This window comes from Corvus hawaiiensis, chromosome 3 (assembly GCF_020740725.1).
Source record: "Corvus hawaiiensis isolate bCorHaw1 chromosome 3, bCorHaw1.pri.cur, whole genome shotgun sequence".
Lineage (NCBI taxonomy): Eukaryota > Metazoa > Chordata > Aves > Passeriformes > Corvidae > Corvus > Corvus hawaiiensis.
The window spans coordinates 87,572,327-88,725,759 of NC_063215.1; the positions used below are offsets into that span (position 1 = coordinate 87,572,327).

General features: G+C 39.6%; 6 protein-coding genes and 2 long non-coding RNA genes across 43 annotated transcripts; 2 read left to right on the plus strand and 6 right to left on the minus strand.

Moving 5' to 3' along the window:
* Window positions 1-277: 277 nt before the first annotated feature.
* On the minus strand, window positions 278-26,340 carry LOC125323654 (potassium channel subfamily K member 17-like). Its single transcript, XM_048298809.1, has 5 exons — window positions 26,125-26,340; window positions 14,388-14,502; window positions 5,292-5,458; window positions 3,995-4,163; window positions 278-2,249 (listed from the first exon to the last, which is right to left on the minus strand). The coding sequence occupies exons 1-5, from the start codon at window positions 26,338-26,340 to the stop codon at window positions 1,954-1,956; spliced, it is 963 nt and encodes a 320-aa protein (XP_048154766.1). The 3' UTR covers window positions 278-1,953.
* Window positions 26,341-27,598: 1,258 nt separating this feature from the next.
* LOC125323655 (potassium channel subfamily K member 16-like) lies at window positions 27,599-46,047 on the minus strand. Its single transcript, XM_048298810.1, has 6 exons — window positions 39,719-46,047; window positions 35,767-35,881; window positions 35,060-35,226; window positions 32,542-32,707; window positions 31,018-31,246; window positions 27,599-30,738 (listed from the first exon to the last, which is right to left on the minus strand). The coding sequence occupies exons 1-5, from the start codon at window positions 39,929-39,931 to the stop codon at window positions 31,023-31,025; spliced, it is 885 nt and encodes a 294-aa protein (XP_048154767.1). The 5' UTR covers window positions 39,932-46,047; the 3' UTR covers window positions 27,599-30,738; window positions 31,018-31,022.
* An 83-nt stretch (window positions 46,048-46,130) lies between these two features.
* Window positions 46,131-203,864, minus strand: KIF6 (kinesin family member 6). Of its 5 annotated transcripts, none has more exons than XM_048298807.1 (22): window positions 203,769-203,864; window positions 202,783-202,889; window positions 199,157-199,231; window positions 186,209-186,356; window positions 183,559-183,668; window positions 174,737-174,866; window positions 166,328-166,534; window positions 161,965-162,108; window positions 157,665-157,751; window positions 154,258-154,361; window positions 139,105-139,210; window positions 138,095-138,233; window positions 135,851-136,063; window positions 106,356-106,458; window positions 98,231-98,286; window positions 76,399-76,449; window positions 62,140-62,200; window positions 61,003-61,138; window positions 59,411-59,499; window positions 52,366-52,455; window positions 50,314-50,420; window positions 46,131-47,502 (listed from the first exon to the last, which is right to left on the minus strand). In XM_048298807.1, the coding sequence occupies exons 1-22, from the start codon at window positions 203,832-203,834 to the stop codon at window positions 47,486-47,488; spliced, it is 2,346 nt and encodes a 781-aa protein (XP_048154764.1). In that variant the 5' UTR covers window positions 203,835-203,864; the 3' UTR covers window positions 46,131-47,485. The 5 variants fall into 5 exon arrangements, with proteins under 5 accessions (XP_048154764.1, XP_048154763.1, XP_048154762.1 ...); XM_048298806.1 differs by having other exon boundaries at window positions 59,411-59,496; window positions 62,140-62,221; XM_048298805.1 differs by having other exon boundaries at window positions 62,140-62,221.
* Window positions 203,865-222,679: 18,815 nt separating this feature from the next.
* DAAM2 (dishevelled associated activator of morphogenesis 2) lies at window positions 222,680-426,887 on the plus strand. 7 transcript variants are annotated; one of them, XM_048296264.1, is made up of 28 exons: window positions 222,680-222,788; window positions 222,909-222,960; window positions 241,310-241,446; window positions 304,810-305,012; window positions 328,420-328,509; window positions 348,180-348,254; window positions 354,560-354,654; window positions 360,923-361,256; window positions 369,314-369,424; window positions 370,488-370,591; window positions 371,758-371,824; window positions 372,735-372,852; window positions 374,362-374,500; window positions 375,927-375,985; window positions 376,376-376,560; window positions 377,490-377,807; window positions 384,569-384,676; window positions 387,339-387,371; window positions 390,610-390,716; window positions 399,521-399,605; window positions 401,157-401,263; window positions 401,963-402,051; window positions 402,790-402,958; window positions 404,737-404,844; window positions 406,248-406,308; window positions 409,896-410,027; window positions 418,739-418,909; window positions 420,790-426,887. In XM_048296264.1, the coding sequence occupies exons 4-28, from the start codon at window positions 304,839-304,841 to the stop codon at window positions 421,003-421,005; spliced, it is 3,255 nt and encodes a 1,084-aa protein (XP_048152221.1). In that variant the 5' UTR covers window positions 222,680-222,788; window positions 222,909-222,960; window positions 241,310-241,446; window positions 304,810-304,838; the 3' UTR covers window positions 421,006-426,887. The 7 variants fall into 7 exon arrangements, with proteins under 7 accessions (XP_048152221.1, XP_048152222.1, XP_048152219.1 ...); XM_048296265.1 differs by having other exon boundaries at window positions 222,913-222,960; XM_048296262.1 differs by lacking the exon at window positions 222,909-222,960 and having other exon boundaries at window positions 222,681-222,788.
* Window positions 426,888-436,595: 9,708 nt separating this feature from the next.
* Window positions 436,596-467,328, minus strand: MOCS1 (molybdenum cofactor synthesis 1). 3 transcript variants are annotated; one of them, XM_048297716.1, is made up of 11 exons: window positions 467,248-467,328; window positions 459,422-459,554; window positions 458,619-458,786; window positions 453,599-453,763; window positions 449,380-449,441; window positions 447,993-448,104; window positions 447,583-447,695; window positions 446,828-446,938; window positions 445,916-446,036; window positions 444,601-444,648; window positions 436,596-440,590 (listed from the first exon to the last, which is right to left on the minus strand). In XM_048297716.1, the coding sequence occupies exons 3-11, from the start codon at window positions 458,773-458,775 to the stop codon at window positions 439,722-439,724; spliced, it is 1,758 nt and encodes a 585-aa protein (XP_048153673.1). In that variant the 5' UTR covers window positions 458,776-458,786; window positions 459,422-459,554; window positions 467,248-467,328; the 3' UTR covers window positions 436,596-439,721. The 3 variants fall into 3 exon arrangements, with proteins under 3 accessions (XP_048153673.1, XP_048153671.1, XP_048153672.1); XM_048297714.1 differs by lacking the exons at window positions 444,601-444,648; window positions 467,248-467,328 and having other exon boundaries at window positions 459,422-459,523; XM_048297715.1 differs by lacking the exons at window positions 458,619-458,786; window positions 459,422-459,554; window positions 467,248-467,328 and adding an exon at window positions 451,874-451,993 and having other exon boundaries at window positions 453,599-453,686.
* A 206,466-nt stretch (window positions 467,329-673,794) lies between these two features.
* Window positions 673,795-699,838, plus strand: LOC125324112. 4 transcript variants are annotated; one of them, XR_007202815.1, is made up of 5 exons: window positions 673,795-673,972; window positions 692,964-693,095; window positions 695,207-695,297; window positions 698,417-698,522; window positions 698,740-699,838. It is a non-coding gene; the product is annotated as an uncharacterized LOC125324112 (long non-coding RNA). The 4 variants fall into 4 exon arrangements; XR_007202813.1 differs by lacking the exon at window positions 673,795-673,972 and adding an exon at window positions 696,036-696,091 and having other exon boundaries at window positions 689,707-693,095; XR_007202814.1 differs by lacking the exon at window positions 673,795-673,972 and adding an exon at window positions 689,707-691,853.
* Window positions 699,839-783,246: 83,408 nt separating this feature from the next.
* LRFN2 (leucine rich repeat and fibronectin type III domain containing 2) lies at window positions 783,247-936,971 on the minus strand. 12 transcript variants are annotated; one of them, XM_048297856.1, is made up of 7 exons: window positions 935,655-935,994; window positions 934,935-935,141; window positions 823,028-823,131; window positions 822,274-822,366; window positions 821,587-821,717; window positions 818,781-820,173; window positions 783,247-786,064 (listed from the first exon to the last, which is right to left on the minus strand). In XM_048297856.1, exons 6-7 carry the CDS (start codon window positions 820,151-820,153, stop codon window positions 785,146-785,148), a joined length of 2,292 nt encoding a protein of 763 aa, XP_048153813.1. In that variant the 5' UTR covers window positions 820,154-820,173; window positions 821,587-821,717; window positions 822,274-822,366; window positions 823,028-823,131; window positions 934,935-935,141; window positions 935,655-935,994; the 3' UTR covers window positions 783,247-785,145. The 12 variants fall into 12 exon arrangements, 10 of the variants coding, with proteins under 10 accessions (XP_048153813.1, XP_048153817.1, XP_048153811.1 ...); XM_048297860.1 differs by lacking the exons at window positions 821,587-821,717; window positions 822,274-822,366; window positions 823,028-823,131 and adding an exon at window positions 936,859-936,971 and having other exon boundaries at window positions 935,655-935,734; XM_048297854.1 differs by lacking the exons at window positions 821,587-821,717; window positions 822,274-822,366; window positions 823,028-823,131 and adding an exon at window positions 936,859-936,971 and having other exon boundaries at window positions 935,655-935,737.
* A 143,172-nt stretch (window positions 936,972-1,080,143) lies between these two features.
* LOC125323939 lies at window positions 1,080,144-1,141,991 on the minus strand. 10 transcript variants are annotated; one of them, XR_007202716.1, is made up of 9 exons: window positions 1,132,257-1,141,991; window positions 1,124,582-1,124,729; window positions 1,094,630-1,094,854; window positions 1,090,501-1,090,587; window positions 1,087,670-1,087,725; window positions 1,086,950-1,087,088; window positions 1,085,031-1,085,516; window positions 1,083,757-1,084,337; window positions 1,080,144-1,082,995 (listed from the first exon to the last, which is right to left on the minus strand). It is a non-coding gene; the product is annotated as an uncharacterized LOC125323939 (long non-coding RNA). The 10 variants fall into 10 exon arrangements; XR_007202715.1 differs by lacking the exon at window positions 1,132,257-1,141,991 and adding an exon at window positions 1,125,089-1,128,498; XR_007202714.1 differs by lacking the exon at window positions 1,132,257-1,141,991 and having other exon boundaries at window positions 1,083,757-1,083,838; window positions 1,084,212-1,084,337; window positions 1,124,582-1,128,498.
* Window positions 1,141,992-1,153,433: the final 11,442 nt, after the last annotated feature.

The following is a 1,153,433-nucleotide window of genomic DNA, read 5'->3' on the forward strand; positions in this document are numbered from 1 at the left end:
TAGTAGTAACTCCTGTTAACTCCTGGGCATCCAGATTTTACAATACATTTAATACTTACTAAGTTTTGCACATGAAAAAGGATGCAAAGGATATGCATTAAAGGGCATCACATTTTATGAAGTGGAACTGTAATTTACTCATGTTGAAAGAAACACACTTTGTTCTTCATGTAGGCCAGTAAAACCTACATGGTGTATCCATCAGCGAAAATAAGCAAGATGAAACATAGAAGAAACAGAAAAGTTTATGCTAAAGGCTGTTAAAGAAATCACCCAATTTTCAAAAATTTGAAATGTATTTATTTTGCATCAGTATGATCCAAGAGGTCCACTGTCTCCCTACCTGATCTCTGCTGCCCATTCAAACAGTATTTGAGAGAACATTTACTACTGTGCAATCAGAAGAAGGTCAACAAACTAAATTTCATTCAGCTTATCCCTTTCCTGCACTTTTCCTGTAATCAGTTCCACCAGATATCAACACTCAGACTGGCCTATTCTGGAAACACTTCTTTCACATTATATGTTTCAGAACTTGTGTTCATGAAGACTGGAAACTTTTCACTCACTCCATTTCTGTGAATATAGCTATGGATATTTCTAATACCTCAGTCCCATAATTCCAACAGACTCTGTTTTCAGTCTTTTCCCTACCAACCACATGGAATCTTGGTTCATTGCAAAAGCTGAAGGCTCAACCAAATACTTCATTCTGGTTTGCTGCTGTGGTCAAATTTTCAAAGTTAATGCTTAGGATGCAAGTAGCACAACAGGAATAAGAAAATGAGAAGAATAGATAATGAAAGACAAATGGCACCAGGAGTGACTCTGTTGCACCTTTATAAGTGACATAATGTATCAAAAGATTTTTGAGAATTTAATGGAACTAAAAAAACCCAACCAAGTTCTTTTTCATGACTGACACAAAGGCCAAATAAGCATGTCGGGCATTCCGCAGATCAAAGACAGTTGTGATTATATATAAGATGTTAGGTAGAACAGGTACCCTAATCATTTATGACATGAGAAGTTCATCAAAATAGCATCTCTTGATCATAGAAGTTGAAGAATATTCAGTCTGTTTCTAGATTAGAGTAGCCCTTGTTAATACTGGCCATAGGAAAATGGTGGAACCACTGACACTTAAAATTGCCTCTAGTCCTCCTTTTCTGACTTCCAAGATGTGGCAAAATACAAATCTAGCTAAACGAACTGTCACATTTAGCTGATGACATTTGGTCTACAAAATACTTTACAAAGGATGAACCCACAGACGTTCTGACGTAAGGAACACTTACTTACTTCTGAATACCACTTACTGCTGAAGTACTTAGTCTCTTTCTATTAGCAGACTTCTGACATAGAAATTACTTTAAAAAAATGGAATGGTCTGTTTCGACCAGGCACCTCTGCCTCATTGCCATCCCTGTACAAATGATCAGAGAGCAAAAGTTTGTTACCACCTTTCACAAGCACAAGTACATAGGCGATGTGGCACATTTGCCATGACTGCCAGATAGCTTTAAACAGTGCTTTTCATTTCTTTTGGCAACATGCTGTTTATTTCCCACATTAAATGCCACTGGCTTTTCTGGCTGTGGCATTTGCAAAGTGCCATATGTGCAACTAGAGGCTGCAAGAACCTTGCATGCAAAGAAAAAGACAACAGCTAGTGTTGCTCATGGATGTCAAAGTTTACCTCATAGATTGAGGTGGGAGGGCAGATAATATTCCCATAAATCTACTTTTGGCTTAGAGTCCTGTTGGTAATTCTTGGTGGTGCTGCAAACGAAATGTTCTGTTGTCATTACTCAATTCAGAACAGAAGCATTTCAAGCTCAATAAGCAAACTTTCACCCCATTCACAGGTCAGGGCAGCTCCACTTACACATTTCTAAATGGTTTGTCTCTGGTGCACTAAAACCCACAAGACACCAAGGGTATTTTTCTTCCCTAGAGGGCTTCTGTAGGAGCTGTGTAGGAGTGAGATTCAACCGGTCCTTTTGTTTTTGTGTCTTTGTCACTGCAGGTTTCCGCACTGTGAAGTCCAGTCATACTATTTTTGTTACCATCCATTAAGTCTTCTGCCATCTCCTTGTTCTTCTTGTTGCATTGACAGAAGTCACTGGAGCTCTCTAGAAGGTTGATGCAAAATTTGATAACCAGTGCTAGCCAGGCCATCCCAAAGAGGATCCACAGAGAGATTACATTCTTGTACCAGCCTGGATAGGTGCGATCTGGGTTCATCCCTATAACAGAATCACCCAAAACATTTCTACATTGGATCAAGAGTGCCTCAAAGAAGACATTACACATAAAGCAAAGACAGTTGAAATATCACTTAATACTAGTGATTTCTATATAAAACACAAGTATGCCATCTACTTAGCATGTGAACAGGTGTTGTAAGTATGTTTCACAACATGTCAGCATCTGCCTAGTACTCCTTAGGAATTGCAAATATTACCATAAGAAAGAAAACTAAATCCCAAATTACATCGATGTCAAAGTGAAATTATTCACATTCAAGCACACAGTTTAATTTCTCTACTTAGCACCACAATTTTGTATTAGCATGTAACAGGGGTCCCTGCAGGCAGAGAGGTAAGCAGGTTTTACGTATCAGTGTATGCATCTTGTTAAACCAGATATAAGTATGTGAGAGAGTCTCAGAGTGGGAGAAAAGAGGCCTGAGTAGTCCTAAATCCTCCAAGAACAACCAAACCTTGGAAGACAGATCGAAATTATCACTGGCCTTCTTGGCCACAAAGGCACTCTGTAGGATCGTGGACAGCTTGGTGCCCATCAGGACTGCCAGGTCCTTTTCTGCAGAGCTGCTTTCCAGCAGGTCGGTTATTCCTCCCAGCTCCGTATCATACTAGTGGGGAAAACAGTGTGATGGTCACTTGAACCTTAGTTTTGAGACATAAGCCACACACAGGATTGTAAGGCAAAATTGTTTAGCCTCTACATACCACAGCTGACATATTCAATTACTGCCATACCGAACCTAGCGTATCTATGGCAGTATTCCAGTTACAAAGGTACTACACAGGTGAAGGCACACCTGGAAGAGGAAGGAATGCCAAATGCATTACCAGAAACTGAGAGAAGTACAGCTGCTGTAACACAGAGATCAGCAACATGTGTAAAACCAATATAGGAAAATGCTGAGCTGACCCAGCTTTTGTTAAGTTCCATCTGGCTACTCCAAGCTAACTTTATGCCAGCTTATTTCCATATGCCTACACAAGCTCTAATCATAACTTTGATGTGTTACAGACAAGTCCTGAAGTAACTGCCACTACATTGACTAGCAAGTTGATAGCAAGTGCTATGAAGAAAATAGCAAATCCATAATAGGATGTTTCAGTCTTTCTGTCTCTCAGGAATTCAAGGGTGCATGTGTTTCCATAATCAATTTGTTTTTAACGAGAAAGTCTTTATCAAAAAGGTGTGTCCTGTGTTTCAGCAAATGCAATGGGTGGGGATCCAATCCCATTTCCTCTGGCAAAGAGTTTTGGCATCCAAAACTAGGTAGTGGCTGCTGCCTGACAGTCTACACCTAAGTGACTTAGGCTGCCTTTTAGAAAGCAGTTATCTAGGGTTTTGACAGAAGAAACAGTCCCTGTCTGTTAATAATGATGCAGTGGCATCTGCTTAAAACTAATGGCTGCTGATGCACTGGAGTGTGATAAGTGTGCAACTACAGTGATTAAACCATAGCACTCCTGCCTGGTGGTGTGGTCATTCAAGGGACAGGCCACTTCAACGCCACTCACTGACTGGGAAACAATGTCTTTGTTCTTCCACAGGTAGCATTGCTATGGCAGAAATCATGTCTTCTCCAACCTGTCAAATGCCCACCACAACATACTGATCATCACATCTGCGGATTGCTACTGGTGCCAAACTACCACGTGGGGAGCTTTGTATGTCATGGATTTGGCTATGCTGTTCAGGAGGTGAAAGCAATGAAATGTGAACTACTCACCTATCACATAGTCTCCAAACCCTATAGTGCTGAGGGTAATGAAGGAATAGTAGAAGCCTTCTTCATAAGACCAGCCTTCTTTGTCAGAGAATAACAAGGGAGGTAGCAGGAGGAACAGTAACAAGCCAGTTACCAGTGCACAGGTCTTCATCAGGAAGGAAGTTTTATTCTAGTAAAACAGGAGGGGGAAAAAAAAGATTGTCATAAGACACATAGCAAGGAAAGTCCAGCTTGGTTACCAGTTGAAGATGATGAGGGACTCCACAAAAACATACAAACATTCATTGAATTCCACTATAATAAATGGTGTGTCTGTCCCAGACGTGTGTGTTGGTTTTAGTTGGGATGGTTATTTTCTTCAGAGTGGTTAGTAGGGGGTTGTGCTTTAAATTTGTGTTGAAAACGGTGTTGATAATACAGAGGTGTTTTATTGTTGCTGAGCAGTGCCTGCACAGTGTCAAGGCCTTTTCTGCTTCTCACCCTACCCCACCAGTGAGTAGGCTGGGGGTACACAGGAATTTGGCAGGGGACACAGCCAGGACAGCTGGGCCCAAGTGACCAAAGGGGTATTCCATGCCATATGGCATCATGCTCAGCATATAGAGCTGGGGGAAGAGGTATGTTCACAGTGATGGCGTTTGTCTTCCCAAGTAAGTATCATGCATGATGGAGCCCTACTTCCCTGGGAATGGCTGAACACCTGCCTGCTGACAGAAAGTAGTGAACAAATTCCTTGTTTTGTTTTGCTTGCATGCACAGCTTTTGCTTTACTTATTAAACTGCCTTCACCTCAACCCATGAATTCTTTACTCTTCTGATTCTCTTCCCCATCCCACTGGGAAGGGGTGAGTAGCTACATGGTGCTTAGATGCCAGCCAAGGTTAAACACTGACACCCAGTTAACACAAATTGGGCATCACGTTTGTAAGTCTTAAATTCATGCCAGTTTAAAGCCTATTCCACAAATGTTCCCATGTAACTTACACATGCAATTCTAACTATAACTGATGATAAACAGACCAGATAGTCTAGGACTGTGCATAGCTCACATGCTTTATCACTTCTGTTGCTCTAGGGGAAGTCATTCATCACATAATTTCCCTCAATTAATAAACAACCTTATCTGACACCTCATAGGGCTGTCATAAACTAAATTTATTTGCTTCCAGTTATTCCTGAGCATTACTGCCTTTTTGGTCAAATAGTCAGCCAGGCTGTCCTTATTAGTCATAGGATCTCAAATACCAATGTCCTCAGTCTTTTATTTCCTTGAGATATACCTGTCCACACCGCTTACCTGCCAGTGAAACACTTCCTCTAGGCGACAAGCACAGTGCTGAACCCCAAGCAGCATCAGCTGCCCAATTTCGTTCAGGAGTACAAGGTTCAAGGGGATCCCAAAAAGTGCAAACACAATGCAGAAGATTCGACCAGCCACAGTGCTGGGGCTCAAGTTCCCATAGCCTAGAGAGGAGAGGAATGAAGCATTAACTCTAAACTATTCTCTGCTTGCCCTCTCCCCCTGGAGGGGTGAACCTCCATCGTCTACAGAAGTTAGGCGAGAAGGTCACTGCCCCAAAAGGACCTTTGTTATAAATAACTGTAAGTTACATCCATTGTTTGTCATATTCTATTGTGGGCTGGAAAATAACATTTCTTTCCCTGCCAATTTTGCTTAGTTCCTTTTCCATTTACCAGTGAATTTCCTCTCCCCTATCCACTGCCCTGGCTGGGATCTGACGTAAATGCAAACCTTCCGTTTAGTTCAATTTTTGTAAGCATTGTTGGCATGGGGTTTGCTGGTAAATGATCATGCATGGCTGTCAGATGGCCTCTGAATCACAACAGTGTTTTAATTATAACAACCACCATCTTCTACCTTTGTCCCACAGGACTAGTGAACTTAACACTGCATCCTTGCTTATACTCTTTTGCACCATAAGTACCAAATATATCTTAAATTATCAAAATTATTGCCCAGAGTCAATATACCTGGAGAACTTATATTTAACCTGTGTAAAATACATCAGTTTCAGACCCAAAGAAAAATAAAGTGTTTTAAGTTTTGCCTCCTTCTTCTAGTCATGGGAAGTGGTCTAATAAAAGGTCCTGCTCTGCAAGCACAGCCTTGCTTGTATCCTCAGATCATTCTGTCTTCAAAATCACTTGTCTTTGTTGCCCGCACCTTCTTTTTAAAATGTCCTGTAAAATTTGCAGACTTGCACTTGTAATTTCCAGTGTTTTATGCCACAAGAAAGTCAGATTTAACTAGGGTGTACTTCACAGGATGCTTTCAGAGATAGAAGTAGCAGCACACCACAAGCATTAAAACAGTGCCTTAGCCAGTCAGAGACCTACGGCCTTAACTACAATCCAAAATCACCTCGGTTCATTAGAGATTGGTGTATGTCCACATAAGAGGTTATCTTTTCACCGCAAATAAGTAAAGTTTATCTTTTCACCACAAATAATGCTATCCCCTCCCAGCGCCACCCAACCATCGGCACAGCAAGCACGGAGGCTCTTCCCCTACGGCTGCCTTTCTCAGCTATTGGGTGCTGTAGCCTCAGGGCAAGTGAGCAGTGCCCAGCAGGGAGAGGCCCCAGGGCTGGGCTCTGTATCCCAGATAAGTGAGAGTGCAAACATCTGTGGTTAACTCCAGAGTCCTGTTCCTTCACTAACCTCTGTCACATGCCAGCTGCAATAAGCCACTGACCAGCAGCGTAGAAATAACTGCAACTATGAGCTGGAGCTATCTACACGTTCTGTGCCAAGTTTTTGCTAACAAAAATATCTCACCACAGACAACTCTGCTGTTAACTGCACGGGTGCACCAGCAACCTATACCCAGGAAAAAAAAGGTCCGGGGGCAAACTATTCCTAAGTATGAACCCCCACAAACTCCAAATTTTATGATAGGGAGAACATCCCCTCCAATAATATACCTCCAAAGGAGCCCCAGAAGCCTGTCCCTGGGAAGAGAGGAGCACCCCCAGAAAGAATGGGATGCTGTTATGTAACTAGATGTTTTGAAATACAGTGAAACAAAAGGGACTAAATTAAGACTTCATTCCAGTGCTACTTTTTTGTGAGCAGCTTTTCAATGTTAATGCACTTTCCCAATGATCGCTAATTTCTGCCAGCTTTCACCATTTTTAGACTAAAAAGTGTGGTAAATGAGACATGTAGGCAAGTACATCTTGGTAGATGACCCCTTCTAAGTGAATTATTGAGAGATGTGTCTGGTGTGATGCATTTCACACTGGCTGTGACATTTCAGTGAACAAGTTCCAATTTTTCTTTTATGGGATTAGGGTGTTTTGTGGCCTAACCTGGCCCAGCAGATAGTGCTGGGGGGCATTTACTGTAGGGCTGGAGGCTGAGTCACATACATTATGGCTAGTTATTCCCATGGTTGTTTTCCCCCAAACCTTCCCCTTTCCTGTATCTAGTTTCAAAAGACTGTGTAATGTCTTGGGCAGCTCTTTTTACCACAGCTAAGTTTCTCTGCAGGAAAACATAAGTGAAGAAAGGCCCATGATCTCAGGTCACTGTGTGAAGCACAGCAGCCTTCAGAATTGTGGTGATGCCACACAGTGCTGACTGGAGAGCACCTAAAGTTAACCTGTATGTTACAAATTATTTAGAGTGAAAAATTGAACGATGTAGGGAGGTCTAATGTGCACAGTAAACCCAGCCCTTCAGATACCAGATCTGCTTTGCATTCAATTTCTCTGGCTCCCTTTTCCCTTAGACTCAGCAGCTTGAGATAATTTTCTGAAGACTTGGTACACAGTTGCTGTACATATGCCAAAAAGCCATGCCCCACCAGCTTTTTATACAGGATACAAAGTATAAGCAAACAGCACAGGAGACTTTAGATTATGCAAAATGGCCAGAAATTTACTCCTGGCTGGTTACATCCACTTGTCTTTGCACTAGACAAAGAGATGCCAACCTAATTGTATATAAACCTCAATTGTTACAAAACTCAAGCAGGAATGAGAAAATAGGACTTTCCCTCTTCAGTATTAACTGGTGTCTTATATCATCGTGGGCTATATATTAGAAGATCTGAACCAGATTCAGAAACTAAAACTACACTGCCATTTGTGTCACATCCCTCATGAGCCTGCTGCTGGGATGTCACCTGGCACATACCTGAGCAAAGCAGCACTGAAGAATGATGACTAGAAAACTGCAAAGACATCAAAGTATGTTTCCACTGAAGCAGCTGGATTAAGGGCATGTATAGCTCCTCTCATTTTGAAATAAGGCGTAATGTAAGTTAAGCTTCTTTAGAGGAAACAAAACAAGAGTGGTTTTATTTCTAAATGTTCATAACCATGTGCTTTAACTCATGTGCTTCTGTTACACACATTAAGTAATTCAGGATTTTTTTTCATGCTTTCCCATTCCTGTCCATAAAGGATTCAGAAGCCCTGTAGACTTGTTAAGAAGATGAAATTTATTAGCAAAAGATCTTTTAATTCACAGGACAACACTTGCAGTGCCCTCAGTTAACTGAGGCAGCTGCAAATTCCTGCTACCCACAATAAGAGGTTTGTTTCACTCCTTTTCTCACTGCCCAGATATAAAAGAGTATTTTCATCAAAAAGTGCTTAGAACAAAAAGCATCTATCATAGGCTGAAAAACATCTGAAAATTTACCTAAAAATTTCATCTGCAGAAAAAACCCCCAGAGTTAGCATTAAACCAAATCTCCCCAAAAATGCGTGTGAATGCTAAAACCACTGATAAAGCTACTGGTTAGAAAAGTAATTCTTGTTTTTTCAAATCGTTTCTCCTACCTGAAAGTATACAAACCATCACTTTCTACAGAAATAGTCTAATCCCAAATTTACAGATTGCTCTTGTTGACAGTATTTTGCTTTACAACCTGGCATCCATCTAAGCCTGTGGGCCAGGTGTCCACTGTGCAGTTCACTGAGGGGTGTCAATGCCAGAATTACTTTATTTTGCATTACACATTTAAATACTCAGATAAAAACTTCTCTGCTTGGCAGTTGGGGCGATGTTCAGTGAGCCACATTCCTGTCCTCCCAGGCACTGGAAGAAGTTAAACCCTTGAACTATCCAGCTCCTCCCACCACCAGCTCCTCCTCCAACACTCTTCAGGAAATCTAAACTTGTCTTTCCTTTGTGATCTTTACAAGTGATCCAGATGCTTTAATACAGGAGAAATTAAAGGTTTTTTTAATGAAAAATTCAAATGTTTCACTGAGGAAAAAAAAAAAGAAAATTCACTTTAGATTGAAAAAATGTCTTTGTGCAATTGAAAGTGGAAAAACCCCAAACACACCTACTGAACACTCACACAGCCTTATGGTAATGTTTGTCTGGTTCCTGAAAACATGAGCATGGTCCCAGCTTAGGTGGAAGGTGACCCTGACAAAGCCCTCATTAACCTGCTCTGACCTCATAGCTGACGGCTTTAAGCAGACAGTTGCACCAGAGACCTCCTGAGGTACCAGGAAGCCTGAATTACCCATGATCTTACAAGCATTAGGATTTTCAGAGGTCATTTGGTACCACCTACATTCACCTGAAGATCAGCAAGTCAGGGGTTCCTATCCTTCCTCATACTTTGAATGTCTCCATAAACTACATAACTACATAAAACAGATTAACCTGCTTGGCTTCTCAAGCTTTTTGTGAGATTTCACATTATACCCACCAAGTCTGCCCTAAGTTCAAGAACACTTACCAGCTGGACACAGCTAAGGACACCTGACATGGGAAGTCACAGTTATTTCCAATACACCCATCCAGGGGGGATGCTACAGGCTCCCAAATGTAGAGACAGAAACAGGACACAATGCCACAATGCTTGCATTGACTTCTCAGTTTTATGATTAGAACAAACAAAAACATTTGAAGAATTTGATTTTAAAAGCTAGTGGTTGCAGAATCTCAAGAACTGTGTCTTATATGGGGAAGCTCATTGGAACCCTGGCAGGTTGAACCAGGGCAGAATTATTAACACTTTTAGCCCTATGAAGTTCCAGGTGACAGTAAAATTTGGTTGCACACTCCTTCAGTGAGTGAAAAAAATGCTTCAGAGGAGTACTGCAGTCTTTTATTTGTGCTGTGTGTACACTGGAAGCTGTATAGTGGGCCTAGTCTCAGCTGGGTGAGATGGCATGCAGTCAGGAAAGCAGACCACATTTCCAGTGCTCAGGAGATAGCTTAGAGGATGCTGCTGTGAGTGGCTATCCCCACATCCACCTCTCACGGAATATTGTGCCACATCCTACTTGGCCAAGCCTGTAGAGCAGCTCTTCCAGCTGTCTCAGGGCAGGGAAAAGATCAATACATTAATAGTGGTGGCTTTTCAGCAGAGAACTCCCCTACACAAGAGGTTCTGAGGTTCACAGAGGATTCAAATATTAAAGTGGTCCCAAGCTGTTATTCCAGATTTTAACTGGTTTGAGCCATCAAGTTAGTTTAACTGAATTCCCCAATGGACTGTCAGCCAGCAATGGGCAGAAACCTGGCCATTTCTCAGGAGCTCCACCAGACACTGGGCAGCACTACAGAGGGTCCAGGTCTTCACAAAACTCTTGCTGGCCCAAAGCTTTACCCTACCAGGATTTCACAGCCCTGAAATTGCTACTGCTTTTTTCCCCCTGCACTGGAATCCTCTCTGGCAACTACTCAGTGTCTGTAACAGTGTGTTAATACCATCTCTCACTGAATAGCCTGATCCACATCTCTTTTGTTATCTCCCAGTCCTTTGGGGTATTGCTTTTAGGAGATATGTACTGTGCTAACCAGAGAAGGAAAGAACAGGAAGAAGGTATTTCCCTTCTTTTCTTCATGGTGAGATGTTTTACTTGTCCCTTTTTATATTTAAAAAAGAGCCCTTGAAATTCATACAACTGAATTCTGGTGGCTTTGCCACCAGAAAAAGGTCATACAGCACTAGGCAATGGCATCCATCCACCCAGTATTAAGTGGGACGTTCAGGCTAGAGTGGACAATATTCCTCCTACTCTCAGGCTTGCACAGACGAGTCAGCCTCATCACTGACTATGGAAAGAGCCTTTCCCTAGTACCTTTTCTGAAATTACACCACCCTGTGGTCGTTTGGCTTTAGGAACTTTCATTTTGTGCCCCATTCTGAACTTGCTTTGACCTGCTAGTCCAAACTAAGTAGGAGGAGAGTAAACACAGAAAAGAGAGACTTTGTGTCGGCAAGGGATAAAGAAGTCTGAGAGATAAAATCAGCAGCAAATTAGCTTCTCCTTCCCTAATCATTTTTAGTACTACAGCTCTACAGGAACTTTGAAGATGACCCTTCAAGGCATTGGAGAAAGGGTTCTTCTGGAAAAATCTGCAGAAAATGAGATAATATATAAAATCTGCCATGATATGATATGACAAAGCCAGCAAGGAAGAAAGCACAGAAGCATAACAGTGGGGAGAAGGAATCAGCAGGCAGACAGGGCTGCCCATCCCAAAAGTTACAAATGCAGTTCCATTCAAATGATGAGATTGGCCGAAAACTACATAGGCTTTGGGCACTTCTTTAAACAAGAGATTTTAGTTCATACCTATCTGTTCCTTAAACCTTTGGGATTGAGGTACCAACTAAGTCCAGCCTGCAGGTTAGAACTCGCTTGTTTTTAAGCAAAGTTCACATGCTGCTTTTAATCATTAGTAGGGAAAATAGATGAGGCTCTCATTTATATGGAAGAAGGACACCATGCAGAAGATACTGCAACAGGAGACATGGGGATTTAAAGCTTGTCACTGGAGAAAGAAGCTAATGCTGCTCAGTTGGTGTTAATGGGGAAAGAAGTTAACATCCCCTCCTGTACCCTGGTGAGAAATGTTCTGGTAAGGACTTGAGTAATGGACGAAGCCTTCTGAGGAGAGTTAAAGCACCTAAAGTAGAATACAGAAGCTGGCAGACCAGAAAGAGCATCTCAAAGGCAAGTGATGAAGGTAAAAGTGATAGTGGCTTTGGCAGTGCTGTTTGAGAAGACTAAGGGAAGGAGTCACAAAGATGTTTTATCGCATAAGAGGCCAGCAAGGCATGAATAGCGTTAATCACAAAGAAAAAATGTGGAAGAGAAACAGCCCAAAGGACTTGCAGCAGCTGGAACACATGGAATAGAGGCCACTCAGATTCTTCAAAATCTTTATATAGTAGCCCTAAATTCCTGAGAATCTCTCCTCTCCAGTATCATCTTAGCTCTACCCTTCCTGAACTCATTTGCCAGAATGCCTTGGATTTTAACTCCCATAGGCTAATCTTGTGCAGCTGGATTTGCTTTCATTGGTTCCATAATCACAGCCTGAGATAAACTCTTCCTTGCCATGTAAGAACACTAAAACCTCTACAAATCCTCAAGAAGCCTTCTCAATTGTCATTTATCTCATTGCCATACCTTATATATGAAGTTTCCTATTGTGACTCACCCCTTTAAACGTCATTGAATTCCTTGGAAAGGAGCTTGTCTCTTTACTTGACATCATCAATTATCCTTCCCAGTCACACTGTGGTATCCTCAGTGAGGCTGAACCCCTCACTATCTCAAGAATTTGCATAAAGAGAGATTATGATAACAGACTCTGGGTGAGGCTCTGTGAAACCATTTGTAGTTTTCTACAACACACTGTGATTGAAAGAGTGTTATGACACTAATCTGTATGCAACTAACAATTTAACTTGAAAAAGCAAAATGAAGGGTCCAGTTGTCTGCAGTTCTCTGCATAGAAATGCCTTGTATGGCATTCTCAAATCCACAACTGAAAAATCATGAACAAGTCCATAGAGTCATAGCATCAGCTTTAAAATTACAAGATGAAGAGCTGCAATACTCGGTTCTTTTCAATTTTCAATTGCCTCTGCTATCAGCTCGGCTGTGTCATGCCCCGTCCTGTCTTCCTCCCCTGCAGCCATCAGGGTGAGGAGTTTACTTAAAAAAAGAGGGGAGTGGGGGGCTGGGGGAGGGAGAGTAGCCTAGCAGCTACTCTTAGTAGAAGAGCAGAAATGGTTAGTCTAGATCTCTGCCAACATCACAAGATTCTCTTATATTTTAACATGATAAATTTGATTCTTCCTGAATATCACTAATTTAAACTGGCTGTGGTGAAACAGTCACTCTGATGGCTTAGAAACTCATCAGGATTCACTACTGCAGCAAGCAAAACATCTCTGAGCAGATGGTGCTTTCTACCAAAGGCGGGAAGGAACTGGCCAGGCTCTGCTGGAAACCCACAGCCTGTGTAACCCTGTCTGATGAGCCTCCACTGCCATCATCTGGTATAACCCTCGCCTAGCAGTACAACTGAAACACACAAAGTGTGGTCCCAACCAGGACAATGCATGTGCAAAAGAGCAGGACAGAAAGATGTACTGAGTCACAGGAAGATGACACACCACCACTCACTTGTCTCCACCCCCACAAAAAACCCACAAACCCTCTCTTTCGTTGAGCTCATGCTTGGGGGCTTAGTGTTCTGGAACCAGAGTATCTTCAGTAACAATCAGAAGTCAAAAGAAGGTTTCCATTTGGGTACAAAAAAGAAAATTCTTGATTTTAAAATATACTTAAAATTGAAGAGAGCTGACAAGTCAAGAAACCCATGAGGGATTTTTGATACTTAACAATCATGTCTCCACATACTCTCCCCTCCATGCTTTTTTTTTTTTTAAACACTAGGTCACACCACAAGAAAAAGACATCAGGGCAAGTTATTAATGGTTTTGGGGGCAGGGGATATAAACTGACAATAATTAATAGCATCTGCCTTAAGTAGCTCTGTACCTGTACATTTGTTTGTTTCCATTTCCTCTCCCCCTACTTATTTCCATCATTTCTTTGTGACTTTGCATTACCCCATTTGCTGAAACCCGAGTCAACTGAATTGTAATGTTTATCCAGCTATTTAACTTTCACTTGAACAAGCAGGTCCTCATCTAATACAGGCAGTAATAAGGAGGAAAAATTCATAAATTTAGTCTCTGAAGACACAATAGCCAGTATTAAGAATTTTCCAAAACCATTCTTGTCCTTGTGACAGGCAAAGCTCATTTCAATGCACAATTCACCTCAGACCTCTCAGAGTGCACACGGCTTGAGAAAGTCCAGGCAGTGCAGCACCATTAAGTTCAGGCCCCAGAAGCTGCATAACTTAGTAAGAATATGTCCTGAGCTAATTATCCCTGTGTCAAATCAGGTAGAGATCATTACTGTGCGGGCACTGACAAAGTATTCCTAGGGCTAGGTTCATGGGTGCTTCCCTACTTGGCTACTGCAAGCTTCAGGGAACTACATAGTGCTGGAGCAGCATCTGAGTGCAGGTCCTCATTCCCACTTTTCCTACCTATGAGGTGGTCCCATAAGCAGGGAACTCTTACCAATGGTTGTTATTGCAGAGATGGAGAAGAAGAAAGACCCACTGTAGTCCCACCTGCCCAGGCTAGTGGTGTTTCCCTGGAGGGTTATGCCACTCTTGTAGGCTTGGATGATACCCTGCAAAGAGACAATAACATGAGATCCCACAAACCCCTTTAAGGCAAGTTCACTTGACTGGCATTTCCACTTCTAGCTGGTAAAATACCAAACTACAACCACTTCTGATTCTGTTGTTTCCCTTTTAGGAGAGGAGATCTTGTGCCTTAGAGACCAAAGGGCTGCAAGGTCAGAAAAGCCAAAATCCAGCATATTGCTTCTAAGAAAAGGGCATCTACAGTAAGAAATGAAAGTTGCATGTGCACATGGTAGATTATAGAGATAAATGTGGAAGGGATTGGAGGGTAAGAGCTAGCTAGAGAAGGCCTAGACAGACAGTAATTAAGACCGCCTTACGACATATTCATTATGAAAATGAAATGTTTCCAGATGGGCTATTCCAATGGCAGCAGTCCCAGGGCAGCAAATAGACATGCATATGTAAATGATGTAAATATGTAAATGATACAGATCCCTTGCAGGGGATCCCCCTGGGGAGGAATACATCTGGTGTGTTATAGGAGACTGAGACTACTCAGGTTGGCCAAAATGACCCCACATCAGGACTACAAGTGTGAATGAACGGACCAGATTAGCATTATGCCCAATTCTGTTCAATCCTCCTGGGAAAGACCTAGAAATCACTAGCTGAAGTGTGCAGAGTTATGCCAAAATAAGACATCAGATGTCTTAAAAGTGCCCATGTCTGACTATGCCTTCCCATGCCAACAAAATTAATGACTGTTGTGTCCAAAACAACATTATTCACAGCATGTACACTAAACATTTCACACTGACACTTCCCCTGACAGTTGATTATCCTTGGATGCAAAAGTGTAGCCAAGAATACATAAAATTCATCATCTCTGAAAAAGACATGCAGATACTAAATAATACTGTCCCTATTCTAACAAAGGCTGCTAATAAAGCTTTTCACCACTGATAAAAGGAATCACACTCAGATTTTCATCGGTGGTTTTACAAATATGTTGCAGTTTATACATCCACCGAACAAACTGGCATGTCAAACCTGCAAAGCAAGGAAGTTTTTTCCCATTTTACTGATGTTATGTGCTCTACATAATTTATATGATTTATATAATATTATACAAGGCTGTGAATTAAAAACTGTTTCCAGGGTCCCAAGCAGCAGCTTAACTACAAGGATCATGATCTCTTTTCTCTAGAGCTACTAATTCTCACACTAAGACCAAGGAGCAGCTCAGAGATCAACACATTCTTCTAATCAATAAACACTGTTTGATAGTGCATTTGCAGAAATATCTTGATTTACTCATAACTGAAGGCAACTTAAACCCTTCAGGGCCACATTATAATCTATTAAATTCTACATTATGAGACAGAGCAGAGAGTCCATGCTCTGAGAAGGGCTAAGGACCACATTATGTTGTATTGCATTTTGCTTTCTTCTGTGAATTGTCGCTGTAACGTGAGTGGGCAACTCAAAAAACAAATTTGTATATAGCAATAGTGACACAAAAGAACCAAGCCCTGCTTCCCTTCCCCATGCAGCTACCCCTGGGGAAAAAAAAAAAAAAAAAAAAAAAAAAAAAAAAAAAGAGAGAGAAAAGGTTGTCTCAGGAAGCCCCCAGCAATATTTGTTTTGAACAGTTGTGTGTAATTCCCCCACCCGTTGCTCTTCTCCCAGGTCTGGTGTCTGCAGTGAGGTTTGTCAGGTTGCATGGGGTGCACGCTGACAACACTTGACCTTTGGTTTAAGAAGTGTTAAGAAACCGCAGACAATGGCCTAGACAGGAATCAGTTTGCACGAACATAAAATAACTCCCAAAGTAAGTCAAATGGCAAGAGACACTGGAAATTTATACAGATGACCTATTTTTTTCCTCTCCAGAAACTAGCAGTTAAAATTGAAATAAAAAAGCATTTTATTTTCCTCAAAATTTCCTTCTGTAAACTGTGATCTCTGCAGTCCTAAGTAGTTAGTCTTGAACAAATACATAGCTGCTGGAACAGCAACAGTCCAGTTCTCAGATTAATTTATTATCAGCTGGATCAGAGACACTTGAAAAACTTAAACATGAAGCATGTTTGTTGTCCATTCTCCTGCCTGATGTCCTGCTGATACAAGCTCAGCAATTGACAATATTACACACATCATGTTTTAAAAGTCAGAAACACTTAAGAACCAGAGAGGATTGCAAGAACCTGTGGCTGAACTGGCCCAAGAAAATGGAAAAATCTTCATGCAGAAAAGGGAAACAAAGAGCCTGCAAAAAACATTATGTGAACAAGCAGCAGTAGCCAAGCCTTTTAATGTTTAATTTCACATCTTCGTACCACTTCTGTTCTGCCTGGTTTAGAAGCAAGAGGCTGAGAAGTTGTAAGAACCCACACCAGCTGTGCAGTGACTTGCAACAACTCAGCATCCCAGGGTCACTGTTAACTTGCCCCAAGTGGTGATCCTCCTGCCAGGAAGCACAGGATGTGTCTTGAGGCTCTGCAGACAGGCCAGAATACTTGCCCTAGATGGCATGGTGACCTGCACTGCCGTTAGGGGGAAGGAAGTACCATGTAACCATCACTCACTGGCAAAGAGCGAGCCCTGAGACAGCTGTTTTCTGTTTCTGGTACAGAGGCACTTGCTATGCTTGCCGTAGGCTCCAAGACCCTTCAGCAATAAGCCTCTAGCATTTCTTTGTTAAATTGTGTTATCAAACACCCAGCTAATATCATTAACCATTAGGCCCACCCACCTGTCGAAGCCAGCCCAATGGGGACCACTGAATATTCACACAAATCAAAGCCACTTGAATAAATGAACACTCCCAGAAGAAACAATCAGTTCATTACTGATAGGAAGAAAGAGCTACTGATGTCACCCTTAAAAGGGAAGATTCACAGTGGGTGGAAATAAGAGTACAGGCTTTTGTTTTTTCTAAAGTAAAAAATGCTTTATTATACTATCTAAAATCAACCTTTGACATAGCAACAATGATGACAGAAAATTAAAGATTGACTCTCCTGAGAATGGCAGAACTAATGGAGCTTGCCTTCCTGCAGATGTGCCCATGGAGGCAGATTCATGAAAGAGAAATCTATAGATAGCTATTAATGCACAGAAATTACTTCTGGCACAGGAAGTCATTGGATTGCAAAGTCCTGAAAGCTGAGCAAGCATTCAGGGAGATATCAGTGAATACTCTCCTTAATTTACTATGTTCCTTTAGACTTTTGCTTTTGGCTATTGGTCTTTCTCATAGAAAAATTAAAAATGGTTTATAATTTTAGAGAGCACAGGAAAAAACCCAGCTGATAAACGCTCTAGCAGAACAGCTGAATTCTCCCTGCTTTTTCCATTGAAGAGGTGTTGATACGTCTCTGCTACTGATTTTCAAATAAACTTCAAGTACATTTTAGCCTGTGGATTCATGGTGTACTAAAGAGTACAGTGAATCACACATGTTGCATCGTAAGTGCTTATTCTCCTTAGCCAGCCTTTTTGAGAACCAGAAACTTAGTTTTACTTTATGATTATTTGAGGTGAAATCCCAGGGGTTTTCCTTTTTCTCTTAATTAGACTAGTGATTTATACAGTGTCTGCCTCAAAACCTAATGCATTGAAAGGCACTAGTAGAAGCAGTGTCTTAAATCCAGTGTTCAAAAGCAGTTATCTGCCTGGTCTAAGACCCCTCAATACCACCAACTGCTCAAACCAAATAAATACGGAACTTGCAGAGCTTGGGCTTGGTATTTTGGGAACTTTAAAGGTCATGTGGAACTTAAAGAGCAGAAAGGAAACAGGTGGGTGTTAAAATAATCAGAAAGAAACAGAATGCAGTGGTTCTTTGGTTTCTACTGGCAGACAAGCTGTATACCATAAAACCACAGTTTCACTTCTCTGTACTTATTTCCCCCTCTCTAAAGAGATAATTTACAGTTCACAGTGACGACGACATCTTTAGCTGACAATACTTACACAATTTTAAACTACAGATAGTAGTTTCATGGGAATTATTGTAATTCCTATAGGATTTATAAATTGAGATTTTAAATTCTTAGACCTTCACAGGTCAATGAAACCTCATTTGCAGGCTGCCACATTTTCTCATCAAGTAGGCTATTCTGGTTTTTGACCAAGTAGGCTCTGCATGGTGCTACTTAATACTGCCATGGCTGGTGATTAGAACACCAGCATGATTTCCTCCCAATAAGGTCTATTTAAAATGTAGATACCCGTCCTGTTACCTTTGTGATAAAAACATGCCTCAGAATAGTCCAACTTGGCTTCCAGCTCCACCTTTCTCACGTATAAGCTCTGAAGTTTCAGTTAGGAATGTCATAAGCTAATGCTTGCAAATGCATGCTTTGTTAGATTATATCCCAGTACAAAAGCCTGGTTTGTGCATATTTCTGCAAGGAATTCCCTCCTTGAATTCAAGCTAAGCAGTAACCCTGTGAGGAAGCTGCAGATTTCTGCTGACTCCCTTATCGCACTTATTTTAGGGTGGCAATACCTCATTCTTTCCTTGTCATTTATTAGCAATTGCTGGTTCTTTCTGCAGCAACATCCAAACACAGCACTATCAGCGTTTCCCTATTTGAGTCAAAAAAAAAAAAAAAAAAAAAAAAAAAAAAAAAAATTAAACCACTCTTACAGCCTGAATTTTAAGCCTTCACAGCTCTGGGGCTAGACTTCCACAGATGACTGATGACGAGTGACTAATCAATACTGGAGTTTTTCCACTCTACACAGCTTTGCAGCAATAAACCCAATGTAGTTACAGTTATACCAGCAAAAATTAAACCATACACTTTGAATTACACTCAAAAGATCTCTTCTGTTCATACTGTCTAGCTAAAAAAATCCAACCCCAAACCAAAAAAAACAAACCACAAAAACCTACCCCCAACACCTACAGTTTGGTTCCCACTTGACATTTGAGTATTACATCTTCCTCCCCACAAAATGTAGGTTTATTCTTTTCTATTTGCTGCAGAGCCACTCTATCCTTCAGCCATACCCATAAGTCTCATTTACCATGTTTGCTGTGTTATCGGCTCTGGGCAACTCCCAGCTTTCTCAGCTTACACACTTCCTCTCTTCCATGATTATCATTTCATGTGGGCCCCTCCACCACCAGACTGCAGCTGCAGTACAGCTTCTGATCACCACGTACTGCGAAAGGAAGGACGATTATTTAATCTGACCTCCTTCACACCAACTAAAAATCCCATCTATCACTTCTGCACTGAGACAAAACACCATGTGACAAGGATACAGCCTTCAAAAGATCAGCAGTAAAGAATAAATGAATGTGTATATGTAAACTGAGGCACTATGTTCCTCACAATCTCTTTCTTTGGAACACTATGCTTCTCTTTCCTCCCATAATCTTTACAGTAAAAAAAAAGCTTTATATAAATAATTAAACAGACTGATTCTAATCTGCCTGCTCTCCCCAAAACGAGCAAGTTAAGCAAAAACGACGAAAGCAAATCCCCAAAAGATTATGACCCTACCAAGTATATCCATAAGAATTCCTGACTTTTTTTCTCCTGGAGGAAACCCTCAGGGAAAGAGTCATACAAATGACCTTTTTATAAACTATGGCTCCTGTCACTGCTGTTGTCCCTTGCTTCTGAACTGTGGCATTCTGGCCAGAGGTCACGGTAATCTTGAGATACCTTTAAAGGCAAAAGCAGTATTTACTAAGTGTGTTTGAAAGCAGTTCTCAAGGAAGGCAAAAAAATGTGCAAGTGGACAGGTGTAAGAAACGTTATTCCCAAATTTAGTTGAAGTTTATATATTCTTATACAAAAATCAACTTTTCCAGGGCATACACGTCCTCCTGAAAATGGCTTACCTCATTTCAGACACTTTTCCTTGCCTTTGCAACATTATCAAGGAGGGAAAGAAGGTGTTCAAAAGGCAACAAGCTACCATTTAGGTTAATGAGAAAACAACGCACAAACTTTGTGCACCGGAAATTCTGTCCCATGTTGGCATATAAACATTCATTTATGCCTCACAGAATACCAGCTGTAAATCAGAAGAAAATGGTTAACCCTGACCTTGGTCTCAGATTGCAAGGACAAAAGTCAATTAATTCCCAAAAAATTGACAAATAGATTATTAATCACACCTTTCCCAGCTATGAGCTCTGATCCCTTTGCCTGGAGTGGAAACTTACCTTAATTCTGCCTGAAAGCATAACTGGCACACCCCCCAAAACAAAACCCAAAAACAAACCCCAAAAAACTAAAACACTCAGCTGAATTATTTTGAATTCATGGTCTGGGTGTTTTTTTTAACTTTACACCACTTGAATAACCTGAAAGCTGATCAAGCAACTGCTCCCCTGTCTCCCCAGAAATGTTTGCTAATGTAATTGGCACCAGTTCCTCAAAACCAAAGGAACCCTGATAGCAAAAGCACTTTTACTTCACGGCTGGGTCTCCACTACAGTTTCTAGAATTCATCTGGACTTACACACCAACAGGAAAGGAGTAAAAGATGTAGTCTAGTACAGTAATGTACCAATGCTACCCTAAGCCACTAGTACTTTTTCTGAAAATTAAGCTTTTATATCAAGGAAGAATCTGTGGCATGATTCATGAGACAAAGCGTTGCTGAATTCCAGTCACTTCCCAAACCCCAATGAGAACAGTAACTCGACAGCTGGGCTGCAAAAGAAGTAGGCAGGGCCTGTTGAAAGAAGCTGCCTGTATAATCTACAGAACACAGCAAGGTCACATTGTATTATCCTTGTAAAACAGAGATTTCTTTCCCTAGTTGTTTTTCTTTTAATTGCATTAAAAAAGATCAAGTATGAAGAACAAGTACATACAAAAATAACCCACATCTTCAACAACTGATAAGAACCATAATTACCATTTCTCTTTTTAGAGGGCACCCCCAGTCTTTAGCTATTCACTGCTAGTTGTGGGTTTCAAACCCTCCTGGTAGGAATAGGTTATTGAGACACTCACCAGTCAATGCCAACTGGCTACACTCCCTTGTTACTTCCCACCAAGCCTGACCAGCTGTAACAGGGAATTTGGTAATATCAAAAGGACACATTTCTTTAGGCAGAGGTATAATATAGTAGGCTGCTGTGCCTTTCCTTGCCTCTCTCTTTTTGAACACAGGTACTAGACACCACATTTACCAGAACACCAAGGGGTGAGTCAACTAACCACAAAGAGGTCATCAGTAGGTTTTCTCACCACCTTTCAGGAAGAGTAACAATGTAATGCCAGCCTACTGCCTTACAGAATAATGATTTTACCTTCCACAACTTCTGTCAAACGTATGCTAGATGATGGTATTATTAGCACAGAATACACATTCTTGGTAAGGTACCCACAGCTATTTAATCAACAGGTCTGGAGAATGATGAACCGGCTGTAACTTAAGCAAAGTAGTAGCACATTTTGATAGGCATGATGCTGGAAAGAAAAATTACAGGGCATCAACCCTATTACATCTGTGACAAGCTAATTTGACTAAATCAGGTTCTATAAAGACATTACAGCTCCACAGTACCAAGAGCCATTGCTGTTCCTTAAAGACCCTCACTGCTGGAAAGCGTTCTCTGATGCTCACCCCTTACTGTTGCATCATCTGAGTGCAAGATTATTTTAGTAAACTGTGTTTGCAGGGTTTTATTTCCTGACAGCTGCCACAATTTTCTGCTGGTTCAATGTCGGTACAAGCCAAGGTATTGATGAGGACCTTTCAGTCATGTGGGATCTCACTGCTCTTGTAAACATCTACTCAAACTCTCTGTGTACCTCTAGCTGTTGACTCTGGAGATAACAGTATCTAGATCCACCTGCAGCCATTTAGTTTATAACCTGCCCTTTAGCATTAGGTCCTTTTCACTACACCTTAAATCTTTCTAGGCCAAAAAAAAAAAAAAATTACCTCAGCTTTCATTTTCTTTCATTTTCTCATTTTATGAATGCAACTGTGTTTAAACAGCATTATATAGCTAATACGAGAAATCTAGTAGAAAACCGATAGAACAATGTAATAAATATAGGAAACATCTGTACTATGGAAATACGTATATAACAACAAAAGGTTTCTATCAAAAAAAGGAAGGATAGCATGAAAAGAATGCCATGGTAATAGGGTAACACACAAAAAATGCTGTTCCAAGCTTTGCCCTACAGCCAATAATCTGATTAAAGAGACACTGGTGAGTACAGCAGCTGAGTGCCTGTAACCATTCAAAAGGATGCAGGAAAAGAAGCAAGTTTGGAGGACAGCTTGGCTGGACCAGAGCTATATATATGATCACACTATGCAATAAATCTGAGGCACTTATGCACTAGAAGTGCATCACACTGAAGCATGTCTAAGAGCCCCCAACCCCAAAAGGTCAGAGCAGGTCTCAGCTCTAAGGAACATGACTGTACAAAAAGTGTCCTCTTTGTGTGCAGCCTCACTTTCTGGACACTTCCAGAATCTAGAACCAACATAATTTTTGCCTGGACAGAAACTCTTAGATATTTTTCTCCCCAGCTGAGTCCAGCTACTTTTCTTCATTGTATTCAGAGTATATCACCTGCAATCTGTCTTATCATTGCATCTGCTGCCATCTTCTGCAAGTCTTGTCACTGAGAACTTCCTTTGATGTCACCTCACACCCAGTAGTTCCAGCATGTAAAGACCACCACCATAATTATAATAAAAGGCCAGATACTGCCCTCTTTGCATGTTGCCTAGTGGCTCATGAGGATGGCCTGCTCCCAGTCTTGTTCCTCGTGAGCATGTGTTCGTGTCAGACTGTATACAACGGCAGAAAAATAGCCTGGGGCTAGATGGGTCAACGAAGAGAACTCCCATGTTGCTTGAGTAAATGTCACTGGATGCACTGTAGAGAGACTTGTGGCCACAGTGCCTCCACTGTGCCCCGCGTGCGTATAAACACAAGACCATGCATTGTTTATTCGCTTACATGTAAAGCATTTGCACGTGCTACCTTCAACTACTTGGGAAACGTGCAACTGTTCACACAGGGGAAGAGCCAGCCAATCCTTCCAGGCAAGAGAGCCCCAACAAAATCCAGCTATAGGAAGCAGGGACCCACCACCACAGATGTCACACACTTTCTAACACACTCTCCTCCACTGCTCTGTTTCTGCTGCCAGTCTGCTATTTTCAGCTCCTCCTGTCCTCTCCTTTGTTAACTAGAAAATGACTTCTTCCTTGGAAAAGACCCGAGTCACAGAAATTGCTCCTACAGCACAGTTCACTTGCTTTGCTTCTCTCCTGCCATCCTCACCCCGTGCTCTCCTGCTAGCTCCTCAAAGCTGCAGCTCTCTGTTGCTCTCCATCTGCGCAAGGGTTGGAACAGCGGATTTGCACTCCCAGCTGGTAACTAGGAACTAAGTGATAAACAGGTTGTAAAATTACGTTTCTACATTGCTTAGCAAACTAGGATTTTATTTCATATTGGCCCCTGTACACTTAAAATAAACACAGTTTAGGATTATCTGGAATGAAAGAGCTGTAAGAAAACAATGAGGAATTGCCAGTAATGTCATGCCAATCAAAATTCACACAGTGCTTTACGTTTTCACAAACACTCTTTATATGTCTTTCTTAATTAACAAATAATCAGCTGTGTATCTAGAATACAAGTTTCTTATCTGAAGAGAGCCAGTGATGACATTGCCTGATTATGTGCAATGTGCTGCAATAACAATTTACTGCACAGAAAAACATTTCTTTTTGAGCACACCTAGAGCATGCCAGTGATTGCTGCACAGGAAATTTGAATTTAAAGAATGTAGGAAAGGATCAGTTCTGTGGATTTTTTAGGATTAATTTTTCAGTGTTAAGGTTATTCGAAATAACACACAAAGTCATTCAAACTCAGAGTATGTTTTCTCAGATCACGAGGGCACACACAAATACTCCATAAGATGAAACAAAGCTTATTTGTAACTTTCCCATCAAGGGCTAGCTCAGTCACAATTAAGTACTCACACCGCATATTGTGATAGCCTCTGGTCTAAAGGGATTTCAGTGGCTGCCCTATTTCCCTATTCCAAGGGGGAAGGGTATCAAGAATGAGTAGAGGTCATGCTGCAGTAAAACAAACTATCAGAATGACATTCTTACCTATTTAGTTGTGATTATCTTCTCTCCACTACTAGCACCTTGTTACCATCCTTCATCAAATCCTCCTGCCCTCGTAACCTCTGGGCAAGTGCCATGCCAGGTGCTCACTACACAACGGGCCAGTGCTGAACGAAGCTTGGCTAAGACACAGCTTTATGAAATGCTAGACTAGTCTTTGCTATACTTCTCACATCTCTCTATTTAAATCCCACAGCTAGCACAGCACACACCATAAATAATAAAAGTGGTTACTACGGTAGCTTACAAAAGTCCAAATTTATAGCACATGATCACTGTACTACTGACTGCCAACAGAGGATATACCATCCAGAAAGTAAAGGGATGAGAGCGTGACATAGTCACACTCAGCATAATTTTGTCTGCCAGAGCCTTGCTGAAACACCTGACATGATTACTGTGTTTGGTGGTTTATGTATTCTTCTCTCTGCTGGGGGGGAAAAAAAAAAAAAAAAAAAAAAAAAAAGGAAGTATATATCCAAGTCGCTTTCAGATTCTTTAAACTGCAGTGATGGGTTTCAGTCACCATCATACACTGTTTTAACAAACAAAAACCCACCAAAACAAAACAAAAAAACCAGCCCCAGGTTTTCTTTGTGTTTGGCAACATCTGTTTGAGGGAGGCTGACCAAAGCAAGGAGTACATACTCAACTACCAGCACCTACAGAAATCAAAGGGTTTGGGTAAAGTACTCAAGACACTGCGATAACCTGTTTTTTTTCTATTTCAGGCAAAAAGTGAGCAAAGAGAGACCCATTTATGTCCCTTTACTCATATCTGTATCTAAAAACACAACCATCTGTACTTTAGTAAGACTGCTTCTGTTGTTGCTTTACGTTTTGCAACCATCCTGTAAATATATTCAGAAACATTTTCAAGGATAACTTAAGCGACTCAAGGACTTTCCCTTTAAACAACAAGCAGAACATGGAAAAAAGTTTGACACTAGTACAAACACCAATTAAATTTACCACGACAAAGCCTTCCCATTAGAATTTACCACTCGCAAGACGTCACAGACTGTAACTCATGCTTAGTAAGTGCAAGAGCAAACCTAAACCACCTGTAATTAACCGCAGGTAATTGTCACGTAAGCGGACACCGCCGCCGCCTGCCTTCGGTCAGGACGGCGGTACTTCAAAACCCGCGAACGCCACAGCTCAAGGGACGGCAGCGGAGAACGAAAGCATCTCGCTGTGAGCGGGGAGCACAGGCGGCCGCAGCCCGGGCCGCCCGCGGGCAGGGAGCAACGCGACCGAGGCGGCTGCCCGCAGAGAGCTTCTCCCACGCCGTGGGGGGCTTCTTCGGGCAGGATGATGTGTACGCATACGCTGATACAGGGAAAAAGTTTTGAGGTTTTTGTTGGTTTTTTTTTAAAGTTACTCTCGGGCTGGAGGCGCGGTTGCTGCCGCTCCCGCCCCACTCTCGCCCCCCGGGCCGGAGGCAGCGCCTACCCCGCAGCCCCAGCGGGGGCTGAACTCCGCTCCGCCGCCGCGCCCGGGCTCACCTCGATGAGCCGCTGCAGGGCGGGCCCCTGCAGGCAGGTGTGGTTGGCCAGCAGCTCCCAGTGCTCCCGGAGGAGTTGCTGGGCCGCCTGCACCTCGGCCGGCCGCTCCAGCGCCTGCAGCACGGCGGCGCCCAGCCCCACATAGCCCACGTAGGCCACAAGCAGCACCGGCACCCCCCAGCGCCGGCGCCGCCGCTGCTGCCGCGCCGCCACCATCGGCCCCGCTGCCGCCACGCCGCCCCCGGCGCTGAAGAAGCGGCTCGGCCGGGGGCGGGAGCGGGGCGGCCCGCGGGAGGAGGGCAGCGCCCGGCCCCCAGAACCTCCCCCGGCCTGCCCCTTCGCACTCTCCGCGGCGTGGAGGGGAGCCCGGAGCCGGGCTCTGCCGGGAAAGGGTGGTGGTCCAGCCGCTCGTCCCGCAGCAGCCCACCCCACCCCGCCACCCTCGTCCTTCTCATGCGCCGCTCCACTTCCCACCTGTCTGTCCCGAAGCGTGAGGTTGCCCCAGGGCTCCCTGCTCCGCGCCGCTTGTGCCTGAGTAGGAGCCAGCACCGAGTCACATTCGCCCGTCCGAGGGATGCTACCCAGTCCCTCTCCCGACAGAGCAGAGCCAAGTGCTTCCCTCCCCAGCTAGCACTACTTAGAGAGCAGTACACTAGCGTCCTACGCAAATCTGCGTTCCTCTTTCGCGTAGCTGCTAAACTAATGCAAAAGGCAGCAAACAGGTGTTAGTAACTTAACAAATCTTTGATAGGAACAAGTGAAAAGGTAGCAGCTTTTTCAGAGCCTTTTTATAGTTCGTGGTTTACCTGTGAAACATAGCACTACTTTCTTCATATAGGTAGTTCCTGAGACTTCTCTGTTTTCTTGTATAAGACTGCATCCAATATTCCCTTCTGTTCTCTCACCAATAGATAATCAAATTGCTTTAGGTGTGTAAGAACCTTTTAATTTATCTATTTTGTTACATAATATGAGATAAAGGGGAATAAACCCAGTAAATTTCTGCACAGGATGACTTTATACGCTGTTAGAGAGTAATGTCTTCTCACACTACCTTGTGATCATTTTTGCTAGGGGGGTGTACCTAGTATTACAAGTAAGGCAGCCTCCAAACATGGATTGCCACACTGGAACTGTTCCGGTAATGTGCTAGTTCATGGTTTTCTGGGATGTGCTTTAAACTGACTAGTATAAACACATGGTTTCACTGGCAAGATACAAAAATTAATATGCAAAGGCTAGACCAATTCCAGTGTAAAGATATCGTATGGAGTGCAGTCTTAGAAAAAAAAAAAATTACGCTGCTTTTTGCTCAGTCTTAATTCGGCCTTTCAGGGTGTTCAATACTCAATGATATTTAAAGAAAAAAATGGAATGATATATATATATAAAGAAAACCTTCTATAAAAATATACATGAGTAAGAAAAAATGCAAAGATAATAAAAAGTATTTATATACTCATTGCCTCTTTCATTGAAGATCAGAAAATAGACACATCTGAGCTACATTTTGACATTTTAGCTGCATTTAAACCCAGATAGTTTATACAAAGAGCTCTGAGTATAACTGTGATGAAACACTATGGACTAAACATATAGTATTTAATGTTTATACTAAAGATATATAAAACTAATTACAAGTGAGACTCAGGGTTTTTATCTACAAGACGTACTGTGAAAATGCAGGACATTCGGGCATGCGCTTACTAGAAGGACTCTGGGAAGAAAGAGATCAAGATTCACAACAAACCTTTACAGAATCATATAATATTTAAATGGCTGTTTCCTTGAGTATTCTCAGAAATGTCATTTGTCTGTCAGTCTTCTATTTACATTTCCCCAGAGAAAGGCTCAAATCTTAGCCAATGATACTTCGGTGTTGTCTGGAAGGACAACATGTATATCTGAGGATGAAGGAGGGCTTGTTGAGTAGGCTAAAAGGGTAAGTGTAAGCTTGGAAGGACATTTGCTTCATATCCTGTGCTGGACTGCAGGTGGTAGCTGCTCAAGACAAAGTGCTACTTTTCCACATCATAGTTGAGTGCTACCTGGGCCATTGCTTCTGCCACAGCCTGCAGAGCCACATTCAGAGGCTTCAGAAGTGCTGTTTTCCATGCCTGGAGCTGAGCATGTGTGTTCTCCATTGTGTGCGGAAATACACCACTGGTAAAATGAGTTATTAGACCAAAAGTGTCCCTTTCGTGTGCTCCTCTGGCTCATGGCAAGTCCTTGTGACTGCACAGTTCTTCCACATTACTTTTCTTAGCTGGTCAGTTGGTATTTGATGACTACATTTTTATTAGAGGAAGGCTGCCAGAAAGCACTTGGTCCACCATGGTCAAAAACTGGGCCAGTGCTCCCGGTATGTATCTCGAAGTAACCTTGATTATAGATGTGCATGACCTTTAGGAGCTTTTCAAGACCTTGAAAAATTGACAAGATGAGCAAGAAATTTCTATCACTTATGTAACACGGGAGAGGGCATCAGTATCCTTCTCATTTCTCTTCCAATATGGCCATATGCTTGATTTAAAGGCAGCTTTTTGAGTCTTCTGTTGGGCAGCTGCAGAACTGCTGCAGTTGCTGTCAGCTTTATTAAACACAGCAGTAGCAAAAAATCCAGGAGGTAGTCTCACCATTTGCTGCTACTTTGCAAAATCAGTATCAGATACAGGAGCAATTTTCTGGACTGCGGGAAAAACAATCCAGACTTCCTGCAGTCAGATGTCAAGTAAGGATAATTTTAAGAAACACTGCCAGTAAGTGCTTTCTATCACTGATCAACCTCTTTATCATTTTTATTATGGCATGCAGCATGGTGTAAAACACTGGATAGGATCACCTTTAGACTAGTGCATGTGTTGTGGCTGACTACGGCTTGATAAAGTACAGAAGGCATGGAAAGAGGCAAGGTGAAGAGAACAGGTTAGATAGAACAGTCAGCAGAACTTCAGTTTTGTCTTTTACATAAAGAGGCCAGAAGTGTCTTGTGGTGTTAACACAAGGCAGGTACAGAGTACAGTGATGGTGATGATGTTAACAAGTGCAAGTGCAAACATTCTGTCTGAAGAACAGAAAATACTGAGAGACAAAGTTTCCCATGAGATTTGCAAAGATACAAAAAGCCAGACAGGAGAGAGTTGGCTGCTCTCAGTGAAAGTCTACAGAGAAAGCCATTGCATAAATGTATGGGAATAGCTGAGGGCATAGAGGAAGATCAGTGCAAAAACCGAGGCGATAAAAATCTGTGAGGTAGGTAGTGGTAAGACATGAGGGAAATCTTGGACGGGATATGCATTTGAACATTCATTTTTTAAATTAGTTGGATAAACCATAACCAGCATTCTTTTATGCCAGCATTTCAGATTTGAGTAGCCACACTGCACTATGCAGGAGTCAGCAACTGGCAAAGAAAACATGCACCATGTCAGGTGTAAGAACAAACATATGTTGTGACCCTCCTCAGAAGTAAAAATCTAGCTCAGAAAGTATGCAGGAAAAGATTAGTGACCTACACAAGTCTCTACATGTTTTATGGACACTTCTCCAAAACGAAATATCAAAGCAGCTGCTGAAAGGCTGACATTTCATGTTCCTATAGTGTGTCAGAAATACGCTAGCTTGGGGCTAGTCTATGTACCCAGCCATATTGCACTCATGCTTTACACTAAAGTCCCACTTATAAATGACTTCAAAGGGATTAGTTGATGGTTACTATGAGATATAAACATACTGAATAAATAGCAGTGTGTATATAGTTATGAGCATACCCATGGAACATGTTAGTGATGATTGAGCATGGTACCCAATGAATGGATAATTGTTTTATCAAGTTTCTGGAGTTTACTTTGATAGAGAGTATGGCTACAGATCTGCATCTCAGTGACTAGTCTCTTATTAGGTGCTTTTATGTACTCCTTTGGTTTTTCAGCTCCTTTGGAGATGGCTGCTGCTGCTTTTGACTTACAACAACTGTGATAAATTCAATCTCCCTGCTTCATGGGTCACACAATGGGCCTGACTGAGGATAAGACTTAATGCAAGAGCCTATCATTGGCCTTATTTAGAGGTAAATGTACAGCATCAGTTCTGTGTGGTACATAATAGCTCTTCTATGAACTGGCCCAAAGCAAATGCCAGACTGTAATAATGCTTGTGATCTGACTGGAAATAAGGATGTCTCCTTGCTTTTAGATTTAGTTTAAAGTGCTGTTATCAAGTGGCTGTGAAATGAACCACGATAAGGACCTGCTTTGAGCTGGCAGTTCACTCTGAGATGAACTGTAACAGTCCAGGCAGTGCTGGACAGACACATAATTTCCTCACAATTGAAAGGCAAGCCCAGAAAATAAAGAAATGCTATCATTTGATATGAAAGCTGCTCATTCCAGACAATATCAACTGAATCTTAATTGGATGGATGTCATTAAGCAGGTGTTCATTACTGATGATATTCCTCTGTGGTTTTGTTTGTTTTCTGATTGGAAATGAAGAAAGATTTCTGTACCTGACTTTTTCCACTTGAGATTCTTGGTGACATGACTTCTTATTGAAGCTGGGAGGCAGTCACTCTGGATTTTTTTGAAAATGAGTGACCATTAGAACTGTATCCCACTAGAGAAAGAGAAAGGATAATAATTGGTTACTTCAGGGGAAGTTGCCTTACAGTGAGAAGTGTAAAATGAATCCTTGGACAGTTGTATAGCCATGTATGCTCCTTCCCTGGGGTTTTAATTGGCTGATGCCTACACAGGGTGTGGAAATTTCCATGTATCTGAAACATTTCCTCCTTAGGAAACAGTCCACAACCTGTGGTTTAGTCCTTTATCCACAGGGGTTGCTTAGTGTGAGATACAGATGAAAGATGCAGTTTCAAGACTGCTTTCTTTGTACCTTGCTCAGCTAGGGATATGGATTCTAGGCTGCTCAGGTTCATCTTCCAATTTGGTGGTGGCTCCTTCTGCCAAGCTTAAGTCAGACTTGTGCCACTTTAGCTGAAGGTATCTTTCCATCAAGTCAGCTCCCACGTTGAAGACCAGAGCAAGCCAGGCCAAGCCAAAAACAATCCATATTGCAGTTAGGCTCCTGTACACGGGGATATAATGCTTGTTGGGGTTTGTGCCTGAAAAATCCAGGAAAATCTGCATATTTATCTTGGCAGCTTTGGTCTGCTAACCATACATACTCATACACCCTCTCCACTCCTTGCAAAAGTGTGTGTGTTAATGAGCTTGTGTGATCTATCAGCAGATAGAATTTTTTTTTATTTTTAAATTTTTTTAATGCCAACTCTCAGGTGAAGCTTAGCACATTTAGCATCAAATCCCCAAAGGTGAGGCTATATAATAAAAATAGCCATATGTGATATTAATCAGGGATGCTCAAAGTCAATGGCTCCTATCCAACAACAAAGGAAAAACATCTTGGAAATTAAATGTTGAATCCATATTAACCATATTTTACTCAAGAGGCACACAGGGGATCTCAGATGATTTAGGAAGCTACAATTTAGTGATATAGTGATTGCTTTTTGGAGGCTGATACACCTGGGATTTGCAATCACTTGGATAATATGGGAAATGCAGCCATTTTAATTAAGTGGTTATGAGAATCTTAATCCCTGGTTTGATATTTCCACAACATGGACAAACAGTGCTGATACAGTCACAGGACAACACTCTAGCTATTCATTTAGTCTCTGTCATTCAGATCATCATGAAACTCCACAGTGTTTCAGCACTGGATTCTTTTTTATCTCCTTTTGGGACATAGTCATGAACTGTAGGAGAGGAGAGCTATCACTTGTGAAGTAAGAAACCCTAGTGGTTTTAACAAATAAACACATTAGACATAAACTGTTAAGATTATGCATTTGTTCAAATAAGTTTGTGGAAAAATAGCCCCTCACGTGTCTCTACCATGATGCTCTCAACCTAGAGGTCTAAAGACTATGTAATATCACTGGGTTTGTCTTCTTTCAGAGGCATCCTGTGGTTGTCAATAATGTCCTCCCCATTTGAAGTACTGCTTATTTAATATTTGATATGGTTTGTTGTTGGGAATGGTAGGCTCTTGCTAAAACAAATCACTGTTAGAAAAGGGTGGTTCAAAGGCTTAATAATGACAAATGAATTTTATTTATATTCCACCTGTCACTCTTGATAACATTTGTACCAGCCTGGATACAGACACCCTTGGATAAGTGTTCAGTGGCATGTGTGAAGGGAGTTGGGTGACTCTCAGGTTGGCTGTCAAGAGAAAAATGCTCATAACTTATAATACATTAGCTCATTATTACCAGTCTGGCTGATCTTGACCAGATCTATAGTGGAATGGATATCTATGCTCCCTGTATTTAGTTTTGTACTAGAGTAATGAATTTCAACAAAGCTCAATCCAGTTCATGTTCTTTTTTACCTACTACATAGTCCCCAAATCCAATGGTGCTCAGGGTGATGAAGGTGAAGTAAAAACCTTCTCCATAGCTCCAGCCTTCTACATAACTGAAGACTAACGGTGGGAACACCAGGAAAAGCAAGGTCCCAGTGGTCAGGAAGATGGCCACTGCCAATGTTTGAACCACCTGAAAGAGAAGAGGAAGATGGCAGCTAAACAGCATGGAGCAGTTGTCTTATCAAAATTGCTGGGTCTGTTTTACTTTTCAATCACAATCCCACTCCACCTGGGAGCAATGGCAAGACAAGGAAGGACAAGCCAATGCTTCCGTGTACCGCAGGCTGAGTTCACTGTTTGCATGTAGATATTATACTTAACCATGAAACAAAAAAAAATCTTAAAACTAGGAAAAAAAGAAGGATTTTTAAAAGCTTTTTGCAATGAGCCATATTTTCAGACTTACTATGACATCCATAGGAGTGAAATACTCATTTTACAATTTCAATTCAAGTGGAGATGCTCTTGTAGTCACCTAGCTTCTGTCTTTGAGGAAGATCACCAAGTACTGCATAACTCATGATACAAAGATTGGCAAGAACAAATTAGGGTTCTTTTCACTATGACTGCTTCCAAAGATTTATAAAGTGGCTTGCAAGAGCTCAGCCAAAAATATGTTTGGATGAAACCTAAGTTAAGTCAGTTTGCCTGCTTTCATTTTTAGCTTAGAAGTGCTCAGAGCAGAGCTGGTTTGTGTTAGCACAGGGCAGATCTGTGCCTCTCAGGACAAACATCTGCCTTCGGGGAGATAAGTTACCGTATATGTGACTGCAGTAGATAGGTACAAAGAATGGTCAGTGGATGGGTCCTGAAGGGATTTTAGGAGTTTAGGACTGATGATCAGGAACTCATGGGCTTCCAGGGAACACATTCTGGTGAACTTTTGACTAATGATGTGTGGGCTGATGCAAACTCATTGCAATTCTTTAAAAATGTCCTGCAGGGCAATCAAACTGGAGTATGATTTCTATTAATGAGTCTATTGTGACTGGATGAAAAGCCAAACCACTGTTTATAAAGTGGAAGGTCCAGATATCATGTTTTAATTTCTCTCTCTGAATTATTTCACATAAAAAATAATGCTCTGAGCTTGAGAAACTTGGCTTGAGATGACTGGGTGACTTTGACAAGTCATTTCTGTATTATGTGTCGTGTCTCTCTAGCTGTGTAATGATACTTGTCTCATTTGCAGAGCAGCTTGACAATTACTGATTGACATGATTATAGCTGATATATAATTCAGTTGTTCTCATTTACTTCATTCCAGTATTTTAATAGCATTTAATTATGTAATAAACTTTGCATAAAAATGTATATCAAAATGCACAGTTTTACTTTTTAACCTGTCTTTTAAGAACTTTCTTGTATAAACCTATGATGTAGGGAACGGTAAGTCAGGAATAACGAAGAACTGATTGCAATTAATTTCGCAGAGCATGACAAAATTGTAAGGAGATAAACAAACTTCCTTGAATAAGCTTTTCAGATCAAACAAGCAGATAGAGCTCCAAAGGTTTGTCTGATCATAGGAGTTCTGTCAGAAATGAGGTGTCAACTCAGGAGTGAAAAGGGAAAAAAAAAAGATCACATCCTTGAGGTGCTATTAGAAATCTCAGTAAAGATGCAGCTATACTAGAATGAAAATCCTTTTGGTGGTAGAGCTGCATGGGTTTGGGGAACAGACAGAGGTTATGCAGCTAAAGAATTTCTTGCTTATATAATCCAAGTCTGCATTTGACGGTACCTTTATAGCTTTCCCATTGTAGATAGAGAATGTACTGACTCAAGAGATTTTACAAATGTAAAAGAAAAAACTTGTGCCAGAACTCTGAAATGTTTCAACATATCTCACATATCTAATCTCCCTTTTCCCTAGCTGAAGGGGTCAATTCATTGACCCTTTTCTCAGAAACATGCACTAACTTTGTAATAAATGACCTTCGTGTATTTTCCATTATCAGTGCTTTTCTTATTTAAAAATGTCTGGACTAGTTCAACGACTCGCCAATAAACTGTAAGTAAGGAGAAGGAGTATTTGCATTTTAAGAAAAGAAAAGGAAGGAAGTGCTAAGTTGCTGGCACAACAGGAAAGCTAATTCCAGCCAGATCAGGAGGCCAATAAAAATAAATTGTCTTTTCACAGTGTCAAGCTCGACTCTGGAGAGATGTTGGCATAGGCTGGAGAATAAGAGCTTGATTTGGCAATGTGTGTACATGCACGTATTCTGCCAAGGTCACCAGGTCCATGGTTTTGCTGAGTAAGGTTTTAAAAAGGCAAATCTAGGGTCCCTCAAGCAAAAGCCTATAGCTTTAAAGCTATCGTAGGTAAACTGAGTGTATCAGGTTTCTGATAGAGAAGGCCACGTAACTGCTGTGGTTCACCCAAGGAAATCTAACCTAGCAGCAGCAGCAGCAGCTATCTGAGAAAAGAACTTTAACTAGTTTTAAAATCGTGAAAACAAATGGTAAATTGACACTGTACCTGGGCACGCCCTGGCTTTTGCACCCATCTTTCCAGGGTAAGCAGATGAGCATTGAGACCTTTTCCCAGCTGATTAAGGAAGGCCAGGTTGAGGGGCACTCCAAATAAGGCATAAAACACACAGAAGATCTGCCCTGCCACTGTGCTGGGGGACAAGTTACCATAACCTGGAAAAAAAGAAGGAAACAGCTACATGAAAAGGCTTTACTGTCAAGCTGCAGGCATCATGGAGCGTTCGTAAGCTTGGAAGCTCAACTACATTTAGCTTCAGGAACCTGTGTATCCATGATTTTCTGCAATGAAATCTGTCTGCGAATTGCCATTGCTTATGATGAAACCTTGTGCATTCACTACTACTAGCTGAAAATTAAACATGAAAAATATTACTCTTCCAGGTACTGTTGTAACTTTCTATAGGTCTCTGATTTTGTGGTGAGTGCAACTCAGTGCTTCAAAGCAATGTAAAGATGTGCTGTCCATGTACAAAATGATCTTGCATGTACCAAGTAGGCCCTCAGCTTTCTTTGCAAGTATAAAATACTGGATACAGAAAAATAACAGGCACAATTGGAAACCAATAGAAAACCATGACCCACAGTAGTTGATTGCAGGTGTATTCTGTCCTATTCTGTCCACCAATTACACATTTCTGGGGGCTTTACAGGACAGTTGGAGGAAACGGTTTTTAAGGAAAGAGAGTACCTCACCTATAGTGGTGACAACAGTTCCTGCAAAAAAGAAGGAGTTGCTGAAGTCCCAGTTACTGGGATTTGTAGAATTTCCTTCTGGGTTGACCCCTTTTTCCCATGCTTCCATGAGGACCTGAAGCGGAAAAGGTCAAAGGAGCAAAGATGAGGAAGAATGTCAGAAATAGAGATAAGTAAATACTGTTTTCCATCTTGAGCAAGCAGAGTGATAAACAGTGTAGATAACAGGGTAGAGTTGGACTAAAAAGAACTTATGCTGACATGGCAAAACTTGGAAAAAGAGCTGGCCAGGAACTTGAACTCTTGCTAAAGAAGAACAGATCATTGAAATACGATAGGTTCCCCAGCTAGATGAAATCTGAGGGGAAGGGAGGGGACAATTCCCCAAAGTCATCAAACCGGGAAAAAAAAGTTGTGCCATAAAAAATAAAGGTAGTCCTCTTCTCTCCTTCTGTAATCCATTCATCTCATTCAATTTTTTAATTTAGGCATGTGTAAATGTATATTTTTGTCTGTGGGCAGGGACATGGGGAACATGGTCATTTCTGTTTCCTCCATGTAAGTACTAGTAAGGATGAATTACTGGTTTTGGTTATGACTTCCATATAATTTTCAGTGACAATTAGGCTTCTCCTAGTCTGAAAGATTAACTAATAAAATATTCTCTGCTATTCCAGATAGATCTTACCATATGACCAAAACTACTGTGTGCCAAAAAATTACTGCTCCTGCATCAAATATCCTGTTAACTGCCTTAATGAAGATTGTGTTCCTTTGCTGTCCCCAATGATTTCTTTATGGGAGACTGGTTTCCCTCTACTCAGTGGTCAAGGTTTTAAGAATCCCCCCGTTTGTCACAAAGCAGCTTTGTAATTTTGCAAAATGCTTGAAGGAATTACTTGTTCATCACTTCTAAAGACTTTGTATGATGCAAGACATGAACAGGAGTCAATAGCAGCTCCAGCTTTAGCTGGTTCCAGGAGTATGAGACCAAAGAAGATACTCTTTTTTGATTCAAATGGTAGCCACTCCCAAAAAGATTGCTTTTTAAATGAACATACCCACTACAAGGTATCTGATTTTGGACAGGACTTGCAATATTCGCTGATCTATACTGGTGGACTGAATATCCTAAATTTATTAGCTAATCTTATTCCTTCAGTAAAAAATCCTACAGCATTGGTCAAATTTATCAGAGGGCTGCTGGATATCATCACATGTGACCTCATGACTGAAGTGTCAGCAGAGCTTATTTTCAATGACAAAGAACTTTACATTATCCATTAAAAGCCTTTTCTTAGAATGAGAAGAATTCAACACATCAAATTTTCGAGTCACTTATTTCATTTGCTGCTAAGAAGGAGGACACAGAAGCTACTGAGGTGTGAGTATTTTGAAATAATCACAGGTTTAATTTATTCCTGTAAGGAACCCTACACAGTTCTATGCATTTCAATGCACAGGAGTTCACAGGAGTTACATTCACATCATGAGAGCCAACACAGAAGAGTAAGGCAACTTTGAATGTGGAACCTTTCAGACACAGTCTGACAAGGCCACATTTCTTGGTATAATTGATGCTGTTAAGTACCAACCCTATGAAAGAACCCCATGAATGAAATGGCATCCTGGTGCCCAACAAACAGGTTCCTGTGGGACAGTTACAATGGCTCCTGGCTCCTTTCATCTACAGCTCAGATAAGGGTTATAGCAGCTGCTGAATGGCTGGTGAACATTAGCTGTTGCCTTTGGGAGAGAAGTTGTCAGTATGTAAAAGCGATGTGCTGTAATTTACAGTAAGAATATGAAACCTTCATTAAGCTATAGTAGGATGTGGAGAGAATAAAAACTGCCTGCTGTTTCTGCTCCTGTCTCCCTGCCAATGCACATTGCAGCCACTTGTGGTCATAAACAAGGATTTGGTCCTTTTGGGCTGTATTTATATCATGTCCTTTGAGACTGAAAAAGTATGGACATGATCAAAACAGGGACTCCTTACTCAATGCATTTGCTTCTCAGCTGTCAGATTGGCATAATTTCCTGACGAAAGTACACTTATCAGAGGTGCATTAGATCATTAGAGTTTGGATTTGCACTTTCCCAAAGCTCCAGGCTGCTCATGTTAGGAGCTGCAGCTCAGAGCCATCTCTCAGCTAGGCAGTTTTAGCCATGCAGAATCAATGCAGTTTATTGACATGAAATTGCAGGAATTTGTTTCATGCACAATGGAGTCAAAACTTAATGAATCTAGGTTGAATCTCACATTTCAGGATTTAGGTTTAAAGAATGGGCATTAAGACAAGACATCTTATAGCTGTTAGCTGAATAGACAGAGTCCAGGGGCTGTGTGTCACTGCAGTCTAACTACCATGGCTTTTCAGACTGGAACTTGTGACATGATGAACAGGCCTCCTTAACCATATAGTTAAAACATGCAGAGACACAACTGCTTCCCTGCATCAGAGATTTAATATGGGAAGACTAGTATTCGCTAATATTAGTAAGAGTTAGACAAATTTCCTAACAGGTCTTATAAGCAATGTATAGGTCAGAGAGCACCTGCACTTACGTGTACCTTGAGGACTACCAAGTCTCAGTACTTTGAAGCTTGGTGCATTATAGATGATTTGGTGCCCTCAGCCGGTTTTATCTGGAACAGCTTACAGGTGAAACTAATTCAGCAGAGACACGGCAGCAAAATGTGATTCTCTGAGTGGCACGGCAGGGCTAAGAAAACTCCACTGGAGTCAGAGAGAGAAGAATCTGGACACGTGTGACCTCCCCTAATATTTTGACGGTAGAGGAGTTTTAACTAAATCTTTCAATCCCTTAAGATATCACAGCTGGGTTTAGAATGAGAATCAGGTTTTCACTTCTGCAGTCACTATCGGAGAGGTAAGGGAAGGACATGTAATATCACCAAGTCATGAAGGTGAAAAAAAATAGACATGGTTTTAGGCATGTAAGTTCTTGAAAACTCTAGTAATTTTCTGGCCAATGCCCAATGTTCCACAAGTAATAGATCACAGTATTAGTAATCAGAACATTGGCTTTGTAGACAGAGGGTCAGGCACCTTTTCTACCCTTTCTAATCTGAACTTCACTGTAAGCTTAAATCCATATAAAAATCTGAGCTTTTTGTTGATCAGAATCATACACCTTCATGGAAGTCCTCGGACTTGGGCAGTACAAATTGTTTAGAGTTTTTATCAGTTTTAATGACATGGTAGAAAGAGTTCAAACTGTTTAGTCACCCAGCTCTGCAACTGGGTATGTTTTGAGCACAAAGAAACTGGTATTTTAAGGATTTGTGTCCAGTTCTTGCAACACTAGTATGAGAATATATCTATAATACCAGGAAAGGTCGAATAATTTATCTTTAGCCAGTTTTGAGGAAAAGATTAAAATGTAATTGAAGATGTCATTAATTGACAACCCATATTGAACAAGAGCCCTTTATCTCTTCTTATAAGTGATAGATAACACAGTTTGTGATGGTTGACTTTATCTTTTCTTTAGGCCTGAAGTGCAGGACCACCTTCAAAGGCAGTATACAAGTTCTAGTACAAAAGGGCAGAATTTGCACAGGTTTGGACTGGAGAACCCTGGAAGGGCAACCTACTTCTTTAGATTTGAGTCTTGTTTTTTGTTCCCATGCATAATTTCCAGTAATAATTAATGAGGGAGATGAGAACCATGAAGTTGAAATTATTGCAAGGTAGCGCAAGTGCATCACCACATTTACATATTTTGGGAGTTTGTGACTGGGGAAAGAAAGTAATTCCATAGATCAAGATAAGGAAGTATATGAATGGGCTTGAGTTATTTATAGAGTTAGATATTTAGTATTATGGTCAGCTGATCAGTTTATATCATGCTTGGTTGCAATAGTATAATTTCTTCTAATGAAAATAATGTGTGAGCCAAAATAATGGGAACCCTTTCCTCTTACCTGTACAAACTGCTCCAGGGCTTGTCTGTCCAAGCATGTGTAGTTCTGCAGGAACTTGAGCTTTTCCAGCTGGAACTGGTCCCGAAAATGTGTCTCTGCCTGCTTCTCCAGCAGCTGGAACACCATAGCACCCAGGAGGAGGTAAAAGAGATAACCCAGTACCAGCAGTGGAGTCCAGCTGATCTGCCGGCTGTGCATGCTGAGGAGAGGCATGCTGCTGATCCTGCTCAGTACTTCATAGGTTACTGTCCCAAGATGTGACCTACCCAAAACACCCAGGAATCACACACCCATGTTCCCAGCTATTGCCCTGGAGAATTTTTCAATAGAACATCAGGGTATCAGGGCTTACAAAATGAGACTAACAGAGAAATTTTACCCCTCCACATCTGTTCTCTATCTAAAATAAAGGGCTTGATAAGAATTGTGAATCAGAATGTTTTATCTAAAGATCTCAATCAAATGAATAAAGCCCTCTGAGGTTGGTATTGATTTCCAGGCTGGGAAGCTGAATCAAAACTGCGGTTATATGACTTACCCCAGGTCATATACATATGGAGTCACAGATAGACTCTTAAAGTCTTGACAAGTAAAGCCTTACTCTAAACACTAGACTTGTGTACAAGAAAATGCTCTAAACTCTCTAATTACAGCAGACTCCCCAGAAGAAAGAAGAGTATGGAGCTGAATAAATGGAAAAGTCAATAGCTGCTGTCTGTACCACACAAACATTGCTGGCACCAGTAAAACCAGCATGGTGAAGCTTACAAACATCCTGAATTCAACTTGGTCACACAACAGAACCTCTTTCTTTTCTAGTCCTAATAAGATCAATCCCCTCACTGCCTGGCCTACTGCTCCTGAACTCTGTCAGATGACTCCACCCTTTAGTCCATAGAGTTAGGGAATAAACTACTCATGCCTACTGCTTTCAGTCTCTGTATTGCCCTTTTAATCCAAATACATATGGGGGAAGGAGGGCTTAAGGTTAATCATTAGCTAAAATGTATCAGAGTTTCACTCATGGTAGCCTTAATAATTATCATGCACTCGAAATGAGCTGGGCTTGCATTTTTTTCTGTAGGAAGAGCTGTATGGCAAGTGTCATCTGTGTCACACTGCTTCTGAAAGAAAACAAACACACACTCACACACACATGCAGAGGAAGATGGCCAGGTGGCTAGGGCTGCAAATTTGTTATTACACTCTCTTACTGTTAAAATGTTCTGGATATAAATATCCCTACTTTGCTTAGCATTCAGATGGTTTTACATCCACCTTCAAACAAGAGGTAGTGCTCACAGAAAAAGACTGGAAAAAATGATTTAATTCATATCTGTATCTGGGAAAATCCCCGGACTTGCCATTTGTACTGTGCTCGTAACCTGTGGCCAGCCATTATCCAGAGGAGGATGACTGACTGGCAGCAGAAGGCCTCTTACCACTCTGAAAAGTGAAAACTTTTGTGGTTAATTCCCAGGAGACCATCCTGGACTTTTTCTGGGACCACTCTGTCAGTGTGAGTGGGGGGAATAGAAATATTTCAACAGGAAAGTGCAATGTGCAAGGACTCAGAGCCTTGATGCTCTGGTGTTTCTTTTCAACTGGAAAAGCGAAACATTTGGGAGATGGAAGTTACAGTAGCATTGATATTACTGAGTACTGCAACAACATTACGAAGCAACCTGATCTGAATCAGCTGAGACATCCAGCTTATAATCACTGATGGAAGGCCTTCTCTTGGTCTGTGCTAAGGATGACAATTCCTTACACAGTATCTATCAAGACCATCACTCTTGTTTCTGACTTCCATAACTAAAAGGTACAGCTTGTTATTCCATTCCTATGGAATGGATATGGGTAGAGAAGCATGGGGTGTTGCACTAGCAGGGCTGTCTCTGGTGGGAGATCCAGGTGTTTGCTGGGTTGTTGTTGATAGGACCTATGACTACCAGGCCGAGAGAATGCCAGCCTACTGGTTTTCTGCAATGGATGCAAACCATGGAGTTGTGCACAGCTGGGCTGGCACAAATTTCCTCCATTGAAGTACATTCCACAATTAAGGGTATGAAACTATAAGATATAAATGAACAAATACAGCACTTAATCAGTTTTTTGTCCTCTTCTATTCTTTCTAGTTCAGAGCAACAAAGCATTCCAGCTGACGAACTTGGCAGGGTAAATTATACCTTAAAAATTTCCACTCAGGCTTACTTTTGAGATCTACATTTTCTGAGGGTGTTGCAAACTGAGTCACTAATATCATCAAGGTGTGTTTATTTCTATACTATAGTTATTCCTACTGGTTTGGTTCTTTCCCCCTCTAGTGTCAAGGTGCAATATAGGAACCAAATAAAGCCAGATTCTGTGCAGCAGCCCAGAAGTTATGCCTTGCCACAGGAAAAAAGAAACCCAAATATGTGCATTTGGAAGCAAACTGAAGACTTATGATTTCTGTGTGAGTTCTGAATCTGGAAGAGGGAGTTCAGCATGGCTTACCACATTGGAAATTAAATTTGGCTTCCAGGTAAAAAGGCATAGTATACAATGTGCTGAAATAACAATACTAGCAAATCGCTTTTTATAACAGGATGACAAAGAACACTTTCTAGTCTTAACTTCTCTTGTTGCTTTTCTAATGCTCTTCTGATTAAAAAATAAACAAAATCTGAGTTCACAAACTTTAGAAATAAAAAGTATGGAATGCAGGAACTTTTTAAGAGTAGCTGAACACGGAAATTGACTGTTCTTCTGAGGTCCTGCTTTTTCAGTGCTCCCTGCCAATGTAGAACATAAGAGTGCATCTGGTCTCAAAGCTAGGGAATGACTTCTCACAAAGCATGTTTTGAATCCAGGACTGGACATGATCTCCTTGATTATTCCTTCACTTATCTTTCTTCCTCAGTGTGACTGACCCAATGGCATCCAGCTTTTCCCATAGAAAATCTGAGCTATTCTGGAAAGGACAGATACCTAAATGACATCCTGGTTTACAATCAACATAATAATCACTTTTCATGTATTACTTGGAGCAAATCAAAGGATTCAGTGTTCTCCAAATGCTTTACCTATTGTTTTTACAACCCCTAACAAATCTTGAACACAGATAGATGTGAAATAAAAGACAGGCCAAAAATAACTGACATGGTTTGCTCACTTTTCCTCACTGGTTCTCAAAAGCCAGAAAAATACCATTGTGATCAGAAGTATAATTTACATCAACACAAATAAGCATTTCTAAATTAAGTAACAAAACAGTTGAAAGATACCTTGGCTGATCCTGATCTCAAGCTTCTGATGGAGAATGATTTTTGGACTAGTTTTTCTGGTAGAAATGTCTCTGTATTAGTTGATAAAGTGGATGCAAAGATCCAGGGATTAATTCTTTCACAAGCTAAGCATTTCAGCCTGAACAGTTTGTACAAGGAAATACTGAATTATTTTAATTTGTTGTGCTCCTTGAATGACTTTTAAACTCTGCACTGCAGAGAAGAATTAAGGAAATTATTTTAGAACCATATTAAATATAAATACGAGAACCATTGCATTTCTTCAGGCATGACACTGCCATGTGGCAATTTTCAACTTCTGATTTTGTTCTCACTTCAAATTTAAACCAATCATTTTGACTTCCTGATTGGTGTCCACATAGGTGAAAACACGAAGTATTTTCAGATAAATATTATAAAGAATTTTAAGATTTCAACAGTATTTTTCTCAGACAGATTCCACAGGAAGAAAAAAAAGATTCCTTGAATTCTGTAATTGCTGTATTGGAGGTAGATCTTGTTTCTGTTCTTTATCTGTATAAATGCACTGGAGTAAATCCACTGTTGGTCCACAGATACAAGTATTTGTTTAGTTCACTATTTGTGTCAAATGAAGCACTGCAGCTGCCCCCTAAAATGAACAGAAGGTAACCTTTTGAAAATCTCAGGTGTCGCTCCTGAGCTTTTCCTCAAGGAAAAGGGAAAAGGAGTCTTCATTTTTATTGTGGTGGTGTCAAATCAAGGCATGAATAGTAACCATTATAAATAGTCAATTTACTTTGCTTGTCTTATAGGTGAGGTTTCAAAGCAAACATTGCAGGAAGTGAAAGATAGAAAAATAGAAAAAGATCATTTAACATTGATTAAAGCAACAATAAAAGTGATTCATATGAAATAAAATAAAACCAGAAGTTTGATTGTTGTGGTTATTAGAAATGCACTTTGAAAAGACAAACCAATTCTATATAGAGCTACCAAATATGCTATGTGTTACAAGGCATTCCCAGGTGTTCATCTTCTTGACATCCATATTCACCAGCTGCATGTTTGTACAGGCAATATTTACAAGATCTTAACATTTTATTATGTTGAAGCGCTCTCAGTTTATGCTACTGACATAAAATACTTGCATCCTGTGATTGATTAAACCAGGTAAGTATATATGACATTATACATTTACACCGTTACACATGTGAACCTCATTACCTCTTCTTTTAAAAACACAGGAGTGACAGAGGAAGATTGAATTAGGGCATGTCCATCTTCCAAGAAAGAGAAACTCAACATAAGGTTATGTCATTTTTTTCTTGGAGCTCTCTGGAAAGCTGCAGTGGCCAGGAAATAGTGAAATGCCCAAGCCAAAACCTGGTTAGCTCAAGGGTTTCATTAATGCAGGTCCAGACTGTGTACAGAGCCCTGGCAGATTCAACATCAATGATAACAGAGCCCTTGGCCTTTATTATAAGTCTGGGTCATATCCTGACCCTCCCAGAAACTACAGTGCTGTAACACACCAGAGGATGTGTATCTTCTTCTGAAATTAACTATATAGAAGATTGGAAATATGTTGAAATAAAAGATGAGATAATCCACAATGTCCAGCATCAATTAATCCCAGAAATACCTGTATGGAATCTACCGCTCTAGAGCTACTTCCTCAAGAAATCTCTACCAAAAAAAAAAAAGAAAAAAAAGAAACTTGGATTTATTCTTGTTGCAGATAATAAATAAATTGTATTTACCATATGAACATTGAACCAAACCCAACTAGGTATCATGTGAAGTGACTGGAGTGAGATGTGCGTGAGGATCTCCATGCTTAGCAATGCTGTTTTACAGGTAGCTTAGGGAGGATTCAAGACCAGGATAAATGTGGGCCTCCGGTTGTTTTTTCAATGTAGTAAATGCTTGGATTATTTCAAATTAATCTTGAAGTTATATGAAGAGAGACTATTAAAAGAAGGAACTTTTTTTATCTGTGGCCAACAAAAATTTCTTGAATCAATAAATGCTTTCACAAAGCCACATGGACGTTTAGAGAAGAGATCCAGAAGCCCTCCAGCACCTGAGAGAAGGCCATCAAAAGCTGGAGCCAGGCTTTTCACAGTGTGGCTTGTGAGAGGAAGAGAGATAATGACAAAAAGAAAAGTTCAGGAGGGACATAAGGGAAAACCTTTTCATCACGGGGATGGTGAAACATTGGAATGAATTGCTTAGAAAGGTTATGTGGCCTCCATTCTTGGAGGTTTTCAAGACCACACTGAACAAAGCCCTCAGCAGCTTGGTTTGATCTCGTAACTGATGTTCTTGTGAGGAAGAGGTGGGATTAAAGACCTGCTAAGATAATTTCCAACCTGAATTTTCCTGTGAATACAAAATGCAATTTTTGAAGACCGGAGGCAGTTTTTTAAAAATGAGAATGCTTTATATCTTAAGACTATTATTTACTAAATGAGCAATCTTTTCTTTCCCCATCATCTTATGAAAATTTTCAAAAGATGCAAGAAAGACTTTCTGTTTACATGGTTTTATATATTTATATGGGTTTCTATTACTGGATGCACTTTTGTCCAAGATCTTAAGTGTCTGATATAATCTTAATCTTAGACCATGTTGCCAATCAGGTACTACTTTGTTAACAGTGATTGAATTTCACACCAAATTTACAACAGTGTAAAGAAAAGGCTAGAGAATTTGGAAACAGGAGAGCAAGGAATTATTTTCTCTCTGTGAGTGAGATGTGTGGCAAACTGAGAACAGACCACTGAATCATCAAGTAGTAGCAGCATCACATAACTCATATGAAGATAGCAGAGATCCTTCTTTTAACCAGTTACTTAAAGCTATTGGAAATGCTTCAATGTCAAAAGGAAGGAGATGTTGGACCAGTGATTCCCTTTGAGCCACCTTCAAATAAATTCACCACAATGGGTATTTTACTGGAAACAAAAAAAGACAGTTGCTTCACCCAGCAACATTTTGGAACCTGAGTCTCTTCTCCAGCTATGAGGGCTGGATGGAAGCAGGAATGTGGCCCTGGTCTCCTCAGCAAAGCTGTATTAGCAATAATACATTGTATATTTAATACAGTGTTTATATATAACAGAATGAGAAGAAGAAAAATAATGACAGACAGATAAGAATTCTGGAAGAAGGACATTTTAATATAATCCACTTCTGACCAAATCCTTGAACTCTTCTCAAAGCAAGAATAGATCTTTTATCTCAGTTTGCACATATGAAATTCTCGTAAAGCTGACCAATTTATATGGTACCTGTGTTGACTTTTGCAGACAATTAAAATGCAAAAAAAGGTATAACTTTAATATTTTTAAATTGATTGCCTATTAGTTGTTAATTTGGCAAACATATATCTTCTGTAGGTTTGAACACAGCAATTCACCATGTACTTCTGTATAATTATGAATTTGACAAAGAATTAAGTATCAGCAATTTAAAGAAATATACATCCTTGAGAATATGTGACTTCTGTCAATATATTGTTTTATTTTTATGTGAACAACCCATATGCTTCTAAATGCATGACTGCAACATTATCACTAGTATGAAAAGTGACAGCTTCAGTATGACAGTATGTATATCTCAGAGAAATAGATTGTACTTTGCATTGCATTTTTTGATTTTAATTTGGCATGTAAAACAAATTGTTTCATAACTGGATATTATGCAATGAAATAGTACTGAGTTAATAGTGAACTTACATTGTATATGAGATATAAATGCATTTAAATTTTCACGTCTCGTTGGTGTTTCAGAAGTATTGGCCCTGTTCTATTTAAAGCCTATTAAGTGTACTTATTTCTTCTGAAACCTGTATATTCTGGGAGGGTGTGCATTTCACACAGCATTTAATCCATTCAAATAAAAAGAAAACAGTTGAGAAATTTTGAACTCTAGAATTACTTTCTAAAATAAATTTGTTTTTATATTACAATGCAATCCCAGTATTCTAATAAACAAATATGAAAATTGTTATTCCTTGGGGGGGGGAAAATCTCAAATGAAATTTTATGGAATTTTATAACCCAAATAAGTACTATTATTGAACAGATATCTCTTGATGCTCAATAGCTACAATTAATAAAGCCTTATGCAAATTGATGCAAAAAACCCCTATCAGTAGTAATAAGTGTTTTCCAGATTAAAGATGTAAAATAGCATTAATCCATTAGATAATTTTAACATTTAGAAATATACAATGAATTTTCATAAACAAACATATTTGGCAAACTCCTGATTAGTTGTTTCAGTTTTGTTAATCTTAATGCAAGATGAAGATACTGAGTGCAAATACTCAAATATCTATTGTCAGAGAAATGGATTTTGCTGTCAAAGACAAATAATTTCTATACCTTTACCAATTAAACCTGTACATCTGAAGTACTTACTTGTACCTGTTTCTAAACAAGAAGAGGAAGGGAAAGAATAAAGGTCTTTCATTGTTTCTAAAAGGAAAGAGTGGACTGTAGCAAGAATTTCATTTGTTCCCCAAGCCTGAAAGGAGATAAAGAAATACATTGGACTACATTTCAGGTTGCAGTCAGTTTTAAAAAAAACTTCAGAAACACAAAACAAAAGAACAAACAATCCTTTAAGACACAAAAATCATTCATCTCCTCTTTTGCATTTTCCTTTCTCTACCCCAAGACTGAACATGGCATCAGAAGCATGTTTGCAGAGTAGCCCTTTTCTAAAATGCTTTCCAGTGCAGTTATTACAATGCTTTAACAATCCCAGCAAGACCCTGTGAATGTACCTGCTTTAATTCCGCTCTGTTTAGAAAGCAAATGGTAATAACCTACAGTCCCTGAGGTAATCATTACTGAGACCTCTCATTCCCACCCCTGCATTACTGTCACTAAGGATAATCATGAGCATTCCCATGCTTTCTATTTATGAAACTTATTTTCCACTCTGTTGGCTTCTGCACACATTTATTCTTTTTTTTTTTTCCTTCCCATCTAATGTACAGTAGGGCCCCTCAGTTTGCTTCTAAGATACTGATATAACAGTTTGAAAGGGTCAGGATCAATAAAGAAAAGAGCGTTAAGGATGTTAACATTTTTTAAGCCCCACAGACTTTGGTTTGGCTGACCCTGTGCTTCCTCATATTGTTTCCTGCAGGGCACTGTGTGTGTAACAGTCACGCAGAGAGTGAATACATTTGCATGCAAATGTAGAAATGATTGCTGAACTTCTCAGCTGAAGAGAGTTGGTAAGGAAGCAACAGAGCACCGAACTGGGACTCAGCACACTTAGATTCTGTGTGAAAGTGTCTGACTCAGCTTAATGGCTCTGGGCAAATAATTTCTCTTTGGTTTATTTTGTATATGTTTGAAATTTCTTGAGGAAAAGTTATGTGACTGATAACACATAGTGTTTTTCCCCTGAAGTTTGAAGTGAGAGTACATTCTTCTTCTCTTCCGCTCTACCTAACTCTACATCTGAAAGTTTTTCTTTCTGGGAGCAGGAGTGGGGACATCATAGCCCCTATCCTTGTCCCCTAAAAGAAAACCCTCCAGTTCTGCTTCATCTTGCTAAATTAGAATTTACAACCTTTATTTGCTCAGTGGTTCCTGCTATCTGTGGCTCCATCCCTCATATCTGGAAGGTTTTCCCTTTCCTCACAAGGATGAAAGCCTTCTTTTAGCTTTAGCTAGGTTGACTCCAAATCCTTCTCAGAACTTGCTGCTGAGCTGTCTCTTGTCTATGACACATCAGGTCCCTACACGTTTGTTGAACTGACACAGCCTCTTTACTTTTTTGTTCTCCTGCCTATGCTTAGCAGTTGGTTGAGCCATCCAGCCCTGCACTGCCAGGATGATCAAATGCTACTCCATTCCTTTTTCATCTACTTAGGGCAGCTCATCTTGTCTAACTTCAGAGCAATTTTAGAAGTGTTGACTCTCCTTTGTTCTGCAAGAATACCTTTTATGACTTGGGGTCTAAATAGTTGTCAATGTTAATAATGTCTAGTCCCTGATAGATGATGAAACTGATGGATGATGCCAGGTAATAGCCTGTGGCTGAAAACAATCAGGATGGAAAAGGCATTTGAGAGGCAGACATTCTTGATACGGTGTGATCCAGGAGAGGATCATAGGATAAGATGTGCTCTTGTTAATTACATTACTCTACGTCACAGATTGAGTCATGTTTGGACCTTCTGAAGGCCCGAAAGTTTTGTTGTAAGACATTTATCTCTAACCTTCTTCTGATGAGCTGCCTATAAATCCAGCTTAATTTCATTTGCAGAAGAAACCTGACAACAGCTTTTCTAAATAAAGACAAAAGGGATCCCTTAGCCAAAGCGTGCTAAGTGTTTGCTTTGGATGAGTGTAGGGAGGCTGTTTTTTCAGCCAGTGTTTGTTTACCTGACAGTTTTCTGATAAGCAGTGTGATTCCAAAGCCCCACTTTGTGACAGTGCTAACACCATCTGCCAGGTGCTGATAGCTTGTTGAAAAATGCTGCCATCAGCACCAAAGTGCTGATGGAAAGTTCTTGCCTCAGTAATCACTAACACGCTCATATTCTGTCTAATTGGTTGCTGCCACTAAAAACTATTATTCAGGGGAAAAAAAAAGCACAGGTCATTTTTCTTTATCATGATAAATTACTTTTAGGCTACCTTGCACTGCCACTGTTGTTTATTTATTGCTTTCTTTTTCCTGCCAATTTTACTTATCTCTACTCTAGAGTGAACTTTATTACCTTCCTGTGATTGCTCTTGGTACCTGATTTGACGACAAATACTCATAGAAAGTTTCATCTGACCTTGATATAGTGAAATATCTGTTAAGGACATACTCTCTGCTAGGCACAGTGGGCCAGTCTACCTCCTGAGGCAGGGGTACAGTGCAATCATTTGAGTAATATTTATTTGGTGTCAGTTGCTACAATTAAATTTGTACCAGATGAAAACCAGGACAGATAGTTTAAAAGAAAATCTATACAGAAAAATTTGGAAATACTTTAATAATCTAGAAACCACATTCAAATTCATTTACTTAAGGGTAAAATAATATACTATGCTGGTTGCACAGCCATGCGTGCCCCAGACAGTTCGCTGATGGTGGCTGAGTAAAACAGAGATCCTTCACAGTTTTGCACTGCAGCATTGAGCTAATAAAGGAGAACATGTGAAGAACCTCAAGTGTTTAGAACAGCTGAGAACATAACGTAATATAACTGAAGCCAGAATCAGTTCTCACTTGTGTCAGTATAATGTGGACTAAAGCTATTTTGGCTTTAAAATGCTGTACTGGAGACTTTAGTCTGGCTTCCTATTTTTTGGCAGGATTTACCTTTCTTTTGCAGAATGTTCTGTCTTGCTTTAATGAAAGCTAGGATGTCAGCATCAGCCTGGCTGTCTCCAGTCAGAGGAATAGATGTACTTGAACTTGGTGGGGTCCTGAAATAAGAAAGTATACCCGTGGACTCAAGTGACTAAGAAGGTTTATTTTTCTGTCTCTTTTCACCAGGAAGGTTTTTGTTCTTTAGATGCATTGTTAGAAGTGGCACAGTTTAGTGGAGAATTGTCTTAGGACTTCTTAACGGTCTTATGTAGGTTCCTAAGATTAGCCACTATCTCTTTAGTGTGGGAAGGCTACATGCTTATCAGCTATAGACCTCTCACAAAGGGTTAAAAATATTGCACTGCTGAGTCAAAGACTTACTTCCAAGTGGAAAAGCTTAATGTAGTGAGTTTACCAGTGAAATGATGGATGTGACTACGCCATGTGTGTGCTTCCTTCAGGCTGCTGTACATTTGAACAGATCAATAGAAGTTTTGCCTGCTGTGGGGGAATTAAGTTTTCATACATACACAGAAGTAAACAATCACGTGGCATTCAGGACATTTCCTGACAGACACAAATCCTTTATGCTGCTGAGTCTCCACTCCCAGCTCTTGTATCTATGCAGTGAAATAATTGGCTTACCACTGCTTTTGATAGATCCTCTGGTGGTGTGAGATGATGTAATACAATGAAGCTGTTCTAATCAGCTGAGAAATGTAAGAATTTTCTCCTGCATCTTTAACCTTGTTTAAAGATTAAGCACTAATCGGGAGATTAGAAATACAGTGACAAAAAATTACAGTACAGAAGGACAAGTGGAACTGAAGGGAAAACCTTTTTTTAAACATATCCTATCTTCCTATCTCTGTAATTATATTTATTTTCACTGTTCCCTACTGACTGTAGCAGTAGAAGGTTTGTGGGACTGACATACACAGCAGTCTAATATCCTTGTCTTTGTGCTACTAATTAAGTTCTCAGTGGCTGAATCAGTGAACCAAAATGGAAAAAAAAAAGAAGAAATTACTCTGAACTTAAAACTCCCCTATTTTTATGTAATTTACAAGGTGATCGCAGAACACCAATAAAGGACTATTCTCAACTGATTTTCATTTATTTAGCAACAAAATAAAAAATAAAACCCCACAGTATATTTGAGAAGGTACTCTCTAAATTCCACTTTAGCTTCTATTTTTCTTCTGCTTTTCTTAAACCCAAATACAATTTAAAACATTAGGTTTTGGGGGATTAAATTTTCCATGACTTTTTTCTGTTCTAGAAGTGGATTGTTTTGGAAAATGAAAGAAAAAAAATGCCTTATGCTTTGTTCTTACTAATGCAGTAGGAAAAATAGTAACTTGACTGTATTTTCCTAAGGGTGTTAATAGCCAGAGCTGTTGAGCACAATAAGAATATAACTTCTGGAAGTAGAGTGACTTGGCATAATGTTTCAGTGGGAGAAAAGAATATGAAAATAAACACACTAGAAAAAAAAAGGAGGCTGAAAAAAACAGTGGTTTCTGTTAATCTGCTAAGCTAATTTTAACAAAGCAGCACCTCTTTTGAGAAAACATGACATAAAACCTTTTCCAAGCCTGAAGCTGCTGCCATTTTATTTTAATAGAATGATTTATGGGAGGGAGATTAAAAATATTTTAAGGACAAAATCACAGGTATGAAAAAAATCTCTGCCTAGTTCCTGCATTCTACAGTTCTGCAATACATACACACTCTGATTTCTCTTCTTTTCAAATGTTTTTTTTTGCTTTTTCAGACTTCTTTCTCTGAGAAGACACAGTCATGAAGATTCATAAGCTTGTAGAGAAAAAAGCCTCAGGCCAAATGTGAAACCACCTGTGTAATGCTGATGATGCAGCAGGTTGGTCTAAAGTTATTTGGCAGACTGCAGTTGTTTTGGAAGTTGGAGGAAAATCTGCAATTTTTTTAAATTTTTATGTTTCATGGAGACTGTTTTAAATAGAGTGATGAAGGATGGTCAAGGCATTACATTATTTTGTACTTTTTTTTCCCTCTGAGTACCCCAGGTACAGTTCTTACCTTGTTTTTAAAGTTGGGTTACCAAAAGTGATTGAATTGTTTTTCACAGCTGGATCTTCATAAGGGCTGTCTCTTGTGGTGTCTGAAAAACTGGAATGGGAAACGAAGAAATGAGAGAAAATGAAGGAAATAAAGAAAAGAATATAGCCCATGTGTAGGCAATATTAATACACTAATTAACTACAAAGAAGATTTTTTCAAGATTTTAAAAAGTCTATATAAAGCACTTGTTTACTAGAAGAAGATTTTCTGTTTAATCCATAAGATGATTATGTTTATGTCAAGAATGTGGCTATGAAAGAATGACAAATAACTTCATAAAAATTATACTTTTAGTATTTGCCTTCTAAGCCAGGCTTGTAAAGCACTTTGATGTATCTGATGTACACTTTGTAATGATATATTTAGTTCCTAAACTGACTATTAGCCAAGTGAGGCCTTAGCTCATTTTCCGTTCTTTCTTTAGTCAGGCAAAATTATTACCAAAATCAGTGAGAGACTGGATAAAAACTCAGTGAGGACTTTGGGATGGGGCTTGTTGATGATAGCCAAATACATTGCAAACAGCTGCTGTGCATTCCTGCTCCTGCAGATATTATTATCAAGGAAGCTGACTGTTAGGGAGGCAGCTTTGTGCCACTGGATATCTAGGAACTCTCTCATTTTCCTGGGGGTTGCATATACTGCCCGATCCGGTGCCAATCTTAGAGTGGAAAAACTGAATTACTCAGTGTAAGGATTTTTCCAGTAGATGGCAGGATTGGCAAATTCTTGCTTTTCTAACTCTGCAGTAGTTTGTTCATTGTTGGCTGACGAATTGATATTTCTGGCAAAGAACTTGAAAAGGGAAAGAAATTTATTACTAAAATTTTATTGTATTACACTGTGCCAGATTCAGTTTTGCAGAAGATATTGTGCCCAGGAGTATAAGTCATTTTCAGTCGAACAGCTCCAGGTTTCCTGAATGAGTCTCTTTAACTCCTCGAGTCCCACACCATTCACACCTGCCTAATTCAACTAAAGCAATATCGTATTTAATGTTAATAATATTCTGTACTTTATTACACCTACATATTACAAGAGCTAGAAAGGATGTGTGATGTTATTACCTACTATGTGGCTTAACAATATCTGGGAACCTCATATCGTTGTTCTGCTTTAGGATTTCCTGAACATTTTTTCCATTGATTTGGCAGTTCTTAAAAATGAAGTGATTTAGTGTTTTAAATTCAGTTTCCTAAAAGGCCTCTATGTCTCTGCCCTGAGATAGTGAGGCATCCAGGTCATATGACTGTGGTTTAATAAATCACTACACATCAGCTGAACCATAGCAACTATCCCTGACTCTATTCTTAGCCTACAACAAACATAATGTCACTTAATGTGATTCTTTTCCATTGCTTTCTTTTCATTGAAATAAGCATCTTTGCTTTCTCTTTGCCATGCACAAAATATATAATTTTATAAATACTGTGAGTCAGCTGAAGTATTTTATTTTTAAGCTGCAGTAGTTTATATGCTTGAACTACTTTTTTTTCCATTGAAATGAAAATAAAATTATTATCCAAAATTGTTAAATCCCCATTTGAAAGGGGATTTAGATTCTGATTGATTTAAAAAACTTATATACTACAGGTGTGGTGGGGTTGGAACTCTAGGGATGTCACTTTCAAGTGGATTCCTGGACCCAGGGACAATATGGCAAAACGTGCCTGAGGGTGCTCTGGGAGAATTTGGCACCCAAGGAAAGTGATATTAAAAAACCCACTTTAACTGAGATGATGCCCAGAATCAGGAAATTAACATTACAGTACTTAGAGATGGACCTTAACCTCCTATCTTGTGCGTGTGGGGTTGCAAGCAGACATTTTTATTGTGGGATGCAAACTGTTCTCCTGCAAGTTAAGGAAATTTATAAGCTTATAACTATGTTTTGAAGTGACTCAAAGACCTGTTTCCACATGAGAGGTTAACAATTAGGGTACTAATCTAACCAATGGGTCCCTCAGTTTGGCACAACTCAAATCCATGTTTTATATATCCTAGAGATTTCTCTAATTCCTAGGCTAGAGGGATGGTCTGTACGGGGATAACTTGCATCCTTCATACCGAAGTTCTGATAATGGCATTGCAAGATAAGTTGAATCATAAGAGGACAAAAGAGTGTAATTTTGATGTGCAGTGGTTTGTAAGCTCAGATGCAACTTGTTCCTAGCCCGTTTTTAGAAGTCAGGACTTTCCTTCATCCGAGTGTTAGATGCTGTTCCAGTGATGCAAAAAAAACGAGAAATGTTCTAGTAATTCTCTAAATTTAATGGAGATTTATTATGCCTGCATGGGGTGGGGTAATGATACCCCTCTTTGTGTGCCCAACCTGAAGGACTGGACATCTCAGGATGCTCAACAAAGCCAAACAAAACCATGCCTGACATGCTTTAGTGTGATGAAAGTCTTCTTCAAGCAAGGGGTTGGATCTAGAGATCCCTAGAGGTGCCATTCTACATTCCTGTAATGTGCAAACAGGCACTCACATTTTGGATTTGGGTGGATGTGCATGGTACGTAAGTCCTGTCTCTTTGTCTGTCTCCTAAGCTTTAACCTCTAACATTATTCAGCTTCTTTTGACAGTGTATAATTCCCATTTTCATTCTGAATCTATCTGATTTTTCCTTGAGTTGAGTTTAAGAAATCTCAAAGACTGTCTCCTGACAACTTCAGCAGAATCCCTTCTTTTTCTGGAGATTAAAGGTAGTCTGTCCACTTTATAGATCTGTTTGTTTTTATAACCTAGTACCTGAAGTTTCACTCAGTGGATAACTTGCTTTTTTTTAGGGGGAGGGGGGAATCCTCTGTTGGGGTGTATTTCTCAGTCAGGCATGGGGCAGTGGTCATACAGATGAACACAGTGTTGCAGCAGTGTTTCCCTTGCTGCAGGAACCCAAGGGCCAGAGACAATTGATCCATGGACTGATCAGCTCCATCAAGTACATGAGGTAGAGGAGCTGGAGCAATGATGGTATGAATGCTTAATTTGCCAGCTGAAAAATAGGGGAAAATCAGGTAGATTAAAATGAAAAGCGGAAAGTTTGAAAGTGTGCAATCTCTGTAATGTTTAAAAAACCTCAGCTGCAGTTCTCCAGTTATCTGAGCTTTGGACATGAGGGGAACAGATGTTCAGTGTACAGACAGGAAAGATTCAAGCTGCATAAAAGCTGAACATTTTAGTAGTTGGCTACGAAATTAAATTTGGCCTAACTTGGAAATTCATAGATAAATTGTTCCAGTTGTTGCCAAAGAATGTGAAAACCTTTGAAATGTCACTAATTGATGATGTTATTCCCAGATTATGTTTTATCATTATGTAACACTGCATAAAATTGGCAGGAATAAAAAATGATTAGACAGAAAATGCTGTAAAATATGTAAACATTGACCTTATTTCACATAGCCTTAATATAGGGGGTAAATTTTGCAATCCAGGACAATAATTGTTAAAAAAATCTGATGCTAAAAATCATCAGAGAACATGAAGAGTTATTTGAAAATATCTCCAAGGAAATTTAAAGTGCCAGGAAGATTCTGAATAAGAAACAGGACAGCCAAGGATTCTGAGATTGAACATACTGTGGGACTTGCTGGAATAGGACAAATGAGATTCAGTAAAAGGAAATGAGTGAGGTTAAGAAAGATTTGGCTGAGATAAAAAGGAATGCATTCCTTCTGAGAGAAGGAAAAAAATCCAAAATTTTTATAAGATTTGAATAACTATGTAACATTTATTTGATTCAAAGGGAATACCAGAACAGTTCAAAACTATTGAAACTAAATGTTCAGGGAGAGAATTAATTTGAAGAGACAAGGATCTGATAAATTCCTTAAATGAAAGCCATTGTGAGAGAGACTGTATGAGGAAGAACAAAAGTCTGTGCTTGAATTCTGAATGTGTGGAGTACACATGGAGTGCTGAGCCCAACATGCATTTTCAGACTTTTCACAGACTTGACAGGAATCCATTAAGAGACATAAACATGTACACAGTATGAGTTGCAGGTAGCACCACAAACTTCCAGATCTTCCTGACTGAGGCAGAAATGCTCACTATTAAACTCTTTTATTAACACAGACTCATTTTGACACTTTAACAATTTAGCCATTTCTTTCAATTGAAAAAGAGACATGTTTGGCCATGAATCAAGTGCCTTTTAGATGTGTGTATCCTTCTTAAGCTTCAACAGGATTACCAGCTTCCCTTCTCTGTTATTGCAGTTATAAGTTTACTTAGTATAAAATGCATTTGAACCTTCCCAAGGCTTAATTTTCACTGGTAACATGACTAAGGTGTGTCAAACAATAGCAATCCACACAAATCATGCATTAGAAGGTGATCAAAAGACTTTGTTCAAACACATACAAAGATCTCAAAGGTTAGGAATATACCTGTATCCTTTGCATGCTGAGATATGTAACTTACTATTTCTAGACTGAAAATTGTATTTACATCCATTCACATTCGGGAGTTTGTCTGAATGGTTTTACTGCATACTTACTCTGTCAACAGCAGTCTTAGATTTCTGACATAAAGCCTGCTAAGTTTTAGATCTTACATCTATTGAACACACCTGTTAACTGAATTCCATCTTGGAAACAGGTTTTATTTACACCACATTATAACAAATACGATTTATGTCAACTTTTGCTTTTGTGGCTGGTTGTTCTGCTGGGTGAAGATAGAAATATCATTCCAAAGAAAGAGACTGTTGATTTCTAGGTGAGTTAGAAAAAAGCCATTTGTGTCTCAGGACTGTGTAACCAAGAGAAGCGCCTGTAGCCTGGACTCATTCTACACAAAAGTTCCTGTGTCAGCTGGGGTCAAGGAAATCCTTGGGAAATAAATATTCTACTATTTTATTCTTTTAAAGTCTGTGAAATTTGAAACCTTTACTCTAAAATGTTATTGCCTCGGTAGGGGAAAAAGTAAACTTTCATGCACAGTGGGATGTTAAGCCTGTAACTCCTGCCTCAGAAAAAGCAGAAACAGTGTTTCTACTTCCATATACATCCCACTGGAAATGTACCTGACGAAAATATGTTTAAACAACCTAACATAAAATAAGATCAACTTTCTAGAACCATAGGAAGGAAAGAGTACTTGGCTTTTAAAGATGATTGCAAGAATATTGATAGAGATGGGAAAGTAAAACTACATTCATCCCAACTCCCTCTACAATTTTAGTTTCAGAAGATGAATATTCTGTGTCTGTGATGTGTATGTGAGGATGATCCGGTCAGTCTCAGTCAGTATGCCCATTACTTAGACACAGAGAAACTGTTCACTGTAAAGAACATCTGCTTTTTTGCAGGAAATCATGTGGGGCAGTACAGGACTCTGAAGTAAGCTTGGCAGCTGAAAGCAAGCAGGCACCTTTCCCCATTCTAGTCAAAATGCCAGATGGACTTTTCTTAGACCTGTCCTCCAGTAATAAACATGAATAGTAAGGGCATTGGATAGAAAAGCTTAAAAAAACATAAAGAAGCAAGTTATGCAATTTTCTTTCTGAGCTAGGGTAGGGGAAGGAGGATTCACCACTGCTGGAGGCCAATCTCCCAATGCACTGGAAAGTGCCTGGGCATTACCATATGTTCTTTTTAATTCTAGAATTTTTAATTAGTCTGAAAAAGCTATTGCTCTCCTGAGCAATGCATCAGCACACCAACTGAAATTTGTTGTTCCTAAGATCAGCAGAGCAGAGAGGTTGTGCAAGAGGTGCTTAGTTCAAAGGACAGTACAAAGTTAAAGAGAGTGACAGTCAGAGAGTGACAGTCATGGATTGCTTGCACTAATTTAGCTGACTTTGTCCTAAGCCAGACCAAAAATGCTTTCATGTTCTTTCCATCAGCTTTTCTCTGGGACAAGTAACCTTCAGCCTGAGACCAGAAATGAACAGCACAAACTAGGCCTAAAACCTGCCAACCATTGGCAAAGTGATTAATGCCTAAGTCTGAGAGGATACAGAATAAGAACCAAAGCAAAGTATAGAAGACTGGAGTTGGTTTTCGTCAGTTTGAGACATCTGAAAATGCCTTCTCAGACAACTTTAGAGGACTATGTCTATCATTTTCTGTACTGATTATGGAGCATTTACTGCAGATACATGAAAATTTAAAATAGAAGATATTTTGCAGTTTTACGAAAATTCAGTATTCATTATTTAATGGCATGTAGGAGATATGTTTGCTGAAAAGCAGGAAACATCATTTGTGCAGACTATTGTCATAAAATTTTAGGTAAAGACACTCAGAGAAATGGTAATTGTATAAGGAGAAGGAGGAGAGAGAAGGAGAAAGAGAGCAAGAGAAAGGTGAGGAGGGAAAGAGGAACAGGGAGGGAGAAAGGAAGAAGGAATTTATTGTCCTTGAGTATGGAAACCTGCACAGTCAGGTATGTGGTTTCTTGCACTCTACTTTCCCTGATTGTTATGAAAAACTTATTACTGCAAATTTAAATTAATGGTTTTGAAATCAGAGGTGACTGTTGATGAAACAACCAAGATGATTACATTTTTCTACTGTAGAAGATGCACCAGCATCTTGCAATATCAAATATAATATCATTGTGGAATAATATGCTGCATAAATGTAGCACCATGACATTTTTCAGTAGCAAATCTATCTAGGATATATATGAAATAATTTAAAAATCTTTTTGAAGTCCCCTGCATACAGCCCAGAAGAGATATAGTCTCCTCATACAGCAGAACTGACTGATAACAGCCTTGCCTTTCTTAGCTGTCATGGGGCCCCTAGAGAAAGGTTTCCAAGGTTCCAAGACCAGCAAGTCAAAAGAACTGAGGTAAAATAAGCTACCTTCAATAGGTCTTCCAAAAAACGGAATGATAAAATTTCGTTTTCTACACAATCATTTCCGTTGTAACTGAAAATACAGTGTTTCAGTGTGACACTTGCAGAAGCAGTCTGGAGAACTGCACTTTTACTAAAACTGCATTTTTTCCCATGTAAGGAAGGAAGAGAAAAATAAACAGTTTACCTGTTAGTTGATAGATGCAGTGAGGATCTGATAAACTGTGGATAAACAGTGGTAGTATTTGGTGAGGTAACCATCTCTGGCTTTTCCTGCTGGGTTTAGATTGAAAAACAAAATTATGAGGATAGGATTTTTTTAGAGTGCTTCATAATGGCCTATAAATTTCAGCAATAACAAGGTAAGCAATGACTCATTCAGAAAACACAGAGTCTGAATCACACAATATTTTCTCCACTTGCACAAACACTTCTGAACAAAGTATTTAGGATTGGTTCAAGTATTTTTAAGCTCAAGTTACAGGTTTTTAATATGTAACAGCATGTGTTCACTGATTTTAGTTTCTTAGGGAGCTCAGATGTATAGATAGGTCAAGATCTAAGAAATCAATCCCAATTACGTTTCCCAGTTTTCTAATCTTCTACTGATGAATCATGAGAGGTTGAATCCTGGACCTCTCCTGTTAAGGGATAGAGAAAAATGTGCTGCAGTGAATTCAAGAATATTACTTGCAGTGCTTTGAAAAGCCTAAATATTTAGACAGGAAAGTGACTAAAACATCATCCTCTTTGCCACTAATATGGTTAGGGATTCTAACTGGAAAAGTATTTGGCAATGATAACTAGCAGCTAAGCTACTTAGGTGGCACTGTATGGATAACTAAGTTCCCCATGTTAAGTTCTGTATTTATTTTAGGCTTTTTTCTTAAAAATAGTTTAAATTTATACTTTGAGAGAGTATTCTCTAATGAGAATTAACCAAAATACGGGCTAAACACTTCTTCGTTTATAACAACTTTTCCTCAAGGAGTAAATCTTCTCTTCCAGCTAATAATAAATGATACAGGATGGACTGCACTCAGCACTTTTTTTCATGAGGCTGATGTACGTTTCCTGGCAGTGCTTTGTTGTGAGATGCTATATCACTACTTGCAAGCCATTAAATAAGTGTCAAGAGGGGAGCATAAGAAAGCTATGTTGTTTCAGTAGAGTGCCATTTTCAGACTGGCTGTGCTATGAACTTCTAATACACTGGTTAAAATGACAGCTCTTTAGTTCATTTTACACAAGTCATTGCATTAGAGCACTCTGTGCTTAAACACTGGTGGCCCTCAGCTAGAGAGTGAGGAAACACACTCTGCTGGGAGCTGCTGACCCTCTGGGAGCCTAGGCAAGCTGAAAGGTTACTGGAGTCTTTGCAAACAAAGGAAGCTAAAAAGGAACGACTGGCTGCAAAAAACCTGATGAAACCTTAGTTTTGCTAGCAGTAAAAAAGATTATTTTTTGCAATCCGATAATGTTCCTTCAGAGTTGTTGGCATTTTGGGCCCATTCTTCCCTATCAATCAAGTTGTTTGGGAGAACATAAAAACCAGAAAATAGAGCAGCAAAAAATGGGTTTATTTGATTTTTTTAGCTTCACATAAGTATAATTCACATTACCTTTGTCCAACTGACACTGGCATAAGCACAGGTGAGCCAGACCCCGAATCCCATCCTTCATACTCCTTTCTATCTAGTCAATTAACTACTTATTTAAGAAATGATTGAAAATGTTATATTTACTTGAAAATGGAATAAATATAAAGTGATTTCATACCTGCAATTTTTTTGCTTCTTCAGACCACCAGACTTCAAAGTCTTTTTGCAGCTTCATCTTCACTTTTTTCATAAGAAGCTGCAGGTGCTCAATCTCTACCTTCAGCCCTTTGAAGTGGCTGTAGACTATTTTATAGCTAATACAAGAAGAAGTGTATTATAGATAATATTGTATTATAGATTTTACAACATATATCTGAACAAAGGTTTATCCTACCTAGAACAGTTAACAGAGTTTTAAACTATAAAATAATATGTAATAATCAGAGATGCAGAGGACACAGACAGATGGTAGAAGGAAACTTCTCATATTTTATGAAAGTTTTACTGGACAGTAAGTGCAAGAAACTTATTCCACAAACCTTTTATTTCATAAAGAAGTTAGTGAAATTCAAGTGGGATCAACATTGATTAACAATTAAAATACAGGTTCAATCAACTATGAAAATGATTTCTTTTGAATTCTCAGCATGTTACCATTAATAAATAACTGGTCATCTCGGATTCAGATAGGAGCTGAGACTGATTCCCCTTTCAGATGGAAGCTTCATTACTCTCTTGGCTATCAGACGCTTGGAGATTTATCAGGAGTATGAAACAGCCAGAAGTGTCCCCAGAGATTGTGAATAACATAAATGCTAGCAAAATACTTGGCACTGATATCCTTGTATCTATTTTTGTTATCCTCCTGGCTACAGTGACATTAGAGCAAGGATTGGTTAACCAAAGCGTATGCAGCATATTATTTACACTTAGTGAGTCCTGTATATCCTAAAGGTTTTCTTTAGGTCAAGAAAGGCAGGACTTTTCTGAATCAACCCAAAAGGCTCACAATACATTTGGATTCAAACAACAAGTTTCAAACACTAATCCTCAGGAAAGACATTAAGCTGTTTATATTTATTTTTAACCTTTAGCTCAAGCATAAATTTTCCTGTCTCATCTACTGTGGCATCTGACAGACAAACCAACAGCATATAAACAAACTTTAAAACTATTAGTGAACCACAAAGCTAATATTTTTTAAATGTCAGAGAAAACCTTGAGGGTATCTGTGTGTGCAGAATTGTAATGGGAATATCCTATCAGTATAATTTATCTTCTGAAGGATGGTAGAAATCTGAGGCAGAAATAATACCTTTTTTTTTCTTCTTCAATTTGCATTCGAAGATTCTCTTCTACTGGATCAAACGTTAGTTCTGCAGAAGGATTTGAAACAGCTATAGGAGAAATTATCAGATTTAAGCAATGACTAGATGATGTCCAAAGAAGCAACTTCTAACTAAAATAAAAACTAGCTTTTAAGAGGTAGTTAACAAAATGGGGGTCATTATCCATTTCTCTCTTCTGGAAATGCTTCTTCAAATTCCTTATTTAGGCCTTACTTAGTAGAGGACACAGTCAATAACTAGTGGTTTGAATTAAATTGCTTATAATTGGGCTTTTTCCTCATTAAGGACTGGAATATTAATTTTAGATATAAATAAAAGCCAGTTAAACATTCATATTTGGCATAAAACACTATCAAATGCATTCAACCAGTGTTGGCAACAGTTTTGACAACAAAAACAAGACCAGAAGTTGTTGCAAAAAGAAGAGACACCAGTAGCTCTTAAAAGAGAGATTAGCTTTGGTAAGCAATAAATTCAGATAATTAGTATAAATAAGGAAAATATCCTGAAACTATGTGAGAAAATTTTCAGGGTAAAGGAGAAGGAAATACCTTAAGAGTAGCCTAAGTTAGCCTAAGAAAGCAGTTTATGATTTCCCTATCCTGTAACAGAGCTATTTAACATGCAATAAACAATATGCTTATTCTGAGAGATGGTAAAACAGTCTTTGCATCGTAGTTTATATGTTCAGTGGTGAAAGGAAATGTAAAGTTACCTACTAATGTTACAACAGTTTCCGTTTCTAGGATGAATGAGAAGAGTTTTAGGTTCCCGAGAAAACATGTTTGACCTTTTTAACTCAAGAAAAGTGAAAGAAACAAAAGACTTGCTGTACAATATATGCAAGTTTCCATCCCAACTCTTATTTCTGCCAAGAAAATAAATTCTATGTCAGCTTGTCACAAGGCCTGAGGAGTGCACCCCTCTCTTCAAGGAGATGAATTCTGTCTGGAACAAGAGGGCAGCAATGACCCCTCTCTACCTGTCAGCACACCAGCTGAAACCATTAATCTTTTGTAGTAGCACCCTACAGCTTAACACAGATGAAGTTGAAGAGCATTTTATCTCATTACTTAGCTCAAGCATGTTAATACAGACAGCCAAGGTGGACAAAGCCCAGGCACAAGTCTCATTTCATACACTGAAAGGCTTTGCTGCATGTGACTGCAAAAGAAGAACAGGGTGAAGATATTTGTGGTGGGGAGGGTACTCTCAAAAGATAAAAATATAAACTGTTTGAAATGTTAAAGTGAACACACAAGGCAGGAGGCACAAACATCACAGCAGGAGATGCTACAACAGTGACATTGTAAAACAAGTTATACCCGAACACAACAGATAATAAAAAGGCCATCATAACCATGCCAGGACTTTAAGGAAAGCAATAAACCTTTCCATGATTACAAGGGACAAGTATTTTCTGATTTGTCACATTTCACCCCCAAGAGAAGGCATAATGTGGGAAAACACAGAGCTACAGAGGGAACTTGTGTGGAGACACTCATTGCAGAGCTCCCGAGGCTTCACGCTTTTCTGAACTCTATGAACACACAGCAGCCAGACCTGAGGGAAATGTGCTCTTGTGGAACAAACTGAAATAATTTAGGGAGTTACTGGCTCCCAAGTGAGCCATGCTCACAGACCGTGTGAGAATCCTTATTATGTTTCCATGAATATTCCAGCCAGACCTAGTGTGAGCCAATTTCAGGTCAAAGGGGACTCTCCTGAGCACACTGAAGTGCATTTGTCCTACTTGCACAGTCTGTGACAGTGTCTGAGTTCAGGAGGCAGCAGCTCCAGCCCCTTATAGAGAAGGGAAATAGTATAGGGTGGAAAAGAGTAACATCTTAGAATGTTAACGCTGTTTCTGAAGTGAGGACTTCCCTACACAAAAACATCACCAAATTCTGCTAGTTATTACACAGTCATACAAGACCAGAATATAGCTTTCCTTCCTTGCTTTGCTATGACATCTAGTACTTGGAAAAATATTTTTATGTTAGCTTTGAAAGGTCAGCCAAACTTAGGCAAAATTTTGTCACTTGTATATAAAAACAGCAAAAGAAAGGGGTTTTTTTCTGCTGATTACATGTTGTAGAATGGATTATTTGGTTGCACACTACCTTCAGAAATAATAATAAAGCCTTTTATATGAGATGAAAACCTTTATCATAAACAGGTCCCAGCATCCTCACCCATGAATACAGCTCTGCCCATTATTCCTAGCTGGTGAGGAAAGGCAGACACACAGCTGTGGACAGCAGCACAGTTTTGTGAACAGCAGCACAGTTTTGTGAACAGAAAGAGATGAGTATACTGCAAGCTGGTGTGGCCCTGGCAGCAAAAATAGCATTGGATAAATGGCTAAAACTTGCACATCCCTGTGCACATCACTGAGCTCAGGTGACAAAAGCAGAAGAGATCTGATCACAGTGTCAGGTGAAGCCCAGTAGTAAGTAAAGTCCAGAACATGCCTACTGGGCACTGCTCTGTAAGTTCTCCAGTGTCTTTTCCCAAGCTGTTGCAAGGTCCATTTCAGCTTTTTGCCATGCCTGCCCATTGTAGCAGTGTGTTTGGGAACTGAGTAACATTCTGCTCTAAAGACCAGACCTTTTGGAATACACCTGCTCTAACATATACAAAGGATTATGGCTCTTTCCTAATGTTCCAAGCAAAAAGACATCTAAGGTCTGGCGGACTGTATTTCAACACTTATGTTTCCTGCTACTTCTGCTTTTTCCTCATTCCCTGCTACTTCTTTTCTCCCCTCTCCTCCTCTTTACCTTTCCTGAATCCCTGAAGTGGCCTCTTTCTGCCCCTGGGCTTCTGCTGCCTCACACCCCTCTCCTCTTACCAGTCCAGGCAATCTCAGCTACAGCTGAAGCAAGGAAGCTAAGGCAGAGGGTACTGGCTCACTGTATCTCATATTTGATGTCAGTAGTCTTCAGTACATAGGATCAGTCATTTAAAAATAATGTTAGAGGGACACTGAATAAATAGACTGTAAAACAGAAAAAGCATAAAAATTTACTCACAAATTTAATTTAGGTACCTAAGAAAAAAATACTTCCTTGTGGCTACAGGTTTTTTTCCTCTAAAGAGTTTCTTTTTATTGTATATATCTTCCTTCCCATGTAGAAACAGAAAATGTATATTAACCACAGATATACAAAGTACGTGTAAATCATGAAGGACTGAAAAATCATGACATCAGCTTTTGCCCACTTACATGAAAAAATTTGCAGTACATTAAAAGATGTAGTAGAGATGCTACTGCTAAAATATTAACTATCAGATATCACTTCTGCAACTGCACAGAACTCAAAGTGGTATCTGCTTTGTTCAGTCAGGGTTGACTTTTAATTCATTGATTGACGGTTTGTCATATGAAGCTCAGCTGTACAGTTTAGCTCTATACTTTTAGTGCATCAGCTGAGATGATTTCATTCTGTTGGAGTGTAATACCCTATGCACTTTTCGTGCCCCAGTGACTTCTCCTGGGCAACAAATGCATTTGCTGCAATTTAATCCTGGATAATGCAGCCCCAGGCTTCAGGGGTGTGGGGAGGTATGACATGCATGTTTAGGAAAACATTGGCTCTGTGTATACTAGGAGTTTCTGTTGGCATATCTCCATCCAGTTCTGTACAACAGAAGTATTTTGGCAGCAGTCAGCAATCCACTGATAATGAGTATTAGTTTCTTTACATTAACATAACTGCGCATACAGCTGAGTGGCAAAAGTTATGAATCCTAAACTGTGAAGACTTTTTTAAGAGTACTGAGTCACAAGATGGAAAGAAGAGACTGACAGTGCTACACTGGGTAGGGAAATATCCAGCAAATTCTATGCTTACTTTCAGGTTAACTGTTTTTGCTTCATCTTCATATACAACCCATTTGGTGAAGGGAGGCACAGGATACAATTGATACCAGCTGCCTGCTTAGAGACGAAGGTGACCTCTGCATGAGTTGACAGTTCACATGACAAAAGTTTGTAATTTTTGGTGCTTTTTTGCCCATAAAGAAGATTGTAAGAAGCATTTCAAGATATAATTATTTTATTCTAATGAAAGGGCCAGTTTTGGAGTACAGGAAGTAGTAAATTTTACAACAGTCTACATGAACAAATCACACAGTACCAGAGAGAAATTGTAGCACCTGCTAACTGGATCACTATTTCAAAGCCGTGTGGAAAGCATGGATGAAATACACTATTTCTAGCATGAGATACCAAGTGTTATCACTGTAGTTTACTGCAAGCTGGCAACAACCTGAAATACTCTGGCAGATTCTTGTCTACCATCAGAAAATTCTGCAAGAAACTCTCTGTGACCCTGAACTTTATACTCTCTGGGGTGCTTATATATTTCTCAACCTGAGTGTATCCTGGAAGTCAAACTCCTAGGGATTTATTGTCTTGTGCCTCAAATAACATTGTGCCCTGCCCTCCAGCTGTACTTTTGCAGTCAAATATTTTCATTTTTTTCACTGGATAGTCTTGTGTTTATCTGGTTAAGTTTATAGTCTCTTGAAGTAACCAAAGTTAGAACTGACTTCAGTATCCCATTCACATATTGACTGCTTTATTTATCAGCTTTGCAGCTTTTGGCAAACTTGAGCTTTAGTGCTTTCAAACTGGAACATATTTGTAACTTTTTTTTTTTTTTTAAAAGAACTACCCATCTATCATTATTCAAGATAATCTTACAAGTAATTCTCCTCTTTTTCTTTCTTATGCTTCCCCTGGGCCATGTCAGTGTATGTTTGTCACTGGGTACCATATATGTACCTTATACAAAAGCAAACATGAGCAGGCACAATGTAACTCAGGGGAAGATGGAAATATCCTAATGTCTGGATGAGTTTATATTGTGGGTTTTAGAGCAATTTACTTAACCCTAATTTAAGAGATTTTTTAAAAATTTCAGCCAGTTTGTCATAGAATACATTGAAACAAACTGTCTTATTTTCATCATTTTACAAGTTAATGTAATGGATGCACAGGGGATTAAGGACATGTGTATTTTGTTGATTTTGATTTTTATTTTAATCCCTGAATTTAGTAAAAGAGTCCATTGCTATGTTGCCTTTTTTGTTGTTGTTTTTGTTTTGTTTAGTTTTTTGTAACATTGCATTGCTTATTGTTTTACTGGCTCAATACTGGCTCAAACTAACTAACTTCCAATGTACACCTGGAAAGTAGAGCTATTTTTCCCATCTCAGTGAGCTGTTTTGCCTAAATACAGACTCACACTTCAATTCCCTCAAGTTTCTTCTTTGAAACTAGTCATCTATACTTTCCTTCCTGAAAATAGATGGCATACAAAACAGAAGGCGTTACCTCCATGTCAGCTGCACTTAAGCCATGCAAGCTTCTGAAACCATCATGGCTAAAAATTCTCTGTTGCTTTCCAAATATACAAGTAAAATATACTGGGGGGGGGGGGGGGGGGGGGGGAGGAACCAAACCAAAAACCAATGCTTCAAGTTTAATATGTTCCATACATGCCAGTTAATCTAGTGGAACAATAAAATAGCTGGGTCTTAGCCAGGAACCCCCTACTAACTCAGATTCTTGCCTACACTTAATAAATACTTTTTACCATTTGATTACATGAGATTACTGTTGCATCATCTATCTTGTTCATATTAGATAAAATCATACCTGATATGTTTGAATGATCTTTTCCTGCCTCCCAAGAAGGGGTGTGGTTTGTCATGCATAAGCTTTGAGGCTTTGTAAGCATTCATTTCTACAAAATCCAAGGGCTTTCATGGAAAAAAAAAAATCAAATCTCTTTTCTAAGCTTTTTCATGCTCTTCTTGAAAGAAAAGGATGGAAAATTCTTCTGAAGTCTGTTGCTTATGACAAACGTGAGACATTAGGAGTAAACCACCACCAATATCCAGATTGCAGTTCAATAACCACCACAACTTTTGTAAAGTAATGCCTGGTCAAGAGAAGGACTTGACTGAGAATAATATAGCACAACTTTCCTAAGAATAAGACATACCTAAGGGTGCTAAAGGTGCATGGATGTCACAGATTACTGTGCATGAGCAACACACACAGGCATGGGCAGTAAAGTCTGTGCTTGCAGATCACATTTAGGAATGTAACGCACACAGCAGCTGTGGGATCAATTCAATAGGCCTAGTGGTTTCTAAAAATAAGAGGTGTATTACCTGCATTCTGCATAGAGCTGTCTGTGGTTGTCAGTACCAACGTTCATGACAATGCACAGAAGCATTTATTCTGGACTGTACACTAAATTTATAGCAATGTCATTTGAAAGAATATTAAGGAAAAATACATGCTTATCCTTAACTGCTTCTGTTTCAGCTGTGTACGGTATAGATGGGCCATGAAACTGATGTGTAGCTTCAAGTTAGACAATAAACAAGGTTTTCACCTTGATTCAAGAAGTGAATACTAACCAAACAAATGTACATGGAAGTACCAGTCTGAAAAACTTTGATCTTTCTGCTACAGGGTATTAGTAAAAGTCCTTTCATCTGCAAGAGACAAGTAGAGGAGATGGAAAGCACAAAGGAAAGACACACCATTATTGGTGAAATCAATATATTATGAGCATGGGGTTGCACTATCAATTATTTAGGTTAACAAATAAGACAAAAGGTGCTGGGTTGAAGCTCCTCTATCACAGATCTGATGGGTTTTTTCTATGCAAATAGAAGAGAGATGTACTAAGAACGCACCTCAGTTAAGTGTACAGTAAAGACAAAAGTACTACAGAAAGTTTTGTTTCCATTCTCCCACATGGCTACTCCACTCATCCTCTAAAACAGTTTCTTAAATGCTTTTTTAAATGTTGGTATGATGTATGAGTTTTCCAGAAAATTTCTGAAACCACAACTGTAGGATTTCATGTCACCAGGAATGTCATTCTTTGAGAAGATTCATTTTGATGTTGTTCAGAGATCTGGCACATGTGTTAGATTAGGGCCATGTGCAACTCGAGCAGTTGTAAGGACCAGATTATGGTTTTGGGACCCCCTATCCCTGCTGGTCACACTCATATCCCACATGGGGTGCCATGCTTTCGCTGGTCCTCCCATGCACATACCTGCTGGCTGCAGCTGCAGAACAGCTGGGCTGTCTGTGCTGGGCCACCAGCTCAAGAAGGTACAAAAAATACAGAGCTATTTGGGGAGTTCTCATATTTCAGTTCTTTCCTGTGACCTGTGAAGGAAAGGACACTGGGCTTGATGTTCTGGTGGCTGTTGGCTGAATTACAGTGTACTGTATACTGAGAAGAGTCAATCCTGACATATCCAGAAACAATTACAACTTATTGACAAGATTCTTATCTGGAGAAGTTATATCAAACCTCTGCACATTTGTGGGATATTATTAGCTACTTGTTCCAAGTCATTATTTTTTTTGGTCTCAAATATGCAAACATTTTTCAGCAAAGAAGGAATGAATTAATTTCCTTTAGCTATTTCAGCAAAAAATAAAATGGCAGAAGTTTTTCACCAGACCTGCAGGTTGTTCTGAAATGCTGGATATCACACTCACCATGGTATTTCTCATTCTTGTTCTGTCCTTTACATAGTTAGCTATAGAGAAATTACTATTCTAGGCCTGACCTTGAAAAACTCACAGAAACACAGATGTGGAAGAGCTCCATTTGTTGTTTACAGTTCATTAGATTACCAAATTTTTGTTTATTACAGAGAGCTTTCATGGAGGAAAGCTTGATTGAAACAGAACTAGTCAAGCTGCCCAACACACTCACTGGACATGGCCAGTAAAAAGAAGCTACAGAGCCTTAAACTCCATATTATTCTTTGTTAAACTTTCTACCAACCTTTTAGAGCCAAAAGAGAGAGGTACTCAAAGATATACTGAAGCTGAGCAAACAAGCTTAGGCCTAGAATCTGTAGCCTGTGTGCATAGAACCAGATTTATTTTTTGTTTGACTCCACCTCAAGTCCTGTTTTAGAATCACAGAATCATTCCGGTTGGAAGGGATCTTGGGAGCCTGTGTGGTTCAAACTGCTCAAGGTTGGGTGAAAACTGAACCAGATTATGTCCAGACATAGCACGAAAACTCCATGAACAGACATCCTGCAAACTTCTTTGGTGACTTTTTCAATGTGTAACTACCCCCACAGAATGTTAGTATCTTAATTTAAGAATCAAACTAGAGAATTGAAAACTTCATCTCCACATTCTGTCTTGCTCACTTCTTAGACACTAGAAGGAGTTCCTAAATAATAATGCAACTCACACTGAACTTTTCAGTATTTCAGAAGAAATACTTACTGCAAGAAAGCTTACAGAGACTGCAAGCTGTTCCAACAACAGTGAAATGCCGAAGTCAGTGTCAATAGAACTGAGTACTGGGTAGCTGCGCTACAAGTTCATGACTCCTAATAAAAATATCACTTGATCCAAAAATGTCTTTGCTCTTTTCTGAGATCTGATATCTGAATTAGAGTAGGTCATATGGGAAGCTTAATAGGAATGCACAAGTAATCTCAGAATTTTCTCTGACAGTTCAGGAGGGCACATTTGCAAAGACTTCCAGTAAATATCAGTATTCCCTTTCTTGAAGACAAACTGAAAGGGGAGACTCATGCCTAACTCTAGATTTTAACACTGCACATAGTAAAACCTGCTAAAAGGAGTAGTAGAAAAAATACGGCAAAAAATAAAACTATAAAATGCCCTAGAAGGACTGAAGAGAAACCCGTGGAAAGAAAGGTCTGTTTGAGGCCTGAAGGGACAGGTGTAACAAGTGTCTTCTTATTAGAACATATTCCTACAGTTTTAAACTTAATTCCTATGTAATACTGGGAAAACCCCAAAACATATTACATAAGAAGAAACCTCAAGTACTGTGGCAAGGGAATCACTGCAGCTTGTCCAGCTGCTGCTTTGAATCCATGGCTTTTTTCCGATTGTGATCATCTTCACAGAACAACTTGGGAGACACAAAAATAAAAAAAAGCTCTTCAAGAGCTTGTAGTTTCAGCCATAATCTATGCTGACTTGAAGCACAAAATAGTATTCAAAACCAAGAGAGTAAGTTTTTTATGGTGTGTGACTTCACAGTTACCACAGGATGTAGTCTAATAACTTGCAATGTTCTACACAACTACATATATATGTTTTCAAAATTAATCGTCCTTAACTGTTTCAAAAATTTAAAAACTTATTTGGTAAATATTTCTAAAAGTACCTAATATGTTACAATAATTGTACAAAGCAAATTCAAAAGTATCTCTATTTTGGCAGAGTAAAACTCTTTTAAAAAGGCAAAGAGGTACTGGTTTTGAATTTTCATCCGGTTGTGCTATTGGTATCTTTGTCTTAGAAACAATGAAAAATCAACATCCTTTTTAGCAAGCACAATCTTAACAGCTTTCTGGCACTCAGAATTCCTATTTCCTTTGAAATAGACTAAAGAAATTAAACTCATCCCTAAGGAAAACGGCCTTGATGCCACTAGAGGTCACCCTAGGAATAAAATCAGTATGCTGCATGCACAAGAACTTTCACAAAAACACCACTGTTGCTTGACATTTCAAGCACAAATGCATAGAAGAACATAGCTCACAGAAACATTGTGAATATCAAAATTTTGAATTCCTAAGAGAAATCTTTCCCTTATTCTGAGGCTACTGCAAACTGACTACACTGCTGTTTAGCATATTTTAGCCCTTGGATGCCTGGTAGCACTGGGGACATGTTGCCTTATCTCTTGCGAGAAAAAACCCCAACCAAACAAAAAAAATGCAACCAACCAACCAAAAAAAACCCAAAACCAAAACTCCTTGAAATTATGGACTTCAGATTATTTCTCTGAAGTGCTTTATTTAGCCCATACATAAGATATCATTTTTCAGCACCAAGAATGATAGTCTTAAAACAGGCCATCTATTACTCTCCATGGACTATGCTGGATTTGTGTGGGAAAACACAAACTGCCAGTTTCCTCAGCTTCTGTCATTTTGTGATTGAAAACACGTGTGTCTCTTCATTTCATGGCATTAGTACAGATCAAGACTCTTCTGCTTCATATGAAAAAAGTTAAATGTCATCTCAGTTATGGTTTGTAAAGCGGTGAAAGAAACCAAGCCCATTTTATTTAAATATGGATTTATTTAAATAATAGATTAACTCTGATGCAAACCAGCAGTTTGGAAGTGCTATGTGCTTTCCATTCACACAGATCACAGCAGATGAGTTCAAGACAATTATAATTATTAGACTAATTAATGTTATATATGTCGGTAAGAGGATGCAATGGCTGCAGAGAGGACTACCATACACTTCCTGAACCCACCTTATATCCAGAGCAGGTACAAACCGTGGTGGACCAGCATTTCTAGTGGCATGAGCCACATTGGAAGGGTTCAAGGACAGGAACTGGATGGAACTTTGAGCAACCTCATATAGAGAAAGATGTCCCTCCCCATGGCCAGAGGATTGAACTGGATGATCATTAAACCTCCTTTCCAACCCTAATCATTCTGTGATTCTGGGATTTAACACTCTGGACAACTGGGAACAGCAGTTCTCCATTTTAACTCTTCTGATACGCAGAAATGTGTTGGACAACATATTTGCATCCTGTCAGGTATCAGATATGTGGTAGTGACAGCATCACAAGCATCAGAAGAACCATTGCTTGAAATCTTTTCCTAAAACTGGCTGGAATACTCCTGCAGGAGTACCCTGATGCATTCATTATACAGCACTGTCTGTCCCTGCTGTACTCTGTGTTGATCATGTTTTTTCACTTCTAGTCAAGGAAAGGTAAGCAAGCAGAATGAAACCTGCTCTAAAGAAACACAGAGCAGAGAAAAAAGAAGGGCATAGACTGATACTAATATTTTCAGAACAGGCTTTTAGCTTTGAAAATGTAGGAAAAGATGGTACAGGCAAAGCTGCAGAGGAAAAAAAAAAAGGAAAAATATCCCTATTTTTTATTGAAACAAATATGCGTTACAAATCCAAATATAAAAATAACATGCCAAAACCTTTGCTCTTAGGCATCTGCCACACTAAGCCAAATGCTGGTATGCATTTTCAGGGACTCAAACATATCTATTGTTTCTGACGCACCTCTTAATTTTATTTTTCACGAGGAATCAACTTTTTCAAGGGAATTTTGCTTAACAAAGAACTCGGAAACAGCTCTTTGAATAACATCAGAAATACAGCATCTTATTTCTAAAATTCAAGTTGTAAAACCTGAAAAAACAAGCGATTTTTGTTTGGTTTGGTTGGGATTTTTTTAATAAAATATTGATAAAACTGTTCCTTAATACTGAAATCTGTACAAAGGATGCAAATTCCTTACAAAGACCCACATTTGTCCTATTTTTTTCATTTCAAGTAGCTCTACAGGGACAATGGAGTTGGACAGCAATTTACTCCCAACAAACCTCCTCAGAAGCAGAAAGGTTTTGCCATCAGGCTCTACATTTTACAGAAATACTACTTTAAAGCATCATAAGACAATGCTTCACTAGAATCAAATAAAACACCAACTTTTCTTCCACAACACTGCAAACCCCAGGAAAAGGTTTTCTTTCCACTCTTTTCTCCCATCTTTTCCACCCAGTTTTTGACACAGTGTTTTTGCTGTCAATACTTAAGCAGTGTGCACATTATTTCATTTTAAATACTGCCTCAAAGTGCAGTTAGGCATGCAAAAGGAACTTTGAATCCTGCCCAAAAATGCAGTTAAATGTGCTACCCTGGAAGATCTCAATCCAGATAACTAAAATAATTTATTTACATAATAAGGTATTTTTTGCAGTTAATAAAGATGAAAGGCACACTGAGATGAATCCTTGCAAATTTACATAAAGTATTCAATGTTTCTGGTGGTGCGCTGACAAACTTTGAGCATCCCTTGTCTCTGATGATACCTCCCATCCATTTATGTCCTTTTTTAACTCCCAGCATATGGTGTTTTAAAAGAGATCGCTAAGAGCAATGGGCTAAGTAGTGGTGTTTTCCTTCAAAAAGAAATCCACATCTTAAGTACAGCCATAAGGGAAACAGATCTGCACTTTAAGATCTGACTAGAATAGTTTCTTGAAGGGTTTTAACCATAAAATGCTTTAAGTTAAGGGGAAAAAAAAGGCAGCTGGAAGATGTTAACTTGGTTTTTAGTTGAAACAATGGTGTGTTTTATTTCATGTTGGGATTTCAACAGACTCTTAATTAGACTTTTAACCATGCAGTTTTCATTTAAAAATATCTTGATGACATTCTGATCATCAGGAAGTTCCTGGGAGACTTGACACCTGTTACTCTTTGAAAGAACATTCATCCAGAAGGGCAGGCAGGCAAATAATACTCCCCAACTCATAGAATAAATATTAAGTCTAAATATCCAGAGTATTTAAAAAAATAATGTAAATACTGGAAAATACTTTGTGCGGTCCAGACTTAGTGAGAATACACAGAGAGCAATGCTCAAAACAAAAGGCAAAAACACATGGGTTGCCTGCTGTGAGGAGAAATACTAACAGAATATTCACACTATGAATGTATAGCTGGTAAAGTCACTACTATGGCATTTCCTAAGGACATGAAAAAATCTTACTTACCTATGTTATGAAAAACAGCTTAGTTATCGAAAACAGCATTTGAAACACAATTTTTCTATGTAGTAAAAAAGTCAGTGTACAAGACCAGATATTATCATTCAGATTGAAACACACATTCAGAATATATTAGTTCATTTTTCAAAAGATTGAATAAAGAATTCTCATAAACAGCACCTCTATGATTCATCTTGATGTAATTTGTAAGAGTGGCAAAAAAATTACTAAATACATGGTATTCAAACCTGAAGTGAATTAAAGAAAACACTCCATGTTATTCTGAGGACAGCACCTTTAGATTGAACTTCAGAGGAGGAGAGGAGAGGGCAGGGGAGGGGAGGAGTTGGACAAGACTCACAACAATCATCTAGTCTTCTTCAGGGCTGACCAAAAGTGAAAGCATATTAAACCAGGGTGTTCAAATGCTGTCCAAACAGTCAGGTATGGGGCATTGATCACCAGTCTAGGAAGCTTGCTCTTGGTAAAGCAACTTTTCCTAATGTCAAGTCTGAACCTTCCCTGATGCAGCTTTGAACCTTTCACATATGTCCTGTCACTGGATAACAGGAAGATGAGATCGGCAAGTCCTTCACTTGCCCTTCTCACACCGATAAAAATCAACTGAGTTTGATTCCTGGGCTTTACTGACATGGACAAAATTATTTTTAGTGCTCATTTTTAAATCAAAATAAAAAATGATAAAGGTATGAAACAATAAAATCATCAGCACAGCTTGAGATGCATGGGTAAATTAGAAAGAGAAACTGTTTTGTTATTCTGCAGTAACTTACTTGCCTGACTTTTAGAAGAAAAGATAGTCCCCAAATTTTCTCTCTCTCATTAAGAGACAACTGTTCTCTGTGTTATGTATACATAGAAATACACATATCAGCTGCAATCTGGTCTGAGTTAGCTCCATCTTTTATGTGAAGTAGGTCCATGAAGGCACATTTTGGGATTCTTTTATGGATCTAAATGAGGGGGGGATCTAAACTATGATTGCCCCAGCAGTTTTCCGTCAAATTTTGGCTGAAATTTACTGTCCCAATAGTGGAATTATGTTATGAACACTCCTAGGCCGTTTCAGTACAAAGTCAGTGGAGTCAGCTTAAAGCATCTTAAACCAAATTTGGATGACTTTACACTTATGTGAACAACTTGCACAGACACTTTTAGCTTTACAGTGTCAACAGAAACTGCAAGAAATAACTTCTCAACTTCAATAACTAGATGTGAGACAAATGAGCTGTATATGCCTTCAGTCCCCCTTGGAATGAGAAAAATTAAGAAGAATGTTAGATTGTGGCAACATGGCTACTAGCTCAGCCTCAGGACAAATCAATGTCTGTTAATGGGAATTCAGATTAGACTCATCAGAAACCACACCCCCAGATCTGTAAGAATTGTGTATTATTTTTCTCACCACATATAAAATCAGATGCCTTTTGAGTCAATTTTCAGGCAAAGTTCACACAGTCCATGTTCTTTGGGGCATGGACCATTTTAGAAATACAGTGGCAAAAAACTGTCATAGGAATTACAACCTGCCTCCCAAGCAGATTCAGCCCCGGGAGAGCTCGTTGCCCCTGTTGTATCCTATTGTATCTGAAATGTTATGCTCTTACCGAGAGCTGCTCTCTGAATCTGCCTCTGGATCATCTTCCCTTTCAGATGGTCTGTAAAAGACACAAAATGTAAATAATTAGAATTCAGAATGTCAAAAATCAATGAAGTCATTGCCTATTTCCCATCATTTGCAACTCCCTGTGCTGCGGGCCAATTTTAGGGGTTTTTTGTGATCCAAAGGACAAGTAGATTTCTGAGTTCTCTCCTCTCTACTGGCAGTAAACAAGTAGGCACAATGTGACTCTACACATAGTGAGATTTACATATACTCTACATATACTGAGATTTGTCTGGTAAGAAAAACTGAAAATGAAGCATTTACTGTCAAGCACTTTCACAGGATATTGATCTCCTGCTGCTAGACACAGAAGAAGTCCAAGTGGGACCAGAAGATACACAGAATTCCAAGTATTTGTTCGAAATACTTAAAGGTGCTTATGAGATAGTAGGTCACTAGTCCACTCCTTTGCCAGTGAAAAACTAATTTCCCACCGACCATTTTTTCCTGTCTGTCCTGCTTAGTTTTAAGTATCCCATGCACTATAGCTTCTGCAAGTTCTACTACTGTCCTGGTTCTGGCCAGGGTGAATTTTTTCAGTTGCTGGGAGAGGACATGGCAAGGACCATGAGGTTATTCTGTACCACCTCACATCATTGCTGGGGGCAGGGGAAAGGGACACTCTTCTGGTGAGAAGGGTCGAGTAAAGGTGGCAGAGGGAGCCATCCTGTATTGTCTAATATTGGGGAGGTTTTCCATGTGAATGGCTTCTTTTCCTCTACTCTCTGTCATTAGCATGGTTGCTATTATTGTTTGTTTTCTCATCTCACTGCTGTTTCCAGTAAATTGTTCTTATCTCGACCTGTGATCTTTGCCTTTCTTACCTCCAACAGTCCTCTCCATCCCACCATAGCTGGGAAGGGGAGGGGAGAATGGGGCAGTGAGAGAGGGCAGTGTGTGGTCTGGAGAATCTTGGTGGGGGCACTGAGTTGGGGAGTAACATTCCTAAATCACGGCAACTGGATTCACTGTGTAGATGCCATTGGTTTTCAATCAAAAATTAACCAATTCCATTATCTTGACATTCCTAGTTAGGCTCCCATGCCTCATATAATTCACTTTTATCCTTCTTTTATCAATTTCCTCCCTGATCTATGACAATGGGCCAGTTTCCCAATTATTCCAAACAATAGATTACCACATGGGAAGCCATTATTCATAGATATTAATGGAACCAATAAAGGAGAAACATAACTCTAAATATGCAATTTCAGAAGGCTATGTATTCTGAAGAGGGATGGGATTATGCCTCTCAAGTTTTCAAATTAAAACAATTTCTAAGCAGAGACTTGTTCATAATCTTTACTAAGCTGTAAGTCTGGATACCAGGGAAAGAAAAAAAATCCATGCTGGATTCACCTTTTTTTCCCCCAGACCTGTGATTATCTATATCATATTAGCATGCATTTTGAATTAAGAATATAATTTTGCTTACAAGTGAAGTCTTACAGAGTAAGCTAATCAAAAGCAAATTAAGTCATTAAAAGCTGGCAAATACTTAACTAGAGAATATAAAAAAACATTTAAATTCACAGGTCATGAGAATTAGATTGTTCTGTGAGCACAAAAGAACCATAACAAATTAAATTTCTTTGGAAATTATGAGAATACTTGTTAAGCATTTAGTAGCATTGTAGTAAATGTATTATTTGCAATACATTACAGTATAACAGTCAAGTTTTGTTGTTTTGAATGTTTATAGAAAACAAACAAAAGAAAACACCCTACTTACTCCTTGACTATAAAATAGGCATAGAGTTGTATTTTTCTGCAGAGGAAGTTTTATTAATTATTTTTAATTAAATCAATTAATTTTTCTGTAATTAAAATTATCTGTAAAATTAGGAAAAACCTTCAGCTACTGAGAAACAGGTTAAGTGAAATAACTAACTTCATCTAACCCTGCTAAAAAACCAAATAAATCCTCCATCTCAGCTGTACTAACACTCGACCAAAAAACCACATTCAGTTAAATAAGCTGATTCCTGTAACTATAGAAAAATCCCCCTTGATTACTAAATTTTACCAATAAAAGCCCAGTTGAATGATCAACATTCATGCTATTTGTGCTTGGAAAGCTCTATAAAGCAACTCAGTTGATTTCAATACTCAATGAAATGTGATTAAACATGCTACTTTTTCCTCAGATTGCTTTTTGCTATACTGACTATTTAGATTCTTGTATTCTATCTCACTGTGTCACACGGTGTGATGTTACTCACTCAATATTGAGCCATGAGACAGTAATGAAGCAATTTGTAGTAGTCTTGAAACTCATCTCAATGGATTACCATTAACAGAGATGCCTCAGAAACTATCTATACATTTATCTTTGTGTAAGGGCTCAGAAACTCTCTTTCGTAAGCACTGTGAGCTGCAAAAGGCAACTGCCACTCTCATTTGAAAAAAATGGTTCTAGAAATAACAACAGGCTGTTCATCAAGAGCCACCTGAAAATAAAGGTGACATACAGTTCTCAATCCTGTCAATACATAGTGTTATTTGTCCTTCTTTAACCTTGCTAGGAACAGATCATCAGCAATCTAAATATTTTGCATTTCAAGTCGCAATGAGGTCAACCGAAAAAAAGCAGGCCAAACAAGTCAATGAGAGTAAGATCAAACAGATAGACAACAGCTTGCAATCAATACAAATAGGTGGAAACACAAGAACACTGAGACTGGGTTTTAAATGATTATAGCCAAGAGGCTTGACTATCAATTAGGTAGAATTTACTCTGAGCGCAGCTGGGATAGAAACCACAGAGGCTGCAGAAGTTCTACTTGTACTGCAAGCTTTGTCAGACCATTGTCAGAAACTGTCCCAAATGTTCCTCTCTCCCTTTGTACACTTCTGCACCATCCATGACATGGACCATAATGTTGCAAGAAAACTTCTTCTATTGGCAGCTTTGTGAAAGAATGAGAAGTTTGAATCAGACAACATGTAATCAGAGAGGAACCAAAGAAAACTTCTCCATTGGCTAGAAAAATAAAACTTCATCCTTACCATTCTTCTAGAAAAAGAGTTTTCTTTTTCTTCTTTAAATAAAAATAGAAAGGTGACATTTATCCAATTCACATAGTCCAAACTACCTTTTCAGGGCAGCAAAAACTGAACTTCATTTCCCAGAAAACTTCCTGAGGAGAAACTGAAATTGTATTATGGGAAAAGTAGGCCAAACATGAATTCTGATTCAGGGGACATGGTGGTATCATGAGGCACCTGACTATAATTCCATACCAAGACTTAGCCAGCCAGATATGATTTAATCTTTCATTTTGTTTTAATCCAATTTGAAATTGGACAGTTTGTTTAGATTTCATTTGGGAAAAAATTGTTTTCACATAGAAGCTCTTATTTTTGACAAACCCTTAAGATTTTCTGTGTATGTTTTTGATTAAAATAATCTTGTTTTGTTTTCACTATAAATACTTGTGGGGGAGAATGAATGTTTCTGACCTGCTCTTCTTTTCTGCTTCTGAGAACACCATTGCCCCAATGCTAGGCCTGAAGTTCGTAAGTGACAGAAGTAGGGGATGATTCCAGTACTGTTGCCTGCACAGATCTTCCCATATAAACAAAAGGAAGATTTTAGTCTTAAGTACTGCCAGTTCTACAATCTTCATAAACACAAATATTTACCCAAAGAAATATGAGGAATCACATTCTCATAAAAAACCCCACCATGTCTTCTGAGTCCAACAGTATAAAGCTGTGGACAAGGTAGGTCTTAAATGTGGTTTGCAAAAATTGAATTTAAGATGTGGAGAACATCTCTCAGCATATGGCTAATTATGTTTTCTGAAGTTTCACCAAAAAAGAAACTAAAAATAAGTCTATAGCTGATACCAAATAATTTTTTCCAGCAGAGTCATTCTTCATTTGGAGATAACGGTCCCAATAAAATGTTGACTGCTGCAACTCCACATGTTTTGGCAAGAAAAGTAGTTTTGGGGAATTTAAGAATTCACTCAGCATGCAGCCAGCTGTCATTAGGCTGTGATAAATCTGTTGGTTTTGGCCTGCACTTCTGGACACATGTGCCATCCTGAGATATGGAAAAGAGATGAACTGGTAACACAGAATTCGGCTTTGTGACAGGAGACAAAAGCAAGGAGAGAGATGGAGAAGACAAAATAGAATAGAGAAATCTAATTAAGAGTGATGAAAAGCAGAGGAAAGTATCCCATATGGTGACTAAATATGACACAATACATAACTTGAATAACATGGCTGTCCTTCAACTTCTTGTCTTTGTGTTGTTCCAGACTGTTTCAAGGATCTGAAATTATCTTCCAACGTATTACAGACAATGAATGCTTTGACCTGAAGCATATGCTTCAGGACAATACAAAAGTGAATATGTTACAATTAAAAAACCACTAATTTAAAAAAGTGTTTTTGTTTTGTTTGGGTCCATGTTACAGGTTTTAAAACTTCTCTTATGTTCTATTAGATTCTCAATATAATACTATTATAAGGTTTCAAAGACTGCTAACTCAAGCACTGACAGGCTAAAGCCTTTGTCAATGATTTCTCATCTCTTGTTATTTTTTAGTATTTCTCTATTATTTTACATTTTCCAAGCCTGCATTTATCTTAATACATCCTTTCATCATGGAGATCCTGAAACCTTCACACCTCAAATAGGATGCTGTATGTTTTACTTTCTTCATTGTTAAACCATTTTTGGTGTTACATAAAATATCTAGCAGAACATCCTCTTATGCATCCAGGGCATCTGATTCCTGGAATTCACGCTCCAGGGCATTTTGGGTCCCTAATCATGCTATGTGGTATTAGATGTTTCTTTTTTTTTCTGTTTCTCACACTGCCACACCAGTCTATAGGCTGGGGGTGCACAAGAAGCTGTGATGGAACTCAGCTGGGACAGCTGACCCCAGTGGACCAAAGGGATATTCCACACCATGTGGCATCATGTTTAGTTAAAAAAGGCTAGGGAAAACAAGAATGAAGCAGAGCCATTTGGAATGATGGTATTTGTCTTCCCAAGTCACTATTAGGAGTGAAGGAACCCTGCTTTCCTCGAGATGGCTGAACACCTGGCTGTTGACAGGGAGTGAAGGAATTCCTTATTTTGCTTTGCTTGCACACACAGGTTTTGCTTTACCCATTAAATTATCTTTATAACGACCTATGAGTTTTCTTACGTTTACCTTTCTGATTCTTTCCCCAGTCCCACCAGAGGGGAGCAAGCAAGTGGCTGTGTGGTGCTTTTTTGCCAGCTGGGCTTAAACTACGACAGGAAATAAGTGGGGCTTTTGTTTGTAATGCAATGCGCCTATATTTGCAGTTGGACCCAGCTACCACCCAACTATGAAGACCAACTCAAGACTCTCGATCTATCCAATCTGATTCATGAAGTTGCATGCGCCCACTTGAATCAGATAAGAAGTCCTGCTGAATGAGCAGAAATTAAAGATGTATATTCAGCAAATAATCACTCAGAGACAAAGAGGGGAACAATCAGATAACTTCCATGAGCCTTGTACAGATATATTTTTAACTGAGCTTGAGGTTAGAGTTATAACAGCTTACAAAGTATTCCTGCAAGTAGGAGATATTGAACCCAAGTGTAGATATTCAAATGGAACAATTTCTCAAATTGAGAAGATCTAACAGATATAGAAAATCTTACCAGATGTGTTAGAATATTTTTTTAAAATCTGGTGATAAAATTATATAAGAACACAGTCTATATAAAAAAGTATCTGACAAGAAAAGTAATGGAATAAAAAAAATATTCTGTTCTACTGCAAAATCTTGCAGCACTAAGAGCAAATAAACCATTCAGCCTTTCTCTGACCCAGAGAAATATTTGGGACAAATTCTCAATTTTCTTTTCAAACTTTGTCCTTCTCCAATGGCAAAAACATGTCAGTTGGCTCTATTAGGACAATGTGCAGAGACAAAGTAGTCTGCATTAGTAAACTGGCTCAACACTACGTCTGATGGAAATGCTTTATTTTGGAATATATGGTTGGCCAAATCCCCATGTAATTTGATAGCTTCTCATTTTCAGAAAGCCCTTGGTGGCATCAGGGAGGAAAGCATACTACTGCAGCACTCACGGCCTCCCTGAATGCACATGTACTTTTCCAGGTAAGAAATACAGCCCTCATCAGCATTAAAAATACATGGATGACAATACCTCAGGTAACATACTGTAGAGCATAACCTGCTGCAGCAAATTTCTGCCTTCTGCAGCGGTTTAAGATTTTAGTGGCCCTCCATTCTCCTCTTCCCTCTCCCTTCCCTCCATCCCAAATTTGCTGTCAAAGGTCACTGCCCCACAGCATAGGATGTAGAAGGAAATGTGTGCCTATGTTCTGGCTGCTCTAGCAGAGTTTGTCACATCAGCACAAGCATACCAGCAAATTTAAGCTGAGACACTATCATCAACTCAACTACAATGTCTGAAATACAAGTCAACACCCTCTTTTGTCAGCTGGGAAGATTGGAGAAAGTAACTGCCAGCAAAGACATGGGCCAGACCATTTGGAGCTAATGGGATTTAATAGAACTCATCAGCTGGAGGCCTCAGGAAAGACAACAGGTTCAGAATTTGAAGCACAATCCTAACTTCCACAAATTCACAGTTGCAAACCACAGCCTAAGCTCAGCACATTACCAAACACACAGGGAAATACACAATTTTCCCAACATAATCTCCTTCCTTGGAGTTTAAATATCCCGGACACCCTACTATGATGAAGAATACATCATAGGTAGCACATTTTGAGATTGCTATTTACAATATCTGACTGGGGCATGTTTCCTTCCTTGCCATACTCAGTTGAGACAATAACAGCTTTTATTGACACATTTAATACCTTCAAGTATGATCAAATTTACAGACAGAAAGCTTATGAGATAGCAGTCTCTGCTGCTCCTTGCTACAGGATGATAATGTACTTGACTTCTCAGGAAGAATTTCTTCACTGAAAAGGTGTTCAGGTATTGGGATGGACTGTCCGGGGAGGTGGTGGAGTCACCATCCCTGGGGGCATTCAAGAAACAACTGAACATGGCACTTAGTCGATAGTCTAGTTGAAGAGATGGTGATTGGTTAAAGGCTGGACTCAATCATCTTGTGGTTCATTGGTTATTCCTTGAGCTACTCAATATACAGTCCTCTAAACTCTCTATCCATTTCTGTGCATTTATTTCTAACCTCCATATTAAGTCTCCTCCCTTTTTTCTTCATGTTCTTGTTAATTCTGGACAGATTACTTTTTTTTCCTCACAAGATGATGACTTACGCTTTCTGACTGAAGGACATTCCTGTAACTGTTTATTGTTTGGCCTGAATTTCCACAGCATCCTTTATTGCACAAATTTTTTTTTCTAATACCCTTTCATACATTCTGGCTGCTAAAGAACAAAAGAATGCTTTGATAGGGTTAAATAGCAAAACTGTAGAGAAACTGATTTTCCTGCTGACATCATTCTGGACCTCTATCTTCCTCTAAGTACAGACTCTCATAGGCTACATAGGCCTTAATTGCTGAGGTGTTCCCAAAGATCCCGTTCATCTAAATGAGGGAAATGCCAGCATGTACCACAACTGCCATTCACCCAAAGGCACAGGACTTCTTTCCACAGGAAGCAGAATGTGGGAAGTGGTTGGTGCACATAAATTCCTAAACATCCAGATACTCAACACTGGGACATCTAGGATAACCAACATAAAACGCTAAGGGCTCTGGACTGCAGCTCAGCATCTCCTTGAAACTGGAAATCAGAACCTGGATGCTTTCTGAATTTAAAAACAAATGCTTGGACCTTTATTCTCATGTCCAAAGGTTGGCTGTCACTCCTTATTCCTGACCAGACGTTTTTAGCCAAGCGTGGATATATAGCAACAAGCACACTCCAAGGGACTTCAGCAGAAGGACACATCATGTCTGGATTCTCCATGAGGAGGGGATAGGCAGCTCAGTCAATAAAGTAGTACTTCTGGATGTACTGTAGCAATGGCAGTTTGTTGCATTCAGGAATTAAATCAACAGTTTTTTGGGGGGAATTTATTTGGTTTTGTTTATCCTGGATAGCTCTCTTGAATTTAGGTACCTAAATTTCACTTAAGCTATACCTTAGATGCCAGAGTGCTATTTTAGGTATTGTCCAAAGTGAACAAATATTCTGTTTATCTGTCTTCATATGCTAGGAAAGAAACAGAAATGGTGCACATCTGGAAACTGTTGTCCTGTTGTTTATCACATCTATTTGTTCATGAATTAAATATTAAGCTGGTCCAAAAAGCATGACTGAAAAGCAACGCCATATGGATAAGGAGCCATAATCTGTGAGTTTAGAGCTCTGGATGCTCATATGACTAAATGCAGCTTACCTCTTGATTATTTCCTAGAAATTAATGTGAAGAGAAAGAATAAGGAAAATAGAGAAATAGCTTTGTATACAGCTCCTATCCTTTTCACATTTTCAAATATCCAAATTTAAGAAGGATAAAAAATAAATAAAGGGTTCTTAAAAGCACAAACAAGCAAAGTCAAAACCAAAGGATTTTACCCCCAACAAATTTTCTGATAATAATACACTGGTGTCAGTTAATATTTTAAGCAGAGAGTGACTATATCCAAGTTTCAGATGAACATGGTTATTTTCTGTTACAATACCACCTTCATGGCCTTGTAATTTCTAGGCAACAATTTAATGTCCAGTTTCATTTTGTGACATTTCTTCTGGCCAGAGCTGTTCAACATAAAATTAAATATAGAGTTCCAGCGCGCACTACATACTTCAGTTTCAGGAACTTTTAAAATTTTGCTCCTACCCAAGGAATTTTCCTGGCATTGAGCACATACTGCTGTGTAACTTCTGGTCAGATGAGACAGACTGGTGTTAAGAATCTGACAGATATGACACAAAATTAAAAATGAAATAAATTAAAAAATTTACTATGCTGAAGCTGATAAGATACGCTACCATGTTTTGAGGCCATGCATATAGACATTTCAGGGTGATGGAAACAAGTCAGAGTAAGAATGAGTGTATGACACATTTTTTGATGCACATTTACTTGTAATATATGTACCAGACCTTCGAGAAGTGACTCCTGAATGTCAGACACATACTAGCAACCCAGTAAAATCTGTATATTCACTGTTGTGGATAAGCCTAAGTCTGCTTCTTGAATTGCTCAGCAATTTAAAACACAACCTGATTATATATAATTGGTATAATGATAACATCAGCTCAGAACAGACGTCTTCCCTCAGCCTTAAATAAAGTGCATGACAAAATCTTCATATTACAGCTATTTGCTGTTGACTGCATTCCTTCTGCAACATTCACAACCAGCTGTAGTGACATCACTAGTCCTACATGATTTAGGAACTAATTTGATTAGAAAAATCCAACTATTGTCTTTTAGTATGGACAGGTCTGTATGCTTATGCTACAAGTCTGCATGAATGCTGTCCAGATGTGTAAATGAACCACGAGATACTATGAGAAACAAATTTCTATTTCTGTGCTCAGGAAGGAATATCACTCTTGGACAGTACTCTGAATAATGTGAGGTCTACTGCTCTGAAATTTGAAGGTTTGATTTTTCACTGTTAAAATCTCTGGCCATCCAATACTAAAGACATACATGACTTGGATGCAGGACTGGAGGGAACATTAAGTTTACTGATGAAACTAAATTGGGATGAGCTGTTGACTCCCTTGAGGGCAGAGAGGCCCTGCAGAGAGACCTTGACAAATGAGAGAGATGGGCAATCACCCACTGGATGAAGTTCAACAAGGGAAAGTGCCAGATTCTGCACCTGGGGTGCGGCAAACCTGGTTGTCTGTATAGAGTAGGGAATGAGAGGCTGGAGAGCAGTGCTGCAGAAAGAGACCTTGGGTCTTTGTCTATGGTAACTTGAACATGAGTCAGCAGTGCCCTGGCAACCAGGAGGGCCAATCATGACCTGGGAGCATCAGGCACAGCATCGGGAGAGGGTTAGGTTGGATATCAGGAAAAGGTTTTTCATCCAGAGGGTGGTTGGGCACTGGAACAGGCTGCCCAGGGAAGTGGTCACAGCATCAAACCTCACAGAGGTCAAGAAGCGTTTGGACAATGCTCTCAGGCACATGGTGTCACTCTTGGGGTTGTCCTGTGCAGGGCCAGGAGCTGGACTCGATAATCCTGATAGGTGCCTTCCAAGTCAGTATATTATGTCATTCTATGATCAAGAAAAACTTTTTGTATAAAGGATTGTCGGATTTAACACACATACCTCATAATACAGCATCAAATCTCACCTAGCATCTTTTCTTTAAAAGAGCAAATTTAATAGACTGACAGAAGAACATACTAGCCTAATAAAACAGCAAAATGCAATGTAGCAATCTAGCAATGACTACCCATTTTCAGTCAAAAGAGCTTACAGGCAGAAAATCTGTTACTGAGTATTTTTCCAAGTTTATAGTCATGGCTTGATTAAATCCAATGAGCCTGGTCAATTTGTTTTAGTTATTCTAGTGAAACCTTAAGTAAAAAATGTTTACTTGGTTTCTTCCTGAGCGTAACTTTTTCCCCTGAAAATAGTTCTGTTTGTAAAGAACAGAACATCATTTGTAATAATTAGAAAATGAAAATGTTTCCTACATATGTACATTCCAACTCAGAGCCAAAGAAAACATTAAGATCTTAGGCATGGAGTGACTGTTACACTAATAAGGTTCTTCTGTTTAAAGAATAGCACACCAGGGGAGCATAATAGAGCTGTTCAAATGAATTCATTCAGTTTGGTATTTTCTGAGTAAGTCATTTGACAAATCATGTTTTCTCATTTTGAGGACCCATTCAGCCTATGCACTGTCACCCCGGGGCATTGCCTATTGTTTGAAAGTAAAAACAAACATATGCAAGCAACTCTGAAACAATGGACAATATTTAGCATTGCCATTAACATATGCATTGCCCCCTGAAGCCAAAAAACTTCTACCTTCCGAAATAAGTTTGCTGAGTGCTGCTGCACAGAATACTTTATATTACCAAAGATAGTATCCTCTTCTTGTAAGGAGGAGCAGAAAAAAGAAAAAGGCTGCAAAAAAGGTACTAGAGCTGCCTGGTTCTCTTGCCAGTCTCATTTCTACCAGATCAGGTAAGACAAATCCTACATCAGCTAAGGAATGATGAAGATAGAGCAATGACGTGTCCTTCTGTCTTCTCTGACAATGGCCAAAGCATGACCGTGCTGCAGCAGTAGCAGAACAGACAGCTCTGTCACAGCTGCCGTAAATCCAGGTGTACCTCTGAAGTGAGAGAGCCTGCACCACGCATGTGCTGGACATCTCAGCCTCAGCATAAGCCTGATTTTACTGTTCTGCTTAGGGTTAGGGTTGAGAAAACCACAAAGCCCAGAGCTCCAGGGACACTGACAATGCAAAAGGCATGCCAAGGGGAGCATGGCACTGCCCCAACATTGCTCCCTCCCCAACCTTGCCCCTTGGAAACACTCATGTGCTGGACACCTCTACCTATGAAAATGCTGATTTTTCTGCTCCAACCAGAGTTAGGCTTGAAAAAAACAAAAAGCCTTTTATCATATCTCCTTTCCAGAGCGTTTGTGACACTTTCTTCTCTGTTTTCAAGATTTCATTTCCTTTCCTGAAAGGAAATGAAATCTTGCACTTTCAATGAGGATCAGTTTGGCAAGGTTTGGTCTATTTTCCGACACTTCATGTCACCCCATGCCATTTTATTGTTTTCCCCTTGGTGCAGAATTTTTTTTTTCATTAAGCATTTCATTTCATCAATTTCTTCTCCTGTCCTTTTGTTAGACGTTGTTCCCTGATTTTGGTAAGTATAATTTTGGCAAGGTTTTGTCCTTTTCACTTCAAAAAGAGAAAACTGCACTGCCCAAACACCGCTTTCTTCACACCTTCTTGTTGCCACCACCCATGTGCTGGGCACCTCAGTAAAAGGCTGCTTTTACTGCTCTGGGTCAGGTTAGGCATGTGCCTTGGCTTAGGCATGAGAGAAGCACAAAGCCTAGAGTCCCAGGGACACTGCAAGTACAATGGCATGCCAAAAAGAGCATGCCACTGCCCCAACATTGCTCCCTCAACACCTTTCTCCTTGGCACCACCTGTCTGCTGGGCAGCTCAGCCTCGGCAAAAGGCTGCTTTTACTGCTCCACCTAGGGTTAGGGTTAGGGTTGAGAAAAGCACAAAGCCTAGAGCTCCAGGTTCACTGCAGCTGAAAATGGCAAGCCGAGGCTAGGGCGGTACTGACCTAAACATTGCTCCCTACACAGTTTTTTCCTTGGCGCCTGCCTTAATACCATGTGGCTTTTCATACTCAGCCTAGGGTTAGGGTTAGGGTTAGGATTAGGGTTAGGGTAAGGGTTGGGGTTGAGAAAACCACAAAGCCCAGAGCTCCAGGGACACTGCAGGTGCAAAAGGCAGGCCAAAGGGAGCACAGTACTGCCCCAACATTGCTCCCTCCACACCATGCTCCTTGGTACCACCCACAAGATGGGAAATACAGCTTGAAAAATTCTGATTTTTCTGTTCCACTTAGGGTTAGGCTTGATAAAACCACAAAGCCCAGAGCTCCAGGGACACTGCAACTACAAAAGGCATGCCAAGTGGAGCACGGGACTGCCCCAACATTGCTCCCTCACATCTTCCTCCTTGGCATCGCCCGAGTACCTTGAACCTCAACCTTCGAAAATGCTGATTTTACTGCTCTGAGTAGGGTTAGGACCTATAGCATGTACAATGCCTACAGTAAGTATAAAAGACTTTCTCTCTTGTTCTCAGAAAGGGATAGTAGTGCTTTACAGGCTTTTTAAATAGACTTAATAGTTTTGTCTGGTTTTCCTCCTTATTTGCACATCTTACTATCAGCTTTCTGGGGACTCTCATTCAGCTAAAAGTATTACTATACTATAAATTACATAATCATAGGTCGTTTAAAACTACACTCAGCAAACATAACTGCACTACTCTGAGAAAATTTAAGCCTTGCTCACTTGGCAGAGACTTAGGAGATTCTAAAAAAAGTTTTCATGTGAATCAAAATACGATCTGTTGATTACAAACAAGGTAGTTAATTAATTACTCTCACTATGAACACTGTGAAGAAACAAACAAACAGAAAATCATTAACATGAACCTTTCACCTAAGTGCTAGCAAGAAACAAAAATATATTCCCATCACTCTCCTTCATATTATGATCCAACTGGCTGCTCATAGGACAAGAAAATAGGTTGTGGAAACTTGCATCACAACATCGAGTCTGCCCCAAGGGGGTAGTAACCAGTTACCATGTTGTAGCTACCTGCCACGCCTGTGTCAAAGTCATGACATCTATTCTGCCTTCCAGCACCTTGAGAGAGACCTTCCAGAAGACAGTGTAAGACCACACCATTTTATATTATGCTCTACAGATCCCTGGCTAAACTAGGCCATAGAAATAATACCTGAAGTGGTAGAAAAAGAACCTTAACAGAATCAGGATGGAAGTAAGCTATATTTCATCATGGAAAGAAGGAAATATGTTAAAACGGAAGGATTTGTAACCAAACAGAAAAATAAGTTGTAGCATCCTGCAAAGCAAAGTAAATCACATTTCTAACAAGGAAGAAACTGCATATGGTGACAAAGTAGTTAGGAAAATAAGATCTGTAGAAACTCAGCTGTTTTTCTGTGTTTTCAATTCCTTGCTTCCAAAAATCAAAATGTAACATTTAAAAAATAGATTCCAAAACTGCCGTCATAATGGCATGATGCTTAGATATTTATCCAAAACAAACACACATAGGAATTTTGTTTTTTCAGCATTAGGTTGCCAAACAATTGGGCCAAGAAATTAAGGAGAAAGAATCTGAAGACTGTGTCAGCCATGCTGAATGGCTTCAGCTTTAACAGCTACTGCTATTTTTGGTGGACACATAAACATGCTCCATTTATTACAAAACTGCTTTGAAACTGACCTGCAGATCAGAAACAGACTGGGGCTTCTAGGCACTGGGCCACATTGAATAACATCCCAGCTGGGAAATTACATCTGGGGGACTGTTTGTCCCCAAGGTCTGTTTTCTCTTCTGTTTTTCTCACAGATGGCTGCAGGTTTTGCAGAGCTTTGTTATGTTACGCATAAGCGACATCCCTCAGGAGTAAACAACGTAGCTACACCTGGGAAGCATAGTTACACACCTGAGATAAAGTATGGAAGAAATAATATTTGTGTTCTATTTTCTGATACAACTTGTGTCCTGATACCAAGACCAACTCTGTTAAGTGACAGAGCACATCTGCAACATACAGGGAGTGTTCCAGGAGAAAAGAAATCACTGGAAACTAAGTGTATTGAGACTTTAATTTGCCATATATCCTAGTGCAGGACAGAAGTGGTGAAGCAGCAGACAGGCAACCTTTCTTGCTCAGAGAACTTCCAGTCTACACTGATGTTTTCTTGTCAAATCTCCTACTTCTCATGATAAACTACTGTTTCATCTTCTTCTAGATTGCTGATCTGGCTGTTCATCTGGAATTTCTCCAGTACTGAGCAATCCAGCTAGGGATTTTGGACACATAAATCATGGTACATACAGCATGCATGCAGCCTGACACTGAGCAGGTTTTGAAGAAGGCACACACAGCACTTCTGATACCTACTGAATGTGCTGGATGAGGTGCACAGCACGTGCTGCACCGAGTGTCCATTTGCACACAGCAATCTGTTCAAGTGGAAGGTGTCCCTGCCCATGGCAGGAGGGTTGGAACTGGATGATCTCTAAGGTCTCTTCCAACCCAAACCATTCAATGAATCTATGAATCTATAGCTAATGCTTGTTGCCTTTGATCAACTAAAACAACAATAAAGACAAATATGGAAATCTTTTCAGAATCTTCTTTTCAATCCATGCACAAGTCGAACTCAAACTGACCTCAGCTAGAGTTTTTCCTTAGTGAGGATTTCAAGATTTCAAATTCTATGGATTTTAAAGATTTCTGCTGAGAATACAAGCTACCTGAAGAATAAAATGCAGTGGAACGACATTATTGAGTTATCTGCTCATTGAATCTGCATACAGAGTTAATTTATTTATGAGATGTTTGCATCTCATATGAACCCTATTTTTTGTGGAATGTAACCTTTCTTCTTGAAGTTTCTCAATCCCTTTTTAAACCAAATCTTGTCATTTTTCTTCTACACTAGTAATTTCCAGTAAAATTTGCTGAGCACATATAAGTTTTTGTAACTACTTGATACTTTCAGGAATTAAACTAGAACAATGAATTAAATCAGCAACTAGGAAGTCACAATGCTTATTTCTATGAAACAAGAAGTATCTCAGAATATTACACTGAAGAATGGATGCATTTTGAAGCACAGTAATTTCTCTCTTATTGCAGCCTCACTTCATTCATGGCTGAAACAATGTCCAGTAAGTTCATGTCTGTAACTCAGAACATTTATATTACTGTAAAGAAATAGATAATAATACCAATATTACTGAGTTTTAAGAAACCAGTGCTTTGATTATGATGGATTTCCTTTTCGTATAGCAAATCATCACTGCATTTTCATTTCATTTAGGTTCCATGTAAAGCATGGAACGTTTGTTTAACAGAGAAATTCCATCCTTCCAAAGTACAGATACTTCTTCAGCAAAAGTTTTAAAAATGCTATTTGCTCATGCATGACTTCCCTCAATTCTTTCAGCTCATATAATCATGGCTCAAAATATGCATAGCATTCCTAATATCAGCCTTGGGATTCTAGTTCTTAACTAGCAGATCCTTCTTTTTCAAAGTAACTTACTGCCTGCATGAGAAGCTACAACAATGTAGATATACACCATAGACAATAGAGTGCTCTCAGACCACTTCTGCCTAAAAAAACTAACTTCATCTATCTTAATTATTTTCTTATCTGTGCAAAAATGTTGCTATCAGTTCCCTTCATAAAGTTGTGTAGGTGTAAAGAAAACCCTTGCATGAAATATTCTTTGGAGTTTACTGTAGGTCTGCTTGGCTCATCCACATGGGGAAGGAGAGTGACAGTAACAAGACTGATTTTTATGTGTACGTACATAGAATCTTGCACAAAGAGAAAAAAAGGTGAATAAAAAATCTGGGTTTATATTAATTAGGTTGGACTAGGTTTAACATCTACTGTGCATTCACAGAAATAACAGTGTGACATACAAGGTAGTGAATCAGAATCAATATTATCTTTGAGCACTGACATGTCTTGTTTTCACTCTCCTCCATCCTCACCATTTCAGTGTAGCATTCCACTAACTGTGGTACATATGAACATTATTTGAATAATTTGCAAGCAAATTAAATGAAGACTCTTCAGTAACCTTGCTTTGCAATACTAGAACATGCTGTCACTAAAGATAATAATTGGCTTTGGTATTCTATGATCTTGTGTGCAAAAATCAAAGCCTGAAATGAGGCAGAGCAGTGCAACAGCTCAGCATTCCTGTGGGTATAGATGCACCATCAACATCATGTGCACATAATCCACCCACCTACCCTTTTTCATTCCGAGAGTGCCTGTTTCCTCACACAGTTATTACTCCCACATGAGTTTGCCCTTCCTCTCCCAGCTTCAATCATAATGTTAGCTGATTTCTGGACAGACTAAAAACAACAGCTGCTTCCCTCTGGGCATTAAATACCATTTAGTATGCTTTTTTCCTCTAGGAAAAAACTAAATCTAATAGTGGTAAAAATAACCCAAAATAGTCAGACATTTATAGGAGTGAACTGGAAATCTTTACTACTCTTAAATGCTTCTAACACAGAGCACATTCTTGCCTATAGGAAACCTTTTTTAGTAGTGAAATTCTGAATGAATATATCAGTTTGATTTACACTGAAAATAGAAGGTGTAATTCCCCCAACTCACTGTGATCAGTGTAGTAGCAGTTGGGTCTTTTTTGTTATTTAATGCTTTACGGTTTGTTCAGATGTAGAGTAGTCCTTACTGTCAGAGTACTTTGACACAGAATGTTTCCAGTAATAGTGTATCAACCACCTTGTCGATAACAGCATCCTAGACAAAAAACCCTCCTGCTAACCCTGATAAGGAGAGAAGTTTTTACTTCAGAAGTTTTGTCATTGCTTCTCACCACACAGCTCTATTTTAATTGGCTATAAATTAAGCTAATTTTCTCCAATTTCAGTCTGTTTCACTTGGTAGTTGGCAAGTCATGTCCTCATCTTCATCTCAACCCACAACCTTTTTCTTCCTACTTTTTCTCCCTATTCGGTTGAAGAATAGGTTGAAGAGAGCTGCTCAATCATCAGCTGAGGTTGACTCACCACACTGTGCTAGGCACAATCACTCAAATTTTTGCAATGAGAAATTTTCCTCAGTATTCTGAAATAAAATCTTTGGCTTCAGCATCAAATTTCCTTCACTGTCTTCTTCAGCAATACCAAAAGGATCTATAGTTCTTGTTAGAGACCCTAACTCTCTGAAAATGATAAAATACAAAACATATGCTGTCACACAGCATTTTTTTTCCCTAAGAAAAGAAACATTTTTTTTTTTTTTAGCTAGTGAAACACACACTTTTAAAGTTCTTAATGTTGGACTAGAAAGGCAAAAATGTACTTTTTGTCAGTGCTGGCCCACTTTCCACTTCTCCTACGCTGGTTACAGAGTTCTCATTATTTCCTGACCTCCCAGTTATTTTTTTCCAGTTTCACTCATGTTGGTTTTTTTGTATTTGTCTTTTAAAGCCCAGTCCTTGGGTGCATTCTCCAGTCATATGTAAACAATTCTGAATAGTTCACTCAAACAAATCCAGACATGTCTACATGTTCAAAATCTATACCATTGCTCTGCCTTTTTATGGTGTATTTTTGCAATATTGAATTGCAAAAAGAATTGCCCATCAATACTTGCACCAAAGCCCTCTGCTCCTTTATTTGTGCCTATACAGAGTTTAGCGTGATAATGCAGCAAACAGGGTCACTAAAATGACCCTGACTTAGAAACACTTCCCTCCTTTTCTTCTTTTTTGTTTTTTTCTTTTTGTCCCCCAAGTATCAGAAAAAGACAATTTTCATCCTCAATAAAATTCATCCTCTTACATCTAGGAGGTCATTGTGAAAAGTAAGCATAATGACAAATCTAAGACACATATATTATTTTTCATTAAAAAAAAATCTCTGTAGTGCTATTAAACATAAAAGGAGATAGAATCCAGGACTAAGTGGTATAGTAGCAAAGAGGCATGCTGGCCACAATGTCTCATTTCTGACATTACAGTCACTCTACACTTGAAATCCACCTTACATATAGACATGGTTTGCCTTAATCTTTTTGTGCAAGCAGTAACATCAACAAAAGCCTACCAAGAAAATCCTACTGCAAATTTCTTTTTACAGCCCTAATTTCCTGATGTTTTTGAAATGCTATTGTAATTGAGAAGGGGTTGGAGTATTGTGTGTACTTTTCACTGCAAAACACGAATATTTCCAAAGTCAGAATGAAAGGGTATTTATGACAAAAGTTACAGCCAAATGCTGCTGTCACTATCTCAAAATATAATCAGACTGCATGAAATGGGCTAATATGGCCTCTGTGGTGCATAGTTTTATACTATTAAGAGTAACTTAGAAATAATGGAAACTGATATTGACAGGATCTGTTCTCGATTGTGCACAACAAGGCAGCCAGGAATGCTTAAGGAAGCCAAAACAACAATAAAAGTAAATGAAAGATCTAGTTGCAGGCCGCAGATGACTCTTATTTCGCCTACCACATTTTCAGTAAAAATTTGGCAGGTTAGTAAAATTACTTAGCATCTTTAATGGTCTTCTGAGTATGACTGCTATGATGAAACAGACTTAATGGAAAAAAAATTATTTCAGGCTGTTAAAATATATAAGGTAGTGTAATTCAATTGACTAAGCTGAACTGGATGCAAAATTTTAATACTTACTAGGAGGTGCTTATAGGTAGATACATTAACAAATATGGTCTAAACAAAGATGGACAGGACAAAAGGACAGAAGAATAAAATGGAGTATTTGTATTAGCCAGAGTGCTAATTTTCACGTGCTGCATAGTGTTACACAGAAAGAACTGAAGAAAGGAATGTATAGTATAATCACTTCTAAGCCTCAGACATCAGTGTATAAAAACCATCCACAAAGCAGTTACATCTCCATCAATCAGGATATAGATAGCTATAAATGGATACAACATGGATTGAGTTTCTTGCTTATACAGTAGAGTTACAGCAAACACTCAATTAAAAGACTATTTTCCCATTTTAATGCCAAAATAAACAAAAAAAAAATAGAGTAAGGAAATTAATTTTTAATTTGAAAACTCTTTACTTGTAGCTACACTTTATATACCAAAACAAGACCAAAATGTGTTTTGTACAATTTTTCTTAGAGCTTTGGAGGCATTTCTAGCTTGATTCTTAAAGGAGGTTTTCAACCTATTACAATTTCCTTCAAGAGGCATGTAAGCATTCTCAAGCTCAGTGCAACACTACTGATTTGTTACACAGCTGTTTGCTTTGTTCAAGGGATCAGTTTGGTTTTTTAGTTTACATATACTGTTGTTGTATTGCTCATGTTTCCCAGATATACTTGAGTGTTTCACTTTTAACACTGAAGAACTTAACCGAAAGCAAGTTTTAAACAGATGTTTTTAATTGCAGCAAAATCCATACTCTACTGCACTATAGCTAACAGAAGTTTTGCCTAACTTACTGAGGAAAAACCCACAGCAATTCAGTCCAAACCAAGCGTTTCTTCTAGATTTTGCAGCAATCCATGGAAACAGAGTCTTGAGAGATGACGTCTACATTGCATTGTTACATTATTTCTGAGAGATTCAAATCTCAAGGGATTTAGAGATTACACAAGTCTTGTCCCAGCACGACACTGCAAGTGGTACCTTCAGGACTGGCATGTGTCCCACTGCATCTTTTACTGCCTCCCATACCCTCCAAACATTTGTTCTCCCCCAGATAAGAGGTGCATTTAGGGTGGCTGCTAGGCTCCTGTCTTCAAGCAGCACAGTTGCAACCCCAGATACTGAGAAAGATGTGCTTGTGTGTAGCTACTTATTGCTGGTGTTCACAGTTCAGGCTCTAAAATGCATTTCAACTTCAACAAAAGAAAGAAGCTTGACAGTCAGTGCTGACTTTGGCTCTACCTTATTTAGGCTAAGAAATTTCTTGGGTATAACATAGATGAGCAAATCTAAGAGACAGAAGGAATGCAGGACAATGTGGACTTCTAGATCACAGCAGAGGAAAAAGAGTCCTGCACAGTACGTTTAACCTGCTTTTCCAAGTTTGCCACAGCAAAAAGCCTACTTGGCAGGAGTTAAGTGAGTTTATATGGACACTGCAGAGACCCATAGTTGCAAGGTAGATATTGAAATTCTTCTTGCATGGGTCAATCTATGAATATCCATGCACAGGTTCTGTACTGACATTTATGTTCTAGCCAGTCTGACACAGGCAAATTAACCTTCTGAAAGAAAGACAGGTGAATTCCAGTGTCATGTCTTATAGAAGTAACCAAGTATTCAGAAAATTTCTGCAGCAGGGCTCAGCACCTGATGTCTCTGCTTCTGGATCTATTCCAAACATCAGCTGTGCTGTGGTTTGAAAATGCATTGCCAACATGGCTGAGGCTTTCCGCATATCTGGCATAATTTAAATATACTGTATAATATCTCTGAGGGACTTGTGGTGTACCCAAAGGTGATTGGGAGGAGAATCTGGCAGTAGTTATCATTCATGACCACAGAGAATATAATCATGGCTATGGTGTAAGTGCAGAGCACTTGGCAGCTGTGTTGTGAGACATTTGTCCTTTCCCAGAAGTTAACTGCTGTTCTAAGACGTGACGATAATGACTTCATTGTCCATGTCTATTTTGGTGCCACCCAAAGAAGAAGGAGATAGAAAATAAGAGCAAGATCTACACCACTTGACCTGGATGCCAGATTACCTTTTAATCTGGTCCCTCACAGCCTGTATCTGCAAGGTTGAAGAGACATGGCTCACCTGAATATGTGCAAAATGGAGGACATGAACCTGATCTCCAAGAACTTCAGGGAAAGAAAAAAACCTGTTTAATATCTGACAGAAATCCTGGATAGCCTCCAGGTTTGGAATCAACAGAACTCAGAAATCAATTAGGAACATATCAAAGTCTGCTAGGAGCATCATATTAGACCTGCTGTAGGGCTGAATATATCTATGGGTGATTTTTGACATTGAACAATCTGAAACTGGATACCAAACATATGCTGTTGGAGCCTTAAAGGAAAAAATGATGAAACTCCCCACCAAACTGAGGCACTCCTCAAAATTGCTCTAATTAATCTGTACAAAGTGCAGAGTGGTAATCTTTTATCAGAAGTTATATAAATTTATGGATAAATACAATCCTTAATCCATAGATATGAAAGTTTCAAATGATGGTTCTGGATACTTTTATTCCAAAATAAAATTTAAAAATCTCATGCTAATACCATAACTTCTCTTTTTGGTAAATTCCAGACATCCTGTCAAAGAAAGAAGGGAGCTGTTTTTCACATTACAGTATTTGAAATAATCAAAATAAAATTATTACTGCTATCATCAGCTTACAGTTTACCTTATTGGAAGTCTTAGCCATGCACTGACTTTTTTCTTTTAGAAACTAGAATCTCCTCCCATACATTTGAATTCTGTGATTTCATCAGCTAAAAGGTAAAATGAACTTAAAATATACTCACTTATTTTATTTCTCACTTCATTCAATTTCTCTCCAAGGCATTTAGCTTCATCAAACCTGTCAATGCAGGAATAATGATACAGAATTATTCTAAAGAACAACAAGTTACAGAAGTTGATCACAATATAATACATAATTTCTTAGTACTACTTTTTCATTTATAAGTAGAACCAACTGGAAACAATTTTCCACAAGGAGAGATTGTCTGGTCTAAGAGAAACCATCTAGAAGAGTCTTGATCTAGACAAAGTAACTGAGGAAATCCACAAATTGTACTTCTGTCTAACTCAAAAAATGTCAAAACAGAGTAAACAAATATGGCTTCTCCCTACACAAGTGGGATTTGAAAAATTCCGTCTTCTCAATTAGTCCATTTCTTCATAAGACTGGAACAAGTTAGAATTTCAAGTGCCTTCATTGGTATCTGCTCACAAAAATTTGCTTTCAAGGCCGAATTCCACAAGGCTAAATGGCTGAAGCTGGAGGGTTCCTGAGCACTTACTCTTTCTTACGTATAAAAGGTGGAAGCCATGGAAGCTTCTGTTAGACTTTAGAAAAGCTTTTTCTACTGGGGTTAACTTAGAGCCCCAAGCATGCTTTGAGGATTGCATAAATACCAAAGGGAAGAAGCTCTGAAGTACCTCTCTCTTTCTTTCCCTCAGGTCCCATGAGCCAGATAGTAAGTTCATCAATTACTTATTAATTCCTGAGGCAAATCTCATGTTGGCTATTGACTCTGATTCATGTTCACAGAGAGATTTATCTGGAAAAGTCGAAGTCAGCTATCTATCCAGCCTTTATTCATAAAATACTGCCAATAGTTGAATAGGTCGTGCATCTGTTTTTTAAACACCATAGTTTATAAACCAGCACAATAACATAAACTGAAATTTGGCATTAATTTATAACATTTCAACAGATTCCATCTGTGACTATGAATCATAGTCAAACAAAATAAACCAGGTAAATACACAAGATTTGACTCTAATACTGAATGGGAAAAAGCTATTTCCAATACTTCTTTAACAAAAAAAAGGTGGTATTATCTAGCATTAAGGTGATGCTGCTATGAATAGTGGTGGGTGAACAGTTATATTGCTAGCTGAAAAAAATCATGTGTATCTTACGTGGAGACCACTTAACAGAAAAGCTGAAGTTGCCAAATCATGGCTTCTAGATAAATACTCCATGATGAAACCCCAGAGTGAATTTAGCCACTAATTTTAGTGGAAAAAGTATTTTTGGCAAAGATTTCATCCTTTGAATGCAAATGCCAGTAATTAAAATATAAACATCTTGGAAAACAAATCTCTAACTCATTATGTAAACCAAGACAAACTCAGAGGCTGTCTAACGAGAGAGTGGAGACATTCAGTGAATTAAATGAATATTCACTTGTTTTTAATTATTAGAAATTACAACAACAAGTGGCCCAAGTGAAACTCATCCTTTCCATGAAACTTGCCCATAGGTACTGAAAAAACAAGTTAGCTGTTAACCAGCTAAAACACAGAAAGCAAGGAAAGAAGAAAATGGAAAAAATTAATGTAGAACAACAAAATGGAAACTAGATCTGTATGCTCAGTAGAATTTTACTACTGGAAATATTGACTAAGATGGGATTTAGAAGCTTCGTGCAGTATGGAATATTACATTGGAGTGGCACAACTGGGAAGATTTCTTGGTACCGTATTTCATCAGAAAATGAGATGCATTTTTCTCCTCCTCAGAGAAACAGTCCTAAGACAACGAGGTTGCATTAAGAAATAGGACATTATTAAGCTCTCTGGAAGTCAGGTATAGAAAGTCCAAATTGCAGAAATCTGATTCTGTCTGGGTATAAACACAGGGTGGTTTCTTTTAAGCAGGGAAGCAGATATTAATGTATGGAAGAAAAATGAAAAAGAATTGCTGTAAAGCTGTAGAAGATCAATATTTCTGTCTTACAAAGGCACTTCCCATAGGCAACTGTCTTAACAGGATAGCTTGAACCTATTTTCTTTCACTTGAATTATCTTTGACTATATCAGTTTACCCACTTTTTAAATCCAGAGACATTACTGAGTTACAGCATAAGCTACTGCACCTGTGAAGAGCTCTGAAGTAGTATGAAAAGCTTTATTCAAAACCAGATTTTTTCTTGTATATATTTTTTTAACAAAACAAATGCTCTTCAGTATTTGATTTAATTAACTGATGCTTTTGATCATTTATACACAAGTAGTTACAGAAAAAAACACATGTATATTGTATATGTATGACTATGTATAGTCACGTCTATATGAAAAATTTCACAGCCCCAGCAACAGTTGCAACCTTCACAGTGAAACTTCCAAGTAGGTTCACTGACAATTCACCATTCAATTAATGTAAGAGTGATATAATGCACACTTGATGTTTTACTAAGATGTGCCAGGGGCTCCTGAGACAATAGGAGCCAACGGGGAAAGACTAGGGAAATACTTCAAAGCAGTTAAGGGGTGTTCTTCCAAGAAAATGGAGTGTCCAAGAGCTGAGGTGCCTTTACACCAATGCATGCAGCGTGGGCAACCGACAGAAGCAGCTGGAAGTCACTACACTGCTAAAGAACTGTGATCTAGTTGCCATTACTGAAACTTGGTGGGACAAATCCCATAACTTGAGTTTGCCTATCAATGGCCACGGGTTGTCAGAAAAGACACCACGTCAGAGAGGAGGAGGGGTGGAGAGGTTGCTCTCTAAACCAAGAGGCAGATTGAGCCTGAAAAGCTGTCTCTGAAGAACAGATATCTGCAGGCTGATAGCTGATGGGTAGGAATCAGAGACTGAGGGAACAAAGGGACCTGAGTGGTTGGCATCTACTGCAGGATCCCTGATCAAGGGGAGACTATTTACAAGGCCTTCTTGCTCCAGCTAATGGAGGCATTGTGCTTACCGGCTCTTGTCCATCTGGAGGACTTCAAACATGTCAACATCTCCTGAAAAAGTAATATGGCACGCAGTACGCAATCAAAGAGACTTCTGGAATGTATGTAGGATAACTTCTTAAGCAAGGTAATAGACAGCCTTACCAGAGGGATGCAGTACTGGACCAATTGGTCACCAAAGTAATGAGCTAATTGGAGACATCAAGATGGGAGGCAGCCTGGGCTGCTGTGGTCATGTGTTGGTGGAGTCCACAGTCCAGAGGGACATGGGTCAGGGGAAGTTAGGCCCCTGAGTTTTAGGAAAGCAAAATTCCAGCTCTCCAAGGAGTTAGTCAATAGGATCCCCTGGGAAATGGCCTTCAGGAACAAAGGAATATAACAAAACTGGCAGATCTTTTAGAAGGTTTTCCATTAAGTGCAAAAGCTCTCAATCCCCAAGAGAAAGAAATCAAGCAAGGAAGGAAAGAGACCAGCATAGCTGAGTTGAGATCTGCAAACCAATCTAAAATGCAAGCAGGAAATGCGCAGGCAGTAGAAGCACAGAGAGATAACCTAGGAAGAGTATAGTGATGCTGCCTGTGTAGGGATCAGGCCAGAAAGGCTGAGGTGCAGCTAGATCTGACCTTGGAAATGGATGGCAAGAACAATAAGGAGGACTTCTACAGGTATGTCAGCCAGAAAAAGAAGCTCAAAGAAAATGTACCTCTCCCTGATGATCAACAGTGGCAAACTGGTAACAGTAGATGAGGAGAAGGCTGAGGTACTTGACAACTTTTTGCTTCAGTCTTCAGTGGCAATCTCTCTTCCCACACCACTTCAGTGGATGGACTGCAAGACAGGAACTGGAGGGGAAAAGTCCCTACCACTGTAAGAGAAGATCAGGTTCATGACCACCTAAGGAGCCTGTACACAAGTCTATGGGACCTATGGCAACTACAACCTGTCCGACTCATCTCTGTGCCTGGGAAAATCATGGCAAAAATCCACCTAGAAGCTATGCTAAGGCACATGCAGGACACAGAGGTGATACAAAACAGCCAGCACAGCTTCACCGGGGGCAAGTCCTGTCTGACCAGCCTAGTGGCTTTCTATGATGGAGTGACTACATCATTGGACAAGAGAAGAACTACAGATGGCATCAATCTTGGCTTTGTAAGGCCCTTGACACAGCCCCCCACTCCTTTTTAAATTGGAGATATATGGATTTGATGGGTTGACTATTCAATGGATGAAGAATTGTTCGGATGGTTGCATCCAGAGGGTAGTGGTCAATGGCTCAATGTCCAGACAGAGACTGGTGACAAGTTGTGACCCTCAGGGGTCCATCTAAGACTGGTAATGTCTCAGAATGGACCCCTTCACTGAAGACAGAGACACTGGGAATGAGTGCACCCTCAGCACATTTCATACGACACCAAGCTGAGTGGTACAGTGGACATACCTGAGGGACAGGATGGACAGGCTCAGAAAGTGGGCCCAGGTGAACCTAATGAAGTCCACAAGACCAAGTGCAGGGTCCTGCACCTGGATTGGGGCAAATCCTGATAGAGGATTATCCCTCAATAGAGGTTGAGGGATAAAGAGATTGAGAGCATCCCTGAGAAGGACTTGGGGTTACTGGTGAATGAAAAGCTGGACATGACCCAACAATGTGCTCTTGCACCACAGGCATTGAACTTTGTCCTGGGCTGTATCAAAAGAAGGGAGGCTAGCAGGTTGAGGAGGTGATTTTTCTCCTCTACTCATCTTGTGAGATCCCACCTGGAGTATTTGTAAAGGACATTTTTCTGCCCAACCATCCAGGAGCCATTCTGGTGGCTGTTGTGGTTTAGGAATGTTATTCTCCAATGTAGGAGTCTCATTAAAAAAACCACACTTCCACTTGCTCCCTCTCCAATTGGAAGCACTAAAGGCAAAGGTCATGATTTGAGATAAGAACAATTTAATGGAAACAGCAATGAGATAAGAAAATGAACAATAACAGCAACAATAATGATAACAAAAGTGTGCAAAAGAGAAAGTTTGGAGCTTGACCCAGCCACTGCCATGCCACCCAAAGTGCTCCCTTCAGCTGGGACCACTGTTACCCCACCACTCTGTCTGCCACACTCGCCCCACTGGAAAAGGCTCTTTTCCTCTGCCCCTGGCAATGACATAGGATGGTATTGAATAACAACAGGGTCTTGGTTATGGCCACAAGGCTCCAGGCCCTGCCCCCTCATGGCTGCTACAAGAAATTAACCCTGTCCTTAGCCAAAATCAGTTACACTCACATCACCTGAGCTAGGACCTAAGCCCCTTTGCAGTGGGTGGCTCCAGTGAGCTGACAAGTGAACTGCTTGACTCCCTGCACCTACCACACACAGTCAGACAAGGTTTCCTTATGGCTCAACTCGAAGTTTCCCATAGCAGAGACTCAGATGTCTGGATCCTTAAAATAATTTAATTATGATGCAACAACAGGATAACAGCTCAAGCTGGCGCCTCTGAGGAGGGACCCTGAACAAAGGAAACCCTGGACTTTTACACCCTCACAGTCTAAGAGCGTGAAAATCTCTGCTCTTCCTCCAGAGGCACCGGCTCCTACTGTGTCTCTAAGTGTGTGTCCACCTGGCTGGCACCACAGGTCCCTGTGCCCTTTGTTATACAAAGGGTCAGTGCCAGATCAAGGCCTCTTGCCTCGGGCTCCTGCCAGCCAGAGCTCACAGTGCAGCTGCACACGGAGCTGAGCACTAAATGTATTCAACAGTACTGTGTCCAGTTCTGGAGCACAGGAAAGACATGGACCTGTTAGAGTGGGTCCAGAGCAGGGTCACAAAAATCATCAGAGGGCTGGAACATCTTTCTTAGGAAGACAGACTGGGGCAGTTGGGGTTGTTCAGCCTGGAGAAGAGAAAGCAGCAGGATGATCTTATTGCAGCCTATCAATATATACGGGGAATTATAAGGAAGATGGGGACAAATGTTTTAGCAGGGACTGTTGTGATAAGACAAGGGGTAATGCTTTAGGGTAGATTTAGACTAGGTATAAGAGAGAAATTTTTTACAATGAGTGTGGTAACACTGGAACAGGTTGCCCAGAGAAGTGGTGGATGTCCCATCCCTGGAAACATTCAAAGTCAGGCTCTTGACAGACTCTGAGCACCCTGATCTAGTTGAGGATGTCCCTGCTCATTGCAGCAGGGTTGGACTAGATGACTGTTAAAAATTCCTTCCAACTCAGCCTATTCTCTGACTCTATGATAATTAGCAAGCCAAGAAAATCTACCCAAAGTACCCAAAGGAAAAAATAAGATGGCTAAAAATAAGTAATTTGTGAACCAAACAGTTTGTGGTATGACAGAAGTGGTTATGCAACTATAAACAAAATTATTAACAAGAGAAGCCTACATATAAAGGGAAGCTATGGTAACCTTTAAACATGTGGTGTCCACACTCTTCTTCCTGTGCAATTTGAACACTGGCTGGGTAACAGAACTTTTGTGTAACTGGTAGTTCAGAGGCTGCATTCCAAATTACAGACTGGACTTGATATAAATCCATTCTAATGAACTCGGTAAACTTGGAGCTATAAGCATCTTTGCTAAAAATGACTGCAAATGGTAGGGGAAACTGCCTTTTCCAGAGTATCAAAATTCACATCAGCACTGATTTCAGAAATCAGCTGATGCCTATTAGAGAGGGGTTACACAAGGCATTAGTTTGAATTTCTTTGTCCTTTAAGGAAAGCAAATCTGTCATCAAACTTTGTAGATTCTGCTCATTTCTACTATATATTCTGAAACCAGAAGGAAATACTGGTTTGCTTCATAGTAATAACAAACAGAAAAAATATGGAAGAATTGTGATTAACTAGAGGAAGGGCAGGGCATGGCTCAGAACTGTATTGTTCTCATTATCATGCTGTAACTATATAAAGTGTTCTCCTGAACAGCAACACCAGAAATGTAATCATTTATGCAGTGATCATGCAGTGATGTGGCAGGATCTGATATATTGATCAGAAGAAAGGCATTACTAAACATCCAGTTTACATGGATAAATGCTTACATACATCTAATACCTTAGCAATTTGTGTTCCTGTGGCTGAGTTACAGATCCAGATAAAAAGTTAATCAGTTCAGAAAAGTGATAAATAGCAAGAACTTGAGTAAGTCACAAAGACGTGGAGATCATTTCTTGTCTCAATTTCACTGAATTAAATGAGTGTAAGACTTGGTGACCCTGAAAACAATGTCTTTCATGCCTATGAAGTGAGAAAATTGTGTTAAAGAAAGCAGAAGAAAGGAGGAGAAACCTGGAGAAGGAGAAAACCTCAGGACAAAAAACACCACAAAAACCAAACCAAACCACCACAACACCACATCACAAACAAACAAGCAAAGAAACAAGCAACCCCCCCAACCAAACAGAAAAAACCAAACCAAATACCCCAAGCAACTCTTAGGGGAAATGGTAGTTGCAAGTATAGATGGAGAGATCTGCTTTTGGCATTCTGCAACCTCAAAGCTGTGTATTTCTTTTGCAGTACTAGGAGGGTTAACACCTGAAAAGCTGACAAAGAAACACTACTGTTATCCCATCAGCATAGACAAGTGTTGGTGGTTTAATTTGTGAGGTTTAAAATCTGTATGAAAATTCATGTTCTCAATGTTCTGCCATTATCACTATTTTCACCAGACATAGTAAGTGTTTAGCCAACATTAACAACAAATGTGGAGGAAGAAAGTATTATTTCTGTTTGTGAATGCAAAACTGGCAGAGAGAAGCTAAAATCACTTGGCAAACAGGTTAGGAACACCAGACATGCATATGTTAAGCATCTCCCAGCTTACTATCTTATTCAGTGCTGAAGCCAGTAAAGCATTTTTGACAGTGGAAATTGCAGTAATTGATTCAGCCTCATGGATTTTATGTCCTCTAGAAAATTCTTGATTATGAATGCCATTGCCACATTGCTCCAACATGGCTGTGAAGATGAATAAAACCAGTGGAAATATGCACTAAAATTCCTCATGCTACTTTCATTTCTATCCAGACTGCTCTTCTATCACCACTCAGTGTCTTCTGAACATGCAATGTCCTAAGTAAGAAAAGGTGAAGTGCCTGTAACAAGCCCTCAACAGAGGCCTGGGATATCTGGTGTAAAATTGCCTGTTCCTGCCCTGCTAGTGAACTCTCAGATGTCTTCCCCCAGCTGTATTTTGCTGTGGCACTCACCTCTGTTTCAGAAGCTGTTTGTTGTCCTCAATGGTTATACTGTCAGCATGGTCCCGCTTGAAAACTTCAAAAGCTTCCTGACATCCAAGTGACATCTTTCCTCCTGCCTCGAGGTAAAAAATAAAAAAGAGAATTACTTCAGAGTCATCAAAAGATAGACATTTTACACTTATTTAAATCCTTTTTAGACAAATGCAGCAAGTCAGCCCAGGGATCTTAAAGCAAAGAGAAGACTAAGTTCGGTTTCCACTGATGGAAAAGCATTTTTGACGAAACATTTCTATTGTCTAACAAATTAATTATGTTTCACGCCACTTCTCTAAAGTCTGAATGCTTGAGGTATACAATTCCTCAAGATAATTTTAAACGTTCATAAGTAAAACTGAACTTTGAAAATTTAAAGTATGTGAAATATTCTTAAGTATGAGCCAGAGGTATTTTCACAACAGCAAATGCAATTTGCTTCTGTATTTCTTTCATCTGTTTCACATTGGACCCTAAATATACCTCGAATATTTTCAGTACTCTTGGAAGAAAAAAATTGGGCTTTTAATTACGTATTAGTAAATATTTTTCCATACCCTTTTAGGCAAAGCAAGAATTCTACCTACTGAAATGGTTGGAGCTTGCCTTTTTACATTTACAACATGGTGTTTCCTTTTGTGCACCAGAAGGTCAAGGCCTTCAAATCTTTAAAATCACTATAGAAAATTATTACAGTCTGAATTATTTTCAGTTCTCATTGCTAATGATCTATAGATCCAAGTAAGCTATCATGTATCTCTATTCTTATTAACAAAAAAAATCAAAGGCTTAAGGAGAATGAGAGCTTATGCCAGCATCTGTGTTATCACCAGTACATATATGTCAATAAATAAGCAAGAAGAAAGGATGATACTTGCACTTAAATAAATTACAGGAATGAAGATAGTTCAGGAGCAGAAAGGGGGAGGATTCTAACACTCAAACTGTGTGAAGGATACAAAATAGCTACACCTTTAATTCAACCTCCAAATTGCAACTTAAACTTTGAAAATAATATTCCTTAAACTGGAATTTGGTCCTCCTTGTTTTTTTTTCCCTCTTGAGTCTTTCTTTTGTCCTACCCGCAAATCTGCCTTCCTGCCTCAGAGCTATCAAGACCCCCAAATCCGTTGGGAACAGGAGCTATAAATCTTCCTAGGATATCCACTGTCCAAGTGTTTTCTCCATGTTTTATGCCAATGGACCAGCATTACCAATAACATATGCATGTATACCAGTTCTTTTTCAGGCTACCTGCTTTGCAATTTTGGCTTGAGGGTTTTCTCCTTCTCCAGGTTTCTCCTGCTTTCTTCTGCTTTCTTTAACACAATTTTCTCATTTCACAGGCATGAAATACATTGTTTTCATGGTTAGGGTCACCAAGTCATACTCATTTACATCAGTGAAACTGAGGCAAGAAATAGGCAAAACATGCCTAAAAAGGCTGGGATGTGCAATACTGGGATGTTACCCCTTACTGGGATCTATGTCCATAAGCTTCTAAATATATTCTTCTTCTAAATATATTCTGTGCTCCTCGTCATACTTATAACAGGATAAGTTCCCACTGACTGCAGCGAGATTTCTGTGATGTAGCATACTGTTTACAGAGAAGGCTGGTAACACGAAGTAGAACTCAGGGTTCAATGATGAAGTAAAAGTTTAAAAAGTTTATTTAAAATATAGAGAAAAATTTGCCCCCTGTTTCAGTTAAAAGAACCAGCACATCTGTTACTAATTCAAAAATATTGAGTTGAAAATAGAACCACCAGGAATGTTTGAATGGCAAAGCATGCAGAAATGCTCCACCCTTTCTGAATAAGAAAATCAAAGAAAGATACAGTGCAGTATTTTCTGCTGTGTGATCCAAAAGAGCAAGAGAATTCAGGAAAATATATTTTTCTGTGGTCCTGACCTGAGAGTATAATGTTCATGTTTCATACCTGCCTTGAAGAAAAACAGGCAGCTTTGCAAGAAGAATTTTATAGTACATTCATCCCATCTCTAGCACTAATTTTAACATGCAGCCTGAATTGACCCCCTAGAATTGCTTCTGTTGCAGAAAAAGCTTGTATTAAGAGCAGAAAGCCAGGACAAAATTTATCATCAAGCCTAAGATAAACAATGACATGCCCTTACTCATACATAACACTGCAATGTAAAGTATTTAACTCTTCTGGCTGTGTGCTGTGTTTGAGAGTACAAGTAAAAACACAAAAGTACGGTCAGAAAACAAAACTATTACAGTGATTATTGCTACTGCCCGGCAAAAATGCATCAACCAAAATTAAAGGTAACCTGATAATCATTTTCCAGCACTAGCTTGAAAAGGCAGCAAATCTGTACAGCCAAACAAAGCACACAAAAATAGATCCCCAGAACACTTGGGAAGGGGAAATTTTCTGGTTTATGTAGTTCATTTTAAGAAAACAGAGAAACATATGAAGTAGTAAACAAATCCATTCTGAAAATGGTATAAAGGGAAACAAACTTAGAAAGGACCATTGAGATTGTATTTCAGTATAATATGAGCATAAAACAGCTGTAGAAGGATGTTGCAGCCTATGAGTAATGACAGAGACGTTTAGGAAGACAATAAGGGAAGACAATGTTAGTAACAGTAAAAGACTGCAAGAGACACTGAAATCTTGATGGAGTAGTTGTGTCTTCATTCTGCTCAGTAGTGAAGATTATTTCTTTTCCATGGTTGATGTGGTATCTTCCATCATTATGTATACATTTCCTTAAATAATCTGTAATTTCATAGAATAGTCTCACCTTCCTTCAAATGACCTCCAAATGCCATGGTGCATTAACATTATTGGCATGCTGTTTCTCCCGGGCTTAATTCTAACGAATAAGCTATATGTTCATTTAAACATTTAAAAGGTGTTATTTGATTTGTTTTTCTCTAGCTTTGAAATTGAAATCTATGTCCAGCAATATTTACATTATATAAACAAAAACAGAATTAAGAGAAGAAACCAATGATAAGGACAAAGTTTTGGCAGGGTAGTGGAATAGTTCAGATAAAACTGCTAGAGAAAACAATTTCTTTCACTCTTAAAAGCCAAAAAATTCCTCCTCTCTTTCTTAATTACCATGGAATAGTGTTACAAAATAAATATTTGAAAATTCTTATCTAAGGAAGAACCATCATATCCTGCAGGATGAGAACCAGGGAACACATGTCATCAAGTCATTACAATGTGACCTGGAATAATCATTACCATAAAAATAACCCAGATCATTGGAAAAAGCATAAAATTTTCTTTCAATCACATTCAGGAAACCCCAGTTGACAGGTTTGCATAAAAACAGATAAAGTTTCTATCAACCTAATTTTACTTATACCTTTCCTCTTAGATTGTGCAACTTGGCTTGAATACTAAAACACAAATATGCCCAACTCACACAATGCAAAATTCACAGCAAACCCATCATCATTTAGAGCAAATTCACATAGCTGAAATTTTTGGTAAAATTCAGGTTCAATCCACAGTATGACTTTGAACGCTTAGGAATGTTCTCATCGAAGGTTTGATTTCAGTCTGTACTCTGATCCAGTGAACTCTGTCAGCTTTCATATTAAGCAAAAAAATTTGGTTCAATAGGCTCCTCTGCTGAAATGTGCAAATTACAGCTGTCCCACTGAACTTGAGTAAGTCAGCAGGGTGGCAGTGATGTCTCACAAGCTCTGAACTCGAGCAACAACATCTGACATGACCAAGAAATAGAAAGGTTGTAGTATTGATAATAGCCTAAACTCTTGGAATCAGTAATAATTCAAAACACAGTGAGCAAAAACATGATAAGGATTTTGGATGTTGCTGATTACTTTTTAAGGTAAGAAAAGCTCAGAGTGATTTAAGGACTCAGTTGTATGCTTACAGGAGGTAGAAGCCTGTATATCAGCAAAGACCCTGGAAGATACTGTGCATACTATTCTATCACTCACTAATTTAGAGATTTTAGCATTTATTCTATGCTGTTACATACACAAATGCTGTTTACAGCCATCTTAAACACCAAATGTTAATTTTAAAGAAACTTTAATGGAACATGTACAGTATAGTGTCGTGCTGGGTCTTCGACTGCCAACAGAGAAAGTATTTGGCTGAATGCTATTTTAAAATTAAATAGTATCCACTGCGATTACTCAAGGACTACACTGAGAAGGTAGGAACACGCAAGGGGATAACCATAGACCTTATTTTGTTGTCAAAAGTGATCAAAACCAGTTGCATATCTACATGACCATATTGATTTTTAAATATATCCAACACCGAAAGATCCTACAGCAGCTTGTACTAGTGACCAAAGTTTATAAATACTGGACAATTTTAAAGTACTTTATTTTAGTGGTTTGTTTTTGGGTTTTTTTCCCCATAAAAATTTTGAGACTGCTCAATCTGGAAGTGGCACTTCCAGTCTTGAGTCTGGCCACCTTCTGTTTTTCAGTTTGTTTGTTGAAAAAGGGTTATTGCTCAGAGGGAGAAGATCTTCATAAAGTTTAATGCATGAAACCTACAGAAAAAAATTTACATTGCTCTTCAGTTAGGTCTGGAAAAATCTGTCAAACAATAGCATGAAATTGATATCTTCTCTGTCTGAAAGCAGAACCACAGAGTCTCCTCACAACACCACTTGTAACCAGATTTTGGTCCTGGTATGAGAGCTCTGAGGGGGTTTCAGCAGCCCTCATGCCAGAGGCTGCCAGTTTAACCCACAAAAAAATTGGAAACAACTCTCCAGAAGAGAAGTATTAAGACTGCAAATTGATCTGTTCTGAGGGAGGAACATTAAGACTGTTGACAAACTCCTGGGAATAACTGTTCAGACAATGTATTCTGATGAGAAAGGCATCTGTTCTCATATCTGCCCATGTATCTGTTTTGCAGAAACTTCATTTTCTGCATGAAAGAAGGAGTAAAAGTCTTTCCATTTTCTTTCAATTTCTACTAAGTGGTCTTTTAGAAAAGAATTGTCAGCCCTTCCACTGAAATCAATAGAAGCAAAAAGTCCCCCTGGCTCAAGGAAAGCTCTCATTCGAGTGACAGTAGTCTGAAGAATTTCAGGATAGCAACTAGTGTGAACTGTGAGTCTTCATGCTTATGAGGATTGTCAGCCTGTTTGGGCTATTATGTATTTCCACGTATTATCAAATGGGAACAAAGGAACTGTGAAAACTTTCAAATGAAACTAATGACAAATTATTTGGTAAGTCTTTGCAATAGAACTAAGGTATTAGAGGTCATGTAAGCATAATTCGTTACATCTTTACCAGGATACATCAAGATATCATAGCCATCTGTTCAGAATGGAAAAAGATGTAACAGAGCTTGCAATAACGAGTCAATAAAGAATAAATACTTAAAAATAGGCAAGCAAATGGCAAAACAATATACAACAAATACTTCCCCACTGCAAAGCTCAGCTAAATTTCTCATGAAAAGCATGTGTGTTACATATGGCTACCTTCACTAGACTATGATTCAAAAATGGGAAAGACATAAAACAAGGTTGCTCACAGCACTCCTGCAGTGTTGAAATTTCTGGGGAAGTTAAAAGCCTTGAAGGAAAACCAGAATATTCAGATGCAATGAACTAAAAAAAACATGGGCATAAATTAATATCTTGTGCTCTGGAGTTTCTTTGTTTATTTACAGGGGAGGAAGAGGGTAAAATGAACAATTTATTGAGATTGTGAGCATGTTGAATGTGGTACTGAACATTAACCTAGGCAGGTCAGACTGCATGCCACAAGTGAAAATTCCCACCATGGAAACCTTGAGCTATTTGGTGCATGGGTAACTTACCTAGACCTTATTGCTTCCACACAAAATTAAGTGATTGATGAAACAACCTATTCCATATATGTTGAAATAATTTATAAATGGAATAGAAATCACCATTCAATGAAACCCTGAAAATAATGAACAGCAAAGAACAATCTTTTACAGGAGCATGTTGGACACAAATCAAAGACAAGCACCATTTCTAATGCAATTAATATCACTAGAAATGGGATTGCTTTAAGATGATTAAAATAAAACAAAATACCTAGGTATTACATATAATGTCAACTCTGCAAAAGTCAATTTTGTCTGATTATGTGGTTATGTTTTTATTTCTTACAGATTTCTCAGGTATAATTTGTTATATTTCTCAGAGATAATTTTTGTTATATTTCTCAGAGTACACGGCATGGAGTAAAGATGCTCTAGAATATCTGCACCAGCACCGATTATTTACAGCGTGCCAACTTTTGAGTTACCTGGTTATGTTAGTATATTCTCTTTAAAAAGCTACTGGGCACCAGAGTTATCAACGTCAAAGTTGGAGCATAGAGATGAGAATGCAGTTAGAGGCTATTTGGCATAACCAAAATGTTTGCAGATCTCAGCAGTGGGGAATGAAATAGTGTACCTGCTGATAGTCATGTTCTGACACAAATATTATCCGAGAAGTATTTTACATTTCATGTATGACACCTTGTAGGTTTCAAAGGAGAAAAAAATTCAGCTGCTATTTGCAACCATTTATTTCTTTAAAGCTGCCTGTGAGATCATATTTGATTGTATAATACATACACACATTGAAAGTCCTTAATTAGTAGGTACAAAGGGAAAGCCTGAAATGAAGCATGGTAGGCTTGGCAGAAGCTCAGTGGGTGGATATGAAGGAAAATATGAAGTCAAACCCACAAGAACTTTAGGAGACCCACCCAATGGTGCTGCCACTTCTAAATAAGTAAGATTCACTTCTGTATATGACAGAATCACACATTTCAGATAACTTCTCATAAAACAGGATATATATGCCATACTGCATTGTTCAGTTTACATCAAACACCAGATATTACAAAGAAACTGTGCATTTCCCTTCTTTTGTAGGAATCTAAATCTGTTCCCTTTATTGGTTGATGCAGTTGTAAAAGTTTCACTAAATACCAGAAAGGGCCTATATTTATGCATTTGAGTCAATTCAAATTAGAGTTGATTTTAAATCAAATTTAGACTACTGAGCTTAAAATGACGACTTCAATTAAGATTGAGTAATAGCAAATTAAATGTGTTTTGACATGCTTCATGTACTTGACATGCCGTAGCAGCAACATTTGCTGCTTGTCTTAGACCTGAAAAAGGGCTTTTAGGTTCAAAGACTTTTCTGCCTTTTTCAGCTAGACCAACACATCTATAAAAAATGGAACAGTCTCAACATTTGCCCAATTTACATGTTCTATGCTGTTTTGAGTGATAGATATGGTATTTAAATTCTCCTTTTTAATATATCTTTTTCAATTTTAGAAGAATTACTCTGAGCGGTGGATAAGAATATTTTAAGAGCTCTACAAAATGACAACCTACATCAATGGAGTCATGACAACTTGGACTAAATGCAAGTGAAGTTTTTTGTTAGGGACATCTGTAGACATCTGCATGTATTTTTGGTGTCTGGAGAATCATTTCTACCACCAGGCTTGCCAGTAACACCATAAACCACAAAAGAAGCATATTTCATTTTCAGAACAATTTAGCAGAGGGAAAAGAACTTGTTATAAACACCAATCTGGTTTTGGAAACTTAATGTATTTTTAATTTCATATTACATTTTAGCTTTTTCTTTATTAAGATACTGAGGTTTTCTGAAGTAGAAGCCTGTATGTACTACATCTTAGGTAGAAAAGAAAAAAATCCTCTGTAGTGGGTACACCATTAATTAGTACTATCTTGGGACTATCTTTTAATATTTCAGGCTGTAAACTACAGAAGTGCAGGGGTCACTTCATGAGAAATTGGTCTTTTTATTATTTTTTTTTTCCCAGCAGGAACCAGCATTGAATGGGGTATGCTGAGGTAGTGTTGAGAGAAGAAACCATGAGAAAAACTCCCTGGTAAGCTATTTCTTTTTGCCAGGCAGCAATCTAGATAACCTAATTTTAAAATTTACTATCTATTTATATTCAAGAGGAACAGCTTTACCACTTTCATCACTTAGCTCTTTTGGAAGCTGAACATCAGCAATTAAGAAATGAGTGGAATTTCTCTGTAAAAAAATGAAATTTGATTCTTGCTCTGTTGAAGCTGTACTGGGGTTTGCCTCCGAGAATGAACACAGGAGCCTGCTGTGTACCAGTGTCCAGATTTGAAAAAGTAATTAGACATGTTATATGTTATACCTCAGCAATGACCACAATAAATTTCAAGCACTTACCTAGTGAGGAAGCCTTTTATCCTTCTCTGAAGGAGTCCTGTACCTGCTACATTACAGACTGCATCAGTGTGTACTAACTGTACTCTAAATATACACACAAAATTAAGCCTTCAGAAGTTTCAAATAATCTCACAACTGAGGACGTCTAGGCACATGACAAGCTCCAGAAGTCCAGCAGAGCCAAAATGGGAGTCCTGCGCCCATAAATCAGCAGAAGTTTAGAGAACACTTGTGTAACTTGCATGCTCTTAAACACCTACCCTGACACAAGTTGTACAATTTGCTTTGGAATTTAGGGCATTGTGCCTCTTGTGTTACACAAAGAGTGCATTTTAGTAAGACTAAGTAAAGATTAGTGCATGTAGAAAGAGAGCAGTCATTGCCAGTCCAGACACATTCATATATTCCATTTTTATCTGTAGTGGTTTTGAAATAGCAGACAAAGCAGAAAAGGAGGAGATAACAATGGAGCCTGAACTTATACATAAAATCAAACTGGCTAATTTCTCTCCTGAACTTTCACTTCAGCTTGTCAAATTTTATCATATTGTTTTTACAAAACTCTCAGCTATCTTTAGGTGAAACTACTCATTATTTTAGACTTTCCTCAGCTCTTAAAGGCTTTTTACTGCTTTTAAGAACTCTTTTGACCATATTCTATTTTGAATGGGAAAAAAATCTTGAAGGATTGAATCGTAAAGGAAACACTAAATCTTTGTAGACTGTAGAAAAAAGAAAAACTATTCTGAATGCCATAGACATACTTTTTCAAAACCAGTTTTGCCAAACCCATCCAGTAAGTGTACTTGTCTTCTGAATCAGTGTTAACATAGTGTAAAAGGCTGAGCAGGTTTAAGTAAATCTGTAATTTGTATTTTTAATAAAACATTTTGAGCAGAGGCATTCATCAAAATAATTTATTAAAAATTCAAATTAGAGCTATATTTAAGTTAATTTTACCAAAATCCTGCTACTTACTAAAAATGGGACAAGGTGAAGAAATAGCTCAGAATTTAAAACAATTTTTTTTCTGACAATAATGACAAATAGCATGCACATCACATTTTTATGAACAAAATTATGCAACACATCAAGAGTATTCACTTTCAATATTCTAAGAATAAAACCTTCAGAAAGATTCCATGAGCAGAAATATAAATACCAACTTGAACATTCTTAATATATAATACAAAGTTTACTTAAGTTCACATGGTTTAGCTATTGTCATTAGCAGTTGTTGTTTGCAAAAAGAGAAATCCTGCCTCCATGGAAGTTTTGATAAATTAATCAAAATGGAAAAGTAATAGCTGTCCTTGTTACAAAAAAGTATATGAACAGCTGATTAAAATTTTAGGATATCAAATTGCACCTATAGCAAGACCTTTCGAAATGCAGCTTAAAACTGTTAAAAAGAAAGTTTAATTTCCATCCCTAGTACATTCATTCTGTAGAGAAAAGTAAAGAATGAGGTATCTTCCTTTTGTTTTTATGCCAAAACTGAAGCCATTGGTTGTTTCCAGTGCAACTGGATATTCATGTTGATTTTATGGGAGCTGTACAGTGAGTATACAGAACCACAGACTTACAGAATCAGCTTGGTTGGAAAAGGCCTTTGAGATCACCGAGTCCAGCCTGTGACCTAACATTACCTTATCAGCTAAAATAATATATGTACAGATGTTATGCTGTTTAACTGTTCCGTCCTTGTACTGGGCTACACAAAGTGTAACACGGAAAGAAATGGCTTAAAGACAACAAGGAGGACTTCATGCACAGGTGACGAAAGGAAGGCCAGGGAAAATGTGGGTTCCCTGCTGAATGAGGTGGGGGACCTAGTTACACAGGACATGGAAAGGCAGTGCTTCTGAATGCCTTCTTCACTTTAGTCATTACTAGCACCACCAGCCTTCAGTCAGCCCAGGTCCCAGAGACCAGTGGAAAACTCTGTATAAAGGCAGAGACATAAACTCTATTTGGATGCTTCTTTTACTGTTCTTCTAATACAGTCCATGCTTAAGAAATTCTAAGATAAATCTATAACTTTCTTTACTTAAGAGCTTACAGACAACTTTGAAATGTTGCATTTAAACAAAAATGCATTCAGACTCTACTAATATATCAACAATTGCAGGGAAAAATTCATGTATACTGAACAGAAATACTGCTTTTATCAATAAAAATATAACTGACAACAAACTCAGCTTGACAGGTGAGGTGACCCTTTTTGCTGCTTATAAATTTTTAAGACATTAATTATTATTACTGAATATCTGCTTACATGCTTTCAAGTTCCTAATGTGATGACAGCGCTCCTATCCTCTGTATCTGCTGATATCCCTCTTCAGTTAGTTTAGGTATGACAGTACTTCTGCTCTGGCAATTTCACCACAAAAAAGGTCAAAAATTGTCATTGTAAAACCACAGAACAACTGCAGAAGGTTAAGTATGTGGATGTATTCTTTTCTTAGGGTGGATATATACTAATGTGAATACTCAAAATGTGTAACTTGCTATTTCAGTGCAGTTCAAAAGAAACACCACCTAAATGCACATTTGAGTGAAGGAGGATGGAAGGAAGTTGGGTTAAAATGTTATCAGGGTCAGTGAAAGTTAGTATTGCCCTAGCCAATCCTATGTATCAGCTAAAAGCCTCTAAAACCTTGTATGTGGTAAATTTGGGACTTCTTATGTATGACAAAAGGATAAAAACAATAACCTCATTGCTTACATCAAGACTAAAAGTAGTAAGTGGTAATAAGTGTCTCTAGTTTAGATGGCTTGAAGGAATAAAAAATGCTTGAGAAATTTCATTAATACTACAGAAATATTTTTGGAATTCAAACAAATATCCCTGTTTATTCCTCTTGGCACAGACACTCCTCATAGAAGACTGAGAAACATTTTAAAAAACCCAACCCATAGGGTTCTAATAACCCATCTGATCTAGAAACAATGCTTAAAATCTCTATATTTTAAATTGAAAATGTAACTAAAAGCAGGAATGTTAAGTTCTCCAACTAGTACTATCATTCTGACCTGAAATACAATCCTTAATTCCCACTGTTATTGTGAAAATAGCCACTCAAATATATGAATATCTCTAGGTTTTGAATTAATAACACTGAATGTGAGAGTTCCCCACTGCCAGTTCTGCAATCTTGAAATAACTAAAAAAGGATTATTCTTTACTACATTGTATGTGTAGCCCTTTGCAGCCAGATTTCAAAGCCTCTTCCCTTCAATCTAGGGATTCACCTGGACCTTTTCCTCTTTGCACATTCATTTTTGGAGCATGGTACATGCACTCTAGGATGATGAATGAAGAGCACCTTTTATGCCTAACTACAGTACTGCTTCCAGAACCAAGAAGGAATATAAATGGGAACAGAGGAGGACGATATTCATTAAAGATTAATTCTCCACCTGACAGTCTCAGGCTTGCTACATGTTGGAAGCAGCAAGGGGGATCACACTGGCCATGAACAATGTTTACGCTACTGCTGCTGCAAAAAATTGGAGATTTTTTTGTTAAATATATCTTAATGCATTTTAATGAAGAACTACTACTTAATGACAAGAAACTTCTATTTTGAATTTAGAGTTATAAAACTATGAGCACTGTAAAATTACTGGACAACTAATTCCTACTCTCCCATACTCTCAAGGTGAAATCCCACCATATTGGGCCACTGAAGTGATTAAGGTACCATCTTTGAGGGCAGGATTGCTGCAGAGAATGAATTTCTATCATAACAAAGGCAAAATGAATAGCCAGAGACAACTGCCACTAAGTTGACCAAAAGATCTGTGCTATTCACTTTATTTTTTGTCTTCAAAGAAAACATTAGAAATAACCATGTTGGGGTTTACAAATATAATTTTGAAACAGAAGTGCACATATTAACTCTAAATTCAATCCCTGAAACCTCACTATGCTAAAATTAATTCAAATTTTGGATGAAACTTCCATCTTAAATTGTCCCTAAAGGCAGGAAGTGCCTTTTGCCCTGTAGTTGTGGGTTAGTGTGGCCTATCCCATTAAAAGTAAGTCCTGCTTCCATAACAACAAATAAGCACATTCAGCAAAATAATCATTCATTGTCTTCATGTACAGCAACCATTCCCCATGATATAAAAATCAGATGTGATACTGGTGTGTGGTAAAATAAACCTATGATTTGGCAACATCTACTTGCTTATAATAATTCACAAAATGTTTGTCTTTCAGAAATCTATCCGTAAATCTTTAGCAATTTCTTGACCATTTATCTTTTTGTCTTATTGGTGGGTGCCTATTTATAGAATTACATAAATTCCATGAGCCTTTGAAAAATGATGGTGATTCCAAATCACTTACTATTAGATGTATATTTACACTACATGATTACACATTTTTTTTTCCATCCTCAGCAGTGATGATGGAAAGCAAATTAATTTAGAAGCCAAATTCCTGATCCTGCCAATAAACAGGCACAGACATTTTTTCCCCCAGGTACATTCATGGCAATTGAAGAGACAGCCAACATATGTACACAATAATAACGGATAAGCAGAAAGACACAAAGCCTTACTTGCTCCTGAGAATAAACAAGTGAAAAAAAACCCCCTCAAATATTAGGACATCTTCATTATTCAAAATACAAATTGTTTTTCTTTTTTACAACATGTATACAATTGCACAGTAACATGGAACACACTTGACATAACCTAAATATGTTCTCTTCAGAGAACTGCTCCCACTAATTTATTGTCAGCTTTATCTATTCTGCCTATAGCCTCCACAGTAAATAAAAAGAGAAAAGGAGAACTTTATTGTTATGATGCCTAACATGTCTATTGTATTAAAACTGAGAATAATCATAATTAAAAATAAAGTAATCTGGGTTCTTCTGAATTTTAATTATTGCCTTTTATTTCCATGATTCAAAAAACTCTCATTTTAATCAAAAGTGATGACATTCTTGTACCAGAGATATTAAAGGCAAAATTGATTGCTCACAGAGGGAAGAATCCCCTGTTGTCTCCCTGGCTCATCATACCACAGAGTTTTTCTGGTGAAAATTCAATGGTCTCAGAAGCTATTTGAGGGAAATTCTCTTACCAAAAAAACAAAACAAAACAAAAAAGCCCAATCATGTAATAGAAAGTATTTGAGTGAAATTCCATTTCATATTGGCACAATTCCCACTGTGAATAGCAACTTCTTTCAATGCCTTTTTAACCAAAATTTGTAACCAACTGAACTATATAATTAATGTGCAACTAAGGATCAAAAGACAATTTTTGAACCAATAACCTCTATAGCTCTAAATCTGCTTATGTCAGGACATAGAATTAAAAGTGGTTTTGCCACTCAAAAATCTGTTGAAATAAGTGACAATCACTAGAAAAATAGCGTAATTCTTCCTGAAGGCCAAGTACACTATGTTTATTTGATGGCTTTAAACTGCTTGTTTTCCTGAAGATCAAAAGGGGACAGTAAATTATGGACATTCCTTGTCATTCAAGCTTACTACAATATTAAATGTGCTGTATCAGAGCCATGAGCTCTTGTATCAGCTTCAGTTAATTAAATAAACCTGCTGAAAATCAAAAGGATGTTTTCCCAGAAGTCTTTTTCTTCTAGTATTCCCTAACAGAAAGTTGTTTTAACACTTCTGATACAAAACTAAGACATTCTTCTGTTTCCAACCACTGGTCATTATTCAAACTGATGTCACTCTCTCTCTGTACACTTAAAGATTAAAGGAAATTTCTGAAATATTTAGAATTATTTCTCCCCAGAAATATAGCTAGATGTAAATGGCATAAATCAAGAGTGCTGATCAAAGTGGGGAGGTACTGCAGAAGAAAAGATTCATAATAAAATATTCAATAATTTTAACACAACTTTCCCAGCCTACTCTGAGTGCTTTTCTCTCTTTTACTGAGCAAGTAGAGACAGATTTGCATGAAATATACTTTTATGCAGCTTACTCTCAGAATTTGCAATAAATATCAAATATAGTGTATGTTTGCCCATGCTTGTATAGACTTTTAAGTAGCCAGCATAGCCCAGAGTTTCAGCAAAGCTTCCCAAACAAATTAGTTATCAATAAAGAGAAACAATGTCAAGAACTGGGTTGAACAGTTATGCTAAGAATGAAGAGTCAAGACTTCCAAGGCTTTATATTGGTTTCTGCTTCTAATTCACTGTCTTACTTTCACAAATCATTTCAACTGCTCCTCAGTGTTAGAAAAACAAGATTTTGCTCTTACAGATGGCCTTTGAACATGAAATCTCAAAGCGATCAAGAAAGATAAGCCACTCTTAATTTATTTCACAGTTGAAGAAACTGATTCAGAGAGATGAGGTCACTTGTGTAAGTTCACAAACTTAGTAAATAATAAGGATTGAAATAAAAAACAGATGCCCTGCACCTCGGTCTAGGATCTTATTCCATGCAATGTATTGCCTCTGTAATGCAGTGGAGAGCTGAGTCGTTTTCTTTATGACAAACAACAAGAATAAGCCAGCTAACAACCTCTGTTAGACAATGCACTTTACCACAAGCACTCAGTGAAAAATCAGAAACAAAGGCAAATGTTATCAGAACTTGTACATTATTCAGGAAATATTCTTACAAAAAAGTTTAATTTCTTTAGGAGTAATAAGAGTGGCACAAGTAGTCAATGGGCACAACTGCAAACAACACAACGGTCTGAAGTTTCTCTGGTCAAGTAATAAAAAAGTGAACATTACAAAACCAAAAGTAGGTGATTACATGAAGAGTAAAAGATAAAAAGAAGTAACAAAGATGAAAAGGGAAAGGTAAAGCTTTCACTCCCCTCAAAATTTACAGCAGCTGCTCTTTATGACTTAGCAAGCTCAACCTTTGCCACTTGGGAAAGGTATACAACATGTTTGCTTATCTTTACTTGTGTTCTAATTATTGCACTGAACTGCTTCCAAAACATTTTTTCCTGTCTCTTCATCCACTAATAGTACCTCTAATGACTGGATAAAGACTATATAAAACAATGGTTACGCTAAGTTGTTTCACATACTGTTATTCTGTAGTAAGCAACTTCCTCTATTACTAAATATATATATATATTCTGATTCCTTGATTATCTCTGAAATCTGCAGCTTTTTTCTGACATAAGATTTTTCCTAAGTATTTACTTTCCTCTCTAAAATTTGGGATTTTGCAATATTATTTATAAGAAAATGGACATTTTTCAAGATTCTTATCTGATGCATCACAGTATGACTCATTGCTACCACATTTCTCAATGTACCTTTTTCCCTCTTAGCAATTCTGAAATAGCCCCTCATTAGCAACAACCCTTTAAAAAATGATTTGATACAAACCAGCTTTTGACTACTGCTTTTCAAGCATCTGAAAAACACCCATGATTTGACCCTCAGATTAAGGGTTTAGGAAGATGAAGGCTGTGCTTATATTATTGGCAGCTATCCAGCACTAAGAGAAAGGCTGCAGACAGTTTTATTGAAATATTAAGGTTACTAACTTTAGGAGAGTAGGCAAAAAAACCCCAAAATCCCCCAAAACCCACGAAAAAAAAAACCCAGAGGAAAAAAATAAAGTGTGGTTCAAATCTAGCAAGTTAGACTAGAAAAAGATGAATTTGCAATAGCATGAAAAATAGCACCTGACCAGTCAGATAAAATGTCCATATTTTAGCAAATACGTTTACTATTACATCAACTCATGTCTCCTTTATATCTGAAAATTATACCTGCAACATTTATTCTCTTTTTAATTTTTTTTTAAAATGACAGTAAATGGAAGTTTTAGTAAACCTCAGGTTGCTAATAGGATCTTATAATGTAAGTCATACAACACATTCTCTTGTATCTCAACTACTTTGTGGCTGCCTTGCCCGTAAACACTAAACACCATCTCCTTTTTTTTCCAGACATAAAATAGACCATGGTGAAATGAACAGTAATAAACATAATGGTTTCACTAATTATGTGCTGTTAGGGTCAATAGATTTTTAATATTATTTTTACTATATAAAGAGAATATACATTTAAAAAAAGAAATTATTTAACACTGTTGTGACTATATCTAGAAAAAATGGAGTTTGATAATTTGTGCCTTCTTCTCAGAGGCTTTTAAGAGTGATCTTTCCTCTACTGCTTAACATCTCTCTTTACACTTTCTTTCCTAAAATCCACATTTTGCAAAAAAGCAGATTCCAGGAAATGAAGTTACTTGTTTGGATACAACTGCCAAAGCCACTTCCTGTACGCACTTGGCAGAAATGCTTGGGGAAAAAAAAGTCTTATGACATTTTTCAATCCAACCAAGCTGGGCATTCCATTCAGCCACACAAAACCTCAATTTAGCCCCAGATCTGTATGCCAGTATTATATATTTGACCACTCAAAGCATTACAGTCCAGTAATAACAAACTCATTTTTACATTTGTCAGGAAAAATAGTATCCAACAGGTTCCAAACAAAAAACACACTGACTACTTCATCCATGACCTAATACTATTCCATTTTTTCCATTTTGCTGTTTTTCCTCTCCTCTTTCTGTACAGCCTCACACGTGAATGCACTGTAAAGAGTAACGTATGAAAAGGCTGCTGAGAGACCACTCACTGGAACATGACATAACATAGTCATTGTTATTCTTGGCATTGACACTATTTATGGCTCATTCAGTGGCAGATAAAAAAGGAAATTTTAATGAGAAAGCCTCTTTAACAAACACTTAGGCTGCTGCAGTAGAGAATCGTGAAATACATGATACTCATCAGATGAACTGAGCAGACTGTCAATGACTGAATCATATTTTGTTGGACTTTGCTAACAGGTGTTTTACCAGACCTTGCCCTGCACAACGTCTATTATGACAAAATTAAGTCTTTGACTGCAAAAACACAGTTTTTCCAAACCAAGTGTTTAAAAGTACCAATAAAGAAAAAAAAATCTGCTATTAATCTGATTGCTTTGACTCCAGATCTCTTTATCTTAAAGACTAACAAATTTACCAAAGGGATCACAATTATATATGCATCAGTTTAAAACTGTACCTCTTCTTCCTACAGCACTCCTAATTTAATGAAGCTCTGTTAAATCTAAAATATTACTTCCCTGAGGACCCTGTTTGTGAACCTTCAGTTCTTTTTGGGTGTTACAGGTAAATTAAGGGTGACAAGAAGTCACTTCCCAACCATTGTTTCCATTTTATAGCATATGTAATTTCAGAACACCTATTACTGTCTTGTCTCTCTAGCCGTTTTCTATTCAATAACTCTCTTGGGTTCACTTTTCATTCCCTAGTAACTCAGCTCTTCCTTCCCTTGAATCTACAGTCTCTCTTATTCCTGATCTCATTCACAGCTTCATTAGGAACACATTCTAAGCCACAAATTTCTGCTCTTTTCTATCCTACATAAAAGAGAACTCCAATCCATACTGGCCCTTCCCTTTCTCCCCCTTCTGAATAAATTTTCTCATCCGAGAGTTTAGACAGACAAGTGTGAGGTACAATAACTATTGTAGTATCAATTGCTTCCACTGTCTACTCCATTTTCCTGGCAGCCACAGTATTTTCACAAGAAAGACAAAAAGTAGTATTCAGAAACACATTTGCTATTTGTAACCAGCACATGGTCTCTTAATGTGTTCCATTAAACAGATCAAAAAGATTCCTGACACTTGAATAATAAGAGCCCAGAAACAGAGCGTAAGAGAATAAAAGACCGATCGTCTTCAATTCTTTCCTTTTTTTTGAGTCCCTCTCCACTGTTTTAGACATTATCACAGAAATTTTCAACCCAGCATTAAAGTTATTTTACTCAAAAGTTCAAGACATGATTCAATTTACCCAAGCTTTCTTCCCCTAAATATAAGTTCAATGATTTATTATTAAAAACTACAGCTAACAGTATTTCAGTCATCAGAATATAAAACTTACATCTCCCCTCATGGCTGGCACCCTATTCTTTCTTTTTCTGGAGAAAATCAGACTTTTTACAGTGTCAAAAACAAGAAAACTCTGGAGTATTTCATGAGGAGGCCAACAGTGAAGACATTTCTGAAACAATGGCCTGACCACAGATCTTCCCTTTTGTAATAGATGCAACTTCTAGCAGTGTTTCTTAACAAGGCAGGTCCCAAATGACTGACATTTCTAGGCCAAAGGCTTAATTTGAGAAATATTGTAGAACTGTGCAATTACATATATGCAGAGATCATTTCTATTTAACAGACAAGCAGCTACTTTTATACCAAATTCAATTTCAAACCACTTTAAATTTGTAGCTCTACACAAAGTACACTGCAGGAATCAAACCTAGGGCAACAAATGCATGGAAGGGTGTAACAAAATAATTTATTTGGAGACAGCTCTATTAATCCAGTGCTTGTCAGTCAAAGATTAAAACATCCCTACTTACTGGAGTCTAAAATATGACAAAGTTGTATTACAAACTACAGGTAACCTTTCTCTTTAAGAATGATACTGTACATTCTGAGTAGTTCTTCTCATTGCCCCATAATGCTGCATAATACTTTTGTGGCTTGAACTGGATATGTTAATCCTCATTTATATCCCAATCTCAAAGAAGCATTTGTCAAAATTTTTAATCAAAATCAAACAGGCCACATTCCAAAATACAGTCATAACTGAAATCTATTCCAGACAATCATAAAGTTCAGAAATCCCTATCAGGGCTTTTTTTTTTTTTTTACTTTGAAAAAGATCTTAATTTTTATATCCAGTTTTATTTACCATTAAATCACTCAAAGTCATACCTATGAACAACACATGACAGCAACCTGCAATGATTTACAAGGGAAGTTACGCATGGGAAAGAAATTCTCTGGACTTAACCTTGCCTCTTCAAACAGTAAGGATAAATAGAAGAAAGTTCTAATTTAGAAAGTATCAAAACCTTACATGAATGTTCAACATATGATTAGGTCCAACTGACATCATAGGGAAATAACAACATGGCTATATGTACTTCTTCAGAGACCAAAACACCATTAGTTGTTTACAGAAGCCCTGGCAATAAATCCTGCTTGGTCATGTAATGATACAATGAACCTCCTGACTGCCTTGGACCTATTTTTCTAAGCACTTATCTTTTTTCTGATTAACTTCCTTAGTTTTACAGGCTATGTCCCCAAACTCAGGATTCCCCACAAGAGTGAGAAATTAGATAGCTTAAGCTATCCTCTTTCAGCCATGTGGATGTTTTGATCATCAGGCCTTGATGGGGCAGAAGTTGTTGTGCTCAGAAAACAAATGTGTAAAAGACTGAGCTATAAATGTCTAAGTACTTACTATTTTAAATATGCACATGGCACATCAGAAATCGGAAGGGAATTGGCCACATACATATACAGAATTATGATGGCAACTAAAAACTGTAAGAAATACTAATCTTGTGCTTTTGCATTCCATCTAAACACTAAGTAACAGACATCAAGAGAAAAACCAAACTGAACCACAAGTTATCAATCAGCAGTTTGTGCTGGGTTTTACCCTTCCTGTGAGTTATTTGGCTTTGGAACAGATGCAGGTATTTCCAGCACTTTTATGCCCAGAAAGTGCTGCTGCTGTCTGTTTTGGCAGTGACACAGGAACATGTCCTCTTTGTATTCTCTTTATTATTGAGACCTATATATGGAGAAACTGGTTTGATTTCTGTTGAGTAATAAGGAAAAAAAAGGCAGCACGTAAATAAAATAATGTGTAAATCATAGATACACAGAATTTTTAAGGTTGGAAAAGATCTCTAAGGTCATCTAAGTCCAAGGTCAAGATCTCTAAGACCAACTCTCAACCCAGCACCACCACCATGATCACAACTAAACCATGTCCAACTGCCATATTCACACAGTTTTTGAACACTTCCAGGGATGATGACTCCACCACTCCCCTGGTCAGCCTGTTCCTATGCTTGACAACCTTTTACGAGAAAAATTGTTTCCTAATAGCCCATCTAAACCTCTGCTGGAGCAACTTGAGGCCATTTCCCCTTGACCTGTCAATTGTTACCTGGGAGAAGAAAGGGACCTGCACCTCATTACAACCTCCTTTCAAGTAGCTGTAGAGCGATAAGGTCCACCCAAGAGCCTCTTTTTCTCCAGGCTAAACAACTCAGATCCCTCAGTCTCTCCCCATAAGACTTGTGCTTCAAATATATAGTATAAATATTAAAGAAGTTAATCTCTCCATGCAGATTTTTGGGAAGTTTATTGTGACTTCCAACATAATAAACTGATGTTCTTAAAGGCTTTTATATCTCGGTAGCAGAAAGCCTAAAATGGCAGCAGAAAGCCTAAAATGGCAGCAGAAAGCAATAGTGACAATTATAATAGGCATAATAAAATAAATTGCAGAAGCTTTTAAACATGGCATCCAATACTAACAGCACCAGATTTTCAGATTACATGTCTATGTTAGTTTTGCCTAGAGCTGAGCTTCAGAATGTTGCTTCTGAGATGATCTTTATTTTAAGGAATTACAGAATTACAATAAAGATTTCAATAACTAAGAGAGTAACCATAAGCAAGTTAAGTAACATGAGCATGCAGCAGCAGTTGAAGGGCCATGAGGTGACCAAAATAAAAAGGCTTGAGATTATTACACTCAAGACACAATAAAATAAAAGACTGAGAATACTGGGTATAGAAAATGATTGGAAATCAGTTTGATGATTAGGAAACAGTAAAAGATGAAATTTAATTTTATTTGAACGAAGGTCTAGTAAAAGTATGCTGAAAATCAGGTAGAGGGCTCACAGTGTGATAGGGCTATCTATACTAGTATTTAGCATGGTACCATTAACAACAGCAACAACAACAACAACAAAATCTTTCAGCAAATGTTTTGCTCAATCATCACCAAATGATTGATCTGTAGGAAGAATATTACCAGGAAAAATGGAAAACAGAAAAACTATTAAGGGAGAGAAGATTAAACATAAGCACATTGTAACAGAACACAAAAGTAGACAGAACTTTGTCATGCCCAACTCCACCATTCACTGCATCCAAGTCAAATAGAAGTGATTTGAAGAGCTGGAATTACTGCTAAATGCTTACAAATGTTAAGTAATTTCTTCAGTCACATCAACTGGTACAGGAGAAAGGCCATAATTACCTACATGTGAAGGATCTTTGATATGCACATGTTTAAGAAGAACAGCTTCAGCTCTTTGTATAACTGTGTAATCATTTCAAATGGCAAAATTGCCTTAACTTATGGAAGTCCTGGACCAGCTCCTACCTGACTCTATGAATAAAAAGATCAAAGACTGTTTTCAGTGTAGCTTGGTAGATGGTTACAGCAGAGCATCTCAACCATAGATTTGTAAGAGCAGCCCCTGCAAGGAAAATCAGTAAGAGCTTTTACCTGACCTAGAATTAAAACCTACTGAACTTACTGAATAAGTGTGGAAAACCAAATGTCACCACCGTATCTCTAGCTGTTAGCTCATTTCCACTTATGGGGTTATTCTTTGCTTTGACACAGATGTCAATAATTGTCTAATTTTTCTCAAATTAACCTAAATACAATATAACCAGCAAACATAATGTTATTCTTTCAAAAGTATCCTTCTGAACTTACAGCAGGGCTAAAAATTAATGAAACAAAGGCACAGTTACTAAATAGATATTTCAGAGTTAAAACTGTAAGAGACAAAAAGATGATGCACCAGAGGTAAGTGAACTGTGCAATGATTTTTTCAACAAAAGCATCCAAAACTTAAGAGCCAATTGTCACGGGCAAACAGGCATACAAAACTTCAACGGAAAATTTGTACAAGACCAGAAGCATGAAACTGGCCTGCAACATTTGTATGAAACTTAAGCTGCTTAAATGTATTGCAAGTATCAGAAAAAAAAAAGTAGGGATTTGTGGGATATTTCCAATAATTCCAACTTTGGTTTTATATTCAAATATGCTGAGACTAGAGTCTCAAGAAAAATATCTGCTTCTGCTAGGAACAGAATGAAAAAATGCATTTTTAGCTTAAATACATACAAAAAAAAAGAGAGACAGAACTCTAGACTATTATATTATTTAGCAGAATTAGCAATATCTGTACAGAAATATCTGAAGTTTACGCTAATAGAAGAACCGTCTACTATTTTGATGACCTGTATGCATACATAATGTGCATGTAGTGGCTCTGTTAAAAGGCACTGTAGTCTCTCGGGACTGATGTTCATAACAACAACAATACAGAAGAAGTTTTACAGAGGTATTTGCCAAACCTGACAGTCAATATATAAAGGAATTTGAGCAACCTTCAAGTACGCAAAAACTTTTGGAAGCATATTTTACCTCTAAAATATCAAGAGTTGAAGAGCTTCAGCCACCAAAAAAACCCCAGAACAACTTTAAGGAGTTAGTTTGAAGGATCCAATAGCAATTTTAGACAGCCAAAATACGGCTAATGAAACAGGAAGCCAAAAAGATTTGAAATAGTAGAGAACTTCCAAAGAACACTAAGTTACATTTAGCAGACTAATCTGGATAAGAGAACAGTAAACTAGCATAAAAATACTGGAAAGTTTCCCCATCTAAACAGACTCAAGAGCAAGGCAGTAAAAACTGCCAAAAGCATCTCTAGCAAGCTTCCAAACATACGTTCCACATCAGAAGAGATTCCCACTTGAGAAGTGGAAAGAACAACATGATGAGCATCTTAGAAAAAAAAGAAATGTTTTCTAAAACCAAATAAATGTGGAGAAAGAAAAAGCTGATGATGGAAGCAGTAAGTTGTTTTACATAACAACATTTTCAATATATAAGTAAGTTTCAGTGTCTCTGAAAAATTAGTGAAAGTACTGTAATGATCTGCTCCTCACTCTCATTAAATCCCAACAGGTTACAAAATTTGCCTTTGAAGTTACAAATGGGGACCAAGCTTCAAAAAGGAAAATCTGGGCTTCATCTCCTAAAAATAACCCTATGTTCATATTTATACATACTTAGTCAAGATGACAAAAGTTGTAACACACAGGGTTTTATCACTGAATACCAATTGCAAGAGCTCACTTTAAATCCTACAACATGTATTTATATTTCTTTGTCACAAAGAATGGTCATCTGTTGTTCCTTACAGAGGTGTTTCTTGAGTCTCGAACTTCTTAACATAGCTCTTTTTTTGCTGTTCACTAATCTCAGTGAGTTCAGTTCAAAGTCCTCAAACAACAGTCACAGTGGGCTCACTGTGGATTCTGTCAAAATAAAGCTCTCGGAAGCAGTACAAATAAAAGAATAGATTTTGAAAAAAAACCCCAAACAAACAAAAGAGCAAGCCCCAGAAGTTAGTTGAGTCTCCCATAACTCACAGAGTTAGTCTACTTGGTATTTATTGCAATCAGTGTGCATTTAAAGATGGTCATTCTGTTTTAGAAACTATTCTGAGTTTTAATTTTTACTTTTTGTTCATGTAATAAGATAAAAAGGGGCCTAAAACTGTGATTGTTAAGACAAACAGGGATACCAAAATGTATAACAGCACATGACAAAGTAAAAATTTCCACAACTACACACTACAAACATGTCTCACTGAAGATAGACTTCCATTCACATTTATGACATAAATTGGAGCCTTAGCAATACATGTTTTATCTGGTAACTTGAAATACCAGAATATAATTGTTTTAAGATTATCAGAAGCAAAGCTCAATAAAATCGTTCAAAAGCTTATGCTGACTGTTAACATTTGCTGAATTTATTTTGAGGCTTTTAAAAATATGTAAATCAAGCAGTGAAGTCTGACACTTTCTGCTTGATCCTTAAACTTGGCAATAAGGAAAAATATATTGTAGCAAATATCATTCTACATTATAGAAAACATCTAATGCTTAAGAAACTAGCAAAACAACACATCTTGTTTTAAATAGTTGTTACAAAGATTTAACAGTAGCAATGAAATATGCACTACATGTTACTAAGAGCTGGTAGAAGTTCATCTGGAGAGCAAATGGAATATATACTTTTTCCTGGATCTTTAATAGAAATGTAGAACAAACTTTCTTTTCTGACTAATGAGAAACATCAAGAGTAAGTCTGAACAGTGCCCTAAATGCACCACTGATCTCTTTTGCTGGCCAAATAGCAATAAAATGGCTACATCTGTTTGTTAACAAAAGTTCTGTCATGAGCACAGTGCCGAGACTCTGCCCCCAGATTCCCAAAGCACTACTGGACACAGAAAATATTCCAAGAAACATATAGGTTTGCTCGGCATTTAATTTTTCTGAAGACTTGAGACCTGCCTTTTTTTCTGAACTGAAAGACATAGAAGAGATTCTGATGGAAAAACTCAGTCAGTCCTTTCCCTTAGGGAACTTTCTGTGGGTCTTCAACAACAGGAGGAAGCATTTTCCCCAAATTATTATATAAACATATAAAACAGACAAGATAAATATTTTGAAAAGTCTTAATACAAGACAAAAATATTTAGCTTTCGGAAATGAGCAGTATGTGTGTTATCATCACTACTTTCATGCTATCCATAAGCATCATCTGTTTATAGAAACTATCTCTCACCTTACATTTTAAAGTCAGCTTGTCAGCTCTTCAGCAAGGAATGCTCTTTTATATAGGTGTTTGCAGAGTGTCAAGAAGTGATCTTAAATCATGAATGGGATACATAGGAGTAAATTCTTCACAGAACTCTCAAAAAACCTCACAACTTCTCAGTGAAAGATAAAAGAAATGGCTCAAAGTGGTCAAAATATGATCCTGATTTTTAACAAAATCTTTTGTGAGAGCAAAGTAATCCCACTCAAGTCCATCAGCACATACAACCATTTGACGCTCTTAATAAGATTTACTGTATTCTTTAAATGTCACAATAATTTTCTGTTAACCAAACTGTTTATATTTCAGGAGAAAAACAAATCCAGCAGGAGAAAAAACGGTATCATACGTCTTTTATGCAGACAGAATTATCCTAAGAAGCAAGCAGCAGTCTGAGACTGATTTCAAAATAAGACTTTGTACAGAAGGAGTGATATAATGCAATAAAAGTAAAATACAACACAATGTTTATCACTCCACTGTCTGATGAAGTCTGATTTTTTCTTGTTTTGCTAGATTCATTCATTCTTTGATTTATCCTGAAATTACTAATATTGACTTAATTCCTAAGAAAGATTATATGTAGTTCTACATTTATATCTCCAGCAGATAAGAATTATTAATACAATTAAAGCTGCAGTAGATGCTTTATGATGAACTAAATGATTATATTAAAAGTAAAATTGTTGAAGCAGTTGTGAAGCTCAGGTGATTATGCTTATCTTTTTATTTTCTGGAATGTTCATCTGACCTGTAATTTAAATTCATAGCCAGTTATGTCTGTTTCAGATTAATGAAAGATACTATGATGCAATAAGTAACAGCATCTACTATGTTAGACTATTTTGCTCCCTCCCCCTCATGTAGTTATGGATTTATAATTTAGAGAACTCTCTGATGAAGGATGGGTATTGAAAGGCAAGTTTTCCCCTTTCAGGGTACAACACTTGGACTAAGATAACAAGTTCTGGTCTGTTCACTCTAAGGTCCCTGTCTTACGCCATCAAACCTCCCTAGAGATGGGAGCTGACTTGCCAAAATGACAGCAGCAGACAGCCTTCCACTGCTTTCAGGCAGCCTGCCTACCTACGACTCCTTCCTAAAAGAAGTCTTCTGGGATCCAAGAAAAAGAAATCTGACAGCATGTAAACTGGCATCATTTTTAACGGAAGAATTCAATGCTGTATAACCCAATACCAGCAAAGAAACCTAGGGCATTACTAGGACACTGCACTTGCATCTTCCTCTGCTGCAGCTATCAAGAACATCCTAATCCAGACTCTGACACAAACTGAAAAAGCACAATACTAAACACAACAATGATCCACAAGTGCAATTTCAGTCATTCTTAGTTAGGTCTTCCACTGGTTTCAAACCTCATGTTCAACAATATTTTACTAGTGACTTTATTTCAAGTATGATATTCAAACAAGCAGCTAAAGACAGATCTGTTCAGAAAAAATACCTTTTAACATTGTATCAGACACCGACAGAGAGCTATGGTTGCTCAGCATGGAGAAGAGAAGACTCACGGGAGATCTCATTGTGTCTTTCCAGTACCTAAAGGGAGCTTATAAAAAGGATGGAGAGGGATTTTTATACAGACAGATAGTGACAGGATAAAGGGAAATGGTTTTAAACTGAAAGAGGCTGTGTTTAGAATAGACGTTGGGAAGAAATTCTTTACTCAGAGGGTGGTGAAGCACCAGAACAGGTTGCCCAGAGAAGTTGTGGGTGCCCCATCACTGGAAATGTTCATGGCCAGCTTGGATGGGGCCCTGAGCAACGTGGTCTAGTGAGTGGCATTCCTGTCCATGGCAGGGGGTTTGAAACTAGATGATTCTTAAAGATCCTTACACAACCCAAAACATGCTATGACTCTATGGAGTAAACTCTTTACGACTTAGTATTAGCAGTCGAAAATATTATAGAATGGTGCCCAAAAATCTACTCAGAAATCAAATCTGGGTGTTAGGCCTTGTCACTCCTTGAGTCTGTACTGCCATTAAAGGCTTCTGTTTAGAGTTTCAGGCAGACACATGGTGGGCAAAAGGCAGAATGTACAGGAAGGTAAATACTACCATATGTCAAACCTTTGAAGATATATTATGTTCACTCAGTTTCTTCTGAAAAACCATGAACATCCAATGTAGGATGGACGGAAAAAAAGATAAATTACAGCTGTACCTGTCAAACATGTACCATTGCAGAAGTCACTACTCATTCACCATCAAAGTCAGCCTGCTGTGGGTCAAATTTGGACCAGGAATTGTTTTACTGCTGTGATGAGATCAAGACATATTTCCTGTTATCACAGATTATTACATTAAGCTCATCAGTGAAAGAGTATGACTGCATTTCTCCTACTTAAGCAGTGTCTGGATAGGATAGACAAGAAACATGATTACACACATCTTTCAACATGCATATGGTCCTAGATCATGTGGAAAAACATGGTAAGAATATTATTCTATCTAATCACAGAGTGATAAAGATCTGTTTCTGGGCAAGCAAATGTTAAAGCTACACAATAAATCAACTGCAAAATAAATGAAAGGTTCTAAATAAAATTAATTATTTGTTTGTTTTTTACCAAATTATTAGACAGACTTTCCAACAACTATTTCATTAAACTAATTTTTTTTCCTATACCTTCTGTTGATTTCCTAATTTAATTGTTTCCAGGATAAGGAAATGAGATAGGAAAATGGAAAACACATCAGAGACACTAGAAATACTGTGTTATATTGAATTAAATCAGGCTGATGGCAGGTTTGAGAGTACACAACCAAATAAAGCAAGCTAGATTGTTAAAAAACTTAACATATCACAGTCTTTGTGCCGTAAATTGAAATTTTCATAAATAATGTAAAGTATGCAAAGTGTTTAAGTGATGAAGAATAGCTTTAATATTACACTAAAGCTTCTACCTGGGAGTTTGGCCTTGGCTCAGGCCCAAGCCCTTTCACAGTCTTTAGCGAATTCTTAAAGCCTATAGACAAAAGGCATATATATACAGTTCAGACAGATTTTGAAATTAATGGATAATTTTATAAGGATGAACATTATTTTCAGGCTTTCAATAGATGAAAAATGAGGATCTGTGCTCGAGTGAGAATGGTGCCTTGTCTAAACTTAGCAAAGGACCACAAAATAGTTTGGTTTGGAAGGGACCTTGAAGATGATTGAGTTCCAAAACCCCTGGCCATGGGCAGGGACACCTTCCACTAGACCAGGTTGCTCAGGGCCCCATCCAGCCTGGCCTTGCCACTGCAGAGTGCAGGAGATAAGGTTCCACAATCCAGACAACTTGAGCTGACATGCTGGTTCCTACTTTATGTTCAGAGAAAACTCATATGAACATACCTACACAAATGTTCGCAAAAAGAGAAAGCATTGATCAAAACAAAGAATTTGCTAATGTGAGGGTTTTTTAAAGACTGAAGTGTGTCACTATAAAAAAGATGCAATTATACTAGTCATTTGTTGATAAAATAAAACTATTATTTGCTAGCATATTTCTGAGGTAATGAAAAGCTTTGTGTTAGAAGGACATGATTACATTTAGTTAATACTATTGTGACACCAAATCCAATAAATTCTTCCTATAAAATGAGAAGAAGCATGGTAAATAGGGAAAGTAGAAGGCAAAGGGAATTCCTCAGTAGCTGAGCAACTGAAACAAAATAACAAGTGTGACAATTGACTAGTTCGATTACAATGCAATTTTAGAGGATAGTTGGCAACCTTAAATAGGTTAAGAACTCCATTCCCACTGGTACCCTAACAAAACCTAAGTTTCTACTTGCCACCTGCCATGTCTGAGTTTCAAGCTGAAAACTCTCTTTTCTTTCAGCTACCCCCCGCCAAATGCAGAAAAAGTATACAGAAATATAATCATTAATATGTAATAATTATATGTGATAATCTAGGATGAGGTATGTTCTTTATCAACAAAAACATAAGCACTTCTAGAACCTACCGACACCAAAAAATCTTTTTATTTGAACAATTCAACTAGAAAATGAAGAAAACATGAAACCATGCAAGAAAAATCTGTCTACAGTTACTGGAAGTTTTTTAATGTGGACTTTGAAATGAACAACTTGCAAGAATATTGTTACTTATTATCATAAATAACCAGCTTAAATGATGTAAGGAAAGAAAATTTCAATGCTCAACAGTCAACCCTTTTCAAATAACCACTCTAAAAACTGCCCTACTTATGTAATCCATGCTAAGTGGTCAATATTATTTCCATCATTTGAGTTGCTTCTACAACGATTTAAACATGAATTTAAATCCCGTAGTATCATTTATATGGATAAATGGAAATGGATCTTCCAAGGGAAAATAATTTCCTAATATTTTTAAGTGAATTATGCTCAAAGCCCCATTTTTTTCTGTGAATTTACTCAAAGAATCAAGGGCTTGCAACTGAAGTTATACTATGGTTCCACAGGGCTGTTCAAGAGGTATGCACATAAGTTTGTAAAAGACATCAGCACCTTTAGGGGGATTTAAATTTAAAACCCTGCATTTGTAGATACAGAATTAGAACAATATGACTGATACTGAAAACAAAGCTTCCTTGTTTTGGTTCACATTTGAATGATATGTTGTAAATCATATTGCAATAATCCAATAACTGCTCACTTAATTAATTGCACTAACCTGTTTCTCTGGAAAGAAAAGGTGGTCTGGGAACGGAAGAGCTGAAATCTTTTGCCTCTTTCAGACTAAAACATCTAGATGGACTCTGACTTTCTTCCAGGCTCATAGAAGGAGACTGCTCCAAGACTGTAGAACCAGCAGAGGTGGCGTTAAGCTGGGAAAGAGCATCTAGTGCTTTCTTTTTTTCTTTTTTTAGCATAGTTACCAGAATATCTCCAAGATATATTAAGGAAATAATTACTTTTTTTTTTTTAAAGCAACAATCATCATTGTTTATCCATAAGTATTTTTTTTTTTTTCAAAGTGGAACAATTCACATTATGGAAGCATATGTACGAATGTGAACTTAAAGTTGGACACATTCTTTGCAATTATTTTCATCCACCTCAGTTTTTCCAAACAGCAGATTAATTCTTACTAAAACAATAACCAAGTCACACATTGACCCCAATTGCTGATCCCATTCAATCAACTCCTGATAAAAGCATTTACAGACAAACAGGATCTCGTTGCTATCATGGTAGACTCTTTTTATTTTTTAAATTCTGCAATAAACAAGACTTCCAAACAAAAGAAAAAGCTCTTAACTTACAGGTAACCTTGCAAGTGCATTTCATCTGTAAGCTTTTCACAATAAGGTTTACTAAAATGCAAAAAAAGTCTTTAGGAAATTTCTTGCAATAACACTGAATTTACTGGAAGTGTATTAGATGTAAATACATTTTGCCTAAGAGCTTATGGAAGAAGTATAGTGGAAATCCTGCATGCATTCAATCATGAACGCTGAAGTCCCTGTGATATGTTTTTTTATATGCTATTCTTTTTAATCCTAATTAATCTTCTAAATGAACAGCAGAAAATCTAAGTAGTGTTTGGGGAATATTATTAACTGGACTAAGTAATAATAATAAAACACTTCCCAATTCAGGTTTTATGATAGCTTCTAGCTACTGTAGGCAAGAAGGAACTCATAGTTTATTCAAGACCTTCCATACTTCCCACCACTTCATCACATTAGACATCTTATTAATTTTCCAGTGATGATGTACTGTCACTTAGCCACTGCAGACTCCCTAAATCAGTCTTGTCTTCAAAGTCTAAATTCTTATATTCTTTCTATTTAATTCTTACATGGATTTACACAAGTTTCCTCGTTTTATTTCTGTGAGCAAAGCTGTATAAATCTGTTGAGCACAAGTGGATTTGATAGAGATATTTTGGTTTTTTTCTCATACTAATGAAAAAATTTATTTAGGAGGAAGTGTTTCTGGGAATTCAGATATTAAAATTCACATTAAAAAACTGAAGAATTTTTTGAAAGGAATGAGTCAGTGTTTTAGCTAAATTTATTTGAAACTGCACCTTGGAAAAACAAAATCTTATCATCTGTGACAGAACTGAAATAGGAAATCTCTCCTGCCACCTCAGTTCAGACGGGTAACATGCTACACCCCAGAGAAAAATGCCATTCTCATTTGACACCTAAAATTGAGCTGGAATTCTTAAGCACAAAGAATGAAACCGAGTTTGCTCTTTACTAATAACTGTGAAAGAACCCGTTACCTTTACATTCAACAACCCCACATTTTCATTTCTCTGCTGTATTACAAACATTCCTCACTGAGTAGCCACAAAGCTGGGGTCACAGTGGCTGCGGTTTGCCCACACATCTGTCAACCTGCTAAAAATATCTCCCACCCATTGCGCTGCAGTGCAGCTACTCGTGTTTCCTGTGAGGCAGTGAAATGGACAAAGCGCTTCTGAGCAGTTTAGCATTCTTATGTGCAAAAAGCTTTAAATTTAAGTGTAAAACGTGCAAGTTTTATATTTGTTCTAAGGGCAAATAGCCCAGCAGTCCCCAAAGCAACACTTCATTTGGCTAAAAATAACACATACAGGAAATTCTATTCTTTTTAAGGTAATAGATTGGTCTTTATACAGCATCGGAGTTTCCCCCTCTAAAAAGTAGCTTAATTTGCTTGAGGTGAATGTTTTAGGTGTGGCCTAATCCACAGTAATTGGCTACTGGCCAGACCATTCTAAACCTAAGTGTTGCTTGGATCCAGGGTTCTGATTTGGGTAAAAACTGAAAGAGAAGCAGGTGCAAAGCAGAATTCCTGTCACATAAAAGCTGGGAATTGAGTATTTGCTTTAACACAGTACAGACTCTCTCACACAAAGAAAAATGGTTGTAAGTCAGATCATCTCAAACCCAAACAATACTTTTTCCCTCAAAAAGGATACTGATTTCATTGTCTCTTTGTTGCAGAAGTCCTTTCAATTTTTCCAGTTCTTCTTCTGCTTCTTTGTTACTGTTTTTTTCTTCAGAGGTGTCTTGTGAGAGCAGTTTTTTTCCAGAAGTCGTTGGACGATTCATTATTTGCTATTAGGAGAAACAAAAAACCACACCCCTTTAAATTTGCCTCCATCTCTATATTCTATTCTGAGAGTCTAGCTATAGTAAGAAAGGTAACACCTTTCTAGACCCTTGACATAAAAAAAATCATGCCACAGTTGATTGTCACATTATATCCATTGTGTCAAGTATGAAACAAATTGTATTTTTTAATCTTCACTTGCAAGGGTACAGTTTATTTTACTCTTTCTACACATAGATTCCAGTGTTCTCTAGCATCAAAGGATTTTCAGTATTAAAAGTATAATTAAAAACTAATTACTTAAGGACAATAAATTAGGATCAGGGATGTATACACTATTATTTTGGAAAATCTATATCCCAAAATACAGAAAAGTATTATCTTCTATTGCTTTCCCCATTAATTTCACAATTATCAAGTGTATCTTTTTCGCTCAATGATTCAGAAGGGCTTGCAACACCTTCAGAAGAATTAGTGTAACACATAAAGGGATATACTGTTCTTAATCTACATTTTTACCACTTTCAACACAGTTTGTCCAAAATAAAGCCTCAGTAATGCTGGAAATACAGATGGGAATATCTATCCATATACAAATAACTTGTCTTGTTGATTCCAGTAGCTCCCAGTGCTCTCTTGCAATTTACTGCATGCTGGGGTCCTTGCTGATGTTTCTATAAAATGCTGCTGAATTTTTCCAGAGAAATTTAAGTTTTCCATGACTCCTCCACGCACTTTAAAGTTCAATTGTTTTTCAATTACTTTTCCAGTACCTCTCCACTGCATTTCATTTCTTCTAACACTTTTCAACCATGAATATCTCCAAGCTATTTTCAGAGTGCCAGCTACGCTTTCATCTCTGTTTAAAAAAAATACCTTCATGTGAGCAAAGCAATACTTGATCTTGCGTATGTCAGCACCAACATCCAGAGAGCTACCAGGATCATTATCTTCGAGAAATGTTTCAATTAACTCATCCAACCTGGAAATACATAGCGTTTTTTAAGGGAAGAAAAAAATATCACAAACAAGCAGACAACTCTGCAAAATGGTGCGTCAAATGCAATACAAAATGTACCAAGCTGCCTGATATTAGCAGGCTATTTTTCTTCCAGGCCCAAGCATTTGAAATGTACTTTTGTTCTGATTAATGAAAGCTGCATTTGATACTGAAGATTCTACAACTGCAAATCTGAACAGACTGGCACACGCTAAGGAACAGTTCTAGAACTAAAAGCATCTAAGAAGGAATATTTTCTTTTTCTCATTTATTGTATAAACTTTTGCTCTTCTGCTATCTCTTAATTGAAAAGACTTAAAACCTGCTGTCTCAGAAGACTAGATTTTAAGAGGTTTTGGGCATAGGGTTTGTTACTATATACGACTATTTGTGCAAAAGAAAAGTCTACTTTTTCTATTACAATAGTCAGCAGATAGCATAGCTTTCATGCATAAATTACCTGCTCCAATCACCAAGCAAGGCACACTATCTTTTAATGCAGATATTTATACATTTCTCAAGGACCTACTGCTCTTCCTCCGAGTAATGAAATGTAGTTAGCATTTTATTCTCTTGCAATGTGTTCTTTACAAACAACTAACAAAATCTTCCTCAGGGAGAAACAATTATTTCCGTAATTTGGTCTTCATAAGACAATCTGGCACAGAGAAGCACCTTCTTTATTTTGCAAAACTAAATTAAAATTATCAGACTGGAAACCTACATAGGCATAATATAGCATGTTCTAGGCTGGTTATCACATCTATACAGATAGAGTCAGACTTCCTTTTGCATGCTGTCACCCTCTTTCCAGGTCTCATATTTCAGGATGTATAGCAGCTAATTCTCAAAACAAAGGAAAGAGGATTTCTAAGCCCAAACTAGACCCTTAACCCACTTACTAAAGCACATTTCTGGAAAACTGCAAGTGCAAATCCAAACTCCATCAACTGGGTTTAGATTTATGGCTTCCTAGTTCCTGAAAAATGCTGTTTCAATTATTTAGTAGGCAAATGGTGAGCAACAATGACAGGCATATGCCCTGTAAAGCATAATTTTATCATTTAAATGTTTATTTAGGTTATCATCCTCAGAAGATGAACTTAAGTTCTGAGCCTGAGCCAGGGTATCTAAGGTAGCTGCATCAAGTGCCCAGCTGCCAAGAAGGGCAAGAGCTCATCTCTGCGCCTAGTGTTTCTTTTGGACTATTTTTGTTCAGCTCCCCACTTAATATGCAAGCCTTCTGAATGTAACTTCATAGCCATTTATCCTCTTCAGTTACAGGACTGGGAATCTTGTTGCCATTTTATTATTGGAATCACTTTTCTGTAACCACATACAAAAATTTTAGGCATTATAATATCACAGCATCCAAAGTTCACCCTTGAGTATGTTTTCTGGTGTTTCTCTGCTTCTGAAGATTTCTCTTACTGAAATTCCTCACATTACAGTAATAGGAAATCCCTGCTGGAGAGTGAAAAAATGAGATACACAACAATCATTAAAAAAAAATCATTATTTTCAGGACATAAATATCTGAAAATCAGTAGCTGCAAGACTGGAATGAAAATTGGAAAACATAACAGAAAGTTTTGGTATTTATCTCCTCTAGAGATAGGAAAGTGCCAATACTCAAAACAGAAGAAAAAGGAAACAAGAGGGTCAGTTTCAGACAAACTTTGCTTTCTCATTTTCTTTGTTTCAGTTAAATAACTAGAGCCATATATGTTGTCTATTCCACTCATTGAATGTCCAAAATTCACAACTTCTGAAATTGTAGGACACTCCCTGAAGTCAACGTGACCTGTACACGTGGAGAGCTTGAAGGAGAGGATATTTAAAGAGAAATATTAGCAACAGAAGAATTACTGGAAGTGACTTGCTTCTCAGCTTAAGAGACCACAAAATTTACTCAGTAAAAGAAACCAAAATTTTACTTATTGCTCCATGACTTTTTACTACATTAAGAGTACAACAGAACAGAAGCCAATAGTACAAAGTTACTCATGCTCTCTGCAGACACACTAAGCACAAAGGGCAGGAGAATTAGTCCTTCATCCATGGAGGTAGGCATTTGTGTAAGCACTGGGAAAAGAAAGGCATTTATACTAATAATGAGAAAATGTCTGTGATTACACAGACACAGAATAAGTCAGTATTTGTCACTATCTTAAGTACCTTATTGGTTTCAGTAAGAAAGAGGAAACAAGTAAAAAATATTTTTTGATAATTAGATTGTCTAGACTGACTATATGAAGTCATCTATAAAAATGGGCCTTTGATCTTGAAATAGAAATTATGAAGGAGATGTTTTAACCTTTCAAAGATTATCTGGTTGCCAGGGATTTACCCATACTCAGATTACAACAGATTTAGGCTACGGGAATCAATAAAAAAAATTGTACTAACTTGCACAATTATCATTACCATAATCTGAAAATATTTTAAGAGAAAGATAAAGAATATATAATTCCTGAAACATAATGCTCTATTTTTTGAAATTATTATTTTCCAGTCAAGAATCAAGGTTCATTTGTTAAGTATACCAAATTAGACAAGCTGTAGTTATAGATATAGGATGCTATTTCCTCTCTCTTACATTACCTTTAATGTGTTTTGAATTCTTGAAAAAACACAACAGTCCAATTCATTTTTTGATTTCCAAGAAGTATATAGAAGCGAAAAGAGATCTGAGCACCAAGTCAAGTCTGAAATAGCACAATGTAAATCAGAAGTTATAAACCAATTCAGCCTCTTTCCCAGTTGCAGGAAACACTACATTGTCAGTGTATTTTTAGATAAATTTTCAATATTTCATTGTTAAGAATGAGAACAAGAAAAGGAACAGACCATCCGAGTCTAAATGCTACGGATAGAACAAAAAGAAAAATAAATTAAAAAACAAAACCAGCCATGCAAATCCCCATGAATAACAGCAAAAGAAATCACTGCCTCCCTCATTCTTTTAGGTTTCCATGTAAAATACACCAGAACTCTTTCTAAAATAAACACACAGTCTGCCAACATGCTGGATATTCTGGGAGTTCTTCCAGAATATTGAAGCACTAAACAAAGGTACAAAATAAACCATACGATACAGAGGCAACTTGAAGATTCTCTTCTCAATGAGTATATCTTATTAAACTGAACCATCTTTTGTTTAAGTTATTTAGCAGCTCAAAAACTGTCAAAACAACATACGAATTTGTACAGTAACAAGATCTTCAGTTTTACAAATTGAAAAAAAGACAACAGTGCTACTTCATTTCCAGAAACATTCACAAGATTAAAACATTCACAAGATTAATCAAGGAGACAATGAAGAATCACAGGGCAAGGGAAAAAAACCACAGATGAGAATAAGCATAAAAAAAGAATACTGACTGTACATTTACTTTTTCCTAACATATATTAGACAAGGTATATCTGTTTGCTAGGTGGCACAAAAACAAATGACAATAAAACTTACAAGATGAATATCCTTTTACTTCTCATATTCCTGACTAAATCAGTTTATTATTTATCTCTAAATACATCCATAAAAATAAAATTAAATATATGGAATATATGAAAACTAGAGCACAGAATTACATAAAATAGGGCTCTAAAAAATTTATGAAATTCATATAGGGCACCTACAGTTACAAGTCCAACACATTATTTGTAGTCAAAACCATGCACAGGCTGTAGTCATCCTCCAATAGAGAGACAGTGAGAAAAACGTTTTTGGAAATAAAGGAGAACCAAAATAGCTTTTGTTTTTTATTCTGTAACTTTCGAGAGATGGATAATACCATTCTCCTCAGCAATAATAGCATCTTCTGATATAGCCACCTACGTTTGATCCTTAGTTCTCTACAAGGAGAATGCACATCAAACAGCTTTCCTCAAACAAAAGACTTTTGCAAGAATATATGTCAGCAAGAACTGAACCAGAAAAACACATTAAACACCCCAACACTGAACAAGGTAGGGTCTAGGTGTTTAAGAGGGGCAAGAAACTCACAGAGAACAAGAAATCCAGAGAACTTTCTAGCAAATCTTGCTTTACTGGCCAATGCAGAGGCATGGGTATGTATCAGAACAAAGGTAATATGAAATCATGAGGTAAAATAAAAGTGTTCTCTTTCTAAAGGACCTTCTTTCAACTCAGTCATAGTAAAACAACAAAAAGGCATAGGAAATAAAAGTATTTTTAGTCAGCTATTGTGGCTCAGCCCTGAGACCATACACCTAGACCTCTCTTAGTCTGTCAGTATGTCCTATTTTGTCTAAGAGTTGAGAATAGAGTTTCTTTCAAAAACACCTGAGCAATCAATCCTTATATTTACTTATGCTATTATGCCAAGGATAATGGCCAGCATTTTCACATCCTCTCAAAACAGAAATTAGGAAATAAAGCTGCTCAAACAAGGGCATTTTGTTAATGAACTTGCTAAAGGAAAGAACGTGCTTGGCACAGAATTTATACCTGAAAAATATATATGAAAATTTTCTAAGTACGTTAATGAGCTTTTCTTCTCCCAAAGCAACCCAGGCTGAACCTTAATTTCCCCATGGCACATATTGCCAAAATCAATGGGAAAATAATTTAGAAAAATCATGTACATAGGTTCTACAACATGACTGAGAGTGCCAAGGTAACTCATAAACCAGAGGGAAGGAAAAAAGCCCAAATGCTTTGGTTCAAGCATATAATGAAAACCAGTTAGAATTAAGAAGAAAAAAAAGCCAACTAACAAACACACTAAACCACTTTCCATAATATTGAATATATGTGAACTCTGCTCCTTATAGTATGATATTTTGTTTTCCTTTCTTGACTATCTTATGAAGACTAGCATTACAGCAGTGCTGGACCTTGTTATAAAAGAGATGGACTGCTGAAGAAATAAATTCCTGTTTTGACATTCTATTTCTCTGTATTAATGTACAAAATGAGCTTTGCAACATATAAATTGGTAGCAAAAAGAATAATCCCCTACTAAAATTAAAATTCAAGATAATCAAGCCAAAGACCTTGTAATGAAATGACACCAAAAACCAAGTAACAAATACCTGCCATTCACTGGAGCAGAAAACTGGATGAAGAGATGATCTCTGTACTAGCATCTGAAGATCAACACCAGGAATTTTATTTCACACTGGAGAGATCCTTATAAAAATATACTTAGCTCTAAGAATTCACACTGCTCTGTTTTTAAAGTCAACTTGATGGAAAAAAGCCATGATGGGAAGCTGATTAATTAACTGAAATTCAGTGGAAACCTAATTATTGAACTAGGTACAAGCACTGAATTGAAAATTACTGAATTGCTACTTGTCACACTTAACTGCTCAGTGGAAATATGCAGTATGTATATGTATTTCAGCATTTCGTATTCTTCTAACATAAGATGGTCAATTTAATTTCTTTAAATTTGAGGGAATTTTGTTATACTGGGGAGTTGCATCAGAAAAGGCTCCATTAACCTGAAATAGAAGTACCTAGGCACAAGATACTTGCACTGAAATATTAAACTAACATTAAAAAAACCCCCAAACCTAAAAGTATATTTTGGAAATCCTAAAAGCTCTATTTTTGTGTAGAAACAAATATTAAACTAATAGTCTTTTGTTTGTTGTAGTTAGTAACATTAGCAAACCAGCTGCTGCATTCTTTAGTTTTAGCTTAGTAAGGCTCTCAATAATGTTTCCATGCAGAATTTGTGCTAATCAAAACTGAGCATGGATGAACACAGTTAATGTCACACGACAGGAAAATCAGCGTCGTATGAAGATGTCTCTTATAACTCATGGAGATCCAAACTGGTTCCCTTTTTTTTTCCCTTTTCTCTTGTATTTTGTAAGGTAAAGTATAGAGCATTAAATATGGCTTTGTGGGATATGCCCAGCCCCTGCCCTGGAGGGAAGCCTGCTGATAAAGAGATTGCACAACCTCCCAGCAGAATCCCCTTAGAAAAGGCAGCACTGTTCAGTTACGGCGACAGAGGACACAGAACCATGATCCTCTGGGAGACCCTATGTAGATCCTTTGGCTTTTTGTAACCCGTTTGGCTTTGTAACCTATTGGCCTCTCACACCCACCTTTGTATCCCCATAAAAGAAGGCTGGATAGCTCAGTCGGTAGAGCAAGCCTGTCACTGGCCGCCTTTCACAGGTGCAGGACAATAAAGTCATCTATGTGGGAATGCCACACGGCCCTCTCGTCTCTCCTGGTCTGGCCTGGAGATTGTCTCGCAGAGCAAGAGCTGAAATCACTAGCTGAAAATCACCAAAGAGCTGTTAGCCTCTCTGCAAAGGCACTCCAGCAGCTGAGGGAATGCTGCACAGCCCCTGGAAGATGGTTCCTCGTGGGACCATCCCCCCCGACCGGTCACGGCTTCCTGGGTCTGAGCTACAGACCCCACACCAGCTGCCACATTGTTTAATGTTATTAAAGTAGATGAAGCCGCCAAAGGCAATTTTTCATAAATTTCCATTCTTTTAGTACTGCAAGGTTCTGCCCTGAGAACAGCAGGGCTAACTCACACTAATAAGAGCAAGGGTGTGCTGAAGCCTATTGCCAGAACCCTGCTGTATCAGAAAAAATAGTTTTCCCAATAGAAATTCTCTAAAGGAGCAAGAATAAGAAAGTATTAAACAAAGACCCATTTTCTGTGAAAAACAGCAGTAAACAAAGAACGGGGCTTTCTCTCCCAATGCTCGTAAGAAAAAAAAAGACAAAGCAACAAACAAACAAAAAAAGGAGCAAAATATTACACACAGACAGAAAAGTTTTTAAGTCAATATGAAGAGAAGACTATTAAGTGACTTAATAGTCAAGATTAATAGACAAGATTAATTTAAAACTAATTTTGATAGTGGCCTTTTACATACTAACTTAGTACAAAAAGAAAGGTAATAGAGTGCTGATCCAGGCAAGTTTGAATCATGATACCAGAATGTGAAACCACAAGCTGTGTCAAGCACAAGTCCTTAGGCTGATGCTTGGAAGAAAACTCACAGTAGATCAGTCATAAACAGTTGGGATGGAAATGTGTTAAACTAACAGTGCTCTTTCATTAGTGACTGTAAATCAGGCCCAAGTTCTTGGTTTAGCCTTTCCCTCTTTATATCTTTTTTTTTTTACAAATAATGTAAACACACACTGTACTGCAGCTTAGAGACGGGTTTTACATTATCAACTTTATTTCTCTTCTGTTACTTTCCACCCTTCAGAAATTCTTCCTTAATGAAGACTGCTTATTGTTTAGACCACACATACATCACAAAACTTCCCTATCCGCATTACTTCAGATTCTGTGCAATTTTTCTGATAGCAAAACTGCAGAATGATTAAATGAGCACTGTGCTACTTCACTTTTACCCATTCATTAAATAACACCCACCTACATTTTTTTAAAAATCTGCTTCTGAATCAGTCATTTGTTTGGATGAACCAGGATGCAAATTACACAGCTGAAATGCATCAGAAAAGCACTCCCAGCCAACAGAGAGTATGTTTTTAAAGTCTGGAGTTCTCAATAGTTTGCAGGATGCACAGTCTCAAAACGCAGATTTGGAAGGACTTGTTTTGACCTTGCTTTATGTGCCATGATTCATTTCTGAGAGAACTTGCCTTTTAACCCCTGATCACTGACACTGTATGTTATGTACCAAAATTAAGTTCACTTAAATAACAATTAATTTTGTGTGTCAGCTGTGAACTCTCTCACAAGCAAAAATCCAAGTTTATGAAAAGTAGGCTGCTAACAAGCCAGCTAATGAAGCCCTTGTGGTAATCAGAGAGGTTGTTTTAATTAAAGGAGTTTGTTTACCTTGACTTTACAATAGTTTTCCTATTGGTAACATAATTGATATCAATTTTTAATAAATATATTAATTCTGCAAATTAAGTTTAACAATGTCTATATTGTTTAAATAGGAACTCCGTATCTCTACAAATTTTAGGAATCCACTGATCTAAAAATGAGTGATAGTTGAAGAAGAAAGAGTATTACATATAAGGACATCTAACTTGAAGCTAAGTTAGCTTCAAGTGTGCATCAGTATGGGAAGACCATGGAGATTCAAAGTAGTGGATTTTATGAATAATGCTATGGAAGATAAAGGGAAAAGAGGAAGGTATTTCCAGGCATTGTTGCCAATCAAATGACAGAAGATAAAAGTACACAGAACAGATCCATATTGCCCTGAGATGATCTGTTATACATTACTGACTGACAGGTAGTGCACATGACAGCATAACTGACATATATAGAGAATAATGCTGTATTCTGTATCCAGAAATAACAGCTTAACTTGTCATTTAAAAAACGTGTGCTAACTCCTGGGTGAAATAATAATAATTAAGGTAACTGAACAGTGGAAGCAGTTACATAAGCCTTTGTGCAATCCCTTCAGTAGATATTTCATAGAATAGTGTTACTATCATAGCCCTGGTATAGTCTGCATTGATTTGGTGCAGTCTTAGAGCAGTGTAGTAAGAGCAGTAAGTCTTTGAGTGTCTTGCATTTCTACAGTCTGGAAGATTTTTACCTTTTAAAAGATAGCTATACAGTGCTATAACAACTACATACTACAGGAGATTCTTCTGAATTAGATGGCTACCATGTGGCAAGCAGATGTAAGAAGAGTTTCTACACAGTCGAAAATCATTAATCATATTTCAACGATGAAATGCACACAGCTCTAAATCTTTGTATCAGTAAGAAAAGGGGTGATTTGGACCGATAAAGACAATAAAAAGATCAAGACAGGCTTATGAGGGAAAAAGGTGCCTACTGCCTGTAATTCTACACACGCAATTTTTTTTTCAGAGAAGAAACATGTCAAGTAGCTTGCTGAGTAGACAATTTCCTTCTTCAACAGCACTTTATAAAAACAACCCAAAAGCGCATACATAAAGGAATGTTATTCACTGCCAGCTAATACTTGTGGCCATAACAACAGTTATGTTCTAATCACTGGAGTATATCCAAAAGTAGCAAGAGAAAACTAACCTTTAGTTTATCAAAATTTAAAAAATCAAAATGTCTGAAAGGTAAGAAGAACTTGAATTAAAATTAAAGAACATAGGAGAAGCATAACAGCTATTCAAAGAAGCCAAAAGTCCTCATATGGATGAACACCAAGATAATCCTACAGTAAAGAAGACAGAAGTAGTTTAAAAAAAATCTGCAAAGTATCACAGATTATTAATTACATGTATAAGCTCAAAAGAAAAAGATTTTCAAAAAGTATTTAAGTTCCAAAAGATGCAAACAGGTATTTAGTGGTACTTTCAGAAGAACTCAGCTGATCAAGTGTTCATGAATTTCAGGGAGATTCAAAATGCTTCTATGATCACTTTTTGGTCATATATATTTGAAAATTGGCCCCAAGATTTTTTCAATCTTAATAATCAACTGGAGCTATGTTATGTTATCTCCACATACTTCACTAATATGAGCTATACCATATTTCACTATTTTTCTTGAAACCATATGACACTAGATGACGGGTATAATTTTGAACAGTAGAAAACAGAACATAGTACATTGTCGACCTCCCTCCCACCCCCCCGCTGAAACAAACTCACTAGGCTTTGAAAAGAACTTTACAGTTTATTATCTCTCAATAGTTTCAATATTAAAGGTGATCAGTTTAAATAAGATTTTTTTTCCCTACTTTGAGGGGCCTTGGAACAAAAACCAGGAACACAGAGAAGTATTTACAATTTAAGCACGTAGCGCTGGTACCTGCATTAGGAATCTGAACTTTCTGTGCTGTTGCTAAAGATTTCATAACATGTAAGAGAAAAAATATCCTCTACAAAAAGACATTGATTTAAGAGCACTCTAAATCAGGCATCTAAGCAAGCAGTTAACGTGAGACATTTTAAGACTACTTTATAGGTAAGGTAGCCTGTTTTTTCTTGAATATTGCCTACACAGCTCATGTTCTTAAATCTGCTAACTTCTACACAGATCTATGGTCTGCAAAGCTGTGTTGACAAAAGGCAAGGTGATAGGCCTTTATTTCTTCCACCTTGCAAATGAAATTGAACACTGACATCAGCAAATAAGAACATTTGCTCTGTTTTGTAAAGGAGGCCATTTGTTCAACAGCTTAACTCTGAGTAACTGTTAAAGCTCTACATTGTACAACAGCGCAATATTGGTAATACTATGATAGCATACAGATGTCACAATGTTGAAACAGAAAAATGAAAGACAGAAAGAAGTAATGAGATCTCCAGGACTTGAGTAAGATGAACAGTATATGACTGTTGAAGTAAAAAATAGAAGCGTCTGTAATAACATATGTATCAGAAAGAAATAAGGTAAAGTTATTAATAAATTAAAGTGCTAAGCCAGTACTTCCGGTCCTGTTCTTAGAGATTTCCAACTGGCAAAAACTCTGGAAGTGTGGGTGCTCTGGAATGCAGGACCTTGATTTAAAATCCTGACTTTCTGGGCACACACTGTAAATTGCTAGTGAGCTCATTTATATTATTAAAAAAAAAAAAAAATCCCAAATGATTCAAACAAAAAGGACTCTCCCTTTTACTTCTGGCATGCAATTCACAAAAAAAAAAAAAATTGAAGGTAATTTAATTCTATTCTAAAGCATAATGCAGAAGCCTGAAAGAGTACAATTTCCTTGTATTTGGGACGTATGATGTTATTTTCTACTTTTTAAAAATAGTTCAAAGAGCTCCTTTTCTAATTTTTTTTTTCCTTAAATAAGAAACTAATTCTCCAGCTCAGAAATATTTAGATCAGCCCTTTACAGCTGAGGAAGTAGAAGGTAAGATCCAAAGCAAGCAATTCAGATTTTGGAAGCATTTTATGATCTACATTCTGAACCACTTATGTAATCTAGCTGCATTTTTTATGCTGTGTTATTTAGATAAACAAAATGAGAGCAGAAGAATTAATTTATGTTTAACATTTATGAGAACAAAATAATAAAATCAAAAATATGACACTAATGCAAAAGCTCACCATTTAACATGGAATTCTGAATTTCAGACAGCTGTAGCTTTAGTCACACGACTGGCAAGCTGCGTCATATTATAATTTACCATTCACAAGAAAAGTCAAGAGCATTTGTTTCCCATTTTGTTTTAAACTTAGTGAATGGTAATGTGACATTGTAGTGATGAGGAAAGCCTATTTGACAGGTTTTTGAAAAAAAAATTAAAATAAATCCCCAAAGATACTTCTTTGATTTAACCGAGGAAAAAACAATCAAGAAGGAAAATCAGCTTATTCATATGCTATCTGCAAATATTTAGCAATTTCAACTGCATTGAGTAGCCCACCAATTTCATTTGGAATGCTCTGAATGTAAACAAGTGGAATGAAGCTCATTATTGCAAGAAATGTTTGGAATTTCTTGACTTATTAAGTTGAGAAAAATACAAAATACAGTTTTCAGATATTATTAATACTTATTTCCTGGGCAATCACTAACAGTTAATTCCTGCAACATACGTAGAGAGCAAAAAAACCTACGCAATACCATAAGCATTTTGTTAGACTAAAAAATATTATTGGATCTACATATGTACCACTCAGTTTCATTTTGGCATCTGTCTTCTACTGAAAAATGCCTGAGATAAAGAGTTGTGTGGGGGAGAAAAAAAAAAATGTACTCAGTGCATGGAGTTTTTCACTGACATGTCTTGTACCTTTGACCACCTGTGGTCAGCATCAAAGAATAAAAAATATAACCCAGGCTCAGAATACTTTCAGCAGATTAATTTTGCTGTGACCTCTGCTAAAATATGTATGATGAATCAGAAAAAGAAGGATTAAAATGCATCCATTTTTTATAAGACTATCCTTTGTAGCACCTCTCCTTGCTAGTCATTATTTGCAATAAAATTAACCACAGTAAGACTTTGGTCAAAGTCTAAGAATTTGGAAAAGAACTAGATAAACTTGAATTATTTATATAGATATATGCATATATATATACACATGTTGAGATACAGTTTATTTAAATTTAAACAGAAGATATCCTAAGCAAAAATGTCTAAGTAGGATTTGAAATACATAATGACCTTCATTAGAATTTCCTCTCTGACATATTAAAAAAACCAGCAATAATAATAACAATAATAATAAAAGAACCCCCTACAACAGCAGTCCTTTATGAACCGTTCTTGGGTGGCCACTTGAAATAAAGCGCAACACAGTATGTTGCATTATCACCTATAATACATTTCTTTTCTTCTTCTGCCTGTCATAACTAACTGATCTGTATGGCTCCTCATAAATAATATTATTTAGGTTTCATTATAGATGCAAAACTAGATGCGAATCCCAACATAGACATTTGCCAGTAATAGTCAATCATGACTTTATCAGCCATCATCCAGGTCCATACTTCTGTTTGGACTACTCACTTGTATATTTATTCTTTAATGTGTACAAACTCTCCAGATAATGAGTAGCTCCAGACTCAGATGGCCAGTCCCAATAAACAGAAGTGTCACGAAGATTTGCTGTGTTATGTATTGATAGACTGTAACTGGAGACGGAACACTTCAGTGCTATCTGCTGATTGTCATAAATGCTCAGAACATTTATGGACCTCAGGCTCAGACATGTAAATCAGCATAGTCACAAATGTTATTGCCATATGAAAGCAAGCTCAAAAAGTATAAATGTTTAAAACCACAGAAACGTATTTTCATTGAAACAGTGGTTTTTTATACTATCATTTCATTATACTTTCATTTGGGTGTTTGAGCCACATCAGCTGTTTATCTGTGAGCACTCTGTTTGCATGAACACATACAAATGCAAAACTCATAAACCCTGACATTTGATATTTTCCTCCCCTTGAACTGTTCTAGAAAAGATTGACTTAGCTTTCAACATTCCATCCAACTGCAGCCCAAAGTATGAACAAGCCAGTCTGACTCATGTATGTGACAGTTATACTCTAGCACTCTGCCTGTTTGAAAAAGCTCTGTATATCCAAATCTTTCTTCTTTTTTTCACTTTAAATCATATTAAGAAAATGATCCCTGAAATTACATCACACTGATGACTGATAAGGTTAATTGTTTGAGGCCCTTCTTGTTTTGTATTGATCCTTAGGAAAATTATTATATCCCAGTCAGCAGTACTTAAGTGCTGTTCTATATTTTAATTACACAGCATTTGTTCCAAGAAAAAACTTATTTTTGGAACAATGAACACATGTGCTACATGACCCTGAGTAAATCTAAATAAATGACAGACTCAGAAACCTTAAAATTTTGCATTGACCTAATGTATCTAAGGTCCTTGGAAGTTATTTCTCACTATGTGACAGTACAGGTAGAAACACATTAAAGTCTCCACCCTGGTTCTTTCTGGAGAAATGGGATGAAAAATTCCTTGTTATGATCTCAGAAGAAACTTTTTGTGATGGTGTAATGCACCCTATACTCTGCTACATAGATGAAAAGGAGAAACATACAACTAACACACTTCTTAGTCACATTTCTGAAACCAAGCCTCCCAGATGGATGCTACAGTGCAATTGTATGCAGATGGTACATTCCTAGTTTTCCTTTGCATAATCATAGTGAAAAAATTAATCAACCATGAATCCATTACACTTATAACCCATTCCTATTTATAAGACTGCCATTCTCATGGCAAAAAGTCAGGTAAAAATCTTAGGAAATAAGATTTGTGAATGTGGTCTTAGAAAAACCAAATGATTTCCAAAATCCCAGTTTCTCTATACAAAGCAAGCAGCAAACAAGACCACAGTGGAAAATCCATGTGACAGATTTTTGAATAATGTTAGGAATGCACTTATTTAAACTAATATATAGTTTATTTAAGTATGTCTGAGTAAAATCACTGAAAGTCAGTTATCTTCTGAAGGGTGAAAAGAAGGGTTTCTTTTTATCCTTCTGCCAGGGCAAAAAGAAACTAACTAATAAGGGCATTTAATTCTGCATATAATGAAAAAGAAAGGTACTTTTCTTTCAATGGCTAGTCTTAGTCACATCTAGCGCTACTCTGTAATGTTATTTGTGCATTTGACTCTCATATGTTTGGGCAGATGATAAATATATATTAACCGAGTAGGAAATGCAGGGAGATTTCTGGTTAGGAGAATACACTGATAACTGCTGATTAACTGTAAATGATTAACAATGGCAACAATCTGCATGAGAAATTCAAGGTTCAAGGTAGCAGACTGTCATGTCTCCAGACTCTCCTATGCATCAGCGGAAATTGCTAGCACTGGTAGCTGTCTTCTGGACCAGTCCCGAGAGAAACTAAAGACCAAATATTCCCACAGCTTCAATTTGGTTACTGTTAATGTACTAATTAAACAAAATTAGGCAATTACTACTTTCTTTATAGAGATGAAGTACAGAGATTAAATAGGCCTATCTTACAGAATCAATTTTTCAAGCCTAGAAATTGAATTAAGTTATTGTGAACATTTAGACCTAAGTAAATACATCATATATAGAAAGTTCTTTTGTGCTGTACTGATCTACAGTACAGAATGTCACCATATTTACATGAATTAATACTGCATTTCAACAGCATGTTCAGTAAAAGTAAAAAGAATATTTGGCTTTTAAGACATTGATTAATTGCGGATCAGAAAGGTGAAATTTCTTTTGGTTTATGTCAAACTAACACTGCAGCAGGATACTTCTCAGCACAAGAACATTTCTTGAACTTTACTCAGATCGCATACCCAGTTTTGAGAGAGACTGTTTTTAATTCTGCCCTATTATATAACACTTCTTTCTGCCTGGCATTTGACAGGCATTCCCATCCTTTGCGTTTACTTTACTTCACTTCCTCAACGCTGAGGCTGCAAAAACACAGCCAGCAGCCTCATAGAGCTTTTCATGGAAATCTGCCATTCTAAACTGGCACCTAACTCCACTTTATTATTCACACAAGGAAGTTTAAAATTCTGAGACGAATTTAAATATTAATGCAAATAAGAAACTGATGAAAAGTATAATAATGAAAGAAGAAAATGAAAGCAATGTAAGACATTACTGAAGTAGCTCTTCTTGGGAAAGCTCTGATGTTCTTTGCTTGCCAGTCACCAGTGCCAACTCATACTTCAAATCCTGGATCTCCTTTTTCAGCTGGACAATCATCTACAAACAGCAAGGCATAAACCAAGCATCACCTACAAATTAATAGCTAGTTTATGATTTTTGAAGTAGAAGGCTGAGTTTAGGTAAATATGATACTTTAGTTTTCTCTTTTTTTAAACAAGGTCTCTTTTCTAAAAACTGTCAAAATGCCTTAAATACACCAAACACCTTTTTTTTCCTTCTTTTTCCATTTATAAACCCAAGAAAAGTCTCCCAAATTCAGTAAATTCTTGTGTTGGAAGATATGGTGGTACAGAAAGAGTTCAAAAGATTTTTTTCAAAAGAGAAATACAATTTGACAAAGGAGTAAAAAGAGCTTTTCTGACTCATTAGTTTTGCCTCTTAATAATGAAAACACATCTCAGAACCGATGCCTTTGTTAGAGAAAGGCAACTACACAACAAAAGTGGTATTTTTTCCTTCCCTTACAGAAACAGAACTTTCAAAATACTATCTTAATTTAAATCTTAAATTTTCTTCTTTTTCATGTAACATTTCATTATTATTAGAATTATAGCACACTATACTTGTAGGATGCATCAGTTGCTAGCAACAAACTGATAGCATAAAGCAACATAATGAAATTAAATCATATTAATAAGCAGCAATGTGAGAATATTACATGGAAAACTGAACTAGATTTTTAAATTCTAGGAAGTAATTTTTGGAAACTGTTCCTTGGGAATAAATGTCTGTATAAAACCAAATTTTACTAATCATTAACCTCTCAAAGCCAAATTCTACAAAGCAGGGCAATATGCAAATCCGTAAGTCTACAACACGAATGAGAGGGCTCTTGGATACTTTACGGTTCGTCATTTAATGAAGCCTCCCTTTGTATGGCCCTTTATATGATATTTTTAGACGGATATGCATACACTAATTCCATGGGCAAAAGAAGTTTCCAAGAGAGGAATGTTTTCAAGAAAAAATTAATCACTCTTGATTGCATGCACTTTCCAGAAATGAGATTGTTGAAACTGATGACACATATTTTCACCAGATGTTAAAACTCATTTCAAACATATTTCTTTTAATGAGTAAATTTAATAATAACTTCCTAAATTTTGAATTAGCATTTTTACTTTAAAAATCACAATATTCTAAACATGCATATCATTATTTCTTTTAACTCTAAACCTACAGTTGATATATTTTTTACAATAAAGATTGAAAGTCTAGCATAGTATTTTATTTAATAATCTATTAAAGTGATGACTGTTAATTAGAGAAGTTGCAAGAACACTTAGAAAAATTTGCAAGGCCAAACATTTTACCCTGATTTTAGATTGCCCCATTTTGCTGCCACATTCTGATGTAGTTTGTGCCAGTTACTGAGTCAAGAAAATAAAATTTGGGGCTGGAGTGTAAAATGGTAGACAGCTGAATGACAGTAGCCTCTGTGTTCAATGTTCAAATTTGTTAGCATGACTAACTTCAATCTGACAACAACAGAAATACCAATTTCAGGATATGGATAAAAGATTCATTTTCAAATATTATTAAAACAAACAAAAATCTACAGAAACAAAATTTCTATTTTTACATGAATGCCAGAAGAGATGAGGTTTAATTCAAGACTTTGATTTTCAGTTTAAACTATGTTCTTTGACCATGAGTGAGAGAGATTCAAAGAGGAGTCACTTAAAAGTACAACAGGTACAAATTCATCTTCTTAGTAAGGTAAAAAGTCAGGAAGTCTCCATCATGAAGACTAAAGTTTACGCAACAATCAGACTTAACTCAAATCCACCAAGAGGTATTGTGAACTCCCTTAATAAACCATGTGTTCAGCTCACAGATGATAGATACTGCCAATAAATTGTGTTCGATTTTTATGAAAAAAATCTTAAATCAAGCACTTTACCGAATAGTAAGGTTGCATCCTGGGAATATATTTAAGATGGGCAATGAGCACAGGGCCGTATAAACTCAAGATACCTGTGTTCCCCTGCCTTTTCCACAAGAGGGGATAGTTTTCTAACTCTCACGAGTCCACTTTTGCTTTACTTGCTAAATGATCCTGCAGAGTGAGACATACCAAACTCATGGAGTATAGGTCCACAGGATGTAGTAAATGTTCAGGAGCCTGCATGTGTTTTACCTCTATCAAAGGTTTCTGTGGCCATGGAAGAAATGTCTTGCATTATTTGCTACTAGACAGTCTATGTAGAGAAGAAAAAAAGAACAGACAGATAGAAATGAAGAAGTTGTTCAATGCCTGTTGGGTTTATTTTCTGGGTTGTTTTTATTTTTTTTTTTTTTTAAATCTGTGATGTTCTTGCTTTTAGAAATAGATTGGAAAGAAAAATAAAATAAATAATAATAAAGAAGAAAACCATCTGAAAACCTGACAAGGATCTTCTATTCCCTTTGAGCTTCAAGGACAAGAGACAATGAAAAATAAAAGCACAATCATTAACAGTAACTGAAATATGCTAATTACTATCAAGTAACAATGAATGAAATCATTAGCTACATAATCCCTGAGGTTTAGAGAACAAATGCTTCTGATGTTATATAATCTAGCATTCTGCAGGTTCTGGAAATCCTATTTCCGTCTCCTTTGCTTGTCTTCCTTTTTTCCCTAACTGTAACTACACGGAGTTCTTTCTTCCTAGCTAAAATGTTCCTTGAATCATTTTCAAGGAAGGACTCGGGATGGGTATGTTTCTTAGCTTTTTAATACACAAATTGTTTCAGTGCAGCCGTGTGCCTTCATCAAGTGACTAGCAATCTTAGTACATTTTAAAGAGTTTTAGAACCATCCAATTATCTGTGGGAATTATTTAGAAACTATCACTGAAACAAAACAACTCTGGCTTCTCCACTCACACCATCCCCAGCTCCGCCCCTTCACACCGCCCTAAGCTCTGCCTCTCATGCCACCCACCACCTTGAGCCGAGGGTTAGGGTTAGGGTTAGGGTTTGGGTTTGGTTAGGGTTAGAGTTAGGGTTTGGTTAGGGTTGGTGTTAGGGTTAGGGTTTGGTTAGGGTTAGAGTTGGTGTTTGGGTTAGGGTTGGCTTACGGTTAAGGTTAGGTTTGGCTTAGGGGTTAGGGTTTCTCAGCTTTAAGAGCTTAGAAAGTTTTTAGAGATTTATAAAGATCCACCTAATTACAATTATCCAAAACAAAAAAACCTAAAGGGGCAGTTATTTTATAGAAATAAAGGTGGAGCTTGCCTCTGAAAACAGTTTCACTGGATGTTGCAGTATAACATCCTCAACATCAATTTGACTGCTATTGTTTAATAAGACTTAAAGCAAGCAATCTCCTTCCCTCTGTCCCCAGACAACTCTCACCAATGCGGGGTCAATTTCTTCATTAAGAACTGCTTCATTCTTAATAAGAGCAACTCGCTGTGCAAATCTGCAGGTTGATATAGATTCCTGGAAAAAAAAAAAAAAAAAGAGAGAAAGGAGAGAATTCCAATTACCTTTGCACTAGGTAAGTAGACCAGACTGCTAATGAAGTCATTAAACTACTTTTCTGTTTTTTGACAATCTTACAGAAATAATCTATCATTTCATATTCCAAAATAATAATATTCAAGGGAAATAAGGTTAGCATATTCATGACAGGGGCATACAAAACTGTTAAATCATAGTACATATTTTATTGACCCAGTTTATCTCCTGACCAACTGTGTTTCAGGTAAGTCTGCAGCTGGAACTGTAGGATAACAAAGCCATGCTAATTAGAAGGTAATAACTTTTGAATGATGAGAAAAAGAGAAAACTAAGTAAAAGTTTTTCTTTTTTTTTTTGTAAAAAAGGGACTAGATAATTTTATATAAAAGAAGCTGGGAAAAGAGATTAAGGGAAGATGAGTGGAAGTCCATGACCACTGAGAAACAAGCCAGGAGACTTGGAACTAGGAGGCATACATGGGAACTATGATACCAGACAAAAATCTGTCAGCTGAGCTAAGATGGGGAGCAGCAGGAATGGAAGGTAGAAAAAAAGAAAGATACAAGACTGAGTTGGTTGGGGAAACTCTGTGACAGCCAGTGTGTACTTCCATCTAGGCACAGAAAGAAATCAAAGATCCTTATAAGTATTGTTCCCTCATTCGCAATCAGCTGACATTTAAATGCCAGACCCTCCTAAAAAACTTACATATTTAATGAAAAAAAACCCAGCAACTGCCTACAGTTAGGTCAAATAATAAAACATAGAATATTAGGCAGTAGTCTTAGAAATTCAAATGATGTTTGAGAAACTGTATGATAAAATTTTATGAGATGTGGCAGCCTGCATCTAAAAGAGAATTTATACATAGCCCCTAAATTAATTCACTACTGTTACAAAATTTATTTTCATAATCAAAGTAATTCTGTAGTTTTCAGTCCTCCAATGTAAGAAAATACCAGTTTAAATGTTATGTTCATACACTTCTTTTTCCACATGACTTCTGTCTCTTTAAGTGCATGGAGGTTCAGTATCTGAATAAGGGAAGATATTTCTTGCTAAAGACAGAATATATACAGAGAGGATCAAAGGAAAGGAAGACCTTAGAGTTAAGAGAGTTGCACACAGTATTAGTTGGGCTCTATGTCTGCCTCTGCTCCTCCTGTGCAATGACGATCAGCCAATGTGATTTTAATTAGGTTCTAAACATATAGTAAATACAGTTATATGTACAGTACACATACTGCATTTCCACTAGATCTCTTTGCCTTATTTAGTGTGCAGAATATGTTAAATTAATGAGTAGCTAATCAATCCAGTTCTCACTGTTCAATATGTTAGCTTACAATTTGTTTATTCTATGCCATCAAAATGGTAATCAAGTCAGACATCTAATTTCCTAATCATTTTTCTACCATGCTTACCATCACAGCACCTCAGGACTTTATAAGAATTAATCGATTAATACTCTTTGCTGCAAGTGTGTGGAATGATTATACTTAACAGAATGGAAACTGAAGTCAAAAGTACCAAAAAAATTATATTCATTTGTTGTCATTCTATGACCTGCTGTTCAAAACAGCTTCCATTCCGCTTCAGTTACAGCTATATTAACCTATCTACAATACAGAATCAACATCTTCATCCAAGCACTCCACAAAACTAGCAAAAAAAATGTGATGTAGTGATCCAAGAAAGTCTGTACAAACTCATTGGTAGAAGTAGGAATATAATCTAGTTCTCTAGGATAATCATCTATTTGTCTTCTTCATAGGAGTGCCCTTTCTTACTCTGAATTCTCTGCTTCGTTACAAGAAACAACACTAGGTCCCTAAGCAAGTGGCTTTTATTATACAACTTCAATTCATACTGGGGGTAGCTCTGTCTTGTGCATTGTTTGTGAATGAAATGTATAACCAATGGAAAAAACAAACCAACATGCAAATCTAACATAACTATGAATAATGACTCATGCAGCTATCCTGATTCTGGCATTTCTAATGATTAGTAATTGATTTATCATCCATTTATTTTACTCGGACATATTAGCTTATCATCCATCTATATTATTAGGATATATCAGATTTTGGGGAGCAAGAAAGGTATTTTGTTTTTTTCTAATTTTTGGGAGGACCGCAGAATAAGGTCTGTTGTGTAGATTGTGTACGTTAAAGCAAGAACATGAAAACTGTCAATAGCTTATTCTGGATAATTGCTTGGTCGAAATATTTCCAAAATAATATCTAGAACACAATGTGAGATACACACACCTGAGAATTGATATATGAAAGGGTTCTGATCTCACGGAGCTTAAAATAAAATTAACTAATGTACCCAGCCACATTTGTTACCAGACAATATGCTTGCATAATTACATGTTTGCAAGTCTAAACAATATGTTTTCATTTAACAGCAAAGTCCAGTTTCCTAAAGAAAAAATCTGTAACTAGATGAAGTATGGTTTGAGTATAATGCTTTCCACTGTATTTCAGAAAACAGTCTTAGATTAAATAGTTTTTCTTTTCTTGTTTATTCATATTAGAATGCTTTAATCTTAAGAAAATCAGGAAATAAATAGATTATAAATGGCTTTGAGCAGTGTTCTATGTATTCACATTGGTACATATTTTAGAATAAAATAGACGAAACTATTTCACTTGGAAGGGACCTACAATGATCAGCAAGTCCAACTGCCTGACCAAGTTAAAGCACAGTGTTAGGGGCATTGTCCAAACACCTCTTAAACACTGACAGGCTTGGGGCATCAACCACCTCTCCAGCCTGATCCAGTGTTTGACCATCCTCTCAAAGAAGTGCTTCCTAATGTCCAGCCTGAACCTCACCTGGTGCAGCTTTGAACTATTCCCATACATTCCATCACTGGATACCAGGGAGAAGAACTCAACATCTCCCTCTCTACTTTCCCCCAGGGAGAAGTAGAGAACAATGAGATCACCCTCAGCCTTCTTTGCTCCAAACTAGACAAACCCAAATTCCTCAGCTGCTCCTCACTGGACATTTTTTCCAGCCTCTCACCAGCTTTGTTTTCCTCCTCTGGCTGCACTCAAGGACGTTCACATCCTTCTTAACCTGTGAGGCCCAGAAATGCACAGTCAAAAAAGAACTGCACACTCACACAAAAGAGGTGATTATCCTGCTGTTTGCCATGCTCAAGGTCAGAATGGCAAACAGCAGGATAATCACCTCTTTTGATCTGGTTGTGCTGTGTTTGAATACCCCAGGATGCGGTGCCCTATTGGCTGCCAGGGCTCACTGCTCATCTGACCAGCACCCCTGGATCCATTTCTGCAGGACTACTTTCCAGCCACTCGTCTCCCAAATGATGCTCGTGTTGGGCAGTACTCCACTGTAAGTGCAGAACCCTTGTTAAATTTCATTTCAATAATCATAGCCTAATGCTCCGATCTATCTGAAAACCTCTGCAAGGCCTCCTGTCCCTCAAGAGAGTGAACAACACCTCCAAGTTTGGTATCATCGGCAAACTTGCTAATGGGACATTCAACTCATTGATGAATATATGGAACAGAACTGGCCCTAGAACTGAACCCTGAGGAACATCACTGCAGACCAGTCTCCAGCCAGATGTAGCCCCATTCACTACAACCCTTTGATAAAAACTACAGACCTGTTTGTAAACAAAAAGAAGAAAACATCACTACATATAATTCCAGTGCAGGAAACTGGTAAAAGGACACAAAAGTATTTGAAAAATTTCCATAAATCCCAAACTACTCCACCCAATTCCGTTTCTCTCCTAGTGAACTCTCCATTTGTCTACCATACTCTATGAAATCTTGACTCCAAAGAAGTCTAACAGAAGTTCTGCCAAGGTTTTCAGTGGAAATGCACTTCTATAACTCAAACATTTATTCATCAGGAAATCAGTAAATTGAAAAAAGGAGTAGTTCATTACTAGGTGCAAATAATTTCCCAACTGCTACTTGACTTGAGATTACTTAGAGAAAAGCATTATTTCCTAAAGGATTTGTCTATATCCTACAGCAATTTCCACTGATAAAATTATCTTCTGGAAATAAAATTAAAATGTTCTTTTAAAAAGATAAGAATAAAAGCTTACACACTAGAATTGTAATCTATACTAAAAATCAAAAGAGCAGTATCTATAGAGAAGGGACAAGATTTTTGTTCAAGATAGAGAGAAATGGCATACATCTATATTTCTTTTGTCCATAGCAAGTGTTGCTATCATGGTAGTCATGCAGTTTCCTCCTAGGCTGTCTCTTAGCACTGAGGTCATCATAGAGTTTCGGTAAGGAATGTGGGACCGGTTTTTCTCTGCAAGGGCAATTATTACCTGAAACAACAGCAAAAAAAAAAAGACTTTTACATTTATATGTCTATTAATGGTTGACACACAAACAGAAAAACCAATCTGCTCAGGAACTTCTGACACAACAAAACTATGCTTATGCACCCAGTTAGCTGTAAACCCACTGGCTTTATTGAAAGAATTCCAAGTTAAATTTCAGCATTTTTATATGTCTTTGTAGGAGCTGGACCTGAAAGACCAAATACATTAAATTTTATCATATCCTAACCTTATAGTCTCTCAGCAACATGGAAACTGAACACGATAAACTCAAACCCACAGGTTTTCCTAAGATGGAGGAACTCACTGAAAATCTTCCTCATAATTTTTTCTGCCATAACAATAAAATATGGACAGTATTAAAGTAAAAACTTCCTCAATATTTGCTAAAGCATGCTTTAAAAATTACACATTCTTGAAACACATGCTTCTTAGATAGGCCAATACATTTATTTCTGAGAAAATGTCTTGGAAAGCAAAGCACAAATAAAAGGGTGCATGATTACAATGTACTGCTGGAAAGAAATGACTCAGTTTAGAATATATATGCCTTGGCCAAAAAGGAAATTGTACACCTACTATTCTCAGTTTCCCTCCTCAGCTGTTTACATTATGGGATCTAATTATTATTAAATAAAAAGCTAGATTATCCCATGATGTCCTGTGATATAAAAGATTTGAACTCTTATGTGGCCAAGTACTGTACTGAAATACTGTAGCTATACATGTGCTAGCTCTCCTAAATGATTAGGAGTTGGTTTTTCTTTAATAAACGTTACATACCAGTGTATATTTTGTTCATACTACATTTACAAAAATTGCTATTTTAGAAAATTTAGTAGCAACTTTTTTGTGGCATTAGTTTCTCTTAATGGTCTTCAGAAAGTTAAAAGTTAAAACTATAAATCTTACACTGGCAGCCCTGAGAGACACAATACTTGTAGTTCTAAACTTAATAATATCACTAAAGCAGAAATTTTCATTTTGAGTGGGTCAAACAAACCACTTTAAGGCCTAGTTGCTGTCAGAACTCTTGGCACTTTTGGTAAAGTTGCATCCTATACGAAACATAATTGTGTAGAGCAGGTACATTCACTCTCAACTCCACTGACACATGTGGAAACACTGGTAAGCATAAAGGAAAGCGCAAGACTCACAAGTGGTTCTGACATGATCTGAAGTGCACCCAGGAGTCCCTGTTTCTATACACATCCTTTGTGCAAGGAACAGATTTGCACCAGTACCTCATGTCATCAGGCAGCCAAAACATGCTCTCAGAGAATCCTCAAGAGATGGGGATTTTGGGGTGCATCACTTGCAGAAACAGAGCTGTCAGGTACACCTATATCTTGCTATTTAGTGTATCACATGCTCTGAAGCCATACGCCTGCTTCAGAGGTTGTCTTTTATGTTTCTCATCCCACTTCCCATTTCTAGTAGAGTTTAGAAGCTTAAGCTCTGGTCCTTACAGAGAAAACCAACCAAACAACCAACCAACCAACCAACTCCCCCCAAAACCAAAAAAAACCAAACCCTTTTTGGTAAATATGGGCAGCAACCATTCAGTAATGGATCAAGTCTGTCAACATTCCCTAAATGGAACACATGTTAAATGACAGTAAACAAACATATTCATTAAAGCAGTGAGAACATTGTACTCTGTTATTTTGGGGAAATAATTCCATTATAGTGTCAAATCACAAGGCAGTTTAACTGTTAATTTGTGACTCAAAATTTGGTCCAGGATCCACTATGTTTGTATCATAAGGGAATATCTACATACGCACAGCTACATTGCAGCTGTAATTCCAGAACATGCTACTACATCTCTCAGACAAATAAAGCTACCTAGATATGGTAGTAGGGACTTTTAAGTTCCTGCTGTCATTTTAGATCAGCTGCATGAAACCATCCTCATTTTTCTCTAGACATAGAGGCCGCTTGGAGTAAAAGTGTAGTGGATTTATTTGAAGAGCTTTTTAACACACTGCGGATATTTAACAAGTAGACCAAGTGTGCTAACACAGAACTGTGTTCCCATTATCATCTTGACACAAATCATTTTTCGTGACTATTTTACTGTGAAAAGTATTTCAAAATGGCATAAATCAACACTAGACCACCAGTAGATAACTAAATAGTTGAGAATTTAAATAAGCTGATTTTGAGGGATTTGTGCACTTTAATGTTAGTCACTGCAAGGTCAGGATTGAATGGTTCAATTCCCACTGAATAAAAAGATATTTTTATTGTCTTTGGTGGTCTTTTATTCAATATTATCAAACATTTCTATTGATATACAATCCCAGACAGAATCCAAAAGGGTTATTTCCAACTGTATTTCTCTAAAATAGGCATTAAAGCTTGCATGACAAAATATTTTTCCCTTCTAAATACAAAGAAAAAAAATCATACAATAAATAAGAAGGGATCCTGAGTATAATTTCTAGATTCTGAAGATGTCAATTTTAGAGTCACTGATCCTTGTCACTCCCCTTGAGTACAACCCAAATACAGACATTTTTCTTCAAGGTAAAATTTAAACAAATAAGGGGTATGAAAAAAATTCAATGTGATAGTAAATGACTGACTGCCACCTGCTGTACCTCAGCTTCTTCTTTTGACACATGAAATATCTCTGATCATAAATTAAATGAAATCCAAGAGATCAGTTTTTGTTAACAGAAGAACACGACAAAAATGTAAAATATTCTTCCCAGCAAGTAGAACAGTTATATTTCCTAATCAGAATTTAAAAGAATTTTCATATACACACACCCACAAAATTTTCAGATTTAATGAATTCCTCAACTGTATATTTTACTAAATAGCACATATACTGTAATGTAAATTAAAAAGCACAGATTTTAATTTTAGAGTTAAGCCTTTTTTCTTCTCCCTAACCCCCTTATTTTTTCCCTAAATGACAACCTCACAGACATGCTATATTTGTACATAAAAATTTTTAAAGAAGCCTTAGGAAAAAAAGCTGTATCCTCCATCAGAATCCCCGAAGAAATTAATTTCTAGGAACAGGAACAGTGTTTGCTGTACTGTGAAAAAAACATTATATATTCAGTCTCAGGAAGAAATTAATTTCTCTTACAGGTGTGAGGTCTGAAAGGGACATTTGAAAATCTTCAGTGATTCCAACTTAATAGCACAGCATTCACGAAAGAGGTTTAATTCATTGCCAAGTGTTTCTTACCTTAACTTGGTAAGCATCATAAACATCAAACATATAAAACATCATGGTCGATAAGAGAGAGATATATATTAAAGCCATAATAATATTTTTAAAAATATAACACTAAAATAATTAATTTTACTAAATGAATCAATAATTATCTAATTATTTTAAAACACATATGAATAATAATAATTAACCAAATCCTTCTACTGGAAATCTTTATCTCCAAAGTTTCCATTCACTGCTGCTGTCTTAAGTAATTTTTTTTTTAAATAAATAAGATTAGTTAGGAGTAATCTATTTTCTCAATATTTGCCTTTTCCAAAGAGGAAAAATAAGAAGCAACAGTGAAAGGAGGTTAGGAATTTAGTATACCTTAAATAAAGACGCTAAATCTTTTTAGTAACAACAGCTGAATGACAAAGATTTCTGGACATTTATTATTATTATTATTTTTACTATTATTATTACTATTATTTCTATGAGTTCTATTGGTATAAATCCAATTATGGTTGTCACTCCATAAATACATTACCAAAGATAACTTCCGTCTCAAAAAGATCAAATATTTGAATTGGTAGAGGAATAAAACAACACATGACAGAGACCCTAATTATTTACCATATTACAATGCTTGAACCAAATAAAACCCAAATGCTTTCATTTTAGTGATACATCCTGATCCCAGCTATGGAAGGGGAAGAAGATAACGAAGAATATTTTTAGGAGAAATATAGCTGAAGTCTTGTAAATATCTTTAGTATTCCAAAGAAAACAAGAACACTATTTTGGAAATACTACCCTGTATATCGACTATAACTTTACTGCTTAATTATTAAGTTTTCCCTAAATTAAAATATTTTATTTTAAAGGAAGACCTATCAAGTCAATAATTAAAAAAACCCTGTGAAATATATCCTAAGTGAATATTGGAATCCAGTTTCCCAAAACATTGCACGTTGTTAATCAGGAATGTAGTAAAGGAAGAAATCTTTTACTCTATTTCAATTTTACCTGCTCCAAATAATGTAATGAGAGGTTGATATATTTGGCTTCTGTCAGTAAGTGACCTCCAATTCCAGTCTTTGCAACACGTTCTGAACCAGCAAGGTCCACTAAATGCAACTTGGAGTGTCGGATAGTTGCAGATCCAGGTTCCTTGCTGGAGATGTGAATAGTGAAAATGCAGTGAGATCGGCTTGAGGCTTGATTCATTGGTGTCTACAATGATAAGAAGAAAAAGAACTCTCACTGTTTAGTGGATAAATAAAATTAGCTTTTTATAGCTCAATAATCTGGCAACTGAAATCATCTATCCAATTTTTTATCTATTGGACATGTAATAAATACGCAAAAAACCCCCAAAAGGATTTCACCTGCCATTCACATTCTGGAAAAATATTTGGATAACTTTAATCTGGACAAATTGTACTGCAAGCAATCAAGGTTGTTCCAAAATACTGTAACATTGAGGACATCAGCAAAGCAAGTGGCCTTACTATGTGAGGAATACTGGAAAAGGGCACCTTGACTGGAGGGAAAGTTACTAACTCCTGATCCCCGAGAAGTTATTAATTTCCCCATTGGTGCACCAATTCTTCCTTGTTTTTTCCTGATAGGTAGATGCCAGTGTAACTAGGACTAGGACTTCCTATAAGGCTTTAAACTTTTCCATTTTTACTTTTATTAAAAAATTTTACTTGGCAAAATCAGTACCATATTTTTAGGTGGCATGACAGAGTTTTCATAAAATGTTTGGCTTTAAATATTTGTTGTTTGGGAATAACTACAGCCACACTTCCTTAACACATGGATATTCTTCGTCAGCTTTTAGAAATGCTCAGTCTTAGCATTATTTCAGAGGTTTTCTCAATGTATTTAAAATGTGGAACTGAAAATTTTAAACAGCTCTCAGTTATTTAACTTTAGATTTCAAATGACCATATGCCATCACACATGCATTTTTCTTAAAAAACATACAAAATATCTTTCAGCATCTAAAGCACCTTTTGTTTAGTTGTATCAAGCTATTGTTAGAAACTTAAATCAAAAATAATTCCTCATTACCCTCATTTCATAAATAGCTAAAGCTTTAGATTATATATGGAGATTAAAGGTTTAGCATAGAGATAGTATTTTTATTCATAAACTGTAACAAGTATGACTACATTGTTTTCATGACATAAATGCTTGACTGCAGAAATATAGACTAGTAAAATCATAAATCAATATTATTGAGTTAGCAACTAAATCTATATTTATTTGTAGCTGCTGAAAAAAAAGTAATTTAAAAATCCTGGTTACACTGTTTACATTAATCTCTTGGCTCTACTTCATTCCTCTGTTATTCTGGAGTAACTTTTAATGTAGGCATATCCTGTGATTCAGCCCAGCTATACCAAGATACTGCTTTTTTTCACACAGTCTGCTTTAGCATGCAACACTGTAGATGGTAAAATGGCCTGCCTATTGCAGGTATTGAAGATGTTGTCTTATTAATCCAGAAAGGACAGCTCTTAACAGAAAGACTGCAAGGTGAATGGTCCTTTAACAGGAATAATATGGACAGCTATACCACTTGGTTCAATTGTCTCCATTTCAGCTTCCTTTTTTTTTTTTTTTTCCAGCCTTAATAGTGCCAGCACAATGAAATTGGTTTTGGGAACTGATCCAGCTCAAGAAAAAAAAAAAAAAAAAAAAAAAAAAGACTGCAAACCATAGATATTTAACCTGGATCAGTTTCTTGATTCAGCCACAGCACAGCTGTAGAAAACAGTTGTGATAGAATACAGAAAACGGCAGCATACAGTATGAGAACAAGTAGGTAGTGTGCAGGAATAGCATACACTTGTATGGTGGTGAAAATTCTGTAAGGAAATTTCAGCCCTAGCACTATTTTCTTTTGGGCTGCTTTACCTAATAAAGGCAAGCTCAGAGGGAGAGGGAAAAGAATTTTGATTATTATTTTATACAGATGAAGAATTTTATAATTCATGATCCTGTGAAATGAGCATCAGAGTGCAGTCACATGCTATGCTGTCCTCAGAGGTGAGGCTGGGCAAATGAAGGGGAAGTGATTTGTAGTGCTGGAATGAAAATAAACAGGCTGAGGGAAAGGTGTCAAGCAAGAAAATACTCCGAAACTTACTTAAAATGCAGTTACACTAAGGAAAAGTTATATGCTGTGAAAATGTACTTTATTCAGCAATTCTGATTCCATGAATAGTCAGAGCCAACTTCACTTATTTTACTAGGACAGCTATGATTTTATTATTTGCAGCTCTGTGAAGCAGGACTGGATATTTTATTTCTTCCAGCTCAAAATCCACAACAGAATTCATTTTAAGGACATTCTCCTTGACAGAACTGATATTAAGGGATATTTTGCACTACAGACATGGCATCAGTCACACTATACTGCAGACAAGTCTAAGCCAGATCAAATATCAGTCAGGTCCAGCGGTGGAAGCACAAAGCAAACATTGCTATGAAAGAAGCTGAAGAAATCATCATACTTCTGAATAAGCATTCTTACGCAAACTTCAGTTTCACACTGCAGCAAAACCTCATGTATTTAAAAATGTGCTTTTAGTCAGACCCATTTAATGCCAACAGAGGCAAAAAAAAATTCAGATCATGAAAGAAAATAATTTCAGGGCTCTGAGTTCCAAAAGCACAGGGCAATATTTGCTCTAGGCTTTTACTGTCTATTGCAATACACCAGCCACGACCTTATTTTGTGTGTTCCAAGTAGATTTGGCTGGACTAGTCATTAGAAATTCCATTGCTTTTCTCTCCACAGTTTCTTTTACTCATGTAAATGAAAAAATGAATGTAGGTGATCTGGAAGTCGTTGGCTAGAATCCCAAACTGATATTTCTGTGAAGTCCTTCTTCAGAGTAGAACCATGGTTTAATCAAGATGCCAAGACTCCCTTTTCCAGTCTGATTCTCTCTCTGCTTTGCAGTTCCCATATATAGGAAGCTCTGCTAGAACTCTTGCAGAAAGCATAAAGCAATAAAAATTTAAACTGTTAAATGGGATGCAATAATGAATGTTAATTGCATAATCCCTCCATACTTTTCTACTTTTACCACACAAGTAGATGCAAAGCACACAACAGAAATGATGACTTGTTGGCATCTCCAGTCCAAAAACAAGCCCTTTTTCTGTTTGGTTATTGCTTATCTTACATATGCAGCTTCTGAGTATCACCATTCATCTGCTTAGAGAGTTTGAAAACAGAAACAAAATTTTCTGGACAGTGTCTCAGAGACTACTAAAATGCTCCTTTAGTGGTTTTCGGAGTTCATTTTGACTTTGTTAGCAGTATTCAAACCATATGTATATGAAATCATCCTCACACTAATTTGATGTGATGAAGAAAAAAAGAGAAAGAGGGGAGTGGCCTGGTTCTCACAGATGGTTGCTATTGTGAGAGTTATATATAGAACAACTGATGAGCTGCAGTTACTTACAAAGAAATAATTTTTTCCAGGAATTCTGTGACATCATGAACCACATAAGCAGACTTTAGATGCTTTGTAATATCATGTGAACACTACAAAGGACTTAATGCCAGGTCATCTGTTGCTGCCCATTTGTGGCATGGTAAAGGACAAATTCAATAACATTTAGGATCATGACTTGGTAAAGCATCAGTGTTTCATTTGATCATGGAAAATATGTACAAGGTGTATTTCAAGCCATACTAGCCAGGCTTGTTTTATTCCAGGACAAAAATATACCTGTGTTTGCTGAAATTAAATAAATTGTATAGAAGCTTTGTGACTTTAACTACTACATCTATTTATACAAAGGTTAAAAGAAGGAGGCTTCTACTTGAATGAGAATCTACAGCACAGTCATACTGGAAGAAGCCTCTGAGTTGAATGTTTCTTTCAAGGAATACAAGGTCAAGAAACATCCAAAAACTTGCTGGAACCTAAGTTGTCCATCTTAATCTAATTCTTACCTATCTTAAGTCAGCAAAACACTCCAGGAATTCTTCCCTATATAGGAATTTATGTATTTCCCAAACCTTTTATTTGTTGCAGCTTCTATTATAAATGTTTTGACTAATAATAGCCAGAAATGGATGCTACTGGTCTAAATGGAGTTCTTAATAGTTGAGGACCTGAGAAAGAGAAAGCTTCTTAAATGGGACAAAGACATATGAAAAGCTGTTTGAAAATCGGCTCTGGACTAACAGAAGCTGCTACTACCTGGAAGAATAATGTGTTGATTATGGCTGCCAAAACACTCTGACAGAGAAAATACATGAAAAGAGTTCAGGACCATGGGAACAAAACAATTTTGCCAGTGATAAATGGAGTTGTTCAGGCCATATTGCAAACCACCTCCACCTGGCAACTTATATCGTTCCAGTGGAATCTTTTCTTCCTTGAATCAAAATATTTAGACAGCAGAAGAACAGTTTTCCTTTACGAATGAATTAGTCACTAGCCAATGCATAAAGAAAAGCTGATTCAGAGTGTTCAGAGTTTTTTGAAAGAATGTCTCAGTGAAAAGGTACAAAATTTTCTTTTAAGGAGTGTTTCTTTTTCTTCTTAAGGTTTTTTTGCTTTTGAACTTTTCAAAGAAGAGCAAGGGGGAAAAAAAGTACTCATAGTATCCAACATTGATACCAAATCAATTTTCTCCGAACTCATGCTACAATCAGAGGGATATCTGCAGGGAGATGTTCTGACAGCTACAGTCATTCCACAGTTCAGAGGGATATCTCTGTCTAATTAATATAAACTCCACCAGTCCCAACAGAAAGATGCTATAAGGAAAAGCACATAAATTGAAGGAGGTACCTGTCTTTATATCTGGTAGATGAGAAAGACCTTAACATGTCTTTAGTTTACTTTCTAAATAATATGGTACAGGTGAAGGGGCTCCTCAGTTGCACTTAGGTACACTTGTCATAATTGAAATTGAAAAACTGTTGCTATGAAAACATAAGGATCAGAATAGGTGCAATCACTTCCTGAGAGCAATACTTTATCTTTCCATATTTACTACGACTTCACAGTTAGGCCATGGTAAGTTCTAAACTCAGGTAACTTTTAAAATAATTAATATTCCCTGGTGAAGATATTATTAAACCTTATTTTATATAGTGCCTTTTATCCATATAAATCCCAAAGCATTTTAAGGATGATTCAAAGTAGTACGCATGACCAGCGATTTTTTTACCACGCATGGAAATGAAAGCACCTGTACTGAAATGATGATGCCATTTGGTGCTAATATTACAATATAACAGGTCTGTTGGAGTGGAAATAAATTAGCAATTGACCAATGAAGAACCTAGGAAAGCAGAAAGTTTCAATTTCTTCTGGACAGCAGCACCATGCATTTTTGTCAAAAGTGACATTTAATCTCATATGCTCACACACTCAAATCCTATTTTTTCTATTTCACCCAATAAAAAAATCAGTCAAACACTATCAGTGACTTTCTAAATCATGAGAATACTAACGTACAATAAATACAAATAGATTTAGTTCAATTCAGAGGTCACAAGTCAGTCCCCACAACTATCCTTAAACCTTTAAGTTTAATTCTTTCTTGAAATAAACATATTTAAAATTGCCAAAAGCTTACTGATTGCCCCAAGTGTATTTCAAACATTTTAAATGATGGAACAAATTCTGTGTAGTATACACTGTATCTCAAATTTAAAAAATGGAGTGCTATAGGTATAAAACCATGCACTAAAATATTTCCTTCCTCATTAAATCAATGTACTTTTTCATTAGAGGAAAAATAAATTCTAACTCTACATTCAACTGCAGTGCTCAGATGTACTAATCCCAGAAAATGATTTTACAGTTTTGAAATTGCTGTGCATCCTTGGGAGGCTACCTTACTCTGCTGATTTAAGAGAAATACTAAAATCTCTAAGAATTCTCAAAATCACAGAGGTTTAGGCATGTTATTTCAGAAGACAGGGGTCATATGCGATTCCCATCACAAGAACTTAGAAAAGACCTCTTCAGCTGAAGATATATTAATAGTATACCAAAATAAAATTGTTTGAGTACACTGCCTAAATGGCCAAACACTTATTTCCACACAGGAGCTTTTTCAGATGTTGCTGCTACCAACTGCTTACATTGCAAAATAGATTTTCAAATCCTCAGCATGCATATCAGATACTGAAATCATAAAATTGTTTTAACAGATAAAAAAAATAAAAAACCAGTTCAGATTTTATAAGCTGTTGCTGCAGATTCTTATGTATTCAAATGTAACGAGAAACTGCTTTGTTGGAAAACAAACAAAAATCTACTCCTTACATTCAGCAGAGCTGCCAACAAAAGACTCAGCTTTTTTGGTTTTGATCTCTGCCTGTTTCTCTCTAGCAAAATATGAGACAAAAAATTCCTATTTGGATTTTTACATTATGAATTGTCTGTGCACAAATGTCTTCCAACTTACCATTTACACAACTTGTAGTACACATCAAAACTAGAGCAAAGGACCAGTCCTACACTGTCTATTAAAGCAATCCTGCACAAATTAGATTGGTTTCCTTTCTTTTCCTTGTCTTGGGCTATATAGTTAGTGTGGGAAAGAAGCATTCGGTTGTAAGTGTTCCCTTAGGTTCTGACATTTAATGAATGAATGAATGAATGTTGCCTATAAAGTACTTTTAATATTGTGATGACTTTTTTTTAGCACAATCAGTGATGAGGGAAAAATGCAGCCCTCAAAACACAAGTTAGACTGCATTAGCATAGGCAATGCAAAAATTAAATTGTAATTCTTATTTTCTAAATAGTCACTCTTCAAAGAAGAGTTATTCAGGGTTAAAGCATTAGATTGCAATTTTAGAGGCTACAGATCCCAAATGTGATCCATGACAGTCACCTGAGTTTTTCCACAGCCAAACTCTTCTTCATTAAAAAAGATGATTCAAGCATTTATTTTACTTTCTTTTCTATTTAGGTCCATTAATCTTGTGTCTTTTTCTTTAAAGTTTACTTAAGAGGGTTCTAATCTTCAGAGGTCAGAAAGTATTATCATAACTCAAGATTTAAAAATATGGATCTCCAGAGAAGTTATGCCATAAGTCCTGTTTTTTAGCTCTCTAGATTAACCCTTGTCTCCTCTATTATGCTTTGTCAAGTTCCTCTCCTTCACACGATACCAATTTTTCTATTTCAATATCATCAAGCAGTTCCTTGCCTCAATGCTCAGGTTTATGAGAAGCTCTTATGTTGATTATCTCTTGCCTTAACATATTCCCACCTCTCAAAATGTAACCATTGAAATAGTCATCCTTGAGAAAGAGAACAAACACTTTGGTTGCCTATTTATGTTTTGTAATCAAATGCTTCTTCCCCTGTGTCCAGGTGCACGTAGTCATCCAGCAGGAACACAGAACTACCTGACTATTCACATACTCTAAGTGTCTTTCTTGTTAATGATTTATGATATATCCCTTTGGAGCTACAAAGGAAGAAAACCCACAAAGTTCTAAAAGAGAGTTAACTGTATTGTAGTAAAGACACATTGATAGTGCTCACATTATACAATACACTTTTTATATTTACATTCCATATCCAAGCATGAGGAAAAAAAAGAACCTTACAGATGTTGGATACAGAAACATTTCATTTGAATTTTTCAGAATCAATAAAAACATGCTTATGTTTGAATATTGGCACATATTTATTTTGAATTTCCTTTGAACTACCATTTGGGGGTTTGATTTTTGGTGAGGATTTTTTATTTATTTGGTTGGTTTGGAGTTTTTTTGTTTGGTTTGGGGGGAAGGATTGTTTTGGTTTTTTTGTTTGTTGTTTTGTTACACATAACACCATGTGCTTATGCAATAAGCAGGAAAAAAAGAGGGGACTTATATTAAATACTTCAAAGGCAATTTAGTGCTTAATCATAGAATCATAGAATGGTTTGAGTTTGAAGGTACCTTAAAGATCATCTCATTCCAACCTCCCAACCCCATCACACTCCATGAGTAGAGACACCTTCCACTGGAACAGGTTGCTCAGGACCCCATTCTACCTGATGTTGAACACTTCCAGGGAAAAAACTTCAGTAGGAATGTTTGACAGTGCTTTGTAAGACCCTGTTTTCTTAATCTTTACATGTCTGATACATGCCACATTCAAAAGTCAGTCTGTAGTTTACAAGAATTTTTGTATTCTACTTGTTTGAATTTCAGTAGGTTATGACATCAAGAACCACCAATCAGCTCCACTAGGGAAAGCTATCATCAGAGAAACAGTTATTTAATTTCACTGTGGAAATATACTCAAAAAGAGGATACTAATCTATCTCCAAGAACTTCCAAAAATATACATCTTATTTGAGAGAGGAGGAAAGAGGTTTTTGACCATTTTAACTCTGGTGGTATTAAGAAAGATTTGAAACAGCAAATCTCACCTCAGCAATCATTCTATTGGTGTCCCCCAGGAAGAGTAGGTTTAAGGCTTCCTCTTCATTGGTTGCTTGCTGAAGAGACAAGTTTTTCAGATGAATGTTTTGATCAGAGTCTTCCATTATTGCAACTTTTCTACATGGAAAATAAAAACAACAAATGAAAACTAGAGTTTTAACGTGATGTTATTTCATACTTTCATTTTGATTGCACCTAAAAGGTGAAATCTAAAACCCAAATGCAATCATAATGAAAGAACTAAAAACATAAATGATACACATTAAAGCAAGTGTTAATTTCTTTTTTTACTGTCACCTCATTTTTATTATGAAATTCCTCCATTATTATGAAACTTCACATAGAAAAGGAATATAAGAAAACTGTAAGGTTTAGAGAAAGCTTTGGGATTTTTATTTCTTGAGATATAGTAAAATCTCAAGAGAGAGGTTAGATGCATCATCACAAGCAAATAATACATAGGGGTTTGTTTGCTGTTACCAAGTACAGATGATACATAAAGCATACCATAATTTTGATGTACAAATAGACATGGAATATTTCAGCATCAACACATCTGTAGTCAAGATGTTTCTAATAACTTTGCATTTATCAAGATTGTTTCTCTTTTCATTCTTCTTAAGTGGTAGTAACTACAACTGTAAATTATCCCTTTCTTAAATTAAAAGCAAGCAAACAGAATGATTTTATTTATTCCCACTGTTAGAAATATTCTTAGTTCCACTTCTATAGGACTTAAAGTTCCCAGAAAGAAATTGGATGCAAGTAGCAAGGATATGGCAAAAGGTCCAGAAGACCTGCTAAATATTACTGAAAATCCTTTTCGCTTCTTTAAATAGTCCTTTAAAATAAGAATCTTCTTCCTTTTGAAATGGTTAGTGAGAATGAAACTTTATTAGCATTACTGAGTAGCCATTAGGGTCTCCTCAATTGGGACATTCTATAGTATCCAACATGGAGGCCAAGTAGTTGCCTCACTGGATTTGGAAAACTCCCAGAGAAAAGAATCTATTAAAGCAGAAGTACACTACATCTGAGGATGAATAACATGTTCTTCAGGGTGAATTACATGTTCTGATACAATTTAAAACAAGCAAATTAGAACTTTTAAAAAACTTGGAAGATGTTTTTATTTAAGCTATACCTTTATTTTCTGTATAAATACAGATAACATTTTCTATCTATACATATACACCTATATGTGTACATAATGTATATAAATATTTTTTCATGTTCTTCAAGATAAACCACAAGAGGGAGTATGGGGCTTGAGTTTTTATCAGTAGGTAGTTCTTGCACGTTAATTACTTCAAGTTGCTTCAAAACCAGAGAGATTGGGTTTTGCTCTGCTTTGCTTGCCTTTTTTTCCCCCCAAAAAGCTGACAGAATCAAATCAAGCATCAAAGCAGCATTCCCTAGTATTACTCTTAGATACTGTGGGAGTAGTTCACAGTCTGATGGCCAAAACATTCAAATGGACATACAGAAATAATTTTAACACATTGCAATACACTCAATCTTTTCAAGAAAAATTGCATGTAAAAGTACACACAAAGCTTCTTTAGTACTCATAACAACTGCTTTTCCAAGTATGATTGCCTCCCACTGTTAGCCTTATTTTTGTGTGGTGGTGTAAGACGTTTCTAATACAATGAAAACTCAGCGTCCTCACTCAAAGCATAAACCCCAGAGTACAATTCTGCTCTTGCATGTCAAACTTTTAATAATGCCAAGTTGTATTCTGTCTGCAATTCCATCTCTGTGTGCATCACACATTAAAGCCCAGAGTGGTTCTCATTACAGTATGACACTCTGACTAGTTTTAATATTTTGAAATTGCATGGTAAGCATCCTCTACCTATGTTTATAATTTAGGAAAATGATATTGTTTTATTATGCACATTTGGCATAGTGTTTAAACTTTTAAGGATCTTTTCAGTCTACTCTTTGATCAATGATTATAAAAAATTCCCAGAAAATTAAGATATTAGTTTGGATACAAAACTCTGGAGGATTATTGTATTAGACAGGAAACAGTGGGGACATCACAAAATAGCAACAGCTTCCTATACAAGGGCCTTGCAACTATTAGGAATATTTCCAAATGGAAACCTAAATTTGCAAATCTAGAGGCATCTACCAAAACTTCCTCAGAAGGGTATGTTCCAAAATGACAACAAAATTATTTATTTTACAGTGCTATAAAGTTAATGTATAATATGATAATAATTTTGATAGAGCTTTCTCTATATTAGTGAAACTTTTAAATTTCATAGCCCTAATTTGGACCTTGTAGTGGAAAAACTCTGTGAAGTCTCCAAGGCTTAGAATTGAAGAAATCTAAAATAATCTCAAAAACTTTATAAACATTTAAAAATTAAACATAATGATGCAAACAAATAACATATGAAGATACACAACTTCTATGGCAATACATGAGCAGGATATAGTGATACTACTTCATTGTGAGGAGACTACACAGCCAATAATAAATTTAGGAAAAAGATAAAAAGAGAAAAGCAGCAAGTGTGCATCTTGGAGTCAGTCCAGAAGAACAGAATGAATTAATGGATACAAATAGGTAATGTTTTGTAAAACTGCAAGGAACTTTAGGTTTTAAGAAAGAATGGTCAGGATAATCATCCTCTGTATCATCCCAAAAATATGATCTTTTAGAAGTACAACTCCCCGAATACCACAACAGAGGACAAAGTCAATACTTATTCAAGAGGTAAGGTTACAAAGTTACTCAGCTACCAGCACAACTTTCAACAGCACACAGATTTGATTTTCCATTCAAGTGGAGACCTAGAGCATAATCTCCTTATGAGACATGGCAGAACTATGAGATGAGTAAGTGCTTGTGCAGACTTGCTTGACACGTCACATTGTGATAGGAAATCCTTCCCACTGTCTCCAATGGATTCTGTTTTGAGACAGCAAAAACAAATTTGGGCTGTTCTGGATGTTATAGACGTGACTGGGAGACTGTTACATATTTAGGAGTTAATGATTCATGTAACAGTGAACGTGAGCAGGCACAGCCTGTGAGGTGCTGCACGCACAGTGCGGCATTCAGGTCTGTGCTGTGCGGCACAGATCCCTTGGCTGCAGGATAAATTCACTAAGTTCCCAGGAGAGCACATTCTAGAATGAAGCTGTTTCCTTGTAAGAAAATTACACAAATACTCAAAAGAGCAAAAGGGAGACCTTCTCTCTGTGGCCAGGAGCTGTACTGCTCTGTGCAGTGTGCCATGGGGAAATCCATTCAAGCTCTGTTCAATGCTGCATGAATGCAGGGCACCCAGCACCTGATGGGATTTACTTGCCACCTGTATTCCTCCTCCTCTTATTCTATCTTGCCAAAGTGGTTACCCTATTAAGCCATTTGTTGTGGGGCCTTTCTTTCTGAGATCTGGAAAAAGCTGTGCACTGTCTCTCTCTCTCCCCTCACCCCACCATCCAACAAAGAATCAAAACTGAAACAATGAGATTGGTGGTTCATGTAAGAACAAAACATACAAATTCTGTTAGACTTTGCAGGCAACTTCAAGAATCTAACTCACAAGAAGATATTTGTTAAATAAGCTTTGACATTCATAAGAAAATTTGTCTTGAATTAATTTACTCATCAAATGCCTATAGAAAAGTTGCCTTAGAAAGGCTTCACTTACATTCTACTCTTTTTCAGGAAACAAATCAACATAAAATATGGATGTGAATAACCAATATATTATGTATGTGGAAGTTATTGTATACATTTAAAGTGCAATTTGCTTAAACTGTAATTTAAAAAAAATCATAATCTTAGAAGAAATGGTTCAAAACTGTTTTTAGCTGTCTCCTCATTAACAAAAAGAAAAGTCTAACCTTACAAAACTTTGTATTGTCTTAATCTTTGGTATTCAGTAGTAACACAATGAATATTCTTAATTTTTAAAGAACATATTTCATATAAAAAAAGCAAACTAATACTATTATTAACCGGAGAAGTTTTAAAATACTGGTAATTCTCAGAACCCTGAAAATATAGTTCTTGAAGGTGGTGAGTTCCCACATTACATAGTTGGTACAGCCATTCAAAGGGGCTGACTGTTGAGACTGGAGAGGAGCATCAGGTTTATTTGCATAAAAAAATCAGACTGAATAAAATATATTTCCTATGTGTTCAAAATTATTCCTTTAGCCTTTTTTATTTTTATCCTTCTTTGTTAAGGAAAACAGCAATTATTATACTAGTTGTTTTAGCTTCCATGTCAGCAATTTGGTAACTCTTAAAGCCCTTGGAGGGCAGTAGAGAAACAGAAGAGTATAAACTCACTTGAGGTAGCTAACCAATATCCAGTAACAGGTTTTGTTTTGAAGTGAAAGTATTTCACACTAACTCCATGGAACATAACAGTTCTACATGTTACTAACATATATTAAGATAGGTATTATTGTTGATGTTTGAAGTTAATTAGCTCACAGCTTAAAGTGTGGTTTTGTTAAAGTCAGCCAGCATCATACTAAAACTTACACACTTCTCTCTCAAAGAGGACTTTAAAGAATCTTCACACAAAAATGGGGAATCACTTTTTGCGGGCTTGAAATTTAGATTCTGTTTTCCCCTGGCTACAGCACTCCTGAGTAATGGTTGTCTGAGCTCCTTGAGAAGTAGCTCCTCAATTACTGCAGTTTAGACTGTAATTCTAAGGCAAAACAGCACGAAATGTACTTTGCCTTCACATGCAAGAGGGCCCCCTGCCACAGGACAGGTAAAGCAGTAACCTCTTGGTTATCTCTGACTTAATCCAGTCATTCTTGACTAACGGTTCTATAACCTCAACCTTTACTTTTGTGTTATATCTGGTGCCAAAAAAAAAAAAAAAAAAAAAAAAAAATCTGTACTTCTTAATAAATAACAACAAGTTAGGAAAAGTTTTTATGGGTAGGTTGTAACTAAAGTGAAATTGGTTAGATTCAGTAACATTGGGTTACATAAACTGCAAATAAACTACAACAGAGAACCTGTTGGAGATAAAAGGCTCTTTCACAAATGCACAGTAAATTAAGAGCTTCAGAAAAGTATTCCTAATTTAAACAGTCCTGCAAAACTTTTATGAAAACATGAGGTGGCAGTAAGTATTTAAATAGTCTTCTACCAGCCTTATTTTATAGCAATAATTTCATACTTTTTATGTGTTTGAAAAAAATCATAATTTCCTTGTATAAACATGGAATTCTACAGCTACAAATAGAATTAGACTGTCAAATTCAATTTTTTGCATTCTAGCAAGTAAGATTCTTCAAATATTTTTTGTATCTGCTGATGCTGGGTTTCAGCTACAATGTCACAAAATTAAAACTGTCAGATTTGTGTAATAAAACAAGTTACAATTGTACACTAAAGTATATTTCGTATAAAACATTAATGTATATCAAATGATATCTTTTTTGGGCTACATGTAATATCATTCCAACTAAACATCAAGAAAACTAGGTTTTTTCTGTTAAAATAGAAGTTTAATGGGATTTCAAAACCAACATTATTTGTTGTAGAAATATCTGTAGCTATTAGAAACAATATACCTATTTATGTATACATATTTAAAAATGTATATGTATACATACCTCTACATATGCATGCATATGTAAATAATTACATCATTCTGCATATGAACCTATATATGTATACATATAGATAGACATAGAGATGTGCAGATATATGGAGCCCATTCATGCATTTGTCAGGAATTTATTTCCAGAAGGGTGGTAACTGTTTTTCTGAGAGCTTCTTCCCTTCTGGCAGACTCAGATGAATTAAGTAAGGAGCGTTAAAATGAAAATTTCATAGTCTACAGAATATACAAAGTATGGCTACACACAAAACCTTGACTTCAGGAGCTGAGATTCCAAGTCTAATCATGAAATGATTAGATGCAATGGACAATTTTTAAAATGTTTATTATTCACTTTGCCTTAAGCCTCAAATACTATTTTAATATCTCATTTTTCAAGTACTATCAACAAGCCTGTGGTGTACCCACAAGATTTTCATAACTTCTATCACCTGAATGCAATCTGTGTTTATTCCTTACATTGAACTGGTAACATAAAGCCAATAATGCAGAGTTTGCAGGTCAGAAGTATGTATCTTTCATTCAAACTGTATCCCTTTCTTTTGCAGTAATATGGATAACAATACTGTTCCAGAACAATCTGCATACCATATGAGGTTAACTAATCTTTTTGCTTATTCTTCTAAAATGACACATTCCTTCAATACTCTTATTGTTTATCTTAAATACTTAGGAAAGTATCAGCACTGACTGCTAATATTTACCCAAGAATATTGGGTGAATAACCTGCCTTTGGCTTTTTATGGTGCTTAAAGCTCAGATGATCCACTGCGGAGTTCAACAGAAAATTATGCATAATATAACGCCTTTAAAGTACAAAAAACATTAGTTCTTTTTAATAGTCTCATTAAATACGACTTTCAAGCAAACTTGAGAAAGTTATTATTTTGTATTTTGCTTACTAACACTAAAATATTAAGAGCTCTTAAGTACATAAAATTCTCAGAAAAAGTAACTATATTTTAGGTAATAAACACCTGATAAATATTAAAATATGCAATTACTATTTACTTATATGTAACTACTACTTTATCATTTATGAAAATTAATCAAGTAATTGAAATATAGTAAATCACATAACTACCCATTCCTGCAATTTTTACTCCCTTTTTAGATCAGAATGACACTATATATTTTTAAGTTTTGAATCCCCAAACGACAATATTAAAAAATAAACAAAACATATTTATTAATTAAATACTTTTACACATGTTAAATATGAGTCATGTAGGTATAATTCTAGTGTACAGAACATATTTTATTGACAAATGATGTAGTGGAAATAATAATATCCATGTACAGTAAAACCTTAAAGCACATATTAATATTAGTTACTCTGCATAGAAAAATTTATTTTCTCACTAAAACTCATCCTGCAGTAGTGTACACTATGTAAGTTTATAGGTAATTATGATTATCTGAGTATGCTTTATCCCTAATTTACAACCAAATTATCTATCAACTTTTACTTTTAAAAATAACCTTATACACAACAAGGAGTTATTCCTTAGTTTAATTGATTTACCATACACAAACTAATTTGAGAATTCTAAAACTCACAGTTATTAGCAAATACTCAGTACCTAGTTTTAAAATCTGACATATTTTCCAGAGCACACAACCACCAAATATCTGTTTCAAAGTTGCAATTAAATTAATAAAATTCAGTTTCTTTGACTTGAATAAATTTGATTTTATAAAATGTTAAATGGAATGAGCTGAGATAAAATATTTCAAAAAACTTAATAAGTGAAATTAATAATGCAATAAATTTGAATAACTGAATAGCATTACCTTTAATAAGTTGAATAAAAGTGTAACACTATTTTTTACCTTCTGTAAAAATGGACACAAAAATTAAATTATTATCCAAATTAGCCTCTGATTAAAATTTTTGTCTGCATAGCACAGGAAGTAGGTAATAAATTAAATTAGAATCCTAAACTTTGCCATGAAAGACATTGGTAAATAGACAGTCTTTATAGCACCAATGTGTCATAAAGCGATAAATTTTACTTCAATTTTACAGGTGAATAAAGTGAAACAATGAGACCAATGCACAGCCCAGTCCCATACTTTGCATTTATCTGCTGTGTTCCTAATCTCTAGCTTCTTTTATAAAGATCAATCTTGAAACTTATTTCCTACATGCATGTCCTAGATACCCCGTACTGTGTGGAAAACTGTGTGGAAAAATAAAGCTCCATTTAAACACAATAAAATATTGTGTTGGAAGAATTTTTTAATAAAATGGTTTAATAATATGTGAATAACATAATTTGTTATTTCAATATAAAATCCTATTGATTTTGTGTGGTTGCCCCATTGAAAACTTTCAGTATGTTTCCTGCTCTTGTACCAGTGGTGATTTCATCACTATTTACATGCACCTGTTACCATCATGCTGAGTGATAAAATTCATGGTGCCCAGCATTATTTCAGGGCATTTGGAATTCCAGTCAGCAACTCAATTATTCACACCTATTTAGTGTTTGCTTAGCTATTTAAAGAATAAAACAGACTATAAACTATTATTTCGGACTTGGAGACTAGGATTTGGATTTCCTATAAATTAGAAACCTTTAATTTCAGCAGCTGGAGTGTTCATGACCTACAAACCTTTGTTTACTACCCTTCTCCAAGCATTAGTAGGTGCTAGTGCCTGATCAATGACAACTGTTAGAACAACCATCCATTCTGAAGGAAGCATACTGTTCTTTGGGGTTCCTTGTGGCCTATTTCCTAGCTGTTACTTACCTTATTTTGTAATTGCATATTCTAGAAAGATAATTATCCTCGAAGGAAAAGGTCCAAATAGAAGCAGGGAGCTTTTCTCATTGCTGTTGGAAGGAAATGCCACCTGTTACATGTCTCTGCCACACATAAGGAGACAGGCTGCCTTGAGAAAAACAATTGCACCTTCTCCTTGTCAGTGGCTGCAAGAGATCTCATCTGCATAATAGCAACAAATATTTTTAATCCTTTCACCTTCAGTTACTCCCATCTAGTCTCCCTAGCCCCCATACACACAAAATAACAGAAAATTTAGGGAATGCTGATAAAATTGTGAAAATAAAGTACTCTGAATAAATCAGTAGTGTAACTTCAAAAGTCCCCAAACAATGCAACAGGGTATATGAAAATGATTCCTCTTGGTTTTGATGATTTTCTGTAATCTTAGTACTTACGGCAAGTCTTCCATTTTGGAGGCCTCGTGTCTTGGGTCCAACAGATCATAACCACATTCATTGTAGATTTCTAAGTAGGAAACATGAGTTGTATACACTTTACTGCTGTCCTGGATAAGAAAAGAAAAAAAATAGTGCTATAAACAGAGGTAGATTAGAAGATAAATTTATTTCAATGGTTTCTAGGTTACTTTCTCACTTTGACTCTTTTCCTTTTGCTGGGTATGGTGTACATGTTCAATTTGTGATACTTTCATGTTTTCTGTTACTGTTATGCATAAGGACTCCAGAAGAAGAAAGGAAAAAAACACAACAAACCCAAAACAAAACTCACACACACACACACACACAGACACACAAAACCCACTAAAACACAAATCCCCAACAAAACCCTACCATGCCCATGAGTTTAGTCTGGGATCTTTAATTGATTCCTTACACCTAAAAAAGTCTGTTTATATTTAGAACATGGGAGCCTGCTTACAGAACTATGCAACATGACATTTTTCACTTCTACACCAAAAAAAAGAATATTGTGAAAAGATAAACCCTCATAATATGGATAGAAAGACTATGCTTAAAGAAAAAACAAAAAGAAAGTAAAAACAGCAACAAAAACAAGATTTACTCCATTCAGAAACATCAGTGACATACTGCTTTTCACTCTCTTCATCATAACATTAGAACACTGTACATGATGTCAGCTGCTCTCTGCAATCACAATTCTTTTGGCAAATTACATTGCCAAAAACTAATTTAAGACAACTGAGTTTTGCAGACAGAATTTTCCCCTGCCCCAATGCCAAATCCAAACAACATAAACCTCAAAATAGTGGGCTATGATTTCCAAAACTAAAAAAAAAAAAAGAATAAAAAATCAGTCACTTCTTTTCAGCAGACAAAGCCACTGTGAAAGCACTCATATTACAGTAGAAATTTAATAATCCAATCCATTACAATTTTTTTGCAAAATACTTTGAGATATAACTTGTCATTTTCATTTAATATTTTTTTTAATTGGTAATGACAGTTCACTATTTCAAGGGACATCATTTAAAAGATACACTACAGATGGATGGAAAAAATGTAGTAAGGAACAGTTCAAACAGGATGCTGTGGAAATAGGAGAATTTCTAAATTAAAAGGAGTTATTAAAAACAAAGGGCTTGATTTGGTTCTCATTTAGGGCAAAAAGTTTTGTTTCCTTGGTTTCAAATTGCACTGTCTTTGTCCAAGTAAGAGCTTCACAAGTCTTGTATTTTGTGTCCCTGATTTCACTTTCTCCTGTTTCATCCTACTTAGGGTTAGAAGGCAGATGATTCTTCTCCACCTTCCAAACCACACTTGTAGGTATAAAGAAATGAAACAGGGGAAAGATATTAAAAGAAAGGCAAGAGGAAAGATAAAAAATCAAGAAGAGATTCTTTAAAATGCACTAAGCAAAAAAATATATGAAACAATGATTTGAAAGCAGGAAAATTGAAATAGGTCTATAAGCATAACTAAGTATAGCTTTTGATCCAAAGCCCAGTCTGAAGAGGGAAATATTTTCAATTCTGTGCCGAGAAGGTGACAAACATACTAGTTATCTTTCATCCCATTTTGTTTTTATGACATAATTAACATTAGAAAAGAAAGCTGGTATGTTGATGTTTGTTGCTGGCAGCTGCACAATAAACCTGTTCACTTTCCACAACAAAAGTCCTCCGTGCGGGTTGTGTGAGTGCAGCAGAAGGTCTAAGGGAACACGACCATGTGGGTGTTTTTCCATGTCCATTCCCACAATGGCAAGTTTTTGTGCACCTGCAATACACTGTGTACATTTACCTGCCAAAGCCATCCTTCCAAAGAGCCAAAGTAATTACTTACTGCTGTTAACCCTTACTGAGACAGGGCATATTAATGTCATATTAATGAGACATATACCCTTATGTCTACAGATGGGTACTCTGTACTACATGAATGGCAGAGTATAAAAGCATAGTGGAATGATTTATGTTAATGTAAAATAATATTTAAATTGGCTTAATTAAATAGCTTTGCTAAAATGTGAAGATTAATGAGTCATAGGCCTGATGGAGCAAATGAAGAGACAAAACATAAATTACACTAGACTCCTCTCTTCACTTTTGCATCCTATAATTATGAAAGCACTGGAATAATTGACTGTATTCACTCATGTACGTATTTCAGACACTACAAGAAAATGAAATTTCTCACAAACATAATAAACATAATAAACAATCAGTGTGCTTACACATCCTTTCACTTATTGACTCATTTCATTGCATAGAATGTCAAAATGGAATGCAATGCATGCAATACAAAACCAGAGTGGAGCTGATACAAGGAGAACCACTTGTGTGATCTGAATGTATGCTGCACCAACTGAAAACAGCCTGGGTTTTCAAACTACAAACCCCCCTCCAATGATGCCCATTATTTTCAAACTATTGCAATAAACCAGGTAACCAAAACAATTACAAAATATTCTTGCAGACAGTAAGTACTGTGTCAAGTTAGATATTTTCATCAGCATTAGTTTTAGAGCTTCCTGTAACATTATTTTAAAAACAATATTTAACTATTTTGCAATAGTTAAATATTTGAAACCAGACATAAAAAATAAACAGAAAATAATGTCCCATACCTTCTGCAATTTATCAAAAATATAAGATAGAGTCCTGGGAATGATGCCTCGATCACTGTAACGTTCTGCTCCTCCTGTGATGGTGAAAGTTTTGCCACTGCCTGTCTGACCATAGGCAAAGATAGTACCATTATATCCAGCCAAAACACTATACAATTAAAAAAAGGAAGATAATTATTATTTGAGGCAGAACATAATTTCCATGATCAACTTTGTGCAAAACCGAAATACAATTAACAGTAATTCTTAATAATATAGCAACTATCTTTGGTAGTACAAGAACACACTTCAAGATAGGTACTCTAGATTCTAGAGAGTTTAAACTAGCTAGAATGGAAGGATTTCTTGATGCCTTGACTTAATCCATTATTAGCTGATCATATTTATTACTATTTACGCCACCTTTTCATACTTTTTAGTTTGGCAGATGATTTTTTGCAAGGATACTATTTAATCTCTTTAAAGACTGTAGATATCAGGAATTGTGCCATTGATACACTACAAGAATATAGAAATTTTTCACATATGGCTTCATTAAATGCAAACATAGAAAGGTATACTGTGGTTAGAAACTCATGTAAGGATACTGTTATACCAGGGGTCAGTTTTTATTCTGAGAATATGACTATACTGAACTATCAGACTATCCTTGGATAAGAGTATGCAGGAGAACCTGTGCTTAAATCAGTGTAACAAAATCTTCATTTACTATGAAAACACAGAAAACCACATTGTTAATAGCAAACTTTTCTGTTCTAACTATGACTGTACAAGAAGCTTCTGTGGAACAGCCATGACAGCTATGTAACAGTATAGCATGAAACGGCATTCAGACTCATCATCTTTTTCACACTTCTTACTTCTATTTGCAGAAGTGCCTAATAAAATTCCAGTTCAAATACCTTTCTCTAATTCACCACACTGTCACCATTGACTTCCACCTGATTTCCACCAAACAGTAGATAAGCTTAATTACCTTAAATTTTGGATTGGATTTACTATGCTTAAGGAACTACTAATTTTGTTAAACAAAATGAAAAGCAAAAATGATTCTTGTGCATTTTGTTTATTAAAAAAGCGATAAATAAACTAGGATTTTAATAAATGGAAAGGGGGAAAACAACCCTTGCATAAGAGGAAAAGAAACATGTATATAGATAGCTGCTGGTCTGGCGCCACGAGAAATGCAATGATTCTCCAACTTACTAAAGTTTATTTAAAGGCCTGAGTAGTTGCCAAATTGCTTATTTTAATCCATTACAGTAGGACGTCAAAGACAAAAACAGAAACATGTTGAAAGGAGCTACAGTGAACATCTGCTCCCAAAACGTGCAAAGACAGAATATATAGATCTTAGATTCCCGATGTTAAAAATCAAAACAATTATTATGATAAAACACCTCATTCATCTATCTTAGGAATTTCTAGTGCCCACTGTCACAATATCTGAATGCTGACGACAGTAATGAGTTGTCAGAAGGTAGGGGGTATCAACAGAAGTTCGGAGATGGCAGATTCAAACCTAGCAAGGGGAAACCATTCTTCAAGCAAACTGTAGTTAAGCTGTGCAATTATTTGCCACGCCATGTTTTCAAATGTCACACAGGCTTCAGCAGAGACTGGCCTAAATCACAAAAAAAAATTTCTTCAGGGCTACTAAACAGAGAATCAGAAAGTCCCTAAACTACAAATAACTAAAGACTAAGAGGATACATGGGGGAGGCAGCTCTACATACTTACTCAGTTTATTTTTTCCCTCTGAGCATTGTCTGTTAGTCCCTGTGAGAGACAACATAGTGCACCAGACAGAACCTTGCTCTGACACAGTACAGTTGCTCTTCAGCTCGTACAGAAGAGCTCTCTGGCTCTTCAGAGCTAGCATTTGGGGTTGTTAAATTTTCTTACTCCTTTGCTTCTTTAAAGGTGTGTCTTGCAATGTGTTAAAAGCTACTAAATGTGTGGCTGCAAACTATTAACGTGACATCCCCATACTTGAGGAAAAGCTGCTGATTCAAATCACCTCACATGTTAACACAAGATAAAATGTCACATATGTATGACATATGCTGTCAAAACAGCTAAAAAAGTCAGTGAGTTTTCTTTCTGCTATTTGATTCATATATTTCTTATATATTTTGCAGTGCGTCAGCACAGCTCTGGAAAGTTTTTCCAGAAAACCCTACAAATTCATAAAATGTGAGCATATCCATGTCAATAACGTATTCTCATAATCCAATGCAATAATAGGTAATCTTAATATTGCATTACATAGGTGATTTTGATTCCACAGTTATGTTCCTTAAATTCTGAGTAAAAGTTAATCTTATTTTCTAAAGTTGTGTGTGTGTATCTATATGTGTGTGTGTATAATTATATATATACAAATAATTGCATCCTGTCCATATTTACAGTACTCACTTCTTTCATTCAGAGTGCATTACAGCTACCACCAAGTCAATTTAAGGACAGCCTGCTTGAGGTGCTAAAGAAGCCTGTAAGGAAAGAAGACTACCAATAATACCAGTGAAACTGTTGGCAAAGCCTTCTAAGAGGAAGATGCAACTCCATCAGGACAGGATGGAGAACAAAATCCCTAAGTCTAAGAAGCAAAATATTTTTATAAGAGACAAGGGCCTAGGAATTCAGGCAGGACTGACAAAGTTCCTTTGGCTCAGAAGCAAGCTGGAGACTAAGATCTCGTCTCCTGAAAAGAGTAGAGTGGAAGATGCAGTGAAAAGGAAAAGCCTCCACCACATTGGCTTGTGGAGAAAGAATTAAACTTATGAACTACACAAAAATTGAGGTTTTATATATATATTATGTATATATATATTTATATAAGAACACATTTCAAAACTGAAGATGTATAACTACCATTCTAAATATAATATTGTGACTATTAGTCAATGTCAGTTTCGAAGGTCCGTATGTGATAAAGGCTACATGGATTAAGTCATGAAAATCCATGTCTTATGTGTCTTATCCACACTTTTAAGTAACTTCATTTGGAATCAATGGCAATACAGGATGTTTTAGCAATGAGGCTTGCGGACAAATTATCACCATAGGAAATACTTGTTGGAGATACACTTTGCTCTTTTCCACTTCTAAGTACTTCAAGTCAAAAAAACCCCAACCAAAACTCCACAAATCTAATCTTAGTTCATTGTTCCGAGGAGTTTAACACTGAAAGGCTAACTATATGTAGATGGACCAACACCACATCAATCAATAAATCAATTAAACCAGTATCTATTTATGAAATAGTCAGGAAGTTTAAGATTTGTACTTAGTATTTTCAACCCAAGATGCACAATTCCTTTCAGAAAATAAAAAACTCAAAAACTTTCATAAGCCTTTAGCCACCCATAAGATGCTGTTTAAGAAAACAACACCAAAATATACTACACAATTACCCTTGGCAAAGTGAAGGGTACTTCAGATGCTAGAAGTTAGTACAGTGAGCAGAAAATATACACATTGTCTCTTTCATCCTGAAATATAACTGCAGCAGGTACCAAAAAAGTTGGCAACTTTTGACATGATGTTGGCAACATTATGACATGAGTAGAGAAGAGCATATTTTCTAAGCAGCATCCACCAAAGGGATCCTTGAAGATTCTTATTTGCAAATTAAAGCTGTCCCCAACAGTAGTGGAAGTGATTGTTTGCTGGGAAAGGTGGTAGAGAATCAGCAGCTCTTTTCTGCCTTTTCAGCAAAACCCACTTTGCAAGATGTCAGTTTCCACAGGCAAAGTCTGCGTCTTTGCTCTTCAGAGTCTCTGAATAGAAGTCCCAAATTTTTGTTAAACTTAGTATTTGAAACTACACGAGTTGACATGGATAGTGATGGTAGTCATGCAAGGACTTATAAACGATGCATAAATAAAAATCATACACTAAAAGGGTATTTTCAGATGTGCCCCCTTGGTGTTATGAGAATACCCAGGAATTTACGTAATTTTTTTTCTCTCTGAAAGCTGTACTTTGGCATGGTTAAGAAGACATTTTGTTGAATAAGTAGTCTCTTAACTACTTCAAACAAAACACATCAAAGACCCATAATCCAAGGGGGAGGCTTTGCAGAAAAGATCTTTCATGCACTTATATAACATTGTATAGCACCCTGTTCAGAAGTTCATGGACGACTTCCAGACAGATTAGCTAGAATACTGCTGGAGAAATCTGTCTCTACCACATTTTACCAAAATTATGGTTGTCAGAATTACTGGAGGGTCTTGGTTTTTTTATCAGCACCAAGCTAGAACTAAAAATGCCTAGCACAGAGAAAAATAACTTTAAAATGATGGCTAAAATCTTCTCTAAATTTGTATATTTGTTTCATTCTATTACAGAATGAAATAGAATGAAACTATAATAATATTAGTGAATAATTTTAGTGAATAATTTTCATTATTCACTAAAACACGCAGGCATATATTTGTAACAATTTGAGCTAGATTTAGTTTTTATAAGAAGAGTAATAGATATAAAAAGGTCAGTTTCTAACAAATAATTTGTTGATTCGGCTTTGCTTGTACTACCTATAACCACATATTCCATGTTTCTATCTGAAAAATATAGACCAACTTAAATGTGTAAAGGAAAAACTTAAGTTGTCACGTGCATGAGCAGTAAGTCTGACTTGTTGAAGTTCATACCTGTGAACAAAAAGATGCCTTGAAAGGGGACAAATCTCATTGGCCTGAATTCCTGCATATAAGGAAATCTCAAAGAAACCTGCCTAAGACTTCAAATTCTGTCAAGGTAAGATTTCCACAAAAAACATGGCATTTCAGGGAAAACACGGGCATGCAATATGTCTGCAAAAAGTTATATTTCAATCTCATTTAATATACTGAGCTGTCTTCATGGCTTCTTATTAATGTATGGAAGATCTCAGTTTCGTTACTGCCAAGAAAGGCCCCAAAAAGTCAAAAGCTGCACATTCAAAGAGAGCAGAACTAATAAAATTAAATCTCAATATTTTAGATTTAACTCATGATGTCAGAATTTCCAGATTTTGTAGCATAAATGATAATTATGTCAACACCTGGTAAACATATATATTTAAATTGAATATTTTTTTTTGTGTTACAGTGAAAATACATGTGGTCAAGTCATATGAAGACTCACATATCACAAAACTGAATATAAGAAAAAATAATGTTTGCTTGATATATTAATTGGAAATGGAAACATGTACATACATCTATGTAGCCACATCTACGTATGTTTGCTGTATGTTAAGGTGGGTGGGATGATAAATGTTAGTCATACCTTTTTGATCACTTAAGAAAAGTCAATTTAAAGAAAAATATTGGTGAAGAAACAGCATGATTACCTGCTAAGTATTATGAACCCATCAAGAAGTATTTATGCAATAAACAAGTCTCTTTAGCAAAGTTGGTATCATTGAATAACACAAAATTGTGCAAAAAGATTTTGCTTGGTGGAAATCAGAATAAGACAGTGCAGGGAAAAAGAGAAAATAACAGCATTAATTGCAGGCAAGCAACTCCCAAAGTATGAATAATTATTGTTTATTATGTGCTTAAATCTTCTTTATCCTTTTATTGTGCATTATAATTTATCATCAAATTATATGTCCTCTTCAAGATGATTATAATTTAGAAAAGGATTAGATCTGTTCTTACATTTTACCCAAAGAATTGAATGCTTCTTTTTAGATCAAGCACTGAAAACTTACTGCTGGTTTTTAGAAACACAACAGCTTGTGCTTCACCTAACAGAGCTAAACAGCAACAAGTTTAAACAAAAAGAAAGCATTGAATATATCCTCTATGTTGCTTAGAATTTAAATCACACCTTTTCCAAGCAAAAGGTGGTTTGTGCACACAGCTGACTACGGAGACTGATTTGATCCCACTGCTAAATAAACCTAATCATATATTATGACAGCAACGTGATGGGATAAATTAAAAATGTTCAAGTTCTACCTCCAGCTATGACACAGACTATCAAAAACCCACCCACAACAACAGTGTTTGAGACAGCAATTGCAATACTTTTAGTATTTTTCTAACCAGAATACTAAAATATCCACTGGGAAAGAATTCTCCACCTGCAAAGCATCATTAAGTAAGACCATGGTGCACAGCTTATTCAATTCAATAACCACCTTTCCAATATGTCACAGAGTTTTAGGGGGGCAATTTGATGCAGAATTTTGCTGCTGTAAATGCTTGAACATACTACAGTATTTACACTTATCTGCCTGCATCAAAAGTACATCTAATGCCTTAGAAACTCCCAGCATACATTCTACAAATATTTTTCCAATTAACATGGAATACTCTTAATTTTAATACTTCTCTTGTTTTGAAAAAGAGACATGTAATAGAAAAACAGAAAGCTGAAGTAAATGTTCCTTATATATTCCACTTTCAGTACAACCTTAATACCACTTAATAACCCAAGTATTGTTACATAAAAAGCTTATGTAATGATGATTGCTCAAGAAAATCTGTTTTGGCTTTATGAAAAATGAATTATAACATGCTTTTTCTTCTGCCCTTTGGACTTTGAGAAACTATCCATTATCAGGCACAGGACAATTTTTACATTAATGTAAAGGAGAGCAACACCATATGCGTTTTTTCCCGTCAAATTTTCTTTCTCACTTATCAATTAACTTGCATGTTCTAACTTACTTGTAATTAGTGGTGATTTAAAAACATGCTCAGAGATATGAACTTCTCATTGGAAAATTCATCTCAGACCCCTCTCCAAATGAACACTGTTACAGAGTTACATACTGGCAGTTCCAGTCACTCCACTCCCTTGTGTCATTCCTGAAAGATGCCTAATTCATAGTGTGATACAGAAGTATAACTCATGGAAGCAATTCCACTTAAATTGATAGATATGTCATGTTTACAACCACCTAACATTCCTCAAGTGAGAAATTCCTCAAGTGAGAGCTAGACAATTTATGGCTAGTTACTACAGTCTAAAGTATCATTCAGTACTTTGTCCTTGAGTATCTGAGACAATGGTGGTAAAAGCCTAGTGACAGTAGACAGAGGTTGAAAGCAGACTGAGGTTGTTTTATTGTGGTTGGGTTTTCTGACTACATTTTGTTTTAATTTCCAGTGAAGATCATTTGTTCTATTTAAAGCCTAGGGACACAGAACTTTTCATTTGTTTCTGTGCTCATTGTTAATGAGACTTTAGGGAGGCTTTTTGCCCAAGCATAACCAAGAACTCTGCTTCCTCTGCTGCTGTACTCTTTTTGCTGAATCGAACAGAACAGTTACCTTCAAAAATTGCAAAAAATAAAAAAGGAAAAAGGAAAAGAAACTCTCTTTCTTTCCTGAGTTCTGTCCCCAGTTTTGGGCTCCCCAGTTGATGAAAAATGCTCTAAAGAAACTGGAGTGAGCCTGATAGAACCTGAGTTCAGGCTGCAGCACATCATGCACAAGAAGCCAAGTGAACAGTTTCCTATCGACCCGGCGAAGAGTAAGCCTTACATGTAGCTAATTACCACCTTCTGCAATGGATCATTAGAGATGGACTCGAACTCCTCCCAGAGGCTTACGGTGGTAGAACACAAAGCAGTGGTCACAAGTTGCAAGGGAAGAAATTCCAAGTGGGTATAAGGAAAATATTCTTCACAGTGAGAGTAGTTAAGCCTTGGAATAGGTTCCGAGATGGATTGTGGGATTCCCATCTTTGGGCATTTTTGAAGCTCTACTGAACAAGGACCTGAGAAACGTGATCTAGAAGCTAGACCTGCTTTCCTCAGAAGGTTGGTCCAGACGACCTAGAGAGATCTCTTCTTACCTAATTATTCAAATTTGTTGAAAATGTTAAAAGTGAAAGTTTTGTACAAAGTTTATAATATGAATAAATAAAACAAAGAGCCTTATTAAGTAAGACTAAATTCTGTAAGTGTTACTAAGTAGGTAAGAGAAAATCCTGAGAACAAGAAACAACTTTCATCTTAAGAACTTATTTACTTTTATTTTGTTAGCTTATTTCAGCTTCATATTATTACTTTTATCTGTGTTCTGCCATCTTCATTTTAAATGAGTAGAAACATAAAGGCATGTGGTTGAAACAAATATTCAATAACTATAAAATACTAGACTAATGAAAAAAGAACAAAACATCAGTATCTTTGATATTTGGATACTGTTGGCCCTTTCTTTATCTCAGTTCTTGCAGACCTGAAAAATTTTACCAATGTCCCTCACTTTCCTTCCTTCCTTTTATCTCAAAAAAACTCAATTCATCGATATTAAAAAAAATAAATTAACACAGTCCTAGAAAAACCAGGCCCCTCCAAATTACATTGAAGATAAAAAGAAGGAAGAACTTAATTTCAAGGATCTGGAAAATAAGTTTTCAGGAGAATTTGTCTTTACAGAGACTCAGTTTTCAGGTATCTTCTAACACTTGGAGGTCAGACTAAAGTTTCTTTTAATTAAAATTAACAAAGTATCTCTGTATGACATTTTTTCTTTATGTCTTTGCCAGATTTGTGCAACAAATACAAATTGGTAATGCCTCATCTTTAAAAACCAAAACTGGTTTCCAAATGTGCATGTAGCTGTTTTTGAGAGATTAGTGCAGGCAAGTTTCCTTAGAAATTTCAGAAGTTTTCCGACAGAAAAAAAAAGTAGTATATTTTCTCGTTTTGACTAAGATCTCTAAATATATTTAGAATTTAACCATAAACACTGCAACAGATAAGTGACACAAAGATATTCTGAATCAAAGCTGTCAAACTGTAACTTATAATAAGCAGTCCATTCTTGAACAATTCTAAATTGTGCAATTTAAGTCAAAAGAAACACAAGCAACTAATACTCATTTGAGAAGAAACATCAGTGACACTTTTCACTTTCTATTGCCTCATAGTTGCACTCCCTTTGAGAAAGAACAGCTAGCATTACTATCTAATTCCTCAATTAAGGGAAAGTTCAAGCTACATTTCTTTCAAGCTGACATCCAAAACGTGTCCTTTTGCTATACATAGATTCTACAGGTCATTGTGATGCAGATGAGCCAAATCACTACTTTCAACACTGTGTGACAAATATATCCAGGTACAAAATGGATAATTGTTAATAAAAATATTTTTACTACATTCTCTGTAAGAATACACAGCAGACAAAAAAAACCACAAAACCAGAAGAGACTAAACTGAAGTAGTATATTTTTTACAGATGCTAATTCTTCGGATAAACACAGCACATGAAAAGAAACCAGAACCTGCAGCAATGGGAGCATTATCCCCAAGGCCATCAGATTTTTCAAAAGATCACAGGTGATTGCCATTAGGTTTATAAACAGCTGAGCTATTTCTTATTTGCATGAGACATCTGAAGAGAAAATATTTTCAAATGTTATTCTTTAATAAATCAAGAAATACTATACTAAAACATTGGCCATATTAGAAATAAAACCACAACTAATTCAAAACAGTTAACATTTTCTACTTAATTTCTGATTGCATACATAATCATAATACTAATATTTGAAACATTTTAAGAGTAGCCTTGTTTAGCTGTGAGGCTAAAGCCATGCATAATAATTAGCAAACTGTTAAAGTATGATGTTATCTATTTTCTCTGGTTTTGGTAGATGTCTTGGGGTGACTTTATGACGTGTATCCCCTATCGCCGCTCTATGCCCAGACGTGATTCCTGTGCCTTTCTGTGCCTTTAAAACTGGGTGCAAGAGAAAGAAAAAAAAAAAAAGCCGGGCAAACTTTTCACAGCAGTTTGTGCTCCAAGGTCACTCTACCTTCTCTGCACGCTCCTGCGGCAGCAAGAGCGGAGGCAAGCACCTTCCTGCTTTTCCCAGCCCTTGGCTCTTTTGCTCAGGAGAGAGACAGAGAGTTAAAATTCTCTGCAGTTCAGCCAGCTCGCTAGCTGAGGCAAGAACTTTCCTTGGACTGTTCTGCTCCGGTCCGGATCACCATAGGAGGCCCACACCACAGCCTGGAGGGGTCACACCCCAGCTCCGGAGAGAGAACAGCCACACCTACAGAAGGACTTTGAATTTTACCAGGTTCTCTCCACACCAAGAGGTTTTATTATTGTGCATTGTGTCTGTTAAATAAACATTTTTTTAATTTCACTTTCTTCGGAGGAAAATTTTTTTTGCTGAACCTGGTGGGGGAGGGGTGGCTGAAACCTGCCTTCTATCACAGGATGTTCAAATTTGGACATTCCTCCGAATTTGTCTCAAACCGGGACAATAGAGTAACAGAATTAGGGCTGCTTCTTAAATATCCAGTTGACACTGCACAAAAACATTATCAAGAATATATATTTAAAATTAAAAGGAAAAGAAACAATGTAAGGACTCAAGGATAGCAGAAAAGTAATAAAGTTCCAGCAAATCACATGCTGGATTTGAATGGTTTGCAGAGGCTGGCACTTTTGGCTGAAGAAGCAAATTAAACAAACTAATGTCTGGTGCCTCTGAAACCACAGGCAAGATGACAGTGTAACTGGACTTACAGAAAAAGAAGTAGTGGCCCAACATCAAAGAAAAAACACTTAAAAAGGAAAAAAAATAAAAAAGAAAAAGAGAAAATAAAGTTGCATCCAATTTCCATCCATCCAAGAACAAACTAGAAAGATTTTAGAATCCTGACCATTGCATTTCTGGTTTTAGTTTAAACAATGCTCAAGATTTTTTTTTCTGAGCATTCAAGTCTCTTAACTGAATTTTCTCAGGACTGTAAGAATGCATGACAAAGAGCCTCAAAATGTTACTGAACTACTTAATTGATATTTTCCTGCTACTTTCTTTTCCCTGGCAATACACACACAAAACCCGTTCCCTCAGTCAAGCGACTCCAACAACAGAAATGTGTGTATTTACAACAGCTTTTTCATGCAAGAGAGTGTTGACTTCGAAAGAAACAAATAGTGAAGAACATTTTACTATGAAAAACTGTGGTCTTTAAGAGAAACAGGGCAATTCTTATTGTCCCATGATGGAAAGGAAAATGGTGTCATTAACCACAGAGTGAAATAAATTTCAGGCCCAGTTCAGGACTCCATTAGCCAAGGAACCTCATGACTCTGAAGACATTTTGAAATACATATTTTTGTCTAAAAAGAGGTAGAAAATCAAGGGAGTGGATAAAAACATGAACGAACTTCAGTTATTGTCTATTCTATTATAAAAACACAAGTAAAATTGTCCTTCAGTATTATCACTAACAGCACAAACATCATTTAGAATACAAGCTTTACCACATTATAATGCTCAGAGACAAAATCTTGATTTAATTAAGAATGGTTTTATAAGTCAATTTTAGCATTAAAGATAAAGACTCAGCTATTTGGGGATAATTGTATACCTAAACACCATTGATTTTAATAGCATTTAAGTACTTTCAAGTACTTAAAAATACCTAAACTCCGAAACTAAAGCCTACATAATGGAGAAAATTAATATATAAGAAAAGTCTTTTATCAGCTAACACTGAAATAAAGGAAAATAATACCCCTTCCTGTTTATTAGAGCACTGTATAGATGAACTATTCAACTGGAAAACATTTTCATATTCTAGAAAAACACTCCAAAGGGGAAAACAATTAGCCAGTCTCTTACTAGTTAATTTTGATACTCTGAGTTTTTGTTGAGGATAATTAAGTCCGTAGTATGTAACAATGAGACTTCTAACCCTCCTCTTTCCAAACACACTCATATAAGATAAAGATTTTTTTTCTGCAGTCAACATTAAACCCAGAAATATTTAAAGTTAAGTGTATGAGCTAATCTGAAGCTATTATGTGAAAATGTCAGATCAGCAAAGAAATATCTTTTGGATGAGGAAAAAACATAACAAGCATTATTTTTAAGTCTATTTAGCTTATTCTAATGAAGTTCCAAATTCAATGGCTCTTCTTTCAATGTCAATTACCTTTCTGCTTTATGTGGGACTTTAGAGAAGAAAACAGGAAGGATGGGAAGAAAGAAAATGAATTCATAAAGAGATAGATATATTTTTCATCCATGGAACAACATGAGAAAGGCTTAGTGTCCAGCTGAAGATGTTTGTTTTCCTACAGTGCTAAACACAGGACTGTGCAACAGCTTGAGGAATAATTTGCAGAATCATAGCTTAAACCAACAGATGGGTCAGACAATGAATGAGAAAGTTGGCACTTGAAGTAATACTTCCCAACTCACTACAAGTTTGGATTTTGAGCAGTAAGTTTGATAAACAAGCAAACACTATGCAGAAGTTCTGCTTCCTCCAGAATGGGATTTTCTCCCTCGCTAAAACCAGTACAAACTTCAGCAATGCAGACAGTAAACTGAGTAAAGAGAATGGCATATTAGAAAATCCACCAGTTTCAGAGTGGCATTCAATCCACACAATGAATGCAGAAGTCATCATCAGACTTAAATATTTGCCTTTGCAAACTGTCAAATATCAGCATTGTTTGATTATGAAAAGAGAGGAGAAAAAAAAATACCAGTGCCAAAAGCACTATATTACATGTTAAGACAAAAGTAATAAGGACAAGATTTAGGAATATCTCCACAGATATTAATGAGAGTTCCTAACAATGAAAACTATATGGAGGGTGATAAGATTTTCATTAGGTTTACCTCTCCATGAAACTATATAGGGAATTCTTTTCTAAGGCAATGAAGTTAGCTTATATTACAGACAAAAAAAAAAAAAAAGAATTGGGCATGGATTTCTATGGCTATACAACAAAAGAGGCAACAGTAGCATTGCTATATGAAGAGTCAAAAATGGAACCTTAGTATGCATAAAATTCTCAGGGGATTGTATATCTCCTGGATTCAGACATGTCAGTATTTAGAAAATTAGAATATCAATCCACTTTTACAATGAGACAAAGACTTGCCAGCTCTCCTCGGAGTGATACAACAAAAGCAGAAATAGCTTCTCCCTGGTTACTTGCAAGATCAACAACGTACCATTCTGCTACTGGTTTGGCAATGCTGTCAAAAATCACATCTTGTTTTGCCTCTTGACCAAAAATTTTCTGAAATCTGAAAATATTAAGCAAATAATAATTGCTTAGAATGTTAAAACACTACTTGATTCATACATTTTTGTTTGTGTTTGCAATAGTCAATGTTTACATCATTAGGCTTACATAACTTAGTACAATGTTTTCCCTGTAGTCTTAACCACAGCTTGCTGTTGTGCTATTGTACATAAATAGGCTGTACACAGAGCTGCTTTGACAAGATCTGTACAATAAAATCCTCTGATAAAATGATGTGGCTTAGAAAAAAATAAACCGTATTTTAAATCTATCAAGAGAATTAGTGTTTGTAACTGGCACTACATTGAATCCTGGATAAATAGATTACACTATAACCAAATACAGCATCCCACCAGTAAAGCCAGGCTCACATTTTTTCAAGCTATTTCCTTCATTCTGCTGCACGATTACTATAGGTCACAAGAAGATATTTAATTCAATATGTTTTGTCACCTTCTATAGAAAATATCTGCAGTTATTTTACAAAATCAGAATTCTTGAGGTTGGAAGGGACCATTTGCTCCAACCCCCCTGCTCAAAGCAAAGTCACCCAGAACAGGGTTCTGTCCAGTCAGATTTTGACTATTTCCACATATGAAGGCTGCACAACCTCTCTGGCCAACCTGTTCCAGTATTTGATCACTTCACAGTGGGATCACCAGCACAGGAAGGACATTGACCTGTGGGAGAGAGTCCACAAGAGACCACTAAGATGATTAGAGGGATGGAGCACCTTTCCTTTGAAGAAAAGCTAAGAGAACTGGGATTGTTCAGCCTGGAAAAGAGAAGGCCTTGGGGTGACCTAACTGTAGTCTTACAGTACCTGAAGGGAGCCTACAAGAAAGATGGAGAGGGACTTTTTACTAGGACATGTAGTGACAGTGCAGGGGGGAATGGCTTCAAACTGAGAGTAGGTTTAGATTACATATTAGGAAGAAATTATTTACTCTGAGAGCGTTGAGGCACTGGAACAGGTTGCCCAGAGAAGCTGTGGATGCTCCACCCCTGGGAGTGTTTAAGGCCGGGCTGCATGAAGCTCTTAGCAACCTGGTCTAGTGGCAGAGGGGGTTGGAACTAGATGATCTTTAAGGTTCCTTCCAACACAAGCCGTTCTATGATCCTGTGATATTTCCTGTATTTCAATTTGTGCCCATTAACTCTTGTCCTGCACATGGGCACCACTGAAAAGCATCTGGTTCCATCTTCTGTATCTCCCCTTTCCCCATCAAGTGTTAATAGACATTGATAAGATCGCCTTGAGCCTTCTCTGAGGTGAACAGTCTCAGGTCCCTCAGCCTCTCCTCACATGTTCAACTCTCCAGTCCCTTAATTATCTTTATGTCTCTTTGCTGGAGCCCAGAATTGGACATAGAATTCCAGATGTGATCTCACTGGTTTTAATGAGGGGAAGGATCAACTTCCCTGGTCTGCTGGCAATGCTCTTTTTAATGCAGCCCAGGGGTTGTTGACCTTTTTTACTGCAAATGGTGTATTGCTGACTGATGTTCAACTTTTGTCTACCAGTACACAAGGTATGCATATCTGCTTTCAGTCATCCTTGAGCCTGCCCTGGTTATTCCTCAATGGGAGCAGGACTCAGTATTTCATTTTGTCGAACTTTATTAGATTCCTATTGACTCATTTCTTCAGTCTCTTGAGGTCAGCAGGAATGGCTGGTGTATCAACCACCCCTCTCAGTTTCGTATGGTCTGTGAACTTGCTGAAGCTACACTCGGTCCCATCACCCAGGTCATCAATACTAAATAGGACTGGACCCTCCTATTGGCTATGGGAGTGACTGGCCTCAAGCTGGCCTGGCTGACAGCCCTCTGAGCCCCTGAGGCAACCCTCTGAGCCCAGCAGCTCAGGCTGTTTTCAGCACCCCTCACTGTGTCCTTATCTAGGCTTTCCTGATTCCATTCCTCACACAGCATTCCTGGGTCACCTGACAGTGCTCCCACCCATTCTACCCCTACTTTTAGTATTGCCATTTAGTTGGGAGATGTTTCCTCATCCAGTCAGGCCTCCTGCTGCCTTTGCATCATTTTCTGTTCATGTGGCTGGATTGTCCTTGAGCTTGGAGGTGATCCTTGAAAATCAGCCAGTTTTCCTGGACATATCTCCAGAAATGTGTCTCGGAGAATTCTTTCAAGCAGATCCATGAACAAGCCAAAGTCTGCATTCATGAAGTGCAGGGTTGCACTCCTACTTTTTGCCTTACTCCCTTCTCTCAGTACTCCGAATTTCACTATCTCATGGCCACTGCAGTCAAAGCTAGCTCCAGGCTTAATATCCCTCAACAGTTTGTCCACGTTCACAAATATCCTGATTGGCTTTTTAACTGTATGTTAGGAAGTTGTCATCCACATATTCCAGCAGCCTCCTGTACTGCTGGTGCCCTGCTATGTTGCCCCCCAGTTTGGAACTTTATACTGCCACAGAACCTCCCAGGGTGCGCAGAAAGGCCGTACAGACACTGGGTGTGTAGAAAGGCACCGTGCTGACCCATTCAGTGGGTACACTATCACAGACAAACAACATACACAAAACATAAATGCATATATTCTATCCTGCTAATGCTTAATCAGTCAAGTAACTCAAACAATTATTCTTGCATTGTCATAAGGATAAAAAGGCATTGGGCTTCTCAAAGTCCATCTCTACAGTGGTTTTAATAAATTCTAAAGTCAGACAAAAATATTAGCATTCATTAAGTCAGGCTTGGGCATCTGCAACCTAAGATAGTGTTGCATATTAATCTATTTGGAGAGGGCAGCTCCTCTCTTCCCAAGCAGATTACCTTAGCTGATGTAAAATGACATCAGTCTGAGCTGCGGTTGTTTATGTGGAGCTCTCTTTTTTAAGAGAAACAAATTACCTGTTGTTTATTATAAAAAATAAATCATATCCAAATTGGAAAAAGACAGTCTGGACCTCATCATTAGAGGTAATTATACATCTAGATTTATCCATCATCAAAATTTTAAACTGTTGCCTCACTTTTCTGTTGCAGTAATAAAAATATTTGATATTGCTGTACTGATTTTAAGCTCCTAAAAAATATTTACACTCTACAACCAAGGATTTGTTTCTTTCAACAATTTCTGGATTTCTTTACCTTGCTTTGGCTATGTCTAAAACACAGTTTCTAAACAGTGTTTTACATCAAACTTCTTTAGCCAGCCTGTGACAACTCATTAGATCACAAGAGAACACACAGTCCTGCTTCAGCCTTCATACACAAATTCAAAACAAGCTGCAAAAATAGAAGAACTGATAAATGAATCTCTGACATAAGACTTAGGAATGCATAATGACTTGCAATGGACAGACAATAGTATGACAATTTTATCCAGCACTATCAGACCCATTGTGCTGAAGAGCACGTGCTGAAGTATTCCTCTTTTTAAGGGAGTTGTATAAAAATAAACCTATCTATACCATAATTTAATTTTAAGATTAGACTTTTCCTGATTCTATACATCTGTATCACTAAACACAGTGTTGTCAATCACTAAAGGCAGAAGGTACAAATATAAGGCTTCTACTCACTTGAACTTGTAGCTTTCTCGTTTATTATTGATGAACCCATCTGCTAAGTCACGTGGCACAGTAATCTCCAGACTGGGCAGAGGTTCCTCATCATCAACTGAATAACTCTAATAAGGATGGATACGACACCACACAATAATTTCATCAATATAACATTTCATTACCTTTGGATATAACATTTACCTAAGCTTAGCACCTTTTCTGGAGATAAACCTTTTACAAATTGCACTGAATATGTGAGCAGATCTTCCTTAACTACTATACAACAAAACCAGCACATACCAGCACTATCCTGTCACCATGTAAACACTACAATATTTGAAAAAAAACCAAAACAAAAACAAAAGCATAGCCTCTTTGACATAATTTGCTTACTAAACCACTTTAATATCTGTGAAGTTATAAAAAACAAAGCATGGCCCCCAGTGCAAACCCTACCAAAAAATCTGGAAGAATACATTACGAAAGGCTACGACAAGACAAAGGCTACGATGAGAAGAGCTGGTTTAAAACGAGAAGGCAATTGAAAGACCTAAATGCACGGTTCCTAAAGAACACTTTCATTATCTTTATTATCCCTTGGGAGGGCAGCTGTACACTGGGAGCAACACATTCCCCTCCCTTGCACAGAGCCCTGTTGAACTGCACAAACCCAGTGACGCGTGTCAAGTGTTTTCCTGCGGAGCGTTTCTCCAATAACAGGCTGGAAGTAAGTTCCTCACCCACTTCCCCCAATAGTTACAACCTAAACACCTCTACTTCGTGGTTTCATAAACTTCGTAATGCTTCGGACCGCGGGAACTTTTCACCGCACACCCACCCCCGTATCAGCCTCTCCGCCCCCGCCAGCCGCCCGAGCCCCTTGAGGGGGAGGGGCCCCGCCCCGCCCCGCTCCCCCCACCGGCGCGGGGACCGCGGCTCCCCGGGCATCCCTTGGCTCTCCCCGGCCTCCCCAGAGCATCCCCGGGGCACAGCTCCCGGCCTACCCCCGCCTGCTGCCGCCTGCCCAGCGGCTTCACCCGCGCGTACACCCGGATCGTTTCCTTCACCATCGCCGCCGCCGGGCCCCGGCAACGGTAACCGGGCACGGCCGGCGGGCACGCGCTGCCGCGCGCCCCGCGGCGGGAGCGGCTCCCGGCCCTCGCACGCCCTCAGGGAGCGGGGAGCGGCCGGGCTCTGCCCGCCCGCCGCAGGTGCCCTCCCGCCCGCCGCAGGTGCCCTCCCGCCGCAGGTGCCCGCCCGCCTCAGGTGTCCTCCCACCCGCCTCAGGTGTCCTCCCACCCGCCGCAGGTGCCCGCCGCAGTGCCTCAGGTGTCCTCCCACCCGCCTCAGGTGCCCTCCCACCCGCCGCAGGTGCCCTCCCGCCGCAGGTGCCCTCCCGCCCGCCGCAGGTGCCCGCCCGCCGAGCCCTCCATACCGGCTCCCCGCCAGCTGTGCTCCCCGCGGCCGGAGCTTCACGGCTGCGAGCGAAGGGAGCTCGCACACGTTGCCCAGCCCAGAGGTGCGGTGCGTGGGGAGCGCTCCAGGCATTCCCCTCCCGATCTCTTGTGCCGCACCTGTTTGTCCGCAGGGATCTCCCGGCTCAGCCCACCCGTGTAAGGCTCAAGAGAAGAAGGTCTTTTGTCTTTATGCGGTTGGAGCACCGTGGAGGGAGATTGAGGGGAAAGACCAAGATTAAAGGCACTGAGGACATCAGTTCCTTAATTGTAATATAAAAATCGTTTTGAAAAAAAAACCTGCTTGTGGAAGAAGAGGCTGTTGTGTTGCTATGAGAGCTAAACTTAGCAGTAATAGCAGAACCCCATCATTCTGTGAAGTGGTTACTGAAGAGTTACACAAACAACATGATGGTATTTTGGCCTTAGTTTTGGTGGGAGATTGTGGTAGGGATCAGATTACAGTGATTGCAAGCACTGTATTTAAATGAAGTGAAAAATCAGGGACTTGATTATGGAGGAGGATAGAAATTTCTCTAACTCAGACATGGTAAAAATGTGTTGAACTTGTATTCCAAATAGGAAAAACAGTAGGGAAAAGGTTTTCTCTGTCAGCTAAGTGAACAACTGTCTCAAAAAGCATATGATGCGTAGGTAGTGAGCCTTCAGGGAATAAAATAGAAAAGGACTAATCACCATCTAAAGTCAAGTGCAAAAGGGTAAAAATGAAAACAAATGGAAAATATTACTTCGTGGTTAAACAAAGACTAAAGGAAAAATAGGACACTGGAATGGGATAATAGAATAAATAGTAATTATCTTTTCAGCATTGCTCCAAAACTACGAAAAAAGTTTGTCTCTTGTCAGTAGGGATAGGGATGTTGAAGGCGATGTTAGAGGCAGAAGTGACTGAAGGAAGAGAAACGACTGCAGCCAAGAGGGAAGCAGAACTCCCAGTGTTCAATTAATTTAGACTAGGAAATCAGGATTTGGAAGGGAAGCATAAATAATTTCAGCTCCAGAACTCTGAAAGAATCGGGATGTTTCATTGAAGCTTCGGGAACTGGGTTTGTTGGTTTGCTTGGCTTTGAATTGAAATGATACAGGACAGTACAATATTCTTTTAAAACTGCAAATGCAATAGCTGTGTTATTAGCAGTTTAGCTGGATTGTGAATTAGCTGGGCAGCAGACATTATAATATTGCAGTTAATTGTGAGGAAAGCCATTTTGTGTCTGCCAGTGTTCAGTAGCTGGAGTATGGAGCTGGGTGAATGCCACAATTGCTTCTGGTGCCAAGCCTGCTCTGCAAATGGTTTAGGTGCCTTTCTTCAGCCTGAAGCCTGAGCTGTAAACTCTGAGCCAGTGGCACAGTGAAGAGACACTGTTTTTTTATAGGATAGTCTGCATATGGAGAAACCAACGAGCCATCTTAGACTCAAGCTGCTTCCAGAATAAAGGCATTGGCTGAATTTCTGAAAGGGGAGAAGGAATCCTGGGCCACCTGCAGAATGATCACTTGCATAGCAAAGGAAGAACAAAAGATAACAGAAAGGACACAATTGTCTTCTGAAATACCCTTTCTATGACACAGCTGTCGTTGCAGAAATGCTGGAGTGTACTCCATAATATATTGTCTTCAAGAATGGTGTGTTAGCCAAGTAGCACCCAAATCAGAATTAGTACTCTAGGTTTACTCATCCTTTTGCAAAACAAAATCTGCATCATTAATTTGACCATCAAAATTATTCAGGTTTTCCTCTTGGCTATAGTATGTAGTACGCTGACTGCAAAAGATGGGAGATAAGTGAAAGGATTTTAAGAGGAGTAAGAACTTAGTTAAAGGTGATCTGTTATAGTTTTTAAGAAAAACTGTATTCTTGGACTGTAAAGAAATTTTTAGCAGGCTTTTGTGAGACAGAGCTTATGTGATATTTTAGTTAATAACTTTGTGCCAAAAAAGGGAGTGTGTGTTAATTAAACTCTGATGATGATGTGGCTGAGAGTTCCATGTGCTGAAAAGGATCAAGAGATACAGGAGAAGATGAATGACCATGAGAATTAGAGTAACAGATACGGATAACCATGAAATGTGTTATAAGTTGTGAAATGTTGAAGGCTATGAGGATTGAGGGCTAATGACAACACATTCTGCTACAATCTGGAATCCATTCAGCTAGAAATGTCAGAAGATTTTCTGATTGCGAAAGTCCAGAAGACAGCTGCCAATGAAAAATAACCTGTTGTTCTTCAGTGAACTGAGAGTGTGTGCTACAAAGGAAGGGAAGCATTCACACTGTTGTACAGAGTCCTGGCGAGACCTTCAGCATACATTCTCTGTGTGTTTACAGTCCGCTCCTTTTATTTCTGCAAGCTTTTGAATAGTTAGACTGACGGAGATTTTGACATAAAAGACCTGTAGAACTTAATTTATTTAGCAAAGGCTAAATATGAGAGGCTGTATGAGTGAATATGAATACACTGTGGGTAATTGATGTGAAAGTAAAAGAATCTTCTAAGACAGGCATAAGAAAAAAATGGAGATAATTTATAGTGAATAAATGCACACTGGGAAGTAGAGGAAAATGAATTGCATTTTCTCTATTCCATAAAGTCTTTTTCAAGACTATTGAAACATCTTTCTAGGACCATACTATGAACAAGAAGGCAAAGACAGTGTACATCTTTTTCCCCTAAGTCACCTGATGTGACTTAACTTCACCTTATTTTTTTATCCTAACCATGATAATATCTCCTTGCCTGGAGATATCTCTTTTCTTTCAAGATCACTGTCCACATGTAATCTTGAGTTCATTAAAAAAGCATCATGTTCTCAGTTTTAACTTTTAGGCCATAGGGAACCTTCAGTCAACTTCATAGTTTGAAAATCTGTAAGACATACACTGTCCTAATTAGATTGGTCAACAGTTGCACATTTTAAAGAAAATATAAAATAAATACCTTCAAGTCAAAGAACTTCCACAGCTTGATTATTTATCTTCTTGTCCATATTTAGGACTTCTTTTCATCTGTAGGAAATCAAACTTTCTCTCTTTACTGGCTCTCATTTTCTTAGTCTTTGTGTTCTGTGTCTACTTCAGCTTGTTCAGTACAGGAGATAGTAAGAAACTGAATATGGTTCTTCTAAGTCTCATCACTGTGGTTTTAATTTTCATATAGAACTCCTAAGGTATTTAAATCTTAAGTTCAGCATTTCATGTCATCCTTTTAGAAGAAATCCCCACACTCAGATATTGTCAAGAAAGAAAAGAAAAGATTAAACTGTTCCTCACTTGGTTCAATCATTCCAGCAATTTAAGAACAAAGTCAGGTGTGTTTTGCACTTATTTCAGTAGTTTGAATGCAGCTTCATTTGTCCTCAAGAGCAAGAAGTGCTGATAAATACTTTATGAGGTTGAAAGTGGTTTCAAAAAGTGCCCATTTTGTCCTTGAGAGAGATTCTAGTTCAATAAGAAATTATCCATTTGCTTTAGGAATTAATAGACAAAGTTTTATGTTGGCTCTTACACAAGAGGTCAGATTTTGCACCTTTTAAATTACTTCCAACTTCAAAATAGATAACCTCTAGGAGGTTATTTGTATCCTTGAGTTTGACTAGCTTATGTGTGAGTATTTTTGTATAGGGTTCTGAAAGCGTTAAGTAAAGGAAAATTTGTGCCATTGTGGAAGATAAAATTATAGCAGGCTCCCATTTTTGCAGCTGCCGTGAGACGTGCATTTAAGAATGGAGACATATGGACACCCAATCTCCCAGCATCTTGTAATAATACTGTCTCCTAGTATCTTATTTGCTGAAGTAATAAGGGTATTAATGCAACGGCTACATTTTCATGAGGAGGGCATCAGCCCTGGGGGAATTTTCCCTAAATTAGCATTCTTTTCCCAGAAGTTATATAAATGATCAAAGTAGTACATACAGCTACATATGAGGACAGAAACTATTAGGTAAACTTAGAAGCTAATTAAAGGGTTAATCAATCTATTGATTTTGTTTGAAGCAGTAAAAATAACACAAGTAACAAATTAATTACAAAACCCCACAAAATTATACAGAACTTTGATTAGCCAAGAGAGTTTAAGGCTTCTATTTCAATCTCTTCGCTATTTCACTCACTATTTTGTGTTATAACTTTATTTTCATAGGAACAGGGATTTGATTGGAGTCCCCACTGTGATGAGTCCACACACCATGTCCAGTCCTTGCTAAAATAAAGACATAAGAAAGAAAACAGCAGATTTCCAACCTTTAAGAGAATAAAAGGCAGAAGGATACAAGAGCAACATGATGAAAAAAAGCTACTTAATTTAAGTCAAAATTACAGTTGCTGATTAACAGAAGTTTCTCTTGAGGCCTAGGTTAAGAACTTTAAAAATTCTAAGCTTAAGGCTTCAAAAATTTTCCCAAGATTTCTGTTATTAGTAGTAAAGAGGTGATTACAAAGAGGCAGGAATTGCAGGACATTTTTTGTTACCAAACAAAAAGAACTATTTTCAGCATGTGTATTTCTTAGAACTTTGAAGAAAGTCTTGGAAAATGGAGCCTGAAGGTGATAGCTAACTAAAAATGTCCAGGTCTAGAGATTATATCTTATGCTGGAGGCATGAAAAGTTTTGGTTTGCTTTAAATTTACTGTTTGAGATCTTCTTTCTGTATTCCCTGGGAAATTGCTTTGTACTTGAGGAATTTTCAGCATTTACATTTATGTTAAACCTCAAAGATGTGTCAATTTTCTTCAGCTCCAGCATTTGAGGAAGGGCACCACACAATACAAGCAACCTATAGACTTGAAATAATTAGATGACTGTATGAGTAACAGGATCTGGCAATTCCATGTTTCAAAAAAGGTCAGCCATTGCATTCTGAAGTAATAGAGCATCACAACGAATCATCTGCCTTTACCATTGTAGTTTTCTTCCAATTAGAAAAATAACATGGGTCATAATATATACTGGACCTGGCAGTTCAAGGACTTGTGCTCCATTATGTCACCTAGCAACTTACTATGCTTCCAAATAAACAGCCTTGTAAGTTTTATAATAGCCCAAACTTTCAAGTCCTCTCTTTTTTTTTTCCCCCCAAAGTTTTACTTTTCATAGACTTTACTTATTCTTGGCAACTATCATGCCATTTGGCTGAGATAATGATTAGAAGTTAGAACATTAAAATCTTTCCACAGATCAACTGGGCAGGATGAAGGGCCAAAACTCTTGCCAAAGTCTGAGTTTGTCTCATCTTCCAATTCCTGAAAATATTAGTGCCAAATATGTATCTTCTGCATGACCAGAAACACTTCCTAAATGACCAGAACTTAAAGTCTGAAATGTGGCCTAAATTTAGGTACAATATCTGATGAGCTTGTTATGTGAGCACTGCCAGAAACAGTAAAACCTTTATAGTAAAAGGTGTGGAAATACAGAAACTTAGGTTTCTGTATTTGAATGGAATGTGAAAAAGTTGAGGCAGTATTTTTTGATATTTCAAGTATCATCCCAAAGCCCTATAACCCTTGTTTTCTTCTGCTTTGTATTCAGCGTTAAAATTCCTAATGCTGTCATGTAGACAAAGATGCCTTGTTCAGCTCTTAATAGTCCAGCCCTGTGAGAAGGGCAGAGATATTTTCCTCTTTTAGGCTACTGTTACAACCTGTTTCTTAGGAAACAGGCCTAAATCTTCATGTATGTAAGAAAAAAATTTGGAAAGTACCTTAAAATGTCACTGTTCTCACATTCTTACCCAGCAAATTTATATGTGCCCTAAAAATGTGTGTCTTGGTAGACTCAGTCAAACTAGAAAATCTGAAAACGTCCTCCTTAGGGCTTGTGTATATGCATACATTTGGTATTGCTTGACTCTTTTAGAGTAAACAAAAATTCCATGGAGCAATTTAGGGATACTTAGGACTCTGCAACAGACAACCAATCTTTTTTTTCAAGTGGGGCTTTTTGTTTCTGGTTTGGCGGCTTGGGGGAGGGTTTCATCTTCTAAATGTTAAACTGGATCCTTTGTTGCAAAGTACAGTGTGAGAAGTGTTAACAAGAGACATAAACATAATTCTAATCCATTGCAAATGTTATCTGCACATTTTTCTCTACCTCCTTCCCCCATTTATCTTTAGCATTATAGTTTTTCTTACTGTTATTTTGTTATGAAACTTTCCAAAGTCCATTGTTGATTTGTCTCTGACTAAGGAGAGATAAAATTCTAGGTGACCATGAGTAGAAAAGTCTGTGGGGTTTGGGCTTTTTTATCTGAAAACTGGTGAGAAATTTAGAATCTTATGTTGAATTCTGCTCAATGAATAATTTCTTTTATAGTCATTGCATAACTAATTTGCATATGCTCTTTTTTGAAGGGGATTGAAATTCCATCACCTGCAATAAAACATTATAAAATTCAATTAGATACCATTGATTTATAATAAATCTTAAGTTGAAGCCATGGATCAGAAGTTTTGTGGGCACTGTGTAAATTTAGAAGTGTACCAAACAGCTCTTGCTAAGTTCAGGACAGGTGGCAGTGCTGGAAAAGAGGAAAATAAACAGAAATAATGTGGGTGATATTAGCACAATAGTCAGAGGCTAGGATTTTCCTACCAAGCTGCTGCTGTTAAGAGAATTTAAAGAAAGAGAATTATATAATATTACAGATCTTTGTAGTGCTCTTTTTGGGATGAAAACTAGTGACACAGAAAGCAGGGAAAGGTATGTTTGAAACTGTAAAATGAAGTTGATACTGTTGATAGATCATAGAAACCTATTTACAAGTTGGTCATGAAAAAGGTGTTACAGTATGGACAAGGACCTTAAAGACAAACAAAGTAATGCAGTATAGACAGGAGAGTTGCTGGAGGAGGCACAGCTGCTGACAGCATAATCAGAGTGATAACTGAAAGGATGATATTAAGCAACAGCACTCTGAGAGTCTGTGTGTGGGACTGGGCAAGAGGGGAGGGTAGAGAAGATTTCATTCATTGAGGACAGATGTGAGGAAAATACAACAATGTGAAGGAAGGTGATTACAGCCGTGGAGTAAAGTTAAATTTTGTAGTTCAAAAGGGTAAGGATAGAGGTTGTGATCTCAGTTTCACAATCATTGTTAAGTGAAAATAGAGGGCATGATGCAGGGAGCTATAGTGAAGGAGTCTCTAGAATATAAGTATAAAGGAGAACTCTGGCCAGTAAAAATAAAGTTCATGGTTTAGGTAATGTAAAAATGAAAAGGAGAAAGTAAAATGAAGTGTTACTTTGGAGGCAAAGGGAAACAGTGGTAGCAGACCTCTTGAGGGCTTTTTGTTCAGCCTTTTTATTTGGATGGAATAGATGGAAGTGTGGAGCTAAGTATGAGGAAAGTGAATAGACACAGAAGAGTAATTAAGAAAAATAGAGAAGGAGAATAGCTGATCTCATAAGAAGATGGATTAGGATGGGGTGACCAGCACTTGAGTGGGTGAGCAGATGAGAAATGTTTTTACAGGATGACAAAAGGAGTTGTACAAGAAAAGATGGCCGTCTGTAAGGAAGCAAATGTTTGCATCATAATCTAAGTAGCATAGCATACCTAAAACTGAGGGAAATTGTACTGCCCAGGTTCACTGATCTCAGGAAACTGCCATAATGAGCATTCTTAAGTACTTGCACAGGCTCACAAGTGCTTCAACTTGGATGTAATAATATGCTCCAGCCAGGTGTGCCAGACTTTAACACATTTAGAGTTGGTACCTGACTTTTTCTTCAAGGAGAAAATTAAACCATGGAATAATTAAACGGTGTGTCCAATTTTGCAAGCACAACCTGCTTTGAAAATGGTTTTTGAGTAGTGAGGCACTAAATGCCTTAAAATACCAAGACCAGCCTTCCCACTAAAGTTTTTCATGTGGGTGTGCATTGTTGTAAACAGGACAACACTGGTTTTCCCCATACAATTCTGTGAATTAAGAAATTAAGATGTACTCTTGGACTGTTTGGAATCAAATAGAATAGCCCTCATGAAATCACATTGCAACAGTATTTTAAATCCTCCTTTTTACAGATATTTTCATGTAATAAAAGGGAAAAAAAGGATAAATTTCATTGTCCATGTTTGTTTTTTTTTTTAATATTCAGTTTTACTTTAAAATAAACCAACTACCATTGCTTATTCAACTAGTATTGCAAATTCAGCCTGTCTAGTGGACTATGGACTATGGTCTAGTGGACTATGTCCCTGCCCAGGGCAGGGAGGTTGAAACTAGATGATCTTTTAAAGTCCCTTCCAACCCAACCATTCTATGATTCTAAGCCTCAAATGCCAGATACTTCTAAGGCTGTGTGATTTTGTCACATGCTGATGTTGTGCATCTGCAGTTGAGAAATCTTATAAATGGGCAAGTGTTGGTATCCAGGGACTGCAGACATCAGTTATTTGCCAATGTGAAGAGGCAGACTTCCTGTCTGAGTAACTATATTAAAATACAAAATGTTCATTTATCCAGTGTTGGTCGTCTATATCTAGCTTGGTCACAGATTGTGTATTTAGTTGTTGTGTAGACTTCCCTGAAATCTTTCACTTAAGAATCCCCAAGAATGTAATGAACTAGTTGCAATTCTCTTGCATTTGGAATTAAATCCTCATCAAATTAAAGCTGTGGCTTGGACTCTGATATTACAAGCACAAGTGACAACATACATTTTACCTGTTTTTCACATGTGACTGAAGAGCACAGAGGAGATGTAAACCAGCCAAAGGTGAAAATATAATAAATCCCCTTTCAAATGCTAGTAACTGTACTGCACTTTATGTCCATTATTTCTTCTCCAAACTAAAGTCTTATTGTAAGCATTGTCAAGAGTTTTAATCTTTCGCAGGTTGTTTATAACCAGGATGGTGAGTTATAAATGCACATATTTAAATTCCATATAATGTGGATCTTCATTTCAGAAATTAACTTGCTAAAGTTCTTGGTTGTAATTTGACAGACAAATATATGCCAGCAGCAATTTTTTAGATTAAGTCATTATTAATCTTATAGTATATCTTTTACTGGAGAACTGTTGATAAAATCAGGGGCTATTCTCAGTTTTGCATTATTCTGTGCCCCATGGGAGAGGTCAATGATTTGCACACACTCCAGTCAGGTTTTTCCAGAGGTGATAAGCATGAAGTACTAGATATGATATTTGAAAACATAGGTCAATATGTATATCAGATCTTCAACATGAATAATGAATTTCAGTCAATAAATAAATTTATTTCTGAGACTTTTTTCAGAACATATTTTTTCTTGCAAATTGCTAGCACATAGACACTTTTAAAACAGATAAGATTGTTAACAATTACTGTCCTTGAAAAGGCAATGATTTTGTGAACTAAGAAAAAACACTTTGTGATGTATAAATCTAGTAAGATATGTAAGGACTCCATTAAATTTTCTGAGGTCAATTCTAATCCACTGGGATCCATAACAAGAAATGCTACTTGAAAAAAAAAAGTAACAACCCCAAATCTCTGTCTACTACCTACATTCAGGTAAATAATGTCTTTTTCACTGATGAACAGACATCCAGATAGATGGAGTAGGACCAACCTTTCTTAAGTGGGATAATCCAAAAGCCTTCCTTGAGATGCAACTGTCCTCCTGGGTGTGTCACATGGCTCGTTCAGCAACTAAATTGTTGCTGGTAGTGTAACACTTGCTTTTCAGTGGAGCTTATGTTATTTGCAGTTTCCATTGAATGGCTTATCAGGAAAGTCATATAAGTAACACATGCAGCCTCATGCAAATCACGAGCTACAAAAGGATGGAACATCTTACCTTTGAAAGGTGGTACTGTTATTTCAGCTCATATTTAACAGTTTAAGAACAGATATGAATTTAATCTAGAAGAGCAGTTTAAGTATTCTAATTTTTATCTGCTTTTGTTATTAGTTATCAACTGGTTTGAATTCTTGTTTTACAGTTTTGATATATTTGCATGCCCTCATAGGGCTTGCCTAGGCCCCAGTGTGTGCCAAAGCACCTCCAGAATTTTAATCCCACATTGCTGCAGTGAACATGGTTTGGATGCAGGCCAAAAGACGGCTGCAGAAGGAAAATGGGAAGAAGGATTGTATAACATCTCAGAAAACAGCTAGGTTATCTGATAAACAGTTCTTTAGATTATGTACTGGAGTTTCAGAATAGTGCTGAGTAAAACTGAATCATGTTGGATCAAGGGACGTAGAAATAATTGTTTTGCATCACAATTGTTAACCAATTTGTACAGTTACTGAAATATTTTTCTTAGCATTTTAAAGTCTCCAGATGCCAAGTGTGTATCATAATTTTATTCTGCTGCACATAAAATTACTTAATGAATATTGGCTTACAGGATTATTATCCTTCCAGCTAATTCCCAATCCAACTCAACTTGCCTTTTCCTGGGCTTCTTGCCACATTCCAGTTTTCCCTTTGCTGTTGATGTTATGTAGGACTGAAATGTGGAATTATATACAGCTCATAAAAGAATCAAGTACCTTAGGCTGTTGTGTTCATCTATTATTAATGGACAGTAAATGCAAACATGAGCTAACAAAAGGCAAAGGATAAACACATTTAAGTCAGAGCAGTTCCCAGAGAAATAATTTCAAAACTTGTCAAACAATTCTTGAAACATGGAAGAATAATGATTTCCCATAGATTCATTGTATATATTCTGGCACTGTAACTTTTCCTTTATATAATATTTTTATAAAACTTGAATAGTAATTTCCATTGAAAGCTCTCGAAGAGATTTACAGACATTAACACAATCTGACTGGTAACACTAGTGTGAAAAAAAGAAGCTGGTTTAGCTATTTGTTGCAAAAACCATGTCTCTGCCCCAGTTAGCTGCTTTGTGCTCTTCTGCCAGCACTAAGGTTCACAAAATACTTCATTCACCAATTTCTAATCATTCTCCTGCATTTGGATTCCTTTTACACTCCCTAATTTCTGGGGATGCTCATGGTTAACCTCTCAGATAAGCTAACTATCCTCAGAGGGCTTGATTCTATGTGGAGGAAGCCACTCACTTGTGATCGCCCCTGCTGCTTCCAAACATTACTGCACTCCAGTGATTCTGTGCTTTTGGAATGACTTCAGAGGGCTACTATGCCTGGTTGTAATATAGAGCTGTTTTCGTCATGTTTCAGAGATGGGGAAGAAGTAGAAGTGTCTTCATGTAGTTTTTTCAAGTAAACCAGGCATCGATGCCAGTCCTTTGTTGGTAACCTTGTAGTTGTGATTCACTGTTCGACAGTCCCCACACAACCCAATCTCTTCCTGCAGGTTCACAGGCCCTTCCATATCTTCCAGCCCTCAATTTATTTTTCACATTATTTAAGCCAGTATAATTTTTATCTAATATGTTTAAGTCTTTGGAAAGTGTCTCTTCCTCCAAACGTATACTATTATTATAATTTCATAATATTAGAATTCTTATATATAACATGATATTGCATGATTTTATGTTTCAGCTAGAGATCATTGAGTATTCAGAAGCTTGGAGAATTTCTCTTATAAGAAAATTATGTTTTCATGTCTTGACAAACTTGATCAAGGGCAATTAAATTGTTATACCTTCCTGGATCTGCCAAATTTGGGAGGGGGTGGTGGGGTGGTGGTGCTGGGAGGAAGGGGGGAGGAGAAGGAACAAAACTTTTAGGTTTTAGATAATTCCTGTACCTAACTGGGAAAGGAATCTCATAGTAACAACTTCTATTACATGAATTCTGTGAAATGAACAAAAGGTTATAAAAATATTTGTTTAAGCCTGTCACCTTTCTGTCTATATTTGAAATGATTGAAGGAAATGACAAATCAAAAGTACAGTAGCCTTTTCTTGTGAAACTGGTTAACACATTTTATCTTCATTGGTTCATCACTGATAAATTCACCAGTCTTCTTCTATAAATGCTTGGAAAAGAATGGACTAATTTAGGGCACATTTGACAATATATTGTACTTTGATCTTAGAATATGCTGAGCATCCCAGCTTTGTTTATTTCAAGATGCTTTGGGATCCTAAGGAACACACTCTGGGATTCGGGAGACAGTGGGTTTAGACATATGAAAATAGTTATTCTGATTTATTTTTCAAAATTTCCAGCTCATTTCCAGCTCACTGGGTTTTCATGAAGTGTTTTTGTTTGGTTGGTTTTTTTGAGGTAAGCACAATAGCCATCCCATTACCTAATGTAACACATACACACGCACACCCAGCATCACTGCCTGACTTCAGGCACAAAATCCTAGTGCTGTGGGATATTGAATATCTTGAACCATGTGTAAGTCAGCAGTGACTAAGACCCTGGAGAAGTCAGTAGGCTCTTAGTTTAAGTTTGTAAAGGAGTTACTCTTGCCTGTCTTTACTAGAAGACTGATTATACTTCTGTCATATTTCACTGCCTCCCCAAGACCAGCCTAAAACCTGTTTCTTCAAATGAGTATTCTGTCTTCAAACTTTCATTCATTTATAAGACTAGGTTTTATTCTGTCTGGGAAGAAAAAAATATAATCTGGAGTTCAGTGGCCTTCTGTTTAATCCTGTATATTGACTCATTTCTATAGACTACTGTGCAGGTAGAAACAGTGTTCACAATAAATGTAGGTGTCACATGAGAATGACTTCTTAGTTGTGGTATCTAATAGGTACAAAGGAAATACATATATGTTGTGGTTTTGTTTTTTCTGTTTACTTGTTTCATTTCTTATATTATAAAATATTAGGAAATGTATCTTGGCATTATCAGTCAACATCTTGTGATCTTATACTATAGAGAGGATGTCTTAATTTCTTCTCCTGCAGGTGGGGTAGCACACAAGGTCACTTTTGGCTGGTGTGGTAATAAAACTTGGGGCTGAAGCATAGCAGTCTCTACAGTTTGTATAAATTCCAAGAATACTTGTGCCAAGACTATTGGCCTATGTCCATAATACTGTACCATGTTTCAGAAGCAAAGCTCAAGAAATTTCTTATGTTTTCCTGCCTGAGAGGACACACGAATATGTCATGGCTATACTGCATTACTTCTTGAAATGGCAGCTTCACAAGAGGAGAGCAATATGGTATCATGACAGCAGTGAAGTCAAACTGTATTCAGCAGACTTTAGGGATTATGTTGATATCTCAAAAATTCAGTAGGATTACGTGGGCAAAAGTTTTGGAACTGTTGGGAGTTATTTTCTTTAATTAGCAAATAATACAGAAAGAACAACAGTAAAGAGCATAAGCATTGGTTAACCAAAACACCTAAAAGTGTACAAGCACCACAATTGCAGCTCTGACTGTGTGTTTGCATTTTTAGGTACTTGCTTCATCACTGAGCTTGCACCAGGCTCACATCAACTGTGGCAGGAGCTGCAAGGAGAGAGTTGTCTTGAGCTAAATGTCTTGAACTGAAGTGCAGGCAGCTGGATCCCATCTCACGTTCTGCCACAGCTGTTACACATGGGTAGTGGCTAAACGTATCCATATCATAATGTGTTTGCTATCTGTAATTTTTCAGCATTTGGTTTTCCAACCTTGACAATCTTTCAATGTTATTAAAAATATGATGTATCTAGCTGTAGATTATTACTCTTTTCAGGTTTACTGGTTCAGCTCTGTGGGTCACTGGTGTACTTTTGCATTTATGCACACAAAAGAGATTTTCTGAGTTGTTTTAAACCATTGTAGGAAGTGACTCAGGATAATTGCCAGTCTAATAGGCTATCTTGGCTTCCTGGATTCTTTTAAAAATAAATCTTTTGCAAGAAAAAGAGAATGTCTAGGAAAGAAAAGAAAAAAGTTATACCATTAAGAACACTTAAATTTGATACATTCCCCAGAACTGAGCTCTCCTTCCTACCTAGGCTCCCCTGTAACACATGATGATTGCTGTTAATATGGTGTATCATTGCTGGCATTTCTGTCTGCATCATTGTCTACTGTGTGCATATGTTTTTCTCTGGCTTGTTTGAAGCATCTCCACTTTAACAGTTGTCACTACAGTGTGTGAGTAAAAGAAGCCAAGAAACTGTTGTCCCACAAAGCTCTCAAAGGACCCTGGTTAACCTGAATTCACTATACAGTGTTTGGTGGAAAACAAAATGGATCTAAGATAGTGCTGGGAATAGCTAGTTGGGCTGTGATATATTACAAAATGTTGTTTAATTATGATATTATATGTCTGCAGAACAATTTTAGTTACCAACCGTCCAAATAGTCTTGCCTACTCAGTTCTCTTTGGTCTAATTGACTGCTGCAAAGGAGTCAGAGCCTAACCACAACTCCCTGTGTGGGATAAAGCTCACTCTTTCCTGCCTCCTCTTCTGCCGCTGGTGGAGGCAGGGTGTTCTCAGCTGTCTTCTGTCTACTCTCATGTATGAATACTGTCCATCTAAGTTGCTGATTTAGTTTGAGAAGTCCAGTCTGTGCCTCAGGCTCTGAGTTCAGTCACAATGTATTGCAGAGATGATGGCTTTGTAAGTCTTACTCAACACTGCATTACTTTTAATTTGAAGTGTTCCTTCTGTTGTGAGCCTTATTCTCCACTGATTCTTACTTTGTGTTGACTCTGATACTGCAGGAAACTGAGTCTAAAATGCTGTCAGTTCAGTGCTATATATTGGTTATGATACTCAGACACTTCCCATGCTCTGCATGATCCCATGTGGCTAAAGGGACATCTCAAGTACACACTGTACAGCTCCAGGAAGTGCTTTCTTCCCCCTTTCCTGATTAGAGTATGATCTCTTACACAGTTCAGATGTAGCTGTAGCAGTTTTTTAGAACAATCCTTCTTGCTGGCACGTGTTTATCTGCAACACATCACCAGCTTTCTTTCCAATCACTTACACTGTTTACCTTTGGTAAGCCATGGTGCTGCTTCAGGCCTTGGAAATGAAGACATCTACGAGACCTGTAGGTGGTTTCCCTCTGGCCAGTGCAATGGAGAATTAAATCAGTGTGCCAAGAGTATACATAGTGAATAGAATTCCATCACTCAAAATGAAAGGAAAATCACTGGGTGGATTTAAAAACTAGGGCCGAGGCTGTGTGCTTCTGAGGACAAAGATAGAGCTCTCTGCATGCTTTGGTGTATGCTATTCTTTGAACATATGCCATAACTTTGCATTTCCTGACTTCAGTGGATTGGAAAAAAACCTGGCAGGTTCCCAAACTGAAATATATGCAGAAATAACATAAATAGCAATACCAGTGCAAGGGAAAAAACCCCAGCATCTGAAATAACCTCATGCTTAAGGGTGTAAACTGATCAACTATGGGGCTCAAGAAAGAATTTATTTTCTCTCTTTAAGTCCTCATCCTTATGTAATATTCCAGCCCACAACTGGCTGGATATAGTGTGTTTTCCATTCTTCGTGCTCTGAATCATCAGGTATCTAACCACTGCTTGAGGCAGTGTACCAGACCAGTGAGCTGAATGGCCTGTTCCACTATGGCAGCAAGAATAGTATTTTAATAGGGTTTCATTTCCTTTGGTTTATTATTTTTTTATGTAGCACTAAGGGAGTGATAACTGGCTTGTGTAGTTGCTCATGTGAACATATATTAGACTGGTTTGGATCTGAGGAGCACCTGCTGTCATGTTTTGTCAGTCATGTGCAGGTGATGCAGAGGGTCTCACTTGGTTCTCTGTGTTTTCTCTGGTTTAGGGCTTGAGTAGTGCCTATGCTTGTGTTGGTCTAGTGCCCAAAGTTGATTCTCCTCACCCTCCAAAAGTGCCTGTCTCTAGTGTCTTTTGGGAGAACTACCGTTTTAAATAAATTCTGTTTAAAATGAAACGATTTTTGCTCTTGCATGCACATTCCCAGTCTAATGGATAGAGTCCTCAAGTATAGGAAACGGGAGCACAGATTGCTCACAGAGTGATTTCTTTGTACTCTTCATATCATGGTGTTGTGTTCCAGAATGGACTTCTATGGCATCCTGTGGGATTGACTCCTGTGGGATTCAGTGCAGAGGTTATGAATATGCAACCATACAACTGGCTATTCTACCTTTCATTTTTGTATAGAAATGCAACAGGTTCATAGAGATACTGTCCTAGTCCACGGTACCTGGAATGTTACAGCATTTCTGATGGGACGAATATTTCTACATTAACAACTACATGGGAAGGAGCATATCCCTTCAGGACAGAAATGGAATGTGCTACTGGACACAGGTTAGCTGTCACTGTCCATGTCATGTTTGGGTAAACAGAGCATTTCAGTCTCTTGGCATTTCAATCTTGTTGCAAAATCTTTTGAAAGAAATGAATACCATTTGTTCTTGGCTCACACTGTTAGACAGGCTGTGGATATTCATGCTTTACTTCTGTGTGATGGTCAGGATTTCCATGTTCCTCCTATTCCACTCTCCAGGGAGAAGATGTAATATAATCTTATAAACTAAACAGAGGAAATAGGAGTCATGGATAGCTATCTCATCTTTAGCAAATACCAGGAGCCTCTACTGTGCTTTAGAGAGGATGAGTAAATGAAATCTGGTGGGATGTGGAACTCCCCACAGGGAATAGCTCTGGTATCCTACAGAAAAGCCTTGAATCCCTCTGCCCTTCAGAGTTCCCTCTGGATGTCTATGGGACAAACTGCCAACAGGTAGCAACGTAACTCCAGGGTTGATCTTTAATAAGATTAGCATGGAGCATAGCAAGGCAGGGACTCATGCCCTGAGTGATCCTTGTTGATGCCAAGTAGACAAGTCTCACAAGCAAATCTCGTAGCCAAAGGGGACAACACCACTTGTTTGATGCTTGGATTGCACTGTCAAAACTGGGTTCATTTTTTTAGTTTTCTTTATGTATAAAAACATTTTACTTCCTTTGCTTGACTGAATACTGCTTTGGAACTGGGATAATTTTCTTGTTCCTCCATCTGCCAGATTCTTAGACCCATCTTGTAAGTATAAAAGTGGAAATCTCTTCAAAGAGATATCATTTTATTCTTGAATGTATCTCAAAGCTTTTGGTCATAGTGATGGTATTACAGCGCATGGGGATAGCTGCCATTAGAAAGTTATCAGAGAAAATTTGATTTTAAGCCTTTTGAAGTTGATCAGATGATTTTTATTGATTTCAAGGAGTCCTGGCTCATGCCCAAAGGTGATAACGGTAGAGCAGAAAAGAGAAAGTACATATATATGTATATACACATACGTATACGTATACATATACTTATGAAAAAAAACTAATTCACACAGCCCCAAATGGTAAATTTGCTCTGCTAGTAAGTTGCACAGAAAAGAACCTTGGCACATTTTGAAATAACAATTGCATCTCCAAAAGTGGTACCAAGACATATACTTCTTATAACTGCTTACAAATGGAAATGATGGGGTATAAAAAAAACCCCCAGTTGCTTATAATAGCAGCACATTTGTACACTCCTGCAGAAAATGTTGAATAAGTTTTGAACTTCTTGAAAAGCTCTGTCTGTAATCAAGCAAAGCTCACTCAAGGACTTTCACCATATATCACTTCACCTTCAGACCTGTTTCATCTCTTAGATGGGACTACTGATACTTATGGGCTTACAGCCAAGCTCAGCTTCTAAATACAAATTAAAGAGGTCTTAACAGTCCAAATTTATCATCACCTGCCTCAGCAGGATTGCACCACGAGAGCATTTCACTCTTCAAGTACTGACTAATGTTAATGCTAATACTGTTTCAGTTTTTGCTCTAGCATCTCTTCTCTTCTACATAACCCCTAAGTGGCTTTCGCAGCAGGTGAAAAGTATCATACTGTATAGTAGCAAAGGAATAATAGAAAAATGCAAATAGGCAGAGCATAATAGAGATCAAAGACTAAATTAATTTTTTTAGCTGGTATTTATCTGAGATGACACACTTCTGAAGAGGGTATTTTGAAGTTTGGGGGGAAGATGGCCAAAATGGCCCCCATGCTTGAGAAAACAATCCAGCTGGAAGGGGTTAGTGCCAAACTGAAAGACAGTGTGGATAAGATGCTTGGAAGGCCCATTTCAGTCCTGTTTTAGTTAAATCCAGTCAAAGCCTGGACACAGCAGAAAGCTGTGGGCTTCGAGTGTGTCTGTGAGAGACCTCTATGTCACACTTGATTCAAACCCTGTTTAAGCACAGCTGAGAGACTGGAAAACCACTTTCCAAATGGGGACTTACATGACAGATAGTTACATCCTGGGTGTGGATATAATATACCATGGATGGAAAAATACAGGGGTTGTCTTTTGCCGGGGACTTATACAACCACATCTGTAGTTCCCCACTGTTTCCTCCTTGACCCCCTTGGAGGGGTTTTCTATCCAAGAGTGTAAAAATTACAAATCCCCCCAAACTGCAGTTTGAAATCTACCTAGAGAAACTTTTAGATTGTTCATTCCATAAATATCTCTTGCAGGCTGTCTGACGTCAGAGGATTTGGAGGAGAGGCTGGTCTGAAAGTGAAAACAGCAGCAGTTCCAGTCTAACAGCAGTGCCAGTGAGAGGAGCAGCACAGGCATTCCTCTGTGTGGATTACGGGACTGCAGAACAGGGAGGATCCACGCAGAGACACGGCTACTACAATGTAAGTGCAGCTGCTGCAGCAAAGCTTCTCATGTTTTTGCTTGTTTTCAAGAACAAATCACTGCAAGTACTGATTGTCTTTCTTCTTTTTTTTTCTTTCCTGCTCTGAAATATCCTGAAGCCAGCTTGGCAGCACACACGATTCAGGTTTAGCTTGATTGCTTCTCCCAAAGGTATGCAGAGGGGCCGACAGTGCAGGCTTTTGCACTCTTCTGTATGTGGGGGGTGACAGGGGATGAGGGAGGTCTGAGGGAGAGCAAGGAGAGGAAGGTCATATCTTTGGAAGACTACAAAATTAACTGAAATTCAGCTAGTTCATGTTCTGGTAGCAGGAAAGGAAAATCCCAAATAAGCCTTAGGCAAAAATCAACTTCCTTAGGCAACTCCACAATGTAGGATTTCTTTTTTAAGTCTTTAATCCCATGTCATATTGTGCAGCAACCAGTTCCTCTTTCCTTATGAGGATGACAGGCAATTCATGGCCCTTGAAAATGGTCCTGTCCCGCTCTGCCGGTCTACTGGTGATAAAAATACTAATACAAGTAAGGGGAGTCACTTGGCTAAATCTGCCAAATTTAGCACCTTGAGCCTGTACTTGCTTGATACTAAGGGCTCTTCAAAGAACCCTCTGCTTCTGCAGAGAAGAGGTGTCTCACATCTAAAACCTAGATGTAACAGGGTCATACATGAACAAGTCAGCTACTACAAGGAGAATCTCCCTGTGAAAAACTTGCACAGATACTGGTACAGACAGCTGGTCTAAGTCCCAGCTAAAACTAGTGATTCTTAGTAATTTTTTTTATACCTCAGCAGTCCAGAAATTCCCAAGCCTACTCCATAAGAAAGTGATGTTTTCAGTGGGGCACAAAGCTGTATCTATTTGCAATTAAAATCCAATGCTGCATTTAATTAACCTTACCTCCCCAACCTCACACCTGAATATCTATTCATTCCCCAAGTGGAGAAGGCAGCAGTTCTGGTGACAGCTGTGTAGGCAGCTGTCCTCTTCATTGGCATCTTCTCTGATGAGACCCATCTGATGAGACAGAAGCAGCTTGCTTCCCCAGAACAGTTTGAGGCCTCCTGTGTGAAGATGACACACTTTGCAAGCACTTGTAACTGTAGAAAGCTCTTGGCCAGCAGGAGCGTTGTTGGCCTGCGCAGTTGCTGGAAGGAGAGACGATGCCCTTGAGCATAAACACAAAGCTGGGCTGAGGAGCAGAAGCCATGTGAATTGCACAATATGATGCCCCATGCTGTTAGCAATTGGCTTCAGCCAACAAGCAGTCACAAGAAAGGCTGTCTGTGCAAGTCAGCATTCCCTGCATCAGGCTGTTCTGGTAATGGAAAAGGTCTGCAAACACTCTTCCTATTGAGGGTGACAGAGTGGGTTATTGGGGCAGGGAGAAGGAAATAAAGGAGGAAAATTGAGGACTGGGAGGAGGGAGTTCTACTGGGATCTCCACTGCATTATGAAATTGAGCAAGTGTAGTTAGCTGTGCTGAAAACCACTGCAGGTTGATGTAACCACTGTGCTGGCTAATGTAATGGGGATAGCCTTTACTGGGCAGATGGTCAAGGTCTAATCCCCACTCCAAGGGATGCCATGCTATGCCATGCCATGCCATGCAAATCATGAGCTGGAGAATAGGCAACTGTACTGATGCATTTGTAAGGGAGCATGAGTTCTCAGAAGCAGATCCTGCAGGGATATACTTTGGAAGTGAACTCTCCAGACTTGGAAGGAATCATATTGGGATCTGAGCTACTTTGCTGTGACATATCAGATTTTTTTCCTCTGCCCCATTGATTTCTTACTAGATTTTTTTTCCAGTAGCCTAGTGGCTCCTTTTCCAAGAAGCTGCTTTTTTTCTTAACAACTGCCTAATCACATTGGCTGGCGATATAAAAGAAAAAAAATTCTTAAAAAATGTAGCAACTTGTTAGAAACCTTTATGCCCCAATAAAAACTTGAGAGCTGTCACAGCCGAGACAAGCGTCTGGGAGCCGCAAACACTTTTTACCTGCTGCAACAGTTAGTCTCTCTGAAGTACTTTAGGCAATACAGGACTAATATATTCAGAACTGCTGAAAGCTGAGAGGGTGAGAAGAGGAACTAAGGAGGAGATAATTCCATATTTGGGGTGTTTTAATCTGACTACTATTCATCTGTCTCATTATTCCTCTCTCTTTCCTTCAGCTCAGCATCCAATGGTGTGAGCAACATTACCTGCAGGGGTTTGCAAGTCTGGAAATTCCCTATGGGCTGTTAGTTGGGGTTCAACGGGAAAGTTGCACACTGAGTGGAAGGCTGGGAGGAAAAATGGATAGGGAGATACTGATCTGGCAGGACATAAATTTAGTTCTAACAAGAATGCATAGGTTTTAGCATCCTTGAATTTGAATGAGGTTATACCAGCCAAGAAAATGCTAGTTCATCTGTGGATTTAACCTGGAAGTAAGATAAAAAAACACAATATGGACAAGACAGACATCTTCTCAGTTTTGTTTTGTGGAACAGAAGGCTATTGCCTCTTGGAGTTTATGGCAGTCAGTGCGACCCTGAGGTTTTAAAAGTCTATATTATGTGTTACAAAGTGAGGTCTCATGGTTTCACAGAGCTGAGTAAGCAAATTCCCTGGATATCCTAGTGGCTTTACCACACCATATCACTTGTCTGCTGCTATCACTGCTGTTTTTTTAGTTGTGTTTCTTATGTGTAGTTCTGTTCATCTCAAAAATCAGTCACAAAAGTTTTTCTTACCAAGCCCAGACATGGGGTGAACGTACTGTACTTCATTGACAGGGAGGCTCATCAAGGGTTGAATTGCATCTTGAAGGCATCTCCAAAATTGTTTGGGTTTGCTCCATCTGCCTTAGTTGACAAGAAATTCCCCCAAGGTCCAATGGTATCCAAGAAACCCATCTAGTCCCTCCAGGCCAGCCATCTGACTTAGAGATTGAGCAATCAGGGGACACTATTTCCTGACACTTAGGGGAAGGATGTGTGGGAGGCTTGGCTTTCAGCACTTTAATTGCTGTGAATTTTCAAACTTGGGTCAGTCCTATGGAGAGCTGACCCTCTCTCCCTTCCCTGCCCTTGCAACCCTCAGGCAAGCACAGCATGTTCCTAAATTAAAAGAAAGCTGACTGCTCTTATTTTCATTGGATAAAAGAGTTTATGTGTATTTTCCCATGCTTATTGGTTTGTTGTTTATTGACAGTGGTGTCTCACGTGGTTTGTTCATTTGCCGGTTGTGATCCCTAATATCCCATTCCTTTGAACTCAGGCATGTGCAGAAAACTGGTAGTTTTCAGTGTATATACTGAAATATATATATATATTATATAATATAATAATATAATATATAATATTATATAATATATTATATAATAATATTATATAATATATAATAATATAATATATATAATTTCTCATATTTCTGCAATTCCACTGAACAATTAAGTTACTTCTGTTTGGCACAAGTCTGTGTCATTATCAGGATTGTTATCTTCTGACCTAAGCGACCTGAGACACAGAGACTGCAAGTCAGCTCTCATCTCAAGAAAGCTTTCTGTAGCTCTGTATTATTCAAGAAACTTATCCCATGCTTCAATTCTAACGAACTCCAAGTAACATCAGAACTTGGTACAGAGAAACTGAGGCCCAAGTTGTGCAAAGTAACCTGTAATTTTGGCTCTTTATTTTTAGTGTCCTTTAAGACACCAAGACACTCAAAAATTGAGGCAGCCAAAATTATAAGCTGTTTTTGAAATGCTGGCTGAGGGACTTGGGCAAATCTACAGAGTGCATTTGATTCTGCTCACATACTTCTTACAGCAGAGGAACTCTCTGAGGGTCCATGAAACTACTGCTGGTTTACAGCAGTGGAAGTCACAGACGGATATGTCCCATGTTGCCGGAAGATCCCATGAGCTTTGGTATGTCAGTCCTGTACTCATGGTCTATTTTTCTTGACAGGATGTACCCAGCTGTGATTTGCTGAGAACCACATAGGCACATGCACATGAACACATCACACCCTGAGCAGTGCTATTGGTAGTGTAGCCTCAAGGTATTTTATTGATGTGTGTTAAACTGGCACCTGGTGACAGTCAAACAAGCCCTTCCCTCCCTGAGGCTTTGTGTCTGGTTTGTATGTTGCTCAATGTTCATGCTCCCTGTTAGATTTATATTTTCAGTTCTCTACTTGGTGTTGGGGTTCCTCCCCCCTGCCATGGGGTCTGGGGGGAGGGGACCCTGGAGTGGAGGCATGACCTATGGGGTTTTCCTACTCCCCGGTCAATCCCATTCCCCATTGGTTATTTTGTGTTCCCCTGCCTGGGAAGGACCCTGCTGGTCCCATGGTTGCCAGAGTTCTTCAGCAGTCCCCCAGCCATGTGGCTGGAGAATAAAGATCTCTGAAACATCTACCAAGGATCGGTCCCTATTTCTTTCCACGGGCCTTGCTGTCTATACATGTTGCAGAAATCTCTGCTGCAACAACTTGGTATTTCAACACTTGAGATTTTGGCTTCTCTGGTGATCTCTATGGAGTCAGGTAATGTCTTCTAATAGTAGGAATTTACTAAACACAGGACAAAAATCTGTGGTGACCAGTGACAGGACCTGAGGGAATGGCCTGAAGTTGTGTCAGGGGAGGGTTAGGCTGGACATTAGAGAAAGGCTCTTCACCCAGAGTGTGTTTGGGCACTGGAACAGGCTTTCCAGGGAAGTGGTCACAGCACCAAGCCTGACAGAGTTCAAGAAGTATTTGGACAATGCTCTCAGGCACAGGGTGTGGCTCTTGGGATAGTGCTCTGCAGGGCCAGGAGTTGGACTCGGTGATCCTTGTGGGTCCCATCCAACTCGGGCTATTCTCTGATTCTGTGATTCTGTAACACGGAGTAACAAAACTGACCAGGAGAAACTCAGGGTTTTTTGATTTAGTAGAAAAATTATTTTGACAGTATGGCAGGCTTATACCAGTGATAAGGCTTTTCTGGAGTTAAAAATTAAGGACTTAAGGTAGAAAGAAGGAAGTAGATAAGAAAGGGATGAGATCAGAAGACTTGCTGGAATTCAAGGAATGGTAGCTGGAGATCAGAAGGATGTGTTTAGACTGTGTGAAAATGGAAATAGAGGGAACCTTGAGGAACTGAGAAAAACTTCGGCAGCAAGAAAGAAATAGGCTTCCTCCGTGAATAACAAGTGCTTGCTGACTTCCTAGTAGTAATGGCTGAAGTTGGTATTTCTGCTCATGAATTTCAAAGTTCATATTTGTTTTTGTTGGAGAGTATTTTTCTCTTCACTGTGTCCCAAAATGACTAAAATCCTGGCAATGTATGTGCCAGCCCAGCTCTTCTTTGAAATGGGGACGAAGCTGATTTGTGAGACCCAACAAGTCTATTCTGTCTCCTTGGTATATTACTTTTATTAAGGAGGCATAAACAAGGACTCATTTCTACTGTTTTATAGCTTTTATTATTCAAGGCAGTGAACAAGCCTGATTTGGGAGGCTTTGCATTTTGTTTGCTGTTTGGAGGGGCAATTTTTTTTAGCTGCTTAAAGAATTGAATTAATGAACTGTGAAATCTTAATAGATAGAAACTTGTACAGTCCCCTGTTCCTCTTTGAAGAATATGATCAGGTCCAATTTAACATTATAAGATCTGATGCAAAGATGTGTTCCCAGGACAGTTTCATAAAATAAATACACAAACACAGACACACAAAAGAGAAAGAACATTTCTGCCAAGGAGCACAATCCAGGTTGGATTTATTGTGAAGAAATCGTGCAAGAATACATTTCAAGGTTTAACAGCACATGGCAATATTCTCTTCTCCTAAGACACAGCTGTGGGAAGAGGTGAAAGATCTTGGAGGATGGGTCCACTGGTAGCTATTAAACATGATAATCTGGCTATATTCCCATCTGCAAGTCCTAAACAACTGAAAAGATTGAGCAGGGGTAGGATCAGACTATACATGGTATTTTTATATGCTTTCCCTAACCATCTGCAGCTGACCTTTACTTGGAGATATAGTACTGGTTTAGATGGACTTTTGACTCTGTGTAGTCAATTTTATATTCCTGTGGTCTTTGAGAGAGAAAACAATGTGAAGAGCCTCTGATGTTTCAGCCATTCTCCAGGGGAGAAGCAGTCATATCTGTAAGATGTTGATTGAGGAAGCTGACCAGGCACATCACAAACCTCCAGAAACTTATTCATATTTTGGAGTCCTTTAAGTGTCAAGAATGCATGTGAAGAAACTATACTTCATTTTTAATACTATCTGTGTTTTCTTGACATTGAAAAAAGGGATCAGCATCTCTGCTGGTTCCCGTGTTGAAAAGTGGATTATTACAAAGAGTGACAATTTTTTGCAGAAAATATTTAACTTGCTAGCCCTCCTCTAGTCATTTTTTAGAGATGTTTTGTATTTTCTTTTGAATTTAAATATTTCTTAAAACATTTCAAACAGGCATACTCATCAGTAGCATGATTGTTGCCGGTATTTTCATAGCTAACAAATATTTTGGGTTCTTCCATTTTCCAGGAAAGCTCAGTGCTTGAAAAATAAAAAATTAGGCTATTTTTAAGTATTTCATGCTGGTCTCTAAAAATCATTAATCTCTTTGCATGCTCTTGGTCCTGCACTGCCATCTGTTTTCCTTCAAATCTCCAGAAGGTTGTGACAGAAATACTTGGGAATTCCATGTTGTTCTGCATCAGCCTGCCAATTCTGCTCCTTTCCTTGTCAGGTCAAAGCAAACAAGCTTTTCAAGAAGGAATGAAACAACTGTGGAACTGTTTAGGCATCTTCGTCTCTGCTGAACCTTGCGTAGAAGTTTCCTGGACTCTTCTAGAGGTGTAACATGATTTTCCTCTAATGTAAAGTCATTGTTTTCCCCCAAGTGTTTTCCCTTCCCTCTGAAAACATGTAGTCAATAAATCATCAGCCGACAATACAGTAAGTTCTGTACTTTCCACTGGTTTAAGATCAAACCCTGAATGCTGTGGGTATTGTATAACCATTAGTTAGATTGTTTCTGATAGAGCTGGGTCATGTCAATGGGCTGCTCCTACTTGACCAGTAGAAGTTAAATGCTGAGAATATTTTCTTGTCTGTAATCATACACTGTATAAACATGTGAGGATAAGTCACACAGATATAGCAGATAAAGTTAGTAATTTATTCTTTGCATTCAGCACTTTTGTCTGGAAAATTTCCAAGCACTTTACAAATATTAGTGGATTTAGCATTTTGGGAAACAGAGGCACAGATTTCTCAGATGCCTGAAAACTGATGAGAGTCTGTACTATCACATAAGTACTCTCTCTGCAGGTAGGTTAGAGACCCATTTTTTTTCAGATACTTTTATGTCTTCTGAAGTGGTAGTGTATCAAAGCCATATCTATTAACTAAAATATTATATCATCATCTTAGTCATTATGTTGTATTTAGCCTCCTGCCCATAGACAAGCCATATATTCACCAAATCATACTTCTCCCAGAATGAAAGAATATCACCCTATTGCAGAGTGGGTACTTCTCTCCTTTTTTACTCCCTCCCTCATATCTTCCCACAGCTTTTAGTTACAATCTCCATTTCTTTCTACACTCCACACTTTATTGAGGTTTTTGCCTGTACTGAGAGTATGGAATTTAGGTACTCCTGATAATGGTTGTAAGAGAATTTCCCTACTAGGTGGGATGGGTTTATTGTTAGATAAAACAGCATAGATCTGTAGAGAAGGTTTGCCAGGATATCATTCTTCCTTACAAGTATTAGGAATGAATCCATCCACCAGTGCAGACAATCTTGGTTTTCTCACTGAGTCATTGACCACTAAGCTGGGATGCCTGGACTGTGAGTACCCTCCTTAAATCCATTTGGCACAATCCTGACCCCCTCTAGGCAGGTGACCCCCATCAGCATCTGCACAACAGATGAAAGAAAGCAAGATCTTGACCAAACATGGGGGGACTTCAGTCCTTTGCTACTTTTGCAGCCGTGTATACAGCGGGAACCAATTAAACTGTTTCTAACAGCTGAGTGCACAGAGAGACTGTTGGTTTTGTTCTCTCTTGTGCTCTGATCTGTCAGCATCCTCCTGCACTGTTATGCAGGGACAGGGTAATAACCATGCTAGGGCCCTGCCAATATGAACTGTCTTCCAACTGTGCCCTACTGAGATATGAACTTGCCCTCATTGCTTGTTTCATAGTTTTACTGCCCTATGGGTCAGGCATCCCAATGAGTGAATCTCTCTGGCTCTGTTGTAGAGGCCCTTAAATGTGTTGCCAATGCCAGAAGTACAAAGCTTGACCTTAGCCTTTCATCATCAGCAGGATTCAGGCAGTCTGTGTGAATGGTACAAAGTCTTTGGCACTCACCATTACTAAGTTATAGGGAGAAAAACAGATGCATTTTCTGACTGAAAATTTCTGAAATTTATCTTGGGGGACCCATGAATTGTTTTCCAGCTGTGTCTGGGCTTATCTAGAATAGCTTCATGTACCTGCTGTGGGACATGTGTTGAGCTATAAATGTCCTACTGCGCCCTTCATGACACATTTTCTGTTTAATCAGAGGCAAAATTTAGCAAGTGTCTCCTCACTGTCTCATCCCCTGTTTACTTTCAGTGGTGATGTTTAGTATGTTCACATCTATTGGGACATCTCCAGGGGCCCTTACTCTTTCTGATTTACACATCTGTTAGTGTAGCTAAGCTACTGTGGAATGGGAGCCTTATCTAAGGAAATACTGCAAATACAAGTCACAGTTGAACTATCATAATGTATTAACCTTTTCATATGGTGTCACTGTACTTTTATCAAAAAGCAGTATTATATTGCCACTTCATTAGTGTTGAGAATCAGTTTTTCAAATACTGGCTTTGATTTTTTCAATATAATTCAGCAATATATAATTTTGCAATACAATTCCGATTACACGCATATCAATATTTTGGGTGGTTTTTTCTAATTTTGACATTAATAAAAATTATCTCTAGCTTTATGTATTTTTATCCACAGAGTGGACTAAATGTTATGATCTCTTGACTCAGCTAACAGAGGTCAGGTAGATGATATTATACCCCTGTACAATGAAATACCTAATTTGTCATTGTCAGCTGCTTTAAGCTGAGAATGAAAATCGCTGCCTCACTTCAGACTGGAAAACTTATTTAATTGTTTCCCATTGGTCACTTGAAAAAGCTTATGTTAATGTGTGATAGTTCTGGAATAAATGTGCTGTGGAGACTGCTGGACTGACTATGTGTCTATTACACAGTTGTCTGTGATTGTAGGAAACAGGATGTGATGACCTTGTAGTCTTATACTGCCATGAATGCACATGACCCAGAATCCAACTGACCATCCTACAGACTCTGGTGACATGTGGGAGTGCAGCAAATTAAAATGGAAGCAGATGGCGAAAAAGTACCCTCTGTGTTTTACCTTGTCTTTTCTTTGAGGAATGTTGCCTTAAGTCTTTGATCCAAATAGCCTGCTGAGAGAACATGTCTCTGAGCTAGGCTGAAACAACACTAGGAACACTGTCTTCAGTTGTGGGTACTCACTGCTAACTGGTTACCCAGTGCAGGGGAGAGATAAGCAACTTTCATTTTTTCTTTGAGCCCTCTTTAGTTATGGTCTCTTGGGATTCTTGAGCTCCTTCAGGAATAAACCTAATTCACAAAGAAGCTAGAAGGAGCTGGACAGTTTGGTGCCAGCCGGGGGGCAAAGCCTCCAGAGAAATGGGAAAAACTCTTTGACTTCAATCAGGAATTCTTTCATTGTTAATCTTGGGCTTGCTTCTGCTGGCTGACCACTGTCATTAACTTGGGATACGTGCTTTTCAGTGTGTTATCTATCTCTTTGTTTGTTGCAATGGAACAACCAAGGCTGCACAGAAGTATAAATTTTATTTATTAGGTTTTCTGTACAGACTGTGTGAACTTAAATCCATGAGCTCTCTAGGTTCCTGTATTTGTTGCATTTGGAATTTTAAAGCTTCTCACCAGCATTTTGGAGGCTTGTTTCTAGGGCTGGATTTTGCCATTTGATGTGGATCATACACACTGCATCTTGTGATGCTATCAGGGTGGGAAATAATGGGCCCTGTAGCCTCAGTGAAGCTCACAGAGAAATTCACTCATGGGTGTCACAGAAGCAGTTTTCCCAGTTCTGTGATATTTAGTCTAGAAAATCTTCATGTAGAATAAGATGCTGTGCTGGATTTGTTTAGTAGCTCCAGGCTTTGGTTATCTCTGAGCATCCCACAAAGCTTTAGGTTCACAGCAAATGTTGTACTGCTCCTAGGCAAATGCAGCCAGAACTGGAGTTTGTTCAGCGGTCATTGTGCCTGGCTCTGAACACACCAAGCTCATTTTTACATATTCACTGAGACACACTAATCACTGCATTATAACAGCGTCTGTGTATCTGACACACCCAGTGATTTGTTTGCAGACTTTCCCACACCCTCAGAGTTGCCACTTCTTAGTTTGGGTCATTTTACCATGTCTGTGTCAGATGTCTTTTTCCCTCCAGATATTTTTGGGCGCAGCTGATTGCAGCAGGTTGAGAGGACAACACAAATCTGCCTTTTGCAGCTCACCTGTGTGGCACCATTAGAAAGCATTTAAGCAATCAGGCAGCTGGACTGATCATTGTAGGTGCCTTCCAACTGAACTGTTCTAATTCTACTTCTAGTCCTGCTTATGGAAAGTTTTTTGTTGTTAGGCTTGTTTTGCTTTTTTTTTTACTTTTTTTTTTACTATATACCTTCTTCCCATGTGTTTATCATTGTTCATTATTTTTGCCCTCCTTTCTTTATGAAGCAGAGGAATATCACAGCACTGAACATCTAATATAGGCCTAACTATACCTTGCCATGCTGAACCACTGGGCCATTACAGGCCTTTTATTTTCTTACTGTCATTTGGTATCAGTACAAGGATTGTTTTAGACTCCTACTTTAAATGGTCTTTCTGGTGTGTCAGAAGCCTATGTGGTTATGTTTATTAGTATTTTATGACTTTTTTTGCCTTGTTTGACATAGGAGTGTAGGGTCAGCTACTGAAGGTTCTCTGCTGTAAAATGTGTCAGAGGTGACTAAGTGGCTCCTTGTCCTGCCTGCTTTGCTAATTGTGCTGAGTCAAGTAGTATCTATTGGATATGCAAGCATGGAGGGTAAGGAAGGGCTTTGTCAACTCAAGGAAACTAATGAGTTGTAGGTAAGAGCTATGATGCTAGTTTGGTCAATAATTACAGGCTGCAGACTTCACAGGTCCTGAAAGCTAAGCAAACTCCATCTTGCTTAATACTTTGATGAAATACTGAAGGCTATACGAAGCAGTGCTGATCACTTAGAGGCATGTATCCATTTTGAATCAGGTTTAAGACCAAAATCTGGGGAATTTGATATTACAGGATATCAGAGTTTCTTGTCTGTGCTCTACAGTGTTTTTGAGCACTAAACTAGTAATCTCTGAGGAAAAAATACAACAGTTTAGACTATCAGAAAACATAACTTATGAAATAAAGTAACAATTTTGGTCAGTACTTTATTTGGTTCAGTAATATACATAGTTCTCAGATACTTATGATTAGGTACACTAAGAATGGGACACAGCCTAATATAGCTGTCTTTGATTTCTAGTTTCTCTCTGTCTTATGGTTGCTTGTTTCTGACTCAACACAGATTCTGAACAAACTGTCCTCTTCCAAAAATTGTTAACATAGATGGTCCCTTGGACTCCACTGCTCTGTGTCTTGGAGTTGGGTTCTACTGGTACAATTACATGACCACATTTACAGAAATATTTCTTATCTATTGATGCTTCAGTTTTTGTGTTAAGAATTTATGTAATTTGTGATGTGACTCAAAACACCTTGGCTGTAGCAGATCTCAGCTTTGGCCTGTAGGGCTTCAGTTTCTCCTCAGAACTGGTGAGCATACACATCACCAGTTGACTTCAAAAGAAGTTGTGGGTGCAGAGGCATTCAGTCACTTGCCCAAGGTCACAGTGATGGTCAGGATCAGAGGGTGGTTCCTGCCTCCAAGTAAATAAACACACATGCCAAACCGGTAGAAACTTCTGAGCTGTGCAGGGATCTTGTGTAGCTGCATCTTAAGAAGGGGGTCTAGTCTTTCATGATAAGATTTAAACAGCTACAGTTCTATAATGATAATAGCTATTGCCACCTGTGCAGTGACAGTGACTACCAGGTGAGTAGGAACTACTGTACACCATTGAAGGCACCTTTTCAACTTTAGTGATTGTTTTTAAAATATCACAGCACAGGGAATTGCTTAGAATGCTCCTTCTGTGTTGTCTTGGCACTGACCTACCTGGCTGCAAAGTGTGAGCCAGTGCTTCTTCATTTTCTATCTCACTTACCATGACTGACTTTGCACCAAAGATGTGAGTGAACAATGCAGCAAGTCCTGCTATTTTTTTTTTTTCTCTCCACATCCTCTGCAGTAAGTTTAAGGTTTGCTAGAAAATTTAACAGCTATAGAAAGCAGCATGTTGGAGTGGTATCACAGCCTCATTCTTCCTTATGGTGTCAGCTGAATTGGCTAGGGAATTCTGACTGCACCTCTTCACAAAATCCATGAGCTCTCATTAGCACACTCCAGTGACTGGGGTGCACCGTGCTGAGAAAAACCTCCACATACTTCAAGAATAATGTAATCTGTTTTTTTGTCTGAGGTCTAAACATGATTTATCTAATGATGATTTAGAACTTTAATAGAAGCAAGTCTGGAGAAGCGGGCTAAACATTTTTCTCATTTAGCTGAGTTGTCTAAACACTGGGGACTAAGATGAGCTTATGCAGAACCTTCTAACACTGAGTCTGAGTCAGGCGTGATTATCCCTCTTTTAGAGAGTACAGAGTCAGAAACATGAATTGGCTTGCCCATGCCCACACAGAAATGCACAGCTAATGTCAGCATTACAACTTGGTTACTCAGAAGTGCGCAGATGTGCAACATCTATCACACTTCTTCCCACCCTAAGTGCAGTAAGGACTGCTTGCAAGGGATCAGGTGCAGACTCTGTTATCTTGACAACTTTTATGAGTATGGGTTTTCTCTTTCATTGTGATTTCCTTTTTAGTATAAAAATAATTGTGACTAAGGTAAAGTATTTCAACATGCACATTTTCATCATCGTTGTAAAAATGCAGTTCCTTGGGTCTGAAAATATTTGTACCTGTAGAACTTTCTGTTGTTGGCTCTTCTGGGTAAACCAGTACACAGTGGTGAAAGGTGAAAGAGAACATGGAGATTTTCAGAAGTGATAGAAGGAAATTTTCCTGGCCCTAGCAAAGCACAACACTGAAAATGAGAGGGCAATCAATTTAAATGAAACCAGTAAATTCTAATGGTTTAGAAAGTTTCAGGTTGATGCTGAGGCTGAGACTTAGGTTTCCTGTCTCTTGACAATTTATGAATGCCTTTGTCTCTCCCTTGTTGTTGGGCATAACAGTTTGTGTCAACTTCCCTATGTCCCAGAGTAGAATCTGCAGGCCCTTTTCTTTAAAGCCTTTGGAATTTACATAACCCTGCAATTGTAGCAATGCAAATGTAGCTCTAGTTACAATAACAAGGGTTTAGGGAACCCAGGGAGAGATTGTAGCAGCAAAGGCATAAAAAGCAAAACAAAACAAAACAAAACTCTACATGCTGTTTTAATTTTCAGCAGCCACGTGAGAACTGTCCTGCAGTTCCTGGCTATAAATAAATCTCTGCCGTCATAGGAAGACAAAAACCAAAACAGTTCACATTCCTCACGAATTTTCTTAAGGTTATAAAAAATAAAGGAATGGTAAATATTTCAAAAGTAGAGTGTGTCTTTGCTAAGGAATGTCAAATTATTACTCAAGAGGGTTGATATTTGCAATAAGTAAAGAAATTTGGCATTAAACCTCTCTTTCCCTGCTCCTTCTCTGCCAGCTCTTTTAAGAAAACCACTTAGGGCTGCATATAGAAAACTTGCCAGGCTGTACTTCTTAGAACTCCACGCATTTACTGCCTTAGTGTCAGCTGAGGCAGGAACTTCCTTTGAGATGAATGAGCATTACACAGAAGTATGATTGCTGCTTCTTGTCAGATGCTACATCCTAGTTCTTTTACACAGTGTGTTAGGAAGGTAGAGACAAGGATCACGTCATTGCATAGTAAGATGCTGTGGCACTGATAGACGCAGATGTGAATACAGAATCAAACAATGCTCATACCAAAAGTAATACTATAAAAATAAGCAGGCCTGCTTGATAAACAAGATTAGAGTTATTACATGTGGCTGAACAAAATTTCGTCACCTGTTCAAATCCAGTTTGTTCATCAGAATGAAAAATTGGTGCAATTGCAAACGTTGTAGGATAAGCTACCTCACTTTTAGGGATGAGAAGAGGTAATGCCATGTGAATTGCATGACTAAGGACAGCTCTTTAGGGAATATAAGGACAGACTGAATCATGAAGTGGTAACAAGGGAATGAATGGAGATAATCTTTAGTAGAGAGCGTTAGAGTAATCAGGACCATGTGAGGGTTTCTGTACATTAATGAGACAAAAAGGTTTTGTTGAAACTTCTTTCTCAGAAGGTAGAAGTCCAAGTCTAGCATGTGTTAGTGTGGTGAAGTCCCAAGCAGCAAGACTGGAGACTAGGAAAGAAATATCAACACCAGCAAACTGGGAAAGAACTGTGCTATACAGGGAAACCGATTTAAATTGACCCTGAGCTGTGGTATTGATTTGAATGGGCATGAGGTCTCCCAGAACAGGATATATTTGAATTTCTGAGTGTTTCCTAAAAACATAGGAAGGAAAAAATGCAGCAGAGGAGGAGCCTTATGTTGCTGTGAAATGGTTCTCCAATGATAGCATCTGTTTGACACTACCTCATCATGGTGATGGACCATGAGCCAATTGAGAGCTTGTGGGAAATAAACCAGAGCAATGCTTTGGTGGATATCTGCTAAAGATCAAAAGAATGAGTAAAGGAGACCTTCTTCAGGCAACTGGAGGAGGCTCATGACCACCTCAATGTCTTCTGGAAGAGCAATACAACAGAGCACAAGAAATCCAGGAGGTTTTTGGAGTGATGACAACTTCCTAACACTGGTAATGGTTGAGCTGAAGAGAGAAGTCACTCTACTGAACCTGGCATTTACAAACAAGGAAGAATGGATTCAGGGTGAGAAAGTCAAGGGTAGCTTTGGCTGCAGTGACCATGGGATGGTAGAGTTAGGATTCTGAGAGGAGGGAACAGTACAAAGAACAGGATCACAACCTTAGACTTCAGGAGAGCAGACTGTGGCCTGATCAGGGACCTCTTTGAAAGAATTCCACAGGACATGCCCCTGGCAAGAAGAGACGTCCATGAGAGTCCAATGATTTTCAAGGATCACCTCTTCTAAACTCAAGTTTATCCTGATGACCATGAAAAGAAACAAAGGTGTCAGGAGGCCTGTCTAGGTAACCAAAGAGCTCCTAACTACACATAAAAGGAAGTCTACAAGAGGTAGGAGTATGGTCAGGCGACTTGGAAGGAATATAGAGACACTATCTGAATGTGTGGGGATGGGAAAAGGAAAACCAAGACCTACCTGGCCTTGAGTCTGCTAAGGACATGCAGGACAACAAAAAGGGTGTCTACAGAGAGATTGATTGCAAAAGAAAGAAGAGGGAAAAAATTGGCCCACTGTTGATTAGTCTAGGGAACCTGGTGGCAAAGAACACAAAAAAGAATGAGATGCTCAAGTCTTCTTCACTGTGATCTTCACTGGAAGTACTCACCTTGACAAATCCCATGCCTGTCAGACCAGGCACAATGTCTGGAGTAAGGCAGACTTACCCTTGATTAATGAGAATTGGGTAAGGGAATATTTAACTAAACTGTACAAATAAACAAGTAAGTCCCTGATGGGATACACCCACAAATGCTGAGGGAGCATAACGTCCATGTGAAGCGACTCTTGATTAGCTTTGAAAGGTTGTAGCCACTGGGGGAGATTCCTTGAGGACACGAAGAAAGCAGTTGTCATTTTTATCTTCAAGAGGTACAAGAAAGGTTATTTGGACAGGGTGGAGAGCCTCATCTCAATCCCTAGAAAGGTGAAGGAGTACACCATCCTAGAAACCAATTCCACACACATGAAGGACAAGAATGTGACCAGGAGTACTCAGCACAAATCCATAAGGAGAAATCATTCCTGACCATCCTAATAGCCTTCTGTGATGACATAGGGAGAGAACAGTAGATGCTGTTTATCTTGACTTTAGTAAGGCTTTTGACACTTTTGCATAATGTCCTCATTGACAAATTGATGAACCGTGGGCTAGATAAGTGATTAGTGACATGGCTTAGTAGCTAGCTGAGCTGCTGGGCTTGAAAGGTTGTGGTCAGCAGCAAACAGATCAGCTGCAGGCCACACAAATAGATTATCCCAGGTTTAGTTCTGGAATACAAAACTGTTTAACATCTTCATTAATGGCCTGGATGATGGGACTGACTGTACCTTCAGCAAGTTTGCTGACAACATAAAACTGGGAAGAAAATTGATAGACCAGATGGTCATACTGCTGTTTGGAGGCACCTCAATAGTAATCTCATAGAATTCAACAAAGGAAAATACAAAGTCCTTTTCCTGAGGAGAAAAAGCCTCATGCATAAGTACAGGCTGGGGCAAACCAGTTGGAAAACATCCTTGTGCAAAAGAACCTGGAGTTCTGGTAGGCAACAATTTGAATATCAATCTGAGCTGTACCACTGTGGCAAAGAAAGACAACAGCCTTGGACTGTATCAAGAAAAATGAAAAACAGCAAGTCAAAACAAATGATCCTTCCTTTCTGCTCAACATTGGTGGGACACATCTGGAGTGTTGTTTCCAGTTCTGGGGTTCTGCAGGGCAAGAAAGAGGTGGACACATTGGAGGGAGTGCAACAAGAGGCCACAAAGATGGTTAAAGGGCTGGTATATCTGAATATGAGGAGAGACTGAGAGAACTGGGACTGCTTATCAATATTTATGAATACTTGTTGATGTGGGGAGTAAAGAAGATGGAGCCAGATACTTCTCTGTGGTGCTCAGTGGGAAGGATGAGAGTTTATGGGCACAAACTGAAACACAGGAAATTCCATTTAAACATAAGAAAAAATGTTTAGAGTGTGTGTGATCAAAACACTGAAACAAGTTACTCAAAGACATGGTGGAGGCTTCATATGTGGAGATACTCAAAGCCTGACTGGATGGGGCTCCAGGCAACCTTCTCTAGTTGACCCCCCTTTGGAGATGAGGTTTGGAACAGATGATTGCCAGAGGTCTCCTCCAGCTTTAACTGTTCTGTGCTCTGTGATACCTGTTTTTTTCTTGTGGTTGAGTCAAAGCAGCTCGAGAACTGTGATCGTAGCTGGCACTTACTATTTTGATCCAAGTACTGTTTGGGATGTACTGTCCCACACCCTCTTAAAATAAGGGATGCCAGGACAAAAATCAGGAATTGTGGTGGAAGGTTTTTGGGGGGTGGGGAGCGGTGGAATTGCTCCCTATGCTATATACAGTTTGAGGTTGGGTAGAGGACTTCACTCTCTTGTGATTCTAATGTGGTGTCTTTCACTAGTATCAAATTCTTACAGGGGCGTGGGGGTAAGAGAGAGAGAGAGAGAGAGGCCTAAATTTCTCTGATGTTGATAGACCTGTGTTAAAGTTGATACTGTTACTTTAGTGGAAAATGTGGGTAATGAGGGAAAAACAAAGCCCTCTTTTTCTGTTATCCCCCAAAGACAGTTTCTATTAATAACCTTAAGACACACATGGAGAAATTGACAATTCTAATGATGTTTCTCTTAAAACAGTTTAGTTAAATACCATGGGAGGCAAACAAGGAAAAGGTCGCTTCAATGGTATTTCCTAAAGTGACAGTACAGCAGCATTTGTGGAATGTCCTGGAGCACACTCATTTGGCTTTAATAAAAAATAATGGGAAAAACCCAACAACAAGAAAATTAGCTGAATGATAAAAGCAAATAATTTATAACAGATTTCCTCCTAAGTCCTGGAAATCATCTGTCTAGAGCAGCTGGCAGAAAGAGCACAAAGCCAATAGTTCTGTACCAGTTGAAAACCGTCTTTTGTACGTTAATCACACTCTGTGCAGAAAAAAATTGTTTCTTTTTCTTTATCAATGATCACTTATGATCCCTATACTCAAAGTTAATGTATAGAGTATCAAATCAACAATTTGTTTGCAGTGCAGATGCAATCAGTGTTGAAGATATAGTGGTACGTGTGAGACATTCATATTGGATTTGATTGTAGAGTATCTTACGAGCACTGCTGAGTGCTTCAGCAAAGAATAGCGCTGCACTGAAATTAAGAGACCATATAGGAACCTTTGTACATATTTCTTCTGTAATTTCTTTTGAAAAAACATTGGAGATGCCTTTTATATTGAGAGGTAAGCTAAAAAGAACACAATTGTTTTTCCAGAAGACCATCTCTACAGTCAAAGTAGCTGTACTAATTCATCTGAAGAGAGCCTCTTCCTACACAGTGAGGACCTGAACTGAACAGAGATCTACAGAGAGGGAGAGAAGAGTGAGTCAGAAACTACACAGATCATCCAGGTTAGTTTGGATTTGCATGTGGGGAATGGGAGAGGAACAGAATAACAGGAAACAGAATTTAAGCTATCATTTTGTTTTCTTGAACATGTGTGTTACCTACATTCACCAGGCAAGAGGAATCTTCTGCATACAGCAAGGTGGTAAGATGGTTTTTCAACTTTAGAGCAAAGTTACAGCAAACAGGGCTTCACAAGCCCCAGTTATGGACAAACAAGGTATGTTTAAAAGCAGCACACACCCTAATGGCATAAAAATTGTAACCTCCAATCCCATCTGTGTCTTTACTCCATCACCATTTCAGCGGAACAGAATTTGTATCTAGGCTGTACTACAGATGTTAGTCACACCATTCAGTACTCTGTCTGAGGGCCAACATACTAACTTGGTTTTGATTATAATTATAGTCTAAACTGAAGGCATTTCTTGTAAGTTAGTAAATAGACTTAATGGCAATGATAATTTAGTAACATTCTTGATTTTATGCTCTATCCTTCCTTCCTTCCTTCCTTCCTTCCTTCCTTCCTTCCTTCCTTCCTTCCTTCCTTCCTTCCTTCCTTCTGCCAATTAGAAGAAAATTTAGTGTCAGAGTCTTCCTCCTTCATGCAATTCAGAATACTTCAGTGTTTTGGTCTATTAAGAACTTGTGCATCCAACTTATTCATGAGGCCTAATAACACCTAGTGCTTAATGATTTTCAGTGTCCTTTCTATTCTTCTTGTAGACTTGCAACAGTCATTTACAGAGACAAAATAATGTGAAACCTTTCCTTCCCATGGTATTTGCATGATGTGAAGCAGTGCTGTGCAGTCTCATGACCGAGTTCCCTACTGACACCAACTTTGCAGCAGCATTTACATGAGTGTAACATGAGTGTGGAGTGGGGCTGAGTTAAGAAGATGCCTGATGTGAATGAGCAGGGCAGTGGTAAATCAGTGGTCAGGACTCAAGCTCTGTCATGCTTCTTATGAACTGAGCAGTAAGTTTCCTGTGGCTGTCTCCATAGGCATGATACTGTCTCTCTGTCAAAATCATAGTTTCTGCAGCTGTTAGAACCTCACAGGCACCAATACAAAAAATACAGGTGCTAAACTTCAGATTCTGTCAAGTGAAACAAAATATGATGATTTGCTCACAGCTCAAATTTTCTATCTATGTATGGTTATGTATTCAAAAGGTACAGATTTATTCCCCATAATTTTAAAATATTATTATTTTACATCTTTGAAGTCTTCTGCAAAACTGACTCAATTCCTAATTAGCTACATCCCTCTAGATGACTAGTTTCTTCTCTGGCATGTGCAGTGGCCCAGGAGCAAACAACGGTTTTAGGGCCCCAGTCTCTGTGGATGAAAATCTTGCATAGAATCAGTGCCACGACCTAGTTAAATATGTGCTGCTCTCCTGGCATACACCAAGTTTCCCTCTGGCTCAGACTGCCAGGATGGAATTAAGGCTTGCAGAATCTGGGTGTGCCCCTCTGCACTCAACTGCTTCACAGAGAAAGCAATGTATTTTTTGTCTCCAGAGCAACTCTGCCTTCTGGTAATCACACATACTACTTAGCACCTCACTGGAGCATGGGTGCTCTGCATTCCCATACTGAACCCTCTTGCCAAGTACAACAAAGATGGCTTACATCTTTCTTCTCTCCTGCCCTCACCCTCACAGTCAAGCAGATTTCCAAGAAAGCAAGTCAGCATCCTTTGCCTAGAAGTAAGGAGCCACCTTTCCGTAGGAACATTGTCCCATTTCCAGGACTCATAAGCATACAGGAATTCCTGTAAAGAAGGTCAAGTATCCTCCAGGAAAGTGTGTGTCATAAAATAGGACAGATTTCATGTGATGAAAATTATGTCTAAGAAAAATCAGGGCAAGTTAAGAGTGGTGTAATAGAGGGAAGGCAAAAAACCGAAAGCAAAACAAACAAAAAACCCCCAAACAAGACTAAAACACCAAAGCCCCCAAAGCCAGAATAAAGAGCTTGGCTGTCAAATACTGAAACTAAATGTCATTTAAAAACTGAAACTAAATGTCACTTGCTGTAATAAGGTCAACGGCCTTCCTAACTGATTTCAGCTTCATACTAGGGGATCAGTGCAGCTGATTAGTTTGCACGTAAACTTCCGAGAACATGAATAACCAGAATTTAGCAAGCCACACCAACCAACCATAACTAATTCTTCTATGTCTTCTGCAAAGAATACACAGTAAGCAAATGCTGTCCCCTTCCCAGCATCACAGATAGAGCCAGGACTTCTTGCTCCAGCTACTTTTTTTACCACTGAGATGCTACAAAGCACTTAAAAGCATGCAGAACAGGCTATACTGAAATAATTTTCAAAGGAAGTGAGTTTTCTAGGTAGAATAGGCAGTGGGACAGCTCAGCCACCAATTCTACAAAAAGGAGGATATTTAGCTGGAGTTCCCTGCCTGTTCCCTGAACTGTTTCAGGATCCATTAATAGCCAAGTATCTTTTAAAAAATCCCACGGCTGTTCTATTGGCACTAGGGTCTTAACATACCTCTGTCAGCTTATAGACCACAGAGTTACAATGGCAGTTTAAAAACTTTGTCACTTTGGTTTTGTGTCAACCAGTAGTCAACCAGAATAAAGGATCTGGCCTAGATCCTGTATCAGAATAAGAAGTGGAAATAGCCTTTCCCTTTCCATTTCTTTGTTCCTTTGATAGACATCACTTTGATTTTCCTGGAAGTCACTGGGATCTCTGTCTTCATAGCTGGAGACTGACTTTACTTCTGACTGTATTAGTGCCCTATTCTTGGTTGGAACAAGACGTGTTGATCTAGATCATTGTTAATTAAATGATGGTCAATACAACATCAGGCATTCCCTAATCACTTCCAAAACTTAAAAAGGCCCCCAAGCCCCTCCCCTCTATGCAGCTAAACAAATCCACATGCTTACATCAGGGGAATAAAAAGGAAAAAAATCCCTGACCATTCAGAGCCCAAACTAATTTTTAAATTACTATTAGTGAAAGTTTATGTTGCAGTGCAGCTCAAGCTGGTCTTCGGATTCTTCTTAAAAAAGGCAAAAAAATCCTTCAAATGAAAAACATTGAGGAATGTCATTATGCAGACTATTATTGGAACAGCTGCCTAGGGACAAGCTCACTTCAGCCTCCTTAGTTCACATATTTACTAAATTTAGACAACAACATACGCATAGTAATATCTGTGATACAGATCACCTGTCTGCATACTGCATCGGTCTGTAAGGTGACCATTTGGTAGAACATAAATTTTTAAAATAAAATTATTCCCCTGGAAGATGGGAAAATATTTACAGAATAGAAGGAAACATTCAAAAGTGATGGGGAAAGCAGAGGAAGATTCCATTTTACAAATCAGTGCCCTCTACTCTGCTAACTGAAATTCAGCTGAACAACTGTTTTTTCTAAAGCTCTGGTCTGTGCAAAATATCATGAAGAAGTTCAAAATTGTCATAAGGTGTTAGGTGTGAACACAGCACAAGTTTCTTCAAGGGAGGCAAATGAAGCCATGATGAAGTTGCTGACTACAAATATTTACAGTTGTCAGGGACTGGTAACTACCCTTAATTGCTGACAGATGATCAGTGTTTTAGTGGCAGGAAATTTAATCTAATTCTGGCTAATTCTGTCTCCCTGGCCTTCAGGGATGTGGGTTTGAGTTGGGCTGTTATCTGAAAAAGGAGGTTCACTTTGAAGATGTTTGAGAAATACCAAGCAAAACTAAAGGGAGAAAAGAAACAATTCCTGTAGAAGTTTCATATTTTTTTTCTTTTTACTTCCAGCTGAGGTAAAGCTGACTCACTTTCTAAAAGCTCATAAGCTTCTTCTTTTTGAACAGTAAATGCCTTTCCTCTTTCCATAGCTGTTGACCAAGATGCAGCAAATGCTGATGTTCTCTTTCTTTCTTTCGTTCTTTCTCATTTTTTCATTCTTTCTTTCGTTCTTTCAGGCTGGCCTATTCCCCTGCCAGCAAACAACTTGTGCAGACCACTCACTAAATCTTAACCAATACAGGGGCGAGTATTATAATGGGCTTGAGAAGCCAATGAAAGACAAGGACCTGTTGACAACACAGGAAAAACACAGGGAAAAGGGTGAAAATTGAAATGTGCTGCCTCCAGGAATGTCCAAACCAACATCTTACATTTTACTATGATGAATACAGATTTGAACATAGTTTTAGTTGACCTAAGTTTTGTAGCGTGGGCCATTTTATGAAATGGAAACCAAATCTTTTCATTTAAGAACAATTGGTAAAATAGCTTGATAGCTAGTACATTGATTTCAGGCATTGTCATGAAATTATCTTCATGTTGAATGCCATAACTTTCATTAACTGCACACCTCTTACAGATCTGTTAAGGCTTAGCTTCTAGGAACAAATTATTTTCTCAATTAAAAAAATGGTTAGGAATAAATAAAACTCGCAAAAAATAAATGTTTGTGCTGGGTTTGTAGTGGCATCTAACAGAAACATATTCTTCTGCAGTGTAAAGAGTGCTGCAGAAAAATAACACCACCAGCAATAAATCAGATGCAAGCTATCCCTATCAGCAATAAGTTTTGTCATTATTTCACTCAAACATCTGCATGAATACTCATGTGTAAATGCATACATGCATGCACAAGTGTGTACATGCATTATGGTTCATCAAGTGCAAAACAATATTGTGGCATTACAAGTTATAAATTTTAAATTATGAGCTTTGTCCAGATCTTTATTTCTTAAAACTTCAAAGCAAGTTCTCAAAATGATGTATCAACAACGTTAAAGATACTGGTTAGGATTGAAAAACTTTAATCTGAAACTTACATATATAGACACACACATATATATATATACACATGTACCCCTGAATCGAAGTGTCCTTATTCATCTGGCAGTCACTGAGAGTGGAATCCAGCCTTTAGATCTGATGGCGCAGTTTCAGCTCAAAAATAATTTTAGGAGGATTATATTCACTAAATGAATGTACATGGATTTCTATTATATTGACTATATATGCCTCATTTCAGCCCCTCAGCAATAGGAGACAGAATTTTGTATGGTTCATTGATGAGTGAGGATAGTGATGGATCCACCACCACGTTACATCCAACGTAAGCGTATAGCAGTGATACTGCTCTGCATTTCAGACTGGAGGGATGCTCAAAACATTGTGTGGCACTTCAGAGACTGGGAGACATGCAGAAATGACCTCTGTTGGGAGGGTAGGAAAGTCCTGTTAGTCCTGTACCCTGTGGTGACTGAGCTGCTGGCCCTGTGGCTGCACTGGTTGGTGGTGTCAGGCAAGGCATGCAGCCAAGTGCACAGAGCCGTGGTGTTTACTCTCCCTGTCAGATGGAGCAGGCAGCCTGGCACTAGGTCTCCTCTCACAATGGACACTTTTGTTGTTAGATTAATATACCCGTGTCCTTTTGTTTTGATGAGGGATCTAACAAACACTTCATATCTCCAGAGGTGGAGCAACATCTCAGAGAAGCTTTTGCTTCTGTGTTCTGAAAGGAATACGGTTTTGAACAGCAAATAATCTATTTGATTTTGTATGTCCCTTTCCCCTTTTCACTCCTTACTATTCTGGGCCCTTATACACAAATAATAGTACAGCTTTTTTGGTTTTGACCTTAGTCTTCAGAACCTAAAAGTTCTTGTGGAAATAGACAGGTGATGTCTTTAATTGTTTTATTCCTAAATTCAGAAGGAGCTGCCTTTGTAGGTATGATTGTGCTGCCTTGCAAAGTAGACATTATGTGATACACTGTTCAGAGAGACAAACACACCTTTTTCTTTTTTGGCACCTTTGGCAGGACTTTTGGTTTTGCTGTCCCCTATAAGCTAAGACACCAAAATAGCTCCTATTAAATGTCACTTCTTGTGCAAGGGGAATGCTCCACCAAATCAAACACTTTTGCAAACTGCAACACCTTCCAGTTTTCTCTGAGGTATCTCCAGTTCAGTATTTCATAATAAAAACACTGGCTTCTCCATTAGCTTGCATCCCAAGCTGTTACTAATGCAAGTATTGAATTACATAACACCAGAGTTTAATATACCTTGTTGTAATTGAGGGAACAGAGTCACAGAAAGAATCAGTGATTACCTAGTTTCAGTTACTGGTGACTAAATATTGAAGCATGCAGCAGAATTCAAATTCTATGTCCTTGTTTAATATACCACACATTTCTCCTACAGCCAGTAATAGAAAACAGGAGTTGTGCTGCAGCCATGAGACAATGCTCTGTCAATGGAACATCCAGATGCTGCGGTGAGAGGGGGCCAGCTTTCACATGGGATTATGAGGAGAGTAAGGAGCAACATATGTGAGGAACTGCAGATATTCCTTTATTATCTTAACATTTATGGTGATTAGATCATTCTTCCAGTGGCACAAGCCAGTTTCCTGCTAGGCACTTTCTGGTGTTTTGCATGTTCTTGTTTTGTATGTGTGGAGCAGTGGAGTGTCACTTTAGCTTCCCCCCAGCCCCTAATTTCTCTCCATCATTGGTGTCCTTGCCACTAAACTCCCCATCCACTGAAGCACCTTACCCCATTGTCTTGTAGACAGATTCTGCCTGCTTTGAACATATCAGAATAACCTTAGCTAAGGCACCAAAGACCAGCTTTGTCTTAGAGATGGGTGTTTTGTTAACTTTTAACTAATGGACAAGGGCCATCTATCTTGGTTACACTGACCATAATAAATGGCTCCGTGTGGAATTGTGAGCAGGGAGATAGCCTTGGTAACGTGAGCATGCCTAACCCTTGTGCCTTGGCCTGCTGCTGCAGGTTAGTTTCTAGGGCTGGATACATACAGGTCTCTGGCTCCAGAACTTTGCTGTAGGAAGGAGAGGGATGCAAGAGAAGGAATTGGTTCATCACTCCTAGGTCTCCTTTCAGGTCTTCTTTCTGCTTCCAGTGAGAAACTGAGAGGTTAGAGGTAAGAAGGGGGACATCAAGACAGTTAGATGGAGCTCGAAAGGTGGAGATCAGCTACAGAAGTACGTGGCATGCAGAAGGGGGAAGAGGGAGTAAATGGGGAAGGACTTGGAGGAAGAGATGAAAAAAGTGGTAGCTAGAGGTGTGAGTGGAAAGTGAGGATTAATAGACCAATGCAAATGTGTGAGCAGAGGGGAGGATGGAATTTTAAGATCTCTTCTACCATGCATCACATGTAGTTTGCATGTGTAAATAATACAAAACTTTCCCAGGCTTTATGCTGAGAAAGGCAGGAGCATAGCACGGCTCATACTAGAGGAATGCTGATAGGTCTCTGTGGTTTCATACAAGGCTCATAGTGCTGAATATTGGAATTTAGTCATGTGGCCAAATGGCTACTTTGCTTACAGGGCAGAAGGTATACATGCCAGTAGTTAGCGGGCACCTACTGAGCCTGTTTGTGATGGGCCATTATCATTAAAAGGGCTGCATTCCATTTTGGATTTATACCCATGTTCTCCTCCATAGGACCGAAGAAACAGAAAGAAAGACATCATGGCTTGCAAACAGTTTGTACCTGTTCGGTGCTTATTGTGCATTGGTTTAAGTGAAGGCAGAGAGGACAGGACAGTGGTGACTTGGCCTCATCTTGTTTGGTTTGGCCTGCCAGTTTGAAGGCGGCATTTTTCCCTGTAACTGGCTTTCTCTGGATGCGTCATTAAAGATACACATCTTTGTGTGTATATATATGACTTTGCCTTGTGATATGTGTTGATTGGTATTGTCATCATGAGAGTTCAGTTATTGTAATGAAAACAAATGGCTTACACATACAAAGAGCAAACACGTATTTCCATGAGTTAAAAAAAAACCAAGAGAGATTTTGCAGATGGTGTAACTATCTCTGAATTTCAGTATTTCTGTTTAACAAAGCATGCGGTTTCTTACACTTGCAGACAGCAACACACACGAGGCAGACAACTCCTCCACATTAATCTAGCTACTAAAATCAGACACAGTTAAAAGTGAAGTCAGAAAACAGCAAACATGCTAGAAACAGTGGTTTACACGAGACTAAAGCTATCTGGAGAATGAGTGGAGAGGAAAAACTAGGAAATGAGGGCTTTTTATTTAGTTAAATCATATCCTCTCAATTACAGGGAATAAAATCTCTTAAGGTCAGACTGAGCTGAGTACCAGGGGAAATCCCACATCCCCGTGCTGCTGCAGACCATGGTTTGGGGACAGTGTGCCGCAGTGTCAGTCACGGAGCAGAGGCTGGCGTGGGCGCACTGCTCCCCGCGGGGGTCCCTGCCACAGACGGGATCCGGCGCCCACGGCCCAGGGAGCCGTGCGGACCCCGCCGCCTCCTGCCCCACCGGCCTTGCAGAGGGTGCGAAGGAAGCCAAAATTCAACCTCGCCACACCTGAAAGCCCTGAGTGGAAAGCTGCGTGGAAGAGTGAGTGTTCCTGTTCCCGGGGCACGTAGGAAAGCGTCTCTCAGGGCGATGGTTATCGCGGCGGTGCCCCCCCGCTTCCCCTGCTGCTCCCGCCCGCAGCGGCTCCCGGAGCCGGGCGCTCCCGCCAGGCCGGCGCTGGGCCCTTTAAGAAAGCGCAGCACAGTAGCAGGGGCCGGCCCTGCCTCCCGCAGCCCGCAGCGCTGGAGCGGGGCTGGGGAATGGGAAGCAGTTCCTGGTCTGGGTCCGAGAGAGCGCACGTAGCAGCAGCAGCAGCAGCCGCAGCAGGAGCAGCAGCAGGCACCCCAGCTCCGCTCACTCAGCAGCATCCAGCGTGGGGATCAGCGCTCTGCCTGGCTCCCTGACACGGGATGGACGTTCCTGAGCACTGAGCTCAGCCGCTGTAAAAAGCAAGTAGGAAAATATACATCTGGATAAAATTGGTAAGTCAAACTAGAGTCACATCCTCTTCCTTGCAGTTTTCCAGTCTCTTAATATGTAATGTTCTTTGCAAGCCTTTTTTTTTTTTTTTTTACTTTTAAGCAGAGCATGGGAAAACATGGAGGCAAAATAAAAGTGTAAAAAAAAACTTTGACAATTTGTCGGTGTTTGTGCTCCTATTCTTGAAATCCTCTTTCCAACATAGAAGCTTTGCTTCAGGAGTGAGGAAGGAGAAGCAAGCAAGTGCTTTTGTATGTGGGGGGACAGAAAGCTAGTAAGAGTTGTAATTGGCTTTTCCTTAGGACATGATTAAAGATTTCAAAAAACAAACAAACAACAAAAAAAAGCCAACAAAATAAACCCCAACTTTCAAGAAGCTTGAAATGACTTGTCATTGACTTGAGTAAAAACAAGTCTCGTCTTGAAGTCTTTAACGCACTGAGATTTGTGCAGCAAGAAGAAGGAGCTTCTAAAAACTGTGTTGTCGGTGTAGCTCTGGGTGCCAAAGTATTGCCGGGCAAATGTTGTATATATTTGTTTAAATTTAACTAAATCCATCGTCAGCCCTGGGGGGGCAGAGGCAGGAGATGCCATTTCCCCCGTGGCGGACAGAGGGCGCTGTTGCCGCACCCGGCGTCAGCCTCCCTGAGACGGGGAGCTGGTAACAATCCGCGGGGAAAGCCGAGCGGAGGCGAGGTCTTTTAAACCACCAAACTAGCAACTGTTCACACGAGCGCAAAGCTATGGTACGTAGCATCCAGTCGGAGCAGCTAATGTTTTTAATTGTCATTCCCTTCAGTTCTGGGGGCAGTCTTTTTGTTCGATTGTTTTTTGATGATCTGAATTACAAAGAGAAGTATATTAGAACCTGGTTATGACCATGTTATCTTTTCTGGAGGGTGTTGTGAGGTCATCCTGGATCAAGAAGCAGAGGGGAAAGTGTGGAATCGCTTGACAGAAATGTTACTTCAATAGTGGTGTGGGAGATGAGGAAGAACTGTCACTCAGTGTTGATCAAGTTGCTGGCTGGAGTTAGACATCTGACATGGGAACATAACCTTTGTATCCAGTACAGATGTATAGCAGAGGTCAGAGATCTGCAAGCTGGCTAAGACCTGTAAACCCTAATGACTGAACCACATATTGTAAAGTAGTTTGGGAAAAGGGGGAGGGTCATGTCCGGGTATACAGTTTCCTCCTAGAAATCCAAATACCTCTACAGGTACAAGAGGCTAACAGTTGCGCCGTATTTCATCCATACAAACAAAGAGTTAGAAAATGCAGCAATAATCTGTTCTTACCTTTGTGTGTGTATACTTGCTTTTGTGTCACCTGGGGTTTAAAATTTTCTTCTTTGTGGAGTAGGAATTTGGGTTTGCTTAAATCAAACGCTTTAAAAGGAATGAAGGTATTATTTTAACTAGTGCATCTCTCTTGTGAGTAGAGAATGATCAGAGTTGTCAATTTCCCCTCTGATCCAACCTCTGGTAGAACTTGATGTTTCTGTTGTGACCTGGGACTTTGGTTGTTCCTTGAACAAGACTTTTCTGTCTGGCTGTATTCCCGTTACTTACAAATCACTTGCAGTGGAGTGGAAAGATTTGCAGATTTTGAGTCCTTAATGTGAGACATGCTGGGCAAAGCAGATTAAAAGAGCTGAATGACCATATGGAACGCAGTCATTCTGACTTCGAATTATTATGCCTCATTGAAAAGTTTAGACTTCTACTACCTCTGCTGAATCAGTGGAATATGTGAACAGAAGACCCCCTTCTTACCTGCAAGAGACAGTAAAACACATACTGTGCAGCAGTGCATCCTTGTAATATTAGTAGATTTTCAAGAAAAAACCCAGCCATTTCTTTATACTCCTTCTGCTTCATTGGACATCCAGGTATGAATGGCCCTTCAAAATGATTTACTGGATCAGAGGAAAGATTTCCCTCCTCAGTTCCTCTCTGAACTAGCAGGCAGTAGTCAGGTGGTCTGACTACTGCCTCGGTAACTTACTGAGGAATCTCTTTCACTTCCCTTCAAGCAGATTGCAATTTCATTGTGAATTCTAGAGCTATCAGATATCCTGAGAAACATTTGAACCTAGAAGATGTTTGCCTTCATAGGAGGCTAATTTATGCATTCAAAATGTCTCCTCCATCATCACTGATGTCCAGCTAAGCTCTTAAAGGTTGCATCTCCCCACTATTTGTCTGCATTACATGTTTAATACAGTAGTAGTGGAGTTGTTTCTGTTTAATTCTTCTACTTCCCTATATTTCAAATTAAAATCTTTTCTTCACAAATGGAGAAGAGAGTGTGATGTGCCAGATCTGATTTTTGCTGTGTTGTTTAGAATTCACTTTAGTATTTGTTTTATTTTGCTCCCAAGTGTTTTGCTTTGAGTTACTTTGTACCTGGGAGTAAACACTCTGTCTGTGGCTCGTGCTGAGGTCATACAGTTAACTCCTGCAGAGTTCCCAAAACATTAGCTTAATATGACATATGTGTGTGATACTTAAAATGTAAAGGGATCCTCCACCTATATTTATGCAGAATTAAAGAAACGGAGCTTCCTTGAATAGCTTTTTTCACTAGAGACCACTAATCTTTTTACCTGCCAGTAGATACTGACAGTGTTGGTGGTGCTATAAATTCTGTGACTGCCATTGGAGCACTTGTCTACTGCTTGCTTACACTGACAGTAACTCTGCTAAGTGAGTTTAGCCAGAGCAAGACTCATGATTACTCAACAAATTACTGTCAGCTTGGTTTCTAATATAATTTTTTTGGTCATTGTTTTGCAGAGCTTCAGGTTAATTCATCTTTGAGCATCTTATAATAGCTTACTTGATGAAGCCTACTGCAAAATCCTTTCCCTGAGAATGTTGCTGGTGTCATGAAGTGCTGTATGTTACCACAGGTTATGAAGGCTTGTTGGTGCTCTCATAGCTGAGGTGAATCTGGCCTTATTCTTTGTTGTAGGTAAAGCCTCTTTCTGCTTTACAATGACAGAATCAGGATCCCAACTTACAACCCCAGTTTCATATTAAAGGCTCACTGTGCTGGTGACATAGTAACCTGCTTTTTTCTTTGATAAGAGATTTCATGGTTTTTTATACTGAACAGTGATAGGTGTGGTTTTATGTCTGATTTATTTGCCTGTCCCTACTTTAGCATTTGGAATGCCACATTTTTCATTACACATGGGACAAGTTTATTTGTATAAGTGGAGACCTCTCAAGATGTTGTCCTGTGCAAGATCAAAAAATGTTAACTTGCAGAGAATAAGAAGGAAAGTAAATAAGATTTAATAGCTCTGAAGGTGGATATGGAAAGGAATTAATGCAGGAATGTGTTCCCCAGAGAATATTTTCAGTGAAGTAGATACCTCAATGCTGCTAGTCCTGACTCTCACAGGGAGACTACATCAGATCTGTCAATACTCATGTGGATAAGCATCCTCCAAAGAATTAATTTATTTTCATCTTCACATATGTACATCTGTCATCTTGTGTCTGAGACAATTGACGACTGAGCTTTTCCTTTTTTACCTGTAATGCCAAAGTTCTTTTCTTCTTTGCCAGATTCACCAGAATCCTTGAAAACTTCAATCTCTCTTTAATCTAAATCTATTATTGAGAGTATTATTTCTTAAATGTAAAAATAATGAACAAGAAGTCTTAAAAAAAATTTTAGGTACTCTACCAGTTTAATGACATTACAAAAACATGGTAGTGACCTAATGTATCATTAAATTATCACATTTAAATACAGCATTGAACTTGCCAGCCAGTAAATCAAGCAATGGCGAAATCCCTTTTGTTCTTTTTGCTACACCCTGGAACCTGTGAAATAATCTTCGGAGCATTTGGCAAAAGTATGTATCAAGTTGATGTGTTTTGTAGCATGAACTGGGAAAAAGAGGTAGGAATTTTTGTTTTTCTAAGCAGTACCAAATAAGGTACTGCTGAGGTTCCCCCCTCCTCCTTTTTCATAAATTCAAGAGACCATGGATTGTAAAGGTTCCATATGAGAAAAAGAGAAAACCAAGGTGGCAGCTGGCAGTTCTGTTATTTAGTAAGGGCTGCACTTCTCAGTGCCTTCATTGGAAAGAACAGCTTTTATACTCAGGGCTGTTTCTTACCATCTTGTCAAATTTGGGGAGGGAGTGGGCTGGGGTGTGGCATGGAGCCGATTCACAGGGCAGCTTCTGGCTTTTGAAATGGAGCACAGATTCAAAGCGGTTCTGAAGCTTTCATCTGCATCACTTTTAGTTTCCATTTGAGAAATGTGACATGGTGAGAAATGTGTGTGGGCAGAAGGAGCATCAAATGATGAACTCTCTTTATGCCACGTTGTGTATAATGCAATATCCAGGGGCAGCAGGAAGGCTAATGGCACTTTGCAACTGCCCTTCCCAGTTCCTTTCCCTTGTGATTCACTTTTTATTTTTATCTGGGTGTTTTGTCATTTAGCCAATATGATGTGTTACCAGTGTGTGTCTAACTCTGCAGCCTCTTTCTAGGTGTGTATCAAGATGTACCTGTAACTTTACCTCCATCTTGTTATTAACTGGCATGACCATATACTTCTGTTTATTTTGAAATCCATGGAAAGTACATGAAGAAACACTGTAATTTTATTTCTCCAAGAGAATCTTTTTCAGCAGCTGATGAAATCCAAGTTCATGCCAGATGAAAAGCTCCCGTGTTATCATTTTCAGTTAATTAAAAAAATAAACGCCAAATCCCTTACAGCAGTGGTTTTATAAATACTATGTGTGTATGTGTCCATGTATGTGCATGCCTACACCAGTGCTTCACTCTCAGGTTGGCAGCTTGTGCAGCCCTGGAAATTATCATACACTTTCAGGTTCAGGACTTGATGAAAGGATACAGAGGTGGATGGAGCAGTTTGTTTTAGTACATCTTACAGTAGCTTAAACAGATCCAAAATAAAGCAAAAGCTTTAGTGTTTGCATTAAGATGGCAGCATTTTTGTTGTCTTCTTTTTTCTTTTTTTTTTTCTTTTTTTTTTTTTTCTTTCTTTTCTTTTTTTGAGAAAACATGCTAAAGGCTCAATTTTTATCTTCTGGTAGGCAAGCAAAATATTTTTACTGGCAATTTGATACTTTATTAAAATGAACACTTACTTGATTAAATGTGCCAAATTTGTGTGTGCTAAAGGGCAGGAAGCTGAGTTTGCTGGAATAGAAAGGTGCACTGGCAGCTGGGGCTGAACTAGCTCTTGGCACCTTATCTATTAAGTGCTGATCCCAATAAGCTGAAGGATTATTATCTTCAAAAAATCTTGGACAGCTTCACCAGTGAGTTAGATTTCTTTTGCTTTCATTTTAAGAAGGTAAAATTAATTTCTTCTGGGTGAAAGCAGTTAAACTGACAGACCTGGAAGACTGCAGTTCCCTTTTTCAGTCACAGAATAAGTGATGCCTTGAACCATGGCTGAGTGACCTTCCCCAGTGCTGCTCTCTAGCTGCTTGTCTTGGGTCAGTCAGGATCAAACCCGAAGTTTGGCATCTTTCTGTTAAACTTCTTTTTGGTTTTTTTTTTTCTGGCCAGCATTGTCAGATTCCTGACAATGGGCTGACTATTTAGGTAGATTTTGGGATGGCTTCTTCATCTCTTTAGGTTTTGCCCACACAAGTCCTTGTGATCTTTTTGTTTCAAGTGACAAACTTGCTCCCTTAGCAGGAGAGCCTTGATCAATTCATTTCACATGAGCAGTAATCGAATGGGAATGGTTTTTGGTTGTCATCCAGAATGGATCCAGCCTAGTGACCTGGTAGAAGGACATATTGTATTCCATTGCCAGTCCTGTGAATCATTCAATCTCCCAATTCAATGCGGTTTTTCAGTACTCTACTTGCATTACACAAGCCTTGTGTTTTTAGGCTCTGCGTTCTTTTCCTGATTCAGAGGCCCTTTGGAAAGTTTCAAGTGGGCTTTTGCATTAAGCTCATCTGGAAATCAAAGACTGCGAACTACTAATGCTTCCTTTCAGGGTGGGACAGAAGGACTGTGTGTCACAGTGGCACAGGGATTGTTGTAATGCCTGCAAGGATGTGTAATAACTGTAGTGTAGACTAAACCTTTTGGCAGGATATGGTATTTTAAAAAAAGACATACTGTTTTTAAATATTATGCAAACTTTGTATTTTTATGTTTGTGTATACGTCTGCTTCCTCTTTTCCCTGAGATTTAAACAATAACTGTCTTTTAATCATATTCTCTAGGAAAATAAAAAAATTTCTGTCTATGGAGAACTTGATCATAAAAGTATATATTTGTACTGGAAGCTGTTTTTCACTCTTTGTGCTGGTTATTTTTTAATGACACACTACTCAAGTTATAGAGTGAAACTTGGCCAGGTAGTTCCAACTTCCTGTTTCTTGTTCACTTCCCTAACAGTTCTTTCATCGTCTAATACTATACCGCATTTGGGTTGGAAGCCCTTCAGGGATTTATTTATATTGAACAACCTTTTCTTCTTTTTTTTTTTTTTTCACTTAAGAAAATACCCAAGAACAAGCAATGAGTTCTAGTGATGTTAGGTTTTAGGCAATAATGTTACGCTTTTGCCAACCATCCAATGTCATGTTTGAGGTGGCTGACTTGTAGGTGAAATTAAAATGGAAAAATGAAAACATACTCCAGGAAAGTTACTTTTTCCCTGTTTCACTTACCTTTTCAATGCAACTTAATTAGGTGGAGGAAATGAAGCTACTACAGTTCTTCAACTTTGAGCACAATAATGAGAACAAGAAGGTGACTGTGAAAGTCTGGAGACTTATGCTCACGCTTGTTACTTTGACTTCATGTCCCAAGGCCCAGTCAATCAAAATAGCTCAGAGAGAAATTTTCAATTTCTCAGCCTGAGAACAAAATGACATGAGTAGTCAGGCATCTAATGTGCAGAATTCTTTAGGAAAATATAGCATCTGGTACCTCAGAAATATTTGCTCTCTCTTCGAAGTCTTGTCTCTCATCCTTACTCAGTGATCAACAGAAGTCTTTTCATACTTCAGAAGAATTTTCTAATCTGCACAGGGTGCTGTAAGGTGTTTTAATAAGATAAACTCTTTTTAATGCTCTTGCGTGTTTTAACATGATTTCTTTGGGAACCAGAGCAAAGATCAACAGGAGTAGTTCTAGTACAGGGTACCTGCAATATGGCTGGTTTTCCAGTTCAGTCTTTAAGCTGTGGCTATTTTTTTTTCTTCTTAAATTTTACTTTAATTTACAAACCTCTTTGACACTAAAAATCTGCTAGACCAAGGGGTCTAGGGGACCAGTGCAGCATTCTCAGCCCTCGGAATTTCTTTTGGGACAGCAGTCACAGGGAGCTGGTGGGTTACCAAATACATACCAGGACTCTGCTTCTGAGGACCACTTTGTATGGAGTGCAGATGAAAAACCAGCAGCACAAACCAGCACCACCAAAAGAACTTCTGCATGAAACATTTCTGTTCTCTTCTTTTTTTTCCAAATGCAAGAGATCAGATATGGTAAACAGTGCTGATGTGTGTGGGCAGGATTAGATAGCTACTGCTGTACAACAGTATGTAATAAATGATGTGTATTTAAGAATATATATAGATGAATAATGGATGCATGCAGGTATGAGAGTGAGTGTTGCTTTGTAGTTGTACAGTTTGAAGGGCCTGAGGTGGATTTGATTCCACACATTGCTGCATGTGTGGGAGGGGTATACATGAAGTTATCATGCTACTTGCTTTATTGAGCCCCTTATCCCAATGTCTGAAACTGTGATTTGTTATGCTGTGATATGATCCGAAATAGAACCACAACTCACTGTAGAGGGTTCTTTCAATCCCCTGGGAATGTTTGTCTGGCTTAAATGCATGAAACTGAAATGTGTAATACAGAGCTGAAGCTTATCATGAAACTGAAATGTGTAATATTGTGCTGCAGCTTATAGATCAACACTGACTCCATTTGTGGGAATGAATGAATACCTCATGTTTGATGTGCTACAGGAGAGTTCACAGATGATTTCTTATGTTACAGTGCTATATTTTTCATGCTTTTTCATCTTCATGTGTTTAGCATTTTCCTGTGTATAGAATAGGGTGGTATTGTCCTGGGCTTTTCGATATAAAAATAGAATGTGAAGAGGTTCTCCCTGCTGACTCTTTTTAATGCTTTCAGAGACTTCTTTCCAGCAAAACTTCAGTCAAGTCTGAAAAAGACAGGTGATCATTTCTATACCCATCCACACACTTCTCAGCTGTAAAACTTCTTTGTTTCACTTGAATTCTTCCTGCGTGATTTTCTATGTAAATTTTCTCACTTATTTACGTCTTCTTACAGTTCCTTTGACAGCTTTGACCTCTGGATGCAGGTCAGTGAAGATAACTTCTAACAATGTAGTCGACTGATTGCATGGTAGGTGGGAGGGTTCACCTCCATACTGCTCCTTGCAGGTGATCATAGATATCATGGAACTTTATTCCTGTTTGAGTGTTCCCTTATGACCCAAATTTTTACCCAAAAAAATGTAAGTACATACAGGTGAATAAATGTCACTCAAAAACGTTCCATAAATTTACTTAATATAGAAAGCAGAATCACCCTTATCCTAGCTGCCCTGCTAATATTCCAGTTTTAATGTACCTTGTCTCTGGTTTCTATCTATTTATATATCCTGTCTTGGCTCAGCAGAGGATGAGGTGTGCAGGACTGAAAGAGACCTCCCGAGTCATGGAATACACCATTTCTGTAGTTGCAGGAAATTATGTTGCAGGATTCCCTTAGTTAATTAATCAATCTCCGTCTCGAATGGCTTTTGCTCCTGTTGCTTCCTATTGGGAAGCCATTCAAGAACCTCGCTCTTCTGATGTTTAGAAATCTGCTTCTAATTTCCAAACTAAATTTGTTCATAGCCAGTTCGTGCCCATTTGGTTTTATGCCAACACTTCTCTCTAACAGTTCTTCCCCTTTCTTACAATCCTCCTGTGATCTAAGAGGATTCTTGTCTTTCTCTCCTTCTGTTTTTCCCTAAGAGGGAAGATAATTAAAATTGTGCATCTCTTCATTATGTTCTTCATTATCAGTGTCATTGTGCCTTGGTTTGATAAATCCTTTAGACCTGAGAGCTTTTTGGCCTTTCCAGTCAGTTCTCAGACAGAAGCAGGAAAAGGTGGCTGTTTGTGTTTTCCTAGACAGACAGTATATGTAACTTTGTTAACTCTGAGGTGGGGAGGGTGAGATGGGAAGAGAGAGAAAGCGGCCTGCATGTAAGAACCTTTAACTGGGGACTTTGTGAAGAATGATCTGAGTTTGAGGATCTGTTCCCTGGGATAGGCAAAGGCATTGATCCAGTTCTTTCATCCAGTCCAGCTCTCCCATTGCTCTATAAAAACCTGCTTGAAATGAGCAGCTGATAAAACTTCTGGAGGGGATGCAGCTCACAAATGAGTTTTTGAGGGCAACTTTCCAGCTGTTTCCTCAGAAGGAATGAGGCAAGCAGCTCCCAGAGCCCCAGACAAATGCCTGGGATCTTTCTTCTTCAGAGTGCATGGAGAGTCCCTGAGAAGAACTGAGAGGCTGGAGGCTGATGGAGAGATGAAGCCAAAGGGCTGTAGTGGGAAACTCCTGCTGTCAGGATCCCACGCTTGGCTGCACTTGAGGGCGGGCATGGAGGGGAGAGAGAAAGCTGAGTAAGGTTTGCTGTGACCTCAGTATATTCCCATGCAGCTTCCTCTCTGGGTAGTACTTGATGGCATCATTTACAAGATTCTTCAAATGCCCTCGAACTCAGTTAAAAAAAAAAAAGTACAGTCCATTCAACATGCTGCTCTATACTGTCCTTACCATGATGCTACTGACCTTAAAGCGATATGATTTAGGATGGATGTCTCTTACAAGACAGCTTTTTATTTAGCAGAATGTATCAAAACCAGGACTTTTTGCAGGGAAGTACCAGTCTCAATCAAGATGTCTGAGGTTTAGTGGGAAATTTTGGGGCAGCAGGACAAAAGGCTGAGAGGAAGGAGAAAAACAAAACAAAAGGTCTGGGTCCCATATCAGAGCAAATGGTAGACAGTAGTTAGAGCAGATGGTGTGAGAGTAGTGGGATTTCTGTTCAGATCTATCACCTTAAGGAGAATATAGTGGTTATGAGCTCTTTTGAAGTTGTTGTCTGTATTTTTTCTGTGTATGTTGTGTTGTTTTGTTTGATTACCAAAGACATTTTTTCATTGGCATTTTTTCGTTAATTGTTCCCAGAGCAAGTTTTCAGATATACCCTCTTTTATTGTCTCTGCTGCTCCTACAGCTAAGAGGTATGCACACACAGCTTGCTGTATCCTGCACTCCTTGTGTTGCCCCACTGCTGGGATTTTACCAAGTAAGATAATAACTCTGGAATCCTCCTGGAATGAATGTGCCTGGGACTGGTGCAAAAGAATATTTGGGACTTGTTTGCTGATCACTAATTCAAAATAATTACTGTTCCTCTTCTCTAACAGATTTACTTAAACAGTCTTAATAATTCATTGCATGAGGTGCTTATGCTTTGAGGACCATAATTAGATACATTTTAAATTGACTTTGATTGCATTCAAAGAAGCTGAACCATCCTAATGAACTTCAGCAGGAAGAATCTAAATTTACAGGTGAAGAATGTTTCTGATCAGTGCCAGCATAGACTGAGTAGAGCTAGCTGGAGATGCCCTGTGCCTGGTAGATTTTTCAGAACCCAGCATACTCTTCTGTTTTACAACAAGACTTGTAGTCACTCACTGGTTCTTTGTTAGTTTATAAATAAGAATGGTAGTGATTGGCCCTACTTATATAAGAAGTTTGGTTGAAAATCTTTCCCTTTTTTAGCTCATATATCCTTATGCTTTGAGTGCATTTTTGATAGTCTCCTGAGATGAAGAAGTGACATTAACTGTACTATACGTGTACCTCTATTCTCTCATTGGAAATATGTGACAGAACTGGGAGAGGATGCCTGGCTATGCTCCCTGTGTTATCTGGGCACTCCTTCTCCCATGGAGGTAACGCAAGTTTTGTGCAGCTCCCGTGGCTCAGTTCAGGAGCCCTGTGTGCAGGCAGTAGATCCTGAAGGAGTTCTCAGGACACTAAAAAAGAGAAGGGTGATTGTGCTGTTGATGCTTGGTCAGTACTTGCAAGGGTTTAGGAGGCTGATGTTCAGCCATACACCAGGATGTGGCTTCCTGAGGACTCTAATCAAACATCAATCAACAGTCCCCCACTGTTCTCTCTTTTTGGCTCCTCACTTGTTGCACAGAAACTGAGGAAGACAGTCATGAGTCTGAGTTCTGCTGGTAATTCTTGTTAGAGCTCTTTGGTCAGGATTACTTTCTCATTCTGTAATCCTGAGGAGAAGGTTCGTACAGGACAGGCAGAGCCAGAAATAAATATGCTTTTAAAAGGCCATATAATGTCCATAGAAGGAAATAAATGGCTGCATTCAGCTTATAGGAATGACAAAATTCTTTGCTATTACCTTCCACCTGTCAACACCCTCCTGGCAAATGTGATATTGAATACATTTAACAGGTTCAAACTCTGAGGGCCTGATGATGAACATTCCTGCTGTGTTTTCTTTAATTTCTTAGGAAATGCGTACATTTGTGATACACTGAGCATACTGTGCTGTAAGCCTTGATTGCAAATGCAGCTCAGTTGTTTGTCTACATCTTGCAATTGCCATTCATTCATAAGGCCAAGGCAAATGACCAAAACAACCAATTTCCAATGAGTTATTTTGAGGAAGAAATGGACTGGGCACTGGTCTCTTATCTCTGATGACCAATGACAGGATCCAAGGGAATGGCCTGAAGTTGTGTCAAGGAGGGTTAGGTTGGATATTAGAAAAAGGTTTTTCGCCCGGAGGGTGTTTGGGCACTGGAACAGGCTCCCCAGGGAAGTGGACACAGCACCAGCCTGACAGAGCTCAGGAAGCATTTGGACAATGCTCTCAGGCGCAAGGTGTGACTCTTGGGGATGGTCCTGTGCAGGACCAGGAGCTGGACTTTGATCCCAGTGGGTCCCTTCCAACTCGGGATATTATATGATTTTAAGAAAAGACATGTGTGAAAGATTTAGCTCTCAGTATGTAAGCAGTGTGTAAGTGTACAGCAGCACTAATGCTGCTGAGAGTTTCTTTCAAAAAGTAATGCAATAGCTGGTTGCAGTGATGTGAGGGAAGAAGGGATAGCCTGGTCTTAGCAGCAAATAAATGCTAAATTAAATTCACATAATGAAAACATTCTGTTGTGTTTATTTTTGTTTTGGGGTTAGTTTATTTATTTATTTTTACCATCTTGCACTTCATACATAACCTGGACGTAGCCTGCACAACAAACCTGATGATTTGTTTTAAAAAAACAGCATTTCCCTTCATCGAATCAAGATACAGTGCTTTAAATTGAAAAGCTAGTTAAATTGTCAAAAGAGAGTATTGTGAAGGTTTCATTGCTAAAGAGGCTTTCAGTTACAATAATATTTTTAGTAGCACTGTTTTTAGACTAGTTTGGGGTTTTTTTGGCTCTCTGATATTAGAAACCTGCAATTTAGTTTCCAGGTGATTTGTGTCCTGGTGTTCAGTGGGAAATCTTTTCATTCTGAATAAGGACCTGCTGCTAAATGTTTTCGTCCATGCCCTTCTTGTTATCTTTTCCCATTGTGTGTTTGAGATACATTCATGGGAGCTTTGTGCACAGCTTACTGCTTGGTCACTTCTGACGTGCTTCCTGGTGACAACACCAAAGGCGTTTAATGTTTGTAAAAGGCAGGATTGCCCTTGACTTATTGACAGCAGTCAGTGCCAAGTATGGAGTTAGAATGGCCACACCTGTTATCAGGTGTGAAGGTAGGAAAAATCTCGTGGTGGATCTTATGCAGGACTATATTTAATGTGTGCTATGTAAAGATTATGCCTCTGAAACACAATTGAATTTCACAGTTTCATGGGAAATAAACCAGATCTATTATGGTGGTTAAGTAAAGAGTTAGCTGTCAAACAAAGCTGGCCCAAATCTGGTTCTACTGGTATAGTTTAGAGCTTTGTTCGGACTATTTGTTATGCAAGACAGAAGTTTAGCTGCTTCTAGATGATTATCTCCTTGATAAATTATGTGAGTATGTGCTGGGGTGACCCTGGCTGCAGGCCAGGTGCCCACCAAATCTGCTCTGTTGCTCTCCTCAGCTGGGCATGGGGGAGAAAATATAATGAAAGGCTTGTGGATTGAGATAAAGTCAGGGACAGATAACTGCTGTTCTTTGTGAACTGCTCCAGCATGGGTCCTGTGCAGGAACATAGGTCCTGCCAGCAAACTGTTCCGGTGTGTGCTCCTCTCTCCATGGGCCTACAGGTCCTTACAGGACCCTCTTCCCATGTGGGCTTCTCATGGCATCACAGCCTCTTCTGGGCAACCGCCTTCTCTGGCATGGGTTATTCTACAGGCTGCAGGCAGACATTTACTCCACCATGAACCTCCACAGGCTGCAGGTGGATTTCTGCTCCGTTGTGGACTGCCATGGGCTACAGGGGCACAGCTGCCTCATCATGGGGATGCAGGGGAATCTCTGATCCTGCACCTGAAGCACTTCTACACCCACTGCCTTTGGTGTCTTCATAGCTGTTTCATGTGCATATTCTCGTTCCTCTTTCCAGCTGAAGTTGCTGTTTCACAGTTTTTTTCCTCTTCTCCAATATGTTATCCCAGAGCCACGACCAACATCGCTCAGCCTTGGCCAGCAGTAGGTCTGACTTGGAGCCAGATGGCATTGGCTGTATCAGACACAGAGGAAGCTTCTGGCAGCTTCTGTGAGAAGTTGCCACTGTACTGCCGCCCTCCCCACCAGTGCTACCAAAACCTTGCCACAGAAACCCAATACAGAGTCTAACATGCAGACCTTGCTTTTGCTTGAAAATATTTCTACAAGGAACCTTCATCTTGCAATATGTGCTTCATGTTGAAAACAGAGACAAGGAATATATGTAGAGAGCACTGTTAGTTTATGAAAAATACTTTAACCTGGGCACTATTCTGATTCTTCTTGTGAAGTAGGAATATTAGTATTTCTGGAAATTAACATGTTGTCATTTCAACACTGCAGGTGGGTAGATGGGTACAATTTCCTTAATTGAGTTTTCTCACAATCAGCATGTAGTTCTGCCTCTGATCTTCTTTTACTCATTACCAGGTCTTAATTTGTAGAGAGTTTCCTTTTTAAGTGGTTTTAAATGGAGCTCAGCTTTCCTGAGGCTGGCTTCAGTGACACTTTCTGGGCACTCTTTACTGGATCTTCTCTTTATCAACACTAACTATGTCCTGTCCAACCTGTCTGAACACAGTCCGGTTCTGGGCTCTATAACCAGAGAAGTGAAAATTGATGGCACTTTACCCTTTTTTTCAAGTGAGTAAATATCTCTAAGTGGCATCTATGGACCCAACCTGAAAAAAAAATCTTTCTTATCCCAATTCCTTTGAACAGCCCAAAAGCAGGTCTTCTTCCTTGTCTCTTGTTTTAACTTCAAACATCATTATAATTTAATTAGGAGCATGTTCTCTTATGCAGACAGGGATAATGATGAGTAACTGATGGTACTCCAGTCTGCCTTTCCAACGGAACTTGCAGAAGAAGCTATGCACTACTGCACTCTTTAGTTATTCTTCTAGAGAATGGCAGAGGGCCTTGGGAATCCTGCCTTGCTGATTCTGTATTTGGCTTTGGGATAAGGTAGGAGGGAATATAGTTCACCAGTAGGTCAGAGGATGGGTTACTTGGATTTCTGGTTCACTAAGTATATCTTTTGTGTTTGTTGGTGCGGTGTGGAATAGCAGTGTGTGATTCTGAAGACTGACTTGGTGCCTAACTTTGAATCATCTATCTATTCTGGGTGGGATCCAGGCCTCATCAGAGTTGGTGCCAGCACTCTTAATTTGGCTTCTCTGAAAATCTATTCTGTCACAGTCCATGTGTTTGATTTCTGTGTAATCATCTTTTTGGGGCTAATTTTTTATATATTTTCCCTGTGTGTTGCAGATACAAGTGGCATTTTCCAAAATTTGACAATCTGTTACCTCCGAGTCTCTTCTTTCTCTCCCTGCAAGGGTGAGTAGCCTTAAACTGGCAGACTCCATTGAATTAGGGAGTTTTTATGATGAAAGAAATATAATACAGCAATAAAAGTGGTGAATTACTTTGAAAGCTCCCTTCCTAATTAAAAGAGATGAAATTCATCTCTCACATTCTTTTGCGTGAATGCAAGGTTCTTTGTTTAGGTTAGAAGATTCAAATTGTTCCATGAAAAACTTCCCCTCCTCCTCACTTTTATCTTGGGTGGATACACACGTGTGCATGCGCATATACACACAGAGGGATACACGAGCTCTGGACAGTTCATGTACAGTTACCCCACCTCTTCAAATCGTGCTGTACAGGAATGTTTTTCTCCTACCTTTTTTTGACCAACTTAGCTAGAACTTAGATGCCTGAGTTGTCCAAAATAAAAATTTAGGGTACTTAAAATATACTTCTTGGGTTTTGATACGTTTTATCAAAAAAGTCAGAAAAGCTTCCATAAACCCCAGATGTCTCAGTGTTATTTTTTCCTCCTTCACTTTTTTATTTTTACCTCTGTCATGTTGATGGAATTGGTGCATGGAGTATGTAAAGGTGACCCAGGCAGACTTTTCACATCTCCATTGTCTTCATATGTTCCCATTTCCATGGACTTAAGTTTCATTTAAAGGATCCTCACCTTCTCTGTTGCTTCCAAAAATCTTGAACTAAATTTTTCCATTGTCATGTAACAGATATTGTCTTGCTTCTATGACATTTTTGTCTTGAGCTATGCTCTGCTAAGTTTCGCAGGCATCAGATTCCTTGCCAAGTAGTGAGAAAAGGGTTTTTGAGAGCTCTGCCTCTGAACAGTACCACAGCCTTTCCAGATTACAGGCCTTGGCTGAATTTTACAGCCTTAAAATTCATATTCATCTCATGTAGTTTTTTTCCCATGGACTGTTATCTCCTGAGTTCCATATTTTTCTGGGCCTGAATGACTGTCTGTCATTGCCTCATGGTTTTTCTTCTGTCTCATTCTTTACTTTCAGCTGTCTGTTCTTTTCAGGGCTTGTCTTTCTTCTGAACTTGAACAGCTACTGGTTTTGCTTATCCACATTTAACCTTCTGATTGGGACCTCTTGAAATATTTCTCCTCCCAGAATTTTTGGCTCTGGTTAGTCTTCCATTATCACCTTTCTTCCTTTTCTTCTGCATTTGACATTTTTCCCAGATTATGCTTATCTCTGTGCATTCAGGCCTTCTATCTCAACCTTCCGTGTAAAGGAATAGTATAAACAGTACAGATTTGCCAGAAAATAACCCTTCACATGTCAGATTTTGAGACAATCTAAGACAGTCTGTGATAAAATAGCTGAGAAATATCACTGCTTTCGTGTCCAAATGATGCTTCACAGAGCATCATTTGAGTGGATGAATTTAAAAAGCTTGGTGTTTTAAACAGGTCCTTGCTCTAGAGAACATCATTATAACATAAAGAGTAAGCTTACTCTTGGCCAAGGACTCTTAATCCTGAAATACTTACAAATTGTTTTGGTGACCTGCCATGTCTCTGGGAAATGACATTGCTGCCACTGTACAGAGGCAGCACCAGTTGATTCTGTGCCACGAGAGGTATGGTACTGAGCACGTTTTATTCTCCTTTTCTTCTGTCTCTAACCATCAGTTTGCACGTTAGGTGATGCTGAAATGAAGTTAATGGAAAGCAACGGCGACTTACCAGTGCAGTATTTTGGCACCTTGTCTTAGGACGGGAAATGCAGGGTGCACACAGACAGATCTGAGCTAACTTTAGTCTGGGGAGCTTAGAGATCAGTTGCAGCAAACCTGTGGCGTCTTGAACTTGAAAACATGTTAGCCACCTGTATAAGTAACCTGACTTCTAAGCAGGCTTAGCTTTTACAAAAGGCTCTGCTGTGGTCCCTCAGTGCTGTTTTACCCAAGTAACCTAAATTAAAGTTAGAAGGCCATGACTTAATGCAGCACAATCAGACCTTTTGTTAAAGCCAGAAATAACCATAGTTTCTCTAATACCAAGTAGATTTAAAAATACCTCACTCTCTTATGTCTGTTTTCGTATTTCCCCATTTTTCCTCTCCAGGAAAAGTCTCTTGTTCTTCCTATGCTTCAGTTCCTCTGTGTGCCCATATCTGTGCACTTCTTTGTAACTTGAAGCATCAGAGATGTGATGGTCTGTGGCCAAACGTGTCATAACAGTTTTGATAGCCTCATTAGCATTCACCAACACTGACTCCTTCATCTAATGACTCCAGTTGTCTCAGCTTCTCTATGGACAGAGCAGGAAATGCATGGAGGAGAGTTGGAAGTAAGTCTCTAGAGGCTGGCAGAGCAAAGGGGTGTTCTGTGTAACCTTCAGTGGTCTAAACTTAGAGACCGGCAACTGGAAAGCAAAAGATGACAAACTCAGTCTGTCTGCTTGGCTCCAGATGCACAGTTAAAAATCACAGTAATGTGGATACTGTTGTACTGCAAGCAGAGAATCCAAAATCGATAGTAATAAAGCTGAAAACGCATGGACATGAGCACAAACGTAAATGGCCAAACAGGCCTATTGTCACTGAGGAGTAACTTTGGTGTTACCACTGGACAGATGATACATTGAAATCTTAACAATGGTACAGAATCGACTGAATTTTTTTGGCAATCTTGGTCCACATAGGTACTTCTTCAGGAAGCAGAATCTACTGTGCACTCAGCTGGATGTTAAAGCTAACATGGTTTAACCAAATCCTCAATTTAGTGGTCATAAGCTCATGAAAAATCGAGGGCTGAAAGTAACCTTGAAAAATTATCTGATCCAACCTTTTATGGGAAAAGAAGTCTAGATGAGATTATCTAGCTCCCTGTCCAATTGCATCTTCAAAACCTCCAGTGATAGGGTCTCTAGCATATCCATGTGGAGCTTGGTCCTGTGATTGACTGTTCTCACTGTAAAAAAATTCATTCTTACACCAGGATGAGCAGGTTTTTGTTTGTATTTTAATGGCTGATTCTGCTAAGCTTTAAGAATAACGCTGTGTAGATTTTTCCTTTTCCTTTCCTAAAAACTCTTTTCACCTTTACCAAACTCTTGGATGGTCAAAAGATTCAATTTTTCTCCTTTTTCTTCTCCCTCTTCCTTTCCTCTGCCTCCCATTGTAGCAAAGATCACGAGCAGTGTGTAACTGAACTGAGGGAAAGTGGAACAGTTTCACAGTGCAGGTTTCTTTTCCTGAAAGAGGAAGGGTACTTCTGGAGCTGGCTGGTCTGCAAACATTCCTTTGATCCTGAAACTTGGTGCCTTTCTGCAGGACTTCAAATTTTTGGATGTTTTCTTGTGTTGTTTGCCCATGATCCTTGCAGTGCTTAGCAGTAACAGTGAAAATTTTGACCATCACCTTTACATTATGACTCTAAACACAAAGGTCTTAAGAAAAAGATACAACTTTGCACTTTTCACAGTAAGAACATATTGATACATTTTTTTTTTTAATATGGCTTTCATATCTTCTGCACTGAAGCTGTTCCAAAGCTGTCATCCTCTGTAGAAGCGGCATAGAAGTGATGGCGTGGCAGAGAGACAGGCATTAAAACTAGCATGACCCAGGAATCATTTGCCTTCTCCTGTGGTGTCTGATCTTGGAAAAATTGTCTGGATTACTTGCAGTCTGCAGGCTTCAGAATAAAAGGGAGTTGTGCTCTTGAACTGAGCTTTGCTTAGAGGACAAAGCAAATGAAAGCACTGCTTGTGTGACTGAGACAAATGCAGCAAGTTGGAACATCTGAAAAAACTGTTCTATTTGGACTTGCTCTCAATCCCTTGATAAAGTGTTCTTTTCCTCTCAGTACATGTGGTTATATGTATTTAGGACAGAATATCTGTCCTCAGCTTTGTGTTTCGATCTGAACATTTTGGTGTCACTTTAACCCTGCTAATAAAGCAGGAGTTTCCAAAAGAAGATCTGCAAGACTGGCATAGATATTATTTGGTGCATTTTATTTCTCAGTGTTTTAAGCAATGCACAGTGTTTCTTTTTGCTTTCAGTCTAAACCCAAAAAACTCACCGAAAATAACCAATCCACCAGAGCTGCGTGACTGGAAACAGATTAATGAATAACTATCATCCTTTAACTGTTGTGACAATGAGACTTTGTAGCTTCAGAGAACCCTTTCTTCCCAGCTCCGTCAGGCCACTGGGCAATATTTGTCAGTGGTAGGTTTTGGTAACATTTGATTTCTGCTGGGAGTTTCTTGCCTCTTCAGAGTTTGTAGAGATGACCAAGTCATTGTCTCTTCCTGCTACAGAGCACTTTTTAGCTGGAATCACTTCTTGTCACTACAGAGCAAAACTGGCTTTTAATTCTATGCCTGGAATTCTGGTGGTGCCTGCTAAAGACTGCTTTAATGCCTGAGGCTCCTGTCATTCTGTTGGTGGGTTAGAAGTTGGAGGGACAGGATTAGGATCCTGTGGTACAGCTTTGGAAAACTGGAGATTAGGTTCTGTGGTTTTAGAGTCATTGAAAATCTTAGATTGGTAGCAGCAATCAGCAGGCAGAGTATATGTTCACATTTACAATCCTTTGTTTCATTAGAATGCTTTAGAAAATAATTAGTATCTGTGAAGGAAGACACGTCACAGAAAAGCACTGTGACTGGGCTCCAGCTGAAGCAGCAGTGGCTTAAAAGCATAGAAAGGCCATCCAAGACCCACAGTGTCACTTCAAAACCTCAATTGATGCTGTCATTTACAGCAAAATGTACATAATCCTCCACTGTTTCTATCAGAAATTATTGGATTGCTTTATGAATGTCAGAAATTCCAGTTTATTAATACAGTTGCAGACAAGCTGGTGAAGAGCCTGCAGAAGCCCCTGTTCTTCCACAGTCATCGACTGACCTCACTGTGGTTTTGACTCTGCTGGTGTTCAGAGGAACACAGATTCCCAAGATTTCTCTTGGGAGCTGGTTGTCCCATGATTAAAGCATCTACATATCTTTCAGGCTCTTGTTCTTCATGGTTTAAGCCAATTTTGGTAAACTTGCCACTTCTTAAAAAAAAAAAGAAAAAAAAGAAACAAAGGTGAAAAAAAGGCTAGTGCTGTTCCTGGAATATCCTATGACTTCATGTCGGCATGAAGTGCCAGCATGCCTGTGGAATGGAAGAGTAGCAAGAAAAATGACTTCTGCAACTTGGGTGGTATTTTCTACATGAGAAATATCTGATTGCCAAGTTGTTTCATTCAGGCTTTAAATCTGTTTTGTATACAGAGAAGGGTAAGAATTGCACATGTGTGAACTTGTGTTTCTGCCTCCGTCCTGCCTGATCAACACGTGTGTCCCTGAGTGTGTGAATCGGCACGCAGTCACTTCTGTCTCGGGATGTATGAGCACATGCTCATGCCCTTCATCATGGATCTGCAAGCTTCCTACTATGATGCTGTGCATGCACGTCACTGTACAAAGCCACAACCACATCCAATTCTCTCTTCCTTTAAACAGTGGGAACAGTTTTTATTTTGAGCAGAAATCGTGTAACTGGGACCTTAAACATGCTTTGATGTTGTTGCTGTTTTTAAAAGTCCTTACTCAGCTGGTGTGTTGTGAAATGTGGTTCTGTGAGAATCTCCTGACTGTGAAATATGAGGATTTTTTTTTTTTTTTTTTTTTGCTGGTCAGCAGTGGGATTTTGTGACCTCCAGCCTATATCTGTACAGTACATCTTGTATGTGTTCGTTAGTGAGACAGCACAGTGCCTCCAGGAAATGCATTCTTTTGCAGTGGACCATATGGGTAGCTTTGCATTTTTATGATGAAGATGGGAAGATAAGGTTTGTTGCTTACTCTTTTTTTCTTTCTTAAAACTCTTACTGTGTTTTGTTCCTACATATAACTGAGGCATCCTAAAAGATGCCTGAGATAAAGCAGAGTTTAGCCCCTCTAACAAGCATTTGCAACAGGCTATTAAATTTCTTTTTTCAAAGTTTGGAAGGACTATTTTAAATCTTGGCTGTTGCTGAAAAAAGAAAAATAATAGCAAACATACTAGCCTAACTGCAACAGGTAGGAAGTTGAAGACTGAAGTAGTTTTCAACCATATCAAGATGGGGTGAAAGCAAATATAAGAGAAACCCAAATAGTCTTCCATCCAAGTACATGCAAGCACTCATCCTATATTTCTGGTGTGCAGAGTTCCTAGGATATCAACATAAAAATTATGAGCTTCTATTGCTTTAGATATAAAGGAGTAATTTGGGTAGTTACTTCTTCCTACTCGAACACATCCAGGTTCTGGAGAGAGAGAAATGTTCACGTTCTAAGCCATTATGTTTCAATAGGAAATGGGGAATTTATGTGGAAACTTGGAGAGTCTTCCTCAATTCAGGGGTAGTAATTACTACTGTTGTGGTGCAGAAGGCTGTTTCTGGCTTGTATCTTACAGGTATTGCCAACTGTTGCTTAAAGATCAGCAAAAGGACTACTCCATAGCAGATGATAGAGAGGGGATCATGCTATGTGCCAACACTGAGAGGAAAAGATCTGAGTTCTTTACTTCTGTTCCTAACGTCTCTTGACTTAAAACCAGTTGCACACTTTAAGCATTCACCTGTGTAATTATTGGCTGTTTCATTCTTTGATCATTATTTCAGCTCTACTTCATTCTCCTTTCTTCGAATACAGTCTTTAACAGAGGAACTGCTGCCCCCAAACTAACAATCGGGCTCTCAGTCTCCCACTTAAATTTGACTGAATAAGAAGTAGATAAACCTCTTTATTTCTGTATCCCTGCTCTCCCATCCATGTTCCAAATGGTATTTTGCTGTCTTTCTCCCTACAGGGGCAGTGCTCAAATCTGTCTCTAGCTACCAGGAAAAATGAGCTTTCTGTGCCTGCATTCTCTCTCTCTGTGTCTCTATTTCTCCCTCTCTCTCTCTCTTTGTCCCTCTCCCCTCCCTCTCTCTTGCTGCTTTCTCTTTTCCCTCTCTCTGCTGCTCTCTCTCTCTCTGCCACTCTGTCCTCTCTCTCTCTCTTTGGAATGTTTTCAAACCATGCATGAAGCGAACACAGAAAACCAGAACTCATAGTTCTCCAGGACATCCCTGTTTTCCTCATTGAGAGAGTTTTATTACAGTTGATAATCCAGGACATTTCTCAAGATGTATTCATGAGTTACTTGTACAGCCAAGTACAATGTTCTTCTCTGTGTTTTCTTTAACCCATCCCTGGTTCCACTGGACATCTTTTTCCTTCTGACTGTGGTGGGGCCCCGTATTTCAAGACCTTGTATTGGCAGCAACTGCAACTGAAATCAATATTAAATTTGTATAGAAACAGTAAGGTTAAAAAATCCTGTTACAGTAGCAAAATGTAGCACTCTTTAACCGTGCCAAGGGGGACCAAGTAATCATTTTAGCTGGAATCTTGTCTTTAATGGAAGCCAATGCATATTCCCCTGCATTCCTTGCACAAGTTACTTGCCAGGGTCTCTGCTCTCAACTTCTGGTCTACTTGCATCTTGAAGAATAATGACTTTGGCAAGAAAAATAGAAAAGCATTATGCTGAGGAAAGGATGAGCTAAACTTCATGGTGTTACATCCTAGTCATCCTATACAAATCACAGTTTAGGATTCCCATATTTCATACTTACTGGTAGAGATAATGTTTTTTCTCCATTGTCCTGGAGCCATTTGACATAGTCCCAGTCTAAGGAAAACATCTCTCTTCTTTACCTTTTTTTTTTTTTTGTCCAAATTAAGAAGGTGGTGAAGAGGACATGTTTTTTCTGACTCCTCTTCGAGGTGCACTTACATCCTGAAGGTTACAAATACAGTTTTTCATAGCCCTTTTTTTGCTAGTTAAGGTGTCTGTCTTACATCTCTAGATATTTTTCTTATCCATGGTATACCCATAGTACATACAGGAATTCTTTGTTCCTGGAAATACTTGTCTATGGTGAAGATCACAAACAGTTTGTACCAGGCAAAATGGAGGAGCCTACTTGCTGTTTCTGAGGGAAGAAACTACATCATTACTATGTGGAACTTAATGGGATTCAGAAGAGTAGAACCAGAGTGCTTTATTTTTGCTCAAAAGCAAATTATAGGAAGAGACTGTATCTTTCTCAGAACGTTATGATCAGTCTGGGAAATGGGAAGAATTAGCTGAATAGGTCAGAAGGAAAGCCACTGAGTTCAAGTAGTGTTGATGGGAACAAACTAATGGCATCATAAAAATTACTGGGAATTGTACCTCATAGTTGAAACTTGAGGAGTAAGCAAATTTGGGTCAAGTTCTTAGCTTGTTTACACCTTGCATCCCGTTGGAGACCAAGGGCACCTTTGAAATGCTAAGAAAATCCTACTGAAGTCAGACATGTTTTTCTATGAGTAAGCAAAGAATTTGGCCAGAGGCAGCAAACTTGTAGCTATTTCTTAGCTTTGTGGTAGTGTAAATGTTTTCTGGTGGCCTCAGTCACAAATACATACTACACTGGAAAGAAAATGACATTTGAGCAGTATTCCTAAATGTTTTGCCTGCAATGTTTGAGAGTCAATGCTATCTGTACCTGATCAACTACAAATTGGTAATCTACCAGTGAGCTGGATCTACCAGTGGATGTTTGCTAAGCTGCAGGAAGAATTCTTGTGGTGAAACTTGCATCCTGCAGATTCAAGGTTGTGTTACAGTCACACAAAGAGGGAAGAGATTTAGAAGCACTGAAGTACAATGAATTTTGTTGTAGTCTGATGTGGTTTTTGTTGGGACATCTTTTGTTGCTGTTTTTCTTTTTTTTTTTTCTTTCAGCTCACTGCTTCACCCCAATCCTCTGCCCCTGAAAAAAAAAACCCACAAAGAACCAAAATCAACCCTGGCTTGACTTCTTGGATCTTGTTTCTCCATTTCCATTTGTAGTCTGTGGTGTCCCACACTGAAAGAATTGCTGCTTTCTCTATAACTGAGCAGTCCTACCACACCACTATACATATGAAATTCTGTAATGCTTTCATTGATGGAGAAATACTGGGTTTTGGAGAAGGACAGGAAAAAGCTCTTGGGGGTCAAACTTTCTTTGCTGCTGTTCAGTATAGTGGAAGTCACAGGATGTGATTATTATCCCTTCTGGAATCTCTCCTATGCAAGACAATGGAATGATGAAAATAAACCACTAATTTTCTTCATTACCTAGTTAATTTAAAGGAAACTATTGTTCAAAAAATTAAGCTGATCTTTAGAAATGAACGTTTAGATTCTGTTTGTAGCTCTTCAAATACTGCTCTGTATAGGTGTAGTTTTAAGGCTTCTAATTCTTTATCTGTGAATTAGCAGAAAGAGGACTCCTTTAATCATGACCTGAGACTAAATTCACTGATATTAGTAAAGCATTTACTGATCCTTGGTAAGGAGGGTAAAGGAGTAAGGTAATTTGAATGGTGTTCAAACATGAATTGATGAATGTCTGGCTGTTGAGACATCTCCTGCCTGTTGTAAATGGGAGTCAGAAAAAAAAATACCTTATGCCATGCAGTGACAACTCTGTTTCTGTCTCTATGAGAGAGAGTGAATAAGAAGTTATTAGGCGAGATTCTGCAGTTTGTGCTCTGTAAGAGGTCATTTTTGATGATCCCAATAGTCCATTCTGACCTTCATCTATCAGGAATATCTTCCTGTCAGGTGCTGGGTAGCATGGCCTGTGCCTTTATCCATAAAGCATGAAATTTAGAGCCAAATTTGTGTATGAAAGAGATCATCACCTGAACACTAAGAAGAGTACCACTTTCAGTAGGCCTTTAGTCCTGATGTGAGGAGGGAGAATGGCCTTTTGCAAGGGGGTCTAATGCAGAAGGGGGAAGCACAGCCATTTTTCTGTATCTGTTTTTTCTTTGCCATCTTTTTTAGTGCTTAGATTCTTGAAATGGATGACCTTATGGCATAAACTCCTGGCCGTATAGATATTGTAACTAATAAATAGCAGTGCTAATCTGATTTGGTGAATTCAGTGCCTTGTACTTTGTATGGTTTGAGATTGCTCATCCCATTATCCATTAGTTCATTCTGATACCATTCTGGGTGGTCCAGTATTAGCAATGTTTTGGGAGGGTGTTGCTATGACTATGTGATTGTAATCAATGGGTTCAAATGCAAACTCACCCCCTCTGAGGTGAATATGGTACAACTGAGAATGCAGAGCAAGCGTAGGAGAATGTATTTAAGGTCAGAGAATTTTTGATACTTTCTCTGGGCCTCATGCCTGGCCACAGAAGGTGTTGCCAATGCAGATTTGACTATTATTCTTTGTAGTTAATCTCCAGTGAGGAGCTAAGGGAGAAGCTGCCACTGCTCCAAGGAACTTTCAGTATAAACAAACTGAGGGTCTAATACAGAATTTGTGAGAACAGTACTAACTTAAGAAGTAAAATCAGGACTGGGGTTGTTTTCTGTGCATGAGATTTTACCACTGTTTTACTGCTTGGAGGGGAAAAGGTCTAGTGCTTGGAGCCTTGTCCAAGTGAGAATTCAGGCTGGACAATGCATTATTGGGAGTTCCCCAAACAATTCTTACCTAGGAAGGCTGTCCTGGTGTGTAACTGTTCCAGCGCACTGCTTTGGTGGAAGGGAGGGTTAAGCTCCAGTGTAAACATTTGAGCTTCATTTCTTGGGAAAAATGTTTTTCATTCACTACTGAATTGCAATTTACCCCTAAGATCAGTAGAAGGGTGCAAGTGAATGTTGTGTCCGTCTGTTTTCTCAGGGCTGAAGGGAGACAACGCCGCAAACAGATCCCTACCATATCTCCTCAAACACACAGCCCTCTCTCTGACTGTAGAAGCCAGGGACAAATTAAGTCTGAGTAGCAGGGCAATGGCATACACACATAAGCATGTCTCCATACAGGGACAAACTCAAAATATAATGTTGCCTCTGCTCTCTCTGAATGTTCTTTTAGAAGACTAATGTCCTTCCATCAGGCAAAGACAGTGGTCAGGGGTGCAGGATACAGGAAAGCAGGGAGATTTTCTGCTTGTCTTTGAAGCTGTACTTGTTCTGCTGGTGACATTATGTACTTGCTCTGTGCTTGCCTGGCAGTTTTAGGATGTCTGCAGCAATGAGCTTTTGAATTGTCTGTGTACCCGTCAATAGTGGTCAAGCCAGAACTTCAGTGGTTAACATGAAAGCATATGAAAGGCAATGAACTGCTGTAATAATTCAGTTTACACTCATGCAGAGGAATCCACCAGAGGAGTGTGTGTGGGATGCCTTGCGTAGGGCGGCTAGAAAGTAATTAAATAAAGCATGTTCCCATTTGAAAACTTAAAGAAATACAAGGAAGGGCACCAGATGTTGTTTCTGCTAACACATGCTGAACAACAGTGAATCCAACTGCAGCTTTGCTAAGGCCATCTGCCATTGCATTTTAAGAAATTAAAGGGTCCTGGACTACCTTATCTCTTCCAGCACATGTAATCAAACTGAGAGGAAAAATAATTCTTGTTTACTCAGTCAGTGCAGGGAGCCCTGGTGCACCTATCTTTGCCTGCGTCTCTACTCTTATACCATCATTTAGCACTGTTTTTTGGACAGCTTATTCTATTTGCTCTTCTCTGCAACATCTCAGTTCATAAAACAAGCTGAAGAATGTTAACAAGGGATGCTTCTCTGACAGCTGTGTGATATGCTGCTATCTTGCATGTGAAGAATATGCATGGTGTCCTCCAAAGTTTGTGTAGACACAATCCATGTGCCTTGTGAAGACACAAGGGAATTATGTTATAAGCCTCACTTTCCATGAAAAGTAGGATCTAAGTCCAGTCATAACTTCCGCTTTGCTGGCTTTGTGCTCCTCTCTGACTTACACTCTCATAATAACTGAAGGAGATCTTAATTGGAAGTCTAAGCAGCTCTGTGGTACCACTGAAGGAGCTGTAGACTGAGAAGAGAGGGAGGCAAATACGTGGTAGTATGGAAAAACATATTTTGGTTTTAACACACTGAGTCTGTTTTGAAATTCGACCAGAGTACCAATAGATGTGTTCTTGGATGTCCTCTGTTCAGACCCAGACAAACACGGCACTAATCAGAAAGCACGGGTAGGTGTTCTGTGTACTGTATAAAAATGCGTTAGAATAACTCTTCTATTTACTTTGCATGAACCTAGGAATCACAAAATTTTTCCCTTCCATCTTGCAGAAAGTTTGGGGTTGGATAGTACAGGATTACTTGTTTAGGCAGCTGGAGAGAAGTGCATGTGGCTTTGGCACATGCATGTAAGATGTATCTTACAGTGCTGCTGGCCACGGAAATTTCTGTGGGTAAATAAGATTTCTGTCTCAAGGGCTGTCCATATGGCCCCTTTCATCAGCACTAATTCCACTTAGATTAACTGCACAGCACGAATATGGGTCAAAGCCTGGATTGTTGGGAGAATGAGTTCCCACTTGCAAACTGCTTCCCACAGAAGTACTTGTTGGCAGCTGAGATCATAATGCTCACACTTCTCACAATAACCCACTTTGAAATGTATTTAGAGAGGGGTCTTGGCAGTCTGCTCACTGCTTTTTCATACAAAGTGCAGGCCTTGGTTTGTAATCCCACTCAGCACGTCAAGGCATTATCTGTGGGCCGTCATCTTCTCTGACTTTGTCCGGCACGAGGCAGGGCATCTGCACTTGGACTAGCAATACTAACCACTTCAGGTAATGTTTTTCCCCTCAGCCTTTAACTAGAGGAGAGGAACTCTCTTGGAAGTACTGCATTGTTTATTATAGAATTAAACCTGCTGGGTTATTCCTGTGAACACTATGTCCTGACTGCAAGTGGTGAAAGACCAAGAGACACGTGGGGAAGAAGGAACAGATCTCGTGGTGTCCCTAGCTCACGTGTCCATGGTTACACTGAAAGTTGCTTCTTGCTTTTCTTTCTCCTTTGTCTACTCTACTGGTGGCAAAGGTCATGTGTTGCTGTCAGTCACTTCTAAAGCTGTAGCTAGTTCTGTTGTTTCCTATTGTGTCAGCATACCTCATGGGGGAGTTATGAAACTTAGCCATAAATGGCCTGCATCATAAAGTCAGGATCAAACTTACCATGTGAATAAAGTTTGTTTTTTGCATCTGATCTTCAGCACTAAGTTCCTACTGATACATTATTAAGTTTTTCCCAAAAATACATTATTAAGTTTTTCACTTATTCACAAAGAGAAATGCCTTTCACCCCCACCTGGAAGTGCACTAAGCACAGGCTACCCTAAGCAATGAGAAATATAGGTTAGAGACCAGAGCCTGCCCACACTGGAGTGAGTACAAAAGATTATTTCAGTGCCGTTAGCCTTCCCATCTTTGTCACCACTGTCTTTCCTTCTGCTCTGGATAGACAATCTATTGACAATTGATTAGGAAATAAGTCATCACAACAGAGAAAACTGTCCCTTTAGAGGCTGATGGGGGACTGCAAGGACATGCAAGTAACATAAGCATAGTTTTGATGTCAAGAGACTTAGGTTGGTTAGGAGATTTGCATGCCTGTTTCTGGGGCTAATACTGCAGTACAGAAATAGGGGATGCAGTGAAACTTTATTCACTGGAGCTAAGGGCCTCATGGGTACAGAACACAAGGCAGGTGTTTGCTTCTTGCCTCTGCTACTGACCTGAGTTTTGACAACTTTTGCAATCACGTTCTGCATGCATGTATAGTGCCCCCCTCGTCCACCTTTGTAGATTAAAAACATTTTTTAAATTAAAGTATTTATCAAGCACCTTAAAATTAAAGTGGACGGAGCCAAGGTAGGTGCAGTTTTGAGTAGATGGTGAATCCCTCACCTTTTTCCTGGCCTTATGGTCTTATGCCAGTGTGAGGAGTCCTGCCATCCATTTGGTAACACAAGGCAGGGTGGTCACTATGAAAGTACACAGGCTTCAGTGTGCATCCTAACTTTAAGAAGTGCAGACAGAAATCAACATACCTGAGGAAATTTTGTTTAATTATTTTAGTACATGCATAAATGATGATAGCTGCTTGTGCTGCCCACAGTCATGCTTGCAAAGGCATTCTTGGCACTGGTAAGAAATTTGGTTCAGAGAGTTGTTCTAAAATTCTGAATGGTTTGCACGGCCTAGAAGATGAACAGTCTTATAAAATGATGTATTTCCTATGCATGGTTGTAAAACACTTTAGGATCATTAAATAACAGATATTTTTGGGCCAGATTGTTTTGCTTTCTTTATGAGAGTGTACTTTTCTGGAAGCCTTTAACTGCTGTTTTGAGACCACCATACTAGGAACTTTCTTTAGAATTTTCCCATTTCTTTCTCGTCTAAATGCAGGGAGCACAAAATATTCTTCTGGCATTTGAGCTGCAGTTATTTTGAGTGGCTACAAACAGAGGGAAATGTGTTTCTGTGGTAGTTACTGCAGAGAAAGAATTTTGCTGAAATGTCTCTCCCCCACCGCCCTTTGGTGGCTGCAGAAAAGAAGCCAGTGTTTGAGGCCCCAGCTCTGTGCATCTGCTGGATCAGTTTAAGGCCAATTTCCCCCCCTCCCCCTGCCCCTCTTTCCATTAGCAAACTAGATATAAAACAGAAGCCATTGGATAAATAGGAAAAATGTGTAGCAGAGGAAGCCCTTGTGATTAGGGAGCTGTTAACCAGTTATTTCATGTCCGGCTTTCAGTGTATTTATAAAAATGATGCTATTCAGCGACACGTCGAATTACTATAAATGGTATTGGCTCAGTTGCTTTCTCATGGAAGCCAACTTGCAATTTATTTTTAACTTGGGCCCACTGATTATTTTTAAAGTTAGTGTAGTATTTGTTAAAGATGCTAAAGTGGCAGGCAAAGCGTGGGCAATATACATCAAATTTGCTCACAGCCTGTCTTGCCAGTGCCTCCAGAGTCCTGTGGAACCTCATTAGGAGACAGCAGCTCGGTCAGTGTCTGTCCATTTGCTGCCTTGCTGTTCTGGGGAGAGGGCTGACTGATGTGATTTGTGGCAGCTGCAGTGCTTGGTTTTGTGATGTGGAAGTTTGTCCATTAGGAGATGGCCCAAGACCCAGTAAACCCCTCCTCCCTCTCTTTTTTTTGCATTGATTGCCAGCAGCCGTCACATCATTACATGCATTTATAATGTCCTTGTCGAGATTTCACTGTGTGCACATGGTTTAAATCAACAGCTTCCCAAATGGGGGGAGCAAAAGTACCAGAACTCTCTACCTGCCTCCAACAATGTGCTTGTAAACTTCGGGGACAGGGAGAAAGAAAAATACAGCTCATGGAAAAGTGCCAGGAGGTTCTGAGTCTGCAGTTCACGCTATGCTTTGGACAAAGACGTGAGTCTTGCATCATGGTCTAAATGTGGTGAGGCTTAGGCTTCCACATAATTCTTCTGGAACAAATTTCACAGAACAGAAAATCTTCTTCGCAGCAGTGGGACCTGAGGTAGATTCTCAAAGCTGTCATTGTAGTACTGACGTATTTGTCAGGTTTGGTCCACTTGATGAATGGTGGCTAAGAAGTGATACCTAGAAGTGTGGAAGGAGATCATGGCAAGCCTGGAACATGGGTCTTATCTCCCTTTCTTTATTTAGGCAGTAGATTGCAGCTCTCAGCACACTTTCTGGAGTTTCCAAATAGTCTTCAGGGCTATCAGTATTAGTAAATGAGGTATCTGTGGGACTAAAGCATTGTACAAAACTGTCTTAAAGACAGCTCTGGCCAGGGTTTTGACTTGAAGATGAGAATCTTACGCAAGTGTTAGGGAGCCATTTCCATGCTAATTCAATCCCAAAGAGCAAGCATTCATTCCAACAGCACAATCTTCTGGTTTCCAGTTATATTCCCCCAAGAATCAGTACCTAAACACTAACTCTACTCTGCATAAAATGGCAACACTTGAAATCTAGATTGAACTGACACTTCAACGAAATATTATTCAGCAGAGTTTTTTTATACTGGGACAAATAGAGTATACAGGCTTGGTATATCTTTCCCTTCTTTATTTTCTCTGATTCTGAGAGATCTGGTACATCATAGAAAACGTTGCTTTCAAAGCATTCAGCCTGTCCTTGGTAGTCATCCAGTATGTGTGTCTTGCGAGCTCCTTCTTCATAATATTTACATTTGATTTTCTAATTGGAATGGAGAGGACAGCATTTTTTTGTACACTGCTGGGGTGAGAAGTAGAGAGCTTTTAATCATGCCACAGGACAGCCGTTTTGCTAATAGGCTGTTTTCTAGTCTGGAAATTTTATAACCTACTTAGAAATAAGTGTCTCTTGGCTAAGGTTTAATAGCAGATGCATTTGCGATGTCTCCTCTGATTATTCAAGTATTGCTACTTAAGTAGGTGAAATATAATTAAGAATAATTGAAATTAATTAGTTTTGAGTCTTTGGTTTTACTGCTACCATAGTTGACAGCAGAATTTAGTCCTTGCAACCATCTAACCAGGAAAAGGCTTTGCCTTGTCCACGTCTCAATTTCATCATCTGGGAGATAGAGGGATGATTATGTTACTTTGAACTTCTGTTTGACAAAAAAATAAAATCCTTTTCTGTGATCCAGTACCCCTTCCCTGCTTGTTGTGTTTGTTTCCTTACTGTTTAATTCCTTTTTTAGCAACTTAACAATTGTAAAGATCCTTCCAGTGTGTTCACTGCTTGCAGGGACTGTCTCACTAGAAGGCGTCCTCTGGTAGGTAATGGAAGTATAAGGAAAAGGAAATAAGATAAAGTAAAAAGTCAGACCATACTTGGTTCAGCATCCTGGTCACAGCCCAGCATGGTTATGCTGGAATCCTGCTGATGGAATGTCCTGACATTATGGTGTTTATTTCTACCACAGCCCTGAAATGTAAACAGGACATCGTTGGATGCTAATTCAAGGGACTGGAAATCACTGAGAATCCTGGCCTATTGGGCTATTGGTAGGACACAAGGAAGTGAATTTTAGGGGATGATTGGCATATGGCACCAGCAGTGCATGGGACCACATGTCAGAGGAGGTGTTTTCAGGAAGGGGATTTGACATATGTTTGTAGGGAGGAACAAAATATAGCAGTAATATCAAGTGCATCAAAATATGCAGAAACTTTCAGGACATTTGGCATGTTAGGATGCTCTGTGCATCCCATACTAATGGGATGAAAGAGAGTTTGCCTTCAGCTTGAAATAGATACAGAATAAATGGCAGGTTATCATTGTGGGATTTATTTTCCTCTGTACCTTATTATGGAATGGTGAATTCACCTGAGGAACAGGAAAGTAGAAGAGAGGTGGCCATGTTACATCTCTTGCTCCAGCCCTAGAGCCCAGAGGGCATGGATGGGAAATAGCACAGTCAGGGAAATGTTGGTTTAAGTGGTTTAATGCACTAGAAAGTTGGCTGTGCTTCTCTTAGGCAGACCCAAATAAATGAATGGGTATTGAACTCCAGTCGTGGCTCCCTCCCCCATGAAATGGAAATGGGCACACACAACTTGTGTAGGGTGGTGCCTGCTGAGCTGTGTTTGGGGAAGAGGAAGAGGAGCCACAACAAAGCTATCACCATGTGAGGCAGTTGAGACTCACATTGCTGGAAAGAGGGTTGCACCCCACTTTTATCCTTTTAGAAGACTTTGACTCTTGCAAGGACCAGCTGCTAATGCCTCCTCTGTTGCACCCCTTGTAGCAGCGAAGACAGAACTGTGTTGTAATGAACATAAAGGGAGTTCTTTATTGAACTTGCTAAATGCATACAGACCCTGTAATTCATGCTGGCTCTCTGACTTCCAGACTGGCTGCCGGGTGTTGCCACACAAGGTCTCCGTAAGTCTTGGTCTGGCGACTGCAGCAGCAAAAGGACTGACTAAAGAGACACCCAAGTTTTCTGTGCTGTGAGTGTTGTTCACTGGGGTTTTTTTTGTCATAACTCTCCACACACTATTCTGGATGCATTTTGCAGCAAGGCATATTTTTATGCTAGTTATCTTCCGACTGTTTTAATGAGCATCTTGCTGGCACAGTTGCCAGTGTTGATACCTTTGTAGTGAAGTGCTTTGAGCCTCTGCTATGCTGTTTGGGCTGGGCTTCCATCCGGATCAGAAATTGGAAATTTATTACTTGGAATGGGTTTTTAAATGTGAAACTGACACCAGTTTCTTATTACTTACCAAGTCCTGAGGGCAGACTAACATTCCTGACGCTGCTGTAGGTGTTAATGGTTTCATCAACTCAAGAAGCACGGAGCCCTGAACTCTGCTCTTGGCAGCTAGTAAAGAAGGGAAACTGACTTTCAAATATTTTGTTTTTAAAGTTGTTGTGGTTTTTTTATGATGTTTACATTAGCAAACTGGAATTTGTGAGACAGACTTTTTTTTCTGTTGACTACTTAGTTCTTAGAAATCAAATTGATAGTAGAGCCTTGGTAGGCTGCTGGAACTGGTCTTGCCAAGCACCTCTGAAGATGCAAAAGAACAAGAATCTGTGAATGGGCCTACTGTGGGTGCAGGCCTATGAGTTTCATTTTCTTGGTATGTTTTCTCTGCCTCAAAGTTATCAGGAAGGATATTATTATGCAGATACCAGGATTTTTTTCTATATTGCTTTCAGTTGCATGCAAATAGCTCAAAAGCCTTGCTCCAAATCTGGAGAGATTCCAGGATGTGGTTTTTTGTTTTGTTTTTAGAATAGTTTTCTGTCTTGTGCTGTGCAGGAAGATGGCATTGTGAGCAAGGATGAAGATTTAAAATCTGAGTTAACTGGCATTACTCTGGGCTCTGCCATGTACTTGCCGAGTGATCTTAAGCATACCATCATCTTCTTCATACCTGTATTGTGATATCTTTGTATCCTGCCAGGTTGCCATGAGAAATAACTTCATTTTAAACTTGACTAACTCCTTTGATCCAAGAATGAACTGTATTTCAAGTGACCATTGTATATGTGACAGACTGCTGCAGTGGTCATAAATGGAACATTACGGAATTTCACGTTGATTAATCCCAGGTATAGATGGATGAGACTCAAAAGCTTATCCTGTAATTATTTATAGAGGTGCTTAAAAGGTGACTTGTTCATCACTATTTATAATTATCTATACAGAGAACATTTGGTGATAGCGTTTTCAATCTAGAAAAAGTAAGTCAGGGCCCAAACTCTGGGAATTGAAACTTGGCAGATGAAACAATTTCTAAAGTGAGAGGCAGTTTACTGAGAGTTGTGGTAGATTTTCTACTGCTGGAAATCTTTAAATCAAATGAGATTCCTACTGAAAAGTTACATTCTACTTCAGGCAGGAATTAATTTATAGCAATCTTGTGGCTTGTGCTATGCATGAGGTCAGACTAGCTGATTGGTACAACCCTTTCAGCTTTATAGTTCATAAGATTTTTTTTATCAGATTGGTGAGTGTAAGTCTCACTGAGGCCAATGGAAGCCAAATAAACCTGAGGCCAGGGTTTTACACTGTCGCCTTTCACATCCTTCGTGCTTCCAGCCTGTATTCACTTGTTGCCCAGCTAACATACAGAAATATCCTCTTGTGTTGCTTTTATCTCCTTAGTGCTGCATGGTTATCACTTTGCTACCATTCTGCAGTACTTCCCACACACATCTTAAAATTGTGGGATGTTTCTCTTTTTTGTTTTGTTTGTTCTCCTGAAATGGGATTTGAAAAGTGATAAAGTCTGAGCAGGTCTTAAAAGCAGCATATCAGTTTGTGGACACAACTGTACATTCCTGCTCTGCCATCTCTTTGGCAATCACTGATCTAGAGCATTCATTTGTATTTGTATTTACATTGTTTTATTTTTTTCTCCCCAAGCACTGTAGCATTCAAAACTGCTCAGTGAAAGAAAGGATCCTTGGCTACTGAGTTGCTCCCCATGTTATTTCAGGGAGAGAGAGATTTGCTTTTAATTTCCCACTTGTATGTTGTGGTACAAGGCAATGAGCCCAATGGGTCTTGTTTACTCTGTCTCCTGCTGTGTGCTGTGCTACGTGTTCAGAGTGGAGGACACAGCTCAGGGGTAAAGAACTTCCATGTCCTTGGCCAAACTAGCAGCTCAGTTATGGCTGTTGCTGAAGAACTGTGGCTGGTGGTAGCCTACAGGTGTTGGAAAGGACTTCGCTGTTTGAGCAACTGTTCTCAAAAGGCAGACTAGATCTTAGGAAGTGTTCACCTCCTTTACTGAGACCGGTGGTTAGACTTTCAAAAGAGCTCAGTATGTCTCATGCAAATTTTTTCCACTGGGATTTTCTCATTGAACACGTCTGTTCTCAGAATTACCAAATTTTGAAGAAAACACAGATTTTCCTGAATGTTTCCACATTCTTATGAGAGCTGGATATTTCAAAATATGTGATAAATCATGCCAGAAAGATGTATTTATTTGTTACTGTTTCTTTCTCCTTTTTTTATGCTGTTGAATGCTATGCAATCAATGTTGATAGATTCTTTCTAAATTCTTTTCTTTATTGTATTAATTTTTTTTTTGTTCAGTAGAAGGGGAAAATATTGGTGAAAATGGAAATGTCTTTGTTTTTACTTTTCTTTAAAAAAAATACCTCAAAAGGCATCCCTAACACTAGAATAGCTTGCACTTGCTTTCAAAATTACTCTTTTTTTCTTTTTCAAGACAATTCTTTTTCCTTTTAACCAGGTCTGTTCAGTAAGCTGCACTATTCTGGATATTTGCTTCCTGTTTTTCATTGAAATGAAAGCTGTGACAATAAATAATACATAAAAATAAAAATAAATAATTTTGTGAAAATCTGTTCTTGAGGCAAGAGACAAAGTTTCTTTAAATTCTAATTATTGAAATTCATGTATGTCTTGTGCACAAAGGGCAAGTGAAGTTTGCAGATTGTATGTATAATTCTCTTTTTGCAAGCAACAGTGGTGAAGAGTGCTAGGCTGCAGAGCAGACTGATAAGTGCATTTAGGAAAAGGATTTCCTGCATGTCCTCTAAATAGTAAAATGTTCGTTTTATGGCATACAGTTGAACGGAAAAAGTACCAACTAATTGAGATGTTCTTTTCAATTAATCCCCATTTTGAATGAATGCCTTGGAGGACCACACACTTCTTGAAGAGGTCAGGCTAGCTGTCTTTGCAGGCATCACTGCAGGCCAGCCTTTAGAACTGTTGTACTAAATTCTTCTTAATCCTCAAAGAGTAAATCTGTGAAACTTGGACGTGGCTGGATAAGCTCAGCTACTGCATGTGATAGGCCTGGCCCCAACGGATATTGGGCAATTTTGCTGGAAGTACTCTCACTCACAGCATCTCCTGGGTATAGTCTAGCAGGTGAGTGTCCTGAAGAGACCAAGCAGCTGTATGGTAAAGAGTGCCTGAAGAGAGAGAACACCTGGCTCATAGTCCTTGGGGGCTGCGTTGTTTTTCTGGTGTAGGGTTGCACACAGTTCCAGTTTAGGACAACCCAAAATGTAAGGGTTTCTTTTGGTTTTCCCCTGGGTTTTTCAGACTTCTGAGATAAAAATCAAGCTGTCTTGAGGGGAAACCCTTCTGATTTTGAAACAGTGTGAAAAAGACCTCACGCAAGGACTCTGCTGGAGGCTTATCTGATAGATAATGTGCGCAGTGCAGGAGGGTGGCAAGTCAGCTCCAAGTGTACTCTCACTTGGCACATGATATTTTGTTGAACAGGAGAGTGTGTTTGATTTCAGGATGCCATGGGAAGCAGCTTTATCTGTAGCACTGGTGGATCACTGTGGGAGTTAACCTTTCCTTCAGACGTCACTGGGAGGAGGTGTGTAGTACCTGGTGTGCTTTGGGAGAGCCACAGGCAAGAGAATGTCGTTGGAAAGTAGTGCAGGATGGGGAGTGTGAAAGAGGGAAGATGAGCTGCTGGCTACTGGATAATTCTTACTTTCAGCATCATGGCTTCTCTAGCCAGGTTTCTGTGGAGACAGTCCCTGGGACATAAACTGTCAGATATTTGGGGAGCTATATGCTGCAGAGCAGGAAATCATTCAAATTCCTTATCTTCCACACAACAGGCTCAGGAGAAGTCCTGCCAAGACAGCTTGCACCAAGGCCTCAGGGAACAGGGCTTGACCTCTGAAAAAGGGGTTTCCTGGGGCTTTGCTTGCAAAAAATTGAATTCAACTACTTTCTAAGCATTTGCTCTGAAAAGCTTCTGAAGGGCAAATACTAGGTGGTAGTGGTTAGCAGTCCTGCTGTGGCTAAAATCCCATGCCATTCCCACAGAAATCAGTGGTCAAACATCCGCTGACTTCATTGGAAGCAGCTGAGACATACAAAGGGAAAAATTCTGTAAAGCCCTAAGCTTCTGGAGAATTCAAATCAAACAGAAGAATTTTTTTGTTTTGTTTTGCTTGGATCATCACCAGTTACAAAGATTTATTCTCAAGTAGGGGAGTAATAAGATTGTAGACTAGAATGTCCAAGGAATGTCTTGAAGCAGGCCGGTGCAACAGCAATGGCTATTACCTTACCTGGTATGGGAACCAGTAGGTGTACAAGTCCACTGTGTTTGTCACTGCCACCGCCTGTGCTAATGCAGAGACAGGGTCTATGTTGTGGATAGGACTAGAACTGGGAAACAGTAGTTTGGTAAGTGTTACCAGTCAAGAGCTTTGCTTTAAGGCTGCTTCTACTTCTATTAAATTGTTTGGAGATTCACAACTTTTAATGTTAATGACAAAATTGTGCTGTCATTAATATCTCACTTTGAGAAAGGATGGGGCAGTGCAGTAACAATTTGTGAAGACCTTCTACAGATATGAGGAGTCTCTTTTTTGGCTGAATGACACCCTGTCTGTGAATTTTTGTGCTGTGAGAACATATAATGAGTTTGCCTATGGGAAAATGTGCTGGTATTTTTATTTTTAACACATCTCTTCTATGCATGGTTCTTTGTTCTGCAGCTTGTTCGTGTCTGTCATTAGCAGACATTGGCACAAGAGAGAATTTTTGCAATATTCTGTTGTCATGCACGCAGTCTAGATCTGTACACAGGGATAAATTCCCGAAACAATTATACAGAGCTGTAAATGTTGGTAAGAGGGCTTATCTGGTAAGAGGCCTTTTGAGAAATTTCACTCTTTGCTTCAGAAATGTGGACTCTTTTCAGCGGTGCCCAGTGACAGAATGAGGCAATGAGCATAAATCGAAGCCCTGGAAGCTCCATCTGAACACAGGGAACTTTTTTCCTGTGGGGGTGTCTGAACACTGGTCCCTAGCAATTTGCCCTAGCACCCTGCTTGAGCAAGGAGACTCGATCAGACACTCTTGAGAGGCTCCTTTCAACTGCTGAGATTGGTATTGCAGCATTTTCTTAAGAGCTGGCTACCTGCCTGGCCCAGCCTTATCTCAAAAGGAGCAGCAGGAGTCATGAGTATGTATTGTTACATCTAGACTGCAAACCACTTCCTAGTGCTTTCCCTTTCCTCAGCTTCACAAGGTGTGTGGTGTGTGTCTCTTGGCTTTTGACCATATGAAAGTTTTCAGCGTGTGGCTTCTGGAGCCAGGAAGTTGGGTCTTCCTTCAAAGGGATTCTTGGTAGTACACATTGGTTCTAAGTGTCCCCTTTAATCCCTCTTGCAGATGGCAACTTCATCTTTTTCTAAAAGGGGATATTTTGACTGGTTGCTTCACACTTTCTGTTTCTTCCTCTCCTTTTTTTTTTCCCTCTACCATTTGCTCAGAGCTCGTTTATCTGCTTCTGAATGAAAACTGGGTCATGGCTCACCCAGCTGCTACCCTGCTCCAAGAGTTGTTTGGTTTGCCTCTTAAAGAAAACCTGCCATCTTAAAGAAAGCTTGTCAGATCCTTACTGTTAATTTGGAAGTTGTTTGGTTTTAGTTTTGGAGTGTTTGCAAAGAAAAAACTCTCTATAAGTGTGTGAAAGAAGCACTGTTTTTTGAGAAGGACAGACACATAAATTTCCTTCAGTGAGGCTGAAGGCAATGTTTTAATTATTTATCTTCCCTTCAACCTTCCTCTTCCCTCCCCCAGCCCCATTTCTTCCATGTATTTCATAGAGGTTGGCTTCTACTACCTGGTAAAAGAATGTGGACTTGTAAATTTTGATACCTTTCAGACATGGACAGAATAAAATGTGTTGTTTGGGATTTTAATGTCCTGTTAATGGAAAAACATGGATTGAAGCATTGGAGCCTTGTGAGATGGGGCTCTGTGGGGGATGTAATACTTGAAAGAACCCTGACCTTTGTCTCATCTAACTCAGGCTTTGAGGACTCCAAGATGCTCCAGCTATTCTGCTGAACTTGTTTCAAAACTCTCAAGTTTCAATCCCACCAACTTTTGGATCTTATGAGCTAAAGCAGTTAGTCACCTTAGCAGCCTTGCATAGATCCCCTCCCCACTTGGGAGTACTTGGGAAACTGCACTGATGAAGGAAGGTGGAAAACGGCCAAGCAGGAGAGGATTCAGTAGAGAGGGATGTACATACACATCATTATTCTTTTCTGCACTGGATAAATTCTATTTTCTTTAAGGAGTGCTGAGATGCAGGTGGTGTGGAAAGGAAAAAAGAGGCCTGGACCTTTGAGATGGACTTGTTTAAGGAAAATTTTAGCACTGTGACCCTAGTGGGGTTGTGCATCCAAAATGCTGGAGGAGAGCCATGAAACAGACCAGCATAAAATAAACTTGCTGTACATGTTTTCATACTTACATCCCGAGCTACTTTTGGTGTGTTTCTCAAAACATTGTGGGCTTTTGGGTCTGCCTGATGGTGGGAACGAGAACAACTAAGTGAGAGAAATATATATATATATATATATATATATATATATATATATATATATATATATATATATATATGAACTATAATAAAGCTTTGTTTTAGGCCCTCTATCTTTAAATCTGCTTACTGAAGTGCTTCCTTGGCTAGAAGAAGATAGGAAATAAGTGTTGCAGAAACCTATGTTCTCAATGTTCTAATAAAACTAGTGGGAGAGAATTTCTTCTAACTGAATATTTCTGAGTTGCTTTATTTAGAAGGGACAGAGAGCTTGAACTAAGGTGGAAAATTTTGCTACAATGGCAGTCAGTGAGGTTTGAAAGAGGAAGACTTGCATGGAAATTGTGTATTTGACTCTTTTAGAACTGCATTGGGGGTGGTGTGTGTTTGGTTTTGAAAGCCTGAGTGCATTTACTGTGAAGAAATGCCTTGTACTGAAAACTAGGGATATGTTACCAAAAGAGTGGAAGAAGCTTAGAATTTTGACTCATATTTCGATAGTTGAAGATAAAGTATATGTTCTACTATCCAATAGTGCTATCTATTTTTAACATGGTTATTCATGAGTTACTTGTGAGACCTCAATCAACCAGTAGAATGGGAGGACATTGTTTAACTATTCACCAGTAGTCTGAGAGTGCCTTGGGTTAGGAATGCCTGCGTATTGTTTGTGGATGGCTGATGCTAAACATCTGATAAGGCTGTTGAGCAGCTCCTGAATGTTAGTGTGCTGGCATTATCTTACTTCCATGGGGTCGTCTCAGAAGTGATAGGCAGCTGAGAACCAAAGCTATAGCTAGTGAAGACAATCTATGAATAGAAGGAAGAAAATAACATAAATAACTGTTGGTTTCTTTGAAGCCAACTAAGAGGCATTCAGAACAGTGACATATCCCAACAACCCTTCCCTTCATGGAGGGGGAGGAAAGACTGTTTTCTCCTATGTGTCTTGTGTTAGTTATCCTCTCCAGAGCCGGTGCTGCTTATCTGCTACTGCTCTGTGATAGGCTGGAAACCCACGTCTAAGTCTTTGCTGGCAGTGGTGGTGGCAGTGCAGAATGCAGGGAGCTGAAGGTTGTTGCAGAGCAGTCCATGATGCTCAACTCTGCACTCTGGCACTGGCTGGTGCAGGTGCAGAAGCTCTGCTCAGGGCCAAGAGAGAAAAGCTTTGACTGCGCACATCTCTAGAGCAGCTTCTGCTTAGTGGTGCCAGAAGGAGTGACCAGCCTGCTCTCATTCTCCTTCTAATTTGGGGCAAACTAGTTGAGCTGTTACACAGAGCATGGAGAAGTACTCTTGGGTAAGGAAAATTTAAGGGAAAACATGGAAGTACAGCTGAAACATAAAACTACTACTGACATATAGAATACATTGCTTTTCTGAATCTCTAGTCAGGAGACTTTCAGAGTTAGGACTAAAGTTAAAAACTGGCCCCTATTGAAGTTTGTATATGACTTGGAATACATTCCTCAGGAGTCAGGAAATGATGATTTAGATGCTCTGGATGCTTCGGATTGACTTTGCTAAATTCAACTCAAAAGGCCTTTGGAGGAGAAAAAATATTTTGGGAGGCTAAAAAAAAATAAATCTCAGGTGCCTGTCTGGCACAATTTCAGTAAGAGCCATTTCACCAGAAATTAACTGAGTCTGAGTTCTGCTTGGAAGAGTCGATCTCTTGTTCTACGAGGTTATGTGTTTCCATCAGAATTAACAGGGATCTGTTACACCCATGAAGAGGAAATTATATAGGGGAGTGTATGTTCTTCACTCATCTGAGGAATGAAAGGCTCTTGTGAAGTCTCCATAACCTAATTTGAATAGTATATTCACCCTTTTTACTGCCTTGATAAGATGAAATTACTGCCTTGATAGGATGGACAGATTTTTGAGTATGCCTTTGAAAGTCCTTCTGAAGAGAAGGATAAAATGCTTCTCTTTTTTCTTTTTTTTTACCTTTTTCTTTCTATTTCTGCTGACTTTGCCTGCATAAATATGATTTTTGGGGGATTCCCTAGCAAAGAAATGTCTGAAATACTTTGTTTTATGCAATATAAACCCCTTAGTATCTGATAAAAAAAGAAAGAGATTTCCTCTGGAGTAACCTCAGCCTAAATATTTGAAGAACCGAGTACAAAGACATAAATTTATTTTCTTGACTGAACTGTTGGCTCGTTGACCCACTGGCATTACCTCCACACCAAGGTCCTTCCACAGCATGCAACTTGCTATAGTAAACCCACAGAGCACAGCATCCTTCCAGCTAGAAAGCTGATCTTTCCTCTTGCCTTTTGCTCTATATCCCCTGATAAGTGGTTTCCCCTCTCTTCAGTTATTTAGTAACTCAAGCTCAAATTTTGGTCCTTAGAGGCACTCCCTCCAACTTAGAGAAATGCTTTTTTTGGTCCGGAGCGTCGGTTAGAAGGCATAGAGAGAGCTCATTTCCAAGATACTCTAAGTGTTGGTTTCTCTCCATCAAATGAACAAGATAGAACTCCTCCTCTAGGTCAAGTCACAGCATTAAAGTGGGGTTTGGGGTTTTGTTTTGTTTTCATTTGGACATCCTCTTTCACACGGAGGTTTCTGAGGTGCTATGAAAATCACTCTTTAAAGGGCACTTCTACTGTGAACAGCTTTCAGGGAAATGGATGACTTGGTGGTCACGTGCTGGGATCTGATGATTGTGAAGTGTTCACCATGTCATCAGAATATTGCAATTTAACTGGAGGTGAACTCTTACTGTAGGAGTATTCTGGTAGATACAGGAAATGTGTCCCATAATATTGATATGGATGTGAAATGTGCTGTGGGAATTGAGAGTTAATGCTGCTATTAGTAGGCCCTGTAGGAGATGAATTGTTTCCTTATCATGCATGACCTCCTAAAAATGGAGAAAAAAACAAATGCTGTGTTTGAGATCTCAGCATGAACAGGATAGTGTAAGACCTTGTGGACTCACTCCTGTCTAAAGAACTGTTTTTATTCTTGCAAACAAAACAATGTTCCTTAAAATTACTTCCCACACCAACTCCCCTCTCTAGACATGCATTTCTTAATTTGTTTAATTCTGGATTATCCCAGTGGAGCTTTTTGTGATTAATAGCTGATGACACTGTAAACCCAGCAGTAAGAGCATTTCCTGGGCAGTAGCCATGCTTCTTACAGGCTGTGTTTGACATTAGGGTATGGACAGAACAAGCACTAGGGAAGAGTTCACCCAGAAGAGTATCTCATTGATATGGACTCAGTGTTTGCTTTATACATCTGCTGGTTTATCTTTTCAGAGATTTGGAGATGGATACACTTCTCTGTACAATTTTATCTGTTTTAAGCATTCACTACTGTAGTGTGAGAGACCCTTTGCTTGTAATATGAATGACTGGGAGAAGGGGAGGAAGTAAAACATGAGGATTCCATGGTATTAGTGCCATTTTCATCTTGCATTTACTGGTCCAACAGCCAATAGTTAAAATTTAGTGATAGGCTGTCAGCTTATGTGCAAATTGTTGGGTTACATATAAAGCTTTTCTTCTTGGATTTGCCACCCAGACCAAATATATAGTTTGTCTTGATGTTTCAGAGCTTCTGACATTTTGCAGTTCCCTCTTATTTTGCTGGCAAAGGTTTTATGAAAATTGAGTTTGTTTCCTTGTTCAGATGGGTTTCTGCGCAGGCGAAGGGGCAAGTGCTGCTGCTTCTTGTTACTGGAAAGATTTTGGTACTGGTTGGCTGTGGCTCTTGTTCAGTTAGTAGAAAATGGGGATAACAGCAATTTCAGCCTTTCTTGCAGTGGGACATGTTCTTGCATATGACCAGGGCAGCAGAGTCAAGATTTCAACTTTTACAAGCCAATGTATGACTGCTTACTGTCTTTATTTGTATGTATTTCATCCATAAATTTAAGCTATAAAATGAGCAAAAATGATTGATTTAAGTAAGTTTTAAATACACCCTTTCCAAAGGGTGAGGCAAAAAAACCTGCATCAGGTGATGATTCGGATAAAACCCTGTACAACCTATCAAATATGTCAGTGCTGTACAAAATTAGAGACAACAAGCAGTGATATTGGTACGTGTTCTGCAAAGATATGCATCACTGGACACAATAACATTTGCGGCCCTCAGGGGATAAACATGTTCCTTCTCTCATAGAGGGTAGATTTCTCTTCTATTTGTATACAATGGGCCTTCATTTTGAATCATGTCTGAGGACTATGAATCCAGATCAAGTGGTGGTTTAGAAGCAGGGTTGGTTGTTTTGTTGGATTTTTAGAGGTTTTTTTCCAGTTGTGTGCAGCTGTGGTGGGAGCTGAGGAAATCTTATACTGCAATCTGTTTTTTTGTGGAGCGTGCTCCAAGCTTTGCCAACAAGCTACAAGTAGGTTGGGCTCAGAAGCTGAAAGAACTTGCTGTATTTTCAGGCAGGCTGTTGACTTGTAGACACTTAGAAGTCTGGAGATGACTACCTGAACATTTGGTGGAGCTTCTCCACAGTTTTCTTCGGGTATCTGAGCATACATTTAAAAATGCCCTATCCTTGGGAAAGGACAGTGTGTTAAAGGTCAGTTACAATTCTAGGAAGTCTTCCCTAGACATGCTTCAGAACTTAAAATTTTCTTAATTATGAGCCTTAAAGGGCCTTGATGTGGACATGACCTCTTTCCATGAGAATCTGGGAGACTAGAACTAGCTATTGGCAGTTCAAGGATGGCAGGAGGGAGTGTTGGCAATCGGCACAGGCACCACACCCTTGTGTACCAAGTGCTCTAGACCACATGGATTGGCATGGCTTTGTAGAGAAGAACCTCACATTTGTGCTTTTTAGGTGGGGTCTCCCTGTCCCTCCTTTTACTGCACTCTTTTCTACATAGTGCTTTTGGCCAGAGCACCCACTGACCATGCAAAGAAGGTGGCTGGTTTTAGGTACTGCTTTCTTTTCAGACTCTAATAACTGATCACTACCTGTGTCACTCAAAGCATCAGATCTGTAAAATTTGACCAAAATATGGAGGAGGCCTTGTTCACTTTAATGCAATGAAACACTCAACAGCCCCAAAACCTAAAGCAGTACGTCACAGCTCTGAAACCAGCCTTCAGTGCTGGTGTAAAATCTCCTCCTGAAAATACTGCAGCAGCCAGAAAATATATTTTAGCTGGATGACACTTAAAAATACACACAGAAACAACACAAAATCTTTGAGCAAAACTCTTTCCAAATATCCATTCTTCATGAAGACTTGTTAGGTTAAAAGTTCAGCAGTTTCACCAAGCTTCTGGCTTGGAGTTCAAACCTACTTGCGTAATGTTGAGGTTTCAGGGCATTGAACCCAGAGTATCCCTGGTCAGAATGTTGAACAAAAATAAAAATGCTGGAATAAAATGCCGTATATGACCTTTTCTTAACTTGGTTTTCTACAAGGAATTTATTTATGGTGCCAAATTGACAACTCTGCAATCTGAGTACTTTAAAAAAATAGGTATTTAAAATCAATGACATTTTGATTCTGTCTGTGTCTTGGCCAATAGGAACCATCTCCAAGATGGAGTGAGCATAAAAACCCTGAGACCTGTTCCCTTAGTGAATGCATCTAGTGGCTGTTTCTTCCATTAGTGAATCACTAAAGAAGGCTTTTAACTCTTGTCCGCATCGGTCGCTCTTCAGTCTATGGAACTGAACTGAGAGCCATCATTTTTTTTTTTTATGTATGGGTTTGAAGGGACATGTAGAAGCACACTGTGCTTTGGCTGGGCCACTAAGCAGGAAAGTGGCAGCTCTGCAGCCTGGAACCTGGCTTTCCCAGGTGGCATTGATCAACACTAGTTTTGAAGAGATTCAGTGCCATCCACAAAAAACAGGTAAAAGTCCAAATGGTCTCTCTGTTGAGTTTTTTCCCATTTATACCCATTTGCTGTAAAGACAATTGCTTTTTCCAGAGTGTGAAGTTTAGGAAAATTTTACCAGTGCAGGTAATTGATTTACCTATCAATAGTGAAGACAGCACTTGTACACCTACATCTGTGGTTAGTTTCCAGTGGTTATAATCAAAGCATATTTCCAGTCAAGTTGAATTTTAATGTCCCATAGTGGCCCTGATCAGAGTGTTAGAATGGAAATCAATCTTTTTTATGCTATGATGACATCAGACAACAGATGAAATTTTATTCTACTAATTGTGTGAATAAGAAAACAGCATTTCACAGGGAAATAAGCAGGAGTTTGGGGGGGTGTAACTGGACCTTTACCATTTGTTGTTTTTCTTGGACTGCCCTGGCAGTTCTTACAGAGTATTTCTCTCTCAGTAGAGGCACTCTAATGCCCTCAGCTGCTTATTTTGTCTGGAAAATTCAAGCACCCAGGATAACGATGACAACAACGGTAACATTTTGACTCCCAAATCCCTTGGCAAAATAGTTACATCATGTCTGGAAATAATTGGGCAATGACAGAATGGAAAAATTACAATGACTCAAACAAGACAGGGACGCTCTTAGTAATAGGGTTTTGTGTGTTCATTCTTCTGAACATGGCAGTTATTAGTGCTACTGGGAAATTCTGGATTGACTTCCTTTGTAACTAAACCCCACTCTTCCCAATAGAAATATTGGAGAGATTTTAAGTTCCTAGACCCAGCTTTAGTACTAACCTAAAGTACTAATCTGCTTTACTAGTATTCCTGATCTTATGGCATAGAGGATAGAGTGGGACACCTAGTTCTACAGATCACTCAATCCTTGGCTTTTTTCCTGAGGTGATCAAAAACGTTGCTCTGGGGTATGGATGTTTCATCCTTGGGACCTGGTCTTATGGATAGAACTGACAGACATTACTGATTAGTCAGTGTCATACAATGATTTTAAAGATATTTCATACCGTAAGACCTGTAAAAGGCACAGGACTTCATCTTCCTGTAGAGGAAAATAGTCGTCTTCTGCATTGAAGCTGAAGAAGTGACGTGCTGGTTCTGGCTGTCAGTTCGTATGTCTGCTTAACCAATGTTACCATGATCTATTTAATATTCAGTCTATGATTTCTTATATTGAATAAAGGCTTCATCTTGCACTCCAACTCCCAAGGTACTTTTTCTGTGAAATTGCGTCACTGGATTCTACCCATCACCAAAAGAAAGTAGAGAAAATTGAGAGTCTAACTTGGGTTCTGCTCCCTAGATCTGTAGCTTCTAGAAAAGGAAGTTCAGACCCACTCTGTTGAGTAGCACACACACAAACTAGGATTATAGCCTGGTCCTGAAATCATGGCCCTAGAATTATAATATAATTTTGTCAAGCCTTAAAAATAATATTTTTAGGATCTGAATTATTTCAAAAGTAGAATCTGGGAATTGTAGAGACTGTTTGAAAGTACTTGCTGCTGCATGGTCTTATCCTTAGTCAGAACTGGGTTTTGGGGTGCCATCTGTGGGGTTTGTGAGATTTTTTTCGTATTTTTTTTATGCAGTGTATTTCCCATTGGCTCTTACAGCCACAGCAATTTGATGAGCAGTGACATAATAAACCAACCCATGTAGTGAAGCTAATGTTGTGGTGGAGGAAATCACTGAATAAATTCCATTATTTCATAAAGGACAAATTTATCCATGCTTGATTCATGGACACTGCTAAATGCTGTCTCTACAGCAGCATCATTACTGGGGGGTGAACCTGTTGTGTCCTGGCCAGATTCCAGCCAGGTGATTACCTTTTTGCTGGCCTACTTCTTTTATTTCTGTTTGTATAGTATCACAGTCTGTTTGGCACTGTAAAATGACTGGTTTAAGCAGGTGAGTAAGACCCTGCACTGAAGAACCTACAACCTCAGTGGCACAGCTAGGACAATAAAGTAAAATACAACAAAAATAAAACATAAACAAAGTGTGGCACAGTCTTTGCAGCTTGTGTCATGCAGTAGGTGTCTCTTAAGAAGTATTTTTCTCTTCAATATCTGCTTAAAAAAAAAAAGGTTTTACAGTGTGAGGCATAGGAAATGGCTACAGGAAGCCATTTCAATTCTAAGAGTTGTCATGGAAAAAAAGGAGATCTTGCAATGAAACAGTGAAAAACTAGAGAATAAAAATAAAACTGGTAGAAAAGAAGGAAAGAGAGAACTAAGACTACAAAGGAGCACCTTTTTTTTCTTAATAGAAGGGAATGGGTAATCTTTTGTGACATATATGAACACAACAAATGTGGGTCATGGTGAAGAAGGCAAGATAATTGATCTTGGTAGCAGTGACTTTCTGACTGAGAAGGAGAGGGAGGGTATCTGTAAATGCTACTGAGACTGCAGTGCTGCAACACCAGAGAACCAAGAAGTAACATTGAGGGGGGCAGGGAGAGAAGGACAGGACTCCAGACGACTCTACTCAAACCAGAAAGGGTGATTATATTTACGCAGTGTGCAATCCTGTTCATTCCACCACCATGGTGGTTTGAATTGCTGGCAAGCATGCCTAAGTGTGGAATTGACAAATTAGGATGCAAATTTGTGGTACAATCAGACACTGAGGAGATGAAGAACATGCTTACCTTGGATTAACAGTTAAGGTGTGAATTTTACTTGTTTTGTTTGCAGTCTAAGCTGTGGTTATCTCATAGCCATTTAGAAATGTTAAAGATCCATAGATTACTTGTGTATAAATGAGATGCAAGGATGTTATTAAGACTCAGCATTTGGTGTCTAGGAGGACGGATTAGTTTTGACTGTTCCCTTTTGTGTGTGAAGTCATAGTTATACGAAACTAATGCATTTGCAAACAAACAAACAAACAAACAAACAAAAAACTTTTTAGCAAGTAAAACAGTGAATGGATTATTGGGTCAGCTCAGTTAAGTGTAGAAAATTATTAATCTGTACTTCATTAAGGGGTGGAAAAAAGGTATAAAGAAGCATTTAACTATTACTAGCCAGATTCATGACACTGACTTTAACTGCTTTGTTGCTCTTTTCACTTTGTATTTTGAATCTTGTATTTTGTTATTTTTAATTTTTTTTCCTATGAATACAATTTAGATAGATTAATGATTAGGAGGAACACAAGGAACCTGCAGGCATATTTTTTCCTGTTTTCTTTTGTTTGGTTTTTGGTTTTGTTAGTTAATTTTTCTGTAGAGTTATTTTTTCCCTCATTCTTAGGTGAAGACAGAGAAAGTGTTACAAATTAGAATTTCAGAAGAGAAGTCTCTTACCGTTCTTTAGCTTTTTGTTGTTGTTGGGTGTTGATAAGTTGGTATCAGGTGAGATGTAGTGGATTTGTGGGCATTAGCAGACTAGCATTAGTGGTCATTAGTCACCCAGCACATCCTGAGCATCCTTAAAGTATTAAAGTAAAGAGATTTTTGACAGACACGTTGCAGTAAGTAAGTTCATAGATATAGTTACACCTGACAGCCTTCAAATAGTTCTTGCCTTTTCTCGTATCTCAGAACTTATTTCTGAGGCAAATAAATGAATAAAAATTAAATAAATATGAATATAATACTATGTATGTAATAACAGACAATCTTTAGGTCTGTGGAATGCTTTGAAATTATCAACCATCTCAGTTTTAATGGGCAGGTGTGTAAAACAAACCAGACATGACTTCCTGGACTGTCTTGCAAAGTCCTCATAAATACCAAGAGCTCTGCACTCTTGTTTTGATGTGTTGTGGAAAGAAAAATCTGTGAACTGGCTTCAAATGCACAGCATGATTTGACCTGCCCTCTCTCCTGTGGTGGAACTGTTAAGTGTGGGCCATGGCTAATTGGCATTGAGTAGCCACTGCTGCACAGGACCCTGCTTGTTTCCAGATCACTTCCAGTGATGTGTTGATCTATTTTGGGTCCGATGCCTTCCTGTCCAACATAGCAGGCAGGTGTGATCTTCAAGAAGCCTTACCTTCCCTGAAAAACAAGGTTTTAACTTTGTGGGTTTTAAATGTTTTTTTAATTGCTGTTTTGTGAGCTGGAGACCAGGAGGCTCCTTAGTACGGTGACAAATCCAAACCAAAGGAGCTGGGTTACTATTAAACATGCAACAAATGGATTGTTTGTCTGCTTCCTTTCCCCATCCCCCATGCAGCAATTGCCATATAGTGCACCTGACATCTGTCACATTACATGTGACAGCCATGGAAAATTCCCATGGTAATGGAACATGCCACGAAGATCATCATTCCACTGTCTGTGTACTGAAGAAGCAACGTGGTCCAGGGAACTGAGCATAGGATCAGTACAAAGCTCTTTCTCTGTATCCAGTGTGTATATTCAGACAGTTTTGAGCATGGTGCTTCTTTTCTTCATTTCATCATCAATAAGTGACGATGTAGGGAGCTGTTTTAATACCAGGAAGTTCTCATGGTTTATTATTTAATAGTTGAATAATATAGAGTTTTAACTTGGATTTGGGGGCTGTGGGTGAGTTGGTTTATATTCTAAACCAGTCTGAATTCAGATTTCTTTCTACATCAGTGATCACACATTACATCTACATGTTTTATCCTGCCACAGAGAAAGATAGATAACTTACAGGGAAATGCAAATTATTGACTTTGTTTCCTTTCCTGTTAGCATAAGATAGTGTGGGCAGTGATTCTTCATCATACATTTAGTCCCATGCATCCCACTCAGGTGAGAGCTGTGACTACATCCACTGATATTGTGTGTCTGTTGACGATCAGTGAAGATTCACCTCTGAAAGTGTTTACCATTAATGCTTCCTTATGTTGTGAACTGGTGTTGCATGACTGTGTGTGTTTAGTTGACCCACTGAGTTCTCTTTCTTCCCTTTTTCCAAAGGTGGTGATACAAAAGTAGTTTTCTCTATTTTAGTTACAGTTATGCTCCGGCTGCTAAGTGTGTTGAAGGACAGAACAGTGAGATAAAAACTACAATAATCAGCTCTCTTGTACAGGAGAGCTGCTGGCAGAGCAGTTGTTTCATGTGTCTTACTGTTTAGTGTATGTTGGCATGAAAATGACAATCTCTGAGATGAGAATGAAGAGAAGAGCGAGACTTAACGAAGCAATTTAGAAAGCAATTGAAAGAGGAACCTCGTAGGCAGTTAGCATGGATCTGATCCCATGTGGCTAAAACTTCTGATAAGGCTTGGAAAAATTGCATTAGCTAAATTATGTTTGGTCACTGGGCCAAATGGTTTAGAAATGAACACGTACGCCCTGTCAGAGGAAGAGGACATTGTTATAATTAGACCTTGGGCAAAGTTCCAGGCTGTGACTCCTGACCTGAGCCGAACCACAGATGGGGCTGGGGAGCAGAAGAGGGATTGCTATGAGGAGCGGGTGTGTGGTTAGCTGTTGAAATGACAACAACTTGTTTGTGTTGTGCAAAAGGGCAAAACAGTAGAACTGAGAAGAGCTGTGGGAGGGAGTTATGTGTAATAGTGGGATTCTCTCCAGAGAGAGATTTCCTATTGATTCTCACCGGGAGTGTATATATAGAAATACATAATTGCACATGTTTCATTTTTACTTGCCAGAAGTTGAGAGGCAATAGAGCTTAGATATTAGAAGAAAACCCCCTACCTTTTGTTGTTTTCATAAATTTTTAAGTCAGCTTTGCTATCAATTACCACTCAGAAAAATGAATGTTGCTCTTTTCTTCATTTTCTTTGTTGTCTCCCACCCTCTTCATTATTTGTAAGCACATTTTTCCCAGATTTGATTCTTGACAAAAGAAAGGCAAAAGAGAGAGAAAGGAAAGAAAAAATTTATTAACTTGGAGATAATTAGAAAATGTTTATTTTTTTGATCACCAACAAAAATCAAGAAGTTTTAATTAGTTATTAAATAGCATAAACCATGCAACTTACAGGATTCTGAAGGACTTCTACTTAACTGGCAGGCTTAATCTTTAGGGAGACAGTGCTCCAACTTAGAAATTTCATTCATTCATTAACTCATTCACTCACTCATTCATTCATTCAGTGATTCAATTCTAAAATACCTGTGCTGGATTCCTGTGTAACAGTCCTCATTTGCTCTTATTTTGACAGCATCTAGACACCTCACCTACGCACACAATTACAGTATTGAAGCAATACAGAAGTGTTATTTTACCCATCTATGTTAGTATGAATTTCTTGCCTGCTGCCTATAGAGGGATCTGGAAATTGCCAGTGTTAAGGGTACAAGTTGTGCGATGGAATGATGCTTTGCGAAAGCGAGCTTACTGTTCATGTGAGCTCTGCACGCTTTTGCAGAGTAGTAAAAACTAAGTAGCCTTGAGTTTCACAAGTGTGGATCCCAAGGAACTGCAGATTCTGTAAAAAAAAATCACAGTAAGAAACATTAGCTTGTGTGTTTCTCAGCATTATGGATGAAGAAAGCCTGGAGACCGACAACCCCTTAGATTAACCTGCTTAAGATGAAAGCCAAGTCATGAAATTTCAGTGCAGGACAACCTGTGGTAGCCAGACCAGGGCAGTACTCACCCTGTAGAAAATGCTGAGCTTCACATCCATTCACATAGTACTCATTTCCTGGTAAGGTACCTCTTTTGGCGAAGTTTATCAAAGTCTTGATCTGAGCTCATAAAGGAAAATGTTATGGTCCTATCACTTCAGTGGCTCAGCCAGTTTTTCCAAGGAGGATTCATTGTCCATGCCCTAGAGAATGCTGGTCCTTTGATGGTTGGTGGGGAAGCCTTTAGACAGTGGGCCAGAGCTTGCTTACAACTGAGTTGATGCAAATGTATTTGTGTTGCATGTAAATCAGGTTTGTCTCATTGAACTGAGTTCCTTCCAAAGGAAAGTTTTGTCAAAGTAATTGGTTCTAATCTCAGTCATGACCGGATTGCCGTAAAGGGCATTGCACTTGGAGTAATAACACTTGAGAAGATGGTCTGTAGTGTACAAGTTTAACTTCCGAGGCTCTCTTGTGAAATCTTTTAGCAACTGAATCTCTTAAGTGTCCACTACTGAGAGGAAACAGAAATTGCCATGCACTTCATTGTGATAGATTTGAGAGCATTTTGGTTTTGCTGACTGAAGCTGTGTCAAAGACCAGTTCAGTTTTAAGTTGACCTTTGGCATCTCCTAGTGAGAAGCCGATGTTTTTATGAATGGGCTTTTGAAGCCAGCAACATCCTGCCCTGGTGAATCCTGCTGGGATGTACCACCCCTTGCAGAGCTGGCATAGAGAGCAAAGCAAAGTGGGCATGCCAGAAGACAGTATTTTTTACCAGCTTGGTTTCCTTTCAGCTACGTGAGAGTTGCAGCTGATGCCCCTCCAGTACATAAGAGAATGTGCTAGATAAATTAAGCCCAGCACAGAATAGGGCAGGTGATTCCTGCCAAGCACATGGTGCCATAAGGGTGGAGGTTTGGATGGTCTGTGCATTTTTTTTGTTGTTTGTTGCTTAGGTTTTTCTTCAGTGAGCATGCCAATTTCTGCACAAAACGTCCCTGGAGACCTTCTAGCTGTGCTCTGTATGTGAAGTCCCACTATGCAACTGCTGTCCCGAAGGTGCTTTTCCTTGCACAGCTACTCAGTCTCTATGAAAGCTCAAAGCAGCCTTGTTCTGGCAAGCAAACAGACCAAAGCACTGTGGGGCAGGTTAGGGCAGCAGCTGCTCTGATGACAAAGCTCAGCTGTGTTGCTGCTGATACAGCATCCAGCATCCTGTGGTTTGGTTCACCTGCCACCTCCCTCCTGCTCCTCTGCCCTATGCCCAGGGAGACTGGCTTCACAACAAGCTTTAATTATTTACTGTCTAAGGATATGGCTTATTCTGCAGATTAAGTGAAAAAGTGAAGTCCTTAAAAATATAAAACAAATAAGCCCCTGAGCTGTCAAACAACAAGTCCCTTAAAAGGGCAAAATATGTGGCTCTCTGTGCACTGCACAGATCCCTCCTTTCAAACTGCTGGCAGGAGACTTCCTGTTTGGATGGGCCGTGCACAAACGGTGTTGTGTGGTACTGAATTCTGTCACTTCCCAGCTTCTCCTTCAGGCCTCCTTTTGCCTCCCTTTATACTCCTGATACCAAAGCCCCTCAAGCCTGGGTCCTGTCAAGATGGTATCTGGCAGCTCAAATGTAAATCTGAAAGCATGCATTAGCACTGTGCTGTTTCTTCCCTGAATACACAAAGCAGCCCAAACTAGTTATGTGTGTTTGAAAATGGGATGGACAAAATGGTCCTACTGTGATAGTCCTGGCCATGAAGGAATAAGTGAATGTTTGGTGGTCTGGCTCTGCAGTGGTGGAAAATTGATGTCTGCTTCATTGTTTCATTGTTTTTTAAATTTTGGTCCAACGGGATACCTTTGGAAGATTCTTCCACATGTTTGGGGTAAATTCTCCCATACATGCTTTTTTCCTTCTGATAGTTTCTTTCCTTTATTGTAGTAGTGAGAGAAAAGCCTATACCAGCATTCCATGGTAGCATTCAGTCTTGGCTACTGAGTACTGCTGATAAATCTACCTGCTGGGAAATTCCCCACTGAGTTTGTAAAACCTTTTCAGAAAAACTGGGTGAAGTGATTCTACACTGCCATGGAAGAACATGTTTATACCATATGAAGGCCTAGCTACCTTCTCGAGCTTGAGTGTTTATTTTGCTCTTTTGGGTATCAGATCCTTCTGTCCTCTTCCAGCTATTACTCCAGTGACAGCCATTGTAACTGCACAGAGCTGCACAGATTCAACAGTCTTGTTTATCATCTAATGTCTGTTGGTTTTGTTTTGGTTTTTTTCCTACAGAACATGATCAGAAGATAGCATCATACACCATGATCATGGCCCCCCGGAAGAGGAATCGTCACGCGTTGGGGTTTCTTTGTTGCTTTGGAGGTAGCGACCTCCCTGAAATCAACCTCAAGGACAATAACCCCCTCCAATTCCTTGAGTTTTCTGTCCCAATCCCACCAGCAGAAGAGCTCAATGCCAGATTCGCCGAACTTGTGGTAAGTTTCTGCTGACAGATTGATATATTTACAAAGTGGATGAACTCTTCCCTTTAAAGGAGGAGTAAGGGGACTTAAGGGATTTATTAGAGAGCTTCTATTGAAGCTTTTAAAAAACCCTTTTCATTCTTGTATGACTGGTTACTTAGTAGGAGAAAGGTGGCAAAAAACCACTTGATAGTGGCACTGGGTATAAATACAAAAAAATGTTTAAATGTGCTTATTTATTCCTATAGCACTAGGCAATTCTCCAGGTGTAGGATTGGGCATATTAGAAGAGACCTCTCAAGTTGTCTAGAGAGAGCTGACAGTCAATTTCTTGTTTACAACTTTGGCATAAAATCTGCTGTATAATATAATACAGTGCAAAATCTTAGGGTTTGCAGACATATAAAATAAGGACTATTTGGTTTTGTTGATGAGTAGTATTCTGCTGGTGAAGTATAAGAATCAGGTGACCATGCTAATTATGTTTCATCAAATAGCTGTCTTTGAACCATGAAATGGTGCTGTTGCAGCAACAGCCATAAACAGGAAGAGAAGGAATTATTTCAGATGAACTTCGTTGTTTGCTTTTGTGGTAAATGTTGCAGACTCCAGGAGCCAGACACTTGCTTTTCATGCCTGGCATCAAATGACTTCACTGTCTTTGTCTTCTTGTTCAGCCTGAATGCAAAACACAGGCAGAGGTCACAGGGCTGGGTTGTTTTGCAAACTGTGTCGTAAAGATGATGCCCATTTGATGCAGCTGATTAGATTTCTCATTGCCATTCTGAGATTAGAGTTTATGTAAAGCAAGACATCTGTAAGTGTATGTATGCCTGAGGAGTGCAACTGAAGTGAGGAATAGAACAGAAAATATTGGATCTCAGCATCAGAGGAGTTTGCCAATAGTCTTTCTAGCTTATACTTAACATTAGCCCAATAGATTCTTGTCCATGGCCATAGCCTTGAAATGCTATAGCAATGAAGATAACCATATAATTTGCATATTCAATTGGAGGTTAATATATGGCCAACTATAGTATGTCGTACCAAATACAGGGACAGCTGTAGTTTGTCAGATCGGTGGTCTGACAACCTAGCCCAGGCTCCAGTTTCAAGATGGGGTCTAAAGCAGATGGCTAGGGGAAAATATAAGGTGCTGGAGACTGTAAGGTGTGGCCATAGGGTGGTCTTTTCCAGGATACTCTCCAACCCTCTAACAGTTTTCAGCTCAAGAACTTCCTCAGTCAAAAGTTGTGTTCTGTGTACATAGTAAATTGGTATGGAATTCTTTTCCATTAACTGTATTCGCTTCCCCAGCACCCATTAGCATTGTCAGTATTCTGTGGCAGGGGCACAGAAAGGAGTCAATAGGATTTGCAGCTGTTTCAGGAAGAATAATGTGTGCAGCAGAAGAGAGCCTACTTGCTTCGAAGTAATTTGCAAATGGGGAATCTCCTCTTATGGAAATATTTCACAAAATTTGGGTCTATATTTAGGTCAGTTTGCTTTTTGTGTGAGACTGCTTGAGTTCCTCTTAGAAAATGCAGCTGTCTGACTGTGGAGAGTTCCATGTGGTGACAAGAGTAAGAGTGTAATCTGTAATCTGCTCTGCTGACGATTTATTTCTGGATGCTGCTTAACTATTGGTTTTCACATGCAAAGCTTGAACTGCTGTATCAAAGTTCATCTCTCTCCAATACCCAGATCTATTGAAGCATTCAAACCAGCCTTCCTGAAGACGTCACCAACAGATGTGCTTTGCTCCTGAACTTGGCTTGCTAAACCTTGAACTTGTTTACCTTCGGGTCACAGTGAAAGACCTGCTTGAGTTGCTGCTGGGTTTTGCTTATTGAGAAGGGTATCAGTTTTATGAGGAGTTTGAGAGTTTGTGGTGGTATGAATGATGCTTTTAACTTCTAGTTTTATGTCTGGCAAATACTGGTGTTCCATGTGCTTGCTTGTGGCAAAACAGCTCACAGCTGCCTCATGGAAGTCTATTAAACAGTATAATTTATAATGTTTCTGGTGCAAAATTTAATGACAAGTATATGTGATGATCTGTAAAAATTTTTGGCCACAGTAGTTTGAGAGTTGTTGGTTTATGCTATAACTTATTAAATGTGCTGACAGCTTGTAACTGGCATATGCATTTCAAACAAATGAAGCCATTGAAATGAAAACAGATCATATTCAGTTCTTATATTTAACGATAGCACCCCAGCCATCATTGCATGAGAAGTGAGCTGGGACAGAAAAGTGCTATTTTTCAGAAGGTTAATAGTGTACATCACACATTTTTATAAAGCAGCCAGATAGGATGGCAGTGCATGTCCATAGGAGTTCCTGATTAGACAGGTAACATGAGAGCAGTTAAGGGCTTTATGTGTGAGTAAGTTATTATTATATCTCACACTATTATGTGTGAGAGAACCTGGGCTGGAAACTGGGTTGGCAAAATGCAGAATTTGCCTAGAAGGGTTACTTTGTCCACAGGTCTGGATTAATGCATGTTCTATGAGACACTAAAATAAAACAGGCTACATCTGTATTGACAGCTCAGATGAGATTTTAATTGGATTAGAAAGATTCAGTCTGTAAATGCACCAGTGTAAATCAGCGACCTGGAAGTGCCTGAGAGAGCTCTGTGCTGTGTGCTAGCTCCCTGCTGCTTATCCTTTAAGGTCTAGTCTGGGTGCACTTGTACTATATAAAAACCAGATTTGAGTGTAAAGCCTTTTGACCCAAATCCCCGAGTGAAATGATGACACCAACATCATCTGAGATCTGTAGTGAGAAGAGCATTTGTGTTAGCTCCTTGAAGCAGGCCCAGGGGCTATAGCCTCATCTTGCCATCTGCTCTGCAAAGGGTATAATGAAACATTGGTGTGGTTGAATGACTTTTTAAAAGCCTTGTTTTTTCCCTTGTTGCAGTTAAAATGTGGGGCATTTTCCCATGTAAGAGTTAATGACAAGAAAACTAAGCATAGCTGTGCTGGAGAAGTCTCCCTTGTGACAAATTTTCCAATCCAGTAAATATTCAGTATGTTTCTACCTTGCTTTCTGAGGAAAACTGGCATTTTGAGGACCAGGAGCATGTCCTCTTCTCCTGTCCTTGTCCTTAAACTAGTATCAGGAAAAGCGAATTTTGAGATGTCCATTTTTCAAGGGGAAGAAATTAGGAACATGTCAGGATTCTTTATTTGTGATGGGCTTGATGCCTAGGTTTTAACTTTTCTATTTTCCTGATTCTGTACTGCTTAGAGTGTAACTCTGAGGTTTCTTGTAGCTTGATAATTTCTGCTTACTTGTTCTAGGTAGACATAACAAAGCCTCTCTGGGCCTGTTCTCCAAGGTCACCCAGACCATTCTAGGCCCAAAAAGTATAATCCAAAGAGCTTCTAAGGGAGCCAGCGGAGGGGAAATTACATCATTGAACTGAAGCTTTAATTGGAGAGTTAACCCTGATATGCAAATGGGCCACACCTATAAAGGTGTAAAGAACTCGTGACCTGTCGTCCATCTTGGGGTCCATTTTGGCAACAGCCTCTGGCTCCCAGGGTGTACCTTTGAAGGCCTTTCAAATAAATACCTATTTTATTCTTTTACTCCTGTCCAGTCTCTGTGTCTAGGAGGCCTCATGAGGCATCAGGCTCACATGACCCATTCCAGGCTTTCAAACTTGCTTGTGTAGTCTCCAGACTGAGGCAGATACGTGCGAGCTGCTCCGTTTGGGAGATACACCCAGACCATCCAACTGTGTAATGGCAGCTGCCTGACTGGACTCTGACCAAGGCAGTGACTGTGAGATGATAAGCTGATGCTGATTTCAGCTGAAATGCCTGCTCTTCTTGCCACTCAACCAGAAAAACAATTCTAGGATGGATCCTTGGCTTTTGTGTTACTTGAAGCTGGATGCTGTGTTTATGCCTTGTCTGATCAATTAGAAAATTTAAACAGAAAGAGTTACTGCTGATAGGTCCCAAATTCTATCTTGTTCTATTCCATTGGGAACATGTGCAGGGAATAGGTCTGAATGAAGACTGTGGCCTATAGTGATTTGGAATGATTTGGTTTGGGCTAAGACAGGAGATGATGTACCAGCTCTCAGGACATCTGCTGGCAGTGACTGCCTTGGGATTAGTGCGGTGGTAGCAGTACAGGTAAGTCCTTATCAAAGTCTAGATACACAAAATACAAAGAGAATAAAAATATTTGTGGCCACAAGTTTTGCCCCTCAAAGGCCGCTTTTGTGAAAGAGGACAGAACAGCTGGCGTTAGCATCTCCCCTTCAACGAACAGGCAGAGGGAGAAGCTCTAGGAAGCAGCGTGTGTGGGCTGGTCCTGTACCTCAAAAATTGTAAAACTGGCTGATGTGACCATCATCACTTCTGCTTCCATTCTGCCACGTGCAGCACTGTAAAGTGCTGCTGCAGATGGTGGTCTGTTGGCAGGCTCCAAAATGGTTTTGTGCCTGCTGGCAAAAATATCTATGGTAGGAAAATACGTTTTTCCTTGTACAGATTTATTGACTGATCAGGAACTACAGAAGAATCTGGAAGAACTATTGTAAGGCAAAGGGAAATAACTTTTTCATGGAATAGTTTTTCTGTGTCCTTGTTCATATTTGTTAGCAGCAGTGTATTCTTGTCACAGTGGATTCTGATGCTTTCTGCTCATTTTTAGAATCCTGGACTCTTCTTGATGATTAAAGATGGTGCACTGCTTGACACTAAAGATTTTGCCATCTAGATCTCTTATACCAGCAACCTGATCCCAGATTGGAACTCAGATCATACCAAGAAGGGCGACTTAAATGCTGGCAATTCAGAAAAAAACAGAAAAACATGGAGAATGCTAGCACAGAGGAAAGAGCAGTGTAAAGCACTTGTGCTTTTGTTGTTTTTCTTTTTATTTTGTTAGTGACTGTGAGAAGGTCATGGTATTTGAGAAGGTGGAGTGCAAGATTCTGTATTTTAAGATGCAAGGTCCTTGGGGGAAAAATGGAGTTGTCTTTTGAGTTTATGTTTTCAAAGTTGATTGTGTCATTATATCCTCCAAACTTGAATGGGTTACCTTCAGCACGTTAGATTCTTATACTGGGGAAGATGTGAAAAATGCTTACTGTTATACTTTTGTGGTCTTATCTGCCCTTGAAGCATTCTCACATTTAGCTCAGGTGGGATATTGACCGGAATTCCCTGTCATGGTTTGTTTCTCTTACGTTGCATTTGAACCCATTTAATTTTTAGTTTGGCTTTTTTTTCCTTTTTTTTTTTTTTTTTTTTTTAGTTTTTTTCTCTGAGTCCCTAAGGAAGGGGTTTTGTTGGCTTTATGGGTTCACAAAATCTTTTTGTCCATATTCCTATTTACCATCTTCACAGGCTTTTCCAGAAAAAAACTTAATAGGTACTTTTGGCATAAAATCTAAAGGTCAGGTTGCTGCACAGGTGAGGCAGCATATACTCTTCTCTCTCTAGATCTAGCATTCTGATCCTGTTGCAAACCCCCAGATTTTGTGGAGAAGATGCATATGGAACTGCTGTGTATTCCTGAACAATAAGACCACTGGAAATCAAGCCCATATTTTCCCCGTAATATTGCCTGAGTGCAATTAAATGAAGATTGAAGCGAGTGCTGAACAAAGGTTTCTGTCCTTCCCTCAGCCCATGCTGGGAACCATGACTGAAACTGTAACCATGGTTTCTGGCATCAGAGTTGGCTCACTTTCTGAGTTAAAGATGAACGAGCTCAGGAATCTAGCTGGAAAGAATGGCAGTGGTGTTAGTAAAGAGAAGAGAGAAAATAAGAGTAATGTTAATTCCTTCTCCTTCAATCTCCTTGAATAAGAGCTGTACAGAGGAACTCCCATGAAGATGAAAAATACGAGGTGGAGATGTGGCAGGAGAGTCCAAGCAGCAGAGGCAGCAACTCTGTATCCTCTGAACAGTCTGATAGCTTCTGTAACCATGACTAGAACTTTTCAATGCTTTGGGTCACCTGAGGAAGGAGGATATCTACAGCAAGATACCTGTTGCTTTACTGTACCTTTTGTTCTTGCCTTTTTACTTTGTCCTCTCCACCACATGGGTCTCTGTTGGTTTTTCTGCACTTTCTACTAATCCCTTCCTAAGTAAATCAGTGTCTTGGTCTTGCCCTGAAATAGAGCTGTGGAAGTAGTGCAATGTTTGCTGCTGTTCTGTATATTACTCTGCTCTCTTGGTTTCTCAACATACCAGGCTAGTATTTGTGAGCACTTTAGTGCCAGAATGCTGAAAGGAGTAGCTAGTGTTCTCTGCGTACATGAGCCATCCACATGACTGGGATCTATGCTTGGGCTCTCAGCACAGAGGCAAAAGAACAGTGGGGTCACCATAGACATATTTCTATTAGCATTGGATGACATCACCAGTAGCATAAAGTTTGGGAAAATTCTGCTCTTTGCTTACTCTCTGAAATCTCTCTACATCTGTTCCTTCTCTACTTTAAAAGAGAGTAAAATTCTGTGATTATTGTCTCGTTTCCCAGAGGAGAGAAAGTTGATGTGAAAAGGAAGAAAAAGAGTTTTATGTTGAAAGAGTAAAGCATGGAAATATCTGGGAATTTGTTTATTTATTTCATCAAAGGAAGCAAAACAATTTCTGAGCAAGGCATCAGTTTGGCACACGCTGGATAACATACCTTCAACAGCCACGGGGAGATGAGGTCCAAACCTAAATAACTGCAGTAGTGGTTTCCACTGCAAACAGCTGACTTAGAAGTAGCAACTTCCCTTCATGCCTCGTTCTCCCTTGCAGACCATTTAGTGTAATGGATACAACATAAACCTCAGATGAAAACTAGGCTTCACCACATTGAATAAGTACTCCCATATATCACCCGTCCCACTCAAGCTTGCCAAGTCCTAGCTGTGGCAGTGTTCGTGAGGCCCCTTTTTTGGCTCTTCAACCTGCAAGAGTATTTATGTGGTAAAAAGTACAAGAAATGCTTCCATTGTGATCTTTCATGTGAATATAGACAAAATATGTCAATGTGTGTAGGAACATTAGCTGACAGCATCAGCTGTGTTTCTCGGTTTTTGCTGATGAGCTGGAAGAACAAAGTTCCCCATTTCTCCTCCAGTTCTCTTGTAATATTTTTTGGGAAGCAGAGATGCAGAGTTGCCTATTCTGTCTCTGGGCTCTCTGTATGGAGCAACACCTTTCCAGAAAAGTATCCTCTATGTCTGAAGCTTATTTAAGTCTTATTTTCTCATTGAAAGATTGTGACTTAGAAAGACATGCATGTTAGGTCCTTGCTTCATCCCCCAAACATGTGTCGTGTATTGATAACTGTATTTACTCTCATTTAAATTCAGGCATGTTACCAAGATCTGAGTGTTCAGGTTCTTAGTTAGTCTTATTATTAGTCTTTTGAGTCATTCTATCCCAATGCTGGGTTCATTTGAATACAGGGATTTACTTTCTGTGTCCCTTGCCCTGCATGTAAGTCATAGGTTCAGACTATGCCTCTGACAGGCCTGCAGCTTTGAGTTGTTGCTCAATGCAAATTTCTATGCAACTACGATTTAAAAGTCCCTCTATTCTGTTTTGCCCATAGGAGGAAGTTATTTAATTGTGTGCCCATCCCTCATCCCTTCTGTGCTTCTCTATAGTTAATTAATCTACCTAATCTGTCAGGAAGTGTAATGCCAAACGCACTCGACAGCTGCAATCCCCACTCCAGTTATTACTTCCTTTCTTGCACTTAATGAGGATGCACCAGTGGAGGTTGTAAGAAAATGCTACTGATGAGACCAAGGCAGAATTTTCCTGACAAGAGGCTCATATCCAGAAAGAAGCCTTGGCATCACCCTCTGAGTAGAAGATGCTGTATCTGAAAACAGAGAAAAAGCAAAGCTTTGAGGCAGCAAATCACTTTCTTCACTGATGGCGTCCAGGCCACAAAAACTTTCCTTTCTCTTGGGTTAGTTTATAGTTGTCAGATGAATATTTTTCATGCACTCAGATGCACTTGTCTTCTGTTATAATAATGGCAGAAGAAGTGGGTGGTTTAAGATTTCTCAAGCAAAGGGTGCTGGGGCTTGGGAGGTAAAAGCTCTTCATGGTATCAAAATCTGTCTAGTTAGGGACAGAGTTTCTTTATGTCCAGCATAGTCCAAGATTGTAAATACTCAGGATACCTCTTTTCTTTTTTAATTTTCCACACAGGAAAATTACATTTCCATACCTTTCTTATTTTTCTTCCTGCTCGACAGAGAGGCTTTTTCATAGTGTTGGGTCTGCTTTACATGTGTCCCATATGCAATATATGTGCACAAGTCCCTGATTTTAATGCACATACCACTACAAGAAGCTTTCTGTAGTTATTTGAGTCCAAATCCACAAGAAGTATTGTATTTTAGGCTTTGTAGCAGAGACAGCTTCCCCTTTCAGGTATTCACCTACATATTGATTCCTATGATAGGGACAGGCTTATGGCACTGAGTGCAGCACCAGCACTTTCTCACTTTAGGCACCCTTCCAGTAGGTGCAGCTGGTTGGCAGCTCCCAGCTCCCTGACCATCTGTGTAAGAAGCAGCAGTCACTATGCTGCAAATGTGTGAGACACAGATGCTGTGAGAGGAGCATGAGATGGGAGCCAGGTCTCACACTCCATGTCTGAAATCAGTAGGGTTGTGTAAACAAATGTAAATCCAGACCTTGTCTTACGTGCGAGATTTTGGGTGTGAAGAAGCTGGGGGTGTTACCAAAGTAGCTGTGTAGTTTTAAGGATTTTGTACAGGCATACATTGTGTTTTAGATGTTGCTGCTTTACTATGGACAGATGTACCCAATGTAAACCAGTTCAGTTTCACTGAAGACAGTAGCAGAGTTACATCGTTCACCATTGACTCCATTGTGGCCTGTGTGATATTTTCTGCATCTGTGGTGGTTGTTGACTTCTGAATATCCCAAGGAGAGCATACTGACTGCCTTTCTGGAAAGTGGGAAGGGTCGTGGTCACGGTTGGAATACTTGAAGGGAATGTTTGAGTGTGCTCTGAGAATGATTTGCTTAACAGTAGACATGAAACACCTGAGAAAGATCTCACAGGTCTACATATTTTTAACAGGGTAATGCTATTGTTCCATGGGAACATGCAGGGAAATGCATGTACTGCATCCAGGGCAAAAGAGGAGAAGTACTGGATTTTGGGAGCACAACAGATACGTAGCTTGGGATGCAGGAGGGGAAAGAACAGATCTACCACTAGAGGATGGATGTGCTAAGTTGTCAATCTTATTTCTTTCCTCTATTGAATGCTTGGGAGCTGTCATGATATTCTAACCATGAAATCATGGATAAGGCTTGATGTTCAGAAATCTTGTGTCCACGCGTTTCTAACACCTGCATCACCTGATTTGATAATACTATCATGTTTTGGCATATCTGCAAGTGTTAAGCAGCGTAACATAAAAAGAAAAAAATAACATAAAGCTCTACTCTGGCCTATTTCCTTAGTATGGCATAATTAATATTTGAATGCTTTTGTGTTCCACTGTGGCTATAACAAAGAGTCAGCAACTTTCTGGTGAGCCTGAGGGCTGCTGAAGTGATAAAACACAGATGATATTGATAGCAGGAGTCATACTAGCTAGCTGGAAGGATCAAATTAACTTATCTTTATTTCAGCTTTCTGGAGCTTTTCCAGCTATGCTTGGATGGATATAGAATAGACAATTTTCTACCCTTTTCCTAGAATTGAACCACCATTTTCATATATTTCCTGCCACTTTGCCTGCTGACTTAGAGTGGGCTCTCTTCATTAGAAATAGCATAAACAGCAGCATTACAGGGATGTCCTATTGCCTCAACATTTTGGAATGGCTTCTCTGAGTATGATTCCTGCCCTTCTGTGGTTTCTATCCTTTAATTCTCTTTATTAGTGTTTTATGATTTTCAGAGTTGTATTTGATGGCTTAGAAATCTATTATTAAGACCTCATCCCTCACCTTCTGGAGAGAATATTTGAATCTAAATTTGGTCTGCTAAGGAAAGGTGAGAGATTGTTATAAATCAGATAAGAAAGGTAATATGGGATGAGAAGGTGCCACCTGGAAATGCATCTGTGAGAAATGACAAGAGGAAAGTACTATGTGTTGCAAGGACCATGTTGGCCAGATTGCAACTGGACAGGAGATTGTGATAAGGAGGAACAGTGTCTTCCAAAGTGTTGAAGAAAAAGACACAACAAATGAAATAACTGTGGTGCTGAAGGGAGAGTGAAGACCGATTGCAAAGATGGAGGTGATACGGGATGAATGCTAGGCCAAGATAATCTTTTGACTGTGTTTTTAAAGTGAATGAACATGCACGGTGAAGAAGGGAGGTTGACTGACAGATGTCTATTTCTTATGCAGCTCATAGAGGAAGGGCTGGATCTGAGATGTTGTAGGAGGTCTGTTTTGATACTTAGGCTGATGTCAGCAAGAAAGGGGAAGCCGGATCCAATATATAAAATTGCAGTAATTTGTAATAATTCCTCACCTGAAGCTGGGGAAGCAGTGAAATTTTGCAGTGAAATTTTCCAGTGAAGGGAAAAGGTTGAGAAACAGGATGGGATGTGTCTTGCTGGATAGTAGTTATCCTTATGGAGGTAGACTGTAGCTGGGGTTTAAGAGGAACTGTTAACAAAATAAGATAATTCAATGGAGAAGAAGATAACAATCATGAAGTATCATCTGTTTAATATGTTGACTAAGATTAGTTTCTGTCGTTGCTCACCTAGTAACAGTTTATATCAGATATAATCATTGCTCAGGTAGTGTATCATACAGCCTGAAGGAGAGTAGGGGAAAAGGGTTTGTAATTATGTCATGTCTTTGTGGATAGGTGGATTCTATCTTCAAACAGTACTCAAGGTTGTTTATTGTTCAGGGGGCTCTTTCAGTGTTGAAAGGAAATGACCTCTTCTTGTCATTTGCCTGGTGTGCAAGACTTCAAAGTGGGGAGCACAAGGTGCTACAGGTGAGGTGGATGGAGTAGCACCTTTTTAGGGTACAAGGTTTTCAGGTCAGCAGTTTCCTGGCACCTTCCTCCACACTAGGTAAGGGGAAGATTTTGGTGTCACTAAATACAGGAGAGGTCCTTCTGTTCATCCTTCAGCACCAAGTGGGAGCAGCACATGGAAAGCAAGTGTCAGAAGGTGCTTTTTCTGTCACTCATCACACCGGACTGCCTCCACAGCTGCTCTGGTTTGTGTTTTTTACTCTGAGGAAGTACAGACAGATGCCTTCCACCTGGCACTGAAACAGCATTAACCCCGAGCTTTTAACATTAGGTACCTTGTTGTCTCTAAGCTTGATGGGAGGAAAACCTTTCAAGAACATTGTATTTTCCTAGCTACCCCTGCAAGTTTACACTACTAAATTCATGCATTTGTGAGTTTGTTCCCTTGTGTGACACAGGGAATAGTAATGCTTCTTAAGCCAGTTTTGATACAGCATTGTAGCCAGATTGAAAAGGTGCTGAAAAGATGAAGCACATGTACATTATAGGCAGTACAGGAGTCTTCCAGTGGCAAATGTATTGTATTTGAAGAACTTGGCAGCAAATCTCTATCACTGCCTCCTGTCATAGACATTGCTCTGCTCTTATCTACTTGTTCTTTTTTTAGGGACAATCTGATGCAAGACTCTACTGCCTTCCTGTAGACGCAGTGGTGTATGCAAAGAGGCCCTAGTCAACCTTTGTATATTCTATGCACTTTTACATTAAAAACACTTAAGGGCGTCTTTTAATTTTGCAGTTTCCCATCATTTGTAGGCCACATAAAGGGCAAGACTGCCCACACTAACAGCCTTTGGAAAAGGTTAGCAGCGTGCACAACAGTGTTATGCGATGGTTTACTAGGTGGAGGCTTGAAGAATAACTTCTCCAAAGGAAATTACAAGGGGAAAGCAGATTGCAGTTTCTCAGTTTGGAAGGTGTCCAGGGAGATCCCTGAGTCATGGAAAATCCATTGGGAGTGCTTTAGTGGCTGTGTTTCAGCATTGCGTCTTGAATAGAGAGGAACAGCTGCACGAGTTTGTTGGTTGGTGTGAAGTTGTTGGCTTATACATTAATGATGTGGGAGAGCTTTGGGATTACAAATGCTTAACTAGATAGTAAATGCAATTATCATTTGTTGTTAGTAGACAATGCAAGGCACATGCTCATTCTTTTCTTATTCTTTTTGCTGTATCTTGTGAACATTTCTGATAATTTCTTTAGTTAGAAACATTGAGAGAAAAACATCTTAGCTGGTGTTTTCTTAAGCCCAGTGATGTCAGTGCAGTAGTTTCTGTTCTGATTATCAGAATACTTGAGCAATGAGACAGGACAGGGTGTGAGTGAATAACCAAATATAATGTCATGCCTTCAATTCACTGTTTGACATGGAAATACTCTGTTTATGTGAGGGAAGAGAATTGTGGAATTTTCCTCCACTTCGACCCTGAGGAGATAACAGAAGCCTCATATGTGGATGATATTCTAGCTGGTCTGGACTGATTAGTAGTAAATACAGATAATCTATTTATTGAAGTAGAAGTTAACAAATAGTGAAAAGGAGACTGATAAACTTCTCAGTCTATTTTGTGTCTGAAATCTGTGCTGTAGATTGTAGAGTGAGTCACTGTTAGAAGTGGTTAAGCTGAGAGGTTTAGTCTTTTACAATTTAAAAGAGGTTATTTAATTAATATTTTCCACTGGTGTAAGTCCACTCAATTTAATGGAGTTAGGGGCATTCTGATTTCTGGTTTGCACTACCAAATTTGGAATAATAACTCAGAGAGCAAGTGAAGAACTAAAGCTAGCTTCTGGTTTTGCTTTTATCTGTGTAAACCTGAACTTCTGCCAAAAATGATGTTGATTTACTGGAGTTCCTTTGAGTTTACCCTGCATATAAGCTTGAGCATGTGTTTCTAAGCTGCACAACCAAAGCTCAACAAGATGTTAATTTTGCTCATTAAATTCTTAACCAACCTCGCAGTTCCTCCTGCCCTTTTACGTAATATTTTATCAGAGATTTAAAGGTCAGCCAAGCTCTGACTTACCCTTGTTTTCCTCTATAGGGGCATATGGCAAATAGGATGCACACAAGAGGATAAAGGTGGGAGGGAGGAGTAGGTGGCACTGGCGCCCCTGGAAATTCAGCCTGCCTTTGGCACAGCAGCCATCAATCCCCAGCCCACATTTTGAAGGTTGAGCCAGCAGGACTGTGTTTGGGCAGGAAGTGATCAAAGAGGTGTGTGCCTGTGTGCTTTGGCACAGTCCAAACTGTGAATTGCTCCAGCCTAGGAACCTCCTCTGAACTCATTAGTATTAGAACAGAGAGGACTTTGTAGGGAAGGAGAGGGTTGGGAAGCCGGAAAAGTAGCAGTTTAGGTGGCAGTTTCCTAATAACCTTTCCCACAACTACCTTCCCATACGGGGTCTCAGCTAGAGGACCTTGGCATGAAAAACAAACCCTGGCACAGGGAGGGGGAAGGGAGGGAGGAAATGAGGGGAGGGGAAGGAAAGGAAATAAGGGTTGGAAAATGGGCACTGTGCTGAAACAGCAGATTTTATTTTTATTTAGTGTTATATCTACTGATACTATAGGCTCTGTTTGAGAGAAGTATTTATACCATGTATGTAATCACAATGTGGAGGTAAATTTGTCACTTGTACTAGAGGACTTGTAATCTGTCACAGTGAAAAAATTTATCAAGGAGTGGTATTACAGATGGAGTTCTGTTTGGTGTTTTCATTTAATTGACAGGATGGTGAAATACAGAGCACATCTATTAGGAAATTATCATCAGTGTAATCCAGGAAACTCTGGTATTTCTTATGCCCTGCTGTGTTGTCCCTCCAGCAGGTATCAGAGTGGTTGAAGTCCCCCAGGAGGATCAGGGTTTGTCGCTGCGAGGCTGCTCCTGTCTGGCCACAGAAGGGCTTCCTGCTCAGGCAGCCCATGAGAGACTCCCCCTATAATGTCACTTGTGCCTGTCCTCCCTTTAATCCTGACCCATAAGCTCCTAGTCAGCTCCTCATACATCCCCACTGGTAGGAGTGGATGGATTGAGGATCCCCTTCCCCAGCAACTTTAGTTTAAAGCCCTCTTCCCAGGCTTGGCAGCATGATAACTGAAGATGCTCTTCACCTTCTCTGACAGATGGACCCTGTCAGCCCCAGCAGACTAGGTTTCTCAAAATGAATCCCATGATCTGAGTAGCCAAACACATGGCTGTGGCACCAGTCCTGTAGCCATTAGTTGATTTACCAGATTGAACTGGTCTTTAAAATCCCTTCCCTTTGACCACGAGAATTGACAAAAAAGCTACCTGCCCTCCAGAGTCCCTTACCACAGCTTCCAGAGCTCTGTAGTCCTTCTGGATGCTCCTCAGACTGCTCCTGGTCATATCACTTGTGCCCACATGAAACAACAGCAGTGGATAATAGACCGTACGAGGCTTGGTAGTCTCACAGTGATATCCCCAGTATGAGCCCCCAGTAAGCAGCACATCTCTCTAGAGTGTGTCACTAGGCACATATCCATACTGCGGGTATGTTAAAAGATAAGCTTAAAATAAGGTGGAAAAATTGTGTGAAGAAATGATGGCATTCAATGCAGACAGTTAAAACTCCTTTTAATAGCAAGTCTGGTAATTCAGGATGGAAAGCAGCCAGGTACAATTTTTCAGAGAAAAATCTAGGGATTATAGTTGAGCATGAGTGAACATAAGTTATGTAGGTTTTGAGGGTTTTTGTAAGAAAAAAGAGGTCATTGACTATATGGAATATGTGGAGTATATAACCAGAAGTGCGGTCTGGAAGATGCATGAAATAAAATTTGCACTCAGCTTTGGTAAGGTCTCAGCTGGAACAGAGTCCCCACTTTTGAACTGTGCAATTCAAGAAAGATGTACTTTGACCGGGTGGAGGCCAGAAGTCAATTAGAAGAGGAACGAGAGATCCAGAGGACATAGCCTCTAAGAAAGATTGAAAGAGATGGGTTTGTTTAGCCTCAAGAAAGGCGACTGAGGAGGGACATTACAACAGTCTTTAACAGCCTCAAAAACTGTTATCAAGAGGAAGGAAAAAAATCTGCTTACCACATTAGTGGTTGATAGGGCCGGAAGTAATAGGCTTAAATTGCAGCAGCAGGGCTTTAGATTAGACATTAGCCTGACTATTCAGTCTTCATCCCTGTCCCACTCACTGGGCTCATTTAAATTCACTGACATGGACATGCAGCGCACCTTAACAGCAAAAGCAGTGATGATAGACAGCTGTTTTACATTACTGTCCTCATATGCCCCTCTGTATCCATGTAATGTCCCTCTTGCTCTACCTGTATTATAGCCCTGCATATGAGAGTGTGTGTCTGAGTCTGGATCTTTTTCTCTCTCTAAACAGCTGTGTGTGTTGTTGCATGAAGAGGTACTGGTTTTCCTCATTCTTTCTCTTTCTGTTTGGCCCAGCAGATTGTTGCCTCATGCATGTGGTTTGCCTGTGAAGGACAGAAAAATGAACAGCAGATGCTGTTTCAAGTGGCCTGTGAGAGGGGACTGCCACAATAGGCCTTGCTGGTTATGTGTATTTGTATGCTGTCAAGTCACAGAGAACTTTGAGGAGTAGGAGCGGGACAGGATTTAGCTCTTCTCCAGGGAACAAGGAAGCAATTAACCAATGATTAAGAAGGGAAAAAGAAAGCAGTATAATGAGGGGTGTGTTTGGGGGAGGCCTGTTAGTTGACTTTCTGTGTAAAGAATTTCTCCACCAAAAAACAGTGCCCTTGATGGATGTAAGTTTTATGCTGCTGCTAAGCCTTAAGAATGAGTAACTTCTGTGTTGGCAGGGTAGAGGAGAAACACATCTTTCAGTATGTAAACATCAGGTGCTTTCTGTCTTGTACTGTTATGACTGAGAATCAAGAGATTTGGGCCCCTAGTACTGAAGGCTTTTTAAAGCTGCAACTTTTTTGAAAAAGCAAGGAGGAAAAAAGAGTGTAATGGGAATCGCAGCCTTTTGTTTGTCTGCTTCTCTGCTTTACAGTCAGATCCGTGGCGGTAGCTGAAATGTAAACATTGCTTCCTCTGCCAACAGGCTGTGTTAGCAATTCGCGTGTGCGCAGTGGTTTCCTAATGCACAAATGTAGTGATACAACATTGTGGGCATGGGCAGATGTTATGTGATATGCCTTATGTGTGTAGTTCTTGTGTGTGCAAGGTGTGAGTGGCGTACATATCTGCACATACGCATACTATGTGTGTGCAAATACGTAAAAACTCAATGATGTTTTACTTCGATGCACCTAATTCTTATCATTTGTAAAACTGATCAAAATGTTACATGCTTCTCACAGTGTGGTGCTTCTGTGTGGTTTACAAAGGCTGCTTTTAATTCAAAGGGTTAGGATGAGACGGAAGAATTTGAGGGGAGGGACTGGCTTTTTTTGGGTTTCTTCTTGCTTTTTCTTCATGGGTTATCTGTGGAGTTAGCACATATATCAGGTGCCCAAGGGGGAGCTTTCAACCAGTGTGTTTCACCTGGAGATGTGCTGGCTGTGTGGGTGGTAATGCTGTTGACTGATCAAAGACTTTTGCACTGTTCACTGCTCCAGTTTGTACTGGAGTGTAGGTGGTTTGTACAGTCAAATGAACCTCACTCACAGGCCGTTCGGACAGGCAGTCTTTCAGAATGTCTCATCGACCTCCTCAGCATTGGAAATGAGCATCCTTCCAGCAGGCTACCTCTTACATGTCAGCCTGGAGAGCTGGAATGAACAAAGCAGTGGACGGAAAACTATAGGGGAACAATCCTATACTGTCCCCTGGAGGTAGGCACAGTGATTAAATAGGGAAGGTTTATCTCTTCTATTTGAAGGATTCCTAAGTTCTTTGCAAAGAGACTGAGATCTGAGTAAAGATTATTTTAGTTCATTACTTTATTCATTCACGGCACTTATCTCTGAAACAGCTTTTTGGAGAACTGCCTCTGGACTTATGAGGAGAGCATTTCTGCTACTCCCTTTTTGGTGGGCACAGCTTGATTGTGAGCCACCAGACTAAACTGCTTGTTATTTGCCCATGGAACCTGGCGCAGGCAGCATGAACAGAAATATAAATGTTCCTGGGGCTGTTGTTAATGTGAAAACGTAGCTTTCAGTCATGTGTTAGAAATGTGGCCCTACTCAGTCCATTTTTTAAATTTGTAGAAGTTATGCTGGATAGGATTCTCTATTCCAAAAGCTTGTAGTGTGCTGCTGACAACCTTGCCCCAATCTCTTTCCACTGCTTCTCTTTCTTCTAAAGTCCCAGGCATGTCAGTGCATTTTATTCCATGTTTGCTTGAGTTGCATTTCAGTATTGATTAACCCACCATCAACTATCCCCTCGAAGTGATTGCACATGAACATGTACCTTCTCTGTGGCCTGCCAGTGGATGCTGGATAGCATCCCATGGTGTGTCATAGTCATTGTTTACTTCGTACAAGATTTAAACAAATTCGTTCAGAGCACAAGGCTGTCAGCTGTGCTAAGCCACTTGGGAGCATTGGTGGAACTGGAATGTGGTCTCTTTGGGGACATGGTGATAGACATCTATATAAATGACCTTAAGGAACCTGAGGCAATAGCTATCATACTATATGGGGAATTTATACTGGCAGCAGTACATTATAATTAATTTTGTGAGTTGGGTGGATTTGACGCTGTTAAGAGACAGAGAGAGAATGATTGATGAGGTGGATGAGGGAGAGTGCATTTGTACTTGACAGGTGAAAAAGGTCAAGGAATGAGAAAAAGATTTGTGAAGGGAAAAAGAAAAGGTGGATGTGTACAAGAAAAAGAGAAAAATGGGATAGGAATATGAACAAGAAGCAAGGTAAGAGCAGTGTATTAAACTAGAATTCATACAGTGCAAGGTATAATGTGAAAATGAACATACCCTTGGAACCTACATTTTTGAAGTGAGCATTGCAAGCAAGTTATTAAAATAAGTAGTCTTCACATTGTGAAGCTCGTCATAGAGTGTGTAAAGGCATCCAGATACCCACTGTCTCAGTTTGCCCCATTGGATGAGTCACAAAGAACCATTAAGGATAATGCTGCTGTGATGGAGCAAACTGCACAAAAAATTATTGCAAATACCATTGTTCTCACCATCTTGAAAGGGATGTTAACTCACCTGGATCACAAAATCAGCCAGGTTGTTTGAGGAAGGGATTTGGGAAGCGTTTGACCGTCTACAGAGCCGTCTCTGTGGCTTTGTATTTTGTGGGGTTTCACACAGCCTTCTGTAAATTTTGGTGCTGGTCACAGATCAGGTAACTGCTGCTCTCATATGTTCTGGAAGTTCTTAAGTTTCCATTTTGAGTTTAACAAATGAGAGTAGAGTTTCTGGAGAGCTTTGCCAGTTTGTGCCATCTGAAGATCTGGTTCCCATGTAGCCTGTTAATGCCATGATTTAGCTGTCCTTTTGCTTGAGTACCCATCAAGTAAGTGAGTACCCATTGGTTAAATCAGTGCAACAGAGCTGTAATCAGACAGTCAAAATGGGCATCTCTGAACAGTGGAAGTGTTGAAGTCTATTTGCCTATGTATTATGTCTTAGTGTTGGATTCTGTGGTGATTTCATGTCAAAGCTATTCCATTTGAGGATGACAAAACATTTCATTTTTTAATAATGCTTTAATAATTGCCTGAATATGTTTGTAGGCAGAAATAAACTTAAAAATATCAGAATATGCTTTTATATGTCATTAATGTCTCTCAGTCATAAGAATAGCAATTAAATGTGAAACACAGGCCGGGGGGGGGGCGGGATTCTTATAGACAGGATATTTTCCCAAAAGCTCTGTAAGTAAGGGAAACCGTGACCTACAGGTAAAAATTAAAAGTGTAATGCAACTCTCTGTAGTTGAAATTATAAGAAATTGATAAAACAAGACAGTTATCCAACTGAACATAAGAAAATAAGCAAAACTCCTCTTCCTTCTGGCAAAATATTTGTTATGCCCATATTAATCAAGTTATTGCCTGCAGTAAACATATGAGGAGTCTGGGTTTCATAATGCTGGAAATGCTATGCATGACTCATTAAACATTCATGAACACAAAACAAAACATCAACAACAACAAAACAACCCACCAGACTGCAAAGGTTGGTTGGTTGGTTGTTTTGGTTTGTTGGTTTTTCCATTTTACAAAATGAAGCAGCTGTCTGACCTTAAGTCAGTGTGAAACTCCTCAATGATCAGTAAGTCCAGCAGCCAATGGACTTGGGACAACTAGAATGATACCTCCTCCCATGAGTGTCCGGATATCCCAAATATGGGGCTCTTGGCCTCCATGATCCTGACTTCAAATCAAGGGATGCTGGAGTCCAGAAGCTGTGATTCTCTGTGTACTTACAGCCTTGAGGTTTCTCCTACAGAGAGGCAGGCATGTTGGTAGGTGTTAAGGGTTCTCCTTTAACAGAGAGGTGGGTCTGTCTGCAAGTGAACCACTCTTCTACATTACCAAAATCTCACTTTTTCTCTTTATTAATTTCATTTTGTGTCACTAAAAAAAGTACTGCCCTGTCTAGGTGAGAAATGCTTTTCTGGAGCTTTGAGAATCATTACTGAGCTGGTGGCTGCCCAGCATCAAATCCAGCTTTCATGCTTTGATAAACGTTCCCAAAAACAAGGGACATAATGTGGTTTTAAATCCTGCAAAATACTGGATTTATGTTTCCTACCCATTCCTCCTTCTTGTTCCGTTTCTTTCTCTCTGTCTCTTATTTCCTTGGGCTGTAGCCATTTTGAATGGAGGCCATCTTCTCTTTTGGCCTGAGAAGTGGACTGGAAGTATTTGAACCTCAAATCCAATTCCAGTTCTTTTTAAATGTTTTATCATTGAAATTCAATCTATGTAAGTAAATAAAATGCTCACAAAAAAGTGAAATTAGCTGAATTAACTACCACTAAAACAAAATAGGAAATAAATAAAGGAGAGAAATGTAAGCAATATTAACTGGGAATACTTTACATCTTCCTCAGTGCAGCCTGGCAAATATCCTTTTAATCTGTGTTTCATGTAACTTCAAGTATTTTTAAGAGCCAGGTGGCTGAGCTCCATTGGGCAGGGTCACGCTGACATGAATTGCTGGAACCAAGCTGCCCATCCAAGGTGTAGAAGGGGACTTACTATGTTTCTGTTGGACAACTTGCACAGGTGCTGGAGGAGAGAGTTTTCCTTGCTTTGTTTTGACTGACCCTTTTTTTCTTGCCCTTTACATTTGCTCTCTGGGCATTCAGTCACATTGGCTTCCTTAGTCTGGCTCCAACCCCAGTCTTGATGACTGCATTCAGTTTGTCATTTTTCCACTTTCCTGCCAAATTTGGCAATTCCTTTCTTTTTTCAGTAGCCACTTGCCATCACTGAGCTAACTCTACAGTCCGAATTTCTGTATGCTGGCAGATCTGCTTCTGTCATTGGGTCAGAATGACAAATTTGGTTCATGAACCAAATTACCCTTCTGAAATTTATTTTTTCTGTTGTTCCTCCTGCTTCCCTCCAAGGCAGCAGGTTTCCTTATGTGCCAGGGTCTGTTAGGATCCTGGGTCAGACCAGAAAAACAGCCTGCCTAATTCAGGGTCTTCTTTCTTAGCTAGATCTATGGTTTTCCTGTGCAGTCACAGTGATCTTTTGTTCATCTTTTATAGAATGGGAATGGGAGAGGTAAAATGATTTGGAGAGTTCCAGAAGAAGGTCTCATGTCTCTTGTATTTTGCAGGGATTTATTGGGTTTTTTATAGGGTGGGTTTTGATTGATGGTGTGGGTAGATGAGGACATGCAGGCCTCTTCAGTTCTTCCCACTCCTTTCTTCTTCTCAGTGAAGGAGCATACTTGCTGAAAACTTCAGGAAAGGGAGTTGAGGAACCTGACTGCTGCTTTGCGTTCTAGAGATGTTTCATTCCCTGCTGAATACTCCTGTTTCCTACCTGCCCATCTGATCTGGGGGTTAGAACCCAGCATTTTACCTCCTAACAAAGACAAACACTAACTTTCAAAATTAAGGGTAAGCCTATTTCCGTGTGCTATTTTCCAGGCAGGTGTGTTTGGGTCTACCTCTGGTGTCCCCTTATCCCTGGAAACCCTGAACAGTTTCCTTGTTACTATGCTACCTGAGCTAATGTGATGACTTCTAAAGTTCTTTCAGCTTCCTCTAACCTCCTGAGTCACAGTAATGTGGGATGCACTATTTTCTCTCTAGATCTTCCGTCCTTTCAAACTAACTTTCTTGGCCTCTGTCCTGAAAAGCATGTCATGTTATCAGGATGCAAAATTATGTGACTGGAAGTTGCATATTTTTGTTGTCCCATTGAAAAGCAGGTTTATCTTTATATCCCTGATACTGCCAGTATCCAGGACAGTGTCTAGAAGCTGCAATGTCAGAATTCTGTCCTCAGGGTGGTTTTAGTCAATAGGTGCATTCTTTTGATGATATGGTTGTCTTGAACTGTATTGATTGAGATCTTCATTCAGTTTAGTGCACACCTTCTGTGCAGAGCTTCTGCTGCTTGTCTGATCTGCCAGCAGACTCCAGAAAGAGCACTAGGATTAGAAAGCCAAATAAACTGCACTGTATTTAAAAAAAAAAAAAAGTAAGATCATTTATTAAACAGGTCGATAAAACAATCATATTTTTTTATAAGAATTCGGCTGAGCCCAGACAGCTCATGTGTATTCTTGCCTCAATGGTGGTTCTTCCAAACCTGGCATTTCTGATTCCCTATCTGCCCCTCCTTTCCCTTCCACATGCTTGACCTCTAACAGCATTCCTTTGCTTGTCTTAAGGCCTTACATGTAGTTTCACTCTCCCTCTCCCCCCAAGAATGTGATCCTGGCCTGAGTTTTCTAATTGTGTATAGCAAGGATAAAACTCCTTGCCTTGCTTGGCTGCCCCCTTGTTTGGAAACTCACACTAAACATTTCCACATGGTTTGCACTCTTTTTGCACAGCTAATTTCTTTTTTTTCCCTTTAAACTTCTTCTTGTTTAAAATAACCCTCCAGCTTCTTCTACCTTGGGCTGCTGGCACTGACCTCGCCTTGTTACTGTTTGCATTTCTTTTGTACCTTTTTGCAGCTTAAATCTCAATGGGCTTTTAAATCTGTCAGCAGCCGCTACCAGGCTCAGTGTGCAATTTTGCTCACTGTTTTCACAAGTTTCCCAGCCCTGAACGCTTTCCAAATGAGCCATTGTTGGGCTGAGTTAAAGAGGTATTGTCTCTGCTTGGACAAGGTTAGTGTGGGTGCCAGAATCTGTGTGTGCAGCATTTTAGTGCCACAATGTCATCTTGATATTGGACCCCTGGACACTTCCTTCTCCAAATATTTCAAATATACAGGGAAAAAAACCAGATCCCTGCCAAAACAGATTCACTGAAACATTTATGGAAGATTTTCTTTATATTACTGAAACTCTAATTTAGACATCTTCCTCATGCAGTCTGCTTGCTCTGAAGACCATTCTGTTTTGTTTAATTCCCTTTATTAGCACCTAAAATTGGCAGCTTTGATTGGAGCCGTGTTCTGGTCAGTAGTGAATTTATACATAGGAAGTAGCAGTCTCTGGTTTGATAGTTTTAGAGACGTATAGAAAAAGAGTCTTTTGTTATACACCTTTTACAGAGGAATAACTGAAGCTGTGGAATTTGGCGGTCAGTTCCAGATCACAGCATTATCCTTCATTTTACTAATGTAAGCTTGGCTCACCTATAAGAGGGTGTGTTCTACTGAACTTACCCGGGACTTAATGTGCTGCTCTGATCAACCTGATGTGACACTATGGAGTTATGTCCTTTATGTCTGAAATGCTGGGTGTCTTTGATGGGGACTGTGTGGTTTAGAGGACAAACATCTGGAAAAACATTTCAACCTGTAGGTTGCTGATGAGGTCTTTGCCTGAAAGAGAGAGAAATTCAACTATTCCCTTTCTATGGAAGAGCAATTTGGTACTGCTGTCCAGGAAAAAAAGATGTATGAAACTTTTAGCCTTTCTCATAAGGAATAAGAAAGTGTCATAAAGAATGTCTGTGTCACATAATCTAGTGCTTTGAGGTTTTCACTTCATCCCTTTCATGTGATCCTTCCCATCCTTGACTGATCATTAGTAATGGGAGTTTGACATGGGAGTTGTTCAGGCTGCCTCTCTTTGTAGGCTATGCTCTGACAGGGAGAACTCAAGGTAGACAGGAAATCATCACAAAACCAATAATCTTTGGAGTCTTTGGGAGCCACTGCGTCCTCTTGATCGAAGGCTAGTCAAACATTCCAGAAACCTCTCAACTTATTAGAAGTTACCAATGCAGCTCTTGACTGTTTTTTTTTTTTTTTTCTGTTTTTCTTTTTCACAATCTCCAGGATGAATTGGATCTCACAGACAAGAACAGAGAGGCTATGTTTGCACTCCCTCCAGAGAAGAAATGGCAGATTTACTGCAGCAAAAAGAAGGTACTACTGTTGTCCTCAGCAATAAATTCTGTGTGCATGTTCATAATTGCATCTTGATTTGAGCTTTGTGTTTATCTACTGTTTACTCAAGAACATGAATAAGTGATGGAAGGATTTTTATCAGCATGGATATGGCACAATTTTCTGATAAGTAATGTACGCACATGTGATTTCTGAAGAGAACATTAACATCTTAAAATAGTACACTGTCCCATTTTGAATCTTTTACATGTTTGGTGTTTCTTTGTTTTATTGTTTGTTTGGGGCCTGCGGGGGTTTTGGGGGGCTTGTTTGTTCTTTGAGCTGAAAGAACAACTATCATGGAATTGCATTAAGGTTTTTAAAAACTTTTGTAGGTTGCTTAAAATAGAAAAAGTATTGCTGAAGTCTTTCAGGATGTCTTCCAATACCAATAACAGTACACAATAGTGATGTCTTAAAACTTGGTGGTTCATTATTCCAGAGTCTGTAGGAAATGTTCCACGTTGCACTGGAAAGCGAGGAGCACCTGCTCGTATCATTTTCCATGTAACACTTCTCCATTCAAGGTCTTCAAATTTCTGACAAACCAGTAAAGGAGAAATAAATCAGAGGCTGATGAATCACACTAATATTTTGTTGCTGGCAGAATGATGGCCAAGTTAATGGATAAGTTGTATCATTGCTGTGAAACTTCTAAACAAGGAACTTCTGCAGTAATGGTGCCTTGGAAAAGTTTTGCTGCTCTAGGAAACACACAGTTGGGAATGAGCATAAGACCAAGAGTATGTATTTACTGGCCACAAATGTTAGGAGGAAAAAGGTGTGGTGTGTTTGTTGGTTAGTTTTATTTCTCAAGTATGCTCTATGAGAGCATCAGTCTTTAAACATAAGTCTGCATAACAAAAGGTGGAAAAGGAGGTTTAGATTTCAATACTGAACCTGACAGACTAAAATCTTGCTCATGGTCCTTCTGGAGGCTGTGCTTGCTGCCTTTTTTCTTCCAAGGGGGGGCAGTGAGCTTTCTTACTGTGTAATTAAAGAAAACCAGTCCAATCAGGGTGTTTTACCTTCAGGGTTTTTTTGTTTGTTTGCTTGGTTGGGGTTTTTTAACTTCACAGGGGGGAATTAATAGAAATCAATTAATTACAGTGGCTCTGAGCTAGCAATAGCTCAAAGCTAGCAGTAGTGCACAAGAGCAGTCTAGGGCCAATTGCCTTCAATGCTGTCTCCATTCCTTTTTCCTGCTTGTACACAGAGCTTGCAAGTGGAAGGAAAGTGCAGGCTGCTGTGATTAATGTTTGCTTTACGTTTTTGCTGGCCAGCTCAGCTGGGTTTTTCAGCTCTGGTGGGAGAGGATCTATTTGTAGCTGTCTTAGAGACATCTCGCCTCCCGGACCAGTCAGCCTTGGCAGGAAGGTTTGTACTTTAATGTATTTAATATGTTGGTTGGATTCACTCATTACATTGGGGGTTTTGTTTCTGTTGGGGTTTTTTGTTTGTTTGTTTTCCCCTGTGTTCTACAGCAGTGAATTTGCTATAAGAATCTAAAAGACTTCCAAAGTTAAAGAAGCTGCATACTGGAAAGTCTTTATAATGCATTTGTAGTGCAACCTCAGTTAGCTGAACTCCAGCTATCCAAAATGATGTGCTAACTGGAATGGGATACCATTGCCACATGTCTATTCATTACATTGTAGATACTTTCAATTACTTGAAACCTTAACTGTCCAGTGTTATTCATTGTTTCCCTCACAGGCAGTCAGATGATTGGTGATGACATCTCTCTCTAGCCTACTACCTAATCCACCTATCATCATTGTTTTGCAGTGACAGAGAGGCTTGTTCCAGGATTCCTTTTAAAGCAAAGCCCCCTTTTCCCTGAAGAATTTGCAGTCTAATTTCAGCCACAAAGGGTCCAATTTCTCACTTGGCAGAACACTTCCAGCTACCCCGGGCAAGCCCCCCAGAGGGCTCTGTCTTGCTGATGTTGGGCTCTTTGAGTTTCCTGGGGAGCAGGGGCCCTATGCTTTGAGATGCGGGAGGTGGAAACACTATGAACTAGAAGGTCAAGAAGTGCAGACTGAGGGAACTGTTCACAATTGTTAATCACAGGTGCCTTTCCTAGTCTAAAAGTAATGGAAAGTCAGAGCTTCCTGATTTGCTCTAAAGGTGGTGAGATTAGTGGGCTGCCTTAAATAAACAAATGTCACTTGCAAAAATGAAGATTAGTCATTGTTGTAGACACACATTTATCTTGGCAGTCAGATGTTAGATGTAATCTTTTATGGTATTTGATTCCAATGTGGTGGCAGAAATTCACTATTGTATTAAAAAACTGATTCCACCTATTCCTGATATCAAGCCTTTCTGAAGAAAGGGAGGAAAGCAAGTAGGTCTGTGCACTGAAAGGGGCACAGCTTACCAGTCAACAATCCACAGTAATCAAAGGAGGCTGAATTCTGAACTGAAATTTCATGATTGTGAGTGATACCTACAGGATAGCATTCACACAGTATTACACAGCCATGCTTGCTTTGGTCACTTTTGGCTATTCTGGGTTCATATCTGAAATCAATAGTATTGAACAAAAATCACCAATTATTTGACCTAAAAGAGTAACTGTAGCTAGCAGCTCTAGTGAATGCTTTGCTCTCATTTGTGGAATAGCTATTTGCAAGGAATAATGGCTGCTCTGTTGGAAAATGTTAATGTCTTCTCAATCTCAGCTGTTCTCTACCTTGCCATTAATCAGTACAGGATGGACAATGAGAAATGCAGTTGTCTTGATTTGCATCAGAAGAATCATCGATTAGTCACCATGGATGGCACCCTGACACTCTACCCCAACCACCAGTACATGTTTTGGATTGCCTTCTCCTCTGTGGCAGGAGCTTCCACTGATATTATTAAGTAAAGCCATACGTAGAAAATACAAATTATAACATTCTCACTCAGTTCAGGTACTTTATTCTGGTTTTGTTTAGAATAATCTTCATGTCTCACCAGCTGAAATTTAGAATTACATAAGACACCTCTGTGACTCCTCTCTCTAGATTTCCTACCAAATATGTTTTTCAGGAATTAGATCAAGCACTAGACCAAGATTTCAGACATATTTATTTGCAAATTTCCGATGTCAAAGTTCAGAAAAACAGTGTTCTTCAGTGCTGTTTTACCAGGAGCTGATACTAACATACATAATTTCATTAAATACCAATCAAATAATTATATGGAAAGAAGCAGTTTTTTAGCTGAATTGCCTCATCTATAAATGAGCTCATATTGGGATCCCAAAAAGGGGAGGAAGTGCAGGTGTTGCACTGCTTCAGCACACGATGCTTTGGATGGAGCCTGTGTTTCTAAGAACGAGGCCTCACTGTGCGGGCCATCGCTTATTGCCTTCTGAGCAACCCTACAAGCTGCTAGACTCATTGCTGTTGGAAAGCAGGTCAAGTTGTTTTCTTTTTATGGCCTTTCCTGCTTCCAGAGACTAATTTGTAAGCCTTTGGCTGAACAGATTTTAGTAACAAGCACATACATTTTGCAGATTTAAACAAGTTAGGGTTTTTTTTCACTTCTGTCTTTCTTTGAGGAAAAACACTGGTAGCAAATTATTTTCCAAAGTAGAGTCAGACTGGACTAGCTGTATCATACACATTCTTTCCAATCAAACAAAAAAACCCAACAAAAATTTCAATCCTCATAATATGCTGAAATCTCCTAAATATCTCAGTGTTACCTTGTACTCTTGTGATTTTAGTGGTATCCTTGAATAGTTGCTTTGAGTTCATTGTTCTTTATCTACTCAAGTGAGATTATTTAAACTCAAGTAGTGAGGTAATAAGCAGCACACTGAAACTTTCTGGAACTAGGCATTCACGGCATCTGAAAAGAAGTACGTGCTTATAATCCGTAAATTTATTCTACTTTTTCCTATTATGGGAAAGAGATTCTCCACAATAGCAAAAGAGGATATAAAAATTCTGAGGAAAATTTACCTGAACCATAGTCTGTAATATGCAGAAAATAAGAGAATATCCTTCATGACACCATCCTCTGCAATTATTTTTCAAAATATCTATCAATTGTATTTTTCATCTACCTGAGGACTAAAAAAACATGTGAACTGAATATGAAAGTAGGAATCAGGAAACTCCTTGGTTCCAAAGGTCTTTGATTTAAATTGTTTTATCATTTCAAAGAACTGTCATTGTTATATTTATGCATAAATGTATTTCTCTCCACCTGAATGAAAGAATAGATAGGAAACTTTTTGGAAATATTTTGGCCATGCCATCCTCTCATACCTTTTCCCTGCACTATTTATACATGGCTTGGCTGCATAAAGCATTCATTTTGTTTTTCCTTTTCCCTTTCCCTTTCCCCTTTCATTTTCTTTTTTTTTTTAAGATACATTCTGAAATATCTGAATATATTTTCAGTTCAAGCACTGTTCATTCTTTTTCTTTACTGCACTTATGTGTCTTCTAAGATGTTCTTGTGGTGAAGTTTCTGGCGTTTGATGAGCTTGCTGCAAGGAACAGGAAGGACAGAGTAGAAGGCACTTTTGTGCATTACACAGTCATTAAGGAGTCCAAGTCCCCTGGACTGAGGTCACAGATCAGTGGTGAACCACTGAGGCTGCAGGCCAGGTGCAGAGTGCCCCAGTTGCCCTCCTAGAGGAGATTTACACCTCTCTCACAAAGAAGCAGCATCACTTTGCATTCAGTTCTCTTTTCCTAAGATCAGAGCTGCATCCTCATAGACTTTGAAATACTCTTGAGAATCCTAGCCTTAGTTGGACATTAACTTTTAGTGGTTTTACTACCATCTTTTTATACCATTTGCAGTTCATTTTCACAAACTCCCACTTTTGGTCCCATGCTGGCTGTCTAACATCAATGAAGATAAGGTCTACATGTCTGGTGTGGGTTTTTTATTTCTTTGAGAGTCTCTTTGAGTTTTGCCCTTGAGGTTTCAATTGTCAGCAAAATGTCACCATAAAAAGTATAGCTTGATATTGTGCAGCTGGATATAGAGTAAGATCCTTTGAAATCTGCTGGAGGGATCTAAGCTGCTTTTGCCGCTTTTTATAAAATTACCGTAGCTTACCAGGGATGAACGACAAGATGGATGCAAATATAAAACCTGGAGTCCTCCTTGCCTTTAGGGAAAGCTTTCAGAAGTGAGTGAAAATTTCTGCACCTACTGTTTGTTCTAGGGCTGCTGTGCATCTGTGGCTTTGCACTGTGTAGTTTCTGATTCATTAAGATGGAGAGACAGTTCTGTGAAGTATTTCTATGTTAAAGTGAACTGGCAGGGCTTTTATTCCAAACCCTGATGTCTTTTCTTTGCATTTAAGGCTTCATAGGGAGGTTCTAAGAGCAGGAGACTGCATTACACTTGATGTATTTAGATAGGAGTTCATTTCTTCAGGTTCCTGCTTTAAAGTAGGAGATACACATGGAGATCACAGAATCACAAAATGGGTAAGAGACCAGCAGTGGGATCATCTGTGGCAAGCAGGGTCATTCTAGGGCACATGGCACAGGATTGCATCTAGACCATTCTTGAATATCTCTGTTGAGGGAAACTTCACAACCTCTCTGGACAATCTGTTCCAGTGCTTGGTCACCCACACAGTAAAGAAGTTCTGCCTCACATTCAGGTGGAACTTTCTGTGCATCAGTTTCTGCCCATTGCCTCCCGTCCTATTGCTCAGCGCCACAAGGAGCCTGGATCCAGCCTCTTGGCATCCTCCCCTCAGATACTGATAGGCATTGATAAGATCCCCTCTCTGCTGCCCCTTCTCCAAGCTGAACAGGCCCAGCTCTCTCAGCCTTTCCTGGTAAGAGAGATACTCCAGTCCCTTAACCATCTTTGTTACTCTCCACTGGACCTGCTCCAGCAGCTCCATGTCTCTCTTGTGCCCAGAACTGGACACAGCGCTCCAGGTGTGCCTCACCAGGGCTGAACAGAGGGACAGGATCACCTCCCTGAACCTGCTGGCAGTGCTCATCCCAGTGCACCTCAGGACACCGCCGGCCTCCCTGGCCACAGGACACGCTGCTGGCTCACGGACACCTTGTCGCCCACCAGGACCCCAAGGTTGTTGTCTGCAGAGCTGCTTTCCAGCAGCTGAGCCCCCAGCCTGTGCTGGTCCATGGGGTTATTCTTCCCCAGCTGCAGGACCCTGCACTTCCCTTTGTTGAATTTCAGGAGGTTCCTCTCTGCCCATCTCTCCAGCCTGTTGAGGCCCTTCTGAAGGGTCACACAGCCCTCTGGGGTATCAGCCACTCCTCCCAGATTTGTATTATCTGTGAACTAGCTGAGGAGGCATCTGCCCCTTCATCCAAGTCATTGATGAATGAGTTAAACAATACTGGGTTCAGTATTGAATCTTGGGGGACACCACTAGTGAAAGGCCTCTAACTAGACCCTGGGTTACTAGATCCTTCTGTGATCTGCCATTCAGCCAGTTCTGAGGTATTCAGGGGATGATAGATATTCCCTAAAGAAGAGAGAGAATGGATCTTCATCTGGTCTCATTTAGTGATACAATATGCCAGATGAAGATCACACCATTGTGTTGTCTGAGTGTGGGTTTTTGGTTTTGTATTGTCTGTTCTGAGCTACGAAAGCCCTTTGGGGTTCATCTTTTCTGTACGAAGACTGCCAAGCACGTGGTTGTCCCATAATAAATGAAGTGGGTGGTTTGAAGTTGCATTGTTTTCTGTTTTATCTTCTTGCATTATTTTTTCCTCTTTGAAATACTCTTAGAGTCTGTTATTGATTTGGAATATTAAACTGTTTTGGTTATGGATTTATAGCTTTAAGGAGCATTTAATGTGTCCCTTATAAGTTCCTTTCTTTAGAGTTGTTGTTCCATATACTGTATCTGGGAGCAGCAGACGTGAACACACAAGATGGTTTGCTGCAGTATTTGAGAAGCCATTTGTAAGGAGTCACAGTTTGATGAGTCTTGGATGTGACTTCATGAGAGATTTTCTCGCTGCTCTGCATGAAGTGTTGAAGGGGAGCGTGGGTGGATGTGGGGATGGCTACTTTTGCTCTCTGTTCCCTGGGATGTCTGGAAAACACACAGTAACCCTCACAGCACGTGTGATAGCCTAACAGCAAAAGCAGTTGGTGTGCAGTAGGAGGCTGAAGAAGGTGTGTGGGATTTTGAGTGCTTAGTGTAAGCAATCCCACAATTAGCAGTATTGATGGCTAATCGATGAGGGTGTCTCATAACCACAGGGCAAAGGCCAGCAAAACCACACTGGATATGAAGAATTAAACTTTATGTGAAGTCTTTGGTACAACAGCAAATTGTTTCTCTTCCTACCAATGCTTTGGAAGTTTGTGGCTGAAGTTGAGTTTCAGTCAACATTTTAATTTAACTCAATATTCAAACCTTGACAATGACCTGAACAATCTGATTTAAATTTGAAATTAGCTCTGAGCAGGTCCCTTTTTCTCAAGGCCCCTTCCATCCTAAATTGATTTGTGATTCTCTAAACTATTCACAAACCAAACTAGGAAAGCAGCTGCATGGCCCTATAAAGAAAGGGAGCAACAGTAAGGCTTCGTGCAACCTCCTGTGTACTGTTCTGCATTATTGCTATGAGGCCAGCTCCTTGAAACAGGCTGTAGCAGATGCTATTTGGTTCCCTCCCAGTGCCTGGGATCCATGGTTGCTTTTTGTCTGGGAAGACTGCATGACTTCCTTAGCTCAGGAGGCTGCTAGTGAAACAGTCTGAAATGTGGAATCTCTCAAATTAATTCCCTGAAAATAGACTTGCTTTCAATTAGCCTAGGGCTCACTGGAAATCTCATAACACTGGGAAGTCACAGTGGGAGGACGTTGCCCTTCGCAAACCACGGCATTCCTTCAGCTGGATGTTTGGAAAATGCCAGCAATTGTGGAGTTAACTTCCTTTTTTCCCACCAGCATCTGTTCCTTTTTTCTGTTAGCAGAATGACTTCACGTTCAGATGTTTGGAATGATTTGTTAGCTTGATGCTGCCATTGGGTCATTTCAGTATCTTTAGCCTAGGTACGGAAGACAGGCCCATGACTTCAAAAATTACTTTGCTATAAATGCAAGTAGGCTTAAGAAAGTCAAATTCAGGAACTCTGGAAGTAACAGAAAACAGAAAAACGCTGCAAGAGTGTTACTAATACAGCAAATATGCACATTTCCTGATTAGTGATGTGCTTGGGTCTTTTCAGGGTGAAAGAGCTGTTTGGTTGATGGAACCTGTTAACGTGTGTCATAGGCTGAAGCAGTAGCTCCCAAATTTGGGCAGCACCATTAATACAGCGTAAAGTAAAGCCTAAAATCTCCTTCTACATCATTTAATGCAGAGAATGTGTTCTCACTGGAAAAATAAAACTTGAGATTCATGTAAGATACCATCTCATTCTTTTATAGTTCCATATAATGAATTTAGAAATTTTATCTTACATGATTATAATATAAATTTGTTGATGTTGCCCTATTATTTTTTAAGCAGGTCAGCATACTTCAGAAGAGTCATTGCCTGCTTTTTATGGTTTATCATGAAGCTCTTGTAATTGTTTCTTCTTTCTCATGTTTTTTCCATGTTATTTTGGCTTCTATAGCAAAGACCTCAAAGTGATTACTTGACGGAACAATATAGTAGGCTTAATGACGTTAGAGACTCTTCTTAACTTTTTTTTTCTTGAAGTCACTCCTGTAACAATTTAAAGTATAAGTTTAGTGTCAAGAAGGCAAAAATGCATGCACAATTCTAATGATACACCATTATTACAGCTTGGAATTGTGACACCTAAAAGACCACATTGTAGCAGACGTAAAAGGAGATAATAAGTGTTTCCAAGTTGTCTGCTATATTTGGTTTATGTTTTCCATGTTGCAATGCCAACAGTTGCAGACTCATTTATTTATCCTAGCCTAAGAGGTTACCTTTGGTCAGGGTCTTGAAATTATATATTTATTTATGTATAATTGAAAAGTATTTTCTTCCCCACCCCCCCATGGGAACAGCATGGAATATTTTTAGTTTCTTCCTCCCTCTCCTCTCTCTCTCCAAAAAAAAATTTAGTTGTTGCTTAAAAAATGCCTTCCTACCTTATTAGCTCAGAGTGCTGAAGACATAAAATGCCATAAACTTGCCATGGTATTTGCTATAGACATTCTGAATATGCAGAATTGGTGTGTCCATCTTGCAGGTCTGCATTTTTCAGGTGAGCTACTAGTGCTTCAGTTGAAGTTAGAACTCAACACTAATCAAAAATCAGGCCCCAAACAGTCCTGAGTTAGAAAATTGTTGATATCATCATGCCTAATGCTGTGTTTTGCATTTGGCTTGCCTTCTATGGGAGTTTGGGAGGACTCAGTGGAAGCAGATTTGACCCTAGTGTGAAAAAAAGAAAAGAAAAAAAAAGAAAACATTTATCCAGCTGTCGTCCTACTAGCATGGTGTAATTTGCTGTACTTAAGAACAAAAATAATGGTGAGCAATCCAACTCTGCTGCATGGGAAGTACATGTAAATGCTGATGCCATTGGATTATGTTCTGTCCTTGTCTGCTCTCTTGCAAAAGTTCTGGTTCTTCACAATTTGAATATGAGCCAGTCCGGCTGATGGCGTATAGTAATAATAATAACAACAACAACAACAACTGCAACATATACTCTGTACAATGCAGTCCTCACCATTCAGATTAGTCTTTGGTGGATAAGCAGGGGCAAAGAATATGTAAATAACTAACATGTTTGTCTGGTGTGTGAGAAGCAAATTCGGCAGAGACCAGGGCTTACTCTGAATTTCACAGAATGTTCACCAGGCTTAAAGAAGCCAGTGAATACTGAGCAGGAAGAGTTGCTGAATTCCTATCTTTTCAGTGAGAAGTTTAGAAACAGACACAGTAAAGAGTTGTCAGAATATAGTGACAGCTATGAAGAGAAAGAAAGAAATTTCCTTCTACTTTCTGGAGAGTTGTTTAGTTTCATTGCAGTCAGATGTGACAGTTTCAGATACGCACCTTAATTGAGGTGAAAATCACATTATCTTCCGCGATAATTCAGTCATCTGTTGAAAGGCACTTGGCATCCCAAACACTTTGCAGATGTGCTAAGTGAGAGAAATGAAGGCTGAGAGAAACAGTTTTACCTGAGTTTATGGAAAGGGCGGAGGTAGATAGAGTGATACACTCAAATACTGGGCTAGCAGCTTAAAAGCCATGGGCCTCTCAGACTGTATTTATTTCCTTTGTTCACCTGCCTCATAACTCCTAACTTTTTTTTCAATAGTGAAGGGTTAAATGATGGAGAAAAGGAACATACACTGGCTGCACTGACCATCTTACTGTCATCATGCTTATTAAAGGACCCAGAGCAGAAGTGAGCTAAAGCAAGCAGTAGTGTCACTGGAAAAACAGACAGCGGATGGGTTATGAACAGTGAAGAGAAACCTTTTAGAATTTGGTATTAAAAAAATCTCTGTGTGCTTCCAGAAGGACTTGTCCTAAATATCTCTGCTGGCTCTAAGTAGGTGTGTCCTAGGTAGTTCTGTGTATGTTTGAGCACAGTAAATGGCATTTCATGTCCATCATCAGGCAACATACAGAATGTTTGCCATGCATGGTAGGTGACTTCGTTTTATTTACAGAAGATTTTAAGTGATTGCTTGTTGGAGATAAACAGTAGGACAAAAAGATAAACTTGGAGGTTCAGTTACACGGTCTGGGCCCTTCTGTGGCTTTTCACATTGACTAAAGAATGCCAGGAGGAGGAGGAAAGGAAGTGAGGAAGGAGACAGTCCCAAGTGACAACATTCTGGTGTGGTAGAATACAGCTGAAAACAGTGCTGTTGGAAAGGAGAAAAGGTAAGCTGGTGGGGTAAGGAAAAAGTCCTTTTCCGTATCCATGGAATGTTGACCGTAAGCTGGATGGGGTTAAGGGAAATGTACACACAGTATCTGTACAAACACAGAGTAAAGAGTAGGAGGGACCGTGCAGAGTTTGGTTGTTAACGAAACAATAGAATATGTCCTGCTCCTGCTGCTTAGGGTTTGTTGGGACAGTGACAGATTGCTGGCTTCACCTGCTGCAGATCACAGACATTACTGCAGAACCTTGACCCTGACCTCAAGCTTGCTGCAGGCTTGTGGGAACAGAGCTGTGCTTCAGGAGTACAGCCTAAGTCCACAGCCACACACCCGCTGAGCAGGCCATGTCCATGAGAAACGTTTTGTCTTCTTCTGAAGACCCTCTGGGTAGAATGATCATGAATCAATCTTCTAACTGGTAGGATCCTCACTAGTGGACGTTTCCCTTCACCTCCAAAAGAAGTGGATGGGCTGAGGAAAGGTAGGCTCCTGAGTACTTTTTCATTGACAGTGCAGGGAATTCATGGATCACCTTATCTGGCAGCTCATTATTTAGATTACACACTTATCAACAGCAAAATAGCAGTTGGTTGGTTTGGGACTTGTGGAAAGTAGAGCATGTAAAAGGTATTAAACATGACTATGGACTTCAGGTAATAGCACAGAAGGATCTTTATGCAGCAACAGAGACAGGACAATTTAGTCAACAAGACACCAACTGCCATGGCAGAGGCTAAAGATTCAACAGAGGAACAATGTTTAATATTGGTGCACTTCAATTTGGCAAGAAAGCCTTGTCCTGAGGGCAGAAATTGATGGATAATTCAAGGTGACCTCAGCTGTACAATTAAGTAGTTCTGTAAACATAGGGGCAATTATTTTCCTGCTCACTTCACACACTATAATCGTAAATTAATGCATGGTGATGGTGGGATTCCCATCCTGTAGCAGGGCTCAATATGTTTGAAGAGGGGCAAGCGGGCTTGTATGATCCGTAAGTGATAAGAAGAGGCTGCTGCAGTCAGTGGTGGCAGCAAGTTCACATCTGTCTGTATCGAGGAGAATGGTAAAAAGACAAAAGAAGAGTAAAGAGAAGAGAAGACAGGTTCTTAAAACTGGAAGTATACTATGCAATCCTACTAAAATACAAAGTTCCTTAAAATGGGACTCTCTCCATCAGCAATCTATTGTAAGTCTTATGCCATAGACGTTTATTGTAAATGTAGGCTTGGTTTAAACACCACAGTTATACATTAAAATCAGTGGTTGAGGCTTCTGAGGTTTCAGACAGCACTAATTCTTTGGCTCAAAACAATGCACCAACCACCTTTCTGCCTGCCAGTTATGGCATTCTAGTCTATTTTCTGTGAGCAACTCTCCCTGTCCATATATGCAGTGGATCTCCTGTGTTTTCTGGAGGACAAGAAATAAAAGCATGGCCTTCATTACCCTTAGACTGATACCAATTAGGAATAATTAATTTGAAGTGTCTTTGAGTTTTAGAGGAGGTTGGAAATGGCACATCATGTGTGTATAAGGTACAACTGCTGGACATTCTGTATCTTTGAGTGCTTGGGAAGCAAAAAAAAGGTGAGAGATGGCATAATTAGTTAAAAAAAAAATCATATATTTAACTTGACTGGAAAGTTTTCAGCCCTGGTAGAGCCAACCATCTTTCAAAAATGACTGATAATCCATGCTGGTGAATTGCAGCCACACTGAAGCTTCTCTCAATATTAGGAAATGCTTTCTAAGCAGGAATCTGCATTGTTCATAAATGTATCCCTTTGTCACTTTTATACTTTATTGTAATTTTTACAGGAAGTTCCACAGTTTGACAGTATTAGGTATTTTGTAATATAAATAATAATCTGAAGCCTTTGATTCTTCCCCTGAAAGACCAGTTAGTAAGCAGCATCAGAGATCATAATTAGGTTTGTCAAGTTACTGGTAACAGGGCAGAGCTTGGGCTAAATGAAGCTAAAAAAGAAAAAAAAGAAAAAACCCACCCTGTGATCTGTTAAGGAAAATAACCCTGTGTCATAATGCAGTGAACTGTAAGTTTGTATGGATATACCTGACTTTTGTGAGAGGCAATTAGAACTCCTCAGTTGCATGCTCCAGCTGGTGATTAATGAATATTCTCTTTTAATAAGTTATACAGTAGACTGCTTTTGTGGCAGAAGGATTATTATCTGCACATCAATAGCTTAATTCCAGGGAGAGAAGTAATGTTTGTTTTTCTCAATCTGGGTAAATTGTGCTTAAAAGGCTTGGATATAGCTTCCTTCCCAAAACTCTGAGACTATTTGTGTAAATGCTAGTCATGAAGTCTGAGAAATGGAGCGGTGACCACATCTGTCTAGTGAATGGTTCAGTCCTATGGTCTGTGCTGTTTCAAAATTAGCATCTCTTGGGACATGGCTGGCTTTTTGGAGGCATAAACTGTCTGAAAAGCTTAGATGTATTTTAGCTCCACATCTGAATTAGCATTTTGTCCCACAGCAGATCAAACACATTTTGTGTCTTACAATGAAAGCACTTTTTATTTGTGAAACTTTGGCTGCTCTGAACTGAGACACAGCCAGTAGAATGGGCAATGTGTTAATAAACAAGTAAATGTTTCTTTGAAAGTTGAACTTCTTAAAGTGAAGAAAAGTCAGTAGGTCAGACATGAAAAAAGGGAGAACGGTGATTTGAATGAGAGTGCAGTACCACTTATGTGGATTGATTCTTGGCTGCACTACAGATTTCCTGTGTAACTGGGTACTGTGTAATTGTCTGCATCCCATTTTTCCTGTTTCTGCTGATCTCACTGATAGAGACACTGGAAAACCCAATATGTTAATTTCTTGAAGGGCCTTTGTCAGTGTGCAGTGCAAGGTGTTACAAGATTGGACTGTACTCAGCATTAATGGCAGATGCTGCGACGAGTTGAGTCTTTACGTCTCTGAAGGGAAAAGATTTGCACTCGTGGGAAATGGAGAACCAGTAATAACCATCTTCTACCTTTCAAGCAAACAAAAACCCCACCTTGTTTTTAGTGGCCAGAATATTCATGTCAAGGGTCATGCACTTCATGTTGAAACAGAATATGGACACAATTCTGAATCCTGCACGTCTCAGATGAACATTTTACCAGCTAGCTGTTACTGTGAAGAATGTGGGAGGGCTTCAACAAGAAATAGAGAATATTTATCCAGCAGAGCTTTGATCTTAATTGATGTAAATCATGTTAAAATTTCAGTCAACTGTCATTAAAGAAAAATCTGAACACCCCCCCAAAGAAATGGCCAGCTATTTGTAATCAGGATTCCAATTCCCATTGCTTTTCAAAGCAAAATTTGAAAAAAATAGCTACAGGGGCTAATTATATATATATATATATGTATATATATATATTTATAATATCAGATATTATAAATAATATATTACACTTTTTCTTAAACTATATAAGTTTCTTGTAATGACGTGAACTTCATGATTTATATTTTCTGAGCTATATGTGATGATGCTGACCTTTCAGACCAGGTAAAATAACCCATCTTCCAGCTCTGTGATGTACTCAAATGATGTGTGAAGGCTGTTGAGAAGAGGAACCACACAAACCTTAATGTGGCTTTTGCAAGGAAATGAACTTCCTTGTGACCCAAATAGAAACTTGAGCATGCAGTGTCTGGACATGATGCAGCGAGCGAGCTTGGACAGGAATTTATATTACAGTAGCCTCATTTTATATTCTTCATCTGTGTTTGCACATTGAGACAAGCTCAGTGAACAGTATCATGGCTTCCTGTCCAAGAAAGATTTTAAATCAGGTGTGTGGCTTGTTCCCATCCTGTTCTCAACTGTGCAAAACATTAAGATCAGCTGTCTGCCCTACTGAAGACATAGGTTTGAGGAGGAAGACATGTGATATCAATGAATAGAGGTCATTCCAAGAGTACCCATGCTTGTCCTGTGACATCTATAACAGATGATTCATTTCTTGATGCATCTGTTCAAGGAGGAAGTTTTATTTTATAGTTTGCCTGTTAGAAGGACTTCATGAGTCATCAGCAATTTATCGCAGGGGTGTGTGTGTGCAGGTAGTGGCAAAGTCCATGTAATGGTTGGACATCCAGGGATGGCCTCCTGACCCCAGGGAGTTAATATTTGTTGAAATTGCATAAAAACAACCTGGCATAAATAATAGTGGAAGTAAGGGAGTGCTGGATTTGGTGTCAAAGAGTGTCAGTCTGTTCCTAGCTCTGATAATGAGTTTTAATTGTCATGTCAGAATATATACCTCTCTGTCTCCATCTGTAGGAAAGAAGCCTTCTAAAGCTGCTAATTTTGTGGATGTATTTATTAATGCTTTGACATGATCATATTTTCAGGACATGCTCTGGAGAACTGTTCAATATTTTGGAATTGGCTTGGTGCAGAGTAAAATACCAATGTGTCATCACTGGAAACTGAAACGCAGTGCTTGCCCCAGAAAAGCTTCAATGCAGGCAGTTAATGTAAGGGCTTTCCCTGTGCTGTTTCTTTCAAGGCTGAAATCATTTTGGAAGAAACACCATGTAAACAGTGTCTTTCATTTTCATGATCTGCTCAGCTGTGAATATCTGCATTTCCGCATGATCTTTGTAACACTAGTGTTTAGCACTTCTTTTTAGAAAGTTTTGCAACAAGGGCAGTGGTCTATAATGACCACTAGTCTAGTATGAGTCTAATATGGCAGTCTTTGTATTGCAAATGCTTGTCTCACTGACATGGCATCCTGTAAAGTCTCTGGTCTCTAGAGAACAGCTTGCCCAATGGATCAGGTCTCCCAGGATTTGCAAAAAAGGGTTTCGGGATCAGCTGAGCTGTGCGCACAATTCTTTGCTTTATTTTCTTTCATTTTGATTGGTTCAGATGGTCCAAATATTTGCAGAACTCCATTAAGTCCTATTTGGGATGAAGTCATAAGTTCCACTTTCCACCAAGTCATGGAGCCTGTCCAAATTAGTGTCAAAGCCTATATAATACCTTGGCTATATTGCAGGCTTGTATAGTATCAAGATCCTGTTTTCACAGCAGTTACATAGTTGTTACTTCAGTGAAGAATGATATGGCCCCTTATAAAGTCCACAAGCTGACGCCTGTTTTTTAATGTAATATTTACACTATTCAAGGAGCTAAAAGAAGGCTTTGCTTTAATAGATTCCTTCAGCTAATGTTTTTCCTTATACAGATGGGTTATTGTTTCCAGCTTTTGATACCTATGCGGCTTTATGTATTAAAGCTGCATTTTTTTCCCTTCTCTATGTCTCCTGGAGCAAGGGAAAGGTTTTGCCATTATCATCAAGTTGCCTTGCAGTTTTCTGTGAATATATTAAAAACAAAACACAAAAAACCCCAGCACCCCGTTGTTGCACCCTACTCCACAGATTTGATTGCCTTTTATTTTCAACTTGTCTTCGCCTTTTTGAGAGAAAGCCTGGTACAGCAATCTCTTAGCATGAGCAGAACTCTACATAATTTAGGCAGTTAAATGTTTGGAGTTTTTTTCCCTAATTTCTCTGATGCTACAGGTGTGAACGTGACTCTTTTAAAAGTATCACTTAGGTAATTGCTGTAAATAAGTCTGTGCCACCTAATGATTTCATGGGGCTGGATAAAAATCCATATGCTCATCCTGAGTATAAATAGCTTTCTGGGACTTCATATTGAAATAGAGTGCCAGTTTTTAACTACATTTTCATTTGTTCTAGCGAAGTAAAACACACATTGACAGCCATAAAATTCTGGCGTGAGCAGTGAGTGTGGAAGACCACTGAGATTGAATGGACTCTTTTGCTGAATATGCTTCGAGACCAAAACAACTTCAGCAAGCAAGGATTGCTTAGTGGGGTATCTGCTAAAACTTTTTTAACCTCAGCAATGTACATCTTCTGTCTGGGCTTTAATTCAGGAAAAAATCTTACAGTCTGCGTTCCACTGGAACAAATTTTTTTCCCAGTTTTAATTCAAACAGTAAGACTTACAGACTAAGAGTTCAGGCTAATTTTAATGGGTGGAGAATGGTCTAAAGCGGGATATACCAAGGACCTTGCATCATTGTCAAGCTAATCATATATACAGGTATACTTTAGGATATCATTGTCTTCTTGTCATTGGTTCTGACAGTGAGATTTCTAGCGGTTTGGGTTCAGGTAGGAAATTGTTCAGAATTACGATTTTTTCTAGTTTATCTATCCTGATGGTTTTTGGCCTGCATGTTTAACAAAGACATCTAGAAGTGTTAGTGGTAGCATTCAAGCATTTATACTTATTTTTCACCCTAAATAATCTTAAAGACAAAAAATATTGTAGCTTATTTTGGAATATAAGTGATGAGTTCAGGCATTCCTTAATTTATGTGTGTTTGTTTCTTTACTTGGAATTCAGAATGGAGGCAGGAGAAATGTAGATAATACATGTATTGCCTGTTCTGACAGTGTTCTTGTCAGCTGTACTCTGCAAGCTATTACAGTTGTCACTAGGACTTTTATAATTTTCTGCAGAAAAAAAATTCAGAAGGGCACATGAGCACTCATTGTGCTTCAGATGGGTGGCTCAGCCTGGTTCCCTGCAGAATGACCTTACTTCATACTTCTAGATTAGCTCCCTATTTCTGTTGTTCTCTTTGAGGATGATAACATTATCATATAAAAATAATGCTGTACTTATCTGTTGTATTTTTAATTTTTTTTCCATCGTCAAGGTCGTATATTGGTTTTTGCATGGGAGGCTAAGGTCTGCCAAGTGTGAAACTGTTGTCAGGGTTGTGGTTACCACTAGGTATTATTCTGCACAGTAAAGGGCAGCAAAAGGCAGTCTACCAAAAACTGTGATGTGGCCATTCTAACTGGCTGTTGGTAGAGAGTTGCATACTTCTGTAATGGTCTATTTGACAGAGATATGGGTCTGTCAGATCCCTGCTTATTGTGGCCAGGAAAGGGAAGTAAGAAAAATCAGCAGAACTTCTCAATTAATTTGAGAAACATCACCTTGTTCTTAATTGCACCATCTATTATCATGAGGTGGTGGTACATGGTGTGTGCATAGCAATTGTGGATGTAGTTGGTATCTCTTACCACTTTGCCAACCTTTCATACTTTTAATACAGTGCTCTTCTTTATGATGCTTTAATTCTTCTACTCTTCTTAGTTGTTTGGTGGGGTGCAAGGGGTTAATAAAGGCTTATGACCTGTACTGTGCAACCTGACACTGACCTGACGTGTCTGCACTGCAGTCCTTCTCTAGATGAGGACAAAGCTGTTTTTTCAGTATCATTAATGGAGATGCTTCTTTAGTTTACATGTTGAAAATCCAGTGGAAGAAAGAGAGGGAAGGATCCGACTCTCAGTCATGACTTTGTTTTTAATTCAAAATAGGAAGATCTTGAGTTGTGCAGAATTGTCGTGTGTTGGTATGTACCCTGGCAGGAAATTGTCAGGTAACAAGGTGTTTTCTGAATGTGGCTCAACAGGAGGCACGTAGAGCTATTTCTCATTTCTAAACCAAACAGTGGTGGAATAGCTGAGGTACTCTGATAGACCTGTTCTTTTAATTTTTTTAAATATATCTTCCAGGGTAGCTTTTCTGGTGTGAGTAAGCTTTTGTCCACAGACAGCATTGTCAAGATCCACACGGTCTCCTTTGGTCATTGTTAGGATGAGTGGTTCAATCTCTTATCATATGCTAGGAGTGTTAATGTTAGTTATTTTTAGTTTATAATGGGAGATGAGGATCCTGGAAGGCAATCCTTATGTTACCAGGGACTCTTACACCTATCTAGAAATAAACAGATTCATTAGAAGGAAATCTAATTTCCTTTGAGCAGTCAAGGAACAAAAAATAATTGGTTCCTTCTTTTAGAAGGTTGATTGAGATTAGCCTACTGAAGATGATTTCAGGTGGATTACATGGGAGGTGAGGAGATAAGAATTACTACTGCTCCTACTGTAATTGAGGGGATGCTGTTGTGCTCCTTTGGATGTTCTGAGATTTTGCTTGTATTTACAGGATATGATAGGATTAGGACAGGATAGACTAGAATATCTCAGTTGGAGGGACCTACAACATTCACCTAGTACAGCTGCCTGACCAATTCAGGACTGATCAAATTAAAGCAGGTTGTTAAGGGCATTGTCCAAATGCCTCTCAAATAATCAACGGTCTTGGGGCATCAGCCACCTCTCTAGGGTGCCTTTTCCAGTGTCGGACCAACCTCTTGGTAAAGAAATGCTTCCTAATGTCCAGTCTGGACCCGTTTTCGTTTATCACATCAAAATTATGCAGTCTTTAGCTTCTTTTCAGGTTCCTGTTGTTTTTTTCTCCATAGCAGACGTTAAACCCCTTTGTTGGTGAATTCCACCATCACCATAACAGTAGAGAGACCAAATCATTTATAAGATCTGTCAGTATAAAGATACAAAATGTAAACCTGCTATCTGTAAATGGGCTATCCTTCTACTTCAAACATAATATGTTTAAGGGACTGAGGTTTGCTGCTTAGATGCCAAAGATAACTGTATCTCCATCAAGCTTTATTATTCTGTGTTTAATAATCTGAGCTGAAGGGGATTCTTTTTATCTGACACACCATAGTGACGGTGCTGACTTTACACTTTCAGAAATGTTTGTAATAAATGCCACACGTCTATGTGCATTGTACAAGGATATGGGGGAGATAATGCAATAAAGAGCAGAGCAGTGAAGAATCCCAGGTGGTTCTTGAGTACCTTTCATCCTGTAAAGTCATCTTGTGTAACCTTGCCTAACTTTCTGTTTCAGGAACAAGAAGATCCTAATAAGCTTGCTACCAGCTGGCCCGACTACTACATTGACCGCATCAATTCCATGGCAGCAGTAAGTTACCTCTCCTGCTACACAGAGAAGATTTCCTAGCATAGGGATGTGTTTCTTTAGGACAAAGTCCTCAAAGGAGAAGAATTTTAGCCCAAAGGCATAACTGATTTAAAATAGGACTTACAAAAGAAGAGTATGGGGATTAAAAAAGAGCTCTGCTCTAGCAGAACAGTAGATTAGAAAGCACTATAAGCATTTCCAGTTTTTATTTCTACAATACTGAGCACTGAAGGCAATCAAATTAGAGTCTGGAATGAAAATTCAAGAGAACATTTGATGATTCAGAAAAGCAGCTATTTAAAAACTAGGTAAAGTTTTATTTTGTTGTATGATTTCAAATTGAATTGTAACCAATCTACAAAAGAGCACTTGGGCTCTTAGTTTAGTAGAAGAGTTAAAGAAGAAGTGGTTGTTTATATAAGTTAATATCTGCTTATATAAGAGCATATAAATAAAAGAGTATAAGGCTGTAACACCTTAGGCATAAGATACAAGCCAAGAAGTTATTTGAAGAAAACTTTTTTTGATTGTCCTTGTTCAATAGCTGCATAATGTGTCTCTTCCTCTGGAACATCCAGTAGAGCTGGTCACCAGCAGAATCAGAATGTCTGCATATCATGTTCACTGATCTCCTTTGATATGGTAGATTTTACATTTTGAAATTTGATTATTTTTCTGAATTTGTAGTCAAATTTTTCCTCCAATTACTCATGTGCAGTGTCTACTCAGCTTTAGTTGACGGTTGTGCAAAAATGGTGTTAGAATTCTATCCCTAGTGTCTTAGGTAGCACACCTTGCTTGTTTACTTATGCTTTTATTTTATATTCTAAAGGCTTCTCTGCACCTTTTGTATTGTGGTTATGAGTTATAAAATAATTTCATAAAAATAATGTCTTAATGGATGCTAAATGTGGCAGTAATGGTGTATTTCTCATGGTGAATACGTCTCGCTGAGTAAAACAACCTAAGATTTACAAGCTATAATAACTCACTTAAGAGGATAAAAGAAAAGCTGCTTTCTACTAAGAGCCATGAATAAACAAAACTATCACCTTCCTTCATGCCATATTTTCATGGGGCAGAGTAAGGGAATAGAAAGAATATGGACTTATTTTTAGAAAAGACATTGAGCTTTAGTGACTGGCATGACACTGTGCTTTGATTTCCTGACTGAACAAATTTACTCTACAAGGACCATTAAGGAAAAAAAAAATTAGTATGAAACCTTGCAGTGTTACTGAGCCAAATACTTCTGGTAGGATTTGATCCAAGGCCTCTTGAATCTGCTGAAGTTTTTCCATTGATTTCAGTGACTTTTGGGTTAGTGTTTAAATGATCTTGATGTAAACTTGGAGTGAGTATGTATACACCACTGTTGTAAATCTGGAAAAGCTCCATGGAATGAGACTATGTTTTGGCCTATGTTTCTAATTTTAAACATGTTTTAAGAGAACCAATAAACACCAGCCCTGGTAATGCTGTTTGCATGCCTGAATGCCAATGTCTGAATTATTGATAACCTCTTATTTGGCTTCAAGACTTATGATTCAATCTTGTGCTTGAGGTGTTGAGAAGACACACTGGGGTTAAAAACCCTGCTTCTGATTTACCATTTGGTTGCTTCACTTTTCAGCAGGTGAAACTGAGTTGACTTGATTTTGCAGAAATCGTATCAGTGGAAAATGGGAGTAATCCAGCTAAGAACCAGCTCCAATACACTTTGAAAGACATGTTCTGTTCATTGTTATTTAGACCTCTGAGATTTCTAACTTCCAAACAGTTACTTTTTGGGTCCCATATAATTTCAGTTCTAAATTTAGTGGTGGGGTTTTTGAATTTGGTTTTTTTTAAACTGCATCCAAGTGGAGTTGACTTTGAAACCATGAAAGAAAAACATGTTTCATGTTGCTTCCTGACACTCTCTGGTCTATTTCAGTTTGTGTCCCTTGAGCACTATCAGGTATTGTAATATTTTAATTGAAATATAGCAAGAAGTATTGGAGTTGAAATGGTAGTAATAATCACAGAAGTGTTAGTTTAAAATGCCTTAAATCCTGCCTTTAATAAAATTTAATCTTTGCGTCTCCTGTGAATTCATTACTTATGAATTTTTTCACATTTGTACTTCACATCCTTTTTTATGTCCTGTTGTTTAATTATGAAGTTCTTTTCTTATATATATTAGCTTGGCAGATATGTTCCTCCTACTCACTGATTGAGTGGAATGGCACCTTTTTCATGCTGATATCATTAGGTATCTTTCTGTGGATTGCAGCAGTCCAAGGCTCCTGTGCTCAAGGATGACTTTCTCAGAAGCCCTGCTGCAGTGTTACCCACTGTATCTGCCCTTCACAGATTATGTTTGAGAGCAATGTGGTGATTCCTGACATGTTTGACGTTCCCTACTTGTAACCTTAGACCACTATGTTAGGAAGCACTTTAGGTCACAGATTCCTGATCCAGTTCAAAAACCCGTGCATTTTATGCACAGTTCTCTTCCCACAATTGTTTCTGTTGCTGTGACTTCTCAAATTTTTATAGATTTTAAACCAAATTCTCACAAGAGCGAATGTCTAAAGCTGTACCTCTTTACTAGTGTGGAGGTCACAGCACGTGGAGGCACTGTCTCAGACTCTAGGTAGCCTGACTGGGAGGAAGGCGCTGAGTAGAACATTGGTACACTCTCTTCTGGACCAGCCCTTGAGACAAAGGGACAGCTAATAATCATGTTTAATTTAGAAAGCAAAGCCTCCAAATTTGTCCAGTCCTCTGATATCGACATCTATAAATGATACTGGGGATGTGGACAGGGTGCATGCCCACAATAGAGACTGTTTCCATTATCAGTGTCATTGTCATCTGCTGATTCATCAAAACACAGAAGGTTTTATTCTTAAAAATAGAGCAGCTGCCGTGTTAATATCACATGTAAAGAAATGTCCCTGTGCTCCCCCTGCCCTCCTTGCCCCATGACACTGCTTGGCAGTACAAATGAACACAGCTTGCATTTTCCTGGGGAGGAAAGGTTCTGACAGCATTGTGTTGCTTTTATGATCTTGATTGTGTATGCATTTCCTCAGAGAGACTTTCAGGTGAGCAGTAGTTGAAGATCCAGCTTTTCTGGAGAGGTGGCTCAGTCAAGGGTGTGAGAGGAGTCAAGATTAATAAATACAACTGTAACCAGGCCCTTTTCCTTGACTCAGAAAGCATTTGTTCAAGGCAGAGCAGCTTCATAAGATGTTAAAAAAATAAATATATATCTTTCAGTAGAACTCAGCAGGTAGATGATAACTCTTTCCTCCAAGTTTGATGACATCTAGGTTACTTTAAACTTACTTGCATAAAAGTTTCAGGTTTTTTTTTTTTTAATTATTTCTATTCATAGTTTATGATTGGTAATTTATTCTAACAATAATTTATTCTGTTAGTTCAGCCTTAATGTAGTTAGAGATGTGGTGTGCCTTGAATTTCAGCTGACTACTATGAGACGTCAGAACATCCAAGTTGCTTTTTCACTGTTCATTCTTTTTGTTTCTTACCTTTTTCATTTCACATGTGTGAGGCTATTAAGTAAAATTAGGTCTGTCATATAGTGTATTGTTGATGCTGGTTTATGCCCTTTTTCTCTTTTTTTCTCTCTCTCTTTTCCCTACATGCTGTCTTCATGGTCCTTATATTTTCCTTCCCACCAGTTTTGGGGAATGATTAGCCATTAGGATAAGGTGTGGGAATAAATCTCTGCTTTTAAAAAACTAAAATATTTCATTTTAAGTGGAGCCAAAATTTCAAAATAATTTCTTACACTACTTGAAGTTTTACATATAAAATTCCACAGGAATGATTGTTTTTACAAATTCTTGAATTTTTTTAACTGGCGAATCAAGTAACTGGATGCTGTACTTTCCCAGGTGATACTCTTGATCTGGAAAACTTCAAATATACAAAATGTGCTTATAAAAAGAGCCCTATATATACACCACCTTTTAGGGACCACAAAAGGACCTGGCACTATTTCGCTTCCCCTTCCTAGTATTTTGGTTAACTGATGGTAACTGTCTGCCTCCTGAGCCCAGCAAACATTAGTCCTCAAGTGCAGTCTGTACTTCAGGGAAGCAATTCATCAGTCAGCCACATGAATGAAATCCAGCCTCAGATAATGACAGTTCCCTCCCCTCTGTCTCCCAGGGACAGTTATGTTTTTTATAACTCTTGCCGAGAAAGACATTTCACAATGCAAACCCAGTCTGTTCTTTAGCGAGGGCATGAGGATTTGAATTCCTGGCCATACACAGGAGTGAGAAATGAAGGGCTCTTGGCTGCCTGCAGCTTTAGAAAAGGGGTTTTCCATAATCACCCTCTGTTGTAAAGGCAGTATTATTTGTATGTGTTTCATTTGGAAATGGGCCTTTTTCACTCTGAACGAAATACTGTTGAGCACCTTCCTACCATCCATTTGCTTTCCCCCCACAACGGCTCAGAGGAGAAATTAAGCCATTGGAGGAATGGGAGCTTTTCAAAGGAGCATTTACGGGCCAAAGGAAAGATGACCAGATGGGCTGTCACCCAAGAAAATACAAATCAAGCCCCAAATCACACCCGAGGACTTTACCATCCATAATGCCTGCTCAGGATTTCTGTTTATTTTTCGAAGAGGGGGATCATATATGGCTTGGCTTAAGCATTTCAATTTACGTTTCTGGCTGTTGGGGGATGCTGGCAAAAGATAAAACATCATCAGCTCATTTTCCATCAGTAGCGCTCTGTCATTCCATTAGGGCAGGAAATAGCTTGCTCTGTTACTGAGTGAATTTGATTTTAGCGTGGATCAGAGAGAGGACCCCTAGAGTTAAACACATCTCCCTGTGCCAGCTGTTCGGCATAAGACAGCAACGGCGTGCAGCCAAATGACCACCCTCAGGATCTGACATGTGTTGGCATCACGTGACTTGCAAGAGTAAGCAGTGGGAGCCCTTCCAAGGGAAGTGAGGTGTTGGGCTGGTGGAGAGGATGGAGAAGGTTAAAGGAGGTTCCAGTGAGAGAAAGGTTTACTTTGGTGCTTGCTAAACAGTAAAATAAAGACTGAAATATTTTGCTGTAATGAGCCATAATTGTAGCTACTCAGATTCCACCACAGAGAGGTACAATATCAGATCCCTGATAGATGATACTAGTTTAATTGGTTTATTCAGTTGAGAAGGGGTTCAGAGCTGCTTTCCTGATACCACTGAGTGATATCCACAAGAAGTCCTGCCAAAAAGAGAGTAATTTATCCTCTCATTTTACAGTTTAAGCGACTAAGAAGACATAGCTATAGGCTAAGAATTTCCAGCATTAAATCTTGACTTTTTCAAAAGACACACATGGGACTTGTGAGCCTGAATGATATATGCAAAGGGCACTGAAGAATCTTGCTTCACATGACAAGGTTGCAGTGGTGCTGAGTGGAGATCTGGAACCCTAATTTTCTGATGCACCACTTTTTTGGTGGCTTTGTCTGACTTTGAGAAGCATAATTTTTTGTGTGTATTCTACTCATTGTCTCTCACCCTGATTTACAGTGACCCACAGCAGCTTCAGTTCCAGTTGACTGCAAGCTCTAGTAATTGCAAGCTGCATATGGGGAGGGGGGGGTTGGAAATCTAGGCTTCATGTGCTTCAGTTTACTTGAAAAAAAAAGGGATAGGGATTTTATGATACTCCAGCTTTTTGCAGTAAATGTTCCTAATTAGCAAGGGTGAAGTGTGTAGGGAACGCCAGTATCCTAAAACAGGTGATATACTTTGCATGGGGAAGAAAAGTCAAACTTGTACGTACAGAAAATCTAATTCAGGATACTTGCAGGCTTTCTAGTCACTTGAAGAAGATTTTATGCTTTGAAACCTGACACATAAATCTGGTTTGGTTTTCTTTTCCCCCTCCACCCCAAATCCCTCCAGTCATGTCACTCTAATAAAAGATATTGCCTCTCCCTACAAACTTTGCCTCACATATCCATAGATCACCACAGCCAATCGCTGTTCCAAATTAGGTACAGTTTTCTGCGGGCATACTGGCAACTGTGATTTTTGGGGGGTAATCTGAGAACCCGAGTTTAGCCAATGTGGCAAAGTGATATGCTGCTGCCAGTCCACATGAACAGCCTCATCTGGATTCAGTTTTGTAGCTGAGGCACTGCTTTCCTAGTGAGAGGTCAGCAGGCACCCCTGCATGTGTTGATGGGATAGTTGTTTTTCATAATTCCTGGCCTGTCTCTTAGCTTCCACGCAGCTCAGGCTTTCCTAATTGCCACCTTCTTTTCTGACCAGATGCAGACTCTGTATGCTTTCGATGAAGAAGAAACAGAAATGAAAAATAAAATAGTTGAAGACTTGAAGACAGCTCTGCGGACTCAGCCCATGAGGTAATGTTGTTCACCTTTCATCACAATTCACTGCCTCCCTATGGTCAGATGTGACACTGCTAAGAGTGGCAAGGACACCAACCTCATTGTCTCACCTCACACAAGCCTCTCTGAGGTTTCAGACAATCCTCAGAGAGCCCTATAGTCCCTGGTCTGAGCCTGCCCAGTTGGGAGGGCACACTAATGCTGAAACATGTAGTTTCATGAAAATAAAAGACAAAGTCTACTGTGAAAAATCTGTGGCAGATATTTGCAAACACAGGTAATGACTATGAAGATCAGATTTTAGTCTTCACAACCCCCTGAACATCCCATGTAATTTGATTCACTTTGGGCAAAGTCTCAGCGTCTACTCTGAACTTTGAATTTAAGCTTCCCCTTATCTTTAGTAATGTGAACTGTTTAGTACAAAGCAGCTAATCCATCTGACATCACCTGATTTGGCATTCTTCCCATTCTGTGTTGTAACTGTGGCATAGAAAAATGTAAAGAGACTTTATTGTGTACTGTCTTTGAAGGTAAGGTCATCTTTCTTTTTCTGGGAAAAAAGCTCTGAACAATAGCAAACTAACTAGCATAGAAACCTTTTCAATTTAACACTTAGAAGAGCAGTGTGGAGAAACAAAAACTTTAGTTGATATGATTTCAGGAAACAATAAAAAAAATTCTGGATGTCTTTTATATTGGCCAAATACTTTTGCACCCACTCTATGCTAAAGTCATAGTTTCAGAGAGCTTCAGTAATGCCTAACCAAATATGGTTCTTTTTTTGGGGGCGGGGGGGGGTGGATCCTAACCAAACCCAACAAATGAAATAAATAAATAAAAACAATCCAGAAAATCCTCTCAAAGAATTTGCATTGCAGTTACTTTGACTTGAAGTGAAGGTATTTGTGGGGCTTCTTGCAGAGCTAAGGGCTGATTGTGCTTCTCCCTTTCATAATCTTTAAAAAATTGATTGCATGCAGCTTCTCTGTTTTTACCTCCTGTTTATTTCCTGTTTGATGGGCTTTAAGAGAGCACAAAATCATATTCTGGTGGTCCTCAGGCATAAATTTATCAGGCTTTGATAATTTTATGTGGGGGTAGAGTGAGTGCTTTTAATGTGGAAACAGAGAAGTTGTAGCCTATACTGAGACCTAACCCAAGGGGCAAGTGACTGATCCTGTCTGTCACTGTCCTGTAGCAGAGAGCACAGTAAAGTGCAGCTGCACTCTATGTTAAAATGGAAGCTAAGGCAACTGTCAAGCTCCCAACTCTCATCAGGCTTTTAAACCGAAGTCCTGTGCTGTTGAGACTTGGTATAGCCAAGCTATTACATTAATGTGGAGCTGGTTTGATACTTACTCTGTGAAGGTAACAGCTTTCACTGAGTGTAGCCACAGCAGCAAGGCCTCTTTGCTTTGTCTAGCTGAAACACTTAGGTGGCCACTACTGGTTGTTCTGCTCTGTCCTTTTGAATAGACAGCTCAAATTCCTTGTTGAGGACAAGGCAATAGAGAAGAGGAAAGCGCAGTGAGCATTGGTGCAAATTCTTTTGCTCAAAGCCTTGCAAGGTTTTTCTTCTCCAACCTGTATTGCATCTGCTGGATCCCCTTGACAACAGCCTGTTGCTTCATCTGTTTGTAATAACCCTGACAAGCACAAGCATCTATGGGCTACCCTATAAAGTCTTCTCTTCTAAATCGCTGGCGATGGTTGTGGGGCTTTTTAAAAAAACAGTTAAGCCAAGCCAAATTTTGGGTTGAGTCCTGTGTCTCAACTAATTTCCAGCCTCTCAATTTGTTAGCTGCCAAATGGGCTGCATGCCAGTGCCTGATCAACAAGCCAATTTCTTCTTGATGGAAAGGTTGCAGGAGAGAGGCCCTCAGCTCCATCAAATCCCTCTCATAAGCAGTATGATACCTAAGCCTTCAAAATACTAGTCTTTCTAGTTTAATTTGGATATCAAATCCTATTTTCTTTGCCACTTCTGTTCATCAGGCCTCTGAAGAAAATAGAGACCTAAATTCACAGAGGATGAACTGTCTGGAATCCCTTTGTGATAGTAGGGTACATGGGGGCTCTGACAGCTTTCTGGTAGGCTCCTCTGCTTGAATTCTCTGATCCAGAGGAAGCAAAAGAAGAAAAATACATGCATTTGGCTCTCTGTTTTATTTTACTGTAAACTCTGTCTCTTCTAGTAGATAATGCAGAGTAATTACTAATCTCTGTCTCCATTCCAACCCACCAGTTCTAACTATAAAAAGTAAAGCAGCCCTACCCAAACTTGAGTTTATCTCCTCTTTGTAGAAAACGGGATAGGAGCATCCCTGGGGAAGTTCATGGTCCCCTTTGAGCAAGTGCACTTTGTTTGGTATTTAGGAGCTGCCCTGAAATAGTAAAGCCAGGTTATGTCCTAGCACAGAGGAACAATCGCAGCCACAGAGAACAAAAACGCCACATCTGCATCTTGTAAAGAAACACATTTTCTCTCAGGTTTGTAAAAACTTAGAACTATAAACAAGTGAGATGACAAACTGTTGGACAGAAGCAGTGAGAGAAGAGCTTTTCATTTGGTATTTTAGTGCCCCAAAAATGGAGGTTCAGAAGTGCAGCAAAAGCAAAAACTTAGAAGGGACTGGGAAAAAAATTGCTTTTTGGAGCCCTTGAAAAATACCTCCTGTAGTCCAAATCATCACTAACACCCTTTATTGTGTGTGTTCCTCCTTTTGTTTTATTCAGGTTTACCTCCTGCTGGTTTTTGTTTGATTTAACAATGTTGCATCCAGGTGCATACTGAAGAGGATCATTTATGCAACCAGCAAGCAAAATCCGTTATGCCAAACTTTTCATCTGTTCCGTAGTTATCAGGATTATGTGTGCCCCCTGGTTCAAAAACTAATGCTGCAGGGAAGTGTAGCCTTGCCTGTTAACAGGGTGGGAACATCCTGCTCTCTGCACACTCACAGCATATGATCTTTCTGTCTTTCCTGAGTTGGATCAAGTCTTACAGGGAGGCTGTACCCCCAACACTTGGAATCCATCAGTGGGTCAGTACCTCTTAGGCCACCACATCTGTATTTGGATGAAAGGTTTATTATTAGAGCTAGCTAACTCATTCTGATCAGCTCTCTCTAAAACTTGAAAGGCAAAGAGGTGCCCTGCCTTTTAAAATGTGCTAAACTGGTCAAGTGAGAGTCTGAGGTGAGGTTAGGCTTTAATTTGCTTGTTTAGCACCTATTAAAACACACTCTGCTTTATTTACATTTGAGTATTTGAATGTGCTAGCCAGAATGCATTGGCAAATATGTTTAACTTTACACCTCCCAGTCTAGAACAAGACCTTACTTAGCAGCATAGAGGCTGTGTAGGACGGGAGGTAGTTGCACATGTGTTGTATGCTGTGTGTGAGAAGGTTCTTTACTGGTTTAGGTTGACTTTGCTTTTGCACATACACACACAGGCATCTGCTTAGAGACAGACAGATGCACAAACACCAAACAGTGTGAGGATTGTGGCTCTCGGGCTGTCAGGTAAACTTCCACTTCTTTTTGTAGCCCCTACAGACATTTACTCACACACCTCCCCACACCAAGCAAATCCTCATACTGAGAGTATCTGTTGGGCCAGAAACTGCTTTTGCCTTTTCTTTACCTCCCCCAGCATGGTTTCTGGCTTTTCTAGAGAATAAGGAACTAAGTGTTTAGAAAAAGGAAGATGAAAATCATAATTTGATTCCTGCTTCTGATTGCAGCTGAAATAGAAAGGTACTTGGCTTTGCTTGCTATTGAGTAACACAGCTCACTGTTTGCTCTCTGGGCTAGGAATAGTACAGGAAAGTCCCAACATTGTTTTAAATTATGTCATTAATCAAGTTTTGTGACACACACCACTTTCCAGCGCATGCCCCTTTTTTGGAATGACCTCATCCTAACAGTCCTAGAAAAATTGCTCTGCCAGTGAATTTAGTGAGAGTTTGTATTTAATTGGGACAATGTGACTTTTGTGCGTTTACCATTTTTTTTCACATGGTCATCAGAGCAGGCTAAAATACATGAAGGTTGCAGTGCCTTGTTCGTTTTGTCATGTGTTTTATCCAAAAGTGCATTTAGGGGACCTTTGCTCTCCTGCTTCTTAGGATGTTTCCATCAGTATTGCTCTATAACTTCAGAAACATACTCATCTTAAGTCTTCCCTCAGCCCTCGAAGTTAAAGGAGTGGGAAAAAAAAATTGTCTCTTTCCCCCAGCCCCCAAAAGACAGAGGGAATAGATAAAGTAGAGAATGGAACTTTGAAGGTAAGGAGGAGAAGGAGAATTTAAAGTAGCCCCTCTATAGTGGAGACAGCAGCAACTCCCCCCTTTAGGCCTGGGGAATTGACCGGAATTCATTGGCATAATTGTTTAGTTACACGCTGAGTTTGTGCTTACTTTGTTTCCAAACAAATCCTTTGCAGCAACTCTTTTAGCTATGAATGCATTTGTTTAAGTCTTCTTTGTCAAGCTAGCAGCTAAATGCATCGCAGAGACTTAATTAAGTCTGAATCTTTCTGTAATCAGTTGGAATAACAAACTGCTTAGGGTGACTTACCAAATTCCTGGTGCACAATGCCAGTGATGCTCTTGGGCCAGGAGAAAGAGGGGCTTATGCTCCTGTGATTTGTTAGGGTAGAAAAAATGATGCATCCAAAGAATGTGCAATCAGACCTGTGTGAAACTTGGCAGATTGTCTTAGCAGGGTTCAGTTAAACCATGTTTTCATTTTTGGTGTGCACGTGTTCCTCTGTGTGCCCTTACTCCGATAGTCACTTTGAAATTCAATTTTGGACAAAACCCAAACCTCAGACTGAAACTTTGAATGCACCAGGCTCTTCCATATTTTTGGTCAAATTGCTGGCCCACATAAGCTGTAAGTTGGCAAATCTATCAGCATAGTGAGTGTAACTTTCAGGTAGACTCTGAAAATTCCTGTGTGGTGTGGAATGTAACCACCAAAAGACCATACATATGTCAAATCCATATTATCCAGAAAAATATAAATATGGCTTGGATTTGACTTGCTGGTACAGGGACATGAATAGAGACCAGTGAAATTTGGTCTTTCAGTATCGTGCTTCCATTATTACTGATTGTAAGTAGCAGCATCTCGTGGACAGAAAAAGAAATATGGTACATTAGGGAAGAGGAGGGGCTCAGTAAAAGCACAATGACACAGAATTTTGGTATTTTTAATTTGTTGCACGGGTGGCAATTCTTAGCAACATTTTCAATTGCTTGAAGTGTCTTTCTGTGTTATGCTGTTCAAAGTGTGGCCGTGGACAAATCATTGCTGGTGTACATTTTTACAGGCTGAAGATTCAAGTGCGATGCACATGGTTTTGCATTCAGACATTCCAAAAAAAGTGTACCTACCTGAGCAACATGCTAGAGGAGGCACGAAGTAAACAATGCAATGTAGAGAAATAATTTGCAGCCCTTTTCATGTCCTTGAATCCCCATTTTTAATCCTGGGAACTTCAAATGAAACATTGCTAGAATGAACTGAATTTGAACTGACTTGCCTAATTCCATCCTTTTCTACTGATTTGTCTAGAGGGCTGTTTGCATGGTCTAAATTGACGCATCTGGATTTTTTAACCCTGCTTTTCAACAAAAACAGAGGGGCTTTACCATTTACAGAAGAACATGTCCCTTTTAAATATAACATATTCCTATACATAAGTCATGGGATTGGAGTTTAAAGGCAGTGTGGCTAATGGAGAGAGTGGGAATGTGTTTGTCAGTGTGCCCAAATCCTGGAGGTGGAACCTACAAGCAGTATTGGCTGAAAGTTAGAGCTAAGCCTAAAAATGGTTTTCAAGATAGTCTGAACTCATAACTGAAAGTGTGGTGAGAAGTCTGTGTGTTGGGTGTGTTAGCACATGTGTAAGATGGAACAATTAGAAAGGATCCCTTCAGCCTTGAAAATGCAGCAGCTGGTGAGGTGAACCACAGCAGTGTTTGGTGGTAACTGCAACAAAGAACACAGAGACCAAACAGGAGTGTAAGGTGATAGCATATAATTACCCTGAAACTATGTAACACACCATTATTAGCTGGAATGTTTTCCCTCTTTGTTTGTTTGCTTTGTTTTTCTTGAAAACCTGGGAATTGTTCTGTGAATTTAGGCTAAGAACTAGCCAGCTTTTAAAGATCTAGGGTTGAATAATATGATATCTTTTGAATAAATTGCCTTTGGTCTGCTTTCCTTGTTCTTCCTACCTGTTTTTCTGGTTTTTCTCTTTTCAGGTTTGTAACCAGATTTATTGAGCTGGATGGCCTGAGCTGTTTGCTGAACTTCTTGAAGAGCATGGACTATGAGACCTCAGAGAGCCGCATCCACACATCCGTTATAGGGTGTATCAAGGCACTGATGAACAACTCCCAAGGACGGGCTCATGTCCTGGCCCATCCAGAAAGTATCAACATCATATCCCAGAGCTTACGGACTGAGAACATTAAGACCAAGATTGCCGTGCTGGAGATCCTAGGGGCTGTCTGCTTGGTACCAGATGGTCACAAAAAAGTCTTGCAGGCCATGCTTCACTACCAAGTCTATGCTGCAGAAAGGACAAGATTCCAGGTAAAAGGAGGATACTTTAACAGAAATACCCAGAATGAGGAATCTCTGCCATGAGTGATTTTTACAGTGCATATATTGCAAACTTGCTAAGTAGTAAAAAGGCAATATTTATCATTTTGTTTTAGGAAGGGAAATTCCTCAAATAGATTATCACTAGATATATTTATTTATTTATTTGTTTGTTTGTTTGTTTATTTATATTTCAAGACCTATTGCTTATCATTAATGCCAACTTAAAATCCTGTCTACTTTGCCTGAAAATGGAGCTTTGCTGGGCTAAATGAAAGATGATAATCTGCTCATACCTTAACTCGATGGCATTTCTGAGGTGGTAATGATTTTTTCTGTCCTAGAAGCTGAAGCCACAGAATTCCAGGAGCCTCTGTCCTGATTTTAAATCCTTAATTTAGTAATAAAACAATTGCGGGTTAAATAATGGAGACAATGAATTAAATGATGTATGTAAATGATGAGGCACTTCACTTGCCACTTAGCAATCAACTTGTGAATCATCATCACTTAGCAACTGTTGGCTCAAATAACTCCCATTCAGACAATAGAAGGGAAATTCATTCTCAGAGACCTTGAAGTAGGTCAGTGACAGGCTTTTATTGTGGATACTACTGGCTGTTTCTATAGCGTTCCTCTTCCCAGTGAACTGAGCACCTTTACAAAAACATATTACAGAATCTGTTGCTGTGTGTGAGGCTGTGGCTCCTTAACTTTGGGATAACCTCACCCATTTACTATTCTTTCATAGGTGAAATGATTAGAGTGGTGGTAAACCAACAGGCACTAGATCCCAATGCCTAACAGTCATTATCTCCTACCTCCTTCTCAGCTAATGGATTTTAGGCTGCAATTACTGTTAAAGTGAATGGGGAAACAGTCTGTGCTGATGGCCACTAGCTGCCAGTGCTTGTGTTAGAACCAAGTGCACTGTGGGATTCACTGATGTGACTCAGACCTGGGACAGGGATGCAGGAGATCTTGGTTTGGTATTAACCTATATTTGGCATTGGGAGGTCTGTGCCTCTATGTGCACTGCCCCATTTGCACTGCTTGTCTATTCAGACGTGATGCGTGTCTTCGATACGCAGGTGTGACACGTATGATGTATGGCTCCGGAAGTGAGGGCCTTTCAGCCTCAGTTGGAAGCTCTTGAGCCTATTTCAATAGAGATAATCATAATTACAGTAAAACTTGGTAGGTGAAGAGATTACAGCTGTAGTTGTAAGAATATGTTGCCATTCTTTAGTACAGGAGTAGGATAGGAATGAGCAGTGCAGATGCAGGAAGTAAGCCATGTACATGAGCTATGATGTGGAGGTTAATGGGTACTGCCTGTGGAGGAGAAGGAAAAAAATTAAAGTCAGCTTGTTCTCTAGTAATTAGCTGAAATAAAGAATCCTTCCTGAATTAATATGGCATTCTTTTATACCTGGGAGACAGGTGGGGATAACTTGAGCTGCTTAGCAAAAAGTAGTGGTGACTCACAAGCCTGACTACACTTGTCCTGTGTTAACTTGCCATTACTGGACCAATTGACTCTGCTTAATAAGCTCATGAGGGAGATAGATGCTGAGCTTACCCTAGTTGGATGTTCTCTCTCTCTCTCTCTGTTTCTGTGTTGATTTAAAAGTTACTGAATAACTGAGGTAAGTCATTGCAGGGTAAAATGTCGTAGCTTTTGATGAATCTGGTGGAATGATTTGTGGGTGCTTACCAGTCTCTTACATTCATGAAAAGTACTTTGCATAAATGCTGCTCTTGTCAAAATACTTTTCCATTGGGTTAAAAAAATGAACGATAAATGGATAGTCTCTCTCTTTTATTTCTTAAGTAAAAAAAAAAGCCTCACCCAATCCCCAAAATGATTTAGCAGAAGGAGTGTGTTCCTGTTTGCAATTACTATTGCTTGTGTTTAGAGACTGAAATTGGATTTTTCTACTACACTCAGCAATAGCTTGAGTTTAATTTTGAGGAGGTAAGGGTTCATCCAAAGACATTCCTCATGCATCCCCAGTTATTCTTCTAACAGAGAGACTGGGGATTTTTTTAAGTCCTGAAGAAACAAATGTGGTCGTGGTCTTTCTTACCATTTAGAGGAAGTTTCTCTGACACTGTAGCACTTAAAATTAAGAGTGTTACATCTCTTTGCCTCTTGCCCCCCTGCACCTCTGCCTCAGAATGGTCTTGCAGCTTACTGTCAAGAAAAGCATCAGCTGTAACTTGAATATGGGAAGCCATTTTGAAAGAAGGATGAGCTGGCAATGGTTTTTCTATACCTTTCCTGTAAGCATCGAAGATGTGGTGTACAAGGAAAGCCTTTTTTTATCCTTTTTTAATCCTAGTCCTAGTTTGCAAGTATCTGAAGATATCCTTTAGGGGTGAAACTGAACCCTTTGGGGTGAAACTGAATCCTTTGGGGGCTGTGTTTCCTGCAGCTCAAGCAGCTAGCAGCATCATTCAGTGTATTGAAGCGTCCAAAAATGTGGAGCTTGCAGCAAACTTTACACTTTGCAGCTTGACTTTGACCAGCCAGACCAAAACACTGTTATGTTAAAAACTATCCACCACAAGTGGGGAATCTGGCAGAACCAAGAAACAAGAATTCTTTCTGTGAAAGTAATAAAACTGTGAACTAAGCTGTAGGAACAGAAGAAACTATGCAGAGTAGAAATTTATTCCTTTGCCTCTATGGTCCATCATTGCAGACTGATTGTAGCTGGTGGGGGAAGGACAGCTGGGAACTGTAAAGGCACTGCTCAGTCTTTCTTTATATCTAGCTCTGCAAGACAGTGGCTAAAGTAGAGATATAATACAAAAAAAAAACAAACATAAAGAGGAAAATAATCTCAAATTTTGGAAATCAACTCAATTCTTGTGAAGTAAAAGTGCAGGGCTTTCTGGAAATTGTACTGAGCTCACTTTTATTGGAATGTCCAACAAAAAACTTACAGGTGATGCTGACCTCAGACAATATCAGTGCCAGTGTTGCTTTTACATAAGTTGCCTTCTAGACAACAGTGGTTGAAAATATTTGCCATCCCATTCAGCCATCTTGCTGTCAGTTTATTCCTCCTCATCTGTGAAAGCTGGCACTTTGTATACTATCTGTTTGAATTTATTTTCAGCTCTTGCAGGTAGCAGTAAACCTAAGTGTCCCACTCTCCCCCATGTCATTTGTAGTGACCAGCACTATGTCCCTTGGGGAATCAGGAGGTAAATGTAATAAATATTAATCCAGATCTATGTTTCCTCAAAACCATTTTTTTTCCCTTTTGAAGAGGAATATCATTGTGATGAATAATAATTTGGGGTACATGGTTCTCCTTCCACTCCTTTTTGTAAGAAGAGGGAGAATGATTTACTTACAGCTATCTAAAATTTGAACACCTGAATAACTTGGTGATGACAACTTTAGATTGGAACACTGATTATATCCAGTTTGCACAAGTGTGGTGGACTGTAAAGATCATGTATTTAGCACAGCAACATAAAACATGGCATATTTTGTTGAATGTAAGAAGTTATTACTGGTCAGTGTTCTAAACACAACTCCTGCTACCTGGTACAGTTGCCAAAATTTGTCAGAGGACTCAGAAACTAATGAATTAGTGGAGAAGGAAAGCTGTGAATTAAGAGACAGTTCTTACTAAACTTGCATTTACCCTGTCCTGCAATAGCTCCTATTACTTGAATAGAAAACTTACAGTTTTTTACTTGTGTATCTGAAGTCAAAATTCAAATTGCAGTGAGATTCCTGAGCATTATAAATGCTTTTAGTCCCAATTAACTAAATTGCACCAAGTAATACCAGCTGAAGACCATTAATCAAACTCTGCTGAAATATTTCAAAAAGGATGTCTTTGCTTCTTGATGTGTTCTTTCTTTTTTTATTTTTTTTTTGCTGAAGTTAATGGAAAATATATATAGAACTTATATGAATATGAAGAACTATTTCCTTAACAAAAAATTTCATGTTTTACCCTGAATTGAAACTGATGTAAAATATTATTTGTTTCTAAATTGCCAGCATTTTGTCTACTGACTGCAACTGTCAGTCCCTAACTTCAGTTGGGATTCACTTTAAAGCCCTGGGGACATTCTCCAGAACTTACTCTTTTTTGTTAAGGCTCCAGTATTCACCCAATTGCCTTTTTGTACTGCAACTTCACCCTGTCTTTGATATTCAGTGTGTTTATAGGTCTACCAAAATCATCTTTGTCTCAGTATTTCCAAGAAGATTCTATACTTTATGTTTATGTCTCAATTTATATAGTCATTATTCCTATTTTCTGACATTTTCCACATCATCTTGCCTGAGCTTATCCCTTTGCTTGCTTTAATTGTCAACCCTTTTATTATTCCCTTCTGCCTGGAATGATTCTCACTTTAATGTCCAACAGGGCAGTGTGTAGTTCATCTTAAGATATTCCTTGAAAATTATCCTCTTCAGAGTAATACTCCTTCTTTACTCAAATACCACAATAGCATAAGGCCATGCCTTCAATCTCCTCCCTGAGGCAATCTGGAAAACTCTGTCTTCATCCAATTGTTTGAAATATGCTACTTTGCCTACAAATCCTACTCTGTCCCTTAAAGAAGAGAGATGAAAGAAAACATTTGAAATCCAAGCAATAAATCCTCAGAGCAAAAATGTAGAATTAGGAAGATGAGGCCTTGTTGTCCTTGCTGGGATATTTTTCCATGTGATGTATTCAGAATCAGTACTAGTGTAATTCTGTCACTGGCTCACTGTGTGATCATAAAAATGTTCCTTTATCTTGTTGGGTTTTTTTTCTTGTGAAGATGGAGTTTTATAAAATGCTATGAAAACTGAGAAAGAAGAGTCTCTGATTTTAAAGTTTTTCATGTCTGAATTATCCATTTTATGACTGGTTTCCCTTGTGAAAGGGGCACAATCTGTCTCTTCCCTAAGCTGTTGCCTGTCTGATTATTGTTATGCTTGCTGCTTCCCCTCCTTTTTTCTGCGTCATGACATTGAAGCACATTATACTTTTTAACATGCCATGTTTTGAGACAAACTAGTATTGCAAATTCATAATGGTCTCTTGGCCCAAAAAGTTTATCAGGATGTTCCAGTGCTCTTCCAGCATAGCCTGCTATTTAAAACACTCATCTAGCTGTGGATCCCTGTGGGGAGAAAGAATTTCTCTTTTAGTCTTGAGAGAACCTAGGTTAGATACTGAAAGGAACTGATTTCACTTGCCAGTGGAAATATTAACTGGGCTGCTCTGGGCAGAAAACTCTTGTTTTCCTCCTTAATGCTGCTAGAAATTTTGAAGTTTGAGGTGAATGAATAAAGAAAGTTTGATATTGTCAGTTAAAAAGGTGGAGGTCAGGAGCATTCCTTCCAGAGCCCCCTTGCCTGGTTTGTGTTAAACACTGTCAGTACAGACCATAGTTTGTAAGGAGAAATCTGATCAATTTGGAGTTGTAGTAGAGGATCTAACAAGGAACAAGTTAAAAGGCTGTATTCCCCCTTGATTTCTTTCTTCCCTTGAGGGCTCAGCCAAAGCCTTTTGAGGTTTGCTGCAGATTGAATGAAACCCTACTGGTTGTCAGTGAGGAGGAATAATGGGATTAAGTGAGGAAAGTTTTGCTTAAATAGTAGGAAAAACCTTTGTAACCATAAGATCAATTGGGCCACAGAACTGGCTGCCAAGAGGTGTGGTGAAACCTTTTTTCACAGGAAATGTTCAAGTGAAGATTTGAACCTCAGCCATTTGCAAAGAGTTGGAGATACTGGAGTTTGGCCACAGTATGTGGGTGTAGACTCTGACGTTTAGGAATTACAAGAACTTACAGTGTTTCCTTGTCAAGCTGAACAATTACATGAAGATGTGCTGCTCTTCAATTAGATTAGTGCAACAAAGGGGTTTGGGTTATTTTGCCCTGAATTTGGTTTGCCTCCCATTGCATTCTGCTCGTAGTTCAGTGTTCTAAAATGGGGGATAGAAAACTTTCGTTTTTTTTCTCACAGACTTACGTCTGTGAGAAAATATGACAGGAATGAAGCCTCTGAAGAAAACCAGCAAAATCATCCTTGGTTTTGATGCTTCTGTAGTGATGGCTAATTCAATTCTTCTAAGAAAGCACATGTGCTTTGGATTTCAGTGTCAAAGCTGGTGGTAACAGAATAAAATTCCCTCATTTATTTCACTTCTGCTTGTTTGTCAAGTTGAGCAGTTAGTTTTGTTGGTGAATTTAAAGACTTCTCAAATAGTTTCTGGTTGTCACTGTTAGGATGCTGGATTGAGCTGACCACCAGCCTGGCTCAGTAGGGCATTTTATGTGCTTTTAGGTAAGACTGGTTCCCATTTCTAGCAAAATATTATTTGGTCATAGCACAGTTACTGGGATGTTGGATGAGATCAAAGCTCAAATGCCTGGAATAGGGAAATTTGAAAATTACAGTTGGGAAATGTAGAAGTAGCAAGAGAAAGGAGTTTATGAAATCAAGCTTGTTTGATAATGAACATACTATGCTCATATGTAAAAACAGCTGTCAGTAGCAGTGTATGATAGGTCAAAATATTTTTGCACAAAAACAAGCATGAAGCCAAGAGGTTATTCTTTCCCCTGAAGAATGCACAGGAGGATATTCCTCCTGTTTCTTGAGACGTATTTCCCTGGCTTTCTACAGGAGACAAGATAGACCTGTGAAACTGATGACTAGCAGAGGAAGGATTTTGCTATGAATGAACACTTTCAGTCCCCAGGGACAAAAGACTGACTAGAGGAAAATGAGCTTCCTTATTCAGCACCATAGCGTCAAAATGTTATTTAGATGGTCTGCTGAGCTGAACATTAAAAAGTTATTTTTGTCTTTGTTATCCCTCTATAAAAGGGATATAACATCTTATAACATCTTCCTGGGGAGACTAAACAGAATTCTCTCTTTTTTAGTGTGACAGCAAAACAAATATATGAGTGTGAGGCATTTATTGTTAACGCTGGAGTGAAACTCATACAGTTGAACTGGCAGATCTCAAGTGGAATTTGTTACTCTTTCAGTAAGGAAAATCATCCTTGGAATTATGAACTGATCAGAGAAGATCTTGAAGAGAAGATTAATGATGATCAGTACAAAGCTAAAAGTAGAGTTGCTTTCATGGCTAATCAGTTTCTGCATATAACTTCTTTGGTCAATATTCAAGTGGAATTAATCCTAAATAAGGCAAAACCTACCAACGTTATTTGTCTAGTCTTTTTCTCCTTTGTCTCCTGATGTTCACAAGATTATGGTAAAATACCAATATGTATGCAGAAATTAGACCAAAAGCATGCCTGTGCTGAGCACCCCCTGAATGCTAAGTACCTCTGTTAGTTGGTTAACAGGGGGACATGCAGCCTCTGGGGAGAACTTCCAGCAGCCTTTCAATGTATAAACAGAGCTTATAATAAAGATGGAGAAAGGCATTTTGCCAGGGCCTGTAGTGGCAGGACAAGGGCTAAAGGGTTTAAACTGTAATAGGCTAGACATAGGTTGGATAAATGGAAGAGGTTTTTTTTATGATCAGGGTGGAGATGGTTGGGAACAGGTTGGCCAGAAAAGTTGTAGATGCTTCATCCATGGAAGTTTTCAAGGCCAGGCTGGATGGGGCTTTGAGAAACCTGGTTTGGTGGAAAGATGTCCCTGCCCATGGCAAGGGGGTCAGGACTAGATGATCTTTAAAGGTCATTTTTAACCCAAACCATTCTATGAGTCTTTAACATGGAAAATGGAGCTTAACTGCACTTCCAGTGGAGATGTGTAATTCAACTTTGAGCTTTGGAGCTGTATGCACAGGGGATATTCCTGTGATTTGAAAATCCATAAAAGGAGCTTACCAAGAGGTAATAATTGTCTGCTTCATATTAAATGGTGGTAAGTGAAGGAACAAGGAGAAGTCTTTCAAGGTTCAGGCATAGGCTTTATTACTCAAAAGACAGCTCTTTACAATTATCTCCCCCTGTATACAGAAGTGCAATCTATCCTGCAAGGAACTGGCTTATGTCCTCTAACGCTGTTTGCTGTTCTGTTTCAGTCATTGTTAAATGAGCTCGACCGGAGCATGGGGCGATACCGAGATGAAGTAAACCTCAAAACAGCCATCATGTCTTTTATCAACGCTGTTCTGAATGCAGGCGCTGGTGAGGTGAGCCACTGCCCTGGAAATTCCTTCGAAAATGTTACGTTTAAATTAGTTTACCTTGGAAATAGTTAGTAGATTAAGTCACAAATCTTGTGGTAGTGAGTGGATATAGTTAGTGGAAAATAATGCTTAGTTGTTCAGATCAGTCTTACAGTGTGTTCCATATTATTTCATTTCAAGCTTCTTCAATATAACATAGACTATTTACACTGAAGTGCTTACTTTGGATTGTTTTTTGGTTGCTTGTTTGGTTTTTTGCTGTTTTGGTTATGGGGTTTTTTTTGTTTGTTTGTTTTAAGAACTGCAGAGCATTTACCTTTTTATTTCAGCCTCTTTGGAAAATATTTTGGTTTACCTTCAGAAATGTTTTGAAATATTAAGTTGTTTTGACTCAAAGCCAAACTCAAAACATTTTAATTTTAAAATATCAAAGGGAGACATTTCAGAAAAAAGCCCCGTTGTTTTACTTTTATTAACAAGGCTTCCTTTTGAGTCTGGAGGATAGTTTAAACTGATTTATTTCATAAAACGTGTTACTTTTGTGACGTGGGCTTTTTTGTCTTTTTTGGTTAAACCACAACAGACAACAAGCTCATGAGAGCTGTCTGACAATGTATTTGTCTTTGTCTCTGGGAATCCTGTAACATCCCAGTGAATAGATGTCAGAAGGTCAGAGTATGTGATTTTATGTATATGGTTTTATGACAAATAAACAGAAAAACCAGGAGGAAGACTGCAATACTGTTCATCTATAACCAGGAGGGGAACCTTTAATGGACTAGCAGGAAAAAAGCCAATAGCTTCTGTTCCTTATGGAACGACATGGACTGTGCTGTCCTTATGACTGCATATGTAAAATTCATAGTACATACCTGTACTTTTAGGTGAAATGGAGGCAAAGGCATTAATTTCTTTTTTACTTACTTTACTGGAATTAATCATCATGTGAATTTGGTGCCAGGATAGAGAATATTAAAAAGGGAAGAACTGAAGTTTTAAGTAATTTTTTTTAATGTGATTGACAGCTTTTGAAAACAAATAACTTGGTTTCCCCCCATTTTTTAAGGACAATTTGGAGTTCCGATTGCACCTCCGATATGAGTTCCTAATGCTGGGAATTCAACCTGTCATTGACAAGCTCAGAGGACACGAGAATGCCACACTGGACAGGTAAGACTTATTTTTGGACAACAGCTACTGATGAACAGAAAGACTTCTTAGAAACTCTTCTTTATTTGAGACAGCTGTCTCTGTCTCCTCCTGAAACTGACTCTCTAAAAAAAAAAAATTAAAAAAAATATTTGTCCTTAACATCAGCAGATGAGGTAGGAAATATACATACTAAGCTGGCAGAGGCTGTGGCAAAAGATTTCCTCCATTGCAATTCTAAAGCAATTCTAATTGCTTTCTCTTGAAGCAAATCTGGAACAAAAGCATGTCCTGGTTGGAGGGAGGGAAGCCTCCACTGAATTCATTGAGACTGAGTATGCATGGCCTAAGTGCAGGTTCTGAGTTTCCAAGTTGTATGTCTGCAGTTTGCTGCAGAGCTGGAACCAGAATGTTACTTTTGATCTGCAACATTATAAACAAGAATAAGAGAATCTGTCCTATAGGTAATCTGTATTCCTTTGGACAGCAACCAGGAGCGTTTAGGAGGGGCTTAGGGCACTTTTGGATTTTGCAAGTTAGTCAAGAGAATAACAGAGGTTTGCAAGGATCTCGGATGCCTGGATTACATAGACTCTTGTGTCAGATATATACAGTGCCACAGTCTTTCTCCACATCGTCTGCTGTGCTCCAGTCTCTGTGTAAACCAAGTCCAGATGTTCAAATGTGTCACTCACCAGGTCACCCAGATCCAAACATTGTCATGCTGCTGTGCTTATCAATAGGAATATCTAGAGACTGCTGTGAACTGGTCCGCTGAATGCACCTCTGCTCCACTGTTAAGAAGAATCAACTTGTTAATGATCTAATAGATGGCTAGCAAGTATGGTGTGGACTTTTCTGAAATGTGTGATCACTGCAGGCATTGCATTAATCAAAAACATAATGTCCCTTTCCTATTTTATTGGGGTTTTTTGAATCTTACCTCAACACAGTGACTTGGCACAGTTACAGAGCGTGTACACCTCTGCCAGCCTTTTCCTTTGGCCTGTCACTGACCCCCTTGCCTTGCATACCTATGACAGCACTTCATGTAGGAAAGGCTTGCCAACTTCCATATGTTCTAGCTGAACTGAGGTATTGCTGCTTCTATAGTGACACACTTAGTTTCTAAGTCTGAATCATGCAATGAACATTGGCAGATGTTTTGTTTTTCTGTTTCCTCTTAGACATTTAGATTTCTTTGAGATGGTCAGAAACGAAGATGACCTGGAGCTTGCCAAGCGGTTTGACCTGGTAAGTTTTTCTTTGGAGTACCTGAACTCGACAAAGCTGAACTTGCATCCACTCGGGACGCTTGGTGCAAATTTCCTTTGTGCTCCCTAAAACTAACGTTTGACTTTGATGCTGAGAGTAGCCAATGCTCTTGTTTTCACTGTTTCTCATTTAGCAAGTAGGAGATATGTGGTGTGTGAACAATGAAAACAGTGATCACACAAAGGACTTCTGATGAGTGTCTTTGATAAAAACTTCTTTCTTTTGTTTGCCTGAATGTTCAGGAGTGAAGGAGGTTCTCAATCCTGCTCTCAGTTTCTCAGTCCTGATGATCTGGATGCCTTCTAGTTTCACACATCCCCTTTACAGGACTATGGGTGAAGTTTAGGCTGTTTTCTGATACTCTTCCCAAGGTTACATGAAACTGATGAAGACTGTTGCCTTGGAGCCTGTGGAGAGGATCAGTATTTTAGAATATATGGATTTTAAAGATGAACATAAAACAAAGACAACCTCTGGCATCAATAAAAAGCTGTAGGGTCCCAAATGGTTTAGTCTCCTCTTTCTTTGTGAACACCTCTTGCTGCACACAGATACAGAACAACTGTCCCTTTCTTTCTTAGCTTCTACTGTTTGTGCCACCAGTTCCTAGGACCCAAATGTTTTGCTTGTTCCAGAACAGCTTCTTGGTGGCTTTGCATGCCTCCTGCCTTTCTAGCCCTTTACTTTGGGGATCTTTTCCATACTGGGTAGGGATGACAAGGTTGGTGTCAAGGACCCTTGTGTCTGTTACTGGAACCTGCAGCTGGACATGGCAGGAGATTTTGCAGAGGTCCAATTGCTGAAAACTTGCCTGTCTTTGTATTGACTGGATCTTTCACAGTTCAACAGGCTTTCACTGTGGATGGTTTTTCTTCTTCTCTCACTTCAGATCCACATTGATACAAAAAGTGCCTCTCAGATGTTTGAGTTGATCAAGAAGAGATTGAAGCACACAGACGCCTATCCCTATTTGTTATCCATCCTCCAGCACTGCTTGCAGATGCCATGTGAGTACATTTACAGGTTGCCAGAGCAAGGGGCACTGGAGAACTGGGTGAAGCTTTGGTGTATGTACAAGTTCACAGATAGCAGGGCACACACTGCCCTTGTCTCCCATTCAGTACTTGGCTGTGGCTGATGAACTTGGTATCTTACATTGACTCCATCCAGCAAAATTTTTGTCGCAATACTTAGGGCAGCAGTTTGACCTCTCTGCACTTGCAAATAAAATTAAGTGGCTGAGACATTTCAGCTAGTCACTGACAAAGCTTTTAATGATTTTAAATTTGAAGTTTTAAAAAAGACTCCTTGTGCTGTAGATCAAGGAATTCCCAGAAATAGATAGCATTTTGAATATTAAAAAAAGACACTGAGGATTTTTTCTGGTGAAACAGCACAGTACTGGAAGCTGTTCTGCCACTGGGAAATTCCACAATAAGTCTTCAGGCTGCTATCTCATGGCAATGCATCAATGGAGAGCTACTAAACTCAAAGTGAAAAATAATATTGGCATTTGTTTCCAAAGGAAGTGATAAGAATCTTCTTGTTAACTGCAATAAAAAAATCCAGTTGTGCATCCAGAATGTAACAGCAAGATCACTAAAGAACTGCCTGCCTTCATCCTGTTATGTGTGAGGTGCTGGTCTTCCATTACTTTCATCCATATTTGAGCAGTCAGATTGAGAAGGGAACATGAGGGAGATGTACTATGGTGTGCTTTTCAGAAAGTAATGTGATATGTTCTCAGGCTCTCATTAGATTCAAGTACTGCTGTGCACAAATTCAAACAACACTTTGTCTCAGTGGCCTCTTTGATATTACTCTTTAGAACAGCACTTGAGCTTTACATATTGACTGGGATTTTTGGTGGCAGAAGGACTAAATCCTGTTAGGCCAGGACAGGATTGTACTGGAGCAGTTATAAAGAATCTAAAGATATAGGTCATGTAACTTAGAGAGATGAGGTGAACTTTATGTTGCTCTGGCTCCTCTGTTTTGATATCCATGGGATCAGTCCCTTTCTGTCAGCCCCTTTCAGTCCCCAGTCAATTTCTGTTCTGTATCTCCACACTTTCTGGTCATGTTGTACGAATTTTTCATGCCACTTGAGTTTTACTGGCTTGCAGATAACCAAGCATGCAGATAGAACATCTCATTGTTTTTTCAGTGCCCTCAACATGAAGCCCCAGAAAGCACTGAGTATTAATTTTCACAAAGGAATCCTTTTTATAGACATTTAAAGTGCAAGTTATAGCTAGCCTGTCAAAAGGGTTGCATAGCCTGAATGTGCAAATCAGGCAGAAAGTTGCCCGTGCCTGTTATGTGCTGTTCCAGTATGCCAAGTGTTTGTCAATAATCTGCTAACAACTGTTCAGAGTTAGTCTTTGTGTTCTGTAATTCATTGCATACAGGACTGAGAGGAAAGGTGGGAAGGAAAGAATGCCAGTTTGTTGGCAGGTCTGTGCACTTTAGTGTGGAATTGGAAGTTCTCATGGGTTGGTCTTTTTTCCATACAGATAAGAGGAATGGAGGAAACTTCCAGCAGTGGCAGCTGTTGGACAGAATACTCCAACAAATTGTTCTTCAGGATGAACGAGGAGATGATCCAGATATAGCTCCATTGGAAAACTTCAATGTCAAAAATATCATTAAAATGTAAGCTGATTATTATTTATTGTTTCTGTTATGCAGGTATAAGGATATGATCAGTGTGCAGGTGCTTAGGAGATAAAATATCATATGTGAGGACTTTCTTATTTCAACTTACAGCTTCTCATTGTCTTGTTAAGCAGTTAAGTCTTCTAAGTAGTTTCCTTCTAATGACATCTTAGCTTGGCAGTATCTTCTAGCAAAGTCCTTGTCTTTGACTTCTAGTAAATGTTAATCTGGTTAGAAGAGCAGAAAAAATGCTCAGATTTTATAACAAGGCTTCCTCATGTGCCTTTTTATCATTCAGGATGCTCATGAAAGCTTTCCTTGATACTGAAAACAATAAAAATAATATCATCTCTATGTAGATCCCATTCCTCACTAATGAACACATGGTTTAAAAAGATTGCAAATAGGGGAAAGCAGTCCCCACTTGACACACAAAACCTCTTACCTCTTCATAAAATGTCTGTTTGCTCTCACCCACAGACTTGGTTGAGGGCATTACCATTATTTTTTCCCATAGGATGCATCATTTGAGAAGTCTAGCTACATGAGCTGGCTCTCATCTCAACTTCCCTGTTCTCAGTCCTTTTTTAGCCAAACTTTTGGATTCTTCATTTCATCCAACTGCCTCTGCAGGTAAATTCATGGCCCATTACCCTTCCGAATTATCCACTGAAAAGAACATTTATAGAACATAAGTCTTATATGAAACCAAATTCTCCTGTACTAAAAGTTTTACAGTTCCTCTTGTTACAGGCATGAGCCAAAATCGAAACTGATTTCTTGTCATGGAAAAATACAGTGGTGTTGGATACCAGACTTCATTGTAGATTTCATGCCTGATCTTCCCTTTCTACTTTCATAGCTACTCCTCATTCTGCATATCTAATCAATCCCCAGCATGCCCTGCATATTTTCTGTCAGTAATAGGAAATAGCTGTGCCAGTATGAGATATGAGAATTGCCTTGTTACTGATATATTACCCAATAGAGAAGTGTTCTTCCTCCTTGTAAGAAAAAAAATAGAACCTCAGAAAGTAGGAAAAACAATGGTAATCTGGTTTTATATTAAGGATGGGGTAATTTTTAACCCATACCAGCTGGGATTATATTGGTGATGTCTTCTCTCTTTCAAAATAAGTAGAGTTGGCACTTTGAGAGCATCACCTGAAGACAGGAATGTGTCAGGTCTTTCTTCCCCAGCCATTCCTTTATGCCTTTTATGACACTGAGTAACAAGGCATCATATTTGTATTAGCTGTAGGCTAGGGAGCAGAATCTGGATCCAGAAGGACCACTGGCATGATGCTGTATAAACTTGTACGCTCACCGGGTTTCCGTTTGCTGATCACTACACGTAATGGCCATTTGCCTTTCAACCTGGGTAGCTCAGAAAAAGTTTAAATTATCTCATTTCATCTTTCAGGCTGGTGAATGAAAATGAAGTCAAGCAGTGGAGGGATCAGGCAGAGAAGTTCCGGAAAGGTGAGTGCATCCTCTGTGCTTGGGTAGGCAGAAACGGAGGCAAGACTGATCCCAATTCATTCACAGAGCAGCAAGCAGCACAGCTGGGCACAACTTTTCCTTTTGCATACATTTTGTTCATGGTGAACAGTTTATGTGTTTCACAGGGTAGGGGTCCCCTCAGTCCTCACATGAAGTGATTTTACAGTCTAACCGAAACTTGGGCATTGCTGTCTTGATCACTGAAGGTCATTGTCAGGATGGTCAGACTCTATTTTCTTTTTCTTGCTCTTGTTATACATCCCTGCTTGAGCTGACAGATTTGTCAGCTTTATTTCAGCATAACCTACATCTCCTCAGGGGCTGTTCATGAGCTTTTTGTCATCTGTCCCACTTGCATGTTCCCCCTAGACCATGCTGAGCTGATGAGCAGGCTAGAGAAGAAGGAGCGGGAATGTGAAACAAAGACCCAGGAGAAGGATGAAATGATGAAGACACTGAACAAAATGAAGGACAAGCTGCAGAAAGAATCCTTGGAGCTGCGCCAGACCCGAGACCAGATGAATGATCTGGTGGCTCAACTTAATGAGTTCTCGGTATGAGACTGGGAGTTTTCCCCATCCTTTTTTAAAGGCTGCTAACTAGTGAATGGTGAACAAAAGCTTATTTTGAATGAAGCACATCTGTGGTCATAATAGAGAATATTTAGAAGCTGCTCATCTTTTAGCTGAGACCAAAATCCCTGAGCTGGTGGTATAGAATGGTTAATGCATGGGCTGCTTCATTCCTTCTCCTCAGCTGCGTTCCTTGCAGGAGCTGCTGAGGCACACGCGTCTTCTCCAGCCACAATTTTCACTGCTGAGTGGGGTAGCCCTGGTTGTTATTTAAGTGGAATAGAGAGAAACCTCCCTGATACAAAAGTATATTTAGGGAAGAAACATGATTCCTATTGTGCTGCAAGAGCATCTGAACTGCCTTGGAGTTCTGCAAAAGTGACATTTGCAGGTGCTCCCTCCTGTTTGGTGCTCCTTCTATCCCAGCAGTGTGCCTGAGCCACAACTCACCAGAACACAGCCCTGAGAAGTTAGACACTGCAGAGAGCAGATTCATTCCCTCCTCCCCTCTCCCAGTTTGCATTAGTGGGGCCTAATGACAGGTATTCAGTGTTTCAAACCCTTAGCTTTTAAACCCAGGAGTTCAAAAGTTCATAAGATTGAACTTTTCTCTTTTTTCATACATAAGGAGAAAATAATACATTTTGGCTTCTTTTACCAGCTTTCTGTTTTTCTGAGCCATTTATGGTTCTTTTTTTCAAGCTCTTCTCCACAACTCCAAGGGCTTGAAACTTTCTCTTAAATGAAAGCTGAGATTCCTCCCTTTATTGCATGGCTTTGAGTGCAGGAGGCTTTAAAGAAAACATCAAATATTTTGAAAGCCGTAATAAAATCACATCAGCTGGCAACATGGAGTTATTGTGCCTTTTAAAATGTTTGCTTTCTTTTTCTCTGTGTTTTTTATTTTCCAGCAAGGGGGCACCATTTCCTTCCCACCCCCACCACCCCCTCCTCCAGGTGGCCCATTAGCTTTGTCCACTTCTCACATGTCTGAGAATTTGCCACCGCTGCCACCTCCTCTGCCCTTCTCCAGCTGTCCCCCTCCTCCTGCTCCACCACCTCCTCCCGGAGGACCTCCTCCTCCGCCAGGAGCACCACCTTTCTTCAGCATGGGGGTGCCACCCCCTTCAACAACCACCTTCACCACTGGTGGCCCCAGTCTGAAGAAGAAATCTATCCCGCAGCCTTCACATCCACTGAAATCCTTCAACTGGGCTAAGCTGAGTGAGGTAAGAAACTGCATTACTCAATTAATTTACTTTCTGAGTGTTCCCCAGTGTTGATTAATGCCATGAAATGCAAAGTGATAGTGGCTTTCTGTGGGCTCTGGTCAGTAGGAGTCATTAATTGTCATGAGGGAGTCTCCCCAGTTCTCCAGCAGTGCAGCACATCCCCTGTGATGAGCAAGGCGCTGGATAGATTGAGCTGCACAGATCTGGGCATGCAAATGACCTGGTTAAGCAAAGCTGTAGTGGGGCTGAATATGTACATCAGAGCTGGACATCTGCAGGACTGATGAGCTGCCATCACTTGTGCACCAGGGAAAAGGATGAGCAGAGCCAATGTGGGCAAAACATGGTGAGAACCATCTAGAAGATCAGCCACCTCTACTGTGGCAGGAGGCATCACCAAGGAAAGAAAGGTGTCCTGATTCTCCTCCCTGTTAGTTCATGGCCATGAGGGAAGCTGCCTCTCTCCTTGAACAGTTAGATCTCTGTCTATTGGTGATAAAACTCCAGGCTGGCAAAAAAACCCCAGAGGACTTGGATTCTTCCTGTTGCACTCATTTTCTTCTACCTTGGTTGTGTCTCCTTCCCCTTCACTTCTCTCTCTTTCCTCTCTCTCTTTTTTCCCTTCTTCTTTTCCCTCCCCTTCTCTTCAGGTCTTAATTTTTTTAAATGATTTAGAAAGAAAAAAAGTGTCTGTGTTGAGTTTGGATTGCTGCCTAGAAACCCAGGTTCTCTTTTAGACTGAAACTCACCCAGGGCCCAACTCCGGCATTTGGAATGAGTGTCCAGGGACCTCTGGAATGCCACAAGAATTCTCTCTCCCCCTCTCCCCTTTTCTTTAAAATAAAGTGAAGTGAAATATTTGCTGCACTGTCTGTGCTTGTCTGTCAAGGCCACGTGGGGGGTGTGGGAGAGAATGTAAGGACAAGGATTTATTTTCCTTTGCAGAACATGGGACTTAGTGCTCTGAAGAAAAGAAATAATAACTAATATATATATATGAATTTATATGAAAAAGAGAGAGTCACAGGTGTTTCTGTTTAGTGTACAGTAACTCTAGGCTTATCCTGCCCTCTGGATAAGAGTGACGGCAGCTGTGCTAATAAAATTGAAGACCTGGGTGGTGAGAAGGCTAAAAGACACTATTTTGAGGAAGGCAAAATAGTTGGGAAAAGGGGCATAAGAGGGTGGGGCCTTTGTTTTGGGGTGTCTGCCAGTGTTAATGTTTTGAACCTGGTATGGTCTCTGCAAAATGGCAGAGGTTGTGGTGTCGATACAGGTGTCTCACATTGTCACTTGGGTTGCCCTTTGCTGTGCAATTATTTAATTTCACTGACTGCTGGAGAAGCAGATATGTTTTGGTCATCTTCCTCAGTTATCCTAGATTTCCTGCTTCAGTATCTTTCTATTCACATGGATATGAATCGTCTGAGCACAAAGTCATGAGTAGATTGGATGGGCCTTGTCATGCCTTGTGTGACCTTTGCTGTACTTATGTGGTGTTCTCCTGAACTGAGCTGTCAGAATAGCCAGACTTGAATGAATGAGGACTCACAACAAGCACCATGTCTGGGAGCAGCACATCTCAATTTTTTGAGCCTGGGAAACTGAGGCTTGGAAGTGTGCATAGTATTTTTGTGGTTTGTGGTAGGGGTTAACTTCCAGTTCATGTGAATACAATTTTTCCCCATGAAAACATATTGAGGAACAATACATGAAACACAGCAAGGTGAGAAAATGCGGTGTTGGCAACAGCTGTACATAAAGTTAGGGCCACAAGCAGGTCAGCTATTCAGCTTTTAGTTATCTCTGCATACTGTTTAGACCACCCTTCTCTAAGCAATTAGTACAGAGTCTCTCTCAGAAGGTTTTTCAAGTAAGTAGGAAGATGCTGCCAGGACTGAGGCAGCAGCCCACGTGAGAGCAAACTCCTCTCTGTCCATGCAGCCTGCCTTGAGGGAGTGAGGGAAAGCCAACAGAGGCCAAGAGGAGTGTGGACAGGGCCGGCTGAGAGGGATTTGTCTGCAGTATACTTTCTCAGTAGTGGAATCAAGGCTGTTCTCCAGGGCAATTCATATGACACCTTGTTTTCCAATGCTGATTTTGTATTTGGAAGGAAAGAACTGGGCTTTTGGGTGTTAGGAGAAATATCAAATGTAGTCAAGCTCTTAGCAGTTGACAATAACAGATTGTCCACAGTTCCCATGGGCACCACAAAAAAAGGTTTGACTGGAAAGGATCAGTGCTTCTAACAAGGAAACTCCAACAGCCCACTAATTTCCATTGAGAATTAGGGACTTTGTGCTAGCTTTGATGTGAGCTAATGATCAGTGGCAAAGACATTTAGATGCATGGATGGGCTGAGTTCTGATGAAGCCCTTCCACACCACAGCTCCATTCATACAGCACCGTAGCATTGTGAATTCCATTCATACAGCACTACAGTAGTGCTGGTGCCAAGGATCTCTGTTTTTTAAGAAAAAGATATTGCTATATAACCACTGTAATATCCTGGAAAGATTCCTTTCTTTGTTTCTGGGCAGCAATGCTCTCTCACTCTGAGTTTTACATAACACCAAAGGTCAATCAGGGACTAAACATTTATGGTTAATCCAAGCAATGAAGTGGTTTCAAGAATACTGGAAGTATGGATTAATAATTACCAATTTAATAAATATAAACATATTTATTTGAAGTTCTCAGAGTAAATCAAGTCAGCCTTCGACTGCTCTGCTTGTTATCTCATGGCTAGAGAAGCAGCTTCCCATCAAGTGTCCTGGTAATGACTCTCATCAGTGATGTCAGGAAGGCTTTTTTTATCCAGCCCCAAATAGATCTGACTGAAATAGCTTCATAAGAAAGGTATTTGTATATAGGAATTTTTTTAAAAACCCAAACCACACACACATAAAAACAAACCAAAACCACCAAACCCAAAATAGCCAGTCGCGTAAACAGGAAATGTTCATTTTGACACTAATTTTAAAAAAAATGTTTCTATAATGTTATCAATGATTAGGATTTCTGAAACTTTCTTCCTAAAAGCAGCCTGAGGTTTATGGCATAAAATGATGAAGGACTGCTGCTAGAGATTCAAAGTCAATGGAAAGAGTTTTCCAAATTCTCATTGTGAAGCTGCTCATAACAGCTGTGGTGGTACCTAGGCCTACAATGAAATAAAACAGACATTTTGATTAAAAAAATGGGCCAAAAATGCAGCTTCTGCCTGAAGTGGATTTTTCTCACACTGAAGAAAGCATCTAATATCAAGACAAAAGTTTGGAAAATGTGCTTTGTTTATATCACTTTTCAGATTCATAATGGAATTCTGAATTGAAATTTTAAGTTGCTTCTACTTTTCTGGTTAATACTCTACAAATATTAACCCACTAATAAGCAGGATTGCCTGCTCCAGTATTCACAGAAGACTTATTGTTTCCATGGTTTCTCTGGACCTTCAGGTCAAACAAAAGTACTGTAAGTTTTCACTCATGCTGTGCGGCTACTGAGGCATGATGGACTTTGATGCCTTCCAGAATACCATTATTTATCTATCGGGGTAAATAAAATCATCCTTTAGATGTAGCAGAGGACAGCTTGATACGATTTGTAGTGCCATGAAACACTCCTTTTCCAGTGTCTGTCAGCAAACTGGGATTCACTGTAAAGGTGGAATGATGCAACTGCTACAGCAACTGAATTGTTAAACGCAGCATCCCAAAAACTCATCTTGACAGGGCAAATGCGTTGTCAATACTTGTTCTCATAATAAGGTGTTTCTTGACCTGGTATCTGTCACCATTTTGTTAGAGGATGCTGGGAAGTTCACAGGATTTGCTTCTCAAAGTGGGCCAAGACTTCCCAAAGCAGAGGAACCACAGATCTTGGAAGAATTCATTGGAGAATGAATAAATGAATGACTAAGTAAATAAAAAAATAAAGATGGAGAGAAAAACACTACAGAAAAAATGACTGCTCTTTTCTTTTTATTTTCTTCTTTTTCTTTTTTTTCTTTCTCTTTTTAAAGACAGAGGAAAACAAAAGAAAAGGAATAAAGAATTTATTTTTAAATTGTTATTTAGGGACCATAAATATTTTTATGGTGCTGAGAGAATCATTTATCATAACAACCACATTATGCAAGTCTGTTTCTCTTAAAATGCTCTGTCTTCTCTGGCTGATGACAAGGAACTATCAGCCAGTTAATCCATAACTGTGTAAACTGTGTATCAAGAGTTCAGTCTAGGAAATTATCTGGCAGCAATATGAAAATTTTCAAGGACAGAGCTTATAGCAGAAATAGAAAGGACAGGCCCATTTCAAGTGTTACGTATAACAAAAATTGTTTATACCTCTGCTTGCCTTGATTTTTTCTTTGCCTGCATTAGCCCTAAAATTGGATTGCTTTGCTCAAAGTTCTGTTTGTGCACACCATTGCAATGGGTGCTGCTTTGGAATTTGTCTTTCTGCTACAAGTAGCATATAAACCATCCTGTACAGGACCAGATTCAACCTGGCTCTTAAAATGAATCTTAATTGAAGTCAGAATCATTTTCACTGGGTTGTTTTCCTGGGAAAGTAGGGGGAAAACTACTCTCTGCAGTCCCTTTCTGAGTCTCAGAACTTCCTGTTTTGGCACCTTTGCAGTTCATTCAGACGAGACTGTTCTGTAGGACATTTTTGCTGTTCTTGCCATTAGTGAGGAAACCTCACTCTTGTGAGATTTTTGCAGCTGGACAGGTAGATGGGCAAGACTCATGAGTAGCTGCCTCTTGAGTCACATCCAGCCTCTGCCAAACACAGCATACAGCTTTTTAGCATCCTCAGGGCTCTATCCCTGTGATGACTCTAAGGACTCCTGTCAAGAAATATTCTACCATTTCAGTGTTTGATTGGAGAGTCTGAAACAGTGAGGCACTCAGAGAACTGCTCTGCTGTTCAAATACATCCCTCAGGATTTATAATTCATGGTTTACAAAGCCAGCCTGGAAATTGAATGAGAATGATCACCCTGCCTGGATGCTTCTGGCTAAGATTGGCAGCAGACTTCAGGGCTAGGATAAAATGAAAATTAATTTTGTCTCCTATTGCTTTGGCTGAGATGAGCCTCCCAGACTTGTTTGCCATGTTACAGTCACATGTTCTTCCTGCTATGGAAAGAAGAGCCACACTGATTGCAAGGGATGATACGATGATATTGGTGAGCTTGCTCAGGGGTGGGTGCTGCTCCCATCTAGGATATGCTCTCACTGTAAATAGCACTGCAGACACCCCTCCTTACCCTCAGGCACTCACAGGCTGCCTCTGGAGAAAGGGTGTTGGTTTTCTTGCACAGTGTCTGCCCTGCCAGGAATTTCCTACAGAACACTTCACACTTTTATTTCCCCCTCATTTTATCCTCGTCAGGTTTTTTCCTTGCTCCTTGAGCCTTGTGGCTTAGCACATTTCCCTCATTCCTTTTGATGACTCTGAATGGGAAGTAGAGCCTGTTCCTAATTAGTTCTGATAATGAAGTGTTAACACACTTTGCTGTGTAGGTACAAGTCAGATACTTCAGAGCTGGAACCTGTGTGAGGGTTTCATTGCTATTGCTTGTGGTTCCTGGCTTTTTCTGCATCAGTGTTCTGCTGGCTCTTCATCTCCTGGGATTTCCTTAGGTCTTTTTGAACAACTCCTTTTGTCCATTTCTTTTTTCTCTTAATTAGGATTTTCATTATTTTTGCAGTTACTAAAGTTCAATAAATATACACTTCATAAACTAAATTAACTGAAGAATAGTGGTGTCAGGTGTGAAGAGCACCCAAATCTTGTCCCACAAAACATGCACCTTAAGTATCAGTAGGAAGGAGAAGGTAGTTCAATCTTTGTGTCCTCTTCCAGGAAGGATATCTGTCCTGAGAATGTCAGCAAGAGACCCAAGACCTTCACTTAGTTTAGGATGACTGCTGATTAGTTAATTCATGTGCCAAAGGAGCCTATTTGTTGTGGGGTTGGTGGACAGCAAGTAGAAGTCTGTGCCTGTCTCCCTCCATGCTAATCATCTGCCAAACAGCTAGGATTCCCTGCATTCAGGATAATGTATCATCACAAGGGTTGTGAACATTTGCACTTACTGTGAACGATGCTGTTTCAGGGACCTGGGTATAGTTTGTGTCTATCTGACTTGACAAAGCCCTCATGTAGACAAGAGAGTTCATGTAATAGGAAACAATCAGACTTCAAAGACTCATAGGCTTAAAAGTAAAATAAAATAAAATTTTAAACTACTTTCACAGACAGACAGAATGAAAACCACACACCCTTTAGGCTTTATAAAAGAACCTGGCAAAATTTGCAAAAGGGAAGATGTGTCTGGGGTTTGTCATGCATCAGTGCTTTTCCTAAGCTTTTGCCTCCTGATGGTAACACTCCTTTCAGCATGACCACAATGGTTGTATTAGACAGATGGCCATTCTTGAAAGGAAATATGCTGTGGGATCACGGATAATGCTTGAGATGTGGTCTGCTAGTCTTGGAATGTGCCTTTTCATTAGAGGCTAGCTGTGATGAAAAATACAAAATAGTATGTTTAAAAACAAAACCAAAAAAACCCCACGATTTTTTCTCCTTTGACTCTTGAAACAAAGTGTGTCCTCTAAAATGACAGCAGTAGCACATAGGAATGTGACCAGTGAGGAGAACAGAATGATCTATCCAAATGGGATTGGATGTTCTTAGCTAAAACTTTTGCTATCTTGTTAAAGTATGTCCTTTTGTTTTAGGAGAGGATCCATGGCACAATCTGGAATGAGATTGATGATTTAAAGGCATTCAAGGTGCTGGATCTAGAAGATTTTGAAAAGATGTTCTCCGCGTATCAGAGGCACCAGGTAGGAGTGAACTCTTCCATAGCTTTTCTGTCTCAAATTTCTGGAGGAGAAAAGAACACGTGACACCTGCAGGGTGGCAAGGCTGCATCATTTGATGCTCTGCCACTGTTCAAAAAGTCTGAAGACCAAAAGAAGTTGGGACAGGCACATGGGGCAGGGTCTAATCTGTTATGGACGTATTTCATACGAGTGGGCAGCTCTCACAGGCAACAATTACCAGCAGGTAATGCTCTAGTTAATGTCAGTGGCCACTGATTTCCAAAAGCTCCGGAGCTTTATGTTTATACTGGCATATCAATCTTTCTGTTTCTCCCATTCATCCAGAGAAAAAAGGCTGTAGTTCCCTGCGTATTGAGCAAGGTGACTGTATTAGCTGTCTTTCATTTTGTCTGTTGTTTCTTAAACAGCCAACTGCCTGAACTGGCTAGGTGATAGAAACTGTCTGAATTACAGATTATAGAACGAACAGCATACTTTAAAAGTGGCCATTTATTAGAATGTATTTTTCCCTCCTCTTTTTCTTGGAAAGCAAGTCACTTTCAATCTGTCTATCTCCGCTGAATGAGATTTAGCAGCAGACGAATTGTACTTTCACTTCTTGAACTACCCTAGCTTTCCTTTGCTTTTGGAATATTTTCAATGTTTTGTATGCTGCAGAACTGGATCATGACTCTGAAGTTTTAGGAAAAGACACAGATCCAACTGCCATAAATCATCTTTATGATTACTCCTTACAGTGATGATAACTACTTCATTAATTTACTCAGTACCTTAAAATTAACAATCCAGCCCCTTGTCTTTGGATTTTCCATCTGCTCCCTTCCCTCTTTTATTTTTCTATCTAATCTAGACACATAATAAATAACTTCTTATTTATTAGCTCACAGCCACATGGATAAGCTGTGAAGAATGCAGCGTTAACTGTTGCATGATGGGATTTCATTTCTCATTCTGTGTCTGCAAATAGCTGTTGCTGTTTCAGTGGTTCCCCCTCTCTCTTTCTGTAAATCCCACTCCTTGAAACAAGATCTTCATCCACAGAGGGGAAGAAAGGCACATGAACCTTCAGTGCTGTTACAAGATTGGATTTAGACCCTGTCCCAAGAGCTTCCATTCCAATGTTTCAGGTGCAAACATTGCAGCTTCCTCACTAGAAATTACCTTGCAAAGCCTTTCTTCCTTTTGTCCCCAAAATCCAAAACCAAAGCTGTCCTGGTCTCAGTAAGAATCGTAATGTTTATGGCTGTGTTACCAATCACTGGAAAGCAGCCTGAGCTATTCAGCCATAAACTAACCTGACCCTTACCCCTGTCTCTGTGGTTCTCTGGACAGTACTCTTCCACCCTCATTAAGCATGCTTTATGACAGTGGCTCCAGACACTACAGTAACACTTACGTAAGCTACTTGTATTTTTGTGCAGTGAGACATCTTGCTGCCCTTCCAGCATTTGTGGAGGCTTTTACGTTGTTTTGGGGTTTTTTTTCTCCTTAAATATTTTGTTGTTATTTATGTGATACTTTCTTTTTCATCCATACTTGCTCCAGTCGGAACTGGTTTCCAACCACCAAGTCCTCACCAATTTTCTTTTTTTTTTTTTTTAATGACCAGGCAACCAAAACTGCTTTTGAATTAAAAATTTATGAGAATTTTTTCATTTTACACTTAGTCTTTTCTCCTCTTTTACTTTTGAAAATATTTCACTCTGACCAAGTATGTGTTTACTCTGGGTTTGTGACTTTTAAACTTCATCCAAATGTCTGTAAAGAAAAGAGTCAATGAGAAGCCTTGCCCTTTTGCATCTGAAATGCTGAATGAGTAGAGATAAAGACATTTCTTTCTCTGCTGTTATTAACATGATCTTCATGTTTTTTCCAGTTTCATTTACATTAAACAATTTTTCTATTTTCCTAATTTTGTTAATGACAGAGGGTCTCTTCTCCTCTCTCAAGCCCAATGTGTCCTTTTTGGTGGCTATGAGGGAAAGCAAAATTGTCCAGTGTACAGAATGCTGGACCAAGTATTCTGACACTTGTCTTTTGACTTTGCTCCAATCTTACTGTGTAATACTGACCTTTTAATTCAGTATAGCTGGTGTTTTCCTGGAGTACAGAATATGTCATGAAATAGTTGGAGTCTGTCATCCAGAAGTGCTGTAAAGCCTCTTTGGCGGTTACAGAGCACTTTCAAAATACTTGGCTACAAGTTGTTAAAGGGTATAACATGCCATTGAAGCAAGTTGTTGCTTGTTACACTTGTTAATACCCACAAACTGCGCCGGTGCATCAGGAGAGGAGAACTGACCCTCAAGTTGTAACCTTGGCAGTTCTTTCAGTAAGGCTCTGGACTGGATTTGTAAAGGTATTTAAGCATTATCCTAGTTAATATTTAAAGACCTAGGAGATTTATGCTTTGGAGACCAAATTTATTATTTTCAGAAAAGACCTAGGACTCTTAGTTCCCTGACATCTGCTGATTCAAAATACGCAAAGAAATGCTGAAATACCTTTGAACCATCTGGGCCAGAATTACTTGCTAAACATTTTATGCTCTTAGAAAACAGTGTGTGTCTAAGTTCAGCTGCCTTGTTAAACTTGGTATCTTTCTCTGTGCTAATTTTTGGCATGTTTCCTTCTTTGTTATTTGCGACTGCTGCCTGCATAGGACCTGCTAACTAACCCCTCCTCCTATAAGCAGGTGAGTATCATTGTCTGCTTCCTGATCCTCTTGCCATGTGTTTAAGGTGAAATCCTGGAGCATGCCATTATGGGGTCACTGCTCATGCTATTCTTTCATATGTCCTTGCACTCTGCTTTCTTGATGGGAAAGGTGGTACAAAGAATTCTCTTAGCTGCATTATCTCTGTGATAGGAAGTAGTTCTTGTTCTTTCACTTGCTTATGTCTCACTGCTGGTGTCTGTAGTCCCTTTTTTATGATCCTGAGGGAAAAAAGACCAAGGACAAAGAAGAATGTCACTGTGAACTCTTCCTTAACCAAAGTCACAGTCTCTCCAGTGGAGAACAAAAGGGGCTCTCAGGGAGCCTTCGCTCCCACTGCTCCCATCTGTGGTCCATCTGCTTTGGACACTGCTGAAGTCTTCAGATGAACTTACTAGCCACAGAATTTCTGATAAAGGAAGTATTTCTTTGCATAGAACTGGGCACTTTGGCAGAAGGATTTGTGCCATCTGAGGAGCAGAAGGGTTCAAATGGACAACTGAAACCCTCGGAAAGTTCAGCAAAGGATTAAAATGGTGTTTAGAGAGGGATATTGGATCATGCACATGTCTTTAAACTGGCTACTTCTCTATTTATTTATCATCTTTAGCAAAATTCTTGGCAACAATTTTGGTAAGAGCAATGCTATTAGGAGAGGGTTGTTCAGATATGATCATAGGTGTGTCTGGTGGCTTCAGAAGGAAGTAGTTCTCACCATGAGTGCTCTGGGAACTGCATTTGGAAAGTCTAGTCAGGACTTTTGCCACATGGGGGAGGCTGACATGGCAGCGTACCAAAACAAGGCAATATGGTAGAAATAGTTCTCTGAAGTATTGGTAATTTCCAGAAGCTAGGGTGCTGCAGTGATATGAGTCTTCAGCTAATCAAAATCAAATTTTATTTGAAGCAAGGCACCAATATGATGAACACATTCCACATGTATAGTTATTTCAACACTGAAATTTTAGTTGACTTTTGAATTTGCAGCTAAAATATCAAATCTGAAATACTCTTTGAAGGACATAACATAGTGTTATCCCAGATGAGAAGCTGGTAAAGAATGATTGCATAAAACTTAGTCATCTTGTCTGTCAGGTTGACACCAGCTCCAACTGTTCTTGCTTTCAGGGCCTGGTCTCTCTCACAAAAGCTAGTCACCACCGCCCCCCTGCTCCTCCTTTTCTGTGTCTGAGAAAATGTGGATAGTCCATATGCAATCTGCTTTCCTTCAGCTAAGCTTGGAATCTGGCTTCAGTAAAACCTGGGGCTTCATCTGCTTTTGCTTACACATAACTCCAAGTAGCTATAAATACCTCTCTCCTCAATGTGAGTTGAAGAGGATGTATTTTTAGATGAGTCTAGCCCTTATGACCAAGGAGTGGGCCACGTCTGAATAGTTAGGTTATTCATCTGTGTTGAACCCTGTGGGTTGGGAAATTCGAAAAAGCATGGAGGCTATTATATCAGTTCCTGCTGGATGGCTTTAAGGAAAGCTGGCTAAACCCCCACCTCACATACACAGCCAAATGCCGAAACTTCTTTCCCTTGGGATGGGTGCTGGTTGTCACTATCCAGGTGTCTTTGTCTGCAAATATTTGCTAGTGAGGAACAGTGAAGCTTTTAAACCAAGAGCACAGACCAGCAAATATCTTTCTTCCTTTCAATAGCTTCCCATCTCCTTTTTCCCCTGTCATCCTCCCCACAAACTGAGAAACTCAGGAAAACTTTGAAATCTCTACATGCCAGATTATACTGGGGGCACTCCTCTTTTTGGTATTGTTCATTATTCTATCAGAAATAATAAGCTTAATGCCAATTTTGCCTTTTTTGGGAACACTATTTGATATAGTGAGTAACACTGCAATTTCCTTTCTGCCATGCTAGATGCTTTGGGCACATCTAGCAGAACTTACTGAATTCACATCTTCAGCTGGTTCATTTTACCTGCTTAAGAATGTCATTTGCTATTGCTGGTGGCTCACTGCAGCACTTTTGGACATGGCTGTGTGAGTCCTTTATATATCCAGGAGCAACACAGGTTTGTGGTAGCTGATTGTAACAATAACTGAAATGACAACCAGCAGTATGAACCTATGATTTACTTTGAACTCTCAAACGCTTGGGTGTCAAAATCTCTTTAGAGATTAGTCATGTTGATATAAGTGAGCCTTGAGTTTCAGAACCTTGAGTCCTGAGAGTGAGTTCTGGGAAGCACCCATTCTGTATGTTTGCCATGATCTGACATGTTTCCCTGGGTCTCTGCTATTGACCACTCCCAGGGACAGGATGCTGGGGTAGATGGACCTTTTGATCTGACTCAGCATGCTCGCTGTTATATGCTAAAAAAGAAGTCATGTTGCTTATTTGATGAGTGCATTCAGAGCTGTATTATACTGGTAAATCTCAAAATCTCAAGGCCTGACAATATGGGTATCATGAAAAGGCATTTTTTAAATGGTTCCAGCAGCAGTTAGCTGGGAAAATAAAAACTGGATGGTCAGATTGAGTTTGCAAATATTTTATCTCTGTGTGCTGTGACAAATGTTCTGGACTGGATTTTCTAGGGTTTTTTCAGGTGATGAATATGGCAGTGGGGATATACAGACAATTTTGGGAAAGAGTGATTTCTGTCTGATTAAATATATTAATTAGTTTTTAAAAAAGAAGATAGTTTAGATGTAGATTTTTACCATTTAGTAAGATATATTTAGTAAGATAAATGCCATGGTGCCCTGCTGTTTGCATCTCTCATATAATATGGATTGGTCAGGTCCAATGGCAGCCTTAAGACATAACAGAAGGATTTTTATTGCATGTGCTGCAGCCTTTCAAGAATGCTGTGTAACCCCTGGAGGAGGCATTTGCTGAAGGATATGCTGTGACACCAGTGGGCTTCATCGTAATGTGCCTGATTCTCCTATCATGCCAGTTTTTCACATTAACATAATGTAATTGCTGGTAGAGTGAGTCCAGTAGGTCAGAATCAGGTCTGGTATTTGGGATCAAAGTTGATGTTATAGGTGTTAATGAATGATTTCTGTTTGTCTAACAACACAGGATCTACCTACATACTTTCTGCCCTTGCCTTCTTTTCTTATCATGTGGGTGTATTTTTCTAGGTTGGGATGGGTTTGTTCATTACACTGAGCTAAGTCTATCAGTGTTGGGTGAGAAACATAATACTGATTGTTTTCTCTCCCTTTTGAAATACATGCAGAAAGAGATGGGCTCAACAGAAGACCTTTACCTCTCCACACGAAAGGTGAAAGAGCTCTCTGTGATTGATGGCCGGAGGGCCCAGAATTGTGTCATTCTCCTTTCCAAGTAAGTGTGCTAAGCCTTAGCCCACAGGGTGTGCCATGATCAGTGCAGAGGCAAGAGGGGATAAAATTAAACAAATGATGTGTTTCTTTTCCCAACTAGACCTGCTGTTTAATACCTGCAGAGCCTCAGATAAACCTCTCTTAATGTGTCATAAAAGCACATCTCTCATACGTGTGATCTCACTTAATAAAAATATCCACACACACACATTTTGTGTGTCAAGCAGGTGGGCACCAGCTTGTATCTGAAGACTCATCACCAGGAACTGATCACTACTCATTGGTAGATGAAAGCAGCTCTTTGGCAGTGCTTGCACTTCACTCTAAGTGATGTGTCCCCCATGTTCTGTATCTGTCATTTGTCCCGGTTCTGTCTCTTTCTAAATATTGCTCTCACCATCTCCCTGGAATACAGCAGAGCTGAATGTGATGTTCATTTTTGACTTGTGGTGAGAACAGTGGTAAACACAGGCATTCATATTCAAGACCCTGCAATGAGCTCAGCTGGTTATAGCATGGTGCTAATAACATCAAGGTTGTGGTTTAAATTCCTGTATGGGCCATTTACTAAAGAGTTGGGCTCCATGGTCCTTGTGGGTCCCTTCCAACTCAGAATATTCTGTGAAGAATTAAGTCTTCTATTTGTAAATAAGGTTTTTGAAGCCAAAAGTCGCCTATGTGTATTCCTGCAATGACTAATGCATTCAAATGCAGTGACATCAGGGCCCTCTATATTTTTTCATATCTTTCTACCAACATGAGTACTGGGTTGGAGGTCTGTCGCTGCCAGATTTGTGCAGATACTGATAAAAATGAGAAAGCTGCCTTTCCTACCAGAGGAGGGACAGCAAGGCTGGAGACAGAACCTGGCAAAGCTGTGGCAGTACTGAGCAGCAAAACTGTTTCATTGGGCAGTAGAAAATATGGGTTCATATGGATGTGATGCTTGTCTGCTCTAGCAAGCTAATAGTTAAAAAGCAAGGTTGCAGCCAGACCACCAGGGCTGGAGTAAGTTCTTTCCCTTGCTCAGTGAAACCCACAGAGGCTCTCATTATGCTACTTATGTGGCATTAGCCTGCATGTCAGCAGGACCCCCACCATCCAAACCTTCTTTGAGGGAAGGCTTACATTTCTCTCTCTGCAGCAGTTGCCAACACACGTCTTTGCTGGTGTTGGCAGCTGACTGAGGTTGGGGCAGGGGAAGGCATAAGGGCAACAGGATTTTCACACTGTTTGACGGACCTACTAAATTGTGTCTGGGCTTCAGATTAACTCTGCTAGCAGGTGGAACATTTCCTAGAAGTGGTAACACTGTGTTGCAGTTGGCTGGGCTGAGGAGGATCCAGGAAGCTGGTCCATGACTTGGTATGGCCCTAGGTATTTATTTGTAAAAATCTTCTGTCTCCAAAACAAAAGCACTGTGGACAGCAGCAATGCATGTTTTTCAACATTCACTTCCTCTGCTGTGCAAGTCTGGGCAATCTTACCTGAGAAGAATCCTCTCTATACAGCAAGACAGAAAGGATAGTTTCTGTGTTTTGTCTTTCTTTTTGTTGCCTCCAACAGCAGGGTCGTTGAAGCATGAACCTTGCGCTTCAAGATATATGGCATGTGTTCACTCCAGGTGTGCCATGAAGTTAGTGCACCTTGAACTGCTAGTCTGGACTCAAACCAGAGGTGAAAAGCTGTGTTTTGTGACTGTCAGCTTCTTCACTAGGAAATACCCTGCTCTTAATGTTAGCAGGTCTAATATGGATGATAGAGGTTTGGAGACTGAGGTGTCCCTATGGAGCCTGCAGATTTGCATTGTGCCCTGTTAACTTTGCTGCTGTGCTATTGGAAACAACAGCTGCCAGGGCTATCCCACTGGCTTAGATAATTTAATGTTTGTAATGAATAGTGTTACACCCAGAATATCAGAAATATCCTACAGATTGGCCCAGGATTGCTATTCCTCCCCAAAATTTCCTTTTAAATGCAACCAGAAAAGCAAAAATCTTTGGGAACTAAAATAGCACCTTTACATTCTTGCCTCTTTTTTTGTTGTTTGCCATTACGTGGTTCTAATATTAAAGACAGGAACTGGGAGGAATGGCTGCAGACAATAAGTGAAAGGGCTTTGTAACCCCTTGGCAGGTTTTTTAATTACCTTGCTGCTTCTTCCTTGAGGTTAGACCCTGAAGCAGAGACACTCCCAGCCAAATCACCCCTGCTTGCTGCCATGCACGTGCTGCTCCTGCAGCACACCTCACACACCTGCATGGGGCTGTGCACACACGTGTGGTGAGAGGGGCTTTAAAACTGGTGACAAACAAAAGGGGTTTGTGCAACCCAGAGCTGCAGCCCCAGATTTCAGGTTGCCACAGTATCTGCCAACAGCTGTTTCCAATTGACTCTTACTGTGCATATATCCCTGTAGTTTATTCCCCCTTTGTTTACACTAAACTGTCGTGTCCTTTAAAGTAAAATAGCTGCATGGGTTGGGTTTTCTTTCCCTCCCCTACTCAAATGTTTTTGTTTTACTAACACTGTGTTAGAAGGGGTCAGGCAGAGCTCATATTTCATATGATCCAACAAGCCAAAACCTAGCAAGAATGAGAAATAGATGTCTCTTGCTTTCTTTTGCAGACAGGCTGCAGCACAGTAGGCTGAAAAGAGATGAAAATTGAATTGCTAGTTGATTTTGCTGAAATTTAACAGATTCATAAACTTTCCTCCCCAATCTCATCTCTATTTCCATAAAAAACCCTATCTTTCAACTACTCGATAGTAGCATCTTTCAGTTTTCCTGTAGAGGAAGGATTAAATTGTCCTTGTTTAAGAGAGCCTGGCGGAGCTAAAACAGAGCTCTGTTCCATAGGCCGTCTTCAAAGGCTTGAAAAAGCATAAGTGAGTTTATCTCACAGTACTTCCAGTAGGCCATAGTTCAACCAGGACACAGAACCATCTGTTTGTGGTGAGTTCAGGCACCCACCAGCTTCAAATTTAGCTTTCTTAATGGGGTTTTGAACATACAGTTATTTGTCACACTGGAAATCTGCTATCTCTCATGAATTTCCTGATGTCTTCAGTTTCCACCAGGCTGGAGTTTTATTGTCAGACTTGTGTGGTCTGGAAGAGTCATCCCAGATCCCCATGTTTCCCTGCTTTCACCTGGAAATTTCTCTCACCATTATGGCTTCTCCCTGCCTCCATTACTTAAGTAATGGATAACGTTTCTGCTGCTCTGTTTTTCTTTAAATGTTCTTGCAGAACATGCCCAATATATGTATTGTCTTGCTCTGTGGACTGCTCTGGAGAGATTCAGTTCTATGAGACATCTTGCTTGAAAGAAGGCTGAATGTATACTTATGGAACTTCTTTGTGCACATTATTTTGCATGAATTCCAGCAAAATAATTATGTCAGTGTTCTTCTGACATAATGTGATGTGTTTGTTATTCCTGTGGCCCAGTGAGTCAGCAGTAACCTTCTCAAGAGGCTGGAAACAGTAGGAGTGCTAGCAAAATGTCATAAAACCAGTAGTAACAGAAGGCAGAATCTGACTACACAGATTAAATAGTTTTAAATGTGAGTGTGACAATAGACAGGTACTAGCAGGCAGCTTTACCAAATGTTTGTGGCTTTGTCAATTCAAACATCAGTAAGGGAGAAGAAAAAAGGCTTGGGCAGAATTTCCAATGATAATACAAAAGAGATCAAGTATTTTTCTCACATCACTGTACCACCTCAGTGCTTTTAAACTCTTTCAGTTGAGACATTAAGGAGACAAGCTACTCACCCAGTGTCAGTCTGCATGTACTGGCTTTGCATGCCCCAAGTCCCCATGTGCCTTTCTGCCATGTGACAATTCAGTGTTCACCCTTGTTTTAAGGTAATTTTGAAGCAGTATGATGTTCTGGGGTGCAGATCATATGAAACAGAACATATTGACACAGAAACAGCTGATTGGACTCAGCAATTCTGTTCCTCAATGTGCTGTATTGAAAAACACTGGGCAATAACCGGTGCCTGCTGGGTTCCTGGAGAGATGTTCTGGGTTTAAATAAAGGTCTGCAATAAACAGCTTTACCTTCTGTGCTGAGTATGATACTCCAAGGCAAACTGAACATGCTAGTCAATGCCATCCTGTCTGAGATTACAACTAGGAACCAGAAGGTAGGGTTGCAATAAAAGATGAACCACTGCCTCATCAATATCTCACTGTAATTTGGGGATTCCCAAGTTTGGTCCTGCTTCACTCCTCTTGGCTCAGAAAGATAGTCATTCCCAGATCCTTCTTGGAAGATAATTGAGAGTATTTGAATGCAAAGTTGCTTGGTTACTCATGAGCTTTTGCTGAAGGAGGACAAGAAAAGAAAAGCCGGTTTCTTTCAGCACTTGCCAGAATACTTTCACAGTACAGTGCTGAAAAGGCACTGGTGGATTTTTTTTCCCAACATGTTGATATAATGGTATAAGATGTACCTGGTAAAATATCCCAGATGTTGTCCCACAAACATTAGAGCACTGTTGTCTTCACTGATGAGATGAGTTGGCAACTGAGATAAGAGGATTTGGAAAGAGTTTTTTTTCTGTCTTCTGGCTGAATGTGCCATTAGACCAGCATGGCTCCTTAATGCTGCTTCTGAGAGGAAGCCTTTATGGGGCAGTGACAATGAGTATTTCCAAAATGTAGATATTGAACAGCCTGCAGCCTGGGAGTTATACAGAGCCTCGGGAGAGATCAGGAGTTAGAGAAGTTATGTCTCAGTCACAAAGTTTGGAAATGAATTAAGTAGTAGCCTGTGAGAAATGGCTTGTGGAGATAGGGAATTCTGCAGTCAATAAAAGCTAAGATTTGGGTGAGCTGTACAAACTGGCCATAGGACTAAGCTAAGTATCAATCAATGCCTCTGACTGTCACAGCTACTACTATTGGCATCTGTTGGAAGCACTGTAGTTCCGTAGGAGGCATAAAATGTCCTTGATACATGATAATCAGTCCTCTTCTCCAAGGTAGAAGGAACAGTGGGTCTGTGATCACTGTGGTACAGGAACTTAACAGAGCTGCAACAAAACTCCAGTTCTCTGTTAGTGGGAAAGCATGCTTCCTTCTCTAAAGCTAAGAAAGATCCAAGGAACAAGCCCATGAAGTAACTCACTTTTTCCTTGGAGGGGGAGATGGTTAATGAGTGACAAGCATTTTGCTTTGATTCATGGGAGGGAGAAATGCAGGGGGGAGGTTGCTGTGAGTTAAATCAATGGGTATATTTAAGGAGAATAAATGAGCGAGCACTGGATGTCTGTAAGGGAAGTTGATGTAAAACTGCAACATGTCTCCCAGGCATGTTCTGAGTCAGGCTGCCGGCGTTCTCCAAGAGTACGAAACAATAAACCACTTGATGTCTGCAAGTGAAGCTGGTGTTAAATCAATTGAGGTGTCCTGGGGAGATTAGTGATGAATTACTCTGCAGAGTCAATAGAGATTATTTATGAAGCCAGAGGGGATAGAGGGAGGTAGGCTAAGTACCATATCAGAAGTTATTTGGTACTTGTTGAGTTTTAACATTGCTTGAAGATGACTCAAGCAGTTGGACTTCCATATGCTGCCACCAGATGTACGGGTGAGGGAAGAAGGAGGGAGTATTCTCGGTAAAGATCCTTTTCCTTCCTCATCTGACCAGTGTCAGGCTCCTGTTGAACAAAAGCAGGCAGTATCTGTGTTATGAATGAATGTCCTGCAGCTGAGGAAAGGGGCACTGTATTTTCTTCTGGTCACATTTATTTCCTGTGTCATGATCCCAGGATACATGATTTAGAGAAGTGCAAGGCAGAGGGAATACAACTTGAATTGTGTGCTGTTCCAAATTGAGTTACCTCCAGCAGCTGGAGGAAGAGTGCCTGGATCTGCAAAGCTTGTAAGAAAGTCACTGCAGCTTTCTAATAGATACCAAAATGTAATTTCTGTAGTGTAAATTTTTGGGCCACAATTCCACTTTAATTTTGCTGTCTCTCTCATATGAGTTTTAGACTCTGAGGGAATGCCTCTTTTTCAGTTTTAAATGGAAAGATTTTACGCATCTGCTTTAGGTTCTTCTTTAATCAGTTCACCTGTTTCTGTTTAAAAGCAGCACATCTGTTCCACATTACTGCTGGCCATCTTTAAGATCTTCTGTATGGCTGGGAATGAGTCTTGAAAATAAAAGAAGAATCACTTGATTAACAATTCTTTGGCCAGTTATTCAGACAGTTTTTAAGTGGGAAGATCTGTGTTTTGTGTCATTGTTGCTTTTGAAATGTATCCTGTCCCAGAAGAAGAACAAGCCCATTTTGGAAGAGTAAGATTGGTCTGCTGTAAATCCTTCCATACTAGAAATTAGGTTGGCAATAATCTAAGATGCACACCTGCAGGCACCATGACCCTGTTGCAGTCCTGTAAGTGACCAAGTTAAACTGCTTCTCGGCAGGAGACTGGCAAGCTTTCTGCTTTTCTCTACTGTGGGCTAAACCATTCAAACCAGATGTTTTTCTGTTGATGGCTGGCAGGGCACAGAATCATCCGAGAAATGGAAGTGTGTGTGTAACTCTCTGTCCTTGGGACTCTCAGTTATTTTTGAACAGAAGACGTTTTCAAGTGTATTTATTGCTGATGCTTGGGCTTCTGGACAGAATAGCAAGATCAGTGGCAATATATGCTGTGTTGATGTACCTCAAACCTGTTTATTTGGTCCTGTTTACTGCATCCCCAAGCACACACAGAGGTACTTGCACTGTGTAATGGGTGGTCAGTGAGTAATTGCTCAAGTTATTTGCATGGGAAGCACATGAAACTCACCCTTATTCTTTTTAACCTCTGTAAAAGTAGCAACAAAACCTCTCCACCCTGGTGTTAATGGGTTGCTCTATTTCATTCCCTCTCACAGACTGTGTGCCTGTGTTACAAGGTAAATCTAATCTGCAGACTCCAGATTCTGGAAAATGCAAAGGTGCTCTCTAAAGGAAAAATAGTCAACAAAATGTAGCACTTTAAAAACTTCAGGCACCGAATTGTTTGGGCATGTGTATATGTGTCTCCTAGGGACCAGGCCCACAGCCACCAATTTCAGCCCTTATCTGGTCACAGTATTTGATCAGCTCAGGGTCACATAGCCATGAAATTTACAATTCACAGTTTAAGCCAAAAGTTCTGATGTTCTTTTCAATGTTTCTGATGTTCTGATCAAGGCTGTAAAGCTTTTTGCAGAACCTCATGTACAGAAGTTTGGTTTTTTTGGTCCACAGTCAAACTAATGACCTGAAGTAAAAAGTTTCCAACCTTTTCATTGTAAAAATTTTAATCCTTATCTCTCATCTGAGCATGGCCCAATTATGAAGCTTTTCTGGAAATTCGGTACTTTATCTTGCTTAGTAGGTATCAGTTTGCCCTCCTTGTGGAAAGATGACATGATGACCAACTAGGACCACAAAAAGGGCAATTAGTTCAGAGATATAATACGTACAACATTTCAAATGTCTGTTGAGTCATATTTTAGTTTCCAGCTGTTGGTTATATTGGGCAATGTTAAAATATTTTAAGTTTCTTAGATTTAGTAATATTTCCTGTCTCTAAAAATAAAGCTTTTTCTTTTGTTTTTACCTAGTTCCAAAAATATGATTCTATTCAAATGCCAATGGCAATGTGAAATTTCAACATAGAACTTCTTAGCACTGAAGACAAAAACATTTTGCCTCATGCATCAGCCTGTCTCTTATTTATATTTCCATTTTCTCTTTCTGCTGTTAATTAATTATATTGATTATAGAAGGTCCATGGAGACTGTTGACTTCACTCCTCAAATATTCACTCTACTGTTTCAGTCCCAAAACTGAGATTTTCTTGTGGATAGCCTTTCCTTTGTGGTTCACTTCAATTTTCCCTACTCTCCTGAAATGACTGAGGGTCATGGGTTGGAGTTGGTGGGGTAGAATTTCACACTTGTGCTTTACTTTGTTGACATCTGCTCTGAGACCCACAAGGTTCATTTCAAGTATCCTTGACACTTAGATAATCAACAAGCAACCTCTTGATAATCACAAATTTTGACTCCTCCTAATCTGCCCTGGATTTCAAGTGGAGACCTTGAGACTTCTTTTCTTTATTAATTCTATGCTCAGTTGTAGCTGCTGACCCCTACTCATTGCACACAAATGGACAAGAGTAGGTGGTAAGGAGAGTGTAATCTTAGTACCTCAGATAACATTAAAAAGCCTTGTTTTCAGAGCTCGTTTCACATTGGATATGAAACATGGATATGCAGATGCTCTCTGTTCCTTTGTCATCTCTCACTGCTGACAGAGTGAACTTACCGAGCACAAGCAGTTTTCTTGCAAGAAAACGCATTCTCAATAAGGGAGTTTTCAGTCCCATTGTTTTTTTTTTTCTGGGAGATACTTTAATATTCACAAGTCAGGGTGTTACATGAGCTCAAGGTCATAAATGGAGATAAAGGGTTTTACTATAGCAAAAGAACTTAATGAGGGAGATATCTGGTATGGGGGAACTTGGAAGCACGTTTGATCTATAACCTGACTGTTATTAATCACCATTGGATTTTTGATCTGTGTTTGATTAACTGAAGAGGACAAAAATATATTATCCATAAAACCTCTGTCTTTAGAACTGATATGTTCTTCTTACTGAATATTCTAGAATAGCAACTTCACAGTAGAGCTTGCCGTGCTTGTTTTGTGCCTGTTTAGTGCAGTGTTTCAGGCCTCCTACTTTCTCAATTGTCAGAGTCACTTAAACTTTGCACTGATGGTACAATGTCGATACTTTTGAAAGGCTGAAGCTGTCTAATGAAGAAATCAGACAAGCAATCTTGAAGATGGATGAACAAGAAGACCTAGCGAAAGATATGCTTGAGCAGGTGAGAAAGATTAAAGTCAGATACAACTTATTTTTAGGTCCTTCACTGCCTTTTCTCAAGTGGATGTATGTACTGGGGCTGCTGGTTTGTCTGAAGATCAGAACATGGCCCTGTCATGCCAGTGGAGCTGCACATGGGAGCCTGAGAAAAGTATTTTTCCCAGTGTTGTGGAGTATACCTCTGTTATGTAACTGTTTTTGTATCAGGTTGATTTCCTAAGTTTTCTCTTCTTCGTGCAAAATTTGTGTGATTACAGGTGGTTTCTTTTCATGTCCTCTTTATTTCCATGATTTTTCTCATCTCTACTTTTTCCTGCTGATTATTTGTTGTTGTTGTTGTTGTTTTCCTTTTCTCTTTTCTTTATTTTCCTTTTTCTTCATCTCCCTTCTCTGCCTGTAGCTTTTCTATTGGGAAGTGCCAGGAACCAGACCCTGTAGGTCGTTGGTTAGAGCCAGGACTAGAAGAGATCTCGTGGGAACACTATAAGGGAGTCAGGGAATTCCATCCCCAGCACTTGGTTGACTGTATAACTTGTGAGGAAAAAAACCCCACTGTTAAACCACCATTGCCCAAATTCCCTTTATAGAAGGTGGCAGATGATGCTTTGACTGAAGAGAGATGTGATAAAGTTCCTTAGGACTGTGCAAAACATTATAATTATGAACTGTCTAATAAATGTGATTCCTTCTTTCCATGCAGTCACAGTGTTTAATCATGCACAAAAAGCTTTTCCATTTTGGAAATTTATAGCCTACTTGTCATGTTATCTGAATGGCCACAGCTGCTCCAGAAGTCACTGCAAGCTTTTGATGCTCCACACCTTTGAATATCACATATTTGTGGAATGCAACGAAGTATTAACAAGCAGTAAAAGGCAAAGTGTTTGATATGCCTTGTGAGCAGTTCTTGTGGGTGTGAGCTGAGGATGTGTGCAGTGCAGTATTTATAACCATACTAAAGCACAGCTACCACCAGATATGTCAAAAATCTGTCAAAGTATGAGCTTTTAAGGTCAGCATATGAATAGCATCCAGTGTCAGACGCATATCCGTTATTGTTTATTGTTTCAGCAGTGTAGGGCATATCCGAGAGAGATAGATGAGGCTTTGTGTGTGCTCTACGATAGGCACGATGGGTACTTCACACTGTTTGGGACACATCCTGCTCTTGTTTGCACCAATCTAAACTCCAAGTAGGGCTGTGGGAATCGAGTTCTCTCTGTTCTTCCCCTTGGGTAAGTTGCAGTAGCACTTGGCCTTTAGGATTTTGAAATGGGAAATTCCCTGTAGAATTAAAAATTAATCTTAATGGGGTCAGTGAAGGATAAAGACAGAACAGCAAGCAAAGGTTTAGAAAAGGTCAGTTTTGTAGACACAGCTGCACTTTTTTGAAGTTATGGTCACATGGCTGAGTCAATGTAATGCTTCCCAGTGGTAGCAGAGAAATCTGAGGGCTCTCTCTCCCCACCTGGGTTTGTTTGTGCCCCTCTGTCCCCCTCTCATTTTCATTGGATCTCACACTTTAGTGTTTGGTTTGTGTCTCTCACTGTAGCTACTGAAGTTTGTTCCTGAAAAGAGCGATACTGACCTGTTGGAAGAGCACAAACACGAAATCGAGCGCATGGCCCGGGCGGATCGTTTCCTCTTTGAGATGAGCAGGTCTGTTTCATACATTATGGGAGAGTGCATGCAGGACTTCTTGGAAACAGCTGTAATTGTTACTGAAAATGGATCATCTGGCACTGGGGGGAAATGTGCAAGATTGTGGGCCAGCATTATACCCTGTGTTTGCCAGAAGTCCATGAATGTTACAAATATTTCTGTTCATGACACAAACTTTATGGACAAGAAGCACTCTCTGTGCATAAGGGCCTGTCCCCTGCCGACAAGCAGAAATCTGCCTCCTCTGACTAAATTTGTTCACAAAAAGAAATGCAGATCCAAGTATCACGTGTAGTATAGCCAGGGATCAGGATTTTATATAGATCCCTTCTTCTGTTCAGCTATCTCATGTCCTCATCCTCTGACACTCTTTCTTGTTTCAGCTTTGCTACCCCCCATGTGAGGATTCACATCTTGTTCTGCTAATTGAGGTGCAGCTGGGATCTCCCACGACTCTCCTATTTTGAAAGTAGTGGGAATTCTTCCAGCTCCTTTTCAGTTGAGATCCAAACATGACTTGAAATCCACCATTTTCATAACAAGGTTGATTATGTAGTGTTATGTGTTTGGACTATGTCCATGATCCCTTGGATTCATGGGACTGAACATGCAACCATTAGATTATGTGGGGAGCATACTAGCCCTGGACTTCAAGAGTTCCAGTTCAGTGTTGGCTTTCCTCTGCCCTTCATGCAGGATTGACCATTACCAGCAGCGGCTGCAAGCGTTATTCTTTAAGAAGAAGTTTCCAGAGAGGCTGGCAGAAGCAAAACCAAAAGTGGAAGGTATGGTTAATAAAGCTTTTGCTAAGAGCTGGGCAGAGGGGCTGGGAAGGTCAAGAGAGGCTTGTCTTCAAAGGAGATGCTGTTACATGCCTGCTATGCTTGTAGAGCCATTGAGCCCAAGGCATGTCATATCCTAAGAAATTAATTCTATCTGACACTCTTCTTTCACCGATTGAGTTAATAAAGTCAGTTTCATGATTGTTACAGTGTAAATATGACCCGACAGATATGACAGCATGTTATCAGGCTGTGCTGAGCTGCCAAAAACTTTCATGGCCTTTCTGTGCAGCTCACCCTCAAGTCCTTGCACTTTCCCTCTTCAAAGGGTGCTTAGAATAGATACCTCAGGACAGTGATACTCTGGGAATGTGTAACCTAGAAGCAGGGGAGGTGTATGGTTATTGCAGAGAAGAGGTGAGTGTATTCTACTCTGCATTTTCAGATGAGCTCAAGCCTTCCCTCTGGTCTCACTGGCTGTGCTTTTAGAGTGTGAAGTCCAGGAGAACAGCCTTGATCCTATGTTCAGAGGAGTTTCCTGCAAGCTAGATGTAGTGCATTTTCCTTCCGGTTGTCCTGATTGTGGTGGTGTGTGGGTGCAGGAAGGACAGTACACAGGCAGTGTTGCAGCATTTGTTGTGCAATAGTAGATGGGCATTTCACGGTATTTCAAATTATGGGCCCAAGCGTGTTAAAAACAGCCACTGTGCAATAACCTGTTCTTTTTTCTCTCTTTTCAAGCCATTCTTCTGGCATCCAAAGAACTCATCCGAAGCCAGCGTTTGAGGCAACTCCTGGAGGTAGTTCTTGCCTTTGGGAATTACATGAACAAGGGCCAAAGGGGAAGTGCTTATGGCTTCAAAGTCTCCAGCCTGAACAAAATTGCGGACACCAAATCCAGCATAGACAGGTGGGGTAAAAGGCCGTAAATACATTGGTTACTGTGCTGCTGCATCTCTTATCATAGTAATAAAAATGGATTTTTGTTTGATTTTAGCTCTGTAGACAATTGAAAATATTGTCTTATTTGGCACTTAAGTAATGCTTTTCACTCTAGAAAATTATACAGCAATTAAGACCAGCTATTAACACAGCAACCAAATTCTGCTGTTTCTCTGGAAAATGCACATCTGATGTTGGATTGTGTTTCTGCAACCCAATGCAAAGATGACAAAATGTAGTATTTCACAAATAACTGAAATAAGTTTGGGGAGAATGAGGATTCCTATGTAATTTGCCCTTTAAACCAAAGTTTTGTGGCCATGGTTTTGCAAAAAAAGAAAACACAAAAAAAATCTGAGCACAATTTTATGCCTCCTGTGAAACATGGCATATGTTTCTGATGAAGTACTGTCATAAACCTTCTCTCTACGTACACCACTAATGAAGCCAGAAGGCATAGCTCAGAGAGACTGATCCTCGTTGTATCTGTGGCAGATAAGGAAAACAGCTGGTTTGGGAATGTGGAGCTTACTGTTTATTGACATGGACTGCAGGTCTTATAGTGTCACCCTATGTTTTGCCCCATATCTGCATGCTGGTTCTGGAAATGAATCCACGTGAGACTGAGCAGAGAATATGACTTTTGGATTCCAGCAGCACTAAGGGTTTTCTTGGAGATCTGTTATGCTGGCTCTTACTAACTTGCACCTTCCTTGAATTTTGAGACCTGCTGAGACCATAACTGTGGTGAAATGACTTCAGGCTGTGACAGAATGCATAATGTCAGTAAAAAATCATAGGAAATTCATCCCTACCTAATAGAGTTTGAACTAACAGAGTACTGTTTTGACTACCAAAGTGTCCTTTCTGTATTCCAAGGCTAACACCTGAATGGCTAATGTTGAACTTTTTTTTGCCTTACTGTAGCTTGGCTTGATTTTTCTATAAATTAAATATCCTGCGCAGATTCTGTTCTCTCACCAGTTCCCAGCTCCCAGATTCCAGTCTGTGTGAAGCAGTGGCTGTCTATTATCTTCCCTGTCAGTTAACAACATAACACCCACCTAAAGTAGCTGTTATGGCTGTCTGTTCTCTTTACATGCAGAATTCCTTGTTTACTTTACAAATTTCCTTAAAGTTTCTCCTGCATCCCTCATCCATCTCAATCCTATCTGCTCCAACTTGGGCTGCAACTGGTTTTGTGTTAGTGAGCCTGATCACTGCTCATAAGTTGTTTCGTTACTGCAGTAGTTTTCTTTGCAGCTTCTCCAATCTCCAGGAACCTTTTTCTCTCCTTAGTTAACTCTCAGGTTTTGTTCCCACATTGCCTCTGAGGACAGCTTGCTTCTTCTCTCTTACAAGTTAATGTCCCTTTAGTACTAGTAGTTGTTTATTCTCTGAAGTATCTGGTGACAAATATTATACTGTGTTATGCAATTTTCTTTTCTGTTACACCCTCTACGCAGATGGATGGAAGCATGCTGGTGTTTCCAGAATAAATTAAGATACAGTATATTGCTTGGGGTTTTAGGAAGGATGTTCATAAAGGAATGATCTATTTTAGTCCCTTATACTTTTCCTTCAGTAGCAGAGCCGCTAACTGCTGATACATTGTTTATCTTGTTCAATCAAGCACATTTCCTGAATATTTTTCACTGATTTGTCACAATCCTTTCATCATCCTTTCCTTCTCATTACCACCTGCCTTCTCATTTCTACCTTCTGTTTTTATTTTGTTTTCTTTAGGAACATTACACTCTTGCACTACTTAATTATGATCTTCGAAAAGAATTATCCAGATATCCTAGACATCCAGTCTGAGTTGCAGCATCTTCCAGAAGCAGCAAAAGTCAAGTAAGTCCAGTGCTATTGCTTCTCAGAGCTGGAGTTCCCAGAGATTTTTGTTCACTTAATTATCATAATTTTTTTTCATTTCTGTCTTCTAAACCCATGGCCAGCCTTACAGATGTAATGCCTTTGTTGTAGATAACTAAATTGATAGCTTTACTCAGATATGCCTGTATCTATTTCCAAATCAGACATTGTAAGCAGGCTGGCTGTTGTTTGTAATTCACTCACCATATCCTATGGTTGTTCATCTAAGTGTGCTATTTTTTCTGGGTAATTGCAGGTTCGTTTCTAAGATGGGGTCAATTAGGCACAGAGGCTACAGTAAACCTTTTTCAGGAAGATTGTTCAAACTTTTGCACAAATCAGTCTTGCACAGAAATGTGGAAAGCATCATACTTTCTGCAAAAAATTCAATGGTCCATTTCTGGAAGCATTTGTGAAAAATGAATACAGAAGCCATCCCCCCAGATACTAACATTTTTTTTCTTTCCAAAGCACTCCTCAAAAAAAATTATGCATATTAATTACCCAGACATGATTCTTTGTATAAGGAACTAGTCCAACTAATGAAAGAGAAGTAAAAAATAAATGTCTTTTCACACTTAAAAGGCATTTATTAAAGCTTTAGTGGTGTTTTTGAGATGTAAGCTACTACTCTCCAAATATTTGGAGGGTATGCCTGCTGATTCCCAAACAGGTACTCACTAGTTATCAGGAAATTAAAGACTTATTTTGCTCACAAGTCCTAGAAAAAAAGAAATTCCTGTTTGTATATGATGAGCAGAAACTCAGTGTAACATTTGTGTCCAGGGAAGCATGTATGAGCATTAACAGCACGTTTCTATGCTCAGTTACAGTGTAAGCTGGCCAGGACTACCATATGGTAGAAGTGCAGACGGAAAAACAATGCTGGGACTGTGAGGGAGAAAAAAAGTCACACATAAATGTACTGCTAATGGGATTTAGTAGTTACATGGTGTAAGAATCATATCTAGAGATAATCTGAGACTCCAGTGATGTGAGTGCTAAAGCTGTGCTCCTTGCTTGTGTGTCAGCTGATCACTGCAAGCTGGCCGTGTGGCATATGCTCCCTGTTGAAGGGTCAGGCTCAGCTCACAGGGCACATGTTCTGAGGGCAACCCCCCCTTTTCTTCCCAGGAAAATCCCAGTCTTCAGTGTGACCACTGAGGCAAGCAGGGTCTGCCTCATCTTACATCTCATTCAAGAAGTAGCACAGAGCATTAACAGATCCCCTTCCCCTCGTTTCGAGTCATCTGGTGTGGCTGGTGCCAGAGGCTGGATACCAGACTTGATGGGCCAGTGGTCTGTGCTGCTGCACAGTTCCTGTAGCCCTGTGTAACACTGCTCTTTTTGTTTTATCTGCTCTGTGTCTGTCTCCTGTGCAGCCTGGTAGAGCTGGAGAAGGAAGTCAACAACATAAAGACTGGATTGAAAGCTGTTGAAACTGTAAGTATCTGAAGGCTTCCAAAGTGCCATACTTAAAATATCTCTCAGAATCAGGGGCACTATATATTTTATGATAAGATAAAGTGGGCTTTCTTTTTTCATTCCTTTCCATTCCGTTCCAGAATTCATTAACCAAGAAAAAACAAATAAAAGCTTCTCATGTGGAGCTCCTGCTGATGATCTTAGCAGAGTTAAGGCTAATGAAAAGCTTGTTTGATCTCAACCTGGAAAGTAAAAGGACAGTTTGACAAATGGCATGGACTGAAAGAAGAAATAAAATTCTTGCTCTTTCTTACTGAGGGATGGATGGCTGCTGAGCAAGTGTTTCACATGGCTCTTGGAGTAGTAGTAAGCAGGTAGTGCTCTGTTATATGCAACCCTAACCTCTATCCTAATCACTCCTTGGGAAGGCAAGGGGAAGAATAGAAACTAGTTAAAGATGAAGCAGCTGAGCTGGCAAGCAAAGCAACAGTGGTGGGGCTTTTCCTGCTACTAATGAAAGCCAGTTGTTGGGAATTGCATTGGGTGGTTTCTGTGCAAGGATTACCTGTTTACAAGGAAATAACACAGGACCCTCCAGTCCTCATTCACCATGAGACAGACAGTGATGAGTTCATTTTTCTTTCACATGACCTGAATTTGCTTTTGCCTCTGGGAGTAGAGGAAGGCGATCTTTGTCCTGTCAGCAGCCCCCAGGCTGTCTGGCTGTTGCCAGCAGTTCATTATGTAATTAACCAGTGATCCTCCTGTAAAAAAACCCCCAACTTTCCCAACCTTATTTCTGGATTATTGGGGTAAGAGAGAATGCAGCAATGGGAAGAAATACTGTTCCATACATGGAGTACAGTGTTTGGGAATTAAAAGCACCTGTAAAGGGAAGGCTGACATGGAGTTCAGGACATGAAGAGAGGCCCAGTTTTTGGCTGGGACAGACAATTCCCCCCCTTTGAAATGTGAGTAGCTAATTCTGTTTTGCTTCCTTTCATCAGATTATTTGTCCTTTTGCCTTTATAGATGATTTTTCTTCTCTTTTCTGTGCATGGGTTCCATGGGCAACCTCTCCTTCCCATACAATCACCATCTTCCTGCCTCAGTCCTTCAGTACCCTGCCATGGTATTTTTCTTCTGAGGCTGCCAGCACCTCCCAATCTGCTTGCTCAGTTCGTGGTTTTCTGGTGTGTAAAAAGCAGCACTATAGCAACAATAGAAGATCACTGTCAGGTGGAAGGGGGAGGAGGGGAAGGTGTGATTCTTGATTCTATTCCAGTGTGTTCTCACCACAGCCTTGGCTCCAGTGACTGGTGTTTCTTCAAGGCCCCTTAAGAATAGAAAGCTAAAAATAGTCTCACAGTCAGATGTTCTTAAAGGTACTACAGACCATTTGCCTTCCTGGACTTGCAGCTCACTTCTTTGTAAAAATAAGATACATTCCTTTTCAAGACATTCATGTAGCTGTTGCCTTTGTGTAGGACACTCCCAGGACAGATGAGTAGTGGAAGGGAATTCTGTCAGCAGAGCCCTTCTCTCACACAGCAAGGAGATTATAACCACCGCTTGAGAAATGACTACCATGCCTGAATCATTTCATCCCTCTAGAGAACCAGCAGCCCAGCCCACCAGGGCCAGTTCTGGCCTCTGTTGTGCTACCATGATTAGCAGAGACCATTTCTAGAAGATACAGAGGAATTTGTTATTTTGCAGTGTCGCTCTCCAGCTGATTACATAGTCATTCTGGTTACTTGTGTGGGTTTTAAGTTTTTTTTGTGTTTTGGGATAATTATTCTGCAGGGAAGAACTGAATTTGAAGAGCAGACCACCTAATCTTAATTTGACTTTGTAAAACAGTACTCTCCAGTAACAGTCCCAAATGCCATAGCTTTCAACAGTGAGTAAGATGACAGAATTGTTATACTCACCTTCCAGAGGAAGGGGGAAGGAGAGAGTGGAACAACTTTCAGCTAAAATAAGCTTAAAAATTAGAATGGAAGAGTGGCTGAAAAAAAAAAAAGCGTAATTCTTAGAAGCATGTGAAGTGACATTTCTTGTGTTTGTAAGGTCCATTTCAAAGTGATTGTAACACAGAAACAGTTCACTGCAAAGTGATGGACTGAGCAGTGCTCCCAGGACTGTCCCTTGTGATGTGTTAGGAAAACCAGTGGAGAAGAGGATGTAATATAAAGCAGGGAAAGTAGCACTTCTTTAATGTGGGCTTTCTCTGGCCACCTCCTCATTTCTTTTCCTGACCCTTTTCTGCTTTGTGGTCTTTCCTTGTGGTGGTTACATTCTCTTTCCAACTCACAGCAGACCAAAAGATATATATCATGTCGGATTTTAGATTGTTGATGGTCAAAGTAATTCTTGGCATTCAGCAGCACCACGTGGAGCAAGTCCCAAGATGTTTCTCAGCATAGATGCTTACAAATCTACCCATATATGCTTATAAACCTACCCATTTGGCTCTGTGAACTACTATTTTGACAACCAGAGAGCACCCAACATGCGTGAAACTAGAGTTGATATTTTTTTCCAAAGGGAACAGAGGGTCAGATCGTAACTTGACCTGCTGCTTCATGCTGCCTTCCCCACAGAGAAAATCAGGCTTTATCATTACCACTGATTATTCAGCTGAGAATAAAAATGAGGCCCAGATTATAGTTTCATTGTCCTCATGAGACTGTCAACGGCACACAAGCCAAGCACAGGCATGGGAGATTTCCAGTCTCACTATGAATTACTCAGTTTGAGGAGCTCTGTAGCTCTCTCTGTGTTTCAAGCATGGTGATTAAAGTAAGGGAAGAGATAGCTGTGGGTAATCTTGGCTTAAAACTAAAAAACTCGAGCCAGAAGGAAAGAATCTTAAAATCAGGTTTTTTCTTTTTGTAGGTAGCAGACAAATAGATCTTTGTTTCCTATGGTTTTATGTATTCTTTTTTTCTTTTACCATAACTCTTGACACAATAGCCCCAGTTTATAACTCTGTCACTTTTATGACATCCAAGCTAATGCTTAGCAGGGTGCTAAAAAATGTTGCACCTGGCATCTGTCTGCTTGTCCTTCAGTGGGAGAACCAATTTTGATGTCTTTTTGCTATTCACCTGGTGCTTTTCAGAGAAATAAAGAGGAGATCTGGAGCACATTTCCCCAAGTATACATCATTTTATTTCACCATGGGAAGACAGGATGGAGCAAAACTCACTATTAAAAATCCTAAAGTCACTTGCTACACAAAGCTCTTTATCATTTGTCATTTTGCATAGGAAAAAAAATGCACCACTTCATGTAGTTGGTGCTTAAATTATAAAGTTGCTTTAGAAACTTAGCAGGTTGATGGCTTTCTTGGGAGTGGTTTTAATTTGAGGATAAGTGAAACTGTAACCAGGACCTTCCTTTATCCTTTCTTGACCTCCCCTCTCTCGCCTAAAAACTTCTGACTTACTTAGAAAGCGGTTTCTAAGTTAGAGCTCTGGATGAATGTGGGAGCAGAGCATGCTCTGCAGTGAGTGAAACAGATGGACTTTCCTGCTCCCTTCCTCATCACTGAGGAATCTTTGACACTTGCCTGTCTCTATCTCTTACTTCTCTTTCAGGAACTGGATTATCAGAAGAGACGCATCCGAGAATCAGGGGACAGGTTTGTTCCTGTCATGAGCGATTTCATCACTGTGGCCAGTTTCAGCTTCTCAGAGTTAGAAGACCTTCTCAACGAGGCTAGAGACAAGGTAAGAATTCCTTTTGAAGTGTTTAGAGTTTCACCAGCTCAGTCAAAAGCTCAGTCAAAAGAATTAAAATGGAAACAGCAATTTAAGGTACTGGGACTGCAGTGAAAACTCAATAGACACTGAAAATTGTTAAGGCTGAAGTTTCTTATTTTTTCTAATGCGGTCCATATTCATTTAGAACATATTTTGTGATTAAAAGAAGGATCAGTTCTCTTGACCCACTTCTTTCTCATCTTCCTTAACATTATTCTTGTGCGGTATAGAATTGCAGTGGCAGTATCCATAGCAGGATACCACACCTTGCCACGGTGTGGAAGGGAATGCCTTTTAAGCCATTGCTGAAAAAGGGGTCCTTTCTTGGTGATGGTGACTTCATATATTTTTACCTTCTGCTTCTGACTGCATTCCAGTCCGCTGATTCAGCTGGGGACATCTGTGCTTTGTCTCTTTCCTTTAAAAATGTACCTCTGGGTAGTTTGGTGTCCTGGTTTTGGCTGGAATAGAGTTAATTTTCTTCTCAGTGGCTTGTACAGTGCTACACCAGCTATGCTTGATCTTTTCCACTTCTCTGTTACTGGGTGTATTTCAGTACAAAGATAGAAATCCCAAACGTGTGGTTTGTCTGAAGTTCTTGGATTCTTCTTACACACTCAGAACCATGCGCATGTTATTCTTCAGGTGCTGCTGCAATCATTTTGTCCTTTCCCTGTCTGCATCTCCATTACCAGATTGGTACACCTAAGGAAGTGCTTGTTCTTTCCTGATGGCTCAGGTCTGGCACTAATCCCTCTGCCTCTCAGATGAATGACGAAGAATTTATATGAAAAGATCATAAGCATATGAAAATGTTTAGAGAAGAGCAAGTTTTAAAGTAAATGATATGTAATGGCAAATCTGCCCTTGTTGGCTGGCATGTTAAAAGTGCTTGGCTGTATGAAGCAAATGTGTTATTTCTTTTGGATCAAATTGTTTCCACTCTGGTGTCAGTCCTTTTAGTGTTAAAGGACCTATTGCATTACTAATGAAAGCTGTGCTGTTGGGTCAGTAGGCCTTAGATTTTGAAAATATAGGCTGAGGATCTAGACAGTAAGACTTCTCACTTATCCAGTTCCTCTGCAGTAGTGCTATTTTGTGATTCAGAAACATTTCCTTGCTGTGGAGATAAACTGGGTAATAGTGACTCGCGTCTGCAAACACAGGAGCCTCTGGCTCTCAGTGAGGGCTGCCCTGGCAAACACCAGTGGGGCAGGGGCTGTTGCAACACTCAGAAGGCAAAGCTGGGCAGTCCAACACCACTGACGTTGTAAAAAAATTCTGGGGAGAATAACATGACTAATTTTTCATAGAATCATAGAATGGTTTGGATTGGAAGGGACCTTAAAGATCATCTAGTTCCAACCTTCTCCCCCCCTGCCATGGGCAGGGACACCTCCCACTAGACTGGGTTGCTCAGAGCCCCATCCAGCCTGGCCCTGAACACTTCCATTTTTCATTGTTGTCATGTTGCTCGAGAGGATTCAAACTACTTCCAGTATAAAAATGTTCACACCATACTGGCTTTTTCAGCACAAAAGAATATTTTACATTCTGTAACCCCACTAAATTTGCTGAGAAAAACTTGGTTTTCTATGATTTGGGGGCTTCTGTATTATGAATGGGTAAATTTTTCAACTTCATTATAGTTAGGCATCCATTTCTGGAAAGATACTCACTCTGTCCATGGCTTAGACTGCACACTTTTGGTTTGGTGTTAAAGATGGTGGTGCTCCTTTCTTTTTTTGGCACACCAGGATGAAAAGCCAATGCAGATTCTTTTTAAGTTCAATTGGGGGTTAAAAACCAGCAAGTGGTACATGTCCAGCACAGCAATGCAACTTTTCTTGATCAGGCACTTGCAGGAAAAATGCCATTCTTTTGCTTTAAAAATAACCAGAGAAACTCCCTGCAGACGGACCAGTATGTCTGGAAGTTGTTGCACGCTTTTTTAAACATAGCCAACATAAAGCACTCAACATAAAGAGATGTTTTATTTTAATGACTATAACATGCTTAGGAAACGTTACTCTACCTTCTCCTCACACACCCTTGCTATGTTTGCACACACACCATTCCAATTTTGCTCAACCTATGGCTTTGGTTCTTCCACTGGCAAAAAGCTGCTTTTGGACTCCTGTAAGGGAACTCTCTGTCCTTACCAGTGTTGAGCTATTTCTCATGTTTGCTTCATATTATTTTGGCCCTCTGTTCTTCCTCTTTTTCCTCTTTTTTTTTCCTTAAAAAAGAAAAAAAAAAAGGAAAAAGAAAGCTGGAAATTTTCAACAAACCAGATGTGCTTTGCAAAGCTTATAACATCTTCCAACCTCAATGGGCTCTCTGTGCTTGTTGAATCACAAGCTTTTTTCATACCATGGAAACCTAATGGAACTAGCCAATTAAAGGAAGAGAGGGACCAAGACATCTGATTATCCTGTTCTTTTTTTATTTCTCAAAGCAAAGCAAATTGAGCAAAAAAGGTAGTGGGGCAGGGAGGACTTTGAAAAATATCTGAATAAGCCTAGAAAGAACTGGCCTGACTCACGGATTTATTAATAATAATGAAGCCCTAGTTTTAACAGCTGGAGTTGGATATCCTAAATATAGATGTGGCTAATTGATTAGCATGAGTTAATCAGAGCCATGTTTCCTCAGCTGGGATTTAAAACAATACAACTTATCTTTTCAAACTGGGGAAGTTTTTATATTTCTTTTAACTTTTTCAGTATTAGCAAAAGTAATTTATTTAGTTATGGAAACAATCCATTACCAAGGTGTGGTGCTGACCTTCTCAGCAGACAATATTTTTCACAGTCCCATGCAGTACCTTTTTGGCCTTTTTGCTTAAACAGAGCCATTTGAAGCCAGTGGCCATGGGGAGGAAGTGATACCTTAAATTTAAAGGGCCAGGTTGCCAGATGCAGGCATCCATGTTTGCAGAGGAAGCCTTGTAACTGTACTTATCTTCATGCAGTAAACAGATGGCTTGGTTAAGAACTGATTGAAAACTTAGACCAACTCTCTAAACAGGCTTTCTAGCACAGCTGGTTCTTGTTCTTTTTGTGTTTTTCTCACTTCCAATACCACTTTATAAGGGAGAATATAGATTAGATCAAGGGATAATGTTTTCTGCCATTTCCCATAAACTGGAAGGTGGAGGCAGGAGAAAGTGAAACTCTGCCCTGGAATCCTTCATCCATTTTTATGTGTTTGAACAGATGAAAAATGGAATTTTTTTTACGTAAGAAAGAAGAGGTTGAATTTTATTCATGAAAATTTTTCTCTATGTTTCCTGTGGGGAAGCAATGAAAATGCCCAAGCAGAGGAAGAGTAACCTCCCATGGTATGAATTTTATTTTTTTTCTTGAAAAAGGTTGACATTTGCCCTATATGAAGCGTTACTATGTACTTAAATATTGACAGGTATGAACTCAGATCACTAGGCTTCCTCAGAACTGTTCTGCTTTGTTCTTGGTTTATAGCAAACCTGTTTTTAAGACACTTTGGATCTTGTTAGGAGTACAAAGTCTGCTTGGTCAGATATTGCCATTCCTCTGCTGAATGTCAAACTTAAGCCTCTCTATAGAGACACTGTGGAGGCTATGGCCTGGGCAAGCTGGGTAGGAAAAGTGTCCATTCCCAGTCTTTCTGATGACAGTTCCTCTCAAGCAAGGTATTTCTCATGATGGAGAAAGGAGTTCAGAGTCTGCACACACATTTAATAAGCTTAGCACCTACAGTAACTGTTTGGAAGAACAGCAAGGCAGTGAAAGCCAGCTGAGTGAAACCCATTTAAGAAAATAGTCATTAATGGCAGAATGCTATGAAGCACAAAGAAATGCTGTAGCCCAAGTGCCAGTTATAGGCTGTGCACTTCAGTTGTGCATTTTGGAGACTGGTGTTTTCTGTCAGCCACTGGGGGAAATGAATAGGGAATGTATCAGGACAGAGACTGAGGAAGTCAAGATGAGGTATCCCACAAAAGGCACCACCAGCCATTTGGTAAATAAATCACATAGCTGTTGTACAGTAACTTAGAACTTCAGGGGCTGCAGTGCAGGTTGGCATCTAACATATGAGAAATGTTTAGAGCACCTGTAACTCGATTTTGGGGCTGCCGGCATCACTGTTAAACTCCTGGGAGAATCCCTTAAGAGCATTTAGGCACAAGAAGAGCTGGGCCCAGCCCTGCCTGGAATTGTCAGGGCTCTTTCCATTAGCTGATCTGAATTTGTCCCATAGAGAGAAAAGACATTTATTTGACTTGCCTCAGTACTGAATTGGTGTTTTCATAAGAGCAAACTCAAGATTGCTTGTCTGGGGAATACAGTTCATGTTCCATGGCTACATGGTATAATTCATTTGTGTATTGGCTCCTCCCGCAACAGCAGACAGCACAGACAGCAGGAAATTTTTATCATGGCTGTTTTTCCTCCTCCTCACAGAGCCCCATTCCTGCCGTTTCCAGAGGTCTTCTGCCACTGTTTAACATTTCGTTGGCAAGCACAGCAGAGTTTGTGTGTGCTGCTGTCCCGCTTTCCCTCTCCTTGCTAAAATGGCTTTTTAAAATAAACAACTGTCTAAACGATTTGCTTTGGCAAGAGGATAAATTCAGTGGAAAGTTTGGCAGAGGAAGCAGAACTGGCACTGAGCTCGTGGACCTGTTATATCATGGAGCTTGGGGGCACTTATGGTGTGGAAATGAATTTTTTAATGAAAAAAAGATATACCATTCTGTGTTACAGTGGAAAACCTGCTGAAACACAGTTTTCCATTTTGCTTTTGCCCATGTCATCTGTCCCCAAATGACTTCAGGAATAAGCAAGTTTTCAGCCCTTGTTCCACAATATTACAGCACATCACAAAATTCTGGGAAGCGTTTTGCGTGTATGAGGGCTTAGCTACAGATTTCACAACTGTGCACAAGAGCTGGTGTTGTTTGGGAGGAAATCTGCCCATGGAGCAGTCAAGCAATTTGTACAGGGTGACACAAGTCCTGTGACAGAGAGCAGAAGAGAGGGCTGGGATCCAGAGCACCTTGGTCTGTGCCACGCTACCTCTTAACGCCCTGAGGGAGGCAGGCAGTGTGATTTTAGCCACTGTGGGCAGGTAGAAGCCTGGGCTTTGTAACAGCATTGGGGAGGCTGTCTGCAGCAGCTCACTGCCCCTCAACCCAGCACCAGTGCTTTGGAAAAGCACACGTGGTTGCAGAACCAGAATTACAGAGAAGTAGAAGAAGTAGTAAAGCCAGAGGGGTCTGTTGCAGTTTAAACAGTGAAAAGACAGCATGTCTCTCTTTACAATAGTGCATTACATTGATGCAGTGTCCCACAGATGTGAACAACTGATTCTTTGCCATTTGCTATAACACATTAGTGGGGCGACATTTTCTGTTCTGTAATGAATGGAGAGCACAAGGCTGAGAAAGGAAGCATGAGCTCCCAAGCCACATCATGGGCAGAGCTGGCAGCAGAAGCTGGATCTCCTGACTTGCCTGCCTCTGCTCAGTCAGCTTTTTTTCCAGAGGGGGTAGAGAAAGAAGGAGAATGTTTATTTCAGTGAACTCCAAATTTTTCCTTTTGTAGTTTTTTTAGGTCATCCAGCTCACAGATCTTTTGCTTTTTGTCTTTCACTGCTTTACAGTAAGTGATTGTGACCTCCTAAGCCCTGTGTTACAGGGCACCAAAGACAGGCTGCTCTCAGACTCTTTGCTGCTGCTTAGAGACCACAACACCTCAGATTCATGAGTGTCTCTGGAAGGCTCCCAGGCTGCTGGGTCTTTCCAGCACAGCAACACTGTTCCTCCTCTGAGTGGCACTGGGGAGGCAGCAGCAAAAGCCCCTCTTTGCCAGTGACACGAACTAGCCGGTGCTAGCTGGTGACAGGCCTTGTGCAGAACATTTGCAGACAACACCACCCTCTAAAGGAGACTTCCATGTATGTAGGATCCAAGAGCCCCAGGCAAGGACCCCCTGCCTTTTCAACCTCCAGCTTCCTTAAGTGATTAGGAAACCCCTGTGGACATTCATGGTGTCAACCAGCTCATTTCTGTGCGCCCACTCACTCACCTTTGCTGAGCACAGGAGGAACATGGGATGGAGGCAGTGCATTGCAAGGTGCAAAAGCCATCTCCTGTGGGCTTCCCTTCCACTTCAGGCTTCACAGCTATTGGACAAGCCTTACTTCCAGCTGGCAGCCCTAGTCACTGCTCTTAATTTGTGCCTTACTTTCAATTTTCACAGGAGTTAATGACAAATTAAGTGGGAAGAGATTCCAGGTGATGCCTTTTCCTGGTCTTAAAATCAAGAATCAAACACGGTTAGAAGGGAAAAAGGGGTTTTACCTTGGTATTTATTTTAAGGATCCTTAGGTGCACACGTCCAGGCGGAATGCATCCAAATGCACACTGCAATGCACACCCATCAAAGATCTGGTATAACATTATAGGTCTTACTAATTAGCATATCTATCAAAGATTCCCCAGTGAGGGGCTCCAGAGAGCCCCTTCCCCAAGGAACCTTCCCCTGGATGGTTCTATCTTAGTTGGGGTCTGGGGCTTTATGATCCCTAACTATAAAGCTTCTAAGATGTTTAGTCTCCTAGCTTGACAAATAAGTCTAAGAATGTAGGCTAAAAACCACTGAGAATACAAAACCTATAAAAGGGTATAAAAGGGGTATAAAAGAAAAGGCAAAAAATCATCATAGCATCACAGGTAGCACATCCCCTGTGAGCAACGAGCTTCAGGTGCTCTGAGTGTTCAAGCAGTGGTGGCAATGCCTGTGCTGAAGTCTTTCTTTGACACTTCCCTGCCTCCCTGGCTGATTGTCACACTGCGGCAAGCAAGACAAGAAAATAGAGCATATGGAGATGCTTTATCTCCCTCTGTGGTATTTACAGCCTGTATTCTCTCTGCCAAAGAGCTGGTGCTGGTTCAGTGTGGGTTACTATAGACTGCTGCATTTCCCTAATATTCAAAGAGCCTATGTGTACATTATATAGAGATAAAATTACAGAGAGGGGTGGGGAGAGGGTGTAGGTGTGTATGCTTGTATGTATGTCTTCAGAGGCTCCAGAGAAAAGGAGTCAAACAGAGAAGTAATCTGTTGCTGTTTCTATGTGTTTCCTTCAACTCCTGCCATGTTTGGTAGCTCAAAGCAACTTGCATTTCTTCCAACACTTTTTTTTCTAAGATTCTTTGGGTTTCTTTGTTTGTTTCTGGCTGAGAACACAGCCTTTTTAAAGAAAAAAAGAGTCTATTGCTTCAAACTGCTTTGTGGGCCTGGCAGGGACAGCAGAGAAGGGGAGATGCTGAATCTCTCAGGCTGTGCCAGAAGGAAGTTGCTTTCCTTGGAGATTTCTTCCCCCTGCAGTTGACTGGGAGACATTGTTTATGCTTTACCTGGTACAGGGCCAGAGGGGTTTATAAGACCTGCTTCCAAACTCATTTTGTGCTGGGATCAGAGCCTGAACTGTTCTTACTGTCTTTTCCATTCTGCAACAGCACCCACATAAGGAAGGAAAGGGAAACTGGGCTGTGTTAGTATGAGCTGAATACATGCCTGAGAGAACTTGAAGACAGTCCATAGCCTGGTTTGGTAAACGTTGAGGTCTGTAAGGATGCTCTGCTGCTCTCTGGTTGTGTGCTAAAGTGCAAGCAGGGAATTCTAGGGAAGCTGTGCATCAGGGCACAAGTACTGTCAGGAGTGTGCCTCTGGGGCTGCCTGTTGCAGCACAGAGGTGTGTGAGTGAGGGCAGCTGGCAATGGATGTGTGTCCTTACACAGCACTTACTGCACGTGCTGCTGCTGACAGACTGTATGTGCTTGATTTGAGTGCATTTTGGTGAGCATGCTTGGGAGTGTGAGAGTGCAAAGGAGAGAGTACAACTACTGCAGCACTGATGTCCAAGAGCCAGGAGTTGCTGTGAATTTACCATATCCCCATCAGGACTGCCCTGTGACTGAAGTCCTGCCAGTTGGCTGCCTCCATATGTGTCCTGCACCCTCAACATTTGCCTTTTAAAATAAAAACCACTTGTGATGTATTCACTCTCTTTTAAGTCTGCCCGGGAGCCCTGGCTGCTTTCCTTGCCCCTCTCTCATGCCTTGTCTGTCTATAGTCTCCTCTCTCCCGGGCAACACCCTGACTCAGAGGACTCCAGAGAGATGGATGACATGGCAAAAGGTTTCTGAGAGGACGGACTGTAGCTTTATTGCAAAAAACTTTTACCTCCAGGCATTTTAAAAGTTGATTTGAAGGGAAGATGGAAGGGGAAAGTATGGACTAAAACTCCTTGTTTCCCCAGCTAGCTCACTGTCTTCTCTGCCCTGGCTGTCCTGCAGCTGCAGCTGAGATGTGGCCACAGTGTCATCCTCTGAAATTACTCCATTGCCCTCAGGAACTAAACACGTTTGTTTGTATCAGTGGACAGTTAGTACTCTCCAGCACTATAGCTGCATGTTGCCCAAAGGATATCCAGGAGAGCAGACTCCTCAGGGATAGAGGCACCTGCCTTAAGGAGAAGCACTTCTGTTGCTGGGGGTAGTTTCTGCTCTTGCCGCATGAATTCTCAGAGGGTATTGAATTACATGGTGTGGTTACTCTTAAGCTATCCTTGCTGTCTTCACCAAACTGCCTGCCTAATTATGGCTCTTGTGTTTTCTGCCCCCTTGACAGTATGCCAAGGCACTGAAGCATTTTGGAGAGACCGAGGGCAAGATGCAGCCAGATGAATTTTTTGGCATCTTCGACACTTTCTTACAGTCATTTGCAGAGGCCAAGCAAGATCTGGAGAATATGAGAAAGAAAAAGGAAGAGGAGGAGCGCAGGGCACGCATGGAGGCCATGGTGAGGATCTGGGGGCAGGAAGATGTTTCCTTCCCTCACCTTTTTGTGTCTTGAGAGAAATTCCAATGATCATGTCCTGTCACTGTTTTATGTTCTTCTCCCTGACACCTCTCTTTGGCATCATTCTCTTCTCAAATGATGACATTTTTCCTGCTGTCTGTCTTGCTCTCAAGGATGGCTCCCAAATTACCCTCTTAGGGATTCAGATACCAAATCTAGCCCAGGCATTTTTGCCCTGGCACTTTGCAGCATGGGGTTGCCACCACCCCATGCCAAACTATCCTGCTTTTAGGCTGCAAACAAAGAAGCCACATTTCCCTCAGTCCCGCCAAGCTGGTCAGCTTCCAGTCAGACTCCATCATCATCTGCTGCATGCCTGTCATCTGCACAGTGACATAGCAAATGCCCTGGCACCTGCTGCAGCCCACACCGGCAGTATTTCTCTCTGGCCAGCCTTAATGCCTGGATTACTGGGGCTGTGTCTGGCCTTGACGTGGCAGGAGACCTCTCTGTGGATTTTGCTGCTGGGAGACAGACGTATGTGTCCCCAGGGGTTCATGTGAACCAGCATCCCCCTGTAACCTCAGCTCTGTGCTGCCTGAGAACTCGGCAGTCCCCTGCCTCCTTCCCCCCTGCCGGTGCTGTAGCCCTGGCTGCTGCCATGGCCCCAGGCCACGCTGCAGGGAGTTGCTGATTTTAATGTTTGCTGAGCCAAAAGCATTGGCTTGTGCCTTTCAAAAGAGGAGAGAGGTAAAACACCAGGATGCCAGCAGCCTTACTGTTAGACAGAAGGATAAAATGCCAGGACACAGGCTCAAGTTTCCTCTCAGCCAGCCTGGAAAGTTAAAAGGAGCCCACTGTAGGATGGTTTCATAGGCCTAATATGTCATGAAAGAGGCCTTATGGAAAGAGTCTTCCTGCAATGTGGGGCTAGCATTTGCAGAGTGACTGACCTGCTTCCTGATAGCCACTACCATCCCCTGCCAGTTCTACTAATTCTGGAGCTGAGCAGTGGAAAGAGATAGCCGAGCTCCTTGGAGCTACCCTAGGGAGGCTGAGGGCATCACATTGACAGGTGGACCTATCCAACAATTTGTAAAATTAGCAATTTTGTTTCATTGCTCTTTGTGTTTATAACCAGTTTCTCTTTCCATAGTCAAGGCAATGTGTCTTCATCCTCCCAGCACTGCAACACTGTCTCCATGCAAACATGAGCTGTTTTGTGCATAGGGATTCTACCGATGTTTTGATGCCTCACACAATTTTCATGCTTCACTATGTTGTGGCTTTCTGGATTTTTCCTTTCTTCTTTTCCTCCTTCTGCTTCAGGACTTCAGCCTTTCTGCATGTAAATTTAGCTAGCTATGGCCCAAGTGCAAAGTTGTTTGTGACTGTACTAGTGACTGTGGTTTGTACCGACACATCCAAACTCACTAAGTCAGGTGCTGTCAGCATGGTAGGTGCTGCTGCACTAAGGTCACTGCAAGCCAGCTCCCAGAAGCTGGGAAATGACCTGAGCCAGCATCACTTGTAAACTGGCCTTTGACACAGCTACTGTGCTGTCACTATCCTGCTGTAAAATTAGTGCAAAACAGCAGTAGCATGGACAGATCTCATGTGTCCTCTTGCTGCAGGCTGATAGTGCTTTGTGAGGCAAACACACACTGCTACTCATTCCTCATTTCTTCTGCTTGCCTGTGTAGAAGAGAAGCCCAGCATGGCCTCTTGTTGCTCTTGGCACAGGTAATGGCCTTGTGGATAAGCTCCTACTCTTGTTTTCCCTAATCTGTATTGATGCATTCTGGCTGCTTCTTGGGAGTGTACCTAGTGATCTGGCATCTTGGTCAGCTAATCCTAAAACTCTGTGTCCTTCTCCACAGCTAAAAGAACAGAGGGAAAAAGAGAGGCGACAAAAGAAAGCAAAAGCTGGAAGCATCTCTGAAGAGAGTGGGGAGTTTGATGACCTGGTGTCAGCATTAAGGTCGGGTGAAGTCTTTGACAAAGACTTATCCAAGCTCAAGCGTAACCGCAAGCGTTCGGGGAACCAAGGCTTAGAGACAAGCCGTGAGCGGGTGGTGACAAAGCTAAATTATTAATTACAAGAGGAAGAAAAATAATCAACCAAAAGAAGGAGATGAAAAAGTGCAAAACAAGGAAGATGAATGCGTGTAATGGCGCTTGGCTGACAGCTGCCCCAAAGGATTTCTTTGGTCTGTAGCTAAAGACGTTACCTTTCCATGATCAGCTTTCCTCTCATCCCTCTTCTGTGCTCCTAATTTGAACCATTATAAAAGTGCCTCTGTGGATCCAGCAGGGCCTGTGACTGGGCCATGCAGAGCTGACGGATTTGCTTCTGGGAGTTTGTTGTGTCATCAAAGGCCTCATGGTGATGACGGAAAGTACTTAGGCCTTGCAGATGGCCTCACAGCTGGAACAAGATAATTTTCTGTGTGCCAAAGTAAAAACTAGTCATGATCTCCATCTTGCTGATAACAAGGAAGACTAATTTCAGAGCAACTCTGCAAACAGCTATCACTTCTTCTGGATCTAGACTGGCCTTCAGGGGTTTGTTGAGATGTGGTTCTCAAGTTTCCAATTCCCTCCTAGAATTGGATTTTATAAGCCATTGATTAGCACCTGAAGAATGCATTTAAGCTTATGTGCTGTATAGTATTTTTTTGTGGCCTACACTGTCCAAAGCAAGTGAATCTTAGAAAGAAGTCTCCAGTTTCTGTAACAAAATGAAATTCAAGAATCAGGATCAACATACAATAATTTGAAAAAGTCTTTTGGATTCTGCTTTGCTAGAAGGAGTTTTCTGGAATTTCTTGGTGATTGAGTCTCAAAGCTATGAAATGCATCTTCTTGGAAAGAAACTCTGGCTTTCCTTTAGAAAACTAAGTCACTGCCAGGTTGGGATTACGAGTAGATGACTGTAGAGCCTGTTGTCATTGCTGGAGGCTGGGAGGGAATCAGTGGAAAATTTCTTATCTGTGCAAGATTGGAACTTGGGATCTCCCTAGTATCATCCACAGGTCTCCAGTAGCAAACAGCAAACAGGTTCACTGCCTGCCAGATGTGAGATCTCTTTTCCACTTGATGCTAGCTGTGATTGCTGTTGGCATGAACTAGTCTTTCTGTCTAACAGCCTGACCTCCACTGCACACACCCCACTCCTGCCAAGGGGAACCATGTCACTCAGTAAGATATGAATGGTGTCAAAAGAGAGCCTTGGAGCACGCAGACTTTTTCATTTTGAAGAAATCACTTGGGATGAACCAAGGGAGAGCCCCATAATTAAAACTGAGAATTTATCGAGGAGGACACAATTGTGTAAACCAAGAAGGCTTTGGAGTTGGGTTAATTCAGAAGAAACAAATAAATTTGTAGTTAAGTTACATGAATGAAATACATAAGCAGAAAAGCAAGCAACCCAAGAAGAGGCTTGAATTCTGTGTGTCTTCATGGTTCTAGGAAAGGGATTGGATTGTGTGGGCTATCATGGCCTTTTTTTTAACCTTTTTTTTTCAAACTTCTTCTTTTTTTATTATCTTCCCTGGAGAAGGAAAAGAGGAAAAGAAAGAGTGGTGATGGATTCTTCCTCCTAGACAGGAAGAGAGAACGTTTGAGAAGAGAGACCATCTACAAATTGCTGCATTAGTCAACAGCACAAAATGTCAAGGAATCCCAGGGAAATGAAAAAGCTCTATTTGTCACTTTAATCATTTGGTTTGATTTTTCTCTGAATGTCACTTAACCTCAGGCTCTGCACTGAGTCTGCAGAACAGAACTTCCTCTGCAATGCATGCTGCCTGATCAGTATTACACACTACAATATTGGAGAAGCAAACTGTGGTGGTCTTCCGAACACTTTGAGAGTTAAATAATTATGTAAACTTTGGAGAGAAGCAAAAAAAGTCAGAATTGTCAAACTCTGATGTTTCATTGTTTACTGAATTTTGAGTCTCCCACCCCAGAATTTCCCTATTTAGGACATTCCAGACTGCCGCGCCTCTGTATAATACTCATCGTAAAGAGCTGGTATCTTACAAGAGCTGGGTGCATTCTCCTCCCTTACTATCCCACTCCCCTTCTGGGATTAGCTATTAACAGCAATGCCTGTTGCAGTGGACACAAGCACCTTGTAGAAGAAAGACTATTTCATAAAGGTTTTTGAAAGTTTAAGAAAAAATCTCACTTTTTTAAGCATTTTTATTTTAAATTACAAATGGATTTTTAGAAATGTCTCTTGTAAATTATATTAACAAGCTCCTTGCTGCTCCCTGAAGTAGACTTGCTATATATCCCAGCCCTTTTGTTTGTCTTGTTTTAAAGCATGCCATGTAACCTAAGCCATGTAAGCCATATGAGAGGTGGTAATATGTGCCAAATTGGTATACAGTTGAGTTTAGATTTGAATAATCCCTGAATTCCAAAGATTATGCTTTTAGGGATTAGAACATTGTAGGGTTTTTTCCCTCCCTCTTTGTTCTCCCTGGGTTTAGGACTCACCCAGAACTTCAGGTGTAGTGCCAAGGTCAGTCCTGGTGCAAGATGATGTGCAAGTGCTGCTTGCTTGCTCCCCAGGTGCTTGCTTGATAAGGCAGGCTGTCAGCATGGCAGCTGTCAGAGAAGAAACACCTCAGGGCAAACCCTTTGAATATAAATACAGCATTTCCCCTGCCCCAGTATTTGTCAAACCAGGTTTGTGCTGTGCTTTCTGAAACTGAAGTCACTTTGCCAGGCCACAAATGTAGCAAAAGCAGAGAGGGTGGTAAGTCTTCTGTCCTCTGTATACACAGTTCAGCTCTAGTTTAAAGAGATCCTATCTGATGGTACGCGACAACACTCCAGCCACACTGAGAGTCAAAGAAAGCTGCTGTAGTTTTGCCACCTCTTTGACTCATACATTAATAATGAGAGATTGTGCAACTCCTGTAAATCAGCTGTGGGATCCTTAAGGGGATGGACAGAAAGCTCAGAGTCATGCCCCTGATTCAATGCTGCTCGACTTTCTCAGCATTGCAGTGCCTCAGGCTCCTCCTGTTTGGAATCAGTGGTGATGGCCAAAAGCTTCATTCAGTGTGAAGGACAGTCTCCCTGGCTCTTGACTCCGTGGTGAAAGTTCATAAAGAAGGTTTTGGAAAAGCTCAGTTTCACACTGAGGCAAGCAGTGTTTTCATACAAGTGGTGACAAGCAGAGAGGCCCATTAACTTATCTACTGTATGAGATGAGGTTACCCACACAGAAGATAAGGAAAAAGTTGGCTCTGCTGTAGGGCCTGGAATCAGATTCTTGCTGAAGCCAGGTTTGTCCATGTTTCTCATATTTTGGGTACTGTGAGTGCATCTAATACTCTCTTCTTCTTCAGAAGTTGTGGTTGAGTTGCCAGGTGCTGAAGGAGAAAGGAAAATCTTATCCTTGAGTAGGTTTAGGAAACCGTCTGTGGTCTAACATCATTGGAGAAGCTGGAGATGAGCTAGGGTCTGCTGTTGTCCTTGCGCCTGTGCAGTCACTCTGCCTTTGGAAAAAAGTGGAGAAGAAGGAGATGTGAGAAAGAAGGGCATCATTGAAAGAGGGCTGTTCTGCTTCCTGCAGAAATACAGTAATTGCTAACTTCATGATGAAGTTCCTCACACCTAGAAGAGGTACTTTCTAACTCTCCAGAATTTGTCCCTAGAGGTCTAGTGCTCACTCACCTCTGTGTCTCTGCATTGTTGCTACATAGGTTGCATTAGGATGGTCCCAGAAAAGACTGAAGAAGACTCCCTCCTCCTTCCACTTACTTTGAACTCAGTCACTCTTCTCAGTCGATCATGTCTCTAGAAATGCTACAAGGTAAAGTGACTTCAGGGCAGCAGTACCTTTCTGTGCTCTGTAGCACAGCCATTGTCCAGGCACCAGTTCCCTACAAGAGCAGAACTACTGTTCAGGGCTGAGAGACTTCCTCACTATGGAAACGACCTGGATGTCCTTCAGAAGTATTTCTGTAATGTGTTCACAATGTCTGATGAAGGGAAAGGAATTGCAAAGGATCCTGGTGGGAGACCGTGGGGCAGGTGTTTCCATAATGATCAGCCCCACTGGCTAAATCTTTCCGTTTCTTTAGGAAAGATCACACTTTGAGCTGGGTTGCACGGGAGAAGCTTGTGTCAGGAGTTTCCGTGAGGGGAAAGGAGATCTGTTGTACAGTAGATGATGTACATGATATATGCAGTTTCGTTTCTAGGTTGGTTGTCTTGGGTTTTGTTTGTCTGTTTGTTTGGGGGTTAAATGATTTTTAAAAAAATGGTTTTAGGAATCTCTAAGGGGAACCTGTAAATCTGACACCTCTATTTATTTTGCCTTATTTTAGTTTGCTATGTTTGTATGTATACACTGCATTACAGCAAAGACTATTGAGACCGTGCCAGGGCATTACACCGGCTGGACAGCTGGCTTGGCTCCTGTGCCAGCTGAGCCAGGCCAGGGGATGCAGGTGAGCAGTCTTGGTGTGGAAAGGGAGGAAAGAAAAAAACCCTTTTGGCTTTTGTCATAATTACTCTGCCTCTGGTGATCCTGGTTCTGGGAAAGCACACATTTTAAAGCTTGAGGTGAACTGATGGAGGTTGTTATTTCAGAACACTTTCTACAAAATGGGTTTTTCATCATGAGTCACAGTGAGGAGTTTGAGCAGAGTAAAGGTGCACAGTTGCTCACTCAAACTTCACTCTTCCACACAAATTCTGTCCATAATGTCAGAGAAGCTTGGCTAGATGGCCGAAAGTGGTTCATGCCCTGTAACTTCTCACCAGAGTTAACACACTAGTGAGATAAACTGGGACAGCTCTCCTTCCTCAGAGCTAACATTCCTTCCTATCACCATGGCCAAAGAAAGATTTCATCTACTTTCCCTCTTTCCTCCTCCTCCCCACCTCCCCAGATTACCCCAGGTAAGCAAAATCTTTCTACTGGTCAGTTTGTTACCCATGGAGTCTCTGGCAATCACCAGGTGTTAGGCCATGGCTCCTTGGCTTCTGTAGTTGACACAGGAGATTTCTGATTGCCTACCATCCAAATGGGTAGTCTCCATTGGCCACCCCAGTTTCTCTTATAAAGGTAGGAGGGGCCAACATGGATAATACAATTTGGCCAACTGAAAATATAGAATTTATATATTTATTTACATAATGTATAAAAAACCTATCTACTAATCCAAGTAGTAGTTCTGATGACCAGTATTCCCCGAAGTTGGCCAGATTTCCTCACTGTGCCAAATGAGAAGGATACCATGAGTTTAGCATGGTGTTTTGGCGCTTCATTTAATGAAAGAGTCTGGATGGTTCCAAACCGGAGTCTTCTGTTATGGGTGGTAATGTAGAATTGATCCACAGTAACCAGTTCAAGCTGCTCGGGTTTTACATCAACATAATTCAAAGTAGGATCTGGATTAAAACTTTCCTTTAGACAGGTTTGTCAATTTACAAGATGTTCTACACAGCTCATGTAGGTCTTGGTCATTTCAGCTTCCCCCACTAGGAGCTCGGAGCCAAGTGATCTAGAAAAGCCTCTCTGACAGGTCATTTGCCCCCTTCCTGCTCACCTTCAAACAGACTCTTTAATGCTCTTTGCAGTTTTTAGAATTGCGAGGGAATTTTCGGTACTTGAGCCGCTCTGTGCTCAACGCCTCCCTTCCAAGCCATCCCCACCTGCAGTCATTCTGCTCCCCTGCAGGCCTGCTCAGCTTGAAACTTGCAGGTCACTTTGGGAGGTGGCCCTGCCTGCCAAGCTAGAAAGTACAGTGCTGCTTACTGAAGTGGGAGGTTGTGTGCTGCTGCTGTAATGCCTTGGCCTATCCTCATTTCTTAGTCAGTTTAAGACTATAGGTGAATTAAATGTACAAATCCTGTAGTGTCCTTTTTATCTATATCTTTTTATAAGAATATACTGTAATACTAAAAAACAAAAGCAAAAAAAATTAAAGATATATTGCCCCCACTGTGTCTCCGTACATTTCTTTGTAGTTTCATTTTCTGCACATTTTGCTGCAAAGTCTGATAGGTGAGTCAGGGTCTGGGTGAAGATTTTTGTTAAGATCTGGGTTTTTGATCAAGAGCATGGAGCTCTTTAAGTGACACAGTCACTGCAGAGCTGGTGAGAAACTCCACAGGTTGTTCTGGGGGAACAAGCAACACCGTGGAACACAAGCACATCCTCCCCATGCCATGCAATGGGGAAGAGCTGATCATGGAGCCACCAGGTCACCATATCCAAGGCTCCTCTTAAAAAGCTCTCTCTTGTTCCTCTTTCAGAATAACATCCAAGGGTACACAGGAGTTCACTTAAAAATAAAAAGGATAAAGTAAGATGGTCCTGATATCTAGGAGTTCATAATCCCTGGCTGGACATGACTATTCCAAGCAAGGAAGGGAGTGCAGGGTGGCAGTGCTCGCCCTAAGCTTGCTTACGTAACAGAGCAACATCCCGACAGCAAGAGCGCCGACTCAGAGGACGAGTGGGCAGGAGAGCATTGCTGCCAAGGAATCCAGAGTTAAATAAGGCCAGCTGAAAAGGAACCAGGAAAGCCAGCATCAGGAGTGAAGACTTCAGAAAAGCAGGGTGGAGAGTCCGGAGTGAAGTTAGACACAGGTCAGTGGGGTGAGCAAGATGCGCACAAGGGCTAGGGCTGACTTGTGGCTGAATTGAAGGATGTGCTGAGGAATTCCTTGGAGCTCAAGGGCAGAACCTTGTCCTCACCATAGGTGCATTGTGTACAGCTGTTTCACTTATACACAGATCTCCTCCTTTCTGTTGATGGAAAGAGCCCTCTGACAAAATTATCCTTAAGCCACAACATTTTGTGCTCATCTTCAACCCACCAAAGGGCAGTGCTTTAATCTTGAGCTCCTGAGTAGTTCATTCCTAGCTTCCAGTGGGAGCCTTGCTGGCTGTGCAGCACATTCCTGCAGCGCTGAACTTCCCAAGGATCCCAGACAAAGCCCCGGCTGTTGTCTCTGGCTCCCAGGTGGGAAGAACTGTGGAAATGAGTGAAAGTAATCAGGGTGTAATTGTTTGCACAGGCTGACAATCAACAGGCAGCAAATGGGAGTCTGAGCGCTCTGTGGGAAGGTTCTTGGCTTTTAGTTGTTAGAAAGGCTCTCCGTTTCTCTGTTTTGATCTATTTGGTTCACACGTTGCTAAAATTCTGACTTTTAGGTTCTTGCTGTACAGATGCAAGGGCAGAGGCAAAGGGATGTTTCTGAAACATCTGCACTGTGTGAGTGGTGGAGGCAGGATGAAAATGCAGGGACCTCCCTGAATTCTCTTCCCTGACAGCTGGGGTTTGGTAGAGGGAGTCAAACCATTGCTTTTCCTCTTGTTAGAGGTGGAACCCAGTGGCATTTGAATTACCTGCTTTGAACAAGACAGACATCCTGCCTGGATTCAAAGAAGACTTTAATATTTTGTTTGGGGTTGGAGCACACAGTGAGGAGCTGGTGTTCTGCCCTGCAGCATGGGTCCATCACAGAAGCCTCCTTCCATCTTCCTGGTTGACACCTTTCCCATGATCACAGACCTCCCTGTCCTTGTCATCGCTGCACAGAAGCAAGGTAAGTGCCTCATGGCTTTTTCTGAGCAAAGTTAGGGTTGGGGTTCAGCTGCCCTGAATGACTGGGAGCGAGGAGGAGTGTAAGGGAAGCTCTCTGCTCTTGCTGGGAAGGGCTGAGTCTCTATCATTTATTGGTTTTCTCTTTGTTTAACTTTTGGCTTCTGCTTAAACAAAGGTGACTTTTATGTCTGCCATAGTGGATATGGAGCTTTCTGGGAGAAATCTGCTTGGCTCTAGACTTCTACCACTAGAATTAAAGTTTGGAGTTTTTTCCCCCCTCTCAAGGCCCAAAAGTTTTGGTTTTCAACATTGTTGAGATAGATTTTGTTTGTTTGATGTTCCTGTAGTTAATGGGCTTCTTGCTGTTTTCTCTGAGGCATAGTTGCTATTTATCTCTACTTTGCTTAGACTCACCGGGAGGTAAGGTCCTTTTTTTCCTTTTTGTCTTTTCCCCCCTTTTGCTGTGTTTTCATCCCTTTTGCCTTTTTTGCCATTTTCCCCCTAATTCTCCCCACCCCAGACTCAGCAGGGTTTGCAGTGAGATGGAGGCTTGCCTTGAATGAGCTGCTGCATGTTTCCTACCATGTGACAGCACTGAACCGCAGCGGTCCAGAAGGGTCTGAAATGCTCTGAATAATTTAATGTGGGAATCCAGGAATTGTTCTTTGCCCACCTTGTTTTAGATGTGGGGCACAGTTGTGCTGAGCCAATTTCCTGCAGTGCTCACAGAAGGAGAACACGTCTCTAATTACATTAACTAAAAAAAGGAATCAGAAAATGGGAGGGGGGGGAGATTAGCTCAGTTGGTCAGAGCACAGTGCTGATAGCACCAAGATTGTGAGTTCAATGCCTGTATGGGCCATTCACTTTAGAGTTGGACTTGATGATCCTTGTGGGTCCCTTCCAACTCAGAATATTCTGTGATCTGGGAAAAGACTTTCATAATTTATGGGTGTGAGATGTGGAAAAAGGCTTTTTTTTGCTGGAAGTGTCTGTGACCAGTAGTGGTTGGGTCTGTCATGTTCTAGCAAGACCTTTGCCACACTCTGCCTTCATGGAAGGGCTATTCAGAGCAGTTTCAGCAAGGACTGAGGCTTCTCTGTAAGTGGAGGGGAGGCCCTTTCCACAGCTGGAGAGCTGGAGCTGCCTCTGGAGTCACGGGGATGGGCAGCCTTTCACTGCAGAAGCATCTCCAGCACTGAGGCAATGTGACATTGGGACCAGAGCTAAGTTGTGGCCCTGGGGGTGCTGATCTTGTGCCAGCTCCTGGGGTGTCAGTGCTGGGATGCACCAGCAAGCATGTCTTGGACTTGTACCAGGGTCAAAGCAAGAGTTTCCAAATTGCAGCTTGTTCCATAGCTGAGATCTTGTCCTTGTCAGGCAGCTGCCAGCTCTCTGTCTGTTCCTGATTAATCCTCTCCCTGGGGGATGCTGACCAGCACATCCCAAATCAAGATGGAAGGAAGAAAGGGGATAAATCAGATACTGAGGCAATCTTACTCTCTAATTTTTAACCCATGCTGGCGCCCTAATACAAACAGGAAGGCAGCAGGAGTTTGGACAGGGATCAGTAGACCTGATTTAGTGCTGTGCAGAGCAGAACCAGTATAATTATGGGAAAATGGGCATAGTCACAGAAATAGCTGAGCTTTGAAAGAGGAAGGCTCTTTCCTGATATCTTTTCTGGTGGCTAGCTCCCTTCTCTTATTCCTCCTCATCCTTTCCTTCAGCTCTGCAATGAACCCTGAAAGTCTGTACCTCTCACTCTGATTAGAACAGGGTCTGGGCTGTCACCAACATATGCGAAGGTTTTCCCTTGGGAGGCAGCAAGAAGAAATCTTCCTCTAGTATTTAGGAGAAACCAAGGGACAAAAGTCCATCTGCTAAAAACAGACTTGTCAATCTGGTGGCAAACATAATTTTCTCCAATTGCACATCAGGCACGAGGAGCACTCAGACTTGGAAATCTGTCTCCAGGTACTCACTGCAGAGTGCACAGAGCAATGGGAATGCCAGGTTAGTGTCCACATCTGCAAACAATAATCTGAGTGACTTACCAAGTGTGACATGTTGGTCTGGCCCACATCCCTGTGGTCAGGCTTTCTTGGATCACAGTCCAGGCCAGTAGTGGTGGGACTGTCCTTTCTGCCTTGCTTGAAACAAGCTTCATGTGATACCAGGGGCTGTCTCTTTGCTCACAGGTGAAGGAGCAGTAGCTCCTACCTGTGTTTAGGACAGAACATGGCCCTGAGGCCCTGGGAGAGCTGGCACATGAGCCTGGAGGCAGCAGCTGCACAGGCACCCTGACCTCGCCACTGTTTTCACCATTTTCCCTGTTGCTCAGCCATTCCCATCAGCCATCATCCTTGTTTCTTTTCTTGTTCATTCTGGGTCTGGCTCAGACTACTTTGCCAGCTTTTCTTGTCCCACATTTGTGTGGGCCTTCTGGCGCAGAGCAGCAAGGTCTGGGGCTGTACCTCACTTTCCTTCCCATGGTCCTTGCAGAGCCACCTCTGCCATCGCTGGAGCTTTGCTTCCCAAGAGCCTCCAAGGCACTCCCAGCCCTGATGGGTGCAGGGGGCTCCACGAGTGCCCAACCTGTCCTTTGGAGAGCTTCAGCTGTGTGTGTGAGGAGACATTTTGTCTGAGGGATGAAGCTAAATGCAGGCCATGGTAAAGCCCCTGAGCGGCAGCTCTGGCACAGCTGCTCCGATGCGCTGATGTGCTCATTTCTGAGCAGAGCCACTTGTGGATGTAGAAGCGGCCCCTGTGCTCGTGTGGACAGGGGAACAGGTGCTGAGAGTGTGTCTGGGAGGGATTTCTTGCTGGTGCCATGTGAGGTTGGAGGAATACTTGGGTTTTCCCCTACCCTTCTATAAATGGCTTTTGTGAGAATAGGTTTCTTAACTTAGATTACAACAGCGAGGGCTAGTTGAGCTTTACTGTGAGTAGGATGCTATCAATAATACATAAACTAGATGAAAATGTTGGCTAGGTTAGGTTGGAGATGAGCCTCAGGAATGCAGCCTTCCTCACAAATTCTGTTAAAGCACTTCTGGCCACACTCAAACCTGTGTCAGGCACATGGTGAGGTGTCTGCTGTCCTGCAGAGCTGCTGGGGCAGGAAGAGCCACCAGTGCTCTTAAACCCTGATCCCCTGCCATGGGAAGCAGTGGCACTCCTGCTGTTGAGTAAGGCACTTGGTCTGACTTCCCAGAGAGCTGCCTCCCTCATGGCTGAGGACACGGGGCATTTTGCCAGGCTCTCCTGCTGCTCCGTGGGGATGAGAGAGTCCAGGACACGGGGAACCCTGTTCCCGCTGCTGGTGGGAGTGCAGGAGTGCTCAGTTGCTTGCTCCCCACTCCATCCAGCTGGGTTTAATTTTAGAAACACAGTGCTATCTTGGGGCATCTTTTTCCATGGAATGCAAGTCTTTAAGTAAATAAATAACAGCTTTGTGGAGGCGGAACGGCAGCCTGTAACCGCACTGCAAACCACGCACCGAGTGTGTTGAGCCCCGTTTTGCTTGCATGTGGAAATACTTTGTACAGAAACAGTGGCTGCACTGCCTCCCTCTCCTCGTTCAGCCCCCTCCGGAGCTGGCCATGTGCATTGATTAAAAAGAAATAAAAACACCTTGAAATACCAGCCTTGGAGAAGTGGAAATGAAAACACCTCCAGCTGCTGGGGTTCAGCTGGAGTTCTCTGGCACAGGTTTGCAAAAGCTATGGTTTACTGGTGATGAGCTGTTACTGACCATGCCTCTCTGCTGAATCTGGGACATCCCAGAGGGATGTGCTCTGAGGCATCCTCAGCAACCCGGGAGAGAAATAGCAGGCTATAAACATGAAGGCAAGAAACTTGTGTTTAAATACCCCTCCCAGTCTGGCTGGCCAAGAGCCTTCTGCATGCAGTCGTGTTGCTGATGGCTGAATGTCCTGGGTGTGTCCCTCAAAGCATGTTTGCTGGCTGGAAAATCCCGTTAAAGCCATTTTACCAGAGCAAGAGCCCATTGTCATTGCTCAGGTCCAGCAGCTCTGACACGGCATCTGCTGCATAAGCTCCTGCCCCCCTGAATCAGCAAGGGAAGCTCTTCTAAAGCTCCCAGTCTGAGCAAGACTTGCCACGGTGGCCTTCTTCTGAGGTAGGGACTTGGAGATGCACCAAAATATGCCAGGTGCAACAAATGGTGTAAAAATAACCCGGGCTGATGGCTACTTGCTCTGCTCTGCTCCTGCTGCACATTGGTGCTGCTGGGACAAGACAGTGCTGAGATGACAGGATTCTGTGCTTGTAAGGAAATTGGGTCAGGAGCACCCATCTTGGGTGCATTAGGAGTTGGCAGTGTTGATTCTGATTGCCTCCACAAAGCCAAAGGGGTGGCTAGACTGTGCCTAATCACAGAGGTATGAGTGAGCTCTGCCAGGGTCTTTGAAGCAAGTGGGCTTGAAGTCAGCAGCTGTGGCTTGGAAAAAGCATCATGCAGCATCCTGGTGCCACGTGCACATGGGATGCCTGAAGAGGTTTTGCTCTAGTCTTTCTCTTCTAAGATGAAAAACTTACCTTGTCCTTCTTCCTGTAGCTCTTGGCAAGAGCAATTCTGGGCATGACTGTGACAGTTTTGTGTGTTGGTTCAGAGATGGTTACAGTATTTGTATTCACTGCAGGGCCTGGGGATTACTAGCTGTACCTCAGCCTTTGCTGGTGGCTTCCCTTCCCAGCAGGCTACAGGGACAGGAGGATTTTCCATGTGGTGTGGATCTACCTGCTCTTCCTCTGCAAACTCCATGGCTAAGCCATGTCCTCTCCTTGGCCTCGGCCTGCTGCTTCCACTGATACTCTGGAGGGAATTTTATTTTTTGTAAACCGTAGTGAAGGCCTTCTCTTGTGGGTCTGGGCAAGCTCTGCCCATGTTCTCGATGAGCCCAGGATCAGGGCGGCCCTGGCAGCAGCTTGTCTTTTCCACTGATCCCAATTAAGATTCAGTCTTGGCAGGATGGAGCCTTTTGAGCTGCCAGCTGCAATAGGAGAGATGAGGCTTCAGGGGCAGCAGAAATAATTCCCTTCCCTGAGCTCAGCTCATTTCTTGGATCTAAGCTGAGGATGGCCCCAAGGGTTGATCTGCAGAAGCCAAATGAGCCACACAGAGCTAAAACATTTCCATTCAATGTCAGGCCCAGGGTGGGGAAGTGCAGCTCTCTGAAGCACAGAGACTGTGGGTGGCAGCTGGAGAGGGGATGGAGGGAGAGAGGGATGGACGAGTGATGTAACTCCAGGCCCTGCCTCACACAGCAGCAATTCCAGCCTTGCTGCAACTGTGCACATGGGGAGCCTTCAGTGCCGAAATTACCCCAATAAGGAAGCCTGAGTTCATTAAGGCTGCAGTAGTGGCAGGTCAGAGCTGTGCAGCTGAACCCCCCTCTCCCAGCTCCCAGCAGCAGGTGCTGCCTGGTGTGACACTGCACAGCTCTGCTGGTGTTGACAGAGTTTTGCCACAACCTGCACCAGCAGGTAACTGGCCTAGGGCACTACCTGTGGAGCAGCCGCGTATCTGATAGCCTGTGTTATCTTCCAAGCATAATATTAACACAACTTTACAGCTGCATGGCCCTCCTGCTATCTCCTCCTCTTCCTCCCCTACCTCCTGTCCCGCTGCAGCCAAGCTACCCTTGACTTTGCAAACACAAACCCTGCTTCTGCTGGCCTCACATCCTTTCAGATGCACACCCTGAAAGTACCATGGGTATAGAAGAGAGTGTTTCTGTTAAACTTAATTTTAATGCTAGAGTCATGCAGGAAGAGCTTAGTAGCACGGAATTTCTGGTTGTGAGTGGGCTGTGCAGAATTTGAGATTATGCCCTCTCTGTTGATGGAGTCATTGATAAAGCAATTTTGTCTGCTGCTAATTTGGGGTTCTGGAAGCAAACCTTAAGCAATTGTGAAGTGTGAATCTTTGTTCCATGGAGCAAGTGTGGTGTGGATGGCACCTTGGAGAGCCATGGGCAGTAGGCAGCTTGCCTGATGGCCACAGCCATGCCACTGCAGTTGGGTTGCGTACACGCAGCTGAGCAATGCCTGGTTTGTTGTGCTTCTCTTGGAGGAAAGCTCAGCAGTCTCTCAGGGCATCTGTCCCATCCTGTCCCATGAACTTGCACTCAGCTGCACTTTACTGCTACTATTTTGAGTACCCTTTACTCCCCAAAGGAGAAAACAGGGTAAGTACAAAGATAGAGATGCTAAACTGGAAGCTTTCTAAACATGGCACTGGCAGCATGGAGGGACAGGGGAAGGTAGAGAGAGCGGGATTTGTGTCTCAGCCACCCAGTGTTTAAGATTGCTGTGCCCAAAATGAGAATCTGCTCTTATGACAGAGTGCACTGAGTTCACCCAAAGCCCTTCAGGCCTAGCCTGTGACAAAGAATTCAGCTCTTCATCCTGTGCCTTTCTGGCACCATGCCAGGGTGTTGCCTGCCATCCTCATGACTTTGCAGTGCTCCTCACATCCACTGGTTTTGAGACCTAGGTTGAGGCTTTTACCTGACACCTCAAAAACCTGAAAACCTGGTCAGCCCACTGCAACCAGCAATTCCTCCAATTTTAGATTTCCTGAAATGCTGAGCTGCTCTTGGAGCAAGGCTTGGTGCATGGAGGGAAGTGAACTGTGTTTCCACTTAACCAATTAGCAGCTCCGTCTTGGCCAAAGCACACACGATGCACCAGCCATTTTTCAGCTGTTGCAAGCCTGCCTGACTGCTGAGGCAGCCAGAGGGAGCTGAGAACCAGCAAAGCACCAAGGCAGGGGCAGGACCAAGGGCCAGATTCTGTTCAGTCAAATCCCATGTAAAGCTGAGTAACAGGGAATTTACAGGGAATCACTGCAGGTCACCAGGGGCTGAGAATAGCTAAAAAAATTCATTGCTCTTTTTACTGCTCAGCTGTTGTTGCTTTTAGAATCTGGTTTTGAGCAGTTTCCATTCAGAAAAAGAGGTCTCTCCCTGAGGTATTTCAAGTTGTATCTTCTCCCCACGACCCATTCTCCTTCCCCCAGCACTTCCTGAAATCACTACTCTTTTGATGTAGATTTAATCTCTTTGAAAATTCTTAATGACCAGCTTCTGCCAGCTTCTCCTTTTATATGCTGCATCCAGTGCTCCACCACACAGGACAGTGTGAGGGTGGAGTAACTAGTGTCAGGATGTGGGCACGAAGGAAAGCCAGGCCAAGATGCCCCAAAGGATTCAGCCTGGATTAGCAGTGAAGAGACTGTTACACACAAATGTGCCACGAGCTGGGGCAACTTGAGTTTCTAGCAGGCCAAAGCTCTACCGTGTGTGCATTGTGAGGGCTGCCATGATCTGCAGTACCTGTGTTTGAATTGTGTTTGACATGCACAGAAATACAACTTGTACTCTTACGGCACCCTTCAAGAGAAGGAGGTGGTGGGCTTGGTGCTTTTCTCTGTTTCTGCTCCTAGAAAAATGATGTGAAGCTTTGTGCTTATTTCAGGATTGACAGCATTTGAAACCTTAGAATCATTTAGCTTGGAAAAGACCTCTAAGATCATTGATGTCGTCTTGGTTGCAGGAAACTAGAGAGCTTTCCTGGAAGCTTGGATGGATCAGAAGGGGAATTTCCCTTAAGGCTTATTCATGATACAGGAGAGATGGACTTTTATACAGGCACTTCCCCGAGCCTTGGTTTCAGTTGTGGTTACTCAGACTAGGAGGAAGAGCTCTGGAGGCCCCAGTTCTGCAACGAAGTGCAGTGATGTTATATACAGCCACTGGCTCAGAACAGGCATGTGGGGGAAGCTGGGATAATGACAAGAGATGATACATTACAATGTTAAACCCAAAGGATTACACAGTTTAAGAACAGCCAGATTAAAATGATTTTTACTCAACAACAGCAGAAAAAAATAAGATTCTTTATAGTACTAAGTTATTATGACTGATCCCTTGCTAATTGCTGACTAATCATGCAACTTGCAAAGCCTGTCTTGTTGCTTGTCCCGAGGTAACGTATTCATAGAAGCTTTTGGGTTAAAACATAGAAAAATTAACTAAAAAGGATATTCAGAGTAATGCAAACCACACTCCATTGCAACTAGTATTTATTAAAAATACAGTGGACCAAAAAAAGCAAGCCTCCAAAAAATAGTCAGTTCATCAACATATATTACACCATGGCCCACCCAGCACCACAGAAACACAGAGTGCTCTCAACCCATTTCTCTCACAAAATGTTGACTCGTGTTTGGTTCATTACCTATACATGTGCATAGTTTAAAGACCTGATAATGTAACATGAGCATAAAATGGCACCAAAGTCAGTTTGCCCTGCACTTCCAGCCACTCTCAAACCAAGGAAGTAGTGAAATGTGCGTACGTAACGGGATGTGCGTGGTGGTCATGCGTGTGCTCAGTAGTCCCTGGTGTGGCCCTGAGTCCTTTGTGTGGGCTTTACAGCATGACAGCAAACTTCTCAGAAGCCAAAGAATTATATGCCCAAAGCACTGTTTTATTACTACTGAGTATCTCGAGTTTCCTTTCCATTTTCAAAATTAGCTAGAGCCTGGGAGCAGGCCAGGGGGGCACGGTGCGTTGTGCGTGGTGCGGAGAGGTAAGTGCTTGTGTCAGTCAGCTGCCTTAGCAGGTTACACGTGTGCTTCCTTTTCCTGGCACTTTGTTTCCATGCTGAGCTAAGGAAACATCTGTGTTATGGGCGCAGCAGTTCCACACATGCACAGAGTCTCTTGTATTTGCAGGACTGGGTGGGATTGTTGGTGCTCAGTACAGCAGTGCTAGCTACACTCCTGGCAATGACAGGGAGTCAAGACTGTAACAATGAATGTAGATTTTCCTGGTTCTGGCCAGGACATGGGTAGTTCTTGCAGGAGCCAGGAGGGGGAATAGCTAACAGCATGGGGGGTTATTACGGGGACCAGGTATGGGGTCTCTTCCAGTAAGGGAGAAGTCATATAGTGCCTGTTCCCTCTGTTACTGAAGCCGTTACTGCTCATTTTCTTATTCCACTGCTGTTTCCAGTACATTGTTCCTATGTGAACCCATGATCTTTACCTACTGTGCCTCCAATTCTCCTCTCCAGCCCGCCACAGGAATGGAGGAGCAAGAGAGTGGCGGAACACTGAAGAGGGGAATAGCATTCCTAAACCACACCATCAATGTACCAAGGCTTCTGGAGTCTGGGCACCAAGCTTTCCAGACTCCCTTCCCTTTCAGCTATAGCTGCTATGTCTGTCACTGGATGTACCTTATCTCACCGTGACAACAAATAAAAGAATCAAATCAATTCACCTGCAATGGAAAGAGTGCCTTTTGCTGTAGCTGGTGTATGAGATTTGTGAAGGATCTGTAGTAAAACCTATTGCCTCCTCCTCTGAGCCCTGTGCTTACTTTAAATGAGCAGGATGCGTGTGGCAGTGTGGTGCGCTCACAGTAACCTCTTAGGCTTAAGATGATTTTTTTGTAGCATCTTTGACCTTACTAGAGTTGTCTTCAACCCTGTGCATATGGAGGGAGCACCCTGAATCATGTGCAGCTTCACATTAGCCATAAGCAACCAGTAACACCCTGTTTAGAGCACTTAAATTAACATTTGAAAAGCAGCCATCAATATTAACAATAATGTTGAGTAATTTCTTATCTAGGACAGTTAACTACCAAAAAAAGCTAATTAATGCTACATGACTGTGGCCACTGCTACATTTATGGGGACACTTAAGTGCTCCAAGGCCAGACGACTTAATGAAAACCAAATTAGAGAAACATGCAGGAAGACACTCTGGCAGAGGCAACGGTAACTACCTTAATTTTCCAAGTGACCACTGGTATTAAAGTCTGTTTGATCTGTCAGGACTATGCAGGTTGCTGGTTACTAGGAGTTGCACTGTAGCATAAAAAATTTGGAGTCTTCTAGAGCTTGGTGTGACATCTCTTTCTAAAGTCAGGGAGAACTTAACACTTACTTCTGTGCTTGGCAAAATTAATCCCTCAAGCATGCAGACAGGGCATCCATGTATTTCAGTGCTAAGGTCAAAATGCTGGAACATGCTTCTAACATTGTAAAACCTATCTTTCAGATCAGAAAAATAATTCTTCCAAATCCAGAAATCCCATTTCTGCATGATGTTTTACAGAGCACTCAAGGCAGAAAACTGGGCAGCTGCCATTTTTTTTTCTTCTGAAACTATGTGAATTATTTCCCACTTGCAGGTGTCTCTCTTATGAGGAAAGGCTGAGGGAGCTGGGCCTGTTCAGCATCCAAAAGAGATGACTGATGTTGCAATATGCCAGTGTCTAAGAGGGAGATGGCAAGAATATGGAGCCAGCCTCTTCTTGGTGGTGCTGAGCAATAGGACAAGAGGCAACGGGCAGAAACTGATAGACAGGAAGTTCCACCTGAACTTCTTCACTCTGCAGGTGACTGAGCACTGGAACAGATTGCCCAGAGAAGTTGTGGAGGCTCCCTCGCAGGAGATATTCCAGTCTGGACACAACCCTGTGCTCTGGGAGCCTTAGCAGGGAGGTTGGACCAGGTAACCCACTGTTGTCCTTTCCAACCTTACCCATTCCGGGATTCTTTGATTCTGTGAAGGGAAGCAGTAGCACTGCAAAGGGATGGGAGCTGCCCCTTGACCCTGACTGTTCCATGTTTATAATCTCTGCTGTACAGTGAGGTTCCCCAGCTGTGTTCTTCTCATTGTCACCCTCTAAATTCAACGGAAGAGGTCAGGGGGAAAAGATGGACAGACACAATTCTGAAATCTTAATCCTTGACTTAGAAATTGTTGCCAAATAACAGCATTTTCAGCAGTTGCTTCATTTCCAGAGCTCACAGTTGCAAGGTATGATGACAGCAGGTGTATTTCACAAAGGCAAAAAAAACCAAAAACCCAGAAACCTCTGTGGTATAAGCAGGAATCTTTTCTCAATCTCAGCACGAGGACACTGAAATGGAGGTATTGGCAGAGTGGAGAAGTCTGTCCTCAAGAAAACACACATGGTTTTCAACAGGGCTAAGTGGCTCCACTGTTCACCCAGCAGTGAGCTGACAGACTAAGGCAATGCTGGAGGCATGGGGTTGCTGTACAGTACACACCCGCTGAGGTCTCCAAGCCCACCAGCTGAGCACAAGGACTTCTGTAAGAGGCTGAACAGGAGCAGTGGTCACTTGGAGGGCTGGAGGTATCTGGATATTATCTAGACCCTTGAGAAGTCTCCTCTCTGCCCACCTGTCTTACTAAGCAACTTGAGCTCTTGGATGACAATGTCATGAGTGACTGCTTTGCACATGTCGTACACGGTCAGCGCAGCCAGGCTGGCAGCTGTGAGAGCCTCCATCTCCACACCTGTCCTTCCCCAGGTGTGACAGGAGCTGCGGATCACCACTGCGTGTCTGGCCTCATCCAGGCTCAGAGACACCTCAACATGGTACAGGGGGATGTTGTGACACAATGGGATCAACTGGCTGGTCAGCTTGGCTCCCTGAATTCCTGCAATTTGGGCTACTGCCAGCACATCCCCTTTCTTCACCTGGTTTTGCCTGACCATCCTGAATGCCTTCTCACCCAGGAGAACCACGGCACCAGCAACAGCAGTTCTTCTGGAATCTGGCTTCCCTCCAACATCAACCATTGTGGCCCGTCCTTCCTCGTCAGTGTGAGTCAAGTTGTCAGAGGCACGAGGTACCTTGGTGCAAGATCCCAAATCCCTGGTATGGAATTCAGATCCTGAACATGTATCTTTGAACTGACGGTCCACAGAAACTTGGCCCACAGAAGTATCAAGGCACTTTGTATCCAATGTGGAGCTTGGGTTCTTCTGGAAGACACAGTAGCCTCGGAGCTGGGTTTGTAGAATTCCTGTTGCCATATGCCACTGTTTCTCTGAGTGAGATCTTGGGAGGAAAAGTTGTCCTGTAAGTGTGTTTTTCATTGATGTTTTTCCCTTTTGTTTGGGTAAACTTACTCTCAAAGTCAGCCAATGGCTAAATGTGTGGCCCCACTGCTTTGAATTTGGGGGATTCTGTAGGGCATCTTGGCATAGTAGGAATGACATCAATGCAGGCTCTGGGGAAAAAACAAAAAGTAACATGAGAAGAACATCTTACTAACTGGAAAGCTAAGCTGCCGGTAGCAACTGAGAACCCTGTCACAGCACTGCTTGGGACTTCCCATGTTGCAAAAACCTCAATAAGTCTGCAAATACCCACTTTTTTCCTCAAGCTCTTTCTCTTCTCTCATCAGTTCCTTGCATTTCCTTGTTTGCTATTACAAACCTCAAGACTCAGAACACTCATTTCGAGGTCCCTGACAAAAAGAAACAACTTACTTTCTAAAAGCATCAACACTTTTTGAGAAACAGCAGCCAAGAAAGCTTATAGGAACATCACTTCTGAAGAAAAGTGAGTCACAGCATCTCAGCATCCATTTGGGACCATCCCAGCACCAGCCTTCTTTCAAAAGCTTGGCAGGGTTAATAGGAAATTCTTACACTCAGATTCTCAACTCTGCCTTTCCAAACACCTCCCTCCCAGCACAGGCGGCTGCACTTCCTCCTTTCACCTCCTTCTGCAGGGAAGGGTTATGCCAGCACTTGAGGACAGCAGGGACCAGAAGCACTGCAACTGCACTGTCTACAAGCTCAGAGGGTGATGGGAACCTCTCATATTATTGTCAGCTCTTAACACATTAATGACAGCTGAAGTTTAAGCACTGGAAAAACCACAGTCCCCTCAATGACAGATAGATTTTAAATCTACTCAGAAGCATGTTCCAAGTCAAGCTGGCAGAGCTCCCAGCTGGCAGAGAGGTAGTAGGCCCTCCTGCCCCTTTTCACCATTTAATCCTTTGGTTTTGGCATTTGTACTGGGCTAGATGCCAAGTGTGAAGACAGGAGGAGTCTCTTTCACATAAAAGTGAATGTTTTGTAAGTAAAGAGGTAAGCAGCAAAGCCCTGGTTTAACAGCACCATTGATAAGTATGTTTCTCTTTTTCTGAAGCTCCTTCTCTTTCTGCTCTGAGAAAGGTGGAATTAGGTTGTGCTCAATAATCTCCCTTTGGTAGCTCTGGTATTCAAGGACGCCCTTTTCAGCCTATCCATGGGTGCATCAAAACAGCTTCCTGCCCCACATTGCTGGGCTACCTCTGCTGCCCAGGGACTGTCCACATGACAATAACAGACACAGTGTGGACAAAGGTCTCGTTGTGCTCCTCCCTCTTTTTTTAAAAACAAACCCACCAAACTCTTCCTTGCTAGTCCCAACCTCTGCTGAAACAAGACTGATGCACTTAGCACCATTTTCATCCAGAGTACCCTCCAAACATTGGTCTGGAAGTACCCATTCCTGAAGATTAAGTCAACCATAGATTTCATGATTTTAATCACTGCAATAACCTAAATTCAGGCAAAGGCCTTTTTTCATCTACAGCTGATGGTCTATCCACTAAAGTTAAGATTCCTGCAAATTTGAAGCCATGTGTTTACCTCTGAGGAATGGGATTAAATGGACATAAATGTACTGAATGCAACACTGCTGTGCTTTAGAAGAGCACAGAAAATTATTTTTCTTATTCCTCTTCTCTTGCTCTTTCTTTTCATAGTGGGGCCTAACCTGAATATTCCTTTTAAAATCCAGGAACTCAAAGCACTCAGTTCTTTTGGATTCCTTGATTAGTATTAAAGCTGAAGCTAAACCCTTGTAAAAGAGTCTTGTTTTCAGGAGAAGCCAGACTGCAAAGGCAGACAAGTACTTCCTTCCACAGGGTAAACACTCGTGGGTGGGAGACGGGAGAGAAGTTTGCTCAAGCAGAGTGGGAAGTAAACAGACAGCAAGAGACAGTCATGAGTGCAAAGCATCTTTGCTTTTCTGAACAACCTACACTTCTTGAAGTTGTACCTAGTCATCTCTATTTGCACCCAAATTGCTCATATACCTACAAAAAAAAAAAGATAATGGTTTTCTACTGCACCGTATAGTGAAACCATCTGACAAATTCCATCTCCTTATATCCTATTACTGCACCTCAAGTTTAATTATGTCAGTTTCCAACTAGCACAATCTCAGGGGGAGAAAAGAAGGCAGGAGATACTTAAATTAATGAGGAAATTCCCATAACTGAAGTGAACCCCGGAGAAGAAGAACCTGCCAAAAGGAATATTTTGATTAAGGGAAATAAGACACAAACCACATAGCAAAGGACTGGACAACAGCAGTGCAGGGAAGATGCCAGGTTTGGCTTACTGGGTCTAGCAAAACCAATTAGTGATTTCCACAGCATTAAATTAATTAAATTTCATTAAATTAATTCCATACACACACTCCCCCACTGACTGCTTGCACGCCAGCATTATTTGAAGTTTGTAAGTAATTCAAAATACAATTAGGAAATCTCCTAATGATTCCCCATGTGTCACAGTGGGATACTCTCCACTCATCTCCAGTCTCTCTATTGATGCGGTGACTGCCAGGAGTCAGTCTCAAAGGGAGATGGAACAGCTGAAGGAGGAAGACCTGGACAGGCTGCCTCTTTCACTGCCCTGTCAGACAATGTTAAAGCACTTTTCAAAAGGAAATTGGATTGATCTGATCTGTAGCCATCCAAACATTGCTATGAATGCTAACTTTGGAGTGTGGGAATTCTTTCAAAGGCAACGTGAAAAATTACGTAGGTCCCAGTGAGCTGTCAAGAGTTTACTATAGTATTTTTCATCTTACCAAAAAAAAAAAAAAAAACCAAACCAAAAAACCCCAACAAAATTATTTCCTCATGCAGCAAGTCAATACACACTTTAAACAAAGGATCCTCCTTACCCTTTTTCTGGAACACAATGTAGCAGTGGCCAAATACAAGAGAGCAAAAGCAAACTCAAAAAGACAATCTTGCACCAGTCAACATGGGAAATGATGGCCCTTTAAAGTGGGGCACCAAGTGAAAAACATTCCCAGTGAAGACCTATCCTAAAGACCTCTGTGGATCCTACTGCGTAATAAAGGCAACAAAAGTACAAGCCCTAGGGGCTTTGTTTAAAAATAGAGTAGTTGTTATTGTATCACCTGTTGCAAAGACCTGCAGATTAATGCATGTTCCCCTCCCCAATGGTACCTGTTTTAAAACCTGTGTTTTAAGCTGCCCAACAGCTAACCTGCTCCAAAACATCAATGGGAGGATGAGAGTTGGGATTTAAAACATGTTCAGGTCTTTCACCATTGTTTTGGTTTTTTTTTTCCCCCCACATCTTGTTGATAAGGAACAACAAAACATCTTGCAATTAATCTCACAAAGCTAACTCTTGTAACCATTTATTAAGGTCTTTGGAAAGATAGCTATCTTACAGAACAGGGAAACACAGGTATGGAAGGAGGTAAAAATCACACTGAAGGAGATGTTAAAAATCAGTAAGAGAACCCCAGCAGTGCTACATCTCTCATGAACTGAGCTTCAGGCAGAACTGAGAGTTAGCAAACAGCTTCAATGGACACTAGAAGGAAAGGCTCTTGGCTCATAGGGCTTTCATGGATATGTTCTGAGACTTTGCAGCAATAAGTGGCAATTTCAAAAAAACGAAGCCCTACATCTCAAATTCTGAAGTAGTAGTGAGGTAGGAACACTTGCATTTCTTTCAGCTTGCTGGCTCTATATACATTATAAACAAAGTTTAATTTCTTAATACATGGATAAAACTCCATTCTGCATCCTTTATATTTATATGGCAATATGGTCAAAATTCACCCCAAACTGTCTTATAAATAACTATACTGTTCTTCTTAAGCTGATAGGAAATAAGGTAGGAAAGTTGATTATCCCTTTGGAAAATGTAATGAACTGTCATAATTAGAGAAAACAAAACCAGGGCTGTCACTTGGAAAATGGGGTAAAGCTTGGTAGGGACATTAAACCTTTCCTCCTCTTCCACTTCAGTGTGTTAAATATAACTGCTTAATTAAAAGCCCATTTCTTTGCCTAAACCTAAGGCAGAACCAAAAGCTAGACTTAGAAGCCCAATCTACTCTGCTCCCCCAAAGACAGAAACCGAACAAAATCACTGTATGTTTTTTACGTACTGATTTGTCACCCACCAATCAGGACCATTGGCCGGTTTTTCATCTGGGAAATGTTAAACATGCCTAGAAATAAAATAAGGAACACATAAAAATCCTGGCTTTTTAGGCTTTAAGTCATGCATCTGGTTTACATATTTAGTTTTCTGCTCTTCACAGTGCAACCTGTATGCTAGGAAAAACAAAGCTCAGTAAAGACCAAGGGAACTGGAGGAGGGGGAATCCAGCGTGGCATTATCTAAAACTATAGCTGCCCAAGTCTCCAGGCACCCAGCTGCTATGGGTCTATCACACTGCAGAACCCTTTCCCAGAAAGCTTGCCATAATGTGAATTACAGTCTACCTACTACAGAATTCAATCAATTTGAGACTATCTTGTCTCTAACAACGGTATTTGACTGTTCTAGTTCTATAGATAAGCTGTGAATAAGTGTTCCAGTTCAAAGAAGATTAAAACAAACTGTGAGATTAACACAAACTGGGAGAAGACAGACAATGTCAGGTAAATGCTGCTGATGGCAAAACGCCTTTAGTAGACTCTTCCCCATCCACCCCCTGCTTTCCCAAATCAGAATTCATAAATAAATGGTCTACAAATAAAGGAACCAAACCCTCCACCCCTTCCCTTAGGTTTACAAGGCACTATTTTATCTGAGTCAGACCAATGTACTTTGCAAATTAGTCTACGTGTAGATTTAAAGGCTACCTTTAAATTCGTTTCACATGTTAGGAAAAAAGGGAAAAACCTACTGTTGTTAATCTGTCAGAATCTGCAAGAAAACAAAAGGGCCAAAGCACATTTTAGTGTATAGGGGACTAAGCCATGACCATAAAGCCAGTTCATGTACAAGAATTCAGCATTCCCAGCTGGAGCCAGATTACAAAACTACAGTAAGGTTCAGATATGAATGTTAATATCAACATAAATTCAGGAAAGATGAATACAGCCTGAGGATGTGACTGCATCAGCATGGACCTTGTGTCATGACCTTGTGCAGAGCACTAGATGAGTGCCCACAAACTCCTGCACAGTGAAGAAGAGATTTGTCACTTCTAGAAACATGTTAATGCAGTACTTGGACTGACAGCTCCATTTAGTCTTAGTACTTCTTTTACAGCAAGCTAATCTAAAAAAAAGGGGATCCAGTGCAACTACTTAGCTTTACACTTTGCTGTTGTTGTCGTGAGCAGTGGCATTTGTATCTATTTGAGAACAAAAGTCAGTTTGGAAGTCTTTCAGACAGTCTGGATTCTAACTCTCATGGAAGGTTACAGGTACCAGGACATTATTTTCCCTAGCACTGCTGTTATTTCTCAAGTACAAGGAACATACCGGCATGCTGTTTCTTTTTTCTGCCCACTGCTGCTCCAATGATTTGAATCAACTGTTCCTCTGAGGCACCTGACCGTAGGTGATCCCTCAAGGACACTTCTGAATTCCCAAAAAGGCACACCTGCAGCCAACCCAGGGAAGAAGAAGAGGATAAATGAGAAAGAATAAAATAAATTACTTTTACAAATATTTTGTACTAACCACAGAGTGAAGAGCTTTGAAGAGGCCTACCCTATTGAAGGGAACATTTATGGAGATTGTTTTCTTTACCTCTCCTCATGTACACACAGACAGCCTGGGATTTTAAGCAGCCTAAGCTCATTGGGCCTTCAGGCTGCCTTGGTCATCTGACACTAGGCAGCAGCACAGCTGTTGTCAATATCAGGTGACAATGAATAAGTGCCAATTTTTAATTGAAAACTTTAATTTTCCCCCAGAAACTGCCAGTTTCAACGTGGCAGGAAATGGCTATCCCTCCTTGTTCTACAGTCATTGAGCAAATGTACAGGCTGCTCTTGAAGAAGAAGAGTTACAAGTTGTTTGGGAAACAAGAAGAATCCTTGTGGAATGCAAAAGCCAAGCCCTCACAGCTGCTTGGGCCCTTTTTTAATGGGAAATCATCTGTTTTTCACATGTTTAAGATGATTTTGAATCAAAGATTAGAATAAATATTTATACTTACTGGCCTTGCAACCATGTTTTACAACTGAAGTTAACTATGGTAACTGAAAAAAAGGTGATGTAACATCCCCCTAACAGCCTGACAAGATGGAACAAGAATACATACAGGATAAATAAACAGGAGCTAGCTGGTAATAATTATGCATCTTTACATCCCAGCTACTTTTAGGGAATGAATTTCAACACTATTTTCACTGCATGAAATCAAGAGAATCCTGTTTCACTACCAACCTTTAGGTTCCCATCTGCTGTTATCCTCAGCCGATTGCAGGATCCACAGAAGTGCTCTGACATGGAGGTGATAAAGCTGATTTGTCCCTGGAAATGTGGCACCTTGTAACTCTAAAGAAATGCACAGGAGAAAAAAAAAAAAAAGAGTCAAATACAGACTCCTAACTTTTATAGTTTCACTTGCCTGAAGACCAGAAAATCTATTTTAACATAGATTTTCTTCAGCCCTAAAACCATATCAAAGAAAAAAAAAAAAAGCAAAATCAGTTTTGTCAGGTGTTCCAGTCTATTCTGCCCTGTTTCTGGAAATTCCCAAACTTGTTAACTGCTTGCTCTAGTAGTTATCTGTAACTAACAGGTGATGCCTGTAGGGAGCATGAGCTCGAAAGTCCCCATTTGACACTGTACAGTCTAAACCAATAGTTTTTTCACTGAACAACTGTTCCATCAGGATTGTTAATGTGCAGCCATAGAATGACAAAAGTTTCAAAAGCTGTAAATACAGGCCTGGCATTCTTTATACCTGGCTGAAAATACATCTAGAAAACACATTGTATTTCTAAAGGTAAAGACTATGACTAGCACTTAATAAGCACCAAGTCTCATGCAGGCAGCTTGACCGAAACCCAAGAGTTACTACATTAAGTGTTTATTACTTTGGTTGTCAAATATCAATGCTGAACTTGTGAGCATTTGGGGATTTGGGGCAGGGAAGGAATGGGGGCATGTTTCACATGTTCTCTGCTCAACCCCACCTTGGCTGTGCTGGAAGTCTCACAGGGTAATTTCTCCAATTCCGGCCATCGCTGTTTAATTGTATCAAGCATTTCTTTGTAGCTCACCATCTTCTTGAAGTTCCATTTATTGCCTAGAATTAACAAAACCAGCCTAACTTTAGACTGTGGATTTTATTTTCTTAATTAGCAGAGAACCACTTTTACATTCTCCATGTCTCATTTTAGCTGTAGGTGTCCCAGCCCCAACTAGTCCTTCTACAGCTTATCGAGGGAGGAAGATAAGCTGCAAAAGATACAACATAAAACTTCAGGCAATTCCTAATTCTCTAAAAGAGCTTATCAAAACCTCCAGAGACAAGTCTATGGGGTGAATATTCACCAAGCAGCCCACTTCTGTCCAAGAAGAATCTCAAAGCAGCAGTACTTACCATCAAAGGGCATGTATTCTATGAACCGCACATCAAGGGGCAGATCCTTTGTGAAATCCACAAAGTCCAGCACTTCATCCTCATTGAAGCCTCGCATCACCACACAGTTCACCTGCAGGTAAAGCAGACACCTGAAATTAGTGAGCAGAGTATGACTTTCTTTCCACTTACACAAGGTTTCACAGTCCTTGCGGAAGGCAACATGGCTAGAAATAACTTCTTTTTTGGAAAGAAAAAATGTTGAGAGAAGCTGGCAGGACTGCAGTGGTATGGATGATCATTTCTGCCTAACTCAACCAAGTTTTTACATCCAACCTAACCAAAGTTGTTCAAGTTGTCTTGCTACATGGAAAACTAATACAAAAGCCAGGTAACACAAACATCATCTTACCCACCAAAGGTATGGCTGCTTTTATTGTTTAAAATGACAACTCCACTCCCCAGTTCTACACTGTGGCTTCTGTAAAAGTACTGGCAAGCTACCTTCCACAGCACTCTCTATGGCAGATGATAGGCAAATTCCCTGGACCAGGAAGTGTTCACAGCACACTCCATAACCATAGGCTACTGGATAACTAGCCCCGCCTTCCTCCAAAAGAGAGGTTAACACTGAGTTTTACCCCACATTCCTCATAAACAATATTTACATTGGAGCCTTAGGTCCTCTGTGCTATATCTGAAGAACAACTGAGAGCTGTGGACTTGCTAAAATACTTCAGTTAGCAAGGCAGCCTTGTATGTCCAAACATCACCTATCACAGTTCTTAAGAGCTTTTAGGAAAGCCTAAAACCTAGTTTAATTTCAAATGTTTTTCACTTCTGTATAGCCTAAGCCACTTACACATAATAGAACTTTCAAAGCACTCGTGAAACTGAAGGGAACCACAGCTGCAGAACTGCCAACACCTGAGTTAGGGTGAAGTTTCATGCTGCACTGAAGCTGGTCTACCTGCACCCTCAAACTTGCTTTTCCTCTCACACTGGCACTGGAAATAGTCTGCTATAAGAAGCTAAAGGAGACATAACAGGAGAAAATGAATGTCTTTTTGCAGGGTAGTTCCTGCCAGTTAACTGCCTTGGCCAGATGCAGAGCTGAGTGAGACAAATGCCAATTCAAGAGAGAGGGCAGGAGGAGGCAAGTACAGAGCAGGGCCATCCTGTGATGATGTAATCAGTAGGCTGAGGCAGTATGAACCTGCACCCCCAGCTGCACAAGATTTCTCCTTGTTACTTCTTGATGTGATCTTCAAGTCTTTCCCCAGCATCACTAAAAGTTATTCATGGGGTAGGGTGGGAGGTGAGATGGAATATAATAAATTCCTTTTCAGGTGAACTGTACATATGGTAAAACACAACAGTTTTCAGAGTAAATAAACACTGTATCTACCTTAACAGGATGGTAGCCAAGTTCAGCGGCTTTGTGGATTCCTTCCATTACCTTGTGAAAGCCTAAGATACAAAAAGAGTGACAAAGAATTTTTATTGTTTCAAAGCAGAATGCAAAAGGTGGTTATTAAGTACAAGACAAATAAAAACCAATCTGATTCAGTAGGCACAGCTGCAAGTAAAAAGACCTGCAAATAAAGAGACTTTAATTATACCCCCCCCCCCCCCCCCAACCCACAAAGACTACCAGTGTTACTGTGCTCAAGTCATTGATATCAATATTTAACTGGTATATGAGTAATCAACAATACTGGTATGGTTTTTTACATCTTTGGATATCCATATATTATTAGCATATGATTCTCCACTTCCCTGTAAGTCAGCTTTCCTTGTGTTACATTCTTCTTAAAGGGAGTGGAAAGAATTTATCAACTGCCTCCAGATGCAATGAAGAAAAAATAACAAATTAATGTTTATTTTATAGTAATGACTTGTGTCTTTTCTAAAATGGCAGAATTTCACTGTTCGGAATCAGACAGCAATGTTGCTAAGTGAATTTTAAAAGGATTTTTCTAAAGTACATTTTGGGTGGAGTGGGTTTAGGACCAAACAAAAGCCCCTTGATTCCCTGTTCAACCCTGGCTACAGATGTAATTGGCTTCCCAAAGCTACTGACTATGCATTAGTCAGAAGATCAGAGGCAGCATTTTTCAGGATCATCATTTTTATGACTAAACATGGGAAATCAGTGAACAAAATGAACAAAATGTGGCACGGATTAGAGCATTTAGGAAAGCAATTCAGCTGGCCTTAGACCCTTGAAAACAAATGAAAGATGTCAAAAACTACTTCAAGGAATGAAGTGGCCGGTTTCATTCTACCATTTAGTGTGGCCTACACCCGCCAGCTGCTCTCAAACACAGGGATACAGTTAATTCAGGGCAAGTATCTTTGCCCCTACACATACCTCTTAAAGCTGGAAGAAAAAAAAAAAAAACAACCATGCAGTTTTAGAATTCCAAAGTCATTTAGGAAAGCCTCTTAATGATCTCATCCAAACCACCCCTTCCGTCAACTTTGTTTAAAGTTAAGACCTTTCATCAAGACATCAATTTCATACTTTGCATATTATTCCCTCCCTGCCATACTCAGCAGCTGGCAGAGAACAGAGGTGAGCAGGAACGAGACAGCAAACTCCCGAGCTCTGGGCACACATTTCTACTGAGCGCTCAGCTGCTCGCCCCGTGTTTGTGAATGCCTCTTCTACCCTGGCAGGTCCATCGCCCTCCTTTCCCTATCTATGATCTACTGGAACCTCAGATTCTCTAGTGAACAGATCATACCTTCACTACTCTGTAGGTGTCTTAGCAGAAAAAAGCAGTAACTCAATAGTACTCTGTACATACTTAATATTGGATGCACTCAAAATCAGAAAAAAAGAAAAGGAAAGAGACAAAAATTTCACTTCACTGCTCTCTGGCTAGTAAAGGCATCATAAAGCATGGGCACAGGAAAGCAGAAGACACAATTATTTAATAAGCTAGTTCTAATGCTAATCCTGGGTGCAAAAAGAGTGGTGAAGAGCAAAGTTATTTCACACAGTGAAATAACTCTTGCAAGCAAGTATTTGAAGTTATGGCTTGTCACCTTTCTCAATCACTACCTACTTTTGCATGTGCCTAGGAAGTTTCCAGCACCTGTGGTAGATCTCCTTCCAATTAAGCAAGATTGCAGGCAGATTGTGGCAAGAGATAATGACAGTGCTGTAAGCACAACCCAGAGCCATGAATGGGATCAAAAATCTCTGTAAGTGCTCAGAAAATCTCATGTGTGACCTCAGGATTACAGAAAGGAGGAACTCAATGTAACTCAAGAGGCCAGGAAGCAACCACTTCTCCTCTTTCACCCAATGAAAAATTTCAGTATTTTCATCATATTTGATCTCTTCTGAAGTCAGAACTTTAGCCAGCTTTATAGTACAGAGAACCTCAGAGCCATCCAGAAAAATGCTATGTTGTACAAAACCTCTCAGCATTTAATCCTTACAGGAAAAAAGGCTTCAGGCCTACATTTAATGATAAAATTACAGTACATCATTACCTCATTTCTCCTTGTATGAAACACACACACACACACACAAAAGGGACAGGCCACAAAACAGGTTAGACTGGCTACCTGCATGAAAACATTTTTCATTTGTTCATCCCTCAGAATGTGGTAGATTGGGAGAGGTAGAAATATGGTACTCTAAAGTGCTTTCACACATCAGGATCTCACAGTCATTTTTGTCTATCCCAACCATTTGCAAGTAGGGGCAGATGTGATGCAGGGCACACATTTTCTATGTCTTCTTAAAACCCTAGATTGACTTTCCAGCAAAACAGAAATTATTCCAAGTTTCTCAAGTTCCTGCTAAGCTCCATAAACAGATGCCACCTTTACTTCCCACAGAAGTTATCAGCCTGTAGGAGTCCAAGACCAGGAATCCCTCTCACCTTAATAGAGCTATATCTTGTTGCCTCTGGAACTGCCACAGGAGACAGGGTAGCTCAGTAGGGCAGGCACTCTATTCTCTGCTCATTCCATACTTGGAAATCTCCTATTAAATAAAAACCCTCAAAAAAAAAAAGTATTTGACATAATTTCAGTCTTTAACCTTAACAAAAAAAGAGAAAAAAAATCCAAACCAACAGAACTCAATGTTACTATTTTAAACTGATCTCTCTGCTTAGAAAAAAATCTATGATTTGGAGACTTTTTTCTCCTCTTTAAAAATACGGAGTAATAGAAATTTCCCTGTTCATTGTCTATGCCGTTCAGTTGAGCAATTTCTCTCTTTGTTGGTAAAAGATCTTTTTTTCTTTAGAGAGGGAAGAGAACATTTATATAATAAAAATTACCCTCATCCCTAATAACTTTCAGTTTACCTTATAAGCAGCACACTCCTAACAGCTTCTAATCATATATGAAGATCTCTGGCCTTATAATTCAGGAAGCTGGAGGCTCACATTTGCCCCTTCAGTGGCAAAAGAAAGGCATGTTCCTAATGAATGTCACAAACCAGGTAATACTCAAACACAGAGAGCAGAAGGAAAGAGCATAGCCAACACCTGTTTGTGATTAGATACTCCCAGATACCACTCTGGGAGCCAACTGTGCCATGACACAACCAGATTAATGTAATAGCCTACCCTGGAAGGATAAGGCTCCAGTCAGATTTATGACAGGAACTGATTTCTGCACCATGACACAGAAACCTGAAGTAGTGCTCCCATAGAGACTGTTGACAAGGACACCTTTCTGCACCTGCCAGCAGAACTTTAGTTTGACAGCAGTGATTCAAATGCAGACATTACTTCTCACAGCATTTCAGATTTCTACACTCCTCTTCCTACCTCTATCCGAGGCTGTTGCCCCATCTGGTGGCTACTCAGAGGTTTTGTCAGAATTAGATGTTCACAGACTGCTGAAGTTACATTGCTGGACAAGAAGGAGACTGATACAACATCAAACCAACCTTAGTTTGGAAGGAAGCCCAACCATGAAGCTGAGCTCTACGATCAGCTTTAGGATTCATTTAAACAAGAATCTGTAACGCTGGGCATATCCAAGCATTTTTGAAATTTTATTTGGAATTACTTGCTGAGTAGGAGAGGTTACAGAGCCAACAGCCCTCCTCAAATTACCTCAAGCAAATTACAGCCCTCCTCAAATTACCTCCTGTTAAAAAGTAGTGGATACAGAACATCACTAGCCACAAGTGAGACCACTGCTACCACACCCCAAATATAACTTCCAGAAATTGCCACTATTCATGACAAGAAGTTAAGTTCTTGTGGCATCTTTGACCCCAGATGGTATAGCAGAAACATTTGGTTTTTTTGAACAGTATTAAAGAAGAGCAGCACACACGACCAACACAAGATTTGGAGAGCCCTCTTAAGATCTGTGACTAGCCAGTTATAGATTATATGACTAGCCACATGACTAACTGTGGTGAGCTGAGCATCTTCTACTTCACCAACTTCAATGAAAGGGGCTCTTCCTAAGCATTACAGGAAGAAGGAAAAAGAGTCACTATTGAACAAGCTAGTACAGACGACTTTTCCTAGTCTCAGTCTCACTCCCCTACCAAAGTAACTGACTGTGAAAGATACAGTAAACAATTCACAACATTCCTGCAAGTATTAACACCGTTGCCTTAGAAGACAAGCTTGTACCTTTCCTCCGGACAATGAACTCAAATTTAGCTGGCACCAAAGTATCCAGGCTAATGTTAATGGCATTCAGTCCTGCCTCCTTCAGCCGAGGCAGCAGTCTGGTTAAGTTGATCCCATTGGTTGTGACAGCAATGGTTTTCAGCCCCTCTAGCTTGTACAGTTGACCTAGGAAATAAAAAGTAAAAAGAACACTTCAAATAAGTAGTTAAACTATAAGTTACACAGAAAACACAAAGCATTTGTGAAACAAAGGAAAAAGTATCACTGAAGGTGTGAAGAAAATGTGGACACTTCAGTGCTTTGGCTTTCTTCCAGCTGTATTGGTTTAAGAGACCAATTTTAGCACAAATCCATTTCAAAAGGTATGAGAGAGCAGTTTATTGCAAGTGAAATTGGTGATACAGTTCTGTTTTATTAAAATGCACACTACTTTTGTTCTTCATTTCTTAGAGTAAATACCTACTTTATTGTTGGAAGGCAGCCTCTGATTTTGTGTACTTTCTTATCCTCATCGACCTTTGCAAGCTGAATTTTATGTTCTGCAATAATAATAAGCAGCAAGCCATCCCTTTCACAACTGACACCTGACCTAACTGTTTATTTAGCAACACTTATCCTACAATGCTTTACCAGAAACCAGTTCTAACCCAGAGGTAGCTGCCAGCAGTAGTGACTTTAAACTTCTGAAAAAAATACCATATGCAGTCCCAACTAAACAGGAAAAGGTCAACATACTGGACTACTACAGAGAATCCAAGGCAACAACATCCAAAGGGACAAAACATTTGCACTTGACAACTGAGATATTTCCATTACCAGTGGTAGCCCGGCCAACCGGAGAGTGCTTACGCAAGACACTAAAAAATGGCTAACAAAAGAAAACAGCATAAGAAACAGTTAATATAATGAGATTAAGATTTAAAAAAGAGCTGCCTCCTCATAAGCCAAATGCAGAAATCCTCAGCATACCAGATCTCCAGAGATCAAGCCTTCAAACCTCCAGTTATCAGTACAATAACAAATAAGAACAAAACCCTCATAAACAACTTGCAGAAGCAGAGCCACAGCAAAGTAATTTACTTTGGTTTTTCCTCCCTCCCTCATAGCCTCCACCCTAATTATTTAAGAAATATTTGAAGAACCCGTACTCTTGAGGCAGCTGTAATTACAGCACAACTATTTCATAGTCCCTTCTTCCCTTGCTATTTTACCTCTATTTGTTCATGTTGATAAGAGCTTTATTTCTGATTTATCTCATTTCCCAGCTCTTTTCAAAATATTCACCCTAAACTGAGTCCAGAATGCTGGAATGGGTCAAGCTAGGTCACAGCAAAGATGCTGAAGTTTACAGCAGCAGCATTTTGCAACATGATTAAGAGCTCCATAAAGACATGAGGTTGTAGGGAAAGAGCAATCTTTACTAAGAGAGGTTTTTTCCTGGCCTTCACCTCTCAAAATCCTCCTAAATGACTAAGAAAAACCTCTTTCTAGAGGATAAGTGCTACTGGCTCAATTTTACCAAAGATTACTTAACACTAACTATCACTAGAGGTCTAATCTTCGTGAGAATAAAGGATACACACTGCAGCCAGAGGATACTTTAGGAACATCACTACTTTTATTTACAGCCTCAGAACACACAAAATGCTGAACACCTCAGAACAACTGAGAAAAAGAGTCTAGGTGCCATACAGGCTTCATTGCTAGAAATGTAAAATGAATAAAGGTATTGAATAAAACTAATGTCATTCTGCAGCCCAAAATGGAAAAATTTTTAAAAAGTAGCACCAGATATTAGGTCAGTACAGGTAGCAGATGATGTCCATACATATTTTTCCTCATGAGACAGAGCAAGATACAGGATGAGGCACTGGAAATACACTAATACATGGAATCACCTGTAGTAACAAATTGGACAGTAGACAACTGAGAAGAGATGGAGGCTTAACACTAACACCAACAAGCTAAAAAGGACCAGTCAGAATACTCTACCAAGTGTAACCTTCACAGTGTCTTGGTTTCTTGGCTTGTTGACGTCTAAATCCAAAAGGGATTAAAGAGACTTCATAACTTTGTAACTCTCCTTGTACCTGCATTAAATCTGTTTGCTTTAGCACCAATCAGCACAAGCAAAGGCAACTGACAAAAACTATCAAGTAAAAAAGGAAACACAACAGATGTTGTAAGTCCATAGCATGAAGCTAAAACTTGTATGTCAAACTTGAGCCATGAAGTGAACCATTTCACATGTACCTTTTCCTTTAGGATCAGGAGCATCTTCTTAAATAGACAATTTTCTTACATATTCTCCTCCAATCATTTCCTTAACTGTATTTCTCCCGACTGAGTCCAGAAAAGGTGTGTATATTTCCTAACACATCAACTAACAAGTCTACCCTACACCACTTCTCTCTTGAAATGGGTATGTTGCTACAAAAAGTCATCCAATAGTCCATCCTCCACCCCTTGGGAAATGATCTTGTCAGTGCAGATGTGTACTCCTCAGACTACTAATAATAAACAGCTATCACAGAGTTTATATCCGGTGCTTATTTAAACTTTGAGTATCTCAAAGGAGATGGATTCTACATTCCACTATCAGCTGCTTCAGAAAAGTCTCAAACATATGTTTTCAGCAGTACCCAGGACATAATTTAGCTTTCAGCAAGTGTTAGATGCTGACTCATAGTTTATGTACGTGCATCTGTTAAAAGATTTAAAATAATCTAAAAACCTGTAGAAGGTCTCTGAATAGCATGGTCTCCTACAGTAGCTTCAAATCACATTTGTTCATTGAAACAACTAAAAAACTTGAATTTGAGTATTAAAAAAATTTGGTAACAGAAATCTAGCATTAACATCTTTGAGCTTTACTGGCATTTCACAGATCATTTATGGTTTGGAGAAAGGGTGGCTAAGAATAAACCTAGCTTAAACCTCAACCCATTTCAGCACCTGAGATATTGTAGCCGGCTTCTCTAAAACCATCTAGATAACCAGACTAACTATCCCAGACCAAACCAGTACATTATGCTAAGACAGCTTCAATAAAGGTGCTTTACTCAAATTCTGCAGAAGACATTTTTGGGCTTGATTTTCCTTCAGTGAGTTTTCCCATAGCTATTACACTGAGCTATTTAGTTTTGAGTCTCTTATCTTGATCCCAGACTGGGGCACTGTAGAGTAATACCAAAGTCTGAGAAAACAGGAAGTGCTTGTAGACCTAATTCAACAATTTTCAACATACCTTAAAAAAACCCAGCCAGACTAATACAAATCCACAACAGAATGAACTAATACAACAGGACAAACATCTGAACATCCCTTACCTTCACCCCAAGATCACTATTGTTATCCATTAATACGATCACTATGAATCTGTCAAAGCTCAGCTGTCAACAGGAACACGGGCAGAATAATGAAAACCCAGTGGTTCAAAAAGATCCATTTCTCTCTTTCAGGCACAAAAATAAACCTTTGAGAATTCTATCGTTGGAGTAAAGCAAAACAAAAAGATGTCTATCCTTCTAGTACCAATACTTCTGGATTGCAGCAATACGATAATGCAAATTGCCATGACCTGACTACTCCACTTAGACTATCAACATCAGAACGGCTGTGTTGAGTATAAGCCATCAGCAGCTACCACTGACAAATAAAAAAGGTGCCTACAATACTCCAGAAAAGAAAGTTCTGCACTGAACTGATGGTTGATTTCAACTCGTTTTCATGCCAATACTATATGCTGAACTGCAAAGCTTTATTGTATTTTAAATTGCAACCTAATTTATAAATCTAGTTCCCTTTTATAGGAGCCAATAATTATACCTATTACCATTGGAAAGAATCTAATACCTTGAAAGAAATGTGTCTCTTGAAAGGCATATAGCTCCCTCAATACTAAAACAACCCCAAACCCATCATGCATGGGCAAAATGTTGTAGATAATGATATTTCAGAGTACCAAAATGTTAGTGCCATTTCAGAACTCTTCACAATCAAAGTTTGAGGTGACACACCCCAGCTCAGTCCAGTCACAGCTTTTCCAGCTATAAACAGGTCAGTTGTACAAACTACAACAGCTCCTCTGCTTCCTTTGGAAGGTCGTCTTCTTTGGAAAAGTTCTTCCAAATCCTGAACAAAACAGAGCAGAGGCAGAGACCAACTGTTTTCTACACAAAAGCTCACTGCATTGGTAGGCAACCTCCCTTCTTTCAAGACCTTCATCTTCCACATAAACCCCTTCTTATCTTCAGTACTTAGAAGAGTGTATGTCCAGAAACAGACAAGTCCAATTGTCTACAATACACCAAAGTGCACCCCCCTACACAGCCTTAATCTATACATTGACACTACACAGATCTACCGCAATTTTCTTAACATATGAGACTTTGGACAGAGGAAAAAAAGCACCTGACTCAAGAGAAAAGACCCAGGCAGAGTAATTTAACACAATACCTATCAAAGCAGATAGACCTCTAAAATTTACCCAGTAATTTACCTTCCATTGAAGTAATAGTCTTCATCAATAACTGTAAAAACACAGGTTTTTTCACCATTCCTTATTAAACACAAGCAAGTGACATCTGTTATCAAGGTAGCAAAACAAAACCACAAAAAAAACCTCACACTCCTAAAACATCAAAGAGAAAATTTGTTTTGTTTGTAAGCACATATCACTTGTTCTTCCCCAGTGAGGACCTGGTCATGTAAGTTCTTGATTTTTCACCCTCAGGCTGCATTATTGCAAGTTACTGTAGCCAGATGTTGAATATGAAAACAATGCTAAGTTCAGCTGGTATAATATAAAGACACGGAAGTTCCATCCAAGCAACAGAGTAGAACTGGAAATTTTCTGAAAGGTATCTTGCATTTCACAATGTTGGGAAAAAACACCACGATTAAATGTGTAACTATTCTTCTGGTTGCCAGACTGTGTCAGTAGGTATCTGTAAGTGCCGTTCTTGGATCGACGTGTACCAAGTCATTCTGAAACACTCTGTACTGATTTGGAACTCACCCACAATATCCACCACATCGGGACGGATAAGCGGCTCTCCACCTGTCAGTCGGATCTTCTCCACACCTTCTTTCACAAACAGTCTGGCTAAGGTGATTATCTCCTGGGCAGTCAGTAGCTCTGATTTTGGAGTCAGCTGAACACCTTCCTCAGGCATACAGTACTGACCTGAAACAAAGATTACACAAATACATGGGGCAAAAAATAACCAGCAGCAATTAATCTAATATTGATGGGGAAAATGCACCAAGGGCAGCTGTCTTTAATGAATGTCAAATGACACCAATTGTGCAAAAATTTTACAAACAATCTCCTAACAATTTCCTGGTTTCCTTCAGAGAAAAACCCAAGACTAATTTGATGTGCCTCAAAATTACAATGGATCCACTTTGAAGAAAAAGAGGATCTTACTTCTGTCTAACCTGCATTCAAACAGAGACACCAAGTTCAACCAGCAAGCCCTGGGACATCAGCACAGACTTTGCAGACGTAATTGTGGGAATGCCCAGGTATGAGCTCTCCTGCTTAGAGAGACCTTGGGCACACAAGCACCATTATCCAAACCACATCAAGTCTGATAAAAGATCTGTCACTTCCTGTCTCTGGCAGGTCCCTAGGCTTGCTCTTTGCTCCCCATCCCATCAGTAGCTTAGCTCTAATTAGTCTCTATCTGTCCTTTATCGTTACTTTGTGAAGACAAGAAACAGCACAGCACCAGCACAGCAATAACACCCTAACCCACACCTTGGCATTTGCCAAGAATGTGCAGAGGAGTCTTGTGCAAGGAACCAGCAGACACTTACACCTGAGGTTGCATTTCTCAGTCAATGAAATTCGCAAGTAATTGTGCTGCCGCCCAAAGCTGTCTGTCAAAAAAGCAGAGAATGGAGCAGCATGTTCCAGTACAAAACGTTCTCTTCCTGAGCTTTGTAATTCCTGTAACAAAAACAAGCAAGTGTCAAATATTTGAATAGTTACCCTGTCAACTTGCTGTATAAATATCAACTTTGAACTGAACTGATAATTATTATTCCATTCCTCCCCACATAGACAGCTGCCCAAGGAAAACCATCATCAAAACTGGCCATTTATTGATTAAGTTTCATACCCTACACAATTCCATTTCTACAATTCTCCCTGTGCATTTTAAGATACCTGTCTTTGCCACACGTGCTTCAGGCTTTTTGTGCAGAATAGAAGGTGTTTTTGCTCAACTGTCTGTCTCTTCCCAGAATCAATGATCCAGGATCACCTACGCTCACTACAGCCCTTGGGTAAATGAAATTACAGAGAAGGGGCCCTTCCTCCACTTCAGCACAAGCGAACCAGTTGATGAAACACTGCATCTCTGCTTATGTTCCTACCATATTCCATGTGCAATATTAACATCTTCTTAATAGCAAAACTGAATTATTGCTACATACAATTATGTTTCATGATGTGTATTCCAAAAAGATTTCCAACAAAGTCTTCCTGCCTAAACCCATATAAGAGAATACTTCCAAAAGGCTTATCTCAGTTAAAAGATGACAAATAATGCAGAGCAGACGACAAATAACACAGGATGGAACTGGAAGAGAAATGTGTGATTCTGAACACCTGTTCAAACTGAATAAAAAAGATCAGAATTTTAAAAATTTCTTTATTAACTGTAATGAAGTGAGTATTACAAGTGATTTCTACTTACAATTTTGGGGTTTTTTTAAAGCACAATGTATGAATATTTGCCCTCTAGAATGAGGGCATAAGAAGGATGAGGACCTCCTGGAGCAAGACCAGATGGGGCCACAAAGCTGCTCAGATGGCTGGAGCACCTCTCCTAAGAATACAGGCTGAGAGAATTGGATTTTTTCAGCCTGGGGAGGAGATGGCTTTGGGGAGACATTATAACACTTTCCAGTACCTAAATGGGACTACAGGAGGGCTGGAGAGGGACTTCTTACAAGGGCCTGTAGTGATAGGACAAAGGGGAATGGTTTTAAACTGAAAAACAGTAGATTTAGATATTAGGAAGAAATTCTTTACAGTGAGGGTGGTGAGGCACTGGAACAGGCTTCCCAGAGAAGTTGTGGATGCCCCATCCCTGGAAGCGTTGGATGGGCTTTGAGCAAGCTGGTCTAGCACAAGGTGTCCCTGCCCATGACACGGGGTTTGAACTAGATGATATCTAAAGGCCCCTTCCAACCCAAACCATTCTATGCGTCTATGATCACACTACGTATCAAAATAAATACCCCAAATAGTAGCTGCAAACGAATACAGTTCAAGCTTATACCACGTAACTTAAAAATATCAGTACCATCAGTGCCAGAACTGTTGATTATAGCAAGGTCTAAATGCAGGGAGTCCCACTGCCTTTAGCCCATGAATTTCAAATTACAATGTTATAGCTCTATTTTTCTATACCTGTAAAGCATAGCTGAAACCACTCTGCTGCTTTTGGAAAATATTTTGATACCTCAAGTGAAACTTACAGTAACTGAATCAACTCTTATCACAGTACTGCAGAAAAGCAAGAGTTTACCAACATACTTTTATCAGCTGGTGGATACTTGGTTCAGGCACTACGTACAAACATCCACAAACAACATAATTCAAACTCTTTTAAGTATTTTCATCTATTATATCAGACTTAAATTAACATTTTATAGGAGGTCAATTTGGTAACTCATGAATGAGGCCAGCTGCCTAGCATCACAAAATAAACCAGAGAAAACAAAATAATTAAGGGAACCACCTTCACTGAGGACTTGTTTGTTAACCACATACAGATATTTAACAGACAGCCATGGAAACCAGGACAAAACTAAAGGATTCCTGGACACGCAGTGAATTTCATATCTAGTGAAAAGTAAAAACCATTTCTGTATACATGGTGTTCACAAAGTTCAAGTGTGTGTGTGTGAATCAGCTGCAGAAGTGTGCCTCAAGTTGAAATTGTGCTGACTAGTCTTCATAGGCTGCAGCAGGCAAAGGATTAAATAAAGTTTTGACATAAATTTAAGATGTAGAATGAGGAACCAGACAAAATGACACATCAGTGGGGATTTAAACTGCTTACCTAAGCAAAAGCCATGACTCACATCTAGTGAAAACCAGATCTGTGAAGTCTCTGGACATACTAAAATCAGCATGTATGGGACGATGCCAAGGGACTGGGCAGGAACACACATAGCCACAGCCATCAGCTCCCTGGATCTGGTCATCACTAGTAACCAAAGGAGCTAATCCTGCACAGGATTTCCATAGAGCCCTTGCAAGAAATCTAGAAACGATCAGCTAGAGTGTTGAACCACCCAGGTATGCTTCCTCAAAACGTTTTATTCTGAAAACATTTGTAAGAAACATTTGTGGGTGGGTGGAAGCCACAGAGGACCCTCAGTGATCAAATCAGCCCGACAGCAAAGGTTATCTGGGGAGAGACACAACTTCAGCCACCAGCAGCCGCAGCAATTTTGTTTCCAGCTGTGCTAACACTATGCTGGCTGCTGAACTTAAAAGCAGGAGCAGACGTTCTTGGCAGCACAGTCTTTTCACTAACCTTTAAACAATCCACTGCACTTGATCCGAACAGCTCTGTGGTAAGATAAGAACATCTCTAAGAACATTCATAGCAGTGAGGAGCTAGAGAAGATAAAGGACATACAAAGAGGCTGTTTCAAAGCCCAGAAAACATCTGTTTACCCCTGATAAAACTGCAGTAGTAGTTTTCACGGAATTGTTTTTCTGCCTGGAGAAAGCAATCCCTTTCAGTTTCAGGGGCCACAACAGCAGAGGCATATGGGTGCAAGGCCAGCCCTCCCGAGACCTGGCCTTCCCTTCCAGCGGCACCAAAAGAGTCTCTGGCAACCACTCTGCAGCCACACCTGCTGCTCACACACGTTCTTCCACCTCCACTTTCTCCAGCACGCAGAACAAGTCATCTGGTTTTAAACACCCCGGGAAAATGCTCCAGCCTAGGGCTGTGCGGGTTGCTGTTGATCTCTGCACAGCTTTAGTTTCCCAAAAAAATCCCAAGTTGGGCATTCCTTGCTTTGATAGAAATGCTGGCTCTGTTCCACTTATTCTAAGTGTTTCTCCAAATACAAGCCAGGTTAACTCAAAGAGCCCAGGTAAATAACCAGACTTCATTTCTGCTTCTTCCCCAGTTAGAAAACTCACCCCTGAACAGACTAAATCTAAGGATATTTTAAATCTGCCAAACTCAGAAAAAACACAACACAATAGTGTTTTTTCTTGAAAGCCATGCTGCCTTCTGACCTGGTTGGATACCTGATTTTCTCCTTCCTATTATTTTGGAAATGTGTTCACATTTGAGAGGGAAAGCACTCCCAGGTTCATTAAAATTATCTGAGGCTCTCTTGTGGGAGCCCTCCTCTCCTGTTTCTTTCTCAGTAACTCTTTTTTGCATCTTTTTCAGGATCAGGCTTCCTTACCACTCCACTTAAAAACAGAACAGTGCAAACCTCCTGCCTCCTGGTTTTAGAGTGTGCATTACAGGGAAAGAAAGAAGGGAAAAGTTGTCCTCCCTGAAAGAAAGGTGGGGGCAAGTGAGGGAGACTTTAATGCTTTTATGCAATGCAGGACAAAACTGCATACTTTCAAAGACAGCAATATCCTGTTTTCAGGAAGGAGCCACCACTGGAGCGGGACACAGGAGACCAGTTCTGTTGCTGGTCTGTCATCCATCTACATGGCTGGTACAGGTAATGTAGCTAAAGTAAGGGGAATAACACTGCCCTTCATTAATTACTCTTAAGTGAACTGTCAAGAAGCAGCATTACAAGACCAGGCACTCAGCAAGAAATTGTTGTCAATAAACTTTAAAGTTTCTACTGGAAACAACTAATTCTTGCTGCAAAGTAGTGGGTTTTAGAACAGGGAAAAGAAAAATGTTTCACACAGCCACTAGAACTTCTTCCAATCATTTTCTTTTTGTGTACAGAAATGGGTTTTTCTGGGAGGGAAGAATGACGGGAGACGGAATTTTTAAGCTATTCAGTTTCTGACCAATTAGATTTCAGCACAGAGGAATTAGGAAATACCCATCAGTACCATCAGCTTGAACTCCAGCAGAAGGGGATCCTGTACTACCAAAACTGCCACTGCACCCAGCACCAACTCATATTTTTATCAATACCACAGGAAAGGCCAATTATCAGAGATGAAAACTCAGCTGCCTTCCTGGTAACTCAGGGCAAGGATGAAGCACTCTCTCAGATTGCTGTGTAAGAAGGATTTTCTCAAGGGGAAGAATAGGTTGAGGTTGAACCGCATCACTTTGTGAGAACTATTGGAACAGAAAGACAGCAAAAGCCTGCTACAGTTCCCAGGCTACAGGGAAAGGGTTATTAGTTCCCTGAAGTGGGAAAAGGTGAATGGTTGCTGGTATTTTAACATATCAATGCCCAATCCCAAGACTTTTTCACTCAAAAGGGATGGCTATAACCCACAAGTCCCCACTCCCCACTCTCCATAGTTGACAGGAGACACTTCTGCACATTGGAGGGGTATGCCCTGTCACACAGTGTGCTTTATCTGATCCGTGAAAAAAACAGGTTCATCCTCTGGGCTGTCAATCACATGTTCTATACTAGTACTGAAAGAATGAGAGCTTAGATGACTGCACCTAGCAGCTACATTTTGACAAGCTGTCAACCCTTCAGACCTGACAATTCACCTGTGATTTCCAGGAGAACTCGTCTAACAATGCAGCAAAATTGGAAGCTGTCAGCAGAGGTATCAATAACCACCCCACAAACTGACAGATACTAGAAAAGCTCAGTTAAACACAAGGGGGCAGACGACAGAACTCTTACCTACTAATCAAGCTGAAGATCAAGTACTATTCTTGCTGTACTCTTCCACCTTCACTTCATCCCCTGTGATACTTGTGCACTAGGAAACAGTAAAGCTTGCAGACACTTCTGCACAGACCTGTGCACCCATGACACTGTTAGTGCTGCTCCTGCACCCACTGGCTCATCAAGCTCCTGCAGTCTTGCTGGGTTTGTGCACAGCGCTGCTGTCTCAGTGTAGTACCTAACACTGCTGCAGCATCACAGACACAACTCAGCAAAAGCTCTTCTCTTTCATGCCTCACCTTTAGTGTCTGAGTCTGTAGGGAAGTGGTGACATAATGTCCTTGGTTCAACCTGGAAATCAGACAACCGCAGAGGCTGAAATGGGCCTAAGTAGGCCAAGTGCCAGAATGAGGTCTGAGCTGAGAAGTCCAACACAAATGTTTTTGTGAGGGCTCAGCAGCTGCTGCCCAACAGCTGACCCCAAACAGCAGGCTACACTTGTGGGTACTGGCACAGAGAGCACTGCCCAGGGACTGCTACCGGCCACCCACAAAACAGAGAGGCAGCACACAGAGAGCTTCAGACACGACTGGCTGAGAATTAGGGCCATATGAGGTCTTTCTGGGAAAACTGGGCTCTCCACTTTATCCCAGCACTGAAGGCTTCACTGTGGCCATAGAAATTTTCAGGAGGTTGCGTTCGGATTACAGGATCTACAAGAGCACACGGAGAAAGATGAAGTGAAACTTTGTATCAAGACCCTTACTGGACATGATACATCTAGAGCAGAATTTTAAAAAATATACTGATTTCCAGTTTTTTAGTAGAAATAGGTCATCCTACATGATCGCTTTAATTCAAGAATACAATCTGGACATATATTATCATGGATACAAGATGGTAGGATGGCATCAAACTGTTAACTCTTAATTAGTAAAAAAAAAAATCCAAATAAGTGCTTGGAAACAACCAAACAAATGTGAAAATGCTGCTTTCAGAGTGCCTGTTGCTACGTGCCCTGTTCTAGTCTTAGAAAAAGGAACTCCACTCTGTGCACATCTCCGAGACTGACAACTGTATCTTAAAAACCAAGATATAAACAAGTAAATTGTTCACCACACACTGCCAGTACAGCAGCTGTACTGACCCCACTGTCTGCAACCTAACCTAAAGACTTACAATGGATGGCTTTGGACACAGCCTCCTAGTTGTCTCTTGAAGCTCCTGAGTTACAGAGTTCTTCCTTCCATAGCTATAATGACCATTTTAAAGGGGACTGAAATATAGCCTAGTGCTCTCTTCTCCCCTTTGCACACACCCCCTCCCCGAATTCTCAGGAAACTAATTAGAACCCATGATTACTTGCAGCTCCAGCACAGAAGACAGTCAAGCAGTATTCACAACTGTTTTGAATGTTTGAATGTTCTCTCATTTGAAAGCACATTTCACTGTCCCCTATGGCTGTTAACGCTAATTGCTCCTCTCTACACATCAATCCCAGGAGACTGAGAACAGAAAGGAGCAACGAGTATATTACCACTGTATAGTTGCTAAGTTTGCAGTGCCTTTGTTTTTACACTACCTTGCTTCTCAAGCCCCACGGGATATGAGCCGTGCCCTGGCACACTTCTCATGTTTACTATTTACTATGCCACAAATGCATACTTCCCATCCCATTCTTCCAGCTACCGTGGTGTTTTGCCCCTTAGGGAGGTAGGGCTTTCAGACGGATGTTGTAATCAAGCTCTCTCAAAAGTATTCCTGAATGTTTGTTCAAGGTACCCAACGTATAGAAAATAGTGAAAAGTAATTCTGATCAGAATTTAAAAAAATGTTCATGGCCTAGGAAAACAAACAAACAATACAAATTCAATAACCTTTCTATTTTTCTGAGTCAAGTAAACATTCAATAAAGCAACGCACAAATCCATTTGGTTTCCTCTGAATAAGTAAGTGGCAGTGAATGCATTCAATTCTGGTGACATGGAGTCTGTAACTAGTAGCTTTAGCTTATTTTCTCTTTGTTAAAGCCAGCCGTGCAATTGCAAGTAACTCAATAAATCATGTCCCAGCTGGGATTGCTCGGTGTGCCATGCCCTCCTTCTGCCACAGTTACAGAACCTTTGCCTTTCCACGCCGCTTTTTCGCCTGCATTTGGACACCAAGAGCCCGAATCCACCCGAGGGACCGAAAGTTAAACCGGGAGAAGCCGTATCAGGGCAACACCTGTGTTCACTTCGCGCCAGCACCAGAACAGGTTCAGTGCGAAGCTCGCTTGACCATCGGAGCACAACCACCGAAAGCTGCCAAACCACTCGGGTTTTGACCCAGGCTGATCAAAGAGCATTGTGTAATCTCTCTTTGGCTGGGCAGGAGCACAGGACCGGCTCGGTCCATGATACGGAGTGTCCCACGTACCACCAAAGTAAGGGTGACATTTCAACAAAGGGAGGACAAAGAATTGTGTATTACTACATGTTTTGTTGACTCTTTCCCCTATATAGAACGAGGTCATGTGCCCAGGTCATGGGCACAAACCACCGGTCCGTCCAGGACAGGTTGCAAAATTCTACGGACAGGTTGCATTTCTGTGGAACGCGCTGGCAGCCCCCGCCCGCGGCGCCCAAGCCCCCCGGTCACCCCGCCAGGCGCTGCCACCGCTACCAGAGCGCCCCTCCACGAAATACATCTTCTTATGGACGAGGCACCGGCCCGGCACTCGAACTCCCAAACGCGACCTCCGGCGGCCCCGCGCCCTCAGCTCCCAGCGCCCGCCGCCAGCCCCGCGCCCTCCCCGCCCCGCGGCCCCGCCGGCGCCCCCTCACCTGCGCCGCGGCCCTGGCGCGCGCCCCGGAGCTGCAGGCGCGGCGCGAGGCCGCCCCGCGCGCCCCCCGCAAGAGCCGCCCCCACGCCGCCGCCGCCGCCATGCGGCTGCCCTGCCCCGGCGCGCGGGGGGCGCTGCAGCCGGCCCCGCGCCGTCACGCGGGGAGGGCGGAGGGGGCCGGCCAATCGGAGCGGCGGCCGGCGGCCGGCGCCGCGCTGCACGCCGGGAGTTGTAGTCCGCTCCGCTCAGGGGAGCGGGCCGAAGGACGGAGGGACGTTTCCCAAAGGTCCTTCACCACCGCTGTATGCTGCCGGGGCAGCGGTCTCGGGCAGTTCACAGAGTCGCGGAATATCCTGAGTTGAAAGGGACCCACAGGGATCATCGAGTCTACCTCTTAGCCATGCGTAGGACCATCCCCAAGAGTCACCCCATGTGCCCAAGAGTATTGTCCAAACGCTTCTTGAGTTCAGACAGGCTTGGTGCCATGACCACTTATCTTGGGAGCCTTTTCCAGTGCCCAGCCACCCTCTGTGTGAAGGACCTTTTTCTGATATCCAGCCTAAACCTCCCCTGACACAGTTTAATGCCATTCCCTTGGATCCTGTCACTGGTCACCAGAGCAGAGATCAGTGCCTGCCCCACTGCTTCTCTGCTTCCCCTCACGAGGAAGGTGTAGACTGTGATGAGGTCGCCCCTCAGTCTCCTCCAGGCTGATCAGACCAAGTGACTTCAGCCGTGATGCCCGAAAGATAGGCTAGAAATAAACCCCCATAGACCGGTGCATATAGAGCAGCTATTTGTTTATTGCAGTGCTGGTGGTGAGGGGGGTTTTTCCTCCTAACTCACCTGCCTTTGTCAAGCGCTGTGGTGTGTTTATACAGTAAATTTTGCTTAATGTTGCTATGTCATTACAACATCATCACATATGCGCAGGAACTAATTTACGTAGCATGATCTCATGGTTATTAGATAATTCTTTGCACTGTGCTTGCGCTTCCCCAATTCAGGGGTCTTTGATGAAGGCTTCTAAAGTCTTCTTCACGCTTGATCTTTTCAACTTTGTCTTCGAGGCATGTGTAGTTATGGTGCTCCTTGGTCCATCTGGTCTTAACTGGCCTAAATTCTTTGTTTTGTGTCGAAATGGCTTTGCACTTGCCAATTTCTCATTAGTACTACACTTATCTACCTCTAAAACTATATACCTGGCAAGCTGGTTTTCTTTTCTCTCTCTCTTTTTGTCTATTTTGCATTTAAGCAACTAGTTAACTATATACTAGCCATTACATTGTATAATAAAAGTTATTCATATCAGGTTATATGGGTATCAAAAGTTATGATTCAGGTTATAAAAGCATCAGGTTATATAGGTATAGAAGTTATGATCCAGGCTATATAAGTATAGAAGGCTATGATTCAGGTTATATTGATAGTCTTCAGGTTATATTGATAAAAAGTCATGATTTAGGTTATATTGCTATTAGGTTACATAGGTAGCTTATAACCGAAGCTATATGAGCTTTTTGTAACTTTGACCTAAGTTATATAGACATCAGCCACTCCTCATACGGCTTCCCCTCAAGGCCTTTCACTCTCTTCGTTGGTGACAAGCCCCACAGCCCTCAGCAGCAAGGGCAAAACCTGCGCTGACAGTCTTTGCTCTCTGCCTTTCCCCACCCCCACCTCAGCCCTTTAAAAGCCAAGTGTAGAGCCTGAGCTCTCGCTGCCAGTTGCCTTCAAGGGAAACATGGGCATCGAAGGACTCACATGCAGGGTACATATCCCAGCAAGGCTGCCAGAGGACTGGGAATAAGGAATATCATTAGTTGGGCAACATTTCTGGTGGAAACAACAACTCTAGCCCAGCACCAGTCTCAAGTAAAATCTGTACAACCTTGTCAGAAGATAGGCACAGGGACTGAATGAGGCATAGTGGATCTTATGAGGCATAAGAAAGCAGTATTTCAGTTTTCCTGCCTAATATAGTTTCCCCCATGCTCTCAGTGTTTCACAGATAAGGGGCTCATGATGAAAAGTCCAGTATCCTGGTGTCCACCTCCAGGTGAGGGTCTGCAGACCATGGTCACCCATTGCCAAACTGAACTGGAGGCACTTGTTCTGAACCTGATCTACACATGAAAGGAGTGCTTGGCTGGGTGCCCAAATTTTCCCTGGATCTCCTTCCCTGAATCATGTCAGCTGTTCTTCCAAAACCCATGTGATTCCCTAAATGACTTTTATTGCTCTTAGACTTAGAACTGTGCAGGTCTTAAGAGTAAAACTCACAATTTTATACACCATGCTACTCTATGATCAGACTTCCATTCTAAAAGAATTCTGTTTTCCGTTACAAAATTGCTGTCAGGGGTATTTAATTTGCAACTACTGGTTGAAAACAGATTAGCAATTCTTTGCACAGTCTTAATCCTTTAGTGTTTGACCTGTGCGTTACTTGTTGATGTTTGAGTAACTAGGCTTTACAATTGCTTGTGTCAGCCATTATTTCCAGACAAAGTTTTATGTGCTGGTACAGATTCAATTGTTTAGTCAGGTTATACTTAAATCTTTGCTCTGTAGCAAAATCCCTTTTTCTGTCCAATTCACTCTAGACTTTAGACTTTTTTCAGTCTTTAGACTGGTTACAGACTAACAGGAAAACTTAAGGCCATGTTGCTATTTTTTTCCCCCCAAAGCTTAAGCCATTTGAAAAGAAATACAGGCTTGAGTGACCTACAGTGTGGCTAAATATCCAGTCTGAAGCCATGTCCACCAGTGTGATGTCAAGGTAACATATACACGGACCAAAATACTGGTTTAAATTACAATTTTCAAAAGTTGTGGAAGCAAGTTTGCTGTTGACATTTATAGTAGCTTTATGAAGCATTGCTTCTCCCTGTAGAACTGGAATAACTGTAATTAAAGGATTTTCTGGATTTATTTGAAGAGCAAGTGATAATGACAGTTGAAATACAGAAGGCACTTTAGCTTCATATTAAATGTAATAATTGTTCAATTCAGTGAAATTCTCAGTTGCAAAAGAGGTTTGATTAGATGTGCAATGAATAAAGATGAAAATTTGTTATAAACTCATCAAGAAACAAAAACTTAATCCTTGCTTCATCAGCATCTGCAGTCTAGTTGAATGCTGTGGTGCTCAGCATATCTGGAAAGGTAAGTAATGAATTGTCTTTGTATACTTGAAGCCTTATAATCTTTTTTAGTTTTCAGATTGTACAAATATAAGCATGTTTCATTAAACCCGTATAAAATCAGCTTTTACACCTCCAAAGGCAACCTTTTACTCTCAGAAATATCTACTGCTGATTTTCAGAAACACTTGCCCACCATTAAACGAAGCCATGAAATATATGTAACGAAATAGGAGCATCTGCATAAGAGATGATTCCATTTAACTTCGCTGGGGTACTGTCATGTTGTGTCACGTTGTGTTGTGTCATGGCATGTCACAGGTCATGAAGAATAAGCACCTGAGACAGCAGCTGGAGGTTTGATTTCTTTGCTTTTTTCAGCAGCTATCCAAAGGACTAGTACTCAGAAAATAATTAAGGGTTTGGGGTTTGTGTATCTACTCCAAGATGCTGTGCAGTGTCACACCCTTGCATTGTAACCAAAGTTGGGCATGACATTCTACCCTGGCCAAATAACACCTATCTCAATACTCAAAGCAGTTTTAGGATTCACAGAAACTCTTGCCACTGGTATTTCAATTGTCTTCTAGACATCGTGAAGACATTCACTTGTCTTTGGCGCAGGGTAATTATTTAGCCCAGATTCCAAAGAAAGACATTTTCTGCCCTTCCTGCTGCTGCCTTCCTTTCTGGCTTCCAGGGACCCTAGATTAGCCCTGTCTTATTTACCTGTTTATTTGTTTCAAGATTTTGCTGAATTCACACTTAATGCCTTAGGGGTGGGTCTTTCTCAGCACTTGTACACATCCAGGGATTAGCTAACTTTCCCCGAAGGACTCCGCACTGTGCCATTTGTAAAGGTCTGTGTGCCTGCCAAGGGCTGTTAAACCCACATGGGCAATTGAAGGGCAGAGTCCAGTCCACATCCTGTGGGAGCATATGCTAAAACAATATAAAAATGCAAAGTATTGGGCTGCTTCCAGTGTTATTCATGCTTCAAATAAGCACGGAACAAAGTTTTAGAGATATGTTACTAATAAAATAGTAATGACTTAAAAGTCTCAAGGGAGAATTCAGGCTGTGAGCTGGATGCATCTGCCACACTGAATCACAGTTGCCTCATTGTCAAAACTAGGCATCCATCAAGAGTTACTCAACACCTTTCTGAAACTTTGGGCTACATGCCTGAACAGAAACCGGGACAAAGTGGAAGACCTAATCCTGTCCTCACGTGGAGCTGGAACACAGTCAGGACTCGTGCTGGGACTGCTGAAAGACTGTACTGAAAGTGCTGAAAGACTGCATGAGTGCACGCCAAGGGAAAGCCTCCATGTCCAGCTTCCTGCAAACTGAGCATGAAATAACAAAACTTGCAAGACATACTCACTGTTTTGTCTATCTGTTGCAAGAGCAGAACAGCAGAACATATCCCTCTCCACATTTGTTACTCGTGAACAACATAGGCCCTTCTTAAAAGAAACTATTACGAAAAGATTCACTGTCTAACTTCAGGGCACATGTGAGGTACGAATGACTACCATAGAATGTCTTACAGTTCCTCAGGAGCATCATGGCATTTTTCAGTTCAAAGCACACTCCTGCATAATGATTCTTGTCTACACTTGAGAAATCCTAGGGAGTTGATACAGCAGAGGCTTCTGCTATACTTTGCTTTCCTCATTACAAAGAGGCATGAGAGCCTTCCTGTGTTTCCTCCTGGTAGCTGACACAAAATAACATTTGCCATTCTCTAGAACATGCTGCTTCCATGGAATTAAAAAACATGTGTCACAAACCACACAGACTTACAAGCAGGGATTTGGTAAATTCCTGTGCCAAGGCTGCCACAGAAACAGATGCACTCTCACAGATGCAGAAGAAATCAGAAAAAAATTGGGCTGAAAATAATTGGTATGGAAGCAGCCAGGCTGGTTAGAAAATATGTGTCAATGCTGTCTTGTGCTTTCCCTCCTTACCTTCAGTGTGATGGAGAAACCCGCTCCTCACTCATCTTATTACCCTCCTCCTTTGCTGCATTTCCTTTGATGTCATTCAGCTTTTCTGCTGGCAACCATGAAAAAAACCTCATTTTAAAATTTTATTTTAATATTTATTTTATTTTATTTAATATTTGTGAACTCACAGTGTTGAAATTGTTTGCACTCGCTGTTTGAGCAGTATCTAGCAGTATCCAGAGTAAAGGGCTGTATAATATTGAGAAATCCAACTGATCCTACACATTAAAGCAAAGAATATGTTTACTCCTCCATGCTTTTGCAAAGCCACACAACAAAGGGATTAAGAGAATCAAGAAATGCATAAAAAGCAGAGGTTGATATAATTAGAAAAGAGGACAAAATTAAGGAAAAAAGAAGGAAAAAAAGAAGTGGGATGGAGGGAAAGATTTTTGAGAGAGAGAGGGAGGGAGGGAAAGAGAGAGAAAGTGAGAGAGGGAGGAAGGGAGGGAGGAAAGGATTTTTAATGTGTTTGACCTCATCATTTATGCACGACCATACCCTTCTTTCTTGGCTTCCTTCCTTTACATGAAATATCATCATCCCACCTTGAGTGTTACACAATGTAGCACTTTGTGTGCTCCTTTTTTTTTTCTTTTTTCTTCTTTCTTTTTTTTTTTTTTTTTTAATCTGGGAGTTCTGTGCAGGCCAGCTCCAAAACTTCTGTTTATCTGAAGCAGGATTGCACAGTTCCACCCTTACACAACATTCCCTACAAACAGTCCATTCATGGGCTAATAACACTTTTGCTGGTCTGACTGTGTGCTTATTGCACTTAATGCCTGAGAACTGTGAGAAGAATTAATGTAGTGTCACATAACACTCCCATCTGATCAGGTGGACATAGGTGTAACCAAAGGAAAGTTTGGACAAAGTCATACATTGTCTTAGCCTAACTCTATGTGGGCTTTTTCTGCCCCAGGCAGCTCCAGGTATAGGATTGGGGTTAATCTGTTAGCATGCTTACATTTTTTGTATTTGACTGAATTTAAGGGCATGGTAAAAGGAGATACCTGAATGTTAGAAAACACCAGGAGACTTCTTTTTCCTCTCCTTTGTGTGACCCTTAGTCCTGATGCTCTACCCTATCATCGTGTGGGTGACTCCCATTGCTCCCTTCCACATTAAAGAAATCTTGCTTAACTTTATGGACTGAAGTTAACTCTACTGGTTGTCTGTGATGGTCCCTCATGTAGCAGCACAACTGACACTCCAGGAGTCAGGCACAGGGTCAGAGAGATGATTCTCAATACTGAGAATTCTGCTGTATTTTGGACAAAACAAATCATGGTCCTCCATTTCCCTTGAAGTGCAGATCCAACTTTTGGTCTTCATCTACTCTAAGAGAAGGAATTATGCCTTCACTGCTCCAAGAGAAACATACTGGTCTTTAAGCATTATGGAAAAAAAGAAAAAAAAATCTTTTCCAATACTGGTACTGTCTTGCTCTCTTGCTCCCTGTATTTGGAACAGCAATTAATTTAGTTAAACAGCTGGACATATGATCTGATGAAATGTGGTTAGCATTTCTCATTTAATTTGCATCAAAGCAAGAAGTTTTATCAATAACAACAAAAACCCTTCTCCAAATCCCAACAAAACAATAAGCAAGATCACAGACCTTCAAGACTTTTTTGTGCTGGAAGAGTTTTATGTGACTTGGAAATCAATTAAATTCCATTAAGGAACTTAATTGTTCCTTATCTGAAGTATATCTGCTTTGTATTTTGCCTTTCAAAACGATGTTGTGGTGTTCCTAGCCAGGTCTTTAGTTTACCTGGGAGAGGACTTTTTTCTGCAACCAAGAAGGTTTATACTGCTGCAAAAAAGCAAATTTCCGGTCTGCTAAGCATCTGGTTAAGGTAAGTGAATCTGCAACAAAAATCACTCTGAGAAAGTTAATTTTTATCCAAAGAGATTTACCATGTTGAAAAATCAAAAGGCAGAAAACTGGAACAAAACAAAATTAAACAAAACAAAACCCCAACAAAACAAAAAAAATCAGGGCATCTCTGGAGGCTGTTGGCATTTTTTCCCAATGCTTATATCAAACACTTTATTTTTCCAGATGCTGTTAAGTCACTTCCAGATTTAGCATTGCACTGTTATTTCTCTTTGTCATTTCAGATTCCTTAAGCTCTTCAGTTCTTTTGAGTTCTTGCAAATCACAATAAAGAATTGTGATTCCATAAAACTAATCTCACTGAATATTTCCATCTTTTGCATCTTTGGCTATGATATTGTAAGAGAAAGATAGAAAGAAGCTGTTTGGTTATGCACTCTGTTCTCTGATCTCCTCTTCCCAATGTTTTCAGTATTGCCAGTTTCTAAGTAGTGTTTCAAAAAAAAAAGGTAAAAATGTGACAATGCCTTGGAAGAATTTAATTTGAGTTTTTGGAGAGAGGATCATTACTTTGTTATGGAGTGTTTAGTTACTTAGAGGGTGGAAAAGTGGGCCTAGTGAAGAAGAGAATTCTGCTCTCCTGATTCCTGCTGCTCACTTTCACATCGGTGATTATACGTAACCTCTAAGATAACAGAAAATCAAGCCCTTGAGAGGTAGCTGTAGCTGTCTGAATAGTGCCACTCGAACTAACCTCAGAGAGCCATCAGGCAGGAGGTTTCAAAGGTTATGACAGCTATGCCCACAGCACTGGAGAGGGGTAGGCTTTATTTTCTGTAGTAGTTGTTCTTCTAAAGCCTTTCTCTCACTACAGTGCTAATTGCTCAGCCCTTGTGGCTGGCTGACCACTGGGCCTCTGAAATACTCTGTTGTGGGGAAATGAGAATGGGTTATTTATTTCGTAGGAAAAAGGCATGTAGGACACTGTATTTGCCTTATATTTCCTCATGGATAGTGAAGTATTCATTGCAATCTCAGCCTTGGAAATCTGGTCTCCTGACCCAGTTATTTCAACTTCAAATGCTGTGTGCTTAAAGAAGATTAATTATAAAACAAAGCATAAAACTGGAACAGGCTGACTTGATGCTGACCTGAATGGGGTCTTTTTTGCTGAAAAGTGTTTCTATCTTAGCCAGTGGAATACCTTCACTTTTTTTTTAAGCTTGACACTTAGAGTCAAGGGGTTTTGTGTTGCTGTTTTTAGCAACTTTGTTTCTTCCTCTAAAAGAAGAAATAAGAAAACAGCTTTATCTTGATGAAATCTTCCTGTTCCAAAAAGCATCCAACAAGGTTTGGCAGCACTGACCTGACAGTCCGCATCTTGCTGTCGTGCAAGTCCTTCATCTCCAGATGCAGAACTCATGTGACACCCATGAGGAAAGATAAACACTCTAATTAAACACAGAATGGCAGAAAAAGAAGAGAAAAAGGAGAAAACAAGACCAAGGCAGAGAAGTGGGATTGAGATATCTGATTTCCATATTTACTCTAAATTTCAGGTATAGCTGAGAAAGACAACCACAGTCAAGAAGCCTGGACCCAAACACTCCTAAACCTGACCTTTAAGTTTCTAAAATGATTTCGCACCTTTTCAATTAATTGTAATTGTTTTGTTAAACTTCCAGTGCGTTTTAACAAGAGATTGATTTCTCCACGTTTACTTCAGCTGTCTCTGCAGTGCAACATAGTACCTTCTGAAAAGCAGTGAGAGTACTTATGATAGGAAGGAGAGGGGTGCAAGAAAGACCATCAGTCCCAAGGTACAGAGGGAATTAGCTGAAATTCCCAACACTGGACATCTGAGTCTACCCTCTTGGATAATAGTATTCCCCTTTATTTTATTTTTAATAACAGAGTTATAGGGTATTCCCCTTAACAGCCAATCCCTAGGTTGAAGTTGCAAAATCAAGTACTTAGAGACAAAACAAATAGCACGAGTTTTGGCATCCATCTCTGCACACTTAAATCATTCCCTTACATACATGTCTTTCTCAATGTTTATGTGTCTTCTTATCTTTTCCATTCTCTTAAATTCCTCTCAGGACTTCTTACCCACCTGTCCTGCTGTCCATCTCCTTTTCTAGCCTCCTTATTTCTAATTTTCTATTTCCCTCCCTTTAAATTCCTTCCCTCATATCTACTTGCTTTGCATCTGAGATGGGGGAATGACAGAAACGAGTTATCATGTGAGGATCTATTAGTGAGCAGAAACAGATAGTCATAGTCACAGAAAATATTTAAAACCCACTGCAAATACCTGCAGGACAGCCTTGCTGTCTGAAAGAGTAATGCATTTCACTGGTTAGGAACTCTGATTGCAATCCTGTGGTGTTCCACTACTGCCACCTGAAAAAGTGATGTCTTTTCTAACTGGGTTTTTCCGTTGTGTACAACCCTGCCTCTGGCAAAAGGGATTGTTTATAACCACATTACCTGTAATTTCAGAAGACCACACTTGGAACTTTAATTCCAGTCTGGAAATTTGACTCTCCCTGTCATGTCTTTTGTTAGAATATGTACACCAGTCCCAATGACAGTTGATAACAGCAACAAGGACTTATTAAACAAAATGTCTTCCTTACTGTTTCTTTTCTTTACCCTAAATTTTCTAAGGTGTTGTGATTTAAACAGTCTAATCAAATTCTCACATTTCCTTATGGGAACCTAATTTCTTTTACATTCCCTCACTTGTATGAGTTTCATTACATTTTTTGTGATATTTGACAAAGTTATGGAGAACATGAAACCTACTTAGTTCAGATTACTCTTCCAGTACTGAATTTTTAGCAATGCATGTCTTTGAGACAAATATAAAAGCAACTCATTTCTCATCAGTCCAGAGAAACTTCTTTTTCAGTTTACACATCTTAAGAAAGATAACTGTCTTGAAAAGCAGCTTGTGGTGTCAGCAAGGTTTCCAAGGAGTAACTCTACTCTTTACAAGCTAGAGAACTATCTACACTGCACAACACAGCAGGGCCAGGACCCTGCTAAGCTGAAGCTAATGGAGAAGATACAATCACAGGGTACACTGCCTGGATCTGCAGAGCTACCAGATCAGATCAGATCAAGAGAAGCACAGAATTAATGCCACAGCACCTGCATCCTAACAAAGATAATTTGTGTGCATGCAGCAAAACACTGATTAAATTGTTCTGCTTCTGGAGCTACCACTTGACTGCTAGCCCAGGAATCTTTGAATTGTGCTCATGTGCTGCTATCATAGTTTTGGAAGGAGTGACAAGATATCTTAACATAGACCAAACAGTCCTCATTAAGGACGTGAACTAGGAATACTTGCTTAATTTTACTGCTTGTGCTTGCTGCTGCCTTCTCTCATCATTATGACCCAGCATGTGGGATCCTCCAGTCCCTGTCCCACTTGTTAATCATGCCATTCATTTATTTATCTCCTAGGGATGATGAATAAGTAATGTTGAAGAGAAACTGCCAAAGCACTGTCACAGAGCCAAGGTGAATCCTAACGCTTCACTGCTCCAGCAGCTGGATGTGTGAGAGTCCAGGGTAGGGAACAGAATGTCTATGTCTGAATCCTTCACTTTCTGCATTAGGAAAGTGACCTGATGACCTTGCAGTCTAGACCAACTACGGCACATCAACCTGCAGGACCTTAGTCTGTGGGCTTGTACTTTAGGTAGCTATCTGGACATATTCTGGGAAAGCAGAAAGAGACTGACTTCCTTGGTTGGTTGTAGCATCACACAGAACTCCCACAGAGCAGAAGGATCCAAGCAAGAGCAAAACAAGTCCTGCTAAAACCCTGTCACAGGGAAAGGCATACCGAATTCTTTTTGCTAATGCACTCTATGCCCATATCAGAGGACTCGGTACCTGTCCTGAAGAGTGTAGTTATGATTTAGCAAGATTTGTGATGAGAAAAGGGCAAGGGAGGTGGGGGAGAGACATAAATGCAAACCAAAAAAAAAAAAAAAAAAAGAAAAAAAAGAGTGACCTCCAAACCTGCAGGATCTGGTGATAGTCCCTGTATTTCCACCCAACTGGATTGGCACCACCTTCTCTAATCACTGCCTAATAGTGAGTCATGACTATTACTTCCATGTAGTGTGTTTGTGCTATCAAAACACTTGACTGGCATAGAAAATTCTAATCTAGAACAAATCCTTAATAAAGCACTCCCTTTAAGGTAATTAATAGGCAAGCAAAATCAAAACCAAATAAATCCTCTGTTACTTTAACAGGGTAAAACAGAACTGTAGGATTGAATGAAACATTCTGATCTTTGTCCCATTCTAATATGGTATCTTTGGTCTGTAAACTTGGGTGCCTTGAGAGAGTATTTGGTCTGTTCACTTTTGTAGTGACACTTTAAATGTTGTGAGTGTTTGCAGTTTTTCCTACCATGTATTTCCTCTTCTTTTTTTTTTTTCTTTCATACTGTTGACAGTGATGCCTGGAGGCTCGGCTGCAGAGCAGGGCTGTAAGCTCCCAGCGCCATTAGACATGGCACATATTTTGATCAACTTTCTACATGACCCGGTAATTTTCTTGCACATTTTCCAGTATTAAGAAAGAAGAAAATCCTCTTATTCACCTTGGTAACTGGTTAGAGCTACTTTCTAAGATACCTCCTTCCAAAAGCTTAAGTCCAAACTTTGCCTTGTGTATTAAAAATCATTCTTTCTCAATACACTGGCTGCTGGAAGTATCTTTTCTGATATGATCCCAAAAGGTATTTTCTCTTTTGAAGACCGTATCAAGTTGCTAGTATTAGACAGGCTATGACTAACTAGTTAACACAGGATCTTCTGTCATTTCATCACTAAAGAATGTGTGATGATGTATGATATTAAAGTATGACCTACTGTTTTCTGTGATTTAATTTAATCTAATCTCACTTCTAGTACTTAGGGCCCCGTGCTAATCCAGTTTTTCCTCTTTCTTATCTATTATTCAATATATCCTATGATTTGTTAATTACTGCAAAGTGTATGCAACAAATTTCATCAGAGCACCAGATCACAGAGCCAATATTCTTGGTGAAAATATTTAACCAGAGAAGTCAGAAGGCAGATCGAGGAAAATTCCACTAGCCATCTCTTTCTATGCCTTTTCTTTCAGCAAAATGTTCTTTGGTGTTTTTGCATAGTGCTTAATGAGCTGAGATCAAACTAATAGATCAGTTGTCAGAATGACGCCACTACTTCCTTTTTACATAGAAAATATAATAACCTACTCTCAAATCTCATGGAACCATTTAAGACTAGAAGGGATAGCTTTTTAAATAACTTTGCCACCAGCCTGGGGTCACCTATTTCCCTTTTGAATATGCACTTTTATCTATGCTCTCATCCATATTAATAGTCTTTCCCTTACTGCACTTTCTGTAAGAATATGTATGTAGAACAGAGAACAACATATTACTTACTGTTTGCTCATATATCAGTTATCTTTAGTCCATACCATCTTTATACATAGCAGCAGCACCACCTGTTTCATGTATTAGTTTCTATTTATAAAAATAAGCAACATTTTACCATTTATTTTTGTAAACACTGCACATTAATGTTTTCCAACTAATTTTGTACTTTCATTTTTTGGATTTCCAAAGCATTGCTTTCTTTTCTGGCCAAAGCTTTTCTCCTCGCAAAATTCTTATTCCCAATATTCTTGCGACTCTTATCTTCAAAGGTCATCCTTATGGGTTTTTTCCCTTGACTGGGATGTAAATGACCCTGTTTGGATAAGGGCTATCCAAACTCATCGGAAGCAACTGTATCATGTAAAGTACTGCAGGAGTAGGTACAGAAGGCAAATAACAGTTATCTTACTTCCATGAGTAAATCACTTTTCATTTTTTAAAATAGGAAAAAATTCTTTCTATTCAATATCTTACATGCCTGTGCTTCAGCAAAATTATCTCTTAAAATCTGTCCTATTAAAATAAATAATTAAGGACTTTAATTTTAAATAATTCCACTAATGATCAGTATAATCAGTTATTTGATTCTTTTATAATATCCATACCAAAACAAAGTCTAACCAGAAGCAAATGTTATTTGTTTAGGGACTTGGGGTAAAAAAAAAAAAAAAAAAATCCCTTGTTCATCAGATTAAGAATTCTAGAACAAACTAATATTTATGTCCTGTTGCTCTTTTCCATGGGGAGTTCACTCTGATGTTTTGGGCAGTGTGTACCTCTAACCAAGATTCAAAATTACAGAATCTCTTCTCATCTCTCATGGCCAAATATCTATTTTGTATGCTCTTCCTTTTGTGTTCTTGGGTTGTTTTTGTTTCTTTGGGGTTTTTTTTTGTTTTTGTTTTTTTTTTTTTAATTAAAGGAGATTCTGGTAAAGCAGTGTGAAAGAAATGAAATATCAAAGTACTTTCTGACTGTAACAGAGTACAAGAAAAAGGAAGGAGGGACATGATATGCTTCCCCTTCCCCTTTTCCTGGACTATAATGTTTTTTAGGGCGCTCTGGCACATCGGTTCTCCTGCCTGAGGAGGCAGGAGTCCACCTCTCTGGCCGTGTTGCCCAGAGCTGTCAGGATGCAATCCTGCACCAAGAAGGATGCAGTAACTTCACTTAAGCTTTGGAAAAGCCTTTGTGTACAGTACAGTTCAGGGAAATCAGCACCTAAGTTTCCAATTCATTGGAAACAATGAAATGCAGAGTAGTGTTACCTCTCTGGTTCAAACAGCTCACCTTGCTATACTGCAAAAACATCAGTGTGCTTGATAAAAATGTTATAGCATTCTGGTTAATTGTTAATATAAAACTTTCTGGGGGAGAAAGTTTGCATCTTGTTCATGTCTGTGGTAGCATTCTTTGAGATCTGGAGCATGAGATTGACGGTGCTGATACTACCTGCTTTTCCTTCCTTCAGCTTCTAAAATAAATCTTCTGAAGTGCCGACCAGAGGATATGTGAAGGAGATAAGCTGCATGCTGAGAAAGCATGTCTGACTGTGCTATTTCTGTCATTTTGACTTTTCTACAAGACTTTTGATAATGGCACAGAAAGAATCATCTGTACAGTTTATAAGGCTAAGTAATTCTGTGCAATGACATAAGCAAATCTTCTGTGTGTATTGCAAAGAAACAAGGAAGCTAACATGTCTAAAATGCCATCTCTAAGGAAAAAAGACACACCCAAGCTCTTCTGTGCTCTCTAAAGCATGTACTGCATTTTCCTCAAAGGCATTTTTCTGAGCTCTGCTTGAGATGAACATCAGCAAAGAAAAACGTCAGCCTGCTGTTCTTTCACCAAATATAACTATTAATGCTATAATGATCACTCAGTCATCAAGACCTTTCTGCTACAATGCAAGCATCTTTTCTGAATGTAAGTGTATCAAAGGCCACCAAGTTCATAAAAGATCCATTTTATAAGTGTCAAGTTCTACTTCTTTTATGCCAAGGTTTCTGGGAAACATAAAGAAATGAAGATATTAATATATGTATTGTATCTCCAGCCTGCTCTGTGGAGCTGACCAAATTACAGGGTATTTGATTTTGTTTAATGGTTGCAAGAAACATCATAGGAAACAAAACAAAGACATAATTGGCTTAGATTAACATAGAAATGTCTATATTTTTAAGGAAAATAGACAAAATACCCTTCTGTATAGAGTAAGAATGTTCCTTTTGACACCTATATTGAGGATATTGTGTAATTTTTGTGTTTAAGTTTTCATATAAACTTGAAAAAAAGGATGTTTGTTTATATTGAAAAATATATATTTCATGTTTTTGAGAAGCTGAAAGAAGAGACGGTTACACTAATTTGTCAACTTTTTTCCAAAGTACATCTGAAATTCCTACTTTAATTCCTGTAAAGTCCTGTAAATTCTGTAATTCCTGTAAAATAAGTATCTTTTTTTGGTAGTTAGATTCCTATTTGTTTTCTGTTTAGGGTTATAACACAACTTTGCGATTTACAGACAAATAACTTCAGGAAGTGTTCTGGTTCAGAAGGAGGAAATACCAGTTAGCATCTTAGCTTAGATTTGTACTTAGACATGAGCCTGAGACAAATGAGTTCTTTCCACTGAGTCAGTGCCTGTAGATAACCATTAAGGCACCATCCTGTAACAAACCAGTGACATAATCCAGAACATGCAGAACACTTGGAACACATCTGGGGAACCATAGAACAGTTGATAAGTACATTTGTAGTAAATACTTATCCTACTTCTTAATTAAATGCTAGTGAAATTAAAATGGTGGGTTTGAAATGAAAAAATAATAAACCCAAAGTGTTTGCAGCTAGGTGGTGCCATAGGCCTATGCAATCCCAGTCAAATTAGGGATGCATTACAAGAGGACTTCCATTCTACACGATGGTGTATGAAAGCAGGCTGTGATCTAGGAGTCAGAAACTGCTTCAGAGAATGGGTTTTGCTGTCTCTAGTACTGCAAGAAAAATAGTCACTTCAGAATTGTTTCCTGTCCCCTGATACCACTAAGTCAAATAGAAATTACAAGACCCTCTTGTGAAGCACCAGAATTTAGGTAGTAATGTGTTCCTGACATATACTGAAATTACATATGAGCTTTTCATCAAACTCATGCATACAGGTGCTAAATATGAAATAATATATACCAAAACCACATGGTTCTTAGACTGGAGTTGAATAATGCAAAATTCTAGGAGAAATTACAGACACGGATAATTCAATTTTCTGCTTGATGTCTTAAGCTAGTAGTGCACATGGAAGTACATGCTCTAGTGATCCCCTCCTGAATACTATATGCAAATTTTATTATTTACCCTCAAATAGTAATCCAGTTGTTTCCTTTACTTTTCCTTGACTCGCCTAAACATCTCAAAAATAGCAAGTATTTTGTTATGAAACTCCCACAGAAACCTTACATAGCTGGAGGAAACAGCAAGCTAAGTATATTTCTAAGACTTATTTTCCAGATGACATAATTTTAGACCACTCTTGAGTTTCATGGAACTAATTTAGATGAATCTTTCCTGTGCTTCCTAACAATGTAGATTTTGAGGTCAACTTCTAATTTTTACATTACTATGTGGCACAGTATAAATAATACAGATTACAAATGCATTATCACTACATGAATGCTTTTAACAGAGCATCAGAACTGTGTGCTCACTAGCTTGAACCCAACAGCACACAATTACTGCAATGTAGCATTCAGTTGAAGTAGGTGATGTGGTTTTCTTGAATCCCTTTCCATAACACATGCATCTATTTAGAAATCTGGTTCCTTTTGCCCATTGCTCCAGTGCTTACTGCAGTTCACATGGTCACAGTGCCTTTGGAAGTAGTGCATTAACAGACTAGGAAAAGGGACTTCATCTGAACTTAGACTTGTCTGCAATTTAGGTGCCAAAAGGTTCAGTGAGCTATTGAGACCATCTGACTTCAAGTTCTATCTGAAAATTATGCCCCTGTTCTGTGCCACAAGGACCTTTATAGTGTCTCACCTTGAAATCACTGAATGGATTAAAATCTTTGAGTTTCCCCTGCACTTGAAATGGGAAACCATCACTCACAACTGAATTTCTTAGAGATGCCTTTCCTCTAGTTTATGCATTTCATTCTCTTCTTATGATGCAGAGCTGTGGTCTTTCCTCCTCTTTCTACTTCTTTTACGATCCTCTTTCTCCTTGAATCACCACACCATGTGGAACTGTATCATCAGCAGAAAAACAATTTAGCTTACTGTAGGTGATCCATTCTTTAGTATTCAGTACACTCTTCACAGTTCAATAAGTACAAGTTGTATAAGTTACAGTAAGAAGGCTGTTCTATTTATTCTGTGCTCTTTGCTTATTTGTGCCTTGATTATATAGTTCTTACAGTGACATTTTCAGTTAAAGTATGTACAGAGGAATTGTATGGAAAATTGTTACCTGCTGCTTATCTGTATTGTGTCTTGTTTATTTTTATGCCTATACCTGTCAAAACTCACCAAATGTAAAGAAATTACTAATGCCATTAGAAACTGCATTATTATTTTTATCATCACAGGGGACCTTAGCCAGACAGGTTAGCAATAGGAATGAGGAAGGTTTCCATTAATACCTCTCCTGATCACACTTGCAAGCTAATGTGTGACAATCAGGTGCCCTGATGCCTTACTCTGTGAAGGCTCAATCCAGTGGCTTTTACCTCTGGAGATGTGGTACATACAAACCTGGGAATGCAGCCCTTCATGAGTCTCAGTGGGATGTGATATGCATCTGTGGGCTGTGACAGGCTGCCCTGCCTCTCTTTTCTGTAGCAACTCTGCAAAAATGATCTCAGCCACAGCCAGAACACGGAGTTCAGTGCTGTGCTAGCGTTCTGCTGAGCACTCTTATACAAACATCCATCTTTGAGGTGGCAGGCTGATGAAGTGTCAAGCAGAGCATGTATTGAGCCCTTCTTGGAGCCTCTTTGTCACTGTGTAGTCATCACAGGATGATGCTCTTTTTGTCAGCAGCACTATTTTTCACTGTCATCTCACAACCAGGCTGGTCAGATGGCTGGGTCATTGGTTATGCCAGGTATTTCACAAGGCAGTGCTTTCCATGAGCTTTTGACAACTGATATGAAGAAGATAATTGTACGTGTAAGGCTGTCAGTACAGAGTAAGTCAGTTCAAGGTGCTCAAGAACAAATGGACTATAAGGGCCATGTTATTTTGTTTGTTCTTGCAAAGAAAAGAAAGGAAAAAGAAGAAAAGACTTTCAGAGAAGTTTGCTGGCAATATGTCCTGTAAATAACCTTCCTTGCTTCTCTAAGTATGATACTAGATTAATTTTAACTCATCTTAATGAACCTGGCCAAATGCATTGAACCATTTCAGCATAAAAGTAGGCAATTTCCCTACTGTAGTGCAAATGTCTAGGATATCATAAGTGTTAGTAAGCCTTCAGAGCCAACTTGCAGATACCTAACAGTACATACACTGTTGCTATAAATAATAATCCAAAGACTGGTAGGAAAGTACATCCCTTAAACAAATCAAAAGCAGTCCATATATCTGAATGCCAGATACTGTTTTTCCCTAGCATTAAAACTTCAAGGCATGACAAACATAACTTGCCTTACTCTATGCAGCATTTGGGAGTATCACACTCTGCACAGCATAAGCAGAATTCAGACTCAAGAGTTCCTTTGTATCACATCTTGCCCACAACACAGAAGTGTCTGTCAAGATGACCAAGGCACTTTTATGAAAAGGTAAACTAACTGAGGGCAGAACTCCACAGCCTGTAGCATAGGCTGCAGGAATACATGTGTTGCGCATGATGTCATGAACCTCTTGTGTCCTCCTTGGCCCACAAGGACAAGTATTTTAAGTCAGCAGTAATGGAGTCATTGAAAGACTTTCAGGGAATGACTGCTAAGAAAGTAGAATCAATTTCACATCTATAGTTCTTCAGAAGACCAACAAAACTCTGCAAAAGGCAGTTCTTGCTTGAAGGAGGGTATACAAACTCACAAAAACAAACCAGAAAAACTACCCCAAAGAAACAGGTATGGAAAAACTAACCATTGCTTCCATTATAGGATTCATTTAAAAACTGACAACTGTTTAATTTGTACAGAGAGCCAGTTTTTCTGCCTTCTCTGAAATATTTCTGGAGCAGCAGCAAAAGTTCTTTTGCCTTTCTGGCACGCCTATTGAGCAGCTATGAAGTTATTTCTCTTAAAAAATCTTTTGTATTTTCCCTCCTACTAAAGCTCTGGGTTTCCAACGGACTGTGCAAAAACTTCAGGGAATTTTAAACACATATTTTATTAATGCATTCAGAAGTTTCCTCCATATATATTTTATTAATTTTGACTTTCTATCTGCTACCTCAGTGCAAGAATTTTCTCTACCATCATGTGAGAGCTGAAAATTGGTTTTTGTCTTTCCACCTTGTCAGGTGAAAAAAATTCTCCTAATTTCCTTGTCTTCCTGGCTTCAACCTCTGCATCCTTCCAACCAATTTAAATTCTATAAAGTGCTTGAAATCACATTTACAACAAATACACTCTACAGGATACCTCTGTATTGTGTTCGTGTTCTGTTCATTCATCAAATACTCGCCCACTCCATTTGGAACATACACTATTGAGTTTCTCCTTCCTTTCAAAACATTAGGAGTTAGAGAACTTGCTTTTTAAAGTCCAAATGTTTGTGTGTTTTCAGCAAGACACTTCACATTACTTGAACCGTTTCTCCTGTTTATGAGGAAGGTTTGCATCAACTGGAAATGAAAAGAACATCATGCTCCAATGGATTGAGATGGTGACAAAAATTGAAAGAGATACAGAAGCTTTTCAAAGACAGTAATAAATGGATTCTTCCACCTCTAAAATTTGAATGACTCTGTTAGAAGGCTAACATATTTTCTGTGCCCAAGCTCTGATTAGAATTTTGTTTTAAAGGGTAAAACAATAATCAGTGTTTGAATGGTCCTTGCTCTTTCTATTTCCTTTCCTCCCCCTCTACAGACTCCATGAATGTAATTTTCAGCATCACATATTTGTATATGGCCTTCCCTTCTGCCCCCACATTTACATCATGCTATGTTAAATTCCCTGGGATCTGGACACCCTGTTTTATTTATAAGTGTGGCAAATACCATTCTATTGCATATACCATTCTATTATCTCAGCTGGGCTAGTTCATTTCCTTTTACCTCATTTCCTATGTAACTCTGAAGTTTTATTTCCATCTACCCTCCAATTTTAGCAGCTGCATCTAATCATATTCTCTTTTGCTCTAAATTTCCTGTGGATACATAGGAGTCCCTAAGAAGCTTATCAGAAGCAGTTGTTTGTGTTCCTATTACCATTCATCTTTTGATTGTGTTTTACTTTTTAAAAAAGAGGACTGGTCAGTGTGGCTTCAGCTTTCTACTGCATGGGAGTTTGCAAGTTACCTTACAGTACATCTTCCATCCTTTTCTTGCAGTACTTCATTATTCGAGTTCAGGGACTTCTCTCTGCCTCAGCTGTCATTTGCATTTTTCTGTTACTTATGCAGTACTTTTATAACTGCTGTCATCTGACTGAAACAGTCCATAAACTGTTTTAACCTTCCCCTCCTGTAGACTACCATTTTCATCTCCATTTTAGAGGTGGAGAATATCAGCAGAGTGGAGAGCAGAGGGTTGTCCCTGTAAACGCTTGGGAGGAGGCTCATGTGACAAAATGCATTGACTGTGATCCTGTTTTCTTCCTAATGGAAACATGGACCACCAAGAAGACAGTACATAGAATTTGCTGACTTTTAAAGAAAATATTTTCAGTGAACTGCTCTCAGTAATGAGATGATCAACAAAAGAAGCAGCAGAAATGAAAACTGCAAGTAAGGGAAAGGGAAAGCCTGCTAATAGACGGGCTTATTTTAGTTTAATAGAAGAATGGCACAAGAAATGACTAGCTGACATGACAGAATAGGATGAGAGTATTCCAGGTTTAGACAGAAAACAAGAAGTGCAAAGCAGAGTACAATACTTTAAGTATGTAAAAGCAATCTGTAAGTTAATAATCAAAAGGAAGAGAAAATACTCATCTTTGGTGGTCAGAAATTGTACATATGATAGCATCATACGTAAATTTGTAAATTCAGAGTTATTTCCTTATTTCTATGTTAATACACCTGACCTTTTCCTTGTTGTTTGTCTCTAGTTAAATGGCTGACACTTACAAAAATATACAAGAGAGAATGTATTTCACTGTTGAGTATTCTAGGACTCACCATTATCTGACTTAAAGTTCCCCTGTCAAAGCAGATCCTCGCCCAACACAACTTGAAATGAGTTTCTGTTGAGTCACTTGTTGCATATTAAACTTTCACTGTTCTCTGTTACCACAATATTCAGGCTGGAAATGTATGATGAAATATATCAGTCTGGTGCCCCTAATCCATGTAATTCAAGGAAAAAAATACATTGAAAGAAGGGAGCAGGGAAAAATATTTTTAGCTGAGTACCATTTATTCTGTTCTATACTAATCACTCCCAGCCTTTGTTAAGTGACTCATTTTTAACACTGTGCTGTTACAGTCATGCTGCTTAATGCTGTATGTGGCCAGGATCCTGCTTGTGTTAGTCATGGAATCCCACAAAGTGCAAGTGACTGAAATCCAGCCATGTTCTCCCCCTGTCTTGGGGTGACTTTATGATGCTGTATCCCCTATTGCCTGCTTATTGCCCAGCCATGAATCCTGTGCCTTTCTGTGCCTTTAAGCCAGACTCGAGAGAGGGGGCGGAAAGGCGGTGGAGTTCCTTTGGTGGCTGTGTTCAAAAGCACAGATAACTCGCTCTCTCCCCAGCTCTCAGCTCTGCAGCAGGCAGGAGAGTTGCATTCTCTTGCTTTTTAGCTAGCTTCTTGTTCATTAGCTGAAGCAAGGATTTTCCTGGGACTGTGGCTTCTTCTTCTTTTCCTGGAACTGTTCAGCTTTGCTCCGGTCCAGAACACCATCACTGAGAGGCCCCACACCATGGACCAGAGGGCCCCATGCTGCACCCCAGATCCAGAGAGAGCAGAGCCACACCTACAGAAAGGACTCTGAATCTACCTGGTTTTTCTCCACCGCAAGAAGGTTTATTATCTAACATTATTCATTTTGGGCCTGTGTGCACTTTGCTTTTGTTAAATAAACAGCTTTTTTTTCACCTTCCTCCAAGAAATTTCTTTCCAAACCTGGGTGGGGGAGGAGCTGCTGAAACCTGCCTTCTATTAGAGGACACATTCATTTCAGAGGTTTTCTCCCAATTTGTCTCAAACTGAAACACTCTCTAAAATAAACATTTATTAATGTATCCAAATATGCAGTGAGAGAGGAAACAAGCTTGATTCTGATGCAAATTCAATGAAGTCAAGAAGTGACTCCTGTGCAAAACCAGCATGCAGCCAGAACAGGACCTCAGAGTGCTAACTGATTATTTCCTCATCAGAGCAGCATCCCAGAGTACACTGCACTGCTATATGGTGACCTCTTGGGTCAGATTCCAGTTCAGGGTAAGTTTGGGGATGTCAGTAGGATTTCACACAAGTTGCAATGATAGGAATGCAGATTTATTGACTAATACACATCCTACATCATGTTGTACTGCTTATTGATGTTGAGAAGGACCCATAGGACTCTTTGTAATCTATCACGTGAGTGAGTGGGTGCGTGTGTAACAAACCAAAAGCATTCCAACCATCAACTCTCATACAAGTCCAACTAGCTGGAAACCATCCTAAGATTGTTTGGCTTCTCTTTTAAGTTACTGGTGGAGCAGATTTCACATTTCTAGACTGCCTATCATGTAGTGTATCATGTAGAGTCTCATGTAGAGTCTGCATCATAGTATGCAACTCCTTATAGTCAATCTAAACCTTCGCTAAAATTAAAGAAACCTTTTCTCATTTTCCTCTGGTATATAGAGAGAATATTTAATTCATTAGAAAGCTAATGTCCCTCTTTATATTTCTCTAAAGGATGAAAACAAATGCAAACTTTTAAAGATTTCCTCATAGTTGTTATTTTTTCAGCCTGAAATTGTTTTATTTTGCCTCCTTTATTCTCTTAATCACAACAATTTTATTTAAGATTAGCAGTGTTTTTGTGATTGTATGTAACATGTTGGATGAATATCATATTTGTTATGAACAACAAAAAAAGGACTTGATTCACTTCCTATGCCTGTGGTCAGCAGGATTACAAAGAGAATGGTGCAATTTTTGTAAGAAAGGAAGAAGGCGGCAGAAGAATTAGAACAGGGATGAAAGCAGTTTAGTATACTTAAAAGCTGTGTGCCAGAATTGTGTATTATGAAGCGTCACAAGACACATGTAAAGAATAACCTGGTTTTAATCTCAGTGGCTTTCACTTCCCTCAAAGTGTGGGGAATGCATAAATTGGTATGGTCTGACAATGCAGTACCCACCTCTTTTTGCTGTTGTGTGATCTGATGTGTGCTGAAGACCTCGGCTGTGCTGTTTATATATTTGACCTGTTAGGTAATCGCCATTACATACCGGAGAGATTTTATGAAGGAAGGCCTCTCCTTCACAGACAAACTTGCTACAAAACCAACATACAAACAAAAAACTAGAATTAAACCTTTTTTCCATTATCTCCAAAGTGTACAAGCTCTTGGTGTTAGAACTAAGAGACGACTTTAATAGCCAAAGTTAAAAGCTATCTTGGTGCCAGGGACTAGGAGGGGGCATCACTTGTAGTTAGAAAGATTGATATCATCCCACAGCCATGGGAAGAAAGACTGATAAAGATTTTTTTCTCTTAGCTTGTTCACTGCCTGAAGGAAAAACACATATTTGTTCTAGATTCTGACCAGGATATGCTTTTTTTCCAACACCAATCATGGAATTTAAAAAAACCCCCATGCATTTCTGTCATAGGTACCAGTTACTCTTACATGCACAGGGTCTTTCAGGCTAATATGTAAGCAGATGATATTGAAGACAGGATGATATTATTACAGGCACAGGCAAGCCATCTGGCTTTGCTTTATCTGAATTATGATGATGTATTTACCCTCACAGTTTGTTGTCTTTCACATAAAGTAGGATTGGCCTTGAGAAACACCTGTTTATTCCACAAGATAACAATGCTTTGAATTTCCATACAGACCCACATCTGAGGCTTTCAAAGAGCTTTACAAATGTTAATCCATTAAGTATCAATGTAAGGCATTCCCTGAGGCAGGTGTTAATTACCTCCATTTCACAGAGCTCAAGCAAGAGAGGCAAGGGGGGATCCAACCACCTTATTTTTAAGGTAGCTCAGCAAATCAGAGCACAATCAGGGAGAGAATAAAAGAGTTCTGGCACTCGTGTCTGCTGCAAAGCTCTCTCCCTTTCACCAGTTTTTATGTTTTTTGTCTTAAAAAAGATGAAGGGGATGAACTGGTTAGATTTTGGCATGAGATTACAGCGGAGAAGAACTGGACAGGATGTTGCCCCATGGATTAAGTCAGACAGCTACCCAGAATATCATAAAGGCTGTGGGGGTAAAATAAAAAAAGGAAGGAAAAAAAAAATTATTATCTCCATGATTGCCCTAATAGATGATGTAGGAGCAAGTCTCCATTCTTCACTTCTGCTGTGGGGACCTTCTAAAACAATCTCTTTTGATGCAGTTGTAGAACAATGTTATGATCCCTTTCCTACAATTCCACTTTCCCCATGCTATTATCAGGAATTTCATGTACTCCAGAGGAAGAAAAAATATCAGAAGCTGACACATAATGCAGTTTATGCTTTTAAAAGAAAGAAGACAGAACAGTTCTAATGAAGAAATGGGTCTTGATTATCTTTTCCTAGTAGAGCTGTTGTAGGATTCTTTTTCGCCAGTGTCCGTTTCCATAATCTTATGGAAAAAGTAGATACACACGTGTGGAAACAACTTTCTTTTTTCATCCAAGAAATTGCCCTACAGAGAAGCTATTTGAACTTTCACTGACACATTTTTCAGAATTCCTCACACAGCTCTGACAGGGATAAAAAGATGCTGCTTCTTATCTGAATTTATTGGAAACTGATTAGCAGAGTACTCAAGTTGCAGTTCCAAGAAGAGGACAATAAAATATATCAATATTAAGGATATGTACAAGTCTTCCACACATAACTTCTAAGGAGCCATGAGTAGTTGTGGATAGGATAGGTAGGAGTACTCATACATGAGTGTTCTTGTTCCGTGATCTTATAAGGGTTTTTTTTAAAAAAATTTTGCTAAGTATTCTGGAGCAAAGACACAAACTTTTTTCAGAGTTTTCATCCTGGCAGGGACATTCAGCATTAAAACACATCTCTTCATAGTGCTGTTCTTCATAATAATTCTGAATGATCTTACTCTTTATTATATCTAACACTATTTTAAATCTCCTTGTTTTCCTCAAGTAGCTTTCCTGTAATTGAATCACTAAACACTGTGCAGCTATAGTAACTTTTTTCTTTTAGGTCAATGTCTGGATGTATCTTTCTCCATCCTTTTAAGCATTCCTACTGCCCAGAATACTTTCACTTCGAAATTAATCAGGCACTCTGGGTCACACTGAATTGTGTCTCTTTGAGGTATTTGCTGTCATCAGTATCATTATTTGCCATCAACCCGGACTCTGTAGCCTGAATGAGATAGATGTGTTCCCTCCCTCATGTGCTGCTTTTTGACATGGCAAAGATCAATCTACTGAGAGAGATATTTAAATTGGAGTAACATTTGTTAAAATTACCTGCTGAAAATGCAAATCTACGATCACTTGGGAATTCAAGGACCTCTGTCTTGTTGTGTATTTTTCACAGAAAGATCACATCACTGACTTATCTGCTCCAAGAACAAATTGCTCTTGAGAGAAGTTGTACTAATTGCTTTTAATAAAGTTCCTCTGGCAGAATTAGCCATCACTACTTTAATCTGCTTACCTTTTCCAGGCCTTTTGTCTTTGATATACCTTGTTCCAGAACCACCTCTTACATATTTTCACTTTGGCATGAAAATGGCAACCAGCAAATAGCACAGTATTTGTATGTTGGTGGAAAAGCAATGGTCAGCAGCATTCTATCTGGTAGCTGGAGCCCAAAGTGCACCAACCATGACTTCCTTTACATGGAAACATGTTCTGTCACTGCATGATACATTTGCTAAGGGGCTCCAAACATATTTACATATTAAGTTATTCACTGTCTGATAAGCACATTGATCATATACTTGCCTTTCCTGATAATTTTAGAGGACTTCTGATACATGAGAGCAGTTTTGGAAAATTCTGCATGGATTATACACATATAGTGCATATATATGGACTAGAACTCTAACCTTGTTCAGGCGAACTACAGGCATCTCATTTTTGCTGGTTTTACTGAATTCATTTTAAATTTCTCCAGTAGCTGACAGCTTCCCTGCTAGTTGCTATGCATTATTTTGATGATCAGTTCAGCCCAGGTCTGCAATATATGTCAGAAGGCTGCTGAGAAAAATAGCGTATAATCAAGAAATTGAAGTGGGCTGTAATAGAGACACAAGAGGACTGAACCAAGATTCTGTCTACTGCAACTATTTTGCCACTTTCTAATTTTGCACTGTGAAGTTGAAATTTTAGTAAAATACTTTTCACTTCTTATAGTGTGGAGATCTAAATTACAATCAAGAGAGAAGTGTACCTGTTGCTTTCTTGGCTATGGCATTTAAATCAGTGCTTTATTTTATACTACATTAAAACATAAGGCAACATTTCAAGGGGCAGGAGAGGCCTTTAGGGGAGGTGATGGACATAGAAGCGACAATTGGTTTCTATTTATTTGTCCTCCCTGCTCATCTCTGTCATGTTTTATTTCCTTGCACTAAAATGTCTGTTTCTACACATGAATTGCCTTTCCTTTCACTTCAGTTTCTTTCAGAATTTTAATTTGTACCCGGGGCTCTCTTTTGTATATTTACTCAATGCTTGGCACAAAGCTCTGATCTCAGCTGGGCCCTCTGGAAATTTGAATTTTAACTGTGGCCTGCAAGATGCAGAGTTTAGAAATAAGCCCCTTGTAGTCTAGCTCTAGGCCATACAAACAATACCCTTTAAAAAATGGATAATAGTGTGCAAAATGATCATGGTTAGCCAAGCTATTTGCACTTACATGGACAAAAATAAGGATTTGAAGGATATGTGTGTGGCTGTGGCAGCTAGACTTGATCTCCTGTGCTGCTGTACTCAGAGGGACAGTTCTTGTGGGAGTGAGCAGCATTCTCATATTGTAAACACTCAATTTTTAATATGTGCCATTAATAATACAAGGAAAATGGAGGCATGTCTTTGTATCCCATTCATGGCTTTGCATTCCATTAATCACAAGGGTAGTCCTCAATTTTACTGCTCCATTAGGAAGGGTCTGACTTATCAGTCTGTGAATGGTTGCAGAGACCAAACGATCACATCCCTGCATTCCCCAGCCTGCCTAGTTCCTATCACCGTCATTTAATGGTGATAATGAGGGTTGGGCAGCGACACATGCAGAGATACTGAACTTTTGTGCCTGAGTCCCAAGGTTCGCCGCTGGCCGAGCTCGGAACAGGTGGCAGTGTTCCCCTACAATATTCCTCATCGCCTTCTCCCTTGCTCTTCGTTGGTCCCCGAACCGCTGAGATGCAGATGCAGTTTTCCCGGTGAACCACTAGATGCCCGGAGATCTCTTTGGTTCAACACTTCTTTCAACAACCAAAGCTGTTACCAGGGCGAAGAAAGGAACAGCATCCCATCTAAGCATCAGAACAAGAGCATGTTCACTGGTGGGGAATATTTTCCAGATTAAAGTAATATCTGCCTTATAAATCTATTCAGTTCAAGCACTGAAAAGGAAAGTACTATACGTCTTAGGGAATTTATCAATATCTCAGTTGAAAGAAGTTAGATGGTTCCCTAGGGCTGTGCTGAAAGAAGCCAAGAAATTAATACAGAGATGGAAATCTCTCAACTGCCCCAAATAACAGAGAGTTCAGCAGAAATATATCATTTCTGGCAAAGGTATCCTTAGAAGAGCTGAGCACAGTAAGAAAGAGTTAATACAGTCAAATTCTGGAATCGTTGCACAGCAGTATAAACTAAAGTAATGCCACTAATCTCAGTGAAGTTATTCATGCTTACATCAGTGTTAAAGGAAAGCAGAGTATGACTCTTGAAGTACTAGACTTGCGCTGGATACGAGCTTAAGCCCTCAAGGCATGGAGCACTTAAGTACATGGTGCCCTTTAATTCTGCGCAGGGAGACCCTCGCTGACTAAGGCAGGGCACCCTTCTCCTTAAGCATGGATAAGCTTCGCTGCGGCACGGCCAAGCCCTTCATCACACCGCAGCACAGAGAGCGGAGGGGCTGTGATTCAGTGAGCCTGCCTTGCCAAACCGAGGTGATCAGTAGCTACCATGCAGCTTGCCTATCCTGCTGCTGAGACATAACTGAGCTATATATCTACTTTTTTAAAGCATTAACTCATCCTCAGTCTACACAATGGGCCCTTTGGGATAGATTTTAGTGAGGTAAGGATCTGGCCTGTGCAGTTTCTCAAGAGATTTAAAGATAGTAGATGAGTATTTGTCACATGCATCCTCATCCTAGGTTAGAGGGTTCTGTCTGAAGTAGTGTAAACTGACAGAGCTCCCTTGACTTCCCTCAGCTTTCTCATGATCTGGGCACTCTGTTTAATGAGGGGGCATTTACCTTTCATAATATAGGTGCTTCTACCCAACCCTTTTCAGCAGTTTTCACATAGTAAGAGAACATTGAGTGACCCATTTTTTTAAAAGTGGGCCTTGCAGTGATCAATTCTGCTGCCCAAAGATACCCAGCAAATTAATACTAGAGGTGGAAAACCAGCAAAACTCTCAGGACTCCTTTTGCTTTGAGTGCTACATGACCCCACTAAATTAGTAGTCCTGCAAAAGACTGACTCATTTTATTCTCTGAGTTCTCTGAAGAGCTCTGTGGAACAGCTTGGGCGATCTTTACTACACAAAATTCTTCTGATAAAATAGGTAAAACTGTTCTTAACAGAACAGTTGTTCCTCATTTCGACAAAAGCAATAATCATATTATAGGAAGAAACTTTTTCTCCTATTTCAAACAAGAATGTTGAAATAGGCTTATGTGTGCCAAGCATTAAGGCACCACCTCTCCTCCTCTGCCTTTTTTTCTGATATTAGAATGCATTTGCTCCAGGCTGCAGCTTCAGGAGCTTGTAACACCTCACTTTTCTAGGAAACTTCAACAACAAATCCCAAGTGGTTTTCAGAATTAGCTAAAAGAGAAGAAAATCAGCTAGGTACAACATTGTATAATCACTGTAATCAGGCTTATATTGTGAGTTTATACATTAGGCTTGCACCCGCCTGGATTCCTCTCAAAGTCAGACCTTTGTGAGGGTGAAAGCAGCTTAGTGACCTGAAGAGTGTGGTTTTTCTGTCAGAATGTACTGTCTCTTTGAGAAGTGTTACATTGGAATTGATCTTCTCAGAGAGTGATTAGCTAATTTAGAAGTTGCTTTGAGTGCACAGATATTATCTATTTCCTAAAGAATTCTTCATTCGTCATTTTGAGTAGGAATGCACTGAAAATCTGGCTAAGCTGAGGCCTTAAACTTGTAATGTACAGAGACTGGATAAACTCTATTTCATAGAATTGTTTAGGTTGGAAGAGACCCTCAAGATTATTGAGTCTAACCACAAACTTAACACTGCCAAGACCACCTCTCAGGTAGTTGTAGACTGTGACTAGGTGTCGCCTGAACCTTCTTATCTCCAGACTAAACCACCCCAGTTCTCTCAGCTATTTCTCATAAATCCTGTTTTCTAGACCATTCACTGACTTTGCTCCTCTTTGGACCTGCTCATTTCCTCACACTCACTCAGGGATTTAGACCTAACTGTTCACAACCCTTCCTCTCAACCCTCCCCACTTTTCCCCCCAGCTCTACTGATCTGCCCTTTTTTTTGTTTGTTTTCTTTCTTTCTAAATTACTTGCCTCCCACAGAAGTTTAAGAGAGCTAAAGGCAGAGTAACTTTATGCTCAAATATCAGCACCCTATAGAAGACACTGTTCTGTAAGAGGAACAATCAGCAAGAGCCAAAAATAGTCTAAAGTCCCAGACTCCTGCTACCTTTTATCTAAAGGATTACCTCTGATTAGAATCACTGCAGTAAAATCTCAGCAGTTCTAACCAAGAAAATCAAATAAAGAGTCACGTTTTCCTGCCCCCTTCACCCACATGGCACTGCAGAAAATCATACTGCCATTCTCAAATAAACCACTTTGTAAAGCCTGTTGCTGCTTGTGGAGGACCTCATAGACTATCTAATGGCTCTGATGAGCAGAGACCCTGTTAACTGAGGTCTTCCTTCTTTGGGATTTCATTTGACTACGGACACCTCATTTTATAAGAGCAAAAGCAAAATGGGGGGTTATTTCAGAGACAGAGTGTTCCTCCTGCATCAAAAAGCAAAGCTACTAGAAGCAAAAGAGAGGCAAATTTGGTTTTATACTCTTTACCACTAGGAAGGAAAAGTTTGGTTTTTTATTATAGCTCTTTCCTTGTGAAATGAGTGGTCAATATTTATAGATTTTCATTTTCAGAGAAGAAGATGAATCCTTAGAGGCTCATAGGTATTAATACCAGAATGAGCCATAATAGTTACCCTGTGTGGCTTTCTGTGCCCCAGAAGGTTTGGGCTTCTGCTCCAATGTGAGGCAATGCTGGGATTAGAGTAAGCTGTCATCCTGTGATCTGATTTTCTTTTTATAGGCTTCACTTAGGCTTCAGCCATTGGCATTTAGCTCATCCCAGAGTGTGTTGCACTGTGTTCCCTGATTGAGGTCTGGTCAGGCAGAAGCCTTTCTCAGCTGCACATTTTACACACATCTATGCTTCCTTAAGGATGCCTTGGTAAGTCTGATATCAGTAAATATGAGGACAGAGTCCAAGCTTTTATCTTGGTTGGGAATAACTGAGCAGGACTCCTTACCTGGAAAAAGGTTGGAGTAGGCACTGCTCTTATGCACGTTTAATGTCCACAGTAACATACCTGCATAAAGCATCTTATCCATGCCTGTTCCTTAGCCAAGCACAGCACAGCCATGATCCCTTCTCTATGCAAAAGGCACAAAGGAGAGAGCATTGCTGCCTCTCTTTCCTACAAAAGGGAAACAACTAATCTTTAAACAAGTGTAGGAAAAGCAATCTTGGAGTATCTAGAAGTGCAGGCCCCAAATAGTCTCACAAAGTGACTTTAAAGTGAGGACAAGAGAGTAGAATGAGGATAAATATATTAAGAGGGAACACTTTAGCAGAACAGCAAGGAAAGAGAGCTGTTAGGTTATGTGATAGGTACCAAGGGCTGTGATGGAGGCTCTGTTACAAATGCCCTCTGAAAAAGCAGACTGGACAGAGTGTTACTGAGTATATCCCAAGGAGCCACGCTGTCTCTGGAGGGAGCCTGGCTGTTACCTGGTTTATGGTCTGGTTTCCTAAATGCATCACATGGCTATTCCTAACATTGACTTTAGCAAGACTTCTTGGTGTTAAATTCTTTGAGAAAATAATGGGTTATTGCTCATCAATGATCTCATTCCCATTTTTGTGTCCATGAAAAATCTGTTGGATTTTATTAGCCTTGCAACATGCAGGAGATTCATGACTTTACCTGGCTGTAGCAGACCACGGCACTCTTTGTGAAGGGCTGATGTCCCACTGGCTTTTGCTGATATCTGATATAAAGTGCACCAACAGAAACACCTGGTACCTCCTGGCTCATCTGTGTGGCATTGGAACCACCCCCTGCAGCTGCCTGGGGACAGCAGAGCTGCCATGAATGGAAGAGGTGGGTGCACTGCAGAGCCAAGCAGCCCCGTGGAGCAGAGAGCAGCAGGGCTGCTTTAGGTCTGCAACATTTGTTCTGCCTCTCCTGGGGAGGGGACAGCACATGCTGCAGGCACTGTGATGCCAGTACTCTGGTTAAATATTTACAGTTCATTTACTAGAGAAACAAGGGAAACTGCAATTATGGTTTATAGGGAAAATTATTTTCCAGCATGCAGGTTAATTTTTAATTGGTCAGATTTCTTCCACCCTTTTTTTCTTCCCCTAGCTATCGTCCATCTTGAACCTCAATTTTTAATTCCCTTTTAATCTACTTTTCTGACAGAGATGAGAGATGGAGTTAAAAACAATCTCACTAAACACTTCTTGTTTCTCTGTGGCAGGTTTGGTTTTACATAAACCCTCTGCACCAGACCCCGTATCTTTAAGGACTCCCAGTGTTTACACATACCCACTCTGCCACAGAACTCCTCTAAGTTCCAGGCCCCTTGTGGACTGAGCAGCATTACTTCCTACCTACATGGTAACAAAAAAATAAATAAATCTGCGATACAGTCAATAAATAAAAAACATTACAAATAGGCCAATTTTGGAGCTATTTAAAATATGGGCTACTGGTGCCTTGCATGACAATATATATATACACAGAGAGCAGGATTTATGATGGTTTGCTATGTACTTTAAATATCGTGAAAACAGTCAATTTCACTTTGTTACAGCCTAAATCTATCTTGGCAGTTCCTGCTACAGCCTCGTTCCTGTTGCAATGCGAGTCACTGAAAATGGTACAAGCTGTTTTCTAAATGGATTTAATAAGAGCTTCTGGTATGGACAGTGGTCTTTAGGTATGTTTGGCCTTTTTTTTTTTTTCCCCAGAATGTCAGTAGATGATACAGAGCTTTAGAACTCAGGCATTGTAAGTTAGCCCATCCATTTTGCATGGGCTAAATGGATGTTCTCATCTCTCTGTCTATGTATCCTAATATGTATGACCTCACTTCTTCCTTCGCAATGGTGTCTGAGCAGTTCTGTGGAGAAATGAGCCCACTATACAATGTGTAGTATGTGCTGATCCTGCCTGAGACTAAATTAATTTTACCTCATCTTTCCTTTCTTGCTCCCTCTACCTCCCCTGAGATAATGCTGCAAAGCAGATCTGCAGGCGGCAGCATGCAGTAGGCAAAAAGGAAAGGCGCTGTTTGGGTGGTGCCCAGGAAACATCTTGATAAAGAATATTTAGTCCGACCACCAGAAATATCTTCTGTCTGGTGAATTGTGGATTCAGCAGATCCTCCAAGCACACATCTTGGGGCCTAAAACTGCAGTCTACTGAATGTCTTAACTCTGTGCTGCCCTCATAATATCATTGCCAATAGATGAGCAGAAATATTGGCTACTACTTTTTTGCCTTTTTGAGAACTTCACAAAAGTGAGTCCTGTGCCAAAGTGATGCATACGAGGGGCTTTACTCTAGTGTTTAGAGACTGCACTCACAACAGTTTTCCTGACAGTGATAATTACACAGCAATCCTTCCAGAAAGTCACTGTCAGAGAGATGTAGGGCTCTGCAGAGTAAACCTCTAGGAAGTAGCTTCTGGTGGGTTAGTTGCACTGATCCCCCTGGAAGCTTTAAACCACTTGTTGAGTAGACAAGAGTAGATTTCTGGATTAACCAGAGGAGTCAGCCAGGAGAAAGCTTGTGAATCTACTCTCTGCAGCAGGGTGGACCCATGCTGCAGTGCAGAGAGGCATATTGCAAGTCAGCATGCCTTAATTGAAGTGACTTATCTGTCTTCATCATAGATGGTTTCTAGATGTCTTTTCTTTAATGTCCCATTTGGTACCAGGAAGAGAAGAGGGCAGCCGTGGATGTGAGAAATTTCCAGGAAAGCATGGCAATCTTTCTAGCCACTCTCTGCTACCTGACATTACAGAGTCTGGTGTTCATAAACAGACCTCATTACCTAGCAGTCATTTGTTAGGTAAATCTACAGAGAGACCAAAGCTACCCATTAGGAAAATCCCCACATACCCAATGAGAGGCATGCCAGCCAGATCTCTCTGCATGGAGGATGACCATGGCCCGATCATTTTGGCAGTCCATTTAACACTGCTATCTGTTCTCTAACGGGATTCTGCAATGAGTAACATAAGTGTCTGAAGGATGGGCGTTTATAAACAACACATCTGCCAGGACAGCACCATCCCTATTCAGAACCAGTAATAAAGACATAAAGGTTTCTGTGTCTCTTAATTTATGTAGGTTATCAAGTCAGCATACAAATGTCCTTATCATCTATGTAAATATCCAGTTCCTTCTTCAGTGATTATAAAATCTTAGGTTTCACAGGTTTTCACAGTACAGCAGATTTCATAGATTCACTTTAGTTTCCTTTAAAATGTTCTTCTACAAGAAGTTATGGCCTTTAATGCATTGTGTGTCATTTTTTGATAAGATAGTTTCCCTGTATTAATCAAAACTCCAGAGCATCTTCCAAGAGCTACCAAGCTTCCAATTTGCCACAAAAGCAAATTTTCAAAATGGGTCTCCATCGTAGATTCTCAGTTTAGGCCAGTGGAGTGCTGAAATTCAGATCTAATGCCTGTGCAATTATTCTGTGAAATGAGTTTCTGGGAGGCACTTAGTCAAGGCAAGAGAGCTCCAAGCAAAAATCAGGGCTTCAGTCCTGTACTAAATTCCTGCATTCCTTGTGTTACTGAATTTATAAAAGTGAAATACTCAGCTTTTCCACATGACCAAAACTTCATTGCATTTTTAATTCAGATGTAGCCTAGTGTTTTATTTTCAGCTCTCTCTAGGAACAAGAATCCTCAACATTTCTAAATCCGAACACTTTGTTGCAATGACTCAAGTGTGTCTTTCATTAAATTGTATTTCCTTTTCGTGCTGTAGTGATGAAGATATTTTCTGGAGTGGGAGGAGAATGTATGTCTTGCACATGTGTTTGCTCTCATCAGCTACACACACTGCAGTTTTCTCAATACTGCTTTTTTTGGTTGCCAAATAATGTTGATTGAAAATTTCTTCTCAGATCTTCTAGTGTGGTGGCCGAGTGACCTGTGGTACAAGAGACAGAGAGAGCTCTTGGTAAGACAGTCTCTGGTGCCAAAGACTTACCGGTTATGGTGAGGGAAAGAAGCTTCTCCCCAGAATGCCATGTTCAGTTATGGCAATGTACCCCAGTGCTGTTTCCCTGGTTGGCTCCTGGTGTTAGCCACCCACTGTACTTAAGCCTGAGCTGTCACACGCTCGGGGTCATTTGCCTCTAGAACCCTTCACAAGTTGTAGCAATAAACTGCTTTCTGTGGAACTCTATGCAAGGACCCTTCTCAACTCCTTGCCGTCGGCTTAATATTACTGAAGCCATCCCTGCTTCTGTGTGTTCATGCATGTGAGCCACAGAACTGTAGGGGACTCAGTAATATTCTAGATACTCTTTTTTTCCAATCAGGTCTCCATTGCAATTCATGCTAATTGTCACCTCTGTGGTCAGTTTCAGCAACGAAGGTGATGATTAAGTGGTCAAGAAAGATCAACTCTCAGCTTTTGTGAGGATCACAGTGGGTTTGGGCTCAGGGGGACAGGTACATCTGAGTGGTCAAACTGAATCGTGATTTGAGAGCCTGAGATTTAAGTGGCTTGTCAGGAAGAAAGAAGTGCAGAAAGAAGTAAAAAAATGAGTTAAGCAGGGAATTACTAGTAGGATAAAAACAATAACAAAAACCCCAGCCCATAAATATGGTTCAAGGATTGAGGGATGAGACACAGGGAGCTACATTTATATGGCCTCAGAAAGAAATAATACAGCTAAAAGACAACAGTCTATATATACCTTTATCAGATCCATGAATATTTGCACTATCAAATCATTAAGGAGAGGTTAATAGGTTTAATGGAAAACATGTCAGCTGCTGGGAAATACTACAGAGGAATGTCTGTATAAGCTTGATCATGGAAAGCATTAAATCTAATATCCTCAAATGTTTTTACCTGTGCCCCTTCCACCCCCATCTCCCCTTCCCCAATTCTGTGAAAACGTGAAGTGCTGATACAACTGCTTTATAATGCTGTTGTCCTCTTCTGAACTTCCTGGCTTTATTGTTTAAATACACAAGCCTGGCTTATACTGTCTAGATCAAATACAAACAGATGCTAACCAGAGATGCAATTTTGTCCTTCAAAACCCTTTCCTGCTGCTTTCCCTTAAGACCAGAGATGTAGTGCAGGATCATTTGCCCCATGTAAACTAAGTTTGAAGTTACCTTTTTCCCTCTGGAAATTTTTATTTACCATTAGAAATATTTGTGATTTAAACTTCCCTGTGTTTATGATTTACCTAAACAGATTGAAGTACCATTTTTAAGCTGTTAATAGCATCAACAGAAAGGAGTTGAAGAATGGACAGCCCTGACACCTACAGGATTCAGGGAGGTGAAAATCTTCTGATCTTTCCTACCCATGCCCAAAGAAGTGTAAAGACAATTTGAGAAACCTAAGCACTCAGTGTAAAGTCTGAATCTGCAGGTGTACTTTACATAAGTTCTTTTAAGATTCAGGGTTCATACAACAAAGGGATAATACTCCTCAATTCTGCAAGACCGCATAACTTGTGGTTTTTAAAATCAGTACATCAGGAGACTGAACCGGGATCACGGCCACCACATAAAATTGACTTCACTTGCCTATTTTAAGACAGAACGGCTGGAGAAGCTGATCTATACAGACTAAGGGATATTAAAGCTGGAAGGGATTGTTGCTAAGTCCATCTGACTTGACTTTTTGCACAGTACAAACCATATGGTTCACTTGTTAAATTCTGTATCAATTCCTTAACTCCTACTTGAGATAAAAAATATTTCAATAACAAAATATAATTTTAGAAATATCACTGAGTGTGGGGACAGGATTCATCCATGACTCAGAAGTTGGGGCTGTCATCAGAAATGAGGGACAGATGGATTTCTGGCTAAAGCAATGATGTGCAGTATCGTTGTCAGGCCTGTCCCACCTCTCAGTTCTTACAGCTTTTCTCCTGACTCATAATTTCTCCTTTTGTGCAGACATTTTCCTAGTTATGCACAAATGTACTGCTTTGTTTTTGCTATTTACATTATTCTTCCACTGGTTACATTCTCCATGGTTTGGGTTAATTCTATTGCTTAAAGTCTCATGACAAAGATGATGCTTTTGAAGGACTTCTCTGTTTTCCTTTCTGATTTCCCTTGTTTCCAATATTCACAAACTTCCTGTATTTTATGTTTTAACAATTTGGTAACGACTCACTAATTACTAACTAGACTTTATTGCAAAATGGATCAGAGTATTGATTCCTCTATGGATTAAACTTTAGCCAAAACCCAGCATAAACCCTGCCATTTGCATATCCATGCAACAGTTTGTTGTTTTGTGCTAAGTGAGAACTGACAGCTCGTAATGAGAAGCAGGAAATGAGTATCCCTTGCATTGTCTGACTTGGCTTTTATGGGTAAAAGCTTTTCAGACTTGGATTGTCTCCATGTTCTCAAGGTGAGGTTTCTTCAGAAATAGTTACCTTTTATTTGGTGAGCAATTAAGTTTTTTCCTCTAAGTGCATGCTTAAAAATTATTTCTAAGTCTCTGTCAGCATTTTTGTTGCACCTGGATACCCTCAACACAGGCATCAGAGGTGTTAAAGGTACCACCCTTCAACAGCTCCTCTGGTTAGACTGAGATATTACTTTTGGAAGGGAAATGCAAATTTTTAGATTTTAAGAATCTTTGATGGAGTGACATTTCTTTGGCTTTTAATTTTGTCTGAAGACTCAGCACCAAGGATCAGCACATCAGGTGCCAATTGCAAAAGATCTTACATGGTTTGATAGGAAGCAGGATAAATGCCCAAGCTGCCTAGAATAGAAAAATATTCTGTACTAATTTTAAATGAAAAAGAAAGAAATTGCACTTTGGTTTGTGTCAGTTTTCCTCCTCTTCCTACCTGATAGAGCTTTATCTGGCAATGGTCTTCAGCCTCAAAGTTTGCCTTTTCACTGTTGGATTGCTGCATTATGCTAAGTTTCCAAGTTTTGAAGTACTCCTATTCCATCTCCAATATGTTAATTTTGCACAACTTGAATCTGGTAAAAATGACATCTTCAGCCCTCATGTCAAAGCTTCAGATGATACAGTGTTTATCTCACACTAACCTTTTCTATATTACTATTGAACATTTGATCTTGGATTTATGGGGCTTTTTTTTCCTAAAATACTTATCTTAACTCTGCTGACCAAGCATGGTGCTTTATGTTTATAAACCATAGGATTCAGTATTTCTGCTTCTTGATCAGATAGCCTTGCAGAACAATGTGTATGGCAGCTCCTCCTTCTCTGGCCCAGAGCTGGAGAGGTATGTCAGTGCTCTGCCTCATTGTAATTATTGTCTTCCAAGTAACTTTGGTTTCACTACATCTCAAGTACTTCAGCTGTGGCTCTAAAATGTGGTGGAAGAGCACTGACCGCAAGAGTTTTTTCTTTTATTCCTTTTAGTTTATGCTCTCATGGAATCTCCATCTGCAATTTTGGAAAAGATTTCCATGCAAATTTTAAGCATGCCTTTGAACTTTCTACATTAAAAAGAAGGACTCTGCTACTTTATCGCAAGAAATAAAATCTGGAACTGTTGACAGAAATTTCTTTCTTTTTCATTCAAACCCACTGCTGCAGTGGAATGTGGGACACTTAGCCAGGAAGTTATAAAAAATTTAGTGTTTTTCTCCTTCATGGCTTTCTCAGCAAATTATGAAGTTTAAGACATTTGTCTTAAAAACACATGTCAAGTTTCTTGGATTTTGGAATAACTAAATTTTGGTCTCCAACCTTGATGGTAGTGAGGTAAAGATGCTGTATCAAGTCCAGGTGTAGTCAATGGGAAATCTGCTGAGTTGTAGTACAAAACCAGAAGCTGGACTAGGGGTTTCTGTGTGAGAAAGGTTAAGCACGGTAGGGTTTTCAGCTTGCAGAACAGATGTTCAAAGAGGGTTTGTTAGAGCTCTACACATTCTCCAATAGTGTAGAGGAAGTAGTGTGAAGTGAAAGAATCAGGTGGATGTTTATAAATTAAGAAATTAAAAGGAGAGTATTTTTCATACAATGAAACTGAAAAATATACTACTCATTGTGGGGGCCCAAATTATAAGTTGCTTCAGAAAAAAATAGACATATTCATGGAAGACAAGTCCACTGAAGTCTACAAAGTTCAAGGATGCGTGTACAATCTCTGTCTCAGGAATTTCTAAACTAGAGATTGCTAAAATCTTGGATGTTATAGTAAGGAACTGTCACTGTAGACTAATCTTATATATTTTTGCAAGTTTGTAATATTGGCCAGTGATTTGTCATGGTTTATTATGGTCATATTGATTTTCTGAAAAAATATGAGAAGGGTGATTTTTTACCGGCTGATTCAGTGTAGCTGGGGTAATGCTCTGCTGTACTGTTTTATTTCCTGAATCATGAGCAGATTGACAAGATTGCCTACAAAATAAAACTAGTGAAAACTTTTTTTTCTAAAGAAACATGTTGAAAAAAAACCCCCAAAAACAGAAAGCAAGAAAGCAAGAAAGAATAAAATAAAGAAAAAAACACGAGTGAAATTCAGCACCAGAAGCAGCAGTAAGTCCAGCATGTTACCAGGGAAGCTTCATGATGTGAATAATAAATCCAGAATACAGAATGAGAGAGATACAGGGGAAGTGCTGTATTGAACAGTCTGACTGCTGATGCTCTAAAAAACATAAAAGTCTGCTCAGCAGTGGCTTTGGCAGTCTGTTGCCAAAATTTAGAATCAGATAGGACAGGAGATCACATCCATTTGATGTGTGATTTTAACCCTTCTCTGCTTGCCCCTTAAACACTGATTTCTCTAAAGTTTAAAAAAAAAAAATCTTGCTTATGGTTTAGAGGCATGGACGTGCAAGACACTTATGATTTTAACTGATTGTAGTTGAGAATTACCTCAAGGTATCTTGCTTGGTATTAAGGGTTGTCTAATAGTTTAGATGTATGAACAAAGTAACACAGCTAACAGGTTATTGTGTACCAACTACTGCAGTAATTGCTTCTATGCTCCCTTTTAGCCTAGAGTGGATGAAAAATAGTTCAACTTAGCTGAGATTCTGGTGAAATAAAGTTAAAATAGCTCTTAACCCAACACTAGAAGATAACATCACGCAAAAAGCCTGTTCCATATTCCACCCATAGCACCCACGTGTTCCAGTCACAGCCTGGAGATGGGCAGCAGGTCTCAAAAGAACAGAGACACAGCTATTGAAAGCTCTACCATTCCCATCAATTTGATGGCCAAGGAATGGGATTCAGTTATCCTGATTACGTATCTACTCATATAATAAAGTCTTACTCATAAGATCTATAGGACCAGGGTTCTAAGATAAGGAGGGAGGGTATTCTGGAAAAGAAGTCTATCTCTGCAATTAGCTTCTATCAGAAATACTTTAGAGTATATTTGGGAGTTCTCAAGGACTGTAATTGCACTTTTGTAGGCTGATCTGAAGCAACAAGCTTCTGCTTTTCAATCTGGCTGACCAAAAGCACCCCCTTTGCCTTTCAGCTGCAAAGGTTCTGGGGTACTGCAGAGCAGGATGGTGCATTTTTTTCTTCTCTCTTTTTAGCTATTAATGACTTAATACAAACTATAAAAAGTGCATCCAGATATCAGGGTGATAAGTGCCTTAAAAGCTCCTGTAGTGATAAATAATTCAGATCATGATGTTTTTCATGAAGCCTTTAAAGTATATTAACTAGAAGCTTACATAAGCAATGAAACCTACATTACACATGCATATGCATATGCAAAAAGTAATGACTAGATGAAGAAACACATCTGCAAGAACAGAAAAAAAATTAACTTCTACATTCTCCATATTCCGTCATTTGTTCACCACCCTCCACTCCCCTCACCCCAACCAAAGCCTGTCAAATCAAAGCTCCAATTCAGTTTAGCAAACAAGTTTTCATGTATGGTAATAGTACATAATAGCAATGTTTGGTGGTAAATGCTGCTTATGGCTGAGGATATTCCATTTAGCAGATTTTTAGACAAACTGGCCATTTTTAAGGGTCAAGAACATGTATGTTGTAACAGAGTGCTTATATTAAAAAAAAACCAAAACCAAAACAACCAAAAACACAAGCTGAAACCCAAATCTCAACCAATCAAACAAAACCCCAAAAAAACCCCATCCCAAAACCCCCAAAAACGCAACCCAAATCTCTTGTGTTCTTTGGATGTAGTGCTCATCTGAGGGAATCAGAGCTCTTGGACAGTGAAAGGAGTTGCCATTCCAAGGGGCTTTGTAATCTTCAGCTGGATTGGGTAAGAGAAACATCCCTAATTGATGTACTACTGAAGTCCCGTGCCTACCTACAAAGTGTTTAAATTACAGAACTCTTTGGTTAAAATTAGGCTCCTAAACTCACATCCTGGCCATTAGGAATGGATTACTGACTATTACTTTGTGCTCATCTCTTTCTGTGTCCATTTAGACACATGAACATTTCTGTATGTCTCCACATGTATGGAAAAACTGCACTTTGCATAAATCATTAAATATTCACTAAGCCTGAAAGCAACAACACTTAATTCCACAGATAGAAATCTGTGTGATTTATGAGAGTACAGATGTTCAGGTCCTGGATCTAGTGATTTTCTTTCTATGCTGTACTGGGAAAATAGAGTGTATATGGATGAGGGTTTTCCAAAGAACACAAAACATCCTTTGAGAATGCTTTTCCTTTCTGTGTGCCTCTGTTCACTATCTATGTATCAAGCTCATTCCTACAAACTCTTTACATCTATTATCTCTAAGCAACATATTTTTCTGACTGCCAACTAGTAAATGTATATTTGCAGCAGCTTGAAAATATGTCCCCTCTCAGCCTTAATACAGTTAATTCTGATTAAAAAGATTGTACATGCTATGCAGGGAAGAAAGATACCCCTATATGCACATGCAAACTCACTCCTTTTTGAGTTGCTGGAATTCCGCAGGGACTGAGTTTTGAATTTGTGGAGGAGTCTGTGACACACCTTCAGCCTACGATGAAGTGGAAGTGAGACCATCTCCTGCCAGAGCCTGGTAAATAGCTGCAGATGCCTTTACAACTATGCTGTGTCTCCATTGCAGATTACAAGTAGGAATGAACAAGAAGTACTCCAGGCATCCTTCACCATCACCTTGCAGGTTTCTGGACATCCTGTATTGCTTGAAAGATGGCTGATGTGATTCTTACTCATGTTTTGGTTTGTTTGGGTTTTTTTATTTTTTTATTTTTACATTGCTTGGAAAATTTACACTGCAGAAAGCCCTCAAAGAGTTTGGCAGCTATTCAACACAAAGGCTGGGATACAACCTCTGTCTCAGGAGGTCTTTAAACTGTGGTGCTGGGATGGAAAGATGTAACAGGGGAATGTTTAACATAGGCATGGTCTTGAGGGCTTGAGGAACATGTGATAGTCCTTGTATTCTAAAGAGGTTTAAATTGCACTTACACTCACTTGAAATCTCCATCAGACATGTGGAGCTGTGAAACAGACAACACCTTTAAACATGAAATAGGTTACAGAGTTACTTGCTGCATTGTCTGAGTTTCCAGGAACTAACTGATGAAAATGGACAACAAAACCCCCGTTGTAAACAGTTGCTGTGCTGACTGGCACTGTACATCAGGCTGAAACAGTTAGTCTGCAAAAGAAGTTGAGTAGTTCCTAGTGCTGTACATAGTTCTGACTCTCCTGGTAATTCATATGACTTTTTCCCCTATGTTAAGTGTGTTTCTCTTTTATCATATTATGAGCAGACTGTAAGAAGTAATAAAAGTCCAGATGGTGACTTAGATATCTTGTATGCATGAAGAAACTTTGGAATAATCCTAAACATATACCTGCAGCTTGAAGTACCTGAATTCCAACGAACATATGGCCTCAGCACACTAATGTTCATCAGTTTCCCAGAACAGACATTTTGTTAACATGCTACAAAAAGGATGCCTGTCACTAGAACAGCTTTTTGTGGAAATAAAAGTAGCAGAGAAAGGATGGGTGCAGTGAGAGGGTGGAAGATGTGACGTACACCCAGGCCTGGGTGCGTGGGGCCCCAGCTCTGGACTAAACCCAGCATTCACAGGGCAGCAGACACTTCTCTTGCTCTATTCTTGTGCTGTGTCTAACACGGGGGATTATGGTTGGTGGCTGTGTTCTTACATGAAATGGTAATACACACATTTAAAGGGAAGAGCAACAACAATAATAGAGCCTGTTCTGACCCTTTGAAGCACTTTTTCTCAGACCCTAATTTTTCTGTCTTGATGCGCTTTGCTTTCAACAGTGAAGTTTGAATAAATTAGGACTATTTTCCTCATTCAGGTTTTCTTCCTTTTTCCTCTAGAAAACTACTCCTCCTGCAGTTACTTAGTTTTTTCTTCCTTATTCCTTCCTCCACCATTCTCTTGTTTGTTGTTGGGGGCAGTTGGTCTGTTTGTTTGGGGTTTTTTTGGTTCTGGTGGGTTTTTTTTTTTTGGTAGTGAATGGATTAATTCAGAATTTTTATGTGCAGAGTTCACAGAGTTCCTAGGTCGTTGCACAAGAATATTTCCTGCTCATGCAGTAGTCACTGTATGCACAGAGATGCTGGTATCGTGGCTGTCCTCCTGGGGATATATTTTCTGTAGGAATACTTACTAAACGTAAATTTACTTTTGCTTCACATACTCCCTTGCAGTGTTCCCCAGCATTTATGATTTTAATCAAGATTTTTAGTTTAATAAAAAATAATGATACAATGGGAGACTAAGGGTTTGTTTCAGCACATGAACTTCCAAATCTAAGCAGTTTTGCTCTTCAGAGCTTATGATTTGATAATTTCTTAGAAGCATCTCTTAGATTCATATTGTCTTCTTGCAGATCATGTCTTAGTCTTTTAGCTTAAATGTTTGTCTGGTGCATCTGTTTTGCACAAGGACTCTTTATAGCTCTTAGAATCTAAGCTATAAAAGGATGTTCTTCTTGAGTAGTTATGTGGACCAATAAATGGAACATTACACAACACAGCATTTATCCCTTGTATGAAATAAGTTTAAATTTTTCCTCTTTTTGTTATTTAAAATTTTTACAGCAATTATCTTGCAGCCCAGGAAAGACCTGGACCTGTTGGAGAGAGTCCAGAGGAGGGCCACAAGAATTCTCTGAGCATTTTCTGAGCAAGCTTCAGTGGAAGACTTCAGCAGGCTGTAATTTAATGAGTCAAATCTATGTTTTACCTTTTTGTAAGATTCATCTTTTCACAGCGGTGTGGTCAGAGACACATTTGTTCCAAAAGCATCAGGGCAAAGATCTGACTCATGCTGTTCATGCAGATGCATGACAGAAGAAACCAGCTCAGAGATCTGACAGAAAATGCTAGATGCAGTGTGTTGTGACCATTTCACTTGCACTGCATGATCTGCATGTAGGATCAGTCATGCCGTTCACTTCCCATTTCTTTTTCCCTGAAACCTTCTCAAGATTCATTCTTTTCCTGAAAGAAAAAAGGTATTTAATAATTATTCAGTTCTCCTCCTAGAGTTTATTTCTAGCTTTTTATTAGGAAATTTATTAGTCCCCAGGATCACTGTCCAGTATTCTAGGCACGTTCTCCCTCAGCTGAGTAAAAGCTTGTGGGGTCAATTCACTTAAGAGCATTAACATGACAATTTGAATCCTTCTTCAAGCCACAATCAAAACTAATGTAAGAATTTTTCTGTTGTTAAATGGGGACAAGTAGAGCTTCCCTGCTGACATTAAATTGTGAAATGTTTTGTGATCAGTGTGTGAGTGTGGATTATGTGTCAAGTCCTGTTTTAATAAAAAGTTGTAGAAACCATATTTCAGGCTGTGTAAAGGACTCCTGTAAGGTCACATCAAACTTACTCAAACCAACAGGGATAAGGACAGGTATTTGGAGATGAAGTGACCCTAGACAAATGTGTCTGTGGGTATTTTTTATTGCAGATGGTGCAGTCCTCCAACTGTAGAATAAGAATAATGGACTCAAACCAAGATTAAAATAATATTGCCTGTGTTCAAAACATTAGGATTTTACAGAGAACCATATGATAATATAATACTGCCCTCAGGTCACATTCTGGGGGGAAGGGAATGTGCAAAAAACAAACACAGACTAGATAGCTGTTTTTAGTCACGAGATTCATCTAGTTTAATTTAAATCTCCTAAAAGTTCTGTGTCTAGGCTAGTCATCCAAGGCAGGACTCAACTAAGCAGCTGCTAACTCCTACACTCTGCTATAAAGGGAACATGGGCTGACTAGCTCAGAAATGAACACCTACACTGTAGACTTCCAAAGGTAGGCAAGGTAAATCTTAATGCTAGTCTTTCTATGAAATCAGTGGAAAGAGAGAAGCACATTTTCAGGTAGCTTTCTTGGTAACTTCTAACTTTTTCCCACCACTTCACTTTGAGAAGAGATTTACAAAGTTTTCTGTCTTGAATGTGTTTCAATGGAACAGCAAAAGGAACATCCTCAACACAGAGTTTTCTTGGGAATGAATGAAGTCTCCTGACAGAAACTTTAAAAAATGAGTTTATCATGGAATTCAGGTTAGAAGGAACTTCAGGAGATCTTTACTCTAACCTCCTGCTTCAAGGAAAGTCAGCCATTAGATCAGGCTGGTTTACTCAGGGTTTTTTCAATCAATGTGAGATTGCATAACCTCTTCTCTGGTCGGTTGTCCTCATTTTGGAAAAGTTTACTTACATCCAATTTGGATTTCCCGTGTTTAAATTTGTACCTATTGTCTGTCATCCTCTCACCATCCACCACTGTGGAAAAGTTATATATATATGTTGATATCTCCTACTCATAGGTAATAGGGGGCTGCTGCCACCTGCCCACAAAGTCTTCTCTTCTGCACACTGAACAAGTGCCCCCACAGGATGACCACTCCCACTCCTGAACCTCTTGGTGGCCCCAGTGAACTTCCTTCAGTTTCTTGGTATCTGTCCTGTACTGGGGGTCCAAAGTTTGATGCAGTAGCATAGATACAATATTTTGACAAGTAAGGAAAAAAAATTGCATCCTCAACCCCCTGGCTGTGCTGTTAATACAGCCCAGGGTCCTACTGGCCTTCTTTGCTGCCAAGGCACACTGCAGGCTCCTACCCAGCTCATTCTCTGTCTGAATAGCCTGATCAGCAGAGCTGATCCCCAGCCTGTCAGTCCCTAGCCTGTACCACTACAGGTGTCTTTCCTTCCCTGCTGCAAGACTTTGCATTTGTCCTTACTGAATTTCCTGTGTGGCCGTTCCTCCAGACTCTCTATGTCCCTCTGAATGGAAGTCCTGCCCTCATTCTCTTAAACTGTTCCCACCAACCTTATGTCACTTAAAAATCCCATGACTGTTATCCCCTTCACTTCCTCCAAGACACTGATAAAGCTTGGGGCAAATGTTCAGGATAACAAATTACAGTCTTGACTGTCAAAGTTCACAGTGAGAAACTGGGTCTCAGCATCAAGCAAATCTAATTTTTTAAGATATGTCCAGACATCCCTATTTTTGCTTAATGCCTATTTTTACTTCATGCCTCCACCCAAGATTTTCATTGCAGGCACGTGAAAGCATAGCATCCTTCAAAACAATATAACTTCCCAAAGAAGAAATTGGATTTTTTCTGTGGAAGACAAAAATCTAATATGAATTATGGCAGTTAATAACATAGAATGGTATAGGAGATACAAAGGGTGTACAAATACATAGGAACAATTGATGACTAGCACACCTAATAGAAAATAAAAGAATAATATTATATATAGAAGAAATTTCCTTCTTCTTATACAGGGTTATTTTTCCTGTTGAGGAAATATGTTTGCTTTGGTCAACACTTTGGTGTTTTAATGACAAGTAATCAGTCACAGCCTTCCCCTTGCTGGCTTAGAGCCCTGGTGCATTAGGCAGTGTTCCACTGCTCTCTCCGTGTTGGACACTTCTACCTGCAAGTGCTAGTGCTACTTCCTTCCCTAGGCTGTCTTCAGGGATTTGTCAGCCAAACCATAAACAAGCTTAACACCATTTGTTTGGTAAGTTATTGTATGGAATCACAGTGCTGTGTACTGATACATCACTAACAAACCTTTTAAAGCATGCGTTTTTGGAAGGAAACGTTGCTAACGGGTCGAAAAGGTCCCAGACTATGGATCTGTCCACTGAAGAGATGAAAATCCTGTCAGAGTTTGACAGTAACACCAAGGAGTTACCAAGAAGCCAAATTTGGTGCAATAAGTAGGTATTGGAAAGATAAGAGACATAATGCATATATAGCCCTAGACAAAATCTATTAAGATTTCTCCTTTTATTCTTATTTTCTCCTAGTACTCAGGCTGTCAGTACCAACTAAAGACTGATTGCCATGACTCTTCTCCATCCATCCTTCTCTCTGTCTAGTCAGAGAGGTAAGGCATCTGTGACCTAGTTAACTTTCTCAGGGCAAAAGATTTGCATCACTATCCTTGCTCTGAAATCAAGTCCTTGGGTATGTCAGGTCACTTTCTTGGTACCTCTCAGATGAGTATTGGCTTACTGGGAATCAAATAATCTCCCTTCTTATTAAAATGAATTCTCTGAGAATTCATTTTATGCTTTCCCTCCAAACAAAATATCAGAGCAGAGCAGGTGATTTTATCATACACAAGTTGCTTGTTTCCTAGGAGACCTTCAGTCTAAAGGACAGAAAAGAAGATCAAGGCTGCCTGGCCTGGGTGGCACTTGCCTTTTGTGCTACAGAGACTGTAGATCCAACAGGATTGACCAGAGGTTTGCTATGGCTGTTCTGCTGCAGATCCTACCCTCTATCTTGAAGACTCAAGGCTGAGAAGCTACATGAGCCACATCAGTATTGTGCCTGGGACCACTGAGTGCTGAGGACCCCTTTCTCCTGAAATGAGACCCTCTGCTGGAAAATGACAAAGGTCTCAGCATGGACTAGGACACAATTGCTTTGCTTAGTTCTTTTGTATGTCTTGGGGCAGACAAGATGATCTGGGGCAGGCCAGGCATGTTAGGGAGCATGCCAGGTTGCATTTAACCATGTGGAGTCAGGCTTGGGAACTTTCATATTTTAGATTGACCCTTGGTACACCAGTAGCTATGGTTATTCTCAGAAAAATATTTCAATGATTGAAAATTACTTGGATTTCTTGTCTTCTATGCTTTATTATTATGGAGCAGACCAAAGGAGAGGACGTAGCAGAAAGGTAGGGCTTGCAAATACTCGGATATTATATCCTGCAATTTAGCTTAAATTGGCAATTTACCAATGTGAATACCCCCAAGTGGGCCTTAATGCTGGAGTGGGTGGTTTAATTAGCACTATGCTCCCATTTAAAATTAGATTTCTGTTAGCTCAGTTTGAAGCATGATTTCATAATACAAAATTATTTTTAAAAATCCTGTGGGGATATTCCTGGTAAATTAATACTGTGGACTTTGATGAACTGATGCTTTTAATAGACTGTGGTATTTGCAAAGAATCTAAATCAAAGCAATAATACTACCATCCTATAAAAGTCACTTCCACAGGATAATAAATCCACATGCAAGAGGGAAGAAAAGTCATAGGATTATCCAAGGAGAATCTGGACTGTGTGCTTCTTTATTTCAATTTGGAAAACTTGAAAAATTTAAATCTGGTCAGTAATTTTATTTTTTTAATAGAGTAGTGTTAACCTCAAAACAAAATTTTGTGTTCACATTCTTCAAATAAATTTTTAATACCAAATTAAGATATGTCTGTGAATTTAAAACATAGAAACTAGGACTAAAAATGAGAAGTGGGCTAAATTCTATACATTTTAACATACTGTTTATCTTCAACAAACTGATTGTGGTTAAAACCTTCTTAATCTGTTCTATACAATTGGAATATTTTCCTTTTTATTTTCATCTGATTTTATCACCGTTGCAGGACAAGGGTAAACTATAGAATGATAAATCTTTGCAGAAGGACCACAGAAAAGCGAACCATGATTTTACTAGAGTGCAAGGGCAAATTCATCCTTGTGCAAGGGGCAGTGATGGAGTGAACCCCTCTCAGATAAAATGAGCTGAAGAAGAAGCAATAGCCGCAGTATGCACCAGTGAATGTTTGATGGGAGGTCTGTGCTCAGTTTGAGGTGCTGCATCTGGAGGAGATACTGCCTTACTTTACTTGTAAACACATGGATCTGGGCCAGGAATGATACAGCCAGTTGCTTTGCTTCAAGAGGAAAAGGAAGTGACTTGCAGCTTTCCTCTGCACCCCAAGGACAAACTGAAGACTTAGGAATCTCATGAAGAGAAGTTGGGGCTTAACCTTTTCTTCCAGAAAGAACCCAGGTCAGAGGTGAGGTCTAATGGGAAAAGCTCAAAGACGGACAAGTCTTGAGTCTACTTTACTCCACTTTTCCCAGAAAAAGGACTGTTGAAAGCCATCTTCTCTGTAGATTGGATTCCTTCTCCAAAGCAAGAAAACTTAAAAGCACAGCCAGGTTCCTGTCATCCAGGCACTCTCCACCTGGTCATCCTTGCTAACATCACCACCATGGACAGGCAAGCATTACCTGTAGCTCTGTGTCAATCTGAAAGCGAGACAAACATGTTTTTGGTAGGAAAAGCAGTCATTAAGATTTTATTTTTGGTTGCTTTCAGCCTTGAGTAGATTTAGCAGTATGAACGATCACATGGCATTTCATGAGGTAAATTAGTCTGTATTTCATTTTTTGGAGAGAGAAAAGAAGAAAATGTCAAGGAGAAGAGAAAGTATAGAAGAGAAATCTCTATTGTGTATTTTTATCACCTATTAACTGTTTACCTGACTTTTTTTAAAGCTTTTGTAGACACTCAATGAGAAAAACAGACACAGCCAAGACAATGGGAGACTGAACATTTTCTATCGCTTGGTTTTTTTATTAAAATAATCTTAGTTTAAAGGAGCAGTGGGAGCCATTTCTTACTCTAGCATGAAAAAAAAGAGGACTGAGTAGCCCTTGGAGATTAGATGGTCACAAATAGTAATATAAATGCTAACTAGTTATTTAAGAAATAGTAAAACAAATGTTGAATTATTCTCCGTGCTCTTTATCCTCCAGAAGAAAAACCTTACCCCTTGTTTCTTCCCTTCTTACTGAATGGTTAGATTAAATATGTATTCCCAGTGCCATCATACATATTTGAGCCATTGCTGCTAAACTGATGATGTTTTAATGAACATAGCCATTTCGAAGACCATCACTACTTTCTGCAGCCACACTGGGGCTATGACGTGGTCCAAAAGACTTAGACAAACATTAGAGAGCACTTCAGACTTGCAGAAGCTATTCTTAATTATGTTACAACCTCTGTCATATTAATGACAACAGAAGATACTGGCCAATACAGGCTTGAACTGAGTGGCAGATGCTCAGCTGGCATAAATTCTGACTCATACCTGCAAAAGTGTCTGCATCAGAGCTGTTTTATTACTTCAGCCTTTTGCTGACCTGACTGCTGGGTCACTAACATATATTTAAAACTCAAAGTGCAATTTCATGTACAGCTGGTACAATAAGTCCATGCAGACCAGGTAAATTAAGCTTTCATCTCAGTGCCTTGGAGCAATCAAATCCCCACTTACATGGGCCTAATTAATAGATAAATAAATTACAAGACCTGAAAGGATATTATGATTATTTCACCTCATCTTCTGTCTGTAAGAGGCCTGGTGGATTTCTAGAGTTAATTGTTTATTTCCCAGATGTTTTGAAATTTTAACTCCCTGTTTGATCATCTGTTTTCATGCAAAACCCTATGGTAATTTCTTAACCTTAGAATTTCTTAACCTTAAATACTTCATAAGACTTTGCCGCCATTTATTTCTTAAACGTCTCTCCCAGTTTTCTACAAGAAAGTTAGCCAATTCTAAATTACTGTAGTGGATGCCTCCTTGATATTTTATAGCAGTAATTTGATTTCAAAAGTTCAATGTCATATCATACCTTTTGAATCAAATTGAAATACATCTTATGTACTGTGCTTATGAGCTTTTAAAATTTTGTAAGTTCTGATGAACAAAATGTGTCATTTTGTTTAAGTACCCTCTCTAAATCTGCCAGTTTCCCAGGATTCATTAAAAATCAACAAAGAGAAAACTTCTTAATTTTCAAATCCTGTGCATAAAAATTATATAGGTGTGCTGATTTAAATATATTTAGTAGTAGTAGCTCTCTATATCCTCTTGCATTGCTGGGAGAAAGGAAGGTACTGAAGGACCACCAGGTGCAGAGAACAGAATACATTATCTGTTTTTTCCAAGTAGAGGATAGAGAAATATCTATTGAACTTAAATGTCCCTTTCATCTTTTTATCAGTGGTCCTACTTTTATTGGGTAGGAATAAGCCAGGGCTACATTCATGTTCTTTTTGTTGTTAAAAGCTCTTTCTGATCTGCTAAATTTCTCCGTCTAGAAATTATTCCCTTGATATCCTTTTCCTCCCCCTATCATTTTTCTGTAATTGCTAGTATCTATCTGAGTTACATTCATTGTTATCAACTTTTATTCTTTCTGTATTCATTTCATCCTTGTAGCCCCTTCCTCTAAGTCAGATTTGCATTAATTTCTTTTAAGCTATGGTCAATAGAAACATCACTGTGACAGAGACTAATAGTTCAGGAAAACTGTTGGATTAGATTTTGGTTAAAATTAGCTGTACAAATGTGGATTCTGCTGAAATCGCAACAAAACAGTAACATTTCATTCTTTTCTCCCTATGATTCATTCTTGTGTTTTAAGCTTTTAACTACCAGGGCACACATGGAACAGTGCACCCAGGAAATCGTTATTTTGTGGTGTTTTCCAAAGACATGGCTTGCTAATTCAAAGCATACCACAGTGAGCTTTTTCAGCTCCCTGCTATAAGTTCATTTGCTTAGAATTCAATGGATTAATATTTTCTGAAAACTAATTAATATTTTGCCACCTGACCAAACAGGTCAATTCCACTAGGACACCTTCACTTCTAGTGACAAGGTAGAAGAAGAAATTAAATGGTGTTCTACTGTGTGACCTTATGAAAAATAAATAAATATTGAAACTGCTGGCATTAAGACCATACACTTAATACATATTTCACCATCGTGTTTACTGCTCTGTGGCAATGTAAACTTTATTTAAATATCCCCCTGAATTGCTGGTGAAATATTGGCATTCTGTTTGTGGGAAGGAGCTGCTTGCTTTATTCCACAGATGTTTTCATGTATGGAATTCACAACTGAAGTTTCTGATTCAGTTTGTCACTCTCATTCAGACTGTACTCATAGGCAGAGGCTGTGTTTCCTACACATTGCCATAATGGGCTTTGTTTCTGTTGAACATTTGAATGGTAGTTATCAATGAATAACTATTGCAATATCCTTTAACATGTCTCACAAGTGACAAAATTGGGAAGGTTCCAAGTTTCAAATAGTAATAATAACAATAAAAATAAAAATGAAAAATAATAATAATAATAATAATAATAATGTGCCTAGGTATGAAGCAGAGATGTTGTCTATCAGTTTTAAAATGGTGAATAATGATGGTGAGAGTTTTTAGGTGAGTGGACATCCAAGCTGTGGCATTCAGAACCACACTGTAGGTCTGAAGAGGTTCCAGGGATAGAAAGAATCTCTCTACAGATACTGTGTAGATGGTGTACTTAAATTTAGCTACTCCAAATGTCAGATGTTTATCTGGTAAAAAATAATCATATCTTCTGGAAAGATGTAATCCTTTCTGGAGACAGCAATTCAAAATGTTGACAAAAATGTCAGTGATGTTTTAAGTGTTTTTTGACAGATTATTTTCATCTGGGTTTTTTATGCATCTTTAGCCTAATGCAGTTCTTCCCAGCAGAGTTTCTCTCTGTATATTTGCAAATTAAACCTGAAAATATTGAGACTGTGCTCAAGTTGAGTGCAATGAAAGACTGTGGGGGAAACAGCTAATGCAAAGTAACTTAGTGCAAAGTAATTTGGGGAGCAAAGCTTTGCTGGCTAAGAAAAAGATAAAAGGAAAAAGCAAGAAATCTTATTTCAGCCAAGCTCATTTCTCTGTCCATAATTTAAATCCAGCATAATGTTAGAGAATCATAATAGATAACCAATACCTGCACTGCACTCCCTCAGTACTCGTAAATGGCTCACACATTATTCCATGTCCTGAAACCTAAATCTGAAATTCAGACGGTGAATGACTCAGGCTTTGGGGATTGACTATTGGTGGGGGAAGAAAGGAGATTCGGTGGGGATATAAGTGCATGGTTGTAGAACCAGTATGCCTTTTCCTCAAGGATTAGTACTTACAAAAGTAAAGTAAAATAATGCAATATAGCCAGAAATGGAACCAGAATCTCTCCATGTGCTTGGTTTAGTTCAGACACTTCCCAAATAATTCTAAAAGACTTCCTGTGAACAGTGGACTGCTCTTTGTCTTGCCATCCCATTGGAAAGATGTATGATGCAGAGGCTACTATGAAGCATGCAGTTTTAAGGAGGGTAAGTGATCTGTGTCAGGGTTGAAGATCATGTTTTCTGTCCATTTTTAACACTTTCTGCATGAGGCTTGTTCAAGTAGAGAATAGATTTTATGAGTAAAAGCTAACACTTTTTCCTTCTTGAAATTCCTGTTATCACCATTGTATTTCTCCGGGTGTGGATGCAAGTCATGTCTTCATCTTGTGTAGTCAATGGCTGAGGACAATCTCACTGATGTAATGGGAAAAGAACAAGGTCCTCTGTTTGTAGAAAAAGTATTTATTTGCATTCATTCATTCTTTTAAGGCTGGTAGGAGTCTTTATTCTCTTAGCAACTGGCACTGGGCTGGGATGTAGCAATAGGGCAGCAAAGTAACTCATTATTTCTACAACATATGGAGTTATCCCTTTAGAAAAAAAATACTACAGTAGGACAGAAAACTACATTCCTGTTCTTCACAAATTTTGCATTATCTGAAACATTTTCATCTTCAGAAAGAGAGACCAAAATTTAAAGATGTATGTCAAAATGAAATTCCAGAGTACACAATTTCAGAAATGCTGTAAATTGATATTCCTAAAAAAAAATCTGCTTCTCCAAATTCTTGAAACCTACTGACTCAAAGTGGGGCTTTTTTCTGACCAACTTCATGGTGCTCAGCCATGAAGTTACAGGGGCGAATGACTGTTGTTACCTTCAGAGTAATTATCTCCCCATGCTGCAGTGGTCCCATAGCCAGGGCCATGTGAGGCAACTAGTGCCTGGCCAGTAGGCAGGCTGAAGAATGGAAACACAGAGTTCCTTGTACTTTGTTCTGGATGGTGGCTTGCAGGGTGACCAGGAGCCCATCCCCAGGGCTCTGAACACAGTGGCAGCAAGACTGGCAACCCTGTACAATAAACTCATCTCACTGCTGATGAAAACATATTTCCTGAGCATAAAAGGTGTGCAGCAGTTCTGGGAGGCAGATATCCTAGAAGTTTAAAAGCCCTGGACATCTGAGCTGTGCTGCAGTCCTTCAGGGAGCATCTCAGCAGCTGGGTGGATGAGTGAAGGAGAGGCAGAGAGCTGGTGAGTTTTGCTGGTAGAGTTGTTCAACTTGGCACATTTCTGCAGGACACTTCACTTTCAGTACACTTCACTTTCAATGGACTGTCATTTTTCTGACTGAAGTTGATTTTTTTGAAACATTTCTGACCATCACCAGTCAAATCATCATGAAACTCCAGTCAAATCATGAAACCCCAGGAGACTCAAAAGCGTGGCTTTTTGCTTTGTGGGAGAGGTTTATGCATCTTGCTTGAATCAGAATGACCTTTCTTACTTGAACTTGCTATGCTGCCAATCCTCTGGGTCCTATTTGTACCTTCCTGGGACTGCTCTGCCACATGCTATTTTTCACAGAACTTTGTACTAGAGCTTGTATCTGCTTTGGGGATTTATGAACCATCTTGCAGCTCTGACCACACAGCTGTGCAGAGAAGTTGATGCTTTGAACAGTTGCCCCCAGACAGAAAGCAGCTCTTTCAATGGCTGGTGATCGCAGAATAAAAGAGAAGAAAGCTGAGAGAGGGCCAGCAGAGGGAGAAGTATTAAAGCAATGAGGAGAAAGTAGAATTTTGCTTTCAACACATCCACATTACTATTCACTTAAGAGAAAAAACAAAACAGAAGAAAACAAAAAAACCAAAATCCAATCATTAATTCATCCTTTGGTAATTTGGATGTCTTACACCACAACTCAAAACTGATCTCTGAAAGAAGACAGTGTTCTTCTAGCCCCAAAGCACACATTATACTAGTGCCAAAAGGGTAAACACATTCCTTTTGAGCTTTCTGCTTTTGTTTTCAGTAAAAGAAGACCCGCAGAGTGACCTACAGTGTAAGTTTTCTTCCCTTCTCAGCTATTTCTGAAGTTGCATTTCCACTGTGAAGCCAAATAACAAGATCTTTTGCCCTGTTTTAGGACATAAAAAGAATAAGCAAAAAAAAGAGAAATGAAAATTTTCTCTGAAAATAATGAATTTTCATTCTGTCTGATCCAGATCCATCACTCTGAAAACAACAAGTAGATTTTGTCTGTGTTTTACAGAGCTCCCAAACATGTGACTCCTCCAGAACCCTTTAGAAAATGCCATATATCTTTCTTAATTAGGGAATGGAAACTGCAATACCGTAGTTCCTGGGTACTCTGCTTGAGTAGAGGGTCTGGTTGGCCTCATATTCTGCTTTCTCTTGAATAAATTTCAATCAAATAAATCTAATTAAAAGCTGAATTTCCTGCTCTGCATCTGGCAGCTAAAAATATAAGATACCAGGGACTCAGTTTCAAATATTAGCTAGATTTAGTGTTGCTTTTAATCTGAAAGAAGATCTGGAACTGGTCTCATCCTCATCAGAGTGTGTTAACTACTAAGTGACCCATGTCTGGACATTTTGGCCACTCTTCTCACATCAGACCTGAAGCTTTCTGTTTGGAACTAGAAACTTTTCTGCAACTGCTCTGTTTTTAAAAAGTTGACAATAACCACTCATTTATGAAAGGATTTATTTTTGTTTCAGGTATGAACAGGGACACACTCTGAAAGATTTTCACAAATGAGAATTCTCAGCCACAGCTCTGTCACAGCATAGAGAGGCCACTTGATCTAAAGTACCACTCAGACCAGCTTTATGCAGTATAAAAGTACCACAGACAATGATGAAACAACAAGGCACAGTTAGCAAGGAGGATGCTAAAAGGGTTGAACTGAAAGAAATAAGCCACCCTGCTGCAATCACATTTCTATTCCTGGATTAGAGAGGGGGTAAAGAAACAATAATTCACCCTGACTGGTTGTGTAACCTACCTGAGATGATTTCAGGGATCTTCACAAAGTTGTATGGGCATTGCTTGTAACCGTCTTTAAGTATAGGACACACTACAGCACAGAGTATATGTTAGACTAACAAGCACTCAATATCACTGAATGATGCCAATTTCAGTGTCATAAGTTAACATCAAAGTTTCATCTGTGAAATAATAAAAGTTGCACTGCTTATTTCTTTTAGTGCAATAAAAAATACTTATGAAAACTCTGAAAAAAGAAGTGAATTCCAGTAAAATAAAATAATATTTCAAGTGAGTTTGATCAGCTAGTCCATTTGGAATTGTTTTCCTCTTAAAAATATGTAGCTGAGAAGATGGAATATTTCTGAAGACCGTATTAGTTAAATAAACATTAATGAGATCAGTGTTGTTTCCAACACTGGTATTCATTCAGCTCAAGAACAAATACATGATGTGGGATACATGCAAAGAACATAAAGGAGCAGTAATTTTAAATGAACAACATACTCAAGAAAATAGTGATTTCCTCACAGATAATGCCCAAACAGAGAAAGGGAAATTGAAAATACATTACTGAAATCACTCAGCCACTTCACTCTTTAAATTATTTAGAAGTTCTATAGATTTGTTTTTCAATTACCTTTTGCAATCCTGAAAAGCACACATAAAGGTATATTTATCCCCTTCTTTTTAGTCAAGAGTAGATTTTATTCTGCAAGTCTCTTTTGTATTGGTTTATTTATTTATTTATTTGGGTGGCTGGTTATTTACCTATAGGTAACAGTGGAAACCCGTGCTGAAGAGCTAGTTTTGCAGTTTTGAAGATGTTTATATATATTAGTCATTTATGCATCCTTTACACCCAAGCTCCATATTTATCAAGTAGCTGCTAAAGTGACTATACCCCCTTCACAGAGATTACCTGCATCTCTTTCTCTGGATGTTGCTCATGCCACTATAACATCCTAAGACCCAGAGATAGATTTCTTAGGTCCTCTGGCAGGACTTCAGGTACTTACTTTCTTCCTTCCCATAGCACAATGAATGAGTAAGGCTATCAGATAGACTGTAAGACAATTGCCATGGCATTAAACAGTCCCTGGGGTTCAGGATCCAAAAAATACTGATCATTTCCAGGTATCCTGGGCCAGACTTCTGAAAAGCTGTGAGAAGGATGAAAAGATTTTAAACACTTTGTGAAGATGCTGACATGAATGAACATAAACACATTTAAAGATTCACAGCGCCCTTTGTAAAGTGGATGCTGCTTTTGGAAAATGAAAGAAGACACAGATATTTACAAACATAGATGGAGTATTATCTGAAAACAGTATCTTTGTTACTGGCACCTTTGGCTTCCTGAAGTCATACCCCTGTGTGTCATTCATCGTATCTAATTCCAAGGCCACTTCTGTGCTGCCTAGAAAAAGTGAAAAGAAATCCCTTACTTTGTAATTAATGTGTGAAAATGCATTGGAAAATATTATAAATGCCAGTCAGATCTCCTTTATAATAAAAAAGATCTACAGGTTAGAACATGGGCAGAAAACAACATGTAAACTAAATTATCTGGAGAATAACACTTCAAATCCGCACCATTCAAGTGAAGACCAAAAAGTGAAAGAGAAGCAAGACTGAAAGACTCCTAGAGATGGCCACAGAGAATAAATTAAATTACTTTGTATTGAAACAAAATGGCATTTAGAATCCATGTGTTTGGAGGGAAAGGAAGAAGGAAAGCATAAGCTGAATTTGCAGATTAATCCTTGCCTGCTCTTTGCTGCACAGCATTTGTGGAACAATTAAGTCCCACCTTGTTTTCAACTCTAAACCTGAGAATATCAGAAAAAGATCAGCAGACTGGGCAAAGAATAAGAAAAATAAGCAGAGACATTTAATCACTTCAAGTTTGTTAATCCTCTTCTGCTTTATTCACTCTGAAATCTATGCTTTAATTAAGTTCTTCCTATGCACAGATTTCCAGGCAGCCTGACTTTAAGTACTTAACAAGGCACGAAAGAGAGGGTCAGTGCAAGGAGGCTGCATCACCCTTGGTACTGAGGGTATTCTTGTGCAGTAATTTCTTCGTTGTTCGCTGTCTGTTTTACCACGGATGGTGTTTGTAAGCCCTCATGTGTTGGGGTCCCTCCCCCGCCGTGTAGCCCTGGGAGAGGGGCCCTGAGGGCACAGACACGGGGCTTCCCTGTCCCTGCTCAGCCTCGTTCCCATTGGTTGGTTTGTGTTCCCTGCGCGGGCAGAAGGACCCTTGGTCCCGTGACTGGAACAGTTCCTCGGCAGAGCTCCGGCCATGCGGCTGGAGGAATAAACATCTCTGAAACATCTAGCAAGAATCTGTCTGTCCATATATATTTCCTTTCCACGGGACTCCTGGTTTGATATATGTGTGTTGCAGGATCCCCACTGCAACAAATGGTGGAGATTTGTGAGCAGAACGATCCCCGATCCCTAAGCGACTGATTTGTGTGAGTAAACCCTGGAAACTTTGGATTCCTCTTCTTGGTTTTGCTTTGCTATTCCATATCTAAACTATGGAGGAACCGTGGGAAGACTCTTGGCTCTCAGAGCCGCATATGGACATTTATCTTAAACTTAAAATGATTCTTGAACAACGATTTGTAAATTTTAGCTTGATTCAAGCTCAAAAAGAACTGAAACACTTCCTGGCATGGTTGTTTAAGAACTTTTTCTATGTTTCTTGGGATTTAATTCTTACCAAGGGCTTTTGGAAAACCGTTTGGACACAGTTAATACTGGAGTCAAAATATATGCCGATGGAAGAATATTTTCGTGAATATTATTTAGTTACCAAGAGTGTTGAGCAATGTCAGCTGTGTCCTGGCGAAGGGAAGCCTGGCGCAGGGACCGTGCGGCCCAGGCCACGTGCACCGAGCGCTCTGCGAGCAGCAGCGAGGCAGTTCCCGCGCGCGGGCGGAGCCACGCGAGCCGCAGTGTCGGTGGCGGAGCGGGGAGCGGCGGGACCCGGCGGTGCCCGAATGGCCCCGTGCAGCGCGTGGTGGAGCGAGCCCCGGGAACGCCCGACCGAGAGAGACGGCACGCGGGCGGTGGCTGGCGGCGGTGGCGGTGGAGCGGAGCCGCGCCCAGCCGAGACGCGCGCTGGAGCAGGGCGCGGGGGGGTCATCGCTCGGGGGCCCGGCCGAGACGTGGGTGCAGCGCCCGGCAGCGGCAGCGAAGCTGCGACCAGAGGAGGCGACGCACGGAGAACTGAGCGGCGCGGCCCGGCCCGGCCCGCGCGGCCCCGAACGCGACCCCGGGAAGAGCGCGCAGGCACAAGCAGCCCCGACAATTCCAACACGGGAGCGACCGAAGGAGAGAGCAAAGACGCAGCGAGACAGAAAACAGCAGCCACTCGGAAAAAGGAAAAAATCATAGTAACTAAGATCTTAGGGATAGTAAAATGGTACAATGTTAAGCAAAATTATGGTTTTATAACAAGGTGTGACAACCAGCAAGACATATTCGTGCATAGAACTGCTATTAAAAAGAATAACCCTGAAAAATGGATCCCAAGCTTGGGAGATGGAGAGGTGGTGGAATTTAATATTGTACTAGGGAGAAAAGGGTTACAAGCATCGCAGGTCACTGGGCCTGATGGTGTTCCTGTAAAAGGCAGTATATATGCAAAAAACCGTAGTCATGTTAGACAATATCTCCATTGTAAGCCCCCCCTACAGTTTCCCTTTCCTAATCCCACCTTTCCCTTTTACCCTATGTCCTATTACCCCCAGTGTATTCCCAATCCGTTTTTTCATCCATGGTTTCCCTCACAAAACCATGCTTTTGCCAATTGTTTCCCCAAAAATCCCTTTCCAATGCCGAGTGGGGGATGAAAAGGGGGAGGGAAGAAGTTAAACCCTCTCCTGCCTCAGTTTCCCCACAAAGCATGCTCAGAGAATTCTGTCTCCCTTCTGTCAGCCCTAAGATGTTCCACAGAATCTGTTTGGACATTTAAAGACTCAGGAGGGTGGCTTGTTTTGTTTTGAAACTGTTCTTGTTATGTTTATCCAGTTGTTTTCATTCTCCTTTTATTAAAATAAAACGGGTGAGGTGTTGGGGTCCCTCCCCTGCCGTGTAGCCCTGGGAGAGGGGCCCTGAGGGCACAGACACGGGGCTTCCCTGTCCCTGCTCAGCCTCGTTCCCATTGGTTGGTTTGTGTTCCCTGCGCGGGCAGAAGGACCCTTGGTCCCGTGACTGGAACAGTTCCTGGGCAGAGCTCCGGCCATGCGGCTGGAGGAATAAACATCTCTGAAACACCTAGCAAGAATCTGTCTGTCCATATATATTTCCTTTCCACGGGACTCCTGGTTTGATATATGCGTGTTGCAGGATCCCCACTGCAACACTCATTCACACTGCTTGGAAAGGAAGACCTCTTGCCAGAGGAGGCAGTGCAGGGGTTTATTGCTGCTGTCACAGCTCCTTCACCCCTGGTAGGATCTCCATCTTCCCTGTGGACCATAGCCTTCTTTTGGGGGAGGAATTATATCAATATGGAAGCTCTGTGGACCTGTACAAAATGATCCCTTTATTTTTAGAGCCTCCTATGATGCTTAATTTTTTGTGTATCTGAGTATTTGCGAAGCATTCTGAGCCCCTTGGGTTGAGATTTTTGCTGGAAGTAATAAAGAATTTTCCATGCTGTCTCTATCTCACAGTGTGCCAAAAAATCCTCTGTGGTTTCCTGTGGTCTGCAACACAGATTTTGAGATAGGCACATTACCCAGAGTGGGGTAAGGTGGAGGCACAGTGGCATCATACCAGTAGAGTGGGAAAGTGCAAGAGAAAGCCTTTGGCACTGTGGTTAAAAAGGTCATGTTAAGTAACCCCAGGAGACAGATGCACAGCACCATGTCAAGAAAATTACAGCCAATGGTGCCCGCTGGTGTTACCTTTATTGTTTATAAGGACACTGTCAGTTTGTGTTTATGTTCTTGTCTCTCAGTTTTGTTCCAGCATATGGGTCCCATTTTAAAACTAACATTAAAGAAGCCCAGAAACGAGAGGTGACACTCCCATACACGTGTACACACACACACGAAATAAAACCTGGCAGATCATGACACATGGAGTGTCAGCTCTTAGTTATCAGTTTTCCGGCTTTTTATTGGTTGTAATAAGACCTTCAGATAACTTAAAATGTGAACTTCTAATCTTCCTTTATGTGTGTCTCTGTTTTCATGCTTGCATAAATAAGATTCAGACTAAAAAGCAACACATTATGTATGGCAGTGATAAATAAACACAGATACATCTTTTCCACAATAAGGATTCAAAATCAGTTGGCTTCCTAAAATATCAGATACATGTGACTTTTAAATAAGAAGTTGTTAGTTGCATGTGGACATCTTCACTTTCTCTGTGTCACTGATGGAATTACTCACGCTAAGGAAGGGACACACACATGTAAAGCACATGTTAATGTGTCATAAGTTAAATTATACTAGAAAACAGAACAGCTAATGTCTGTTTAAATCCGTCCTTGGTCATAGATACAGATGGTGGGAGCTAAATAGCTTTGACCAACATATAATGAACTCAAAATGTCATTTTCCTAGCTATTCATAGTCTTTTTGTGTGGGCTTAGAGTGCTGGGCAGTCTTGCTGTCAGCTTTGTGACACAGAAGCTGACTTAGGAGTAGTGATGAGAAGGGCTAAGGAACGAGCATAAATCTCATAGGGTAAAATAGTGGCAAAATGTAGTATGAAATTCAAGTCTTAACTTGTAGGATTAGTGTCAGATCTTATCTTGTGTTCACTTTACAAACAAAAAATATGTGCCATGGGAATAAAAACAAGGGTTTGATAGCTGAAGCAGGGGTTCCTGCCTGTGGAGTACTTGGAAGTTACAGCCCAGGGTGCTATAGCTCAGTGTGTGATAAGATCATAAGACCCACCAAGAGAGTAAAGTGTGTTTCTCCAAGCAGATTAAATAGAGCAGATGTGCAGCTTGAGAAAGAAGGTAGCAGCTGCTTTGCATTCTCTCACTTCTTCAGAGAAGACACTATGTTAGCTCTTTCTGTTTAATTGATTAAGTGGTCAACACTGGAGTTTTGGGGAGAGAAATCCTCAGAGGCTCACCTGTGTTGATCATGAATTACCTGTTCCTGTGTCTTCATTGGCATCTCTGCAAATGGACTCCACGGGTTCCAGGGGAACTCTGCATTCTGGCACAATCCATTACTTCTGCCAAAACAGTGATCTGTGATTTAGAATAGATGCAGTCCTAGGATGGCAAAAATGCTGAGGGATGATGTAGGAGCAGAGCACCTGCTGTTCTTCATGTAAGTTCTGAAAATCTCATCTCTTCCACCTTGTGAAAGGCAGAATGTACAGTTTCTGTGGGATGTTTCTCTGACCAGGAAGAACAAATATTTCCTAAAGCTTCTAAACATTGAAGGAACCATGAAGATCCAAATTTTGTCCCTCAGAGCAGGCATGGTTAATTCTACATTAAATCTGAATCTTTGGCACAAAACCTGGGTGTGTTCAGGGCCCAGTGTGAATGCCTCAGCAGAGCTTGCATGGTTTTTTTCTTGGTTCAGTGCACGGGATTTTTTGTTTTCCGGAGGCTGGCCTAGTGAATCAGAAAAGCCTTCTCTTAGTGCATCTAGTAGATTTGCTCTGTTGGGTCAAATGGTGAGGATTTATGCCTTTCATGCCAGATTTTGCATCTCATTGATGACCTTGCTGTCCCTGTATAGGTATCATACACACTCTAATGTAACTATGAGGAGCAGGAGTAACACTGAACTTTATTTCTTATTCCAAACCATACAATCCTGGTTAGAGCTTTTTGTCAAAACTGGCTGATGACTCACTGCTGGGTTTGCTATTACATGTCAAACGGGCTTAGACAGCTTACATCTCAACTATGGGATACAGGAATATTTCCCAGATCATAGGTTCAGGACCTCTGTTTTCACACCTTTTGGAAAAATAATACTTTGTGTGTTCAGGAGGACAGTAAGGATGCTCCTGCAGGTCTCCCCATCTGTGTTGTCAGAGGACGTTCTGGATGAAGGATTTTTTTAATGAAATATAATCAGCTCAATCCTATAAACTTTGCCTTGAAAGATCTTGGAGGCTTTACCTCCAAATGGCACACAGCATGGTAACTTTCAAAGCTGTAGCAGTTTTCAGTCACCCCAAGCTCAGTCAGGAATTATTGAATAGGAATTCATAATAAATGGAAATAATCTGTTCATTTCACACCCTTTAATTAGCTCATGAGATCAGGAGACAGCTGATCTGAAATGCAAGTTGTGGTGTAACAGGAAAATCAGTCTGGTATTTGCATGTTGTAATAACTTTGGGAGGGAGCTAAAATATCCAAAGGATTAAAAGATCTTATAATAGTTTAGTCAAATACAAGAGATGGTACCTGGAAATTGATGCAGCCAGTTATTATAGTGAGAGATAGGGAGGCGGGGAGATGAAAAAGAGCTTTCAATTCCTGTTATTAACTTTTGCTCAGAGTTAATAATTATTTGAAAAGAAACTGCCTTGAATCAGTGCATTCTGCACTGCTGGCTCTGGAGCTTTTAAAGTCTGGCATTTGGCATCACTGGTACAAAGCTCTATAACATTTAGCCAAAGGATTAAAAAAAACCCTCAAACACTCAGAGAAGTGAGGAGAAGGAGTATGCCTTCCATTGGACAGTATTAACCAGAAAGACTCTTCACATATGGCAGAGAGGAGTCTAATTGAACTCCAAAGATTTTGATGGATTTTACAACATTTTTATAAATCAAGATTATGAGACAACACTCATAGACAGACCAGATAAAGTATTCTGTTATGAGGTTTTGCCCTGTCCTTTTCTTTGGCCAGTAGTACAAACTTAAACACCTCTTGTTTTTAAAGAAGAAAAAAAGGTTTGTAAAGTGAAATGTCAACCATAGGTATATCTCCAAATATTTCACTCCAAGAAGAAAGTCAGTATTAGAGGATAGAAATGTCCATTGATTTTACTGTGCAAAGTCCAACTTAGTTATGTGGGAGAGGGTGTGGGAATATTACTAAAACATGGATTAAATCCTTCAGCAACCAGCAGTGCATGGAGTTTACATCTTTATCACTTAGATGCTTCATTTCAAAAGCAATATAAGATCATAGAATGGTTTGGGTTGGAAGCGACCTGGAAGATCATAAAGATCCAAACTCCCTGCCATGGACAGGGACAACTTTGACTAGGGTTGTTCAAAGCCCCACCCAACCCAGCCTTGAACACTTCCAGAGATGGAGCATCTACAAATTCTCTGGGCAACCTGTTCCTGTGTCTCACCATACTCTCAGTAAAAAATTTCTTCCTAAAATCAAATTTCTTCATCAAAGCAAAATAATTGGTGTCCAGCATCTTTTAAATTTATGGGTTGAGTTACAAGCTTCATCAGAGTAATCTGAAAAATAGTCTGACCCTGTGTTTCTTCTGCTTGTTCCATGTTTGCAGGATAGGCTCTACCTCCTTTCATCAGGGTTGAATTCTTTCCCTCGCTACATCTTTCTTTGCATGAATCAATTACAGTCTTCTCAATGGATGGTCAGTCATTCCAATTTATCTTTGAAAGAGATGATTATTACGTTTTTTTGAGGATAAAAATAAATACTAGGCATCCATTTATATCTAGCATCTTCATCTCATTATTCACACTGTCTTGAAACAACACATTGTAAGTTATGAATTTAGTGCAAGGGAATTCGGCATTGATGAAAGATACTAAAGTGACATCTTAATTTCTTTCTCCAGGAGACATTCATGTCAGGACAGGTTTTTCTTATAACTTTTGCTGATATATTTCTCATTTGGATATCTACAAGACTTGAAGCCTCTTCCCATTTATATAGGCGTTAAGAGGCTACAAGAGGAACGCCATTGTGCTTGGGGCTCTCTGATGTGAACAGATAGTGAAAGACAATCCTACAAGAGATAATGACAAGTAAAGGATGGCAAGAACATCTTATACTGAATCCTTATAATCTACTCTGTGTTCATGTGCCCTACTCCTGCTCCTGGGTCAGTGTTTTAACCACTCCATGTTTACCTCTCCATCTCTGGAACTTGAATGCTTTCAGGTTGATAGCACTGCTCCCTCATTGCACACATTAACTGCCTCTTTCATTCCTCTTAGTTATTACTTTTATTTTATCACTGAGTACTATTTACTTGGACATGTTCAAAAATGCTGGTGATGCCATCAGTTTTCAGTGACTGTCATCAGCTGCATCAGCTGAATGTAGGGAAGAAATCCATGGAAAAAAGTAGAGCTGTACCTCCTTTCTCATTGTACATACAGTCCTCTGTAACCGTAAACTGTCTTCCTTCCTTCCTTCCCTCCTTCCAGTGAACTGAATTTACCTTATATGTTATAGGTCAAGGCCAACCTTGCAAAAAATGAATGTGATTATGGATTTGCATCATGAATTGGTCTTGCAGCCCTGCACATTTGAAACTATGATAGAAGGTTATATAAATCTGGGGATATGGGGAAAAGGAGGGTTGCAATTTCTCTGATACAGGTGACAAAATAAGAACATAGAGCGGCAAGCTATGTCACGAGGGTTTTCCTCTCTGCTTTTGGATTAGTTCTCAAACAATATTAGCTGTGTAGCACATTAGATTGATATGGAGTGACATTCTCTCCATGGGCATAATGTTAGGTTTCAGGAATTATTAATAATAATTGTGACAGAAACATGAAAGCAACCAATCCACTTATTTATAATCTGGTTGCTTATAGCTTCCTCTGTCCCGATCTCTTTGATCAGTCTTTTGCTGTATCATGGAATTGACTCTGTTCCTTGAGGCAGGGGTTACAAACCAAAGCCAATGTTGGCATGACTGTACTGGGCCTGATGATATTGTATGATCTGAGAATCTGATGGAAGGAGTTATTTATAAACTGCCTGGAATACTTTGCAGTACTTCAAGCTGGATGATTAATTTATCATTGAAAAGGTTGAGCATTGATGTGAAATCAGCAAGGGTATAGGCTTAGTAATATATTATAAATATTGATGTGGAAGCCAATGCATTCCTGACAATGGGATTCCTTATCACATTATGCTGTCTGCCTCAAACTTCCATTAACATTCTAAAAAAAAAAAAAAAAAAGGGAATTCTAAGAAGCACCCGGAACCTCTCTACTTTCCTTTTCCAGAATTGGCCATGTTTTCAGCAGTGTCCTGAATGAGAGAAAACTAACTCAGATTTTAATTGTTATTTATGTTTATTTATGCTCTCTATGTTTATTTCTGTAGTTTGTGAGGTGAAGTGAAGATTTGGCTGAAAGTCAGTTTGCTTTTGATGAAATGCTGCACTTTTGCCGATATTAGGTATTATTATTTAGACTCTCTTCATTACCTCTCAGAGATGTAGCCTTCCAGAATCCATGTCTCATTGATCTCTTGGTCTTACAGAAGTGGAAACAAAACCACAGGGTAACTAGGAGGTTTGTGGAAAATCTCAAAGTGAAGATTGAGTGGAAAGAACTCCTTCCTTATTTAGACCCTTGTCTTCCAGCACTTCGACTTGGTCAAAACTTATTGTTTAGGCACTCTCAGGATACTGCCCAGTTTGTTGTTGGTTTGATTGATTTATTTTTATAGTTTCAGCAGTGTGAAGTACTTTTCCTTTTTTCAGCAGCTTTTGTTAGAACTCCAGATGTTTGAAGAACTTAGTGCACAGACCTTTTGCCATTTTGTCATGATGACTAGTCATTCCTTTCCCAGAACCCTAATGAATACCAGTGTAGTTTATAGGGGTTAAAGTCATCTCTCAGTTTCCTACACAATATCATCATTCATTTCTTTCAACTGTAAGCAACTCTGATTTTTAAAGAGGCATTAAGAAATGCCTTGATCTCCTGTGTTAGACTGCAAACTAATCTGCTACCTAGGTTATTTACACCTGGGGGTACAAGAAGTTACCTTTCTCTGTTGCCACCCTTTTAGAATCTACTTATTCCTCTAGATTCCTCCAACCAGCTTCTTAGTCTGAGATTTATTTTCCATTTTGTTGACTTCTACTGGAGCTTAGGACAGGAAGAGAATTTAGCGGAATTCCTGGTTTTCTTCTTGCCTGTTACTAACCTGGGGAATGATCCTGGTTAAGACTGAATTAGGTCCCTCGCTGTGCAAACCTTAGAGATCCTGATTAATTAATTTGTTTGTTGTACAGCTTCTGGTTGGATGGTTGGTATCTGAAAGTAGAGTCCAGCTGCAGCATTTCCCCCAGCAGTTGTTAGAGGCTACAACTCAGTGTTTTAGCACTAGAAACTCCACAGATTTCAGTGTGTCAGAATGAGGTGAATCAGCAGGAAAGGCAAATGTGGGAAAATGAGGTGTTGATTGTTATTTCCAACTCGAGATGAAACTGTCTTGGTCAAACAAAGCATAGGTGGAGAGGAATATTCATTAAGAGAAAGAGACAGCAGGCAGACCACAGACCTGATTTATTTTGACCTTATGCATTTTGAAGTCAAACAGCAGGAAATCCACTGATGTGAGGAATCTCTTTTAGCATCAAATCAGTTTATGGGGCCAAGAGCATGCAGGACAAAAGTAAATATATAAATTCTCTTTCTGTTGAGTAAGTCTCAGTACATTCAGCCTTTTCGAGGATTTCTCAGGTCTTTGGAGAACCAGATGTTAAATATAGAGTAATTTAAAACTTCCAAACAATGCCAACCAGTTTGTGTCATGATTTAGTTAAAGGGATAATGTACGGCTACTTGACCTGTCAGCTAAGCATCTGTGATGTGTTCACACTGTTGCAAAAATTGGGATATGTAAAATTTTCTTAAGAAAGGATGTTCTGTAACATTTGATCTTTGTGTAATCAACAAGAACAGAGATTTAATCTGTGAAACAGATAGCAGCTAACAAGCTCTAAGTGATGTGCATGTGTTAGAAAAGCAAATTGCTTGTTGGCAGTATTGCCTTGTTAAGGTTTAGGCCTGGATGTGCTTCAATGATCTGGGACCTAGGGAGAGGTAAAGAAAGCTTGGGAAGAAGGATGCCCACTGATTGTGGACACAAAGAATGCAGAATTTACAGGTTGCAAGGACATCTGGCAGAACTCACAAGATAAGAAAGAAACTCATAAAGCAAACTCAGCAATTGTGCTGGAATCAGCTCCAACTGGGTAAAAGGTAATTCCAGCAGGGGCAGATTGTGACTACCCACTCACAGACAACCAGTCCAAGAAACCCCCTGACCCAAAAGAAGAGAAAAACTGAGCATGTGGATTAATTAGCATGAGAAGTGAGAGAATCATTAACCAATAGAAGAGAGAATACTAATTAATAAGAGAACTATCTATGTAATTTGTAGCCAATGAGCACTAATTCCTAAAGTGTCTAAATAGTAAAAATTTTGAGAGTTGGCATGCTTGATTTATGGAATACCACCAAGCACCCAGGACTGCACAACTCTGAAATAAATAATCAGTGTCACTCTTGAGTGTGTAATTATTGTCTTGTTGCACACTGGGTAATAAATTCAATTCTTGAGAACAACAACACTACCCACAGGAATGATACCAAGCATGAGATAATTCTCCAAAGGACTTATTTCAGAAACAAGCCAAGTTCCTGACAATCACAACAGACAGTCACTGAGGATGCCTGGGAGAGTTTGAGCCTAAGTGCAAACTCACTAGTCTCATTAGTGCAGAATACAGACAGTACCTGTCTTTTGAGGCACCTGGTCTGAATCTTTGTAAAGTGGGTGTCCTGGAAAGAATTAATGATAGGTGAAATAGTAAAAGATTTATTATGTTCCCATTAATTTTTGGGTCTTAGCACCTATTTAAAACCTGGCCAATTATTAGCTAATTTGCATGCACAAATGCCTATTTTCTAGGACACACACAGGTGAATTTTTTTAAAGCATAATCACTTTATTAATGAAAGCACAGAACTCACAAGGTGCTTAGAAAGCTTAAAGTTGGAACAGGCAAAGAAGAAACTGATGACTAGCTCAGACATGAGAGTAGCTCTGAGGGAGAGGGATTTCGTTGTATAATTTATGGGCAGCAAAATGAAGAGGGGTTAAAAAAGCAGTGAGAACTTTTGGCTCAATTCCTGCGGAAAACTTAGAAACTATACTCCCCATCTTATTATGGCAAAACAAAACCAACCTAACCATTTAATAGATGATCCCCTTGCTATAAAAAAGCTGCCAGCTTGTATCATTTTGGCTCATGTATTTGGCTTGGAGATAGGAGCAGCTGGAGCAAAACTAAAGGAAAAACCCCAAAGCTCTTTTTTCTTCTTTTTGCTCATGGACACTGAGTTTAATTAACTTCATCATCCTCTTATTAAAATCAAGCTCTTCTAATGGGGCTTCTCCTCTTCCCTAGACCTTTTATTCATGCTGTGTTGATACCAAGGAATTTTTCTTTTGGAGGCTGAAGTTATCTGGATATCTCTCAAAGCACTCAGCTTAAGATTGCCTCTGAGAAAGCTAATACTAAGATCCCATAGAGAAAGAAGCAAAGTCTTAAAAATGATCTTGAATGGAAAAGCTATTTTTCACCTTTAGGTAATCTTCCTCTGTTAATTATATGGAAACACTATTAACAGTGTCGACAGGCCAAGGAATAGCATTTTGGGAGTGCACAAGAGCTCAGGAGGCAAAAAGAAACCAGTGGTTTATCTCCACCATCCAAAGCATTATACCCTGCAAGGGGGAGCACCTCTCCTTGCAGCCTGTGTTAGTGACCTGCTCCCAAAGACCTTGGGCATACCTGTGGGTAATGTGTGCTGCCATTCCATGCTTTATTGCTCCCAAAGTGAGGTCACCCAGAAGACACCCTCAGATATCCACGTGACTGCCCCAATATCTGAACAAAACCTGCAAAATATCAACGGGCACTATGAGCAGCACTGAGTATTTGCACAGGGAATTGTATGGACAGTATAAGCTCTCAAATTCTAAATTGGCATTTAAGCTACCAATCATCCTGTAGGGTGATGAGCTCAGTGGATATGCCTATTTCAGTGTCACAGGATTACACAAAAAGGAAATAGTCAAGTTGTTTTCTTATTTATTGTTTAGAAATTCTTCTATTCCTTTTTACTCCCCGAAAACAAATCTTCTATTTGTGGTCTTCTACCTGCAAATGAACATGGTTTATTCTTCTTGCTTGCTTGCTTGCTTTTTTTTTCAGACTTTGCTTTATTTGGGAAAAACAGTGTTTCAGCACTAAAATGAGTCTTACATTGGGCCATAAATTCTGTCAAGACTGTGCACTTTTATTGCTTCTGCTCCTCTCTACCTGAGCATTAGCTGGTCTCTAACTGGGATTAATGACATGTCAGGGTCAAGATTAAAATAGAAATCTTCACCTTTCCTAAGTTTTGCTACCTCTATGGATACCTCATGTCTGACTGTGTGCACATGATGCTAATCTGATAAACCATGACCTTTAAAAATTAGCTTTTCAATGATTCCAAAGTGAATAAAAATTTAAATGAGAAAAGGCTGTTCTGACTTTAAAGTCATTGATGTAAAAGGGAATTAACCCTGGGAAGGTTGACTGTAGAAAAAGTGGAGCTGGGCAAAAAATCTCTGACTTACTCTCATACTCAAATCTTTTTAGGTATCTGCAAGGGAGTACCTCGTGCATTTTTTCTATTCCAAATATGTCAGCAGAAGTATTCGAGATATTTTTAGAGAACTGGCATGCACTCCTATGCCTGTAAAAGCAGGTGCCTTCACTATCTGGTCCAAGTTTTTAAACATTATCAAGTCTCAGGACATTTGTGAGTATTTAGCACTTTGTGAAAAAATCACACCATTTAGGTTTGCATTCAGTCTTCCCACACATATCTGTACCTGCTGTATTTCGATGCACTCTGCATCATGCAACTGTTAAAAATCAGTGTGTCAGTTCCAGTCACACTGTGATCCCTGGTGAACATGGGAGGTACTGTGAAGCTCATCTTTTGATTATAAATACCTCACACTTAAGACTGTTCCCATATGTTTTGGTGATGTCTGACCTACTTGCTTCCAGAAATGTCTCAACTGGCTGACATGTCTGTTTATTTTCATATTTTCTAGTCACATTCTTGAGCTATTTTCTTTTTTAAATAAGTGTGCCCTGATGTTCCTTCACTTATTTTTGACTGAGCAAACCTGCTATGCTTTTTCTGTACCAATCAACCCATTATAATTCAATATGAAATCGAAGTAAACGCCCTTCTTTTTAAGAATTTGTATTTTGGCACAGTCTTTGACACAGTAATCAAGATTTCAGTTTTGTAGGAATTATAAGAGAATGAACTAACATAACTCCCACTTAAGGGAGGAAAAGTTTTGGAGATTGAACATTTTGCCAGATGGGACCCCATTTCAATATTTTTTTGGCACCTCTAAACTAGGGTTAGACCTGTTGGTTCATTGCATATACTTTAACTTTACTAAAATCATGTGCATTTGACAAATCTCTATAAAACCGAACACTGTCATCCAGAAACTGTAGAAATATTTCTACTATAGAATTAATGCTATTAGAAGTTTATATCCATATTTTGAAAGAAAATGAACTGAAAGTTTAAAAATACATAGAAAGAAACTTTTTCTTTATAGCAGCTAAGAGAGTTTTAGCATACGCCAATGGAAACGTCATAGCTGTATGTGAACTACATTCTGTAGTGGTTCTCCCTCAAGATCACATACCATCCAGTGTATATCATTGGGAAATCCTTACTTGGTCTGGAGCAGACAAGTCAGTTGTTTCATTAACTTGGAATATAAAAAATGTACACTTTAATTTTTGTCTTCCATCACTTCCCATCCTGTCTCTACTCCTTTTGTGTTAGGGACGCCACCAAAGCGATTCAGACGCTGTTTGGAAATGGAGACAGCGTGTAAATGTGTTTAGATTCAAAACAGACATAGCACATACAAGCTTGTTATAGGACCTGACTAGAAGACTCTTGAAATGAAATGAGTACATGGTCTTCACTAAAGTAGAATTTGTATTTTAAAGGACATGCCAATTCTGCCATGATATTTTCCCGCTTTGCATAAATTACAAATTTTGAAGTGAAGAATTCCCAAGCAGATTAATACTGAAACGTTAGAAGGTCTGTATTAAAACCAGATGTCTGACTACTAAATCTTAATAATTGATTTTTCTGAGGTAACATCTATTCTAAATATGTTCACTTTTCTCTAAAAATAAAAAAAGACAGCAGAGAACCAAGTGAGAAAATCAATATGAAATACCTAATATTTTCATCAAATCACTGCAAAATTCTTTTAGAGGAAGAATGAAGTCAAAATCAAAACATTCTAGAACAGACAAGACAGCATTTTCCCAGTGAAATACTACTGAACATTTTCTGATTAGCGCTTGTATGCAGCCTCACTTCAGTTACAAGAACAGCAGAAGTGATTTAGCTCAGTTTTGTTCCTCTGTAGCACAATGTGTCTTATACCTTTAGAAAACCCAACCAACAACCCAAACAAAAAACCCCTCGAAACTAGGCTTTCTTTTGTTTAAGAGATCAATTGTCCTGGGAGTGATTTCATCAGTTTTCATTTCCAGGCTCTGTAAGTAACTTTCTTAAGTCCTAAAATAATACTTGACTTTTGGAAATAGAATGGACTGAGTTTGTTAATGTTTGCAAAGCAGATTGAGACTTCAAACCAAAATCACTTTCTAAGCACTAAGTATTATATTTGACCGGAGTCAAAGTTAGAGCTGAGGTTAGATCAAGTGGAAAGTGAATAAGCAAAGCTGAGAATACAATTTTCAGAGAAAATGCAGGGTTTATTTTTAGGATAAGTAAGTGGAGAAGATTGAAATAAACTGCAGGATTAAGTAGTTACTGAAGGAATTCTCTTTGTGCTATGACTGCTTTTGATCTCTTCTCATTTTAACATGGACAAAAAAAATGACAATTCTTTTTAGCCATCTACTGTAACAATCCTTTACCTTCTGAACCAGCTGCTTGGAAAAGGCAAAACACATCACAGGCTGGAAGCTTTTGCAGAAGCACCCAATGAAACTGAGAAAGTTGCTTTGGACACAGCCATGATTGACTGTGGTTGGAGACTTATCCAGAGGCTTCCTTTTGGCACTTTGCTCCTTGATATCCAAGTATCAGTGCCACACATACTGACTGCTGAAAATTACCATACTCAGTCTGAACACACCTGAGCTAGGCTGATCCTAATTTACTCATTGGCACAACTGGGTGGAGGAGATTATGTTACATTTTACATTTCCCCTACTCCTGAGCTAATCCAGGAAGGGAAATTGACATTCAAAGAAACTGATTTCTGATTTTGGTATCAGCTAGAGCAGTCTCTGCACGGAATATCACAGAATCTTCATTTCTGACCCCTTCCCAATTTTGTTAATTGCCTCAACTCAGATGGTTACTCAAGTTCTCTACCAGAATTTGTTAATATTGGGAATCTTCCATCAGCTCTTTTCTGTTGTACCTAGTGCCTTTGTGTAGTGTTGGAATTGTAGACCTTAGAATATTGACAGGTATGGATATGAAACTCAGTCTATGCCTATACTGCGAGTGAAGGTGTGGTTATGCAGTGGGTGGGAGTTTCCCGTTCATTTTACCATGACTTTGAAAATCTGTATGTCATCTAACCATCAGTCTATTTAATAATTTCATTTACAGATGCATCAGTTAGCAACTGTTTGTTTTTATTTCTTTAACAATACAGTTTGAATGCCTTTATAGTCTGACTCCTTCTCAATGAACAAAATAAATGCTCTAGAGCTTTAAAAGTCATGGGGCCAACGATTTTCCTTTTTTTTTAATATGTGTGGATATATGAGTGTATTACAGAAACCAATTCATTCTTTGGATTTGGCATACAGTGAGATGATTTGATTTGTTTTTATTGCCACACGCTACAGGCAAAAAAAAAAAATTAAAAAAAAAAGGAATGTATTGTTCCTGGGATAGGAGAATGCATTTAAGTAACAGGTAGACCATTTGATCAGGGCTGGCATAATTCCAAGCAGGTGTTATCTCAAAAATTGAACGTTTTCATGTTTGCTGCTTGTTACTCTCCTCAAAACAAAACAAAAAAAACAAAATAGAAAAATTAATTTCATTACCTCAATGCATTTTTTTGTTTGCTCGTGGTTTTGGGTTTTTTGCTTGCACTCCAGGGCTGCCAAAGTACAGTTGCCTAGGAAATGTCAGTTGAATTTAAGTTATAAGTCTAAAACTATCAAGATCTGTTGGAGAGATATTTCTAGAAGACACACACAACAACCAGTAGTGATTCTTGCCCGATGCTGTAAGACTCAATGATACTGGACTCTGGTGGATATTATGGTACCTTCCCCTTGCCCAACTGAATCCTGTGATTTTTTAGCAGCTCTAAGGCCTCAGGATCTGAAATTGTGAAAGGGACAAAGGGGCTTGAAAAATGAAAATTACTTTCTTGGCTGAATTTTAAAAAAACATTCTTAGAGTTGTGTTTAAGACAAGATACCTTGTCAGAGATCTAAAACCAGTGAAACAAATATGTTGACAGGTGGGATTATTAGAGAACCACTGTGAGTACCAACCTGAAATCTTTGAGGCATGAAGAGGCCTGAAAGCTGCCTTTTTTGGGGGGGCTTTATGGCTTTGACTGACACTGTTGAAAGGTTTTTCTTAACCCATTTAATCATCCATTATTCCTAAAACTCTTATTATGACAGTAGTTTCTCAAGTGTGGACAAGGCATGCAGGAACAGATGGTGTGCATGTCAAAATGCTTATAACCTAAGTGTGAATATGCTGTTGTGAATCATCTCAATAATAAGCCACTGTCTTTTTAGAGCTGTGACTATCACCTGTTATTGAGTGTGCAGCTGATTTCTGCCTGGGCTACTTAATTTATTATCACAATAACAGTGGGAAGATTAACACTAGAGCAAAATCCACAGTTTTCCAGAGGCTTAGAAGCTGGAGTCAAACCTTCCCCTACTACCACTCCAGAACACAAGCAAAATTTTGTCACTAGTATTTGATGTATTGGGATAGTGAAGGCTTCAGAAATTTCAGAGCAAACCCATCAAATCCACAGCCAAGCTTCAACAACATGAACTCCAAAAGAATACAACTCATGCCAGAGTTCCAGAGCCTGTCTATGACTGGGTCTTTGGAAGATGATGAATTGTTCCATGAAGTACAACCCCTTCTGCTCCTTCAACTTCCTTTACATTACATACTTCCTTCTCTGCATTTTTTTTTTAATCCAAAGCATCATAAAGATATTGAACATTTTTGAAGGCAGTCTTCTCTGCATTCATCTCACCTCTGAATAATTTATTAGACTCTGATAAAAAGACAGGCAGTTACAGTGCCATTTTACATGCATTAGTGACACACAAATAGTAAAAAGATAATGAATCTAGAGACTCTTCACTGAGTTTGATGATACCCTTTCTCATCTGTTTCAACCTTGCCAGATGTTTTTCCTTTCCTTACACTTGAAAAATAGGAAGTACTTGCAAGTCTGTGTGTTTTCCAGTTTAGACTCCAGTTATTCTTTGTTTTTGTCTTCTTTCAGCCAACAGAACAGAACCATTTTAGGGTTTCTTATGCTGAAAACAAATAATTTGAAACTAATTTTGAAAATCCATTATAATTGTTTCTACCAAAATATGCACAAAGTACACAAAGGCACACAAGCTGTACTCTGAAGATGTGCTCAGACCCAGAAGAGACCTCTAAAAAGCAGCACTGTGAAGAATGCAAATGTGCAGATAAAAATATTAGGCAAGTGCCTTAACAAAGCAGATTCAGTGTTTCAGAGGTTGCCTTATTTCCCAGCTGAAGGACTGCAATCAATGAGCTTCGACAACAGAGTTAAGACTCAGAACATCAATACTGATCAAAACATGTGAAAGGATAAAAGTTCTTTTGAAGCTACTTTTCAATTGATTTTAATCTAGACTGCAAGAGAACAGAATGAACAGCTGATGGCATGTGTAGGAGACTTCTCTGAGCTATGGTGACTTCTTTACTGCAGCATATGGCTTATTTAGCCATTTTTGTTTGGTTAGTTATACTTACTGAATGCACATCCATATTATTTCACCCAATGCAGGTGTCAATCCTATGTGTTTAATAACAGGTCAGGACACAAACAACATCCAGTATATTTTGTGGCAATTGAACGTGAAAAAAAAAAGACAGCCTGCTTCATTTAAGCCTTTGATCTATTCCCAACTTCCATATCTCTTTTGATTTTTTCAGGAAAGATTTAATACACTTATCTTTGAAAAAATATGAGGCTCCAAGAGAAAGGAAACAGACAAATGACCTACTATACAGACTCACTGAAAAACACTCAGTCTGCATCTACTTTATATTGAAATGCAAACAGAACCCAAGATAACACTATTCCAACCGATAAAATCTTTGCACCACAAAAGTGCAGTTTGAATCTTGAGTTAACTGAGAGTTTTCAGCACCCCAGCTCATTTTCTTGCTGTCCATCCTGATCTTTGGTCACCACAGTGGCCTTTCACCATTTTCACTTTCCTAAGATCTGAAGGATTTCTTGAAGCTCCCTGAAATGAATGGGTCTGACATCCCTAATAACTTGACTGAGTTACTGTTATCTAAGTTTTAGACCTTTGTAAGTTTGATGCCTCTGCAGGAAAATTGTTCTATAGAGAAAAGAAAGACAGGTATAAGGGCTAAGCAGGGCTGGCTTTAATCTCATTGACTGAATTCACAGTGAGTGCATTAAGATCAAGATAAATCAGACGTAGCCCTCCCCTTGTAATACCCAAGACAATTGTGGCATTAAGGGTGAACACAAATCTCAAATCCTGACTATTTTGGCACAAAGTATCTAGGAATCAATCAAATAGCAAAGTAGCTGGAGACTGATAAGAACTGCAGCCCTGACTCCAAGCCTCTTGCTTAGAGTGGCATTTAACTTGATGAAGTGTTCCATAGATCAGCTTTGGACAATTTAATTTCCCTGTATGATTTTCTTCTTCCTGAGTGGAAGAAAAAGTTTCTTTGGTTATTTGAGCAGAATTTGGTTGTGAAACCTACTCTTTTCCATTCACAATACTCAGGAGGACTGTGGATGCATCTAGCCGTGCTAGCAGCTAGATGTGAATTACAGAAATGTAGTGTTTGGGCTGTAACTTGGCTTTTGAAATAGCACCCACATTCAAATGAGGGTTTTATGAAATCTCTGACTTCAGTGATGGTGGGGATTTTTTTATATTGCACCTAATAGGTGGAGTGAATTATCTCCAATCTACTATTGATTTCCAACGTGAAGCAGCCAGGCAAATCAGATGAGAGCAATTTGCCAGCTGCTGTTGAGCACTAAATATTAGTCCCAAAATGTCATGTTTCTTTGCATGTTTCTCTGGAAGAAGCTGTCAATATTTTCAGCAGGAGGCTGGTTCTAAGTTCACTTCAGTGGCCAGGGTTTCCTTGGGGCATTTGGCACCTGTGAATTAGCAATTAAGTTGCCCCTCGAGAACGCACACCCAGCGATTTCCAGCCATTCCTTTCTACCTTGTAAGTGAGAAATTTCCTTGGCTTGTTAGCCAGTGTTCAAACAGCTGAGGGAGAATACTCTAGGTAGAAATGAAGCAATGGAGGAAGACTCAGTGCCATATGAGAATCAAGACATTTGTTTTTCCTGACATGAGCCAGCGATTTAAACAGTATGCTAGGCACACATATTGAATTATGGTGCTAGAGGTGTGACAGAAGCTTTGTAATTGTTTATCAGTCATTTAAAAAATGCAGCTCAGTGTCTGATGAAGGTTTTTGGAAGGTTTGTTCTTAATTTATTGCAGTTCTCAGCTTGGATTGAGAGAATGCTGTAATGCAGGGGCACATTTTCCCTTGCCTACCACCTTTTCTCAATTTGAATTTTGTCTTACAAGTAATCTTTTCGTTTTAAGTAATCTGAGCATACTGCCTCATAAACATCCTCTCTTGTATACATGTTTTATCACCACCTATCTTGCTGTTCCTCACTTATGAATTTATACCCACAAAAATGAGTATTTTCCATGCAGCTGTCCACTATATGAGAGCATGTTTTCTTTGGCGAACTCTGAGATAGCAAGGGGAAGTGACCATAGGAAAGAGCACATCACTGAGGGAACATCAATGAATCTTAGCCCTTCTCTTAACCCAACAAGGGGCTATAGAAAACAGGAATTTAAACATAATTTTAAAAATTATCCTTTTTTCTTAAGTCTCTCCCTACTCTCAGCCTATCCCAGCCTTTTCTCTTTCTCAGAAAACTCTTGCAGCTTGAACACGAGAACAGGTGCCTCTCAAAGGAGTTCTTGAAAAGACATCTGGGCCAAATTAACCTAACTAGGAGGAAAGCAGCAGCACAGTAAGCAGGCTATCTGTTTCCAAGGTTGTGTCCCTTGTCAACTACTGGCATTAAAAGTTGCTAATTGTGTAGTGGAGGAAAGAGGGATAATGTTTGTTGCCCCAGAAAAACCAAGCTTTTCAAGATATTTCAATATCAGTAAGATTTTCAGAAATATATCTTTATTTTCCACTGGAAATAGAAGTGATGCATGGAGGTGTAAATATTGCAACTGTAGATACCAAAATATAGTTTCAAAATATGACCATTTGCTCTGTAGGAGTGTTAGGAAGCTGTTTTCCAATGTGAAATGCATCATCAATTGGATCAATATTTCATGTAAAGGTAATCTTGTTAAACTTCATCTATTTTCCAAGCACCACTCAGACATAAGGGTGTCTGAGAAATAGAATCATGGAATCATAGACTGGTTTGGGTTGGAAAGAACCTTTAGAAGTCATCTATTCCAAAGTCTCTGCAATGAGCAGAGACATCTTCAACTTGATCAGGTTGCTCAGAGCCCTGTCCAGCCTGGCCCTGAATATTTCCAGGGATGAAATATCTACCACTTCTCTGGACAACCCGTTAGTGTTTTCATCTTCATCATAGAAAATTTCTTCCTTACATTTAGTCTAAATCTACCCTCTTTTAATTTTAAACCATTACTCCTTGTCCTATCACAACAGCCTCCGCTGGAAAGTCAGTTCCCATCTTTCTTATAAGACCCCTTAAGTATTGATAGGCAGCAAATAGAGGGGCATCAACTAAGGTATCAAGGGAAACAGTAGAATAAGCTCTCATTTTGCAGTCACTTGGGTAGGGAGGCAAGGTAGAGCATTACTCTGTCTATCTTTTACTGCTGCTTGGTTTCCTATGCCTCAGAGCCAGTCTCATGGATGCCAGGGCTGAGCTGAGCATGAAGATCAAGCAGATGCCGTATGTTTACAAGTTACATGAACTTTTACATTTATATCGCTACATAGGAATTACAGTTTCTCCTTGTCTCCTCCAAAATGCACATGAGGAAGGCCATATGAGTAGCAATGTAGGTCTTATGTGATTGTGAACAGGATCCAGAAAGTTTGAGGAGCTAAAGACCTGTTTCTGCTGCCCAGTTCAAGGTCTGGCCACCTGGTTCTGATGGTCATCTGGTTGAATATCCATTATGGCAGACCCCAGCTCTCTGTTATTGAGTTGTCTTACTGTCTGGCTAGAATCAGCAAGAGGCTTTGAAGCAATTGGTTAAGCCTAAATCTATACACAGGGATTCCAGGGATAGGAAGGTAGGCAATGTTTTGATGGTGTTGTCGTGTTCATATGCATTGACAGTCTCTGCTCCCAAAAGTCAAATTGGTTCATAGCCTGAGAGCATTTCTGGGCTCCTTTGCTTCTTGATACACAAATTTATTCCAAAACCAAGAAGGGATTTTTCCATCTGTGGTTGGAAAAGGGACTGTGTACCTCATTCTCTGGCCATTTTACTGATCCAATTACCTCATGTATTAGAAAACATACATGAATAATAAAAATCCAACTGGGCCAGAACAGACTAGATGTCTCCTGGAGCTGTATCACTGGGTGGAGGTGCATTTGCTGAGCACTCCATGCATAGCATTTGCTAAACACACAAGTTGATCTGCAGACATTAATCTTCTTCATGGCATCATATTACTATAGAACTGTGGTGGTGTCAGGGACTGCAGGGCCAGGCTCCTTCTACATGTCAAGCTTTTAAAACAGTATCAAGCCTATAATCAGGCTGGCAAAAGTCCAGTAGCTCTGTGTTTTCCCTTAACACTCTTCTGTCCTGCAAATTCTATCTCTGTTAGGGGGTCCCTGGGTGATCCATAAACAATGGGAGTACAGTATTATCTCCTCCTCCTTCTCGCCACATGTATTACTACTTTCAAGAAGGGTTTCTAGAGGCCCTCTAGAAGAAGAGGGAGAACCACACTTGTGTTTCTGATTTACTTCTGATTCATCTCTGCATTTTCATTTCATTGAAATAACAGTGAGGAGGAATGCCTTGCAGAGAACTTAATATTAAAAAATTATTGCAAGATTAGAAAAGGTTTGTCAGTTGAAAAGCTAATATGTGCACTCAGTCTGAATTCTGTAGAATAACCTTTTTCTCATTAAGTGTAGCATTTTAATGAATTAAATTTATATCTGGCACTGCCTTGGACTTTACTGATGATAATTTGCTTAGAAGTCAGACCTTCGAGCTATAGGAACCACACATTGTAGTTAATTAAAGCACATTAGTAACACTGTTATTAATCAGAAATTATAGTATTACCCTTGAAGCCTCTTGCTCAATATTTACATATCAGCATTTCAACTAGTAATGAATTGACCTTCCAAATAAATATAGCCTAAGACAATACCATTAATACATTGTGTGTTAATATTCAGTGCATTGACTCCTTTCTTGTAACTGATCTACATCTTCAGAAATATATTTTTAGAAAAAATGGAAAAAATGTTATCTTGAAATATTTGGTCCCAAGTAAAGAATGATTCCAAAATAACTCCTTACCACATTTTAACTTCAGCTTCAGAGGCTCTTCTGTAGCCAAGTGAACCCAACAACATCTCTATGTTCTCACAATGAACCACATCTGTTAGCATGATAGCTCTTGGTCATGCAGCCTTGGGAAATAAAAGGCAAGGAACTTCTCTAAAATGGAAAGCCTTTTGTGTTAAGAAAGTAGCTTAACAATCTATTAGGCAAGAATTAAAATAACTGAAAATAAATTCTTCTTTTCCAAAGTTTTCTTCCAAAACCTGCATACAAACTTGGAAAATCATCTGAAAACATCACAAAATTTTCATTTGAGAAAGATCAAACCTGAGATCCCAAGACATCCTCTTTTAGACACTTTAAACACAACAATAGTTAAGCATCCAGCTGTAGAGGGGAGGAGAAGCATACCACTAAAGGGTAAAGACTCTCTGACTTGCTGAGTTTTAAAGTTAAAATATTGGATTTTCTAGAATGTTAAAATGGAATGTGTCTCCTCTTTATCATGTTTTCTGCTCTTGAATCTAATTTTTTCCTTTTTTTATTTTTTCCCAGAATGTTTTGGTCTCATATCTTTCAACTTAAGCATTAAACAAACATGAAATGCACTTCTTAAGAAGGTATCGTCTTAAACATCTTTATCCCCAGTAAACAAGATATCATCATCTAAAGGGGTCCTAAGTTCACACATTAACTCTATTCATTTCCCAAGTGATTCAAATAACATTTCTGTTTATTTCATATGACTATTTCTTAGTGCAACAGCCTGTATTTTCAATAGACCCTCTGATCTATTTCTACTGCTAGCTCCAGCTGTTTTGCTGAGATCACTACTGTCATATGAAAAATAATGAGGATTCTTTAAACACAAATTCAAGCAGTCTTATCCTAATGGCCAATACTATATCAAACTTACTTTGGTCAGAATAGCTGCTCCTGCCGATTGCAGGAATGGTGAACTTCCCAGTTCAAGAACTGGGCTCTCTTGTGAAACTCCATAAAATCTGATTGAGGTTTGTAATACACAACTCTCAATTTTAAAACAGTCTGTCTTTTCTTCATCTTTAATATCTCTTTCTTTATGTGCCCTCTGCTTTTACGTAGTTTATTCAGTATATCTGTCCATGTCCCCTCCACTTAATTCTATTTCTTTGTAATTTATTGTTTGTATTTTGTTTATTTTATTTATTTAGGGTTTGGTTCATTCAGTTTCTATTAAGCATTTGTCACTGCTTGAGTCTTTGCTTTAAAAGACCAAACGTGATTTACAAAAATGATTTCAGGCTTTGTCTTGTCCTCCTTCCTCCCTCTTTTCCTTATCACTGAGCAGAAGTATGCAAGGATATATTGCAACTAGTTCATCATCATTTCTGGGTCTACTTGATAAGAACATAGAAAGCAAAGTGAATTTTTACCATCACTCTGTATTTTTTAAAAAAAGAAGGCCAAAATTCTCTTATCTCACTGTTCTAGATTCAGGTAAAAAAGTTCAAAAGTGTCCATAGCCCATTTTTTCCTTTTATCAATTCCTGTCTGTTAATATTCTGAGCATCTTCAGCTAACAAAACTTAGCTGAACATATGTTAAAAATTTAGAGTGTTTGTGTCTTATAAAATCCAGGCCTGTAGAGAACTCCAAGTATACACAAATCTAAATTTTCTGTAAAGGCAAGAGTAACATATTTGAGGCATCAGGGACATGATTCAAGAGAAGGGAAGGAGAAAAGTACAAAAGGAGTTTTCACTGTTGGGTCATTGAGAAGCTATCTCATATTCCAGGTCACCTTTTAAGGAAAGCTTCAAATACATTCAGATTCTCTGGTATTGTTCTTTTTGGATCTTACATATGCTTTCAGCATATGTACCTTCTTCATTGAAGACAAAAGAACTTGAGATACAAAGAAATATTTGATTTTTCAAGAGATTTTCTGTATGTTTCAGAAATTATGTCGGCCGTATTTTCTTCTCAAGTCTTTCAATGCACAGTTTTTTGAGTCACTAATGCCTTTTCTTCCTTCTTCCTTACTTCAAAAGTAACCTACAAGATTTTTAAGAACAAATATATTCTCCTCTTGAGGTCCTGCCGCTGTTGCTCTGCAGGGTCACCCAGCCCTGTGCTGTGTGGTTCAATACAAGGTACAGGAGAAGACCAGGAATGCTCAGAGGATGAGGGTCAGGTCCAACTGCAGTCCATGGAGAATACCCATTCAAAGTTTGATTTCAATAGGTCTGAGCTACTTTCAATAGCCTGAGCTACAGGCATTACTGCCTGTTTGTATGCTCTCCTTAGACACACCACTCATACCACAGCAAAGTGAAAAAACCCACATGAATGTTTATTAATCTTATTTCAGGTATCTCTACAAAAGACATTAAGAGAAATCAGAGCAATTGTTCTGGTGCCCAGGTGTCAGCTCTTTCTGTTTCGTCACAATTTTCTTCCTGAGCAGCCACCTCTGCTGCTGATGGAACAGTTTGGTACCTGGAAGCTATTGCCCACACCGAGCAGGCATTATTGATTTCAAAAGTAAATAGAGGGAAAACCAAAATTCAAGCACAGCTGTGGGTGATATCTGTGTCCCTCCTAGCCACACTTTCTTTATGGCAAGGGATTTACATTTCGTTCCCTGATATTAAAGTCTCCCTTGTCACCAAGTTTCAGTGGTGCTCAAAGTACATTTTTATACTTTAGGGATCTTTCAGTCATGTTTATATAAGGTTTTATTGTAAACCTTTTCCTCTATTTCTTCTATCCCTATTCCTAGTTTATGTGAACAACATACTACCAGCTATTGAGTCACTGACATTTAACTTTTCTTCTTAAGGCTGCTGCCTGCTCCTGGAAACATGCAATATAAGCAAATAACTGACAAATCAATCTTTCCCTTGAGATACTAGTGTAGAGGAGTTTCTCATTTAGAGAAGCTGAAGACTTGCCTATAAGGACTCAGACTCAGACTGTGAGCTGGTGTACTTAAAATATAAACAAATTTCATGATTTTTAAACCTTTTTTGTGTAATTATCCTGGATTCTGGTTCCTAATGCTGAGCACCTGATGTTTAACAGTAAATTGTCAGAAAGGTTATGTGGAAATTTGTTTACTTCTACCTCAAGATCCAGTCTTGAGAGGAGAGGTATCTCAAAGGTGCATGTTCCTCAGTTTTTTGAGTATTATTTTATTCAGACTCAGGCATCTATTACCCTAAGTCCTTATTCTTAAACTGCAGACAACCTGTAAACCTCTAGGCTTCTGCTTACAACTTTCCTTGGCAACGCACCTAACAGAGAAGAAAGCATTCCTTTTCATAAAACACATATTTCAGCCAAAAGTCTCATTACCATGTTGTATGAGCACTTCAGCATTTTCAATTCTTGTACTTCTGCCCAGGAGGAGCACAGAAGAAGTAGTGGGGCAGGCTCCTGGCAAAACCCAATTAATTTTGTCCCAAGGATAATTTCACTCTTTAAAAATTCATGTTGAAAGATGAGCATCATAATATATAACAAATGAATGCAAATAGAAATACATTTAAAATCCTGTTTGATTGGACAATGTTCTTGACTGTCCCGTGTTTTTCTGCAGTTCAACCATTTGGCTTATGCCAGTTTGCAATTCAGAAGGATACATACCACTTTCTGATCATAACAGTCATATTATAGAGCTTTCACTTTATGATTGGCTGACTGTAATTCATTTCAGATGTAAATGCTTGCAGAGAATGCATTGTAATCTTTCCTTTTGTATGAGCCTTCAAATATGCAGGCTAATACATGTATTCTGCATGAGTATTAATTTCAGAGGAATTCAATCATTGTGCTTATGGGAAATGATCTCAGAAGTGCATTGATATGAACATGCAGGCACTATCTTGAAAATGATGATTTGATAAAGACCTTCTCATTTACAACCTAAAATCCTTAAGCACCTCAGCTTTTGCCAGAATAATTTTCTGACAAAAGGCTTTCTTTTTTAGAATGGATAATAGACTTAGGTTTCCTATTCTTATCTTCAGTTTCTGACTAGTCTCCTAAGCTTCATAATTTATCTTATCTTTCTCTGTCTGACCCAACCATTTTATGCAGAATGGCGTAGCTTCAGCTAGAGATACTGAGATGTCACGGCTTTCTTTACCTCCTTTCCCCATCCTCAGACACGTTACCCAACTTCAGAAATGAATGGTTGGGAAGGACCTAACTTCATAAACCTTAGCCAGGGAACAGCTGTGTTTAGGCATTCAGGAACACCTAAAATAGCAACCAAGACTATTGTTCTGCTCACTCATTTTCATGCTACCATTGACACAAACTTTAATATTGTTGGTATGAAATGGGAAGGTTTCAGTGGGGGCAGGGTGAAAGCTGTACTTTATACTCTCACCAAGGCATAGAGGGGACTTCCCTGTATGGTGGATGTTGTTGATTTCTTGTTTAAAATTAAATACTGACTGTGTCTAGGCCCTAGGTCTACAAGAAAGTTCACAGCTGTTGAACACAGGTCAGGGGAAGCACTGCCTTTCAGCTGCTAAAGCCTTTCAGATGTTAAAATCTCTCTGAGATGCACTCTAAGTAACTTCTTCCCTAATCATTTTCCTCAGCTGAGTTCTGCCTTTCTTCATCTGACTTATCACCTTCCTTGAATTAAATTTCAGGTATCTTTATTTCCCTATGTGTTATTTAGGTCGTTTTGCTCTGATTTGCTCCTGGAAGTCAAGCCATCTACAAACTGTTGGAGGGGTAAATAGTGCTTCATGGAAATTCTCCTGTGGAAATCTGGACTCTTGAGGTGCTTCTGCTGGTGACTGTAATATGATCCCTTCCCTGTGATTAGATTTCCCTGGGAAGTCTTCCATTGGTTTTAGCTTCAGCAGTCCCATGAGATACAGCAGAATGGAAAGGTTCGTTGGAAAATGTGGGAGGTAATGTTCCATCACCTCCATATTTCCCAATTGTTTTACAATAAAGGATAAAGCATTACAGTGCATCATGCTATTACATTGTCATGTTTTCTCTGGTGCTACCACTGCACGGTCCATAAATTCTTGCAATGAAAAAGGACTACTAAACTCTCTGTACAGACAATGTTAAATTCAATGTGTTGCCTTCCATTTCATCTCAATTATCAACAGCTAAATGGCTGCAACCAATTCTGCATCTTCGTTTGCACTATCCAATAGCCTGATTTACATCAGTAGCACCAGCACAGAATTTTAGTTAATTGGCACTTCAGTAGCTAAATGGCATTTCATTGTCCTAGCAAAACAAACATGTGTTTATGAGTTTTTAACTAAAACTGTAAGAGCTCGAAATGGTACTTAGTTTATCAAGCAACAAAATGGTTTTCTATTACAATTCACCTTCCATAATGTTACACAAAACACTGCTGTATTCTTTGGGGGAGGGAATAGCCTGTAGTCACAATAGTGACAGGAAAGTTGTAGACACCTCAAAGAATCTTACCCTGTAAAACTGTTCCTTAGATAATTCTGCTGTACAGTGGATGTGAAAACTTCTCCCTGTGAGTAGAATTAATTCCTCTGAAGCTGTGCTGTTTTATCATAAATACTTAGATGCATTGTGAAATTCACTTCTTTTTATGCTCTGTTTAAGTCCTGCTGACACCCAGAGGGACCTAGAAATAGCTTCTTAGCAGTAAGATAGTGTTTGTTTTATTGCTACAGTGTTGCCTAAGGGCTTATGCTATGATGGAGCCTTGTTTTTACTGTCACTTGGTATTGTTAATTCCAAGCATCCTAGGATGATGAGTTATGCCCTTGAAAATCATAAGATAGTCTTTAAAATAATGAGTTTAAAAACCATAATAGTAACATGCCTCAGGGATCCATTTTTTGAAATTAGAGTGGATGAGAGTCCAGAGTTATTCTCCCATAAAAAAACCCAAAGCTTACGTTATCAAGATACAAGTGTGATATATTCCTCTGATTTTGGGAGATGTGTATTTTGAAGAAAATATCAAACTCAGTGAGGCCTTTTTGCTAGTAGATGTATAAGCATATCCTTACCCTGCTGCCTGGTGGAAGGAAGATTGAGAATGCAGTGTCTAAGGTGTGGTTGAAGCATGTGAGCAGTCAGGGTGAGGAGGGGGGACAGTGGAGCAAGTGGGCCAAACTCTGGGCCTGTGTAGGTGAGGAAGTTCCCACTGGAACTACCAGAGACAGAGCAGTCAGCGTGCACTGAAGCCTGGCCAGCTCTGTGTACAGCTCCAGCACGTTGGATGCGACACTCACCTTGTGCAACAGCTACCTGCTGCTTGCCTCCAGAAACCAGCCTTGGCAGCATGTCACAAAGCTCAGTCCTGCCCTCAGCCTAGGGCAATGGAACAACTTAGCCAGTGTTCTTCCCTGCTCATTTCTGTGATTACAAAGAAAAAACAGGCACATGCAAGGAGCAGAGGGTGGTCCATATAAGAGAGATGCATGAGAAGGTGAAAACCCGCTAAGAAACAGTGGATGTGTTCTATAAAGAATTTTGATAAGTTTAAAGAGTTAATGAAGAGAAAGGGTATATGTAAAGATGGAGAAGTGGGGAGAAATGAACATGCAGCAATTAAAAAAAAAGAAAAAAAGCAGAAAAAGACATTAGAAACCCTGATTAGAATTCAGCACAGACTTAAATGTTCTGCAAGAGGCAGTTGCATAAACTGTATAAAAACCTCCTCAAGGCATAGCTCAGCATTAAGTGACTGATAACTGTAATAATGACCATTATTTCAGTTTTCCATGTCAGCATTCAGAACTGAAAAAACAGTCCTGCTTAGAGCTACGGAGTACTTTAATGAACTCGCAAAAGACAGAGTCAAGAATCTCATTTTAACTTTGGGGAGAGGCAGTTTAATATCCTTCACTTTTCAGAAATGATAGAATTTCACTGAACTGATGACAATTTCTCAAGCTGGTGACAACTTCAATGAAAATCAAAGAAAGCAGATAAAATTTTTCATGAGAAAACAACTAAAACCCCAACACTCATGGAAGATTTTGGTGCCAAAAAAAAAATAACACTGAATTCTCTCTGAATCTCAAGGGAACACTTAATCAGCCTTCCATAAGCACTACTGAAAGATGCATAGTAAAAATCTAGTACAACTTTTTAAAATCTGTGCATGTCAATGCCGGGTCAAGGAAAAATGATCATGAAATTTTGATCCAGAAATTTTTCAACTTAAAATAATATTTGTCTAATTGGTTTTCTTCTGCATTTATGTCTTTGTTTTGTTTACAGTGGAATGTAAAAAAGTTAAAATTGAAAGGAAATGCCTCAGATTTTCCATCTTGAAAATGAACATAATGTGAAGGAGTGTTACACTTGTAGGCTGGGAGAGCAACAGCTTTGAGTGATTTATAGTACATCCAGGGTTGCATCCATCTATCCACCACTGTGGGCCTTAGTTTGATGTTGGGAAGGTCCCTGTTGTTAGGCCATTCTTTCACCAACACACCATGCTTCACCAGCAAGAGCATGATGGCAGTGTCAGGGTTTTTGAATCTACTTGCATGGGGTGGGTTCAGTAAAGCTGTTTCCCAAGATTTTAAGGTGGTACCCAATGCTAGTACAGTTTCCATTAAAAGATATTCAAATGCTGTTATGTTGTGGTATCCCTTTCTGCCTCATAGGCTTCCTCTCCTGCAGTAGTGGGCTAACAACTGCATTAGAATTTTTTATCAGTTCCTTTCTGTCATGCAAAATCAGGAAACATTTACTTTACGGGTGCATTTGTTAGCAGTCCACATGTCTCTGAGGCACTAAAATGGCCCATGTAGATATCTCATGCTGCTATTCCCCTCTGACAAGGCTCCAGATCCTATAATAAAGTGTTTCCTCTAGCTGAACTTCTGTGAGGCTTTGCTGTAGTCTCACGACTCCGGTAGTCACCATCCTTCCAGCTAACCTTCAAGAACAAAATTTTGTTCAGAAGCAAAGGAGTAAAAATGCAAATGATATCTGGAGACAGTTTTTAAATGATGAGACTGCTTTCCCAAGAATAAATTATGCCATAATTCAATAAAGACAAACATGGGGGAAAAACCCCCAAACAATAGTATTGACACTAAATTAAAATGAAAAGATGACACTAAAGCTCCAGAGAGAAATATGTAAATTCACTGATATCTGCTTTATGGCTTCTACAAGTGTAAATCAGTAGTATCTATGTCAGTATCGCTGAAGTCAGTCTGTGGACCTGGAGTGAGAGTAGAAATTTTCTCCATAACACTTCAAATTGGTTATATTGAAACATTTCTGCAGATGTTAAATTTATTTCCTTCCAATTACCCGTGGGTAGGAATCCACGGGAATCTCAAAGGATTGATTGGAAATCCAGTCACTACATTAACTAAATTTATCCACAGGTATGTCTCAGAACAAAGCTGTAGTTTCAGTTTTCTGTGACTTGTCCAAATAACAGTAGTGTAACAATTAAACTCTATAGGAAGTAGAGAAGTAGAGAATTGGAGCTGTGTGTCTCTCTCTTAGTTCTAGCTTTTATTTATTTATGCACTTATTTAAGGAATTAATTGATTTGACCTTCAGTTGAATACAACAAGATTTCTCTTAAATCTTAGTGGGCAAACAGAGGGGATTTTGATTAAATTTTTCTCAAGACATAACTTCATTCTGTTTTAAAAACTCTACATATCTTCTCAGTTTACTCTGACATTTCTACTTAGATTGAGTCAGAGAAGCTAACACTTCACAGAGTTGCTGCCACCACTGGCAAGCAGCCATCTGGCTGTATTGAAATCACTGCAATTCATGATGGAGATGTGATTAATTCATTCCTCTTGTCCATCCTGACTCATGGAAGGCCTTCAATGATTTACACTACTAGAAATGTTTGGATAGATAGATACAATTTAAAGTGCTTGGCACACTGCTTTGCCTAAAAGTTGGAGCTCAGAGCAGGGTGGGAAAAAAGTCTGTAAATTGTTCATTAGAGAATAAACCAACTTTTAGTTGGCTGAAGACAATTTTTTCTCTATTTTGTTTCCCATAAACATTTTCATGTGTAAGCTTTTGTTCTCATACCCACACAAAAGGAAACTCAGAGGCGTCCAAACAAATGTGATGGCATGACAAGGCTCAACCACTTGAAAGAGGCTGCTTCTGCTGTCTTGGGTTTTCAGTGGGAAGTGAGAAAGGGTTTTATCCCTTTTTCTTCACAGATAGGATGAATGCGGGGTAGAAATTTTTACAGTGGGCTTTTTGCTCTTCCCCAAGAATAAAGAATTCTGAAGAACTTCTGCTTCTAGTCAGCCTCTGTCATAAAACAGACTGAGCCCTTCTGCTGAGGGACTGCTGAGGGTTGAAGAACAGCAGGTACCGATCACTATCACAACAATGCACTGTTGACAATATTGCACCAACACGGACTCTGAGACTCCCATCCAGGAGATGATTCAGCAACTGAAAAGCCACGGAGTGGTCAGCAAGGCTCACAGTTTTCTGCCCCCAATCAACAAAGCTCCAAAGTGGGAAAAGTATTATTCCATTCACAAAATCTACTGATATTCCCTTTCCATGTTGTTGGTCAGTACTACCAGTTTCAGCTGGAAACATTCCAATTCTCTACCCGTGTGTTGAATATTTGTTGTGGCAGCTCTTCTCTCTTGACTGCTGCTTTAGAGCTCCAAAAGTAATTCTGCTATGACTGAGGCCTTACAAGCAGGACAGAAAGAACAGGAATACTGCAAGGTGATTAACTGAAGACATACTCAGATCAGTAGTTACTGATGGAGAGACTCTTATTAAGTAAATTCAGTCCCTATTAGCACAAGTTATATTCACTGACTGGAATATTATTTCTACCAATACAATTCCCATTATTTTCTGTTTATAAAATATACCTGCAACTGAAAATTATGATGTCAAGGTGCTATGAACACCTTCCTTTTAAAGTAAGAGAGACAAAGCAAGATGTGAAGTTTACATCAGAAAAGGTACGAAGTCTATGCATTGAGCTAATATGCTAAAATGTGCAAAAAATATTCTGAAAAAATGTGCACTTTTAGGCTACAGAGGTGTGAGCTCTACTTGCAACTGCCTCCAGTGACAGACCAGCTATATGACATCTCTCAGTTCTAGAGGCCTTAAATACTGGTGCTCTTTTGAGTGAAAGACCAACTCTGAGAAATAGAAGTAATCTAATCTCAGTTGCTGTGCAGTTTTACGGGTTTTATACATGCTCTTCTGCTTCAGCATTCCATGTGTCACATGCAGCTGGACAGTGGGTAGTTGCTCCAGGAGCTGGAGTTTTCACATTTAGATTTCAGGCATATCCTGAAGAATCATGAGGTTCTGCACACAAAAGCCATGCTTGCAGCCCAATCCCATTGCAGTCTCAGCTCTGGCTGTGCAGCCATAAGGAGACAGGAACACAGGCGCCCTCAGCCTACAGCTTAAAACTTTATTGTGTGCAATCCCAAAGTGTGCAAGAGAAAGAGCTCACAGCTTTGTGCTGTAAAAATATAACGTGTGAAGTGAGACCTTCGAGGTACAACTCAGTAGACAGTGTCTGAATCTAGGTGTGATTGTCTTGGACTCTCTCCTTGCTTCATTTCACAGAGCTGTTGAAGGGGGAGAACAACAACAATTGGCACTTGTTCTGGTAGCTGTGACAGGTACAAAGAGCTGGATTTGAAGAGAATATTATCTAATGATGTGAGAGGAATACATAGTAACACGAGTTGTGACTCTGTGAGGTTTCAAGTTTTTAGTTACACAGTGAATAGTTAATGGTATTTATAAAATCAGGATAATTTTTTCAGCTGAAACGTATTATGCACTGTAGATTTACACTAGAAAGCAATGAAGGCATTATAGATGAGCTTGTTTTAAAGCATTACCTTGGGCTGAAATGGAATAGAAGGATAAATACAAAGGAGCACTTAGCACTTGTTAAGTGAATGTGAGGTTTCTCTTGTCTGTCATCACTTGCCTGTTGCAAAAACTGTGTTCTGAGTTTCTGGAACTTTGAAACTGTTTTCAGAAAAAGACTTCTGCCATTTGGCAAGAACACTTTAATCTCTGCTTGTTATTTGACCATCTTGTAATCAAATTTTGGATATTTCGTACAATTCACAGACTTTAATATATGCTTAATTACACAAATTACATCTTCAAATGCATACTTTAAAATTTCTAGTTACCATTTTTCTTTTCATATTACAGTCTGATACATTAATTTACAAAAACATAAATATTTTATTTGTGACTGTCTATCTATCACCAGCTTTTTATTTTTGTTTTTTTTTCCTTTTGCTTTTTACTGATCTTCATCTGTATTGCCTGATTGTGCCTTTGGGATCTTCCAGGATGTGAAACAGTTCCCTGTCATTCTCTGTGTAATTTCTTTCTTTCATTAGATTTAGCTTGGTGAGTTACAGGTTTTCACTGTATGAAACTGAGCCTTCAAAAAGTCGATGCATTCCTTTTTGGTATTTAATTCTGTGTGCAAGTATTGAATAAAATGCAACCTCTTCCTAAACAGATGTATACTTTGTGCCCTTATCTTGGCCCCCTTTTGTATCTTGTACTTTGTTTAAGCTTGTTGAAAGAGAGACAAAACAAAACATGCAAACACAAGGTATTAGGAAGTGTAGATGCATGGTTTGCAGGCCAGGATTGATTTTTTGCTGGTTTTTCAGCTTGTTTTTCTTTTTCTCCCCTTGGTTTTTTTTTTCCCTGAGTATGTAATAAAATCCTTAATGATGAATTAAGTAATTGACCATTTATTGTAAGACATACTACCACTAGAATACAGATTGCTGCTTACCATGTCTATTTTATTCATCCAAGTAAAAGACAGAGCACTGCCTCCTCTGTGTAGTCTTCTACTTTTCCAAGCTATTGTACTTCAAGTTTTTTGAACTACAGTTACAAAGGATATCAAGTTATCAAGGATATTGACCAGCTCTCATGTGAAAAAAAAAACTTCTAATGCCAAAATAGTTTGTGCTAGTATATAATAATAGTGTCTTTTGGAGCTAAAAGATTATGATTTTCAGGATAATCCATCAGTGTTAGTGTTATCAAGGCTGTCATGAGAATTGTTTTAGAAGTAGGATCTTTACATTTAGAGAAAAAAAAGTACCATTGATTAAAACCAGAATAATTATATTGGCTTTGATTGTATACATTTTATTAATGGCAGGTTCCCTTTGTAAATGAAAGCCCACACATGCATAAATAGATGCAGAAATAACCAAGGAAATTAATTTTGCCTAGTATTAATGACCAGTCTGACACAATCCCAATTCCAACACAGACAGCTTTACAAGGATCAGTTTCTATCCTGAATTTTGAAGACATCTTTTCTACTCTCAGTGTTCCATCAAAGGAAATGTGTATCATAGACTGGGAAAATGCAAAATTCTTGGAGATAAATAGATAAATCTGATAACTTGTTTGGAAAATATGATCTATGCCAGTCCCATAGGAATACATTAGTGGTTGATAAAGTTCTTACTTTTTGTACTCCTGACAAACTTTCAAATAATTGCACTAGAACATGAGTTTGTGATGCATAAAACCTGCACATAAACATTAATAGTAGAAAAGCTTCTCGGCTCAGAAAAATCCACGTTGAGTAGTCCACTTCTGGAATATGTCACTTCTTGCCTTTTTTCTTTCTTGCACTTAATCTGAATGTGCATATGTGGACATAAATAAGTATGAAGGGTGGGGCAGGTTCAGAAACACAGAGTTTGGAGTTGGTAGATGGAATTATAAAGTTTGTAACAGTAACATTACCATGGATCTTCTCTCTGTAAGAGCTTCTATAAGAGACACTGACAATGACTTTTTCTGAATTCCTTCTTGTTTCAATCATTGTCTAAATTTTGTAATGTACTAACAGTGCCTAAAACTGAATACTTGTCAGCTGAAGATCACAGAACATTTGACTCAGATTGCAAAATCCCCAGACAAAAGTCACTTTAGCTTCCATTTAATCCCTTTTATAAAACATATAAATTTGTATCACATGCTAGTCCTTCATACTAGCTTAGTTTGAGGAGAATACAATGTATTCAATTCAGATGTCATGTCTATTTAACCAAACCTGCAAATGAAATTTTAGGAGTAAATTTGAGTTAGAAGATAGAATGTATGGAGACATTGTCATGTTCTAGCAACTCAGTGTAGCACAAACCTTGGCTTCCTATCACATCTGGGAAAGAACACCTCCAACAAATACAACACCTACCAGCACTGAAAGCTCTGGATATTTCCTGACTTAGAGCCCTGAGTGGTATAATAATCTATGGCACCTGAACATTCCTGATGGCAGCACTGTGATCAGGAAGCTAATTAGCTAGGAAAGGGAAATATTAACTCATCAGTTACTGATTGCTATCCCATTATGTAAGGAAGCAATCATGCGATGGAAATGTACAAGCCTGGAGGATAGAAAAGCCCAAAGCAATTTTGTGAGCATAAATTGGTCCAAATACAGGACAAAAAGAACAAATAAGAGGTCAAGTCCTAGCACTGAGGGGCATGCTGCACTCATGAATAACCTACGTGTTGGAAGTCAGTGCCTGCTAGTGAGAGAGGAACCACTGCATTAGTAAATCAGTGACCCATCTGTAATGGAGAAAGCTGCAACAAAAGTGAGTGGGTAAATTGGAGCCTCTCAGGTCAGCAGCAGCAGGTTTCCCTCCCCAGTGTTCAATAATAGCAAACAGAGAAAGTGCTTCTGGGAAGTTCTCTGGCTGGTGTGAAATTAAAAATGAAATATTTCTTTTTGCATCTGTTTTTTGTTTGTTTTGTTTTGTGGTTTTTTTTTTTTATTATTTTTATTTTTCACTTGTGCAGACCATAGGTGGAGAGAAGCCTTGCAAATATATTCTTCCTTAAGAGGTACTTTGTGTTACATCAGCTGCAAATTTAGCCTACTGATATCAATGGAAATGTGACTTACTTTGGAGTTCTGCTCTGTGGTGCTGACTCTAGTAAGAATTTATGGCTTGTGAGAACTGTATTTAGAATTAGTTCTTTACTTCAGAGAGACATTCTCTTTCAGTTGCACGTTATTTATATATACTTTAGAAGTGAACAAATAACATCTGTAGTATTTTTGGTATTTGTAAGCCTTAGAAAAACATGTAATGATATAACTTTCCATAGGCCAACAACTGTAGATTTTTATCTCTCAATGAGATTTAAGTCAACCCTCTAAAAACATTCTGCAAGAGTTACCTAAAGCTTTAATCTATCAAAATCACATACTGAAATCAACCAATATGAAAAACTAAATACGTTAAGGGTTGAAAGAGGTCTGTTTACTATGCTCACTGTTTGCAAACCAGTTTGTATTTACCTTCAGATTGAAACACTGCTCCGGATTTGTATATAGTGATCTATATTCTTACTTTCTATGATTTTTTAAATGGCCATTAATATTTACTCTGATAAATATTAGTCCGATTTTGCTGGTTTTGATGATGATAGCACTTCCTTGCTTGAACATACAATAATAATACTGATGTGGAAAATATCATTTAGTGAGAGTGAGCTATATTGATAGAATATGAAGAATATTTGCAATTTTACAAAAGCATGCAAGACATACTCTTCATGTTTAAACGGTATTACTTTATATGAAGCTGCACATAAAATTACTCTTCAGAAAACTGGGAGAAGACGATTTTCTTTCAAGAGCACGTAACTGATTTCAGAATAGCATTGAATGTTACCATAGAAACCAAGCACTTCAATTACCTTCTGAAACTGATAAACAAAACAGGTTGGTTGAATGATAAAACCCAAAATATCAGAGTTAAATAATAAAAGATAAGTTAAAAAATAAAAGATTTATTCCAAAACAAATTGTTTGCTATGGGAAGATGCCACTTAATCTGTCACAAACCTTTATTTGGGAACACAGCGTATACAGTCCCACCTGTGCACTTCTGTAGGCTGGACTCGTGGCCTACACTGTCTGGAGGGCCACAAAAAGCCATTCTGCCTTAGCATGAGAGCCCTTGGCTGATAAATCCTCTCTGCTAAGCATGAAATCATAAAGGACTGGATGAGATTTATGGTGTTTAGGGCTAAGAATAGCCCTTTGTGCCACATCATATATGAATTCCTTGAAGAACATTAGGACCACTTTTGATAGGTTTCCATTGTGGAAATTAACCACTTATAGATACTTCTTCTTACCCATTTTTACTCAGTCTCCTGAGAAGGAAGGACTTTTCTTGTGCCCTGTGGTAATGTATCTGCCAACAAACAGTTGGATAAACTGTTCTGGAAAGCAGACCAGCTGGAACTGAATGGTGCAAATGAGAGACTGCCACATGCTTTTTGGTTTTTCAGAAAGCTGAGAATCTGCACCAGTAACCTATAATAAATCAGAAGCAAAAAAGCGCTTCAGCAATAACATCACACACAGCAGAGGGAAAATAGAGATGTGAAAGTCCATCAACACTGCAGAAGGATTCAGAACAAGATGGTAAAACAACACAAAGGAGTTTCAGGCAAGGATTTCAAGGGAAAAAATATTGTCATCATTAATAAAATGAGAAAAAATGCACTTGATTTTTTAAATACTTTATTTGCATTTTAGAGAAAGTAAATTCTGTATTGTGCCCTGTCTACAGGTAGCAGGACTTGAGAAGAAACTTGAAAAGATGGTTTCAATGTGTTGGATGCCATGAATAAAGTAATTAATACAACCCACTCACAACTGCAACTTTTCTTGAATGCTTTTGGGACTAGGATAGGGACTGAAACACAAGAACAGTCTATTTCTGGGAGGTCTTTTACCTCTTAGTCCACTCAGTCTTTCTTGCATTGTATGGCCATGCAGGAATTAATGTCCTGTAGTAAAGGTACTTGGGGGGAAGCTGGCCTCTTGCCTTTGGAAAAATCCACCCTCCTTTGCAAACTGCTGCTGGCTCAGACAGACCTCTGAAAGGGAATCCAGAAGCTGGCTGCAGCATGAGTTAAGTGTCACATAAGGCTGCAGATGGCTTGTGGGCTGAAACACAGAGTGCTGTTCCATTGTTAAGTGCTTAATTGATTTGCAGGGTAATTTTGGAATGATAGTTTGAACCAGTCACTTGAAATATTTTCATTTTTCCTTAAGCAAGGAAAATTTTGTCAGCATTTAGATTTTTGTCTTTTAAAGGTCACTGATGAGTGGTTGACCTGTAAGTGGAAAAAAATGCATATCTTCAGGTCACTAGCTTTCAGATGAGGCCATCTGCTTCAAATTGTTGGGGAAAATAGGGCAGAGTCTCTTGCTGGAAATTAATAAATTTACTGAGACGTACTCAGGAAAGTTTATTTTGCTAGAGGGAATAAAAACATTTATGATCTCATCTGGAGATCACCTTCTGCCTCAACCTGGAAAGACTCTAGAAGCAGGCTGGACAAAGATATTGGAGAATAGATTCCATGGGAAATCCTGCATTGGATGGACTGGATGATCTAAACATCTGTATCTCTAATTTTGAAGTATCTATGATTTTCTCATTAAGATCTCATTCTAGCTAGTGCCACTACAGAAGTAAAACTTACTCTTATGTGTGTCTAATCTTCCTTTAGAACTGTGAATGCTCTCTGCTTTGATCTTATAAAATAGATCAAGTGAAAGGATGGGTCAGTATGTTTGTCTACAATTTACCAATCTGTTAGATGCTTTTGTGGCCCTTGTTGCAATTGTACTCGAGAGTCCCATATCATCTCTGTGAGACCAGAATGTTCTCGCTTTCTTCATTTCATCTGTGACAATGAAAGGTCACACAGGACTTCTATGACTGCACAAATCTCAGCCTTGGGCTCTTGAGCTCCTTGACCACTTGCCCATCACACTATTTGCAGGTCCTGGAAGAACTGCACACAAGTGTTGGACTAAGAAAGGAAATTTATTTTGTTTATAATTCCAAATCCCCTACAAAAAAACTAAGTACAAACATTTTTCAATGTGTTTCTGTTCATGCCTTTATTATATTTTATTATTTTGGGGTGCAGGGAAGTAAATAAAACATGCCTAATTAAGTTATCCATTGCGTTTGCAGAGATGAATGTATGACTAATGAAAATTAATGTTATTTTTTGTTAGTAAACCAGATGCATGTTTTTTTTAGTAGCAATGGTAAGCAAACATGGTGCTTTGAATCAGAGTTCTGACATAGCATAAAACCAATTTCAGGACTAGAAAAATCATGCCAGCATTTTCTTAAATAGAAAATCTGTCTTCTGGACTAAAAAGTTGTGAATGAAATTGAGCAGAGGTGCATCATGAGAGCATCCACACCCTAGGAAAATAAGCTGAGGAAAGGGCAGAGAATTTGGGTGTGTAAGAGAAGTACCAGATGTGTGAGAGGTCTGCAAAGCCTGAGAGTAAGAAGGGTAACTACATAAACTGGAGGAAAGACATGAAGACCATTGAAAAACAGGGTGGCTTGCTAGTTGCAGTAGTTAAAATAAAATGTAATTTGGTAACTGCACTGTGGGAAGAGGGACTTGAGGAAAGAAATAGTCTGGGGCTAGAAGGGTCAGACAGCAATATCTCGGGTATCAGTCTGTAGACAAAAATTCCCAAATGGATGGAGACCGGTCCGTGCAAGGCTACTCTCTGACACAATACCTGAGTATTCACACTGAAAGAGACATTAACAAGCTCTTGGCTCAGGAGCGGGCAGGTTTTGGGTGTTGCTCTTGCTGTCTCTCCTACAGAGAACTGATCCTCATGTTAACGTTAGGCCTCAGATGGAACAGGACTGGGAATTCTTCCTAGGTGGTACCAGTCCCTTTTCAACTGTGTTCCTCGTGTTGCCAAGGGATTTCCCTTTCTTAAACCCCTCATTTTTACCTGAATCTGGAAAAGAATCAGGGATTCAGGTCTAACTGTCTTCAAGTGCCTGGACAATGTATAGATGGGACGAATGTCTAAGACCCAAATATCATCTTCATTGACCTCTTGAACTCTACTTTTACTCTCTCTCTTGTTTAGGTGTTTTTCAGCACCCCAATTCCTTGTCTGAGAGTGAGGTGTACAAATGTTTAATGTATTACCTGGAGAGAATGATGCTAGGAGGAGAACTGAAAACCACAGTCAAGTTTTCTGTTACTGCAGGTCCTGCTTGTCTTCACAGAAGCATAGTCCTAAACTAAACTAATATGTAAGAAACGGCAATATCCCCAAAATCCTTCAAAGTACTGTGCTGCAGAGAATTGTGGCATCAGAACTCTACTAATGGAGAAGCTGTCTCCTCTAGCTTTCACTTCTGCTGAATGTTAAATCTAGTCTAGACCTCGCCTTACACCTGGGAAGCCATTAAATGGTGGAGGTGTTTGGCAGGAGTCCTGAGCTATGTCTCAGTTCATAGGAACATTGAAAGTAACAGTGGGGGTTCTGACAAGGAAAAGCCTGGAGCTATAGTGAGAGTTCAATCTGTCACAGCAAGCTAGCGGCTACTGCTAGGTTTCTTAGCCAGGGGAAAACAAAATAGCCCAGAGGCTCTGAAAGGTTCTTGCTTAGGTTTTATTCTTTTTGGCTATTCAAACCCTGTTGCTGGCTTTCTCATTCTCCAAATTCTAACCCTTACTGGAGACATAATGCCCAGCTGCTACTGAGGCTATAGGCATTCCCAGATAATTAGTGGGATAATTCTAGTGACCTCCCCGCATTTAGTTTCAAAAAACCTTTTAAGCCCTCTGTTCCTCTGCCTTGTTTTCCCTTCAACTAACCCTTTCCCCTAAAACAAACCCTACCCCTAGGTTCTGCCTCTGTATCCATACTCTACATTGTTGGAAGAGGAATTCTAACTGCATTCTTTAGTTTATTCTAGAAGAGATTTTGCATGCAGCATGAAAGTCTTTCCCAGCTATCTTAATGCTCTTAATTCTAACCTCTCTTGGAGGCAGCAATATTTGACCATGTAAGGTAGAAATTCAGCCCCTGCAGTAGCTTTTCAAAACTGTCTGGAAGATATTTAGTGAGTTAAAATGTTAGGGAATATTTGTATTTTAACAGTGTCAAAATGCTTGCCCTGCTACCTCTGGTAGAGTATCTACAGGCAGGTAAAAGCAGTCTCTGGCCCAAACAGCTTAATTTGAGTAGACGAGAAGAGCACGGATGGTGTGATTGATCTTATCTGTCAACACTGACAAGAGAACAGCCTGGAGAAGAAATGACTGCAGATGTTCCCTGTTCACCACCTATCACAGGATGAAGAGCAAAGGCATGTATAAGGGGCAGCTGCACTTGTTCCTTCCTCACACTCATCCTTCTCCACATAGACATTTCTCCCAGTTGTACGTTTGTATTGGGAATCAGTCTCTCCAGCACCAAGCAGATTTTGGCAGTAATGGAAAAAACCCCAGATATTAAAATGCACCCAGAAAAAGACAGGCAGTCTATGCAGAAATAAGTAACAGCAGAATTATCTGGGCATGAATTACAACCTCTCTTGGCAGCAACACTGGGGAGTGGAGCATCAATCAAAACAAGATCAGCCATACCCCTTGGATCTGGAATTCCTGACAGGACTGACTGGTGCCAGACACAGCTAGGCAGACAACCATTCTCCTAGTAATGTAGCCCTTTTGAATAAAGCCTGTATCTGTAGGCTAATGGCTTGAAATTGCTCAGAGATTCAGTAAAAGCTCTGAGGAGAAAGAGAAAATAATAGTAATTTAGATAAATGATAGGAGTCTCCCCAGAACAAAGGCACTTTAATACAAATGTGTTGCCATCAATGGTGATGTGTGTACTCTGCTGTAATTAGACATTTTCTACTAAGGCAACGCAAAGCCAGCTGTTTGGCCCATTGTGTGGGCCTCCATTTGCTAAGTCTCAGTTGCACATATGAGGCATCAGGCCCAAAAAACTGGCTTGATATTGAAAATATGAAATCATTCAAAAAACCATACAAGAAAATGGCAGAGGGACAGACTGGCAATCACACAATGAGCTGATTATAGAGTGCTAATAATAAAAGCATCATTGTTAAATTGCTGCCAGATGGACTAGGTACAGTTACTCGTGAGACACCTGGTTTACTGGGACATGAAGCAGCTCCAATCAGACAGAATACAGCTGCAGGATGGATGAATCCAGGCAGTCACTGCGGGAAAACACACATACTATGTGGATTAATTACCAGACAAGTGTGGCATGAACCAAGTCTGCTTTACCAAGGTAAAAAAAGTGTTGTAACTTGCATATTCTGTGCTGGGTTACTTCTACTGGCTCATGTTGAGTTCCTGTAAAAAGCAAAATCTGCAGAGATCTGGAGGTTTGCTGCATAGATTATATAATACACTTTGACCTGGGTTATACTCTGGTGTAATCTGTCAAAGCTAATCTTATTTCTACCACATAAGGATATATCTCTGTATAACTCTGGGTGTTATAGAACAACGCTGATAAGAGCAAGGTCTATCTAAATGCAAAAACCTTAACTACACTCCTGAATACTTAGTTATACCAGTAGATTGCATCTACTACTGGCTGTGTACAGACGTTCTGTAAACAGCATTGCTGAACTCTTGTATATAGCAGAGCAACTGCAGAGGAAAACACCTGCTGAGTCCTTGGGTATATCATGCTCATCCTCTGAATCCACCGATCTAATATCAATCTTCGTGTAAAGGGAAACACAGAGGATGCAGTGGAGAAAAGTCATGCCAAGGTGAAAGTACTTTCAGCAAATTCTCTTCTCAAAATATATGCACGGCTTTAAAGTTATTTCCTCTCAGATGCACTGAAAGATGTCCGTACTTATTGCATTGATTTATACTGTTTCAACCTTCCTATCCTCAGAAGAGCAAATCCTGATTATGTCTGGTACAAGAAATAAGAGTCAGATTTTCCTTTCTTCTATGTGTTTTGTTTTCTTTGGGTTTGAGCAATAAAGGAGGTATGCAATTATTATTACCATGTATAATGAAATGATACTGTGAATGTCATTCCCTCAAATATCTTTTGGGAGGAAGAGGGAACCAAAGCAGAATAGTAATTTATGCTCTTTGCCATTTAACAAATGGTTCTTTGGAAGGATCATATAGTAGCACTAATGGACTTTGTTGTCAGTTTGCACAGTACGGGTGAATGTCATGCATTCAAATCAGGAAGTCACGGCACACTTTTCTGAATTTCATTATTTTGCATTCTATCCATGTTGCATCTAATCACTATTAATTTTTCTTAAGAAAATAATGAGAAGTTAAGGTTACTATTTAGAAAAACATTCTGCAGATAAACCTTTTTTTTTTGTCATGAACACCACTTCATCTCAGCTCAGCATGACCCAGTACCAAACAGGTAATGCGAAACTAGCCCATGAGGACCTTGGAGCCTGTGTATTTAGACCATGTGTTCTACATTTCCAAACTTGCTGAGAACTACACTAGGAGTGACCTTGACTTCTTGCTCTAAAGTGAAAATTTTCTCTTAAATGATGTCTTGGTAAAACTCACCAATGTAAGATAGAAGCTGTACTTGTTAAGCAATGGGAAACTGTCAACTGTGAGATTAAAGATCAGAAATCAAAGAAGTACAGGAGAACTGTACTGACATGCAAACAACAGGTTGCAGTGAATTTTGGACTTCAGCTACTGAGCTTCTGTGAAAGTCTTACAGCTGATTTGGAATAGAACCTGAAATGGAAGTAGAATGGAACAAGCTGAGCTGGGTGGCTATTTAAAAAAAAAAAATACTTTGAAAGTGTACAAGGTTAAAATGACCCAGGAGCTGGCAGTCAAACAGCATTCAAGTGAATTGTGGTTACTTAGAATCAGGGCTTATATTGATGTTTTCAGGCACATTTACTCTTCTCATCTGGCCATCTGTTGAGAGGCCATTGATCTCTGAAGGAGATCAAAAGAGATCATCCAGTTCTGACTTATGTAAGCGGAAGATCAACTGCCATGCTTTTTGAAAGTAAGGATGAACAAAAATGCCAAAACGCCAACTCTCTGTATTTCATGTTCTGAACTGTTTTTATGCTTCTACTGTGAGAAAGAAAAGAAAAAGCAAAGAAACTGATATAACAAAAATTTTAACAAACTAGAACAATATCTATTGTCGTAGACAATGGTTTGGTTGGCATATAAACTTATCTTACTATTAGCTGCAATTTATTTTTCCTCCTGTTGCAGCCATCTCGTAAGCCTGCAGGTAAATTCTTATGATGGATCTCTGATTCTACTGTGATATTATATTGCTTTTTGAGTGCGAAAAACAAAAAAAGCCCTGTGTTATGCAAAACCAAGAAATAAAAGAGCAATAAATTACATATGCATATCTCACACTAGTAGCTTTACTGGCTGTGTATCATGATTTTGTAATGATCACACAGCAGTAGACATTCTTATTATAATATTATCCTAAACCCTCTGTGACTAGCAAAGTTTTAAAACCCTTTCCTCACATGAGAAGAAGAAAGAGGATGGGGGAAGTTATGTTCCTAATTGAACCATATGCTAAAATCTAACCACTTTTGGCAGTTAGCTGTAACACTGTGGTCTCCAGATGCCCACATTTCTGTCATTTCCTCTATGCATCCAGCTATTCACACCTTTACTCTTAACATTTATGATTTCAACAAGTACTTGAGTATCCTCTTGACCTTATCTTCTCAGACTGACTTTGTGGATGTTCTTTGAGCCTGCTGAAGGAACTATCAGCAGGAAGAAATGTCTTCCTGTCTCCTTTACCAGAGTCTAACTGTTACAGCACTTGTAATTTGTGAGATATGGGTTCATATACCACTTCAGTATATTTTGTGATAAGGATTTTAACACATAGCCCTCCAGAGGTGCTGTAGAAGCCTGTTGCGTGGTGTATCCTGAGTCCTGATTCTTCCACACAGTTCTTCCTCTTTGTGCAAAGCAGGGTCTGAGTTTGGGAATTTTGTTTCTGATGGACCTCATATAGTACCATTTAGAAACTTGAGGAGTGGGCCCCCAGAATCTCATGTGCAAGGTGCTGCACCTGGGTCGGGGCAATCCCAGATATGAGTTCAGGCTGGGAGAAGAACTCACTGTGAGCAGTCCTGTGGAGAAGGTTTTGAGGGCTCTGGTGGACAAAAAGCTGGAATTGAGCCAGCAGTAGGCACTTGGAGCCCAAAAGGCTGACTGTATCCTGGACTACATTAAAAGGGGAGTAGCCATCAGGTGGAAAGAGGTGATTTGTCTCCTCTACTCTGTCCTCATGAGAGACCCAAGCTGGAGTGTTGCATCCAGGGCTGGGGTCCTCAGTGCAAGAAAGACTGAGCCTTTTGGAGTGGATCCAGAGGAGGGCCATGAAGATAAGCAGAGGACTGGAGCACCTCTCCTATGAGGACAAACTGAATTGGTGTTGTTCAGCCTGGAGAAGAGAATGCTGCAGGGACATCCCATTGAGGCCTTCCAGACCCTAAAGGGAATTTATAAAGAGGACAGACAGGGAGTTTTTACAAGGGCAGATAATAATAGGACAAGAGGGAACTATTTTAAACCAAAAGAGGAGAGATTTAGATTAGGTATTAGGAAGAAAATCTTTACTGGGGGGATGGTAAGACACTGGAGCAGGTTGCCCAGAGAAATTGTGGATGCCCCATCATCTCTAGAAGTGTTCAAGGCCATGTTGGACGGGGCCCTGAGCAATCCAATCTAGTGGGTGGCTTCTGAGCCCATGGAATGGGGCTTGGAACTAGATGATATTTCAAGTCCCATCCAACCCAATCCATTACGTAATTATGTGATTTTATGATATCATGCTGAATACTAACATCCCTAATCCTCCCTCCTGTGACACTAGTTCCAAGTGTCTGGTGGATTGAAATCTGGTGGATTGAAATGGATGTAGAGATTTTTTTTACAATAGACAAGACTTACCTCAACGATGAAGTTGGAAAGTGCTTTGAAGTAAGTTGGTCTCCTTAAACATGGCCTAATAACCTCTGAGTAATCAGCAAGAAGAGTGGGAGAGAAGTGAGACACCTTTCTTTGAAGGAACCTTGACACAATATAAACCAAATACCAAAGAAGTCAAGCTTATAAAAAAATATTTCCACATTGGATTTTAGGATTTTTTCTCAGAAAAGATGCATTCCTTACAGTTATGTGTCTAAAAAGACACATGGCTGAGGACTAAATTCTGGTCTCTTGGCAAAATCATGGATTTAGCACAACATATCCGTTATACCCACCTAATTTTGACCAGCAGTTTCAGCTGTGAATTCCATGTTTGTATTTACCCTAAATGGGCATGTAGTGTCCCAGAGCTGACTGCATTTTCGAGGAGAAATCCATGTGGTTTCACACATAACTAGATTCTGCAATTAAGCACTTTCAGGGCTTAGTGTAAGGTGCATGTAAATGGGAGAAAGCAAGGGACCTCTGTGACCAGAATAAACTGCCTCAACTCATCCTTTGTCTTTTGTGTAGCAGGTACATGGGTGAGGAGAGACAAGAGTTTGGGATTCTGGTCAGTCTCAACACAGACGAGAGAGAGGCACCTTGTTGACCTTCTGACATTGCACCTGGAGCCTGGTGCGTCTTTGCTGGCTTGGAATCCAACCCTTGCTTTGTAAATCAGCTCAAGCCTGCTAAAATTTGTGAAGCTGAAAAAAAAGACAAGACAGCTGATATCTCTATGTGTTATTTACTACTTATTGGTAGCATGGGGAAGAAGCATCAGTGAGTTTCTGCTTGTTAGTTTCTCCACTGTCAGCTTGTGTCAAGGATCTCAAGTGACTGAATCTTTCAGCAGAGAGCTTTGGGCTTCATTTGCCACTGACTGCTGGTCTAATTGCCTTCCAGCCCTGGACACAGGGAAAGCAGCTTAGCACAAGGATCCCAGGGCTTAAAAAACTGAAGATGATGATGACAGCCACACTGGCACAGAAAACAGGAACTCCCAGATGTCATTAAGAGCTCTAGATTTCAATTTGATTCCAGACACAGCCTTCCTCAAAGGTGATGCAGTTGTCTTTATCTGGACAAAGAATATTTCTCCTTATGACAGAAACAACATCCACCTCAACATGTCTTATAAAGCACAAAGCTTCCAGCCTGAGAAGACATGCCTTTGTGAAGGGGAGTTGTCATGCCTCTGTGTACATTGCCTAGAAATCAGAATTATTGAGAATTTATTGTAGATGAAAGGGACAAAAACATGCATGCTCCCTCATTACTTCTTGTCACCAAGTCAGCCTGGGGTTGCAGATTGAAGGAGCAGAAATTTCACTTAGAAACCTAGAGCTATTAATGAAATTTGCCATGTGATTCTTGTACAAGACAAGCACTTGTGGCATGAAAAATCAGAGAAGAGATAGAAAAATTGCGAGTTCTTGGGCAGTGGTTTGATCTTGAGAGGAGTCACGACAACGCCACTACTGACACCAAAGCACATCCTGACAACATCTCCTCCAGCCCTGGGGCTTGTTGAGGCAGGCACAGGCAGCAGTTGCAGCAAGCAAAGCTGTCAGCCAGTCTCTCTCTCCCAGTCTGGGCTGGACCTAGTGGCTGGAAAAAGGTTTAGCCTCCCTCAGTGGGAAAGCACACACTTGTAGATGTTCAACTGGGCTCCAGGATGCTCAGCTGCCATGGGATCTCTGTGGGATCGTATAAACTATAAACCAGAGGTGCCACAAGTGAGCCTGCTCCAGTGCTGCTACCAGAAGCAGCTGGAGCACTGAACAGGGGCCCCTCTAAGCTGAAAGAGAAGTGGGGTTGACAGGATATGTCCAGGGAATGGAAAATGTGGGTGCTTGCCTGAGTGTTTTTAAAAGTTGACATCAGAAATTAAAAAAAAAAAAAAAATTTGAAAATTTGGTATCAGGAAGTTTGGGGTTTGTATCAGAGCAATAGCATTTTATTATAATAGAGCAATGTGGTTAGTTTTAGTTATTGTCTATATTTTTAATCTTACACTTCATGTTTTCATGGTTTGGGGAAGGAGGCACATAACAGTGTTGATCAACAATGATGACTAGATTTTTTTTTTCACATGCTTAAATGTTGTGATTATCAGAAAATTTATGATGCTGGTCTGTAGGGAAAAGTATGAATTTTTAGTGTTTTAAGGAAATGCTGATTTCCAAAAGAAATTGTAGTGAAATTTTTTCATCTGGCCAAACTTAATGTGGAAGAAGACAAAGTTTGGATATTGAATAGATATCCAGAGTTGATAAGAGCTAAAGGACAGGAGGATGGTCTTTAAACACCTGAGGAAAAACACTGTGGAGGAAAACAGAGATGTAGTCCTACAGCTGTCAGAATTTTAGGGAGAAATGATTAGGCCGAGAAACATTTAAATCACAGAAGAAAAATTATTGTGATGGAAAAATAATGAAGAATTCCTGTGCTGGAGATCCGGGCTTCCAAAGTGTTTTTGATGAGCATAGGAAGAACTGACTAAAACATGGAGAGATCCTGGAGCTTGTTTTGTCACTAAAATGAGCAATACGACTATTGCATTACTGTACACAAGTGGTTTCCTAGTGATTACCTTTCGTGGCTGATCTTGCCAACATTGCACTTATATGTCATCTGCAGCTCTAAAACCCCTAAAGAATGTTAGAATGACATTTGGTGCAGAGTTTTAGTCACTGGGGAGTTACATCTCACTACCTGCCCCTTTTTTTTGAAATGATATTGGGATTACATGTTGGCTGATCTAAGCAAGTGCTGTTCCCAGATGGATTTCTGCCCAAAGTTTGCAGGAGTTTGAAAGAAACAAGACATAAAGGTCATTCTGTTCTTGCTTTTTTCCCTTGGGTGGCAGATCATTGAGATCATTCACCTGCACTGATTCCAGATAAACAAACAGTAGAGACATAATTGTAATGAGTAAATACCTGACTTGTGTTGCAAAGGACTGCAAATTTTTACTCCAAGTTTTACTGCAAATCAGTAACCGGGAAAAATCTTTGATTGCTTTCTCCCTTCAGCTACTAATAAAGGGGTTGGAAGAAGATATAGGGCTAAAGGACTGAATGAAAATTTAAAATTACTGATTTTTGAAAAAATGTGACAGATTTTTTTGAGGAATTTAGTAATACACAAGTTTTATTGAGAGGAAGACTGACAGACTGGTTTTTGTATGTCTGCATATATAACAGTTTTATTCTTCCTTGTCTTTTTACTTGAAATTTGCATAAAGTTCTGTGTGGGATTTAGATAAAATTCTTGAGGGATCTTTTTTTAGCAAACTACACAATATACACATAAAATTCCATTTCTAGCTACTTTTGAGTGCTTCCCTGAATTTACCAGCTATGATCATGTGGTGTGTGAGTATCATCAGTTGTTTCTTATTTTTTTAAAAATAAACTGAATTGAAATTGATCAAAATTAGCAAAAACTGAGATTAGCAGAGCATTCCAAACTGAATTCTTACTATTTCCTGTAAGTGTCCTGGGGGTTCTTTTTTTAATAAAAAAAAAATTAACTACTTTTCAAGTAGTCTGTGGTGCTAATTTTATTACAAAGGTAAGAACAATTCAACATAGGGCAGTGAAGCAAGAGTTTTAAATAGAACTAACTGCGAAACTTCCAGTTTGCTGACATAAATCTTGGATGAGAATTCCTCACAATGCTGTTCAAAATTCCATGGGAGAGCTTCAGTTTGTCCACAAGACTTCTTTCTTGATAGGGAAAGCAGTGAAACAGCTCCCTGCCTGCTTGTCTGCCAGGTGTGAAGTTTCTTGGTTTGCCTTCATTCTTTAGGGCTGGGGTAGGTCAATCTGCTTTTCTATAAGTGGACAGTAAGGGAATAGAGAGAGACAGAAAAAGAACTGGACAGTGAAAGAAATGGGGAATTAAGGTGCTGGAAGGGAAGACTAAAAAGACATTCTGCTTTTACTCCCCAAGTGAGGGAAAAAACTTCACATTTTCTGTCTTATTTTGTAAAATGTTGGTCTGTGAAAAATGTGTGCTTGTTTGTTTTGGTTTCTTGGGGTTTTTTTGGTTGGTTGGCTTTTTTGATTATTTTTGTTTGGGTTTTTTTTTTTTTCTTTCCATTCCAATTCCTGAAGATTCACTTTGAATTATAGATTACTTAGGTCTAATGATTGATAATGAGATTACCTTTGTCTAATGATTGATAGGGGTGGGATGTGAGAAGTGAAAGCTGTTGCTTTGGATGACTTGTGCTTAAGAAGTCTGATGCCATTAAATGTGTAAATAAGTGCCAGCTGTGTTCAAAGCTTTCTGTAGGTGCTCTTTGTATCAGACTGGAGTCTGAGAAAGCATAAATAAGAACACTAGAAATTATAATTGATAGGGAAGCCAAAAAAAAAAAAGAGTTATTTCATTTGCTTTTATAAAAGAAGTTTTAAAACCTGTGGAAAAAGTAGACTCGTTTTCCACTCGATTAACCGGAACAGAGATGAAAGTGGGAGGGGAAACTGGGAGCTCTAAGACAATGTGCAAAACTTGCTCATAGCAGTAAATATTAAGAGACCTGTGTGTGTGCATCCTTCTCATCCCCAGGATTGATTCATCTGGCAGTTTGTCATATGCCGGCATGCTACAGGCTAAGATGAATAGAAACAGGAGTGTGCTCTCCCCTGTAAATTTTCCTGAGGGTAAATAGTTCTGTTTAAGAGAGATGAGGTTTGCAAGGATCCAAGGGGAATAGGCTTTATTATGCTGTGGCCATCATATTGCTTGGGTTGGAAGGGACCTTTACACATCATCTAGTCCAACCCTTTGGTCATGTGCAGGTCCATCTTTCTTTAGACCACGTCGCTCAAAGACTCGTTCAGCTTGACCCTGAACACTTCCTTTGATGTATAGATGGCTTTTATTGTTATGACAGCAGCTGTGGCTCCTATGTCTAGTAGTTCTCAAACCTAATCCTGGAAAACCAGCAAGGTCAGAGCCTTGGTTGCATATTCAGTTTAGGATTGATAATAATTCTGTGTGAATTGTAATGCCTTCTGAATGGTGAGTTTTCCCCATAGCAAAAATGCTTTTAAAATTGTTGCGCTAACATTCTGTAATTATAAAGGCAAATGATACAGATGCAGAACATACCTGGCCAGGAGAAAAGGGAAATTGTTGTGAAGTTAAATGGGTAAGAGGAACATTTGAGTCCAAACTTGATGCCTTGGGTCTCTGTGAGTTCTTCAAAGCAAGTTCAAAATTTGAGTTGGTGGTGAGGAGGAAAATAAAGTAAAAGGAACAATCTGTGATTGTATCACAGAATTAGTATTCAGGAGATTTGGTTTCTTTTTACACGCTAGTAAAAAATATGCAATTTAAAAATAGGCAAATAATTCCTCCTGGTACTAATGTCAAGAATAAGACTTTAGAGAGGTGCTGAGAGTCTTAAGAAATTGCTTTTCATAAAGAATATCAGTGCCACAAATGGGAATCTCACTTTATGATATAAAGATATGATCATTGGAATTAAAGCAGAGTGCTGGAACTGGAAATTTTTTTTGCACTGATAATCAGATTTAGCCAAGGAAGAGATAGAAGGAATATTAAGCATTGAGAAAAAGCGCTGAGCATTAGTCACAGGACATTCTGATGAATTGTCCCTAGATTCCAGTATTGAGATTAACAATTGCTGAGAAGGAATTAACAGCTCGCTTTAGCATATAATTATTTACTATTTTATTGGTAACAGGTCAACTAGTCCAAGGTTCCCATGATCCCTCTCACTTATAAAGTACCTTGGGATTCCTGCTGATCCAAGAGATCTCTTAAATACCCATCAGTGCAGTGAAATCATATCAATGAAGTAATGAGTAAGTCACCACTGCCCCTGTTTCAAATGCAGAAGACAAAATAATCATGCAGATTTCTTCCCAGATAGGTTGTCCATTCTGATAAAACATTTCCTCTCTGGGCCTTTGCTCTTTCTAGTAATTGAGAAGGGCAATTAGTCTTGTAGGTACTATTGCTGAAACCCAGAAGTTGTATATTATGTCCCCTGAATTTCAAACATACAACTAAGATTTGTCTGTCTAAAACCCCAAATGTCTTTTAACTTTAAACAGACAATGCGTTCTCTGCTCTGCTTGTTGTGCCTTTCCTTGAAGTGACAATTGTTAGTTAAAATTATGTCTTTCATTCTGTGTTTTTCATCCTTTGAATTTAGGCTTGTGGTTTAATCTAAGATTCTAGTGATATCTTAGGCAATTTTGTAAAATCTCTTGGTTTTAATTTCTTTGCTGAGAGTGAAGCTGAGCAAATGTTTTCTTGTGTGCTTGCTTTTTCATTTTTTCCTCAGGGGAAAAAGCAATAAGAGTGGGAGAAAAAAAGATTAATCAAATACATTCTGTTGAGAAACTTGACCCTTTGGTATACAATTAGAAATATCCATTTCAGGAAAAACCCAAAGGTATTTGGCTAAACCCTGCAATTTTTAATTATAAACTTTGGGATTAAAATTGAAAGACTGTTTATATCAATAATATTTATCAAATGCTGTACATTTTCCATTGTTTTTTGAAGTAATCTAGTGTTTGAAGTGCAGATGTCATGGTGCTGCAATCTTCTGTCTTAACAGGACAGAGATCTTTCGATGTAGAATTCATTAGATGTGTCGCATGGCTGGCGAGTCTGACATATAAAAGAGTATTGAGCCTGAAGAGAAAAAAAACAAGTCTTTTCTCTGTTTCAGCTCTAATTTTCCCATCCTTTGAAAATGTTGCTTTCAACATTTATCATTTTTATCCAGCACTGACTGAAAATATTTCCTTTCTCCTAGATGTTTTATGGCTTTTCTACTTAGATTGCAGAATGTACCAAGCTCTTGATCTCTGGCCTCTGTGTCTGGTGGTCAAGTAAAGAAAAACAACAAGCACACTGTAACTGGTTGCCAGAATGGAGCATCAGGAATGATGTATTTTGTTAGGATGCCCCAGCCTGCACCAGAAAACAGATGCCTTGACTTGTGCATTTGGTTCATTTCCTGGTGCATCCCATGCCGGGGAGCAGGTATTCCCTGACAGCCCCGCGCATGCGGTGTTGATTTACGTAAATGAGTGAGAGAATTAGAAGATAAAAATTAGTCCCTTTAAGAAATCTCATTCTGTATTTCAGGATTGACTTGGGAAATAAGCCCATTGATCGGATCTTGTGCTTTTCTAAGCTTAGAAGTATCAAAATGATAGAGGACACTCTGTTACTTTCAGACTCTGCCTGTTTCTTATCTGTTATATCTTTGCCATTAGTTTAAGATAGATGGCTAGCACAGGAAATCTTCATGGGCCAATTTCACACATCATCTATTTTAAATGATAGAAATTGTTAATTTCTTCCCTATATGCCTATACAATGGACATGAATAATTTCTCTGGATATATGTATATATGTACTTAAAATAATACTAGTAAAAAGGCAAAGCATTTCTAAAAATTATTTTAAAAAATACATTTAAAAAACACAGCATAATTTTTATTTCTAAACCACTTGAGATATTGCTGCTTTCCCTTGAAATATTCCAAATTCTTCCCCTGAATGGAAGCATGATAGCACTAAATTAACATCTTTTTAATTCCAAGTCTTCTCAGAGGGGACAGTGTAGGCCCAGGATACTCTCTCTTCTGCCTGTTGTTTGTCTGTCTTCATGTTCATAACATGTCTACAATACCCTCTAAATGGAGTGAATGCATATTGCATCTCTGTGCCCAATCACCATGTTACACACATATTTATTTTCACCTCTGTGTTAAACTCATTTCTGTATTAACAAAATCCAAATTTATGCTGAAATTCATTCTTGCACTGTTTTTCCTCAGAAAATGGCCATTCTAATAACCTCTAGTGGGTCTGAAAATTTTGAAACATACTTCTCTAAAAACTGTACTTCTGATACATTCTGACATTTTAACACAAACTAGAGTCATTCAGAATATCCCTTCCCTTTTCTTGCTAACATAAAAACATTAAATTAATCACATTCAGTTACAGCTGGTATTAACCTTCCAGAAGTGTTCTTTTTAAAGGGGAGAGAGAGAGACATGAGTGACTTCTACTAAATGTTTTCTTCTGTATGTCAAAATCTTCTTTTGAAAATTAGAAGTGCTAAATTAGCAATTTTGCCTGTTTTCTCTTAATTTTAATGTTTCCATTTCTTCATCAGAGGGCTGAATTTTCCTGTAGTCTGGTTTTTATAACCCGCTCTAAAATAAATAATTCTGTGTCCTGTGAAAATACTTTTTTTTTTCATTTTTGTGGTATGACATTCTTTGAGCTGTTCAGTGAAAGGACTTTGACTTGGCAACAGATCTATCTTGTAAAGTAAAAGCAAATAAAATATATATATGAAAGTACTAGTGTCTGTGATCAGAAGGTAATCTCTCTGGAAACCTTTAGGCTAACACTAACTAGAGGAAGTTGTGTCAGACCATTTAGTGGCCCCAGATAAAAGAGCTCAGACACAGGAGGAAATGGGATAACTTTCTATCAGAAAGATGAACATTTTCCTGTTCATTGAAATTGTTTGAGAATTAATTTCTTTTTCATTTGTTTGTTTGCACTGGTTTTAGACAGAATTACATTATGTAGCTCTGTGGTTGCCAATGAAGATATATTGCCTTGTCCAGAGAATTTGACTCTCAAGGTCTGAGAAGCACTCATAGTAATATTTTCCTCTGTTGAGAATCCTTGTCTTGCTCCACTCTTCCATAGACTAAGTTTTGATAGTGTTTAGTAAACATCACTGGTGCTTGTTTGGGGTATGTATAGCTTATTCACAGTGGGATGGTGCTAAACAGATTTTTTCAGAAGCAAATGACATAGGAATGATCCAGGAAAAACAACTCTTCCGTCTGGATCCAAATGTTGTTATGTACAACAACTCACGAAGGTAAAGACTTTAAACTTTGGATTCTTGAAAAAATCAACTCAGAGTCCTTTTCTAATGAGACAAGACATGATTGAAATTCAACAACAGTACTTACTTGTAAATCTCACTCCAAAATGTCATGCAAACAGCTTTGTGTCCTCATGCTGCAGTTTTAATTTAGTATCTGTTCTCATGGCAAACTGTTAATTCAGATTACTCTTCCTCATATCTTACAGCACCTTCTACTCCTTCACTGGTCTTTTAACCCTTCAAAATGAGATCTTTGCGAATTGGCAAATTCTTGTTATCCATCCAGGAAATCATTCCCACAGCCAGTAAATATTTGTTCCTGGAGAACATTTGGTGTTTTGCTGCCACTGATATGCTGTGTGTACTTTGCAGCAAATGACACCTGATTTACAAGCAGCTGGAGTGGAGCCCAGGTGAGGCACCCTCAGGGAGCACTTCTGTGGAATGGAGCCAGTGTGCAGTGGCAGGGTGGCAGAGCGACCTTTCTTCCAGGGCCCCTGGTGCCTGCTGACAGTGTGAGTGATGCCCTCTCCAACCATCCCTTGCGACTCACAAAAAAAACGCTGGCAGAGGCACAGCTAATCCATCCATCACAGCTCCAAAAACATGACCTTGGCTGCTGAGTAAAAGGTGTTCTTAGATATGGGTTTGCAGCTGCTAATGCTCCATTGGGGACTGCGGATTATAGCTCTGCGACTGGCTAATTTGCAGTACAATTGTTTACTTTGTGTTCAACACCACAGTGCTTCCAATTCCTGAAATTCTATGACAGTTCTAATATTTGGAGTATACCTTAAAAGTATAGACATTAAAAAAATGAGGAAAATTCATGTTAATATGGAGGCAGGAGGAGAACTCCTAGCTGTCATGGAAATTGAAAATATCCCAAGAGTGTCAGGAGGGATTAGAACTCAGAAGCAAACAAACTTATTTATAAGACATTATCACAACCAGTCTTTCGGTGGGGATTGCTAAATGTTATATAGATTGATTCTGGCTGAGTGCTCCACACTATGAAAAACAGCAAAACTAGGTGAGTCCAGTTATAAAGATTTTACAGTCTTGTAAATGCTGAAAAACAATTTAAAAATCTGGGAATTAAAAGTCTGTTGTCTGATTGTCTCTGTGGCAAAGCAATTTATTGTGTTATGTGTCTTGTACTGATTAACTTTTATTCAATGGGAAGTAAAAAACACTAAAAGCTTTTTGAGCGACAGTATGAGCACAGTGATTAACTTTGAAAGACTGTCTCAGCTGACTCAAAATGGCAGCTCCCACCCAACTGAAGAACAAGATTTGTCTCCCTGTTTAAAGGCATTGCAAAGATAATAGAAAGGTAATGTTTTCTTTTGGTCTTCTTCCCATTTCACAGTTACATCTTGTGAAAGGCTCGGGATATGATGTGAATAAGCAACTAATGTTCAGAAATTTCTCAAATCTCTTTGATGTGGATATTCAATTGCAGTTATCTCCTGAGACATCTTTTTTCTTCAGGTGTTAGCACAGCTGGAAGTACTTTAAGACCCTCTTTCTTTGTAGGAATTTTACAGCTACAGCCACAGAATTTAGAGACAAAAGGAAAATTAAAGGGAAGAACTCAGGGAACATTATCAAGGTTTACTCCATGGAGTTTCATGGGTAAAACTTACTTTGTTGATACTGCCTCAGATACCTGCACATTCCCTTTTAGATCCTACAGATATTACCCTGAGTTTCGTCTAGACAACTCCAAAGGTATTCTTAATGGATGCTATATCATATCAGCACCTTCCACTAATACAGTACAGGAGTCACTCTGTGATCACTGCCTTTCTGCCCCTCAACAGGGAGAATGACCAAAATTTTGAATTCTGCAGTCCTAAGGTCAAAGGATCTCAAAAATATCTCCTACCCCTACAGTGTGAGACACAGGGTTTTTTTAAGAAACATTTCTTTCTTGATATCTCACAGCTCTCATGCAGAATCTCAGCTGCAGATGAAAGTGCAGTTAAAAACAGTTTCAGGTAGTCTATCACAGGCTGCCTAGCCAGAGGAGGAGAGTTTGAGTCTAGGGGCTAGGGGATGGTTCAGGGAACATGATTAAAGGAGATGCCCTCCTGCCAAGCAAAGGCAGACAGTCTTCCCAGGATGGGGAGGCAAAGGAAACACATATCTCTTTTCCCTGAGGCGTCTCTACAGACCTTGACAAAGCATGAGGCAGCCTCTTCATCACTCCTTGGGAATAGCTGTAGGTCTCTGTCATGTTTGAAGCAATAAAGTTGCAAGAGAAAAGATGTGAATAGCAGAACTAGCATGGAAATGGCCAGCAGCTCTTTGAGAGTCATTTTACACATTCCACAGAAAAAAAAAAAAAATTGTAAAGGCAGATAAGAAATGTCATAATTAAGAAACTTTCAAAGCAAAACCACAAATCCAAACACCACTACCCGAGTACTCAAATTAAATATACTTACTATGCAAATAAAGCTTATAAGCAACATGGTTAAAGGGACATTCAGGTTTCATGACTTTGCAGGACTTATTACATTTATTGGGTTTTTATTTAGTAGCTACTAAGACTAGTTCTTTTGGCTTATCTTGGCAGAAATATCCTTTATTCCCTCTGGCTTGATCTCAGGAAGGTTCTTGTGAAATCACTCTTTGATTGTTTGCCTCTCAAAAGTGGCAGTCTTGCTTCCCATGAAAGACATGTACCATTTTTTAATGTGAACAGCTCTGGTATTTCTGCTGAGAAGAGGATGGTGGTGTCTCATTGAGAAGCTCCCCATGGATTTTGGTAGACTTGTAGGCAGTATATCTGCATATTTAACCACTTGTTTTTCTCCTTTCCCTTTAACATCTAGATATTCATGGAATCATAGAATAGCCTGGATAGGAAGGGACCTTAAAGATAATTTATTTCCAACCCCCCTCCCATGGGCACGGTCAGTTCCACCAGACCTGGTTGCTGAGAGCCACGCCCAACCTGGCCTTGAACACTAATGGGACATCCATGGCTTCTCTGGGCAACCTGTTCCAGTGTTTCACCACCCTCACAGCAAAGAATTCCTTCCAAACATCTGATGTAAGCCTACCCTCTTTCAGTTTGGACATGTCTTCTTGTCATACTCCGTAGGCTTGTGAGTTACTCTGTCATATATCACTGTGAAATACTGAAAATCCCAGAAGCGGCAGTACTGGGGGTGCTTCTGGTTGTATCACATCTGTATAAGTAAAGTTTAGGAATCCAACCAGTAATAATTTTTAAACATCTTGGCCAATTTAACAGTAGGCTTTACCATTAAAAAGTGGATTAAAAATCCTTCAAAATGTAGTCACCCAATGTAATTTTTAAACATGATTTTGTCTGCACAATGAAAAAGTATGCTGGGTTCATACTGGAATGATGTTAGAAAGCCTGATTATTATTATTATTATTATTTTCATTCAATTACTATGAACAATGAAAGATTACTTTCAATTTTGTTTATAGCAAATTTTCTTTTTTGGTTGTTACAAATTCTCCAAATGCAGCAATGTTATTTTCCAGGGAAGAAGAATGTTGGTCTTTAAAAATTAAATTGCTTCCACAGAAATTTTGCAACACATTTCATGGTAGCTTTTCCATTGATGTTGGATGTTGTAATTGCTCTTTCAGTGTTTAGGCTCTTAGCATCATTGCATTAAAGTTATTTGACTACACTGCCTAATCAGAAAGAGAGCACAGAATGACATGTTCATGAACTTGTGATTTTTTTTTTTTTTACTACAGCCCTTTTGTGATATGGAACCACCTAGGGCCTTTATTCTCTCTTTTCTTTTTTTCTTTACCTATTTTAAATATTTTTATTTCGTTAGAGTAAAAATCTCTTGAAATTCTGTGTATTCTATATACGCACCTGTACTTATATATCCACCTGTACTTATATATCTGCATTAGATAAATTCATTAAAATTATTTAACAGGCTTGACAATATTTGACAATACCTATGAGTTGTGAAAGTTGAGTGTGATTAACTATTCTGTCTGGAGTTGAATGCATCACAAATTGTTTTTATCAGTCTAGAAGGAGAAAAAAACCCCCTGCATTGTTTTAGGGTTCAGTTTTCCCTTGTCTAACATTGACTTCTTCTGCCTTTTGGGGATCTTTCTGCTTCTGTGGTATTTTGAGATAGCATCTGATGAAGACTGACATAATTTCTGACTCAGTGAGAGTCATCTAATGCCACAGAGCTTGTGACTTTGTGTCATATCAATTTCCAGGTAAGTGGCATAGATCACCCCTTCCTCTACTATGCTGTTATTAGGACAGTTATCCAATAAGAGTTCTGACTACCAGGAGGACAGAAGGTCAACAAGTCAGCCCATGTGCTATTTCATATACATCCTCTCTACAATCTGATTTTTCACTGGAGAACTTGACATTTATTTTAACAGCAGTAAAGTTTTCTTAAGTGAAACTGCTGTTTGACGTTAAAGGAAATAAACCTTTTTAGCAAGGTAAAATGCTATTCTGAAAACAATTTTCATCTACTCAAATGCTTTTCTTCTCTGTTTTTGACACACTTATCACCAGAGGGGTGTTCAACAGGGTTAGTTCTAAATATCCTCTAAGTATCTTTTAGAAATCCCATATTACCAGCTTGTTTTTGTCATGTGAGACCAGCTTTCTGAAATGCAATATAACAAACCCTAAGGACTAGAATTTTCCCCCAGAAAAAAAAACCCAAACCCTCACAATTTCAATTTTCAATGTAACATTTGACCGCAATTTTGGTAAAGGAAATAACAGCCTTTACATGTCTAATGGACTAAATGTTCCCACCTTTTTCAACAGAAGAGCGTTTTCCTGGCCTCTATGATTTTCTGTTGGTCTATTCTATTATGAAAAAAATATTTTAAGTGATCCTCTTTATGGTAAAAAACTCATTCCCTTCTGATTTTTATATTGGAAGATGTTCTAAGGTTGATGTTAACATCTGTAACAAGTCTAAAAGTGTGATGGGAAACCAAGAAATCAAGCACTGGAAAGGAGACCAGCTTTCTTGAAAGAGAAAAAGCTCTGATTGTGCAGTACGAGAAGGACCTATGAGCCACCACCTCCACCACAAGTCTGTGAACACCTGCTGTTTGTTTTTTCATATTTATTTATTAATTCTGATTTGGTCTCATGTTAGTTTTGCACTGACTAGCTGTATGAACCTTGCCTTTTCTGTCAAGATAAAAAGACATATATTTAACAAAGATACATGTAGGAAGTCAAGTGTGAAGGAAATTAGGAATTCTCTTGGATTTCCCCTTAAACAGGAAGTATTTGCAGAGCAGTGTATCTTCTTTGCTACAGATGATGATCAAAAAGCAGTAAGATCAAATTCACTCTAATGAAATCCTGCTACTTCAGTAGTCAATTTGTTCAGAATTAATCAGGTATAATAATAGCATATTCATTATATCTCATCATGGTAATTATATTTAGGTGTTTAGTTTAGCACTAACTTGCCTACAATGAGGGATATAGTCTTGATTTGGCCAGAGAAGTGCCTGCTCCCTGGTCCTGGGGCTGCCTCATGGGTGCCCCTGAGCTGCTCTGCTCCCTCCCTACCATCCTGGGGATCTCCCACAACTCCCCCAGCTCCAGGATACCACTGGCCCACACAGTGCCCTCACCCATCGGAGGAAGTTATGCTCTATGGTGACAGAAAAAAAAATATTGATGAAAGAAAGGTAAGATAACCCCATTAAAATGTACTGTTCTGTGAAGATTGTTTCCAAAACAGAATGTCTTTGAAAGTTTTTTTTGTGTCTGACCCTTTCAAGAAATTCACAAAATAGTGCCTTTGTCTTGCTGTCATTTTGAAATGTTTTGTTCCCTGTATAACATTAATTTTCTTTCAAAATGTCCATTCTTTTAGCAAATAATTTAACTGTAAGTGGTCAATTAGAATAAGAGCTCGTTTACAGACATTTCACTAGCTTACCAGTTGGACTGTGCATTAATTTTTTACAAAAATGCAGGGGAATCATCTGCAAATATTTGTATGCAATGTATGAATATTAGGGAAAAAGGCATTTAGTTCGTTGTCAAGGCACTGTAATCATGCTGAGAAAATGTGATCTTTTTTCACCAGTAGTTTTGAAAAAGTGTCACTTTGGTTGCAAAAGGTTAGAAAAGCCTCACAAAGTGATCATGGAGGGCTCTACAGTAAGTACATAAGGAAATATTCACAAAACCTGTATTCAACCTATGTTGCACAATTTAGTTTTGCATGTTGTTAAATGCTACTTCTGGTGAGGTTGTAGATAACGCCAAAGAGTAACCCTCGGTCTGTAGGATGAATCTGTCTGCTGTGTGCTCTGACTGCAGAGTCCCAGATCCATCTCCATGCTACATGATCCTGCTCAGGCTGTCTGTTCAGAGATAAGGAATAGTTCCTCGGCCAGTTGTAAGCCCTATCAGCTAATATCTGACAAACCACTGAGTGGTTTTGGTGGGTGAAATTCCTTCCTGTGTACTGAGTCAGGATGAAGTCTGAGTGCAGGTCAAGATTTACCTGCATAAAATAATTTCTGTTTATATAAGTACTGGCTAGCTGACATGACAGTAAAATTCAATACTTATATAATATCCTATAACAGCAATAAATATCTGCATAAAATTGTTTGTCCAATGGCTTCAGACTGCGAAATCAATAAGGCAGCAGGAAAATGGTGAGTTAATTTACCTAATAAATAGCTTTGCAACCTTTATTTCTAATGACCACTCCTAATTTAATAAACTGTAATCACAGAAAGACAGTGTGATAAAGCATCAGAGGAGAACATTATAGATGCACTTATCTGGTAATTTTAGCCAGTATGAAAATCTGCAAGTAATCAAGCTACAGTGTTTCAATCTAGATGGCAGGGTTTGTTATTCAGAAGCATAACTACAAGCACTGTTTCTGTTCCTTGGGGGATGAAACAAAGATCCCTGAATGCTTCCTACTCTGAAGTGTTTGTGTATTGTAAATGAAACACCTGTAGGATTAGACAGTTTCTGCTTGCTTATATCTATGAAGCAAAGCTGGGCATCCATAACAAGATTTTAAAAACTGGCCAAAGAAAAGCATATTTGAGTTTTTTCCTTTAAATGCTCTGGAGATAGGAACCTGACAACTTGAGCAATTTTCAGTTCAAATGCTGAAAGAAGAGTTCATGTTTCACAAAGATTAGTAAGAAGTTGTGTCCTCTCTGTGTGGCACATTTAAATTAAGGAACACAAGATTGCTTTCTCATTCTAAGGTGTTGGTCCTTGAAACACTTGACTCCATGCTCAAGTTCTCATCATTTCCTCTCGTGTTCTTTTCCACAAAAAGAAAATTGTTGATTTGTTTTAAAGGGACTGTGTTGTGCTCAAGTAGATCATTGCCTGATGCTCTGGTGTCCTGATATGGCCACATCAGCAGCTGAATTTAAATGTAGCCACAAGTAACCTCATAAATGTCCATTTCCAATGCACCTCTCCTATCTGGACCCCAGTTACACCACTCTGAGCATGAAAGTATCACAGAAGTGGCAGGGCTTTTTTTCTTTTTCCCTGTATCCTCCTTAGTAGAACCATTTACAGTAAAGAAATGGACGAATATCAGTGCCAGAATAAGACAGTTTGAATATAACTGATGTTATAAAGAGAGTGGTAGTGAAAGTACATGCTATCAATGAATCAAAATTGGTAGTACTTTCATGCCAGGTACGAAGGAAGAAGAATTCATGAGCATGAATGGGTCATGGTAAATTTAAAGGACAAAGTAAAAATAAAAGTGCAACTGTCAATAAAACTTCCGGATAAGCAGCTCTCAATCTTCTTAGGAGAGTTTGTCCCAACAAATCAGTAAAGATTTCCCTTTAAAACCAACTTAATTAATGTACAAAAATTTTAGGAAGTTTTTCCCTTTTGAAAGAGCCTTTTTGTTGTCTCTGTGTGACTGTAAGGTCTATGAGTGGCACTGAGACTGTGAAATCTCTGGTGCAAATGAAGTGGCACACTGTTAAACACAACTATTAAATTATTTTCTTGGGAGTTGTTTTTGATTCATGTGGAATAGATTAAAAGTCTGTTTCAAATCCCACAAGATTTCCCATGGAGTATAATTATACATGAAACAGAATAAGAAATGCAGTCCAACAATTACTTTAATTAGATGGTAGTTACTGAAGCTGTCAGTGTGCCTAGTCCTACAAAGAACTTAGAAGGAAAAGTTAGGTAATGGAATTGTTGATAAATGTTTGCACTTCAGAGGAATTAATTATCTGTGTAAATAAATAATGGGCCAGAAAACTGCAGTCAGCTGATGGGATCCTGCCCTTCATCGTCACTGATGGCATAATACCTATCTCAAAGACCAATTTTCTGCCTTAATAAAGCAGCCCTCAAGGGCCTGCACTGCTCCCTTTGAACAACACAGCTTTCTGCAGTTTTATGGGGTCTGAAACTTGTAATAGGTCTGAGCTCTAGTAACATTATGAGCTTGGCATCGGTGACACTTGAGATTTCTTTTTTGTCTGCTAGCCATTTTGTCAACAAAATGAGTTTGACTACTACTGAATGCAATAGAAAAGGTAAAGATATTAATTTTCTTTGACCAGCCAACATTAGTTCTACCACAGATACCCTGTGGAGCTTCTGCCATTGCTCTGAAGCATCTGCTGGAAGAGGAGGTCAGTGTGGGTACAAATATTGCTGCTAGCAAGAGTTTTCCTTGCTTCTTTCCAGTCCTGTGAGATATTTTTCTCTCTCAGGGAAGATATTAATCGAGTTCTTTAACTATGAACAGCTGCAACCTTGCAAAGCCTTTGTTTATAATACAGTAGAAAAACATTTTGACAGTGGATGTTTTAGGATTTTAGCCAATCACCCCGAGGGGTGGCTGATCCTTTGAGCATTTAGACCATGAAGAAAATAGTCTATAAAAGAGTTGTAAAATAATTAAATAAATCAATCTTGCTGCACAATTCCTGACTGTTGGATCTCTCTTCTCCTCCCTACCACTGCGGGATGCCGTGATAGGTCAGGTGGGAGGGACCAATTTAGTTCTGGACTGGAAGTTTTTATGTTCCTACATAAACCTACATGTATTGGTACAGTGGTACACAAAGAAGCTCATAAAACAGGAGGTCAGAGCTGTGTAGCTGGGGGCTTGCAGAAACACCGCAGCACTTCAGAACAGAATATGCATGCTTCTCGCCTCCAGGTCAAGTTTTAAACTCATTTTAGGTCAAAAAAGTATTAAAATTCTCTTAGCTGATGATGCAGTTTGTTTGCCCTGTTGTGTGTATGTTCTCCATGGATGCCTTTGTGACATTTTAGTGGACAGTCCTGGCTGAGAGAATGGCCAAAAGCTTACTGAACCATGAAGGTCTTCCATATTATTCCCACAAGAGGACAACCAAAACATTGTCCTTCCATCACCAGAAACAAAGCACACTGAAGGTACAGGACAGGAGCAGTACTACTGTCCCTGCTCCTACACACCTGCAAATAAGCTGTGTTGTGTGTGAGGTGTAGCAATGGAGACAGGAATGGACAGGAACTGTGCTTTTGATGGGGAGAAGGTATTGATTTCCAGCTCTAGGAAGGGCAGAGAAAGATACTTGAGCGTGCTCTCTTCACTTTCCAGGTTGTTAGATGCTATCATCTCGCCACATTCCTAAAAACACCCCAATGCCATGCCTCAGATTGATCTATCTGTCAATCATCTAGATATAGATACAGATATAGAAGCTTTAGATTTGCATGCTGCGGATCCAGCTATTTTCACTCTGCTGTTCAATCAAAGCCCAACAAATAATGCACTATAAGCTTAAGGAAGCAGTTGTCAGGCGATGATGCTTAGGCATGACAACATTTCAGTGGATTTTAGCTGTGAAATCCAAGTTACTAGTGTTGAGTTTGTACAAAAACAGAGGAGGGAAGAGTGCCATAAGAGCAAATATTCCTTGGAGAATACATTTGATTCTCAGCTGTAAGCATTTTGGAGAGATATGTAGTTGAGGAACTCTTCTTGACAGAGACAATAAAGCAATTCCCAGTTCTCTGAACAAATACCCAAGATTCAATTCCACAGATTGCAGAATCTTCCTATTTTCCTCTCAACTTAACTGAATTAATTATGGTTCACAGTTTTAGTGGATGAAGAAGAAATACCAGAGTAAAACCAAAACTCTCACTGCTTGCTTAATTACACATTACATCTTCGTAGACAAGAAAATCTGATTCTCTTCAGGGAGGCTTTAAGGCATGTAGAAGTGTGTGGTTAAAGAGAAGGAAATGTACTGGCCCCCTGAGCAAATGATGAACAAGTGAGTATCACTCACAGATTTCTTTTCCACGTATCTCTTCCTTCCTCCCTCACACCCCATCCTGATTAGGGACTTGATTCAGGCAATAAATATATACATACAATTTGCATTTTTTTTCCCAAGAGTTTTAGTTTGCAACATTAACAGTGTTCTCTTCCATGGTAACACAAGGAGAATTTCAGAAGTGGGGTTTAAAAATGGTATTTAGGCCTCTGATTTAAGTTACAGATTTTTAAGGATACTCTGACGCGTAAGTGAACTCAAATATGATATTAAAGCTTTACAGATAGTTCTTTTCATCTGTGGGGCAGGAGGTACACCCTGCACTGCAGTGTTATTCTCAAAGTCTATTATCTTAGCACATGACTGGAAGGGCTCCAGGGTTCCAGCTGACTGCTGGGTTCTGAACTCCTGCTCTGAGTATTTAGCCAGCACATCATCAACTAGTGCCTATTCTTGCCTTAAATCCCAAGTGCATTTTTACGTACTCATTTCTCAACTTTTTTTTCTCAGTTTCTATAAAGTTTCTTGGAGCTGTCCTGGGTGCAAAAGGTTTGCCAGATTAAGATTTGAGGTGATTGTCTTCATATTCCAGTGCATCGTCATAGCTGGTCATTTGAGATCTAGGCATGAAATATAGTATCCATGCCCAAAACCCCAGTGCAGCCATTTGAACACTTCTAGCTTCACTGTGTCACCAGGGGTCAATCACCTGAGAAAATGCAACTGCAGAGTTCACTGTGAAGCCTCCCCACTTTTATGTACTGACTGCCCACACATAATATATGGAAGTCCGAATGCGGAACAGGAGGAGAGGAGACAAGGAAGGAAGGGCTCAGAACAACCTTCTGTTGCAACAGTGATGCCAGGAAAGAATAATGGGTGTTAGGCAAGTTGAAAATAAGCGTTCATAAATATTAGACAAAGCAAAGAAGGAAATAAGACCTCTATTTGGGGAAAAATCTTTTGTCTTGTGTTGTTGAAAAGCCTGTGTTGAGATCATCAGGAATTGGTGAATGGATAGGATGAATTGTCCAAACTGATGAATGGGTAGGATAGAACAGGCTTCACTTCCAGCCAGATGTCTCAGTAAGTTCTTTATCTCTGTTCCCTCTATTTCTCCAGGGCCATTTAACTCCATTCTCCTGGAGGGCACTTCCTGCTGTGGGATGTGAGCTTCAGTGAATGGCAATGAGCCCGCATAGTTAATACCCTTGTTCTCTGCAAGACAGGTGGGATTTTTCTGACCATTGGATGGAGTCTGAGGGAAGGCAAAGGTTACTCCAATTACTTGGAAGCCATGTGTTGCCTGCAGATATTTTATTTCCTCTGAAGATCTTTACATTTTTAAGTTTGGGTGTCTTTTTTCATTTGTCTTCCAACGAACAATAACTGGTGATTTGTGGAGACGTTCAAACAGACCCAACTCTGGCTTTCATGAATTTTTCAGCAGATAAGTTCAGGAAGAGTTCTAAATCCTACTTTTTTCTTTTGTAGTTAGTGGGTTTTTCTACAGGTTGGAGGGTGAGGAATGCTTCCTTTGCATTCTCCAGACTTTTAAGAAACTGTTTTCCTCTTTGCTGTGCAATCTCTGCTTTTTATTTCTGCCTCTTATCTGTCATTTCACAGCCATTCAATAGGTGCAATATGCCTACCCTTGCTTCTAAAACAGTCAGCTTCCAAGGCAGGACAATACGTTGAAGAACAAAATCAAAAGCTTACTATTTGGAGTAGACTGTCAAGGGAGAAGTTGCTTCACTTAGCCCAGCCAGGAGTCAGCAAATTCTGAAGGCAAAATGAAGTCCCACCATTAACAAGTTGTGAAATGTGCAGGCACACCCAGGAAGGTTCTCTGTCCTACCACTGCTGAAAGCTGAGGGGAAGTGTAGAGGAAAGGCATACTGGATCAAAGGAGTCAGGAGCATAAGCACTGAAACTCCCATCTCTTTGTAAACTTTATCAGCCACTTAAGACCTAGAGCAGGATTGTCTGAGTGTTCCATCTGTTGTGAATTGCACATTTTCATGGTTTAGGAATGGAATTTCCCATTTTAGCACTTCCATTAAAAGGCCAGGATGCAAGGCACAAAAGACAGAGATCACAGGCTGAGATAAGAACAATTTACTGGAGAGCGCAATGAGATAACAAAACCAACAGCAACAGCAACAATATTAATGATAAGAATATACAAAAGAGGGGATGGCTCACCTGTAAAAATGCTCACCACAGACCCTGGACGACAATGAACAAACACAGATGGCTTTCCCCCTCTCCCCCTCCCACCATGCTTTTTTGGACTGGAAGCCACAATGTTTTTCTTGGAAGTCAGAGAGTCCCTTACACTGACAGTGATATACATGGTCTAAAATAACTTCCTAGTCGTGCTCCACGACTCCAGGTTCTGCCTTGTCACGGTTCACTGAAAAAAACTGACTGTCCTGGATGGAACAAGGGCACACATCATAAGAGCTGCACGAGTCATGGGCTCGTGCATGAGACAAGCAGAGTTTCATGTGCACTGTCCTTGGTGGAAGGGAAACACCATTGTCTTTCTGTTCTCATCTGAGAGTAACATCTAGAGTTATGGCCAGTCACAATGTCATAACCAGAATTATGCTCTGGTGTTGGGCATACAAGGGGAGATGTGGAAAATGGCTATTCTATCGGTCAGTTGAATTGGAAACATTCTCTCAACGTGTGTATGTTTGAGAGAGTGGATCTAAATGTGAATATAAGCTCTGTTAAAGGAACAGCTTTCTCAAGAAAACCCTTGAATTCTTAGCTTCTAGGAGTTCACCCCCTTCTTTAAGTAAAATGGGAAGATTTTTTTGCCTAAGAAGTATGCAGCATTATGAGTACCCTTGAAAACCTCTAATCAGTATGTTCTCTGGCTGTAGAAATCTTTTCAACAGTTCTTCCTACAATAAAGTGGCCTTTCTCTCTCCTTCCTTCCCTGCTTTTTTTATAATGACTTAATAGCAGTAGGTATGAATCAAAGTTTTTCAAAGAGGTGCCTTAATTTTGGTTAAAGTGGTTCCCTCAATAAGACATTGAGTAGCATTATTTGAAAATCAGTTTTATATACTATAGTGTAGGTTCCCATGTCAACTTCTTAAATGAGCTGTTCCTATCCTTTTCTTCCCAAGGATGGCCAAATAGCCATGAGGTCAAGTGAGCTGCCTGCTATGCCACAACCTTTGATGTTGGGCATTGGAGAAAGAACTTCTACCTTGCTGGGTGCTTTTGGAAAGTGAGACCTGGAATAATATGTAAACCAGCTAATTACCAAGGTGCTGTGGATTACACAATCTTCAAAACATGTAGGTATAGCATCATAAGTTTTCCTACTCTCTCCCTCAGTTGTTGATCAATTCCAACATGAATTTCAGCAAGCTTCTGCTGTGCAGAAAATAAGATGGAAAAGGACCTCACAAAGTCAATTGATCCTTCCTCTGAGTCCAGTGCTGGACCAGCTAAACTGCTGGAGGCTCTGTATTTGCCAAGGCAATCTGAATCAGTGACTTGGCTAGCTTGGGTTTCATAGATCGAATGAAAAATGCTGTTACTCCACCTCCTCTTCTGGATACCCTTAGATGCGTGTCAGCCCTCCCCTTTCTCAGCTACTTGGAAACTACTGTCTAGAAGGAAATAGGGTGCCTGTGACACCAGAGATGGAGAAGTGCAGAAAACACCCCATACTGGGATGTGGCATTTGTTGTCTTCCTGGAGATGTAGCTGACAGTGTAAGGAAATAAAGATTATATTAATGGAATTCTCTATTTTTCTATGGATTGTTTTGGCTTTGGGGCTTTTGTTTTGTTTTATATTTTTTCTTCTTCTCATCTCTCCTGACTTGCCTGTGAAGCTCTGCCCATTCTGCAGATCTCACTATGCATGTGTTTCTGAGCAGAAATGGAAGTGAATGAAAGGAGTCATGACATTATGTGTTTACAACTTCACTGTTAAATGCCAGGCAAGCACACGACAGAGCGAGTGCCTTGTAGGCAGATGCATTCACTTGAACTGCATCTTCCTGTCACTACAGTTATCAGAGCTTTGTGATATGGAAATGTGAGAAAAACAACCAAAAAAAAGGATCTTAGGGATGCACTAGAGTGATTTAAATGTTGATAGAGACAGAACTGGTTTTGTGTTTATATGAAGTCCCCAGAGTAAATAGAAATGTGACTCAATTCTACCATATTCCTTGCATGAATAACATTTGTCTCTTTGTTAATAAGTCTGACATTAAATTGTGTGCTCTTTCTTTCTCTCTCTCTTTATTCCTCGGAACTAATAATACTGCCCCTGGAAGTTCATTAATGCTGGCATGTCTCTTTGCTTCACTTTTGTAATGCATGAGAACACAAGCTTTAAATAAAATCTTTGTGAAGCACTTGCACTTGTCTGAAGATAAAAAGCATGTTCCTACATTTGCATTACAAAGAAGCCCATATAAGCATCTTCTTTCTCTGGCACCCTCCTTCCTCTGGGCTTGTATCTGACGGAAAAGGCAATTTCCAGCTAATCATTCTGAAAGCTTGTCATTTGTGTCTGTAATGAGGGAAAAGAGTTTTTACTGTTGATTTTCAGTGGGCATTAGGCAGTGGTATTTGTTGCAGTTCTATGAGATAGTTCAATACACAGAGACACTACCAGGACCTCTAAATCCTCTATGCTCTGTACACAGAGGATTTCTGTTCCAGTGGATGACAATAGCTCAGAATTTTTAGGAGGGGGAAAACTGGTCTCAGAAAGGGGGTGATTTTACATAACCTGTTTCTAATGTCAAAGTTTATTTCTAGTTATGTTAGTAGAAAACTGAGATTGTCCTCCTTATGACAGGGGAGTGACTTTAGATCAGCCAGATGTAACTGCTCACCTGGACGTGATGCTGGGTAGCCTAATGTAGGTGATCCTGCTTGAGCAGGGGGGCCAGACAAGATAAGCTCCAGAAATCCCTTCCAACCTCAGGTGTTCTGTGAAACATATCAGAGTTGTCTGGAGCAATTCATGTTCCTGGCAGCAGGCATTTAGTGACATTTCAAACTGTGTGCATTAACAAGTCTGGGATCAGCTATTCATTTCTTAAAAGCAGAATTTTTTCCTTTGATCCTGGGTCAAATCTTTGTCTGTTGTGCCAACACATACTTTTATAGTCTAAAATGGGACTGTAATATCTCCTAAATATCAGGAAATCAGGCAGGAGTCTTGTGCTAGTACACACACAGGTATTACCATCAATACTGTTTTATTTTGGCACCAAACCTCTGAGAACAACCTCTGTAAGAGGATGGTGTTTATAGCCTTGGGAACAATTAAGATTTGCAAAGTGACTTTAGTCCTTCAGAAAAGAACTATTATGATGAAAAGGATCTTGACTCATAGCCTTAGGAGAGGGACAGATGATAAAGACTACAGGTTTGGGTGGGAGGAGTGAGAAAAGCATCCTAGAGCTTACCTGTCCAGTACAGAATAATGTGCACTCTGGTGTACATGAAGAGCATCCACCTGGCATATCCTAAATTGGAGATACCCTTTGGAACACTGAATCTGCCCTCATCTGCTTGTACTTTTAAAGGGACTGCCAAGAGGATCAGCTGTGCTTTGAGATATGAGATTTTCAGGATTAAGAGAGATTTTGATCTCCACAGAACAGAGGAACACAGTTTAGCTGGGATAAGAGCTGTCAAGGTCATAGCATTTCCCAAGATTGCAGCACAATCTGGCTGTGTTTGTTTTAGATCATTCAATTTACCAAAACAGCAGTCGCTTAGTTTAGTCCTCCTGGCTGCAGAAAACCCTGCAGTGCCCAGAGGCTGCAACCAGCAGTAGTAATAAAGCTTCCTGAATGCATCTTTCAAGGTGTGCAGCCAGCTAGTCCTTGAAAGGTGCCCATGTGTAGCATCATGGCACAGCTCATGCTTTTCATATTTAATCATTTCATGACTAATTAATATGGTCATTACCACAGTGTGACGGGAAAAGATGATTATTAAAGGTTAATGTCATTGCTGCTTATACCGTGCCTTGAATTGTTACAGTTTTTTCCTAGGTAGTTAATTGTACTGATAAGTAACAACACAGTTACATTCAATAATGTATGTGTAACTGTGCTTATTTGTCCCTCTGTGGGGCCAGCCACTGCTACAACAATTAGAGAGAGAGAGAGAGATATTAAATCCACAGTGGTTTTTCCGTTTTGCATGCTCATCTGCTTTCTGCTTCTCTCATGCTGGGTCAGCCTAGAAGTGAAGCTCCAAAGACACATGAACAAGACAAAAAGCCTGTGATATATTTATGGGTCAAAAATACTGTTTACGTGTACTGACAACCTTTCTTAGGGACTGGGAAAGTTCCTTTCATGTATTTTTCCCCAACTATATTAACTATAGAGTGAATTTCAGTCAGGATTTCAAAATATTTGAATCTTATGAAAACCTATGGAATCAATTGTAAAGCAAGGGGCTGCTGTGCTTTTTCTGCCTTGACAAGATCAACTATTACTGAACTGACAAGAAGTAAAATGTCACAAGTAAATGCACTCTTCCTTCTCTGTTCTCTATGGCTGCAGACTGCACTCTGTGCTTGGTGAGGCCTAAACAAAAAAAACTAGTTGATTGGCTGCCAATCACTCTTAGGCATAGCTGAGGTCTAGATTAAAGATGGAAAATGTTAGTCATTAGCCCAGATTCAAGTATTCCTACTAGTAATGCAGCCAGGTCACAGATGGCAGACCTAAATAACTGTTTGCAGCACCACCTTGAGACCTAATGCCTAAAGCAATGTCATGGGACCTGTGCTGAAAAAACAAGCCAGGTTCAGTCTCCTGACAAGAGAGGAGAGATGCCACGTGTAACTCTGATGCCTGACCTGGAGGTATTATGAGAATTTTGCAGATGATAGTGAAACACAGACCTCATAATATCAACAACATGTATGTGGAAAGAATGGCAGGCTCTAACCTACATGAGCCAAAATTTCACATCCAGACACAGGTACTCTGCAGTGCAAGTACTAAAAGCATACTAAAGTTTGAGCTGGGTAACAAAAAAATAGCAATGCTGGTATGTATGTGCATGTTCAATATGGGGTTTTTTTGAGTGTGGAATCAGGATTACACAAGAGGGTCATATTGCTAAAACTGTGAGCAGTGTTGGAAGTTCAATGACTGGAAAATTGTTTTGGACAGATAATAGCAAAAATTACACCACAGCTGGCCAAAGAATAGTTAACAAGATTTTAATTGAATATTTATGCTAGTAATTTGTATCTAGAGGAGTTAATTCATATGAGTAGAGATCACAGGTTGTGATTTTCTCTGGTTTTGTGTGTTAAAGTGTAAGGATTCTGTATAGTACATGCAGTAAAGAATTGAGACACGTACAAGACCTGAGCAGAAGTCACAGAAGCTGATGGAAATACCTTGATGATTTACACAGAACTGTGGATCAAATTGTATAGCATGAAGCCACTTTCCCTGTAGGAAGCTCCTCTTAGGACAAATTAGTGATGGAAGAAGCTTTGGAGAGTAAGGGTAGCGTACATACAGTGGAACTGTACATACAGCAGTCTCCAAGCAAACCCTTGGGAAAGTTTGTGGAGAGTGATTGTAGTCCCAGAAGATTGGAAATGGGCAAAGATAGATCCTTCTTTAAAAAGGGTAGGAAGAAATGACTGGGGTGTTTAAGTATTAATGCCTGGAGATCAAATACTGGAAGATCAATCTACTGGCAAACCTTTAAGGGCTGAAGAATATGCAGCAAGTCTTTGCCATGAGGAAGTCATATAAAAACTACGTTGTGTGATGGGTAACAGGGCTTTTTCAGAGAAGTAGATACTGTATATCTTCAGGTTACTGACATTTTCTTCAACAACAGTCACATAAACAAGGTTAGAGAAAATAGCTGCACAAGTGGGAGTAATAATCAGTGGGTCACAAGTAAACTGAAAGATCAGTGGTATACTCTGTGGTTTTTTATGTCTGAAACACTGGATACAGTGTTTCCATGAACTAATAGGACAATGAAAAAGACAATCATGCTACTGCACTTGTATTTAACTTCTGTCTAGAGAGAGGACATGGTGGAAGTACACTGAAAGATGGATTTAGAATTCAGAAAAAATTGTGGTAATTTGCATTAATGAATTAAAATAATAGAGTACTGCTTCATAAGGACAAGAATGAGGCAATATCCTTCAGTAAGTATTCCTAGCTACACAGAAGTGAACTGGGGAATAACTGCCATTGAGGCAAGGGGAATGGTAAACTGAAAGTAATCTGGCATAGTTTACTGAGGTGCAAGTAACATATTCAATATAAGGATGTATAATCATAAATGTCATCTACAAAATGTTCAAAGTAACCCTCCCAATGTGCTCCATTCGAGGCTGGACTACACTGTGTTCACTTTTATCCATAATGTTTTAGGGGAAATGTGGACTGTTTGAAGAAGATCTAGGAGGGAGTAAGAGTCATCTGAGAGTCATGATCTTGGAGGAGAAGTCATAAACATTGAATTAGGAACAGAATGGGTCAGCATCTGTCTGGGATTGTGTTTGTATTTTCATCCTACTTTGGGGAATGTTTTCAAGTAGAAGACTTCATGACTGGCATCTGTATTTTCTATGACCTTAAATCTGTGACAGATTGTATGTAGGATTTACAGAGTTGGATACAACCATACTTGCGTGTCTGTGTGTCTTGTGACATTGGAGAATCTTCATACTACTACAAAAAATTCGTCAGTGACAATTCCATCCATTTTACTATCTCACTTCTATTAAGTTTCTTATAGCAACACAAACACCTATAGAAACAAATAATAAGCAAAAAGAAAATAAGAGAAGGAAGGCAGGAAATCTCTTCCTTTTCTTCTGAGAAACTCAAGTTCATGCAACAAAAAGCAGGGAAATTTTGTTTTCACTAACATGTCATGATGAAAAATAATCTTTCATCAGAACTGATCACCCAATCTTGTTTTGCATTGGCAGGTAGAGGATGGAATGAACCTTAACGATAAATGTATTCCATGACTGTAGACCATAATTAAAAAGAAAATTAACAAAAACCCTGCAAGCCAAATTACAGGAGGCAAATTGATTAGAGGTTCCTTTCCAGGGGATTTTAATTTTCTGATTCCCGCTGAGAGAGATGAGGAATCATGAAGGGCTAGCTGTACTGAATGCTTCTTTTAGCTGACTGAGTTGTAAAAAGGTTAGGAATACAGACCATGTGACAATTTTGAAATAATTTCGTTACGAGGTTGCCCTTGCTGGAGTTATTCCAGGGAGCCCTGTGGCTTTTCATGATCAGCAGAGAGAGGAGAGGGAGATCTCCAGGCTGAACTAGAGTGAGCAGATGCCTTCCCTCTGGTGTTTAACTTAATTAATTGATGTTTGTTGAAATAAAGCCAATTAACCTGGCTTATCTCTTTATCAATCATGCTTCTACTTCCATTATTCAGTTGGAAAAATGGCATAATGTATTTTATGGCAGACAGCAGGAACAATTAAACCCAACGTGTGCTGCTTTGCCTGCAGCAGGCTTTTCAAGGGAAGAGGAAAAACAGATGTTGTGGTGTAAGATAAAGCCATCAGGCTTTTTACTTCAACTATTTTCTGCCTCTGAATTCCTCTAATTCTTTTTCATTCAAGGGTGAAGAGTAGTGGGGTCATCATACAGTCAACAGTTTTTGCTTACGGTCACAGTGAGCTAACCCTGATTTCTGGACTCCTTGGTCTCAAACACCCGTTGTAAATAGAAGAAAGCAGACCATAATCCAGTGACAGGGGTCATCAAAGGTGATGTACTCTGAAATCAGCTGCACTACCCATCTGCAACCATCAAAGAAGTGATTGGTCATGTTTATCACAAACAAATGCAAACGAAGTCCACACTGCTGGTCACGGAACCTGGTATAAGATACTCTGCTCTTATCTTCTGTTAGTTATTTCCTACAGAAGTTTTTACTTTCCTGTTCCTATTTAGACACGCTGATCGAATGTAGATTCAGAAAAAAAGTATTTCCACTATATAGAAGCACAATTACGATTATTTAAATCTAGTTTCACCTTAATTTAACATTATTATGGGTACTTAGGTGTCTTATGCTTCTCTACATGTGTACTGGGACTGAAAACCTTTAGGTCTGGTTTGCATCTGGGGTTTTTACTGTTTGTCGTCAATCACTCATTCACTCCCCTTACCCCCATATCAGGAAGGAGAATCAGAAAGAAAAGATAGACCTCGTGGCCTGAGATGAGAATGAGTTAATAATTGAAAATATTATTATTAATAATAATGATAACAATAACAATGTAATAGTAATGTACTAATAATAATGATAAAGAGAGGAACAGAACCCAAGAGAACCAAGTGATGGACAATGCAATTGCTCACCACCAAACCCAATACCCAGCCCATACCCAAACCATGACCAGCCCCCTTCTGAGTAACTGCCTCAGTTATGGGGCATGGCATTCTATGGTGCGGAATCTCCCTTGGCCATTATATCTGAAGGAGAGGTGGGAAGAGGAGCACACCACTTTCTTTCCTGTATTTAAAGCAACTGTAATTCTCCTGGGATGAAACTTTCTATATTTGTGGATTTAGGACATATTTTGGTGACTTTGTGCTTACTGGTCCAGGTAGCAGCTACTTGCTCTGGGAACTTCAGTGGATGTTTGTTATTGTTGATTCACAGTTATCCCAAAATGCACTCAAAAATTGCACAATAATATTCTTACCTAGAGAGTAACCATTGACTAAATATTGAAACAGCCACTAAAACCTGCTGAAAAAAATTGTTCTGTTCAAAACCTATCACCAAACATCTGCTTTCTGGTCATGAATCTCATACATGGATATCTGTGCCTCTCCAGAATGGTCCTTTAGCAAAACTTGAACTTCTTCATAGCAGGATTTCTTTTTTTTTCACTTATAGGTAATTCAACCCTTTCATTTTGATTTGTTAAGGTATTTCTGGATTAGTCAACTGTTTTGCACTTGTCACTCTGATTGGACACCTTGAACTTTCTGTAAAAGAATACCAAGAATAATAAGAAAGCAACAAAAAGCAACAAAGAAAAAATAGCTTCTTTCAATGCAATTTTAGATGATATAAGATTGCTTTTCATCATATCAGCAACATTCAGTGTTTTTGGTTTCATTCTCATGCTAATTTTCATATAAAAAGATGAAACAGAGTGGGGTTTTATGTGTTTGATTTTTTTTTAATTTACCATTTCTAGGGATGTGTTTATGAGTAGCCCACAACTTGTGCAATTTCCATGAAGCACTCACTACACATAGATTAAAAGCATAAATCAGTTAGTCCCTTTTGCAAAAATTCATTGCTAGCATATCAAATATGTCAGTTACATTAAAGCTGATCTTCTAGGTTTCCTGAGAAAAATTGTTGAGGGATTTAAAATATTGCTATCATTTCCTGCTGTTTCTCATATTAGTTATAGAAGCTTTGTTTGAAATGACCATTTTGAAACTTTTCTAGGTTGCTTTTTTTAAAGTTTTTAAATAAAAATTTGTAAGGGCAAAAATTATATGACTGAATAGCACAAAGCCATGAATAATTAATACTCTGTTACATAGCTAATTAAATATATTGAGGACTGTCAAAACTCAGTGCAAAGAAGGGTATCTTAGAGTCATAGCCTCCCCTCATCAATCCCAGTCTGTGAAGCCAGACATTGCTCAGGAGCATGTTTCACAGTGTCAGCTGGCTGTCCCTGTTCATCTAGGCTTTTGTGGAAGGGTTTCAAAGACCTGAAAACGCAATATTACATGGTTTTCCTCAAGGTTTTGCACACAGAAGCTCAGATACAGATATTTTGACATGTTCTCATGGGGTGCAGCAGCCACACGCACATTAAATCACTTGTCCCACTCCTTTTCTAAACCTTGTGTTACGGTTAAAATACGTGTGTGTTAAGAAGACTCAGAGCATAGCGAGGTAGGCTGTGGTCATCCATATACTTGGTTGTGATTATCCAGTGAAACACAAGCAGAAGAATTTAGCAGCCAATCTGTGTGCAATGCCTGTGTCTAACAAAGCGTGTTTCAGGCAGCACAGAGAGCATCAAGAATGAGAACAGCCCACAGGAGCTGGAGATGTCCTGGTGGAAAATACGAAGTGCTAGGGGGTACAAGGATGATGAGGGTTTGACACTGTATTAACCTGCTGGTGCTGGAGAGACTGCCCAGAAGGTGACACTCATTCACCTGTGACCCTGTCATTGCTTTTCCCAAATGGAAATAAGGAGAGATGGTTTGTTGATCTTAGCTATGGAAGAGTCTTTTGTTTCTTTCTCTCCTCCCAATTTTTTTTACCACTAAAGTAATTTTGATAGTAAGGTATGGCATCAACTACGGACCCCACTAACAAAGCTTTGTTAGCTTTGTTATATAATCCTGTCCCTACCCTCATTAACAAAGTGTCTTAAGAAGATATGGTCCACTATAAAGTATATTTAACAAAAGAAATGGTTTTGTTTTCACTATCAAAGAGGAACTGGTATTGAATAAAATGTTCACAATGATGATCACTTCTATGTCATGATAGTTTGGTCTGTTGAGTTAAAAGGGATTAAAAGCTCAGAATATCCTTCCTAGTGACTGGGATAAGTAAGTGCATTTTCCACGTGGAGCAAATAGTCAGAACTGGTTCAATTTGAAAGCAGGACACTGCAGACAATTCAAAATACCTGGTCAGCTGTAAGAATTTTCACCTTATACTCATCTAGTAGGTGTCCACTATGTAGGCATAGTACACTAGGCTTTTTAATCAGCTGAGGTCCAGAAGCAGAAGAAATAAAACAGTGATGGCTTTTGTTTTACTGATAGTTTATTCTTTTTATACTGTAACCTAAGCATCTGAGACAAAAATTAAGTAATTGTTAATACTGGTAGTGTCTGAATCCCCCAAAAGGGCTTGAAGACCACCATAGAGAAATCATCAAAGAAATAACAACCTAGAATGAGACGTTTGGAAACTGATATGTAATAGAAATGCCCTGAAATACCACATCATATAATATATGATAAGCATATTGTTGGAAAGATAAAACTGTTCAAAGTCTACATTTGCCTTATCTTCATCATCCATTCCTTTAAGTCTACAGAAATCATAAATGGGGATAAATCCACTTTTTGTCCATATCTATAATGGAATCTGTGACACAGCTAAGCTCAAGGGCTTTGTGAAGCCTGAGGAGGAGGAAGTTTTGGCTCAGACAGAGCTTTAGTTAGGCTGTCTGAGATCTACTTCAGATGTGTAGTAATTCTCTTAGGAAAGTTGTGCAAGCCCAAACACTCAAAACTTAATTGCTTCTCAGGAGAATCAGTGAGAACACGATGCAAAAGGGTCTTAGCCTCTCTCCTTCTCAGTAGGACTGGATTTTCTTCAAGGCATTTTGGGGAAGAGTCTAAAGTACTTGAGAAATGTGCACACAATACATTAAAGAAGTCTGTGATAGTTGATACCATCACCCATGGGCATCTTCACAAAAGTTAACAATTCATGTCCAGAAGGTGTTTTGTCTGTTTTTTCTCTGGGCATGCATCTAAGAGGAAGTGAAAATAGTGTAAAAGTGTTGGTTGTTTTGGTTTTTTTTTTGTTTGGAGGAGGGCTCTTGTGTAAAATCAACAGACTTCAGAAGTAATAGGATTATATTAGATCCTCCCTTTGGCAGGCTGCAGCTTAGGATGTGGATACAACAATGGGACAAGCTGCTGCATGAATCCTACCGAAAAAGTTGTTGAGATTATTTATTCATGCCTACTAATACAATTTGCTAATACATCTTGCTATGCATGTGCAACATTGTTTTTCATCTATTTTATAAAGCAGAGATGTGTTTCAGTCATAGGAATGTTATCATAACTTTCATAAAAATGCAACGAAAGTATTTCAAGTTTTTCACTACAAGTTCCTGGGAGAATGTGATGATACCTTTGACTTCAGAAAGGTAAAAATCAAATGAACATGTACAGTCATCCAGTAAAGGGAACATTTTGTGACTACATCTTGTTTTTTGATACATTTCATATAAGGGAAAAAGACTTATACAGAGCCACAAATCTACCCTGAAGAGATTTGAAATATAAGTTGCATAAAAAGTGATTTCACAGATTTCAGAAATTGTGGCAAGAGATTAGCAGTGCACGGTACAATGGAATGATTATGTATCTCACAAAAGAGGGAAGTGAATGAGTTTGATAGATAGAATGGCAGAATGTGGAGCCGAAGTATTGAATAGAGAATCTATACCATCCCCCAGCCCGACACAACTGTGAGATTATCCTCTGTGTGGAGGTGTTTTATCTTAAATCCACTGGGTGATGATGGGGTTTCAACATCCACCATTAGAAAATCACTGTATTTTTCCACTTGCAAAATATGGAGATTCTCTTCTCATTTCTCTTGTTAACATCACCTCCGGAAACCTATGGTTTTTTCCTACTGATAATTATATCTCTGTCTCTCTTACACTTTTGCACACATATCTTGTTCTCGTTTCTTTCATATTCTGGTCTCCATTCTTTAAATCAAGTATTAGATGTTAAAAATAGTGCTTTGGTTACTTACTTTTTAATACTGACTTGTTGATAGATTGAGGTCTCACTGCAGTTGGAGCTAAGGTTCCAGCTGACTGTGAAAGTAGAAGCCTTCTAAATGACTTATAATCAGATTGATTTAAAGACCAATTTTCAGCAGTCTAAGGTCCCTAGCTGAACCATATTTTCATGAAGTGAAAGCACAGTACAGCACAGTGCTGTACATTTTTAGATTTTAATATCAAGTGTTACAAATTGCTGGACCTTGTGCATTTTGTAGGATATGACCATCCCTGTACCGCATTAATGGTATCTGATTTATTCCAAAAGAATATCTGAAAAGTCTGGCTGCTGATCATATAAATAGGTAAACTTGCCTTTTATTTTTGGTGAATTGAATATGTTGCTGAGAGAAAATTTTTAGGAGACTGTTAGAGTATTACCATGTCAGTGTGAGGATATTGTCAGAGTGTGAAAAGACACATGTAAGTACACCACTGACAGCATATAATACATGATGCAGAAAATGACCAGAACTTTATTCTTTGATATCTTAGTTAAGATCAAGGTTGATCATTTAATTTCTAAGTATCTTCCTAACTTGATTTTTCTTTCTCTGTCATGTCTCCATGTTTTCAAGTCCAAAGTAAATCAAAAGAAAATGGCCAAAGAAATACCTGGTTTTTATGTCCAACATTTTTTTTAGCTATCATTGAAATAACATCTCTTATCAAAAGAGTAGCTTTTAAAGTCCTTAAAGCTCTTGAAGGAAAAGGTTTCTGCTAGCCACTAGAGTATTTCTCAAAGCGGTTTGTACAGAAGCAGGCACCTGTCACAATAGTTTTAGAATGAATGTCCAAAGGTATCAGATGTAGCACTGAAGCAATCAAAGCAGAGTGCAACAGAGCAATGAATCCACAGGGAGAATGGGGAGGGATTATCACTGCTCTTGCCTCTGCACTGTCTTCTCAATCAGGATTGCACAGAAGGCTCATGATGTCTTACTATAACAGTATTGGCTTCCATTCCAGGTGTGAGTAACCTTGGATGTTATCTCTTGAAGATAAGCATGGTAGTTTAACTGTCAGAAAGTCCTCAGAATAGAAAAATTCCCAGATCACCAAATCTGGCTTTCAATGATTATGGGTAACTTCATTGCGTAGCCTTTCAAGAACACGATTTAACTGCTTAAAATTATTACTTTTGTCCTATTATTGCTATGGAAAGACTGTTTCAGAATTTTGCTGGAAACCTGATTTTTGGCTTAGCCAGTTTACATCCATTTTTTGTGCTTTAACTTAAAAGTTAACTTGTTGCTTTAACAGAAATAGCTTCTCTCTTTCATGAATATTTACCTTGTGTATTTTCAGCTTTCCTCAGACTCTCAAACAGAGGAAACCAAGGCTAGAAGATGCTGTGGCAGGTTGTTCAATTCACCCTCATGTTTAGTGAAGCTAAAGGAGATAAGCCCATCTTGTCAGTCTCAATTTGTCCTCGTAGCTCTTTTCAGACTGGCCTTTAATTTCAGCTTCCTTGGATATATTCCAAAGACTGTATCTGTCTCCCATGTCCACACTGTGATGATGTCTTGTAGTCCTGTTATAAATGACTAACACATCCACTTCTTGACCTTTTCCTTTATGCACACTGACACCTTGTTTACAGCAGAAGTTCTGTTACTCCGAGGGCATGGCATGCAGTGAGGGCTGCTTCATCTTCTACCTGAAACCACCAGTTAACCTAACTCCTGCTATTTCTCACCTCCTCTGTGACTGGAGTGCCTTTCAAATACAGCCCAGTAAGAGTGGCTCAACCTAGAGGCTAGGGACAAAGACTTCCAAGATCTGGGCTCAGCTTTATTGTTACTTCCAAGATCTGGGCTCAGCTTTACTGTTATTTCAGTGAATGTTTTCAGGCAAAAGGGTGATGGTCTACTGTAAATCACATTCATTTGCTACTCTTTCTAAAGTGTTTCTGACAATTGACACGAACCTCTTAAACATGAAGTGTTGTTGAAGAAACACCAACTTGATCATGGAGGTGTTATTTTCTTCAACTAGGTATAACAATGACTGAAACTACTGCAAGAGTTTTGTCACAGGAAGCTCAAGAGGCAGATAATATCAAAATGCTATATAAGAAACTAGACAGATTCATGGAACCTGTATTCACAAACAAGACACTGGAGGGGTTTAACAGGGTTATGACTTCTATTTTTCTTAATAAATCAAGTGTGGATACTGGGAAATACAAAGAGAATGGATTAAATGAAAAGCTCAGGCTCCCTTGATCTCTTAAAGAGTATTTAGCTAGATGCACCGGTGGTCTGATCCAGAAGAGCTGTTCTTATACTCTCAGAATGACTTGCAAAACTACACATTAATAATAACTGTCAATACAGCTATTCTTAGATAGTTGTTAACAGTTGTCTGTCATGCCCATTTTTTTCAGTAAAGAACCAAGATTAAAAATTTTCCTTACTAAAATGATGAAAAATAGAAATGGAGATGTGACATATTGAATGTAGGGACATGGATATGTAGGGTTAACATATGGAAAGTTGCATGTGGAAAGAGAAACCTGTGCCAAATCTCATATTGAGTACACTGACCTGTGAGGTTTTTTTGGATTTTGGTTTGGTTTGTTGTTTGGATTTTTTTTAAATTACTTGTCCTCCTACGGATTTTTCAGTGGCAATTTATCACCATCTCTGGTGACCAGAACATAGACTTTTCTGTCTTGAATTGCAACTTTAGTTACAGATGGAAATCTGGTTTTAGGAGCTGCCAAAATCTTTATGTTTCTGAAGATAATGAGTCAGTCGTACTCCTTGGAAGCAATATGCTTATGCAAAACTCTATTAGTGTTTTTATTATCCATAAAATTGCCTGTTCCTGCATAATTCAACAATATTTGACTGGATGACCTCCAGCAGCCAAGGTAGGTCTGATGCACGTGTTATAACTGTGTTCCATCATACAAATCAAAGATGCTCTGGCTTAATTCACATCTTCCTGTTCTATTATTTAATACTGTATTGCCTTTCCCCTGATGTAATTAACCTTTCATCTCCAAGAGCTAGAGAAGACTGCTGCTTCCAGCTAAGTGCACAAGTCTACTTCACCCATGTATTTTTTAATATAGATATATAAAAATAGTCTAAACACTAAGGCAAGAAATACTAAAATAAATTTCACTTAATATGAGGAATAAGGTGAGATGTTATAACTGGGCAATTGTAGACATTTAATAACATCAAAAACATCAGTTCTAGTACCAAGAGAAAAAGTCATGGGTAATGGATTTAAGTAAAGGGTTTACAAAGCAGTACTTAATTTAAAATAAAGCAAAACAATTGTGAGTTAAACACTGATCATGAAAAGACGCTAATTAAGATGTACTAATGATATGAAACTTAATTCTCATGCAATTTATGCACAATTACTCCTGAACAAATATTTAATTACATTCCCTTTAATACCCTAAAACAATCTTCCCTCCTCTCACACTGTGTCTCTCTATTTCTAGTTGTTAGGTAGGAATATGTAAGCTCTTAATTGGCACGGAGTAAGAATGACAGGCATTAAGGGAATTGAACACAGTTATATTTTTAGTTCTTAGAAGGGAAATGCTTTACAAGTGGATGACTTGAGGAGTGTGTAGTGTTTTTACAGACTAATTGTATTAATTAATTGAATTAATTAGTAGATATTTTCAAAGAGCTTTTCAGACAGAGATTGCAATGTAAGCACTATGTTGATATTATTATTATTGAGTGTGGCAGATGCTACACTCCAGAAGCTGGGCTGCCAAAACCTTCAGCAGAAATGGTAATGATTCAAGAGAAACTCAGAGAGAAATGCAAGTTTCTTACTTCAAGTCCCATTTCTAAAGAAAAACAAATGAAAATTATTGTCTTTGTGTTTGTGTGTAAAATCCAGTGACCTGATAAGTGAGGCTGTCACAGCTCCACACTCCCTAGCTGGGCATGGATTCCCAGTAGGCACACACACAGAAATGCACATATAGAACCCATGTATAGACAACTGGACACACAGATCAGCACAGACAGACTAATCAGCACTGACACAAGCATAAGCAGCCTCAGCAGTCTCATCTTTTCTCCTGTCTGGCTGATCAGGAGGAAGGTCCATGAGTAGGAGATATTTGTACCATGTGTGTCTGTCCAGCAGCTGGCCTTCGGCAGTACCTGCGCCCTGGATCCCAGTCTCCCCAGATCCCAGCACCTGGACATAGGAATCCTGGAGGTCCAGAGCCCCTCTCCAGCTGCTGGTATAGCCCCATTTCTCACAGAAACACACATACACAAATGCACATGTCCATACAGAGAGGTCACCAATGACTGGGCTGGGACTTCCCTGGCCCCTCTGATAGCCAGCTCCTTGCATGGCTTCCCCCTCAGAAACACAAGCACATCTGATTGACAGGCCATTTCACCAGCAAGCCTGGCTCAATATTTGCTAAAGCTCACATACTCACTCATACATTTGTATTCCCTCCAGCTGCTTGCACCACAGACACCTGGGCCTCTGACCCTGGATCCCACTCCAGCTGTTGGCATTCAGACCCCCACACACATATGCACACATAAGAGAAAAATCCTTAGAAAGGGAATTTAATAACATAAACCAGACTCTGCTGAGAACCATGCGCAGTCATAAAAGTGCACTAAACAGCTATCTGTGTACTGGCAATCAGCCCCTTTTATACACATTTTCCTCTGTTTTCCCATGCATATTCCCAGACCACCTAGATCCATCCCTTTCCTCACCCTGGGTTCTTCACCTAAGCATCCCATAACGAGTCTTGTGGAGTCCTGAAATGCTTTTCCCCTGCATCCCACAATGTGTCCCATACTTCTGACCAGTGACCCCCACAATCTGAAGGGTGATCCAGAGAGATGGGAGAGCACATGGACAGATGGGAGAGAACCTGGAGAGAAGGGAGAGCACCCATTAACTCACCTTGATGGGTGTCACCCCTGGACCACAGAGTGGAGCAGCATCTGGGGCCACTCTGACAAGGGTCTGAATGGGTGCCTTTTCCTCTGAATGTGTAATCTGGGTTCTCTAGGCAACCCTGCAATGTACCAAAATTCCTGTGGTTTAGGGTTTAGAAAAAAACATTTTTTATTAAGAGTGTTGGAGAATGCCTTTAACCCAGAGGTTTGTGAAATTTTCAGATGAACTTTCTGAAGGACATCCAAATTATTAATCTATATGCAGTGTGCCTGAACTCAGCTGGGCATTTCTCATTCTGTATCCAAGAGATTTTTCTTTCATGTTTTTTTATGCATCAGTGTTAATGCATAAAGAATCCAAACGATGCACTTTGGTTACAAAACTTTTTCACTTTCAAGGTCAGCAGATTGTTTGGATTTCTCAGACGTATCTACCACATCCTTGCATTTCAGCTCAGTGATTGAAGTCTCAGATCATTTATTGCCAAAACCTGCTGTAAAATTTGTAACCTGAGAGATAAGATGGAGAAGTGGAGGCAGTCTTTGCTTGGACACATGTACCTATTGGTAACTTAGCTGTCACACATAAAAAAGAACTCAGAGTTACAGAAATGTCCTTCAGGAGAAGACTGAAAATTGAACTTCATGGTAGAGACATTCAGGCTGACCTTTAGGAATGAGGCATGCACAACATGTAGTGGGACCCACTGCACAAACATGAATTGCAGTTTTGGACAATACCAATATGAAATATCAATACAATTTTATACAGTGAAAACAAAAATTTTAGAATTTGTTCCCTAATAGTTTTTTTTCCTTTCAGTGCTACTGTAAAGTTAATTCCCAGAAAAATTGAATAACACTTTTATTCATATATTTTTATATATGCATACATATATACATATATATGCATATATGGATAAACAGAGAGGAATGAAGGGTTTTATTTCTTCCAAAAGCAAGAGAATAGCTTTGATCTGTAACTATGACTTAAAAATAAAAAAATGAATAAATGAAAGAGAAAGGAGGAAAAGTCTCCTTTTCATGTGGGAGGAAGTGTTTGCATATGGCAAAGCAAATCAGAAAGGGCAGTAGAAGCAGCAGACTTTGGGAGTCTGCTCATCCCAGCAGGGGAATTCAAATAGGTGGTGTATGATCTCAGAAACCAAGATAATTTTTTTCCTCTGAGACAGTGTTTCACATTGTTAATACATTTATTTCTCTGCAGACCCAAGATTTGCCCAGTTATCCCTGGAGAAATAATTATAAAGGTTGGTCCTACAATTTTAATATTCCACCTGTCCTGAAGAAGCTCAGTGGAGGCCTTGGAGGGGACTTGATATAATTCAAAAGAATTAATCCTGCAGTGCAACAAATGCCCTGCAGAAATAATTTAAATGGAATTTTTGAAGGTCTAAGTGTCCTACAGATAGCTTTGAAAATCTCCACCCCATCACCTCTGGTGCTGGAGAGACAACGGTCCTTGTAGCACACATGCTTTTCTGGGACAATAGGAGACTTGTATCTGGTAAAAAGTAAATAGTGGGATTTTTGCTATCATATTAGCTATTTTGCAAAACAATTACATTTGAGAAAGTATTGCATTAAATCAAATTGCAGTGAAATACTTCAGATGGATTTTTGCATCTCAGCTTCTGAATATGATGCATTCAACAAGGGAAAAGGAAAAGTTGTTTGGTTTTAACTTCGGTTTGGTTTGAACTCAAGCCGGAGCTCACGTGTGGTGTAAGCGGCAAACCATTCAGTGGTTTTGTACTTTGGTGTCCTGCCAGGAAGATGGGAGGTCCTTTTGTCTGTGAAAAGGCTGCTCATGAAAATGTATCATTGACCTCTGTTCCAGGACGTGCCCAGGCCCTACAGAATGTGATGGCTAAGTGTGTCCACAAAAGGTAGGAGAGTGGGAAACAGAGAGTGGGAGAAGAAAGTTGCTTCCATTGACAACAAGGGGGAAAGAAATAGACATGGAAATTGTGTTTAACAAGAAAAGAATCAAAGATAGATTTTTCCCTGGGGATAGGATTTATCTGGACAAATGCTAACATTCGCAGTATAGATATCCATAGCTGAGCTGGATGTTGTAATTAATCTTCACTGTCACTTGTGTCCAGTGACTGAGGAGACTGTAGGGAAACTGTCCTCAGTGCAGCCATCTGTACTGCAGATGCTGAACATTACATGAGTTGAATACTGCTGTAATTTAAGTCTGTTTTTGCAAAACTCAGATGCCATGTGCCAGAGCAGAGATACTGCACACAGAATCTCAAAATAACAAAGCACAGAGTAAAGCCCACAGAAGTAAGTGGGGCTATCTAGAGAGGCATAAGAGGGCCATGGACTGAGGTTGAGTTAAGACAAGCTTTTTAATGAGCAGAAAGGAGACCTGCTTGTGTTCCTTGTTCAGCTTCAGGACTTTGTGTTCACTTTTGCTTCTCTTGCTCTTTAAGTGCAGAGCTTTATTAAGCTCCCTGACAGACCGGCACACAAACTGACTAAATAGAGCCCAGAAGTAATTTCAATCTAGATTCAGCTAGTTTGGGAAAAACTTCTGTACTCTGCTCACAGTAAAGTTCTTCTCAGTCTGGGAGGTGACAGAGAACCAGAACTAAAAACTGAAAGCCATAAAAAACTGAAAATATTAAAGTCTTTCTATCAGTTGTTCTAATCAACAAACAGTCAGTATAATCAACAAAATTATTTTCCGAGTTGTTTTGTTCTGTGTTTACTTTGAAAGGGGAAGAAGAGGATGAGGTGCCCTCACTAAAAAGGATCCTGAATAAAACAATTTCAGCTGCTTGAATTAATGATGCATTTTGAAAATAAAATATGTGGCAAAAGAAGCCTCATAATCTTAATTATTGTAAAGCAGTGTTTTGGGCTTTGGAACAATTATTTTATCTTTTCACATCTCAAAAATTCACAGAATACTTTTATCTTTCTACATGCAGCTCTTTTAAAATCTTTACCGCAAGTCCTTTGAAGTGCACTCCAAATATTTTACCACTTAGTTTGAGAAGGAAATGTTTTCTTGGTAGCAAGACATCTGCTTTCCATCATATTGCAAGCAGCTGATGCTAAAACACGAGAGAGAACATTTCTGCAGTAGAACTTGCTTGTTCTTATGAAAATACACCCTTTGGTAAATGCAATGCCCTCGGATGATGCAGTTTTTGTAGCTACATTAACTTGAATTATTTGGGATTTGATTCAGTGCTGTATCATTCTGTGTACAAACTGCAAAAATGTAACACTGAAATCACAGTTAAGTACAAGGGCAAAATGAGCAACACAAAAGAAAAAGAGACTTTGAAAGGACGCTTTTCGTAAATTGAAGAGAATCACTGGATATTCCTGATATTCTTTATAGACTTTGCCCCATCAACATGACAAATCCCAATTATAACTTACTTTCTGAGCAAGAGCTTGTAACTATGCTTATTTTTTTCTACAAGCTTCAGAGAGTGTGGAAACCTTTACAGTGCTAGAAATCCACATATTCAGATATGTGGTATAGCTAAAAAACTCATCTGGTTATAAGGATTGATGGAATCAACGAAGTCCCTGATTAAAAAAAAAATTTAAAAAGTGAAGTAATTCTTCAGAGGTCAGCATAGGACTGACATAGCAACCATGAGTAAATTTAGCTGTAGAAGGGTAAGTCTGACCAGCTGTCAAACCACAAGATTCTATTGATACTACAAATGCATATGGCCAGTTAACGCTGTATTTATATGAGATGTTAACTTCCACTGTGGAATCACTTCAGAAGAAATCTGCATTACATGGCATTAAAACAAAGCCAGCTCTGTGTGGAGCACTGCACTGGTGCAGTATAAATGGTGGCAGGCACTGGTTGAGTGCTGAAACTGAGTGAGTAACAGCAAATCACAGGTCTTAAAAAACCTTGGTGATAATATTTTCAAAGAAGATGCTTACTGTTGTAGCTACTTTTCACAAAGCACATTTTAAAATAAGGAGATCTCAGAAGAAACCTGCAAAAATTCATTTCTAATAAAGCTCAAAATAAAAGGAGGAAGTTCCCCAATAACAGTGATAGTAATGCCACATATTTTTTTAAATGCAGCGTGTTTGCTGCATTTTAAAGATCAATGAGTTTTGTGGGAGGAATATGGCTCTTTATTGATTGTGTCCACACAACTGAGACAATTGTATTTAATTATGAGAAATCACTGACCCTTTTCCAGGAAAAGCCTAAAGGGAGATGGAGTTGTTCTGTTTTATGTAGGCAAGAAATAGCTTTTCAGACAGAAACTCTTGCTGTGTTTGTTAATAGCTTTTTTACTTGCTCCAGAAATGAGAGATTGACTATGTTCCTTGCGCACTCTGCATGTATGATGTCCACCTGTCTTTGACCACCTAGGAGGTTTTCTGTCTGGATTTAAAACTTGTGTGAGGTTCTCCTCATGGGAAGGATGTTTGCCATGCCAGGAAAGAAGGATGTGGTGTTCTGATAGTCTGGCTTTTCCTGGGCTTGTTGTATAAAAAGAACCTGTACAGGTTTTTTTTCTTTTGGTTTCTAACTGAGTGCTTGGCATGGCCCTGTGCCCAGTGTGAATTGTCAGGTTCACCCCTCAGTGTCCAGAATTCTTTGGGACCTATCATAGGCACTAGGGAAGGAAAATTCTGACTGGAACAGGAAAGGGAGGGAAGGGATGGCAGGTGCAAAAGGCAGAATTAGAAAATCAGGCTTCTCTGCTTAACTCTTCCATTACTTGTAGTAAATAAGCATGAATGACTTTTTCAGTTTCCATTTCGGTTTCCAGTGTGAAAACAGGATCAATAATATTCTATCATAGGGAAGGTGCACTGTGGTGCTCCATCCATTTTTTTTTCCTAAGGGCTCATATTTTGCTACTAAGAAGGCAGCCTGAATTGTCTGTTGCTGCCATGCAGTCACCAGGCAGCTATGCAGGCATCTCTGAGCACAGAATTTCAGGAATTTCAGAGGGAAAAGTACAGTGTGTGCAGACAGTGGGCAGACCTGCTGATGCTCTTGAGTGTGATCAGTGTGGGAGATTACTGTTTTTCCTGATAGAGACAATGCAAGCAGTGAGGCAATGGTCCAAAAAAAATGGTTCCCTAGTCTAACAGGATCCCAGCGCCTGTGCACAGATGCACCAGCTTCACAAGGAAGGGAAGAGGAAAAACTGGACAATATCAAATCAGCAGCAGTAGCTGCGTCAGAGACCTTACCAGTGAAACATGGGAATGACTGCTCTGGGGCATAGTTCCTCAGTGGATGGGGATGATCAGGGAAGCTGTCAAAAAACATTTTCTGAAAGGCAGTGCAGTTGATTTCCTGGAGGCCAAGCAATTTGAGTCAACACAGCTGCAGTTGAGCTTATTTTCTGTCTCTCTATCCACTTCATATGGATCCAGATGAAAGTGGGCTACAACTGCTCTGTTTAGAAAGTATTGCTGCTTTGGAAGGTCGAACTCACAGCATTTTCACAGAGAAACTACAAAAATCCAGGGAAGGTCATTATGAGTTCCTGACTGAATTTCTCATTTGGGTAAGACAAACTGAACACAAATTAGGAGTGTTGGAAGCATGCCTCACAGCCTGAGTCACACAAAAGATTCCCAGCATACAAAAACTGGCCTTCTCAGTTATAAGCAGGGATGGGTTTATTGTCTGAAGTAAAGAACGTTGAACCTGTTTGACAAAGAAATAGGGTGGAAAGTATTATGGAAACTGCCTAAATCATGATTGTGGACTGTGCTCTCCTCTGCCCCAAATGATCCAAACAGCCTTTCTTTTCAAAATCAGATTTTTCATGCCACACACATCTGCGGATGGTTTAATCTAGGCCATCTGCCACATCTACATTTCACTGTTGTTATAGTCAGTGGTAGAATACTGTCATCTCCAGGTAAGGGTTTTGAAGTTGGAGCTGGAGTGAGATCTGACTGTGGCCAAAGTTGGGTCATGTAGTCTGAGCTGATGGTTGGAAAAATTTCTGTTTAATGGGAGAAGCTGGTGGTACTGTAAGTGTAATGGCACTGACAGAGTAGAACAACACAAAGTATTCTGAAGTGTCTTCTTCACTGTGAATATACTTTGTTCTTAACATGGTCCCATCTTCCTCTTTGTTTGAAAATCAGAAATTAATTTCACACTTTAATGCTCATTTAGTTCAGTGCCACAGTGTCTTTCTGTGCAAGGAAGAAGTAATCAAATAAGAAAAAGGCACTTTTTAGCTTTCCCTGAGATGGGACTATTTGTCACTTCCACGCACTGTCATCTTCCGAGTGTGTGGAGGTGACAGTCCAGACCCCAACAGTGTGTTGATAGGAGCTGAAGGTAATGCATATGTGCCATGACTACAAAGTAGATCTGTAATCTAGAAATCAGTATTATCTAAATAATAAGAGAAAATTCATTTAACCTTGGTGTAGTGCTGTCCACCACACCACTCCACATGTCTCTGTATAAATGATGGATTTTCCTTTGCTCTTTAGTGGAATGGATAGGACACTGAAGATTATAGGACCACGTGTTTAACTGTTTGGGTTTTATTTTTCCCTTGAAGACCTGGATTCTTTTCAGTGATATGTATTTGAAATGCCAGCAGTCAAAAGATACCTTTTCCTACTGCAGTGGAGGATAAACAACACAGCCCAGCTTGGAAATGCTTTGGAGCAAACAGTTACTAATTCCTGTTACTCTTAGGACTAGAAGCCCTTACACCAGCTCAAACTATGGGCAAACCACACTAAAACTCTCTATGGAGAAAGAAAGCAGCAGCTGTCTAGCAGCAGAAAGAGGAAGCCAGAATATTACGTTTGGCATTTTCAGAGCTGGTGAGGGTAAGGATGTTTAGTACTGAATCTAGGAACTACAGCCCGCAAGCACAACTGTGCTGGGTCAGATCTACACATATTTTAAGTCCGTATCCCATCTCTAGGAGCTGATGCAGATCAGAATAGTGTTGGTATGGGTCACTTCCTGGAAAACACCCACCCAAGTGTCAATAAACTTTAAGACTTGCTGAGTTGAAGTCTGTATCTAGACCATGAGGGTTAATAGACCCAGAATGACCTAGTTGGATAAATGTGTTTCACTGCTTTTGAACGAACCTTTCTTTGATCCCTACAACATCTTACAACACAATGTTCTGCAGGTTTATTTTGAGGTATGTAGTAAGTTTATTCTTTTGTTTGTAGTAAAACTTATGTTTGGGTATTTTATTGCTACAAAAATTATTGAATTATTCCTTAATTCATCACTTTACAATTAATCACTTTATTGTTATGGACTTACTCATTAAGACATTTGCTGATACCTGCTCTTGTAGGTCTTAGAAATGGCAAGGCTAAATTCTGTCCAAGGTGGCTCCTGTGCATCCAACTGGCCAGCAGTGAATGCGTGCATTGCACAAGCATGGAGAGTGGACTAAGGCTTGGAAGCACCTCACATTAGGCATTCAGAGATTAGAGTGACTCGTATCCTCAGGAACAAACAGCACAGCTTTGCTTTCAAGTGACAAGTCTTTCTGCTTCCCTAAAGTTGTTCTGAGCTGGAGGGGGCAGTTGCTGAGGCAGTCATTAAAAATTACCTTACAGAAGGGTTGAAATGCTGGCAATGTCCTACTGTCCCAGGGGCAGAATTAGAGCTAGGACGCAGAAGTAAATTCACATGCCTAGAAAAGGAAATCAAACACCAACAATGGTTTAACACTTACAAGTTATAGGCAGTTATGTCTATATTCTCTTCTTGCCACCTTCCCTTCCTTTCTTACCATTATAGCCTCAGAACAGATTTGCTCCCATTTGCCTCAACTCCTGGTTTAAAACCACAAGATACTTCTCAAAATCTTTTCAAACCTGGCTAAAATATCCAGGCTAAAAAAAAAGCCTGGATTTCTCCATTTTTCTTTGCAAAAATTAACAGGAGAAAATATTACTTCCATACATCCAAAGGAGGATCTCTCTCCTTTGATCCAGGAAAAAGTCAGTGACTGGGAGGCATTTGCAATAAAAATGGACATTTTCCCCCTCCCTTACTAAGCAGAAAAGATATCCTCAGCAAGCCCTGTAGGATAGGCTTTCAGGTAAGCATTCTCTGTGTATCCTGCCAATGCTCTTATTTCTAAATACGGTCCGTGTTACCTGCTTCCTGTTTCCATGGAAGACAAAACCCGTATCCTGCTGACTTCAAAATTGCTCCTTCCAATCATGTGCAATGAGAACCACTCTCAAGCCCACGATTTTGCTGACAGTCCATTATGCACTTGGTGGCTTTTTGATCTGCTCTACAGATCATATGAAGCCATGAAGCTATATGGAAGTATAAGAATAAGCAGGATAAATTCAGCATAGTTTCTCATGCTTGCAGCAAACGCCATTGTATGAACAATCATTTCCACTACAGCAGCAGCACACTTCCCAGGGGAAACCTGCAAAGTGTGAAAGACCTCCCACTCATCCTGTTATCCATGCCCTTGTATTGATTTCTTCATCAGTACTGCAGCTCTGAGCTACTTCAAATGCAGCACAAAGCTGAATCTTCTCTTCAGCTGTATTTCTCTGACAAAGGACCCTATTCCAGACTGGCAGATTTAGACGCTAATGAAAGCTGAAAGAAAGTGTAAAGAAGGAGCTCTGCTCTTTGTTAAGGCTGGTATTTATCTCCACAAAGTAAAGCTGTTATCCAAACACTCCCTGTATACAGACTTAGGTCTGGATTTTCTAATGGTATTATTTTGGTCTCATAGCATCCTAGAAAGACAACAAACCTCTTCCACAAAAGACGTGTGATTGAGAATATCTCTTGAGGAACCATAACAAATGGTGAAGTTTGTAACCGCTAGCCTGTAAGCTGTGAAAGCAGCTCATCTCTCTAACTCAGGGAATGTAAACCAGGTGTTATGGTATTTTAAATTACAGCCAATTATTTGGGCACATATAATAGCAAGAATGGAGGAGAGCTAACTGTTTCACTGCAGCTGCACTGGTTCCCTTATGCTTTAAAACATCAGACTGAATTCTATATAGATCCCCTCCTACTTGTGCTACTGTTTTGATAGTGTCTCAAGCATTTTAAGACTCATTGTTTATGCATCATAGAGGATTAATTCTTCATTAATTTGTTGAACTGTAAATACACATACCCATTTCTTCCAGTTCAAAAACATTAAGCTGTCCATTTTTCAAGCACCATTTTGTTAAGAGAGGACAACACAGAAAGTGAGCTTAGGTTAGTTTTCAGTAGATCATGTTCCTTCTTAGTACAACTGTTCCCTAGCCAAACCTAGTTTTCCATTTTTGGGTGTATCACTTGTCCTGCTCATAGAATTTTGAGTCCTGTTCTCAGCTTATGTCCCTCTGTACAGCCCTGTTGGCCCAAACCTATCAATTAAGCAGATCCCTGCTTAGGCTGCAGAAACCTCCTGTGGTCTGTAGCCCTGAGCAGCAATTCCTGGGCTGTGTGAAAGCAGGGCCAGGCAAACCTTTCATTTGTGGTAATAACAAACCGTGTGAGAGGAGCCAGCACTCCCAGTGATTCATGGGGCAGCACTAATTGTACTGGCTACTCACTAATGAGTTACACCCTTGGTGAGAGATTAGCCCATAAATCACTGTGGGGAGGTCACTTTTTGATGTTAGTCCTGCCCTTTTTGCCAGCCTACCCCTCCCTTTCTATTCTTTTTTTTTGGTCCCCTTTTTTAGATAAACATCACCAAAGGGAACAACCGCAGTTGTTGGTCTTCTCTCATTCCTTGCTCTTTCTTGTCTCTTGCCCAGCTTCCAGAAATTTCCACTTCACATCTTCTCAAGTGTTAGCTTCCAGTGAGTGTTCCCTTCAGCTGCGTCTTTCACCCATGGTGTTCAAAGCCATTTACAAATACACAGGAGTTCAGGATCTAAACCCTTCTACCTGCCTCATTTTGTAGGTGGAGAAGATAGGATATAGGTGACTAAGGAAAAAATTTGCCCAAGCTCAGGACAGTGGCAACATTTTGCACCACAGCCAATGATGTGCTGGTAATTTGTACAGACTAAACTAAACTGTACAGATGCTTTGGATGCTGATTATCACACATTTGTAGGAGAGTAAATCTTGCAGTCCTTAATAGGCCAGCCTGTACTTATTTGCCTGCTCATTGTATTTGTTTATGTAGTGCCCAGAGGCTGGAGAGGAAAAGCTGTTTCACACTAGCACATAAAGGCAGATGCAATTCACTTGATGCAGTTCAAGAGCCTTCTCTGAGCTGGGAGGTGCTCCTCCTGGGCTCTTTATCCAGGCTGGAAGCAGAGACTGAATGTACTCACAGGCAGTGCAATCTCTTCTCTGACTGCCCTAGTGGCCTGGCTCCCTGTGTGAGGCCACCATGACCAGACCTGCTCTGTTCTTCTTCAGATACTATGGGGCTGTGTCCTGGCCAGTGAGGGCACTGCCTTGCTAGCTCTGCTGTCATCCTCACAAAGAAATCTGCTCTTGCTGCTCCTTCGGAGGTCGTGTTATCAATCAGTTCCAACCTGTCATGGAATGGATGCAACAGGAGCAACCTCCTTTAGAACAATGAAGACAAAAGAATAGAGAATTTCTAATACTCAAAGAGCCTGTGGAGTCAAGACAAGTCGTGGGTTATATGACTTCTGACAAGCTATTTCCGGATTGTTTTATATCTTTCTAGTCTTCACTTGAAAACTTTACAGAACATCACTTAAACCTTGCAAGACCCTGATTAAAGGCTCAAAAGCCACACATCATTATCACAGGAGCTTAGCAGAGATTCTAAGCAGCTGTGATCTCTAGAGCTGTGGCTACACGAATTCATTGAGACATTGATAAATGATTTCTTCTGTGTCAAAACAAGTCTGTCTACCTGATGAACCCAGATTTTCTGTACTTTGAGTGGTTCATAGTGTAACCACAATGGCTTGATTGAAAACTGGCAAGACTCAGATAATCATGCAGATGCATTTTGCATTTTCCTATTTGTGAATCTTTCAAATGTGAAAATGAGCAAAATCACAGCAAGAGTCTAACATAAATATTTCTAATATTACAAGGGCTAATGAAAATTTTGTTTTGTTTTGCTAGTTGTTTTTAAATAAAAGCTTAAATTTTGTGAATAATAAAGGACCCCAAAGTAAACAGCTGTGTGGTCTACTACCAACTCTCTGCTCAGTCAAATTCGTGTTTGCCAAGCAACTCAACTTTTCCAAGGGAAAAATATAAGCATTGCCTCCCAACAGAAATTACATGTATGATAATTCTGCATGTAAAACCTTGTCTGTGAAAAAAAGGTACTTGCAGATGTAATAATACTTTTGCACATAAAAATGTATGTGTAACTAAGTATGCACAAAAGTTTCATTTAATTAGCTATTTGGGTAGGTCAGCATTAGTTTATTACTGGTAACCCTCTATGTTATTCTGATATTACACATGAGAACAGAACCACTATTAGTCTATCTCTGTTTCCACATAAACACTTATAAATAACAAATAGAATTTCAATTCTGCTATTAAAAAATACCAAGGAAAATAAGATAGTAATTATATTAATTAAAGCTAGTAATTCACTTCATTAGCATGGCAAAGAGACTTAGTATGAGATAAAAATCACTCATACAAACAGAAGATGTATACTTCTAGAGAACCATTAACACTTCATAACAAAATGAACAGCAAGGGACCAAAATGAAGGTTTAAATATAAACTGAAAGATAGCTAGAAGGAATATGAATTAAAAATGCTCTGAATAACCTCAGAAATGTATCCTCATTCCTGAAGCACTCCCATCCCACCTTCCCTGCAATACTGTGGGGTTAGAAACAGCTCCAGTGAGAAAGAGACCTCTTCTATTGATTGGCTCCCATGAAAAGGCTTTTGGAAATTGTCACAAATATTGTTTAAAAAATCAAATAAACAAAAACCCCACCAAAAAGCCAATGAAAGAAGCCAGCTACCGGACAGCCCAATAAAGGACAAAGTGAAAAGACACTGTATAACCAGCTTGTCTTCGTCACATCAGATCCCAGTCCAAGCAAATGTTGGCTGTACTGGGAGCCAGAGCCTAAACATCAGGACAGCATTGTTTTCCCCTGGAGTTTTCCACATCAGTCTTAAGTTGAAAAGTCCCCAATTTAAGCTGGAGTCCTGGATCTATGTTGAACTATGGTCTCTGAAACTTACTACTCCATTACACTGGCAAAGGGCATTAGTAGGCTTCTGTGTGTTGAAAACTTTGGGAGTACATCACTAATTTTGTTTCTAGGAGACCTTTTAGCTTTGATTAGCGATGGTCAACTGCTTCACATATATCACTGTAATTAAAAGCTACTGCTGCCGGTAGTGGTGGATATGGAGAGCAAGCTGCACAGACGTGCTTTTCTCTTACCCGGTCTGTGAAAAAAGCTGCAGAAAAGAGGTCGACAATGTCACTTTGACTCTCTCGGACCTTATGGAAATACAGTTCATGGCATTGGTATCATTCCTCAACAAATATTCTTGTTGCACAGACAAAAGTTAGTTGTCTCATCAAATCAAGGTGTGGAAAGCTCTACAGGCTATAATATCCTCATGATTAATAAATCTGTCAAAGTCATCCAGAGCCACAAGCAGATCCCAACACAACCTATTCAATCCACAGCTCATTCTTTAGGGAACAGTCAATAAGCTTATATTCCACTCGATGTTTCTAAGATACACTAGGGAGAATTTGACCCTAAAAATCACATCTAAGCTTTCAAAAAATCAAGTAGTTCAAAATCAAATACAATTCCCTGGTGCTGTAGGAACATGGTTTGTCTTGTAATACATTGTTCTAACATACATCCGCTTTACTTTTTAGCACAGGAAGAAAATATAATATACTGATTAGGCAAATACACTACAAAAAAAAAAAGATCCTGTCCATGATAGCTTTTTTACTCCTAAAAATGCACAAAGACATCATTTTCCATGCAGATGTGCACTGGGGATTCTGTTCACTATTGACATGCCTTTAATAGTTGGCAATGAGGAAAACTACCTTGTAAATTGCCTCCCAGTCTTATTGAAATAGCCTGATACAAACTGCACCCTAATTGCTAAATTAGGACTATGTGCTTTGCTGAGCTAATTTTCTTGTTAAATGGGCACATGGTGTGGTAGTTAAGGGCTTTTTATCAGGTTATTACAATGAAGGATTGTACAGTTTCAATGTAATTGAATTTTAACGAGGACAACTCTTAAGCAAATACACCTCCAGAAATGATGCAACACTGACGTTATGCTGAGAAACTGAAGATGACAATTCAGTGGAGCCTGCTGGACCTAGGGGCCTCTTTAGGGCTTTAATTAGAAGAAGTGAGGAGTCCTCTTATTTTTATATATATATATTTTTAAGCACGTTATTCTTAGCCCTGTCTCTGTTCGTGGCCCAGCCAGAAAGTCCAGTGGAGCAGAAGAAGGTTCCTGCTTTCACTCCCAGTTATCTCAGAACTGCTGAATGGGACTCTCTGCTCTAAAGTCTGACTTGATTTTCATTCATTCTCTCTTAGATGCACTCAGGTAATAAATTCAGCAATTAATCAATTCACATTCAGCAGTCTTATTGGCAGAAACAGGCAAAGGAGCACATAGAATGCATTGCATAAGTCTTGCCCATGTGTGATGAGAATTGGCTGAATTCAGTGCAGTCTGAATTCTAGTGGTGGGTTTCAGGTGCTAAAGCTTTCCTGGAGGAGCACTAGGTGTGTTTTCTGTACCTAGCAGCAGAAGATGTCTGACTTCTCCCAAAGACACAATTTCTTGCTGAGGACTGAGGCTGTGGGAAATTACTAGGACTATGGAAGAGAAAAATATCAGCCTTGAAGTATGTTCTGATTAAGAATAAAATAAACCTCTCTCAGCTCTGATGATTGTTCATCAGGGGGAGGAAGATACACGTGGTATTACACAACATCTGTGATGGGATGTCAAAAAGACAAACCAACCCAGACATATACACTTCACTGCCAGAAAAGGAAACCCTAGAAGGCTGGGCTTACAATAGCATTACTTAGCTACTCTGTACTTGTACTAGATAGCATCAGTGTGGGGCAGAAAAGTGGCATATGACTCATTTCTGACAAGCAAAATAATTTCCAAAATGCTGTGAAATGTAACGCAAATGGACAGAGATTGGGAAGTTCAAAAACCCTCGAGATGTAAAGTAATCAGTGCATTAGGTGAGGTGTCCATGTTTGTCAACAGGGTTTGCAGCTATTTCCACTTATAATTTGGAAACAAACCAAGCAATACCGCAAAGAGAAAATGTCTTTATAAGCTCTACAGTTATTGTGTTTTAATTGCTGGTAAATGCCAGCTCAGATAATGGCATTTGCTGTGTACCTGTGCAATCACAGTGTGCTGGAATGGGCTAATGATTCCAGAGCAGAAGGCTGGCCTGAAGCCACTGCACGTGTACACCTTAATGAGGGTCTCGTGGGGAGAGGGAGGCATTGAGCAACAGACTTCTGAGACTGTAGAAGCTGTTGGAGTGGAGAAGGGATCCGTGTGGGCTCATTTTATGCACTGGAAAGATGCATACACTTGAAGGATGTTTGCTTGGCAGCTGTCTGCCTGATGTGCACACAGACATAAAACTGGCTGCGGTGTCATGATATGCTCAGATGCAGAAATAAGTGTGATAACAGTTACCATAATGAACATATTGGACACTGCTCATTACATCCTTGAAAAGCAACCAGACCCAGCTCTCTCTGAACCACAATGAACTCAACATCAAAGTGCTGATATGGAAGAAAACATGCTGATGGCAGCTGCTTTTATCTTTACATTTTCCATTGCTAGACTACATGCTTTCTGAGAATAAGGGATTAACCCTGTCCTGGCCCATCCCTAACCACATGGCTCTAGAGACTCCTCAAAGGAGTGGAGCTCAATGATAAGAGAGGTCCTGGGGAGGAAGTAAGAATATACTCAGAATTGATAAAGTGATCTGACTACCTCAGGATTACTTCAAATATTAAGACACTTTCAAACACCTAAACATTAAACTAAAGGTGGTCCCAAATCACAAAGCATCACCACCACTTAGTGATGAGGACACCAGGGAGCCCAAATACTTTCCGTGCTACTGATGGATCGTGCACCCTAAAAGAAGTCCTTTCACCACTCACTGTCCCTCTTTTCTTCCTGCTTAACTGTTCAGGCACATGCTAAGGTTCAAGCTATTTGCCTATGTGACCAAGGTGCAAGTGACACTCTGTTCAGGTTTAGAGAGGAATGAGGGCCTTCTGTTCTCCAAGTGTGCTATTTACATGCCACTTGCTATAACAGGAAAGTTTTTATAAATCTGCCCAGTCAATCTGTCATCTTATATTCTGGTAATAAAACCTCCCTAGGTCCTTACCAGCTTTCTTAGGCTCCTTCCCCCCTCCTCCCTTTGCTTCTCATGGCCCTTCATGATCCACCACTCTTGTCGGGTCCTTTTCCCAACTGTGTTAATCCTCATCTACTCCTAATATTTGAAATAGTGAGTACTGTATATGCTAGTGAAGCTCTTTCTAGCTTTCTGGATCAATAACTTTCATTCTTAAACTTCCCAAGAGAATAGGATGTGTAGGTAGATATGGTATGTCTGATCTGCCTTGAACCTGTTTCTGTTTAGGTTCCCAGTGCTTGATATGTCTACTGACTCCTAAAAATGAACATTGAGCACATGCATAAGCAAGAAGCAAAAACCAACTCAGCAGATGGTGCTGAGTGTTCCTTTGGAGCAGAGTTTCCGATCTAGACGATGTTTGCAGGAAGCATCATCATCGCCATGTGAAGGCTTTTTGGTGGAGTGAATTGAAACTACAGTGTCTAGAAGGTATAATCTCTAACGAACCTACCATATGGCAGAATTTGAGCCTGAGCCCTGCACCATAAGTCACTGCTGCCAAACATCATGTTAGCACAATATCCTTTCTTTCTGTCAGCTGTAGAGTATAAAGTTTCTACTGATGCAGTGACTAAAAGAGAACACCCTGTTGACATTTACTCTGATTTGCCACAGATAATTTAATCAGAGAAACAAATGAATATATAAGGAGACTAAACTAGCCTCTTAACCCTGAGAGTGCTCTTTCCAAGAGGAAGAATTAGACGTGTCAATTCAAGGCTCTGTGCTAAGTTTGTACTTCACTTACTTTGTTGGTATTTCTAAGTGACACTCTAAAACCGGAGATACAACAAGCAGTTAACCATAACAACACAGCAAAGGCCTGCAGAGCCGTTCAGTCTATAAACTCATTTCCCAAAGCACACACACCTTTTGCCTTCTTTCCTGTCCTGTGCAAGTGCCATTGCATCAAACATGTTGTCTGTATTATGTTGTTGTAGAAATGAACTTTGTTCTGTTTTGGCAGTTTGGTTACACACACGCATTTATCCTGTGTGTAATTCTGGATTCTCACTCCGGCTCAGTTAGAGTAGGAGTTGATCTGTTGTGCTGCAGAGAGGGACTGGGGGGAACAGCTGAACCTCACAGCTCCTCACAACCTTGTTCTTCTCATTGAGCTCGGTCTTTGGGGGTCTGCTCCACTCTCATATGAGGCAGGAGTGCTAATCAATAACAGCATCTTTGCTGCACATAACAGCATATGCAATTCTTTGACCTCTCCTTGCCCAGCTAAATAAGAATAGACATGTCTACCAATTCATTTGGTGTCAGTTTTTAATCTGTTGTATGTGTCTGGGGACAGATACTTAGTACTGAAGAATTAAAGTTGGCAAAAAGCTTTTGCCACTATGCCACCTCCTTGGTGGGTCTAACCCTACAGGTATTTGACAATTAACGTCTTGCTGCTGGCCTAGTTTAGGGTCATTACCACCTATCATTACTTCCCACCTGTGTGGGATAGATTCAGTTGATGGTTTGGGGGGTTTTTTTGTGGGGTTTTTGTGTGTTTTTGTTTTAAATTTTTACTTTGACTTGTACTTGTTAGAAGATGAACCTAAACCTTCAGTGCTGTCTCCAGTATCTCAGAGGTGTTGGCCAAAGTAAATACTACAAGGTTTTTAAAGTCCTCTTTGCACAGGGTTATATCATTCCTCTGTGAAAGGCACCAATAGTGTATGAAAGACTGATTTCAGACTAATTGAAAGAGAAAGGAACATGAAAGCTGAAGTTTTAGTCTGAAAGGATGTTTATTGCAAGTATTTCTAAAAGGCTTGGGTTCAGGCTGGTATGAAGGTTCAGCTTAAGCTCAGATCTAAAAACCTTTGCTCAGTTCCAAATATTTCATTAAGATAACTTCAAGAGGTCTCTGGTATGTTTAATACAAATCTGTTTGCATTTTGACTAGCTAGATGTCTGGGTATTTGAATGGGACTAATATTTGTGAAGAACACCAGAACGGGTCCATTTAACTTAAATAACAGTTTTGGTACACTGAAGGTCCCTGTCTCAGTGAAGAAAAATTTGTCTCTCTACCAGAGGGCCAGTGTCTTCAAGCATCTGCAATGTAGCCTGAAGTTGAGTCCTTCTACAAGGTTGCTGGATACTTCCTCCTTTTGGCACAAAAAGTGATCCTCAAGTGTATTCAAAATTTAACTTTGTGTTGTGAAGAAAACTCAGACAGCCTGTTCAACTTCTGATAGAAGGCCGATTGATGTGTTTGGAGACATTACTTTCCTGGTCAGGAAAGTATTTATATATTATAAATCCTGCTTTATCCAGTACCATTTATCTGAGAAATGAAAGCAAATATGATCAGTGTGGTCAGTAGAGATGAAGTTGCCCTGCGTTTGTTTTAGTGTAATGATGGGTGTACACAGAACTCGGACCTAAAGTGGGTTGGGTTTACTTTCAGAGACAGCTCTTTCTCCTCATCAGGAAGGACACTCCAAACTGGGAATGTGCTTTGTTTAGTTTAGTTTTAAAGCTGAATGGGGTGAAGACTGTTTTTGGTGCTTCAATCATTTGAAAAATAGGTGCTCTATAAAATGCTAGGCCAGGTTGTCACATTCATAACGTTAGTAATTTGAGAGGAAAAGCACAGATCATGCCTTTCTTGAGAGTTTTACCTTCATACAAGGAAAAATTTGATAATTTGGACCAGTGTCATTTATTATAAAGCATTAGCAAAGCCTTGTGTACTATTGATGATAAGGAGAAAGAAAAGGTACTTCAGACAAGATTCTGAATGACCTCTCATGAAAGAAAAATCCAACCCCCCTCTTATCTGTTTTCTCACTTTGTTTTAATATTTTTCACCTGAATATCCCAAGTATATTCTGCCAAGATAGAAAAAAAATCTTCCTAGTAAAAGGGAAAAATAGCATGCTGTCTTTCCAGTTTTTGGTTCAAGCACCCCAGACGAGCAGCATTAGTCACAAGCCATTTGAATGGATAGCCTGAACAGCTCTCTGGCTGCAACTGAGCAGGTGCTAAGCACTAGAGGCAGAATCGTGCAGTGCAAAGAACAGCAATCCTGGCAAAAGCAGAATAAATCCCCTAGCCCCCAGTAAATATTGTTTGCATATATAGCTCACCATGGTTGACTAGCAGGAGGAACAAAACATGTGGAAGACTGTGCTCTTAACTGAGGGTACACAGCTTGACTTAGATAATAAAGGATGATGCTACAGGATTTGGAGCAATAAACACCATATTTTAATGAATAATTTTTTGAAATAACAGAACACAAAGTCACTATAAGGGTTATCTGTTTCCATCAGCAATCTGTTGTGTTTGTGGCAGTAACCTTGGCCTGTATTTGTTCCCATTATCTTTATGCCAGGAGATTTTAGAGGGGTTGCTATGGCTTGTGATTACAATACGCTTGGAAAACGGATGCCTGCTAGCACCTTTGCACCTAAAAGGTATAAAATGATTAATTAGGAAGGTAATATATGGAAGCAGGCAGTCAGAACTCATTTCCTTTAGTCCTCCATGGGTGATCGATGGGAGGGTTCTTCAGGAGCTCCAGTAATCTGTCTGTAGTCTGAAGCTCCTTCTGAGTTTAAGAATTTCAGAAAATTCAGTGGAAGTTCACTGTAATATGGTGAGTAGTTCTCACTTCTTCTTTGACCTAGTTTAAGGATTTCTAAATTTTTTTATTTGATGTTGTCTTGGTGGGATTTAATTTGGGATCTTTGCGTGTTACTGAAAGGTTTGCTGTTTTGTCCAGTTAGATTAGAAAGCTTGGTTGCCTTCCTGATGTCAGGAAAATTTATCCACTAACAGCAGAGGTTTATGTCCAAAAAGGAGACAGAGGAGTCCTGTAACTTTTCTCGAAAAAAGGGAGAGGTCATGGGTATTTTGCATGGGGTCTCTCAAATTGTTAAGAGGACTCAGCCTCCTTCTTATCCCAATTTCCCAGCCGCATTTCCCTCTCTCTTTCCCCATTGGCTGAGGTACTTGAGAGGTACAGACTCCCTGAATCGCTTAATACAGACCCCTTTCTAATGTATACCCCCCCTTTTTCTTTTCCTATGGAATTTATGGTTCTTCCCATTGCTTCTTTCATCTCTCAGTATCTATCCATCAGCAGGCCCACAGTTCGTTTGTAAAGACAAATCCCTCTCACTCCTTTCATCAATCAGTGGAATTCCTCCCATTGTTTCTTTCACCTCTCAGTATCTAGCTTTTACCTATCAGCAGCCCCACAGCTTGTTTGTAAAGACAAATCTATCTTGTTCCTTTTGCTGAGAGGGTGTCCCCGTTCTTTGTAGCTACTAAGTTCCACGATGTGTTGTCAAGTGTGCAACATGTGCTGTCTTTTCATTCCTTTGGCCAGAAATTCTTACTGTTGACTCAGGAAGAAGGAAGTTTTAAATGCAGGAATTCGCTGTGGATAGCTTCCTTCTCCAGAGCATATGGTCTGCTCTTCCTCCAACATCCCCAGTTTGGGGAGGGGCAAGCAAAGAGGTGCTGCTGTAATCTGTTGTCTAGGCTCACAACAGGTCTTAACGGAGAGAGGATGATGTATTTGCTCAATAAGGGCCTCATTTTTCTGTTGTCTTTGTGCAAGTTGTCTCTGACATAGGGCTGAGCTGTCGTGTGGAGTGGGAAGAAAGGGAAGGTGGTCCTTGCCTTAAACTAGATGTTAGGGTGAGTAGTTACAGAGGGCATATGAGCTTAATATCTCCTGCACATAGACCCTTGCAATTTGAAACAGAGTGAATGTGTGTGATGAGGAAACAGTATTTTGCCCAGACCAGCTTCAGTGGTAAGCAAAATAAAAAGTCTGGTCTATTTACAGAACAGGAACTTTGTTATTTTATTTTTCTTCTCAAGGCTCACACAAACTGAAAACTGTGGGAGTAAGCATTGAGAGGGCTGGTAAGGGAAAAGCTTTCCCCTATTGCCACCTGGGAAGGAGGGAAGGAGATTTGGGATAGGTTTCTTTTTTTTTTTTTTTAACTGTTTCTGAGGGTGAGGAAAGAGGACAAGTGAGGGGTTTGGTTTTTTTGTGGTTGAAGGGCAATCTATTCTTCTTTTCCTTCAGGCCCTGCTAGTTCTGAATCCAACCTGAGCCCGGAGATGATAATAGAGAGCTTTCACATGCAAATGTGTCAATTTACTTCCACAATAGCAAACCACAAACCACTGAGGGCTGAAAGGGAAACCATTGCAACCCTGACAGTTCCATTGTTCCAAAACCACTCTGCTCCTCAAATTCAGGGAAGGAAGTCTAATCAAAGGCCATTCAAGTCACAACCACAGGACTTGCCTTCCTCATCTCCTTGATGCTTCTCATCTTTCTCAAATCTTCCTTCATAGTAAAATCACTGACACGCTCACCTGGACAGCTCCATTTTACCATGTTACATCAAACTGACAGAGCTGAGGATGTTTTTTCCATGGCCTGAGAAATGACTTTAACCTTCTCACTCAGTGGTGTCACTGGAGCAAAGAGAAATGGAGGGCAGGGACATGCATTTATCTCCATGCCTTCCTTGTGTCTCCGACTGTAGGAAGATGCATTTCAAGAAGACAGGCAAGGTCCAGAACTGAATGCTTTACTTTTAGGTGTTATTTACAAACTAAATGCAATACTTTCTCCACACACATTTAAATAGAAATGAATAGAATGCTCTTCATAGACTATGACAATAAAATCTTTGAATCCTTTCCTGAAAATAATTTTGCTCTTTAATGGGCTTGCAAATATAAAGTAGAAAACAGAAGTTCCTCTTTTAGACCGTTCAGTTTGACCCCCTCAGACAAGCTGAGGTGAAATGACAATTTTCTCTGATGCAGTGAGAGCTCATCACATCATAGAGTCTTTCTCAACTCTAGAAGCAGACTGGCAGCATGAATGTGGCAACCAAGCTAGACACTCATGGCTGGTAGTGTGGAAGTGTTTCTAGGTCTAACATATGTTGGGCCAAGACAGCAGAAAGCGGCTGTGCTCAACATATCTGTGTCGGTGATTAGCAGGGCTGGAGCAGGCCTGTGCCCATCCAATCCCCTCCACAGGTGAACTGCTCAGGAAAGGGCAGGAATGGAGGAAAGAGGAAAAAGAACTTCTGGGAACTCTACAATGTCCGGTGTTGCAATGCAAGTTCTAAAGCAGACAGTCCTTAATGCTCTTAGAGGGATTTGTGTGTTTCCAAGATCTTTGCTTGTGTGAGGAGACCTCTTGCCCAAAGTAAACTTTAGAGTTAAGGAAGACGCAAAGAAGAAGGTGCCTTTACTGTTACTCTGAAGCCAGTGCTCAAAATAACGTGCACAATAATAAGCAAAATACGAAGTCAGCCTTAGTTTCCCACAGTGTAAGTAAACCCTGCTGATGGAGGATTTTACAGCAATGCCTGTGGGTATCCGTTCTGCCTGTGCATTGCACATGTCTTTGTGGATGAACCTTGAAGTGAGGTCAGCAGCCAGTCTTCTTCTGGGAGGTTTGGTTAACATGCCACAATAAAAACACAAGAGAACCCATCTGGATCTCAGCTGTGGTCTTTTGTTACTGCATCTTGAAAACAAAGCTAAAGCTTTCAAAGTCTTGAGTTAAGTCCTCGGGGAATTTTTCTCAATTGCTGCAATAGGAGAGCATGAACACCTCTCAGATCAGTGTCCCTCTGGGGTCTGTGCACCAGAGAATTGTAAAAGGGGGAAAGTAGCTTCAAGCTACCTTTTTAGCGTCCAAGTACCCACCAAAACCAGGAGGCTGTTTTGTTATGTCAGACGTTGACAAGCAGGAGTATGACTTGTAATTTTTAAAAAGGCAGCTAGTGAACAGGGGTGGATTTCAACTGCATGAAAAAATCTCACCTTTATTCACGCAGGAGCAGACTTATTGTCATCAGTGAATGTCTTATTTCCTCCTACTGGAAGAGTCTTTATGAGAGAGAAAATATTTGAGAGTCAAAGTGGTTTAGAAGGTGATTTCCTGGTGGGCAGCTCTAACACTTTCAAATCACCCATCATATATGATTACATTTTCCTTTATTGCAGTATATTTATTTGAAAGTTTCTTTATGCTGAATTTTTGAATAGAATGGCCTTTTTTAATGTAGATCATAGTGTACCTACAATCTATGTATAGGAAATCTTCAGTATGATAAGTAGTTTATAACTGTTCCTCATCTAAGGAAATTCTATTTCTAACAATCTAAAATACCTTTAAGGCACAAACTTTTTCAAATCCAAATTTTCTGCCATTTTCCTCTGGCCTGAGATCTGCAAAATATTTGTAGAGTCTTAGTTTTATGTGTAAGGGAACTAGTAGCAGTTTGCCTGAGTCTGAATTAACATAAGCAAACTTACCACAATGCTTGAAAGCATCCTCTACTTCTGGAGGATTTCTTCTGTCTTAGTTGGTATGGATTGTGGAATTTCTACAAATTCTTTTTTTTAATTAAAAAAAGTGAGTTACTTAAAAAAAAAAAAAGATTTGCTGCCAGTTAATTACCAGGAAATGGAGAAGCATGTGCTACCTGCCACAATTAATTAGTCTACTGGTGACTCCCTAGCTCACATAAGCCTGTATTCTAATTATGTGGAGACAGTGTCTGCCATGTACCATTAGCACCCAACCACTGAGGTGTACATGCAGTGCCACAGATTTCGTCTGCTGGGTCAGCTGTCAGAAACACAGATGGTGAAGACCCATGAAATGATCTTGTCCCATCCTCCTGGTTAGCACTGATTTTCTCACCTTTAAGGACTCTGTCCAGCCTGCACTTAACCAATTAAGGAAGGGAAAAAGAATGTTTCACAGTTTCAGAGGGAAGAAGTGCATTTTAATTTTTGGGCCATGACCTTGCAGCTATGCAGTTCATGGGCAGTTTATCAGTGCTGAAAACAGTGTAATAATCCTACAGCAAGGAAAATAGTGTTCCACATAGAATCCAGGAGAGGCAAAGCTTTCCAAATATGAGATGAAATGTGGTGGTGGTTACTACAGCCAGACATATTGCTGCCATGTTAAATATTTGTGTGTTGGCTCAAGGAGCAGAAAGCAGAAATCTAAAGTAAATACATTTTGATTTATTTTTCAGATCTCACAGATTTTAAATTAGCATTATGATTTCAAAACAGGTAAGGAGCAGACATAAGTCTTGGGTCTAGGGGACTGATGGTAATCAAAGCAAAATGTAATCAAGTGTTAGACTCCCAAAGTTAAATAAGCAAATTGAAAGTTTAAAAATATTTAAGTTTTGCTTTTTGATAGAGGCTGGATTATGCTGTTTTCCCCCCCTCACATTTAACTTTTCAGCTAATGCTGACAACAGGACTCAGTATTCATATTCTAAGCTGACATCATTATGTCAATCAGATAAACAGCACACTTCTAGCATTTTGGGAAGCAGAGGGGAAGAATCCTTGTAAATACAAGACCCACACTGTTTTCCAAAGCCAGTATATTTTGTCCCACATGGTAAACAAGCCAAAACAAACCACCCAAAACAAATGAAAAAAGCTCGCCTTGCTCAAATGCCACTAGTCTGTAGAGTTACTGGCTGCAATGGTAATCGCTCCTGCCTGGCAACTGGAAAAGTATGGAAGGACAGGAGCTGAATAAAACTGAAATTTATTTTTCATTGCCTTTCAACTAGAATGAGTGTCTGTGCCTTTATTGGATGCTGGGTACTCTTACTCTGGCTGTATCAGTTCCAAAGAAAAGCTGAAGCTGGTGCAACAAATAAAAGCAGCCCTTTTACGTCAGCTGCTGTCAGTCCTTTGAGTGTCACAGAGCGTTTTCTTTCATATGTTCTTATTGATGTTGTATTTAACCTCTTAAGTGTCTATAATGAGTACCTCTTGGTCATTTAACTGGAGAATAGAATCAGCTTCTGTCTTGATACTGACCCCTAAGAGCCTTTAACTGATGCCTGGGCTGTTCACAGAATCACAGAATATTTTGGGTTGGAAGGCACATTAGAGGTCTTCTAGTTCCAACCCCCTGCCATGACAGGGACACCTTCCATTAGACGAGGTTGCTCCAAATCCTGTCCAGCCTGGTCTTGAGCATTTCCAAGGATGGGGCATCAACTACTCCACTGAGCAAGCTGTTCCAGTGCCTCATCACCCTTGTAATGAAGAATTTCTTCCTAATGTCTAATCTAAACTTAACCCCTTGTTCTATCACCCCATGCCCTTGTAAAAAGTCCCTCTCCAGCTTTGTTGTAGCCTCCATTAGTTACCAGAAGGTTCTATAAAATCTCCACTGAGCCTTCTCTTCTCCAGGGTGAACAGCCCCAGCTCTCCCAGCCTCTCTTCATAGTAGATATGCTCCAGTCCTCTGAGAATCTTCATGGCCCTCCCCTGGACTCAGTCCAACAGGCCCATGACCTTATGTTGGGGGGCCCATATCTCTATCTTTCTTCATTTTTGGCTATTTCAGTCCTACTGTCTTCTTCAGCCGTGACTTCATTTCCATCCCTAATCTATTATACCTTTTATGGTATTGGATTCTAGCCTTATTCCCCATTGTCTTCTATTTAACTCTTGACATGTGGCTTGTTCTCTGATTCCTATATATCTTTATGGTTGCCTTTGGTCTTTATACCTTTCCATTCTTCACATTTTTCTAAATTTAGAAGGGAATGTAGAAGTGTTCTGTTCTGAAGCCTCAGTTGCATTGCGACTGTAGGGATTGGCATTTTCCTCTCCCTGCTTTGCTGGGTAGTCTTCTTTTCTTTGTGCATTTGAGAATAATCCAGGAGTATACAGCTGATAGCCCAAATCTACTGTCAGCTGTGTCAGGAAAACAAAGATGAGCAGTGAATGAAAAATAAACCCCTTGAAGCCTCTGGGGTTGCCTTTACTTTTATTCTGAAGATTTTAAAGGAGAAGAAATAAAGCAGAGATTTCAAGGAGAGCTCAGAAAGGCAGTTTTAAATCAGAGAAGGAAATACAGGCTTAGTGATGTGGTGTTCTGCTAAAGGCCTTAGCAGTGGCTGGTAGTTTTCTTGGAGAAACTTGGCCGGACAATAGTCAGATTTGACTAAAGCATGGATAGATTGATCTGTTTCATTCATAATATTTCTGAAGTACTTAAGGGAATTGTATCTGACATGTTTAGTCCTTCAGAGATAGTTCAAATAGCCCTAAAATTAGTCAAATCTACTTCTACCACTGTGAGCAATAAAACATCTGAATATTTGTGTGTAACTGCTGTGTATGTAATGTGTCTGTTTAAATAATGTGGTTGCTGTTTAAATTTTGTCAGTGGGTCTGAATATTTAGTCAAGTGTCCTCATACTAAGGAGGTTGGAATTGGAAGTCTCTATAACTTTTTAGGCCAGTATATGTGAGCAGATTTTCATTCCTAAAAAGTGTCCAGTCAGAAGTGAAATTAAAGGTAATTTTCAGGGATTTAATTAGACAAGAGCAGGGCCAGAAATCATTCCTTTGGGGACCACACACCAGTGGGAGGGAAACATAGGTTCTTTGACATCAAAGCTCTGTATTTTTGTTAGCATATCATTCTACTTCATAGTGAAAAGTTGATATGCAAGTACCCTGTGGGATCTTAAGCATAGTGCTGGGTAGGCATAATGGTGCTTTGTCGGCGTTAGTTGGAATTTTCATGTTGGAGGAGCAGAGGTCTTGCTCACAGTCAGCTTCACTATGCTGACCCATCTGCTTTTAAGCAGGCAAGTAATTTCAACAGAAATATCAGTTTAGAAGGCCATCCTTTCCTGAATCTCCCAGGCTTTCTATTACTGCTTCCCTAGTTCAGTTAATGGGAGCTCTCCAGAACTTCTCCCATGCAAGGTCAGGAAGGTTAAGTTACTCCTCATTTGCCTCAGGAGCAAACCCTACCTAGCTGCATGCACGCTAATAAATTCAGTGTGCTTGGACAAGTTTGTAGGCATGGAATTCATCTGTCAGGGAATGACTTTTATCCTCATAATTGTGTGCTCTTGCAGCCTCTGCACGTTGCCTGTGCAGGGGTGTATGTGGGGAGTGATGCCTCAGATGCTGAAGAGGCTGATCAAAACTTGGGCCCCATATATGAAAGAGCTAATTAGCAAGGGGCAGCAGTGTGGAAGGGACTGTTCCCATTGATGAATAAAAAATGAATTCTATAACTGTATTTGTCTTGGAAAAGTCAGCTGGATCGTGGAGGGGTTTTTGCTATAGATATATCCCTTACGTGCTATAAACCTGAGGCTATCATTCATGGAACAATTTTCATTTATTGCAGCATTTATACAAAGCTTACCCATGTTCACATGCTAAACTCCCACTAAATTACTGAATTTTGAATGAGATTCAGTTACTTATAATCCCATGACTGTAACACAAAGTTGAGTTTGTAAATATTCTCTCTACAGCATATGCACATCACAGTGGAAATGATTGAAGCAGAACCTCTCGAGACACTTGCTCTCAGGCTTTTGGCCACTTGGAATTGCTTTTAAAACAGGTTATTTATCATTAGCATCCTCTTTTCTCATCCTTCCTTACCCATCTTTACTTTTCCTTTTTTCTTTTGTTTAGTCCTTAGGCATTGGAACAGGCTGCCAGGGCTAATTAGAAACATGCAGGCAAGAAATTTACCTGCCATTCAGAGCTCTTTCATGCCCACTTGGAACAGGCTCACTAGCCAGAAATAGGCACTGCCATTGCAAGGATGCAACATTACTCAGGTGTCACTACATAAAGGAGAAAACAGTACCTGCTGTAAATAAAACAGCATGAAAGATGAATACTGTTAGGTCAGTTATTCTGGCCCCTAGGAAGTTTTTGTACGTTGCTCTGCTGAACTCTACGTTTTTGAACTCTACTAGATTTTAAAGATTGAATTTACTTTAAGTTATCCAAGCTGTCCCTAGGGGGAAGATTAAGATTATTCCTGTAATATTCTTAAATCCCACCCACTATTTTTTGAGAGATCCAGGCTCCCAAAAGGAGCTGAAGCACAAACAAATACTTCAATAATAATTGTAGGAAGTGCTACGCACAGTTTCATTCAGGTTTATCTATTTATGTTGCTGGTGCCTTTGGACAGAGAGCTTGTCATGGTTTTAAAATAAATAAAGCTGTCCTGTTTGTGATATGAGCTTCCCTGCTGAGCAGGAATGCATGAGTCAGCTGATGACCAACTCAGTACTTTTCTGCAGAAAGGTGGTCTGCTGCTGGAAACTGTCATGATACTAGTGGATTAATTTCAGTGAAGTTTCCTGAATGAATGCTTTACTGGAACTGTCACTAGGGAGACATGAAAGATGAAAAAATCAAAGGGAACTGGATATGGGGAAGCAGTGGAACTAAAAGAAGAAACAGCACAGCTGTGTAGAGCTTCTTTCAAATTCTGTACTTTCTCAAAGGTTAGACCTATTTGTGCCTGTCAGTTGGATTCAGTCCCATACATACAATTATTTTTGAAGTTGTTTTCAAGGAAATATTAAGGTTCTAGTTAGCTGAAATGACCTCAAAATAGAAACACAATGCTTCTAATTTTATGTCCTAGAGTTTACTGAAGAGGTATTTGTAGACACAGCCAAATACATATGTGCCAAGGATCTAGACTTCCTCATTTGAACTATCCAGGGGACAGTAGTTTTCAAAATGCTAATACTGCCTTGAATTGTATCATTAGAATATATTCTATTCTAACAGATCAAACAGTATTTAACAAGTAACTTTTATTAAGTTTCATTATCTTTCATTAACATGCACTTGAACTTAGATTGAGTACAGTCTAAGTACAGTCTATGTGCATGTACTCTTGCTCCACTCCAACAGGAAAAAATATTTCTTTAGAATGAAAGAAGAGATGGGCAGCATAATGTGTAGTCCTATTCAGGAAAGAAAATAGTCTATTGTTTCAAGATTTCATACTCTATCAACCCAGTGTACAAGTTTATAAGCTCTTTCAGCTGCATTTTGCATCCCTTCATCCAGGTACAACTAGAAATGCAACTGTCTTGTCACCTGTTGGTGTTATCATCACAGTTCTGCAAGGAGAACATCCATCATGCTACCGCTATATGTGTAGATATTGTATGTATCTGCACCTCATAAGACTAAAATGCAGGCTGATATTTGAACTACTGATGTTAATATGCTCTTAAAATTTTGCAGCTTGCCTTGTTGTTCAGATTTGCCCATGGTAGTTTAATGATACCATTGTAGCTATCTTTAAGGAAAAACAAGCAAAGCCCTTGGATGTGTGATTTCTTTCTACAAGTGTTATGACTGTTAGGTTTTTCTCCCTTAAGGAACTGCTTTAAGTCAAAATTTAAAAATTAGTCTTCTGAGGCAGTAGGGCTCAAGAGGGTGGTAATACCACATGGTGGTTTATTGCACGGGGTCAGCAGTTCAAGTTCACCCAGCCCAGCTCATTGTCTAAACACATTAAAGAAAATGGAGTGTCTCTGCTCTGCCAGTTAACTCATAAAATATGCATCCACCTCACCACAGCTACTAATTGTCTCCCTCCTGGTTGTCAAACTCAGTAGAGAGGTTGAGAGGTGAGGGAGGCCATGAAAAATGAATTACACTCCCCTGCTTGTAACAATCTCATTAAAGCATGTTATCCAGAATTTAGGTGTATGCAGGGAAGGCAAATCCTTCACCATTGTTGCCCTTACACCAACAGTCAATATTGCTCTCTTGATTTGTTAGACTAGTTTGCCTGTAGGTGTACTATGTTAAATAAATATAAAGATCAAATAAATCAAATAAATATCAAATAAATATAAAGATACAAATATGAGATCAAGCATAAATGATGTGTTTGTCCACATGACTGAACAGTGGCGCAGGTCCTGGAATCTTGTGGTCAGTGTGGGTGAGGAAACCACTCAGAGGCAAATATTCAGGTTAACGGTGTGAGGTCTCAGTGTTCTGCCCTGCAACGGAAGAAATGCTTTTCTAATTTGGTTTCAGACCAGACCAACAGGGTTCATCCTATTATGGCAAAACTAAGTATTTGTGAGCAGTTTGTGGCAGGCCTGAGTAGAAAGAATTTGGTGTAAGAATGGAACAGAATATTGCTACACTGGTCAAATAAGATTTATCTAATCAGTACTCTCTTTTTAGGTGTAGCAGTACAAGGTGGTTACAAATCAGCAAGAACAGGGCGAACATTTAGTACTTCTTACCTCATTACTTTCCAGACCTCTGATTTCTTTTAGAACATGACTCCCATTTTTCAGTGCATCTCCTAATCCCTAAGGATTTTTTTTGGAACAGTTCTTTATTTGGCACACGTCCAGTTTGTCTTCTTTTGTCCAAGAGTTTCACAGGTCTGCTACCTGTAGTAAACCACACTTTTCTTTGCTTTGGACATGGCTTCTAGGACCCCAGTTTGGTTCCTGTTCGTTCTTGTGGTGGAAGAGACAAGGAGCACTCAGTCTTAATGTCTTCTTTGTATATCACTCCTGATTTATGTATTAAACCCCTCTCAGGCCATTTTGTTTTTCAGACTGACAGTCCTTTAAAGAGAGGTCTTGACAGATGCAAGCAGATCTCAGATCCTGTTTAGTTTCTCTCATGCACTCTTTGCTGCACGCTCTCTGTGTTTCTCTGCCCCTCTGCAAGTGCATCCTGTGAGATGAGGTGAGATGGTTTGAAGCACATGCATCAAATATGAAGCCTTGACTTTTGCTTCACCACTGAGGGTTAAAACTATTTATTATCTACTAAGCAGCCTTTACTTGAACTATTTTCTCCCTGGGCAGATGGGTTATTCCACTAGTATTTCAGACAGGCTAGGATTTTTTCTTAACTGGACCTCTGCATGCATTTCCATAATCAAATAGATGCAAGCACTGGTTTGGAAGGCAGAGCCTTCAGATCCTGATGTGACTGCTAAGCTAAGCAGAAGTGAGCTGACACTGAAATTCCTGAGCTTTCAGTCACAAGCAGGTTTCTGTCACTTGGCACTGGGGCAAGCAATGAGAAGAGTGCCAAATGTTTGGGGGCACTGGCGGCAGTCGAGGCTTCTGCCTACCGCAGTATGAAATGGCCGAGACAAAGCCATGTCTTTGGCAGGAGTTTGCAGACAGATACAGCTTATAGTTTTTGCCTGAATGATGAAGAAAAGAAGGAGAATTGGAGTTAAGTTCTTCATTTCTTCCGTGACTTTTTGCCGTTCACTTGAGTAACTCAGGACAGATCATTTCCCTCTCCTCTCTACCTTATTTTCTGAGTCCAGTTGATGCATATTTATAATGTACAGAGTTTTTACAGCAGTCCAGTGATAGGCAAGCAGAAAACCACAGATACTACATTGCTAAGCAAAAGGAGAAAATTCTATAGTTAGGTGTAGAGCACCTATGTGTGCAGTATCCTGTCCTTGGTATTTCATGGCTGCTATATAGGCTTATTTTTTGTCTTAAAAGGAAAGAAAGAATATATCATGTCAGGGACTAGACAAGCTTCTCTTTATTTCAAAGAAATTAAAATTGCTGGTTATTCCCTCCTCAGACATCAGGACTTCATGGGCTAGGTCAAGATGCAGAGGGATGAAGATGGTACAATTCAGCTTAGTTTGTATCCTGATAGTTTGTGAATTTACATTTATGAGAAGAAATAGGAGAAGAGGGAACTGAGACTCGTCAGAGCTATGTTCAAACAAAGCAAGAAATTAATAACAGGAATCAATCTCCTCATGCAAAACATCTGCAACCTATTTTGAATTGACATTTTGAAGGCTGACTTTCTGAATAAAACTGTCACAGTGGTTCTTCAGGGAAACTGGAGGTTTGGAAAGTAGTCAGGATTCAGGCTTTAAGAATGGAGAGAAAATTGCCCAGAATGTGGGATAGTTTTTGTCACGTCCCATTTCTGTCCTAATTCACACTGATCACGAAGGTCTTCAGGGGATTTATACCCCACCAATCTAAAAACATCCTACCTGAAAGAATCTTGTCTTTGTTGTTATTGTGGGACAATGATCTGACTAAAAAAAAAAAAAAAAAAAAAGTTTTTAATTCTCTGCTGTTTTTTATTGAGGAAAGATCAGGTGCTGCTTAGCTTTCAGTGTTTATTTAAGAGTTGTGGCAAAATAGCCTTTTAATTTAACTGTGAAATGCCAAATCTTTGCTTGCTCAAGGAAGAAAGAATCTCTGGCATTAATGTTTGAATTCATAATAATGCTTCATCTTATGTTTTTTTGTCTCTCAGCCACTCGAGACGACCTCTTATGCTGCAGTCTGGTGCTTTTCTAGACAGAAAAAGTGGTTTCCTCCCCAGATCCTTAGATGTAAATTGAAGTGAAGAACTTAAAAACTCTTTGAATAACACTAGTCTTGCAGAGGCATCTCTGCTTCATGACAGGCATCAGCAGTGAGGTGGGTGGAAACACCTCTATTTTTTTTTAATTCAAGTTAAGTGGAGAAAGATGCTGCCCCCAGCCCCCTCTTCCCAATCTAGAAGTGAGCAGCACAGTGAGTGAAACTTAGGGAAGCTGCTACACTCTGCCAACTGGCAGCAGACCCAGAAGACTTATGCAATTAGTGAAGTTTCTTCTGAGTCATCTCCTCTGCTCTCACATACTCAGCACCTGGTGTCTCTGTTTTGCAAGTTACTGCAGCCACAAGGACAGTCTGGGATAATTTGCTGAACTGCACAGGCTGAGGAGCAGGCAAAGTTTGAAGCCAGTAAGATTTAGGCATTCTTCCCATTTCTACCTGTGCACCCAATCTCTGTGATTGCAAAGATAGGTGGGGTACCTTGTGCATACAAAAACTTGGCAGCTGCATGCCCTGTTGCAGCAGCTGGACTGGTAAATCCTTGGACACCTGAAACATTAGAAAATGCACACAGCAGAGAAACTCCGTCCCTCAGCCATTCACAATGTGTTGATGACAGCGGATTTGTATTTTCTAGGTGTGACAACTGTAGCACATTAATAGACTAGGAAGTAAAATAGCTTCCTGAATATATTGTTGTGGAAACTCCTGGTTCATTTTCATCCAATTTCTCCGTTAGAATATAGAATTTTCCTGTAATTTGCACTAAGATATGCCTTTTTTGGATCCAACAGCAGTCATCAAAAGTTTTCTTTAATTAGCTTTCTAGACCAATTACCTACATTTTTTGTGTCATTTGCTCAAGTGTATTGCCTAAGGCTATGTTACCTTGCCTGGAAAGGATTTGTAAGAAATGGGACATAAGAAAGAATGCTAAAAAAAGCCTAGAAGTGTTGAATAAGGCAGGGGGAGTAAAATGAAAGTGCACTTCAAGGGCACGCAAGGATATATTTGGCAGCGTGTCCATTAACCAGGCACTTCACAAGTAACACCAAACAAGGAATGGATCAGAAGACAATATTGTCCAGGCCAATAAGGACTGGTTTTTACAAGGATGAGTTGTTTGCAGGGAGGTGCCAAATGGCTTGCTTATTCAAATTGGATTAAATGGCTCAAATGCCCATGACTACTGAATTTCCCTTGAAAAACTGAAGGAACCACTTGGAATCTCCTCAAGGGCTGTCCTTGGCCTGAGTAAATTTGCTTTCAATCCATGTCCAGTCAGTCCTTTGGCAGTATAGAGCAAAATAAAACAATGTGGCTGCTGTAAACCATAAATGTTGAATGCTTCAGGCTTTTGAGAGGTGTCTGTGTTTGAATGTTTGAGATATCTTCTAATAAAGTCTTGATCCCTTGGAAAGAGGAGAATCTGGTCATGGTCCAAAATTTGAGTTTAGGTGCCATTATCCAGACATTTTGGGGTGTAAGAAGAACCAGAAAGGCCTTGGCAGCTGTTCTGCATGGCTGTATGAAAAATCACTTTATAAGCAACTGATTATATTAGGAGAGGGCTGCACACAAAATCAAATTCACCTTTTGTTTTTTAATGTTTTTATCTAGTATTACCTTGATTCTCCAGAACCAGTTTAGCTACTAATGGACTTTTTTGCTTTTCATTTCCTTTCAGAGTTTTTTTTGACTGATTGAGGTTTAATATCTCCATATTTCTACATAAAATGTGCCATAAAATATTTATATATCTGTACCAACTACATATGCAGTTCAAGTTCTTCTTTCATAACTTCCACTGTAAGTAACCCCTAGGCAGAGCAGTGCCTGCAAGCTATAGCTATGAAACTGGAAGAAATGTTATTTGGCTGCACCTCTCATCTCTTATCAAAGCAGTAGGAATTTAAAGGCCATCTCATTACTGTTTTCAAGGTTCAGCAGACATTTAGCAAGAATAAAGATCAGTTTTTTTAAAACAATCTAATTCTCCACCTGATTGCTCTTTGTGCTTGATTTGTGCACACAGCATAATAATTTCATTAAGGGTAATCAGTAGTGCCATTGTTACTCAGGCAAAGAAAGGCTACTGCACTATGGAGAAGCTCTTCCATAGGAGTCATGGGAAATAATATAGCCCATAGAATATTCCTGTGCTGTTACAAATACCGATGAAAAGCTCAGGTTAAAACTGCTAGGATGTGCCAGAACACATAATTATTAATTATAAGGTATGGTGAATATAGCCGTGGTCAACACCTTTATTAGAAATCAGTGCCTTGTGTCAGGATCTAATTTGCCAGTAATTGGTACTGTGTGTCACTGATACATGCCAATACACATATTGATTTAACATGTAAAAGTGAGATGAAATAGCAAAGTAAATCTCTTGGGAATGAAGGACCATGTGAAAAATCTGTAATTGATGTAATTTACTTGTCAATATGGTGCTTTCTATCTGCATTGTTAACACTAGGACATGTACTAGAGGCAATGTAGGCAAATAACACTAACAGAATAGGTAAAAATGCCCACTTTTCGTTTGACAAGGTTTTTATTGTTCAAATTGACTATTATTATAATATTAAATTTCAGAAAGAAACCCAGGAAATTGTAGAGAGAAAAATGAGGTTTTCTTCTGAAGAGTTCCATTTTCTCTGTATTTTAATCAAGCTTTTTTTATTAATTTTAATTTTTTGTCTCGCAGAAAAAATCCAGTGGAATTGAAAAACCATTCTAAATTTTAAAAATGTTTTGGTAAAAGGTAGTCATTACCAGTACTGTATATAAACTGAGGGACGAAAAAATAGCAAAGTAAACAGAAATATGACATTTGCCCAAATATAGGCTTCTCATCTGTTTTGTAGCTTGTGATAAGAGTTTAGATGTATGATGCAAGCTGTAGCAATCTAGCAAAGCTTGTCTAGATAATAATGCCCAGCCTTTTTTATTTGCTGGTGTTACTAAAGTAGCGAAGATCAAGGGTGGTATTCAGGCCTCCTTATTACTGGTATTTGACATAGCAAAGACATTTAGAACTATTTAATTTGGTAATTCTAAACTTTGTTTTAAGGTAAACTTTTTTCACACATTCTAATTGTGAAAAGAGGCTAAAATTCATACAAAATGTGAGTGAGAACACATTGTTATGGGCAGGTTACTGCAGGTAATGCAGTCCTGTGTTCACTTTAAACTGAGGAGTATTAGGCAGGTAACCATCAAAGACTACTTTCCCCACCATTAGAAGTGTCTGCTTTAAGAAAACCTTTCTGCTGGTGAGCTGTGCAGTCTTTTCTGGCTCTGCAGGGTTGCTACAGCTGAATGCACTCATGCATGTGCTCTTGTTCCCAGATCTTCACAAAGTGAAATAACAGCCCCTAAACCCACTACCTTGTTATTCATACTTGTCTTTGCAGTGATCGTGCCTAGCCCATACCTCATATTCAGCAGATCCCAAAGATCTGTCTGGAGAAGCAGCTGCCTATCTGAGCACCTGGAGACCTTTCATCCCTCCCTGATCTCCCAGCTGTGGTGGGACCAATGTGGGGCAAGAAGGGTGCCTTACTGGGATACTGGGTCAAAATGCAGATATTTGGCAGCTGCCATGGAGAACCCTGCTGGAAGTGCTCTGCAGAGTTGACAGTGGACAGCAGAGCATGTTAGCACTGTTAGTCTTATAGAGGTTATCTCTCATAACCACGGGTCAAATGTAAACCCTAAAATAACAAATTTATGAACAATACCATGGTAGTTGTTCATAAATAAAATACTTCTCTTTATTATAGATTGCAAGGTCAGACCAAAGTGCATTTCCTCAGTGAGGGACACACAAGAAATTTGGGTCTGTGTGAAAGAAGGCTTGGTGGGAGTTATTATGCTGAGGTCATGTTCATTTCCTGAAGATAAATGTAGTCAGACTGTTCATGTGAACAATCTAGAAACTCTCTCTGAAATGGCAGAGTACAACTGACAGACCATTACATGATAAGTGTGCCAGAAATCCTGCCTGATAAGTCTGGATCTTTATATATGCCCTCCTGCGTAAGCATTAAAGAAAATGCACTGATACTGGCATCTGCAGTGCTAGGATGGATTTAAAAAAAAAAAGAAAATACATAAAAAAAAACAAACCCAAAGAAAACAAACAAAAACCCCTCAAACCAAACCAAAAACGAGTACTATTCCTAACAAGCTACAGTTTCTCTGCATGAAACAAAAATCAATATGCACTTTAAACAGGCATGAGCTTAGTGGTACTACTAAAGGAAGTAGGAAAAAGAGTCCCCAATTTCTTATTTTGCTATTACTGAATAAGACATTTCATCAGGAAACTGTCTCCACAAGCAGAGAGGCTGCAATGTCATTTCAGTCTGTGCCATGTTTGCTGCTCAGCTGTGTCTGATAATTTAGGGCAATAAAGTTGTCAGATCTCACAGTCTTAGCTCAGCTGCTGTGTCCACAATCATTCCTCCTCTGAACTCAGCTTGTGGGAATGCCACTGGGGGCCCAGCACGGATATTTCTGCCAGGCTGTTTCTTCTCGATTTAGGGGCCAGAGTGTCAAAAGCTTGCTGCCATGAAGGTGTTTAAATTTCTTCTCAGGAAAAAAGCTAGGACTCCACATCATTTCTCTCTGGGCTCTTCAGATGACGGGTTTCTCCCAGACCTGAGTCTTGGATCATCCAGGTTGAGCCTAGATTTCTCACAAGTCCGCAAGTTTGATTCTGTTAAGTGTTGGGAAAGCTATACCTTATTGTCTGAGGGATCTGCCTTGTGCAAGCACACAGAGCCATCAGCTGTTTTTAAGTTGGCCATTTGGCTCTACTCTTCCCAGGGAATGATGTGAGCATTCATGTGTTGCATACCTGGAAACAGGATTACACTAACACAAAGCACCAGCCTAACGAGGTCCCTACAGTACTATGTGTAGTGTAAACGTGGTAAGAAACTTCTTGTTCCTGCGGTGGTTACAACCTGCATAGCAAGAAAACAAATGATGGAAAATGAGGGACAGATACAAAAAAATTACTTGACTTTACAGAGAAGGTCTCTCTCTGGCAGTAGAAATTTTCAATGTCAGAGTCCAGTGGGTTGGTTTCAAGAGTACAATTCACAGAATCACAGAATATGCTGAGCTGGAAGGGACCCATCAGGATCATTGAGTCCAACTCCTGGCCCTGCACAGGACAGCTCCAAGAGTCACACCATATGCCTGAGAGCATTGTGCAAATGCTTCTGGAAGTCAGACAGCTTTAGTCCTGTGACTACTTCCCTGGGCAGCCTGTTCCAGTGCCCAGCCACCCTCTGTGGGAAAAAGTTTTTCCTGATATCCAACTTAAACATACCCTCACTCAGCTTCATGCCATTTCGTTGAGTCCTGTCACTGGTCACAAGAGTGAAGAGATCAGTACCACCTCTCTGTTTCTCCTCATGATGATGTTAAAGACCCCAAAGAGGTCTCCCCTCCTTCTCCTCTTCTTCAAGCTGAATAAACCAGTTGTTCCCACTGAATTTGTGCATCATTCTTTAGAGAGCCACTGCTCCTAAAGCATGTGTTGGAACAAACAGGAAATTTTCTGATAGCAGCCTGAGCTCAAATTCCAAGTGTTTTTTGGGGAAGGCACTGTTCGGGGCCATGGCTGTCTTTTCCTTTTCTTCTCTTGTAAAGAATAGTAGCATCATCCTTCTACCTTCTTCTTCCTGCTCCGCATTGCCAAAACCTGTCATTAATACCTTAGTTTATCAAAGTGGTAATGCCCAGAGAATTCCTCCCATCAGAAATAGGTTCCAAGCTCTCTCTGCACTGTATTTTGCTTGTCACAGCACAGTTTAGAATCCATTTTTAGTATTTCTGTCCAAAGTAAAAGAGTTGAAGGGTGGAGGTGGGTGGGTCCATGAAAGAGCAAAAAAGAACAGGTTGAAATACGAATAAAATAGGAAACAGCACTTTTCAGAGGCAATCACAAGGTAGTGTTATAGGAGTCTGAAGTGATGTGCCCAGTGGGAGCAATCTGAACTTATTTGTTCGAGTTCAAACTATTCTATTTGGACATTAGCTGTCTTTAATGGAAAGCTCACCAACTGATTATCTGGTATAAATCTGCATAATTTGCCATTATACATAATGTATTTAATCTACTTCAGGCTAAAACTTTCAGTCTATTCACATTAACACATTTTACAAGAAGCAGGAGGAGGGCACTTGGGCAATATGTGTGCACATCTCTTCCACACCTCTGGGTTCCTGTGCCTCTGGGTAGCAACTCTGAGCATGCAAAATGTCCTGGGGGCGTGGGGAAGTATTTAACATCCAGCCAAAACGTCTGCTGCTGCTGCTGCTTTGGAGGTTGCAGGTAGAATCCTGCTACTGCAGGCAATGTTTGAACTTCTGGGTTGTGTGTGAACTCAGACAGGATTTTAGCACAAGAATTAGCAGGATGTATCCATCTACAGTCCTGTCTAGGCTGGGCAACACATAGAGACTCCCCTAAGTGTGCTACTAAGGGTGCTGAAGAGGAAGATGAAGAGGAGTACAAGTATCGAAGAAGTGTCCTTGAAAACACATTGGTCACTCTTCATAGCATTCATCAGAAGGTATTGATACCTTCTGTAGGCTGAGTTTGTCATGAGAGATCACAGTAGCTGTGAAAGCAATGAAAAATGTGGTTTTGGGGTACAGTATGAGATTAATAGCTCTTGTCCAGCTCTGATTTCTGAACTGCTTCTGGTGGCAAACTACTGGGAAATGTCTCCATTTTAAGATTATTCATGTTTAGATCACTTTTATGGAAGCTGTGGCTTTGATACATTTTTTCTGTTTTCATTTCTGTGATAATTTTATGTATACTGTTCTGATCATCTCATGTATCTGACATATTTTAGATTTTAGTTTCAAATTGAATCTCTACACATACTCATGTATGATTACTCAGTCTTATGAAAGTATGAGTGAGAAAAAAATCCTGTCTCTGGATCAACAGCAGTCATTATATATGTTAGCAAAGATAGATAAAATATTATAATGGATGAAGAAAACCAAAATTCAGTCAGGTGTTCACAACAAGAGCAGAGACAAAAAAAAGTGCTTGCCTACCCACAGAATTTCTTCCCCTCTTTTAGCAGAAATACACCAGGACTTTTCCAGCAGTGTTTTTTGGAGGAGGGAGAAGGAAAAATGGAAACAAAATTTAAAAATGTCAGGAAAAAACCTATTGAAATAAACATACTTATAAATGCCTGTGTGCATATATACATATATATATATTATATATATATATATGCACGCAGGCATCTGTATGTAGTCAACACCAGTCAAAGACATTCCCTTTTGATTAAAGGTTTGCCTGAGCATAAGGAATTACAAACTCAGGATTGTTTCTCTGCTTGATGCTAGTCCATGGATCTCTTCAAGAAGCTGACATGAGTTTATTTTTCAAGAAATTCAATATTGGATCCGGAGGTGTAGGGAAGAGAAAACAGAACCAAACCTTTTTTTTCCTAAAGTTTCCGTTTTGACTATCTACTTCTGTGAGGGAAGAAAAAAATACTGGAAAAAATATTCAAACTTACTGTTGTTCCAACAGCTCTATTCAATACATGTTTGGTACTCTTCCACAATATAATGCAATTGGGATTTTTATTTGAAATATCTTTCACACATATTTTTGTTTTTCACTGATTTCTCATGGTCCCCAGTGTTTTTCATAGGTGACACATTAGAATTGAGGACATCTGTAAATTCTGATACAGCTGTGATGCTGACAATACACAGAGTTGAAGAACAGTGAGGTCTGGTCATATTTTCTGTTGCTGAGAATATGCTTCATAGTCCACATCAATTAGGTAACGATTGCAAAACATAGGAGCTAAGCCAAACGTCTAGATCCTCATTTTAAATCAGCAACTAAAGCTGTGGTATTGGGACTGCCATCAAAAAACCCATGTTTAATTCACAGGACCATATAGGATAGAAGCCAAGTTCAAGCTCCAGTGTGAAGGAAATTGCATTAATTATGGTGAAGATATTGACAGTCACCATGATGGAAGTGTTATGTAGCCTAATTTTTCAAGTTCAGAAAAATTAACTTGGCAGCTAAATTAGATTTGCCTTCAACAATAGCCAGGTGGAATAGAATACTGCAGGAAGAAGGAAAGACTTGAAAGTGACCTACAGCACAGGCAGGACCAGCAGTGCAACATACCAGATTAGAAAAAATTAAGACTGAAATTGGAAGACTGTGACATGATAAATATCTTCTGTAAAGCATGTGTTTTCTTCCCTCTAGAACCATGGTCTGGTTTTCATTCTTCTGCTTTCATTTTTGTTTTCTTGGCATTATTGCTTCGTGTGGATTGTTGGCCCATCAGGGATATAAGTAGGGCTCAGGGGACATTGGTTGAATTCCTGGTCTTGAACTTTCAGTGTGCATTTTAGAGTGTGATTTTTGTATCTCCAATTCTTGAATGTAATAAAAATGAAATTTCTCTACTTCATCATGACATTGAGGTTAAAATACATCTAATATCTTTGGGATGCTCAGATAGTCGGGTGGTAATACCTATAGCAGTGGCTACCACAGAGAACTACACAAATATCAGCTACCTCAGTTCAGCCCCCCTCCCCCCCCCACCCCCCTGCCCCGATATTTGATTCAGCTGGCTGAGTTTTGGAATTTTATTATGCCATGATGCATTAAAGTAATAATTGATCACTTGCCCTCTTTTACTCATGGATATTCCTGCTTAATAAATTAATCTACCATTCATGAGTCTTACCAGTTTCAGAAATTTCTAAAACAGAAATATTGTTTCAATCAGTGCAAAATAAAGCAGATCTCCCTATGCTTTTTACTGTATCATCTTGGAGATGGAAAGGCAATTTGCATTTTAATATTCTTTTTTCACAACCCTTTGATTTGGGATCAACATTAGTCATTAGACATAACCTGGCTCGTACTGTCAAATATCTCTGGTCTAGGATTAAATCCAACAAAGTCACATAATAAGATGGGGGAAAAATACCCCAAACCCTCAAATAATTTAAACTCATTACTCTACTAATCCTTCCATTCTCTTAGGCTCCCTGGAGGTATATTAGGAGGTAATTGAAAACACTTTAATACACTGAAAAGACATTTGAGACTAATGTAGGCAGCCCCTGGTAACTCTCTACTTCTTTGGTTGTTTAGTAATAAGGAAGATCATCTCAGTAAAAGGCAAAACCCCCTAACATATTAAAACAAAATAAAAACACCCAGAGATAATAATGTGCATTTACTGTCAGTAAGCACTAAAGCCACTTCACGGTGTCTTTGTTGTAATGAGAATTTGCTGAGCTTTAAGAGCATGTGTAGGGTGAGGGAGTGAAGTATCCAATGCTTAATGCAGGGCATAGACATGGGGATGCCCCAGGGATCCAGTCTCCAGCTCTGTTGCCCTGTGCACAGCCCTGTATGACACCTCTGGGAGTCTGTCTGATTTACCCTGTGGAAAGTGCTGTCATTATGTCTTTAACTCAGGGAGCTTTAATTAATTATTGCTCTTAAATTACTCAGAAAACCTTGGGTAAAGTTGCCATAGAAGCTGAAAGTGTTTTTATTGCTTCAAAATTCTACACTAGGAAAGCTGTTTAAATATCGATTCTGATAGGTAGTGCATTAGTACTGGATTGCACTGTGCCTGTTAAGCACTTTGTATTAAGGACAGTATAAAGGTTCAGTTCCCCAAGGAGAATCTAGGGAGAAATTATTTTAGTTTTTACTTCTAGTTAATAATGTATTTGACACTTGGCAGGCTGTGCTTGGGAATGGGTGTTCTTTAGAGAATCACTGGACAATGTAGTGTGTGAGAACTGTGATTTTCTGTTTGCAGTCAATTTATGTTTCAAAGAGACAGCTTCATCCTGCCTATAAATTTATTCCCATGGTTGTGCTGCCTCTGCCAATTCGCTAATGAAGTCTGTTCCGAGACAGTTGAGCTCTTCTTGTTTTGAAAGCAATACTTGAGTAAATAAAGCTTTCCTATTTTTTATAAAATTCTCAGCCAAGGCACTGGACAGACCAAGGAGTCAGTGTTGGGTTAGAGAGGCTTTGGCTTCTAGATCATATGATTTTAAACCTTGCCTTGGAGATTAGCACTTAAAAATTGTTCTTATGGGAACACTGGCCAGTGGCTTACTGAAAAAAGAGTGTGGCTTGGCTTCAGTCCTGGGACATTTGTGCACCCAGGTTCCATGGGCTGTCTTTGCAAACCTGCAAGGACTACAAGATTTTACAGGCGCAGGTCTTGCTTCTCATCCGAAAGCAGCCAGTTAGTACGGCAGGCCAGCAAAGAGCAGGGAGTAATTTATCTCCTTTTACATCCTTATATCATCACCACTAACTAACTCTGACGGCTTTAAAACTCTGCCACTTAATGTTGCATAAGGTAAAGCAGCTGAGTTATATACAGTGACAGGCTTAGAAATTTATTTATGTAGGGTCTCTCTCGTGTCACTTGTTGTTTACACAATAACATCTGTTATTTACAGATGCTAATACATTAAGATATTACTACATATTCAAGCAGGATTATTGTGAGCATTCACAAAGACTGAACATCTCCCTAAAATGAACTAATGCTCCTAAATCGTGGCTTGGATTTTGGGAAAAATCTGAATTCCTTATTATGTGGATATATAGGGAAAAGAGAAGTCAAGTTCCATTGTTCAAATACATTCAGAGACAGGAGTGGCTCCCAATTCACCGCCCCTGTATTCTCATGTAAAAGCCTAGAAAAATGGAGCCAACACTGTTTTCGTGCTCTGTGCCCATTGATTCTCACTCAGTTTACTTCTACTTCACCCACATTGTTCCTTGTAGCAAGGGAAGGAAAATGCAAACCTGATAGACTTGGTTCTGCCCTGGCCCTTGCAGTGCTGCTTCTTACTGCAAGGAGAGAACCAGTACCCGCCTTTGTCAACTAGATAGGCACAAATATCTATGAGGAAGAAGTAAACAAGATTTACATATCGTTTGCCAGTGACCAGAAAATAGGAGCCAATAGGTGATTTCCATTGACTTTCCATGATGATTAATTTCCTTTATATTCATAGTCATGAAATTGTTTTCCTGAAACCCTTTGGTGTGTTTAGAGCCTCATTCATGCACCTTTCCATTGCAAGGAAGAGCATACAGCACAGCATAGGTCCCCAGCATGTCACAACTCTGTGTAACATCTCTGGGGGAATCACAGCAATATGTTTTGAAAAGTATTTAAACACTATTTATTTTGAAACGTTATTTAATAGCTGTTAGGTAGGTAAGATCTGTCTTTGCAATTCATTTACTCTGTTAAGTTCCCCATCTCCTATTAAAATTACCCACTATGACAATTAAGGATCTCTCATTTCGTAAGTATAGGCTCTCACATAAGATAATGGTTTTATTCCTGTTTTGATTTCAGCAGCATTAACAAGTTTTATGCCACGTGAGGACCTACCCTCCACATTGTAATGCTGATGAAGGCTGATCATATTTCTCTACTGCAATTTCAACGACTGTAAAAAAGAGAAAGTGATAATAATAATAATAATAATAATAATAATAATAATATTGACTTGTGTGCCTTGGAAGGATTTTGAGGGGATTAGTAGTGTTTATAATATGCTCTGAAATTGATACTCTGAGGGCTATTAGGAAGCTGCCTTCCTGACAGCTTGATGTATTTTCAGACAGTAGCAGAGCAGATGTATTAAGCCATTGAGCAAACAATCCCACATAAAACATCTAAGTAATAGAATTTACCAAAAAAACCCCATCAAAACCCCCTCTCCTTTCTGTGATGCACTGGGATCCATTTCACATGTCTAATACATCATTCATTGGTCTGGACTTCCAGCTGGAATGCACTGGTGAAGAGCTGAGATATTGGCCTCCCTGCTGTATCAATGCTGAGCACTGTTGCTATGCACAGTAAGGGCAGTGCTGAGACCCTGGCAGGTATTCCTCTGCAGAAAATGCTCAGCCCAATCCAGCTCTTTCTTGTCTCTGTGTAAATCTACAGTAGCATTGTGAAAATGAAGAAAGATAGTGTGCTTTGCATAGTGTGACTGGGATACGACCCAGATGCATAAATAAGCTTGCAGAAATTTGATAATAATTTAGCCGTCCTCTTCTGTGGCTAGTGAGGAATTGCCTTGTCGTGACAGGGGGAATGGCAGGGAGGTGGAAATTCATGACTTCTAATCGGTGTACCAGATGACTGAGTTTGCAGTTACCAAGAAAGAGCTATTCTATGCCATAGCTTAGCAGCCTCAACATTCCACCACCCCTGTAGTTGTGATATTGTTTCATTTCAAAATTTGCACGTATTCCCATCAAAGAAATAAAAAAGCTGAAGTTCTACTTTAATTATCTGAAGTTTAGACGACAGCATGAAGACTGCAGTTTTTTGAGACTGAGTTTAAGAAGTCACTTCACCTCCACTACTTTTAAATTTTTATAATTCTAAAATGCAGTCAAAATTGTAGATGCAATATTAATCTGAATTTAAAAATGCAATAGAAAAATGAAAATTAAAAACCAGATAATTTTTTACAATTTTGCTTCTAGTTACTCTTGAGTTGATGCATCAAGTAAGAAATAACACAAATTTATGAACTAGTCAATTGTTGAAATACACAGTATTTAGGCATTGTCATCCCCTCTTTTTAGCCCTCTTAAGCTAAAAACCAATTATTTCAGATCTACTGTAGGAATTTTATAACCTCAGATACTCTAATTTCCACTTGGGCTAGACCCCCCAAGAACAAAGAGATGTAGTTGGCTAATGTTAGTCCCTCAGTGTCTTGTTTCTTCCTCACACTAAGCTGGCATCTGATGCTGGGGAATGTGTACATACATATAGATATATATAAAACATTTTGCTGTGAAAGTCTGAATTTTTTCACCTCTTCATTTATTTCATTAGACCTGCTTCAGAGAAGACTGCCAAACTCTTAAAGTGATATATTTCTATCGTGGAGAACTGTGCTCCTCGTAGCATTTCTTTGCAGAAAGAAGCTGGCTAGAAGCCACTGTTTCACAGGCCTTGTGAGCTTGTGAGCTGTTCTGTGGGGGGTACAGAACAGTGTAGGTGGACTCTGATAATGGACGTTTTGGCAAGATGTGTGAGGTGCTTTACTTATTCAATTAGGGATTTTTTGCTTTAATAATATACTGCTATTCCCTAGCACTCATGCTGCAGGATGCTCACGAAGCTACCATGCAAAAATATTAGCTGGTGCAGGGAATAGCTGTAACCTCCTGCTCAGTTTCATGTCCCATGGAGAATGTAGTATAAGTCAATTCTATGCACTGCATTACCTGCCAACCAGTTTCTGAAAGTGCATCTGGGACCTGAGTAATATCTATGAGAAGCTGAGACTTGGCTGCCTTGGAAGTGGCTTTTTTTATCCCCATTTCCATCAGGATAGTCATGCAGGATGTTCTTTTTGGCTAGTTCAAGAGCTGAAATTTGAAGTACCTTGGAACAAATTTTTTTTGTCAATGCACCATGCTACTTCAGATTTTCACTTGAGCAGAATCTTGTGTCTTGCTTCCAGGACTGGTCTCTCAGAAACAGTCGTGTTTGTCCAGGCATCTTGCAAAAATTGCAAGGATTTTATTGAGATTTATGACAAGGTCAGAAAATACTATTTTTATCTTTTGAAGTATAAATGTAAAAGGCAGATTCTAGTTGTCTGGAAGAATGCATCAAAATAAATGACCAAGTAGGCAAATGAAGATACAGCTGGGTAAAAGGTATGTATGAACAAGTTTATCAGGAAAGCTTGAGTGCATTCAATGTTTTTTGAACTTCACAGAAGTTGCCAATGTGTTTTTGGTTTTTTTTAATAACTGCTAATAAATATATTATTCTAATGTAATGTCAATGGTCATTAAAAATGTAATGAGGACCTTTACCTGTGGGGTTAAAAGGAACTTTTAGGCTACTGTACAAATTATCAGTCTACTATACATGGCTTTTCTGAAAACTGATTTATCTCTCCAAAATCTTAAAGAATTTTATTAGCTGTTCTTTTGCCAGTTAAAGAGTTAGAATTTTGTTTTGCTGTAGGTTTTACAGAATCCTCAGTTGACATCAGTGCATTTAATCTTTTCCTGTAAATAGAGGGATTGTATGTACTAAAAATTTATTTGTGCTGTTTGAAATGCAAAATCTTTTTTGTAATAATATTGTATAACTTTCAAGACTAAAGATAAAATGCACACACTAGTATTGTCATCCTATTTGTTGAGAATCTGATCATGCAACTTCTCTTATCCAAAGGGAGCTAAAGTAGGAGTAATTAAGAACATAACTGATGAAAAGAAAAAATTAGATTAATTAACACTGTTTGAAAACCTGAACTAAGGATGTTATCGCTATTTTAAATAGAAGTATTATGGGGATAAAATCCTATGATACTGAAGTAGAGTATGTGGTTATGTACTTCAGGAAACAATTGTGATTTGGCAACAGCAATGGACCAGATGAGTTTTATTAATAGGTTTCACACAGTAATGATTGAAATAAAGAGCATCCCAATTAATGTCTCCTGTATGGAGTAAAAATTTAAAAAAAACCCAACCCCTTTCCCACCACAGAAGTTTTCCATTATTTTTTAATCTTCTGGTTCCAAGCTCATAACTACTAAATTATAGCCTTTGATGTAAAGCCACAGAAAATCTGGAATTATGTTGTGTAACAGCTGAGGTTGCCTGCAAATGAAGAAAAAACTTCTGCCTCCACAAGTGCCCATTCCCTTGCATTTTCTCATATAGCTCTGTAGACGAATATGAGGTCAGTGTATTCTGCAAGAACATCTGCCTTTCTTGGGATGTTATGCCAGATGTTGTTGGGTAGTATGAGTGAAATGTCCCAGTGAATACACTGACAGAGCTGCTTTTGGCTTTAGCAGCATTCATCCGTCAGTAGGGATCATTGAATCCTGTTTTGGTTGTCTATTTTGATATTGTGGGATAAAAGCCTGGGCATTAATACTTCGTGCTAGTAATAATACTACTAGCCAGTGTGTACAAAGACTTTTAGATCATACAGGAGACTCCTGATAGGCAGTATCCAAGCTCAGAGGTCTGAATGAAGCACCTAGGCACAACAAATGCGATTATAATAGTAATATCCCACCTGTCCCCTAACTTTGTGTTTTATATGTTGGTTCTAACTTTGCATTACAAAGGAGTATGTGTACTGGGACTTTGTTTAGGTACTTGTTTATACAATTCTCTTCAAAGTTCCATGCACAGATAAATGAAAATGAAGATATCTTGTTAACATTCCCTCCCTGTACTTCATGGGCTGTAAAATCCCAGCGACCCATTGCCTCTCATTACTATGTTGAGAAATTTGATGCAACAGGGCCAGTTTAGTGGATTGAAGGATCTGCTGCTGAAGATCTATCATTTATATAATGTGAAGTTTAGGGCGTGCAGGTCCAACTACAATTAATCTTGTACATTCTTGCTGTGCCAAGGGTTTGGAGCTGTTTTGATTCACTGTTTCTGTCCATATCAGATGTGGAACACATCTGGTATAGGTCAGAATCTGACGTTCTGGTTCGATTTCTTCTGGAAGAATCTCACTTGTTTGCACCAAGTAAGCTCTGTGAATGTGATCTGTGCATGGTGAATGGGTACACCGAGATGAGTCACCAAAGAGTCACCAAATGCCCTGAACCCTAATGCTAATACTAATGTAGGTACAGCTTATGATTCATTTTCTCACCTATATGGGGTCTAAACTGACAGGAGGAAACAGTAACTTCACACCAGTTTGAGCCTTTTAATTAATTCTCTGTAGATGCCAAAAAGCCAGAGGGCGACTTGTGCTAATAACCATTCATAAGAGCTAAGGTGGTTCTGATCTCTACTGGTAATACAGAGGAAAATAGCTGTGTTACTCTTCACTAGTTCAGTGAGCCACTCAGCCCTCTGTTCAGCTGGGTTCCAAAAGAAGAATAATTAAGAAATAAAAGTAAGTTGTTACTACAGGTTTAATTAAAGTTCTGAGATAATTCACAGTGCAACTTTGGGTCCTAATAACAACAGATCTAGAGTCTAATTACTGTCATACCAGGTGGCCTGCTTTACATCTAATTGCTTCCCTTGAGCCTGACATATGCCTGGAAAGTCAACTCTGTTTCCAGTAGAATATGACTTTATTTTAGGTAGGAAGAGAAGGACAGAAATAAAGACTGCTTGCAGCTTACCTGGCTTTTGTGCCTTGATCGTGCTCTGAACCTTCCTGCTGGAATTTTGAATGACAAAATATATTGACAGCTTTTCAAACTCACTCCTTCCAAAGTTACACACAAGTTTTATGGGAAGAGGACCTGGGTAGATAGTTCAAAAATAGATAATGAGAGTAGTGTTTAAATTAAGACAGTAGGAAGATGGAGGATAGATGATGCTAAATTTAATAGTGGTTCCAAAATAAATGCTCGTATTTGTTACCCAGGACAAAACACAAATATTCTTGGCTGAAAGCATAAAAGGAAGGCTTTCAGCAATGCATAAATTAGGTTCAGCATCTTCAGTGCTGGTTTCTTCTGTTAAACAAGCAGCATGGAGTTGTCTCCTGCTTGAATGTGTGGAAAGCTTTAATGCACACATATATATGGGGTTGAAGGGTTATTCTGCAAAAGAGTCTGGGCCCGTAGGAAAGAGTGTTAGAGCAGAGAACAAAGCTTTGGCACTGATCAGTAGTACTTGGAAGCACAAGGATATGTAAGAGCTGAAGGCAACTGCTTATTTTCCCCATTATCTAGGATGTTGGGCTTGTATAAAGAACATTAATTTAGTGTTTGAGAGTAAGTGTCAGCAATGAGGCAGAGTAGGGCTGGACACAAAACATAGTTGTATCAAAGGACACAGTCACATCAAAAGAAAAAAAAAGCATTACTTTAAAGGGCCTTGGATCAAGTCCAAGAGTCCACTGGGCCAGTGGACCTGCAACGTAAGATTTTGCAATAAATGATTAATTATTAGACCTCAAAGAGGTATATTGTGTGAACTAAAAAAACTCTTACTACTTCACTGGCATCTGTGGCATAATTTTGCTGTGGGTAAATCAGAGAAATTCCTTTTTTCTTGTCTTTCTTTGGTAGTGCTATTAACGGGGCTTCATAACCTACTCAGTGCTCTGCTCAAGGCAAATGCAATTGTGAACAATTGTTGGCTTGGGATACAGTAAATTTAAGCAGCAAGCTAGATATTAATTTTCAAAGAGTCAAAAGATTTCTAATGGTGTATTTTGAAAGAGGGTTTAAAAAAAAGACTAAAAGAAGTCAATTGTAATCTTAGAGCTGCCACTAAAATGTGACTATTTAAACTTCTTTTGCCTTATGGCTAACTAGTAAACAATTATTCCTCGAGATGCAAAGTCTGAGGGCAGACCGTATTTATACCACTTGAAAATCAATGGCAATATATTGAGTTCCTGTTAGGCTATCTGAACACAAACATCTTTGTAATAAACCCACTTCTCTTCCTCCCAACCATATCCTTTCAGATCACACACAGGTTTTAAAACTGTTACTTTTTTAGCTTTGAGGAAGAAAACTGCACATGTGCTAAAAATGAAGTGGGGAAAATAGCTGAATAATTACACAAAGAAAAGTTTTTCTTGGCACTTTCCAAAGTTTATTATTCAGTGCTTTATACAGATGAAATAAAAAAATAACACGGCATTGCCTAAGAACATATGTGTTCATAGACTATGCTCATATGGAGATGGAAAAGCTTGGATTCACCGAAAGAAACCCAGTTTGGATCATGTTGTCTCAGAGGAGCATCCAGTGAGAACACTGCTTCCTAGGACTGGGAGCCAGGATGTCTCACCACAGCAGCCTGGGGGTAGCCCAAGCCCCACACATCGAAGACCTCCCTGGAATCAGGCTGAGGCAGGGCTGGGAATGGAAGAGGCTGAGACCCACCTGGCTACACCCACCCTCCTTTCAGGCAGTTGTAGAGAGCAATAAGGTCACCCCTGAGCCTCCCGTTCTCCAGACTAAACACCCCCTCTCCCTCAGCCATTCCTCACAGCACTTGTGCTCCAGACCCTTCCCCAGCTCCGTTGCCCTTCTCTGGACACACTCCAGCACCTCGAGGTCTTTCTTGCAGTGAGGGGGCTCAAACTGGACGCAACACTCAAGATGCTTCCTCATGAGTACAGGGGAAAATCATTTCCCTGGTCCTGCTGGCTACACTACTGTGCATACAAGCCAGGATGCCATTGGTCTTCTTGGCCACCTGGGCACACTGCTGCTTCATGTTCAGCTGGCTACTGACCAGCACCCAGCTTTTCTGCTGGGATACATACTCTAATCATGCTAAATAGTTTTCCAAGTGGCCTATTCCAGGGAATAGTTTTTGGTTTTTTTTTTTTTTAAATTTTGCTATGGCTTTGTAGAAAAGATGGATTGGCAACCTCTAAAACAATCTAAAAGAAGGGTAAATTAACATGAAGTCTAAGGAGCGGATCTTAAGGCAAAATAGGTGGGGATGATGACTAAACTTTTTATCCTAGCATTAGTACAAAGAGAACAAATTTCAGAAATGCTTGTGGATCTCTCTCATGGTGAGCCTCTGGCTTTTAGGTCAGGTTGCAAGATAAAACAGTGCATCTAAAGCACTGAAGTCAGTTGCAGGAAAAAAAGCTCTTTTTGGTCCTAGAAGTGAAATCACTTCTTCCTGTTAGCTTCTTGCCTTGGAGTTAGTTTTGAGAAGCACATCTTTCAGAGTTCTGAAAAGCTGGAAAAAAAACCCAAGCCTTAGAAGCTGAATTAGTGTCACCACAGACAGACTGCCTGAAATATGACCGTCGCTGATGTCAGTGGCTAAATGTGTAGGGCTGGATGTTCAGACAGGGAGTACAGCACTGGGTGAGGGATACCAGAAATATGTGTTCCCTTTCCAGCTCTGGATTTTCTGGGAGCTGTTAAGCAGGTCACTTGGCTGCCTTCTGGTGTGCATTTTTCATGGTTTTTGATTTATTCCTTTATTGTCACCGCCTATTGTTATAGATGATTCACTGAGTCATTTTTGTGATGGGTTTTCCTTTGATTCATCACATTTTGATTCCTTTATCTGACTACAAACTAATTAAAATAAACAGATATTCTTGCTTGTATCTGTTCAATAACCCTGAATTCATAAATGGGAGTGAATCAGTAATGATTTTGTTAGTAATACAGTATCTGACAGGGCTGAAATGATGAAAGAAATGATAATGCAAACAGAAATGCAGGTTAATATACTTACTAGCAGGCAATGATTACAAATATTTCTTGCTTGAAATGAAGACAGGTCCCTGATTAGGAATACGGGAATACACTTTCCTTTTAGATGGGAAATTTCAGCTTAGCACTGGTATAATAACTAGCTAAAAACACCCTTGGGTAGGAAAAGAAAAAAAAAAAGAAATATTATCTTAATGATTTATTTTTATGTGGGTTTTTTTTCCCCTTTTTGTAAAATGCAGCCCCTGGGGCATATGTGGTAACTAGAGAAGGTTAGAGAGGAGCCTGTACCAGGTTTTGGACTGTCTACACAGATATTTCAATGCTTTCCTTTATCATTACATGAGAAATTACTTGTCTACATCAAGAGCCCTATTCTGAGGGTTGAATATAGAAGAATGAAGATTAAGATTAGAAATAATCCCTTGTGGAAACTGAACAGTAAAAGTAAACAAAAAACCCCAAATGGTAAAATTGTGTTCTTGGAGCAACTCCTTGAAGGCAGCAGTGGCAGTCAATCACTAATGTGTGGGCAGGATTTCCAGGCTATATAGTACTAGTTTCTAGGACCTTCCAGCTGTCATCAGACAACTAGTGGAGAGCCACCAATTCTTTTAATCTTATGTGTGTCTTTTTTTAACAGAAAGCATGCCATTGTTATATTACCAGACCTGTCTTGCTGTATAATACATCACAGAATAACTGAAAATAAAATATTTGCAGGCATATGCAATATTAAGGAAAGGTGGTCTGTGAAGCCAGACACTGTGATACTGGTGTAATGTGTCTGCCCCTGTGCCAGGCACATACATTTCTAAATGTACCAGTAGCAGTTGAGGGCTTTGCATCATACAAAAAACCCCAATAGTTTTATAACTTTTCAGGCATATAATTCACCAGCATAAAAATTGTTCTTATTTTTTCTTCTTGGATGATTATTCCAAGAGATTTCCTCTAAATTCATTGTCTTTGACATTTGGGTCATATTCTCCATTCTGACTCTTTTTTTTCTGAGTGTGCATTGCAAGAACATTCCATGTTCTACATTTTTTCATATATTCCTTTTAGGTCATTCTCTTATTGTCATCAGCAATGCTGAACTGCTCTAGAATAGGGATAGAAAAATTTGTGGTGAGAGGACATTGGAGTCTGTACCATGGACTTCTGTGCCTATACAAAGACCTTTGACATATAGGGGAGTACTGATGTCTTTAGACTTATTGCAAAAGTTTGCATTGGTCAGCTGATCATTTTTTCCTGGCAATATTTTTATATCATGCCATACCTCAGATCAAGTACCACACCTGTAAAAATCCCTACATGTATCTATTTTGTCCAACATGAATTTAAGATAACAGTTTCTGTATGAAGTTAGCATTTAGTTCTAATGTTAATGAAGATTTATCTGTGATGCACACAGATGAATGCTTTCTATAAATTGGAACTTTAGCAGGTGTGTATGAACATACCTTCTTGAAATCAATGTACTTATCCAGATTTAAACTAGTCCGGGGCTATCTATCTCTTCTGATACCTGCCAGCAATCTTTGAAGACTGCTTATTTTAACAGATGTATTTTCAAAGGTGTGAAGATCTTAAGACTGACATTTAGTACAGCTCGCTTTTGAATATATGGGCAAATAAAGGAACATGTCATGTAAGGAGATAGTTTAGTATTTTTAAAGAAATGTAGACAATGTAGATACAGAGTTTTACAGGAGAAGGCTGTCATCAGAATAAAGGTACTTCCCTCATTTTGATTGGGTCAGAAAGAAAAAATTCCTAAAGTCTTTTCACCTGATGTCATGAAGAAACTTCAGTGAAATTGAAAATGAATGACAGCGAGGGTGTTCATGACACTCACTGATATAGATTTCTTTGAATGACACACTTAACCTCCAAACCCATTGGCTCTCAGGAGGTTCTTCTGGAATCCTGTCACTCAAGATGGCTTTGCAATGTGTCAAATTGGCTATCACTGCTGGACACCAAAATCTTTACAGGAAAAGAGAATTTTTCTGCTGAAGATTGCATGCAAATACTTGATGAGGATTTGAAAGTGTATGCTGAGTTAATACACTGTCCATGTTGTAAAATTCTGACAGCTATAAATTGTCTAAAGCAGGGTAGAAAAATACGGTTGTCCCTGACTCCCCATTACCAAACCCGTGTATTTAAGAAGCTCTGGCATGCTTTGTATTGCTTCAAAGGCACGGGAAGTGAAAATGGAGTTCTTATCACATTGTTGCCAGGGGCATATGCTTTGCACACAAACTGAACAAAAAAACCTCCAGTGTGTGTAAACTGCAGAAGTCTTGTCTTCTGAACAATGGGATGTACAGGCAGGTAGAGGAAAGGCAGTGGAGCTCTAGCTTCTAGCCCTGCCACTGGTATTTTGTGTCATGTGGTAAAAGTCAGTTAATCACTCTTAACTCTGTTATATGACCCAGACATGGCCAAGAAAATATGCTAGAATTTTTCTAAAGCCATGTATTTCATCCTTTTCTTCAATTTCCCATCAGTGAAATACAGACCATATTGCATGCAGAACAAAGCATAGCTCAGAGGTTCTGTTAAATGACGAATTTGGTAGCTCTGCTAAAATGAACTGTGATATTATCTGAGTTTTCATAATATGCCTCAAATTTCACATTCCAATGAAATGTAGTTGGAATTGTAACTGAATTAGAGCAGCATGGTGTCTATAAGACAATGTAAACTATGTAAAAAAATTTACAGGAGGAAAAACTCAAGAGAGGAACTGTTCTTAACATCAAGGGCCTGCTTTTTCACTGCATTTCAGGATGTAGCTAGTTTTAATTGCACACCTACTTGTCCTTCAGAATCCTCTGGGAATACTGGCAGGAATCCACGTCTCAGTAAATACTGAAATAAAACTGATGGCTTTTGTCACCTCTCATTAAAGCTGCAGACTTACCACTGTCATCAAAACCACATGGGAAACAAATGGTTTTTTTCTTAAAATATCTAGGCTTTTGTAGTCCTGGTCAGCCATTAAATGAATCACCGATCTCTGAAGATGTTAGACTTGATTCATGACTCTATACATTTTACACCATTCTGGTTGTTGAGGGGGGAGCTAAAATTAAGCAAGAGTTGCTGTTGAAACTTTTGATATCCCTTTATGTGCTCAGGACCAAATGAGTCCTAGCATTAAAGAGACATAACTTTTTAACCTTTACCTGCAGTAGGAATCCAACTGATGCCCATGGAATCACTGGACAGAGGATCATCCTCTTCAGCAATAGCTGTATCAGGATAGAAGGGAAAACAAACACGTATTTTTAGCTTTTTGAAATATAAACATGTTAGATGCTTTGTGCTGAGATTTAGCTTCCTTTGGAGTAAAGGTTGGATTTTGCAATTTTAAAATTATCACCATTTTCATGTCATCAATGTGTCTTAACTTTTTTCTTAACTTCCTACTCCTGGCAGCCAACACCAATTCTACTATGCAAGCTGGGACAAGGGGACACTGGATCATTTTGAAGGCTGGGTCAGTCAAAGATGAAATATAAACTCAATCTTCACAGTTTGGATGATTATCAAATCACAATTTGATTTTTCTTGCAAGAGTAGTAACCTCTCCATCTTAGTCCAGCTCAAACACAGACTATTACATTTGATGTAGCAAAAGTCTTCTGCATGTGTCTGGCAGCCTTTGTCACTTCCTGAGCATGAAAACAAGTGTTTGGGATGACTTTAACTGTTGGGAGGGAAGAAATTCTTAAGTACGGTATGTACCATGTGGATTGCTATAGTAGCAAAGGTAGAGATAGTTACCACATTTATAATTGACGAGATAAGGCTCAATTTATTTACTGGCAATTAGTGTGGCTGGCAAAGCATTCTTACAAAAGGTTGAAAACTCCCTTGTCCTTATAATAAGGGGCAGAAAGGCCAATGTATTTTATAGCTGCTGTAGCTTTCTTCCATATCAGGTACACAATTTTCTTTCCTGTAATTGCAAGCAGTAGCAAATGATGACCATAACATGTTCTGAAGTACACAGACAAGAATAAATCTGAGTAGACAAAAACTCACCAGGAGTTCTTTAATGTTTGTAGAAAATATGAAGGGTAATTTTTAACTGAGATGAAAGTGAGCACGTGAAAAAAATGTTTCTAGTAAAACAGCATTCCTGTCTGCTGTGCCTGGGAGCTGCTTCCACATGGGAGGGGGAGGAAGAAAATGTCACCTATTACATAATTAGAAAAACAGTTGTGAAACAACGATGATGATGGCATTTCCCTAGGGAATTCTTTACTGCCTTAAAGGACTTGTAGAAAGTAAATTTCAGTGAGACACAATAAATCAAATCAAGATAAAATGCAGTTTTTCCTTTTTCCTGGAACTGCAGCAGCAATTTAGTGTACTGGAGGTGATAACTTCAAGGCTGGCTGGGTGTGAAAGGGCTGCAAATGCAACAAACAACTGTCCTCTCAAATTTACAAGTTTTTATTCTTCAGCCTAGGGCTTGCCAGTCTGGGTTTTCAGTAGTAACCTGGCTATGAATGCCCACATCTGTTACAACATTCCCTTGAGTTATCCTTAATTAGCAACAGTCCAACGATGAACTGGGAGTTTTTGCGTGGCACTGAGGGTGTCCTGGGAATGTGTATGGAGCATTAAAAGATGAAAAATGAGTAATGGGGAGGAAAACTATAGTGTTGCTTATAGCATGTTTTTTCTTTGCTCTTGTTGACCTTGCACCAGTGAAGCAAAGTACATTCCCATAATCTCTCTGGATGCCCCAAAAGCTGTACTTGGAGAGGTGACCAGGAAATGTTCTGCTGGGAAAACAATCTGAAGCCATACCAAGATTTATAAATCTGATTTCTAGACCAATTCAAAATACTATTGTCTTTGATCACCAGCAGTCTGGCTTGAAACATCCTGGATGAAGATTTCCTAAGCCGTCTATTTTTACTTTCTTTGGTGTTTATTCTATTTATGATGGATTGCTAGGATTTCTCGGGCCAGTAAAGAAAGGATAGGTATTTTATTGTATTTTTGCCCCTGCTCTTCATTATTTATCTTTAATTTTGGACACACTGACTTTTCCTGGAAGGTCAGAGGTGGGGAAAAAGAGAGATGAGCATGGGACAGATAAGCTGTCCTAAAGTGGTCAGGAAACTCTTACATGACTGCTAATACCCCTGGAGCATGCAGGATCTGTGGTTACAGCAAATCTCTTTGGTGGTTAATTGAAAAAAATCCTCCCTCCATATGAAATTAAATGGACATGAATGATTGCTTTCTGAGATGGCCCACTCTAGACCGTCAGGAGCATCTGTCAAATGTGAGGGCATTCAGTCTCTCTCATCTATTGGTACCTTACTCCATCTGCTCATGTTTCATTTTGGGGCAACTAGAGAGGAGCCGTTATGTGATATGGACAGCATTCATTTAACACCTGCTTTTTTCCATGAGATTTTCCTTTTGCTGATAGACTGATTAGTGGTGACTTTGAGCAGGTTCCAGGTGGCAGAAAGCATCTTTTTTGCTGCACAGAGACATTGCTGTACAGCGGCATAGTAGCCACATGAGGTATTGATTGAGGATGTCAGAAACAGCCTCTCTGAAGAGCTTTAATGATGCCAGATGCAAGGGTAATTCCCACTTATCCTGAAGATTGACAGCTTGCACATGACACCAGCCAAACATCACTGAATCACCAGGAGAGCAGACTTCTGAATGATTGCTCCTAGATGTGTTTTCCTTTGGGGTTTCTTATCCAGAAACCGACTTCAGATCTGTTAAACTATAAGAAGGATGTGGCTGTTGTGTGAAGTGATAGCACTCCAGTTTGGAGTATATCTTCTCTCTCTTTCATGGCCACATGTGTTAAAGAGCTTTTAAGAGAATTGTCATTCCTTTTCACTGGATTTTTATCAGTGTCTTTAACAAAACAAGTATGTGCTAGTAGCTTCTAATGGGTCCCAGAGGAAGATTTATGGGAGGAACTTTAACCTAGAAAAAAGGTAAAATCCAGGGCAATGTTTAGTCATTGCATGCACTAGGATTGTTTGACTATTCTGCCTAGTCAAGAGGACATACGTGGGAGCCTTTTATTATGTCTCTATGTATTATATGTAAATGTGATATTATTTTTAAACAGATATATACAAATTATCTTTCTTTATCTCTAAAAAAGTGTTATATTCTGCCCAGCTTTGCTCATTGTTTTTCTTATGTTATGACTCTGTCCTTCCCTACCTCTCTTTCTCTCCTTCCTAATTCTATTCTACTTTCTTTGAAAAGGCTTATTCCTGACAGGTCTGGTTGTATGAGAGCCTGGAAAAGGTTCTTCAAACTCTTCCTAATGCAGGTGGTTTGGAACCATTTATTGGAAGCAAAATCACATATAGCAGTTGGTCACCAGCTATTAGACTCTACATGTGATACTACCTGTGATACACCAGAGTCTGGGCTGGCTCACTTGATAGTCTTTAAAAGGAATAAGGATGAATGATTACACAAATATTTTGTTGCATTCCATAATATTACTTTAGTGCAAGATGGAAATTTTCCTGCTTAATGATTGTATAAGTATCTCTCTTCCAGTATTGGTAGGGGCTGAGATAGAGAATGATGAACATTTAATAGGAAAAAAAATGACTGTTACCCACATCCTCCCTTTTTAGAAAAAGCACCTTAGAAAAAAAGCAGTTGATTAATTTTCAGTTTACCTTTTCTTTAACGTAGCAAACTTCCATTTGAGGTTTAATTGGGACTGTTCTAGTATGCAACAAAAAGCTGGTGGAAGATAAAAGGACATAGCAAGAAAAAATATTCAAAGTGAATAATTTAAGATCACATCCATAATTAATGGCATTTGGAAAGCTTCCTCTAGTGCTCTAATCATATCTCAAAATGTGCTAATTAGAGCAGTTTCATACAAAACAGTGTATGCAGGTGTTGAACAGCTTTTTTCTGTTCTTTTTTTCAGAAATGTAGCAGTAACTGGTTCTCCTGGCATTAGCACTCGCATTTAATAAATGTTTCACCATTTAACATATATTTGACAGCTGAAGAGTGTGCACATAACTATTACCTTGTTAGAATAGATTTGATCAAGAATGCAGAACAAAATCAGATATTTTTAGTACAGCGACTTAAGCTTCTAGTAAACAGTGAAGCTTCCTATAAGGATTCTTTGAGGCTGTAACTAGCAAAGACTGGAAGCTGAAAGGAAAAAAATTGTCTTGAAAGGACAAAGTATCTACATTCATCTACTTGAAATTAATGTTGTCTCAAAGCAGTTCTGATACTTCAGAAAAGCTAATCATTTGCTTACTGCTTGCATTGTATTTCAGTGTTGTTATCTTTTGGCTGAGAAGGATTTTGCTGCTCAGTTCTTAATTTATCTTGGAAATCAATGACAACTGACATCACAGGTCCCTCTCTCTAACCCCTCTCCAAAATTAATCAATATGATCCAGAAAGAAATGAACTGTGCGTTCAGGTCTTTGCGTGTATACATTTTGAATTGTGTTACTTCTCTGCCAGAATGAAACAGGAAAACCTGAGGAGAGGCTTAATGCCCAATTTACTCAGAATGCTCCTGACAGCTCTGCATTACTGAAACAGGAGCTGGTTGTTCAGGCCTGTAGTGTCCAACAAGCAGGTGTGACAACACTGTCAAATGAGTAAGTCTGAAGCGCACAGATAGTATTTGAAATGAATGTGTCATGACTCTGCAGGATTTGTTTTATGCAATTATTCTAATAAAACATTTTATTTTATTGAGGTTCTACAAAATTTTACAGAATGAAACAAATAGTTCCATAACCATGTATTATCAGTAACTTATTTCCCTTAAAGTTGAGAGCAGAGCTATTCTATTACACGTTGCAGATTCATAAGATACTTTATTGGAGAGCCTGCAGTCTGAAATATTAATCTTGTGAAATTGAACACATGGGTTTAAACCTAAGATACGTCCTATTTTTCAAGAGGCTCAGCAGTACATAGTTCCATTTTTCCCAAGCAATCTGTAGAGTTACTGCTGTGTGTGAATTGGCTCTATTTCTGTTCTGTGTTCTCCTTGTTCCTACCCATTAGCATTCAACCCTCTTCTGTCTTCTGCAGATAGATGAATTATTCCCTGAGAACAATTCATTTGACAGTGAAATTTGCCCTTTCTGCATTTGTTATTTCTCCATGAACACACCACAATTTGCATTAATTAGTTTATTATTTGAAATTGTTTGATGAATAGTTTGTTTCAACCCATTTCACTCATGTAGCTAATATTAATTTGAGTGTTTCATCCCAGTGATTTACCATTCAAACTGTGTCCTATTATATCATATGGTGATTGTTCCTGCTCCTTCTCTGGATGACACAACTGGAGTCAATCAAAAACAGAAATATGGTTCATGAAAAGTTTTCAAAGAAAAGTTTAGCTCTATACTCTTACTATTTTCCACAATTACTGTTATTCCTGAATAAACTCTCTACATTTTTACTTTTGTATTTTTCTTTTTTTCCCAGTTTCAAAACTGAAAAAAAGGGATTTAAAGTCTAAAAGTCTCTTTTTTATTTCTTTTTTTTTTTTAATTCCATGTTCAAGGAGATTGAGTAAAATAAATTGGTTGTTTATTCTCTTTGATAAGAAAACATTTTTTCAGTTGAAGACAATTTTTCCTGAAAACATGCTCTTTGCAAAAAATATATTTTTTGAGTGGTCCAAGTTATACATTTTGTAAACATCTTTTGCTTTTCCATGAGGTATGATTCACCAATTAAAAAACATACTTTGCCATATTAAGTAAAATTTTAATGGCTTTCAAATGTCCTTCCACTTCCTCCTTTGTCTGAGAAAAAGAAAAAAATATATATACCATTAGGAAAACTGGGAATATGTGCACAAGAAAGTAAAATAAATTTTCAGCATCTCCAAGAACGATGAATGCTTTCTTTCTGCTCTTTGGGGAGCTCTGATCTCTTGCTCCAAACTTCAGGTAAACTTTGGAGTAGAATGACCTTGTTTCTGCTAAAATAGGTTTTACATCTCTGTACAGATGCAGTCTGAAAAACATCATCTCAGAATGCACAGAAAGCTGTGGTGTTCATCTATACTCACAAATACATAGTACCCCGAAAGAAGCAGAATGATGTAGTAATATATTGGGGATTAGAGTAATAATGAAATCCCCCACATTTTAATGTTCATAAAAGGTGTTAGAAAACAGAAGTTGAGTACAGTTCTTTGAAAAAAGGAAAAGATTGGGTAAAGGACTTCCTTAGACGTAGATTATTTTTTTAAACAAATCTCGGAAAAAATGGGAATGTTCCAGCATATAATTATATGTATTCTCATCCTAATCACTTAAAGGGTTCAGCAAATTTGACCAAGAAACCATGGAGTGTTTATTCATGGCAAAATCAAGGAAAGGCAATGATGGGACACAAAGGCAAAAGCGGAAGGAAATGGCAGTATAATTAATGCCATCAGCATGTTTTTATAGAAGATAGATTCTTTCAAGCAGAGAGTTCAGTTTTTGAGATCTCTGATGTGTTCAGTGAATGTTTCTCTGTGATATAATACATCCAAGGCATTTTTGAGACAGGTAATATACTGACACAGTGTTCTGATGAGAAAATTACCACTAAACAAAATGAAGAGAGCCCACAGAAGCAGGGTAGAGACTGAGAGGAAATTTAAAGTTCGAGTCACAGCTCTAAAATTTGTTTCTGGGAACATGCTGCCATTGTTTATTCTCGACTAGGTCTAATCTAGGAGGACTGGACTTGTAAATACCACATTTATATTTCTGATGACACAGAATTAGTAAATGAATAACAATGGTAAATTGCACATGGGAAATAAAAGCTGCTCTGGATCATTTACAGAAGTAAACAAGCACATACTTTAACACAAATGTGTTTGTGTCCTTATCCTACAATACAGCTGTATTGCCAGGTATCCAGAAAGTCTGTCAGTCTTAGGAAATGGAGCTTCATCCTTGGAATTAATAACTGAGGAGCCCCAGACCAGTGAAACAACATCAGAGCGTTGAACATAAGTGGCCATTTTGATGTAGCTAAAGCTCAATACAACTTCTGAAGAACTGACTGGGGAATATCACATATGAACAAGGAAGTACTACTTTTTCAGTTGTCATAGCATGAAGAAGGCCTAGCATGTTTCTTTCTAGCTGTTTCAATTGCTTAAGTGAGAGTTATAACTGCAGTTATGAGTCACGAACCTCTGGCATTAATGATACGCTCTTGTTTTGAGTTCTAATAGTCATCCTTCAAAAAAAGTTATGAAGGATTGAAAAGGATTGAGAAAAGAATAATAGAAAAATAAATTATTCTAGGGAAAAACTGAGAAAATTGTATCTGTTTAGTGCATCAAAGAGAAAATTAAGAGGTGATCGTGGGAAGAGATGGCTTATTGTAGGTGGTATTTCTGTCAGAAAGATGAATCCATGAGATTCAGGATCTTGAAGCTAGACTTAGGTAAATTAGAAGAGAGAAATTAATCAGTGGAACAACTTTCCTCCAGTTATGATGGGTTCTCTGTCACTGACAACTTCTAAATCAAGCCTCAGTGTCTTTATAAAAGATATCTAAATGTTCAAAATAAGATAAAACTCCCAAGAAGTCATTTACATGAGATTTTTGGCCCCCTGTATAAAGGGAGGAGAGGAAAAAGATCTCCATTCTTAAAACAGGTCCACGGGACTTTCATTTGTAGTTTACAAATGCTATTGGTATTGAAGTCTTCAAATCCCTTTGGCATATGTGTACAAAATGCACTACTGTCCATGTTACTACAGGGAATTTGAATTGAATCTCAGAAAATTATAAATGTGATCATGTCTCTAAGCACTTAAGATGGAGATCTGTTGGCAAGGCACTTACATCAAGTCTTCTGGAGCATCAACAAGTCAAAGAACCTGAGTGATGACAGCCACAATCTAAACAGTTTTATCAGTGTATGCAATATTGTCAGAGAACTGTGGACCTCATGGAAAGCTTTTCTTGTCAGCAGTGAGCCAGGCAGCTTGCTGAAGAAATTCTGTCTTCATGGTGGATATTTCTGTGCTGAAATGCCACAGTGGGATATTGTTTGTATGGATGAGAAAATGCAGTTATTTCTGATAAAAGTAATGGCTCAGCACTGCATGCTGCTTTGTCATAAACCTCTTTGGCTAATGTATTTTTCTCCTGGTCTGGGGTTTAACATTTTAACATGTTTCTGAAATTAGGTGCATTGAAAATGTTGATAAAAAACAAGAAGTCCAGCATCCAAGCACAAGAGTATTTAGGGGTGACTGGAAAATACCCAGGAACATTCCCTGAGGTGTCTCTTTTGTAATTCAGAGTAGAAATCTGTCCATGTTCAGAAAAAAGAGAATGGGCAAGCCTATCTGTGCCAGCAGGCATCAGAAATGCTTGCATCACCTCCATTTCTCAGACCTGTCAGAACCAGCCAAAAAAGGAGGCAAGGGGTATTACCAGCTAACATGGCTTTCTGGAGTATCATTGTATATGAGGTATCTATTTGTATATGAGATATCTATTCTATTTGCTTTTGTAATTGTAGAAATGGGCTGGAAACAAGCAGCACAATAAGTGAGGTAAAGTCATATAGTGCAACTACTTCTCATGGCAGAAAAAACCAGAACTACTTTTATCCAATATCTGCCTTGACTGTGGTGTCTACAGCTACAATACTCTTTTTTTTTCATTGCTTCCTTTAATTAAAAAAAACCTCCCTGACTCTCTGGGCCACATCTGTGAGGAGAGATTGGTTTTGGATGAGGAGCATATTTTGCTCTTTCATCCTTTTCAAAAACCAGAGTTTATTTTCTTTCTGTTTGCCAATCAGCATGAAAAAGCTTTTGTAGCTCTTAGTGCACCGGAAACAAATAGAAAAAAAACCCAGAAAGCTTCAGGCAGTTTAAATGTGGGGGAATGCAATGCTGATGTAAAGCTGCAGCAGATGTACAGCTTAATTAGATGTTAATGAATAGACAGATGTGTAGAAGTGAGCAGCTCTGAGGGTGTGGAAGGAAGCAGAAATACGGGGCAGTAAACACTTTGATGTTGCCTGGGTAAAGGTACATTTCAAAATTCCTCTGCTTGCTGCTATTTCTTGTATCCAGACTGGATTTTCCTATCACTGTGTGGCAGCAAATCATTTTGTTTCTTGCTGGTACAGTGAGGGAAACTGAAACATGAACTTTCCTTCTCACAGCCGTGCTTTGGGTTGCTTCAGTTCTCCCACTCCTGGGGAGAGTTTGCAAACCTGAGGTGGCAGAGACCCATGTGGGAAAATTTTTGGCAAGTCTTTGGTGTCAGAATTGTGAAGAAATTTAAGGGGTCCAGTCTCGGATGGGGATTGCAGGAAGATAGATGGCTCCTCATCCTGTACTTCTAGAGATGCATGCTGATCATGTAAGAGTATTCTTTGTACAATGATTTCTTTGGAAATATATGCGGATTAACTTCTGTGGAAGTATAATCTAATTGAGCTCTAAGTATTTGGATTAATGGTCTGACTATTCTTCTCTGTGTCTGCCTGCCTCTCTATCTGCCTTTTGATCTATCTACAGTATTTTTAGTTTCTCTGCTGAAGTGGGACTCCTTAGCAGCTCCTCTGTTTGAAACCACTATAACTTCACTATGACAAAGTAGTATTATTCCTGATAATAACTTTTTTTGTACTTCACAGTGCTTGAATGCCTCAGCGCCCTTTTTGAAACCCATTATCTCCAATGCACCTTTCCTTGACCCTTTCATTTCATTAGCACCTGCCTGTGGTACCAGTAATTCTTTGCTAATTTTGGAGCAGGGAGTACCTCTGCATATTCTGAGGCAAATTTTGAGGCTTTCACAGGGCAGAGGAAGATCCTGGATTTGGTGTGAGATATTTATACGTGGTATACACACACCTGTCTTCCTCACCCCTGCCTGCCCATGGTGCAGATGCTCATACCCTACCTCTCACAAATACTGGCTTGCTGCAGGGCTGGCTCAGTGTGGAAGCTGAAGGGCAGAGTCAGGTGATGGAGGGATGAGGATGTGCAAGACGCCGATTGAAGGCCTAAACTGGAGCTACACAGGATTTTGAGGCACATTAGTGTTTTGCTGAAGTAAAAAATATCAGGTTGGATGGTCTATCAGATGGATCATTCTTGGACATGACAAGTATGTCACAGTAAATAGATTGCATACAAGAGGAGCGTAGCTGATGTGCTTAGCTAAAATATTTAATAAAATAATAAATGTTGTATATGTTTTCATACCTAACCTTGTTCATGTACAACATCCTAAGAATTATTAATGAGTCAAAAAAGTTTACTAGAGCCTACATTTCTACATTACAACGTTCTTCTTTGTAAACTCTACTTTTTTTTTTTTAAAAAATCATCTGTTTATGCCTGCTACTTGGTATCCTTTTTATTGGTTTGTTAGACATATCAAAGACTGCCAGTTCATAGAAATGATCTGGCAAAAGCAAGTCCTTTGAGGAGTAGGTGAGGGAGTGGGGGTTCTTTAACCTGGAGAAGAGAGAGAAGAGGAGGCTCTGCATTATCTACAACTACCTAGAATGAGGCTGTAGCCAGGTGGGGATCAGCCTCTTCCCCCAGACAACCAGTTGATAAGACAAGAGGACACAGCCTCAGGCTGCACCAGAAGAGTTTCAGGTTGGACATGAGGAAGAATTTCTTCACAGAAAGGATAGTTAAACATTGGAACTGCCTGCCCTGGGACCTGCTGGAGTCACTGTCCCTGCAGATGTTTAAGAAAAGACTGGACGTGGCAAGTAGTGCCCTGTTCTAGTAGACAAGGTGGTAATCAATCAAAAGCTGGACTCGATCTCAAAGGTCTTTTCCAACCTAATTAATTCCGTGACTGTGATTCAGTGTAAAGGGCAGGAATTCCAATGTATTGGTTACTGCCAAGCAAGTTGAGTCATTCATGTTTATTAATTCTCCTAATTCTGTTATTATCACTCATTTTTCAGCAGAGTATGGAAAAAAATAATCTGCTGTACGAAGTAGGTAATATGTTACAAAAAGACACTGTTTAAAAAAAATCTTTCCCATCTTTTTTATCCCTTGGTCTTTTATCAGATGTGTAGGCAAGAAACCAAGAGATAAGCATCAAGTTAATTTATTGCTGTATCATTTTTCCTCCTCTCTTCTCTCCAGACTTCGCACAGCTGATTCATGCCTGATGCTAAGGAGGTATTGTTATTGTCTTTTGGGAGAAGCAGAGTGAGAACCGTAGAAGTAATGCATTTTGTCTGTAAGGGAAATAAAATCCATAACGATTTAAAGAATCCAACAGAGAAAAAGAACAAGCTGGGATCCTTCTAGGAACCTCATATTCAGCCAGGAGCATTTGTGTTCTATTTAAAAATGCAGAAGGAGCATTGACATCTAGTGTTTGTTGCAGTATTTTACTAGAGAGATTTAATGGTCCACAATTCAATTTGAAGTGAAAGTATCCCCCCCAAATGACTCTTTATAAAGTCTTTTGGAGACTGAAGTCAATATCTATGGGCCTTTGGAGATGCAGCAATTGATTACCTGTCCAAGTCAATGAGCATTAAAACCCAAAGAGATTCAGAAATGCACTTCACTGTTGCAAAACCTCACCTCTGATGTCTCTGATGCACAATGACTGGTCTATGCTGAAGTTCAGTATATAAATAAAACAGCTTGTTCTAAGACCTAACTGAAGTTTTGTAACATGCAGAAAACTATGTCAACATCTTCTGCTGTAATGTTGGTATGCCTGGATGTATGCCTTGAGGACATTCTTGGTGCAGGATGAACATAAAGTAGACCAGATTTTGGAGCCACTTCTTCCTTTGTCTGCCAACACTGTCACCCTTTGTCCCCTCAGCTTGTGGAATAACATCACCTGATCTTCTCAAAGCTCCTTTCAACCCAAAGACCTCTTCCAGCAGTACATAAGAATCTCTTCATCCCATCTAAAATCAAGTGAATTGAGCAATTACTTTGTGATTCTTAGAAAGGCAGGAGCTCTTTAAGAGAGCCAACAGTTTGTGACTGAAAAGGAGGGAGAACTGAGTTTCCAACTGTAGCTGCATATGACAAGTAAACTGTGAGTGACAGAAACTGAGACTCAGTAGGGGAAGTAGTTGATTCAAGCTTTTGGGAAATAAAAACACTTCTCTGGGGAAACTCCTAACTTCCTGAGTTTAAGATCTAGGTTTTACAACTTACCTGAAACACATCATCTATCAACACTAAATTGGGGATTACTGAGCTAAGTGAACTGGAAGTGGATAATTTCTTGGAAATCTGATGTCATGACTTTAATTTCATTCCCTTTTCTGCTGAATCTCATGACTGAATTCTGATGATAAGAAAGATTTCACTGAAGGGGAAGTCAAGAGGTCTTTTAATTATGAACTTTCATTCGGTATCTGTTGTACCTTACGTGAATGTACTTACCATTCCCAAGAGGAATTTGTCTGACAGTTTTCTATTAAAATCCCATAGATGATGGAGTTTCCACAGACCTGGATGACAATATTTTAGATGTTCAAACAAAATTTTCCTATCATGTTTCCTACTGTAATTTCATATCTGCAATGTGTATGAACTGTGTGGCATGTGCTAATGAACGTCACACCTATAGTATGTCCTGTGTGTAAAAGCATGTGAGCTGCACTGTTTCTCAAATCACACTTTCAGAGCTCTGTGTTTCAGAGAGGTGTCAGGCTTTCTGCACAGTACTGGCTCATATTAAATTGCTTCTTGTTTATACTTAGCTCTTAAGCTAAATATAAACATAAGTGTATGCCAGAAACTGCTCTTGTTTCTTGGGAGACCTAGCCGAGTTATGGTTGTTTCTGTAAGAGGCTTAATGATACAATGAAATAGGTATTGAAAAGGCTAACTTCAATATAAAAACATAAAGTATTTTGTTTTAGTGAGAGAAAAACCTAGGTAACTTTGTAGTACACCAGCGTGAGTTTGGAAATGTTCTAAAGTGTGTAGCTGAGATCTTGCCCATCTTTTAAGAAAGGTAGCAAGTACAGTCTGGGTTATAGGCTAATCAGCTGGCCTTTGGCCTCCAAAAAGCTGTTGACCATATCCTGATGGGAGCTCTTTCTGAGCACATAAAGTACCAGAAAGTAATTTTAAGAAGACAGCATGGATTTACCAGGCTCAAATTTGTGCCTTCTAGGGTGGAATGACTGATGTGGATGAAGGGAGAGGATTTTGTCGTTTGCAGAATGTGTCATTTATCACAGCCTTCTACACACTGCTCCATAGCATCCTGATAGCCAAACTGGAGATACATAGACTAGGAGGTATTCTACAAGGCAGTTGATGAGATATGATTTAGAAATGCATGTGGAAATGTGCATGAAATACACATGAAAGTATTAAATGTGACACACTGCCTTTCTCACAAGTGGTTAGTAACATTTGTCCTTTGCTTTCTGTCTGCTGTGTCAGAGAAATTTAGGGACAAATAAGGGCTTTGTTTTATTAGAATAATCACTTGATTACTAGTATGAAAGTGAGTTAAAGAAGAATATATGTTGATTTTATTCTTGGAATATATGATATTCCTATTGGATTTGTTACATTTCTTGCATCCAGAGAGCTGTTTATTGCTTTTCTTTTTAGTTACTTTTTGATGAGGTAATCAACAAATATGTCGTAAGTGGACTTACACTATGATTTGAGATATTAAATAGCAGCAGCAATCCAGCTTCAGAAGACCCTTTTTTATGAAGATAAAATCATAGATAAAGAAGACATTTTCTTTCTTCACTTAAATATATGAATTTTAAAAATGCTGAAAAATGACAGTGAGAGAAGAAAATGCAGTACTTCAGAAATATATTTTGAGGATTTTATTTCTTGGATTGTTGTTTCTTATCTTTCCCGGACAGTTCATGCATGAACTCTGTTTTATTCCAGAGTGAGTTCTACTTGAAGGTTTCAAGAGCTAAGCCAGCCAGCCCTTTCATGCTGATTTCTCCATCTTTTTTAAACTAAGAAAATAAAAAAAATATCCAGATCCATTTTTGCACATGTCCTGATCCAGTGGGTAGTTAACTAATTCAGTTAAATACACATTGAACTTTAAATGCAGTTATAATCACACTGATTCATTATTATTATTCATATGCCTAAAAGAGAGATAAACAGGACTAAACATATTGCTAAATCAGATGTGTCATCTGTCTCAAAGTTTTAAGCTGCTGTTTCAGTTGGGAGAACTTTGGGAATCGCAGTGTCCCAGAAATACTTGATATTGCTGTACACACAGATCTGGGTTGGCCTGCTGGAATTTTACTGATTCAACAACAGCTGAAAGCTTTTATAAGGCAAAGGAAGGAGGTCAACCATCTCCAAACGCTTTGGTTGTTCATCACTTCTTACAGCTCAATGAAAAGTGTATGTTGTATTTTAGTTTTGGCAGTTGGACTAGCACAAAGAAATTTTTTGTTTTTTAGAGTAGAAATAAGTTCAAAAATATTTTTACTTATTTAGTATTTTGATGTGGAACATGGAAAGTTCATTATCAAATCAGGCCCTCAGTCTTATAATCTGATGACATTTATCTTCTCTAGACACAGTCAGAATTTTTAACATGAAACTATTTGTTCATGGTGGGGAGATAGCAGGTGGCAGTGAAAATGAAATGAGGTTTACTTTGGGTAATATTTCAAGTACAAAAGAGGAAATTCAACTGAAGAATAAAAACTTTAACTTATAATCTGTCCACCATGGACAGGTGTTTTCCTCTGTTCTGTTTTGTTTGTTGAGGAAAAGGAGTGCTAAATACTTGTCATTACATTTATGGTTTATCAGCCAAATCTTTGTCTTTGGGAAGCACCTAGAGAAAGCAAGATTAACTGATTTCTAAGGGCAAAATAAAAACATAGATATGAGGTATGATATGTCATTGAAATTTCCTGGGAATGCAGGTAGCTGATCAGGGAATTCCACATAGTATTCTTTCCTGAAAGTAAATCAAGAAAGTCAATGAAATTGAATTTAGCAGATAATTTTTGACCTCTGGAGATGGAAAAGACTCAAGAAATTGTTGTCTTTTCCAAACGGACATAATTGGTCCTCAACCCAGGAAATAAAAAAGATTAACTAAAGAGCCAAATGTGCTAGATATGTGACAGCTGCATAGCTGAATGTTCCCAGCCAAATCCTCTTTCTTTTCTTTGGACAAAATGTGATTTTGGCTATGTGGGACTTTGGAAAGCTTGATGTTGAAGAGGCATAGCAGCTCTGACAGAGAGCTGGATTTCTGCAATAGTGAAAGGCTACACAGGTGACCCTTAGGTGTTCTCTAACTTTTTGGTCCTAGAGGCACTGTTGCTCCTGCAGAGGTGGTAGGTCTAGTGAGAAGCTGAGTAGACAGCTCAATTCATTTTTTTTCCATGAAAGTTTTTTGGGTTGCACAAGCAACAGAAGTGACTATTCCTCCTGCCATGCTTAAAAAGCTCTGAATCTTCATACACACATCAGTCATGAACTGACAGCAAAGAGTCCAAAGGATGAAGGGGAGGATGCTAGAGCATTTAGTCACTTGTATCTTTGCTGTCAGCGGAAGAGGAAAAGCTGGAAATACTCATAAGTGATTCTTTCTAAAAAGAAACCTGGTTTAACTTCTTGGAGAGACAGGCACACCAGGTATGCCTGTGCACCTCAAGAAACCTCATATTTTTTTGTCACTACCCATCCCAGAAGTAAGGAACTCTTATTTATCCTTGTTTCACTGACCTAAGACAAAAAAGTCTCAGTGATTTGACCAGTGATGCCCAAGGAAATTTATGATAGAGTGAACAGTTAAACCCAGCATCCATATCCCAGACTATCTTGTTTACCTGTAAACAATTGTTTCTTAGTGAATTGATTAACAGGCAGAGTTCTGTTTAGCAGCCATAAAGCTGCGAGCTTAAACAAGTTAATTACAGGGACAGAGCTCCACCGGCTTTTTTCATGCCAGACATTACAAACTCTAGTAAGCAGAATAAACATGTATATCTACAATTACATCCACTGATAGTGTTTTGCAAAGAGATCCAGTTCAATTTGTCTTGAGTAGGGAATGTATCTGCTTGTTAGAGGACTTGCTCTTCACCACACCCTGTTTGCTACTGTCATAAATGTGTGACACACAAGAACAAGGTGAGAATGAGCTGAATTTCCTCTCTCTGACCTCCTAACATCATCTAACATGGGATAAAGGTTAATTAAAATCACTGCCACTTGACTGAAGTCAGTATGTAGCAGCTTCTCTAGTTAATGTTAAAACCATCAGATAAAAAAACAAACAACATTGGAGATCGGAGTTAGTAATCCACATGTGGTGGGGGTACATTTTACTTCTGAGAAAAGAAAGTAAAAAACCAAAGGACAGGAAGAAAGATTCTGTTAATTTCAAGTCTGTGACAGTGGTTGTAAAATCTCTGTGTATGTATCAGCTGAACTGTGGGGTGACCAGTGGGAAGCTGATGTGAGGTTTGCTTGTGTAGTATCCCAGTACTTTGAGCACTGGGATCTTGCTTGAAGAAGTACACAAACATCCCAGTTCTTATTAAAATCAATTGTCCAGGAGGCGAAGATGGCACCTTGTAACAAAATGCCAAAGCTGGAGAAAGATGAGGAAGGAATAGCTAATGCAAACCAAAAACCAAACCGATGGCTGTTGGCTACAGGGAGAGAATTTCCCATTCAAATCACTGCAGATAATTTTACCTCAGCTCTGAGCTGTTGATAGTTAAGTAGAACAAAGTGACTTCAGTAGAAGATTAAATATCAGATTACGTCTTGATATGAAAATTATTGCAATGTTATCAGGATCACTGTGTACATTAACTCATGCTGCTGGCGAATGTTTGCACAGTAGTCAGACTTCTCCCTCACCGGCTTCACAGATTTAAACCTCTCTTATTCTTAGCCTTCCTCACAATTCCTACTGAAATATATAACATATAATTCTGGAAAGCATTTTGAAATACAAAATTAAGCCTAAATTATGCAAATCAATTAAAATTAAAGACCCCTGTCATTTTGCAAAGCTAGTAATTAAGGCTCTTTCTTCTTTTTTCTCCTCCAGACTTTGAAAACTGTGCAAAAGTTTCAGTCAGTGGGGATCCAAGGGCTTTCAGGCAAACAGAAATCCTTAGGAAGAAGCACTTCATGTAGTTTCTTCTCCATCCTCCTTTCCCATCCCAGAAGAGACAGACCCATTCAGAACTGCATTCATCAGCTCTGGAATGAAACTGGTGGTGGTAGTTAACTGTTCTAGAGCTGTAAGAGAGGAATGGTACTGTTCTCCTTGCTGCAGGATGTGGCTATGTTTCACTCACCTGAGATATTGAGACCCTGGGAGTTTTATGAAAGCCGAAGATATTTTGCTATGATGACAACTTCTGAAAAAAGAAAATGTTCTCACAGATATGTCAAAACCAGTTTGCATGTCTCCAAGAAGAGTTAAGGAGTGATTTCAGGTTTATGTATGCTTGTTTACTCACGCTCTTTCTCTGAAGAGATCAATTCAGACTTTTAACAAGGTGGACTTTGAATTAGAAATCACAAGATTATTTTCTATAGTGCTTCAGAAAGGAAAAAAAAAGAAACTCCAACATGTATGGAGAAATGACAAGTTGAAGTTGTCTAAAGCCTTAGGAGTTTGAGGGCTAAGTCTAGTTTGCATGTGAAAAGTTGTGACAAACATATGGTTAAAGAACTACAAATTATTTAAGGTGGCAAGAATGTCAGCACCATTATAGTCTTGAGAGGTAAATGGCTGCATATCCATTTTGGGATATAGTCAACGTGCAAATTCTTCTGAACAGAATCAAGAATTTAACAAAGGTACTGATTCAGGATGGGGCTTAACTTACAGGTTTGGTAGCTTTTCCATCTCTGTTTCCACAATTTGTTGCTTATTCAAAAATCTCTCTATATTCACATTATGTCCTTTCCACTGCAAAGTCTGAGTGTTTCATAAGAGTGTGTCAGTCTCAGTTTATTCTTCTTAATGTCCAATCACATCCGCTGAATTCTCTTGTATTTGTTTCTTCTCTTCTTTGACAGTCCAATAGATATTTTTTTTCTCCCTCTCTTTGTCAGCTTCTATGTTTGGGATTATTCTGATCTTATAGTGCCTTAGTCCAAGATTCTTTACAGGCATGCATTGAGATTTTTATTCGTAATGTGTTCTTAGCCTTTCTGGTCCCTCTTCATGAGGCCAGACCTGGGTGTTGACACCTTCACAGTAAATTAAATCTATTAAAGTTGGGTATTGATGCTCTGTCAAAAGAACAATTGTTTCCTGGAAAGGAATTTATCCTGAACTACAGCATTTGAAGGTTTTGGGAGGGCTTCCTGTAATACTTTTTATCATAAATCACCTTTTTTTTTTTTCCTAGTTCTCCTTTTTTACCTCTGGTCAATAGGTATTTATTTAAATGGAAATTAAATCAGATTCTGCCTCCTCTCTGTTGGCTGCCTCACAAAAGCAACTCTGTCAAAATTCATTTGGCAACCCAAACTATCCCCTATGTGGTCATCATCAGAACTACTCAAATTTGCTTTTAAGCCTGCAAAATGAAAACATGGAATATATTACTTTAAAAAAAAAAAACCCCAAACATTATCTTGGATCTGGTTTCTACTCTTAAATCCTGCCTTATTCACATACATAGAAAACATGTTGTTCCAATGAAAACTCATGTACTTAGTGCACCATATGTGCTGCATAGGTAACCAGATTTAAATGGAAAACATAAATTACTTGATCAACCACAGAAGACTTTAATAAATCTGGGTTCAACTCTGACTTGGCAATAGATTTCGTTTTGTGGCCTTGGATGACTCCCTTGCTTTGTCAACTTCTACTCCTCTGCAAGAGACAGTTTTGTTGCCAAAGGTTTGCTACCTTCCCACAGCATTGTAAATAAAAAGCACCACTGAAAAAGAGACTTTGAGGTATTTCTGTGAGCAGTGACTATCTAATTAGGCAGATAGGTGAAGTTAATATTAATTTGTCATTAATCAATGGCATACTGATACTTCTAGAAATCTCAGTGCCTGTAATCCAGCATAGCTCATAAAAAAAAGATTAAAGTCCCACAGTGAATCATGGAGAGCCTGTGCTTCTTTATCCTGCTTATTTCTAAGAGTCATCCTTCTCATCACTGCATGATTTAAAAGAAAAATTGGCACACATGGTGGTTGGTTCAGATAAAGGTATGCTAATCACTGACTGGTTTCAGTTTGTAAAAGCTGTTAGAAATTTCATCCCTGGTATGTGGCTTTGGAAATGAGGATGATTTAATTGCAGGTGGGGCACAGAAACTCTAATGAAAGCAAACCACATTCTTAGGTAACAAAGGACAAATTACAAAGGATTTTTTTTTCTTTTTTCCAGTGGAAGATGAGGTCATAGTTAGGAGAAAAATGGCTCTCAGAGATAGATGTCTGCAGTAATAGACTGGGGGCTTATCAGAGTGCCAAGCTGCAGCAATGGGGATTTTTGAAGTAAGTGTATGGTTGAGATGCTTGTCCAAATGCTGAGTGAGAAAGCAACCTCTTGTTGAATAACGTCAGTACAATTTTAAGTGAAATAAATCTAGCTCTGGTTAGAAGCTAGAACTTCAGGTTTTCCCTATGAAAACAGTTCTCCAGTTCTTTTGATGAGGACTACGACAGGAGCATCTAAAAATAGTGGAGTAAGATGAGAAGTAAAAGGGCAAAACATCCCTTGAGTACAGAACTTCTAATATGTCTTGGGTTTCTGTCCTTTTAAGATGGGGATGGTTTCTTACACTCTTTAAAGCACACTGTCAACAGAAATGAACCACTATCACTTTTATGATTAATCCTATAAAGATCCATTAAGAAACAGGCTAAAGTGACAATCTTAGTCTCCTATTTAAAATTTGCGTGCAAATGCTATTGTGCCTGTACATGTGCATATAAATATTATTATTCTTGGGCTGATTTGCAGTTTATTGCATGGAAAAAGCTAACACACAAATGTTACTGACATTTACTAAACTTTCTTCACAGAGATAAGGAAGTTCTTATTTCACCCTTGACTGAGAGAAGCTCTTTATTCCATCAGCCTCACTGATTTTATGCTGAAATTCCACAGGCCAGTTGTATCCTCAGCAGACATCAGCCTGACCTGCTCCATTGCATCCCCAAAGCGCTGTCAAACTGATGGCTGTTACTGAGTTTCTGAAAAATTCAAAAATATGCTCCTGGAGATTATTGTAATTTATGTGGGCTGCACTTTCTAATCCCTGTCTAATCCCAGATGAGAAGTTGCTCTTTCCAAGGTACATCCCTTACATCACACTGTGCCTGGGAGCCATCTGCTGTTGATGGCTGGGATGCCCAGTTGACACCTTTACATTTCCACTTTAAAGAGACAGCATTAGCCTGCGATTTCACCTGAGTTTTCTTTCCTGTTTGTCATGTCAGCTGTGGCCTTCCCCATTTCATCTCCACATGCCTTTGTCTTTAGCTACTTCTAAATGGGCATAAAATACTGGCTTTGCTCGTAAAACGCACTCAGTGCTACAGATGAAAATATTTTGTTGCTTTCTACATGGTTATTTTGCAATTGGTTGCTTTTTGTTTAATATTTTTGTCTCTATTAAGTGAACATGATTTCTGATATTATCTTTGTATCTTCCTTTTGATTCTGGAGAACCTCTTTCACTCAGTATATTATTTCCTGCTCTTCAAGGAGGTGTTAGTGTACCAGAGACTAAATGCACATTTGGGCGTGCATGCATCTGAAAAAAGGCTGTGAGTGCTTACTGCACCAGACTTGAAGCAATAAGCTTCAAACCTCTTCTCCAAACCAAACCAAATTCAAGGAAGAGAGAGAGAGGAAGGGTGATACCTTATTTTAAGGTGACATTCTTTATGTGTGCGCCTGTAAAGACATCTGAACATGGAACTGCTCAGAAGCCATTTCTGTAACTGTACAAGCTTTGCTTAACTTGTAACCAGGAAGATCAACACTTGAACTTTAATTTATGATACTCTTTGAGTTAGTGTCACTAGTGAGGTCTTAATTTTAAGGTAATTTAGAAAATTTTTCTAAAATGTTGTGATTTCTGGATGCATTTACAGTCTTTAAAATAACTACATTGCAGGAAAGAAAAAGACAAAGCCTTTACAAAAGGACAAGCTGCTAAATCAGTCACTTCAACAATTAGGAGATTATAAAATTTAACTTTTTCAAAGGTGTCTAACTTACCCAGTGCCAGATGAATTTTCTTGGGGGCGACAAAAACCCCATTCTGTAGTAATTCAAAACTGTAAATTTTAAAGTTTTATTCCAAATCAAGGGGTAGGAATGGAACTTCTTCTGAAATCTTATGAGAAATTACCAACATATTTTAACCTGTGTTTTAGAATAATTCTCGGCTGAAATAATTAAAGTGTAAACTGTGATCCACATAGGAAGTGAAACATAGATTTAGAAGAAACATAAAGATTTTAGTTATAGGCTAGCTGTGTTGAAATTAGTTAGAATAGGAAGGAATTTGGGCCCAGGTAGAGTTAATTAAAATAGTTAGGAGAGCTGGACCTCAAATGGGTTTTAAGATGTTAGTAACTGATTACCAAATAACTGATGATCTGTCATTTGTATGTTTGTTTAGCTGTGCTTAGAACGAGGAACAGAAACATTGATAAGCTGGTGTAGGGAACAAGGACAATTACCAATTTCCTCCCTTGGTGGGAACCTGTTCAAAAGTCACGCAAGAGGAAACTTAGAGGTCACTAAAGTAATTAGGATTGTTAAAGTTCAGAGAGGCGAAAATGTCAAAATGAGGAAGATGAGTTACTTCATCTTTTTAGGACCACTGACCCAATTCAAGACCACCGACTCCATTCAGGACACACACTACGCATGCTTAATGACATTTAAGCTCATTTCCATACGAAGTGGAGAATGGGAGGTGTTAATGTTATGAATATGCATTTGTATGTTGGATATTCATAATTTTTGTTAATAAAAAGCTTTGTGTTTGCTTGGATTGGGGCCCTGCATCTTAGGGAGCTATCCTGCACAGTGCCTGGTGCCAAATAAAACATACACTTTCTAACTCTAAACTGTTAGAGAGTCTTTGTCCGTCTCAGTTGGATATCGATATTAGATCGATATTCAGATTTTTGGTAAATCAGAAGTTCAGACCATAGTCAAAGTAAAAAATTAATATTCAAACCCTGGAAATTTCTTTCCTGGGAAATTATTCAATTTTGAAATTCCATCTTCTCTCCCAGTGATAGTAAATGTTTCTACTCTAAGGTTCAGATTAAAAGCAAATTATAAAATATTTTGTTTTAGAAATATTTAGATGATGTTACTGAAACCTTAATTTTGATAACATTCAAGTTGTCCCTTTCCATTTTATCATTGAAAATGTTGTGTATTTCTATTTCTCTTGACACTAATCCATCCCCGCACAGGGAAGATATGTTAGCTTTCTTATGCTCACAGACATAGCTGATATCCCTTTAGAAGCTCTTATTGTTGTCCTTCATGTTCCTCATCAGATTAAATCCTAGTTGTGCTTTGGCTTTCCTGATCCCAACCATCCCTGCATGCTCTGACAGAGCCATGACATTCCTGTCAGGGCATCTGACTCTGCTTCCACCTTCTGTACCTTTCCATTTTATGTTTCAGTTTAGTCAGGAGCTGCTTGCTCATCCGTGGAGGTCTCCAGCCACCTGTGCTCCATTTGCTGCTCATTGGGATGGACCATTCTTGAGCTTGGAGGAACTGATCCTTGAAGACCATCCAGCACTCCTGGACCTTTCTTCTCTCTAGGACAGTCTCCATGGTATTCTTCCCGCAGGACCCTGAATAGGCCAAAGTCTGCTCTCCTGAGGAGAACCAGCATATAGTTAGATTTTTGCTATTAACACTGTTTTTAAACATAAAGTCTTGTCTGGAATGTATTCTTTATAGTCAATCAAACAATACATTTCCCTATTCAAAAAATGTTAATTTGCCCATTATGTTGGGGAAATGTTTTTGTTTTGCATATCATTATAATTATAAAAATAAATTTGGCAAGGTAAAATTGCAGGTGTTAGATTATGTGGTTCAGGTGAAACAACCCAGTAGTTTCCATCAAATATGGACTGAGAAATATTTTTATTTATCTAGAAACTCTTTTTGACTTATAAAAATTTCAGTTAAATTTTATTGCCTGTATCTGTTAGCTACATCTTTTTCTTCACATAAATATATTTCTTTGGCATCTGATGGAATGGAATCCAGTTATAGGTGGATGGAATTTGAATGGATTTGGATGGAATTCCACAGCAACTGTCAGGTTAGATGATTCTGTAACAAATATCTGAGCCAATTTTTTTTTCAATTGTGGCGATCTGTTTACCCATTCCTTTTCTAATCCCACATTGTTCCCACCCCGTTCCTTGCCCTTATCCCTGGCCACTCCCTCGGGCTCTCCCTATTGTTTCCTGTACCCCAACTCCACCCACGTACCGCCCCTGAGCCCCTGAGAAAAAGCCCCTGCACCTGGATCACGAGGTCTCTCTGCCTCTGGGGGTTGCCGGGATGAGATGTGATTAAAAGTCTTCTTAAACCCTCATGCGAGACCCTTCTCACCTCCTTTGCCATCACTGGTGGTAAGGGTGACAACTGCTGGAGCAAATCCACGGAGCCATCTGAAATGGACTGTGGGAGGGCGACAATGGTCATGCTGTCCTAAGCAGCTCTGCTGAGCTCTCAGGGAAAGCTGCAGCTTGCTAAACCAAACCTAGCACTACAACATTCAACCTCTCCAAACTTGGAAGCCTGGGAAACAAGGTTCAGAAAGGTTTTGTATCAAAAATCTTTTATCATTATGGCTGCCATCTTTCCCAGTGCCTCTTGTCATTTGCAGAGAGATTATGTCTGATGTGGAATCTCCTGCAGAAGTCAAACAAAAAGTCAGGCTGCAAGGTATGTGAGGAAAGGTAAGAAATTCAAAAAATCAAAGGGAAGGTGAGCATGGGGCCAGGCATGAAAGAGAATGGAAATACCACTAGATGTGTGTATTGAGGTGGTCGAAGGTAACTAAGCAAATTAATTGGAATATACCATCAGTGGGCTATGTATTTTCTTAGAAATGCTGCTATTTTACCCTTTTGCCCCTTTAGACTGATTAAGTGATAATCACATTTCTGGTTCTTATGCTGGAAACTGGGAATAGAAGAAAATGTGTCAGAAATGAGTATAGAAAGAAAGGAAGTGGAGATAAAGACTCCTTATGAAGGCTAAACTTTGAGGAAAAGCAGAGTCAATAATTCTGTAGACATTAAAAAAATATATATATATTTGAGGCATTTCTTTTTATACAGTTTTTGTTACATTGTTGTGTCCCTGCCTTTTTTTTTTAAATTAGCCTATTTAACATGATAAATACAACTTGGAGGTATCTATAAAAACTCTTCTGTTATGAGGTATTATTTCTTCTTGAAAAATTGTATGAGATCTTGGACTCAGAAGAGGAGATCGTGTTCAGTGGCGGAATTATCTGAACTGTCTTTATTAAAGCACGGCCAGCAGGACCAGGGCAGCGATTATCCCCCTGTGCTCACCATTGTTGAGGCCACACCTCAAGTTCTCTGTCCAGTTCTGGGTCCTTCACTTTAAAAAGGATGAGCATGCCCAGTGAAGGACAACAAGGCTTGTGAAAGGTCTCAAAAACATGTCATGTGAGGAAGAGCTCAGGGAGCTGGGTTTACTTAGTCATGAGGAGAGGAGGCTCGGGGGGGACCTCATCACTCTCTACAACTCCCTGGAATGAGGGTGTAGTGAGGTGGGGGCTGGTCTCTTCTATTGTGCCTGCAGTAAGAGAACCAGAGGAAATGGCCTTAAACTGAGACAAGGGAGACTCAGATCAGATACTAGGAGAAAAAAATTTCACAATTAGGGTGGTCAGGCATTGGAAAGGGTTGCTCAGGGAGGTGGTGGTGTCACCATCCCTAGAGGTGCCTAAGAGGCCCCTGGATCTGGCACCGGATGATGTGGTTTTAGAGATTTGGGGGTTACAGGGGTAGAGCTGGGTTGATGGTTGGACTGGATGATCTTAAAGGTCTCTTCCAACCTTGATGATTCTATGATCTATGATGCTGCCAGGGTGGGGCATCCACAACATCCTGGGCAACCTATTCCACTGTCTCACCACCCTCAATCACCTCTCTCAACCTTATGTGAGACATTATCCTTACTCAGCTGTGTCTATGACTATAGGTCAAATACTGACATCGCAAACCAACACAATAACTCAACATGTCCTATTCCTTGATAATCTCTGGATGATAATGTAATAATTTTGGTTTCCAAGAGATGTCTTACTTTATTTACTCCTTTCCACTTTGTGATGTATACTTAGCCAAAGTCAATATCTATGATCAGGAGATGACTGGATATTTGACATCCCTTTGTCTACAGAATTGTCTTTCTACTGCTTAATATATCCAGTGGCACATTTCATATATGGCATATTTCTTCCACAGATACAGTGGTTTATGCATGTGTCTGGGAATTGTGTTTCCCTTTGATTTATTAACTAAGCGCAAAGGCTTTGTCCTGTTATTGCTATCTTTATTCACACAAGGCACGTTTCAGCAATTCCAGCTACAGCTCATTTAGGGCTGCTTTCTTTTGAGCCTTGTTTGTTTCACCTAATTACTTTTGCAATAACTATTTTTAGGTTTTTGACGTTCATTTGTACTGGGGTAGTTTATTCTTTATGTGTTTTTATATCCTGGGTTGGTCTCCTAAGTGCATCTCCTCAGCTGTGCATTTAGTTTGTTCTTGAGTAGTTACAGGAGACCTTCCTGAGAGGAATGAAAACATAAACATATGGGTGGCATGTGAGTGGCATCTGAATGATGTGAGTGACTAGAATATACCTGTAAGGGTGGTAAACCCAGGTGAACATCTGTATGTTCAGATCTTGCTGCTATAATTCTCACTCCTGCATCATATCAAGAGATTGGACTGGAGGATACCTTGAGTTTTATTGTAAGCCTACTTTTTGTCACTGTCAATAATTTGCCAAAATTTAAGACAAACAACCATAATGAAAAGCTGATTTCACAGCTTGCTTTCCTAATGGCCATATAAAATGAATTCTTCTACTGGCTCTTAGATCCATCACTGTTGATTTTCAGTTCTCCGAACTCCTCACATGTGTCTCTAGTTAAGAGAATAAAGCAACTAGGGAGCCAATTAATGATATTCACAGCCAGCCAAAGCCCAGAACTGTTTTCTCACAGCTCCGTTGAAGTGCCAGTGATGGCACCACACTTAGATTGTGTAGGTTTTGTTTGTTAATGTCAGTAAAGCCCTCCAAGAATCCTGTGCAATGAATGACAGATATGATATCTGAAGGCAGATATAAAACATTTTATGCCTTAGCAACATGACATGGGATCTGGATTCTGAGCCCAGCTTACTCCAATAAAGTTCAGGGTTGCCATAGTCAGGCATAGATTCAGGCTTGTCTTTCTCATCAAGAGAATACCAGGGAAATACCATTTACTATGCGTGGGCCTTGTTTCTCCTGCAAACCCACAGTCACTTCAAAGTTTGCTGCCTTTTGGTGGAAAAGTTAGGTAATTAAAACATTAATGAACCCTTAGACAGTGCTTTTGTGTGTTTGTGTATTTTGTACACAGTCACAAAGAGCATCAACATACTGTCTTGAGAACATGATACTCCAGATAGCCAAGCACACAGCTCTTATCAGCTCAATTGTTGGTTTGAACCTGCATCCCACTAAATGCTATTTGTATATTGACTGTACTTCTTAGAGGACTATTTCTTTTGTATTTGCTGTAGCTTCCACTATCTCTTAGACATTTTTCAAATATGAAAGATGTTCCCCTAAAGAACATCTAGTATAAAGGATGAAATTGTCAATAAGTAGAGCCTGGTGGCTGCCAATATCCCTGAGTGCTCAAGAGGGAGAATGACTTTGGTGCTGCAATGGACAGATGCAGAGAGCAGCAAAGCCCCCATGCGGAAACAGCATCATTTGTCTGTCTGCTTGTCAGCTTTCTGGTAAGTAGAAATCAAATGCTTTTATCACCTGAATGTACATGTGAAGTTGGTAATGTTTGCAACTAATTAAAAATATTCTCAACAATTTTCTAGTGGTAGCTCAGACTGACAATTATGGCCAGAGGCCTCTTACACAATGTGCCAGGCAAAGAGAAAAATGGAATAGTCAGAGAAAGAAGCTGCTAGAAAAGGATTTCTGCAGGTGATTAACCTAATGAGCATGAGGATTTTCATATAAACTGTCATCTTATTCTGGTGCTAGTACTTGGAGCTCATGACTCTGATTCTTGCAATTCTGCTCCTGGCTTTCATATGTGTGGTTGTATTTCTTTAATGTTGGGCAGCATTTTTGGTTTTGTTTGATTTTTTTTTTTTGGCTTGGCTGACTTCTTTGCAAATTACAGTAGTATTCACTTACCTTACAGAGTTACTGTAAACCTTAATTAAGCTCCCCCTGAGCAGCTTGGAGAGGGCTGGACAAAAGCTGCTGTCGAGGTGACAGCAATTTTCTGGGACCAAGCAGTGTTGAGCAGCATGGGGTCTTTAATATCCCAGCTCTTACCTGCTGCTGTGTCAGACAAAAGGATGAGGTATTAGTCTGGTAGATTAAGAGGTAGCTAGAAAAACTAGACACTTTTTCAGATTTTTTTTTTTATAAATAGGAACCTGACAAAATTGATTTGTTGAGTTGTAACTATGCATGCATTTGGCTATAGCTGGAAGATTCAAGCTTCATTAAAAGAATAATTAAAGAGAAAGAGTCCATTCAAAAACTAATGAGAGCATTTCCCTTTGTCCTTTCTAGAAGTGAACTATTTTCTTTTGTGAATGCCAGCCTGTTTTGTTACAACAAACTAAAAAGTATGCCTTCACTTTTCAGTTTGAACCAACATTTTTCATTTTAACATTAACATTGTACACCACAAACATAAGTCAAAACTATCAGTTGCAAGTCTACAAGGACTTTAAATGAATGTCAGACCCTTGTGATCTCAGAGCGTAGGAGAGGCTTCACTCCAAGATTTATACACCCTTCCCAGCAGGTGGAAATAAAACTAACCTCACAAGGGGTAGTTTTAGTACCCTAAATGAACTTGAGATAAGCAGCAGTTGAGGGAAGCTAAATCAGTGGTTACATGTCCATGTTAATCTTCAGCAGCTCCAAAACAAGCAGACTCTGCTTCATCCCCATCCCCACTGCCAGTGCTGGGTGTCACTGTCACCTTTGCTCTTGTGCCTCAGTTAGCAACGTTCAGCCTCGTGGTGATCAGAGTGGGGAAGAGCTTCACTGACCTTTGTTTTTCATTTGCAGGTTTGGATTTCACTTGAATCCACTGCTTTGTGTGGTTTTCTATCTGGCTGGATGAAGAGAGGAGGTTGGATCAGTTGGCAACAGTCACATTCTCCTTTTCAGCAAATCCCTGAAGCAGTTATGGCCTAAAAGGTCAGTAAAACCATCAAGTAAAATACTTCCAAATTGAGTTTTACATCAAAGACATTCAGGAACAAAGATTGGAATGTCATGGGGCACAGTAGATTTGGGTTATATTTTGGGTGTGGTAATTCATAAATAACATGCTATCCCCTGCAAGCTCTGCAAGTTAATTCAGGATTGCTAACATGGGTTTCTGTATAGAAGACACTCTTCCCTAATGCTTAGCATTGGCCATGGCATATAACTCTGGAGGGAGCCCAAAGAAGGCTCACAAAGATGGTGAGAGGGATGGTACCTTGCTCAGAGGGTGGTGAAGCCCTGGAACAGGTTCCTCAGGGGGGCTGTGGATACTCCATCCCTGGAAGTGTTCAAGGCCAGGGTGGATGGGGCCCTGAACAGCCTGGGCTGGTGGGAGGTGTCCCTGCTCATGGCATGGGGTAGGGACAAGATGATCTTTGGGTCCCTTCCAACCCAAAAAATTCTATGATTCTGTGATAACAATGGAAAAAGGATATGGATGCTGAGGATCTCCAACAGAGGTATAAAAGGTACATTAAAAATAAGATCATTAAATTATTATCAATTAATGTATATATAATAGCTTGATAACATTACTCATTTCAACCATTAATTTTATTTTAAAAATAAATAAATAAATGAATTTTATTTATTTGTTGTGGACTCCTCATCCTTCAAGATTTCAAGGCCAGGTTGGATGGGGAATGGAGTAACCATGGGGATCTGAATAAATCCATGGCAGGGTGTTTGGAACAAAATGATCTTTAAGGTCCCTTCCAAACCTAACCATTCTAGGGTTCTATGATTCTATTTACAATTGGGCTGGAGAAAAAAAAAATGGTACATTTTAGCATTCAGTTTTAAACAAAAATTAAAGATTTCAGAAATAAGCAATACTATGTCAGTCCTTCCAGCTCAACTGCCAAAGTATGTGATGTTGAGGAAAACAACCAAAGTTATAAGATTCTAAGCAATCATCCAAGGTTTTTTTTTCCTAAGTTGTGTTATGTCCAGTCCAGTCACAATCTTGCAAAGTCACACTGTTTCTGGAGGAAATAATAAAACCTTCACCTTGCTTTTCAGAAAACTGTAATTGTGAGGATTTAGTATTATTTAGGATCAGTAGCAAAGCAAAGGAACAAAGTAATTGAATGTTTTGCTTGAAAACAGAGATTTAAATTCCTCTGTCCTTTATCTTGAGCCCTGTAAAGCTTATTGAATCATTGAGATACAAACTCTGGGTTTTTTGTTTTGTTAGATGCAGGTCTTTTGATTCTGCTGTGACAGGACAGTTTGTCCTAAAGTGAGAGGCAAATGTAGAAAGAGGAAAGACAAAATAGAAGCAATATATCATTAAGTGAACGATTCCATAAAATTTAATGGAGATGTCAGAAAAGACAGAAAATATGGAGAAAATTAGTCATTGTCTAGCTAGATAATCAAAGTATCTCTTACTAAAGTAAAACACTTACTTTTCTGAAGTGAAATTGGCTTCCAAATACTGAGAGCACCAAACACTCCTCTAATCAATTTAGAAGCCAACAAATAAGAATGACTGTATTATGAAAATCCAGTTGAAGCTGTAGAAATTGAATTATTAGAAATGTTTGTAGTTTAAAACTAGATTTTGAAAGGACCTCAAGCTTAAGTCAGCCTTCAGTTCATATCCCTTTTAGTAGGAGAACAGCATTTTGAAAAAGGCACACATCAGGTGTCTTTAATAGCTGTGAGGTGCTCTTTATGTGTGGTCTGTCCTTCACGGTAAGGGGTTATACAAAGAACCACTTCCCAAAGAGATGCTGGAAGGCACTGATACTTAGAGATGTGATTATGTCTTGCACAGCAAATTGTTCTTATTGGTCTTCCTGCTTGCACTGGGGGTGAAGCAGGCAGTGTTTAGCATCATTTGGAGGATGCAGAATATTTTCTTCTCTCTCTTCATATAGGCAGATGCCCTACGTGTGGAGTAAACCAAACTCTCCTTCTATCTACTTATCACTCCTGCACTTACTGACCTAGCTCCTGACATGGTGTTAGTCACACCATCCTACAGCTTTCCCAAATACCAGGCAGCAATTCTGATCACCTTCCTGTATCCACAGTGTGCTAAAGACAAAAAACCCAAAGCATGAAAGTGTTCAGCATTGATGTCTGGAAGCCCTCCTCATCCCTTCTTATTGTCTGAGCAGCAAGGTAAGAATACAGCACACTGTAGCACCAGTAACTCAGGTAATTCTTTTTATAAGACTTGAGCACATGAAAAAGATTACATTCCTCATGTAAAAATACAGAAGTTAGTGAAGCCATCACAGAAAACAGGTTTATTGAGCTGCATCAATTTTGCAAGACTAGGTCCAAAAAGCAAAAATATGGATAGACACAGATATTCTCAGCAGGAAGGGACTAGAAACTCTGGAGCAATATAAATTAAAATAACTTCTGCTTTAGCAGTCAGCTAGCCAGGTGTCACTACTAACACAGAATGGAGAACTCCCATAAAGAAATTATATTGAAGAGAAAGAAACTCTGAAATAAAACTGCTGCAGAGTCTTTACAAAGAAAGGGCTTTCTGACAGCTTTGCACTCTCTGGCTTCATTATGAAATATATAATTGGTGTGATAGGAATAATTTATTTGTTTGCATCTTAGGTTTAATGAGTGGCACAGGGTTAATAAAGACAAGAAAAGCAAGACACCAAACCCCAAGCTGCTGCAGATGATGTGTCCTGTACAGCTCCTGGTGGGTCTGCAACTTGTCAGGAGCAGTGGGAAAAGAGGATTTTATTAGTGAACACGAAGTCAATATTGCTCTCTTTTCATCCAATTATAGTCAGTAAAATTGTCAGGGTTATGGATGTTTGAAGACACATCTGGTGCTTTGACTTCTTCAAGGAGAAAATTTTTCCTGACTTACACTTCCATTCTTGTCAGGTCATCTGAATTATTCTGCACTGGCAGTGATATGAGTGGAGCAGGACTCAGAGCCTGTGAGTGACATTTTTGGAATATTCAACCTGTATTAATGTCTGAACAGTTTCATGCTTGGGAGCAGTCTTATTCCAGCTTGCTCCAGTAGTACAGGTCAAAAAGCATAAATTGTCCTCTTTGCTAGTGTAGTACATTTTGTTTGAGGTTCTCAAACAGCTCTGCAAATCTTAAGAAGTTTCACAACCCTTCTTAATTCCTGAGAAAGCTGTGAGGAAAAAAATAGAAGCCAACATACTCAGACGTTTCTACTAGTTTTGATTACAGTTTTTAGGGTATTTTGGGGGGGTCTTTGTTTGTTTGTTTGTTGAGGAATTTTTTTTTGTATGCCAAATAGAGCTGAGGCTTGGTTACTCTTCTGTGCCGCAGGATCACCGGGGGGCCTCAGCATGTGCCCAATTCCGCATGCTCTGGCCTTGAGTGCAGAGTCTGTGCTGCACACAGACTGGTTGTCCTGACATGCTTAATCATCTCAATGGGGTTTAAGAGCGGCTCAGGCTGCTACACAAACAGATGAACAAGTAGTTTGTAACCGCTTCAAGGTGGTACCCTGGAGAGCTCTTGCATTTGTGTTTGAGATTCCTTGAAGGAAAAGGTTGAGAGCTTATTAAGCCAACAGAGCAAGCTGGAAACACATAGGATTAACCTGACGGTAATGCATGAAGTAATACAGAACGCTGCAAGATTTGTTCTAATCAAATTCCTGGAAAATCAACCGTGATCTGAAGCCCACAGCGTGGGGACTTCTGGGAACAGTTTGGTATGGGTCACTATGATGTCGTCCTAAATGGAAAAAGTTTCCTGGACTGCAGCAATATCTGTTCTGGCTCCCCATTCCTAACCCCCAACTGAAAAATGACTTATTGGCCAGCTTCGCTTGTGAGTAGAAATTTCTTTTCGTGATGTAATCTCATTCTCATACCCCCGTGACTGACTTTTGAATCTCTTTTATGGGTAATTAACATTATCCTCTATCGTCCAAATACTGATAGTTTTCATTGATCCACCACCTTTGGGCAGTGTGATAATTTTATGGTCCTGGTTGCCAGGCCAGACTTAAAAAAAGAAATTGAAAAAAAATCCCTTGGTCTGTTTTATTCAAGGACATGTTCTCATTGCAGGACTAATTTGAACAGACTGAGATAAGAATTACACTTTTTTTAAGGAGTCAGTGAGAAATTGCCATTTGCAGCTCATGCTTTCCTGATATCTGAATCTCATTGTGCCTGTGGATATCATGCTCTGATACTCACAGATCCTGCTGAGTAGCAGAGTCTGACTACATGACTACATGTGATTGAATCACTGTTGAGATGTGGTTTCATATCAGTCTAGACTTAGTTTGGCTGGGGTTTCTCCATTATTTATTTATTTATATATCTGCTCCTTTTCTGTAAATGGTCATCATATTCTGTTATTACTGGTTAATATAAAATATGAAAATATATTTGAATTTCTTGATGGGAGAAATACAATTGCTATATGTGATTTCACTTTCATTAAATGATGCCAAACCCCTGGTATTAGGAAGAAGTTCACTGGAAGACAGACTAATGGCTGCAAAACAGTTCTTCTTTAGGCAATATTGTCATAGCTGGAATAAATTGGTACCTTCATATGGTCACAGTGCCCACTGCGACCATTTGAAAGGAGCTTACTGAAGATTTCTTGTTCTTCAGACTGTGCCAGTACTACCAGAACCGCTTGTGTTCGCTCGCCATCTAACTAAATTTATGAAGTTTGGGTAAAAAGACAAGCAGTCATTTTTGCTGTGTTATGGCCACGCAGTCTGTTTCACTTGTCTAAGACTGTTGCCTAAGGTAGGGCATTGAATCAATTGTGTATTTTGTTGATACAAAGGATTCATAAGATTTTGATGACTTTATGCTAACTGTGTTGTCGCTCTTTCTTCGCCCATTTGATACATACTGGGTTACTTGTAGAAGAATGCGTCTTATCTCAGGTGGCAGCTAGTAGCAATTAGCTTTCCCTTGGCTGAGATCACTGCCCTCAGAAATGGAGAAGTGCATTTCACTGAGCAGGGGAAATTGAGTTTTTTGACAGCCAGTTTTGGTTGTGATAACCACAGACCAGACCGAGATGCCTCAGTGCAATTACAAGGTAATTTGCTTCAGGCCTTATAGCTTGCTGAGTTTTTCAAATGTCAAAGAAAAGTGAGTAAAAAACAATGTGTTAGTCTTAAAAGCATTAAGTTATTGGGATTGTTAGTGTTGCTACTGCTGTATGCTGTTACTTACGTAGATGAAGGTGCACATTTGCGACTTACGCCATGTAGTCTCATCACAATCAATCTGCATCTCTTACAGCATTCACTCAGGAATTTCTGCATCACTGTGGAAAATGAAGTCACCTCTTTCTTGATAAATGTACTCTGAAGACATGCCAGGGGATACTGCTGGTACAACGTCAAGAGTAAGTGCTTTTCCATGTAACAAATCCGTGGGACTCCGACCAATGAATACTGCAGGTACAAGGAGTTTACATGGGCTCAATGAAAGATGGGAGAGGAGCTTGGCAGAGATATTCATTGGTGTTGCCACATAAACAAAATACAAAATGGAAGAAATCCATTCACAAGTATTAGAGTAGAAAATATTATACTTGCTCATCCTGTTCTTGCTTCTCCTAGGTTTCCACTAGTGACCACTGTTGAAGACAGAAGTCTGGGCCAAGAGTGCTCTGAATCCAGGATATAGCCTTATGTTCCTTCTAGCTCCAGTCTTCCCTGTCCTGTCCTGTTCAATACATACCCAATCTTGCTCCACCCAGCCTACATTTTAGAATTCTTCAATTTTTCCAGCACAGGAATTTTGCTAAGCTCTTCCTGTAACTTGAGTGTCAGTTGGGGCTCTCCATATCAATATTATCTTGCACTTTGTTTAACGATGGGACCTTTCTTTTACTTTTTACTCCTGTTTCAACCATTCTTACCAACATGCCACTGTTTTGTGCTTTATCCATCCATGTAGTGTCTACTCTTTAGTCATTTTTTTTTCCCTTTTTCGGGAATTCTCTAAGAACTTGCTTGTTGAACACCAAAGATTATTTTCTTTCCCATAGTTATGACTTCTGAATTTTGTCTTGAACCTGCTAGTAACTCATATATTTTTTTAATTATTTTGTGAAAAAAAAATTTGGTAAATTACTCTGTCATCAAAATACATTTTATGAGTTTGGGCACTTGTAAATCACTGATCTGCATCCACATTGCATGCACACTGCTAGAGCTGCAGCATCTAGAAGTTAATGTTCTAGACAGACTTTGTACAGGAGAGTAGGATTACGTCGGTCACGTTCAGATTGAGGCCCATGAGCAAGTTACAAGAATAAGGTTGGTATTACAGAACCATTTAGGTTGGAAAAGGCCTCTGATATTGAGTCCAGTCTTTGATCATCACCTTGTCAACTAGACCATAGGACTAAGTGCCATGTCCAGTTGTTTCCTGAGCACCTCCAGGAATGATGACTCCACTGCCTCACAGGACAGTCAGTCCCAATCCTTGACAACCCTTTCATCCTCCTGATGTCCAACCTGAACCTCCCCTGGTGCACCTTGAAGCTGTGTCCTCTCATCCCCTTGCTGGTTGCATGGGAGAAGAAGTCAATCCCCAGCTGGCTGCAGCCTCCTTTCAGGGAGGTGTAGAGAGTGACAAGGTCTTCCCTGAGCCTCCTCTTCTCCAGACTAAACACCCCAGCTCCCTCAGCCATTCCTCACAGGACTTGTGCTCCAGACCTTTCACCAGCTCCACTGCCCCTCTCTGGACACACTCCAGCACCTCAAGGTCTTTCTTGCAGTGAGGAGTCCAGAACTGGACACAGCACTCGAGGTGTGGCCTCGCCAGTGCCAAGTAGAGAGGCATAATAGTTTCCCTGGTCCTGCTGGTCACACTATTTTTTATATAAACCAGGATGCCATTGGCCTTCTTGGCCACCTGGGCGCATGCTGGCTCATGCTCAGCTGCTGTCAAGCAGCACCCCGGGTTCTTTTCTGATGGGCAGCTTTCCAGCCACTCTTCCCCCAGACTCTAGCATGGGGTGATGTGGTTCCTGTGCAGGACCTGGCACTTGGCCTTGTTGAACCTCATACCATTGGTCTCGGCTCATAAATCCAGGTCCCTCTGCAGAGCTCTCCTGTACTCCTGCAGAAAAACACTCCCATCCCACTTGGTGTCAGCCACAAATATACTGAGGGAACATTTGGTCTCCTCCTCCAGATCATCAATAAATATATTAAACAGGACTGGTCCCAGTAATCAGTGGTCTTAAAACTCAAGTACTGGATCAGCCCACAGAAGTGACTGGGCCAGTTTGATGCTATAGGAATATAAAATCTGACAGTTTTATTTATCAGGAAAAACATTTTTACAGAGTGGAACTGGTTTAGGTCAGAGCAATTCTCAGCAAAAGTAAGAGGGACAATGAGGTCTCTCTTCAGGTCTAGAATGTGCAGCCATAACATTGGTGAATATTTGGACAATGCAAGTGATCTCACAGGTGCCAGTAGCCCTTGAAAATGAAAAAGGTTGTACAGATCAGTTCTTAGACTCGTAACAGCCTCCCAGTGTGCCGCTCACATCCTCTATACTTAAAACATCACCTTTGCCTGTGGCCTGCTGGGTCGATCAAAGTAGTGAATTGAAGCAAATACTGCTGAAGCCAAAGGGCTGGAAGAGAGAAGACTGAGAACAAAAGCATTTGAAGACAAGGGAGGAGGTTAGTCCTACCTCCTGAAGAGTTCATCCTAGCTTGATGAGTCCAGCTTGCGTTAAAGAGTATAAGATCTAAGGTCCCATTTGCAGCCTACTGAGCATGGTCTGAGGAATCAGTCGGTGGCTGCATGGTGCTTCTCCTGTCACCTCCAAATTGGGTCTTCATACTCATCTTATACACATATTCATATATGCAACAGTTTTGCTACCTACACAGACCTTTATTTATAAAGACATCGCTGAGCCATGTGTTTGGGTGCAGGGGCTCCTTAAAAATATCCTGGGTGAAGTGCAGGTTCCATCACTTAGTGGCAGGATAGAGATGAGGGGAGACTACTGCTGGGCTGTTGGGGAAGAAGAATTTGTGGTAACTTGAGCTGTTAACTATAAATATGTATGCACCATTTTTATTTATTATAGCTATATTTTAGACATAAATACACTTACACAGGAAAAAATGAAAGAAAAAGAAAGCTATACATGAGATGGCACAAGAGAATTACAAATTACGGATGTGGCTGGGCTTTATAAAACACTGTATTTAGGTTGCTGTTGGAGGACAGAAATCATTGCCCAGAGCCAATAAATAGCAGGTAGCAAGGATCACATCTGTTTTGCATTCTAATTAAAATTTCAAACAAGCAGCTGAGATGCATGTTCTCTGTAACAAACTGGCTGTGGTGTCTTGAGAGCTCTCTGATGAGATGAAAACTGTAAGGATGTAAGGGAGATCATCTGAATTATACCATCAGCAGCCTGTCCTATCAGCCATTGGTATTATCAATTATTTGTGTGGAGGTACCACATTAAACCCGTAATTTTAATAGGAGCTCAGTAGGTATTACTGACTACACAAGACAACCTTTGCCCCAAAGAGTTTACAGTGTGAATGAACAGTTGGAAAAAAAAGATGAGAGAGGAAATGAGCACAAGGAGTTACAATTATCTGAGGCAATGATAATTTTTCATGCCAGTCAGAGAGATATGAATGGAATCCAAAAGTTTAAATTCCTAGTCCTATGCCTTAGGCATAAGAGAACACATCATGCTGGCCCACAGTGCATGCTTATGATACCGTTACTTTTGTGAAAGTGTTTTCACAAGCAGTGATGACTTAAAAGACAATAGAGAAAACCCCAAATATGCTCCCTGGCTTCCACTGGGAAGTTTCAGAATTACATCCATCATTTACATGCATAATTTCAGTGCTGATTTTTGCTCTTGTCTAGTAAGATTTATATGGAGGCAGCGAAATTTACCTGGCTTATACAATAATGGAGATAGGCAATAAGGCTCATCCTCCACAGGAAAGGGCAGTATTTAACAGTATGTGTTGAAAATTAACATTTTAAAATCAACAGGCAAATTTCTGCAAGAGTAGTAAATAAGCTATGGAGTTTTGTAAATGGCTTGTGTTAATATCTAATATCTCTTGAAAAAAAGAAAAAAACCTAAATTACAATCTGTATTGCTGGAGGACTGCCATTTATATAATTTATGTATGTTAAAATAGAAAAATGAAATAACCAGTGAACAGCAGGCCAGTTAGGCTAATTCTTTGATGGAACAATTAATCTGGGATTTCATTAATCAAACATTAAAAAGTAAAAATATAAACAATATCAGGCAACTAAGTTTTGTGGAAAGTAGGCCTTTTCAAATAAACCTTTAATCTTTTCTGGCAAGATTACAAGTCTGGTTAATTACAACTTCGCTGATAAAATGAGTTTGCTGGATTTCTCCTGTGAATTCGATTTAGTACAATAAAGTACCTAGAAAGGAACAAAATAAAATTTATGGAATAGACAGGGCACATTTTAGGTGGATTACAACTCTTTCAATAGCAGAGATGAAAATGCAATAGTAAATACAGATTATCAGCAAGCCAAATCTTTACTAGAAAGATAACTTATAGTTGGGACTCTACTCCTTCTGGTTGCTTATTCTGGGATATCTTCCTGGTAAAATTCACCACTGGTATAGGATCTGCATAATAAGCAACATTCTAAGGATTCTTCTGAATGACACAGAGGGTGAGATTCAATTACTAAGAAAAAAATATAAAGAGGTGCCATTTTAAGTGTCCTAAGGAATTGGATTCATCTGCCTGGCAGATATGACACAGGACATAAGAGAAACCCAAACCTTTCAAAAGAGCAGCTGAGGCCATGTGGGATATTTCCTAACAATGTGAACAGGACTACACCCCCATGTTTAGCCAAGCAAATCCTACCACAGCTAACATCGTCAGCTGGAGGCTTCTCTCCTCAACCACGGCTTCTACCTACAGCTTCTGATACGGCACTTGCAGTCTAACAGGAGGCAGTCACCAGCATCCAGGAATGACTGAGCAGGACTCTTGAAATTTTCCATGCACCCTGGGTTAAATTTACTACTTGCTAGGAAGAGGTTACCCAGTGTTTGCCAGCCCCTTTGAAATAACTTTTAGCTACACAACTAACATTTAAAGAGTAGTTAAAAAAAAAGTAGGACTGGGGAAACTCTTCCCATATGAACACCAAGAATTAATCTATTCAGTTTATCAAAGAAAAGATTGAAGGATTACCCGATTATTTTACTGAAGTTCTTAGACATGGAAAGCTATGATAATGAGAAGATTTGAAGTCTTGCAGACAGAGATATAATGAAATCCAATTTGTTGGAAGTCAGACAAATTCAAGCTTGAAATAAAACACATTTTTGAACACTAAGGTTAATTAAAAATCGGAAGAATTTCTATAGAGGCGACAGATTTGCCATTGTCAAGAGTCTTTCAGGCAAAACATTTCTTCTGACAATCCTTTAGTCCAGTTTCTAGGAACAAAAATGCCATGGTTTCTCTGTGGAAATTTTCAAACAAGATGATCACAATGATCTTTTCTGACTACAGAGCACACAAATTTATAAACACGAGGAAATGAGCCCTAACCTTCCAAAAGAGGCTATGATATTGAAAAATTTGTCCCATCTGAGAAATGAGTAATATTGGAACCAGTACAAAAAAATCCTTCCTTGGAAGAATGTATGACTATTTTCTCAGAAGACTTTTTTTGAGGTTGTCTCAGTAAGTGCCAGCTTGGCACACCACTCCTCTTTTGACAAGCATAAACTTGGGGAGAATTACAGATAAGGCCATTTGAATAACAATCTCAGGCAATGGAGTACACACCTTTTGTGGCTGTATTCTATTGCATGCTCAAGCATCAGCTTTTACTGACTGTTGTTATTATTATAAGGGAAGAATAATAATATTATTATTATTCCCTACATTCTTATCATTATCAACATTGCTGTCCAGAAAATGCCTTTTCCCTCTTGGACAATTATCTTCATTACCAGGCTTTTCTGCTTCTTCGAGAAATAAAAACATTTAGTTGAATATTTTGGTGACCTTTCATTCTTGAACAGCAGTCAGGGAAATATCTTTCACCCCAGCAATTAGGCTGGTGTGAAGACTGTCCATGTAAGGGGGTGGGTCTGAGGGAGAGGCACCAGTTGTAAAGAAGGGGACTTGAGAGGAGATTCTGAATTGATGCCTGTGAAAAGCAATAGGTAGACTAGCTATGAAAAGTGCAGTAGAAGATAATGATGGGCATAGTAAATACATAAATACAGAAAGAGAAAGGAATTTTTGTGTTGGAGCACTGTCTTTGTTTATCTTCTTACCAGTTGTCTCATTCTTGCTCCTTGGGCAGTAAGAAGACGAGATGTGCAAGCTACACACCTGCATCTCGATTTGGATTTCAGATTAGAGTTTGTTTTTCAAGTACTTTCCAGAGCTATGGGCATTCAGCTGTGATGGTACAGTTCCCTGTGTTGTATCACAAGGATGATTTATGACTGAAATTTAGATTTAAATTTGGATTTCGTGTAACTTCTGCAGCAAATATGAAGCACATTTGATTTTGCATTTTAAATACCCTCCTTCTCACCACATGCATTTGACTGAAAACAGGGATTTATGAATATATGTATATAGCTTTAAATGTGTTGAAAGAAATTGATAGCAAAGGGCTGGAAAGCCTGCTAGGTAGACAATGGACAGTACAACAGAGATTGATAAAGTGCAGTTCTGGGAATTATATTGTTTAGATTTGATCTAAGTAACAGATTGATTCAATTTAGGGGAAATAGTTCTTCATTACATTCACAGAAGTGTGTTTCTGGAGCAGCACCGAGATTTTAGCTGCTTTTACATTTAAATGCTATATCCAAAAGTGTTCACTGCACTGCTTTAGGTCCTTTGTCAGGATCTGTTAGCTCTGTGTTGGTCTGGTGATCCTCTAAAAGAGTACTCCACCAAAAGAGGCTCCTTTTCCTCAACATTTCTGCATTTGATGTTAGCCAGCTGCCCATCACCAGTACCACTCTTTCCAAGTGATTGCCCTTGAATCCTAACTAGCTGTCTTCAAGCAGAGATCTGCATGCTTCTTAGCTCTGTGTCCTAGGTCTTAGCTTCCATCCTTTTTGCTATCAACAGCTCTCTACTAGCCCTGTGACACCTCACTTAGCAAATCAATATTAGGAAAACTTTTAACATCACTGAGTTTCCAAATGGAAACAGAAAGATCAGCCTGAAGCTGATTCTCACATTGCACAGTATCTGGCTTGGTATTACCTAATGCATGAAATTTTAACCCTTAGACCTCAGCCAAACTGGCCTGGTATTCAAGCTTTCTATGGCAGTGAATATAAGAGAGGAAATACTGTCAGAACTTTCAGCATGGGAAGGCACTTTGGTTTCTTATGATGAATGCCTCTTTACATGAATAAATGGAATAACATAGTAGATGTGTAGGTGAATGGATGGATGGATAGCTAAAAGAATGATGTGAATCAATGGATGAATAAATGGATATATACTGCTGCACGTACTGAGAGAAAATGAAGGCTACAAAACTATGTCAGGAAAAACTGGGAAGTTTTTCATGCAGTGATCTGAGGTTCTGTCCTTTGTGTCAGCTTAAAAAAACCAAAATACATAAAGGAGATACCTCAGTTAAAGGCCACAGCAGCTTTAAAGGAAATGTGCTGATTACAGTAAAAGCATCTGAAATATCTCCAAATGTGGAGGAGGGTTTTGACATGAATCCTTCAAGCTGTGGGTAGCAATTTCCAGCCAACTTTGCATCTGCAGAGAAAGATAAAGTGTAGTTTAAGCATTTTAAAAATGTATTGTACTTCTTATGTTTTATGCTTAAAGAGAGTGCTGACAAGTATGGAGCATCACAGAGAAAAGTCTTACCAGCACAATCAGTGCTAAGTGGTTGTGCTTTTTATTTGCATTTCCTTCATTCTGCTCCTTCTTTCCCTTGCAAAAGACTAAATTGATTACCAACTTTGTATCAATGAGTTCCATTTTTCCTTACAAAATTAAGGTAGTAGTTCATGCCATGATTTTAAAATAAATTTTTGCTGCAAGTGTGTAGTCATCACTCTTCTTTAACAAGGCTTTCAATTTTTACTTTAATGACATATGTCATGCTATTTCAGAGGTGAAGAAAAATCAGTCCTAATTTTAGCCAGGCATGCTGGGCCCACAGCTGAAAAATAAGAGCTTTGGCCAGACTTGTGAATTCCACTGAAAACTTGCTAACTTGTATATTCTGTGTCACATTCAATTTTTAGTGTAAAATTTCTGCCTTCTGTCCTGAGTTTTGTACTTGAAAACTTTTATTTTGGTTTGTCTTTGATAAACATCATTATTTCTACTACAGTGTCTAGGAAGTTAATTTATTTTGCATGTAAGAAGGCAATATCTTGTGTTTTCAGGTAATTCAATCCCGGTAAAAGTTTCATAGAATCACAGAATCACAGGCTGAGGATGGAAAGGATGTCTGGAGATCATCTTGTACAACATACCTGCTCAAGCACAGCCACCTCATGCAGGTTGCCTTGCACAGTGTCCAAATGGCTTTTGAATATCTCTAAGGACTGTGACTCCACCACCTCCCTGGGCAACTTGTGCCAGTGCTTTATCATCCTCACAGTGAGAGTGTGTTTCCTGATGTTGAGAAGGGGCCTCCTGAGTTTCTATTTGTGCCCATTTCCCCCCTGATACTTCTATTCTCCATGCAAAGCAGTCCCATCTCTCTCAGCCTCTCCCCACAAGAGAGGTGCTCCAGTCCCTTAATCACCTTTGTGATCCTTAGCTGGACAGAAGTTTGGGCCCCTCCACACTAGACTTGGCTCTTTAAATTGCACACAGAGTCTTTCCTGTGAGCATCACCACTCTAGGACTTGTATCCCCGAGTTCCCATGCTGCTTCCATCTCACATCTCACACCTGCTTGACACCATGGTATAAAGACCCCAAACATTTGGTGTGCGATGATGTTTCAGGCACCTTGGATTGATAAATCACACATGTAGATAGTCATTATCCCAAGGGTACCTATAGAGTACCCTTGAATATATGGGTGGTAAAAGCAAGCTTAAGTTTCTCCAGAAGCTGGCAGTGTGGATACAAGCCACTCTATGGTACCATGCCTGGCTGATCAAGAGAGTTTCCTGAGACAGATGAAGGAATAGCTTGAATGGTAAAAGCAATCCTCAGGGATGTTAAATCAGAGCACAACCTTTCAGCAGATGGCACATTTTATAGCTGAGCTCTGGGTCACAAAGGGGTAGGGAAACTCAGCTATTCCTTGTGCTGAGAACTGCTGAAGCTCCAACATCAGAGAGACCCTTCCATGGCAGCACACATGAAGGTCAGACTTCTGTTTTCCATCAGCTCTGGAACAAGGTCACTGTTATCACAGTTACATACCTGTGTTGCTGAATTTTCCATGGCTCAGCAGCAATATTTGGAAATCCTTCATAAGCCAACCTGAAATAGACTCACAGAAGTTGAAGTGTATATTAAAATGTAAATAGGAAGAGAGAACAGTTTGTGTAAGATTAGGGTGAGAAATATAAATATATGATGATTATAAAACCTGATGTAATGGAACATGGCAGGGTGGGGCCCTAGGGCTGAAATAAACTAGATTGCACTCTTTAAACTACATTATGCAAGAGTGAAGATATATAAATTGGGAAAAGTAATGCAGTAATAAAAATGTTTTGGAAAGTGAGACAGGGTGAACCAACACAGTTTTTAACCCCATAGGAATCTCCTGCCAATATCTTTTATGAATATGAGTTTTATTTTGTCCTTGTTTATTTCAAGAGTATTTAAATTTTGAAAGGATTTGTGGTTTTTTTTTCTTTCAACTGAGTTGAATATGCAAATAACCCCAACAAGAAGAAATTATCATTAGCTGAAGCACAGATGGAGAATTTGTACTACAATGTGATCTAAGTGCTTATGCTCTCCTCAAGTCCTTTTGCAATCAGCCCATGGGAGAGTGTGCACCCCCATGCACAGTTATGCTGGCATCTTTCTGCTTAGATGTTTCAGGGACAGATTGCAGCAGCAATGTGATAGCAAGGAAAGAAATGCAGAGTTGTGCCCTCACATGGGACAAGGACATGTGCACTACTACTAACAGGGCTTATTTCCACCAAAAAGGGTCCAGTCCGTCCACCTCACTGCTCCTTCTGCTTCACTCTATGAACTTAAGTTTTTGTGATCACAGATGTGTTGTATTTATGATGGATCTGCATAGAGGCATGGCTGTGTTTATTATACAGTCAAAATTTGCTGCACTGTAAGGGGACTTAAAAGCTGCTCTGGCCTACAGCCCAGTTATGAGCTGCATCAATCAGTTTCAATAACACTCTGGAATTGAATACACAGATCTCAGCATGCAGGGCCAGCATTAGTGTATTTATATGCCCATGAAAGAGGTACAGGCCTTTCCAATTTATTGACTGGGAAACTAAGTCAAAAGACATCAGCAGCCTGGTTCTGTTGCCATGGAAGTTGATAGCAAAAAATCCCTTTTACAATCACAGAAAATGAAAGGCTGAGTGAGAATTGATACATCTCAATAGAAATGCCAAATCTGTTGGCTCCTAAGCTTTTACAATTAAGCCCATCTTTTGTTTTGGTCCATGTTAAGCACCAGGGGTCTATCATGATCAGTACTTTCTCTCTGCTGCACGTCTGTGATGCCTCAGAAGAAAGCGACTCTTTCATCTGTAATGAACCAGTATAGATTTCCAACCATGTACCGGAGGAAAGGAGATAGAAGTGGTCTTCTTTAGTCAACAGTATTTATCCTGGAGGGAGAATTTGCATTCCCTTAGTATGTGCAGGTATTATTTGATATGTGTTACATACAGGTGGGAGAAGTATTAAACCTCCAAAATCACACATGGTGTATTGGATGTGTCTTCAGTCACTAATATTTAGCACAGGAGGTCAGACAACACTCTGCGGAAAAAACGTGCCTTCCTTAGACTAGAGTACTGTTCTTTAATGCCATAAAATCACACATTCTTCATAAATTATAGGTAAAATCAAGGGAGTGAGAAGTTATCATTTGGCAGTATCTCTTCATCAACAAGTTGCCTTCTGAGCATAAAAGGACGCTGCTGTGTCAGAACAGATTAAATCCTTTGCTCTTTTTCCTCTCTGTTTGGAATATGGCATCAGTACCGTGCATCCAGCTGTTTGAACAGAGAGGATTAACCTCCTCCTGGGGCCAATTATGCTGCCCAGCCGTCTGCTGCCATTGCTGAGCTGCCAAGGAGCCCAGCCAGGAATACACGTGGCAGGGTCCTGCTGTAAGGAGAGTCCATGTTTCAGATGAGGGCTCCTGGCCTTTCCCAGTACATGGATTCCTATATCTCAGAGAACTGGCTGTTCTCTCATGGGGATTTCCGGTTGCTGAGGCTCACGTTTGATCACTGTGCACAGGCAGCCCATATGAGTGGGCCACAGCTCAAATATGGTGAGGTCAGCTTGTATTTCACTGGGCTGTGTGAATCAACCTCATTATGGGTCAAGAGATGCGCATGTGAACTCTGCTAATTGGGATGCTACCAAAATCCTGGGCATTGCTGGGGTCTTCGATCATCAACCTCAGCACTTTGAGATCTTGAACATTGGTGCTCTAAAGCTCTCCAAACACCAGTGGTCTGAGCCCCAGCTTGAGCATGACAATTATCCACACCACACCTCCTATGTCAGTGGTAAAACAGGGTAACAGTAAAGAAAGAGCAATTACAGTCACAGCTGTAATCTCTGTATTTCTGATCCAAATTCTTCCTATTTGTGCAAGGTACTAAGATACTGTAATATAGAAAATCTGAAAGAATGTTTACTAGATTAGCCACAGGTAAAAGAAAAAAATTTTGAGCTGTTTGGGGAGCCATCCCCACATGAAAAATACATGGACAGGAGGACTACAGGTTGGTTGCCTGGAAGGGATCTCCCAAGTGCATAAAGAGTGGAGAAAAAACAGTCAGAGGCTGTGAATAAAGTTTTCCCTTCTCCACAACCCTCCCACTGAGCACACCAGGACCATGAGTCATAAGTTAGCACAAAAATCAAAGTAGTTTTCTTTCTGTTGGCTGCAGATGGACATTTTTTAAATCAAACATCTATTCCTTCTTTCTTTCTTTTTTTTTTTTTTGAGTGCTGAGGGAGGGTGGACAGTAGAGAGAAGGGCAAAGTAAATGATGCACTGAAAAGTGTCTATTTAACTGTAGGAAGAAGTCCTTGAAAATTAGAAGGCAAATTTGAAAGTGGTTGATTTTAGGAAAATGATCTTTTAACCTCAGAAATATTTTCCAGCTAAGTTTCATATTGTATCAGCATATGGTGAGGCGTGACTACAATACAAGTTTTCCAATAATACCTTGAATTACAGCCACAGCTGTAACAGTGCACACTAACACATTTTGAAAATGACATTAAACTTTAAGCTTACTTGTTACCATTAGAGAGCAAGCTGAAACATAATAGAAGACTGTTCCCAAATCTGTTTGCAGTGAACTGCTTCTATAGCTTCCACAGATTCCTCTGTTAGGAGGAAGATTTGGGTCAGATTTGGTTCTTTTCATCTTCGTAATTAGGGCAATGATTGGAAAAATCAATTTAAGATATTAGGAGTGATATCCATGCTTACATTTGAAGCTCAAGGGACTGTTTTTCCATGTGCACAAGCCTTGATGACCCAGATTTCCATCTTTTCAGTGCTTTCCCAATGCATAGAATAACAGGATATTTATGTTTGTTTCTGATATGTTTGAAAACTGTGAGATTCTGGTTCATAGTCTAAACACAAAGGAGCTGTCAACTGGGTTTTTGCAGTCATTTGTTTTAACGTTGTGAGATAGAATACGAAATGTCCCACCAAGAATCTGGAGATTATACGTATCAGTGTCCCATAAAGTATGATGATTATTTTCCCACTGAAGAAGTTTCAGTAAAAAAAAAAAATAAATCTTTCATGTAGAAACTGCACTAGAGGATTATAAAGGCATCCTGTCTCAGTTTCTTTGCAATCACAAATTAAGAGTACGGATACCATGGAACGTTAAAGCAATTTGTTGACCAAAGGTAGTTGATACAAAGTGTGGGGATAACTATTATTTGTTCAGAGCTGAAAGCTGTTACATATCTAGTGATGAGAGCAAGGTGATGTAAAAGGAAAGGCACAGAGGAAAAAAAGGAGATGAAGGCAAAGGGAAGAACGTATGATCAGTCTTCTGAAACTGATGGGAATATTGCATTTCCAATACTTGAATTATGCATTATGAATACTTCATCTGATGCATTTAGCCCACACTCCCATTTTTAATCTGTGAATCCCTTGCAAAACAGTCTCAGATTTAACATTATTCATCAATAACCTAAAAACAAAGTATTAAAGTTGTGTTAGAAACTCCTAAATTTCTGGATCTTTCCACAGCTAGTAACTGCACTACCAGCATACATAACCAGAATGAAAAAGACGATCTTTTCTTATTGTGCCAGGCATCCAAGCAATTACATTCACTAAGGTTTATCTCACATGCAACCACTTTCCTGTGGAACATGACTGAGAAAGAGCTTTCGCATGAAACACTTGTCCATGGTTTTGTCAGACTGCTTATGAACTGCGCTAGACAACTACCTGACTTTCTATGGCCTATCTCCTCTACTCTTTCATTACCTAAATAAAATTGTGACAACAGAAAAATACTCCCAGCTGTTACAAAAGTGTTCTCCATGGCTTGAAAATTGAATTTGTTGCATGAAAACTAGGTACATCCCTCTGCCAAGCTCTGGTCAAGAAGAAGTAATGAATCATGCCAGTGACACAGATGGGGCTGGACAAATTCAGAATGTGAATGGATGGTGCTTTGTAACTCAGAATCGTTTAATGCCAGTATCACATGAATAGGCACACAGATCAGAATAGAATTATCACATCCCACATTTGTGAGGACTGACTCCACGCTTTCATAAACATGGCATAAAGTAAGGTTTATTGAAATTTTTACATGGAGTTCCCAAATACTTTCCTGGAATATGGCTGTCATGTTACTGTTTCACTTTTCTCTTAAGGTTCTTTGCTGTATATTGGATCAGTACCAGGTAGATAATGCTTCTCTGGCAATGCCACATTTCAAAAGAAAAAATCAGACTAAAGGATTCAAATGTTCAACCTGACCATGTTTTTCCTCTGCAGTTTCTGAGTAAACCAAATATCATGGCAGAATCCTTCTTATAGAAGTCATACTTACAATAGCAACCAGAAGCTCTCACAGCTGCTCATGGGGAATAGGACATTTCCATAGCCCATTGTCATTGCGCTTGCTGACACTGCTGCCTTAGTCTATCAGACCTGAGAAGGCAAAGGATCCAAATGTACCCTTAAAGTACCAAAGAAGGCAGCAGAATATAAATGTATACCTGCAGTTTTGTGTGGATGTATGTGCTCTGCTGAGCTTAATTTTTCTGTAAAATGGAGTCCCTATTCCTCTTGTGCTTTTGTTGTACTCAGTAGGATTACAGATAAGTGTCTATTGAATATGTTTTAAAATCACCATGATATTGTCGAGAGAAAATAATAAGATGGGGTAATAATCATAATAAAAATCCAGTTTTTCCTTAAGTTAGTTCCATTTAAATTCAGTGGAGCTACGCAGATCTCATTTGGGACTATTATTTTCTATTAAGCTTTGTTGTAGATCTAGGATTTCATACAAATACTTAAAAATTGAAGAGAACACAATTAGTACATGCCAATTCTGTGTTCTAGAAACAGTTGGGCCAATTACTCTGATTTGAGTTTGCAACTAAGCACAGTAAAAGCAAAATAACTTCATTGAAGACCTAGCTGTTCATTTACTTTGTAGAGGTAAAAAACAGCCATCAGATTTACTGCAAACCAAAGATGACGTGTACTGTGGTGGACCAAACTGATAGCGAAGAACACTGTCTGGACTTGCAGAGGACATGTGGTGTCTTCTCCCAGGTAAAAAGTAGCAAGATGAGAAAAAAAGGGCCTCAAGCTGCACCGGGGGAGGCTTAGATTGGATGTTAGGAAATATTTCTTCACTGCAAAGGTAGTCAGGCATTGGAACAGGCTGCATAGGGACATGATGGAATCACCACCCCCGGAAATGTTCAAAAGACATGGATGTGGCACTAGGTGATATAGTTTACTGGTCAACATGGTGGTGCTGGGTTAACGTTTTGACTCAATGATCCTAGAGGTCTTTGGCAACCTTAATGATTCTGTGTGTGTTGAACAGATATTTGAGTGTAGATGCCAGCAGAAATCCCCTTTGTACACATACATTTTTGGATGTTATGCAGGTGTTTGTTTACAAGTTATGCATATCTTTACCTATATATAAACATGCAAATATTTATAGGTGTATACATTGCATTCTATGTCTTCAAGGATTTTATACCCTCCTGACTTACTCCAATGAATTCACAAGCTATGAAAGCAGAAGCGGGGCAGGAAGAAGCAGTTTTATTTCAATGGCCTCTGATTTCTGTGCAGTTTCTTTTGCCTGCAAATACAGTCATCAGAACTTAAGTCTGCCTGAATTCATGACACCCATTGCTGCTGACTACAGCAAGAAGCAGCCCTTGAGTGACTGCCAACCAGACAAACACAGGATGAGCTTCCTGCCCGTACCTATGCATGCTCTCGAAAGATGTTAAAAGGTTTCTGCATGAAATGTCTTCAGTTAATTAAAAAAAGGGCAGAGAGGAAAACATCTAACTAGCAGAGTAGCTGCATCCCCTGTGCTTCCAGCAAGCCCAGCTGCTTGTACAGACATGCATAAACTCTAAACCAATTTTTCATTAACGAAATTTTCCGTTCCAGCTCCACTGATGCAGAGGTTTCCGCTTTCAGGCTCCTTGCTGTGTTGCAGAGCTTGTTATTAGTCATTATTCATCTGTCCTCAATTCAGTGATCAGATCTATCTGCTGCTGCTTTAGGAGGCAGAGAATCTAGCCAAACTTATTGAGAGAAAAATATAAAGCAGGAAAACATAACCATTGCATGAAGTGCTTTTCCTGTGGGCTGCCAATCTCACCCTGACATAATGTAGATAAAAAATAATTTTCAATCAATAAAGACAGGGCCACTGCAGATGAAGCCTGAGACAAAGAGAACAAAAAGTCACGCTGTCCTCATCCTCAGCAGAGCTGATCCTGAACACTTCTCAGAGATACGGGTGACTGCAAAGTACCATGTCATCAGAATTCCCACTAACATCCTTCATCATTTTTCCTCTCAGAATGCAAGCAGCTAAGGTGCAAATAGGAATATTAATCTCTCTTGTTGAGGGACAGTTCCCCTCTGGAACTGCTACTTCCTGGTGTGGAAAAGCTAGTGGCTGCTGATTACACTGAGAAAGAAGGAAAAAACAGAGGCACGGGTCAGTCTTGCATCTTTATATGTACTGCTTCCAGCTGAGTGTGGTTCACAGTGAATAGGAAAGCTCATTCCTCATACAGGGAATTTCTGTGCAGCTTTGTAGGGCTTGAGCAAGCCTGAGTCTATATGTCTGTTGCTTCTACTACAAGGATTACCTTTTGTAGAAATCAAAAGAACCAGGCTGAGGCACAAATGGTGACAGAATTGTGACACACAGCCACCTTTGGGAGGATGATTCCAAGGGTTCTGCCTGGCCTTGGGAACACGGTTGCCTCTGTTCCCCTTTGTCTCTCCCTGGAAAGCTGTGCAAAACATGTCACGTGAAACAGCATGACTTCCAAAACAGACAGCTGGAAAACTGGGTAGCAATTTGATATAGAAGCCATCTGCAGGTGATAAGGTCCTCTTGATAGTGTGGCTCATCTGGCAGTGCCTATGCAAAGTGGAAATGTGCCCTGCATGAGCTACCTCTATCTGTTTGCATTGTGACCCAGAAGTGCAGAGATCTGGCATCAATAACAGTAGAATCTGAGTATCGATTTATGTCTGGCTAAAAAAGAGAGACAGATGAGTAAAAGTATTCTCATGTAATTAGACGATTAGATTCATGAAATGGAATATTGCAATGCAATGCAATATGGCATTTCATGTCCCAGCCCAGGTTCAGGGAGGCCTGACTTCACCCAGCCCAACCCTGCCAGAGACTGGCCTATGCCAGCCAAGGGGGGATTCTGGGGTGTGGTGGCAGGGCCAGCACAGGTGTTCCTGGGATGGAGTCTTCATTACTCGCCTCGGCCCCAGGGCACTGGGTCTGTTTCTGTTCTCAGTCCTGAGCAGTGCCTGGCAGTACGAGGTAAACTGCCCTGGGGAAAGGCCAGGAGGGAGGCTTGGACTTGCTCATGCCTTTCCTTCCAGAACCACTGAGGCCCTTTTCAGGCAGTTGCTAAGAGCAGAGATTTGTATTAAATATCAAAAGTAAAATTAATCAGAGGTAACCATACCAGTATAGTCTGGGGGCTGACCTGCTGGAAAGCAGCTCTGTGGAGAAGGACCCGGGGGATCCTGGTGGACAACAAGTCATCCATGAGCCAGCAGTGTGGCCAAGAAGGCCTGTGGGGTGCATTAGGAAGAGCATTGCCAGCAGGTTCAGGGAGGTGATCCTGTCCCTCTGTTCAGCCCTGGTGAGGCACACCTGGAGCGCTGTGTCCAGTTCTGGGCTCCCCAGTACAAGAGAGACATGGAGCTGCTGGAGCACGTCCAGTGGAGAGTAACAAAGATGGTTAAGGGACTGGAATATCTCTCTTACCAGGAAAGGCTGATGCAGCTGGGCCTGTTCAGCTTGGAGAGGACACAACTGGGAAGGGACCTCATCCCTGTCTATCAGTATCTGAAGGGGGGGGTATCAAGAGGACGTTTCCAGGCTCTGGTCAGTGGTGCCCAGCAATAGGACAGGAGGCAATGAGCAGAAACTGATGCACAGAAAGTTCCACCTGAACACAAGGAAAAACTTGTTTACTGCGTGGGTAACCACACACTGGCACAGGTTGCCCAGAGACGTTGTGGAGTCTCCCTCAACAGAGATATTCAAGAACTGCCTGGACACAATCCTGTGCCATGTGCTCTAGGACTACCCTGCCTGAGCAGGGAGGTTGGACCAGGTGACTCACTGTGGTCCCTTCCAACCTGACCCATTCTGAGATTCTGTAAAAAGTAGTTCTGAGCAAGTAATAGACATAATAATGTGCATTTTGCATTATTTTGCCTCACCAAGAGCTGCCCAAACCAGACAAAGACAGCTATTTGAGGACACTGGTAAGTTTTGGTGTGTCAGACGCAGATCAGTGATCACAGACATGTTGATCTGTGTTGGCTCACACATCAACATTAATCTATCTTACTATTTATTTATTGGACTATAAGATAACTTATAAACTTAAATACTTTTTATTTCCACATCTTGAAAAACTGTTCATTTCTGGAACTCTTAGCTAGAAATGGTAATTAGCAAAGCCAGGATATGTTCAAAGGACAATAGGAATGACTGAGGGGATGGCATGGCTGCATTAATGAAAAATACTAACAATTGAACCTGAAAATAGTGAGCACAAACCTCCAGAGCAACCCCTCATCGTATTTGACAACACGTATCTGTGTCTAAGTTCTACAGAAAGCCTTAGTGCTTGGCTCAGCACCCCTCATTTTAAATGTATAAAGAAACTTCCAACAAAGTTCAAAAGCAGAGCCTGAAATGCCTTGTCATGAGGAACTGGGCAGGAAAACCAAGGCAAAACTCCTGTACGTGGGAGGTAGATATGAAAGTAAATCTCTGCTGTTTTCAGCCAAGGGAGAGCTGGGTACCTGCCACTTTGCAAACCCACAGATTTCTGAGATTATCCTCTGATGAGCAGACGTTTTCTTTAAATAGCATGCTGCAAATTAACAGTTCTCAGAGAACTCCTCTGACAAGTCCCTGACAAAGTTTCTTCCTTAACCCTTAAGGTGCAGACTTAATGGAGTGATAGAAAAGGTAGGGCCTTATACAATGGTTGCCACTAAGGCTAATAACCTCATATGGCAATGTAAGAGTAGGAGATGCCATTCTTGCCGTGTGAGAGAGAGTTGATAGATTTTGAGCTCAGAGACATCTGATTATAGCAATTTTCTCTGTTTCAAGGCAATTTTCAAGATGTTTTACTTTTTTTTTGTTGTTGTTCCAAGTGATGATAAATACAAATATGTCTGTGAAATAAAAAGCAGGGCAAACTCTTGGGTTTTTGTCACAATGAATTCATTGAAATGTTAAGACAAAAAGAACATTTAGTTATACAATTCATAGAATCTCACATAAGTTGACAAGTTTGTTTTCACTACCTGTTTAAAAATTTTAAATTTTTCAGAATGGACTTTTTCTGACAAACAAGATTTAGTATTTCCATATCAAAAATACTTCATTGGAAACTGGCTGATATCATACAATGGAGAAGAGGCTAAAACTGCATTTTTTTTTAATGGAAACATTTTGTATTTTTGCAAACCAAAACACACTAGTGTCTTCCAGAGAAAGAAGCAAGACCTCTACAGGTAAATCAGTGTAATTCCATGTGTTTCAAAGAAGCAGTGTGAATAATGCCAGCAGCAAATCTTGTCCTTTGTGCCTAAAGCAGAATTTCCTGTCACAAATAGGTTGAAGCCTGGCTCTGTTAATACAACTTTCATGTCTCATTACACTTTTCCCTCATCAACCACTGTTACTTGGAACTTGAAACTGTTGTCTTGAACTGTAATGATCATGTACTCCATCACAACATTGCTGCTGATTCTTCTCAATGTGCTGTATAACAATGCCACTTTCTTTAATCAAAATGCCATTTAGCTTTTCAAAAAAATTCCATGGGCACTTACTCTGTCTGAGGAAGATCCCTGCATCACATTTTATAGTGTTGTCACAATGCTTTTCATTTACAAATAAGTACAAATTAAGCTAAGATTTGCTCTTTTATTCTTTTCACTTCCTCCCATTTTGGTTGCTCACTTATGTGTCCGTAGGCGGGAGTGCCTTTGTTACTTTCCTCTGCAATGATCTCATGGACCACTTTCCAATGTCCATGTCTCACAGACTGCCACCAGTCCATAACCTACAAGACGAGTCACTGTTGTGCAACACTGCCGTGCTGTTAGTCCTATTCCCTGTGGAGTTTATTTTCTGTATTTTCTCTTTCATCAGGTTTTTCTTCATAACAGTAAAGCACCTAAGTCCAAGGTATTTTGCCAGTGCTGTTCCACTGAGTTTTGGAGCATCTTACTGGCACAAGTAGCAGTGGAATGTTGACCCTAATTGCAAGAGATATGTAAGTCTACCTATTCTCATAGAAAGGAAAAGAGATTAAAAACTGCTATCAAATACTGTGTATTTTCAAAAGTCTGAGCTGTGGCAATAAAATCTGTTCTTCCAAAGCTGTTTCCTTGATTGTTGTTTCCCATGTTCAAACACATATGTTATCAACTGAAAAATAATGCAACAATAGCAATTATTATAAGAAGAAAATACTTTGGCAAAGGAATGCCTTCTTGTAGCATGGTTGTAGCATATTGCAAAGAACAATAGGACAGGATTTTCTGAAAGGTTTCTTTGACAGCTGGATTGTTACAAGCTCTGAGGACCTCTTGAGCCTGCAGGCTTCAAGATGTCCTTGAGGCATGTGCAGGTGGAGTTATTCAGGGCTGTAGGCTGTGAAGGTAGAATGGAGCAGAGGTGGGAGCAGTCATTTGCCCAGGTGCATTTCAGCCCAGGTACCAAAGACTGCCCTAACTATACTATCCTGCTTCTTGGAATATCAGTCCCTAAATAGGAAAATAGGAACTGAGGACTTCTGAGAACCTTGTGAATCTTTTGTTTTAGTACTTACTAGGATGTTGGTGGAATCGAGAGCCTTTGTTTCTCTGGATATGTGATGGATATGGATATGGATCTGGCTCCATTCTTCATAACACTATTGGATCTCAACTCAGTCTTGGTCTCTTTTGTGCTAGATTTTGTCTTCTTAAGTATCTCCTGCTGTGGGAATCACTATCTTCTGGCATTTTTCCACCATATTCCCTAGTAGGAAGCTTTCTTCATGTTACTTTCTGTGCCTTTTAAATGTAAGAGCTGGGATGAGAAAATTCAGTTTGCAATAGGTGTACACTGGGGAGCTCTGGGACAGTCATAGTTAGCATCTGAAATAAAAAGAATCTGAAGGAGAAAACCAGGCAAAAAAAAATGGAAAACAAAAATTCTGTTCTTACTGTATTTAACATCAGTGGTATTGCAGCTGCAATTATCCTCAAGAGTACATTAGAAATCTCGGGACATTGAATTACAAACGCATAATTCAGGCCCATTCTTGTAAATGGGCCTCACTGTAATATTTGCATGTTAATGCTCCTGAATCTCATCACAACTCTAGTTTATTGAAAATGGCTAGCTCTCTAGAAGAAAAACTAGATGATATTTCTATGTAAATACTTATTCCAAGATGTATATCCTTTATATAGAAACAACCAGAAAAAGACAGCATTTAGTGAATTCACTAATAAAAACCAGTAGAGGCAAAGAGTTTGTCTTTTCCTCTGAAATCAGAGTCCCAAGAGCAGAACCTTTACTTGGTATACCTCTCCAATATCCAGTGTTACTGGTTGTTAACAGCAAAGTGTACATTGATATCATCCTGTTCTTGCTCAAAACCCCCCTCTCATTCAACACAACATATGGAAAATATCCTGCAGTTCAATGGTGCCGAGGTATACCTTTGTCAAAAACTTTTTAAAATATGCATCGTCCGGGTTTCAAAGACCCACTTGACTGAACAATCCTACAGTACCTAAAGAAAAACATGGACCCTTGCTCCCACCTCTATGGGAATGCAAGGTAATGATGCTCTTGAAGGTGATGACACAGTGGTTGTCAATTTGTCCTTAAGCCCAGGCTTCAGCTGCCTCTTTACCTTGGTGAGGCCGGAGCAAATAAGACTCAATCAGTTCCAGCATTAGCCTCAACCAGAGCTCTTGTAAATTATCTTTCAAACTAGCATAGCGAAATAGGATCATCTATCATAATGTACCTTAGTTTGAACAAAGAAGACTTTAGAAAATTAATTTACTAAGGTACTGAAGATAGAACAGAGAAACTTTAGGTAGCACTAAGTTTTATTTTAATTAGTAGCACAAACTCAACTCAGTAATGAGACACTGTCTGAGCTCATTTCTTTGCCTGCTGATCTTCATTGAGCTCCCAAATGAGTGAGGTCAATAGGAACAGGCACCGTATAAGTATTTTTTGATATAAAGTCCCTGTTTTATTTATTATTTTCATGACTCAAGGATAGGTTGGATGAGGCTTTGAGCAACCTGGGCTAGTAGCAGGTGTCTCTGCCCATGGCAGGGGTTTTGGAACTAGATGTTAAGAAGACCTTGAGACATTTTGTTGTGAAGATCTTATTCTTGGATGACAGTCACAACAGACAAATTCAAAACTCCTTTACTTGCTTGTAGTGTGTAATCTCCCATTTTTTCTTAGACTTTTACCTATCCAACACAATAGGCCCTTCTTTTGAAGGCTGATTTTTTATTACAAAGGACTGTACAAACTGAACAATAAATTGTCTAAAACATTTTGCAAGCAATTGAAAAGCACTGCTGCCAGCTACTATAGTTGTAAGCTCAGAACATCAAAGATCTTAAATTCAAGTTCACTTGAAATCTGTATCCTTTGTCTTCAGTAGTTTCAGCTCTTTGGCTCTAATTATGCAGCTTTTTACTTTAAAAATACTTCATTGTTTTATTTGTGTATACCACTTTGTGTTGTATTAAACAGGAGAAAGCCAAGTTACACAGCCAATCTACAGTGATTAGTTTTAGACTTGAGACACATGTTCACAAAGTGCACACAGCTGTAATAACAGCATGTATTTTATTCTTTCACTTCCATGGGCAGCTGCCTCAGAAGCCTGAAATTCGTGCCCCATTTCTCCCATTTAGTATGATATTTTGATGGTTTTGATGCATCTTTTTCGCAGGCTGGCCACAGCAAACCAATAAAGCAAATTTTATTCCTCTTTACATGCTTAAGAGCATTCCAGATGAATAAAACACAGAGCAGTCGCCATACTTCAGTCTCTGTACTCCATTAAATTAACAAACATGTTTATCTGTGGGGGAAAAGAAAAGAGAGAGACTAGAGAAAGAGTCAGGCAAAGGAAAAGAGAAAAATGTTGCCATAGAATCTTAACACACCAACATTTTCAGGGAAAAGTCACCTTGCTTTAGCCTCTCTAGCTTACTTTTCCCCTTTCTTGCTCTAAAATTAGACACATCCATTTCAAAGGAGCCATCTGGGCAATCCTAAGGAAAGCAAGAGAGACCAGACCTGACATTCTGTGAAACTCAGTCAGCCAGAGGAAAAGTACTTTCTCCTTCTCTTTCTGATTTGAGGAATAAAGCAAAGAGAGTAAAGAGAAACTCCTATTGTGAAGCATAATAGGGAATGTCATTGCAGCTTTTCCTGAGATGATTCAAGGAGCTTTTTCTACCAGCATGCATCTGCATTTGCTTTATAACAAAGAGTGGCAGCCAGTAGGTTAAATGCTTAACATAAGTCTGTGATTCAGCAAGCAACCTCCATTCAGAAAATATACTGAAGCTCAAACTCTGCTATGTTTATGGTTTCTCTGTTAGGCTCTCTGTTACTATCACCCCTAGTACTGGGAGCAGTTTTGGGCATGGCAATATAAGAAAGCTTTTAGAAAGCATCTAAAGAAGGGCCACAAAGATGTTGAAGGGTCTCTTGAGGGAAAGCCGTATGAGTTGCTGCTGAGGTCACTTGGTCTGTTCACCCTGGAGAAAGGGAGACTAAGGGGAGACCTCATTGCTGTCAACAACTTCCCCTTGAGGGGAAGTGCAGAGGCACACACACTGATCTCTTCTCTGTGGTCACCAGTGACAGAACTCAAGGGAGTGTCAGGGAGCTGTGTCAGGGGAGATTTAGGTTGGATATCAGGAAAAGGTTCTACAGCCAGAGGGTGGTTGGGCACTGGAACAGGCTCCCCAGGGAAGTGGTAACAGCAGCAAGCCCAACAGAGTTCAGAAAGTGGTTGGACAATGCTCTCAGGCACATGGTGTGACTCTTGGGGCTGTCCTGTGCAGGGCCGGGACAGGTGATGCCATGAAGATTTTTTGCCTTTTCTTTTATATCCCTGTTATACCTTTTTACAACTTCTGTATTCTTAGTGCTTTTTGCCTACATTCTTGGACTTGTTTTTCAAGCTAAGAGACTAAACATTTTAGAAGCTTCACAGCTAGGGATCAGTGTGCCCCAGACCCCAAGGTCCTCTCCAGAACATATTCTGTAAACCAAGATAGAACCATCCAGGGGAAGGTTCCTTGGGGAGGAGGGCTCACTTGAGCCTCTCATTGGGGAATCTTTGATAGATCAGTAATTAGTAAGACCTATAATGTTATACCAGATCTTTTGGGGTGTGCATTGTGGTGTGTATTTGGGTGCATTTGACCTGGACGTGTGCACCTAAAGATCCTTAAAATAAATACCAAGGTAAAATCCCTTTTCCCCTTCTAACCGTGTGTGACTCTTGATTTTAAGACCAGGAAAAAGCATCACAGGTACTTTGGTGATCCTTGAGGATCCCTTCCAACTCAAGATATTCCATGATTCTATCTCTCTATGTGTATTTGCTCTCCCGAACAGGAATCCTAGAGCCCAAAATACTGAGTTTATTTTACATCTTACACATAAGTACAGGAATGACTTAAGTGTAGGTATCATGAGGTGAAAGGAACAGTGAGGTAAAGTATTCCATGTATTTCTGACATTGACAGATTTGAGCATATTTTTTTTTTACCAGGACAATCTTCTGCCCTCTTGGACCAAAAAGCCATGATAATTTTTCATGTTCACTCTTGCTTTTCCTATTTGTATTAAAGAATAACTTTCTGTGATGAGTGCATTTAATTTCAGTGAGCAAACTCTGTAATAAAATATCACTCCAACTGAATCAAAGAAAATGAACCAAACCTTCTAGAAAGACATAACCAAAGAGTTGACTAGAGGATGACAGGCAGCTGCTGTGGAAAGCAATATGTAGGCTGGACATCAGAGGCCATTTGTAGCCTAGAAACCTGTCAGACTTCTTCCACAGGCACAGACAGAATAAGAAGGGAAGGGTTTTGCTAGGATTTTCTATAGCCACTTGGTCAAACTAATTGAGAAGAGAGTTTACAATGCTTGAGAGAGGGAATAAAATCAGAATGCACAGAAAGTATCCCAGTTGCTTTTTGTCCACCAAATACTGGTCCTCATTGAATGGTTCATTGGTTGGTTTAACTGGCATTGTGAAATATAGGATTCAATTGCCTTTATACCTAACTACAAAGGTAGCTAATGGTTAACAGCTTGTCTGGTCCTTTTTTTAAAACAAATCACATTAATTGTCTTAACTTAAGTGGCATTTCTACAGTTCTTCCCTGCTTTGCAAGTTCTGGGTTTGCTTAGGTTTATATTTTTCTCAATCCCTCCTTTTTTTTGCCTCTCAGCTGTTCATATTAAGAAGAAAGTATTTTTCTTTGAATCATTAACATTTTTAAATATTTCCTATAAATCTTCCTACAATGTTTCAAGAAGTTCCCTTCCGTCATCAATAATCATCATTAGCCATGAATCCCAGGCCCCTAATTCTGTCCCTCCCCTTCCCCTTCCCCTTCCTCGCTTTACTTTGAGTATCATTCCTCATGCTATGTCTAACCCAAGTAATTTTAGCTGTGCTCATCCTCTGGCTCTGATCTGCTTTTGCTGGCTCCTCCATTTCTTTCTCCACTAGAGCAGCTGCTGGGCTTAGAGACTTGTCAGTGACTTTGATTTTTGTATTGTGTCAATGTACAATATTTCCTGCTTATCCAAGATAAATTTAATCTGCCACCATGCTGCCTAGAGCTATAATGACTTTAAGTACATAGGGGAAATTTACCAATCCTCTGCAGACTGTTATTAGTTGAAATAACTTAATCTTTATCAGTTCTCAATAACTTGCTGTCTATTTCTTTTATGGGCTTAGTTACGCGTTAAAAAATTTTGGTCCCAATATTGACCTCTAGGACACTTCTCTACTGACCATCTTCCAAGCTCAGAAATATTCATTTTGTAGGTTCTTAAACTTTAACATACTACCTAGTTTCCAATATTATGTAGCCTTCTGAGACTAGTGGTATTTTTATTTTAAATCTATACCATTATTTCTTTTAGGAATGATCATACTAATTTTCTGAAAAGTCCCGAGCCAGTGCTATTTGTATGTAGTTTTTTAATTAGTTAAAGAAAAAACAATAAAATGTATGGTATAGAACAAAATACTGTCTTTACTAGCAGGATTACATATTTTTTTTTCCCTACTGCTTAGGAGTTTGAATTGTAAGATCAGTAAGTATTTTAAGAAGGAAATAAAATAAAAGCCATTCCAATTCACTGATGTGGAAACTGGAACACGCTTTACTTAAAGTTGCAGAGTTAGAGGTAGAGCTGGAGGCTTCCAAATTCTCGTTGCATCTCCAGCAAGGTGTGCTGCCTCTCATGCTGGCACATCACCTCTCTCCCTGTTACAGAACCCTGGCTGATGCTAGGTATAATTTCTCGTGAATGCCTCTGACCTTGTATTAGTGAGTACCCAAAGGTGGTATCAAGAAATGGAGTGATGCACCCAAAGAAAAGGTAACTGATGTGTTGACTTAGAAGGCACTCAGCTCCCGAGAGAAGTGGCTTACTTTTTTTTTCCTTAGGAAAAAAAAAAAGGTATCAAAAGTAATGAAGTAATTTTATTTAACTCTGGGTAATAGTTTGATTCTGTATAACTGGGAAAGAAAGTGAAATTAGCTGGACTGTTAGAATGGATTTGTAAATGAATGAATGACCTTTGGAAGCAAAATTGTGATTCATACAAAATGAATGTTTCCATTTTCTTTTATTTCAAAATATTTCTCATGATGGAATGTTTTGCAGGGAACAATTGCATTCAAGAAAATCTGCGTGTCTTCAAAAAAAAAGTGTGCAGAAAACGAGTGAAAGAAAAGAAAGGGTTCACAGGAATGGAACATATTCAGCTATATAAGAAGCAACATACATAAGATTTTTTAGACACATAGATAACTCCCCAGGGCCATTTAGTATCCCACATGCATACTTGTATCACCCTGACTAGAGGAGGAGTGATTGGTACTAGCTATAGGCAATGTGACATACATTTAGGAAGTACTGATTCCAGGAGAGGGGTGTGATTTCTGTTCAGGGATCAATGTTTTTTCCTCAGTGATGTATGAGCATATACTTCATTTGCTTCTTAGGTGCAAATTGTGTTCCAAACTCCTAATTAATTCTGTAGGATGTTTTTGGTTTGTTTCCTTTTTCTCGCCCCCTCCTGCCAGCTGACACTGCACGTTGAGAACCAGGATATTTTTCCAGAGATGAGGGTGATGCTCATTGTTTTGGAAACTGGCCAGGATCCATGGTGCCTAAGAGACACAGGATCATTCCATTGGCTTTTAAAGCCTTATTTTAGAGACAGGAATCACAAGACTTCCTGTTTATCTTGCTTTTTGTATTTTCATGCAAAATGAGTCACTGCCAGCTCTACCAGCTAAAACAGAGTGCAAGATGCCCTCTGAACTTGTTGAAGAAAAAGATACTTGTTTTCCCCTGCAAACAACATGGGGGATATATGAGAACAGTGAAAAGATGGTAGCCTAAACTTGCTATCATATCTGCACTGTTGTGGTCTAGCAAATATGGTAACTATATCTGCAAAGATAGAGCAATAGGGGCATCAAGGTGTGTCAACAGGCAGCATATGAATGCTTTGGAGTTAAAGGCTGTGCTATACCTTGGGCTGACTTACATTTGGGACTATAGGACAGTAAATATTTTTATACAAGTGTGCTATTGTGTGCTATTGTAAATCTACCCTCACTGGACTTTTGAGCAAACACACTGTTCTTGATTTCTCTATATTTAGACATCAACAGACAGATGTTCACTTGTGAGCAAGTTACTCTGAGTATGTGGTTAGTCTGACCCATTTTAGCCAAATAGGGAGGGAATTAATGACAAGGGTACCAGGCTGCTTCTTTCAAGAAGACTGTACCTGGCTAGCTCATGCATAAACATCTGTGTGGGTGACATCTGCATTTACTCAGACAATTCTCACCTAAGCTCTCTCTTTAAAGATACTGCTTTGTATAACAGTGAAAGTACTTTTTATATGAACATACTTTTTAATCTTGATTTCTAATTTTATCTGAATTCTCAGCATAGACTGAACCAGACAAAGGTACCAGGAGAAACTCAGGCCAGAAGCAGTGCTCTCAGAACTTATCTTCTGTATCTTATCTATCTGACAATAGTGCTGTCACCCCCTTAAATGTTAAGTCTAATCTATGTTGAATCTCCATATTGTCTGCCGAGTCTTTGAAAAAAGGATGTCATGAACATTTGAAGAGGAATTATCCTTTTATCTGTTCTTGCAGTAACTCGAAGCTTTTCCTTCTCTTCTACCTCTTTTCTTTTGCAAAGACACACAAACCCCAATTTATTGTTCCTAGAGCAGAATGTTTCATTTTGGTGTGTCTGTGCTAAATGTTGAATTGAAAACTTTACTGGTATTCCTGTGCTTGTGAACACTATTCCAGACACATTTCACTACTGTGGATCTGTACTTGGTGCTTTCTGGGGTTCCCAGCAGATGCTTGCAATTAAAGATCAGGCATGAGGGACCCAGATTTCACAAACAAGGGGAGACTGCCTGGGCTCTTCATGAGAATAAACTTGCCTCCAAGATGAAAGTGGCCAAGGTGGGCAGGGTGCTCAAATGAACTAATGAAATAATTAAGGCCTCATGGTGGTAGTAAGACACCACCTGTAAGTGGGTTAAGCACAGTGTGCACCAGTCCAATTCAGTAGGGTTGCAGGTCTGATGGCGTGGCACAAGAATCTGGGTGCACAGAACATCATGCCTTCTGAGATGCTAAAAGAGTAAAATTGCTTGTGTGTAAGCTGCTCCGATCACTGACTTCTTGCTGCTCCTGAATTCTTCAACTCTTGGCTTTTAAATTTAACAATGAGCCTTTGTGATATATTTCTTTCCTGCTCAACATATCTGTGTGGCAAATCATGTAAGTATGATCCGTCTTTTACACCACAAACATCTAACTGGTTTTATAAGTTATAGGATTCTGCACTGGAATTAGAAAACCCTATGGGTTTCCTAACCTTAGGAAACACGTAGACCTGGGAAATATTGTCTCTTGGCACCTAAGACCAGAAAGGAGTGATTAACAGAACTTTCATTTTAATGATGCTAGCTTTGCTTGGTCTTCTGTGCTACTCCCATTCTTCTCAAGCTATTTTTCAAACCTTTTCTCCAGGCAAAGAGAATAAATTGTACTTCAAAAATAATTTATAGATTAATGGGAAAGATCATTTGTGTTCCGGGACTTTCCTGTTGTCACATTATCCATCACAACTTTCAGTTCAAGGCTCTGATCTGCTTTGATTTCATTGCTAGAGTAAAGCATGCATCAGGTGAGCTTTCACACGTCCATTACTCCTGTGCAGTGTGAAGATCAGTTCCTGAATGGGCAGTGAAGAGCTGAAAAACTGTCATGTGGGAATGACAGAAGACAGGCAGTGTCAGAGATCTTGCTGGTTATCCTCTGCTTTCAGGAGAGGAAGACTCTGCCAAGTCATGTGAATTACTACATCAAAAATGCTGTCTGTTTTACTTATTATATCTCCTGTGAATTTGGGAGACAAGTGAATTTACAGGCAAAGGGAAGGAGTGAATGGCCAAAATATTACATATCCACATAGTTTCTTTGTAGCTCTGTGAGAAAAACATGGAGGAAGGAGGCTATCTGAGATGTCTAAAGCCCACTTGTTTTGCCACTTATTGAATGCCTGTGTAAGAAAGTGAAGTTTAGCCCATTTGTAAAGCAATTAGATGTTAAGACTCTGGGCTGAGGCTGCCTATTAAAGTAGATTTGCATACTAATAATGTGATGGTAGTAGCGTCTGGTTTTGAGTGCAGGATCAGAAGTGTGGTTAATTTGACATCGCCTAGGAGACCTGTTCCATTGAAGCAGAGATGATGTGCATTAGCATGAAGCTGTAGGGTGAATCAGTGTTAGAGACATGCCTAAAACTCCTGCCTGTTCCTGGTCTGACTTTGAACAGCTTCCCATATTTTCATTTTCTTATTTCTTATTTTCATTTTTCCCCCTGCCTGAAAGAAAGTGGTGAGGGGAGGAAGGCAGCTGAAGATTGCTAAAAGGTAATTGCATGAAACCCCATTATCAGTGTGAGATTCCACTCTAGGCAAAGGCACATCTCAATTTTATTTCTAACCTTCCCAGCAGATACTTTCTCTTTTACCTGAAAACCACCTGAGAGAGCTTCTTGCTCTCAATCTAAATAATGCATGCATCCAACAAGAGAACAGTAGTTGGAGAAAGACATCCCAGTGCTGCCAACATTATTAAGAAAAATGTCACCACAAATCATCTAACACGTTCCTTGAATTACAAAAGCTAAATGTACACACCATCTATAATGAATGAACCATTTCCTATGTAAATGCTAGGAAATCCAAGGGAGATTAGCCTGGGTAATGGAGTTAAAATCAAGCTAATTTGTTTGTGAGGTTATTGGCAAGTCAAAAATCTCCTTCACAGTTTTGTTAGGCAGAGGGGTGGAGAAAGTGTATGTGTTAGGCTCAGAGGCAATCAATGTAAATTTGTTTTTACCAATGAAGCTGGTTCTGCTGAGCAAAATGAGTTGTATTCCCAGCTGTGTGGCTGAATCTGAGTCCAGTGCAACCAAAGGTCTGCAACAAAATTGTTTGGATCTGTGGAAGTATAAGATGAGAAAGGGTAAGGAGGGCTGCAAACAGTTCTGGAGCTGAATGAGGATACACTAAATATAGAGGGAAAAGCAGGATTCATTGCGCTTCTTTACTGTGTCTGACGTGTGCCTGGCAACCTAGGAAATTATGATCAGAACTGTGAGAAAACAATCCTCATTTTGGAGTTTTTTAACTTCATGCAAAATGTTAATATCTCTAGAGCTGCTTTTTTTCAGCTACTCATTCTGTCCTTTCTTACATTTGCCTTCCCTGCAGACACTATTGCCCCTTCCTGTTTTCAGCCACTTTTAAAAACATCTATTTCTTCATGATCTGTCCACCCACTGCATGCTTCCCATAACCAGTCAGTCCCACCTGTCCCCATCTCTTCTCTCTGCTATCCTAGCTGTTTTGTTCCTGTCCCTTTCCTTCATGGTAGCTTAGATTGGAGACCAAAATCATTGAATCCTCCATCCCACAGAACCTCCTTGTTGCTTTTCTGTTGACTTCAGTAGTTGTGAGTGGAAATACTTTGACAAGATGTGAGACTCAGGACTGAGAAAACCTGTGTTTTTTCATCCTTCTTGCCTGCTAAAATGTGCCTTATATAATTTCAGCTTCACACATAGCTAATAGGGTTTTCCACTTTAAATTCTGAATTCACTTGAAAAGAAATTTATTCTTCAAAAGAAAATTCTGAAGCAACATGCAGCCTTTTATTTCAACTGAAAATATATTATTAGTTATGATTTTCACTGTTAAAAAGCTGAAAAGTAAGTTAATGTAATGGAGAATTAGACAACTGGGAGAGGAGTCATTTGAGCAGTAGAAGGTGTCTCTGGTGGATCTCCATTTGAGATCTCTGTAGACTCATACCATAGTCAGTGGAGGGAGACAGTAATTTTAAGATCATTATTGAACTTAAAATAGATATTTAAAATAGATCAGATGAGTCACACCTTAAATATACCTGTTTCTTTCCATTGACTATAAAGGAAACCTGGACTGACTGGCTCCGAGGTTGATGCCTACAGTGTGGATGTCTAAAGTTAGGCAAAATGAATCCCACCCTAACTGTCATGTTAAACACTCATCATAACATGTAATTTCTTTTCCTTTATTTTTTTAAATAGAATTCCAAAGCAGAACAACATTTTGAGGTAAAATGAAAACATATTTCAGCTTGAAACTTCCAACAAAAAGATCATGTTGAAATTTTATAATTGTGTCAAATTTTTGTGTTGAATTTTATAAAGTTCAGTCTTGACAAAACTACGTTTTATGAAGAAAGCTTTTTAAATGAAGAATGTGACTTGATTCTCCCTCTCACAAAGTAGAGTGTTCCACCCTGCTTGTCCCTGGGCGTTGGTGTTAACACAGCTTCAGTGGGTCCAATTTGTGTCAGAAGGGGTGGTAATTTCATGACCAAGTCACAAGGACATGGGCTGAGAACTGCCAATCAATTTCACATGGATTTCGTTCTGTTGTCAGGTGACAATAACTTCTGGTCGCTATTGAACTGGACTTAGTTTGCACCAGGGGCCTAGAAGAGAAAACAGAATTTATTACCAGTTCTTTAATCCATCCAATTCAGCAAAATAGCCTTGTATTAAAATATGTCATTTATTTCCTTATACCTACCTGGCAGGAGGGTAACTGTAACAAACCACCTTCAACAGCAGTAGGATGTAGTAATATGGAGCAATTTAAGCATAATGGAGCTCAGAGCTTTTCAATACTGTGTGACGACAGGTTTTGGAAGGTAAGATATAAGGTGAGGAACAATTGTGTGTCTTATCCCCATCTAGCAGTCACTGTCTGTAAACATCCTACCTATTCATGTTTGCTGGCTCAGGGGGAATTTTCACTGCACTTTGAAACCTGCATTAAAACTGTCTTAGACTTTGAAGAGGCCTAAGGTAATTTTCTTCTGCCTGCTGTGACTTTCTTTTCCATGTCATAAAATTACATGACTGATAGAAGGGTAATTTCTGAATTTCAACCTACATTCTTCATCTTCGCCTGTAGTAAACCTGAAAAGTGTATTCTGGTATGGGGAGCAACTGTAACTCTATACATTAGCCTACATGCTCCTTTTACATTTGTCCATTAACACCTTCACCGTTTGTCTTTCCCAGGTCAGACTGAATGAGCTGAAAGAAATCAATATCTCTTTGTAAGTGATGAATATTTTTTCCCCAGTAAAGTACGTCTCTAAAAAGTGGTTATGTTGAACAACAGGGAAGTCGAGATTTGTCGTCACTAAGGTCAATAACAAATTCTCCAATGTATCGGTCATTCACTTTCTGTCACTTCACATAGTACCAGCCCAGGTGGTTTTCCATTCATCTCTTTCATATGATTTTTCTCAACCATTTGTCTCTGACAAAATTTTGGCTTGCAGTCCTTTATGACCAAATGGAAATTCCAAACCATATGTCATTCTAGCAAATTCTGTTTTGTTAGAGGGGTTCAATCTCTCCCATGAGCAACTGAAATAAGCACCTTAAACTCTCTTACTGCCCAGAGACAACAAAAATTCATCCAGCTCCTGTGGAACACCTAAATGTGTGAAACATGGCAAAAAGTGAAACGCACTCACCAGGCTGTTTAGTCCTGGGGAAGTATTCAATGGTAAGTTTTGTACAAGGTGCTTATGGCTACCTAAGAACCATATTTTAATTTCAGAGACTTCTGTGTCACTTCATACTCTCTATACTATTCTGTTCTTCCAGAAAAGCTGACACCAACAAATCAGGATTTTCTTTGATGGATATTATTTTGTCTGCATAGTTAAAAGAAAATCTGGATATTTCTTCATGCCTCTTGGATGCTCTATTGCAGTTGACTCAGGTTGTTCAATGCCCTAAGTTCAGAAATATTTTCAAAACTGAAAGCACATACTTGGGGAGTCAGGCATTGTATTAATTTTCTCTTGTTTTGGACATTTGAGATGCAGCTCAAAATGGCCAGACTTGTGCAGTGTGAAAGGCTTCAGAGCCAGTGGGCAGAATTTTTCTTTGAGGAGGCAGCTCATTATCCCACTCACTGACACTCAGAAGATTAGCAATGTACTCAACAATGCATAGAAATGTGAACAGCTTTTAGACCCTTTGAAAAACAGGTTCACTACCCCATGCCATTGTCTCATAACTGGAAGAGGATTCACAAAGAATCAAAGTGTATTTTGAGTCCATCTCACAGAAGCACAGTATCCAGATCAGAGCAGCTATCTGTTAATCTCTCTGAGAAATAGCTTGTTCATAGGTCCTAAGTGACTGGGGATGGCTCTAGGAAGTGATTTTAGGAAGCTCTGCATAGTTTCAGTATGTTCAACAGCACCTCATCCACTGTATGCAAAAATGTCAGGAACCCATCCTTCAAAAGTAGCAGGAGTTGCTAGCACGTGTGGCCTTTGCATAAAAATGCCACATTTCAGTTCCTCTTTCCACAGGTGTTGATGGTCACAGACATTTTAAAAACTCCCTCCCTTGCTCGTTTCCTCTTGTCAAAATTTTTCAACTCTTGAGCTCTGCTAGGTGGATTGATCTTTGGAGATGAAGATAATATTGCAGAAATACCACTGATCTTGCTCACAGTCACATTGGCTTTTCCCCCTTATTTTCCTGTCAAAGGTTAGTTGTCCTACTTAGATCCTCCTTTTATTTATTTCCTTAGTTTATTTATTTGCTTCTGGCCCTGAGCTGTTATTGAAATTAGACTCATTGTAACAACATAATGTGTAGACTGTTTGCTGACTGTGTCAGATCAAGCTTTATAATATTTTATGTGTGCTGACAGGGCACACACACTGCCAGTAAAAGTATGTACCACTCTTTGGCCCAGCTCCTGCTATGTATTACAAATCTCAGAAATGTGGTCATTACTCTGTCTTAGCTGCAAAATTACTTTTATTGAATTGCAGTTTAGGTATCCTGTTATTTGCAGTTGTTTTTTTAGGGTTTTTCCATGTTCTTTCCCCTTTTCTCCTACATTTGTGGAAACATAATAATGCCATTTGATCCCCACAATGCTCTGTAGCTGAATTTTCAATGAAGGTTCACAATCTGTTTAACACCATGCAATCTGTGAAAATGAAGAATTATACTTGCCCAACTATGTTTTATGATTTTTGCCGATGTCTGGGTTAATACATCATTCATGAACTTATGTACTCTTGTTTCTATTGTGTTTGTAATTTGCAGTTTTTCATTATTTAGTGTGAATTTGTAGCCCATACATAGATTGGTGGTGCATTTCTTATAAAGATTTTTTGAATCACATATTACATGATTGAATATATTACATATTGCTGTAGTATTGTTCATACTTCATTATTGGCTATTTCTTGGGATTTAAATAAAAAATTGCCAGATCCAAGATGATTAGTCTTCCAATAAGAAATACTGACTCATGTGTTTTTCATTTTGTTCCTTATGTTCACTACAAAAATGTAAAGAACATGTGGGATTCAAATACTGCTACTTTGTATGGTCATGACCAATGCAAGCAAATGTGTCATAAAGGGAAAAAGAATACAAAACAAAACAACCCTCAACAACCCTTAGGCAGCAGTTCATGGGAATGTTTTCAAAACTCTTCCCACACCCAAGATTGCCCATGGAGCAGATAGTTGCTTACAGTATGGGAGAAATGCATTATTGAAAGTGGATACGTAAAGATCCTTTTGTCTGCGTGTGTCTGGTAAAATTCCTTCGTACTTAGAAGATAAGCCCAGAGCTGTTTCTTGTGGACTGAACTTTAAGTGATGGAAAAGTCTGTACATAGAGCTTACAGATTAATATGAATTTCATCTATAAAAAGAGGCATTGATGCAAACCTTCACTTGAAAAGAAATCCTTTCAGCATGGTAAATCCTATCTTGAGAACTTTCTAGCATTGTGTTTTGCGTGTGGCATCTTGTTTGAACAATTATTCTAGCTTATTGCTCTGTCCACTATATGGCTGTTTTTAATTGTATCTTTAAAAAGATTGATTCCCATAATAAAACTGAGTTGGAATACTGAGATAGCACTCAGTAATTTTTCCAAGCCAGCACTTTGTTTCTAAATTTGACCCAAGAGAGTTATAGCTTAATTATGATATAAATAATCCATCTTTCAACAGGCAAACTGCTTTTTTAATTTTCTCATTTGACAAATGAAACAAAATAGGTGAAAAACAGGTCCTACTGTTAAAATAGAAATGGTGAAATTTCAAATCACAGGAGAAAGAGTTAGAAGGAGTCTTGAGAGGACATATCACCCATGCTCTTGCTTCGGTGACATCAGCTGTAATTATCTGAGGCAAGTTTGTCCTTCTTGTTTTTAACAGAGTCTCATGATGCATATTCCTTACCCACTTTGGTGATTCATGAGCTCTACCACTAGAAGGGTATTTTAATGCCTTACCTGTATCTTGCTTGTTGCATTTTAAATCCCTTTACTCCCTGTCTTGCTCTCGTGAATGAGGAAGAGAGATAATACCCTCGGTCTTTGGAGCATCCTTCTGAATATTTACAGGCTGTTTCCAAATTTCCTCTCATTATTCCCTTACCTAGATGATCTTTCTGCTCAATCTTTCCTTGTATGTTATTATTTCTCTGACAATTCCTGTTGCTTTCTCTGTCTCTCCAATATGTCTAAAAAGCTCTTAAGGGGGGTCCTGTAAGCATTTTTGTCTCGAGAACTTCTTTAATATCAATTATAAAATTCATAAATCTGTGTTTCTTAATGACTGCAGCATAAGGCAGCTGCTGCTAATAATATATCAAAGATCATAGTTTTTCAGACTACTGTAGTAATAAATAAATAATGCTTATGTTTGTGGCACTGTTGAATTCATGGGCCTTCAAAGAGTTTCCTGGATTATAAATTTATTGCCTGAAACAAAATCCAAATAACCAGAAGAGATTTTTTCACTGAGTTAATGCATAGGACTTTGATTATGATATAATTTATGTGAGATTTAGGGTTGCATGACACTAGTAATGTCATTACAGTTTTTCAGTGGTTTGAAATGAATCTGAACCTCTGTTAATTTTAAGAACATCTCACCTGCTGTCTCACAGAACCCAGCAGTAAAAGATGCTTGTGTCAGTCTAAATAACCAGGAGAACCTACGTGTATTTTAGCATTTTTCTGTATTTTCTGGTGCTAGATTAGCAGCAGAAATTTGTCCTTTTTACAAAGGAAAAAGAAATCAAGAAAACTATTTATGATGGAAAAATAAAAGTTCTTTCCATTCACCTCTTCATTTGAAATCTTCATCTCTAGTTCTCTGCTGGTGCATTTTGTGGGTTTTTTCCTGCTTGTCACCTTGACAGTGGCTTTTGACCAGTCCAAGGTCATAGCTTGGAATTGAATATACAGATTATAATGACAAGAGGAGCTTTAGGCCCTCTTGTCATTATAATCTGTATATATTCCTTTTAATGAGGCATACACAGTACCTGTGATTGTAAAGAAAGGCTGCTGTACTTTGACCTCTTTTTTCATGTGACTGTGAATTTCAATTTGTTTGCAATTCCGCTCCCTTTCCTCAGTATTTATGGGCCTTTGTTAGCTATTGAAAGCAAGAAGGGAGCATGAAAGTCAGCCAGTTAAATGTCTAATACTTTAGTTGAACAGTATTTTTATTGTATTCAGCAGAACAGATTTTTTGGACTGCACCATCCTAGTTCATATAGGACCCACTTGCCTAGGTTACAATATAAAGTTCATTGTCTTTTCCTCCTGAAGCTGAAGAGGCTGAGACTTTCTGGGAGCATTGTTAATGGGATGTGTGGAGATCTCGTGAATAAAGGGTGTACTGAACACTGGTCATATGGCATGCCCTGTTGCGTCCTTCTGCTTACTGGCAACAGACTCTCTCAGCCAGCTCTGCTTTTTCTGTGTTGCTTTTCCCACAGTTTGCCCCCATCTAAGGTTTCCTCTTGTAAATAAAACAAAACAGTATTGATAGAATCCATTCTGTTCATATTCCAGGTAGCTAAAATGGACTGGTTCCTAAAGCCCAAAGGTGAGGTCATGCTTTGTCGTGACCTTGTCAGATTAGGCATCATAAGCTCATTAGAGGTGCACAAGAGATATTTCTGCACTCTAACTTATGACTGCTTTTGTGGGCAGGTTGCTTTCACCTAGGTGTGTTATCCTGGACTAACTGCTGTGTCAATAAGATGCTGAGCCAGGCCTGCCATCTGTGTCTTTTTCTTTGCTTCTGGCAGTATGAAATAGTATGGCAAAGAATTATGGCTTCAATTCCACAGAATTATGAGAAATTCTAACATTAAATTTAATGCATTTCTGCAGGAAATAAGAACTGCTGTATGGATCCCCATGGGGGTAATTCTCTCCTTCCCAGCTGTGGGGTAAGTGGAAATCTAACAATCCAAGTGGAGGAGACAGCCACTACAACAGTGGTTACTTAACAAATGCAGTTTTCCTTTCTGATCCACAAATTGTCTGTGGGCACACCAGACTAAAAATAAAAGTAAAAACAAAGTAATTTTGAATGTTCTCATTTAATGAATTTTAAAGAAGGTTTAACCAGCCCCCCTCCCCCCCCAGTGAATGCCAACACTGCACCGGGCAGAGTTGTTACCTTTATGTGGAATCCTGGAGCACACTGGAAGCCAAGGTCAGAGCCCTTACTTTAAACACCTTTACTTCTTGTCTAGCTGATAATCTCTGCACTGGGGTGTGTCTCAGACCCATAAAATGCTGTGTGCACAATCTCTCACACTCACACCCACACACTCTTCCTCCTTCTCCTCCTTCTCCTGTTTTCACACTTTTGTCTGGATAGTGGGAAAGCCCCTTCCTGTCACTCCACATAACCCCTCAGTTGGAGACAATATTGCTTAATTGTTAAAAAACAAAAAAACCCACCTTGTTCTACAGCATTTGTTTGGAAGGGAGGGCTTCTCAGTTCTCCACAGCTCCTTTACCATATGCTGTGGAGTTAAAATGTTCATACTTTTAAAAAGCTTTCTCATTAGCAGTTGTTTTAATCTCCTGCCAGAAGGACTGCAAGAGTTTTTCTCTGCTTAGGGTCATGCTTAATCTGCTGCTGTTACCCTCATTAGAGCTGACCCAAGGCTCCTATATTAAAATGACTTCAGTGAAACTTACACATATATCAGCTTTGCATGTCATGCAATGAGGAATTGTGTGCCTTCATTTTTCTTTACCACCCTTATTTCATGTGATCCAGTTATTTTGCACAGATCTTGTGTATATGATTTTCTAGGATGCTATTATGGCTTTCTGTCCTTACCTGTGGCATATGGAAGGGAGGAATTGGAGTAGAAAAGGGATGAGGCAGGCAAGCCATGAGTGAATGGGTGGGAATAAAAGAGTTACAGGATGGAAAAATGATATCTACTTCCAAGAATTAGAACTACATTTTTACACCTTGGAGTCGCTCTCTCTCCAAGACTCTGTGAGTAAAAAAGTGTTTCCTCCCACTTTGTTTGAAGGAAGTAGAAAAACAAGGAGCATATTTTCACATCTATATGAAACAAAGCTGAGTGCTTGGCTAATACATTGGCACCCCGATTGTTTTATGGTTATGATGAACTGTATAGTGAACATCATGTAGATGATAGTTTAGCTCAAATTCTCAAAAGTCCTAATCCAAGTGTCCCCGTCTTCTTTCCAGAAGTAAATAGGAAAATTCTTACATAGCTGGACTGTTAATCACTGTGCAGCACCTTTACATTTTTTTTCCTTAGTGAAAAGCTCTTGAAATGGGCCTGAACATGACTTAACCCAATTTCATTGTCTATATATGCTCCCAAAGATGTTCTAAGGGGTATTAGTATTTCTTAATCAAAATCATTCAAATCTACTGCCACGAATAGGAGAAAGTCTGAGGATCCTTTTCATGAAAATGTGTTTTTCCTATTTCTGTAAAGTGTGTGAAAAGGATTTAACACCTTGTCATAGGTTAGCAAGCATAGTCCCGGAAGGGATGTCCTTGCTAAGGGGTGCTTACAGCTTCCTCTGGGAACTGAAAGAACCTATCAGCTGGCCAGTTTGAATATGGACAATTCTCTAAGCCACTTAAAGTTGTGACCGCCTCTGTGATCCACATTTAAGAATAGGCAAACTCCCCCTCCAAGCTCTCTCTCGTTTCCGGCGCTGGGACAGGTGGCTGCAGGCCCCGTGTGGGGGCCAGCGGGCCCGGCCAGGCCCTGCTTGGGCCAGGCCGGGCCGGGCCACGGCCATCCTGAAGCCATGGACCTGTTCCAGCCGTGGAACCCCCCCCACTGCCTTGCCGTGGGCAGCCGGAGCGGCTCGGCTCTCCCCCCTCTCCACTGCGATAAGAAAAATTCAACATTCCAGCTGCAAAGCTGCAAGGCCGAGGTGAGATTAACCCTTTTATTGCTGTGAAGAGCTGAAAACCGGAGGGAAGAGAGAGAGGAGATGCTTAAAGCTGAAATTCTGTTGTGAAGCTATGATATATCAGAGTATCCTGTTGTAATTTCATGAAGATATGGGGGGTGGAGTGTTCAACTCGTAAGCAAAAGCACCTGTGCTGAGATAGGCAGATGCTGACGCAGCTGTAATTTCATGAGAAGTTTGGACAGGGAGAGATGGACCAGATGAGGACTTTTGCTCCAAACGGGAAAGGAGAAAACCTCAGTCCCTAGAGATGAACCAGATGAGGACTTTGCTCCAAATGGGAAAGGAGAAAACCTCAGTCCCTAGAGATGCTCCCAGAGATAGTCCTAAAGATGAAGATGATGAAGACCCTTTGCTCCCAGGGAAGGAGAAGGGCCTCTGTTTTTGTTTCTGAATGGCTCAACCTTAAAATTGTACCCCAAAAAACTTCAAGAGTGGACCCTCGAAAGCAGTTGCGGGAAAAGCTGCAAGTCGGGGGAAAGGACTCACACGCAGGCAGAGAGACTCCTCTTCCTAAATGGACTGAACAATATTTGGAAGTGGGCGGCTGTCTCGTTGTGATAATGTTTTCATAGCATGAGCAAGAAGAGACTTCTCTTTCTAAATGGACTGAACAAGGTTATTATGGAAGTGGTAAACAGACTGAACATCTTAAGGGTTGTCTTTTCACATTGTCAGTGGGAGAAGGGAGGAAGGTGGGGGGAGGAGGAGAGTTCTGAAGGTGGTATAATTTTTTTTTTCCCTTCTTTTAGGTCTGTTAATAAACTTCTTTATATTCTTTCAAGTTTGGTGCCTGTTTTGCATTTCTCCTAATTCTTATCTCACAGCAGATAAACAGTAATGAGTATTTTGGACCAAACCACTACACACCTCCATCCCCCCGGAGCACTAATAGACTTTGCTTTCAGCCAGATCAAGTTTGTTGTTATTTTTCAGTTTCTCCTCCTCTTTTTTCCTGCTAAAAGATAAGGCTCAGAATACTGCAGTGAGATAGGAGAGGGACCACCCTTTGAGCAAGAAAGGCCTACCTCAAATGAAAAAGCCTCAGAAATATAATTCTGAAACAATTAGGTAGCTGACTTCATTATCTAATAGCTCTTTGCCCTCTTCCCTAGTTTACATGAAGAGAAAGAGAATAACCAGACTTTGGTCTTGGTTTTCTTTTTTTTCTTTTTTTTTTTTTGTTTTTAATGTTAAAAGACAGTTTAGCTGGAATGTTGAACCCAGTTTCATTTGCGGTTCTTTTCTCCAGATGGATTCATCTAACACATACTGACAGCCTGTAATTTTATGCAGCCAGTGATGGGTAATAAGCTCTAGGTGTTTCTTGCATTAAATAGGATCTTTGTTAGAACTAAATGGTCGTGGCTGCAGGCAACAACCATGTGAAGGACAGGGCCATCATCTCTGAAACAATGTGTTGGATAAAATAAAGGGGAGCTTCAATAGAACTGAAAACAACCACCATAATTTCTCTGATTTGTCACAAATTTAGTGTTCTATGTACATTCCGGGTGGGCACTAGAGAATGTAGCTTTGAGAAAGAGAAGCATGAAATTCTACCCATCAGTGTATCAGTGTTCAGTGCATCTCTGACTGCTTTGGACCACTCTTGCACCTTCCATTGCCCTTTTCCCAGCTAGCACTTGCATATGCAATGCAGCAGTAATCACAACAAAAAGGAAGGCCTATGAAGCTGAGCTAAAGGGCATCTATGATTAGTGAGGAGCTGCAAACATAATAAAATTTTTGAATTCTGTATTTAACCCACGCTTTACCAGGGTGGCAGCCAGCACATAGCTACCACAAGTGTAAGAAATTCAGTTACTTAGACAAATTATTTACTGCCTGAAAGTTTTGCTTGGCTTTCAGCCCAGGTGTCAGAGCAGTTTGTTACAGACACATTTTTCATTTTTTTTTTTTCTTTTCATGGTGCTACTCCTCAACTAGCATGTGGGTGGCAGGAACACTTCATTCAATACTTCCCTCTTCTGTATTGTACCACTGGGTTCCTCTCATTAGCAAATATTTTATCTGTTCCTTTTTTTTGCACTCATCCTTCACAAACGCTACTCACTTCATTGCAGCCCATGGACTGAGAAATAGTCCCTTGATATAGCTGGGGGAGATTTATAAATAATTTCATTAACACCTTGTCATTCTTGAGGAGAATCTCAGCAGACCATCCAGAGCCCAAGTTAAGAACAGGAGAGCTGATTCCAAATTACCAGGTGATCTTGGAGTTTGTATCATAGGACTAGGGGGTGGTATAGCCCTACACAGTGAGAGCAAGATAAGGTCTTGAAGATATTCTTCCATTCCCTTTATGCTGAATAGCTTATATCGTCAGTCTACATCAGCTTGAATCATATCAGCTCCTCCGTGGGTATTTTCATGAATTTCAGTTATTTGGGATAAGTGTGGACGAGTAAGATCATAACTGGTTGACGTGTAAGTTCTCCACTCCAAGCAGCTTTATTGCTGATGTCTCATCATTTGTCACTGACATAGGGGTGTATCATTAACCAGTGGCATAATCTGACAGGGAGACTAATCCTAACGCTTAATTAATCATTATAAATTGTCACTTCATGCAGGAGCCTGTTCAGTGGATTCGTCCAAATGACATCTTTCCTTTAGACCTTGGAAAAATAAGAAGCTGTGGCAAGGTAGTCATTAAGGAAGAAAGCACAAAGGATCCTGTTAATGTTATTTAAAACTTATAGGTGGGCAAGGAGAGAGAACAGAGGGACAGAGAAAGAGAGAGAGAGGGTTAGCTTGAGGAGGATGAGTTAATTTGTTCCCCAGCTCCAAAGTAGATTTTGGTTCCTGAAAGGCAGTACCACTCACTAGCTAACAAAGGAAATCTTGGCTGATAATATCTCCTGTATGGTAGGTACATATGCTGCTCCTCAGTTGGACAACATCAAATACACATTCTTGTGCTGCTTGTTCCACAGTAATTTTAGACAGGGTAAGTATACGTACATAGACAAACACAATAATATATGTATATACTGTGTACATTTCTTTCCAAGAAATTGATAAAATATCTCAATCCACACATTGTTGGTAGACAAATAAAGTCTGGCTGTGGTGCTTCTAGGAGGTTCTTTGTAAGTATGCCAAAACACACAGATGCATAATTTAAGATGCTTAATTACCTTGCTAAATGGGAACTCTGATGCTTGAAGAAGTTGGGGGGGGGGGGGCTTTAAAAATGACTGACTGTAGTATCCTGTGCTTCTGACCATATTAATTTAAGTTGCTTTTATGGTCATCATCCAAACTCAAATCCTATTGTAGTGACTCACTAGAAGAAAAATTCTGTCTCATACCTTTTGCCGTGGGTGAGCATGGATGCTCTTTCAAAAAGAAAAAAAGAGGAATGTTCATTTGAGATAATCATCAACTACATGTCTGAATATTTTTAAAGGGACATTAAGTTTTGGATGCCTAAAGTTTTGAATGTCTGAAATTTTGGATGTCTGGCTTGAAAAGTAATAGAGGGAATTCATTTTCCATAAAATTCATAGAATCATTAAGGTTGGAAAAGACCTCCAAGATCATAGAGTCCAACATTTCACCGCACACCACCTTGTCAGCTAGACCAAAGCACTGAGTCCCATGCCCAGTCATTTCTTGAACACCTTCAGGGATGGTGACTCCACAACTTCCCTGGGCAGCCCATTCCAGTGCTTGACAACCCTCAAGTTGTCAAGAAATTCAGTTAAGAAATTCTTCCTGATCTCCAACCTGAACATCCCCTGGTGCAGCTTGAGGATATGTTCTCTTGTCCTGTTGCTGGTTGTCTGGGAGAAAAGGCCGATCCCCACCTGGCTGCAGCCTCCTTTCAAGGAGTTGAAGAGTCTGGTAAGGTCCTCCCTGAGCCTCCTTTTCTCCAGGAAAAACACCTCCAGCTCCTTCAGCTGCTTCTTGTCTGACTTACACTCTGTACCTTCTATCATCTCCGTTGCCCTTCTCTGGACATGCTCCAGCACCTCAATGTCTTTCTTGTAGCGAAGAGTCAGAAGTGAACACAGCATTTGAGGTGTGGCTTCACCAGTGACAAGTACACAGGGAAAATCACTGCCCTGGTTGTCCTGCTGGCCACACTGTTGCTGGTAAAGGCCAGGATGCCTTTATCAGCCAGTTTGGCCACCTGGACACACTGGCTTATGTTCAGTTGCTGTTGACCGGCACTCCCATATCCTTTTGTGTTGGGAAGATTTCAAACCACTCTGCCCCCAGACTGTAGCGCTGCCTGGTGTTGTTGTGACCAAAGTGCAGGAGCCAGCACTTGGCCTTGCTGAATCTCAAAGGGTCTGAGCCATCCTTTTGAAAATGAGCCTTCTGAAAGTGCCTCATCTGGCTCTTTTACAGGAAAAAAACACAAGCCCACAGATATTTTTATAACCACTAGTTACTTCAAGTCTATAATTAGAGAAACAATAAGTTGTTTCGGGCAATTGTCAGAGGCTCAAAATTAGAATGAAAGCTGATTACAGATATCATAGATGTAGACACTGAGATTCACATCACATCCTCTTTAGTGCTGTCTGCCAGAGCTAGACTTACACAAATACGTTTGCAAGCCCATTTGCAACCTAACTTTTGTCACATGGTTTCATGTGTTAGACAGATTTACTGTGTTAGTGGCAGAAATGGCAGTGCTACTTAATAGTGGTCAATGACTTAAACATCCACCATCTGAAAAACCCTTCAGCTGCTATCTTGTACCAGGTTTCATGCTGCTCCCTGTCACATCTGTGACAAGCAGGTAGAGCTCACTTCATAAGCTGTAAATTAAGGTTTCTGTAAAGACCAGGAGAACAAAACAATAAAGAGTTGCTTGTGTAGGGAGGTATTTGTGGGACATTGGCATGTAGGTATTGTGTTGTGACATGATAGGAGTCTCTGCTTGCCATTTGTAGTGAAAGACAAATGAACACTTGCAATGAACACTGGTGTGTCAGAATGCCTTGGGGATACATTTCCTTTTTCTAAAATAAAGCTGAAGACAGTGAGCAGTTTTACTCAGAGCTGCAATGTCTTGGATTGCGTAGAATTGTTCTGGCTATCTCCGTTCTTTCTGTGCTAGACAAGCTGTGGAGATAATGATTTAAAAGTTAAAATATGCTCTTATTAATTGATTTTCAACAAATGAACATAGGGATCCAGCAGAGCCACACAGAATGTTATTTGGTCCATAAGGAGCAATACACTTCATAATTAGTTTCATTTACATGTGTTCAGTGGCCACTGTAAAAGTAATTTATTTTTATGCCTAGGTCCAGAAATCATTCTCAAATAATTATCTGTATAGATGCAACACTGATGAAAATGGAATAATATGCAGCCAACAACCTAATAAGTTATTCCATCCCCTGGAAGTCATCAACACAAACAAGGAGATTGCAGAGGCTGATAGGTCATTGTGATTATTTTCTTCTTTGTAATTGAATATCCAGACTACTTAGAGATTCAAGGAAATAAAGGGTTTTATAAGACAGTGTTTTAATTTTGAAAACTAAAGCTATTTCCTAAACCATTCCCACGCTGTCAGCGGAAAGGGATGTGTTGATGAAACTGGAGACTTTTGTGCCCCATGTGGCGATCAGGACTCTGCAGACCTACCACTGGTTTAATCAAGTTACCCACGAGTAGAGACAGGAAACAAAAACTAGAGTTATAAAAGCCTGTAGAGAAATTAAGTTCACTATAATATTGCAATAAAGCTACAGAAAGCTTATCCTTTTTCTCTCTCACACACGCATATACTTGATTTGCCTCTCTTCTACAGCCTTCTTCCTTCGAAAAGCCCCTGGGTGGAAAAATGCTTGACCGGCCCATGGGTCCTTGGCTATGTTTGTCCTTCGGATCCCAGAAAGAATGGAGGAATTTCCATGTCTTGCTGAAGTCACTGAATGTATCCTACCACAGCACAGGATTAGCCCTCTGAGGACAGACATTGTCATTCCTTGTATGCTTTACAGTCTGAAACACAAAATGACCCACTTCTCAGATGCCGTTTAAGCATTACTGAAGTAAATGAGAAAAGCACAACAATGAAATATTTTAATAAACCAGAGCCAGTTACTTTTATTCATTTATTTTCTTACTATGGTAGTGAATCAAGACTTCCATTATTTGCATATCATTAGAAGTCTTTTTCTGAAGCTGGAACAACTGGCATTAACATTGATTTCTGGCATTACTGTTTGCTAAAGCATAAACCTTTTGAATTACTACTCCCAGGACTGAGCTTGAGTGACAAGAGACATGTTCTGTTCTTGTAAAGATAGAATCCAGGCAAATCCAGACAGAGAGAAAGATTTCAAAAGGCATCCTTCCCTCAAAATACTTTAAGTAGGATTTGATGCATATTTTAAAGTATTGTTCAGTAGTCTGTGCACTCTAAAAAGGAAAATACATTCTAAAAATTGCCATCAGGGTGTAAATGGAGAAAATTGGTCAAATGGTAAAAAGAATAGCTGAAAGCTCAGGACTCTTCCAATTTGTACATGAAATGGCAGTGGGAAGAGGTCATTGGACAAAAAATTTGAAGTATGACTCATGATATATATGAAGACAAAGAGAAGATAGTTAATGGGAATGACAAACTAAAATGAAAATGTTGAAAAGTCTCAAGTGAAAGGGAGTAGATCATATATCCAGCCCAGAACCCTGAAAGAACTGGCAAATGAAATCTTCATTCAGAAAGGAAAGATTTAAAGGCTGTACTTGAAGTTTGCAATGGCATGAAACTGGAAAGAGGAAAATGCAATGCCTTTATGTAGAAAGAGAAGTGTAATGGAAAATAAGAAATCCATGGATCAAACCTTGGAAATATGTTAAGAATTCATAAGAAAATAGGAATTGGAGAGACTGAAGAATAGGGTATTACAGGGGTTTATGACAGGATAATCTGATTTCTTTCTGTGTTTTTGTTTGTTTGGCTGTTTTTTGTTTGACTGATTGTTTTGTTGTTGTTGTTGTTGTTTTTCTTATAAAAAGGAAGTGCATCTGATCTTATCTAGCCAGAGTTATGTGATTTCAGTTATGAATCTGTGTGAAGAGTTGAGGAATTACTAGCTCTGTGTAGGAAGATGTAGATTAGCAAAAGCATGACATAGTTAAGAAGGAGATTAAAGTCAGATTAAAAAAAAAAGAAGGAGATGTTAGAAGAAGAATTTTTGGACTTTAAAACAATTAGTGGTGGATTTTCTGAAAAATTGATGTTAGGAGCAATATGGTATGTTGTTATTATGAATGATGCTGGTCCTGGAACAGAAAAAGAGGAGCTGATGACACAAACACAAGAGACAGCATTTATAGAAATCATCTTAGTAATATTACCCATGAAGAACAAAATGTCAGAAGAGTCAGGGCAACAGAAAAAGGGCAAAATAAACTACTGTTTAACATCTTGCACTAGGGATAACTGAAAATAATTTCTGCAGTGCCCTGAGATCTTACTGTCCAAAGCAGAAAGAGCAGACAAACTATTTGCATTTATCTGTCAGTCCCCAAATGACTGTGAGCCACTGATATGATACCATCATCAAAAAGTCAAGTGTTCTCTTTGGATATATCAGGAGACATGGGAGTGTTAATATCATAGTTGTGGGGAGGTGTTGTTTGGAATACTGTGAGTCTCACCACCTGCAAAAGACAAATTCAGATGAGAGCAAAGGAAAAGGAAGATTGCTAAAATGATTAAGAAAGTGGATATCTACTTGTGAAAGAAGAGAGTGTAGGCTGCCCAGCCTAACAAAATACAAGCTGAGGAGTCAGATGATTGATACCAGGAATAAAATAGAAGGATAAACACCACAGAAGGAAGAGAGCTATTTAAACTACAGGACACTGTTGACAAAAAGATAAAATGGATATTCATTTCCCACAATTAAATATATTCCAGATGTGTGAAACTTTCAAATTATGCCAGTAATAATATTTTACAACACTGAAGATACTGTAAAGCCATAGTCAAGAAAGATTAAATCAACCTGAAGTAGGTGCAAAAAGGAACTACTAGATGAATAGTGGAATGTTTAATTTATTGCTCAAGACACACTAGAAGAAAACTTATCTTCCCTAGCCCAGCAAAATAAAGATGGAGAGGGAATATTGCTGAAATGTGCTAAGGGAATAAATATCAGGGAAGAAGAGCCGTTTTAAGCTAAAAGGAAAAATTGTATGAAAATAAATGGATATGAACTGTCTATGAATAACTTAAATCTTCAAATGAGAGAAGGGTTCCTAAAAATTGGAGTAGCAGTGATAAAAACAGCAAAAGGAGTGAATTTTTTAGTGAAATATAATGAGATTATTGGGGGACACAAAAATTAATGCTGTTTGGTAGTTATAAGAGATTGCTGTTTCTAACAGTGTGGAGTCACTGGCCTAGGTGATCTGAATGGACAGCTTCAATCAATAAATTTTCAATATGTTCAGACACAAAGGTCAAGGAGAAGAAAGTGGCATCCATTTGATATTCTTCCATACATTGCATTTCCTTGATCTTCACTTGCCCTAAGTTCCTCTTTTAATTTTATTCCTTATGCAGTCAGTAAAGAATCAGAATTCCCCCAGCTCATTCGCAGAGCAGATAATGGTTTTGTACACAGGGCAGGTATGTAGGTCTTACACAAACTTCACAGCCCCATCACATCTATTAGAAACTACATTGAAGGTCCAAAGCAAATGTCTTTCCTTACTTTTCTAAGTAATAAATAACAGGTCACTTCTAGTGCTTTCTCTGTATCGTCTACTTTGGACATGAAAGAGGTTAGAATAGGGGAGAAAGAAGGATAAGTGAAGAAACCAGCTTATGTTTTACAACTTTCTGCTCTTCCAATGGTTTATGACACAGAATGATGAAACAAATTTAACAAATTCTTAGGTCTTGATGCTGGCATAATATCCACAGTCTAACTATGAACTTTTAAAAGTTAGGAAATAACTATGAATCTCTCTTTTACATCATTGTCATATTTGCATGGCAGGAACTTTTCATATCAAGTCTAATCCAGCAAAGAATTCAATGTTGAGATTGGATAAATGTACAGAAGTGGAGTGTTTCCATTCATTTGTTGTATCTCTCTGGAAATACTCCCAAAGTTGTCTTTTTCTGAGATTTCCAGACCCTTGTGAGTAAACTCAAAGTAATAATAGAAATTTTTCTTCTGGTGTTTGAGCACTTTATCTTTGAGGAACCCAGAACAACACATTAAAAATAAGTGTGAAAAGAAAGAAACAAAAGTTTTCAATACATTAAAATGAAATGTTTTGATGCCATACTGGGTTTTCAGATAGAGTTTCATGCAGATCTCATTCTTGGCACTGATTTTCTCTCTATAGGCACAGTGGACATGATGATAAATATATCTTTCAGTTGCTTCCAACTGCTATAGTTTATTTACCTTAAGAAGCAAGGGAAAAAGGCTGCCTCATGAAAACACAGGCCATAACTCTATTATTGCCAGCTGCTGGATGTGTAGAAAGAGACTTAAAGAGAAATCAAATTATTGAGTCAGTGGCAGGATGATACACTGGGATCCAGTGTTTTTTAAAGGTCAGGCACCAGCCTGATTTATTTCCCTTTTCTTGAGTGATAAAACAGAGTGAATAAACTGAATAGAAAAGTATTGCTCTAATTGCTGTATGGGGATATATAGTTCATTTGGACCAAACTTTGGGCATATTTCTTTCTCTGGTTGACCTTTTCCTGTGTCTTTTTCTTTCTCCCCTCTGGTTTATTCTTCAGTCATGGTAACAAATTATAATTATCCCATTCAGGTCATCTGCTTTTTCCCCTGTGAATTATCAAAAATTTCTATTGTTCTTCATCTTTTTGTTTGTTTGTTTGTTTCAACAGGAATTTTGATTACTTTGCTAGTTCTTAGTTATATATGGGGGTACGGCCCAAGAGATACCTTTCACTCTGAAAACCCCACAAATCCAAGGAATCATTCTATCTATTACCAAATTCAATCATTTCTGAAATGTCACGTACTCTTCAGACATGCTTGGTGGTCTTCCTCCCCCTATGGGAAGGAATGAAAGGAAAGTATCCACCCTACCTTCTGCTGAAGGTTTATCTAGAATTGCTTTTTCTTCTGTTTTAAAATTCAACAGTGTTTTTTGTTTTGTTTTTCCTTTCACAAACTTGAATTGATCTTCATGCTACTTTTTGTCCTTTTCAGATTATTTCAGGGTGTTTCTTTCAAAACTCAAGCTTTACATGTCCATATCCTATTAGTCAAGCGTACACTGAACAAGAGCTGTCTCACTCCAGACTTTTATTTGGACTTTCTCATAAGAGAACCTAGTGAATTTTGTCAAGTTTGCTACAGTTCATAGGTTTGCAATAGAAATAAAATACACAAATTAGGATTTGTGATGCAATGTCCTGCAAAATTGCTCCTAACCTTTTCTTGCAGGAAATAAAGGAGACTGTAGTGAAACAAAAATTGCATTCATCACTTGATTAAAACCTTTCACAGCTCATGTGTCCTAAATGGTTTTATGAATTACTGCCATTGGGACTGAAGTTTGGAGGAGAGATTGATCAACAGTTAAAAAAAAGAGAGAAAGAAGAAAATAAAGGGGAATCAATGGTAAATATAATGCTTACCAAAAAAAAAAAAAAAAAGAATTCAAGTTATCATTGCACTTAGAGACAGTTGTGTTTAGAAAAAAAATTCTACTCTGTGGTTCAAAATCTCCCCATTTCTACCTCCTGGGTGACTTTGTTCTGGCACCTTCACATATCTTGTCTTTGTCCACACTGCTTTACTGAGATATCAAATCTTCAGAGAAAAGACTGGATGTTTTCCCAATGTGTAATTCGTACCTATTACCAGGATGCCTAGTTAGGAATTAAGGAAAGGAAGAGATTGAAAAATATACAAGGTCACAGAAAAAAATATTTAGTGAGATCAGGGTCAGGGTTCTGAGCCCATGGAGCTCAATCTTGTCCTGCAAGTGTGACACTATTTCCTGTTCTGTGCTCCCCAGCGCTAAAAAAATTTAGGAAATGCAAAAAATTATTTTAAATGAGATTTGTGAAACAAACCAGAAACTCAATGCCACTATGCCTAAATTCTACAGATTGGCCTTGGTTCATATGTATTGATGGTTTATTTCTTCTGATGCAGAGCATTTGCAGAGCAGGTATATTTCATCCCTTTCATGTTTCCAACTGTATGTATAATATCATTTGCATTACAGAGATTTCTTTCTTCCTTCCCAAAATTTATCACCTGTCATGAAATGCTATTTAGCCTCCACACCAAAGAGATGCTTTCATCTGTTGGTGCATTTCTAAGTCAAGCACAACCATCATCAGGTACTGATTGTTAGCCAACTTTGATATGATTTTGGCTATAAGCATATGGTACCTAACAAGGCCTATTTTTTTAATGTGAGATCTAAGCCATGTTTTGAACCTTGTTGGTGTCCAATGACTCATGTCTTTTCATCCAGTGCTACACAGACTCTTGGCTACTCATTTAAAAGTGAGCAGCAGTTAGATTACTTCTTTATATTTAAGTAGTGTCTTAAATCTTCAAGCTTAAGTGAATTAACACTTGATAATGGGAATAGACTTCAGTTTTCTTTTTGCAACATACTAGGTTTTCCTCAAAGTGTACTTAGAGAATCAACAATTCTGAAAAGATGGTTGCTAAGGATTATTATGTACAGTGTATTTTATTTTTAATAATGATCCTCAGCTAGGAGATTCTCTCCAGATGCCATGACCATAGTTAAATAGCACAATACAATAAAGATAAAAACTTCTTTAATTATTTTTTAATAGGGCTTTGGGTGGATTACAGAATGCCACTGAAATAATAATAACATGAAATAAAATATTTTTTTCTCTTTGTAATTTTCCAAAGCCAATGATCTGTAACTGCCTGTTAGCTTTTACACTGTTGTGTCTCTAGGTATGCATTTAATACTTTTAATATGCCCTTGATTATATGAAAGCTTGATTATTCCAACATCTTTCAGGTTCTGCATGATAATCAAGGCTGTGTTAGAAGGAGCTGATCTAATCCCAGCTGATATCAAAGCCAAACCCAGCACTAAATACGGAAGGCAATATTGCAGGTCTCCTAAGTCAGTGTTTCCTGAAGGGGAGCTGTGCAGCTCCAAATTGGACAGCACTGGGCCTCTGTCACAGTTTTCCTCTGATGTTTTCCATGATGTTGTAAAGAAGAATTTCCTCACCTTTTTGGTTACAATGACCTATTTGGAAAATTTAATTCTAACTGGCCTCATGATAGAAACAATCTGTTGAAGCTTCCCCTTTGATCATTCCCTTTGTTTAACCTCTCAATAATCACCTTGTCTTCTTGTGGTTCACTTATCATGTGGTCTGCAGGACAGAATCACAGGAGTTAGCACATGTACTCAGACTCAAGGTGACTGATAACCTGAGATATTCCTTAAAAATTCTCTTCATAGAGGAATTTATCAGTCAGCAAATACTAGAGAAATAGATAAATAACTAGACAGTGGATGAATACATAAATAGGCAAACAGTGGGAAAGATCTATTATGCCATCCTTAATTCCCTGGCAATGCAAAATAACTTTTATTTAAGATTCTTGCTACTATTCCTGCCATTATTAATTTAAAGTGCCAAGCAGAAGAATCTGGATGACAATAGTCATCAAGCACTATGTATTACCACCAATGGTTACAAAAATCCTTCTCATTTCTTCCCTACCCTAAAAAGCCTGAATGATCATGGGGGTTTTTTTTCCTGTTGTATCTGTCCAGCACTTGATTCAGTTGTATTTTTATTGCATGCAATAAAAATGACCTGAACAGACATGTGGAGAACTTGGGAAGGGGATAGGATGATGTTATCATAATACAAATATAAATCAGAGCATTTTGCTTAGAGTTTGATTATCATTTTCCACTCATCTCATGGACATCTGCAGAATGAATGTCTGAGCTAACATTTGAACTAATGCTGCCAGGCTCCTTTTGTGGGCAATGAGAGAACATCAGTTTTCTCACCTGACCTAAACACTTGCTTTAGCACAAGTTGAATCACATCTTAGGAGTTACTATTTTTCCACATTTGTTATAAAGCTGGAGCACAAGAGCAATCATTGAAATGGTCACACTGTAGACACATGCAGTCAGATGAGAGAAATTCCATCCTCATATGTTCCAGCTTTCAGTAGGGCTTCAAGGAAAGCTCAGTTTTACTAAGCCTGGATGGAAAACAAGGGTTATAGTACCTAATCCAATACTGGCCAACACTAAGATGTCTTATTCCTGGTTCTTTGTTTTTCAAATCTGATTTTGTAGTCAAGGACCTATGGCAGGATCCTATATCCCCTTCCTCTACAATAGATGCTTTCAGTTAGTCATTAGTGTCCTAGGTAATTTTGGAGTGTCAACTATTCCAGTCTCTTCCTTTAAAACAGGGATAATACTTTCCTTCTTTTGTACTGCTGTTGGGTGAAGACCATCCATCAGTGTGAGGCACCAAACTGTGAAGGAGATGTTATTAGCTCTGTTTGACGTCTTGTGCTGCAGCATGATCTTAGAGACAATTTCTAATCACATCTACAACAAATTGATTTGAACTGTAAGCATTTTGGAGTATTTCATATTGTAAATGGAAATCCTCCTATAGTGCCAAGCTCTAAAAGCTAGTTGCATAAAAAATTCTATTTGAAGCGGGGATTTTTCCTCAAATAATGTGAATCTGACATTGCTGCTGATTACTTCTCATCAAAGGCTCATCTTCATCTGAGGCCTCTGCTCCAGTTCCTTATTTTCTCCCCTTCTTCCTCTGTCTCTGCATACATTTTAAAGTCTAATTTAGGTTTCCAATACCATACTAAATGTTATCTGTTCCTTTGGATCCTTATTTAACTGTTCTTGTCTTAATTTCATCTCTTGCAATTGTTAACTCATTATTCAGGTTATTTCTCACAAGATTGATTTGAGTATCAGGGGATCATTTACTTTTCCATTATAACAGCCACTTCAGGTTATAAATTCTGACTGTAAGGAGAAAATGTGCTTATCAGTTTTGTCAGCATTTGTGTGAAACAGGACTGGGCTTGTGCTGCAGAGACTTTCATGACTGATACAATTTCTATCTTTGTATTTTCTGTGGCTAATCCTGCTGTTGCATCTCCTGCATGTTGAAATGCAGAGGAAAACACTTGATCTTTGTTGCCATTTTTCTGGTGTGAGCTGAGTATGTGCCTGAAGTGAGAGGATCTTTCTATCTCATGCCTGTGTTAAGAGCTGCTTCTTGGGGGAGCAGATGGTTCAGGTGATAACTAGCTATGGCTTATGCTGCTATTGTTGGAAGCAATTATGGCTTAATTTTCTGTGTGTTGCATCTTTAAATTTCCTAGTGTTTGCTGGAGGCTACTAGCATTTTGTGTTCATTTTAGACAGCATATGTTGCAGAAGGTCCTCTGCTCTCCACCATTGGGACTTTTTTCCTTCCTTTTTGTTTGGCTTTGCCTTCATACAAATTAAATTTTTGATGGAATGAAGCAGGAACTGATCTTTGGGCATGTAATGTCTTTGGAGATTCCCAAGCTGTGTTTCTGGCTTGAAACAAGCTAGATTCATAGGAATCAGTAGCAAACACTATAGCTCCTTCCCAGTTTGGAGGTACAAACTTAGAAAATGATGATCTGAATTGCTTCCCAGCCCTTGATGTCCTACCAGTTATTTTAGGAATCTATTCAAACAACGCAGTGAGTATTCTTTGTTTGATACTCAGTCTTCCAGGTCAGGCATTTTTTCCAAGCATTAGCAGAAAGGGTTTGTAGGGGTTAATTTTGATATTAGCTGGATTTCAGGGGAGAGTCCCCAAATAAAAGAATGGAGCCAGCTTTGACTCCAAAATTGCTATAATTGTAGCTGTTATTTGGTTGCCCCCTTTGGCTGGATTCAGGATGGTTTCAATAATTTTCATTACCAAGGAAACACAGACTTTGGCCAAGCCTCTACCATATGTCATGGACTTGTCACAGCTTTGTGGCAGCACTGAGATACTCACCCATCTGAGTTGCTTAAAGTCAGGGTCTTCCTCATTATAAAAGTCCTCCACTCCGTTTCTGTCTATCTGCCAAGTCCGAGGGGGCACCACCAGCCCTGCCTACCCTTGTCCAGTCCTCCAGGGCTGCTCCCACACTGCCTGCCCATGGCCCAGGACCCTGTGGCAGTCTCCTAGGGACACCAGCGCCAGCCCCAGCAACACCCAACAGGGCTGGGCTGCAGCTCTCCACAGCCCTGCCCTGCTTAGACCCACCAGCCCTTGTCTCAGCCTTGCCTTGGTCTCCCCCATCCTCAGGAGACATGCCCAAAATGTCCCGGGCTGGGGCTGCCCCGGTGCCCCTCAGGCTGTCAGGGTCCCTCCCTGCCAGCCCAGGGATCCCCAGCAGCTCCCAGCATTCCCGGTCCTGGGGAGCTGCTGGCCCACATGGTGCCATGGCACCATCCACTCTATCCGTAACTGGAAAGCTGCTCAGTGCTCGTGTGGTCTGCTCTCACATGCCACAACAGTCAGGTTTTAGTGCTGGTTTTATATGAGTGATTGCTGGGGAACAGCTGGCACTCATAAAATGAAACACAGAATATCTTGTTAATGACTTGTCATCATTTTTCTTCTTTGCTTTATGGGTCAGGGGAAAGCAAACAGCTTCACAGGTCTGTGCAGAAGAGCCCGGGAGCCCTTCCCAGCATCCAGATGCTGAAATGACAGTGATTAACCACAGTGCCTGAAACTGAAACTGTGCAGAGTGCGCTTGCACTGCGGGGGCACGTGGAGATCTACTGAGTAAGAGATATGACATATCTGGAGGGGAATGGCAAAGTGGCAGGAAAGTTTGCCAGCAAACGTCTCTCTTGCCAGTTATTTACCCGGCTAATCCTGCTTGGAGCAAGCCCTGTCTGTGCAGCCCTCAAAATGCCAGTCGCAGCACACTGGCTCGAAGGGCTCCCTGTACTGCAGCCACTGCAAAGCTTGGGCTGGTGTTAGCCCTGGGGATAAATGCTTCAAAGTGCCCCTGAGGCAGACAGCCCCAAAAACCGGGCAGTTCTGAAGCCACAGGTTTTCTCATACAGGCTTCAGATCAGCTCATTTGGTACTAAGCTGCTGTTTTCCCAGAGAAAGCTCCTGACTATGCTAAACCCCCTGGTGTTGCACTGGAAATGCCATCTGCTTTAAAACACAAACTGAACATAATTCTCAAAATAAAAGTCCCTTACACCTATGTCATGTGAAAGGAAAAGCAGGAAGAACCCACAGGCAGCTGTGGATAAAAAGACTGGAGTAGGAGTGGACCAGGTGTGACAGACAGAAATCTGAACATTTTCTCAGCCCAATTTGAATATTAAGAGATTGCAAGATTGTTGGATTTGCATCTCAAGGGGACAGAAGTCTATTTTTTTAGCAAGTGGGGAAAAAGGAGAGTGTAAAGATCACTTCCTTGGCTCACCAGGAGTAGGCTGCTGCACTGCAAGACACACCACTGCCTTGAGTCAAATGAGCTTAACTAGTCCCTCATTTGGGAGGAACAGGAACATTCTGTGCTTCTCTTCAAATCAGTTATTCAAGTCAGTGGAGGAAAAAAGGGATGTGTGTTATGCCATCTCCTCTCTCCACCATCAAAAGTCTCTCTTTAGAGATATATCTGTCTTTGATCATTAGAAAATCTCCCCAAATTAGTGATGTAGGAGAGAAATCCTCTGGCCTGAGCTCAGAAGAGCAGTTTACGTCCTAATTCGCCCATTCAAAAATCTAATGGGAGCCAATTGCCTAGGGGCATTAAGTACTTAAATGCATTTGCAGATCTGAGCTCTTCTTCCTTTTATTAGTACACTGTCTTTATAGTTATCTAGTTTATTAAGAAACAACATGTTTTACAAGGAATTTTATAAAACTAGTGTACTGTTTAAATAACAGATTAGAAAAGCACCTGAGGAGCCATGTTTTTTCCTTGGGTGTAAAGAAGTACTCAGGCAGTTACTTAAAGCCCTATCATGTGCTCGGTTCAGAGCTGTTCCAAGCTATCAGCTTCATCTGCATCTGCATATACAGCATATGGCATCTAACCGCTGCATTTGAACTGCTGCAGCAATTTTATGGAGATACGTTCCTGAGATTGTTTCCACCCTGTGGCAAATGGGGGATGTGCAGGTTTCTGAGCATAACTCCATCCTAGATTGAGAGATGTCTCCTGTTAAGCCAGTCTCTCTTACTCATCAGTTATCACTTACCCCATTTGTACTGAGCCATAAGCTAATAAATGCATGAGCCTTGTTTGGTGCAGCAAATGCACTGATGAGCAGGAGAATAAAGTGCCTTTAAAACTGAGAATATTCAAGTAAACTGACACACAAATCTGTGCATGCTAAGCTGCGTCACAAAGCCAAATGGGCTCATTCAATGCTCTGTCAGCTGAGAGGAACATTAAAGACCAATACCTAATTCCCGTCACCACCGGTGGGATTTTGCTCCCTAAAAAGAGATGCCTATTATTGTTTTAGATACCCATCTGTATTCAAATTAACTGCACAGCTGAAGGGAATGGGAGTTAAAATAGGCTTACTTTGCCTTCCAGTTGCCAATTCATGAAGGCATGTCATCTCACAGGTCTCACATTCTGCCAGCCCCATTCAAACACTTGATATGCAGCTGGGCATCCAGAAGAGAGTTAAATATCCCTATTATCTAACTCCAAATTTTGGAAAATGCTATTGCTGCACAAGGAAGGAAAGAAAAAACAATTTTAATACCAACCCTAACAATGTTCCCTGAATCCTCCATTTTCTTTCTGGTCCCATGAACAGGGAATAAATGTTAAATATTTAATGGGGGAAGAGCAGGGAAGCAGAGGTGATGTGAATGATGCTTGCCATTTCAGAATAACTAGTTGTCTAAAAGTGGAGAGTTACTTTCCAAAAACTTCGTGTCAGATGCTGAAATGCAGGGGAAGACTAGAATGTAAATCTTTTCTCAGAGCTTCTCAATTGTTAGCTACAAAGAGATTTTTAATCCTCAAGACACCTGATGTTCTCCATCTACCCCATAGACAGAATCATTGCCGTATGTGGAGGAGAGCCAGACATCTGCTTCAGCATGAGCTCTAAAACATTTGACTTCTAGGTTTTTAACTATTTGATTCCCAGTTTCATGTTTGTTGAAATATTATTGAGTAGTGAATATACATGTATGTTACATACCTAGAGTGTATATTTTATGGTTTTATCTTTTCAGTGTGTATCTAAAAATAAGTTGCATATAACTGTATGTATAAAGAGAAAAAAGAGAAAGCTATGTAGAATTGATTGCATATGTACTCATGATTGGGTTATTGCTCACTTTATTTTGTATTTGTTGCCATATTTCTTATAAATCAATTTTAACTTCCTTAGACTCCACAAGCAACATCCCCAAGTCACAGAGCAAGGATTTGGAAGTCAAAACATCATCTTAAGTGCAGCTGTCTCTAAAGCTCAGACCAGATTTCCATATACTGCCATGTACCTATCCTGAGAGAAGGAATTCTTTTTAGCACCGAGCTCATTATTTCTTCATGATTTTCACATGATCACAATTGTTCTTCTCACTTCCCATTTCTAGACAGTCCTGAATGGGAACGATGTCAAAAGTTCAAGAACTTTGATGATACAGGCTCTCCTCAGATAATCTTCTGGGTCTTCTTCTGATCTCAGAGCTTCATATTAGGCTCTCTGAGGTGGCTGGATTGCTTTCCCAAATGGAAAGCAATATATAAGTTCATATATTTTGGTCTGTCTGTGAAATTATATTGCAGTTATCACTGCAATATGTGAGGTTTTAGCCACCAATAGCTAATGGCTAGGGCAATAAATTGCCAGAGTACGACTTCAATATTGCTTTTAATGAGGACATCTGATATTGACTGTGTAAACCAAACAATACTGGCCCACACAAGACTCGAGTTACTCTGTTCCTGCATGTAAAACATTAGTCAGCATCTTATTGCAGTGCTCAATCTGTAGGATTATCCTTGAATTGAAACTAGTAAGCAAAACAATGAAAATGTCCAACAGGAGATTTGTGTTTGTAAAATTTATGATAATTACTATTACTGTCTCTAGCAAAATCTGATTTTGCTTGCATAACTTTAAAAAACATAGTCTTGTGTTTAAAAACTAAGATGATTTGGTCATACAAAGACCTCTTATTTTCAGTCTTTCAGATATTTACTTTGCAACAGCCTTAAGGTGTTGCAGTGGGGATTCCTGCAACACATGTATCAAACAACGAGGCCCATGGAAAAGAATATAAGGACCGATTCTTGGTAGATATTTTCAGAGATGTTTATTTTTCCAGCCACCTGGTCGGCGACTTGGCCAAGAACTGAACAATCACGGGACCCGAGGGTCCTTCCTGGGAAGGGGAACACAAAACAACCAATGGGGAACGAGGCTGACCAGGGAGTAGGGAAACCCCCTGCCTCCACCCTGGGGCCCCTCTCCCAGGACCCCACGTCAGGGGGGAGGAACCCCAACATTAAGAGTATCAATACACTTGAAATCTACAGTGACACAATCATGGACAACCATTGGTTTCATTTTTTGGAAGCATCTGTGGACAGTAACCTCTGGTTGTGAGTAAGGGGCCTGTGATGTGGACCAAGAAATGTGCAGAGAAATCTACAAAGCTTCTATCAAACTTGTTTGGAGGAAATATTTTTGTCATGGATTTTCAATGCATGGAATATAACACTTTCACCAGATTAGTCCTAAAGGTGTTAGTGTGCTGACTCAGGTGGTGAGGCTGGGATTCCATCTGGTTAACCAGATTGGTTTCTCTAACCAATTGGTTTCAGATTGGATGTAGAATCCATTAAAATGAAACCTCTGACAGGTTTGAGTGTTTGTGCACATGTGTTTGTGTGTCTTTTGGTTTGTTTGGTTTTTTGTTTTTTTTTTTTTGGGTTTTTTTGGCTTTGTTTCTTTTGTGGGATTGTGGGATTTTTTAGCAGATCAGATTAGATACACTCTGATGTTTCCTTTTGTCCTTAAAAGTGTTTTCCTTCCTCTCTTTTTGGAAGAAATTTGTAATGTTTGCCTTTCTTCCCTCAACTGCCACAACTCTTTAAAGATGTTGGAGAGTGTCCTTGCACTGCCAGCTCCTTCAGCGCTCTAATGATGTTCATTAGTAACAAGTCAATGAGAAGAATTCGTGTCAGAGTAGCAAGGGTGTGTGATTGGATACTTCAACTTAGAGATACCTCTTGGATGTTGAATGTCTTTACTACACAGTTTGTGAGGACCTGTGGTTGAAATGCTTTCTCAGAATGTAAACCTCAGTAAATGGATGTTAACATTAACCATAAATTAATATTTGAATTAAAAAAGATTGAAGGGTTTTGTGGCTTGCAAATCTCACAGAGCTGATGTCAACGCACTTGATATGGTGTGTTGTCCACAGCAAACGCCAGCCTGGCTTAAAGAGGTATGGAGGTGTGCATTGGAGAGGACTACTTAGGGAAAGGTTGGCTCCCTAGCCCAGGACCTGTGATGAGGATTAGCTAAAACTGAGATAGATTTTAGCTGTCTGGGGGAAAGCTGTCCAGTGTTGCTGGATTAATATACATGGATGTGACCAGGTGTTTTCTCAGTGTGCTGAAGATATGAATCACTCGTCTAGGCAACAGTATGGCCCAAAGTGAGAAATCGGGTGGCATTCAACACATCCCATTTTACACATACCATGAGTGAGATAAAGCTGATCTTAGAGGAGCCAGTCTCAGTTGCATTCTGGATGTATCTTTCTCTCCCCATCTCCTTCCCCTTCCCTTACTGACAGTTTCCACTTAGCTTTCTTAGTTATTTCTGAAAATTAAATGGGGCAAGTCCAGACTTGTGTCATTATGGGAAGTTATCAAGGCAGTGTTCTCTTCTCAGCTGCTGTGTGTCTCTGGCTGCTCTGTTTTCCCATCTGTGAAATGAAAGTAGTACTTGCACAGCTTCTGATGTATTTGATGCTCTGCAGGTGAAAAGTGCAGTGCTGTGAAATGTTGTGACTGTAGAGCAACATTTATGTTCGGGGAACGATGGCTACATAAAAGTTTAGAGCCCCACCACCACCCTGCAAGGTAATATGTATGGAGCACTATGAATATAAACCACTTGTTTGGCTGCCTGATAGAACCCTTGCTAATGTAACAGCTTAGATAATCTAAATTCTCCCTTTGGGCTGGTACCAAGGATATTTAGTTTATCACTCTTCTGCAGAAATGAACACTGGACCATTAAATAATTGATTTTTAATGAAATCTGATGGAATTTATGTTGTTTTGGGGTATTTTTTTTATTTCAGGAAAGAATGAAGGAATAAACATGTGTTCTACTGTTTTCTAGTATTTCTTCTTATCTTCATAGTTTAAGGGACAAAAGGAAAGAACCAAAATGTTACCGTGTAAACAAATTATGGTCTGAGAAGCTTTCAGTCTTAGCAGGACTCAGTGAATCAATTACACCTGTTTCCTCTGCCTGAAAAGTAACCAGTATTTGACTATTTCATATGTATATTGGAAAATTAAACATTTTTTTAATATTTCAAAAGCTTTATGAAATTTCTCAATTAGAACACTTAAAATTGAACAGCTTTATACTATCATAGTCATTATTTATGGTGAAGGAATTATTCAGTTTCGGATGTTCTTGTTCCTGTGCATCTTTTCTAGTTTTGGTTGTCTCTAAATTTCCTGAATACAAAGGGGCTGGTATGTGAATGTTTTATGAATACCAATAGTTCCTCAACTGTTTTGGTGCAAATAAATCTCATGTTATTGTGATGTCATACATGCAACCACTTTTCTGTGGTCTGCACTTTTGCATTTCAAGGAGCTTGCTATCAATTGGAGGAGGTGACATTTTATGTTGATTTTGAGACATAGGATGGTCCAGAGGAGAGGCATGTGCTATCCCTTTTCCTAACAGAATTGTTTTCTTGCCTCCTCTTTTTATTTTTCTTTTTTTTTGCCTTGCCTCATTAGAATCATTGAGGATATGAAAAGAAAAACATAATTCTTTGTTTACAGCAAATACAGCATTAATGTCTATCTTTCTCTTTGCATTTTCTTTCTGATCTTCTAGTGTGCAGAGCAATTTGCCTGCTAATTCATTTACAGCTGCTTTTGTGGGCCTGTCTGAACACCCAGTAGAATAGGAAAATTTGCAAGCATAAACATGTAGAAATGTTTCCTGCGCTAGCCATTTGGAATGATATAGCATCATCTCCAGCAGAAGGATTACAAGCATGTGTAGCACTTTGACAGTGGCTGAGCAAAGGGCTCAGGGGATCCTTTGGCTGCTCAGGGGTGAACTCTAAGGCAAGATCACATCTCCCCTTTTGGATGGACCAGATCACCTGGAGACATCCTTTCTCCATCTTAGAACCTTTCCTTCTTCCCTTCATCTCTTACATCACATGAGTTACCGGGTGCTAATTTCTGGCCTCTTCTAGTCGGAGTGACTATTTCTGTGGCTGGCCTTTGCTGGTCTTCATGGTTTTGCCTTACAGAATGTACTAGTTTGAAAACAAACCAGTGGGAGGCACCAAGTCAGAATAACAATTTAATGGAAATTAAAGAAAAGGGGAAAAAAAGGTAAAAGAAAACACTGTCAAACTGACAGAGTCAAGGTACAACCTGACACCCTGTTAGGCAGGGTGGTGGTAGCAGTCTGGTAGAACGGTGGCTGCAGTCCTCTGAAGCAGTGATCCTGTAGTAAAACAGTCTGCTCTTCCTCAGGAAGTCCAGTGGTGGCTGTGTAGCTCCTGTCCTCTGGAAATCCAGTGGGAAGCCACTGTCTCTGGTGTTCAGCCTCAGATTATATCCACGATGGGATGCTTGGTTCCTCCCTCTGCGTGGAGCATCTCACAATGGGGTAATGAGTCATGAGGCAAAGTGTTGATTAGGCTCATTAACAGAAGATAGTCCAGAGGGAGTTATCTCTGAGTCAGGCGGCAGGACAATGATGGGCAATTAACAGCAAGATAGTCTGGGGGGAGGAGGCAAGGAAACACTGCCCCACCTGATTTCAACAGCTGATGGGGATGGTAATAGAATACACTGCAACCCAGGACACAGAAGTAGGTGAGCCAGCCTAGCTGGCGATGGTCCCTGGGATGAAATCTATTAATCTAATATACCTGTGAGTGAGGAGAAAGACCAAGAAAGCTGCTGCCATGGCGCAGAGACTCACCACAGAAACTGATCCTGAGCCCTCAGCATGGCCATGACCTAAATTGTGATGCCACACCCTGCAGCATGCCAAGCATCCACTAAGAGGCACCATTTTGCACTGCATTTTCTGGGATGTAGCACACCTATGTACCATCAGCATAAAACAGTAACTTTACACATGAATAGGGCTTCCCTGTTGCCATACTGTGGGTGGAGAGATAAATTCTGCTTAGTTTGGTACTCGTATTCTTGCAGGCACTTGTCATTCACTTGCTCTCTTGATGGTTTCTCCGCAGTTTTATTTTGCCTCTTTCTCCAGGCAGGGATGATTGATTCATAAAACAGAGTTGTGCTTTACAAGGTCGGCATTGGCAACATTATCACTGTGTGCATGGTTTATAACCTCAATCAACTTATTTTAAACACTGAGCATAGAGGAATACAGAGGATGTTAATTGGAAATTGCTATCTCTTTTTTTTTAACGTATTATTGAAAAGGAAGCATTCTTTCTTGTATAAAGGCAGAGGCAGGTTTTATTTGCATTGTGTCTTCACAGTGGGTTATGACTGATGATGACTGAGTGTTTTTTGTAGGAGTAGAAACACAGTTAAGGTCTTCTCCTCATACTCAGAGCCCAGCAAAAGAAATTGGAAATACATGGTTGAAAGGCCAGAATATTTGAGAAGAAACATGAAAGGAGGGCTGTTCCAGAAATGTGTGATCTTGGGTCTGAGACAGGGGTCAGTTTTTGACTCTCTGTGAACAGGATTTGACTGACAAAGTGTACATGTCATGTAATTTGTGCAAACACCAGGATACTAACCAGGACTTTAGGCTCCCTCACCGGACAAAGTGGAATTTCTCTTTCTGTGAAGTGTCCAAGAACTTAATGATCTATTCAAGGTCAGAATAATTTTATTCAGTTATGATTGTCTGACTTACTAACCAATGGCCATCTCTCTCTCCTCTATCTAGGACATTCAAGGGAGAAAATCTGAAATGTTCAGGGGAAGAAGAGCACACCTTTGCCACTTAGTTTCTAAAGGAAGACAGTGGATCTGGCCACCTTGGTTCTGTGCTGAATGAGAAGGAAGAATTTTATTCTTCCAAAGGGTTGCACTGGGGAGCATAGGCCTCAAGGGGAGTAGAGAACCTGCTTGGATTTCTCATGGCAATTACAAAGTCTTGAAAGATGCCTATCTCCACAACACATGTAGGTAGCTTTTTTGAAATTTTTATTCCAGGTTTTCCCTTGGATGTGTTGCAAAAGAGAAGAAGAGAGTGAGAGCACAACAAAGAAGGGGAAGAGAACTTGACAAGAAGGTAGAGAATCAAAGAAAGAGGACATTGTAGGAAGAAAAAGAATATCATAGTAAAAACCGGGATGTGTATATGCAAGTTTCTGTAATGCAGGTGGTTAAGGGGAAGTGTGAGCTGAAAAACATACTAGTGGGAAAGACAAAAGGCTATGTAGAACATGGTTCAAAGAGATGCTTTAATATTTTCACATTATACCAACCCTCTCTACAGAAAAAGTTGTTTCATTAAAGCTGATTCCAGTTCAATGATTTGATTTTTAAGTGAAGAAGTGAAAGCGGCAAATATTTTTCCATGTTTCATTTTACTTTAAACAAATAGAATGTGTTATAAAAATAGACTTAAAATTTGATATTGAGGGAAAGAAAATATGACACTTTTTTCAATTTAATTTAATTGGAAATACAAACACTTGTTGTTTGGAAACTTTGTAAGCCAGGCTGCAGCATTTTTCAGAATTGTGCAACAAAATGTGTTTTTAGTACAGTGGGGTGGGGTTTTTTGCCTTAAGGAAAAGTAATTCTAGAATATAGAAATCTACAACCAAAAGACATTCTCTTCTTGCACAGTGCCTTAGGTGCTTCAATCACTGTGAAACTGAACACTTTCCATTTGCTGTCTTTGCTCAAAACAAAGTGTAACTGCTCACCTGGGCTCCCGTGGAAGGGCTTTGTCTGAGCTGTCAGGGCAGTATTTTCCCTTGTTTTGTTCTGTTGCTCTCATATGGTTTGCCTCATTTTCTTATACCTTCAAGCTTATATACTGATAATAGACAGTTCTTACAGGATGCAATTGCCATTGGCATGGAGAATTGCCCTTCCTGCACCTTTCCTACAGCTCGTCTTACGACTTTTAGTTAATATGACAGAAACACTAAGCTTAGAGCATAGCAAAATAGGCAGTTGTACATAAAAAAATGCTGCTAGCAAGGATTTTCTTGCTGTTTTCTAAGTCCGTGAGAGACTTTTCTCTCTCACAGAAGAGGTACCAGAGTTATGTAAACAACCAAACACCTGCAGCCTTGTAAAGTATTGTTTATGGTATAGTAGAAAAATATTTTGACAATGGATGTTTTAGGATTTTAGCCAATCACCCCAAGGGGTGGCTGATCTTTTGTCCAATTAGACTATGAAGAAAAAAGTCTATAAAAGAGTTTGCAAAATTAAATAAATCAATCTTGCTGCACAATTCCTGCCTGCTGGATCTTCTCTCCTCCTCGCTACAGCTGCGGGACACGGTAATATACCCTAGGGTTGCAGTAATAGGCAGTGGCCACCTATATGCCTGGTCAGGATTATCCAGTGAAACACATGCACCAAAGCTTTGTGCCAATCTGTGTGCAATGCCTGTGTCCAGCTAAGTGTGCCAGAGTCAGCATGAAAAGCATCACGAGTGGGAACAGCCCACTAGGATCTGGCACAGGTCCTGATGTAGGCATGAAATGCTGGGGGGCAGGGATGAGGATGGCTGCTATCACTATTATAACCCACTGTTTTGAGGGAGAGTGCAGAGGGGAATGCTTGCCTGGTGATGACTCCCAGCTAGTCACAGGGAGAAGCTTTCCTTTGGCTTTTCCCCCCACCTCTGTCTTTCTGTTCCCATTGCTTTTAATACCTTCAGTAACTTTGAAGCTGGCATATATATATCTTCACCTCCAGACCCCACTAATAAAACTTTGTGCATTAAGCCTGTCTTAATATCCTTCATGCAACACTTATTCAAACTCAGTGCTACTCAGTAAAGGTTAGCATGGTAAATGTGATTTATTGCAAGGTTGGCTTACTTGGAACATGTCAAATATACCCTTGTCAAACTCTTCCAGGATTGATCAAAACCAGGGGTTTTGTCTCATAAGATATAATAGGCACCCAAGAATTTATCTGTGTCTTATGTGGATTCTGTGTCATTCATCCCTGTTGTTTTCTCCCTACACATACAGAATTTCAGCTTGAGAGGAGGATTGGGCAAGCCTGTACTGTCACAGCAACAAGTGCCAATAGGTAGATTGCCAGGAAAGATCAAGGCTGAAATGGACAGCCAAAAAAGCAAGATATTTCTTAGTCTCATCTCTGCTTGGTTGGCCCCATACATTTCCACAGTACCTTAGGTTTAAACATTTTTTTGCATAAAGTAGTGCACCCAGGTCCTCTGAGAGTATTAATTTATTCCTTGGCTACTATGGACTAATATATATCCAGGTAAAGGTAGTGGAAAGAGGATTGTGCTTATTAACTAGAGTCAGATTTTGGGTCATCCCCAAAGGATTTAGCTATCTTTGCTGCTGGTGGCCATTCAGAGACTTTATGTGACCTGCTTATGGGAGACTACATCATCCTAATTCTGTAAAAGACACCACTGTATACTGCTGGTGGAGCAGAAAGGACTGATCAGCCTCTTGAAGTGCATCCCTCCCTCCGCAGAGGGAGTTTAAATGACTAATATATGTTAGGTACTAAAGTTTTAGATGGCTAAAAGTAGGTAAAATTAATCCCAGCCTAAGTGCTCTGCTCCTCTTTATTGTCTGTTTTTCTTAACAGTGCTCTTGCTCTAGCCTTATCTAAAGAGCATGCAGCAGCACTATGTCCTTGCAAAGCACATGCTTCTGCTCCCCCTGAAGTCAGTGGGAGGTTTTGATTGCTTTTCAGACCTGCAGAAACAGGCCTAATGCCCTTTCTTGTTTGCTACAAATGAGAGTATTAAATAGCAAAGACAGATGCTGCTATTACAGCAGCAGAACGTGTTCAATGACTCGGACTGTGGATCTCCCAGTGCTTCTCATGGCTACCCAATTCTCTCCCCACCCTGGCTGTGCAGGAGATCACGCTGGGTAATTATGCACTTATGTTTATTTCCACTTGCCAAGGTAACCAAGAATGGATCACTCTTACAAAGTAGTTATCACCCAGGGCATAGAAATGGAGCCCCATTTTGCTCCTGATTGGGTACAGCTCATTAGGTCCACAGCCTTTGGCTCAGGTCCTGCCAGGGTAATTGGAAGTGACAATGGTATTGTTTTGCCACATAGCAGTCAGCATTGGCAGGAACAGCCAGATCAGAGGGACACACAGGAGGAGTGCATCAGAAAGATTACAGAGATGCCATGAGATTAGTAATTAAGTAAGACCTCCATAAGGGTGTGTCTTAATTTTATTAAGAGCCGTTGAGGACAATCATCTATCTTAAATAACAGATGTCTGAGCATGTAATTATGAAGTGCCAGCTAAAAGAATTAGCAGCAAACCACAGAAACTTCCAATATCGGTAGTAAACAGAGCTAAATGGAAGAGACAAACTGATCTTCCCTTCAATTATGTTCTGTATATCCGCCAGAAAGACTTGCATGTGTGGACTTTTTTTTAACATTTTAAATAAACTTCAGTGAGCTGTTCACTGGTGTGTGAAGGGGTCACCCTGGCTGAACACCAGCTGCCCACTAAAGCTGCTCTATCACTTCCCTCCTCAGCTGGACAGAGGAGAGAAAATACAAATTTTAGGCTTGTGGGTTGAAATAAGAGCAGGGAGAGATCATTCACCAGTTACTGTCACAGGCAGAAGAGACATGACTGGGGGAAAATTTATTACCAACCAAATCAGAGAAAGGTGACAGTAAATAAAACCAAATCTTATAGCACCTTCCTCCCACCCCTCTCTTCTTCCAGGTCTTAATTTTACTCCCGATCTTCTCTACCTCCTCCCCCTACAGCTGCACAGGGTGACAGGGAATGGGGGCTGTGGTCAGTTCATCATACATTGTCTCCGATGCTGCTTCCTCCTCGGGGGGAGGACTCCTCACACTCTTCCCCTGCCCCACCATGTGGTTGCACCCATTGGAGACAATCCTCCATAAACTTCTCCAAACATCAGACCTTTTTACAGGCTACAGTTCTTCATGAACTGCCCCAGAGCGGGTCCTTTCCACATGGTTCGGTCCTTTGGGAACAGGCTGCTCCTGCGTGGGTCCCTCACAGAGTCACAAGTTCTATCAGCAGACCTGTTCTAGTGTGGGCTCCTTTCCCACAGGTCCTGCCAGTGGCCTGCTCCAGTGTGGGCTTCCCACAGGGTCTCGCTGCATTTGCACAGTTTTTTTCACCCCTTCTTAAATCTGTTGTCCCAGAGGCACTACTACTGATGCTGATGGGCTTGGCCTTGGCCAGAGGTGATTCCGTCTTGGAGTAGGCTGGCATTGGCTCTGTCAGAGATGGGAGAATCTTCTGGGAGCATCTCACAGAAGCTGTCCATGAAGCCCCCCTTGCCAAAACCTTGTCACAAGAACCCAGTACATGGAGACTTCAGTCAGGCTTGTTGGATAGAATTTATTGTCAAACTAAAGAAGGGGTTATATTTAGCTTACAATCACAGAGCACCTGTGAACCTGCTGCTAAAATTGTCAGAGATAATACAGCAAGCCAGGCTGACATTTCTGTAATTCAGTGGGATGTCTGCTGTATCCTGTAAGCAATCTCATTTGACCTTACTTGTGCCACTTAACATATGATCTTGGGGCCATTTGGCAATTAAAGTATCACAACAGGCAAATAGTTCACTTCTTCCCTAAAATACAGAAAATTATTTGAAAAATTTTATAGTTTGGTTTATAAGTAAAGTGGTCAAGTGTGAACAGCATCCAGGAATATTTTGATCATATTTACCAGAATTATTCTAAGAATTTTTCTGGAATTTGACAACAGCATTTTCTCCAAATTTCATCGAGTAATACAGCTAACTAAGATATATTCCAGTAATATGCAGGAAAACCTGTGTTGTACAACTACTGGATCCCATTCAGAAGTAAGACATAAGACTATGCCTGTCACAAGGACCATAAAATCTGAATATCATGCCTAAGGTATTTGCCTGCAAAATTTGTTACTAGTTTAATTCTATTGTATACAGAACTGTTTAACCAATGTGTGGACCAACCAAAACATATGCTGAATATGATGCTTCTGTTAAGTTTTGCAGCATAATCAAATGACATAGCACAGCACACTTCCAGAACTGTCATGTGGCTAATATAGTCTTAAGGGACATATAAAATTAGAGCTTTTGGAAGTATAGCATTTCTTTATGTCAAAGTTAGTCATATGGATGTCTTTATTAATACTTCATAGGAAATAGATTTCTCGTTCTGTGAAAATTTAATACTGAAAAAAAGCAATCATTTCCAACCGGGATACAAAGGAGAACCATTCTTTAATTTAGTTTTCATTGTTGAGTTGTATTTTTTTCATTTCATAATAGAAGAAAAAACATTTCCAATGGAAAACTATGGTTTTTATTTGTGAAAAGGAGCTGAAATGTCCTTTCTTGACAGTTCTGCTATATTTTCCTGAAATATTGTGCAAAAAAATACACCTCATGAGAAATGGCCTACTCATGTATTTTTTTTTTTTTTTCTTTATTAATCAGTCATTTCTGACTAGAGATGACAAAAAAACCCCCTCTTTCATTCCTAGACAATATAATGTATATAGGTCTGGGATAATTCCATTGGTTTTAATTGATTCTAATTTTTATTATTGTAAAAGAGCTCAGTAACGTCTCAAAATTTGCTTGAAACTGTGTTAATCTTTCCAGTTTCCTGATATAACAGTGATGTAAACTGTCTGATGAAGGTCTATTTTTGCACAGGATCTGGAAAGAAAAGGCATTTTTCCTTCTTCTTATGACATTTTCTGAACCTTTAGTCTCTGCCTTTACTATAGTGTTTCTCTTCTCCCTTTTTATTTGCTTTTTTTCCAACCTTGCTTCAGTCTCTTGCATGGTGATGCCTTGAGGTGGCCACCTGAAAAGAGAGACTAGACAAGAGTAAGGGACTAAATGTAGGTATTTATTTGAATGGCCTTCCAAGGTACACCTGGGCTGCCTAGTCAATAGGGTACACCCAAGATGGATCCTGGGTCATGGGTTCTTCATACTTTTATAAGTTTGGTTCATTTGCATATCAGGGTTAATTGTCCAATTATAATTTTAGTTAATGATGTAATTACCCCAAGTTCGCCCCCCCCCTCACCCCCGCATGAAACTTCAGAGTTACACACTAGGCAGTACAGGATTTGAAAAATATAAAAGTTAAAACCTAAGGCATCAATGGCACTGGGCTCACTGCTTCCCCCTTCTTTGCTTCCAAACATTGTAAAGGCAAGGAGAACTTTCATTTTACAGAAGTTGAACTGTGGGTGCAAGTAACATGGAAAAGTGAACCCTACTCTGTATTTTATTTAGGGAGGCAGGTACAGGGCCTGACTTCATTTGGAACTGTATTTTTTTTTTTTACTTTCTCTGAGCTAAACATAGAGACCAGCACCTTTGCTTCATTGTTCCCTTATGTTTTCCAGTGTGCTTCATTCACAAGGAAAAGTGGGCATTTGTAAGGCAGAACCAGCAGCTCTTAAGAAAAGAAAGAAGCAAAGATTAACTCTGCCAAAGGGCCATTACATAGGTGGAGAAAGCGTAAGTAAGCACAATGAGTGCCTCACAAACCTGAGGGCTACACAGCCGTGGTGGGTCATGACAACTGGGTTCAGGAAAGCCTCTCAGGGAGCAGAATGTATGCAGAAAGTAAGCAAAATAATTATGAACTGGATACAAAGCAAAGACTCCTGAAATACAAACAGCAGACTTGTTCTGCAGCTCTTTTTTGTTTGTTTTGTTGCTTCCATGGCAAGACAACCACCTAGGAAAGTCAAAAATGAAATAGATTTTTTCTTCTTTGAAGTGGTGATGTAAATGCTGCTTAAGGACGTTGTGCCTCAGATTTGTCCATTCCTATTATGTACCCTTCCTCTCTGTAAAACGATTATGAATCCAGGGCTATTCGTACTGACTTCTTTGCTTATCTGTGTTTTTTCTTGCCTTCAGAAAATCCTGCATGGAGCTCTTGGTACCTGTCCTGATATTTTTTTACTTTGTGCTGGAGCTATCAAAACAAAGACTGCCTGCCAAAGTGTTGTCTCTCATTTAGGGCTGTTGCTTATTTTACCTGGCTGTAGAAGCTCTCCTTGTTCATTGCCTTTCCCTAACAAGTGAGAGAGGCAGCCCTTTCCTCTAAGCCATTTCACATGGGTTAAATCTATCTCACACAAGCAGCAAGGGATTTGCCTATGCTGTGTCTCTAATCCAGTCTAATTCAGAGCAGATGGCTCAGGGAGCTGTACATGTGGCCACCTGCAATACTGGCCTGACTGTCCCCATGCCAGTGCCTGCTCCCTGTCAGCCTGGCAATCCCCACCCACTCGTGCAACCAGAGGGGCAGGAGGCCCCCATGCTGTGTCCCCCTGCAGGCATCCACAGCATCTTTTCACATGCCTGCCTTACTTAATTACTTATAATCTCCCAGAAGAAGTAAGTTAACCTTAAACCTTGTTCTGTCCCTTAAAATCCTGTGACCTGGAGGAGGGCTGCTATCCAGTTAGAGGCTTAGCGTGCACAGGGGCTGGAGCCCTCAGGGACACTGGGAGCTGCAGGCACAATGTGTGATGCTCAGCTGAGAGACATGGAATTGACAGTGAAAAATTAAATTGCTACTTTCCTCTTGAAGAAATGGGTTAAACACACGCTTGGAATAGCTGACAATGGGTTTCCTTAGCAGACCTTGAGAAGGACTGAGTGCTCCAGTGGGTCTCGTAAAATCTCCAGTTTAAGTGTCCTATAGCTGGCTGTCTACTCTGCCAGGTGCTGTGAAAGACAAAGTCAACAGGCTGCATGTAAAGTGGCTTTATTCTGAAGGGAGAAAGGATGTGGTTTCCTTCTGACCCAGTCTGACACACAGGATGGATGGCCTTAAGTTTTCAAAAATAATGAGCAAGGCTCACTGCAACCCAATCACAAGATATCATGGTGTTAAAAAAATAAATTTGGCATTTGAATTACCTTCTGATTTTCAAATTTAGTCAAGAGGTTTTTTGCCATAGTCTGGAGGGCTAAAAACTTCTTTTTTTTTAATGGAAACTGACAATCTGTCAAAATAATTTAAGTATAGGACCTTTATGAAAGACACCAAATATAGAAGTGTCATGATAAAAATCCTGACTTTGGATCCATTCTTTTGCCTTGAAGGACACAGAATGACAGACCCCAGAATTTTCATGCCAGCAAGAATAGTTGCAGATCCTATCATTATTTATCTAAATGAAACATATAACCCTTTTACTGAAATGTTTTCAGCTAGAAATCAGTCTAATAATTTAGTGGGTTCAGCCCAGGTACTTATACTGTCCCCATCAATCCAGTATCTGAATGGCTGATAAAATTAAAATATACTAGAAATTTCAAGGTCACTGTCTGTTGGCAGTAATTAAAGTAGTCTCTCTTTTCTATGAAGAACTGATTGCTCTTTTATTTTTTTTTTTTTACATATGATTCTCCACTTGGTTTTGCATGTGATCTGTCAGTGCAAGAAGATTATTGGGGTGATGGTGTTTAAGAGAGATAAGATTTGAACCTGAAATCAGGGTAGTTTGTGATTTTGGTCATCAATTGTTCAGTATAAGGTCAGCTATTCCAAAACATTTAAGTGTGTTTATAATCTCTGTCTTGGAGGGAAAAAAAGTCTCTTTCTCCAACAGAACAAGAATGCTAACAGTGGCCAAAGACTAGGGATGCAAGACAAGGTTTTAAGTCTCTTATTCCTCCAGTGTTGAAGACACTACAGATGAGACCAGGAGACAGACACACACGAGCAATGAGAGGTCTTAAGTGTTAAATAAATACTTCATGGGTCACCTCCTGGATTTGGAGATTGAAAACCAATCAGACTCAATAATCTAGATGCTTTTGTAAATTTTATTATTTGCTATTAGGTGGCCTAGATACTTTTGTAGGCCTTCTCTCTCCTAAGAAGGACATGAACACAATGCAAATTTGAAAAAAACATGACAAGGTTTGATTAGAGAGTCCCCCCCTATTTGGAGGCACTATTCTTGGTTCATACACCAGGTCCAGCTTTTCAGATAGGTCTAAATAGGCTGGATTCAGTACTATGGGAAAACAAATATGACATGATAATATAGTCATTAATCCAAAGGACAGGGGACCGTTTTCCAGGTAAGAAGTGTTTTTTGATATTCTGGAGAAATAAATCTTCATTTTTGTGCATGAAAGGCCACTTCTGCATTAAATACAAGCTATAAATGTATACTGTCTGTCACCAGCATGCTGCAGTGCTGGACATGGGCTGTCACACTGTCTTTCTCCTCTTTCTTCCATGAGATAATCACTCTGATGATGCTGTAGACTGAAGCAGGGAAACTAACTGCATCTTCTGCCCCCTCTACCAGATTCTACTCCCTGTGGGTAACCCAAATCTCACTGTGTTCAACTGCTGACCCAGCAATGGCACAGGGATTTTGTGCCTTAACATGTTAACAAGAAAACACATTCGAATTCCCGGAGATTTGGCAAATCCATCTTTCTCCATTCTAGGATTCAATCCCCACTGATAACCTGGGAGGCAATTTGCAAGTGATTGTGTTGTGCAAATCTGCTTTGTTTCCCTTGATTCAGAGATCAAAGTTGGGAGTACAATTCTTTGGCATTTAATACATAAATCCCTCCTGCTTCAGAAGTATCTGCTTAAAAGAACACATTGGCAGTATACGGGTATGAGTATATACACATTTCCCAAAATCAGGCAGAATGAAGATCAGAATATCACGTTAAAAGGTGTATCTGACAAAAGGAAAAACTCAGGAATTAAATATTTGAATTCCAATGCACCAGGTGGGGATGAGCTTAGAGACCCAGCATCAATGCAATATATTTCTTGCTACTGAGTTTGATTTCACTTTTCTACTCCACAGTGTGGAAGGGAAGAAAATCATGGGAAAGCTTGCTTGTCCTGGCCCATCTTGCTGTATTCTCATTTTCCTGTCTCATATTGACCTGATTCACACTGGTCTTGAAGCAAAACTTGAACCCTAATTTCTGATGCTTTTTATGCATCCAGTCATCACAGAAATGAAGAAGGAAAACATACCTTAAGGGGCAGTGTCTGAAGTTCTTCTCTTTTGAAAAGAGGTATGCATCAGGGCAGAATGAAGTGTGGTGAATAGAGCCCCTGCTATTTAGTAAGGAGTGCTTAGAGAGATCAGCACTAGAGACAGACAGCTGTTAGTACAGTCTTTGCATCCAGCCTCTCCTCTTGGACACCATTCCTTTCTGTGACCTTGGCCATTTCTCTTTTCTTTGGTGAGAAAAAAGAAAATTCCATGGAAATACTTTAACAGTCTGTCACTGAATTCTGACAGAATTATTATGTGTGTGCATGTATGGATATATGTACAAGCTTCTTTGGGCAACCTGCTTCTGTGTCTCACCAACTTCACAGTAAAATATTGTTCAGGACTTTTTTTTTCCCAGAAATTTCCAAATTGCCTGTGTATTTTCATAGGCTTAGTGAAAGACAGCAATCAAAACCCTGCATGAACATTTTATTTCACACCAAACCTACAAAAAATATATACTAAAAGGAAAGGAGCGGTTTGAAATCTCCCTTGGAAGAAGTAGAATAGCTGCACTGCCAACACCTGGATCAATGATGACCTATGTGGTGTCTGAGCTTTCAGTTTCAGACAGAGAATATATTATAGTCATATAAACATATCTACCAGAGATAAGAAGCACAATAAATTGAAACAGAAAATTTGTATGTGTGTGAAAGAAAAGGGAAGAAAGATCAATGAAGAGGCAAGGACATGCTTCATTTCTGTCAGTTCTTACTGTAAATTTGAGGAAATCACCTGTTGCCTCCAGTGATCAGAGAACTAGGTGTAAATCCAGTTTTCAGACAGCTTCAGAACTGTGCAGAAATGGAGACAGTGGTGCTTTGTGCTTTTAGTGCCTGAGATTTATACAGTCAGTCAGCCACCGACTGATGTGCTAAATGGAAGTCATATATGAAAACTATTGAAAAAACATATCTGCATAGAAGTTAAAAATCTTGTGCCATGCAGTAGTGGACTGCAAAGAACCAGGTTATGTTTTTGCCTGCTTCTTATCCCCCACACATGGACAGATTTCCACATGCTCTCCAAGGTTTCCTTCAAGCCCATCACTGCCAGGTCATTGGCACCCTGCTATCATGGTTACAGGGAGCTCTAAGAATTCAGGAGAATTGTAAAAATTGCAGATTATCTCCTATAAATCTGGGTGACCTCTTCCTTCTGAGACAAGAAGAAGGTCTTCACAAAATTTTTGGAGTATTAATTCACTCAAAAAGCTCCCATTTGAGTCATATTTCTCTAAGTGTTGTAGGAGGTCTGCAACTTAAGATAAGTCAAAATTTAGTGAATAAGAGACCAGGTCAATATATCTAGTGATTTGGTTTTTTATTTGCTTACTGGAGCAAATGAGTGTTTCTAGGCTAGCAATTTTATTCAGAGGCACAGATTCTTCATTTCAAATAAATTGAGATAAGTGTTCTTCAGATTCTACCCTTACATTCAAACTGAGAAGTGTCACCGATTCCTCTAGCATTTCTCCTCAATGTTTTAAAAGAACTCTGCCTTTGAAGGAGGGGTCAATACAGCCAGAGAAAAAGTGTGAGTGAAGTAAAACTTGAATACAAACTAATTTAGATGTTTTTATAAAGTCTTGCAGACTTCTCTCCACAAACCATTAAGTCCTAATTGCCACACTAATGTTATTTTATGTTGTAAGTGCAGCTCCTGAGTCCTGATATTATGGCACCCAGCGGAATTAAAGCAGGCACTTAGCTTTACCACCTTCTCTGCTGTAACCTTTTCAATCTGTGATTATTATTCTGTCAACGCACACTTGTTCATAATTACTTAAAGGTGTTGTCCCTTCCTCCAGGAAGACACACTGCTGTGTAAATTAGGACCATAACTAACCACGTTCAGTGCTGAAGCAAGAGTCTTTCTTCTGACAAGCCATGAATTAAGGGCTTCTTTCCTCCCAGTGGAAGAAGCCTCTCTCCTTCATTTCTAATAAGGGCGTTGCTGAGGTGGATTTAAAAGGCTCTTTTCGGTTAAAGGGCTTTGATCTGTGATAATCTCCTATAATCTGCGTACTAGGAGTACTAGGTTGGGATCACAAATCCACTCTCAGCCTTTTTAAAAATAATTTATTTATTTCAAAACTCATTTGAATACATTACCTTCCTTTTCCATTCCATAAAGGACATTAAGGAAATGCCTTTCAAATTAGGATTCAAATTTGATTAACTAATATTAGTTAATTCCAGTTCTGGTAATTGCATTCCTCCTTCAGGAATTTCACAGCCCTTTTAGTAATTGTACATTCTTGGGTTGCGTGCTATAACTCCATGTCAGCCTCTCAGCTCATTTTCTTGCTCTGAGTGTATATGGAGTACATGCAGCACAGTTCAGGAAACATTATCATTTTCATTTTAACTCATCATTAAAGCTCTTAGAGTTACATTTTCCAAATAAACCATCTAATGAATTTTGGTTTGTTTCTGTTGTGTTTTCATTTGTAAATAGTTTCTGATCCACTCTAATGTTAGCAAATCTTAGCCTCATTTGCACATATTTTTGCAGAAAGAGGTTTTATTCTAGGATTTGTGATTATATTGCTAATTTCAGCTGTTACGTTCCCTATATAGCTATTTGTGGTAAAACAAATGCTATTACTTCTAGTCCCTTACTGGACCAGAAAAACTTTTTCTATGGCCAAGTGATGAAGAGGACATGATGAGCAGCAAATAGTGAGTGGAGTACGTGGGAGCACCATACTCTAATACAGACAGTGGTAGAAAGACCATTCCTCATGCAGTCATATGAATGAAAAAATAACTGACATAAATATTTATGAGTTGAAGATAACATGAGGTGAGCAAACCACGCCATTACCGCACACTTTTGGAGTTTGTCTGGGTTTTCACCAACAGAGCTGGTAAAGAGAGTACCATTCCTTCATCAGCTGCTTTATATCAGGTAAAAAATAGCGGGACAAACCATCCAAGGGAAACTATTTTCATTGTGGGAATATATCCCCCAGCTCTTTTGGGAAGGACTGCTAAATAAATCCTGCTATGAGAGACAGAGACGATAGAAAAGGAGACAAAAATTTAGACCTGTAGAACTGCTGTAATTCATACAGGTTTCTAGCACAGATTAGGTTATAGTGGGGGCTGTGAGGGAGTTTAAGACCAGAAGAATTCTGATCTACCTCTGTTCAGAATATTGGGGTTGAAGTTTTGGGCAGAAAGCATACATGGAGATTTCTGTCAATAGTTATTTCATATTTAGCTCTTATTTTCCCACTCTGGTTTCTACTAAGGGAATAAATTCTTGAAGACTGGATATATATTCTGGTGGATTTTGAAATATATATGGTATCTGTACAGGATTTCATTCTGAACAACAGCGTAGCCTATCTTTATATACCACAAATAGTATGGATAATGGGAATATGCCACACTGCATTCTACATTTATGGGAATAAAGTTATATAACTATATAAAATAAATATTTACAGTAATTTATATAAAATAAATATTTACAGTAATTATTAAACATATACAGCAGATACTCAAAAATATTCAGGAGAAGATAAGACACCTGAAGGGTAGGATGTCCTTTCTTCACTAAAATGAGATCCAGGTCACCTGTCCTAGAGATTAATTCTGAAGCTCTTCATCTGGTATCATCCATATTAATGCCAGATGCAACTTAAACATTGTGACATTAATAGCAAATCTAACATATCTGACATAGTAATCCCTTTTAGCTCTTTAAAAACTGTGTCACCAGTTTGATATTCCTAATGTCTATGCTTTGTATCCTGCTGGAACAATAGTAAACCTAGAGGGTCTCTTTAGACAGTGTATTTATGGTCAATTGTTTGGTCTATGATTTTTCTGGAGAAATCATCCTGAAATGGCCACCCCCAAATTACTAAGTAGGAGCGAAAATATATCAAGGCCCCCAGTATTGAACTGAGTTCATACTTGCATTGAGAGAGCACTAAAGGATGATACCTCTCCGGAAATATGGATCCTCAGTTTGTGAGTGATGAAGGATCTCATTTCACCTGGTTGTCTTGTTACACTGAATAATTCAAACAACTGTAATTGTAATCATCAGTCAGTGCAGTCAGCAGCAAAGTTCCAGCAGAGTATCTGAGAAAGGAGCATGGCCAGAGAGCACACCAGCCATGTTCATTCTCCTATTGTGTGCAGTTACTTCATAACGCTAACTGGGCTGGTGTGTATGGTAGATGAAAAATAACCTCTTGCCTGAAATCGAATGATAAATCAGTAAAGAAAGGAAACAGAGAAGGAATGAAATCTCATGGGGGGGATGGCAAGTTGGGTGGAGGGGTAGGAGAGGGGGGGGGAAGGGGATGAGTCCCAGGAGGCCAGGCTAGAGATGTATGTTCCTTCTGTCTCAAATGAACTCAAGATTTTACAGGCTGATTTAAATGGCAGAAGTGGGGTTCCCCTTCTGGACTGAGGTCCTGCAGGGCTCTGAAACCTAAATTCCCCAAGGAAGGAAATGTTCCTTAACCTTATTCAAGACTGTGCTTGGTGGTCTTTATAAAGCAAATACAACCCAGGTGGCTTCGCCCCTCAAATTCTGGTGGCCCAGGCCAACAATAACGCAGTGATTTGGGCACCCAGCAGGTATAGAAAACTGTAGCCCAGAAGCTGCTGCCAAAACTGTATTGCTCTCATCTGCATTCATGACTTCTAACAAGTGCTACCCATTAGTCAACACTCAGCATATCATGGGCAGCTACATTTCAATCATTTGGGTCTGTGCAGTCATTTTGGATGTGTTTGTGTAGCAGCCCAGCCATATAGCAAGCTGAGGCTCTCTGGCAGCTGTTAAAAGCATTTGTGCTAATGGCCTCAGGCCTGTTTGCATTTTCATGCACCTGCTGAGCTTGGAATTGGCCTCCCAACTTGATTTTAAAGGTCCACAATGCCACTAGGGTTTCTTCAGTAGAAAGCCATCATTTATGGCCTTGTATTAAGCAAGAAAAAAAAAAAAAAGGGCAGATATTTTCTACTGGCCTTGAATTCAGGAACACCAGTTTCTTAGGATCAAATTGGTGCTGTATTGAGTGTTTCTTATCTCATCTCCAAATATTGTTACACAACCTGGTAGTATGCAATGATCTCTTAGAAGATGAATCTTTTTTTCTATATAGGTTTTGTATTATATGCACGTCCAGAGGTGTATTTGAAAGCAAAAATATCTGGTCTTTTTTTCCTCAAAATTATGTAAGAAAGTCACTGTTTGAGGTGATGGTGGTTTTGTTTGTTTGTTTGAGGTTTTTTGCATTATGGCCCAAAGTTTCATATTTTATAAAGTTGCTATATGTTTTAATGTTGCTGTTGCCTTTGCCTTACGTTTTGGTCTGCATTTAGTGACAGTGAGTCATACAGAAAGTGCACTCTATCCTTCTTACAAATGAACAATATTCTCATCTTCTCTGCAAATACTCACCTGTCCATTTCCAAGTGCCTCAGGCAACCGAGTTTCAGATGACAAGAACTATCTCGTTTTAAAGTCAGGCTTGACAGAGTCAAAGACAGGAACTCTAAAAGAAGAAGAATCATTCAGAGCTCTTTTTTTTTGTTTTTGTCCTACTGTTAATTCTGCTGTGCTTTAATTTTCAGGGTGTGGATTTTGGAAGAAATTCTTTGCTTCTTTATGGAGAATGGGATAAGGATGTGGAGCCCATCAGGCTTTGGGACAGAACGCTCTGAAGTTTTCCTAAAGATACTTTCTCTGAAAGAACTAGTGTCGTGTCACAGGATACTAGGATAGAATGTTTTATTAGACCTGGACTAGCTGGGTCTAGCATGTTCCTACATCTCCATGCCTCCTGCCTCTGCTGTGAGCTGTGCAGTGATCCTCTCCTGGGGATCCTGCTTCACCAGCCTTTGTGCATGACAGTCCCACCAATGACCAGCACGCAACTCTGCTGCAGCAACACCTTGGATCACGTCTGTCTGATGAGCACCATTATTTTGTATACAGCACATCACATTTATTAGCCTCATTATTTGAAGTTTCCCATCTCTGAGTCATGTTCAAAGGAAGGAAGACTAACACATCCACTGCTTGGATTTTTCTTTAAGTCCATCAGGAATCAGGGTATCAAGTAGGCATTTCATCATGCCTGTGCCTTCTCACATCCTGCTTTTCATGCCTGTGAACCAACAACACTGTCAAAGAGGAGAGCTTCCCTGAAACAACAGTCTCTTTTTCTGTTGTGTTCAGTGAATCTTGTGATTTTACTCATAAATGGTACAGGTGGTGTTTAACAGCCCAGTATTAAACTAGTCCTGCATTGTTCATTGCAGAGAAGACAATAGGAGTATTAATACTTTTAAAATAGGTTAGTCCCACAGAAGGAACCTGGAAAGTGTCATCAAAGACATCCATTCAATTTCTCATTGCATGAAAAATATTATGGGCAAACTTCAGCCATAAGTTGATGCCCACCTCTGTAACTCTACAGGTAACTAATGGAGCATTTTCCTCTCCTATTTACAAACTAAGATTTATGGATTTAAAAGTTAGGATTTACTTTCTTCTTGTACAGGCCACTGATTTTCAATGTTTCTGTTTCCCACCAGTTTCTCTAGCTTTGTGCCTGGGCTCCTCACGTGACTGAGTACAACAGCTGATGCTGCCCTCTCCCAAGAAACAAACTAACTAACTAGAGCACAACAAGCACAGTGTCATCTGAGCACATTTAAGAGCCCAAACAGGGACAGTGAATGCAGAACAGTAGCTCCCCATGACTGCTTGCCTCCCTGCAGAACACAAGTACTCATCAACAGGAGACATATCTGCAGCATGTGGTGGGAGCAGCTGAGTGAATGCCCTAATGGAGGAGTAAAGCCTTCACTGTGGTCACAGGAAATACATGAACACTTTCTCCACCAATTAAGTCCATTTGAAGCACTGATCTCTCCCATCTGGGATGAGATGCAGATTATCAACTAATCTTCTTCTTATAAAGAGGAGGTTTCTGTTCTCTCTCTCCCTTTCTTCCATTAGTATTTCTCGAAAAATGTAAATGTTCCTTTATTACCAAGCTAAGAAACCTGTACATCATAAACCATACAGACAAAGAGCGCAACATGTGCACGTGTGCAAGGGAACGTATATGCATGAATACAAATGCCTGCAGTTGCTGATATATCTGTGTCTGGATGTATATTTATATCTCTGACATTTGCCATCTGCTGAAAGTGTAATATCGGGAATAAGCATCTGGCACTGTTTCGTATAGTAGGGCCTTTTGTCAGCTGATGCTAAGGAATGCTGTACCTTTGGGGATTAAGGAGAAATTAATTAGGACAAGGAAAACATCCTGCAGAATATAAAATTCCCATATTGAAAGCAAGGGCTTCAAGGCACTCTTTGATTTGGTTTTCATCTGGCCCACAGCCTAAAACCAATCCTAATTTAATGTTTTCAGAGGGATCCCATCATCATGTTTAGGGAAATTTAAAGGTGAAATATGCAAGATATTAATAACGTCTCTTGGTAATTCCACATCCAGAATACTATTACACATCCAGAATTGTCCAATTACAAACACTGAACACAGAGACTCACTGAGAACAGGTTCCAGAGAAATAGGTTGCAAGGGGTAGAAGGGCGTGCTGTGAGCACCATATGATGTACTGTGGGTTACCCGCGGGTTAATGGGTGCAAAAGATTGCAAGCAGATGTGACGTTCAAGATGTTCAAAGACTAAAATGTTTTCTTAGCTATCACGTGGAATTATTCATTGCCCTCCTGGTTAGAAAGTGCTTAAATTTGCTGTATTAAAATTGCTGCATTTATTGCACTCATTCAGAAACCTCAAAGGACTGCCTTTGGTCATCTGTCTTTGCAACCCTTTTCTGGGTGAAGAGTGACAAATGAAACAAGCAGGCTTTTGGAATATTATTTTCTTCTGTTTCCAGAGCAGATCAATCCCATGGTTTGGGATATAAACAAGTTTAGCAAAGGAAAATCTACCACCCTTTCAATCTCACATCATGTTGGGCAGAGGCACCTCTCATTGCTTATTATGAATTGCTTTACAAGTGAATTAATCCAAATTATAGTCAAGTACAGCATGTAGTTTGGAGATATATAAAATGGGTTGCCCTCCTGTAAGGAAAGCGGGAAAGTTTGCTGCTCTCTAGAGTTGGCAAACTCAGAAAGAACATTTGAAACCAGAAATATATTCCAATTCATGGATATAAATGTAAGGAAATAGTCTGGTCTGCTTTGCTGTGCATGTGTACATACACAGGTACACACACACACACACGTTTATTTTCATTTCATACAACCAATGGTTCCTAGCAGACATCAAATGAAATCCACATAATCACTACTTTCAGAAATTTCCATTTTGTCATCTTTTTTAATATTCTCCAGGATGATAGGATGATATTTTGGGGATCTGGGTTGGGTTTTCAGCAGAACTAACTGTGGGTGGAATTTCACAGTGGAATCATATCTTCTTCTTTCAAGTCAATGGCATATATTTTTGGGGAAAAAGCTAGTTCCACTATTATAAAACATGTCAAAAAGTTAACTTACAGGAGTTACATATGCATATGCAGATGTCTTTAATTATTCCCACAGGCTTCACTTTAAATTCTCTAGCACCCTTAATTTCTCAGGCTTCTCTTTTCAGAAGGCTCCTGTTCATCTCTTGTTTTCCTTACTATCTGCACTACCTGAACTTTGCCTCTAAAGCACAGCTGGTGCAGCTGCACAGCAGGCTACCCCGTACTAACTTGTGAGACACTATATAAACTTCTCAGTGTAGGCTTCTGAGATGAGAGGACTAACCTTTGGAGCTAGCTCAGCTCCTCAATGGTGTGTGAAAATACTTATTGCACCAAGTAAGTGGGCATCTATGTACCATTTCAGGAACCACTGATGTGCACTTGTGCACAGAAGTGAGGAAAGAAAGAATCCCTACCACACAGCAGCACTACAGAAGAATAATCAAATCCAGAGGTGCTGAGTGAGGTACACACAGGAGAACAGAGGCAAGGTAGAGATCGGTCAGATTGAGTGTGGAGGACCCTGGGGCCTTAGCTGCACCTTAGCAATTAGGGCATGGATTCAGAATGTAACCCAAACCACAGAGCTGTCTTCAGCAGTTCTCAAAGGGGTGAAGGGGAAGCCATGGGATAATTCCAAAGGCCTGCTTTGTTGTCTGGGGAAGTAGGGCAGTGGCTGGTGGCACCTGAAGGATGATCACAACCAAGAAGTGGCTCCAACCCTCTCTGAGGGTTGGCCACTTGCTGATTCGACATGAGGCTCCCTGACTCACCTGTGAGTCCCTGAATCCTCTTCCTATCAAGTACTGTGAGCACCAAAGGTAGTTGCTTGGCACCTGTTTAATTTTGCTCAGTATTTTCAAATCAGCTGATGTGGATGTAGCCTCATTCATTAAAGCTAAATGAATTAATATTATGATTAACAGTAATAAATGCAGCTCCTAGAATGTGGAATTTTTTACCTTGGTTCTTTGGCAGCTATCCATTATTTTAAAATTGCATCTGTTGGCTCACTTCCTTTAATTTTATATGAGAATGAGAAAGAGAAGTATTCCTCTTTAAGAGGGAAAAGAGTATGTGATATACTTTGAAAATTCATGGCTGAATATGCTACTAACATTGAAGATGAACTCAATGTCTAAATTAAAAACAACCCAGATGTCATGTTCAGAGCAAAGCAGCAGCATAATAAAAAACTCCAACTGCACCACAGTGGAACAAGGAAAAGAAAAATACTAACTCACTACATGAACGTCTTTAAGAGTTTTCAGTGCAACGTAAATAAAAATGTCATTAATGGTTAATATGAACTGCCATCTGGACAGTTGGATTATGTAGATTCTGGCACTGGAGCTGTCATTCGTCTCAGAAAGCATTAGAAAAACAGAGAGTTTGAAAAATGTTCCAAACAAAGTTTGATTGGATCTCTCTTGAATCTATTAATGTTGTTGGTGAGCAACAATCTGAGCAAAATCCTACAGAAAGTCAGGTCCTAAGTTTAAAATTGTTTAAACCTGTCTGCAGATTTTGGATCAGGGTTTAGAGTACTCTAGTAATATAGATCTGCATAAATGTAACAACAGAAAAAGAGGTGAAATGCCTTTTACGGGATCTTTTCTTATGAATTCCAAAAAAGTATATATTTCTTGATTCCTACTTTATACCTAAAATCCTGAAGTCAAAGACAGTTTGTGGGAAAGAAAAAGCAAATGTCTAAATTTTCAACATAATTTAAGAAATAATTATTTCTTAGGTTTCAAAGCAGACCACAGAATAATGAATAAATGAAAAGCAGGTCCTTTTTTTTTCCCCAAGGATGTTTTTTTACTGTACATTTTGTAGCAAAAAAAAAAGAGAAAGAAAATAAAGGAAAAAATATTCTGATCACAGGGATGTCATTATCTAAAACTCCAAGTAGGAAACATGACAGATACAAGATCAAGTACACAGCCATGTCACAATATATCTCTGAACCTTTTAAAAAAAATATACATAGAGTTTTTTCATGTGTAATTTTCTCTGTGCATTGCACACTTTCTCCACATCTTTTACAAAATCATAGTAACAATGCGCAATTTCAGAATGGTTCCCAACAGCTGATCAAACAATAAATAAACAAATGACAGGACAGTCGCAGTAGCCAGCAGAATGCTAGAAATCGCAGTAAAATTGGTAAGGACAATAAATTCTGCTGGATGGGCCATGTGTATTTTTTACAACCACAGCAATGCTCACCGAAAACCAATGTGAGAATCTGTTTACAAACCCTGATGAGCTCCTGTTATAAGTATCTTCCTGAGGATGAGAGACAGGGGAATAGGAGTGCACCAGACTGGGGAAGGGATGCATGTAATGCAGGGGATACATGGGACACCCCCTGCTCTGAGACACCCAAATTTAACTCAACTTTTGTGGCTAATTTGAAACATAACCAATCCCCTGAAATATACAAAAACTTAATTTTCCTGATGTTACTGGTACAGTCAAGACATGTCATGGGACTGTACAGACAAGGAGCTTTTGTCACAGTAGGGTGCAAGTGTGTCATTTTAGCAGAGTGAGGAATGTGACCTCTACCAGAAGCCACGTATTCATAATGTGGAGAGTTCCCAGGAGCTACTTCTGTTTTCCCTTTCTTTGTCCTTTGTTAGGGTATCCTGATAACTATTTTTCCCATCTTTGATAGCAGCATCCCTACAGATCTCAATATCTGCTCCAATATGCCTTGAGCATTGACAAGCAGAGGCTATGAAGGAGATGGAAGAAAGAGGATGATATTTTTTTTAATTTGTCCCTAGATTCAATTTTTCCTAGGACAAAAAGGGATGGTATTAGAGGTGGGTTATACAGTACATCAGATATTTGACCTTTGTACATATCCTCCTTTCCATCTGGGGTATCTGATGAGGCTGACAACAAAACCAAAATATGCATAGAAATGTACCTTCTGTTGTGGGAAAAAAGCAACTCAAAAGCAGTAACAAATCAAAGCAGAACAGAAATAATTAAATCCCAACCAAAAGTCCATTCAACAACAAATATTGTTTGCCCAGATATCACAGTTAACACCATGAGATTATGCTGAACAATTTACTCTTATCTGTCCCTGTGGGTGCCCTGCCTGCACTTTTGAGAAAATCACTTGCAATGACAACCAGATATAGCCTAGCACCAGTCATATCCACAGAAGTGTATTTCTGTGGTTAAAAAAAAAAAAATAGTGGTGCCATTAAAAAAAAAGAAAGAAAATAAAAAGAAACCCTGTAAAATTAAATTTCTGCTGTTAAACCCCTTTTCATCCTCCTTGTTTAATCTTGTGTGAAGGTTCACCAAGAGTCTGAGTAACTTTTGGAAAGCAATGCTAAATACAACTAGCAAATTCTTTGAAACATTCCCACATGGTTTAGTTGGGGCCAGACAGGAATGGTACCATACGTGCCTATTCACATTTCATGACCCTCTTTCTCTTTTACTATCCCTGTTACTTACTTGCTTACCTATTTTTTTGGCCAGTACAACTGAAAACGTTTCCTCCCCTCTTTTTCCAATTGCATGGCCCTGAAGCAAACCACGCTTTATAACACGAGGGGAGAAGAGAAGGGAGGAGACACTGATATTTACACTGTGCTTTCCATTACCCACTCTGAGCTCCCAAATGTCCCTTTTGCTCCTGTTAGGTCATTGTCATCATACTGCAAAAGCATGCCATTGACTGAGAGGCTCCTCTTTGTCCAAATGTTTGTTATCTTTTTTGGATAGGTGCAACACTGAGATGTGGCAAAGTCTCCCATGTCAAAAGAATGGCTACGTTTAGTTTTGCCCTCCAGAGGCAACATGAGGAAGCTGCGGAATTTGGACTCCGACTGGCCCAGCAGTGGCTCTTTGTCCGAGTGGCGGGCCACTGTGGAAGTTCTGGAGTCTGTCATTTCCTCCTTTTTCTGACATTTCAGTTCCAGGGAGGCAAAAGCTCCCATTAGCCGGTCAATATTGTGTTTTGACCGGGAAGGAGGCCTCCATTTACTGGACAATGTACCCTGTTCACTTTGGAGGCTGTAGTTGTCACAGTCACGGCTATTTGCAGAGCTGGAGGAAGAGGAGATGCTGCTCCGTGCAGACTGACAGTTAAACTCCATAAGTTCATTTCTCACCACCACTTTGGGATTGACTTGGGGCAAGACTCCATTCTGAACTGGTTGTGCTCCATTTGTCTGTGAGTAGACGTTGCTGACATTAGACATCTTCCCCTGGGAATTGTTGCAGACCTTATAGCGGACCATGAGAATTACAATGAATACCAACAGAGTTGCCACAATGATGCCTCCAATGATCAGAATCATGGTCCCACCCAGGAACTGGCTGTGCATTGACTGGCACTGAGGGTAGTCTTCTTTGGTGAAGAACTGGGCACATCCCACAATATTGGTGGCAGTAAGGGTTGTGGCCGTGTCATCCCACATTGCCAGGACACAGAGGTCATAGCCTGTTCCAGAAACAAGGTTGGTTACAACAAAGGCCTTGTTTGTAGCTGGTATCATCCTTAAAAAAAAAAAGAAAAAGAAAAAGAAAAAAGAATTGATTACTCTTGACACAAAGGTAAGAGAGAACAGACATAAGAACAACATAGTGTTAACTGTTCCGAGCACTGGCAGAGAAGAGCCATAAAATTCAGAGCCATAAAATTCCAACAAGCATTCAAGCTTCCCAGCTCCTGCGAGTTCAACATCCCAGCATTCAGTAACACCCAAGTTTTGAGGGCCAGCTCTCAACTGTGTAATAAAGGAAATAAGAAAAAGCAGACCAGACTAGACTGGGGATTTTTTTTCTCCTCACCTGCATCTGTCCTAATCTGAAATATATTCAAACCTGAACAAATAACTCAGAATAAAAACATACAAAGAGCCGTTCTTTCTAGTATGCAAATGACCCTTGTGCTTGCTGAGTCTCAACATGGCAGTTGTCACATCACTTCACAGGTGCCTGAACATTTACTGTCTAACATCAGCAGATTACTTACCTTGTGAAGACAAGGCTCTATGCTTAGTTTTCTCATTGACTGAGAATGCAAGGCAGGCAACCATGTCTCTCTTTTTCTCCACTCTCCCACTTACTTTCCCCATCCTCCTACTCCCCACTCTGGAAAATATCTCCTAAAAATGCAGCTACCATCATCATCTTTGCCAGAAATTTATCCCTGCAACCACCTTCCCCTGTGTGAGTGAAAAAGACACACTGGCATTGGCAGTATGGGCTGTGGAAGCGTGAGGAGAGGTAGGAATATACAGGGATGGAAATAAGAAGGATTATTTACAACAAAAAATTCTGCTCATGTATAATTCCATGTCCAAAAACCAAATAGCTAGGCCCAAGCTGTGCTCCAAGTTGGGACATTTATGGACATTATTCTTTGCTGCCACAGAACTTAAGCAGTCATTTGAACTCATGCAATATTAGAGCATGACTCGCATTCAAAATTAGCAGATGGGAATGAACATGGTCTACCCCCATTTCAGACTGGTGAAAATTGCAGCACATTAGTGGGACACAGTGGAGAATCCCAGATTTGGTGCCTGGTGGGTAGCCAAGAATAACACCAAAGAGATACCCCATGTATGTTTCTCATTACTGCCTCATTACAGGCTTGAGTGAGAGAAAAAAAGCTGAAATTAAAACAGCCCATTATGACTTAGATCTGCAGGTCTTTTGCACCAGCAAAAAGGGAGTCCTACAGGCACTTAGAACACACAGTGAGCTGGTGTGACTATCTGGGATGGTAAGGCCTGGGCACAGGAGCAAGGCAGACTCCTTGTGGGAGTGCCAGGCTTCCTCAGCCTCAAATCATTGCCACAGCTAGCACAAACTGCAGCTCTGCCGAGCACCTTCTGTGCAGTGGGAGGGAACAGACCTGCACAGAGAAGCAGCAACGTCAAGGCACTGCAAAGATGATTTTCTGATCATCTTTGTATTTATGCATTCACGCCACTTACTCAACCCTTCAGTCTGGCCACAGGCGAGGTTGTGGCTCCTTTTTAAAAAGCAAACAAACACAGAAAAAAATTCTGTAAGGAAAAGAAAGATCAGTGAGAGACGCTTGGAATATAATCATCTGGCAGGTTTACTCAATGTGTATTTGGGATTCTAGGCACATTTGTCATCCTAATGGAGCTGTTTGACACAGATATAGATGAGCTATTCAGAATGAGCCGAGAGGTCATAAAGCAGCCCTCATGAAACACTCCAGATAATGTTGCTAAAATTGTTTCCAAAAGTTGAAATATTTGGTCTCAAGCTATTTCTAATTATTCTACTCTCCTTGTGGCTCTGTGAACAAAACCCCACCGCCCACAGCAGACTGCACTCTGTTGAATTGTTCAAGGAAGTATATATGTACAAACTAAGGATGATATATGGAATAACAGAATACTATTGATCGTCAAACATTTGATTTTAAACTCTGGAATAGTTTCACCAATTGCTTCCAATCTCCTTCTGTAGTGCTATACTCCACTTTTCACCATCACTACCAGCCCAAAGCTTAAAAACATTCTGCCATGTGTAAAGTCATTCAGAAGTTATTTCACTGTAAAACCTCATTACAAACAAGTTGCACTGTTAGCAGAAAGAGTAGTCAGCCCTACAAATTGGGTCTTGGACTTGGGTCATAACTCTTGGAAAAACAGGACTGTAATACCATCTGTTAGAGTGGTTCCTTTGGCTTTGCACTGATGAAACACAGAGGCAAGAGAGACCACTGTGTCCAAGCAAGCAGCAAACACCCGGGTTTACACGCTTCATAGCTTTGCACATGTCTGGTCGTCTCTGTGTTTATGCTTTCTCTCTACTGACACAGCCCTTCAGTCTGGCCTCAGGTGAGGATGTGGCTCTTTTCAAACATACAAAAGCAAACAAACATACAAAAATAGAAATACAGTTGTTCAGGCTCACACACTAATGCCCAATTTCAGTGGACACTGATAGCCCAAATCATTTACAATTTGCTTTCTTCAAACACAATTACACACAAGCTTCCAAGGAAATGTAACTGCCTAGAATATTTCAAGGACTGGCAGATAGTGAATAGTGGAAGAAATGTAAAGCCAATCTATTTTTAAATGTACAGAAGTGAGGCCATAACTAGTCCTAAAGCATGGACAGGTTAACTGTGTTGAAATGTACTATAATAAAAACCTCATCTTAACCTTTAAAAGAAACTGAGTCATTCATAAATTCAATCAATCCTGGAAGCTACAGCTGCGATAATATTGGGACTTATAATAGGTTTATATAAAATCACAGTTGTAATCTCAATTAAGGAAAAAGCAAACAACTCTCCATATACATCTAAAATGAAGAATTTTGGTTGTTTCTGTAAATAAACTTTAAATGTTCTTGTAAAATATTCTAATTATTCTGCCAAGGAACAGCTGAGCATAGGAATAAGTAACAATTTCAGGAGTACTAGGAGTTAAGTAATTAATTTCAGACTTAGTTTTCTATCTTACAGGGAAGGTGATCATCTTTTCTTGAACTTGCCAAATTTTAAGAGCATTTTGGCACTCCTCCACGCTTTGGTCTACCCTCCCCAAACATACTGCCAGTCAGATATGATGGATGACATCTCTTAACGCTCCCCACATCTAAAATCAATGCAGACACATTTTCATTCTGGGATATTGATGACTCTTTCTTTGATTTTCCCCAACACAGGTAGCTGCAAAATGCCACTTCAATCTTTGCTTTGCTGCCTAAGAGGGGGTGTCTCTTCATGGCTCCTCCATACGTGCCGTGCCATTAATCATGGACCACCATGCCCTGGTTCTGGGACTCAATGGCTCAGAGCTGCAGTAAAACTAAGAGGGGCCAGTAAAACTGGATCTAGGCAGACATCTTGCAGGGCTTGTTCAGTCCACTCATCAGCTAAACACAGAAAGCTGGTTTCAGATAGCAAGGATGTGCTGCATTAGAGGTCAAAATAAGCTTTTGAAAGTCGTTAGCTTTTAGAACTCAGAAGATCCTGGTGTTCACTCGCTAGCCCTCAGATAGCAAACACACTTAACTGTTGAGGTATCTTGAAGAAACAAGCTCGATATTGTCTGCCTGCTCTTCAGGGCAGGGTGATCTTGCAGAGATGCTTCTTATCACAGAAGAGAAATAGAGATCTAAACCTGATACTAGCTTTTCTTCAGGAAAAATAAAGCGACAGTTGACTAACTGCAGGAGGAGATCAACTAAGAAAAGATTTGCTTATAGATTATAGCTTATGAAAGGTTTTAATGTATTTTAGTTTAAGGAATCCAGGAGAAGTGAGGACTGGGAAAGCAAGAAAATACACAAATACATCAATGGGGAAAGTGTAAATTTAGTCCCAGCTAGGTCAAGACAAAATTTGAAAATCTCACAGAAATGTCACTGTCCAAACACATAAAACACAGTAATGTCTGCCTTCCTCATTTGGTTCATTCTCTTTGGAGTAGGAGGAGCAGGCAAATCTCCACATTCCTGCCAGGGTTTTGTTTTCTGATTCTTAATCTAGCTTCTGAATCCTATCTGAAGGTCAAAATACCCCAAAGAAAACTATTCCTATATTAACAAGTTTCTGACCTCTCTGAAAATCCTGCCTCTATAAGGAAAAAAAGAGGATTAGGGGTCTTACAAATGACCTTCTTAATTTACAAGAAAAAGCCCCCTTCTCTCACACTTTGGTACAATTGCTGGAAGAGGAGGAGACCTATGGCCAGGATTGGGGCATGGCATAAGCATGTGAACTAGAACAGCAGTAGGCAGATGCTCCTAGGAGAGTTAATGTGTGATGAAGAGCTATGAAGCCAAGATGAAAGTTTGCAGGGCTTTTTCAAGAAATGCATGGTCTTCAATCCATGGAGATTCATGTCTCATTTTGTGAAAGCACCAAAATGAGTCCATGAGACACTTTCTAAAAACAGGGAAGGAGAGTGCTAGAACTCTTATTTGAAGTCAACCTTATTTTGTACCACCACCAAATGTCCTTGTTATGTCCTTGTGGACACAACATACAGAAAGCAAGCAATTTTGTAATTATTCACTTCAGAGTGTGGTGATATTAAGGAAATTAGAAAATAAATTAGTTAGAAATACAAGGGAAAAAGGTTTGCTGCAGACTTCAGTAGTAATCCCAGATGTAAGTGAGCACTGAAGCTTGCAGAAAGTGAACTGTGCTGAGAATTTAGGATAACTGAGTTTTATTCTTCCTTTATCAGCTACATTGATATCAGGCTCCACTTTATCAGTAACTCTCAGTTCCCAAGAAATCATTTTGCTGTACTGTAAATCTCCTCATTTATAAAATGGGGATAATGCCAGCAATCTTCTTTCAAAGGAGGCCTGTATTGTATCGGAGGAAATTAGCAGATATTGTGATTACACTGTAATATACAAACGATTCTTTTCTTCTATGTAGCACTGGGGATTAGCAGGACTGAACTGCTGGTTAATACTGTGGTTATGCAAAACAGACAAATTAGACAAAACCCAGATTAGGTTAATTGGCTAGGCAATTCTGTTCCTTTTCTCCATCAAAGGAAGGATATGATACCATCTAGCTTTAGCCCAAAACTGCTTTAATCACAGAACTTGTAGGGACCTGTCAAGGCAATTCCTTTGGGAAGGTACTTGCAACTTCCAAGAATCAGTTTTATACTAACATGCTAGACTATGTTGCTTTTCTCATAGTCTTTTTTCTTTTTTTTTTATATTACCCAGTACTATATACTATCTATGCACAATTTTTGATTTATTATCTGGGTCTATACACTACCTGTATACAATTTCTCCATCTGAAATAAATGCCAGGAGCTCAAAATAGAGTCATGCTAATTTATTAAATGCTGTATCAGAAAAAGGAGAAGTAAAAAAAAAAAAGGTAAAAAAACCTTAATTCCTAGGGTGTGAATTTTGTAGCTGTTGTAGACTATACACTAATTACGGAGCAACTGCTAGCTGGTGGTGTCATTATGCACTGTAACTTACAATGAGGAGGGGAAAAGAAAGAGAGGTGCCAGGGCAAAATAGCGATTGCTTTGTAAAATTATATCCCATTTAGTTAGCACACTAAATTCTCTGTATAGTAATGCCTTACTGTGAAAATATCAGTCTCACTGTACACTCCTAAACTTCCTCTTATATTAAGTTGCTTTCACTTAAGTGCAAAACATTACTCTCAGAACTAGAAATCAATCCAGAAAAGTTAAACACTGGAATATGAACAATTCTCATTTTTCAGTGATCCTTTATTTCATTTATAAGTTAGTTCCCTGTTTTAAGATACTTGTTGGTTTGGTTTTTTTTTTTTTTTCCTTCAGCCCAGTTTCATATGTTTTTCTGGAAAAAAAAAAAAATCCAGGTAATCTGCCATTGAGTATTGTAGAAGGGTCTAATAGAGTCCTACATTTCAGGTGGAGTGTCCACCTTCAACCACAGTAGGATTAAAGTAGGATGGTAGAGGAGAGGAAAAGTATCAATGGGAGATAGAAAGTATCAGCATACCGGAGAAAGACTGACTAAAAATCTTGTAAAAAAAGGTGAAGATCTTTCAGCAAAGCCAAGACAATTGTAAAGAAAGTGAAGTGAATCTAGGCAGTGGGAAAAGCCCAGATGGTGGACAGAGATTAAGAACTCTGGAGAAAAGGGCAGAAAAATATAGAGGAAGACTAGAAGGATCTAAATTGAAGTGAAAATGTCACACATGATGTACTGCCTGGGAGCAAGAGCATGCAATTGACAAATTTGGGCTGCACACTTAGCATTCTTGGCTTCCAACCTTTGTGATTTGCTTGAAAGTTTTATGGTATATACTCATGTAATTTTTTTCTGTATTTTTATCCTGGAAAGCCCCAGTTTCTGTAGTGATGGAATGAAAATAAAATCTAAAACATTATTACAAATTAAGTAAGCTAACAATGGAGATTAATTTCTGATCCTTCAGATTTCAAAAGAATTCTTTGAATACGTGTCTTCAGATTATGCTAAGGCCTCAGGAATTTAAAAAAAAAAAAAAAAAACAGGTAAAAATTACCAAGTATATTTTGTGTGTGATCTCTCTTTTGGCATCTGATTCACAATTTTTTAATTTAGGATCTGGGAAAGACAGAGACCTATTGTGACCTGCAACTTGAAAAAATGACAGTTGTATTTCTGGTGTTCTGGGAAAAGAGATATTTGTTAGTATTAGCAACAGGGCATAATTCCTCTGTCAGTCACGTCAACATAAGGAAATGTCAGATAATACCAGGAGGTAGCCAGACTTGTTCAGTAAACACTAAATCAACCCAGCATGAATAATTTCCTGCATTTTTATTTTATTAGTTTTGGGGGGTTTTATGATATGTGATCATAATTTTGCCTTCAGATGGAATATTTATTATTAAACACAAATCCCTTCTTGCTTTTCTAAAACTTGTGTTCTTATTGCTCATACATCCAGCTGCCCTTCAGAGAATCTGTCTTGTCAAATAAAACATATAGTACATATCATTTCATTATTATTTCCTAATTTGCTTATGTTCTTTTCTGCTTTTTTGTAAAAGTGGGGTTGGAGGTGGGGAAAAGAAGGCAGAGACAAAAGCAATTGATATGCCTGTCAGAAGATGGTGAGCCAGAGAGATACTGATAATGAATATATGCCTTGTGTTACAAAGGAAAGTAAAAAAACCACAAAACATCCCAAACTTTAAACTATTGGTTCAGAGAATATAAAATTTTTTGATAGGCTGCTGAATAATGTCCCCTGGGAGTGCTCTGAAGTAATTTAGCAGGTGACAGAGGAAAGTGTAGGCTTCTAGGGGACATTACTTCACAAGGCTGAGAAAGGGGAACCATGGTACAAGGTATTCTGCTCCACTCCATTGCCATTGCTCTAAGGGAAAACCCTCTTCTCCTTACAATTCTCAACAAGATTCTTGCAAACCACAGGGAGCTGCAGTTGGGCACAATGGGTGAGGTGCTTGGATGAATGAAGATCACCAGAACCATCTTCTGATGCTTTGAATCAGTCAAGGTTCTTACTTCATCTGTCCAGGGGCAAGCTACTGCTCTGGGACAATCTCATTTTCGTTCATGTTGGTTTGACAACACAAAATTAGACTTTCAGGCTCCCTGATCTGTGCTATAAGTTATTTCATGTGGACATGACAGCAGCAGACATTTAGTGCCCTGAGCTTTCAATTTTATCTTTAGAGGGAAAGCAGGTACACTCTAGGAAGCCTTGTCAGCACTAAAGATTAATCCAGTCACACCCAAGCTATTCAGCGACACAGAGAACACCTTTCACCTCATTATACTAACTGCCTCAGAAAAAAAATTCCTCACACTAATTCAAATCCAACTAAAACATATTTAAGCTCATTAGCAGAGTAATTGAAAGCCCACACAATATTTCTGTTAGTAAATGTGAAGCTGAAGTATTTATGGAAACAATGCAGAGCCACACTAATGAATTCACTCTGTATCTACATGTAAATGTAGAGTTAGAAAGCTATCATAACTCACAGCAACATTTCAAAGAGCCAGCCAGTATATTTCAGATTACTCAACAGCGTGTAAAGTCAGCAACTGATAATGCAGCAACACATTATAACCACCCTGTTTCTAAAGATGGGAAGAGGTAAAACTTTTCCATGAAAGGGGTGTTCGAGTCATTAAGCAGAGTTTGGGACCTGGGACACACTGTTCTCAGTTTTTTATAGACAAATGGCTCATACACTTGGCTGAAGGGTCATGATTATTCTCTCTAACTCAAGTAATTCCGAATTCTTTTTTGCAGTGTTGGACAGTTACATCAGAAAAGGTCATCCTACCATACCAGCAGAGGTCACCAGAAGGGAGCAGCATTAGAAGTAATGAGCACATTTCAGAACTCAAATGAAACTAATTTGAAGAAGGGAATTTGCTATTTTCCTGGCAGAACACAGCTGTCAGATTCATCTATATGCTGTCCTTTCTTGAGATTTACAAGTGGGGTTTTCCGCTTATTTCCAGGCAGTGAAATCTGTGCAAATTATAATGATGGGATCCTATGGTGGTTAACAGATGTCCACCTCCTTTTTCTGTAAGAGCTCATGTGAGCTGAAATGAAGGGGATCCTCAGTTATACTAGCAATTTTCTTCATGCTTGCAGCTCAGAGCACTTACACTAGGTTGAAACCCACATGTCCTGCAGAAACTTGGTGTCCTACCACATAGGATAATTTTACGTCCAGAAGGTCATGCTGGAATGACAGAAACTCCAGGCACTGCTTGAAGTTAGGTTTTTTTGCCCGTATTTTGTAATTGGCTGGCCAAAGCAAACTCCAACATGCTGTTTCAAGTTCTTCTGTTAAAAAAATCTTTGTGCACTGGAAAGAGAAGTGTGGAGTCAGCTAACAGCTGACAAGACTATTCTAATTATTCCAACCAAAACCAAGAATCTTGAAATGAAATGAAATGAAATGGGCATCACTACCCATAGAAACTGTGTATACTCCAATATATCAGTTTGTACAGAAGAATGTCTCAGCATCAGTTTAAGACACAATTTATGCATTATTAAAAAGTTTAAACACATATCATTCAAGTGTTTCTCCATCCCAGTGACTGAACCTGTAGATAGTCTCAAGCAATAAGGAATGGTTATCTACCAGAATCTCAAGCATCTCTCTTATCATGAAGGTTAAAAAAATAGTTCAATTCCCAGGGGAGAGAAAGGAAGAACTGCATTTACCAATTCTTGAAAAATGAGGCAAATAAATATCTATCAACTCACCAAAGACACAGCCATAGTTTATGTATGTTTAGAGAACCTCTCTGGCAAACCCTCTACCCAATTAGCAAACTGGAAATACCTTTTACTATGTAAAAGGGATACAGAAGAATTGCTTGCTTCTTGTAAACTGAGGAAACTTTTTCAAAAACATATAAGCAAAGTAATCATCAAGCTTCTCGATTCTGAGCTAGAAGAGCAAGAAAACCTTTTGGAACAAAATTTCCATGAAACATGCATAAGGTAAAGAAAACCAGAATTATTCAAGGTGACTTTTGCAATAACACTAGGGAAAAATTGTTTTTTCATATGCAGAATGAGAACAAGGGGTGCAAAAATCACTAATGGTCAAAAATATGGTCTCCTAAGGGGAGAAAAACAGCAGAAAACAAAAAAGAAAAAAGAAACATAGATGTGTAATGAAGGCATTTCCTAAAGCAGAAGTTTGACATTTTGCCACTTTCTGGTTATTGCACATAAAGCAAAGGAAAAGGCAGGCTAGAAGGACTGGATAGGCTAGAAAGATGTGGAGATGTTGAATTTTGGAATGCTTTATGAAAGGATAAAACACAGTTATATCCTTTCAGTTTGTGATACCAAAATTAGACAAAAGCATTGCTCACCAACCAGAGACACCCTGCTTCTTTCAAAGCTGAGCCTGGACCGAAAGCATACTGTGTGAAGAGTGACAAATCCATTACTGAAAAGGAAAGTAAAACCCATCCAGCAAGAAAACAAGCTTTAGTTTATAATGACCCCAGGAGAAAGAAAATGAGAAGTCAGTTATAGTTTCCAACAGTAGCATGATTTTATTGTCTAGAAGTATGTTTTGTCATTTAGCAATACATTTCTCTGATGAAGGATCTTAGACATGTGCCACAGATTTCTGGTACATGAACAAAATTTAGTAACAAGTAGTCTACTATTTATTTACACGTTACAAACTCTCCACAATTAGGAGTCTAAAAGCAGACAACTAGCAGCCTAGCAAATATCCGCAGTCCAGAATCCAGGCTATGCATCCCATTAGTGAACTCATTGGAAAGAGGAAAGTTTGAGCAGTGTTTATTGGATTTTGGTCTCTTCCAGCTACCAGCTATATACTTTGCAAATATATATTTGGCCATCCTCAAATTAGTTCTCTCTCACAGAAAATATGCAGAAGATTTGTAAGTACCAGAAAAGAACAGAAACCCTACTCTTTAGCAAAGTTGCATATTAAATGAGTTTACAGATATAGGACTGCTCAAATTTGGTATCTCCCTTTTATTTCAGAGAACCCCAATTGTTCTCTTTAGGTTTGATGGTGTAACATTAAGAAGAGAGCAGAATTTCTTCTTATGTTTGAACTTCACCAATTGATTAAAGTTTTACCTGACTCCTGAGATTTACCCACTTATGGCTTAAATTACACAGTTTTGCTGAATAGGGTTTTAAGATGAAATGGACTCAGACAGCGAGCAGGTGACCAACAAGTTAATTAGCTTGCACAGAAAACCCCAAGTACAACAAATGGTAGGTATGGCATCATGTCTGTTGATACAGCTACACCCAGATCTTCCAGGTTTATTATTCCTTTACCATGATTAATTGCTAGTCATCATTCCTAGAGGCTTTTGCAGGCATGGATATTTCATTTTTCACCAGGAGAACAAAAGCTTTTACTTGTTATAGGCATCCATATGAGGTCATTACAAACAATGAAAAGCAGCTTATGAATAATTTTACTGAAAAACTCTGTAAATTCTGTGGAATAACATGTGTAAGAGTGCTTTGTACTGTTGAAAGGGAAATGAAAGAATGGATTTTTCTTTATCTTTGCTCAAAAAGCTTTCAAAGAATAATGAAGGAAGAGACTGACAGATTGCTCTGCTTTGGAGAGCTTCAAGGGTAAAGCCTGAAAAACTCAAAATTCTTCACTCTGTAAAATCTTCTCTGAGCTTTCCTGCTGTAACTCCAGATAGCTTAAGTAAGTAGAACATGCAAAAATTACCCCAAGAGCTAAAAAAGAGCAAGGAATAAAATGCAAATCAAATGCACAACGGTACTAAATGTACAGCTTTTGCTTGCTTGAAGAATACAGAAACATTAGTCACCTCTACTATCAGACAAGGGACTGCTGTCCTCATCCTGTCAAAATGAGCAGTAGTAGAAATTTGCCAAGTGTTCCTTGATATTTAGCAACAAAAAGATTGAGCTGAACATTGATTCATTACACCAAGCAGCATCAAAACCTTAGTGTGATCCCTTCAAAAAGACTAAGAAGTCAAAAGTCAGACTCATTCCTAGAAAAGGAGTGCAATAAACATTTAAAAAATCACTACATAGAAATACAAGATTTCAGGCTTCTTTGGAGAGCACAGCCAGCACTGCATTCTAGGGTGCTAGGGTGCATTAGTTATATGACTCTGTTTTCCCATACATATATTCGTCATGAGTATAATCAGTATACTAATCAGCATTTGACTCAACTTTTGTAATACCTAATGTAAACTTAAAGAGGAAATTTAAGCATGACCCTCCATAACCACTATATGGGTTGGGAGATTTCTTAGATCTGCAATGATGAAAGAACAAAATGTGTTGCACTTGGGAAAGCATTTTCCCTTCTTTTCTCCATAAATGATTGCCTTAGAAGTACCAGAGTGCAGCTCAGAGTGCATGAGCATGAGAATAAGGAACTTTTACTCCCTTATTGAGTACTGTCAAGTTGTGCTTCATTAGCAGAACTACTATTTTGGCTTGTTTGCAGCGGGTTGGGTTAGAGGGAGTCCTAAACTTGCCTCTGTACCACTTGATACACAGATGCTGGGCTCTGAGTTCACCTCTCTGAATGTTGTTTCAATCCCCTTCCTAGGTGACACCAAGACAGTGCCAATCCCATGACGTGTGGAATTAGGATAAGCAGAACCATCAGTCTGTGGCAGGACTCCAGCAAGGCACAGTGTCTTTCTTCGGCATGAAGAGAGAATAAGGGCCAGATGAGCACCTTGACTGATGAGATGGCTTTTCCTACTTTCTTGCTGGGGAAGTCAGTCAGCTTTACAGAGAAGAGGTTTTCATTTTTTTTAGAAGTTTAATTTCCTTCCTTTTTTCTGTCTCACCAAAGCAAGAGAAGGACAGTCACCAGCAGAAGAAATGAAGCTGCAAACCTACTGAATAGCAACTCTGATTGTACAAGATAGGAGGATGTAGCCTGTACCCAACTATCTGTTAAAGGAACTCCCACATTTCCCTCATGAATGTAGTAAAAGAAAAAAAGTGGGAGTGGTCTAATAAGAACTGTCCTTGGTTCTGAAAATCTGCTTGAGAGCTGCGTTTGTTTCCACAGTTGCGGGAGACATCTCAAGCAGAACACACTCCTGCTTCATCCCTTGTGCCTCTCTCAGGAGAGAGTAGAGATGTGAAAAATCCTGTGTCCAAGCACCTCGAGGGCTTTTTATTCACTTTAAGATTGCTTTCAAGCCCGACATTTAGGGTGCAGTCATTTCCCAGCCACGTGCACTCTGTCTTTGCAGGTGTGTATTTGTACCATCCCCCATGTTCAGCGTGCATCTTTTATTGAGAAATATTTGCCCTACTGTGACAGTGCCAAAAATAATTTCTTCGTTGTTGGAAACGGCTGCATTCAGGGATGAAGTGGAGATAAATGTGGCACTGCAGAAAACTTCTGTGAGCTACTGGCTTTTACATAACTCTTAGAATTTACTATCTAATGTGCCTCATAGGTAGACTAAAATTAACTTACCTCAGACAACAGAAACTCCAAACAGAGCCAAATGATTTGTCACAATGTGTGCATTTCTCTCTTCCACAATAGCCTGACTATAAGCCACAAGTCAAAAATCAGTCTGGTCCTAAATTCATGTGGCTATGCACCTAATGAAGATAAAACTCTGACTCATAGTGATTAAATTTCAATGAAATATTAAAGAATGCTTAATTGGTTTCAATACTTCAGCAGTAGAAAAGAATTTATTCTGTCATGACTAAAATTCATAACCATGTTTCAGAAGATGAGTAGGTCTTTAATGACCATGCTGGCAACATTTTGCAGTGCCATAGAAAAGGTGAATGAACAGAAAAGTTTCTATAAACACTTGTGTAATTTCTCACTCCGTATGTAAATATATGGTAGCCTGCAACAGATTTCACTCAGGTCTTTTTTCCTCCTGTGCACTCTGGGTTTGTTGGCAGACACTGGCCTCTTTATTCTCTAAAGTGTCCCAGAACTTTCATAGTCATATTTCTGACGCCACTGCTATGTGGATTTTTTTTTACCTTGCTACGGAATGAATCACTCCACCCTCCCTCCAGCACGAAGACAAATGTGATTGCTGCTCCTGAACATATGGTAGAGCCTAAAAAAAGGGTTATCTTGTAGGAGTGTATCTGTATGCATCACTTATCACACCGTCCCCAATGGAGAATTTAAGAGATGATAGCTTCTCTTTTTCTTTCTCAAACTGCTCATGTTGAGCTTTTTTCTGTCTACTGGTTTCCAACATGCTCATGATTCCTCGAGAGAGAAAAGCCCACTCCCAGTACAACTGGCCTTTTACATATTGCTCAGCAAACTTGGATTTGCTCTACTTTCAGGGACAAGTTTTATAAGGTTCAAAAGCAAACGTACAGAAGTTTTCCTCCTTTCTGTGTTCATAATTTCTATGTGACATTATAGAACACTTTTTTGTCTCTGAAGAGAGTAACCTGTAATCATATGAAGAGATAGATTTTCAAAGTTACAAATTTCTACGCTGGTCTCAGTTTGAGAGAGAAGGTGTTAGCATAATATCACAAAGCAATCTTCTCATATTCCAAAGTCTGTCTTCGTCATGAAGCTGTGGACATCTTCAGAGTGACCCATGAGATGACAGCAAAGGGTAATTTTTCTGTGAACATCCTCTAGTGTCAGGCAAATACTTTGAGGACTTCAGAATGCTTTAACCACTATTCAAAAGTATTTAACTAGAATAGTCTCTAATGGAAATGCTTTCTGTAACTCAAGAGACAGTTACCCTGAGTTGAAGGAACACCCTGGCTCTATTTTTGTCTATAAGACAATCCTATACAGGTGGAGATGGCTCTGCAATGGTTCTGTGCATTGTCTAGAATAGATTTAAAGCTTGTTAGAGAAATGGCTGCTGTAGTTGCCCACACAAAAGTTTACTAAGGCATGAAAAAAGCAGACCTAGCTAAGAAAACTGAATGAAACACAACCCCCTTAACTAAGCAGAAATTACAATTTGATGCCAGATATGTACACTTCTAAGGATGGCAAGAAGAAAATTTTGCCATGGATGCGGGATAAAGGTGAATTTTAAGTATATGGGTCAATATGACCATTAAAACAAATACAGAAAACATGCAAAGGCATCAGCATTTTCGTCTTGATTTAAATCAGAGTAGAGTCATGGGTGTGTGCACAGGGGCCCTAGTGAGCTATCTGGTACTCAGACTTCTCCCCCAGCCACAAGCACAGTGTCTTAACAATTCCTTCAGTAAGGACAAGCAAGCGTTTTCAGGCTGAGCTTGCGCTCACTAAACCTGGCCTAATCTGTACCACTGCTCTGAGCCTGTGATTATTTCTTAAAAGAAATCTGCTCTTGCAATCTCTCACCTGCAGCTCTGCTGACTTTGCAGTGCTTGAGGCCTTCTCACAGACATACCAAAAACAGCAGGAGAAGCAGCAAAGAGGGTGACAATGATGAATGGCTGCAGGGACCACCGACCATCCCAGACAGCAATACACCCCAAAAGACACATCTGGACCAAACCTCTTCCCCAATGACTCACAGCACAGAAGGCAGCCTGAAAGTCAGAGAGAGATGTGTCTACAGTGCTCAAAATATCCTTGGATGCAAAAATCCAAGGGACTGGTTAGTGAACAACATCCCTGCAGTGAAGCAAGAAAGAAGTATACATTTTTATATTTTTCCATCTCAGCTGCAGCCCAATGCAACGTGTCATGACATCATCTTAGTTTACTCAAGTACAAGTGTTTTTTGCAAGCTGTATATTGCTGAGATAAAATCAATTCACGAGATTCCAGTGGAATAGGATAGGAGGCACTTCATGGATCATAGCTTAATTTTGTATCCAGGGAATAAACAAAGGTAGAGACTTTGATCCTGCCATATGCTTTCTGCACCTGTGGACACTGATTAAGGTTTGATAGGGTCTTTCCTACCAGACTTCCAGACAACCAGAAGTCTCTGAAATGGTCACTACCTGTTGTTTCCATCAGCCTTACTTTCAGTAATGTTCAGGGAGGGTTGGTGCTTGGAGACAAGTACTGACTGAAAGCTTGACAGCCCCTGCCATGTCAGTTATAAAGGCTCTGCTTAGCTCTCAAGGAAGAGGAAGCCATGTAATACCATTTTTTGTTACAGCCTAAGATCCATATGACTGCTGTGACATGACTGCCAGTTAAAGTAATGAGTATTCACTCACAAAAGTTAAGGCAATTGGAACCTTAATGCATACAATTGTAGCATTAGCTTACAGAGGGATGTTTGGTTTTATTGAACCTGCTGACTTCACCACAAGACTTTGATTGACAGTTTGACTGCTTTTACATTCTTGCCTTTGTAGGGGGTGGTTCCCAAATGTAAAAAGCAGTATGGGTAGTCACGATGATCTAGTCTGACCTTCTGTTCAGCAGAGTCCAGCACAGGCTGAGGACTTTATCCAGTGATCCTTCCACTGACGCACAGCACCCTGGTTTACTGGGCATGGGGACTTAAGGATTTCTCAGGGGATGAAAAGTTGCTAACTCCACCTCTGTCTACTGGTTCATACCACAAGGTAAAAATGTCACAGCTCATTTCCACTTTTAATGTACAGGTCCTCACTTCAGCCTGAGAAAGATAAAGAGTGGTTTACACATCTGCACACAAAGAAAAAAAAACAAGCAAAGAACAGACTTTGAGGCAGGATGGAGACATAGTCTATTTAAAGCTGTTGTGAATTATTAAAGTTCTAAATTTTGCTTTTGGAGGAGTCAGAGGATGGTATGAACTTCTATACTTGTGGAGAGGAGGCAAGGTGTTGTGGAGATTTGGAATATAAAAAATAATCTCATGGGTGATGGATGGATGGTCTGTCTGACTAGCTAAATAGTCAATTTTTTTATAAAATCATTTTTATAAAATGATTGAAGGACAGACTTGACAGAGCCCAGGTGGTCACAGACAACCTGTCCAAGGCCATGATAAACGTGAAGTATCAACAGTTTAACTATGGGAAAACACCTAGGATAACTGGTTGAAATTGAAGGGGATACAAAGACAACATGTAAAATGAAGTCCATGTTATTTCATGCATAAAGGGTATTTAAATCCAGCTCTAGAGTATCCAAAGACAAGTTGCTTTTTTGTATCCAATCACTTCTACTTGAAGCCTGCCTGTGACTGTGAGGTACTTCTCTGTGTTTTTATCACTATTAAAAGTGACATAGAAAAAGTCCCCAAACATTTAGCAGCTTTTTCTGAAGGTCACAGGACCACATGAACACTGAAGAATGTAAAACCAGTACCTTTTCAGCTTAGCCATGTTAATTTCTGCAGTACTACTCAGTTCTAAAGTGATTCTACTATCACACGTGTCGGGGAAGCCAGCATCATTCAGCCCCAGGGTTTTGCGCAGCAGATCTTTAATGCTTTCATGACAAGCCATTTTCAAAACTTTTGTTGTGTAGTTGAAACAAAGATGACCTTTATCTTTTGCTTTTCTCCTTTTAAGGTCAGCAGCAGCTCTCTGATCTATTGACAATGGCACATGATGCCATTGAGGATGGCATTGCATGGAGGATATCCCATTGCTACCAATGATTAATAGTAGCATTGCACCTCCCTCAGGGTCACAGGTACTTAAAGCCTGAGAATTTGAAAATGATGGAACATCCCGGGTACAGATAAACTCATAAATCCTTCCAAGCCAACAAAAATTACCAGCTCTCTAGGAGTTTCTTCGCAAGTCAGGGTATCATTTTCAGATTAACATGTGCATGTAACAAGAGTGGGCAAAGCAGATCACTGATAGGAGGTACCAGAGAAGTAGTTTAAGACTGATTATTGTCACTTTTTAAACTCTGGTCACTGTTGTTCACTTCACAGAAAGAAAATGGCAGAAAGACAATCATTTATTGTCCACTCTATCTGCATCTGTGGCAGACATTTCATTTGCAGGTGTGCTGGGAAGTGCATTCTGAAGCACATGACATCCCAAAAACAGCAGCATAATAACATCACGAACCAGCTTCCAAAAGGGCTGCCTGTGGGAGTAGTGTATCAGTCATGTCATTCAGAGATATAGCTGCCGATTTTAGCCACCAAAAGCTTTTATTTCTGGTAGCTCTGTAGAAAAAATTTCATGCATCAAAGAGAGCTGGACTATGTTTAGGCTAGTGGATCGTCTAGAAATGGCTCAGCCACGAAAGCTCCACCTTCCTGGCTGTTCAGAGCTCCAAATCACTATGAAGAGACAGAGTCTTGCCTCCATCCTGGCAAGATGAGGGGCTATCCCTGTGGTGAGTCCATCTCTTGGGTCCACCTGAGATGTGGCCCCTAGAAATGTGAGAGCGGCTCTCACCCCACTCCAGCTGGGTGTGGGAGCTGGCAGGAGGAGGAAAGGCAACCCTCTTTCAACCCTCCTTGAGCTGCCTCTACAGCCATTCTGAGCTAAATACTGGAACCTGGGGGTACAGAAACCTCTCCAGGGGAGCCAGGCAGTCTGTTTGTGTAGGCTGACAACTATACTCAACTTTTTCATAAACAAAACAGAAGGCATGTGAAATTGCAAAATGCTAACACTCTGCTACACACTGTAATTTTCATCTGTGAAGTTGAACAGAGCTTTTCTGGATCCATAACAGAAAAGTCTCCTATAGTTCTCAGAAGCTGCAGTTTACTAAATTAAAAGTTAAAATGAAGTAGTTTTGTTTGCATCTTTTGTTTTTAATAAGAGTATAGGTTTTTAATAAGAGTACAACAAAAAAAGTTAGCCTGTTAGATACCCATTTTCAAAAACAGAACTTAGGAAGCTTGCTTTTCAGTGAAAACCTATAAATATTAATGGAATAGAATATTATTTCCTACGTATTTTTCATATGCCTTCTATAATTTCACTTTTCATTTTGGGGGAACTAGATCTACAAATTTCTGAGTTGTTCTACCTATAGATATTTATAATTAACAATGGCCCAATTAAGAAAAGCTTGAATATTTCATTGAATAGTCAGTCTCTGCGAAGTTTTGGTGCCTATCCAGATCTGATTGAGCAGCAGTTAAATTTCCATAGCTTCTGAGGATGAAAAATAGGACTGAAACCCACAGAAAAGTCTGTTCTGCTTCCATTCCTGGCCTGGTCTACAGCAAAAGAAAGTACCTCATTTTACCTCTGTGGTGGAGTAGAGAATATAGTGGATTTTTAGGGAACTGTATGTGTTAACCCATCCTTGGAAGTAGCATTGAATTTCTAGTCTCTGAGTCCTCACAGAAGGTTGTTCCAGTTGAGATTTATCAAGACTGTAGTTACCATTATGTTTGTGACAGACACATGTATAAGGAGCATCCTATTATTGGCTCACGAAACTGTGTCCTGAGTATATATTCATCTATCTGTGCTCAGCAAAATAATGGTTATCAAAAGAGCTATCTAAAAATAGTGGGGCAAAAAGAAACAGCAGAAGGATTAACAGGCAGTCCAATCATAAAACAGAGGCTCAAATGATTTATCTAGCAGAAACATTTAAAAAAAAATCTTATGACAGAAAAGTCAACAGTCATAGGTCCCATAGTTTGCTAGTTAGCAAAAAGTCTCACAAACCCTCAAGCTTAATAATTCTGAATAGAAAATAAAAGCGAAGAAATTTCAGTGTGGCCATGAACTAAATCACAAGTGGAAAAGAGGATCCAGTCCTGACAAGAGGTCTGTTGTGACTTAATTCTACCAAGCTCTTGATTTGTAGAAAAATCTGAAGGGGAACAAAATGAAAAGAAGGAACACATTAAGCAAAGTTACATGCAATTCTTATTTGGAAATGGATAGGGGGAGTGAAGCTAAGAAATATTTTTTCCCCCAAATTGATTCCTCTACCTTCATGTACTTTTCTGTGTTCACGTCACAGATGTTATCTTCCACCTTCATTCCTCTGCCTTTAGCTAAATGTTGTGAAGAACTCTGCCTTTTTGAACTGTCATTAAAACAAGGTAAAAGAGACAGCACTGCAGATAAACATCATTGTGTGTCACCTGCTGAGCTGTGCTGCCACTGCCAGCAAAAACACAAAACATCACACACTCAAAATTGGGCAAAATATCTGAGAATGTATAAGGAGGCCTTTTTGTTTCACCTAAGTGGTTTTTTGTTTCACCTGTAGCAGAGAGGATGCAGTTGGGATGGGACAAGTGTGGTATCTATTGCTCCTGTCAGAGAAGAGCTGACAAATGTGATGACTCCCAGGAGAGGAACTTCAGCTGGAGATTTTTAGCTCCTGCAGCTGTGACAGTGTGAGGCAGAGCTGCTTGGTTTTGTCTGGCAGATGGACTCATTACCTGTGCCAAACAATCCCCTCCCTGAAGGAGCTTGAGTAAAATATTTTGCATTAGTTGGATGTCTCCTGGACCACGTGTTCAAAGATCCTACAGGCACTAACATTGGATACTAGTAAACCCAGGGTACATTTTAACTCTAAAGTTGACTGGATATTTCAAATTGAACATAATTTTGGTGTTAAAATAGGGGTTTCTGCTAGATCCATTTTTTTCTTGCCTCTTGTAAGAAAAATGAAAACGAAAACTATAGCTGAGGGGTCCACAATGTTCTTCCTCTCCCTGGCACCTGTGAGTGGTGCTCTGCTCCCAGCCCTTGCCCTGCCCCTCCACCATGTTATCTGCTCCTTTCCCACTCATCCATGAGCAGCTGCCTCTTCTCCCTGCACACTTCAATCATCCCTTTGCCACTGAAGGAGCTGAAGTCAGGGACAAAATGGGCTGGAAGGAGGAACTCTGTGGTGAGGTGGGAGAGAGCAAAGCAAATGTGATGAATTTAGGGAGCCTCACATCCAGGAGGAGAGTAATTCCTCAAGGGGCATGATGCATGGTGGAGATGGGACTGTCATTCCGACAGCTGTAGCATCCACAAAGAGATTTATAGCAACACTTCCACTTTCAAAAAGAAATACTTTTTTTTTTTTTCCCATAAGCAAACAGAACAACTGTTATGGAGAATTTTCAGTCTGATTCTTGACAGAAACAGATGTTGCAATATTGGAATTTCCCATGGGAGAGATATTCCTGTGTTTGTTCCATTTTAAACAGGGCTAGAAAATAAAACTGAGTTGGTACAGTGTTTGTTTCTTCATAGCTATTGCAGAGGCAGGTGTTTGGAGGATGTGTTAGACAGATGTTGCACACTGCTGCACTGACTGTAAGATCAATTACCGTTGATCTGGGTATTTTTAATCAGTTTTCAAATCTGCTCCTTGTTCGAAGTCAAGAACAGTCAATTACATTGTGGTTCTGTCCCATTATATGCCAGATTAAGGTTTGCTTTGGCTAAACTGAAGTACTAGCTTCAAAATTTCCTCAAGATAACATCTTTTGTTTGTGAAAGAGTAAATGTGATCTGATTTGAAAAACAGCTTGCAGCACTTTTGAGTATATGCCTCCCTGTCATCAGCAAGCTTAACTGAGGTTAAGCAGAGGGGAGGAAAATGGCAGGAGCCAGGAAAACACTTGTAGATCATGCCCTCAGGAACTTTTAAGTAGGAAGAAGGACTCCTGTAAGCTTCTGTGGCTTTTCTTGGACTCCCTTTGCTACCTTAAAACCATTGAAAATTTCTGGACTGAAATCACATAAGGAGGGTAGAAAACAGGTTTTAACCTAGTGCAGACATACGTGGTTTCACTAACTGATGGGCATGAAGCCCAGCAAGCATGTTAACCCAGCCTTAACTGGGGAGGTACAGGGACCAGCAAACTGTCAAGATCCAGGTCAGAATGGAAGCTATTTAAGAACAATGAAATAAAAGGATTTACTCTGAAAAATACTCCTGCTGTGGCATAATTGACAAATTAAACCACAGCCAACACAATCATCGATCATGAAAGAGCCCAAATAGGGAAAAAAGAGGAAAGGTGAACCAAAAACCATTATGTTTTAGTGAGGAAAAAACCCACCTCCCTAAAAAACAAACAGCTAAAACCTCATGTGCTTTCACTAGGCAGAGTTTGCGTAGCACAAAGTCTTCACCCCACACCAACCTGGTGTTGTACAAAAGTGCAGTACCGTGCCCTGAAATGGGACTGCTGCAGTCCCTCAGGCTTTAGTTAATACTCTTCACAAGTGGGAATCCTGCTCCCAGTGTTTATATCATCTTTCCCCTTGCAAAGAGTTCTTCACCTCACAAAATTTGCTAGTGTCCCCAGAGAAACAAAACTACAATTTAAACTACTAGCCATACGGATAGCCTTGTGCCCTCAATGGGGGTCATCCCCCTAAGCAAATCATATGAGAGACAGACGTACTTCTGCATTGTTTTTCTTTTCTAGCAAAGAGATTGCAGCATTTCTAGTGCCACTGAGAATGCAGGAGGTTTGTCTGACACCACCCAGAGAAGATAGAGCTGTCCCTGTCCTCTCTTCTGCCAGCAGCAGCCTGCGACAACAGCCAGCCTGGGCTCTATGAGGTCCTGGGCTGGAGGAGCCAGGTTCTGAAGGTAACTCCTGGTGGCTATTCCTTCTTCTTCTTGCTCAGGGGCTGCCACATCATTGACTGAAACAGCAACCAGAGGAGGCTGCAAGGACCAAGGGATGGAGGAGAGAAGCAGGGGTCCTGTTGGCTCTATTGCCTGCTCAGCTTACAAGAACGTTTGGCCCCCTTTCAGGTCTAGAAGAGAAGAGGCACAGAGAGACAGGACAGTTCCAAGCCAATTTGTTTTCTCCTCTCCTCTCCCACTGCCCAAGCTTGGCAGTGCTCTTAAATTCCTCCTCCCCATGGCACTTCCAAGCTGCGAAACTCCACACCGCAGCAGAGAGAAGAGCAGGCATCAAGCTAATGACACATCCTTGCCCCAGAGTGACCAAGCTGGAACTCCGCCTCTACACACCCAAATTAGCAAGATTCTAGTTCTTTTGGACACTGGCAGCCATCCCAAGCCTGCAGTTCAACGAGCGTGGAGGCTGTGCATCTTTCTCATTCTGCACCAGCCTTCTGGAGCAGAGGCGTCCCCCACGCTCCCAGCCCCAGCAGAAGGACTGATTCATCAAGCCTGACTCTCTGAGGCAATCTGCCAGACGACAGAGCTGCTGGTGGTGTGTCTTGATGCTGTCAGCTGCCCATATGTCTATTGGGCAGCTACTGCCTGTGCAATCCCCACTCTGAGAAAAATTCAGAGCACGGTTTGGGATATCTACTTAAGAGCCAATTCCACAATCTAAACCAATTAAATAAATGCATAATTAAAAAAAAAAAGTATTGGGTTGAGTAAATAGCACTTTTATTTGTTTTCTAGTCAAAATGAAGTAAATTATGAGATAATAAATATATTACAAAGCTCAGACAAATTCAAAGTGATGCAACAGGAAGGGGAGGGAGGACAGATGGGCAAATACAGCATGAATTCACACCTAATTCTGGCTGTCTCAAACTGTTCATCTCTGCAAATAAACTAATCTGTAAACCAGGAGCAGCTGAACAAAAGAGGCTTGGGGTATAGCCTTACCTTGCTGTCTCCAGGGATTTTTCAGCCACCCTAAAGCACATCTGTAGCCATGTAGTGGATGGACTTTTTTCCCACCCAAGGATACCAGACTAACACCTCTCTTGCCCAGCACAAGTGCCTCCATCTCTGCTGTTGTGGCACATGGGTGATTTTGCTTCCACTCTGCAGTGCCCTCTGCCAAAAGCCAAAGCCTGTTTCCTTTCTGGACAGAGCCACTTTATTGGATTCTTGTCAAATGTTCTAGGATATCATATTAGGATATGATCATGCTGTGACTCTGGGAGACCACTAGGGCTGTGACAATAGGGCAGATCAGCCTGCTGGCCAGGCTGCTTTTCTCTGCTATGAAAATCAGAATATTTCATGTTAAACATATACAATTCTCAATGGCATTATAGTTTCAAGGTTTCTTTGGATAAAAGCAGTAGCCTGCTATCCTCAGCTAGGGCTGGATTACCATTTTGCTTGGCTCTATAATGGATTATTATGGATTTCTGGGTATGTGTCTGTACTGTGTTCATATTAGACCGCAGAACAAGACACATTTGGGGGAAAAGGGTAGTATGACAATGAAATAACCCATATCTTGTTTTCAAAGACATCCATTACCTCATATTTTCTTTCTTTACTACTGAAAATTTGAGCTACATTTCTCCTGCACCCTTTTAAGAACAAAGAAAAGATAAATGACTTCCTTGTAGTACAAGCCTTCATTGAAAACCTAAAAGTACAGCACTTAAAAAATTACACAGAGCATGAATCTGATTTCTGCCTCAAATTTTAAGTTCCTCAGCTTGTCTGAATCCTCTTCTTTCATCCTTCCCTAATAAAAGCATTAACACAAAGACTATTCACCATCAACATCCCAACTGAGGCCCCAAAACAGGTTGAAATGTTGCATTCAGCTTGTACTGTATCACCTGAAAAGAGACTTTTGCTCACTCTGAGTGCAAATGTTTTGCTCAGAAAATCTGCCTTTTATAGGAAAATCCAAAAATAACCAGACTTGTAAGAGCTAAAGATAATACTTTATAATATAATTTATTTAGTCCAGTGAATTCTTCTCTTTTTTTTTTTTTTTTTTCCCAGTGCTGTGCCTTTTCCAGTTCTATATTTTTAAGTCATTTCTCTAGGAAAACAAGCTGTATAATTGCTATTATGTGTTAGGGTTAACCAGTTCCATCATTGTACATAAAAAGTACATTTTCTTCAGAAAACAGCCTGAGCATACAAGCAGAAAGCCTGGTGTGAAAGAGAAAGGGTATAATAGGAAATTCAGAGCAAGCAATTAGGGAGGTAGGTAGGTCTGCAGCTACACCAGTGAAATAAGGCACTATGTTCTGGCTGCATTTGTAATTTTGACTTATTCTTGCCCTGCCATCTTCCTTGTCCTGTCTCATGTACTTGATAGATAAAATAGTCCTACATAACTAAATAAATATAATTACATGCACAACCCTCAAAACAATAGACTCACAGCAAAAGCTCAACTGTTCAGCACTGGAAAGACAAGGAGTAATAGGAACCTGCTGCAGGAGGAGTGGGTGCCCTCCTCCAAGACCCTTCTACCAAGAATCTAAAACAACATCAGCTTGGAAATGGGTAGAAAAGGCCTTCCCATGACTTCAGATGGGAGCTGTATGGGGTGAGGTGTCAGAAAGCTGGGGAGGTAGGAGCTGTCAAGGCACTCGCTTTCACCTGCCTACAGCCTGGAACCTGCACGTGAGCAAGTGGGAGCTCAGCTAAGCAGAATGATCTCAAACTGGCAAGGCAAATTTTAGTAATATAGTGTTTTAGAGCACAATAAGCTTTTAAGCCTTTTTTAATTTATCACTGTATTGTAAAACACTTGTGGATAAAAATAAATTATCCTCTCCCTCAAGCAGGTATTTTTCATCCATTACTTTTACTATTGGTTCAACACACTTGAAGGGGATTTCTTAGTAGTCTGAATTTGCAGTGACCCAGTTGAAATGAAGGTTGAAGTGAGGGGAGGGAGGAAGTTCTCAGCTACAGATTTAGAAAGACTAGGAGTAGTTGTCACACTCTGTGGTTACTGATACCTTCTCCATTCCTCCTAAAAGGACACAGATATCAGTAGATGTGACGCAAAATGAGGAAAAGATTAGAGTGGATCTCTGACACCAATTAGAATTCAATGGATGAACAGTAGAGAGAAAAGGAGTATTGGGAACTTGCTGTAGGCACTGAAATGAAAATTTGGAGATCGTGGGGCATCTTGGGTGGTTAAATGTGCATTACATATACAAATTATGGATATTTTAAAGCTTTTCATTTAGGGATAAAATTGTTGATTCACCTGAAGCTAAATAAAATCTTATTTCAATAGTTAATTTTGGCACCAGATGCAAAATTTTTTATTGAAATAAAGGGTGGGGACAGATATTGGCACTTAGGTTCAGAGCATCTGAGAGAGGGGATGTGTCAGATGTTATGGACGAGAACCAGCTCATCCTGAATTCCCCTCAAGTGAAAATGCTCAGCCTTTAATGAGCTGAATTAATAATTGGTAGCAGAGATAAAACAGGAGTAGTGCTGTCTTATGCTGAATCACAGAATTACAGAATATTCTGAGTTGGAAGCGACCCACAAGGATCATCAAAGTCCAATTCCTGGCCATGCACAGGACTGCCCTGAGAATCACATCATGTGCCTGAGAGCATTGTCGAAAGTGATTCTGATTTCCTCTCCACCTTGTACAACACCCCTAGATATGGAGTGGGATGAGAAACAGGCTGTTTGCCTTCATAGTCATCTTCTGAGGCTGAGCTTGGGGGTAGAACTGTAGCATCCAACTTCTCCACAGACCTCAGTAAATGTTATTTGGCAGGAGCTAAGCTTTGAAGGAGATGGGAATGCCTCCAAGGCGGCAGCAGGTGCTGTCCTGCCCTGCCCTGCTCTGCTGGGGCACTGCAGCATGGTGGGCAGCAGTGCAAGCACCCTCTCACAAGAACTCACATACATCTCACATGCTCGTGTCAGGGGACAAAGCTCCTTTAGGGATAAGGGGCCATTTAGTATTTCTGTGTCAGCGATCAACCAAGAAAATGGTCTGGGCAGCATCCACATGGTCTGCCTCTGCTCATCATGAACTGGATTGCTCTGACCATTGGATTCCTCATCAGTTTCTCTACAAGCACCAAGTGGATGATAGTTTGTCACAACAATCTAGGATGACTTTAGGAACATTACTGAGATGTACATTTACTTTTCTTGCATATATTAATTTTTTATATATTTATTTCCTATTTTATATTTCTATTTTCCACTTCATTTTCTGGTAACACATGTAATTTTTCTCATTTTCACTACATTTTCTTTTTTATTCTTTAAAGATTTCTCATGTTGCAAGTGGGGTGGTGGAGAAAAAAACAAGTACAAACAAAAGCCAAACAAAAACCAAAAACCAACCCAAAAAAACCCTGTGCCTGTACTTCCCCCAGCAAAAGAAAGAAAACAAAAATAAAAGACTAGATAAAAATGTTTTCATCAGACACAAATAAAACCCCACAGTCCCAGAATACAGGCTTCTATGAAGCAGCTTCTTCATTATGACTGATGCCTTTCAGCAAGCTTGCTCTTGCTGAGGGTACTCTAGAAGCCAATATACACTACTGCTGCAAACCACTCTCAAATGATCTGAAGTACCAAATGTCCATGTCAAACTTCTCTCTGCACTGATTATATAAATTTTGCTTCCCTTTAGGACTGTGACTTCATGTTTCTCTTTTTACAAAGTGGCTCTCTCTACCTATCAAATACACAAGTTTAATACCTGGTGATTAATGTCTTCATGTGATGTCCTTCCTCCCAGTTGTTGTTTTATTTAATGTTTAAATATGCAAATGCTTTGGCCAAATCAAGGTTTGTATCCTGCATACAATGCAACTGGAATAGCTCAGCTCATGTGTTGAGGCTGAGTAGGGAATTTTGCCCTGGGTGTGAGCCATGGAGGAAAGTCAGTGCTTAGTGAGGTTGGAGACAGGGGGAACTGAAAATTGGGTAGAAGTGTGGCAGGAATTTATCTGCAAGTCTTCATTTGTCTGAACCCAGTGACCGATTCACAGTAAAGACTGATATTCAGGTCTTTCAGAATAAATTAATCCTCTGTCTTTTCCAAAGTTAACTGGTACTCTGTATTTCTAACTTTCCTCAGAGAGAAAATGACATAAACACACTTTGCTGCAGCATCAGGCTGTTGAGAAAATGTGCTCTACCAGCAACAGGACAGGGCTTCCTCTGTTTTCAGTCTTTAGCTGGAAGATCTCTACACAATAGTCTTTCCTAGCAAGAAGCATTAGACAATGGCACCCTCTCTGATGTTCAGTGTAGCACTGCTGTTTTGAGAGAACATCCTCACACAAATTAGATATTCCTGAAGTTTGCAGCACTTAGTCATGAAGCACTTTCTTATTGACACGCACTTGACTAGAAGAGTGCATGGGTATATTTATACCACCATGCGGTGGGAAATTCAAGCTCAGTTAATTACTTCCTCCCTAGGTTAAAGTATCCATAAGTGCAAATGCTGAAGCTATTTTTTGCTCATGAAAAGGAACTGCACAATCACCTGATTGCTAAACTGCAGCCAGTATATAACTGAGAGGTGACAGGATAGTGGGGATCTCTGTTCAGCCACCCTGTAAAGCACTTGCAGTAAAAGGAGCTGTGTAAATATAAATCATTATTATATTGTTTAAGTAATCAAATCCATGGCACCGTTGTTTAAATAAACTGGAGATGTGGAGCCATTTAATCATATTTTAATGCTTAGACTGCCTGCTACATAAAATATACATTTAAAAAATAAGCTTTCAGAAACATATAAAATACTTTTTTTTTTCCCAGTGCTGAAGTTAGGGAGACTATAGTGCTACAGTAACTCTTAATTTGTACAGCTGTTTTCATCAATTTTTGGTATGAAATACCACAAAATAAAACAGACCTAAATCTCTCATAAATCTAATGGCAGTGTCATACTTCAGATGCACATTTTTAAATGGCTGCATCTTTAATTCAAAATGCAGCCAGAAGGCTCAGTATGACCTGGGAAGTTCTACAAAACACTTGCAGATTTATTCACTTTTGAAAAAGTAATGATTGTATATATTACACCAATGCCTGCTGGCCAAAACTGAGATTTGGTCTTCCATAATGTAGGGTGCTCTACACGTGAAAAAACCACAACCTCTCTCCCCAGATGCCTTACTTGAATTCAAGTGTTGCAGTTATGTAATGCTCCATCTTAATCATTCATGACTATCCCTGTTGCTGCAGACCACATAATGACTTCAAAGCAAGTCTCCCTATTTATTTATGTAGGCTCCTGGCTCCATAATATTTTCTAATGCATTTATCCTTGTGAGGCAAGGTGGTGCTATCACCCAGGTTACAGATGGGAAAATGAGGCTCAAAGATATTATTTTCTAAATTTTCATATTTCATTTCAATTCCTTATTCAAAATGAATTAAGCTTACCAGTGCCTAAGTTGCACTGATCATGTCTGATGCTTTTACACATCTAAAACACTTTGGAGTCTAGACTGAGAGGAGTAGGTAAGATTTCTATGCCAGAGGAGGTTTCCTAGTGTTCACTCCTTTAACCCTAAATCCAAGGACAGATATTGCTTTGTAGACCTTGGTCTTCTTCCATCCCTTTCTCTATTGGACAGTGGTTACTCTTTCTGCATGTTTTTCCTTCAAACAAGGCATGATTTTCAGTTCTGCAATTTGTAACAAACTTCTGGTCTCAGCTAAAAGAGATGGGTACAATACACAGTTACTGGCACTGGTGTTGGTATTACAGAAAAGTAGAAAAAATGGAAAGACTACTGCATTAAAACCCGCAGAGTGCAGATCCAGGACCTACTCATTAGATCAGAACAGAATATACACCCTGAATGCATTGAAAGAGATAAAAACCTGCTATGAGTTTGAGCAAAGGCCCTGAGATAGCAAATACAAGGGAAGGTCAGATGGAAAAGCACACAAACAGTGCTCCTCCTGCTAATCCTCATTATAATGGCACTGTTATATATAAGCCAAAGTCCAGATTCTGGTACCATTTCAGCTCAGAGCAACCAGGAGGCCCAGCAGACAACACTTGCCACTACCTCCCAAACCATGAATTTTCATGGAGCCATTGAACTCCATTGTAGTTCTTTTTTGCACCATCCTGCCAGTGGAAGACCACAGCCGGAATGGAAGGGGGAATGGAACTGGTGTCCTGGGTGATGATCAAGGGAGATGTTGACATCAGTGGGGAGATGAGAACTTCTGCTTTCACTCTCTCACAATGAGTACAATGTTTGTGAAAAATTCTTAGCAGAGAACGCAGCAGATTTCTGTCTTTTTTGCATACATTTCTTCCTAGAGAAGCAGGATTCCTAAAAGCTGAGCACAGCTGATGTGTCTCAGTCCTGGAATACCGACTGTCTTAGCGTATATTAAGTGCCCATCATTTTAGCAGCTAAGCAGTATCACATCCCATTTAGCACATACACAGCATTTTATAGAACAGAGCTCTGTAGAAATCCTTTTCCCTTAGGTTTTTCTACACACTCATTGCAGTGATATGCATCTGACCAATTAAAGCAAAACAGCTTTAGTTAATTAACTCTAAGGGACTGAGTGGTTCCCTGACTGGAAGTTGTAAGAACTGGTTTTGATATTATGAGTACCATTGATTAACTCTCAGACGCTGGACAATCACTTCATCTTTCTGTGCTTCATTTTTCCCTTGTGCAAAATGTAGAGAAATAAAATTTGCTTTCTTTGGTGAAGTGCTTTTGAGAGCTGTGAATGAAAAGAGCTATGCATCATCAGTGACTCCTCAAAAAAGGCCTGATGGGAGATTTGTCAAAATAGCACTGTCCTCACTGAGCTTCTGAAAAACTGAGCCATAACCAAGTAAAGCAGCAAAGGGCCAAAACTTCACCGAGAGGTGAAAGTGGGAACATGATAAAAAATTTAGGGGCTGCCTAACATCTTGACAGCAGCTTGTTCTTCCATATCAGGCTGGCAAGATGGCATCTTTCTTCATTTCTGCCCGTGGCACACAATTCGTACCCAACCAACTCCTAGGATGCATGCGAGTGCTTTTGGATTGTTTGGTTTTTTACCCACCCCACTGCGGGGCTGGGGCAGCGTGATGCCAATCAATCCCAGCCCCTCCCCTGGATCGAGTTTCCTGAAGAGGCAGACTCAGAGGGTGGGTCGATGGGTGGCTCAGAAGCCTAAGCTGCACCCTCTGGGCAGTGCCCGGGTCCAAGCCACCTCCCCTGGTTCAGGAAAATTCCTGGTTACTCGGTTGTTCATTGGTTCTCTGTTAGAACTCCCGCCTCTCGGTTTACCCCAGTGGTTCTTGTTAAATTGTATCCTCCCCCTGGCCTGTAACTCATTGGTTGTTTTCCCCCTTCTCCGCCGTTTTCAAATTCCCTATAAAACTGAGGACAAGCCTCGGGGGAGGATCCCATCGCATTCCATCCCTTCCGAGCTTGTTCGGGTTGTGAAACTTCTGACAATAAACCTGTTAGGAGCCAGACCAGAACAGCCTCTCTCTTCCTCTGTCTCCGAGCTAACGTGAGCCGGTCCCATCGGCTCCTGCCGTGTTCCCTCTGCAAAGAAGCCAGCTAGCTAGCCCAGCCAGCAGCACCCATCCTGATGCCAAAGTCGCTTCAGCGACGCACAGAAGAACGCAGCTGGACTCTCTCTGACTGGGGGCACGCCAGAGCTCGTGCCTTGAGCACAAGAACTGTGTTACTGGCCATCCACCTCCCTAGAAAATTGACACATCCAACCACTTCCAACATCTGACAACCCCTGCAAACTTCCCTTTTTGACTGGAGGGATATTCCTTTTCACTAGGGCAAATTCACTGTACAATGAATATATGACTTACACATCCTTCAGAGTGTTTTTCAGCCTTACATTGTGCTTAAGATCTTAATTACTGCTGAGTTTTTGCGAAAAGCATTGCCTTGGGGAAAAAAATGGCCTTAGCATGTTTTCTTTCATTTTATTCCTAATACTCTATCATTACTTAACTTTATCTTATCCTTTCATTCTACTTAACTCTGCACAGTTGCAAGTCCCGAAGCTAACACACTGGTTCCACATTAGCCAGAGCAAAACAAATAATTTTCACTTTCAAATTGATGTGATTATTTCAAGATATTTTTATAATTGAGGAATGGACGTGGACAGAACTGAATTTCCTCAGATTAATTTAGTATTTGAATAAATAACCTTTAAAAAAGGTTCTTTGGACTTGCTGGTCAATATTCCAGCTTTTGGCAATGAATGAGTGAATTTAGAGTAGCTAGGGAGATCACTTTATTCTTTCTGTTCTACAACTGATTCAGATAAAGGTATTGCTGGCACAAAATTTTGTCCACGTCAGCTAAGCATTCTGGAGAACTTTCATTTAGATTTAATTGCAGGAGAAGGGTGAGTGAAAAATGTCACATGAACGTTTACTACCTCTCCTTTTGACTTCCTCATGCTAAAGAAAACCACCCTGTGGTAAAGAAGAAAATAATAATGCCTGGTGTGGGATCTGGAGGCTGAGTACCATGACTTGATGAGTGCCTCAGCTCTCCCTGCAGGCAGCAAGAGAAGAACAGAGTAGCCAGCAGGTAATAACACCAAACCTACCATGAAAAGCAATGGCTTTGACTATATTTTGGCCACAGTTTATTCTCAAATTAGAGTCAAACCCCAAATTCCATTATACCAGGTCCAATTTTTCTCCAGTGCTTCAGGATGCTTAAAAAGGTATAAGAGTCTATATGTTTGGTTCTACTTTTCCATGAGATTCTGACTTATGCTGGTAGATCATATACAGCCAAAGAGACAATTCAATTCAATACAATCTTTGCAATAAAAAGGAAGGGAAGAGTGGTTTCTAGGGATTCATCACTAGCATGAAGATAATATGTCAATCATTCTTCCAATACAGAAGAAGAAAACAGTACTACTGTTTTCCTGTACTGCTCCTACATATTTTTAGCCCCTAAAATTTATTGCTGCTTCCCTGCAAGAGCGACTCCTGCTTTACGTCATTAAAAGTCAGAGGTGGTATAGAACTGGAGGAACATAAGGATTATTCAGGGTTTGCTTCTGAAATTATATCTACCTCTTCTTGCATTTAATATGGTATGAAAAATTAAATGCACCAAAGTTGTCAGTCATTATGGTTGTGTAAGACAGATGTTAGTGAAATAAGAAATGAGCTCTTTCATATACGTGCAAAATGTCTTGTTAGCAACCCCAAATCTTGAATCACAGAATAATTAGAGCCTGTGTTATGGGTAGACAGCATAAACTTCCTCCCACATCGCTTCCTCTCTAAGTAGTCTGTTTCAATCCCACCTACAGGAGGTGGAAAGGGAAATTTCTGACTTCTAGCCTTCAAGTTTTCCTTTCTTTGTTAAGCCTACTAAGGAGGCTATCAACTCCAGTACTATTTTTTCCCAAATTGAAAATGTCACTGAAAACAGCTGTTGGAAAATAAGTACTGCAGAGATTTGCAATGTGTGACTTGGACAGAAAAGTCATGAACAGACCAACAGGAAAACCGACAGAGAGAATACAAATTTATCAGACACCACTAATGCTACCAGTGGCAGTGACATCTCAGTTCAGAGTCAAATCAATAAAAAGTCAAAAAGATTTTTTTTATGCTGATTTCCGCCCCCTGCCATCATCAGAGAAACAAACAACAACTCTGCATTTACCTGTAGATCAGAACTTCATCATCTGAGCAGTTATACTGCAGCTGATACATTTTTACCCGAGGGGCCGACTTGCTGACTGTCCACTTGACCAAAGCTGAGGTAGTGGTCACATCTGACACCAGGACAGCCCTTTCTGGTGGGCCTTTTGTTTCTCCGCGATTGGACTTGGTGGAGCTGGTGATGTCCGAGAGCCTGGATTTCGGTGGAGCTGCTTTGCCTGTGCCATTGCTGAGATGGGGAAGCTGAACAATTGAGAGTTCAATTGTTGCAGTGGACTCTCCTGCAGCATTGGCTGCTATGCATGTGAAAGTTCCATAGTCCTTGGAGGTGGTGATGTGTATATCTAAAGTGCCATTGTCGTAGACAGCTGTCCTCGAGGAGTTTCCAATGAGACGGTCATCAGGGGCCACCCAGTGAATGATGGGAGTGGGATCCCCAATGGCTTTGCACTTCAGTGTGGCAGTTTGCCCTTCTAAAACCAGCAGCTTGTGAGTATGTTGTGTAATAAGAGGAGGCTCGCAAACAAATTCCTCTTCCCGTACGTACCAGAAGTACCTTCCCTTTAGACTTGGAGGAGAAGCACAAGTTTCCATATCGTCGTCTCTGTCAAGTCGCCTTAACCACAGTAGCTCACAGTTGCAATGCAGTGGATTGCCCCCAAAACTGAGGGACAGAGGTGGAGAAAACGGGGTAACAATCAATGGAATTACTTGTGATCTGGCAAATATAGGGTCAGGAGGGAGTTTCTGAAGCCTGTTGGACGTTAGATCCAATCTGGCCAATTTCTGAAGATCTGCAAATGTCCCCTCTGTTATATAATCTATTAGGTTGTGATCTAAACTGAGCTGGTGCAAGTTTATCATCTTTCTTATAGATTCCCAGGGAATGCTTCGGAGGTTATTGTAGGAAAGGTCTAAGTCCTCCAGTGTCAGCAAAAAATCCTCAAAGGCTTCATCAGAAATGCTGCTTAGCTGGTTGTTGTTTAAAATCAAATGCTGAAGGTTAATTAAACCTCTTAAAGTATCCTCTTCAATCTCAGGCAACCTGTTGCTGTCCAGATGTAAAGACCGAAGGCTCTCCAAGTCGGTGAAAGAGTAGGGCTGTATGTAACTAATGGTGTTTCTGGACAAAGTAAGGTCAACAAGTCCAGACATATTGGCAAAATCTTGTCTGCTGATATTAATAATAAAGTTGCCCCCAAGACGGAGTTCAACTGTCCTTCGATCTATGTCCAGAGGTACAAAAAGGAGACCCTTGGAGGGACACAAAGTCCCCAGTGACTCAGACAGGTTCTGACAGACACAATATTTGGGACAAGCGTTGACTGTGACAGCCATTCCAAACACCAGGATGCCGCAGAGCAATTTTTCCATTGTAAATCACGCAACAGTACCTGAAAGAAATGAAAAGAGTTAAAAGAAACATCAGCAATTATGATATGAATCTCTCCTCTTATGTTTTGCCTAACATCTACCTCCAGAGAGACTTTGTGATGCCTTCTCTCAGGAGTAACACCTAAAGGCATCAGGCCTCCATGATGTGAAGTTTAAGTGTTATAAAAACACTATAAAATCTTTCTTTCTTTTTTCCTTTTTCTTTCTTTCTTCCTTTCTTTCTGCACAAATCCTACCATCAGATTGCATGGCTTACTAAAAATCCTGAAAGATTTCATTTCAAATAGTGTCTGCTTCTTTGGGGGTAGAATCAGTATCTATAATTACTTTCTGCTGCATAATAATGTGGAATTATTAGGGTTGAAGCAGCTGACTTTATGGATAAAAATAACTGCATTTTTACCCTTCAGTAATGCGGTTAATAATGACTGTGTAATTATCTGGCCAGTTCTGGGGCAAGACACTTGCTCACTCATAACAAAATTAATGATAGACAGCATTGGGAGCAGAAATCACTTGTGTAATTGCCACCTGGTTTCACCCTGTGCTCAGCCAAACTATGGAAAGGGTGACAGCCTCTAGCTCCAAAGAGAAGGGATCCAGGGGAGGACTGTGCTACCTTAAGCCCCTGGCAAGCTTTTTGATAACAACGTGCTCTCACACTGTAACCCCTAATGTTGTAGTGACAGTGAAGCTCTTGCCTGTCTCCATGGCCCTCCCTTGCACCCTGCCAATTCCTCTTTGCACCATTATCTCCCTTTTTTCCAATCTCTCACACGCTTTTCCAGCTTAAACTGCAAGGATGTGTCTCTGAAGAGTAAACAAAACTCATTAACAGGCTGGCTTGGAGAGGCAATTGTGGCTGGGAGGAGTTGAAGCCCTGCTTCAGGTTTGGGAATATTTACTTACTTCAGGTTTGCTGACATTCCTACCACACATGCAGGGCATAGGTAAACTTGCTTTCCTTCTGTTTCTCCCTTTCCCAGATCCTGCTATCCAGCAGGGCTGAAGAACAGGTAGATCATTCGTTTCTAGCCCTCGTTCTCTTTCTGAGGAAAGGGGCAGGTAGACAAAGAGCTGTATTTTTTAAGGGATCTCCCAGGGTTTTTGATAGATTGGTGTGCTCTAGTCTCCAAGACCCTCCCCTGCGGCACTAGCTACAGGCACAATTCAGGTTCCAATTTTCATCGTGGCCATTTTGCCTCTCTTTAATGTACATCCACCATACAAACTTGTATCACTGTTTGGTACATGCCATAGCCCTTCTCAATCATGCAGGTGCTCATACACTTAGCAGTTTTTTGGCACTTGTGCTTCGAGGTATTAACCCCCCTGTAACACACATCAAACACAAAACAAAAACTATCACTTCAGCAATTTTTAAAAAGCTCTTTAAGCAGGTCTTGCTTTACCTTCTTGTGAAAGGAATGAAAACTAAGGGCCTGTGTTTGGGACTCTGCCCAAAGGTTCCTGATTCCTCCCCTGGATAAAGTGGCTTGGTATCTCCTCTCTAGGATATGTGAGATGAGTCAGAAAGAAGGAGCTGTAGAAATACAAGATGCTATGAGTGCTGAACTATGTAGAGTGTGTTCTTCACAGCAAGGTTTTCTGCATGGTGTGATGATAGTAATTATATACTGTTATTACTATTTCATAGGAGAGAAAATGACTGAAGCATCTGTGTTTGCTGAGCTTTACAAACAAGATGAAAGCGAGACACTTTTAGAAAGGATGGCTTGAGAAGAGTAATCTTACCTTCAATAGTAAATAAACGGCTACTGAAAAAAATGTTGGGAGATAAGCAAGTGTGTTATTGATGCAAATCTGTGGCATACATACCAAAGAGCTATAAATATCCCTTACAATATTATCAATTGGTATTTTAGTAACAGGCAATTGGCTTTTTCAATCTTAATTATAAATGTATTCTGCAGCTTTAATTTAGTGTATTACCCTACCAGCTGAAATGATAAACAAAAAGCAGTTTAAAAGGGGGAGAAATAGATACAGTTAATTAGTAATAAGCCCTTTCATAGCTTCTCCCTCATCTACATTCCCACCCTCTGAATATCTATTCAAAAACGTGAATGCACACTTACGACAGCAGTGTCTCCTTTAAGTGTCTCAATTCTCTAACCACATTTTTTCCGGATGCTGGTAAATATCACAGTGCTTTGGGGAGATGGTTGACTCTAAGCATCAGAGTAAAGAGCATTCATGGGAAAAAAGAATAAAAATGGGGGGAGGAACAGAAGTTAATTACATAAAATAGGGACTGAAGCACCGAGAAGAGGATGTGAAGCAGGAGGCCTAAATGGCAAAGCAAACCCTGATGGGGAAACCATCTGTGGATGGCTTGAAAGCGCATCATCTGCCTGTGTGTGCTTGCACGTGTGCATGAAAGTCACAGAGAGTGCAGCATGTGCTTTTGCCAGCAAGAGGGCAAATCGGTGACAGCCACTGTCATTCCAGTTATCGCATGCGCTTGAAGGTACTAATGTAAATATTGTTAGTTTACAGAGGAAATTTCTAGGCTTTGTGATCATTTGCTAACATTGTTATTTCACGCATCTGAGCCCTGGGTTTCTCTACAATGTAATCCTGAAGTGACCAATTCACAATGCAACAAAGAGAGTACAAACCCAAAGGACTTCCTATAGGGCGTTGGAGACAACAGAAGTGAACGGGACTCCTTAAGGAGAAAATCTGGGTCTTCAATAGGGTAAATGGTTTTCCTTTCTCTGGACAGAAAAAGCACTTGGGTCAAAGATAGGGTAAGAATTCACAGACTAATAGAATCATAGAACAGTTTTGGTTGGAAGGGACCTTAATGATCATCTAGTTCCAACCCACCTGCCAAGGGACACCTTTCACTAGACCAGGCTGCTCACAGCCCCATCCAGCCTGGCCTTGAGCACTTCCAGGGATGATTCCAGGTAATACTGCAGTTCTTGAGTCTGCAAAATTATAATAATATCCTTTAAAATCTAGACCCTCCCACAAAGTCATGGTAATTGCTAGTTGCCAAGGAGATGGATGTATAATAAAAGTTGTTTTGATTTCATTTCTTGTAATTTTCTTGTAAGACAGAAAATAAAGTGTCAAGTTTAGAGTCTGTTTTTGCTGACCAGCATGCTCACCTTAGTCTTAAAATCTCTTGTTACCTGCAACACCAAGAATTTTATGAGCTGCTAATGGCAGTCTTGTGATAAGTTCACCATTCTGATTTACATTTTAAAGATATCTATCAGCCTGATAAAGCATATTTCTCACAGCAAGTCAGTAAATCTGGAAGAATTCCTGTCTCAGCCCAAGATGAAAAATAGCCCCTTTAGTCCTCTTAGAACATGCATTGGTATAAATTAATATGTGCAAGAGCCATAAACCTTGGTGTTTTGTATTCAAATTTTCCTCATAAAGATACAAATTCTGGGATTTGGCATCTCATTTCAGCAGTGTCTCCAAGGCATTTTTAAATTCTATATTCACTGAACTTTGCATTTAAATTCCAATAACCTTTGCCTACCACAGCGCCAAGTGCAAGGCAACTGTCAGAAAAATAATATGCAGCATACAGGCTGGGAAAAAGAGAGGGAACGAAAAAATAAAAAAAAGGAGAGGTGGGTGGGTAGTAGCTCTGATTCTACAGTCTCCAAGTGCCCTGGGACCCAGGCTCCAGGGAGTGTATGGGTGAGCTAAGATGCCTTCTTTCAGTTTCACAGGTGCTGTGGAGGAATTGAGTTTTCCTTCCTGAGAGCTGCCCTTTTTTCTTGTTCTAGATCTTCTCTTATCTCCGTTTTAAGTGAACTTATGTTCACTAGGAAATCTGCATCCACAGATGCAGAGCTTGAAGGATTGCAGTGGTGGGTGAAGTTTCATACATATTTTTGTAAGCAATTTAATCAACAAGGCATAAAACAGGATGGGACTACGTCAGGACAAAAATTACTCCTTAATCCCTTGCATTGGAAAAAACTGTGTGGAAAGGTAGGTTTTGTGTTCTCCCTGATCCATACTTCACTCAGCAAGCAATTGCAATGCCCATAAGGAAAGTAAATCTCTGCATCTGGATCTGTCCTTAGTAGTACATCCACGGAAACACAGGCTGGGTGTTAGGCCACAGCTGGCTTTGTGAGCACCTGTGAGATTCTTCAGATGTTTAAAGTCAGTTTACACCTAGGAACTTACAGGCTCAGATTCAGGATAACCAACAGTGCTTTTGTTGAGCTTTTGTCTTTTTTGCTTGCCTAGGCTCCTGCACTCTGGTGGTAAAGCTGATCTTCATCAGGTGCATACAGACAATGCAAATGAGATTTTGGCTAGGCCTTTTAAGGAGCTGGGTTTATTGAAAAAAATTAATAGCTCTAACATGTGAAATGCTTGCTTTCTCCAGCCACCTTACATTTCACACATCATAAAGGGGGAATGTTTACAAGTACACATTTCTCCAGGTACTTGTGGCTGTCTACACGAAGCTCCACCCATACTAATTTGACTGATATTGTTTCCACCATAACAGAAAAAAGGGAACTCTGGGTAAAGCGTAGCAAATATTTTGCCCTTTGTACAACTTTTTTTTCTTGAATATTGCAGCCATAGCAAGGTTGCAACTAAAAATATTTTATCACCCCTGTACCATCATGAGGTTTATTTATATGGTTTGTTTCTTTGGAGTGCAGTTCTCTTGTTTTCACCTATCCAAGCAGCTGGGAGTCCCTCCTACCTGTTCTCTGTGCCCTAGCCCTGGAAGCAGTTTTAGCTTGCCAGTATTTAGGAAGAGCTAGGCTACAGAGGTGGATGTGTCCAAATAAAATTGCCTCATAGGGTGGTCTTAAATGTAAGAACACTTTCTGTCAAGGTTGCAGTCTTTAAAAAACTGGTTGTAATTGGATCCAGAACAGAGGTAAGTATAATCTATAAAAGGTAATTTTCAAGAGGGCTCATTCTGTGAAAGTTGATTTAATCCATTCAACAGATCCCAGGGAAATAACCAAATTTTCTTAGGCAGGGCTTTCTCACACAGGAAGATACTGGTCTCATTCAGTCTTTCCCAGGCAAAACCTGTGTCTCTATGTGTGCATTCTTGGAAAGCTTTTCTTTATTTTTCATAATACTTTCCTGATATTTTCCTGACACCAGTCATGTTATTTCTTTAAGTACTAACATTACCCGATTCCTTTACCATTCCCAAAATGGAAGTGATGCATCTATCAAAAGCCCAAATTATCAATATAGCTTTCATCTCTCCTATTTTACTAAAGCATCTCATTTCTTTCATTAAAAGCAGTACTTTCCATACATCCTAAAAGAACAAATCCCTATGCTAATGTTCCAGCACACTTAACCCCTGCAATTAGTCACCTCTTCACATTTCAGCTTACTTAGTCCAAAAACCTCTTTGGAGACTTTTATGAAGGTTTAACATCTAATACTTAAAAGACAATAGTAACCCCAAATCTTATCAGACAAATTTCAGAATCAGTCAAAAATTTTGTTTCTGTTTGATATGGTTAAACTACTAGCAAGTGCCTCTTAGGTGAGCTCTTGAAAACCATGGTACAAATTCCTTCCTGGAGTCACTTTCCTGCAGTATATATGGAAAAGGTGTTTTGAGCACTAATGCGTATGTGCTCACTGTCCAGGTTTCAGCTGGGACAGAGTTACTTTCTTCTCAGAAGAAGAAATTCTGAGAAATACATATGTGCATGAGGGTTTTCATTATTCACAGTGGTTTTGATCCAGAGGACACATTACATATCTCTAGCTTCTGTGCCAAAGATGTCCCTGATGGCTGGACAGTATGTATGTCTAGTAGCCTTAGTGACCCTAGAGCACTTAGATCTAGAATGCACTTACATCCTAGTTCCTAGGAAATGCAGCAGGAGCTCTTAAGTAAAGAGGAAACCAGGTGTAGGTCTGTCAGATCACTCTTCACTATTACTAGCACTTTGCTGAAATGAAGTCACCATTATAAGCCATTTGGTTTTAAGAAATGTGCAAAATTACTCAAGATTTTGAGATTCATTTTGTGAGGAAAGAAAACTTAGTGAACACATTCTGTGTACTGCCGAGCATCTGCCTGTCTAGCGCTTCCCCACAATACATTTGGGACATTTCATCACTTCAGATAAAATCTGAAGTGCAGAAGCCTCAGAATTATTTACTACTCTCACTTTTCAAGAATACAGAATATAGTAAGTTTCATGAAAGCAGAGGAGAGACACTTGGTTAGCTCTGTTATACTTCTGCAAAGGAAATTATACATTGTTGAGTCCGCCTCTTGTTTGGAATCCAAGTATCCACACGGAAGACAGACAACATCTCAGCTACTGAAAGGCTTTAACCCGAGTTTAGCCTTTTTAGACAAGAGTCAGTCCACTCTGCTGTTAAGATGCTGTGAGCTGTGCAGGTTCTCCACTGCCTAATAAGCAGTGAACTTGTTCCACAGTCATAATATAATATCAGGACCGGGTCAGTTAGGGACACACATCCTTTGGAACCCAGACTTTCTTCTGGTTTCCATCCAAAGGGTACAGGTGCCACTACTTCCTTATGACTAATCTCTAGACCTTGTCTGCTCTGGCATCACGACACTCGAAGCTTGGACTGAAAAGCCTTCATGCCCACACAGAGAACAGAGAAAAAGAAACATGGGCCTAAAATTAGCCTAAATTAGCAATTAGCCTAAATTTCTTGTGCTGCAGAAGATGGAAATTTTTACTCTAGAATTATGTCTACCTGCAATGCCAAAGTCAGTTTCATTTGTATCTGTCTTGAAGCTTACTGTTCAATTTTTAATTGCTGAGTGCTGATTGTAGTAACTAAATTAATTCAGTCCTGTAGCATGAATCCAATAAGCATGCTTGATTTACTCATTCATTTAATATTGTAGCACTTTAGAAAAATACCTGCACGAAACACATAATTTCCAAATGAGAACATTACATCTCAGAAAAACTAGAAACAAATATTTTGAATGCTTCATTTAATGCCTTTCTTAAAGTGGTCTCATGAAACCTGAATGGTCTTACAAACAGGTTTTGTCACATGGGCTGATACTTATCAGTGGGCAAAACTTCTGGCAAAATAGAAAAAAATATATATGTCTATCCAGAACTTGTGAATGGCACATTATAACCTTAATAATCATAGCCAGATTTTGTTGACTAGTGTGATTTTACCTGTGAAAACAGTTGTACTTGCATTATTCTACCTTCACTGACTGGAAAGCACAGGCTTTAGTTGCCTGATTTGTTGGCACAAAACAGTGCTTAGCTACCTGCATGGTTTTTGATAATGCAGAAAATTTAAATGTGAAGGCAGTTACTTGTAAGCATACAAAAACAAACTGAAGAGAGAGAGGCCAGTGAGAAAATCCAAGTGTAAATACTTGGTAAACAGATACACTTAGGCGTGTTGCATCAGCAACAGGTCTATCTGGACAATTTCCTAGAACTTTTCAGAGCAGCTACATCTGTGCAGGATGGTGATTTCCCAATGACAGGTACACAGGAGACAAGGAACAGCATTTTCGACATCACTAATTATAAGTGGCTTGGGCACTAATTATAAATGGCTTGGATGGTTTTTTCTCTCCCACAGACAATTTGAAGGCCCATTCATTTTCAATTGTTCATTTAATGCCTGTCAACATTTATCTTTGCTTTCTATTTTAATGCTGTCTCCATCAGATTTCATCTACAAGCTCATGAGTCAGCTAAGCTGGGCCCCTCTGCTATTTTTAGCCATTCAGTTCATTTATTTATCTTGTTCTTAACAGCAATCCTACATTTTGCTTTATCAGCACAACGGAGAAGTTACCAGTTATCCTGTTTCTTACTCATTTTGAACACACACAGGAGCCAAAAAGGTGCTAAGGAGCAACTCTCTCAGAGATATTGCCTGTGGCATGAAACATAAATGTCCATCAAGAGACCCTACTGCTTTCTGCAAATACAACTGAAGGCCTCTTCTCATGATCTGAATACAAATTCCCCTTGACTCTGAGCCATAACAGAAAATCCTCAGGTAACTCTTTAGCTTACTTTAATCCTCATAAAAGTCTTCATACATTCTTATTTCCTTCCACATCACAGGAAGAGCAGGATAATTAGAATTGGGATTCTCTTCTTTAAGTGGGCTTGTTACTTTTTTTTTTTCTAATTGACCCGTCATTCAGTCCTAGAGACAAAGTCTGTCCAATATTCCATAGGAAATAATCTTTATTTGGAATGAAGGCTGCAGTTTTTCTTTCATGTATAACTCACAGGCAAAGAAGCACTGGTAGGAAATCCAAGGCATACAAAACTAAAAATCTTTTTCTGATTTTTCTCATAAATGTAATTGGGAACACAAAGTGATATGCAGCAAAGATTTGGAGATCCTTTGAAACACCATCAAGGCAAATTTGAAGTCCATATTTAAAAAAACCAAAGCAAACAATCACTTTTGCTGAACGTCCCAGGATTCCTAAGGATGTTAGCATGGGCATTTGGTGGCAGAGGTCCCCTGTTACAGAGAATACAACCCCAGTGACTTGTCACTGTGGTTGGCTCATGGTTCAGTGAGAAATTAGCAGAGTTCTGAGAAGGAAACATGAGAACCCTGCTACGCCATTGCATGACACAACACATGGCCTCCACGGTCTCTGGGCTCTTTCATCAGCCTGGTAAACTTTCTACTGTACTTTCTTGCTTTCTATTTACTTTGGATGGGACCAGATCTGTCCATTAATTTTCTCTTTCTATCACTTCTCCCTTTTTGATTCTCATGCAGGAGGATAATTCACTGTTTCTCTGGATGGCTTAACACTCCCATTACTTCTATCATGAGAAGAGCAGCTTTTCAAAGTTGTAGACTTTGTTGCATCTGGTTACCCAGCTACCTATTTCCAAACCACTGTCAATGGATGGGAAAGAGAAAGGAGGACTGGTATTTGGTAGCAATACCTGTTCTTTCACACCAGTATCTTAATGCACTTTAAAAAAAAAGACAACTTCTACCTAATTTTAAGAGGTGAGTAAGAAGAGGCAGAATCTGCCTCAAATGTTTTGCCCAAGATAATTCACCAAGTTCCTCACGGAAAACCCAACTCTCATACCTTCTCTTTGCACAGTGATGTTTCCACATGTAAGGCATATCACTGTACAATTTTTTAACACAAATCTAGTGTCATGGACAGTGTTTGAATAACTACATTGAAAGGAGAGAAGTGGTGCTTGTGTCTCTGGGGAAGAAATCTGGCTTTAACTCCTGGATTACTTCAACATGTCTTGCTATGTATGTAACCTTGGATGAGTTTCAATTAACTTCTCTTTCTCCTCTGTAAGATAATTATAAGGATTGACTTCTGCTAATCAGTTGTTTGTGAGGTATCTGAAGACTGTGTGTGCATGTAAGAACAGTTTATGGGGAAGTCTGTTGTCATGACACAGAAAGGGAGATTGCAGATAAGAGACATCTTGTACAGCCTTTTCCCTAGCTCAGTCATTGGTTCTTCACCATCCCAAGACTGGCAGTCAGCAGAGGTCAGAGGCAGTGGGTGTCTGTGCATGGCTGAAGTGACTTTAGTCCCCAGTGCCCCATTTGCTGCCCTGAGTGCCTGCAGAACAGAAGCCCCTGAAAGGCACTTTGCCTCCTTTCCTGACATCTCACATTCTTCTTCTCCAATGGCTTAACCACAGCTCAGAGGCTCACCTTTCACCAGTAGGAAGTTCATATATATTGGAGTATGTTGCAAAATTTCCTGACTGTGAAGAAACCTTTACTAGTACAAATGAGTACACCAGGAAAGAGCACCAGGAAAGCAAACGGAAAGTAAATAAAAAGCATCCCATACCTATTACTTTATAAATAACAGTACAAGTATATAATGATATTTTAGTCATGCTAATGAGACTGAGGGCTTTTGCTGTTTCCAAAGGGCAACAGAGCTGGTGAAAGGACTGGAGCACAAGTCTTATGAGGAGTGGCTGAAGGAGATGGGGTTGTTTTGCCTGGAAAAAAAAGGAGGCTCAGGGGGAACTTACTGTTCTCAACAACTACCTAAAAGGAGGTTGTAGGCGGGTGGGAGTTGGTCTCATCTCTCAAGTATCAAGCAGTAGAACAAGAGGAAATGGCCTCAAGTTGTACTAGAATAGGTTTAGATTGAATATAAGAAAAATCTCTACATCAAAACACTTATCAAGCACTGGAACAAGTTGCCCAAGGAACTGGTTAAGTCCCATCCCTGAAGGTATTTAAAAGACATGGAGATGTGTCACTTAGAGACATGGTTTAGTGGTTGGACTCAGGGATCTCAAAGGCCTTTTCCAGTCTAAACAATTTAATGATTACATGCATGTGCAGTTTGATTGAATCATAGAATGGTTTTGGCCAGAAGGGACCTTAAACGTCATCTAGTTCTAACCCCTCTGCAGGGACGTCTTTCTCTAGACCCTGTTGTTCAAACCACCAACCAACCTGGTGTTGAACACCTCCAGGGATGGGGCATCCACAGCTTCTCTGGGCAACCTGTTCCAGTATCTCACCACCCTCACAGTAAAGAACTCTTTCCTAACATCTAATCTAAACCCACTGTATTTCAACTTGAAGCAATTCCCCCTTGTCCTGTCACTACAGTTCCCGGGGAAGAGTCCCTCTCTGGCTTCCCTGTAGTCCCCCTTCAGGCACTGGAAGACCTCAGTGAGATCTCAGTGCAACTCTTTCCTTTCCAGGTTAAAAAGACCCAACTCTCTCAGCCTGTCTTCATAGGGGAGGTGCTCTAGCCCTCTTAAAAGCTTCATGGCCCTCCTCTGGACTCTTCTACATCTTTCCTATGTTGGGGGCACCAGAATTGTAGCAGGTGTTGTCTCACAAGAACAGAGTAAAGGGGGAACACCACCTTCCTGGCCCTGCTGACCACACTGCTTTGGATGCAGCCCAGGATATGGTTGGCCTTCTGTGCTGCAAGTGCACAGTGCCAGCTCATGTTGCCAGCTCGTCAAACTCTGTCTGGTCTGCAGAGACCTTGTTCCAGGAAAGATGGAAAGTCTTTCGGGTTAGTCTGGAGGAAGGTGAGTGGAAAGCGAGATGAGGAAAGCTGATTTTCTACTACACTTGCTATGTTTATTTATGAGGAAACAAAAGTCTTCAGTCCCCAGGGCTCTCCATACAGCACCTTGCACTGGCACTAAGTCAGCAAAAAAAGAATAAGTCTCTTAAAATTAAAATGAAGGGAAAACATGCGATAAAATAAAATATATAAGACCCCAATATTTCAAATACATATTCTGCTTCACTTTGCAGTTTCTGCCTACCAGCTATGCTCAGAATGACAGTCTTATCAGATAAGAGCAGCCAGCTGCTATATGCTGCATTTAAATTTATATTGCCAACAACAGGCTCCATTACCCAAGGATTTTCTTGTTGCATTCCTAATACTGCCTTTCTGCATGCTTTATTGTTCCTCATTTCCTTACGTACTCTTCGCTTTCTAGTGTGTACCAACATATCCTGGTATCTGTTTCACACATTTTGGGTTTTTTTACTTAATCTGTCTTTGACTAGTTTTCCTTTTTTATGCCTCTAAACTGTTCCCACTTCTCAAATACCATCTCTAAAGCTGCTGTCTTACACATTCTTTGCTGTTTCTTGCTCGCTTTCTGCTGCATCTCACCCCCCCCTCATTCCCTAATCATTTGATCGCTGCAGTTCTTTGATGTGTGAGGCTTCCAGTTCAGTCCCAATTTAATTATGCTTTTCAGAAGACTGACCTCTGTGTTCCCAATTTGTTCAAAACATTTCCTTCATTGATCCAAGGCCAGATCTCTTTACTGCCTCTTCTAAGCTAGATTCCTGATATTAGAAGCAGCCATGTATTAGCACTTAAGGTCAGTTAGCATATATCAGCAGTTAATTGCACTGATTTATTTGTAGTAGATACAACACACTCTTCCCTGCCCTTAGGTCTGGATGTATTAACATGAAATCAAGGGGAAATAATTAGAGGTATTCTCATACTACAACAGATTCACTTTCTTCAGTATTCGTAAGAATACTCAAAAGAATAGATTGTATTTTTCAGTAAATTGCCACATATCCCAAAGGTCTGTGTAGTGGTGCAAGTGGCTGCAGCTACTCCTTGTCCTGAGGAGAACTCAGACAACCAGCTGTGGTGGTTAGCAACCCAAGTTTAGCGTGTAACTTTCATGGTGAGAACCCATGATTCCCTTGTTTTGTCTTTTGCATGTTTTCCCCTGGTTGGTTAATATTTTGTCGTCCTGTTTTATGTATGAAGTTATGTATATTCATTTTTCTTCTTTAATTTGTATTAGTTCTAGAAAGTTCCTTGTTCCTCGACACCCCATTGGATCCTTCCCTGAGTCTCTCCTATGTGTTGTTCCCATTGGTTCCCTTCCTGTCAATCTGACCTGCTTGTCTCTATCCCATTGGCTGAGATCCCTTTGTCCACCTATTCTGTACCCAGTATAAGATCCCTGGACCCTCCCACCAATTGGCCTCTTCGTCCCTGTGGTTTCGTGGGAATAAACCTGCGTGGAACATATGGACAGTCCCCTCTCTTTACTTCTTTGCCTTCACCTGCGTGCCTACAAAACAGCGACAGGAAGATACAGCCCCTTTTGGGTGAGGAGCTCTACCTCGTTTTCATTGTGTGTTGGGCACTGAGTGCCACCTTCCAGAGGAGTTTCAGCATTGACCTCCGGGCTTCTTTGTGTCGGCACGCAAGGGGTAAAACCCCCTTCTTCCAGCTCCCAGTGGCTGAAAACCCCTCCAGGTCTGCATATTTATTTTCTGTTGGGTTGTTATGGAAGCAACATCCAACATTATTGGACTTTCCCTTCTTAAATTGTCCACCTATCATCCACTGTTCAGGAAATAATCATAAAGATGGTTCAAGCTTTGGGGTGGAAGGTCAAATCAATATTTTCCAGAAAGAATAAGAGTCCTGTAGAACAATTACAAAGCAAAACACACTGTCTTGATGGCACCCAGAGTGGTTGGAAACTTGCTCTGTCTATAAAATACCAGTCTGATACACATGAAAATCTCCCCTATATTAGCAAACAAACATCTGCTTTCTTCAGCAGAGCAGTAAAATCTTCCTATCTGTAGCAAAAAATGTTACGGAAAACTGAAATACAATTTCCCTTCCAGGGAGGGAAAACTGCAATATTTCAGCCAGGAGAAGTGGGAAAATGGTGATTGCTGCTGTTCATTGCTTCCACAGCATCTGCAGTCAGTGGAGACCCTAGTGAAGGATGCAGACACAGTAACAGCACTGAGCCGCTGAGCTGCGTGCGTCCAGCAGGCACGAGGAGTGGCAAAGGTCTCTCTGCATTAGATTGAGCTAATTAAATACAGCTCTGTGCTTAACAGGATCTACAGATGCCTCACTCCACTTTGTCCAGTTGTACCCAAGGATGATGTCACATCTAAGTAGACCGGCACAAACACGTTATCCTTGCTGGCTGCCAAAAGTTACCAGCCTCAATAAGATCAGCACAAATGTTGTGCTTGAGAACTGAGAAGTGTCAAGGAAACTGAGCCTCTGGATAAAACCAGAGCTGCTTCAGGCCCACAGCACTCCTTCCCCAAAGCAGGAGGCTCAGACTGTGATGACATACCTGCTACTGTGAGAAAAAAAGTGGCGGCCTCCTGGAGTGAGGTGCTGGCCTTTAAAGTGAGAGGTGCTGAAATCCAGAGGGATCTCGACAGTTCCTTGTTCCTCACCATAATCATCACATGATGTTGCCTTTCATGTCAATGGAAATTTTTTTTGTTTTGAATGAGTTTTTCAGTTTAAATATAGGAGAAAAACTCCATCTTCTCCCTTATGCTACTTGTATACATATAATCATGAGGTGTGAGAAAACACAGAAATTCTTCTCAGGGGAAGGATATTCATATAAAAGAGGAGATTAAAATAATCATATAATAATAGTAATTCAGGAACAAATAATAATTAAATCTCGGATTATCACAGTTCACAATGATTTTCCAACATATGTTTAAATGACCTAAGAAGTATATCTCTTACCTCAACCAAGCAACGCACAGAGTAGCACCTTTCAGTCTCAGAAATAATTGTAACACCCAAACTGGTTTCCTGGATGAAATTTGTCTGCCCAACACACACTCAACTCATTTTCCCACTTCTGAGTTTGCTCACAGCAAGGTCTGCAAACACATGCACATCCCTGTAACAACTACTCAGAACGGGAAGCAAGTGTCCATCCTGCAGGTATTACTTTCTGCTTGGCATTTTCCCACTCATGTTGCTTTATGCCTGTTGATTCATGGAAGACATTCTGCAGGTCTGAATTCTGGAGACTGATCTGTTCCCTCCTTTTTCTGCACTAGATTCCAAAGTCTCCATTTTTATAACCTGTGGGAGGTTTGCCCAAGTGAAATGTGAGTAAGGATTTCAAGACATGGACCTCTGAGTCACAAACTCCTTTAAAAAAACACCAAAGAAATGGCAACATACCCCTGTCCAATGTACTGGGAGCTGTATTACAAGGACGCCTCAGTTCTTCTTATACAGAGGTACTCAGTGGTACCTCCTGACAATAAAAGTAAGGATGACGACTACAACATCTGCAGGGTGTCATTTCCAGGATAGCAGTGAGTGTTTGACACTTCTTTGCCCAAAAAAGCATCAAATCTTCAATTTTGCTGGAGAGCTCTAAACAAACACAACAGTCTAATCTCCTCTGAAAGTATTTCTTGATTTAATTCAGATAATCTTGTTTGCTTTATCTCTTTTCAATAGCTTGTTTTTCCTTAGATCTCTGACATGCACTGGAGTATACTCATGCTTCCTTTCTTATTCATCAATAGTAAGGGTGCACTGTGGGTGTGCCAGATGCTCAAGAGTCTCTCATTCCCTTGGTAACAGCAAAGAGTTACTAAGTCACAGCAAATAAAAGTAAAATGTAATGCAGACACTGAGCTAAGGGTTAGGATGCTGCATCTCCTTTCCTGTTAATTTAGTCTATAATCTCTGTTCAGATGCTATCCCCCTCTATGCTTTATCTTCCCCAATAACTGAAGAGGCAAATTATGTTGCCCAGTACACAGTACTGAGACTCAAAACATAATGTTATATTTAAGGATTTAATAACATATTGGGACCTAGAAAAAAAGACAGCAAAATAGGAAGTGTTAAATACCTGTCAGCGTCCACGTAGTTAATTCAGCTGCAAGACACGTTTGTGGTGGTGTGCACCACAAGCACAGAGCAGCAGCAGGCAGCAGACACAGCAATTGGTGCTCGGAGTAAGACCAGAAACTGCTGGGGGCTCTGCAATGGTGCTGACACATAGCAGGGGACAATCTCCAGAACCCGCTGGAGCTACTACCCCTAGTACATCAGAGACCTGCCTTGGGACCAAGCCCCTGAGGGAGAATGCAGCCCTGCTCATTTGGGACCTCATGGTGGGACTGGGGCTTTGCCACAGGCTGCCGAAGGGTCTGTGTCACCACGTGGTGGGGCTGTGTGACAAGGTCAGCACACTGCACAGCAGCGGAAGCTCTGACAAAGAGATTACTGGATCTTCTCCAAGACACTGCAGGTACAACCAAAATCCCCAGCTTCTGATGGGGCGGATGAAGGGCCAGCCACCTGGAAAACATCTTCGTGAAAGGGACCTGGGAGCCCTGGTGGACACCTCATTGAACCCCCATTGAACCCCCACCCTTTGTGGCAAAGAACAACGACAGCCTTCAGGCAAACTGTTGCCAGAAAGTTGAGTTGAGGGAAGCTTTCCTTCTCCTGTACTCAGCACTGGTGAGACAATTCTGGACTGATGTGTCCAGTCATGGTCTTCCCAGGGCAAAAAACACAAGGCCATACCGGAGTGAACTCAGAGAAGGGCCACAAAGATAACTAAAGGGGTGGAGCCTTTCTATTGTGAAGAAAGACTGAGAGCTGGGACTGTTCCGCCTTGAGAAGGCTCAGTGGGAATCTTACCAATTTGTACAAATACTAGATGAGGGGGAATAAAGAAAATGGAGCCAGAGTCTCCTCAGTTGTATTCAGTGATAGGACAAGATGAAATAGGCAAAATTGAAATACAGTCAATTTCACTGAAACACAAGAAAATACTTTTTTTACCACGAAGGCAGTTGAATACCAGAATCAGTTTCCCAGAGAAGCCAAGGAGTCCCCATCCTAGGATACGTTCAAACCCTGCCTGAACACAGTCCTGGCCAACCTGTCCCAGCTGACCCTGCATTGATCAGGCACGGAATGATCTCCCAAGGAATCTTTCAAACTCAACTATTCTGTGGTGTTAACAGGTTGTGTATTTTTATGATACTTATCTAAAGGGCATCCTTGATCTCAGTGCAGAGACAAAACAGCGTCTGCCCTTGTACTGTCCAACATCACCTCTCTTGCAACTTTGAACATAATGGAGACAAGTAACCAGTGAATTCTACACTAATGAACTCTATTCATAAGGAAATTAATTTCTAGTGAAGATGGTTCTGTCAAACCAACCCTTATTATAGCAAATGTCTCACTCCACAACACAAGCTAATGATTTCCCTCATCCATCACACTTTGTAGTCCTGGCTCAGGTACCTGGCATTGCTGAGAACCACCAACATTCATGGATCAATATTCCATACACAAGCAGGGTGAGATTGCACTGGTTGATAAATTATGGTAAACTTATTGCTAGAAATCAATTCTTTGTTAAAATGACTGAGAATGATTGCAACCGAATGTTGCTTAGGGAAGCAAAGGTCCTAGACTCCCCCTTTCATTATTGCCCACTTAAATCAACTGAAATCACTTTTTTTTTACTTTTGTTTTTTTTCCCCCCACTTTAGGTAGATAGTGGATGCAGCAGAAGTCATCACTTTTTCCTATGACTATCATAGGAGTGGGGTGCAAAGAGGGGGTGGAGGGGGTGGGTGAAGGAAAGCAGACTTGTGTTCATCACTCTAAGGAAAGAAACTTAGATAAAATAGGGTTTGTTATGACGTGTAAACAAAGGAAGGGTAGCCAGTTCAGTCTCTCTGGCTTGTCCTAACTTTCAGTATTTCTTGGCTTGATGATTCAGTGCATATGGTTCATTTCAGCAATGAACCTGAACATGCAAATTTTCTCTGGTGGAAGGTGAAGACTAGAGATTGTCTGGATTTATGTATTTTAATATATTTCCAGAAAAAATGTTTTCTGTAATAGGCCAAGAATACAATCTAAGGGATTCAAACCTTTAAAGAAAAGCTCCATCCCCAGAGGTACAGATGCATGTTTGTCACCAGGTGAAGAGCCTCAGAATACAGAAATGACACAAACAAGGCCAGAAAACAGACTGGACCTAAAATAATAAGGAAATATTTCCCTCAATATTTCCCTCCATATCTTCCATTTTGACCACAGCTCATGCTGAGGAATATGGTGAGACACTGCAATGAAAGATGATAGAGTATAGCCACAGGGAGAACCTGCAAACAGGAAAGCACACCCTAAATCAGCGATGGAGCTTGTAGGAATACCTGTGAATTGGTTTACTGATCCCCAGTACATGAGGGCCTGATAACAAAGCACTTTTTATTGCTACCTGTGGAACTGGGTACATCATCGCTATAGTGACATACAAGCCCAAAATATTTACAGCATGTTTCATCTCAAATACAGAAAGTTTGCATCTCTGTGTCACATTAAGCCAAAATAATCCCTTTGTCAAACTGTTCATAACCTGACAACCAATGCTTTTTTTTTGTTGAAACATGAAAGAAACCTAATTTCTCTTGATAAAGTGTCTATTGATGAGAAGCCTTCAGTTTCTAAGATTTTACCACCCTTAAAATCCAGTAAAAGAATGAGTTACTCCTTTACCAGCATGAGTCAGGAAGCAGCTGGGAAACTGCTTTGCATATGATGCAATGTCCTGAAATAATATGAACATCTCAAGGTTGGGAGTACACTCACACAGTGCAGCTGCTTATCAAAATGCAAGCAAATGATTAATCAAAGCACAAAGAGCTGAGAGAAAATGCAACAAGTTCCTTATCCTTTCAGGTGCCTAATCCACTATTTCCCAACATTTCCAAACCACTATGCTTGCATTGGTTCCTTGTAGGAAGTTATCATTTCTGCAAAAAATTGTTGGCGTGAGGGGAATATTCTTTAATGACAGGGCTGATTTTACAGGCTGCTGTCCAACCTCTTTGTACAGAAATGATCTAAGTAAGAGGTTTGATGGAGTAAACATGGGAGAAAAGCCTGCCAAGGCCTGGGGACTTCTTGACCCTAGTTATGCCTCAATTGTGGATGTGCTGGAGTCAGTTAAAGCCTTCAGCATTTAACCCTTATCATTCCACATTTAAAATAATTAGTAAAAAAATAATTGGTTCCACCAGTTTAGCCAAATTTGGTCATCAGAATTAAGGTCAGATCAGCTTCTCAATCTAAGTCTCCCAGTCATACATAATTTTAAAGAGCTTTGCTTTCCTGTAGTGCAAAAGGAGGGTGAAATTTAACTATGGGGCTTGAAGGGGATTGTTAAATTGGTCACAAATTAATAGAACATAGAGGAATTATACAAGACTTCTTATTTTTCCTGTGAGGTTTTCTCCTTTCTATGATAGCAATTGTTTAAAATTATACTACTTTAAGAATCCTATTTCAGGATATTCCTGATACCTAATATTAGGAATCCTGGAGCAATGAGGTATGTATTTGGCCTTTCATAACCTTGTTTTTGTAAAGTTTTCATGGAAATTTCCATGGCTGGAAATGGAAAGAAAGGCAGGAGACTGGAGTTTACTGACAGTGGCACGACTGCATGCCCAGAGCTTCAACCTTGCCATCTTGTCCCACCCTGGCTGCTGAAAACTGCAGTCAGAGCACATTTCCCTAAGGAGACAGCATATCATCGAAATATAGTCTTTAAATGCTTTACAGGGTATTAATTTCACAGATGGATCCATGGGTGCTTTAATAGAACTATTTTATCTTTTTTTTAGGAGGACAGATTGGAATAAAAAAACAAAAAAGAAATATATATAGCAATGACTAACTATCTATAAATAGTTGAAACATCTGACTGTTAAAGATGAAAAAGAATTGTTTAACACATTTCAGAAGTGTATAAATCATCAGAATTTAGTGTGTATGAAACAGCTGAAGATGAAAAGGAAAGATGATCTTGTCGTGCACACGCAATTAAATTCACTGCTTTGTCACAGACAACTGGTATTTGTCCTTTGGAAACTCTCTTAATATTTTTTCATGTGAGTTCTCTGTCCTTACAATGAAGTGAAAGACTTCCACTCCTCACTGCTTTTCTGTCCTGTCAACACATTTGAAAGTAATTTGGGCCAAAATAGTTTCTTTCTATGCATTCACATAGTATAAGCAAATTATATACCAAATTGCTTTGGGGGCCTCTCAGCACTGCCCTAATTAAATAATTATACTTGTACAAAAAATGCCTTATAAATGTTAAATGTCATATTCTATCTAGTCTAATTACATTATGTACCTAGTGCTATAATGTATAATAAATTACTGTTTTCAAAGGCTAATTCAACCCAAAATCAGCAGTCTCATTACAGGCAAAGGCTACGATTTCAAAGAATCTTAGTGGTTTAGGAACCAAAAGAAAATGGCACCAACAGGCTTTGGGTATCACTGACACCCTTTGGGAATCTCATTTTTGGGTAACTAAGTAATCTATGAAATTGTTATAAAGTTATGGAGGACTGTTAAAGACTTCTGAAATTTTGAACCCAGAAGTCTTATCTGTGAAAAGTCTCCCAGGAAATCAATGGGAGTCTCATTGCTAAAAAGCACATTTAAATGATCTGGACAAAGCACTCAAAACTTGTATCAAGGAAAATCTTAGAGTAATGAACACAGACCCCAAGCTAGAAGAAGGATAGACCACTTTAGGCTAACAGGTCTTCTTTTGATCTCTCTCTTCAGTAAGTCTTTTGAAGAGCATTATTTTTTTCCTAATGGCAAAACTAATAGAAGAAACCTTTCTTCAGTACAGCCTTCCACTCACTCTGTTAATACACTGGAGAGTAAAGCTCCTTTATTAATATACTCTACACTCTCGCACACATATCAAATAATACGTCAAAAGATAAGAAAGCAAAGAACTTGGGTGACATTTGTTGACATTTCCAACACGGAGGAAACAAACAATTTACACCGTGGCTGAATGTTAAAAAGGCCATGGAGAGTGAGCTTCCCCTCATCAATATGGCCCTCGGGGCATTTTTAACTAAGTCTGATACTGTGTTCCCTGGTAGGAGGTATTCCTGCAACACAGGAAGACAGGGATGGCTTGTCTCAACTCTCTGAAGACCTCAATAAAAAGGTCACCAGATTTTTATTTTTTTTAATGTTTTTTAAAGATCAAGGTCACTTTTAAAAAAGAATAATCAAGATGCTCAGCCTGCATCTAAACAAATATTCAGTTCCAAACAGAAACGAAAATCAAAATACAAGTGGTTTCTTTCCTTTTTATTTAAAATTTAAAAAGAGATTGGAAGTTCTTTATTTTTCTTCTTTCCTTTTCTGAAATCATGTTAAGATCCCTTTAGAGTGCAACCAAGAAACATCAAAAACTTTAATGTGGCCTGAGGGTGGCTTACTACAAAGCCATGTGCTAATAATACCTTACATTTATAGTTCTTTTCATCCAGAACTGGATCCCCAGGCTGTGCAGATACTGTGTATGCAGGAATAATAATTTTGAGCCCCCTTACTGACATGTGGCTCTCTCCATGGGGGTTCAACACCCAGCCCCTCAGTGCCCATGCTTTGGAGCTGGGGGGACACCCTGTGTTATGGAAACTACAGAGAATTTCAGTAGAGCAAAAAGCAAGGAGATGAGCTGGAACTCTCTAGAAAACAGAAGCTGTGAGACCTGCCCTTGCAGAAGGTATCTGGGCTCATTAAAGAAACAGCCACACTGCTGCAGGAGGTGCCCTGGAGCCTTTTGGGGGCTCTGGCTAAGACCAGGAATGTGCAGGGGTTCCCTGCTGCCATCCTGACAGCACATTCCTGGTGCAGTACCCCTCTCCCTTCAAGGCTTCCCATATGAGGAGAAGCAACTCTCTGACTAGATCTGATCAATGGTCTCAAAACCACAGCATAACCCACACAATTCATAAGGAAAATGAAAACTTCATTTTTATTGTAACTAATCTCATGTTTCCATTATCATAGCTTTGCAGAGCACCAGCTCATCAGGTAGGAAAATTTGATATGATGAAATCTATTAATTAACCACCTCTGAATTCAGGTTTATCACTTGCTAAGTTTTGAAATTGTATGAACTTAATGCCTGGCATTTTACAGGTGACTGTTTCACTGTACTGGTGAGTGAAAAGGTGATATACTAATTTACCTCAGGTAAAAGAAAAACACATTTTCTCTATGCATAGGAATCTGCCCTTATACCTATGTCCAAATACTGAATTACTCCTCAGTGATGCACATCCTCATGACCAAATTAAAAGTCCACAGAGCAGCGCTGATCTACGTCTAATGTGTCTATTTCTAGATCTTTACTACAATGGTAATAAAATAATGATTAATAACGATCCCAGATCACATTATTTAGTGGCATTAATCATAGAATATCTCAAAGCATTTGTAAGCTATTTGCACAGGGAGTTGCACCCACAGTTATGTATACACATAGAAGAATCACATCAGTTAATTAAATTGTCTTTTTTATATCTCAGAGGTCCAAAATCAAATACTGATTTAATCCTGTCAGCTCTACTCCCTACACAGTCATGTTATGTCTTTTCCAGTGTTCATCCATCATAACAATCCGTGTATTTAAGATTATAGAAGCATGTTCTTTTTCAGACTTTCTGAAAATAATATTGCTATCACTGATACTGTTTTAATTAAATTGTTCCTCATTTAACACTCTGCTGTGGATTATGCATATGTTTAATTTGCTCATTTTTAGATTTAGTAAACACTTTATACAGCCCATAGCTTCATATTTTGGATATTGAAAAAAAAAGCAGAATTTAAACTGCAGAAAAAAATTGTCAATCATTCCTTTCTGTCATCTTCCGAGCAAGCTGGAATGTTGGCATTCTAGTGGCATTTACATTTCTAATGAAGTAGCTTATTTGCTGAACTATACTCTTCCCCTTGCAGTTGTTCTATGGATTATGTCTAATTTTATGAATCCTGTGTGTGCCAGATTTCACAGAGGTTTATTCCATTTCTTCTGTTCTTTTCTGTGTGTGTGCATAACCTGAAATTACCAGTTCCTTTCCTCAACAGGTATAAATCCCTACCCACTGACTCTGTACCTCATAATTCAGTCTGGAATTGAGCCTTATGCAAAGTACAAGGAAACTTTCACCTAATGAAGGCAGCCGACTTACAGCTGACTGATGTGGAGAAAATAGGGCATGGCTGTCACTCACCATTAATGCTATTTACCACCGTCTCTATCGCTGCACAGCAGAACACCCTGCAAAGCCTCTCTCTTAGGTGGGGCCAGCTAAGTCCAACTCTCTGTAAGCACTTGATGACAAAATGCACCCAAGAGACAAACTGCTGCCAGGTGTGGTTTCCACAGTTACTTTGATCAATTCTATTTGATATGGGCTTTCACAACCCTAAGCCACCAAGCATAAAAGCACATAATCTCGGATATGACTTGATAGCTTTTGAAAGAAAGGAGGACAAGGTAAATACAGAGGTGTGAGATGTAACTGAGTCCTCTTGAGCTTGCAGTCACTACAAGAGCTTTGCTGGATTATTTCGGGGCCTGGAAGCTGCCTCTGACATGGACAGGGACACATTTCTAGTAGTAATGGTGGGGACAAGGAGACATACACTGTCCTCACCCTGGACAAACTGGATGCTGTCAGTGCTTATCAGTATGCCAGGACCAGCATTGCTCCACGCTATTGCCGAGTCTGATGGGAGGGCAGATACCAGTCCCACAGCAGTGTCTCAGCGTATCTGCCATCTCTCCATAGCTATAAACTCCAGCATATCAGATACCTGTCTAAAACACATTGCCTCCTCTGCTTCCCATCTTATCTCTTCTTTCCTCCTGTTACGGACCTGCAGCTATGTTTCTTTTTGTCCCCTGGCTTCAGCATTTGGGTCAGTCCTTTTCAATATCTTTATCAATGATCTGCATGAGGAGATCAAGTGCCCCCCTCAGTCAGTTTGTAGACAACACCGGGTTGGGTGGGACTGTTGATGGAGTGCCGGAAGCTTTGCAGAGGAAACCAGGCAGGCTGGATCAATGGGCCAAGGCCAATTGTGTGGTTCAACAAGGGCAAGTGCTGGGTCCTTCCTCTAGGTCACAGCAACCCCATGTAATTCTACAGGCTTGGGAAAGCTGCCCAGTGGAAAAGGCCTTGGAGGAGCTGCTCAACAGCAACTGAACATGAGCCAGTGTGTGCCCAGGTGGCCAAAAAGCCAATGGCACCCTGGCCTGTATCAGAAAACGTGTCCAGCTGGACCAGGACTGTGTTCATCCCTGTGTACTCAGCACTGGTGAGGCCATACCGTGAGTGCTGTGTTCAGTTTTGGATCCCTACAAGAAGGACATTGAGGTGCTGGAGTGTGTCCAGAGAAGGGCAACAGAGCTGGTGAAGGGTCTGGAGAACAAGTCCTGTGACAAGAGGCTGAGGGAGTTGGGGTTGCTTAGCCTGGGGAAAAGGAGGCTTAGAAGGGGATCTTACTGCTCCTGCCTGAAAGGAAGCTGTGGCCAGTTAGGGGTTGGTCTCTTCTCCCAGGTAACAAGTCACAGGATAGGAGGAAATGGCCCCAGGTTGTGCCAGGGCAGTTTAGATTTATATTAGGGAAAATTTCTTTACTGAAAAGTTGTTCAAGCATTAGAAAGGGCTGCCAAGGATGGTTAAGTCACCATCCCTGTGATGCCTGAGATGGCCACCTAAAAGCAGACACTAGACAAGAATAAGAGAATAAAAGGAGGTATTTATTTGAAGGGCCTTCAAAGGTACACCCTCGGCAGGCCAAAAGCTACACCCAAGATGGACCCCAGGTCACGAGTTCTTCACACTTTTATAAGTTTGGTTCATTTGCATATCAGGGTTAATTGTCCAATTATAATTTCAGTTAATGATGTAATTACCCCACGTTTGCCCCCCTCTCAGAGGCTTTTAGTTTACACATTTTGGGGCCTGGTGTCCTTGAGGTGGAAACCTAGAGAGATTTGTTATGTCTCACCAGCGTGAGAGAACAGCAGCTAACAGGCCGCATGAAACTTCAGAGTTACACACTAGGCAGTACAGGATTTGAAAAGTATAAAAGTTAAAACCTAAGGCATCACCTGGAGGTATTTAAAAGACATGTACCTGTGCCACTTAGGGACCTGGTTTAGTGCTGGACTCAGAAGTGCTGGGTTAACAGTTGGACTCAATGGTCTAAGAGATCTTTTCCAACCTCAACAATTCTACAATTCTATATGCCACCAGTATCTTTTCTGACTGACTGATGTATTGTGACTTCTCAAAAATTAATATTTGTGTTTTGGTTTCAGATTATTGAACACCGGGCCCTTATTATTATAATTAATTCTTTATTTCATGAGTTCTTACCTTTTTAAAAGATTGGTCAGCCCTGTTCCCGCAGTTTTAAATAGCAAATAACTGTCTGAGGTGAAAAAACATGATACATTTAATAAAAATAAATTTGTTAATCAGTTTTCAGTAGTTCCTTGAAAGTTCACAAAGGTGTTTCATTACATTTTATTACAAATCCAACTTACTGTGGTATCTTTGCTTACATGTTTTGTTCCTATTTTTTTTCCCCCATCCTATTTTTCAAGTGCAGATAACAGGGAGCATCTCTAATGCAGACAGAAGACCAGAAGTCATGTTCAGATCTAAAACATTCTTCCCCCTGTGAAAGAAATTGCCCCTCTAGAAACAAAACAATTTATTTTAATCTTATCACTAGGGGAAACTCCAGTTGGCTTTAATCTGTACAACTCCATCTAACTCTTGGGGCTACCCTTAGGAAGTCAGGCTCAGTGTACAGTAACTCTAAGGTCACTCTTGGTGGTCAGTGGAAGGAGATGGACTTTTCACCATACCTCAAAACTGAATGATCATCTGAAGGTATTTATCTCCATCCTGAGACAACAGACATGCTCTCAGATGCCAGAAGTTGGACAAGAATCCAGCCAGATCTGACTGTTTTGTCCTAGTAAAGTAAGAGGTAAACAGGCATATCTCCAATGCACATTTTTCATTTTATTCTTACAGCAGCAACACTAATATTTGCCTTCTAACTGCCTCATCTTCCATCTTAAAAAGTTGCATGTCCATGTGCCAGTTTTAATTGGGGAGGTTGAAATTAATTCTATTTCGGTGGGTTTATACTATCCCCCACAGCTTTACTAGAAGTGGCTTTCTGTTTCAGGGAATTTTGTGAACTGAGAGAGCAGCTACAGGACAGTCTTCTAATACAAAAATGGGCTTTGTAGAACTTCCTTGTGTAGCTCCCCGCTGCCTGACCTTGAGAAAAGAAGCAGGAGGTGTGTGTGTTTGACTTAAGTATTAACAGATAGGCTGGACAGTGAATCCTTCAACAGTCCACTAAAAAGCAAGAGATTCAACATAAAAGGAAAATTCTGACCTTTACATTTAAGCCTCTTGCAGTTACTAGGGAAAAGAACTGTGGCTTCTCTATAATGTTAGTCAACAGTACTGTCCACTTCTGGTGCAGAGTAATCCTCTATCCCGTACTGGGAGAAAAAACAAGTAGAAAAAAGGCCAAATCCTTCCTAAACGACTCTACTCTTCCCAAGAGGATGAGTAAATGTCAGCCAGCTGCCCTGAAGTAAAATCTTTACCCATTAAAATAGTACATTATCACTTAGGTCAGTATGGCATGAGGCACAGAATTTGCTCCAGTAGCAAGGTTTTAATCTTTCAGCCAGATTCATTCGAGTAGCTCTGGAGGTCTCAAATTACCTATTCCGCTGATCTGCAGGAAGTAATATGCCTGTGAAGGGATTTAGTTGCAGGGACATTACTGGCAAGAAGCACCTTGGGTTTTCTGTAGTGACTATTTTGCTGTGAAAGCTTGACAATCTAATACTTCATAAAAACTTTGTGAATTTTTGACTAAATACATTATGTGACCATTTTGGGTGTTTTAGTCACACTGCACAGTTTTGAGGTTTGCACATACAGGAGCAGAGACTGCAGGTAAATTCTGTGACTTCTGTGGCTGAAATCTAGACATACAAGGGATTAAATATATTCATTAATAGCTACTCACATGACAAAATAGGCAAGGAGAGCTGTAATGACAACACTCAACCAAGAGTGAAAGAGATTTAATTTTCATCTTTCTCCCTCCTGACACCACATTTCACAGGAAGACTGTGCTCCTCTCCCAATAGCATTGTAGAAACACAGCCTTATACAGCACCCTCAAATATTGACAAGTGCAAGGTTGATTTCCACCACAACCTTAAGCAAAAGCTTTTTAAGACCCAAGCAGAATTCCAGAGGGAACCAAAATCAGTGCTTTCTGTTAGCTGAAAAGCCCTCAAAAACCAGATCTCCCTATTCTTATTTTGCATTCACATCTGTCACTCTGCCTGATAACAAACGACAGATTGTCTCCTGCACAAGCATTGCCACCCAGACCTCAATTTGAGCATGAACAGCCCTTAGGTAGAGCTCAATATGTTGCTCCTCAGCAAGTTTAAGATCTCTAGGAGCTCCTTAGGGACAGCCCTAAAAATTAAGTTTGTCAGGTGAACACAACCATCATTTGATATTTAAATTCCCTGTAGTGCTGTCAACACTTTCTTGAAGTGATGACTGAACAGGTGGATTTATTTCAGAGTGGCTGACAGCCACTCTTTCTACGAGACCTTTATTTTAGAACTTGGCATTAGATCCTGCTTTTTAAGTACTTAAGGAAAAAACAAAGAGGAAAATATATGTGTTCACTTTTCCACTCTTTGTTTCCTGCCATCCCACTGGAGCTGCACCTGCAGCAATCAGGTGGAAAAAGAGGGCTATTCATCAAGGTGGAAATTGATAAGTTACTTTTCTCTGAAACTAAGCTAAGTGCAGCTGTTTTTTCTAAGTGTAAAGGAAAAGAGCAAGTGCTGAAATGTTTACAGGGTAAAATTTCCCCAATGAATTTGGTGCATTGGCGTGTGATGTGACAGTTGCCTGGTAGAAAACCAAAACAACCAACAAAAAATATGGTTAAAACAAGCCTGTTGTGTTACAGCTTTTGCCAGTTGTCTCAGCAAATATGTCACTGCTTAAAGTTGCAGAACTAGAGACTGAAATCCCCTCTGTGTTTCTATAAACACACCACACCTGATGTGTGGCACTGCTGGTACTGTAATGCTGGCTCCTCTCTTTCACCCTCCCCTCCTGTCACCCCAGACAAAGCTGTGTTACTGCTGCAAGCCACTGTGTCCTGCAGTATTTGGTGCCCACAATTAAAGAGATCTCTGTGCATTGTGTTTGGGATGGGTTCCCTCCACCTACTCTTCATTGTGCAACATCAAAATGTAATATAATTTGGGGGCTGAGGAAATGTATTATAAATATCAGGAAGTAAAGTCCTGCTACCCTCCATACACATCCATATATAATTTTATGGTCTATAAGCCAATTTAAGACTTAGAATTATAGAATCATGGAATGGTTTGGGTTGGAAGGGACCTAAAATTCATCTATTCCAACCCCCCCTCAATAAACAGGGACATCTTTCACTAGACCACATCACTCAAAGCCTCATTCAGCCCGACCTTGAGTATTTGGAGGGATGGGGCATCTACCACCCGTCTGGGAAACCCGTTCCAATTTGTATTTCCTAGAGTTAGCCCATAAGCACCTTACAAGTGGTCCTTACCTCCAAGCAAAACAAAAACCCTAAAGTAACGATGTCTGTTGTAAATCCATCAATGAAAAAGGAATATGACAGCTATCTACATGGACCTGAAGAGTAAGCGTAAGTCAACTTGCAATAAGAGATCCAACAGAGAAGGGAAGAGAATAAGATAAGCAAGAAATTTCATGAAAACTCTAAAATGAAATAATGAATTCCAGAAATATTCTCAGAAAAAGGAAAGATGTCTGTTATACATACAAAGGAAAAATAGGTTTTTCCACAGAATAGTCAGAAATAGTCCTGCTATAAAAAAGTGTGGAGAAAACTACTTAGCGGTAACACATTTTTCAGCCTGCACTGCCCAGCTGCTGAATTAGATTTGGAACACAAGAGATCCCACAAAGGATGTGTTGTTCTCATACTCACAAAGTTTTGAAAATCAGTGTCTAATAAAGTCATACATGCCTAAATCTTTTATTACTTTGTTATTTGTCTTGAAAAAGGTGACATTTCTGGGCTTGATGGTTGCTCTCCTATGCCCTGTGTATCCCACATATATTTAGGGAAATAGCTGAAGGCAGAAAATACACTCAAGGCACTTGGAATCTGCCATCTATTACTGGCATTTCCAGAAAGGTCAAGAATTTCAGGAATTAGCATTATTGGTTTGTAGTCTGTTCATGGTATTTAGTATTGTGTAGACATCTTAGGAGTTGCAATCATTTGAATGAGATTAGGAGGCATGTTGTGAGATGATTTACAATTGAAAGTGGGAATCATTCTGGTGGAGCTGATAGGAGGCCGGGGGGATTCTTGGGCTGTGGGTCCTCCAGGAGACAGCAATTACAGCTGGTGATGGAGGCATGCTGTGAGATGATTTACAATTGAAAGTGGGAATCATTCTGGTGGAGCTGATAGGAGGCCAGGGGGATTCTTGGGCTGTGGGTCCTCCAGGAGACAGCAATTACAGCTGGTGATGGTGCTCTCACATGGATGTTTTTAGAGGCTGTAAGTCGAAGGATTCTTATCATTCATAGACCTCCAGACAAACTTCCTTTATACCAATGAAGAGCTGTCCATCCATGTCAGTGAGTTTTAGAGCAGGCCTGGATTCAACTAATGCACTCCATGCACACACAAAAATCAACACTAAAATGGACTACCCTGAAGGCAGTGTCAATAACAAACAAACAAACTGGAAAAGACTGTAAGTAAGCAGTCTCATTTCTCCGGAAGTTTTCAGAAAGATCAAGAACATATTGCTGCTGTTCGTGAAGTACCTGCCCTTTACTCCATACTTAAGGACTACCAGTCTGCTACTTTCAGCAGCACTAAAATTTTCTTCAAGAAGCAAAGGAGCTGATGATTTCCAGCTTCATAGCTCAATTATATTTCTTTAATGTCATATCATAAATGCTGAAAATATGACCTGCAGCACTGTTACTCCTCCCTGAAGGCACACTGGCATCACTTGTCTGCCCATTCATGATGCTGTTTCCTGTCCACAGCCATAAACTTCAATACGAAACAAAATTCCAAACTCACCAGCCTAAAAGCTCTGAGAGGCAGTTTGCTCAATGTGCCATCTGGGAAAAAGCTTCTTTACTGTTCTTCAAGGCAGCCCACAGGAACCACCCACTTGCAGTTACTGACCTTGAATTTGATCTGTATGGATATTGTCAATCCTCATTAACATGATTCTGATAGGAGGTGGAGAAGATGCTTTTTCAAACTCTTCAAGAGAGCTCTTTCATTCACTCTTGAGCGTGGGGACTGAGCCTCATATGACTACAGCACCATACAAACAGACTGGCCCAAAGCCTCTGGGAGGTGTTTTGACAAAATTTCTCATCAACAGAATGCTTCAGCTGGTTCATCACAGCTGAAATCCCTGGTGGAAACACTGGGAAAATGGTGGCAGTCAGATTTATGAGGTTCCAGGAGTTACCAGTCACATATAAGAAAAGAAAGGAGAAACCCAGACCGGCCTTCTGAAAGCAGATCCCACTCCACAGATCTCCTGACCTTCTGGGTATTCAGAAAACACATTTCAAAACAATAGGAGCTATTTCAGAATTATATTCTAATTGGGATTCTTTCATTCACTCCTGCCTTTTCCCTTGACCTTAGGGAAATAATTTAATTCCCCTTGCATTGGTTTTCCCTAAAAGAGCAATGATTTTCTGTCGTACCAACCTCTAAGTGACAACATAATTTTTAGCTGATCAGTGTTTGCCAAAAGCATTGAAACCTGTCAAGAAAAATGCCAAGCCCTGCTAGTGTGCCGAGGGAGACAGAAGAAAAATGTCGAAGTCATAGTAGCTTTCCCTTAGTGGAAAGTTCCTGGCTTTACACAAACAAATATTTTCCTGTCAGCATTTACCACCAACTATATGAATCATTTGCATTGCATTTTCACAGTAAGCTCTTTAAAAATAAACTCAGCATCTCCTGTGAAAAGTATTTTCATGGGATTTCAAAATGCCCGAGAGCATAGTCTGGTACACCGGATTCAGAAACACCCTACTGCAGTGTGCAGAGGTAATGGAAGATAATTGAGAAATAGGGAGGTAATAAACTTATTTTGTGCTGAATGGCAAAAAGAGTTTTTAAAAATTAATTTGACTGTTACAACTAAGAGGTGCTCTGGGGGGAGGAGCTGCTTCTTCCTACTTTGGCCAACAGGAACATAAGAACATCTACACTGGTTCACACCTGATGTCTGCATAGTCCATCCCCTCGGCAATACTATTCACAGTGCTTAAGACAGCCATATATATTTCTCTCCAGTTTCTCTCATTGAGTTGTATCTTGTTTACTGCATATTATTCCCAGAAAAGATGAAAAACTATGCTTTTCCAAAATATTTACAGACAGGTCGCTTGCTGAAACACCAAATCAGCAGCATTTACCAAAACCATGCACACACAAAATTGGAAGTCCTCTGTTTCAGAGAAAGTGAATATGATCACCTTCATTGTCAATGTAATAATTTTTGAGTACAATGATTATGCTTTATTACCTTATGTGAAAATGACTATTTTTACTAAAGAAATGCTCAACAGTCCTTGGCAGCATGATTCTTTAGTACTATGAAGAGTGTTACACTCCAATGGGTTGGATTAACAAGATCCCATTCCAGAAAGGGTGGGACTTCAGGTGGGAGCCCTTTCTAAAGCTATTAATATTCCCCAGTTTTCCTCTTCCTCTGACCTTTTCCTCCTGTCTCGTGCTTCAGATATGGCATTCCCACAACACCACTTGACTCCCCAGGCTACTAATCCAAACAGAGTTCTCTGTGCCGGTATCACCTGTGAAAGTGCTTCGGCAAACAGGGCTTGCGCTGTTTCACTTTGCTGCCAGCAGATGTGCAGTACAGCACCGTGCTATAGGCTGGCTGTTCCAGAGAAGTAACCAGGATATCTCCCTGTTTTCAAGCATCCCTGGGCATGGGTTTTAAATTCTGTATTCTACAGAGATGCAGAGGACCCATCTATCTGTTCTCTGCCCATTTGTTTCCTCAATACTGCTGTGATGTAGCTGTGTAACAGTGGGCACTCAACAGTTGATGGCTGACATATTAAAATAATTTCTCAAAGATTTCCCTGAAGCCCACTGGTCCCCTCTAAAAGTACAACTTTGGCTCCAGAGGATACTAAATAACATCTCACCCAGGCCACTTAGCAACAATCCCTGTCGTTCTTCCCAAAGAATTTACGTAAGAGCCAGGTTTGGGATGTGGAGGTGCTAAAAGTTTTGCAACATTGTGCAAGTGGGAAGAGAACACAAAGAGTTTCTCCATCCTTATTTAATCTTTATTAATGTAGCATCTCTTAATATGTTTAGAGTTCGGTGTACACTTTGGGACACACTGCAGGAGGGGAACTGCTTTAACTTCAGGTTTCCTCTCAAACAGTGATGCTCCCTCACTCAGGCTCTGAGACACAGTTTTGCACTATTGATTACATTTATTTAAATAAGCAACAAGCAACCTGTCAACACCCACATGGCAAGTTTTCTTCTCTTTTCTCTTTAAGTATGCTAGATTATTTTTTTTTTAAGTTTACAGAAGGAGTCAGGGAAAAATAAAAAATATCAAGGCAAAGGGATAGAAGGGAGGGACAGAAATAATGCATCTCAACCCCAAGAAAAACAGTAAACCAATAATGTTTAATTTATCACAGAGACCACTAGATGTTAAATACTTCTGTCCAGTATATAGTTTCTGCAACAAACTGTGAATATTTTAATCTCATTAACCCTTTCCACATTCCCATAGTGTAAAAAAAAAAATGTTTAGGACAACGGAGATTATCCAAAACAGGCCTGGATAGCATTTGGTTGAGAGTTAATAAGCTTTCAGTTTCTTTAACTTAAGGTGTAGCAGTTCCAGGTGTCTGGAAATGAGCTGTATTTTATCGTAGAAAGACGAAAGAGGGTAAATTGATATGCTGCTCTTTCACAGCAGCTCTCCCAGTTACCTCATCTGGGCAAACTGACACAGACTCCCAAGCTCTTTATGGTTTGGAGTTTCATTGTGGAAAATATGATGCAGTGATGTATACCATCAAGCCACAAAATGTATCATGCTCTAATGTGAGGTCATCACAACTGTCATGAGATCTAGGCCTCTTCTCTTCTTTGCTATTCATCTGCTCATTGTGCTCACTGCTGCTCTGGACTATGCTCTCTCCTCCCATCACTCTTTTGCCTTGGGTAAGTAGACTGAAAGCTCTGAAGCATTGGCTGTCTCTCTGCATGTGAACCAGAGCACAGGCAACAGACCTTCAGTTGCAATTGAGAGCTCTCAGTAATGCTGATAAGTAGTACAGATTCAATTACACAGACCAGACACTTACTCTAATCTCAGCTACCCACCTGTGCAGATGGAAAATTGCTCAAAAGAAAACCCCTAGTGCCAGCCTGATAAAGTACAACAAATACTCTGTCCAACAATTACTTTGGAGAGGGTTAGTTGCCCATGCTGATGCTTCTGGGACTAACTGTTTCCTTCCTTACACTAATAATTTTTTCCTTGTGAAAGAGAATCCCTCTGACATTATTTTCTTGCTTTTCTCAGAAGCTTGTTCTGAAGGATCTCAGCACCAAATCCTTGTAAGCAAACTGAACGCAAAGAATAATCCAACTTCTATGCAAAGGCAGACAAAGACAGTAGTAGCTAACTCTCGCTCTTCTTGTATTATTGCAGAAAATTACAAGGCATAGGCAAGACAACAAGCTATGCTACAGGAGACTGACTTGCAGCACTCTGAGGGTGGAGCATTCTTCTGGCTTATCCTGTTCTTGGCTTTAAACATCTGGTACCAACAGAAAGAAATTGTATATTTTTTCCCTGCTAATTGTGAAGTACCTGGCTGATTGCTTATGACTGGCAAGTGTCTGATAACAGGAAATGGTGGCACAGCAGTTCGATGGGTTAAGAAGGATGAGACAGGAAAACCAATTATGGGAATCTTCATTTAAACATTTGTGCATATTGGTTGAGGAATATCAGCCTTAGATTTGTTGGAAGTGCTTGGATACAGGAACTGGTAAGCGCCAAGTGTTATTGTCATTACTATCAGCATTTTCATTACTGTGGTTGTTCTGAGACCTAGTCACAAATCAGTTTCTCACTGGGAGAATGAAACACAAAGCAGTTTAATGAAACTTTCTCTCAGCTCCCTGAAATCTCTTTTTCACCGTGGTATTGCAGCTGGGCCATTATTCTCAGGGAGCCAAGAGCACAGCAGAGATGTTCTTTGGAAAACTCTAAGTCAGGTCTGTGGTCTCTATTTGAGCCTCCACAACTAGGCACTAAGCAGGAAAAGCTTCAAGGCAGCCCGGTGATGAGAACACCAACCCATGGCTGGATCATGCCATGGGTTGGTGTTTCTGGGATCCCAGGGACCATTTAGTCCCTGTGGGGAGTAAATCAGCTCTCAGCAGTCTCGGAGCTGGAGATGGACAATGTGCTGTTCTATTACTTGCACTACCAGTGATGGCATCAGAAAGATAAACCAGGGAACAACAAAAGGCTTTTTACAAGGACAGATAAGGTCCCAAGGGAAAGGTTTGTTCAAAACAGATGTCCTGTGGCTGGGGTTTATTGGAAAATGTTTCAATATCAAGATGAAGAGCAAACAAAGTTGTGAAAAGAAGCTGATGAAAGTAGCTGCTGACTTTCAAGCACCCATAATTGAACTGGAAACAGGAAAGTGATATTGATTGAAAATCCAAAGTATAGCAGAGTGGTTCACTTTCAGACCCAGCAGACAGAAGGAAAAAAGTAAACAAGTATTCTGAAAGGTGTCCATTATTTTAGAAATGTGAATTAGATGTTAAAATGTCAATTCATTTTTCATATCCCAAAATATTATTTATAGCATAGATAAAACCTTCTAATTTCCAATAAACCATTCTGAAATTAATATTTTGTACTAAATCCTGCTCAAATTTCTCAAGCATATCATTGTATCGAAGTCATTAGGACTGTACAAATGAGTAATGGCAGCAGGAGCTGGCCTTTTATTGGCATGACTTTGAAATGGCTGCCTTACTCAAGCATGTCTATAAAACACTCTTGCCACACTATCACGTATTCCATTTACTTCCCTTTTAAGAGAGAGGGGAAAAGGTTATTCTAGAAATACTTTAGAGTAATAAAATCTTTATTGCTACAATTTTTTTGTATCTCTTACGCCTGTGAAACCAGTTGATTTAGTTATGTCCCCAGTTCTGGGAGTGATAGAAAGTCAGTGCTTATACATTTTGTACACTTCTAAATATTACTTCAGCTGGAGCGTCCACAACTGTGGGATGTGTGTGCGCACAGGTTTAAGGTCACATGATTCACAACTTGACATGAATGAAAAAACACATGCTGGGTATATCATGGCCTCACAGTCCTTCCTTCCAGTGGGACACAGCAAGTGCTTCTGGTTATGATGGCTTGCAAGGCAACAAATCTAAACAGGGATTGAATTGAAACCTGTCACTGTAGATGAAAGATTGAGAAGAAAAACCTACCAGGAACAGGGAAGAATATAAACACACGCACATATTCAGGTTTGGGATCTTTTCAAATCTACATGAGAAACACAGACATTTTCTAAACATTATTAATATATAAATATCTAATAGAATATTTGGAACAGCATCTTCTTGCATTAAATTCTAAACATGCACTCTTGTCCAGTTTATCTATTTACTGTGCAATGAGCCAGATAAATATCTCTGCCATCCCAGCTTTTTATTCATTGAAGCAATAACATACGCTATTATGGAAGAAGCACTATATTCCTTCTACTGCTCCTATCTTCCACTGCTGCTGGCACACAGATGACTAAAGAAACCAACCCCCTCCCCCCAAAACCAAAACAACAAAACCAAAAACAACCAAAATCAAAGAAACCAACAACAAAAAAAACCCTACCACCACAATGCTCAGCTATCTGAGCCACTATTTTTATAAGAAGTGAGCAAAATACTATTCTGTTTTGTTCATCAACAAACCTGTCAGTTTAATAGAGATCGCAATACCTTCTCTGGTAGTAGCACAAGAGAAACAGAGGAATCTTGGTGCAATTTTCTGAGGTTGCACTGTTAGCATTTAGAAAAATCATTGTGTAACTTTGTACTAGTTTGAAAACAAACCAGTGGGAGATCACAAGTCAGAATTATAGATTAATAAGAAAATTTTAAAAAATGCAATAGTAAAAGAACACTGAGTCAGGATACAACCTGACACCCTGTTAGTCAGGGTAGAGGTAGCAGTCCAGATGAAATGGTTCTGTTGAACCAGTGGTCCTGCTGAAGCATCTGGTCTTCAACTGAACGCCCAGCAGTGTAGCGCTTATCCTCTGGAAATCCAGTAGGTAAGAGCTGCTTGTGCTGGATTATATCCAGGTGGGAATGCTTGGCTCCTCCCCCTGGGTGGAGCATCTCACAGTGGGCTGATGTAATTCTATGAGTCATGTGGTGGGTCTTTGATTGCCCATTAAACAGAGATAGTTTCCAGAGGGAGTTATCAGGGATGAGTCATGGTAGGAGATAAGGAACACTGCCCCACCTGCTTTAACAGCTTGTGAAGATGATAATAGAATACATATTTTGGTTACATCTGACATTTCAACCTAGAACAAACTTACAAATGGAACAAATTTGCTCAGGAAGTCACAGAGAGAAAAATATATAACTCTGCGCTGCCATTTTGAGAATTGCTTTTCTTCTGTAACTTCACTTTGAAAGAGAAGCCAACATCATTTTGAATAAGACATCTGCCTTCTCAGCCAACACCAGTCTGTTGAATAGCAGAATGACAAATATCTCTGTGGTTATTTAATTATTTAGGGCATAATATGCTATTTTATTTGACAATCTGTTTGCTCTGTGGATAAACTGTAATGCTGAGTAATTTTTCCTTATGAAGGAACAAGATTATCTTCTTATTAAACAGCCTCATTGGCCCAAAAAGAACATCGCACTACAAATAGAAACAATTGCTATGAAAAGAATGAAGCAGAGATGCCTGGAAGTTACAGAAAATACAAGAGAGAACTCAGTCCTTGAAGTGACTGAGAGGAAAGAAAGCTCTGGGGACTTGGAGCAGCAGTGTTTCCTGTATGGGCAGAGCAAGTTGGCCTGCCAGGGAGATATCAAGGTGAAGATCAGCTTTCTCCTTTTGGCTGGTTGGTTTGGTTTTAACTTGAGGGGTGGGGTCTGAAGAGGCAATGTTCATGCCACTTCTTCCTGCTGGGGAGTAAGCTAGGCCAACAAGGGCAGTGACAGATATTGCCTGGCTTTCTCTCAAGATGAGGATCAAAGGGCTAACCACATCAAGGGTATTTATGGCTACGGTGAATTGTCTCACACCCCTTTTGGGGAACCTGGATGCTTGATTACCACTTTAATGTGCTTGTACACTGATACATGCAGCATGAAGAATAAACAAGAACTAGAAATCTAAGGGTGGTCACGAGGCCAAAATTCATGGTCCTTCATGTGATACACGCATGGGTGCTGAGGGAGCTGATAGATCTTGGTGCTATGCCAGTCTCCATCATTTTTGAAAAATCATGGAGAATGGGAGAGATGCATGACTGGAGGAAGGCTAATGTTAGTCCAGTCTTCAAAAAGGGCAAGAAGGAGGACCCAGAAAACTACTGGCCAGCCTCACCGCCATCCCTGGAAAGGTGATAGAACAGATCATTCTGGAGGTCATCACCAAGTATGCAGAAGAAAAGAAGGTCATCAGGAGTTGTCAGCATGAATACATGAAGGGGAAATCATGCTTGACCATTCTGATAGCCTCCTGTGATGGCGTGGCAGGATGGGTTAATGAGGGGAGACCAGTGGCTGTTGTCTACCTTGACTTCAGCAAGGCTTTTGACACTGTCCTACAACATCCTCTTAGATAAGCTCAGGAAATGTGGGTTAGGTGAATAGATAGACCTCTACTTTACATGCCTTTGGAAACTTCAAATAAATTTCTGAGTCCATGAGGCAAGGCTAAAAACACACTCAGCAACTCAACATGGAAGAAGCAACAAGATACAGACAGTATCTATGTGTATAAACTTTTGTTTCTACCACCGCTTCCTATCTGATGAGTTAGGAGGGAATTTCTTAATCTTCCTCAGCTGATGTCCATGAGGAAGCACAGCCTCTGAAGCTGCTGTGCTAGAAACAGATATGCTGTACTGTCAGCAGATTACAGGACGGGAGTTTTTTTGTTTGTCAGTTCCAAGTCCCTTCCGGCTACAAGAGGAGATGACAGCAATAACTAGGAAAGGAAGGAAGATTAATGGTGTGTATAGCACAGTAGAAATAAGAAATAATCATACTCTGCAGAAAGGAGCTTTCCAGAGGGAATGGCTCAAGACAGGAGGATGTAGGAGCCAGTAACATCTGTAACCAGTCATTTAGCCAGCCCATGCAACTGCCTGATAAACTTCATGCAAACCCCTGATAATAGTCATCTTCTGACTCAAATGCCACACAGAGCATGGGGTTCATGATCAACGTCTGGCAGGCACAGGGTCCATGTTACCAAGCAACACAACTTCTTTTGCAGACCCATATTTCTACTTTGATTCATTTCCATTTATTTTCTACAATTTATACATTAGCAATTGAAAGGAACAGGTACAATATACATCAATAAAGCATCTGTTAACTCTCCAATGTTCATTAAGATTCAGATGAGTCCTGGACACAGAGAAATTAATATTTAACTCGCATTAACTCTTTCACAAATAAAACCTTTCACAAAGAAACTTTGTTGCCTAGGGTAAGATTCAGTTCACTAGTTCTTGTGGACTGTGTAGATGCTTTGTAGAACTTTATTGTCTACATAGCATCCTACCCTTTGCTCGCAGAGATACGCATATAACATGGAGACAAGGACATTAGGAAGGGAGGTCAGATGCTGAAGGCAATAAAGGAGCTACGATAAGTGAAAATACTGTCACTTCATTGTACCAGGTGCTAACAGAACAACTTTATCAATGGGATTTGATGAAAGATGATGAAACTTACAGGAGAGCTTCTAATTCAGCATTAAGCATTACTTATCTTTCCCAGTAACCTTCTGTGAAAAAGCATAAGCTTCAGAAAGACTATATGTGGTTGCTTAGTTAGAGTTAAATAATGTTCTGGACACCTGAGTCCAAGATGGTGAATTACATGTCTGTGCCAATGAGTTCTTAGGTGCTGCTCAGCAACTTTCCTAACAAAGATTTGTGTGAGTACTCACAGTTGTTTTAACATTTTCTGGTCATTCAGCGTGATATTTGGTGATTACGTTTCTAGAAATTCCAACATCTTCTGTCTGCAACTAAGAACAATGAATCTGTGTCCTGAAACAACAAATTTCTATAAACTAAAAGGGGGAAAACTGAAAGCAAATTGTCCCAGAAGTTAAGAAATGCCTGTAGCAACTAATTGTCACTGCCATAACTCATGTCTTGAAGGGTAAAAGGAGAATAATGGAGGATGGCAATGTGGATTGGATGTGGGGCAAATACTCATGGCACCTAGTGGGAGCTGAAGGTTAGGTCCTTTTCTATACTTTTCACCTCCTACCCCTCTCTTTGGTAAAATCTAGTGATGCATCGTGTAAGGTAGAAGACAACAGAGCTCCAGAAGGGAGAGAAAAGTGTGCCCTAAATACACCTTTACTGGGCTATGTGGATAGAGGGTGAAGATGTAGTCCTGATGTTTGAGAGATCAGGAAGCACACTTGCAACAGCTTTTCAGCTCTGATCACAGGCCTAATGTCCAGAATGTGAAGAGGGACAACCATGTGACCTCACTTCCTGTGAAAACACAGCCACTCACGTAGGGTGTTGCCTCTATAACCCTAGATAAAATTTGGTTTATGGAGGAGATCTTAATGGATGGAAATTGATCATTTTTTTTTTCCTGTAGATGTAAAATCAACACTAAGGTTTGAAATACCCAGGGTCTGTGAAATTTTTACTGTTTATTTCAAAGAGCCCTCTAGTTTTCCCCTCATTGCTGACTTTGAAACAAGATGTTTGAAAATTTAAAAAAAAAGCAATCTGAAAATGTGCTAAAAATTTCCAAACAAAGTATATAACATTGCATATGTACATAGGGGAAATATTGCACCTGTGTGCTTTACATTTGCTTACAATAAACCTTCTTGAAAATGAACTCTCAGTGCAAAAATTTTTTTTGCTCTGAGTTAAATACTTATCATCTCAACACCTCATTCTCTTATTTTGCTTCTGGTGGTATCTTTGATTAAATTCTTAGATTAATTTATAGTAATGACACAGAAAACCTGGCAGCCATAATCCCTTTAGTATTTCAATATGTTTATGAGGGCTGAAGGATGTTAAATGTGGCAGTTTAAATGCTAAGCTAAGTAATCAGTTCATTAGGAATTTGCTCAGTGTGTTTGTCATGTGCAGCTGAAGCATGCAAAACCATGATAATTCACCAGGCAGTTTAATGTATGAACAAGATAAACTCCCCAAAGATTGATTGACAACCCCTGGAATTTTGTTAGCAGAGATAAGCACATTCACACCTACCACCCATGGATAACTTATCCACTTCCGGCACAGAGGAACTACAATACAAATGTATTTGGCAGTCAGGTCTGATATGCACAACTCCATCTGCAAGATCCTGACCCAGGACAGCCTCAGCCAGCAAAGCCAGGCTTCAGGGAGTTGAGAAGGAATATGGAGAGCTGCATCCCACCCATGGAAATCCTTCTGTTGAGTGCTAATGTTAAAAAACAGCCATGACCATCGATAATTTAACAAAGCTAAGAGACAAATGAATCAAATTTCACCAAAGCCCCCATGCCAGTATTTTTTCTGACTGAATTTATACCTCTAAATGTTTCTAACTCCTAAGATGTGTGGAATATAGCAATTTAGGCATAGTTCAAATCCTTGGTTATGTGTCTGATCTGATAGTCTCCAGATGCACCATACACCCCCAATATGACAAATGTCCTTGCCTAGACAGCCAGCGAAATTTGCTTAGATCAGTTACAGTTTGAAGAAAATGGCTAAAAAAGCCTGAACCACCCCAGATTCGATCGCTTCCTGAGCATCTACCTCTTTCTTTCAGTAAAGGAACATACCTCTATCACAGTAATGAATTATAGACTTTTCCTGTCAGCGCCTGAGATATCTGTGAGGATAAACCTGCAGCAGGACCTCATCCTCCAGCACTCCATTAGCATTCACTCAGTTCCTTGCTAGCATCCCATTAAATGCAGATGCAAGTCATGAAACCCTGAGTCTTTCACTGATCAAAAATCTCTCGAGGCTCTGCTTCTGCAACAAAAAATTAATGTAAGGAGAGAAAGGGGGCAGAGGAGAAACAGCACAGCAAAACCCTGCATCATGGCTCGGCATGATAACCAAACCTGTGAAGGAAGGGTGCACTGTGGGGAGAGGGAGGGGAGAAGTGATTATGTGGCAGAGAATAATCTTCCTCCCCAGTATACCTCTGGGAAGGAGGAAGCAAGAAAACATGAGAATCCCGCCAGTACACACAATGACCCTTCAGAGCACCATGGGGAACCTACTGATGAAGAGCTGCTCTCTAATGCCTCCTGCCAACTCGGTATTTGCCAAATCCTATTTGCTTCTAATCACTTACAGACAGTTGCTTGGCCTGAGTCTGCTCACTCTTTTTCTGGTGCAAAGTTGGAAATAGGCTGCAGAAGCACTCTTGGTGCTGGTGTATGTTAAAGTAGGACTGTAACTATTCTTCATGATCCACAGAGAAATAAAAATGCTGAATGACCTGCCAGGCTTGGACAAGTCCTGGAGAAGAAAGCGGGTGGCAGGGTGGGCATGTAGACCTGCATGTTATTATAAGCGTTATCCTTACAGGAAGAGAGAGTACACACTTAGGATATTCCCAGTAGGTGCTCTGGGGAAAAATGGTTAATCAGAGACACAGTTACTTTTCTGACAGCTCAGGGAAGAGAAACTGCTTACTGAAGGCTATATTGACATTCATCTTGCTCCAGTTTCTTCCATAATTCTGCCCCATGCACAGTTACCCTTTGTTATTTATTCACTGACTTTTGCAGCATACTACAGACAAGGTCTGGCTGCCTGTCGGAGGCAACCCCAGTTTTCTGAAAGATGCATTAGGACACAGCAAGCACAGAGAAGGAAGTCCTTTGCAGGTGCTAGTCACACAGACAAAGCACCAAGGAAAACTTAGCCTGGATCTGAGCAAAGTGTGCCAATCTCTGTAAGACCAGCTATTCATCATGTCCACCTTTCTTCAACTCTTAAGTTATGGCAATAAATAACGACAGGGAATTACTTTCTGACCCTCCCCTGCACACCTTCAGCAGCAGAAGACATCAGCTGAAGCACAGCAGCTGATTGCATTTCACATGCATAATGGTGGCTGTTATTATTGGCAAGAACAACAGTTGTTGCAGTTCAACAAATGTGTCTTAATCATTTTATGCTTATGTAACACACCATATACAAGTACTAATGCAATCAAGTGCACTCTAAATACTGACTGCAGAAATACTGCCTGCAGTCTCCTTTCACTCAATAAACTGTTACTGAATCTAAAGATCTGGATAAAAAGCACTCTGCAGAAAATGGGTGATTTGAGGGTACTGGTCTGATGTTTACATGTTTCATAGGTAAAGTGATCCTCAGTAACTATGGATTTAGACTCTAGTTTAAGAAAAGTGAAACAAAATTCCTCCTATGTCTCTGATCTCTTTTGTCACTGGGCCATCAGGATTACTTGCACTTATTACTGTCTTATTATTCTGAATTTAGAATCTCGTATGTAAGAGCAAATAAAGCCTGTATGCAGCAATAATCTCATTACTCTGGAGAAAAACAGAGAGGAAAAAACCAGCAGCTATGTCTGTAGATACAAAGATTTTGCTTCTCATGTTCGTAAATTAATTATGCCAGTACTCTCATTAGCACTGAAGAGAACAGCTACAGAGTGGCGTACAGCTGTACTGCTGAATTCCCTCATCCTTTCAAAAGGGTAGATTCATCTTGGCTACCTACTGAGAGAATCTTGTGGCCCCTGCTAACACCTGAGTGATCATCTGGGAGAGTGTACAAGCCAAAGCCCCTCCAGGGCCCTTTCTAGCAACTCAACAGTACGAACAACTAGATCTGGGTGCCCAGGAACCTTTCCTGGCACTCTTTAAAATCCTGAACTATAGTAACCTCAGCGTTGCTGAACCAAATTTGCTTCATCTATAATGTTTTGGATTAGGGATTGCTAGCAAACTGAAAATAAAGGTTACTTTAAAAATATATATTAGTATATAGCCATACATGTGCATCCAGTTTCCAGCTGGAATTAGATTGCTTCCTGAGAAACCATTCTTCTGCAGACCTAGAAGTAGCACTAAAAGATACACTCTTTCATCAGTGAACGTGTCGTTTCCTTTTTCCTTAATGTGAAGCAGGAGAACAACAAACTCTCACAGATGGGAAAACAAGTAGTTCCTAAAGTGTCCCTGGAAAGTCATTTCTAACTTGGAACTATCTGGGGGGCTTAACAGTCCTTACTACAGCATTTTTCACATTTACAAATTTTTGCCAGAAAAGCCTTGAAATGAAGATATCATTCATTCCTGACAAAAGGAAATATCACCTTGGCTTTTTGGTAGAAAATAGGGCACAGTTCAGGTAAAGTTTATAGAAGTGTTCCTATTGCCTGGTTCTCCTAATCAGGCTTTGGAATAGAAGAGTTTTGTTTTTCTCTATTCTTGGTTCTGACTCTTCTCTGCATGAAGCCATTTAATTGAAAAACAAGGTATTTTTCTGTGAATTCTTTGGTGACTTGGACTGAGAAAATACCACACATCCATGTGTCAGGGGGCACTTCAAGTGATTTGCAACCAAGATTTTAGATTGAAAAAACCACTGTGCATGTCCCTACTGCTACCTTGAGCACAATAAAGAACTTTTTAACCTCTGAGACTACACAAGGCAAGTCTGGTTGGTTCCCTGCCAGCAACATGAGAGGCTTGCTCAGCTCCTCTAGCTAAGCTTTGGGACAATCACTGTCTTGCCATTGGTGAGCAAGTTTCTGCAGCTGCTCTTTCAAAGGTGGAAAAGAATAAGCTGCCCTGCATTGAACACTACAGAAAACTGAGCAAATGGGAGCAGGATCAGAACTGAGACCAGCAGGCATGCCTTCTTGTCTTCTCCTTGCTCAAAGAAATGTTTAATGACATAGACAACCCCAGGGGCTGAGCCATGCTTCTCCCTAAGCTCAGGTAGGTACTGTAAGGACAGTCCAGACATCCACTGTGCTCTTGACCAGTTGTTTTTTCTAAATATTATAACGAATATTCCCAAGGTTTTAGACTATTTTTTATGACAGGAAAATGAACAATTTTATTTCCTTGCTGCTGGGATCAAACAGCCAAATAACCTGTGGTTTTATGATACAAATACACCTAAATAAATTACTGTAGGATAAGGAAGACATTCAATACAAAGAAGGTCCTCAGAGGCACTCAGCACCATGACCTTGCCACGTTAGAATTTGATAGTCAGAATTGCATTACACTCATGCCCTCTCAGCTTCTAGGGCTATTTTTACCCCTCTGCTGGGGTCTCATGGCTTTCTGTAACGGCATGTTATTGACAGATACCAGAAATAAGAAAAACAAAGATATCTTGCAATGGGGGATGTGGAGGTCCAAGAAGTGGATTATGTACAAATAAGTCTTTTTCAAAGTCTTGGGGGAGTCAGGATGTGTGTGACTGGCTTTATTTCCCTAAGAGGAAAGAAAGGCTTGGCTTTCACAAGTTTGGGAATTATGAATATAGATGTTTCTATAGCAGGAAACGCAGCACAGAAAATAGCAACATCCACAGAAATGCAGAGCAGTCCCTCAACGTTTAACCATGCATAGCAACAACACATACCATTATGACAGCCAATAAAGAATACAGTACCCAGATGAATGGGGGTATTTTAGAATTTGTATGTTAAATGTATTAACAGTACAGCCTGGACCACAGCCAGCATGTTAAGGGTCACAAAAGGGGAATTACTCTGCAGCTAATAATCACGAGGATGAACAACTTGGTGCATGGGGAATCAGATCTGGTTAGTGTCCTGATCATAAGCATTCTGGATCAAAAAAATTAGCATTTGTAAAGAAGAAAATAGAGCCTTCTGAGCAACCAGAACCTGAATTCTCCTATTTAATAAATGCTCTTAGACCTGTTTTGGTTACAAAACTGAGAGGGTACAACAGAAAAGTAAAGAAGAATTACATAAGTGACAGCTTAGCTGAATGAATCTAAACCTTTTGACTGAAGAGATGCCTGGTTTGTGAAAGGGAAACTTTATCTTGCATTGTCTTCAGCTAGCAGAAGGAAAAAGAAGCAGATGCAAGAATAGAAGAACTGTGAGAAGGGAGAAATAGTGGAAGTAACAGTAATTTAACAAAGTACTGGACAAATGAGCTGGAAAACATCCCATGTTCAAACACTGTAAGGAATAGTGTCCTGCATTCTCCTGCAGGAGTGGGCAGAGTGAAGGGCCAGAACCATTTTCTCTGCAAAACCCATCCTGAAGATGTGTCCTCTGTGCTATGTGGCACCTCACTGTTTCAGGTGGCCAATGCCAACCAAGTGTGTTGGGCTGTATGCAGTGCTGCAGGCTAGAAATCCCTCTGAGTGATGATCCTGGTTTTTCTGGTGACTGAATCTGTGACAAACCATCTGCACATCATAGGCCTCATTTTCCCCACCTGTGAAAATTAGCAAACTCTTTCAGTTGTCAAATTGTCAGTGTTAAAATCAGTCAGCAAGAGTCAGAGCATAAAACCTTAGTCCTTGGATGAATACTTTTTCACCTAGCTAATCTGTCCAATTTATCTGGAATTAGATATTTAATTATTAACTAAGATTGTAATATTTACACATTATTTTGGAAGACATCTTAATGACACCATCTTATAAGACTCAACACTGGTCTTTTTTTTTCATAAGAAGCATGACTTTTATAAACCAGAAGACAGATAAAAGTTAATCATGGTGCTAGAAGGGATTCTGCATCCCTACCTTGTGAGCAGTATTCACAAGAGAATACGAAAATGGAAGAGAGTTCTGCCGTCTGAGGTTTTGCCTGACATGGTTTGAAAATAGAGTTCAATTTTGAGATGACAATCTGGTATTCTGTATGTTGCTTTACAACCTAAACATTGCAAAGAAGCTGAAATATTAAAAGTATTTACAGAGTTAAAATAAAAGCAGTCATAATAACTAGAAATATTGAAATACAAGCAAACTTGATCATCTAGAAATTTTGGTCTTTTGATATCTTTAAAGATTAATCTGAAATGCCTTTTTCCATATTACCTGAAACTTGATTTTTCCATCATTTAAAAAAGAGACAAAACACTAATTATTGGGATAACGTCTACAGTTCTTTTTCTGCTTGACTATGAGTGCTGTACATGGCTGAGGTAGCAATTCAATTAGGAATCCAGAAAACAATGGTTTTTTACTATAGTTGCTCTTATTATGGCTCAACTTAAAAACTTCCAGGAAGATCATGATGTCAGCATTAGGGTCCATCCAAACATCCCAAACATCTAATACATTCCTCTACATTAGATGCTTCTAATCTAAATAATCAAAATACTGGGAGGAAAACAGAAATATTAGCTCACATTTTGAATGTGAAGAGCATGAAACATCAAGAGGAAACAACATGCCAAAGCTACTCAAGAACCCAGTGGCAGACTCAGGGATCAGATTTTGACTTTCTGAGAGCCTATTCAGTGCAGAAGCATCCTCGGCCTCTGTAGAGTTATGATATAAAGAAGTTATTCTGTGTGATGGAAAAGGGAAAACAGAGGCTGTGTCTGTATGCTACTCCAGATCCAGGATTAGTTTCTTACAGTAATGAGATGGCTGAGTAATTCCACGGGATTTCACCAAGGTAATCAAGTCCAGACACTCAGCATCTTACAGCCTTAAGACAGTGATGGAGCCAAAGCCTTTCCTGTTATCAATGCACATAGATAAACAGCAAGAAAGTAATTTGGAAAGTACCTTCTGCTTAGAGCTGCCACAATTCTTTCCTAAAGCATGCCCTGGCCAGAAGTGCATTTCAGACAGCAGGGGTATTAAAATCCTTCCTGGTAGGAAGTTGCCAATGATGCTGGTGTGTATATGCCCTTGGAGTGCCCAGGCTGTCAGCTGCACCAGCTGCTGCTTCATTCATTATACATGAGGAGTCACAGGCAGCGTGAAGCGCTGAAATTAATCCTGACAGAGTCATGAATAAAATGTAAATATATCTTGAGAAGGAAATATTTGCAAGAGAATTTTAAAAAAAGAGCAAGAAGGAGAGAGAGAAGAAAAGAAAGAAAGAAAGAAAGAAAGAAAGAAAGAAAGAAAGAAAGAAAGAAAGAAAGAAAGGAAACAGCAAAAAGAAAAAAAGACAAAAAAAAAAAAGGAGGAGAAAAGGGGGAAACGGATCAATTGTAGGAATGTAGAAGAATGAAGCAATACAGTCTGCAGGGTGAACACCTGGGTCTTGCCTCGGTTCATGCCAAGAGGAAGCAGGCTCCAGGACTGCTAGCACATCACAGTGTAGCAGTTGCCTGGGAATATAAACATAGCAGCTCAAAAAGCAAAGCAAACAAACAAAAAAAACCAACCAATCAAAAAACCTTCAAACAAAATAGAGTGTCCACCCCCCCCTTAAAAAAAATGCAAAAACCAAAACAACAAACCCCAAACCAACAAAAAACCAAAACCTCATATATGACTAGGGAGTTTTAAACCCAAATAAATTGTGGAACTTGCCTTGAAGGCCACAGAATAAGGCTTGCTCTGTGTGTGATTTGGCAGAAGAGGGAAAAGCTGGCATCCACTTGGCTTTTAGCCATGTCTTCCTATTGTCTCAGTGCCTAGCTAAAAAGTGTTGCCAGCTTGGTTTGGAGCTTTAAGACAAGCTATCCCCTGTCTGTTTCTGGCTGCTACCTCCTTCAAGAGGCAGTGACTGCATGAGCTAGGTTGCAACCTCCTAGGTTGTTTGCCCAGTAGAACAGACCAATTAAATCACCTTTGGTAGAACCATGTAATCCATGTGGGAGGCTGTTAGCTTCCTGAGAAGCCCAGACTACATTGCAAGCATTCACATGACTGTTCACGTTACCTGGTAGCCATCAAGTTGCTTCACCTCACCTGGCCCCAGATTATCCAGTCTCACAATGCATCAAATGATATTAATCTGCTTTACTGGGGAATGAAGAAGAATTATATGATTCTGGATACTTGATGAAACATTATTCTCCAGATGCAAAGACTGACTATAGCACTGATTTTTCCCAGCCTCCTTCTTCCCCTGTGGTTGGAAAACTGCAGGTCAGATATTGCTCTCAGCTACACCCAGGCAATTCCAACCAATTTCAGGTGCAGGCAGGACAAAAGTCTGCATATGCAGGGCTCATTCTAACATCACCACAATTTGTATATGTATGTTCATGGAGGGCACAGGGGTGGCACACAGCAGCCACTCTGGCAGCAATAGTACCTACCCAGCAGGGTGCAAGAGGGAGAAATGAAGAATCATTTTCCCAGTGGAAACTACAGTGAGAATTTTAAGCAGGGAGAATGTAATTACCTGAAATGGAATCGTACATTATACCCATCACACCATTCCACATAAAAATTTAAAGCATGATTTGCAACTGAGGAAGCTGAGGTGAATTTCTGAGTTTCATTAATTTGGTTCCTCCTTTTTAGCACAGTGCTGCTGATGAGAGGCAGATTCACCTGCATGGAGAGACAGTGCCACTTTCTCTGTTCTCTTATCTGGAGGAAGAATTCGGGAGTTGTGTTGTGCCTTTGTCTGAAAGGATCTCAGCTACAGATCTTCCATCATAGTCTTTGTACTGCTTTCACCCCACACAGCAATTTTATCTATACCTTAATGGATGCATACATGTAACTAAACCACAGTTCCTAGCTCTACATGGCACTGGATACCTCAAAATCCCTAAGGCTCTTATCCTTTCAGTTAATCCCTCCTGAGGCACAGTGACAAGTTTAAAGCCAAGAACTGAGGCTCAGAAAAACTCAGAGTAGAATTCATCTCACCTAACTTGAGAAGTCAGAAATGTAGGTGTGTGCACCTAAGCTAGGAAACAAGGTTCTTCTGTAAGAGATATTAGACAAAAAGAAGGACTTACAGGGCTGAACTGTTCTCAGTGCCTGGTTTAGGATGGAATTGATCATTCCCTGGAAATGCCTGCTTCCTTTCTTTGCCTATAAGGAAAGATTAGATAAAAGCCCTGTTTTTTATACCTATGCAGTCTAAAAAGAAATCCATAGTAGAATAGGGAACTGAAAGCACATATCCTAACTCACATACAGATTTCTTGAGTGGAGAGCCAAGACCTTATTCCTGAAATAATTACAACAAAATCTTCAAAAATATAGTCCTGCTAGTAAAATTGGCTTCAGACCTTTACAGATGTTGTGTCCCAGGAGTGAATGGGTAATTCTGTGTCATTTCCCACCCCATTTTCAAAGAAACAGTGGGACTTACAGTGTGCCTCTGCGGCAGAGGAACATTGCCTCTGAAGCTTCAGTCAACAAAGTTTGCATATTAAAAAGATAAGACTGAATCACAGAGAGCTTACATCTGACTAAACATGGGAATTGAGCAAGATTGATGAGTGCCTACAGACTTTTGTGTCACTCTAGTAGTGCCCTCATATGGCAGAGGGAATTATTTTATCTGCAATACATATCTAATTATGAAATAAACAGACACAATAACATAACAGTAACCAAAACCTTGGCATTATTTGACTGTGGCACCAATGACTAAAGAAGGAAAACTGCCTACACACATCTTCAGTATTGTCCTTGTTTGAGACAGTTTAAAGGAGAATACTTGGCAACATTTTGGAGTACCCACGACAAGCATGGAGAAGGAAAACTTAGGGGGAACAAACCTTCTAATATGCACAAGAAGGTAACTGGGAAGACACCGCCAGGCTCTTTATTGAGGAGTAGGATGGGACAACAAAAAAAAAGAAGATTTTCATAAATAAATCAGGAGATGTTCAAGTCAGATACAACAGAAGACTTTTTCACAATGAGGACAGTCAAGCACTGAAGCAAGGTCCATCTTTGGAATTTTTCAAGACCTGACTAGATAAAGCTCTGATTAAGCTGATGCAAACTAACAGATGACTCCATTTTAAGCAGGAGGTTGGTCTAAAGACCTCCTGAGTTCCAAGTTCCCTTCCAAACCATATTATTCTGTGATATTGTTTATGGATTGCTTCCCATCTGCTAACAAAGCATGTAAAGACTAAATAAATGTAGTTCTTATTGAAACTTCATGTGGAATAGAGATCTACCAGAGTGGCCTTCTCAGTTCTCTGTGTGATGTATGAAAGGACAATGGAGAGTAGAAATTCACGTTATGTTTTGCAGTTTCTAGATCCTTAGGCAGTCCAAAGTTTTTCAACCAGAGTAATGAAGACTAGCTTGAGAAATCTCTGCAGCACATGAGAGACCAAAGAGGTGGCTGCTGTCATGATGAGGATAATGGCTGTGAGTTTTTGTCCCCAGCACCTCAAGCTGCAGACAGCACAGTTTATAACAGAGGCATCTGCCCCTAACTTTCCACACAGAAAGCTAGCAGTTTACTGTGAAACAGCTTAGTCACCTTTACAAAGTGCTTTCAATAAAAGCACTTTACTTTCCCCCTACGGAACAATGCCCTATCTTGCAGTAAATACTAAAAGTCCACCAAAACAAAATAGTAATGAATTCCCTGAACATCCAGAATTTTAATTATTTTGGACCTACCCAGATATTGTGGGCTCCAAAAGTCACACAAGGTTTTCTTTGGTGACTTTTCCTCTAGTTCACAATGGTCCCTGAAGGAAAGGAAATAATCTTTAGTTATTCTTATGTGTATCACTTTGCTGTCATGGGAATTTACAGGAATCACTTGGCTGAAACAAGTTATGCCAGCATTTGATAGGGAGCTGGATTCCTCAACCCCAGTGTCACTGAGCCTGAGACCATGGGGTCTTTCACTCTTGCCAAGCCCAAACAAGCACAGACTTATCTTGTACCTGCAAAACAGCTACAAAAAGCTTTGAATCCATTACTCTCTAGAGATGGCTCTGCCTTCCTACTCCTTCCAGTTTCATTAAGCCTCTTTATACTGAGGTTTAAATCACTTGACTGGCCAGCAGGACTTCTGCAGGAAGTACAGAAGGCCCACTCACACTTCTTGGGTTTTTTTTTTTACCTGTTATAATTGGAAAAAAAGAGATCTACATTGTACTCTTTCTCAAGTTGTTCTTCTCTGCTTAAAAGAGGAGGAAAGTTCCTATAGCAGAGAAAACACTGCAAACCCGAAGGACAAGTCATAAAGCCATTGAAATGGAAAATTAGCAAGCAGTATAAACAGCCTCTTTGGAGGAAAATAGGTCTTCCCTGCTATAGTGAGCATGAAAAAACAATAAATGATCATGTCAATAAGGAAAACACTTGCTAGGGAAGGTCTTCCCTCTTCAATTACAAAGCTTCCATTCAGAGGCAGTGGTGCACAGACAGAGAACTAACCTTGCTAGGCTCTTTGGATGCATTAATCTCCTATGAGATATATTGCTACCTTCTTTCCACCCCCAAAATTATGGGTAAGGTATCTTGTGTAATGATAAATATTTGATCCTGAGAGGTACAATAGTAGGAAATCTGATTTTACTTTTTCAAGACCACATAAAAGAGACTTGGAAGAGCAGGAGCTCTGTCTTGTCAACTTCTGTCTAAGATGCAGGGTGTCAACCAAGTTTGAAAACATGTCAACTCTTCAAACCACATTTCTTAGGAGCACCTGAAGTTCTTAAATTATTCAACTTTGGATAAGTGATCTGCCCATCTTAGAAGAGGTCTTAGAGTTCATACTTAAGCAATGCTCAACTGAACGAGATCAGCACATTAAAAAAATGGTTTAGCCTCTGTCACATTTCTTCATATTCCCAAATGGTACAAACTGGCAGAATTACTCTGGAGTTAGGCTTGTTACACTTGAAATGACTGCAACTTTCAGCTTTTGGGAAAAAAACCTTAATTTTTTTTCTTCCTTGATTTTTGATTGTCAAGAATTAATATTTTTTTCAGAAAAAAATTACACAGAAAAGAAATTATTTCATTGGCTAAAAAGATTGCATTTTGAATTTCCTTTTTCTGACCAAAAAAAAAAAAAAAAAGTGGGAAAACTGAAATGTTTTAAAAGTCAGTGAATACTATCCATACAAGGGAATATTGTGAACAAATATCTCCAAAATAAAACAAAAGCACTAGGACTAAGTTTCACAAAAACCAAGCTAGATGTCAAGAACCTGGAAACTGTCTATTGTAAGGAGAGACTGAGAAGAAAAGAATGAAGAAATAATATTCAAGAAATCCTATGGATGATGATGGAATGAGCCAATAATATAATGCCATATACAATCTTAATTTGTTTATTTTAGAAACTCTTTCAACCCAGCCAAATGCACAGCAGTATGCTCAGCAATGTGGGCCATCCATACACAGGAAAACAAAGAAACAAAAACCTCCCACATCCTGGGAAACATCAGCTCATAAATAAGCCTCTGGACTGTGTCGGATAAGAAACTCAGATTGGATCTCCTAAAATGGTTCATGTTGTTGAAGAATTGTGGGTAGTGCTGTTTGACCCCTGTTTATTAAAGGAAAATGATGGAATTTAGAAATTTTAAAAAATTAAATTTTTTTCTTCTCATTCAGACTCATTTCAATCTGCATTTCTGGGCAATTAGGCATTCTAGATCTCCTTACCGGGATATAGCATTATGTCATTAATTTTTTAGCTACATCAGTGAGTTTCATTTTTCAAAATGGCCCTGCTTTTAGTGAAGTCTAATGCTGTACTTAGGATTGATTCTATTTAACTTTGTGAAGGAAGTATAAATACTTTTGGCATTCTTCCCCATCAGCTTCTACCATCTCAGTAAATACTGAGAGAATTAGATACAATGCTCTTGTCAAGATTTAAGCTTAATGTGAAACAATTGTAGCTGGTGATTAATACAAGATTGACACTTTCTCTTTATGCCATCTGCAACCTATGCTAGGGTAGACTCCTACTTCCTTTATCTATCCATAAAATATATTCTCTTTTTTTTTTTTTTTCAGTGAAAGAAATCTGGGGTTCATGTATCTGACAGTTCCACTTGAGCAATGATAGATACAATTTACACAGTCTGAAATATTATCAGCTGAGGGTGAAAAGTGTTAATTAACTATAAATTCTGGGAGAGAAACCCTTTTGGATTCTTTAGAAGCCTTGAGTGGATGGCCACAGGTTAGCTCCCATAAAACAGAGTTCCTCATCACCATCATCACCATCATTGTCTGAATTTCTTCAAAAGGAAGAATAAGTACATGGAATATAAGATATTTCTGAAGATAATAATGAAAAATACAGCTTGTGAGACAGAGCATGAGGTCAGGCTTAAGGCTGTAATGAAAAGAGGCAATTTTCTCTGCTCATTACATGTCTTTCATGAAAGGGGCTTTATTCTCTGTTCCCATTTTTCTATTTATTTTTTCTCTCCACTTAGAATGATTCTTAGTATGGAAAGTGAAAATGCAAAACTTAATAATCCACAGCATTTTCTGGATCAGTGCAATGGCCTTTTCCACTGAATTTTTCCAGGGCTGAAATAGCTTGACTAGTCCCCCAGCTATTAATTTCCCTCCCCCACCCACAGAGCTTTACTGGGGTCTCAGAATTCCACCTATCTCCTTCTACTCTGCTCTTAGAAAGCAAATTTTCCTCAGAGAACTTAACTAGGTTACTGCAATGCCTCATCTGTCTTCTAATGTTTCAGGAGACCAGCTCAGTAGTCAGCAAAAATGAAGTACCATGCAATTAAATAAGGCTGTAACCACTCTATAGCTCAAAGAGATATGGCTATTCTCATGCAATTATATAAACTGGGTTTAATTGAGCCAGACTGATTTATAGTCACAGAAAGAATGGGAAAAAAGGTGTCCAGTTTCCTTTCCACCTCATGAGCACTGTCTGGAGTAGCTGGGATACTTGTCTGACTGAAAAAAGGACATGGGTTTTTATGTAGTTGTAGGTCTGACAAAGCCTATAAACATCCAGAAATCCTGGACTAACAGTGACTGCATACTCAGGTTGATCAGCAAAGTCATCATAACAGATGCACAGCCCCTAAATTCAACAAGAAATCTCATACTTGAAATATACCGTATTTCAATGATACTACCCTCATCCTGATGCATTTTGAAGAACTGAATAACTGATGAGTTGGACATTGCCTTCAGCCACAAAGAATGGTCCTCTGACCTGCCTTAGCAGCCCTAGAATGTAGTTTCACTCACCATGGAGGTAAGAACATAACTTTGGGGTAAATTCTGCAATTTCAGCACTTATTCTTCCACTCTAATTGGGATCAGATGTGAGAGCTTGTTCACACTTGAACACTACTTGAGGAACATACACCCATTCCTAAACACAGCAACTTGGATCATAAATGACATCATAAACTTGACAAAGACAGCCAAATATTGCATTTTTTTACTTTCCAGAAGATGGTGAGAATTTGAAGGCAGAAGAATTACTTCAGTGGTTACATATCATTCCTTAGGTTCTCTGTGTAAGGAGAGAACTGCTTGTTAAATCTGTATATTTATTTATTAATAAAGCAACTTACACGAGCCTGAAATTGCTTCAGAGAAGTAGAGCTTAACAGATACATTATTTTCTTTGATGTAATCAGAATTTTGTTTTACATATTTATCAGAGACTTTTTGCTGGAGCTGAAGTTCAGTATCTTTTTCTTCCTTCACTGCAACTCAGTAGATACCACAACAACCTCAACTATAACTGAGACACATCTAGGGCAGCATTTTTCCTGCACTAAAACATACTTATTACTAAATATTCAAAGGTAAGGGACAGAAATCCTGGGTTGAGTGTGTTTTCTCTCATTAAGTGGGTTGGTTGCCTCAGCCTCCACACAATCTGTCCCCTAGAAGGGCCAAGCAGATGAAATTGTGGTTGTCTTGAGGGCTTGGACATAGCTGTCAGAGGGAGAGCTGTGCGGTATCATTGGTGCCTCTCTCATGCTCCAAGGCTTCCAAGTTGGAGTGTTAGTTAAGTGAGATTCAGAACTCAAAGTCCTCCCCCTGCATGAAGTTTGGGGGGAGTGGAGCAATGAGGGAAGGAAGCGCAGGGATGCTAGTAAAACACAAATCCTTGACCCATCCCAGGCTGTTCTTAGCAAGACAGCTATCAGCAGGTCCAGCTCTCTGGTACAAGGCAGGTTACTGGTCTGAGGTACTGCTGAGAGCTGCTGCTCCTTCCCATTAGTGCATGTAACCCTGTCAGGTCAGCCCCTCAGGGGGAGGTTGTGTGGGTTTGCCGCTGAATCATGAACTGGGTTCAAACCTGCTGCAGGTGGGGCAGTAGGAGGTTGGTCCCTCAAGGCAGGGAGCCATTGGGCTCTGCTGATCACCTTCATATTGTTCACATGGGAAGCATGAAGAACAGAGTTCAAAAGTCCCTAAATTACTTGGCTTATTGCAAGACATGGCATTTTCACTACTGCAGATGCTTCGACGCCCTCCTTTCACAGCCTGGAATAGCTCCTGCCTTGAGTCCAGCAGAGGCTGACATGAAGATGTCCATAGTACTGATCTCATGATGTACTTTAACTTGAAGGGAAATGGAGATAAGGCAGAAATAAATCTTAATCCATGTTGTGTCTGTCTAACTGCAGGTCTTACAGAACATTTACGTGTTGCTGCTTTCTCGGTGTGTGGAACCATGCACATTTACTCAGAGAGCACAGAAACTCTGTCTGTTTTGAGCACTAGTCCTTAACTAATAGTTTATCACTAGGGAGTTCTCTGTGCAATGAGAACACAGATGAGATGACGCTGGCAGTGACGCTGCTGTCGCTCTATAAATGTATATCTCTGTGACTTAGCTCAGGATGTAGCCCATTGTACTCAAAGACACACAAATAAAGATGCATATGCACAAATTAGTAAGTGATCCAGGCATTCCTTGGGGAATTTAATCTAAGTCTTACACATCATATAACTGAGATGGGAAGCAGATGCGTAATAATAGATCTGTATTGTAATACCATCTGCTCAGACCAAATCCCCATAACAAACTGTGTCTGTCCGCATGTCATGCATTTCTGCAGTTTCAGCCTTTCCGAGGCTCCTTCTCCAGGTTGAAAGAATAAACCCCTGTCATGTACAGCCAAATCAAAGCATTAGGCCACCGGCCATCTGTTGTTTATTTGTGAGGTTATCTTATTTCTGCTGAGCCTCAGCATCCTGGCAGACAGTGTAAACTCAACTTCTCTCTGTTCTCATAGCAAGACATTAAAGATGTCCTGTTACATCAATTCAGCCAAAATATCTAAATGAAGAAGGGAAATCTCAACGGTGCTTTTATAATACAGACTTTTTATTTCAGTCAGACTAAAACAATTGATTATTTTTAAAATATCCTTATTGAGTCATAATGACTGTGAAAGGCATGATCCCCTCAGTTCTCAAAACAGCAGACAGGCTCTTTCATATCCTGCACAAACACACAGTACTTCAAACTGCTTAGAAATGTGTTTTCCTTTCTCCTGCTAATAAGAAAGGTTTAATGACAGAGGGTTTGATCACAGCATTTCACCCTTACCTGTTTGGGAGAGGGTAAGCAGCTGTACAGATCAAGGGTTGTGGAGGTCTGTAGGTACTCATAATGTACACTGGGGAGCAAATACTCCTGAGAGCTGGTTCTGAACAACACATTGTACCCAACACCCACAACTGGCCAGCTAAGCTTAACCATTAACACCATCCTCTGTACAGTCATGAAGTTGATGGCCTCACATTTGCATTAGAAAATGATGCACTGCAGGCATTCAAGCTGGTCCTTCTGTTAGCTGAAGAAGGTAGGATGCTCCTTGGTTTCTGCGAAATCATTTAATGGCAAGAATCTCCATAGCCCTAGGTTAGTTTGCTGATCAACAACTAGGAAGCAATTGGGATTAATAAGAATCAGGTTTTTATAGGTATCTTCTATATTATCACTGCAGGGATTAAAAATGTTTATAGTAGAAGAGATTCTTTTTTCTTTTTTTTTAATTTCCCACAGATCAAAACAAGTATATGTCTTGTTGTTTCTTTCTACTCATGCACCTAAATAAGCAGTATCACTCTAGCCACTATTAATAAAGCACTAGAAAATTTTCAGTGACAAGAACTCAAGGCGGATGCTAAGGCTTGGCCCTCAAATTGCTACTCCTGAGCATTTCTCTGCTGACACTACTCTTTGTGGAAGGGACTCCTCTGTGCTGTACATAGACCAGTTGCTCCAGTCAGCCCCACAGAATTCAGTGTAATGGGGCTGATTTATAACACTGCCAGACTTAGGCCATCTCCATTTCCTCTGTTTTCACTCCTTCCCTGCCCTCCACCGTTAGCAAGTTCGAAGCATGGGGATGCGGAGAGTGCAAGCATGAGGCCAGGTGTGCTGAGCAGCACTGCTGCAGCCCCAGGGTAAGCAGCTAATGCCAGCAACTCCCGACTGCTTAAACAAGATCATCAGTACCAAAAAGAGTTTTCCCCATCAAACAGCTTCTGCTGCTACAAAATGCTAACTACCCACTAAGAAACCACTTCAACTGCTCTCCAGAGCTCTTAGTGCAAGGTCTAGCTTGTCAGGCACAGACCTGGTCTGCATATCTCCATCAAGCCCTTTGAGGCATGCATCCCTTTCTTGGGTCCACTGCAAAACCATCCCCATCCCTCTCTCTCTGAATCCATTGGAAAAGAAGTGCAAAGCACCATTTTCAAACACTTTTGACAGCATAGTTATTCAGCATGTGTCTGACTGTCTAGGGTGAAGGTTTTCTTGATGATTGGCAGATAATTCACAGACATCTCTGTGGCCCATGGCTGTTGTTCTTAACTGAGGTGAGCCTGTTTTGCAGTGCTAACCTGGTAAACTAACACTTTCCTCATGTTAGCAGAAGAATGGAGCTGTCCTATCAGGAGGACAGGCTGTATGGTCAGTTGTGGTTGTTACGAAAAGCAAAGCTGGAGTTTGGGGATGGGAAAGGAGCTCACATCCATTCTTGACCTGGTGCCTTTAATGGGTTCTAAAGCTAGCAGCTTCCTTAGCAATGTGTGGCTATGAAATGAAAGTCCATGGTTAACCCACAAATCACAACGTGGCAGTCACCATAACCCTGGATCTTGGTTCTTGCTGTTCAGCAGCTCATTGGATTGTCCTCCCTGCCTCTGTTGCAGAGCTGTCATTCCCAGACACTGAAAGTGGATTTGACCATATCATAAATATCCAATAACTACTATCCAAAAAGTAAATTGTTCATCGTGAAAGTTAAGCCCTAGAAAGAACACTACTTTGGGCATTGTAACTAAGAGTAGAAAATCCTCTATGACACAGGAAATTTTTCTCAAAAACCTGCAGAAAAGCTATCTCACCCATTCCCTCTTGCCTTTTACTGCCCTGTATTCTAATAGTGTTGCACAATGAGGATTGGAGGTTTCTGTAACTTTTGCAGCAGGGAACAAGGCAAATCAGGAGCAGTTCTGACACGTTGCCAGGAGTGGCTGCATGGCATGCCCTTTGCTTGGGAGCACAGTGTTTGCATCTCGTGATGTGATAGCAGTGTCAAAATGTTGTGGCACTACAAATTGCTCTGCTCTCCTTACACATATTTTTATTATAGAGATGCCTTCACCTTTGCTGCCTGGTAAAATTGGATAGGAATCCCTCAAGTTGCCGAGAAAATGAAGGAAACGAAAGTAAAAGTGCTTCACTGAGGTTAGAGAAACTACACAAAAATGAGTAAGTGCAAGAAAGCCTGACATGGAGTCAAAAGTCACTTCTGTAGAAGACTGCTGAACATTTAGCATAGTGACTGTATAGAGAAAGTTGATTGCAGGAGGTAAATCACAGTAAACATAAAACAATATACTCTAAGTCAAGGTTATTTTAATTTTGTGTCCATGTGACCAAAATTTTTTGACTTATTTGTAGTTAGATTTTATCTGAAAAAGGTTAATAATAAATCCAGTAACAAAAGCATCTGTGAAGATTTGGTAGTCAAGCAGCAATAAATAAAACAATTTTTTTAAGACCTAATGTTATTGTTTTGCATCCAAGAACAGAATAGAGTAAATATGGCTTTTGTTGAAACAATAGCAGAAGCAAAGCTATGAAAACAGGAAATCATCTCTAAACTGCATGCCTCTCATTTCAGCTCTTTTGATTATGTGAAGCACAAAGCTTTTCTCATTCACAAATATCACAGCAACTTTATTTTGTAACTGCACTGCTCTTTTTTTTTTTTTAAAGAAAACCATCTGACTTCTAAAGGATGATATGAGACTCAATAATACAGCAGGAATGCACCTATTTTCTTTGCCCATTTACTCGAGTATCTTCTTGTTTAAATTATGCCACTTCCTGATTTTTTTTTCTCTAGCAGAAGCAAACCATGTATGTAGTAAATACAAAGAAGATCATTTTTCTGCACATTAAAGCACTAATGTCCTAATTCTGAGTGGGTTTTGTCAGCGACTGAAGCACGGACCCAGACCGACAGGGAACCTGAATCATTTATTCAAAGGAGTGAGTTGGTTTTCTACACTTTTCTAAGGGACAGCATTTCCTTATATGGTGTGACCTAGCCCGTGTTGCCACATCAGCAGCACGCTTTCTCAATGTCCTTCTATGGGATGATCACTCGCTGTTCACCTGTCCGTCAGCTCCCGGCAGGCTCCTCTCCATAGGCGTCTGCCCTGTGACACCTCCTGCCCCCAGGGTCCAGTGGAGGCAAGCCTCTGTGTGCCACCATGTGCTCCTTTGTGCTGCCATGTGCCTCTGCAGGCAGGTTTTACAGCTCACAACCCAATTATACCTTATAATTCCCCATAATTCCCCCTTTTTTGTTTTATACAAATAAGAATTATGACAGTGATTGAACAGATAGAACTTTGAGGAACAATCTAAAGTTGTCTAATTACCATCACTCAAGAGTCTGCAGTGGCTCGGAGGTCCTGTTTCACCGTGAGAATTTGGAAAGTTTCCTAGGCAAGACTTTCAAGTTTACTTTGAAAGAGGGTCCAGCTTTTTTAAGATGAAATTACCAAGTCAAAATGACTTGATTATATTTTTAGAGCAGAAACACCTGGGTCTGATGGTATAATCTCCAGTCAGCCAGGGCTAGGGCTTGGCCAGAGCCTTAAGCCTTGACTGAGAGGGTTTCCCTAAAATACTTATACAGTTGCTTAAAAACTTTATTAATATCATTCTGAATGCGATTGAAAAATTAAAAACATATAAACTTCTTTCCAGTCCTTTGCGGGGGGCACGCTCCATTCCTGCACGCCCCCTTTTCTGTTCTAACAATATGTAACACGAACATCTTTCAACTTACTAAATTCAGGAAAATGTGTAACATAACATGCAGTTTTCTTACTATGAACAGTAAAATAATACATCTAATACAACAATAAAGGTGCACCAAGTAAAGATAAGCAAGGTAATATCATTAACTGCTTAAATACTTCATTGTTTCACAGAATATATATAAATCTAGGTCTTGGAAAATTACAGTTATATTAACATGAACTCTCTAAGAGGTTTTAAAAGGTAACAAGCTTAATTCTTGCTTAAAAAAATAGCTTACAAATTGTAATTATTATCTATCACAAAAAGCAATTAGAACAATGCAGGGGGGTCACAAGGTGGTGTGGTAAAAAAGCAGTCTTTGAGATCCTATGGACTAGCTGCAGGAATGACATACTTAGCTTGCAGCCATTCTCGCACAAGCTGGTGCTAAATGCTGAATGCTGCAGCCCCACCTCCCCCCACCCCTGAGGAAGGGGCCATGGGTCCACTTAGTCCTTTTTTCTAGCACAGTATCAGCTCCTGAGAGTCTGCAAGGAACGGGAGCCTTGGCTGGAAGAGCATGGCCCCTGCCGGCTCGCACGAGCCCCTGCCATGTGCCTCTGCAGGCAGGTTTTAGAGCTCACAACCCAATTCTATCTTATAATCCCCCATAGGGTCTTAAACCTTTCAACCATGTTGTCTCCTTAGTTATCCATATGCATACTAGACTTTGAGAGTTTTTCTAATTTTTCAGGATCAGGGTACATACCAAGAGTTATAGTAGTACTTGCCTAAATTGGAGTCCAAAGCTTTGATGTTAAAATGCTAGTGAAAATGCTTGAAATTTTCATCATAATTAACTCGCTCTGACGTGAAATGCGAGTTGGTTTTGTAGGCTTAAATTCTCCATGAATTTCAGAAACAGGTTAGCAATAATTTTTATTAAGATGCCAGACCATTCTCCCAGCAGTCAGAGGAGCAATATGAGATTTGTGACATGTCAACTGAGGTTCTAAGATGGGCTATCATTTGAGTTAAAGATTAAGGCAACTTTCCATTACTGCTGTGACTGTAGATGAAAAAGATGAGATAGACCATCTGGTAAGAGAACATTTTAGAATGGAAGGAACTTGGGAAAGAAAAAACAGGTGGTGAACCTGCATGGTCATCTTGTGTAACAGACTCCCATTCTCTTTTTAAAACCTTCAAAGAGCTGTCAATCACCTGTACCACAGATATTTTTAGAAGAATTTATGAGTGCAGTTGAAACACCCTGCCATTCATCGAGAAAAAAACACTGCTGACCATAGACTCTCATTTGAGTTAATAATAACGCTAATAAGTCTGAACAGCTTCTTTCATTCTCCAGCCCTTTGATCTTATCAAATGCATAAACCCTGTAAACTGCTTCAGCCTCCTGGGAGTAAATGAATGAAAAGCCATTTTCTGCTGTAAATTGTACCACAGATGCAGCCCCAGGTCTTCAGTAACAAAGCCGAAAGACTGGAGCTAAGTGAACCATTCTGCCATCCTTCAGTTAAACACAAGCTCCAGTAATTGTTATGGCAGACAGCTACTAGGGAGAGAGTGTCTTGGCAGAGATTACTGGTAAAGGCAAGTTTTATCAAAACAGATGTCAAGTGTATTTGTAAGGCACCGGTTCCCAGGTATGCTACTCATCTTTTGAAAGGATATCTGAGTAAAAGTGCAGGAAGAGAATCCCAGTTCAATAGGAGAGACTGGCTAACTTTGATAACTTTGAAGCAGGAATGGGGAAAACAGGAAGTTTCCACAGTGCAGACAGACACATAAGCCTCAAAACCTCAGAAAGGCACTACATGCTTTTGGGGATTGATTTCCTTTCTTCTGATTGCAAGGATGTGGTTTTTTTCCTAAAAGTCAAACGTTGTCTCAAATAATAGCTTTCTTGGGCTCTTTGTCATTTAGAATTGTATAAAAATAAATAGAATGTGTCTCCAAAATTTTTACACTATGGAATATGCAAAGCAAATTTTTTTTTCTGGACAAAAAATCTAATCATTATGTAGCTATGTAACAATCTTGCCCATAGTCTAACCATCCACATACCATAATTCCCATTAGGAATGGGATAAACCAGAAAACAAAAATCAAAAAACCTAGGTGCATTATTCATTCACAAATACTGCAAATTAGGTCTGTTGTTTGCAGCAACTTGTTAATCATTCACATAGTTTTTTCACTCCTAATGAAAGTTTCCCCAATGTTAACAGCAGCTAAGTATTTGTTAAGGCTAACCTCTCACTATTCCTCTCACTATTCAGTGATCAAAAGAGGAAATCAGGTGACCATTTGCACAAATAAACCTTTGCAAATACCTAGAGGAACCTCAGACAAAAGAGAAGATGAAAGTTGTTACTTGATATTTTTTCAAGGAACACTTCTGGGGAGCAGACATCTCAAATACTGTCAGGATTTTATGATGAACATGCCAATGACGAAGTTTGGCTGTGAATAAGGACACAGAAAGAGGCACTCTCTCTGCCATGTTAAAACACAAGATTCTGCTGTCCTTATGCAACCCACTTCATAGGGCTAAATGTAACTAAATTAATTTTTAAAAGCCTAAATTTACAGCAAATATGGCTCAGAATATATATATAAACAAACTGGTCAATGATAATATTATTTTGGGGAAATCTTCCATATCTTACTAACAGATTGTGAATGACCTAAAATAATCTAGCTTTGCACCTCTATCTTCTACACAGTTCTGTGTTATAGCATTAAAAGTGCAGATCTATACTGCTCTTTTGCAATTCTGTGCAGCAGAGAAGGATGCTGTGCTCTATATAAGTTATTTATATTGAGCCAATAAAGCTGATTTCATATTCTGGGCTCAATCAAAATATCAAAATATCCCTTAACAAAATACTGCTGGGACATTTGCATTTTCTGATAAGAAAACTTATAAAGACAAATCAGTGGTCAGAGCGAAAATAACATCCTCACTGATTTCCCTCAGTTTGGTATCACATCTCTTAACAGTCAGATAGAAACCTTCATGGATTTCTTAGTGCCACAAAGCCCATTAGGTATAAACAAAATATACATACTTATCTGTCCATAATCATGTTCAGAGATGTCTCTTTATGCATGGGAAAATCACTAGTGAAAGAAATGATACGTGATTGGCTTTTAAAGTCCATACCTGTCTGTTTAACAGCAAGGTGTCATCATGTTTCAGAGCTCAGAATAGAAAGCATTTATTCAATCATGAGAACAAAATGTGAGCAAGTGAGGAAGGAGAAAGGAAGAAATTAATCTAATTAATTAATAAAAAAGGTAGCATTTGATATAGAGAAAAACCTAGTAGATACAGTCCTGTCCAGTGGTTGTTGTCTATGAGTTTGTTGTTTTTTTCCACCAAAGAACAAGAGCAACAAGGGTCAAGAGGGCTTTGGAAAGGGGCTTCTTCTACATGAGCAAAGCATTGGAAACACAAAAACTCCCTCACAGGTTCCTCCTCAACACAGTTCCTCCTCTCATCCCATCTTTTCACTCTGTTTGCCTTCCTCAGCCTTCTTTTTGAGCTCTGAGCACGTTTCCCAGCCTGTTTCTGTCAATCACCATTGTCAGAACAGCAGCTGCACGGAAGTGTCCACAGAATTATTTTACACTGAAAAACCACCAGCTTAATGTATCTGAAATCTGCAGGAATGTTATTGGCAAGGAAATGCTGCCCAACTGCCTGCCTGCCTGCCTGCTATCCCATCTCCTAAGGCAGGTGGTTTGGTGGGACACTGATGAGCTTGCTACCTGGCTGCTGGTACAGTGAGAGCCAGCAGACCCAGAAGTCTTCCCCTCAGTTGAAATGAAAGTCATTTTAGGTTGGGTTTAATATTTGGGATATTTATATTTTGGCATGGTATTTGACCTGCAAGTATGACTGTCTTCTAGTTCTTTTTCTGGTTAAGGAAATGATGAAGAATGTGTGACTAAAAGGAGGGAATAGAGCACGTTACAATGTTGGGACACCTACCAATTGAACCTACTCTGTGAGCTAATGGCACTGCTCAAGAGATGCTTTCCCCAAGCAACACACCCTATTGGAAGTTCTCCCTATGACTACAGACCTGTGATCCACCTTACTAGATCCACTTTACCCTGTGAAACTGGAGTGTCCCATGGGAAACATTAGTAGAGAAGGAGAACGAAACAGGAAACATCTCTCTGCCTGGAGAGTTTAACTGCAATCAGATTCAGTGACTCTACTGAGGAGCAGAACCGATGAAGGGAAGAGCTAATGAGCACATACTGCTTTAGTTACAGGTTAAATGGAGCATAACCTTTCCTGAATTATTTCTGGCTGCAGACTCCTGACAGCAAAATACTTTTCCTGGAGCAACTCCTTATATGTCTTTTACATTAGGAAAAAACCCCAAACCTACAAACTAGGAGTGGATAAATATCTCACACTTGGCATCTTTAGCCATGCTATCAAAGCATTCAAAAATCATGTAACAGAAAACCTCAGCTGCCCACCTCAGATCTCACTTCATGTCTTAGTGACACATTATTGGAACAGTGTTCCTCCTTCAGTGTTTTGTCATTAGAAAAATGTAAGTGTCCTGGGCAATTTTAAGTCTTCCATCCCAGACAGTTTCAGGGGAAATACCAAGCCTTTCAAACAACACTGATGAGGTTGAACATGAGCCCAAAGCTCTAATTCTTGTTTACATACTGAAACAGATCAACTCAACTCAAAAGTACAATATGTGGTTTGAGAAACAGTGCTCAAGACTGACCTTTGGCACATAAAGGTGTAAGCCTACGAGAAAAAAACATCAGTCTTTGAAAAACAACAAGGATTAATACTTTGCATTCTGAATTAGAAAGAGGTTAATTTAAATTAAGTAAATCCTGATTGGTTTCTAGGATTTTGTTTTTCTTTATTTTTTTTTTAATATTGATAAAAATCGTGAATGGATTTGGCTGGAAGTAAACAGCTGTACAAAAAAGGATTATAAGTTATATCTCATTTCTGAGAAAAGCTGGTTGGCTGGACATTTGGATGCATTTCTTTACTGAGAGGATGGTCAAACACGTGGAACAGGCATCCTAAAAACGTGGTCGATGCCCCAAGCCTGTCAGTGGTTAAGAGGTATTTGAACAATGCCCTTAACAATGTGTTTTAGTTTTTGGTCAGCCCTGAACTGGTCAGGTAGTTGGACCAGAAGATCATTGTAAATCCCTTTTAAATGAAAAAGCCTAGTCTGTTCTAACTTTTCTACTATCAGAGTGCTCACGCATCAACTGCAGTGTCTTTTTCCCACTTCTGGTTTCTCTAATGAGCAATGAAATAAAAGACAAAATCATTCTGAACACTTAGCTGAGAAAAAAAAGATGTGATTTAACCTCACAAAATGACACCACATGTGTAACTACTAACCATAAGAGTGCTGATCACTGGCATTAGAATTCATGTTGCTCTTTTCCTAAATAGACATTTACAGGCATTGTGCTAGCAGCTGAAGGGCGATCATTAGCAGCTCCTGAGACATGATTCACAGTCTTTTAAGTTTTCCCTTTTTGCACTTTTTTTTTTCTTGGCAGCTTACTGAGAAACACTGAATGTCAGAGCCAGAAAATGGGTATCTGTAAAATGAGAACACAGGTCTTGGTCCACTTTGCCTGGCACAAAGCCCTGCACATAGTCATGGGGCCCTATTACTATTCTTACTGATATCATGCTATACAGCTCAAAATAAAAGAATAATCTCTGCCTTAAATCATTCACAAGTTCTTGGTACTGGTCAATATCAACCCATGGAATTTCCAGCCATCATCAGCAGGTACTGAAAAAACAACCTAATGACATGAATATCTGGAGAAATGAAATACAGTAACTTAGTCTAAAAGGTGAATAAGTGGAAGTCTTTGTACTGCTTTTACTTCCTGCCTGCTTTTGGACAGAAGGCAGCAGAAATTCACCCAATCCACCTCTGTTTCTACAAGCACACTCACAGCGCAGCAGAAGCCTGTAGCACTACTAACTTCATTACAGTGGTGCCAATTAAACCCACTTAAGCACTTCTGGAAACAAATAAATATTTCCAGTAAGTTTGCATAAGGGTACCATTTTACTGCTGGCAAAATAGACGTTCAAGCAGAAGAGATTCTTATTAGACAACAGCTTTATTTACAAGAAATGAAAAAGGACAGGGGGACTTTATTCACACAGATGAGACTGAAGGTAAAGAGTAATCCTTTCACCTCCAGATCCCCTTTGAAGGTGCCCCAAGAGAGAAAGGGTCACCTTGCTGGTGGATCAGAGTCTGTTTCAACTTCTCAGTTCCCAGGGGTGTGAAAATTTCCTGGGCACTTCCTGTTGCTTTAGCAATCTTGAGTGTAAGAACATTACAGGTCAATGCTGAGAAATGCCTGAGATCAGGAGAGAGCTGCTACTCAGATGGACATCTTCACCTCTGCTGGCTTTCTTGATGAATTCTCCTCAAAATGCTCAAGTTCAACAATTTCCTTCTCCTTCTGGATTTTACCAAAAGTCCAACAATCAAATGTGAGAGACACACTGAAACCACTTATTGAAAAGAAATAAAATAAACAAACAATTTTGCAGAATTTCTATCTATTTTCTCCTCCATTGGTACTCCATCTAGTGCTTGGTGTAGTTGCTCTGAGTATCAATGTCAAGATACCTTTGATGCGGTTGAGAGCTGAAATAAACTTATCTGAACTCCCTTTTCCCCTTTGAATTAGAAAAATTGGACAATTCCTGTCTACATAACACTGGAGTAATTTTTTGACACCCACATTTATCACTGATGTTAAAAACTGAGAAAGATGATGGGCAGAGATAAATACTCTTTTATTAAAACACTGGAGTTATAGATTAATTTCAGGGTCTGATTTTTTTAGATGCTTTAGGAAGGTCAAGCCAGAAAGTTTTCACACTGTGAGACAATCAGAAAACATGATACCATCCCAGTTACAGCACCAGACTTTTTGACATAGATAAAAAGCTTCCACAAGCCTTTCAGAAGGCAATACCACTAAAAACACTATTTAGCTGGTCAGGGAAATTCCTGTTCCTAAAGTTTTGTGACCTGCCAGGACTTTGCAGTTAATCATTTATTTTTTGGAAACTTTCATGACCTAAAAGTGAGTAAGTTCATAGGAAAGTTTAGCAAGGGACAGCTGCAATCATAAAACCACTAATGTACACTAAGTTCTCATTCAAAAGTTATTACTCTGCGTTATTAATTATATAGTAACTTCTAAAACAATGTCTTAGTGAGAGAAAACATAAGAGTATGTCAACTGCAGACATGTCTAGGTAGAAGGATGTGGGGGAAGCAGGATGATGGACCAGATGGTGGAGCACCTTCTTGGTGTAAGGATTGCCACTTGAGACACATGGGCATTGACTGTGCAAAACTTGGGTAATGCAGCATAAATTTTAGAATTTAGGAAACTTCTGAAGAAGTCTAGGACTATTAAGTTTCCAAAATAGAGCACTCCAGAACATAAAAAGAAAGGAAAAAAAAAACCCAAACCAAACCAAACAAAATCCCACCTCTATCTCAGCCAAAACCAGGACACCAAATAAGTAAAGGTGTAAAAGGTAGGATTTTTTCCCCCTCAGAACTTTGCCAGCTCTCCTATCAAATCAGGAAAATGTCTCAAAGATTCAAATAATCAGAGTAGGTCCTTATTTATTCAAAAAGATGGCACCACCTGACACTTCTGATACCATTTGCAGTGTAGTTCTCTACATGACACACCTGTCAATTTGATTTCTCCAGTTAAGGCATGGGAGGAATTCCTTAGAAGCATCTGACCTTTCTGATATTTATCTAAATTGAAAATCAAAATGCTTTGAGATTCACAAGCTGCTCACCCTAATCAGTTTTTCCTCTGCCAAGCCACATGAAACAGCCCCTGATCCAGAAGGAGAGAGCACACAGACACACCACAGTGCTCCTATGATTTGAACAAATTCTCCTCTCTAGTTTGGACACTGAGATGCTTTTTCCACTGCTATGTATAGAAGTGAAAACTGGTTTAAATAGCTTTTTAGGAGCTAGAGTCAGGATTCCTGGCTTCTTTCCTTGAATTGAGGGCCACATGACCTACAACAAAACACAAGCATCATTTTTCACTAAGATTTTGGTTGGATTCAGATGCTGATCTTGACCCATACTGAAGTGTTTAAGTTCTCAAAAATGCTGAGGTTTTTCAACTCACTGAAATCAGTGACCAGTATCCTGATATTTGTAACTCAAAAACACAGATCCTTTCTATCTCACCTGAACTTCACAAAAATAATGATACTGAAATTCCTTCCATTTAAGAAATATATATACCTATGCCTTTATGGTATTACATCTTTTTTGCCTGATGAGCAAAAATCAGTAAATTCTCCTTTCTCCACTCAAAATATGTTGTGAACTGACTCAAATATTCCAGAATTGGTGCACAGATGGAAGAAGCTAGAGGACATGCAAGGCTTCTTCACTGATTTTCTTGTTTTCCAAGAGCCAAGCGTCCACCACAGCCCTGCTTCTGGCGCCACGCAGTTCCTGCTGTCTGGATCCAGTCAGAAGCTGCTGAAAGTGCCTCTGCAAAGTGAGAAAACTGTTTTTATACTGCCACTGGATTAGTCCGAGACGAACCGCTGAGGACAGTGCAGCAGCGGGATAAAGCTCTTACGCCTACAACTGTGGATTAGGTCTGGTAGGATAGTGCAAACCAGGGAAAGGAAAGGGACATGCATCAGAAAATGTGAGCATAAATCCCCATGCTTCGTGGAGAGCACTCTGCCACCCCCGCAGCCAAATGCAAGCATAGGTGACACTGCAGATGCTGCCTGGGTGAGGGAACTGGCTGGATGAACAGTTGCTTTGTGTGTGGGTGTAGTAGTAAAACCAGCAACAATAAGGCATTTTCAAAAATCACAATCTGTAACTGAGGGAAAAAACCATCTAGTGGGTGATCCCATCCGAACTTCACTGGTGGCATAACTTTATCCATGGTACATATGGAAAGGTACCACGGCTACACTGGCTGGCCTGACAGAATCCTTTCCCCACTCCTGAACACAAGTACAGATACAGATTTTTAGCCTGAATGGCTAGAGACTGAATGCCAGCTGTTGCTGAGTCCCTGTTGCCATTCTTTTTGTTCTTAGAGACAACTCAGTTTATTTACCTGTGAGTAACGCAATCATTCCAAGCTCACACTGGCAAATCCTTACTATCCTATCTGTAGCTTACAGAAGGCTCTGATCCACAAGGTCAATGCATAGATTTATAAGATTATGGTGATCTAGTTTGATCTGCTTTATCAATTGACTCTATAGGTCTGAATTTATCTATTTCAGCTCAGGAAACCATGGGTCACACTGTGTATGCATGTGTGAAGACACAAGCATGTGAAAGCATACACAGAGACCTGCTGTGATGCTGCATAGTGCTAGGATGTGAAATATCCCTGAAAAAAGAATGGAACCAGAGAGAAGATGAAGAGGAAATGAATAGGCAAAACATCTGTGTTCTGATGGCACAACAATAGCTACCTTAAGACGGGACCCTATTAGTCTGGTAAGAGTTAGGGCTCTTCAGCCATGTAGCACCTCCTGATGGCATTCACCTTCTCTCAGTGCTATAACATCAGGGTTTCAGTCATAAACTATTTTCTACATTAACATGCCTGTGTCTTTGACTTGTTTCCAATCTTTTACTCTCGTTTTTTTCAATCAGTTCCTCCAATGCACCTTCAGAGGTACAAAGAAACAAAGAAAATAAAAAACTATCTGTGAGAATTGTATTAATATTTTCATGTTTGGATCCCATCTGCTGTGCACAATTAGAACAGAAGTAGTTGTTGTATTTGCTCACATGTGTATGGAAAACTGATGTATGCATTCCATCATATGCAGAGGTTGAAGTGAATATCATAACAGAGGGCCAGGGGATTTTAATAGCAACTGGGAGCTTCTTAGGGCATATTTGTGACTGGTATCTCAGCATACATGAGGAGAAATTAAAACCTGGTCTGTCAGAAGAAGGTGAGAATTCCCAAAACAAAGGCATCCAGACCTCTAATCAGGTTCAAGATTCTTGGTCCACAGGCCAATATACATTTGGTCAACACTTGGCATGTTTCAGAAATTGGCATATAGTATGGTGTTTGGGGAGGGGGGAGCTTTGGGGAGTAAAGTTGTTTATTGATGAAATTTCTTATGGATTTTGTCATGTTGTTTTGTTTGCTTTTTGTTGATTTGGGGTTTGGTTTTGTTTTATTTGTGTGTTCTTGCTGTTTCTTCCCCTCTGTCCCCCCCAAAACACCCCAGCTAGGTATGTCTTGCAAGCACTCTGAGGCTGGTTCTGTATACAGTGGTCTCTCATTTCCAGACCTTCCTTTGCCACAGAGCAGGAAGAACAGGTGTCTATATTTTCAGAGGGTGTTATTTCTGAAAACATCCATGACTGGCTTGCCTTCTTGCTCATCCAGATGTTTCTCTCTCACCTGCTATTAAGGGGTATATTAGTGTTAGGCAATGATTTCAGACTATATCCCCTTTGAAGAGATTTTAAGTACCAGCACTCCTTATATGGATCCTTTTATCATTGCAGAGAGCTGTGAAAATTTAGAGCTTTAGCTTTTGGGATGGTATCAATTCTTCTGTCCAACCTGGTTGACCCAGTCAACATAGTGAGGAATGTCACCTTTCAGTTCCTGTTCCCTGATAACAGAGAGCCACCACTGCCTAAATACTTTCAGGGTGTATTTCATCCATATTTCCAGCTGGAGATCTTAGATCCTGCAAGGGGCATGATACTAGCTTTAATGAGAGATTGACCTGATCTAATCTATTATATAATTTTAAAAAATCTATCTTCCTCATCATATTAAATGTCTTAATATAAATATAATTAATAAAAATAATTATATAATTTATATTTACTATATAACATGAAGTACAGAATAATTTAATATATAAAAATTCCATATAGTTAGATACAATGAAATACAATATACTGATGTATAGTATGTAAATGATTATATAAATTATATTAGTATTTAAATATTAATAATTTTCTGCCATCTATGCAGCCATTTGTTCCAAATTATTTAACTTAGTTATCTGCTTTGAATGACAAGGCCCAATCCAGAATCACTCTTCTGGACACAAATCTTTATTTGTGCCTGAGTTTTCATTGAGTTTTTGTTTTCTTTTTGTGTTACTTCATAATTATAACTGCTTCATAATTGGTACTAGTTATAATTGCTTTAAAATTCTGTGTTCCTTAATTTTCTGATGAATTTGCAGAATATCCACCATTCATGCCAATTGTAAAAGCTGCATATTAGTGTTGTCACAGGGAAATAAAACCAGATTCTCTCAGAGAAAAATCGTGTCCACAGCTTATGTACCAGTCTACCCAAAACACAGCTGCATTGTATAAACAGCAATCCATTCACACCCCTGGGAAAATCAGATCACAAATAAAACTACCACAACAGACCAAAATCTACATCTGAATGACATACATCCCAGTGAAACAAACAATAACAATCATCATCACCATTATTATTAATAGGCATTGCCTGGCAAATTCTTTGCAAACTGAGTCGAATGTTTCTCTGTTAGCTCACTCCTTCTGCAAATGATCCTGACAAAATCCCCTTGACAATCCTAATGTGCATAAGACATTGATGGAAAATACTGAGTTATGAGCTCTTACATGCTGAACCAGCTGTCTGGAAAATGTATCTTGGGGACAGTAACAATTTGAAATGCACTGTGAGATCCTTTATCATAAATTGCCTGCCTGCAGAATCATTCTGCATGTCAAAGAAGGACATAAAAGTGAAGTACAGGAATGGACAACAGAATGGCCAGTAGCTGAGCCAAAGAAAGAAGACCAATTTCTTTAGCCTGACCATAGGGATCAGTGGGAAAAAATGGCAAGCTAGCTCCTTGTACCCCAGATATTCTTCTGATCATGGGTAATGGAGGTGAATGCTTTTATTTTGGAACAGTAAACTTTTTCTTCACAAGGATGTGGAAAAGTCTAATATTCAGATGGGATCACTACGGGTAAAAACAGGGCAGATCCATGTATTGAATTTGGACCAAGTACAAACCAGGAACACAGAGAAGGCAAAATCCACAGCAAACCACCACATTTGGCATAAAGCATGGTTAGTAGGAAGGGTCTGGAAGCAGGGATGGAAAATCCAGTTCAAAAATTAAGATGGAAAGAGGGTGAAAAAGCAAGAAGTATGGGAATCCCCGTAAAAGTGAGGAAAATAAATTTTGAAGAGCTGGAGCAAGGCCAGTGTATGATTTCAAAAACAACTGAGCAGGGATTTGGCGATAAGGACCAGGAGTAAAGTTGTGCAGGACAGGGTGGACACAGGGCAGCCATAAATACGCATAATATGTCTATACTGTAAAAACTGTGCAATGATAAAGCACTCAGAGAGGGAGTCGGGGCTAGAATGTAGCAAATAAGATCTGTGTCAGAGGCTGTACAACAAAAGACATAATGTGAGGTTCCCTTCCCTTCTGCTCAGACCCAGAGGCCAGCCCTGCCACAGGACTAATTGGAGGCACAGCCTCCTGGGAGACTGACTGCAGTCAAGGCATTCACAAACACTTGATTGCCAAGGTAGAGCTGTATTAAAATGAAGGCAATCAAATCGTGACTTTCCAAATTATTAAGCCTGGTAATACCATGGTGATACTTCATCATGCAAACAAAAAACCAAGGTTTGGATAATCAGTGTTCAGCCCATCTGTAATTTGATGAGATTGTGAGTAGGAATGCCTCAAAAGGCGTGGGTGTTCTATTCATGAAAGCAAGCAAGCTTCAGGTATTTTTCTCCCAAAATCTTCAAAATACAAAATGCAAATCAGAATCCTGCAAGACCAGAAAAGGCTTCTTAATATTTTTTAACTTCTTGTGTTTTTACCCAGGTTGTGAAAATTGCAAAGTCTTTTGTTTCTCCTAATATGGCATCAGACACACAAATAAAAGGACGGAGACTTAAAAAAAAAAAACAAACCATATCAAGTAAACATGTCAATAAAATGCCTGAGTCCAGATTTAAATTACCTAGAAGTTCATGAGTGCTTCAGTTTGGGTCCCTTGTTTATACAACTCTAACTTTCAGAGGAATTGCTTGGCAGGGATCTAACTCAAGTAACTCTAATTTGAATTAATCTAGTGCCCAATATGTTTTGGATGCTTTGAACATTACCTTTCAACATTTATACTACTGTAAACTTATATCAAGGCAGAAGAGAGGAGACAGTACACTTGTTCCCAAAAACTAAAAAAAAAAAAAACATTGCAAAAGAGTCTAAAACTGCTCTGGTGGGGCATGAAATCTGAACTTGTATTTGAGGCCAGAGAAATAAAGCCTTTCCTCTGCTACTTCTTCTGTCACCCGCTTGCAGCACAATTGTTTTTGTCACTGAATCATGTGAAACCTCAGACTGAAGGGAAGTGGAAAATTAATGGATCAGACAATCATGTGGATTTATCCTTTGTAATTTCAAGTAATGTTAACATGTTTTGCTTTTAAAACAGATGCTTCAGAAGCCTCTTGCAAAGGCTTTCTGCAGTTCACTCTTTACATGTTCATGCTGGATGGTGGAAAACATTGGAAAGAAGGGGCATAGATAGACTGTGAGCGGTAAGAGGGGAATGGTCTCAGTCACTGCTCATGACACACTGCAATGATGATTGTAATCCCATTATTCTTGACCAAAGGGTATCAGGTTCATTGGTGCCTTTTCTCCTACAATCCATTTCTTCTGAAGAAGAAAGGGAAATAGGGTCTTCAATCAAGGAGAATGTGTTTGGGGGATTTTTTTTTCTTCTCCCAAAGTATCCTTTCCATGTGAATTTTTTTTTTATTGAGAACAAGAACCCTTTTTTGTTTTTTTAAAGTTATGAATAGCAAATAGCTTTCCTCTCTCATTTTTCACCTGTAAGTACTTCTATGTCTTTTCAGGTAATAGAAGTCCTCCCTTATGAGCTGCATTCACCACCTGGCTCCTCTGCCCTTTGCCAAGGACATCAGTGATGAACTATAACATGCCTGCAAGACAAGGACTTGAAGCTGGAAGGTGAGTTTCACAGAGGGTGTTCAGAGCACACAGCAGATTGGCAACATAAACAATCTAAGCATCTCTGAATAGACAAAGAGGAAGAATTCAAAAACTAAATGTCTGCGTATCAGATAAAGGTTTTTGAGCTCAAAAGGATTTTATACTTTCCAAAAAGAGAAAACTCTGACTTTTTTTTTCCGACAAGATCTCACAGTTACCTTCTGCTCGCTCTGGGAAAACTTAGGCAAGTACAATGCTGTGCCTACTGGCACATTACCCTGATTCGCTCTCAGGGTAGAAAGGGAGCTGGTGACCCTGACTGCCAGTGAAGTACTACAATAAAAGCCCTAGTGCAGATATAGTCGGAAAAACATAAGGTGATTTATGGGTGTGTAAATTATTTCTCCTGCTGAAATGGAATAATGCATACTGATATGACCACTTTTGTTCTAGCAATAACTGTATTCACACTACAGAGGTTTTGCCAATTTAATGATCTCAGCATAGTTAAAAAGCAACACTTCCCCCTGTCAACAAGACAAAGTCCACATATATAAGGTAACATTTTCTACAGAAAATGGGAGGAAAAAAAAGAAAATATGTGCAATTTTTTCTTGTGAAAAACTCAGTAATTAATATAGGTAGTTCACTCAGTCTTTCTCCTCCTTTTCCCCAATGACTTAATTCCTGGACTGCAAGTTCAAATAACATCAGACTAAACTTTTATTGCCAATGCTGAAGCTAAATCTAATACTACGAAATTTACCTAGACTGCGGGTGCAGTTTTAAACGAAGTAATTGTTAATTAACATATGCACTTGAAATGTGCTTGAAATCCCATTCTTTTTGGCTATCACTCAAAAATTGAGATAGTTTGGCACAAATTTATACACATATGACAGATTAATTTTGCAAGTAGCATCATGACAATGGAGTTGTACAGTGCACAATGTATTGGTCACCTCTACACAAGGAGAGATAACAAATTGGATCATCTTCAAAGCAAGGATTTGTCTCTGTTGACAACACTTCTTTACCAAGGTGTAATTTTCCATGTGCCAGGGTATTCATGTGAACGTTTTTCATGATATCTATTACATCACAGATTGATACTGCATTTGAGAATGAGGGTTTTCCAGGACTTGTGAATACCATGCTTCCATCAAGGGCAGGATGACACGTCACAAGACAGCTTGGACTTTTACAACAGATGGGCCTGAGCAGACTGCAAATTCTGTAGGTTAGCAAGACTCATAAAGACTGCAGAGTACAAGGACTATGTTGGGTCATAACCCTTTTTTATACATTTTCCAGATTTATTATAACCCTGCTGTAAACATATCTCAAACCTTCTAGCAAATCTCCACTCTGCCTTAGGCTGAAGACATTCTACAGCCTCTGACCTGTAGGAAGTCATGCTTGATAAAACCACCCAGAGTTGGTTTAGGGGGATTTGTTTGGTTGGCTGTTACCTTCAGTAAATTTGATAAGCTTCCACAAGTTTAGTGAGATGGAACCATTTCTGTGGTAGCCTGTTAACCCCCTGATTCTGTGATGTTCCCCCTATTCCCTCCCCAGCCTTGGCCACTCCCTTGGTTTCTCCCTATTTTCTCCTGCACCCCAACCCCGCCCAGGGACCGCCTTTGGGCTCCTGACAAAACCACCCCACACCCAGGGCGCGAGTTCTCTCTACCTCCGAACATCGCAGGGACGGGATGTGATTAAAGCCATCTCAAACCCTCAAACCTTCTCTACCTTCTTTACCACCACTGCATTGTAACGCTGCTGGCTGCCGGGGCCAGATCGCAGGGCTGTCCCAAATGGACTCCGGGATGCGACTGGTCACACGGCCCTAGGTAACACCCGCTGTGCTCACAGGGAGCTGCAGCCTGCTAGGCAGAGTCCAGCGGTTACAACACATTTCCTTTTTGGCATAACGTTCACCATACCTTTTCCTTTCTTCCTCTTTAACCCAGTATGAACTGATGGGAAGAAAGGTCAAGGCAAGCTGAAATATTTCAGCATTATTGCAAAAGGCCCAAAATAGAGCAGGCATATGTAAGCTCCTGAGCAGTCCAGGGTTCAGCGACAGAGAATCATTCCCCACAATATATATATTTTCATGTTTACCAAGCTTTCACATGATAAAGTCTTTCTCTCATTTGCATCAGGATGACACTGAACTGGTAGGATCTGGTGGTGTGAAATACTAAGGACACACTGATTTGCCGTGGAACTTCGAAATATCTGGCAAAGTCTGAGTGCTGAATGACAACTACTGTGTGGAGGTACAGCACTATTGGCAGCATAATGTTTTAGAGGCAACAGTAATTCAAAATTCACAGTGTCTGCTCTTGTGGAACGTACTAGTCCCAAGGTACTACTGTATAACCATGGTGCCTTGGCCAACAGCCCCCTTGCCAATAAAACAGCTTTTATACATCCTCTGTATATATGCATGAACCACTGTAGAGTACATCAGAGCACTTACTTTTGCCTGCACAGTCCCTGCAGGATTCTGCTTTCTCCTACCCTGCTTCAAAGCAAAAGCAGTCTCAGAGAAGATGATAGAGACACACTAGAGAAAATCTTGGCATACGCTGCAAAAAGGTGAGCCTTCATCCTGTCCTTCCCTGGGATGGAACATGCTGATTTGAAAAGGGCTTTGGGGAATCCTTTCTGAAAGAAGATTGTGGGGTAAAAACCTAATCTATTTCCTTCTATAATTTAGTTATTAAATTCTCTTCTTTTAAATGCCAAGGACTTTCTTCTTGAAACACATACTCCTGCACAGTAACTTAAATATGGTAAAAAAAAATGTAGGACTTAAGAAAGCTGTAACAATTTAGGCTCAAACAGTTCAAGTTCAAAACCTTAGGTGTTGTGTGAAGGACAAAACAGCTTTTGTGGTGCTTGTTGACTCCTACAGATGAAAAACTAGTTTCCTACCAGTTTCAAACTTCTCCTTTCACCATCATTTGTTGCCCTCACGTAAGACTTCTCATCTAGATTTTTAATTCAGAGTTCAACACAGTGCCATATTCAATTGGCCTGTTTACTGCAGTGCTAGGAATACTGATTTACCTGGCTTAAGTGCCTTTGGATACTTAGCAGGTCAAGTGCAAACAGTGGACAACCAAGAGGAAAACAAAGCATCTGTCTAAATCAAGGAAGAACCTTCCAGCCGCATGCTGCAGTAAAACCAAATAATTTATAACTCTAATGGCTCCCAGAGCCCTTCTCTCCTTCTGGTGGCCTATATTCACTGGCCTCTTTTATGTAGTTTAGGTTCAAAAACAGTCCACAAAAGCTTGTCTGGGCTGATAAATCTCCTTGAGAGAAACCAAATTTCTTTAACTGACTAATTTAAAATATATTATCAGAGTTATTCACTGCACTAACGCAGGACTGTGAGCTGTGTTTAATGTTATTTTTCTGTATTCTCTGCAGCAATCAGCTTTTTGTGTAACTTGGACACAAAGATTTTCCTCCCCACAATTTCATTTGGGGAATACCAAGCATCAAGTTTGTGTCAGCCCTGACTTGTTAAAAGAAGTCCATCACATTGCAGATATGACACACCTGAACTGGAAAAATACTTGGATACTGCTGTCAAGAACAGTGGGTTTTTTCAGCCTGGTTATCATATCACATGAGTGTAAATCTTGGATAATGTTTGGAGAACTCTTTCCAGACAGAGTTATAAACAAACCAAACTCCTAAATTTGAGGCTTGGCAACAGCCAGTCATCCCTCTCCCCTGAAAAACATTAATTCATCATCCCTGCAGACAGTCTACCCATGAAGTGATGTATAATAAATATCATCCATTGCTGTTTCCATCACAGTCATCAAGGTCCCACTCTGCTATATATTGTGCAAAGGATGACACCAGTGGTGCCCCTATTTTCAGGCAAATGTTGATCTACTCACACAGCTAAATCCCCCTAGGAGTCACACTGCTAGCTTAGCAGCCTGCTCATCAAGGCTGTTCACTGAAGTTTGATAAAGACAGACAGCCTGGAGAAATCCAGCATCAAGCCTTTGTACTTAGGTAACCCTACCAAGGCCAGCCCAATCCAATGGGGTTTTTTTATTATTTTTAAGAAATCCTAGGGACCACATTAGTGAGCTGTAATAGGAGTGGAAAACCCTAAGGCAGAGGACCCTCAATATCTGTAATGCCAGCTCTCATGCTCCCTCTCCCTTTGCAGTGTTGCCATGTTCAAAGTGCTTGCCACCAGCGTTTGAGCAGAAGAGACTGCAGCAGGATTTTTCATACGTGCATTAATGCATTTGTTATATCCACAACACTTGCCCTGGCACTGCCAAAGAAATTCTCAAATGATTCAATTTGGACATCTGAAAGAAAGAAAGGCCTTTTTTTTTTTTTAAGCTAAGTAGTTCTCTAAGTAGTATGAATGTACCTGTGGTGGGACAATCCATGTGATAAAAGGTTTAATCACAGAGGCCAGGCATTCACAGTTGGATTTCAATTAAAGTGTGTGTTATTTATACCTTTTAATTCCTTGCCTCCAGCCATATGCACTGACTATTTGATCATTGATGTAATAAAAGAAGATGCACATGAAAAGGGATACGGATGAGAACAAGCTAGTTATTACCCATGGTGTTATTCATTGCTTAGTGTGTCACAAAAGTCTCCATTAACTCAAGGTCACTCTTCCCTCTTCAACCAGTCCCTTCTACCTCACTTCTGTAAGTAACTGACAACTTAATGACACCTCATTTGTAAACACTGACAACCATATGGTGTTAAGACTTCACTAAGCTTGAGAAACATGTGTTTTATGGCTGTTATTACGTGTATGAAGCTGGCACCTGGGGCTTGCAGCCAGGCACAAAGGCCTGCTTGGTGATGGCAGGAATGAATGTGAGCCACCCGTGGTGAAGGTTTTTGGTCAAAGAGGAATCAGACAAAAAGAAGAATTAGGAGTTCCTGGGAATGCTGGAGAAGCCAAAAGTGAAGTTCACCTGATATTAGGTTATCGCAGCTTGGATCCTTATGCTTGTTATGCTCCTGATCGTCATCAATATATCAGCATTTCCTGGCTTCAAAGAAGATTTGAGTAGTTGCAGAATAAAGTAGCATTGATCTTTAGAGGCCAGAAGTTAATTACACTGAGGGTCCGTATTTCCTACTACACTCAGATCCTCATGTCCTCACTCAGACAGAGAATGGGCATCTTACTTAGTTTAGGAGAAAGTAAATTAATCTCTGCTCAAAGTGGTGGTGCAATGCTGGGACTATAATTTTAACAAAAGGACTCCTGAATTTTTACTCAACCAAAAACCTCTGAAAGTTGTTGTGGAGTTTTATTTCAGGAAGTCTAAAATAAGGGCTTCAGAGGCTTGAACGTCAAAACCACACAAACAGAGAATAATAAATTGAGCTAACAGAAAAACAGAAAATTGTTATCATTCCAAGATGCTTTATTATTTGCTTTTTGGTTTGGTTTTGTTGTTTCTTGGTTTTTTTTCTGAGGTGTGGAGAAAGGGAACAGATTCCTAAGCATTCACTCAAAACTATAAAGGCTGAAATGTATTTTTTTTAGTGGCAAATGAGATTTGTAACATAGTCTATTTTCTCCTGGGGCTGGGAGAAGAATAAGTAGTTTGATATATATTTGTAAGAATGGAATACAGTCCAGAAAGAGTCCAGGTTTTAGATGGAAGCATTCCAGCAAACAGTCTGAACAGACAACAGTAAAAATTAAAAGATGCATATTATGGTGGGGTTCAGCACACCTGCTTTCCAATCGGACTACAACATGTATGTGCAAAGCAGTGTGTGTTAAAAGGGAAAAGCAGCAAGAAGGTGACAATACTAAGCTGATAATCACAGTTTTGGAAGTAGCAGTTAAGACACCGTTCTCAAGCTCATCCTTTCTTGACGTAACATGACATGAGAAGTAGTGGGTATGCTCAGGTGAAGAGGTTATCCAGGGAAACACAGCATCTTAAACAGATTCCCTAGTAATCCAGTGATTTTTCAGCTAAACCCGTGTCTATGTAACAGACATGAGCCACTACAGCTCAGAGCCCCAAGGAAGATTTGGGCTCACATGTGTAAGACCAAGTACAAGGTAATAAAGTGTCTGTAGGACTTTCTGCATGGAACTGCAGATAGGCATAAACCATGGTAAGACTTGTGGTCAAACTGATTTTGGAAAAAGATACAAAAGCAAATGCTTTCTTAATCCCAAGCAGGAAAAGAACTTTATACATCCTCTGAATTGAGGGGGGTTTTCATTACAAAAGCCCCTCATTTAAAACCTAAAAGGAAAATATCTGTGGAAAATGAATATTTTCCCTGTTTTGAATTTTGCAAGGAAAGCACCGATCTAACTTGGTATTTGATTTTCAAATTTGACAAACATTTTATCTACATTGAGACTTCCCCTGGAAACCAGTATATTGTGAAAAGTCTTAATGATCAGTCCAGCTATTCCAGTATTTGATATTCGGCTTGAAAGCTGTTTCTCCCAGGAGTTGAAATATATGCTATATATATAATAAATATATAAAATAATATATTATAAAGCTCTTGGACAAGGAGACCATGGTATAGCCCCCAAAGGTTTATTACTGTCTTAGTCTGTCCTGCAAAGTATTATTGAGTATTCCTGAGGAAACATGAGTCTGGTGGCCTCTGACTAGATATTTCTATTCTCTATATTTCACCAATTTCTTGGTGAAATTGCTTCTATTTGCACCTCAGAGAGTGGAATGATCCTTGATCTTGAATGGGTTCATGCATCCCAGGAAGTGAGATAGTGATCCACAGTGCAAATACAACTTGGGATTTTAATTCAAGTCCACTCCCATGTGGCAGCAGGACACATATTCCTGTCTGAGAGTTTTCTCAACTGACACTGAAGTTTCAGGTTCTGGTTCTCCTTTTCTTAACACCGCCAGTGCAAGTTAGTGCTAAAAGGCTGTTGCCAAATCAATGTGTGATAGCATTATAGCATTATAAATTCTGATTTGCAGATTGATAAATGATGAGAAGTAGAAGAGTAGAGAAATAAAGCCTGATTCCATAGAGAGAAATGTGCAAATTTTTACTGACTTTTAACCTGAGCATACATATACATATATATATATATGCAATTACTTTTGTTTCTATGCAAAAATATTTAATTGGCTCAGGCATGTTTTCCTTTCTCTAACATACCACAAAAAACATGCAGTAAGAAACCCTCATGAACTTTTGGAGACTTTAGATAATGAGAAATTAAAGAATACATGTTTGTCTTCAGTAAGTTTGATGATACCCCACCCCACAGATAGTTGTCCGTTTCTTAATACTCATTAAAATAAAAATCTATTTTTCATTTTTAAAAATCCAATTTAAGCTTAGAAAACTCAGCTTTTGTTTTTCTAATAGTCAAACTTTCTGTTCTCGATGCCTTTCTTCAAATTCTTCAAATTAGCAATTATGTTCTTTGCCCTTTAATACTATTCACATTTATTTTGTCATAAATCCTTATGGAGGTGTCTTTAGCTAAAAAAATAAGACAGGAACACAAAAAAGATGCAGTCTCTTTTTGCATTTTTTGTTCATATTCATCCCCAAGAAAGTGGGAACCCAGAATTCAACAAAGATTACCCTAAAGCTTGGGGAGTAATAGGACCATCTGCATTCAGAAAAGGAGCTTGGGGCTTTGAATCATCATCCTTTGCTCAATTTGTTTTCCAAAGCAACTCATCACACCTCTCATGGCAAAAGCAGTCCTACAGGAGTCCTCAGTTTCCAGCTCTTGGCTGCCCAAACAATGTTCATGGTGTAACTACAATAGGACTGCAGACTAGTTTTGTTCCCTACATTAACAAGTGTGTGCTGCTTTTACACCTTTCTTTTCATGCAGCTTGCCCTATCCACAATTGCAGTTTTAGCCCCCAGTATACCTCTGTTTTCCACAATCCACCCATGGTCTCAGGTTAGTGTCAAGGTTCTTGACAGAAAATTCTACACAAGATTTGTAACACTTATAGCCTGTAGCAAAGAATCATATTTTGGCTTTTGACAAAGGATGTTCCTTTTACTCAGGATCAACTCCTTTTGACCCCATGACTTATCCTGTGTTAGGACACTAGAATAGATTAGTAAGAATATGTAAGCTCAAGAACCTTCTATCCAGGTCGTAGACTTCTGCCAGAGACAATACATCATAGATATTTAACTTTAATGTGCCTGACATGTCACTGCATGTCACTTTGGACGGACTTCATCTTTAATAAATGTAGAATACAACATCTTGGTGAGAGAAAAAAGCCATCAAGCTTTGATAGGCACAAGTGATCTACTACTTGCTTATTTCAGAGAGAACATCCTTTATCGAGATACACACCATGAACAAGTACATCTCATAGTCCAAAACAGTCTTTTGTGTCAGCTTGGTCATACAGGTTTCCAGTTTCCCTGAACTGGTTGTTTCTATTTAGGGCAGATCAGGCAAGTATGGTGACATGCTAAGCCCCCTTTGCCTGGGAGCAGTGATAGTATAAGTGGATTTCCTTCTCTGTGGTTTTCAGGAGCATATAGGTAGAGAAAATTTTAATTTTAACTTTTCTGTATGACACTCCTAGAGTTTTATTCTAAGGTGACTTGGAAGAAGAAGAATGCAACATGCAGAAGTGTTTCCCAAGGTTGTGAGTCTCCCATTCTTTTCTCACACAGTAAAAGAGAACTGTTATCACAATTCACCTGCCTGTTGTGCTCATTTCTGACATATTTATGGACTATGACTCTGCCAGAGGGAAAGAGAAGCTAAAACCATGCTTAAATTCTATTTTCCTATCATGGCATCATGTTAAACAACCTCAGCTCAATAGTCTCTGTTTTTTCCTAATGAAGTTCCTGATTTCTTTATACTTCAAGCTGATGAGAGAACCAGCAGAGGTGAGGAATAACAACATTTCTTCGCCCTGTTCTTGCATGTAGAGATTTCTGCTTCCCCCCCTCTCTCCACCCCTTCCCCCCCCCCCCCCAAAAAAAAAAAAAGACAAAAATCACCCATATTTCCCTTATTCAAAAATGAGCTCATTACCAACCATGCCAGCCTGAGTAAGGGAACACTTGAGGTAAGGGAATGCCACATACACCATATGGTACACGTCTTGCTGCAGCAGTTTCCAAGCGTACGGTACAGATTGTACAGTTGTCCTCATAAAGCTTAGCCAGAAAGCACATTTTTTCTATTTAACAGCAAATGCTATTTCCGCCAAGAAGAAACTGTTTCCTTGGCTTTGGAAACTAAAAACATTCTTGAAATCATTATGAGGTGAGATGAAAACAGGATCAAAGGAAAATAAGTGGCACATACTGCCAGGAGCAATTTCCAATAAAATTTGTACCAACTTCCCTGGGAAGGAGATGGCTGGGGACAGAAATCTTGTTCTCTCTACATCTGCCTTACACGTTCATTTAGGAACTTCTGTGAGCAGAAACTGGGCAAAGCTTGTTGAATGTATAGAGGTAGAAAAGTCAACTAGATCTTAATGGAAGGAAAAGTCCATGGATTTATGGATCCTTTGAAAAACAGGCATGAGAGAACAGTCCTGTGAAAATATGGACTTTGTTGCTCACTGAACAGCATTCAATTAATCACCTGAGGAATGAAGAGAAATACAATCATCCCTAACTATTTTGTTAGGATGTTTGTGCATTGCATAATTAGAGTGGTGTGTTTGGCACCTTTCCTAAAAAATCTGTGTCCTGTACTGTCAACAGCGGGCATGAGAATGTGTTTCTTTATGTAGGGTTAGTTTATCTACTATCACACTCCTCTAAAAAAAAACTGGAGGGTACATTGGACTGAAACCTTCAATGCTTTTTTCCAAGTACTGAATTCTCCCAGCCACCAACACGTCCTATTACCACTGATAATAGTGCCAATTACCCCAAAACAGATTAAATTATGCCGTATGTTTTCTGTTCCTGAAAATAAAATTAGAAAAAAACAAATTGATCTCTCTTACAGATTGATGAAACCACCAGGTCTTTATCAAGTACTTGCACATTCATGCTAAGAGAGTTCTGCTGGTAATGTACAACTTCATAATCACATGGAATATGCAGTGGCTCAGAGCTGAATGTTCAGTCTGAGAATCAAACAGGTGCCCTTGTCCTCCCCCTCACTGAAGTAGCCAGAAATTCACTTTTGTTCCATTTCTACTGTTGATTTATATTTCAGAACTTCAAAAAAGGAACTACGATCTGTAGTGGAGGGCTGGATCTTAGATCACAGACATAAAAGACAGAAGAAACCATCTTTTTGACAAGTGCAAATAAAGTGTCCTAATAAGAGATTAGTCAGATATTAAGCCTCTCTCACTTGATGTCAGTGAAAATACCGTGGGTTAACACTTGACAAGAAAGCAAGAATTTTATGGTTGGTAAATAGTCAGCACATCCACTGTTTTTACATAAAATTGGGACTGATCAGTATTTTCTGAATTCAAGTCTCAGGTATATTATTTTTGTCTCTTACTTTTAGTGTATCCCTGCTTTGGCTTTCCTTCTCCTCTACAGGTTGATTACTTTTTGTTTATAAATATATTTACATAATGTTTTTAACCAGATCATAGTCATCTGTGCAAACAGCAAGTAGGAAGGTTGTTAAATGATAAAGCTCCAATTTCTGCAACTTTCAATTACTGAAACAAGATTATGTGAATGCCACGGGGAAAACACAATGCAACATTTGAGAAATGCTGTGTAGAACATTTGAGCATTTCTACGGAACACATCAACTTTCTCTGGATATTCCAGAGCCCTGACAACCTTCTGTGACCTTAGAAATATCGGTGGACACTCCGAGGCTACTTCAGAGGACGCTTTCCCTGGAAACAGAAGGCAGATCCTATGGAATATTTCAGGTTTACACTAAGGCATACTAACAAATTTAAAATTAGAAACACAGTGGAGACATGGAGAATCAGTTAGGGAAGACCATTTCATTTCAAGAACTTGTGACGTAATGGAATGAACAAGAGTAGGCTACCAAAAGGGGGAAGTTCAAAGTGTTACTGCAGTGTCAGCAGGATGTGCAGTACAGATTCTAGGAGGATGGGGAGAAGAGAGTGGTTGGGATTGGGGATCAGGACTGGGGTACATTAGGCCTATATTTAGACACAACTATCATCAAAAGATCAAAACATGCACTAGAAAGACAACAGCAAAAGAGGACAGGATTTACTGTCAGATCTCTTTGCGTTCCCAGTCTACTTAGGAATTCATGCTGGGTGTCTCAGTGGTTTTTTCCACCAGATACTCATATTCTGAAAAGTCCCTCAATAGGAGAAACCAAATCAAAGAAAATCCTTTTCAATCTGTGCATTGAGCCTGATACCCTCCCCTGCTGACAGCAACAATAGTTTTGATGTGGGAACTTCTGAAACATTCCCTCCCAGTAGCCAGGATATGCCAGCCCCTAACATTAGCTTCCCCATACACACACATATCAGCAGACTCTCAAGGAACTTCTCTTACCTTGAATGGTAAGAGCTCCTCTGATGCATCTAATATGCACCAAAATTCTCTTATTTCAGAGCAGGTTAAAAAAAAAAAAAACAAACAACAATACAAAAATAGGACAAGAAAATGGCTAAACCACCCCACCCCAAAAAAAAAAACCAAACAAAAAAACCCCAAACCAAAAACCAATCAACAAAACCCCACAGAGTAAACAGAAAATTATTCCTGTTCATTATAAAGAAATGACGTCTCCTCTTTTAAAGAAAGTAGTTTCAGGAACAATGCTCTAGAAACCAAGAAGGTTATTGCTAGTAAGGACAGATAAATAACACAGTAAGAGTTCTGATTAAACTGCATGTGGCCATAGCAACATCACTGTTTCATATTTTTATTCAATGAAGATTTAAAAAAAAAGTAAAAGTGGAGAATTAAGCATTAACACAGCTAGTTATCATTAACATAAAAGCCTGCTAAAAGGACTCTTGTCACACTTCAATGTAATCTCTTTCCAGAGGAGTGGCACCTGTCACTTACCACTGGGCAGGATGACTGAACAAACAGAACTCAACTAAAAAAATATTGAATAAGCACAGCCTCAATCTGTTCTGTGGTGTGGAGGGGTCTTTTCCATAATGAAAGCATCAGTGACTACCCCCAGGTCACACACAGAAAAGACATAATGACATTAGCGTGGGGAGAAGCTGGGCTGATATTCTCTGCAGCCCCCAGGATGATGACAGTGGAGTCCCCCAGGAGCAACAAGGGACCACATTGCCAAATGATCCATTCCTGGGCCCGGCGCAAAAGTCACCTCAATGCCAAGAACTGTCAGGGAGCCTGGGTTATTGATGTTTAGCATTACAGCTTTGCTCTGTACAACAGCTGCATTGCATAAAAAGGAAGAGGACTCAACATCCAAGAAGTTTCTTATGGACCTATGTGCAAATAATGGTGTTCACACCCAGAGCAATAAAGGCTTATTGACTTTTCTGGACTTATCTTCCTGCATCTGGGGCAGTCCCTGGCATTCTGCCACACTGCATTTCCAGGGGTTTTTTTGTGACAGCCTCTTGTTTCCTAACATTTCAGGGGCTCGATCATGTCTGCCTATCCCATTCCTAAAGGTTTCCCTTATCATTCTGTGTCACTCCTTTCTTTCCCTTTCATCACCTACTCTGTCTTGGAAGAAATCATGTAAAGGCGAAGAGGGACAAGAACTACGATCACAGAATCACAGAGCAGTTGAGAGTGGAAGGGAGCTCTTGTGGTCAGCCTGTCCAACCCCCTGCTCAAGCAGGACCACCCAAGCCAGCTGCTCAGGATCATTTCCAGGTGAGTTTTCAACATCTCCAAGGATGGAGACACCACAGCCTCTCTGGATAGCCTGTTTCTGTGCTTGGTTACGCTCAGAGTGAAAAAGTGTTTCCAGATGTTCTGAAGTAGCCTCCTCTGTTTTTGTTTGTGTCTGTTACCTCGTATCTTGTCCCTGGCACCACTGAAAAGAGCCTGGCCTTGCATTAAAGGAAGCCAGAACCAGGTATAAATGTCTTTCCGTTTAGTTGATAAACATGATTGAAGTTGGATCATACTAAACAGAGGTATGAGACCATGTTCTCTGCCCTTTTCTTGTTTCACTTGTTTTTTTAAATTCAGGAGGGTTCTACTGCTTGGTACAGTCTTAGCAGGACAGGTGTATTCATGAGCTTGGATATTTAATGCAAAGTAAAACTGTCCTGATTTAAATAGATGTAACTAAAACTGTGGCATTGTTTGTGGGCTACCAACTTTAACTCAGGAAAGAAATCTGAGCTAGTAAACTTATCGTTTCAGTCCACTTAAACTTTTAGGAAAACTACCTCCAGTAATGTTGATGATCACCACTATTTTGGATAAAGCAGCTGTGCATACATCTATGTGTGTACACACAGCAGCAGTAACTGTGAGAGTGAGGCATGCTATCACACTCCTGGGACTTGCTTCTTAGCAATTTACTTAGGGGTTTTTGCCAGCAATGAAAAAAGAAATAATATTCCACCAACACCAAACTCAGGAGTTTCAAATAAGTAAATAAAAGTGGAGCATTGAAATTGCTCTAAAAGAAATGCCCAAAGTACCCAATGTTGGAGACCGCAGGGTTAGCTTCAGAGAATACCTAAGGAAAGCCATTTGACCTCTGCCCTCATGCTGAGCTGTCTGGAGAAATGACCGTCTAGCAGGTGTGGGGAAAGCCTGCATCATGCAGAAATCTGCTTATTTGGGACCTAGCGCATCCCACTCCTTTAACAAATGCTGATGGTCATGCACTGTACAGCTCATTTCGGGTACATTAACAGCATTTAAAAGCAGGAGACTTTTTGCCCAGCAGCATCCACATGGAGCTGTTTTGAAGAGATTCCCCCACGATAACATCACAGAAGAAATACCAGTCAGAGGCATATCAGGATGCAAAACTGACATACCCCTCAACTAGAAGGAAAACCACCCACTGAAATCCATCCCCAGCAGCCAGGGCCCAGCTGGCCCGTGGGTGGTAGGCAGCCAGGCTGGCCTGAGAGCTGGCTGGCTCAGCAGCTGCACATCACCTGCAGGATCCACACCACTTTCTTTGGCAGCAGACAGAGAACCAACAAAACAATCACGTGTGTCACTTACAGCTCTTTGTTAAGAGCCACAGCATTACCTGCTGAAAGCTGGCCAAACTTTTCCCAAGTTTTCCATGAGACTGGCACATCCTCTGATTAGTCTACTGCTGTTTGGACACTGTGAAACACCTGTTCTGGTCCAGAATGGAGGTGCTCCCATACCACTCTAAAATCCAGACAGTCCCTGTGCAGGGACTTGCCTGCTGTCATCATTCCCTTCATGCTGCTCAGGCATGCTGTGCTCCTGCAGAGGGGGAGTTGTGTTATGGAGTCACCTGTATCTATTTCTGCGCTCCATTTAACACAGTGGTAGGTCCTCCCTCATTATTTTTGGCTGAAAAACTCTACTGTGTGTGCAATTGGCAGTGTTCATGCAGCATGTGCAAAACCCATGTCTTCCCCACACGCAGAGCTTTCTCTGCTGCCCATTCAGAAAGGGCACAGAGAAGAAAGGTGAGGTAGAGTAAGGTAAAGACACAATCAGTCCTTGGATGTTATGGGAACATAGAAATATGGTTGCTTTCACAGGGACTCAGTGCTACACGAGTTAAAAAACCACTCCTTCTGTGAAGGGATGTGAGAAAGCAAATTGTTTGCTACAGTGCACCCATAACTCTCAGAAACTGCAGAGCTATGTAAGTAGGGTAGAGGAATCCAGATATACAGTGACAGATGAGGCCACCTCAAAGCTTTTGAGAAATGCAGTGAGAATTTCACTTTTCCAAGGATGAAAACTTAAGCCACTAACAGGGATACATAACTCCAGCTATGGAAATAAATAAGATAAAGATAACAGACAGAAAAAGAGGAGAGATCAAGAGAGTCGAATTTGTTGTTTGCAAGGGAGAAGAATGGTGGCTATATTTCTGTAGCACAAGCCCTTTCTGAGGCTCAGTTTTTCAGGCTCCTAAGCACAGTCAAAACAGCACAGAGAATCACAAGCTGGTCTCTTGCCCCCAGTTGCTCTGCTGGCAAATGCCCACTTTGCCTGATCCTAACGTCAGCCTTGAGAATTTTGCTGGCTAGCACCACCAAAACCCGCAGCACAAAATAATAGCATGTGGGCATAAACAGGTGCCACATTACTAAGCAGAGAAACAATGTCCAGAAACCTGGGGTTAGTCTGTTCTTTGCAAAAAACCAAACAAATTAACTTACAGCTAAGCAGGTGGCAGTGACAAGTAGGAAGGACCCATTAGTGACCGAGGCTGGCACTCAACCTTCATACGGCCTCACACTGTGTGTCCCTAGGAGGATGTTAGGAGCAAGGAGCTCCTGTCTTGCTAAGATGCTTCCCGTAGAAACTAGTAAGTTCACAGAGCTCAGAAAGCAATTCTATGCTTCAATCAAGTCACAAAAACTATGCTAACTCCAGATGCAGCATTAGTGTTTGTAAGCATATTCCTACCGACAGGTAGTCTGCATTGAAATGTGCCAACAAATTCCTTGTGCTCAGCCAGAAGTGACGTGATGCAGATAATCAAGGCAAAAGAGGACCATTAAAAACAAGCACATCCATCTGTCAAATAACAATAAAAGCCCTAGTAGCTAGAAGTTTGTGCAGCATTTGCTTTACTTAGTAGCAAAATGGTTTTCCAAGACAGGAGCAGAATAAGGTAATGTTTTTTGTGAGGTTTTTTTTGTTTAGATTTTTTCTTCTTCTTTCTCCCTCTCCACCTAGAGATGGTCTAAGTAGTCAAAATTGATTACCCCCAATCCACACCTTCATTTCCACAAACATACATACATATTCAGGCTAATGAGGCTAAGTTGTGTGCTTTGGACTTGGAAAAGAAATAAATTCCAATACATTCCTCATCCATCTCCCGCTGCTCACTGGACAGGAGATGTGTGTGTAGAAATTTCATGCTGTCTTATAAGTTGGCTAAACAAGCCCAAAAAAGCTTCTAATGTTAAAGAAACAGAACCCATGAAGAAGGTTCCAAAATTAATTAATACCATTCATGGTGAACAAAACTTTATGCCACAAAATTTTGTTTGTTCTAAGTAGTACTGCAATGCAACAGAAAGCCACACTGATATGGTTATTACTCCCAGATAAACACTTCCCCTTTTTAAGGACGTATCACTTCAGATCTTGTCTGCATTGCTATTCTGCTAGAGAACATTAGACTCCAGATTTGTCAAATACAGAACTTTTGATAACATTAGTTTCAGTTTTAGTTATGGAAAGAAAAGACTCAATCTTCCTACAGAGACATGGATGTGACAATCAATCATCTGAAGTGTGATTACACAGCTACAGACGTGTAGATAATAGGTTCTAGCTAGTTAATTTTGTTCCCCCCAAAGTATTTCTGATTTGGAATGAGGTTTTTCAAGCTGAAATAGGTTTTTTGGGGGCAGGGATTTCAACAAAAAAAAAAGAAAGGAGACAACCTTGAATATTCCATTAAATGCAATACGATTTTTTTCCTCATAAAATATGGGTTTCAAGGTCTTTGCAAACATGCCAGTTTTTAAAGGGACAGGTGTCACTTCAAGTAGAACATACTGAAACCTTCTCTAACATTTCAATGTGACGGCTTCCAGCCAATTCCATGCTATCCAGATAAGGTAAATTTCCCTCCACAGCTGGACAGGCTGTTTGTTCCTTTGGGGAGGAGAGGCTAGTCATAAAACAGAGCAGCAAATCTCTCCACTTTTTCTGTTGAAAGACACAGAGAGGGGGGAAAAAACCAAACCCAGAGCCCTTTAGTTACCTGCCAGTTCAGACTGTCATTTACCCAAGGCAGGAGACCTGGTCTCTTGCTCTTCCTGACTCAGATACCTTACTAGAAAAGGGCCTCTTGCTGGTAATGCTCACTCACTTGCTCTTTTCCAGCCTGGACATCTGTCCATTTTTAATGGTGCATATGCAGTAAAAACAACCATAAGCAAACATCAGAGCAGCCAGGAGATTACAGTGAATTGCCTGAAGATGGGAAACAGGAGTCCATGTTCCTGCTCTACGTCAGAGGGAACAAGGCTTTGAAGGTTGTCTATATTACTCCAACTGAACACTCAAGTCTGGTTATCTCACTTCTCCTCATGGGAGCAAGAGGAAAATTTCTGAAACTGCAAAATTTCTCTGCAGGGCAAGAAGGTATCTAGCCCAGTAATAGCGCTGCTGCCTTTTGCCCTGGCCCTTACCTCTGAAGGCCACCTTTAAAGTTAATACAGTTTCTCCTTTCTGACAGAAGTCACTCTGACCTGCAGTGAAATCACACTGTAGAGGTTTATCTAGCAGAAAACTCCTTTTCTGCAGACTCTGACTCACTTCTGTAATCAGTGTTCACAACTTCAGGGAAACACACATATCAGAAAAACCTCAGAAAACACTTATCACCTCCTCGCCTTTTGAACGCAAGATGAGGGGACAATGTATGATTTAGCTCAAATTATCTGGTCTAGTGAGATTTGGGAATTGCTGTCAGCAAGTAGGATACCTGCTGGGACTTGGGGAAAGGAAAGACTTATTCAACCATTGTTGAGCCATAATCGAAGGTTTAGGTTTACTCGAATGAGGTTTAACAGGAGACTTAGGACATTTTATCTATCCTTTAAGCCTGTACTCCTTTCCTTGTTCCTTTGTGAAATGAAACCAATCTGTTACATGATTTACCACGCTAAAAAAACAAATGCATCATTACCAAATTAGGAGGGAATGAATTATCTTCCTCAAAGCAGAAACTGGAGGAACGATTTATATTCTAGATCTGCAGTGCTAAGCTTCCCAAAACAGTGCTACATGCATGTTAAACTCAGTACTTGTCATAGCACCTTTTTAATACTGTTGCTAATCGGAAAGTGCAATGCATGAGAAGGACTTATAATTCACAGCCATGACCATTTAAAATAATAAACATTCTCTAGGACATGTTTGTTTCTTCACATTAAGTAGTTTTCAAAAAAAAAAATTACTGACTTAAGGTATTTTTATAGAGATAATTCTAAACCTATACTGCCTCCGCTGCAATCCATTTGTCAGAAAAAAACCCAACAAAAACCCAAAAAAATTCCACCCAAAACCCCAAAAAACCTCCCACCATAACGAAAAATATAAAGACATTTCACTGCAATTCTCTGTTGCTTTATCACAATTCCCGAATTCAGATGAAGGTCTCTGTTTATAGATTAATACTATAAAAGGATGACATATAAGACTATTGCCTTTAGACTGACTCTTTTTTTCTTCTTGGTCTTTGTCACAAAACATGAATCCAGGTGACAAAAACAGATGGAGAATTTAACTGTCTTAGTCACAGTTATTTCTGGCTACAAATAATGCAACCACTGTATGAAATCTTTTGCGGCACATTTTACAGAGCTTAAATCCCTTCTCAGCCAGAAGAATAGAGCAGATAGTGTCTCTTGTGTCTGTCTTGTGCTTGTCATGTAGTCACTTAAAAAGGATTTACTATTTGCTTACCATGGTATAGGCAGGGTAGCATAAGACAATGTAAAGGAAACACCTGCTGCAGGAAACAAAAGCACCTGCTGGAATGCAATGCTTCAAGGAAGGCTCAGGTCCCAACAAACTGCAGACAACTGAAAGAACAAGGCAACCATTGCAAGGGAGGCAGCAGCACATTGCATTGGTGATGGCGTCTCCCTAGGGCTTTCCTGCCCTGTGAGTTAGTGGTTACAATGGTCATCTGTGCTCATGTTTCCGAGGAGCGAAGTGAGGGAGAAATCCTGGCCGTGTGCTCACCTTGCTTTCCTTCTCTCCTGTGGTTGTGGAGACATAGACCTCCTGCAATGTGAGAGCTCTTATTTTCCTGACTTGGTGTTTTGGGAAAGCCCTGCTTCCCTGGTTCTGCAGCCAGTAACTGAGATTGGGTATTCACCTGCAACATGGCTCAAATCTTCTCCAGATTCAATGGTCCCATAGGTAATAAGCTTTTCTTTTCACTGTGAACTGACTTGTAACTGCAGGTTTCTTGTTTAAGAGAAAGTGAGAAACATAAAAATTACCTATAATTTCAGGGAAAACGTGACTTTTGATTCCTTGCACTACAGTTTGTAACAATGCTACACAGATCTGCTATCCAATGTATGGATCTCGGCTCAGTTTCAAAGCCATGGTGACTTTGTGTGCCACAATTCTGTAAAAAAATTGCAGTTGCCTGTTCATCAGGCTTTGCAGTTTCATATCACAGCAGTGAAAGCTCTACACTCAGGTCACCTTGTCTCTTTTGGGTAGAGAAAATCATACCCAGAGTCTATAGTCTGTGAAAGAAAGTTCCACGTTTCTAAATTTTCGTTGTGCACAGAAAAAAAACCAACCAAACAAACCAAGGGTTTTGATGCTTTAAAGTTTCTGCAGCTGCTTCCTATGGCTAGACTTCTTGCTACCCACATTAACATCTCCCTTTCTGGTCCCTCTACAAACATTTCACGGAAGTGGTGAGAAATTACTTTTTCACATTTCCATTAGGAACAGAAGCAGATTTCAAACTTGAAAATTATCTTGCTGGTCAAGTATCCAATGTTCCAACTGATATGTGGAAAACTGTCCAATTCACTTGGTTGACTTACAACAAGCCTTCATCCCTTCTTCCAAATGATACGGTCACAGCTGGATTTCCTACTTCTTTATCTTGGTAACTTTGTTGAACTGAATGAGATTCCCTTCAAACAGCAGAAAATACTGATAGAAATAGAGGAAGAAATCTAGGTAATATGCAGTTATTGCCACAACAAAAGAAGTTGACTAAAATGCTACCAGAGTACAGGGTTTCTTTCAGAAACAATAAATCAAAACTCATAAGCGAAAGTGATTACTTTTTCAGTATAGCTTAGAAGACTGCCTAGCACAATAATTTAAGAATTTTTACTGCTCGTTTGGTTTACTGCTTGGCTATAAATCCTGTTTAGACAGCCCTAGAAGGATTGCTGCAAACCTCAGAAGCACAGGGAGTTCAGAACTAAATACCTTCAAACACAGGAAGGTTGGAAGCTTCAGTGTCTGCCACCCCTGGAAGCTTAATCCACAAGGGACATTTCAGATGTGTTCTTTATGTCTTAACCTATTAGTTTCCTAGAGGTTTATTAAAAAGGTACAAAGTCAGCCAGGGCCTAAATATCCATTAATTACCAACGTTGGATTTATAGAATTTCAGGAACTGTGTAGCATGTAAGTCTGGCATGTGTCATTATTGAAATTCAGTTGAGGTCTAGGTTGAAATCTAAACCAAGAGAGTTAAATGCATAAATTGAAAAATCAATCAATCTCAGTTGGATAATTTGCAACTGATGCTTTACACTGATCCTTTGCTACGGGTGGCATCCTCAGCATATGGTCTAAGAAAATAGGAGGTTAAAAGAGGTGGAAAAAACCACAGATTTGTATTAGCTTGTGATAAGTCAAGGAATTTTGTATTCATTTACCATAACAGTACCAGAAAGCAGTGATGTGCTAGGATCTGGTTTCTTTTATCCTAAGTTCATCTGTTAAAAATAAAAATATTTTCATAAATTGAGAAAAAAATCCCAAATCCAAATATCTCTATACGCTCATTGTCTCTATAAATAATAGTGATAACAACACAAAAGCTTAAAAAAAGCCAAGCAAATAATTTCCTAAATTATCATCTAGAGAGTTCAAGGAACATAATCAAATAAAGAAGGGTATTATCATAGCACAGATGGATACAATGGGAAATACATGATGTCTTAGAGAGGGAATCAGTTAGTCACTGGTCCATTTCTGTGTCTGTGGTACTAAAACAGTCCCAGGGACAAATTGTTTCACAGTGAAAAAACTACGTAATTTAAAGGGAAATGGCCATAATGTAGAGCTACATGGTGCCTGAGCTGTAGGTAAAGGTTTCAGAAGAAATTCATATGGAATTGTTTTTCCCAAGTGAAACCAGTGGGGCAAAAATAAGGTAAGGATGCAAAGTTAAAATAGAGATGAAGAGCTTTTGCACACTGAATGACCCCCGTGTTTTCCATCCACAGTGACAATCATGGCCAGCAGTAGCTTTGATCTCATTTTTGAGGCCTGTAATTTAGACATTCACATATTATCTTGTCATCTGGTGACCTGTGTGGATGAATGAAAAGACTTAGACAGTTCTGAGATGTAATTCATCATGCTTACCATTGATATCTACCTTACTAAGTGGTTCATCTACTGTAGCTGAGCACAGCTGCACCATGAAAGTGTATTTCTCCTCACCAGTCCTAAAGGATTGCGCATGGAACACCCCTATACAGGCCTCTAACCCCCAGATACTTGTCTAGGTTTAAGGACAAGCCACAATTAGTACATGTGTTGGCAGGTGTGAGTGACTGGGCATCACATGTGCCTGATGCACCCACAGCACAGGAGCAAAGAGCTGAGACCTGTGCTGATGCTCTGTGAGCTCAGATGAAGTTTATTCCTAAAATTATACCTGTGGACAAAGGGGAAAGAATATAAGCAGGACCAAAAATCCACATCAGATGACATCGATTTAAGATAAAATTATTTTCACCGATTTCAGTGAGGGCAGAATTTGGCCATTTGGGAGAATGTCTGAAAATCCCACAGCCACAGTACTTTTTCCAAAATGAAAAAAGGTTGTTAAGAACCAGCTATTGCAGACCTGAGGCATTTACATAGCAGCTGAATTTTCAAAGTAATTTTATACCAATAAATCCTACTGTGGGACCATTAAAAAAAAAAAAAAGCAAACAAAAAACAACCTACAAAACACCAGAGCACTCAGCACTGCATCTGCACTCAATATGCTGAGCATATTTGAAAAAATCTGACCTTAACTTATTACCTCTGATAGTCTCAATATGTATTTTTTGAAGGAAATGTGCGTGGTGTCGCGTTAGAGAGAAAAGTAACAGGGGAGAAAAGTGTAATCACAGTAATTTGAAACTGGGTATCTAGTATGCCAAAATACACTGATTATTCTTCCCTGTTATTCCCTACTTTGTCTCAGGCTGTGCTTGTGCCAGAAACAGGCATCAAAACTGTGATTTTTGTTTTGATAGAATCTCTGTATTAGAGACAGAAGAGAATTAAAAATAAATTGTTAAAATACATATGACACTCCTCATGAAGGGCTATGAAAGACCTTAGAGCCTCAAATTAGCAGGGGACGATGGAAGAAGAAAAAAATATTTTTAGATTTGGAAAGTGATGTACAGCTTAGAAAGATATGACTTTTGTGGTTGAGAAAAATCTGTTCAGGTATGTCTTTTAAATTGAGAAGAGCCCAATGCAAAAAATATCATGTTCAAAATTTTCTCCTATATTTCTTACACTACTCCTTTTGCTTAGGGAAGAATTAAAGTATTTTAATTTGTTTTTCTGCCTGTTATGTTTCAGGCTTTTATTTCATCTTTCTTGTCTTGATCAACAGGGCTAGGCAAATGAGTCCCTCTCTCTGCAGAAATCCATTTCGTGTTATGGGTTTCCTGAACAAACAGGTAAACTGATGCTCAATTCTAGCTCTCAGAATACTTAAATAACAATTTTTAAAAGTATATTTTAAATACCTAGAGAAAAAAAACCTAAACAACAAAACACCCCACAAAAACCAAGAGGTTAAAAAAAACCAACAACAAACTCCACAAAATCCTGCACAATCTTGTTTTGAGAAACTGTCTTAATTAATTTTGACATGCACAAACAGTAAATAATATCAAATAGCCCTTTATCCAGCTGCCCAGGGACCATGGACACATGAACACACGGGAGCACAAGGATTCTGGAATCATGTGGTTAGGAAAGAATTTTTTTTTTTTTTTTTTTAAATGGTCCACAGTATTTCAGAAACTAGAGAAGGGACCCTAAAAACAGGTAGTGCTACAAAAGGTAGTTTATGCCACATTAAGCTCTCTCATCTGATGTCCAGAGTGATAATTTCTGAATGCTTATGGTGAACAAGACTTAGTATTACCTACTGTTTCTTCACAGCCACCTAACAGACTTCTCAGCTCTACAAAAGAGAGGTGGTTTTATTTGAAACCTTTCCCCATATGAGATGTGCAAGAAAGAGCAGAGAATTCAGACATTTATTTGTTGTCCCACAGAGGGGAAGCAGGGTCCATCCGCCACAGAGCTTTTCTGATGTGTCTTTCTGGCCCGAATGCAGCCCTGCCAGGTGGGACCACAGAGCCCACTGCAACTGGGTGGACAAGACTCCACCATGCCAGGATTTGCAAAATCTACTACCAGAAAAAATTACAGCAAATCTCTACATATATATATAATTTATCTCTGTGTGTGTATATAGATATACATGTATATATGTAAAATCATTGCTGGGAAGTATCAGCACAAAGGCTGATATGGCACAGTTGCCCTTCTTTCAGTCTCCTGGTCATGCATAATGGACAGATATAGTGAATAACAGCCAAAAAAAAAAAAAAATAGAAATGGTATAAATTAAACTATATAGATTCAGGTGATACAAAATGAGGCTGTTAATGGCATCCCTCTGAAGGAAGCTATCATTTGAAGGAGAGGCCCTGCTTGGCCATGGATGTCATTATCTTGACAAATGAGGTGGATGATTTTACTTGAAGAGAAATGAGGGCAGATACTTTTAAAATTACAGCAGTAATTCTAAAGCTGAATGGCAGTTTAAGGCTTCTTCCTCACTTGCAGCATATAATTGAGGCACTATCGTTACCTCATTACCCGAACATACTGTTGTAAGCTTTGAAAATGGCCTCTAAAGGGCCACTGATACCGCTTGAAGAGTTTTGAGAAAACATTGTATTTAGGGACAAATATAATTATTCATCACATGTTTTCTTACTCAAATGAAAGGGCCACATTGCAAGCCACAGGCAGCAGACAGCAAGAGCAGCCTGAACAAAAATGCACAAAGTGAGAGCCATGAAAACACTATGAAAATTTGGTCCTGGTTATTTAATAATGCAGGGAGCCTTCCCAAGCATTCTAACGGCAAATTTAAAAACTATTTCTGGATATATATCCAGGGTGGAAGATAAATTCTGAAATGAGGGCCCTTGAATTGTACACCAGGAGACAGGCAAGCAACCCAAAGTTTGGAAGAAGTCTTGTAGATTCCGTGGTAGACACAGTCACTACTGGCACTCTCTCAGGTAGCTGGGCTGGCAACCTGAATACATGATTCCTGCTGGAGAAGCCCAGGACTCCCCAGGACCATGTACCAAGCAGAACCAAGACACAATATCATATACCTATGCTGCAGCACCACTAACCCTAGCCCTATTCCAGGCTTTGGGTCTCACTTGCTAGCACAAGTTATATTATCTCTTCCTCATCTCCAATATTGCTCGTGCCATTTGTTGAGTTTTGGTCAGCTCTTGCAATTTTCCACAGTCTACAATCATACAAAATTGAGGACAGGAACCTTAGCAGTCTGAAGAAAACCACACAGCTCTTGCACCGATACTGGAAGCACATGCATGAGTTTTGTGTGCTCCTATCAGTGCCACTCCAGAACAGGTGGGTTTTTTTGCTTTATATGAACGGGCTTACAACAACTTGCAACTGCCTATTGAAGAGAGAGCCTCCTCCCCTTCCTCTTCTAGGTGTCTCCTGCTTCCCATGCTGTCCATCTGGAATAGCTCCTCCTGGCCAGGTGCAGTCATAAAATGATGCTTCTCAGCCCACTTAATTGTCCTCAAGTGACAGATGGGATTTGACTATAGCTGGTAAGCCATAAGTACATGAAGCAGATGAGCAGTTAATTAGCAATGCTAGTGTTTCTGTGCAAATATCTATAGAAACTACACATCAAAAGATAGCCTTATCAAGCCAGTTAGACCATCCTCTCTCTTCTAACACATTTCTTATCTCATGCAGCACATTAAAAGGTTTGAGTTCCCCTGCGCCCAATAAGTTACTTTTAAAAGCTGAAAGTTTCTATCAACTTTCCTTAGGAGACTGTTTCATAGTCTGATGAATCTTGCTGTCAATAAATCTTTTCTTTCTATTCAGCCTAAAGATAGTTCTTGAAATATTGAGCAGGAAAAAAAAAAAAAAAAAAAAAAAGACAGAAAAAAATCTGATAACTCCGTAGAGTTTCTAAAAAGAGTACTGTGCCTTCATGTTTCCTAGGACACATTAGCACTTCTGTAAATGGTTGTATTAGAAAAAGAATCAGTGTAGTTTTCTCTTGGGGGCAAGTTTCATTTAATTCTACCACATTACAAAAATCTAGATATTCTGGTCATTAAAATAAAAAAAATAAAAGAAAAAAGATAAAAATAGGGTATAGGGTAGTATTGAATGGGGTGATCCAAGGAAGAAAGGCAATGCAGTCAGCATTTCTTATATTGCAGGTCAAAATGCAATGGTCAATGTCTATGAGTCTATCCAAGCACGGAGTCTCACATCTTAAATTCATTTATTTATTATTCAAAACACTCTGAACAAACTGGAGAATTTTGTCTAAACAATTCCCTCCTGCACTCAGCTATTTCATAAAATAACTCAGGATTTCCTTAGGTTTTCAGAGTACCTTGGCAACACCTGAATAAACGTTTTAAAAATTTAGCCTGAGAAAAATTACTCCAAGAAGTTACTGGGAATAAAGACATAATATATAATTTATAGCACATTAATATATTTTTTCTGTATGCCTGTACCAGCCTTCTGATGTTCTTATGTGCTGAATCTTGAGAAGTCTGTCTGTGGTTTATCACAAAGGAAATTTAACAAAACAATGGCACACCAGCCTAGAAAGAAAGAAACTCTTCTGACAACAGTTATCTTTTTGCTAGTTCTTTAGTCTCCCCTATCCTTTTTTTTTTCTTGGTTTAGAGCCTTCCCTCTATTCTTGTCTGTCCAAAAACTCTCCTCTGAAGGATCTTCTGCCAGCATAAGCAAAAGCTTCCTTGGTAATGCAAGGCAGGTACCAGTGAATAATTCAGCCCATATGAAACTCAGGTCAGCCAGATGCTAAATGCACACCAAAAATTAAATCAACAAAAGTTATAGAAAACATACCTGTTTATTGGTCACATGTTTACTTGGAAGAGTTTCCCCCTATTTGCCACACCCTCTAACTTGTTACAGGGATTGAGCGCTGTATGCAAGAGCTCAGACTCCTGCACAGTCAGAAAGTACAGCCTTCCAAGAGACCTCTTGTCTATACACTCAGATGTTATCATTATTAAACGTCTAGAAGTTTCACAAGAGAGAAAGAATACTCCTTCTCCTCTTTCCATTTTGAGATCCACAACGCAATTTAAACCTTTTTTTCCAAGAAGTAGATTAATGCCTACCTCTTCCAGCTGCTAGAGCTCAGCAGCAGCTTCCTCATGCTCACACCAACACAGCCAGCCACTGCAACTATTGAAGAAGCCCAAGTGTAGAGAGAACAATTTTCACCTAACTAGGAGTGAAACACTATAAAAGCTATCTGAATTATTTGAGCCAGAGACCATGATTATATCAGCATCATTTCAGAATCCAGAGTGCTAATAACTTAGTCATCTCAGCAGCGAAACTTTGTATCCTGGTAGAAGATCACTGCTTCTGCCCACATGTGCAAGCACTGAGTAATTTGCACGTCTTTGCATGCTGCTGAAATACAGCTGTGGACTCAGCCAAATATGGACTGTGGACTTAGCCATCCTTCTGTGCCATGAGGACTGTAGGAATCAGTATCCTGAATCAAATCAGTCAGAACAAGTCTGAATTGTGTCACATCTATGGTATATCCAGCCCACTATCTTGTCTCTGCTAGTAGTTAATAGGGAAAACAATCAAAAAAATTAAAAGCAATGCAAGCCTTTGGTGATAATTTCCCAGAATACTCTCTTTCCGCTTCTTAGCTGCTTGTGGCCCACCTAACATTGTTAGTTGAAGATAATGTCTTTGCATGCAAAAAACCACCATGTTTTTCACTTGTTTAGATCTTCAAATGGTCTATAGACCAAAGCAAGCTATTAGAAAACCCTGAATCCTGCAGAAAAGGGTTTCACAGCTTTTCATAATCCCAAAATAAGAAATTCTTCATTATTTTTTGTTCTGGACCGGTGACTTGCCTATTTAATTTGTTGTCCTCTAAGACTTGTATTGGAAGAGATAAGGAACAAAAATATTTTTCATGGCCTTAGATATCTTTATCATATCAAGCTAGAGTAAATTCCTTCCAAGCTGCAGTACTCAATCATTCTTTGTTTAAAAGCTTATCCATCCGTCCATCCATCCATCCTGCCCTTCCCTGCATTTTTTTCAGTTCCTCTTCCAGGACCAGAACTGTGCAACATCATTGATGGGAGCACAGAAGTCTCTTAACAGCTGAAGCTGCACCCAAATGTGCTGCTGTAGACAGCCAATTGTACTGGTGGATCTCTGTTAGTATCTGTTTATCACTACAGGCAATGGCAAATTTACTGTCTGCTGTACCTACAGAGCAGTACCACTTTGTACCAAACAGAAAATCTCACACAGCACTTTCCAGGGATACCCAGTAGTCTTACAGGGACTAGACCCGTAAACTTTAATTTCTTGAGCTAAAATGTACAGGAAGACATCTCACCAAATAAGGAGATGTTTGCGGCATCAGCTAAAATCTCTTCCTTCTGCTATTCTGCTTCATTATACAGTAAAATAAATAAAATCATGAATGAATCATCACCTAAAAAGTCTCAGGAAATCACAAATCACATGTTTATTGATGACATAGTGAGTAAACCATCTATATTTAATAACTACTGCTCTTCTTACTTCTCTTATGGATTATGTGTGCTAATCACACTGGGGGTTCTTGAATATTTATTATTGTTTTTGTCTTTGCTGTAGTCATATATTAGAAGCTTTCACATCAAGAAGAACAAGTAAACATGCTGCTGCTGCCTGTATTATGAGGGGAGTTAGAGTGGGACATTAAAAAGAAGTTTTTCACAGGCACTGCATCTTCATTCAACTGAATGTCATGGGAGATGAGGCATGTCCAAATAATTATGGGAATTATCAGCACAGCTAACAGACACGGAAGACCATCATCCTGTTTTGGGTAATTGAGGTTTGGATTGCTGAGACTGGACTGTAGTCTATAGTAGGAGGGACTAGTAGCAATTCAGGAAAACTGCACCAAATGTGAAATGGGTGATCAACAGCTGCAGTGCAGAACTTTATTGGGTTTGATGGCAGTTTTTTTGTTTGTTTGTCAGTGTAGGCTTAAAGGTTGTCCTGTGAAAGCGAAAAGAAAAACTTTGATCAAAGGACTTAAGATTTTTTTTTCTGAGTTTACGTAAGTAACTATAAATCTTGTAAAGTATAAATTCTACTTTTTGAGGTTTTTTCATATGAACCATTTATGAGCAGTTTGCATTTTTCCTCTGTGAATAACTAGATCAATGATCTTAGGTCAGCTGAGCTTTCTGATTGTTCTAAATTGACCATTTTCACTACCAGGGGCTGAGGTTATGTTTACCTGCACAATGAGGGCAGAGAGGTGAGAAGTTCTCTGGTTCTTCATCTGAAAACTAAAGGAGTAAGTCAGTCATGAGCTGACATAAATTACATCCTCCAGAACTTCAGCTGAAATAAGGAGTCCTAAAAATCAGGAGGCCAAATAAATCTTAGGTGTAGCATAATAAAAGCAGAAATTTTGTATATGTAACATGAATAAAAGGTTTCAGTCCATCACTGGAGTAAAATAATTATATCATTTGAATTTCTCCTAGTGTGGATTTCATCAGTAATTCAGTATGCTTATTCATAATAATAAGTAAAATAAACATGAGGAAGAATGGGTTTGCCTGGATGTATGTTTGGATGGTTTCTAGCATCCCAAGCAAGATAGAAAGCTTAATATAGCTTTTTTTTTTTTTTTTTTTTTTTTTTGCAATTCCAGTCGCTGCAAAAAATTGCAAATTTTTTTTGCAATTCCAGTCCAATATTAAATATCCATATCCCTCCCAAATGACTATTAAATAAACATAGCAAAAATAAGCAGGAAGATAATGCATGTGATGACAATTTTGTTCAACTCTGTTAAAGCATGTAAAAATTGTACAAAAGGGTTCAGTGGCTCCTACTTTAGCTAAGGCTTGCTATTTGAGTACTGTTTTCATAATAGTCTTGCTGAAATGAAAAGCCTAAATTAAGTTCTCCAGTGGGCTTACTCGTGTAGGCACAGCTCACTCTTGCTGCACAGCTCTGGGATTTGATCTGTTTTCCACTCCACTGGTGTAGCACTACCTCACCATTGCCTCAGCCTCAGCAGGATGAGGAAATGCAACCAACAACTCTGCTATAGACACTGTGTGTGATCTCAGACCAGTTAAACCAAAATCCACGTGCCAATTTTCTCACTTATGGAATAGTAACACTACCCCAATTTACATGGAAAGCACCAAGGATCAGTTCATTACTATTTGCTCAGAGTCCTGAGTGGAAGATGGGCTAAAAGTAAAGGGAGTGTTTACTGCAGTGTCAGCATGCCAACATACAGTCTCCAAAAGCTCTGCACTCTAGGAAGATTTTGATATAAACTATCAGGAACCCCTCATTCCCCTTTGCCGTGGCTGAGAGTGATGAATCACATGTTAATGACAGTACCTGACACATTTAAAAGTGGAGTAGTTGCAGGTTCACTTTTACACATAAGAGAATATGAACCACGAACCACCCAACACCACTTTCAGTATGAAGGACATCGAGCTGCTGCACATGACCCCTCTATCACAGGAAACTTTATTACATTTCTCAGCTGCTTCTTTTACTTTTCATCTATCACAGAGCATTGACAGTGAACTCCTTCTTAATTCATTGATGATCACTTGTGTCCCCTCTCACCCACTGTTGCTTCTGTACAGATAATATTTCAGTGGTTAATTTGGAATTGTGATGGTCTGTTTTGCCTTGGTACAAGCCTCCCACTCAAATACCATGTGTTCCTTGCCATTTTACATTCATATTACCTGTCTTGTGAACCTTAAAGTAAATTCAGCATTTTTACAGCCTGTTTTATTCAGAGAAGCCATTGAACTATCTGCTTCCTTTGTGAATAACCATCCACAAATAACAGACCTACCAGGGCAAGAAGACAAAAAAATGAGAAAGGAGAAAAAAAAAATTCTACAAAGAGAAGTGGTGTTATTGCTATATAGCTATCAGCAATCCTAAAAATGTTAAGAAGGCATAATTTTATCAGAAATTGAGTGAAAATTTTGACTTATTTAGATTACACTGTCTCATTATAATTTAAAGAATATCTGCTTTTCCGAAAATATAAGAAGATGTTTTCTGTAAAAATAGCACAAAATGCCACATTAAAGCTTTAAACATGATATAAAGTTCAATTTCATTTAGAAACAAAACTCATAAACATTCCAGCCAAAAATATTTTAAAAGACAGAAAAAATTAAGACATTGTTGAATAATACACACACCCCCTCCCACAACATACTCAGGAAGCTAATTTGTATAAAACCTATTCCCTAATGAGAAAAAGTTTGTAAAATCGTGGAATGGTTTGGGTTGGAAGGGCCCTTAGAGATCACCTAGTTCCAAGACCCCTGCCATGGACAAGACAGTTCCACTAGACCAGGTTGTTCAAAGCCCCATCCAAACTGGTCTTGAACACTTCCAGAGATGAGGCATCCACTGCTTCTCTGGATAACCTATTCCACTGCCTTACCACGCTAACAGGGAAGAATTTTTTCTTGATATCTAATCTAAACCTGCCCCCTATCAGTTTGAAGCCATTCCCCCTTGTCCTGTCACTACATGGCCTAGTAAAAAGTCCCTCTCCATCTTTCTTGTAGACTCCCTTAAGGTATTGAAAGACCACAGCCATGTCATCATGAAACTCTCTGTTTTCCAGGCTGAACAATCCCAGTTCTCTCAACCTTTCCCTATAGGAGATGTGATCCATCCTCTAATCCACTTGATGGCCTTCCTGTGGAGGCTCTCCAACAGGTCCACGTCCTTCATGTGCTGGAGACCCTAGAGCTGGATGCAGCACTGTAGGTGGGATCTCAGCAGAGGGGAGCAGAGGGGCAGGACGCAGCCCAGGACACGTTTGGCTTTCTGGGCTATGAGTGAACATGGCTGGATCATGTCCAGCCTCTCATCCACCAGCACCCCCAAGTCCTTCTCAGCAGAGCTGCCTTTAATTTGTTCATCCCCCAGCCTGGATTGATACTGGTGGTTGATTCAATCCACACGCAGCACCTTGCATTTGATCCTGTTAAACCTCATGAGATCCCGTGGGCCCACTTCTCGAGCTTGTCCAGATTCCAGGCTGACTGCGAATTCTTCACCAGCTCTCATTAAGTTGTGTGTCTCCTTTTGTCAACACAGGTACTCCCCTGAGTGTTTTCTTCATCTTCACTAGTCTATAAACACTTCGTAACTGTCAGTACTGTTAGGCTTAAGTCAGGTCTCTGACATCTGTTACCATTATCTCCTGTTACAAAGGCAGAAGTGAAAAGCAAAGTTTATGCCTATGACCAAGAATGCATATATGTATAATGTGCATGTACACATTATACATATATGTTTAATTACTTGAAAAATGGAATTAAAAGGGATCAAAAAGAATTAAAAATACATTTTCTGAGCTGACTTGGCATTTTTTAGTTAAACAGGAAGAAGGTCCTTTGTTTCAGTTGGACTCATTTCACCTTTCCAAAAACATTTATTGAATCTGAAGCAGAAATATAATTATCTGAGGATTTAACTGCAAATCACCATTTCCAATTTAGAAGTGACCTAATGTATAATGTACAAAACTGGAAAACCTTTCCAAAATTAAGCAAACTGAAAGTTATTTTCCCTTTTTCTTTGCAGTCAACTGTGGGCTTTTTCAAACTTCAGTAAGTCCTGCACAGACTGTTTCTTGCAGGCTTACTTTGTCTTTAAGACCAAAGCCTTATTTGCAAGGTTATGCTTCCTTCCTCATTTTTTTCCCGAATATAAATGAAAATATTTTAATACACATATATGTCAAAAGGGCTGGTACTGCCATTTCTTTCCCCTGTGAGATGCCAGGATTTAGTGGATGTCAATATTAAAATGCACTTACTGTGATACAGTTTATATTTTATTTTTATTAATTTTTAATGGTGGTTAGAAGTATCAATTTCAAAAAAAAAAGTTTCTTATGATTTAATTCTTTCTTTATTTTTTTATCTTATCTCAGGGCACTGCTGCCTCTCTGAATGACTAATACACCTGAAAGCATGGACATTTGAATATCACACTAGTCAAACAGTGTCAGAAAATTAATGGAAATCCCAGTGAACAACGTCAGTTAATGTCACCCAAAGCTCAGCATTTGTCAACAAAATTATAAGGAATCAACTTTCACCTGAGTATCAATTTACAAAGGCCTACCAGTAAGCTCAAATATCCTTTTCTTGTGTGAGGTAAATGTGATTTTACTTGGTGCCATATAAGCAACAATATCTGTTCCAAATTCAACAATATCTGTTCTATGACATGATCAAACAAAAAGACCTGTGTGTTGGCAAGGTAAATGTTTTTTTCTTGTTCCTGGTAAGACTACAGAAACAAAAACAGAAACCAAATTTTTTTGAGAAAAGGATGCTACAATAGAAGGACCACAAAATACGTTACAAAATAAATTTCTAGCTACAGGAAAGATTGTTTTGAAACAAAGTGGAAATTATTCTGAGAATGACAGTCTAAGATCCCATATTCTTTCCAAACAGCTCTCAGATAATGTTTTGTTTAAATGTTGGAAAGGCTTTGAAAATGTAATGAGGAGTGGAACGAATGGAAGCAAAGGTCCAAAACTGTGTTCTTTTGTTCTTAAATGTGTTTCCCACCCTATGACTAAAGTCTCTGCAAACATAGTATAATCCGCTTGGGGCAGGAACACACCCCGGCTTCCCTTCTTGAAATACTGTGCCTGAAGAAACAGCTTTCTGAAAATAGACCTGATTTGCTGCAGAAATGAAGTCTCAAAGTGCAATTTGCCTTTTACCTGAGCTAGCAAGATGAGACATATTTAGGATGAACAGCTGGCTGCAGAGTTCATTTTTGCTCTTCCCATACTTGTCAATGTAAAGAAAAGAGGAATGATTGTGAGAAATGTGAGTGCAACTACATCATGCACTAAACTTGGGAGGCTTTTTATTTCAGATTTCCTAAAACATACTTGATTTCTATAGCAGGGCTTTTGTGGAATACTGTACTTTTAACATATGCATTGAGCTCACCAGCATTTCAGGATAAAACAACACCTGCTATTAAAAAAAAAAACAAACTGAAAGCAATTCCTTAAGATGAACATGATTAGACTAACACAAAATAAGCAAAAAACCTCAGTAAGAAATAGAGAGAGCACAGCCTAACAAAGACTTTGTTCTCAGGTCTTTCTCCACTGTGTGGTAAGATGGTGTTGTATGGACTGCTATATCTGTGCATGCAAAGTCTACCCCAACTAGGTCTCAGTTTCAGTTCGGTCACTACATGATCTCTCTGGGATTTAATGCTAACTACAGCACCATGAGAGTAGCAGGATATGTCAAATGAGAGGACAAGATCAATGAGCTGTGCTGGAAAGAACTGCAGCAGCTGTTACTTGGCCCGAGGGCATTATTTATTTCTAAATGTCAATCCTATAGTTGAGATAAAATGTGGCATAACTTTGATTTTTCTATTATGTGGTAGGACATTGACGTCAGATAGAAGTCACCAGTGCACAGAAATTCACCACGTCCTATCTCAGCCTTCTTGCAGGAGGATGGATTTCTTCCTTTTCTTGGCACAGTAGTGAGGTTTCCCAAGACACAGACCCACAAGGTCATCACAGACCTTTGTTTTGCTGCTCATAGCATTAGGCAAGTAAAAAGTTGTAAAAGAGGTAAATAAAAAACACTAAGATGGGCATGAAATGCAGCCATTAGACATCCAGCACAGAAGGGAAAGAGCTCAGCCCATCAGTTGCCCTCTCTCTGGAAAAGAGATCATAAGAAGATGGACCTGGCACATTTTAGAGAGTCTCTCACATTGACTTGAAAGCTTGTTGCTAGGTTCTACTAAGAATGGAGTAGTTATAAGTATTAGCTGATAATAAGAAACTCTTTGTGTTCAGTCCTGAAGAAAAATAAAAGAAATAGCTTCTTCACTCAGCTCACTGATCCAGGGAGGTGAAAGAAAGATGGAAACAACAGAAACAAATGCACAAAGGGCTTGAGCACATTTTCTAATGTTCACCAAAAGGCTAAAACAGGTTAGATGTGAAAAAGAAAACAACCTGAAGTGGCTGAGAGAGGTATCAGCTATGTACAGTGTGACCAAAGACACACACCGTAAGTCTGTCTTTAGCCTAGCCTGGTACTCTGGCTCGGTGGTAAAAAGAGTTGTACAAATAACTAAATAGAAATACCTTCTTAGCTGTAACACAGCTGATCTTTCTTTCTCTCTTCCCCCTCATCCTACCCAAATTTCTCAAATTTTTCTCCAAATGTTTGTCTCTTCGCCCTCAGGGTATTTGCCCTCATGCATCCATCAAGCTGCTCTTCAGCTGCTCTGCTCTGACTCTCTGTCAGTAGGACCAGTTCTTCTCAGTTCCCATGAAACTACTGTCACCCAATCCTGGATCAGAAGGAAACAATTATTAATTAATGCCCCTGAAACTTCTCCAGTCAGGGTAGGGTGATGGGAGACCATGGACAGGAGAAAGCTCATTCTCTGTGACACTCCAGGCCACACAGTATAACCGTGAAGTCCATGAACAACCTTCCCCCTCATCTCAAGAAGGTATCACTGTCAAAATGGGTCTGTGAAGTGGTGAACAGAAGATGTAGCTGTGCTAATAAGGAAAGGTCACACTGTCCTTCCAAAGTGGGTGTCAACTGAAGCATTCATGGCTCAGTGGCCTACTTGGCCATGTGAAATGGGACTAGAAAATACTTGCATATCTAACAGAGGAATTTTTCAATTGTCAGGGATAAATACAGGCTATTTTGATTATAGGTAGCTTTAAAAAAAAAAAAAACCCAAACCAGAAAAAAAACAAAAACCCTTATCCTCTTCTCCATTAGAGTTTCTGGGAGCAAACTTATTTTCCCATTTTTCTACTGAACATTTCCAGAGGAAATAAGTTATCTGACCTGACAACAGGGAGAAAGTGCAGTCAATAGTTTGGAGAGCAAGTAATCAATGTTGTACCCTTATTTAAAAACCAATATACAGTAAATATCTGCCAGCAGCAATGATAACATTCACTTACACTGAAGATAACTCATACAAAATGCCAACTAGTTCTCCATTTCCGAAATCAACAAAATGGTCTCAGTCCAGATAATTTATTTTCTATCAATACAGTTTGGCCTTATTCTTTCTTGGTTTAGTATACTTGTTTCACATGCAGAGCTTTCTGAGTATCACATGTGTTTCCCTATTCACAGGAATATTCACAAAGGGAAGGAGATAAAATGTCTACTGAAATGATTGGGAAGGAGACAGACATTTGTTGTCGGCTACTTTTAAACCAGACAGGGAATGCTGAACAAGCCATGACAGGCACTTTTTTGCTCTTGACTTTTCCTTTTGCCATTTGACTGCTCATTGTTTCCATTCTTTACTGAAAGGGCAGATACGTTTTTTTAACGGCTGTTAACAGAGACATCTAATATAAATCCTGGTACAGTCAGTTCTTGCTTTCTAACACCCATACAGGTGCTTCTCTCTTACTGATATCACAGCCTATCCATCCTGCCACTGCAGCAGAGGATGTGGCATGCTTAAGATATCCTCTTTTCCTTTCCTGTTCTTAGTTTTTATCTTTAGGCTGTAACAAAAGGAGGATTACTCATTCTGACTGACATGTATACTGAAGCTTTTCTGAGGAGCTTAGACATGACAAAAGAATGGCTAAGGGCTCTTGGTAACTGGTGCCATTTTGAGCCCCCTTGCTCCTCAGCCTGTTAAAGCAAATTGATCCTCTAAAGGCAGAAGATGAAGAATTCCTTACTTCTTCACCGTTACATTTATTTCCTCCAATATCAAAGGTGCCTGATGACCACAATCCATGTGACTCAATTACATTTAGGTTTTCCATAGTCTTTCATTCTCCCAACTAGATCAGCTCAAACTCTACAGTACTAACTGGACAACTGCAGCAATTTGTTTCAGTCCTGCACATAAAGGCCTATGTACCACCCTGACCTACGTCTTCTGGCTCCAGGCAGAGAGTCGCACTGGTGATTTTCTACACCAGTGCCACACACGTGTTTTCCAGGGATTTTCAGTGCAACATTAGCTCTATTAAAATAGACAAGATGCCTTCAGCCATCATGTACTTTCTGCTGATATTATCCTTAATCCAGCTTCTGTTCAGCTCAGAACCTGCCTTGCTATGCACTGAGATGAACCAGCCCTACCTCTTACCTTCTGACCAACCATTGTCCAGGACCCTGGATTTACTGCTATTCCAGCACCTTCTCCTTATCTCACCTCATTCCATTACCCTACAGTGGCAGCAGATCTGCTGAAGGATTAGAGACCTGTTCCTTCCTAAAGTGTGATTAGCAGAAGCCTCCTAAATGCTCCATTGTACTGCTTGTACTATTGCTGCAACCATCCCCTCCTAACTGCTGTTATTTAGCTGCCATATCCTCTCAGCACATAAGTTTTTCATAGCTGGAGAAATTATTTCAAGGGCAGGCTCTCAGAGGCCTTGATATCTCACAGCACTTGTTGCCAAGATACCCCTAGAATAATCCCATTTGGTCAAATAAATTGACTTCCCAGTTAAGGCTTGGCAGACAAAAGTTTTCTGGTCCCTTGAGTCAAAATGGAAATGTACAGTTTCCATGTCCCAAACCAAAGGTATGCAAGCCTTTTAATGGGCCAGGAATGTTTAATTCCAGTGCAACTCACAGATTTGCTTGTCATTTAGCAAAATGGGATTTTACGATCAAGTTCCATATGAATTATTTTCAGTTTTCATAGAAAATGCATGAACTGGAAAGAAATAATAAAATTTATCTTCCAGAAGGAATGTAAGATGAGGTGTACTGGAAATTTTGTCCCTAAAGTTTTATAGTCAGGAAATTTTAAGACCGACTATTTCCTAATCAAGTGTCTGTCTGTTTAAAATATTTTTTCCTGCGAAAAACAAAAACGTTTATACTGGAAAACTCCCACTCAAATCTGCCTTCTATGTAGGTCAGTAGTGATTCTGCATGGGACCAGACCCTGACAGCACATCTTTTCCCTTTCTCCCATGTTTTCAAATCAGCAATTTTTTAACTGAGGAGATGTTTTCTGACTTTTACTGCTGCTGCTTATTTTATATGCTGAAGTTGCTATCCTGGATTTGTCACCAATGTTTTTCCATAAAGATGAGGATGTCATCAGACACCCATATCATGGGTAAGACAAAGAAAATGACATGAAGACAGAAAAATTGGAAACAATGTCATGTAAATATTCTGAAGCAAAGTGACAATCACTGAACCAAGGGATGCAGAAATACTTCTAAATGAGGTGATCTTTTCCCAATTTTCCATGTAACTTCACTGCGGGCCTTCTGATGACATATTTATGTATGTTAATTTCATGGCAAGGTTTGTCAGTCACTCACGCAGGAGGTAGTTTGAGTTCCTAGAACCAGAAGTATCACTTACAGGCTTTCCTCTCTCTGTGCATCCTGGGTGGAGCTGGGCTGGGCACAGAGTAACAGCTGGCCCTTCACTGCAGCACTGCATCACACTGATTTGTGATTTGTGAGGTTTGTTGTTATTTCGGTGCACTCAGATGAAACCCTGTCTTTTGTCACAAGTTTCAGTTGATAAGTGGAAGCTGTTCAGCCCCTTGCAAGCACATGTAGCCTCTGGACACTGACAGAGTAAATCCCAGCCCCTTGGTGAGATCCTTAGGTACTACAGTCAAATTCTAAACGGTAAAAACAAAGAGGAAAAAGGGAATACAGCAATGGCCTATTTGGTGTTGGGCAGTATATTCCAGAGTCATCTGGACTGGTATGAAGGAGCCACAGATGTCTTCCTTCAAAAAGAGCGTTAATGCTTTTCAGTCCAGCACCTAGAGGGCAATTAGCCTCTCCATGAAAACAAACCCGTGACAGCACACTTGGACAAACACAAAGAAAGTAAGGCTGAGTGCTCAAGCCAGAAAAAAAAGACTGAGTACACACTTGGAACAAATTACTCCTCTTCTCGCACAGGTGATCTTTGTAGGTCAAGGCAGAAATGCATTAGCAATGCAAAATGGGATTTGGGAGTGAACAAGCACTGTCATCCTCCCCTCCCTCCCCTCTGTGAGGGTGGGTAGCAAATTCAGCCTTAAGAGTTTTCAGTCCACAACCCCTCAGCAGGGAGTTAAGTCACTTGAAGAATATTCCCGCCTACTACCAGTTAAACCTTGATAATTTTGAATCAGCCTCCCATTTTGTATTTATGCCCCCAAGTACAAAAAAAAAAAAAAAGAAAGTGGGGGGAGGGGGCGGATCAGATGGGTCTCTAATCATTACATTGCAAACTTGAGCCAGTGGTCAGATTCCTCTGCAAAGAGGGGGAGCAGAAGCACTCTGACTAGGATTGCCGGGCAGCTGTCAGCTCAGGTCCACCTTAGCAGCAGGCAGAGAAGCGGCTACTGGGCAAGGCTACACGTGCCATTTGTACCTCCCATTGGGAAAAAATGGCCAGTAATGGCCCTATTGTAAATTTAAACAAGAAGCACTAAAGCTGTGAAGTGCAGCATGGGGCAGAGAGGACAGCAGTAAACAGGGGCTCTGAGGCTGGGTCACATTTCTCAACCTTTATGGTGCACCAAGGGGTGCCAGCCTGCCTGCCTGCCAGTGCCCTGCACAGTCAGACACTGGGGCACACCCGGTCCAGATTCACCCTAAAGAAACCAGAGCTGTGCTGGGGAGAGCAGGACAGACACTGCCTCTGATCCAAGAGGTGATACAGATCTTTGCTGGGTATCATGGGTTAAAATAGCTTGGTTCAGCATTAATTTTTTGCTACCTGTCTCCTTGCATTGCTTATTTTTTGCACCCCCTCTCTCCCCAAGAATTAGAAGCAGTTTCAGGGAAGCTCTGGAGCTCTTCTTCTTGCTGCTGCAACCCGGCAGCTCCGAGCAGAAAGCACACGAGAAGCACTCTGTTATGCTCAAGTGGTGATCTGTGGGCAATGCAAACTCACCACAGACACAGAGTAAGCTGTAAACAAGGAGACTGCAACCAGCCTGAAACACGGCAAGAGTGAAAGTAATTATTTGTCTGTCTTTCTTCTCACCACAAGCCAAAACTTCCCTTAGTACAGTGGCTGTATACAGCAAGTTCCAATAGGAAATTGATCCCCTGCATGGCAATGTTTCCACTTTCTGGAGGAACAGAAAATCCACCTGACAACTGTGTTGCATCTGCTGGACATACCCATGATGAACATTATATTATAAAGTTAAGAGGTGTCAATTTAATTAGCTGTGACTTTATAGACTGAAGTGATGCTTACTGTTTCCCTGCCTCCTCATAAAAAGAGTTTTTCTGTCATAGTAATTCCAAAGATGGAGTAGGTAAAATAAACCTTATTCTTCTTAATATCTCTATGGCACTGCCCCAAAAATACTAGATCAGGTAGTCTGAAAAGAGAAAAAATTTTCTTGCTTTAAATCAATATTATTTGGCTCTTTTGTGGAGGTAGGAGTCACCCAGTTTAAGAACCCTACCTTGCATACACTGCCACAGCTGACCATTTTACATTTCCAGTTACTAATCTACCATACTGGGACTTGTTGACTTCACTGCCAATTTCTTTCACTGCATTAGTTCCTTTCTTTTATTCAGTCATGCACTTGCTTTGTCTCCCAAACGTGCGCATATGTCCATTCAAATCAGAGACTCAGATTCCATTTTGATATATCTTGTGCTGTGCTGCCACTTAGATGCTTCCCCCACCCCAATCTCAGCACATTTAATCTTGCTGAGAGCATATATGTCTGCTGACGTCAGACAGACATGACATAGCATATACCTGTTTGTGTACCCCATCCCCCACATGCCCACCTTACCACTTGTGGATGTCCATCACCAGCGGCATTGCCTTACCAAGAACAACAGCCTCTGTGGCAGCAGACGCTGAAGTGGGTGCCCACTGCCCCTCCACACCCCTCACTCCCTTCCCTTCTCTAGCTGTTCCTATGCCTTCCATTTCTTCACATGACATTTTCCAAGATCCTCACACTTTTCCTCTCTGGTTTTACATACAGCAGAGTTGATCTGTCCAGCGAAGTTCTTCCTTAGCTTTGCAGGATTTACTAATTCCTCAGAAAGCTGAAATTAGTTTCACAGCTTTACTCTATTCCTCAAGTCTTCCTTTATTAGAAACCAAATTATTATCCTTTCTTTTAAACAACTTTCCATCACTGTTTAAAAACTATCATAAAAAATTCCTATTGACTCTTAAAAAAATATTCTCTTTGAAGTGCCTTTTCATACCATGAGAAGCAGAACCCAGACTGAGATCCATTACTCTACATGAACAATCTTATCTAAGCTAGAATGAAAAGGGAGATAAAGTTATACATTTCTCCAATGCTTTAGGATGTACGACTGAGATATTTTTTGCCATCAGAGGTAACTGTCTATAAAATGTTTTGGGTACATATCTATATATAGTTAATAACTACACAGTTTATACATACATACGAAAAAATCTTGCACTTACCTTAGAGAAGTAGCATTTATCCCAGGTTTGGTAAAATAGGCTCAGACAGGCACTTAGACCTTCTTTCTATTCCATGCATCCTTTTTTCAAAAGAAGATAGAATCAGAAAAATCCCAGTTGATCTCTAGCAAACCAAAATGCAGACAAGATTTTTTTGTCAGATGCAGCCTGATTCAGTGAAGTCCGAGCGTGTGAATCCCTGAGACTCTTTGTTCAGTAATATCCAAAGCACAAAAAAAGCAAAGGAAAAAAAAAGAAAAAGGAAAAGAATAAAAAAAAGTGAACAACTTGTTCTTTTCCTGTGTCGTTTAAAAAACCCAGTCTTGGAGGACTAAGCAGCCTGCAGGCTTTTTGAGCATTCTCATCCTAGTGCATCCCAAGGTAACACATGCATTTCAGTATTGCAAGTCTTCAAGTTCATACAAGCAAGCCCAGCTCCTGTGTATGTGAGTGTGTGTTGGGGTAGGGGGCTGAGTTGTACCGCGGGGGGAAGAGAGGCAGGGTGATACACACACTCACAGTCATGCAGTGATGGAAGAAGGAAAAACAGCAAAGTGGAGTGATCTCACAAAGTGCTCTAGATGGCAGAGCCTGCACAGCTTGTAAGACAAGCAATGTGCACACACCAAAAAAAAAAAAAAAAAGGAGAGAGGGAAAAAAAAAGATAGAGAGTGAAAAACCCGAGAGAACTAGCAGGCAGCTTCAGGAATTTCTTCTTACCTCTTCTGACGATGCAACATACAGCAAGTGCTTTGTGCTGCATAGGAATCCGTGCAGGCACGACTCAGTCAGACCCCTCACTTCTGAAATAAACAAATATGTAGCAAAGGAAAGGGAAGAAAACCAGAAACCAGATGAAACGGGTACAAAAAGAAGCTAATAATAAACAAGTAAGAGTATCAGGGAGGAGTCTTAAGTGGGCAGGAGGCAAATACTTGGTATAGAAAGAGGCATCTAAACTCCTGATCCTAACAGATTGGCTCTGTAATTATGTGGCAAAGCACTGCCCTCTAAGCCATTGCGTAATAATAGAAACCTAAGCTGTGTAGACACAGCCTGAAATGCTAAATCCTCAGGAGCAACACTCAACATTTGTCAGTAGAAAGCCTGTCGGTTCTCTGGGGGCGGAGGAAGAGGAGGGAAAAGAGAAGGGGAGAGAAATTTTACTGCAAAATGCATAAGCTGCAGTTGCAAAGAGCTCTCAGGTGGTGCCGATGCTTGAAATGTTATAGTGGAAGTCATATATATCTGTATCTATATAGGAAAAGATAGATAAAAACAATATGTGGTGCTTAGGGACACAGTTTAGTGGTGCATTTGGCAGTGCTGTGTTAACGATTGGGTTTGATGATCTCAAAAATCTTTTCTGACTTAAACCATTCTATGATTCTAATAGCACTGTCAGCTCCATTCATGCTATTTAATACTGGAAACAATTTTCCCTTGCTGTGTTTTAGAAACTTAAATGACAAGGAGAAGAACATGTGCAGAGGTTGTCCATGTTAAATATTATTATTTCTAATGCTGATGGCAAGACAGTAGTAGTAGTTGTCCCTTTGCATTGAACAGTATTGCAATGTCTAAATAAAACCTGAGCTGAGATAAAAGAACTCAGAAGGATTGATCAGCCTTTGTCATTTATCAGTGGGTTCCTCTCTCCAGCCCTCCTGACACAGAGACACTAATTTTCTTCTGCGTCTCTTGGCTGAAGAGGCTCCTAGACAGAGCCAGGGAAAAGATGAGCACTGGCTACAAAAGAGGAGGAAAAAATCCAGCTTCTTCAACTTACTACACACCAGTATCAATACATCAACAGAATGAACAGCTAATTATGCACATGGAAGGAACAGGAAAAAAAAACCAACACCAAAAAACTCACAAAAACAAACCAAGAAAGTAATATCATTTTGCAATGGAAATTTACCTGAAAACTGTGGCCCTGGGTCACACCTATGGTCCGTCTAATCCAGTGTCCTGTGTCTGGACAGTGATCAGCACTACACACCTCTGAGGAATCTGAATGAATTTTTGAAGCCTGGGCTAGACAGCCTGGACTAACCTGTTCATGGGCAGAGCTTCTCCTTAATCCCTGTTCTTTAAAGATTAGTTAATGCACTGAGGCATGAGCAGTGGAACCGTCTGCTTCTGCACATCCAGATTAAACATGTAAGGTCTGATTCTGAGGGCCTTTGTAGTTGGCGTAAAGTACACCTCTTTTAAGGCACTCAAGATCTAAAGAGTAAAAATCTTCTGATGCTTTGTAAACATCCCAGTGTGAAAAAAGGCCAAGAGTTCAGAAAGAGCTGTAGTATTTCAGTCTGAAGGGTAAGAACTATATTTTTATAGCCTCGTCTAGCCTAGTTACTCTCCTCATTTACTCCTTACTCCTGGTGTAAACATCTGATGTACTTCAAGAGGCTATCCAGTGCAGGCAGAAGAACCAGGTCGCCCAAATAATGTGCAGGTATCAGATTTGGCCCCTAGAAAGCCACACCAGACTGAACTGAAATGTTTGAAGATATTTTTGTGAATGACTGCATAGAGGAATACCTGGGGTTTTTTTGGAAGGGCAGGTTCTGCTGCAAACTTGAGATTCCTTACTGTTACCAGTCTCACTCCTTTGACCTGTGCCTGCTGCACTCCCAGTGACTCTCTCTCTGTATCCCTAAGGTGCAGGCTGCAGACATCGCACGCATGGGATCCACTGTGGTTAAACAGATGGGGAAGGACTGCAGAGAGAGCAGTTGCCTATTTTTCAGCCTATTCATCTTTCCTTGGCTCTATGTGGAATAGTGCTGAAGGGGTCTTCTTGGGAGGAAGGCCAAGAGTTACCACAGTCAGTAATCTTACTGGGCACTGAAGGAAGTGGCCTGGCAAAGGAAGACTTGAGAATATGTAAGATGCCAAACTAGGTGTTAAAATATTAAAAAATTACTTCATGTACAGATGACTGAAACCTGAACTTAGAAAGCTAAATTTAAAGACAACTCCTGGGAATCCTGGGCCAAGCATATTGGCTAGAAAATCAAATCAAAGCTCTAATCATGTCAGTGCCTTATAAAATAAATGTCAGTGCATGACAGACAGAGATGTCTATCTTTTAATGACATCAGGAATTAATACTAGACTCTGAGACTAGTGTTTCAGAGTCTGATTTGAAAGCAAAATATTGTTTGCAATGACAATTCGTTAATGCACTCCAAAAATCTTCCAAAAATCTTTCACCAGCTACAGTTTTGACTGTGAAAACTCCCAATGCAAAATAAAAGATTATACAACACTGGAAAAAAGCAAAATCACCTGAAAAAAGGTTTACATAAGTCTGTGGTGTGGGTCCCCAAAGTGCAAGGCCAGGGTGCTTTCCAGCTGTCTGTGATGCCCTTCAGAATTTAATCAGAATTCCCTGGCATTTGCCCCTCAGCTTCTCCTCTTCACTAACCATCCCTGGTATTTATATATTTCTTTGCTCCCAAGTAAGGAGCTTCTCAGTGAATCAACAGCATTCTTTCTTGGTCCTCCTAGCAGGTTACCACTTGCACTTATCTCTTTTGCTCAGGTCTCCCCTCTCTCCAGTCCTGCCCTAGCTCGCAGTCAGCCAGCGAGGGTGTTTGAGCTATATCTGCTCTTATTTCCACCTCTACAGAAATCCCATCAGACCCAAAGAGAAGTCTCATTCTGCCTAGGTTGTGATCATCTCACAGAAAGAACTGGAAAGAACCGTCATGAAAAGAACTGTCAAGGTTCAATTTTTAATTCTTGGCTTAGATATAGAAAATACATGAGAGACCAAGAGTACAGATGGCTAACTTTTGCTCCATGAATCTTCCTGAGCAGCTGAAGCTTTCAGTGATGCAGGAAATCCCGTGCCCCAACAGAATGCATAATTTTTCTAAGAAGAGAGATGCATAAAACTCATAAAATCCTTGAAATCCCATTCATACAAGTTTCCTTGTCAAGTGGCGATCACCAAAAGACCTAACTTGAGAAAGAATTTTGTAACAGAAACCCTCTCCTTTCACATACAGTGCCACATACAACATCGAAACCTAAGAAAACTGAACTAGGATAGCAAAGTGAGACAAAAATAAAATTGAGATGTTTTTGTGACTTCCAGGACAACTTCACCTGCTACAAACACCATTGTCCTTTCCAAGGCTAGCAGACAACACACTGGAGCCTTTGGCCATCTGATTGACAATACAATTTAGCATGTGCTTCTAGACATCGGTGATTCCCATTTCCTGCCCACTCTCTTCCAAACTGAAGTAGTCAGCACTGGTCCACATGAGTGTTTAATCAATGGCTGCCAATCAGTTACATTGATTGAAAGAAAGTCTAAAAATCCTTTTGTCTGTGGCCTTACTGATGAAAACAGTTGTCAGGAGCTGAAGACACCAGCTTTCAAACATTGGAGGTTTGGGGAAGGATTATATATTTCTTCGGTGCTGTACAGCTCAGCTCTTTACAAATCACTGAATATCTGTTTACACATGTATATGCCAGTAAAAAATCTCCTTCTCACACCCTCCACCCACACATCCCTCTGCTTTTAAAAGCAGCTCCAGCCAACAGACAAATGGAATGTGATTTCTTTCATTTTCTTGCATCTTAGCAAGGGGAAATCTTAATCCAAATTTCTAGACCCAGAGATCCAACAGAGACCACATGCTGTTTCACAGTGCAGTGGAAGGAAAAGGGTTTTGAGGGTATTGATGAGACAACAACATCACAGAAGGTCCCTTTTGCAATACACTGTTATAAAAAGCATAGACCAATATCACAACAAAAATATGAGGATGAACTTCATTAAAATATTTCAACAACCCCACAACAACCCTTCACTGTCCATCTTGCAGCTAAATGCAGAAGGGTTTCAAATACCAGGAAAAAGTTGTTTCAGGTCATAGAATAAATTATACATTCATAATCTACTCCATTCTAAGCATTCATCGCATCTGGAATAACCAGGATACTTATGCTAATCTTAAGAGGACCTACTGTAACTTTTAGATGCTCTGAAAGAAGGTCAGTATAATATTTTTATCCCAGGGTTATTATTCTTCCCAGGTTCTCGCTTTACAAGCAGGAAAATCCTTGTACTTCTGTTTTGCATAATCACATGTCCAGCTAGGTGAGTAAAATTTAATGCCCTTTGATTGATAGGTTAAGACCAGAAGGGATCATTATGGCCATCTCATTTGACCTTCTGCATAACCTCAGTTACAGAAATCCTCTCTGTGGCTCCTGCATCTATCATCATAATATTGGGTGTTGCAAAAAAAATCTTTTATAAAGGCAATCACTTGATTTAAAGATTTCAAGGGATGGTGTATTCATTCTCCACTCTCTTCATATCTTTAACTGCTGCTATTGTTAAAAAATGTCCACATCTCATTTTGTTACTCAAAAGGCTCTGATATGTCATCAAGACTTTAAAGTGATAATTATGAATTACACCTGGATATCTCCCGTTCAGAAAACTCAGAATTAGGAATAGCAGAAGTTTCTCCCAGCCAAGTGGACTGGTTCCACTGGGGGCAAATGAGTGCTATTTGAGACCAGTGTAATCTAGTCACTCAACAAACAAATAAACAAACAAACAAATAAACTTATTTAGTGGACATCTGTTTTAGCACAGTGTTCATCAGAATAAAGAGACTGCCTTGGCAATACTCTCCCAATTCTCTTAATTTGATGAAAAGTATAGCATTAGCTTCTACACTATACCTGGAGGCAGCAGAACTCTGCCACCTGCCCATCAGGAAGCAGGACCTCATCCTGGTGGGTTTGCAACCTCTGGCATCGATTCACTCTGTGCAGAATGCTCCCAGTCACCACTGAAATCCAGAGGGGAAGCAGATGCTCAGTGCAATAAAGGCATGGCACAAGAGGAGTGTGAATATGAGTCTTCATTCTATATTTTGACCCTTTCCACACAGAATAAAAGATGCCAATGGTTTTCATTATTGAAAGAGGATGTGTGCACTTGCCATGCAACAGGGGGCCCCTCTTTGGAGAGGATTCTGTTAGGCTGTGGTCATCTGTTACAATTCCACAGGCAGTAGGAGCAATGTAAGGGACGTCAAGCTCTCCACTGCCCCGACTGGGATTTGCTGCAGTAACTCCCCTGCCAATCTCATGTTTGCACCAGCTGAGTCACTTGTCTTTGTGCCCTGTTACAAGCTACAGATCTTAGTTTGCTTTCTAATTGACACTTAAAAAGCAGTTTGGAGGAAGAGAAGGTTGTTCGGCATTTTGTAACATTTAAGGAGAGAGGAATTGTAAGAGACTGGGGACAGGTAACCTTCAGACAGGATTTGTCAACCAGGGATAATGTTGTGAAACCAGTCTTACGCTAATCATGCGAGAAGACTCTAGCATACAATGCACAAGAGTCCATGTCTAGGACAAGGTCGACTGCTTAAGCTGTTTAGGAATCATTCTAGTCCTTTCAAAACTGCATGTCTCAGCCATGGAACCGAATGGTTACAATTTTGTAACTAAAAAGAGTACATGGAGGAGGTGAGAATCTTTCGGGCAAATTCTTGTTTTGTATCAAAACTACAGTCATCACTGTATATACAAGTCAGTATTTGCTAATGGTTGTCACATTATAGCGGGGAGGTGTCAAAGGAATGAATCCATCAATAACCTCAATGATCTACCTTGCAAATTGTGGGAAAAATTCTTCCCAGCCACAAAGCACTTAGTTTCTGTGGTCAAAATTATCTGAAAGCTATTAAGTTTGCCAAGGATGGAGCAGACGCTTAAAAGGAGCAATCCTAGATGTCTGAAATGAGTAAGATTGTAACACAGGGCTTGCAGTACACAGAGCAAAATAAATAATATAAGGTCATGTTTTTCTTAATGAAGCTTAAGCATGATGCAAAATGTGGGGTTTGTATTCCTAAAACAAATTTTACATTACTTAAACAAAATATTTTGGGTAGAAAAGAAGAAAAGCCATGAACGAGGCATGAGCTTGGGATCTGACTTGGAACATGAGTATTATCAAATTTTGATGCAGAAAGGAACAGGAAACAGGAATGGGTTTGAAAGCCTCAGAGGAAATGCCACCCCTTTGAACGCAATGTACAACTTCTGCCTGCTTTGCTAGGCCCCAGCTTGGGGGAAGATGGGCTCCTTACTGCTCCCTCTTCCTGAGCCTGATATCAATAAAGTGTAGGCGTGTAGAAAGGAGGCTCAACAACTTCTTCCTGGCTCTTGTCTGAGACCTCGGAAGCCTCCATAGGATGTGCATGAGTGAGGTACCTGCTCTCATTCTAACCCAGATGGGCACACCCAAAGAGAGGAGGAAGAGGAAATTTTGTGGTACTGCAGAGTAGCCGTGTCAGGATAACAAGTGATTTGGATTTCTCTCTCAGCCTCTGTTCCTATTTGATTCTATCAGAGGAAAAGAAGGAAGGAGAAAATTAGCCCATATCTTCTTCCTTATTTACTTCATAAAGTTAAGAGATAATGACAGCTGTCTTAAGAACGCATCAGTGAAAGCAAGACCTAAGTCAAAGCACGTAAATTTAAGCTGATATCAGAAAGAAGCACAGCAAGAACTCCTTGGCTGTGAGGAGCAACAGGGTACACAGAGTAATTTCAGAGGTTTTGGGTTATCTCAAGCATAGTATGAAGAAAGCATTTTAAGAACAACCTGAATACAGAGTATTTTTACAAGGTTTTCACTGTTCTCTCTGGTCTCAGCTTTGAAAGAGAAGTGGGATCTGACCTTCAGTCAGACCTTGCATGTCCAGGGCATCTGAGAGTGTCTTCCCTGTTCTGTTATTCTGCTCAGAGACACTGGAGTGATGCCTTTTCCTGGTCTTAAAATCAAGAGTCAAACATGGTGTCATGGTTTAGCACAGTTAAAGAAGGCTCCATCAGCCAGGGAAGTGATTCTCTTGCAAAGAGGGGCTTACAGCTTCCTCTATGACCTGACAGAACCTATCAACTGGCTAGTTTGAATATTGGCAACTTTTTAAGCCACTTAAGAAGCTTGACACGCCTCTGTGATCCACATTTAAGAACAAGCAAACCCTCTCGGAAAAAGCTCTCTCTTGCTTCCGGCCTTGTGATAGGTAACTGGGGGGCTCGCGTGGCCCAGTGGGGCTCAGCCCAGGCCGGCCAGGAGACAGCCATCCTGGAGCTGTGTGGCCCTGTTCCACCCGCAGCCCCTCAGTGTGAGCCAGGCCCGCAGCCCTGCTCTGTGCAGGCGGCGCAGCCCGGCTCCCCCCTCCAGTGCGGCCGAAATTCATCTGAGGCCGCTGCCCAGCAAAGAGCATGTGACCAACAGCGAGAGGCGAATTCCAGCTGCAAGGCCCGGGTGAGATGAACCCTTTTAGTGCTGTAAGTTTCCTCCAGAACAGATGAAGCCTGCAGACATCAATCCTCTCCCGAGTCAGAGGAGGAGGAAAGGTGGAGGCAAGTGAAGAAAACACCATAGAGACACCAAAGTCAGTAAAGAAGAGCTGAAACCCTGAGGGAGGAGAAAGAGGAGATGCTTCAAGGGTAGAAGCTGAAATTCTATTGTAAAGCTATGGTGATGGACTATGATACATCAGAGTACCTGCTGTAATTTCGTGAAAGCATGGGGGGGGTGGAGCATTCAAATTGCAATTGTGAGCAAAAGTATCTGTGCTGAAACAAGCAAATGACTGTAATGGTGAGCAAAAGTACCTGCGCTGAAATGAGCAAAAGTTGAAGTAGATGTAATTTGATGAGAAGCTCGGACAGAAAGAGGTGAAAGTGATGAAGACCCTTGCTCCCAGGGGAGGAGGAGGGCCTCTGTTCCTGGAGCTGAAGATGCTCCTAGAGATAGGTGAAGAGAACATTTGTTTCTGAGCAGCTCATCCTTAAAATGGTACCCCAGTATCCCAAGATTGGACCCTCAAAAGCAGTTGTGGGGAAAGCTGTAAGTCAAGGGCAGGGACTTTCACATGCGAGCAGAGAACCAACCCAGACGACTGTCTTGCTGTGACATTGAAGCCATGAAAGAACTGTTTCTTGTGGAGATGTCTCCATAGCATGAGCAAGAGAGACTCCTCTCCCTAAGTGAACTGAACAAGGTTATTATAGAAGTGGTAATCTGACTGAAAATCTCAAGGGTTGTCTTTTTACGTTGTCAGTGGGAGAAGGGAGAAAGGTGGGGGGAGGAGAAGTGTTCTGAAGGTTTAGTCTGAGTTTTTCTTTCTTTTAGGTCTGTTAATAAACTTCTTTATATTCTTTTACGTTTTGTGCCAGCTTTGCTTTCTCCTAATTCTTATCTCACAGAAGGAAAATAAGTAATGGATATTTTGAACCAAACCACTACACTCAATTGGTGTTTCTGCCTGGTTTACAAACTGAACCCACTGCACATGGTTAAAAGGGGAAAAAGGAATTTTACCTTGGTATTTATTTTAAGGATCTTTAGGTGCACCACGTCCAGGTGGAATGCACCCAAATACACACCACACTGCACACACACGATAGATAGAGTATAACATTATAGGTCTTACTAATTAGCATATCTATCAAAGATTCCCCAATGAGAGGCTTGAATGAGCCCGCTCCCCAAGGAATCTCCCCCTGGATGGTTCTATCTTGGTTTACAGAATGTGTTCTGGAGGGGACCTTGGGGTCTGGGGCACACTAACCCCTACCTATGAAGCTTCTAAAATGTTTAGTCTTCTATCTGAACAAACAAGTCCAAGAATGTAGGCAAAAAGCACTAAGAATACAGAAGTTGTAAAAAGGTATAACAGGAGTGTAAAAGAAAAGGCAAAAAATCATCATGGCATCAGGAGAAAACAGAACATGTAAGCAATAAACATACATGGAGGAAAACTTCTCTCATGTATAAAAAGCTTGAGCATCTATTGCAAGGCATGTGCGATCCAGCTCAGTATTTTAACACCCAATGCAAAAACTTTGGGAATTCAATTTTTGCAGTAAGTTTCCTTTATAGGGGTTGGACAATCTTTGCATCAGCTGCTACTTCTCTTCGCCAGCCTCCTGAACCTCTGTGTTCACAGAGATTACACATGGAAGAAAATCTGTACTTCCTAGAAAATCATAGTATGAGTAAGATGGACTTCATTTCTGTATTCCCTTATAAAATGTCAAATATTCATAGCTATGTCAAATTAAATGAGTTTCTTGTACTGCTATTCTTTTCACCTCATTGGGTCCTCCTCATGTGATATCTGTCCTGCCATTACATGATCTACCCCAAGAGACTTCACCTTTATCTAACATTATTCAATGCAATCTCAGTTTCAGATCAGAATAAAGGAAAAAATACAAATTTCAGAAGGAATTGGCTACCGATCAACCGCTGTGTCTTTATCACAGTTGTATTATAGGAGAGACAGAAAACGCCTTTGTCATTACAGGCATATGAAAGACATACAATAAGGCTTGGAATTTGGTTCACTACAGAGCAAATAAATACTCCCTAGAAGTTAAAAGGAAATTATTCTGAAATAGATGCAGAAATCTTTAAGAAACCAGGCACATAAATGTCCAAACCAGAATAAGCAATTCTTGCTTTCTTTTTGACAGCTGCCCTGATTTCTGTACATAGGATTGAACATGAGGCCACCAGAGCAGAAGCCTGAAACACTCCCATGTTTCTCCTGTACCTGGAAATCATTGTCTCTGTAATTGGGCATAAAATGGGATATTTAGAATGCATTGACAATTACTGTACAGCTGGATGAAAAACTGTGGAGAGAGTAATGGTTTTCATAAGAATTAGGCAGATGAAAATATTAAAAATAGAGGATACTGAGAGAGAAAATGTAGCTGGGCATTATAAAATGAAATTTAGTGATGTATAAAGCCTTGATAAGTGTGAGAAAATATACAAATGCAGATGTAAATATATACACAGGGATGCATACCTGTTCTGAGACAGCTATTCTGGAGAGCCACCTTAGAGACTTTGGGGTACTTCAAAGGCTGTGGTACTCCACACATGATCAAGTACATTAAAAACAGAACCTTACTTGTCTACAGAACTTATAAACTAGATGGGTTGTCAGACAGATGAATAATGTGTGCTGACATCGAGATTTGGGCCCTTTGATCATAATTTTGGTCTGAACAGCCTCCCCAGCAGCAAAGCCTTCAGAGCTGTGGGATGTGGGATGACCCAAGATCCCTTGAGGGCCCTATGCCAGTCACCCCTGGAGTGCCCATTAAATTAATGGATATCTCTATCATTATACTCCGTACTGCTGTAACTTAACTGGAAATTTCTTTTCCTGGCCTAGGACCTGGCTACAGAAGCACTTACACCTGCTGCAAACTGATGCCATCAAGCTGACACCATCCTGCTTTATAAAGGGATAAAGACGACGGCTGAAGGCACCCCAAAGTATCCCTTTCTCTAGATCTCACATATGCTCCCACACTGCAGCAATGTAGGAGGAGATGGTGCTGCAGGGAGGCAAGGGTACAAATTCCCCTGTGTGTTTACTCCCTGCATACTGCCCAACATCTTTGCAACCCATCCTAAGAGTTCAGTTCCTGGTTTGCAGTACAGAAAGAGAAGGAAATAGAGGTAGTTCTGCCACGTCGTCCCAGGGTTGCTGGGAAAAGACAGGGAACCTGGCAGAATGAACATTTAAAAACAAAACAAAACAAAATAAAACAAAACAAAAACAAAGAAGCGATAGAGCCAAAAAAACCAAGTGTGGAGAGAGAACAGGCACCAAATGCATGAAACAAGAAAGCAGAGATTTAAAGGGAGCATCACAAAGGGTTTTGAGACTTACATGTGTATATGAATGGAAATTGAGTGAAAACAAGAGAGCAGAGAAAAAAATAAAGCTAAGAGAAGAACATGCAGAAACTCAAAAAGGGAATTGGTGAGCGAGCCAAAAGGGGCAGAATGAATTTATGGCTGTCTTCTCCCTTACTATTCTGGGCAGCAAATAAAATACAGGCTGATGACTTCAGCATCACCAGGCAAGACACACAGTTTTGTGGGACATCATTGAAGTGTGCAAATTTTTTTGGAACGTTTTCCCAGAATCTCATACTAGTGTATTAACCATGATGTCTGTGAACCTGAGGTGAGTGCCACTAAACAAATAAACATAACAGAAACTCCCTGCTTCACACCAGCTAATAGAGATACCCACTACAATTGTAAAAGCTGTGAAACTGAAATGTTAATTTCTTTCATGCCAAAGGTTTCAAAACAAACAGACTCTTTAGTTAGGAGATTGTATTTTATAGAACCCAAAAAATTACCCCTACAAAAATAATAAAAGCAAAGCCTTCCCTTGGTAATAAAATCATAACGTTTCCTGACTGTCTGATGAGAATGTATTTAGGGAAGCCTGATGTGCAGTCACACACCTACTTATTTCTGTTCTCACGTGGTATGTGTAACTGCTTTTCTTTAATGTATGCAGGCAGAAGAAAGGGGCATTTATATACATATATATGTTCCAATTTTGGCGGCACACTCCTTTTGATCAAACACACCATTGCTTAAAGAGAGGACAGAATAGCAAAAATAGAGGCAGATATTAAAGAGAAGGCAGCGTTCAGTGCTAGGATCCAGGGCACAGCCCTTCCCTTCCCACACCAGCATTTGTGTGGGGGCTCAGTGGTGGATCCAAGTCCAGCTCCCATCACTGGCTGCACAAGAGTATCACACACAGGCAGACACCAAAAAGCAGCTGTGTCACTCTCAATTAATATTTCTGTCTGGGAACAAGATCTGTTCATTTACAGAAGGACCATGGCTCAGCCACAAGATGTAAGCCAGGGAGCAAACACCATGACTTGGCACAAAATCTGGTCATAGGACATGAAACACACCATCAATTTAAATAATTAATTAAGACTTCCACTCAATTCTGGGATCATCCAGTTACTTAAATTGGAAATGCCTTTGTTGGTGCAGGTGTTTACCCTTATGCATCCACATGACATTTGGAGTCTTGCTGAGGCAGGCCAAGAGTGAATTATGCAATAGAAAACACCCTTTTTCCTGGATAAAGGGGACACCCATGCAAAGCTGATGATTTAGGGAAATGATGTTACCGCTGCCCCTAACAGGCAGACACCAAAGCTGCTCAGGCCAGGCAAAAAAGCCCACTAAGCACTCAGCTGCACTGCCAGGCATGCAAATGTCCATGCAACTTTGATCTGAGTTGTCAAACCATTGACATTTCACGGACCAAAGCCCTTCAAATCACACAGAAATGTACCTCGCCTTCCTCAGTGGATTTTGGATCAGACCTTACTGAACGCATAAAGCTGGCCATTTACTTTGATGTTTGATAAATTTCCTTCTCTTTGAGGTGTGTATTTTAATAATTTAACTAAATAGGCACATGTACTGCCAAGTACATTCTTTTTATGCAGCAGGAAAGCACTCCTGGTGCTGAAAAGGAACCCATTTGCTGTGAACCTCATTTATCTACTCTCACACAGGGTACAGCTTTCTTCAGGTGCAGTACAAGGGCTGAGACAGTTAACTACAAAGCTAACCCAACTAGAGACGCAAGGTGCTTTCCAGAAAAACAGCTTCACTCTCTACCTCTTCCCAATTTATTTATTTAAAATTAATTGGTATCTTTTTGTTTCTGATTTTCAGTCGGAGAGATAGTCTTAACCTAAAATTTAAACCTAAATCTCAACTTGGCTACCTGTTTTTAATCCTGATGTGAAACCAGTGGTTCCATCAAAGCAGGTTTTGAAAACTATGCAAGACCAAGTTATGAGGCAAGAAGGAATGATATTGACATGCAGAGACCCTCAGAAAGTAGTTTTCTTTACTTTCACCCAGAAAGGAGAAACCAATCACAGGTAAAAAAGGTACAGAGGTTTGATCTCTTCTCAAACATACTTAGGCTGTCTGAACCTGAAATTTTGATGAAAATTCAAAATAGCCTTTTTTTTCTATTAGAGAGAGTTTCATATTGAAAATAGACCTCTTTTAAAATATTATTTCTACTGATTTTCATAAGAAAGTTATCAGTTCAGTATATGTTTCCAACCATACTACTGTTTTCTCAAGATGGATTAAGTCACAAGGTGTCCAAAAGCAAAAGTGTGAAAATTAAATTGACCAAATTAAATCCCATTTAACTCTGAAATTGCCAATTCTAGTTCAGTGTTATCCCTAAACACCTAAATCAAGCCTCAAAGTAGCACTGAAAACTAAATCAAGGTCCCAAGTGTACTGAAGTTCACCTGAAATACACGCAAGCTGTGCCGTAATTTCAGCTGAATGCTTGTACACACAAGCTGCTATCTCTGACAGCAGAAAAAAACACCTAATTGTTGAAAATTGTTTAAGAAAACTGGAAGCACAAGTATTTATTAACTAGGTTCAGAGCGTGAACGAGGGAAGTTCCTTTGGTGGGAAGCAATTAAACTGAAATTGAGGTCAAATACAACCCGTAAAAACAGCATTTTGTTAGCTTGCTGTCAATGAGTGGGGTGAATACACTTCAAAAAGACCAATAAACATATAATCATTAAGATTCAAGCTTCTCCTTTCTACTATTAACTTCAGCTAACAGCCTGAGTTCCTGATCAGGAGAAACATCACCGGTGCAACACTGTGAATGCATGTAGGTCAGGCTACTTTTTTATGCTCTAGGGTCTGGCTGAGGTTTCAGAGAACATCCATGACAGGATTAGATTTGAAAAGGCTTCATTTTTATAGAAATGAAAAGGTATAATACACATAAAACCTTTAAAAACTTTAGCTAGTCCTCGCCCATATTAATCTTCATCAACTCTGTGCACATCACACAACTTCTGCAATAATGGCAGAAGTTATTTCCTAAAACTGTTGTCAAAGATATCTTAAAGAAAAGCAGGCAATTTGGAGGCATATAAGATTGAGTCTGAATGTACTGTTTATATTAGAGAAGATGGTCCCAAAGGGAAGATATATTCAGCAGAAAGTTGGATGTCCAGGTTGCAGAGCCTAGCTGTCAGATTCAGGAGGCTGCTGCAAGTCAAAGTTTCCTCAAGAACCTGACACAAAGTCTTTATGAAAGGCAGGAAAGGTGACATTGTTCAGCTTACATTCCCCCTTTGGAAACTACTGTTGCTTATCACTTCAGCTGTGAAGTGACTGCACTTCAATGCAGCAGATGTATGAAACCTGACAGAATAAATGTGGCAGGGTATGCACACAGCCTGTGTGCTGTGCTCTTGATGCAGTCTCCTGAAAGGAAACATTTTCAGCTCTATCACTGCAGTAATTTGAAGCTCTTCTGGATGATGCCCTGATAAATACCCCACAGAGAAACTCTGCATTGAGTAGGAGTGGACAGAGTCTCTCCAGCTCCAGCTTCTAGGTCCAGTCAAATAAGAAAGAGTAAGATCAAAATTACTAAAGTTTAGGCCCTTCGACCATGGTAAAACACCACACAGAGCAAAACAGATACTATTCTAGTATTCAAGACCTGTGCAGAGACTAGTCTAGGGGGCATGAACCAACCAGACAGCACCTACATAAATATCTCAACCAGCTCTAAAAAAGATGCAAAAAGTGGTAGTAAAGGTCTTATTGTCTCCCCTATATGGTTTCTTGTCTTTATAAAGAAGTGAATGACAGAAGCCACTGTGGTAGGGAAGGTTCTGTGAAATAACTTCTTGGGTATTCCCTCTGTGGTGAGTGACTTCTTTCTCCCATTTATTTTGTGAAATAAACTGTGCACTTACTTGAGTGGGGAAGAATAAGGCAGTCTAGGCCAAATGTACATTTTCTGCCTGTAAAGATGATTATAAGGAGATTAATAAATCTGGGTTTTCTTCACAGGTCTGCCTACCTGTATCATAGAGAGTTTTGTCTTAGAGTGGGGTTATAAAAAGGATAGCCATCCATTCCCTAAAGATTCAATTCACCTTTCTGCAGAGATTCAGGAAGCTGACTCTGTCTTACTTATGCCTGCTCTTGATGTCTTAGCAAATCAGTGACCCTGTGCTAGCTGTTGGCAAAAGGATGCACATCACACTTGAAAGGTACATACTACAGGAAATTTGCCAATGTGCAATTGTCTCTTGAGCTGCTCTGGTCAATTTTGCAAAGAGAATTGCAATTATATTAGAAAATCTCTATATGGAGCATCTATAATTTATTTAAAAAGTATTTTCCTTCATGAAAACAAAAAGTTACTATTCTTCATTGTTTAAGAAGCAAAGAATGTCACAGTTAAATCGTGTTTTCATTACATTTTCTGAGACTGTAAGAGTTTAGTAGGATCTAGAGCATATATTTTCTTAGACCTTATATTCAAGTTTTGTTGTCATTCCAAATACACCTCTATTACATTGATAGAAAAATATGTTCTCTATTGCCAAGCATTGTGTGGTAGATGAAGTGTCTGTTCTATTTGTAGAAGTAACTGAGAGCATTAAAAAGCAGACTTGCTGTTATAGTCAGCCTTACTTCAGGTCAGAGCAAGGAAAAATATTCACAGCAAGACCTCAGTCCACTTTTTTCCACCCTTGAAGAGCATATTGCACTGTAATAAACAACAGATCAAACCTTGATTAACTGAATGTTGCCTGCCTCCCACATAAAGGGTGCAAACACACTTTGTAACTTGCTCCAGGTTGTCTTCTAGGGTGTTGGCAGAGGATCTTCTCACTTTGCTTGCTTTGCCTTCACGGCTGGAAAAGTGGGATCCCTTTAATGGGCAGCTCCATGCTGCACAGTGCCACACACCCAGAAACGCTGCTGGATACAAAGCCAGGCTGGGCTGCAGAGGAGTCAGAACTGCCCACTCCATGGCAGGCATTAATAACCCTTTCATTCACCACTGCACATTTAATTGGAAAGATTATGTCCAAACCTCTCTCCATCATTCCCAAAGGGAGAGGTGCGGGCAGGGCTCAGTGACCTTAGCCACGCCATGTGTGTTGGCATTAGGAGCCTGGCACCTCGCAGCACCAGCTTGGGCAGATACGTGAGCCCTCTGCCAAGGGGTGTCTGTGCCAGAGACACAAGGACCAGCACAACCCTGGGAGTCTGCTTCTATGAGTGGGCCTATCTAAACTGCACCTGGGCAAAAAGCAGTGATGAACACACATCCACAGCTCCCCCTTCATTCTCTAAGCCTCGCTTCACTCGGGTCTGGGAAGACTCATGATGGATTAACCCCCAGTTTGCGAGAGAGAAAATTCAGAACTTAGGTTTCCATGAGAGACGAGAAGGGGAGCATCATTCTTCTCTGAAATGTGCTGGTACCGTGTAAGCAATGTAAGCGTGATAGTCCCTTTAAAATATCAGGACAACTGCCCAACCATTTCAGTTTTAACTCATTATAACAGTGACAAGGCTGCCCAGAATGAAAGATCAAAAGCTCTGTAGAATTAGGTTGTGTGAGTGTTTGGCCTAAGGCAGCTGGCTAGTTTAAAAAGCTGTTGAGGACTGTGACCACCACTGAAAGAGTCCTGAACTGAATTAAGCTCAAGTTCAGCTCCTCTTCCGAGAGCAGGCAAACTCCTGCCCCCCCAGAAACTGACTTTTACTATAAAGTGACAAGCAGTGCCAGAGGTGCTCTGCCCTTCTAGCTTGAAAAATCTGGGGCTTGCAGTATGCACCTTTCAAAAAAGAGAGGAAAATAAGAAACAATAAACCAATCCCTTACAGAGAAAACTGGTGATGTAACATGGTGATCTCATGAGCCTCTCTTGACATTTCCTCAAATTTTAGAAGTCATTTATTGGTAGAGCAGAAAATTAAAAGAGGAAAGAAACATGCAATCTGAATTACAAAAAGGAAAAAAAAAACCCCTTCAGGATAAGGAAAAAATATCTTAAGCATAAGGGGAAAGAAATGTTTTAAGGAAAGGGAGCTTTAAAGATAACAATCTTTCATCTTTCCATCCTACTTTTTCCCTCTCCCTATTCTGTCCCAGATAACTTAGCCGATTGGTCAATTAAATCCAACAGACAGATAGAGGCCTTGGAAGTAAAAAGAAACTACTAATGCCACAAAAAACAGCAACTGGGAGGAAGAGCCTTTATTTTTTTCCTTAGATGAGAGTTAGTTAGCTGGGAAGTGCTACCTCACTAAGTGCACACTTTTAAATGCCCCATCACAGGAAAAACATTAACTGGAATTTGCTCCTCTCCAGGGATTCCAGTCAAACAATTCCCACACACTGCACTGCCATGTACAAGGATCTGGTGTGCACACCAATAAACTATTTGTTTCTGCTTTCTGGAAATATGCCTGTGTATTACAAAAAGCTTCTCAGCAGGAAACATAAATCTATGCATTGTAAAGATGAATGTATAAGACGTAAACCATCTGTTCAAGATTCAGGACCCTAGGTACAATTAGATATTTGATCTGAATCACCAAAATTCTGCTTCAGTTTGTGTGACAGCAAATCAGGTGTGCATGAGTTGGGTTTTCTCAGAGATTAAAGTGAAAAGGACATAAAATATGATTTAATAACCCTAGTAAAGAACTTCTGCAGAAATCAAAAAATCATGAATTTATAATACATTTTTAACCAAGGGATACATGCTTGCTTTAAACATTTAACTAGAATAAGTTTCAGGCAAAAACTCTGAGGAAAACAGGACTGATATCCATGAGGATTGATATCCTGAAAATAAGTGTTTCTCTGTTTCTTCTCAAAACTGTCCTTTGCTTCTGTCATCAGAGCAGCAACTCTCACCTCAAAAGCACTGCAGTACTCAGAGAGACAAAGCTAGGTGTCTGTCCCATCTGCAGGGGTAGTGGGTTTTTCCTTGGGGGAGAAGAGCAGGTACCACTTCACAGAAGTCACTGCAGACATGAATGTGATACTGAATCACTGGGTGTCCCTCTTCTTTCTTTCCTACTACTTTTATTTCTTATTATTTTTATGTTTAATAAGCATAAATAAGAACTATTGGTCTGTTTATATTTCAGCATCAAGAACAGACTTCATGTGCAGGTTTTTGAGAAGAATCATAACCTTAGAAGTTGAACAGGATGTTGACGGGCTTTAGGATTCAAAACATCATAATGGAAGTTGAGCTCTGCCATCCCCCACCCCACACTTAGATGAGTGATTCCCCTTAAAGCAGCCTACAGACTGCAGAAGACTCCAACCCATCAGCAATGGGTCCTACATTTCAGAGTCTACCTAGGACAAACAAATAAATAAAGCCATTTCCTTCATCAAAGAAAGTGATAGCTATAGATCAAGAAACTAATTAATATATGTTGACGTAAACTTTCTTTGTGTATTGGCACAATATTTTCAGCTATTTGCTGTTCTTGAATGTGGCTTTGCTCTTCTCTCCACAAGTCCGTGATTTACACAAGGAGATCTGATGATGCTTCATGGAATCAGGGAGTAACACGAAATCAGGTCACACAGACACAGACCAAGACCATGGAGTGTCTGGTACGATCATGTCCACGGGGCACTTCAGTAGCACAGTATTACTCAGTTCAGCAGCAAACTGTAATAAGCAGTAAATTACAGAAATCATGAGGTTTGAAAAACAAGATAATTAAGAAAAATAATTGATGGATACAGGAAAAGAGCAAGACCTTATTTTGATTAATTGTCTTCACACATACTCAATTTCATGGAAGATGTCTCTGCTTGTTTGGGTGGGGTTGGATTAGATGACCTTTAAAGGTCCCTTCCAACCCAAACTATTCTGTGATTCTCTGACATGTTTTCAGAGGATATATCTTTGCGCAGGGGAGATATTTACAGAGGCTGGTGAGAGCCCGATTTCCAGCCCCTTCTTTCCACCATGTGTGAAAGAACTTCATTGTGTTCACTTCACTCTGTGCTGCAGAGATGGATACATAAATCTTATTCATATTTTTGGCAAGTAACCTGCACTGTGTTAAACCAATTTGATGGTTTAGTCTGCAATTGAGAAGCCTGTGTAAAAACTTATTTTCTGTTCAGCTTTTACACAGTGGCTTTAGTCACAATTTATGTCTTTCTGTCAACAAACAGTCATTAATTTCTTGTGGTTACAGTCAATACCTGATGTCATTCTTCCCTCTTTATGTTTGTGCTTGACATTCCCTTAGTCTATTCATGGCTTTTTTGCTGCTTGTGCAGCAATTTAGAAGAACATTAAAAATAACAAGAATTTTAAAACAGAAACATGAAAATGAAATTGAGACAGAATTCTTTAATAAACTCTAAAGAAGAGGCAAAAAAGGGGCAGGTATCTGAAAACAATGTCTCTGCAAGAATCATGCACCTGCCCAGCTGGCAGAGAGTAGGTCAGGTTCTTTCCAATGTGAACCTTCACATGGGGACATCCTCCATTCAGGGAATTGTGTAGCTGTTTCATTTTTTTCTGAGCCATTTAGTTAGGAGGAAGAGAAATGTTTCTCTCACACTGGTGATGCAGAAACCACAAAGCAATGGAAGAAAGGTTTCCCCATTCTCCAGATTGATGGATTAGTCCAAAAATTTCACTAAACAATGAGAAATCTTTGAAACAATTTGCTTACAGAGAAATTTCAAGATAATTAATATGTAATTTGATTGAAAAAAACCCCAAATAACAAACTTTTCTAATTCACTTTCAGCCATTTTAAATAACTTCTCCAAACACAAAATTTCATAATGGATATTCAAAACCTTTCAGGTGGCATGTTGTGAGAAAAGTGAGCTTTTATTAAATTTTGAGATAATCTTCCTCACTAAGGAGATGGTGCTGGGCAAAGAAAAGCTTTGGGGTGACAAACCACTGTGTGAGATATGTACTGCAGGGCTTTTCTGGGGGAAGCTCAGATGAAGGTGATGTGAACCAAGAGAAAACTGAGTGCTGAAAATGATGTGAGGTGGCAGAAAACTTCAACACCTGACAAGTTTATGAAAAAGGACTCAAGATGCTTGGAAGTCCACTAAGAAGGAAAACAATATGTCAAGAAATTAAATGGGAAATAAAATCAATCCACTGACAGAAGTTTAGATTTCAAACAAACTGACCATTGTAGGATTTAAAAAGAAAAAAATAGAGTTTTGCATTCAAGGCACAATTGAATACATAGCTGCTGTTCAAATCTTGAACACCATGTCTGTAACTTCTGCATATTAATTTTTGTTACAAAACCACACAGCCTTGATTTACATTCTGTGGTATAACTTGTTGCTTGGTTAAGGTATCCATTAAATAAATATCGAATTATCACAAGTAATAGGCTAGTGTTGTCTGCATACTTCTAACAAGCATATTTGACAACAGCTTTAAAACTTTAATTGAACAGAGAATAGCTATAAAGTTCCCCGAATAATTTTTGTGTTTTGTTTTGTTTTGTTTTGTTTCTAGGCAAAATATTTCTAAGCAGAAGTAAAATGAATAAGTGTTTTCAATTCCTTTAATACTGGAGAGTTTCAGTTCTCTGGAAGATCTTTCTAGAATGTAATTCATAATTTAATTTAGAAGACTAAATGAAATAGTAAAAACTGGTACTTTCATCCAGAGTGATCTTTGTAAAGTTTCTGCTCTTTCACTAGAATAATTTTTACATTTCACTGCTACTACCAGACAGACACCTCTGCACAGAGGAGCAAAAGGGTTCAACATTGCACAAAGGTTTGCTTCAATAAGCAAAATGTACAAGGACACACATGGAGTTAGTTGAGATGGCACAAGGTACCCTCAGCGAGCTCAAGCTCTGAAAAAATAATGCTTACTCTTTTTGATTCTTTGTTATACCTGTATCTATTCTACTTAACCATCCTTTACGTATAAAGAAGCTCTCTAAAATAATATCTGGAGAAATAATAAAATCAGGTTTTCTCTGAAATGTCTGATATAAGACTACACAAAGAAATGAGCACTAAAAAGACAGAAATTACATGTTTACATCAGTACTGGTTTTAAGGTAAACCTCTTCAACATTGAGACAGTTTGAAGTTTATTTAATTATATAATAATAGTTTAATCCTGTTTTTATTTGAAAGTGACTATACCAATGTCTGAATATAGCTGTGTGAGCTGTAAGATAAGCTGAGCCTGGAAATATATTTAGCATGTTTAATATTCTGCTGAAATTTCCATTATCCACTTGCTCCTTTTTTTCCTGCCTTGAAACCTCTTGGTTTCAAGAGCGGTTGCCATCCTTTCCTATTCCATCCAGGATCCTTCTGGAGGCTGAAGGCAGAGAAGAATGAATGTGCCCAAGGACCCAGGAGATCACTCAACAGATGGCAGGGATAGTTTCAAGAGGGCAGGCAGCAGGGAGAAAAGAGTTCTCCAAAAATTGAGGTGAGATAAGATGCCTTGGAGATCTAGACAGCAAGCCTGCAGGGGGATAGATGTGCTAAGAAGTAGAGGGGACAACAGGGAGGAGGAGAAGGTGCTCAGATACAGTAGAGCACTGAGAATGCTGTGGGAAGAGAAAAAAAAAGCTTCTCTCTGTTCATAAAGAAGAAACCTGATAGTCTGGTGATGGTAAGGCACTGTGACATCAGCATTTCATGAAACCTGCAGGATTTTCCAAACAATCAACATTTCATACAAGAGTACTGAATAAATTGAAATAATTTCCTAAATGAAATTGAGTTTCTAACAGTTTTTCCATGATTATTTCATCCAATGAATAAATAACATTTGCAGGGAACTGGAGGGATAGAGGTTATAGCATCTTGCTACAAGTCTCACTGCAGTAGGTTCAGACAGTTCCAGACAGTCTCCAGACTTGTGCTGATGATCTCTGACACAGCAGAGAATATGTGAGACAAATCACTCTGCAGACACCAAGGTCAGTGAAGGAGAAAAAGGAGGTTCTCCAGGCACTGGAGCAGAGATTCCCCTGCAGTCTCTGGTGAAACAGACTGTCCCTCTGCAGCCTGTGGAGGTCCACAAGGGAGCAGTGACCCATCTGCAGGCCAGGGAGCAGGTGAATGCCCAAAAGCAGGTTGTGACCATATGGGAAGCCCATGCTGGAGGAGTCTCCTGGCAGGGACCTGCAACCCCATGGAGATAGGAGCCCACTTTGTGAAGAACTGTAGCCCATGAGAAGGACTCACTCTGGGGAAGTTTGTGGAGAATGGTCTCCCATGGGAGGGACCCCACGCTGGATCAGGGGAAGGACTCCTATCCCCGAGGAGAAAAGCAGCAGCAGAAACAACATGCAATGAACTGACAGAAATTCCCATTCCCAGTCTCCCTGTACCGCTGGAAGGAGGAGGTAGAGAATTGGAAATAAAGTTAAGCCTGAGAAGAAATGAGGGATAGGGAAAGGTATTTTTAAGATTTTTTTTTTTTACTTCTCATTACAAATCACAACTAGAGAATGATAAATTCAAGTAATTTCTTTAAGTGGAGTCTATTTTGCCCATGACTCTAATTGGTGAGTGACTTCCCCCTATCCCTACTTCAAATTTGTTGTATTTTCTCTCCCCTGTCCAGTTGAGGAGGAGAATAATAGAGTGGCTTTGGTGGGCACCTGCCATCCAGGCAGGGTCAAACCATCACACAGGATCTGGTCCTTCAGACTGGTCCTTCAGAATGGAGAAAGGTGCAAATAGCTTTGTTTCAGACCATAAGTCTTATGGCAGCTTACAGAGAAGATCTGCTCTTGGCCATTGGCTTATGTGCATTGTGTAGGAACAGGATGAAAACTGAATTTCTTGATTATGTTTATAGACAAATTCAATAAGGCTGTTTAGGTTTTTTTATGTTGTATTTCACAGCACTAAAAAAAAAACTTATTTGAAATTTTGACTTTTTGCCCTGCAGTCAGGGAGAAAATAACTGTTGATGCTAGAATATCTCCAGGGATGAGAAATGCAGTTGTCTCAACTGTTCTGCTCCACAGATATCTCTATGTGCTATTTGTTCCCACCAAATACAGCTTTGGTAATATCTTCTGCAACAGAAGTGGTCCCTAGCTGAACCGTGCCAGGACTGCTTGTAGGTGACATTTAGGGAAGCAGGAAGAGCAATTGGTAAAGTCACTAGAGAGAGTGCACAGGGAAAGAGCAGGGCTGCTCCTCTCCAGCAGGACACTCACCTCTTTCGTGATGGATTGAGCAGCACAAAGCAGGTGATCCCAAGGCTGGGAAAGGACAATGAAATATTCACAAAGGATGAAAGGTAAGGAAATTAATTAGCAATGAAATTTTAGAGAAGTCACAAGGTCAGAAGGTGAGACTTCATGCACACAATAATTAGCAGAAGGAAGCATAAATATTTCTCAGTTGTACTTGCTCTCTTCTCATTCCTCTTTGTTATCTCTGTCCTACCATTCTGAGTTTCAACCAACACCCACAGTAACAGTCCAAATATACTGCACATATTGCAAAAGATGATAAAACAGGAAACAATTATGCATATGATGAAAAAGCCCTATTTTTCTATCCCTACTAAGCCTCTAAAACTGGCTAACACACCTATAACTCTGTGACTGCTGTATGTAAACTTCTTCCAACTAAGCCTAACTAGTAGGCGTGGTTCTCAAGTCATGTCTTTCAGAAACAGGACAAGGATCCCAAGACTTTTTAAAAACACTGTGTTATTTTAAAGCATTTTCTCAATAGAAGGAAGCAATTGACCACTTTATTTAATATCTTTGCTAGACTATGTTGCATGTCTTAGGAATTTCTCCAGAGCAAAAGGGAGATGGCAACAGCCTAACCACTCAAGTGTGGGCTAATCAGGTTGGGACATTAAGCTCTTCCTATTAAATCATTCTACTTTTCTTTGGAAGATTGTGTGCACTGAAACAAAGTGTCAGAATGGAGCTGCCAATTAGCCAAGTTCCCAGGGGAGTCCTGGGAACTTGTCTGTGTTGTAGGGACTCTGTGGGTGTGTTATCTAATAGATGTCTTTGAGAAAAAATCATAAAAGATGACATTAGAGTTGGAGGCAGTACTGAAAGCGTCTTTCTTAGCTCATGATTGCTTACAGGGTGATGAAGGGCATCTAACCTTTGCATAAGGCCTGGTTCTGCAGAGATGCAGGAGGCCAGCTTGACAAACTGAGCACACACAAGTTCAGCTAGAGAAGAAAAGCTGCGGTAGGTTTTGTTACGTGGTAGGTGTAACTTCTGCCAAGTTATTCAGGATAGCCAAGAACAAAATTGACTCAAGAGCAGTGAGGGAATATGGCAAAGATGCATCCTTTTACAAACACGACATACATATGAAATTATATTTAGGCAAACATCTGACTAAAGTCACTGGCATTTAATCTTGAATTCAGGAGTACTGTGTATTTAGGGGGAACTGTGCTGTTGATATGAACCACCAGTGATTTATCTCCCAGAGGGTCCCAAGGATATTTGAAAGGGTCAGGACAAATCCCAGCACTTTGCTGGTAGGCAGTTCACTGAAGACTTTGTCTCAAAGGCACTCCTTGGAGTAACCTAACTGTTGCTTCAAGCATATCAGGGCTGAACCACATCAAGAGCTGAGGCCATGGTTTCCTCCCTACTGTCCCTCTACTCTCTCCACAGCCCTGCTGCGACCAGAAGTACGTCACCAGGGAACGACTGGTGTCCTATAGGAGTGGGAGAAATAAACTGGAGAATTTTGTACACAGACATTAGCACCAACCAAGATCCCATGTGTATGCATCTCCAGAATGAACAATTACAGCTTGGGAAGGGGTCAGTAGGGACACACTCAAAAAGTTAAAAAATAAGGGTAATGCTTTTATAAAGCAACCACAGTAATTTCAATAAATAGACTGAAGTGCAGCAATGAAGTGATCAGTGCCAGGTCTCTGGTGGACAGAGAGCAGGAAATGAAAATCACTGGGAGAGACTCAGCGATTAGATAAAGCCACATTTCTAGATCAAACTTTTAAGATCCCTCAGTTACAGGAGAAAAAGAAGAAATAGAAGGTAAAAGAAATTTGGTTCAGCTCTACTCTTATGGAGGGTAATATCAGGCATGAAAATTACTGAATGTGTAGGAAGAATCTTTAGTTGTATGGAAATTAAAAATGAGATGATAAATTGTTCAGAATGTAGATGGTTAAAGATATGACCCATCATTTTCCATATCTTAATTTCCACACAAAAATTGCTTAAGAGTTATTTTGCCTTATCTGTTTTATAATAAATGCAAAAAATAGTCAATTGTAATGACTAAATGGAAGAAAACAAACAGTTTTGTTTCATAAGCCTATTACAGCACTGTGAAGAAAAAAAATAGTTGATTGAAAACAAAAAACCCAAGCAGATGGAAAACACACAGAAGGAGACTAAAAGTTGAAATACAATTCTGGTTCAAGAACAAATGAGTATAAGCCAGCATAGGTTTACTTAAAAAGAAATTTAGAAGTCTTACAACCAATGGAGATGTGATGATCTGGGACAGTCTTCCAGTAAAAATAATAAGAGTGAGAATCCATCCCATTTTCAGATGGAACCCAATAGGTTTCTGAAAGAGTTGAAATGTTTCGATGGCTGCAGCAAAATTGTTTTGTTTGCCCAGGAAATCAGGTGGTTTCCCCTCCAACATTTTTATAGCCAAGCTGGCAGGCAGTGTTAAATGAAGAGAGGTGTCAGGCCTTTCAAGAGCTGCAGCAGGACATACATGCCACACAAGGAGCCACATCTCTCCTGCATTTCACTATTGCATACATTTTGTGCCTCTGACACCCTGAGTGACCCATCTATCTGTTGTCTAGGAGAGTGTTGGTACAGAGTTGCTCAGCACACTGAACCATCCCCTTTTGAAGCAAGAGAGGGAGCAGGCACGTGGCATCTCTCCTTCAAACTCATCTCATTCAAAATTGAGGAAAGAAGAAGAAAAAAACCCAAAGAAGCACACCCCACCATTCCCATCTCCCTTCCATTTTGTGATTTCTTTCCCCTTTTTTTCCTTTCTGACTGCAAAAAAAGGGTCTGTTTTCTCAGTGAAGGCTTTAATTTCTAACTATGTTTTTTAATATTTAAAATAAGAAAAGTGTTTTATATTCTGGGAATTAAAGAAAGCAGAATGCCTGGCATTTATGGGCCAGTCTTCTTCACTCTTGTAGCTTGGCAGTAATGGTAAAGAAATCACACATACTGTGACAAACTGAAATTATCTCCAGGTTGTTCATCTGTCAAACAAGTTGATTCCCATCTCATCTACTTTCTGAATGAGATATGAAAATGAGTCTGCTACATTACCTCTGCTGTCAAAGGAGAGGATGGATTCTATCCCCTTTAAAGTGACAGTGAACTTTTTTCTGTCTCTGTCTGAAGAGTTTGACTTTACCTACAGGGAATTTACCTTATACCAAAGTACACAAGGAGATAAGTCCAAAAGATTTTCAAAGTTGGTCCTTTGGGCCCAAAGTAAAATTTCATTTAGCTCATGTCTGCCTTCTTGAAGTTTTCTGATTCGATTGATTGTGAAAGATGTCTGATTGACAACACTGTTTGGGGAGAGACAAGGTCCCAGAACACCTTAAGCGCTTGTTTTAACCATGAAATTAGAATTCAGCAGATTGCACAATGAAGGAGGACAGAGATGCCAATGTTCTTGGGGAGAAGGAAGAGTTAGGAACCAGCTGTGACAAAGACCTCTTGAAAAAGTGAATACAAAGCCATCACTATCCAGCATGAGACTGATGAACTGAATATGAGGTAAACTCCATTTCTTTGCTCTATACCAAACTTTTACTCAGTCTTTGTTTTTACATATTTTCTTATTCAGCTATCAAAGCTCCTGTCAGCTCATCACCCTCCTCCCAAAATCTCTAATACCTTTCAGAAGCAATGAAGCATCCAGATCAGCTTAACACAAACTTGAACCTACCAGAGTCTGCCATTTCCATTGCCCTGTGTCTGCCATGACACCTTTCCTGTCCCTTCATTCTTTCCATCTCTTACATGTTCCATATTCAGCTTGTGGTTCTGCAAACTGGGACCTATCAGGGCAGGGATCTCCCTGTCTTCCTAAGATGCCATATTCATACATACAGCAGAGCAGATATGCAGAAAATCATTCCTCCAGCAGTGAATTCATAGTGATAACTGTGAGGGTGCCTGTTGGGCAGAGATCAAAACTCTGGTGATGTTGGAGATAGATAAAATAATGCTCTGTCTGAATAATCATAAACCTTTATGGTGGGGCAGCAGCCAGAGGCAACAGACCAGAGAGCAGCACAGAGATTCCTATGCTAAAAGAACTAGAAAGTGAGAAAGTCATAAACACACAGCCATCAGGTAGTTTTAAAAGAACCTGTTCATTAAACACATTTACTTACTGTCGAGCCCTGTGACACCACTTTCTCTCTCCCTCCTGTCATAGGAGTGGAATTAGAAGAAAGAAACAGAGAGCATGAGTGCTGCACTTACTGAGGCCGAAATACATTTGGGAGACAGTTTTCTGGGTAACAGCCCTGTTCCCTGAATTATTTTTGCATTTTTAACTATTGTTCAGTGAAATAGGGGAATTCAGACTACAATTCAGGACACTTCAGGAGTTTTATCTCCACAGTACCCATCCACATTCCCATTTTACCTTAAATCCTATATCTCTCATCAGCTCAGGCCTTAAGATCCTTGCTCAGTGAGTGAAAGACTACAGTGATTTGTGTGTTCAGTGTGGGGAAGGTATTTTAGGTACGGCAGAACAGGCCCTTTAGGGCCATGGTCAGAGGACCATTGAAATTTCAAGATCTAAAATGGCTTCAGTGGGAGACACGCGGAAAGATTCAGCTCTTGCAAAGTGAATGCAGATCTGAATGTGTGAAGGAACCACGGGCTTGGCATCTTGGAAGCCTTAGTCCTACAGACCAGTAGACACTAATAGGGAACTTTCTAGGTCACACTGCTGATCTTATATGTCCAAGTCTCTTTCTTAATCGGATTTGATGCTGTTTTCAGAGGTATTTAGGCAGCACATCAGGACGGGTGCTCTGAAATAATGAAATTTACTTTGAAAACATTTTATTTTGAAAAATGTACTGCAAGTACAACTGTTATTGTGCTCTCTCATCCTCCTTCCCATTCCGCAGCCTTTCAAACACCCAGGCAAATATAGAATCTTTGCAATGCACCTGGAGGACATCTACCCTTTCCAAGTATGCTAAAATAATCTAATATTAATGTGACACAAAGGTTGCAAGAACCAAGTCAGGATCCATAGCAATGTTCACTTAAAAAAAAAAAAAAAAGGCACAGAGATTCAGCAAGAGTTTTGTAGGACCTGCTGCTGCATGATTTGCTGGTGAATAACAATGTACCACAAGGTCCCGATGGAGGACAGACATCCTCAATTAGCAAGGTTACAATCCCCAGTACCCTCTTGCTTCTTCAAAAAGAAAGCCAGCACTTCCCTTGGCATCTGTGGGGTCAGGATCAAATCTGTTGCCATCACGGTGGCTCTTATATGACTTCCTTCTTTTAATTTTTGCTGCAGATGTAAAGAAGATGTCTCAGATCTCCCAAATCATTTCCACATTTACACATATCTATGGGACCTCTGGTCTGCACAATGGTCCTATATTTCAGCATCTGACATGGATCTGTGTCCTGAATCTATCTGTCAGTCTCCGCAGCCCAAGCATCAAAGATTGCAGTCAGGTAAACTCCAGCCAAGAAAAATTATTCAAGAGTAGTTTCCAATATGATAGGAATCTCCCTTTCCTCACATTATGACACTGATAAAAGCTTGGAAGATTTCCTGATTTCAGTGACATGACAGTAGTAACACTCAGCACGGAAAAGATTAGCAATTGAAGAAAATTTCCATCACCCTGTAATGCTTTCATCTACTTTACTATTTCCAGATTAAAAGATTTAATTCGCAATAGAACCTGTTCTTAGAACATGGTTGGACTAGATGATCTTTGGGCACTTTCCCAGCTTAAAATATTCTATGGTTCTATGTCATGTCATTTCAGAAACATACATTAGCCAATTTAACAGCTTAATTTCCTAAAACCCCAAAAGACAGCTTTAATTTCCTCATCTTGATTTTAAAACTGAGAAAATTTCTGTTATAAGCTGGGCAAAAAAAAAGTGGAAACAAAGCTTACAACCCTATCAAAGGGACAAATCCATAGTCCTCAGGCCAAAATCCTTACTACCATCACAGTGTCAGCTTAGTTTGAGAACAGAGCTCTGTTTTTTCCTGCACATACATACAAGGATCAGCCCATCTGCTCCTTAGGAAGAGAGATCAGTTGAATGATTTTACCTTCTGAGACAGAAAACAGGCAATAAGGTGCATGGAAATTACACAGGAATTGTGAGGTGACATTTTCAAAAATCCTTAGTAATGGTTTGAGCTTACTTTCACTGAAAGTATGATTCTGTAAGTATTTCAATGGAAGGGGAACTGTAACCACGTCAAAACCACCAAAATTTTGTTCCCTCTGCAAATGCTTAGATTTGAATATTTATTTACAGGAACACTTCATAGATTTTCAGTGTCACAAGGTTTTTTAAATCAACCTTTTGCAGAGGTTGATTTAATATTTCCCCAGAAACAGGTTTTCCGAGAGTTTTGCTGCAGCTCTGATTCCCTGGTTTGCCAAGGTGCTCCAGCACACCCAGAAACCACTTCTTCCTTTCTTACTTCAAATACAGATTTCAATAAACACTTTATCATGTGTTTACATAGTACATAATAGAGCACTAACAAGCCTTCACCTAGAGGAACCTGTAGTTTCAAAGACTCAGCAAAATGCTAATTAAACTGGAATGCACCACTTCCTTCCACAGTAAGTCTCTGCAGTAGATCCTTGTATGTGTCCATTATGGTCATAAAAAAGATAAAGAAACACCCTGGTGTTCAGAGCACTCATCAACTAAAAACAGATTAAAACATCAATGTTATAACAGAAAATGAAGGAACCACAAACATTTAGGTCCTTGGGCTCCAAAATATTTAATTTGAAAAAACCAAGACAATACCTCTGCAGTAATGTTATATTGCTATGTTTACTGTCTTCTTTGTCTCTCCAGCAACAACTTTTCCTATAACTATAGATCTCAAATTACTCATGTACTCATGTTTAGCCGTTGCATAAGCAAAATTTCCTTTATGAATTGAATACTTATGTTCATATGGTAAATTCTTTCTTTGAAAACCTTGTTCAGGTTTTATCAGTTCATGGACATTCTAGAAAGATAAGCTGACTTGGGCATCTTAAGTAATTAAACATCTTGTTTAAAATCTCTACTGTTAAGTGGAAATAATGATACTGAATATAATAGTGGTTATGCTGGCTTTAAGTGGGAGAAAAGGTACAGATTTGGAAGTGTGAGCATCTAGAAGAACTGTATTCACTAAGGAATCCTTCCATTGCTTATCGTGCATTGATAATTTAAGATTTTATTTAAAAGAGTTTGCTAGTCAATTAGCATTTGTTTGTTTACAATTTTTTTAAAGAAAAGTATCCTAAAATTGTAAACAAACTGTAATTAACCTTGTACCATAAATCTGATCAAACACATGACTGAGAATAATAGCACAGCTCAGTCCCTTAAGAACCATTTGTTACACTGAGCTACTGACAGTGAAATATACAGAAAATATTTAACTGCTCCCAATCTGAAAAGACACTTAAACAGCAAAAGAGATAATTGGACCTTATAATTTCCAAATGCCAAGCTCTACACCAGTGCACATCCCAGTCTTCTGCATTCAACCTTATGTATCAGAAATCTTCATTTTCTTCACATGATTGCAGAGTATAAGATATAATGGATATTTATAGTGAGAACTGAATATTGAAACTGTAGGCACCATTTCAATCCAGTATGAAAATGAATACAGAATTTAGGGTACTGAACTCATTCTTGTAATGATCATTTGTACAAAAATCTCTGTAAAACTGGCAACGCACAAAAGCTGTGGGCTGCCATAACAAGATTGTCAGAAAGTTTCAGATACAGAGCTGAAATGCGACGCAATGTGAAAAACTGACTGCAGCAAATGAATCTGATATAGAGGTTGCCATAGGGGCTTCTCTGTGCTTTAAAAAGCTCCTTCAAGTCCAGTGTCAAGAGAAGATGGCAAGAGCAGGACTCGTTTCCTCCCGGGGATGAGCTTAAGGACAGAGCCCGGAGCAAAATTTGAACTCTCCCAGAGTGGCTCCATCCAAGCACTGCTGCTCTGCTCATTGCCCATAAATTGCCAGGCACTGGCCCAGGGGTGATGGAGGGTGGGTAAAGCAGAGGCAATGACAGAAGAGCTCTTCTTGCGTTTAGTCCCCAGCTGACAGCATTGAACTTAAGGAACAATGAAAATATTTTCCTAAGGTAACAAATTGCTACACAGGTCAATACCAAGCTAAACAAAACTAAAGAGCTGAGATATTTCTTTACTTAATGTAAAACCAAGAGATTTGTTTGTTATGTTTTTTGTGTAATGACACATTGAGCACAGTAATGAACAGTATGAATGTGCACATCTCTAATTTACATCATTGGCAGCAAAATAGTTAAGAGTTGGTACCAGAAAATAACATTTGGTAAAGCATGCCAGATGACTTAGAAAGCAGGTACTGTCACCAGGGCTATAACTTGACTTTTTCCTGTGCAATACGTATTAATGAGGAACAATGGGCTGGAGCTTTTGCTAAAAGAACGTCTCAAAGAATAAAAAAAAAATGTTTTAAAATAATGACAGTTTCAGGTTCTTATGTGTCTCAGCACAGAGTAGGCTTACCTCTTACAATTAAGGTCAAATGCATGTACAGCTTTATTCATGTTGCCTGATTTCTGAGCAAACACATTCAGAAGGGAAATCCAACGCTAAGCCATTAGGTGTATTTTAATTGGAAGCAGAATTTGCAAAATATGGCTCCTGTCCTCCGCATCTTATAATTCCCATGTAAAAAAATATATAGAAATGTTTTACAAATATTTTAATAGAGTACAACCATATCTAATTCTATGAATAATTTAAGGATCTAGTTATTCTGAATTAATTATTCCAGGCAATGAATATCATACGACAAAATCATTGTTTCAGGAATGTGCAATTTAAAAAGCTACACCAAGAAAAAGCAAAACACAATATTAAGAATAAGATTAAGAATGAAAGTAGAGAGAGATTTCAGTAATACCCAAGGCTTTCAAAACATACCAGAAGTAAAACTGTTCCTTTTGAACCCGCAAGGGTTGAGGGGAACAGAATTATAGTCTATGTACCCTATAGAAACAGATACAAATCATATAGGCATATAGGCACAAAGCCATGCAATCCCATCATCATGCAACAGATTAGTGGTCACAAGAAATCCAGGTTCAATGCTTTACTGGCTTTTTTCTTCTCTGCCCAGGGAGAAATAATTTTCATACTGATGTGTCTATTTTTGGATGCTTATAATTTATGGTGTGTAACAAAAAATCCCTCTTTCTGCTCAGACTTTGGACAAGATTTCTGAAGAAATATGTTTGTGGAGAGAAAATCAGATTCTGGAAAGATTAACATCGTTTAGCAACCTTTGAGCAGATAACTCCCCCACCTCAATCAGTGATTAGCACTCTGTCTGCAAATGCTGAATGCTGAAAAATCCCTTGTGACCATCAGCACACTTCCAAGGGGCCAAGAAACACCTCTAAATAAAACATCTACCACAGGAGAGGAGCATGCATTTTCCAGACAAATAGCCCGCAGTAGATGACAAATAGTAACAGTTTGCTTATTTCCATCATGCCACCACTTGCAAATGTGAAACTCAGTAATGTAGTTGTTCAGTGTTTTGAATACAGCTGCTCATAACTAGGTATCACAAGGTAAATATGTTTTTGTTTGCTATGTACAGCACAACTGACTCTAATTTTCAGTTTCATGAAGGGCACCACTGATTTACTGGAACATATAATATGTTTCAGAGAGGTTTAATCCAACTTGTAATAATTTCTAAAAGTAATTTTACTTGACTGTGGAAATACCACTTCAGAAACTATTTTTCACTGAACTCTTCTGTTCTTTCTTCCCTTTTTGTTCCTCAAGAGCAGAAAAGGTTAATGACAGCAACTTTGGTAGATGATCATTTTCCTTTTCTTAAAGTAGTATCTGTGGAAGTGATTCAGCTGCAATTACTGTCTCTCTTCTGAGCCCTGTCTGCAGAATAGTTTTACATTTTATCTCACAAAAAGCACGAAATAACTAAATAGTTCTGGGGGCAGGGACTGGACCAGAACTCAAACTTCCCCTACTGCCCACTAGTCTGTAGTTACTAGACTTCATGCACTGCCATAGCCAATGAAGCACAATGAGCAAGGAGTGGAGCAAGTCTCTGAAAAATAAGGGGAGTCATTAGCAGATACAGTGGAAGTAGGAAGCTCCTGTTAGAGCTATCTCAAATCAAACAAAAAAAAATTGAGCAGACTTTTGCTTCCTAGGCAAAAAGCCTCACCAGTGACTGATAATACGTAAGAAAGGTAGACACTGGCACCTCATCCAGCATTTGTATTTTAGATAAAGATAGGGAAAATTTAATGCTCTGAAATAATTTTTTTGGGCTTTTCATTTTGGGGACATTCAGATGGACAGTAGTGCCTTAACTCCAGAGCAGCAAGAGAAAGCAAGAGCTGACTAAGCACCAGCTCTTCAATGCTACAGCCTTTCCAGATCTCACACAACTCCTTTCCTCCCACAGCAACTGAGACTCCTCCAGGACACATACCATCACTCACTGCTGTGTTCTGCTTTTAGGCATTAAGTATGTCACTGGTTCCACTTCTTACAGGTCCGTGGCAAAACCCACCTCTCAGGCTGCAGGTCCTTGTTGACAATGAGAATTCAATTGCTATCATGGTACAAGGACCGTCAAAGAAAACCTGTTCATGCTCACCTGAGAAATCAGGGACGCTAGTCAGTCCAGTGTTGTTGCAGACTGGATGTTACAGAGGTATAATAACAGCCACATAAAATTTGAAAGCGTTTATTAGCATTAGAGTTCACATGGAAAAAGCATTGAGCTGATCATCTTTTGACCTGTGATATTCTAGCAATGTTTTTTGATCTAAAAGATTTTCCACTGTGGCCTTAAAGTGTATTTCATGCTCCGAATGGCCAGGGTAAGTTTTTTTTTTTCTTTGGGCCTTCTGTGTACTTTCAGGAAATAACCAAGGAATAGGACAGAGAACAGAGAGAAATCAAACCACAGATGTTCACAGCTATGGGGTCTATAAAAGTACTTATGACACAGGTGACAAACAAGGCTGTATGTGAGGACGTTGATCAGTTTGGCTCGTTGGTTCAACACTTTCTTCAGATAAATCCAACGTAGGTGAAAGGTACCAAACTAAAGAAGCAGGGATTTTAATTATCTGAGGAAACTACCATATGAATAGCTGTAGTGTGCACCTCTTTCATGCTGCCTAGTCCTACTTGCTGACAAGTTAAGTGTACAGGATGGGGAATACTTGGGGAGAGATGAGACACACATGAGCAGAATCTCAGTAGGTGTAAATCTGTACTGCTCCTTTCAAACTAAAGAAAGTGCTATGGTCATTTCGATGAAAAGTACTAATTAAAGAGAAAATTATATGGAATTTTTCAGGGTTTGCAATGCGTTCTTAAAAACTCAGCCATTGTTCTATTGATGGCTGCTCTTTCTGAATAGATTTTGCCTTTGCCCTCAGAGAAAAGGAAGAGTCCAAATTGCCTTTCCATCTAACAGCTCCTAAGGAGGTGTTGAAACAGGAAAACTACATAAGTAAGGAAATGAGCTGCAGCTTTTCTCTGCCTCTGTTAGGCACAAAATTTGGACTAATTCAGTCCTGACAGGGAATATAAGACTATTGCACCTCAGATAAGGAGTCTTGTCTCTTTGTCTAAAAGCTGAAGAATCTCCAGACAAGGTCAGCTCCCTGACAGTGTAGAAGTACTTTCCACACCGGAAAGAAAAATATCAGAAGAGACAAAGAACAGACAGGGCATTTCAAAGAGATACCTTCCTAAAAGTACTGTTCTGTAAGCATGTTATAACTAGAAGGAAAAGAAAGAAAGGAAAAAAGATGGTGGACAGTGAAATAAATGCCGTGAGACACATTTCTGGGACATGCTCAGTGTCTGCAGATCAATTCCCAGTGCATATAACCATCAGCTGTGTAGTAATTTGCCACCATTTCTTTGTCCTGTGGTATCCTCCAAAAAGGCTCAGATGAAAATCTTATAGAGTTCTTATAGAGTGCCTAGTTCAAAGAAGAGTCTCTCATGTTTAGTGCTCCAATTCTATCCAAAAGAAGTACAGAATAGTCTTGACTACAACTGCTGTATCAAGAGATGTATGTTTCCATTTCTTAAATTTTAATGACCTTCTAGGTCAGTGCTTGTAGAAGAACATGGCAAACTTCTGTTTTAAATCTTCTACCTGATCATTTTGTCAGGTTTCCTCTGCTTCTTCAACTGTGAGTATGGAACTTTTACTCATTATTTCTCATATTTTCCCTGTCATTTGTGATTATAAAGGCCTAAATCCCAGTTACTTCTCTTGTGACCTAAGCACCCTTTTACAACCTAATTTATGTTATGCAGTATTCAAAACGTTGGAAGAGAGTTACAGCACAATGGAATAATAGAATGCATCACAGAATAATGACATATTCTATTTTATTCTCTATTCCTTTTCCAATCATTCCCATTTTTCTAGTTGCCTTTTCAACTCATGTTGAGTATTAAGACATTCTGTGGCATACTTTGGCAGAAGTCCTGTATTTGTTTCCTGGTTTTGTATAACTGTAGAAGTGGAATTACCTCCAGCCTCACTCTCCTCACTCACTTTTACTTCTAACACATTTTTAATTATTTTATTATTAAAAAACCGAAAAATATCCAATTATTATCATATCACTGTTAATTTATTTGTGGAAACAGTCTATGAATTTGTTGAGTAGTGCTGATTCCAGCACCTCCAGAGATCCAGATGTTAGAAACTCCTCTCAGCTATAAAACCTGACCATGTTCCAGCCCACATAAGTCATGGCTGACCAGATCACCCACATCTCTGACTCCTTCTGAGAACTAAAATATATGTCTGTAAGACATGGCCTCCATATACAATATATATGGCAGTTCTTTCCCAATAGGTCATGTTCATTCATATATGTGCTTCTAGGTTAGCAGTTATGACCTGTACATACGGCAAAAACTTATCAATTTAGATCAGACCCATGGGCCTTTTGAAAAAAGGATTCCATTTGCTTCATATCCAGTTCTCAGATAACAGAACAAATTTAAATTATAAAATATGTAGGGCCACTAATACTTTACATTTTTGAATAGGGTATTACTAAAAAACAAGTCTAGAAAGTAAAATAATCTTAGACATATCTATAGCACCCTTTATTTCCCAGTTTTTGGACAGTCTTACAATGACCATACCTGCCATACACTCTCATTACTCATGGAATAAAGCACGCTTTATCTTGAATGAGATAATCACAGCCTTGGCTTTAATACCAGGCATCTTTATGCTCTTGGTTTTTTAATAGGAGGAACAGGAAGCACTTCCCTATGATTTTCTGAACTTTTGTTTGACCCAATTTATTACCTGGACTTTCTCTTCAGGAAAAGGTAACAAACTTGAGGTGTCTGTCTGATACTCAAACTCAACAGTCCTTGCTCATACTGGCAAGAAGAGAGATTCAAAGCGTCTTTCACTGAAGCACATGTGGAGTCCAGTAAATTTACATATGGAAAGAAAACAATGTGAGTGTTCTGTTCATCACTGAAAAGCTGAGGTATAGAACAGTACCACATAGGCAAATTTACAGCACCCAACAATTAAGAGAAGAGCTTATTAAGACCTATTATTCCTTCCTCCACAATTGCTCACAGCACTTGCTCTGCTTCAGGGAAGTCACATCACAGACACTAAGCATCACCAAATATTTTCCACACTCAAAAGATATACTTTAAAGGTATAAATTATGATTAGGCAACTGTTTCCCATAGAAAGTGAGTGAGATTTGGTATTCTTTCTCCCTGTTCACTTTTAAAATTTCACAATGAGTATTTGTTAATGAAAAGAGATAAATCACCTAAGACCTTGATTTACCTCTTTCCTAGAGCTGAAATTCAATGAGAGACTGCATCTCTGTGCAAAAGACACATCAAAACTCAGAAATCTTTCCAGCTTTGTGAAAATCAGTGCTTTGCCAGCACTATTAATTGCATTGTATACATGCGTGTATTTTATGATTCAGCTACAGTTCTTTCCAGCTTCATAAATGACAGTAAGGAAGTACCTTTCCTTGAACTGTCTGTGTCATCAATTTAAGAGGAAGGGTAGTTTTGTTGCGTTGGAGTCAGGAAATAGCAGGTCTCTAAACACTACCAAAAGCTCTCATAAGATTTGTCTCCAATATTCCTTCCATGTGCTGACCAGCTTCTCAATCTCTTTGCCTCCATATTCATCAACTGTTGTAGCTGTGTCAGTAAGCCAATCCTCATGTTCTCAAATGACAAGCACTAGATTCCCAAGCGTTGCTATGGCAGAACTAACTTCTTAGAAGACACAAAATACCAGTTGACATTAGGGCATATTTGCCATTTTATACTGAAACAAAAACAGCCTGCAGAAAAAAGCAGGCACCACTTCCTAGCTGCTATTTGCAAAGAGGTAGCAGAGCCTGAAATGATGATTAGTTCTTTACTGTAGCTTTAGATGGTATAGAAACTTGTCTTTTAAAAATGAACCATACTGTTCTCCCTATAGCTTCCAAGTAAGTATGGAGCATGTGGGAAAAACACCCCCACACCCAACATTGACAAGGAAAGATGTGCTATTTTGTGGTCTCTTGTATGACAAGAATTAATTTTATGACTTTACTAGCACAGCTTAATAATCAATATTATCTTTACATGCTAAAAAATAGCTCCTTTTCCTTGCCGTTCTTTGTCCATCCCCCTTTTCCCTATTTTTGCTCCCTCCAATAGGCTTTCCAGAGACAAGACTTTTATACCAGAAACTACATAGCAGTAATAACAGAGTTCATAATTTACAATCTCACGAAATTATTTTAGCCAGTAGGATTTTTTAGTAACATATAGTGCTGGGCACTTCAATATCCTTACAATATTTAGAAACAGGAGATTTTAACTACCTGCTTGACAAGGACATTTTCTTTCATGTTTTATGAGGTGAATAATTAAAATTTTAAATACATATTATAGGTGAAATTAATTGTATCAGTCAATAGTCTACCATCAATACAAGTGCAGGCCATATGATATAAGTCACTGAGAGATTCCTTGGTGTAATAATTTGCTGGCACTGTAGGAAACCTGTCACAGGGGCAGAGAGCCCAGGAGAGCAGAAGATCCCAGGCTGTTGGTGCTGGATGGCAGTTTGCTGCTGATCTTCTTTCCTGCAGCACCGCTCTCTGAGCGCAGCCAGGCTCTTGAAGGCTGATCCCAAGCAAGGCGTGGCTCCATCTAGCAATGGAGGGGGACTTTGCTACTCACAGGGTGAGTTCTGTAAAGAAAGGCAACCCCTGCAACTGGCTGAACTGTGCTCACTTGTCCCAAGTGTCACCATGCAGGTGTGGCACCCCAAAGAAGGATGTTACCTGGACAAGCAAGTCTTCAAGACCTGTTATGATTCTGTTCATCCAGTTCTGTTAACATTTCATTTTCTCACTCTTCTGGGGCTTTAAAGGACATTCAGAATTCCTCCAGTGGTGTTTCTTGCACCATTTTATTCTTCATTAGAGCAATATTTTATCCTATCAGAACTGATCAAAATTCTCATGCATTGTAATCTAGAAATTCACTCACTGTAGAGAGGGTTTGCACAAGGAGAAAAATGGCTTTGATGTCAGTCAATCACTTTGTAAACCAATCTCTCCTGCATCAAGCATTGCTGTTTAGCTGCTGTTGTTCCTGTCCTGCCGATCTTTGGCAAGTTCTGTCTGTGTGTGTTTAGCTGCTACTTATGAATCATGTTAAGAGAGGTGCAGGAAGCATCTGTGGAGTGAAGAATAGATGATAATAAAGTATGAGAAACTAGTGAAAGCAATCAATAGCTGTCAGCCCAATAATGATGCCCTTCTACAGTCTCCTTCCAGGCATTTGCCCACTATGACACTGTGGATGCAAAAAGCATGGTGACTGTCTAATACACATATTCTTTTAGCAGCTCACCATCGGCCATGCAATAAGGTAATTTTATCATTTACTCAATCCCGTCTTGCACAACAGACATGGAGAGGCACACGTATGAAGCTACATTTGGCAAAAATCAATCAGGAAACTCAGATTTTTCTGAAAGGAGAATCCCTGTATTTATCTTATTTCTTTTACTTGTCAATTTCCTGGCATGCAATTCTTGCCAGTAAAAACTACACTTTGATTAAACACTGCTTTCTACTGTAAACCTAAAGTCTTTCTTCTCAGAACCACCACCTGAACATCATTAATTTAAAAAAATAATAATTTCTCCTTGCCATTGGCAGCGTTATCACTTTAAATAGAAGTACCATATGCTCCCATAACAAAACTGTTATTTTTTGACTGACCTCCGATTCCTTGAATACAGACTTTTAAATCCAGTATCTTGATGCTACCCTCAGACATGTTGATTTCATTATCTAGGCATGGCATAAACCTGTGTAATGAAGTCAGGATCCATTTCTTTTTAATGGATACAATGTTCCTGAGAAGGGCAGGCAATTTCCAAATCTGTGTGTGGCATCTACAAGACCAAAATATTTTCAAGAACAACAGGGGTCCTTCTCATATTTCTGAAATTCTGAAATTGGCTGACCTGTTTGGTTGGTGGGGTTTTTTTGGTTGTTTTGGGTTACTTTCCCCTTTGAAATCTATACATAAAAAAACAGCTTAAGTGTAAATTTGTCCCTGTGGAAACAGAATAAAGAGCTGTTGGGGACATGGCAGACAAATCTATTTTCATTTGTGAGCTCTATATCAGCTTGTGAAAATTTGTTTGAGCAGCATATTCTCCATTGTAATATTCAGATTTTTAAGCTCCAGTGTCCACAAAAACTGCATGCCCCAGAATTTGAACATGATATGTTTTAAGAAGACAAGTTTAGGTATGATAAAAATAATTAGCTATCTCAGAGGTGCATGAGGAGTTGTGATTTCAGCAGGTAAGTTTGAAAATCCAAGGGGGATTCATTACGAAACCCAACTGAGCAGCTCACTGGTAGTAATGAAATGAGCAATATTTTAATTATGATCGCAGGAAAGGCATCAAGTCAGGACTGATCTACATCTTGGCGACAACTGGGTGATGCAGAAGAGGCTGAATGGACTTGGCAGATTGGATCAGCAGACTAGCTGGGAACCAAGGATTGCCACTGCAAGGTTGCTGCAGGCTCACAGCACTATGCTGACAATTCAAGCAGATCTAAAAGGGGTTGCTGCTCAGATTTGAAGAGCTGAGGCAAAGCAGCAGATGCTGATGGGCTACTCTTAGATAAGTCTTAGGACTGAGCTTAACAAAACTTTCATGACACCTGTCCACATGATACCTGGCTCTAATACTGTTATTAACTATTCAGAGGCAGAAGCAGTACATTTCCTGAACAGATGAGACAGAAGTCCATTATGAAGTGCTGGCTTCTGTTTTTAGCAATAGTTATGAAGTTGCAGCTGTTTTCAAGAAAAGCTTTTCCATTTTGGGAGAAACGTCATTGCAGCAGAATCAACTTTCTCTGGTCTCAATGCAAGAGACCCTCTCAGTTCAGTCTCAAAATTCTGTGGCACTCAAGCAAATAGAGTGGCAAGACATTTTCTGTAGTGAAGCAGACACTAAAAGATAAGGATAGAGAATGAAAGAAAAAATAGTGTGTTGATAATGAAAACTATTCAAAGTGATCCATATGTGTATCTGTGACATCTTAGAAGAGACACTTCAAGCCTCTTTTGCGGGTGATTATCAGTAAGCATGACGATGCTTTGTACTGACATGTCGCACTGAAAGTCATCTTAGGTTTGCATACACCATCTCAAGTTCCTCCTGCAGTGTCATCTAGAGAAGTTATTTTTATTTACTCATCTGAAAGAAAATACAGCTTTAGCTCTTAAGGTACAATACAGAATTTGTAGTACTATAGAGGAACTAACCGGGTATCATTTGTAGGATCCCACTAAAATAGTTCAGATAGGAGAGAGAGGAAAATAAATCAAACTAGGAATGAGCAGGTCATAATTGCAACTGATCAGCTCAAGCCCCATCACTTGTTATTCCATCAATCAGACAATGTGTAAATGTAGACACATGTTCTAAGAGAAAGCACAAAAATAAGCAATGAGGTATATGTAACCAAAATGCAACTTAGAATGTAAGGATACTTTAAATCATCTCCAACATGCGCATTGCTAATTTAAAATGTGGTTTGAAAGTGCTGAAGACAGAAAACAGGAAAGAAATTTACTTGAACATTCAGACCTAGAATACAGGATCTCTTGTCTAGGTCCAAATTCAAGACCCCTAACTACTGTGGCCTCTACATTTCAAGAGCAGTTTGAAGATATGGTATCTGGGTCGAAGCTGTCTTGGCCAGAGAAAGCACTGGGATAGCTTGTAGTGGGTGGACAAACCAGATGATCCACAAGGCCTTAACATTAGGTTTTTTCCTGTGTTGAGAGTACCTCCTAAGCTCATTCCACAGCTGTTTAGGAAGGCAAGTTATTAACTCTGAAGAATCAAGAGTAAGCATACAGGTCCATGTTTCCTCAATAGCCCACAGGCCCCCAGGGAGCATCACAGGGGGATTAGCAGGTACAGTCATAGTCAAATACCCAGCTGCAGGAGACGAAGAACAGCTTTTCTTGATCATGTTTTTCTGTTTCGCTTTGTTCCTTCATATGATCTGATCTTCTTCAGAGTAAGAATTATCACATGACTACAAGAAAAGGAAATTTGACTATTAATTCCATCTTGGCAAGACCATAACCTGCCAGCTCTTGAGCTGATCCACAGGCACCCTGTACAATTTATTACCATGGCACTACCTGAAGGATTGCAGAATGCCAGCTGTCATGGTTCACTATGCAGCATCTAACTCAGCACATAAAGGCTTCCTGCAATGTTCCTGAAAGCTAGGGGAGATAACAGTAACTTAATAAAGCACAGCTCTATGAGATGTTGCTCTCTGTATAATATACAGTTGGCAGTCAAATATGTTCTATTCTAGGCATCCAGTCGCTAAGGAACTAAAACTGCAATAACTTTTCCCAAAGCATTGGCAAGAAGGTCCCATTTTCACCTGTGGGCTCAGGAATCATTGGCAGTCAGGATACCTAGTAGCTCTGGTGAGCACAAGAGTTTCCAGAAGGGTTCAATACAATGCTTAGGACTTCTAAATTAAAAAAAAAAAAAAAAAAAAAAATTTCAAGTGTCCCATAATATTGCAAAAGGACCTTTTCTGCTTTAGGACATAACACCTAACACAAGTGAAGGATTGTAAAGTAAAACCCCAGAAAAGTAGTCTGATAACCTTAAAAATCAGGTAAGACAGCTACTGGTACACCCTGAGTCATACTTGAGCAGGAGATATATTGTTGGATAAAGCATCAGGTTAGTCTGATGGCATAGCTTGAAATAAAGCAGTTTGGACAAATGCTCTTGTAAGTGATCAGCAAGAATTGAGTGCCCCTCTTGGGATGTTGGGTAAGAACTTACCTGGAACACTCTGTGTACAAATTTCCCTCTTTTACAGAAAGCAGATATTCCTTGAAAACATAACTGTTAACCTTTTAAATTTTTAATGTCTCTATAACCATGGCATGTATTTTCCTAAGTTGGCACTAAAGTAAACCAGAAAAACCTTGCATCAAAAACCACAACTACTTCTTATCTGTAGAGTCTGAGAACTTGTTTGCTCATACTCAAGGTCCAAGACTATACTCAGGGTCCAGCAGAGTGTTGTGTGGCTCCTTGCAATGCCTCTTTACTACAGATATAATGCCTAGCAGTTTGCCTACTCACCAAAAGCATACTGAGCTTGTCACTGCACCATCCCAGCAGAAACAGAACCTGTGTTTAGGTGTTTAATACATCTATGAGTGGGGGAACAGATCGCGCTCATTTGCATTAGACTGAGCTCATGTTTTCTGCATTTCCTTGACTGAAATAATTCACATTATTAATGAAAATGTAGCTGGAATAGAACTGGCTTTGGAGCTACTGGAAAGTACATTTATTTCCTCTTGAAGAGACAGTTTCTGAAGATACTGTGGCCTTTGTCTGGCAGCATAAACGAAGATCATTCAAGTGGTTATTGCTAAAAGAAGTGTAAATATACAACAGATGTTCCCACCAACGGTCACCACACTGCTCATGTAGCAGTGTTTTCCAGAGCTCTTCTCTGACAGAAAAAAAAAGGCACTTAACAGTACTGTTTTTGTAGTTCTGATGGTGTGAAAGGCGAGGTTTATAGTCAGTTGGACTCTTGTTGTTAATTTATTTTGATTTTCTTTTCTAGCTACAGCTTCTGTTTTAATAAAAGCAAAAAACCTTTCAGAGACAAAAGCATTTCTTTAGGTAGAACACCTTTTAACTAGCCCATTCATCTCTGGCCATTTGCACCCAGATTTTTCAAAATGGGTGAGATGTTCACCATCACACTTCAGCTGTTACTCCTGTCTCTGTGCTCCATTTCTTACCTTTACTCCTGCTGTTTACCTCTTGAGACAGGTACTGATCTTCTTTGCCAGACTACAACTCCTTACTTCCTTCACTGCTACACAATCTCTCTGGGAAAATTTTTTGTTGACTTTAGAGTGACTGGTGGTCCTGGCCAACCTCAACTTATTCTGGTCTTTCCAGATACTCCAACCTCCCCATACCCTGCCAGACTTTTGAAGGGTTCTTTTGCAATAATTTTAACTGAATTCAGCCAAGCAGCAAGTGATATACACTTCTGGAGAACCAAACCCTTTCTCTCATTACCTGTCTGACAAGTGCTGTGCAGTGTCAGAGGGCTGCAGTCCTTTCTGGCAGGATTCATGCATGGTTCATTCAGCCCCTGCTTCCCTCCAGAACTTGTCAGTTCAGGGCCATTAGAAGTTCTGGACCAGTTGTGAGAAGTTCCATCATTCAAAACGAAGGTCACTCATCTCTGACAGTCAGCAATTCTCCATGCTCCACTCCCCCGCAACAATGCACGGAAGCAACTATCATTTGGCTAACAAAGACAGTCTAAATTCCCCTGGTATTTCTACCCCTTTAAGACTTAGATTTATTTATAGTAAAATGACTCCTCATCTTAAATCATTTGTCTATATTTTTAATTGTTATTTTTGGGAAGTAGTAACTTTTTATATGCAACTTTTTTTGAAAGAACACTTTAGCATAAAATTACTGAATACTCAAGATTTTTATGGGAACTAGTATGGGAAACTTTTTAATAAACGTTTCTGTGCAGTAACTCTTATTCTGAATGCTTCTAACAGAAAACTCCAAATATCCATGAAGAAAGTAAAAAGGATTACTTTCATAGCAATTTAAAATCTTTGTCATTTTTGTCTTTCCCAGTGTCAAAGGAGTCTTGAAAGATATTTTAAGTAAATGATTTTATAATCTATAACAAGGCCATGCTCTTCCACTGTTTTCACCCTTTTCAGACCAGAGGCTTTTCTCACCTGTGCACATGCACTTTTCTAAGCTTGATTTCTCTATATGTCAGGTACAAAAAAAAAAAAAGGCAAAATGTCAATATATATATATGCATTCTGAGAGGATACTGAAAATAGAAATTGCAGTTTCTTCCAACCCAATCAGAAGCCTGAATAAAGAAACAAAGATGGAGTCATGAGCTTCTACCTTCTGGCATGGGTATTTATCACACAGTACACTCCCTGCTTCTATCTCTCGAAAATATACCATACTTCTAGGTGAAACACTGCTATCACTGATCACTTTATTCCTCATATCTTCCAGGCAACACACTGTTTATCCCTTGTACCTTATCACAACAACACAACAAAGCCCAGTTGCATTTGGCTCATGATCTACAGCAGAGTCCAGAGCCCTCCTTGCTGCCTCCTGGCTAGTCTCCCCTTCCCACACTGCTGGTTTAACAAAAAAAAAAGATCTTTTGAAGTTTCATGGTTTGGTTTGCCTTTTTTCCCCCCCAAGTATACTCATCCACCCACACAACCCCATAACTTCTACTGTAAAAATTAGTTTTCTCAAAGACTTTAGCCCCATTTTGTAAAAAATTCCTTCCTTCCAGAACTTATTCTAGCTGTCTTGACAGGAAGCCATGTCTTAGTCTGTCTCCAGCGTTCCTCAGCCTCCTTTCCTTTCTCTTAAAGACCTACTTGTCATGTCTACTTGCCCTTTAGCTTCCCCTGCCACCCAGCTTTCCTAAGCATAATCACATTCCCATGAGGATAAGGGAAGGAGACATATTCACATTGTGCTGCCTCTCTCTGGGTGCCGATGACTCCCAGAGTGCTGCTAATTGCAGCCAGCTGCACACATCCCTCCTTGCCCTCTAACCTGTGACAGTGTGCTGTCACATCTTCTCACACACTGCCTGATCCACTGACAGGGAAGTGGCTCAAGGTACTTGACAGTCTCACTGTCCCCCTGTCTGCACAGGGTTAAGTTCTGGCTGGTGGGTATTCAGTGACCAGGCACCATCCCTAGTAATGTGAAACCGCCCAAGGCTCCCAGACCATCCTGCTCCTTACAGAGCTTGCAAAAGCTTTACAAAAGCTTACCAAACATTGTCTGCAAAGGGCTTTTGGGAGCTGAGAGTAGAAGTATTTTAAAAGGATCATCAAATAAGAAGTTATTGGCTTTAAAAGAATAAGCCTATCCTGTTGCTCAGCTTCATCCTGCTATCTTCCTTGACTGCTCTGCAGGAAAGCTATTTAAACTGCACTTAGCACATAATATAGTTACACTTATTTTTTAGTGGACACATACCATGTTCTGTAATATTAAACTTACCACAAGCCATTTTTTCCTAAAGTGAACATCCTAGGAGGGAATTGCAACTTTCTTCAGACCACATTCATCATTTATACCAAAAAGGACTATATGGCCTCATGCAGTAAACTGTTAGTGCTTTCCGCTCTCACTGGTTCCTAATTCAGCACCTAAGCCTGCAGAAAAGATGATCATGACATGGCATGTATTGGCCAGCATAACCTAAACAGCTTTTTTTTCTTCTGCCTGCAATAGATGTGGCTCTGAACGCTGCCCATGGCAAAAACCCTCTTTGGTGAAGACCCACACCATTGAAGGGAACTGCTCTGTGAAAGGCCTGATGGACATCTGATGTGTGGAATAAAGATTTTCAATGATCAAAATCAGAAGACCAGGCTGGAAGGGATGAAAACATATGCTGTGGTCCTTGATTGTTCCTAGCAGACAGATAATTCTACTATCTAGAGACAAGGGTGTTATTGTGCCCTCAGGACCAAATAGACTGATGCACTTTAACCTGAACAACATCCATTAAAGTCAATGGGACATCAGTTTGAGAAGAATAGGAGTAGGTGGAAGAAAATCCAGCAAGGGGGATGATTTTTGTTCTGGCTGAGAAAATGAGAGACTTGGATAAGCTGTGGCAGGGGAGGTGAAAGTAGAAAGGTTATGGTAACACTTCATCTAGATCACTGGGAAACAAAATAGACTTGAACAACTTTTTCTTTTCTCCACAGGAGAGCGTTTGAGGGTAGCAAGGTGCAGAAGCAGAGAAGCTAAAGTTTACAACCAGAACTATACTGACAAAGTTCTTGTCTTGGGGTGACTTTATGATGTGTATCACATATTGCTGCCCTATGCCCAGGAATTAATTTTGTGCCTTTCTATGCCTTTAAACTGAGCCTGAGAGGGGGAAGGAAAAACTGAGCAAAACTTCTTCAAAGCAGTTTGCAACTTGTTCAAGGTCACACAGAGATAGAGGCTTTTTTTTCAACTGCAGCAGGAGAGAGAGGAAGAACCCAGCTTGCTGCTTTCCAGTCAGCTTTTGGCCAGGTTTTTCAGCTTCTTTTTCTCTGGAGAGACACTGAGAGTTGAACTTTTTTCCTTCCCTGGAATTTCAGATTTTCTCCCTTTTCTGCTGGACTGCTTCAATATCAGAACACATTGGGAGGACTTTCCACTGAGCACAGAGGGCCTGGCCCTGGGCCAAGCCCCAGCTCCAAGGAGACCAAAGGGAGGACTCCAACACTTTCCCAGGTTTTTTCTCCACAGCAAGAGATTTTTATTATTTAGCATTATTTTCCTTTTCCCATGTGTTTGTTAAATAAATAGTTTTTATCTCTTTCACTTTCCTTCGAGGAAAATTTATTTTTTCCCAAACCTGGTGGGGGACGGGTGGTTTGTAACCTGCCTTCTCTCAGAGGATATATTTCTAAATTTGGCCAAACCAGCACAGTTCTATACTAATCTGAACAGAAATAAAGAATAGGGGTATAACTTTTGTGGAATCAATACAGCAGGAAAACTCTTACTCTTTTAGAGTACAGAAGGAAAAGGACACTGAATCACAAGAGTAATATGCAGAAGAAAAACAATACTTTTTGCCATTTATGCATTTAGAAGATGAAATTCTCTACCTCAAGATATCATAAATACCTTACACTTGACAATTTTCTGGGAAGGATTAGAGTCCCATGTACAAAGAATACCCTTCATTCAAGTATAATGTTCCACATATTTATATAGAGTCTTGATATTAGGATGTATAGATCCTAATATGTATAGATCCTTGATATATCTATATCTCTACATCAGATATCTATATATATTTTTTTTTAACATGAATTTTGGAAGAATATCAGGCTTAGTCCCTCAGAAAATCAGCTAACCACTCATTTAAGGAAAAGGATATTTTCTAACTGCCACAGCTATTTTTTATTTTAAATTACTTCCACAATAAAATGCATTAAGGAATATTTTCAATGCTTGTTGAGTTTTCACTCGATAACTGAAAGGGCTCAGAAACTAGAATTTATCTAGGTATGCGAGTACAGGGGAGCAGTAAAACCTGAAAAACTCTTTTAAAGAAGTTCACAAATTTTTCACTTAAGTATAAAGCTGCTCCCCATTTTGTAAAAAGATGTATTTGATCAGAGCTATTTAAAGTCCTCAATATGTAAACTTCTTGATATAGAAATACAAAATGATGCCATTATGTAGAAAGAAATAAAATGTAACATTTAAAAGAAAATATTATAAAACAAGTCAGCTGCAACAGTGAAGAGCAACCTGCATCTTTACTTGATCCCCCCATTTATCATACCATTAGTAGGGCAGAAGTGCATGGACAGTGAACAGTGAAGGTACAAAAGACCCAGAAGTCCAATAAAGGGAGGCTACTTCAAATAAATGAGAATCAGTTCTGAACAATTCCTGTGGAAAGCCCCAATAGCATTAAAAAATAAATTTAAAAAAAATTTATAATTGTTCTGATTTCAGCCAGGACAGGGTTAATTTCTTAGTATTGCCAGAATGCTGTGGTCAAGACCCTAATATTATTTGATACCACCTCATGTCATTGCCAGGGTAGGGAAATGGAACCCATCCATACTGGCTTATTATCGAGGGCTTTCTGTGCAAATCGTTTCTTTCTCCTATACCTTTTGTTATTAATAGTGTTGCTGTTACTGTTCATTTTCTTATCTCTTTGCTGTTTCCAGTAAATTGTTTTATCTCAACCAGTGGGTGATCTTTGCCTCCAGTCCTCAACTCCATACCACTGCAGCAGAAAGGGGCAGGGGAAAAACGGGGGAGTGAGAGACACAGAGGCAGTGTGGTATTGAAGAGTCTGAGTGGGGACACTGTTAGGGAATACCATTCCTAAACTATGACACTGATCCATTTTATAATATTTAGTAGCAACAAGTTTTTGGTTTAGACTTCCATTAGACAGAGGAAGAAAAATCAATAGAGAGAGTATAGAGTGGCAGACCCTGTAAGTTTTCTAATTGAAGTAAGAGATATTGCAACTAACCACAGGTATTTTTAACTGACTTCATTTCAGCCATCTTTGGTCTCATTTAACTTATAAAACCACATTGTATAGTTACGAAAAATGTACACAGAGTGATTTCCAAGACCTAGGAACAAATATTTAAACAAGCAGAGCTGTTTACTCAGAACCAAAAGCCAAATATCACACCCAAGAGTAACCGGTACATTTCCACAGAAGAAAAGTTAAAAACATGCTGGTGAATATTGCACAAGAGAAAGGATTGCATTTGTTTGGCACACCATCTCCTACAAGGACACACTAGAGCAGTGTCATCTGGTTTTGCCTGTACCCTACCAGGTCTGTATCAAAATTACAGACTTTTGTCCTTTCACTGGCTTCTCCTACCACCAAAACCACACTACAGTGTTTGTCAGTAGTCAAAGTTTCAAGTTCCTTTCCCCCTTCTTCCTCCCCAGGATCATATGAGTAGAATGCTTTCAAAACTATTTTCAAATTAGTTACTCTGTTCATTAGAAAAGGAACTCTCTTGTAATGGAATAATCAGGGGCTGTATTTTGCATAATGGTGGCCTCTCTCAATATGCAGAACGTGCACAAATGATTAGTTGCTGGAAGCACCAGTACCTGCTGCACTGCTGCGTGCACACAACTACTTTTGGCCTCCAGCTGCCAATGCAGCCCTCATGCCAATATATTTCATCAAACCCTAACCCAGTAAATTACATAATATTCATAATATCTAGCAGAGGCTGATGTGTCAGTGGCAACTCACAAAATGCAGGAGACACCAGCAACGTGTAATTTGTCATTAATAGACACAGCTTGATAGCATTCATGGCCAGCTTAAGGAACTTAACTCAGAGCAAATTCATTCACACAAATGTGACAATCAAGGAAGGCAGTCTCTTCTGTGCCAAGTGAGGAATAAAAAGACTATTTAAATATGAATTCCTATGAATGAATATAGGTTTGGCTTAGCTCTGCAGAATAAAAACCTGTTTATTCACTGAAAAGAATTAATCAAGAGAGGCAGTTTCTTCAAAATGGCATTTATTTGACATGCCCATACAATGAACTGGAGAAAATATTTTCAGAACAGAGAGAAGCTCATTCCTTTTACCCTGACAATGCTGTTCGAAAAATTCAGTAACCAACTCTTGTCATGATAGTTGGTATCTTAGTTCCCTCATCCTTAATAAAAATAGCATAATAATACATACAACAGAGTAATATCTCAAGTCTGAAAATGTGCTCAGTTATTGCCACTATGAGGTTCCTGAAACAGAAAGGCTCATTTCTCCATTTAACACTTTGGGACCCATTCATGACCTTGAAAAGACTGTAGATCATCGCTGCTGCTGGACCTGTTCCCACAGAGAAAGAGAGTATTTTTTCAAGATACATTTCAGATTAAGACCATCTGGTAACAGCAAACCACTCAGCACTGCTAAATTCCTTCCTTTAAAAGTATTAACATGTTTTTTTCTGTTTTACATATATTTTTTCTCCAAACACCACTACTTATTTTTGGGATGATTTAAGCTTGAAAACTAAATTAGTTCTAATGTATTTTGTCATTTTGATACATCATTAAATGTAACAGAGTTGTCTTTGATCAGTGAAGAGAGCCTCCAAGTAGCATAATCATCCCATTCCTGTGTCTTCTTCCAGGTAGCAAATCATATCTTAGAGGTTGCGTGTAAGAAACTCTGGTAAGAAACACTGGTAATATTGAAAATGCAAACATATTTGCATAGTCCAAGATGCATACAGCCTTTCATTTTATACAGGGAATTGCAAAGAAGAGGTTCAATAGGGCTCAGGAAATTTACCCAAACATGCATAAATTTCTGAATTACTGCAAAAAATCTTGCATCTATTTTGGAGGCACCAGTCACTGGTCTGCTTTAGGTTAAAGGTGAGAGGCAGTAAAGTGACGAGAGCCCATCTGCAAATAGTAGTTCCTAAGTTACATGGTTGCAGGCTGATTCAAAGTGTGATTAAGACAAGCCTTCTAATTTACATTACCATGACTAGCAGATTGATATGTTGGCCACATGGATGCCCAAATCTGGAAAGCAGTGTTAAATTTATTCTTAAATAACCCACCAGTGCAATGGTGTTTGAAGAAGCATCAGTAAAAAGCAGAATGGAAGAGATGGAAAACAGTCTCCGGTGTAAACAGCAACCAGTACAATACTTCAAACATGACAGCTGATTTTTTACACATAAATATCTAGGCACAATAAAGTTGAGGATACAATGAATACAAAATTTTGTATTGCATGAGATCTTACAAAGAAGGTACCAATTTTTAAGGATTCCAGTACCTATGAAAAAGTTTACTCATACCGTTGCCTTATGAATTCTCAACTCATCTCTTCGTTCATCTGCAAAATCCTACCTGCAATTCACAGTTTACCTTTCAGTTCAATGTCTTGTTAATCACTCAGGAAAGAGAGTTACCAAATATCCAGCAAGTAAAAAAAGCAAACAGGCAAAAAGAGGTCAAAAATATTAATATAAAGACTTCTTTAATACCTACATGTAAGTTAACTGTCAATATACTGACATAGAACCAGACACAATTTGACTGAACAGGAATCCACCTGCAGCAAATATGTCTACAACTAATGCTTCAGTGAATTGTGCTCCACAAGGCAGTGGTAGACATACTAAACAACTAACCCCATGTCCTTCTTTCTCCTAAGCCTGTTTCCTCAATTTCCTATGGATATCTATTACAAGGATGGCAGTGAATATGCTTTCTCTTACTGAAAACTGAGAAGTTTATAAATATCTGCAGCCTACTTGAAAAAGTTTATACTTGCCACACATGAAATGCTATTCTTTAAGGATTAAGTTTTAATAATGTGTCTAGTTATATAAGTGGAAATCACACAAAACTTCTTTTGGCTGGTACTTACTCTCAGTATGACATTTCAAGGTCTTACTGTGAAGGCTGCGAAGGACTGGGAAGAAGGATTAACCAGTTTTGTCCCTGACTGTTGCCATTTTACTCCATAACCTTGTGCATTTTTCCTAACCCTTGCAAACCTCACATCTCCTCCTAAAATTAGTATAATAAGAAAATTAAAAAGAAGAAAAGGTAAATTTAATAATGCTTGGAAGCCACTTTGAAGTTCTCCAGTGGAAAAGGTTTTAATGCAAATTTCTACAATGAAAACATTCAATGCAACTAGACCAAAAGTTTCCAAATCACACAATTATCCAGTAGAAAAGAGGAAAAAAATATCTTAGCAAGAAGGCCTAAGGTACTGCCATGCATAGAGCACAGCATGAGGTGACGTCAGCGGTTCACCTCAGCTTCCTGTTCTGTAGTCCAGTTCAGGCCAGAGCTACCAGACCCAGCTCAGATCACAGTAACAAGGACATTGACTTGTCAGGTCAACGTCCAATGTCCACTTCTCCCAAGTTATCTCAAAAGGTCTCTTTGCCTGAATCAACATGACAACTTTTTTAATTACACAGGCAACCTCATCTTCCACTGAGGACAAAACCATAAAGTCTTTCCCTTGCAACAAAGAGATTGAGTACTCAACCTCTTGGAAGCAAGGGAAACAAAAGGAAATTAGCCCAGTTAAATTGTTTACTTGGGAGGGGGAGCTGGGAGGGGATTCCATCCTCTGAGCCCAAAACATTTTGATAATGTAAACTTGTAGAAAGTGCCCAGAAGATTGGGGTGAAGGACAGGAGTCCAGGGGACATCCTGATGCAAAAGAATAGCTAGAGACAATGTTTCTGTAAAATAGAAAATGGATCTATACTGAGCAATAAACTGGAGAGTTTGGCATAAAGAGCAGGAAATGTTAAGGAGTGTGATAAATTCTTTTCTTTTACTTTGTCCTTGATTAAGTCTGACTTTTAATGCATAAAAAAAGGAGCAGAAATTTCTTTCCCTTTTAAGCTCTTTTACTCTTTGATCCATCCATGTTCCGTCTGCCTAAATACTCTATGAACATTAATTAATTAATATACTAGCTTCACCTAATGAGCTAATTTCAGTTTTCAGAGAGATTTAGGAAAAATATTACCACCAGAAGCTTTGTAAGCTGTTTTGGTAACAGCAGTCACTAAGAATGAAGTAAAATATGTGGGATGTAACTTTTTTCCCCTCTCCAAAGCTCACGTAATCTAAAAAGGAAAAAACCCCAACACTGTTCTGCAAAACCAGCTGACAGAAATACAACCCCCTTTAGCCAGGGAAGCAGTGTTACAGTACAAAGCCTTTGTGCAAACACTCTATATTGCCTTTACCACATTTTTCCTTCTACTGTCCTCTTATGTCTTCCTTAAATTATTGTGATATCCCACCTTTCAATCCTTAGGAATGATACTTGTATGAAAAGTGACAGTAACAACAATATGGACATCTCACAAGGAATCACAGCTTCTCAGCAGGGGACAGGTTTTTCAAAGAGCAAAAGAAAATCGGGGAGAAGTCAACAGCAAACTCCTGTCCGTACTGCAGTTTGAGCTGTAAAGTAGGTTTTCTCTTGTTGCTAGTTCCCAGCAGAGTCACTGCACTGCCTCTCCTCATCCCTGAGTTGTAGGGCTTTATTGAAAAAGTTAACAAACAAGACTAGTATTTTTCAGTATTTTTTGAACTTCCGTCTCTGACAGCTTGTATTTCACACCGGTCCAACCCTACCATTTCATTTACAATGTCCTAATGTCCTTACCCTGGAGGTTTAGCAGTACCAGCTGGAAGGTTCTTCAAGCTCCTTCTAGACAATTTTTTTCATTTAGAAAACAAAGCACGTCCAGTTGCGAATGTTGGCTTCTCTTGACCATTTCACTTACATATGCATAGTGATCACGGTTCAAAAAGAGGATATTTCTTCACGGGAGGCTGGGTTCAGGTCGTCATGAGACCTCTAACCCTGCATCACCACTCAGAATCCAAGGGGACTGGCATGACACAGGAATTACAGGCAGTGCAAGGGCTGAACAAGCTCAATAAAAGCTTGTTGAAAAATGGATGGTTCTTTTAGTGCAGCAGTTGTCTTCCTTGCAAGAGCTAAGGAGACAGAGGTGGCTTTAGGTCACGTTTTCAATTCCTCCATCTTTGACTAGCATAAGAACAGGCAGTTTTCCAAACCAGATTAAAGAGGCTATACATAAAACTCTGCTAAATTTTAGCTTGGGTTCAGTAGTCATGGAATCAATTGCTGACTATACCCCAAGTACAAGCCAAAAAACCTCTCATCTGAATCCAAATTTCCCTGAAGCTTAAAGGTGCTTAGATCCAGCTTTCTGGGTCACTTCCAATGCTCAGCTCCTTTGTTTATCTTCTATAGGCTATTAAGGCTCTGTTAGACAAGGAATTTAGAACAGCAAGTAACAGCACAATCTTCCCCGGAGTACTGTGTGTAATGGCCATGTCATCCAAGTAAGACACCTCTTAACTAGAAGAAAGTCAGAATGGTGATCAAAATGGGCAACTGCTTAGGAAAAAAACTATCATCCAGAAAAAATAGAAAATACTTGGATTGGGAAACTAGTGAAAAAAATGAAAGTGTTTCTAGAACAGGATCCTCACTGAAGAAAAAGGCCTGGGAGCATCCAGTCTCCTTGTCTCACAGGCTTTGGACAAAGGAAGTTGAATGGTGGAAAAAGAGAAAGGAGCATCAGTCATGCATTGTGAAATCAGGCTGGGGATCTCACTGCCAACATGCCAAGATTCACAATGTATTCAAAGGGGAAATTTAGCATAGGAAAAATTACCCAACATTATAAGAGTTGATTTTTAAAGGAAATGTGGAAGGAAGAAGAGCAAAACAATTGCAAAATTTGATATCTGTTGCTTTCAGGCTAAAGTTGGTTTCTAAACATTCAGGAAAGCACAAGATTATATCACATCTCCATAGTTTCTGGGAACTTTCCCAAAATTCTTGGTGTTTCCCAGCATCAGAGCAGATACATTGGAACACCTGGATGCTACACTCCACATACTGAAAATCTGCAACTGATCAGAGAGACCAGGCAAAAGAAGAAATGTCTTCCAACATAAGTTTAGAAACTTGCAGGGTGTTGCAATATAAGCATGTTTTTGTTAAACTTGCAGGCTTTGTGCTCATTTTCTTGCATCTTGCAGTGTTATTTCCTTTTACACGGACAGCTGCCTGTACGGAACAGTTTACACAGCCACAGAAAAACCTTGGCATCTTAACATGCCCAGAAAGTTCTGCACACAACTGCTCATGACTGAACTGTCATACGTCAGGTAGCAATTAGAAACTGAATGAAGTGGAAGCAGAGCCTTTACAGACAGTACTTCCCAACCAAAGGCAGAGATGCTGTCAAATCTCCCTGGAAAGAGAAGCCCTGCACAACTGGAGATGTCTCCTGAGGAATACCTGGCCAAAATCCAGCCAAGAGTTACAACCTTGTACGAACACTTGAGACACTGTGGAAGCATTCTTTTGCATCTTCTTAGTACTTACCTGACGTATTCAGACACAAATTTACAACTACTTGGAAGCCTTTGCCCCCACATAGCTACCTCTGAACTGTTCAGGCAAATTTGCATTTACTCTGCTGATCTCAAGTCTCTTCAACTCACCTCTGTGTTCTACCAGACCTCTGTCACATATAAGATTGCTCTACCATTACCTCAGTGTTAGTGAGATACAAACTGAACAAGACAGGCATTTAAGACCCACATTAGCAGGTCAAAACTACTTTATAATGGTTTTTTCCCACTGAAACATTTTATGGTTTACGTACTTGAATGGTGCTTTTACACATTTGCATTACAGTTTTTATAATATAATTAGCTATTCTTGTTATTTTTATTTCAAAATACTGGTACAAAAATTTACATAATTCTAAAAAAATTTCCTCACTAACCATGCTTTTTTTATTGTAAAATGTTTCTTAATTTTTTTTTCCAAGATACTGGTTTTGATTTCTTCCAGATAAGAGATTGTAACACACGACAGATACTAGCAAAAGGTTTTCATAGCAGCAACACCACAAATTTCTCCCACGCAATGACTCTGACTTTTTTTCCTAAAAATAATTCATTTCTGGAATGGCCTCACCGGATTCATTGTGACCCTTACACTGAATCTGACTGAATTGCCTCTGGGTGCTGGATCCCTGGGCATTTCATCAAAACTGTGCTTGTGCAAAAACTTGCCAAGGAATGGACATAGGTGAAGTTTACAGATGCCCAAGACAACACTGGCATTTGAATAATTTCAGTTATATACCCCTCAACATAAGACCTTTTTGTCCACACTAATACAGTTTAGTTCTCCTTTGAAAATTCCCTAGATTATTTCGATTCCTCTGCCTAAACCATTCAATCTTCAATTTCAATGAATGGCCTCTTTCAGTCATGGGCCACCCTGGAAAAAGATTTTACTGTGTTTTTAATCAAAAGGCCAGTGGCTTTAGGTCCCTTTCATGAACAGTACTCATTTAAAAAGATCCACCTGCAACTCAGCAGCACAGTAAAGAGAGATAGTGCAGACAAAGTGTCCTGGACATAGCTCATGGATTCCTCCTCATAGTTTATGTGCTTCTGAGCCTTCAGAGATTATAGCTACGAGATGTCCCAAAAATAGAGGTTAGAATAACCACTGTGCTGTTATACCTCAGGACATGTAGAGGGCATTAGCCCAGACAACACCAAGAATATTTTATTACAAATAACAACCAAGGAGTTACCAGGATGTAGCACTTTTTCAACCACTTCTGACAATGTATTGGTTCCTAAACATCAGTGACATCAGATGAATACAGATACACAGAGAAGATTTTCATTCCCTCTTTTGTATTTTATTTCCTATAGCAAGGGCACTGGCAAACCATGTCTGCTACCAGTACTTACTGCAGGCTCACTGGCAAACTGGGCAGGTGTAAGCGAGGGCAAGGTAACACAAAGAGGCAGTGTGTTCAGACTATCTCTTTCACCTAACATCTGTCACAGAGAGGGGAAGTGGTTTGTGTTTATTCAGCTAGAGATGAAGGTCAAAAGCACCACAAGGTGCTTCACATTTAGTGAAGAAGTATCTTCTCTCTTTCTTTTTTTTTAAAGACTATTCTCCTGCAGAAGGTAGAATGGCCCCTGGTCTCTGTACATCTTTGATAAGCATGAAAGATTTTTTTTCTCTTCCCTTTTCCTTCTGCGATGACAACTTTTGCAAATATTTTCCCATCCTACATACAGTGTCTGCTCCAACACTTCCAGATAAATGAGCTCTTCCTTCACATTAATCATCCCTAATGAGGCAGATATTCTTTCCATAAATTCGCTCCCTCCTTAGCACTTTTTGGATGCCGATATGGAGGCCTTTCATTGCAACCCCTTGGATAGAAGGGAGGCCATTCAGTCAGATCATGAATTTTATTTGATACTGTGTTTAATGTGACTCAGAAAGAAGAGTAGAAAGATGTCATAGTGCCCAGGGAGAGTAAAAGATTACTTTATGCTTTCAGGAATTGCAAGACCAAATCACATCTATTCTTGCTTTAGGACAGGTGCAATGAACTGAGTTGTAGTGTCATTGCACATCTTCCTTTAGAGGGGAAAAAAGGTTACTTCCCATCCCTTCACTATTTGTAGTCGTAAATACACTTTCGCACAAAGTTTACAAATGTAGGCATCCACCTTCTTCATTTATTATTTGGTATCATACACTTAACCTCCTGACCATAAATAAAGAGGGCTGGCAGCTCCCGAGCAGGTACTCTGCATGGCAACTCCCAAAAACTTGTGCCTGCTTAGGTGGGGCAGGAGGGAAGCAGGGAATGCAAGTCCTGTACGCGTTTGTGAATGGCCACACATCTTGTTGTCATCTCAACCAAAATTATGAGGAGAGTTTTGTCCTTGACCATCCTGCACCCGCAAATGTCTGTGATCTCAAATAATCCTACTCAGCCAACATCCCACACAGATATGTTTAGCTTTCGTCTCTTTGTGATGCTGGACTTTTCAAAGTCCTTTAGAAGAAAAAATAAAAAATTTTTAAAAAACACATTAATTTGGAATTTTGAGTGTTCTTAAGGAAAAAACCAGTCATAGAACCATTGAAAAACCTCCAAGATCATTAAGTCCAACCTTTGACCAAATAAGGCCCACTAAGCCATATCTCATTCATTTTTTGAACATTTCCAGGGACAGCAAATCCTTCACTTCCCTGGGGAGTGCATTCCAATGTTTAACCACTCTTTCAATGAAGAATTTTTTCCTAATATCCAACCTGAATTCAGCTGGCACAACTTGAGGACATTTCCCCTTGTCCTACCACTAGCTGCCTAGGAGAAGAAGCTGAACCCCATTTGTCACAATCTCCTTTCACGCAGTTGCAGACAGCACTAAGGTCTCCCCTAAGTTTCCTTTTTCCAGGCTAAACGACCCCAGATCCCTCATCCACTCCTCATAATACTTGGATTCCAAACTTTCAGCAGCTCAGATGTCCTTCTCCAGACATGCTCCATCACCTTAATTTCTTTATTGTAGTAAGGGGCCCAGAATTGACACAGGACTCAAGGTGCAGACTCACCAGTGCTGAGGACAGAGGGACAATCACTGCCCTGGTCCTGCTGGCCACATTATTTTTGGTACAGGCCAGGATGCCATTGGCCTTCTTCGTCACCTGGCCACAAGCAGGCTCATGTTCAGGCACTGTTGGCCAGCACCCTCAGGTCCTTTTCCACTGGGCAGTTTATTTAGTCCAATCTTCATGTTACTAAGGACCACCTCTTCATGTAGGTAATGTGCTGTTTTGAAACTCCTGAATCTGGCTCTGTAGGGTTTTAAGTAACTGGAGCTTTATTAAAGTTCTCCGATGCAAGCTTTTTTCTACACTAGAATCATGAATCTTAGGTCCACCTGGGAACAACTTGTTGCAGTGGGGATCCTGCAACACGCATATATCAAACCAGGAGTCCCGTGGAAAGGAAATATATATGGACAGACAGATTCTTGCTAGCTGTTTCAGAGATGTTTATTTCTCCAGCCGCATGGCCGGAGCTCTGCCCAGGAACTGTTCCAGTCACGGGACCAAGGGTCCTTCTGCCCGCGCAGGGAACACAAACCAACCAATGGGAACGAGGCTGAGCAGGGGCAGGGAAGCCCCGTGTCTGTGCCCTCAGGGCCCCTCTCCCAGGGCTACACGGCAGGGGAGGGACCCCAACACCTCACCCGTTTTATTTTAATAAAAGGAGAATGAAAACAACTGGATAAACATAACAAGAACCGTTTCAAGACAAAACAAGCCACCCTCCTGAGTCTTTAAATGTCCAAACAGATTCTCTGGAACATCTTAGGGCTGACAGAAGGGAGACAGAACTCTGAGCATGCTTTGTGGGGAAACTGAGGCAGGAGAGGGTTTAACTTCTTCCCTCCCCCTTTTCATCCCCCACTCGGCATTGGAAAGGGATTTTTGGGGAAACAATTGGCAAAAGCATGGTTTTGCGAGGGAAACCATGGGTGAAAAAACGGATGGGGAATACACTGGGGGTAATAGGACATAGGGTAAAAGGGAAAGGTGGGATTAGGAAAGGGAAACTGTAGGGGGGGCTTACAATGGAGATACTGTCTAACATGACTACGATTTTTTGCATATATACTGCCTTTTACAGGAACACCATCAGGCCCAGTGACCTGCGATGCTTGTAACCCTTTTCTCCCTACTACAATATTAAATTCCACCACCTCTCCATCTCCCAAGCTTGGGATGCATTTTTCAAGGTTATTCTTTTTAATAGCAGTTCTATGCACGAATATGTCTTGCTGGTTGTCACACCTTGTTATAAAACCATAATTTTGCTTAACATTATATCATTTTACTATCCCTAAGATCTTAGGTACTACGATCTTTTCCTTTTTCCGAGTGGCTGCTGTTTTCTGTCTCGCTGCGTCTTTGCTGTCTCTTTCGGTCGCTCCCGTGTTGGAATTGTCGGGGCTGCTCGTGCCTGCGCGCACTTCCCGGGGTCGCGTTCGAGGCTGCGCGGGCCGGGCCGGGCCACGCCGCTCAGTTCTCCGTGCGTCGCCTCCTCTGGTCGCAGCTTCGCTGCCGCTGCCGGGCGCTGCACCCACGTCTCGGCCGGGTCCCCGGGCGATGACTCCCCCGCGCCCTGCTCCAGCGCGCGTCTCAGCTGGGCGCGGCTCCGCTCCACCGCCATCGCCGCCAGCCGCCGCCCGCGCGCCGCCCCTCTCGGTCGGGCGTTCACGGGGCTCGCTCCACCACGCGCTGCACGCGGCCGTGCGGGTCCTGCCGGGTCCCGCCGCTCCCCGCTCCGCCACCGACACTGCGGCTCGCGTGGCTCCGCCCGCGCGCGGGAACTGCCTCGCTGCTGCTCTCAGAGCGCTCGGTGCACGTGGCCTGGGCCGCACGGTCCCTGCGCCACGCTTCCCTTCGCCAGGACACAGCTGACATTGCTCAACAGTCTCGGTAACTAAATAATATTCACGAAAATATTCTTCCATCGGCATATATTTTGACTCCAGTATTAACTGTGTCCAAACGGTTTTCCAAAAGCCCTTGGTAAGAATTAAATCCCAAGAAACATAGAAAAAGTTCTTAAACAACCATGCCAGGAAGTGTTTCAGTTCTTTTTGAGCTTGAATCAAGCTAAAATTTACAAATCGTTGTTCAAGAATCATTTTAAGTTTAAGATAAATGTCCATATGCGGCTCTGAGAGCCAAGAGTCTTCCCACGGTTCCTCCATAGTTTAGATATGGAATAGCAAAGCAAAACCAAGAAGAGGAATCCAAAGTTTCCAGGGTTTACTCACACAAATCAGTCGCTTAGGGATCGGGGATCGTTCTGCTCACAAATCTCCACCATTATGTTGCAGTGGGGATCCTGCAACACGCATATATCAAACCAGGAGTCCCGTGGAAAAGAAATATATATGGACAGACAGATTCTTGCTAGCTGTTTCAGAGATGTTTATTTCTCCAGCCGCATGGCCGGAGCTCTGCCCAGGAACTGTCCCAGTCACGGGACCAAGGGTCCTTCTGCCCGCGCAGGGAACACAAACCAACCAATGGGAACGAGGCTGAGCAGGGGCAGCGAAACCCCGTGTCTGTGCCCTCAGGGCCCCTCTCCCAGGGCTACACGGCAGGGGAGGGACCCCAACAACAACTCCACTGACTTCAATAGTAAATCTGTCCCAGGTCTTCAGAAAAGAGCTTTCTGGTTTTATATTATAGCTATTCTTGGGGGACAGAGGGGAGGGAAGAGGGACCTACAGCTATGTATAGAAATTATTTTTTTTTTCCCTAAGTCTCAAACCAATAGACACATCCACTTTAATAATTTAACAATTTTTTTCCACTTTCTTTTAAGTAGGATTTCTGAGCCCAAGTAACAAAATCCAGAAGAGATTCCTAACATTTTTGGAAGCTCTCAAAAGATGAGAAAATAGCCCTTGGAGACAATAACTTTGAAGGAGAAAAATCGAATGCTTTGTCTAACTTTCCACAGATCCTGATGTAACAACATATACAGATTGCCTCGCTCTGTGAAAGAAGAAAGTTAAATCTCCATCTGGAGTACCATGAAGTCTTTGGGAATTCTAATACCCTGGGATTTACTAACCCCACTGACTTCAGGGTTAAGAAGTCCATAGAGCAAAAGAGTTTTCTTGCAAGGAACTTAACACAACAAAATCCACATCACAAATGACAGGCAGCCAACTGCATGAATGCAATCACCTTTTTGAATGCTGTTCCTGTGGAATTGGGATGTGATACAAATGCACCTTTTGCAATCCACATTTAATGCAAAATTTTGACTATATCCTCATGTGTGAGTTGACATTATTATCTGATACTTAGGCAGCTTTTAATGGAGGTGGATATTCAGAATTCAGGTTGGATTCTGCATATGAAAATGGCCAGGGAACCTCCATTATAATTTCCAAATGACACTATATATTGTAAATGTGTGAAATTCACATATATAAGGTGCTTTCTAGGAATTCCTTACACTAAGCCATCACCTCACTTTTAATAGAACAGGGCTTCTGTTCAAGTCTAGGCTTAAAATACTTTTGTAGTTTTAGATGTACCAGCAGATAGGCTACAAGACTGGGGAGATCTGCCTCCTGCACTCTGAGTCTGTATACAGCAGAGGCCACACTCCTAAACCTTGAAGGGTGGAAGTATTTTCTATGCAGCTCAGATGTGGGGATTGCTATCCTTCCCTGCATGGTTTTTGCCATAGCATGAAATTCTGATTTAGGTGGGTGTATGTGAAATGATAACTGAGTCTCTATTGTCTCTAAACATAGAGTCACTGCTACAGTAATTTAACCAGCAGTGCTTCCTGACAAATGGCTCACACTTCTACAGGAACATTTAGGAATTATTTCACTCTCAAAAAAATTAGGTTAATTAGACATCTGCTCTTCCCCCTGTTTATGCTGCTTTGTTGTTCTGCTTTCTCATACTTGCCCAAAGTATTGGCACACACAAATAATTTAACTTTCCTCTCTTGTTTTCTGCAATAACTTCCCTCCAGGTTCAGCCCTGCTTTGCTCATAGTCCAGTGCTCCTCCCTAATCCTTCTGCTTCATTTCTCTCTTCCCTTTTCATTTGTAATAGTTCATCATCCATATATTTCTCTTGTCTCCACTCACCCAGGTAAGAAGAATGTCAGCAGTGTAGGGCAGTGTGTAAATGTTACAGGGCTATATAAATGTTTTGAAATAAGTCCTTTGGGGGAAAAGAGGAAAATTTTTCTCTGCCTGAATTTAATAATAAGATCTTGCAAACAAGATGAGATAAATTTTTTTGAATTTATATCCTAATATTATGTCCTAAATTTATTCCCAGCACTCTCATCCTTTTAAAAGAGTACAATAACAGCAGATGAGCATGATTCCACCTCTTTTTTAACAGAAAATCATCCATCTCTCTTCTGTATCCGTCTCAGCAGACATGAGCACAACCTTAGGCTCACTTAAGCTTTGTCATGGTAAGAGAAGATCAGAAAGCAGTGCTCCAAGGTAATTTTGTTTCAAAAACAAAGAGGAGGGACTACCCTACCCCAAGCTGAGCTTAGAAAAGAGCCTCCTTGAACTAAGAAAAATTTTGTGGAATCATTGAATGGTTTGGGTTGGAAGAGAACTTAAGGTCATCTATTTCCAACCCCCCTGCCATAGGCAGGGACACCTTCCGCTAGATGAGGCTGGTCACAGTCCCATCCAACCTGGCCTTGAACACTGCCAGGAATGGTACATCCAGAACTTCTCTGGGCAACCTGTTCCAGTAGTATGTAATCTAAACCCACACTCTTTCATAAAGCCATTACCCCTTATCCTAGCACTACATGCTGCTGTGAAAAGTCCCTCTCCAGCTCTCCTGTAGTCCTATTTACATACTGAAAGGTGTTATAAGGTCTCCCTGAAGCCTTCTGTTCTCCAGTAGGAAGAGTCCCAGCTCTCTCAGCCTGTTTTCCTATCAGATGTGCTCCAGCTGCCTGATCCTCTTTGTGGCCCTTCTCCGTACCCACTAAAACAGGTCTACATCCTTCTTATGTGGGAAGCGAGACTTTACCTGGGGTCTCACAAGGCTAGAGTAGGTGGGCAAAATAAATCTCCTACCTCAACCTGCTCATCACACTGCTTTTGATGCAGCCCAGGATATGGTTGGTTTTCTGTGCTGCAAGCACACACTGATGGGCCATGCTGAGCTTCTCGTCAACCAACACCTCCAAGTATTCATCCTCAGGGCTACTCTCAATCCATTCTTCCCCAAGCCTGTATTCATGCTTGCGATTGCCCTGATCCATGTGCAGAACTTTGAAATATAACAAAACATTTTAATATTCTGGAATAATAATCACATAAAATAATAATAAGACAAATTTAATATGATAAGTAGGGGTCAAAGGCTAGGAAGTCTCTTGAAGTGTCACTAATGAAAGAGAAAGCCTTGTACTACAGCCTCATATTCCCCTCGATAAATTAATCTACCTTGCACACCCTCCTGCATACGTGCTGTTCTGTGGATCAGCTAGCATTGTTAGGAACCACAAAGCTAAAATATGGGAGAACAATTCCAATCACCTGCTCAGCATCCCCAGCATCTGACCATTTTCTCAAGCCTGAGGCAACAGTGTTTGATACAATGAAGATGCTACCAACAGAAGATCAAGGGTTCCCATATATTTTCTAGAAATGAAGCACGGGATGGAGGCAGACCACGTGCTTGAATTAGAAACCACAATGTGAGGAAAAATTGAAAATTGTATGATAAAATGGGATATAAATTTCTAGGGAGGAAAATGCAGAAGTTTTCCACCTGACAATTTACTCAGCAGCCTTTGTGAACTGAGGGGAAAACACTGGTTATTCTCTTTCACGTCTGGAGCTTGATTCAACTCTCTCGAAATGGTTCCTTGAATATATCCAGTTAACATGCATCTCAGCTGAACATGCTGACAGATGTGTTAAAAACAATCTCAAATCTCAGTGGACCAATAGTACTTGGGTACAAAGTACAAGTCTGCAAACAGTCAGCTGTTCTGGGCTCATTTAACCTTTTCCAGACTGAAAAGAATTGAAATACAGGGATGATGCATTCCCTGCTAGTACAGAAAATGCCAAAGTGTTTGAACAGGAATGCCAAAAGCTTCCGGGAGTTTTCTGAGAGTTCGCTGTCTGGGGTGCTATTCCTTATGGGAAAATGTGACAACAGACATTAGTCACTGCTGCAGATATTAACACAGCAAGCCAACACAGGATTGCACACACTGATTCTTCCTTTCAGTGCAAACACCAAGCAAGCCTAAACAAAGACCAGAAGCACAGCATATCCCTTGGGGTAGGATTATGCTTTATTCTCAGGTTCTCTTTTGGAAGAATGACTCTCAGAGTTTTGCACAGTGCATTTGGTTTCTCAAAGGCATTCAGCAGAACATAAGTATACATGATTCTTTCACCTCTTAAAAACATTGACCACCTCTTAGCTATTATAACACTTCAATTTCTGGCTTTGTTAATGGCAGCATGGAGGGCTCAGCATGACTCTAGAAGTGAGAATACAGGGCTGTAGAGCTCCATTAAATAGGAGGATATCTCTTGAGGTACAGAGCTTAGATTGTCAGATGGCTGTACAAGGGAAGACTTTGGACATGAAAATCCAGAAATTCTGCAAGTCTGTTTGAAATTTCCCCTTTGGGAAATGACAGACACATTAGTAGTCTTATAGGGTTAGAGAAACAAAGGTGGATCACCAGAGGGAACACCGTGTATCATCACTCAGGTCTGCCTCATTTTTTTCCACTTAAACTAATAAAAATTGAAGGGAATCTGCAAAATCCAGATTATTTAGATCCACTGTTAGAGTACTGGGCAAACTGAGGAAAGGCTGTGACAGAAGTACATATAAATATTGAAGCAACTACCTAAGTAGGAGTATCAGTGGATTTCCCTACAAAGGAAGATAATGTGGCTTAGCATAGACTGGAGTACTGAACTATTATGACATTACTGTTTCGATATGCATCCTGAAAATACACAGTATCTCTATACCTCATCAGATAGAGATTTATCTTGGGTCTTCATAGGTAGTGGTATAATCTAGCAAGCTGATAATAAATATTCTGGTGTATTAAACTGTAACAATGACTTAGTCTTTCTTTTGTTTCTAAAATGTGCACCCAAACTCAATCCACTGAAATCTCAACTTCACTTAAAAGCTGTCCTCATAAACCTGATTTCACCTAGATTCCAAGAAGATTCTATACAAGTACAGCTCCTAATAGCCATCGTATTAAGACATGAGATTGTGCTGCAGAGCACCTTCATGCGAAAAACCAGCAGTGTTCAGCAAGGAACCAAATAACGTCGATGACATATTGCTGGTTTATGTGAAATTGGAGAGCTGCAGAGCTGCGTGTAACTGTTTGCTGTTCATCAAAATCTGAAGTTCTTTTTCAGAAAGCCACATTCTCATGTTTGAACTGGGAAATCAGAAATCTCCTCCCAAGCACACTACAGAAGAGAGAATCCTTGCTGCAACCATACTAAGCATCGTATTGGACATGCATTCTTTATATCCTCACCTTTGTCCTGCCATGAGTCATATTTGGTTTTTTTCCCCAATGGAGATGCACATGAACAAACAGCCCAGCTACTGGAACCTAGATCAGATATGGATATGGATATTGATATTGATATTGGCCAGAAAGACACCTCTTTCTTGTCCTATTGCTATGTTTTTCTATATTAGAGTGAGAATTTGAGTGTTTGCAAGAGGCAACAGAGGTGCTTCGTACAGAAAACTGCAAGCAAAGCTAGAAAGTTATCTGTTGCAATATTAACTGATACCTTTCTGATCAGGTGTAATGGGCAGAAACCCCAGAATATTTGTTTCCGTGATAAGGGAGCATGGAGTACTGTCAAACTTGTAGTCCAGAAAGTGAGGAAAGGAACAACACTGAAGCTTGGCAGAGGACAAGGGAATGAAACTGAAGACTCCCTTATAAAAAGCTTTCCCTATGCACAAATCCTAGAGTTAGCATAAAAAGACTTGGAGAAGGGAAGTCATTAAATATAAAAGAATTAATTCATTGGCCTGAGATATTTTGTGGAGGGTCTAACCTCTTACCTATACTATTGAAAAAGGAGGGGAAGAGGAAGGATCTTAAACTGTTTTCTGAAAAATATCACTTTCACTTACTAAAAATGAGTTCCACGAAGAGGCTGGGAATAAGGCTATGATTCTTTACCTGCTAAATAATCAGGAACCTTGTAAATCACAAGACAGGGTAATAGAAAAACCTTTTCTTATCACTCTCAATATTCTGTGATAGTCTATTTTCTGACTTTGAGAACAATACTGAAGTTGTTTGCTATGTCTGGAGTCATGTTTACTAGGGTCAAAAAGGAAAAGGATGCACAAGACTGAATAGTCCTCTTGCAGGACTACCAGAGCATATTTTATTTGTTGTGCATGTATACAAGAGTGAGCAAGTCTGCTGGTCTATTGTCAGCCTGGCTGGGCTGCTCGCAGAGCTGCCAAAGAAAGATACATTAGAGGTTCCCTCCAGTCCCCAGTAGGCTGCCTTGTCTGGAGCTTGATTTAGCAAGATATGCATTGCTAGCTAGTTACAGTTAAGCAAACTGGCAGCATTGTAGGAATAGCTACAAGAGCTGAAGCATCCAAGAAGGTTACTTTGCATGAATTATGATTTTGGCCACCTTCAACTCCATGCTGCCTTAGATACTGCCTTCAGGATGGGTGTTTTGCACTTGGCAGTCCATCTGCCTCTCCAACGATGGCCAAGCCCAATTTATCAAGTGCAGACAGAGAAATGGAAGATTTATGAGGGCTGTGTAACCCCTTAATCAGTGTAATAGTGCTTTCTCAAGAGAGAATTACATGATAGATAAAATATATGGTGAGAGATTGACCTTGGCATTTCACCATGGCTAATGGTGCACAGTGAATTTGACAGAAAACAGATCTTGCCTGAAACAAACACCAAGCATAAGCCAGTGATGAGAGATGCCATTCTGAATAAGGAGCAGGCAGAAATGAGGCTGGATATAACAACAGAAGCAAAAGCCAAACGGGATCCAGTCCTTGGGCAAAGCAATGAATGCTTCAAACCTCAAAATGCATATTTAAAATGAAAGCAATGTAAAAGATTCACTGTGAAAGCAGGCAAAAACCTTTTCAAAAAAAAAGCTTTAACATGCACTGGTTGCTGTGGACAAGCAGCACTGGGTAAGTTCAGACTGTTTACTGAGCTTTCCACTTTGAGTATGAGAGAGAATATAAAGCTCATTAGGAGATGATGTCTCCAAAAACCCACACAATAACAGTGTATTTCTTAATGATGAGAATTTGAAGAGATTATAACCCTTATCCCTTAGTACTAGTGCAGTCAAGGGTACTGAAGTAAGATGGTGAAGCCTTCTGTCTGGACTGCCTGCCATATGGAGGAAGTGTCTTGTCTCAGACAAGGGATCTAAAGATAAATCCCACTGAGCATCTTTATATCTCAAATAATTTACTTTCTGGACATCTTTCTCAAATTTTACAAGTGAAGTCAGAGCAAAATAAATAAAAGAGCTGGATTCTTTTTCAGTCGTGCCCAGGGACAGGACAAAAAAGCAAAGGGCACAAACTGAAACACTGGAGGTTCCATATGAACATCAGGAAACAATTTCACTGTGAAAATGTCCAGGTAGTAGTACAGGTTGACCAGAAATGTCATAGGGACTCCATCCCTGGAAATGTTCTAAAGCCCTCTGGACATGGTCCTGGGAAGTACACTGTAGGTGGCCCTATTTGAGCAAATGACCTCCAGAACAAATCTCGGCTGCTTTGTGCAATTCCAACAAGTGGCAAAATGTTGGGTGAGAAGGTGTTATTTTCACAACCATATTCCAGAGTAATATTTTAACTCCTTAGCTTTCGGACTTCCCTTAGCCCTTGGTGTTGGCTCATACCTGGGACACTTCATACAGCTGCTCTCAGAGTGAGTAACTCCAGACACAACTCTCTTACTTCCCACAAGTTACACTGGTCTGCAATGCCAGGTACTGGCATTCCTCCTGATTGGTATCAGCCAGAGATTGTATCCTCACCCGTTACTCTGTCTCACTTCTTCCATCTTTAGTTTCTTCTTCCTTTAATCTTGCTACTCTTATTCCACATAATAGGGGAGAAAAACTCTTGTTCAGAAACACTAGCAGTGTTTCCACTGGGCAAATCGGGAAAATGAACAGGTTATTCCCTGGTAGCTGGAATAAGATGTGGGTGAAAATGCTTACAATTATATTCTGCAAGGTGCTTGAGCAGAGAAGAGGGAGAAGACTGAAGAATTCTAATATTGTAAGCCAACACTGTGAAAGACATTTAATTTTGAAATAACATAGTAAGTCATCAGAACTGCAAGCTATCCATTGAAGATTTGCTGCAAGCCTTCAGCAGCCTGGTGGGAAAGGTATAAAGAAAGTGCACTTGGATGTAGAAAAGTGGGGGACTGAGCGATTGAGCAACTGATTACTCAGATCACCTTTTAGAGGAAAGCATGTTTTTCTACTACTCTACTTCTTCCTCAAAGCGTTAACTCTCTCACCTTCCCTTATAACTAAGGTCAATCTCTAAAGGTATCGCTATTTTAAGAATAATTTTGCCTGTGGCTAGCCTACTTTGGCAAGAGGACTAGTAAAATTGCTCATTTGGCTAGCAAAAGAGAGTAGAGTCAACTAACCAGTATCCTCCTCCCTGCATGCATCTTTATTAGGCGAACCTAAAACTCCAAGAAGATGTCAAAATAGAAATTTACAGTTCTAACTGACCTGAAAAAATGCCTCCCTACCTTGCTTCCTCATAAAAACCAAAGTTATTCCAGTTCAGTTTCCAACAATTGTTCACTGAACAGGGACATAAGTCATCCCAGGGGCAAGCAAAGGATGGGCTCTTTCAGACTGCTGCACGGCATGGGATTCTTTTGTACCAGCTCTGTTAGGAACATTCTACATATATGTGTGTGTGTGAAACACTATGGCAATTAGCATAGTGAATGATGTCTCTTCCACCTGGATTTTGGAACTGAGAAAGCCCCCACAAGTTCTTATTTTATTTAAAAATTCACTTCAGTGCCTTGAGCCTACTCCCCACCACACTTACTCACCAGTCCCTAGAGAGTGTAAGTCACATAGGGGAACTGAGCTCACATTTAGTACACTAAGTCTTGTTTCCTTAAAAAGGCAAAAACTTGCAATTAACAAGTCAGTGTCACATGTTCAGCTGTAAAAGATAACCTCCTGTTAACAAGCTAATTAATCCATCTAACAATTTTTTTAGAAATTCCTAGAAAATGTAATAATGTTCCCCTGTTGCTGGGAGCTTGCAGCACTCTAGCTAAACACAGTAACTAGGCCCAGGCAGACAATACCAGCTACTTCATGAGCCCCTGCCACATGTCCTCAGCCACACCTACAACACAAGGCATAAACACAGAAACTTCACTGCACCCCTTGTGACCAGATGACTGCCCAGAAAAATTATTACTAAAAGTACTGCTTACTGAGAGTCTGCTTTCCTGCAGCACTATCTGATTACTGCACTCCCAGACGCAGAATTTAGAGCCACACCTGAGATAAAGGTTCATTATATTCCCTGGCTCTGTTGGCTGCTGCTGAGAGCTGATTTCAGTGAAGCTGCTCAACTGACTCCTGCATGGAACTAAGCCTAATGAATTCCTGGAAAAATGTCAACGCCCCAGAACTTTATCCAAGCCTGAACATAAGCCTTATCCAATACTCCCAACAGCTGCAATTGATCTTTCCTTGTTTATTACCTGGTTGACCCACTATAAGCTATAATAAGACAGATTGTAAGTGCATAGGGTTGTTTTATAGCTTCTCTGTAGAATGTCTTAATTAGTATTCTTGATATGCTTCGAACACAAATGATAAAAACATTGGCAGTATTTTGCCTTATGCAATATGATCATTCATGTTCTCATGTGGCTCCAAGAAGCATTATATGACTAAGTGTAGAAAAGGAGGAAGCACCTATGACAAAGAAGTTCCCTGATTCTATAAAATGAAACTGATAGAAGGTCAAAAAATCTTTCAACTCTTGTGAACTCCTGTGCACATCTTTGTAATATTGTCTTCTGTGTCCAACAAAAGCAACACATATATCTCAACCAGACAAATTACAACTCTTCTGTTTTAAACAGATACTGTTGTCATATGAGCTGTCACATGAGCCCTGCTATGGCCAAACCACCTCTTTTTTCTTTTCAGGAGCAAAGATTCACAGCAAGTAATAATGGTGCTGCCTCCATCACTTTTATCTCTCTAATTATTTCTATTGTGACTTGACAGTGCTATTAATATTGACAATTTTCTGGTTTTGCCAGATGGTAGAAACTCAGTGTAGACTTCTTTTGCTTTTCTAAAGAATATACACGTAGTTCCACACATACCCTGACTTACTTTAATTAATGGTCTGTGTAGCCTTACCACGGCAGAAAAAAATCAGCATTGTCTAGGACTGTCCATCCTAGATTACTTCAGACAGCAATAATTTCTAATGAACTGTGCATAATATCCTGTCCATTGTTCTTCAGTAATACTTGATGACTAAAAAAATAACTCACAAAAACTATTGAGCAGCTTCATAACGAATTTTGTCTCAGTATACTCCAAAATGGCAACAATTTCTCCTGTATGATCAGAATGCACATGTAGGAAAAAGGAGAGGAAGAGCGATAAATATGACTGGGCATGAGTAAGAGAGATGCCAATCAGTGCACTTACCTGGTCACAACAGTCTGTCCTTTTGTCTCCTTAAGATCTTTTTCCATTTTGTTGACCTTGTTCCATTTTCTGGATATGAATAGGGCAATATATATGTAATTTGCTACCAAACTTCAAGTTGGACTGCCAGTGATTTGGAGACCAAAAACTGAAAATCCCAGGACTGGATCTGGGATAAACAGGGATCGTGAGATTGTGGATGGACTTAATGTTTGGTTTGTGTGTCTTTGAATCAATAAAGCTGGGGTGTCTGCATGTCCATCTGGAAAGCACAATCTTGGTGCATTGGCAAGGAGGAGCAGGATCAGGCTGTGGTTGATTCCAGTGCTGAGTGTGCTTGTGTGGGTGCTGATAAAGGCATCTACTCCTTGTCTGCATTGGCGTGTGCTTGGCAGTGACCGTATTGTGTGCTGGCTTTTCTCATTTTTGGAGTTCACAGTCAGCCTTGCTATTGGATGAGTGTGCCAACAGGAACAGCAGCAAACAAGACAGGGGACAACAAGCCCCCCAGATCTTAAGTCACCCATATTTGATTTCACCTTACAAGGTCTTGCCACTCCTGCTTTTTTCATGCCAAATCAGTAATTACTATGGCGCCCATTACTGCAGTGTAATGTAACAGTACCTGCATACAGTTTCCTGCTTTATGCAGGACTTTCAATTCTGTTGCCCGTTTTCCCTTCCAGATTTAAACAGCTCTCTAGGAGCTGACCCATTTCCTCATCTTAACTCCCAATGCTCCCCATTCTGGAAGGGTTTGTGTCAAGTATAGTGACTGACCTAAATGCACAGTGACTCATGCAGCACTGCACCTAAATGTTGGCAGAGGAGCTCTGAAGAGTGGAAGGCATAGCCATCCATGAAATATCTGTACTAGGAAATAATAAAGATCATTAATTATCCAACCTCCGACTGATCAACACCTTGTCAACCAGACCATGGCACTAAGTACCATGTCCAGAGGTTTCTTGAACACCTCCAGAGATGATGATGGTGCCACCTCTCTGGGCAGTCTGTTCCAATGCTTAACAACCCTTTTCCTGAAGAAATTCCTCCTGATGTCCAATCTGAATCTCCTCTGGTACAGCTTGAGTTGAAAATAGGAACCTGAACCCTGAACCTGAATCCTATTGAAATTGAGCTAGCTCTGCATGTAGTCATCACATGTATCTTTGTATCTGTGGAATAATTAACCAAAATCTAAAAATTCGACCATCAGAGGAAAGTTACCTGGACTTTATTTGCCAGTGGCTATAAATAATTCCGTTTGAGCTCAATGACTGCCAGTCAGTGATTTGTCGGGAGAAGGACAGTGCAAGTCTTGCTGTTGCCCTTGCAATTAACTTCTAGAGACTGTTGTTGTGCAGCTACTTGCAACCACAAAACTTGCCTAGTTTACACTTTCCTCAGAGAATATATAAGCTCTGCAAAATCATTAGTTAATTACAGACATCAGTTTCAAAATTACAGGTATAAATCTTTGAGTTAACACCCTTGATCATTAAATCTGAAATAAGATTTTAAGAGTTTAATTTAGTTTTTGCCGTTTCTCCTGTCATGTCTTTTCCTCCAGCTGTCTTCTCAAGCAGTGAAAGGAGGCCAAGAGACTTGACTCTTTACTTTTCCTTCTCCAACATGGTTTTGCTTTATTGGGATTGTGACATTTAAATCCTAACAAGCCATCTTCAAAATAGAGCATGGAAACTTCTGCAATTATTATTTGCAAAACACTTCTTATACTGCAAGAACTTTGGGTACAAACAGTTTCATTGGGAGTTTGGGGTGACATTATAATAAAACCAATAAAGTATATCTTATATCCAAATCTAAAGTTTTCTTCAAACTTTTTGACTTCTCTCCATCTTTGACAAAGCTGAATGAAGAGGGCTGTAAAAATTGGCAATTTTTTCTATGTTTGTTTTTTCTTGCTACTTCCCAACATAAGATTCCTGTGCTAAATAGTTGCTTTTGTTGCTTTGTTTAAGCCAGTGTGTATTAGTTAGATAACTAGCTTTGGTTTTCTTCACTGCGTCACTTTGCTGTGAAGGTGTATGAATATTTCATTGCCACATTTTAATTGGAAAGCTCACTCTTGTCGATAAACACCACAGATTTAAAGTATTGAATATATTTAAAAGACTGCTGGCAAAAATCTATATATTTAAGTCCTTGAAATGATTTTATGTTTAGCTCACCATTTGTGGTATCACGGTGATATCAGTGAAAGTGCTCCATGAGCATCAAGCACATGTCAGTCCTACAAATAGTTCTTTTCATTACTAGTGTTTCAGCAATGATATCACTATTTTAAAAATGGGAAAATATGGCAACAGAGCTACAAAAAAAGCCAGCAGGAGACCTGGGTTTCAGTCCCAGAAATGCTGTCCAATTACATAATTTTTTTTCTTCCATCTCTTTCCCATTAGCTCTTCTAGTGCATTGCCTCAGTAAAGTACATGAACACTCATTTTTAGGAAGCAAGTGCTGGCATGCTGATAATAAGCCTCCTTTTACATTAAACTTTTAATTTGACAAAAGTATTATTTAATGACTTCAACATTGAAATATGAGCAATTACCAGGACAAGCCTCTTATTTGAGGTACAGCAAACTATAAACAAAAATGCTTATACTATTGAACCTTAGCTAGACTTAACTGAAAAAAAAGTAAGTTGCACAGCCGGTTAATCATAGAAATATATTCAATGCATCTATTATTTTAAACCTTTACTTATGTTAAAATATCTTTTTTTTTAAATTTTATTAAGAGTTAGGTTTTCTTTATCGCCTACAAAATTGAAGAATGAACTTGTCCACTCTTAGTCTGCTTTTCCTATTTCTTTCATGCTTGAAATAATTTCCTGCCATATTATGTTCATTTAAATGAGGAATGTAATGAGACAGTGATACTTCCCTTTGATATTTTTAATTATCTGCTTTGAAAGTAATTAAGCAGGGGGAAGCGAACGTGGAAATCTTTGTCCTGTGAGACAGCAGACCAGGTAGAGTAGTTTCTGTTCTGCTTGCTGGAGTAAACTGTCTGCATGTTGAATTATCACCTCTGCGCCCTGGATGCAATGCCCAGAGATGCAAAGACATCCATTCACACCCAATAAAATCTCAGGTAGAGAAACAAATCTCCACTAGCAGTGAATAAATGTGATTTTGTGTGAGGACAAAACACTGCTGTTTCTTCATCATTAACTATCACACTTCATGCCAGGGAAGGCGCAAAGATGAAGCTCAGGGTCAAGGTCACAGGGAATCGTCTCCTTTTTGGGCAGCAAAAGTCCACATCAGCCACAGTACTCAGGCTGCTGGCCCCTGCCTCTGAGCCAAGGTGTCACCCTTCTCCTGCCGGACAGGTGAATGAGGATTCCCAGTGTCTCCGTCTTCACACTATAGGGAAGGAGAGTTGTGCTTGGTTTACAGCCAGGACAGTGCTCCTTGCGCAGCCTCCATTGGGTACTCAGTGCCCCAGGAAAAAGTGGGTGCTGAGTTGGTGAGTCTTTGCCCCTACTCTGGAACTTGTCAGGAGTAAGAGAGAAGACTATAAGACATAGGAGCAGTAGAAGGGGATTTGCCAGGATTGGTGGAAACACATGGCACTACACAAGTGTGTCAGTTTTCCTCTGTGATTGATGGGAAGAAAATGAGACCAGAAAACTATGAAAAGAAAACACTCACCTTGCTTTCATTCCCTGTATTGGATTCTTGGAAAGAGGACTGTAGTTTATTCTTCAGTGTTAGGAGCTCTCATTAAATATTTACACTCCAGAGGCACAGGGCCAAACTATCCACATTAACTCACAGGATTAGCAGAGCCAGAATCCAAAGGACTTTTTCATGTGGCAAATGTCTTCATGCGGGCTGTTGTCTTTTAGTCCTGTTTTGTTGGTAATTTCACCTACCATTATATTGTCAATCACTGCCTTACTGAGCAACCTTACACAGGTGAACATCTGAGCAGAAGAAACTTGTTGTGGATGGAAGTCATCACCCACATCCACAGAACAACACTCTCAAACTTCTCATGTAAAATGATGGGCACAATGCTGATAGTTGTATTTCAGGCCTTGACTGCCACAACAGACATGTCTATGAAAACTCCAGCTCAGGGTATTGTAGCAGTGAAAAAGCACACAAAATATTAAGAAAACAGAGAGGAGCAGAGAAAGTTTTTCTTTCCACAATATGAATCCAAGGTTTAGCCATGTGTTGAGATTGTTTTTCAAGTTCTTTTGTGTCCTGGGTTGCAGTGTATTCTGTTACCATCCCCATCAGCTGTTGAAATCAGGTGGGGCAGTGTTTCCTTGCCTCCTCCCCCCAGACTATCTTTCTGTTAATTGCCCATCATTGTCCTGCCACATGACTCAGAGATAACTCCCTCCGGACTATCTTCTGTTAATGAGCCTAATCAACACTTTGCCTCATGACTCGTTACCCCATTGTGAGATGCTCCACCCAGAGGGAGGAACCAAGCATCCCATCGTGGATATAAGCTGAGGCTGAACACCAGAGACACTGGCTTCCCACTGGATTTCCAGAGGACAGGAGCTACACAGCCACCATCGGACTTCCTGAGGAAGAGCAGACTGTTTTACTACAGGATCACTGCTTCAGAGGACTGCAGCCACCATTCTACCAGACTGCTACCACCACCCTGCCTAACAGGGTGTCAGGTTGTACCTTGACTCTGTCAGTTTGACAGTGTTTTCTTTTACCTTTTTTTTTTTTTTTTTTTTCCCCTTTTCTTTAATTTCCATTAAATTGTTATTCTGACTTGGTGCCTCCCACTGGTTTGTTTTCAAACTAGCACATAATTTGGCGCCCAATGTGGGGCAGCTCTGAGAGAAAGTCAGAATTACAATTTTGTGTTAACGGAAACCTATTCACCATGGTGCTCAGCTTGTCTACATGGGTACTGTATCTTGCTCTCTATATTTTTCCTCACATGGGGAACTACCTGCCTGTAGTATTACTCCTGTTAAAACCAGGGAATGGTATGAGAATTGCTTTAATGGTTTATTATGTCTACAGCATAATAACCTGTGAGGCGATGAATACCATTCGGAGTATATACTCAGTTTTGTTTGGCTGCCCTAGTCTGGGCTCCTATGTCTGGGATCTCCTCAACAATCGCACCCAGCCCCTGGTGGGAGGAGTAGAGAGTGGTTTCTTCCAGCCTTTCAGGCCAGGCACAGCAGTTTTTGAAAATATTGAATTCCCTCTGGATGTCAAAGACGGCATAAACTTGCTGTCAGTTCTGCTTTGTCTTCTCTGTACAGCCTGCACCATGTACACCATGCTTAGAATCAGAGCTATGGCACAGCATCCTCAGGATGAGGGAGGAAAAAAGAGCAGAGCAACAAACACCATGCCTATGCAGACTGACACAGAGGAGAAAGGAACCAAATGCAAAGCAACAGCGTCCATGTCTACGCAGACTGTCACCGAGGAGAAAGAACCCAGATGCAAGACAACAGCGTCCATGTCTACGCAGACTGACACAGAAGAGAAAGAAACCAAATGCAAAACAACAGCGTCCATGTCCACGCAGACTGACACAGAGGAGAAAGAACCCAGACGCAAGACAACAGCGTCCATGTCCACGCAGACTGACACAGAGGAGAAAGAACCCAGACGCAAGACAGCAGCGTCCATGTCCACGCAGACTGACACAGAGGAGAAGGGAACCAAAAGCACTGTCAGCGTCCCCATGCAAACCATCACTGAACCAGAACAGCCTAAACCGATTGCAGTTGCCCCCGTTCAGAAGAAGAAATCAAAAAGCAAATCAGTCCGCATAGTGACTGACGAGGATGCAGCAGGACCTTCGCACCCAGCAGAAGAGGCAGAGCCAGAGATCATCACTCGGTCGCTATCCCTGGGTGAGCTGCGTGACCTGCGGAGGGAATTCACCCGCCAGACAAACGAGTCTATCCTGACCTGGCTGCTCCGCATCTGGGACGCTGCAGCCAATGACACCATTCTGGACGGAAGTGAGGCCAGGCAGCTGGGATCTCTGTCCCGGGATGTGGTCATTGACCAGGGGATCGGGAGAACCCAAGAAACCCTCAGCCTCTGGCGGCGACTGCTTACAAGTGTAAGGGACAGGTACCTTTGTAAAGAAGACCTCCAGGTGCACCAAGGAAAATGGAGCACAATGGAACAAGGTATCCGGTGCCTGAGGGAATTGGCTGTGCTGGAGATCATTTTCTCAGAAGATGAGAGATTTCCTAAGAGCCCAGATGGTGTCCAGTGCACGTCACAGATGTGGTTGAGGTTCGCACGCCTTGGACCAGAGATATACTCCCGTTACCTGGCAACGCTGCAATGGAGGGAAGGCGAGGACAGGGTGGGCGTCTTGGTGAACAAACTGAGGATTTACGAGGACACCGTCACAGCCCCGTTTCGCACCCATGTCTCATCCGTGGAAACAAGTCTTTTGGCTGAGCAAGTCCGGAGCTTGATTGAAGAAGGCCATCAGAAATTGAAAAAGGAACTTAAGGAAGAGATTTACCAGATCTCACCAGAACCAACAAGAGTCTCTGCCATTAGGAGCCAGCGACCCCCAACCAGGGAGAGAGGATACACCCCACGAGGTAACCTCTGGTTTTTCCTTCAGGAACATGGAGAAGACATGAGTAAGTGGGATGGAAAACCCACCTCCTCCTTAGCAGCTCGGGTACGTGAACTAAAAAGAGGGACAACTACCACAAGAAGCGCATCTAGAGTCAATATTGCTCCGGTCTCTCGCACACAGAACTCCAGACGGTACCGGAATGATAATATGACCGATCCTCTTGAAGGGACCTCAGGAACGTATTCACCGGAAGGGAGCAACATGCAACATGACCAGGAATAGAGGGGCCCTGCCTCTAGCCAGGTAGAGGAAAGGGAGAATCGGGTCTTTTGGACTGTGTGGGTCCGATGGCCTGGCACATCTGACCCACAAAGATACACGGCTTTGGTTGACACCGGTGCTCAATGTACTCTGATGCCATCAAGGTATGTGGGAGCAGAACCCATTTCTATTTCTGGGGTGACAGGAGGATCCCAGCAGCTGACTGTACTGGAAGCTGAAGTGAGTTTAACTGGGAACGAGTGGCAGAAACACCCCATCGTGACTGGCCCGGAGGCCCCGTGCATTCTCGGCATAGACTATCTCAGAAATGGATATTTCAAGGACCCAAAAGGACATCGTTGGGCTTTTGGGATAGCTGCTGTGGAGACAGAAGATATCAGACAACTGAGTACATTGCCTGGCCTCTCAGATGACCCCTCTGCCGTGGGACTGCTAAGAGTTGCAGAACAACAGGTGCCAATCGCCACAGCAACAGTGCACCGCCGGCAATACCGCACCGACAGAGACTCTGTGGTTCCCATCCATGAGATGATTCGCAAACTGGAGAGCCAAGGGGTGGTCAGCAAGGCCCATTCACCTTTCAACAGCCCTATATGGCCAGTGCGTAAGTCCAGTGGAGAATGGAGGCTGACGGTGGACTACCGTGGCCTGAATGAGGTCACGCCACCATTGAGCGCCGCTGTGCCGGACATGTTGGAACTTCAGTACGAGCTGGAGTCCAAAGCAGCGAAGTGGTACGCCACTATTGACATTGCCAATGCCTTCTTCTCCATTCCTTTGGCAGCAGAATGCAGGCACCAGTTTGCTTTTACCTGGAAGGGTGTGCAATACACCTGGAACCGACTGCCCCAGGGGTGGAAGCACAGTCCCACCATTTGCCACGGACTGATCCAGACTGCATTGGAAAAGGGTGAGGCTCCAGAACATCTGCAATACATCGATGACATCATCGTGTGGGGAAACACAGCAAAGGAAGTGTTTGAGAAAGGAGAGAAAATCATCCAGATTCTCCTGGAAGCTGGCTTTGCCATCAAAAGGAGCAAAGTCAAGGGACCTGCCCAAGAGATCCAGTTCCTGGGAGTAAAGTGGCAAGATGGACGACGTCAGATTCCCACCGAGGTCATCAATAAGATCACTGCGATGTCTCCACCGACCAGCAAGAAGGAAACACAAGCTTTCCTAGGCGCCATAGGTTTCTGGAGGATGCACATTCCCGAGTACAGCCAGATCGTGAGCCCTCTCTACCTGGTTACCCGCAAGAAGAATGATTTCCACTGGGGCCCCGAACAGCAGCAAGCCTTTGCCCAGATCAAGCAGGAAATCGCTCATGCGGTAGCCCTTGGCCCAGTCAGGACAGGACCAGAGGTGAAGAATGTGCTCTACTCTGCAGCCGGGAACAATGGTCTGTCCTGGAGCCTCTGGCAGAAGGTGCCTGGTGAGACTCGTGGCCGACCACTGGGATTCTGGAGCCGAAGCTACAGAGGGTCTGAAGCTAACTACACTCCCACAGAGAAGGAAATCTTGGCAGCCTATGAAGGAGTCCAAGCTGCCTCAGAGGTAATTGGCACTGAAGCACAGTTGCTTCTGGCACCCCGACTACCGGTGCTGGGTTGGATGTTCAAGGGAAAGGTTCCTTCCACGCATCATGCCACCGACACCACATGGAGCAAGTGGATCGCCCTCATCACACAGCGTGCCCGTATTGGAAACCCGAATCGCCCTGGGATTCTAGAAATTATAACAAACTGGCCTGAAGGTGAGACTTTTGGATTATCTTCTGAAGAAGAGGAAGAGCAAGTGACTCGTGCTGAGGAAGCCCCACCATATAATGAGCTACCGGAGACTGAAAGACGTTATGCCCTCTTCACTGATGGTTCCTGCCGAATTGTAGGTGCTAATCGAAAGTGGAAAGCTGCAGTATGGAGCCCCACACGACGAGTTGCACAAGCTACCGAGGGACAAGGTGGATCGAGTCAGGTTGCAGAGCTTAAAGCCGTCCAGCTGGCTTTGGATATCGCTGAACGAGAGAAGTGGCCGAGGCTCTATCTCTACACCGACTCATGGATGGTAGCTAATGCTCTGTGGGGATGGCTGGATCGCTGGAGAAAGGCCAACTGGCAGCGCAGAGGGAAGCCCATCTGGGCCGCTGAGATTTGGCAGGACATCGCCGCCCGAGTAGAGAAGCTGACCGTGAAGGTTCGACACGTGGATGCGCACGTACCCAAGAGTCGGGCTAATGAAGAGCATCGCAACAACGAGCAGGTAGACCGAGCTGCCAAGGTGAAAGTATCACAGGTGGATCTGGACTGGCAGCACAAGGGAGAATTATTCCTAGCTCGTTGGGCCCATGATGCCTCTGGTCATCAGGGGAGAGATGCAACATACCGATGGGCCCGTGACCGAGGGGTGGACCTTTCCATGGACAGCATCTCACAGGTCATCCACAGTTGTGAGACCTGTGCTGCAATCAAACAGGCCAAGCGGGTGAAGCCTCTGTGGTATGGTGGACGATGGTCAAAGTACAGGTATGGTGAAGCCTGGCAAGTTGACTACATCACCCTTCCCCAAACCCGCCAAGGCAAGCACTACGTGTTGACCATGGTTGAAGCAACCACTGGATGGCTGGAGACCTACCCTGTGCCTCATGCTACAGCCCGGAACACCATCCTGGGCCTGGAAAAGCAAGTCCTGTGGAGACATGGCACCCCTGATAGGATCGAGTCAGACAACGGGACTCATTTTAAGAACAGCCTCATCAACACCTGGGCCAGAGAACACGGTATCGAATGGATATATCATATTCCTTATCATGCACCAGCTGCTGGAAAAGTTGAACGCTGCAATGGACTACTTAAAACTACCCTAAAGGCACTTGGTGGGGGGACCTTCAAAAATTGGGAAGTGAACTTAGCAAAGGCCACCTGGATAGTCAATACCCGAGGGTCCATCAATCGAGCTGGTCCTGCCGAGTCTGAAGCCTTGCACACAGTGGATGGAGATAGAGTCCCTGCGGTACACCTGAGAGGTATTTTAGGAAAGACTGTTTGGATTAATCCCACCTCAGGCAAAGACAAACCCATCCGTGGGATTGTCTTTGCTCAAGGACCTGGTTGCACTTGGTGGGTAATGCAGAAAGATGGGGAAACCCGTTGTGTACCACAAGGAGACCTAATCTTAGGTGAGAACAGTGTGTAGGTTTCACTGTGTGTATATATATATATATATATATATATATATATATATATATATATATGTATGTGTGTTTTAGAGTTTAAGAAGGTATTGATTTGGGATAATGTAGATGGTAATAGAATAAGGGGTGGATAATGTCCTGGGTTGCAGTGTATTCTGTTACCATCCCCATCAGCTGTTGAAATCAGGTGGGGCAGTGTTTCCTTGCCTCCTCCCCCCAGACTATCTTTCTGTTAATTGCCCATCATTGTCCTGCCACATGACTCAGAGATAACTCCCTCCGGAATATCTTCTGTTAATGAGCCTAATCAACACTTTGCCTCATGACTCGTTACCCCATTGTGAGATGCTCCACCCAGAGGGAGGAACCAAGCATCCCATCGTGGATATAAGCTGAGGCTGAACACCAGAGACAGTGGCTTCCCACTGGATTTCCAGAGGACAGGAGCTACACAGCCACCATCGGACTTCCTGAGGAAGAGCAGACTGTTTTACTACAGGATCACTGCTTCAGAGGACTGCAGCCACCATTCTACCAGACTGCTACCACCACCCTGCCTAACAGGGTGTCAGGTTGTACCTTGACTCTGTCAGTTTGACAGTGTTTTCTTTTACCTTTTTTTTTTTTTTTTTTCCCCTTTTCTTTAATTTCCATTAAATTGTTATTCTGACTTGGTGCCTCCCACTGGTTTGTTTTCAAACTAGCACATTTTGTCCCATAGGAACACTGGAACAATATCATCAAAGGCATTAGACAGCAGCTCTCTCATGAGGAAATCTTTACTATCCTGGGACTTTTTACTCTGGAAAAGAGACATTGAAAGGGAAATACATAACTGTCTATGAGAAGTGACACAGAGAGTGAGAAAGGGAAAGATGTTTGCTGTCTCCACCAAAGCAAAAGTGAGAGGCATCCAATCGCACTTACGGCAGTCAGACTCAAAACGAACAAAAGGCTTCACGTAACACACAGTGGAGTCCTGGCACTCCTTGCCAAAGCATGGTCATGTGGCTCCAAGGGGAAATTATAAAGTGTTTGGAAAAGAAATCTACTGAGGATTAATAAATATGCAGATATATCATTTGTCTTAGGTCAGGAATCACTGACCTTAAAGTTTGAGTTGTAGAGTGGAGGAGGAGGAATTGCAGATATTTTTATTCCTGTACTTGTTCTTCCCCAGGCTTCTACTTTTGGTCAATGTTTGAGCACAGATACTGTGCTAGGTTGATTTTTGCCCTGACCCAGATAAGTCTGCTCTGATGTTCTTAACCTTTCTTACAGATGCCAAATTACTAAAATCCTCATAATACTTTTAGCAGCACATTCTGCAATTTTAGGTGAAGATCTGCTGCCTCCCTGGCTGTGGGATTCTGCACACCAGGCATGGCTTGCTCCTGAGGCAATAGAAGTAAAGGGGAGGCAAAGACCAGGATACAAGTTGAAAGAAGTCAACTAACTGGGATGTCAACCTAACATTTATGCCTGAATACAGCCTGGCTGGCTTTTGAGGTTTTTAATGGAGGAAAAAACAATTCATTTGAGGACTTGAGCTATCCATAGTCTTTCCTGAAACCAGTCCATCTCCTCATAGACATACATACAGTTTTAAGCAGTGACTCAAATATAAACAAACGGGTATCTTAGACGGTGAGGTAAAATTGGAAACAAATTTCTGTGCATAAGAACTCTGAATAGAACCTGTGCTTATGTAGGCTCTGAGAGAAGCTGCCACAACCAAGGAGCCTCTGATAGATTCATACAATTATAGAATGGTTTGGGTTGGAAAAGACCCTAAAGATTACCCAACCCCCCTGCCATGGGCAGGGACACCTTCTACTGCACCAGTTTATTCAAAGTCTCATCCTCATAACCGGGCTTTGAACATTGCCAGTTATGAGGCATCTACAGGTTCTCTGGGCAACCTGTTCCTGAGTGTCACCACACTCACAGTAAAGAATTTCTTCCTTATATCGAATGTAAACCTGCCCTCTACCGTCTAAAGCCACTAACCCTCGTCCTCTCTCTTTAGGTCTCTTGTAGCCCCCTTTAGGTGCTGGGAGCTGATACAAGGTCACCCCAGAGCCTTCTCTTTTCCAGGCTGAACAATCCCATCTTTCTCAGCCTATCTTCATAGCAGAGGGGCTCCAGGCTCTGATCATCTTCTGGGCCCTTCTCTGGACTCACTTCAGCTGGTCCACAGAATCACAGAATGGGTAAGGTTGGAAAGCACCACAGCACCTGATCCAAGCTCTCTGCTCAAGCAGGGTCATCCTAGAGTACATCGCACAGGATTGCTTTCAGACAGTTCTTGAATATCTCCAGTATGATAGAATCTACAACCTCTCTGGGTAATCTGTTCTTCACATCCTCATGTTTTGAGCCCCAGAGTTGGACACAATAGTCCATTTAGGGTGTCACAAGAGTGGAGTAGAGGGGCAGAATCACCTCACTCAATATGCTGGTCACACTTCCTTTGATGTAACCCAGGATACAATTGGTTTTCTGGGCTGTGAGTGCACATTGCCAGGTCATGCTGAGCTTCTTATCCACCAACAGCCTCAAGCCCTTCTTCTCAGGGCTGCTCTGAATCCATCCTCCACTCAGCCTGTGTTTGTGCATGGGATTGCCCCAACCCTTGTGAAAGAGCTTGCACTTGGCCTTGTTGAATTTCATGAAGTTTGCACAGACCCACCTCTCAAGCCTGTCAAGGTCTCTTCTCACATCTGTGTGTGTGACCTCACTCAGGGTTATTTCCAGATGGTCCTTGGCAGTTGTACATAAGCACTAGGTTAATTACCTGTGCTGCTCCTTTCGTTACGAGCAAGAAAGGAAGGATGAATTCATCTCTCTCAAAATAGCTCAATCCATTCTCTGGAGCTTTTGACATTCCTCACAGCCAGCTAAAGTGGACTGTGGGAAACAGCTATGCTGCTGAGACTTTTTACCATCTTAAATGACTAAGAGATTCATCATTAGGCATGTCCTGTCATTTTCACATTGTGAATTTTGAGATAAAGCATTGGTATGCAAGACTAAGGACTCCCAGACTTCATCTTCCCCTGGGTATTAATTCTCCACACACTTTCAAAGCCTGTTCTATCAGGCAGTGGGATCTGACCCTGGTCATGGCTAAATGCCTCCTCATGATGAGCAGAGATAGAAGCAAAAAGAAGTGAGCTTTTTCACAGCTTGCTGTGTCTGCATCCAATTCCTGGTGCACTGCTGCTATTATTTCTAAGTGGTCAAATTTTAATCTTGTTTTCCATAGCTTTAAACAGCAAATATATTTGAATACTGCATTATGATTACCTTAATTCAGCCCTGTAGTTTGACTTTTGCTATTTTATTTTAGTCTTCAAATAATGCTTTTAACTCATTTCTGTTTATTTGTGGATCTCTCACAACATTGTTTCCTGCAGGATTATTTACTTTTATTTATTCATTTATTCAGTTATTTAGGGCATAACTTGGAAAATGATCTAGCTATGGCTAAATGCAGCTTTTTTCTTTTAGGTCCCCCACATCTCAGCCTGTGATTTCTTGTCAGCACTCTCAGATTGAAATGGATGGATGCTCACTTGAGATAAATCTGGAAGCACCAGGGGGTGGTAGGTTTGGGGACTCAGTGAGTAGTAATACTCCCATTGATTTAGCACCAAACCATTGTTTCCAGGCAATGTTGAATGTGCTATGTTGCCGAAGGTGCTTAAAAGAGTCAGCTTCTATTTTCATTTTTTTCTTAAGTGGAGCCGGTTTATTTGCACTGTGTAGACTAGGAAAGGATGTGTACAGAGGAACCAAACAGAATGAATTTATTGGGATGTTCTCTATTAGTAATAACACAGTAACAGTCATAAAATGCTTATATAATTTGATCATAAACAGTATTAAGACAGCATAATGAATCATTTCAACACTGTGAAAGGTCAGAAGTAATCTTGCACCCTTTATCTTCACCCAGTTTATATCTGAGTTCAACACAGTATCATCTTTCCCCAGCTTCAGATGAAATTCTCACAGGAAGCTCTAAACAGGTGGTCTGGAAAAATATTCAGAGATGATCCCATTGCATGCAACTGGAAAGCTGGTAGGAAAAGAAATGAGGGATGTCAAAGTCCTTTGCTGTCTCCATTATTGTTAGTGTGGTAAATGTTACAGTGTAAACACTGTATGGTCTGCCAGCAGCCCTGGGAGCGCTCCTTGGGTCCTGAGAAGTTTAACATTTTTTTTGGTTCAAAAGCAAGCTCTAGCAGCTAGGTGATACCTAGGGCTACAGCCAGGACCAGAGCATACTGTGATGGGTGTGGAGATAGTCTTCAGCTGGAGAAGAGGTATTCCAGATCACTGGTCTTGTGCTCTGATTGATTTGACCCTCGGTGTGACAAAAATCCAGCGTGTGAGAAGCCAGCTCTTGTTAAGAGTGACAGAAACCCTCTAGGCAGAGAGTAGGCATCCTGCTGGTACCTGATTTTGTCTCTGTGTAGGAGCTAAGTTGATCTAGGACTCTCAGCACTTTGGAGGTCATCTCTGTTCTGTTGCATCTCTGAACTTGCTCATAATGATTTCACCTGAAGAGATGCTTCTTTTGCACAGTAGGTAGCCCTGCTGCTCCGAGATGAAGAGGTTCCTGAGCTGTGTCCTTGCTCCTTGGCAAGACTCATTTAATGCTTTCCCACTTGTCTACTTTCCTGTGTTCTCTAGTGCTCATATTTGTCTTGTTTTGATGTACCCTTGTTGACAACATGCTGCTTTGGGGAAACTGTCCAGTTTAGTGGTGAGAACAGAAACCTGGAATAGAATGGCACAGGTACAAATCTAGCTCTGGCAAGACCTTGTTCTTGAGTGAATCATTAAATGTCATTGTGCTATTTTTTTCCTTTCAAGTGTTAAGAGAAAATGACAAATTCCTGACATAACTATTAGAGGTATTGTGAGGCTTATTACACCACAGATTTTTAAAGTGCTCTGAGATTGGAAGTGGAAAAAACATCCTAAAGAGTCAATTAGTGGTACCAATTTTGCTGTTTATTATTAGTATTAGTTAATAGTTAAAACTAGTATAGTATAAATTCACTGAGATATGTCAACTTCATTTACCAGCATTAAAGAACATTAGACGTATCTAGCAGGAAGGTATCACAGTAAAAAATGTCCTTTCCAATGAAGCATTATATTATTCATGAAAGCAAGCTGCTGTTTGCCCCAAAAGGGCTGGGGTACTGCACTGTGTGTATGAGACCCTCACAAGGAATTACCAGATTCTGTATAAAGGTTAACAGCAGGCTCAACTAAGAATCTTTAATGTAAGGGAATTACATTATTCACACAAATTTATTATCAATAAAGCACATAGCATGATTTGTGTGAACTACTATTAACTATGGGGTTTTTTTGGTTTTGATTTTTTTCATAAAATTTATACGATAACAATACTGGCCATACCTCTTCACATAAATGCTCTTGGGTAAAGAGCTGAGGTTAGTGATATCAATCTTTGATTCAATCTGTTACATCCAATTCTTTATTTATGGAATGAAGAGAGGAACAAAATCAGGCAGAGGGAAAAATATTATAAATCTAATATTTTCTGAGGATTTAAATTTAGCCTTACTCCTTAGAAGTAACTTTCAGGTTTATATTTTTCTTGTTTTTACTTGAATCTGTTTATAAATGCTTGAGATTTCAACAAGTATTTCATTTGATGCCAATAAACTTCTTAAAATTATATTATATAATTGATAGTAGGTCAGGTTACAGGTTGCACAGCTTTATAATAAAAAGGATTTTATTTTAGGTTATAGAGATTGCAAAGCCTTTCCTATTATAACTACAGAAAGACACATTTGGAATTTTCTGAAGAATCGTACCTATGAACTGCTTTGCTTCCAACAAGATCCATCCTGCTATTTCAGAAGCCTCTGCAGAAGTCTCCATGAAACAGAGAGGAGATCACTTAAAACCATACTCTATCCTTTTTTCTTCACACAGGGTTGACATTAGATGCCTGTAAAAATGTGCTATTCAACAGCATTTAGTAAGGAGTACTACTTTCTTATTTGTTGCAAAGAGAGGTGATTAGACAGCCTTCTGCTACTGTGAGGGCCAGAACTGAATGTCCATAGACAGCAAGCTAGTCCTTGAAAGGGAACTCGCTGTGCACAACACAAGCATGAGATTTACATATCATTCAAATACCCAGTTAAGCCTTATTTCTGCTGCAATAAATAATCCAAAAGCTTTGAACTGATGGACTAAAGAGCGATGAATTTCACCCAGAGTGAATGAAGAAATCAGGATCAGAAGAAGTCATATATATCTAGCAATACAGAATTGATCTTATCCTTTTCCACTGCATTCCTGAGCCTAACTATCCTCACTTCCATCTTTACATGGTATTAACTCTTTCAAAATAAAGAGATGGAACAAACTTGGTTTCTCTTACTGCCTACATAAGTGTCCTCAGGGGTTTGGATCATTATGACTAATATATTGATTATCATTTTTAATCTTTCATGATAATCAATTACAAATCCTTTTGCTTCCCTTGTTAAAGGAGATATGCACATGCATCCCTTTGATGCAGAATTTCCTTTAATTGATTTTTTTATTAAATGTTGGATAGTCTGGAGAATGACCTCACGAACATAAATATCCTTTAAAGATTTGGTCTCCCTTAATCCATAAAAATTACGTGAAGTGAGAATCTTTCTCCCAGTCCTGCACAACAGAGACAGGTTGATTTTAGTAACCTTAGCTTGTCATAGCTTTGAAGACTACTGCCTGCTGAAGAAAGGTGCTTTCCACAGGGCTGCCTACAACGTCCGTGCCAGCATCAAAAAGTGTTCACTACAATTATCATCACTACAATGATTATCAAGAAAGAACAATTAATATGACAGCTTTTCAAAATGCTGCCCAATTTCCATAGGTTATATAAATACAGATAGTAGGAGCATATGCTGATAAACTGTCTCTGTTCAACACTAAGCATTAACTGAGTAGGTGCATATTTACTCTTTGCAGAAGCTACAAAGCAGAGTGGTGATTTTGTTTTAGACCACAATGAAGCAACAAGTTTGTAATTTGTGTCTGGATACAAAAACAGAAGGTCAGAGCCCTGTCTGGTGCAAACGGGGCTCTTCTTCTTTCCAGAGAAGCCACACAAGGGATCTAATCCCTGGTATCCTGTCCAGCATAGAGAAGCTGCATTTCATTAGTAAATTAAAGGAGGTTGGGTCTTAACTCCTGAGTTTAGTAGGTTTGTTTGTTTGCTTGCTTGTTTGTTTTTCTACAGATATCCATTAGTGATATTCTGTACTTGTAAGACTGAATTCACTTTCTGGAAATTCTGCATCCCAGGCACAATGTGCTCCAGGGTCTCACTCTAACCTGTGGCTATTTCAGACTGTAGACCAAAGTCATGTCTCAGCGGAGATTTTTGATGATTACAGATTCCAATAGCAAACAACTGGCTTGAACTTTTTGACTTTATTTAAATACATTTTGGTAAAATATCTAAACCTAAGGTATCTCAGTGGACAGGGTGAGTACAAGAATAATGTTAGTTGAGAAATGAAAAAGGAGTTGCTTTTCTTCTTTCAAATTCGTTTTACAAAACCAGCAGCAGATTAAAAGGAGTTGTTTTTTCTTCTTTCATATTTGTTCTTCAAAGGTGTTTTTTTCTCCTTTCAAATTATAACTTGTAACCCTTTGACTTGCTGTCACAGAGATGTCTGCCATTCATTTAATGGAGAAGCCCAGATCAATGAATTTGACCTTGTCAGCAGCCTCTGGTAGGTTGGTCCTCCATCAAAGAGCAGATTTAAGCGAAAGAGATAGCTGGCTACCAGAGACAAATATCTGATCAGACTCAGCCATGAACTAAATGAATGGACTGGGAGAATCTGGGGTGACCTACCCAGCTTTTTAGCGGTGCAAAAATACAGGAAAAAATACAGCCTACAACCCATATTGCGAAACAGAACAGGAAGTCATCAGAGAGGGCTGGTTTCAGTATTGCCCTTAAACCTTTCCCCACTATCACCAGCTCTGCTAAAGCTGGTTTTCTACCTCAGGGAAGAAATTTTTTCCCATTCTAATAATGGCAATGGAAATGGAAAAATGACAAGAATAAATAGTGAATGCAAAAAAAAAGTGCAGGCCAAACCCAGTTATGGGAAAAGCAGTGCTATTTGAATCACATAACTGGATAGGCTTTCATGAAATATCAGTAGAAACTCCAGAAGGAAATGTTTGGCATTTGACTCCCTGATGTGTGCATGTGTGCATGTGTGTGTGTGTCACGGAGAAAGAAAGGAGGAAAAATAATCCAACAAAACATTTATTTTTCAGGAATGCATATTTTCCTCTTCTTTGAAAAAGAGTTCCAATCTCTGTGAGCTCTGATAGAAAACACGTATCAGCAGAGCTGGGATGAGGCTCCCCATCCAGCAGTCATCACTGGCACCCCCACAAGCCCCTGCAGCACCCTTCACCCCATATCAGTAACATCTTTCTCATCTTCCTTCAAATGGCTCAGAGAGACAGGCACACACTAGACTCCAGGCTCCATTATGCAATAAAGAAGCACAGAGTCATAGATAGAAATCCAGCCTTTTTCTGAAATAAATTAGTTCATTTCTACTGTTGGTTCTTAGGAGGTTCAAAACTATTTCAAGGTGACTTAAGTCACTTCCTCAACTCTATTTGTCCTCTTGGCCTGACTGCCTATCTTTCCTGTTATCTACATCTTGATTTTATCCCCAAAAAGTCTCTGATGCACTATCAGAAGTGAATGTCAGCTAGTTCTCAGCCTCACCTAGGGAGACTGGCTTATTTTATTATTTTTGTTTTATGAGACCAGACACAGCTTATAACAAACCTCACTTTTTTTTTTTTTCTTTTGCTTTTCATTTTGTAGCTTCTTTTTCTCTAAGTAAATTCATTGGCAGTTCAATGAGCCACTAGGCCACCCCAGAAAGAAAAGTGTCCTCTGCAACTGGATCACCACCAGTAGGACTTTCCTCCTGGAGTCTTCCCCTGTTCTGCACTGACAGGTGAAATCTAGAGAGTCAGGAGCTTCCAAAGCACCATGAACTGAATAACAGGTATCACTGACAGACCCTCTTACCCCCAAAACCTTTTCCACTGCAAAACATAGCTGCTGTGACTGCACAGGGGCCTGGGAGGGAAGTAACTAAGAAGAAAAATTCTTACACTGACAAAACTTCTGTCTTTTTTGTCAACTCACTTCCCTTGGTATTCTATTGTTCTTTGTTTTGTTTGCAATAAATATTAGTCATTTTGATATAAAATTTTGTCTGTATCTAGCCTCTTATGGACTTCATAGTGATACTTGTAGCTCTATTACCTAAACAGCTTTGAAAACCTCATCCTATGGATCAGTAGGATGTCAAGGTTTTACATGGTTGTGAGAAACACACAAATAATTTTAGATTTCCCTCCAAATTGCAGTGAGTGGGAGTGAGGAGTGCATGAAAACAACAGGCTGGTTTTTAAATTAAAGACATTTTATCATTGCAAATGAAAGCTCTTCCACCCATAGTACTTAGTGGCCTATGACTTTTTTGCCTAAATAAAGTCTCCTAAAAAGCCCTTTTTCTCCTAAATAAAAAAAGCCCAAACACAAATATTAACTAGGGGGAGAATGGATTGTGAGCAGCCCTGGGGAAAAGGACCTTGGCTTCTCTGGGTAACCTGTTCTAGTGATGCTTAAGACCCTAGAAAGGAAACAAAACACTTTCGAGATAATATTAGTACAGGAGGTAATATAAAGACTGGTCTTTTTTGAAGGCCTCCAGGGGCAGATATGGAAAAATGCCCAAATGCCCACCACTGCATGGAGTGAATACAGTTTTGTAAGTTTAGAAAATTAGCATAACTGACAAGAATTACCGATTAGAAGTAAAGATGATGAAGTATTTCCTCCTTTTTGGTTCCACATCAGATTACCCAGAGAAGTGCATCATCCCTGGAAGAGTTTAAGATCAGTCTGGATGGGGCTTCAAGAAATCTGGTCTAGTGGAAGTTGTCCCTGACTTTGGCACGGGGTTGTAACTGCATAATCTTTAGTGTCCCCTCCAACCCAAACCTTTCAATGATCCTAAGACAGATGTTCTTCAACTGAAAAAAAGAACAATAAAGACAGATTCATTATTTAGAGGCTGGTACAGGATTCAGATTCCTTCACTGGATATCACTTCAGCTAGTACCGGTGCAATACTTATAGCTTCAGGTAAGAAAAGGGAATTATGTACAATTCAGACTCCAGATCTTACTACCCTATGTGATGAGGGTCATTGTAGGTTACGGGGTCTGGGGTTCCGGTCAGGATGGCCGGACGTAGACGGTGACGGATGGAGACGAGAGATCTCTATAGGCAGGTCTTGGGACACAGCCGGTTTATTGTAAAGGGCGTGGGTATTGGGGCACTGCTCAGAGCTGGTAGACTCAGCTCTGAGCAGGCCCAAGAGAGCAAGAGAGTGAACGGGTGAGAGAGAGAGTGTAAGAGCAAGAGTAAGAGCAAGAGTAGAAGTGGAAGAGAGGAATGTCTGAAATCCTGGTTACAATACAATAAATCATCTTCTGTACTGAATATTCTAATTGTCACTAACCAATCTAATACAAGATACAAATCCTATAGCATTTACATACAGCCTATAAGAGTTCTTATATTACCATAGAGTGTTACATCTTAACTTCTAAAAACTACTCTTTGGACCCCTTCTGCTGAGCTAGTAGGGTCTGCTCTGACCCTTGGACCTGTTTGCAAGCAGAGGGTATTGTTCCATCAAGAGGGGATTACTTCAGTCGGCCATACCATTGTTTTCTAGTTGTTCAGTAACTAAGACCTGGTATTTCAAAAGTGGCTTTCATTTCGATGTTGCCTGTAGTTTTCATATTCCCAAAATCTTTTGTCAGGCAATCATATTTCCAAGGCTTTCCTGTTTCATCTTCCCCAACAGGTCATAATCTGCATGATGGTCTTCATCACATAGACTGGAATAAGTAAGAGATGTTAGTTAAGACTGGAATAAATGTGGATCGTGTTAGAAGAAATGCCTTACCACTATCCATCTTGCCCTTTCTGAGGCTACCAAAAATTGCGACCATTAATTTTTACCATCTTAAGCACTGACACAGTACCATGATGCCCGTGCTTTGCAATTTCCTCATCCATCTTCTCCTTTGGAATGTCCCTTGCTCGAAAACAACCTCATGCTCTTCTGAGGACCAGCACAACCAGCGACAGGATGCATTGACAGAGATGAAAAGGGAGAATTACTCTGTGCTTGGCTGTCTGGGTCTAGTGTTTTGGGTCAAACACTTCCCAGCTATTGGAGACATGATCAAAATGACAAAACGCCCAGGAAATGTTGGTGTTACAGCTGACACTCCACATCCTGCCTGCTGCCACACAAATGCACACTGCCATTAGAGATGTGAACTCGGGAGCAAAAGCTGGGGTAAGGCATTTAGAATCTCCTGGCTTTTGTCAGTTTGCATCAAATCTTTTGTTTCACTGGCAATATTTAAATGAAATGTAGATTTATCTATTTTTGTGCTGAATTTCTTGCTGGTTCCTAAAGCAAAGTCAAACCATTCATGGAGGGTTGTGAAACATGCAATGCTTTCTCAGGAGATAGCCCGTTCTCTCTAGGAATATCTTGTTTTGGCTCCTGCAAATGCATATTTTGAATCCACTTATACATGTATTTGTGTATTTTTTAAAAGCTTCCTTTTTGGTCTATTAAATACATTTTCTGGGTCAGGCTGTATCTTCATAGCCCCACTCTGCACCAATCAGGTAGGATCTCAAGTAGCATTTCATTCCTATATCTGTGTTTCCTAGCAATCTGTGATATCAAACATTCAGCTCTGAGATGTCACAGCAGGATTGAGTCAACATTTGTTTAAAGCCACTGGAAGTAGTTCTGACGATTAGTAGAAACAGCAAAAGAAATTCTGTCAGGCACACACAGAGCCAGCAAGCAGGAAGCATACAGTAAATTTGTCATGCAAGCGTGGTGAACTTTAAAGCATTTCCCACTGCGATAGCTCTGTCTTCTCTAGTTAAATTAGAGAGAATCAGCTTGACACTTTGATTAATATGAACATGAAGGGGCCTTAAAATAATTAGAAATTCTACACCTCTCTCCACCTCTTGCATTTGAGGTCCTCAGAGAACTTCAGGAACAGTCACTCATGTCTGGTAGTGATGCTGCTACCAGTTCATCCTCATTTTGGAGGTAGGATTGTTGAGACACAATGGATGTGGTGTGACCAAGGTTGCAGGAGCCTAGGAGAGATTCTCAGGGACCGAGGGATATATTACTAATTGGTTATTGCTCTTCAGACTCATTGTAAATGAATCCTTTTTTGGTTTTTTCCCAATATAGTTTTTAAATAGGACTCTTCACTTTAGGGACCAGAACATTCCTCCTTCTGTCATTATTTGTCCAGATAATGTCAGAGAACTGTACCTCTTATCCATTTCCCTTCATCTGTTGAATGATAATTAAGTCACTTGGCTTTCCTCAAAAATTGTCTGTTGTTATCTCTGAAAAATTAGAGTTCATCACACCATCAGGATTCCATTTTTGCTTTTCTCCTTCATAAAGGCAAGGGTCTCATATAGTGTTGCCCTCACAAACAGAGCTGAGGACAGGGAAGGATGATATTGCACTGCCAAAATTCCCCTTCTCTGCAGCACTTCACAAGGCCACCGTGCCTTTTGTACTTTCTTCTGTGATACTTTCATAGCATGGGGTGCAGGTGTTGTATTTATATAATGCCTGAGCAAGAGCTATAGTTGCCCTTCAGAAAGGAAGAGGCAGAGGAAAAGACAGAGGAGGGGCAGGGCTGAAGGATCACAGTTCTTTCTATGAGGAAAGCAAACCTGGTTTGTCGTTCCATGCTGCACTGAAGATATAACTCTCACTATCCTCATGTAGTTTCTAGCCCAGCACACAGCAGGCACTCTTTTCCTTTCTTTTCCAGCGGTACCACTTCCAGCCAGGTGTGGGAAAGACAGAGGGATCTGCAGCAGAGGCACTAGCACCTCTGCACGGCCAGCTGCTGACCCTTATGAACAAGAGGGATAGAGCAGTGTCTGTTGGAAAGCCAGACCTCAAAAGGATTTGGGGAGGCTGTGAAGGCACAGCTGATGGCCTTAATTGCTCTGATGTCTGGCTCATAGGGTTGGGTTTTTTGCTCTGTGTTGTACCCTGGGACCACTGAAGTACCTGCTGGCAGCCATTTCCTACTCTGTGCGTGACAGAGAAGACACGCTGCTCTTTTGTGGTGGCTTGGCTTTCATTCGTTCTTGGGTTTTTTGCTCTCCAAATCAAAAGTAAAACCTGTCTTATTCTTAAATAATTGCCTTATACTTCTCTTTTTGAATATCTTACTACAGACAGAAGAAATTTTTCAGGAATTGCTTAAAAGCATCCTGGCAGTGAAATACAGCTTTGCTTTGCTTTGCCCTCTTCAGACAAAGTGATTGCAGTTTTGTGTGTTTTATACAGATATAAATATATATACAGACCATGCTATAAAATTAAGATAGGGATTTGAGGCCTCATACTACTCACAGGTATCAGAATCCCTCATGATAATACCTGAGGAAGAAAAAAAGTTTGACAGAAAGGGGAAAAAAATGCATGGTTACAATATAGGTTAGCATCCTACATCTGCAAGTAATCCTACTGAACTGCAGAAGCATACTATTCAATAAGAGTGAGGAAATATGCCTTGAAAGAGTGGCAGAAGGGTGCAGACACACAAGACACAGAGCGGTCTGGAGTTGATCAATGGGTAGAAGCCATGAAATGGATCCCCAGAAAGAAAATATTTTGTTGGATGTTCTGTCACAATAAGTGATTTTAGTCTAAAGACTCTTGCTGTCCTTGTAAATAAGAGGTCAGTATTGGTGGTCAGAACTTTCGTTTTCAGATATATCTCCTGTCTGTTGCACCAAGAAAAAGGCAACCTGGTCACACAGCGACTAACTTGTTATCATTTTCCCAAGATGTTAACTTTAACCTGTGGAAGTGTTTTGGTAGCCTTGGGATCATGTCTCCTCTGCCTCAGGAAGAGATGTGATGACAGATAAAAGAGGAATGTACTGCATACCTCACCAATATCTGTGTGAATTCCAGATCAGAAGGGAATAAGAATCTCAGGAGAATACCCACCAAACCTGAAGGTTGTATGTCCTGAGACAGACCCCCTACCTGCTGCCTCTTTACAATATCAGAAGGAAGCTGCATCCTGATGTACACGTGCAGGGACAATGCTGTTTGCACTCCTTGCTTCAGCTTGCCACTTCATCAGACTGAACCAGCCCACAGTAATCCTGCCCAAAGAACCACCTTCTCCCATCTCCTCCTCCCTTAGTGGTGGACTCAGAAAAAAATATTTTATGAGGCTTCATCCTCCGCACCGTCTGTAGGTTAATGCAGATAACCAGATATGCACATGGAGCTCAGCAATGCTGCTCATATGGATGCTCACAGGCAGGTGGTGTGGGAGACACCAATGCAGTGCTGTCCTGCAGTATCCAATGTGCACTCATTTTATTATTTATCTCTAAGATGAAGAAAAGTTCTCTCCCTGATTTCCTGTCCTCTCTCTCCCCATCCATTCAACTCATCAATGTGTGCATTAGAAATAAATCCAAAAATGCTGTGCTCGTGTGCAGGCTTGAGTCATGCTGCTCATGCTCATCCAGCCATCCCTCAGGAGGAGGGTTTGTCATGTAGGAGTGACAGCTGCCAAGTTTGCCAGTGTCACCAGGGTTACATGTTCAATGACAACCTACCTTCTGAAGATAAGCAAGGTGGCTCACACCTTAGCCCGAGAGGGCCCAGAATCAGGGACGGACTCCAAAGCCCTGTGGCTTCTCACAGGACAGCACTGCTGGAGCTGGGATGTCCACTTCAGCATCTGTATTTTTCAGTACCCAGGATCACTATAAGCAAGCAGTCAGAGTGGCCAAGACTTCTGGCTTAATTTACTTCTTTCAATAAAGTACTTCAAATGCTACTGTAACGGAGTTTCCCTGCAGTTATTTAATTCCTTCTAAGGCAAATACTCTCAGTGCTCATTTCTCCTCATTGCTGAATAGTATCCAGAGCTGTTACAAGTGCCTGAAAGGCATTTCCCCCTCTAAATAATTCAACACAGATCTTGCGCATGTGGTGTCTAGAAGGCTCACAGAAAGGGAATCCTATGCTTGTCATCTGTAGGACTTTTCAGGCTTTTTCAAAACCTGTGTCTATAGATTTCTTCTGAAATTACTGCTATGGGCCAAAATGAGAAGACGTTATTAGTTTGCTCAGGGAGCCAGAGAAAAAATGCTGATCTGTTGTTTATCTCACTTGCTGTCTGGATTTCAAACCTATATAAAAAGAAGTGGGGGTTTGCAGGACTGTTTCTAGTGGGGCTGAGAGCCATGCTGGCACAAGCTGGCATCAGAGCTGACCCTTCCAGGTGGCAGCTTCCAGCACTGCCTATGAACCATGGAGACCATATGGTTTTTTCTCACTCTGGTTTTTTTTTCCTAGAGTCATGCTCAAGTTCACCAGAGAAAGTCATTGCAGGGTTAGCTGATCTGCATCAGTGGATACTTTTTCAGGTCTGGAAAGTAGGTGTCCATCTGCAAGGCCATGCAATTATCAGTTTATGTATCAAGCTCAAGTGCCAGTCCATGCATAAAGCTTGAAGACTTATTTTCAGAGCAGTACATTGTCCAGATTCACTGCCTGGAAATCCCTGCTAGACTTTTCATTTCTTTATGTCTTTCAATCCTGTGCTTTTTTTGTCCATTTTTCTTCTTCTGTCTGGATCCTGTGATTCTGCAATTCATTAAGGCTACTTCTCCCATGGTATTGGTTCCTTTAGCAGCTTTTATCAGAGAAGTCTATGATTAACTTTTTTAGAATATCCTTTCTGAATTTTCTTCTTTCACCAAAACATAGGCAGCCTTCTAGTGGAAGGTCAAATATGATGGCAATGTTCAATGGCACAAAAGGTATAAAATTATTGAAAGGAAAAAAGAAAACAAAATGGAACCTTTCCATAAGAAATGCTTGTCTCTTAAAACACACTATACCACTGCTGTACACTAACTAGACAGGAAAGAAGAGGGAACCTTAGACCTTCATTCAAATGAAAATAACTCCTTTTTGGTGACAAAATTACATTTTCTCCTAAGTGTATGGTTTTGTTTTAAGCAGAAATAGAAGCAACAGTAAACATCTATCAAAAACAGTTTAATTAAAATGTTAAATACCCTTCCATAGAGAAATCTTCTTTTCCAGCAATAAAACCTCACTACAGAGTTAATTATTGAAAGTAATGTATTTGCTTCTCTATGTTTGTATATAAGAGATTAACATATTAATGGGAATGTAATTATGTTATAAAACTCCTTTTTTTATTTGCCCTGGGTTTCAAGATGCAATGTTTCAATGTCATCTGATATTTGTCTTCCTTTATAACCTCAAACATGCAGGGAAAATCTTTTAATGATGATGATTATGATGGTAAAATAGGAGTTTTGAATATCACAAAAAGAAAATTTTCCTCTTCCTTCATTTTCTCTAAAGGTATAGAGTTCATCTTTTTGAATACTTAGAGTGTGTTTTCTTGTGATTCTTGCTCCATAAATATGTTTGCTGGCAAACCAGCTGAATAAGAGAATCTGAAGCTTTTTCCTTTCTCATTATAGGAGTAAAGCTTATTCCTCCCTTTACCAGAGGGTGTGCTATGAGTTTTGTGGTCCCAATTCACACCACCCAAAATATTTGTCCACAGCACTGAAACCAACCCACGCAGCACATGCCTTATCACTCATGTTACAGCCCCAAAAACCCCTGGTTCCTGTTGACAGAATGACTTGGTGCTTAACCATGGTAATATCCCTGCAACACAGTGAGGGCTGGTGTGCAGCTTTCCCTGCTGCTGCATCTCTTCCATGATCAGACAGGAGAGTCAATGGGCTGCCACCTCTGATCAGCACGGTCGTGCAGGCCAGATGTCCACATCACCAAAACATTCAGCTTGTGCTGGCAGTATGATTCTGGTCTGTGGTCTCATGCAGAAACCAGAGATCACTGCAAAACAGTGGTATCTCATCTCTATGGAGGATCTGCTGCTGGTTGATGCTTGCCTGATGTAATGAACTGCTGGCTTGCCTCAAGGCAAGAAATTGATACATTGAGGTATTTATTCTGTGTCCAGAAGTACTTGGCCTCAGTTGCTGCTGAGTTCTAGGCTCAGCTGGATCAAGGAGGTGAGCTGTCTCTGACAAAGGTAAATTAGTTTGTTTCCAAGAGAGACAGTGGTTCCCATTTCTACATGTTGTGCAGGATTTGCAGGAATCTAGTGGAAGGTCTTGACCAGTCTCCATGCCAGGCCTTTGGAAATGACAGAAAGAGATCTCCAGCTATCCCAAGGGGCAATTCCACAGTACTGACCACATCCACATGTTGTCGATGTCTCTGGATGGTCTTTGGTGGGAAGACTCTTAATATTCATACTTCCCAAACCATCTTACTCATATTTTATTGGATCCCTGGTGTCCAAGGGAAGAGAATATAACACTATTACTGAAAATTATTTGATAGTTATAATGACAGTAAATTTATCCATTAAAAATACCATATTTTCAGCTATCAACTGTTGAGCTGTATAACAGCATTTCCACTCAGAAAAAGCAGATGTAAAATTTCAAAAAGAATTATTAAGCTTCAGTGGTAATGTAAGAGCACAGGGAACTCTGTAACGTATGTCTGAATATTTTGGAGGAGAGATTCCTCTTCATTTTTAAAGAAATTCTAAGTTCAGTCTGTTCTAACAAAGTCCTGGTGTCTTTCTCTTTCCCTTCCTGTCCTAAACCTTTCTTTCTTTCTAAGTCTTCCAATTTTTTCTCTAGATCTGCAGAAATATATTCTCCCATAAAATTCTTGTCTCTGGTTGTAGATCCTGCTTTTCATGCCTGGCAAACCTATTAGGGTGTGCTATTCCTGCTAAGACAGAAGGATTGAACGAGAACAGTGTATTTGTCTTCAGTCCAAGTATGAAAGGGACTTGTTACTCTGTTCTGTGAAGGTGGGTTTTCTTTTTTCTTACACCAAGAAAATTTTTGGAGCCTAAGTGCTTCAGGTGGAGAGGGTCAAATCCATTGGAACAAAATGCAGGAAGCCATAACATCTATGTGCAACATTTTTCTCTTCCACCCATCTCACTTGTCCTTCCAGTCTGGGTTTGATCCACTCATCCCATTCATTCCGAAATTATTTCTCTGTAATCATTCAAGACTTTCCATAAATATCAGCAGTGATTCTCATCCATGACCTCACATTACTTCTGCATGCCTTCTGCTTCCCATTTCAGAAGGAGCTCTCTCATCTGTTTAAAATCCTTTCCTATGAAAAATCTTTTTTTTTTCTCTTTCTCCTGGGTGTCCCAGAGTAGCCCATTCATCTCCCACCAGATGAATTGATCTCCAAGTGAATAAAGAGCATGTTGGATGGACTCAGAAGCCACTTGTTTGCCACGTGAGTGGGTCTGCATGCCTGGCAGGGGACAATATTGGATCAGAAGGACTGAGTGGTGCACATAAGGCTACAGCCCTTGGCAAGTAAACCTGAGCTTTCTGGGCAAACACATATTTTAAACACAGATCTTCATAAGTTATGGGAAATCCTGTCAAAGTGTCTAAAATTGGCTTTACACAGAATGACAGCAGCAGATTAAATACCTAGAAGAAGGGGATCAGAGGGATGAGCAAGTGCATAACACATTGCTACATCACAGGGAACAAGCCATGGATTTGGGCAAAAGGCAAGCAGGAGGAAATCACAAGAAGCATATGCACCCTCTCAGTCAAAACTTCATCTCAGTCAATAGGAAAAACAGCTCCACTTACTCAAGACAACTTTGGAGCCAGTCCAAACCCTCCCAATTGTGAGTTTAGCAGGGCAAAGAAAAGATAGAAAATAGAAAATAGAATAGTGTGAAGGGACTGAAATGAAACAAGATGTGCAGTGCAAATGATTCCTTCTGGCCTTCTCCCTATCCCACAGTGGGAGAGAAGACTTGGAGGCAATTACTGTTTCCACTTTCCCATAATACAGATCTTTTCTTGTAATTTTATCTTCAAGGAAACTGGCTGCTCTAATCACCCTGCTGGGTACCATCATACTTCATTTCCCCTCACAGAAGTAGGAACACGGAAGCATTGCACCAGAACACTGATGGACAAAGGCTGCAGCAGCACTCAGCCTTCCCCAGACAATGATTGCTTCTCTTTTTTGCTCTCTTTTTTTTTGTTGTTGTTGAGCATGCAAATGACTGGACACATCTCCCATCCTGCAGGGATCCTGGATCTGGCTCTCTCTTTCAGTTCTTTTAGGCTTTGTTTGCCCTACATAAGAAATTCCTGGTATTGTTACCTTGCTTTGGTGGAGGAGAAGTTCATGGTGGCACAGAGATGCTGGGTAAGAAGAAGCCCCTGTATTTTGCTTCATTTTCAGCACTGCATTTCCCAGGCTCTTTAACATTCGAGGCACCCAAAATGACCTAAGTCACTGGAGCCCAGTCTTTTCTTTTGGTTGACTTTGCCTGAGACAGGAATTCATTAAGTGTGGAGAGAGTACAGCTAGGAGGTCCTAAGGAGGATGGAGACAGTCATGCAACTCTGAACTAAATTCGAATATCAGGTGGCTTTGGCATCATGCAAAAGTAGTCCATTAAACCTGTCAAACAGAAATACACATGAATTTTCAGGGGGTAGAGGGAGCCATTGGCAGTTCGGAAGAAGCCTTGCATTTCAAAATGAACTCTCTTCAGGAAAAATGATTGCTCCAAGATCTCCCTTGGGTGCAATAGCTTCTCATTTCTGTCTCCTAAAAACAGTCATATTAATAGAACTTGTCATGGAATTGAGCATTCAACCTTCCCCACTGAATTATCACATCTTTAATCTGCTTTATTAGTTTAATGGGGTTTTTTAATTAAAAAATATTTTTTAACTGTGTGTACACACAGCCTTTACATAGTTACATACATTTTTACTGTGTATTTTTTAGAAGCTTCTTGCTTTTGGGGAAGGTGTTCTATTTATTTGTACTTTTGACTGTGTGGTACAATCATGTTTTTTCTCTCATGGTGCCTTCTTTGAGCTACTTGAGACTCTTTGCAGCTTCTGGCCAGCCACCAAAGACCTGCTGGTCCTTGAAGCCATGCCAAATGATAGCTGCCTCTTAGATCTTAAGGATATGTTCTCTGCAGAGAAACAATTGGGCTCCTCCAAGATCCAGGTCTCAGTGGGCATGTCTGCTTCCTCTGCCTTTCATGGGGTGTTTAGAGAACATGTGTCAGGTGGTGTCTGTGGGGCCAGTCACAACTCCTCTCAAGGTTCACTTTCCTTCTCCCTCCATCTTCAAAAGACAAATCACCCACCCTTCAAATACCTTTCCACAAACTGTCCTGGGGAGCAGAGGGGGTGGCACCTGGGAAGTTCCCCTTCTGCTCCAAAAGACTTGTTTCTCTTCCCTCTGGTGCTGCAGCCAAAAACATATCGTTCTGCATGGGCAAAAGTTCCTCTGGCAGCAAACGAAGCGATGACAATAAATACTTGCAAGGCCCTACAGTGAACAATTAGTATTCCAAACATGAAATTAATTTGTCCTGTGAATATAGGAACATCGTAATTTAGTTCACTTTTATTTTATTGTCAGATACAATTCATTTTCTACATGATTTTATGGTTGGATAGGATTCATTAGAAATTTTCCCCAAACTGCATCTATTAAGCGAAAGAGCGGGGGCAAGATCCTTTCTGTTCTTTTCACTGCAAATGTTGTGCTGTCTTTTCTCCTGCAAATGAGCCTTAACTCTAATCTATCCACACACAATGCTTTGCTCTGTAGCCTTAGATTTTTTTCTAAAGTTTCATTTTAATTTTCACTGCTGAAGAAGATATTTCTCTAAAGATATTCAAATAAAAACTTTAAAAAAAAAGAAAAAAAAAAAAAGAAAAAGACTAGCCAAGACTGCTTAGCTATAGGGTGAATAGACAGTCTTTCTTCTTTTATGTCAGATTTTCAAAACTAGCCTTGAAGTTAGTTTTATTCTATCCTGTGCATTGTCCCTGTCTAAACACAGGGCAGTCCTTGAACAGAAAATGTGTGGAGACTTCATCTATTTTGGAGGAGCTATATAAGCGAGAAAGTACCAACAGTCAGACACACCTCAAATGCTCAGCTATGATTTTGCTCAGCCAAATTCACTCCATATTGAGACAAACAGTAAGAGTGCATCACTCTTTTCTATGGGAAGAACAAGAAGTGTTGTGGAAGTGCATATTCCAGCCCCCTGCTCAGGTGAGGTGCCTCAGCAATGTGTCTTCATCATCAATCCCTCTTCAGCTACCATTCTCTGCCAGGAAAAAAAATCATCTCTTCGAATTGCATATTTGCTAATTCTCTTTCATGCACCATTGTAATTTTTTGGGGTTTTTTTCCTTTGTTTGCTTGCTTGCTTTAACTGTCAAAAAAGTCTTCTGTTAATAATATATTAGTAATTTGCTCTCCAATCTCTTGCCAGAAAAGGAAGAAAACATTCCACACACACAAGACACTGTGCCCAACAAATAAATAAATAAATGAAAAATGACTGCGTCAACCATTTCTGAAAGTCAATGTGCGTTAAAGGCATTTGAAATTCTTTATTGCTCCTCTGCCTGAGCCAGGCAGCCAGAAGTGCAGCCCTGGCTGGGGTCTGTGCTTAGACTATGAGGGTTTGACGGGCAGGAGCAGGCAGGTACCAGTCCAGCAGTGGCGACAGGGACCCTCGCAGCAGGGACAGGGCTGGCTGTGGAGGGGCTGCCGCAGAGGTGTACACCCCCAGGGGTCTGCACTGGGCAGAGGTGGGGACTGAGCATCCCTGTTTAACAAGGAAGCATGATCCTGTGGTTAAAACAAAATGAGCTTTGTGCTCTGTGATGCAAGTCCTCTGTGACTTTGAGAAAGTCATGTCAGCCTGCAACCATAAATATTTATAGATGTCCCAGATGTATTCAGGAGACTTAATGAATTGCAGCCAGGGGTGGGAGCAGTGGTGAAGGATGCTGCAAGCTGCATACCTCTGGGTTGTGTAGTGGGATTTCCTGATGATAAAGTAGTGCAGGAATGTGGTATGGCCATATTGGCTCTGGCTGCAGCTGCCCAGCTCACTTCAAAGTCAGTGTCAGGTAGATGTCAAAATACCTTGAGGGATCTGAGCTTAGTATGACTCCTTTTTGAGTCCCACTTGGTGGTGATTTGATCTGTAAAAGTGTCACAGCAGATCTGACCTCTCTGGTACAGTCAGTCTATGACAAGGCTGATGACATGGAAACAGCCAGCACCAGCATCACCTGAGACTTGTTGGGAAGGTCTGTGAGCAGTCTACAATCCCTGGATCTAACATTTATGTTAGAATGTATTTTTAGCATGTAAGGAGGAAAAAGAATGGAGATGTCAATGGGTTTAGGTGTACATGTCTGACCATGAGCTGCTTAGTTCACTTTTTGTGTATGTGTGTTCCCGGCAAGAAACTAGAGTAGTGCAAAATGCATGCTAAACTTCTTTTCTTCACTAACTCATTCAATTTCAGTGTCTTTCTCCAAAGTAAATGTTTGCTTATTTACAATCAAACGTATAGAAATGAACTGTAGTTGGCAAGCAAAATGTTATTCTGCCTTACTTAGAGTCTCCCTATTCCAGAGAAAGTGAAGGACTTCAGTTACAGGGCACATGATAAGTAGAAAAACAAAAGAGGATGATTTCCCATTCTTCAGGAGAAGGCAAAAAGGACAACATTAATGCTGAGGATCCAAATGAGTCTTCATCTTTTCCACAGCCAAATGCTGGCACACCCCGTTCCTTTGCCTACTCTTGAAATTTTTTACAGATTTGACACAGTCTATAATTAGTGACTATCAACCCCACGGCCAAGGAAGTGCTTTCTTGGTCAACATCGTAGAGGCTGAAATAGAAATCTTGATAATTAAATGACATAAACCTCTTCTAGGAAGAGGTGATTTTTTCTGCTGGGTGTTCTGGGCCACTAAACTCCAAACAGAGAAATTCACTGAAAAAAAAAGAAAAATAAAAATAAACCAATAAATAAATAAAACCAGATATGATCAGAGTTTCTCTTGTTCTGTTATTTTGGATGCTTTTTCAAAACCTGGACAATTTTCAGAGCATTTTCTGACAGACAAAGAACTATTTAGTCCTCATAGGTATATTTGACTGGACTGCTGCATTCAGATATTGTCATGTCATGACTTCAATTATATTTGAAGAGGATGAGGAGATTAAAAACTCCCAGGTGTTCTCCTAGGTTTTTGGTTTTTTCGAGAGCATGTTCATTCAGTTGGCCTTGCTTTTGGAACACTCAGGCAGCTATCACTGATCAGTGGACCAAATGTGTGCTACATGGAAACATAGTGTGACTATGAAACTACTCTATGGCATGACTAGAAATGACAGAGTAAAGAGCAAAAAGGAAAATGACAGAGTAAAAGCAGAGTATTGAGATGTCCTCTGGTTCTTCCCCAGATGTAAGGGAAGGCCTCATCTGGAGCTGTGCTGGCAGAAGCTTTTCATAATAATTCTTTTCACTCTGTAATGACACATCTATAGCTACTGCAGTCTGAAAGCTCATCTGCTTGCTGCTATCAATAGCTAACCAGCTCTGTGGTGTTAATTCTATCACTGACAGCAGTTGCAAAAAAAAACCCCAAACCTGTGCTGCCTGCAGAAATGTGCAGTCTTACTGAGCCAGAAGACCAGAAAATGTATAAGGTTTTATTTATGGGTGGGTACAATTACAGATCCCAAGTATATTGGGTGGGGACATAAGTGTGACTTGAGCATTGGTAATCTGTCCTTTGGACAAAACCCTGAAGTTTACCAAGTGAGCAGGTATTTCAGCCTGCTACAGTCATGCCAGCCTTGCCTTCTGTTTTACCTATGGCAATCTAATTTTATGTACATAATGAATGAAAATGCCACTGTATTTATTCAGTCCATCTGCAACGCTTAGCTTACCTTTTTCTTTCTGTCTTTTAGAAAATTATTTTGACAACAATCTGTAGGAAAAGAGCATGATATTAGGATACTGAAGTTGATGCATAGTGAGAATGACCTGGAAAATTACAGGGAGGAGAAATAGAGGAAGCTGCTGAAGTTGGACACTCATAGGAAATACTTGCCCTGGTGCTGGTCACTAATGGTTTTACAGAGCTTCAGTGTATGGGTGATGGGCAATGAGAAAGGCTTTTCCTGAAAACCTGGAGAAAATATTTAAAGAAAAATACATCAAATTCACCAAAGCATGAGCTCAGTGATGAACCAAGGTGTTATTTAAGGGATTTGGGGCACTTTTTTGAGGTGTATTGGTGATTTTCAGCAACATGACTGGTTTTCTGTGTTTATGTTCAGGCATACATATAAGACAACTTTATGTTGGTTTATGCTTGGGTTTTAGTATACCTGTATGTATTTTGACATTTGTATGCTTTGACTTTGCTACCGTACAGAAGAAAATGGACTAGATAAGGCCATTTCCATGAGCCATTTAATAAATCAGTGCAGCAAAGGTGGGCATTTTAATGACCAATTTGAGATACTGAGCCATGAGCTTAAGCACATTAGCTGTGTCTCATTATACATAAAACAAACACATCAACTTAAACACCTTGAGTGGTAAATATACACATTCATATATTATTAACCAACAGTGTGAAAATACAAAGCTCTTTGCAAAGCCCTGGAAAAGGAGGGAGGTGGAGCACTAAGGCAAGTTTTGTGTTGGAGAGGTTGTCAGTTTGCTGAGGTGTGATTACTTGGAACGAGGCAGGACTGTGAGTGCTCGGTGCTCAAGAAGTCCCACCAAGGAGGTGCAGACAATGGTAGGGAGCTGTAGAGGGTCAGCAGAAGCTGCAGAGCAGCAGGTGTAAGGGGACAAAACTGAGTCCACAATGCACTTTTCAAGCCAGGAATCATCCGCTGTTTTTCTTTGGATTTTAATATTCAGTTACAGTGGTCAGGCAGTGGTGTTTGTGCCTCCTACCCTCCCATGGAGCAGAGAGCATTTGCAGTATGTGACAGAAATGTATAATTACCCCCAGCTGCACCACCTAAAGATGGACATCAAATTAGATTTTCCATTAGAGACAGAAGCCTGTATTGTTCCCCAGAATGCTCCGTCCATGTTGCAATGAACACAACTTTGTGTCAGATCAGAAGTTACTTCCAAAGCTCAGAAAACACTCCTCTCAATGAGGCATTTTTTAACAGATGTTAGAGTCCAGCAGGTTTTAGGGTTTTCTTCAGCATTTCAGTGAAATAAATACCACAGGTGTAACTTAACAAGAAAGCCTCTGTATTTTCTCCTGCTGCGTGTTTGTTCCGGTTTTGTTTTGGCGTATGCTGCAATTCCTTTCTCGTTTACTCCTTATTCACATGGAAATTGTGTAACTTGAATTTTATCCTAACGTATATAAAGGCTGAATCATTTGTGTTTCCACCTATGTTTTTCTTTGCAGATCAGTGCACAGAGCAGAATTGTTTAGGATTTAGATGTTCAACTCTATATAAAATATAGCAATTTCTTTTCTCTTATGAAAAATATCTTAAGTTTTGTAAAGATTCTACAAGGTTCTCAGGAATGCTCTTTTCTGATTTTCTGAAACTGACAAAACAGAGACAGATTTCAGTTTATGAATTTTAAATACTAATTTTGAAGGAAAAAAATCAAATTATTCTATTATTGTCATTATTAACACTGCCATTACCCACCGTTGCAATGCTTCATGTCAAATTTTTCAAAATGTTCCAAGAAAGACATGTACTGTTTTGGCACAAAAAAAAAAAAACCCACAGAGTGACTGACTTCAGTAAGCCTTAAAATAATTCTGCAAATCAAGAATCTAATTGATCTAATTGTTGGTGGGGGGCACATAGGCATTTATCTGGAAGGTCTGGAGTTTTCTCTCTTTTTTTCATGACAAGTATAAAAGAAATTTTGCAAGATCATCCTCTCAACCCGGAATAAATAAACACGAGTCTGTAGAAAAGGGGTTGATGTCAAAATCTGGAAAGTTAATTTTTATTCTGAGTGACAGACTACTATGTTGCACGTAGGTCTAGTGTGAAGGGGTTCAGGGTGCCCCAGGTTTATCAGTTAGTCTTTTCCTAGCATTTGTGCCTCAGGTGAAATCACATCTCAGGTTAGCAAGGAAAGTACAGTACCTACAAGCACTGGTTTGTTTTATAGGAGAGATTGAAGTTGCATGGTTTAAAAATACTAATAACTCAGCTGAAGAATTTTCAAAACGTTAATCTTAAAAACATTCCTGTTTACAGAAGATTTAAGTAAAAAAGCAACCTTCATACATTTGTTTGGTTGAGAATCTGTGTTGTGTATACAGTGCAAACCATGTCATTCTCATTTGAGAGCTGCATATAAAGGCAGGTAGTAATAATTGTGTTTTTAATAACTGGAATCAGGCTCTGAAATACATGAAATAGCGAGACAGGGCAAAATTAAGGATTAAGGTGTCTTGTTGAGGACTGCATAACAAGGGTTCTTGAGTGCTTTGGAGGGGTGAAGTACTTTGGTAGAAGAGAGAGCGAGGTAGGTCACTGCAGCTCATACCTGTTGCCTAGAACAAGGCATTTGCAAGACAGACAAAGGTGAAGAGTGACACTTTTTCACATTCTCAGACCAGCAAACAAACAAACCATCTGTCATCCTCTCCCTCAGCTCTGGAACCCTCACCTGTCTTTCAGCACCTGACCCAACAGAGATATCTCCTCACCCCAGCAGCCCAGCCAGCACCCTCACCCCTGCCTCCTCCCTCCGCAGCTCCAAGGCAGTGCCTACGGAATGTGCACACACACATCATCACTCCTCTGATCCCTTATTGTTTTTCTGTGGGTCAGCAGTAATGTCCCTACAAAATATGAAAGCAGAGCAACAATTTCATAATGGCTGTTGATAAAAACTAATGAACCATCCCAGGTACTCAGCCACAATAGGCACAGGGTATCAATGAGCTACTTAATGCAATTGAATTGCTAGACGCTTAAAATGCATCCATTGGCATTCTGGCCCACACCCAGCCTGCCTAAACTAATTCCACTACCTACAATTGTTACGCAGCCAGACATCATGTGAATGTTTTTGTATATTAGCCCTGTGTTTGTTTTTGATCAGCTTACATGGCAAAGAAAACCAAGACAGGATGTTTTGAGTCTGTTTACCCAGTTTTCATCTACTGCTAGTGGTACACTGAACTGATTGAAACTTGAACAAAGAGATTAGGCAAAGAAAGCAGGATGACATATGATTGTGCTATGATTTTGCCTTTCATAGCACATCTGAGATAATTTATCACCTTCCTCTCACAAATATCATGGAGAGTGAAGATGAGCCCTGGACTTAAGACATACAATCTAGAACTTAGGGAGGAAAGAAGTGGTTTTGTGGAAGTCCAGGGCAAATCATGGACATGAAGAAAAAAAACAAGAGCATTTCAAAGAATCATCATGAGCACTGGGATGTTTATTATCCATTTTCTGTCCAAGGGTGTTGATTTTTGCATCCATCATTATGTTATTGGAGTGCCCTCTGTGGAAAATGAACAGGAACAGCAAAGCCACAAACAGACTGGAGACTATAGGTTTCCCTTTTTACTACCCAAGTAGAGTTTAGGATTGGGTTTGCAAACCTGCTATTCAATGGAAAGGGCCAATTAGATTGGAGACTGGAAATATTTTTTTACTGGGGCAAAAATAAATTTCATACAGAACTTCCAGTTTATTTTTTTAATTGCTTTAGCCAAGAGACATTTCTGAAGTAAACATACATTTTGTTTTAAAATGTTTCTGATAAATATCAACATAAAAGAATTTTGAAAATATAACTTGGTTTTCATCCTTCCTGTTCTCTTCAAAGAGAAGACAGTAAAATAAATAGTAGAAGTTATATTCTCTCCTTGTTTAATTCAATTGAAACCTTTCATTATGCTTTCTTTTTCCCGTGGACAAAATGAAAAATGAGCTAATATGAGGAGAAAGTTTGCAAATTAGATTTACTTCCAGAGGCCAACATGATCTTCAGAGCATAGTTTGAACAAAGTCACTGCACCCTGATTTGATCTGTATCTTCTTCTGGACTTGTAAATTGGAGCTACCACTGTTTTCCTCAGCAAGGTGGCTGGGACATGAAGAAGGGTTTGTGTCATCCCTCCAGATGCAGTGCAAAGCAGTCATTTTTAATACACATCATTCAAATTACCTCTCTTCCCCCCCCAACCCCCTCTGCCCCTGTTGGTGATCAGTCTGGGGAGAATGGTGTAATGGTGTGTGTGGGTAAGACAGAGAGGGATTGCTGTGCTATGCTGGCAGAAATTGACTTTTTTTCAGGATGTGTGTCTGCGGCTCACAAGCTCCATCTGCTAGGAAGGGTTTTCCTCCCACTGAGAGTCCTGGGCCAGGGTACAGGCAGCTGAGGAGGCCTGTACCTTCTTCACTGCCAGCCTCATGGTAATTCCCAAAGCATCACCTGTCAAGAGATCTGTTACATGCTGCAGAGCTCTGGGACACATCCTGTTCTGCACTCCTATTCCATCTTTGTCACTACTTTGCAAACTGCTCCTGTTCCTTTTAAGCCTCTGTCATCATGGCATTAGGTCTTTGGATGCCTATTCCATCATAAGCAATTTATCTCCATCAGCTCCATGCTTGCCCATTCTTGCAATTCCTGCAAACTTTGTTCAGCTCTCCTTGAAGTCAAGAAAAATCAGTCCCTGAATAGCAGAGAGCTTTCAAGGGGATATTTTTTGATGTATTTGGAAAAATATTGAGGCTTGCATGATCTTAGTGGCCTTTGAACAGCCATCAATCTCCCACTGGCCACACAACATAATCATTTCCCTGTGTGAAATGCTTAGCCTACCATTTGTGAGGTTTTGATCAATTGAAAGTGAAGAATTCACACTGAATTTTTAAGAAAATGAATGAAGAGTGAAGGGAGGCATGCAGCTGAGCAGCAGCTGATGGTAAGAGGGGCCACTGCCTTCCCTAGTGGCTGCAAAGTTCAAACACCTTTGAATTTATGCTTCTTGGACACTTAAAATTAAGACATAGCTACAAACTGATTAGGCAGCAGTCAAATTTCTCTTTAGAGGTCTAGGTCCTGAAGGACTTTTTGGTATTTTATTGAGGGAAAAAACACCCCATGTATTCAACACCAAGTATCTTTTCTGGCACCCACTTTGCTCAGGAAAGGACAAAACTTCGAACAGAAAAAGGGATTTTTTCTTTTTCCACAAAGAATAAAATAGTAAATTAAGTATGAATCCAATTAAGATTAAAAAAAGAAAATCATAAAAAAGTTAAGTTTGGATGCCAGCAATTTTAAAAAATGCCAAATATTTATTTTTAGTATATGTGAAGAGAAAATTCTCAACTTTTCATTTCATAAGGCTATTTTAAAAAATAGAAGAATGGTCTAAGAATGAAAGATTAAATAAAAAGGCTAAATAGCTCCAAAAGGGGGAAAAAGAAAGCATAATTTTTTTTTCATAACATCATATTGAGTTCAAGAAAAACATCCATACTATGTTTTATTTTACCTAGACAATATCTTCCCCTTTTATTTTTTTCCCCACTTCAAACATCAAAGGAATAAAAACCACACAAACACAATACTTGCTGCTTTTTTCCAGTAGGACCTCTCTTCCTGTTATTTGTCCTTGGAACTGTTCATCCCACCATCATCAGGATTCTCTGCATCTCGTTTACCCAACTCTCTCAAAACACTTTCCTTATTGAATCTATTTAAACCATGTTGAAGAATCCTTCATGGTAACATCTCAGCACTGAAATCTAATCTAATCCATCAGCCAAGAGTAGTTGCTTTATAAACACTAATGGCCAGATGCTGTTACCCTTTCCTCAGACTGAAATCGATTGCACTACTCAGTTCTGAATAAAGGTGTCAGAATCTGCCCCTCAACTCATCATATCTAATTCTTATAATCATTTCACAGCTGGGGAAACGGAGGTACTGTAACCTAAAGCTGATGAGGGTTGCATAGCAGTTCATCTGAAAATAAGAAACCAGAAGTCCAAGCTCACAGCCCCCAGTTCCCACCAGCCGCAGTCAAATCACTGCTTGAGGAATTGGCTTGTGTTCTAATGCATGCAATACATTCAGACTTGTGCCTTCAGTAATAAAGTCTTAACTGTGAAATAAAAGTCCACAACCATCATGTTTACTTGTGCTTGACTGTAGGTTGCTAGCTGAATAGAAATTGCTTTCTTGAGATAGCAAAAAATAATAATAAAAAAAATTACAGTTGATCAGGTTTGCCCTCGCCCTGAGTTACAAGGAGAGCGAGGTTATAAACCAGATTTCAGGCTGTGCTGGGCTGTATCTCCTGCTCTAGATGGCCACAGGAAAAGGCATCATTCTAGGAAAATAATTTCAGTTTGTTTAAAAAGAAAAATAAATAGTAATGATAATGATGAAAGTAATTGATATTCAAAGGAGTCCTTGAGAAAATTTGATTTGAAGGAATATTGCTGGCATAGTTTCTGGGGCTTTCTCTTCAATTCAAATATAACAGCCATATAAGAAAATTAGTATTTCTAGGTACATTTGCATTTGATCCAAATTCTTCTTATTAAGTTGCTTGTTTCTCCCCTTATTCCCAACCTGTTGTTGCAAAATTACATCCGTGTGTTATAGAGGGAAGCAGAGGAAGTACACAGTGGTTCCAAACTTCATATGTTGCAGTTACATGATATCACACATTTAGGAAGTAAAAAAAAGAAAAACATGGAAAAGCAGATCAATTTTATTATCTCACTCTTTAGAGATAAATGAGATTCAGATAGCAGGAAGAGCTTGAATTTTTCCACTAGTTACAAAATACTCCTCTGATCCTGTACAGTTACATGCCTTTCCTCCTCACAAGAAGATGAGCTCTCAGCTGATGGTTGGAGATGCTTGTTAAAGAGAAGTCACAGCCTGGAGAATGGGATGGGTGGATGGGATGCTTGAACCACAACTCCCATGAGATAATTGTGAAAGCATTTCAGAAAAGAAATGCCAGAGTGTGAAAAGCAAAACAAAACACTGTCAGAAAAATACTCGTGAAATCTAAGACCAAATAAAATAAAGAAGGCAACCTTAAACACAGGAGCAAAAAACCCTGATGAGACAAAGATGAAAAATATTGCCAAAATCACATTAATGAGCATAATGTCTGCAGTGTTACTAAGAACATGGCTAGATAGCTGATTAAAGTAGAGAAAATGTCCTTTTCCCAGGTTTGAATATGCTGTGTATCAGCCAGTTTCAGCCAAAGGTCATAAAAGCTATAGTAGGATATTACCTGAATTTCAGCAACCATGCCCTCTTGAACAGTTGATTCTAAAAGTTCAAGGATAAGTGTCTTGGCAGCATGAATGCTGGTTTTTTTCATGTTGTCTCAGTTTGAGACAAATTAGGAGGAAACATCCTGAGATGAATGTGTGTTCTAACGGAATGCAGGTTCCAGCAGCCCCTCCCACACAGGTTTGAAAGGAATTTCTTGGAGGAAAGTGAAAAAAACCTGTTTATTTAACAAGCAGGCTGCACGCAGGCACAAGAAAAAAAAATTAATAATGTTAGATAATAAACCTTCTCGTTGTGAAGAAAGATCATGGATTTTGTAGAGTACTGCTTGGCTTCTCCCAAGGTCCTCCGGAACCAGGGTGCGGCACCCCAGGGCCTCCCCTCCAGGCCACAGCTTGGGGCTCCTGGTGATGTTCTGGTGTTTCGGACTGGAGCAAAGCTGAACAGTTGCAGAAGAAGAAGAAGAAGCCACAGTCCTGGGAAATCTTCTTGCCTCAGCTAACAAACAAGAAGCTATCTAAAAAGCAAAGAATTTTTAATTCTCCATCTCTCTCCTGAGAAAAAGAGCCGAACACTGGGGGAAAAAAATGACGGAGTTATCTGTGTTTTGAACACAGGCCACCAAAAGAATTCCACCACTTTCCCCCCCTTCCCCCCCCCCCATCCCAGACCTAGCTTAAGGGTACAGGACTCATGTCTGGGCATAAAGCAGATGATAGGGAATACAGTATCATACAGTTACCCCAGGACACATGGTAGTTGGCTTCTGCCTGACGTGTTCAGAGATCATTCACCCCTCCTTTGCACATCCCTCTAAGGAGTACTAGAAGCCAGGAACTGACAGAGGCTCTCAGTCTCCTACTTTGGGGTACGAGTCTGGAGAACATTGGACAATTGCCTCATTGTGATGAAATGGCAGGACTATTTTCTTTCATTTGTGTCAATGGAATATTTTAAAGTATTAGAACCTGCTGGTGTTGAAATCTGCTTCTTTTTTTCTTTTTTCTGATTTGAGTCTGCTCACCTGAAAAAAAGAGACAGCTCTGTCAGGCCTGAACATAGGATTCCTAAATGGTATTTGGAAAAGGAAGAAAGAACAAGTGGGGGAAGTAGAGCATTTCAGAATATCTAGTACAGAGCCCACTGTAGCACATGGATACCTTTTTAAAAGCTTTTTTTTTCAGTTACAAATTGTTGCCTTTAAAGACAAGAAGATACCATTTGACATTCTTGTCTAACTTCTCACAGCCAGATAATTTCAACTAGCAATACTTGCATCAAATCTCGTTCAGAGAGAGAGGTTTTCTGGCCAGCTTTTTGGAGGAAGCTTTTATTCAGTCTGTTCTTACCTCTATTTGTTACTACCCAAATGAGTCTAGGGAACATTATCTGTTGTGAGCAGTTATCACCATCAATAGGCTCAGTGTGTTACAGGAGACAGAACTATATAAAGGGTTATACTTAAACTATATTTAATAGAAGAAATGCCACCCTCTAGTAGAAAGTGTTCCATTGTTCATACATTCATAGACTCAATAATGCTGTAATTGCTATTCACTGCAAATCAGCTTCTTGAATTCAGTTAATAGCACAGCCAAACTCATGCTGGAGACAATTTTTCTGCAAGCATAGACACCACCACCCCATTAGGAATCACAGTTGAAATCTGGGCTTATACAGACAAACTAGAAGGGAAAAGGGGAGAGAGAGACAGAGAGAGAAGATATGGATCTGTAATTACAAGTGGCAGAAGGACGTGGTTAAATTCACTGGGCAGCAATACCAGCAATACCAGCAGATATCTGCAGAACGTCTTGTCTGTAAACATTGTCTGAATTAATCACAAGGAGAGACAGTGCAATAATTGCATTTTATTAAAGCTGAACAAAAGACTGTGTATGATACTGTTCTGAATAAATGAGCTAACTGTAACATGACCCACTTCCCTGAGGTCTCAACCATAGCCAAAATGTCTCATAAATTGTGCTGGAGAGAGGCAGATGATAGGGGAAGACCTGCAGAACCACTACATAGAACTACTTAGGGAAATGGGTCTTGAGTGAGAACAATCCTTAAGCCAGCAGACCAGGTCCACTTCTTTCTTTTTTTTTTCTTTTGACTAGTCATTGAACAAATAATGTTCATTTGCTTACAGACGCAGCATCTTTTCTCTACAAATTGCCTTCAAGAAATAAAGCCTCCTGTCATGTCAATATTTTGTTATGAAAAGAAGTAAAATACTGCAAGAATTTGAGGAACCATTTTAATAGAAGATCAGAAAAGAATAAGTGCTCTTATATTTTGCATAAACGAGTTTAAGGCATGGGAAATTCTGTATGTGTGAATAAACAAAGACTAACACATTTCCAAGACGTTTCTTTTTCTAGAGATATGTCAAGAAAGTAGGGTATTAACTGAGAGGTTGGTTATACAGAGGATATATGACAGAAGTAGCTATAGATATATGCAGGTATTGGCAGAGATATCAATATTCTGAGCGTGTACACCTGTCTATGTGTGAGTGTAGTATACAGGAATGTACTGAGTTTTTGTCTGAAACCAGTTTAAAATCCGGTGCATCTTGCTGAAGTGTTTCTCTGTCTTGTTTCTCATATATCACCCAGGCTATTCAAGATCTGTGTCTCCACAAATCTCTACCAAAACCAGTCCTCAGAAAGAGCAGCCTCTGACATTACTGTCAGTTTTCAGGCCTATTCCTTGTCAAGCCCGTTCCTTATACAACACCTGCATTTTGAACCCTTTTAAGGGCTGTAGAGCATTAGATTTAACATCTTATTTCTTCAGCAACACTTTACCTTATGAAACTCATAGCAGGCCAAAACTGTCAAAGTACAGCACTCTCTGCCTCGTATTGAAGGATGTGCCAAGCAAAGACTGAAGCCCATTAGGAAGAAAACACACTTTCTGTCATGTACACAGATAGTTTGGGTTGTAATCTGTGCTGTGAAGCTCTGATCCAAGAGCTCTTGCTTTTTTTCAGTTAGTTGTTAAAAAGAAGCAGAAACCCTGTCTCATGCTGCACAGGTACACCAATACCTTTCAACCACAGGTATTTAGGGGTGCTCTTCTCTTTGGCATGTTATTTACAGCTGCTGTGTAAGTTTGCTGGGTTGTCTATATTTTACATATGTGAATAAATATTTAACTGCTCTGATTTCATCCAACTGACTGGCTTTTTCCTCTTCTAAACAACTGCATAAAAAGTGGCTTGTATCAACAGACTACACAGATCATATACCTTAATTAACACTGTGTATCAATCTACCCCACAGTGTTTTACAGAGACAGATAAGGTTTAGAGGTGCCACGAGATCCTTGCCAGGAAGCAGGCTATATGGATGCCAGGTATTTGTAATGTCCTCCTGACTCAGCCTTACTCATGTTAGAGCTCCAGCAGTAACAAAGATCCTGGCTTTCTGTGAAAGTGAGACTGATAACTGTAGCGGTCAGCATAAATAAATATATGAAACAATATTAAGGGTCTGATTCACTTTCAGTGACATTGAACTAAATGAGAAATAAATAGGCTGATATTTATAGAACTGCCCAAGGGAATAAAGGCTTATGCAGTGGTAATAGGTTGCATGTATTCACTGACTCTTTTTTGAAGTTTTGTCTGAAATATTGTGCCATTATATTTCATTTGCATGTGTTGCTGTCTAGGCTGGTAAAGAGAGAGATAGAAAATACTGCAAGGTGCTCATGATGACTTTAAGGATACAGACTGTAAATGGATTAGGATATAAACAGTATGAAGAAAACCAAATCTGAGTTTATACGCTCATAGCAATTCCAGCAGATTTGACTTGTGTAAGCAGCCAAAGCTCCATGCCACACCACTCCTTTTTTTCAAATGTCTCCTTGACAAGGATTCAGTGATCTTTTGCAGGGTGGTGCCCTCATTGCTCTGTATGGAACAAAATCTGACTGATGGTGACTTCTGTCACACCTAGCCATCACTGTAGCAAATTAAAGACTCAAGCCACAGCATTGAAATAAATTTGATCTGCCTCTTGCTGCAGAGAGATTGCACAAGAACATGTTGGGAGAATAAAGATATTCTGTACATGTAAGAGCTCAGAAAATTTCCAGGAGTGCTTGCCAGTATCACTCTATATGCTAAATTTGTACAAACACAGCAGTTAAGAAGTTGTACTCCAGTTAAAGTGTCGTTTGACAAGATGAACGCATTCTGCTGTCTCCTCTTATCTTGTGAATGCTTTATCTCTGGAGGAGAAGAGCAGATATTCTCTGTCTTTCAGAGCCAGCCCAGCTGTTTTGTTACAGTTCGCACTCAGAATATGTCAGAACTCAGGAGAAAATATGAGTCCCTTTCCTCTGAGGACAGAAGAGTGAGAAGGACCCCTCAGACTTCAGAGCTGAATTTAATGCAGGACAAATATTTTTTCAGTCATATATATTTCTAGTATTACCTAAGAGCAATGGAAACATGGCCTAGGCCTTACCGACACTTCCATGTTCACACATGGCTTTTCTCACAATTTTTCTTTTATTCAGTGCCCCAATATGCAGATGGACAACACAGCAGCTCTGGGAATTACCAGAGCCTTTTCCCAAAAACAGTGATGAGGATTTTCAAACTTCAGGAACTGAATGAGGGAAACACCAAGTGTTTAACATCATTTGAATCCTAGAAAATCAATGTCACTAGAAGTGTGGGTTCTCAACAGGACCATCTAATGCTTACATAGCTGCAGATACTTAGTCTTCTGAAAAATGAGGCAATTTTTCTTCTCTAATATTTTGATTACATCCACCCTTCTATTTCTCACTCTCTTTTCATATCCCTAAAAAATTATCCATTGTGGATCTATGTGTTTTGACTTTCTTGGGATTGATATGAAATCAAATGAGACATTAAAGAAATCAAGAGAGAGCTCTGTCACTGTGTCAGTTACAGAGATGTCTTCATAAATAATTTTCTGTAACAGCCCCAACAATAACTATAGTTATAATACTCTTCCTTCAGCAACTTTGTTTGAATTTAGTGTGTCTGAAAACATTGATCCTTGCTGTGAAGTTCTTACTTTCTAAAGTCTGAATTTTTAAAAAAGTAGTTAATCCAAATTGATTTTAATGGAAGTTAGTACTAAATCCTTTTGGGAGTCTGGACCCAAATGCCTGGGAAGAGTCAGTCCGTGTTCACTGAGCCTGAACAAATATTCCACTTGTTCCTTTGTTTTTCTTTCTCCTTGATTCAGTATATTGGAAACTAATTCAAGGCTTTGCTAGTCCTATTACTAAGCAGCTCCTGGATAACAGCTGTTAACATTTTGAGGTACAAGAAGCAGCTTGGCACCTGAGGGGAAGTAGTGCAGGAGCAGCAGTGGCTTCATTCAGCATGCTCACACAGGAAGGAAAATGAAATTCTGCTAATGGGCTGCCAGACATGCAGGCTCAGTACCTGGAAAAGCACTCACTAGAAGGCAACCTTTGCAGTTCCCAAGGCCTGTAACGTACACATTGCAAAGAGAGTACATGCCAAGGGTGGATATGAGACACGGAGTCCAAGAAAATCCAAACTTTCACATGACTACAAGAAAACTATTGTAATTTGCAGTTCCTTCCAGCTGCTAGCACTCCTTGGCACTCTCCAGACATCCACATGCACTGCTACTCTTTCAGAGTTTAGAGGAAGGGTAAATTCGTGCTGGTGGAAAATGTGCCAGACTGGCAGATTCGACCTGTGAATCTTTGTCTGTGTCATCTCATTGTTCCTACCCTTGCGTGGTTGTATAAATTCCTCTACAAAGGCCTTATCCAAGATGATGATCTATATGTCTCTTTTCATGGACTCATAGCTTTTGGCAGATGACTGCAAATGTTTAGAAAAAATATCTCAGCCCAGAGACAAAGGATAAAATGCATTCGGTTAAGTAGTCCTTCCAGACTGATCAAGGCTGCTCTCTGGACTCTGCAGATAGAGTGGTCTTTTTTAAATTACCCATCCTTATACAACTGAAGCCATCAAGGAGCACCATGGTGCCAAAAGGTAGCCATTAAGCACATACTTTTTGTAAGATGGATACAGGGAGCAGTCTCTCCATAGCTTTATGTTCGTTACTCAGGGACATCTGACTGAAAGTCTTTTTGCTGTCATATTCTGATTTGTCAGCTTCATATTTTTCTAGTTGGTTTCTTGAAGTGGATAATTTGCTCTGCTACTACCAATTTTATGTAGAGACTCTAATAATTTAACTTTCTTTGTGCATGTGCTGGATAAGGATGAAGACACACCATGAATGACTTGTGACTTTTTCCCAAGAGATCAGATATCCTCTCATGTGAATGAAATGGTGTTTCCAAGGATGTTTAACACAGAGTCACTGAAAAATAACTTTGCTACTGAGTTTCTGAATGCTCTCTCTTCTGCTTTGATGTCACAGGAGATTTAGTTTGGGGTTGTGACATACTCATCTCATACCCTTACATAGCTACATGGTCACGTCATTTTGAGTCAGGGACATAACAGAGAGTAGGATCAACTCCTTTCTGTGGTAGAAGACTGAGGGATAGATTTTTCTGGAAATAATCATGAAGCACAGTGCAGAATCAGCTCTTTGATTTTTGAGGCACAGATTACTGTCTTATTTCAAGTCTGTATGGTCAGAAAAAGTATACATGAATGTGTCATCTTTGCATTAGACTTCTCTGCTCATTTGTTCCCTGTAATGTGCACCCAGTATCTGGGATTATCAAGGACAGGAGTGAGGAGGAGTGCTACAGGTCATTGCTTACTTAGGTGCTGTAGATAAAGAAAAAGCTCAGTGAAGCTACACTTACGTGGAACCCATAGACCAAGAAAAGTAGGCCTGCTGTGTACAGTCAAGTCTACATTTTTATGATAACATCTTAATTCAGAAATGACCTATTGATCTCAAGAAAATTAATGACAAAGTAAGTTATTGATTTTGGTTTCAAACAATGGAAAACTTCCTTCTCCCTTTGAAGAAAAAGAAGTCCCATTCAATTTAAAAAAACTTCTAGAAAACACCAGACAAAATTGTCAAGTGTAATGGTAGAGGTACACTCTCATGCCAGGAGACAGGATTAAATCACTTCTTACTTTGAAAATTAATTCATTTTTCAGCTGCAAAGCAAAACGAAAGGCAATGTAACACAACTCCACTGATTTCAGCAGCCCTTGAACTTGCCCTGAATTATAATTTTTTATATATAACTTTTTCATAAGGAGGACTACAATTAAAGCAGTAGCCTGTAATAAATCATTCCTGAGTGCCCATGTGTCTCCACCAGTTATTCCAAAGTGATGGTTTATTTTCTCACGTGCAATCTCTATACATGTTATCACATGACATCAATTACTTCTTTCACTTATGCACAGGATGAGAAGAAACAGGATTACATTGCAGGAAGGATGTCAGTCTCAATATTAAGAAAGATTCTGAAATATATCATTTAAGAAAGATCCTAAACAAACTGCATAAGGAGAAAGAATTGTCTGTATACTGAAACACTTAAAAAACAGTCTAGACAAACATCTGTCATGAACAATTTAAGTAGATATTAATTAATCCTCAGGAAAGTAAGATAAACTAAGGGACTTTCTGTTATCTTTTCCAGCTTTACTTTTTGTGTCTCTATAAATTTCCTTCCAAGATGACAAAATTAGCAATTTTAGTTGGCAGCTTTTTGACTTAATCCCAGTTTTTGGGGAAACTTACATTCACTAGTAGAGCTGATGGATTGTGCTCATTTACATAGTTTACTATTTTCATCTCCTACAGAAACAACAGAAGAAGGGAGCACTTATGTGGCATGACGAGTTAAGTCAGTGTTGTAGCCTAACTAGAGCTTGGGTTACTCTGCTCTGACTGGACAGTTCCTGCTGTTGCAAGCATTCTGTCATGAGTTCTTACTCTACTCCTTCTCTTTCACTGGTACAAAACAAACATTTTAATTCAGATGGAAGCAGATCACTCAAGTGGACCAAATAAATTGTAGGAGCTTTGGAATTAAAAAAAAATCTGAATTAAAACCTTGAGCTACGTCTCGCCTGTCCACATCTTGCAATAAATCCACAGCCAAAAATTTCTCACTTGCTGCTAGGCACTTAAAGAAAAGGCAGATATGTGACAAAGGATCACTGAAAAAAAAAAAAAAAAAAAGAGCATTCCTCATTCTTGCTTATCAAAATCTATTATCTTTTACTTAGCAATAGTGTAGTGGATTTTTTTCATTAGCTTGCACCATAACTCAATGGCACATTAAAAAACATGAAAAGAAACTATTATGTGCATACAGTAGTAAGTTAATTCCAACACCAGAAACACCTCTGGCAGAGAGTGCATGCAAAATGTACTCTCAAAAAACAACCTATAGCACTTTCAGTAGGATGGATTTAGCTTATTTTATACCAGGCAGTTCAGGTAATAACTGAGGAGGAAAAAGAATAGTTTTTGAGGGCGAATGTATGAATTCTGCCTATAAATATCAGAAACCTCTTCAACCATCTGAGGAATGGTTGGAGTCACACACCTGAGGAAGCTGAATGAGTCAAAGACAGCTCTGAATTTACCAGTCAGCAATCTTTCCCACAGATCTGCAAGTCAATTGAACAATATTCCGGGTTATCACTGGGACCATTCACATGTTTTCTGTCTGAGCCCAAGCTGAGATATCCCTGCAGCCTGAACATCTTCACTCTGGGTACATTCATTTAACCATTCAGTTCTCATTTTTACTCATGCAAGAAGAAAAAATATCTTATGCTATCACAGGTCTTATTCCAACACGCCCACACACACACACACATATTTTATACCAAGAGAAACTCCAGTGTCTTTAATTAATATAAACATCCTTCAGTCATTCCTGTAGTGAAGGGAACTAGCTGTCCTCGCTGTAGAAATGAATGATGTTTAACTTATTTATTTGCATTGCAATGGCATTTAGAGACTTCAGAAAAAAAAGTCAAGGTTTTATTTTGCTAGGCAATGTAGAGTTATTTAATAAAAGACAGCCCTTACAGCAAACAGCTCACAATCAATGAAGACAAGAGAGGTAAAAGATGGGAGAAAATACTCTTTTATCAAATTCCAGCTTTCAAATGCAATATCCATTTGGAGTCATCACCTGAATGAAATCTAAGATCTGAAAGGCTACTTTTATTACTTGTATCCATAAATATTTATGGCAATTTAACCTCAAAATTCCCATGTGCTCAGGACTTTATATGTGCATTTGGCACAAAGGGAATTCAGCATGCATATCTGAAGGCATAATGGTTTGAGTAATCAATTCTGTATTCCCTTCAAAGACCTAGAGCACCATTTAATTGAATCCTCTGCTTTGTATTAAAATGCTAGTAATGTATACAGGGACATATAGCAAGCACATCTTGCTAGAGGCTTGTCATGTCTGTTTTAAACAAGTCTATTGTATCCTCTGCTTTCTTCCAGGCTCTAAAATACCACCTGCCACTCCAGACTTGTGACAGCTGTGAGAGTCCTGATGAAATTTTAAAAAAAAATTGCATATTATTTTGAAATTTATGAAATGCTATATATTAGATGTAAATAAATTATGCTTAAGTCTTTCATTTTGCCTTCTGCTCCTCGACATATCACAGTTTATAGGCTCCAACTCTTGTAGTCCTTAAACTCAAGGACTAGAAATTTTCTCTTTATCCGTAATGGCTGTGAAGTTTGTGTAATCCTGTGACTCCAGGAACTGAGACTCTCAAGGGAAAATGTAGATTATCAAGAAACTTAAAATTGTCCTAACTACATCATTCAGCAAGTTTCATCTGAATGGCTTCTTTACATTTTGTACATAGCTGTACAGTTATCATTTCATAGTTTTGTTTTAATTTTTCAAGACAGTTATTAATAACTGATCTTTCTTCTGCATTTGTTGTATAATACAGATATTTTCAAAGAAAACCAGCTTGGACTAGTGAACCCTTTTAGACCTTTAATGGAACTGTAAACTCCCACTCACGAATCTATGTCATTATCTGTGCCAAAGCTGCTACATGTAATTGGCTGGGGCAGGATAGCTCATAAAACTGTTAGTCCTTGTTAATGTCTTGTTACCAGAACATTGTTTAAGTGAAGCCCTAGTTAATACACTCACTACGAGGGTAACTTGCAGAAGCACAGCATGTTGCCAAATACACTGTATTCCCATTTCAGACAAAAAGGGAAAACAACTCTTTTCTTTATGAGCAATAGGCTAATGCCAGTAGAATAAAGAAAAGAAATCTCTCTCTAATCCTCATGGATCACTCTTTTGTTCTAGACACTCTTCTGTATACTTAGACACAAGGGTGAACAAAAATACAGTGAAATTTTCATGACTGATGGAATCCAGGAGTATTTCTATCAGTGAAGTTAGACAGATTTAGTGACAAAAGTAACCAAAGCAAAATTTTTCAATACATTGATATTCTCAATATGCGAAATCAGTGGAAGTGTTGCTTAAATGCTGATTGTGTTACATGATTTAGAAATATAGAGTTAAAATCATTTATACAAGAAATATAGAAATTATAATTGTTTTAAAAATAGAATTCATAAACCAGAAATTTCCTAGATTTTCAATTTTTTTTTCCTCAGAAGACACTGAAATGATAGAGTTTCACACAGACCAGAATAATCCATAAAACCTCTATTTGAAATGCTTTCATCTAAAATTTTCAGCTGAAATAGGATTACGCAAAATTTTCAGATGGCAAAATCAATTTCTCTAATCTAAATATACTGTTTAAAAATCCACAATTTTCCTTAAAAAGGAGAGAATTCATTAATAAAAACTCTTGATATCTTGAAAAAAATTACTCTAGACCACTAAAATGTATGATCTTAAATTCCATTTAACTGCAGTGTAAACAATTCATTATTCAGCAACACTGAGATTCAGGAGCACTTGGGGACACTCTAATTGGCTGCTGTGCTTGTAGTGAGCTGGGGGAATATTTTTTAAAGAACCTAAATAAAATGGTCTAATCTGCTTAGAATATGAACCTTACTATTGAAAATCACTTCACCGTCTCTGGCAAAGTGACCAGTGGCTTTTCTGTGAGTTATCAAGTCTCCCAGGCCTCCTCATCTTTCAGGACCTGGGACTTCACTTGAGCTGTACCAGAGATAATGTCTGAAAGTCTATGGCAGAGATGAAATATCTCATGAGTGCTAGAAGAAAAACATACACAGAACCACCAATTCATCATTCAATAAGTCTGCTGCTGTTCTTTACTAGTTTGGTTTTGCTGAATTGTATGGATTTTATTTCCAAAGAAATACATCAGCAGCAGTAACGGGAAAACATAGCTGTTTCTTCCACTGGGAAAAAACAGAAGTAAAGGAGACAGGAAAGGTAGGAAGCATGAACAGGTGGCAGTTTGAAACAGCACAGGAGAAAAGAACAGATTCTTATGCCTGCATTTCTCATATAAATTATTGACCTTCATAATTGGCTACCAATCAAAGACTTTATTCCACTATGGGAGGTAGAGACACAGACTCATTTAGAGTGGGGCCTGGGCTGTTTTGCAAAACCTTACTAAGATGTGTCTTACTGTGAATGTCATTTTACTTCTAGTATCACCTCTTTTCTCTTCATCTACTTTGTGTTTGTTTTGACTTTTCAGACTGAGCTGTTTGCAGCAGGGACAGCCTATTTTTGTTTGTATTTGTAGTTCACAACACAGGGAGTCCCCAGTTTTGATTGGGACAGCTCAGGCTCTGCAGAGGCATAAATAAAAGAATATAAAAGACAAATTTTTGCCTTTCTAAGTGTATGAAACAGTGTTAGTTTACACACACATACACATGAATGGTTCCACATCTGTTTGGTGCATATTACTACAGCTCAAAATGCTCTCAACTCTTTAAAGCAGAGACAACTTCTTAGCTGTTTGCTTGCACAGCACTGAAGCTATTACAAGCCTGGTTTTTGATTTCTGTGACTGCATGCAGCTGGGCAGATAAAAACCAAAACCACAGAGTACAGCAAAGTACTGCCCGTTTATTCCAGTGGAAGTGAAAGAGGAGAAATATGATGTTACACTCCCAGATCCCTTAACCTCTCAGCTCCAAGGAAGACCATCTTCTCCAGAAACTCTGCAACAAGAGTAACAAGGGGGACAAGTGTGTAAGTATAGAGACAATATAGTTTTCTCACAAAAAATTTAACAGGCCTTCTGAGCCACCATACTCAGAACTTCAGGAAGGAACATGATTGATAATAAATGATGTCCATAAACCAAATGAATTTGCTACTTCAGAGGTTCCCACTGATTTACATTTGGAATCTCAGTGGAAGCTGGCAAGCCCGGCAGGTTGACAAAGTGCCACACTTTGTGAGGAGCAGCAGCCATGCTCACAGTGCCTACGGAAAGAACAGCTGTCATGGTGATAAAATTATTAGTATACAGGGCAACAGAAGGGCACTCACTAGCCTGTTTGTAATCTTTGATGTAATTCCAGCTTGTGAAGGTTAAAGGCAACATGAGACACTAAAGCTTTGAAGACATCTGGTTCCCTTTCTTTCTCTGATCCTTATTCTTTGCTCTAATGAGGAGATCTTGGCAAAAGGCAGTGAGAAACAGGTCTACTGTAACCTCAGTAGGTCTGGTCATTTAAAGAGGCTGCCACTCATTATAAAGGGAAATGACGAGGCACGACAGAAATTCAAAGGCAGCCTCCCAATTCCTTACCAAGGAGAGGTAGTGGCAAATGAATACACCCATTAGTACACTGTGCCTAACTTCATGCAGACCCAAGGCCTGTGAGTATCATGATGAACAATTTGCTATATTTGTTAGTACAAAGTCTTTTTCCTTAGGAAAAAGTTAAAGCTCTTCACAAAGTGCATTAACTTAGATCTTAAAGTTGGGTGGGGTAAAGTGGGTGCCATGCATATTTTACTAGGCTTTGTCCTTTTAAAATGGGTTTACTTTCCAAGAAAATAGATTTCATTGCAGATATAAACATTTCCAGAACGATTCAAACATAATGAGAATTAAGATATTTCATAAAGTCCAAGCGAGTCTTCAGACAAGAATATTATTGAAATCCCTTTGGTGGGGAGGAACTCAGGTTCACAGCTCTGGCCAGCTTACATGCCTTTCAGCAGTGTATTTTAATTATTTGGATTCATCTAGACATTTACATCTTAGCTTCTAACCCCAAGGTACCATTTTGTCCAAAGGAAAGAAGCAGGCAGTTATAGGACACAGTCGTCTTGCTCAGAATAGAAATCTAAAATACATCAGACAAACCACACCTGTTGCTTTTTCCCATGGTCTCTAAAGGGATCTTGAGAGGAGTACCAAAAAATGGAGAAAGTCATAATAAAATCATTAGCTGACCGGCTGGAAAGAAGCTCTGCGGAGAAGGACCTGAAGGTCCTGATAATTCCTAGCTTATCAAGCAGAAGCCTCAGCTAGCATTTCAAGCTGCTATATTCAAATAATTAAATATATCACATTCATAAATAATTATCAGAGGATCAAGATCATAAGGTTTGATTAACAAGGATTTATCCAACACAAACTGGACAGAAATAATATTTATACACACCTTTACTCTTTCTCATCTCCAGCTTTCTTTTTCTCTTCCAAGCTGCGAATTGGTCTTCCAAGGAAAGACCTACAAACCCAGGAGATGATTAATTTTGTTTGAATCAGGTTTTACTTGCACAAAACAATGCTAAGATTTTAACTCCCTGGTCATATACTGCTTCAATAAACATATTTTAATGGCAAAATAAACAGTTAAGAGAGTGTGACTGTCCTTCATTCTCTCTTAGGCATAGAAAAGGTCTCTGACAATTTTTGTTCCCTCATTTGAGAAAATGTACAGGCTGCAGAGAATTCACAGGGGTGCAGTAAGTATGGTCAGAGGCTTAGAGGTCATGTTCTGTGGGAAACACTGAGTGAGCTCAAGTCAGAGACAAAAAGATTGAGGAGAGACCTGCTAAAAGTCTGGCACAGAGAGGAAACCAATAATATTTTTTCAATCATAGGTAGATGACAAGTAAAGATCTAAAGTAAAGATCTCAGGCTGTAAAAATGGAGAGACAAATTAAACATTTTAAAAGTGATGGTAATCAACTGCTGAAATAAACAGATTGTCTGAAAAAGTCGTGGAACATCCACTGGCCCTTGAAGAATAGGCTGGACAAACATCTGTCAGGAGTCATTTAGACAGACTTTCTCCTGCCCATGGAGACATATCACACTTCTGAATGGCAACTTTATACTTTCAGTCATAAAAGAAGAATAATTTCTAGTTTCTTATGGCTGTTTTAAAAATTTTCCTACTCCAGATAACTGAGAAGGGTGAGGCTTGCTGTTACAATCACCAGTTTGGATAAAAAAAGTAAGACAACTCAAGGAAAGAGTTATTCTTGAGACTTCTTCAGTCAGCCCTATTTTAATTACCCTTGTTCTCATCCTATCATGGTCATGGCAGTGAGAAGCCCCTAGAAGCCAGACTGTGGAGCTCCTGAAACATCAGGCGCTGCTCACACACGTACCCACAAGCGCACGGTCAATCTACTAGAACAGATTTAATTGAAAAGGGGCTTCATTGCCATCTTCCTCTGATTAAATCAGAAATGTGAAAACAAACATGTGGATGTTGGGCCAAGTTTTAATTTGCACTGATAGTTTTGGTACTGCTTTCTTCCTAAAAGGTAGCCTTAGGAAGTTGGTAAAGAAGTTGTCTTTTAATATTAACAAAGCAGGGAAATTGGCCATAATGCAAATAGGAATTGAGTATATTTAGTACTTTGGCTGTATTTGTACTTTCACTATAATGTTTTTCTACTGTTCTGATGCAATAAGGAACTTAAGGTGAGTAACAATGAAGTGTAATTGCACTTTGCAACACTGCCCATACAAAGAGATCTTAAAGGAATCCCAGTGTAAATGAGAATCTTGGCAACAATAGCTAAACTGTGTTGGCTTAATTTTAATGTGGTTACTCATAAGCATTTTTATCTTTTAAAAAATGCAGGGGAATTTATAGCAAAAAAAGAATTTTAAACTGTTCTTGGCAGTAGGGTAGAAACGGTGTTGAATGAAGAGTCCCTACACTGGAAGCCTCTGCTTCCTGGGGTTTGCAGCCCACTGGTCATGATCTGTTTCTGAATCCTTTCCTGTCATCAAGGTCAGGCTGACAGGCCTGTAGTTCCTCAGATTCTCCTTCTGATCCTTCTTGTCAATGGGTATCATGCTGGCTAACCTCCAGTCATCTCGGATGTCCCTGGTTAGCCAGGCAAATGACAGAAAATGACTTGGTGAGTGCTTCCAGCAGCTTCCTCCATAGCCTTGGATGGATCCCATCCAGCCCCACAGACTCATGAGTGTCTAATTGGCATAGCAAGTCACTGACCATTTCCCCTTGGAATATGGGGGCTTCATTCTGTTTCCCATCCTTTTTTCCAGCTCAAGGGGCAAAGAAGACATTAGGTACCTCTGCCTTTTCCTCACCCAGATTCACTGTTTCCTCCAACATCCAGATGGAAATTCTCCCTAGCCCTCCTTTCTTTGCTAATGTTTCTATCCTGATGGAAAAAAAGATAATTTACACACTAGCCTCCACACAAATGAAAAGGTCTTTACTTGAAATCTGAAAATTCTAATTTAGTTTGATTTTTTTCTTATGCAGGTACATACCCACTAACTCAGTTGATTTCTGAATTTGGCCTCAGAGAATGAAGCTAACAAAAGCAGAGCAGAGCATTTATTGGCTAGCCCTAGAGAAAGTTCATCCTGGGAAGTCAAAAGAAACTCTAGTGCATCTGATACACAGTGATCCTTGAAAGTGTTTTACAATCTAAAAAGCATGGGGGACATGTTCAAAGGCATAAACACGAATCAGGAACCAAGCTTCCATTAAGAGTCATCAAGAGTCTGACACCCAGCTACCATTTGTTCCTTTGAAAATCTCTTCCTGCATCAATTACACTTACTTCCACTTCAGGGCTGCAGCACACAGCCAGAGTGGCATAAAATATCCTAAAGAAAATGAGCATCAGCCTGAGTGGGGAAAAGGAGAACAAGCGGTGATCTACAGAGCTCACACAGCCAGAAAGCACCTAGCTGACTAGGGTGCAGCCTGGGAAGCAGCAGGAGAAAGAAAGGGGCAGAAATGGAGGGAAGGTAACAAAGAGAAAACTGAACCATAAAGACTTTTTAGCTGAAGATGAGTAGTGAGTACCTAATGAGTGACAATGAGGAAGAGAAAAGAGATGCTGGTAGTGGAAAGAATGGATGGGTCATTACAAACGGCAGTATATTTTCTCCTCTGTCCAGATGCAGAGGGGAGTGAGAGAGAGGCTTTGGTTGGTGCTTGGCATTTAGCCAAGGTCAATCCAGCACCCCATGTAAAGCATTCTTCCCAGCTTCAGCCCACCAACACTCTACTTTGTATCTCGACACCAAAACCATCCCTTTCTTTTTCCTTTCTTTTCATTTATTCTAATGTATTTTTTTGTGTTGCAGCTGCAGCACTGAAGACACAGTAATTGAGTGTCTTTTGTTTCACAAAGAGTCTGGCATGACTTCCCATGGTGCCAGAGTCACTCTGTTAAGTGTGAAGGCCCCAGAAGGTGATGCCTTAAAAAATAAAACTGTATGTAGAAAGACAGAGAAAAAAAAATGAAGGTTCAGAGGAAGAGAGAAAAGAGGATGAAAAAGAGGAAGACTGGGATGATAAGAACAGAGGGAGGTGGAGGCTCATCACTGAATTTCCAGAGTCTGATGTTTTCTCTGTACTTCCATGCATAGAGCATTTAAATCACTTGCTCTTATTTGGCAATTCCAAAGCCATTTTAGGGTTACTGAATTCTAAGAAGAAAAAAAGATATTTTGTATAGATGCCACTTCAGGGAATTCTGTAGAAAGTCAAAAGGGCATCAAAATGCTGAGGCTGCAAGAAACAAACCAAACAACAAAGGTTTATTGCAAAGAAGGAGGAGCACATAAGGTGGATCTTTAAGAAGTAGAGGATTTCTGTCACTTAAAAATGGTTTTTTCAAAGGAAAACACCAATATATCAAAGGAATTTTTACCTAGGAATCCATATGCAGACTACAGACCCCCAAGCAATGTATTTTCTTTAACACTGATGTAAAACTACAATAATTCAGATAATCAATCAAATTAAAGCAACAAATCTCTCTGAACAAAAGGCTGGAAAAATAATTGTGTCTTTTTTTTTTGGTGATATTGTCTCTTTCAATATAATGATTCCTTAATTGTATTTTACCACAATAGCCCATGCCAGTGATAGCATTCCAGCTGTGATCAGAATCCAGTACAAAGAATGAGGCAGACTACATATTTAGGCTAAGTCGAATATATGAAAGCAGAGGAAAGATAATCTCCCATTCTGGGTGTATAATATCTTTCCCTATATGTATTATGGCTATGCTTGGAGAACTTTTATGATTTCATTTTCTTTGTATTTCTCCCACAAGAACTGCATCTTCAACCATCCTATGGGATTATCCTACCTTACAAAGGAAGGGGATCTAAATCAAGGCAGAATGGCAATACATTTCAACTGAGATTTGGGGGAGACAAAAGAAATCTGAGGGATGATATTGAATATGTTTTTTACAGGATTCAGAAATGTGTTGTTGAGATATCAGGTAAGGAAGAGCTACTGAGTAACAGGAAGTCTGAGTCAAAAAGCAGCACTCATGCCATTGATGCTCAGACTGTGAGAAGAGAGGAATGAGATGAGGAGTGACCAATTCCAAACTTGTTATAGACATAGTAGAATGACTGTTCCTGTGAGCAAGACCTCAGAATGAAACCACCACTCCAACATGCATATAAAGTTGTTTTGCAGTCAAGGCAAAAAAAAAAAAAAAAAGTAGAAATTAATGTCTAATGAGGGGAGCAATTCCTATACTGCAGCAAAACAAAGTCTTCACTGAACATTTTTTAATGTGTCCTTGTGGAGAAACAGTGAATTCCACTCAGTATAATTCTTTCACAAGTGAAGGGATTTATGAGAGACCAGAAAGTTCAATAATGTAGGCAGGATAAAGAAAGGGTGAGGGCCATATCCTATTCAATAATATATCTGGAATGAATTGCTGAACTACCAGTCACAAGAGGGCATCTGAAAGGACTTTCCAAATTGTATGAGGGTTTTGAGGTAATAATACAACTGGTTACTAGAGTAAGACCCTGTATCTCTTTCCTAACAATTAGAAGCAATAGACTGTGTGATTAACTGCAGTGTTCGAAACTAGAATTCTTCATGTTCTGTGTAACAAGGGATGACCACCTAACTGAAAGGTAGCAGTATGCTTCTGCAATATTTTAGGAAAAGCATTCATTCACTGTTCAGCCACTTATTCACTCAGATAGACTAAATGCCTTTGTACGATCTTCTAGTGACAAGTAAAACTTAGATCATGTCTCAATACTTACAACAAATCTATAGGACACTACAGACTTTCTGGGGGTCTTATATCTGAAGTAGTTGAAACCACAAATTTTTATACAAAGCCATATATAATCTCCTTTCTTATTTAAAATCTTAGCTCAGTTCTCATCGAAGCTTCAAAAACAGATGGCAAAACTGAGTGGACTACTCAAACCATAGGCACTATGCTACAGAGAATAAAATCTTTTTTCATCTTTGTACTGTTGAAATATTTAAATAAATAATTAGTACAGATTCTCCTCTCTCTTCTTCACTCTATGTTTAAGATTTCAGTGAAGTGCATGCATTTTTTTTTTGTTATTTCTAAACATATACTTGCACATAACCATTACAGATTTGAAGTAACTATTTATGCAAGGCAGAGGTCCAGCAGTATTTTAGACATAGTAGCAAATTAAACCCACAGCAATACAGCAGTCCAGCCTACTGAGGTTATATGGTTCCAGGCATAAAAGCATTTTGGAAACTAGTATTACATTATAAATCATTTATGTGGGTACTTCCAACAATATGAAGAGTGGAAGGCAAGAAAGAGGGACATATTTCAGAAAGACTCTAATCTGGTTTTACATTAGAGGTACAAGAATAGAAAGCAAATAACCATCTATCTCAAACCCAGGAATGGTAGCACATTGTTTACCATGCTAGGAGAAATAAGTGTGACATGAAATTTGTTGTTCAAGCCTTGCTTTATTTATTTATTTGTTTAGGTTTTTTATTTTAGTTATAGTAATAAAGTTAAAAGATGCTTAATACTGTTAATACCTTTAAGTAAAGCTACTGCTGAAAAGGTCTGGGAATCTGAGACATTTCATGCAATAGAAGTTATTGATATACTTAGCTAAGAACTCTTTTTCAGTTCTCTATGTATCCCAACATTTTTTAGTACCAATTAAACTATGTAATTTGCTGAAAATTTGCTGCATCCTTCAGGTTCATCAGAAGCTGCTCATAGACAGCCTTTAACTACTCCAGAAATAAGAGTGACACAATGACTGGTGGGGTTTTCAAATGTATACAAACAGCTATTTCCCCAGACCAGCTCTGCTGGTTGATACAGCTCCTCCATCACAAAAAGTGAACTGGTCAGGGCTGGAAGGGATCCCACTTCCTTAATTGAAGCTGGCAGCCATCACTGAAATCAGCCTTGATATAAGCCCCTCAGACCTCTTGGAACGAGTGGAACCAGCTGAGGGTACACACAGAAAGGTCCTCCATGCATGTGAATCCTGGACCCAGAATTCACCTGAACTTGTCTGATACCTTCTTAAGGAGGACTCCTACTCTTTTAGCCCATTGTTCAATTTCTCCTTTCCCCTCCAGCCTGGCTCCAACAGACTGAGATGCTATGGTGAGCCTAATCTTCCAACAAAACCTGATGTTTCTAAATGTCAAACTCAGCTGGGATGCATCTTCTGTGTAAACTCCATCTTAGTACAAAAAAATGAGTTGTCTCCACCACTAAATGTCTGATCAGCAAAGGCTTCTCTTAGCTGAGTGACTGTAGTTCTTTCTGTTTTGAGGACTCATCATATGAGAGATATTTCATATGTCAATGTGACAGCAACCCCATAGCTAAGCCGATGAGATCTTGCTGCGGTGCCGTTGCTGGCTAGCGCGCTGCCCCGAGCACTGGGCAATCTTCTGCCTGCCCCAAAAGGGAGGACGGGGGCCGATCACAGCGCAGGAGGGCAGGCGAAGCTCCTGGTTGGGTTCTTCTTGCCCACCGATGGCAAAGGTGTGCGAAGGAGGCAGGAAAGAAGCAGAGGAACTTCTTTGTGGGGGAGAGAGTTTATTGAAGAACACAGGAAAACTATGGAGAAGCTGAGAAAATGGGACTGGATTGGGGTTTTATACCCTATAGAGTGGGCATGGAAAACACGTGGTAATCTAAAATACCTCAGTTAGGGGGTGCCACAAAGATGGGGAAGAGGAATTGTAGCAAATGGGAGAAGACGTAGGCGGGGGGGAGTAACAAGGGCCAATCAACTACCAAAGAACATAGAACTCTCTGGAAAGACAACCAAATATGAGAAATAAGGGGAGAGGAAAAGTGGTCAACGGTAAGGCACAGATCTACATATTTTTCACAGCCTTTTGGGTGCTGCCTGTGACTTCAAGGCTTTTGGGCTGTGGTGGCATCAAACCAATGGACCTTTTGGTCCACTTGATCCAGCTGACCCTGGGGTTGGCCATGGTTCAGTGCAACAAGATCTGTCAGCACCCCAGCGCTCAATGGAAGGTGGAATTTCTTGCACTTTTGCAGGACAGAAACGAATTTGAGTGGCTGGCTGGACATTGCCAACATAGGGAGAAAACAGCTGACTCAGAATAGCTGTCTCATCTAAAACTTTAAATAAGTAAATCTCAAATATCCATTCTGTTGACTCAGACATAGACCTTCTCTGTATCTCACTTCTCATGTAGGGATGAGAAATCAGTCTCAAGCCAGATTTAAGACTGAGTTACATCTACAGCATCTTAAAATCTACTGCCCTTTTCCATTACTCACATGAAACATTTCAGACCCCACCTAGAGCTCCTGGGATCCAGTTAAGAGAGGGAGACCATTAATCAACTAATTATGCTTAACAAGAAAGGGAGTGAGAGAGATTGAAGGTGCCCAGTGGCTTCATGGGTATTGCTGTGTGCCAAGTTCCTGACATTTTCATTGCTGCTCTTGACTTCACCTTTGCCTGGATATGCAAGTGTCCTATTCAGGATATGACCCAGCTAACATATGGGACACTTCATCAATATGTCTAATTTCATCAAGGTTATTTCAGACATTCCAAAGTGTTTGATTTGGGCTTACAGTTAAGACCCATTTCCAGCATCTGTTGATGGACATCTGAATATCCCCCTCCCTCCCACATGCACTCACTGAAGACAGAGAACAGTACTTGAAGCAAGCAAACAAGGAGGGTGGTCGATGGTGGTTGATTACTCTCAGCTGGAAGTGCACTCTGAAATAGCAGCACTGTCCAGTGCTGTATTTTTCTACACTCTGGTGTGAGACACTGACCTGGTTTCAATCATGCTGTCAATCTTCTCTCACAGGACAACTTTTCATTTTCTCATCTCCATTGTGTGCCTCTTCCAGTCTGACTATAGCCTCCCTGAGCATGAATAAGCAGAACCATGTGAGGCACTGTACACAGGATCCTAGCAGAGATGTGGCAGACTAATGCTTGCTGTTATTTACTGAACATATTTTCCCTGGTAGACATTTGGTGTTTCACAGTTGTACCACACCTATGTGATCATGAGTGACATGACGTGATAGGACTGTGTCTAATTGTCGTGTATTTAACCTGTGATTCACTAGAACACTAAACAATTTTTTTTGTTTCCTGACCTTTTCATGGAATGAAATATGACCTCTTTGTAGAAATCTAATTTCTTTTTTTCTGTACTGTGAATGAGTCTGCAACTTGAAGTCAAGTTCCATTTCCACTACACCAGCCTTTCAGCTCACCCACTCTCTTTTTCATGATCCAGTTGATTTGAATACTGCTTAACTAATTAGCCAAATACAGTTAGCCAAAAGCAACTTTTGGGGTGACAGTCTCTGAGATTGGTACCAAGACAGATAGATCTCTGATGAGCTTTCTTCTAACCTTCCTCCAGCTTGATAGTTTTCTTGTGTGCATCTCATTCTGTTGTCTCCATTTTAACTAGTTCTTCCAAGCTCAAGCCTTGGGTTAGGGTAAGGGTAAGGGTTAGGGTTAGCTTTAGGGTTAGCTTCAGGGTTAGGGTTAGGGATTGGGTTAGGTTTAGGAGTAGGATTCCGTTTAAGGGGTTTTTTAGGTTAGGGTTTGGGTTAGTGCTTGCGTTACGTTTATGTTTAGTGTTGATGTTAGGTTTATTGTTAGATTTAACTTTCGCATTTGGGTTTGCTTGTGTTTAGGTTTAGGGTTTTTCTCTTCCAGTTTTCCTTTGTCTCCTTCTGAATGCTTTCTTTTCCTACAGATTTTCTTCAAATTTTTTTTCTTTCTTTAGAGATTCACTTTTTCTCAGAAAAATGAAACTAGTTTTATATATTGCAATCTAATTTTTTCCTACCTGATATTTTCTTCTTTTTCCATGTTTTAATTATTTTTAATTATCTTTTCTTTTAATAATTATTCTTAAATCTTTACATACCATTAAGCCCAAATTAACAGTTACAATTCCTGGGTCACTTTTATCCTCTTTCCTAAATTCATGCACCACGTTTGCTATTCTTCAAGCATGTAGTGCTCTCTGAAGATGGTTAACTACTGTCTTACTTTTAAATCTTTCAGTACTTGGAAGGAAACATCATGTTTTGGGCATGCAGTGTTTCTATATTTCTATTAGAAATCCTTAAGTACCATTTGCAGGAAACCCAAGGCATTGTTTAGCCTGAATCTTAATATCCATCCAAGTCCATTTGATATTGGTCCTGAAGTGATACCTGCTGATGGCTCTATTCTTTAATTTCACAGAAACGTTAGCTGCACATAGATAACTAAGCCATTCATGGAGTAGCAGCTTTGGAGTCTGACAAAAATGATGCCCTAAAGAAGCAATGGTTTTTCTTGGAACGTCATATGTAATATGGCAAAGCCACTTCTGAGGCATTTTATTTGGTTTTGATGGACTCCAACCACTACTTTGTCCCTTTGTGACTTTGTAGGAGTTGATGATTATAAAGACTAGCTGTTCAAATATTTTGTGATGTACTTTGCAGGGGGGTTGTCAGATGTCCATACATTTCAACGTTCCCACCCATTAGAGAAGTAAACATAGAGATTGCACTTCTAGAAGATTTTATAAAAATCAAGTGAATCTGAATGCCTTTTAGAAGTGATTTGTAATTGGCTTTTTTCCCCTGACTTTTGTCATTTTATGATTTTTCCCTTCCATGCAGGTCCATCAAGGTTTTTTTGGATATTATGGATTGTATTTACCCTGCTGTCCTTGATAAGCTATGCCAGCTCTGAAGTGTGGGCACCTCTGGCCTCCACTACATCCTCCAGTAAGTCTGAATGACCTCTTTTCAGGTCACTGGAACCTAATTCCAGCTGGGGGGAAAAGACTTTTAGCCCAGATTTCCTCTAAAAGATTGAGAAATTCTTCCCTTCTTCTCCCAAGTTTTTTTCCTTTAACTGCTACACTATTGCTATAATGTTCCCACTGGTGTCTTCATTGCAATAAACAGGCTAAGCAAAGAAAGAAGTAAGATCCATATGGTCTGAAAAGCATCAACAGACCTTTGTTGAACTTTGTGTCTGTGTTATTTATTATTATCATCTGGGAAGCCCTTTACTGCAAGAACTCTGGCTGTCTCAATAATTCTCTTGTATTTGTTCAACTTCAGAGTTCCATAAAAGACAGGAAAAGTAGTATATAAGCATGAAAGGAAAATATTTATTTTCTTTAACTTTCTAGCTAATTATTTTTCCTAAAAACGTGGAAGTTTGAAGTTTCTGTACCTTCAAGGTTTTGTCAGCGTAGGAAAGCTGTAACAACACAGCTCTATTCTGATAGCTGTATAACTGTCTTTATAATCACTTGGCCAATATCATAGCCTGTCTCCCTTCCTGTCCTAGGTTACAATGTAAGATGTAACCAAAAGTATGTACTCTATTATCATCTTCACAAGCTGTTGAAGTAGGTGGGGCAGTGTTTGTTATCTCCTACCACAACTCATCCCTGATAACTCCCTCTGGAAACTATCTCTGTTTAATGGGCAATCAAGGACCCACCATATGACTCACAAAATTACATCAGTCCATTGTGAGATGCTCCACCCAGGGGGAGGAGCCAAGCATTCCCACCTGGATATAATCCAGGGTTTGGAACAGCACAAGCAGTTCTTGCCTACTGGACTCTCAGAGGACAAGAGCTACCACTGGACCATCAGCTGAAGACCAGATGCTTCAGCAGGACCACTTTGTCTGGACTGCTACCACCACCCTCACTAACAGAGTGTGAGGTTGTATCGTGACTCTGTCAGTGTTCTTTTACTGTTGCATTTATTTTAATTTTCTTATTAAATTGTAATTCTGATTTGTAATCTCCCACTGGTTTGTTTTCAAACTAGTACACTTCCCTGCCTGCCTGCCTCCCTCCCTCTCTGGAAGTGTTGTAAACAAAAGCAAGAAAAGGAGATGGGAAAATAAGCTTTAATTCAAAAGTAAAAGAAAAAAAAGTATTACCATTTTATAGACTAAATTTCCCTGGTATCACTCACAGTAGAATGACAATCTAAGCCAAACTGTAAATTCCTTTATTTACTTTCAAGGATTTTTATTGACTGTTGTGGGTATCCTTTTAACTTCATCCCACACCTGCTTGTTCTTTCTGAGCTTGGGGTATAGCCCTGCTCAAACAGTAGGAAAAACTAGAGGCACCTGACACAGACCCCCGCCCTTCAGCAGGGCTATTTTGAGGGAAAACAGATTTTATTTATGAGATTTTCTTTATTTACAAAGTAGCTATGTGTAAAACAAAACCAGTTGAAAGAGATAGCTGGAGGAAAATGTGAGTGCCCTCTCTTAACCACTTGCTCAGCATTGCTGTGAGGCCTTTCCCTTGAACCAACAGCTCCTGTATTTCAGCCAAGGTGGTTTGAGAGCTGCCTTGGAAATCGCGTTAAACCCGTGCAGGAGCTTCCTCTTGTCCTTGGGCAATCAAGGTCTCACTTACTGCTCTGCCCAGGAGGTTCTGGCAGCATTTGCATTCTCTTCAACCAAGAAGAAAATGTGACCGTAAGGATGCTATGTTTGCCTCACAGGACTTTCCTCCACCAACAAGAAACCAGATGAGCTGCTCACTTGGCTGAATGAGTAAGTTCCATTTAGATAAAAGTATAGGCAAGGAAATCCTGCAATAATATCAACACCCATGATCAGTAATTAATAAATGCTGCAAACCATAACCAAAGATGTGCTAAGTGCCTGACTTTGGCTGTTTCTTGGAATATATTGGATCTCACATGCATCCATAAGACTTTATTGATTCCAATGGTTTCAAAAGGATGCTACCAGAGAAGAGTCTGGTTTTGCGCCCATTATGTAAAAGCATACTTATGTGTGCCATTTATGTTTAAAGCTCTTCACAAAATGATACTGCAAATCCCTCTTTCAGTTACAGAAATAGAGGCACAAGAGTGATTTGCCCACAGTTGTGTAGGCAGTTAGTAGAAGAGCAGAGGGTTTGATACCCACAGCTCCAAACTTGGAGCACAGCACCTCACTGTATGAATCCTTCAGCCTCTTTTCATGTATGCACCTGCCTGTGGTTAATGAAATTACCTGCTTTTCATTTGCCAGTGTGCTGAGCTCTAGGAGGGGAAGCAGGAGGAATCAGCTCGTGTGTCAACTCTGAAATTTCAACGGTACAATCTATATACTGGGATTTGTGCATATTTTAAATCTGTTATACAAACAGCATTAACTTTCATAATTTTTATTCTAAAAATTATACAACATACTGTCTTTCTGGATATATTTTAATCTGTTTGATCTAAAAATATCCTAAGTCTGCATGGAAGATACAGCCTGTCACAGATATAATGGTAAATAAAGCTATAGAAGTTATTTTCCTGATATATTTATCTTTGTTTTCAAAGACCTTTGGAGTTTAAGATTTTGAGTTTGGCCCCAGAATGATGTTACATCAGCTTGTGATGTCAGTTTCTGATTGACTGTGACACAATGTTTTGCCACTCGTGGCCCAGAACATCACATGTAATGTTTCACTCTTTTCCCTTCTTTCTGCTCATTGGTTCCAAAATAATTAGAAAAAAATAATTGATCCTGTAAGAATGATGTTTTCATAATGGATGAGTAATCCTGCTAGATTACACTGTATTAGACTAGGTTATGCTGTATTGAAAATCAAATGCATATGATCAGAGTTTTGCCTAAAAATTCTTCAATGAAAATTTTCCTTTTAACCAGATCTTTTAATGAGCTTCATCTGTTCTTGAATTTCTCTTCTGACATATACAAGCGACTCACATTTCATAAAACATTTTAGCTAAAAATTAGATCACCAGTTCTTCTACATGAAATACAAGGGATTGTATTTTCAGAAAACTTGTTTTTCACAGGATAACTAACCAGCATATATACTAAAAATGTATACAACTTTCAGATATCTTAGAGGGAGACAACACCAAAAGAAAAGTCTCCATTTCTTCCGTTTGCTTTGAAGGTTGAAATATATGTTTATGAGTCTTATTGTAACAGCCAGTAAAGGAGAGGTTTTTATTCTCAGCATAGAAATCTCTGACTACTGATAGTAACTAAAACATAACCAGCACCCCTCCCTTCACCACGAAAAACTACCACTACCAAAAATCCTAATACCCAAATACAAAAAGAAAACCAAACCAAAACAAAAAAATCACATGGGTTTTTTTGTTTGAAATGTACAGGCTATAAAATGCTATTAAACATTCAATAACTTCTCTTGGATACCAATCTTCAACCAGCTTTTATTTACCAGGTCCTCTGCCTCTTTCTACGTGGCTGCAATGACACAGTTACGTCTAATGTCTCTTGTTTTCCATTCCTTGCAAGTTTTGCAAAGCTAATGCCTCCCATTTCTCCTCTCAGGTGTTTGTAGGTACCCACCCCTGTACAGTTTCCATCACTGGAGATTTTAAAAACAGATCTTCTATAGCTGCAATTTCTAACCAATCATCTACAAGTATGTGCAGTGAGGTACAAATTAGCTTTCTGATAGTCTAATAACTGAATGAACATAAACGCTAATATTAAGCATGGGAGAAGGGCTTCTTCAGAAATGTGAACATATCTCAAGCTCAAACAACTTATTCTGTGATTTAAAAAAGCTTTATTGTCAGGGCTTTATTGCTCGTATTTGACTTGCTTTTCCTTCATCTCTGAGTTGTGATGTGCTGTATCTGAAGCAGCTTAAAGCCACCAAATGAGACTTTCTGGAACGCACGTTAAATTTTCCTGGGACCAGGATCAGAAATATCCTCCGTAAGATCAGCTCTGCAGTTCCAGAAAGGCTGGGTGAGTGTGTGAGCATTAAAATATGTAACAGAGTAGGGAGGAAAGAATAAGAAACTGAGGAGTTTTCTTGGAAAGAAAGTTCCATGCCCCAGTTACCCCATCGTGCCCAGTACGGGTTGCCAAAGCACGTCAGTGTGCTATATAGAGCCTGTACTGCTTGCACTTCACACATTAGGAGAGAGGCAATGAAACTCATTTCTGCTTAAGTACCTGTGGTGTTTGCAGGGCAGACTATAATCTACTTCTCACTCTGACAGTCTCTGAGACTTCTCTGACAGCTCTGAAAACAGATCTCACTCCTGGCATATTAGCAGAGCTGAAAGCAACAGTTAGATCTTGCCATTACCTACAGCTGATTTCATTGGGAAGCATCTTGTGTCATTCAGTCTTTGAACATGATTCAACTTGGACTTTCAGCCTCCCAGGAAAATGACTTGTTCTTATGTCTAGCACCAGCAAGTGTGTGGTTCATAGGCTCACAAGAAAAATATAAGCGCTAAAATCATTTTATCGTGTGCTAACAAGTCCTGCACCTTACTGTCTAGTGTTCAATTACTGATGTGTTCTGTGAGAGCAACCATGTTGTCTCTCAGCATTCATTTTGCCCAGCTAGAAAATGCCCTTCTTTCTAGTGTCCCCTCACAAGTCATGTTTGTGATTATTCCAATCCTCCTTTCCCTGCAGCTGCTCTTGCTTCCACGTCTCCTGCCTTTACCCAACTGACTTTGCAGGTACACAGGCATATATATATATATATAAATATAAATATATATATATATATTCCCCTCTCCCTGTTGAAAACATTTTCTGACATTTGGTGTTTCCATGTTCATATCTTATTGATTCTTGGCTGTAATTCAAAAAATTATTATCTACATACACATACATTACTCATTTTTACTGAGTTTATTGAAGAATTTTCTGTTTGCTCCTTACATTTTACATTATTTGCTCATTTCAATTATTTCAGACCTGTTGATAGCACTTTTTTTCTTTCTGTTAAATTCTAGCCCTTTCCTCTGCTGATGATGCTGTTTAACCATGTATTATCTGCTCACATCATTAGTATACAAGATTATTACAAAACTACTAATTAATCAGTGGTCATGAGATCTGTTGCAAGGGAGTCTCACCACTCTGCCTCCAGCAGAATGCTTCCTCATCCAGCACAGCCTATTTTCACAGCAGAACATTGACTTAAATATGTGTTCCTAATGGCATGGTATCTTCCTTCAGTCAAATCTTCTGTGTGGTCACAGTAATTAAGACCTCTTAGATACCAAGTACCTCTTTGTAGCCTACAGCACACCAGGCACCACTTTCATAACAGGGTGAAAGATGTGGGCTGTGCAGCATCTCTCAGAAATACACCATTATTCAGTCTGTACCTGTAAGCATGGTGATATTCTCACTGGTTTGTATTTGCACACAGAAGGGTTGTGTCTGATGCAGCCTCCCCTCACCAGGCCTGATCCTGACCCCCACCCACAGGCTGACACCTTGGCTGGTTCTCATCTCCAAGCAGGTGCCCAGTACCCAGGACTGTGGTTTCCCATGGCTGCCCAGAATTTCTAACTGGGGAGATGGAATAGGGTGTGGATGGTGAGGTCCTGCCCTACCTCTCCAGGGGACCACCACACCTCTTGTCCTCAGGGAATTGCTGGTCCTCACAGTGTCCTAGCAAACGCTGGATTTAAGTTGCAGCTCTTTGGTGTCAACTGCTTTGCCCATTTTTGTATCAACATGTGTTGTGTTCATCCATACATGTTTTCCATGGGTCTGATATTGCATAATCATTTTTATTGCCCACATTTCTGCATACCACTTAACCCAGGGTTAGGAATAGAATCATCTGCATTCCCACATACTACATTTCATGCCAGCTGGGATTTGGAGGTGAAAAATTGTGTTTTCTTGGAATGAAGTGTTTTAGTCATTTTATCTGTTCTATATTCATACACATATGAATCTGAATACCCTAACAGATTTTCCACTTAGTTTTTAAAGATACTACAAGCTATTTTGTTTGCAGATTTGCAGTAAAAGAACTGTGAAATCTAAGTAGGGAAGAAATAAGTGATTTAAAAACCAACAAACTGAAGTGTGCATTTAGGTCTGGATGCAAGTCTGGTAAAATATCACCATGGTTCATGTGCTGCTGGTGAAGGAGTTTGAATACTTTCAGTATGAGGCAGACAAGACATCTTGTTTATGGGGACTGGTATGGTGTCAAAGCTCCCATGTTGCTACAGCACCCAGATCTGTCCAGCACATAGCCACTGCACACAAACCTGAACATCATATGCTGACAACTAGACATATTTCCAATTTCTGAGGAAATAAAAATGGGGAAATTGTTTGACCTGGATTAAGTGGTCAACACTGAGGCCAAATTCAAAGGTAAGGGTTTGAGACAGTCTGGATATAGGATATAAATTCATTCACATTGTATGTAGCAGGAATTGAAACCTCTTAAAATTGCATGACTGAACTGTAACATTATGTCCTGTCAGCTTTGCATTGTTCAAGTGGAAAAAAAGAAAGTTATATTATAGCTGGCCTTCACTATCTCAGAGATGGCTGAAAAATAGTCTTGTTCATCTCTGGGGAAGCAGCAAAGAGAAAGCTACTTTTGAAACTATGAACCAGTGAGAGAAAGCTTTTGGATGTTTTAGTATCCAGATTCTCAACCCAAGCTGAAGACAGGGATGGGATTATAGCCAGGTCATAGATTAGAGAAACACCATTTCATTAGGCTGCTCCAGCCACAAAGGGAGGGATCTGGAGTCCAGTCTCACAGTAGCAAATATCACAAGGTGGGGGGAGAAGCTGCAATGGCAGGAATTGGGGATGCCCAGTCCATCTGTATTTTCATCTACCATGTATGTTGGCAAGGCAAGCAAGGAAAAAGAACTCTGCCTGTGTGTATGTTCTTGCTCTGTTTCAGTTCTGCAGATCTGGCCAATCAACATCCTTTGCAAGCGAGGATCTGTCTCAGGTTTGGTACTGGATTATTTCCTTTGAAGTGGGAGTTAAAAAAATACATGCATTTGGAAACATAAGCCAATAACCAATTACTAGTATGTTCAACAGCATTTTAGACTGTCACTTCAAATGCCATCCATTCATTACCCAGCAGAAGGAACACTGAAAAAAACCCGAGAATGTTTTGTGGTTTTCTGACAGACTGAATGTATGACGCAAAGCCCTTTTTGCATGTCATACAGCAAAACTGAGGAAAGTTGGTGGATTTCAAGTCAGAACACACCTGTTGCTCCAAAACTACCTTTTTTTTATATACCATATATTACATATGGTAACCTTGGCAAAAGCTAGTTAGCTGATGTGCAAGTAAATTTTTGTGGGCATGGAGTAGGACTAAGTTAAACCTCATCTCTACCTTGTTAAATAAAATAAAATGGGCAATTTGTCCCAGCAGATTGCTTAGTAGGGAAACAGGGAATCTATCCTGTTCTGTATGGCCATTGACTTCAGGGACACGCTCCAATCAGAACCCCAGTCTGCATCCCACCCTTTCTCTGCCTGTCAGAGAGCAATGCCCTCCCAAAGAGGGGAAAATAAGATTTAAGTGCCACTGATGGAGTCCCGAGTGGCACAGAGACACAGCTGCATCACAGCTCACATTACTAATTTCTCAGACATCTAAAGATGTGAGAGTCGAATCAAAGCCACTGCAGCGCTGAATGCAGCAGCAGACACTTTTACAAAAATGAAAGTGCTCATGCATTTGCTCACTTTTTTGCTTCTCACTCACATTAATAACACCCTAGGCTTCTGCAATCCTATTTCTTTCCCCCTTGTTTTTATTTGCTTCTCCCTGCCCCTCCATATAGCCTATACATGTGTTTTGGGTACGGACTGTGGGCTGGTTACCCAATTAGGAACAGCAAAGCTAGCATTATGAAAATACAGTTAAAGTCTATGTCAGTGTCACCATTAAACTACTACAGTAAATAAGATATTATGGCACTTTTTTTATGGACCTCTTTATCTTAAGTGTTTTTTTCCCTCCTCATGTTATCTACATCTCCCTAGGGAGAACAGTTATCTACTATGAAAGAATTTGCAAGGCTGTAGCTTTTATTATCATTTAAATTGTCAGGAACATTAAGACGTCATTAGTGACAATGGCAACAACTAACCAAAGCAGGAGGGAAGTAGTATGTTTCCATTATCTGTTTCTTTTCATTTAAATTTTCTGTGTGCCTTGAAATGAGGAAAAACCCGTTCTCTTCTGTCTTGAAAACGTTTCACAACATTCATTCTTCAGCCTTACTCAAAGACTTATTTAAGGATGAAATTATGAAAATACTCCTTAATCCTATATTTGCTCATGTAAGTAAACCTCCTGAAATATGTGGAATAATAGAATTGTATAAAATTAATCTACTATCTATCTCTATTCAGAATGGAATATTAAGTGAATAATGTTATTACAGTTGAGTAAGTCAGTAGTAGGAAAAAATGTTTCTGATTTATTTTGCTATTTTTTCCTGCCTGAGCACTGGGCAGCCCATTCCTCAATTTTATTGTTTCTTGATGCAGAATACGACTGGTGAAAAACTCTTGAAAGCCAATTCTGCAGCTGTTTAACTTTACACTTTTTGAGTGGGTTGCTGACAACCTGTTAAGTTCAGCATCAGAATAAAACTTTAGAGTCCTAGTCTGGAGCTGCTGTTAAGTGACTCATTAAGAACATTTAACAGTCAGAATTTAGACTGTTCTTTAACATTGATTGTTATAAAGCATGATTTTTTTTTGTTTGTTTCAGCAAACACAAGTGTATTCCAAAGTCTACAACTCATAATAGCAAATACAAAATTACTATCTGAATACATTTTATCTTGAGCAAACCCAACACTGTTCACCTGTAGACCTTCCTCTGTAAATTTCCCCCAGATACAACTTTCTAGATATTGTAGTTCTTGTCCAGGAGAATGTTGTTAGAGAGGAAGAAAAGAGCAATGAATGACCTTATGCTCAAACTGCAAAGAAACATTTCGGTGATTCAAAGAAGAGACAGGTAAACATCATCTCATCCAAAAGTTAATACCTAATTTTGGACTGAAATATTTTGCATCAGAGAAGTCTCACTCTTTATTTTTTACTTTTAAAGACTATGGTTTTTCTAAGTATGATTTTTCATTAAATTATTTGCCTAGCCAACAGAGTGGCAGAAAATATTGAGATTTTGAAGAAATGCAGAGTAATACACAAAGGAAAATTTCCATGTAAGCAGGCATAAATTATGATGGTTTCTAAATTATCTATCATCATTCAGAAAATATTTGACTGCTTCTCTGAAAACATTCGCACAATGCTCTGCCATTTTCATAAAGGCAAATCTAATGTTTGAAGTTGTAAGGAATTAAATGGGGAACAAAACAAAAAGTATTTTTGCACTGCTTTTTAAATCCATGGTATGCTCACATCTTGAACACAATCCAATTCAATCAATTTGGAAAACAGTTTGGTTTAGCTTTGAAGCCATGGTAAGGGTGATTAGAAATCAGAACAGATTTCATGTGCCTATAGCCTGCAGCTCCTCATCTTGGAAAAGGCAAGACTGAAGAAAGTCACCAAATAGGTCTACACAGTCTCAACTAGCAGACAAGAAGTAATTACAAGCTATTTTTAGTGTTAAAACTAGAGGTGCCCCAATGTTTTTATTAGGAAGAGCAACAAATAAAACTGCTTTTACACAACTTACAAATAAATTGCAGAACTCATTATTGCACGATATAGAGGTGAGCGAGAGTTTAAACATATTCAAGGCTGTTTCAGAAGGCTCCTGGGAAAAGATCTGCTGGTGTGGCGGTAAATGTGATGGAAGTGATATAACATCTAGCACTTATCAATTCTAAAGAAGGTGGCTGAGGGCACCAACGAAGAATCACCCTCTTTATTTCCTTCCATTTCTTACATTCATCCTATATATTTGCAGCTGATCCCTGTAGGAAGGAACATTTGGGGCTACATAGACTTTTGATGTGACAAAGAATACCACTTCATAGATCCTTAAGAAATGCAAGTAAATTTCTTGAACTTTTTTTGAGAGCCAAACTTAATGAATTTCATCACTATTAATATACTCGTTATTCTAATTTATTCTTATTCAATTTTGTCATCTCTATTATGATGACAGCAAAATAACAACTGATCAAAGTACTTCCTATTGGCAAGCTTTCCAAATACTGCACTTGTAAAAAAAATAGTCTAAATTTCAGGAACAACCCTAATCAACATTGTGTTTAAAGCTGCTGATACAAAAGACTTAATAATTGCTACATATGTTTTTCAAGAGCTAGGTCTGGGAGCCATCAGCATAGATCATTACACAGAACATTTTTAATAACTTCAACTGTCTCTTCAGAGTGAGTTTGTATTTTTTTAAGTGTTTGGGCTCTGAAAATGGGTAGATTTCCCTAGTTTGTGTGAGTGTAAATTTAAGCAATGGCTTGTGATATTTGCTTTCTGTTAGTATTTTTTATAAGGCAGATTGCTGAAACCAGTAACTTCTGCATACTCTAGTGTTTTATGAGATGTGCTTTGTCTATCTTTCTTCACTCAGTGCCTGTGAATCAGCTCTTTGGATGGAGCAAACAATACTTCATTGGTATCAGGGATGCTACAACACTTTACACCAGCTGAGAATCTGATCCTTCCAGGTAGGATGGGAGAAAGTGTAGAGAGCAGTTGTCCCTTATGTTTTTTCGATGAATTTCTGAAACACTAACATTGCTATTAACAGAATTTACAATAAGCTTGGTAAAGATGAACTGCAGTCACATCAGTTTCTCCCAGTGCTGACACAGCTCCTCCGTGCAAACTTCATACACAGGGGCCAGGGAAGTGAAGGCATAAAACAATTACGCACTCTTCTGTTTTGAGCCGCTTCTGTTGCTGTCAAACTGTAAAGAAGCAAAGAAGATTGGAGGAATCTCATACAAGAAGATTTTAGCCAGCTTTTACTACAGGCTTTGTTTGTTCAAGTTTCTTTGGATAAAGGGTTTCTTTGAAACAGTTTAGATGAAACAAAAAGTTTCATGAAAGCTGGAATTCAAATCATCCATGTCATGCACTGGTATGAGTATTTCAGCCCATGTACACCCTGCAATCTCTGGTTTCATAACAGATTTAAAGTCTATTGCACTTTTGCTACAGGGGTTTTATGGGCTTTTGTTGCTCTCCTATACATGAATTATTTTAAAGTCACAAAAACCAGTAAGAAAAAGATGCAAACCTCTCCCTTCTTTATTCCTTGCTCCACGTAAAAAACTCTCTAAAAAAACCCCGACCCAAATTTCATCCTTCCAGAATATCCAGACCATCAGGATCTGAAGTTTGGAAATCTGTCCATTTAAAATTTCTCCCAGTGGGAATTATTTTTGCCAAATGCAAAGAGCAGAGACAAAGCAAATCCTAACTAACTCCTGCTCTCTTCTAGTCCTGAAAAGCAAGGCTAAATAGTTGGAGCCGTCTTCTGGAACAATGGAAAATGTCAGCCTCTCAGAGTTCCCTGAGAATTATTTACTTACATCTCTCATTTGAGGATTTCCAGTGCTTTCACATAGAATTAAACATTGTGGGAGCTAGGAGCAACCAAGAACTTTCTGAAGAAAACCTCAATGGTTAGGATCTATGGGCTGAATTTACAAAGGTCTCTAGTTACCTTGAAATGCTGGTAGGTGTCTGGCCAGAAGCAAGTAGCCACTCAACAAATCAGGATGTACAAGAAACTCCTCACAGTGTGCCTGTATGTAAGTTAAAGACTAAAGTTAAAAATCTCTTTTTTACCATGGTAACATCCTAATCTAATCTTCCCTATAACACAGGAATACTTTTCCCAGATGCTGAAGGAATTCCCCCTTTAAGGTACTAAGTATCCCTGCTTCCCACCACAGTCTCTTGTACAAGGGAGAGGAAAACTCCACAGGCTTCTCATGGGCAAATGCCAAATTGTGAAGGCAACTGGAACCAATGCAAGCTTTCCTGGAAGAAAAGATTAGGCAAAAACTGATTTATAAATTCAAAACACTACTTATTAATAGATCTATTCACAGCTGACAGTGAGAAATCATTAGTGGGTAGAAGAACAGAAGCATCTGGAAGCAGTTTTTATCTTACCTTTTGAGCCAAATACTGCCAAAATACAGTCCTCTTGCCGGACTGTTAATGCTTGCAAAATGACAGTCAGGGGTTTCAGTCAGTCCACGGGATTTCTGCCTTTCCCTTTTCTAATATTCTTGGGTTCTGCATTTGTTGGGGAAGATGAAACAGGAAAGCCTTGTAAATATGATTGCCTGACAAAAGATTTTGGGAATATGAAAACTACAGGCAACATCGAAATGAAAGCCACTTTTGAAATACCAAGTCTTAGTTACTGAACAACTAGAAAACAATGGTATGGCCGACTGAAGTAATCCCCTCTTGATGGAACAATACCCTCTGCTTGCAAACAGGTCCAAGGGTCAGAGCAGACCCTACTAGCTCAGCAGAAGGGGTCCAAAGAGTAGTTTTTAGAAGTTAAAATGTAACACTCTATGGTAATATAAGAACTCTTATAGGCTGTATGTAAATGCTATAGGATTTGTATCTTGTATTAGATTGGTTAGTGACAATTAGAATATTCAGTACAGAAGATGATTTATTGTATTGTAACCAGGACTTCAGACACTTCCATTCCTTTCCTTACTCCTGCTCTTACTTCCACTTCTACTCTTGCTCTTACTCTTGCTCTTACACTCTCTCTCTCTCACCCGTTCACTCTCTTGCTCTCTTGGGCCTGCTCAGAGCTGAGTCTACCAGCTCTGAGCAGTGCCCCAATACCCACGCCCTTTACAATAAACCGACTGTGTCTCAAGACCTGCCTATAGAGATCTCTCGTCTCCATCCGTCTCCGTCTACGTCCGACCGTCCCGACTGGACCCTGAACCTTAAACCTACATGCATTGTGAGAACTTGATCTAATAACTTCTTCTCAGATTTGTCCCTTTCTTTCTCCTAGACATCAGCATTAGATCCTGCTGTTCTCATCCTTGATTAAAAAGACAAGATTTTCTCTTCTGCAACTTTTTTTCCTACCCTTTGAGCTGGTATAAGCAATGTGAGGAAGAGTAGAGGAAAGGGAAAATTTCAAATGCCTGCTATAGAAAATACCACTAATCTCTGAAAATCCTTACCAGGCCTTATTCAAGACTAAATGTGTGTGAAGTGTTGAATACTCTAAGACCATAAAGGCTGTCCTTTGAAGAACTGCCTGGGTGGCCTGCAACTCCATGTATCTCAGGAGTTGGAGCACATGTCCAGCATTTCACCATCCTTTCTGGGAGAGGAATCCCAGGCATGATGCAGCAAGGGCACCCCTGTTTGCAGTTGCTGACTGGATGATTACAGTCTCAACAAATCTTTTCTTTTTTCCACTTGTTGCATCTAAATTATGAAAAGAAAGGGTATTTCAGACCCATTCCTTTGAAATGTGAGGCAGTACAAATAAAGTTGTGTCAAACAAGAAGAAGAAAGTAAGAGCCTACTGCACAAACTAGGAAAAAGGTACATGGACTGTTGAAAAATTTCTTAGATGTATTTTGGTTTCATAAAAATAAACTTTTTAAATGCATGCTTTCTAGGTTTTTCACACATAATTATTGCAATTCTATATTCAAAGTCCTCTTTTCACTTTTTATAGGATTGGCACATTATGTATTATACATTACTGATGCAAACACATAAAGATTGTGAAGTCAAAGCAAACAATATTCTACAAAATACTGGTTAGGCTTTCCTACACAATTTTAACATGGAACAATTGGGTATATGAATTAGGGCATATTTCCAATTATATTTCCACTAATTATCCACAACTTTCCTTATCCAGTTTCTATCTTTTCTTCTTTGCTTTCCCTTACTACTTCTGCTTTCAATTTTTCCAATTGTTTTCCTTGCATATATCTGATATTTACATCAGCTGTACCTTGCTTTAGTAGTCCATTTGGAACCATTGTCACCTTCTTCTTATCCTGCCTTTAACTTAGTCTTGCAAAGAATATACATATTTTCTTGTAGTCTGGAGCTAATCTATCCATGTAGTGGAAAATGAAAAAAAGCAGAGAAAAAAAACACCAAAGAGATAGATATGGTCTCTTGCATTTTTAGTCAAGCTGAAAATTATTTTACTCAATTAAAAAAAAATTCAAAATCAAAAAGAAAGAGTTATTGGCAGTCTAGAGCAACTTCCAGGAAACTTATGTTTGAATGAAAATAGATTTGAAGATGGAAACTACCCAGAGGTATTAGTTTCAGTATTTTTGACCAGCATTTCATTTTTAAGACGCTCAGCTCACATCTCAGATGGATTTGAATATAATAAGTTGGAGATCATCAATCAGATTAAGATGTTTTGGAAGTGAATTTAAACCAGGATATTTTGTACATATCTATACTCCATTTAGACACATTAATAATACAGTCTCTTTGTCTTGGGAAAACGACTTCTCATTCTTTATATAAAGACTCCTAAGCTTCATAATACTGTGTTTTACTTCAAAGGTAAATCCTCCCACCCCTTTTGAATGAGGCTGATTTTGAGATCTAGACTGTGTTAATCCCTATCCATGCAATATATACAGATAGTATAACGGCTGAACAGGTGCCAATATTAAGAAACATGCCCTCAGATGGGACGGTCTCAACCTACTGTGAGTAAACGTCTTGCAACTGTTGTGAAAATTCTGTGGGTAAACCAAATAAGTAGACTTTTAAAATTATGACTCAGTCTTTTTAAAGACACTATTTTCCAAGAGTGTGGTTTTTCTCTCTCTTTTAGGATCTAAATATTGCCACCCTCTGTTCATCCCTAAACTTACATAATCACATTGGAAGACTTCCCCATACTGTACATTGCCAGGAATCTCACTTCTTATCAGAGGAGGCCAGCACCACGTGGCTTAGAAGGGAAGATTTTCCACAGACTGTTGTCTGCTTAGTTTCTGTGAGGACTTTCTGCTGAAGAACAGAACAGAATTCTAACAGACTTCGTGATAAATTATTATCATCATCATCATTATTTGTTTGGCTAATATTAGTATCCAGAAGCTTGAAATCTGTACTTGAAGTTGCACAAGTTCAAAACAAACTCCTTGAAATGGTTAAGTATGTAGGAAAAAATTATGGAGAAAGAAGAATATTCCTATTTCATGGATGAGGAGTTTTATAAAAATTAATTCAGATTTCTAAGGGTTGTTTGACATCTAAAGACACAAATGAATCATTAAAATTCAAAGGTTCATCAAAGCCACTGAGATCTGCTTCATCTTTAGGTGTCTGCATAGATTATAACTACTAGCTACAAGTTTGGGTTTGTCTCCCTTAGTATTACCCACCTAGAAATGAGTGTGCAGAAGAAGCTGTCTGCCTGGCTTCCTGTTATATGCTATAAGGACATACAAGTACTTCACTGGCTGATTTAGACAGTACTGTACTGTTCAACATAAAATGACTCATGGTTTCCATTACCTACAGAGGTTTGTCAAACAAAAAGTAATAGACCACACCTGTAGCTCACAAATTCCAAACCACTGACTTACCTCATAAAAAACAATCAGTAGCTTTCCTATGGACACAGTTACATTGTGATTCCATTCTGTAAGACAGGCAAAAAAATTGGTTATAGCAACTCAGACTCCAAGCTTTATAAATCAGCAAGATATTTGTAGTGTCTAAGCTCATGTGGAGACAATAGAACAAAAAAAGCAGAGGCTGCACTGAGCTTTTAGCCACATGCAGGAAAAATTCCAGCAAAGCATTTGGCTTTAATCCCAGTACAATGTTGCAATGCATTTAGTTAGTAATTATAAATCTCAACTGTCACATGCTCTAGGCACAAGGGTTGGAGAGGCTACCAAACAATCTCTTCTGAACTTCATCTGTGATCCGTTGGAAAAAACATGTATTTTCCCATGGGTCATAATCAAAACTTAGTCTACATGCAGCAATTCATAACTCCTGCTTGGGTCTGGGTGTAGCTCCCAGCCCAGGCACTCGGGGTCTTGCTGAGGGTTGGCTGCTCAGCATCACAGCTTCCTCCAATAGCAGCCTTACCAGGAGAAACAATGACTGATTTTATTGTCATTGATGATGAATGTTTATTTTCTGTAAAGAAGGAGACTTTTCTTTTAACCTAAGTCAGTTGAAAAACAGGAACCACAATTGCAGTTGGAAGTGCAATGAAGCTGGAATTCTTCACCTGCATCATAGAAAAGCACCTGTGCTTATAGAAAATTTCAAGCATATCACTAATAACCAGGTTAAGACCATCTTAAAAGGAAGGTCACCACAGTTCTTATTGGACAGAGCAAATTACTCCAGTCCTTTATTCTTTCAGCTGTGATTTTGTGCACTGACCTTTGGAAAGTATGGTCAAATAGCCTTTAGCAGCAGTTGTAAAGCATAAGATCATTGCACGGACACTGATTTCATTAGGCAGCTCTGTATAAATTAGCATTACTTACTGGGGGATATGCAACTAATGGTACCGTAAAGAAGTGAGGTCTGTTCATTCTGTGTGCTATGCCTATAAGTGAAGCCTTCCTTCCCCTCTGCAGAGACACAGCTGCCCTTCTGTGCACTGCTGCAGATGTGAGATGTTACGCAGTCCCTGTGTGAAATGGTTTTTTTCCTAGGAGAGACCATGCAGACTGTGTGAGGGAGAGATTAGCAGCTGTGGGCTCTTATGAAGCTACTCAGATTGATCCCAAGTAAAGGCCTCATTCACTATCAGATTTTGCACTATCAAGCAAAAGGAACCTCAGGTCAGATTTCACTCTGCCTAGTGTTTGAGCTCCTTCCAAGTAAAGCAGAGCAAGAAACAGTGAAGTCTCTTGCAAACTCCTAGGAGCCTCCAAAATTTCTCCCTCAGGGAAATCTACCTGATGTTTTGTCCTTTAGCCTGCTTTTTCTTCTTTAAGAATATTAGGTTTTGGGAAGGGTTTTGATTCTGTCAAGTGCCATTCTCAGGATGGCCGCAATTATTGCAGCAGAAGGCTTGTTGGACACATCCTAAATATCTTAAGAGCTTAGATTTATCTGACTTTTTTCTAAGATTATTCCCCAGCTGGATCCCATCCACTAAGACTACCAGTGCTGTGCTGGTAAAAATGTCCTCTGCATAGCTGAGCTCCCACCATGTAAATATCTCTAAACCTTTAAACACCCTGAAACTGCTCGCAGTTTCAAATGGATTAGCATTCAGGGTCACTTTCAGTTTTTATGGACCAGTTTGCTAATCTCCTATGAGAACAGTTAGCTCTGTCTGAAAATCAGGGAAGGAGGAAGAGAATGAAGGATTAACAATAAGAATAAAATTAATCAGATAAGAGCTTAGGTAATGAATTATAAACAATCTGGCAGTTGTGGCAACTGTAGAATTGTTACTTAAATTATGGAAGAGGAAAAAAACCACACTTCTGAAACAAGCATTAAAAATTCACATTTCAGCTGCAATCCTGATACTCAAACTTGTCTAACTCCTTTAAGTCATCCTCTAAGTCTGTTCCCTTCTATATTTCAACAAAACAGTAGGAACTAGCAGATGGGACAGTTGTATTCTGCTACATAGTTGCTTCCTTTGATTGCTTTTAAGAAGCTGATGGCTGTCAGTCCCTGCAAAGAAAGTTTGAAAGGCTCAGGGGGGTGCTTTATTTTCATCAGCATTGGCTGGAAACATGCCCTTTATACCTTCTCCAGAGTCTTGAGAATCATCACTTGGAGCTTTGCTATCTGTACATATAAAAAGGACATCTCGAAAGGTAGCTTGACATATTTTTTGCTACTAAAGAAGGGACAATTTATATTCTCCGCTTTAATTCCCCAATGTCAAACTTGATCCATAATTTAAAGTAGTGTAATGGCAACAGAATGATCTTCCTTACATAGTTATATTTGTTTTCAGGAGGAACTTAAAAATACAGTGTGCTGTACTTGCTCTTCCTCTTTCAATTCTATTTTGCTGTGATGGTGAGAGATGGAGCAGGGTAGTCTCACAAAAAAACTGGGCAAGTACAAACTTCAGACTGTGAGTTCACTTAAACACCAAAATATGCCCAAGGAGAAATCTCTCTTCTTCACCCTTCTGTGGATGGAGAAGCAGGAGCAGATGGGGTTGAAATTAGGAGAAAGGACAAAGTGAACTGAATCCTCATCTGCGTTTAGGTGAGAGGGTGACCAAGGAGCCTGGGCTCATCCCATTCTTCAGCTGCAGCATATGCTACTTTCTCCTTACCTCAATATTCTGTAGCTTGGCTTGATCTAGAATGGGCTTTCATCAGTGTCTCCTTTCATTTTCATGGGCTAGCTAAAGAAATGCGGCCCATATTATACTATTGTATGAAGGGAATTAAATCACTGTTCTTTAACTTACGTTTTATTTTGGAACTATTTGCAAATTTCCATTTCATTCCTGTCTGAGATCCACAAAGTTGTCCAGAACTGGTAAGGTTCGCTTCCACTTTGGGGAGAAAAGATCAGTAGCTTGAATTAGTTTAGTCCAAGGCTTATCATTGACTTTTCAACAATGTTCATTTCAGGTTCATTTTGAGAAGTGAGTAATATTTCAGATTTTCTTTGAGAGGTAGGCTCACCACATACTGTTAAGCAGTGTTCATGCATTATTACAGATATGTCTTAGCAAAATCAATAAGTAGTCCTCTGTCATGCTAGAACAGTCTCAAGTATGGTTTCAGAGAGTCTGGTATTATCCTGCTGTCTCTAGCTCCTTTCATAGACCCAGTGATGGAATAGAGTGCACTTGCTAAATGTGCAGATGACATAAAGCTGAGGGGGCTGCAGCACTCTAGAAAACACTAACAGAATACAAAGTGGTCTTTGCAAAAACAAAAATCAGTCTGGAATTAAAAAGGTATCATTCAATAAACTCAAGTGCAAGATAGTCCTGCAAGTTAGGCAGGAATACTTCAGACAGGACAGAGAACAACTGGCCAAGAGATAGTCTTGGGAGCACAGTGGGTCACAAACTGAATTTTAATCAATTGTGGCATATTATAGAAATTAAAAGTTCCCAAACTCTGATGTCACCATTAAGTGTATGAACAAGAAAATGATCTATGATGCTGAAAATAATCCTTCTATACATAAGATCTCATCTGGGATACTGGTTCTTATTTCAGGCTTCGTATTTCAGGAAGAGTAGGGAACGTTTGGTCTGAGAAGAGTAATGAGATTCAGAAGGCCAGAGATCTAAACAATACAACCCAATCAGAAGAAACAAAAACTAAGAGAGAAAAATGAAGGGGAAAAGGAATTAATTATATCATATAAAAAAATTACAAAAACATAATGTGGAATACGAAATCATCCTGCAAGAAATAAAGGAATAATCTGCCTGGGCACCTGGTGGATAGGACAGGAGGTAATTCATTAGTAACTAAGGGAAACTTTCTAACTGTAAGGTTAGTGAAGGACTGGAGAAGTTTCCCATAGGATGCAGTTCTATCTTTTCTTTTAATTTCTTGAAGAACAGATAAGACAAATGCCTGACAGGGTTGCTTTGGGTATAGCTGATTCTGCCTTGGAGTTAAAGGATAAGTTAAGATGACCTCTTGAGATGGATTCCAGCTCCCTCTTAGCTCTAGTCTCTGTTCATTCTACCCTATCTATGTACCTACAGCAGTACATCGGAAGGCAATTAAAACATTTAAAAAACACATTTTGTATTTTTTCCTCCTAAAACAAGCAAATTAATGATACTAATAAAAATGGTTTGCTCACTGCACTCCCTTAGTGTGCTCTAATTAAAACACTGAAATATTTGTGCTTCATATGGGAGCTCTGCTCACTGTTGAAATCCAGACTTGTGTAATCTGCTTTTTTCACAGCTAAATCTGCAGGCAGCAGTAGGAACAAGACTAGGTCCAATCTTCTTGAGACCAACAGCAAAGGAAATGAGAGCCCAGCCATTAGTTATCTTGGCATAAATAAGTATATATCTTTCCCAGACTAGCAAAAGTAAACATGGATACACAATACACCATCACAGCTATTAGTCTGCCTAGCCTTAGCTTGCCTTGCCCTTTACCAAGTGTACTAAGCACATTAGTAAAAACTCATCTTCCCTGACATTTCCCAGTGCAGCTCTAGCAGGTAATGCCCATGTTAAATCGGATTCTTTCACCGGAAATGTCTGCTGGGTGCCTGAATTACAGCAGTCACGGAGTATCCCCAAGCCTGCTTGCTGGGACTCCAGCCCCCGCAGAGACTCAGGCAGCCCAAGCTGTTTGGCAGCTGAAAGCAGGTTTTGTCATCTCAGTTATGCAGCAACTGCTCCCACGTTGGCAGGATACCTCTCTGGCACACATGCATAGGCTTTTCCTGGTCATACTTGTAAAAGGCTCCTGGGAAGGTGCCTAGATAGAGTCAGGTTATTAATGCAGAGCACAGGATTAAAACAGCATGAATGTCAGAGTAGCCCTCCTGATGCTTGTACAGTGAGGGACATCCCTAGGCAGAGGCAAAGCCTTGTTTTCTCTGCCCCAACATGTGCTCTCTTCTAGGGGCAATCCCTGGCTCCTTGCCTGCTCTCACAGCAGCTTCCTGCTGCTGGGTATCCTTGTGCACAAGCCTGCACTTTGTCTCTCTTAGTGAAGAACCTTCCCAGAAGATGTGCAGTTACACTGCCCGCATTGTGTCACCTCAAAGCAGGTGTTAGTGGCCTTGTTGTCAAAGTGAGAAGGAGAGGAGGGTCCCACATGTGGCTGAGCAATGAACAGTCCCAGTTCTGTGGTCAGCTCACAGGGTCCTGCTCCTGGCTCACAAAGGCTCACCCTTTCAGTGCAGAGATTGTTTTGGTCTATTTACTGGGAGTAGCAGCAATAATCTTCCAGACAAAATGAAGCCAATAACTACGGTGTACTCACAATAATGGGTACTCCCAGCACCTAGTGCGGGACCTTAACCCAGCAGTCTTCCTGAATGTCTTACAGTTAGATGCTCACATGTTTCCAGTAAACAAAACACCTTCCCAGACTTAGCCTACGGTTTTACTCTGTATCCAGTACACTGCCTGGAAAGAAAAACAAACCAAAAGATAGGATGCACAAATCTTTAAATCTGGACAGAAAAAGAGAAGAAATAAGAAGAGAATAAGGAGCTGTTAATTATTCCAGCCCTTCTGGCAGCCAAAAAACAGAATAAATGTAGGGAGGGCATGCCTCAGAATTCTTCTCTTTTATATGGAAATGTGGAATGTGCTGTTAAAACTAGATTAACTGTTCTGAATTAATAAAATACCAACCCTGAACATTTATTCAAAATTCAGGCCAAACTTCAAGCTGCTTTGAGGTTGACAAACAAAAAAAAAAGACTTGTATTACCTCCTGCTTACATTATTTTTTGGTTTTGATCAGCACAGAAATACTTCAGTGCCTTGTCTCTGTCTAAGCAAAATCCAGTCATGCTGGAATGCCTCCAGAAAATCTTCCCAAATCCATTCAAATGTTGCACTCTTGGGAGATCCAGGTAAATGGGATAAGCTTGCAGATTCTTTCACATTTCAGAATCTTTCTTGTCTTCAGTAATTTTTCATTTTCTGAATATTTCTCTACTTCAGCACAGAGAGCAAATGCTAGGGATGTGACATACATACTAACCACTGGTGAAAGTAGGTTGAAGGAGAACGGATTTACCAATTAAGTTTCAAAGGGCATTAAGAGAAGAGAATTCCTTTTAATCGGAGGAAGCAAGAAAGATTGTCCTTCCTTTCTGGACTTCAGTATTCTAATATGATATAAACCACTCTAGACCACAGTGAATTATCAGCCTATAGGTATCTTATTTTCCCCTCTTTATTAGCTAGTGGTGTCTTTCTTGGTCTAAGAAGAGCAAAATACGTTCACAGTATTTCCATTTTCCAAAGAGTATAAATACAATGTCTTACAGGGTAAGCCATTCAGGTTATCTACTACCCACTTACAAAGACTTCTTTTGTAACACCTTTTCCTTTTCTAAATGCACTGTCCCATGGGAAAAGAAAGAAAACCTATCTTTAAAAGTCCCTTCCAGAACCAGCAGCAGGAAAAATGTATGTTTCTGCATATACACTGAGAGTGGGGGCATGGGATGTGAGAGAGCATATCCAAAGGAAGAAAATACAGAGATTTTTCTTTTTTATTTAAGTATAATACTTCTACTACACTAACATATATATTCCCCAACATGGGTCATAGTTAAAGCACTGTTTTGGATAAGAAATGATCATGTTTACTAATTTTAGTCCTTTAAAAATTTTCATTCATGGGAGCTCTGAGATAAACTGAAAACCAAGGAATGAGAACTTAAATTAGTGAATTTTCTTTTTGAAATGAGACTTACAGTAGCTCACAAAAGTGATATTTGTTACAGTAACTGGCTATGGAGGAAGGTTTCTCACTGCAGCACGAGGAAACTGAAGTATTATCCATTGAGCCACAGCTGACCTTCAATATTTTCATCAAAAGATACCAGGATAGAAACTAAAATATAAAATACCAGCTTACCATATATTTGTCTTGTGTGGCACAGAAGATGAATGTTCTATCTTGTGAGCATTCAGGATTTCCAGCAATGAACAGCTTAGTCCCAGCTACTGTCGCATCCTCCACCCTTTTCTTTGACCCATCCAGACATCCTGGTACTTCTGTTAATGGCCTGGGTCCTCTTGCATGCTGCCACCATAAGCAAGTCCATGAATGTTGTATGAATCAGCATGCATCTTATGCTGGCTACAATTAAAATGCAAGAGTGACAGAAGTCTCAAAGGAATTTCCAACTGTAACTATTCTGAATATCTGTCACACACCCTCCTTAGAGATCTCAGAGTCTTTGGGGACTATATAACTTTAATATTTAATTGTAGAAATGAGGAATAGTGTTTTGCCCATGGTAATGCAGAATAACAGTTGGAGCTGGACTAGAACTCCAGTGTCTCACCATCATTTCTATCTTTAACCCTAAAATCACCTAATTTATATGGGGGGGAAAGAAAAGAAAAGAAAAAAAAAAACCAAAAACAAAAAACAAAACAACAAAAAAAACCCCACAAAAACCCAAAAATCAAAAAACAAACAAACAAACAACAACAAAAAAAACCCCAAAACATTTTAGATGGACCACACCAGCAACGGGGCTGAATCACCCCAGAGAGAATGATAGTAAAGGAGGTAGACAATGCTGTAGGTAATAGATTATTAGGTCTACCATAATGCCCAGTTTTGTCATCTTAATTTACAGAAAATATTGTAATATCCTTAATAAAATGTGATAAGGGAGGCATGCAGATAGCTAATTCTGAAGCATGTGCCCCTAACAAGACAACAAAATGAGGAACTGTGGCATTCCACAGGTAGCAAAAGGAAAGTAAAATATGTGCTGATGGCCCACCCTGACCTGGGAAAGGTCTAAGGGGTAGTGCATGTAAAACTGGAGGACATTATATGCAACAGCTGGGAGGTGCAAGCTTGGCAGAATTGACAACCAAAGAATTACCAGGGCAGCCCCACCATAATTACTAATTAAATAAAAAATTATATAGTCAGAAAAAAACTGTGCTAGAGGGAGAAAAATAACCAGTGTTTTTCTTCTTTGGGGAGGGGATAATAGGAAGGTCATGCTGGTGAGCAAGTGGAGAAAAAGGGAATGTAAAGTGAAGCCATTCCAAAGATTGGAGCTGGTGCACTTTGTTCAGGGTGTTCACCCCAATGCTGACCAGGGAGTGTCCAGAGGGCAAAGACCCTCTTGTCAGTTCACTCCTTTCCCTATTTCACAGCTGCCTGTGCACTGGAATTTGAAGGTATCCTGAAAGCAAAGGTAGATGCTGTGTATTTGAAAGCCAAGAGCATTGTACCAAAGAGGCTGCACTAAATTGACGAAAGGTTTGCCTGCCCTAAAAACACTGTGTAAAGTCACAAGCCTTTTAGAGCATGAAAGATGCCAGTAAATTGAAAAGGACTCAGAGAAATGCAACAACAAATGATTAGGAGACAGATGGACTCACAAAAAAAAAATTAAAAGAACTGAATAGGAGGATAAAAGGAGGTCATGCCAGGCAAAGACTGTAAATAACAAGGATAAAATAAATTATTTAAGACTGTAAAAGGAAATATAATCCACTGTCACAGTATAGTACTGAGCAGAGGAAAATTCAGTCAGCAAATCCGGAAAAAAAAAGTTTCTTTTCTGGTCCAATAGGTTGAAGAATAGGTTCCCAAAGGACATGATGGATATTGTATGGCCTGAAGAAATTTAAACTTAGAATCACAAAAATCAAGAATAGATGTCAGCAGGGGTGGAAAATCAGACTTAAAATAGTAAGCAAATTATATGTGCTAAGACACTTTCCTATTTCTCTTTTTTACATCTTTATTGTGGCAACACATTGGGAAGATTGTGTATGTATGTTTTATTGTTATTATTATTTGATATATGTGTTGAGAAGAACTTCCTTAACCTGCTAGCTAAATATTTATCAAGAAATTGTGTTTGCCTCAGAAACATTTGTATTGTAATGATATTATTTTGAATCTTTTGAAGTCTAAAATTGATTACAAATATTTTGAAGCTCAACCTGAATACCTTAGAAAGGTTAATGATTCATTTTCCTTGATTAGATGATCCCTTGCAATGCAAATATTAGCATGTAAGTATTTAAATTTCTGAATTTTTTAAAAATGTATGCATGTGGCTTTGAAATTTGCCTTTCAAGTTTGTGTCAGTTGCAAAATAATCAGGTGGTAACACCAAGGGAATACACAAGAGACCTGCACTTAATCTTAACAGAAATAAACTGAATAAATGTATTTATTCACAAAAACTTTCTCGAAGTGTTTGCCTTGCTCTGGTTTAATTACACAGCACTCTCATTCCTGTTGAACAATAAAGATTGATGCAATTTTTCAATAGACATACAATGAACCAGGATATTCAGCACTGATTTGCGGGGGGATGCTGGAATAGACCCTCAGGACACAGATCAGGAAAACATTTAAATTCTTGCCTTTTCAAGGCAGCAAAAATTAAATACTTTCCAGAAATGAGAGCCACTTTCAATTCTTTTCTGAACAAAGGGCTTAGGACTGTCAATTGTTATGTGTGGCCAAATGGGCCCTGTGAAGGCTTGAATCCATGACCACACCAAATATAATCACAGTATCAGTATCATAGAATGGTTTGGGTTGGAAGGGACGTTAAAAATCATCTAGTTTCCAACCCACCTGCCATGGGAAGGGACATTCTTCACCAGACCAGGTTGTTCAAAGCCCCATCCAAACTGGTCTTGAACACTTCCAGGGATGGGGCATCCACAGCTTCCCTGGGCAACCTGTTCCAGTGCCCCACCATGATCATAGTAAATAATTTCTTCCTCATAACTAATCTAAACCTACCCTCTTTCAGTTTAAAGCCATTCCTCCTTGTCTTATCAATCCATGCCATCGTAAAAGTCTTTCTCCAGCCCTGTTGCAGCCCTATTTAGGCACTGGAAGGTGCTGTAAGCTCTTTCTGGAGCCTTCTCTTCTCCAGTCTGAACAACATCAACTCCCTTATCCTCTCTTCACAGGACAAATGCTCCAACTCTCTGATTAACTTGGTGGTGTCCTCTGGACTTGGTCCAACAGGTCCATGTCCTTCTTATGTTGGGGACCCTAGAGCTGGATGCAGGACATGAGTGGAGTCTCACAAGAGCAGTGTAGAGGAGGAGAATCCCCTCCCTCACCTGCTGGCCACACTGCTTTTGATGCAACCCAGGACAGTGTTGACTTTCTGGGCTGTGATTGTACGTGGCTGCGTCATGTTGAGCTTCTCATCCACCAGCATCCCCAGGTCCTTCTCCATCAGGCTGCTCTCAATGTGTTCTCTACTCAGGTTGTATTTGTGCTTGGGATTTCCCCAAGTCACATGCAGGATCTTGGCCTTGTTGAATTTCATGAGGTTCACACAGGCCACCTCTCAAGATTATGAAGACTCCTCTTCACAGCATCCCTTCCCCTCAGCATGTTGACTGAATGACACAGCTTGGTGTCATCATCAAACTTGCTGAGGATGCACTCAATCCCGCTGTCCATGTCACCAACTAAGATGGTAAACAGCAACAGTCCCAATACTGATCCCTGAGGAATGCCACTTATCACTGCTCTCCCACTCATCACTGCTCTCCGCTTGGGCATTGAGCTGTTGACCACAACTGTTTGAGTGTGACCATCCAGCCAGTTCCCTATCCACCAAATGGTCCATCCATCAAACCCATGTCTATCCACTTTAGAGACAAGGATGTTGTGTGACAGTGTCAAATGTTTTGGATTATGTCAGTTGCTCTTCCCTTATCCACCAGCACTGTAAGGCTACCATATTTGTAAGTTATGATTTGCCCTTGGTGAAGTTGTGTTGTCACCAATCACCTTCTTATTTTACATATGTATTAGCTTAGTTTCCAGGAGGATCTGATCTAAGATTTTGCCAGTCTCAGAGGTGAGACTGACTTAATTCCTCAGGTCTTCCTCATTTCCCGTTTTTAAAAATGAGCATCGTGTTTCCACTTTTCTGGTCAGTGGGAACTTCACTGGACAGATCTCAAGTAAGATGAATAGTGGCTTAGCCACTCCTTCTGCCCATTCTCTCAGAACCCGTGGATGAATCTCACCAGGTCCCATGGACTTGTGCACCTTCAGATTCCTTAGATGGTCTCAAAACTGATCTTTACAGTAGGGAGCTCACTCTCACAGTCCCTGCCTTTAATTTCTGTGATTTGGGCAGAGTGTCTGGGGCACTTGCCAGTGAATACTGAGGTAAAAAAATCATAGAGAACCTCTCCATGTCCTGTATAATCAGGTCTCCTGTTCCTTATGGACAGGGCCCACATTTCCCCTAGTCTTTATTTTATAACAGACATGCCTATAGAAGCTTCTCTTGTTGCCTTTAACATCCTTGGTCAGATGAAATACTCTTAAGCATTTCTATTATTTTCCTGTCTAGAACAGATAGAATTAGATAGAATTTCTATTCTGATTCTTTCTAGATTTTCTACTCTATTACATAATTAGATATAATTACATAATAACCATGATAGCTGTTAAAACCTTCTTCATGGGAAAGCCACTTGAGGAAAGCTTTCCTGAGAAAGCAGAACAAGAGTTGCACTGCAGACTTTATGCAAAATGTTTTGGGGGATAGTGGCAGGGGGTCATATCACACAGAACTGCTTCTCACCCTCATAAACCCAAAGAGCCTACCTGTAATTTCTCATCTGTGTCCCATAATTCAAAATAACCCAACCACTTTCCTAAATCAGGGGTGTTCCTGCACTGGACAGCAACACACTCAACAGTAAAGGAAAAAAAGAAACAGGAACCATTTTCTGTAAGAACTTCAAATGTAAATTTATGCTGTCCCTACTACACCAGATAAAATGAGATGGACTGCCTGATCCTGGTCATTTAAACCAAAGATATTTTAAAAGGTAACTTTAAAGTCTTATTTGAAATAATCATTTTCTCAACTTTAGCCTGGATTCCATTGTTCCATTGTCACCTCTAAAGTTATTATATCCCACATGGACAAGTGGTTCCACTGTTCTGGGGTCATATGTTTCATTTTAAGTGTAAAAGTGTGAAGCATATTACTAGGTGTGATATAAAAATTACTTGTCAGCATTAGCCTACCTGTTCTCTTAAACTGCCCTGTTTAAAGTATATAATTTTCCACTTAGGCAGCAGAAAACCACATTCTGTTTCCATTTGCCTTAAGATAAAGTCAGAAAAACTCTGGCAACTTTAATATAGTTTCTACTGACTTCCAGCAGGGAAACTGAGGACAAAGTTTGGTCGTTGAGATTCACCTACTGTTTGCGTGCAAAGGATGTACTATCTCCATGATACTAAGGAAGAAAGTAATTTGTAATATAAATAATATCAATAAATCAATAATGAGGTCTCTATAGCTAGAGTTGAGATACAGATCTTTCAGTACCTCAAACACTCACAGACTTAGATGAAGTGCCTCTTCATCATTGCTGGGGAAGGTAAGCCTAAAAATGTAAAATTGAAACTAAGTGGCCTGGTTTAATTTTCTGGTTTTGCTGAATGTCCACAGCTAAGTCAATGAGACACAGGATTACACATCATCTCTAGAAATCAGTCCAGATATTTAAATCCCTAATTCATATTGTTTCAGAATTTGGAATACATGTCTTCCCTAGAGATGTAGAAAGGATAGAAACCCCGAGCAAGGAAGTTGTATTTTGGGCATACCCTAATTAGCTGTATGTAAACTGTTGTGTTGACAGAGCCTTGAACATCACAGCCCACATTAGTCCAGGCCTGGGTGCCCTCCATGCAGACTACATCAGTCCAGCTTTTCTAATAATTTCAAGCATAGCTGACAACACAGGCAGGGCTGCACTGTGCTCAAGAACAACAGCTCATTTAAAGAAGATAAAAAACCCATGCATAGTACCTCAACAGGATTGCAAAGCCTGCAATTATGACAGACACATATCACAAAATATCCACCTTTTGGGAGATTTAAAAATGTTCATGTGTCTGTGGACACCTTTTCAGGTGCAGTCTTTGCTTCCCTGCACATAGGTGAAACAGCAAAACATGCATGTTGGCATTTTTTGCGAGCATTTGCATCATTGGGCATTCCTCAAGAAATTAAAACAGACAATGATCCAGCTTACAGAGGACGAACCCTTGACACATTTCTGAAAAATTGGGGTGTTCATCACATATTTAACATTCCTAATTCTTCTACGGGCCAAGCCGTCATTGAAAGAACACACCACACCTTAAAATCCCTTTTGGATAAACAGAAAAGGGGGGAAGCAGAGGCTACGCCTCAGATGCGGTTGAACAAAGCTTTGTATGTTTTAAATTTCTTGAATAACTCCTTTGCAGAACCTACTCCACCAATTATCAGGCATTTTTCAAATAGTACTCAGGCAAAATTGAGGGAAAATCCTTTAGTCCTGATCAAAGATTTATAGACTGGAAAGATCGAGGGTCCATTTCAACTAATAACTTGGGGCAAAGGGTATGCCTGTGTCTCAACAGGTGCAGGACCAAAGTGGATTCCAGCAAAAAACGTGAATCATTATCAAGTTCAGAAACAAGTAGGAATCGACTCTGGGAACAAGGAGGCGAGCACGCAGACATAAATCAGTGTCAATACTGCTGTTGATGTCACAGACATTAGTTATCTTTCTGTGCAAGAACTGTGGACTAAGTCTTATGCAAAAGTGTGGGAAAGTTAATGGTGTAAATTTTATATGTAAGAGTGTGGTACAAGTTGTGTTGCAGATCAGAGATTTCTGTGTGAGATAAAGCTGTTGAGCATGAAGCTCAATCAGGTATTATACTTGTGCCTTATTATCTCACTGACTGCCTTAAGCAATGCAGCTTTGCCAGTGAAACAACCAAAAGAAAATGTCTGGGAGACTCTGGCCAATGCATCAGGCCTAGACACCATTTGTCTAGACCAAAGAAACCATTCTCAACATGTTTGATTGGCTTACCAGCAGACAAATGGCCACCTTCCAAACATGCTAATCTAAAACTTTCACAATTCGGTTCGAATCCAGTGGAAAGTTGGGATGTTTGGACCAAATCCCTTCCTGAGGCTCCTTATGAACCTCAAAAATTGGAAATTCTTGGTTCAGTAAAGATGGAGTTTTGTGTCATATTCAGTTCTCCAGGGTTGAAACAAAATAGAGACAAAATAACGGATGTTACTCCAAATTACAAAATATATAGAAATGCAACATCTTGGTGCAATTCAACAGTAAGAATGAACACACCGTCCAACCAGGTTCCATTGCAATTGCCACGAGGGATGTTTCTCATTTGTGGGGACAGAATTTGGCCTGCAATCCCCTAAAATATCAAAGGTGGTCCATGCAGTTTTGGGAAGCTTTCCTTGATAATACCTAACGCAAAAATGATAAAAGAACATCAGCGTAGGGAAAAAAGATTTGTTGAGCAATATACATCTGATTGGAGCTTGGAATTTTGGACAAAGGTTTACTGCAGCTCTCCTTTTACCTGGTGCTGCTGCAGGAGCAGCCTTGAGACAATTGGATCAATTAGGCTGTTGGCTAAGTAAGAACTCTCATGCTGTCTCTCTTGCACTGAGCGATACATTAACTGATGTTCAGAGTGTGAGACAAGCAACTCTGCAAAACCAAGCAGCAATTGATTATCTTCTATTAGTGCATGGACATGGATGTGAAGAATTTGAAGGTATGTGTTGTATGAATTTGTCGGATCATTCGAAATTAATTCATGAAAGTATACGGCAATTAGAGAATGGAATAGCTAAACTTGGAGAAGAAAGTGGATCTTTGTTGAACGATGTGTTCAATTGGTTTGACCTTACACCCTTATGGAGAAAACTTTTGAAGATAGGTTTGTATGTGTTGATTGTTGTTGTAATTCTTTTAGTATTTGTGCCATGTATACTTCACCTTGCTAGATGAGCCACGGACAAAGCTGTCAAGGAAGTGGTTTTGGTTCAAAGAGGAGGGAGAGATGTGGGAACCCAGAATAGAGAGAATACTTCTCTGTCTGTTTTGAAGGGTTCTATCCCCCTGAACAACACTGTTTTTGACCTTCATCCATGAAGAAAATTGCCTACCCTCTGGGAAGAATTAGAATCTACAATGGTGTGAATTAGGTGATAGAATATTATGTAAGATTGACATAGGGTGAAAATTTTAGAGGTTTTGGGTTTATTAATATAGTAAATAGATAAAAGCAAGAAACATCAAAATGGAGGATTGTTGTTGTTCTCCAGACCTTCTTCTTCTTCTTCATATACTCCATATTCTGCGGTAGAAGTAGTCTGGGATGACTGGATAAAGAATTCCGCAGTTCCTGCCTGCGTGACCAGATGAATTAATAGACATTGGTAGAAAAGTGAAAATACCTTGTGTTTGAAGTTTTCATTGGATAATTTACCTTTCAGAAGGCTGTGCAATCTTGATAATTCAGCTTTTGCTGCATTCTCTGCTTCATGCTATGTCTGGGTCACGTCAGTGGCTTGTACTTTTCTGATAAGACTTAATAAACAACTTCAGAAGAGAAGGCCAAAAGTCCTGTTTGTCTCTGACTCCTGGCAAAGACCTTAAAAAGTCTCCCCCATCAGGGGAGACACAATTAAGGCACGGACCATGTCACATAGTGTCAGCTTGCTCAGTATAATCCACGAAGAGAGCCTCACCTTGGAAAATGGGAAGCTGGGAGCTGAACTCAGATGCCTTCAGTCATAGACCTATACTTTACAAGTGGACAGCTTAGTTCTTTCCCTCTTTTATTTAGTCAATTATTTTGAACAGCTAGCTACTCTTTGCAAAGCTAGAAGTGGGAGTGGGTGATTTCAGCACTGCAAGGCTGAAAAGCCTGTAGCTTGGTATGCAGTGTGTTCTTTGTATGTGTGACTGTATACAAAGGCAGGGAAAAGAGAAATGTATTCTGCAGGAGCTGTTTAATGGCCAAAGCAACATAATGTTCAAACAGCACAAAACCTCAATTTTTTCTCAGTGTGCCATGATATTAGGGTAGGGAATTAGTGACAAGGAAGAGAGCATCTGACTGAGCAACGAGCAGCAGTCTCTGCATGAGTCTCACTAAAGCTAGGCTTCCAAAGACTGAGCAGTACCCATGTCATTCTCTTCAATCACAACTGTGACAGCTCTTCCCTTCATTGACTACTGTTAATGATGGCTGAGCAAGCTGGAGGGAGACAGTAGCTGAGTCAGAGCAAGCAGAAGACTGACCTTGTTTGAAATGGTAGTAGCAAAACTGGTGGTCACAGATGAAGGCATCTGAAAAAACAGTTATCTCCTTTAATAAGGCAAATATTATATCCAGGAAGAGGTCTCCACAACAGAAAACGGCACATACTTGTCTCAAGCCTCCTTCCATACCACCATAAACCTCAATTGTCCATCCCTTTCTTCTACCTGTGAACTAGCATGCATTCACTTGCATTTGCTGCTAATTTTTTATGGGTGGCAGAAAGAATTCTCCAAATATTCACCTTCTGAGACCCTGTAAGAGGATGAACCGATAGTTAGGGCACAGCCTCACTTATTCCCACACATTTGGGACACTAGCATAGTGCTGTTAAAGCCCTCCATACCGAGAAGTCAGATGGATGAACAGATGAGACCATCGTGAAAAAGTGATCCACTGTCTACAGGTTGCTGGTCCTGAGTAGGATGTGTGAAACAATCAACAGGGTTAACTTTTTTCTCAGGCAGTAATGGATTAAGTTGCCTATCTAAAAGAGTCACATCAGCATGCCAAATAAAGAAAAGTCTTTGGATTATTAACTTGTTTTAATCACTGAAAGAAAGATCCTTTTAATTTAAGAATTTCCATAGTCCATTGTCATCCTTTCTTCTCTGCATATCCAGGCATGTCTAGGGCTGTCTTGATCACTGAGGGAGAAGTTCATTTTCAGGAAGAGATCCTGTGCCCTGTGATTTTAGTTGTGAATTCATAGCCCTGTTAATTATCTGTAAAAACTTAATTGGTTGTTGTACTGCAGTCAGGAATAGCAAGACGAAACTGTCTCTATGCAGCAACGTTTTGGTGGGATGGCAGGAAAAGCGACACAATTATGAACACCTGCATCTGGACTGCAGTTTTAAGTGAAACTCTATTGCCTCCAGCTTTTCTGGGCTTTCATTTTGCTGGTAACAGGGTAATTCCACATTTTACCAGCCCTACGTGTTCAGCACCTCCTTACTGTATTTCCTCATGGTTTGGCACTGAGCCACAAAAGTTGGAATCATCTCTGCTGCACAAAGATGGAGATGGAGGTTTGAGGAAGGCATCATCAAGCTGTAAAGTTCAGCCTCATAAGGAGATCTGGATATCTTGGAAGTTCAGATGAAGTTCATTTATGTTTCTAAAATCTAAGGATAAAACCATTAAAAAATACTATGCTTTAGAGGGGGGAAGGAGAAGCAGAGGGGAAATAATCTAAAAATCCCTTCCCTGTTGATAGGATTTTAAAATAAACTTCAAAAATAGCACTTGCTTACAAGGAAGGAGTAAAAGAAGACTCATTTTTCTGTACCTTTCAGAGCTAACGGACTAAGAGAAGTGACAGGCAGACTATAGTTTAGAAAGCTGTATTTTACTTGATATTTTATTTAAAATTTTTTTGAGTATCAAATATCTATCTATAGAATGCCCTCTCATATAAGGACATGCCTGTCTGCCAGATAAAGCAGCATGAAGTACAGAGAAAAATGCTTTGAAGCCTCTTAGGAGAAAACAGTTCCACCTTAATGAAGTCCATTACGGGCCTCAGCTTTCAGTATGAGAAGGCACTTTCAAAACATGTCTAGCAATGAAAATGAGACTCTCTCATGAAGTGTAAAAGTTGTGACAAGCCAGCCACAGATGGAAATGACAAGGTTTTGCCTGCCACAGACAGTTCAGAAAACATCCCAAAGTGTACTGGAGCCACAAGGAGTTACTGGATTTCAATCAGGGCTCAGTGAAATCAATTGCAATTGGAAATGCATTAGCTGCACTGTGTATTTTCAGCAAGGTAAGAAATACATGAGAATGCTTTTCCCTTGGCATTATCCCTTCAAATGTATGAAGCTACCTGACTGAGGCTGGAAATCTATTTTTATAGTTAGGATGGAGGTATAAGACTTAGAATACAGGTTTGCTTTCCAGCTCTACACTGCCCAATTCCTGCTTGAGTTTTTGTACATTTTTTTATACATGCTTCAGATCCCCCTCTGGAAAGTGAACCAATGTTTTTCTATTTATTTATGTGCTTGTTCCTGTATAGCATGGGTTTTCCTCATAGTATTATGGAAATTTGTCTTTACCTTGAGGTTTCCAGCTTATTAAAAGTAACTACAATAAACAAAGTGCGGTAATATTCTGAGTTAATTCAAGATGGTGCCTCCTGATGATGTTAATAGATCTGCTATTGCTTGAAAAAGAAGGAAATCACTCTCATCTGAGAGTTTTACCTTTGGCATTCTGAATACACAATATTTGAAACTTGTTACGAATGAAGGAAAGCCAAGCTGACAGATTAAACATGACATCTATGAAACTGAATCTTTTGCCATCACTAGATTTCACAAGATTTTCTAACTAGCCATCACATCCATTATGCCCAAAATGTTTCCAGGCCCAGAGGGACCAATAGGCAAAGAACTGAAATCCCCCATTGAAAAACTTTCTGTCAGATGCAAAGAAGCAAAAGGCTGGCACTTTCTTACTTGGAATACCATACTGACAAAATTTTAAACACATAGTATGTTTTACAGATCTCAAGCAGGTTCAGACAACTAAACCCAAACTCTGGCCAGATTTTTCCATCATGATAGAAAAAGCAGTGTGAACCTGCCATGGAAGGGGAGGGTCCTCAGGTTTTTTACACCTGTCCAGCATGATTCTGCACAGATGCGTACTCTTTCCCACTGTAAAAACGTTATATGAGCTTTCTAGTGGGCTCCTTTGCAGCTTCAATGAGTGTTTCGAGTTCTCTTCTACTGTCACAAATTAACAATGCCTTGCTTCCAGAAAAATGAACTGTGCTATGTAAATCTGCTTTAAAGTTCATACAACACTGACCACAAATACCAATTCACAAAGCAACTGTGACTTTTCTGTGGCAAAAATCCTAATTCAAGGGTTCCCTGAGAGCCCCTTCTGTGTCTGAAAACTGAAGGAAAGTAAAAACACATCTTTCTAGCTGCTACAGTCTGGTCTCTTCTGTTTGTTCATAAACTCTAACACTGACAGTGTAAAGACTGACTGATTTGGAATATTAGAATAGCAGACCTACTCTTCTGGAAATCCTTTACATGGTAATTTATCTTTGTTTGTGCAGTCTTTGCAAGCAGAACTTAGCCTCATAATTTCTATGAATTCTCTCCTTCCCTCTCCCGTATATTATCTTCATCTTCCAGACTTCTAAACCCAAGTCATTTTATTATTGATGAGCAGGATTTTTATAATGTTTGTTGAGAGATTTGATCTTAAGGACCATAAACTTAATGTCATAATTTTTTCAGCCAATACGGCTATGCAGGCCTCTCCAGTGTGAAACACGACTGCCTGAAGATGCCTTGCAGATTAGGGGTGAGAGAGAAGCTTGCAAGAGCATGAAAATGAATGTTATGCCTAAATTTAATTGCTTATTAAGACCCCAAGTTCAGCAGTTTAGTTAAAATAGTCTTAGTTTCTCATAAAGTGCCAACAATATTTATCCAATTCTAAAAATCATAGAATGCTTATTCTGCAGACTACATGGCAGCACATACCTGCAGCACACAGCACAGAGACACCTGTCCAGAGGTGGGAGGAGAATTCTCCTCATCATGGCTCATGAGCAGCCTGCAAGGCTTCCCTCCACAGCACCATTCCCACACCTTCAGTGGGAGATTTGAACGAAGACAAATGCCTGAACATATCTAAACTTTCTTTCAACCTCCCCATTTGACACTGAAAAGGTGATGAGGAATTTAATTGGGGCAGGAGAGGGTACATTTCCTGCAGAGTAATTTTTTCAGGCTACAGCACTTGTTTCCTCCACCCAGATCTCCTTGGCTGTCCAAACAACCAGCTATTGCACTTATCAGTGAGCTCTGAGGCAGAGCATTCTATTGAGAGAAGTCCTCAGATTTTTTTGGAGTAAGCATGCATACAAGCACTGACAAAATCTCCTCTTACTGAGACTCTAAATCCCCAAAGTTAAGAGGGCTAGGGAAAATATGTAGCCATCCAAATGTCATGAAATAATCCTCTCTAAGTGGTGCCCTGAGATGGGTTTCACTCACTAGAACTCTTCAGAATGACAGAGGCATGGGGCTAGGGGACAAAAACCAAGGAGGGAGCACACAACTCAGGAGACAGAGAGTACCAGGGACTTTCTCCTGTACTTACTCTAAACAGTTTTTGTTCCCATCTCTGTAAAAAATCTTCCAACACTATTCCAGGTAGTTTTGATCCCTCCAGAGCCAAAACGTGACTTCATCCAGAACCAGGTGTTATGAAGCATGGATGCAGGCAGTTTGTGCCATTGCACTTCAGGCCAAAAAATGGCCTCTGGAGATTATATTTAACAATAAAAATGTAGACTCTAGGTTCCAGTAAAATCAGAGTTTTTCTGGGATGGTAATGAGGGGACGAAAAACATTTTTACATCAGATTGTTTGAATTAAGCAAGTAGAGACAGAATTCATTTTTTCTCCATTGCTGTCATGTTTGATGGATAATCTCAGCTGATGGTGGATTTTCAGTTATATTTAGGAGACTCACTTTTGTTGTGATAAAGGGATAATCTCACTTAGAGGCCTTCTCTGCATTCACTGCTCACTGTCTTTACACAGCAGCAGAAGAAAAATAGAGACTAAATATGCAAGAAAATTACAATAGTAGTAATAATGATAATAAAAACAACAATCACTGAACAACCTGGGGCAGGAGAGAGGTAAAGTGCTTTGTATTTAGGTTTGGTCTTCACACTGGTAACAAACAAAACAAACAGGAAATGGAGCAGTTATAGAGTCACACGCCTCCATGTGCAACAGAGAGGAAGCCACTTTGAAATTTGAGTTAACCAGGAATTTATTATGTCAGGAAATATTAGATTTGAGACCTAGTGCTCATGTCAATCAATTTAATTTTTTCACATACATTGGAAAACATGTCTTTCCCAGTGTGTAATATTTAATTAGACCTTCATGAGACTTTAAAGCAGGCTCCAAGGATTTTCATAACTCCATGTTCACATGCCAAATTTACATAAATGGAGACAAAGAGATTAAAAAAGCAGGGAATGTAATGAAAAATTCTGCCATCTAAGACCTTAGGAGGAACAAAAGGGATAAGAGGAAAAGATACTTAAGAAAAAAATATGAAAAAAGAGAACTAATAAAAGAAATGTGCATGAAAATATATTTGAAGAACCCTATCTTATGAATGCCTAACAAAAATAATAGCTCTTTTAATCTGATCTTGTTCTTCAAAGTGTAAAGGAAAGCTCACTATTGTAGTTTTAATAAAAGGAGGAAACTGAGGTATCAAATTTTGATTGACCCAATGAGGACAGAAAACATATTGTACCTCAGTCTCGTCCTTCCTCTTCCTGTTGGCAAGTGGTTATCTCATCTATTCAGTTTTTCACAAAAATAAGTCCTAATCACCAACTTCTTTTGACACTGTCTCCAGAGGGGAGATCACTGTTAAAAATTGATCTCCAGCCATTGGTATTCCTCTTTGTCTCCAACAAGGAACTTCCCTCAGGTCTATAGATCAGCTCACTTCTGGTGTACAGTTCATGCTACAATACATTAAACAGTTAGAGTCAAACTACCTCCACATTCCTCTCTCAGTCCCCATAAACAATTTTAGAACATGTTCTCACTCCCCTCTAAACACTAAAATCGCCATGCCTGCATGGTTACTGTAGAGCATGGCATGATATTCCCATGTTTTCCCTGCCATATAGGAATTTTCCCTCCAGTTGAACAAAGAGATTTTCTATAGCTTTCCTAGCTCAGGAACAGCAAATAAACTTGTTTCATTTGTCTCTCTCCTCCCACTGACTCCTGCTGGGATCAAGTACATCTAAAGCCAAATCCAGATATTAACAGAATGCTTTCACTAGGTTGAGTTCTTGAAAGCCATTTTATGCATCCCTTCAGGGTGCTCTCACCAACTGAGTCATCACTGACAAAAAAGATGGGGGAAGTAAAGGGGAGAAACAAGCAAAGAGATGACAGAATGTATTATAAAAGTAATTTTTTTTTTTAATAGATTTGAGAGGTAATCATTTTCATTATGTACACCAGAGAACAGAGGCTGACTTCAGGAAATAAGGTGTAAAGCAATGAGTAAATAGTAGAGCTCAAGCAAGAAAAGAGTGAGAGATGGCATTTGAGCAGGACCATACTCTGGAGAGTCAGAAGGCAGAGTCTGAGTGTTTTGCTACTCTAAATATTCCACCAGATTCCTGTTCCCCTTATCCCTCTGTCTTGGTATCTCAGATATACCACAAAATTATGCCACCGAACAACAGGAAGAAATTCATAAAGAAGTGTTAAGGAACAATTAAGACGATTCTCACAGCAGCATGTTGCATTCCTGATATGGACCAAGACAAAAGCACCAACAAAAATGACACCAGTCAAGGTGAGAGGCAATAAGAGCTGTGATGTTAATAGGTTTAAAAGATTTGCAGTGATGCATCAAGAAAAAGCAATGTGATTTTAGGAATAATGACTGAAAAATAAAATGAAATTCTGTTGATGAGAAGGAAAAGGTGCCTAGAGACCTGCTCACTTAATTAAGATATACAGTGTGGAAGCACAGATTTTCTTTATATTGGTCAGGCCTTGATTAACAGCAGACAGTAGAGTGGGAAGTAGATGAAAATTTTATAACTTATGATTATAAAATCTCCTGTTGCATGTCTTCACTTGCCTTACTGGTGGAGAACTATCAGGTCACCTTCCTGCCATGGGGGAAATGGACAACTAGCCCCTGCATTTACCCTATTTTGTGAAGATACCAAAGAGCCACAGTGTTTATCAGTCTATCTGGCACTTGTCCCGCCAACAGATGAATGGAAAAAAAAAATAGGTAGGACAGAAGGAAGATCCATCTGAACATAAGGAAAACCTTTTGTACTGTAGGGGTAACTGAGCATTGCCATGGGTTTCTCAGAGAGATTGCAGTGTCCATCCCTGGAGATACTGAAAAGCCATCTGGACAAGGTCCTAAGGAGCCTGCTGTGGGTGGCCCTGCTTGAGCAGGAGGGGCTTACACAGATGACCTCCAAAGGTCTCTTCCAAGTTCAACCACCCTGCGATTCTGTGACTGTAGAAAAAAAGCATAGGGGGATTTTTGGTGTATCTACCAGCTTTTCTTACGTATTAGTTTGAGTTTGGACAAGCCATTTCATCCCTTAATTCTTCTCTTCCCTCATCTGCAAGTGGCATTTAATTATATCTGTTTCCCATGGAGCACACTTCATTAGGAATCCACTCACATGCTGAAAACCTATGCACTGTTTATACCCTTAAGTGGAATACCAGTGATGCCCAGACTTTGTGGTTAGTTCAAGGAGCTGCGGTAAAGGGATACCTGGAAATCATAAGCATTAACACTGTAAAACACTCACCTTGTTCTTTTTGTAGGCTGGGGAACGCCACTATTACCAACACTTTATGATTTCAGGACATTAAAATTTGTCTCATGTCATAATCCATACGCTTGGTTTGTTATTTTGTGTAGTTAAAATTTGAACATGCTTCCCTGCTGCAGATAATTAGTGATATGCACATGGGAGATGTTACAGCTCGTAGGACATTCTTTGCTGTGACAGTTGACAGTGACGGCAATGCAGTCTGTTCCAAACAGTGTCACCGGGAATTGATTTTTGCCTTCATTAAAGCCTCCTCTTATCCACTGTTTTCCCCTAAACCTACCTATTGCTCAGATTTGTTAGAAAGTATAAAATTAACTTTTTACTGGTTCAGTTTTATTGGGCAGGGGTTTAGGTATTTTAATATGCTCATCACTCAAGTTGAAGCCTTTGTGAAACCTAACTCTACACCCATCTTTTGATGTTGTCAGGGTAAACAGTATACAAGGAGTTTACTTCTGGATGCTGAAGGGTTACATATTCTAAAAGATGTGGGATACCAGTATTCATAATATTTGGTTTACACCAGACTATGAGGAGAGTTAAATTAGAAGTTGAAGAACTAGTAGTCAATACATAGTGAGCGGTTTCAGTAATTCAGTGGAAAGGTAGAGTGAAGAGGTGATAAAGGTTTTTTGTGAAGATGATGATGATGATGATGGTGATGATGATGATTGATGATGCCATTGAGCTACTGATAATCTGCTACAGCCTTCCCATCTCCTTCCCAGACAAGGCCAATCTCCTTTTTTTTTTTCTTTCATTCTAAACTATCAAAACAAGCTTCCCATTTAGATCTTTCTTGAAGAATCAGGTAGTCAAATTTCAACCTTCAAAATCTATTCATGAGACTCTGGTAGAACTGAAGGAGAGACAGAAGGTTTCATAGAGAACACTTTTTTTTATTTCAGCTACTGGGCATGCCTTCATTTTCCAGCTTCTGGGAAGACAAACCACAAATCAAAATCCTTATGGACATTTATGAAAAGTTCCACGTGCCAAGCAGTGAGTTGGATGTTGTTTTACTTTTGTAGGGCATGGAAGTTGACATTTGCATTTTATGTAGAGTGTTTATCTGGTATAAAAATGTTGCACACATTTAGCCAGAGGAAAATATTTTAATAGTCTATTTGCATGTATTTTATGCCCAGCCAATCAAGTCCACTTTATCACTATGTTCTACTTTGTCCATTGGTGATCACATTTGGGAACAAGTTAATAAACCTGATATGCCTGTCATGTGATTGATTACATCACGCTCAGTGTTTCCACCTGGAGAGCAAAACTATGAATCCCCAATTTACCCCCTGGAAATCTGCATCCCTGATTTCAAAGGAAGGCTAACAAACACTGCCATGTCCAGTACCATTATCAGCATGATGGTAGGGACACAAAGAAGTCCTCCTCTTCCTCTTCCAAGCCTTCTAGATCTGTCACAGTTCTCAGACCTTGTAATATCCCATCTACTGTACTCTGAAAACTACTGGATCCTTCTGTCCTCACTGCTTGTCCCTAGAAGTCACAACAAGTTTGCCCTACTGTCAGTGTAATCCACTTTCCTGTTCATAAAAGGATTAACCCCAGTATTTGCAGGCAACATTATCCCTGAGTTTTAGGTTTGGAATATTTGACCACTGATGTCCAGAGTCTTAACATAACATTATACTGCAGTAATGATGTCTTAGCTGTAGGTGCCACCTATGCTCGATGACTTCACAGGAAGCATTTTCCTCCTCATTCTTTCCTTGGTTTTGTTGTCCAGTTTTATATGCGCACAAGGTTTTCTGGCTAATTTTTATTCCATCTCTAATTAAAGCTACTGAAAAATATTTTCTTGTCACCTGCATACTAAAAACTGACTCAAAATACAGTACCTACTTGCAAAATTTTGTTTCCATGTGCCATGAGGTCTTGGATAAATGATCAAAATCACATCACTCATTCTTATTATTCCAGTATAACTATGCATGGAACATGACTGAGAAAATGAGAAACTGCTGCCCTCTTAAGCTTCTCAAAGTACTCAACTAAAGAAATACCCTATCATACCTGAATATTACCCATGACATCCAGTGACACGATATAACTAAAAAAAAATAAAAGGAAAAAAAAGAAATTCAACTATTAGCAGAAGAGACGATACCTTTTATGTGTGTGTATTAATCACAAACATTACCCTCCAAAACTTCAGACTTAATTGCTAGAAGCAGTGAGAAAAACTTGATAAGTTATACTAGCTGTGTAGAATTCTTTTCCTTCTCAACAGGATTAGCTGAGCTGAGCATTGTACATGACACCATGGTACAGGATCAGTGCTAGCACTAGAAAATCAGCTCTCAGGCAGAGGCTTGACAAAGTGCGTGGCATGCATACAGTTTATGCTACAAGTACAGATTCAGGGGGTTCAGAGATTGACAGCAAGCTTTAGATAGGCATGCAGGCATAGACAGCATCACTGATTCAAACTGACATAGAAGTAATGCATTCATTTCCTTTCAAATCCAAGGTTCTCCTCACAGCTTCTACCTCTGGATGTAGAGAGATTACACGTTTCTGCAACCATTTTTTACATGAGATTTGAGAAGAGATTATTTTTTTCAGAGGAGAAAAGCCATATTGAGGAGCCTAAGACCTATTTTGGGGCAGGGCTACCATAAGGAGAGAGCAAGAGAAAAGGAAGAGAGGAAGAAAGGAGGTGTCAGAGACCATGAGGAGAAAAACAGAAAACAAATATCAAGATGTACAAAAATTCATAGGGAGAGACTCATTATCATCCTTTTATTTAAAAAAAAGTATCCTCAACATGTGGGCTTTTACTTTTGGGTGGACTCTGTCTTTCAAGGGAGTGAAGCCAAGAGGGAATTCAAGTGTTTTCACTGCAGTGGGATTTCTTCTCTCCTGGTCTGGGTAGAAGTATCATGTTCTGCAAAAGAGCATCTCATGAGCAAAAGCACAGATGATCATCTTGTGAACAGACTGTCATCCAGCCCATGTGCACGTGAAACTCCCAAAGTCACCAAGGTTGTGAAATGGAGAAATAACATTTGTTGTTATTGCAGAAGAGGGAGTGAGAAAAGGAGGGGAGAAGTCAAAAGTGAGAACAAACTTTGCCCTATTTCAAAGTCACACAGAAAGTCAACATCCCAATAATTTCAAAGGAAGCAAAACTCCCTGTCCTGAAATATGGGGAAAGAAGATATTTCCTGTTTCCTTTTGCCTTAAAATTTCCCTTTGAAACTGTTTCATACCAGCACCATCAAAACCTTGGCAAACACAGAGGCAGAGGACAGACATGAACCAGATTTATAATGAAGTGAGGTAGAAAACAGGTGAGGACAGCTTTTTCCCTAGCTCTTCCCAGCTTTGCAATGAAAGGTTTTCAGAGCTCTAATTATAAATCAAAGCTTAAGTTCTTCTGTGAATCACTGCTAGACGGAGCTGTAATTTTGCCCTTTAAAGCATTTTCTCAGCCAGGCAGCTGGATGGGGGAAGGGTGATTTTTCCATGTTTTATAAGGTGGGCAGAGAAGGACAGTCAGCTGCAGAGAATAAGGCAGCACAGCTGCCCCACATTAAAGAGCAGCACAAAAAAAGCTGGTGAATAGCTCAGCCAGGTGGATTTATTTTTCTCATCACCCAGCAGCTGTGGTAAAACACCAAAGGCAAAAATGTGTCACTGTGGAAACAAAACCAAAAACAAAACCAAAAACTGTGAGTCCAGTCCATGACACAAATGTTGTGTGGGGAAAGGTCACATACATGCATACCTGTAAGGAATCATTCACCTGACTCAGTCACTGAGTCGTTGGGGAGCATTAAGCACACTGCCTGGGGTTTTCTTAACTGTGCTTTTCAAGGCAGAAAGTATTGGAGATAGTAACAGGTCCTAGTACTGGGCTTCAGTGAAAATAAGATCCATGGAGGGTTATGAAAAATTCAGATATTTAAAGACTGAGAACAAAAATATTTTGCTACGGAGAAAAAGAAGAGGATAATCCACTCTCATTTAAAACAGGATGCAAAGAATTGCTTGAAAAAATCTCTCTGTGATACTATCCAGATGAATCCATCTCCTCTTTGAAGCTCAGTAACACCTGGGCATAACCTGTACAGTTACAGGGATATTTTGTAAGCTTTTCCACTTATGTAGTTCCTCTGTGTTTATGGAGACCATTCATTGTGTTCCCATAATGCTCTTTTACTCTGCACTCAGTTTTGCAAGGACCAAAGATCATCAATTATAGAACAATTACATCTTTAATGATATTGTGAACAAAGCTCTCATGACATTCATCTGTTTTTCTCTACCCTGATTTACCAGAAAATTCTCATCAGCATCTCTCTGTAAAGTGAGCAGACCTCACCCTGAGACCGGATTTCCCCATGCCCTAGACAGGGTGTCAGTCATGAACTTGCAAAAATTAAGAAAGAAGAAAAACAGTCCATATAAGACAATGAGCTAATTAAATTCCGTACTATTACATTTTACAAAGAATAAAATATTATTGATAGTAATTCATGTGTATAGCTCTGTATCAGCAATGATGGTTTGGATTCATATAAACATCAAGGGATGCTTCTGAGTTACCGCATCTGAGAAGCCTTACGAGAAATAGAACAGTGATTGATGTCTCTGCTTTACCTGGTAATTTCACGCACATTAATGTTTTCTGTGCTTGCTTTCCTGGGCCTCACAAGCTCTCCTCATCACAGGAGCCTTGGAAAGAATTATCCCATAGGGACAGGTTTCTATTCTCAGTATGGTATAAATGCCTGTTCTCACAGCTGTGTCCAGATGTAGGTAGCCTTTACTTACAGCAAAAAGAGACTAAAAAAAAAAAAAATCTTTGTCTGCATCATTCATAAGGGCCTTTCAGGAAAATACTTAGAGAAAAAAAAATACTTTAGAGAAAAAAAAAAAAACACTTTGCATTAGTACAACTCAAGGAGCCAAATGCATATATGAAAATCCCACTCAGTCCTGCTATGAGACAAGATTTAGCAGGCTTAACAATCTAGACTTTAATATGTCTCTCATTTGAAAATGATAATTTCATTCAAGGGGATAAGCTAATAAAAAAAAAGTTATCGAATTGATTAGACAGAGGGCAATGCATGCCCCTGATTTTGCAGGGCTTCTTTTTCTCAAAAAAAAAAATTAATTTAATACCAGAGCCCTTATTTAGACTAAATTACAAAGAGAGGAAAATTAAAAATGTGATGCAACAGTTAGAGAAGCTAAACAGGAAAATTACTTGATGTGCAATGCATATTGAGTGTTCGTGTTTCCACTGTGAGGAGAGGAATCAGTCCTACAAGCAACAGAAAATCATGCAGCTCAGATGGCTTCAGGTGTTAGTTTCCAGCTGCTGCAGAAGTCTCTGATTTACTTAGTGGCATAAACCACATTTTTTTCCAACATATTAGGGTCTAATCAGTACCACTGGATCACAACAAATGACATCCCTCTGTGCTGGAGAATATAAACAAGTAGATTTCGCAACAATTAGAGATTATAAAATAAATCTTAATGAAAATTTCTTCTGATCCATAGAAATTTAATTTTTTATGGATCATTTTTTAAATACGTTGTTCACCCTAGCTACCTGCAGTTATTTAATACGTGGTTTATGCGCACTCTACCCTATGGAGAGCATGGCTTGTTGATATAGGATCTATTGACTTTGTAGATGTGTGTCTGTGTGTACTCCTATCACATGACACCTTAGAGTTTTAAGAGTGTAACACCTTTTAAAGCAGGGTGGAGTTGGGAGGAGAAATTTCTCCCCTGCTCCCTTCAGTTCTGCAGATTTCAAGGCATATCTCTGAAATGGAAACATCTATTTCACATTGTTTACTTTAAAGAGGAGTAATAAAATCCTAGATTCACATGACAATTTTTTTCTAAAAAAGTATAAAATCTCTTTATAATGATACAGTGTGTATTATGAGACTGTTGAGAGAGAGGCACGTAGATCTGTATGGATGCATATACACAAGCACACACTTTTACAAATGCATCCACAAATATACATCATGTAATGCAATGCTAATAGACAGTTATGTTTGTAATACACATCAGGCAGTGTGATACTAATAGACCTCTATATTTAAAGTGGGCAAATGCTTTTAAAATAAATTCATTTGAAGAAATAAAATGAACAACTTCTCTTCCTTTTGCAACACACCTAGTCAGTGCACAAGTGTGAATGTCCCCCATATGGTATTACTGAGTCCCCTACAGTTCTGTGGCTCACATGCATGAACACACAGAAGCAGGGATGGCTTCAGTAATACTAAGCTGACGGCAAGGAGTTGAGAAGGGTCCTTGCATAGAGTTCCACAGAAAGCAGTTTATTGCTACAACTTGTGAAGGGTTCTAGAGGCAAATGACCCCGAGCGTGTGACAGCTCAGGCTTAAGTACAGTGGGTGGCTAACACCAGGAGCCAACCAGGGAAACAGCACTGGGGTACATTGCCATAACTGAACATGGCATTCTGGGGAGAAGCTTCTTTCCCTCACCATAACCGGTAAGTCTTTGGCACCAGAGACTGTCTTACCAAGAGCTCTCTCTGTCTCTTGTACCACAGGTCACTCGGCCACAACAATATGGGTATTAAATTTCAGTGGAATTTAAAAGAATTAATAAAAGCCTGCAGGAAAAATGGTGAGAATGAATCTGCAGTATATACCTACACTGTGAGTGCCTTTCTTTTCCTTGCCTTGCATGCTCTCCTCTCAACGTATTCCCTTGCTCTGCTCCCAGAGGTTCCCACAGCACTTTTTCTGTCTTGCAGCACGCAGCCCTCCAGGCAGCACACCCTTGCTGTACAAGATAGTGTAGGGCTACGATCTTCAAGAGAGCACCCAACAAGCTCTCCCCTGGAGCCAGACTCTGTAACTGTGTTAGGACACTCAGACTGCCATCGGAGATGACATTTCTGTACAACTTTGGCTTTGTTCAGAACGGGCATGCCCACGCTTACAGAGATGGCTCAGGGATTGCTGTAAGGGCATGGAAAGGAGAGGTGCTTTTAAACAGTCCCAGCAGAGGAGAAGAGTTGGTCTCACCCACTCCCTGTCTCCACATGCCCTGAAGGGATCCAGCTCTACCATCTCTTTCAGATTTTGCATGTTCTTCCCCAGCTTTCCAGCATACCAGAAAACTTCTTTTTCGTCTTCCCACATTTCTTACTTCTCAAGGAAACCTTCAATCCCACAAGACCTTTAGACCATGCCTGGTAGAATTTCAAAGACTTGCTGAAAATTTGAGATAATGAGCAGAAGCAGGAAGAATGACTGTGGAGATAGAGAGTGGGCCTGGAGGCAAGCTCATTTATGCAAATCCATTGCTAAATGTTCTCGCGCAGCTGGGCTGAACTTGCCTGCATAAAATGTCCCAGCCGTAGGTAAAACTGTATTTATGCCCCAGCCTCAGAAAATAAAATAATATTTTTTTAAAGGACAATTAGAAGAGAATAATGATTTGAAGTCCATGCAGATGAATTTATCCTTTTCAATTGCCAGTTTGTTTTTCTGAGACAAATGGAAGACTCTTACAATACCAGCAATACATAATACATTTTCAATACATGAAAGCTTTATTTCTGAGACACAGTGAAGTCTCATACGTGTGTTGGGCCCTTGTGTCACATGTCAAAGCAGCTAGGAGCATCAATAGATGTAAAATGTTCTAATAGTAAGCAGCAAATCTACCTAATATGTTTCAAAGTTATGATAGGTCTCCTGTCCTCAAATTCAAATTTTGGGGGTGTTGGCTTGTTTGCTTGTTTTGATTTTTCGCTAAGTGTACAAGTGTACACCTGCTTTTTTTTTTTTTTTTTTAATGTATTATTCTCTAGGATTTGTAGAATCCATCAGATAAAACCAAACCAGACCCAAAAAGACAAGCTGAACCTAAACTTAACCAAGGGAAAAAAATCACTGGTTCTAACAACAGATCCACACCTGCTATAAAAACACAAGCAAGTCCTGATGACCTTGCACCGTTAAACGGAAACAAGTATATCACAAAAGCAAATCTCCAAAGTCCAAAGAAGCCACCAACTCTCAATTGAGTCTGTGGTCACAACCCTCCTGTCAGACCAAACTCTTAGGCCATTTTCTGTTCCTCAATGTTAGAAAACAACCATATAAGCAAACCAGGGAAATGTATTCTCAAATAGATGCAAAACTACAGTTAGAATAGTTGACTCCTGGTCAAACTAGAGAGAATTCTTAAGCATTAAACCACAGGTATTTGGCCTGGCTTTGGTTTTATTTGTGATTTTAATTGACCAGAAAAAAGTTGATTTGGTTTGGGTTTTTTTCAAAAGTGTAAAAAGCAAGCTGGACAAGATTGCAAGCTCTTTGGAAGACAGGATTGAAAATAAAGCATATTGAAAAAGTGGAAAGTCACTCTGAAATCCATAAGATGAAGTTCAGTAGGCACAAGCCCGAAGAAAACCAAGTGTACAAATGACTAACCTGACTGCATGGAGGAGAACCAGTGAGTACAGCACACCATAAACTGCATGTGCTAAAATTAGAAGGATGCTGTCGCAGAAAGGGAAGGTCTCACACCAGACCATATTACACAGGAGCACTGGGCAGAAGAAACCACAGTCATGATTCCAGTTCAGCTCATGCTGATACCAAGGCAGTAAGTGATTACCTCTGGTTTTGGATGGCTTATATTGAGAAAAACAAAAAGAAACTACTATAAAGAATAAAGCATCAAGAAATATAAGAGGATGAACAGATGTAACCTACAGGGAAAGGCCGATGGATACGAAACTATTCAGGCTAAGAAAGAAAAGGCTAATAGGAGACATGGTAACAGCCTTCCATTTCACAACTGGTTTGTATAAAGAGGAAAATCAACAGCTCTTCTAGAGCCAGTAAGGAGAGAAAACGAAAGAGGAATTTGTAGGAATCTTATTTGGTTTAAAAATTCTGATTGTCCCAGTTAAATATTAAGAAAAATCCAAACCAGGCTGAGGCATGGGAATAGACTCTTTAAGGATTGCTGCAAGAGATATTTCCCTGGAGTTTTGTAAGAATAGATTGTACAAATATCCAGTAGGTGTGTTCAAAGTGTATTTACCATGAAATAAAGAGGCATTTTGCTCTCTTGAGGTCTTTTCCCATTCTGTGTTTCAATGTTCACATGTATTTTGAAGATGAGTTCTAATGAAAAAAATCAGCTTATGTATTTGTTACAAATTATTCATTGTTTTAAACAATGTATATTGGTCATCTCCTATACTACACAAATCCTTTGGAATTTTTTCTGTTCCCTGATAATTCAGTGTTTTCAGGTATTGTACATTAAACTTCTGCTAGAAATATATTTCTGTTATGTATTTGAAATTGTTTTTTTCTGAGAGCTGATCAAAGTGGAGAACAGTATTTTATGTTAATATTTCTATTAAGATTTTGAATTCTTACAGATTATAAGCATTCACATCAATTATTTGAAAGCTATCACAGATGTTTATCAAATTCTTATGTTTCTCATAAATATCTGATGCATTTTTAATGAAAAAATATCATTGTTACACTTTTCTTTGCAAATGGAAAGAAACGTCAATTGTACTCCATGTAAATATTATATTTCTCATGCAAATGTTCAACAAGAGCAGATACTACTTACTACAGGTATGGAAAAAGCTGAATGCTACTTTCTCCAGATGCTTCTAATCCATTTTTTCCATATTAAACCAGTTCTCTTCATATCAGAAACAAAAGCCAAAAAGAGTAGAAAGAGAAAAAAGCCATAAAAAATAGCACTGCCTGGAGGAATCAAGGTTTCCCTTACTTACAGTTTTGTGATGTCCTTTTAGTAAGCTGTATTGTTATTTTAAAGCCAGCTCCAAGAGTGCACTACTTTTAGCACAAGGAAAAAAGTTCCTTCAAAAGGGCAACACACCTTTTTAACAGCACAGCTGCCTATTGTGCTAGGAGAAAAACCAGGGTTTGCTGAGATAACTAGATCAACAGTAGGATGAATGTTAGTGTAGCTCAATCTGCCTGGGATTTCTCTTCTCTCAAGCTCAGATCTATACAGCTGTGCTAGCATAAGCCTGAGGTGCCGATTTGGCTTCAGACATTCTGCAGCAGGCACGTGACTCATGATCTGGAAGTATCTATTTGTCTCAATATCCTCTAAAGGAAACTGGGTATGACTGGATTGGAGTTACAGAGCAATCTTTTAGATGTACAAATGAAATTGCAATCTTTTCCCTGGTCTAAAATGGAACAGAAATTGCTGTCACTTTCTAAATATCAAACCTCACAAAATGACTGTAAAATCAGAACAAAGCCTGAAGGACTCTTAGAAATCTTACCAGTGGAGTTGTGTTTCTTGGTGAGAAGTGCAATCATTCACTTGATATAGTTAGAGTGAAATAAGAAATGACATAGGTCCATAAAGGTATATGAATATTTATTTGCATAATTATAACTGATCCCCTAAAATAATAAAAGAAATAGTTTTCAAGAAAAATTCTGATTTCTCTTCTTTAAAAAAAAAGCAGAAAAAGTTCCAAAGCCAACAAAAGCACCTATAACAGTATGTCTGATGATGATGACGTCTGTGCTAATCAGTCCTCTCTAGCACTGCAAGATAGAGAACAAGATCATCCCATAGACTCTAAGCCCACCAGGGCACATCCATAGAGAGGCATCTCCCCACCACATACCAAACACAGAATACTGCACATGGAAATGGCCCACTCCATTCAATTTTACTGCACAACATCTTAATCCAAACTCAGATGAAACCACCCTAGAACTCCTCAAGAAAACTACATTTCCTGATGAGTGATGTGAGCATTGCACGTGGCAGCGAGGTGCAATGAGTTATTTAACACAGGATGCTTGGGCATGCTGAGAATTGATTTTTGCTAAAAGCAGCACAAAAGACCAGGTCAAATACAGCCCTGAAGAGCAGGAGAAAGCCACCACTCCACACCTTTGTACCCTTCATTCCTCGGGACTGTAAATGTTTTCTCCCTCAAAAGCCTGACCTGTCTGGTGTGCCTAGTGGCTCATGTGCTTTGAGATCTCTGTCAGAAATATTTGACCCTGGGGATTTAGACCAGAAAGCCTGTCTATTTTGTGTAGCAGGTGAAACTGACTTATTTTGAAGCCTGGTCAATTTATCAAGTTGTTGTAATGGCAAGATTGTCACTTGCTGTTATCAATGACACAGTTCAGAGCAAAGCTGGCTGTCAAGTTAACTGCAGGCAAATTCACTGGAGCACCAGATGCAATATAAACAAATCCCACCACCCTACTAATTGAGGTACTGAAACGTACGTGACTTCTGGATGAAAGATAAAAAAAATCATGAATTTCAGGCAGCTGAGCAAGAGAAAGTGAAGGAAATTGTGGCAAGCTAGTTTTAGGCAAGTTTTGCTAGTTTTTACTGTCTCTATTGCATCTTGCTCAGAAAACATGACTTGTGACAAGAGACAGCAGCTCTACATCAGGTTGTGCCTTCCCCTTGCCTCACAGCACCTGTATGTCTCTGCAATACCACAGATGTCAATGAAGCTGCACCAGTGCAAGGGAGTGAAGGATCAGGCAAAGTAATTTAATCTCAGCTTTGTTTTGATGCATTTAAGACTCAGACTTTTGAAGCTTTCATAATAAAAGTTGCATCATTTTCATCAACTTTCTGCATGTACAAAATAAAAGGTGAACTGTACAACTGTACAACTGTGCACAGTTAAGAGGGATACATTAATTTTGGAACCTGTTTTATATCTGAAGGAAATAGAGTGCTGTGAATACTTTATCTGTAAAGGATGTGATTGAATGGAAAATTAGCTCAAAATATCCCTGGTATTTTAAAATGCAAGTTAACCTGATATTTCAGTTGTCAAAGAACACAGTTGCCTTACTGTTAGCTAATTCCAGTACTAGGCATTAGTTACTTGTTGGGAAGCATAGGATGCCTATTGCCTCCTGAGGAAGAAGATGTGCTTCCCAAAATGTCATGACTCTACTTCACTTTTCTCTGACCGAGATAATAAACATTATATAAATAATAAAATTATTTATATTATTTTATAAATAAATAAAAAAATTATTTTATTAATAAATAAAAAAGGCTAATGACATTTATCCATGTATGTTTTAAGGTGCTTCCAATTCCTTGAGTAGAAAGGCAAACCTTTGTTATTGCTGCAATGAACGCAGATATTTGAGACCAGACAACTAGTGAGTTAAGCAGAGAATATTTCCCAGGTGAAGATGCAGAAAGAGCAACCCTCCCTCATGAAGGTCTCAAAATACTCCAGTCTACTGAAGCTTTGTTATAGAAAACTTAATAATACAGTATTGTTAGGACTGGATAACATATGCTTCCTTTTATGCTAGAGATAGCATTGAAAATGGTGAGGATATTCCTGAATTATATATATAATTTTCCAGGAAGACAGGGGAGCAGAGCTACACCTGATGGAAGTGCTAGACATGTTGCTTACTGCAGCTTTACAATGCCAGATCCTAATGAGTAGAGAAATAGATAATGACATGAAAAGGAGATATTTAAATTCTTGTGCATTGGATGCATGCCTCAGAAAATGTAATCATGCCAAAAAAAGATATATAGATGGTCACAGTTTTTCAAATTAAAAAAAAAACCCAAAAAACAGCCCAACATTTCTGTGCTGGATTCAATATTAAGTCAGAATTGTTTCATTATCTTCGCTTTTTCCCATGCTTTCCTTTTTTACAAGTGCAACCTCTTAGGAAATAAAATAGTAATTTGCTGCTATGTATTTCTGTATTTCTCTGGGAATACATAGTGTGAAATTTTTTGGAGAAAATCAGTAGGATATGCCATCTCTACTTCTTTTTAAGCCATCATTTTAAAGGCAAATTTATGCCCAGAGGCCAGTTCATTGAGCATTTTTTACCCATCACTCCTCTTGCTACCTGTCATCCACCCTTCCTCTTGACATTCTCAACTTTTATTTTTGTTTAACATCTGCGTCAGATTGTAAAGGCCATTACCAAGTTGCTAGGCTCTAATCAGAAGAGACGTTGTCAAAATGAGGAAAACAGTATCAGTTTCATCAAATCTGAGAAATCACAACCTGTTTTGCTGCAAAAACACCAGGGTTTTCTTGTACTAATACTTCTTCTCTTTCCTTGTCCATCTAGCATAAGAGCAAGACTATGGTTTGGCAAAGACAAATCAGTCTGAACGCAAATTCAAAAATAAATAAAAAAAATAAAATTCCTCATCAACTTACCTTTGCTACAGTTGAAATATTTTATTGACATTTTCATTAGTTTTTTATCTTCTTTCACATGTTGCTGCTTTCCATTAATTACAAATGCCACCCAGATTCATTGCAATGTGTGTTGTTCCCAGCCCCAGCTGATTCTGTAGGTGCTCATCTTTAGAAGAAACCATTGTGATGCATGAAAGGGAAACAAAAGGTTTGGATTCATCCTCGTGTGCCATCACTCGCTATAAAGCCCTGAGACTGGTTCACTCCCCTTAGCTATTTAAGGTGCAAGTGTGTGTGGTCATCCTGTCATGGAAATGTTTTTGATAATCCTTAGTTTACTTGCTAAGAAATCCATCTCCCACTCTCCCTAACAATTTCTGTACTGACTTTTTGTGCTTTTCTTTTTGTGGGCTGAAGTTATACTGTATTTGAAGAGCTAAGACAGCATTGTGGTCCTAGACTGTCAGGGCTCCCACCATTGGGACTAGAGAGCAAAATCCATCCCTCTGCCTGAAAGTGACTTACCCTTAACAGAAGTCAAAGTTAACAACCCTTTCTGGAGGCTTTCTTCCTGTTGCCAGCTTTCAGGTCATATCGAGAATTCATTTGTTTCAGGCTGCTGAAGATGCAACATTGTAGCGTGTGTCCACATACAGGCAAGGCAAGGAATTGTTTTTCCTCCCTACCTGATGGTGCAGAATTATTGTAGACTGCATGTTTTGCTCATATTTTTCAGTGCAGCCATCTCATGCTTTTTAGTAAAAGGAGAAATTTTATGGCTGTTTACAGCACTTGGGCTCTTAATCTCAAAAGAAGGCAAAAATTACTTATTCTATCATACACAAGAGTCCAGAAAGAATCCCTCAGTGAAGTAAATTGTAACATTTCAAAGGAAAATACTTCTGTATTGGATAAGTATGGTAACTAAAACACAGACAGAAAGATATCAACAAAAATGGAAAATGTTACATTCACTGTGACAAAACAGTTATCTCCACAGCTGTTTGAGTGTGGATCATGGGTTGAGAGAAGCTCATTCTCGGAGTTACTTTGTTAGAACCCCTCAAACCCAACAGCAACTGTACTTGTTAACACACTTGCTCTTTCTACAAGCAGAGGAGAACTGCAAAGTCTGGAGGAGTATTTGACACATGGGCAACACTAAGGCAGTTGAGTTTGTAGCACAAGGGAGTACCAATTGCTAAGTTTTCTCCCAGAAAATGTAGCTGCCAACTCCTTCTGGCAATAGAGGCCAAAGGAAAGGACAGGGACATATCCTTTCAAGCAGGCTGTTCACCCTCCAGTTGCTATTATCCTGAAGGATGTAAGGTAGTGCTGAGAGCTAATCTAGATTTGGGTCAAGACTGACATCCAGTGAATGGACTGTGTGGTAGGGCCTCAAGATTTCTGTGGGTGTCTACCATTCATTTTTCTAATTTAATGTACTTCCAGATAATGATTTCCAGATAAGGTATTAAACAACGTCCTAGTTGTAAAACGGAAGCTTTTTCCCCCCCATCTTCAAATTTTGAATCCTGTTACGTATTTCAGAGGATTTTATCTTTTTTCCCTCATTCTTAGTTGATTTTTATACATACAATATGGACAGCTTTCCATAAAACCTGAAAACTGTGTAGAGCTGGATTAATTTATCAATCATATGAAGAAACTGACCCATTCCAAGAAGATTTCCTAACCATAATAGTCTCATAATACATTTTCATGTTGCTTTGGCAGAATGCTCAAAGGGTCTTCCTTTGTCATGACACCATTAATAAAAAAATAGCTCCAAGAAAACTAGCCATGCATTGAAACTCATCTGATTCAAATCTATTTTTCTCACCCAAAAAGGTTTAATTTGGACCTTATACAGCAGTGAGGTACCATGCTCATACCTGTAACATGCTCCACTCTCCAAAGAAAAGAGCTGGCAAAGAGTCATTTAGGCAGGGCCAAAGGGCCAGGATCAGACCCAAATGCACAGGGACAGGGAAGAGAATGCAGGAAGAGATGTGAGGAAGACAGGAGTCCAAAAGAATTGAAGAGTCATTTCCTGAGTCAAACTGTTGGTAATATAAAAGGGGCAGCAGGGATTTCTGGAGGCAGCCTGGTACAGCAAATCATGCTAAATTTCGTGATGTCCTTCTAGCAGAGCCTGGACTCCCAAATGCTCAGGCCTCTACGCCTTACATGACCAAGCTCATCACTCCTCCTTCAGGCAGGCTTTCCTTTTAACTATATCCTCATTGTACAAAGAGAGAATGCAAACCAGAATCTTGAGCTTTTCTTCTTTAAAATACCACAGCATGTTAAAAAGATCTCCTCAGAGAGCAGCACGCACTTACCTCCAGCCCTCAGGGTTTGGTATTATGTCCTTTTCCCTGACACTGCGCTGCTAATCTGAGCAAACATGCCACATTCCTTTCTATAACAGAACATGTGAACTACTTAGCACCAAGAAAGGCCTAAAACCATCAAAGTGTATGCGGCAGTGCAGGTGGCTGCAACCACCCTGACCCCGGAAGGTACAACTGTAACAACCTACGGCGATCAGGCACCAATGTCTAACAATACACTCCTGGTCAGGGTGAGAACCCATCATCCCCCAGTTTAGTGATTTGTGTATTTCAAAATGATTGGTTAATGTTTTCCCCTCCCTGTTTTACATATTAAGCTGTAAATATTCATTTCCCTTAGTTAATTATGTATTAGTTCTAGAAAGTTCTGTGCTCCTCGACATCCTATTGGTTACTTCCCTTGTTCCCTCCTATGTGCTGTTCCCATTGGTTCCCTCAGCTTCAACCCCGCCTTCTTCCCTTTCTCCCATTGGCTGTATCCCTCATCCCTGCCTTTCCATCCCTCAATATAAAATCCCCAGAGCCTTGGATATTTTTGGCTTTTCATCCCTAGTCTCTTTGTGTCAGTGAACCTCCTCGTAGAACCTATATGGAGAGTCCCCTCTCTCCTTCTTTGCCTGCGTGCCTGACAACTAGCCCAGGAGTAGCTCCGTTGAGTGAGGAGCTCACTCTCTACCCTTTTTGTGTGTGAAGCTGCCTGAATCAGAGCAGCCAGACCTCCGGGCTTCTTTAGTGTTTTCCTGGCTACTGGGCTCTCTAGTTTATGCTTTTCTGTGTACATGGAGAAAGATTTTCAACTGGCAGTGGAACTGGTTTCTTCCAGTCTCTGCCCTGCTTCTCTCTTAGGATGGTACAGCAGCCAGCAGGGGGAAGCTTGACACAGGTGAAGCTCACTTCCCCTTTGTTTGTCCTTACTGCTCAGATAGTCCCTTTTCTGAGCAAATAATGCTGTGTCATACTAATGCTATGTCTCTTTGGGTACATCTCCTGCATTATTAATATCATCAACTTGCAAAGAAAATTAACTGTAGAATTTGCCTCTGCATTTTGTGTTAATCCCCAATAAGCTCACACCTCCTGACCTTGTTAGCTTCAGCCTTGAGCATCTAAAATAAAATCCTGCCTAGCAGGCTACTTTGGCTGTGTGGTTAATCCAGGAGATCTCTCAGGTCAAAGGCTTAGATTTAGCTAGGGCACTACTGCAGCATGTCTGAAACACTTTGCCCAGGTAAAGAGCTTTGGAAATCTGCAAAAAAGGGTCAGAGGCTGACTTTATAGCATCATACTTCATCAGATTCTTCTCCAAGTGCCTCTAAGCAAAGATCTATTGCACACAGCAGCACTCCATCCAGCCAGGCCCAGCAGGACAGTTACTCAAACAAGTGCTGGTGTCAGTAAAACTTGAGCTCACCTCAGGCTGAGTGTACTGATCTTCTATCACCTTCTCATCTCAGCCTCCACACCCTTTCTACTCCTAAAAGGGACTCTTCTAGTGTCTAGGTTTGACATTTGATTTTCTTGTTAGAGTTTTTTTGTTTGTTTGGGAGTTTTGTTTGTTTGGGATTTTTGGTGTTTCATTTTGATTTGGGAGGGTTTTTTGTAGTTTTGAGATTATTTTTTCTTTCAAAATCCACTGACATTTATATTTAATTACCTTCCCCAGCAGATTGCTGTATCTGCTATATTTTCTACACAGCTACAGCTATACTAAAGACTTCCTCTCTTAAAAGATGAAAGACTCAGAAACACCACCTTACACACACTGTTCCTCACTGGAAGAGTAGAAACAAGAAGCTTAGCAAACTTGAAATTTTCTTACTTCAAAATTACTATCATTTTTAGGAGCTTACTATGAAAGCAACTAAATTCATTCATTATCCCTTACCTCAAATTTCTCATTTTATTGTTTTAGGTTTTTTCCACTGCTGTTAGTTGGAATAAGGCAATCATTCTGCTCCACTTCTAAATAACTAACTTTCGGCACTGTTATTCACCTTTTGTAGAAGGAGTAGGGATGCTATTTAATTCTCCACACCTGATAGAAATTAAATTTCTGTCAACAACAGTGGGGTTATGGCTGGGCTGTTGTATTCTATTGTCTTTTTTTTTTTTTTAATTGATAAAATTCACTCATTGATGGAATCTCAAATTTAAACATTTGGGTGTTTGTCATCATTAAAGGCATACTCTCTCTTTTTCCCCATGTGTCTTAAGGAATTGTAAAGCAGAGAGTGCTGCTTCAGAGCAGAAAGAGCAGGTGAAAGAGGGAAGCAGCTATACAGTGTTAGGTAAAGTTTTTCCTGTAGAAGATTTGTCAACCCACAACAGAGAACTGAGACAGACAGACAGCAAAACCACTGCAGAAGTTCCCTTTTGCAGCATATTCTGTCTTACAACAATTTAATGATGATTGTTGGTACTGAGTGGTCAAAGGTGTCCCAATCGTGAAAAGAAGGTAAGAAGATAACATCCCTGTGTATAAACATGCCCTACATTAGAAAACTTAGCATATTCACAAAATATGTGAGGGGAGTCCTCAATGACATTTAAAGGCAACAGATTTACAGTGGAAAAAATGGCATTATTTTCCAACATAGCAATCAGTAAAATTAATCTGCTTATTATGCAACTTGCAGTTTCACTGTGTTATTTCACTCAATGAGACAAAAAGCTTTGTAAATTTGAAGAAAGGATTTTGCAGGCATAAGCACAAGATTAGCATCTGCTGACTGTTATCCAGGAAAATATCTCAAAAGAAAATATCACCATTCTCAGGTTTCAGGATACAAGACTGTCTGTCTTGGGAGGTCAAGGAGAATTCCCTTTATATTATTACAGAGTTACACCATATTACCACAGTGGTTTATTTATGAACACAGGTTATATATTTCCTAAATGTGCAATGTTGATAAAATATACAAACGAAAAATAACCTCAAAAACCAAGCATTGTTTTAAAGACTATTTTCTGGGTTTTGTTCAACATTTGCCAATTTGTTGAGAAATGTCTATATTTCACATTTTATAGAGGCTTTTGTAACATTTCAGAGCACTGACACAGAAACTGAAGATGTACTTTCTATATTTTGCTTTGACAAGTGAATGCTCACACACAGCTTTGGAGACAGGGTGACCACACAGTGACTCTCTCAGATAGGCTTCCTTAGTCTGTGTTTTCAGGAGTGTGCCCTTCTGCCTTTAAAACCCCTTTGTTTACCTCAAAATGTACCTGTGTATCTGTAGTAAAGATAACAGTGCAAGAACTAATCAAGGGCTTGGTATTTGTTTGTGATTAAAGGCATTAGGCTTTAGCCATATTGTTCGGTTATCATTATTATTTAAAGGTCATTATTTTATACTAATAAAGTATATCTTATTCAGAACTTCAAAGTAAACTGAGAAAAAGAAAAAAGCCAGTGGAAAAAACTCAAGAGGAACATGACCACTTTCTCCTTTTTCTTCCTGTAGCCTTCAGTCATCGCTCCCCTGTGTTTATTTCTGGTTTTGGCTATATCAGTATTTGTAATAATTTCCGTTCCATATCTTGTTTTCACAGGTGTTTGATACAGCTGGAAGCAGAACATATCAAGCAGTAAAGGCTAGCCAATCCACTAAAGGAAATCCTTTGCTCACTCTTAATTTTTCTTAGTAGGCATTTACCTGAGTAGAGAGGAGCAGAGGTCCTACCCTAATAACTGATGACCAGATGTACAGACAGCAGCATGTATCCAGACATGGCACTGCTGGTTTCTGAACTTAGTATCTTCTGCATCACATATTCCATACTTAATTACCCCAATGGCAGGTAGAAGCGTATCTCTAAGGAAGAATTCTCTTGCGCTTGATACGTCTGATTTCTAGTGGCAGGAGGCAGCTTTTAAAAAATTTATTTTCTCTTGGCTTCAAATAAAACTGTATTATAGCCACACTTCTGAAAGCTACACCAGTTTATAAGGCTTTTGGAACTACCAAAATGTTCTGATGCTGTAAAGTTATTTTGATTTGATAATGCTGAAATATTTCATTGAATTATATCAAAATATTTTATTCTGTTAATGTGAAAACACTGTACCGTAATCTTTAATCTTCAGTGCAGTAGGCTATTTAAAATCTCATATTAATCCAATACAAAAAATTAATATGTGTATAACGAAAACCAATTAATCAAAATGGTGTAGCCAAAATGATATGTTTTTACTTCAGCAAAACAAAATGTTTTGACATAACAGAAATAAAAGAAGACAGCTGAAGTGATTTGTTTCAGCCCCTTTTCAATGAAAATTTCATCAAAATTGACATATTCTCCCAGAACACTTTGACGCTGATGAAACAACATGTCACAATGAAACACGGTCCTATTTACACTGGTTTTGTTTGCCTTAATTTTAGGAAAAGGGAAAAAAACCCATGAAAACGGCTGGTTGCAATGACACTGCAGATTTTTCAGGCATACTTTTACAGGTTCCTGGAGGTGCTAGCAATTAACGTATTTCTGTCCACTTACATCTTTAATTCTGTTTCCAAAAATAACCCAATAAAATTCCTGGTTTGTTCCTTAGGTGAAGACGACTTAAAAGATTTGTCATTCCCCATTATTTTCTACAGTGAAAGCTCAGGAATAGCTGTAAGCATTTAATGACATCTCTCTCTTCTTGTCTTCTTTATTTTGTGACTGGGGGTGATTTTGCCTCCTGCACACTTAGCCCTCACCCACCTTCTCCTCATTTCCACAGTACAAAAGCTGGGCAAGCTTCGTTTTACTTTCTCCTTGAGTATTCATAGGTCTAATTAAGTTAAATTCAGCTTGTCTGATTTGAAAAGTCTTATCAGGAATACTTAACCTGTGCAAATAATATGCATAGACTGAAGTATTCCTCCTGAATGCTAATTAACTATCATACAAGACTTCATACATAATCAAATTTCCAAATGCACCAGAAGCCTTATGGGGAAAGAAAATAAAAATAAAAATAAAACAAAGAATAAAAGAAATGCTTTAGAAAAAACAACAAACGAAAATCCTTTGCTGGCAATTCAGAGCAGCCCAATAACCCCAAGCACATTTCCTGATTCATGCTGTGACACCACCTTCTAATTTTAACTGGGAGAAGATGGATCTTAGCCATTCCTCCACTTGGGCTGCAGACACTGCAAGATGGTAAAGAAGGAATAAAAAAAGCTAGGAGAGTCATTTGGCCTTCTTCATATTCTGCAACAATATTTTCAAACTGAATTTTGAAGAAAGTAATTAATTTTGTTTAGCTCTTCTTAGTGACGACATTCACATCTATGTCTTCCCTTCAGTGTTTTCTGGTTTTTTCTTCTAGAACTTCTTACCTTAGATTGCAAATGTCTCAGGCCACAGCTCTGCCTTTGTGCAGACTAGTTCTCCTGATGATCAGAGAGTAGTCCAAGCAACCTGACACAGACCCAAGAAGGTGGCTATTATGAACCTGAAGATCACAAAGAAGATCTGCTGGATTTGTCCACCTGGATGGCCTGCAGGGGCTCTCTTATGCTAGCAGTGTGATTGATCTTGCTGAACCTAAATATATATGACGCACATGTCAAATCTGAGCCCCTTGCCTAGGTCCTGCCCTCAGTCAAAAAACCAGAAAGGGTAGGAATCCATCCAGCCTGTTTCTGGCATCTGCATTTGGGGGAGATGACCTGAGCCTTTTTCTCTCCAGTGATTGCACAGGAGCTCAGTGCAATCAATAGACATTCGTGGTGTTAATGCGTGAAATCAAGTGAGATGATTTCCTTACCAGGTTTACTGGCTGGTCCTTGCTGTGTCATAGGATAACAACTGCACCCACAGTGGGACCAGGCCTGAGTCTGCCAGGGTGCTCTGTATCCCTATGCCTGAGGTGTCCTTTGAAACCAGGGTAAGAGATGTGCACGTAAAACAGTTTCTGCCCACTGGACTAAAGCCAGACATGCAATCAGGAAGTTGGTGGTACAGTGTAACTGTCCTTTTAGGTCCCAACAGACTTCCATGTCCCAATGCATGAAAACCTGGAGCACTAAGAGCTACAAATAACTTCATTCAATGTGCCTAGAATACTCAGAGTCCTATTCCTACACGTGTTTCTCATTATTGTCCAATTTCTTTCACTAAGTAGGTCAGTTCTTCCTCTCCCTTAACACTCCATCTAATTCTAGTGACTCTACCATAAGAATTTAATTTGAGAATCTTTTGCTGGTGTCAAACTTAATTTTTCCCTCCCACAGTTTTCAACTATTTCTTCTTATCCCTTCATCTTGTGTTACAGTGAATTAGTTCTTCCTTTCCATCTTTTGTTGCTTTATTTCCATCTCCATTGCTACTCTGAATGGATCAGGCTATGATCAAATGCTTTTCACCTTCCAATCTTGTCATAATTTCTTTTCTCTAAATTGGTATTTTCTTCAGTTTTTTACAAACTATTTCTTTTGTCTCAAGCTCAGCATGGAAAAAAATGGACAGTTTTGCAAGGCTACACAGAAGGTCACTGGTATCTCCACAGCTTTGTGTGAGATCCTGTAAAATCTATAATACAAACTACATAGCCCAGCTTGACACTCCTGTGTTTGCTTGTGTCCTCCCCTATTCTCAGGCACACAGCAACCAGTTCTCTTTTTTTATCTTCTCAAATCAACAAAAATTTCATTTATTGTAGACTGTGGGAGCTCAGGACTTCTGAACAATGAATCAATATGATTTTGCAGATGACATTTATTGTTTACACTACACTCTACTTACGCATTTTGCAACTACTGAACACATGATCACGCATTACTTGATTGGTCCCTCTATTTTGTCCATGCGTTCTGCATGCACTGTTCAAAAAACATGATTGGTTCTAATCCAGGGCGGCACAGTTCTTCTTTATCTATTTCTCGCTGTTTGGTATTCTGCTTCTCAGCTTTTTTTTCCCCAATTTAGCGCAGTTTACATTTCCATAACCTTGATGAATTCCTGAGGGCTCTGATTAAGAACAGCTAAAGATGGTTTGGCTGGGGCACACTGTCAGGGTTCACATACTTTACAGTAGTAGACCTACATTGTTATAGTCACAGGTGTCCATTGCAGGATAGGAGAAAAGGACATGCTAAGTTCTATATTTGTGTAACTTCTGCTTTTATTTTGTTCTGCTGAAAAATGGTATGTTCAGTATGTTTAGTCAAAGTCCTAAAAATTATGGTAGGAAAATGGGGAGAGAAGACTCACATTGCATCATGAGGAGGGAGCAGATGCATTTTTGTTTAGTTCTCATTGCCATAAGCATTTCTATTTTCAGACATTAAAAAAAAAATCCTTCCTTTTGTCTTCTTTTCTGACTTTAACTCAGTGAATATTTTAATATCTACTGCTGTTAATCATGGAAAAAAAGTACAGTTATGTGTAATGTGTAAAGATAAAATAGTTTACTATGCATGAACACCAGTATATTAACTGGATAAAACATACAGAAAAAGCTGACTGATAGAAACACTGATAGGGAGGATTTGACTGATGACCCTATGTGTGTGACTAATACATGAATGTATTACATGGATGCCAGGGAAGGACAGATGGATGAGATAAATCAACAGGCAGATGGATTGATGAATGTAGTATAGCTGTATTGAGGGGAAAGTCAGGTTAAAGGAATATCAGAGAGAAAGTATGAGTGCAAGTATACTTGTGGAATTTCTTCTTTCAGAATGTACCCTGATGGATCTCTTTGGGAATCAGCTGGTTAAATGCAACTCCTTCTTTGCAGTGAAATTGTGTTCACTACACAGAGGTGCAAGGAAGATGAGAATAACCTTTGAACAGAGTGAATCCTAATTTAGAGCTGAAAGCACAGAGAGGTATTAATGAGAGGAACAGTAGGACAAGATTAAATCTTAGCAGAAGATGTAGTCTGGCTTTAAACAAAGAAAAATATAGAATAAATTTGCAGGTAAAAATAGAATCCTTTGGGTTTTTTGAGTTGGTTTTTTTTTTTCTTCTAATGAAACCTAAGATTTTGATGTAGCTTTCATTTAGCCTGTGTTTTCCTTAAGCCCACTCACACTTTTTAAATGTCTGAATTTTACATTTTGGACCTCAGTGACATGGAAGCTTAGCAAGAATTGGGCCTTCCATGTACAAAAGTGATGCAGTGATCTGCAGTACACTGACAGCAAGGGGGCAATATGATGGTGTGTGGTTACTTCCCGTGACATTACCATTTGCAGCTGACAATTTCCATTTACAGTACTAGATAGCTCAGGAAGCTCAAATTTAAACAACTTCTCCTTCAAGCTTCTGCTTTAAATCTCCCCAGGGAGGTAGTACTTGTAACAGTACTTATTAATTCATCCCATTTTGGTTTTCAATAGGCATTTGTACAATGTATTGTGCATGCACACTGTACAAATATTTGTGGGACTTTAGCCTCCTAGGTAACACATCCTAAGCATGTCATACTCGAGTAAGCCATGTGAAATAACCACTCCTCAGGACTAGCAGCCTTCCCTACATAGGGCCCTGCTAGCAGCTGTAATGCAATCCACCATCTCATTTATGCAACAGATAAGGCACAGCCTCAGTGTTTAGTAGGCAGCTACTCAGTATGAGCACAGCTTCTCAGAAAAGATCAAAGTAACTGATAAAAGCACTCAACAGATTTTCACATACTTTAATTCAAAAATTATTCTACTGAAGCGCATGTCTTCTGACCAGTATTCACCAGAAAAAGTATGTGTTTTGAGTTGCCAAGGCAATTCACAACAACAAAAGTTAGAGTATAATATTCTTTCTACTTATATAAGGAAGACCTTTGAGAGAAAAAATAAGCGATGGTAGAAATAGCATTTTGCGGCTGACTTTGCTGAGTTTATACTCACAGTCACATTGTTACTGAGGCTATTAATTTCTGCATCATTTTAAAATCTGATTGGTTGTGAGAAGCAACACTGCAGAAATGAATACTTTCCATTATGTGTTCTCAGTATGTCTCCTGAGTCATTTCTGATTAGCTTGCTGGAAACATTACATTGTCAACAGTTCAGAGAAAGCCAGCTGCATTATCTTTTTGTCTTCTGAGCAATGCAACATCAGCAGTGACCAGCTGATTTCAGATTCTTCTCTACTTTTTACTGCAATAGTGAGGTGGTACACTTTCCAAAAATTTGGCAAGGTGGCAAGGTTACATTTCTGCCAGGCTGAAGAAATTAATTTTGAGGTGTAAACCAAAATATAGAGTTCACTGAGAAAGGATCCAGAAAAAAGGCCAATTTTCTTTTTTCTTTTTGCATTCCATAGTCTCAGGTTTTGGCTTTCCACATAGAACTTGGGGGGGGGGGGGGGGGGGGGGGGCAGGGAAGAGAGAGAGAAAAGAAAGATAATTGTTTTCTAAATTTTCTAAAGTTATATATTAAATGTAATTTTTCTGATGACAAGGGATGTTTCAGAGATATTTCTGACAACAGATATAATTTTATTCTTCTTCTTCTTTGTTGAACAGCTACAACAAAGCTCTCAGCCTTGGCATCAACTCCTTTATTGAAAATGTCCTGTTCTTCTCAAAAAGAAGCCTTCCTCTTACAAATCCCCAGCACCATTTCTCTTGCTTGCTTCTGTCCTGCCATGAAAGGACTTTCCATCCTGGAGGAATATCTGGGTTCTCCTATTTCCATATATTTCTCTCAGATAGCCATTTACTTCCAGTCATACTTGGCAATTCATATGAGTATATCTGTTAACCAGAACGTAGCCCACATATACCAAGCTCATTTCTCAGTTACCAATGAAGAGTTACTGGATATTAGCAAGTCCCCCTACATGGCTTATCTTGAACAATGTGACTAAAATATTAATGAAAATGCTCAAAATGCTTCTTTTATCTTGAGTCTCTCATGCCACACAGTTGAACTCATTTTCCCTGCTGTTATGGTCTTCCTTTTCGGTAGAGGAAGCTTTCCACCATTTATTACATAATTTATTATGTGTTGATCTTAAACCTAAAGAAATATTTATGATATGTTTTGTCTTCCCTCTCAATCTTTACTTTTTTGAGTTCAATAAAGAATCAGTATTCTCTTCAGGGATCAAAAAACACATACATAGACACTCAAACATATATAAACAGTAGTAGAAAAATTACCAAATCAAAGATCCAATTCCTCTTATTTCAAAGACTACTACTTATGAATAAATATGCAGATAATTTCTAATTTTTCAGTCTCCTTGAAAATGCTGCTGCCTGCCTAGCCTGGATTAATTGGCATATGGCTGTGATTCTGGTGCCATCCAATTGATTGTTGAGGTTGGCAGAAGCAACAGTGGCACCTGGTCAGCCTATGGTTTTAAAAATGAATGAGTGCCAGAATAATTATGCTTTGTTGTACCTGCTAATTTCTCCTAGAAAATATCTTAATAAATTGATTGCATATTTCAAGCAAACCTCTAATGAGAGGATTATTTACAAAGGCCACACAGAAGTTGTTATTAAAAAGCAGTCAGAAAGAGAAAGGAACAATGGCAGGAGGGCTCCGTGGGGAAACTTTAATGGTGGGGAGTTTAGGATTTGGTTTGTGTTATCTTGCTGACATTCTAATTAGAAACTCTTTCTCCCATTTCATTACTGTCACACACTTTATCTGAATTAGCTTTCACACTTGATTAAGGAGAAAGTAATTTTTTTTAACGTGCCAGGATGAGTCAGTGCCAATCTCTTTGCTTTTGTCTCTCAAGCCTGAACCTGCAAAATCCTGGTGTTCAGATCAGGGTTCTGCTGATGTTGGATTTAAAAGTGCCATGTGAGAGATTTTCCTGGGACACCTGCAAGCAGCAGGGTCCAACAGAGTAGCTGGTCCTATGGCTTGTCAAAAGGACCCTGCAATCCTGCAGGGAATGGAGGTGTTAACCAGACCTCTGCAGACATGGAGCTGACCCTGTTAGCTGATATAAGATGTTGACAGTAGGGAGAAGCCAAGTAATTTATTCAGCCCAGTCCTGTTTTAAATGTTGAAAATTTTTAAATGTAACTGAAATAAACTTTCTGTTACACAAAAATGGTGTATTGTACCATAGTACCCCCTCTCCCCAGTCCTTCCCCTCCCTAATTAGTAAATAGGTTTTAAAAACAAACAAGACATTAGGAATCTGGAGAATCTGAGGTGTGAAAAAAAGGATTAAAAACCCTGAGTATGTGCAATTAGTTATAATTAATTAGCATATGTTTGCACAGAAGCTAGTAAACCCAAGTGCTATGCAATTGCTGCAGTTCTGGGGAAGGATGTCTAAATGATTGGGAAGGCTGGGTTTAGGATAGATGTACCGGCATCTAAAGAACGTAAAATCCAAGGTGAAGAAGAAGCATGCAGGATATGAGTAATGTTCCTGGTAGAAAACAGCAGAAGGTCTGGAGCCTGAAACCCTCATGGATGCCAAGCAGGCTCAAAGCTGCTTCCCTGGGCAGTGCTCTCACTTCTTTCCCCTTCAATATTGCAGCCAGATGGACAATGGCTAGTAGTTTACCTTGGGTCTGAATGCAAAATAGATAGAAAGGATTTTCAGAATTGTTCTCTGTTAGTTTTTGTAGGACTCAATACAGAAAATCTTCCAGAATGGTTTTGCTTTTGCTTCAGAACTCATTAAAAATAAACACATGACCAAACCCAGAAGGTTTTAACTGAAAATGGTGTGTCAAAATCACATGGGAACTGCAGATTAGTTGTGGGTTGTTTGTACCTGTGCACAAGGTTTATAGGTTGGTACATCTGCTCTGGCAAGACACCAGGGTGAGCAACCAACACCTCTTTTCTCTAAGGAAGGAGACTGCTGAGCACCACAGGAAAGATGCACTACCACCAGTCCCCATTCAAAAGGCTGGAAGTGATGCTGAGGTACACAGATAAACTCTGGGCCATGACAACTGTCCAGTACAGATTTAGTCAGTTTGTGTTAGGATATCTCCCTAGGGAAATGGTAAGAAGACATTATCTGAATCACTTCAAAATAATCTGGGGTGAAGCGCTCTCTCTGTCACCACAAAAATCACTCTCAATCCAGTTCCTTTATTGTTATCCACTTCAAAGGTGGTGTCATGTTGTTTGAGATGTGGAAAAAAAATAATAAAAGTATTAAACTCAAAAAGCAAAGGGGAAGAAGTCGCTCTTGCTGTGTGCAGTAAGACTACACAGCAAAACTCATCCTGTGTAACACCTTTCAAAATGACTTTTATAAAAATATTTGGAATTAAAGATTGAGAGACAGCAGTGAATGTAACATATAGGTTACTTTAAACCAGGCTGTAAAGTGAAAGATTAACACAGTTTTCACTTAATGAGTCTCACAAGAGACTTGAGAAATGAAAAAGAAGAAACAAGCATGATGAGACACATTCCTAGCAGAGATGCAAAACATGGTGAAGAGACAGGTATGTGAAGCAAGACAGAACCTTCTATGAGGTAGTAAGAATTACAGAGGAGCTCACATTGAGAGCAGCCAGCCGGAAACAGACAGTGACAGAAGCCACAGTGAAAACAGAGAGAAGACCAGGAGGGTGGCTGCAGCAGATCTCTGGAGGACACTTTTGTATTGGGATTATCAACAGATAATGGTGCTTCTTCCTGAGCCCAGGTTCCTTCTGGGCTATGTAGACAAACTTTTCAGTTACTCAGATCAAAAGTGGGATCAAAATCATCCATAGTCTTTTAGCAGCTGCTTGAAAAAAATTCTGGTGGACAATATCTGGAGGTATCAGAGTCTTGGCAAAAAATCAAACCAGAAGTTGAACTAAATGGAGGAACCTGGCTCCTTTGATTCAGCCTTTCCCTCCAGTATACCTGTGAGCATATATCTCTGTTATTTTTCTACTGTTCTGTTCTTGTTTTTTTTTTAAGGGGAAAACAAGTTTTACTCCAGGGCAAATATCACTCCCACTTGTACTAGTTCTCTTCTCACTAAGAGCACTCTTTACCACCAGCCTATAAATCCTCAGAAGATCTCACTGTAACAATCTTTATATCTGGCAGTTTTCTTGTAAAATGCACAGGGTTCTGCTAACTAATATAGTAGAAAATTATCATCATCGTTACATTTCTTAGTGTTATGGTATGTTAAACTACTGATGTACTGATTCAAGAATAATGCCCTCAGCACATGGGCCAATGCTGAGGCACTCTTTGATTTAAGGAAAAGCTGACTCTACCAAGGATCTGCAGTACCATACCATAAGCTATAATCTTAACTCATTTTAGAATCTACTTTTTTCTTGTGATATCTAGGGACGTTTTATGATACCAGATCTGTAGCAGTTTTTCAAATAAGCATGAACTCTAACACGCTGCACATAAAGCTCTATGCAATCCTACCAACCACCATACAACAACCCTTCCTCCCAAAGCTGGAATATATTACAGGATATTAAGGCAAATCATTGCAAGTCCAAACCCTTGCCTGACACTCCAACTGAAAATCCGTTTAGTGGTCAGTGGAGTTTGCTGAACACTGATATAATCTGCTGATCATGAAAAATGTTATTTTGATTTCCGCAGAGTTTCATTCCAAGCCAGAAGTTTCTCAGTAGTTTCAGGAACACAGGAAAAGTAATGAATTAATCTGCACTTTAAATGAGAAAGGTTTGGCTATCTGGGACTAGATTTCTTGCTGGAAAAAGCATGGCCCAGCTGTTTTCTGAGTACTGAACAGAAACATAGTTCTGACAGAACACTGATTCCTGCCTAACAGATAGCAAATGAACTGGCAGAGTCATGAAATGGAATGGGAAATGCAAGTATGCCTCTCTAGGCACATTATCTCTGTTAGAAGTGGTAGAAATAAAAGTTTTCACATTTCCAAGTTCTCAGGTAGTACTGATATTCTCAAACTTCACCTGGAATTTTTCCATTCGAAATGATCACGTGAAACAACTTTCCACCATCCTCCTAAAATGGAAATTGGCCACAGTAAGACATTTATTTGTGACAGACATTAATCTCTTCTTTTTTCTTTTTTTCTTTTTTTTTTTTTTTAAAGAGCCCTTCATATTCTAGGAAATTCTTCTGGCTATCTCTGCCAAGCCCTGTAGAAGTAGAGTGTGAGCACCAATGCTAGTGGCTTGGTTTGGAGACCTCTGAGAGAATCAGCAGTCACCACATCCCGTTCACTGAGCTCTATTCAGGCATAGTGAGTGGTTTCCTGCATGAGCACAAAGCCCCTGGTAATGTTGCACCACCACACAGCTTCTTGCCTTCTTCCAGCATGCAAGTGTCATGCCCCTGTTCACTTGGTGGGTTTAGGGGAAGGTTGTTTGATTTACTCTGGGCAGTGCACAGGAGAAACAACAGAATTCTCAGGAAGTTCAGTAAGGAAGTTTTACTTGCAAACTTTATAACAGAAAGCTAGAATGAGGTACCTGGCAAATTTTTAAATGTAGCAATTTTGGTTAGACTGTAACAATATAAAAGCACAAAAATAACAAAGCAAAGAAAATGTAGAAAAGAAAGGAAAGGAAGAAAGAAAATGAAGCAGGAATAAGAGTAGAAAGGCATATAGTTACCACCCTTGGATCCAGTGATGAAACTTGATTATTGGAATTTCCATTGGTAAAAGTGATGATTGCAGTCTTCATCCATCAGGTGTGGGGGAAGCCCACAAAACACAAAATCCAGTGGCTTAATAGACATTCAGGATAGGTGGGAGCACCCAGGTATCTTCCCTGGGATGGGAAGTTTTACACTGAGAGATACAATAATGTGGATCATGAGACACCTTGAGAGTCTTCCACATGGTCTAAGACCTGGCAGTTGCCTATCACTTCAGTGGAGTTGAGTTAATTATGGCCCATTAGAAGGGATAAATACCTTCAGGCTTTCACAAGAATGTCCCAGTACTTCCCTGGAGGGGTGTATTCACAGCTGAGCCACTTGTGTAAGGACATTGGCACAATAAAAACCACCATCCCACCTCTTCTGTTATCGGGCTCAGCACCCAGCCTGTAGCCACCGGTGGTGGTGTGCACCCCCTCTGCACCACCTACCACCTGGGCAGTTACTGCAAGTAGAAATTGTTTGAATCATTAATCATTAACATTCCAGTCTCTCACAGCATGTCACTGGTAACATTGCACATCCCTAGGATTTAGGCAGAGTGCTCCTTTTAAAGAAGTTAGCTGATTAAAGGAGGCTGCTGAGTAGTGTGGAAACACAGTTTAGGGCACTTCATCAAGGACAGTGCGAAGCTGTGTACTGAACCCAGATCTGTTGGATTAGATCAGTCTCCCAACAGGTGCTGTTACCTCCTTGCAGCTGTAAAAAACACCAAAATAAGACACAGGTTCCATTTCCCCTCTCCCCAGGCCCCACCTAGCATGAGATTAGCCATTCGGTTATGTTTAGAAATACTAAAAAAATACTAGGAGAGGAACAGGGGATGTAGCAGAGGAATAGGGTCATGATCAATGGCACAAAGTCTAGCTGGAGGACAGTAATATTCAGTATAACTCAGAGTTCGTTACTGAGTCTGATCCTGTTTAACATCGACATTAATGGTTTGGAGGATGGGGCAGAGTGTACCCTCAGCAAGTTTGCTAATGATGCGAAATTACATCCCAAGCCTCTCCAAGCAGATGAGAAATTGCCCAATATTCCCTCCAGTAAGGTCTCCATCAGCCAGAGGCTTTATCAGAATTTTAAGTCCCTCTTTCCAACTGCTGATCAAGGTAAAACTTCCTATTACACTGAGTATAGAGAAATTATGTATCAGGGTTGTGATTCATCAAGTCTTTATTGATCCAGCCCACACAGTTTAGTTCTTAGAAAGAGAGAAAAGTAGAATAAAGCCTAAATTCCATAATCTTCATTGGGGCAGATATAGTCCTTGTGGAGAAGTCACAGTCGGTACAAAGAATTATATTTTTTATATGCTTCTATGAATAGAAATGACTGATTAGAATTATAAGTATTCCATGCTCCAAACCCCAAAATTAGATTTGTTAGATTATTTTTTTTTAAAGACAATTCAAGCATTCCCCAAGCAAACACCTTTATTAGGTGATACAGTCCATTATGCCTCATTCTCTCATCTTTTGGTATAAATCATTGCAGGTCTGCAGTTTATTTCAATTTTCTTCTTGCATCCAGCCACTACTGTTTTATTTGACCCCTTGCTATAGGCTGGGAAGCTTTAGATATTTCCCTTTAAATTCAAAACTAGCAAATGGACTCAACTAACGACCGTCTCTTTCTTCAGTAAAGACTTTACCAGCCAATCTTAATTCCTGCTGGGTACATATATATTATAGGTTGTGATATGTTTTCAATCCCAACTATAATAATGTGTTTGTAAGTGGTCTGCATATTTCTTTGTTAAATAAAGATGGATGCACACTTGCAAATATAGGCGCAGACACCTGGATGTGGATGTGTTAACATTCCTTAGAGCTTACATATACACACACCTGTCCAAGAAGGGGTGTATTTGCCTACAAAGTCTGGGTTACCAAAGTGACAAAGAGTTTGAGGTTGCCTTTGGTTGTACTCCTGTTTAAAGTACCTCAGAATTCTGCTCCATGGTCCTTTAAGTATCTGATCCTTTTGTGATTTTTCAAGGTAGGCATTCAAAGGTTCAACAGGGAGCAATAGGTGTTTTGCCCAAGGATTATTTATTCAAATGCACACATACAGAGCACAATGATGTGTGTGTGTGTCCACACACCTGCACAAACACACATGTGAATGCTACTCTGTGTGTATAACAGCAACCATGTAACAACTCAGTCTTTTAGCTGGAATCTTGGAAGCTCTGTAGGATAATGAATACATTTTATTTCAACATAATTTATTTTCCCCATTTTAATGGTAAAAGTTGTGACTTAAGGAGCACATAGTAAAATAGAGACAGGCCTTTAAATACTGATCAAAACTCCAACACTAAAGCTGTATGTGACTGTAGGTTACTGGGGTTCTGGGGTCCAGTCGGGACGGCTGGACGTAGACGGTGACGGATGGAGACGAGAGATCTCTATAGGCAGGTCTTGGGACACAGCCGGTTTATTGTAAAGGGCGTGGGTATTGGGGCACTGCTCAGAGCTGGTAGACTCAGCTCTGAGCAGGCCCAAGAGAGCAAGAGAGTGAACGGGTGAGAGAGAGAGAGAGAGAGAGAGTAGGAGCAAGAGTAGAAGTGGAAGAGAGGAATGAATAGAAGAGAGAATGAATAGAAGTGAGAATGAGAATGAGAAGAGGAGAGAGAGTGAGAGAATTGAGAATGAGAATGAGAATGAGAATGTCTGAAGTCCTGGTTACAATACAATAAATCATCTTCTGTACTGAATATTCTAATTGTCACTAACCAATCTAATACAAGATACAAATCCTATAGCATTTACATACAGCCTATAAAAGTTCTTATATTACCATAGAGTGTTACATCTTAACTTCTAAAAACTACTCTTTGGACCCCTTCTGCTGAGCTAGTAGGGTCTGCTCTGACCCTTGGACCTGTTTGCAAGCAGAGGGTATTGTTCCATCAAGAGGGGATTACTTCAGTCGGCCATACCATTGTTTTCTAGTTGTTCAGTAACTAAGACCTGGTATTTCAAAAGTGGCTTTCATTTCGATGTTGCCTGTAGTTTTCATATTCCCAAAATCTTTTGTCAGGCAATCATATTTCCAAGGCTTTCCTGTTTCATCTTCCCCAACATGTGACTCTACAGCACAGCTAGATAGACTAATATGTAAAATGATCAATAATTACAGTTGCAGATTTACATTAGCATAGAGGGAACACACAGAAGTCCTGGAATTTAAACACTCTGACAGCCAATTTTTTAAAGTTGTTTACTTGCTGTAGTGTCACCACATCCCAATTGCCATGGCTGCCTGTATGGAGATACCATTGGACCATTTAGGAACAGTTTTCTTCTGGCTGTTTATTCTCTTTCTATTCATCCATATTAAAAGTTATTCCTTTAGGGACACCTGCAACTTCTCTCTTCTGTGATAATGCATGGGCTTGTGTGGTTTTGAGAGCTATTTATGTAATATTTCCATTAACAAGCTGTAATTAAACCATCTAATTAAAAAAGCAGTAATCTATTTAACAGGGGGTTTATTTTTTTAAAGAAAGCCTAACCGAACTGTGATTAACTTTCTCTGCTAGATGAGCATTATGGTTTTTCATAAAGCTCTTAATTACTCAACCCAAAATGTCAAATAAATTAAATTAAAGACATAATTTTATTTTTCTGAAAAGGAAAATAAAATAATAACACAGACTAGAGTAAAAAGCTGTTCCAAAATATCAATTAATATAGTGGAGATTGTTTTTAATGTGTTGTGCATTTCAGCCTAGACAAAAGCTGATTAGTGATGTAAAATATAGTGAATAAAATCTGGTGCTTATTAGACAAATATATAGCTAATTGTACTTTTTATTCCCAAGATATGCCTACTGTTTGAGAATAGGAACAATCCACTGGGACCACAGCAGTGGTACCCCTCAACCCAGCAACTTGCTCCCAGTTGGGTTGAGGCAAGAGACTATCCTGGGAAAGCACAGAGGCCTGGACATTTCCCTCCGTCCCCTTGTGTTTCTGCAGCAATCACCTTTGTTGGATCAGGATGTTAGATTGTACATTTTGCCTGTTAGATTTAGTGTCCATTTACAGCTCTGTTGTCTGCAAATTTTTCTAATCCCATTTTGAGCCTGCTGATGCTGTCTGCCTCTGCAGCCTTCTGGGCCAGCAACATCCAAAGTTTCCCAATCTACTGTTTGAAAAGCTGCTTTCTTTACATGTTTTGAGCAGCTATCTTATTAGTTTTTATCAAGTGCTCTTTAGTTCCATTCTTGCAGGATTTATTGGATAACAATTCTGCATTCACTTTATCTGTGATCTGTATCTTTTCATAACCTTACTGGAAATCTTCATTTTATCTTGCTGTATTTTAGCTGCCAGTTACTTTTCCTAAACATGATCATTCTCATCAACATTTCCCAGGACCATAATCAGTCCCCACTCACTCACTTTCTAAGACAAATGTTTCTGACAGCAAAAGTAAGTCAGCAAAAATGGGCTGCAATTTCCGAGAATGAAATTATGTCTTCTTCTCTGGCTGAAAAACAAATAAACTTGGACTCTACTGAGGTACTTCGGAACCTCTTTGAAGAGGTCAACAGGAATCCTCTGCCTTGTGGAAAATGTATGTGACACCTGCCTAAATCAGAGTAGCCATGCTCAGTCCTGATGTGATGGAGTCCAGTGTTTAAATTTGCACAGAACCTCCCACTCCCTGAATGCTCAAGGGGCTCCTTGGGTGGCACTCTCTCAAAAGGACCAGGCACACACTGGGACTGTGGGTGCTTCAATTAAGATGGAGCATTTTAGCTGCTGCAAGCCACAGGCACAAGAGCTGAAATCCACTGGACCCTCCTGAGTTTCTTAAGTTTGCCCCTGCTCTTATACAAAGGTAGCATGATGGAGAAGGAGGGATCAGCCTACTCTGGATGCAAATGACAAGAAAAGGAGAAAAAATGAAGAAAGAGAAGATATCAAGAAGGGATTTGTGGAAGCAAAACTCAACCCTGCTGTTCATGCATGTTTGTGGACCTGCTTGGTTTGCACCTGTATCTTTTGCCATGCTAGGGTTTGTCTCACTGCCAAGCCCAACAAGAACAAACAGATTAGGCCAAAAGAGGGTGTTGTTGTTTAGTTTGAACACAGAGCAGCGATATGTGAAATGAATTTCTGTATACTTAATCTTAGCCAAATGAGGCTGTCAGATGTTTGTTTCTCCAATCTGAATCAGCACTTTATACCAAGAGGAAAATGTTCCCTGGGTGTAAAGCACAAGTGAGTGAAACGAAAAACCATGGACTCCAATATTTATCATTTGCTTTCTCATTAGGATTCCTTGTTCAAAAGCCAGAACAGGCTGCCTGTGGCTCCTCCATCTCTATAAGCTGCCTTTCTGCCTTGTTGCTCTTCCCACAGGCAGTAATTAAAAGCAGCCATTTGAGGTTGTCATGTTGGAGTGCTCCAATGAGTAAAAGAGTAGGAGGGGGTGAGAGGGTTGCCCTGTGACATGCACCCAAACTTCCAGGAGCTGTTGCTCATGCCTCACCCTGGGAACAGGAAGGTGGGCTGAAGGTGAAACCACCAGCTCCCCAGTGGTTTCAGTTGTCTTAGGCTGACCTGCAAGGGTCTGAAAGCATCTCTGTCTTGTGAGCAGGACCCACATATTAGCCAAAGCAAACAGGACAGCTTATGTTTAGCTACGGTTCAAACTGAGGAAGTCAGGGATCAAGTAGGGATGCTGAGCTTTTAATTACAGGAATTTGGTATTGAGAATGCAAAAGCAAATCTTGACAGATCCTTGTTCTCAGTTACAGCACAGCAGCACCTGTTTAACAAGACTGATCCATTCACCTGTATGTAAAACCTTGGGCATAAAGCCACATTTGCCCAGTATGAGCTTACTGGCACTAAGGGAACGACAGAATAATTTGTAGTTCAGCCTGGAGTTTGATCCATGTTGTTCCCTTCAGAGACAGCCCTTCTGCAAATCTCCCACTCACAGGGATCCCAGATCTTTTGTATGAATTGAACAGGGAAAGACTGATCCAAAATTTCATAACTATACACTTGGAGCATTTACTTGCCCCTCTAGATAGTCATATCTGGTGTTGTCATTGTTTAATCCCAGCCGGCAACTAAGCACCATACAGCCACTCGCTTCCTCCTGGTGGGATAGGGCAAGAATCAGAAAAAATTAATGGAAATTATCTTAATCCAGTTTTCTAGGATATCTCAGGCTTTAAAAAAGCCCAGTCTGGGCTAGAAACTCATAATACAAGATCATCAGCTAGTTTGAATGTTTCTAGATATCCCAAAGCCAAAAGTCCTGGTGCCTGCTCATGTTGGAGATGGGCTCATGCAGCTCATGTACTGAAGAAGCCACTCTCCAAAAATGCTTTCAGAAGCAGCTCCCTGCTGTGTTACTAACCTTGTCCAAGCCCCAGCACAAGATGCTCATGTTTAGTGAGGCAACACTCCCTTTGGCAACACTGGGAGCTTCTTAATAGACAGTGGCCTATTCTCACCTTGTGATGGTCTCCCACTGTTGACTTCAATTAATTTATTGTGGTTTGAACTGATGGGATATGATGTGAGGTCAGAACTATTTTCCTACAAGGACATTTAGGCACAGCACAATGAAAGAAGGAGGCTAAACCAGGAAACAACTTTACAACAATAAAAACACTGCACAAGAACATATTACCTGATGAAGATGTGGAATATCCAACAGTGGAGCCTTTTAAGCATGGATTAGGGAAGAATTTGACATGTGTAGGATAGACACATGAGATCCTGCATCAGGGAAGGAGGAACTGTATGCCTTCCTGAGGTCTTTTCCAGCCCTGTTTTCTGTGATTACTCAGTTCACGTCAACTATATTTAACTAAGATAACAATTTTGGCAGTAAGTCAAATGTCATTTTTTACTTAGCTCTCCCTAATTCTTTCTGCACTGTTTCCTGGGCCTAAATCACACAGACATGTTTACCAACCTGATTAATTAAATTCTTTCTGGGATCCCAAGGAGATATCACTTTAAGAACAAGCAGTGCAATGTTTGATTTTCACTCTATTAAACTTTTTTGGGGTTAGGCAACTGGGGGGGGTGTCAGTTTTTTTGTTTGGTTTGCTGTTGTTATATCAGTCAATGAAAATATGTCAACAGACTCTCACATCAAAGGGAATATCAAGGGGGAAAATGCCCCTGCTGCCAGCTGGTTGTTTCCAAAGCTTATTTACATACTCTGTATGTGTGCGCTTGGGGGAAAGAGAAATGGCAAGGAAGAAAGTTTTATATGGGAAGCATATAACAAATGTAGAGAAAAGATGAGAAATAAAGAAGCTTTTTATCCTACCACAAAAAGTCAAAAATCCTCATCGAAAGCAGAAGTGAATTTGTAGATGGTAATTATATCACTGTATTGCTTAATGTAAATTCTTCTTTTTAAGATATACTGTTATTACCTTATTAAGTGCATAGGAAACAGGAAATGAAACAGGTCATATATGGAAATGGAAGTGGATTTGTTAATTTGATTTCATAGTGAAAAAAAAAATACAAAATTGCAAAAGGTGAGAGGGAAGGGGCGGGGAGGGGAGGGCAGGCCAGAGGAGGAACTCGCAACAGGGAAAAAATCTGCAGCTGTGGAGAAAAACAGCCTTGTGATTTGTAGGGGATATTTTTCTTCTTTTTCTTCCTTGAGTCTCTATTTTTTTATGTTGTTAGGATATGATAGCTTCTTACATTAGTAGAGCATAATGTATAGTAACCCTATTATACACAGCTTCATTACTTTACAACACAATATTCTTTTTAAAGACAGATTTTAAGCTAACTTATTAAATGCATGTGTTGTAGTTGGCATTATCTCTTCAAAGGAAATTAAACCCCATATCTGAATTTCAACCACTTCTTTGCAAAAAGATAAAAATCAATCCAATTCTACTTCTAGAAACACTGGACAAATCCAAATGCATGTTGTCATTGCAGATTTAAGCTTAAAGCTAACTGAAAGTTTTTGATGTGAAATGGTAAGAACCAGCATTTTGTTTCCATCAGGTTTTGAGGAACAAGACATTTGTGCACAATGATATGTTTTTAATACCACCTAAAACGTTGACAGAAAAATGCACTGAATGCAGAGGGTTCTGTTTGCCTGGCAAAAGGGATGAGGGGAAGAAAAGCAAGAGTAAAAGACAAGGACTCTTTCTGGGAAGAAAGGAGGAGAGACTGTCAAGCCCGCATAGTGGCTCAGTTTTCTGAAAAGTGCTTCTTTTGCAAAGCACTAGGTGTATAATACCAGGGAGAGTATACAAAGATGCAGGAATCAGAGCAGCATCTTTCTCCTTTTTATTTTCTCTGAGCTGCCACAATAAAGTTTTATCTCTGGACTCCACTAAATGAAAAATCCATTTCCTCTCAGATTAATGACACAGAAAACACTTTGGTTGGAACCTAAAACCTGAATAGGACTTTGTTCCAGCTGAACTCAGTAAGAATAATCACAACAACAGCATCAAAGGTAATAACATCCTGAACATATTGATGCTGTTGTCTATGTGGGATTTGCGTTAGTGATTCTGCTCCCATTGCTATTCTGGGATGTGGGGCACTGCAAAGAATGACAAAAGTGCCTTTATTTGGTTATGTTGGAGGTACTACATCTTTCAATAAGCAGATGATGTCTAGAGCAAGGAAGCTTTTAGGGTAAGAATGACTCTTCTGCGGTGTCTGCGCAGGGTCTGTCACAGTGGGTCCAAAGCCCAATGAGATTGCTTGGAGCTATAGGAATACTGCACAGAGCGATACGTAGGATGTGTGAGTGACACCCACGGCGTTCTTCAAATGCAGATTGATCACTAAGTTTCATTAGTGTTAGTGGTTGCGACCTACAGAGAATAATTTATACCCCCAATCCAAATGTCTCTTGTTTCAGTCACCAAAAAATAATAAAGTAAAGATCTGAGGTAAAATGCAGGAGCAAGTATGTGACCTACGTGTGTTTTCTATCACAAACTGCTTGAGATTTTCCACACAAAATGACAGTTGTCTTGGCAGATGACAAATTCTTAATGCTGACAAAGTCTGGTACACCAAAAGTGGAAAATAAAAATACTTGCCTGGCTTCAAAGCTAACCACATCATATCACATTTCAATATTTCTCCTGGGTCCATAGCTGAACAATATGTTCTGTATTCAGCTAGCCTAGAAAGAGTCCTGTGTTTGAACCTGGGTATTGTCATAGATGAGAAACATGAGGCCAATAATCACTTTACTTAATAAAAGACATGGTTGGTGGCAGAAGGATCAGTATATTCTTTTCCATTACCTGTTCAAGGGGAGTCCCACACATATTGTCATGAAACATATTTTACTCAGCTGAATAGAGAGAAGTGGTAAAAAATGTCCATTGAAAGCATTCCTTGTAATCTTAAGGAAGTAAGGCAAGATAACAAAGCCTACACCCTTACCAAAACAACACCACAATTAAGCATATTTGGCTTGCAGCAGTATGCTATTTTGCATTTTGAATTATTTTTAAAGATCTCCTGCTTAGGGTGAGCATGAGTTGATAAGTTAATGGTCATTTCCCATTTATAGCATGGGAATAACAACACTGTGACACATTTTTGTCAGAAAATTGCTGTGTACCTTTGACAGCTTAAAGGTCTAGGAGGGATGTATTTTCCACAGGTGGCCAAAACATCTGAAAAGTGTCAGTTCTTTAGAAGATCCTGTTACCTTTAGTAAACATGAGATATGCTCTGAAAAGACTAGGACTTTATCTGATTTTTCTATTGCAATGAAGTGTCTCCCTAAGTGTAAACTGATCCGTCAGGCTCACATTTTAATGATAGACATAAATGTGTCTCTAAAGATTTTCTTTCACAAGAATTACGTAGGGAGTCTCCCTGAAAGTTAGTTAAATGAGACTGTTATAAATCTGGAACACAAGCATCTCCCTGCATAAATTTACAAGCACTGATTCCAAAAGGTTAACAATATGGCAGATGGATATGATGATGTGTGAACTCAGAAAATTCAAGGTTTGGTTCCAAAAGCAGTTAAAAGTCTGAGCATTTCCTCAGTCCTCAAGCAGGCTGCCTTGACTGACGCAAACCACCTGCTGCTTCAGTTCAAGACAAAAATAGTCCAAGAACAGCACTTATGTGTCTTTTGCTCTGCTTCTGCTCTTCATTTCATTGAGAATCCAAAAGTATAGAAGTAGAGGTAAAAAAATGCACCAGCATGACCTATCCCATTTAAACAAATAAATGTCATCCCCTGGAAGAAGTTGGAGTAGTGTCCAGTTCTCAGTTATGGTCAAATGTTTTCAGTGCTCATTTTATGCTGAGATTCCTCCACTTGGACGAATATTTTTGCAATACCAGGAAAAATATATTTTCTATCTTCTCTGTGCAATAGCTGTTCCTGCATCCTTAAGCATCTGATTTCATGCTGTGCAACTTTTATTCCTGTGGATGCCTTCCTTTCATGTGGACAGCCTGAAGCAAGTGCAGAGAAATGGAAAAACCTCAAACTAAAAAAAAAAAAAAATTTTCTCATCTTTCTATCCTTTTTGTGTATTATACTGCTGAGACTTTATTTACTCATCAGGAAGAGCAAGGATGATCTCCCATGACCTTGGGTAAGTAACTACTGAAAATATGTGTACACAGCATAAAGTAGAGCTATTCAGGTGCCAAGCTAGGTCTGACTAAATGAAAATGAATGGTGTAACTATACCCTGAACATCTATTGATCATGGTCTCTGGTGGTGCATGAAACTGAATGAGATTAGTACCTCAGGCCCCATGCAGAAGGGAAGTTACCCATGAATAGAGCTAACCTTCCTCAGGCTGATTCACCTCTTGCACGGAACAGGTTTGCCAATACAGGTAAGGTTTTCTACTTTTAAAATGCCAAACATCTTACTACTCCTCCTCAGCATGGTGCTGTGTCTCCCTCTGATGGCATCTGGACCACAATTCCAGGCTGATGAACATGATAAAATCTTGTGTAACAGAGGGTGTCTTTTTAGCTCAGCTAATGAATTTATTTAGGTCAGAGGTCCCAGGTTTAAAAACTTCTGTTTCATCAAAATGTGATTTTCTCTTTAGCCTTCTAATGAATCAAGTCGTAGGGACAATTTTTCAGACCTGAGCAGTTCTCAGCCACAACTGAGCTCAATTCATATTTGCAAAACCACAAGAACAGAGTCACAGACGAGAGATTTAACAACCAGTACTTGCTAGAAAAGCTGTAAGGACTTTAGCTATTTCCAAGTGAATTAACGTCAGGCTACTCTGAACATTCAGTTTGTGTGAAGGCTGTAAAACAGCTTGTCTTGGGTGACTGTATGATACTGTATTTCCTATTGTCTGCCCTATGCCAGACATGAATCCTGTGCCTTTCTGTGTGTTTAAGCTGGGTCTGAGAGAAAGAGAGAAAAAAAAAAAAAGAGCAGTTTTGTGTTCAAGGACACAGATACACACTCCCTTGCATTCGTGCTGCTGGGGAGCAGAGAAAACACCTTCCTGCTTTTTCCCAGCTCTTGGCTCTCTGCAGCAGGGAAGAGAGTGGCATCCTCCTGTTTTTTAGCTAGTTTTTTTTGTTGTTGTTAGTTAAAGCACGGAGCCCTGGGACTTTCGTTTCTTCTTTTTCTCTTCTAGACTGTTCAGCAGCACCAGAACATCATCCAGGAGACCCTACACACTGGCCCGGAGGGGCCCATGCTGAACCCCAGCTCCGGAGAGGAGACAGAGCCACCCACAAAGGACTCTCAAAGCTACACAGGTTCTCTCCACAGCAAGAGGTTTTATTATTTAGCATTATTCTTCTTCTGTGCCTGTGTGCACTCTGCTTGTTAAATAAGTAGGTTTATTTCACTTCCCTCCAAGGAAAATTCTTTCCAAACCTGGTGAGGGAGGGGTGGTTGTAACCTATGTTCATTTCAGATGTTCCTCCGAATTTCTCTCA

Coding starts and splice junctions, on each gene's coding strand:
- KIF6 (XM_048298804.1), bottom strand. CDS start 203,834: ATGGTGAAGGAAACGATCCGGGTGTACGCGCGGGTGAAGCCGCTGGGC. Junction 183,669..186,208: donor TTTTTGATAAATTGCAGAAG/GTATGGGACATT, acceptor TTTCTTATCCAG/GACAGCAGTAAAGTGTATAC. Junction 138,234..139,104: donor ATTGCTTTGCTCACATGAAG/GTATTTTTTTTA, acceptor TTCTCCTAATAG/CAAATAATGAATCGTCCAAC.
- LOC125323655 (XM_048298810.1), bottom strand. CDS start 39,931: ATGCCTCTCCTCAGCATGCACAGCCGGCAGATCAGCTGGACTCCACTG. Junction 32,708..35,059: donor AAAAGCCAGGGCGTGCCCAG/GTACAGTGTCAA, acceptor CTTCTCTTTCAG/GTGGTTCAAACATTGGCAGT. Junction 31,247..32,541: donor ATTTGGGGACTATGTAGTAG/GTAAAAAAGAAC, acceptor TGGATTTTTCAG/GCACAAACCCCAACAAGCAT.
- LRFN2 (XM_048297860.1), bottom strand. CDS start 820,153: ATGGAAAAATTGCTCTGCGGCATCCTGGTGTTTGGAATGGCTGTCACA. Junction 786,065..818,780: donor GATGAAGTTCTGATCTACAG/GTAAATGCAGAG, acceptor TTTTTTTTTAAG/GATGATACCAGCTACAAACA.
- LOC125323654 (XM_048298809.1), bottom strand. CDS start 26,340: ATGGTGGCGGCGCGGCAGCAGCGGCGGCGCCGGCGCTGGGGGGTGCCG. Junction 14,503..26,124: donor CCCTGCAGCGGCTCATCGAG/GTGAGCCCGGGC, acceptor GTCTCTTTGCAG/GGTATCATCCAAGCCTACAA. Junction 5,459..14,387: donor CTCTGCAATAACAACCATTG/GTAAGAGTTCCC, acceptor TCTCCTCTCTAG/GCTATGGGAACTTGAGCCCC.
- MOCS1 (XM_048297716.1), bottom strand. CDS start 458,775: ATGCCTGAGGAAGGTGTTCAGCTGACTCCAAAATCAGAGCTACTGACT. Junction 453,764..458,618: donor CGATGTGGTGGATATTGTGG/GTGAGTTCCAAA, acceptor TTTATTTCCTAG/GTCAACTGTACAAGCTAGAG. Junction 448,105..449,379: donor TTGGCTACCATCCTGTTAAG/GTAGATACAGTG, acceptor CTTTACCTGCAG/GTGAACTGTGTGGTGATGCG.
- DAAM2 (XM_048296264.1), top strand. CDS start 304,839: ATGATCATGGCCCCCCGGAAGAGGAATCGTCACGCGTTGGGGTTTCTT. Junction 328,510..348,179: donor TTTACTGCAGCAAAAAGAAG/GTACTACTGTTG, acceptor TTTCTGTTTCAG/GAACAAGAAGATCCTAATAA. Junction 372,853..374,361: donor GCACTGCTTGCAGATGCCAT/GTGAGTACATTT, acceptor TTTTCCATACAG/ATAAGAGGAATGGAGGAAAC.